We start from the raw sequence: 1,116,778 nt of genomic DNA, 5'->3' as shown, positions 1-1,116,778 counted from the left end.
ATGATTAATGGTATTGATCACCTTTTTGCGTATGTGTTGGTTATTTGGTTATCACTTTCTGTGAGGTGGCTAATCAGATCTTTCCTGATCTAAAATAATTAGGTTGTTTGTCATTTTCATACTGACTTGTAGGAGTTTGTAATCTATTCTGTATATGAGCTCTTTATCCAAGAGAGGTACCTCTGACCTATTTCTGGTTATAGGCACTTCTGCTTTTTTCTACCCAGCTCCTGCCTACCTCCCCGCAGTCATTCCTGATAGTGATTCTATTTGTAAACGTCTCTAGGCTTAAGTTTCCAAATCCTGCTGGAGTCACCAACCATTCTCCAGTACCTCCATCGGTGTCTCAGACTCACACCAACACACTGCCTGCCCCTGCCCAGGTTCTGGGCCAGCCATAGATACAAAATCACTGTCTCATTGGTCCCTTCACCTCTCACTTATTTCTCAGGAGCAGGAAGATTTCTTGTTCACCGAGGCAGGATGAAAAGGGGAAACGAATTTATTCAAGCAGATACATGATAATGTCACTCTGAATAAAAGATGTCAGACTATACTCTCGCCTTTGGTCACACACACACACAAGGCACCAACCTTAATCAACAGGTCTTCATATCAGCTGCCTCTTATGCATGCAGCTCAGTGCTGAGCACTGTGGAAAACCCACAAAGAAGGACTGGACATGGGTCCAGCTGTCAAGAGACTTTCAATCGAGTTGGAGAGAAAAGACGTAATACAGGTTATGTGATATAATAAAATAGTGCGTGTTAGATAGTACATAACTCTTCAGAATCAAAGAGTTTTAGAACTGGGCATGCAAGACTATAAGTGCTAATTCAGGCTGGCCCTGGACAGGAAGTTTTTAGAGCACTTCCTTGAGATACTCTCTCCTTCCCCTTTTCAGCATGGGTGTCCGGGGAGGGGGTTTCTTGGACAGCTTTTTTGCACATAGGAGACATTCAACACATGTTGGCGGGTTTGACTGAGGCTTGGGTTGAAGAAATAGATAGCTACATGGCTCCCATCAGCCGAACGCCTACCAAGTACCAGGCATGTAGTAAATAACATTTAATTCTTGCCATAGTTCTGAGAAGGCAGTATTATTGCTCCTATTTTACAGGTGGGGAAACCGAGGCTCAGGTATGTGGTAAAGAAAAAACATGGCATCTGGTGGAGCCATGATTCAAAGCAGGCCGGACATGCTGGGGTGCTTGTTGCTCGCTGTGAGACACTGCCATTGCTTGTTGCTTGGTTAAAGGGAAGGGAACAGTGGGCCTGGCCACTCATGATGTCAGAGATTAAAGCCCAGGCCCTGGAGTACCAGGTCTCTGAGGCAGGGCCCAGTAGAAGGGGCAGACCCTTCAAGGCAGGAGTAAGGCTGCCTGACTGGTGGCTTTGGATAGCAAGGCAGGAGCAAGAGGGAAGCAAATTAGATAAGAGAAGGTAACGTAGCCAGGCTGTCAGCCCCCCTCCCTGTAACTTCCCAAATTAATCCTCGATCCCTCACGTGCCCAGTTTGGCTGGAAGTCCATCTGTCTCGTGAAATCCCCCTCTCCTCACCTCCACCTTGCCCGTTCAGGAGTGCCCTAGCCATGCCATATACCATGGAGCCGTAGGGTGTGGAGCCATGGCTGCTGGGCTGCTGTGGACTGGCAGTGGCATGTGGCACTCGATCCTCCTTCCTTTCGTCTCATTGTTCCGAAACAGGAGTTCAGACGTCAGCCCTTTGAGCTGGAGACTGCCAACACCCGTCCCCCAGAGAGGGGGACAGCCTGGGAGGCCCTGCCTATCTGGACACTGCCCAGACCTAGGAGGAGTCTTCAGGGTCAGGGCCTGGAGGAAGCCGTTGCTACGGCCCAAGGCCTCATTCCGGAGGACCAGGTCATGGCCCTTCAAACCTGGAGCCATGGTTCTTTCTGCTCAGTGCATAGCTCTGGGAGGGGCAGGCCACTGACTGTCTCTTCCTCGTGGGGTAATTTGTTTAGTGGTCATACCCCAGTGGGGCCCTACTGCCAGACCACCCTCCTTGAGCTTGTGGAAGAAGGATCAGAGCTCTTTGTCCCTTTTTCCAGGAATCATCCCTCCCCAGCCCTCTGTTTAACTAAAGCCAGTGAAAACTGAAAGCCCAGGGTGAGGAGACTCAATTGACTTCAAGTTTACGCAACCCGTGGAGGCTCCGAAATGATCTTTGTAAAGACCTCTGTAGGGTCCCCTTTACAGCAACATCGTTGTGGAACAGGCATGACTGGAAGGCATCAGAAAGAGAAAAGGATGCTCAAAATGGGAATTAAAGTTGAAAAAGGAGCAGTATCTGCACAGCAGTGAAGCGGGAGGGAGGCACCGGAGGAGAGTGGGGGCACATGGCGCTGCAGGAGGAAAAGCTGGCAGTTAAGCACGCGACAGAGGCCAGGGGCCCCAGAAGATGCATCCCGTTGGGGATCCACCCCCTCCTTGTCTTCAGTGGCCTTGGGCAGGTCCGGTCTGCAAGGGGTAAAAGGATAGAAGATTATTGCATGAAAATTTGAACATCCCTTTCAGTGACAGGGAAACTGCCAGGAGGTGCCTGGCAGAGAGTAAACATCAAAAATGAAGGCCAATTTGCAGCAACATGGATGGACCTAGAGGTGATCATACTAAGTGAAGTAAGTCAGACACAGAAAGAGAAATATCATATGATATCACTTGTATGTGGAATCTAAAATATGATACAAATGAACTTACTTACAAAACAGAAACAGACTCGCAGACAAACAAAACAAACTTATGGTTACCAAAGAGGAAGCAGGGGGAGAAATTAGGAGTTTAGGATTAGCAGATGTACACTACTATATATAAAATAGATAAACAATAAAGTCGTACTGTATAGCACAGGGAGCTGTAGTCAATATGCTGTAATAAACTGTAATGGAAAGGAATATGAAAAAGAATGTGTGTGTGTGTGTGTGTGTGTGTGTGTGTGTATAAAACTGAGTCACTTTGCTCTACACCAGAAACTAATCTAACATTGTAAATCAACTGTGCTTCAATTTAAAAAAAAAAAAAAAAATGAAGGCCAGAAAACAGAAGAAAATACCGCCAACCCCACCTCACTCACCCCAAAAAACCCACAGAGGGAAAAGGAAGATAGTAACGAGACTAGGAAGTCCAGAAAAGGGGAAGTATGAACTGGGTACAAGATGCCTCACCCCTAGGCACAAACCCATGGTTTGAACTTCTGTTTGTGTGGCAAGAAGCAGAGCCCACCCAAGATGGCCGTGGGGCAAGACCCGCACATCCCTCCAGGGAGAGAACTGGTCTAGTGGAGGTCTCGTAAGCTGGTGCATCTCGAATGTAAGGAATTCCCCTGCAAATAGGGAATTGAGCCCCAGCTAGCTGTATGAAGGGCAGGCATTTAAGTAAAAACTAGTTTCTGCCCAAACCAAAATTTTGTGGACTCAGACACAAAACCTGTTATGTTATCAGATCGCTTTGCTCTTGCAGATTTAAGATTAAAGAGATGCAAACATCTGTCCTGTACATTCATGGCCTGTAGGTAGCAGTAATGTGCTGGTAAATGTTTAACAATCCACTAGGAAAAAAAAAACAAGTCATTGGCATGTCGTGTTTGCTGATTTCCAGTTTCCCTGGTGTAAAGACTGTCCCCGTGGCCGAGGCCGAGTTCAAGCTGCCGACCTAACGTCACTGAAGGTGGAGCTGGGTAGCCGGAGCCTACCACAGTGTTAAATAACCATAGTGTTGAGTTTACCTTTTGGGCTAAATGCTATATGTGCATCCTTGTATTAATGTTCATAGATGAGAAAAGTGAGGCTCAGAAAAATAGTTAATTTACCCTGGGTTATTAGCTACTAATTGGTGGAAACAGGAGTTTAAAATAAATTAGAATTGGGACTTCCCTGGTGGCACAGTGGTTAGGAATCCGCCTGCAAGTGCAGGGGACATAGGTTCAAGCCCTGGTTGGGGAACTAAGATCCCACATGCCGCAGAGCAACTGAGCCCGTGCACCACAGCTACTGAGCCTGCGCTCTAGAGCCTGTGAGCCACAACTACTGAGCCTGCACGCCTAGAGCCCGTGCACCGCGATGAAGAGTGGCCCCTGCTCGCCACAGCTAGAGAAGGCCTTCGTCCAGCAATGAAGACCCAGTGCAGCCAAGAATAAATAAATTAAAAATATTAATAATTAATTAATTAGAATTGGTCTGCCCTAGCTAGATCAGTAGTTCTCAAGATTTTCCTCAGGAACTTTTATCCTCTAAGGTATAATTGCAAACGTCAAAGAACTTTTTGTTTTTGTGGATGACTAATATTTACTGCAGTAGAAATTAAAACTGACAAATTTTTAAAATTCAGTAATTGACTTAAAATAACTGTAATAAAGATGATACATATTATCAAAAATAATGCTTTCATAAAACAATTATATTTTCCAAAACGAAAACATTCTAGGGAGAAAAGTGGCTGGATCCCCACAGCTGCTTCTGCATCGGGTCTGCTGTGATGTGTTGCTTTGGTTGAAATCTATGAAGAAAAACCAGCCTCACATAGATACATAGTTGGAAAAAGGAAAACACTTGGGACCCCTTGAATGGGTTTTGGAAATCCCCAGGAGTCCTTGGACCACATTTTGAGAACTGCTAGGCAGATAATAGTTGCACTTGATACAAAAACCAAATGATACAAAATAACATACAGTGAAAAATAAGACTGCCTCTTTCCCAGGCATCCAGTTCTCTCACCAGATACCACAAATATTAGCCTTTCATTGTACCGCCTTCCAGAGACACGGCACCTTCACAGCCAGCGCCTCCCCAGTTCCCCCGCCCGTGGCATCCTGCACGAGGCACACTGCCTTTGCCTGTTCACTCCAGCCTGGGGCTGCTTTGTACCAACACAGAAGGTTGCCCAGGATTCCCTGGGATCTTAATCAGTCCCCACAACACAGGGAACATTCTTGTAACCTGTATCTTCCACTACATGTGCAAATGTTTGAATGATAATTCCTCGAAGAGAATTGGAACCGAAGCTGCACACATTTGGAGTTCTGATAGGGCCAAACGGCCCTCTGTGGAGGGGGACCGATTCCACTCCCACCAGCATCGGGTAGGCATGACTTCCTCTGCAGCCTCACCAACTCAGCCTGGGAGCCGCATGTGAAGTCGGGGGTCTACCTCCAGGACCCAGGCATCCCCACTAAACTTCAGGGTGGGTCTCAGAGGCCACCGTCTATCTGGGCAGCCCAGTGAGTGAGCGCCCTCTGTCCAGTAACCGATCAACCAGTGTGTGCTGAATACCTACATTCCGATAGGTGCTGGGGTGTGCCAGGTTGTTTGTTCACCCATCTCCTACTGAAACAGTGTACAAGCCCCTGTGTCCTTGCCTTTTGAAGCAAAATGCTGATTCAAGAGCATTTGGCACCAGCAAAAAAAACAATGATCTTTTGTGATGTTTAAAGGTCGTGTTCTTATAAGGATTAGAATTGTTAGTCATCTTAGATGATTAATGAGTATGTTTTAATTTGAAAACCGTTATGTAATTCAGTTTGTTTCTTTTATTGGATACATTTAACGTATTTCAAAGGGATGGATTAATGCAGACTTTTTCAGGGATACTGGTTTTTTCTGTCAGCAGTAGGGTTAGGCTAATCTCTCCATACAGAACATATATACTAGAATAGATTGTCCCTAATATTAGTTCTACAAATTCTTAAATTAAGATCTCTTTCTACTGTAGTAGCACTGTGCCTGGGGTTTTTGAAAGTTGAGTTAGATTTATCCAAACTAATAATAGTAATATTGAATAGATGGCTACAGTGTAAAAGTACTATTGTAAGTGCTTTACAAATATTAATGCATTAATGCCAACCAGAGCCTGATGAGTTAGGTAAGTATTATTATCCCCATTTTACATTTGAGGAAAGCGAGCCACAGAGAGTTTAAGAAACTGTCCCAAGATCACAGAGCTGGTAGAGAATGGGAGCAAAACTGAGATGCAAAACTAGGCAGCCTGACTCAACAGCATGGAGTCCGGACCATGTCTCCATGCTGCCCCCAGAAGAACTCCATCACTACAGATCACTGTGGCAAGGACCTCATTTCTCTGAGATTTCCTGTCTTTTTTTGTAAAATGACAAGGTCTGCTTTCCAGATCAGTAGGGTTCCTGACAGATTTGAATTTATAGAATCTTTAAAATCCTGGGATTCTGCATAAAAATGACAGGTTGACCACACATATTCGGTTTATACTCTCCACTAGAATGACAGTAATATATTTTATATACACTATATATAACGTGACACATTGAACAGGAGATGAGATAATAGTGCCAGGGATAATGGACATAATGGCACAGGGTGAGTAGGACCCAAATCCCTGCAGGAATGACACGGAGAGCGAGTGAAGCAGGGTCTTGAGAGACTCAGGACTCCAGAGGTGTCAGTGCAGCAGACAGTGAGCTGATGTCTGTACAGACCATTTGGACTTCCTGGTTACCCTACACCACCTCCATAGTTTGAAGTCAGGTGACTACTCTCTTCCCCTTCCAACCCACCCTCATCTACCTCTTCTGATGTTGCAGAAAATTGAAGATTAAATTTTGAAAAAAAATGAACCAAAAGGTGTCAAAAGTGTGGACATCAAGTAAATCAGAGGCCTGGAGGAATTCAGTTAAAATTTCTGTATAAGATTTTGGGACCATCAACCCCTTCCTTGGCAGTCAGGCGTATTACCACTCCCACCCCCATCAATGAGACAGTGAGGTTTGAGAGTGAATGTTCTTTGGACAAACTGAATGGTTCTGAAGAAAAGACCTCTACCTATTGCATTTGGGAGTCCCCCCCCCGAAAAGGACAGAGAAACCCTCTAGTAAATATGTCATCACTCTCTGCCCCCAGTCGACACATAACTCTTTACAGTTGACTTTTTTTTTCCTGGCCTTCCTTGCACTAAGAAATGGGCATTTGGGGGTTTCCCTGGTGGTGCAGTGGCTAAGAATTCACCTGCCAATGCAGGGGACATGGGTTCGAGCCCTGGTCTGGGACTGTCCCACATGCTGCATAGCAATTAAGCCCGTGTGCCACAACTACTGAGCCTGCGCTCTAGAGCCTGCGCGCCACAACTAGTGAAGGCTGTGCGCCTAGAGCCCGTGCTCCTCAACAAGAGAAGTCACCGCAATGAGAAGCCTGCGCACCACAACGAAGAGTAGCCCCCGCTATCCGCAACTAGAGAAAGCCCACGTGTAGCAACAAAGACCCAACGCAGCCAAAAATAAATTAGTTAATTTAAGGTGTTAATTAGTTTAGGTGAAGGAGACAGCTTTGTCAGGAAGTAGGAGATGATGCTATTGGGGGTTCTCTGAGCACAAAATTGCCATAGGCTAGTCATTCAGCAAATCATTGTATTATGAGTCAAGCCCTGTTCTAGGTACTAGGGAGACAGGCATGAACAAAACAAATTCCTTGCCATTCTGCAGCTTATGTTCTAGGTAAAACAGGGACTTTAAAATAAAACAAAAACAAGAAAGTATGAAATGTATCGAATAGTGAGAAGTACCGTAGGGAAAAATAAAGCTGGGTCAGAGAGATAGGGTGAGTTGAAGAGGGTCAAGGGAGGAGTGGTCAGGGAAGATGGATTGTAAGTGGGGGTCATTTGAAGCAGAGACTGGAAGGAAACCAGAGGGCAAACCATATGGATAAGAGAAGTAAGCTCCAGGCAGAGGAACAGCAAGTGTAATAACTCTTCGGTGAGAATGTGCTTGGCACCTTTGAAGAAAAGCAAAGGAGGCCAGAGAAGAGTAAAAGAGGGGAGATTAAGTCAAAGAAGTAACAGAAGTAGAATCTGGCAGGCCATTGTGTGGACTTTGCCTTTTGCTTTGAACAAGCGAGAAGAGTTGTTGGGTTTTGAGCAGAGTGATACGACCTTATATTTTAAAAGATAAGTCTGTCTGTTATATTGAGAATAGAATGAATGGGGTAAAGGTTGAAGCAGGGAGACATTTGGAAGGCCATTGAGTTTTTTTTTTTTTAACATCTTTATTGGAGTATAATTGCTTTACAATGGTGTGTTAGTTTCTGCTTTACAACAAAATGAATCAGTTATATATATACATGTGTTCCCATATCTCTTCCCTCTTGCGTCTCCCTCCCTCCCACCCTCCCTATCCCACCCCTGCAGGCGGTCACAAAGCACCGAGCTGATCTCCCTGTGCTATGCGACTGCTTCCCACTAGCTATCTACCTTACATTTGGTATGTATATATGTCCATGCCTCTCTCTCGCTTTGTCACAGCTTACCCTTCCCCCTCCGCATATCCTCAAGTCCATTCTCTAGTAGGTCTGGGTCTTTATTCCTGTCTTACCCCTAGGCTCTTCATGACATTTTTTTTTCTTAAATTCCATATATATGTGTTAGCATACGGTATTTGTCTCTCTCTTTCTGAGTTACTTCACTCTGTATGACAGACTCTAGGTCTATCCACCTTATTACAAATAGTTCAATTTTGTTTCTTTTTATGGCTGAGTAATATTCCATTGTATATATGTGCCACATCTTCTTTATCCATTCATCCAATGATGGACACTTAGGTTGTTTCCATCTCCAGGCTACTGTAAATAGAGCTGCAATGAACATTTTGGTACATGACTCTTTTTGAATTATGGTTTTTCCAGGGTATATGCCCAGTAGTGGGATTGCTGGGTCATATCGTAGTTCTATTTGTAGTTTTTTAAGGAACCTCCATACTGTTCTCCACAGTGGCTGTATCAATTTACATTCCCACCAACAGTGCAAGAGGGTTCCCTTTTCTCCACACCCTCTCCAGCATTTATTGTTTCTAAATTTTTTGATGATGGCCATTCTGACTGGTGTGAGATGATACCTCATTGTAGTTTTGATTTGCATTTTTCTAATGATTAATGACGTTGAGCATTCTTTCATGTGTTTGTTGGCAATCTGTATATCTTCTTTGGAGAAATGTCTATTTAGGTCTTCTGCCCATTTTTGGATTGGGTTGTTTGTTTTTTTGTTATTGAGCTGCTTGTAAGTTTTGGAAATTAATCCTTTGTCAGTTGCTTCATTCACAAATATTTTCTCCCATTCTGAGGGTTGTCTTGGTCATCTTTGTGGTTTCCTTTGCTGTGCAAAAGCTTTGAGGTTGCATTAGGTCCCATTTGTTTATTTTTGTTTTTATTTCCATTTCTCTAGGAGGTGGGTCAAAAAGGATCTTGCTGTGATTTATGTCATAGAGTGTTCTGCCTATGTTTTCCTATAGGAGTTTTATAATGTCTGGCCTTACATTTAGGTCTTTAATCCATTTTGAGTTTATTTTTGTGTATGGTGTTAGGGAGTGTTCTAATTTCATTCTTTCACATGTAGCTGTCCAGTTTTCCCAGCACCATTTATTGAAGAGGCTGTCTTTTCTCCATTGTATATTCTTGCCTCCTTTATCAAAAATAAGGTGACCATATGTGCATGGGTTTATATCTGGGCTTTCTGTCCTGTTCCATTGATCTATACTTCTGTTTTTGTGCCAGCACCATACTGTCTTGATTACTGTAGCTTTGTAGTATAGTCAGAAGACCAGGAGCCTGATTCCTCCAGCTCTGCTTTTCTTTCTCAAGATTGCTTTGGCTATTTGGGGTCTTTTGTGTTTCCATATAAATTGTGAAATTTTTTGTTCTAGTTCTGTGAAAAATGCCATTGGTAGTTTGATAGGGATTGCACTGAATCTGTAGATTGCTTTGGGTAGGATAGTCATTTTCACAGTGTTGTTTCTTCCAATCCAAGAACATGGTATATCTCTCCATATGTTTTTATCATCTTTAATTTCTTTCATCAGTGTCTTATAGTTTTCTGCATACAGGTCTTTTGTCTCCCTAGGTAGGTTTATTCCTAGGTATTTTATTCTTTTTGTTGCAGTGGTAAATGGGAGTGTTTCCTTAATTTCTCTTTCATATTTTTCATCATTAGTGTATAGGAATGCAAGAGATTTCTGTGCATTAATTTTGTATCCTGCAACTTTACCAAATTCATTGATTAGCTCTAGTAGTTTTCTAGAGCTATTTCTGGTAGCATCTTTAGGAGTCTCTGTGTATAGTATCATGTCATCTGCAAACAGTGACAGCTTTACTTCATCTTTTCTGATTTGGATTCCTTTTATTTCTTTTTCTTCTCTGATTTCTGTGGCTAAAACTTCCAAAACCATGTTTAATAATAGTGGTGTGAATGGACAGCGTTGTCTTGTTCCTGATCTTAGGGGAAATAATTTCAGTTTTTCACCACTGTAAACAATGTTGGCTGTGGTTTTCTCATATATGGCCTTTATTATGTTGCGGTAAGCGCCCTCTGTGCCTACTTTCTGGAGGGTTTTTTAATCATAAATGGGTGTTGAATTTTGTCCAAAGCTTTCTCTGCATCTATTGAGATGATTATATGGTTTTTCTCCTTCAATTTGTTAATATGGTGTATCACATTGATAGATTTGTGTATATTGAAGATTCCTTGCATTCCTGGGATAAACCCCACTTGATCATGGTTTATGATCCTTTTAATGTGTTGTTGGATTCTGTTTGCTAGTATTTTGTTGAGGATTTTTGCATCTATATCCACCAGTGATATTGGTCTGTAACTTTCTTTTTTTGTAGTGTCTTGGTCTGGTTTTGGTGTCAGGGTGATGATGGCCTTATAGAATGAGTTTGGGAGTGTTCCTTCCTCTGCATTTTTTTGGAAGAGTTTGAGAAGGTTGGGTGTTAGCTCTTCTCTAAATGTTTGATAGAATTCACCTGTGAAGCCATCTGGTCCTGGACTTTTGTTTGTTGGAAGAGTTTTAATCACAGTTTCAGTTTTATTACTTGTGATTGGTCTGTTCATATTTTCTATTTCTTCCTGGTTCAGTCTTGGAAGGTTATACCTTTCTAAGAATTTGTCCATTTCTTCGAGGTTGTCCATTTTATTGGTGTAGCGTTGCTTGTAGTAGTCTCTTAGGATGCTTTGTATTTCTGCGATGTCTGTTGTAAGTTCTCCTTTTTCATTTCTAATTTTATTGATTTGAGTCCTCTCCCTCTTTTTCTTGATGAGTCTGGCTTATCAATTTTGTTTATCTTCTCAAAGAACCAGCTTTTACTTTTATTGATCTTTGCTATTGTTTTCTCCAGTTCTTTTTCATGTATTTCTGCTCTGATCTTTATGATTTCTTTCCTTCTTCTAACTTTGGGGTTTTTTTGTTCTTCTTTCTTTAATTGCTTTAGGTGTAAGTTTAGGTTGTTATTTGAGATGTTTCTTGTTTCTTGAGGTAGGATTGTATTGCTATTAACTTCCCTCTTAGAGCTGCTTTTGCTGCATCCCATAGGTTTTGGGTAGTCGTGTTTTCATTGTCATTTGTTTCTAGGTATTTTTTTATTTCCTCTTTGATTTCTTCAGTGTTGTCTCAGTTATTAAGTAGTGTATTGTTTAGCCTCCATGTGTTTGTTTTTTTTTACAGATTTTTTACTGTAATTGATATCTAGTCTCATAGCGTTGTGGTCGGAAAAGATAGTTGATATGATTTCAATTTTCTTAAATTTACCAAGGCTTGATTTGTAACCCAAGATATGATCTATCCTGGTGAATGTTCCATGAGCACTTGAGAAGAAAGTGTATTTGTAGTTTTTGGATGGAATGTCCTATAAATATCAATTAAGTCCATCTTGTTTAATTTAAAGCTTTTGTTATTTTTTATTATTATTTTTATGCTTTTTGTTATTTAAAGCTTTTGTTTCCTTATTTATTTTCATTTTGGATGATCTGTCCATTTGTGAAAGTGGTGTGTTAAAGTCCCCTACTATGAATGTGTTACTGTCGATTTCCCCTTTTATGGCTTTAGCTTTTGCCTTATGTATTGAGGTGCTCCTATGTTGGGTGCATAAATATTTACAATTGTTATATCTTCTTCTTGGATTGATCCCTTGATCATTATGTAGTGTCCTTCTTTGTCTCTTGTAATAGTCTTTATATTAAAGTCTATTTTTTCTGATATGAAACTTGCTACTCCAGCTTTCTTTTGATTTCCATTTGCATGGAATATCTTTTGACGTCCCCTCATTTTCAGTCTGTATGTGTCCCTAGGTCTAAAGTGGGTCTCTTGTAGGCAGCATATATGCGGGTCTTGTTTTTGTATCCATTCAGCCAGTCTGTGTCTTTTGGTTGGAGCATTTAATCCATTTAAATTTAAGGTAATTATCGATAGGTATATTCCTATTACCATTTTCTTAATTGTTTTGGGTTTGTTATTGTAGGTCTTTTCCTTCTCTTGTGTTTCCTGCCAAGAGAAGTTTTTTTAGCATTTGTTGTAAAGCTGGTTTGGTGGTGCTGAATTCTCTTAGCTTTTGCTTGTCTGTAAAGGTTTTAATTTCTCCATCGAATGTGAATATGATCTTTGCTGGATAGAGTAATCTTGGTTGTAGGTCTTTCCCTTTCATCACTTTAAATATGTCGTGCCACTCCCTTCTGGCTGGCAGAGTTTCTGCTGAAAGATCAGCTGTTAACCTTATGGGGATTCCCTTGTGTGTTGTTTTTCCCTTGCTGCTTTTAATACTTTTTCTTTGTATTTAAGTTTTGATAGTTTGATTAATATGTGTCTTGGAGTGTTTCTCCTTAGATTTATCCTGTATGGGACTCTCTGCACTTCCTGGACTTGATTAACTATTTCCTTTTCCATATTAGGGAAGTTTTCAGCTATAACCTCTTCAAATATTTTCTCAGTCCCTTTCTTTTTCTTTTTCTCTTGGACCCCTATAATTCGAATGTTGGTGCGTTCAGTGTTGTCCCAGAGGTCTCTGAGACTGTCCTCAATTCTTTTCATTCTTTTTTCTTTATTCTGGTCTGCAGTAGTTATTTCCACTGTTTTATCTTCCAGGTCACTTATCTGTTCTTCTGCCTCAGTTATTCTGCTATTGATTCCTTCTAGAGAATTTTTAATTTCATTTATTGTGTTGTTCATCAATGTTTGTTTGCTCTTTAGTTCTTCTAGGTCCTTGTTAAACGTTCTTGTAATTTCTCCATTCTATTTCCAAGATTTTGGATCATCTTTGCTATCATTACTCTGAATTCTTTTTCAGGTAGACTGCCTGTTTCCTCTTCATTTGTTTGGTGTGGTGGGATTTTACCTTGCTCCTTCATCTGCTGTACGTTTCTCTGTCTTCTCATTTTGCTTAACTTACTGTGTTTGGGGTCTCCTTTTCGTAGGCTCCAAGTTTGTAGTTCCCGTTGTTTTTGGTGTCTGTCCCCATTGGCTAAGGTTGTTTCAGTGGGTCGTGTAGGCTTCCTGGTGGAGGGGACTGGTGCTCTGTTCTGGAGGATGAGGCTGGATCTTGTCTTTCTGGTGGGCAGGGCCACGTCTGGTGGTGTGTTTTGGGGTGTCTGTGGACTTACTATGATTTTAGGCAGCCTCTCTGCTAATGGGTGGGGTTGTGTTCCTGTCTTGCTGGTTGTTTGGCATAGGGTGTCCAGCACTGTAGCTTGCTGGTCTTTGAGTGGAGCTGGGTATTAGCGTTGAGTTGGAGATCTCTGGGAGAGCTTTTGCAGCTTAATATTACATGGAGCTGGGAGGTCTCTGGTAGACCAATGTCCTGAACTTGGCTCTCGCACCTCAGAGGCACAGGCCTGACACCCAGCCGGAGCACCAAGACCCTGTCAGCCACACGGATCAGAAGAAAAGGGAGAAAAAAAGAAGGAAAGAAAGAAAAAAATAAAATAAAGTTATTAAAATAAAAAATACTTGGTAAAAGTTAAAAAAATTAAAAAATTTTAAAAAACAAATGAAAGAAAGAAGAGAGCAACAAAACCAAAAAACAAATCCACCAATGATAACAAGTGCTACAAACTGTACTTAAAAAACCAAAAAAAAAAACGGACAGACAGAACCCTAGGACAAATGGTAAAAGCAAAGCTATACAGACAAAGTCACACGAAGAAGCATACACATACACACTCACAAAAAGCGAAAAAGGAAAAAAAATATATATGTTTGCTCCCAAAGTCCACCGCCTCAATTTTGGGATGATTCGTTGTCTATTCAGGTATTCCACAGATGCAGGGTAATAAAGTTGATTGTGGAGATTTAATCCACTGCTCCGGAGGCTGCTGCGAGAGATTTCCCTTTCTCTTCTTTGTTCGCACAGCTCTTGGGGTTCAGCTTTGGATTTGGCCCCGCCTCTGCGTGTAGGTAGCCTGAGCGCATCTGTTCTTCGCTCAGACAGGACAGGGTTAAAGTAGCAGCTGATTAGGGGGCTGTGGCTCACTCAGGCCAGGAGGAGGGAGTATGGAATGCAGGGCGAGCCTGCGGTGGCAGAGGCTGATGTGACGTTGCGATAGCCTGAGGCACACAGTGTGTTCTCCTGGGGAAGTTGTCCCTGGATCACGGGACCCTGGCAGTGGCGGGCTGCACAGGCTCCCGGGAGGGGAGGTGTGGATAGTGACCTGTGCTTGCACACAGACTTCTTGGTGGCTGCAGCAGCAGACTTCGCGTTTCATGCCTGTCTCTGGTGTCCACGCTGATAGCCGCGGTTTGCGTCCGTCTCTGGAGCTCATTTAGGCGGTGCTCTGACTCCCCTCTCCTTGCGCACCCTGAAACAATAGTCTGTTGCCTCTTAGGCAGGACCAGACTTTTTCTCGGACTCCTTCCTGGCTAGCTGTGGCGCACTAGCCCCCTTCAGGTTTTGTGCACGCAGCCAACCCCATTCCTCTCCCTGGGATCTGACCTCCTAAGCCCGAGCCTCAGCTCCCAGCCCCCACCCACCCTGACGGGTGAGCAGACAAGTCTCTCAGGCTGGTGAGTGCTGGTTGGCACCGATCCTCTTTGTGGGAATCTGTCTGCTTTGCCCTCTGCACTCCTGTTGCTGCGCTGTCCTCTGTGGCTCCGAAGCTTCCCCCCTGCCATCTCCTGTCTCTGCCAGTGAAGGGGCTTCCTAGTATGTGGAAACTTTTCCTCCTTCACAGCTCCATCCCAGTGGTGCAGGTCCCATCCCTTCCTTTTGTCTCTGTTTTTTCTTTTGCCCTACCCAGGTACTTGGGGAGTTTCTTGCCTTCTGAGATGTCTGAGGTCTTCGGCCAGCGTTCAGTAGGTGTTCTGTAGGAGTTGTTCCGCATGTAGATGTATTTCTGATGTATTTGTGGAGAGGAAGGTGATCTCCACGTCTCACTCCTCTGCCATCTTGAAGGTCTCCCAGAACTGACTCTTAAATCCATATTTCTCATTTAAGAAGGCCCTCTTAATTGGACTGTCTATAGAAAAGACTGCTGACCACAAACAACACCCACACCAGAATGAGAAGACAACAGCAATGGAAGACAGCTGAAATAAAAATCTGGACCAGAAATTTAAGGAAATTGAAATTGTATCAAGTATCCTTTCTGACCAAAATCCTATGAGACTAGATATCAATTACAGGAAAATAACTGTAAAAAGTACAAACACATGGAGGCTAAACCGTGCACTGCTAAGTAACCATTGTCATTGACAATGAAAACACGACAGCCCAAAGCCTATGGGATGCAGCAAAAGCAGTTCTAAGAGGGAAGTTTATAGCAATACAGTCCTACCTCAAGAAACAAGAAACATCTCAAAGAAACAACCTAACCTTACACCTAAAGCAATTAGAGAAAGAAGAACACAAAAAACCCCAAAGTTAGCAGAAGGAAAGAAATCATAAAGATCATAAAATCATAAAGTCTTCTTGTAGCTATGAAACCTTTCTCCTACTTTAAAAATAGTAATAGCAAATGAGACAACTCAAGCTATAGCCTCCCAGCAAAAGTCTACTTGGTTACTAAATATATGTAAAAAGAAAACACTCCAAAACTTATTTTTCTGGTTGCCATCTAAAATAGGAGGACTTGGGCTTCCCTGGTGGTGCAGTGGTTGAGAGTCCGCCTGCCGATGCAGGGGACACAGGTTCATCCCCTGGTCCGGGAAGATCCCACATGCCGCGGAGTGGCTAGGCCTGTGAGCCATGGCTGCTGAGCCTGTGCATCTGGAGCCTGTGCTCCGCAACGGGAGAGGCCACAACAGTGAGAGGCCCGCGTACTGCAAAAATAAATAAATAAATAAATAAAAATAAATAAATAAATAAAAATAAAATAGGAGTACTCTTTTCAAAAATACTGCAAAGGTGTATTTTAACCATTATCTTCATTGTAATACATCTAATAATTTTCAAATGTTTGTCCAGATGCTATGACAAAGCAATCGAAGAGAGAGGTAATATTTTCTTAATACAAAATATCGATGCTAAGCTTGGAACTCGAGATTATTTCCAACTCTGTGTCCATTCCCCAAATTAGGCTTCTTCTGAAGTACGCCCACTTCAGCAGGAGGTAACCAGAGCACGGTCATCACCCCACTCCCTCAAAAAGTTGGGGAAAATTGAAACAAATGGAATTAAAACTGAGTTCCTCTTCCAAATTTATGATTAACCTCTCAATCTAAAACTTTATTCCCTTTCTTGTTCCACACCTATTTCTCCTCAAGATTGAGGAGTATCAAAGAAAAAGGGGGATTGAAACCATGTACAAGCCCCTGTGTCCTTGTCTTTTAAAGTAAAATGCTGACTCGAGTTAATGATTGGGAAATGTGAAGATGTAGAAATAAAGAATAGCTGTTGGACTGGGGAACTGGTAAAAATTTAGGCTATTATTCTGCCACATAGCAGAATCACCAAACTCACAGTTCCCTGGAAGATGCAGACAGAGGCTTGACACACGTTCCTAAGTTGTTTTTACAGGAAGCAGACCCCCCACCCCCAGTTGAAAACTGCTGACAGGAACAGACCCTAGACTCATTGAAACCAGAAGGTTGATGATGCTTGAAACTTCGCTTTGTTACCAACCAATCTGAGAATCGTCCACAAGCTGTTCATGCTCTGCTCCTTGAACACTATTAAAATCCTCAGTATCCCCTCCAGGGGGTTCATACAGTCTTGAGGGCATTAGCCAGCTGTAGCCCCCTTTGTCTGGTGAAGCAATAAAAAGCTACTCTTCTCTACTTCACACAAAACTCTGTCCCCAAGTTTCTATTCAGCACTGGTGAACAGAGGCTGAGTTTTGACAACACTACCCCTGGTCCTCTGCCTGGTCCTCTGATAGACTCCGACTCATTGTCTGTATTCTCACATTAACTGTTAGTGTGTCTGCAAAGCACTTGGGACCCCACCTACCTTCCTCTGTGCATCTCTTGAAGCCAAGCAGATTCCTATCCCACTAGACTGTAATCTTCTAGACCAGAGTGCCTCACGCTGTGATGGGCAAACAAATCCCAGGGTGGGGTGAGGGCTGATAAAAGTGCAGATCCTCCTTCAGTAGGCCTGTGCTGGGGCATGAGAGTCTGCATTTCTGACAAGCACTCAGGTCTTACCATTACATTTTATAGGGCAAAGGTCCAGCACCAATTCTCAAACTCCAGCACAAATACGAAGCACCTGGAGGGCTTGTTCATCTGGGTGCAACACCCCACCCCCACCCCCACCCCGACACTTCCATTCTGCAGGTCTGAGGGTGGCACCTGAGAATCTTTATTTCCACCAAGCTCCCAGGTGATGCTGCTGCTGCTGGCCCACAGACCTGACCTTGAGTTAACACTATTTCCAGTCCTTGCCTGACTCATCTTTGAGACCCCTTAACTGGAAGAGAAGGAGGGCATTTAATAGACATATGATAAATGAGATGGAAGGGAATGAATACCTGCATGCACCAAGCAGGTAACTAGAGCTTTTAGACAAGGTGGAGGAGGTAATGGGTACGTACATGTACATGTAACGGTCTGCAGGTTAGACTTGAGTACAAAGGGTCATTCCTCCCTGCCTTCCCACCAGGCTCAGCCCACAATGAGTCAGTACCCAGTGCTTTCGGGTACTTGGTTCACGGAACTGCCATGATCTAGTTAGCAGCCCTTGGCACCAGCTTTCGCAGGCTCAGTGGTCACACCCTGGGCTCTCTACCAGCAGGAACCACCCCAGAGACCCGTGTATTTGAGCAGGTTGTGGGGGAGAGGAGAGAGTCTGGGAGGAGATAACTCGTCCCCCTATGTTCTTTGCCTCTCAGATCCTGCCCCCCAGTGTCTTGCTTCCTGCTACGCAGTTCCCTGAGGCAGAAGAACTGCAGACAGGAGTTCTTCCCCGTGTCACCATTGCCCAGCCCTGCCCTGGGACGCCAGGTAGAGGGGCTGTCTCCTGGTTTCACTGCAGAGAATCCACCTCCCATGTGACTGTTTTCTCACAAAACCTCTCAGAGCTTCTTTGTTTCTAAAAACTGACAAAAGGAAGAGGCGACCCTTTTTTCTGTTAGGTGTCATCTTGCCTGGGTGAGCTCAGCCGTCTCGTGGCTGTGAGCACAGCTGGTCTTAATGTGTTAGAAAGATGGAAAGATCCCTGGGTCCTGGATAAGCTGTAGAATGGTTATTAAACAGCCCTGTAGCCATCCTGCCTCTGAACCTCTTGCGGTTTATCCATTCCAAAACGCTTATTCAGCACCTGCTGTGTGGGGATACAGCAGTGAACAAAAGAGGGAACATTCCAGCCCTCAGGAAGTTGGCATTACATTGGAGGAAAACAGTGGACAATACGTACATATTAAGTGTATATATTTGTTAAGTATATATAAATATTTATATATAGCTTAGATGGTACTAAGTAAATCTGGGAAGGGGGTCGTTGATTTCTGAGGTGGGGGAGGAGGAGATTCAATTTTAATTAAGATGGTTAGAGAATACCTCCTGCGAAAGTAATGCACATGTATAGAAATGAAGGAGGTGAGGGAGCAGGCTTTCCAGGCACCTGGGGGAAGGGCATCTTGGCAGAGGAAACAGCAAATGTAAAGACCCTAAGATGGAAAGGTACCTGGTGTGTTCAGGGACATCCTGGAAGCCAGTTTGGCTGGAGCAGAGTGAGCAAAGGGGAGAGTAATAGGAGTTGAAGTCAGAGAGGGAATGAGGGCAGGTGGTGAACCACCTTGCAGGCCAGTGTAGGGACTTGGAAGAGGAGTGCCTGACTTGAAATAACTTTTGAAGAATCACTCTGACTGCTATATTGGAAAGAGACTATGGCCTTGGGTGGTTTGGACCAAAGCGGTGCCAGTGGATTTAGCATGAAAGGACTGGAGTCTTTATATATTTGAAAATGGAGTCAACAGATTTTGCAAAAAGATCACATGTCAGCTTCAAAAGAGTAGAGTCAAGTGTTACTCCAAGGTTTTGGTAGGTTCAGTGGAAAGGATGGAGCTGCCATTTACCTCTGGATATGGATGACAGTGGCAACAGAGAATTTGGGGGAAAGATCATGAATTCAGTTTGAAATGCTTTTGAGAAACCCAAGTGGAGACATTGAGCAGAGTGTTGGGTATGAGTCTGGATTGGGGGTGGGGGCGGGGGGCGGGCTGGAGATGTACACTTGGGCGTCTTCAGCATGAATATGATGTTCAGAGCCATGAGAGAGATGGTGCCACCGAAGATGTGAGTGTAGGTTGGGAAGAGGGACTGTGCCCTGGGGCATGCCAAGGTTAAGAAGTTGGAACGTTGAGCAGAAACCAGCAGTGGGAACTGAGAAGGGGTTGCCTGTGAAACAAGAGAAAAACCAGGGGAGTGTGATGTCTTGCACACACGGAGGAAGAGTTTCAAGAAGAGGGAGCCATAATGGTGTCAAGTGTGCTGAGCACTCAAGTCCAATGAGGCTTGAGAATTGACCATTGGATTTAGCCACATGGAGGTCACTGGTGACCCTGACAAAAGTGGTGGGGGTGGGGCAGAAGAGCCTGAGAAGAGTGGGTTCCAGAAACTTGGGTGGAGTGGAACTGGATGCAAATAAAGACAACTCTTTTAAGTATGTAAAAAGCTGTGCAGAAAAGAATCAGTAATTAGAGATGAAAGTGCAATCAAGGGAGACTGTGCATGTTTACTTGTTTGTTTGTTTGCTTATTTATTTCAGATAGAAATAAGAGCATGTGTATACTGATGGCAGTAATCCGGCAGAGCAGGGAAAACTGGTGATACAGGAGAAAATGACTAGAGTGATGTCCTCGTGCTAATGAGAGAGGATGAGATCCTGGGCAAAGTGGAAGAGATGGACTTGGATGGGAGCCTGGAGAATCCATCCACACGGCCAGAGGGAAACAGGTAGAAGGGCCAGGAAGGGGTGGGTGGGAAGAGGGGAGGTGGGATGTGTAAAAAGTCTCTTCTGATGCCTTCTCTTTTCTCAGTGATGTAGGGAATAAGGTCATCAGTTAAGATTGAGGGTGATGGAGGTGGTGTTAGAGGTTCAAGGAAAAGGTAGAAGGTGTGAAATAATGTCTAAGAGAGGGAAACGCAGTTGATGGGCATGAAGGACCCTTTGAATATGGCCACCACTAATTCAGAGCGATCCCAGTCAGTACCGTTGTGTGGTTTCCTCCGGCTGCGTTCAACTTCACGGGTGCCAGTGGGGATTTGGATCTAACCAGGACTGGGATTTTGCATGGTGGACACAACAAGATCAGAAAAGAGTAAAGGCGTTGAGGATGTATGTAAAGGAGGGACTGTAATGATGGCTCCTGGACTTTAAGATGATGGAAAGTAAGTGCATGAGGAGGCTGAGGGTCAGGAGAAAATTAAAATGTCAGTGGTTGCACTGGGGTCAAAGAACCATTGGAGGTGAGGTGCTAGAGGGATTGAGCAGTAAAGGTGGATGTGGGATCAGGGGCTGGGATACTGGGAACTGAGATAAGAAAGGCTACAGATGTTGGTGATGGTAAGATCCAGGGATTAGGGAGGATCACAGGAGTGAATTGATAAGGCTGAGGGAAGACAAGACCATTAGAGGAGAGGAATTCAAGGAACCCCTTTGCGAGGGAGCTAAAGGAAGCCTGTGCTTTTTGTAGAAGGTAAATATGGCTTCAGAGTCCTCCTATCCTTGTACACACAGGCTTTTACAATGTGACTTTACTGCTCTTCCTAAAAGACAGATTCTGTTTCCTGATTCCCTTCTCTGTGGCTGGGCTCTGTGACTTGCTCTGACTGATAGACTGCAGCAGAAGTGATCCTATGTGACTTGTGAGGCTTTGCCTTAAGATGCTTTGCAGCTTCTGCTCATGCCTGAGACCATCATGCAGAAAGCCAGTCTGGCTGACTGGAAGATGAGAGCCACATGGAGAACTGAGGCACTCCAGTCAACAGCCAGCACCCACTGTCAGATGTGGGAGTGAGGCTTTGTGGGAACACCTGCCTAATCCACACAATCATAGAACAGTCTCGTTTTGACTTTAAGCCCCCAAGTTTTGAGATTATTTATTAGGCTGCAAAGACAGAGATGTATGTGGATAGTGAAATCAAGAATTATTACAAGAGAACGTTAGAGAGTAGTACGAAACCAGAGCTAACATCCAGGTTTTTTAGAAAATAATAGTTTCTATTCTTTTCATTTTTTGAGCCATTCTGAGTGATGCCTTGCTGTTTATTATTGAAATGTCCAACGTATACAACTAGGTGTGAATAAAGAAAACCCTACTGCCCACCCCCCAAAAACTTAAAATCCTCAGAGCTCTAGCACCTGCCTCTCATGGATGACTTCCTGCTGTGGAGGGTAGGAAGGCTCCAGGGAGGAGGTACCCTCTTGGGTGATCTGGGCGGGATGAGAGGGATCTGACGTGGATGTGCCCAACACCCTCTTTCACTTTGGGACCTAACCCAGCACAAGGGGGCAGCTGAGTAGAATAGAGGGACTATTAGACCTTCCCTTTGATTTGTCAGGTTGGGGGTTGTAGGATTCTGGGGGTGAGAGTGCAAGAGAGCCCGGGAGAAGCCAAGCCGGTGAGGAGAGGCAGAAACTAAGGAGATAGAAGAAATATGGAGTGAGGAAGGGTGGTGGGAAGAGAGGCTGGGGAAGGAAATTAGACAAGGAGGAATGGGGTAGGAGGGTAGGGTATGAAATGGGGTGGTGTGGAGGGGGCAGGGGTGAGCTATTGCCTAGGAGCCACTTGTGTCACCCAAAGGCCCTCTTTTCCATCTGTGGGACACTCACCAGTCAGGCTTCAGTGTCTGAATGTGGCCTAAGATCAGAAGCAACCTCCTTTGCTGTGTAGCCAGACAGTGCGTCCCAGGATTAGGCAACAGAGAGATCTCCAAGGTCATGACACTGCCACCCCTTCTCTTCGAGAGTAACCTACTGGTGTACCGTTTGAACCTGAAAGATGTGGCTCATTGACAGGCAGGCTCCCTGCAGCCAAGGAGCCTGGCCTGACCCTGTCTTGGTTACACAGAGCATAAGGTTTCTGGGATATTGCCATTGTGACAGGAAAGGAGAAGCAGAAACAGGGCTGGGTCAGGATCAGATGTCATGGATGAGACGCAAACAGGAAGTCTGTGAGATCAAAGAGGAGAGGCCAGTGAGCCAGGTCATGGGGTTGACACTGGAGGGGTTGTTGAATTAAGGAATCAGAGTCCTAAACAAAGTCAAGGTCAGAATCTTGTGGTGTGTGCCTGTGTGTGCCGTACTGATACTCTGTTCCCACCACATCAGGAGCCACAGGTCCTATGTGGTGGTGGGGAAGAATCTCCTGGGTATCATGTTCAGGGACAGGAGAAAGATGGAAAACAACGTGTATCATATGCTCCACCTGTATAAAAAAAAAAAGGCTATGTGTATGTGTGTGCACATGTGTGTGTATGGCTTTTTTTCCCACTATCAAATTTTTTTTTCTTATTAGTCATCCATTTTATACACACCAGTGTATACATGTCAATCCCAATCTCCCAATTCATCACACCACCACCACTACCCTCCGCTGCTTTCCCCCCTTGGTGTTTTTTCTCTACTTCTGTTTTTTCTCTACTTCTGTGTCTCAGTTTCTGCTCGGCAAACCGGTTCATCTCTACCATTCTCTAGGTTCCACATGTATGTGTTAATATACGATATTTGTTTTTCTCTTTTTGACTTACTTCACTCTGTATGACAGTCTCTAGATCCATCCACGTCTCTACAAATGACCCACTTTTGTTCCTTTTTATGGCTGAGTAATATTCCATTGTATATACGTGCCACAACTTCTTTATCCATTCATCTGTCGATGGGCATTCAGGTTGCTTCCATGACCTGGCTATTGTAAATAGTGCTGCAATGAACATTGGGGTGCATGTGTTTTGTTGAATTGTGGTTTTCTCTGGGTATATGCCCAGTAGTGGGATTGCTGGGTCATATGGTAATTCTATTTTTAGTGTTTTAAGGAACCGCCATACTGTTGTCCATAGTGGCTGTATCAGTTTACATTCCCACCAACAGTGCAAGGTTGTTCCCTTTTCTCCACACCCTCTCCAGCATTTATTGTTTGTAGATTTTCTGATGATGCCCATTCTAACTGGTGTGAGGTGATACCTCATTGTAGTTTTGATTTGCATTTCTCTAATAATTAGTGATGTTGAACAGCTTTTCATGTGCTTCTTGGCCATCTGTATGTCTTTTTTGGAGAAATGTCTACTTAGGTCTTCTGCCCATTTTTGGATTGGGTTGTTTGTTTTTTTAATATTGAGCTGTATGAGCTGTTTATATATTTTGGAGATTAATTCTTTGTCCGATGATTCATTTGCAAATATTTTCTCCCTTTCTTAGGGTTGTCTTTTCGTCTTGTTTATGGTTTCCTTTGCTGTGCAAAAGCTTTGAAGTTTCATTAGGTCCCATTTGTTTATTTTTGTTTTTATTTCCATTACTCTAGGAGGTGGATCAAAAAAGATCTTGCTGTAATTTATGTCATAGAGTGTTCTGCCTATGTTTTCCTCTAAGAGTTTTATAGTGTCTGGTCTTACATTTAGATCTCTAATCCATTTTGAGTTTATTTTTGTGTTTGGTGTTAGGGAGTGTTCTAATTTCATTCTTTTACATGTAGCTGTCCAGTTTTCCCAGCACCACTTATTGAAGAGACGGTCTTTTCTCCATTATATATCCTTGCCTCCTTTGTCATAGATTAGGTGACCATAGGTTCGTGGGTTTATCTCTGGGCTTTCTATCCTGTTCCATTGATCTGTACTTCTGTTTTTGTGCCAGTACCATATTGTCTTGATGACTGTAGCTTTGTAGTATAGTCTGAAGTCAGGGAGTCTCATTCCTCCCTCTCCGTTTTTTTCCCTCAAGACTGCTTTGGCTGTTTGGGATATCTTGTGTCTCCATACAAATTTTAAGACATTTTTTTCTAGTTCTGTTTAAAATGCCATTGGTAATTTGATAGGGATTGCATTGAATCAGTAGATTGCTTTGGGTAGTATAGTCATTTTCACAATATTCATTCTTCCAATCCAAGAACATGGTATATCTCTCTACCTGTTGGTTTCATCTTTAATTTCTTTTATCAGTGTCTTATAGTTTTCTGCATAAAGGTCTTTTGTCTCCCTAGGTACGTTTTCCTAGGTATTTTATTCTTTTTGTTGCAATGGTAAATGGGAGTGTTTCCTTAATTTCTCTTTCAGATTTTTCATCTTTAGTGTATAGGAATGCAAGAGATTTCTGTGCATTAATTTTGTATCCTGCAACTTTACCAAATTCATCGGTTAGCTCTAGTAGTTTTCTGGTGGCATCTTTACGATTCTCTGTGTATAGTATCATGTCATCTGCAAACAGTGACAGTTTTACTTCCTCATTTCCAATTTGGATTCCTTTTATTTCTTCTTCTTCTCTGACTGCTGTGGCTAGGGCTTCCAAAACTATGTTGAATAATAGTGGTCAGAGTGGACATTCTTGTCTTGTTCCTGATCTTAGAGGAAATGCTTTCAGTTTTTCACCATTGAGAATGATGTTTGCTGTGGGTTTGTCGTATATGGCCTTTATTATGTTGAAGTAGGTTCCCTCTCTGCCCAATTTCTGGAGAGTTTTTATCATAATGGGTGTTGAATTTTGTCAGAAGCTTTTTCTGCATCTATTGAGATGATCATACGGTTTTTATTCGATTTGTTAATATGGTGTATCACATTGTTTGATTTGTGTATATTGAAGAATCCTTGCATCTCTGGGATAAATCCCACTTGATCATGGTGTATGATCCTTTTAATATGTTGTTGGGTTCTGTTTGCTAGTATTTTGTTGAGGATTTTTGCATCTATATCCATCAGTGATATTGGTCTGTAATTTTCTTTTTTTGTAGTGTCTTTGTCTGGTTTATGTATCAGGGTAATGGTGGCCTCATAGAATGAGTTTGGGACTGTTCCTTCCTCTGCAATTTTTTGGAAGAGTTTGAGAAGGTTGGGTGTTAGCTCTTCTCTAAATGTTTGATAGAATTCACCTGTGAAGCCATCTGGTCCTGGACTTTTGTTTGTTGGAAGATTTTTAATCACATTTTCAATTTCATTACTTGTGATTGGTCTGTTCATATTTTCTATTTCTTCCTGGTTCAGTCTTGGAAGGTTATACCTTTCTAAGAATTTGTCCATTTCTTCGAGGTTGTCCATTTTATTGGTGTAGAGTTGCTTGTAGTAGTCTCTTAGGATGCTTTGTATTTCTGCGGTGTCTGTTGTAACTTTGTCCTTTTTCATTTCTAATTTTATTGTTTTGAGTCCTCTCCCTCTTTCTCTTGATGAGTCTGGCTAATGATTTATCAATTTTGTTTATCTTCTCAAAGAACCAGCTGTTAGTTTTATTGATCCTTGGTATCGTTTTCTTTGTTTCTATTTCATGTATTTCTGCTCTGATCTTTATGATTTCTTTCCTTATACTAACTTTGGGTTTTGTTTGTTCTTCTTTCTCTAGTTGCTTTAGGTGTAATGTTAGATTGTTTATTTGAGATTTTTCTTGTTTCTTGAGGTAGGCTTGTATAGCAATAAACTTCCCTCTTAGAACTGCTTTTGCTGCATTCCATAGGTTTTGGATCATCATGCTTTCATTGTCATTTTTCTCCAGATATTGATTTCCCTCTTTGATTTCTTCAGTGATCTCTTGGTTATTTAGTAACGTATTGTTTAGCCTCCATGTGTTTGTGTTTTTTCGTTTTTTTCCCCCTGTAATTGATTTCTAATCTCATAGCATTGTGGTCGGAAAGGATGCTTGATATGATATAAATTTTCTTAAATTTACTGAGGCTTGATTTATGACCCAAAATGTGATCTGTCCTGGAGAATGTTTCGTGTGCACTTGAGAAGAAAGTGTAATCTGCTGTTTTGGGATGGAATGTCCTATAAATATCAGTTAAATCTATCTGGTCTATTGTGTCATTTAAAGCTTGTGTTTCCTTATTAATTTTCTGTTTGGATGATCTGTCCATTGGTGTAAGTGAGGTGTTAAAGTCCCCCACTATTATTGTGTTACTGTCGATTTCCTCTATTAGAGCTGTTAGCAGTTGCCTTATGTATTGAAGTGCTCCTATGTTGGGTGCGTATATATTTATAATTGTTATATCTTTTTCTTGGATTGATCCCTTGATCATTACGTAGTGTCCTTCCTTGTCTCTTGTAGCATTCTTTATTTGAAAGTCTATTTTACCTGATATGAGTATAGCTACTCCAGCTTTCTTTTGATTTCCATTTGCATGGAATATCTTTTTCCATCCCCTCACTTTCAGTCTGTATGTGTCCCTAGGTCTGAAGTGGGTCTCTTGTAGACAGCATATATATGGGTCTTGTTTTTGTATCCATTCAGTGAGCCTGTGTCTTTTGGTTGGAGCATTTAATCCATTCACATTTAAGGTAATTATTGATATGTTTGTTCCTATTACCATTTTCTTAATTGTTTTGGGTTTGTTTTTGTAGGTCCTTTTCTTTTCTTGTGTTTCCCACTGAGAGAAGTTCCTTTAGCCTTTGTTGTAGAGCTGGTTTGGTGGTGCTGAATTCTCTTAGCTTTTGCTTGTCTGTAAAGCTTTTGATTTCTCCATCGAATCTGAATGAGATCCTTGCCGGATAAAGTAATCTTGGTTGTAGGTTCTTCCCTTTCATCACTTTAAATATATCATGCCATTCCTTTCTGGCTTGTAGCGTTTCTGCTGAGAAATCAGCTGCTTACCTTATGGGAGTTCCCGTGTATGTTATTTGTCATTTTTCCCTTGCTGCTTTCAGTAATTTTTCTTTGTCTTTAATTTTTTTTTTTTTTTTTTTTTTTTTTGCGATACGCGGGCCCCTCACTGCTGCGGCCTCTCCCGTTGCGGAGCACAGGCTCCGGACGCGCAGGCTCAGTGGCCATGGCTCACAGGCCCAGCCGCTCCGCGGCATGTGGGATCCTCCCAGACCGGGGCACGAACCCGTGTCCCCTGCATCGGCAGGCGGATTCTCAACCACTGCGCCACCAGGGAAGCCCTTTGTCTTTAATTTTTGCCAATTTGATTACTATGTGTCTCGGCGTGTTTCTCCTTGGGTTTATCCTGTATGGGACTCTCTGCGCTTCCTGGACTTGGGTGACTATTTCCTTTCCCATGTTAGGGAAGTTTTTGACTATAATCTTTTCAAATATTTTCTCGGGTCCTTTCTCTCTCTCTGCTCCTTCTGGGACGCCTGTAATGCGAATGTTGTTGCATTTAATGTTGTCCCAGAGGTCTCTTAGGCTGTCTTCATTTCTTTTCATTCTTTTTTCTTTATTCTGGTCTGCAGCAGTGAATTCCACCATTCTATCTTCCAGGTCACTTATCCGTCCTCTGCCTCAGTTATTCTGCTATTGATTCCTTCTAGTGTAGTTTTCATTTCAGTTATTGTATTGTCCATCTCTGTTTGTTTGTTCTTTAATTCTTCTAGGTCTTTGTAAAACATTTCTTGCATCTTCTCAATCTTTGCCTCCATTCTTTTTCCAAGGTCCTCTATCATGTTCACTGTCATTATTCTGAATTCTTTTTCTGGAAGGTTTCCTATCTCCACTTCATTAAGTTGTTTTTCTGGGGTTTTATCTTGTTCCTTCATCTGGTACATAGCCCTCTGCATTTTCATCTTGTCTGTTTTTCTGTGAATGTGGTTTTTGTTCCACAGGCTGCATGATTGTAGTTCTTCTTGCTTCTGCTGTCTGCCCTCTGGTGGATGAGGCTATCTAAGAGGCTTGTGGAAGTTTCCTGATGGGAGGGACTGGTGGTGGGTAGAGCTGGCTGTTGCTCTGGTGGGCAGAGCTCAGTAAAACTTGAATCCACTTGTCTGTTGTTGGATAGGGCTGGGTTCCTTCCTTGTTGGTTGTTTGGCCTGAGGTGATGCAACACTGGAGCCTACCTGGGCTCTTTGGTGGGGCTAATGGCGGACTCTGAGAGGGCTCACGCCAAGGAGTACTTCCCAGAACTTCTGCTGCCAGTGTCCTTGTCCCTTGTTGAGCCACAGCTGCCCCCCTCCTCTGCAAGAGACCCTCCAACACTAGCAGGTAGGTCTGGTTCAGTCTCCTATGGGGTCACTGCTCCTTCCCCTGGGTCCCGATGTGCACACTACTTTGTGTGTGCCCTCCAAGAGTGCAGTCTCTGTTTCCCGAAGTCCTGCTGAAGTCCTGCAGTCAAATCCCGTTAGCCCTCAATGTCTGATTCTCTAGGAATTCCTCCTCCCGTTGCCAGACCCCCAGGTTGGGAAGCCTGACGTGTGGCTCAGAACCTTCACTCCAGTGGGTGGACTTCTGTGGTATAAGTGTTCTCCAGTTTGTGAATCACCCACCAGCAGTTATGGGATTTGATTTTATTGTTATTGCGCCCCTCCTACCATCTCATTGTGGATTCTCCTTTGTCTTTCGATGTGGGGTGTCTATTTTGGTGAGTTCCAGTCTTTCCTGTCGATGATTGCTCAGCAGTTAGTTGTGATTCCGGTGTTCTTGAAAGAGGGAGTGAGAGCATGTCCTTCTAGTCCACCATCTTGAACCAGTCTCCGTGTGTGTGTATGTTTGCATTAAGAAGTTTGCCTGTCACCCTCAAAAGGCCATAGGTGCCCTGGGTGTGGGTGTCAGGAAGAGGAAACAGAATGGGCCACTGAGCAGCCTCTTGTTTTGGCCTCTAGCTGAAAGCAAAAGAAGTCTTCCCAGGTCACATCAGGTCCAGCCAAGCTCTCCTAGAGAGAGATCGTATAAAACTTTGAGCCTCAGGCCTGGCAGAAATCCAGATCCATGGTTCCCAAACATTTATGTGGAGGGTGTGTTAAAACACAGAATTTCTGATTCAGTGGGTCCAGGATGGGAGTGCAGAATTTGCATCACTAGCAGGTTCTCGGAGGTGCTGATGCTGTTGGTCCAGGGTCCTCACCTTGAGAACCTCTGCTCTGGAGGTCTCCCTCACCCCCTCCCACCACCCAGGTGCACCCTTCCTTGGCCCTGGGTACTTCCCGGGCCTTACTGTAGTGACTTGCTTAATTGTGTGTGATGTCTCGAAGAATGGCATGTGCCTCTCTTGGTCACCGCTATATCTGTAGCACCTAACACAGTGTCTGGCACATCATGGGTACTCAGTCAATATTTGTTAAATGAACAAGTACATTTGCCCGCATGTCCTCTCTGTGCCATGGGTCCTACAGAAGCCTAGCGCAGAGCTGAAAGGCCAGTCAAGGACTCACCATGTCTCTTTCCTTAGACTTGACCAAGGAAGAGGCGGGCCTCGCAAACCTGTGTTGTCTGGAAACTCATCTGGCAGCAAAGTACTACAACTAGGCAGATGCAGACCTCCCACTGACTACCACTGGGGGCAGGGCTGAGAGATGATCAGCAGAGTCCTGTAGTGGCGCAGGGGCTGGGTGTTTAGCTGTGCTGACACTAGCTGGCACGCATTGGAATTTCCTGGGTGCCATTCAGTGTCCCTGGCCACACATGTCAACATGCACCTCTACATATTGTAGGCTGTTTCCTGAAAATACGAGGCTCCCTGCTTGTGGAACAAGCTTGACCAACGTGCAGGCAGACTGGAAGTCAGAATACCCCAAGAAGCAGCCCTCGACCAGCAGTGAGTGGGTAGAGATTTGATGGACACATGCTCAGTTTCCTCACCCCTCCGGCCGCCCCAAAGTTGGGATGACTCTGAGGGGTGTCCTAAGTTCCCTAGTAGGACCAAGCTCCTGGCTCACAGCGGCACTGGCTCTCTAACACCCTCTTCATCGGCTCCTTCCCTTCCCCGTCCCACTTTCCCCTCCCCTGCAGTGTTACCTGGGATCCCCTGCAGACACATTACTGGAATCTGCATCAGGGTTGGAACCTGAGAGATTCTAAAGTAACACAGGCATTTTTAATGTCTTCAGCAGCACACCGAATCATGCGTTCAGATGTGTGTGTGTGTGTGTGTGTGTGTGTGTCTTCATTTAATCCTCTCTATGAAGTAAATATTATTAGCTTTGTTTTACAGAAGAGGAAAGAGACACTCAAGAGAATAAATAAATAACACGCCCAAAGTCAGTAAAAGGTGGACCTGGGATCTGAATGCAGGACTGTCTGATATGTGAGGCCCATCACTGTTGCTCCCCTCATACCAGGCCTGGTTTTTGCATCAGGCGGCAGGTTCCAGGCTCGCCCGTAGCTGTCTGTCAGTCTAGTTACTTTCTGCCTCCTGCTTCCTCCATCTCTCGAAGATGGGCTGCCGAAGAAGGAAGACCCAACCCCAGAAGACTCACGGAATATTGTACTGAAGGGCCCACTGTCACCTCGTCTGAAGTCTTCATTTTACAGATGAGGGAACTGAGCCTTGAGGGACAAGTGACATTTTCAAAACACATTCACATTTGTGATTTCTGAAATGGGCACTTTTGCAGCAATCCTGTGGGGAAGGTTCGAGCACCCCCATTTTACAGAGAAGGAAATGGAAACCCAGAGGGGCACAAGCGCAGTGGCAGCAGGAGCTGGTAACTGTGGGGAGAATCCTGACAGGCCTCGTGCGTCAGCCACTTTTCCGGGTGCCAGGCACTCTGTGACGCTTTTCATGTACAGGCTGACCTCACGCATCCTCCTCTGAGCGTTAAGCATTCAGTGTTCTTCTTTGACAGAGTGGTATCCAAGGCTTCAGAAGACACAGTGATCCATCCACATCTCAAGCAGAGAGCTTGGGCCACTGCGTAAACCAGGAACCCAGCATCAGAAAGCGACAGCCGAAACCCAGCCGGCAGACCTGTATTCACTCCAGGCTGGAGGCTCTTCGTGGTAAAACCGCTCTGTGGGGCTGTGGGGCAGAGACTGGGGAGCAGTCACTGGCACAGGCACGTAGGGGTGCCAAAGAGAAGCGGCCTCCTGCCCCTCTCAGGCTGAATGAGCCGGATCGTTCTGAGGAACAGGACCCAGGTTTCCTGTTTAAATCCTTCTTTTGCAACCTTAAAAAAAAAGACTGCTAAGTGAGGGCAGGAACTCTGTGCCCTGCCCCCGTACCATACACATTCCCACCCTTCTGTTTGCTTCACCAAGTTCTGGGAACACCTCATTGCCACCCACCTCACCGTGCTCAACTCCACCCATTCCCCTTAAGGCACAGAGCCCAAAGGAGAAGTGAAGCTGAGTGAGCAGAATACCTCAGAGTGCATTTGGCCTTCAGGAACTGGCCACCAGTCGGTGTTGTGGCCATTCATGGACACCCAATGGTACAAGAAAGAAGAACGTTGTCCCTTTCTTGTTGTTCTGAAAGACTGAGACCCCAAGTTCTATCTCCATCATCACACTGGAAGCTGGGGACTTCTGACTCAGTCAGGACCTTGACCTTGAATTCATAAAGATTCTAAAAGCTCCAGAGACAAACGCTTCGTGGACACAATCCCCTGAAACCAGTGTAAGTGGCACTTGTCTTTTCTGTTCATCAGTCACTGTTGAGGGCAGTGTTTTTTGCATGTGGCCAGGTTGGACTGTAGTCCTTCTCCCATTGCAGGAGAAGACTTTTTTACCTGGCTGTCTCCTCAAAGGTGGGGAATTCTTCGAAGGCCAGGCAAATGTGTAAGTAACCCACCCGTGCACCTGTAAGGCAATGAATTGTATAGCAATACTGAGGATGGAAGGATTTCTAAGACTGGGTGCTCAGATGTAAAATAGGTTGTTCTTTTTGTTTCTGGGGGTTTTTGTTTTTGCTAAAAACAGGATGCTTTCTTGTATGATTGGTTGTTGGTGAATTAAGAAAGTCAGCCCAGTATTAAGGGACAGGAGGCACTTTCTCTGGAAAGGTATTCAAGACACTGACAGTTGCCAAATTTCCCCAAGTAAACAAAACCCAAACGTGGGGTAAGAAGAAATTGTAGCAAAAGGGAAGTATTAATTAGAAAAACTTTACAGTTGCAAGGACGATTTCATACTGAGACAGTTTCTTAAGAAGACTAGACCCAAGGATCCTCAAAATCAGGACTGTGGGATGTCTTTGGAGGAGGTAGGATTTCACCTACGGGAAGGCAGGGAGCTGGCCAGGTAACCTCCTGGGAGGCATCCATTCTCTTCTAACAAAGAGGCAGGTCAGAATTTGGTTCTGAAAATACAGGGACATGGGGGCTACTTGGAGGTATTTACTTCAACCTTTCCTCCTTTAAATCTGGAGGGTCCCGGACTTTCAGAATTAGAAATTCCCAGAAGTTTGCATCGCCTGCCCCCAGGCTGTGTGCCGCTCACTGACCCTTTAGCTGGCTCACAGGACAACTCTAGGCTACTCAGACTGCAGGGAATTGATGTGCTGGTAAATGTTTAATAGCTGACTCTCCTGAAAAAGTGCCCTGATATCTAGTGTTTCCTGATTTCCATGTGTAAATATCCCTATTCTGGTTGACTCCAAGCTACCAACATGCTGAATACACACTGCTGGCTCTTATGGATTAGCGTAAGGCACCTCCTGCACGCCACGAGGCCAGGGTATCTTCTACCATCACAGACTGCCCTTTGTCTGTTCAGAGACTTCCCCAACTCCGAGGTTAAAGGATGCTGGCACTGGAAAGTTCCAGGCTCCAGGGCTGCCGCTGAGCACTAGTGCAGTGACCTGGGGCAGACTTTTGTAGCAGACTGCAGCAGGGCTGGCACATGGCATGGCAACATGCTCCTTTGGTCTCTCCTCCAAGGCCTCACCGCAGCCCATCTCCCTTTAGGAGCAACATACTCTGGAGCTGTTGCCTGCTGCCTGACAAGTTGGGGAAATAGTGAATGGAGTTGGAGGTGGGGAGTGGTATGAAGGTGACTCTCTGTTCAAATGGCACCTGACAATGCTGACTCAGTTTGCCTTCACCTTTGCCAAAATCCCCCAGAAACTGGGCTCACGGGCTCAGCCTTGCACCCCTTGCTCACCGTGCTGCCTGCTGCTAACATGGTAAACCTGGCCGCTCACCCACAAGTGCTGACTGCCAAGCGGAGCTGTCAGCACTGGCAGTGGCAGCAAAAATCAGAAATTGCCAATACAGCTTGTTTAGTGACTGGCAGCTTAGGCTTCTCCAGAAAGAGGCTTGACCGGGATATGCAAGTTCGGAGATGGTGGAGTGAGCCATAGGGATGGATTTGATGGGAAATGACAGTCCCCCAGCCAGGGTGGCCAGCAACCCACCCCCCACCCCCCAGCCCCATGTGCCTTAATCTCCGAATGCCACCGCAGAAATGTGAATTTTGTGAGCAGGAAACATTCATTAAGCACTGTAGAAGGAAGAGCACTGGAGACTCCAGCTTCAAGATGGGAATTATGATGTTGGTTCCACTCACTTTACTGATTGGTGTTTAGGTCAAATCAATTTAGATTGATGGCCACATTTTGGAAATTTCAAAGTGTAGCACAGATGGAAGGGACTGTCAGTGTTCATCACTGTCAAGCAGGATTCATCTTCCAGATTAACTAGAGAGACCTGGTAGGGAGTGGGGTACACTGGCCAGAATAGGATTGAAGCCTGGGACATTCCTGATGGTGCTGGGCCTCAGAACGGGACCCCTGCAGGGAAGGAGGTCCCCTAATATTTACTGAGGGCACGATAATTGCCAGGGGATGGCTCAGACTTTGCCTTAGAGTAGCCCTGCACGGTAAGGCTTACTTTCCCACGTTACAGATGAGGAACGGAGGCTCAGAGAGGTAGGTTAACTTATCCGAGGTCACAGAGCCTGTAGGTTACACCAAAGCCTGTGCTCCCTTTGTGGAGGCGTCTTCAATAAGTGATTGGAAAGGAGTGCTAAAAATAGGGTCTGGGGAAGTTCTACAAAGGCACGCTATCTAGTGGTTTTTTTGTTTGTTTGTTTTGAGGCAACCCTGGTTAAAAATATCCAAAAACTTATTTTAGGAGAATTCCAGCCTCTGTCTGGTCACTGTGTGACACTTCCTGGCTTGAGGCTGTTCTGAGCCTTTCTTCCCCCAAAGCCCCGTCTTCTCCATACCATGTGACCCCATTCTGCCTAGCTGTGCTTTCCTTGAATCCTCCTCACGGCTATCACAGGAGGTTACAGTGTTACCTGGGTAACCTCAGAAGACCGTGTGACGTGGGCCAGGCTGGGCCCACTCTGGTGTCCTCAGTGTCCTCATCTGCTGAGAGATGGGTTGACCTTCTAGGATTTCACTATGGCTGCACTATTGGTATTTGGTGTAGGGTAATTTTTACATTACAGGACCTGCCTTCCAAATGACAGTAGTGTCCGCCAGTCTTTGTGACGACCAAAAAAAAAAAAAACACATTTTCATGTGCCCCCAGGGCACTGTGTCACCCCTGACTGAGAATCTTTTTAGCCCCAAAAGCCATAAAGATCCGTTTGTAAGTTTTTGACTTTCAGTCTTGACTATTTTCCTTCCCAGCATCCCTCTGGGGACACCATGGTACAGAGTCAATGCTTGTGATTGGGGGCAGGAGAGCCAGGTGGTTTCAGGAATGGGCCTGAGAGGTACACACCTGTGTTTGAGCTCCAGCTCTTGTTCTCACTACCTTTGTGTCCTAACTACTCCCAGTTTGTGTGTCATCACCTCTAAAATGGGGAGTGATAATGGTACCCCTTCAAAGGTTGTTTAACACTAAGTCCAGGGCCCAGTTCATCGGAAGCACTGGGGAAGCACTGGTCATGAATACTGTGGTGAGGCCTCCCTTTGTCTGCGCTCTCCATCCACCGGACTTTTCCTTCACAACGCTCATTGCCAAAGCAATGAGTGATGTGTATACGCCTTGTTTATTAATGTGTTAGACGACCAGTTGCATGAGGGCAGAGAGGACCTGGGTCTCCCTTGCTCAGCAGGGCATGGTACACAGTAGGCACTCGGTAAACAGTTGTCAAGTGGTTAAAGACATATAATCACTGCCTTGTTCTTGTTACCCAGAACCCACTGCCTGTAATAGCAAAGTAAACACGGAAACCATTTCCCTTGACCTGTGGGAGAAGCCAGGATGGAAACTTCCACCACCCCAGAGAACTATGACATGACCACAGGAGCCGACTATGGAGCCGCAACCCCGTGCCAGAAGGTACAGGAGAGGGCCTTTGGGGCCCAGCTGCTGCCCCCCGTGTACTCGGTGGTATTTGTCTTTGGCCTGATAGGCAACGTCCTAGTGGTCCTGGTCCTCATACAATACAAGAGGCTCAAAAGCATGACGAGCATCTACCTCCTCAACCTGGCCATGTCTGACCTGATCTTCCTCTTCACGCTGCCCTTCTGGATTGACTACAAGCTGAAGGATGACTGGGTTTTTGGTAATCACATGTGTAAGTTGCTCTCTGGGCTTTATTTCATGGGCTTGTACAGCGAGATCTTCTTCATCATCCTGCTGACCATTGACAGGTACCTGGCCATTGTCCATGCTGTGTTTGCCCTGCGGGCTCGGACCGTCACCTTTGGTATCATCACCAGCATTGTCGTCTGGGTCCTGGCCGTCTTGGCTTCTGTCCCGGGCTTGTACTTTTCCAAGACCCAGGAGACGTCCACTCACTACACCTGCAGTCTTGATTTTCCTCTTGAAAGCCGAAGCACGTGGAAGCAGTTCCAGGCTCTGAAACTGAACATCGTGGGGCTGGTGTTGCCTCTGTTGGTCATGGTCGTCTGCTACACAGGGATTATAAAGATTCTGCTCAGACGACCAAATGAGAAGAAGTCCAAAGCTGTGTGTCTGATTTTTGTCATCATGATCATCTTCTTTCTCTTTTGGACCCCGTACAATCTGACTGTGTTTGTTTCTGCTTTCCAAGACTCCCTGTTCACCCATGAGTGTGAGCAGAGCAAACAGCTGGACCTGGCCATACAAGTGACGGAGGTGATCGCCTACACCCACTGTTGCATCAACCCCGTGATCTACGTCTTTGTCAGTGAAAGGTTCCGCAAGTATCTACGGCAGTTGTTCCATCAGCTGTTCGCCGTTTGCCTGGCTAAATGGCTCCCCTTCCTCTCCACGAAGAGGCTAGAGAGGGTCAGCTCCACGTCCCCCTCCACCGGGGAGCGTGAACTCTCTGCTGGGTTCTGACTCAGGCCCCTGGAGGCTGACCCAGGACCCAACAAGAGTGACCTGCCTGGCATGCCGGCTGGGGAGGAGGCAGCTTGGGTGTCCTGGCCAGATTATGATGCCTGACGCAGATGGAATGGTAGCCACGTGGGGTTGAGGGAGCTCCAGGTGCTCCAGACCAAATCACCTCTGGGGCTTGAGTTTTCTCTGTGAACTTCCCTTTGGTAGAAAGGAGATGAATAAATGAAACGGGACATTCCAGAAGACTGGGACAAAGGATGACCAAGAAGGGCTTGGTCCCAAACAGGAATTCAGATTTGTGAACATTAACATTTGTAAACCAAACCACTGAGCATCTGCCACCCTTGCCCCGTCACCAGTGAACTTGGAAATAGTGATTTCCACCACGGACTCCACTCTGAGCCGAGAGCCAGTCAGGAGCTGGCGGCTGCCTCCACCTACCCACCCCACTCCCACTGCAGGGTTTAGCCTCTTGGAAACCCTGAGGAACCTAGGACTCACGATGGAAGAACTTGACATCTGATGGGAAGTAGGATTGGGGAACTGCTTTTGGCAGTGGAACTAAGAAAGCCCTTGGATGGAATTTTTATATTCACTAAAATTGAACAATTCACACAGTGGGCTGGATACAGACGAAATGTATAAAATGCTGCGCTTCTTGAAATAGCCAGGGAGCGGAGGAAGTCATTACTTCCATTTAGCATCCCTTTCTTTCTGAATATTTTTCAGAATCTCCCTTCCCTGTAAGTTGAGGGATGCGGCAGTAAATTCTGACAGCTTTATTGCAGAAATTATTAACAGGCCAAAGGAGACCGGATTGCTTTTCTTCCTCTTGGTTCTCCATCCAGACCTTTTAGTTGTGTGGCTCAGAGTTTTGGCAGCCACCTTGCACACATCAGCAGAACAGGGACCTGGTGTGCAAGCTGATGGGGTTTGAGGCTGGGAGGGTAATGTCTACCAGGAAGGGTGGGGGCCCTGTCGATGTAGGAAGTTGAGGAGCCCTTAACTCAAAGAAACTTATTCACCCTAAAGGTCCTTAACGCTTCAGCTCTCACCTGAAGTGCGATAGGACTTCCTATCCATTATGTCTTCTTCCCTTTTCCCTCAGACATAGATTTTTTTGAAAATAATTTTCCCAGTAACAAAAATTGTTTTCTAGAAAAGCTTAAAAACACAAAGGGGAAAAAAACCATCAAAAGCATTCATAATCCCCCTACCCAAAGACAACCACTGTACATTCTTTGATGTATTTTCCTTTAGTTTTTTTTTTTCTCCTATGCATATCTGTGTTCGTGAGCAAGATGGATTTCAGCTGTATTTACTCTTCCACTGTTGTTGTTTTTAAGTAGCAGTATGTTGGGAACACTTTCCTAGGCAATAAATTATTTCAAAGCATTGGTTTTGGTGCCTGCACTGAATTCTACCACAGGAATTCACCCTAATTTACTCCGCCTACTTCCTAGTGATGGTTTGTGCAAATCAATTCAGTCCGGCAGCAGTGACTAAGGGACCTGCTTTGTTCAGAGCCAGCTCTTTGGGACCTGGGAGACATGGATGCAAGAGGGATGTCTGTTCTCACAGAGCTGTCAGTGCAGTGGACTGGTACAGGGATGCCATCTGAGCCCAGGCGGGACGGGTGGACCTGCCCCAGAGCCCATGGTGCCAAGGCAGCAAAGGGGAAGAAGGACTCCATCAGTCAGAAAGCACCCTAAGTGAATGGGTGTCCCACCTTACATCACAGTGACACCATTGAGCTGGCCTCTCATGGACACTAGAATTTTGTGCTCTTACCAAGTCACCCTCTCCTTCAGTCAGGGACCTACTGTGTTTTCCTGCTGTCCTTATGCATGCGAAGAAGCTGGTGTCATGAAAGAAGCTGGTGTCATGAAAGTTTAGCAAAGAAGCTCGTGGCAAAGAAGCTGGTGTCATGCAAAGAAGCTGGTGTCATGAAAGTTTAGGAACTTTTTGTCTGGGGAAGAAGCGATCACGCTGCACTGGGTTTATATACAGGCTTCAGGAGCAAGGTGGGTGTCAACTCTCCACTTGTCAACCTGCCAGGCCTCTCTGCGGTGTGAAGAGAAGAAGGCTTAATGGACTTAAGAAACATTTATTTGTCCACTCCTTTGGTAAAGTAGCACTGCCTCAGAAAGTACTATTGGATCCACAGCAATATGATAATGAAGACTATTTCACAACATCCTCCAGTTCAATTTTTGAAATAATACTTATTTTAAAACTTGTTACAAAGGCAGTCTGTATTCATTGTAGAAAACTGGAAACAGGCAAAAATCCCAAAGAAGAAAATGGAAGCACCTGTAATTCCACTACCCAAATGCAACCTCTCTTAGCGTATTAGTGATTTAGTGTGTTACCTTCCAGTGTTGTTTTCTAAATGCGCGTGCACGCACGCACACACACACACACACACACGTATCCAATCACACTTAACATTTTTTTGTGTATCCTCAGTAAAGTTTGACACATAGCAAGCACTCAGTAAATGCTGGTTGAATGGGTGACTCCCTGAACCTCCAGTTTCTTTATCTATAACATGAGGATAAGAGTAGTATATACTCCATGGGGCTGTTCTGAGGATTAAATGAAATAAAGGAAGAAAAGTGGGGCGATCTTTCTCCAGCTCCATCAGATAAGAGATCTGACTCCTCCTGCCAGGGCCCCTCCTTGGTCACTCTGGATGCCTCCAGCTCTTCCCAACTGCCTGCATCCCATCACCTCCTGTCCCTGCCCCTGTGTGAACGGGCTCACACCCCACGTCCTTGTTATTGTTCTAACTCTTTTCTCCTTTTCATCCTTTCCCTAAGATGGATGCATAGCACAAAGAACTTCCATCTCGCCCACTCCAAACTCCCCTACTGTCAGCTTTTTACCACATTTGCCTTAAATTCCTTATTATCTTTTTTCCTCCCTCTCTCAAAAGATGGACAATGCAGAGATACATTTTTTTTTTCCAGAACCATTTGAGAGCAAGTTGCAAATAGGATGCCTCATCACCCGTTAGTACTTCAGGATGGTTTTATTTAGACAAGGATGCACTCCCACACAATCAAAACAGGAAACTAACACAGACACAATATGACCATGTCATTCACAGCCCTCTTTCCAATTTTGCCCACTTTGCAAACAGTGTCCTTTATAGTGCCAGGGTCCAGAACCACTTGTTTTACTTAGTCACCGTGGCTTTCTAGTTTCCTTCATTCAGGAACAATTCTTCAGGCCTTTTGTGACTTCATTATTTTTTATTGTAACACTTCAGTAACCTGGCAGGTGGTTGCTTGTTTGGGGTTTACCGATGTTTTCCTGATGATTAGATTCAGGTTATTCAGCTAGGGCAGGAAAATCACAGAAGTGATGCTGTGTTCTTCTCAGTACCAGGAGGCACGTGGTGCCAACTTGCCTCATGACTAAAGACGTTAAACTTTATCACTTGTTTTAGAAGGTGTCTACCAAGTTTCCCCACCGCAAAGAATTTTGTAAGTGTTAATTAATAAGTGACTGTTATTAGTTGGCATTCTACTGTAAAGTAAATCTTTTCTCTTCCACCTACATATTATTCACTTGTTTGTTTATATCACCATGACCTCCTGGATTCCTTTTTTATCCAGTTGAATACAGTCTAATATTGTCTTTATTTTAATGCACAAATTGTCCCAGATTTATCTGTGGGAGTCCCTTCAAGTTGGATCCTATGTCCTTTTGCTATGCTTTCCTATCCTTTTTTGAGCACTTTCTTACTTTTTGGCACATAAGGTTCCAACTTCTGCACAGAAAAAAAAAAAAAAAACTATCAGTAAAATGAAAAGGCAGCCTATGGAATGGGAGAAAATATGTGCAAACCACGAATCCCATAATGGGTTTATATCCAGAATACACAAGAAACTCATTCAACTCAATAGCAAAAAACCCCACAAAAAACCCCAATTTAAAAATGGGTGGGGCTTCCCTGGTGGCGCAGTGGTTGAGAGTCCGCCTGCCGATGCAGGGGACGTGGGTTCGTGCCCCGGTCCGGGAGGATCCCACATGCCGCGGAGAGGCTGGGCCCGTGAGCCAGGGCCGCTGGGCCTGCACGTCCGGAGCCTGTGCTCCGCGACGGGGGAGGCCGCAGAGGTGAGAGGCCCGCGTATCACAAAAAAAAAAAAAAAAAAAAATGGGTGAAGGACCTAAATAGACATTTTCTTCAAAGAAGACATACAAATCTCCAACAACATGAAAAAGTGCTCAACATAACTAATCATCCAGGAAATGCAAGTCAGAACTACAGTGAGATATCACCTAGACAAGAGATTACAAGTGTTGGTGAGGATGTAGAGAAAAGGGGACCCTTGTGCACTGTTGGTGGGAATGTAAATTGGTGCAGCCACTGTGGAGAACAGTATGGAGGTTCCTCAAGAAATTGAAAATAGAGCTACCATATGACCCAGCAATCCCACTTCTGGGTATGCAGTATATCCAAATGAAACGAAGTCATTATCTCAAAGAGATAAATGTTCTTCCATGTTCATTGCAGCATTACTCACAATAACCAAGATACGGAAACAACCTAAGTGTCTGTTGACAGATGAATGGGAAAAATTGAATGACCAAAAGCAGAAATCCCATTCTAAGGTTTTTAAAAAAATTTTTTAAACATACATTTATTTATTCATTTATTTTTCAGGCTGAGTTGGGTCTTTGTTGCTCTGCACAGGCTTTCTCTAGTTGCAGCAAGCGGGGGTTACTCTTCATTGCAGTGCGCAGGCTTCTCATTGTGGTGGCTTCTCTTATTGCGGAGCACAGGCTCTAGGCGTGTGGGCTTCAGTAGTTGCTGCAGACGGGTTCAGTAGTTGTGGCACTCAGGCCCTAGAGCGTGCGGGCTTCAGTAGTTGTGGCACACGGGCTTAGTTGCTCCGTGGCATGTGGGATTTCCCCAGACCAGGGCTCGAACCTGTGTCCCCTGCATTGGCAGGCAGATTCTTAACCACTGTACCACTAGGGAAGTCCCCATTCTAAGGTTTTTAATGAATATCATTTTCTATTTTTGTTCCCCCATTTTTATTGTGGTAAAATACACACAGAATATACCATCTTAACCATAAAGTTACAGTTCAGTGGTATTAAGTACATTCATCATGTTGTGCAGCCGTCACCACCATCCATCTCCAGAACTCTTCTCATCTTGTAAAACTGAAATTGCTTACCCATTAAACAGTAACTTCCCATTCCTTCCTCCTCCCAGGTCCTCATTTTTGTGGAATCATACAATATATGTCTTTCTGTGACTGGCCCTTTCACTTATGTTCTCAAGGTTTATCCATGTTGTAGCATTTGTCAGATATTCCTTCTGTTTAAAGCTCCATAGTGTTCCATTGTGTGGATATACAGCATTTCGCTTATCCATTCATTCATTGGTGGACACTTGAGTTGCTTCCATGTTTTAGCTAATGTGAATAATGCTGCTGTGAACATCAATGTACAGATATTTCTTCAAGACCCTGCTTTCAGTTCTTTAGGGTATACACCCAGAAGTGAAAATGCTGGATCATACTGTAATTCTATTTCATTTTCTTTTTATGTGTTCAAAATATTTATTGTTTTGTGTAGTATTTTTAACTTGGGTAAATGGTATCTGTTCCTTATTTTTCAACATAGCACTTGGTTTGCATGCCCATCCATGTTGCTTCGTAGAACATCCAATCCATATCTTTTCCCTGCTGCACAGTACTGCACAGAGTATATCTTCCATATTTTACTTGTCTGCTCTCCCAAGGATGGACACCAAGATTTCTTCCAACTCTCTGCTCTTACAAATAAAGCTGCAATAGTCTCATACAGAGTTGGCCTGAAAAAGGGCATGTAAGTGAGTTCAGTCTATATCGCCACTAACTGCATGCAGGTTCCTTGTAACCACTTGGTGTTATACTGCTTTCTAATCTTTGCTAGTCTAACAAAGTGACAGAGTTGTTTCATTGTATATTTCTCTGAATACTGATGAGTTAGGACATCTGTTTACATACTTGGTAGGCTTTTGAGATTCTTCTTGAAATTACTTGTTCTTATCTTTGATCATTTTGTATTGGGTTTGCTGTCATTTCTTGTTGACTTGCAAAAGATCTTTGTATATTCTGGATTTTAAATTCTTTATGCTTTAGACATTGCAAATGGCTTCTATCATAGTTTCAGCTGTATATTATCAATACTTTATGTATAGTTTCCTTTGTTGAATAGAAATCCTTCACCTTGGTGTAATGAAACTCATCAAGTTTTGTCTTTTGGTATACGCTCTTTAAATTGTAGTTTAAAGGTTCCTTTCCAACCCAGAGGTACTGGTGTTTTCCCGGGTTGTCCTGTATTTTCTTCTCTTGGCAGAAGAGTACTCCATCTCTTATTGAGGCCTTTAATCATGTGTGTGACTGAGGCAAATCACTTCACATCTCAGAAAGAGAAGGTACCCAAAAGTTTAATGAGATTTTTTTATGTATCATTCAGGGTTTCATCAAAGAAATGACATATGAGATAAGGCCATGGCTCCCAAACTGTGGACTGAGACACCCCAGGGGCTTCAGTGAATTCACAAGAGTGCTATGGAATATTTCCAATTTTCAAGGGCTATAAATTGATACCTGACATTTGTTGGACACCACAGGAACTACTAGTTTGAGATAGTTTACAGTTTCAATATTAGATTGTAGTACATGCCTTTCAAAGTTGTCATATCTTTGCAGAGCTGGGTTTCCAGTGGTTTGAGATAAGCAGTGAAGAACAGGAAATGAGGGTGGCAGTGTCCAATGGGATTCCAAGGTTTGAGAAGTTGGGCCACACCTAACAGCTGTACATATCCCACTGGTGCTATTTAAAAATATAAAATCAGGGAATTCCCTGGCAGTCCAGTGGTCAGGACGCTGTTCTCTCACTGCCGAGGGCCCAGGTTCAATTCCTGGTCGAGGAACCGAGATCCCACAAGCCGTGCAGTGCAGCCAAAAAATATATATATATTTTTCAATTTATATGTATTTTCTTTTCAAACATAACTTCAGTTGTTTGGATCTAGCCACCTAATGAGTAGAATTGTTTGTTATTTCTTTTGGCCCAGGGCACTGAGAAAAAAAAAGTATGAAGGCAATAAAGGCACCAAGAACTGAGAAGCCTTGGGAACCTCTGGAATAAGGGATTTGTTTGGGAATTGGATTGTATGCCATTGTGGGAACTGGTAGGTGAGTCTGTGCAGGCTGTCGCCTCCGCATCCAATGCTGAGTCATCACTCTAGAGGAAGTCTCTATAGGCCAACCTAGAGATAACTGTAGGACTACTAGACCACATGAGGACAAACTATGCAGAGAATGACCTGCAGGGGAACCTGCACTTTTACTATATTGATGCACAGGTGGCCCGGGATGCAGGAACAGTGGGACTTGCACTGGCTGTGGGTCCAGGCGCTGCCCTACACCCACAAGAGTAGCCTGTGAGCCAGCACGCTGACCACTGTTTTCACCTTCGGAGCACAACATTAGCTTGCTTCACTCTTGCAGATCGCTCGCTAATGATTTCTTGCAGACGCTCACCTGGACCGCTACAGGCAGGGGATTCTGGGAAATGTCCTTTCAGCATAACTCCAAGGATGCTGAACAAGCACCCCACCGGTGGTTTATTTTCTTCTGTACACTCTTTCAGAGCTCTCCAATACTTTATTTTATTTATTTTTAAATTTTATTTTAGTTTGTTAAGTATTTATTTATTCGGTTGTACCGGGTCTTAGTTGTGGCAGGCGGGCTCCTTAGTGGTAGCTCGCTGGCTCCTTAGTTGTGACATGCGAACTCTTAGTTGCGGCATGCATGTGGGATCTAGTTCTCTGACCAGGGATTGAACCCAGGTGGAGCCTTATCCACTGCGCCACCAGGGAAGTCCCTCTCCAATATTTTAAATGAGCACATCATAAGAGAAACTGTTCTTTGTGAAAAGAAAGAAATGAAGAGGAAAAGAGAGAGAGAGAAGGGAAGAGAGAAGGAGAGTAGGGGAAAAGATTGAGAAAAGGATTCAATGCTTCTTCCAAGAACATCCAGGATCAGCATTCCTGGATGAAGGTATGGTGTGAATAAGGACCCAGAAGCATGACACCCTCTGGGAACTGTAAAACATTGGGTAAGACTTCCAGTGGGGAGTTGGGTGGGGAGTGCTGGGCTGGGGGCAGAGGGTGGAGTGGCTGGGAGATGGGCTGGAGCAGGAGCCATGAGAAAATACTGAGTTTGAGTTTTCTATTCAGGAGGGGACTCAGTGCATACATGAAGCACAGGTTTAAAACACAGGTATCTAATTGCCCGGAGACTCCGGAGAAGCACTTGAGCATCTCCCTGAGCCTCGCTTTTCATATTAATTGAAACGGGTAGCTTAAATAGTGGTAGTTTTAAAGACTTGGGGTAAAGCCTCGTGGGGTAGTGGCAATTGCTCAAAGCCCTCTTGTCCCCACTCTGCTTAGTGACCAGTGTCCCCTGACCCTCTCATTGCTCACCCTCCACTGCCTCCCAGGCCTCTGCCCCTTTCCTGCCTTGTAACAATGTGGGTAGAGCTGTGTGGATTGCACAGAACTCCAAACGGGGATTTAATAACTACTATCTATGAAAAACATCTACCCCAGAGTGCCCCCTCATTTTATTTTCACTTCTTAACAAGGTTTTCCTCAAAAGGAAGGTTGGGTACATTTTCTTTGGAACATGTCATACTCCATTAATTTCCTCACATTACTTTGAAGCCCCAGATGCCTTCAGGAAGCTGACACATTGTGGCCATTCTCACTTGATGTCACTCCAGTGTCTGTCAAGACAGTTGTTGCGCCCTGCAACATTTGCTTAATTCGATACTTGGTTCCTTCGAGGGAGTAAAGGAGAAGTCACCCCCTTAATTTAAATTTGAATATGTGTCTTTGCAAAATTGCAGAAGTTCAAGCAGCTTTGTACTTCTGTTTGGTCAAAACTCAGTTTTCTTTATCTTCCCCAGGAAGCAAGTGAGTTGTCCTGAAAGTAAATATGGTGGGCATTACTAAATCTGACCACAGGAAGGCTGCGAGAATGTTAACAATAGCTGTGCTCATTATGAGAGAACAAATTCCCTGGAGGGCCAGCATTCATTTATAGCAGGGAATAAAAATAGGCTGCTTCTTCCTGCTTGGAGGGGCACTTCTCTATATTGAGGGTAAAAGGTGGAAAAACAAGAAGCAAACAAAACCCCCTCAAATCGTGGGGTGTTGGTTAAATACATTCAGTAATGTGCTGCAACCAGCTTGTAGCAGTTTATAAGAACCAACTGTGAGATCTCTTCCCAACTCCATGATGTTATGTAACATTGGTACCTTGAAATTGGAAGTGGTTGGATTATTTACACCAGGGGAATTGGCAAATACTACATATTAGGACTGTTGGGTTTTTGTTTGTCTGTTCTTGTTTCTTTTGAGAGACACTTGTTAAACACTTATCAGAATCCTGCTATTTATAGTATGTTCATGAAATGGAATATTAAGTTGCTATCAACATTGACATTATAGAAAAATATTTCATAGTAAGTATGTGTATGCAGAAAGATGAATAAGACCCTCACCTCACACCATACACAAAGATTAACTCAAATGAATCATAGACTTAGTTGTAAGAGATAAAACAATTAAACTTTTAGAAGAAATCACAAAAGAAAATCTTGAGACTTTGAGCTAGGCAAAGATTTCCTAGATGCAGTACGAAAAGCATAGTTCGTAAATGGAAAAAAAATTGATAAAAGGGACCCCATCAAAATTCAAAACTTTTGCACTTCAAAAGACATTAAGAACATGTAAAGACAGGGACTTCCCCGGTGGTCCAGTGGTTGGGAGTCCGCGCTTCCACTGCAGGGGGCACGGGTTCTATCCCTGGTCGGGGAACTAGGATCCCACATGTCGTGTGGCACGTCCCCCCTCCCAAATAAAACATGTAAAAACAGGAAATAGACTGGGAGAAAATATTTTCAAAACACATATCTGATAAAAGACTTGTCTCCAGAATTTACAAAGAACTCATACAACTCAATAGTAAGAAAACAACGGACCCAAGCAAAAAATAGGCAAAAGATATGAACAGGTATTCCACCAAAGAATATTTACGAATGGCCGTTAAAGTATGAAAAGATGCTCAACATTTTTAGTCATTAAAGAAATGCAAATTGCAAATTAAAACCACAATGAGATACCATTTCACACCCACAGACACCAACCAAGGTCACAGCTTCCATCCTTCCTAGAGCTGGTCACAATCAGTTAGGAGTTGGCACATTACTCCTCCTTTCCCACCCAGATACTTGATCCCAAGATGTCCTCATGGCATCTATTATTTTTAATATTTGAAAATTTTTAAAATAATTTATTGACAACTATTGAGATAGATGTTTCAAGACTAGGGTGAAAACTCACTCATGATTTTCAGTTCCATATTTGACCCTTTTGGAGGTTGAAAGATTCCTTGGAAGGTCATATCCAATGTGGGAATACGCTCTGCAATAAGCCAACAGAAGGTCATCCACCCCTTTAGCGTTTTTCCACTAACTGAGAACTTGCTTTTTTCCATGCATTTATAAGGAGAGGGTGCCCTTGTTCAGGGTCAGCCATTATCTGACCAGCCTGAGACAAGAACTGAACAACAGATGTTGAGAACAGAAGAGCATCTGGAAAAAGACCAGGATCAAAACTGAGACCTTATTTCTAACCACCCACATCTAGAGGAGTTGACCAGCTACTGTGTGAAGGGGCTACTGGGTTGTACCTGTGATAGTCAGTGGGTATTTTCCCAAGCTGGTTCTTAATTTAATCCAGAGGTAATTTATACATCGTAGCCCTTTGATTTTTCCCAGGTGTTGGTGGGGGTGGGGAGGGGAGTAGAGTCCATTTGTTTTCTAAGCCCAGAGATAATCAGATTTTGCAATGAATTTTCTAGCAAATGTCACACAGTTCGTTCTTATTGACCTAGTTTTAAGGTAAGACCTTGTCACTTATGGCCTGATCACAAGATAACTTTTCCCTGGACTGCCATCCATCACAGATCTTACTATCTAGTTCTTGTGCATGACTAATGTTCTAAGTATAAGAACATGAATTTACTTTCTTTCTTCTTAAATCTCATCTTGTTGGTTTCAGTTCAGTGACCCAGTCTATCAAGATCCGTTTTAATCTTCATCTTTGCATTGAGTTCCTAACCTGTGTTCTTGTCCTCAAAATTGACAAACAGTAAATGCTATGTGGAACATACATCTGTAAACTGTTCTAAAATAATCACTGTAAGAGAACTACAAGGTTGACAGGCATTGTTGAGTTGTATTCACTTCCTCGCCCTTGAAGAAGCCAAAGATCAGTGCTGAAGAGACTGAAGTAGCACAAAGTTCACTGGGCACCGTGGCATAGGAGTGGTGGGTACAGAGCAGAGGGAGTTTTGGATCCTGGCATGTGCGCACACGTGTGTACATGGGTGTGCAAAGGGCAAAAGAAGGAGGCTTCTGTGGGGCTCACTGTGAAAGACTAAAAGGAATGAGACCCAGGGGGGCGGTGCTAGCACATTTGGATAAAGACCGGCAACAGTGGACCCCAAGACTTGTAAGCGTCTCATAACCATTTCCACATTGTTAATTTTGTTATCTGCTCTGTTTCTCTGTTTCGATATGTGATGTTCCTTTGAAAGACAGCTATGTGTTTTTTCGGTCCCTGTGCAGTGAAGGGGTGGGGGAGCCTCGGCAACTCTAATGCCCTTTGCAGAGAGATCAACTCAGGGAGAAGGGGAAGCAGAGGCACGCAAGGTGATGCGGGCCAAACCCAAAGCAGTTGAGGGAAGAAGGGGGCGCTTGTAATACCGAGCTCAGACCCTTTGGCAGAGCCGTCCCTGTCTCGCACAGGTGGGCTGTTTTTCTCCTTCAAAAGGGAGGCAGCGGGATAGAGTAGGAAGCAAAGGTCTCTACACTTTTTTTTTTTTTTACATCTTTATTGGAGTATAATTGCTTTACAATGGTATGTTAGTTTCTGCTTTATAACAAAGTGAATCAGTTATACATATACATATGTTGCCATATCTCTTCCCTCTTGCATCTCCCTCCCTGCCACCCTCCCTATCCCACCCCTCTAGGTGGTCACAAAGCACCGAGCTGATCTCCCTGTGCTATGCGGCTGCTTCCCACTAGCTATCTATTTTACGTTTGGTAGTGTATATATGTCCATGCCTCTCTCTCACTTTGTCACAGCTTACCCTTCCCTCTCCCCATATCCTCAAGTCCATTCTCTAGTAGGTCTGTGTCTTTATTCCCGTCTTACCCTTAGGTTCTTCATGACATTTTTTTTTTTCTTAGATTCCATATATATGTGTTAGCATATGGTATTTGTCTTTCTCTTTCTGACTTACTTCACTCTGTATGACAGACTCTAGGTCCATCCACCTCACTACAAATAACTCAATTTCGTTTCCTTTTATGGCTGAGTAATATTCCATTGTATATATGTGCCACATCTTCTTTATCCATTCATCCGATGATGGACACTTAGGATGCTTCCATGTCCTGGCTATTGTAAATAGAGCTGCAATGAACATTTTGGTACATGACTCTTTTTGAATTATGCTTTTCTCAGGGTATATGCCCAGTAGTGGGATTGCTGGGTCATATGGTAGTTCTATTTGTAGTTTTTTAAGGAACGTCCGTACTGTTCTTCATAGTGGCTGTACCAGTTCACATTCCCACCAGCAGTGCAAGGTTGTTCCCTTTTCTCCACACCCTCTCCAGCATTTATTGTTTCTAGATTTTTTGATGATGGCCATTCTGACCCGTGTGAGATGATATCTCAAAGAATAAGATATCTAGGAGTAAACCTACCTAAGGAGACAAAAGACCTGTATGCAGAACACTATAAGACACTGATGAAAGAAATTAAAGGTGATACAAATAGATGGAGAGATATACCATGTTCTTGGATTGGAAGAATCAACATTGTGAAAATGACTCTACTACCCAAAGCAGTCTACAGATTCAATGCAATCCCTATCAAACTACCACTGGCATTTTTCACAGAACTAGAACAAAAAAATTTCACAATTTGTATGGAAACACAAAAGGCCCCGAATAGCCAAAGCAATCTTGAGAACGAAAAACGGAGCTGGAGGAATCAGGCTCCCTGACTTCAGACTATACTACAAAGCTACAGTAATCAAGACAGTATGGTACTGGCACAAAAACAGAAATATAGATCAGTGGAACAGGATAGAAAGCCCAGAGATAAACCCACACACATATGGTCACCTTATCTTTGATAAAGGAGGCAGGAATGTACAGTGGAGAAAGGACAGCCTCTTCAATAAGTGGTGCTGGGAAAACTGGACAGGTACATGTAAAAGTATGAGATTAGAACACAAAAATAAGCTCAAAATGGATTAAAGACCTAAATGTAAGGCCAGAAACTATCAAACTCTTAGAGGAAAACATAAGCAGAACACTATGACATAAATCACAGCAAGATCCTTTTTGACCCACCTCCTAGAGAAATGGAAATAAAAACAAAAATAAACAAATGGGACCTAATGAAACTTCAAAGCTTTTGCACAGCAAAGGAAACCATAAACAAGACCAAAAGACAACCCTCAGAACGGGAGAAAATATTTGCAAATGAAGCAACTGACAAAGGATTAATCTCCAAAATTTACAAGCAGCTTATGCAGCTCAATAACAAAAAAACAAACAACCCAATCCAAAAATGGGCAGAAGACCTAAATAGACATTTCTCCAAAGAAGATATACAGATTGCCAACAAACACATGAAAGAATGCTCAACATCATTAATCATTAGAGAAATGCAAATCAAAAGTACAATGAGATATCATCTCTACACTTCTGATTGCAGGCTGCTGTCAGTTAACAGCGCTGCGCAGGTACCTCCAACATGTGAATATTTATTTATTCATTATCACGTGTGTTCTACTGTGCTGGTATCTTATGTATAGAGTAACACCAAATGAAGATAAAAGTATGAAATGTATAGAATAACACCAGAAGAAGATAAAAGTATAATATAAAAATAAATATAAAGAGCCGTTCTGGGGTTTCCCTGGTGGCGCAGTGGTTGGGAGTCCCCCTGCCAATGCAGGGGACGCGGGTTCGTGCCCCGGTCAGGGAGGATCCCGCATGCCGTGGAGCGGCTGGTCCCGTGAGCCATGGCCGCTGGGTCTGTGCGTCCGGAGCCTGTGCTCCGCAGCGGGAGAGGCCACAACAGTGAGAGGCCAGTGTACCGCAAAAAAAAAAAAAAAAACTGTTCTGTTTTCTTCCCACATCCTAGTGGAAGGTCTTGTACTCCCTTGCCCACATCTACCCCTCCAGGCATCTGCCTTTTTTATATGGGGGAATTATATGGCATGTGACTTATATATCAATAAAGTTGTTATGTGACAGAAAGAAAGAAAGGGCACCAGCTGGCAGGAGTTGGGGACATCTGGGAAGGCTTTATAACTCTTAGAATTAGGCACAAAAAAGAGTTTGTCAGTTTGTGGAGTGGAGTGAAGGATGTGAGACCTGGAAGTGAGAGGGGGCTTTCCTTGTTTTAGGAACTGAAGGTAGCCACAAAGACAGGCACAGAGTGAGGTGGGGTGAGCAAGGGGAGGAGAGCCTGAAGAGCCCAGGAGGAGCCAGACCCCCAGATGCCTTGAGAGCCAACTGAAGTTTAGGACCTCTTCCAATTAGCAAATGAGTCAAACTTGGGGAGTGACATGCCCAGATTTGCATCGTAGGAAGATCATTCTGGCTGCAGAACGGATTAAAAGAGGATAAGACGGGGACTCTTTATCAGGAGGAGGTTGTCCTCAAGGGATGAAGTAATGGGGACCCAACACAGGCAAGTGGCATTGAGGACAGAGCCAGGTGGACAGGGTGTGAGGGCAGGGACCCCCAGGTATCTGTTTCTGGCAGTTTAGTCAAGGGCATTGCCATTTGCTGAGATTGTGAACTCAACTTGGGCAGGGAGTCTGCTAATGCATTGGGTTCTGGGTGTACCACATGTGGCCACAAGATGCTCAGTGGGTACCTGGAGGCAGGTGCAGCCGGAGATCTTCTAAATGCAGGAGTTTAATAACTAAAAGATTTCAAACAAAATCCAGCTTTCCGGCTTCTCTAGGAAACCTGAAGATTTGGTCATTCTGCGTTTGTGTTCACTCTTGAGCAGGGATCGGTAAACTACAGTCTGAATGCCAGATCCAGCCCTTGGCTTGTGTTTATATGACCCTAGAAGTAAGCTTTTTTTTTTTTTTTTTTTTAACGTCTCTAGAGGGTTGTTAAAACAAAGAAGAATATATGACAGAGATTGTACGTGGCCCACAAAAGTCTACAATATTTGCTCTCTGGCCCTTTAAAGAAAACGTTTGCCGACCCTGCTCCTGGCAGCCATCCGCTAGTGCTGAGTTGCCGCTGCCACCTTTCCACCATACGTGCCCCCGGTTGCTTCAGTCCCCACGCTATGCTCCTGCCCAGCCCGACTCACTCACGTACAATTTCTCCTTGGCCCCTGGCTGGACCCCTGATCCTGAGAATGTGTGGCAAGAGAAAAGGGCCAGAAGCCCAGGCAAAGACAACATTTTAGAGACAAGCAAAGAAAGACTGAAAGGAACAGTCAGAGAGATAGGAGGGAAACTAAGAGAGGGGGTGTTTTCCAGGTCAGAAAATAGAACTTTTCAAGAAATAAGTGGTGGTCACACTCTCTGGTGCAGCTGAGCAGCCAGGCTGGGGGAAGCCTTTAGAACCCCCAGTGGGTTTAGCAAGTGACCGTAGGGTGATGAGTTTTAGTGGAGTGGAGAGCACAGATGCCAGATTTGAGTGGTTGAGGAGCAGATGGCTTTCTGTTTAACTGTGGAGGGAGGGAGAGATGGGGCAGCAGCTGGAGGGGTCAAGACTTTATCAGATGGGAAAGGCTTGAGCTACAGAGAGGAAGAGGTGGAAGATGGGGGCAAAGCTGATGGAGTAATGTCTGCAGAGGGGGTCGGGGATGGGCAGGATTTGCCTCGGCCAAGCGTCCCATGGGAACGAGGCCAGGAGGTGTGAAAGTGCAGGTGAAGAGGAACGTTTCCTAGCAAGAAGTTGTGAGTATTTTATCCTGTTGGCTTCTGTTTTCTTGGTGAAAAAGTAGTGGGTCACCTGCGGATAGTGGGGATGGGGTACAGCCACAGAATTCTAGAGTGAGAGGTTTTGAGCTACATGTGGCACAGAACAGGGAAACTCGGCAGTGTTGCTGTGTAGCTCTCTCAGGCCCACTGAGCCTGGAGGCTGTGGCTCTGTGGGGACCCCTACTCTTCTAGGCTGTCTGAGCAGCCCAGGGAGCGGCCTGAGGAAGGTGGACGGGAGCCTGTGAGTCACAAAGGCATGACCATCTTCCCCTCCCTCCTCTCAGGGACCCTGTAAGTGTCGACTTCTGGCCCGAAGTCAGAGGACTGGGCAGACACAGGGTGTGAATCCACACATTCCAGCCAGGACTTCCAGCAGCCCAGGAAAGACAAGTTCTCTCTTTGAAACGTGCTCTATTTACAATTTAAAAAGCAGAAGAAAAGGAAAGCAGAAAGAGCCCTTTTCTAAAACTTTGCTTTAAAACCAGCACAGTTCAACATGAATTATGATTTAGCATCTGCAGAATATCTCATCGTTTTACTGAGTGGTCACACTGACTGCCACTCACACGGATTACACAGCAGCCCCCTTTCTCACTTCATCTCATCACAGCAACAGGGTGCTGAGCAGGGAAAGCAGAGGGAGGCGTGTTTCATTTTCACAAGTGAAAGGAGCAAAGTTCACAAAATTTGTAAACACCGCAGGCGGGAATGTCAGGCTTTGGATAAACCTAACTTATCCAAAGGTACAACTACAATCAGAATTCTGAACTCATCCTGTGACGAAGGGAAAGACAGTCGGGGGGTGCAGTTGACACTGGGGCCCCTTTAGTTAACCTCGAGTTCAAATTCCAGCTCCACTTCGCTTAGCCGTGTGACCTTGGGCAATACTTCAGCTCCTCTCAGTCTCGTTTCCTCATGTGGGAGGTGGGTATTGACCACAGTCTTGACGACACAGGGTGCAGAGCCTCAGCGGGGGTTCACAGAGGTAGCCCCGTGCAGCAAGAGCAGGGTATGTGGAAAGCCGTTGATAAGGGCTCAGGTTTCTAACTGTGATGGTAACGTTTCTTCCTGTGCAGAAAGGAGAAGGTTTCGGAAGACCTGGCCCTCAGTCTTGCTTTAACCACCAGCTTTGTGACCTGCGCAGTTTCCCTCCCGGGTACTCAGTGTCTCCATTTACAACAGGAAGCCATAGATGGGAACAGTGATCAGGGGTCCTGACTCCTTGGGGGAGTATAAACCAACACAGGCTCAGTCAGCTGAGCCTTAAGCCGGATTACACGACCTCATCAATTGGGCTTCTATATATTTCCTGTCTGATTCACCTATCCAGCTTATAATATGTGTTGTCATTTGCTACATTAAAAAACAAGCAAAAAAACCCTAGAACTTCATGGCTTAAAACTAACAAAACTGTTTATTCCCTGTCATGATTCTGTGGGTGCCTGAGGGGTTCTTCTACTTCGTGTGGCATTGGCTGGGGTGCTGGGATGGCTGGAAAGTCCAAATTGGTCTCCATCACTGAGCGGGCAAGTTGGTGCTGGCCATCTACCAGAGTTCAGTCTTCCACGAAGCCTCTCTGTGTGGCTGCACTGCGCTTCTCACCTCAGGGCACTGGATTTCAAGAGGCAGCAACCAGCAACCAAGAGTGAAAGTTCCAAGAGGAAGAAAGCAGGAAGTGCCAGGCCTGAAGACCAGGGCAGGGGAGTGCCACCACGTTAGGTCAAAGCAGTCCCAGGCCAGCCTAAATGCAGGGGGCAGGAAATGCACCCCACCCCTCGGTGTGTACAGGGAAGGACGGGACTGATGGTGACCCCTTTGGAGATTACATACCACCCGGTAGAGACACGTATTTTTTTTATTTCACCAATTAATAGTTCACAAAGATTCATTGTTTGCTCTCTGAGGCCCCTCCCTCCTCAAATTGTGTAAGAACACTGGGGGGCTTAAAAAGTCCTAGTCCTTCCTCCAAACGCAGGCTGGGAGAGAACTTGAAGGGGCTGTGCTGGCCACTGCTACTGTGGTCTAGAAACAGCACACAGGTCACTGTTGAAGCCTGGAAGGGCTCAGCCCCAAGGACACTTGTCTGTTCAGGAGGTGATGTCCTAGCTGCTCTGGCTCCATCCAGGCCGCTGTAGGGGTGTCACACGCTGGCCTCCAACACTGTGGCCCCTTCAGCTCACACATGCTCAGCCATCGTTCCCAAGGTGTGGCACCATGCTGGACCAGAGGCTGCTGGTCTAAGCTGCAGGCTATTCCAGAATCACTGAGCCCTACACACACACACACACACACACACACACACACACACACACACACGCACGCACGCACGCGCGCGAGCACACAAACACACTAACTCCGCAGTCTTAGGCCCTTGAATTAAGCTCAGAGCCCCTTCCCCCAGTGAGTTTACCTTTGCCCTTAGAGCCCTTGTCCTTTCCTGTCACCCTGGGCCCCTCTGCCAGATTTTCTCAACTTTTAATGTATGCAGTCCCTCCCCTCCCAAGGCTTTTGACCCCTTATGTGAAATGGTTTTCCCCTCCCTAAAGCTCCAAGGAGACCCAGGAGGGGCAGCTTTCATCGGGCCACACAAAGCACGTGGCTGTTGCACCCTCTCCAAAAAGCAGTTTGGTTCTCCTTGCTGCCATTCAGTTTGCACAACTACAGTTTGCACAACTACACTCAGGAAAAGTTGCTCCCAGGTGACCTTCAATCCGGAAGCCTCTGGTCAAAAATTAATATATAGAGTTAAACTCTGTTAGAATCTTAGCAGAAGTCGATGGTCGCTAGAGGGGAGCGGGGGGGAGGGGTTGGGCAAGATAGGTGGAAGGGATTAAGAGGTACAAACTTCCAGTTATAAAATAAGTCATGTGAAGTAATATATAGCATCAGGAATAGAGTCAATGATACTGTAATAACTTAGGTGACACATGGTTACTAGACAGTGGTGATCATTTTGTAATGTATTTAAATGTCGAATCACTATGTTGTACACCTAAAACTAACATTATTATTGTATGTCAACTATACGTCAGTTTTTTAAAATAAATTTATTTATTTATTTTGGGCTACATTGAGTCTTCATTGCTGTGTGTGGGCTTTCTCTAGTTGTGGCGAGCGGGGGCTACTCTTTGTTGTGGTGCACGGGATTCTCATTGCGGTGGCTTCTCCTCGCGGAGCACAGGCTCAGTAGTTGTGGCGCACGGGCTTAGTTGCTCTGCAGCATGTGGGATCTTCCAGACCAGGGCTCGAACCTGTGTCCCCTGCATTGGCAGGCTGATTCTTAACCACCGTGCCACCAGGGAAGTCCATATGTCAATTTTTAAAGTGACAGCATAAACAAAACTGGTATCCCTAATTATTAATATTTGAAGAATACATTTAAGTCAGTCTTCCACAAAGGTTGATTCTAAAGATAGCAAAAAACCCAACTTCGGTTCACTTGCTCCCCTCACAAAGTTTAGTTTATTCTCACCCTGAGTTTAGATTTCAGCCCTAAGCAAAATCCAACCCTGACCCTTGCCTTTGCTTCTTTGTAAATTTTAAATTTGATATAATTTCAAATTTACACAAAAGTTTCAACAATGGATCAAATAACTCAAGGTCAGAGAACATTTTATCCAGATTCACCAGTTGTTAGTATTTTGCCCCCTTTTATGTTATCGTTCCCCTCCCCCTCCATATTTAACATGTATGTTGTTTTTCTGGGCTATTTGAGAGTAAGTTGCAGACATCGTGTTCCTGAAGACCTTCTAAGTACTTCAGTGTGTATTTTTTAAGAACAAGGACATTCTCTTATGTAGCCACAGATCACTGATCAAAGTCAGGAAATTTAACATTCATCCAATGCTGTTTTCCAATCCACGGTCCATATTCATATGTTGCCCACTGCCCTGAAATGGTCCTTTGTGAGCTATATCTCCCCATAATCCAGGTCCCATCTGGGTTCTTGCTTTGCATCAAGTTGCCAAGTCTCTCCAGCTGACTTTTCGTCTGGAAGAGCCCTCAGCCTTTCTTAGTCCACGTCTCCTCTTTAGGCAGGTGCATTTCTGTGCAAGGATATTGGAAGCTCAGAGCCCTTCACCTCTTTGCAGCCACACCTGCTGCTTTCCCTCTTTGCCCCCTAATCCTTCCTGGAATGTGCAGTTCTTCCGTAGAGAAGGAAGCCCCACTAAGCAGTCTTGCCTCAGGGCAGAGGGAAGAGACAGAGAATATGGGGTAAGCATCTGTATTGTTTCTTGTGACTTCTCTCCAGCCAGGAAAATGTGATTCTGGTAACTCCACGCTTGTTCCCTTTTTATTTTAACCACATTTTATGGTAAAAATAATGTGCTGATCATGACAAAGGAAACTTAGTGAAATGGAAAGAGAACATAATCCTCTTTATATTTACATGTGCCAGTCTAGTAATGCATTTTATATAGTTGAAGTCATTGGACTCTTTTTCTGTCATCTGCTTTTCCACTTTTTTTTAAATGTAAATTGTTTCTGACCACTCTCCTCCACATAGGACACTCAGGCAAAGGTGCAGACAGGACCTAGCATAGTTCGTGAGGCCCCTGCCTGCCCTCATGCCCTAGTATATGGCCCTATGCTCCTCAGGCCAGGCTGCCTGGAGGCCTCTGAACACACCAGGCTCTTTCTCTGCTGTGTCCGTTCTCTCCCACTGTCGATGCTGATCCGTAGTGCCCACCTGGTAAACGTCCCTGTGATCTTGGGTGCCCTCGGCCTGCAGTGGCTCGAAGCAGGATTTCGGTTCCCCGGCCAGAGATGGAAGTCAGGGCAAGGCAGTGAGAGTGCTGAATCCGAACCACTAGACCACCAGGCACAGTGGCCAGTGACAAGGCCCTGGCCCATCAGCTTTGTGGAAATGAATTCCCACAAAGAGATGGAAAGTAGTGAAACAAGTAAAGCGTTTATTAGGTGGATAAAGGGTACATGTGGATAGACACACGGGTGGGGTCTGAGAGGGAGTCACGCCCTCGTGGTAGTTTGAATCACTTATATGGGGCATTTCTTCCAGGTTTCCTGTGGCCAATCATCTTGCTTTGCCTGGTTCTGAGTCCGCATTTGGTTTATCTCAGTGTCCTCCCATGTGTGTGCGCGCATCTCTTAGCCAAGATGGATTCTAGTGAAGAGGCCTATGGGTAGGTTGACATCACCTGCGACGGGGTGGCACCCCCTCTCTTTTTGACCTTCAAGGAGCCTTTCTGCCCATGTGTATTCGGGGAGGTCTCCTTGACTTCGAGAATGAGGAATATGTGGTCTCTTTATCTCTCATCTGGGCAGGGCTCAGCTTCTCTCTCGTTCCTGCTATTTTGGAGTCTCTGTCTGCAGGGGATGAACTCCAGCTGCTCAGCCTGGGGCCCATCTGTCTCCTGCCTCACTTGGAGGCAGCCTAAGCATTACTTCCTTGTTGCAGCTGCTCCTGACCCTGATCTTACCACCCCAGCCCCTCCTACAACCCAGGACAGTCCCTCCCTGCTAATTCCAAACAGTGCTTATCGTTCTGTTTCGTAGATGTGCTCTGTGAGTTTCCTGTAGGCGGCACCTGCTCCTTCTATTTCAGTGTCCCCAATACCAGGCACAGCACATAGTCTGGGAGTGAGTAATGCATATGTGAGGTTCAGTATCCTTTTTTTTTGTCTGCATGGCATGTGGGATCCTAGCTCCTCAAGCGGGGATTGAACCTGCTCCCACTGCAGTGGAAACGCAGAGTCTTAACCACTGGACTGCCAGGGAAGCCCTCAGTATCAGTATCCTTCTTTCACCCCGATTTCACTTCAAGCCATGCTTGTGTCGATTGGGAAAAAAAATGCAAAATCCAACAGTTGAGAATTATGTTTTATTCGTTGGAATTTCTGAGGACTGAAGCCTGGAACGCAGCCTCTCAGGTAGCTCTGAGGGACTGCTCTGAAGAGGCAAGGGAGGAGCCAGGATATAGAGGAGTTTTTGCCACAAAAACCAGGTAGTGAGAACATCAGAAGATTACTGTCAGTTAAAGAAAAACCAGACGTCTCAAGTTAATGAATTTAGCACTTTTCTGTGTATAGGAATATGCAAGAGTCTGGGCTCATTGAAATCAGTCCTTTGATGTGCACCTTAGCTATCTAGGGCCGGTGTCTAGCTTCTCTCCATCCTGAATCCCCTCGGCGCGCACAGCTGCGGTGGCTGCAGTGGCTGCTGCCACAACATCCTTTGTTTACTGATACAGCAGGCAACATTGTTCACCCACACTTGTAAATGCTGCTCCCTGGATTCTGAGCCTTGTTTAAATCTGATGAAGATTCTTTGCTTGACCAAACCTTAATCAGCCTCCTGAACCTCCTCCTAGGCCCATCTGTGCACTTATTTGTAAAATCCAGTTTTAGCAAGAACCCTGCTGAGTCAGTTTAGTAAGAACCTCCCTCCTCAATACCTGATTGGATTCCTCATCCAACACCAGCCCCCAGGTGGGGTCTGATCACTCCAGCCTGCCTGCAAGAGTCCCCCTTACCTCCGATGTTTCCTGTTAGTAATTGTCCACCCACTGCCCCCTCACATCCTGTTTCTTGGCTATACATTCCCATTTACCCATGCTGTATTTGGAGTTGAGCCCAGTCTCTCTCCCCCACTGCAAAATTTCATTCCAGTGGTCCTTACACTGGTTTCTGCAGCCTCCCCTTAAATAAAGTCTGCTTACCATGCTTTAACAAGTATCCTTGAATTTTTCTTCCTTTTTTTTTTTTTTTTTAACAAATCCTATCTCTCCCAGTGACTCGCTGTGTAATCTTGGGCAGGTGTACCTCTCCACCCTTGAGTTTCTTGACTTCAAATCCTTTGCCTTCCCCACCCTTCAGCCACCCACACTCTAAACCTTGTCACCTCCAGAATCTGCCTTGCCAGGAAATCTTTAACTTAACATCTCCCTCAGTAACCGCAGTTTCCTTTAGTTCATACTCTTTCATGCCCTCATTACCATCACTCCCACCTACCTTCCACCCCATCAAGACCTCTGGCAGCTTGGATCTGCCATTTTTCCTGAATACTAGCAGTCCCTTACTGTCTTGACTTAATTCTTTATCCAGTCAGGACACATGGTCACTACTTCAGGCCATCTCTTGCCAATACAGTCTCTCTCCACACTGTTCTTCTGCCATCTCAGCCTGGAAGACCCCAGCCCTGCTCCTCTCTAGCAATTCCACCTCTGCTTTTATGCCCAGCTGCCTAGAGAAATTCACCCAGGTGTGAGGACATCACGAATTCATGGGTGCTAATTTCAGCTGGGCCTTCAGAGAGCCCAAGAGACCTGGATCAATAATTAGAACCATGTGGTCAAGTCCTGGCTCTGTGATTTCAGGCCCTAAAATGTTTGTCCCTTCATCTCTGTGGTGGTGGTGGTGGTGGTGGTGGTGAGGCTTGGTTTCCTCACCACTAAGTGGGAGTCCCAAAAGTGTGTGCCTCTCTGGAGGTTTTGAGAGGGTCAGAGCCTGGCACGTGGCACGCCCTCAGTAAACGTTAGTATTAGCGATTGCAATTGCCGTCGATGGCTGCCATTTACACACGAGCATAGGGAGGTTCCTCTGCAACTCCCCACGGTTGTTCCAAGCCTTCATTCTTCTCTGCCAGGCCCTCGCCCTGCACTTCCATAATCACTTACCACCCCACCCCGTCCTTAACGGAGGAGATGGAAACTACTGGAGCTGGCATTCTGTCTCATTCGCATTTACCTGCACCCTCGGTCCATTCTTACCTTCATTTTCAGGATTTACGCTTCCCCTGCCCAAGGCTAATCCCCCCAACCTCCAGATCCTAGCCTGAGCATTTCCTGACATCGGCTTCCCTCAGCAGCTGCCTCCCTCCCTCCTTCCTTCTAGCCCTTGGAACATGCTCAAGTCTCTCCTAATACAAGAGCAAACGCCTAAGAGACTTCCCCTCCTGAGAGGATGGAGTCAGTATACTTTTTCCTATTCCCTTCTTTCAGTACAATGGAAAACCCAGGACATAAATATAAAACAGCATAAGAAGACTGAAAGGTGGAGATGAAACTGCACCTCAGATGGGACTTGAACACACAATGTCCCAAATGAAACTGCACACCTGGTCTCAGGACTTAATGAGGTCGGGTTCTTTATATCTTGGCATAGAAGGAATTCAGCAAGAGGCAAAGTGATAGGTAAGAGGTAGATTTATTAAGAGAGATACACATTCCATAGGTAGAATGTGGTCGGTCTTAGAAGGCGAGAGTGGCCCCGAAATATGGGGTGGTTAGTTTTTATGGGCTGGGTAATTTCATAGGCTAATGAGTGGGAGGATTATTCCAACTATTTGGGAGAAGGGCAGGGATTTCCAGGAATTGGGCCACCACCCCCTTTTTGGCCTTTTATGGTCAGCTTCAGAACTGTCAAGGTGCTGGTGGGTGTGTCGTTTAGATGCTAATGTATTACAGTGAGTGTATAATGAGCTCAACGTCTACTGGAAGTCGAATCTTCTGCCATCTTGGGCCTAATCTGTTGGAACCAGTTTTTGTCTCCAGTTTTTCTCTCCAGCTGTGTCATTCTTTAAGGGTTGTGCCCTGCGCCCTTCCCTCCTGTTTCAGAGAGAAGGCAGACTGATCAGGGACCCTAGGACTTGACGAATGACATGGCGGTGAGTTCCCTGGGTTTGTTTTTTTGCCTCATATATCCCAAAATTGGAGCTGAAGAAGCCCAGAACCAGGAAGCACCAACAGGCAAGGAGGAAAAAAGCTCCCACCAAAGCCTGCTCTCCCCACCTCTCCTGCTGGGGTGGTGTCAGCAGATGCCCAGTAGGGAGAGGGGCTTTCATCTCCACTGGGCCGTAACAACACCCCCACCCTCACTCCCTTAGGTGTCAGAGGAGACCACGTGGGGAGCCCTTCCTTCCACCCCTCCTGACAGGAAGCAGGTGCCCCCACCTGGGGGAGTCAGGGCTTTCACCATTGTAAGGGGTAAGAAGGCCACCACCCCATCCGCCATGTTGTCAGTGGGAGCCACATGGGGACAATAATGAGGCACTCCTACCCCTCTTGGGGTGGGGGAGGTGTACCAGTGGAAGCCCCTGGTGACCGGGGGGAGTTGGGACTCCCACCTCTGCTGGCAGTAATGAGGAGTCCACCCCACCCTGGGTGTCAAGAGAGGCCTAGCAGGAGTCTGGGCTTCTGTACACACCTGATAGAGACCAGGTGGTCCCCTCCCTCCCCCTGCCAAAGCCAGTTCAAACAGAAAGTTTAAGTAAGTTCCAAAGTTTTGTAACATAATGCCCTAAACTTCCAGGTTTTAAAAATCGTGATAAAATGTACATAAAATTTACCATTTAACCATTCTTAAGTGTGCAGTTCAATGACATTAAGTACAATCACGTTTTTGTGCTACCATCATTAGCATTCATCTCTAGAACTTTTTCATCTCATTAGACATTAAACATTAAAAAGTCCCTGTTAGCCTCTGATAACCACTATTTTAACTTTCTGTCTTTGAATTTGCCTCTGTATTCTAAGTACCTTTTATAAGTGGAATCACACAATATTTGTCCTTTTGTGTCTGGCTTATTTCACTTAGCATGATGTCTTCAAGATTCATCCTTGTTGTACCATGTGTCAGAATTTCATTCCTTTTTAAGTCTGAATAATATTCCATTGTATGTATAGACCACATTTTCTTTATCCATTCGTCTGTTGATGGACATTTGAGTTGTTTCTACCGTTTGACTATTGTGAGTAGTGCTGCTATAAACATTGTTGTACAAAAATCTGTCTGAGTCCCTGCTTTCAATTCTTTTGGATATATACCCAGAAGTGGGATTGCTGTGTCATATGGAAATTCTATTTTTAATTTTTTTGAGGAACTGCCATACTGTTTTCCACAGCAGCTGCACCATATTACACTCCCACCAGCAGTGCACAAGGGTTCCGGTTTCTCCATATTCTCTAAAACACTTGTTATTTTCCGGTGTTTTGATAATAGCCATACTGATGGGTGTGAAGTGGCATCTCAGTGTGGGTTTGATTTGCATTTCCCTAATGATTAGTGACGTTGAGCATCTTTTCATGTGCTTATTGGCCATTTGTATATCTTCTTTGGAAAAATGTCTATTTAGATCCTTTGCCCATTTTTAGATCATGGTTAGGTTGTTGTCATTGTTAAATTTTAGGAATTCTCTATGTATTTTGGATATTAATCCCTTATCATATATGTGAGTTGCAAATATTTTCTCCCATTCTGTGGGTTGCCTTTTTACTCTGTTGATAATGTCCTTTGATGAACAAAATTTTAAATTTTGATGAAATGCTATTTGTCATATTTAGGAAGTCACTGCCAAATCCAGTGTCATGAAGATTTCCCCTATGTTTCCTCTAAGAGTTTTATAGTATTAGCTTTTATGTTTAGGTCTGCGATCCATTTTGAGTTAATTTTTTAATGTAGTGTAAAAAGTAAGGGTCCAGTTTCCTTCTTTTGCATGTGGATATCCAGTTTTCCAAACAGAATTTATTGAGAAGACTGTCCTTTCCTCCACTGAATGTTGTATTAGTTTTCTAGGACTGCCATAACAAAACACCACAGACTGGGTGGCTTAAGCAACAGAAATTTATTTCCTTACAATTCTGGAGGCTGGAAGTACAAGAACTTAGTTTCCTCTGAGGTCTCTCTTCTTGGCTTGCCGATGGCTGCCCTCTTACTATCTTTTAACAAGATCATTCCTCTGTGCACATATGCCCCTCCCCTTGCCCCCACCATGTATCTTCCTCCTTATAAAGACACCGATCATATTGGATTAAAGCCCCACCCTAAAGGCCTCATTGTAACTTAATCACCTCTTTAAAGACCTTCTCTCCAAATATGGTTACGTTCTGAGATACTGGGGTTGGGACTTCAACATATGCATTTGTCAATCCATAACAAAGGGTCTTGGCTCTCTTGTTGAAATCATTTGTGAGAGTTTAATTCTAGGTTCTCTGTTCTATTCAGTTGATATGTGTGTCTGTCTTTATGCCATTACCATACTGTTTTGATTATTGTAGCTTTGTCTGTAGTAAGCTATGAATTCAGGAAGTGAGATTTCCAATTTTGTTCTTCTTTTTCAAAATTGTTTTGGTTATTCAAGGTTTCTTGAGATTCTGTATACATTTTAGGGTGGATTTTTCTATTTCTGCGAAAAAACGTAATTTGGATTTTGAATCTGTAGGTCACTTTGGGTAGTATTGACATCTTAACAATTTTAACTCTTTCAAACCATGAACACAGGATATCCTTCCATTTATTGATATCTTCTTTAATTTCTTTTAGCAACATTTATAGTTTTCAGTATATAAGCCTTTCACCTCTGTGGTTAAGTTTGTTCCTAAGTATTTTACTCTTATTGATGCTGTTGTAAATGCAACTGTGTTCTTAGTTTCCTTTTCAGGTTGTTCATTGTTAATGTATAGAAATGCAACTAATTTTAGGTTGTTGATTTTATATCCTGCAACTTTGCTAAATTCATTTATTCTAACAGTTTTGTGTGTGTATCTGTGAGTTTTCTATATATAAGATCATGCCATCTGCGAACAGAGATAATTTTACTTCTTATTTTCAAATTTGGATGCCTTTTTTTTTTCTTACCTAATTGCTCTGTCTAGAACTTCCAGTACTAATGTTAAGTAGAAATGGCAAAAGTGGACATCTTTGTTTTGTTCCTAATCTTAGAGGAAAAGCTTTTTTTTTTTTTCCACCATTGAGTATGATGTTAACTGGGTTTTTCATATATGGCCTTTATTTTGTTGAGGTACTTTCCTTCTATTCCTAGTTTGTTGAGTGTTTTTATCATGAAAAAGTGATAGTGTTGAATTTTGTCAAAAGCTTTTTCTACACCAGTTGAGATGATCATGTGGGTTTTTCCTTCATTCTCTTAATGTGGTATATTATACTGATTGAGTTCCATATGTTGAACCATTGTTACATTCCAGGAATAAATCTCACTTGGTCATAGTATATAATCCTTTTAATATGCTGCTGAATTTGGTTTGCTAGTATTTTGTTGAGGATTTTTGGCATCAATATTCATAAGGGGTATTAGTCTATAGTTTTCTTGTCTCTTCATCTGGCTTTGTTATAATGGGATAATGCTGGCCTCATAGATACAAGAGTTTAAGTAGGATTGGTGTTAATTCACCTTTAAATGTTTGGTAGAACTCACTAGTTAAGTCGTCTGATCCAGGGCTTTTCTTTGTCAAAGAGTTTTTCGATTACTGATTAAATCTCCTTTTTAGTTATAGGTCTGTTCAGATTTTCTATTACTAGAAAGCCGTACACAGATCTGGGAGGAGAACATTCTGGGCAGATGGAAGAGTGGGTGCAAGGGTCAAGGTGGAAGCATGCTTGAGGAGAAGCAAAGAGATCCATGTGGTTGAAGCAGAGTGGTTGGGGTAGGGGAGGGATAGGAGATGGGGTCAGAAAGGTGGCGGGACCAGATGCGGTAAGGTCTTGTAAAGAATATAAACTCCATGGCAAGCCATGGGAAGCTTTCCATGACCCGGCCCCTTCCTCCTCCCCAGTCCCCTTCCTCCATGCTCCCCACCTTTGACCCTGCAGTCTGGCCGTCCTGTAATTACCTAGAACAGCTGCTCTGTCTGCCTGGCCAAGCCCTACTGTTCCTCACAGACAACCCTGGATGCCCATTCCTCTGAGAGGCTGTCCCTGACACCCCAGGCTACATGGGGTACTCCTCCTTGTGCTTTGATGGTGCCCTGCAGCTGGGTCCTGTAAGAGCTCTGATCTTCATGAATGGGAACTTTCTCTCTAGGCTGGTCATTTTTGTGTTCCCAGCCTCTGGCTAATAACAGACACTGATATGTTTGAATGAATGACCATCTGGAGCCACTGGCCTCTCCTGAGCAGAGAGGCTGATGCCCCAGCCTGTTCCTCTTTTGCTCTGAGCATCAGCTCAGTTGGAATCCTTTCTATGTCCCAAACATCTATGCCTGGCTCTTGGTTCATGCTGTGCGTAGCAGGGCAGGAATGGCCACAGTGAACTGGGCCAGTTTTTTTTTGTCAAATTTAAGAGGAGGAACTGAAGCTATACATCAACACAGACTTTTCCTTCTTGCTATGTACTTCTTCCAAGTTTTGTGTTCTCATCAGCATGTGATCTTGTTCTGACTAAATGAATCAGCTGAGATTAGATTATTCATTTATTTCAGCAAATGCATTAGGGTGGAGCATGTGGTTGTATGGACCTGCTCACTGACAGGTGGTAGAGGTGGGTAGAAACTGGCATAGCCTCTCTGGAGAGTATCTTTCTCTAACTGTATATTAGGTCTTAAAATGGTTCATACTGGGCTTCCCTGGTGGCACAGTGGTTGAGAATCCACCTACCAATGCAGGGGACACAGGTTCGATCCCTGGTCCAGGAACATCCCACATGCCACGGAGCAGCTAAGCCCGTGCGCCACAACTACTGAGCCTGCACTCTAGAGCCCACGAACCACAACTAATGAGCCCATGTGCCACAACTACTGAAGCCCGTGCACCCTAGAGCCCGTGCTCCACAACAAGAGAAGCCACCGCGATGAGAAGCCCGCGCACCGCAACAAAGAGTAGCCTGCACTCACCGCAACTAGAGAAAGCCTGCGTGCAGCAATGGAGACTCAATGCAGCCAAAAATAAATAAATAAATTTACTAAAAATAAATAAATAAAATAAAAACTGAAATCTTAAAAAAAAAAAAGTTCATACCTTTTGACCCAGGAACATCATTTCTAGATATGATCCTAAAGAACTAATCAGACATATTTGTACAAGAATATTCAGTGCTGTACTAACATTCATATTGAAAAGTGGGAGACAGCTTACGTGCCTAACAGTAAGTGCCTGGTTATTAAATTATGGTATACCCATGTGACAGACTGTATGTGATCATTAAAAATTATTTTGGAGAACTGAAATGATATAGGGAAGTGCGATGCAATGCTAAGTGAAGAGAATGGTAAACAATTTGATCTCAATTTCACCCACCCCTCCAAAAAAAGATCAGAAGGAAACACGTCACAGCATTATAAGTGGTTATTACTGAGCTGTGTTATTATTGGTGAAGTTTTGAGTTTATTTTTGTTGTATTTCTTTAAATTTTCAATAGTTACTATGTATTTCCTTTTTTAAATGACTTCAATATTTACTATGAATTATTTCAAACATTCAAAAATACAGGAACCAATGAGCAGATATACATTAGGTTTCTACCTTATACAAAAAAAAATTAATTCCAGATTGATTATGGTATATAAGTGTGAAAAGCAAAATGGAGAAACTTTAAGAAGAGAATATAGAAGTCCCTTTAGTTTTCCAATAGCAAGACATGTTTTATTTAAATATTTCTGTATTACCAACCAGCTCTAAACTTGATGGCTTGAAGCAACAACTGTTTTTCATTGTTGATGATTCTGCAGGTTGGCCATTAAGGCTGGGCTTAGCTGGACTATGGCCAACTGCCAGGTTAGCTGAGAACTGGCCATTGGCCGGGCCACAGGGTGTCTGGGCCACATGATCTCATCATCCAGTAAGTAGGCTAGCTGGAGTTCATTTCCATGGCAGCTGGCAGAATTCCAAGAGAGAGCAACCCCTAAGATCTCTGTACTCAGAACTGCCACAGCATTACTTCCACTGCTTTCCCTTGGCCAAAGCAAGTATTGAGATTCAAGAAGGGTAGAGGTAGAGTACATGTCCTAACAGGAGGGGCTGCAAAGACACATAGCACAGAGGCATGAATCATTGGAACAAAAACAGTGCAGCCATTTATGCAACCTACCACAAGAAATAAATTGCACAAATCATAAAGGAAAAGGCTGATATATTAGAATACATTAAAACAAAAAACTTCCGTATAAAAAATGATACCGGAGCTTCCCTGGTGGCGCAGTGGTTAAGAATCTGCCTGCCAATTCAGGGGACACGGGTTCGAGCCCTGGTCCGGGAAGATCCCACATGCTGTGGAGCAACTAAGCCTGTGTGCCACAACTACTGAAGCCCGCACACCTGGAGCCCATGCTCCGCAACAAGAGAAGCCACCACAATGAGAAGCCTGCGCACTGCAACTAAGAGTAGCCCCCGCTCACTGCAACTAGAGAAAGCTTACACGCAGCAACGAAGACCCAACGCAGCAATAAATAAATAATAAATAAATAATACCTTGGACATGTATTACTTTTGTAATCACAGAGTAGTAAAGGCAAAATCAATAGGTCGTGATGCTGCACCAGACCACATTATTTTTTTTAAAGCACTGAAGAAGAACATCTAGTATGTAAACATCTGAACTTTCAAATTGGGGAAAGTATTGGATCAATAATTTCATTATCCTTGGATGCTTTCTTCTCAAACAGACATATTACAAGATTAAGTTAAATCATAAAGCCCGCCTCCTGCATTTGAAAAGGAATTCCTCCCACAGCCACTGTTATTCCAGGACATACCTATTGTATATAATAAGGTGTGCCCAGTTGAAATTGTGTTTCTTCACCTTAATTCTCCTTCAGAAAGATCCTCAAACCAATCACCAGAATCTTGGGAGGAAGTCCTTTTTTTAGAGAAGCAAAAAAATTGAGGGAATTGATAATTTCTGGCTTCAGGAATGAGTGAGAAGGAGCTGAGACCAAGAACAGACTGAGGGGGGGTGACAATTTTTTTTTTTTTCCTGAATCTGTACTCAAGAGTGCTACCTCATCCTTGTGTATGACTCGGGATATGCCCAAAACACAGACCTCCTGCCATGGCCCCCTGCAAGGTCACGTATGAATAGTTTGGGGTCAGGCCATGTAATGAGTTATCCTAGAGGCTTGTGCCCTGAACAGTATGAACAGAGGGGGCTGAGGTTTCTTAAGGATATTAATACAAACACACCTCTGTGGGCAGCAAGAAGCTGTGTCAAAATGATTAGATGAAAAGCCAAGCAGCGCTGGGTCCTATCTGGCTTATACCCACAGAAGAAAAGAGAGAAAAGGAATAACAGAGAGAGAGTAGAGGAGAGCCACAGAATCTTCCAGTTGCCTCTGTTTCACCTGCCCTCCTTTATTTGCCCACCGCACCAGCCAACGTCCTGGAAAGAGCCAGGTTTAGGCTCAGAGATCTTTATGTAAAGAACACGTGGGATAGTGAGTCACCTCTGACTCTGAAGGGCCAACAAAGGTGACCGCTGAGCATTGATGTGGTTTCCTTACCCAGCCATGCACAGCATCTTCCTGCCAAGGTGGAGTGTAACACAAATCACACCTCCTTGCCACCTGCTGGTCCCGCTCTCCAGGGGGGTGGGCAGGATGGTGCCTCATTGGTATATGTCAGGGCCCTGTTTGCAGGGATGCCTCAGTGCTGCTTGGTGATAAATCTGGCAGCATCGTGGCCTTGGACAGCTGGTCCAGGGCAGAGAGGCCAGAAAGTGCTGTGTGGCAGGCCTGCAAAACAGGAGAGCCTGGTTACTAAACTAGAAACAGAGAGCTGCTGCCAGCCTTTGGGTGGGGGCAGGGGTAGGGGTGGGGACTGCCGGGGCACAGGCCACACGTCCTACTCCTATGGGGCCAGGAGGTTGGGACTCTGGGCTGCCCCGGGGAAGAGCCAACAGAGAAAGGAAACTGTGTTCATTCCTCAATGAACGTGTTCTGAAACATAAAGCATGGTGTGCTGGAGGACTGCCCACAAGTCGGTATTATTGGTACCGGGTTGTGGATAGTCTTTGTACCAAGCTACAAAGCTGATGCTCATGGATGTTGGGGAAATTAGAACTCCTGCCAATGCAGAGAATCCTCTCCACATAGGTAGAAAGGAAAGAAAACAGTTTTATTATTGAATAAGCATTAAACCAGATCACAATGTGTGTCACAGGCAACTCACTGATGAGATTACAAAGGCAGAAGAAAAGTTTCCCATTTTTGTACTGCCTAGCTGTTACAACCCATTATGAAAACGTGCCCAAGACTAATGGCAGTGTGTTTTCCAATAGGAGGACCTGGCAGCACCATTTGCTGTGCATTCTTTCATACTTTACCCAAGTTCACCTGCTAACTGGGGGAACTAGCTAATTGCCTTTATCTGAATTGCCTTTGTCTCTATGACAGGCAGACAAGCACAGCTTAGAACAGGTGCCAGGCTAAACTCCAAGGTGACAGGGAAGTAGGGACAATTTTTATATTTCAAAGAGATCTCAAAAACATTAAATACTTAAAAAACATTGCTGGGTTTAAAGCTGCAAGGGACTTTACTTAGCCCTTACAAATACTTAACTACATATCAAAGGGACAGAGTAAGGATCCACAAAGGCTAGGTTTCTCACGTACAAAAGGGAGGGGGAAAGTTTCTTTGCTCTTTGGCCACGAGGAAAGCTGAGTTTTAAAATTTGCCCTTATGTGGGTGATGGCAAGGCACTAAGACCTGGGGCAAGGCTTGGGTCTCCTTTCCTGAATTCTGTGGGAGATTCAACAGCCATTTTCCAAAAGGAAGCGATTAGGGAGTTGGTGGTGACCAATAGATGACACAAAGGGAATTTTTTCCAGGCCTGGGAGATGGGAATTGCTTTCCTGGTAGAGTGGTGGTTGCCTCTGGTTCAGTAAGAGGTGATGTTTTTTCAAGGAACCTGCCAGATACAGCTTGCTCTCATCTCTGTGAACAATGTCTGAAGTTCTCTATGGGGTCCAGAGCCGCTGAGATGCCCTGAGATGCGCAGTGGGACTCAGCACACAGGAAGTCCTGGCCTGGTGCGAAACCAACTCTTGTCACAGGTCCAGCCTTGAAAGGGCCATTCCTTGTGCCCTTGGGGTGGCGGTCTCTTTCTGTGGCCTCAGAGTACCCTCGGTTGGGCCCCCTTTTGACACCTAAGCCATCCCACCTCTGTGTGCAGTGCAGTCATTTCCAACAATAGAAGATTGCAGATGTTTCCAAAGTTGCTTCTGCAAACCACAGACGTTGCCCACAGCACCCCATTCCCCACCTCAAATCAAGAGTGTCACGGAGATGGTGTGGCCTGAGCAGCAGGACTCATTCTGTCTGGAAAGCCAGGGGAGCCCCCAGGGTGAATGTGGAAATCACTCTGTTGCATCTCAGAATCCCCCTCCCCAAGAGAAATGATGCAGACTTGGCAGCACAGGGACTCAAAGAAAGATTCCAAGAGGAGACGGTGACTGTGACTCTAGGAAAAAGAAGGTGTGCAGAGAGCAGCAGAAAACCATCATCACGGCCTCGGTGTTTTTCCTTGTGAATTTTGTACCATTCCAAGGCCCAGTTCAAATGCCCCCTCTTTTATGAAGCCTTCCTGCTCTCTCCCATCCCCAGCTGCCTGTGCTCTTGCCCGCCTCCCACCATTTCAACTGAGTAACTAAATGACTGTGATACTTCACATTTTTTTTTACTTCAAAAGCAAGAAATGGTCATTATAGAACATCTAGAAAAGCACAAAGAAGAAAATTAGAATAAAACACAATCCCCCCACCTTGATGGACCTTTTTCTATGCTTTCTTCTGTCCATTTTGTATATACTTTAAAAAAATAAGAACCAGACTGACTGTATTGCTTTGTAAGCCACTTTGTCCCTTTGACCTTATGTACATTTTCCTGTGTTCTTCTAGAACATCATTTTTAAAATTTATTTTATTGAAGTATAGTTGATTTATAATGTGTTCATTTCTACTGTACAGCAAAGTAATTCAGTTATACATATATATATACATTCTCTTTCATATTCTTTTCCATTATGGTTTATCACAGGATATTGAATATAGCTCCCTGTACTATACAATAGGAACTTGTTGTTTATCCCTCCTATATGTACTAGTTTGCATCTGCTAATCCCAAACTCCCAGTCCTTCCCTCCCCCTACTCCCCTCCCCCTTGGCAGCCACAAGTCTGTTCTCTATATCTGTGAGTCTATATTTGTTGCATAGATATGTTCATTTGTCCCATATTTTAGATTCCACACATAAGTGATATCATATAGTATTTGTCTTTCTCTTTCTCACTTACTTGACTTAGTATGATAATCTCTGGGTCCATCCATGTTGCTGCAAATGGCATTATTTCATTCTTTTTTATGGCTGAGTAATATTCCATTGTAGATATGTACCACATCTTCTTTATCCATTCATCTATTGATGGACATTTGGGTAGTTTCCAGGTCTTGGCTATTGTAAATAGTGCTGCAGTGAACATTGGGGTTCATGTGTCTTTTCGAGTTTCAGTTTTGTCCAGATATATGCCAAGAAGTGGGATTGCAGGATCATCCAGAAACACGACTTAGTTTTTTGAGGAACCTCCATACTGTTTTCAACAGTGGCTGCACCAATTTACATTCCCACCAACACTGTAGGAGGGTTCCCTTTCTCTACCCCCTCCCCAGCATTTGTTACTTGTAGACTTGTTAATGATGGCCATTCTGACTGGTGTGAGGTGGTACCGTATTGTAGTTTTGATTTGCATTTCTCTAATAATTAGCAATGTAGAGCATCTTTTCATGTGCTTGTTGGCCATCTATATGTATTCTTCGGAGAAATGTCTATTTAGGTCTTCTGCCCATTTTTCGATTGGGTTGTTTGTTTTTTTGTTATTGAGTTGTATGAGCTGTTTGTATCTTTTGGAAATTAAGACCTTGTTGGTCGCATCACTTGCAAATATTTTCTCCCATTCCATAGTTTGTCTTTTCATTTTATTTATGGTTTCCTTTGCTGTACAGAAGCTTGTAAGTTTGACTAGGTCCCATTTGTTTATTTTTGCTTTTATTTCTATTGCCTTTGGAGACTGACCTAGGAAAATATTGGTATGATTTATGTCAGAGAATGTTTTGCCTATGTTCTTTTCTAAGAGTTTTATGGTGTCACGTCTTATATTTAAGTCTTTAAGCCAGTTTGAGTTTATCTTTGTGTATGGTGTGAGGGTGTATAGAACATCACCTTGATGCCTATGGACCATGGTTTATTTGAGGCTGTAGAGAACAATGATTAAAACTGTGAGCTGTGGAGTTGGACCACCTGTGTTGAAATCCTGGTGTGGTGACCTGCAGCAAATCAACTTCTCTGAGCCTCAGCTTCCACATCTATATAATGGGGATATCCCTCAGTGGGTTCTGTGAATAGTAAAAATATGTAAAGCACTTAACACAGTGTCTGGCAAATATAAGCACTTTACAAACATGAACTACTGTTCTTGATTTCTTCATAATCCTGTAGAGCTGAGTGTTTAATAAGAGTCAGGGTTGCTCTTCTAAGCTTCACTGCAGTGACCATCTATGATTTTTCCTTAGGATAACTGGAATTTCTGGGTTATAGTATGTGCACACTTTAAGGTTTTTGTGTATGCCTAATGGCTTTCCATCGATATGGAACCAGTTTAAGAATCACCAGTGTAGGTATATGTGACAGTGCATGCTAACACAGGACAATGGATGGCAAAGATCAGAGAAAAATTAAAACTTGTATAACCATACCCCTCCACTTTCAGACAGTTTAACAAATCAGCTGCATGTTGTTCTTCCCTTGTTAAATCACAGGTCATGCATGTGACAGGCTTTCTGCATCTTCTCTACTAAAGAGGAAGCACTGAGAGGCTGAACTGTCTGCCATTTTTTCAACCTATTCTGCCCAGAGTAGATAGTCAATAAATGAGGGGGGAATTGAATTGACTAAATATTTTTAATGTTTTTAAAAGAAACAAACTTGAGCCCTTTAAAGTAAAAGCAAGTCTTTGTTGGAAGTCTAAATTTGAGGAGTTAGTTAAGAATTTCTCTTCTGTCCATTTTACATTGGCCTTTCTACCACTAGACCTTCAGCCCTGCATGGGCTGGTCCCCAGCACAAATCCAGTGGGTCCCAAAGCACTGTCCACTTCACCCTGAATCTAGCCTTATGCTGTCAGGTATAAGGGAGATCCTCCCTTTGAACTGGAAAAATGATCACGTAAAGATCACACCGAGGTGATTACAACCAGTCATATCTACCTTTGGTCAAGCTGTGTGGCAAGAAAGCCAAGTTCTCCATCCCACCAAGAAGAACCCAGTAAACAGATCTCAGTTGTTGATACGAGTAGAACTGGGCCTATCGAGAAGAAACAACAGTTCCAACATAAAACAGAAGATTCCCAGAGATCTAGACTTTGATGTGATTGGGGCTTCTCAAGGCCTTATGGCTTCACCAGTATTCACAAGAGCCAAGAAATAGGAGTGGGGAGTTTTTCTCTTGCTTTGTAGAACACTTTGCAGTTACAAAGCAAATTCTCATTAGAGTCTCACCACAACTCTTCAGCATAGGTAAGGCAGGGCCAGTGTCTCCATTATGCAGTGGAAACGAGGCCAGTAAGCTAAAGTGACATGTCCAGAGGCCACACGACTCAGCACGATAGAGCTGGAACCTGAACTCCAGTCTTCTGGCTCCCAATATAGATGTGGGGTCTCTGCTTAGGCCAGGGGACTCCAGTCTGGACACCTCTGGACACTTCGTGGGTTGGCAGTAAGTGACTGTCAGAGTTTAATTTCATTTTGTAAATACACAATATTGATGTTAATTCATCCTTGCATCTTGTGATGGTTTTGAAACATGCTTATGAATTCTTTGACACACCTCACATTAAGGTGTAGAGTCTGTGTCCTCTCTTGTTGAACTTGGACAGGCCCTATGGCTGCCTTAATGAATAGAATGTGGTAGGAGTGGCGGTGTGTGACTTCTAAAGTCAGATTAGAAAAAGTCATGCAGCTTCTGCCGGTGTCTCTTTAAGACACTTACTCCAGGGTTCCAGCTGTAAGAATTCTGGCTACTCTGAAGCCACTTTGCGGGGAGACCACGTAGAGACACTAGATGGATAGATCTATACATGGATACATGAACAGGTTGATCTCCATCTGTTCGAGTCTTCTCATCCCAGGCTGTAGTCATATGAGTGAAGAACCCTTCACGATAACTGTCACCCCAGCCACTGTCTTTCTGCAACTGCATGACAAAATGAAAACTGCCTTGCTGAGCCCCATCAACTACAGGCTGGCTTTGCCTTAAGCCACTGTTTGGGGTGGTTTGTTACACAGCTATAGCTAATCAGAACAAGTCCTATTATTTGTTTAATAATAGTTCATTTTACAGAAAAAATCCTATCGTATCCTGTAATCTGGGACTCCGTCTTCCATGCTTCTGATTTGAGCTCTCTGTCCATATTCTAGGCAAAATTATTCCCTTGGTGGCAGTGACCCCAAGATTAGAAATTATTTCTGGCCCAGAGACATAAATGGTTCACATGAATGATAGATGTTATTTCTATTATTAATGAAACCATAGTAAACAAATTAAGGCCTTCGAATTCTTCCTGTTTACATCCTCTCCTGCCCCAGATGAGGAAACTGAGGCTACAGGTTGCTCAGTTGTCAAAAAGGGAGATAGGACCAGAACCCAGGTCTCCAGGCAACCAGACTGATGTCCTCATTACTCCATTTCATCACTTCCTGCCCTGAACTGGAAATGGACTGTGCCATCTTTTGGACCCAAAGCAGGAACCAGCCTGAGGAAGAGGAAGACTCTAGACCAACTCAACAGGTCATATCAGAGTCAAGAGAAAACCAATTAATGTCCTGCTCATTCACCTACTAGTATTTCAAGTAGTATTTGACTCTAGGTCAAATCAGGACCCCATTCAAGCTACTACATTTGTGTAAACAGCTATTAAAAACAAACAGAACCAAACCAACATAAAGCTAAAACAAACAGGGATCTTTTTTCATTGAAAGTGTGAAATCAATGAGAGTTGTCTGTGCTTTGTCTGTATATTAATTACATGAGCAGGCCGGGAAAGATGTAGGAATTGAAACAGATCTGAATTTCTCCCTCCCCCACAAATCAAATAACCTCCAAAATTTTGTGTTTTTTTTTAAAAAACAAGCAGAAGTACTCCGGCAGTTCTCAAACCAATAAAGGAGCAAATGTCACAACACACAGTACTTTGCAAAGTTCTGTCAAAAGCAAAACTAGAAAAGCCTTAACATCATTGAGTCCCTTCCCCCAAAAACAGTGTTAATGGGAACCAGGTGGGGAGCAGGAGGACTGGGAAGCTGAGTGGACAGATTCCGGAAAGTATGTTACTTAGATCCCCAATTCTAAAGAAGTGGATGGGGAAGGACAGTTTGCAGAGTAGAAATTCTTTCTACCAGAATATCAAAGATCAAAAACAAACTCATGGGTGTAAAGAAGGAAACAGCATTGCTTACAATCTCTTCCCTCACTGATAACACTGATTAATATGAACAGATATGTTTTACATCCTCAGAATCATGTGATACATACAATTTTATGTCCTTCTCACTGAGTAGTCTACCATAAAAATTATCCACATCATTAAAAATGGCCCACATACCTCACTTTTGAGAACTGTATAGTATTTGTTGACCATAAAGAATAATCCGTAGAAATAATCTCATGGCATTTCAGAGTACTGATCATAAGAAAAGATGCTAAATGCACTTAGACAGAAGAAACACATAACCAACAAAAGAATAAGAAGATTAACATCATTCTTCTCATCTGCAACACCAATGCTTGAAGACAATGGAGCAATTACCTTCAAAGATTAAAGAAATAATTTTGTACCTAGAATTTGATATTTTACCAAATTATTGATCCAGTGTGGAGGAGAAATAAGGACTCATTCAGGCATGCAGGAACTCAGACTCCCATACATATTCTGGAAATAAAATTACTTGATGATATACTACCCAAGAAAGAGAAAGATATGAGAACTAAAAACCATTAAACCAGCCTAGAAATGCAATTAAAAGAAACTCCAGTACAGATGTGCACTTGGCCTAGCCAAAAGTCAGTACATTTTGGAGCACTTAATAAATGATTTAATTAAAAAGCTGGAAGGTATCTGTATTATAAAGAAGGCATATGTTTCTGTTGTCAATCAACTAAAAATTCCAGGAACAGTAAGTTGTGAAAATATATATATAAATATAGAGAGAGAGATAGAAAGATAAATAAATAGATAATCTCATGGCCCACATATAAAACCAACCGAAAAGTGTCATGATTTTGTGTAGTTGATGAGGTCCAAGAAAAGAAGACCCACTTGACCTTGGAACATTCCCCTCTGCAGATCTCAACATAATACCTGCTTCTGTTGGGAATAATATTTACATTATCTTCGTACTTTAAATACTGTTGGTTCATTGGCTTTCAGTTATCAAAATTAACTTACTGACAAAACATGGAGGACAAATTTGCCAAACAGAATTCTTGTGCTATAAACCTTGACAATGTTAAAGAGGTGATATATCTGAGAGAGGGTAGGGAGTAGAAGAGGGAGAAGAGGGAAGTAAAGGAGTGTTACTTTCCTGTCTTACACAGTGGAGAATCAAGAGTCACTAGCTACAGTTAATGGGTCAATAAATAGAGATTGAACGTGATGTAAAATCATAAGGTTGACCGTCAGAAGAAATAAAAATACACAACTGTAAATGATTTGGAGGTGGGAGAAGGGGGTCAATAAGTGAATAAGTTACTCACCAGTCAAAACAAAAAGTCTATAAATAGTGCTTCAAGCTGATAAATGAAGACATAGATGTGGTAGTTTATTTAGCAATGTCAATCAAGACAAATACCATAAGAAATAGAAAGAATCAAAAGAAGATACCTATTAGAAGAAAAACTAGGAAAGGAGTGAGGAAGGAGACTTACTTTTTGCCTTCATATTTTTAAAATTCTTTTCCATTATGTTTTACTACAGGATATCAAATATAGTTTCCTGTGCTATACAGTAGGACCTTGTTGTTTATCCATTCTGTATATAATAGTAGTTTGCATCTGCTAGTCCCAAACTGCCAAACCAACTCTTCCCCTCCCCTCTTGGCAACCACAGGTCTGTTTTCTATGTCTGAGTCTGTTTCTGTTTTGTAGGTAAGTTCATTTGTGTCATATTTGAGATTCCACGTATAAGTGATATATATCATATGGTATTTGTCTTTCTCATTCTGACTTCACTTAGTTTGATAATCTCTGGGTCCATCCATGTTGCTGCAAATGGTGTTATTTCATTCTTTTTTATGGCTGAGTAGTATTCCATTGTGTATATATACCACATCTTTATCCACTTACCTATCGATGGACATTTAGCTTGTTTCCATGTATTGACTATTGTAAATAGTGCTGCTGTGAACATTGGGGTGCATGTATCTTTTCAAGTTATAGTTTTGTCCGGATGTATGCCCAGAGGTGGGATTGCAGAATCATCCAGAAACTCTATTTTTAGTTTAGTTTGTTTGTTTGTTTGTTTTGCGATACACGGACCTCTCACTGCTGTGGCCTGTCCGGTCGTGGAGCACAGGCTCCGGATGCACAGGCCCAGCGGCCATGGCTCACGGGCCCAGCCGCTCCACAGCATGCGGGATCCTCCCGGACCCGGGGCACAAACCCGCGTCCCCCGCATCAGCAGGCGGGCTCTCAACCACTGTGCCACCAGGGAAGCCCCTATTTTTAGTTTTTTGAGGAACCTCCATACTGTTTTCCATAGTGGCTGCACCAATTTACATTCCCACCAACAGTGTAGGAGTGTTCCCTTTTTTCTACCCCCTCTCCAGCATTTGTTATTTGTAGACTTGTTAATGATGGCCATTCTGACTGGTGTGAGGTGGTACCTCATTGTAGTTTTGATTTGCATTTCTGTAATAATTAGGGATTTTGAGCATCTTTTTATGTGCCTGTTCATCATATGTACGAAGGAGACTTACTTTTTATGGCTTTCTATACTGTTTGAACTTTTATTTCCAGGTACCTATATTTTAATAATTAAAAAGCAAAATTTTAAAAATATTGAAAGATTTTATAGTAATAGATATCTCAGGTCAAAAAGATTGTGTGGGTGATTTTTCTTCCTCTATTTTCCAATTATACAGTTTTTGTTATTTCTGTAATGGAAAAATTCATAAAGAAAAGAGAAATGGTTAATACATTATTTTTATCACATGGTGGTTATAAGTTGTAGGAAATGGGGATGCCTAAGCAGAGCAATTTTTTTTGTTCGTTTGTTTTCCTCAAAATGTTTTCAGCTTTTGTTTTTTTTTTAATTTTTTAACACCGTTATTGGAGTATAATTGCTTTACAATGGTGTGTTAGTTTCTGCTTTATAACTAAGTGAACCCATTATACATATGTCCCCATATCTCTTCCCTCTTGCGTCTTTCTCCCTCCCACCCTCCCTATGCCACCCCTCTAGGTGGTCACAAAGCACCAAGCTGATCTCCCTGTGCTATGTGGCTGCTTCCCACTAGCTATCTATTTTACATTTGGTGGTATATATAAATCCATGCCACTCTCTCACTTTGTCCCAGCTTACCCTTCCCCCTCCCCGTATCCTCAAGTCCATTCTCCAATAGGTCTGCATCTTTATTCCCGTCTTGCCCCTAGGTCTTCATGACTATTTTTTTTTTTTTAGATTCCGTATATATGTGTTAGCATACGGTATTTGTTTTTCTCTCTCTGACTTACTTCACTCTGTATGACAGACTCTAGGTCCATCCACCTCACTACAAATAACTCAATTTCGTTTCTTTTTATGGCTGAGTAGTATTCCATTGTATATATATGCCACATCTTCTTTATCCATTCATCTGTCGATGGACACTTAGGTTGCTTCCATGTCCTGGCTATTGTAAATAGAGCTGCAATGAACATTTTGGTACATGACTCTTTTTGAATTATGGTTTTCTCAGGGTATATGCCCAGTAGTGGGATTGCTGGGTCATATGGTAGTTCTATTTTTAGGTTTTTAAGGAACCTCCATACTGTTCTCCATAGTGGCTGTATAAATTTATATTCCCACCAACAGGGCAAGAGGGTTCCCTTTTCTCCACACCCACTCTAGCATTTATTGTTTGTAGGTTTTTTGATGGTGGCCATTCTGACCAGTGTGAGATAATATCTCATTGTAGTTTTGATTTTAAGCAGAGCAATTTATCTGGACTATTTATGGGATGATCCTACAATAACCATGAAGGCCAGGCTAGCAGTATGACCTTGGGCAAGTCACTTAACCTCTCTGGACTTTGGTTTCCACCTCTGATTCATAGAGGAGTTAGCTTCAGAAGTTGTCAGGCTCTGTTCAACTCCCATAGCTTATGCGTCTCTGAGTTTCTAGCAACTGTGAGCATTGCCATTGAGATCATGTGACCCAGGCAGTCTTGACTACAAAAAATGGCTGGGTTCTATTTTCTGTGCTTGTTGAGGGCCTGAAGAAGTCTTCTACTTGAAATCTGAAGCAGTCAGGTGCTGCAAACCTCATGTTTCTCTAACAGATTTTCAGTTGTTCATTCCAACAGAAAGTAAAGTCCACGTAGATTAATCTCGGGGTTCACATAGAAAAACCAAAGCCAAAGGCCTCACACACTGAGGGCCAACAGTGTGCCTCATGCCCTGCCCAAGCCCTCAGAGAAACCTATAACCATTTGGGCTGTGGTCTGCAAGAGAGGAGTAAGTTATCTCTGTTTTGCAAGAAAAGCAGGAAGTGTGTTGAAAGACATGACCACAGCAAAAATTGTCACATCAAGCTGAGAGGTATCCTCTAAACATGGGGAAATATTGCACCACCAGGAACCCAGCTAGAACGACATCCTGTTGCCTGCTGGATTAAACATCATCTCTCCATGTCGTGGCCAGGATGATACGGACATTTTATCCAAAATGAAGTTCTACGGGTAGTACGTTATTAACAACAACAACAAAACAGAAACCTTGTGGTGAGATCATGTAACAAATGGCAAGTCATTTGCTTTTTGTGATGATAGTGTCTGAAATTGTGAAGTCAAGTTTAGAACAGTTGAGGGACAGTAACTAAGGAATATCCACAAGTCGTTAGTAGAGAGTCTACAATCTTTTTTTTTTTTTGAGGTAGAGTTGATTTACAATGCTGTGTCAATCTCTGCTGTACAGCACAGTGATTCAGATACAGACATTCTTTTTTATTAATCTTCTTTTCCACTATGGTTTATCACATGATATTGACTATAGTTCCCTGTACTATACAGTAGGACCTTGTTGTTTATCCATCTTATATATAATAGTTTGCATCTGCTAACCCCAAACTTCCAGTCCTTCCCTCCCCCCACTCCCCTCCCCCTTGGCAACCACAAGTCTGTTCTCTATGACTGTGAGTCTGTTTCTGTTTTGTAGATAGGTTCATTTGTGTCATATTTTAGAATCCACATATAAGTGATATCATATAGTACTTATCTTTCTCTTTCTGACTTACTTCACTTACTGTGATCATCTCTAGGTCCAACCATGTTGCTGCAAATGGCATTATTTCATTCTTTTTTACAGCTGAGTAGTATTCCGTGGTAGATATGTACCACATCTTCTTTATCCATTCATCTGTCAGTGGACATTTAGGTTGTTTCCATGTTTTGGCTGTTGTGAATAGTGCTGCTATGAACATAGGGGTGCATGTATCTTTTTTTAACATCTTTATTGGAGTATAATTGCTTTACAATGGTGTGTTAGTTTCTGCTTTATAACAAAGTAAGTCAGCTATACATTGTTGCTGTTATTATTTCTTCTGTGTACAGATAAGGAAATCCAGGTTAACTTTAGCAGAACTGAGATTTATTAAAAGGCTACCAGAAGTTTGGAGAGAAGGCTTAGAGAGGTTAGAAACTTGTCCTAGGTCAAAAGGGTAGTAAAGGGCAGAACTGGGCCTTGAAACAAGATCTCCTTGAACCCCCCTATAACTTTCAGTTGCCTCCCTAGGGTTGAATGTTTTCAGGTGATTCACTTGAACAGTTGCATCCAGTTGGTAGCATGTGGAGAACCATTTTCCAGAATGTCATCCTAAGGATGTCTCCTAAACATCCTTAGGAGCTTTTCCCAGCCTTCACCTGACCATCTGGGTGGATATAGATGGGCCGGGAGGGACACTTCCTGGAGTTTTGTGCCAGAGGGCGTGACCCTCCTAGGCAGTCAAGTCTGAGTCACCGTGGGGCTGAGTATGACAGTCAGCCCCAGAAGCAAAGCCTAGAAATGCCTGTGTTTAAAAACAGAAGGCCAAGGCTTCCAGGAAGGATGATCTATTTTATGATGCCTTAAGGTTTCAGAATGACTGTGGGCGCCCCTCACCTACCTCCTCTGAGCTAAAACACTATCATCTACCCTCTGCCACTCTTGGGTCTGGAGACATAGGGTGTCAGGGGTGGAGGCAGTTGCAGGTGACAGGAAGCTTGCTTTTCAAGAACCTGGGCTCCAGGACAACGTGGTCAAGGTTCCCCAAGCCCCTCATGGTATGGCTTGGGGAAATGAGGGTTTGCTGGAGAGCCCTGCATGCTTTTCCTGCATGCAGGGAAAGGAGAAGTGGGAGAGTCCAGTAGTGAGCTTCTCAGCAGCCCATTCTTAGCCCCACTTTCTAGAAGACCCCACATGGGAATCATCTTCTCTATGTGCAAGAATTAGATTCAGCTGCCAACAACAGAAAAGAGTAATAATAATAGTGGCTTAAATCAGTGCTTCTTAAACCATCATGTGCACATGAATCACCCATGGATCTTGTTAAAATGCAGATTCGAATTCAGAAGCTTCAGCATTTCTAACAAGCTCCTGGGGGGGCGGTCCATGTTTCTGGTCCACAACACACGCTGAGTCGTGAGGGCTTCAACACGATGGAAGTTTATTCCTGACTTAGTAAAGAAAACCTAGAGGCTGACCCTCCAGGCTACTTGGGATCCGTAGCGGATCCAACTCTGCTGCTCCATCTACAGCCTGTGGCTTCCACCCTTGAAATCACCTTACGATCTAAGATGGATCCTGGAGACCCAGCCCATCCGCGCTCTGAGCCAGCAGCAAGAGGAAGTGGGAGAGGGAAAAATAATGTTCCTCCCAGCCAAACCAGCACCTCTGAAACATTTTCTTCTGCTTCATCCCTTGACCACCCCCAAGCTAAAAGAGGCTAAAAATTGGATTTCTTTTCCTAAGAAAAGAGGGGAGAATGGGTGGCTGATGGGCAGTTAGATGTCTGCCCCATCTCTCCAGCATGCTTGTCATTTTGAAACCTTAAGGTGAAGGATCACAGCCTTAGCAGCCCCTCTTTTCCAGCAGTTTCCCTGAGGAGGAAAAAGCCAGAGTCTGCCTTGCATTGTCTGGGCAATCAGTGAGCCATGGTTAGAAGCCAGAGTAAGAACAAATGAAAAAATGCTGACCGCAGCGCAAGATGAAGGATGAATTGAGCAGCGTAGTCTGGAATCTTCTGCTAGAATTTGGCAGAAAAGTGGAAAGACCACGGACAGACCTTACGTCCTACTTTTGAAAACTGGCTTTGGTCTTGCTGCTGAGATTTAAGATCTATCTTGCACCCAAGGGGTGGGCCTCTTCCCCGGGGCCTGCCAGACTCTTTTAGTACCCCTGGAACAGAAGTCCTCTCTGCAGTGTTCTAGCTAGACTTTCCCTATCCTCCCTCCCTCCCTATTCAGAGATGGGGTGCTGCCTGTACCCGCCCCAGCTGAAGCCTGGGGCCTCACTTTTGTCTTATGCCATTGGCACCTGGCCTCACCCATTCCTGGGTCCCTTCTCTTGCTTTGAATAGAACTTCCCCTGTTCTGTAATCTGCCAGAATCACCAGAAGTGGTTGCTGCCAATTCCTTGAGGCTTTTGGTGTTTTTCTTCTATGACCACTGTCCCCTTGAGCTGAAACTGCCTGGCCTGCAGCACACACCCCCTACATACACACCTAGGGAAAGCAGTCCTGGGGTGACTTTGGGCAGGGGTGACCACCTAGGGACCCAGGAGTGGATACCCTACCATGCACTACTAGTGGCTTATGACATGGCCTGATACAAAGGGAACTGACAAACCAAGGTGATAGCATTAAGTAAGCCAATCAGAGTCCCTCACTACAGAAGTTGACATGAAGTTACAGCACAGAAGGAGGCAGACCTGTGGCTGCCACAGAATCAGACTAATGATCTTATTTCTGACATCTCCAGCTCCTGGTGCCATTGGGCCTGCATTTCTGGATATTCAACCTGATGGTTTTCCATCCTGCTTGCCATCTAGGAACCCCACATATTTATTTATAGACTAGCACAGTTGACATCCCCTTCTATTCATCTAGTGACATGTTGTGACATTTGACTAATGCTGTGCAAAGTTCTTGTTTTGATGCCTCCCCAGCCATACTGTTTATCCCTTCCTGGCAGAAACTACCCTTCCCAGAGCTCCGTCCCAGGGAAGCAGTGCTAAACTATTCTCTGTGCCAAGGTGGCCACTGATTGCATCAAGGGTGGGCATCGACCCAAGAGAGCCCAGCTGTACAAGCTTTCTGGTTGAGGTGGCTGGCTTGAAGGCAACAATGATTTCCTAAATGTAACAGTAGCTCAACTGCCATGAGAAAAACCCCAATAACGTGGCTAAAACAAATACATGTTTACTTTTTTTCTCATGTGGGAGTCTAAGCTAGTATGGAAGCTCTATTGTGCAAAGGTTTCAGGGGCCCAGGCTCTTTCTGTCTTGTTGCTCTGCCCGCTGCAGTGTTGTCCTCATAGGCACCGCCCGAGAGGGCTCACAGCATGTCCACTTTCCAAGAAGTGGGAAAGGAAAAGGAACCCCAGAGGACATGCCCCTTCCCTTTAAAACACAACCTGGAATCTGCACAGATAACTTTCACTCGCATCCCATTGGCCAAAGGAAGACTCAGGTGCAATGACAGCTGGGACATATTAGCCATATTCTAGGCAGTGATGCCTAGCTAAAAATCCAGGGCTATATTATTTTGAGAGAGAATGAATAGTAGGGGACATCTCCAGTCTCTACTGGTCAGACCAGCATCCTCTGGAATCCGGAGCTGGAGATACCAGAGATGATTGTCTTCTTGAGAGTAGGAGGAGATGAAAGGTGACACATAGAAGAATCACAGCCATGAAGCCCAGGAGAGAAGTCGAGGGCATGGGCAGACTCCCTGTGACACCCAAAAGCGCTCCCACCCCTGCCCTCACAGCTGGGTGTCCTCTCAGGAAATCCCCTTCTTTTAAGGGGCCTGAGGTACTCAGAAGTCTTTGCTGCAAGTCCGGGGTATTCAGTCCTATTGTAGGTGAGGTCTGAGCAATGTTTTAATTGTGGTTCCATTCTCTAGGTGAGAAAACTAAACCCTAAATGCTTCATCATCTGTCCTCAGGTCCCTTGGCCCTAATGAATCAAAGAAGAAAAGATACATCAGAAACTGTTGCTTTCAGCCTCTTGATTAGTGAGACAGAAACAAACCATCGATACACAGTGCTATCTGGCTTCCTCTGTGTGGAAAGTGCAGATGGAAATTTTGAGGGTCTCGTTTGCCAAGGCCACAAGCTCAGGGTGAGTCAGCCATATAATATAACAATAGAAAAGATATGAGGCTAGGATGTTTAATGGGCACAGAGCACCAGACACACAGGCCCTCGCTGAGGTTCCATGTGTATGAAGCCTCCCTTGGAGATCACAGTTCAGTCAGCCGGAGTGCACAGTGGTTCTGGGACATGTAGGAAAGGAGAATGGGGCCAGGACATAACTAGCATGGAGGGGATAGGATTAGCCTTAGGTCTTGGGGGAAGAAGTCCTTCCCAGAAGGCAGAAATGGTTCTTGAAGGGGATGGCCAGGGTGACAGCTGGCCTGGCATTGTAACTTTTGAAGATAAGAGTCCAAAATCACTTTACAGGCCTTAACTGATCTACAATATGCATGAGCCAGTTGTGGGGAAGCTCAGAGGTGCAGACATCCTACTAACCCCGAGAGTGGGCGTCTGCCAGACACACTGGCCATAAACCAACTGCTCAGCAATAGTGAGAGTCTCCATTCTTGCCTAGATGGTCATCAGGTTAGGACCAGGAAGCATCAGGAGGACAGAGTGGGTGATTGTGGTCCTTAGCACCAAGCACCAGAGGTTCCAGCAGCAGCACAGGGCTTCAGCAAGGAAGGTAAAGGTGGTCCTGTAAAGCAACTACTGACCATTGCTGATGGATAAGTTAATCAGAAACTTAAACCAGCTTGCACCAAAAAAGGTCACCGTGGGCTATATAACCAAACCACACAGAGTGCACATTTGGGTACAGCTGGACCCAGGGACAACTGGATTTAGAGATTCAACTGTTGTCAGGACTTCCTATCTCTCCACCTACATCTTAATCAGCTCAGGCTGCTGTAACAAAATACCATAGACTAGGTGGTTTAAATAGCAGGCATTTATTTTTCATAGCTCTGGAGGCTGGGAAGTCCAAGATCAAGGCACTGGCATGTTTAGTTTCCACTTCCTGATTTCAGACAGCCACCGTCTCTCTGTATCCTCACGTGGTCTCTTCCTTGTATGAGTACATGTTGGGGGAGAGAGTATGAACTCTGGTGCCTCTTCCTTTTCCGATAAGTGCACTAATCCCATCACTGGGGGCTCACCCTCATGACCTCATCCAAACCTAATTACCTCCCAATCCCCACCTCCTAATATCACCACCTTGGGAATTAGGACTTTAACATATGAATTTGATGGGAGGGACACAAACGTTCAGTCCATAACAACGTATGTCTCTGATTCTCTCTGCATATTGGATTTATCCTCACAATTCAGCTGTCTCCACAAGGCCAAAGACATGCCTGCAGGCAGCTTTAAGAGAGTATCTTTGCGGAACTTCCCTGGCAGTCCAGTGGTTAAGACTTCGCCTTCCAATGCAGGGGGTGCAGGTTCGATCCCTGGTCGGGGAGCTAAGATCCCACATGACTCACAGCCAAAAAACCAAAACATAAAACAGAAGCAATATTGTAACAAAATTCAATAAAGACTTAAAAAAAAATGGCCACATCAAAAAAAAAAATCTTAGGAAAAAAAACAAAAGAGAGTGTCTTCGCCAACTCTGTATTGAAAAAAATCTCTAGGAAGTGTCTTGATTGGCTTTGCAAGCCCCTTGTCCATTCCTAGCCAGTCACTTTGGCCAAAAGGATGAGGCTGTAGTGATTGGCCCAGGAAGGTCACATGCTCATTCCCACAGGCACACGATGGCTGGAGTGGGGAAGAAGCAACTTGCCCCCAACGTGCGGAGTGCTGTTGTAGGCATTCCAAACAACAAATGCCTGTTGCAGAGGAAGCTGGAAGTGAAAAGAGATGAAGTGGGGACTGTGTTGAGCTATAGCTAATGAACCCATTGGTGAGTCCACATGAGACTCCTGGCAGTACCTAGAAATAATTCAGGGGACTTACTTTGCAGGGGACTGAAAACCATGGAATAACATCTTGTGAGCCAAAGAAATGCTGATTATTACTATTATCATGGAGGCTGGGGTGCCCTAGTACTATGACGTCTGCAGTTTATACTTCAGCACTGACAGCGTGGTCTAAATGTGGTTCATTACTTTTTTTTTTTTTTGCGGTACGCGGGCCTCTCACTGCTGCGGCCCCTCCCGTTGCGGAGCACAGGCTCCGGATGCACAGGCTCAGCGGCCATGGCTCACGGGCCCAGCCGCTCCGCGGCATGTGGGATCTTCCCAGACCGGGGCACAAATCCGTGTCCCCTGCATCGGCAGGCGGACTCTCAACCACTGCGCCACCAGGGAAGCCCGGTTCATTCTTTTTTAATCTATACCCTAGAGGAGGCCAGTTGCGCTAATCTGGGCAACTCCAAGGGTGGTAACTAGGGCTTAATCAGAAGTCCACACTCAAGAGGAGCTCTCACAAGTGCTTCAGCTATCTTTATAGCTGATCAGTACTAGAGGTTTTGTTAATTAGCATAATGAATGGAGAGAAAGGTGTTCACTGGTGAAGCATGGAGGAACTCCACAAACATATATGAACAGGGTATTAGAATCTAGTGACTCTTTCCTCCTTCCCTGTTAGGAATGTTGCCCACAGTCCAGCTGCTGATTCCAGAGAAGGTGGGCCAACCTGAGTCTGACTAGATGGTTCTCCAATCCCACTACTAGAGTATTATCACATTTGCCCCAAGTGAAACTTCCTTTCACGTGTGATCTTGTTGGAGCACCCTAAAGGACAGAGAGTTTGGACTTTATCAAGCTCACAGGAGGTGGTGTGACTTGTGCGTATTTGCTAATCGTTGTCTCTTTGGGGGGAGAATTTAGTCTGAGACTTCCTTTAATGGTAACCTAGAGTGAGGCCATAAGAAGGAGCCAGCCCTTGAATCTTATAACTAATGGCGGCTGTTGATATTAACCAAACAGAACCTCATGGTTGTATGTGACCAAATTGGGAAGTGGGAGCTCCCCTTCCAAGTCTAGGGACTCATCAGTTTTCCTCAGAAAGACCTGTCATCCATCAGGTCTCAGGGTCCCAGCTGAGCTGGAGTCTGGGCAGGAATCCAACCCCCAAAGAGGTGGAGGAAGGGTGTTGGGTACAAGGCAGGGCTCATTCATAATGAGACTGGGGATTGAGCAGGCTTCCATGAGGGAGACAGGAGAAGACCCAAGAAATGAAGCAAAGATCTGGTACCCAGAACTGGAGTAGGCCTGGAGCCAGAGCGCACAAGGGGCCTCCATGGATGTGAGCCTCAGGATCTGGGCTGTAGCCTCCTTAGAGATCTGGCAGAAGTGAGCTGAAGGTAATGTTGGCTGTAGAAAGAACGAGGCTGCAGAGACTGGAAACCAGGCCAAGCCTGACAGCTGTCCATCCATCCCAGCAGCACCCTGGAATTACCACAAGGAAATGCAACAAGATTAGAACTCGTGATGCCTCACTCTGTGTCAGCAACTCTGACTCATCACCCCTACTTTTCGCTGATCAGCACTTTCAAGGTAATTGCAAAGACTATGGAGAAAACGTCTTTGTAGCTGCTGGCATGAACATTTCTTGGAGGAGAAACGGTCTTTGAAAGGTCCAATTTTCAAGGGTAGAAAGGGCCCTTCCAGCCTGGACTTGGAGCTTCTCCCCAGTTTTCTGTAGAAGGAAGGAGATTTTCTGGAACATGAAGGAGGAAGGAGAAGTGGGGCTGGGTGCTGTAGGCAGGAGGCCAGGGGAGAAGAGCGATGCCACCATAGCCCAGAGGAAGAGTTCAAGGGACTTGTTGGATACATGCATATGAGTTTAACTTTCCCTGGTCCACTGCCCCCAACTCAAATCTTTAGTCAATTCTCCACTGCCCACTAATGCACCTCCTACTCCCCAGTGTTAGAACTGACCTAAGCCACTTTAGTCCTGTATAACCGTTCAGGTCCTTTTGGTTAATAACAACAGCTGCCATGAGCTAAGGGAGTTGACAATCACCTACTCCCCTATAACCTCACTCAGTGTCACCAAAAGCATAAGTTTCAGAATGAATTTAGCCCTGAATACAGACATTTGTTAGCAAGAAGGCAGTACTTTGAAGTGCAATCGTTTGGGACCACAAAGAGATGGTGAGGATGAAAACAGAGAACTCAGGCAAAGAGGAACAGATCTTAGTGGGCACTATTATAAATGGATTTCCTGTGTATTTATTTATAAACACCTATTACTTCATTCAAAAACTCACTGGAGGCAGGGACTACTTGTTTTGCTTTTAAAATCCCTGTGTGACCTTACTCCCTAACCAGCAGGGGAGAAATATGACAAAACATGAACGACATAAAAATGTGCCTTGTGCACTGAGAAACATGAACAATTTTTGTTCTGCTATAAACACTGCAGCTGAAAATCTAGGCTGTTGTCCCTCTCAAACCAAGCATTGTCCCCCAAGGTGTCCACCAGGAAGATCTATAAGGAGATTCCCTTCTGAGGGCAGAAAGGGAAGTGTGGGAGGGGCCTGTCCAATGCAGGTGCAGGGAGAAAGTCCAGTCCAGCAGGCAGGACTGGGTGTCTGGAATCTGGTACAAAAACACGGTACGAAAACAGACCTAAACCTAAACAGACCTAAACCCCAGCACTGGGGTCCAGCCAGCCAGGCACCAAGATGGGTAGAACTCAGAACACAACAAAGAGGACCCCAAGAGCAGTGGTCCTCACAAATCCAGGAAGATGGGCAGCAGTTAGGACGGCACCCGGACAACAGTGGATTATAAGGCTCTAGCCACTGGAGTGAGATTTTGGAAGTGGAGGGAACTGCAGCCCTAAGCAGGAACTGAGAATGACAGGAGTAATAAGAGTGGGTTCCAGAGGGACTGAGCCACTGTCAGGTAGAGGCTGAGTGCAGAGAGTGAGAGAAAATCCCAGCGTAAATGAACAAGGACAGATTCAGAGGCAACTTTGAGAGGCTGTTTCTGATAGTTGCAAAACAGTGAACGTATCTCAGTTCCTCTTTTTGGCTAGTTAAGGAATCAGTGGAGAGATTCTTTGGAAGCGTGCTCTGTGGGCATCTTACCAGGAGGTGATAACGATGGACTTTCACGTTTATGCAGCTCTTTGGAGTTTGTGAAAAGTAAACTAACTAATTTAAATGTCAGAACTAAAGGGCTAGGGCACAATTCAACCTTCACCGTGGCCCAGCACCTCCTCCTGGAATTCCTAAGACTATGACCCACCTGCTTTCCTTAGAAAGAACACTTATGGCTGAGCGCCATATGTAATGGGCACATTGTCAGGCACTTTCCTAATTGTCTCCACATTGTACCTTCATATGGGGACAGCAAAGAGGACTGGAGGCCTCTGAGCTACCACGTTCCTATGTTGGTCCTCCTTTTACTTGTCCCAGAGCTTCCTGTGATGGTCTCAGAGTCCAGTCTCCAGCAACCCTTTTTACAGCTGTTTTTAGCAGCTGCTGTCTTGACTGTTATCAGGTGCATCCTCTGGTTAATGGTTTTTCTTGCAGTGGGTATGCAAACAAAACCTCCTGATGGCTCTGTGAGATGGGCAGAGCAGATATTAATAATGGTACTAATTACTTCTAAGGTGGTAGCCAGCCTTCATGATGGCCCCCAGTGGTTTGTACCTTCTGGTGTTCACATCCCTGATTAGGGTTGACTTGGATAACAAGTGAGATAGTGCAGAAATAACAGTGCTTGACTTCAGAGGTTAAGATATAAAGATCATAAAAGATACTGTGGCTTCTGTCTTGCTCTCCTCGATTGCTCATTCTAGGGGAAGCCAGCTACCACGTCAGGAGGATGCTCAAACAGCCCCATGGAGAGACTCATGTGGCAAGGAACCGAGGCCTCCTGCCAGCAGCCATGTGAACAAAGCTGTCTTGGATGTAGGTCCTCCAGCCCCAGTCAAGCCTTTGGATGACTGCAGCTCCAGTGGACATCTTGACCTCATCCCATGAAAGACCATGAGCCAAAACCACCCAGGTGAGTTGTTCTCAAATATCCGACCCACAGACACTGTGTGAGATAATAAATACTTACTGTTTAAGCCACTAGGTTTTGAAGGAATTTTTAAAAGAGTGATAGATAATTAATACACCCATTATACAAGTGAGAACTTGAACCTCAGACACATACAGTGCCTAGCCCAAAATTGCACAGCTAGAGTTGTAGCAGAACTGGGAAGAGAGCCCTCATCTTGTGACTGCTGATCCGCACCACACGGGTTCTCTTACAGTCCCATGATTCATCAGTTCTCTAATTTGGGTTCAGAAGAGGCAGAGATGAGGTTGCAGGCATGGTGCAGCAACTATCCAGGCACCCGTGGCCACACTCAGGGCCTAGACTCACAGGGGTCCTTGACCAGGAATCCAGGGTAGGGAGGGGGGCTGAGACCCTTTGCTCCCACTCGTGTGTGGCTCTCATGAGGAAGAGACACAAGCCAGAAACAGAGACTTCTTCCCACCTGGGCAGACCCACACCTGTGCAGGCTCACACACATGTTCGGGCCTCAACCCAAACTCAAAACAAACTACAGCTGACCCATAATGCTGTAGTTCTGCGGGGGTGTGGTGGGGAAGATTTGTGGTGTTAGGGCTTGCACTTAAGATCCCTGCCTGCGACGCAGGGTCTGGCCTTGCCTCCCAGCTTCCCCGCCTCTGATTCATGTGTCCACTTTAGAGAAGTCACCCCACTGAGGGGTGCTTTCAGTTTCCATGTGACTCACCAGCCATGTGATCACTGGTCCCCACTCTGCAAGGAGGGCCTGTGGGCAACGTGAGCTGTCTGTAGTGACAGAGGGTGATGGACACAGGGTCAGCAGGTGATCAGTCTAGCTGGCTCTATTTGCTCATCCTTCCAGCTGGGTTGGACTTATTCCAGCAAGAGCTACGATGGCCCCCTGGGTGGGACTGGAATTGGACAAGTCTAGAGGATAGTTGAAGACAAAAGGGTGAGAAGGGCTCTGTAGTCACTGCTTGTCTCCACGGTCTCTATCCAGGCTGTCAGCGCCAGGGAGGAAGCAGCCAGATAGAGCCCTAAAGCAGGGCTGGGCTTCCTAGCAGAGATCAGAAAAATGCTTACGGGGTTGGCAGAGGATGCAAGAGGGAGTGGCCCCTGGGCTGTGCAGGAGACCTGTGGAAGCAAACAGCGAGAGACCTGAGGTGGTGACATTTCTTGATAAAGGACCTTAAAGGCCCACAGGACATAGTCTTGTGCCTGTGTCCTCTTGTGGCATTCAAGGACCTCCATAATAGGAGAAATTTTTTAAAAAGGGTATAGGACACCTGCATTCTAATCTAAACTCAAGATGCCATCACTTGGATCACCTTGGAAAAGTTGTTGGCCCTTGTGGGCCTCAGTTTCTTCATGAGTGGTCAAGTGAATGGTTTTCTAACTGGGTTCCTTGCAGACCAAGGGTTCTGCAGACCACCCTTAGAGTTTGCCATTAGGAGGGAGCCTCTAAACTTATACTGTCCAATAGAAATATGAAGTAAGCCACATGTGCAATTTTAAATTGTTTAGTAAACATATTTTTAAAAATCTAAAAAGAAATAGGTAAAATTAATTTCAAGAGTGTCTTTAATCTATCCAGAATATCATTTCAACATGTAATCACTTTATTACATTTATTAATAAGATATTTTACATTCTCTCTTTTGTACTAAATCTTCAATATCTAGTGTGTAATTTGTACTTAAGCACATCTCAGTTGGGACCTGCCACATTTCCAGTGCTCAATAGCTGGAGTTGTGTACCTGACCTGTGAAGAGGGAGGAGGAATCAGGCCTTAAGAGAAGACTTCCCCCTGGTGGAGAAAATAGGAAAATACATGCAAGACCAAAAGATTGGAATGAGCAAAATGTCTTTGGATTGTGAACTATCACATCCATTTCCTTGATTCAGTAATCATGTATAATATCAGTATTATATGTATAGTGAGGGTGTTTGGAGGGAGCACATACAAATCAGAGAAGCAGGTCAAGGCCAGACTCCTGAGGAGTTTGGGAGTGAGAATTGATGGCAGAGTCTTTTGCTTCTGGGAAGAAAGTGAGTGTAGACTATACTTTCAAGGAATTTTACTGTGAAAGGGAGGGACCTATAAGGGATGGAGCATAGACTTGAAGGTGTTTTAGATGGGGAAAAAGTATTTGAACAAAATACAGGCTGCAGAACGATTGTCATGATCAGACCAAAGGAACCAGAGGCATTCAAGAGTCAGACCTGCAGAGCTGGTTAAGAATACAGACCTTGGAGCCAGCTTCTCTGCTTCCTGACTGTGTGACTTCGGGCAAATTACTTATCTCCTTGTGCCTCTGTTCTCGCATCAATACAATAGTACCTGCCTCTTGTGTATGCGCTGTGTTGAGTTGTGTTTGTTATGAGGATTGATTCTTTTTTTCAAAATAACATATTCAAATGCTAATAATAGACATAAGAAAGTAGCTACATTGTATTAGCTATGATGATTAGAGGGATTCCTTTAGTGGGGCAGCATTTTCTGTGAGTGCTGAAACAGCAGTCTGCCTTTTCCCCAGTGAGTCGAAGTTCACATGCTATTATTACATGGCAAGTCTGAGAATTCTCTCCTCGGAAGTGACAATATTGTTTCAACAGGGGGCAGTGGCCAACAACATATTTCTCTAGCATCTTCAAACTGAAACTGCCAAGGCCAGCTTCCTGACCTAGTGGGGACATTCTGGAACATGGAGGTCCAGCCCCTTGTTTTACCTCCTTCCCAGGGAAATATGGAACTTACCAGGATTCACAGTTCTATTTTTTTAACTTTGATGCTGATGAATTCAATGATCTCCTACTTTTTTTTTTTCAAAATAATGGCTACCATCTGTTGAGCCACTACTAAGTGGCAATCAGTGACCAACATCCCGTCTGATCCATTCAATTCTGCAAGGTGAGATTGGTTTACATAAATGACATTATGCCATAAATATCATTCAGAATACTTTTTTATTCAATATGATGTTTCTGTTTTTGTTAATTAATTTATTTTTGCTGTGTTGCGTCTTCGTTTCTGTGCGAGGGCTTTCTCCAGTTGTGGCAAGCGGGGGCCACTCTTCATCGCGGTACGCGGGCCTCTCACCGTCTCGGCCCCTCCCGTTGCGGAGCACAGGCTCCAGACACGCAGGCTCATTAGTTGTGGCTCACGGGCCCAGTCGCTCCGCGGCATGCAGGATCCTCCCAGACCAGGGCTTGAACCCGTGTCCCCTGCATTAGCAGGCAGACTCCCAACCACTGCGCCACCAGGGAAGCCCCAATATGATGTTTTTGAGCTACAACTGTGCAGCTGTAGTAAATGTATTTCTGATTACTGCTTTGTCTTACTGTGTGTGAATGTTCTGGCATTTATGTATCCATTTCCTAGTGACAGACACTTAGACTGTCCCCGATCTTTGCCGTCAAAAACAATGTTGGAGTGAGCATCTTTCCATCTGTCTCCTTATGGCCTTATGCAGAGCTTCTCTGGATGAGGAGCCCAAGAGTGGAACTGCTAGATCAGAGGTATTTTCAGCCTTACCTTCTTCCAGGTTGTCCCTCAAATGCTACGCCAGTCCATACTCCCACCAGCCTTGCCTCCAGGGTTCTCACTTTCCTCATTCTCATCAGCCCTTGGTATTATGACTTTCTAATTTTTACCAAATACATGGGCAAAAAATGATGTCTGGCAGCTTTAATTTGCATATGCTATTGAAATCTCCTCATATTCCTAGAACCATTCCAGACTTGAATTCAAAGGGCTGTGCAAAGGGCAGTTTCCATCCAAGAACAGGTAAACATTTCTGACAGATGTGTAGCTTTTCACCAGGTGACTTCGTGTATCTATTGCTCCCACCAGGCCTGGGAAGTACTCACAGCAGATGAGACTCAGAGGGCTTAATGACTGACCCATGGGTCGTCCAGCCAGTTATTACTAGAACTAGGATGAGAATCAAGGTGTCCTGACCCCTCACCACAGCTCTTCCTACTTGACTGTGTTGTACCCGGAGCCCATCAGTAAGAGATGGCCTTTCCACCAAAGCGCAGGGTTCAGATGTTTGTGAGAGAGCTGGGGATTTTGTTTGTTTTTGTTTTGTATATTTAATCAGCTTCATTGAAGTGTCATTCACATACAATAAAATGCACCCATGTTAAATGGGTGTTTCCACGAGTATACACCAGTGTAACCACAACCAATCAAGATATGAAACATTCCTGATACCCCCAAAAGTTCCCTTGTAACCCGCCTTTCCAGGTAATCACCCACCTTCCCAGATAATCACCCACCTTCCCAGATAATCACCCACCCTGGCAACTACTTATTTTCTTTCTGTTGGTGTAAATTAGATTTGTCTTCCGCAGATTTTCCAAAGTTTTGTTCAGAATATGTACTCTTTGGTGTTACTCAGCATAACATTTGTGAGGTTCATCTATTTTGTTGCATGAATTAGTAGTGTGTTCCTTTTTATTGCTGACTAGCATTTCATTGTATGACTATATCACAATTTACTGGTCCCTTCGCTAGTTGGTTGACAGTTGGTTGTTTCCAGTTTGGGGGTATAATGAATAAAGCTGCTAAGAACCTTTAAATCCAAGTCTTTATGTGGAGAACAGGGCCAGGAGCAGGTGGAGGCAATCTAAGATGCAAAATTTAAGGAGGACTCACTCTAAGGTTCAGGAAGTGCTAACTCTGCACTTCCATGGACCCGAGAGTGAGTGCCTCCTTAAATATCACACCCTTGGCTCCTTGCCTGCCTTACCCCGTCCTGGATCTGGTGAACATATATTTTTGTTGTAGAGGAGAGTGTTAACTGTAAACTAAGAGCTCAAGAAGAGAGCCAGAGTCTGAGTTTCTCAAAGTGTGACCTGAAGACCCCTCTTGGAGCCTAATCAACTGCTGAGCTCGTTAGATGTGCTGACCCCCGCCCCACCCCCTTACCTACTGTATCAGAATTTGCATGTTTAATACAACATTAGTGATACTTACCTACACTAAATTTGTAAAACCACTGCCATGGGCAGTGGGTAATTGGTGAAGCTTTTTGAGCTAAAAATAGCAAGATTATAGCTTTTTTGTTTAACTTTGAAATAATTATAGATTAGCAAGAAATTATAAAAATAGTATAGAGAAATCCCACCTGATTCACTCATTTTCCTCCAGTGGTTACATCTTCCATAACTATAGTACAGTATCAAAAACGGGAGTTAGACACTGGTACAATGTGTGTGTACAGTTCTGTTCCATTTTATCACATATGTAGATTCCTGTAACCACCACCCCAATCAAGATACAGAACGATTCTGTCATCACAAAGATGTCCCTCCTGCTACCCTTTTATAGTCACACCTGCCCCCACCATTCCTAACCCCTGGCAACCACTGATCTGCTTTCTATCTCTATGATTTTGTCATTTCAAGAATGTTATGTAAGTGGAATTGCTCAGCATGTGACCTTTTGAGATTGCATTTTTTAAACTAATCATGAAACCCCTGAGATCTCTGCAGATCATTGCATATACCAAAAGCTTGCTCCTTTTTATTACTAAGTAGTATCCCATGGTATGGAATTTAGCCATTCACCCATTATGGGACATTTTGGTTGTTTCCAGTTTGGGGCTATAAAGAATTAATCTTCTGTAAACGATCGTGTATTGGTTTTTGTGAGAACATAAGTTTTCATTTCCCCAGGGTAGATGCCCAAGAGTGTGACTGCTGGATCATATGGTGTGTGTTCAGTTTTTTAAGAGACTGTCCTACTCTTTTCCAGAGTGGCTGTGCCATTTCACGTTTCCTACAGCACTGTATGAGAGATCATTTCTCTACATCCTTGCCAGATTTTGGCATGGCCCCTGGTTTTTATTTTAGCTTTTCTAATAGGTATGTGGTAATATCTCATCATAGTCTTAATTTGTATTTCCCTCATGGCTAATGATGTTGAATATCTTTTCATGTGCCTATTTACAATCTGTATATTCTCTTCAGTGAAATGTCTCTCCAAGTTCTTTACCCATTTTTAACTGAATTGTTTGGCTTTTTTACTGCTGACTTTTGAGGATTCTGTATATATTCTAGACATGGGTACTTTGTCTGATATGCAGTTTGCAAATGCTATCTCTCAGTCTGTAGCTTATCTTAACAGGATCATTTGCAGAGCAAAGCTTTTTCCTTTTGATGAAGTCTAATATATCTCTCTTTTGTTTATGCCTTTGGTGTTATGTCTAAGAACTTGTCACTAAGCTTTAGGTCCCCAATATTTTCTCCTATGTTTTCTTCTAAAAGTTTTTATAATTTTATATGTACATTTATATCCGTGATGCATTTTGAGTTAATTTTTATATAAAATCCAAAATTTAAGTTGAGGTTCTTTTTATTTACTTATTTATTTTCTGGCCTATGAATATCCAATTGCTCCAGCACCATTTGTTGAAAAGTCAGCTATCCTTCCTCCAGTGAATTGCTTTTGCACCTTTGTCAAAAATCAGATGGCCTTACTGGTGTGGGGCTATTTCTGGGCTTTCCATTCCCTTCCATTAATCTTGGTGTCCACCCCTCTGCCCATACTACGGTCTTAATTACTATAGCTGCGTAATAAGTCCTGAAATAGAACAGAGGGATTACTCCCATTCCTTTCTTCTTTTTCAAAATGTTTTATTTATTCTAAATCCTTTGCTTTTTATATAAATTTTAGAATAAGTCTGTCTCTGCCTACAAAAAATCTTGGAGGATTTTGCTAAAAATTTCATTATAACCATATATCATTTGAGGGAGAATTGACATTTTTACTATGATGAATCTTCCAACCCATGAATATCTCTCCATTTATTTAGATCTTTTTTATTTCATCAGTATTTCATAATTTTCAGTGTACATGTTTTGTACATTTTGATGATTTATGCGCAGGTATTTCTCTTTGGAGAGAGAGATTGTAAATAATATTGTACTTTAAATTTTGCTTTCTGTGTGTTTATTGCTAATATATAGAAATACAATTGATTTTTATATGTTGATCGTATATCTTGCAACTTTGCTAAACTCACTTATTATCCTAGGAATTGTTTCAGTTTTGTTTTGTTTTTGGATATTTGGCATTTTCTGGGTAGACCATTATGCTATCTGCAAACAGGGACAGTTTTATTTGTCCCTTTCCAACCTGTACGCCTTTTATTTCCTTTTGCTTACTGTGCTGCCCGAGGCTTCCAGTACTGTATTGAACAAGAGTGGTTAATATAGACACCCTTGCCTTGCTCCCAATCTTATGCGAAAACATTGTCTTTCAACATTAGTATTTTGTCAGCTGGTGTGTTTTTTTGTTTTTTGCGGTACGCGGGCCTCTCACTGTTGTGGCCTCTCCCGTTGCAGAGCACAGGCTCCGGACGCGCAGGCTCAGCGGCCATGGCTCACGGGCCCAGCCGCTCCACGGCATGTGAGATCTTCCCGGACCGGGGCACAAACGCGTGTCCCCTGCATCGGCAGGCAGACTCTCAACCACTGCGCCACCAGGGAAGCCCAACTGGTGGTTTTTAATAAGTATTTTTTATCAAATTGAGAAAGTCCCCCCAATCCTTAGTTTTTTCTGAGAGTTTTATCATAAAGAGTTGCTGAATTTTTTTTTAATAAATTTATTTATTTATTTATTTTTGACCGCATGTGGGCTTTCTCTAGTTGCGGCGAGCGGGGGCTACTCTTCATTGCGGTGCGCGGGCTTCCCATTGCAGTGGCTTCTCTTGTTGCGGAGCACGGGCTCTAGGCACGTGGGCTTCGGTAGTTGTGGCACGTGGGCTTCGGTAGTTGTGGCACACGGGCTCGGTAGTTGTGGCACACGGGCTCAGTAGTTGTGGCTTATGGGCTCTAGAGTGCAGGCTCAGTAGTTGTGGCGCACGGACTTAGTTGCTCCACAGCACGTGGGATCTTCCCAGACCGGGGATTGAACCTGTGTCCCCTGCATTGGCAGGCAGCTTCTTAACCACTGCCCCACCAGCGAAGTCCCAATAGTTGTTGAATTTTGTCAAATGATTTTTCTGTATCAGTTGATATGATCATGTGGTTTTTCTTCTTTAGCCTTTTAATACAGTGGATTTCACTGATTAAGTATTGAACCAGCCTTGCATCTCTGGAATAAACCCCATATTCTATTTGCTAATATTTATTAAAGAGTTTTTTCATTTGTATTTGTGAAGGATATTCGTCTGGTTATTATATGTACTTTTTGGTACCATCTTTATCTGGTTTTGGTACCAGGGTAATACTGGTCTCACAAAGTGAGGTGTGAAGTATTCTCTCTTCTTCTATTTTCTGGAAAGGGTTATGTAGAATGGGTGTTAATTTTCCTTTAAACATTTAAAAGAATCATCCAGTCAAATTATCTGGGCCTGGAAATTTCTTTCTCAGGAGTTTTAAATTATGACTTCAGTTTCCTTGAAGGGCTTATTGGGTGAGCCCTTTCATATTGGGTGAGTTTATTTATTTAGTTATTTCATATTGGGTGAGTTTATTTATTTAGTTATTTCATATTGGGTGAGTTGTGGTAACCTGTGTTTTTTGAGGAATTAGTCTACTTCATCTAAGTTATATAGATGTTCATACTATTTGATTATTATCTTTTTAAAAAATATTTTTATTTATTTATTTGGCTGCGCCAGGTCTAGTTGTGGCATGCAGGATCTTTTAGTTGCAGCATGTGGGATCTTTTAGTTGCGACATGCGGGATCTAGTTCCCTGACCAGAGATTGAGCCTGGGCCCCCTGCATTGGGAGTGCGGGATCTTAACCACTGGACCGCCAGGGAAGTCCTTGGTTATTATCTTTGATGTCTGCAGAATCTGTAGCAATAACCACTGTTTCCTTCCTGATATTAGTAATTTGTGTCTTTCTCTTTTCTCGTTAGCCTTTCTAGAGGATATCACTTTTATTGATCTTTTCAAAGAACAAACTTTTTTTGTTTCATTTCTCTTGGGTTTATGTTTGCAATTTTATCAATTCTTCTCTTTATTTTTTCTTTCCTTCTACTTACTTTGAGTTTATTTTGCTTCTTTTTCTATGTTCTTAAGATAGGTGCTTAGATTATTTATGTGGGACATTTTCTCTTTTCTAATGTAAGCATTTAGTGCTAAAAATTTCCCTCTCAGTGCTGCTTTAACTGTGTCCCACAAAGTTTGATGTTGTATTTTCACTTTTATGCCATTCAATGTGTTTTTTTTAATTCCCCTTGAGTCTTGTTTGATCCTTGGATTATTGAAAACTGTGCTATTTATTTTCCAGTAACTCACTTGTTGAAGATTTTCGGGTACAGTAAGTTGGTTTACTATTTTTATTATATTCTTTTCAGCTGTTGATTTCATAGTGAGCGTGGGTTAGAAGGAGACCCATCTTTATCATTGAAGGAGTCCAGAATTTTGCCAGCCAACTTGTGTTGACATGGAAATCTATACATACACACACAGGAACACACAACCACACACACGCATGTACACACACACACCCATGGCATACTTATACCCACACCTAACCAGCAGAGCTCAAATTCTCATTTGCAAAAAACAAGGCTAATGGCAGAGACCATGGTAAGCAAAAAACAGGAAAAGGAAGCTGATTAGGAAGGGAAAAAAAAGTACCAAATCAGCATTGCATCTCTAAAAGAATTAGGCCAAACCAGAAACCTCCAGCAGAAATACCAGTGACATTTAAGGGTCTGAGTTGACTGTAGACAAGCTGAATTTCTTGTATGTTGGCAACCCCTGCCTTCTAAGTCAGCTTCTTCCCCACTTCCCACCATCACTGCCCCTATCACAACAAGGTCAGTCCAACTAATTCTGCTTCAGAAAACTGAAAGGAAAAAAGACACTACACTGACTACAATAGAATAGAAATTCCAGGAACTAAAGATGTATCAAGAAGAAAGCAAGCTATATCCTGCAAACCAATTCACTGTCTGACAGATGATAATACCCTCCTCAAATGACATGTGCTGAAAACCATAGACATATTGTATTTATGTTTATATGCAATATATGTAAATATATGTTTATGAAGTCGTTCCCCATCCATCTGATAACTATTTCTGTTTTCCCCCTTTTTTGGTTTCACTTCTTACATTTCAGTCTATCTAGAACTTCATATGGTTGTAACTTTATAATACATTGACATATCTGGCAGTGTCTAGTGTCCCTTAGCAGCTAAGCCATGAAACTGAATCTTTGGGCTCTTAGCTCCAAACGTGCAGTGACACAACTTCACCTCCGTGTATAAGCTAAGGGCACCCAATCCGTTTAGACCATCGTTTCTCAACCTCGGTATTATTGCCATTTTGGTAATTTTCTCTCATGGGAGTTTGTCCTGTTTGTCAGCATCCCTGGCCTCTACCTGCTAGATGTCAGTACCTCCTTCAAGCTGTGAGAACCAGAAATGCCCCCCAGACATCACAAAATTGCCCCCAATGAAAGCTGCTTGTTTAGACATATGCCTCCTTCCTTCCTGATTTGGATGCTTTACAAAGCCGTGATACTTGGTGCCATAGCAGCCATCTTGTAGTTGTGAGGAGTGATGCTACAGAGGCGCTGAGGCTAGTACAAGAGGTAGAAGGGGCCGTGGTTCTTGATGACATCGCCAAGTTGCTGCACCAACCCTAGCATTACCTTCCTGTGGAAAATTAACAGCTTCGACCACTTAAGCCTCTTCAGTCCTGTGCTTTGTCACTTACAGCCAAGAGCATCCTAGTGAATCCACGGATCACCTTATTCCTCTGCTTAAAACCCTTTACTAGTTCTCCATTCAGGATGAATTTCAGACTCCTGAACTTAGCACCCAAGGGCCTTTGCCTCCCTCTCCTGCTCATCTCCCAGCACCCCTCTCGGCACACATCTCGTCTCGAGCCTAAGTTGAGTCCTTTGACCCAGCCTCAAGACCTCCTATCTCCTGATGTTTACATTTGCTGATCCCCGAATGGCACATCCTTCCTCCTCTTCTCTCCCTGTTCAGTCCTACTCACCTTTCAAGACTTGGCCCATGTCCTCTCCTTCAGGAACTTTTCCCTGAATCTCCATGTGGTGATTTTGAAACATGGACTCCAAATTATTTGACACTCCTCCACTTGAGAGTGACTTGGGCAGGGATTTGGACCTCTGTGACTTTTCATACTCTGGACACTGAAGCAGGGTGCTAACTGACTAATCCAGGGGACCGTTATTCAGTGACACACGAGGCAGTCTTCGTGATAAGGACGTGCAGTGCGTGAGATGAGCTAGTCAGACCTGAAGGCACTGGGCAAACCAACTCAACCCAGCCAGCTGATGCTGCTCATCTTTCCAGCCTCAAACCCTAGCGGTCTGCTTCTTCCACCACACGTCTCTCTCACTTCGAGTCATTGGGAGGCTCAGAATGTGCCCTACTGCATAAATGTTCCCCCACACCTGGCATTCAGCCCCCTTTCCCTGCATAACTGCTACTCATCCTTCAGATCTCCCTTTGACATCACCTCCTCTAGGAAGCCTTCCTTGCCTCTCCAAGGCTGGTATGCCCAGAGCCTGTCCCTCACATCACACTTAACACACTGTATCCTAACCACCCATTTCCACATCTGTGAGCCTGTGAGCATCTTAAGGGCAGGGAATGATTTATTCCTTTTTGAACCACCAGCACCTAGAATAATGCCAGAGCTTGCTATAAAAATAAATGTTCATGGCATGGTTGTGCCAGTGGTATGGCTGAACGTGTTTTGCTCTTGTCCTCCATCCAACAAACATTTATTGAGATCTGACCCTGTACTGAAGGTACAGCTTCCTGCATTGCATCTACTGCCATCGTCCGGTTATTGAGCGCTCACTGGGCGTTGTCCTAAGTACCTAACTCATTCACTTTGTCTAATCCTCATAACAAGTCCGTGAGGTTGATGCTGTAATTATCTGCAATTCACGTGGGGAAACTGAGGTGCCAAAATTCCATGGGCACTGAATCCTGGAGTCCACGTTTGCACCCCTGCAGCCTAACTCTGGAGCCCGTGGTATTAATCTCTACACTGTCTGGCTTCCTTCGGAACCCCCCGGACACTTGTCACAAATGCAGAGGCCCAAGCCTCACCTGAAGAGCTTGTCTCTATAGGTCTGGGCAGGGCCTGGGAATCTGTATTTCCCACGAGCCCCACATAGTGCAGAAATGATGGCTGTGCCAAGGGCATCCAGGAGCGTCCGAGGCTCTGTGAGGTCTGGCCCTGATGCACCTGTCTCACTGCCTCACGAACACATCCTGTACTCGCTCTTCTCCAAACTCTTGCTGCCTCTGCCAGGAACGCTGTCATGACGCCCACCCACCCACCCAAGTGTGCTTGAGGAGCACCGGTGGGAGTGAGAAGAGGGAGACCTTGCTGCTCAGGATGGGCTGGCAAAGCCCCAGGGACATCCGCACGCGGCCCCTTCCGGAGGCCCTGGAGAAGGTCAAGAGGCCTCAAGCCTCTCAGGCGTCTCTTTAGCCTGCGGTGCTGCCAGAAACGTCCAAAAGGCTCCATTCAGAACCCTGCACACCTTCAGAGCACACCCCCAGGGATTAGTCCTCTAGCTGCAACCCGTGTGGCCCTCGGAAGCTCCTCACAGACAAGTCCTGGTGATGCCAGCAGTGTTTGCTCTGCCTGGGACGGGACCAGCGGGGAGCGGGGCAGCAGTGGAAGCCGGGGCAGCCCTGGCCAGCGCCTGATTTCCCCAACCAGGCCTGTGCGTGGTCGGGTGGGCAGAGCAGGTCTCCAAGGAAAGGGCCTCTCCCCGGGAGTCGGTGATTTCACCGTCACAAAAGGTTGAAGGGGGCCATGTGACGATTTGGCAGTTGACCCAGAACCACTCAGCTCCCTTTGCTGCCTACAGAGCAGCCAGGCCTGCCCTTGGGGGATTTCCCAGCCATGTTCACATGGAAGCTCCCTTGAGTGGGCACCTCTGTTAAAGCCACATCAAAGGTGACTTGCTGGAGAGTCAACAAGACTCTGGGTGATGACAGTCGTCAAGGGGCACGTAGAACGTGGGATGGGTAAAGGTGGGATAGAAAATCAGCATAGGGATTTCCCCCTAACCAATATTATAAGTTCTGACTATTGTTGTGTAATTAAGCACTCTCAAATATAGAGGTCTAAAATAAGAGCCATTTTATTATATCTCATAAACTGTGACTCAGAAGCCTGAGCAGCACTGAGCTGGGTAATCCTTTTTCGTGTGGCGTCAGTGACGGTCCCTCGATGCCACTGAGCTAGGAGATGGAGGGCTGCTCCAAGGCAGCTTCCCTCCCAGGTCTAGCCCCGACGGAGAAGGCTGGAGAGCTGGGCTCAGCCAGAACTGTCAGCCGCTCCACATGTGGCCTCACCAGCACGGTGGCCTCATGGAGTTGGACTTCATAAACGGTGGTTCAAGGCTATCAATGAGAATGTTAGGGACCCAGCTGAAGTCCCAGAATCTCACTTTCACCACGTTCTATCAGTCAAGTACGTTACCAAGAGCAGCAACATTCAAGGAGAATGGAGTTAGACTTTGCCTCTCAGTGGAAGGAGCAGTAAAACATTTGCAGCCATATGTAACCTCCCATACTACAGACGAGCTGGGAAACACTTGCTAGGGTCCTTGTGAGGAGTTTTACTCCACATGTTTGTCAAGCTCCTAGTGTGTTCCAGGCTCTGTCCCGGGCACTGGAGAGAGAGAGCAATGAACAAGACAGAGACATGGTGCCTGCCCTCTGGAATACAGCCTAACAGTTACACAGTGCCTGGCGTGTGGGAAGTGCCAGTAAATGTTGGCTGCTGGTATTTTAATTGTTAAATGAATCATTATTGGATAAAAATGATAAGCATAATAAGCATTAGCAGAGAATTGCTTTGCAGAATGACAAGGTGTAAAAGAACACAGGCAACAGGAGGGTGAAGTTTAAGCCAAGGAGGAGGGGTAATGAACTAGCGGGGGAGGGAGGAAGCAGCGTGTGTGGCCACCGAGTGCAGTGGGCAAGGGAAGCATGCATCAAATGAGCTGGATGGGGACGGACCGCTTAAGTCTCTGAACTGGATGCCTTACTTCCATCCCTCCAGGTCTGCCTTCCACTTTCCTCACCCGCCTCTGCTTCTGAGGCTCCCCTGTATGGGCTGCATCAACAGTCTCCCCTGCCTCCCTGCTGGTGCCAGTAGAAGGCACCAGCAGGAGTTTGGGTGGAGGGGGGTGGGAGGAGAAAGAGGTTGGCGTATTTATTCTTCTGGCTCTCTTTCTGTTGGGCAAGTGGTGGAAGTGAATACTTCCTCTGCCAAAATCCACATCCAGTGTCCAGCAACCTTCTTGTAGGGCCCGTCTCGCCAGGTCCTTCGGTGGCTCTTCCTCCTGTGCATTTAGCCCTGGGCTCAGTGGCAGCTGCCCACTCTTGCTGGCCCAGGGGTACTTCAGCATCGCTGCTCGCATTCCCTACACCCTGCCCACACCTTTGTAAAAGTCCTTTCCCTGCATTGTCCTCAGTCACCCTCTTGAGAGGGCCACCTGTCCCTTTCTGGAATCCTGAATGATACCACTACACCAGCAAGGATAGGAATTTGGGACTTTATCTTTGGAGCAATTCTGAGAAAATGCTAACCTTCTATCCAGTGGTGTGCTGGTAAATCTTAACAACCAGCTCTCCAGAGGGAAAAGCCCTGATTTGCAGTGATTGCCAGATTCCAAGGTGTCAATACTTCCACCATGGTTGATTTCATGCTACTAATGCAACAGCAACCAACTTGTAAAATTCCTAAAAATGAAACGCACACAAGCTGGTATGAGCCAGCTCCAGCATACCTCTGCCCAGATCAAACACTAGCTCTAGTCTCTCCCACTAGGGCCACTCCAGCCAGGGGCTAGATGTTCCCACAGAGAGGTGGATGGGCCTTCTGGATGCTGTCAGCCTCCTCCCTCCTGTGCCCTGTGAATGTACTTCCCAGTGAAGCCAGGATGCTGTCTCCAAGGGCTCCCAAAGCTGCAAGACCTTTCATTTGCCCATGCCTGTGCCTGTTCTCATGTGCATGGGGCTGAGGCTCAAACAGAACCATCCATCCTGCTGGACTTGGTCCAATTAGATCATGAGACCCTGGGGATCTCGAGTCAGTGGTTCCCCTATTAACAGCAATTAATTCCCGCCAAGAGCCCCACTCTGATGCTGATGCCAAAGACCTCTGATGCTGGTCTCTGCCCTGGATCCCACTTGCCCACAGATGGGCCCAGACCCTGAATGTGATAACCAGGCCCCATCCACATTGTGCTTTACCCAGAACTGAACTTCCCCTTCTGTATGTCGAGTCTGTATGAGGCTGGAACTCAATTCCGTCTTTGTCCAGCCTGACCAGTGTTTTAGAACTTTCTGTTTAAGGCGAGAGCATGAACTTTTTTCACAATGAAACCAAATGTGAGGAAATGTGAAAATGTTAGTTTCAAATTGTGTCTTCATATTTAGGGAACAAACATTTGTTAAACACTTGCTATATGAGTCCTTGCAATAATTATCTCCCTCAGCAAGGAACAATTACACACACACACAATTGGATAATAAATCTGTAGAGAAAATTCCTGACTCCAAATAACAATATTTTAATCAAAACAACATGATGCTACAAGTATCCTTTCAGAATGAACAAAATTTTTCAAGTTAGTAACACCTGATTTTTGACCAGGTATACACTATTTTGGAAATGTAAATAAATACAACCATTTTAGAGGTTCTAAATGGTAAGTATTTTGGCAGGACTTAGCAAACGTAAAATGCACATTCCCTATGACCCAGAAAGGCACCACTTCTAGAAATCCATCCACAGTCGTTCAACACCAGTACATTAAAGGTGTATGTATTAGATATACCTTTAATCCCTGCAGCATTGTGATAATTTTAAAAATTGAAAGCAAACTGGATGTCCATTGACAGGAAAATAGGTAAATCCTGATACCATAATGCAGTGGAACACTTTCCAGCTGTTATAAAGAAGAAGACTTGGGAAGGCTTTCATGCCATTTTGTTTAACGGAAAAAGGATAAATCAGTGTACATGAGACGATCCCATTTTTGCAGTGAAGATCAACAGAATTGGAGCCTTCATACATTACTGGTGGGAAAATAAAATGGCACAGCTCTGTGGAAAATGATTTGGAAGTTCCTCAGAAAGCTAAACATGGGGTTACCAAACAATCCAGCAATTCCACTCCTAGGTAAATACCCAAGAGCATGGAAAATATATATCCATACAGAAATTTACAAGTGAATGTTCAGAGCAGCATTATTCATCATAGCCAAAAAGTAGAAACAACCCAAACGTCATTCAATTGATGACTGGTTGAAATGTGGCTTATCCATGCAGTGGAATATTATTCAGCCATAAAAAGGAATGGAGTACTGATACATGCTACAACATGGGTGAACCCTCAAAATACTATGCTAAGTGAAAGTAGCCAGACACAAAAGGTCACATACGATTCCACTTACATGAAATGTCCAGAATAGGCAAAACCATAGAGACAGAAAGTAGATTAGTGGTTGCCAAGAGATGGAGCGAGGTAGGGAGTAGGATCTTCTGCTGACAAACAAGCATGAATTTCTTTTGGGGTGATGGAAATGTTCTGAACTGGATGGTAATGGTGGTGTACAACATTGTGAATATGCCCCAAACTACTGAATTATACAATTTAAAATGCTAAAATTTTTATTACATGAATTATTTCAATTTAAAATAATAATAAAGCATCACTGGTACATTAATCAAGTATAATTTTTGATAAGATTAAAATACCACTTTAAAAAAATACATTATCTTTTATGATCCCTTCCAACTCCAAAATTACCTGCATCTATCCTTGGTGGAACCCAGGGGCTTAGATGACCCCTAAGCTGTGGACCCCACCTTCCTGTGGAGACAGGCTGGGTGACCAGCTCTTTTCCAAGTGACGAGTGACGTAGCCAGGTTCTACATGAGGTCTTGGGTGGAGTGGGGGGTTGGGAGCAGATCAAGCCAGGACGCCTAGTGGTGGGAAGAGGGGGGTTAGGAAGACTCCCTGTCTCTCCCTCTGTCTCCCTCTGAGACTCTGCCCATTAGCCTTCCCCCACCTTCCTCTAGCCTACTGGGCAGGGTGGGTGTTTCGGTTTCTTTGCGCAAAATATGAAACAAAGAAGCACCATTTCTGCCTCAAGAAGCGTGTAAAGAGGTGCAGATATAGGTGAGTTCCTTTACAAACATTTCAAACATATGTTTTCCTCTACTTCTAATAGCCTACAGCAGGAGTTCTTAAACTCCCGGGTAGGTATCAGAACCACCTGGAGAGCAGGTAAATAATGCAGATTCCTGAGCCCTCCCTCCAGAGGCTCTGATTCCCTGGATCTGAGGATTCCCAAAAACCTGTATTGCTAAAAAGCAGGTCTGTGGACCGTGCTTTGAGTACAACTATCACATAATGCTTTGCTTTTCCTTGTGCTAAAGAAAGTGGAGGTGTTTGGTTATAAGTCTCTATGTAAGGCATTGTTATTATTAGTGTTTGGGTAATTGAGAGCTGTATTTCTCAATCCAAATTATAATGTGGACCAGAAAGCTAAAGTTACACTGCTAGAATTGAAGTGGGCTTCAGAGATGGGGTGGGAGAGCAATGACAGGCAAAGGGAACCAAACCCCTAGGATGTAACTCGGAGAGCTTTGGGGTTTGGCACCATTCTTCTTTCTGTGCCCAAGGCCTACCAGGCCCTGACTGGCAGCTCCTCTGAAATTTTGAGTGAATGAATCAATAACCAACAAAACACTGGAATGTTTTTTTGTAGGTACCTGATATCCCTTTTATTTCTAGTTTGCTGAGTGTTTATATCATGAATGAGTGTTGAGTTTTGTCAAATGCTCTTCTGCATTTATCAAAAAGGATCATATAGTTTTTGTCTTAATATGGTCACTTAAATTGATTGATTTTCAAATATTAAACCAACTTCATCTTTCTGAGATAAACACTTGGTCATGACGTATTAACCTTTTAAAATATATTGCTGGATTTGATTTGCTAATGTTTGGTTAAGGATTTTTATGTCTGTCTTCATGAGGGATATTGGTCTATAGTTTTCTGTTGTTGTAATATTTTTCTCTGCTTTGGTATCAGGGCTATGCTGGCCTCATAAAACAATTTGGGAATTATTCCATCCTGTATTTCAGATAGTTTGCCTAAGATCAGTGTTCTTTCTTTCTTAAATGTTTGACAGAAGGCACTAGAAAAATCATCTGGGACAGTTTTTTAGAGTTAACTAAATTACTATAATAAAGGTAGGACTATGTCATATCATTTCATGTCAGTTCTGGTAGGTTGAATTTTTAAGGAAATCTGTCCATTTCGTTTGTTGTTGAATTTGTTATAACTGATCATAATATTTCTCTGTTATTCTTTTAAAGTCTGTAAGATCTGTAGCAATAAGCACTCTTTCATACCTGGTATTGACAGTTCGTGTTCTCTCTCTTTTTGTTCTCAGTCTAGCTAGAGTTTTAGTACCTTTAAAAAAATTTTTTTTCAGACAACCAGCTTTGGCTTTGTACGATATGAAGGGTGCTTACAAACCCCCTGTTCCAAAATATCTCCAGGAAATCCCAGATATTTGTGTCATTTCTGATTTCATTCTAAACTGTAAGCTTCTTGTAGGTAGAATCTATTATGTTCATACTATATAATCCAGCATCTATCATAGCACCTGACATATGTCATTGGTCATTAAGGGCTGTTGTATTGAGTCAGATAAGCTCTTCTTTAAAATGTAAGTACCCAATTTCTAAATGTCAAAAAAGTAAGACCATAAGACATAGTCAGAAACAGAATGGGTTGACCAGACTAAGTAAAGTGCTCTTAAAAATCCATAAGAAAAACAGTGTTATCCTAAGTAGAAAAATGAATAAAATCCATAAACACTAAAAATAAGAAACAGAAGTGGACAGGAAACATGCAAAAGCATACGTATCCCTCTCTAGATATCAAAAGAATACAAAACAAAACAACCATATTAATATTTTCAACTATCTTCACTTTTGTGTTTAGAGACACAAGTTGATTTATCTACCTAAAATAGGATACATTTTGAGACTGCACCCTCACCGCTATTTTTCCTCCTGTCCCAAACCAGGAAGTGGGAAATTATTTCTCCAGTTCTCCTCCTCAGAATACAAGGTCATAAAGCCTGGGTTCCAGTCTTGGCCCTCCTTGCTGCTTCCTGGCTTTAGAACATTGAGAAGGTCATTTTACCAGTCTGAACCTGTCTCCTCTTCTATAAAATGGAAATGGTCACGTCTTAAGAGAGAGCGTTGCAGGATTAAGGGAGCAGTTGAGTATAATGTGTTAGCACAGTGCCTGACACATAGTGGATGATGAGAGTTCTCTTATCTGTTTCAGGCAGCTGCTTCATCCAAGTCTCCCATCCTTCTCTGAGGCCCTGCAGCTTCATTTGCCCCTCTCTCAGTGAAATTTCCAGCCTTCAATCACTTCTCTTTTGTCTCCTTGGCCTTCTAGTCTCACTATTTCTTTTTTTTTTAAATTTATTTATATTTTATTTTTGGCTGCATTGTGTCTTCGCTGCTGCATGCAGGCTTTCTCTAGTTGTGGCGTGCAGGGGCTACTCTTCGTTGCGGTGCGCGGGCTTCTCGTTGCGGTGGCTTCTCTTGTTGTGGAGCACAGACTCTAGGCATGTGGGCTTCAGTAGTTGCGGCACGTGGGCTCACTAGTTATGGCTCACAGGCTCTAGAGCACAGGCTCAGTAGTGTGGCGCGTGGGCTTAGTTGTTCTGCGGCCTGTGGGATCTTCCTGGGAAGGCGGATTCTTAACCCCTGCACCATCAGGGAAGTCCTAGTCTCACTATTTCTAAAATCTCACTAGCACAGAGGATTAAATCAATTTGACCATATGTTTTCTTAGCTACTCCCCTCCTATTGGACACTTAGGATTTCCACTTGCTTGTAAGATACTCTGTAGATCAAGCTCCCAGATGATGAAGCTTTCTGCTCTGAGAGTTAATCCTCTGTGTTAGTGGGGATTTGATCTCCCAGATTCTCAACATTCACTGAAGTCTTGAGATGATTTCATAATTGGATTTACGTGAGAGAGATGTTTGCTCCTTTTGTGTCCTCTCCTTTCGGACCAGTTCCTGGAGACAGCAAGTTTCCTGCAACAATCCTGCCATCAGGGTTTGTACACTTTACGGGAGGAAAAAGGAAGGAGCAGAGGAAGAAAGAAAGGAAGGGAGGGACAGAGGGAGAGGAGAAGGAAAGGCAGGTGGGCATAGTAAATTCTTAGTAGATATTTGTTGAATAAATGAAGGAATGACCCTGGGATCATTAGTGCTGTTTTGTAGATGAGGACCCGAGGTTCAGAAAGGTTAAAAAGCTTGCCCAGGAATGTGATATTGGGCCCCACCTTTGATCTCAGGTCTTTGAATCCAGTTCCACTGTCTTTCTCCTACACCTACTGGGACACTGGTCTAGCTTAGCGTTACTCAAATGACAGTCTTCAAGAAGGGAAGGGGCTTATGACATATTGTAAGTTAATGTGTCACTTCCTTCAAGAAAGTCTTGCTAAGAAAAAATGCTAACCAGACTAAACAGCATGCTCAGTGACTTCACATTTTGGCAAAAGTTCCTAATTTCCTTATAAATAGTTCGCCGCCCAGTAGCTGGAACATGGACTACGCTTTTTTGTATCATGGGTCCTATTGCTCTCTAGCCTAACCACATGGCTTTGAACTCCATGTCTGTATCACTTCAGATGCTCTCAGCGTCTGGATGGAGCCCTCAGACATCCCGGAGACCACCACCCCTTTTGAGTATGATCCTCAGAGCTTTCTGTGTGAGAAGAAGACCTTTGTCTTTGCCACCTTCAGCACCACCGTCCTGTACTGCCTGGTGTTCTTCCTCAGCATGGTGGGCAACAGCCTGGTGTTGTGGGTCCTGGTGAAGTATGAGAGCCTGGAGTCCCTCACCAACGTCTTCATCCTCAACTTGTGTCTCTCAGACCTGGCGTTCTCCTGCTTGTTGCCCGTGTGGATCTTGGGGTACCACTGGGGCTGGTTGTTGGGAGACTTCTTTTGCAAGCTCCTCAACATGATCTTCTCCATCAGCCTCTACAGCAGCATCTCCTTCCTGACCATCATGACCATCCATCGCTACCTGTCCGTGGTGAGTCCCATCTCATCCCTGCGTGTCCACACCCTCCAGCGCCGCGTGCTGGTGACCATAGCTGTGTGGGCAGCCAGCATCCTGTCCTCCATCCCCGATGCCATCTTCCACAAGGTGTTCCCTTCGGGCTGTGATTATTCAGAACTCGAGTGGTTCCTAGCCTCAGTCTACCAGCACAACATCATCTTCCTTCTCTCCTTGGGGATTATCCTGTTCTGCTACGTGGAGATTCTCAGGACCCTGTTCCGCTCGCGGTCCAAACGGCGCCACCGGACAGTTAGGCTCATCTTCACCATTGTGGCGGCATACTTCCTCAGCTGGGCTCCCTACAACCTGATCCTGTTTCTGCAGACACTGTTGAAACTTGGCGTCATTCGGAGCTGCGAGGTCAGCCAGCAGCTGGATTATGCCCTGCTCATCTGCCGCAACGTTGCCTTCTCCCACTGCTGCTTCAACCCGGTGCTCTACGTCTTTGTCGGGGTCAAGTTCCGCAGACACCTCAAAAGTCTGCTCCGGCACTTCTTGCTCTGCCGGCAACAGGCACCTGGCCTTCCCCTGTCACCTCACCCCCCAGGTGCCTTCACCTATGAGGGCATCTCCTTTTATTGAGAGGGAGTTTGGTGGAGCAGGTGGCGGTAGACAGAGGAGCCGGAGGAGGTGGAGCTGAAGGAGAAGCAGGGCAGGAAGGAGCATAGAAGGCACAGCTCTGGGACACGCTACCACTGCAGCGACGGGGGTGAAAGAAGTACATTACGTCAAGGGGTCCTATATGCCCCCTCTTCTGTGGAAAATTTCCCCATCTGGAAATTTTATATTGCCATCCAGAAAAACGTTTCTTAGATTTTGAGAAAATCTTTTAGCATTTATTCTTTCATTCAGACATGGATTTCTTATCCTTGCTTAGTTCAGAAGGCTCTAAAATAGGAAAGCATGCCCTGAAAGGAGCATCCCTCAAGACTTTATGAGGGTCTGAAATTCAACTGTGCAGATGTAGGCTGCTGGCAAGACGGTCTCTCCCCTCCCTGACGGTAGGGCTGTCCCAGCTGATTTTGGAGGGGGTTGGCTCCGGATGGGGCTCTCTGCAGAACAAAAGTAATCACATCCTCAAATAAGCACAGTCAGAAGGAAATCTGGACTCTAAAAGCCCGCAGCTGGACTCGAGACGTGTTCTGTATCATAGTTCCAGTTGCTAGCACGTGAACCGGCACTGGCATATTTAGTCTATAATCTTAAGAATGAGTGCGATAAGTGCCATCTTCTGCCGGCATTTATTTGGAGGATGTAAAAATGAATGAGATGCAGACGCTACCCTCCAGGTGCCAACAGTCCAGCTCTGAAGCCCAGATAACCAAACACCCACCTTGATGAAGGCATCCAGAGTTGAAGATTTCTCCAGCATCGCCTCCTTTCCAGCTGGGTATTGAGCTGACATTTCCGATTCATCATGTTCCACCTAAAATGTTCTCCCCCTCCTGGGTGATGGTCCCAGCTTCCCCCTAAAACCAAGTTATCTTTGAGCCCTGCATTTCCTTCCCCTCCACTCCTACTCCCACCACCAAGTCCTGTTGATGTTACCTTCCCAGTGTCTCTCACATGCCTGTGGCTTCGTCCCCAAACCGCCTCACTTCCTCTGCACCTTCCTGCTGCTCATCTCTTTCCCCACCAAGCGTCCTCTGCATTGACATCAGGGTGCTTCAAAACCCTCAGTGGCTCCACGTTACATGGCAAATAAAGCCCAAACACCGTAGGCTTTATTTGCATGTAAATAAAGGCCCCTACGATCTGGTGCCAACTAACATTTCCATTCTTTCTAATTTTATTCCAACGTAAGCCCCCACCCCCCAAGCAGCCTGGGATCCAGCCACAAAAGGCCACGGGTCCTCTCCCAGATACCCTTTTCCCAGTCTCCTCTGGGCCTTTGTCATGCTGGGCCTTCTACTCCCTAACCTACAAGCCCCAGCTGAAATGCCAGCTCCTTCAGGAAGGTGTCCACAACCTGTAAATCAGAAGAGCACTCTCTGGGTTGCCACAGCACTCCGCTTGTTCTCTCTAAAATAGTATTTGGCGCTCTCCAGCATGTCGTAGTTACACCCATGGGTGTCCTATCTCCCTGCCCCATCACACTGCAGGCTGCCGGAGGGCAGGAACCAGGTCTTGCACCCTGCCGAGCGGTGGACCCTGGTGTTCTATCACTGTGTACTGAGTGGGAGAAAAGAATGATAGCTGTGATTACTCTTACGATTTGCGCTCTTTGTGAGAGCCATGCTCATGTGACATGTTCTGCCTTGCCTGCCCAGGCTGCTGCTTTATAAATCTTAACCTTTCTTCGCTAGTCTCCACTCTCACAGCACGTTGCTTATCTCTCTCTGTGGCATTGGGTAAACTTGCCCGTGCTTTTTAGTTAGTGGTACACATGCCTGTCTCTTACACTGTCCCAGAGCTTCACATCCGAGGACATAGATAAAAACCACCCTCTGAGCTTCCCCATACCCCACAGACCTGGTCTCAATCTGTGAACCTGATTCAGCTCTGGAGAGGGGCCTTTGGAAAAGCTCCCCATGTGATCCTGACATGCACCCCAGTTAGGAACATTTGGCTGCAACTCCTTGAAAATGGGAATTCCAGAGTCTTCCACAGTCCCTTGAGCAGGACTTTGCACTCAGCCGGCACTCAATACATGCTTGTTGAATAAAGTAGCTACTAATAGAGCCCTCACCTGGAGCCTAGAGAGCTTGTAAAGCATTTTCCCCTTCCCTTCCTGCTGCAATTGATCAATGATCTATTTGCCCCTGGGCAGCCAGCCTTGAAGGAGTTTGAGCCGACTGGGGAAGAGTGAGGGTCTAGTTTTAAGAATTAGCCCTGTAGCACCTGTTGGAGAGGGCTGGGTAGTGCACCCTTGAAGGGATAAAACTCCCGTGGACTTATAGCCAGTTGGTGGGGCCATCACTCACCACAGAAGAAAGGAACAGCAAAAGGAAAGACAGTTATGGGGTCAGAGCTAAGCCTATGAGCTTCTGGTCAGGCTAATCATTCTGCACTCCTTCAAATTGATATTATTACAATTTTATTCAACTTTTGTTCAGAGGGCGGGCTGAGCCCAGGGATCAGGAGAGCTGAGGACTCCACTGACACACCCACTTCGCCAAACCAAAGCAGGTTTTGAGCCCACTCTTCTTAGAAGGCAGGTTTGGGGAGCTTGTATCCCTACAGAGCATGCATGCCCTCACTCCACCCTCTTCTCGCCCCATCCCATTCCTTTACATCCCAAGATACTTACCTAAGTATTCTTTTCAACACATATAGCTGTATCCCTGGGAGCACTTCATCAGTACAATCACATTTGTCTCTTTGCATTTCTAGTGATGTTTTGGCATCCCTAGTAGACTAGCTCCCGGGGTAATCTTTTTAATCCAGAGTCTTCTCCTAATCTAGCTCCTTGGGAATCCAAGGGAAGAGGCACAGAGAAGGAGAGGGATGAATGGGAAGATGGAGGGGCATCCGTCCTACCAGAAAGGGAACCTGGGCAGGACTGCTGAAGGAAGCAACCCACAAGCTGCACCCCAGTGACCACACCCCACATTTGTTGACCACACTCTTCATGGACCACAACCTCCTGCTTTCCCCTCCCCCTACCCACTGAAACCACTGCTCAACCTCAACTGGACCATTGTGGGCCTATGCCTCCTACTCCAGTCAAAAAATGGTGCCCTGGACCCGGTGCTGCAGACCTCCTACCACTCCTGGAGCATAAAAAAATCCACAGCAGCTCTGAGGGAAGATCCTCTTCACAGCATTTCCACCTCCACACTCTCGGACAAAATCAGCAAGAGAGAAACCTTGCTGATCTCTAAATAGGAACATGCCTGCAAGCCTGGGGCAGCCCCAGACCTCAGATGACCCAAGCCAGAGTGGAAGTTCCTTGAGGGCACAAACCCCATGTTGCATGTCTAGAACCTCCCTCAGTGCCCAGCAATGTTTGTGGTTGGTTGAGTAAGTGGATAGGAGACCATCTTTTTGACTCTTTTCTACTTCTGTTTCTTCTTCTCACACTTGCTTATGTCTTCCGGTCAACACCAGGCACCGCCCCAATGGGCTTCCCATGAGCTCTTCTCTTGGGCCCACCAGCCCGGACAGTGTCTGGTTTGTTGAACTCGCGGCTTTCATTTATGAAACCTGCCTGTGACGGGACAAATATGAATTATTCTTAAAATCATCTCATAAAAACAGAAAGCATCACTGTATCATATATGCAAATAAAAGATTAGCATGTACTGACTTACCTCAGACTGGTTATGTTCCCTTCATTTCTACCCAAGATCATTATTTAGGATTCTCAAAATTTCTCTGCTTATGAAGGATCTGGGTTAAGATCTTGGGTGAAAGGAGTGATACAGAAGGAGGACTGGAGATAAAGTGTCAAACAAGCCCTGTGTAGGTCAGGATGGTAGGAGATTGGCTCCATTCAGGCCTTAGGTGAAATTGTCCAGGAGGCCAAGTCTGTCTTGAGAGCTCCTAGCTTCAGCTTTCTGTCCCTATCTCTCCCGTGGTCTGGCACCTATGTTTTCTGCCTTCAAGTCCAAGGTTTTTTCTGTCTCGTGACCCATGGTGCCTGAACAAGTACCTTCCAAAGATCAACCCTCCAGCCAGAAGGAATGATACCACTTCCTGCTGGGAATTTCAGGCATCCTGAAAACTTGGTAGGATGTATTTGGCAGGTTTGCAGGGGATTTTGGTAAGGGAAAGAAAGTTATCCTAAATCCTCACCAAGTTATTCCGAGTACAGAGCTCCCCTCTCCACCTTGGGGTCAGCCCAGATTTTAGGTGTAGGGTTGTTGCAATCCCCCCACATCCCACACCCCTATCCCCTCCACAAAAGAGTGTGGCTAGAAGGACCAAAGGATGACAAAGGTGGCCTGCCTGGCTCCTTGACTTTATCATTTCAGAAAATCAGCCTTGGGAACTTCCCTGGTGGCACAGTGGTTAAGACTCCACGCTCCCAGAGCAGGGGGACCGGCTTCGATCCCTGGCCAGGGAAGTGGATCCCACATGCATGCCGCAACTAAGAGTTTGCATGCTGCAACTAAGGAGCCCTTGAGCCGCAACTAAGGAGCCCACCTGCCACAACTAGGATCTGGCACAACCAGATAAATAAATTAATTTAAAAAAAACCTACTAAAAGAAAAAAGAAAATCAGCTTTGAGCATCACCCACAGTTAGAGAGAAGACATGGGCAACAGATGGCACGTGGAATTGGATGGTTGCGGGGAGTAGAGACGAGGGTGGGGGTGAGGGAGGGATATGTAGACCTCCAGCAGGTCCCTGGCCACTTTTGTAGAGGGCCTGTTCCGGGCCCTGTGCAAAGGCTATGGGAGGGCCACGTTGAGGGGAGTGAGACCACAAAGCGCCACTCTCAAGTTGGCCAGCCTCTGGTCATTCCTGTGTGGGGAAAGATTTCCATAGGATTACTTTTGTCCCAGGGAATCTTGGCCCTTTTTCCAGGTGACCTGGATGAACCCTCTTGACTGAGAGAGAACGACCTGGCTTGATTGTCCACACAACTGGGAACGGACACCTTAAATGTGTCATTAAAATTATTCCAAGGCACTTTGCAGTGAACTGTGGGAGTCTGGGGAAGGAAGTACCCACCTGTGTCTGTTCCCTTGGCAGGGGGACTCAGTTTTAGGGGGACTGCATTTCAGGATGAATGATTTCCCTTTGCCATCTCCTTCCCCCTCTTCCCTTTTCCTTTCATTGTTTCCATCCCAACAGGAAGGATGGAAATCACTTCTCCCCAGCTCCCACAAATTGACTATTCCATTCATCTAACTCACTGCCTTCTCTACAACTAACTCAGAAAAGATGGCTAATGAGATGCCATAGCCTAAATCTATTTCCTTTCCTGAATTATTCTACCAGATAACTCCCCTCTTTGTGCATTTGTAATGTTTGGGCCATGGCTCCTGACTGGACACCCAACAGCTAAGTCCTGTGAGGTAGAAGGGTGTTTTGGAGTCCAGTCATAGGCTGAAGTACTCCAGGTACTGTTCCTCTCCTCTCTTGTGACCATTCATTACTAATGAGTGCATTTTGTTCTATTGAGTGCAGCCTCAGAGTGCTTCACAACGTATAAATAGAAAATGTAACTTATAAATAGAAATTGGGCAGAGAGTAGGGAGGTTAGGAGTGATAGTTCATTCATTAACACATAGTTTTTGAGCAGTGATTTTAAGCAGGTCCCTGTGTTAAGTAGCAAGGGGGATGAAAAGATAGACCATTAGGCCCAGCAATATATAATGCTTTTTATTTAGCCCGATATATTAAAACATTATTATTTCAACATGGAATCAATATAAAAATGTTAATGAGCTATTTTACATTCTTTTGGAACTCAGGTGTATTTTGCACTTACAGCACATGTACAATTCAACTCAAACTAGTCACATTTCAAATTCTCAAAAGCCACACGTGGACAGCACTGCTTTCAGGATCCCAGACATACGATTTGTGGACACACGTGCTCCCAGGGATTGCAAGGGTTAATTTAAAGCCGGCTGCCGCCATGGAACCAGTGGGCGTTGTGAGCATCAGCTCTGCGGAGCATGCCGGGAGTTGTAGTCCGCACTCTGTCCGTGGGGTCCGATGGGAGTTGTAGACAGAGGCCCTGTGGAGCATGCTGGAAGTTGTAGTCTGCGCCAGTCTGCGGAGGGGGTCTGCGTATCATGGCCGCCTACACCGCGCTCTCGTACTCTTCCGCTTGGCAGCAGAAAGTTTCGGTTCTGTCCCAGCGTGGACCCACGAGCGCGTAAGTGTTGCGGATGGCCGTCCGGACTCATGGGGCACCTCTAGTTGCTGTCGTCTCCGGAGCGGAGAACTTCCCTCCAGGCGCGGCTTGTCACCTGTTGCCCTTACCGCCTCCGCCCTTATGCCGGGTGTCCCACAGACTCTGCCGGAGCCCTTGCCCAATGCCCTTGCCCAGCGGGCCTAGGAAGCACCTAGGGCCGGTGAATCTGACCCTGGAACCCAGGCTGCCTCTGGTAATCAGTTAGAAAGACAGACAGCCCCCCTCCCCCCTCCGCCCAAACACCAGTTCCAAAACACCCGACGGCCAAGGATCCCACATGTGTGGTCTCAGAACAAGTCTTGGAGTCTTTAAGCACAGGAGGGACAGGTCCCCGAGTTTCTGCTTGCATTGTCCAAGAGGCCGATAACCTGAAGAGGCGTATTTCCTGGCTCAGCTGGGCCGGGACAGCCCAGACCTTAACTTTGCAAAACTCCAAGACTTAACTTTGCCCGGGTCTTTCCCCTCTCGTAAGGGGACGGTTTGTTCATCCTGGGCCATCCCCAGGCCATGGCGCATTCTCTTTACCCAGTGTCTCTTGTGCTTTGGTGTAGGGTTTCGAGATAGCCCCCAGGTGATTGTTCCTGAAACACCTGTGGATTTTTGGATTGTGGTGTGGCTGCACCGGACTTCGGCTAGGGTCCGTGATATGAAGAACCTAGGCCGGAGGGTGTAAGGGGAGGGCTGAATTTTACTTTTCCTCAGAAAAGCATGTGTGGTTGACACCTTAAGCACGTGGCTCCCAGATAGTGCACTTGTGTCATCTGATGCCCCTTGTCACTCTTCACAGTTCCATCCGCTGCCCCCCTCCAGAGCAAAATAGAGCACTCTTTGAAACTACCGGTGTTGGCCGCAGCCTCTCTGTCCCTCTGCCTGTCTTACCACAGCAGTTTCCTTTCCCAACAGAGAAATGGGTCAGGGGCTCTTTGAGGGCAGAGGATCAGGCGTTAATCTGCTCACTGCTCTCCTGCCACTTCCAGCCTTGTGCTCTGTAGCAAGCTTAACTCCCCTGCCATCTGCCTAATGCGGGCTGCTGGGTATTGTAGCTGGGGAAGAGCTGTCACGCTGAGGTTCTGCTTTCAGTGGCTCCCACCCCTCTGAAGTGGGCCCATGTTGAGTAGATTCCACTTGACCCTCCCTCCCTTGAGAGCTACTGTTCAGAAATTATTGAATGCCCTGTACCAGTTTTGAGCCGTTATTATTAATCACCCTGGAAATCAGAGTTAATTGTCTCAGTGATGGGACGGGGCCTTCTTTGATTAAAAGAACGTGAAAAGGCTGTAGGAAAAAGATTTTCTGTTTCTGTTAAAAGTGTTCTTTGCATAATGCTTCATTCAGTTTTTAATTTGGGAAAACAAACATACAGAATCATTGAAAGAATTGTATAGAGAACATATACCCACCTGTTAGACTCTACAGTTAATATTTTACTCCAGTTATTTTTGTGTTGCTTTAGAGTCGATCCTCTAGCTACTCTTTGGATGGTCTTTGCTCCTTGTGACTGGTTTTGGGACACCAGCATGGGTTCAGGAGCCATGCTTTTAACCTGGTCCTTCTGGGATGGAATGGCCCCCACAGATGTTTGTGACAAGAGGAACCACCCAAAACAGCACAAGATCAGAGCAGTTGGTAACTTTGTCCCATGTTGGTCACTGAGACTGTGGGCTGCTGCCTCTAGAACATACAACAGGCACTCAAGAATGGCAGTCCCCGTCTTCCCTTTAGGGGAGAGGCTTGGCTAATGGGTAACCTGCATTTTCTGGTGATTCCAAGGACAGCTTTGGTGACTCAAAACCAAAGTGTCTTTAAACCTGAGGCAGAGGAAGCGTATTGTCTAGCTGTGGTGTCATGGTGAAAATCACTGATAGGAACTCAGAGTCTGGAGCCACATTCACTAGCCAGCCCAGGCAGCAGAGCAGGTAAGATTCGTTAACCAGAGGCCGCCTGTGAGCAGAGATGATTCGAGTTTGGCCTTGTGAACATCTGTTCACCTAGTGGATGGATGTCATTGTGTTGCTCAAAAGATAAACAATATTTCCTGTTTGTGATCTCAATGCCAGATTTTTTTTTAAGCTTTTGGTTGGTTTAATAGCCTCTGTTTGAACACCTAAATCAATCAGTAGGGTGGGTTTGGAACTGTTTCCATGGGTCTCTGTTTATCATGCTGTTCTTAGATGTGTTACTGTACTGTCCTCATAAGAGCTTCGGCCTCAGAGTGCATGGGCTCCCTGGCTTTTACAGGATGAGGATGACAGAACTGTGCTGATTTGGGCAGGAGGTGTTTCTCCCTCTTCCTCACTTTGGAGCCAGTCAGCCTGGTGGTTTTAGTGGCCGCCGGTGGTCCTTGCTGTTCTCTGTGGCATTTGAAAGAAACCAGGTGCCTGTTTCTAGTTGGGTCAGATCCTCCTCACGGGGATGAGGATGTGCGTGCCGGTGTGTTTCGGAGGACAGACTTAAGGAGAGTCTGTGGTCTGGGTATAGTCCTGTGGCAGTGTGGCTGGTTTCAGAGCCCAAGGGCAGGTCCGGCTAACCATCTCAGGAGCCTGGGGTACTACACCCTTGGCCTGGGGCAGAAAACCGAGTTAGGGGAGCCCTTGGAATCCAGAAGAAAATCCTGAAGGGAAAAAGCATTCCAAGCAAGCCATCAGTCTGCAGAGGGCTAGGCCAAGAGGAGGATCCCTGTAAGAGGTCCAGGGTGGGCTGGCAACTGAACCAGAGGTGGCGGCTTAATGTGGAGCTGGAAGGAACTGTAGCCCCAGCTGCTTTTTCCAGGGCATCTACAGCCTGGGTCAGGAGCGGGGCCTAGAAGCCTCAGCCAAAGTTAACCACCGAGAATGTCTGTTCTTCTCCTTGCACACCTCCTCCGTGGAGGAAGGTAAAGGGTAACCTCTCTCCACTGTATCTGAAAACACACACACACACACACACACACACACACGCACACACAGTAGGAAGAGGTCAGTACTTTGAACTAAATGTACCATGGGGCTCACCCAATCATGGCATAATCTTTATCGCATTATTTGTTACATGATAGGGAATGGAAATTTCACAAGATGAATCTGATTCTGCATTCTGAATAGGGTCCAGCTTGGCAGGACTCAGCAGTGATTGAGAGAAGAGAAGACACTTTCCTTGCCCATTGCTTCCTGGATGTTTTCTCTGGGCTTTCCAGTGGCAAGACCTCCGCCCTGCACCCCCAAATGTGGATATGTGGCTCCTTCCTGAGCAACTGCCCACCTTCGTAAAAAAGATAGCTTTCTCCAAGCCCAGAAGCAACACCGCACAACCACAAGTCCCTCTTGACCCTGCTCTCCTGGGTCAGCAGACTGGAATCGGGGCTAGTTTTGTGTATGTTCCAGGGGGAGTGACCAAGAGACCTGGAATTGTTGGTGGGAGGGAGGGGGCCAAGAGAAGTTTCAAGAAGTGATGGCAAAGTCTCAAGTCTTCATTCCCTTTAAGAAAGAGAAGATTACAAGCAAGGAGTGGTTTGGGCGAGATGACCCAGGCCTGCAGTTGGTCAGCCCTTTAATTATAGGTCTTTAATTATAATTGTGTCGCCTAATGAGCCTTTGTTCACGTGTGCTGAAATCTTGGCCTCTGAGCTGGCCTCTGATAAACTCTTGAGCACTCTCCTGGGCACCATCTAGAAGCTCTGGTGAGGGCAGTCTGCCTGACCACTGACCGTTTCAGCACTGAGCCCCAGGACCTCCAGGCCTTCACAGCTGCAGGTACCAGCCAAGTGCCCCCTTTCCATAGGTGGCAACTAGATAGATGCTGTTGGGTGTGCTGAACCAGGCCGAGGCAATGGACTCTTCGGAAAGGCTTCCTGCTTTTGACTGGTCTGAACTGTCCTTGTTAACATTCTTTCCCAGTCAGGGTGGAGTTGACAACGTGTATGCCCCAGCTTGTTTGGGAGTCGGGGAGGAGCCGACTGTATGGTGCCCTCTCTGGGTCATGTCTTAGCTGTTGTGTTGGGAGCAAGTATGGCAAATTTGGCAGGCAGGGCAGGGTTGTCTTCTATGCCCCAGACCTCCTCCTCCCCTTCTGATCCTTCTTTCCTTATGTGGCTACTCAGATGCTGTTGTCAGCTGAAAAAAAAATACACAACATGAGAGCCGTGGGTTAAGTTTTGTTAAGGGGGGGAAGGTCAGTATATATGGTTTTAGTGAAGGGGGTGCGTGCAGTCAGTCACACATTGTGGCAAGGCTTGCTGCTAGTCACGAGGAGCAGATGTCACTGTTAATGATTTGAGTGCTTTTCTGTATATGAGAAGATGGAAGAATTTAGGCTCGTAAAATCTTCTCCTGAAAATGTCGAACTATCGGAAGGCTTGTTCTGCCAGTTTTTCCCAGAGCACAGAGTGCCTCATTCCTGATCTCCACCCTGAACTCCTTTCAGGATGTCTTGAAGGTCAATGGCTGCAGTGGCTTAATCCTTGTAGAGGCAGATGGCAAGTGGCAATTTCAGCTGGCACTGTGTTTCTCCTGCCAGAGCCAGTTTGGGGGCAACATCATGAGTATTAGTCATTTGTACCATAGTGTAAAGAAGTTTCCATGAGTCAGCGTCTTCGTATCTTAATTTGGGACTGAACTGCCGTCTCTGTTGTTTAAGGCACATCTAGGCAGGTATGGGAGGAATTTGGAGGTCAGGGAAGATCCTTTACCTCTAAAATAATACATGGGCTGTGACGAGGAACCCAGGTAACAGTACCAAGTAATAAATAAGAATTTTTAAAAACGCGTTTAGTCCCTTTTCCTCTTTACCAGAAGATTGGATGTTTTCAGACATTCTGGATAAGCTTAAACATAATTTTGAGTTGTTGGCAAGAGAATCCAGTGTTCCCCCAAATTTTATAAAATGAATTTCTCTGCTATTTGAAAGAGCTTGCTAGAGACAGTGATGGAGGTGTTCACAATGTCTGCAACAAGGACCCTGGGTTGATGGAGGTGATTTGCACTTTGGGGGCCTTGCAAGGCGCTGGAGTCCTGGAGCCCATGGCGGTGTGGAGTGTCTCCTGAGTTAGGAGAGCAGGTTGCCAATGGGTTGTAGAGGTCAGGATCGCACTGGTCCATGCCAGAAGTCTGTGATTCCCGTAATATAATAGGAAATATATATTTGATCTCTTACCCTGGTTCCTGGCACAGAGCTTCCAAAACTCTTGGAATTTCCTGAGTAATAGGAGTGTCTTTTGTTATTCATAGCAAAACCCTTTCAACCATAAGCATAACCATATGCTACTAAGATGACTCTTCATGGGCCCCTGGATAGATAGCTTCTGCCTGAGGGCTGGTTGCCAGAGGACTTTCAGCCCCACCCTTAGACCCCTCTGGGGAGTGGAGAGGGGCTGAAGGTGGCATAAATGGCCAGTGGCCAGTGATTTAATCAGTCATGCCTATGTAATGAAACCTCCGTAAAAACCTCAGATGACAGGATTCTGAGAAATACTGTGCTGATGACACATTGAAGTACTGGAGGGCGCAGAGCTCTGAGCGTATGGAAGCTCCCACCCCACCCCCCTTATCTTGCATCTCTTGCATTTCACTGTTGCTGAATTGTGTCCTTTAAAATAAACCAGTTATAGTAAAAATGTTTCCCCAAGTTTTGTGAGCCGTTCTAGCAAATTATAGAACCTGAGATGGGGATTTTGGGAACCCCAGTTTATAGCTGGTTGGTCAGAGGTACAGGTAGTGACAGGTACTGGGACCTGTGACTGGTGTCTGAAGCCGGGGCAGTCTTGTGGACTGAGCCTTTAACCTATGGGGTCTGCACTGGCTTCAGGTAGTTAGAGTTATAATTGAATTGAGAGACTTCCCTGGTGGTCCAATGGTTAGGGCTCCACGCTTTCACTGCCGAGGGCACGGGTTCAATCCCTGGTCGGGGAACTAAGATCCCGCAAGCCCTGCGGCATGGCCAAAAAGAAAAAGAATTGAATTGAATTGTAGGACACCCATTAGTGTCAACTGGATATCGGTGTGGGGGAAAAAGCCACACATTTGGTGTCAGAAGTGTTGTGAGTAAAAAATATCTCATCCCTAAACCAAAGGGCAGGCTTATCTAGAGACACAAGGAAGTTGACCAAGGAGTGGAGAGAGACTGTGCCCCATTCTGTGTCTTTTGAAGTTTAATAATAACCTCAGGCCCAGGAAAAGGGAGGCCAGAATGCGAAGAGTCATTCTTTCAAGTCCATGAAAATAGCATTCCTGTGGTGACCATTTGCTTCCTGAAAACCTGTGAGGTGGTGACCCACAGCTGTGGTGGGTCACTGTGTAGTCACTGTGCCCTTATAGGCCCAGCAGCGGTTTCTCAGGGCTCATCTTGGTGGTGAGGCAGAGGGTCTTTGGAAAATCAACTTGTGTAATCAGTGGTTGGGCACAGCTCACCCCGTGGCCTGGGAACTTGGCCTCAGCGGAGGGAGGCACTCCGAGGCTCAGGCGGAGAAGGCCTCCTGGGCTTGGGCTGACACTTGCGGCTTCACCAAAGTGCCAAGAAGTCTTGAAGGAGCATGTTTCTACCTGTTCAGGCTCGTCATTCCAAGATGCCAGTTTGGTTTACAGACACTATTGCCCTTGTGCCAGGCTCCAAAGAGGGCTGGTTTCTAGGAAATCCAGCTGGTCTTATAGTTCATGCGTTGTCCCAGCCAGAGCCTGGATGACTAAGAATCTGTTGTCGTTAGTGCTTCCTTTCCAGGCTCCGCCCTCTCTGTCATTTGCGAGTCTCAGCCTAGTTTTAAGTAAGTATACACAGAGACCCAGTGGACTCATGGGGTATAGGTTATCTTCTTACAAGATTATTTCTTCCCGAAGGTACAAAGCTCTCTGGTGACCATAGTCAAATAAGGGGAGTGCAGGTAGACAAACAGCCTCTACACCTGCTGTGCCCTCCACCCTGGCGCCCTTTCCTCCTCAGGTCTCTTCAATGACGTCCTGTTCATCACCCAACTAAGTTGCCATTACTGAGAGTGTCCACCATCCTCTCCCTTCCCCCAGCAGAAGGAAAGTTCCCTTCCTCAGGTCCCATTGCATCTTGCTAAATTCATACCAATGCTGCTCTTTTGTTTGCTGAGATAAGATGTACAGTATGTGAGTTTTGACAAATATATATTTGTCAAATATATACAGTCATGTAACCAACACCATAATCACGACACAGAGTAGAGTTGCCCAGCAAAATTTCTGCATACTCTCTTGTAGTCAAACCCTCCCTTCCCCCTCAGCTCCTGGCACCCATGGATCTGATTCCCCCCCAGTGTTTTGCCTTTGTAAGAACAGGATGCAGATGGAATCATAAAGTAGGTAGCTTTTCAGTCTGGCTTCTTTCACTCGGCAAACATCATTTGTTGTGTATATCCCTGGTTCATTCCCTCTCCTTGCTGAGTACCCATAACTTTTTATTCATGTCTCTGCATGGACCTCTTCTGCCATATCCGCATATCTGGATGCTTTTCTGTCTGTCTTCTTGGTGCACAGCCGAGCTCCTCCAGGGCTGGATGGTGCCTTGTTGCCCCAGTATCCCCAGGCTGCACTTGACCGTGTGGTGCCGGGACAGCTGTGCATTGACAGTGATGATCCTTGGTCCTCTCCTCCTCGCTGGGGGAGGAGCCAAGTGTCTGCCCAGGCAGCAGAGCCCCTGCAGAAGTCTGGCCCATCCTGGGCTCCTGCTCTCTAGGGCCCTGGCTGGTCCCTGCTCAGGCTCTGTGTTCAGCAGCTGACCTAGAGAGCCGCCCAGGGATGGGCAGGCTGGCTTCTGGTAAATCACACCCACCCTCGGTTTGGTGTCTGTGATGGCAGGTGCCAGCACTTGCTAGGGACTTGGGCGGAGTCTTTGTGGATGCCCTGGCTCTCTGGCGCTCCATGTCACGAATTACTGGGAGTGTGGTACAGGTATGTACCTGTCTAGTTCCTCCTAGGCTGGAGAAGCCCTATTTGGGCCTTGTTTTCACTGACTCACAGCTGCACTGGCTTGTGAGTTAAAAACAGGCCTTGGCATATCTGCGCCACGACAGGCCCTCCCCAGGCCTCAGGCTGACCTGGAATGCTTGTGTAAATATTTGGAGGAACTTGAGGTTGGTGACCATTTCTCCCCCTGGATCTTCTTGCCTTGTCTCCTAGAGCAGTAAGGCGAAGAGCGTGGTGGGAGAGTGAGGACCAGTTCATGTTTGAAACACTCAAGGTGGTGGCACATTTGAGAGGCGCTGGAGTTCCGGGCAGTTCCTAGAAGCCAGTGGAAGTGGTTGACATTTGCTGTAGTGACAGTGGCTCCGTTGTAGAGCCAAAGGGGTTGAATTCAGACTGACCAGAGTTCACATCACGATTCCCCTCCCTACTGGCCCGGGGCCTTAGACAAGTTACACAGCTTCTCTGTATGCCAGTTTCTCCCTTGTACGTTATCTATCTCCCAGGGTGCTGCTGAGAATTAAAATGAGTCAGTGTGTAAAGCACCTAACAGGCCCAGTGCGCAGCAGGCCCTCGTCTAGGGGTAGCTACTAAGGCCACCTCTAGTCTTGCCAACTGCTTTTGCCAGCAAATGTTACGCCTTTGCAGCGGACATCTAAGGAAAGGGTTAGAGGTTCTGAAAGGAGAATATGGTGGTGTCCAAGTGCGTGTCCAGACCTCCTTCCGATGCTGCTCATATCTCCTCCTCTTTGTTGGTCTCCAGCCACCTCTGTGTCCTTAAATCACTTCAGCAGCTGCCCAAGTAGCGATGGTAACTCGGGACTCACCAGCCGTGAGAGAACTGTAACCGAGCTTAAAATAGAGACTGCCCTTGACTGGTCCTGAGGGCTGCGCAGGCCCCTGACGGCCCCTGGTGTCTGCCCTCCCAAGCCGAGCGGGACTCTGGTGGCTGGAGGCTGCAGACCTCCCTGAGAGGCAAGCCAGGCTCTCCTTGGTCCGGAGGCCCTTAGGGTACGTGTCCTCAGCCTCAGGCCTCCACTGCTGCCTGGGGAGGGGGGAGGGCCCGGCCTGGAGGAGACAGCTGATTTGGTGTGGTGGCACCTTAGGCTTAGCAGGTCAGTGAGCGGGGTTGGACTAGTTCTGGCCTTGGTGTAGGGGGATGGGGGAGCCACTGGGAAGCGTTTTTAAAGGTGGAAAGTGCGGCAGGCCTGCCTAAGGGCAGACTAGGAGGGGAGCTCAGAAAGAACAGGTCATGCTCTTTAGTTGATCTTGTTTCTTTTGAAGCTCCCAACCAGGTCCCTGTGTCTGAACATAAGTGTATCAGAGAATGCCCACAGAGCAAGGCCCACACAGAAAGATCAAGCCCTTCCCATTGAGGGAAGATGCCCAGATGGGGCGACTTTGTGCCCAGAGCAGTGTGCCTCTACTACTGTCTTTAAATTGTGTCTGTGACCGCTCCTGTGCAGGTGCCACCTTGGAGTCTGACCACTGCTGAGCGGCCCCAGGCAGGAGGCCCACAGCCAGGAAAGGCGGCCCCTGACGGTCCCGGTTACCATGGCGTCCACCAGCGTGGAGAGCCAGCTGCAGAGAATCATCCGCGATTTGCAAGGTACGGCTTGGCTGCAGGGCACACCGAGCTTGGTGTTGAGAGAGCTGTGACTGCTTTTGCTGTTGCCAGCTGAAATTAGCCCTGTGATCTGTGTTTACACCGAGAGTAATCGGAGCCCTCGGGACACATCATATTGAAATATTTGGGGCTCAGATGTCCGCCCTGTTAAGGCTGGGAGACCTTGCCTGGCCCTCCTCTCAGGCACTGTAAAGGCACTTTGTAAACAAAATCAAATACCTCTTTCTGGGTCTGGGTCTGATTTCTGTGTGTGTGTGTTTGTGTTTTCAAACCACCCGTTAAGTCTTTGAATTGTGAGTCTCTGGGAGACGGCGGAATTGGCTCATTTGCAGAGATATTCTGCCTCCTTCTAAGCAGGAAGACGAGACACCCATCTTGCTTGTTTTGCTCTTCCACCTGGTTCCGGGTGGGACTCACTCCAGTTCTGGGCCTGCTGCCCCCCAGACTTCCCTGAGCTCAACGTTGCCCAATGAGAGAGACTTGTGGGCCTTGGCTCACTGGACAAAGGCAAGGCAGGCGGGGGTGCGTGTGCAGAGAGCAGGCTCGGGAGGAACCCGCTGTGTTCTGTACTGGCTGTGGAGTCCAGGGCCCAGGTTCACCCTTTCAGGTGACGTCCCAAGGGGAGAATTTTGGCAAGTTTTCCATCCCTCATGAATCACCAGGGCAGGTCTTGTAAGCCTCTCTGGAGCACCAGCACATTTGCTACAACACAGTCTGAAGCTGACTCCTTCCTCCGTGTCATGGGGACCCCAGTGACACTCTCCTGACAGACTCAAGGCGCAGGTTCCTAACTGCTCAGACACAGTGATAACCGACTGCAGTCTCTCATACCCAGGTTAGTGGAGGCCACAACAGTCTTCATTGTGAAGGCAAATATCGATGAGATAAAAATCACTTTCTCAGGCGTATCTCCTGTTTATGTAGTATTTTGGGCCTTCATGGCATTTCATGTGTGCCAGGCACGAGTCTCACAGATAATAATAGCTCATTGAGTCCTCACGTTTGGTCCTGTGAGGCAGGGACCATTATTATTCCCATTTTGCAGATGTGGAAACAGGCACAGAGAGGTTAAGTGACTTGCCTACGGTCACACATCCAGTCAGGCAGAGCCTGGGTTTGCACACACACCTGGTGCCAGGGTCTGTGCTCTTAACCACACCAGTCTACATCCAGCTAAAATGTGGGAGATGGCTTTTTTCTTTTTAAATCTGTATACACACACACACATGCACACACATACACACAGAAAGTAAAATGACAGTCCCTGCAAATCTGAGTTTGCCCCTGGTCTTCAGAGGTTTCTCCACAAAGTAAGCCATCTTCTCTCTGTTTTAGTCTCTGGTTCTCAAGGATGAGTCTGGGACCCAGAGGTCCTTATTGGAGGGAAGAGAGGAGCCCATGGCAGAGCTCCTGATCCAGGGAGGAGTCCAGGCATCAGAATTTGTTCAGTTGCCCTTTCCCACCCCATGTGCTATCCTCGTCTGTCATGCCCCACATCCCAAGGCCATCTCAACGTCCTATAACCAGCCCTCAGAGCACTTTGGTGGGAATTTTTAAAAGGCACCACACTTTCTCAAGACCCTTTCTTTTCATCTGTTGGTAATTATCAGAGATTAGAGCTGGAAATTTCATATTCCACGTCCAAGGCTCCTTCTTTCAAAATTTCAGGAGTTCCCAGGTCAGGTTATGAGCTTTACCCCAGCCTGAGGGTGGGGGAGGAAGGCTGTGTGTCTTTCCTGGTCCCTGGCTGCCGGCTGTCAGTGCCGCCACAGCAGACACTTCTAGTAGGACACACCAGACCACAGTCACTTGTTGTGAGACTCAGTCCCAAGAACATGTCTTCGCCATTTGCTGACCTTTGCTTGAGGAGTCAGTGTTGATTAACTTTTAGCAGCTCAGGCTCAGCTTCAGTCCTGGCAGGTCTGCTTTCTAACCATGGTGTTTGAGAGCAGTGGCTAGGGGTTCCTTTTCTTTCAAGAATTGTCAGAGGAGGTAGCTTTGTGCAGCATGTCCCAGCCATCTCGGCTGGGGACATCTTTCTCAGTGTCTAAACCAAACGCAACTTCTGACGGTCCCTCTGTCCCACGGCAGGGCTGTGAGTGAGAGTCAAAGGGGTTTTTCCTCTTTTTCTACACTGGGAGGTAAATCGTCTTAGAAGTTAAGAGGTGCGCTCTGGGGTCAGAGAGCCCCTGAGGAAACCAGGGTTCTCATTTCAGCCCCGCTGTTTGCCAGCCGTGATCTTTGGCTCTGACCTCTCCGTGAGTTCCTCGTCTGTAAAGTGGGGATGATGATGCCAGCTTTCATCAATTCTACCGTGCATTTACGTTTTTTTCACATTTCAACAGCTCTGGATTTGGGATCATCTTAAAATCAGCTGCATCTTAGATTTGTTGAAATAAAGCAATTCCTGCCTCACAGTGCTCTATTGAATGAGAAAAACACGCAGAGGCCTGGTGCCTAGCCAGTACTCAGTTAACAGAAGCAGGTGGTGGTGTCATTCTTGGCATTGTCGTCATGACCTCTGCATATTCTGGGTCCTCTGGAAACCTGGACTTAACTGTACCGAGCAGTGGGGTTACAGTGAAGAACAAGAAACATGGCTGGAGTAGAGGATAAAGCTCTCAGGAAGTCAGTATTAGGGGACTGCTGTATGATTTATCCACACAGCAGACATTTTTGACGAAATACTACTCGCAAATGATAAGGCCTACATGGTGGGCCTACAGGGATGACCAAGAAATGTGCCCAGTCGGTGAGCTGTTGTGAAGTACCTGTGGGCTCTCAGGACATCCTAGCGCCTTCTGACTTGGAGTTCCCGCCCATGGATGTTTATGTAGTGCTCCACGTGTGCACGGTGCTTTGCCATCATGGGCCACTCAGGCCTGCTGCTCCCCGGGGCCATCCCGCTGCTCTCTCGGAGGCCAGTCTCCATCTGGTGACATGCTCCTGTTTGTTGTCTTAAAGATGCTGTGACAGAGCTAAGCAGAGAATTTAAGGAAGCAGGGGAACCCGTCACAGATGACAGCACCAGCTTGCATAAGTTTTCATATAAACTTGAGTATCTCCTTCAAGTAAGTGACTCCTGTCATGTGTTGATTTCTGCTCTATTGTCTCTTGTCTCCCTCTTGGCTTCTTCATCAACATTCAGGACGCAGCTCTGAAAGCTCAGTGCAGCCGTTGAGCCCTCCTGGTTAGACTGAAGGTCAGAGCCATCCCCAGCCTCCAAGTGTGATCCTCTGAGGAATCAGAATGTTGCCCCTCAGGATGGTTTTGGGAATCGAGAACATTCTTCAGAGATTTAGGTCATCTTAATGCAGGTCACAAGGTCTCTCTGTATAGCAGGGATCTTAACTTTGGGGGAGTCACGTACCCCTTTGGCAGTCCGGTGAAAGCTATGGAATCTCTCCCCAAACACATGCATACACATGCAATCACACATTTCCTAGGAGTATGCGGACCCTCTGAAGATTATCCAGAGGCCCCTGTTTTAGAGCCTCGCTCCTCAAAGTGTGGTCCATAGACCAGCAGCATCGGCATCACCTGGGAACCGGTTAGAAGTGCACTCTTGGTCCCCACCTTGACGTGCTGAATCAGGATCTCTGAGGTCAGCTCAGGAAGTTTTCTTCTAACATGTTTACAGTGTAATGCTTATATCTGCTTGGTTCAAGAAGCACAGATCTAGAGAACTCTGCAGATGTGAAAAAATACAGGCAACTACAATAGGCAGGAAGGAAATGGACCAATATGATAACAGAAGTTATCTTAGGGTGATGGTGTAGGCATTATAATTTTTTCTTTTCTTTTCTGTTTTATCCAGTTGTCCTAACAATGTATGCAAATCTTTTATAATAAAAAAATGCTATAGAACATTACGTTATAGGAAGATATCCTCTATCATTTTGAACACCATAAGTTTGCAATGTCACCTCCCACCAACGTGTATAGGATGAGAGCCCACTGGAGGAGGTGTCTCAGTGTATTGAAGGCTCACCTTTCATGTGCCTTTTTTTTTTTTTTAATTTTTATTAGAGTATAGTTACTTTACAATGTTTTGTTAGTTTCTGCTGTACAGCAAAGTGAATCAGCTGTATGTATACATATATCCCCTCTTTTTTGGTCACATGCCTTTTCAACTGGTTCTGTTGTTTTACATTATGAAAGTATTAATAGGGCGCTTTTTTTTTCCAGCCCATTTTGGTTTTAGATTTGAAATGGCTCATGGCTGACATTTATTTGGATTTATTCTATGTATATTAAAACAGTAATGAAACTTGAGTTGAGTAACGGATAAAATGTCACTAACACATTTCCCTATGTCAAGACATCGTTAACACTCTTCATGTTACCCTTAAAACGTTTCATTTGAGTTTCTTTACCATGTCTTAATAGCACCTTTGGTGTCTTCCACCCAACTCTATACACAGAGGTCCCTTTGGGCGCCTGTTATTCCTGAACCTCACTAGTTGTATGACCTTGAGCTAGTTACTTAACCTCTCCTAGCCTCAGTTTCCTCACCTGTAAATTGAGGGCGAAAACCCCCTCATTCACCAGTAAATAAAAATAATGCCAATAAAGGGCCTTGCCCAGTGCCAGGCAACTAAGAAGCTGTCATTATTCATCGTTTAAATGGTGGGATAAATAGCAGTGGGTTTGGACGTCCTCACTCTCCTTTCCCTGCCCAGTTTGATCAGAAAGAGAAGGCCACCCTCCTGGGCAACAAGAAGGACTACTGGGATTACTTCTGTGCCTGCCTGGCCAAGGTGAAAGGAGCCAATGACGGGATCCGATTCGTCAAGTCTATTTCAGAGGTAAGCAGAGAAGCCAGGGACCTCACCTCTTTCCCTTGCCTGCCTTAAACCTCTCTCGCAGAGACCTTCGCTGCAAACAGCCAAGTGAGGAAGTGAGGGTTTACGTGTAGGAAGGAAGTAAAGAAATCCAGTCCAGGTATATGCAGTGCCCACTGAGAGCTCTGGGAAGCCACCTAGGTGAGTGTTTACCAAGCCGAGGAGTGGCTCAGTCCTGACTGTATTAGACCCCAACCCAAATGTAACCTAACAGGGTGGGCTGCTCACATTGTGGTCTGCTCATGGTGCCCCCGAGAGGTGTACAGCCTAGGACACCTTTACCTTTTTTAAAAGAATCGGTTTCTTAGATAAAATTCTTAGAGTTTGCTAGGCTACTTTCCCTATGATTTGCCCAGGAAACTTGGATTTAAAATGAAGAGTGATGTGGGATCTTGAGAGACAACTAAGCAGCTTCGCACATTAAGTTCTGAGCCCCTCAAGAGCAGAATGCCGTGGCTTTGCTGTTTTACAAAACTCCAGATCAGCAACAACGCGCATACTCTGTCTCTCTGTCTCTGTCTCTCTGTCTCTGTCTCTCTGTCTCTCTCTCTCTCTCTCTCTCACACACACACACACACACACACACACACACACACACACACACACACACACACACACACACACTAGCCTAGTCCATCTGGGAGTGAAGAACTTTGCGCATTAAGGAGCAAGTAATCCCCTAGATTTGAGGCAGGAGGCCTAAAGGGTTTGTATATTTCATCTTTCTTTCCAGTATCTCATGAGTAAGTCTAAGGTCCCTTTGAAGTTGGCAGACATGCTCCTTGGCCAGCCTTCCACAAAGGCCACAGGGTCAGGTGCTCTGGGAAGAACTCCCTGGCCGTGCCAGCTGGAGCCAGGTGGGTTTCTCCTTATAGCGAATGATGGTGTTAGACACGTGGACACTGAGGGCTGGGCATTTTCCACCAGCTGTACCTTCTGACAGCTGAGAAAATGAGGAAAGATCCTGGCTCATAGGAGTTGGTTTAATGTCCAGGTAGTACAGATACGTCCCGTGAGATCTTGCCTGGTGGGACATTCAGGTGCATGATTAAGTGTTGTATCGCTTCTCAGTATAGTGCAATGAGTTCTGATTAGATGCTAACAAAAATTAAGAAAGTGGATGATGAAAGTGGACCCATGATCTCAAAAAGTTCAAAAACAAAAAAACCCAACAAGGCTATGCAGTATATTCATTTGCAGTATAAGGGAACTATTACTGTTCCCTTCCCCAAAGGATGTTTAAAAAGACCTTTTTTTAAAAAAATAATAAATTTATTTATTTATTTATTTTATTTTTGGCTCTGTTGGGTGGTCTTTGCTGTGCGCGGGCTTTCTCTATTTGCGGCGAGCGGGGACTACTCTTCGTTGCAGTGCATGAGCTTCTCATTGTGTTGGCTTCTCTTGTTGCAGAGCATGGGCTCTAGGCGTGCGGGCTTCAGTAGTTGTGGCACGTGGGCTCAGTAGTTGTGGCTCGCAGGCTCTAGAGCACAGGCTCAGTAGTTGTGGTGCACGGGCTTACTTGCTCCATGGCATGTGGGGTCTTCCTGGACCAGGGCTCGAACCCGTCTCCCCTGCATTGACAGGCGGATTCTTAACCACTGCGCCACCAGGGAAGTCCCTAAAAAGACCTTTTAAAATAGCTCCTTTTACATATATAATCAGTTCAGTTAATAGGCCTGATTTAAAATGTAGCCTCAACTCTTTGCCTTCAAAAAATTAAATGTTCTAAATGCTGTTACAATGGCCATTTTATTACTAAGGAGAAGCCCCAGGACATCCCTGGTGGTGCAGTGGTTAAGGATTCGCCTGCCACTGAAGCAGACATGGGTTCGAGCCCTGGTCCGAGAAGATCCCGCATGCCGTGGAGCAGCTGAGCCTGTGCGCCACAACTACTGAAGCCCTCATGCCTAGAGCCCATGCTCCGCAACAAGAGAAGCCACCACAATGAGAAGCCCACGCACCACAAAGAAGAGTAGCCCCCGCTCTCCTCAACTAGAGAAAACCCGCGCACAGAAACGAAGACCCGTCACAGCCAAAAATAAATAAAAACAAAAAAACAAGCCCTTCCCTTGGGAGCTTACAGACATGGGCTGTTATGTGGGGTTCTTTTTAGATGCTGCAGGGCCTCTGTGTGGTGTGCATTTGTATGACCAGTACACTTCACTTCAGGATGCCTTGCTCAGCTGTTCTCGGCTGCCTGGGTCTCCTAGTTATCACCACTGAACACTTTGTTCTCACCTCACTTATCAGTGGAGAAGCATTTGGACATAGGGATGTCATCAAGATTCTCCCCTGGGCATCTGTCTTGATACACTCCCCACGGACATGCCATGGTGGTTTTTATAAAGCCACGTCAGGCTGCTGCCCACCTTCATTTCCAGACCTCCTGGCTATACCCCAAACCCACAAAACTCACATGGAAAAAATGTCTTACAGCCTCTTACATAAATGTCTTCTGAGGTTTCACACCTTCTTATTTTTTAAAACTACTTCATATTGTGGTATCATTTCCTCGAGTCAGCAATGAGAAGGCATATAGCTCTGAGCTAAAAGGTGCTGGGTACCGGGATGTTTATAGCATCATGAATGTGCCGGTGCTTGAGGTCATACCTCATGTTTCCTGTCTCATTCCAGCACCATGGCTGGCTTCTTAATAGGATGGAGGATTAGGACCATCTTTTGGTCAAACCACTACCGTCCCTTCCCCCAACCACCAAGTTAAACATTTCTGACCTTTGAAGAGGTGAGGAGGGAATGGGTCTTGGCTTACCCTGCTCAGAGCCAGCACCTGACAGAACAGGTGCATGTGGTAGGTTGAGAGGTTTTGAGTTCCTGCCTACTTATCTTGAGCTTCTGGGGCTGAAACATTGGGAGCATGAATCCTAATTTGATCAGATCTACATGGCCCATGGTCCATCCTGGCAACTAGGGCCAGAGTCTGTGACCAGCATACCCCACCACCGTCACAACAATCTTCCAGAAACCTCTTTAGAAGCCATGTTTTGGCACCGTGGGGAGAGTTTTTGAAGACAGGCCTGCACCTGGACCCTCCGTCCACCTCAGACTTCCTGAAACAGAACCACACCCATTTTTCATTACTTCAGTGTAACTGGGCCACCTAGAAACACCCCTGCCCTCACCCCCTGGGCACCTTCTGACTAAATGCAGTGAGTTGGTATAGCTGAAAATAAATCCAACTAGGAAAGCATTGACAGATATGTGGATTTTAGTGATGGTTCCACGAGGACACAGAGGAGGCAGTTATACATCCATCACAAGTCCCCCTAACACTCCTCTGCCTTTTGCCCTCCTCTCTCTTGCCCCTTCCACATGGGCTCCAGCCAAGCCCCTTAGGCCTCTTCCCCTGCATCTCTTCTCCCAAAACTTCAAAAATAAGCCCAGGCATTAGGTAAACTGAGACCGTCTCTTCCTCTTCAAGTGTACTTCTGGTATGAGAAGCCCTTCATTTACCTCCAACCTGTTTTGTAAATATTCCAAATTAAGTCAGACTGTTTCATCTCTGACTCTAAACCCAGGCATTCTGTTGGAGCAGAGGAGGAAGAATGACATTCTGGTAGAATCCACAGTAGATATTTGAGCCTTTCGTGACTGTATCTTCCTTGACACGTTTGCTGGAGTCTACAGATTATTCTCAGATGGAGGCCTGCAAGACGTCCACCCACTTTAGGCCTCCCTCTGTGGGGTGACATTCTCAAATGTTTTGTGTTCTTTGAGGGACGTAAGTGAAGGTTATGTGTAGGGTAGGATTGGGTGACATTTTCTGCCCTGTTTTGTTTCTGCTTTTGTCAGCCATCCATGAGGCCTGTATTTGGAGTTAGGCTAACAGCTCTTCATTTCTATTTTATCTACATTTTCCAGCTCCGAACATCTCTGGGAAAGGGAAGAGCATTTATTCGCTACTCCTTGGTGCACCAGAGGTTGGCCGACACCTTACAGCAGTGCTTCATGAACACCAAAGTGACCAGGTAAATACATGACAGTGCTGGGCTTTACCCCACACCATTCAGAAATGACCCAAAGTCCCCTCACTAATAATAACGATACAACTTAACGTCAGACGGAGAAAGACAAATATCATACGATGTCACTTATATGTGGAATCTAAAAAACAGTATGAATGAACGTATTTATGAAACAGAAACAGACTCACAGACATAGAAAACAAACTTATGGTTACCAAAGGGGGAAGCGGGGAGAGGAATAAATTGGGAGTATGGGATTAACAGATGCACACTACCATATGTAAAATAAACAGAGATTTACTGTATAGCACAGGGAACTATATTCAATATCTTATAATAAGCTATAATGGAAAAGAATAAAAAAAAGAATATAGATATGTACATGTATATGTGTAACCAAATCACTTTGCTGTACACCTGAAATTAACACAGTATTGTAAATCAACTAGACTTCAATTTAAAAAAAATGGTGATGCTACTTACAATACACAAGATGGAAGCCATCAATGTCCAATGATGGGAGGCTGTTAAATTACAGCAAATTAGGGCTTCCCTGGTGGCACAGTGATTAAGAATCTGTCTGCCAATTCAGGGGACACGGGTTTGAGCCCTTATCCTGGAAGATCCCACATGCCGCGGAGCAGCTAAGCCCGTGCGCCACAACTACTGAGCCTGCGCTCTAGAGCTCACGAGCCACAACTACTGAAGCCTGCATGCGTAGAGCCCATGCTCCACAACAAGAGAAGCCACTGCAATGAGAAGCCTGTGCACCGTAATGAAGAGTAGCCGCCACTTGCCGCAACTAGAGAAAGCTGCGTGCAGCAACAAAGACACAGTACAACCAAAAAGAAAAAATAATAAATAAATAAATGAATTTATTTTAAAAAATTACAGCAAATTATTTTAAATGACATAACAAGGCATCATTTAAAATTGCAATAAGGTATACCAAAACCTGAGATGAATTACCATATTTTAGTATATGTTACCACCCTTTTGCTAATATACGTATGATTTAAGTAGCGCCATGACTGTCCAGGTTAGACTGTATAGGGTTAAAGGAGGAACTAATTATGTAAGCCTTGATAGCTGCCCAAGAGTGAAGAAGAGGTGGTCTCCCCTCCCCACTTGTTCTTTGATTATAAAAATGTAGCCTACTCTGTTCTTGGGGCCGCTGCGCTGCCTTGCCTGCCCACTTGTATCTCTCACAAGTTTCCTATGCTAATAAACTCACTCTTTGCCTGCCCAATAAATAAATAAAATTGCAATAAGGAAGTCTATATAGCAACAAGGAAAATAACAATATAATAATCAATGAAAAAAAATGCAAATCTTATCTATCCTAATGGCAACAATGAAATTACAAAAATATATATAAAAGAATTAGAAAGTATATGAGAACATGAGGAGGCAGAGTCAAGAGGGCGGTGTGGGAAGATGCAGAATTAGTGTCTCCCCACAGCTAGGGTGCCTGCCAGCCGCTGGTGGGGGACTCTGATGCCCAAGGAGATGGGAGGAAACCCCAGAGTGAACCAGTAGGGGGACTGAGCAGGGAGGAGAAGTGGAGGCCAGACAGGATCAGTGCCCCTGAGGCCGGGGAGATCAGGAGAGGCAGGTGGGAGGGACCACCCAGGAGGAGCAGAGGGCATTTGCCCTGCCAACTTGAGTCCAGGAAGACTGCTGGGCGTCCAAGAAGCCCGCTGGGCTCCCAGGTGAGGTCCCCTGCCCTCTGAGACCAGGGGTGGGGAGCATGCCTGGGCCCCTTCTGTTCCTTGAGCCTAAGCTGCACCCCAACAGCCCCCAGGGTGTTTTCCAGCCCTGTGGGTCCTGAGCATTGGCCCCACCCACCCCCCAAACCTCACCCTTGCTTAGGCCCCACCCTCCACAGGCAAGGCCTTTTCCCCCCCTGTTTTAAATTTTTGTTTATTTTTTTTCTTTTCCCTCCTCTTTTTTACTATTGTGGTACTAATGTACCTTACGGTTGTTGATTCATCTATATTTTTATTTTTATATTTTTCCTAACATATCTGTTAGTTTCCTAGTCTAATTTTATTTTTTACTTCGCTATTGTTGTATGTTTCTTTCTTTTCCTGCTGCCCCAGGCAGCTTGCGGGATCTTGGTTCACGAGCCCAGGGTTGGGCCAAAGCTCCTGCAGTGGGAGCTCCAAGTCTGAACCACTGGACTAACAGGACCTCACACCCCAGGGAATATTCTTTGGAGTGAGGTCTCACGGAGCTCCTCATCTCAGCACCAAGACCCAGCTCTACCCAATAGCCTACAAACCCTAGTGTTAGAAGCCTCAGGCCAAACAACCAGTAAGACAGGAGCACAATCCCACTCATTAAAAAAAAAGTGAGATGGCAAAAAAATACGTCACAAATGAAGGAGCAAGGCAAAAACCTACAAGACCAAATAAGTGAAGAGGAAATAGGCAATCTACCTGAAAAAGAATTCAGAGTAACGAGAATAAAGATGATCCAGAATCTCGGAAATAGAATGGAGGCATGGATTGAGAAAATACAAGTGTTTAACAAAGATCTAGAAGAACTAAAGAACGAACAAACAGAGGTGAACAACACAATAACTGAATTACAGTAGAAGGAATCAATAACAGAATAACTGAGGCACAAGAACGAATAAGTGAGCTGAAAGACAAAAAGGTGGAAATAATTGCTGAGGAGCAGAATAAAGAAAAAAGAATGAAAAGAATTGAAGACAATCTCAGAGACCTCTGGGACAACACTAAACGCACCAACATTCAAATAATAGGGGTCCAAGAAGAAGAAGAGAAAAAGGGTCTGAGAAAATATTTGAAGAGATTATAGTTGAAAACTTCCCTAACATGGGAAAGGAAATAGTCACCCAAGTCCAGGAAGCACAGAGTCCCATACAGGATAAACCCTAGGAAAAACACACCAAGACACATATTAAACTAACAAAAATGAAATTCAAATAAAAAATATTAAAAGCAGCAAGGGAAAACCAAAAAATAACATACAAAGGAATCCCCATAAGGTTATCGGCTGATTTTTCAGCAGAACCTCTGCAAGCCAGAAGGGAGTGGCAGGATATACTTAAAGTGATGAAAGAGAAAAACCTACAACCAACAGTACTCTACCCAGCAAGGATCACATTCAGATTCAATGCCAAAGTCAAAAGCTTTTCAGACAAGCAAAAGCTAAGAGAATTCAGCACCACCAAACCAGTTTTACAACAAATGCTAAAGAAACTCCTCTAAGCGGGGAAACACAAGAGAAGAAAAAGGCCCACAAAAACAAACCCAAGGGCTTCCCTGGTGGCGCAGTGGTTGAGAGTCCGCCTGCTGATGCAGGGGACATGGGTTTGTGCCCCGGTCTGGGAAGATCCCACATGCTGTGGAGCAGCTAGGCCCGTGAGCCATGGCTGCTGAGCCTGCGCATCTGGAACCTGTACTCCGCAACGGGAGAGGCCACAACAGTGAGAGGGCCGCGTACGGCAAAAAAAAAAAAAAACAATTAAGAAAATGGTAATAGGCACATACATATCGATAATGACCTTGAATGTAGGTCATTCCAACCAAAAGACACAGACTGGCTGAATGGATTCAAAAACAAGACCCATATATATGCTGTTTACAAGAGACCCACTTCAGACCTAGGGAAACTTACAGACTGAAAGTGAAGGGATGGAAAAAGATATTCCATGTAGATGGAAATCAAAAGAAAGCTGGAGTAGCAATACTCATATCAGATAAAATAGACTTTAAAATAAAGAATGTTACAAGAGACAAGGAAGGACACAACATAATGATCAAGGGATCAATCCAAGAAGATATGACAATTATAAATGTTTATGCACCCAACATAGGAGCACCTCAATACATAAGGCAAATGCTAAAAACCATGAAAGGAGAAATCGACAGTAGCACAGTAATAGTAGGGGGCTTTAACACCCCACTTACACCAATGGACAGATCATCCAGACAGAAAATAAATAAGGAAACATAAGCTTTAAATGACATAATAGACCAGATAGATCTAATTGATATTTATAGAACATTCCACCCAAAAGTGGCAGAATACACTTTCTTCTCAAGTGCACATGGAACATTCTCCGGGATAGATCACATCTTGGGTCAGAATTGGAGCCTCAGAAAATTTAAGAAAATTGAAATCGTATCAAGCATCTTTTCTGACCACAATGCTATGAGATTGGAAGTGAATTACAGGGAAAAAAACTGTAAAAAACACAAATACATGGAGGCTGAACAGTGCGGTGCTAAATATCCAAGAGATCGCTGAAGAAGTCAAAGAAGAAATTAAAAAATACATAGAAACAAATGACAATGAAAACACAATGACCCAAAACCTATGGGATGCAGCAAAAGCCGTTCTAAGAGGGAAGTTTATAGCAATACAATGTCACCTCAAGAAACAAGGAAAATCTCAAATAAACAATCTAACCCTACACTTAAAACAGCCAGAGAAAGAAGAACAAAGAAAACCCAAAGTCAGTAGAAGGAAGGAAATCATAAAGATCAGAGCAGAAATAAGTGAAATAGAAACAAAGAAAACAATAGCAAAGATCACTAAAAGTAAAAGCTGGTTCTTTGAGAAGATAAACAAAATTGATAAACCCTTAGCCAGACTCATCAAGAAAAAAAGGGAGAGGACGCAAAGCAATAAAATTAAAAATGAAAAAGGAGAAATCACAACGGGCACTGCAGAAATACCAAAGATTATAAGAGACTACCAGAAACAACTATATGCCAATAAAATGGACAACCATGAAGAAATGGACAAATTCTTGGAAAGGTACAATTTTCCAAGACTGAACCAGGAAGAATTAGAAAATATAGACAGACCTATCACAAGTAATGAAATTGAAACCGTAATTAAAAATCTTCCAACAAACAAAGGTCCAGGACCAGATGGCTTCACAGGCAAATGCTATCAAACATTTAGAAAAGAGCTAACACTGATCCTTCTCAAACTCTTCCAAAAAATTGCAGAGGGAGAAACACTCCCAAATTCATTCTATGAAGCCACCATCACCCTGATACCAAAACCAGAAAAAGATATCACAAAAAAAGAAAATTATAGACCAATATCACTGATGAACATAGATGCAAAAATCTTGAACAAAATACTAGGAAACAGAATCCAACAGCACATTAAAAGGATCATACACCACAATCAAGTGGGATTTATCCCAGGGATGCAAGGATTCTTCAGTATACGCAAACCAGTCACTGTGATACAACACACTAACAAATCAAGGAATAAAAACCATATGATCATCTCAATAGATGCAGAAAAAGCTTTTGACAAAATTCAACACTCATTTACGATAAAAACCCTCCAGAAAATGGGCATAAAGGGAACCTACCTCAACATAATAAGGGCCATATATGACAAACCCACAGCAAGCATCATACTCAATGGTGAAAAACTGAAAGCATTTCCTCTAAGATCAGGAACAAGACAAGGATGTCCATTCTCACCACTGTTATTCAATTTAGTTTTGGAAGTCCTAGCCACAGCAATCAGAGAAGAAAAAGAAATAAAAGGAATCCAAATTGGAAAAGAAGTAGTAAAACTGTCACTGTTTGCCAATGACATGATACTAAACATAGAAAATCCTAAAGGTGCCACCAGAAAACTACTAGAACTAATCAATGAATTTCATAGGGTTGCAGGATACAAAATTAATGCACAGAAATCTCTGGCATTCCTATACACCAACAATAAAAAATCAGAAAGAGAAATTAAGGAAACACTCCCATTTTACCATTGCAACAAAAAGAATAAAATACCTAGGAAAAATCCTGCCTAAGGAGGCAAAAGACTTGTACTCAGAAAACTATAAAACAGTGGTGAAAGAAGTCAAAGATGACAAACAGATGGAATATACCATGTTCTTGGATTGGAAGAATCAATATTGTGAAAATGACTATACTACCCAAAGCAATCTACAGATTCAATGCCATCCCTATCAAACTACCAGTGGCATTCTTCACAGAATTAGAACAAAAACTTTTACAATTCGTATGGAAACACAAAAGACCCCGAATAGCCAAAGCAATCTTGAGAAAGAAAAATGGAACTGGAGGAATCAGGCTTCCTGACTTCAAACTATACCACAAAGCTACAGTAATCAAGACAGTATGGTACTGGCACAGAAACAGAAATATAGATCATTGGTACAGGATAGAAAGCCCAGAGATAAACCCACACACATACGGGCACCTAATTTATGACAAAGGAGGCAAGAACATACAATGGAGAAAAGACAGCCTATTCAATAAGTGGTGCTGAGAAAACTGGACAGCTACATGTAAAAGAATGAAATTAGAACACCATACACAAGAATAAACTCCAAATGGATTAAAGACTTAAATGTAAGACCAGACACTATAAAACTCTTAGAGGAAAACATAGGAAAAACACTTGTTGACATAAACCACAGCAAGATCTTTTTTGACCTACCTCCTAGAGTAATGGAAATAAAAACAAAAATAAACAAATGGGACCTAATGAAACTTCAAAGCTTTTGCACAGCAAAGGAAACCATAAACAAGACGAAAAGACAACCCTCAGAATGGGAGAAAATATTTGCAAATGAAACAATGGACAAAGGATTAATCTCCAAAATATACAAACAGCTCATGGAGCTCAGTATCAAAAAACAAACAACCCAATCCAAAAATGGGCAGAAGACCTAAATAGACATTTCACCAAGGAAGACATACAGATGGCCAACAGGCACATGAAAAGATGCTCATCATCACTAATTATTAGAGAAATGCAAATCAAAACTACAATGAGATATCCCCTCATGCCAGTTAGAATGGCCATTACCAAAAAATCTAGAAACAATAAATGCTGGAAAGGGTGTGGTGAAAAGGGAACCCTCCTGCACTGTTGGTGGGAATGTAAATTGATATAACCACTACGGAAAACAGTATGGAGGTTCCTTAAAAAACTGAAAATAGAACTACCATATGACCCAGCAATGCCACTACTGGGCATATAGCCTGAGAAAACCATAATTCCAGAAGAGACATGTACCACAGTGTTCATTGCAGCACTATTTACAATAGCCAGGACTTGGAACCAACCTAAATGTCCATCGACAGATGAATAGATAAAGAAGATGTGGCACATATATACAATAGATATTTCTCAGCCATAAAAAGAAACAAAATTGAGTTATTTGTAGTGAGGTGGATGGACCTAGAGTCTGTCATACAGAGTGAAGTAAGTCAGAAAGAGAAAACCAAATACCGTATGCTAATGCATATATATGGAATCTTAAAAAAAAAAAAAGTACTGATGAACCTAGTTGCAGGGCAGGAATAAAGAGGTAGACATAGAAAATGGACTTGAGGACATGGGGTAGGAGGTGAAGCTGGGGCAAAGTGAGAGTAGCATCGACATATATACACTATCGAATGTAAAATAGTTGTCTGGCGGGAAGCAGCAGCCTAGCACAGGGAGATCGGCTCCGTGCTTTGCAATGTCCCTAGAGGGGTGGGATAGGGAGGATGGGAGGGAGGCTCAAGAGAAAGGGGATATGAGGACATGTATATGCACGTGGAAGATTCGCTTTGTTGTGCAACAGAAACTAACAGTATTGTGAAGCAATTATACTCCAGTAAAGATCTATTTAAAAAAAAGTATATGAGAACATGATTTGATAAAGGATAGGATTATGTATATTTTTCTTTTTAAATTATTGTTTTTGCAGTGAACAATTCTTCAGCACTTTTCAGCATGTATTAAAGTGTATAACATCTCTGAAACAAGTTCAGAAGACCTCAAATAAATGTGATAAACTAAACAATAATAATGACAACCACAGCAGCAGTGCCTGTCTGTGTCACACCCTGGCACAAGCAGGGACCTCCCCCTATCATCCTCCTCTCCCCTTCCCTACCACAGTCCTTGGCGCACATTGGGCAGTTAGCACGGAGCTGTCACAGGTGAGGAAAGTGAGGCTCAGAGAGGCCAAATGCCTTTCTCTGGGCCCCACTGATGCTGAGGCAGAAAGCAGGAGCTTGGGTCTAGGTCTCTGAACTTCTAATGCCAGGTAGTTTCCTCTGGTGGATGGCAGGTCCTTGGTGCTGGCACTAATGGGCAGACCCCACTGGTCACCCTGGGCCAGTGGGTTGCAGCCTTGGCCTCTCATCAGAATCACCTGTGGGGTTTTTAACACCAACGAGCCTGGGGCCTCACCTGAGACAGAGTCAGCACCCGCCCCATGGGTCTGGGCTCCCTGGGGATTGTGATGAGTGACCAGATTGGGAGCCTTTGTGCCCCTAGTGCTGAAGCCTCAGCAGGAGGGGAAGGAGGAGGGAGAGGTGGGGTTGAGCGTGTAAGGCGGGGAGAGGGTGTCAGATTAGGAGCCGCAGATCAGCTGCCAGTCAGCTGAACCTCTTTGGCTTGCCCGGCATCCCTTTTCCAGCTCTGCCTCCCCTCTACCTCTGGAGTGTTCTTCCAGTTAATTAAAAGAAATACTTCTGAATTAAAGGAAGACCATTGGGGGGGAATATTTTGTTTCATTTTGTCCCCTTTAAGATTGATTTGCATAAATGTGTATTGCTCTTGCATGTGCCAGGCTTTGTGAATGCATGTGAGTTGAGAACCTTTGCACATTTGATTTGAAGGTTATTTTGTGATGTTTGGTGAAAACTGTCATAAACAGCTTGACTCCCAGTGTATCCCAGTTCAGCCGAGTAGCTCATTAAACTCATCAGTGTTGTCTTTTTAATTCTTATTGCTTCACGTGAAGTGAAACAACTACCACTTCCAAATGGAGATGTTTTGTTCCTTGGCTTTTATGTTGGTGTCTGGACAGAAATTAGCAGTGAGTTCATTGTCCTGTATTGAGTTCTCTGGAGGGGATAGAAGACAAGATTTTCTTTGAAAAAAGAAGTGTTCTGGGGCTTCCCTGGTGGCACAGTGGTTGAGAGTCCGCCTGCCAATGCAGGGGACACGGGTTCGTGCCCCGGTCCGGGAAGATCCCACATGCTGTGGAGCGGCTGGGCCCGTGAGCCATGGCCGCTGAGCCTGCGCGTCCGGAGCCTGTGCTCCGCAACGGGAGAGGCCACAGCAGTGAGAGGCCCGCGTACCGCAAAAAAAAAAAAAAGTGTTCTTTCCCCTACAACTGCCTTTTCTTGGACAGTAATTCAGATTTAAGGTTTCTCGCATTCATTTGGAAATAGGTATGATATAAATAATAAACAAATAAGCATATAATTCATTTCAGTAATTTCCCTGAAGAAGAGCAAACTTATTTGAGAGTTATGTGCTCCTGCAGTGAAAATCAAATTGGGGTGTATGTGTATGTGTCTGTCTTTAATTAATTTAGTTATCTGAGTTGGAATTTGATGAGGCAGAGCCTTACTGGGAGGACTGATTTCTTGCCTTTCTTAATGTACTCCTGCACTTGACCCCTTTTTGTGTTTCCCTGCAGTGACTGGTACTACGCAAGGAGCCCCTTTCTGAAGCCAAAGCTGAGCTCTGACATCGTGGGCCAACTCTACGAGCTGACCGACATCCAGTTTGACCTGGCATCGAGGGGCTATGACCTGGATGCTGCCTGGCCGACGTTTGCCAGGTACCTTGAAGAATTAATTGCTTGGTTGAAAAGAGCGGAAAGAGGTGTTTGAAGTTTTGAAGCTTGCCACCAGTCTACTCAAAGCAGTTTTGCTCATGCAGTAAATTACCTGTAGCTTTGCAACTCTTATCCTTGCTGATTTTACAGACTTGGTTGAATCGTGACTAGCGATAGCATCTGGAGGCTCCAACCTTAAACTAACCTAACTGGCCAGGTGGCATGAGTCAGTGGAGACGCATATGTGAAACCCAAGGTTTTCAGATGTGTTAAGGGGCTTGGTGTGGGAGCAAGCGGGGAGCAAGTGGGCTTTTCCCCAATATGTTCTCATAGATACAGTTATCGTGGAGGCCAGTAAGAGAGGGAGCGAAGGCTCGTCCATGTAAGGTTTGCTGGAAAGGTTGCTTTGCTGTGTTTTCTTTTCCTATACCAGTACGGCACTCACACACTGTCTAACTGCATCCTCACAACTGTTCCAGGAGCAAGGTGCTGAGGAAACAGGCTCAGAGAGTGGAGGGACTTGCCTAGATTCACATAGCTGGCAGGCAGCAGGGCCAGGGTACTAGACTTGAGTTAAACTCAAGTCCAGCATTCTTTGTTTTGTTTTGCTTTCTGTTAATAAGGTGGTGTTTTGTTTTGGTTTTTTTCCAATTTTTGTATTTCTTATTAGGGACTTCTTTCTATGGAGGAAAAAATACTGACTATAATGGAACCCATTTGCCAACCACCAGGATTTAAGAGCTAACCTTTTTGCCATATTTACTTCGTGTCATTTTTAGAACTGTTCAATTTTAAAATCATTTCAGACTTACAGAAAAGTTGTAAAAATAGTACACGGTACTCATTCACTTTGATTCCCCAGTTATCAGTATTTTACTACAAACGTTTTAATCATTCTTTCTCTCTCTCTCTCTTTGTTTTTTTTTTCCGGCCGTGCCACGTGGCATGTGGGATCTTAGTTCCCCCACCAGGGATTGAACCTGCGCCTCCTGCAGTGGAAGCGTGGAGTCTTAACCACTGGACCGCCAGGGAATTTCTTATCGTTCTTTATCTTTATGTAAACATGTTGGTTTATTTCCTGCATCATTTGAGTATAAGTTACAGACCTGATTCCCCTTTACTCCTAAGTACTTCATCGTGTATTTCCTAAAATCAGGGACATCCTTTCCTAAAGTCAGGGATATCTATATAACCTCAGTTCAATTGTTAAAATCACAGAACATTGATACAATACTGCTGTCTAATCTACAGACTGTGTTCAAATTTTAAGAATTACACCAGACATGTCTTTTATAATCCAGGATCACATGTCAGTGAATTGTTGGGTCTCCCTAGTCCTTGTTCATTTGGAACAGTTTCTCCTCTTTGCACAGACATTTTTGAAAAGTACAGGCCAGTTATTTTGTAAAATGTTCCTTAATTTGAGTTTGTCTAGTGTTTTCTCATTATTGGATTCAGATTAAGCATTTTTGGCAGAAATACCCGAGGTGTTGTGTCCTCAGCACATTGTACCCAGAGACACAGGATGTTGGTTTGTTTCATTACTTGCAAGGTTAACCATGATCATTTGGTTAAGGTGGTGTTAGCCAGGTTTCTCCTAAAGTTACTGTTTCTCTGTTTGTAATTAATATGTATCTTATGGGAAGACATTTTGAAACTAGGTTTTTTGTTGTTTTTTTTTTGCGGGTACGCGGGCCTCTCACTGTTGTGGCCTCTCCCGTTGCGGAGCACAGGCTCTGGACACGCAGGCTCAGCGGCCATGGCTCACGGGCCCAGCCGCTCCACGGCATGTGGGATGTTCCCGGACCGGGGCACGAACCCGTGTCCCCTGCATCGGCAGGCGGACTCTTAACCACTGCGCCACCAGGGAAGCCTGAGACTAGGTTTTTATCCTGTTTCTTTTAAATCTCCCTCCTGTTAGTTTTAGCCTCTGGTAAATCTTTCCTGAATCAGTTACTATCATGGTTACCAGAGTGATTTTCTGACTCCATCATTCCTTCTACACTAATAGTTGGCATTCTATTGTAAGGAAGATCTTTTCCTTCTTCCCCATCTATTTATTCATTTATAGCAGTATTGACTCGTGGATTCTTATTTTTTTCAATAGGTTATATTCTGTCACTGTAATTATTTTAAACCTTAAGGTGCCTTATATTTGGCCAGTCAAAGTCCCTTCAAGCTGGTTCTTGTGGGATTTTTTTGTTATGTCTGATACCTTTTTTTTTTAAAGAAATAAAATATTATAGATCCCAATAAAGCCCCACCCCACGGCCATCCTTTCTCCTTTTCTCCCTTTCTAGAAGTAATTACAACCCTGTAGTTAATGCATGTCATTCCCCAATATTTGTGTTTCACTACATGTGCCTGTAAATATTACGTATGTATAGTTGTATTTTATATATATATTTTTAATTTGCTACATTGATTGAATCATGAGATGGCTATACTTTTGCAGGTTGCTTTTTTCATTCCACATTGTTTTTGAGATTTTTATCTGTGTTTGTACAGGGAGTTCTATAGATGTGGAGTAGGGCTGGCAAACCACGGCCCACAGGGCCATGTGTAACACACCTTCATTTACCGATTGTCTATGGCTGCTTTCATGCTACAGTGGCAGAGTTGAATTGTGACAGAGCCCGTAAGGCTTGCCAACCGAAAATATTCACTATCTGGCCCTTTACAAAAAAAGATTGCCAACCTGTGGCATAGAGTATTCCATTGTGTGAGTAAACAGTTTATCTGTTTCTCTAGTGATGTGGAGTTAGAAAGGTTCTGCTTTTTCCACCATGACGGTGCTGCCAGGAGCATCCCCACACGTCACCTTATGCACATATGTGACTGTCTTTCAGGTAGATACTGAGAAGTGCAGTTGTTGGGTTGTGGAGACTAACAAGGTTTAAAATGCAATAATTGCGGATTAAGGAGAAGATTCTGGTCGTTAAGTAAAAGTGTGTTTCGTTTGCAATGACTAGCGCCATCAAATAGAACTTTCTGCAGTGAGGGAAATGTCGTGTGTGAACCAGAAGAGGTCTTCCAGCCACGTTACTCGTGTAACATAACGTAAAGCAGTGACCTCAAGGCCTGAAGCACAGCATGACCTTTATTTACCAGATTGACTGTTGTTGGTTCCTGCCTGGTAGACAAGTTATGGCTGGCATCGAAGGTTCTAGGAAAACTTAAACTAAAAACTGGGAAATACTATGTTCACTTCGTTCCTTTTTGGCAGTGAGAGCAAAGCCATCATGCTTAGACTTCAACAGCGGGGTCCAGCTGCTACGACCAACCTGAATGTGTGCTTTGGTGGAAATTGTTGGATTTTGCCTTCTTAGTGAACCTGGGAGGGCACTGCCGCTACCACCACCTGGTTGCCTAGTGACAACCAAGGCCTCCCCGAGTGTGTGTGTATGTGTGTGTGTTCCCTGCTCTGATGCAAGCATGTCTGTTTTGTGGCCCCGCAGGAGGACCCTGGGCACTGGCTCTTCTGCTTACCTATGGAGACCCCCCAGCCGAAGCTCCAGCATGAGCAGTTTGGTGAGCAGCTACCTGCAGGTAATGCCAAGAAGGCTGGGGACTCCCTCTCTGTCATGTCAACCAGGGCATGTTCTTGCCCCTCCCAGCTCAGGGGGATGTTCTCAGATGCCTGGTGTTCCAACTCGAGCGATATAACCCCTCAGTCCTACCCACTGTCTCCTCGAGTCCAGGTTTTTATAACCAAAAGGAATTTAGACCTTTTAAAAACTAAATTCTTTTAAAAGCTTTTTAAAGTGTTTCAGAAGAAGTGGTTTGGCACTGTGATTAAAAGTGGCAAGGTCAAATCCTGACTGTCACTCGCCCCCTGTGTGACCCTGGGAAGGTGACTTAGCCTGTCAAAACTTGAGCTCTCTCATCTGTACAATCTCATACCAGCCTGTAAGGTGGTTGTAGGGAGTAAATGAGGGCGCACACGCACAGTGCTTAAGGACTTGGCACAGGCTAGCGCTCAGTAAACGTTAGTGCATCAGGTCAGTTTCATTAATTTTGTTAGAAATGTGAATGTATCGTATAGTTTAATGGGAAAGAACACTGAAATTAATCAGCAAAGCAAAATAAGACTAATCAGTATAAGTAGCATTTTTACCCTATTTTGTGATTTAATTGCAACAGGAATTGTGGGTAGGGTGCAATGGGGAAGCAGTAGTTTACATATAACATCATTTCTCTAAGAACCAGCATCCATTATGTTACCAAAGCTACAGGAGGCTGAATGGGAAACGCAAGTTCTGGGTCTCAGTGGAGCTCACACATGTGGCGTTGCATCATATTTTAGGATGTGCTACTGACCTCCTCTGGCATATGCTTTGAGCAAAGGGGTCCCAGTCCTTTGAATAGCTCGATAGACTAAGCTTAGGTCATGTAATTGCTGTATTTTTACTTCTGTTCTCATTAACTTCTAAAGTTTTGCCAAGCAGCAATGTGGCTTCATACCCAAGCCACTTGTTTTTCGTGTTTCCTCCCCAGACTCAGGAGATGACCTCCCACCTTGACCTGAGCAACCCCTTAAACCATGAGGCACTGGAGGGCTTTGACGAGTTGCGGCTAGAGCTGGACCAGTTGGAGGTGCGGGAGAAGCAGCTGAAGGAGCAGATGCAGCAGCGGGAAAGAGAGAACCAGGAGCTGAGGGCGGCCGTCAGCCTGCATGGAGAGCAGCTGCAGGCAGAGAGAGAGAGGGGCCGCGCTGCCGCCGAGGACAACCTTCGCCTCGCCGGTGTGGTGGCCGCACTCCAGGAGCAGTGGGAAGTCACCCAGGCCACACAGAACACTGTGAAGGAGCTGCAGACGTGCCTGCAGGCCCTGGAGCTGGGGTCCTCGGAGAAGGAGGAGGATTACCTCTCAGCCCTGCGGCGGCTGGAGTCCCTACTGCAGCCCCTGGCTCGGGAGCTCGAGGCCACACGTGACTCCCTGGGCAGGAAGGACCAGTGCGCAGCTGATGTCCCAGACCAGCTGAGTGCAGCCGAGCAGAAGGCTGACATGGCACTGGACGCAAAGGGGCAACAAAAGCGCATCCCCAGTGACTCGCCCCTGGAGACTCAGGAGCTGGGGGAGAAGCTCCTGGAAAGGGAGAGCACCCAGCTGGAGCAGCTGGCCAAAGAGCTGCAGCTGAAGGAGGAGGCCCGGGCCAGCCTGGAGCGCCTGGTGGAGGAGATGGCCCCGCTCCGGGAAGAGCTGTCCAGGAAGGGGCAGGAGGCAGCCCAGCTCCAGCGTCAGCTGCACGAGTCGTTGGCCCACTTGAGCTCCCTGGAGGAAGAGCTCGCAGAGGGGAGGCGAGAGGAGCAGCGGCGGCAGGAGGAAAAGGGGCTGCTGGAGCAGGAGGCCAGGTCCCTGACGCGGCAGCTGCAGCTCCTGGAGACCCAACTGGCCCAGGTGAGCCAGCACGTGAGTGACCTGGAGGAGCAGAAGAAGCAGCTCATCCAGGACAAAGACCGCCTCAGCCAGAGGGTGGGGACGCTGGAGCGACTTGCTGCGCAGTCAGGCCCAGATCTGCCTGTGGCGGCTGCGGAGCACGAGGCTCTGAGCCCCACCCTGCAGCAGGCCTGTGAGAAGCTGGAGGAGGAACAGAGGGGCCTGTGGGAGGGACAGGTGGACGATCCCAGGATGCAAGGGGCCGGCCAGGAGAAGCTCCAGCAGGCCAACAGGGAGCTGGAGAAGGAGCTGCAGAATGTGGTGGAGCGCAACCAGCTGTTGGAGAATAAGCTTCAGGCCCTGCAGGCTGACTATCAAGCGCTGCAGCAGCGGGAGGCGGCCATCCAGGGCTCCCTGGCCTCCCTGCAGTCAGAGCAGGCCAGCATCCGGCACATGGGAGACCAGATGGAGGCAAGCCTCCTGGCTGTGAAGAAGGCCAAGGAGACCATGAGGGCCCATGTGGCTGAGAAGGAGGCTGCCCTGCAAAGCAAGGAGGCCGAATGCCAACAGCTGCGGGAGCAGGTGGAGCAGTGCCGGCAGCTAGCGGAGGCCCGGGCTGGGGAGGTCAGGGCGCTTGAGGACCGGTGCCGCCAGCAGACCCAGCTGATCGAGACCCTCACAGCAGACAAAAGCCAACAGGGGTTCAGCCCACCTCAAGACCACGCATCCCAGGAGCTAGCAGCCCAGCTGGCCCTGTCTCAGGCACAGCTGGAGAGCCATCAGGGGGAGGCCCAGAGACTGCAGGCTGGGGTGCTGGACCTCCAGGCCAAGCTGCAGGCAGCCCTGGGTGACCGGGAGAAGGTGCAGAGCCAGCTGAGCGTGGCCGAGGCCGCTCTGAGGGAGCACAAGGCCCTCGTGCAGCAACTGAAGGAGCAGAACAAAGCCCTCACCAGGGCCCACGTTCAGGAGCTGGTGCAGTGCTCGGAGCGTGAAGGGGCGCTGCAGGAGGAGAGGGCCGGAGAGGCCCAGCGGAGGGAGGAGCTCCAAGTAGTGTGGGAGGAGCTGTCCCAGGCAACAGGCAGCTCCGAGGAGGCGCAGCTAGAACCTGCTGAGCTGCAAGAGCAGCCGCACCGGGCCAACACGGATATGGCCGAGCTCGGCATCCAGGTCTGCGCGCTGACCGCGGAGAAAGAGCCGCTGGAGGGGGCGCTGGCCCGCGCCATGCAGGAGCTCCAGGATGCCAAAGAGGCAGCCTCCAAGGAGCGGGAGGGCCTGGAACACCAAGTGGCAGGGCTGCGGCGAGAGAAGGAGAGCTTGCAGGGGAAGCTGAAGGCAGCTGAGGAGGCAGCTGACTCACTGCCTGGCCTGCAGGCCCAGCTGGCCCAGGCCGAGCAGCAGGCCCAGAGCATCCGGGAGACTGCACGCCAGGAGCTCGACACCCTCAAGTTCCAGCTGAGCACCGAGATCATGGACTACCAGAGCAGACTTAAGGTAACCCTCACCTTGACCATCTGAGCTGCACTTGTCTCCTGCAGCAGGGCCTGGTGGGTCCATGGGTGGTTGGGATGCACCTTGGGCCAGGTGGCACATGAGGGCCCAAGAATGTCCTGGGGGCCCAGGCCAACGTGGCCTCATCCTGGTGTCATAGCTCACAGCATCCTTCTCCCTGCAGGAACATGTTAGGGATACAGCATTGGAGAGGGATGCCTTAACCCAGACGTCTAAATTTAAGGCCATTACAGACAAGTTTGGCCCACACAGAATTTTTTTTAACTTAGTAGCCAACATTTCAAGAGCAGGGTGTTTATAGATTCAGTTTTTGGACTTCTTTTGAAATCTTGGGAGTTCCTAAAGCCTGTGCTCTCATTCCTACGTGGCAGCAGTCAGCAGGAGCTGGGTGGGGACTGCCCACTTTAAGGAAGCGTGCATCCTCTGCTATTTTCCTTGTACTCGTTTATGTACTTGTTCAGCCCCTTTTGGCATGTGAGTTCCTGACTGCCTCGAGTCCTGTCCCTGGATTCTCTGTCCCTTCAGGTGCCTCCCGATAGCAGAGCAGTTGTAGGAAACCAACTCAATTCGTTTTCACAGAGCCCTTGGGATAGACAAGCTTATGAGAACAGCGTTTACCACGTGTCTTGAACTGCAGAGAAAGAGTTAAGAGTGAGGACACAGGCAGACATCTACGGGGCTTTGGCTTCTGATGTATCTGTTTGCTTCTGGGTCTGTGCACTCAGACCACTCCTGACCTCTCTCTTAGGCAACTATTGCGTTCCCACAGATGTGCCTCCCACCTTGTGTCACCCCACCCCTTACAGTTCCATGTGGCTCATACTCCACCTTTCCTTGGCAGAAATGAAACTCTAAGTTTGGGGGCCAAGCTTAAGTCTCTTGGCTTGACGAGATTGTGTTACCAGGGAAGCCCAAAGTTTATTGAGTTTGGGAGAAAAAGAGAGAGGTAGCTTGTTTTTACCCATTTTGGGGGAGTGGGGCCGAGGGAGTCTCAGAACAAGGACCCCACTTTTCTGATCCCTTTCTCATCCTCTCCAGACCTCCAGTGAAGAATGCAGGAGCCTCAGGGGCCAGTTGGAGGAGCAAGGTCGGCAGCTACAGGCTGCCGAGGAGGCTGTGGGGAAGCTGAAGGTAAGCCTGGCCGCTGAGGCCCAGGGGAGGTGCTCCTGTGAGCCCTGAGCAGCGGCCGGCCCATCGTTCACCTGGTCATTCCACTCCCAGGTTGTGGGCCTGTCGAGGAAGGGGATGTGGCTTGGCTTTCATTGGACCATCAGAGAGGCCTCCCTGCAGGAGTTCCAGTGCCCTGGCTAAAGCTGCCGTCAGCTCACCTTTGTAGACAACCTGAGTCTGTGTCATGACTCTTCCACTCCCTGAACACCTGGCTAGAGCTGTCAAGTGTGCTTTTCACCGCCCCTGTGTCTTATGGAAAGGAAATAAGTCATCCCCCTCTGCAGATGTTCTCCAAGTCAGTGTTTCTGACGTGAGCCAGAGCAGGGGTGGGACTGAAACCCGTTTTCATGGCAGTGACTTTTTTCAGTTACTCCTGTACCCTGCCACCCCACCTCTACCCCCACCCCGGAGATTCTGATACCTGCTGCCCCACCAGCCACCACAACAGGTTGCAGCTGATGCTTGAGGGACATAATTACAAATGGGAGTCTGTCATACTCCACACACATACTAGTTCATGGTTTCTTGAACTTAAAAACAGACAAAAGCCCCTCCTGTTAGAAGTGCGCCAGCCAGATGGGGTGGGGAACATGCCAGTCACTTGATGGCATCTTGCATGGGCTTCTGCAACCGAGCGTCTTCTCCCTGCTGTCCTGTGCCAGGCTTCCCAGGCCGATGCGGCGGAGAAGCTGAGCTGTACCGGCAAGCACCTTGCTGAGTGCCAGGCCGCCATGCTGAGAAAGGATGAGGAGGGGGCCGCCCTGCGCCAAGACTTGGACAGGTTAGTTACACGGTCCACCCACGCGGCCAGTGGGAGAGTCCTCAAGGGAGGGGGTGTTTGGTACAGTCATTTAGAAAGTCAACCACTCATATCAGGTTAAAGAAGCCCTTTTGCAAGAAAAGCCACAGACTCATAAAGTGCTTATGTCAGAAGCATGCCACGGAGAACCTTGGCAATCTGCCTGTCACAAGCCTATAGAAGGCTGCAGAGACCCTTTCTCTTAATTCCATTGTCTTATCTCTAGCAGGGCATATTTCAGTTCAGTAACTTCATGCTTTGGTAAAACTAAAATGAAGTGAAAGCTGGGAGATTATCATGGTACTACTAACAGCAAACATTTAAGTAATGCCTAAAATGTGGCAGGTACCGTTTTAAATACTTGGTATTTATTTGCCCATTTAATCCTCCCAGCGGTCCTGTGAGGATGGTATTATTATTTATCTCATTTCATAGATGAGGAAAACAAGGCTCAGAGGAGTGAAGTCACTTGCCCAGGGTCACACACTTGCCCAGTGTGTAAGTGGTGATGACAGGATTGGAACTCAGAACATTTGGCTCCAGAGTCTTTGTCTCAACAACTACCCTAAAAAATATATAGACAGATAGTTTAGTGTTTTGTTTTATTTTAGGGTACTGGTGTGAGAGTATTGTGTGTGCATGTTTTCCCTGCGTGTGTTTTGACTTGAGTTCTTCATTTCCTCTCTGAAATGAGAGGCTGCGGGGTTAGGTGTGAGGTTCTCGCAAGCTCATCTGAGAGTGAGTGAGCGAGCCAGGGAGCAGGATCGGCTTGTCTTCCTGGAGACTGTCTGGTGCTGTGTCTGTGGAGAGCACATCGTGCTGTCGCCCTTTCATCATAATGGGTTTTTTTTTTTGGTTGTTTGTTTTTGCGGTACGCGGGCCTCTCACCGTTGTGGCCTCTCCCGCCGCGGAGCACAGGCTCCGGACGCGCAGGCTCAGCGGCCATGGCTCACGGGCCCAGCCGCTCCGCGGCATGTGGTATCTTCCCGGACCGGGGCACGATCCTGCATCCCCTGCATCGGCAGGCGGACTCTCAACTACTGCGCCACCAGGGAAGCTCCATCATAATTTTTTTTTAACCTTAAAGTATGGCCCTACCTGTGTCCACCCCCGAGACCTCTTCATCTTCAGGCTTGGGGGCCACCCGGAGTTGTGAGCATCATCAGCCCACTGTCTGGTGATGGGGCCAAACTGGAGTATTACAGGAGTAATACAGGTAATACAGTAATACAGATCCAGGAGTATTACAACAGGGGATGCTGGGACCTGATCGCATGTGTGCTCCCAGCAAAAACAGACACACCAAATTCTCCCGAGGCTTTAACTTTTCCACCCATCTCCTACCATCTGCTTCTAGGCCTGGGCCCAGGCTCAATGGGAGATCCAGACCACGCCGGATGTTTAGTAACCTCAACGTACATTTCTTCTCATCTGACTCTTCTCAGCTGACTCCTTACAGAGTTTGAATCCTATAGGACTCTGGCTTCCCTTAGCCAGGTGGTGTTCATGTGACAATTTAAGTAGAACCTCCGAAGTTGGTGGCATTCTTTTTAATGCTATAACTCTGTGTGTGTGTGTGTGTGTACCCGAGATCATTTTGGAGGACAGTGTCTAGTAAACAACAACCTCCTGACAACTTTATACTGGACATGGAAAGGCTGGATTAGATACAGATTCATTGGTCTTGCACAGCCCTCTGTTTTAATGGAGCTGTTATGAATGCCTTGCTTTATAAGGCATCCTTGGAAAACCACTGCCTTAGGGGACAGGTGAGCTGAAAGAGAAGTAGGCAAGGGCGGGAAGACAGTGGTTCAGCCGGCCCCCCCGCTGCAGCTTGAGGCTCCGAAGCACCCAGAACAGGATTCCTTAGGCCTCAGCATTGTCAGGTTGAACGCCTCGCAGTGTAGATTGAGTGCCTGCCGTGTGCCCCATGCCAAGCCCCACGTGTAGAGTCCCAAAGACACATGGAAGATAGACGCTTCTCTGTGTGGTCATCTCCAGGAAGCTACGCCTCTGTTCTTTCTCTCCTGGCTCCTTTTTCCTCTTGTGTGTACTGCCATCACCAGCCCATGTACTTAACCCGTTGGGCTCCTCTCAAAACCTCAGTCTCTGCCCAAGAACCAAGTGGTACAGAGTTTGACGCACGTGGGGTGCTCCTAGTGACCTGAGCTCAGCCTCCTCTCCCAAATGTCCCTTGTATTTGTCGTGAGGGGTAGTGGTGGGTGAAGAGTTTGGGTGTGTGAGGGAAGTTTCGAAGGCTTAAGAGAGTGTACAGCCTGTGAGTGGGGCCGTGCCAAGGGGCTCCCCCCATGAAGGGGAAAGCCTGGTAGGGCAGCAGGACCCCCCATTAGAGGCCTGGATTAGCCCAGAGGCACGGGGGAAGCTGGAAGTGGTGGGTAATAAGGAAAACTTACTACTCCTCCACCAGGACCCAGAAGGAACTTGAAAAAGCCACGACAAAGATCCAGGAGTATTACAACAGACTCTGCCAGGAGGCGACAGACAGGGAAAAGAATGACCAGAAGATGCTTGCTGACCTGGATGACCTGAATAGAACCAAGAAATTCCTGGAGGAGCGGCTGATAGAGCTGCTCAGGTGAGTATCAAACAAGGGGCCAGGGGCTGCCCCCAAGCTTGGCTTTTCTTTAAAGAAATGCAACTGTTCTTGAAAGGACTCTTCGAGGGAAATGGGCCCCTGTCTGCTTGTGTTCTGTTGTAAGCGCCCGCACACGTGAACAGGGTCTGCTCAGGCCCTTGGCAGCCTTGCACCTGGTCCGTGTTTTCTTATTGCTATGCTGTTTTCAAAATCTCCGTGTGCTCAGCCACAAGAGTGACAATCAAAGATGTTTAATATCCTCAGGGACTTCTCTATTCCCTTGTCCCTCTCTCGTGAGCCCTTTTCTCCTTCTCTTCCATCCCACTCTCCCCAGCACCTGGGCCCCCAAACTCCAGTGCCTGCAGGTAGCAGACAGTGATGTAAATGTGTGAACCGGGCCAGGACGGGGCTCTGAGAAACAGGAGGACATGACCTGCTCTGCTCTTGCTGACTGTTGCCCCGCAGGCATCGAGTCCAGGGTTGCCAAGTCACCTTACTTCTTAAGAGAATGTGGAAATCTGCATTTTTATGTGAAATTGGCCTGGCTTTTAAATGTTGACAACTCATTCAAAAAGTTTTGAAAGGTTTTTGTATGGAATTATTATTATTATTATTTTTTTGGCTGCGCCTGGCTGCTTCTGGGATCTTAGTTCCCCAACCAGGGATCAAACCCATGCCCCCTGCAGTGGAAACGCGGAGTCTTAACTACTGGACCTCCAGGAAAGTCCCGGAAATTTTCAAAAATACAAAAATAGGATAGCAAAATGCACTGCTGTGTACCTGTCACCCAGCTTCAACATTATTCAGCTCATGACCAGTCTTGTATCATCCAAGAGTCCTACCCATTTCCCCCACCTCCTCAGATTATTTTGAAGCAAATCCCAGACATCCTGTCATTTCATCCACAAGTATTCTGATACGTACCTCTCCAACACAAGGATTCTATTTTAAACAACCACAGCATCATTACCGTGTTTGAAAATTAACTAATTCCCAATATCATCAACTGTCTAGTCTAGTTTGAAATTTTTCTAATTGCTTTATAGGTTTTTCTAATTAGGATCTATATTAGATCTATACATTGCATGGTGATATGTTTCTTAGATCTCTCTTACTTAGTCATGGTTCCCCCACCATCTCACTCTCTTTTTTTTTCCTTTGCAGTTTACTTTTAAAGAAAGCAGGCCATTCATCTGGTAGAGTTTCCCATAGCCTGGACTTTGCTGATTGCATGCCCATGGTGTCATTTAACATGTTCTTCCATCCTCTGTGTTTCCTATAGCCCCGAAAGTTAACAGCAGTTTTCAGGAAGGCTTTATACACATCTTCCCTGGTGCATCAGGCACATGCAGGTGCTGCCAGAGCCTCCTGAAAAGCCTGCCACTTTTTTCAGTGTGTTTGCTTCCTGTAGTGGCTGTGCTGTCTCTCTAAGGAGTGGAGGAGGTCAACATCCCATCGGATTTTCAGGCTGGAAAAGCTTGGCTCTCCTCCATTAATTGTTACTTAAACCATAAAAACATGAAGGATCTCGAGCACATTTAAGATTTGGGTTCTTGGGCTCACAGCACACAGACAGTCATGTAATCATGGCAGCACGTGACAGCTTAAACTCCCATTGGCCACGTGCACCGTCATTTAGACATCTGAGCAGCTGGTGGCCCTTGTCAGTGCCAGCAGGTCTTTGCAGTTGCCAGAGCCTTTTATGGACATCACAGACCCCCTGTACCTTCACACAGTGTGGTGTCAGATGAGGACTTAACACGTTGGGAGGCTCCTGCTGAGTCTGGGACTGGTGTGGGGTGACAGAGGAGACCTAGACTGGGGGTTTATTTCCAAGGTAAAAGTGAATTCTCCTTGTGTTTTGGGAAATTCGGAAGCAGTCTTTTGAAATGAACCAGAGATAATTCTATTGTTTTCATGGATTCTTTCTTCTATTTTTCTAATGCGGCTTTTTCCCAGGGACAAGGATGCTCTCTGGCAGAAGTCAGACGCCCTGGAATTCCAACAGAAGCTCAGTGCTGAGGAGAGGTGGCTGGGGGACACGGAGGCGAACTACTGCTTTGACTGCAAGCGGGAGTTCAGCTGGATGGTGCGGCGGCACCACTGCAGGTCAGCAGGCGGCCTGCGGGCAGGGCCCAGCACTAGGGCAGACGCCTCTGAACGAGGACTCCGTGGCAGGCATTGGCACCGCAGCCAACTGTCTAGGAAGAGCACGTTGCCTCTTAGTTTTGAGGGAACCAGTTGAGGAGGGTATGTTAGGCAGGGTCTCAGCAGGACACTCGGGGATCCCCGAAAGGGAAGAGAGTTTAATACAGGGGGTGTAGGCAGAGTTAAGGGGACCCACAGGGATGTAGAGCACCCGGAGACCCAACCTCTGGCCCTCTCTTGGCCTGCAGGGGTCAGAGGGGAAATGAAACCCAGAGAGAGCAGGGGCTGAGGCTTCACCAGAGGAACACAGAGCAGAGACCCCCCCCCACACCCCCCAGGGCCCAAAGAAGGGCAGGCAGGAATGAATCTTGAGTTGGGGTGCGGACAGATGGAGAACGGTCAGCACAGGGGGATGGGGTCTGTGGTCTCTTAGAGCCCAGCCCCCGAGGCCTAGAATGCACACCTGCATCGTTGCGTTAGGGAAGGGGCCTCGGCCTGCCTCCCAGGACCCTGGAAGTAAACATGTCTCCCATCAGGCTTACCAAGATGGCTTTTTTGGAATCTTATGAGATAGGCCTTCAGGCCCCACTCTAGAGTGGGGGCAGAGCCAGGTCTGACGAGCCATGTGGCGTCCAGAGCCCAGAACAGAGCCCGGTTCCGGTCCCAAGCAGGTCACTCGAGACCTCTAGTGCAGCGTCCTCAGGGCCCGTGCCTGTGTCGTCCCCAGGATATGCGGCCACATCTTCTGTTACTACTGCTGCAACAACTACGCTGTGAGCAAGCACAGCGGCAAGAAGGAGCGCTGCTGCCAGGCCTGCTTCCAGAAGCTGAGCGAGGGCCCCGAGTCCCCCGACAGCACCAGCTCGGGCACCAGCCAGGGAGAGCCCAGCCCCGCCCAGTCACCAGCCCAGGCCGCACCCCAGGCCACCGGAGGCCAAGGTCAGGCTCCGCCACTGCCCTCCGTGTTCTCCAGGTGCCACCCTCACCGCTACCCCACTGTGGCTGCTTAGCTGGAACATGTGTAGTTCAGTGTTTTCCAAACTTAGGCACTAAAAAGGTAGTACCACCAATCTGAGACTTTCTTTTTGATGTAATTAGGATTGAAGGAGAATTGAAAAGGGAATAACTTTCTCCTGATATGATTCAGTGTTATTTAACGTGGTGTCTGTTTACTTCTCAACTCACACCACCAGTGGACCCACAGCGTTGGAAAACGCTGTCTCCCAGGGCCCCAGCCCCATATCCAGCCCTCTCTTTCAGGGTAACCAAAGGCCAGGAGTTGAGTGTGGAAACGAGCACATCCTTCCCTGTCTCCCTGTAGCTCACATTCTCTCTCGGCGGCCAAGAAGGATATATTCTCCTTCATGTCCTCTCACTCAGCTCAGTAAAAGGAAGCGGGATTTGGTTCCTGCTCAGCACAGCCTCGCAGACCAGCCCAGGCTGCCCTCTCAGGGCTGGACTGTGGGTGTCTGTTCTAAAGCACGGCCTGTACCAGGAGCCATGCGGCAGGGCCTGCTGGGAACTTCCCATGAACTGTTCTTCTTGCTGAATCTTCCCCTCGCCTGGCTCACTAGTGGGTGTTCCAGTGACGACAGAGGGTGGCATGGTGCCAGCATGCTGAGGTTGCTTGTTTTGCTTTCTGACATTTCCTGTCTCCTCCTCTGTCTGTCTGTCTTACTTTCTGTCTTGTCTTCTTTCGTCTCAGGCCTGCCATCACATTTTCCATCACATGCAAGAGACTGCTTGTTGGCGGGGTGGGGGGTGACTAGCACAGCAGCATCGCACAGCATCCTTCCTACTGGGTAGCCTGCAAAGTTGGGCACAAGTACCCTGGTCAGAAGCACAATGGCTGCTGTGCAGAGGGAGGTTCTTTTCCACCCCTCAGTGGATTGAGGTGAAAATGCAGGTCAGACAGAATCCTCCTCTCAAAGAGGCATGAGTGAGGTCTGTGTCTGCTGGAGCAAGGATTCAGCAGCACAGAAGTATGATTACCTTTTTGTTAGGTTCTTTCCTGATAAGGTTTTGATAGGTTTTTTTCCTTCTAAATAAAGGGCCTCAGAGAACATGTAAGAGCTTAAAACCTCTCCACACCACTGCCTAAGGGACTTCAGAGAAATCTCTTACATGGTGCATTCAGTTTCATCTGTAGTCCCTTCATCTGCTTTTCTGGAACATCCCAAGAGCCATTTCTCTCCATCTGGACAGAGTAGCTGTCGGTTGAGTGAGCACTTAGAGTGTGTCCTGGTGGCTCGTCCCATGTAGCTACACTCCCTCCCCGTACTGTCCATGACTGCATTTCTCTTCTCTCCCGACCTTCCTCTGCACCCCAGGTGCTAACACAGACTGCCGGCCGCCAGACGATGCCGTGTTTGACATCATCACAGATGAGGAGTTGTGCCAGATACAGGAGTCCGGCTCCTCCTTGCCTGAAACACCCACCGAAACTGATTCTCTTGACCCAAACGTGGCTGAACAGTGAGTAGACATCACCTCCATTTCCTGAGTGCCCATTAAGTGCACTTATCAAAGGATTAGTTTCTTATCAAAGGATTAGGAAAGCTTGGAAGCAAGATTGGCTGTCTTTGCTTAAAGGAAGGTGCCTGCGAACAGTGCTCGGGGCAGGGTGCCCTTGAGGAGCACCAGGACTCGAGGAGTAGTCAGTGTTGAGCCTTGTCAGAGGGTTCCTGGGCGTGTCTGTCAGCGGTCCCCCGATTTCAGCATCTCCAGGAAGGCCTTTCTGGGCTTAGGCAACTGTATTAATCTGCTCAGGCCGCCATAACAAAATACCATAGACCAGGTGACTTAAACAACAGAAATCTATTTTCTCACAGTCCTGGGAGTGCAAGGCCAAGGCAGGTTTGGTTTCCTGAGGCCTCTCCTTGGCTTGCGGATAGCTGCTGTCTTCCTGTCTCTTCACATGGTCATGCCCGCTATGCATGTGCCACCCATGTCTCTCTGTGTTCTAATCTTTTCTTCTTATAAGGACACCAGTCAGGGTGGATTAGGGCTCGCCTTATTGGCCTCATTTTAACTAACTTACTTCTTTTAGGTCTTGTCTCCAAAAACAGTCACATTCTGAGATACTGGGCGTTAAGACATCCACGTATGAATTTAAGGGGGGGACACAATTCAGCCCATGAGAGCAGCGTTTGCTGGGCTGCTGTAGCCATGCTCAGAGTAACGTGCTGCTCTTTAAAAACCGTGTTCACCTTTTGGAACCACTCGTCAGGCTTGGTAATGGTGCCACAAGCTTAATTTCTGTTGTCTCAAGTAGACGTTTCTCTCAGAAGTCCTCTTTTTTTTTTTGGCTGCGCCATGCAGCATACAGGATCTTAGTTCCCTAAGCAGGGATCGAACCCGTGCCCCCTGCAGTGGAAGTGGGGAGTCGTAACCACTGGACTGCCAGGGATGTCCACCCCAAAGTTCTAAAAGCAATAAAAACATAACCAAGTTTGTTACCCGGTGCTTTCCCCTCCCCCATCCCGTGCCTGCCCCACCACCAGTATCTTGTGCTGCTCTTAATCAGTGACCCAGACCCACCAAATGTTCCTGATGCCGCAGATGGACAGCATCAGGCACAGGGGTGTCCTTTAGTACCGGCTCTCCATTGGCCCTCTCATTTTTCTGGGCCAGCTCTTTTCCAACAGGGCCTGTGAGGAGAGTTCTGCAATGGCTAGTTTCTAAATATATGAAGTAACTGCACAAAGTGCTATTGTATTAAGGTGTCAAGAGCTTAAGCCAGGGGACCCTTGGGAAAAGTCAAGTTCCCCTACATGGCAGCCTTGCTCGGTGTTTCTCAGCCCCTGGGGTCTGGCTTAACTGCAGTTCCTACAGCAAAGCACTGCCTGTTTAGAAGCTCAAGGGAGAATTGACTTGGCTCCTGTGTCCAGACGTTCGTTGACTCACTTTCCATCCAGTTAGGGAGTTTTGTGATGCTCTTGCCGACTTGTATTGAGACCTCTGTTCCTCTATTCCTGCCCAGAGTTCAGAGGACGGGCTGTCAGATTTATCATCCAGGATTTCTGCTGCATGGGAGGAGATGCACTTAATCTTCGGAAGGTTCTCAGCACAGGAGATTTTAGGCTCAATTGTATGTCTCCATACTCTTCTGTTCTCTTGCTTGAAGGTGACTGACCTTGCCTCATGGATAAAGCCAGCCCATCACCCAACCCAAGAAAGCCTCTGCTCACTGTGACCATGGGCCCTTTCTTTTCCTTCTGAAGCCTTTCCTGGCTGCGTGAGCCTGCAGCGTTCTCCCCAACCCCCATGGTTCAGTGGTCCCCAGGGCATGTTCTCTTGCATTTGCAGTAAGCCATACTCATGCCGTCGTCACCTGGCAACCCTTCACTGACTGTGCCTCAACTGCTGGCCAGGTGGGTAGGTGGGTTGGGGGTCCGGGGAGCAGGACCGGAAGCTCAGGGCCTGGGAGGATGACCTTGGGCTGTCACCTGCATGAGGAAGTGCCGCGCTGCAGCTCCCTCTTCCCTTCACCTTTCGCCTTCCCCTTTCTCAGTAGGAGCAAAAGCAGAAGGTCTTCTGACTGCTGACAAATAAGTGTGTTTTGGGTCATGGGGAATCAGGAAGCGGTCCAAGGAAAGGAAACTGCCAGCGTGCTGGCCTGTGGCCTGCGGAGGAGATCCAGGGCTAATGGATGGGCCTGCAGTCCCCATGCGTCCTCTGTTTGGGTGAAGGGCCAGCCCTCCAAGTCATTTCAGGGCCTGCCGTGTCTCACACCTTCCTTGTGAGTTAGCCAGAGATGGACCCCCGTGTCTCTGGTGGATTTTTCTTATGTTCCTTTTCTTCCTAAGCTTAGGACCAATCAAAACCACCAGGAGTCTGAGGAGCTCTGACGGGTTTGGTGGGGTGGGGGGTGTGAGAGGTTGGTATAGAGCCTGGGTTTGTGTGTGCATCCCTGCCAAGACACTGAGAGAAAGAAATCAGCAAGTCCAAAGGAAGAAGTGGTCCAGGAGGGGTCAAAGGCTGTGAAAGCCCTGATGTGGGGGGAAGGAGGCTGCCTGGAGGCAGTGTCTGTCGAGCACTTTCCCTGTGTAGCAGCTTTTGCACGTGACCTCACTTAGTCCCTGCCCAACCCTTCAAAGAGTAGGGATTATGGTCCCCATTTTACAGGTCAAGGTACTGAAGCTCAGGAGGCCAGGTAACTTGCTCAGCGTCAGGGGGCTGTAAGTGTCAGCATTAAGCTTTGTGCCCAGAACCCCTCCCTCCAGTCCACAGGCCCGAGATTCATTTTGAAGAGTACAGCCCTCTCCTCCTGGTCCCGTTTCCCTATCTTCACATCAAGCACCTGCCCACCTTCCCTGCCTCTTTGTCCACTCCTACCCCCCCACACACACACATTCTCAGGACAAACACAGTTGTCTGCCTTGGCCCTCCTGGCCGTGATGGGACAGGAACAGGTCCCAGAATCCAGCTCTCGGGGAGACCCGGCAGGATCCCGCAGATCCCTAGGCAGCCTCCCAGAGGCCCCTGCACGTGGCTCAGGAGCACAGCCCACCTCAGGTGGAGGGGAGATATTCTCCAGAACCCTGCAGCTGTGCACACCCCTCCCAACTGTGACCCAGGCCCACCCTCAGCCGTCTCCCTGACCAGGTGCCCAGCTCTTCTCAGGACCGAGGCAGGCAGAGGAGGAAAGAAACTCTGTCCTCCAGCAACAAGCCTGGCCTTGGGTCCCTTGGCCTCTGCTCTGCTTCCAGCAGCCATTCCCTCCACCAGGCCCGGCCTCCCTTCTCAAGCAGACTGTGCCCATGAAGAACTTGAGGTCCAGAGTCAGACACTCCTGGTCTGCTGCCTCCAGGTTCCCTGGCTTTGAGCACCACAGGCCCCAAACTCAGTTCCCTCCCTCGTACAGAAGAGACAGGGACGGCACCTCTAGGGTTGTTAGGAGGGTCAGATGGAAATGATGTGGAAAGCCTTCCATGGAATTGCGTGGTTTTGGTGATGTTTCCCCTGAGCTGTGAGGTCAAGGGCCACACTGTGATGTCTACTGCCACGGGCCCTGGTTCCTTACATCTTGTAGCTCAGTTGTGTTCGCCAGCGAAAATCCCACCAGATGCCCAGATGATACTGAGCTCAAACTCACGCACGGAGACTGTCCCTGACCCACAGAGCATCTTTGCCAGTACTTGCTTTAGAGCAAGTGCTCTGTGGTCAGAGTGCTTCGGGGATCTGTGGCAGGTTTATCACCAACCAGGAGATACGATACCTGGTATCTCAAACCGAGAACAGGATATGGTGATAACAGTTAAGGTTAGAAAGCCACCTTGTGCTTGGGTTAACCTAGCATCTCCGCCTTCAGACAAGTACAGAGTTGTCAGGTACCCCGGGCCATCTTAGCCAACGTTTGGGGGAAGAGAAAGAGGTTATTCACCGGGGTTCCAGCCCTAGCTCTGCTGTGTGAGCTTTGGCAGGTAGTAATGTCTCTGAACTAGTTTCCTCATCTGGAAAACAGGGATGATAGTACCAGGTGTCCTACCAAACGGCATTGGGAGTTACTGTGGACCACAAAGGACTGGGCCTGTGGAAGGGGTGCTGCGCTGAGAGAACGAGGCTAGAGCCAGCGCCCCGGCCACTCCTGGGCCCTGTGCTCTTTGCTCCGCCTCCACCCCTTCAGTACGGGCAGCTTCTGTTTTTTCTCTCCTGCAGCACCATTTCCTCAGTCCAGAATGCTCACTGAGAATCCCGGGCTTCTGGCTCCAGGTAGCCCCTGGAATCAGGTTCACCCTCTGTTCACCACATCTCAGACAGTGTGGCCGTCATGGTCTCTAACCGCCCCGCCCCCGGCCTGTAAGTGCAGGGAACCTGGTCGGGGAGGAGACCCTGAGGCCGCACGTGAGACCAACTGGACTCACCCAGGGTCCACACCCAGCCTGACCCCCTCCCGCCAGTTTCCCCCACACCCCAGGCTGCTTACGTCAAGCACTGGTGCGTGGGAGCAGAGGGGAGAGCAAGGGGAGAAGGGCGGGGCTGAGCTTGTGCTCCATGGGGCTGTCCCGTGGATGAGTGAAGTCGAGAGTGAAAGCCTTGTTTGGGCTGTGCCCGTGTCTGTTGCCCATAATGGTGTGTACCCAGGAGGGGGTTGGGAAAAAGATCTCTACTCCCAAGTGTGAGCAGGTGAGGGCCCAGAGAGTAGGGCCAATGAGTGACTGGGGAGGCAGAGAAGGTGAAAGAAGATTCAGCTGCTGTGCTTTTCCTCAGGACAGGCAGGCAGGTTCTCCTAAGCTGTGGAAGGGCCAGTGCAAAACCTTTTTGCAAGGAGGCTGGAGAGAGGGCATATAATAGGCCTGGGATGGGGCACGGCCTGATGGGTGCCTGGTCTCCTTTGACTCAGCCAGGCAGGCACCGTTCAACAACAGTGGTCCCAACAGCCGCCCCTCTGTTGCCGTGACCAGCAGCCCCCAGCGTGGCTTGGAGTGCACTGTCCGTGCCTCACAGCGCTCCTGGAAGGAGGGCCGTTGTCAGCTTGGGGTGTGGATGGTGAAATGGGCTTGAGGAGGCTGCGGCGTTTGTCCCAGGATGGACAGATGTGGAGCTCTCTCCGGGGCAGTGACTGAGTCACCCCAGAGCCCTGCTTTTCTCATCCCACCACACTGCTTTCCTCCGTGGGGACACATGGAGAGGCCGCAGGGCCCCTGGCTCCCCAACTCTTCACTCCCTCCTTCCCAGTTAGGGCCTCTGCCTCTTGTTTTGGGACATTGTTGGGGAGGCCAGGGGCTCGTGGTCCCTCTACCAGAAGTGCTTGACATTAAGGTGACAGCACAGAGGAGGGTGACCAAAACTCCCCCTCTGAAGCCAACGTAAACAAGTTGAAAGTCAGCCTTGTCACCACGAAAAGGGCAGGTTTTGGTGTTCGAGGAGCGCTGGGTAGTCCATGCGGCCTGAGCACAGTAAAGCCGCTCTCCCCGTGGGTGCATTTAGGCACGTGTATGAAACGGTCAGTGGCCCTGTGGGCCCTGCAAGGCCGGCCTGTGCGCAGCTGGACTGTGCTGTGCGCCTCTGGAAGGCACGAAGCCGACCCTGCCCCGCCCTGCCAGTGCACAGAGAAAGGCAGGCGGCTCACGTTTTGTGTGGCTGGTTCTTGAGAGAATAACAACTACCGCCATTTTGGGGGCCTTCCTCCCACAAATGCAAACCGTGCTAAGTGTTTGTGTGCACCCTCTCCAGTCCTCACACGCCTGCCCTGAGAGATGGTACTGTTATGGTCTACGTTTCACCAAAGCGGAAATGATTAAGAGATTACCAGCTGGTCTTACCCACTCGTGACTCGGGTCTGTCCAAGCTGCGAAACCTCACTGTTCGGCCCTTTCTGGCCCACCTCCCTGAGCGCTCTTAGCTGTTGTCAACAGGTTCTCCATATTTCAGTGAGTGATTTTGTGACATGTGAGCCAAAAAGGCCACTCTTAAGCCTGTTGAGCAGGTTGCTGGGATCTAATAAACATGCTAAAACTCTGCCTCATTCCGCGACCACATCTCAGAGGCAACAAACGCACCCCTCGTTCTGGGCAGGAGGTTGAAGCCACAGTTGTTATCATTGGTGTATTGATAGAGCAGTGCCCTGAAAGTTGACAGTTTTAACTTATTTCCTGTGCTCTGAGCCCACAAGTGATCACTTTTGGTATATTCAGGAATACCACAGTAAGGTGGAATGTGCCTAAGGATAAAAGTAGTTTGGAGACTTTCAAAAAGTTTTATTTCTCAGTCATGAAAATCATGCTGTTTGAGATGTGTGTGTGTGTATTACACGTACATTCCTATATGATGTGTGTGTGTGTGAGGCACGGGATAAATGCAGGTTTTAAATGAGCAGACCCACCGCAGATCCATTGCAGAGGCGCTGCTTAGACTCACGGTAGTCTTAGACTCAGCTTTGCACATTCTTCTGGCATTCTGTGGCCCGCTGGAATCCTCAGCCGACCCTCATTTGCTTTGGCCCATTCATATTCCCTGGTGCTAGCCCTTCCAGGATTAATCAAAGAGAACATAAAGCACCTATCTATATAAAACCAAACCCACAAGGCGTGGCAGAACCTGAGCTCATTTCTGTTGGGTGCCTGGTGATGGAGGTCTGAGTCACAGTGTCAGCACTGGTTTTCATGGCTGCTTTAATCTCCCCTGCTTCCCAATCGGCAGAAGAATCTTCTGAACTTGGGAGCCCGGAGTGTCACCTGCCATCAAGACCTTTGTTGGCCCGGTCCCCCTGTTCAACCCTTAGTCCCATTCCCATTCCCACTGAAGGAGAACCTGGGGTCTGGAGAATCACACGTCATTCCCTGGTGTCAGTATTCTCGGGGTAGAGGAAGGAAAGCTCTAGCAGCTTTCAGCCTCCCCTTTGAGCTTTAGGCCTGGGTGTAAAAGAAGAGGGCACAGTCTGCGCATGCCTGAGAAGAAACATCCCACCCCAGCTGCACTGTTTGATAACTTCTCCTTGAGAATGCCCATGCTATACACAAAGCCTTAGAGGACACAGCCATGGTCCTGTGACTTCTGAGCAGCCTCTCCAAGCCCAGCAAGGCCTACAGCTGGAACATGCTGGTCGCCTCCATGTTGCGAGAGGCTGAAGCAGTCCTGGAAGTGTCCTCTGAACACTTCCGTTGGCTTGAGACATCCAGGTAAGGGAGGCAGCCAGCGTCTTTCACAAGTTTCCAGAAGTTCTTCCGAAACTTCAGGCCAACAAAGGCATAGAGCACAGGATTAAGGCAGGCACGCAGGTAGGCGATGGCCTCTGTCACTGTGATGGCATAGTGAAAGCTAGTCATCGTGTGGTACTCCCAGCTCACGCTGCGGATGAGCTTCACGAGGTTGAAGGGCGTCTGGGTCAGCAGGAACACCGCCACCACCAGGAAGATGATCTTCAGAGACTTCTGCTTCTGGAAGCCTCGGGCCTGAAGCAGTGTCTTGATTATGACTGAGTAGCAGACAATCATGGCAAGCAATGGCAGGAAGAACCCCAGTGTCATCTGGGTGGCCAGAACCATGGTGGAAATCTCCTCGTTGTGATAGCCGCAGACAGGCTTGTCAAGGTAAAGGACGTTGCCATAGATGATCTGCGGCAAGGAAACCAGCAGGGAAACTACCCAGATGGACAAGCAGACGGCCTTACCCCAGGCCATCCGCTTGACCTGCTGGTTATAGGCCTTGGTGGCCTGAACCACTGCAATGAAGCGGTCCATGGTGATGCAGGTGAGGATGAGCATGGACGTGTAGAAGTTCAAAGTGTAGATGCCCAGCAGGGTTTTGCACATGACTTTGCCAAAGACCCACTCGTGGAAGCCTGCATAGGCCCAGAAGGGCAGAGTACAGACGAACACCAGGTCGGCCAAGGGCAGGTTCATTAGGAACACGTCCGTCAGGCTCTTCAGCTTCTGGTAGAAGATGTATATGACCAGCACCAGGGAGTTCCCCACCAGGCCACAGATGAACACCACCACATACACGCAGGGCAGGAACAACTTGCTGAACTGCAGGAAGTGTTCGTGCCCCTGGCTGCTGTCATTGGAAGCGTTGAAGAACCCGAGGTCTTCGTAGTCGTACTCGGCCATGGTGTCTGTTCTGATGGACCCCTGGGAGTCAAACCACAGGAATTATATATATTTGGGGCTGAGGGTGATCCCTCCTGTCTTCCCATTGCCCACAGTTAGGGGGCAGATAGTCACCTCCTAAACCCACCCACTGTTCTGCTCAGTAACAGCCCAGTATATTGGGGACAACCAGTTCTGAGGGGAAACTGCTCAGACAGGACGAGGAACCCTTCACTGGCCCTAAAGTTCTCAGGATCTCACCTGTCTGGGAGACAACACATAACTGACCCCACCCACATTCCATAAAATCCTGTGCTCGATGGCCTTGGAAGCAAAGGTCACCACGTGGTGAACTGGGGACTGTGTCCTTTTGGAAGAGCAGCGCTGCTCTTCAGTGGGGAGGGCTGTATTCATCTGCCTATGCCTCGCAGAAGGTGCCCACCTAGCCTGTGCCCCATCTTCTGTTAAGTTGACCCCTGGACTACGAATTGTGAAAGCTAAGGCAATATCCCCCTTCCTGGGGGTCCACCATCAAGGAGACTCCTGGAGACCAAGAGGTGTTTGGTCCTTTCTGCCTAGATGGGCCATCCATCCTGCCTCGTCTTACCGTGATGGGGAGCCAGGGCAGGGAAGAGCCCAGGCTGCCCAGTGCTTTGGCCGAGCGGCTTTCTGACCAGGGAACTGGGCAGTTTTCCTCACGCCCAACCCCAGCTTTCCCGTTCATCTGTCACAGTGTATGACATTCCACCCTCAGGGCCTCTTTGATCTTTAGGAATCTCTTACAAGGTAGATTCCCCCAGAAGGGAACATTGCTTTAGCTTTTATGACCAGCAGTGTAGGGCTGAGGGGTCTCCTTTAACACACGGAAGAGCTGATTGAAATGGGACGTCAGGAGGGTGGGCTACCACAGCAGGGCTCGTGGCCAGCCTTGCAGTGGGACTACTTATAGCAAAGACCAAATAGCTATCTTTCTTGCCTGGGGGTCCCAGCCCTTCAAGGTTATCGCTTCCCTCTGACCCTTCTCTGGGCCCTGTGACTCTGCTGGGGACCATGGACCAGACACGGGTGATATAATCTGTGGTGTGGGAGTAGGGGCAACTGCGGCAGCATCGGCCTTGGAGGGCCAGGTCAGTCCCTGCCACTGTCTTGGAGGTACTCAATACGCAGGGACTCTTCCAGTGAGCGGTGCCGTATCCCACTGGCACCTCAAGGAAATGTTTAAGAAGAGCAGGCATTTGGTTTAGCAAAGTCAGAATATCAACCGGCCAGACAAGGGGGTGTAAAAGGAGAGATGATCTTTCCTTTCTGGTCTCCTCGGAGACTTTTCTTTTCCTGATGCTGGGTCCTGACAGGAAGGGATTTTAGCCCTGCTGCCACCTTGGTATTTCATGGGCTCAAAGCACCCTTTCTCTCCAAGGAAGAACCTTGTCTTTGGGCTAAGACTACTCAGTGAAAAGTCCCTCCTCCTGGACCACAAAATGTTGGATCTCTAAGAGTGAAAGGCCAACCCATGGGCATTGTGCCCCACCAGCTCTGGGCTGCTAGGTTAAGTGGGTCAGACGATGCTCTGTGGGTGTTACTGCTTCACATGGGGACAAAAATATATTCTTCATCATTTAGAATGTGACATTAAAAGTAATGTCAGATCTCCATTATTGTTTGACTTACTCTTGGCCTTTAAAAAAAATTCTCCTGGGACTTCCCTGGTGGCGCAGTGGTTAAGAATCCTCCTGCCAATACAGGGGGCACGGGTTTGATCCCTGGTCTGGGAAGATCCCACATGCCACAGAGCGACTAAGCCTGTGTGCCACAACTACTGAGCCTGTGCTCTAAAGCCTGCGAGCCACAACTACTGAGCCCACATGCCACAACTTCTGAAGCCCGCGTGCCCTAGAGACCGTGCTCCGCAACAAGAGAAGCCACCGCAAGCAATGAGAAGCCCACACACCACAACAAAGAGTAGCACCCGCTCGCCACAACTACAGAAAGCCCACGCAGCGACGAAGAGAGCCAAAAATAAATAACTAAATGAATGAATGAATTAATTAATAATTCTCCTACTAAGGCTGTTGCTGCATCCTTAGGCTGGCATTGCAGTTTCTTCAGATGACCCATGCAAATTCATTTGTAATAATTGGTAAACTAAACAGTGTTTAACAGGTTGGGACTGCACAGTTCTGTGCAGATAGAGTGTTAAAAATTACTTTCCCTTCTAGAAATATTAAAACCATTTGTTTCTTTATTTTCTCTAACCAAAGTCCTATGTTGATTTGTGAAAATTAAAAAGAAAGTAATATATACAACTTTGGAAATAGTGTCTGATAATAAATAAGCAAAGTATAATTTAGGCATAAAACAATATGACTGAAATGTTTAGGAAGTGCCTTTAATGATTTTGGAAAATGCAATACATTTAAAAAATTTTTTATTGGAGTATGGTTGATTGACAACGTTGTGTTAGTTTCAGGTGTACAGCAAAGTGAATCAGTTATATATATATAACTGATATATATAAGTGACATATATATATATATATATATATATATATACTCTTTTTTTTTAGATTCTTTTCCCATACAGCTCATTGCAGTATCGAGTAGAGTTCCCTGTGCTATACAGCAGGTTTTTATTAGTTATCTATTTTACATATAGTAGTGTGTATATGCCAATCCCAATCTCCCAATTTATCCCTGCCCGCCCCCCCCAATATGCAATGTAATATTGGCTGTTACCATTACAACGAATAGATGACAAAGTGAATGTAAAATTGATCATGATTCTCGGCCTTCTTTGATCATAAACCCCTTTGAGAGTCTTATTACAGCTGTAGCTCTTCTCCCTCAGTAATAATGCACAAGCATGCCTGCAACTCTGGGCGTTCATGAACTCTTTAAATCCCTCTGCCCCATATTCTATAGACTTTGTTTACAAATCTGTGATAAGCTATATGATTTTTTTTTTTTTTTTTTTTGGTGGTACGCGGGCCTCTCACTGTTGTGGCCTCTCCCGTTGCGGAGCACAGGCTCCGGACGCGCAGTCTCAGCGGCTATGGCTCACGGGCCCAGCCGCTCTGCAGCATGTGGGATCTTCCCGGACCGAGGCACGAACCCGTGTCCCCTGCATCAGCAGGCGGACTCTCAACCACTGTGCCACCAGGGAATCCCAAGCTATATGATTTTGACTATATTTTTTAAAACATAGAAAAATGATCAGATTTTATCAGCAGTTCACCCCTGGCTGGTAGAATTAGGGGTGACTTATTTCCATTCCTCCTTTATATTTTTCTGTATTTTCTGAAGTTGCTACAGTTGTATATTGACATATATGGAGAAAAGAAAGTAAACCATAATCTAAGATAACAGCCTGTCTTATAAAATGGAAAAGAAAAACAGAAAAAGAGATTAGTCAATGAACACACACAGTGACTAGACTCTCCTTATCTCCTGGGGAGGGTCTAATTATGCCATTACTATCAGCATCATCTTACAAGCATCATCTTACAGAACGAGGTTGTCATAATCCTCTCCTCGGACCCTCATGGCAGCAAATAGCAGAGATGGAGTTTGAGCCAAGGACAGTTGAGCTTGAAAGCCTGGGCATTTGACACCATACCGTGCTGCAGGCAGGACTCTGAGAATCCCAACAACCTGGAGTTAGCTCCTCTTTTAACTATGAAGAAGACCAATGACTCACCAGTAGAGATGCTCTTTCAGTTTGTTCCTGAGATGAGGTTGCTCACAGCAGCAAGGTCGGCCTCTGCCTCTCTGATGTGGTCCGTTTCCGTTGAGTAATTTTTAAGAGCCCTCGGTTGGTGATTATAGGAGACCCAGCCCTTTCCAATCTTGCAGATCAGAATCCACATGACCAGCCTGCACCCACGTAATTTGGGAGTCAAAGAGACGAAGCAGTGGCTCTGATGCTGCACACCCCCTGCAACCTGGCTGGGGTCTTACTCTTTTGCCAGGATCCAAGAGGGTTTTAATTTGTAAACTGAAGGGGAGCGATATGCAGTGTCTGGTAGTCCACTGAAGATGGTGGCATTTGTACCCTAAAATTATTTCATTCACTAGTCGTATGTCTCTTTGGGGCAGTTTGGGTCTGGACCAATGCAAAGTCGATGCTATGGCCTGGGTTCCCTGTGTGCCTGCAGCTCCAGTATACGTGACAGCCCTGATTCTCATACCAGTCCTGCAAGTAGGTATTACACCATTTTATAGATGAGAATACAGAGGACTGTAGCCAAAGAACAGACCCACGGACTCACAGCTAATAACTGCCACTTCCAGGATACGAACCCGGGTCTCCATCATTGCCAGACCAGTGGACCAAATGGCTTCTAGATGATGGGTCTGCCAGAGGGCCAGACACAGCCCTTCCTCCTAAACCCACACCACTCAGACAGTGCTCACCGCTCTGCTTGTCCAGACTAGAATCAACAGTGAACAGGCTGAACCAAATAGTGCAGGTCAAAGCACCCATCTTTCTGAAAGAAATCTTCTGAGACAAGACATTCCTTCACAGTGAGCCAGCCTGACATCTTGGAATCTTTAAGCTTTGAGAGATGAGTTTTTCCCAGAGACAAACGAACCGTGTCACTTAGGACCAGTTCACAGGGTGATGTTAGAAGGGGCTGAACCTTATCAGACACACTGGCTCAGCCATGGTCGTCCCTCTCAGCAATCGCTTTCCCTCCATGGGGAAGAACAGGCCTCGGCCCGGTGCCCTCCGTGACCACATATATGCTTGGGAAGGAGGGGTGATGTGTACCTTAGAGAGAGCGTGACCATACTTGTCATAACCATTCTCCAGTGGAAAGTTCTCCGATGGAAAACTTGCAACTAAATTAGATGATAAGAGCCCCTCACAATTTGGGGGTCAGAATTTTATTTCAGCCACTTTGCAAAATGCCTTCTGTTGTCTTCCGATTTGTAGTGCTCATTGCTTTTCTTTGAAACAAAACTCTGAACTTCTTAAGGGCAAGTACCCAACCATATGTCTTGGGTTTTTCCCAGAATATGTAAACATTTCCGAAACAGAATCGGGGGAGAGTAAAAGTGCTGTTGCAGCCGTGCCCCCTGCAGCTTCTCAGAAGTCAGACTGTGTTGACCTGCTTCCTTTTTCTGAACACCTGACATTCTGGAGCCAGGGCCCTGCGTAGGACGGCAGTTCAGGACGCAGGGATGAGGCAGTTGCTGCTGGTAGAGGAGTAACTGCCAGGCGGTGGTGGGTGGCGGCGGCTGTGGAGGATGAGTTGGAAAAACCCTCAGAAAAGCAGCCTAACCGGAAGGCAGCAGGCGGCAGGCCAGTTGTCAGGACGGGCATGTGGGTCTGAGTGTTTTGGTCAGCCCATAGTTACCAAGTAATCAGAAATCAACACCAGAAGCGATCTTCTTCACTTGGTTTTTAGGCAAAAAGGAAAATGACTACAAGAAAAACTACTAGGAATTTAACAGTAAAATAGAAAGATGCACCCAAGCCCCGCAGTGAATGTGGCCCACGTATGGCTCAGCCTCTCCTTCCAAACCCAAGCTGTTCAGTAGAGCCTTCTGAGATGACAGGCGTGTCCTGTGTCTGTGCATCCAACACAGCGGGCACTAACTCCTGTGGCTGTTAGGCACTCGAAGTGTGGCTAGTGCAACAACAGAGCCAAGCTTTTAGTTTTGTTTTAATTCTGATGAATTTGAATTTAAGCAGCCACATGAGGCCAGTGGTTCTGTACTGAACAGGGCAGTTGTAAACCAAAGACTTCTCCAGTTCACAGGAGACCCCGTGTAACAGGCAGAGCAGCACTCCAACCGTGCTGGCTTAGCAAGGCGGAGGGGTGGATGGAGCCCTCTGGGGAAGGCTGTCAGCAGGACACTCAGGCCATGAGGCTCTCTGGGCTCCATTCCTTCCTCAACCAACCTGAACAGCCAGAGAGAATCTGCTCCTTGGGCAAATGGCAGAATTGAAGTTAAAGAAAAAAGAGGCTAAGGCGTTTTGATTTGTGACAGGAGAATACTGTATATTACAGCTGCAGAGAGCAAGCTGGAGGGACCTCACCTGTGACCCCCTAGTCCAGGCAGGCGTGGACCCCTGGACTGCGTTGTTGGGGACTTCCTCAGCATCCTTGCCTGTGGTCACCACTTTATTCTTACTTGGTTCCGAAGTGGAGCAAGCCTTGGTCATGTCCTTGGGGACATTTGGGGCAGAAGACCACCTTGGCTGTGTGCATGACGGGTGCCCAGGCCAAATGTGGCAGGTGTGGCCAAAGTGACTGCCCTGATAGGGTGGAGCAAGTTGACAGATGTACATGCCTTAGGACAGTTCAGCTCGACCAACCACAGGCTCAGGGACAGAAATTCAGATGGACAGGAAGGGATGACGTGCCATCAGCCATGAGAGGCCACCATAGCTAGCAGTAGGCTCCCATGGCCAGAGCAAGGGGCGGAGGAAGGTCACTTGTGGGCAGTGAGCTTGTCTTGCATCTTTTCTGAGGGAAACACCTCAATGGCAACAAAAGGAGATAGGGTGCCCCCTAGTGGCCTTATCTTTGTTCCCCGTCATTCTCAACTTAAAAATCCTTTGACATCTTCCAACACAGTTGCTTGAACATTTTCTACTGCATCCCACAGTCAGAAATTTACATGACTACCCAGGTGTGTATGTGTATAGACAGAGTCAAACAAGAGCCTCATAAAACAATGCTTATCCTTACCACATGCAGTATAATGCAAAAACGCGTTCATATTTTCTATTATATCCTATTTTTTTTTTAACCCTTTTATAGGAACATTTTTGCAAAAGCATCAGAGTACACCCAGAACTGTCTGTAAATGACAAAAGACTTAAAAATGACCACGGTTAAACATTTGATGAAAGTTCATAATAATGCAATTGACAAGGAAATTTAGTTATTTCTGAGATACACATTTTAAAATAATAACTAGAGTTATGACTTATAACATTATACCAGAACATATAAGATTTTTAGGAATTTCATGTAATGTCTGAAACATTTATATTAACATATTTCCATACAAATAAACAAAGAAAGTTTAGTATTAGTTTTTTTGTTTATTTTTTTAATTTTTGAATTTTATTTTATTTATTTTTTTTATACAGCAGGTTCTTATTAGTCATCAGTTTTATACACATCAGTGTTTACATGTCAATCCCCCAATCGCCCAATTCATCAAACCACCATCCCCACCCCCCCGCAGCTTTCCCCCCTTGGTGTCCATATGTTTGTTCTCTACATCTGTGTCTCAACTTCTGCCCTGCAAACCGGTTCATCAGTACCATTTTTCTAGGTTCCACATACATGCGTTAATATATGATATTTGTTTTTCTCTTTCTGACTTACTTCACTCTGTATGACAGTCTCTAGATCCATCCACATCTCAACAGATGACCCAATTTCGTTCCTTTTTATGGAACGAAATTCCATGAGTAATATGGCTGAGTAATATCCATTGTATATATGTACCACAACTTCTTTATCCATTCATCTGTCGATGGGCATTCAGGTTGCTTCCAAGACCTGGCTGTTGTAAATAGTGCTGCAATGAACATTGGGTGCATGTGTCTTTTTGAATTATGGTTTTCTCTGGGAATATGCCCAGTAGTGGGATTGCTGAGTCATATGGTGATTCTATTTTTAGTTTTTTAAGGAACCTCCATACTGTTCTCCATAGTGGCTTTATCAATTTACATTCCCACCAGCAGTGCAAGAGGGTTCCCTTTTCTCCACACCCTCTCCAGCATTTATTGTTTGTAGATTCTCTGATGATGCCCATTCTAACTGGTGTGAGGTGATGCCTCATTGTAGTTTTGATTTGCATTTCTCTAATAATTAGTGATGTTGAGCAGCTTTTCATGTGCTTCTTGGCCATCTGTATGTCTACTTTGGAGAAATGTCTATTTAGGTCTTCTGCCCATTTTTGGATTGGGTTGCTTGTTTCTTTAATATTGAGCTGCATGAGCTGTTTATATATTTTGGAGATTAATCCTTTGTCCGTTGATTCGTTTGAAAATATTTTCTCCCATTCTGAGAGTTGTCTTTTCGTCTTGTTTATGGTTTCCTTTGCTATGCAAAAGCTTTGAAGTTTCATTAGGTCCCATTTGTTTATTTTTGTTTTTATTTCCATTACTCTAGGAGATGGATCAAAAAAGATCTTGCTCTGATTTATGTCAAAGAGTGTTCTTCCTATGTTTTCCTCTAAAAGTTTTACAGTGTCCAGTCTTAAATTTAGGTCTCAAATCCATTTTGAGTTTATTTTTGTGTATGGTGGTCAGGAGTGTTCTAATTTCATTCTTTTACATGTAGCTGTCCAGTTTTCCCAGCACCACTTATTGAAGAGACTGTCTTTTCTCCATTGTATATCCTTGCCTCCTTTGTCATAGATTAGTTGACCATAGGTGCATGGGTTTATCTCTGGGCTTTCTATCTTATTCCATTGATCTATGTTTCTGTTTTTGTGCCAGTACCATATTGTCTTGATTACTATAGCTTTGTAGTATAGTCTGAAGTCAGGGAATCTCATTCCTCCCTCTCCATTTTTTTCTCTCAAGACTGCTTTGGCTATTCAGGGTCTTTTGTGTCTCCATACAAATTCAAAGATTTATTGTTCTAGTTCTGTAAAAAATGCCATTGGTGATTTGATAGGGATTGCATTGAATCTATAGATTGCTTTGGGTAGTGTAGTCATTTTCACAATATTGATTCTTCCAATCCAAGAACATGGTATATCTCTCCACCTGTTGGTATCATCTTTAATTTCTTTCATCAGTGTCTTACAGTTTTCTACATACAGGTCTTTTGTCTCCCCAGCTAGCTTTATTCCTAGGTATTTTATTCTTTTTGTTGCAATGTTAAATGGGAGTGTTTCCTTAATTTCTCTTTCAGATTTTTCATCATTAGTGTATAAGGATGCAAGAGATTTCTGTGCATTAATTTTGTATCCTGCAACTTTACCAAATTCATCGATTAGCTCTAGTAGTTTTCTGGTAGCATTTTTAGGATTCTCTATGTATAGTATCATGTCATCTGCAAACAGTGACAGTTTTACTTCTTCTTTTCCAATTTGTATTCCTTTTATTTCTTTTTCTTCTCTGATTGCCGTGGCTAGGACTTCCACAACTGTGTTGAGTAATAGTGGTGAGAGTGGACATCCTTGTCTTGTTCCTGATCTTAGAGGAAATGCTTTCAGTTTTTCACCATTGAGAATGATGTTTGCTGTGGGTTTGTCGTATATGGCCTTTATTATGTTGAGGTAGGTTCCCTCTGTGCCCACTTTCTGGAGAGTTTTTATCACAAATGGTTGTTGAATTTTGTCAAAAGCTTTTTCTGCATCTATTGAGATGATCATATGGTTTTTATTCTTCAGTTTGTTAAAATGGTGTATCACATTGATTGATTCACATATATTGAAGAATCCTTGCATCCCTGGGATAAATCCCACTTGATCATGGTGTATGATTCTTCTAATGTGTGGTTGGATTCTGTTTGCTAGTATTTGGTTGAGGATTTTTGCATCTATATTCATCAGTGATATTGGTCTGTAATTTTCTTTTTTTGTAGTATCTGTCTGGTTTTGGTATCAGGGTGATGGCAGCCTCATAGAATGAGTTTGAGAGTGTTCCTTCCTCTGCGATTTTTTGGAAGAGTTTGAGAAGGATGGGTGTTAGCTCTTCTCTAAATGTTTGATAGAATTCACCTGTGAAGCCATCTGGTCCTGGACTTTTGTTTGTTGGAAGACTTTTAATCACAGTTTCAATTTCATTACTTGTGATTGGTCTATTCATATTTTCTATTTCTTCCTGGTTCAGTCTTGGAAGGCTATACCTTTCTAAGAATTTGTCCATTTCTTCCAGGTTGTCCATTTTATTGGCATAGAGTTGCTTGTAGTAGTCTCTTAGGGTGCTTTGTATTTCTGCGGTGTCTGTTGTATCTTCTTCTTTTTCATTTCTAATTTTATTGATTTGAGTCCTCTCCCTCTTTTTCTTGATGAGTCTGACTAATGGTTTATCAATTTGGTTTATCTTCTCAAACAACCAGCTTTTACTTTTATTGATCTTTGCTATTGTTTTCTTTGTTTCTATTTCATTTATTTCTGCTCTGATCTTTATGATATCTTTCCTTCTGGTAACTTTGGGTTTTGTTTGTTCTTTCTCTAGTTCCTTTAGGTGTAAGGTTAGATTGTTTATTTGAGATTTTTCTTGTTTCTTGCGGTAGGCTTGTATAGCAATAAACTTCCCTCTTAGAACTGCTTTTGCTGCATTCCATAGGTTTTGGATCGTCATGTTTTCATTTTAATTTGTCTCTAGGTATTTTTTGATTTCCTCTTTGATTTCTTCAGTGATCTCTTGGTTATTTAGTAACGTATTGTTTAGTCTCCCTGTGTTTGTGCTTTTTACGTTTTCTTCCCTATAATTCATTTCTATTCTCATAGCGTTGTGGTCAGAAAAGATGCTTGATATGATTTCAATTTTCTTAAATTTACTGAGGCTTGATTTGTGACCCAAGATGTGATCTATCCTGGAGAATGTTCCATATGCACTTGAGAAGCAAGTGTAATCTGCTGTTTTTGGATGGAATGTCCTATAAATATCAATTAAATCTATCTAGTGTATTGTGTCATTTAAAGCTTGTGTTTCCTTATTTATTTTCATTTTGGATGATCTGTCCATTGGTGTAAGTGAGGTGTTAAAGTCCCCCACTATTACTGTGTTACTGTCGATTTCCTCTTTTATAGCTGTTAGCAATGCCTTATGTATTGAGGTGCTCCTGTGTTGCGTGCCTATATATTTATAATTGTTATATCTTCTTCTTGGATTGATCCCTTGATCATTATGTAGTGTTCTTCCTTGTCTCTTGTAACATTCTTTATTTGAAAGTCTATTTTATCTGATACAAGTATTGCTACTCCAGCTTTCTTGTGATTAACATTTGCATGGAATATCTTTTTCCATCCCCTCACTTTCAGTCTGTATGTGTCCCTAGGTCTGAAGTGGGTCTCTTGTAGACAGCATATATATGGGTCTTATTTTTGTATCCATTCAGCAAGCCTGTGTCTTTTTGGTTGGAGCATTTAATCCATTCATGTTTAAGGTAGTTATCGATATGTATGTTCCTATTACCATTTTCTTAATTGTTTTGGGTTTGTTTTTGTAGTTCCTTTTCTTCTCTTGTGTTTTCCACTTAGAGAAGTTCCTTTAGCATTTGCTGTAGAGCTGGTTTGGTGGTGCTGAATTCTCTTAGCTTTTGCTTGTCTGTAAAGCTTTTCTCCATCAATTTGAATGAGATTTCTCCATCGATTTCTCCATCGAATCTGAATGAGATCCTTGCCGGGTAGAGTAATCTTCATTGTAGGTTCTTCCCTTTCATCACTTTAAGTATATCATGCCACTCCCTTCTGGCTTGTAGAGTTTCTGCTGAGAAACAGCTGTTAACCTTATGGGAGTTCCCTTGTATGTTATTTGTCACATTTCCCTTGCTGCTTTCAATAATTTTTCTTTGTCTTTAATTTTTGCCAATTTGATTACTATGTGTCTCGGCTTGTTTCTCCTTGGGTTTATCCTGTATGGGACTCGCTGCATTTTCTGGACTTAGGTGGCTGTTTGCTTTCCCATGTTAGGGAAGTTTTCAACTATAATCTCTTCAAATATTTTCTTGCGTCCATTCTCTTCTCTCTTCTCCTTCTGGGACCCCTATAATGCGAATGTTGTTGCGTTTAATGTTGTCTCAGAGGTCTCTTTGGCTGTCTTCATTTCTTTTCATTCTCTTTTCGTGATTCTGTTCTGCAGCAGTGAATTCCACCATTTTGTCTTCCATGTCACTTATCCATTCTTCTGCCTCAGTTATTTTGGTTTTGATTCCTTCTAGTGTAGTCTTCATTTCAGTTATTGTATTGTTGGTCTCTGTTTGTTTGTTCTTTAATTCTTCTGGGTCTTTGTTAAACATTTTTTGCATCTTCTCGATCTTTGCCTCCATTGTTTTTCCGAGGTCTTGGAATATCTTCACTATCATTATTCTGAATTCTTTTTCTGGAAGGTTTCCTATCTCCACTTCACTTAGTTGTTTTTCTGGGGTTTTATCTTATTCTTCATCTGGTACATAGCCCTCTGCCTTTTCATCTTATCTGTCTTTCTGTGAATGTGGTTTTTGTTCCACAGGCTGCAGGATTGTCATTCTTCTTGCTTCTGCTGTCTGCCCTCTCTATCATATTTCTTTTAATATTCGTCATAACTTATTAATTGATTCACAACTGACTGAATGGGTCATGACCCACAGTTTGAAAAGCCATTGAAAGGAAACTCTGTGTCCCTAATCATTGCCTTTGAGACTGCATCACCCACCCATGCACACTCCCACCTCCATCTGTCTCCCCTTCCCACCTCACAAAGCTCCCCCATGTAGGTCCTCAGCCAGGACTAGCAAGGGTTGCAGGACCTACTCTGGTAAGAGGGTTGTCTGTGTTGTGTTGGTCAGAGAGGTGGGGAGATGGAGGAGGAGAGGGAACAAAAGATTAGGACATCTTGGGGGTTTTTTGGCTGCACCCCACGACTTGTGGGATCTTAGTTCCCCAACCAGGCATCGAACCCATGCCCCTTGCAGTGGGAATGCGGAGTCCCAACCACTGGACGACCAGGGAATTCCCAACATCTTTTATTCTTAATGAGGGAATATGAGAGAACCAACCACAGTTTTCAGAGTTTGTTTCATCATATGTTATTTATCTTTCTCATTTATGGTATTTGCACTTTGCACAAGGATGAGAGCAAATGAAACGAGGCAGGCCTGAGTGGCCTTGGGCCCGTCTCCTCTCCCCTGGCCCCTGCCTCCTTAGCCATCAAGTGGGGTTGGACTGGATGGTCCTTTGAGCTTCTTCTCACACTGACATTCTGTGATGGGGGTGGGGGAATCTGGAAGCCAGCGATTGGAAGATGAACAAGAAAGAGGTGTTGGACAGGAAGGCGGTCAGAGGTGGGCTGAGCTGGGGAGAAAAAGGAGTGACAAGGCTTGCCCTTGGTGGCAGCAGGCACTTGAGGACATGTCCTTGCTGTACCTTCCCTGGGAAGAGTGGGGAAGGCTGAGGGCACGAGCTGCCGACCAGAGCGAGCCCACCTCTTTCCCAGCCAGTAAAACGCCTTCTCCAAGTCCTTTGAAACTTACAGCCTTTTTAAGCCAGCAAAACTTGGAGTCCCTCCGGTTCCATCTCCTCCCATTTAGAAAGGAGAAGTCTGAGGTCTCAGAGGAGGAAAGGGCTCACCCAGAGTCACAGTCATAAAGCCAAGACTGGGACCACGTGGAGTGATACCCCTCTCCCCTGAGCCATACCACCTCCCCTACCCTCTGGAGCCACAGTGAGCTACAGCCAGAGGGAGCCCAGCGCTGAGGGCGAGGTGTTTGTGAGGACGCGCTCTCCCACCTGCCGTGGGCTGCTGTAGACTGTGCACAGACAGCCCGCCTGACACCTGAGTGCTAGTGGGCGTCTGATTATCTAGGCAGCCCTGGAGGCCCCCGTACCAGCCAGCGGCTTCAGCGCTCCAGCAGTAGACAGGAGTGAGGCCGGGAAGTGGGGCCATGTGGCGGAGCGAGCAGGCGTGATGTCCAGCTGTCTGAATGAAGCCAAGTCTCGAGCTCAGAGATTTCCAGAGAGGACGGAGGCCTCCCCCTGTGCAGTGCTGTCCTCCAGACAGAGAAGCTTTGTAAGTTGGCAGCGAACAGTCTGTTTTGTGTCTGAGAAAATCCTGTTCGAGGTGAAGGTGCTGCAGTTTGTCCCCAGGTGTGGCTCTGCTAACCCAGCGTTTGCCACTCCACGTGTGACTTGGGGTCTTCCTCCTTCAGGATCTGTTGCTGATTCTTTTCTTGATTTCATCAGCATTACCTCTGCCCTTTCATCCTGAATTTACACACTAACAATTTACACCCCCACGTATATTTCTTAGCAAGTAGCACAGACATTCTTTGGTTCCTGCACACGGCCGTGACCTGTCCTTTGGGACAGGGATAGCCCAGCCACGGCCCCTGCTTGCAAAGAGCATGTGGACCAGGGGGAGCTAAGACCCAAAAGCAGATAGGCAGAGCCCAGCGTGAGCAGGGCTGTGACACGTGGGTGGTGGGGGGGAGTATGGGGTGCAGGAGCGTGGGGGGTGGGAGCGAGCTGCAGGTGCCGCGTCTGTCGCAGCCCCTGGGGTGACACCACCAGTCGCTGACCCCAAACTCCTGGTGCATCATGGTTGCTGCAGGCGCACTGCATGTCGCACAGGTATTCCTGCCCCCAGGGTTGAGTGGCATCCGGGACAGGCTTAGGCGAGGCTCCCTGGATTTTGCCAGCTCTGAGCCACCCGTCTTCACATCTGCATGAAGAACACCTGGGTGCTCCCGGGACCTTCCCAGCGTCCTGCTGACTGAGTGAGGAGCCTCAGGCCTCAGGCACAGGGCGTAGACTTCGGGGGACGGTATCTGCGGCCCCTCCCCATGGGTGGGTTGTGCATCTCTGCCCATTGCTAGTGCCTCTCCCTGTGGAAGGATGAGCCTCATGCCCCTGCTGTGGCGTGTTTGGCCACGGGACCCACCCGGCAGTGAAATGTGAGGAGCAGTGTGGTGAGAACCGTTTCTGAGCAGAGGCGATGCCGCCACCTCCAGCCAGAAGCTCTGTGAGCGTTAGGGTCTGGCCACCCACTGTGCTCTCTTGTATTTCTCACGTTCCAGAGATGATGTGAGGTCCCAGGCTCACCTGAGCTCTGGGATTCAGGGTCTGTTAACTCCCTAGGAAAGCTGCAGAGCCCCTCCCCAGGCATCACACCTGGCCGCAGCCCAGATGGCGCTCTCAGAGAAGCACACCAGTTTCCCAGCGTGAGTTGTAGGTCCACTCTAGGGGCAGCCGTGAACTTGGTGCTCGAGTGGGTGTGAGGGTAGGTGAGGAGGGCCATCTGAGCGCGTGGTCTGGATGTTTGCTGTCAGCCGCTGACCTCGTGTGCGCTGTATGTGCCGAGGCCGCCTTCCAGTCAGGCCGCAGCTGTCTGTCCCTGCCTCAGAGGGAGCGCGTCTGTGGGGTAGGGCCCGTGCCCGCCTCACGTGTCCTGCGCAGTGCTGGGCCGCCGCCTCAGGACCCGCTCAGCAGCAGGCAGGGTGAGGGTAAGGCAGGTCTGAGTTCACACAAGTTCACACAGGGCCTCAGAGGTTGAGTGAATGTGCCCGGGGGCCAGGCTGGTGAGAGCCCAGGGGCATGTGCAGGGGGTGGGATGGGGGAGCAGAACTGGGTGAGGGCATTTTGGGGCCTATTGACCTCACCCCAGAAACATCTGGGGAGAGCCTACTAGGACAGTTGAGAAGGAATTATCACAGCATTTTGGGAAAAAGCATGCTGCTCAGGAGATCTTCCTCATTAACCCCTTCCCATGGGGCAAATCAGCAAATCATTTCCCTTTCCTGGACCTAGGTTCTTCTCAGGCAGCATTGGACACTGGAGCTGGTTGGGTTTGAGATCCCTGAACTCATATAAGCGATTGGCCACAGTGGGCGTGGGACCCAGCAAGATGAGCACTGAGCTGGAGTCAGGGTGTCTGGCTCTGGCCCTGCCTCTCAAGACCTGCCTGGGCCTCTGTGTCCCCATCAGTGAAGTGTGGGCACTGCTCCGAGGATCAGCAACTCAGCAGTGGTTAAAAATGTTCCATGGGAATGCTAGAGTTAAAATTTAATAGATGTCTTGGGACTTCCCTGGTGGTCCAGTGGTAAAGAATCCGCCTTCCAATGCAGGGGACTCGAGTGTGATCCCTGGTCAGGGAACTAAGATCCCACATGCCATGGGGCAACTAATCCCGCGTGCCGCAACTACTGAGCTCGCTTGCCTCAACTAGAGAGCCCGTGCGCCACAACTACAGAGCCCACGCGCCCTGGAGCCTGCGTGCCACAACTAGAGCGAGAAAACCCCCACGCCACAACTAGAGAGAAGCCCCGAACGCTGCAAATAGCGAAGAGCCGTGCACCGTAACGAAAGATCCCGCATGCCTCAACAAAGATCCCATGTGCCACAACTAAGACCTGGCGCAGCCAAAAAAATAAGGAAAATAAATATTAAAAGAAAATTAATAGATGTCTTTATTGCAGGACATCTCAGAGCCTTGAATTTACTGTTTAAGAATGCCATGAGTTTCTAAGAAAGAGCGCAAGATTCCCCTCCCCTGGCAGTGGTGTTCCACAGAGCACACTTTGGGAACCATGGCACCTCTGTACTGCCAGGCAGCTCCCACAGCTGGTTCTCCACACAGCAGGCAGTAGGTTGTAAGGGAAGAGGAGCTGTGGCGTGGATCTGCCCTCTTTGTATGAGTCTCTGTCCCACAACCTCCTTCTCAGGCCATGCCGCTTCCTGCCTCATCAGCTCTGGGTGCCTGTCCTTGTTCTCCAGAGATGGGCCAGAGCAGGCTCGTCTAGTCAGGGACTGGCGCTGAAAAGGCAGCATCAGTGGTGCTGGAAACTTACCCCATGGCTGTAGCTCTGCTGGCGTGGGACAGGAGGTGGTCCATTTGTGCTGTGGTCACCCATCCCACGCCCACCGAGAAGACATTGGGGAAGTCACTGCAGCCCTGTTGTCTTCCCTCCCCGTCCTGCCTGCCTGGGCCTGGCCCCTATGGCTCTCCACCCCCAGAGTCTGCGGGGCCTCTGTCCTGGCCTCTATGATTGAAGGGTTCCCCGTGCATTCTGAGGTTGGCTACCAGACTCCAAGACTACGGGCTTCAGGATGTGGGACGCTGTGTGCTGATAGCTAACTGGCTGTGTTCTCGTTTGTGACATTTCAGGGACACCACGTCAAACTCGCTAACCCCTGAAGACACTGAAGACATGCCCGTGGGGCAGGATGCTGAAATCTGCTTGCTGAAGTCGGGAGAACTGATGTAAGTGATGGGCTCCCAAGCTGGACTTCCCAGGGTGTCACTTTTGGGGAGGAGGAACACCAGAGGAGGCCTGGCCTTCCGGTGTCCCAGCTGGAAAGCACCCCAGAGGCTCAGACTTGGCACCCATAGTGGTTTTCAAGTTTGTGCTTCTTTGTGTGTGTGTGTGTGTGTGCGCGTGTGTGCTTCTTTTTCTTCCTTCCTCCCTTCCTTCCTTCCTTCCTCCCTCCCTTCCTTCCTTCCTTCCTTCCTTCCTTTCTTTTGTAAAATTTATATACAGTAAAGGTCCCCATTTGTAGTATACGGTGCTTGGATTTTGACAAGTAACAGTGTAATCACCAGGCATCTGCCAGCCCCCACATCGAGCTCTGCCAGTGGCTTTACAGTCTCAGGCCTCAGCACCCAACCAGCTCCACTCCCAAGTCTGCCAAAGAGGAAACCTAGGTCCAGAAAAGAAAATTGACAGGAGTGAAGATATAGAACAGTTCCATCACCCCAAAAAGCTCCCCCGTCCTTTGATACTCATCCTTCCCCCACCCCTATGTCCTGTGTTCTTCCTTTTTGAAAATAACTTTATTTTCTTATTGTAAGAAAATTTTCCTTGTAGAAAATCAGGAAACAGAGATAAGCAAACCACCTTGGATATAGCCTTCCAGTCTTGTTTATACTAATATACCTAATTTTTCAACATAAACAAATATCCTACGTCTTATTTCACAGTTTTTTTAAACTTAATATTGCATGAGTATTTCCCCATATCATTCTTTTTCTCCAGTGTTGTAACGAATGGCTGCATGATTGCATTATGGTCATCGAGTAGATTCAGTCACTCATTCACAGATATTTATCCAGCACCTACTATGAGCTAGATACTCTTCTAGGTCCTTAGAGCACATCAGTGAACAAAGCAGACAAAGATTCCTGCCCTCATGTTCACTTTACATTCCAGCAGGGGTGACAGACAATAAACATCAGTAAATAAGTAAATTATATAGTATGTTACAAGGTGGTGCTTGCTTTGGAAAAAAAACCAAGAGTAAGATTGGGGGGAGGGGTTGCAATTTTATTTTTTCTTAATTTTTTAATTAGTTATCTATTTTATACATACTAGTGTATATATGTCAATCCCAATCTCCCAGTTCATCCCACCACCACTACCATCACCACCACCCCATGCCTGCGTTTCCCCCTTGGTGTCCATACGTTTGTGGGGTTGCAATTTTAAATAGAAAACGCTAAGAAGGTAAGACTTGAAGGAGTTTTCATGCAGATATGTGAGGGACAGCATTCAGGCAGAAGGAACAGTCAGTGCAAAGGCCCTGGGGCAGGATGGTGTCTGGTGTGTTTAAGGAATAGGGATAGGGTCAGTGTGACTGAAGCAGAAATAGGGAAGGAGACTGAGTCAGAGAGGGAACAGGGCCCACGTCACATCAGGCCTTCTTGGCCATTGTAAGGACCTTGGCTTTTAATCTGAGGGGAATGGGAGCTTTAAAATTAGATTTGGAACAGAAGTGTGACTTAATATAATTTACATTATAAAAGGAGTCACTCTAGTTGCCATGTGGAGAATGACTATGAAGGGACAGAAGTAGGGAGACCAGTTGAATTTACATTTATGATGTGAGTCTTATGGACAACAGACTTATTTAAGATTATATTTGAGCAGAGATGGCAAACCGTTGATTTCTTTTTATTAGCATCTCCTTTGGTGAGACCGAGTATTGTCCTCTCACTGAACAGATGAGGTCTAGAAAGGTAAAAAAGATTAAAGGCACAATCCAAGTAACTCGGTGCAAGAGGAGAATTCTGGAATGTAAAATTATGAAATGACCCAGCATTAGTGGGGCACCCTGTCAGAGTAAGTAATGCAGCAAGATTGCCATGTTGTAAGAGACCTCTTTTCCAAAATGGACCCTTCTGCCTACTTGCAGATTCTTGAAAATTGTAAATATTGGACAAGACCTTTTTTTACTATAATTAGCAATAAAGCTTAAATTAACACATGGGAAAATGGTCCATGGAATTAAATTTTTACACAGGTGAATGACCTGTATCAGAGCTGTTCCTTAGAGCATTTTGGTTTTCTAATCATTGATTAGTCTTCTCATTTGCAAAGCTTGGGGAGTATTCCCATCCACCTCTACGACTTTGAGCCAACAGAATTCTTAGCACCACCACTTATTTGCTGTGCAGTCTTGGGCAAGTTACCTGCCCTCTCTGAGTTTTGGTTTCCACCCCTGTGTTAAAGGGGACAGTAATATTTTTGTCCATGAAAGGCAGTTTGGTGTAGTAGAAAGGCAGTGGCTTTGGATCAGACCTGTATGGACCTGGATAGAGTTGCTTAGTCTTTTTGAATCTTAGCTTCCTCGTGTGTAGACGGGAGCATCATGCTTCCTCACATAGCCCTTGTGACAACACCCGAAGCTGGCGAGCAGAGTTAGCCCTTGCACAGTTGCGGAGAGGAGATGGGAACGTCCAGGGCCACACACTCCTGAGCTGCAACCCCGCACTGGAGGCCCTGCCCTTGTGGCCCTCGCTCACCTGCTGCCTCCAGATTTGCTGGGCAGGAGGAGGCACCACTTAATCAGGGAGACTTTGCCCTTCAGCACAGGTTCATCTTCTAACGTAACTGTCACACCCGCCAGAGGCAGGCGTGGTTGTGTCTGTCTGCAGGTGACGAACATGAGGCTGACATGAGGGTGAGCTCTGTGGCAGATGAGAAGCGAGGCAGGTACCAGCACTGGGTTCTCTGGGTCCTGCAGAGAAACTCACTGTCCCTAAACCCTTTAAACTTTTGGAACTGGCTCTTAATCCAGCTAATGAGAGTTAGAATAGGGACACAGCCCCAAGAAGCCTGTCTCCCCAGGGCCCTCAGACTACCCTGCATTAAAGAGTCTGGGGTGTTTGCATTTATGAAAAGTCAGGGTGCCTGCTTGGAATTTTTTGGCAGGCCCCGGATTTCCGCTGAAAAGAGGGATGACTGACCGAAAGGGCAGGAGGTTTCAAACGATGCGTGTGCTTACTTCTGGTGCTAATTAGGTAAAAGCGGGAGGCGAGGAACTGGAAGGAGAAAGGGGAGAGAAAGAGTGGACAGCTGAGCCGCAGAGCAGCTGCAGGAGAGCTGCAGAAAGCTGAGGCCTCGGCACGCGCTTCCCGTCCTTGAGCGGCACAGAGCGGCCCAGCCTGTCCTCTCAGTCCCAGCTGGCTTGCAGGGACCACACCAGCTCCTCGCGGGCAAGGATTATCATCTGTATTTTTTACTTCTGTGTCCCCAGTGCCTAGAGCTATGCCAGGCACCTAGTAAGTGCTCAGGAAACATCTGATGGCATGAGCTGCACATCAAGAATTTTCCCATGTTTAAGCGTGTCAGTCATGGGGACCCAGGGCTTTTCCTCCCAAGAGCCTCCAGGGTTTCCAGTCATCTCGGAGTCACAGACAACCTGGCCAGTGGACTCAAACGCTTTCCCTGCTTTGATCAAGTCCCTCTCTGCATTTGTATTTTAGGATAAAATTACCCCTCACGGTGGAAGAGATCGCCAACTTCGGGGAGGGCAACAGGGAGCTGTTTGTGAGGTCCAGTACCTATAGCCTCATCCCCATCACTGTGGCCGAGGCAGGCCTCACCATCAGCTGGGTCTTCTCCTCCGACCCCAAGAGTATCTCCTTCAGTGTGGTGTACCGGGAGGCTGAGGACACGCCGCTGGATCAATGTAAGGTGAGGCCATCTCCCTGCCAGCAGGATTCCCCGGGCAGAGCTTATCTGGGATGTTCTGAGAGGGGCACAGAGAGACCAGAGTGGGAAACCCCCCTGGGTTGCATCATGCAGAGCAGGCAACACACCCGGGCTTGTCCAGCCTGGGGGAGGAGAGCTGCCTTCTAATGTCTGAAGTCCTGCTCCTGGGTCAGCTTCAGACTGACCTTAGAATAGGTCGGTAGGTGAAACTGAAAGGAATACAGATGTGTGACTCAGTTTAAGGATCATTTCTTTAACAGAGCCATGCGGAGCAAGAACGGGTCACCATGGGAGGTGGGGACCAAGATCTTTGCTTCTGGTTATGAGCTTAGGGTGTTCAGCATCTCACCTCAGAAAGGTCAGTAGAGGCTCATAGCCATTGTGTCACTTGGGTGGGCTGGAAATCTTCGTGGCAGATACCAGTTCTTAGAATACTAAGACATTCTAAACATGGGACATTGACAGTGGCCGGGACCATAGTTCTCAACCTTGGCCACACATTAGAAACACCTGGGAAGCTTTTTTTAAAATAAATTTATTTATTTTTTAATTTTATTTATTTTTGGCTGTATTGGGTCTTCATTGCTGTGTGCATGCTTCCTCTAGTTGCGGCGAGCAGGGTCTACTCTTCATTGTGGTGCACGGGCTTCTCATCGCAGTGGCTTCTCTTGTTGCGGAGCACGGGCTCTAGGCATGCGGGCTTCAGTAGTTGTGGCACACAGGCTCAGTAGTTGTGGCTCACAGGCTCAGTAGTTGTGGCTCACAGGCTCTAGAGTGCAGGCTCAGTAGTTGTGGCTCACAGGCTTAGTTGCTCCGCGGCATGTGGGATCTTCCCGGACCAGGGCTCGAACCCATGTCCCCTGCATTGGCAGGCGGATTCTTAACCACTGCACCACCAGGGAAGCCCTGGGAAGCTTTTTAAAACACACTTCTGAGTCCCCACCCCAGACCACTAAACCAGAATCTCTAAGGGGGATCCAGGCATCCTTAGATGGTCCCAGTGGGCAATCAAGGTTGAGAGCCACTGGTGTAGCTCAAGGGGAAGAAGAGTAGAAAGGATGGAGTAGGATGCAGAGCACAGGACAATGAACAGCCTCCGGGGGCGCTGATTCACTGTGGGCCGAGGAAGAGGGAGGGTCTGAATTCCACACCTGAATCTCTGCAGGGAGGGTGCCAGGGGATGATGGAGGGAGAGCTGGTTTGGGTGGAAACACGAGTTCCATTTGAATCACTGTGAGTGGAAGGAATAGTGAGGACAGTCACACAGGCTGGATTGGAGCTCCAGGTAGATCCTAGACTTTTAATACAAAATCTCCATTTTCTAAGAATGAAGCTAGAGAGGAGCAATTTGAAGTTGTGTGAAAGAAGCCTTCTGTGAAGTCTCTGCGATGACATCCACTAGTCCCTCACGCTTGTGGTCCTCTGGGTGTCCTAAGGGGCTCGCGGTGAGGGCTGGGGAAGGCCCAGAGCCCCAGGAGGGCCAGGCTCGGGCATGCTGGCACACAGGTCGCCGCTCCAGCTTCGGTATCCACATGGGCGGACGTGTGTCCGTCTGTGTTTGCTCTCCTGCCATCCCTGTCCTGGTGATATCTGCCTATTATAGAGATTGCTTTGTCATTTCCTTCCTCTTCAAATTCACTCCTTAAATTTAATTCTAGCCCCCCTGAGTTGGCCTTGATTATTGGAGTCTTGTGCTCACGCTTATTTAAAAACTGCTCTGCCCCTCTTTTCCTTTTGGAGGCTCACAGCCACACCACACATGTAGCCTTGGAGCCCTTCCTTCCCAAGCGGTTCTGAGCGTCCACCCGGGAGGTCCTGGGCTTGTGGTCAGGGAGTGGATTCAGGCTCACTGCTGCCACCTGGGCACATGTCTCGGTCCATGAGGCAGGTCTTAGTCCCACCTTGCTGATGAGGAAACTCGGGTGCAGAGCGGCCTGCCTGGGCAGTTGGTTGGGCAGCAGTTTAAGCAGCGTGCTGCTCAGCTCTGCACTAGCAACCAGCTGCACCACCTGGAACTCAGCACCAGCACCTTCGCTGTTCACCTCCTGTTCCCAGTGCCCGCCGAGCGCCTCGCACTGTGTCTGCCCACGTTAGATACTGGTGGATATTTGTGGGAGGGAGAGAGGGAGGTGACTAGATCCGGTCTTCACGCCTCTCTCCTTGCTCAGTCACTCACCAGCCTAATCCTCATGGCCCTGGGAGACCTGTGTGGTTCCTCCCAGGAATCAGGAGCTCAGGGACGCCCAGGAGCCATCCTCATCTCTGGCTCCCTTATTGCCTGAAGGATATGGTTACCATTGTCTTTCCCACAGTGGACGCCAGGGGGCAGAAGGAGCCCATCTGCAGGGTGGGTGAGAACGGTGCTCAGATGCTCCTCTGCCGTCACAGGCGCAACTGTCACCAGCCAGCTGTGGGGATGGCTGTGATGTCTGCCTGTGGTCCTGTACAGACATCAACCTGGAGAATCTACATCCAGGCTCACACCTTTAGCATCTATCCTGGGGACTCCCCGTATGATGCCCTGACCAGACTGGACCTTATTGGGAACAATGGGACATAGTGCAAATTGCAACACTCAGGTTTCGTGATTGTGGAGGTTCAGGCATGAGGAGCTATGCTGTGTACTTGCACTCTGTTCACAACCATTTAGTGTACGCTGTATACTGGGCTCTGTAGGGTGGGCCCACTGGGGATAAAGAGAGAAGGAACAGCATGAGATCTGCCCTTGAGGAGCTCATGGTGTGATCAGAGAGAGACCTTATTTAAAAAACAACTGTGGGGGAAAAAAGAAAGAAACAACTGTGATTCCAGGTGGTGACTGTCGTGGTGGAGTGGCACTTGGGGGTGGGGGGCAGACACGTAACCTGGGGAGCAGTGATCGGGGCAGGAGACTCTTGGGCCAAACCAAGAAAAGCTGTGGGGAGGGGATGGCAGGGGGACATGGGTTAGAGGAAAAGCGTACAGGTGGAGGGAACAGCATGGAAGGCCAGTCCCATCTCTAGGGGCATGTCAGACACTCCCACTCGGGACCACCCTCTCTCCAGAGGGACCTCCTCTATCAAGGCCATGCCTTGACACTGAGATTAGAGACTGTGACTTTGGGAAGCACTTGACGAAAGAAGCGGTAAATCAAGGACTTGAGGCTACCCATGTGCAGACTGCTGCCCTGAAGCCTGGGACAAATCAGGGAGGAAGACCGAGGCCCTGCCTCTCTCTTTGGCCAGAGAAGCTCAGAGGCCTGCCTTAGGCTACTGGGAGCAAGGACCCTTGATTTTTTAAACAGCTTTATTGAGGTATAATTTACACACCATATAATTCACCCATTTAAAATGTGCAATTCACTGTTATTTCAGTATTATTCACAGAGTTGTGTAACCATCACCACTGTCTGATTTTAGATCATTTTCATCATCCCCCAAAACAAAAAGAAACCCTGTGCCCATTAGCAGTCACTCCCCAACCTCCACCCAGCAACCACCAACCTACCTTCTGTCCTTACAGATTCCCGGTTCTGGACATTTCATGTGAATGGAATCATGCAATATGTGGCCTTTTGAGACTGACTTTTTCCATTTAACATAGAACCCTGGCTCTGCACCAGGCCGCCAGGTCACTAGAGTCCCTCGAGAAAGCAGTAAAACCAACTTGGACTGTTTTGCAGATATATCACTTACATCAGGTCATGGGCGCCCAAGCACTGGAGGCTGATGCGAGACGCCCCCAGAGCTCACACAGCAGAGACCTGTCTCACTCAGGGTTACATGAGACCCCAGTCATCTCCCGTCACCTCTGCTGTATGGGCTTTGACACCAGAGCCTTCGTTAATCTCCCCTAGACGTTTTGATTGATTGATTTTAAAATCAGTCTTACAGATTTTGACCGTGGTAGAAAAAACAGCAGCTGGAATGAACCAAAAGTCCATAGAGTAGACTGTTTAAAGAAACGAAGAGTATTATCTTACACGTGTCCTCTTCAGAGGACCTGCCTTAACAAGCTCTTGGGTTTTGCTTTGTAATCAAAGTAGTGTGTGGGAAGGTTGAGGTGCGGGGCACACAGGCGTCCCTGTGTAAACAGCAAGCCTTTCTCCCCAGCACTTCCTCCTACATGTGGTTGCTGAAGTATCTTAGGCCAGGCTCAGAATTTTTAGGTTATGCATCACGGGAACAGACCCAACCACCCAGCCTCCCAGGATTCTCAGTCCCCAGTGGAATTAAAATATTGTAGAACATTAATGGAACTTGATGAGATAAGAAGCAGCTGCCACAGAGCCCACGCATAGTAGGTCCTCATGCATCTTTGTCCCTTCCAGGCTTGTCTTGGGCCCGTCCTACTCCCTCACCACCACCAGCTTCCTGCCAGAGCACATGTACTGTGGTGTCAGGAACATACTGTGTGCTGTCTCTCTCGCCCATGCCTTTGGGATCTCCCTCTTGACTTCTCTTTGACCCATATGTTATTTAGCTTCCAAATATTTTGGGATTTTCCAGGCAACTGCTTTTTTTTCTTTCTTACTTAATTCCATTGTCAGAAAATGCACTTTGTATAGTTTGAATCCTTTTAAATGTAAGTTTTGGGGTTTTTTTTTTTTTTAATGGCCTAGAATATGGCCTACCTGGTGAATGTTTCGAGTACACTTGAAAAGCATGTGTGTTCTGCTATTGTTGGGTGGAGTGTTCTATACATATCAGTTAGATCAAGTCAGTTGATAGTGTTCTTCTATTTCCTTACTGAGTTCCTGCCTACTTATTTCATCAATTGTTGAGGGACATTAAAATATCCAACTATAATTATGAATTTATTCTATTTCTCCTTGTAACTCTACCACTTTTTGCTTCATATGTGTTGAAGCTCTGTCATTAGGGGCATAAATGTTTAGGATTGTTTTGTCCCCTTGATGAAATTGACATCTTTATCATTATGAAACTGTCCCTGGCCACATTCTTTGATGTAAAAATCGACTTTGATATTAATATAGTCAATCCCTCTTTCTTTTGACTAGTGTTAACATGGTATATCTTCTTACATCCTTTTAACTTCTTTGTGTCTTTACATTTAAATTGTATTTCTTGTAGGCATGTTGGGGTTGGGGCTTGCTTTTATCCAACCTGATAATACATGCCTTTCAATTGGGATGTTTAGCCTACTTACATTTAATGTGATTGTCAATAAGGTTAGGTTTGAGTCTCTCATCTTACTGTTTTTTATTTGTTCCATCTGCTTGTTGTTCTCTTTTCCTCTCAAAGCAGTAAACTAGGGCAGTTGCAGGGCTCACCTTGTTCTCTCACAGATCACTGTCCATCATTGCCTGATGTACAGTGTCTTAAAAACTGTTTTGTATATTTTGTTGGTTTTGGTTGTTACTTGAGAGGGTAAATCTTAGCCATTCTCCCATGCTTTTGAATATGTTGTCCCTGCTGCCTGGAGCTGCCAGAGCTCCCTATAACTAGCTAAGTTGTCCAAGCTCAGTGTTGCCTCTTCCAGGAAGTCTTCCCTGATTCTGCCTCTCCTCCCTCCCACCCAGAGGCTGGGATAGGCACCCCTCCCTGGTAGACCCCTCGTGACAGTCTCACCCAACATAATTGAATGTTTTTTTTATCTGTTGTCACCATTAAACCACAAGATCCTTAAGGGCAGCAGAGCCTTTTGTGGGAACTTACTTCACTTTGGGAACTTTGTGGCCACCATGTAGTGTTTCAGGAAACAGGTAGCTGTATTCAAGTTTGAGTTGAAAAAGTAACCACATCTTTATAACTATTTTGGAGTCAGTCATTTTGCACAGGTTGAAAAATGTTTAATAGGAAAAAATTAAAACTAAATTTAACAAAAATTGAATTTCCAAAAAAGGAGCAACATTTAATTTTGTAGAGAATGAAGATTTTTACATTGTGGGGCAGCTCACCACCTTAGGAACCCGTCGCTGAGATGTTACATGGTCTGCGTGACCATTTATATGTAGTCCCAAATGGGAGGCTTATGGATGCTTAATGAGACAAGACCCTCTAAGACCCCTTAGAGGGTCTTGTCTCTAAGTGTCTCTAAGTGCTTGTCCCTTCAAAAAAATGTTTTTAATTTTGGTTGGCTCTTGTGTTCATTCCTGTCATATCTTCAATTTTAAAGTATCTTAGCTGGCTAACAGGTTGAAGACTCTGCCCATGGGAAAGAGGTTGGCCATCGAAAGACCCCAGCCCTGGCCCTGTCCAGCTCACAGCATTTGCTCAGATTTGGCCTCTGACAGTGAGGCCCTTAGAAAATAAATGTCTCCTGGGATTAATTTCTCATTCTCAGAGGAGATAGAGAGGAAGCAGGAGACTTGGAAAGATGAAAGGGCTCTGAGGCATATGGACCGACTGGGGCCAAGTGAGAAGCCACGGGTGGAGCCAGGGGTGGTCAGCCTGGGGCCCAGCAGCTTCACAAAGTGTGGAAAGAGGGCTCGGCCTGTCCTGTGAGACCCCCAAGGGTAGCAGCACCTGCGCAAAGGAAAGAGCCAGGCAGGATTTCACCTAGAATAAGCCTCACCTTCCTGAAGCCAGAAGGGGGCTGTTCCTCTGGATGGTGGAGCGTTCTGTCACTGGCCATGGTCAGAGGAGGCTGGAGGACCATTCTTTTGGGATGCTGACCAATTCATGATTCTGGATGAAACTCGTGTCTACAGCCTCGCCACTATCTCAAGTTATCGACCCCCCCAGGGCATGTGGAAGGTACCCCACCGATCCTGGGGGCTGATCTCAGCCCCAACCCTGCTCAGCTGTGACCTTAGACGAGGCAGGCACTCAGCTTCCCTGGGCCTCAGTTTCCTTCTCCAAGATACAGAGTCTGCCCAGAGGATCCATGGTGCCCTCTCAGCTTCTGTTTCACTTTTCCTATCTGCTTTGTCTCCCAGGTGCTCATTCCCACAACCCGATGCAATTCCCACAAGGAGAACATCCAGGGCCAGCTCAAGGTCCGCACACCAGGCATCTACATGCTCATCTTCGACAACACCTTTTCCAGGTAGGGGCCACCTCATTCATCAGCATCCAGAGGAATCCACCTGGCACCTGGTCCCAAGAACAGAGGTGGATGTTTAAAAGAAGTTATTTAATTATCAGTAGCTTATCATCAGTAGTTCTTTGATTTTAGACCTATGCCTTGGTGTTCCAGTGTCTGTTATAGACTGTGTAACACACAGGCTAATACTTACAGACTCTCGCCACACGGCAGGTGTGTTCTCCGCCCTCCGCTCTTACTTACTCACTTCAGCCCCACATCAGCCTCATGCAATAGGGACTGTCTTTCTCCTTGTGTTACTACTAAGGGACTGAGGACCAGAAGGATAGAAGAGTGACAATCCCAAGTCACACAGCTGGTGGTGGAGCTGGATTTGAACCCAGGTGGCCAGGCTGCAGACTCTAGGCTCTTACCCGGGACGCTCTTCTGCCTCTCTGCTGTCCAGATTCCCACTGCCCAGACCAGAGAAGAGCCCAGTAAATATAGTGGAAGGATTAGGTGGATGGATGGATGGATGGATGAGAGAGAAGCGAAGGAATGAAGGCTAAAGTTTGAGACCAGAGCTGTGAGGACCAGAGCTCTGAGGTGAGGCCCCTGGGCCCTCCTGTCATGGGAGTGGAGCAGCAGGTACCATCTTTGGGAAGCACTGTTTCAAAGCACCAGATGCAGATCCAGGAGTGTAGGGCTTGCGGGGCAGGAGGATGGGGATGTAGGGAGATAAGGCTGGAGGGGCGGCCAAGAAAGGAAGTAGGATAGAGGACCACCATTGGTTGAGCATCTGCTGTGAGCCAGGGGCCTACGTCATGGAGACGTGAGACAGGTTGCTGGGCACCTGTCCCTTTTATGTCTTCTGCTTCAGCATAAGCCCTTAATTGGGGCTTGCCTCTTTTATAAGACCTGTCTTGTCAGCACCCAGCCACATCCTCTCTGAGCAGGACCTTGAGCTAGCGGCCACATCCCTCCACATGGGCGCCCTTCCAAGCCCACTTAATAGGCTGGGAATAACTTAATAGGACACTCTAAGGGAAAGCTAGAGTGCCACCCCCTCACCGCCTCCAGGCCTTGAACTCTCAGGGCTTGTGGCCGTGGGCATCTACCAAGGGAGAGGTTAGAAGAATGGGCTTCCCACCTTGCCCCACTCCTTCCCCTCCCCCCACCCCCACCCCCCATGAACATGAACACACCTTGAGTTAGCAGGACTCTCGGGCACAGGCCCAGCGTGTCCAGAGAGCTGCTTTCGGACTGGACGTGGGCCTCAGCCCCTCTGGGGCAGCAGTTAGGAAACTGGGTGGAGGCCAGCCAGGCACAGGCTCTGCTCTTCCCTCTGTGGGTTTTAGTTGAACCCCAGTTTCCTCTGATGTGGCAGCCAGCATTTTTACTACCTCACAGAGCCCCACTGTGTGTTGACGGAGAGGCCGGTAGAGGCATGTTGAGGGCAGAGTGCAGCCCCAGGCTGGCCCGCAGTTATCATTAGAAGCGGCTGTGGTGCAGTGACACACTCTGGCCTTAATCCACTGAGGTCATCTCAGGGGCCAACTCGAGACTTCCAAAGCATGGACAGCAAAATGGATTTCGATGCCCAGGCAGAAAGAAATCCAGGCTCACTTCCACCGTATATGTCCTCTCCATGCCTGCTCCATTCACTCCCCCAGTGCAGTCCAGACCACCTAGACCCCGGAGGCCCCCGGGACTGCTTCAGAGCAGCAAGGCAAGCGGGGGCGGGGCTTCACAGTGTGAGACCAAATGGGCCTTTCTGCGCCCAAGCCCCAGGAAAGTCTGTGGCGGTGTCCCAAGACCCCTGATACTTTGCAGGGAGATGTCTCTCCTAGACAGACAGGAAGTGGGGGTGAGGGGGCCTGGAAGAGTCCGCATATTCTGCAAGACGCCCCAGCCTCCGAGCAGAGGTCTCTGCACAAAGACTCGCCGTGCCAAGTCACTGCAGCTGCTGCCCCTCGGGCTTTTAGCCCTCAAGGTAACACCTCCTTTTCCATTTCTGTTTCCTCAGATTTGTCTCCAAGAAAGTATTTTATCACTTAACGGTTGACCGGCCTGTGATCTACGATGGAAGTGATTTCCCGTAGCCTCAAGCACGTGGATGTTAATAGTTTCCCATTACCCACAGGAAACACTACTCTTCCTCTCCTGTCACATAAAGCATTTACAAAACCCAAAAAACAGCAACCAGCTGCTCTGAAGCCATCAAGATCCACTGTGCAGCGGGCCCTTGGCTGCCCTTGGAGCTGGGTTCCTCGCACTCAGCACCACGCACGTCACTCTTAGCCCTGTGGCTTCTAAGGGCTCAAGCAACGTTTCCATTGTCCTCACACCCAGAGGGACACTATGCCAAAGTTTCAAAGACTCAGGAGACCACTGGCCTCTCCTGGGGGCACACTTGGTTCCAGGCCTCCTGTGGAGAATTTCCCAGGCGAGAGAGGATCCCAACTTCTGCTCAGGGAGAGACATGGCCCCCCTGTGCCCAGCCTGGGGCCACGCATCATGGGTGACCATGAGCTGGGATGCCCTGGCCAGACCCTGTGAGGCCCTCGAGTCCTCCCAGGAAAAGGAGGTCGGGGCACCCAGGGGCCCACCGAAGATCCCAACCAGCCTCCTCCATCATGCTCCTGTCCCTTCCTGCCCCGTGAGTCCAGGGCTGCTCCAGAACTCAGCCATTTCAGAGGGTCCTCCAGCTGCACTTGCCTCCTGGCCCTTCTGTCTGGGCAATTCTGTCCGCAAGCAAAGCCCTTCACTCAGCCAGACCTCTCAATGGCTCAAAACATCACCCTAAGAATCAGAATTGAAGCTAATCCAGGGAACAGAACCCACCTACTGAGGGCCTGCAGTGCTGTCTGTCTACGGACGGCCAGAGCCCAGATGCTGGGTAATGTCAACGCCATGACCAGAACGCAGGGTTGTGCATCAGCCTATAGGGCTCACTCCTTAGCCGACAGCCTGTCTTTGTTTATATCAATAAGAGCTTCTGCCTCACCTGCAGATATGTTTACTGAAGATCATAAATCAGGGTAGGAACCACTTTTAAAAATTGGGGCTTCTTAACAAAAGTCTTTGGTAACTCAAGTGTCAACAGGCATAATTCATGAATCTGCTCTTTGCACACCTCTTGGTCCCCCCTCCCCACCTACCAGATTCCCCACACCCCATTTGCCCACTTCCTGCTGCTCAGCCTGCACCTGACACCTGTGAGCTGCCTCCCTCTGGGGCAAATGAATCCTCTGTCCTTTTCCAGGACGAGAGAAGGAGACAGTCTTCCTGTTCTCTGTGGCCCTCTTCCCACCACAGAGGGCTCACCTTTGACGGCCTTTTTGTGCCCTGTTCACAGGGCAGTCAGGTCCCAGGTACTTTTCACAGTGAGTAGAACATCTGACAAAGCAGCCCACCTTGGCTGGGGACAGGGAGAGGGCGCCGGGCAGGGTGACTGTGGGTCTGAGTGTTGGGCCCAGCCAGCCCTCCAGCTAGTCTGGTGACTAGGCCAAGCCACACCACCTCTAAGCTTTATCTCGTGGTTCACAAGCCTGGTCTGACCAGTTCTGAGAGCTGGAGAATGGGTCAGGAACCCCAGGCCAAGTTCAGCTCAGACCCCACACCCACCATGCACCAGCAGAGAGGACTTGTGGGGCAGGGGCAGGAGGAAATGACTTTGCCGATCGATTCAGAACTTTGATTTAAACAGGAGACTTAGGCACTCCCAGTCACTTTAAGTGGGGTTTGGGACATGGTGAACAGAACCTTCAGAGAGATTAGCACAGAGAACAGCTGGACCTCTTGTGCTGTCTTTCCTGGGAGCAGCCGCCTGTGGCAGAAAGCCACGTCTCTAGCATCTCCTTGAGCAAGGTCCTGACAGCGCTCAGCACCAAAACGGAAATAGCCAGGCCCCCAGAGACCTCCTAGCCTCGTGCTTGTCCTCACAGGGGGCCACACAGCCTATAGGTTGTTCCAGGGCGAATTATCCTGCCTTTAAAGCCACCCACCCTCTTGGATAGTCAGGTGTAGCTAGTCTACCACATGAGAGAAACTAACAAAACCCAGAGCAGTCTGGGATCTTGGTTTGAGTGCTTAGCTTTCCCAGGATACCGTGGAGACTGGCCAAGCTGATGGCCTTCTGCTGGTATCACCACCGTCACCTGCAGCTAGAACCAGCGTTTCGAGAGTAGCTGATGTGTTTCCTGCGAAAGGCCTGGAACATTCCATCTGAGGCCGATTCTGAACCTCTGTCACTCAGCCCAACTGTAGCTTAAAAAATCACTTGGCTCTTGTGAAGGCAACCCAGAGCCACTGCTGCAGGAGCGCGTGGGCCCCTAGTGGCCCCACAACAAAAGGTGACTGCAGTTGTGCAAAAAGGCCTTTGCTGTGTTCAGAGACCTGCCCCCCGACCCCCGGTCACACCCCGCTTCTGCAGCATATTTATTTTTTGTGTTGAATGGACTCTTGTCCTTTGTTCCTTTGCTGTGCGCGCTCAGGTTTGCTGTGCGCTATGCGGCTAGAGAATATGTATGGCTGCAGATATGCTTGCAGCCATATTTAGGTATGGCTTCTATAAATAGCTTTCTTATTTTAAACAGGTTCCCAATTTTACTGAGGCTTTGGGTTGCAGTATTTTTTTTGTAATGCAAACGACAATGAAGGACAGCTATTGAAAGTGGTGGCTCCACCCAGTAGACTGAATTACACTAGAAGTCAAGAAGGAGGAAACATCCTTGGGGTCTCAGATCACTATTTAAAAGCAAAAACAAAACCCCAGCAGCCCCTTGATGGCCCAGCTTTCTGAATAACCGTCACTCTTTAGTATTGATACCAGCCACCTTGCTCACCACTGTCTCAGAAGCCACTGATCACCCTCGCCCATGAACACAGCCTCTGTCAGGCACACTCATGAACCTCAAGGAAGGGCGTTGGGGAGGAAGCGTGGCCTCTGCAGAGCGCTTCTGGCTGGAGCCCACCTACTCCAGGTCTACAGGACCAAGAGCAGGCAAGGAAATTCTCAAGCAGGAATCTGGAACTGAAACACCACATAGGGTTTAGAAAGTAGACATGAAAAGCTACACTATGTAGTTCAGAAATAGAGGGGATGGTTTTTCTGGCAGTTTTCAGTTGTCACTCACCTTCGGTGGTGAAGTCATTCCAGACTCACATGAAAAGAAATCCCCATTTGGGGATGAAATCTCAATCTGTTTTATGATACTGGTGAGATGTCCACTGCCATGGTTTTATAGGAGTTTCAATTTCAGAAGCCCACCTTGGTGACTCTACATGGGAGAATCCCATCCTTGACTCAGAGGTTTTGAGAATCAGCAGAGCCACCATCTGTGATGCTCAGAACCAAGGGTTGCCCAGAGACTGGAGTCAGCCATCCACATTTACAAAATGCTTACCTGAAATGTACTTTTCAGTGGAACCTTGGGTAAGTTTCTCTCTTTTCATTGTGCTTCTTCCAAGGAAACAGGAAAGACTGAGTTAATGCCTTTTCTCTCTTAAGCACTTTTTCAAAATAATAAAGTACATCTTTAAATTTGGGGAGGCATTTCTGATAAAAAGGCTTCCTTAGAACCTTAGGACGAGTGTTATCCAGAGATGATCCTGCCCCTGGTGGCTGCAGAGCAACAGTGAAGCCTCAGTTGGATGGCTTCCAAATCGGAATTGCACTTTAATTGACTAATCCTCAGTTCTTGCAGCCTTATGGGATAGCGGGTCTGGAAACCCATCGCATTCTTATCTGCCAAAGAATTACCCAGAAGCACATCAAATGTCAACACGCTACCTGCACAGCAGGGGTGATGAACTTTTGTATCCCAAAACATATTCCTTATAGCATCTGCTGCACCATTTGGGAATGTCTTTATTTTTAACCTCAGGATTTAAATAAACACTATGTCATTGACAGTAGTGTCATCTTTCATTCTGTTGAGACATAAGGCAAGCGATGAAGTTGCCCACAGCAGAGTCGGGGTCGAGCTGCCCTTCTGGGACACGTCTTGTACCATGACTTTTCAAAAGGGCCTGAGCCAGCAGCTGCCCTGAACGGTTGCCACATGGCCTGATATCTGGACCCACAGTCTGCTCTGAGGCCTGTGTTCAGACCTGCCTGAGCCATCGCAATGCACCAACCCACTGCCCTCTGCCAGATGAGCTTTTGCGTTCAGCAAAATTCCCCAGCCCTCCCCTGGTCCTCAAAGAGCGCACAGAGCAAAGAGTGACCTGATTTACCAGAATAATGGGGTGGGGGAGGAGGTCACGGTGACCGAAAACCACAGTTAGTGAATCTGGATATAAATCTGGGCAAGACTGCCAGCACGAGGCAGTACAGAGGATCAGCAAAGAGCCTGGACACAGGCCCCGAGGTGCATGTCCCAGTCACTCCACCGGGCAGATTGAGCTCAGGCTGGGCAGTCCATCTGCACTCACCTCTCCTGAGTGCCTTGTGCCCCACAGAGCCCCTCCCAGTCCCCCTTCCCTCCACCTCCCTCCAACCCTCCCCCTGCCCCCCGGATTCTCCTGTGGCCTCATCTTTCATCAGTTACTCAGGAATAAGTTACTTTCCATAATCGGATTGTTCCCACTAGGGCCAGGACCTGTGTTTCTTGCATCTTCATCTCCCTCTGCCTCACCTCACAGCATCCAGCACTGTGCCAGGCACGAGAGCGCTCGCCAGCCTCTGAATCGGCGAGGACACTCGGTGCCTTGGTCAGCTCTAAGCCATCAACAATCCCACCGGCCAACTTGGCCAGAGACAAACTCCCCAAACCCCCATGTCAGAGAAGGACAAAGGGCAAGCCTGCAGGGGAGGTTTGGGGAGAATGGAGGTGAGCTGGTCACTAGATCCGACCCCTCACAACCCCCTATACCCTCAAGTCAAGCCTCTTACTGTCCAGTAACAAAAGAGTGGTTTATCCAAGTGCCCAAAACAGCACAGCAGAAGGATTTCTTTATTAATAGGACAGTCCCTCCCGAGACTCAGGTGGCCACGTGGACTGGGCCTAGAAGGAGAACCGACGGGGACACATGGATGTGCAGGCTGCTCTATCTGGGCTGGGATCCTTCGTGGCAGAATCCCTGTGCACCTCACCCCACCTGCTGAACCGCTGAGTAGTCCAAGGTGACCAAACCAATCCTCCGCTCCAGGGTTTCCCAGCCCCCACTCGATTCCAGGCATTCTGGCCCATCTCGGCGTCCGTACGCGCCGTGGCACTCGTCCGTACGCGGCGTGGCACTCGGTTCCACGCCTCTTCCGCTCGGTCGCCGAGTGGTGCTGGAGAACGTAGAGATTCCCCAGGTGACTCAGAAGGACACTGTCTGCAGGGTCAGCCCTTTCGGTTTGAAGATGCGTGGGAAAAATCTGGCGAGTGGGGCCCGCCACCCGCGCACATCTGAAAAGCAAATAGATGGTGAAACCTGTCGCCCGAGATGAGAAAACGGACTTTTTCGGGGGGAGAGATTGAAGCCGAAGCCATCAAAACCCAGGGGAGAGCCGAGCTATTATGAAAGCCGCTCAAAGTGGGTTAGGGTTGAAAGAAAGGTCAGCCTTTTACTTTTTCCACACCTGCTGGTTTCTAAAGAAAGATGGTAAAGCCGAGCAGAAGTGTGATTGCCGACCTCTGGTCTTTGATGTGTGTCTCCTGGTCCCTCCCCCATCCCCCGAGCTCTGGGGGAGGATGGAGGCTGGTGTAGTTTCCTCACACCTCCTGGCACGTTCGTGCTGAGGTTATCGCAGACTTGGCAGCCCCATCTGCAGCCTGGAATGCGTTGTCTTCTTAGCTCAAAAATGAACAAAGGGAGCCAGGCCTCGCCAACGCTGAGAAGCGTGAGTGCCCTTCCCCAAGGAAGGCCTCATTTCCAGAGCAGGTTTGGCTTTGGGCCTGTGGCTCCACAGAATCCTCAAAGGGAAGGTGATTTCAGGGAGGCCTCCCAGCTTTCCACTCCCAAGGTGGCCTCTGACTGAGCCCCAAGGAGAGAAGGACACCATTCCTGGGAGGTCACACATCCGTCTGCCAGGTCAGTGGGTCAGGCGTTGTCTTCTCCCTGGCGTGAGAAAGGAAAGCGGGTGGGGGGTGGGGGAGGGTGAAAGGATAGGAGAGTGAAGAAGGGGTCCGAAAAGAGGACCAGCAGCAGGGAGGGCCTTTCCGGAGGAGGCCTCGAGGGGTGCCACACCGCAGGCCAGCTTAGCAGAAGCCGCCTTTCTCGTGGGAGGAAAGGAGCAGTGGGGAAATGGCAGGTTTACGGAACAGACACCAAAGGCAGTGACTGCAGACACGGAGAAGGTAATCCAATTTGTCCCTCTGTCTCGGAGGCTGACTTCAAGCCCCCACGTGCTTTCACAAAACAGCCCTTGCGTGTGGCAGCAGGTCAGCCCTCCAAGTGGCCTTTGCACAATACACAGGGTCCACATGTAGAACCAAAGGTCTTTGTAAAGACAGCCCTTCTCCACCAGCAAGGACCCCACAGGACTGTTGGGTGTTCTCAGCAAGAGGATCACACGTTCACACCCCCAAGATGACCCTGTGGAAGAGGGATAGGGACCCGTGAGGCACAGATCAGGCACACAGGCTCCTTAGGATCAAGGGTTCAGGTGTTAAGCTATCAGGAAAAGCCCAAGACTCACCCAGGGCTCAATTTTGCTCCAGAGTCAAACTGTTCATTTATTAAGTGTCAGTAAATACAAAGCAAGTAGCATAGAGTTGCTTAGAAGAAAGTCCTCTTATTTGGGTTACCTGGTGGCATATTAAAATGCAGAGTCATGGGCACTCCCCGCATCAACTCTGGTTCATCAGGTCTGGTTCATTCACAAGTCGGCCAGGTGATTCTGGTGGAGGTGATCCATGGACCACACCAGAAAGTCATTGATGATCACTACTGGGTCACCATTTTGGTTAGAACTTGAGGAAAGGGACAAAATCAGCTAATGGATATGTCTTCTAATTTAACTCTACCAGTGACCCTCAAATCTTGGAACCAGGACCTATCCCTCAATCTACCGATCCAAGCACTAGGATGCAGTGATGGAAATTTCATTCTTGGAGAGGAAGATATTTCTAAATGAATCACCTGATATGAAACTATTCTACAGGTAAAATCTTTTTACAACCATAATTTTCTTCTTTATGGCTTGTATTTGTATTCAAGGGACATGTTGTTAACTGGCGTCATTTGTAAATGGAAAGACATTCCCTTCCCCAAATCCAAAGCAGTCCCATATGTGTCCACAATTTAAGAATTAGAGGAAGAAATATGAGTTTGGTACCAAAGGGTTTGGGTTCTTAAGCTGGTCCATACACAGAATTCAGAAGGTCTATGAACTTGGAAAATGACGTCTTTACCCTATTATCTAATTAAAATGTAGGTCTTCCTTCAATTATGAATATAGACTACATGCCACACAAGTATGTATTAGCAAGACCTGTGACTCGGTCACTGGTGGAAATGACAGATATTTTCAAGTTACACGAAAGTTGTTGCAGACGCTCAAAATATCATTTATGCTGATTTCCACTGTGAAATGAAGGTTGTCATTAGGCCCGCTGGTAGATTTTATTTAACGTGTTCATAAAGAGGCATGTGTGTTACTAGTTCACAAATCTGTTTTAATAGTTAGAGAATTATACGTCAGTGTAATTGGTTTCCTTTATAATCCTATTTATTGTATTTTATTCATTTTAAAACATTCTGAAAAGGAGGCTATAGGCTTTGTCAGATTGTCAGAGGGGTGCGTGAGGGGAAAAAAAAGGTTAAGGACCTTTGGGTTCTGGCAGGTCTTCATGGAAAAGAATACAAAGATCATCTCATTGCAGCACTGATTTATTAATAATAACATATAATTAATAGCAGCATATCTAATTTAATAGGCTCTTGCCGTAAGTCAGCCACGTTTTCCAGATGAGGAAACCAAAGACCCAGGGAACTTGATAAGTGAGAACCATTTGGAGAAGAGGTTACTACTAGGCTGAGACGGCTGTGGGAGTAGTTTTCTCCAAACCGTTACCATTTCACTGGAACATAGATTCTCCAGTGATTAAAAAACAACCTTCCGTATACCAGGCTATGCTATGGCAGCTCTTAACCTTCAGACCCTTACTGTGTATCGTCTTCCATACATGAGGCTTTATCAGTTGTGTATTGTCACAGTAACACTGCATAATGAACAGTCTCAAAACCGGTGGCTTAAACCACTAAGCATTTATTTCGCTCACACATCTGTAGGTTGACTAGAAGGTCTTCTGGACTCACTCTTGCTGGGCTCACTGATGTGTCTGCCCTCCGTCAGCTGTGTGTCATCTAGGCAGTTCCGCTCATCTCAGCTGTGCTCTCTCACATCTGAGGGCTGGCTGGCTGCTCACTGGCTTTGGCTGGGCTCACTCCCATGTCTGTGGTCAGTTGGTTGGTCCCCTGGGGCTGGCTGGGCTAGCATGGCCTTGGCCAGACGACTGTGCTCTGCCCCTCACAGTCTCCCATTCCCCCAGCAGGATGGCCCAGGCTTGCTCAGATGCCTGCTGGGCAGGTTTCCAAGCGAGCAAGGAGTACACAAGCCTTGGGAGACCTAGTCTCAGAAGTGCACAGCCTCACTTCAACCACATTCTGTTGACCAAAGCAAGTCACAGGCCAGCCCAGATTCAAGGTATAGGGAAAGCGACTCCTTGATGGGAGGAACTGCAGGGTCACATTGTAAAGGCTTTGGGGACAAGGGGTGGAGAATTCGGACTATTTTTGCTATCATTCTACCGCAGAGTCAGTCGATCTTCCCTTCTTGCACTTCCCCCTCCACCCCGATTCTCACTCTCCTTCAGGAAAATACAGGCCTTCTCCAGATCCACTCATCCCTGTGCACAAAGATACACACAAGACTCTTCATGGACACATTGTCTGTGACAGCAAAACACAGGAAAGAGCATGTTCAAGGTGGGTGGGTTGAAGAATGACTGCCTGTGGAAATTGGGCTTTGGACATGGTGGCTTTTACTTTTCTCTTATAACTTTTTGTACCATACAATTGTTTTTACCGCATGCCAGTTTAACTTTTAAAATTTGAAACCTAATTTATCCAAAGAACAAATTCACCTCAGTTTATGGTTATCTCAGTTTCCCAGTAAACAACCAAATGCCCAATTCCTCCAAGCTCAAGTCATAACAGAGTTGTTCATCTCTTCCTACATTCACCAGAGGGCCACTGCTCCTGTAAGCATGACCACATGAAGCCAGAAAGGGAGGGCCTGGGAGCAAGCCACAATCTGATCAGGCCTCTTGCTCCCCCGAGCTCAGGGCTGGCCCATCTGGGGCCACCGTACCATCCTGACTCGACCCACATGAGAAGAGAGCTATTCCTAGGCTCCATGGTGGGAGTTTGACCACTGGAACAAAAGTACTTGAACTCCTGTTGGGGAAAAAGTATAGCAGTATCTAGGAGGTCGGATTCTAGTATCAAGAAGGCATGAATAGATTCCTGGTACCACTACCTGCTAGCTATGGCTTGTGGTGATGGGGGTACTCTGTGCCCCACTTTCTCCATCTGTTAAATGGGAGACATAACAGTAGGTACTTCATAAGGATGCTGTGGAAACCACATAAGGACAAAAAGGGCCTTATGGAGTGTTTCCCGTAAAGAGCCACTCAGAAATGTGATAGCTGTTGTTACCAAGAAAGCTCTCTGCATACACCTTGTCCAGCCCCTTTTCCTCTCCTCTCTGGGTATCAGTCAGCTAGGTAGTTGAGGGATTGAGCGGTTGGGATCATTGAAGACAAGGTAATTTACAGAATAGCAGCTTCTGGTGGTTGTGAAACACAACCCAAAGTTATTAGACATTCCTCCCATAAGAGGTGGGTCTGGGGCCACTCCGCCCTTGAACCTGGGCTGGCCTGGCACTGCTCTGACTGGGGAGAACAGCCAAAGTAATGCTATGTGACTGACTTTTGGTGCCAGGTCAGAAGAAGACATACAACTTGCCCCTGGTCCTCTTGGACCCTTGCTCAGGAGAAGCCAGCTGCTATGTGAGACCCCTGTGCTGAGGGACCATGGCTTGGCACCCTACTTGGCAGGCAGCGCAGCTTCTGGCCCAGTGGCCTGACCCTCCCAGTGCAGCTTTCAGGTGACCACACCCCCAGCCAGCATCTGACAGCAGCCAGAGGCCTCAAGCTAGACACGCCCAGCCAATCCCCTTCCAAATTCCTGACCCTCACAATGGGGAGCACAGTAAACGGTTACTGTTTTATACTGCAGAGCTTTGTGGCAGCAGTAACGGGGACATAGCTGAACAGAGTACAAGCGCGTTCTAAAAGCACTCCTTTCACTTAATTGTGAGTGAGACAAAAAGAGAACACCGTGTCAAAAAAATTGTTTGATTGGATGACCCCTTATACTTCATCACAGCAGATCTGACATGAATGTTGTCTATACATCCCCTTTCCACATCCTCACTTCCCATTTGCTTCTCACGCAGCCCTAATCTGCCCTGATCAGGCCTCAGAAGGCACTCACATCGAGGCCACAGGCAGCCGCTGCGGAGGCAAGTCCAGAAACGCTCCCGGCCCTCATCCTCCAACTTTTAAGCATCTCAACACAGTTGACCCCTCCTTGATCCCCCTTGCTTGCCTCCCACAGTGACACTTCTCTCCCATTTCTCTTACCTGAGTGGTCGCTGCTTGGTCCCCCACGCAGGCTCCTCCTCTATCCAGCCTCTAATAGTGGGTTCCTAGAGCCGCATCCTGCCCTACCCTCAGCCCTCGTCCTCTCCAGTCTGTCTTGATCTTAGCAGTTCCCATGGGCATGACTGTCATCTTCATGTGAGTGACCTCCAGATTTGCATCTTTTCTCTAACTCCAATCTTGCGTGGAGAGCTAGGCTGGCCCTAGATGGAACTCGATCCACCCCCAGTCTTCTTCTCCACTAATCCTCCCCTCCCCAGTGGTGGCACCACCGACCACCCAGAAGTTCAAGCTCAAAACCTCATCCTTGATTCCTTCCTTTCTCTCAGCCTCACCCACGCCTGTTGCTTCTACTCCAGAATGAGTCTCAAAGTCATCCACCTCCTCCGCCACCTCTGCCACCATCACCCTGAGCCCAGCCACCGTCGTCTCTTTCCTGAACAACTGCAGCAGCCTTCTGATCGGTCTCTCTGCTTCTACCCTTTCCTTCCCACTCCCAGAACCCCTGCCAACCTTCCTTCACCCAGGGGCTTTAGAGATCTTTAAAACATGAGTTAGATCAAGTCACACTCCCACTTAAATATCTTATCCCTGGCAGCGGAATAGAATCTAAATTCATCATCTGGGTCTGAGGAAACCCCTACCTTTCTCTCCAGTCTGACCTCCCTCACGCTCATAACCTCCAATCAACAGTGAAAGAAGCCAAAGTCTTCTTTCAGCTCCTGAGCTGTGATAATCACTTCCCTGCCTCAGTGACACCAATGAGGATTAGAGCTGATGGTCCCACACTGTCTCAGTGAGTCAGATCTCTTCTGGCCCTTAGAGGCTTTCTGGTTCAAAAGTTGAACGAGAGAAAGTACTGGGGCTCACTCCGCCTTTGGTAGTCTCCCAGGGTATTCTGAGTTCCCTAGATTGTTAGTCCCACTGAGAAGGTGTCGCCCACAGTGTGAGACCTTTTAGAGTCTGCTCATTCATTCCCAGCTGTCTCTGTACCTCCCTTGGTCCCTTTGGTAAGGAGTGGCTCAGCCACATAGGAAGTTTCCATCCAGTATTCATTCATTCATTTGTTTATATCTGGAGCTTTGAAAGGATAAGAGCATGATTTTTGAGGGAACTTATGTGATGTCTTGGATTTGCTTTAAAATACTCTAGCAAAGATAAAGGAAGGAGCTAAGGGAGAAAGGTAGGAGTGGAGGAAGAAAGAGGGGAAGGGAGGAGCAAAGGAAGGAAGGGGGGGCAAATGAAACGAAGAGTGAAGAGAAAAGGAAAGAAAGAAGAAAAGAGAGTGGGTGGTATAGGCGGGGTAAGAATGGAGAGAATGTTGATCACTGTTGAAGCTGGGTGATGGGTATGTGGGGGTTCATTATGCTATTCTCTCTACATTTATGTAAGTTTTTAAATTTCCATAATTAAAGAGTTTAAAAAGAAAAGAACATGAGTGGAGATAACCTGAACCAACTCAATGGCAGGGACACTTTCCTAAGTACTTAGCCTGGCATAGGCATGGGTGCCACAGGGCCTTTGCACGTGCCACTCCCTCCTCCCAGTACACCCTCCCTCCCCTTCTTCCTGTAGGTGATTCCTGCTCATCCTTCAGCTCTCAGCTCAATGTCACTTTCTCATGGAAACCTTCCCTGTCTCCCATCCCCAGAGTAGGTCAGAGCCTCCTGTAACGCACTTTCTAGCGTCTTAAAACCATCTCTTTGTGACCATCTGATTAGGGTCTGTCACCTGTGGACTGTGAGCCTCATGAGCGCTGGGCCTGTGTCTGCTTTTGCTCAGCATCACCTAAGCCCAGTGCCTGACACGTAGAAAATGTTCCGTAAGTTTTTGTTGAATGAGGTTGTTAAAGTATTGTTGTCAATTGCTGTATTTTCCCAAGATACAGGGTTTCACAAGGATGGGTGCTTCATGAAACCAAATATTTGAAATTGGAGGGGCCACTGATTGATTTGACACACGTTTATTGTCTGTCATGTGTGAAGCCTCTTGTAGGTGCTAGGGAAATAGCAATGAACAGAACAGAAAAACAATCCCTACCCTGTGGAGTTTACAGTTGTTGTGTATCAGGTGGTGCTAAGAGCTGTGGAGAACAACAAAAGCAGGGGTGGGGGGCGGTGGGGGAGGACTGAGGCGGGGCAGGGAAGGCCTGGAGGAGAAGGTGGTGCTTGACCACAGACCTAAGGAGGCGGGGTAGGAAACTTGACTGGTGGGGATCCAGCCACAGTCACCTAGAGAACTGCAGGGTGAACTGCCTGATACCTCGTCCAGCCTCTTCTTTAATGCTGGGTCTTTGCCGTATGCTCCGGGGCGTTCACCCGGGACGGTCACATTATTGTGTTGACTCTGAAAGACTAACACCAGAAATTGTTGGCTTCTCAGCATTCTGTTCATCAACTGCTACATAACGAATTACCTCAAACTCAGTGGCTTAAAACAATAATAACCATTTTATTATATCTCATGATGTTATGAGTCAGGAGTTTGAGTAGGGCTTGGCAGGGTGATTCTTCTGTTCCATGTGGTATTGACACACTTGGTGGCATTCAGCTGGCGGATGGGCTAGTCTGTTTGTGAGAAAGGAGCTAGGAAAGACAGGTGGGGACAGAGGGGGGTGAGGAGGACAGGTGGGTGTCCGGAAGTCTGGCCAGGTTTGGGTGCAGTCTCCTTGGACCTGCACGTCTGCAGACCTGCAGCGGAATCTGTGGCTCCTTCACACAGAATTTGAGGCTCCACAACTGCATGTGTTTGGGGAGGAGCCCGGGAGAGGGAGCAGGGAGGAACCTTCTTGAGTCTGTGAGGATGATGACATTGTCCTGTGCTGGTCCTCCTGCATGGCCCACTTTTGGAGGAGGGCTCAGCACAGCCTCGGCTGTCACATGTCATCATTTAGAGTTTGTGTGCAGTGGTATATGAAGCAGTGCTGGCCAAGGCTGTGCGATCCATCTTTGCATCCCCTGGTACTCAACCTGGTACTGGGAAAATTGTTGGTCGACCCTCCAAAGCAATGGCTGATATGTCTGACCATGTCAGGCAAGGCGGGACAGCATCATGGGCAAAAGCCAAGGCTTGAGTGCCAGACATGCCCAGGGTCGTGTCCTAGCCTTGCCGATTACTAATGGCGTGATGCTTAGCAAGTTCCTGATCTCTGAAGCTCAGCCCCTTCATCTGTAAAATGGGGTGAGTTACCATGTCTACCTGGTACAGAGCAAGCAAGCAGGAGATGACGGCTGAAAGGTCATGAGGGGAGACTGTCTGTCCTGTACCCGCGGGGCCTGGCAGGCCGCTTGTGTGCACAAAGGTCTGCTGAGGGTTGAATTAAGATCAGGCAGGCTCGTGCTCCCAGCCTCCTGAGATGAGTTCTGTGACGGATGCTCACAGAATTCTCTGTAGCTCTGGACACCCCGTGTTCTTTACCCGGAGGGTCTCAAATGCGCTCTTGTAATTGGCAACCCCTGAAAAGACTGTTGCAGGCTGCCTTCTCTAGAAGCAGATGCTGAGCTGGAATTTGGGGGGCAAGATGTCTATTAGGGATCAACAACTAAGAAGGGAAGTTGGGGGAAACAGGACTGGGCAGAGGGAGGAGTCAAACTGAGAAGCAAACCCAACAGGTGTTGCCAGCCTGGCAGGAAGCTCTGGAGCAGATGCTGCCCATCAGAGCACCCCCGACAGGCTGACACCCTCCACACCCCCCTTCCAGGCGTTGGACGCAGGGGAATGGACCTTGGGTCACGTGGCTCTGGCCAGGGCTGCGCTGTGCAGCGGAGGCAGACCTGAAGGAACTGGCAGCTGGACATTATGTGCTGACCAGGTTCCCTACAAGTTATTTCACGAAAGGACATCCGGTTGGTGCCTCTCCATTAACCACAGAGATTTTTTACTTATCTTGTGTACAAGAGCAGAGAGGAATTCATAAAGGGTCTTGTTTTGGAGAAACACATTTGCATGTCTTTCATAGGATTTTATAAAACAAACATTGAAAGGGACATCAGCTATTTGGATTGTCTGTAGTAATAATACAGAATTGACTAGAGAAACAGTCCATGTCCCAAGAGGATGCTGGGCTTAGACTGCAGTTGTAACAGGAGGGCCATATGGAATGGGGCAGAAGGAACTGTGTTGCAGACGCACCATGTCTTGGTTGTGATGATAATTCTAAAGCCACAATATTTGTTAATCACACATAGTAAACAATCAGTAAACATTTGTCAAATGAAGAGAGGTTTGTTTGGAGCATCTAAAATGTGTGAGGTGTGGGTGCTGGAGGCCCTGATTATATCCCTTTTCTCAAAGTCACTTAGAGCCCCGTGACCAGACCTCACTTTGAGACAAGCTGACCAGAGTGGAGGAGGAGCAGCTCCAGTGTAGAGAGGTCAAATGCACTGATGGACAGAGATCCAGGGGTGGGATGGGGTGATGCTCCTGCCCATGCTTGACCTGGAGCCCACGGGAAGCTCCAGCCAATGAGGCCAACTCAGAATTGGAAAACCAAGCACACCTGCTGAAAGATTACAACCACAAAACACAGATGCCAGCTTTTCATTTATTAAAGCAGAAAGACAGTTGGAGGTGTCTGAAGGTTTCAGGCTTCATGGCAGCTTTGCTGTGTGTTTAAGCCCATAACACGAACACTCCGCATAACCGCCACACTACGATGGTGACGGCCTTCTGTGAGGCTGACAGGTCAAAGTGGAAGGAGCTCGCTGGGGCTGGTTGCTTCCTTGCACAGGACTATTTGTAGCAGCCGCTATGGACGGACGGAGGAAACCATAACCCCACGCCTCTCCCAGGGGTTGGCGGCGGTGGTCTGAGCCTCTCAGCAGACCGTGGGAAGGCAGTGGTGTCCAGTACCACTCGAGCCAGCCCTCCTTGACCACCAACTCCTCTCAAGCTGCTGTAGCTAACAGGACAGCACTACTGCCCAATATGCACACAGCATATTTTATGGAAATGTTGAGTGGATCACAACTTCCTTGTGGGTTTCCCCTTGTTGATTCTTCCAACGTTTTTATCTTAGGATAAATCTGCTACTAAAACCTAGTTTAATTTGAATATAAAATGGTCCTATTTATGCAGTCATTTAAAAACGAAGACAATTCGCCAACAAAGGATACTTAAAATCTTTAAAATATAATATAGCTGCAGCATGTCTTTAATCCTGCATTGAAGCTGCGTTAGGACTGGGACAGTCTAATAGTGACAGTCGGGTCCTAAAAGAAGTCTTTGGAACTAGGCGTGGTCATTGTGCGTTAGGGTGCAATGCAGCATTCGTAGTTCTTGTGGTGTTCCCACATCTCCTTGCTTAAAAATCAGGGGGGAAAGGGCTTCCCTGGTGGCGCAGTGGTTGAGAGTCTGCCTGCCTATGCAGGGGACATGGGTTCGTGCCTCGGCCCGGGAAGATCCCACATGCCATGGAGCGGCACTGCTGAGCCCGCGCGTCCAGAGCCTGTGCTCCGCAACAGGAGAGGCCACAGCAGTGAGAGGCCCGCGTACCGCAAAAAAAAAAAAAAAATGGGCAGAAGACCTAAATAGACATTTCTCCAAAGACATACAGATGGCCAAGAAGCCCATGAAAAGCTGCTCAACATCACTAATTATTAGAGAAATGCAAATCAAAGCTACAATGAGGCATCACCTCACGCCGGTTAGAAGGGGCGTCATCAGAAAATCTACAAACAATAAGTGCTGGAGAGGGTGTGGAGAAAAGGGAACCCTCTTGCACTGTTGGTGGGAATGTAAATTGGTACAGCCACTATGGAGAACAGTATGGAGGTTCCTTAAAAAACTAAAAATAGAATTACCATATGACTCAGCAATCCCACTACTGGGCATATACCCAGAGAGAACCGTAATTCAAAAAGACACATGCACCCCAATGTTCATTGCGGCACTATTTATAATAGCCAGGTCATGGAAGCAACCTAAATGCCCATTGACAGACAAATGGATAAAGAAGGTGTGGTACGTATATACAATGGAATATTACTCAGCCGTAAAAGGAACAAAATTGGGTCATTTGTAGAGACAGGGATGGACCTAGAGACTGTCATACAGAGTGAAGTAAGTCAGAAAGAGAAAAACAAATATCGTATATTAACGCATATATGTGGAATCTAGAAAAATGGTACAGATGAACCGGTTTGCAAGGCAGAAATAGAGACACAGGTGTAGAGAACAAATGTATGGACACCAAGGGGGGAAAGCACGGGGGAGGTGGTGGGATGAATTGGGAGATTAGGATTGACATGCACACACTAATATGTATAAAATAGATAACAAATAAGAACCTGCTGTATAAAACAAAACAAAAACCAACAAACAAAAAACGGCATGGGATGGAAGAGCCAAACTCAGTTGAGTTCTTCCACTTAACTGCACAGTGTTATTTAGGTTTGGCCCATGCCTATTGCTTATTCTTCTAGGTTCCTCAAAGGTTATCTGGGTCTCCTCCTGGAAAAGGTGACCATATAGACCGCTCCGTCCATAGACTGCCTTGGGGAAGCCATCCTTCCCTTTGACTGTAGGCAGTTCTTGTTGTGCCGGGACCCATGTTGATGTGCTGGTCCCAGGCCAATGCTTATTTGCCACCAACTGCCCACACTCGGGGTGGGTTGGCGCAGCCTTTGTATTACCCTTTGCTCCCCCTGGTTGCTGCCCACTTTCTGCTCACTTTATTTCTCACTAACATGTAGTTTAGAAGTGGGTGGGGAGAAAATGGACACCATGGCAGAGTCTAGAGCTTTTGTGTCCCCTTTGGAAGGGATGGCCTTGGAACTGAAACCACAGCAATTCACAGCCTGCTGGGAAAATGAGATGCTTCCTCGGGAGCAAGTGGCAAAGCTGGTATGGTTTATGGTGCTGCTGTAATTGTCCTTCTTGGAAACTCCACTGGACTAACCTGGAAAAACTTGGAAGATAAGTTTGAACAGAGGAGAGATTAAAAATTGGTCAGCGAAGATGATTTTATGGTATTTTGGAAATGTTATTTCCCTATCCTAGTCTCTTATTCTTCACACTCTAATACGGCTATTTGATCTCTAATTGTACACATTTAAAATATAGAGACAGGGTGAAGAAAGTGAAAAGTAACAGATGTATTTAAACAGTCATTTAAAAAGCACTTTTCTAATAAATGAAAGTTTTAAATGTGATAAATTTGCCAAATAGTTAAAAGAAAGACACAGAGCAAAGGTGAATTGTGTTAACTTTTTTTTCAGCCTAATCTCTAAGTTGAAAGCTTTTTTTTTTAACATGTTAGCATTATACAGTATGAAGAAGAGAAGCATGGAAGCAGATATCCTTGTAGTGGCCTCAGAAACAAAAGGGCAAATGGGACCAACCCATTTTATAGGGAGCAGATAGAGTGGACCATCACACAAGCCACTCAACACAGTGAGCCCATAATGGAGCCGGTTCCCACCAAATGAGGTTCTTAGTCTCCGTGCACGGGCTGAGAGGACCACTTCCATGACCCCACTGGACAAGCTGAATCCTTGCTCGGATCAGTGTGGCAGCCAGGTGTGAAATCACAGAACCTCTGGCAGAAATGGGTTGGAAACCAACAGAATCCGGATGACGTGCTGGTATGGTCAGTTACCCAGGGTCAGTTACCCAGGGCCTCACTGACCAGTGCTGCAGATAGCTTCGGAACAGGAACAAGCACGCTCACTGGCCCAAAACAGATCAAGGAGACCAGAAGGGCATTAGATCTGAGGGTGTTTGGAAAGATTCTAGAGCAGGAATCTCTAAGACCTGGCATGGGTATCAGCCCCCCAAACCAGGGTAGAAATTCTCCAACGATGGGAGTTTTCATGAAGCCTTGTGCATTCGTGGACTGTGGCAGTGGCCAGTGCTTCTCTGTCTCCTTTTGGAAGGGGTGGCGTCAGAACTGAAGGCACAGCAATTCACCGCGCACTGAGAAATCCAAGCCTCCTCCAGAGGTCAGCTGCATTAACGCTCGGGCAAGTGGCAAAGCCAGGGAGGCTTGCAATGCTGCTCCGTAGTCCTCCTTTGAAAACTGCAGGTGTGGCAGCCAGGAGCCAATCAGCAGCCCCCTGGGATGGCCAGTCAATTTTGAAGACTCTGGCTTGGCAAATCCTGACGAAAAGTATAATGGTATTCAAATTCATCCCTTTCTGAGTTTTTTATTTCCTTTTTTCACTTCCTTTTCCTTCTCTGCTTTCCCTTTGGCCCTACCAGTAAGGGAAGTCGTAGCTGTATTTCTTGTTACTTCCAAAAGGACCATCCACCTCGGGGAGAAGATCCCTCAGAGGGAGAGAGCTCCCGAGGTTGTCTCCAGCAACATAGATGACAGCTTCAGGCTTCCTTCTCTCCTTGTAAATGAAACCCACTGAGCCTGGCTGATGCAACCCAAGTTCTTTAGGGTCTTCACAAGATCCCGGCGGAACCTCTCACCCACAAAAACATAGAGAACAGGGTTGAGGCAACTGTGGAGAAAGGCGATGGTTTGAGTGACCTGGAAGCTGATGTCAATGTTGGTGGAGACAGCACAGCTGGAGATGAACGTGCTGTAGGCATCGATGGTCTGCACCAGCAGAACGCAGTTATGGGGGAACTGAGATAGGATGAAGACAGTGAGCACAGTGACGGTCACCTTCAGGGCCTTGTGCTTGGATGACTTCTTGGCTTGTATCAGGGTGTGAATGATGATGGTATAGCAGCAAGCCATGACCACAAAAGGGAGGAAGAATCCCAGGATGACTTTCAGAGTCAAGACAGCTGACTTCAGTTTGGTACTCTCGTCACTGGGGTAAACCATGGTGCAGATAGCGATCCCATACTCCTTCTTGACTTGGCTGTACAGGAGTTCTGGGATGCAGAGCGCGGCCGCCATCACCCAGACAGTAAAACAGACCATTTTGCTGTACAGAAGCCTTTTCTGCCTCCACATCTGCGCTCTCATGGCCTGAGCAATGGCGATGTACCTGTCAACGCTGATGCACGTGATCAGAAGCACACAACTGTAGAAGTTCATCTTGTACATGCTGTTGACCACCTTGCACATGAAGGTCTGGAATTTCCACTGGTCAGCGGCAGCAATGGCCCAGAAGGGAAGGGTGACGAGAAAGAGAAGGTCAGCGATTGCCAAATTCAAAAGGAACATGTCGGTCATGGTCTTCACCCTCGTGCAGTACCAGTAGACAAGGATGACCAGACTGTTGCCCAAGGCCCCCACGATGAACACGAGCCAGTAAAAGGGTGGAAGGAAGTAGCTTGCGAACTGCCTGACGTGGTTTTTCTTACAGAATAAGTCAGTGATGTTGAAGTTCCCGTAATCTTCCATGGAAGACGTGGTGTCATAGCTATAGTCATCTGGCATGTTAGGGATCAGGCTCTGCAAGAAGACACAGGACGGCACCGGGTCAAGGGCATGCTTTTGGAGGTTCTATCTCATGATGGCAGAGGCATGGAGCCCTTGAACCTTCCATTCCCAAAGTCTGTGATAAGACAAAAGAAATGTATGTGTAGGAAGTAGGAATTCTGAGAGCATCTGCTTGGATTGTAAATGATTGATTTATTCAACAAATGTTTATTGAGCACCTACGACATGGTAGGTACTGGGTACATGCTGGAGAGTCAGACATGGTTCCTGCTCTCATGGAACTTACCTACTCTGGGAGGAGACACTCAAGCAAAGGAACAGTCACAGGCTGCATGACAGATGCTCTGACGGCGTGGGAAAGAGGGTCTGGGACCACTGGTGGGCAGACTTTTATCAAACTAAGTGAATGGTTCTGATTGTCCCTTCTCTCTACCCTCCCAAAAAGGTCCTCAGAGGCTTTTAAACTTTTCTGGGTCCAGGTTCCCCTGAGTCTTCTGAAAGCTGTGGATCCTCTGTTGGAGAAGCACCAAAGAGTCACACATGCACCCACTTACACATGTGCACACACATGAACACACACACATATTCATACACTCTCACATACATGCACATACACAAGAACCAGGACAGACTACGTGATTTCAGGGTCCCTTGTTCAAAATTTGTTAAGAATTTCAAGATAGCAGAGCATTAAATCAAGCAAGTGACACTTCTAAGCATGAAGCGTGCGGCATGGGTGTGTGTAACACACCCATGAAACCAGCCCTCACAAGCACACACACACACATTTACAAACATACATGCACACAAACATGCCTACACTAATACACATGCATACTCACATGTACATATATGCACACATTCAGACACGTGTGCACACACCCTCATGATGTGTACACACGTGTGCTCACACACACACACACACCCCTCATTACAGCTTCAATGGGTTCCTGGCTCAGAAGCCTTCCTAGAACCCCTGCTGGGGGAAGAGGAAATAAAGGCGGAGATGGAGCCCTTGAGTCAAGCCTGGGATGGAGGGAATGGAGGAGAGGTTTGCCTGGTGGAGGGGAAACTCGGTCCCGCATCTGACATGTTCCAAGGCCTCCACTTACAAATTCTCACATGCTCTCACTTCCCACCAGCACCCCCCTCCTAGGGCCCCCATTAGGGCCCCCAATCCTGCCAGGGACCACTAGCTCTCGTTCCCTTGCCTCAAGGCACGTGCCTTGGCAAATCTCATCTCTCCCTTCACTTCTGCTCCGGAAATGCAGCAGTTGTTCAGTTCATCTAGAAGCATTTGGACTAGAAGTAACCTCAGATCCCCACTAGGTTTTCATTTTGTTTTAAATATTTAATGCCAATAAATATTTAAGTAAAAATATTTAGTTTATATATTAAACTATTCATGTTGAAATAATAAAACATCTTCTACCAGTCGTCTTTCAGCTGGGAGTTCCCCTTCTACACACATTATCATCTCCATCTATTTCTAATAGTTTCAACCAGCATTTCCCAAACCATGTTTTGGGTGGAATACTAGTAGTTCAATAGTTGAGAATCTCTGCTTACTATATCACCTTCTTTGAAATTCACAGTAATCATGAGCATATTAAAGGCTCTGAGAAGTCCTGCAGAGCTTCTTTTATTTTAACTGCATGATAGCATAGTAAAGGCTCTGAGAAGTCCTTCAGAATCTGTTGAATTTTGTTTAATAATGTTTCCTAATCTTACATGAGCATGGAACCTGTCGTGTGTGTGTGTGTGTGTGTGTGTGTGTGTGTGTGTTTACTGAGTGCTTATTAAGATATCAGGACACACTGAGTGGACTGATAAGGTGCAGTAGACGCCGGGAGGCTGTGGTCTTCTGAATTCTGAAGCTCGTGCCGAGAGCTGAGGTGATGGGTCCATTCCGTTTGGGCCCCGACTGGCAGGAAGTGCCAGGAGGACGCCCAAGGTAACCTGGACTGCAATTAGGAAAACCTGAATCTGGTCCTGATCCGCCTCTAGTGTGCGACCAAGAGAAAGTCCTATTGCAGAGAGACCCCTGGGGGCCAGATCCAGGAGCTGGGTCTTCAGGAGCCAGCAGCTGGGAACGGCCTGCTTCTGGGAAGAGCTGAGGAAAACTCTCCATTTTGAATGTGCTTCGTCCCCAGGCCTGGTTCACCCATCCTCAACGTACATTTAAAGATTCCCCTCCCAGCTTTGGCTGTTGTCTGCGAGCCCAGATCGTTGGGAGGACAGATCTTACGGATGACTCATATTTCAGTGAAGATGCTAGGACACTTCTGCCAAAGCAGGACATGGGAGCCAGGCACCGTCAGTGGCCCCACTGGGAAGGGCATCCCCTAAGAGGTGGAGTTTGAGTAGACTTTGAGAGGAAACAAAGAACTTTCAGGTGGAAGGAAGAACACGAAGAGCACAGAGACCCACAAAAGTATCACTGGAGATTTAAGAAGTTAGGAGGGTGACATTTTGGAGGAAAGTCAGTAAAACCATGCAGATGAGCAGGTGTCAACTGTGAATCCACACAGTGAGTAAGTGTCAAACTGCTTTGTAGAGGGTGTTTTTTTTTACATTTTTGGGGGGTTAAATAGATTTAATAGACTCTCACATGAGCCTGCACCCAAGGCTGTGAGTTACGGAGGCAAACAGCATCCCCATTCACAGATGTGGCACAGAGGGGACCCCTAGCAGTCCCAGTGTCCCAGGAGACCCAGCCTTCTCCATGGCCTGGTAAATGAGCCCGTGACCACCGCTCCCCAAGACTGTGTCCCAGAGTGGGGACACTGTGTCCTGCTTGAAGCACACGGAGCACGTTTTCTTGTTGGGTGAGGGTTGGAGGACCCAGTGCTTCAGCATAGAATTGTATTTCGTTAGGGACTCCCCAGACATATTTTAAGAGTGACTGAATTCACACACAGAAAACCTGGGTTTGTGTGAATTTTATCAAGACTACAAGGTAAGCCTATATCATCCTTACAAGTTCAAAGCATTGGCCATCTTTTTGAGGATGACAAAGGAAGAATTCACGTCCCAGGCTAGGGGGAGCCTGGACAAACTGTCCACCTGCATCGAGACTTGTACTCATAGCTTTGTCCATGCCTGATAGGTAAATACCCAAGGATCCTTTGAAAATCTCCCAGCAAGTGTAAACGTCGATTATTTACCAATTTATTTGATTCCTTACTGTCAGAGCACCCAGTGCACATCAGACCTAGTGCGGAGTACAGGACATGCATGCATTTAATCCTTGACCTTCCAGGTAGGGGCGGGCCCCTCTTCCAGATGAGGGGCACCTGGCTTCTGGGAGGAATTCTGAGGTTGCCAAGCCATTCCTCCCTCCCTCCCTCCCTGCTCTCTGAGTCCTAGAGACACTGCTCTTGCTGGAGAAGCTACCCACAAAGGCTGTTTTCAAAGTCTGGGTCGGAACATCTTGAGAGAAGATCAGTGTAAGGATCTGAAATCCGCACGGTCTTGCGTGCATCCAGGAGCACCTGCTGGAGCTCCTGGCCTGAGCACTGTGTGGAATGACTTCCCACAAGCTGCTGTGAGTTTACCCCGGGGTCTGCATCGAGGTGGCATCTAGGGAGCTCCCCGTGGAGCCCACCCTCTCCACCGAGAGGGGACCTCCAAGGGCCTGTCCGTATAGCTCTGTGTCCTACTCACCAAGACCTAGCCTAGATATTTATCTGGCATTTAAATATAAAAGAGAAGTGAAGAAAGGCTTTCGAATCTCCTGAAGAACAGGTGAGGGTTTTTTTTTCTTTTCGCTCACGCACCATATAAGTTTTGTGACTTAATCAGGATTCCCTTTTTAATTGGGAAACTCAGTCAAACTGGTAGCCCAGTTATAGTAACCAAATAAGACCCTTCAACCATTGCTGTCCAATAGGAGTATAAGGCAACTCTGGGTTACTTTTGCATTTTCTAGTAGCCAAGTGAAAGAAGTAAAGAAGAGACAGGTGGAATTCACCTTAATAATGTATTTTATTGGAACCTAGTATGTCTAAAGTATTTTTTCGTTACATAAGCAATGTAAAAGTTACCAAAATATTTTACAGCCTTTTGTTGCGGAGATTATATTTGCATGGAGTGCACTTTACACGCACGGGGCATCGTAGTTGGAGTGGCCCCATTTCCTGTGCTCACGGGCCCCATGTGGCTCGTGGCTACCTCACCAGACAGCACAGCTTTAGGCTGAAAACCCAAGTTCTAACTCCTTCCCTTGGTCTTTTCTCCCTATTCTGTCAGTTTCCTCTGACCCTGTTGTAATATATGTCCTTTCTTTTCTGTTCTGTTGTACACACCCAGTAAGGTGCCTCAAGCCTGTTATGGAACACGAGGCAGGCAGTGGAGACGGAGTGAGACAGGGTGTCGTTATTGCTGGGAAGTGTCCAGGGCCTGCTCTCTGAAGGGGCTGACCATTCTTTTCCACATCAAATTAGAATGTCTAGACATCTTACCTAAGGTTTCTCTTGCATTTCTTAGCAAACTGTGTTGTTCTCAGACACTCTTAAAAACATGACGTCTTTACCAACTAGACCACTATTCGGAGCCTGTGGGCCCCCATGAGCAGAGGTCTGAGCCAGATCTAGAATATTCTTCCAGTGTGAGGAGTGGTGATTTGCTGGGGTGGACAGGGCCCAGACCTGGCCAGGATGGTGTTTGTGTGAAAATGCCACCATCTCATTCCCTGCCTGCCTAAGAAAACGGCATGCTCATCCTAGGCTTGAGAAACAGGTCTCTATTTCTCGTTCCTTGCCGATAAATAGGGTGATTTGTTCACTCATTCGACAGATATTTACTGAGCACAGAGTACGCGCCAGGCAAAGAAGCCACTTCCAAAGGACACCATTCGCCTCGGTGATGGAAATAGAATTGGAGTAAAACGTTAGAAAGGTCAATGGCTCCTGCATCAGGCCTCGCCTGTCAAGCCCGAGGCTGGGATGGGGGTGGGGGCAGGAGGGGAGGTCCATCTGCGTGCAGAGCCCTGACGGCAGCTCCACAGCTCAGAGGTGCCCTAGACAGGGCGGCCTCGTGGGATGGCTCTGTTACTCCCAGGGGGCTACTTAATTGGGGGATTTATATCATTTATTTTGGATGATTTTTAGCATTTTGATCAAGAAAAGAAGCGCATCGTAGTCATAGGTCTAAGTAGACGAGACAATGTGTCACAGCGTGCCCAGTGGCCGGCCCGGAACTCAGCAATGGGCTGCCTTCTCCTCACGTAGGCTTTTGTTTCTGCTCTGGAAAATGTTTCTGGAAGCTCAACAGGTTTTAGAATGATGTTCAGATGTTAGAGACCATCTTAAGAGAGGAGGAGACAGACCCAAGGAATGGAAGGTTCTGCCCCAAACCCTCAGCCACTGGGGGAAGGTCAAGGCCAGAGCCATCCCCCAGCCCCTCAGTCCCAAGCTGGGGCACTTTTAATCCCTGCTGACCCAAAGCCCAGCTCTCCACGTGCTGATGTTGTCAAAGTGGCCACACCAAACGTGAGCCACGGCATCTGGGTCCCAGCACCTGAGCTGGGCCTCACGGAGCCCAAGCAGAGTGGCCGTCAGGTGCCCTACCTCCCCACTCCCCAGCCCAGAAAGATTCTGGGCACCAGAGGATGCCCGGGAGCTGCCTGATGCTAGGGGCAAACCTCAGTGCACGGCCGGGCAAGGGGCCTGCGCTGCCCGCTGGTGCCCCCAGCGAGGCTCTGCCCCACAGGCCCTGGCCCCCGAGCCCGGGCAGGTGTGTCCTCCTCCCCTCACGAGAACCTTGGCCCAGAAGCAGCAGCCCAGGCAGTGAACGTCGTGCTGCTCCTGGAGCAGGAGGAAGGTCTCCAGAGCTTTCCGAGGCCTCCCTCGCCGACTCACGTTGTCTCTGGAAACCTTCCCCCAGCCCCAGGCCCCTCATTCCCACCTCTGGGGAGAGACCAGGGTAGAGGGCAAAAGCTGTGCCCCTCATTGCTCCTTAGTGCCAGGAGGCAGCAAATGGGAGGGGCGGGACACAGGCAGGGAGGGATGCGTTGGGAGCAGTGGGAGTTGGCAGGCACTGCCCCAAGGTGCTCTGTCCCCGCCTTCGAGGAAGTGAGACTTCCACACAGTGAGGCTTGGACCTCGGCGTGTTGACATTTGCCCACAGGGGGGGACCCAGGGAAGCCGTGACTCTGAGAGCACCCTCCAGGGCTCCTCCTCCTTTTAGCCACGAGACCTGGAACCTTCCGTTCCTTCTCCCAGCTCGTTTCCTCATCTGTAAGCGTGGCTCTGCCTTTACCGTGAGGCTGCAGGAAAGTGGCACCCTGGCTGGTTACTGGCACATGGCCAGTGCTCAGAAAGGTAGCCACGGGGACGTCATGGCTATTTCCCAGGGTCGTAGCTACAGAGGTCCCATCTTGTCCCCATGTAGGTTGTGCTGGACACCTCTTGACCACAAAAGGTCATTACTGGGGTGCATTTTTCTTCCTCTCTGGAGCTGCCTTGCAGTCTGGATATCTTCCAAGATTCCAGAGGATAAAACCGAATGACTGACAGCGTCAGCCCCGTTTCTAGCATCAGGGATGAAGAGCAAATTCTAACTCAGGAGAGAAACTAAGGGTCTAATTCTGGTTAGAAAAATAGAGACTGACCTCGTTACTTCACCAGGTCCAAAATAATTGTCTTGTTGTTGTTACGGGATATGCAATGACGTATGCAATACTAAGTATCATTAGCATATGATAAATAACTTTTTGGACATCAGGGGTGGCAACCACCAATCTCCACAGATGGTGGGAACCTACAGTGTCCTGTGAGGGATGGTTTGTCAGCTCCACTAAGAAGGTTTGATTTCAATACCTACATGTAAAACCCAGATTCTTACTTTGAGAAAAGCAAAATTAAAACCTTTAGGTATTTTTGTGAGCATTTATGAATATAGCAAAAGCATAGGAATTTGATTTGATTCTATAATTAATTACATTTGACTATAAAATCACAAACAATTCTCTGATGACTTTACTCACTCATTTTTGTTGGCCTCTTTTCCTCTTTCAGAGAAATATATATCATTATGTGTTTTTTGTAAAGGCTACATAATGTTATGTAAGAAACAAAGCTAACATGCCCACCGTGGGTCTTTTAAAAACAAACTAAATGGATTCTCTCTTGTCCTCTTTTGTCTGAGTTTCAGAACAGACACATGGGACAAAGACATCCTAAAGATCATATAATCCTCACCTATTAGTAAAATCTAAAATAGCATTTTCCTCTGTCCTCCCACATACCCCAAAGCTCTTCTAGCGCTTTTCCTCTGTCCTCCCACATACCCCAAAGCTCTTCTAGCGCTTCGCGTTTGCAGAGCCCCCTGTGCTGGGCATCGACCACCTGTCCACAGAGAAATCCTTCCGCCACAATAGATTCCTTCCCACTCCCTGAAAAGGGGCCCCCAAATAGAGTGCATTTTGAGGAACCCAAGGGGCGTAGCTGTACTCACTGTGACTTCTGTGGGGACCATGGTGGGTCAGATGCAAGCTTGCTTCTAGAAAGAGAGGGCAAAAATCAAAAAGAGGACTGGCTCTTAACTCAACAGTAACAAGTACCTAAAGATGGAGATTAAGCATTAAATCTGTTTGTTCTCATGGAGAAAAAAAAAATCCCAAGCAAGAGTTAGAGTCCATGTTATACTGATGTCAAGTCAAATAGATTTCAAGTCAAGTCTAGATTTCAGTATCATCTTGGTTGTTAACCTAGAAATGAAAGAAACCTCTCCTTTGAGAGCCCTGTGTGGCTTTGACATCTTCCCAGCACGTCCTTTTACTCTTAGCCCTTTTTCTCTTGACTCAACTTCTCTATCAGGTGCCACCTACCCCCATTATTTCCACCAAGGGACTCCAGAAGATGGCAGGACAGCAGTGACTTAAGAATGTGCTGGGCTGACTGCAGGGGAGGGGCCTCTGGGTAACCGGGTGGCAAGGACACAGGAGTGAGGTGGCATCTGTCAGTATCAGTCCCTCTCCAGGAGAGGCCCCGTGCCCCAGCACCTACCTGTGTGCTCTGTTTACAAATTCAGGGCCGATTTACTCTGTACCCCAACTCCAGCAGGAAAAGGAAGTCCTTTTCTTTGATTTGTTTACCAAAGAAAAGGTATTTGTCTAATGCAAAGGGCCTCCGAGCTGAGAGAAATCTCAGCTGTTGTTTTCCTGTGTTTTGAATCTCTGCAAAACCCACCCCTCTGTGACCAAGGGAGCAACCGCTTGGCTCCCTTCAAGGAAGGGGTCTGTGCCCATATTTCCAAGAAACATGTTCAGCCCACCCCAAGCTTCTGGAAGGAAACATTCTCCTTCATAAATCCAACCCTAACCTGTTGGCCTTTTTTTTCATAACACGTTGTAACTGTCCCTGCTTTTCTAAAAGTGCAGTCGTTTTAAAAACATAACATGAGGGACAACCACTCTGGAAACCCGTTAAACATACACCCTGTGATGTAACCATCCCACTCCTAAGCATTTACCTAAGAAAAATGCAAGCTTATAGCCACACAAAGACTGATATATGAATGTTCATGGCAGCTTCATTCGTAATAGCCAACTACTGGAAATAGCTCAAGTGTCCTTCAAGCATAGCTAATGGCTAAGTCACTGTGGAATAGCCATACAATGGAATTGGAACAGCTGCTGATACACACAGCAACGTGGGTAAATAATTGTGCTAAGTAAAGAAGCCAGACCCCAAAAAAGTACATACTGTGTGATTCTACTTACAAAAAATTCTAGAAAATGTGAACTAATCAGTAATGACAGAAAGTAGCTCAGTAATTTCATGGTGAGAGAGGGAAGGGGAGGACGGGGCAAGGCAGGAGGGGGATAAGAGCACGCCAGGAAGCCTTTGGGGTGATAAGTATGTTCACTATATTGATTGTGTGGTGGTTTCACTGTTATATACATATGTCATAACTTAGGTTCTGCACTTTATATATTTGCAGTGTTTGTAGCTGGACCTCAATAAAGTGGTTAAAGTAGAGAAAGGAAGAACAGCAAGATCTGATGAAAACTCTGTTTTCGTCCCTCCTCAGAGTCATATCTGGCCATTAGCAGGCCAGGAGAAAGGCGGCCAGAACTTCCTCCCTGCAACCTTCCTGCCAGTGGCTTCTCCACAGTGCCTTGGAGTGCCTTGTGCTGTTGTGTGGGAATTGAGGGCTCAGTGTGAACTCATGTATTTTAGGGTTAGATGAGATTAGACAGATGGTGATGATGATAGAGAGATAGATGAGAGACAGATAGATTGGTAGATAGGTAGATAGATAGATAAATTTGTGTGGACACTGCTATGTATTTGAGCGTATTTGCTGGCTCTGTCTGCTGAGAGGAACTAAAAGCCATGACACACAGTAGAATGACCTTCTAGTGCCCAGATCTGGGTTTCTAAATACCTTTCTCCCTGCCAAGAAACCAGGATTCCTTGGAGAAATGTCTGATTCCAGAGTTAGGGCAGGGAAACTATAAGATGAACCTGGGACTGATTTTTGCCACAGAAGGCAAGTGTTCAGAGACCGTGAGGACTTGTCAAAGGACATAGGCGCCAACTTGATGGAGTTCCACTAGCCAAATCTGAGGCAATTTAAGCATCAAATTAAATAATGATAGCAGTCTTTATAGCACATTCAATTAAATGAAGATCCGTGAATCCATACTGATGAAAATAAATGAGTAAATACATGAGAAAAGTAATATCCTCTTATGGTGCCAACTAATAAGTACAGAATGAATAACGTTATTGGAAAATCACCAATGGATGATGAAATTAGTGGCTGAATGTTTGATGAGGAATTTACTTCATCTCAAAGCATCTCCCCCCAAATTACATATTGCCCCATTGACTTTATTCTCTGTTTTTTTTTTTTCTGAATCATGCTCTAAAACAATAAAATCTTTGTAAAAAATTGCCCAGTTAAGTTTGAAAGATCTCAACTCAGCTAATTTAATTTTAATGCAGCTTGGGTAATAGGGAGATGGTTTTTGAGACATTTGTTAGAAAACACTTCCTATATTTCTAGTACCTGTGGCTTATGTCATTTCCTTTTAACTTGCGTGAAGAGACTGAATATTAACTAGATAATATCTGAGAAAACAAATGCCCAAAGGAGGAAGCCACATGAAAGAATGGCTTTGGTTATAGTTATAGGTTGAAAACAAGGATTGATGGTAATGATGTTGGTAAGAGTTTGGGGGAAAAGCCTCTACTCGGCAGTGGGGAGTGTAAATCGTTGTGACCTTTTTGGAGGGTTAAGCCATATCTTTCAAAACATACAAAGCACAACAGCTCTGACTCAGCAGTTTATCTGCTGAAAACACGTCCTCCTAGTAGTCGCACAAAGAACATAAAGATGCATATACAGGCATATATGTTGCAGCATTTTTTTTTTTTTTGTAGAACCAAAAAACTAGAAACAACCTATGTATCTAGCAATAGTTAATATTCTGATACATCCATTCAGTAAACCACATGTAGTCAAGACATAGAATAAAATAGACCCCACACTGATACAAAGAGGTCAGCAAGATTATTATAGTGTAGAAGCTTACGATGCATGATCTTTTTAGAAGTATATAAAAGGTTATACACTTCACAGCTGATCAGTACTGAAACGTTCTCTGGAAGGAGCTTGAACAAGGATGACCAGTGGAAAGTGAGACTTTCATTTTTTCCTTTAGGTTTTGTAAACTATTTAAATATTTTACTTTGTGCACGACATTCTAATTTAAGGGCTATCATAAAAATAACTTGTCAGCTTTAAAAAAACAAAAAAAGAAGCCCTAGTGCTATTCCATTCTGTACACCTGTTTGCAAAACTTGTCCAAAGGAGGAACTCGTAGCCTCCTCCAGCTGCCTGCAAAGCAGCTCTGGAAGAGCAAATCTAGCAAGTAACTTGCTCAGGCTACTTTTTGCAGCTTTGGAATCCTACACTAGCTTTTTATAAAGGTTTTTCTTCCTTCCATTATAAAAGTGTTTCTGGCTCATAGAAGATTTGGAGAGAGCCCAAGAGTAAAACTAAAAACGAAATATATTCCTCCGTGGACCCACCACCTAAAGACACCGCTGAGAGCCTTTTCATCTATTCCTCTCTTCTCTTTGTCAGAATACTTTTTGTCTATTTTATTCCACAAACTGCAAAGTCTCAGAGCTTGATTTCATTTTCTTCTCGCCCCTGAGAAGGAGAGAAAAACGGGGAAAACCCCACATGTGACAAAACACACTGAAAGCAAGGTGGGAGAACACGAGCGTTGGACTCAGGGCCGCCCCAAATCTCTCCCCTTGCCGCTCGGTGTGGCCTCATCCAGGGCAGTGCAGCTGCCTAATCTGAAAAGCCTGCTTGTGTTTCGAAGCCCAGTGGAGTGAGGTGGGGGTAGCACACTGGCCGCCATCTGCTTCTTGGTCCATCCTTTGCTGCCTGTGGGACCTCAGCAAGGAGCGACCTCCCCTCCCCCAGCCTTGGTTTCCTCCTCTGTAAAATGCACGTGATAGCCCAGCCTACTCCAAGGGCTTGTTTCAAGGGTCAAGTGCAATGCTGTGCATTAAGGCTCTTAGCGGAATGCAGAGAACTCTGCAACAGTGAGGGAGCAGTCTTCATCCCGCAGCTTACTTGACACCAGATACACTTGCTTGGCTTAAACACTGTACAAGACATAATCCATGTCCTCAAGAAGCTCACATTCAAGTACAATGAATACATCATGGCTGCAAATACCAACAATGGGAAATGCTATGAGACGATTTGGGAATTGGGAGAAGGAAGCTGGGTCTCTGGCGCTGGGGAAAATCCAGGAGGGCTTCATTGAGGAGGCAACATTTTTGTTGGCCCTGCAGGCTGGAGAGTGTGGGGACATGCAGTGAGGGGACAGAACATGACTCCAGGGCAGGGAAACACAAAACATATCCACAAAGGCATGAACGCCAGAAAGCAGAAGGTATGTGCAGGGTCCTTAGAGGTAGGGAGTTGTTAAGTCTCCAAGAGTGGAAAGTGCCTATTAAAAAGTTAGCCTGGAGTCCATTAATATCTAACCATTATTTTTCTATTCTCTGCTGTCCTTAAAAGTAACCAACATGAAAATCAGCATGGAGTTGCTCGTAGTAGCCCCAGTGAATTGGATACTGATACTAAAGTGAGTCAGGAAGTCAGGTCCTGACTTTGATCTTTGTCCGACTTTGTGCAGGGAGGTTGGATCACCTCTCGCTTTTTTGTTTTTGTTTGGAAGCTCTGCCTTTTTCACCCTGCGCAAAAGCAGGGACTCTGAGCTGGCTATCTGCTGCCCCAGCCTGGGTCAGGTGCCCACCCCTCAGGCACTGTGCTGGGCTCGGGGCTGTGAGTGGGTTGCATGTGAGGGGGCTTCCGAACAGACGGACAGATATTGGAAAAAAAGAGGCTGTCAAACTCCAGGTGCTGAAATGGCAGGTGAACTTTGGTTGGTTGGGCGAGGGGAGGGAGAAGCAGGCCTCACCCACTGGTGGCTGCCCCACATCCCAGCCCCGCACTCAGCAGCTGCTCCCCCGCAGTGCATCCAAGTAGTAAGAGCCAACTAAGAACTAAAGAGGGTGAGTGTGTTGACAGGACAAAACAGTAGTCACTGATGAGTCATTTAAAATAGGGTGGCTTTGCTTTTTTCTGATCATAAAGGAGTATATTCACAATGAACAGCAACCAAAAAAAAAAAAAAAATCCCCCAAAGCAAACATATATAATGAAGAAAATAAAAAACCCCCAAACACCTCTCTCCTAGGATAGCCACTGTTCATTTTCTGAGATGCAGCCTTTCAGACATTTTCTCTGTAACACAATCTCACACACACGCACCCACACACACACACTCTGAAAGGAAATCAGACTGCACAAACCGTTTTCTGTCTTGCTCTCTAGGGAACAGTCTTTCATGGACCACTTTATGTGCCAGTTCAGTGTGAGGCCGTATCACCAGATTGGGTGGCTGCCAAGTGTTCCACTCTCCGGATTCTCTACGGTTCATTTAGCCAGTCACCTCTCGGTGCAAAGTTCGCTTGTTTCCAGTTTTTCACTGCTACAGGGAATGCAGTGAAATGCATGCTCTCCCTGGGACAGTCTCTCAGACCCAGGGACCTCATCGGGACTTCCCTTTCCCAGCCCCTGGCCACCTTCTTGCCATCTGTGCCCCCCTCCTGCTTCTCCCTCCAAATCACAGAACAGACTGCCTTGAACCCAAGCTTCACACATGTGGGTGGGAGGCTGTCCTGGAAGCCTGGCCAGGGCGCCACTGGATTCACCTCTGCCTCCCTGGCAGCTTCTAGCCAAGTACCTGGTTCTCAAGGCCACTGAGCAAACGAGTGGGTTTTAGAAGCCATCGTGGCAGCACACAACGGAGGACACGGGTGACACTGGGACGGGGAAGAGGAGGAAGGGCGATACTCACGGTGGAGGGCAGCGTGTGAGGCTCCTGGAGGAGGCCACCCCGCCAGCTCTGGGTCTGGGGAGGGGGCTGGCCTGCCGTCTGCCTGGGATGAGGGGCAAGCCTTCTGTGAGCTCTGAGCAGGCAGCTACCCGACGAAAACACCAGAAAGGAAGCCAGGCCACCCCTGCCTGTGCTGTCACTGGTGGGGTGGCCAGGAGGGTGGGGAGAGGGGAGTCACCAGCTGCAGCTTCCAGCGCTCAGCTGAGTCGGTGATCTGCAACCAGAAATGAAAAGCAGAGAAATGCTGGGTTAAGGAAAACCGTCTTCTCTGAAGACGCACATACAGATTGATCATCTGAGAACAGTTTCTTTTCCTAGACAGCATGGCTACTTTCAGGAGATGGGGAAATGGAGAGTCATCCAGAGAGGTCAGCCTTTTCTGGCAGGCTGAAGTGTGTACCTTTATAAGATCTCTTTGGGTGGCGTTGTCTGAACAGGCCCGTATGGGGTTATCACCAGCACTGTGCATCCCAATGTAACCCTTTTGGCCTTAGATATACCTAAACCCCGACAGCTGTGCTGTCTAATGCCGTAGCTGTTGGTCACGTGTGCCGATTTAATTTAAATTGTTTAAAATGTGACTGGTTCCTTAGTCACACTAGCCACATTTCAAGTGCTCGACAGCCATGTGTAGCCGTGGCTACTGTAGTGGACAGCACAGAGGCAGAGCAGGCCCATCCCCTCTGAGAGTTCATCGAGTGGCGCCCCTTTATTAGAAGGTCATGTATGTGACACATATGTGGGAATACAGGGAGTGTTGGAGAACCAGAAACACCTTAAAACTGGGGTCAGATACAGTCAGATTTTATTTTGATGTGACACTATCCATCAGATGGATTAACATCAAGGATGCATTTCATCTTATTAATCATGGGTGTTTAGGTGAAATTTTGAAAACGCCTAAACAAATGCATGTTATATTTTTAACAGAGTCACAGAGGAAGTCTTCACCAGCCATGGCTATGGTGGGGCCTTCGATCATGACACAGTTGCACCCCCTCTGGGTCCCAGGGCCAGGTACTGTGCCTGGCATTTGAGGGGCGTTTAGGGAATAATTGTGGAAGCGAAGCTGCAGTCCACAACCTCTGACGTCCATAACAGAAAAAAGACCCAAGTTGATTCCTTGTTGTCATTGTGGCAAAGACCTCTTTTTTAGATTTGTTCTGGGGAAAAATCACAACTACACTGCAGTGGAGACTCATTTCATCTTTTCAGTACCCTTACCATCCTGTGGCCTTGGTGGTGCTCTCCTAGGCACATGGCCCGTCAATCACTGTTAATTCCTACAGAACAAAGCAATGCACAAGATGCAGCTCGATTTATTATCTTATTATCTAAATGGAAAGGCCAACGAATAGCCCATATGAAAGGTACAGAGCAGTGAGCAGTAAGAATGAAAGCAGTGGTTGATTCAGCAGCCTTGAGGGAGCTGTGAATTCCCTTACTTCGTCCACATTCATTGAACATCGTGTCTAAAACGGCACATGACTGAGAATCAGCCAGATGCTCTCGCCTCTCACTTCTCCCTGTGAATTGGCAAATAATGACAGAGAAGGAAGGGGCAGTAGACGGATGAAAATGCTCCCTTAACTGATTTCTGGGTGTCTTGGCAGAGAGAGTAGTGAAGCTGCTTCTCCCTTATGTTTGATTGGAACCTGGGAAAGCTTCCAGTAGGCTGACACACACACTACAGGTGCAAGAGCCCTGGGTGAGGAAGATGCTGTACTTTCTACCTCCTCTTGACTCAAGCTGCTTCTTCACCAGGTACGGGCATCCCAAGTAGACACTGCTTGCCCACCAGATGGCTGGTGAGTCTGGTGGGAAGAAGGGAATTGGGGGAGGTGGCCAGGGAAGAAGAGAAGGGGTAAATATGCTATTGTGGGAAGATGCCCTCTTCTGTGTGGCCCCTCCCCTGCCCCCATGGTCCAGGTGTTCTGGAACTTGGTCCAGAAGTTCTGGATGAGCTGCTTTAGAACTCCCAGGTCCCCTCCCCTGGGCTGCAAAGGAGGCATGAGGCTGGAAGATGCAAGGAGGTAGTAGAGAGAATTTCTGATTTCTCTAAGGAGCCTAGGACAAATGGGATTCTTTTTGCTGTCATTCAGTTTGGGTTCATTCCTTGGAGGGAATGCCCCATTCTTTTGTTTTGTTTCTTTTTGTTTGTTTGCTTTTCTGTGTTTCTCTCTCTGCAAGTAGAATTCAGAGCTGGGTGATTATGGGAGGTTGCCAGTTCCCTTTTGCAGCGGGGCTTTCTCCTTTTGCATTCTCACCTAGATGAGTTCTAGAGGGCAGGGTGGTGGGTGCAGGCCCTCTGGGTCCCAGGGCCCAGGACTGAGCCTGGAGTTCAGGGTCATTGAGGGACTAATTGTGGAATGGTAGCTGTAGCCCTGAGGTAGTCTGATGTCTACCTCAGAGGAAAGGCCCAAGTTGACTTTGTCGCAGGGGCCAGTGGGAGAGCCATGTCTGGGTTCTCCCGTGTTCTCACATTCCAAGTGTCTGACATGATCTCTGGCAGAGGATAAATGAGTTTTGCTTCAGTCCTCTACTTTCCAGGTTCTCTGTATCTAAGTCTCCATTTGTAACCTTGTTCTTCCTGAACCTTCGGTACATATTAAGAAAGTCAGATCCAAAACCACGGTGGGGTCTTTGGAAACAGACAATGCTAGATTTCCACTCTTCATTGATTAAGGCCTTATCTTACCTTGGGAAATCCAGAGCGTCTTGAAGGGGTTAACAGTCGTTTGGCAGTGAGGGTGTGACCAGTGCAGGTACAAGGAGTTCCAGGGACAAACTTCCGAGGAGTTAAATTCATAAGGACTTTCCCCACTAACTCCGTGAGGACAGGGACCTTGAGGTCTTGGCGTAGTTGCAGCTCAGCAGCACGTTCCAGGAGCTTATTAATCATCTTTTGACTACATTAATGAAAAAAACAAACCTCATCTAAGTCCTGGGGATCTAGGGCAATGCCATCCTTTAGAGCTTTCTACAAGGTGGTGGAAATGTCCTGCATCTGCACTGTTCATTGCCCAGCTGCCAGCCACGTGTAGCTAATGAGCACTTAAGCTGTGGTTGGTGTGACTGAGAAGCTGATTTTTCTAAATTTTATTTCATTGCAATTGGTTTGAATTTAGATGTAAATAGTACATACAGCGCGATAGTGCACAGTATAGGTCTAGACTGACCCACATTTCAGCAGCTAATAATCTCCGCCTTAGCAAGAGATTTAGGATGGCTGACTCTACAATACAGTGCGGGACCACTCTCCTCTCCCCGAGGGCAGAGGGGCTCGAAGGGGAGCTTGTCCCTCCCGAGGAGGCTTAAAGTCAGTTCAGACTTTTCCAGGACACCTGTAGGTTCTTTAAATTCGTCATGTGTTGTGGTTAGCAATTAAAACCATTAAAGGACAAGAAGGAGGAAAAAGTAGTCGTTTTGGCTAATATCAGGTCCCATGAATAGCCACTGAAAGTTGGGAAGCAACTCAGGAGACAGTTGTCAGAGGCAGAGAGCTGGGGGAAAGAGTGGTCCACAGCGTGCACAGCAGTAGGAATGAAAGGAATGGGAGAGACATGGCCATGTGACCCCCAGGGGCTGGCAAATGATGGGATGTTGCAGGAGGGGGAAGCAAGATCGTTCAGAGGCTCTGGAAAGACTTGGGTGCCTTTAATAGAGAGGGCAGGCGAGGGGAGGTGTTGGTTTTATAAGATAGTGGTACATTTAGCATTGGATGTGCTACAGTTAATGTACTGAAGTGAAGGTATCTGGAGGCCAGAGAGGAGGTCAGGAGTTCACTGTGTGGCTGCCAAGTTCTTGTAGAACATGCGCTATTTATAAAGGCCATAAATGTCATCCACACCTCCTGAGGTTTTGTGCTCACAGCATGTGAATCATGAGACCAGTTGCAGGATTTCTGATTTTATTTGCACCATGTATTTACGATAAAAACTAGCCCTTCTGACCTGGCATGCTTTATCTGACTGGAAGATCTCATGTGAGTCCTTCATTCAACATCTGTTTGCCAAGTTCCTGCTCTGTGCCAGCACTGAGCTAAAAGCTAGGGATGGAGCAGTAAACAAGCCAAAAAATATCAAGTTAAATGACAGAATTAAAGCAGAGAGTTGGCAGAGTGACTGGGGCCTGCTCACACCGGGTGGTTAGGAAGGACTCGCTGAAGAGGTGACACCTAGGACCGGATTATAAGTTCCCCTAAGGTGAAGATTGGGGTAACCATTCCCAGCAGAGGGAACAGGTGGCAGGAGGAGCTTGGTGTGTCCAAGGATGAGAAGACCAATATGCTGGGGGACAGAGAGATGGGAGGCGGCCGGAGAAATAGGAGGGGTCCAGTGGCATGGGGACTTGAGGCCCGGGTCCGTAGTGTCGATCTGATGCCAGGTGTGATGGAAGCCACCGAAAGGATCTATGTAGGCAATGACACAATCCGATTTCCATTCCTAAGAGATCACTGGCTGCTGTGTGGGAAACTTCAGGGAAAAACAGCAAAACCTCATGGTTTCTCTGCAGGCTGTCTCTGCGTGAACTCCCGCCGGCCAGAATCAGCTCACTGGATTCTAGCTTCCCCTTAGCTGGGCCACTGTCCATCCTCCCACTTCCGCCTCTAGGGAGGCATCAGGGCAAATTCAGGCCACTTATGTCCCTCCCTCCCTCCTGACAGCCCAGATGGAGGAACCGTCAGGGAACTTACGCAGTGATGATGACAGTTATGCAGGAAGATTCCCGACGGCCTTTTTAAAAAACAAATAGACATTCTTTTTTAGAGCAGTTTTAGGTTCACGGCAAAATTGAGTGGAAGGTACAGAGAATTCCCACATATCCCCCTGTTGCTTCACCTGTACATGCTGCACCAGAATGGTATATTTATAACTGATGAACCTATGTCAACGTATCATTATCACCCAAAGTCTGTAGTTTACATGAGGGTTCACTCTTGGTGTTGTACATTCTCTGGGTTTTGGCAAATGTGTAATGGCATGTATCCACCATTATAGTATCATACAGAATAGTTCTGCTGCCCTAAAAATCCTCTGTGTTCCACCTATTCATCCCTCCCTCCCCCTAACCTCTGGCAACCAGTGATCTTTTTACTGTCTCCATAATTTTGCCTTGCCAGAATGTCATATAGTTGGACTCATACAATGTGTACCCTTTACAGATTGGCTTCTTTCACTTTGTGATATTCATTTAAGTTTCCTTCACGTCTTTTCATGGCTTGATAACTTCTTTTTTTAGCACTGAGTAATATTCCTTGTCATTCACCTACTGAAGGCCATCTTGGCTGCTTTCAAGTTTCGGCAATTATAAACATCCATGTGTAGGTTTTTGTGTGGACATAAGTTTTGAACTCCTTTGGGTAAATACCAAGGAGCTGGATTGCTGGTTTGTATGGGAAAAAGAGCATGTGTGGTTTTGTGAGAAGCTTCCAAACTGTCTTCCAAAGTGGCTGTATCATTTTTTTTTTTTTTTTTTTTTGCGGTACGCGGGCCTCTCACTGTTGTGGCCTCTCCCGTTGCGGAGCACAGGCTCTGGACGCGCAGGCTCAGCGGTCATGGCTCACGGGCCCCAGCCGCTCCGCGGCATGTGGGATCTTCCCGGACCGGGGCACGAACCCGTGTCCCCTGCATCGGCAGGCGGACTCTCAACCACTGCGCCACCAGAGAAGCCCCTGGCTGTACCACTTTGCATTCCCACCAGCGATGCGTGAGAGCTTCTCCCGCTCCACGTCCTTGCCAGCCTTTGTTGTTTTGTCAGTGTTCCAGATTTTGGCCATTCTCATAGGTATGTGGTGGTATCTTATGGTTTTTTTAATTTGCATTTCCCTGATGACATATGATAAAGCATCTGTTCATATGATTATTTGCCATATCTGTATCTTTTGGGTGAGGTGTCTGATAAGGCCCTTGGCCCATTTTTTAATCAGGTTTTTTGTTTGTTTGTTTTTAAACTGGTGAGTTTTAGAGGTTCTTTGTATATTTTGGATAACAGTCCATTACCAGGTGTGTCTTCTGCAAATATGTTCTCCCAGTCTGTGTCTTGTCTTCTCATTCTCTTGACATTGTCTTTTGCAGAGCAGTTTTTTTTTTGTTTTAGATGTTGGGGGTAGGAGTTTATTAATTAACTTATTTATTTTTGCTGTGTTGAGTCTTCGTTTCTGTGCGAGGGCTTTCTCTAGTTGTGGCAAGCGGGGGCCACTCTTCATCGCAGTGCGTGGGCCTCTCACTATCGCGGGCTCTCTTGTTGCGGAGCACAGGCTCCAGACGCGCAGGCTCAGTAGTTGTGACTCACGCGCCTAGTTGCTCTGCGGCATGTGGGATCCTCCCAGACCAGGGCTTGAACCTGTGTCCCCTGCATCAGCAGGCAGATTCTCAACCACTGCGCCACCAGGGAAGCCCGTGCAGAGCAGTTTTTAATTTTAATGAAGTCTAGCCTTTCAGTTCTTTCTTTCATGGATTGTGCCTTTGGTGTTGTATCTAAAAAGTCATCACCTACGGGGCTTCCCTGGTGGCGCGGTGGTTGAGAGTCCGCCTGCCGATGCAGGGGACGCAGGTTCGTTCCCCAGTCTGGGAAGATCCCACATGCCGCGAAGCGGCTGGGTCCGTGAGCCATGGCCGCTGAGCCTGCGCGTCCGGAGCCTGTGCTCTGCAACGGGAGAGGCCACAACAGTGAGAGGCCCGCTTACCGCAAAAAAAAAAAAAAAAAAAGTCATCACCTACCCAAGGTCATCTAGATTTTCTAGTGTTGTCTTCCGGGAGCTTTGCATTTTACATTTAGATCTAAGATCCATTTTGAGTGAATTTTTGTGAAGGGTGTAAGGTCTATGTCTAGATTCATTTTTTTGCACGTGGATGTCTTATTGTTCTGGCACCATTTGTTAAAAAGACTATCTTTGCTCCATTGTATTTCCTTTGTTCCTTTGTCAAAGATCAGTAGACTATTCATGGGGGTCTATTTCTGAGCTCTCTATTCTGTTCCATTGATCTATTTGTCTCTTTTTTCACCAATACCACACTATCTTGATTACTAAAAGCCTTTTTAAATTTGGAGGCTTTTTGTGACCCTAAAAATCAGTCCATTAAACTTTTAATTCTTCTTTTCCTATAAGAAATGTAAAAAAAAAAAAAAAAAAAGAAATGTAAATAAAAAATAGAACCCTATTCCCCAGCCTCATCCTGCCCCCAGTTTTCTTTATGATGTTGACTCTCACCCTGTCCCTGACCCCGCACTGCATTGAGACTTGGTCAGTTTTTCAAAAGCTTGAAGCTGGTGTTTTTAAAAAGTCAGAAAATTTCCATAGCATTAAACTAGCTGTGTCAAAGTTTCAAAATGGCCACATCAAAACAACCTCATCAAAGGTCAGGTCTCTCTCATGGAGGCCCAGGGAAGAGCTTCTTCATGGGGGGCAGTTAACCTGAGGCCTCCAGTCTGATGCTTCCTCTGTAAAGTCACACACACACTGAACACACAGGTGCTGACAGAATTCCTACCTGCTGGACGTGGAGAAACATGAATTAAGACCCCATCACAGGCTTCAGGTTGCTCACAGGTTTCCGTCTGAGAAATAACAGCCCGCTTTTCAATATAAGCCACATTTGGGGAAAAAAAAAAAAAAGCCCCCAAAACAATGTAGAGCAGCTTTCCCAGACTTGAGTCTCGTGGCCCAGAGATGTGGGTAAGTATTCAGCAAAAGGTAAAATTCTTTGCAAGACAGGCAAAGCAGCACATCTAAGGTTCTGAGACATTCCGCAGGAAAGACATCTGCTTGCTATCTTTTAAACTTGGAATTTGTTTTTTAGTAGTGTCAAATATTTTATTCGACACATCTCAGGCTATAGGAGCTGGGACCCCCGTTCTTCTCCCTCCGTCTTGTGTTGATGAGACCTTTCCCGCTATGTTTGAGATTACACAAGAAGGAGAGAGCTGCTGTCTTGGCTTCTACCTCCACCGTCTTGCATGCAGGGGACTCTGCCGAGAGGCTGGGGGATAATTCCACTTCCACTCGATGACCCGCCCTTCCTTTCTGTTGTTGCTAAATCTCAAAGATTTAGCTCATTTCTCTTTCTGGTTGTTTTATTTTTTTAAAAATTTTTTAAAAGAATTATTTATTTATTTTTGGCTGCGTTGTGTCTTCATTGCTGCGCACGGGCTTTCTCTAGTTGCGGCAAGAGGGGGCTACTCTTCATTGCGGTGCACAGGCTTCTCATTGCAGTGGCTTCTTTTGTTGCGGAGCACAGGCTCTAGACGTGCAGGCTTCAGTGTCGCGGCTCGTGGGCTCTAGAGCTCAGGCTCAGTAGTTGTGGTGCACGCGCTTAGTTGCTCCGCGGCATGTGGGATCTTCCCAGACCAGAGCTCGAACCCATGTCCCCTGCATTGGCAGGCAGATTCTTAATCACTGCGCCACCAGGGAAGTCCCTCTCTTTCTGTTTTAAGGCAACTATCAACTAATTTATTGAATTTTCCTCCATCCCTGGGAATGGTCAAGGAAGAGAGTGAAAGTTCTCTCAGCAGAACAGGGTTGGGATGACCGGCCATGACTCTGTGACCCGGGGCAAGAGACTTCCCTTATCTTTAAAACATGGTGACAGTTCCCCCCAACCCCGCCCTGACTGCTATGAGGGTTAAAAAGCTACTATAAGAAAGGAGCCAAGAAGGGCCTGGCACTTGGCACATGCTCAGTGAGCAGTACTTTCCATTGAAGGGGGTCATCCTGATGTTATGGCCATGTCTGAGGTCTGTCCAATTCTACACTTACTTACAGGGTGGCCTTTGTCTCAAAGCCTCAGTTTCCTCTTTTGTAGAACAGGACATTAATACCTATTCCTTACGGTTGCTATCAGTGTTGCTATCTGAGAGATTGGCATTCGGGAGGTGCCAAAGCAAAAATACTGGTCCTTTTTTTGATAAAAAGACTTCATTTCTAAACACTACAGAGAAATCTAGTAAATAACAATGCAGGAACATCATTCAAATTCAACTGAATTAACAGGTTTGCTTTGCTGTCTCACCCTGGGTCCCCTTCCTAATGACTTCTCTTCTTAATGGTTCCGAAGCCTCTGAGGGCTTTCTTGGGGTTTTCTCTCCTATTACTGGGGTAGAGTGGCTCAGGCATCCTCTTGACTGAGATCCCCACTCTTCTCCAGAGAAAGAGGAAATAAATAAATGTCCTGAGCCTCCAGTTTGTGCCAAGAGCTTTACAAACATCACCTTATGTAATCCCTTAATAAGTATATAAGATAGAATGTATCCTTTTTAAATATAAGGAAGGAGAGTCTTTGAGCAGCTAAATGAATTTCCCAAGAAGGGCTCTAAAGGAAATAAGCAAGGTGTATCAGTTAGCTATTGCTGCATAAGGAGCCACTGCGTAATTTAGTGGCTTAAAACAATGATTGTTACTTAATTCATGATTCTATAAGTTGCAATTTAAGCTGGGCTCAGCTGGCCAGTTCTTATCTCGGGCAACATCAGCTAACTTTAGCTGGACCTGCTCATGCAACTGTGGTCAGCTAACAAGTTGATGAGGGCTGGCTGTCTAGGATGGCCATAGCTCTCATCTGTGCGGTCTCCCATCCTCCACCTGGGTCACCTGGGTTTGTGTATGTGCTGATTATAAGGTTCCGAGGGGTGGCGGGAGACAGAGAATGCACGTGAGCGGAAGTACCCAAGGCCTCTCAAGGTCTGGGCTCAGAGCTGGCATACCATCACTTCTGTCACATCTGTTGGTTAAAGCAAGGCACAAGGTCAGCCTAGATTCAGGGGGTGGGGAGATATCCGCCTCTTGATGGGAAGAACCGCCAACTCCATCTCAAAGGATACGGAAGGAGGGAGACCATTAATTAGGAACTTCAGTGAAATTAATCTCCCACACAAGGTGATGTGATAAAGGGTGGCTGGGTCATGGGAAAGGGAGAGGATAGGGCTACTTCCAATGGGCAAACAGGGAAGGCTTCTCTGAGGAGGTGACATTTATACTGAAGTATGAAAAGGAAGAGCCATTCCAAGACACGGGAAGGAGCTTCCCCTAAGATGGAGTTATAAAATGTACAATCCCCAAGGCAAAACATCCATATCCTACAGACAGACCTATTGGATAAACATACATTAAATAAAGAACCTAACAGCAGGCACACAGGAGAGCAACGTAGCATAAACATAGCATCAAAATGCTCATCCCTTCACCTCCCTCCACCCCCAAATGGCTACTGAAAGCCTGAGGGTTTCTTCAGTGGCCCTTATTTTCACGAAGTAGTTTTGGTTCCTTAGAGAAAATTGCCTCCTAAAATAGGGATGTGGGAGAGAGGAGGAAGCAGAAAGGAGTATGCATGTGGAATGAAGACAGGAGAGAACAACAAGAAAGAGGGAGCTGGAAAGACAAGGGCAGAAAAATCTCTGGCACGTGGGAAGCCCTTACAAGCACTTGTAGAATCCGTGAACGGATGACGTCACTGTCTGCGGCATAAGATAAAGCAAATTCCAAGTAATTAATATAAGACAGAATAGGAAAATGTCATGAGGTAAGTATATGTGTTTGTGGGCGGGTGGGTGCACACATGCGTAATGGAGGAATAAGGGAGATGAAGGGAAGCAGAGGAAGACATCTCTGCTGATGCGGGCAGAGAAGCTAAATGTCTTCAGAAGGTTGTGTTACAATTTGAGCTTCAAGCGATGGGCAGTATTTCAGTAGGTTACATGGAAGCCTGTGGGGAGGAGATTGTAGGAGAGAAGACATGGTATTTAGGAGGCATGAATGGCTTGAGGAATGCTCAGAGGCTGGAAGGTTTGTTTTTCTTTGAATCTGGGGAAGGAGTAAAGTAAGTGGGTGTAGGGAGGTCTTCCAGAGAAAAGGGGACTTGGTAAAACATCAGTTACAGGGAGCTTTGGGAGGAGACACAGAGGATTATTATGAGCAAGGTGCTATAAGAAGAAAAGAAAGGCAATTCAGAACTCCTCAGTGATAGCCTTGAGTTATCAGCCACTTTCACAAAGGACGGAAACACCGCTTACTCCAAGCCTGTTTTCTAAAAATGGCTGGAGACTTTCCTATCGAATCTTTTTAAACAATATTTAAAAACAGAGGGTTCAAGGGATTACGTCACACAGATCCAGCTCTTTGCCCCACACCACACCCCATCTTTGGAGTTTATCCTTGTTTGTTCCATGACCTCCTCCACAGACACATCAGAACCAACCACAGAGAGGCTGGATCCCCTGCCGCCTTCCTCCTTGGCCCCTCTGTGCCCCGTAAGTGCCCTGTTCTCTCAAGCCCACAGGTTTCAGCTTTCACCCAGGAAGATGCCTTGTGGAGATAAGTTCCCCTGCGGTTGAGAGTGACGTGAGCCCAGGTCTGCCAACTCCTTGCTACCACCTTGTTGTTCCTCTGTCTCTGTCACTACCACCGTCGATGAGCCCCTCAGATAACCCCAGACGAGGGCCGCAGACTGACATCACTTCCTTAGGTGGGCAACAGATGAGCAGGAGCCCGGATCCCAAGCTCCCACCATAGGAAAGATTTCTATGGGAAAGAGTTGGTCCTGGGGTTGCAAACGAAGCTCCTGCAGACTGTGAAAGCCAGACTGCAGCTGTTGGCTGGAAATTGCCCTTCTTGTTAGTAAGCATCTGGCAGAGCTACCCCACTTTTCTGTCTTTCATCTTTGCCGTTGCACTCTTTGGGGGCTTCACTCCGTTTACTAGATGTGTGTGGGTGTTAAAGTCACACTGTGGAAAACAACATGCACATACACGGCAGGCTTTTTTTCCTCCATTTCTACATGAACAGGTGCTTTTATAGCTTTTTGCAATCAAGAAAACTGTCTTTTACTACTTGCTGTTGCAGTTTCTCTTGGAAAAGCAGTTCTGCTCCTACAAACTCAAAAGAAGACAACCCGAACTTTAAAATGTACGAAAGTATGAAGAGGCAGCTCCCAGATGAGGGAAGGAAAACACCTGAAAAGATGCTCTCTAAGTGGTCATCAGGGAGATGCACGTTAAACACCAACAATATTTTCATCCTTCACGTGGGCAAATCTTTATGAGTTTAATAGTGAGCATTAGGGTGGGGAACTAGATACACACTCCTGAGAGTGTGTGAATTGGTTCAGCCATACCGGGAGGGGATAGTGGCAGGATCTGTTCATGTATAAAAGTCGCAACAATTCGTCTACAGAATATTCATGCATGCCCTGAAGGAGGTATTATAGCAAAGGTACTTGTGTTGGTGAAAATGGAAAACCACCTATGTGCCCATCAATAAGACAAGGATTTCCTAAAGGATGGCATATCCATTCTATTGAATACTATGCAGAGGTTAAAAAGGAGATGGATCAGGCTTCCCTGGTGGCGCAGTAGTTGAGAGTCCACCTGCCGATGCAGGGGACACGGGTTCGTGCCCCGGTCCGGGAAGATCCCACATGCCGCGGAGCGGCTGGGCCCGTGAGCCATGGCCGCTGAGCCTGCGTGTCCAGAGCCTGTGCTCCGCAACGGGAGAGGCCACAACAGTGAGAGCCCCGCGTACCGCAAAAAAAAAAAAAAAAAAAAAAAAAAAGGAGATGGATCTATAAGTACTAACATGGAAAAATCTCCAGAATATGTTTCTGAATGAACAAAACAAATTGTAGATTTATACTGGTTTTTCTGATAGAAACAAAACAAACATCACAATGACATTAGCTGTTTGTCTGGGAACATATACATGCTTATAACTGCAAAGAAAAGACTTTGGAAAGATTCATACCCAAATGGCCACACTGCTTACCTCCGGGAACAAGTCGGGGTTGGTAGGAAGTGGTTAAGGAGGAATTTAGCTTTGTTTGCAGTCATCGACTGTTTTACTATGAGAGTGTATTCAGGAATAAATTGCATAATTAACATTAAACATTTTAGGATTCTAACAAGTTTTTCTATCGAGTAGCATTAAAAAAAATCTGTAATTCATCTTAAATGTTAAGTAGACTTTGTATTTGTGCACATACATGATTATTTCTCTTTAGAAAGTTATTCTAAAATCATCCCATTTGTCAAAATCTCTCATTGTTCATCTGATAGTTAAAAACAAAGATAGGTTCTCTGTATTCAACCACACACACACACACACACACACACACACACCATCGCTCATCCTGGGCATAGCAATTTCCACCCTATGCCACACCGTGCTAACTTTCAGGATATCTAAACCACATCCAAGCAGGCCTTTCTGATTAGCTGATAACTTTGTTTCCAGGCTTCCGTGCCATCTGATTGTCAACTCATAATTTCAGAGCTGCCAAAACCAAGAGACACCTGACTTGGTGGTGATGCCTGGGCCTGTGGGTGTAGCCTGACAGCCAGGCACCTGGTTTCCTGGCCCCAAACCACACGGCTCCCCATGTGGCCTCATGAGCATCCTTGTAACATGCTGCCCTGTCCCTCCCACCAGCCTGATCTTGAGAGCACGCCCTGGGGAGATGGCAAGAGGCCTAGAAGGCTGCTGGTCTGGCAAAAGCCATCTCAGGAATATCTTCATTACAACCTTCTAATCTATACCCCATTGAACGAGGAAGTGTTGCATAATGGAAAGACACAGAGATTTGGAGGAAAATATAAACCCAAACGTCCAGGGGACTCATCTTTCTTTGTTGGCATAACCACTCTGTCTCTGTCCATGGGCAAACCCAAAGGAGAAGCCAAATTATAAACCTGGAGGAAATGGTTTTAGAGAAGAGGTTATAAAATGATGTAAATGTTATCTTGGATTCTTCCAGACTTTGGGGGTGACCTCACCTTTCTGAATCAAACTTACCTGAATTCCTCTTTATTTCAATGAGATGGACATTGTAGGGCACCAAAATCAAGGCTTACTTGGGATCTTCATTCCCTACCAATGCAGTGCCATGCCACAGCACAGTTTACAAGGTCCTTTAGGTACATTGGCTCTTTGGCCCTGACAACCCTTCTCTGTTCAGGTGGCTATTAGGAAACAGGGCTTCTCCCCACATCTCCCAAACCTGGAAATAAGACTATCCTCTGCTCTCGTTCTACTCAAAGTGTAAAGTGTGGTGTGAGGGGAAAATTTCGACTGTTACTATAACTTTATATTATACAAATTATTTACTTATTTTGGATTTAAAGAGAGCTGGATTTATCACTCTCACAACTAAGTAGGGGTTTGAGCAAGTCAGTCAATCTCAGTTTCCTTAGCTATAAAGAGGTTATCCTTTAAAGAAAGATGTATTTGCAGATATTCTTAAGTGAATATATATTTACATATTCATCTTCTCTTTGTAATCTAAATGAACAAAACCTGTGTGTGTGTGTGTGTGTGTGTATTTATCTCACTAAACATTTCTGCTAAATGCTGAGAATCTGGAACCAGAACGTGGCTAAAAATCCACTCCAAAACTCTTAAACAGCTCTGTTAAGAGACATCTGGTCTTCTAAGGTTTGCAGAGCTTCTTAAGGAACCCAGAATGATTTATGGTTTGTTACCACAACTCTAAGAAGCTAGTGTTTTTAACCAAATTTCACTTACTCAATCCTGAAATTCAATGGAAAGCTAGGGAAAATCCACTCAAAAAGAAAAGTACTCCCCTGAATCCTTCTGATGACCAGAGCTATCAGGGCCAGAACATGGAATCCATTCCATTGGGACCAGCGTTTATCTTTGGCTGACATGAGTATTCTAAAGAAGTACTAGTGCTTTTTTTTTTTTTTTAACAAATTTATTTATTTATTTTTTGGCTGCGTTGAGTCTTCGTTGCTGCGCACGGGCTTTTCTCTAGTTGTGGTGAGCAGGGGCTACTCTTCGTTGCAGTGTGCAGGCTTCTCATTGCAGTGGCTTCTCTTTGTTGCAGAGCACAGGCTCTATGCGCACGGGCTTCAGTAGTTGTGGCACGCAGGCTCAGTAGTTGTGGTGAACGGGCTTAGTTGCTCTGCGGCATGTGGGATCTTTCGGGACCAGAGATCGAACCCGTGTCCCCTGCATTGGCAGGTGGCTTCTTAACCACTGCCCCACCAGGGAAGTCCCAGTAGTAGTGCTTTTATTTCTCTCTTTCATTCTTACGTAATTTCCAAATTTTCTATACTAAACATGCATTACCTTTTTTTTACAGATTCATCGAGATATGTAATTGGCACACAATAAATTGCACCTATTTAAGGCATAAACTGGATAAACCTTGATATAGTGTACACCAGCAAGCCTGCCACCATGTGAAGCTGGTGAACATATCCATCACCCCCAAAAGTTTCCTTGTGCCCTTTGTGAACCGTCCCTCTCACCCCTCCCCATTCAGCCACCAATCTGCTGTCACTCACTGTTGTTTGGTTTGCATTTCTAGAATTTTCTATAAATTGAAATATATAGTGTGTACTCTTTTTGTCTGGCTGCTTTCACTCACCATCGTTATTTTGAGATTTATCCAAGCTGTTTTGTGTATCAATAGTTGTTTATTACTGTTGAATAGTATTCTGTTATATGGCCATAGCACAGTCTGTTATCCAGTCACCGGTTAGCGGGCATTTTGGTTGCTTCCACTGTTTGGCTTTTACAAATAATGCATCCGTAAACATTCATGTCTTTATGCCTGCAGTTATTTCTTTTTCTCTTGTGTAAACAGCTCGAAGTGGAATGGCTGGGTCATATGGTAACTCTGTGTTTAACTTTTTGAGGAGTTGCCAAATTGTTTTCAAGTGAACTGTACGATTTTTACATTTCTACCAGGAGCGTATGAATTCATCTTTCTTTCTTTTTAAAAACTGCTTGAGAAGTAAATGAATATCTGTTGCTGTAAAGAGAAAATTCAGAAATATCTAGAGTAAGAAAAGTTAAATTTCCTTTTCATTCCATTCCTTTCCTAGCTCCTCATACATATTTGTCATTAAAAGCTTGGTGTGTGTTCATCCAGAGCGTTTTCTTTGCATGGGCAGGCATGTGTGTGTACACATGTGTTTGCGTGTGAATGTGTATGCATGTGTGTAAGTGGGATTCTGCGGTCCTGTTGCTCTGGCTTCCTTCCTGCACAGTGAAGCCCGGAGACCTTCCTTTTCAGTGCCTGTAGCTCTACTTCAGTCTTTTGAATCACCGCTGAGCATCATACTTCAATCATCGGGGGAGGATGATTTTAACTCAGCGAGAATTTATTTACCTGTCTAGTGAAAGAGGCAAGCCTCTTGGAAATTTTAAATGAATGTGATGCTTGGTGAAGTTTCTTTTTCTTCTCACAACTGAGAAAGGGCTGCCCCTGAGGAAGGATTGCATTTCTTTCAGTCAATCCTGGTCTCCTGGTAGCACCGCAGGCCTGATGGCCCTTCTGGAGAGTGAGGGAATGTTCAGTGAACATTTAATGGATAACCATAGATTTTAACCATAGATTTAAACAGCTCTGCCATCATGTTATGTGTATGCGTATCTCGTGTCTGTCAGAGCAGCACTGCTTTTTCTGGTCCCCAGTGGGGGAGGATTTCGCGGTGAGGAGGTACACATACATTTAGTTATTCTGAGAAGGGCAAAAGGGCTTCAGCTCTTCAACTTTCAGCTTTGGAGATGAGTAAAATTAGATTCTTTTCTAATCATGTCGGAACATTTACCACATCTGCCCAATGTGGTGAGAGAACTTACTCTCTGTTTTAAAACAGAAAATAATGTAATCCATGCCTGGTGAACTCGACAATTTTTTGCTGCCTCCTCTAAATGTATTTTTTTCTATTATTTTAACAATCCAGTGTTGCTAGAAATACATTAAATGGTTCCTCTTTATCCCTCTCTCAGCAGTTATCTGGAGGCTCAGTCACTTACACATACATAAAATTGGGACTGTCATATAATATATATCATCAATATGTTTTCATGTTATTAAATATCAATTCAAAAGTTAAATTAAATCTTAATTGTCAGTCACTTCACAATATTTCAGATATGGATATGCCATAATTTATCTAACTATTCCCTTGTGGTTGATCGATTTTTGCTGATAGATGAAGATTTTGAGTAGCACTAAGTGAACAAAAGTTATAAAAATCATTCATTGTAATCAATGGAAATTAGGTTCTGGTGGCAATACTAAAATTATGTGAGGTATCACGTCTTGAATTTGTTTTTGCTCATCTAATGATAATGCTTTCCTCCCTATGTTAGACTAAATATTTTATGCTACTCTTTTTGACTTTTACTCTTTTTGACTTTACTCAGTTTAAAGACTTCAGTCTTTAGAAAATGCTATACAAAATGTTTTACTCATTATTTGATAGCAACTTATAATTACTTATTACTTCCTAGTCTCTGACGAGCGTGGTTGGTTCAAGGTCTGTGTGTGTGTGTTCAGCCCTTTCATAGGGGACCTGAATGTCACAGTCTGTTTCACACGTGGTGTCCCACTGTACGTCATCTGCAAAGAATAAATTAGAGACATCATGACATTACCCCCTAAGTACCTCAAAATGCATCTCTAAAAAAATAAGAACACTTTCCTATGTAGCAAAAAAATAACATTATCACCCTAAAATTAATAATCATTCTTTAACATTATCTAATAGCCTGTATATATTCAAATTCCCCAAATGTTCCCCCAAATGTCCTTTATAGCTTATTTGTCCAAGCCAGAAACCAATCCCAGACCATGCATTGCACCAGACCAGTGAGGGTTTATTATGTCCCCTCACTGTCTTTTAATCCAGCCTCTAGTTTCTTTTGTCTCTTTCTTCATGGAACCTTCTTGCTGCAGCCACTGGGCCTAAAGAGGTTCCCTGCACCGCCACTAGCCTGTGGTGTCATTTAGCTTGTTCCTCTTTTCCCCTACGTTTCCTGGAAGTTACATCTACAGGCTGATTAGACCCCAGGTAAATATCTTTGGCTAGACTGCATCCCAGGTGATGCTGTGATTTAGAATGTGTGACACCAGGAGACATGTAATACTTGGTTGTCCCGCCATTTCTAATGTTATGATCAACCATCAGGTTAGGGTGATGGCAGTCTGATCCATCCATTGTACAACTGTGTTTTTCTCCTGATGACCAGAACTGTATTGTTGTGATATTACTTTGGTTCCACGTGGCTTTCCCAGGTCCCATCGACTCTTCACCTGATATTTTCTACACGAGTTGATAGTCCTTGCTTGGATCTACATTCTCATTAAGTGTTGCCAGATTATGATTTCCTAAGTTTCTCATCCTTCTGCACCTCTCTGGCATTCTTCTGTAAAATAGAGCTTTATCTCATCAACTGGAGCTATTTGTTTACCCTGCAATATAGTTCCTACTGGAAAGACATTAAATGTATTTTCCCCTTAATTACATAGTTTCCAAATAAGGGGCTGGTGACTAACTGCCTCACATGAGTTCCTTTTGGCTTTCTCTTTTTAAAGTATCATTATGGACTCATGAATTTTCATATATTCAATGGGTATGTTTTTATTGAATTATTCTTGGCTTCCATGATAATACTATTCTCATCAGAAACCAACTCAGCCAAAACTGAGTTTAATTTAAAACAAAGTTTCAAAACAAGAGTGGTTCCAAATATAACCTTCACGTGTTCTGGAAAGAGGAAGTGCTACTCTCTAAGAGAACCATGGAAGACAATCGAATAAATTACTGTTATCATTATTATTCACATTTGTGTTCTCTCCTCATCTTCAAGATGTGGGAGAATTCCAGATGTGCACCTGAAGGATGGTCATGTTCACCAGTTGTCAGCGAGTTAGGTGTGTATTATTACGAATGCAGCACAGATAAACTCATATTCAAGGTCAAGATCTAGTTGACTGACCGCCACTTTAAGAGGCTTCCAAAGCCACAGAATTTTAAAAAAAAATTTGTCTTACCTGCAGCAAAAGCCTGATTGAGGCTCTCTTTCTTCCTCACATAACAGCTTGTAGAAACAAGAGGATCAGAATCCATCCCTCAGTAGGTCATGGTTTCCCCACCATAGTTTGCGGAAGAAACAAGGAGGAGACTAAGGTGGTTGTTGTTGTTGTTAAGATAACTGTTGAGGAGGGCGTATGTGCAGCGTCCCCTCCCCTCCTCCTCCTCCATGGCTCTGCAGGTGTGCGCTTTGGTTGACTTTGCCCTGTCTTACTCCTGGTCTTTTCCCTGGGGAGCAGATGCATCTGGGGAGAAGCCAGGGCATCCCAGCTCCTTGCCTGGTACATGACCCCATTTTGCCCGCCCTCAGCAGAGGCTGAGGCACGCTTCCAGGCTATTCCACGTGTCTATAATGTGTCAAATGGGGGCTGCAGATGCTCCCATTAATCTGCAACTTTCTCCAAAGGAAGAGCAAAATTTTATTTTTTTTTAAATCAATTTTTAAATTGAAGTATAGTTGATTTACAGTGTTGTGTTAATTTCTGATGTATAGCAAAGTGGTTCAGTTACACACACACATATATATATATATATATATATATATACATCCTTTTAAATATTCTTTTTCATTATGGTTTATCATAGGACATTGACTATAGTGCTCTGTGCTATACAGTAGGCCCTTGTTGTTTATCTATTCCATATATAAAAGCTTCCATCTACTAGCGCCAACCTCCCACTCCAGCCCTCCCCAGCCCCCACCCACTTGGCAACCACCAGTCTGTTCTCTATGTCCATGATTCTGTTTCTGTTTTACAGATAGGTTTATTTGTGTCATATTTTAGATTCCATGTATAAGTGATATCATATGGTGTTTGTCTTTCTGACTTACTTCACTTAGTATGATAATCTCTAGTTGCATTCATGTTGCTGCAAATGGCATTATTTCATTCTTTTTTGTGGCTGAGTAATATTCCATTGTATATATGTACCAAATCTTCTTTATCCATTCATTTGTCATTGGACATTTAGGTTGTTTCCATGTCTTGGCTATTGTAAATAGTGCTCCTATGAACATAGGGGTGCATATATCTTTTTTTAATTAATTAATTTATTTGTTTGTTTTTATTTTTTGGCTGTGTTGGGTCTTCGTTTCTGCATGTGGGCTTTCTCTAGTTGTGGTGAGTGGGGGCTACTCTTCATTGCGGTGCGCGGGCTTTTCATTGTCATGGCTTCTCTTGTTGTGGAACATGGGCTCTAGGCACGTGGGCTTCAGTTGTTGTGGCACGTGGCTTAGTAGTTGTGGCTTTTGGCTCTAGAGCACAGGCTCAGTAGTTGTGGTGCACGGGCTTAGTTGCTCCGCTGCATGTGGGATCTTCCCGGGCCAGGGCTCTAACCCATGTCCCCTGCATTGGCAGGAGAATTCTTAACCACTGCGCCACCAGGGAAGCCCTCATATATCTTTTTGAATTATAGTTTTGTCTGGATATATGCCCAGGAGTGAGATTGCTGGATCATATGGTAATTCTATTTTTAGTTTTCTGAGGAACCTCCATACTGTTTTTGACAGTGGCTGCACCAACTTACATTCCCACCAACAGTGTAGGAAGGTTCCCTTTTCTCCAAACCCTCTCAAGCATTTGTTATTTGTAGACTTTTTAATGATGGCCATTCTGACTCGTGTGAGGTGGTACCTCATTGTAGGCATTTAGTTTTGACTTGCATTTCTCTAATGATTAGCGATTCTGAGCATCTTTTCATGTGCCTATGGGCCATCTGTTCTTGGAAGAGCAAAATTTTAGAACCAATTTGCACAGCTTTAAGACTCACTTTCCCTCACGAGAGGAGAGACCATATCTGTTTTCCTCATCAATGTGACCCCAGAGCCTAAGATCGTGCCTGACATATATACCAGGTCTCACTATCCATTTGAGGAACAAATAAATAAACTTGATTACCAGGAGTCCGTAGCTGGCCGTATATAATTTTTATTTTCTCAGGAAAAAGAACTCCATGACAATGATAGTGGTACTAAGCACCAGGGAGGGAATCAAACGCTCTGACAGTGCCTTGGTGCCTTAGGGAGGCCCCGTGGCTGTTTTAGATCTCAGTTGTCCCCAAGACAGGTTGTGATGAACGGTATGCATGTCCCTCACAGCTTTCAGTTTCTAAAAATAAATTGCTTTTATAGGTAAAGGGTGAATAGATTCTTCCAGTTAGTTACACTGAGAGATGTAATTAGTGAAGCCTGAGAAAGTGATGGACCTCAAATCAGTTGTATGCTTTAGCTTGTAATGAAACACCAGTAGGTATTTCTCACGAGGTCTTCTTCATCTGTGATTTTGCTTCTTATATCTGCAAATAATCAGGCATTGGAAAACACACACACACACACACACCCCTCTGCAAATACAGTTCACTCATAGGCAGGGTCAACTTACAAATAGGACTTTTTTTGGTTAAAGATCGCACCACACCCACCCCGCACAAACGTTGAAGCTGAGGTAAATGGTTTTATGTGAGACTAGCAGCCAGTTAGACAGACCTTTTAGGAATAAGGTAGATGTGTTGGATAGGCTTGTGGCTCAGAATAAAACAAACACTCAGCAAACCAAACAGCACTCTGGGCTTTCCGAGCTATTGCATTTTCATCAATGTTCTCGAGTTTACTCACAATCCATCTTCCCTTTTAACATTAAAAATAAATCCTCCCTTGAACTTTTGCCCTCTGAAGTTTTGATCTCTGAAGGGTGTTTTTTTTTTTTCCTCTTCTTCTTTGCATTCTCTCAGAATAACTCTACTACCCACAAAGTGTATCTATACTGAGATTAAGCAGGTTTGGAATAAATGCTATTGCCAGGCCCGCTCTAGTTTCCCGGAAACGATGCCTATGTCTCTGGCCTAAACTCCTTCCTACAAGGCCAGTGTACTTGGACCCTGTGCTAAATAGAGTTACATTTTTTTTTTCTTCTCTCTAAAAATAACCCCAAATAAAAGACCCAGAAGAAATATGCCCAAACGAGAGTTAAGTATGGATATGTTGACAGTGGACCAGACCAGGTGTCAGTTCAGAGACTTAAGCTGAAAATCCCTCCTAGAAGCAGAAAAATAGTGATTTTTAAAATTAAGGTGGGAAAGATGTCACTTAAGTATTCCATGTTTATTATAAACAGCTTTAGCTGAGTTTCCTCATTGTGCCAGTGTTAATGAGACCAGATGAGAACCAACCTTTTCTACACTGTAAAGCTCCCCTAGAGCCCTGTCAGGCCTTTATGATCCATTTTCAAGATGATTCTTGTGTTCCACGTGCTCTGAAAGTCACATAGTGGCCTTAACTGAAAACATAGGTGCCTGGCCTAAGTATTTTGAGAAAATCTAAAATAATAAAAGATTGACTTCAGGCAAAGATAATCTTTACCTGCCAAAGAGAACTCCAGAACTCTGTTATGAGAAAATAGATGGCTTTTGTTTGCTGATGCTATTATTTTTATCACCTACAAAAAGCATTAAGATAGGCTCGTGATAAATGCCCCATCCACCATCGGAATTATCTTAGGGCTCCAAAGTCCTTTCCTATTCATTTCTGTTCCTCCGCACTAACACACACACACACACACACACACACACGCACGCACACACCAATACATTCATGCACATGCATATACACCCATACACATATATACACACACATCCATATACCACACAGATATATGCACACACATACACACATACCACACACATACATACACTCATGGACATACTCTTCTTTCATTCTCTTGGCATCATTTCTTGAATAAATTATTACTTACAGCTGCAAATTTTAAAATCTACATTAAATCTTCATTTTCTCCCTCTAAAATAACAGTGGCTGTTCATCATGCTGTGATCCTTAGAGACTAGCAGAGCCATATTCTATGATTAATATATAATTAATATGCCATTCCATTTCAGGTTTCCCAAACCCTTATTTTTCAAAAAGGAAGTGAATTTTATTTCAATTCTTTATGCTATTTAATAAGTATTCCATGTGATGTTCTCTCTGAAAGATCCATGTTCGTTCACCTATTACTTTTCGCCATTTGAAAATGAGAACTAGTGCACTGATGTTTCTTGTTGGTTAAAGATGAAAGTACCAGCGTAAATTAGAGGCCTGGAGAGGGTCAGACATTCTTCTGATAGGTGTGAATGGATTAGAAAATTTAGACCAGACTTTTAGGTTAATTGTAAGATGAAAAGTTATCTCTGCAAAGCAATTTTTTTACATACAGGAAGAGATTAGTTCTCATTTCTGCCCCACATATTGTATTATAAATTTGCGCTTTCCCGAGAAGCGAGATCCTGCATTTTGTTTTAAGTCCAACTGTTAGAGCTGTATTTTTTTTTTACCTGTAAAATAATTTTTACAAGGAGCAACACCTCCAACTGTGTTATTTCTTGGAGAGCTTCCTGGAAGCCTGTGAGTTCCCAGTCAGTGAGAATAAGGTTGGTAAACTAAATCAGCTCTTCTCTGAAACCCACGTTTTGTAACTGTGAATGAACAAATACTGATTTCTACTGTAAACATCCCATAACAAATATTGCAAACATTTGAAGCTTGTCGAGCTTCAAATCAACAATTCTTAGAATTACTTTTTTTTAATGATGACATTACAGGAAAACTCTTTTGCTCTTTTAGTAAACACAGACTCAGCTTTTTGGTGAGATAAAATATGAGTCCAGATTTAACAAAGTTGACTGTCCTTTTCCTTTAGATCTAATAAACAAGGCACTTTCAAAGCAGTCATGTCTACAGCTTCTCATTCTCTCAAGATTTCTATTCTTTTAAATTGAGGTTGCTTTTTTTAGTTTTTGTTTTTATAGTATTTATATCATATAAATACAGGTTGTAAAATATGGCATCTGATTTTAACTTTAACAAAGGATAACAAAAGTTATTAGGGATAATAATAAATTATCTCAATAACACTAAGTAAAAATGTAAGCAAGTATATTATTTAGTTTACCTGTCACTTTGAATGCTTCTCTGTCACCATGTTTATACCCCAGCAGTCCTATACCCTAGAGTCTCCCAATCTTCCCTTGACCTTGGAGGTAATGTTGAAGGGCTAATTCCTATTTTGGCTAAAGTACTTAAAAATACAAGCCTCTCAAGAATCTTTCAGAGTAAAGAAGAGAAACATAAAATAATTCTTTTGTGAAGCATTGGTGTTCTCTTCTTGACAACACACCCTGATAGTTGTTAAAAGAGCCAAAGATGGTAGCATTTATTTTTAATCTACTATTTATGTACTTATTCACTGTTCTTGGAAAGGGATATAAATTAGCCAGTATTTTTTCTTCCTGAAAATTGAGTGTGTAAAAGTGTGAAATCCCTGGAAAAGCTTTAAAAAAAAATGATGGCCCGTTCATTTAATGCATTTCACAAGAAAAATGCAAAATTAGGAGGCATGCAAACTGGCGCATCTTTGATAAAATTATCATTATGATTAACTGATTTGAAAAATCACAAAACTATTTTTTACACATCAGAACTAAAAACTAAAACCAAATGGTCTTTCAGCCTATTTGCCAATAAAATCTCTAGCAGGTTTTTAAATTTTTTACTTTAAATATTTAAATACGAGCAATTGGGCAATTTTAAATATTTTAAATATTTAAATATGAGCAACTGGGCAATTTTGTCAATATGATTAACTTCTAGGTTGGTGTAATTGGTATACTTCTCAGTCCACAGAGTCAGATGTGCAAGAATCATCACTTTGATTTTCCAAGTCGCAGTTAAATTTTTATTTTGAGCTCTCCTTTCATGCGGAAGGAAGACAATATCCATCACTTTGTACCCCACTCACCCAACCTTCCACAGCTTTTCCCTGAAGCTGGTCTAAATTCAAGTAGGAGAAAGCTCTGTAAATTAGTAAGTGCTTTAGACAAATGAGAATTTTGTTTTGGTTTTGTTGACATTTTTTTGTGTGTGTTTTTATTGCAGTTAAGAGGAATGGGACTAGGGGAGTAGCTGTGAGAATGAAGGGGAGGGTGGTAATTTTACAAGTTAATTCAGGAGATGTAATCCCAGGATATGCAGCAGAAGAGAAAGGAGAACTCATGGAGGACTCTGAATCATCTCACTGGTGGATGGTGGTAAACTGATTGGTGATGGAACAGGACCAAGACAGACCGGTGGGTTATGAGTTCTCTTTAGATGTGTTGATTTTACATAGCTTTTGGGACACTCAGTTGGAGAAAACCTAGAAATATAAGTTGTAAGCTTCTAGAAATATAAATTGGGTATGCAGGTGAGAAACATGGCTTGAAGGTGCAGCTTAGATTGTCATCCTCATACGTGAGAGATGAAACCCTAAGAATGAATGCAATTACACAGATGAGGAGGGTGCAGTGTTAAGACAAAGCAGTTGAGGAGAGACCCCAAGGGACACCACTTTTCAGAGGGGAACAGAAGAAGAGCCAATGGTGGAGAGCAAGAAGAAACAGAGAGGAGAGACTAGAGCAGAAAAAGCCAAGGGAGTGTAAAGAAGGAAGCGGTCCACACTGTGAAATGCTGCCAGGCTGACTCAGACGACGTATTAGATTTGGCAACTAGGAGATCATTCGATGGCTTTTGAGAAATCTGTTTCAGTAGGGAAGAGGAAAAAAAGCCAGACTGTGGGGTGACTGAGCTGTGAAGTGTGAACAGTCATCAGGAAGTAATCTCCTCAAAGATTTTAGCAATAAAGAGAAGGCACAAGTTAGGGGAGCCGATTATAGGAAAAGTTTGGACAAAGGACGCATTGGTTTGGGGTTAACGTTTGTTATTGTTTCGTTTCATTTTTAATCTGGAGGAGACGAGCATAATTTTAAACTGAGGACGGATCAAAGAGAGAGAAAGAGAATGCAGAATAGGAGCTAAATATATGTATATATTTATACATATATACATATGTGTGATGGAGTTGAGTCCCAGCAGAGGTAGAAGGAGGTGGTGGGACCATGAGAACTGGATCATACTTAGCCTTAGACAAGAGTTTCTCCTGAGAATCAGTAGGGAAAGGAGAAGTTATGTGGGTGCTGTATAAGATAAGGTGAGAACTTAGATTATCGGTGTAGCCCCTGAGATACACAGCATGCATTTAATAATCTTGCCCTCTATTTCCAGAAAGAAGGGTGGCAATAATAAACCATGATGGATAATCATTGATAATTTTGGTGTAAGTCACACCAAAATTGATATGCACCTTTCCCATAAAAGATATTCCATGTAATGCAGTAAAGCAAATGAGCCTAATGGTTTTAATGTTCCTGTACAGTGCACCTTTGTGTCCAAAGACACATGCCAGCTTCTTGTTTAATTCTGCTATAAAATATCTGCTCAGTCCTCTGGAGGAAAAAAAAAAAGAGGAAGAAAGTTAACAGCAGAGGGCTGTGACCAAAGTGAAAATATCTAAATGTCGGCAGTAGCGTTTGGAGTGACCACCTTTGGGTGGTCTCCTTCCAGGTCTCTTGGTGACCCGAAATTTCTGCCTCATGTCTTGAGAAAAGAAGTGAGGCTTGACCCTCAGAAGGAAGGCGCCTTGATTGTGGTGAGCACATAAAACAATGACAAATGTAACAAAAGGGTGTTTTAGTGTCGGATTTTTTTTTCTCTTTATGTCACTAAATTATAAAAGTAATGACTGCTTAATAACGAAATTAAAATTACAGGCATGTATAACATAGGGATCAACCACCTCCCACACCTGTCACCATTCTATTACCCCTGCCTGGATTTGGGTATAAGGAGTTTAGTGCTTCACCTTTCTGAATTTGTCTGTATGTGCATTTACAACTAAGTAAGTGGGATCTTACTATGACTGTTCTCCAACTTGATTTTGTCATTTTATTATATGTTATAGAGATCTTCCCGTGTCGGTGCACATTGGATGCTTCCTGGGCTTTTTGACAGCTGCAGAAAATTCCACTTTATTGCAGCACAATTTATTTAGTCATTCCCCCAAAAGAGGAACGTTTAAACGGTCTCAGGAGTTTTACCACATCAAAACCACAGTAAATATCTCTGTACATACATCTTTGCACTCTTGTTTTTTCTTGAATCAATTCTTAGAAGTGAAGACAAATCACTGGGTCAGAGGGCATGTGCATTTTCAGTTTTGATACTAATTTCCAGTTTGTCCTCCTAAAAAAGACCCACTATGCCCTTTATCCTCCTACCAAAGTTTTAAAGAATGTGTTTTCCTTATGCTCTAGGCAATGCCAAGTGTTAATAATCTTTAATATTTCCTCACTTACTGATGAAGAAAATGTGAGCGTAAATGCAGGGACATCAGGGGAGCTTACCCTTCTGGAAAAGCAGAAGGGGATCATCTGTGGGGATTGAAGAGAAGGGAGAGGGATGATGCTGAAGGACTAGGAAACTTTAGGGGACGGCCACTTGGGTGACGTGGGACAGGAGCTGAGCCAGAATATGTCTAAGCAGCTGTAAAGGCCAGAGGAAATGGAAAAAAAAAAAAAAGCTCAAAAGATTTTATGAAGTAAATACAGTTATTTATGTGAATTCTCTGGTTTTGGAGCAAGAACAATAACAAGAAAATGGATGGCTGGGAGGATTGAAGGTTGGTCAAGTTGGTGTTGTAACAGAGTTAACCGGTGAGAAATAGAAACTTCTCCTGGTGGAGTGATGACCTGGAGGTCTAGAAGTGGGACCAGGAGAAGTGAGTCAAGGAGAAGGGATGCTAGAGCAGAAGAAAATAGAAGGTTCACAAGATCACAGTTAGCTCACAGTCAGGTGAGAGGCAAGGTTGAAGGAAAGTGCAGGAGTTGGAGCAACTCAGATAGCTGGTGATGACAAGAGAGTCACTTCTGAGTTGTCAGCACGGCAATGGAGCAGCTTCGGGCTACGATGGCATGTGGGGAACAGAGTAGGTGCTACAGTGGAATAGAGCTCAAGGTTGCCAGAGAGCATCAGGCAGAGCCAGGACAAAGGGGTGCTAGCCGGGTCATCCTCTGGGATGGCAGGATAGGCTGGAACCAGATGTGATAGGCCTCGAGGGTGCTTGAAGGCATGAATGATCTGGAGGTTGGTGGAAGATGGTTGATGATGGAAGACAGGTGGCAGTGGGTAGCTAGAGACAAGAACTGGTCAGTAGGTGACTGTGAAGGAGGCACAGCCTACCAGTCCTTACAAGGGTTTGTGTGTTGAGGGTCGCAGTAGTGGGAAGAAGGAAGTATTTATCTTCTGGGGTTGCTTTGAGGATTAAACTAAATATCACATTTTAAACATGAAGCATTTGTTACTGAAACACAGTTCAGTGTGCAAAAAATGACAGCTATAATGACTCACATCATAGAGAATTTAAAAATACATATCCATTTTGGGCTTCCCTGGTGGCGCAGTGGTTGAGAGTCCACCTGCCGATGCAGGGGACACGGGTTCGTGCCCCGGTCCGGGAAGATCCCACATGCCGCGGAGCGGCTGGGCCCGTGAGCCATGGCCGCTGAGCCTGCGCGTCCGGAGCCTGTGCTCCACAACGGGAGAGGCCACAACAGTGAGAGGCCCGCATACCGCAAAAAAAAATATCCATTTTAAAGATACAAATCTTCACAATATTGTAAATTCTAACTGAAAAATACATTGGGCATACGGACAATCTCTCAACACACAGAAAGAACCTTCTTATGTGGATACAAACAGAGATCCTAGGAAAAAAGCCAACTCCGTGGTTTTAATGGTTTCTCACACACAAAATCAAATATAGAAATTCACATTTTAAATCTCTTAAAATGAGAAACTGTTTCTGTCCTTAAAGTTTGCGTTGTCTTCTGACTTATGCTCAGGTCTTCCTATTTTAAAATAAGACCAAATTATATCAGATAAGAACAATTAGGGACCATTGAAGTCCGATTCTGTTCAGTGAAGCTATTGATTCTGTGAGTGTTAGATGTTCAGAGTCAGTCTCCACCGGTTTGTTCATGGATGATTTAATAAAACTGCCCCTACCACACTTCTCTTCCACTGTACCTGATGGTGCTGGGGAGTCTTTGCAGGCTGACCGAGTGCAAGTCAGATAAATACACTCCAGTTCTGGAAAGACATCCTCCCCTTAGGTTATCACCAGTGCCTTTGATAGGTGTCTTAGCCTCAATCATAGCAGTTAACCACATATATAACCTACCTTTTTTTTTTTTTAAGCATTTTAAAAACCCTTTAATTGAAGTATCTGTACACAAATACATACATACATGTATAGGCATTTAAATTTTCAAACTCTTTATTGAAGTTATATATGTAAGGGTATAGCTCATTAATTTTCACAAACTAAAAACACATAACTTGCACCCAGATCATGAAACAGAATATTACCATAGCACTAGTACCCCAGACTTCCCGCTCTGCTCCCTTTTAGACAATAACAGTTGTAGAGATATAACTTATCTTTATATCCCTTTGGTTTTTAGTGTGTTGGGTTATTTTTTTTCCCTGTGAAGGTAATTTGTTGTTCTACTCATGACTTATTCACCAATATTTTTAGCAAAGCAATGAGATTTTTGGCAGCATTAATTCCTAAAAGTAGAGGCTAACCTATTATTTAAGCTTTGTTAGGAATTCACACGCTGGACTGTTTCAGGTTTTGTTGTGTTCCCTCTACCCTTTCTGCCTTGCTTTCCCAGGCTAACTCTTGCCAATCCCTCAAGATTCAATTCAGGGATCTTCCTCAGTGGTTTCCTTGAAGTCCTAGATTGAACTAAGTGCCCCTTACCTCGTTTCCCAAAAGGTGACCACATTATATGAACGTGACCTTCTAATGGGTCTATCTCTCCTGCTACACAGGAGCCTGGAGAGCAGGGACTTGTTTCAATCCTCTTTGCTCTCCCAACATCCGATAGGCATTTAAGACACAGAGCCTAAGGCCTGTAAAATATGTGAGATCTGAAATAAAATACTGCAGATATTATATAATATGTATAATATATGATATTATATAATATGATATATAATAAAATATAATATATAATAAAATGGTGTGAGCCCATGATATGAAAAGAAAAGCACAAAATCTAAATTAGTACTAGTTTTATGGGATATCTTCAAAATGTAACATTAAGTCAACTGATCAACTAGAATTCAATTTGTAGTTTATATAAAAATTTAAGTGTTAAATCACAAGAACTAAATAATTCATTCTCAAAGACTCATGATTATAAAAGTTATATAAACCAAACTCACCATTACATTTAATATAGGAAATAGGGATAGCTGGATGTTTGATAATACACGATACGTTTTCTAAGAGGCAGCGTGCCCAGGGCCAACCACGTCCCCCGCCAAACATACAGTGCCTGGAACCCAGCAGGAACTCACGAATGTTTGTTGAGATGTTCCTGCTAAATTTCATTTCAATTCTGCAAGCACTGCTCAGAGATATTATAGCCGAGCCCTTGCTGGGGGGCTCAGGTTGATCATGTAATAAAGATTCCATCCTGCAAGGAGCTTGAAATGTAGTAGTGGGAAAGACAAACAAGTATAGACCAACCAAGAATGACATTTCCTTTTGCCTTCTATTTACCTATCCCGTTGAGAAAACTTCCATCCATGAACACAGTTTGCACTAGGACATTCAGACTTTATAAAAGGACTGCGCAGCCCCATCTCTGTAGGCAAAACTTCCTGAGCAAATTTGAGTCTGTTTTCCATTTTCTAAGATGGGATGCAATTGGTGAACATCTTTCCATTGACAGTAGTCCAGGTAAACATTTAGCAAAGATCACAGATCTAGGAAGGCCCACATTCCTGAATAAGATACTGGAATAGATACTCCATCGTTGTGTATCTCTTTTTGTAGTTTGACCCTTGAAATAATAACAAATTTAAAAGTACGTCTCTGGACAGCTCTTCTGCCTCACCTGATGAAAATTCTGGTTCTTTGTGCAGGACAGTCTTCTTTCCCGCAATCATCATGCCGACCCACAACTCTTCCACACACCTTTTAAAGCCTAGCCCAAATTCCACTGCCTTCTGAAAGACTCTCCTGAACTTCTCCTTTCTCCTTGCAAGAGAGGTAACCTTTCTCTTCTCTGAACTCCCATTCCACTTACTGTCTGCTCTGAGATCGTTTTGCAAGCTTGCATTTTCCCTTGACTTGATTATAAGGCCATGTTTGAAAGGGACAGATCCCATCTTGCTCATTGTTCCCTTCCCCACAATGTCTGTTGTGTATGGGGTTTTCCATGAACAGTCGCTGAACACAAAGGTTGAGCTTGGGGGTCTAACTCAAATGTATACGTGCACAGGAGGGTGTGGAATAAGGATTTGGTGCATATCACCATAGTTACAATAAATTTTTCTTGTACCTCACAAGGAGGTATTCCTCACAACCAATTTCTAACTTTTTTTTTTAGGTGGTCTTCAGTTTTTGATGTTTTTGGTGTTTGTTTCCTGTGGGGTGTTTCAATTTTGGAGATTTATCAGTGAAACTAATCTATCATTTGGGCTAAGAAATTATCGTCATCCACACAGTCTTAAAGGGAGTTGTAGTACTCTATGGTGAACCACTTCCTTGCCTGACCTCCTTTAAAGCATGTGATACTGATTTCACTAATTTGTTAGCACCCTCTAATACTCTGCGGGTCACTCTGCATCTTGAAACCAACTGACTGAAGGAGCAAATAGAATAACTGAAAATAGCCTCTTGCCCACTAGAGACCCAATCAAATGCCATAGCTCCTGTAAAGACTCTTTGAATCCTGTGTTCTTCCCTTCTCTAACATGTTGGCTACTTTCTCAGTTGTAACGGGGCAGGGTGCGGGGAGTTGCAGAGGACCCTGGTAGTATTACATGTACAAAGCCATACGCTGAAGGCTCTGCTCCTTCTTCAAGATAATCCACTCCCCCGAAATGATTTTCCCCTAACCATTTCCTGCCTGCTCTCAGTTCAGTGTTTCTCAAACGTCAAACATTCCTTTCCCATATAATCTTCAAGACTTTTTTGGGGAACTACCTGTATTAGTTTTTACTTAATCATTTTCTTTATTATTTCCTCTTTTTTACTTAAGTAAAGCCTCACCTTAGTCCCCCAACCTTACCCAAGATTTATAGAGTAGGGGAATCTGGGGCTTCCTAAATCCCTCCACTTCGTCCCTCAGATTCTATCTTGGCCAGAGAACCTTGCACACAAAGGGACTCTGTAAATAGTGGCGAAAGGAGCAATGTGTCAATGCTGCTAAGAAGACCACGATCAACTTCCCGTTCCTCCTTTTGCCTAGTCTAGGTTTTAAACACCCTGAAATTGGTGGCCGCGGTGTTAAGACTAGTAATTTATAAACTCATAAAAGTCTCATTTTGTAGTAATCTAAAAAGACAGAGTTGATCTTCATTTTATTGGTATTGAACTATGCTAAAAGGTATATAATGGCCTTGTTTGTACGCCTCCCATAATGCAGTCCTTCCAAATGGACATACACATGGATGCACACACACAAACACATTTTTTAAATTGTCACAGTGATTAAAAAAAAATAGAATGAGGCTGAGAAGCTCACTGCTAAAGTAGGGTGGAGATGTTCTTCCTCACAGCTTGAACTGTTTGCTTTGGTAATCAACTCAAGCTAGTAAACATCCCAAAGCATGGGCTCAGTCTTTTCCCGAGCCAAATTCATCACTTTAAGACCAAAATACATGTTCATATTTGTTGACACTATTTAGACAGCTTATGTACCAACATTCAACTCAGCTGGGTAGATGGGCTAACAGTGATATTATAACATCCTTGGTACAGAAGATTTTAGATTAAAATAGAATTTTAAGTTAAAATAACCGGCTGATGTAGCTTTGCATAACAAAGAATCACCAAGCCCCAAACATATTCGCCAATGAAATACTTGCATCATCCACCCACTGCTTTGGTTCCCCTGCATTAATAACACTTAGTAATAAGCACAGGAGTTTGCCAGCAGGAAAATGCACTTAAGTTTCCTTAGAAATGCAGACTGGTGAACAACTTTGTTCATTTAAATGTCATAAAAGTGTTTATGAAATTCCTTCTTTACTTTGCGTCCACAGCACCTAGTAAAGTGACCTTTCTCTATGTGAATTCAATGAATACCTACTGCAGTAAGAAAAGAACCAAAGATTTTGAGGATTAACTATTGAAATGGAATATGTCTAGCCTATTGTAGGCACTAAGTAATGGCAACTATTATTATCAAATTAGACCAGCACTCATTGAACAGAAATGTAAGGGATGGCATGGTAAAGCAGAAATGTAACTGAGCTTGGAGGGAGTCATAATGGGAGGCTGAGAACCTGCCCTTTAGACCCTGCAGGGAGACAGAGATTCTGCCCAGATACTACTGGGAGGCCAGTGAAGTGGGGCATACCCAAGCCACTGCCACCAGGCCATCCTTCCATGCCTGGGAGTGCTCCGTTACACACAGGAGAGCCTTGTCAGCTGTTCATGTCCCTGAGGATTGAGGTCCTTCCACGGGCAACTGCCTGCATATCGTTCCTGGGTCATCCAAGCAAAGGACTCTTGACTGTGCCCCAAGATTTTGCGAAGCCCCATCCAAATTGGAAAACTGCTCTTTCAACCCCTGCTTTTCAAGTAATGGGACACTCATAAGCTCCCCTAAACAGAGGGTGAGAGGCCTTACTTACAGAGGGGAAGAGAAAGACCTGTCACCTGTATTTGGTTGGAACGAAATGGTCAAGAAACTCTTGCCAGTAAGTCATGAGATTTGGATTCCAGACCTGGTTCTGCTGCTTCTCTGGCCAAGACAGTTTACTTTTCTGAGCTGCCTTTCCTCATCTGAAAGTATTATTTCCTTCTAGCTCTTACTTTGTCTGAATTGAAAATTATCCATTTAAATTAATTCCATTTTACCGTATTGACCGTTTAACTAGTAAATGTTTTCATTGCCACACCTCTTTTTCTAAAGACATCATCCATTCATAAGTTAGCTTTATTCTACAGAATTTATCTGCTGCCACTTTATTCTAGCAGTTAAAGTGTCCAGTTAAAAAAGTATTGAGCTCAGTTCTTGGGACAATTACTAAGCTTTGTACATAATTTAGTATATAATTTATATTAAATAAAATGAATGTGGTGATAAATGAAAAGAAAAATGAAATTCTTGAAACCAGAATATGATTTAACATGCACTGTACCAGAATAGTTCACACCTGCTTTCTGGTTTTGCTCTTAAAAACATATTTGTATTAGTTTCATCACTGACTCAAGCTTCAGATGCCCCCACCTAGCCCTCTGAAGTCTTGGACATGTGACCTTGGCTCTCAGTCTCTTCATCCATAAATTAACCAAGTGGAACCAGGTCTCTAAAATCTTGTCTAGGTGTTTAGGTTCCAATTGCGATATTTTTTTTTTCAATTGTGATCCGTTTTAAATTGCATTGTGTAGTAGCCAAAATCAACATAAGCCCCATAAGCATTATCTAAATTAGCTTATCGTCTCCTGAGCAGGGATAATGCCAAATATCCTCTCCTCAGTTTTGAGCCTCCCAGATTCTCAGAAAGCTCCCGGCTCTGTGCTCCTTCTCATTTCAATGTCTATCATGAGAGGCTCACTTTTTAGCCTCCCCAGTGATTGTATCTGCTCGTGTTTCTGTCTTCTGAGCCTCTGAAATGCCCACTGAATGGCCTAGGCCCATATTCATTGCCTTTGACCCACCCAGCCCAACACCTCCATCCCCCTCCTCCACCCCCTCCCCCTCCTCCACCCCCTCCCCCTCCTCCACCCCCTCCCCCCTCCACTCCCCCTCCCCCCCACCCCCCCACCCCGCCAGTATTTGCAATAATGCATCTCTTCCTACACCTCTGCTTCTTCTAGGGCAGTGTTTCTTTTTTATATAAATTTATTTGGGGCTGCATTGGGTCTTTGTTGCTGTGCGCAGGCTTTCTCTAGTTGTGGCGAGCGCGGGGGGCTACTCTTCGTTGCGGTGTGTGGGCTTCTCATTGCGGTGGCTTCTCTTGTGGAGCACGGGCTCCAGGTGCACAGGCTTCAGTAGTTGTGGCCTATGGGCTCAGTAGTTGTGGCTTGCGGGCTCTAGAGCACAGGCTCGGTAGTTGTGGCGCACGGGCTTAGTTGCTCCGTGGCACGTGGGACCTTCCAGGACCACAGATTGAACCCATGTCCCCTGCATTGGCAGGCGGATTCTTAACCACTGAGCCACCAGGGAAGTCCCAAGGACAGTGTTTCTTAAAGAGTGATCCGTGATCAATCCTGGAGGGTCGGTAAAAGATGCAGATTCCAAACCCAGAGTGATTCAGGATTTCTGGGGGTTAGGCCAGGGAAGCATTTGTACAACACGCTCCCCTGATGATCTAGGCATAATAGTTTGAAATTCACTGCTCTTTCACTAATTCCGTTTGCAATTTTTTTTTTTTAAGGAAAAAGGTGCTATATTAGACATTTTTACCAAGAATGTAAGAGGGGAAAAAATGGGAGCGGTGGGGAGTGAGTCGTTCAAAGCTCTATCCAGGAACCTGGCAGCACTGGTGCTGTTGGCCTATCTTGGCCAAGTAGGAACAGTTGGGAGAGAAGAGAAATAAGTCTGGGACGCCCCACGAGACCGTTAAAAGGTCGGGTGTCAACGGTCGAGGCCACGGCCCTCGGGGCCGCCAGGTCACAGGAAGTGCAGGACAAGCCCTGAGCAGCAAAGCAGACCCAGATGCCCCGCGAATCCCGGGAGCGGTGGGGAGTCAGGCGGCCGCTCCACTTCCGTTACCATTGGCAACGGCGGCCTCCCCAAAGTCGGCGTGGCACGAAAAGGAGGGACTTCCCGGCTGTGGGAGCAAATGCGCATGCGGCTGTCGGCCGGTCACAAGGCACTTCCTGTCGCGTCATCTTGAGGACCAATAAAAGTGCATAATTGCAGGGTCACGTGCATGGGTTGCCATTAGCAACCGGAGGCTTCTAAACAACCCGCCCTCCCTCCGCGTCCTCTGCGGTCCAACTTACCTTGGAGACGGTGGGCCTGACGAAGCCGCGCCTGGCCTCTCCCGCTTTTCCAGACCGCTGACTCCTGTCCGCCGGCATGGTGAGTAGCCGGCCGGGTAACGCCGGCCCGCGCCGAGGAGAGATGCAGAGCCGGGGCCCCGGGGTGATACCCTGGCCTGCAGCGGGTCTGAGTCCGGCCCTGAGCCTCCCTGAGGAGGGGAGGCTGCACCGGGTGCGAGAGGCTGTGTTAGCCTCGGCCGAAGCCCTTCCGGGATAATCCTAGGTGGAGCCCTCTCCTAGCAGCCGCGCTCCGCCGCGTCGCTTCATTCCTCGCCCCTGCCTGAGGTGCCCGGGGCAAGTCACTCTTCACAGGTGGCTGACGAAGAGAGCTGGAGGGAACCGGCTGCCAGCAGAAGGCTCAAAGCGGGATTCTCATTCGATTCCAAAAACTCCAAGTTTACGCGCTCGCAGACACAGATACACACACACGCGCGCGCGCGCGCTCACACACACACACACACACACACACTTTGGCAGCATTAATTATGTTAACGAACCGAGGAGGAAGACTGTGATTGAATACAACTTCCTGATGTGAGAGTAACTGTAAGAGTTCCAGCCCCTATTTTATAGCTGTGAAAACTTGAGTGACATTTCTTGTGTTTTGACCTGTTCAAAAGAAGGCACGTTTTCCTGTATGCTAGAACATATCTCATTAATCCCTCCAGCGTATATAGAATGCCAACTTAAATAGCAACCGTTTTTAGAAGAAGGCACAGTACTGAAGTGTTGAGAAAAAAAGATGACTCCAGGGTTGGGGGCACCACTGAAATGGGCTAGTAAAATACCTCAGCAACCAGAATTCCTATTTAGCCCACGCTATGTCCCAAGCACTCTCTTGCAGCTGAGGGTACAGCTGTGAACAAAACAGACCGTTCCCTACCCTGCTTGAGCTTGTCCCTCTCATTCTCTTGATTTCCCTAAAATATCAGGAACAAGTTGAAAAAATGGTGGTGATGTCACAAGAAGGCTGACATTTGCTCCCATTCTATCTTCTGTAATTCCTTCCTATCAATTTGCTTAACGACTGAGGTTTTGGAGTCAGGCTCAGTTTCTTCATTAGTAAATTGCAGATAATAAGTATACTTCGGTTGTTAAAATGATAAATAAGATAATGCATATAGAACAAATAGCCCAGTACCTGTTAAAATATTAAGCATTCAGTATATAATAGGTTTTATTAGGTTGTGTTCATTTTTATCATTACATTTTCATCCTTATACTTCTCATGGTAAAGCTGTATATGGACTTTGGAGTATGGTCAGGAATAGGGAACCATTTCTGGCGCCTTCACCACTCTCCCCTCACTTTATGGCACAATTTCAGGACACTCGCTTGGCAGTGCTCTGGTAGGATTCTTGCTCTGTGTTTTAGCTATTTTTTTTTTAATAGAATCGTTTTGCAACAAAATTCAAACAAATTCTGATTCCCCTATTTGGATACCTCCCACTATTTCTACATATTTTACAGCTGATCATCATATCTTCTCTGATTTAACAGCTGACAACTGGTGTCAATGAGGTTAAGTGATTTGCTAACAGAAAGTTTCATAGCTAGGCTTAAATTTGGTTTTTAATCCAGTGCTTTCTCTACTTACACCACACATCAACCCATTCTGTTTTCTCTCTAATGATGTGATTCGTGTACGTATAGTGTACATATGTGCATATGGGGAAGCAAACGTTTATGAGTGCTGTTTCCTGGGCTAATGCTATTTCTCCTACTGAACTCAGCTGCTTCTTTTTTTCTTTACATCTTTATTGGAGTATAATTGATTTACAATGGTTTCTGCTTTATAACAAAGTGGATCAGTTATACATATACATTTGTTCCCATGTCTCTTCCCGCTTGCGTCTCCCTCCCTCCCACCCTCCCTATCCCACCCCTCTAGGTGGTCACAAAGCACCGAGCTGATCTCCCTGTGCTATGCAGCTGCTTCCCACTAGCTATCTATTTTACGTTTGGTAGTGTATATATGTCCATGCCACTCTCTCGCTTTGTCACAGCTTACCCTTCCCCCTCCCCATATCCTCAAGTCCATTCTCTAGTAGATCTGGGTCTTTATTCCCATCTTACCCCTAGGTTCTTCATGACATTATTTTTTCTTAAATTCCATATATACGTGTTAGCATACGGTATTTGTCTTTCTCTTTTGGACTTACTTCACTCTGTATGACAGACTCTAGGTCCATCCACTTCATTACAAATAGCTCAATTTTGTTTCTTTTTATGGTAGAGTAATATTCCATTGTATATATGTGCCACATCTTCTTTATCCATTCATCCGATGATGGGCACTTAGGTTGTTTCCATCTCCTGGCTGTTGTAAATAGAGCTGCAATGAACATTTTGGTACATGACTCTTTTTGAATTATAGTTTTCTCAGGGTATATACCCAGTAGTGGGATTGCTGGGTCATATGGTAGTTCTATTTGTAGTTTTTTAAGGAACCCCCATACTGTTCTCCATAGTGGCTGTACCAATTCACATTCCTACCAGCAGTGCAAGAGTGTTTCCTTTTCTCCACACCCTCTCCAGCATTTATTGTTTCTAGATTTTTTTTTGCGGTATGCGGGCCTATCCGCTCCACGGCATGTGGTATCTTCCCGGACCAGGGCACGAACCCGTGTCCCCTGCGTCGGAAGGCGGACTCTCAACCACTGTGCCACCAGGGAGGCCCTGTTTCTAGATTTTTTGATGATGGCCATTCTGACTGGTGTGAGATGATATCTCATTGTAGTATTTTTTTTTTAATCTTAATTGGTAATATATTCCCTTTTTGTTTGGCTTTGTTCTTAAAGTTTCTTTTTTTTAAAACATCTTTATTGGGGTATAATTGCTTTACAATGGTGTGTTAGTTTCTGCTTTATAACAAAGTGAATCAGTTATACATATACATATGTTCCCATATCTCTTCCCTCTTGCGTCTCCCTCCCTCCCACCCTCCCTATCCCACCCCTCCAGGCGGTCACAAAGCACCGAGCCGATATCCCTGTGCCATATGGCTGCTTCCCACTAGCTATCTACCTTACGTTTGTTAGTGTATATATGTCCATGACTCTCTCTCGCCCTGTCACAGCTCACCCTTCCCCCTCCCCATATCCTCAAGTCCATTCTCCAGTAGGTCTGTGTCTTTACTCCTGTCTTACCCCTAGGTTCTTCATGACATTTTTTTTTCTTAAATCCCATATATATGTGTTAGCATACGGTATTTGTCTTTTTCTTTCTGACTTACTTCACTCTGTATGACAGACTCTGGGTCTATCCACCTCATTACAAATAGCTCAATTTCGTTTCTTTTTATGGCTGAGTAATATTCCATTGTATATATGTGCCACATCTTCTTTAACCATTCATCCGATGATGGGCACTTAGGTTGTTTCCATCTCTGGGCTATTGTAAATAGAGCTGCAATGAACATTTTGGTACATGACTCTTTTTGAATTTTGGTTTTCTCAGGGTATATGCCCAGTAGTGGGATTGCTGGGTCATATGGTAGTTCTATTTGTAGTTTTATAAGGAACCTCCATACTGTTCTCCATAGTGGCTGAACCAATTCACATTCCCACCAGCAGTGCAAGAGTGTTTCCTTTTCTCCACACCCTCTCCAGCATTTATTGTTTCTAGATTTTTTGATGATGGCCATTCTGACTGGTGTGAGATGATATCTCTTTGTAGTTTTGATTTGCATTTTTCTAATGACTAATGATGTTGAGCATTCTTTCATGTGTTTGTTGGCAGTCTGTATATCTTCTTTGGAGAAATGTCTATTTAGGTCTTCTGCCCATTTTTGGATTGGGTTGTTTGTTTTTTTGTTATTGAGCTGCATGAGCTGCTTGTAAATTTTGGAGATTAATCCTTTGTCAGTTGCTTCATTTGCAAATATTTTCTCCCATTCTGAGGGTTGTCTTTTGGTCTTGTTTATGGTTTCCTTTGCTGTGCAAAAGCTTTGAAGTTTCATTAGGTCCCATTTGTTTATTTTTGTTTTTATTTCCATTTCTCTGGGAGGTGGATCAAAAAGGATCTTGCTGTGATTTATGTCATAGAGTGTTCTGCCTATGTTTTCCTCTAAGAGTTTGATAGTTTCTGGCCTTACATTTAGGTCTTTAGTCCATTTTGAGCTTATTTTTGTGTATGGTGTTAGGGAGCGATTTAATCTCATACTTTTACATGTACCTGTCCAATTTTCCCAGCACCACTTATTGGAGAGGCTGTCCTTTCTCCACTGTACATTCCTGCCTCCTTTATCAAAGATAAGGTGACCATATGTGCGTGGGTTTATCTTTGGGCTTTCTATCCTGTTCCATTGATCTATATTTCTGTTTATGTGCCAGTACCATACTGTCTTGATTACTGTAGCTTTGTAGTATAGTCTGAAGTCAGGGGACCTGATTCCTCCAGCTCTCTTTTTCGATCTCAAGATTGCTTTTGCTATTCGGGGTCTTTTGTGTTTCCATACAGGTTGTGAAATTTTTTGTCCTAGTTCTGTGAAAAATGCCAGTGGTAGTTTGATAGGGATTGCATTGAATCTGTAGATTGCTTTGGGTAGTAGAGTCATTTTCACAATGTTGGTTCTTCCAATCCAAGAACATGGTATATCTCTCCATATATTTGTATCATCTTTAATTTCTTTCATCAGTGTCTTATAATTTTCTGCATACAGGTCTTTAATCTCCTTAGGTAGGTTTATTCCTAGATATTTTATTCTTTTTGTTGCAGTGGTAAATGGGATTGTTTTCTTGATTTCACGTTCAGATTTTTCATCATTAGTGTATAGGAGTGCCAGAGATTTCTGTATATTAATTTTGTATCCTGCTACTTTACCAAATTCATTGATTAGCTCTAGTAGTTTTCTGGTAGCATCTTTAGGATTCTCTATGTATAGGATCATGTCATCTGCAAACAGGGACAGCTTTACTTCTTCTTTTCCGATTTGGATTCCTTTTATTTCCTTTTCTTCTCTGATTGCTGTGGCTGAAACTTCCAAAACTATGTTGAATAAGAGTGGTGAGAGTAGGCAACCTTGTCTTGTTCCTGATCTTAGTGGAAATGCTTTCAGTTTTTCACCATTGAGGACAATGTTGGCTGTGGGTTTGTCATATATGGCCTTTATTATGTTGAGGAAAGTTCCCACTATGCCTACTTTCTGCAGGGTTTTTGTCATAAATGGGTGTTGAATTTTGTCCAAAGCTTTCTTTGCATCTATTGAGATGATCATATGGTTTTTCTCCTTCAGTTTGTTAATATGGCATATCACGTTGATTGATTTGCGTATATTGAAGAATCCTTGCATTCCTGGAATAAACCCCACTTGATCATGGTGTATGATCCTTTTAATGTGCTGTTGGATTCTGTTTGCTAGTATTTTGTTGAGGATTTTTGCATCTATGTTCATCAGTGATATTGGCCTGTAGTTTTCTTTCTTTGTGACATCCTTGTCTGGTTTTGGTATCAGGGTGATGGTGGCCTCGTAGAATGAGTTTGGGAGTGTTCCTCCCTGTGCTATATTTTGGAAGTGTTTGAGAAGGATAGGTGTTAGCTCTTCTCTAAATGTTTGACAGAATTCGCCTGTGAAGCCATCTGGTCCTGGGCTTTTGTTTGTTGGAAGATTTTTAATCACAGTTTCAATTTCAGTGCTTGTGATTGGTCTGTTCGTATTTTCTATTTCTTCCTGATTCAGTCTTGGCAGGTTGTGCATTTCTAAGAATTTGTCCATTTCTTCCAGGTTGTCCATTTTATTGGCATAGAGTTGCTTGTAGTAATCTCTTATGATCTTTTGTATTTCTCCAGTGTCAGTTGTTACTTCTCCTTTTTCATTTCTAATTTTATTGATTTGAGTCTTCTCCCTTTTTTCTTGATGAGTCTGGCTAATGGTTTATCAATTTTTTTTATCTTCTCAAAGAACCAGCTTTTAGCTCTATTGATCTTTGCTATCGTTTCCTTCATTTCTTTTTCATTTATTTCTGATCTGATCTTTATGATTTCTTTCCTTCTGCTAACGTTGGAGTTTTTTTGTTCTTCTTTCTCTAGTTGCTTTAGGTGCAAGGTTAGGTTGTTTATTCGAGATGTTTCCTGTTTCTTAAGGTAGGATTGTATTGCTATAAACTTCCCTCTTAGAACTGTTTTGCTGCATCCCATAGGTTTTGGGTCGTCGTGTCTCCATTGTCATTTGTTTCTAGGTATTTTTTGATTTCCTCTTTGATTTCTTCAGTGATCACTTCGTTATTAAGTAGTGTATTGTTTAGCTTCCATGTGTTTGTATTTTTTACAGATCTTTTCCTGTAATTGATATCTAGTCTCATAGCGTTGTGGTCGGAAAAGATACTTGATACAATTTCAGTCTTCTTAAATTTACCAAGGCTTGATTTGTGACCCAAGATCTGATCTATCCTGGAGAATGTTCCATGAGCACTTGAGAAAAATGTGTATTCTGTTGTTTTTGGATGGAATGTCCTATAAATATCAATTAAGTCCATCTTGTTTAATGTATCATTTAAAGCTTGTGTTTCCTTATTTATTTTCATTTTGGATGATCTGTCCATTGGTGAAAGTGGGGTGTTAAAAAGTCCCCTACTATGAATGTGTTACTGTTGATTTCCCCTTTTATGGCTGTTAGTATTTTCCTTATGTACTGAGGTGCTCCTATGTTGGGTGCATAAATATTTACAATTGTTATATCTTTTTCTTGATCGATCCCTTGATCATTATGTAGTTTCCTTCTTTGTCTCTTCTAATAGTCTTTATTTTAAAGTCTATTTTGTCTGATACGAGAATTACTACTCCAGCTTTCTTTTGGTTTCCATTTGCATGGAATATCTTTTTCCATCCCCTTACTGTCAGTCTGTATGTGTCTTAGGTTTGAAGTGGTTCTCTCGTAGACAGCATATATATGGGTCTTGTTTTTGTATCCATCCAGCCAGTCTGTGTCTTTTGGTGGGAGCATTTAGTCCATTTACATTTAAGGTAATTATCGATATGTATGTTCCTGTGGCCATTTTCTTAATTGTTTTGGGTTTGTTATTGTAGGTCTTTTCCTTCTCTTGTGTTTCTTGCCTAGAGAAGTTCCTTTAACATTTGTTGTAAAGCTGGTTTGGTGGTGCTGAACTCTCTCAGCTTTTGCTTGTCTGTAGAGGTTTTAATTTCTCCATCAAATCTGAATGAGATCCTTCCTGGGTAGAGTAATCTTGGTTGTAGGTTTTTCTCCTTCATCACTTTAAATATGTCCTGCCAGTCCCTTCTGGCTTGCAGAGTTTCTGTTGAAAGATCAGCTGTTAACCTTATGGGGATTCCCTTGTGTGTTATTTATTGTTTTTCCCTTGCTGCTTTTAATATGTTTTCTTTGTATTTAATTTTTGACAGTTAGATTAATATGTGTCTTGGCGTGTTTCTCCTTGGATTTATCCTGTATGGGACTCTCTGTGTCTCCTGGACTTGATTAACTATTTCCTTTCCCATATTAGGGAAGTTTCAACTATAATCTCTTCAAATATTTTCTCAGTCCCTTTTTTTTTTTGTCTTCTTCTTCTGGAACCCCTATAATTCGAATGTTGGTGCATTTAATGTTGTCCCAGAGGTCTCTGAGACCTTTTCATTCTTTTTTCTTTATTCTGCTCTGCATTAGTTATTTCCACTATTTTATCTTCCAGGTCACTTATCCGTTCTTCTGCCTCAGTTATTCTGCTATTGATCCCATCTAGAGTATTTTTAATTGCATTTATTATGTTTTTCATCGTTGCTTGTTTCATCTTTAGTTCTTCTAGGTCCTTGTTAAATGTTTCTTGCATTTTGTCCATTCTATTTCCAAGATTTTGGATCATCTTTACTATCATTATTCTGAATTCTTTTTCAGGTAGACTGCCTATATCCTGTTCATTTGTTAGGTCTGGTGGGTTTTTATCTTGCTCCTTCATGTGCTGTGTGTTTTTCTGTCTTCTCATTTTGCTTATCTTACTGTGTTTGGGGTCTCCTTTTTGCAGGCTGCAGGTTCGTAGTTCCCGTTGTTTTTGGTGTCTGTCCCCAGTGGCTAAGGTTGGTTCAGTGGGTTGTGTAGGCTTCCTGGTGGAGGGGACTAGAGCCTGTGTTTTGGTGGATGAGGCTGGATCTTGTCTTTCTTGTGGGCAGGTCCACGTCTGGTGGTGTGTTTTGGGGTGTCTGTGGACTTATTATGATTTTAGGCAGCCTCTCTGCTAATGGGTGGGGTTGTGTTCCTGTCTTGCTAGTCGTTTGGCATAGGGTGTCCAGTACTGTAGCTTGCTGGTTGTTGAGTGAAGCTGGGTGCCGGTGTTGAGATGGAGATCTCTGGGAGATTTTCGCCTTCTGATATTATGTGGAGCTGGGAGGTCTCTTGTGGACCAGTGTCCTGAAGTTGGCTCTCCCACCTCAGAGGCACAGCACTGACTCCTGGCTGCAGCACCAAGAGCCTTTCATCTACACGGCTCAGAATAAAAGGGAGAAAAAGTAGAAAGAAGGAAAGAACGAATGAAAGGAAGGAAGGAAGAAATGAAAGAAAGAAAAAGGAAAGAGGATAAAATAAAATAAAGTAAGATAAAATAAAGTTATTAAAAAATAATTATTAAGAAAAAAAATTTTTTTAAGAAAAGAAATGGATGGATAGAACCCTGGGACAAATGGTGAAAGCAAAGCTATGCAGACAAAATCTCACAGAGAAGCATACACATACACACAAAAAGAGGAAAAGGAAAAAATAATAAATCTCGCTCTCAAAGTCCACCTCCTCAATTTGGTATGATTCGTTGTCTATTCAGGTATTCCACAGATGCAGGGTACATCAAGTTGATTGTGGAGATTTAATCCTCTGCTCCTGAGGCTGCTGGGAGAGATTTCCCTTTCTCTTCTTTGTTCGCACAGCTCCCAGGGCTCAGTTTTGGATTTGGCCCCGCTTCTGCGTGTAGGTAGCCCAGAGGGCGGTCTGTTCTTTGCTCAGACAGGAGGGGGTTAAAGGAGCAGCTGCTTTGGGGGCTTTGGCTCACTCAGGCCGGGGCGAGGGAGGGGTGCGGATGTGGGGCGAGCTTGCGGCGGCAGAGGCTGGCGTGACGTTGCACCAGCCTGAGGGGCGCCGTGCGTTCTCCCGGGGAAGTTGTCCCTGGATCCCGGGACCCTGGCAGTGGTGGGCTGCACAGACTCCCCGGAATGGAGGTGTGGAGAGTGACCTGTGCTCGCACACAGGCTTCTTGGTGGCGGCAGCAGCAGCCTTAGCGTCTCATGCCCGTCTCTGGGGGGATGCGCTGTTAGACGCGGCTCGCGCCCGTCTCTGGAGCTCCTTTAAGCAGTGCTCTTAATCCCCTCTCCTCGCGCACCAGGAAACAAAGAGGGAAGAAAAAGTCTCTTGCCTCTTCGGCAGGTCCAGACTTTTCCCCGGACTCCCTCCCGGCTAGCCGTGGCGCACTAAACCCCTGCAGGCTGTGTTCACGCTGCCAACCCCAGTCCTCTCCCTGGGATCCTACCGAAGCCCGAGCCTCAGCTCCCAGCCCCGCCCACCCCAGCGGGGGAGCAGACAAGCCTCTCGGGCTGGTGAGTGCCAGTCGGCACCTGTGCGGGAATCTCTCCGCTTTGCCCTCCGCCTGCCTGTTGCTGTGCTCTCCTTCGCAGCTCCGAAGCTTTCCCCCTCCACCACCCGCAGTCTCCGCCCGCGAAGGGGCTTCCTAGTGTGTGGAAACCTTTCCTCCTTCACAGTTCCCTCCCACTGGTGCAGGTCCTGTACCTATTCTTTTGTCTCTGTTTATTCTTTTTTCTTTTGCCCTACCCAGGTACCTGGGGAGTTTCTTGCCTTTTGGGAGGTCTGAGATCTAATGCCAGCGTTCAGTAGGTGTTCTGTAGGAGTTGTTCCACGTGTGATGTATTTCTGGTGTATCTGTGGGGAGGAAGGTGATCTCCGCGTCTTACTCTTCCGCCATCTTCCCGATTCCCCCTCAGCTGCTTATTTCTGCTCCGTTTCTTCACTCCATCCATTTTAGAGGAACTTTTCTGTCTTTTGTCCTAAAGTTCATCCTCAGTTTTTGTAATTTTTTCTTCTTGGTCTTGGGACAGTCAAGACTTTTCTTGACTGAAGAGAAAATAACAGATTTGAATTGGCCACTTACTCTGCACAAGGCACTGTACGAGGAGCTGTGTGGTATAAGAAATGATTGAGGCCCTCAGGAGCTTACAGTCTACTTGAAGGAGCAACATCTGGAAAAAAAGACTACTAATAGTACAAGGTAGTCATTAGTCTGTGGTGTTGCCAAATGAGTAGCAGAGGTGATGTGTGCTAATTTTTGGAGGAAGGCATAACTAGAGTTACTGAGGGCATATTGGGAGGCTTCACAGAGTAGGTAAAACAGGTTTGGTCTTGAAGGATGGGTAGGAATTTGGTGATTTCCTGTAGCATGCTTGTACTGGCTGGTGAGAGCCAATCGTGTGCATTTCTTCTCATCTCTGCATTCAGTGACATTACCTTGGTAGCTTGAAATCAGCCTTGCTGGGAGTTTTTATACCACAGAAATCAGCAAGGGCCGCAAATCAGTTTCATACCCCCCCACCCAAAAGCCTGTTGTTAAGCATTTACCAGCACACCGCTGGGTTGGGTTCAGATTCTTGAATAAGAATGGGGAGGTACTTTTAGTCAAGGATTGGGGTAATGAGAGTGAAAGTATAAGCAGGAAATGTTAAATCATGCTTCTGATGAGCAGACTAGTCTGACTGAAGTAGAGTGTCCTTATGGTAGAATCCTGGGAAACGGGGTTAGAGAAAGAGTTTGGGGTGTATGGAGGCCTTATGAATTTAATACTATAAACAAGGAAGAATAATTGAAAATTTGTTTATGGGATTTTTTTTAGCAAGATGTGACATTGTTTTGAGTTATTTCCAATTGTAGGATATTCTTGCCCATACTTATGTGACTATAAGAAATAACATCTTTTCTAATGTAAGTATTCAGTTCTTTTTTCAAATGCCTGGTGGAGATCTGTCTTGTTGTGAGTCACAACTCAGGTGCATATGCAACTATAACATGTTTGTGTTCTTTTATTTTTAAACTCTGACATTTTCCAAAAAGGATTTGAAACAGCCAAGTTGAGTGGGGGCTGTGGAGTTAGACTGCCTGGTTCAGATCCCTGCTCTCCCACTTACCTATTTCAGTAGCATAGAAAATTTTTCTTCTCTGTATCTCAGTTTTCTATCTGTAAAGTAGGGTTTTTAAAAAATAATTAATTAATTTATTATTTATTTATTTTGGCTGCTCTGGGTCTTAGCTGTGGTGTGCAGGATCTAGTTCCCCGACTATGGATCGAACCCAGGCCCCCTGCATTGGGAGCACGGGGTCCTACCCACTGGACCACCAGGGAAGTCCCTGTAAAGCAGGTTTATACTACCTTTATCATAGGGTTGTATTGAGGATTAAATGAGGTCATGCCTGGCACATTGTAACCTCTGAATGACTTTTAGCTGTTATCATCATTACTATTATTATTTCTAACGTTTGACATTAGTTCAGGGAGTTGGCTAATAATCAGTATAAACCAAAACGTAAGAAACATCTTTCCATTCACTTTGTCTAGCTCTAAGGCAAGATCTTAGTTACCATTTTAATAAATAAGGTAAAGTCATGAAATTTAAGGTAAGTACATATCTCAAATGTGTTGGTTTACATTGGTCAAAATACCTCAACTGGTTGTTCTGAAACATTAGTCTACTGGATAAATGACCATTAGAGAACATTGTAATATCTTGGGTAATTCTTAAATTATTGAACTTTAACATGTTGAATTGTAGAAATATTAAAAACAATGTGGGGGAGAAAAAGACTTGTTAGAGCCATTCATCATGCGGTTGGGGGTACATGTCTGTAGGCCAGCCTGTTATATTTGAGAGTCAGATGCATATAGATAACAGTTGACACCTTGAGATAGATCATGTCATCAAGGAGAGGATATAGAATGAATGACAAGAGTAAGGGTCGCCAGGCAGGGCCCTGGGAAGTACAGCTACTTAAGAGGCAAGCCCAAGAGGAGCCTACAGGTGAGATCAAGAAGGGAGGTGGGGTTAGCAGCCAAAGAATGGAGCAGGTCAGTGGACAGAAAAGCATCGGCCACGGTAGTTGGATTTGTTATTAAGAAGTTGCTGGTGAGCTTCGCAAAGGCAGTTTGAACAGCATATAGAATGGAGACAGCAAGGGTAGAAGGGAAGTAGAGAAATGCAGCAGTAGCTGGAGGTTTCTGGTTTTGTTTTTTTTTTAGCATGAGTGAGATTTATGTACACAGTCTTCTCTATGGTCCGAGGGGAAGAAGAAACCTATAGAGAGTTGAGACAGGGAGTAATTGGTTAAATAAAGTACCCCAGGAGCTTGAAAGAGAACACATTAAGGCCATGATGCCCTTCAGAAGGAGAAACTCTTTCAGTTCACTTGTCAGGCACACGTCTGTTGTGTGCCAGGCACTATGAGTCGTCCCGGGGATACTCAGGGAACCAGAGGGGCAAGGTCATGGCCCTTGTAGACTTCTGTTCTCAGGGAATGGAAACTGCTGAGAGAAGGTAAGGATGTATGTAGATGCAGCAAAGCCATGGTGCAGGGCTTGGGGGGTGAAGGAGGTCATGCCCAGTGACCTTGGTGCTGGCCTCCACAATGCAGCCCAACACTGCTGAGAATGAGAGTTAGAACTTTGTCTCCCATAGACAGGTTATTCTTAAAATAAAGATAATCCTGACTTATTCAGTCCCCTGCATTAGATGTTCACTTTTATAATTTCCTTCTTTAATTTTCAGTATAGCTATAAAATGAAAAAGCTTCATTAATTTCTAGCTTATAGTTGTCAAGCTCTCATCCGGTTTAAAATCAAGACCAATTAGTGGCTATTTCAAAACCAAATATATTTTTTAAAGCTGTGTGAGATGGGATAAGGTTAAGTTTCTGTAATAGAGATTAAAAAAAGAAAGAAAGAAAAAAACCCAGTACCTTAAAGAATACAGAAGTTTGGGCTTCCCTGGTGGCGCAGTGGTTAAGAATCTGCCTGCCAGTGCAAGGGACACGGGTTCGAGCCCTGGTCTGGGAAGATCCCACATGCCGTGGAGCAACTAAGCCCATGAGCCGCAACTACTGAGCCCGCATGCCTAGAGCCCGCGCTCCGCAACAAGAGAAGCCACCGCAATGAGAAGCCTGCGCACCGCAACAAAGAGTAGCCCCCGCTCACCGCAGCTAGAGAAAGCCTGAGCGCAGCAACAAAGACCCAACGCAGCCAAAAATAAATAAATTTATATAAAAAAAAGAACTAATATTGTAACAAATTCAATAAAGATTAAAAAAAAAAGAATACAGAAGTTTATTTATCTCCTGCTTAACAGCCCTCTCACTGCTCATCACAGTTAGGTACGAGGTCAGTGCTGCTCCACAAAGTCGTTCCAGGGATACCAGTCCCTTTCAGCTTGCTGCTCCCCCAGCCCCCAGGGCATTGTGCTGTCCGCATAGTTCAGGGAGTCACCACCCCCAGGTTTCAGAGAAATAGGGTGTGGCAAAGGTGTGCCCCATGTCTTAAGCCCCAGGCTTTAGAAATAGCTCTTATTCTTCTGCTCACATCCATTGCTGAGAAGTAGTCATGTGGCTACACCTGACTTCACAGAGGGCTGGGGAGTGTTTTCTAGTTGGGCAGCCATGTGTCTGGGAAGATGGGAAGAACAGAATTTAGTCTCCACTAAATTCTGCCAGTCTCCACCACAGGATAACCAGTCTCCACCACAGGATAACCTGTATGTTTTCATTGTTGGTTCCTTTATTATATCTTCAAGACTAACAATTAAATTCTTTTTTTCAGGCAGAGTTGGGTCTAAATGAGCACCATCAAAATGAAGTTATTAATTACATGCGTTTTGCTCGTTCAAAAAGAGGCTTGAGACTCAAAACTGTAGATTCCTGCTTCCAAGACCTCAAGGAGAGCAGGTATCAGAGAATTCTAAGGAAACCCAGTGGGAAGGAACATGGATCCCTTCTGGTGGCCAGTATGGGGGTGCTGTAGCAGAGAGGCCTTACAAACCATTGCCAGGATATCATGATCAATTAATTATTCATTGAGAGCAGCTACACTAAGCCTTATGGATATGTGATACTCAAGAAATCAGATTGTGGTGGGAGCAATCTGTTACTAAACATGCATATAATGATAATTGAGGGATTGCAAAGTTTCAGAAGGGCAGTCAGGAAATTGTGAAGTGCTTGTGGGTTAATGATTGGCTTGCTGTATTAAAGATTCCAGAACCTTAATTACTTGAGTTATTAATTAAAAGATTAGAGCCATAAGACATGGCAGTTAGCAAGAAAACACCTATGCAGTTTATATTGAAGAATTAGAAGAAGAGAAAACAGCAGGAAACCATGAAAAGCTTGCTGACTAGTACCAAAATTATTAGTTGATTTGTAGCAAGAGATGATAATTAGTTTAGTTGGACCAATAGTGGAAGATAATAAAAGTCCATAGAAAATTTAGTAATAGAGGATAATAGGGAAGCCAACCAAAAGGACTGAATAATAAAGAGACATCAGATTACTTGGGGATCAGATTTTGGCACACTTAAACGTCAAGACATAAATGAAAAAGGTCTGCAAGTAATCTGTAACTGTGATAAAGTCATTAACTTCACTCAATAGCAGAGACCCTCAGCTGTAGACTGTTACCTGTTCGATCCATTATTCTAATCTGATAATCTGGCTTCCTAACCCACAGCAGAGGTAAGCAGCAATCTGATTGGTGAGTCTATGAGACAGCCAGAGAAGGTACCCATTATTTACTTTATGCATTGGAGTACCTTAACTGCTGTTCATAATAATGAACTTGGGTTGCTCAAAAAAAAAAAAACAAACATTTTTAAGCAGATTTGCTTTGCTCTATTAAAGAATATAGAAAGATTGTTAATATATTTAATAAGGACTTGCATCAAAAATAAAGTTTTGGTTTTTTTAGAGTGGTTAAATTCTGCTGGGTAAATGAAACGTTAAAGAATGGTAAATCAAATAAAGTTAGGTGTAACTCCCTTCGTTATGTCCTTTTGGAATGATGGAGAAGATAACCTGAGGTCGGGGCTGTAGCTCTTCATCTGCTGAGCATCTGAGGGATAAAACACTTCGAGGCTGGAGGCAGGGAGTGGAGGAGACTGTGTTACTATAAAACTGTCATTGATCGTAGGAGGCATGCGTGGAAGCTTTCTCAAGGATTCTGCTGTTGGGCATGTTCCTGAGATTGTTGGAAATGATTGTGGAGTTGGGACCATGGGCAAGTCACCGCCACCTTCTGAGCCTGTGTTCCATCTGTGAAGTGAGGGAATTGAAGAACATGGCTCAAGAGTTCCCTTCCAACACAAACGTCCTCTGTGGAAGAGTCGATCTTTAATCCTTTTGATGATGATGTTTGTTTTAATGGAGCTTTAATTAAATTAGGATTTTTTTCTTTCGGGTCTCAAGAATGCTAAGAGAAGCAATATATAATTACCATTGATTTTCTTATAGGCATTTACTAACGTGAATGGTCATTCAGTCATCGAAATGCTAGACAAATGATATAAAGAAAGGAGAAATTACACCTCTCAGGTGACTTATGAAATAAATGTGATAAAACTAATTTTAGGGGAGATTAAAGTTTTTCACTGAAAAGCTAAAGAAAAAAGTAGATAGTTTGGAGAATGTTTCTGAGCACATACTTGTATTAAAGGATGTGCACATTTGAAGAGCGAACCAGTTTAATCATTTAAATAGACATCAAAAATTAATTGAGCTTAAATTATTTTCAAACTGTTTTATTAATAAAGAAGATAATTTCCAGAGGGACTTTCACTAAACCCTTTAAACCCTTAGATCAGGGGTCCCCAACCCCTGGGCCATGGACTGGTACCAGTCCATGTCCTGTTAGGAACCGGGCCGGACAGCAGGAGGTGAGCGGCGGGCAAGCAGGCGAGCAAGTGAAGCTTCATCTGTATTTACAGCCGCTCCCCTTCGCTCGCATTACTGCCTGAGCTACGCCTCCTGTCAGATCGGCAGCGGCATTAGATTCTCATAGGAGCGCAAACCCTACTGTGAACTGTGCACGTGAGGGATCTAGGTTGTGCTTATGAGAATTTAATGCCTGATGATCTGAGGTGGAGCTGAGGCAGTGATGCTAGCGCTGGGGAGCAGCTGCAAATACAGATTATCATTAGCAGAGAGATTTGACTGCACAGGGACCATAATAAATCAATTGCTTGCAGACTCATATCAAAACCCTATCAGTGGGTGGCAAGTGAAAACAAGCTCAGGGCTCCCACTGATTCCACATTATGGTGAGTTGTATAATTATTTCATTATACATTGCAATGTAATAATAATAGAAATAAAGTGCACAATAAGTGTAATGAGCTTGAATCATCCTGAAACCATCCCCCCACCCCCACCCCCAGTTCCATGGAACAGTTGTCTTCCACAAAAGGTTGAGGGCCGCTGCCTCAGATGACATGATGTGGGTTTCTTAGTTTTGTTTTACTTTGTAAATAGTTGTTGTTTATTCAGAGATTTTGGATTGTGGTTGTTTTTCAGGCTGGTGGAGGAGACCTTCACCATAGATGAAGTCTCTGAAGTCCTGAATGGGTTACAGGCCGTGGTCCACAGCGAGGTGGAGTCTGAGCTCATCAACACGGCCTACACCAATGTGCTACTTCTGCGGCAGCTTTTCTCACAAGCTGAGAAGTGGTACCTCAAGCTACAGACAGACATCTCTGAACTTGAAAACAGGTACTAAAATTTGTATCCACAGTTATGACAATAGAGGCCCAAGCATGAACTTAAAAGTTAGTGAGGGCTTCCCTGGTGGCGCAGTGGTTGAGAGTCTGCCTGCCGACGCAGGGTACATGGGTTCATGTCCTAGTCTGGGAAGATCCCACATGCCACGGAGCGGCTGGGCCTGTGAGCCATGGCTGCTGAGCCTGCGCGTCCAGAGCCTGTGCTCCGCAACGGGAGAGGCCACAACGGTGAGAGGCCCGCGTACTGCAAAAAAAAAAAAAAAAAAAAAAAGTTAGTGAATATCTTTGCTGCTTTGCTTGGGCCTGGTGTGTGAGAAAATTTGGGTAAGGTAACAGCAGAGCATCCAGTTACTAAGTGATCTCTTAGGTGCCGCTCAGCATCCTCTTCAAAATGCCCTGTTTCTACTATTCCTAGGTGTTATAAAGCCCTCTGAGATTTATGAGATTGCTCTTAAGGCTATAAGTGATTATTCCATATGGTATCTCTGGTTAGCCTGATCAGTATTATAACAAGTCTTCAGAGATAGGTCAACTAAGAAAAAAAGATTATGAAACAGTTGAAAAGTTAATTCAAATACCATCAAATCACACTTAGTAGTATTGGAAGTTTATTTCTAAATAATTGCATTAAAATTATATACTGATCTTTAAAATAGGGAAAGTAAAAAAAAGTTTCATTATCTGAACTATATCAAAAAGCTCATTAATTTTTTAAAAATATGGTAAAATCAATGAAATTGAAACTCACTCTAAGAAAAGTCATGCCAGAGATCTGGAAAGACTGATACCGAGCCCAGGGGCCGTTTGCTAAGCACAGGTGCAGCGCGGCTTGCGGACAGTGCTTAACAACACTGGCTGTGGCCTCGGGTAGGGAAGGAAACCATTTAGCTTCACCAACTGTCAGTAGATAACTGGTGAGAAAACTTTGAGAAACTGACCTATTAAGAAGCTTAGGAGAGTAGTTACTGCCATTCACTCTGTAAGCTTTTGTATAGTCAGCCCCCAGGTACCTTTGCAAATAAAAGGAAATGTTCAGGTGGATCCCCCAAACCATCTGTCTTCCTTGAGAATTTACCATACTCTTTTCCAGTAGATGTGAACTAATTTTATTTTTCTGAGGCTACTCTATTAAAACTCAGTTTTCCTTGAACCTCTACTAGCTAACAATGTACATTATAGAGCAATTTCCCTTTAGCACCTCAAAAATACAGCGTTGACTACAAATTTCAGACATAGTTGTATTAACATTGTAATTTAGTTCTAGCGATTATGTTGTACACTCAGTAGGTACAAAATAGTAGGTGCTATGGAGATTCAAATTTGAGTGCATGGAACTTAGGTTCTCGACCATTAGTAACTAAATATTTTTGATGTGGTGAAGTTTTGTTCATCTTGCTCTGTTGTTTCTGGCGTGTAATAGATTGGTACCAGTGCTTTTCTTCTTCTTCTTTTTTTTCTTTCTAAATTTTATTTATTTAGTTATTTGGCTGTGCCAGGACTTAGTTGTGGCACGCGGGATCTTTGCTGTGGCGTGCGGGATCTTTTTTTAGTTGCAGCGCGCAGGCTCTAGTTCCCTGACCAGGGATCGAACCTGGGCCCCCCGCATTGGGAACACAGAGTCTTAACCGCTGGACCACCTGGGAAGTCCTGCTTTTATTCTTCTTGTGTGTATGATACAAATCTATTCTAAACAAATACTTTTTCCTATTTGTTTTTGTCTTCAAGAGAATTATTGGAACAAGTTGCAGAATTTGAAAAAGCAGAATTTACATCTTCAAATAAAAAGGTAATTTTTGGTCCTTATAAGTCCATACCTTAATAGCCAGTGTTTAAAATCCTCAAGTTGCTCAGAGCATTCAGAGATTAAAGTGAGAACTCTCAAGGAAAAGCATTCAACTCAAGAGCAGAATTCCAAGCTTGCCTCTCAGATTTTTAGGAGAAAAAAGATAAGTTTTGGAAGTAACTATGAAAAACTTGTTTTTGTCTACTACCTCACACACGCATGCGCATGCACACAACATCCCCGCAGTCCACCCGCCTCCCAGCCATGCAAGCTCTTCACTCAGATGATGCGGAGCACAGGCGTTGGGGGCATGCATCCTGGCACTGTCACTCCTCAGCTGTGCGACATTGAGCAGGTTACCTGAGATGGCTGAGCCTCGTTCCCCTCATCTGTCAAGTGGAGACAGTACTGGTAGTTACCTGCTTGTCTCTCTCTTTTTTTTTTTTTTTTTTTTTTTTTTTTTTGCAGTACGCGGGCCTCTCACCGCTGTGGCCTCTCCCGTTGCGGAGCACAGGCTCCGGATGCGCAGGCCCAGCGGCCATGGCTCACGGGCCCAGCCGCTCCGCCGCATGTGGGATCTTCCCAGACCGGGGCACGAACCCGTGTCCCCTGCATCGGCAGGCGGACTCTCAACCACTGCGCCACCAGGGAAGCCCCCTGCTTGTCTCTTTAATCATTCTCATTACCTGTAGTGACCACTTAGCATTCCATTGTGTAGATGCACCAGAAATCCTCTGTGGTGTTACATGGTAAAACACTGCCAAGATCAATCCATGAACATACACGTACAAAACAATTTTCTAATTATTCCTTTGGAACATATTTCTAGCTAAGAAATTTCTAGGTCAGAGGGCATGAATTGTTTTGTTTTAATACATATTGCTAAACTGCCAGAATGTTTGTGTCAAGTTATTCATCCGTAGTGTAGTTTACCTAAATCCTCATCATCATTACAATTTTTCTGGGGTTCATGCAGAAATCTGTTTTAGCTCCCACAGTTTAAAATCCCAGTCTCTAGATACTAGGATCTTTATCAGCTTTGGCTTTGAGTACCTTCCCTCCCTCCTTTCTCTTCCACCTGTTTTTTGTTTTTAAAGATACAAGGAGGATGGGTTTTGTTTTTATCTCTAATTTGCATTGGGCACTGTGGGCCAGGCACTGTCCTAAGCACTAGGACGTAGCAGAGATCCAAACCCATGAAAATCTAGCTGATATCTCAGTGAATATGTTTACACAGTGTCTTCCACTTAGAAAGTACAAGGGTTCAGTGATTACACGTGTTTTATTCAGTGGTGATTTCAGTTTGGTTTCTTTGTTTTGTTTCAGCCCATCATAGATAACATAAAGCCAAAACTTGCTCCACTTAACGATGGTGGAACAGCAGAACTCCTAAACAAGGTAATGTTGCCATCATTTTGAAAAATGGCAAACTCTCTAAGGATATATGCTCACTGCCTGCCCAGCTCTAGGGTAGAGAGACTGGGTGGAAGGTGTTGATTCAGGCTTTGGTCCACTGAGGGTAATTAGCCCATTGCAGTAGTTGTACTGAATGGTACCTGGTGGGCCAGAAGAGGCCACACTTAACTCCCAGAGAGTCTGAAGCAGCTCTTGATTGCATCTTTTCATAATGAAGTGAAGAGCATAGAATTTTGGAAAGTGTTTATTGATGGACATTTGAAGTTTATGAGCTGTGATAACAGTGAAGAGATTTTTTAATTAAGAGGTTTATAAAGATTAATTACTGATATACAACTATTTTTCATGACTCTTGTGTTCTTAACTTTATGCTAGATATTGTTACATAAAAAGAAAAGTAATACCTGGCCTTTTGCCCTCAAAAACCTTGTAGTCTCATTGGGAAGGGATAACTAATATTCTAGGAACAGAGACAGCAGAATGCTAACCTGTGTGCCACAGTTGCCACTAACCTGGTGCCAAAGGTGCCACAGGGTGGCAGAGAAGACACATTTCCATGTGGATAAGAGTGGTTGAGGACAGGCTCTTGGGTAAGGTGGTGCCTGAGCTGGGCTGAAAGGCGTAGCAGATTGAATTGTCAGAGGGAAGAGAAATGGTATGGCCAGCAGAGGGACAGAGTGGGCAGCAGTCAGAGCAGAGAGGAGGCTGGCATGCCTTGGAGCAGAGTGCAGGCTCTCCAGCTGGGTGAAGCTGCATGTGCTGGGGTATAGTAAGAAGCGAGACTGCACTGACAGGTGATGCTTGTGACAGAGCTGCTGATGAGCAAGGCCCTTGGACCTCAGCTCAGTTGGAACCACTTAGGGGCTGGGCACAGGGTATGGAATGATGAAGATTGTGTCTTGAGGATAAGCGGCAAGTGGTGTACAGTGTAGGCTGAGAACAAACCCAAGAGTTGCAGGATCAGCTAGGTGAGAGATGGCAGGGGAGAGGGACTTGGCAAAAAGGCTGAGAGTAGAGGGCTGCAAAAAGCCTGAGAGACTGTGAAAGAAGAAACTAGAAGTCTTAGAGCCAGAGATGACTCATACGTGTTGAGGCTGGTGGGCTGGGTAAAACTGGAATATTACCAGTAACCAGGGCATGCAGACTTTTGAGCTTTTATGTAATTTAAATTTAATATAAAAATTAAATTTTTAAGTGAAACAAAGGATTAAAAATATTTTGGCTAACATAATAAAACTTGAATTTACTCACAAAGGAAATTTTAAGACTTCAAGAAGAGAATGAGAAATTAAAGTCAAGGCTGAAGACCCTTGAAACACAGGTAACTGAGAAATACTTTAACAAAATTATTGAAAGAGTTACTTACAGACTAAGTACTGAATGTATTTTGTTTAATCTTGATTATAGGCAACAAATGCATTGGATGAGAAGTCAAAACTAGAAAGAGCACTGCAAGATTTACAGCTTGATCAAGGAACTCAGAAGGTGAAATCAGTTTTAGCATTTTCACATTTTCTAGATGATCGAGTTATAAACTTATATTAAGTCTTAGCTACTATCAGTATTATGCCCCACAGCCAGCCACTCCCTGAGAGGGAGGCCACCACTGTAGTTCTGCATTGAGACAAACTTGTCCAGGAAAGGCCAGGTGAGCGCCTATTGAGGGCAGTGGGGGCAGATACACAGCTCATGTACTTCACATATCCCAGAGCCCATTGGCATATGAGATATGCTTAAATTTATTTTTTAAAAGTTCTTCTCCCTTTCACTTTGCCCTTCCAATTACAACGGGAAGAAAGGAAGAGTTTTTAGTTATTATTATACAGAACTTATTATTACTTAAGTTTCCCTTCGGTGAGTGTGACAAAACAGAATGAATTTACTCGTCATGCATCTTCTAATCCGCGTATATCTAGCTGTGCTTCTGTAATACAGTGAAATCCAGTGAAGTTCTTCAAGCTTGTCTGAATGGAATGACTGAGTATCACTCTGCCCTGGAAGTCATCGTGTGCTCAGTTCTGCCTCCTTTGGCCTTTCCATTGAGATTAGATGCTGTAATAGGATCCTGTCAGCAGGACCATTGGAGTGAATTTTCATTGCAGCACTGGCTTTTCTAGTGGTTGTAGTGCCATTGTAAATGTCTACTAAACAATCCCCAAACTTACTTCATTAGACTTTGGTTATACTTTTTCTATGGAAAATTTCAAACATATACAAGAGTAGAGAGAATAGTGTAATGCGCCCCAGGTACTCATCACTCTGCTTTACCAGTCAGTCATCAAGACATGGCCAGTCTGGTTTCATGTTTACCTCTACTTTCTTCTCCCTCTCCCCATGTTTTTTGGGTTTTTTTAATTAATTAATTTTTTGGCTGCATTGGGTCTTCATTGCTGTGCACAGGCTTTCTCTAGTTGCAGCAAGCGTGGGCTTCTCATTGTGGTGGCTTCTCGTTGCGGAGCATGGGCTCTAGGCGCGCAGGCTTCAGTAGCTGTGGCACGCAGGCTCAGTAGTTGTGGCTCACGGGCTCAGTAGTCATGGCTCATGGGCTCAGTAGTTGTGGCTTGAGGGCTCCAGAGCGCAGGCTCAGTAGTTGTGGTGCATGAGCTTAGTTGTTCCGCAGCATGTGGGATCTTCCCAGACCAGGGCTCGAACCTGTGTCCCCTGCATTGGCAGGCAGATTCTTAACCACTGCGCCCCTGGGGAAGTTCCCCTCCATGTTTTTTTGAAGCCAGTCTCAGACATTACATTATTTTATCTGTAGGTTTTTTGTTTTGTTTTGTTTTGTTTTTTGCGGTATGTGGGCCTCTCACTGTTGTGGCCCCTCCTGTTGCGGAGCACAGGCTCCAGATGTGCAGGCTCAGCAGCCATGGCTCACGGGCCTAGCCGCTCCGCGGCGTGTGGGATCTTCCCGGACCGGGGCACGAACCCGTGTCCCCTGCATTGGCAGGCAGACTCTCAACCACTGCGCCACCAGGGAAGCCCAGTCTGTAGGTATTTTTCAAATAAAAGGATGCGTCTTATATGGCTAAAACAAAAGGAAATATGTATGATTTTCAATCATTATATACCAAGGACCATAAATTTCAATCATTATATACCAAGGACCATAAAACAGCTGAATACTCCAGAACAGCTTTAGTTTCTCAAAAGTGAACCAGTTACCAACATTTTCGGATGATGAATTTGTTTTAAAAGCCATTGAAGGTTTTGCTCCAATTTTGCTTTTAAGATTTGGCAAAAGCAAAATGCGTACAGGCCTTCACTAGATGCAGTGAAATAAAATCTTTTTAAAAACCAGATTTCAAAAATAAGTAAGGAATTCTTCTTTTGTTGATAGTAGTGCTTCGTTTTCATAGTTAGCAATTATAGACCATTTTCCTGTCATTAATATAACTTTTGTCTTTTATAAATTTTGTCTAGTTAAAAACATGATCCAGGTAGAGAGAAGATCCAGCTGCTTCTATTACACTGACGAAGTGTACAAATATCTGCATATTGAATTAATGTAAAAAACTTAAAATCTTGTAAATTTAGCAAGCCATATAATCAGTAAACATTAATTAGGCTCTCATAATATTGTAAAACATGTCTGTTACATTTTTTGTATAAATTGTATTAATTTTATTATTTTTCCATCTGTATCATTAAAAATTCTTCACCAGGATTTTTTTACCTTGACTTTTCAGAAATGAAGCTTATTTGCCACCCCAACTCGGGGAAACACAATCTTGTCAAATTTAGGATCCCACCTCTCTTGTTCCTCTTTTGGAATTCCAGCAGTTCATAAATCATATTTTACATACTTGGAAATCAGTAACCACTGAGTGTGGTCTGCTGTGCTCAGGACACAGTGCACTGGGTGCCGAGGGTGAACTGGGTGTGCTGGTGACCCTGACTGGGCTGCAGTGGCAGAGAAGGCTGGCGGGGGATGCTGACATGCACACGCAACACACATCATCATCTGTTTCCATCACCTGTGATGCTCAATCTAAAGCAGTTACTGTTTAGGATGTCAGCATGAAATAATGTGAGTGTATGTATTTTTCATAGGATTTTATAAAGACCCAAGACTTGAGTGACTTGGAAAACACAGTTGCTGCTTTAAAGAGTGAGTTTCAGAAGACACTTAATGACCAGACAGAAAACCAGAAGTCCCTGGAGGAGAATCTAGCGACAGCCAAGCATGACCTACTCAGGGTGCAGGAGCAGCTGAGCATGGCTGAAAAGGTCAGAGTTGTCTGTTTATATCCGATTAAGTGATGAATGCAGTGTAACTAAGGGAAACGTTGGACAACTACAGATTCACTTCATTTTTTGTCAAGGTATTAGGCAATTTGTGTTCTAAAGATTTATCATTTGGGGACACTGAAATTCTTCCATCTTTGGCACTAAAATATCTATGATAATAAAAACCTACACTCCTTCTGTTCTATGGTAAATACTCCACTGAGGGTGGTGTACAGCCGGCACCCTGAGCACCCATTTTGCTCTTCCTGATCAGCCCTCTTACAGTCTGGCAGAGGGATGAGTGGCTTTTTTCTCAAGGGTTCTATACTTTTTTCTTAATTTATATGAGATATGTGGAGAACTGGTTTTTTCGCTTTAGGGCTTAGACTCTTAAGAATATGGGAGCTAAAATGTAATTAAATTTAAAATCCTCCTCTTCAAATACTGGCAATATTTTGGGATTTGGAGAAAAGAGCATGCTTATTTTACCTGAAAATACATTTACTTTTTCAAATAGATTTCCCATGTCTATGGCATAGTATGTTTGAGTTATTTGCTAATATTGTACTTGGGAAATGTTACTATTTTATTAGCTTCCCATTTGAAAGAATGTATTTTTAAAGTTTGAATAGTCTTAATTTTATATAAGTATATATTTTTTAAAATTAGAAAATAGGGCTTCCCTGGTGGTGCAGTGGTTGACAGTCCGCCTGCCGATGCAGGGGACGTGGGTTCGTGCCCCGGTCCAGGAAGATCCCACATGCCGCAGAGTGGCTGGGCCTGTGAGCCATGGCCGCTGAGCCTGTGCATCCGGAACCTGTGCTCCGCAACGGGAGAGGCCACAACAGTGAGAGGCCCGCGTACCGCAAAAATAAATAAATAAATAATAAAAATTAGAAAATAAAATAAGCACAATATTAGTAAAATTAGGGCAAAATATATATTTTCATCAGATATGTTATTTCTTTCCTTAACTATTTCTTATTAATGGGCTGACATTTTTCACTATGCAGGAATTAGAGAAAAAATTCCAACAAACAGCAGCTTATCGAAACATGAAAGAGATTCTCACCAAGAAGAATGACCAAATCAAAGACCTGAGGAAAAGACTGGCGAAGTAAGACATACTGATCCTGTCTCTCAGATTGTCTCCCTGCTGGGTTGATGTCTGTCCTTCATTAAGTCTAACCTTGTGTCTGGAGAGGTCAGGCCGGTGGGGAGTTGCTCTGTCATTCAGTCCAGAAGGCTGTGTCTGGGGAAGGCATAGGGGTTTTGGCCAGGCCTCATCTGTAACACCCACCAGGGTTTCTTTTCAGGTTCAGCCGAACCTTTAGCCTCACACAGGGCTACACTAGGCTACTCTGGCCATGGATTCTCTTAGCAGGATATTGGACAGAAACCACAGCAAGCACATAGGGCAGCATTGGGCATTTCTCCTCAGTGGTGTCCTTGCTGCAGCCCACAACCTGATCATACTGTGCTCTCACATGACAATTTAGGTGCTAGAAAATGAGTCCATGCATGGGTGCTAGAGCCAGCGTGGCTGAGAAGTTCCATGCCCTATATAGGACCAGTGTCTTTGGTCCAGCCACGTGGTGCCCAGGTAGGGACATGTCCGGGAGGGAGGGACTCAACTGTAGGGAAGCTGAAGCCGTGGTTTCCGCCATGGATGTATAGTTGTTCACAGTTCTCCTGGTCCAGATGGAGTCTTCTAATTGGGGTTATTTCTGTCATCAGTGGCTCTGCCTGGAAACTCAGCTGACATTTTACCTTTAGCAGGGTTCCAGGGTACCAGAGCTAGAAAGTGAATCCCAGATCGTATTTTTCCTTAGAGAAGAGGGTCTGTTAACCCTGTACTCACAAAGCCATATCAGCTGTTTGTGTCCATCAGGCCATCGATTAGATAATTACCGCCAAATCCCTAATCTACTAAGCTATCATGGATCTAGATGCCACATGTAGAAACTTGGAACCTGAAGGTATCTCAGCAGTTATCTGGTCCATTCTCCACCTGTGGCAGGAATCCCGAGTCACCCTCGTCATGCCTTGAATGTATCTGACTTCTACCGTAGCAGTGATTTTAAGTGAAAAATGCAACATTACTGGTTTAGTCACTGGAGGTGTTTCAAGTAAACTTATTTGGTAACAACAACAACAGCAAAAAGTATCATGACATTATGCTGTTAATTGAATATATCTCTCTTTCCAGATATGAACCTGAAGATTAAAAACTGAAGAAGATTTCATCTGGAAGCTGCCATTACATGAAAGTACAAGCTGTTTCTCACCTCAGGCATGTATTTGAAGCAGTTTGTTGTATTCCCTCTCTTTATTTTTCTAATATTTAGACTTTGCTTCTGATATTTAGAACTAGAGTTCCTATTTCAGTTACCTAATTGAGGAGAAAACCTACTGACTGATTCTGGCCTGTCATCCCAAACTCTTCTCTGCTGAGTGCTCCAGAATCTTAGTTCAAATGCAGTGAGAATTCTTTATAGTAAAGAAGAGGCTTATCCTTTTGCATTAGTGTAAAGAGCATGCCTTTTCAATAAATGTTAAAGCTAGCATTGTCTGTACTTGTGCATTCCCCAGAGGAAAAATATAGAATCATTAAAGATAGTTATTACAAATAAACGTTATTTTTTAACATGAAATCTAATTTGTTTTCTATATGTGATCATCAAAAAACTATGAATTTATTGAAAATGTGAATACCATCTATTATAGGCATCATTTTTACCAATTATAATGAAAATTAACAGTGAACATGAGGTTTCGGTTAACTCCTTTGGTCTCTCTAGCTAAATGCTGAGGAGGGTCAGACATTTTTTGCAGCATAACTTATGAGTCCGTATTACTAATGGAGAAGGCAGAGCCATCCTGTACTTATACAGTTGAGAAAGTATCTGGATTCAGAATAAATGTAATCTTTATACTTCAGTTTCCAGAATATTCTTTTAAGTTATATTAAATGAGAACACTTTTTTTTTTATATATAAATTTATTTATGGCTGCATTGGGTTTTTGTTGCGGTGAGTGGGCTTCTCATTGTGGTGGCTTCTCTTGTTGTGGAGCACGGGCTCTAGGCACGCGGGCTTCAGTAGTTGTGGCTCACGGGCTCTAGAGCACAGGCTCAGTAGTTGTGGAGCACGGGCTTAGTTGCTCCATGGCATGTGGGATCTTCCCGGACCAGGGATCGAACCCGTGTTCAATCCTGCAGTGATTAAGAATCCTCCTGCATTGGCAGGAGGATTCTTAACCACTGCGCCACCAGGGAAGACCCAAGAACAATTTTTAAAAGACCTCTATTTAACATAAAATCAGTTACCAGACCTCAGATTCAACTTTTGATTATAGTTTATTTATTTATGTGCATCTACAGTAACTGCATTTTCAAGAGGTTTTGATTACATTTCCATTAGTCCTGCTTTTTCTTGTATGATTTTGGATAAATCATTAGAAGTTAGGTATCATATCTGCACTTGTGTAATGCAACAATATACTCTAAGGATAAACAAAATAAAGTCCATAAAGCAATAATGCCTCAGAAGGAAAGTACTTACTTTTATTACATTATTTAGAAAGTAATTATTCCCACTTCCAAAAGCAGAGTGTCACACCCTAAATGAATGCCGTCTGCTAAGAAATGTCATCCCACTTCCACAAATGAAGGTTTTATTTACCAAGAAGAGTTTACTGATCCAAGGATAAGGCTTCTTGATATCTTTGTTCAAGCTCTTAATACTAGCCTTGAATTTGTTGTTTTTCTTGTAGGTTTTATATTAAAGTACTGAAGGAACAAATGATGAAGGGTAAGATAATTTCCCCCCAAAAGGACACAGAAGGCAGTCTTAAAAAGGTGAATGAATGAGAGAAGGGAGGGGAAAAGATCCACTAACAAGCCAGCCCTTACTGCATAGTTGTTTCTCACCCATCCTTCACTATTCAGGTCACTCATTGGGTTCTGTGTCCTTTTAGAGCTTTCACTGAGGGTTCCAGTCTTACCCCATATTTCTTTAGGCAAAAATTTATTCTGTCTCTGAAAACTATTCCATTTTTTATAGACCAGAATATTCTGTGTAATTCAGAAATCAGACCTCTTTAAATGGCTTGTGTATCTTTCAAAAACCATTTGTTTTCTCTCTACATGTTTCTTAGTTTGATGTCCATAGGGAAGGAAGTTACGTTGAGAAACCTATGTTGCTAGGTAGAATTTCAACTTGGTTTTCTTTTTTTTTCGGTAGCAACTTTTAAATATTCTATATATGCAGTTCAGTAATTCAAAAGTATTTATGAAACCTTAAAACCTAACTAGGCCCTGCATTAAGATAAACAAACATGATATTCTTTGACATAAATTAACGTGATGATTCTTCCACATATAAATACTTTCTGTGCCTGTTTTTGTCACTCTGTGTGTGTGTGTGTGTGTGTGTGTGTGTGTGTGTGAACTCATGTGCCTAGCAAAATGCAATATTAAATTTTTATTTATTGAATGTTTCCTAGTCTTAAGATTTATCTCATTTAACCAAGAAAGAAAGCCTTTTTAGTTGCTGTATTTTGGGTGTGTAAGAAAGTTGCCTCAAGCCCTGATTGAACTTTCAGTGTGCTAAGCTGTATAGACTGTGCACTGTGGCTGTTATAATGCAGCTTTAGTTTAGCTTAAATATTCAAGGCTCCTGCTAAATTATGACTCAGACCCTTTATTGACAAAAGTAAACTGTAAAGGGTTTTTGTTATTAATTTCTTCTGTTCAATATTTAAGTGTTCATTTTTTCTCATTATGTATTACATTTGAGTCATATTAGTGTTTAATGATCATTTGTTTATATTTTATATAACTCATACGGAAAATATTGCTCTACATTGAATTTGTTATCCTATTTTATAAAACCTTTGCTATTTGTTTCCATTCTGATGAGTTGAAAAGGGTTAATAGAGATGTTTACATCTTTATTTTTTTATTGAAGTATAGTTGATTTACAGTGTTATGCTAATTTCTGCTATAGAGCAAAGTGGCTCAACCACACACATACACACATTCTTTTTTATATTCTTTTCCATTATGGTTTATCTCAGGAGACTGGGTGTAGTTCCCTGTGCTATACAGTAGGACCTTGTCGTTTATCCATTCTAAATGTAATAGTTTCCATCTACTCACCCCAAACTTTAGTCCATCCCTTTCCCTCCCCCACTCCCCCTTGGCAATCACAAGTCTGCTCTCTATGTCTGCAAGTCTGTTCCTGTTTTATAGGTAGGTTCATTTGTGCCATACTTTAGATTCCACATATAAGTGATATCATATGGTGTTTGTCTTTCTCTGTTTGACTTACTTCACTTAGTATGATAATCTCTATTTGCATCCATGTTACTGCAAATGGCATTATTTCATTCTTTTCTATGGCTGAGTAGTATTCCATTGTATATATGTACCACATATTCTTTATCTATTCCTCTGTCGATGGACATTTAGGTTGTTTCCATGTCTTGGCTATTGTGAATAGTGCTGCTATGAGCATAGGAATGCATGTATCTTTTTGAATTATAGTTTTGTCTGGGTATATACCCAGGAGTGGGATTGCTGGATCATACGGTAATTCTATTTTTAGTTTTCTGAGGAACCTCCACACCATTTTCCGTAGTGGCTGCACCAACTTACATTCCCACCAACAGTGTAGGAGGATTCCCTTTTCCCCACACCCTCTCCAGCATTTGTTATTTTTAGACTTTTTAATGATGGCCATTCTGACCAGTGTGACGTGGTACCTCATTGTAGTTTTGATTTGCATTTCTCTAAGAAATAGTGATGTTGAGCATCTTTACATGTGCCTACTGGCCATCTGTATGTCTTCTTTAGAGAAATGTCTATTTAGGTCTTCTGCCCGTTTTTGGATTGGGATTTTTTTTGTTGTTGTTTTGTTGAGTTGTATAAATGGTTTATATATTTTGGAGATTAAACCCTTGTCGGTTGCATCATTTGCAAATATTTTCTCCCATTCTGTAGGTTGTCTTTTCGTTTGTTTTTATGGTTTCCTTTGCTATGCAAAAGCTTGTAAGTTTGATTAGGTCCCATTTGCTTATTTTTGTGTTTATTTCTATTGCCTTGGGAGACTGACCTAAGAAAACATACAGTTTATGTCGGAGAATGTTTTGCCGATGCTCTCTTCTAGGAGTTTTATGGTGTCATGTCTTTTGTTTAAGTCATTAAGCCATTTTGAATTTATTTTTGTGCGTGGTGTGAGGGTATGTTCTAAGTACATTGATTTACATGCAGCTGTCCAACTTTCCCAGCACCACTTGCTGAAGGGATTTTTCCCATTTTATATTCTTGCCTCCTTTGTCAAAGACTAATTGACCATAGGTGTGTGGGTTTATTTCTGTGCTCTCTTTTCTGTTCCATTGATCTATATGTGTTTTTGTACCAGTACCACACTGCTTTGATTACTGTAGCTTTGTAGTATTGTCTGAAGTCCAGGAGAGTTATGTCCCCTGCTTTTGTTTTTTCTTCCTCAGGATTGCTTTGGCAGTTCTGGGTCTTTTATGGTTCCACATAAATTTTTGGATTATTTGTTCTAGTTCTGTGAAAAATGTCATGGATAATTTGTTAGGGATCACATTAAATCTGTAGATTGCTTTGGGTAGTATTGCCATTTTAACAGTATTCTTCCAGTCCAAGAGCATGGGATATCTTTCCATTTCTTTGAATCCTCTTTAATTTCCTTTATTAATGTTTTATAATGTTATAATGTTTTCATAAATCTTTCACCTCCTTGGTCAGGTTTATTCCTAGGTATTCCTTTCTGATGCAATTTTAAAAGGTACTGTTTTCTAACATTTCCTTTCTGATATTTCATTGTTAGTGTAAAGAAATGCAACTGATTTCTGAAGAGATGTTTACACCTTTAAATGCTTGGTGCTTTTAGATATATTGGATTGCCAAAAAAATTGGCTTTAATGATTTCCCTTTGCTTACATGTAAATACTTAACACATAAAGCTTTGGCGTTATAAATTCAACACATGATTTCTCTCATGTAAGCAAGTCTTTCAGAATAAAAACCATCTCAGCAAAATATTTAGTATCTAGATGAAATAATAGTATTTAGGCAATATTTAAAGAAAATGATTTTCAACACCCCATGGAAAAAAAGTTTCAGTATTTTACAGATAAAAATCCACCAATGTTAAACAAAGCCAAATTAGACTTTGAAAATTATAATTTTTAAAAAGTAGCAATATGCCTACTATCAAATTATAACTTATTAAATGGATTTTCATGAGTACTTAGAAAAGAAACTTATAATCACCAGGAGCCAGCATGGGTTTCCCTAGCAAGAAATCATAGCAGACTAAACTCATTTGTCTTTTAGGAGAGAGAGATGTGGTATATGAGGATTTCAGCAAGGTGTTTGTCAAAGACCTCATGATAATACTGTTGAAAAGGGTCTTACTGGGGTTCTCCCAAATGCAGACTTTGGGATAAGGATTTGGGTGTAGGTAGTTTATTTGGGAAGTGATTCCAGGAAGTCCTGTGGGAGACTGAAGACTTGAGACAAATTGAGAGTCACCACTAATACAGCTGGGGCTCAGTCCTGCTGGGGACCCCCTGAGACACAGGCAAACATCTCCACATTCTTCCACTACCTGTGCTAGATTCCCCCTCGCCCTCAGCCAACATTTCTTGTCAGAATTGCTTGCTTAGTGAGCCAGACCTTCCTCTTTTAGGGGTCTGAGCCCATGATTATTTTGCTCTTGTCGTGCTGTTATTTGTGAAATTTCCCATTTATTATTATCCCCAAGTATCACCAAGAAGCACACCTATGAATCCTGAGTCCAGAAAAACTTCCTCCTGCCTCATTGTGTAGCAACAACCCAAGCTCCTCATGATAATTAGGGTCAGTTATCCTTTGCCAGTATGGTAACTCCTTTCTTTGCCTTCTAGTCCATGGACTTGAAGAGCCCCCAAATGAGCAGGCAGCAGTCATAACTTTGGGTCAAATAGAACCCTTACTGAATCTAGAAACATTAATCCCCAGTGTCTAAAGCTGTGGAATCATGAAGCACAAAATCCCCAAGTGAGTAACAAAATGATGGTGAGAGGACCCACAGTGTTTGCACCTCTTGGTTCCCAGAATTATGTGATCTGGTTGTTGGTTCAATATATATACCATATCATGAAGGACTACACCTGAGCCCCATGGGGCATCATCTGCTATCAAGTAATTCCAACATTTAATAATCTGGCAATTTCCAAGTAATGTAGTATATGATAGGACCAATAGACCTTGTGTCCCTTTGCCCATTGTCATACTTCTTTGACTTTAGTCCCTTTCTGTGGGTCCTTGGTTTGAGACAACATTATGCAGGATCCCCTGTGAGCCCTCAGTAGTGGTATTGGCAGAGGCATGGTTGACAGGTAAGGCAAACCCATGTTTGAAATACATGTAAGTTCCAATAAAGATGAATCACTGCCCGTCCCAGAGTGGAAGAGGTCCAACATAATCAACTTGTATCAAATTGGCTGATTGTTCTCTTAGAGTGATAACACTATATAAAGGATTCAGCACAAATTTCTACTGCTAATAGTTTGGACATTCAGCAGTAGCAGTAACTAAATGAGCATTTTAGAGAGGGGACCCATACAGAGCCTCCAACCCTATCAATATGACTACTTCATTTATGAGTTCATTATCCAGACACTGAAGCAGCTGAGGACAGAGGCTGGCTGACATCTGTGGACAAGTCATTCTGTTCACATAGTAGTTCAGCATCTTCTACAATGGATGTTCTCTGATGGGTATTGACAAGAGATAAAAAGATCCATCCCTCATACTTAATAGTGAGAAACTTGAAGCTTTCCTACTAAGATCAGATACAAGGAAAGGGTGTCTCCTCTCACTGTTCCTTTTCAATATTGTATTGGAAGTTCTAGCTAATGCAGTAAGACAAGAAAAGGAAATAAAAGGTATTCAGATTGGGAAGGAAGAAATAAAACTGTATTTGTACACAGATGATATGACTATCTAGAAAATATGGAAAGAATCATCAATAACAACAACAAAAACCTCCTGGAACTAGTAAATGATTATAACAGGGTTGCAAAATACACAGTTAATATACAAAAATCAATCTTATTCTTTGTATACCAATAATGAACAAGTAGAATTTGAAATTCAAAACACAATACCATATACTTTACCCCAAAATGAAATACTTAGGTATAAATCTAACAAAAGATGTGAAAGATCTATATGAGGAAAACTGCAAAACTCTGATGAAAGAAATCGATGAAGAACTAAATTAAATGGAGTGATATTTCATAGTCATGGGTAGGAAGACTCAGTATTGTCAAGATGCCATTTACTCCCAACTTGATCTATAGATTTAATGCAATCCCAGTCAAAATCCTAGCAAGTTATTTTGTAGATATGATTTAGTAGATCATTTTGTCTACAAAAATGATTCTAAAGTTTATATGGAGAGGCAAAAGACTCAGAATAGCCAACACAATATTGAAGAACAAAAAAGTTGGAGGACTGACATTAAAACTTACTATAAAGCTATAGTAATCAAGATGGTGTGGTATCGGTGAAAGAAGCAGACAGATAGATCAATGGAACAGAATAGAGAGTCCAGAAATAGACCCACATGAATATCGTTAACTGGTCTTTGACAGAGGAGCAAAGATCGTAAAATGGAGTGAAGATAGTTTTTTCAACAAGGGATGCTAGAACAACTGGTCATCCACATGCAACAAAATGAATCTTGACACAGACCTAACCCCTTTTACAGAAATTAATTCAAAATGGATCACAGGGCTTCCCTGGTGGTGCAGTGGCTGGGAGTCCGCCTGCCGATGCAGGGGACATGGGTTCGTGCCCCGGTCCGGGAAGATCCCACATGCTGTGGAGCGGCTGGGCCCGTGAGCCATGGCCGCTGAGCCTGAGCGTCTGGAGCCTGTGCTCCGCAATAGGAGAGACCACAACAGTGAGAGGCCCGTGTACTGCAAAAAAAAAAACCAACAAAAAAAAAACAAAATGGATCACAGACCTAATATAAAATGCAAAACTGTAAAACTCCTAGAAGATAACATAGGAGGAAACCTAGATGGCCTTGGGTATGGCGATGACTTTTTAGATGCAACACCAATCCATGAAAGAAAGAATTGAGAATCTGGACTTCATTAAAATTAAAAACCTCTGCTCTACAAAAGACAATGTCAAAAGAATGAGATGATAAGTCACAAACTGGAGAAAATATTTTTAGAAGACACATCTAATAAAGGACTGTTATCCAAAATGTACAAAGAAGACTTAAAACTCACCAATAAGAAAACAACGTGATTTAAAAATGGGCCAAAGATCTTAAACACCTCACCAAAAAGATATACAGCTGACAAGCAGATGAAAAGATGCTCTACATCATATGTCATCGGGGAAATGAAAAGTAAAACAATAGTGAGAAACCACTACACATCTATTAGAATGGCCAAAATTCAGAACACTGGAAACACCAAATGCTGGCAAAAATGTGGAGCAACAGGAACTCTCATCCACTGCTGGTAGGAATGCAAAATGGTACAGCCACTTTGGAAGACAGTGCGGCAGTTCCTTATAAAACTAAACAAACTTGCCATATGATCCAATAATTGTGCTCCTTGATATTTACCCAAAGGAGTTGAAAACGTATGTCTACACAAAAGCCTACACGTGGATATTTATAGCAGCTTTGTTCACATTTGCCAAAATTTGGAAACAACCAACATGTCCTTCAATAGGTGAATGCATAAACCATGGTACATCCAGACAATGTTAAAAAATGAGCTATTAAGCCATGAAATGCATTCTAAGTGAAAGAAACCAATCTGAAAAGATACTATATGATTCCACCTAAATGACATTTTGGAAAAGACAAAACTATAGAGACAGTAAAAATATCAGTGGTTTCCAGGGGTTGGGGGTATAGGGAGGGATGAATAGGTGGAACACAAAGGATGGGGGGTGGTGGGGAAAGTACTCTGCATGATACTATAATGATGGGTACATGTCATTATACATTGGTTCAAACCCATAGAATGTACAACACCAAGAGTGAGCCCTAAGATAAGCTGTGGACTTTGGGTGATGATGTGTCAATGTAGGTTCATCAGTTGTAACAAATGTTCAACTCTGGTAGGGGATGTTATTATCTGGTGAAGGAGGCTATTAATGTGTGGGGACAGGGAGTATATGGGTACCTGTACCTTCCACTCAATTTTGCTATGAACGTAAAACTGTTCTAAAAAATTAAATCTTAAAAAAAAAAAATCCATCCCCACACTCTCTGTGCTCTTTACCGTGAATCTATCCATATGCCTCTTTCCCAGACCTCCTCATTTTCAGTCTTCCAGATTTGATCCTTCTGGGTTCCTGGCCTCCAGTCAAACCATTCACCACTTTCAAAAGTCCATATATAGGGGCTTCCCTGGTGGCACAGTGGTTAGGAATCCATCTGCTAATGCAGGGCACACGGATTCGAGTCCTGGTCCGGGAAGATTCCACATGCTGTGGAGCAACTAAGCCCATGCACCACAACTACTGAGCCCGCATGCCACAACTTCTGAAGCCCATGCGCCTAGAGCCCGTGCTCCGCAACAAGAGAAGCCACCACAATGAGAAGCCTGCACACCGCAACGAAGAGTAACCCCACTCGCTGCAACTAGAGAAAGACCGTGTGCGGCAACAAAGACCCAATGCAGCCAAAAATAAATAAATAAATTTATTTTAAAAAAAAAGTCCATATATATTCTTATATCTGACCTCTTCTCCCTCCATACCAGGTTGATTAAGTGTACAGCTTGAAGTTCTGCCCACTGGGGGAATTTCCACCCAAACTGTCTTTCAGTCACTGAGTGGAATTATACATCAGTAGCAAGCCATTTGGGGCTTATCCCCAGCCATTGAGCTGACCCATTCATTTACCAAACCTGGGCTTTTTTTTTTTTCTTCTCTCGCCATATGTGTGAGCTAAAGGAGAGGTATTAGTGTAATGACATGGGAGTCTAGACCATCTGTGCAGTTTGAGTATGCCCTCTGGACCTTCTTGGCCCAATCCTGAGCATAGCATTTTTATTATATTATGGATTGATGATGTACCTGCTTGACCATATGATTTAGTGGTTCTGACAAGATTTAGCTCATGATGGATGACTCAGTCTCTACAAAGGCCTAGTAGCATGCCAGGACCTGCTTTTCAAAGTGAATAGTTCTTTGCTGCCTTGCTCCAGAAACCTAGAAGTTTCTGCACCACAACTGTCATATTGGGGGCTTGCCAGTCCCTTCACCTCAGCTGCCTCTTGCACTGTGGAACTTTTAGGACATGTAGCCCAAAGGGAAGGGCACATTCTGTGCTATAGTCTGAAGCACAGAGGGCTACAGAGCCGTCTCTGACTCTGTGTACTCAAAACCGGAAGCCTTCTGAATGACCCAATAAATGGTCAGAGCTATATTCCCATGTGCTGATTTGTTCTAGTAGAGATACCACTTCCAGCACAGCAGCTGCTCTTTGAAGCTACTTTTTGCTTTGCATTAGTCCTCTGTCATCTTCCATTATCCATTTGTGTTTCATTTTATCTTGGTGGGTTTTGTTTGGGGGTTTGTTGTTGTTTGCAAGAACTATTCAGCGGGATATCATGGGGATCACTGTCGTTACACCTGGGACATTGTGTTGCCTCTCATTTTGGCCAGGAGGGTTGATAGGGTAGGAGGGGCATTTTGAGCATAAAATAAGCCTTTTCTACTATTATGGTTCTACTCCTCAGGTCAGGAAACAAATGTGAGGGTCTATCAGTTAAGTACGCTCAACCCAGTTACCTACTCAGGAACCAGGGAAGTAACCACAGGATGGATCCACAGACTCATTGGATCCACTTTGAAATGGACTTGAGCTAGAATTTTGTTTTTGTCTGGCTCCTGTATAGCCCCATTCTAACAGGGGCTGTCATGGTGTTTTGGATCCCCTAAGTATGTCAGCTCAGGCCCTATGTTCAGCTGCGCTCGAAAGATATGTATATTCCACTTTCCCGGTGGTTAGTTACTCTGATAAATAGCCACAGGGCTCTTTGGGAAAGATTGGAGGGCATATTTCTTATATATATATGATCCTCCTCAGAGGACCCATCTCACCTCCAATTGATGAGCTCTGGAACTGAGAACTGACTCAGGTATGGGAACTGTAGGAGAGATCATGATTTTTCCATTATGGTGACTGACATCAATTTTTTACTCATCAGCTGTTTGTTTGGCTTTATAATGCAAAAAATAACTTCATTGACTGCCCATTCATCTCATCTCTAGGAACATCATAATCTATTAGCTACTGATCCTCAGCCCCCTGGTTGCTATTCTGGCCTTGCGGCCCATTAGGCTACTGCATTCATTTTTCTCTCAAATGGTTAAGTGCTGCCATTAGACTCTTATTGTGGAATCCTATCCATTGACCCTAGGGAGCCCAGTTATGTACCAGCATCTCCTACTCTCAACTTCGGCCAATAGGACAGCAGCCACTAAATTCTCAACAGTGCTAATGTTGCATTCTTTATTGTTTCGGTGAAGGGAATTATCCTCTGCCTGTGGGTGGGCTTTCGTGTCCTATATCCATTCTAGCATGCTGTCCCTCTGAGCCTTCTGATCCCTCCTCAGTACTCTGCCAATGAAGTTATGGAATCTCCAACTCATTTTTGGTACGCCATCATCTTTGAGCTCCAAGGAGCCGTTGCAGCAATGTATTAGGAGTGGCTTCAAGTGTCCTTGCCAAGGTGCCAAATCCTAAGTCACAGGAATGGGCCCCCTTATCAATAAACTCTTCCTTATCCAGCTTCTGTTCTACCTCCCACTCCATCATCCTCAAGATCCATGCCCATACATGCTCTTCCAGTTCCTGCCGGTCCATATTAGCCAGGTTCTTCAGCTCTTTCGGGGAATAATTTGTTCCCTCTCCAAGCAGGACAATATTTCTGTACACAGGCCATACTGATTCTCACCCCTATTTATTGGTTTAGGAGTAAGTGGGGGCAGATCTTGGGGAGGACAAAGGTTATCTTGCCAGTCTTCTTTCTGAAGAGAGGCCTTTGAATGATTTCCAGATAAGGAGAGAATGTTCTCCTCTAGCAAGGAGGAGTGAGCCACTTGCTAGACCCACCCAAGTGTTCAGGGGGGTCTGGAGTGTCCAGGTTCTTGAGGGCATCTACCCAAATGGGCCCAACTCATGTCTCAGAGACCCATGCCTTCCCAGTCAGAGCTCTGACCTGAGCAAGAGTCTTTCCAAGCATGAGAATTTGGTTCCCTTTGTAACTGCACCACTTTTTTTTTTAATTCATATTTTTAAAAAAATTTTATTGGATTATAGTTGATTTACAATGTTGTGTTAGTTTTAGGTGTACAGCAAAGTGGTTCAGTTATACATATATTCATTCTTTTTCAGATTCTTTTCTCATATAGGTTATCACAGAATATTGAGTAGAGTTCCCTGTGCTATACAGTAGGTCCTTTCTTATATATAGTAGTGTGTGTATTTTAATCCCAAGGTCCTGATTTATCCCTCCCCCCAACGTTTCCCATTTGCTAACCATAAGCTTGTTTTCGATATCTGTGTAAGGCTGTTTCTGTTTTGTAAATAAGTTTAATTTGTATTTTTTTTTTTTTTTTTTTTTTTTTTGCGGTACGCGGACCTCTCACTGTTGTGGCCTCTCCCGTTGCGGAGCACAGGCTCCGGACACGCAGGCTCAGCGCTCATGGCTCACAGGCTCAGCCGCTCCGTGGCATCTGGGATCCTCCTGGACCGGGGCACGAACCCATGTCCCCTGCATTGGCAGGCGGACTCTCAACCACTGTGCCACCAGGGAAGCCCCATTTGTATCATTTTTTAAAATTAGAATCCACATATGAATGATATCATATGATATTTGTCTTTCTCTGTCTGACTTACATCATATGCTTATCTCTAGGTCCCTCCATGTTGTTGCAAATAGCATTATTTTGTTCTTTTTTATGGCTGAATAATATTCCATTGTATATATGTACCACATCTTTATCCATTCCTCTCTTGATGGACATTTAGGCTTCTTGCATGTCTTGGTTATTGTAAATAGTGCTGCAATGAACATTGGGGATGCACCACTCTTATAATGCAATCTTCGGCCTGATTCTCAGCACCTTCTCTCTGCTGCATGTAGGAGACATGGATGGGTCTCCTTAAATGCTGCCATGGGGCATTCTAGTTGTCACTGCATTTCCTGAGGTGACACTTGGCTAATCATGGCCTATCATCCTCTTCCTTTATCCCAGTCCATCCCAGGTGGGAGTTTTGGTAACTGTGACCCAGCAGAGCACCAGAGATTATCACCACCACACTTACCATCAGCAGTGGGATCCTTTTGTCAAATGGCTGGCATCCAAGTCCACTATCTCAACCAGGGACTGTTTTCTAGGGCCACTTCTGTTTTATCTGGGCTCCCCTAAGATCAGACCTTGAGACAAGGATTTTGTTTTAAGGAGCTTACTTGGGAGGTGATCCCAGGAAGCATGGTGAGGGCTTGGGGGCATGACACAGAAAAGGGAAGAAAGCCAATAGAGGATATATGTTGATGAGCAGGTAGCTAGTGTGGACCACCACGCTCAGTCCTACCTTGGAGTGAGGAGGCTAGGGCATGACCCACCAGCTCCTTATTTATCAGGTCAGGGGTAGCTCCTGGGATGATAAACCTCAGCACTTCTTGTGCCTGGGTTCTGCATGTGCCAGTAGCCAAGAAAGGCCCCCAGATGAAGAGACACAGTCTTCTGCAGGCCACCTCCAGGTTAGGATAAGTGGATATTTGTGGGGCATCAGTAGCATGTGGACATGTGGACGCACAATGACCAGAAGAGAAAATGCAATGGACATTCCATACATGCTGTCAGTACTCACTCATCAAATGGTAAACTCAAGGGACTTCCCTGGTGGTACAGTGGTTAAGAATCCACCTGCCAATGCAGGGGACATGAATTCGATCCCTGGTCCAGGAAGATCCCACATGCCACGGAGCACCTAAGCCTCTGCACCACAACTACAGAGCCTGTGCTCTAGAGCCCACAAGCCACAGCCACTGAGCCTGTGTGTCACAACTACTGAAGCCCGTGCACCTAGAGCCATGCTCCACAACCAGAGAAGCCACTGCAATGAGAAGCCTGTGCACTGCAACAAAGAGTAGCCCCCGCTTGCCACAACTAGAGAAAAGCCCACATGCAGCAACGAAGACCCACTGCAGCCAAAAATAAATTAAATGAAATAAATAAGTTTTAAAAAAATGGTAAATGCAAATTAGCGGAAATGACAAACGTGCTTGGCCTTTTTAGCTCAGTGTGCTCACATGGCCTGGCCATTGCTGCCTTAAAGTAGTAACAGATCTGAAAAAACGTACCTGGACTGAGTACCCAAACCAGACCCCATCTTTGTGACTCAAGAATCGGGCCCATTATAGGAGCTCAATCCAAATGTTTGTGAAACTGAACTTCTGATTCCTGCACAGGCACTGCTTAAGTCATGGAAAACTTCGGGTTGGTTGTCAAAAAGTGTGCTGTCTTGGGCTTCCCTGGTGGCGCAGTGGTTGAGAGTCTGCCTGCCGATGCAGGGGACACGGGTACGTGCCCCGGTCCGGGAGGATCCCACGTGCTGCGGAGCGGCTGGGCCTGTCAGCCATGGCCACTGGGCCTGCGCGTCCAGGGCCTGTGCTCTGCAGCGGGAGAGGCCACAGCAGTGAGAGGCCCGCGTACCAAAAAAAACCAAAAACCAACAACAACAAAAAAAGTATGCTGTGTTGTCTGTAATTTTCTGATAACTAAAATTTCTCCATATAAATGAACAAAGCTTCTTTAAAATCAGCCATTTGAAACATCTTTAATGCAGAATACAATTTTATGCCCTCTTAAGCAGTGAGTCATAAGCATAATCTTATCTTTTCCTGATGATTCAAAGTCACTATTGCAAGTATCAATGATTGTCCTTTTTTCTGAATTTTAGTGTTTTTTTTACACAGCAGTTTCTTATTAGTTATCTTTTTTTTTTTTTTTTTTTTGCGGCTCACCGGCCATGGTTCACGGGCCCAGCCGCTCCGTGGCATGTGGGATCTTCCCAGACCGGGGCACGAACCCGTGTCCCCTGCATCGGCAGGCAGACTCTCAACCACTGTGCCACCAGGGAAGCCCTAGTTATCTATTTTATATACATTAGTGTATATATGTCAATGCCAATCTCCCAATTCATCCCAACACCCCCCACTCCCCCTCCCCCACCACTTTCCCCCCTTGGTGTCCATACATTTGTTCTCTACATCTGTGTCTCTATTTCTGCCTTGCAAACCGGTTCATCTGTACCGTTTTTCTAGATTCCACATATATGCGTTATTATACGATATTTGCTTTCCTCTTTCTGACTTACTCTGTATGACAGTCTCTAGGTCCATCCACGTCTCTACAAATGACCCAATTTCGTTCCTTTTTATGGCTGAGTAATATCCCATTGTATATATGTACCACATCTTCATTATCCATTTGTCTGTCGATGGACAATTAGGTTGCTTCCATGACCTGGCTATTGTAAATAGTGCTGCAGTGAACATTGGGGTGCATGTGTCTTCTTGAATTATGGTTTTCTCAGGGTATATGCCCAGCAGTGGGATTGCTAGGGCATATGGTAGTTCTATTTTTAATTTTTTAAGGAACCTCCATACTGTTCTCCATAGTGGTTGTATCAATTTACATTCCCACCAACAGTGCAAGAGGGTTCCCTTTTCTCCACACCCTCTACAGAATTTATCGTTTGTAGATTTTTTGATGATGGCCACTCTGACCAGTGTGAGGTGATACCTCATTGTTGTTTTGATTTGCATTTCTCTAATGATTAGTGATGTTGAGCATCTTTTCATGTGTTTGTTGGCAATCTGTATATATTCTCTGGAGAAATGTCTATTTAGGTCTTCTGCCCATTTTTGGACTGGGTTGTTTGTTTTTTTGATATTGAGCTGCATGAGCTGCTTGTATATTTTGGAGATTAATCCTTTGTCACTTACTTCATTTGCAAATATTTACTCCCATTCTGAGGGTTGTCTTTTTGTCTTTTTTATCGTTTCCTTTGCTGTGCAAAAGATTTTAAGTTTCATTAGGTCCCATTTGTTTATTTTTGTTTTTATTTCCATTTCTCTAGGTGGTGGGTCAAAAAGGACCTTGCTGTGATTTATGTCATAGAGTGTTCTGCCTGTGTTTTCCTCTAAGGGTTTTATAGTGTCTGGCCGTATATTTAGGTCTTTAATCCATTTTGAGTTTATTTTTGTGTATGGTGTTAGGGAGTGTTCTAATTTCGTTCTTTTACATGTAGCTGTCCAGTTTTCCCAGCACCAGTTATTGAAGAGGCTGTCTTTTCTTCATTGTATACTCTTGCCTCCTTTATCGAAGATAAGGTGACCGTATGTGTGTGGGTTTATCTCTGGGCTTTCTATACTGTTCCATTGATCTATATTTCTGGTTTTTTTTTTTTTTTTTTTTTTTTTTTTTTTGTGGTACACGGGCCTCTCACTGCTGTGGCCCCTCCCGTTGCGGAGCACAGGCTCCGGACGCGCAGGCTCAGCGGCCATGGCTCACGGGCCCGGCCGCTCCGCGGCATGTGGGATCCTCCCAGACCCGGGCATGATCCCGTGTCCCCTGCATCGGCAGGCAGACGCTCAACCACTGCGCCACCAGGGAAGCCCTATATTTCTGTTTTTGTGCCAGTACCATACTGTCTTGATTACTGTAGCTTTGTAGTATAGTCTGAAGTCTGGAAGCCTGATTCCTCCAGTTCCATTTTTCTTTCTCAAGATTGCTTTGGCTATTCAGGATCTTTTGTGTTTCCATACAAATTGTGCAATTTTTTATTCTAGTTCTGTAAAAAATGCCATTGGAAGTTTGATAGGGATGGCATTGAATCTGTAGATTGCTTTGGGTAGAATAGTCATTTTCACAATGTTGATTCTTCCAATCCAAGAACATAGTATTTCTCTCCGTTTGTATCATCTTTAATTTCTTTCATCAGTGTCTTATAGTTTTCTGCGTACAGGTCTTTTGTTTCCTTAGGTAAGTTTATTCCTAGGTATTTTATTCTTTTTGTTGCAGTGGTAAATGGGAGTGTTTCCTTAATTTCTCTTTCAGATTTTTCATCATTAGTGTATAGGAATGCAAGGGATTTCTGTGCATTAATTTGGTATCCTGCTACTCTACCAGATTTACTGATAAGCTCTAGTAGTTTTCTGGTGGCTACTCTTAGGATTCTCTTATATATAGTATCATGTCATCTGCAAGTAGGGACAGTTTTACTTCTTCTTTTCCAATTTGGATTCTTTTTATTTCTTTTTCTTCTCTGATTGCTGTGGCTAAAACTTCCAAAACTATGTTAAATAATAGTGGTGAGAGTGGGCAGCCTTGTCTTGTTCCTGATCTTAGAGGAAATGGTTTCAGTTTTTCACCATTGAGAATGATGTTGGCTGTGGGTTTGTCATATATGGCCTTTATTATGTTGAGGTAGGTTCCCTCTATGCCTACTTTCTGGAGAGTTTTTATCATATATGGGTGTTGAATTTTGTCAAAAGCTTTTTCTGCATCTATTGGGATTATCATATGGATTTGGTTTTGTTTTTGTTTTTGTGATACACGGGCCTCCCACCACTGCGGCCTCCCCTGCCAGCGGAGCACAGGCTCCGCAAACGCAGGCTCAGCGGCCATGGCTCACGGGCCCAGCCGCTCCACAGCATGTGGGATTCTCCTGGACCGGGGCACGAACCTGCGCCTCCCACACCAGCAGGCGGACTCCCAACCACTGTGCCACCATGGAAGCCCTATCATATGGTTTTTATCCTTCAATTTGTTAATATGGTGTAACACATTGATTGATTTGCGTATGTTGAAGAATCCTTGCATTCCTGGGATAAACCCAACTTGATCATGGTATATGATCCTTTTAATGTGCTGTTGGATTCTGTTTGCTGGTATTTTGTTCAGGATTTTTGCATCTGTGTTCATCAGAGATATTGGCCTGTAGTTTTTTTTTTGACATCTTTGGTTTTGGTATCAGGGTGATGGTGTCCTCATAGAATGAGTTTGGAAGTGTTCTTCCCTCTGCTATATTTTGGAAGAGTGTGAGAAGGATAGATGTTAGCTCTTCTCTAAATGTTTGATAGAATTCATGTGTGAAGCCACTGGTCCTGGGCTTTTGTTTGTTAGAAAAATTTTAATCACAGTTTCAATTTCAGTTCTTGTGATTGGTCTGTTTATATTTTCTATTTCTTCCTGGTTCTGTCTCGGAAGGTTCTGCCCCTCTAAGAATTTGTTCATTTCTTCCAATTTGTCCATTTTATTGGCATATAGTTGCTTGTAGTAATCTCTCATGATCCTTTGTATTTCTGCAGTGTCAGTTGTTACTTCTCCTTTTTCATTTTTAATTCTGTTGATTTGAGTCTTCTGCCTGTTTTTCTTGGTGAGTCTGACTAATGGTTTATCAATTTTGTTTATCTTCTCGAAGAACCAGCTTTTAGTTTTATTGATCTTCGCTATTTTCTTTGTTTCTATTTCATTTATTTCTGCTCTGACCTTTATGATTTCTTTCCTTCTACTGACTTTGGGTTTTGTTTGCTCTTCTTTCTCTAGTTCCTTGAGGTGTAAGGTTAGATTGTTTATTTGAGATTTTTCTTGTTTCTTGAGGTAGGCTTGTATTGCTAAAAACTTCCCTCTTAGAACTGCTTTTGCTGCATCCCACAGGTTTTGGATCATTTTGTTTTCATTGTAATTTGCCCTAGGTATTTTTTGATTTCCTCTTTGATTTCTTCAGTGATCTCTTGTTTATTCAGTAACGTATTGTTTAGCCTCCATGTGGTTGTGATTTTTACATTTTTTTCCTTGTAATTTATTTCTCATCTCATAGCATTGTGGTATGGAAAGATGCTTGATACAATTTCAATTTTCTTAAATTTACCGAGGCTTGATTTGTTACCCAAGATGTGATCTATCCTGGAAAATGTTCCAAGTGCACTTGAGAAGAAAGTGTAATCTGCTGTTTTCGGGTGGAATGTCCTATAAATATCAATTAAATCCATATGGTCTATTATGTCATTTAAAGCATGTGTTTCCTTATTAATTTTCTGTCTGGATGATCTGTCCATTGGTGTACGTGAGGTGTTAAAGTCCCCCATTATTTTTGTGTTACTGTCGATTTCCTCTTTTATAGCTGCTAGCATTTGCCTATGTATTGAGGTGCTCCTATGTTGGGTGCATATATATGTATAATTGTTATATCTTCTTTTTGGATTGATCCCTTGATCATTATGTAGTGTCCTTCCTTGTCTCTTGTAACATTCTTTATTTGAAAGTCTGTTTTATCTGATCTGAGTATAGAGCTATTCCAGCTTCCTTTTGATTTCCATTTGCATGGAATATCTTTTTCCAACCCCTCACTTTCCGTCTGTATGTGTCCCTAGGTCTGAAGTGGATCTCTTGTAGACAGCATATATATGGGTCTTGTTTTTGTATCCATTCAGCGAGCCTGTTTCTCTTGGTTGGAGCATTTAATCCATTCACATTTAAGGTAATTATCAGTATGTAATTTCCTATTACCATTTTCATCATTGTTATGGGTTTGTTTTCGTAGGTCCTTTTCTTCTCTTGTGTTTCCCACTTAGAAGAAGTTCCTTTAGCATTTGTTGTAGAGCTGGTTTGATGGTGCTGAATTGTCTTACCTTTTGCTTGTCTGTAAAGCTTTTGATTTCTCTGTCGAATCTGAATGAGATTCTTGCCGCATAGAGTAATCTTCATTGTAGGTGCTTCTCTTTCATCACTTTAAATATATCATGCCACTCCCTTCTGGCTTGTAGAGTTTCTGCTGAGAAATCAGCTGTTAACCTTATGGGAGTTCCCTTGTATGTTATTTGTCGTTTTTCCCTTGCTACTTTTAATAATTTTTCCTTTTCTTTAATTTTTGTCAGTTAGATTACTATGTGTCTTGTCACGTTTCTCCTTGTGTTTTCTGTGCTTCCTGGACTTGGGTGGCTATTTCCTTTCCCATGTTAGGGAAGTTTTCAACTATAATCTCTTCAAATATTTTCTCAGGTCCTTTCTCTCTTCTCCTTCTGGGACCCCTATAATGCGAGTGTTATTGCATTTAATGTTGTCCCAGAGGTCTCTTAGGCTGTCTTCATTTCTTTTCATTCTTTTTTCTTTATTCTGTTCCATGGCAGTGGATTCTAGCATTCTGTCTTCCAGGTCACTTATCCGTTCTTCTGCCTCAATTATTCTGCTATCGATTCCTTCTGGCGTATTTTTCATTTCAGTTGTGTTGTTCATCTCTGTTTGTTTGTTCTTTAATTCTTCTAGGTGTTTGTTCTTTAATTCTTCCAGGTCTTTGTTAAACATTTCTTGCACCTTCTCGATCTTTGTCTCCATTCTTTTTCTGAGGTCCTGCATCATCTTCCCTATCATTATTCTGAATTCTTTTTCTGGAAGGTTTCCTATCTCCACTTCATTTATTTGTTTTTCTGGGGTTTTATCTTGTCCCTTCATCTGGTAAATAGTCTTCTGCCTTTTCATTTTGTCTATCTTTCTGTGAATGTGGTTTTCGTTGCACAGGCTGCAAGATTATAGTTCTTCTTGCTTCTCTGTTGCCATTTCTAATGTGGTATGGGTTTGGAAAATAAATAGAGAAGCTAATTAGAGTTACATATCCTCAGAGTGAGGGCTTAAGGGACTCCTCTGTGAGTGAAGTGCATAGACTTTGTGACATCTTGGCTGCTCCAAGACCTTTTTAGGTTGCTTTATAGGGGAAAGTTAACCTTCCAGGTCATCAGCTTTGTTTCAAATAGATGTTTCCATGTAATGAATTCTGGATAAGTGAGATAGTGTGCCTTTTATTTATTTCTCTTACTTTATTGCACTGGCTAGGACCTCTAGTATGATGTTGAATAGAAGTGGTAATAGGGAGTATCCTTGCCTTGTTGGCAATTTCTGGGGGAAACTTAAAGTATTTTACCAATAAGGATAATATTCACAATATTCTGTAGTAGAATAAGGATGCTCTTTTCTATTCCTAGTTTGATAAGAGCTTTCATAAGAATTATAAATGGGTGTTGAATTTTGCCAAGTGCCTTTACTGCTTTTGTTGGGATGATTTAATTCTTCTCTTTTTTTTCCTGTTAATGTCATGAATTACAACACTTAATTTTCTAATGTTAACTAATCTTAGATTCCTGAAGCATACTCCACTTGGTCATCATGGTGGGTGCTGTGGGCATGTAGACCATGCGGGCAAGGGTTGAACTGCAGCTAATTTGAGTCTTGGCAGAACACCTTGTGATTTTCCCAGTAGCACAAGGGTGGGAGGCTGGTGAGGAGCTGCTCCAAGGCCATCTCCCCTTCCCCCACCTAAATACCCTGGGAGGAGGACTCTGATGAAGCTCTCATAAACTCGGGGGTAGACCTGCTTAGCTGCAGTCTACACTTGGCTCCTCAGCAACGTGGCATCCCACAGCTTCTGTTGTAGCTACCCTGCTGTTTTTGTTTTGGTGCTATCCTTTCTGGTATGTGCATGAAGGGCCCCGGAGAGCTTGCCCATTCTGCCTTCCTCTCTTCCATTGTCTAAGTAAGTAATAAACCGCCTGAATGTAAAAGTGGCTTATTGTATCTCTACCATGTGACTCAGTCCAGCCACCGCCTCACCTTGGCTGCTGCTGTGTGTTTGGAACAAAGGACTATGGCCCCAGCTACTGGAAACGTCCAAGGCAGTCAGCCCTTTGTGGATTGCCCAGCTAAAGAGAACTACTTCGCCCAGGTTTACACTCCCCTTCAGGGTGACTGCATCCAACTGTTTATGGAGAAGTATAAATCCCCAGCATGGGACTGTGCTGAAGTGTGCCTCATCCTCAGAACGCCCCTCAGGATCGAGCGCCTTTCCACTGGGCCTGCCAGTCCTGCTTCCTTCCCTTCCCAAGGGCACTCCCTAATAGATGTCCAACTCACCAGCACACCTCAGAGTCTGCTTCCCAAGGGACCTGACCTGCAGTGGTCATGTTGTACTGTCCTTTTACACCTTGCTGATTCCTATTAGTTGATATATTATTTAGGGTTTTTGCGTCAATATTTATTTTAGAGATTGGTCTGGAATTTTCCTTCCTTGTAAAGCAGCTGTTAATTGAAAGCCACCAGTAGTCTTTCTGAATCAATAGCTGATTAACATTCAACTAAACCTTTGAATACTTTAACCAGTGTTTACTCCACTTTGTATGTAGAGTCAATTATCTATCATCAGAAACAAGCCCATCTTAAAACAAAGAGCAGGCATTTAGTGAGGAACATGAGTGAGTTAGATGGCAGGGGATGGGTAATGAACAACGACCACTACCCCCAGGACAGCTGCCCTGTTAACCGTGAAAGGTCTTCTTAAATTACTAAGGCCACCGATCTGTGTCCCAGGGCTTCACACAGAAGGTGAGGAACTTGCTGTGTGGCCCAAATGTGGATTCTGTTAACAGTGCCATTCTGCAAGTGCCTCCTTGGTCAGGCTCCCAGTAGTCGGAACCACCTGCCTTCTGTCACTTTAATTTTATATTTTCTGCTTCCTTCTACTCTGCATTCTTTTTTATTAATCGAAGTATAGTCGATTTACAATATTATGTTGGTTTCAGGTATACAGCATAGTGATTCAGTATTTTTGCAGATTATACTCAGTTATAAGTTATTACAAGATAATGGCTATAATTCCCTGTGCTATACCGTATATCCTTGTTGCTTATCTATTTTATACATAGTAGTTTGTTAATCCCATACCCCTAATTTGTTCCTCCCCCTTTCCTCTTCCCTTTGGTAACCACAAGTTTGTTTTCTTTATCTGTGAGTCTGTTACTGTTTTGAGTACACATTCATTTGTATTATTTTTTAGATTCCACATATAAGTGATATCGTACAGTATTTGTCTTTCTCTGTCTTATTTTAGTAAACGTAATATTCTCTAGGTCCATCCATGTTGCTGCAAATGGCAGGATTTCATTCTTTTTTATGGCTAATATTTCATTGTGTGTGTGTGTATATATATATACACACACACATATACACACTGCATCTTCTTTATCCATTTGTCTGGTTTTCTTTAATTTTTATTAAATACTGGAGTATAGTTGATTAACAATGTTGTGTTAGTTTCAGGTGTACAGCAAAGTGATTCAGTTATATATATACATGTATCTCTTCTTTTTCAAATCCTTTTCCCATTTAGGTTATTACAGAATATTGAGCAGAGTTCCCTGTGCTATACAGTAGGTCCTTGTTGGTTATCTATTTTATTTTTTTTTAATATTTATTTATTTTGGCTGTGCCGGGTCTTCGTTGCAGCACACAGGAGCTTTAGTTGCAGCATGCAGACTTCTTAGTTGTGGCATGCGGACTTAGTTGCAGCATGTGGACTCTTAGTTGCGGCATGTGAACTCTTAGTTGTGGCATGCATGGGGGATCTAGTTCCATGACCACGAATCAAACCCAGGCCCTGCATTGGGAGCGTGGAGTCTTACCCACTGGACCACCAGGGAAGTCCCTGGTTATCTATTTGAAATATAGCAGTGTGTATACGTCAATCCCAACCTCCCAATCTACCCACCCCCCCCATCCTTCCCCCACCTTGGTAACCATAAGTTCGTTCTTTAAGTCTGTGAGTCTGTTTCTGTATTATAAATAAGTCATTTGTATCATTTATTTTAGATTCTGCATATAAGTGGTATCATATGATACTTGTCTTTCTCTATCTGACTTACTTCACTTAGTATGATAATCTCCACGTCCATCCATGTTGCTGCAAATGGCATTATTTCATTCTTTTTTATGCCTGAGTAGTATTCCATTGTATATATGTACGACATCTTCTTTATCCATTCATCTGTCGATGTACATTTAGGTTGCTTCCATGTCTTGGCTATTGTAAACAGTGCTGCAATGAACATTGGGGTGCATGTATCCTTTCGAACCATGGTTTTCTCTGGATATATCCCCAGGAGTGGGATTGCCAGATCATATGGTAGCTTTTTGGTTTTTTTTAGTTTTTTTAAGGAACCTCCATACTGTTCTCCATAGTGGCTGTACCAGTTTACATTCCCATCAACAGTGTAGGAGGGTTCCCTTTTCTCCATGCCCTCTCCAGCATTTATTGTTTGTATACTTTTTGTTGATGGCCATTCTGACTGGTATGAGGTAATATCTCATTGCAGTTTTGATTTGCATTTCTCTCATAATTAGTGATGTCGAGCATCTTTTCCTGTGCCTCTTGGCCATCTGTATGTCTTCTTTGGAGAAATGTCTATTTAGGTCTTCTGCCCATTTTTTGATTGGGTTGTTTGTTTTTTTAATATTGAGCCACATGAGCTGTTTGTAAATTTTGGAGATTAATTCCTTTTCAGTCACATCGTTAGCAGATATTTTCTCCCATTCTGTGGGTTGTCTTTTCTTTTTGTTTATGGTTTCCTCCATTCATCTGTGATGGGAACTTGGGTTGCTTCCATGTCTTAGCTATTGTAAATAGTGCTGCTGTGAACATTGGGCTGCACGTATCTTTTTGAATTAGTGTTTCGTTTTTTCCAGATATATACCCAGGAGTGGAATTACTGGACCATATGGTAGTTCTATTTTTAGCTTTTGTGGGTTTTTTTTAAGATTTTTATTTATTTTTTATTTATTTATTTTATTTTATTTATTTTTTGGCTGCTTTGGGTCTTCATTGCTGCACGCAGGCTTTCTCTAGTTGCAGCAAGCAGGGGCTACTCTTTGTTGCAGTGCGCAGGCTTCTCATTGCAATGGCTTCCCTTGTTGCAGAGCACAGGCTCTAGGCATGCGGGCTTCAGTAGTTGTGGCTCGCAAGCTCTAGAGCACAGGCTCAGTAGTTCTGGCACACGGGCTTAGTTGCTCCGTGGCATGTGGGCTCTCCCCGGACCAGGGATCAAACCCATGTCACCTACATGTGGATTCTCAACCACTGCGCCAGCAGGGAAGTCCCTATTTGTAGCTTTTTGAGGAACCTCTATACTGTTTTCCACAGTGGCTGTGCCAATTTACATTCCTACCACTATGCATTCTTGCCAAATGTTTTTGGACTCTAATGTAACATCTTTAGACCTGCTCCTGGGTCCACGGTGGGTATTGCCCTTAGATAATTATTACATTATTCTAAACAAATAAACCACCTTATTTTTAACCACCTTTTTGAGATAAAGTTTACAATAACATACACCTATTTTAAGGTACAGTTTGATGAGTTTTGGCAGTATGTTAGAAGAAGAATGCGCTGTGGTAACATAATAATAATGGAGTAGAATTAGGAGGATTAAGAGTGTCGGAGGGGGACTTCCCAGGTGGTCCAGTGGTTAAGAATCTGTGCTTCCACTGCAGGGGGCATGGGTTCGAACCCTGGTTGGGAAGCTAAGATCCTGCATGCCACGTGGTGCAGCCAAAAAAAACAAAGAGTGCCAGAGGGATGCTGGATGCAAGATCAGTGGGCGGGTCAGAGTAGGCCTCACTGAGGAGACACTGAGCCAAGGCTGTGAGGGGTCAGCCCTGGGGGATGAGCACCCCAAACCGAGGGAACACCAGGGGAAAGGCCTTGGGTGGGAGCGGCCCTGGCGTGTTGAAAGGCAGCGAGGAGCTACATGCCTGAATCATGTCAGCAAGAGCAGCAGGGCAGGATCATGCTGGCCTGGGGGACTGCTGGAGAGATTCAAGGTTTTACTCTGAAAGAAACATTGTGGTTGTGAGCCTTGGAATGATAAAATCTGATGACATTTAAAAGGACCAGTCTGGGTATATTAAGAATAGACTGGGCTTCCCTGGTGGCGCAGTGGTTGAGAGTCCGCCTGCCGATGCAGGGGACATGGGTTCGTGCCCTGGTCCAGGAAGATCCCACATTCCACAGAGTGGCTGGGCCCGTGAGCCATGGCCGCTGAGCCTGCGCGTCCAGAGCCTGTGCTCCGCAACAGGGGAGGCCACAACAGTGAGAGGCCCGCGTACCGCAAAAAAAAAAAAAAAAATGATTAGACTGTCCTTGGGCAAGATTGGGAGCAGGAGCAGGAGCACTTTAGGATTCATCCGGGTGAGAACCAATGACTTAGACCAAGGTAGGAGCAGCAGAGGTGGTAAGGGTGTGATTGAGTCTGGACTTTCTTTTAAATTGAACTAAAACTTACATAAAAGTGCACAGTGCAAAGAATTTTCACAAAGTAAACACTTCATGTAGGACCAGGATGAAGAATCGCTTATTATCTGCCCCCTGGGACTTCCCTGGTGGCGCAGTGGTTAAGAATCCGCCTGCACCACCTGCCAGTGCAGGGGTACAGGTTTCAGCCCTGGTCCAGGAAGATCGCACATGCCGCTTAGCAACTAAGCCCGTGCACCACAACTACTGAGCCCACGTGCCACAAGTACTGAAGCCTGCGTGCCTAGAGCCTGTGCTCCAGAACAGGAGAAGCCACCGAAATAAGAAGCTCATGCACTGCAACGAAGAGTAGCCCCTGCTTGCTGCAACTAGAGAAAAGCCTACGTGCAGCAACAAAGACCCAACAGAGCCAAAAATAAAATAAATAAAATATTTTTTTTAATTAAAAAAAAAAAAAAGAATCCACCTGCCAATGCAGGGGACATGGGTTTGATCCCTGGTCTGGGAAGATCCCACATGCAGCGGAGCAGCTAAGCCCATGCACCACAAATACTGAGCCCACACACCACAACTACTGAAACCCATGCGCCCTAGAGCCTGCACATCGCAATTATTGAGCCCATGCACCGCAACTCCTAAAGCCCGTGCACCTAGAGCCCGTGCTCTGCAACAAGAGAAGCCACTGCAGTGAGAAGCCTGCACACCACAATGAAGCGTAGCCCCCGCTCGCTGCAACCAGAGAAATACCACTCGTAACAACGAAGTCACAATGCAGCCAAAAATAAATAAACAAGTTAACTAATTAAATTAAAATTTTTTTAAAATAAATTGAAGTAAAACTTACATAAAAGTGCATAGACTCCTTCTTGCGAGAGCACCAGAATCACAACTAACTGCTTAACAGTCATCGACAGAAAGACACTGGAACTTACCAAAATAGACACCCCACATCGAAAGACAAAGGAGAATCCACAATGAGATGGTAGGAGGGGCGCAATAACAATAAAATCAAATCCCATAACTGCTGGTGGGTGACTCACAAACTGGAGAACACTTATACCACAGAAGTCCACCCACTGGAGTGAAGGTTCTGAGCCCCCAATCAGGCTTCCCATCCTGGGGGTCCGACAACAGGAGGAGGAATTCCTAGAGAATCAGACTTTGAAGGTTAGCGGGATTTGATTGCAGCACTTCGACAGGACTGGGGGAAACAGAGACTCCACTCTTAGAAGGCACACACAAAGTAGTGTGCACATCGGGGCCCAAGGGAAGGAGCAGTTCCCATAGGAGACCGAACCAGACCTACCTGCTAGTGTTGGAGGGTCTCCTGCAGAGGAGGGGGGTGGCTGTGGCTCACTGTGAGGACAAGGACACTGGCAGCAGAAGTTCTGGGAAATACTCCTTGGTGTGAGCCCTCCCAGAGTCTTCCATTAGCCCCACCAAAGAGCTGGGTAGGCTCCATTGTTGGTTCAGCTCAGGCCAAACAACCAACAAGGAGGGAACCCATCTCCACACATCAGCAGACAAGTGGATTAAAATTTTACTGAGCTCTACCCACCAGAGCAACAGCCAGCTCTACCCACCAACAGTCCCTCCCATCAGAAACTTGCACAAGCCTCCAGCCACCAGAGGGCAGACAGCAGAAGCAAGAATAACTATAATCCTGCAGCAGGTGGAACAAAAACCATGTTCGTAAAAAGATAGACAAGATGAAAAGGCAGAGGGCTATGTACCAGATGAAGGAACAAGATAAAACCCCAGAAAAACAACTAAATGAAGTAGAGATAGGAAACCGTCCAGAAAAAGAATGCAGAATAATGATAGTGAAGATGATCCAGGACTTAGGAAAAGAATGGATGCAAAGATCGAAAAGATACAAGAAATGTTTAACAAACACATAAAATAATTAAAGAACAAACACCTAGAAGAATTAAAGAACAAACAAACAGAGATGAACAACACAATAACTGTAATGAAAAATATGCCAGAAGGAATCGATAGCAGAATAATTGAAGCAGAAGAACGGATAAGTGACCTGGGAGACAGAATGGTGGAATTCACTGCTGCGGAACAGAATAAATAAAAAAGAATGAGAAGAAATGAAGACAGCCTAAGAGACCTCTGGGACAACATTAACTGCAACAACATTTGCTTTATAGGTGTCCCAGAAGGAGAAGAGAGAGAGAAAGGACCCGAGAAAATATTTGAAGAGATTATAGTCGAGCACTTCCCTAACATGGGAAAGGAAATAGCCACCCAAGTCCAGGAAGTGCAGAGTCCCATACAGGAGAAACCCAAGGAGAAACACATTGAGACACATAGTAATCAAATTGACAAAAACTAAAGACAAAGAAAAATTATTGAAAGCAGCAAGGGAAAAATGACAAATAACATACAAGGGAACTCCTATAAGGTTAACAGCTGATTTCTCAGCAGAAACTCTACAAGCCAGAAGGGAGTGGCACGATATATTTAAAGTGATGAATGAGAAGCACCTGCAACGAAGATTACTCTATGTGGCAAGAATCTCATTCAGATTCAACGGAGAAATCAAAAGCTTTACAGACAAGCAAAAGGTAAGACAATTCAGCACAACAAAACCAGCTCTACAACAAATGCTAAAGGAACTTCTAAGTGGGAAACACAAGAGAAGAAAAGGACCTACAAAAACAAACCCATAACAATGAAGAAAATGGTAAGAGGAACATACATATCGATATTTACCTTAAACGTGAATGGATTAAATGCTCCAACCAAAAGACACAGGCTTGCTGAATGGATACAAAAACAAGACCCATATATATGCTGTCTACAAGAGACCCACTTCAGACCTAGGGACACATACAGACGGAAAGTGAGGGGTTGGAAAAAGATATTCCATGCAAATGGAAATCAAAAGAAAGCTGGAATAGCTATACTCCGATCAGATAAAATAGACTTTCAAATAAAGAATGTTACAGGAGACAAGGAAGGACACTACATAATGATCAAGGGATCAATCCAAGAAGAAGATATAACAATTATAAATATACATGCACCCAACATAGGAGCACCTCAGTACATAAGGCAAATGCTAAGAGCTATAAAAGAGGAAATCGACAGTAACACAAAAATAATGGGGGACTTTAACACCTCACTTACACCAATGGACAGATCATCCAAACAGAAAATTAATAAGGAAACACAAGCTTTAAATGACACAATAGACCAGATAGATTTAATTGATATTTACAGGACATTCCATCCGAAAACAGCAGATTACACTTTCTTCTCAAGTGCACACGGAACGTTCTCCAGGATAGATCACATCTTGGGTCACAAATAAAGCCTCAGTAAATTTAAGGAAATTGAAATCATATCAAGCATCTTTTCTGACCACAACGCCATGAGATTAGAAATCAATTGCAGGAAAAAAAACAAAAAACAGAAACACATGGAGGCTAAATAATACATTACTAAATAACCAAGAGATCACTGAAGAAATCAAAGAGGAAATCAAAAAATACCTAGAGACAAATTACAACAAAAACACAATGACCCAAAACCTGTGGGATGCAGCAAAAGCAGTCCTAAGAGGGAAGTTTATAGCTATACAAGCCTACCTCAAGAAACAAGAAAAATCTCAAATACACAATTTAACTTTACACCTAAAGGAACTAGAGAAAGAAGAACAAACAAAACCCAAAGTTAGTAGAAGGAAAGAAATCATAAAGATCAGAGCAGAAATAAATGAAATAGAAACAAAGAAAACAATAGCGAAGATCAATAAAACTAAAAGCTGGTTCTTTGCGAAGATAAACAAAATTGATAAACTATTAGCCAGACTCATCAAGAAGAAGAGGGACAGGACTCAAATCAATAAAATTAGAAATGAAAAAGGAGAAGTTACAACAGACGTTGCAGAAGTACAAAGCATCCTAAGAGACTACTACAAGCAACTCTATGCCAAAAAATGGACAACCTGGAAGAAATGGACAAATTCTTAGAAAGAATTTGTCCCTCCAGGTCTGAACCAGGAAGAGATAGAAAATATGAACACACCAATCACAAGTAATGAAATTGAAACTGTGATTAAAAGTCTTCCAACAAACAAAAGTCCAGGACCAGATGGCTTCACAGGTGAATTCTATCAAACATTTAGAGAAGAGCTAACACCCGTCCTTATCAAACTCTTAGCAAAAATTGCCAAAGAAGGAACACTCCCAAACTCATTTTATGAGGCCACCATCACCCTGATACCAGAACCAGACAAAGGTACTACAAAAAAGAAAATTACAGACCAAAATCACTGATGAATATAGATGCAAAAACTCCTCAACAAAATACTAGCAAGCAGAATCCAACGACACGTTAAAAGGATCATGCACCATGATCAAGTGGGATTTATCCCAGGGATGCAAGGATTGTTCAGTATATGCAAATCAATCAATGTGATACACCATATTAACAAACTGAAGAAGAAAAACCATATGATCATCTCAATAGATGCAGAAAAAGCTTTTGAAAAATTCAACACCCATTTAGGATAAAAACTCTCCAGAAAATGGGCACAGAGGGAACCTATCTCAACATAATAAGGGCCATATATGACACACCCACAGCAAACATTCTTAGTGGTGAAAAACTGAAAGCATTTCCTCTAAGATCAGGAAAAAGACAAGGATGTCCACTCTCACCACTGTTATTCAACATAGTTTTGGAAGTCCTGGTCATGGCAATCAGAGAAGAAAAAGAAATAAAAGGAATCTGAATAGAAAAAGAAGAAGTAAAACTGTCACTGTTTGCAGATGACATGATGCTATACGTAGCGAATCCTAAAGTTGCCACCAGAAAACTACTGGAGCAAATCAATGAATTTGGTAAAGTTGCAGGATACACAATTAATGCACAGAAATCTCTTGCATTCCTATACACTAATGATGAGAAATGTGAAAGAGAAATTAAGGAAACACTCCATTTACCATTGCAACAAAAAGAATAATATACCTAGGAATAAACCTACCAAGGGAGACAAAAGACCGGTATGCAGAAAACGATAAGACACTGATGAAAGAAATTAAAGATGATATAAACAGATGGAGAGATATACCATGTTCTTGGAGTGGAAGAATCAACATTGTGAAAATGACTGTACTACCCAAAGCAATCTACAGATTCAATGCAATCCCTATCAAATTACCAATGGCATTTTTTACAGAAGTAGAACAAAAAATCTTAAAATTTGTGTGGAGACACAAAAGACCCTAAATAGCCAAAGCAGTCTTGAGGGAAAACAACAGAGCTGGAGGAATCAGACTCCCTGACTTCAGACTATACTACAAAGCTACAGTAATCAAGACAATATGGTACTGTCACAAAAACAGAAATATAGATCAATGGAACAGGATAGAAAGCCCAGAGATAAACCCACGCACATATGGTCAACTAACCTATAACAAAGGAGGCAAGGATATACAATGGAGGAAAGACAGTCTCTTCAATAAGTGGTGCTGGGAAAACTGGACAGCTACAGGTAAAAGAATGAAACTAGAACATTCCCTAATACCATACACCAAAATAAACTCAAAATGGATTAGAAACCTAAATGTAAGACTGGACACTATAAAACTCTTAGAGGAAAACATAGGAAGAACACTCTTTGCCATAAATTACAGCAAGATCTTTTTTGATCCACCTCCTAGAGTAATGGAAATAAAAACAAAAATAAAGAAATGGGACCTAATGAAACTTAAAACCTTTTGCAAAGAAAAGGAAACTACAAACAAGACAAAAAAACAACCCTCAAAATGGGAGAAAATATTGGCAAATGAATCAACGGCCAAAATATTAATCTCCAAAATATATAAACAGCTCATGCAGCTCAATATTGAAAAAACAAAGAACCCAATCAAAAAATGGGCAGAAGACCTAAATAGACATTTCTCCAAAGAAGACAGATGGCCGAGAAGCCCATGAAAAACTGCTCAACATCACTAATTATTAGAGAAATGCAAATCAAAACTACAATGAGGCATCACCTCACACCAGTTAGAATGGGCATCATTAGAAAATCTCCAAACAGCAGATGCTGGAGAGGGTGTGGAGAAATGGGAACCCTCTTGCACTGTTGGTGGGAATGTAAATTGATACAGCCACTATGGAGAACAGTATGGAGATTCCTTAAAAAACTAAAAATAGAATTACCATATGACTCAGCAATCCCACTACTGGGCATATACCCAGAGAAAACCATAATTCAGAAAGTCACATGCACGCCAATGTTCATTGTAGTACTGTTTACAATAGACAGGTCATGGAAGCAACCTAAATGCCCATCAAGAGACAAATGGATAAAGAAGATGTGGTACATATATACAATGGAATATTACTCAGCCATGAAAAGGAACGAAATTGGGTCATTTGTAGAGACGTGGATGGACCTAGAGACTGTCATACAGAGTGAAATAAGTCAAAAAGAGCAAAACAAATACCGTATATTAACACATCTATGTGGAAAAAATGGTACAGATGAACCAGTTTGCAGGGCAGAAATAGAGACACAGATGTAGAGAACACACGTATGGACACCAAGATGGGAAAGCAGGGGCGAGGCGAGTGGGGTGTGTTGAGATGAATTGGGAGATTGGGATTGACATGTATACAGTAATATGTATAAAATGGATAACTAAAAAGAACCTGCTGTATTAAAAAATAAATTCAAAAAGCACAAATCATAAGTGCATAGTGCATAGAATTTTTACAATGTAAACACTTCGTTTAGGAGCAGGGTGAAGAATCGCTTATTATCTGCCCCCCAGGACTTCCCTGGTGGCACAGTGGTTAAGAATCTGCCTGTCAATGCAGGGGACATGGGTTTGATTCCTGGTCTGGGAAGATCCCACATGCCGCGGAGCAACTCAGCCCATGCGCCACAACTACTGAGCCTGTGCTCTAGAGCCCACGCACCACAACTACTGAGCCCCCATGCCGCAACTACTGAAGCCCGCATGCCTAGAGCCCCTGCTCCGCAACAAGAGAAGCCACTGCAATTAGAAGCCCGCACACCGCAACAGAGTAGCCCCCACTCGCCACAACTAGAGAAAGCCTGCACGTAGCAGTGAAGACCCAACACAGCCAGAAGTTTAAAAAAAAAATAGTACTTCTGTCTGCCCCCCCCAGAGGTTTCCTGTGCTCCCCCTTCTGGTACCATCTCCCTGCAGAGGTAACCATCTTCCTGAGTTCTAGCACTTGAGACTCATCTTGGCTGGTTTCCAACTTTATATACGTGGAATCATACAGTATATATTGTGTCCAACTTCTTTCAATTCTGTTTGTGAGATTCATCTATGTTATTGTATGTTGCAATTGTTTGTTCATCCTCATTGCTGTATAGTGTTCCCTCAGTGAATAGTCCATAATTTACATATCCATTCTACTGTTGCTGGACACTGGGGGTTGTTCCACTTCTGGGCTAGTACAGAGAATACAGAGAATGCTGCCATAACATCTGGGGTGGATCTTCTCGTGGAGATACATACATCTAGGAGTGCCGTTGCCCGATAGCAGCATGTACAAATATTCAGGTACTGCCCCAGAGTTTTCCAGTTTGACAGCTTATACTCCTACTAGCAGTGTAGGAGAGTTTGATTCCAGATGTATAGTTTGAAGGTAAACGAAAAGGACAGCAGCTCAGATTGGAAGTGAGGATTAGAGAGGAATCAAGAATGACTCCAAAGGTCTCGGTCTGAGCAACTGAAAGGTTAGACTTGGTATCAGGGATGAGGAGCAGGTCTTGGGAATCGAAGATTGGAAATTCACTTTTAGACAAGTTTGAGATGCCTCCCTCCCCAGACCTCCAAATGGGGATTTGGGGAGGTGGTAGACATACAAGTCTAAACATCTGAGGTGTGGTCTGGGCTGAAGATACAACGTTGGGAGTTATAAATGAATAAGTGGCTTTTAAACCACAATAAAGAAAGATACAGGGCTTCCCTGGTGGCGCAGTGGTTGAGAGTCCACCTGCCGATGCAGGGGACACGGGTTCGTGCCCCAGTCCGGGAAGATCCCACATGCCGCGGAGCGGCTGGGCCCGTGAGCCATGGCCGCTGAGCCTGTGCGTCCGGAGCCTGTGCTCCGCAACGGGAGAGGCCACAGCAGTGAGAGGCCCACGTACCGAAAAAAAAAAAAAAAAAAAAAACAGAGGTGAGTGTAGGTGAGAAGCCCAATATCACAGATCATGGAGAGAGGAAGAATCAGCAGAGGAGACTGAGCAGTGAATCCAGGAGACAGTGCTGTCCTGGAAGCAAGCTAGGAAAGGTGCCCCAGGAGAAAGGAGTGAGCACCTGGGTCAGAAACAGCTGAGCGGGCAAGGGAAGGAGTCCTGAGAATGGACCGCTCGATTTAGCCACGTCTGGGATCGTTGGTGACCTTGACAAGACAGTTAACTGTAAGAAGCAATGGGAGGAGAGAGACTGAGACAAAGTAGGTATAGACATCTCTTGACGAGTTTTGCTATAAGATAGAGTAGAAAGAAACAGGACAGAAGCCAGAAGGGAAAGTGGGGTCAAGCAAAGGGATTTTTTTCTTGAGATGGAGAAGCAGCAGTGTGTTTTCTTGTATTCCTTCCTACTAGAATGTATGCCTGGGGTCTGGGTTGTCTTGTTTACTGCTGCATCCCCAGTACCTAGAACAGGGCCCTGCACGTAGGGACAATCAATAATTACCTCTAAATAAACTAATGAATCAGACCTGATAAATGAGAAACTCACATTATATGCTAAATAGTGATAAGGGCCAAGGAGATAGAATGAAGCAGGAAAGAGGGTATAACAGCCTGGGGGTGGCAGTTGCTATTTTAGCTGAGCTTATCACTAAGGCCTCATGAGAAGGAGACTTCTGAGCAAAAATATGAGGAAGTAAGGAAATTGGTCATGTCGTATCTGGGAGAATAACATTCAGGCAGAGAAAAGAGCCAGTGCAAAGGCCCCAAGGCAGGACCAATCTGGTACTGTGCCTGGGGTAGTTTGAACAAGGCAAAGTGGTAGGAGAGGAGGGCATAGAAACAGTGAGGGGGTCAGGCCATACAGAGCTTTGTAGGTTACTGCAGGGACTTTGTCTTTCGTGATGAGTGAGATGGGGAGGCCACCTGTGGGTTTGAGCGGAGGAGTGACCTGATTTGATTTATATTTGATAAAACTCAACATCCATACTGAGTAGTGATGTGTGGAATGCTTACCCTTTGATCTTAGAAACACAGTAAAGTCCCCTGCTCTTCCCACTTGTATTCAACGTTGTGCTGGAGCTTCAAACCAAAGCATGAGTCCAGGGAAAAAAAAGTCATTATCTATAGATGGCAGGATTGTGAACATAAAAAATATACAACAATCTGCAGGTAAATTATTCAAATAAAAAGAGAATCTAACACTGCTAGAGATAAAAAGAGTCACTCTATAAAAGTTTTATTTCTCCAGGAAGATGTAACAATTTAAAGTTTGATTGCCTAACAGCTTCAAAATCTATAAAGTAAAAATGGATGCAATTAAAAGGAGAACTAGACAAATCCACAATCATAGTGGAAGATACTAACACCCTTCTCTCAGTGATTGACAGAGCAAGCAGAGAAAAAAAAAATCAGAATATGAAGATAGGAACCATACCAAAGCAAATTTGGCCTAACAGACAAATAAAGCACTGCCCTCAAACTGCTGCATCCACTCTCTCTTTAACCACATAGAGAATATTTGTAAAGATTGGCCACACTATACCTTGTGAGGCAAGTCTGAACAAAGTTCAGTAGACTGAATCGGGACTTTCCTGGTGGCACAGTGATTAAGAATCCACCTGCAAATGCAGGGGACACGGGTTTGATCCCTGGTCCGGGAAGATCCCCCATGCCGCGGAGCAGCTAAGCCCGTGAGTCACAACTACTGAAGCCGGCGCACCTAGAGCCCGTGCTCCGCAACAAGAGAAGCCACTGCAATGAGAAGCCCATGCACCGCAATGAGGAGTAGCCCCCACTCGCCGCAACTAGAGAAAGCCTGTGCGCAGCAATGAAGAGCCAACACAGCCAAAAAAAAAAAAAAATAGACTGAATTACACAGTGTTCTACTGAAAATTCCCATGTGCTATAATCATAAAATTGACTGTCTACAGCAATGAAAATACACAAGTGACAGCTACATACAACATGGATGTGTCCCACAGACAGGATGTTAAACAATAGAAGTAAAACAGAAAAATACATTAGGATTCCATTTCCATAAAGTTCAAAACCAGGCAAAACCAAGCTACATTTTGTAGGGTATGTGGATAAATAGTAAAATCTTAAAGAAAAGCTAAGAAACAGAATAGTGGTGACCTCTGGGCAGGTGGGGCGTTGGAGAACTGCAGAGAGGAGGGGTGGAAAGTGCTCTTGAGCAGTAGACATTATTTCTTCATTTATGCGGTGGCTACATGGGCACTAACAATTATTTGCTACGTTACACACATGTGAATGTACTTTCCTATAGGTATCCTATATAGTCGGAATTTTAAAGTACTGAATAAATGAAAACAAAACATGACAGACCGTGATAAAATGTAATTCTGGGTAGGTTGTATGTTGGGAAATGGAAAACAGAAAGTCAGAAATTTGGGAAGTGTGCCACTCCCTGTGATACAGCAGGGAGTCCATGTAGCAAAATCCCTCCCCAAGGGCCGTGAACTATACCCAGGCAATGTGGCACCTTGGTAAGCAGGGGAAAGATTTCAAGCTCCTCAAGTTCAGGGGGAGAAATTTTTGTTTGCATATACAACAAAATTATCTTTAAGATCTTTTTTCTGTTGGCTCAGTGTATTTTAGAGAAGAAATTTGAAAGGTGGAAAATGCCACGCGACTTCTAAACGAACACTCACTTGGCATCCTGCGTCTGTGCTTTAAATCTACATAGAGCATCCTGCCGTGAAACCAGGTTGAAGAACCAGCATGCTCCTGAAACGCTAACCTTCCTACAGATCCTCTGGGGGTCTTGCTAAAACGTAGGTTCTGACTTAGGAGGCCTGGAGAGGGGCCCAAGAGTCTGCATTTCTCACAGGCTCCCCAGTGGTGCCCATTCTGGGCCAGAGACCACATTTTGCATATCGACAGGTGAAAGAAATCCAGTGTAATTTGAGCTATTGAGCTTGTGAAACGAAGCATGTGCGCTTTCTGGCAGAGTGAGATTCATAGGGCTTCTCCTGTTATGAAATGAGAGAACAGGCACAAAACAGCACAGCAGGACACAGTGAAACTCCTTTGGGGGTCACTAATTGAGACAGCGTGGCCCCAGGCGTACTCTGACCCTTGAAAATATTTTCACAGGGCTCTGTTTTTCTCCACCAGATTATGCCTTCTAGTTGGTCTTGATTGCTTGTTCCCAGCAAAAATATTTGAGGTGAAGAAATAAATTTAGCCAACACCAACACAAAGTACGGAATGGTTCATCGCTGCTCTCAGGCCGGTGTTTTCATAGTATGTGGCTGGATCTTACTAACGCAGGTGATCAGCTGAGTGGTCGTGGTGAGAAGCCACAATGTTTTCCAAATAAGCTTGTTTCTGCATCTGTTCCCTCTGACCTGAAAAATGCCTGTTTGTTCCATTTGGGCCTTTCTAAACAATGCCTACTTGGTGCTCTTTACCCGAATGAGTTCCTTCAGACAACAGAAGGATCCGTTTACAGAAAAGCCTTTCAGGTTGCTTTCTTGAAACAGCTGTCCTTTGGAAGTGGGCGTGTGGACAAAAGGACACAGCATATTAAATTTATTATTTTCTTTAACCTTACTCTGAGTCTCACAAAGCCCTGAGTTTTTACCAGTAAGTAATAGTAAAGTATACAAATTCAAACAGTTATGCTATCGCTTCCCTGGTGGCGCAGTGGTTGAGAGTCCGCCTGTCGATGCAGGGGACACGGGTTCGTGTCCCGGTCCGGGAGGATCCCACATGCCACGGAGCGGCTGGGCCCGTGAGCCATGGCTACTGAGCCTGCGCGTCCGGAACCTGTGCTCCGCAACGGGAGAGGCCACAACAGTGAGAGGCCCGCGTACCGCAAAAAAAAAAAAAAACCATTTATGCTATGATTTCCCTATCATTTTAGGTTAAGTCTTCTTTGCTTTCAAGCCTTAGACTTCTCATTTTCTTTTCTCTCATTTTTAAATCTGCCATCAAAGTAATCTGTGTCCCATTAGTTTTTTCATATCTCACAGCAGAAGCAGCCCTAGAAACAGAGCCACAGCCTGGAGCTGCCACTCCAGTCCCAGCTCTGTGCGGTCACCGGACTTCAGTCCTAGCCAGTGATTCTTCGCCATCCTAGGGGCATTCTGCCTCACTTAGATGTGCCAGATAGTCTAAATTTAGTGGAGAAGGTCAGTATTGTCTCTCATTTTGTGAACGTAAATCGCAAGCTCAGGTTACATACTCATTTTTTTCCCAAAGTCTGTCAGTAACAAATACAATTAATTGCCTAAGTGCATTTACAGTGCTATAGTATGTATCACACATGCCATATAAAGACTAAATTGAACATGTTCTCTGCAAGTTATAAGGAGGAAAAAACGGTGTTAAATGGCCCCCAATGAAACAATCAGGCAAATCCTGAATGTAGGACATTCTGCAATTTAAACAATTAGCCTGGTCTCTTCAGAAAGTCAATTATCATGAAATTTAAAAGGTAGGAAAACTGTCCTAAAAGCAACTCTATTCATAACAACCAAATGCAATATATGAACACTGATTAGATCCTGGAGAGCTATAAAAAGCATTTGGCATCAGCTCCCTGAAATGTTCACTTTGCATACCATCACAGAGTCTAAAGTTATTCACCTCTGTAGAACATTTGAATTCTTATCACTCTTCTAAATTATATGCTATTCTACTTGTCCAGGACCTAAGTTCTACCTTTCTATTTTTTTCAAAATCCCCAAAATGAAACAGTCCTCTGCAGTGAGACCTGTGTCATGGATTAAGCGCTCACCGTGATGTTCTGGAGCCTCATCCTGATGCATCTTGAGATTGATAGAGAGATTTTTTTTTTTTAAATCCTGCATAAGATTGACTGGACTGCATGAATCCATAGTGGAAAATGCTCAGCTCCTAGTACTTTAAGTATGGCTCTGTCTCAGTTTCTTTCTCTTTTCATTCTAGAATTCTAGGTAAGCGTTTATTGCCCTGCATAGCTTGTCTATATATCTTAACTTCTTTTCATATTTTTTACCTATTTATCTCTCTGTGCAGTATTCCAGAAAATTTCTTATGTCTATCTTTGAGTTCATCAAATCTCTCCTCAACTGTGTCTAATCCACTTTTAAACCCATTCATTGGGGTTCTAATTTCAGTTATTTTTCATTTCTAAAAGTTCCATTTGGCTCTTATTCTAATAATCTATCATTTTCCATTCCTTGTTCTCTACTTTTTATTTTCTGCTTTACCGACAATGGAGAGAGGAGTGCAGAAATCTCCATCATGAGAGCAGATACGTCAGTTTCTCCTTGTAGTCTATCACTCTTTGCTTCCTGGTTTTTGAAGCGATTTTACTAATTGTATTAAACTTTCAGAATGTTACATCTTTCTAGTGATAGATGTTCTTTCTATCACTAATAACACTCTTTGGTTTAAAGTCTATTTTGTCTGATGTAATACAGCTCCTCTTAGCTTTCTTTTGGATAACGTTATCCTGCTATATCCTTTTCATCATTTTACTGTAAATATTTCTGTGATCTTGTTTGATTTTTCTCTTGTAAATGGCATGTAAGTGTATGTGTGAATTTTTTTATTCTGGTCTTATAGTCTCTTTCACCTGGTCCATTTAATCCATTTATATTTATTGTAATTAATGATACATTTAGACTAGGTACAATAAAACTACCATACTCAATATTGATGATGTTAAAGACATCCTCACCAATTAAACCAACAAGCCTACACTAACTTTAATACCAGATATTAATTCAATATTGAATATTTCCCAGATCATGTGAACCTGAAATTCATTCTGATCAGTTTCCTTTATATTTTCAAGAGTTTATATAAGCACTTAAATTTCCTTTAAACCAGTTAAATAGAGCTAATTTACAAATTAATTTTGATAATACCACCTGGAGGTAAAGACATCATATCTATAATATACACAGACATACATACATCCACGTGGACACAGATATCTCATAGTTTTCCTGCTTGAATTAAAAGACCTCTTCCCTCACCCCCCTTTTTTTTTTTCAGTCTTAGGAATAAGAGAGGGTCAGATAAGATGAGTTCCTGAGAGCCCTGGTAGAACATTTACATCTCAAAGGCACCCGGAGAAAAAAATAAGTTCCTCGTAGAAAACCAGCATCTTCTAACTGCATATGCAAAAACCAGTTTTGGAATGTCAAAAGAGCCCATTTTGGCCATTTTCATGGTGATTTCCTTCAGTTCTCAAATAGCCAGTTCAGTCTAAACAAACCACAGTAATAGACAATAATACATATCGTTCACTCACCTTCACACTTCCAGATGAACTTACCTGCTCTGAATCAGACTCAAGACCAAATTTAAACTATCAGTTTCTAGGACTGTCTAGATCACATTCAAGTTACCAGGACCCTCTAAATGGTCAAAACCAGGGCCCTCTAACAAGGGTCAATACCAGGAATGTCTCTGAGGATGATTAATCCTTTCACTTTCTTCCTCTCCTACAGGTAGAGTTTCCCCCAAAACCAGGACCCCTTAATGAGGGTCAAAACCAGGGAGAGAAAACAGGATTTGGACATAATGTACCAAGACACTCATGCACACACCCAAGATAAAAGCCAAACCAATTCCAAAAGGCTTACATTGATAGAATATCATAAAAGCCTATACATAAGCAATTTCATCCCATTTTCCTTCCCTTTTACAAAACAGTTCTAATTGAAAGATGGTGTTATAATCTAAAGCACCATTGAGGGGCCATTGTTCTCCAGATCCCAGGGAGTACTGGGGCCAAGCAGTATTACAATAAAATATCATTTTTTCCTTCATGGGAGCATAGCTGAAGATCTCCCAGTTTTGCAAAATACACCCTAGGGTGTTGTGGTCTGAATGCAGGTTGGAAAAGAATTTCCAGACATAAGGCAGAATGTAAAGAAGATAGAATTTATTAGAGGGAAGGGTTGCTGCCAGAACAGCGGGCAGACTTCCTAGTAGTCTGGGAGAGTCAAGACTGAACATGTGCTATTGATCAGTTTTTATAGCCAGAAAACAAAGGAATGGTCCAAGTGAAAATTTCGTTTGCTGATTGGTCGAGGCACATATACCTTCCTTCTATAGGGTGGGAGTAGGACAGGGCAGATGCCTTTCCTTATTTGGGTCAGGTCCCGTTACCCAGGTGGGTGTCACCCAGGTGGGCTCAGGAATTTCATAACCATCACAACATGGTGGGGAGGGCGATTAAGAGTCTGGTAGGGGGTGTGATGCTGACACTTTTTCAGGCAGGGTTGTCCTTTGTCCTTGAAGCACCATTGTCCTTGGAGCACCACATATGGGACTACAAGGTGGAATAGAGTTATGGTTTCCCATTATTCTTTCACACGGCTGGTATTACTAGAAACAGGCAGATCAGTATCTGATGGCCTCTCAGGGTTGCAGTTCCCTAGCACAAGAATGGAAGGTTTCCTACTTGCCATTCCAGATGAGGGCGCAGGCAAGCCTTGGTCTAACAGGGAGTTTCCCAATTACCACTCAGGTGGTACCTGATGGCCTAGGAACTCCTCAACCCAGAATGGAAAATCCAATTAAAGCAGTACTCCACCCAAAACCAGATGATCAAGTCCTATGCCTTTCCCTCCCAAAAAAGGGAAATTCCAATCAAGGCAACCCAGTAGGGAAGAATATCCTGATGTCCCACACAAGGTTCTGGCACTTGCCAGAGGTGTCTAAGAGACCAGGACCAGAGCCTTGTTTCCTTCACCGTAGAACCAAAAGCACCATGGGTCAGCAATGCCTGGTCAGCAGCAAGTTCTAGGGTTTGCCCCTGAGACGAAGGTGCTCAGGCAGCTGCTGGACAGAATCTGAGTGTCACCACCAGCCAGGGGACAATGTGCCATGGGCAAGATACCCACTTGGGACAGCTGTCATTTCATGGTTGCCAAAACTTTAACTGAACTGAACTTGGGTCTGCTCACCTGCTGCACAACAAACCCAATCTACTGACACCAGGTTGTGGTGAAGGAAAGTACAGCATTTATTTGCAGAGCACCAAGCAAGGAGAACAGGCAGCTCATGCTCAAAAGACCCTAACTTTCCGATGGCTTTCAGGGAAGGGTTTCTAAAGGCAGTGTTTGGGGTGAGGGCTGCAGGGTGCAAGACTTTCTTCTGATTGGTTGGTGTTGAGGTAACAGGTTGGTGTTTCAGGAATCTTAATTATCAACCCTCCCTCTGGTCCCAGTCTGGGGTCTTGGAGTCAGCATGTAGTCCTCCACCTGGGCGGGTGTCTTAGTTTCTGCATAAAAACTCAAAGATATGCGTCAGACTGTTATGTGTGTCTCTTGAGGGGAAACTAAGACTGTTTTATCACTGAACTAATTGGTTTTCCTACGGAACCATTTGTTTTCTCTTTGTTTCTGCATGCCCTCACTTCCCTAATTAGTAACTGCTTAAGTCTGCTCTTTGGAACTCAGGGAAGGCCTAGGAGACTAAAGCCTTTTTCTACAAACAAGAAACGGGGACACAGAGGAACTTCTGTACCCAGGAAGGCTTCAGAGGGTCCTGCTCAGTTTCACTGTCTCCTCAGCACCACACACACACACACACACACACACACACACAGGCATGTATGCACCCACATATGTACACATGCAGGCACACACAAATACATGCACATACATATGTGCACACACTCAGCCCCGGAGCAGGGGCTCCCCCAGGCTCTTGGGAGGGCCCTCATCTTCACCACCTGAGCTAGACCAGTCCCCACAGCAGCTTCAGTGTTCTTCTGCAGAACCTCCTCCTGGCGGCTTCCACACGCCTATTTGCACTGTGTGTGTCTCTGTGCTCCCCATGGGAGAGTGAGCAGGTGCCTTGGAGAGCAGGGAAGGGAGGGCCATGTTCAGAGGTTTTACCTCAAGTCCCCAAGCTGGCTCCTGGCACACAGTAGTAGGTGGGCAATAAAGACTTGAAATGTCTGAAGAAACCTTCTGCAACATGGACGTCTCGGGGTCTTGGATGCTATGGAATTTATACTGAAGTGCTCAGATTCTGCAGCAGGCTTCTCCTCTATCAGCTAACTTCAGTGAGACTCAACCGTGCTCCTGGCGCTAGGGAAAAAAGGATGACTTAGACGTGATACCAGCCACAGCCCAGAGGGGACATGTATCTTACACTTTTCCTGACAAGGCAGCACTGAAAGTGTTAGAAGCCAGATGTACACCCAGGCTTGAGGGCAGGGGAGAGGGAGTGATATATTCTGGCTGGGGATAGAGGTGCTGGGGCTTCTTAAATAGGGTAATGTTCCATCTGGGTCGAGAAGAATGGACAGGCTTTTCCTGGGTGAAGAAGGGAGAAGGTGTTCCTGGCTGAGGGAACTGCCCAGAAGTATAAAAATGCACAGCGTTTTCCGGGAGGTGAAAAGTCTAGCTTCTCCTGGAACCTAGGCAAGCAAGGGGCAAATTCCTCAGGGCCCAACTTTTTAAAATTCCTAGAGCCTTCCAGACCAGGCTGAGGAGTTTGGACTTTATCTTGTGGGGAACTGGGAGCCACTGAAAGGGGATTAAGTAACAGCAGGATCACTAGGGTGAGCACGTACTGAAAGCTGTGTGGCGATAGCTGGTGGGTGAGAAACTGGAACGCTGGCGCGGGGCCATGACCCACACCCACACAGCTGAGTCGGGGCCATCCCCACTTTCTCCACCCTCTTCCCTAAATTAGATGACTCGGGCAGGCTGGCCTATCCTTCGGGGAGTGTGTCCTGCGTGACGTGGCACAGTGAGACTAGACAGGCCAGTCCACGGGAAGATTTCTTCCTCACTGCTAGTGGAGGCCCCCGGGGAGCACTTGGGGTGGGGCTTAGCTAAGCCGAAAACCCTGCTGCCCTTGGGCCCCTGACCACTGAGAGCTGAACTCGCTCCCCTCGCCCCTGACACACAGAAGTTGCTTCCCCAGCCCTGGGTCCCTGTAGAGTGCTGGGCCAGCACCTACAGGCTGGTGAGTGCCACCTGGTACATTTTCAGGAATTTTGTGACTTGATTGCTAAACACAGCCTTTTTTTTTTTTTTTTTTAAGAATTCTTTTCTTTTTCGTGTTTTTTTTTTAAATTTATTTTATTTTTGGCTGCATTGTGTTTTCGTTGCTGTGCACAGGCTTTCTCTAGTTGTGGCAAGCGGGGGCCTACTCTTCGTTGGGGTGTGCGGGCATCTCACTGCAGTGGCTTCTCGTTGCGGAGCGTGAGCTCCAGGCGCATGGGCTTCAGTAGTTGCAGCACGAGAGCTCAGTAGTTGTGGCTCGTGGGCTTTAGAGCACAGGCTCAGTAGTTATGGCGCACGGTCTTAGTTGCTCCGCGGCATGTGGGATCTTCCCAGACCAGGGCCCGAACCCGCATCCCCTGCATTGGCAGGCAGATTCTTAACCACTGTGCCACCAGGGAAGTCCCGTAAACACAGCCATTATTAAAAATTAAGTTATATGAACTAACAAATTATTTAAAACAAAGGTAGTCAATACTCAAAGCCCACCACTTCCTAATTATTTTCTACACTATTAGCTCTGTTCTTGAGGTTATCTGTATCATTGCATATGTGTGGTGGAGGTTCTGTTTAACGGTGAGCTACTGCAGTTCTCTCCCAACTCCATGTTCAGTGACACCATGTTGGTAGCTTGGAATCGGCTGTGGTGGGAATATTTACACCATAGAAATTGGTAAACCTACATATCAGAGCTCTTGCCGCAGAGAGCCAGTTGTTAGCCATCTGCCAGCCCACCACCACTAACGTCCACCCCCCTGCTTTGCTGGCTCCCTGGGCAAGCACACCCACCCAGGCCTGTTCTGTCCTCTGCTAGCAGCCACAGCAGCACAATGGGTCTTGTCAGGTTAGAGTCTTGTCAGATGGGGTTCAGGAAAGTGTGGGGATGTTATCAGGAGGCCTGAGGTGTTACTTAGTCCTGTTACAGGGATGCCTCCTTGTGCTACCCACAGCCCTACCCAGGGCCTCACAGCATGAACAGGCTCCCAGGGAGTCTGCCAGTGTGACTGGACAGAGGTGCTGGCCTGATCCCTGGGGGAGGGAATCGAAGAGGGGCCTTGCTAATGTCAAACCAACAAACACCAAGCCACCTCCTCTTCCAGGTAACAGGCTGGGCATCTCTCCAAGGTGCCCAGTGTCTGAAATGCGGCCACATAGCCAGGTACTGTCTAGGGAAAAGTCATTTATGAGAACAAGAACATGCCAGGCGGATGGCTAGAGGCAGCAACATGCCTTCTTTACTATTTGACAGCATTAAAAGGCAGCCCTCTCTGTGGGTCTCTGAGACTTATTTTGCCACAAATTTTAATTATCAGGAATATCATCATGACCTTGGAGTTGGTAAGGGAGGGATCTCGTAAAATGACATTAAAAAAAAAAACTAAAGGAGAAGACTAAGGTGAAAGATTGGTAAATTGGGACTTTATTAAAATTAAGAACGTCTGTTCATCAAAAGACACCACTGATAAAATAAAAAGGCAACTCACAGACTGAGAGAAGAAATCTGTAATACATAAAACTGACAAAGGACCCACATTCAGAATATATAAAGAACTATACAGACAAGCCATTTAAAAGCTGGCAAAAGACTTGAACAGGCACTCCATGAAAGAGGATATGCAAATGACCCAATCCGCCTATGGAAAGGTCTGCAGCCTTATTAGCATTAGGGAAATTAAGATTAATAGCCACAGCGAACTATCACTACACACCCACAAGACCGGGTGGAACTTTGAAAACAATGACAAGCGTTGGTGAGGACGCACAGCGACTGAAACCCTCGGGAGCGTAACCTGGTACTACCTCTCTGGAAACAGTTTGGCAATGGCTACTAAAGGTGCACACATACCTACCTGATGGCCCGGAGTTCCCAGCAATGAGTGGATTCATGCACCTAAGGACACGTACTAGGATGTTCAGTAACGCTTTATTCATCACAGTCCCAAACTGGAGGCAACACAAACGTCCCTCAGCCATGAACTCGAGTATGTTCACACCTCAGAACCCTAGGGGGCAGGGATAAAGGACATCATACACTGCACACCAGAATGTGAGTAAATCCCACCGAGGAAGCCAGGCAGCAAAGAGCACATACTGCATGAGTTCAGTTTTGTAGAGGTCAGAGCAGCTGAAACTGACCTCTGGGATAGAAACCAGGATAGTGGGTTCCTCTGGGGAGGAGGTGAGGGGTAAACAAAAACACTGCCTAGAATTCGAAGTCTCAAAATCAAAATCGTCTCCCCTGCTGCATTGAGAACTTTTTCTCCTGTGCTTGTTGGAGGTAGGAAGGTCGAGGACAGGTGGTATGTCTGAGGAGCCCCTATCTTCCTCAGCACAGCCCGCTTTCTCCTGTGCCGCTAGCCAGGCAGGAACTCCTGGGACAGTCCAACCAGGGGTTGAGCCACAGTGGTGATTTCATTTTGGCATCAACTAAGATTCCCGCTGGCACCTCTGCTTTTCATCTCCTTTTAATTTTACTTATTTATCAAGTATTTTCTTAGCTCTTACTCTGTACCAGGTGCACTGTTCAAAGTATGTCATTAGTGTGTTATTCATTCAGCCTGTAGTAATGACTTCTTTGTTGAGCACTTAGTATGTGCCCGATAGTAAGCTAAATTCTCAATTAATTCTCACATGAACTCATGGAAGGGGAAAATATTTGTTCCCATTATAGATAAGGAAACAGAGGCTCAGAGAGGTTAAATGACTTGTACAAGGTCACACAGCCAAGTTGGTGGCAGAACTGAGATTCAAAGCCAGATCCTGCTTCACTCCCAAATCACCTGACTTAGTCGTTTCTAGCGACCTCCTTAAACCAAATCACCTGAGAGGCTGGTAGAACTATGAGGTTCCTTAGCCCCCACCTGCTCGAGCCTAGTGAACCAGAATCTCTGGCCCCAAGAGTAGAATCTCCCACAGTGGTTGTTCGAAACCTGATTCCTGGCCCCATCCTGCACTACAGAGCCAGACTCCCGGCCCTGCACACAGTAGGCACACACAACCTGTCTGTGAATGGAAGGAGATGGCTGCCTGGATCACTTCTCTTCCGCTGGAGAGGTGGGGGGAGTCCCTTGCTTCCTTCTGGTCTCTGGGTAAGTGTAAGTCCCCTCCTCTGGGAAGCCCTCCTTGACCACCCCAGCCTACCCCCCCGCCCCCAGAACTGCTAACCCCTTTGCCTTAGTTGCCTTCCTTGCCTCTCTCTGTCTTAAATATGGACTAGGGTAAACCATATGGAATTATCCTTTCTGTAGGTCAAAACTAGTTGAAAATGGGCTATTTCATCCAGTTCATTTAAGCAGTTCCCTTTACCAGAATGTTAGCTCCGGGAGGGCTGGGGATGTTTGTGGTGTTCACAGCCCTGTCTCAGACAAAGCCTGGCACACAGTAGGCACTCTGTAAATGCTGGGTAGGTGCTCGAGGGAACCTGACCACTCCCAGGAGCTCCACAGCCGACGCACCAGACCCCACGTCGAGCTGGAGGGGCCCGGGCGCCATCCTGTACGGCGCAATCTCGGGTGCCTTCCCGGCCGCGGCGGCCCGGCGGCGGGGTGGGGCTCGCCGTCATCCATTTACCAGCCTCGCCCCTCCGACGCGAGCGCCGTTAATGAGATTAGCAATTAAAAAGCGGGCGAGCCGCCGCTGTAGAGGCGCGGGGCCATCCCCAGGCCGAGCCGGGCGGGACGGCGCTCCTGGCGGCCGCGCACCGAGCGCACCGCGCGCCGAGCTCCGGGGCCATGGACGAAGCGCGGCCGCTGTGGGCCACCCCGCTGCAGTTCGTGTTCGCCTGCATCTCGTACGCCGTGGGCCTGGGCAACGTGTGGCGCTTCCCCTACCTGTGCCAGATGTACGGCGGAGGTGAGTGCCGGCGCCCGGGCTGCGCAGTCCCCTCAAGACCCCGCGGTGTCGCCTTCTGTGCCTAGTGGCCTGGGGGTGCACGCTGGGGTTAGCCCCATATTGCGTGCCAGTAAACTGAGGCTCAGAGAACGAAGTGATTTGCCCAGAGTCACAGAGGCGGGAATCGGACCTAGGACATCTCAGTCCACAGCTGAAGCTCTTATCCAGAGCGCCTTCTCGAGCCCTCTGCAGCCCCGACCCCATCCCCGGGGCGGCCAAGCCCCCCAGCACGCCCTTGTCACCCTTGTTGGAGGCTGCGGCTCTGTGAGCAGTAGGAGGCACGGGGTGGGGGGTACACTATTTTCCTCCCTCGGGAGAAGAGATGGCAGGGGTCTGACAGCAGGAAATTGTCTTGTTCAACAGAAACTCATTATACAACTTTCAGATCAGAAACATTCCTGGCAGCATGATTTGAAACTCAGGATAAAAGGATTTTGAGCTATTTCTTTAAATTTTTTATCACAAGATTGATTTGGTTTTGGGACCACAGTAGGCAGGAAGGCTAATCACTCTATTGCAGTGTTGTTCGTTTGTTTTTTTACAAATTTTTCCTCTGAAGCGTCACAGTGCGCTCACTAGACAGCAACGCACCCACACAGCATTCGCATACCTTCCAGGGAGCTGGAGACGCCTTCTGTGACATGCCAGAGAACCTCAGTGAGGGTCAAGTGCCTTTTTGGAAGGCAAGGTGGCAATAGAGATTGAAGTCTCAGCATTAAAAAAATTTTTTTCTGAGTTATTCTATTTCTAGCACTCTACATAAAGAAAATAGTTCTGACAGAAGGTAGACAGTAGAAGGATAGCCTCCATCTTTTAATAAGAGCCAGGCGTGGGAAACCTCCTAAGCCCTCACCTAAAGGGGATTGGTTCCATCAATTATGGAACATGCACGCGGTGGTGCTCTTGGAAGCCATTAAGAAGGTTTTTCAAAAAATGTATTTGAGCATTTTTTCATGTTATACATTAAATGGAGGGAGGGAAGTCAGATTCAAAGCTGTATAAAATGGATGATCTCAATTATGTTTTAAAGTATGCAGAGAAAAGAGAATGAACAAAAACATACCAAAGAGAATAAAACAATAGTTATCTTTGGCTGTGTGTGTGTGTGTGTGTGTGTGTGTGTGTGTGTGTGTGTGTGTTGTGGTGTCTTCTGTACTCAGCGTGAGTGGTTTTTTTCACCATAGAGGACAATGAAAGATGTTAGACCAAAGTATTTACTAGGTTTAACCTGTTCAAGAAGACCAACATAAAACACTACTCCCTCACTCTCACCCACCCCTCCCAGCTCAAAAAAAAAACTTGACAGAAGATTAATGTACAGTTTTTTAAAAAAATAGTGCATTCTTAATCCTCTAACTCCTTTTTTTAATTTGAAAGGCATATATATATATCATAAGTATGTGAAGTACGTGTATTCCCATATGCTCCAACAGCTTCATAACTGACTTTTGTAAGAATTATCTGTCAGGATGAGATTTCCACATCATTCGGCATTCAGCACACCTACCCACGATACCGTTATCCTGCTACACGTTTCCCAAACACGAGGCCAGGTGAGCCTTGCTGTCACGTGACTGTTTAATTCCTTATTTCTAACAACAGCATTACCTGAGTAGTCTGCAGGTGGACACTGTTAAGGTGGGGTAGTTCTGAGGTGGAATATAATTGACGCTCGAACAACATGGAGGTGAAGGGCGTCCATCCTGCACGCTGTTGAAAATCCCTGAAAATCCGCAAATGACTAACAGTTGGCGCTCCGTATCCACAGTTCCTCCATATCTGCGGTTCAGCCCACTGGGGATTATATAGTATTGTAGTACTTACTACTGAAAAAAGTCTGCGTATAAGTGGACCCATGCAGTTCAAACCCAGTGTTGTTCAAGGGTCAACTGTACATATAAATTGCTAGGGAAACGGCAAGACCTTCAAGACCCAGGAAAAGAAAGAAGAAATCTTGTGCCTGGTACAGAGTATACTTAAGCTGATAGGTGGAAAGGTAGATGGATGGATGATGGTTGACCAGCAAATGGACACTGGGGAGAGGATGGATTGGTGGGTGGGTGGAGGGACGGACTCCATGGGTCCATGGATGGGATGGGTGGGTGCAGGATGGACAGATGTAGGTTAGGTGGGTGGCGTCCTCTCGGTCATAAGTGTCTACAGAACAAAGACCAAACGGCTTATCCTGGCTTGGTAAGGACTTGACCACCTAACACCTGCCCCTGTTTCCACCTCATTTCCTGTCACTGATCTTCCCGCAGCCCCCCTCCCTGCCAGCTGTTCTGAACAATTGTCCATTAGTGAATGACCACCCTCTACCTCCACACTTTGCCCAAGCTATTCCTCCACCTGGGATGCCACTGTTAGCCTGGGGCACCTCCAGCACCTGGGCAGAAGGCCTGCACTTTGTTCTAGAGTTTCTGTCGCCCACTAGCCCCGTCTCTGTGAAGTGGTGCGGTCAGAGGAGGCACCCAATGAATATTTGTTGCATGAAGAAGCCATGTCTGTTATGAAAAGCCGCAGAGTTCGTGAGGCAGGGGTGCTGGTGGTTTTCCCAAGCCTTTCACTGCCCAACAGTGTCACCTACATTAAGTGATTTCTGTTTACACTCCCGTTCTGTACCTGACAGGTAACCAACCGCATCATGAAAGGCCCCAGAGGGGCGTCTAACTTCCCTCTACACAGAGCCCTGGCTTCCACCACCCAGCCCCCCGCCAGCCAGCAAAGAGCTTGTTTATAAACCGCAGAGCCAGGCTGCGCCAAAATACTTCCCAGAATAAAAAGGATTAGGGGTCCGTGCTCCTTCCCATGAGGCTTCCTTCCTGCTCTGTGGGCCAGGCGGCACCAGGAATGTTAATTCTGAAGATTACATTCCAGGTGCCAGCACCCGACGCTAGAACAAAGGAAAGGCAGCTGAAGGAACTGCACAAAATCTGTGCTTGATAGTCAGCAGGCCTTGGAGACCAAGTCAAAGTCTAAGGCCGTGGTCGTTCAGGAAGAAACTGGGATGCAAATGTGTTGTATACCAACATGTGGAGAATGAGTGCACCTGCTGTTGACTTTTACATAAATGTGCTCAAATCATGGGAGAAACATGGAAGAATGAGAACACTGATGTGGCTCATGGAAATGTGGATTTTTTTTCCCCTAAATTTTCTCTGTATGATATTTAACCCATAAAGAGGGGCAGTCAGAAGACACCTGACTAGGCAGTGGGACAATGACACTTTTCCTCAAAGCCCCTTCTGCTCCTCTCTGGTGCTTAGGTCATTGCATCTCAGACTTTGCCCACCGAAGCTTCTTGATAAACTACAGACTGCTGGCCCCGCCCCTAGAGATTCTGATTTGGAGAACTGTGGGGGAGGGCAGGATTCTGCATTTCTGACAAGCTCCTAAGTGATGCCAATGGATGCTGCTGGTCCATGGACCACACTTTAGAGGAATCCCCCACCCCAGACCACCAGCTGCTGGGAGGCAGGCGGTGGGGTGCCAATAATGTAGAACAACTGGCTTTTGGAGGGAGGAGCAGGACCTAATTTATAGCATTTGCTGATGACCATGGTGTAAATACTCCCACTGTGGCCAAGTTCAGACTAACCAGTGGAATGTCTGGGAATGTGGGGTTGGGAGGAGATGTGCAGCTCCTGAGAGCTGGTGTGAGCCAGCCCCGGCATGCCTGGAGCCACAGCCCTTCGGGGCAGCACCCAGCCTGGGACTGAGCCACACCAGGCCAGTCCGCAGGTGGACGGGTGGGCAGCACGATGGCTGCTCCCTCGTGTAGTGTGTGCATGTGTGTGTTGTGCTCAGTCTCTGGCCCTTGGTGTTTCTACAGTGCTCCTGGATGGAACAGAAACCTGAGTTTCAGAGGTTGTAAAGTATCAAACACAATTTGTAAAGTAAGCTCAAGAGGCTGGGTCCCAGCCGTCAGAAAATGTCCCCGGGAGTGCCATATCTGCTGCTCATCCTGGGATTTCCAAATTCATTCCTGGTGACAGCCACACTCCTGGGCTCCTGACATGTGCCAGGCGCATGTAGGGTGGACACGGGACTGAGGCAGAGATGTGATGAGGGTTAGGTTGGGGTTAGGCTGGGCCTGTAATAAGGAAGAACCTTTATATTCTATCACAAGTTAATCAGTAAAGGGATGTTGCCTATAAGCTTAAATTATACATAATGGCCCATCTCTGGGAACCCTGGCTCCCAGGTAAGGAGCATTAAGCTAAAATACCTTTGTTTAGCTCACAGCAAACATCCTGACGAGGCTCACCTGTGAATGGCTGCATCCCCGCACCCCCCCACCCCAGGCTGACCGGAACCAGGAAATGCTTGGCTTTACTCCCTCCCCTTTAGTATAAAAGACCCTGAATGCTAAGGCATTCATTGGGCAAGATGGTTCTCTGGGAGACGAATCCACCATCTTCTCAGTTTTCTGGCTTTCTGAGTAAAGTCACTATTCCTTCCCCCAGCAGCTCATCTCTAGATTTATTGGCCTGTCGTGCAGTACAAGCTTGGACTCGGTAACAAATTTGGGGTTGGGGAATTTTCCGGTAAGGCCCTAGCAGCTGCTGGGGACCACTTGTCCAGAGAATCTGCCCTTCAAAATTCCCCAAAGTGGCACTGGCTGCCCCAGTGCTAGGCAATTGGAACAAGGAATTGATATTTGGGAGCCGACGGGTTCCATACGGTAGGGTAAGTCACTCCGGTGCGTACAGCCGGAAACTTTATTTCCTCTCCATTTGGGGCTTTTTCTCCAAAATAAGCCAGTTTGTTTTGTATTTGAGTGGGGTACCCTGTTGGAGAGAGGAAAGAGTTGTTGGGCTTTTACCCGGTTCGTTTGCTTCTTTGGATGCTAGCGTTGGTATGTGCCATTTGTGTTTTGTTTGTTTTGAATTTCTGTCTTTAAAAATGGAGAATGTTTCAACTATCCCTAAAGAAAGTCCTCTGGGGCTTCCCTGGTGGTGCAGTGGTTGAGAGTCCGCCTGCTGATGCAGGGGATGCGGGTTTGTGCCCCGGTCCGGGAAGATCCCACATGCCGCGGAGCGGCTGGGCCCGTGAGCCATGGCCGCTGAGCCTGCGCGTCCGGAGCCTGTGCTCCGCAACGGGATAGGCCGCAGCAGTGAGAGGCCCGCGTACCGCAAAAAAAAAAAAAAAAAAAAAAAAAAAGTCCTCTGAGGTGTGTTTTGGATAAGTGATCTGATTACAGCCATGACCCGTGAGTAGAAGATGATGATATTTTATTGTAACATTGTGTGGCCACAGTACTTGTTAGAAACTCCACAAGGGGTTTAGGCAGAGTTATCTTGGGACCCCGTGCACCGTATACTGCTACCCTTGCTGTGTTAATTACGTCGTTTGTGGTCTCCTGTGTCGCTGGTATATGTAAAACCCCAAGACCAAACTTGAGGGTTTATTTAGATTTTCTGTTTGTTCTTTGGGTTTTTTGTTTCATTTTGTTTGGTACTCTTTCTCTATTTACAGCCAAATCAATTTTGTGATATTTAAAACTCTTAGTGCTGTCAGATGGAGGAAAGGAATAGAAAAGCGGGGGGGGAAGACCTGTCTGTAGGACATTCCCAGGGAGAAGAGAAAGGTTTCACTTGGTTCCTAAAATCACCAAAAACCCCAGCCCAGAATTCCTCCCGGTTGGCTGATGCCAAGGCAAAAAGGCATCCTTTTAATTGTTAGAGATGATTAATTGCTATTTATGGTTTTATGGTGGCTTTTCTGTGAAGAAGTGGGGAAGAATGATGACATTCTTTACGTGCAAGTATTTGTGCTGTTACATCAGGGAAAATAAGAGAAAGAAAGGAATGAGAGTGAGGATAGGTTGCTTCAGACCTTAACTCCTCCAGCTGAGCTCGGGACTGCCCCTCCTTCTAGGGATCAACTAGAAAATCCTGTGTTAGTTCCTGGGGCACAGGGGCCTGGTATGGTATTGCCATCTAAGACCCGACAGGGCACCCAGTTGGGGTGAGGAGCTGCTTCCGGGGCAGGAGTTTCCCTTACCCCATTATCTCATAGGGGGCCTAAATGCCAACAGCCAGCCAGCTGGGTTTCTCAGCCTTGTTTATTTGAAAAAATTGCAACCCTCCTTTATAGGGAGCCCTCCTACACCTGAACCCACTTGGCAGTACCAACAGCTGAACCAAATTGGAACCCAATGAGGGAGGACTGCACTTATTAGAGCATTACTTATCAGTGCATCTTGGCAGGGCTTTGAAAAGGGGAGCCAAAGCAAAAAGAGGTTGAACAAAATTCAGCAAAAAAACAAATGAAGACCCCTCTGAATTCTTGGAGAAGATTTATCAGGCCTACAGACGTTATACTAATGCAGATCGTGTGGCCCCTGAAAATATTAGAATTGTAAATTTGACCTTTTTTCCGGAGGGCAAAGTGCCTTATATCAGGAGAAAGTTGAAAAAATCAGAGGATTCATTTGAAATGAACCCTTCTCAATTGGTAGATGTTGCTTTTTAAAGTGTTCAACAGGGCTTCCCTGGTGGCGCAGTGGTTAAGACTCCACCTGCCAACGCAGGGGACATGGTTCGAGCCCTGGTCCGGGAAGATCCCACGTGCCGCAGAGCACCTAAGCCCATGCGCCACAACTACTGAGCCTGCGCTCTGCAGCCCGCTAGCCACAACTACTGAGCTTGGGAGCCACGACTACTGAAGCCTGCATGCCTAGAGCCCGTGCTTCGCAACAAGAGAAGCCACCGCAATGAGAAGCCCGTGCACTGCAATGAAGAGTAGCCCCTGCTTGCTGCAACTAGAGAAAGCCTGCATACAGCAACAAAGACCCAACTCAGCCAAAAATAAATAAAATAAAATAAAATTAAGAAAAAAATAAAAGTGTTCAACAGGGAACAACAACAGAAGAAAGAAGATGCAAAATGAAACGCCACTTTTGTGGCAGTGGCATTGAATTCCCTGAAGGTGAGTAGTTGGGAGAGAGGTAAGTCACCGTTGGGGTGGGAACAGTGCACCTGCTGTGAGGAGGAGGAACATTGGAAAACAGGTTGCCCTAGGCTAAAACATAAGAAGAAAAACAGAGATGAGAGCCTCTCATACTATAGAAAGGAACACTGGTGAATGAAGAGGCCAGGGTCTCCCTTGGACTTGAGGTGCCTAATTCCCTACAGGAACCCCGGGTGAAATTGACAGTGGGGAATGAGCTGATTAACTTTCTGATCGACCTCACCCTGAAGTTTTTCACCAGAACAGCTTGACATCAGAGTCCCACCAGAGCAGGCTTTAAGCCTACAGATGGTGCTCATGAAAACCCTAGGAAGGGAGCAGCTCTTCCCCCATGCTCCCCACCCTCCCCAGGTCAATGAAAAGGTAAGACCAGAAGTGTGTGCTAACGGCACCCCAGGGAGGGCCAGAAACACATGACCAACACGAATCCCATTAAAAAGGGATGCTGGGAGGTGAGCACCCTTGCCCGAGTGGTTAAAGGCACGGCCGGTCGTGGGCACCGCTGGAGGGGCGCAGGCTCCGAGGGCACCATGAGACCCGAGGCAGCGGCCGGAGCCCGGGAGGCACAGGGGCGCATCTGTCACTGCCCTGGGGACGGTCCCCCAGGACCACCACTGCCACGACCGAGAGCCAAACACCATGGAGGCCTTGGATCCTGACCCCCCAGGTTGCTGACCCCACCAGAACTGGAAGCCAGCTTGAGGCTGGGTATGACCAACAAACCTTTGGATCCCCATTTACCCATTTCTAAGCATCAAGAGTATCTGCAGAGTTCCGGGGAGAAGGTGCTGGCCAGTTTCCCCGTGCAAGCCACCATTCACTTCTATCACAATGAGTCCAATTCAGATGAGAAGGAGGAAGGAGCCCAGCCCTTCCGCCTTCAGTGTCAGGAGGCGCACGATGGCCCAGGAGGAAAGGGCAGAGACCGGCTGACAAACCCAGGATGGCAACCTGGAGGCTGCAGTGGCCTCAGTGGTAAGGGTTTGCTCTACCCCCCTGACTCTCCGGAGGATGCTGGGTACCCCTCATCCAAATAAGTCTGTCTCTCCTGCACCAGACCAACTCACATGTGCCCTATGGGACAACCCTTGGGGACAGACGTGCCAGGACACTTTGCATTTCAACTGGGTGTACAAGGACTTGACTTTCTCTGGCCAGCGCCCCACTCGTGGCAAGGACTCAGCTTTTACTAATCCTTCTCCTAGTGATTCTTTGTGCCTCATTTATACCTTTGAGAAAGGATTCTAGGACCAAGAGATTTGCATCCACATGGATTGCTATCAGGCGGGGCCAACTTTCAAAGTACGTTCAGCAATGTCACTGTGCTGATCAAACAACAAATTATTCCATATCGATTAATAACCCACCCTCGCCTCTCACTTAACCGGAGACCCTTTATTTGGCTTTTTCCACTTTTGTAAAAATGATTCAGATATTGTCCAAGGCTGATGTGGTTGCTTAGTGACATTCAGAAAAATAAAAACTTATTTATAAAAAGCGCACAAACACACTGAATAATTTCCGTATAAGTAACACAAATAAAAAGATAAGGATCTGGGGGGGGACCATTCTGGATAAAAACACATATGACGCTTGTCTAAGGGCTGTGTGTACGAATAGGGAGACGAGCTTTAACTCTTAGTCGGGGACCACTTGGGGCTTCCTACTTGACTAGAGTAACTGTTTTCAATCAAAGTACCTAATGTAATATTATTTTCAGCTTTTTATACTTTGATGACCAAATGAGTGTATTTGTCAAGGCTTTTTACTTAACTATTTTACATGTTGTTGTCTTCCCCGTTTCTACTTGAAATAAATACTTTGAGAGATTAAAAAAAAAAAGGGACGCTGGGACAATCTCCTCTGAGGCAAGAGAATCACTTCTTCCATTGATAGACTTGTCAAAATACCAGCCAGTGTATTCAGAAAAGGGCAAGGTGAGGGCTGAAGAGTGGGGTTTCACTTGGACCACACCTCGGCTGGCTGGGAATGTAGTGCACAAGGAATTGTTTTGATCCCTGAGGCATCTTGGACACCGTGCTGCGGCACATTCATAATAGCGTCAGTTAGGGAGAGATGCCACCTTACAATGGATTCAAAAGTCAGGGGAGTTCCCAGGCGGTCCAGTGGTTAGGACTTGGTGCTTTCACTGCCAAGGGCACTAGTTCAGTCCCTGGTCGAGGAACTAAGATCCTGCAAGCCACTCAGCACAGCCATAAAAAAAAAAGCATATAATGGTGCCTAACCTACAAAAGACAATCCAGCAAGTCACTCAGAATTGCATGATTTGTGCTAAAAATAACCCAAAGGTGGCTATTGGACCTCCCCAGATGGGGACCCAACACAGGAACCTGCGCCACTGAGGACTGGACTCAAATGCCTTGAGCTGCAGGAAGTCAAGTCAGCTGAAATGCACAAAGGAAGCTTTGAGTAAAGCCCTTCCTGGGGACAGTGTGGGCCTCAGTGTGTCAAGAACGTGTCTGTCAAAGGTGTTTGTTGTGGCAATGTGGCTGATGACAGCAAGAATGACCCACCGATGAAAGCAGCTGGCTTCATAGCTCAAGGGGATTATCTTGAACCATCAAGACCAAATCAGTGCTGCATGTGCACCTGTACCGAATTGTCACAGAGCTCACATTGCTTGCAAGTTTGCTGGGCTGAAGAAGATTGATCGTTTGGGGGACAAGCTGGAAGATGGCCCCCTTCTTAATCTGGGGATGCTGCCATCATTGATATGGTTCCTGGAAAGCCCATGTGTGTTGAGAGCTTCTCTGACTCTCCTCCTCTGGGCCATTTTGCTGTTTGTGACATGAGAGACAGTTACTTTGGGTGTCATCAAAGCAGTGGGCAGAAAGTCAGCTGGAGCTGGCGGGGTCACCAAGTCTGCCCAGAAAGCTCAGAAGGCTAAGTGAATATTATTCCCCGATACCTGCCACCCGAGTCTTGATCAGTGGTGGAAGGATGGTCTCAGAACCGCTTGTCCTAATTGACCATTTAAGTTTAATAGTAAAAGACTGGTTAATGATAACAGTGCATCATAAAACCTTCAGAAGGAAAGGAGAATGTTTTGTGGACCATTTGTTTTTGTGTGTGGCAGTGTAAGGTTCTTAGTTTTTAAACTCAGTTCTCTTTAATTGGTTAAAGCCCTCCTTGAGGAAATTATCCCCTGATTTGGATTAAGGCATTGGAACTACATTCATTCTGGAGACCACAATCAACAGGGAAAACTGAGAAAGTGAATACTAATTTGACTTGGGATAAGGCCTTACCAGTTACCCTGCTGTGAATCAGTGGCTCCCAGAAGCAGGCTTAAATAAGTCCCTTTGAAATGTTGTGTGGTAGGGCTTTTTTGAGGTATAAATTTTGAGGGCTTTTGAGGGCTTTTTTTTGGTATAAAATGTGATGGGTTGGGGTTCATTGTTTCTGCATATGGATGTTCAGTGTTCCAGCATAATTTGTTGAGAAAGTGATCACAGAGCAGATCCATTGGGATTGTGTGTGTGTTTGGATGGTTGGGCAGTGGGAGGGGTGATAGAAGTTACTGAAGGGCAGCGCTAAGGAACCCATCTGGGCACCAGGCCTTGAATGTCCAACCTTCCCACAGGCAGTGGACCATCGAGCAGGCTCTGTGAAAGAGAAAACCCTTCCGTGGACCTTGCCAGGCCTGCTGTGGCTACTGTTTAACATCTTGGGTGAAAATAATCTTTTCTTATAACCACTGAGGGTTCGAATGCTGCTCCAGGCAGGTTGTGCCAACGCAACCTATATTGATGGGTATATGGTGGGTGGGAGCCCCTGACAGCCTCGTGGACCCCTTGCTGTTGAGAGGAGCCGGGTAAGATGCTGCAACACCTCCCTGCTGGGCAGGAAGGGAGCAGGGTCTGGCAGAGTCTTCAAAGCAGGGTCCAGAAATGAGGGGGCAGGATTCGTTGTAGTCCTTGATGTAAGCAGGGAGGACGAAGCTGGGAGCGCGGAGGTCTGGTGATGTGGGGCCCGCTCTCCCGAGCACACGCTGGCACCTTTCTCTCCGTCGTGAGAGGGCCTTGCGGGGGCTCTGCTTGGCCTTGGTGCCAGCCATTCTCCTTCTGGGATTTCTGTCCCGAGGAAATAATCAAACACGTGGACCAGGCTTTGTTTAGGACGGCAGAAAACTGGCAACAGCCTAAGTGCCTGAGGACTGATGTGATGAAAGACGTTCTAGGCTCATTCTCCCAGTGGAATGTTGTGCAGCTTCTTAAGGGGTGGTGGGAAGGTATACGGTGTGGTCGAGAGAACGACGGTGAGATCCTGTTGGGAGAGAAAAGTGGGTTATAGGACAGTACATATGTACAATGGAGGCATTTTTGTAAATATTAGATGTTCCTGTGAACATACGTATCGTGTTGTTTACCTTAATACTTCCAGAGGCAGTTCCTTCTGTAACCAGCCTTTAATCCCTGCAGCTGTAGAGTCAGGGTTTTCTTTTAATCAGAAGTCCTGCCCTCCTCTCCCAGTGAACCGTTTTTCAGGTCCACTGCCAAGGAGCTAGGAGCTGGGGGAGGGATGTCCGAGGGGCTGCAGAGGAGGGGGCGGGACCAGCAGGAGAAGCAGTGGGGCAGCCGGGGTGGGGGACGCCCCCGCAGGCTGCCGTCTCTGTCCATGTGTCTGGCAGTGGGGGGCCTTTTGTAGCTCCGTTCACACGTCCTGGCTCCCCACTCTCACCGAGGGCCATTGTCTGCAGGTGGTTCCTTGGGAACCAGTGGGTTTAAAATTTGAACTAGTCATAATACCCTTTATTAAAATGAAAACTTAGGCTGAAGGCCACCGTATAAAACGGATATACATCCAACAGAGGTGCTCTGTAAAGGGAGCTGGTGGCCTGGGCTCGGTCTATCGGGGACCTCCTTGTCTCCACACATACATAGGCATCCCTTGCCTCATCTCTGAAGACAAAGGCCCAGAGGAGTATTCTGTGGCTCCAATCATGAAGCAGCTGAAATTCCTCTGCCCAGGTGATCCCTCGTGGGCAGGGAGCAGGGCTGCTCCTCTCGCGTCCATCCTACACTCAGCTCAGGGCCCGGCCCAGAGGAAGCGTTTAGTAAAACAGCTGTTTGGTGTAATACCTCCACCCAGGTGGTGGGGCACCATCTGGGCCATGTCAGAAGCCCAAAGGAAGTGTGTGGAGGTGGGTGGCTGGCTGACTGGATTCAGAGGTGATGTTCAAAACGTTTAACCACTCAGTGGTCCAGACTCTGATCAGCTATTAGTTGCTACGATAGAAGTGGAATGGGGGTTTCTGGCAGAGGGGCTGGGGCAGCTGAGGCCTTGAGGAAGGCACTCAAGGCTCTTGGCATTGGTGGCAATTTACCACCCAGGCTGGGCGTATTTAACGATCTTAACAACTGATGTGGCTGCATGTCATCCATGGATGGAATGATGAATAGAAAGACAAAAGGATAGAGGGACAGCTGGATGGATGGAAAGACAGAAGAGTGGATGGGTGGATGGATGGAGGATGAGTAGAAAGAGGAAGATGGATTCCGAGGGAAAGATAAAATACAGGAAGGAATGGAGGATGGATGGAAAGGTAGAAGGATGAATAGACTAGTGGAAAGACGGGAGGGTGGATGGAAGGCCTTTTGCACAGAGGTTAGGTGGGTTCCAGAGTAAAGCCCTGGGTGATGGCCTGGTTTCGGCTCTGGACACCCACAGGTAGTTTCCTGGTGCCCTACATCATCATGCTCACCGTGGAGGGCATGCCGCTCCTGTACCTGGAACTGGCAGTGGGGCAGCGCATGCGCCAGGGCAGCATCGGCGCCTGGAGGACCATCAACCCCTACCTCAGTGGCGTTGGTAAGTGGGTGCTTTCCAGTCCTCTCCCACCTGTGGACCCCCAGACTGTGTTTTGGGCAGGAGAAGGTGACGGTGGGGGGAGTCCCTTGGCAAAGCTGCTGGAGCAAGGGGCAAGCATGAGGCCCCAGAGAGAGCCCTTGAGTGGGGCGGGCAGAAGGCCCAGGAGGGGTGCCATAGAGTGTGCGCTGAGAGGGGCCGGATTTCTTACCCATGGGACGGTGACAGAGGGAGGACGCACACCCCCTGGGGAACTGATGCCACATTGCTTCTCTGGGGCTCAGTGTGCTCATTTGTAACAGGGAAACAGCTGCCCAAGAAAGGAGCTGTGGCTCAGTGTCCTGGCCAGCAGCCATTCTGGGAACCCATATAACAGCTCCCTCTGTCACTGAGCACCTGCTCTGTGCAAGGTGCTGGCCTGTCTGTGTATGTGTGTGAGCTCATTTAATCTTCATCACACCAGAGCGGCTGTGGGTGCCGTTAACATCTCCAGTGCGTGGAGGCCGAGGCACAGTGGATGGCAAGAGGGGCACTGCTTTCCATCCTGCCTCCCCTGAGTTACTCTGAGCCAGTGTCCGGGGTGCCCGCGGGAGATCTTTGCCCGACCTGTGCGGCCCTCTTGGGCCGGGGCTCCTCTGCTGAACTTTGACCAGCAGTGGCCACGGTCTGTTCTGCTCACCTCTCCCACCCCCCAGGCAGAAAGGGGGACAGGAAAGTTTCGGGAGCAAGGAGGATGTGAACTTGGATGTGACTTAGTCTCAGATGCAGAAGAAATGTGTCCGGGGCCTCACGAATCACCTCCAGATCGAACTGCCGCCTCATCTTGAACGGCTGTTAATATTTAACACAGAGGTGTGTGGTTTTACAACTGGCCCGAGTTATCAATCACAGAGGCCTTCTCTGAGGCAGCATTTGCTGAATAGGAAAAATACCAGATGTTGGTGCCAATCGGGGATGCTCGTGAATGTTTAACAACCAGCTCGGTGGGGTGGGGTGGGGGAGGGGAAGGCCTGGTTGTAGCATTTACTGATACTGGTGGTGTAACTACTGCCACCACGGCCACCGTCAACTTCTAAGGAGATGTCCCGGAGCCTGGGGTTGGGCAGAGCTGTGCACAGAGGCTCTCGGGGCTGGTGAGGGCCAGCTCCAGGACACTACTGGTTCCCCGCAGGGCTGACCAGGTCAGGGGTAGCCCCCATCCCCCCCACTCCTGACACACCTCCTCACGCCATGTTCCCCACCACTGCTGGGCAGGGTTTGGCACCAAGTGACCCAGCTTCAGGTGAGCCAGGGAGAGAGCAACTGTTATGTCTGGCATCAGTGACAAAGTGCTTCTCACACTAGGTGCGAATCCTAGTCGTGCCACTTAATAGCTGTGTGGTCTTGGGCGAGCGCTGTGTCTCAGTTTCCCTCTCTGCGAAGTAGGCATAACATGGCATTTCACAACATAGTTGTGAGGACCTAAGCACATCAAAAGAACATCACAGGCCTCATGCCCCAGAAGATGGGGAGAGAGGTTGTGGAAGAGACTAACCCTTAGGAAGTGCTCGCAGGTGCCAGGTCACAAACCTGGTTTTGCCGTCCCAGGGCGGGCCCTGCAGGCATGTCCTGGGGGCTCTGGGCGGGACCCCTGCTGCCCCGTCCAGGCAGGCGGGGTAGGGGCCGTGCTCAGCACCCTCTGCGTCCTGTCTCTGCAGGCGTGGCCAGTGTGGTGGTGTCCTTCTTCCTCTCCATGTACTACAATGTCATCAACGCCTGGGCCTTCTGGTACCTCTTCCACTCCTTCCAGGTGAGCGCACCCGAGCAGGGGTCAGAGAGGGAAAGGGGGAGGGCAACAGAGTGCACACTGCCGGCACATGGGTGGAGCGTGGGGGCAGCAGCCTCGAGGGAGTCAGGAGCTGTCAGGAAGTGGTGCGAAGGGCTGGGGCTGGCTGGGCGCCCCCAACCAAGCGGAGGACTTCTGAGCCAGGGATCCATGGACCCCTGCTGTTGTGTGTGATGTATGTGCACATTTTGGGGGAACAGGCCCATGGCTTTCATCGGGTTCTCTCTGAAGGATGTGACCCCCCAAAAAATATTAAGAACCACTGCAGAGGGGGCCCAGGGGGTAACATGTGGAGAGAACTGATGGGGAAGGGCTCCACCCACTGAGCATAACAGTACCGGCCTCCCTCCTCTTCCCCCTTCCTGCCTCTCATCACTTGTCCTTCTAGGTTTCTGACTCCAGGCTGGGCCCCTCCTTTTCTCTACAAAAGTTCTCCTAGAAGGACCATTGTCACCCCTGTAACACAATAGTAGCTATTCCCAAGATTAGACATTTAAAAAATGCATGTCTGATTATAACCATAGCTGATGCTCATTGTAGAAAATGTGGAAGGAAATGGAACATGTAGAGAAGAGAGGACCCTAATTCCACACCGAGAGGTGATCTTCATATCCAAAATGGCAACTGCCCATGTTCACGTCTTTTCCTCAGAGTCTGCCTTTCACTATCAGGGACCCCACTCCTGCGGCCTCCTCCCAGATAGGAAAAGAGAGGGAGGAGACAGGAGCTCACGGGCTGGATGCCTTACCCTTTGCCACTGAGCCAAGCCTTCATGGGACAGACCCTACCTCCAAGGCCCAAAAGCTAGATGGGGCCGGTCATGGACTGTGAACTGACCCCAATTTGTGAGGCCAGTATCTGGAGCACTTGGGCACAGCCTTGAATCGTTGGGGCCCCAAGGAATGCTTGGGTTAATGACCTCAATAATCAGGAGTCAGCATCTACGCTCAGAAGGTGCCACATCCACACCCAACTCTGGCTTCCCAGTCCACCCCACCCAGGTCATCTCACTGGAAAATGCCCTGTGCATGTCCCTGACAGGAAGGACTCTGCCCTGAGCATAGCTGTAGCCCCTCATCCTTTCCCTGGCTCAACCTAGAGTTCCATGAAGACTAGCCACAACCTTGCCTGTCCTCGGCCTTCTGGGTGGAGGGCAGCTCCTCTACTCTCCAGCCTGGTAACCATTTCCCTCCTCTGTGCTGGGCTGTCATGTATGGTTGGGCAGGTTGTGCACTGCACAATGCCATTCCAATTAAGGGGTTGCCATACATGTCTCAGGCACTATATGTCTGCATACTTAAGACAGTTTTCCAAAGGTGGAAGCAGTGTGTCTTGTAACAAATCAGGATAATCTGACCATTTTCTAAAGGCAAAAATAAAGTGTCTCAAGTAAGGGAGTACTTTTTCCTAACCCTCAGAAGTGTGAAAATCAGTGATTCCTGAAAATCACTTGATTATTCATTCCAGCCTTCAGAGATCCATGGGCCTCTCCCTTATCCCCTCTGCCCTGGAGCCTCCTTCATGGTCACATCATAATGATAGTACCTGCAGCAACAGACACTCACTTGCTGTGGACCAGGTGGAGTCACAAGCACTTCAGAACTATTCGCTTGTGTGATCATCACCGCACTCTATGGTGCTGACACAGCGCGTACCAGAGGCAGAGGGGAGTTGAGTAGCTGGGAGGCTGAATGCGGCAGCCTAGCCACAGGGTCTGTGCTCTTGTCCACCTCCCACCAGGCTGGGCTTTCCAGCTTTTCCCTGCGGGAGCACCGGGCTAACACAGATGCAGGGATCCCTGCCTGACCCACTGATTCAGAGGGGGAGAGTCTGGGTGCTGAGAATTGGTCAGTTTAAGTCCTTCTGTACTTTAAAGCTTCTCCATGTTGGCTGCTTGCTGGAATCACCTGGGGGAGCTTTTAAAATTCTGAGGCCCGGGCCCTACCCCAGACCAGTGAAATCCGAGTCACTGGCGTTGCACCCAGGCATCCGAGTTTTTAAAGCCCCCCCTCCCCGCGAGTGATTAAGTCATGTACGTGTAGCCAAGGTTGGCAGTCAGGCTGGGGTGGCAACAGCAGTGGTCCAGTGAATGGACCCAGTCAGTCCCATACGGGCCAGGCAAACCCAAGGGACTGTGGTCTGGGCTTCAGGTCCACAGGGACCCTCCCACCTGACAGGGGCTCGGTGCTGGCTGTCGCCAGACACCTCAGTTCACTCCACATGGCCATTCCTTCCATGAGTCCTCCTCGCTCAGCTGTCAAGCCTGAGTGTCTGTACAGGGCAGCTGGTTTCCAAAAGGGTGAAAGTAACAGTTGCAAGGCCTTGGGATGCCAAGGCCAGGAAGTCACACAGCTTCACTCCACTGCTTTCTGTTGATCAAAGCAAGACACAGGTCAACCCAGGTTCACAGGGAGGGGTAGTGGATGCCACCTTTCAAGAGGAGGAATTGCTGGTGGTCGCCTTTGGAAATATTTTAGGTGGCAGCTAGAAACCAGCTCTTATATTCTAGCAGGTGAGGGGCCCCCTGTTGCTGCCAGGGGTCCTACCAGCATGGGCCCCAAGCACTTTCCAGATGACAGACCTGGGCTCCAGCCACTCATGGGCAGAGTGGCCCTGGCCCATCAGGGAGTGATGCCGTTGGAGCTCATTTCTGTTTCCTGTGAAATACAGGGATTATACCCAATGGGGTTAGACTTGCTTCTGGCCGTGGAGAGTTTTTGTCTAATGAAATCTGATCAGCGAGGGGCTGGTCTTGGCAGAGCAGAGGTGGGACCCCCTAACCCCCTTCCCGCTCCAAGCCAGAATCTACCACCCGCCCCCACTCAGCTCAGAGCTTTTCTTTAGCTCTTGGCCTTGGGTCGTGTTCATTGTACATGCACCATTTAGGCTCTTTTGTTTCTAAGTGACAGAGAGCCCTGTTCAAACTACTGGAAGCAGAAGAGGCTCTTACCGGCTCTATCTACGAAGTCCAGGAGTGGAACTGCTACAGGCGTAGCTTGACTCAGGCTCAAAGGAAGTCATCAGTGCTGGGTTGTCTCTGTCTTAGATGCAGAAGACGGCTGTGGTGGGGCTGAACTGCGTCCCCCTCTAACTTCCAAACCCAGTGCCCGTTGTAGGAAACGCCTGTCTCCATCACCATTTAGTGAGGGCAGGACCCAAGTCTTATTCATGCTAGGACTCGCTAGGGTCTTGTGGAAATAAACAGACCACCCAAATGAGAGCAAGCAGAGGCTGTCTATCCGGAGCTCGTTAGCAGGAGGTCAGCACCTTCACTTGTATTTGGCAGAAACTCCAGGCAGGACAGGCAGAGGAGCGGGAAATCGTGCTAGTGGGAAACGGAGGGCTGCAGGTGTGCCCTGATTGGAGCGTGCTGGCGTGGAAACTGTAGCTGTGTGATTGGTGAGGGGAGCGTATTTGGCTTTTTCCACTTGGTCCTGAGTTGGAGGGAACACAGGTTTGGAAAGCTGCAGCCGGTGACCGAGTCATGTCCACTCTGGGCTGATTACTGCCGGAATTGTGGTTTGGGTTCCTGGGCTGGTGGCTGCAGGGTTCGTTTGTCAAAGATGGTCTGGCCATCGTCCCTTTGATTTGGTCTCTCAGACCCACCGTAGAGTTCGGCAGATTGGGAGTGTGGAGCCCCTCCCTGCCTGACCCCTCTGCCCAAGCCCCATCCGTGCCCGTGACAAACCCCTCGATTCCCTGTCTGCCTTCAGGGGCTTCAGCTGCCTGCCCTTTGGGGACCAGCGTCCTCTTCCAACAGCCTCCTCTCAGGGCCACCTCCCGTCCTCCCCACCCCGACCTTTGGCCTCAGCCCTCACCTCTGTGTGTAACGTTTGTCTTGATCCCAAAGGATCCCCTGCCGTGGTCCGTGTGCCCACTGAATGGCAACCGTACGGGCTATGATGAGGAGTGTGAGAAGGCTTCCTCAACGCAGTACTTCTGGTACCGGAAAACCCTCAACATCTCGCCGTCCATCCAGGAGAGCGGGGCGGTGCAGTGGGAGCCGGCGCTGTGCCTCATCCTGGCCTGGCTCCTGGTGTACTTGTGTATCCTGCGGGGCACGGAGTCCACCGGCAAGGTGGGACGGCGGCACTGTGTGTGTGTGTGTGTGTGTGTGTGTGTGTGTGTAAGGCTGCCTCTGCAGTCGAAGGGCAGAAGCTGCGCTGGGCAGGGGGGGTGGGGGGCAAGGACAGGGATGCTGGCACGAGTCACCTGCTAGTGACTCTAGAGATGGCCAGCGGTGCTCGAAGTCACAACCCTAAATTTCGAAATGAGGACCTTCCCATTTCCTAAAACGATGAGCATTTCTGTCCCAGCCCCAAACCCGCACCACCCAAGGGGTGCCAAGCAACTAAACAGAGTTTTCCTTGCTTTGAAAACTTTTCACGTTGGCAGATGTCCCCAAGACACCCTCGGCTCTCAACCCTAGCTGCATAGTGGTACCACCTGGAGAGCTTTTAAAACTCTGCTGTCTCAGGCCTACTGTCAGAGGTTCCAGAATGATCATTGTGAGGTCCCCCCTGAGCACTGGGATTTTAAAAGCTCTCCAGGTGATTCTGGGGTGCAGCCGAGTTTCAGAACTCAGCTTTGGTCTAAGCTGCTTTCAGTGACCCTCCAGAGCTGTCGGGCCTGATATAGAAACCTTTTCTCTTTGGTGTGTCCCCAGGTTTATACTCCTGCTGGGGCTGAGACACTTCTTTAATCTGCTCCACGTAGAAAGTTTTCCTGGAGAGTTTCCCTCATCTTCCGTCTCTCTCAAGCTGCAGCAGGCGCTATTAACCCCCCAGTGTGCCCTGCTCATACTCAGTCCCTCCTCTCACCCTGGGTTAGACATGCACATTGTATCAGTCTTCAGTCCTTCATGGTAGATTTCACTATCCCACTCCCCTGAGGCTTAGAGAGGTAAAGTCCTGCCCAAGGGCACCAAGTAGTGAGGATGGAGCCAGGCAGACCCAGCTTTGCCCCAGAAACTCCCCATCATCTCAGTTTGGTGAGCCAGCTCCTGTTTGCTGACACTTTTCATGACTTAATCCCCCAGCTTTTCCCTTCTGAAGGTCCTAAGAGTCCACCTGTCCTCATCCTCTTGGCCATCTGAGTTGCCTTCTCCAGCCTCACCATGTGTTTCTTGAGGCATCAAGACCAGAACTACCCACGGTATTTTAGGTGTCCTGTGATGCCCCAGTACCATGCCTAGTAGGACATCTTCTTTTGGTTTCCGAGACCTCGTGGTGGCCAGCATCTTAGCTCTAACAACACCCCATCTCACCACCGAACTGAGGGACTAGTGAATCTTCCTGGGGAAAGCTTAGAGTCTGAGGCAACTCACTCTGTCCCGTCTTGAAGCTTGCCCGATAGTTTATGCTCATAAAATTTCTTCAGTTGGTCTATGCCAGATTATCATGACCATGATCCAAAAGATCCGAGGGCAGTGTCTGCAAACTCGGAGATTTAATGAGGCTATCCCTTTACCAGATCATTTAGAAACTTGTTAGATGAGGACATGTCGTGCCATGAAAACTTACTCATTCTTAGTGTCTGTTTCCTCTGCTTAAGCCACACCTCTCTCCATGACAGAAGTGTCCCAACAGCTCTCTTTAGTTATTTTTGTAAATTGAAGTATATCTGATTTACAGTGTTGTTAGTTTCTGGGGTATAGCAAAGTGATTCATTTATATACATTCTTTTTCATATTCTCTTCCATTATGGTTTATTACAGGATATTTAATATAGTTCCCTGTACTATCCAATAGGACCTTGTTGTTTATTGATCCTATATATAATAGTTTGCAACTGCTAATCCCAAACCCCCAATCCAACCCTCCCCTGTTCTCTATGTCCGTGAGTCTCTTTCTGTTTTGTAGATAAGTTCATTTGTGTCATATTTTGGATTCCACATGTAAATGAGATCATATGGTATTTGTCCTTCTCTTTCTGACGTACTTAGTATGATCATCTCTAGGTCCATCCATGTTGCTGCAGATGGCATTATTTCATTCTTTTTATGGCTGAGTAATAGTCCATTGTTTACATATACCACATCTTCTTTGCCCATTCATCTGTCGATGGACATTTAGGTTGTTTCCATGTCTTGGGTATTGCAAACAGTGCTGCTGTGAACATAGGGGTGCATGTAGCTTTTTGAATTATAATTTTGTCTGGATATATGCCCAGGAGTGGGATTGCTGGATCACATGGCAACTCTATTTTTAGTTTTCTGAGGAACTTCCACACTAGTTTTCCATAGTGGCTGCACCAACTTACATTCCCACCAACAGTGTAGGAGGGTTCCCTTTTCTCCACACCCTCTCTAGCATTTGTTATTTGTAGACTTTTTAATGACGGCCATTCTGACCAGTGTGAGGTGGTACCTTATTGTAGTTTTGATTTGCATTTCTCTAATGATTAGCAATGTTGAGCATCTTTTCATGTGCCTATTGGCCATCTGTATGTCTTCTTTGGAGAAATGTCTATTTAGGTCTTCTGCCCATTTTTGGATTGGGTTGTGTTTTGTTGTTGTCGTTGAGTTGTATGAGCTCCAACAGCTCTATTTATGGGAATTAATTTTGTTAAAGACTGTGTGCCATATCCTGGCCTTCTCTGTTGGAATCTGCTTTTTACCCCTCCAGATTATTTAGAAATGGTTTTTTTTTTTTCAGATTATTTAGAAATGGTTTTTCCCAATAGTTCAGGCTGGATCATGTGTCCAGCAAACCTGCCAGCTTCCCTGATGGGGGAGAAGTGAGCCAGCCTGGTCTCGACTCCAGAGAGCCTTCCGGGAAACTTGTTCACCTGAGGGGAAGGGGGGAGATTCCACGGGCTTGCTCTGAGTGTCCTCTAAGTGTCCAGTGGTTACCGACATTGGTCACCCCTCCCCTGTCGTCTCTTGCTTTCCTTCAGCTCACTGGCCGGATGCCTTCTCTTCCCACCGATCCATTTCCACCTCAGACCTGGTTTTCCTTGTAATCTCAGGTGGATTTATTACTCATCTCAAGTTCAGTGTTTTCAGTTAAGAAGCAGTCATAAAATACACCCCACTTCTGCCTGCCATCCCAGGGTGAGAGGGGACAGAGCACCACTCTGGTGACCTTGGAAATTCATGGGAAGATGGGTGCCACACGTCAGTGGGAATGTCGGGCCAGGTGCAACTCAGGCTCATCTGGACTTGGGTCACCAGCTATATTTCTCATGGGAGGATGTAAACATTAAGGGAACTGCTCTCACCAAAAACAAACAAACTTGCAAAGTATTTCACTGCTTTATATATGGGGCTCTTGTGCACATACAAGTTGATATAGAGAAAAAAAATTCCAGTCCTGGATGGGCATCCATGCACTTGAAGGTCCCTATTGTAAGGCTTTGTAAAAGTTAAAATTACCCAGAATACGAGAGGCTACTTCTAAATCCACCATGGAAAGCAAAGATAAAACATCACTGAACCCATGACGTATGTCAGCGGGGAAAGGTTTTGGTTCACAGAACATTCCATCAATTTCAAAGCCTCTGGAAGTGAGGCCTTTCGTAAAACAGCACTGCCTTTCTATTGTCTTTATTACAGGAACACCAGTGGCCAAGGCTTTGCCTTTATGGCACCCATGGCTAAGCTTCGCTCAGGCTCCAGTCCTGGGGATACCTGACCTTCCTCCAAGCTCTTGGACTTTTTTTTTTTCCTTGCAGAGACAATATAAATCTTGTGATTGTGCTTCCTGCTTTGCTTGGGCCACGAGGAAGCTCAGAGATCGATCTGGCTCAGAAACTGGGTAGCACCTCACACACCTCTTCTGTGGGCTGCCTTTTTCTTTGGGCTTAGCTTACTGGATTGCCCACATTTTCTTTTTACACAGATATCTTTATCTAGCAGTTTTAACATGTTAATGTGATGATGTATTTTTGTGGGCTGCCTCAAATCCTTTCTGGAAGAAGTTCGGGTTGAAGGGAGGGTGGAGGACAGAGGTCTCTAGGACCTGTTCCCTCTTCTCCACTAAATAAGAGATTTCCTGGTGGTCACACACGTGGGCATCCACATCCCACAACCCAGTTTCCCAAACTCGGAACCTGTGCCTGACCAAGACTCTCGATACCTTTCCAGCTATCAGTAGCCCGAACAGGCAAGACAGTGCCATGGTGTTCTGTGGGGATGGCGGGTCTGCCCTGGGCAAAAGGGCCCTGTAGTCACTGCATCTCCAGGAGGCTGACCCTGCCCTCTGCTGCCCACAGGTGGTGTACTTCACTGCGTTGCTGCCCTACTGCGTGCTCATCGTCTACCTGGTCAGGGGCCTCACGCTCCACGGAGCCACCAACGGCCTGGCATACATGTTCACTCCCAAGGTATGGGCTGGAGGGGAGGGGTCCCGAGGGCACCCCCATTCATCCTGCCACCTTCCAGGATGGGTGGAAGGGGGAAGACCAAGGGTTGGGGGAACAGTAGTGGACCCGGGGAAGGTGGGTGTGAGCCCGCCAGGCAGTGGAGGGGCGTGGATTCCGTCCTCAGACAGGCAGTCCCTATGCCCTGCTAATTCTGGGGCATTACATCTTCCGTCCACTCTCCTCTTGCTACCCCAGTCTCACCCCAAACCCTCCCTCCAGCCTGTGGACCAAGCTGTTTACCAGGAGCGTCACGCCAGTCAGCTCCCCCTCCTGCTCGCACCTCTATGCACCCCGCTCCCGACGGGTGCATCCATACTCCGCAGGGCTCTCCGTGATCCAGTCCCAGGCACCCCGCTCCCCAGTCACCCCATAGCTGATGCTAATCAAGGGAGGCCACCATTGCCTTTGGGGCAGGACAAGTTATTCATTTAGCAAATCTGGTCCCTGGAAACAAAATGACTTTGGCAGCACCCCGCCATTAGTGCCCCCATCACATTCCAAATGCCGCCTAACATTAGTGCTGCGGTACAACCCAGACCTAGACACCAGCACCGCCATTTCTGGAGGCCCAGACCCGTGCAGTGCCTGGGTCATGGATCAGGGGCTCAATACCTTTACAACTTATTTTATCCTACACTTTTCAATTGCACACCTCCTGCGGGTGAGAGGCAGTGGAGGGTAGGACAAGAGGATGCGTTTTATCTGCTGAGGACCGGGCTGGGCACGCATGGGGCCAGGAGAGCTGGGTTCGGGCCCCAGGCCTGCATCTGGCTGGCTGTGTGCCGTGGGCAATTTCCTTCCCCTCTCTGGGCCTCCTGCCCCCTGCTGATCTGGGAGTCTGGGATTCCCACCCGGGGTTCTCCAGCCTTGTCCCTGCTGGCTTTCCAGATGGAGCAGCTGGCCAACCCGAAGGCCTGGATCAACGCAGCCACCCAGATCTTCTTCTCGCTTGGCTTGGGGTTCGGCAGCCTCATCGCCTTCGCCAGCTACAACGAGCCCTCCAACAACTGCCAGAAGCACGCCGTCATCGTGTCCATCATCAACAGTTCCACCTCCATCTTTGCCAGCGTCGTCACCTTCTCCATCTATGGCTTCAAGGCCACCTTCAACTACGAAAGCTGCTTGAACAAGTAAGCCTGGGTCATCCGGTGGGCCCCAGGCCTCAAGGGGGGGGCAGTGAGCCTCTGAAGGCCCGAGCTGAAAGGGTCTCTGGGAGGAGGCAGACACCAGAAGTCAAGGGGTGTGGGGCAAAGGGCACAGGCTTTGCTGTCCTCAGTCCAGGGTTCAAATCAGAACCACCAGCAGCTGATGAGCATAAGGCAAGCCGGCGTCTGCCTGAAGGAATGAGGGCAGTTTTGTGTATTCAAAGCACTTAGCGCCAATAGGGCATTCAACAGATAAACCTTAGCTTCTCCTACCCCATCTCCCCCCGTCAGAAGTAACCAAGAGCTCTCCAGCTTTGCCATGGAGATTGCAGGATCTACTTTCTGCTGCCCCTTACCCAAAATACAAGACACATCATCCAGAAGGTATGCTGTCCAATACAGTGGTCACTAGCCACAAGGGGCTAGTGTAAACATTTAAATGTAAATTGATTTAAAATTAACTAAAATTTGGGGGACTTCCCTGGTGGTGCAGTGGTTGAGAATCCGCCTGCCAATGCAGGGGACACGGGTCCGAGCCCTGGTCCGGGAAGATCCCAAATGCCACGGAGCAGCTAAGCCCATGCGCCACAACTACTGAGCCTGCAATCTAGAGCCCGCGAGCCACAACTACTGAGCCCGCACGCCTAGAGCCCATGCACTGCAACAAGAGAAGCCACTGCAATGAGAAGCCCGTGCACTGCAACGAAGAGTAGCCCCCGCTCACCGCAACTAGAAAAAGCCCGCGTGGAGCAGTGAAGACCCAGTGCAGCCAAAAATAAAATAAATAAGTTTAAAAAAATTAACTAAAATTTTAAATTGATTTAAATTTTGATTTAAATTGGTTTCTATTTCAATGTAAATTCTTTTAAATCAGTTCCTCAGTTGCACTAGCCTCATTAGAGTACTCAGTTGCCACATGTGGCTAGTGGGTACCATATGGGACAGCACTGATGGAGAACGTTCCAATCATCACAGGAAGTTCTGTCAGACAATGTTGGTCCAGAGGTTAAAATAGCCCAGCTGCGGGGGTTTGGTTCCTTTGATCATCACTGTTCCTATCTGAGGCTTCTTTAAAGCCGTTCACAATCACTCTGCCCTTTAAAAGCTCACCAGTCAACAGATTCCCTTTGTTGGAGCGACCTCACCTAATCAGAAGAGGCAGAGGGTTTTGTAATCAGTGAAGGTTAATCAGCTGCTCTGCTCTGCAGGGTGATTCTGCTGCTGACCAATTCTTTCGACCTTGAAGATGGCTTTTTGACAGTCAGCAACCTGGAGGAGGTGAAAAGTTACCTGGCGTCTGCCTACCCCAGCAAGTACAGCGAGGTGTTCCCACAGATTAAAAACTGCAGCTTGGAATCGGAGCTGGAAACGGTAAGGTGCTGGCAAGGTCTCGGGCCCTTTGGGAGCTGTTCTAGAGAAAGTGCAACTTGAGGGGTATGCACACCCTGTGAAAATCAGGGAAAACTCGGGACTTCCCTGGCAGTCCAGTGGTTAAGACTCCACGCTTTCACTGCAGGGGGCACGGGTTTGATCCCTGGTTGGGGAACTAAGATCCCACATGCAGTGCGTGGTGTGAAAACAAACAAAAAAACCAAAACAACAACAACAATATATATATATATATGTATCTCCTTCCTTGTGCCTCTTAGAGGACGAGAACTCTGCCCACTAGTCTCCCCGAGTGCTGCACGGGAATCCCAGTCTCTACACAGTTCCTTTGGGTTCCCTGTGTCCTTTCTTCCTTTAAATTTTCTCTTCTTAAAATTGAAAAATAGAGGAAAGTATAAAGAATAATACAACAAACACACATCTATCCACCTCTCAGAATGAAAAATTGTAAATATTTTGTCATTTTGGGCTCAGATTTTTTTTATGTAAAAGAGAACATTTCAAGGATAAAGGTAAAATCCCTTTTGTTACTGTCCCCAAAGCTTTCACTACTCCCCAGAGGCCAGAACCTTCTTTTTTTTTTTTTTTTTTTTTTTTTTTTTTGCGGTACACGGGCCTCTCACTGCTGTGGCCTCTCCCGCCGCGGAGCACAGGCTCCGGACGCGCAGGCCCAGCGGCCACGGCTCACAGGCCCAGCCGCTCCGCGGCAGGTGGGATCCTCCCGGACCGGGGCACGAACCCGTGTCCCCTGCATCTGCAGGCGGACTCTCAGCCACTGCGCCACCAGGGAAGCCCTGTAAGAGCTACATTTTATTCCATCATTCAAATATCCTACAATTTACTGGACCCAGGCCAGCGGCAGTAGAAGCCCAAAGTCCTAACCACTGGACAACCAGGGAGTTCCCTATGGATTCCCTTACTGATAGACATTTGGGTTTTTCCAAAAAACTTCTGCTACTGAAATCACCTTTATTTATATTTTACAGAATTATATTTGCTATGCTGGCAACTTTTTTTTTTTTTTAATAATTGAAGTATTGTGTTACTTTCTTACATACATCAAAGTGAGTCAGTTACACATATATATTCTTTTTCATATTCTTTTCCGTTATGGGATATTACAGGATATTGAATATAGTTCCCTGTGCTGTAGAATACTACCTTCTGGTTTATCCATTCTATATGTATAGTTTCCATCTGCAGGTCCGAAACCCCCAATCAAACCCTCCCCCAACCCCGCTAGGCAACCGCAAGTCTATTCTCTATGTATGTGAGTCTTTTGTTCTTTCATAGATAAGTTCATTTGTCATATTTAGTTTTTCAAACTTTGTTGAATTTAATTTTATTTTATATTGGGGTATAGTTGATTTACACTCTTGTGTTTGTTTTAGACATCCAGCAACCTGATTCAGTTATACGTAGACACAGATCTATTCTTTTTCAGATTCTTTTCCCCTATAGGTTATTAAAGGGTGTTGAGTAGACTTCCCTGTGCTACAGAGTAGGTCTTTGTTGGTATCTCTTTTATATATATTAGTGCATATATGTTAATCACAACCTCCCAAGTTATACCTCCTCCACCCCACTTTTCCCATTCGGTAACTGTTAAGTTTCTTTTCTAAATCTGAGAGTCTGTTTCTGTTTTGTAAATTGGTACATTTGTATCAGTTTTCAGATTCCACCTGTAAATGATGTCATACGATATTTGTCGTTATCTGTCGTCTGACTTACTTCATTTAGTATGATCATCTCTAGGTCCATCCTTGTTGCTGCAAATGGCATTATTTCAATTTTCATGGCTGAGTAATATTCCATCATATAGATTCACATCTTTTCTATCCATTCCTCTGTCAATGGACATTTTGGTTGCTTCCATGTCTTGGCTATTGTAAACAGTGTGGCAATAAAGGTTGGGGTGCATGTGTCTTTCCGAATGATGGTGTTCTCTGGGATTACGCCCATGACTGGGATTGCAGGATCGTATGGTAGCTCTATTTTTAGTTTTTTAAAGAAGCTGCAGATTGTTCGCCATAGTGGCTGTCACAAATTTCCATTCCCACCAGCAGCGTGTAGGCAGCTTCCGTTTTCTCTACACCCTATTCTGCATTTATGCTTTGTGGACGTTTGTTGATGGCCGTTCTGACTGGTGCGAGATAATACCTTGTCCAAGTTTTGATTTGCATTTCTCTAATAATTAGCGATGTTGAATATCTATCCCTGTGCTTTTTTTTTTTTTTTTAACAGTGTGAGTAAAGCTAAACTCTTGAAACTGGCTTCTTGAAAGTCGGCCCTGTTTTGAATTCTTTTTCCGTTACCTACAACAGGACATTTCTTTAGACCAGGGGTCATTTACTGCCCCGCAGGCTTTGGGAATATTAAGTGCCCATAAGCCCCCTTTTAAAGATGTTGTTATGAGAAACGGCCACAAGGCGGCAGCATTTCTTCATGCCCCACTCTGGTAACTCCAGCAACCAGAGGCTTAGAGAAAGTCGTATTCCTGGGTTGTAAATTACAGGGAAAATGCCCGAAGAAAACCCCGAGGGTTTACATCTCGTCTCGTTACTTCATCCCCTCACTGCACAGACTGATCCCCAACCCCTGCGAAAGTGCTATGCAGATGGTGCTGTGGTACATACAGGGGGCGCCTCTAAGGAACGAGGCTAGAGGTGGGAACCCCACCACCAAACCCATGAAGACCAGGTGACTTTTCAAAGCTCTTCCTACCCAGAGGGTCCACCGTCCTTTGGGTGCACTAGGCTTGCTTCAGCTGTAGGAGGACCTGCCTGGATCTGGAGATTGTAGTCCCATGCAGAGGGGACCAGGCACTACAGGTCCAAGGGGTGGGGCTCGTTTGCCGGCACATCCTCCCCAGCTCCCTCAGCCCCAGCACACTCCAGCCTTGGAACCCAATCCTGCTCAGGCTCCAGGGATGTGACACCAGCCCAGGTCACCGAGGCCTCAGGGCAATATAGTAGGCGTTTTTTCCCTCTTTTTTCTTTAAATTTAATCTTTACTTTCTTTCTGTTGGAGTATGGTTGATTTACAGTGCTGTGTTTGAGTTTTACAGCACCTTGATTTAGTTATACATGTACCTGTTCTCTTTCAGATTCTATTCCCACATAGGTTATTACTGAGTGTTGAGTAGAGGTCCCTGTGCTCTCTAGTAGGTCCTCACTGGTTATCTATTTTTATACATATATATGTGTGTGTATGTGTGTGTGTATATATATATACATATATATACATATGTACATATATTAGTGTGTATGTGTTAATCCCAACCTTCTAATTTCTCTCTCCCACCTCTGCAACTTCCCCCTTTGGCAACTCTGAATTTCTTTTCTAAGGCTGTGAGTCTGTTTTTGTTTTGTCAGTTATTTCATTTGTATCTGTTTTTAGATTCCACGTGTAAGTGATATCATATTTGTCTTACTGTGTCTGAGTTACTGGACCTAGTGAGATCATCTCCTGATCCATCCATGTTGGTGCACATGGCATGATTTCATTGTGTTTTCTGGCTGGGAAATAGTCCACTGTGTATATGTAGTGCATCTTGTTTATCCATTCATTAACCTCGGTGGATTTTCGGTAGTTTTGATGCCTCGGCTATCGTAAATCTTACTGCAATGACCATTGGGGTGCATGTGTGTATTTGAAAGATGGTTTTCTCCGGATATTTGCCCAGGAGTGGGATTGCTGGAGATTATGGGAGCTCTATTTTTCAGTTTTTAAGGACCTTCCCTACTGCTCTTCATTGTGGCTATTACCAATTTACCTTCCTCCCAACAGCATTGTTGGGTTCCCCTTTCTTCACGTCCTCTGCTGCATTTATTCTTTGGAGAATTTTTGATGATTGGTGCCAGGGGATAACTCGTTGTCATTTTGATTTCCATTTTTCTACTCGTTGGCGACGCTGAACATCTTTTCACGTGCTTTAAAACAAACAAAAAAACACAACAGGGTGAGTAAAGTTAATCTCTTGAAATTGTTTTGAAAGTCGGCCCTGTTGTGAGTTCTTTTTCCGTTACCTACAACAGGACATTTCTTGAGAGCAGGGATCATTTAGTGCCCCGCAGGCCTTGTGAATATTAAGTGACCATGAGCAGTGTTTTAAGGATGTTGTTATGAGAAGCGGCCACAAGGCGGCAGCACTTCTTCATGCCCCACTCTGGTAACTCGGGCAACCACAGGCTTAGAGAAAGCTGTGTTCCTGGGTTCTAAATTACATGGAAAATGCCGGAAGAAAACCCCAAGGGCCTGTGGCTGGATACTTCCCACCCCCCTCACCGTGCAGACTGATTCCCAACCCCTACAGTAGTGCTATGCTGATGGTGCCATGGTTCGTAGGTGGGGCGTCTCTAAGGAAGGAGGCTGGAGGTGGGAACCCCACCAGCAGGAGCCATGGAGATCCGGTGTCTTTTCACAGCTCTTTCCTCCCAGCAGGTCCACCATCCTTTGGGTGCACTAGGCTTGCTTCAGCAGTAGGAGGACCCGTGTGGATCCGGAGACTGTGGTCCCACGCAGAGGGGACTAGGCACCACAGATACAAGGGTGGGGCTCGTTTGCCGGCACATCCTCCCCAGCTCCCTCAGCCCCGTGACAGCCCAGCCGTGGATCCCAAGCCTGCTCAGGCTCCAAGAATGTGACACCAGTCCTGGCCACTGAGGCCTCAGGGCAATATAGTCTGCATTTGTTCCCTCTTTTATAATTTATCTTTTATTTTCTATTAGAGTATGGTTGATTTACAATGCTGTGTTTGAGTTTTACAGCAGCTCGATTCAGTTATACATATACAAGAACCTATTCTCTTTCGGATTCTTTTCCCACATAGGTAATTACTGAGTGTTGAGTAGAAGTCCCTGTGCTCTCCAGTAGATGCTCATTGATTATCTATTTTATAATTATATATATACATATATATTAGTGTGTATGTATTAATCCCAACCTCCTAATTTCTGTCGCCCCCCTCTGCAACTTCCCCCTTTGGTAACTCTAAATTACTTATCTAAGGCTGTGAGTCTGTTTTTGTTTTGTCAGTTAGTTCATCTGTATCCTTTTTTAGATTCCACCTGTAAGTGATATCATATATTTGTCTTACTCTGACTTACTGGACTTAGTTAGATCATCTCCTGATCCATCCATGTTGCTGCAAATGGCATGATTTCTGTTTTCTGGCTAATAGTCCACTGTGCACACGTATGGCGTTTTCTTTATCCGTTCATTCAACTCGATGGACATTTCAGTAGTTTCGATGCCTCGGCTATTGTAAATCTTACCTCAACGACTGTTGGGGTCCATGTGTGTATTTGAAGGATGGTTTTCTACAGATATTTGCCCAGGAGTGTTATTGCTGGACCTTATGGGAGCTCTATTTTTCATTATTTAAGGACTTTCCCTACTGCTGTCCATTGTGCTGTTACCAATTTACCTTCCCACTAACCAGGGGTTCCTTGTTCTCCAGACACTGTCCCTTATTTATTGTATGTAGACTTTTTGGGGTTTTTTGACCAGGCTGATTGTCCTTCGTACTGCTGAGGTGATAACTTGTAGTTTTGATTTGTATTTGTGTCATAATTATATATGTTGAACTCTTTCCTTGTGCCTTTTGGCCATATATATATATATATATATATTTTTTTTTTTTTCTGGAGAAATGTTGTTTTAGGTCTTTTTCCTTTTTTTTTTGATTGGGTTGTCTTGTTGTTGAGTCGTACATGCTGTTTGTATATCTTTGAAATTTAGCCCTTGTAGGTTGCATCATTTTGAAATATTTTCTCCTAGTCTGTAGTTGTCTTTTTGTTCATGGTTTCCTTCGATGTGCAAAAGCTTTATGTTTGATTGGGTCCATTGGTAGGTGTGCTTTTATTTCTGTTGCCTTGAGTCTGACCTAAGAAAATGGTATGATTTATGTCACAGAATGTTTTGCCTATGTTCTCTTCTGGGGTTTTATCGTGTCATATCTTGTATTTAAGACTTTAATCCCTTTTGAGCTTATTTTTGTGTATGGTGTGAGGGTGTGTTCTAACTTTATTTGCGGCTGTTCAGCTTCCAACACTACTTGCTGAAAAGACTGTCTTTTCTCCATTGTATATTCTTGCTTTCTTTGTTGAAGATTAATTGACTGTAGGTGTGTAGGTTTATTTCGGGCCTCTGTATTCTGTTCCATTGATCCATATGTCTGTTTTTGTGACCAGACCATGACACTGTTTTCTTTACTGTAGCTTAGTAGTATTTTCTGAAGTCTGGGAGGGTTGTGTCTCCTGCTTTGTTCTTTTTCCTCAGGATTGCTTTGGCAATTCTGGGTCTTTTTTTGGTTCCATATAAAGGATTATTCTGGTCTGTGAAAAATGCCATGTATAATTTGATAAGGATCTCATTAAATCTGTAGATTGCTTTGAGTAGTGTGGCCATTTTAGCAACATTATTCTAGGACTTTTTTTTTTTTTTAATATTGGTTGCGCCAGCTCTTAGTTGAGGCAGGCAGGCTCCTTAGTTGCGGCACGTGGGCTCCTTAGTTAAGGCTCACGTACTCCTTGGTTGCGGCATGCATGTGGGATCTAGTTCCCTGACCAGGGATAGAACCCAGGCCCCGTGCGTTGGGAGTGTGGAGTCTTATCCACTATGCCACCAGGGAAGTCCCTGGGACCTTTTTTTTCACATTAATTTTCAGGTCAATTTGACAAGTTCCACTGGGGGGTGGGAAATCCCTTTAACTTTTATTAGAATTGCACTGACTCTGTAATATAATTTGGGAACAATCAATATTTTTTTCAACTGTGACTTCTGATTTAGGAGCAGGCTTTTTCTCATCATTCACTGAAGTCTTCTTTTATATTCTGCAACTAATTTTTCTCCACAAAATCCTGGCAGATCTTTGATTTACCTTTATGTCTATGAACCTTATTGTTTTGTTCCTATTGTAAATAGTGTTCATTTCCCAATTTCTACCATTGCTGGTTTTCGTTGCAAAAAAAAGCTAACAGTTTTTGTGTTGGTCCTTTATCTAGCAACCTTGATGAATTCTCTTATTCTCATATTTGTCTATATATTTGCTTTACTTTTCTATGTAATTCTTATGGCACCTGCGGATCCTAGGAATTTTTTTCTAGCACAGTGGAAGTGCAAATGAGAGTGGGCATGTTTGTCTAATTCTTATATTTAATGTAAATACTTCTAGAGACTGCTTCTAGAAAGTGTCTCTAGAGAATGCCTTTCAAGAAGAGGGAACAGTAAAGGTCCATAGCTCTGCTTGCCAATAAGGTACTTTGGAGTTTTTTTGGCCCTTTGATTTCATAGGTGGAGCCATTCCAGGTCATTTCGTGGATGAGGCAACACTTTGTTATTCCTTCCTCCCTGCTTACACTGACCTGTGGCACGACCCTCCCTACCAGGGTGTCAGCAGATCCCCAGACCTCAGCCCCTGCCTTTAAGGCCTGGATCCTGTTCAGATGACTTCTGAGGCCTACTTGTGTTCCTGCTCAGTTCAAATTTCCTTTTTGTTTCTGGCACCTGGGAATTTTCCTCACTTACTTTTTGAGTTTGGCTCAGTGCCCAAGAATTGTGTGGTTATTGATTTATTTAGACTTTTTTCCACTTGAATTTTTCCATGAATCTTTAACAAAGTTTAAAGTTAAACTATACCTTGAGTTCCTTCCCAAACAGTACAAGGACTTTCAGACACTTTCACTCACCCCTCTTGTTTTAAATACCTTTTATGTCCAATTCTTATTTATTTTTTAAAGGTTAACAGATTTTTTTTTTTTTTTTTGGCTGCATTGGGTCTTTGATGCTGTACGTGGGGTTGTGGTGAGTGGGGGGCTACTCTTCTCTGCGGTATGAGGGCCGGGCTTTTCATTGTGGTGGCTTTTATTGTTGCAGAGCACAGGCTCTAGGCGCGTGGGCTCAATAGTTGTGGCGCACAGGCATAGTTGCTCTGTGGCTTGTGGAATCTTCCCGGACCAGGGTTCGAACCCGTGTCCCCTGAATTGGCGGGTGGATTCTTAACCACTGAGCCACCAGGGAAGTTCCCAATTCTTTTTAAACTGATAAATTGGATGCTATTGTTATTTTATACAACAGTGTCTGTATTGACCGGCATGCTTGCTAGTTTATTTGTTCACCTTTATTGCATCCCAGCTGTCTTCTGGGGGCATGTATTATCAGTGACACTGCTTAGCACTGTCGGCTCATGGTAATAAAAAGCAGGCCACCTTTAGTAGGTTCTGTTGTTTTTAAATTCTCTGCAAGTGATCACTCCCTTATGGTCTGCACCCAGGGCGGATGAATACCATTGTCCCCATTGGTATGCTGTTGAGCTGCCCTGTATTTTGAATCTGACAATCCAACATCTGCCATTCCAGGGGAAGGGTGCTGAAATCTTAGTTCTTATTCCTGCTGACTCTTCACTCACAGTGGCATGTTTTCTGGTCAGTTTATAAATCTCGGGTTGCAAGCTCACCTCTTGATCATCTCTGGTGGTCTTACAGGTAACCCAATTCAGACCTGCAATGGAAGCCTTCCCCAGTGTTTGCTTCTGCTGCTTCTGCTGCTGGCAGCCAGGGGGTGCTTCCCCACCCCCACCCATAAGCCCTTTCAACCAGGAGCTGAGGCTCTATTTCCACAGTTCAGTATCCCTACAGCAGCGTTACCGCCGCAGGCATCTGGCCTCTGAGCAGCCTGCCCACTTGGTTGCCTGCCGGCCAGGCCAGCTCCCCACCATTCTGGCCCCTGTAGCTGTGGCTCCACCATCTCAGCTCCCGGAACACCCAGTCAGTCATGATACAGGAAGCAGAAATTATGCAACCATTATTTTACTATATTTTATCCATAATGATGTGAGTTGGGGCAGGAGAGAGGAACTCAGTGTTCCAAGTTGACTGAGGTGTCTCCTCACACTTTGCAAATAAGGGCTCCTGACAGCTCGCATTTCTATCCAGCCCAGCTTACCCTCAGTGGGCTGGTGTGCAGGTGGAAGATCCAACCTCAGAATGTGGCTTCTCGTGGCTGATTCTCAGGTTCCCCAAGTAGCTTAGCACCTGGGGAAGAAGTCCTAAGTCGCCCGGGTGTGTAACTGGTGTCTTCATCCTGTGGGCAGGCCGTCCAGGGCACCGGCCTGGCCTTCATCGTCTACACAGAGGCCATTAAAAACATGGAGGTGTCCCAGCTGTGGTCGGTGCTCTACTTCTTCATGCTGCTGATGCTGGGCATTGGAAGCATGCTGGGGAACACGGCCGCCATCCTCACCCCTCTGACCGACAGCAAGGTCATCTCCAGCTACCTGCCCAAGGAGGCAATCTCAGGTGAGTGGGCCAGCGAAGGCGGCGGGGCTCGGGGAGGTGAGCAGAGGGAGGAGTCTCCTCAGGGGCCGCGGGCTCAGCGAGAGGCCGCAGCAGCCTCACTGGGGTCCTGCCATGGCTCTCTCCTCTCGGGCAATCTGAGACCTGGTACACATGATTCACCCCATGCATCTGGTTCTCCACATCACAGGGGAGTGAAGTGGTCACCCCAACCTTCGCAAAGGCCAAAACCCCCCAGCACGGCCCTCAAAGCTCTCCAGGCCAGCAGAGAACCTGCTTCTGTCTTTGTGTTGACTGAAGCATAACAACACGTACATTTCTCACACCGGAGAGCCCCTCCCTGCTCCTGCCCCATCAGTACGCCCCCATCCCCGTCCTCTTTCCTGTCCGTGTAATAATCCAGCCTAAGACCATACACCACAATTCATCTACCCATTCTGCAGCTGGCAGACCTTTGCCTTGTGAGGGCAAGAGCCTGTTTATCCAGGCCTGCCTCTCCACTTCACTCCACCACCCATCTGCTCCAGTGCAAGCTGGCAGTGTCCAGAGAACCGTGACTCCTCACCCCCACATCCAGAACCCCTCGTCCCAGCCCACATCAAACCCAGCTCCCACCAGAGCCCTCTAGCGCTTAGCCTCCCTGCCCTCAGGAGCCAGCATTATGTGAGCCTCCCCTCCCGCACAGAGCCTGTTCTTGTGTCCGCCTCAGGACAGCAGTGGGGCTCACTGGCTGGTGGTGTAGGCTGTGGCCATGGAAAGGGCAGGTGGGAGCTTTAGAGTCTAATACTTTGTGGGGTGCCCAAGGGAGGCAGCAGAGACTGGAGCCAGAGCTTCGGTTCTGGAGACAGAAGGGCCTGTGTCTGAATTCCAACTTTCTTTCTGTGCTGTGGAATGTTGGGAAAGTTACCCGACATCTCTGAGCCTTGGCTTCCCCCTCTGTAGAAGGGGGCTCCTGATAACCTGCCCCAGAAGCTAAAGCCTCCACTGCATGGCAAGTGCCTGGGGCGCAGTAGCAGCTGGGTAAGCATTTGTTTCTTCTCCTCCCCTCCCTACTCCTCTCTTCTGGTGCCCTGCAGCTCAAATCTCCTCCCCTGATTCACTTCCCATGAGCTTAGTGGCTGAGTTGCTGGGATAAACAGAGTCACCAGACCCATAGATTGGGTGAGATTCCCCTAGACAGCAACGCCTACAAGTTTCTCTTTTCCACCAAGTTTGATTCCCCACTACTGGACGGCCCCATGAATTAACAGCAGGAAGTCCTGCTGACACTCCTTGCAACACCTTTGCCCCACGCTGCCCAACACACACACGTGGCACACACGTGGCACACACGTGCAGAGAGGCCAGTCCACGACAGCTCCCCCAGCCCATGAGGATGAACTGAACGGCCAGCGCCTCCTCAGGGTCCATGGCTCTTGGGCCCCATAGAAAGCTGGGTGCGCAGGCCGGGGTCTCAGGCGGGTGAGCAGGCGGTCTTGTGCTCCTAGGTCTGGTGTGCCTCGTCAGCTGTGCCATCGGCTTGGTGTTCACCATGGAGGCCGGCAACTACTGGTTCGACATCTTCAATGACTACGCCGCCACGCTGCCCCTGCTGCTCATTGTCCTGGTGGAGGCGGCTGCCGTGTGCTACCTGTACGGACTGAGGAGGTAGGAGGCCTGCCCCGCCAGCCGCCCAGGAAACCCACCCGTGAAGGCCATGCCTCACAACACTTTCTGCCACATGTAGTTTCGAGAGTCCCAAGTGTTCACATTATGCACGTGGGTCTTTGTGGTCTGCAGCGGGGGGGGGCAGGTGGTGATGGACACGCTGCAGGGTCCAGGAGAGGCAGGGGCTGTGGTTCCCCCTGTGACAGTCTCACCCGGCCCCCTCCCCTCCCCCACGGCTGCCTTTTCTGCCGTGGGGAGCAGTTTCAAAGGCCCTGGACTGGAGGTAAGACACCAATCCGGATGCTGGGCCTGGGTCGGCCACTACCCGGGTGCCCTCAGGCAAGTCACGTCACAGCCCTGGACCTCGGTCCCCTCCCCTGGGAAACGGGGAGGTGGCTGGGTCAGCATTTCTCAAAGTGCTGAGATACTTTCCATCCTCATTTGTGTGGGGGGGGGCAGAAAAATATGATTAGCCTATCCAATCCATGGTAAAACGGATATATTGTCATGCTATTGCTAAATTCAGGTAAATGAGTCAATTATAAAAAGCCCACAGACGATGGGAATCACAATGGTGGGCTGCAGGCAGCTACACTTGGGAAGCACCACTCCATGCCAGCTCCAACGGGTCAGGGCCAAGGTGCTCCTGCTTCGTTCGGGTTTTCCCTCTGCCCCAGAAAACCTGCTCTGGTTTCAGGGGACAAAAGCGATTCCCCTGTGGGGGCGTTTCTAGGGGGGAAGGAGAGTTGCTGACAGACAGCAGGGTGGGAGGGGTGGAGCAGGGCTGCCCTCGCGGTCCCCTGGTGTTGAGGACTGGCTTCACAGGCATCCCGCCAGGCCCTCTGGTGTACAGCAGCAGCCTCCAGCTGAAGGCCGGCACCAGGAGCATGGCCTCTGATGTCCACTCGCCTATGGGTGGTTGCTTTGCCCCCTCTGTGGCGGCCTCAGCCCTTCTTCCCTCTCTGCCCCCAAGACCCCCACAAGGAATCAGAGACTGCCCAGTGGTCGTGTTCAGACATCAGTGGTGCCCAGCACAGAATCTTCCTGAGCAGACGAGGAGGTGTGGCCTGGACTGCCTGGCGCCAACAGCATGGATAATCCAAGCTTTCTCTCCCCACCTCCAAACAGATTCGAAAGCGACCTTAAGGCTATGACTGGACACGCTCTGAACTGGTACTGGAAGGCCATGTGGGGCGGTGTGAGCCCGCTGCTCATCATCAGCCTCTTTGTCTTCTACCTGAGTGACTACATCATCACAGGGACGCTGCAGTACCAAGCCTGGGACGCCTCCCAGGTATGTAAAAACATCACCCAGGTATGTAAAAATACTCAGCCCAGCAGCTGGGCTGAGTTTTTCAACATGGGCTGCAGTGAAGAGAGTGAGAGTCCGTCCAGAACTTCCTGGTGGCCTCTGTCCACTGAGGCCACTCAGGCAAGGCCAAGCAAGGCTGGAGGGCATGGCCCCTGAGGAGCTGGGTGGGGCAGGGACTGGCATTTACACTGGAGTTGCTAGGACAGAACCGGGGCCTGAGAGGGGCACTCAGGAGGCTGGGCTGCATCTGCTCACCCAGCAGAGGGCAGCACATCAGTGTTTTAACAACCTGGACAGCCGTATCACGGCACTGGGCCTGAGGGTCAGCCTTGGCTGTCCTTGCACAGACACACTCTCATAAAAAAGATTTTTAAGGAAAGCAATACAACTGACCAATTTGGATTTCTTTCCCTGTGGGTAGAAGATGTTGCCCCTTAGCATATGGTGTGTGTGCAGTGTGCACCCCGTGCTCCAGTCCACACACTCCACGCTGCACCATGGCTGGGAAGGCGCCACCGCGTCTGGTTCTGGCAGTGGTGCCGAGCAGGGCTTCCCACCCCGCAGTGGAGGAGCAGGGTGTTTCCTCCAGTCCCTGCAGCCTGATACTTTTGGAAAATGCAATTAACAGTGAATTCCTTAAAAAAAAAAAAGGTAGAGCAAATACAAGCACCAAATATGTATCAGATTCAGCAGACACAGGATTATAGGCTGTCAAACTGCTAAAATCATTTATGTTTCCTCCCAATTCCTGTACTCGTCACACAGAACACAATGAGTAACAGACGAGCAACAGAAGTCTGTGGGCTGGTTCCCGCGGCCACACTCCGGCTGGCATTTTGGTTTACAAACCATACGTGCTTTGGTTGACAGCAAGTACCTGCTCCCTGGATTTAGCCGTCCTCTGGTTCCTTTGTGGAAAGGTAGTGTAGCATTTAGTGGCTTTTGGGCCTCAACTGGTTTCTCATCAGTTTTGCATTTACGGAACCATCCATCATTCTTCCAAGTAAGTCCTGAGGTCCATCAACACTTCTCCTGAGATGAGAGCTGTGCTGCTGGACATAGAAGCTAATAACCACATGTGGCTACTGAAATTTAAACAATATTTAAAATTCACTTCTTGCGCATCCCCGGCCACATTCCCAGTGCTCAATGGCCACCTATGCCTGGTGGCTGCTGTACTGGACAGGTAGCCCCTACATTTAGGTGCCCTGCTGCTGCCTTGAACGTAAGCCTTGGATTATTCTCATGGTTGCTCTTTCCAGATAGCTCCAAACAGTATGCACAGGGGGAGTTAGTCTGCCCAGCAGAGCCACTAGTGACCTGCACGGAGAGCTGGGGCGGCCCCGGGTGTAAGGATGCCCGGCCGCAGATGCTCTCTTCCTCCCGCTGGAGGGCCTGAGGCCCGGAGGGGTGGTGCCCTCGGAAGGCTCCGCATGGGAGGTTCTTTCTTCTGACACTCAGGTTCCTTCTTCAGGGCCAGCTTGTGACGAAGGACTACCCCTCGTATGCACTGGCCATAATTGGGCTGCTCGTGGCCTCCTCTACCGTGTGCATCCCCCTGGGGGCCCTGGGGACTTTCATCGTGCGCCACCTCAACCGGAGAGACACAGCCTCCGTGGCCTGAGAGCTGGGCTTCCCCGAGACTGCCGTCAGCCGCTATCTTACAGCCACTTACGTACAGATGGAGCCGCCTCGGCTGCTTTTGGAAATATTGACTCCGGAAGCACTCAGCCCATCGTCTTCTCGAGTCTAGAAAGGATTAGGAAGGTGAAAAGAAAGACTACTCCCTCAGCAGGACACACACCCCACCCGCCATCCCCAGAGTCACACACGGTGCTTCCTCCCTGTCACCACGGAGGCAGAATTCTCACAGCCAACTGCTCGACTCTAGCAAAGTCCTAGAAGTAGGGCACACCGGGAGCTGAAATTTGACTACTGTTTTTATGGGATAAAATTTAAGGAATGTTTTCTGGTGAGATCCCAACATACTAGCGGGCATTCATTTTTAGAGAATTTTGAAAAGGAGTTTTTTAACTAAGATGACTAATCTGAATGTCATCAATGCAAAATTAATTAGTTCTTTTTTTAGTCACGGTGAACCTGCAATCACTGTGTTCTCCTTCGCTAATAGGATTGACTGGCCATAAAGAAAGAAGGCCTTTGTTTGGAGCTCACAAAAGGAGTCACTTTTCCCTAATCTGAGGCCTCTCAGTGGGTCCAAGACCAGTCCTCTCTACGAACAACCCCAAACCACCTTCGGCCCTGGTGTCTCACGACACTGAAAAGCTGCCAGAGCCTCTATGAGGATGAAAGTGAAGCTAACTTTCCCATAGACCTAAGGTTATATTTGGACATGATGACCAACTCTTTATAGGAAAGACCATAACCTAGTTTTAAATTATCTGTACATAAGTTTTCTAAAATGTATAGAAAGACGGCTCTCAAACAGAACACCCAGTAAGTGAAGACACCATATTTATGATACAGCATTAGTCCACCTTGTGAACGTCTCCTGTCGTTTAACTGCAATAAGTAGGTCAGGGTTATCCCGGAAGTGAGGAGGTCCCTTACTGCTCTAACACTCCTCAATTCCATGCTCTCAGTGAAGCACACAGTTTCTTTGAGTAGATTTGTACAGACATCTTTAAAGACACTTACACATTCACCTGGAACATCAGATGTTCTAGAGATGGCTTTTCTTTTTCATGCCATAAACTTCCCTATAACAAGAAATAGGCATTAGAAAGGTCTTAGGCAGTCTTGAACTTCCAGCTTCACCTGATGCCCATAAAAAGACCACTTGGTGGTGTTAGGCAAGCTGGAGAGCCGCATGTAAGTCAATGAAGTTAGAACACACCCCCACCCCATATACAAAAATAAACTCAAAATGGCTTAAAGACTTAAATATAAGACACGACACCGTAAGACTCCTAGAAGAGAACATAGGTAAAGCATTCTCTGACATACATAAATCGTGCCAATGTTTTCTTAGCTCACTCTCCCGAGAGAACAGAGATAAAAACAAACAAATGGGACCTAAACAAACTTAAGCTGTTACACAGCAAAAAAAACCCATAAACACAACAAAAAGACAACCTATGGACTGGAAGAAAATACTTGCAAATGATGTTACCAACAAGGGCTTAATTTCCAAAATATACAAACAGGTCAACAACAAAAAATAACCCAATCCAAAAATGGGCAGAAGGCCTAAATAGACATTTCTGCAAAGACAACATACAGATGGCCAACATGCACATGAAAAGATGCTCAACATCACTAATAGAGAAATGCAAATCAAAACTACAAATCAAAATGTCACACACCAGTCAGAATGACCATCATTAAAAAGTCTACAAATAGGGCTTCCCCAGTGGCGCAGTGGTTAAGAATCCACCTGCCAATGCAGGGGACATGGGTTCGAGCCCTGGTCCGGGAAGATCCCACATGCTGCGGAGCAACTAAGCCTGTGTGTCACAACTACTGAGCCTGCGCTCTAGAGCCCGTGAGCCACAACTACTGAAGCCCGCGTGCCTAGAGCCTGTGCTCCGCAACGAGAGAAGCCACTGCAATGAGAAGTCCGCACACCGCAACAAAGAGTAGCCCCTGCCAAATAAACAAATAAAAATTAAAAAAAATAAGTCTACAAATAAATGCTGGAGAAGGTGTGGAGAAAGCAGAACCATCCTACACTGTTGGTGGGAATGTAAACTGGTGCAGCTACTATGGAAAACAGTATGGAGGTTCCTCAAAAAACTAAAAATAGAGTTGCCATATGATCCAGCAATCCCAATCCTTGGCATATATCCAGACAAAACTATAATTCAGAAAGATACAGGCACCCCTGTGTTTACAGCAGCACTATTTACAACAGCCAAGACATGGAAACAACCTAAATGTCCATCAACAGATGAATGGATAAAGATGTGGTACATATATACAATGGAATATTACTGAGCCATAAAAAAGAACGAAATCATGCCATTTGCGGCAACATGGATGGACCTAGAGATGATCATACTAAGTACGTCAGAAAGAGAAAGACAAATACCATATGATATCACTTATATGTGGAATCTAAAATATGATACAAATGAACTTATCTATGAAACAGACTCACACAGAACAGACGTGTGGTTTGCCAAGGAGGAGGGGGCGTGGGGGAAGGATGGATTGGGAGGCTGGGATCGGCAGATGCCAACTATTATATATAGAATGGGTAAACAACAAGGTCCTACTCTAGCACGGGGAACTATATCCAGTATTCTGTGATAAACCATAATGGAAAAGAAAAAAAAATCACTTGGCTTTAAAATGCATGAACCAGCATTTACTTACCACAACTAGTCAGTCCTCTGATTTCTCATCAGAGGGTTCTTCGGTGTCACAAAACCTCGGCTATCAAGGCTTGGAGAGTGAGCACACTCAACAACAAATACACAGCACAGAGTCTGTTCCTGAATCCTTACGGGTCACAGTCTCCGAGCCCCCAGCCCAGGTCACTGTCTTACAACAGGGGCCGCCCCTCGGGGGTTGGTTATCACTTGGGTATTTCAGCCCTGAATGCTAGGTATCCTCAGGAGTGTAGACACAAATGTTGTTCTAGAGCAGCTCTTCATTCACAGTTGCTGTACTTCAGTGGTCCTCCACCTCAGTGTCCATTCAAACCACCCGGGAGCATTTAAAACTCCTGGTGTCCAGGCCACGCCCTGGAACCTGCCAAATCTGAGAACCAGGGCCCTGTTTAAGAGAGAAGGAAAATGTGTCATACATTTAGGCACTTACATCGAAAGTGACCTTTAAAAGTTTGAAAGCACTTTTGAGCATTTCTAATTGTATGGAAAAGTTACTTCTCCAGAATAATATTTGCTCACAGAAGTCAAACAGATGAAGTCCCATTATTATAGACTAATGTGCTCCAGATGAAAATGTCTCCAGCTTGGGTTCAGTTTTATTCTGCTTTCTGAGAACTGCACGAAGAGCAGAACATTTCATAGTAATCCTCAGTTCTGTTTCAAAAAATTCTTTGAATTCTTTGACTATTTTCTAGGGACTGCACAAAAGCAGTCATCTTAACATTTGTCCACCCTCTTCCAATAAGCTGGAGAGAAAAAGGCACGTTTCATCCCTGTGCCCTTAGCAGTACAATGACATTAGAGCCAGACACGGACTCCAGAAAGCTTTCTGATTATACTAAAAACACACCTACTCTTAGTTCTAAAGAATCAGGTAGGGAAATATTGGGGGGTTTTTTAGCAATTGTCATAAATAAAACCCTAAACAAATATATCTCTAGGTCTTTTTGGTCACTTATGAGATGTAGTTTTGTTTTGAGACCTCTCAACACAAGATTTTCCCTCCTTATGTAAACATACTAGCTAATTTTGAAAAAAAAAAAAAAAGGAAAATAAAGGAGAATCCATCTGGTCTCTTTTCTACTGCCTTCTCTGTTTGCTTCCTCACATGCAGTGAAACCGCACCAATGCAGTGCATGAAGGCCATCACGTGAGAAGAGGATCACATGATAACAGGAAGGGTAGCATCCAAAAGAGAAATTAGGAGAAAAAATTCTAATTTGGTGGATTTAAACAGAATGTGAGCTCTTCCGAATTGCTGCAGAATCTTTCCAACCCTTTTGAGAGGTGCCCTGGGCAGTCTGCCCACCTCAGAATCCCTTGTTGGCTGAGGCCATGAGAAGCCACACAATAGGTTTGGGTGTGACCTCAGAACTGTCCTGGGGCGGAAAGAGCGTGTAAACTATTGTGTTAGATTTCTGTAAAAGTTATTTTACATAGAAAAATTAATTTATGGCTGTTCCACTTTATAGATAGAAAAGCTGGGGAAGAGAATTAATTCACCCAACCATTTTCTACTCAGCATCCAGTCAGGAAGAAAAAAAACGAGCGATTTAAACAATCCTTTGCAAGGCAAAAAGTACGTCTACAAATATGAAATTCTCAACCAGAATTTTCTGACCAGTCTCTTACATGTGAATCATGTGTCCTTTCGTATTGCCCACCTGCATAGGATCAGCCTTTATGGAGTATATTACAATCCAGTGTCTGTGTAGGCTCTGGGGAAAGTTCTGGTCCCTGGACTTCATGGCTTTTAGATTCTGGAAGGGAAAAAGACAATGATAGATAACAAATGATACTAATTACAGACTGTGATCTTTTCTAAGAAGGAAATAAATGGGCCAAGTGATGGTGTGAGAGGGACAGTGCTTCAATCAGGTGGTCGAGGAGGAGATACGTGGACTGAATTTTGAAGAAGAATGAACTAGTTATTGGAATTGCTGGAAGGTCTGTCCAGGCAGAGGCAATGACAGTGCAAAGGCCCTCAGGAGAGAAAGAGCAGAAAGGAGGCCTGTGGTTGGACTGGGGACGGGAGCGATGGGAGATGAGCTTGGAGAAGTGGGCAGAAACCAGGTCATATAAGGCCTTATAGGCCACAACAGAGCTCCGGTTTCCTTCAAAGAGCAAGAATCTCACCTGAGGGTTTAACGTGGGGCCCTGCGTCATCTAGTTTACACTTGAAAGATCACTTGTAGCTGTGGAGAACAGACTGGAGAGGGTTGTAGATGGGGACCTTGGAAAATTATTCCAGGAGCTACTTTAGGAAGTCCATGGGAAAGATGATGGTGGCAGAGACTTGGAAATGAATATGGAGAGGAATAGGTGGGTCTGAGTTATATTTTGGCAGGGGAGAGTTGCCAAGACTTGCTTATGGACTGGATGCATAGTTGAGAGGAGAGGGATGAAATGTTTGACTTACTGGGTGGATGCTGGTGGCATTTCCTGAGATGGAGAAAACTCGGCATGGAACCAGTCTGCAGAGTATAAATCAAGAGCTCTGGGGGGAAAAAAAAAGAGCTCTGCTTGACCATACTGAGTTTGAGATGCCTGTGAATCAGGTGGGAATATCAGGTAGGCAGCAGAACATTAGAATCTGAACCTTTTGGAAAGGTCCGATCTAGATGTATATATATTTGGGAGTCACAGCATCAAGATGCTATTTTAAAACCATGGGTCTAAATGACATCACCTGGGGTAAGTGGGTACATGGAGAGGAGGGCTTAGGACCAAAGCCTACAAAAAAATCCAACATGTGTCCAGACAGGGCCACAGGTTCTTTTCCATCTTTCTCATTGAGAGAGGGGGTCTGTGTCCCTCCCCCTGAATCTGAGTGGGTTTGTGAGTGCTCCAACCAATAGACTATGGCAGAAGGGACACCACTGGACATTAGAGGCTAGATCATACCATGCAAGCTTCCACCTGGTTTTCACTCCGGCCGCCGTGAACCAACCAGGTATGAAGTCCTACGACCTTGAGGCTGCCATGCTGCAAAGCCACATGGAGGTGCTCCAGCTCACAGGACCAGCTGGTCCACCTTCCACCCACCCTTGTGCAGCACCAAACCAGCACAGACCAGAGACCAGCCCCTCTGTCAGCTGAGTATCACTGAGTGACCTCTGTCAGTGCCATCTGGAACAGAAGAGATCACCCAGCTGTGCCAGGCTCCATTCCTAACTCGCAACACTGTGAGATTACTTTCCAGAAATAGATAACTAGAACAGGGATAAAGCAGAGAGGAGACATCAGTAGGCAATGGAGTTGTGAGTAAAGCTGGACAGAACCCAGGAGAATGTGTGCTCCCAAAAGGTCAGGAGAAGGACATCTTAAATTCTCCAAACATGACTTACAACCTGTACTTTCTACTTCTCCTAACCTCAGAGTCTATGTTTAAACCGAAATCTAATAGGAGCTCAATTTAGGACATAAAATGTAACATGATATTTTAATAGATGAAACTTTAGCTTCCTACAGCTAGAAAAATAAACAGGCAACAGGCACGCATCACTGAAAATGGTGAAGAAAGACGAATATCTGGGCCTTTGGCTAAAACAAACAAAAAGCAAAGACAAAGTTACGCTCAGAATAATCTGTAAAGGGAAGTGCTAAGAACAAACAGGCCATCTGACCAGTTCACGCAGGACCAGGGCATTCGTGGTAATAATTAAACATGTCACAACTCCTTTTAATTGTCTCTCCCCCTCCACCCCCACAGTGAAATCCCATTTATGGAGCCTCTGCGTGATGTCCAACCCAGAGGATGAGAGCTGGACATCAAGGAAGAGCTCCCGCCTGTAGATTTACCTGGGTTTCTCAGCAGGGGTGTGTCCGTGTGCATGTGTTATCCTAGGGAACTGCCATATGGATGAGAATCCAAGAATTTATAGTTAAGAGACCAAGTTCAACACACAAGTGAGGCCCAAATATAAATTAGAGCCCATGTTTTCTTTAACTCCACGGCCAGAGTGCTCGCCCTCATGCGAGCCTTATTCAAAATCAGTTTCACAGAATCGTCCTATTGAGATGCTCTGTAAATAAAAAATTCCACAGACCAAAAAGTCTGGGTGCTGCTGCGTTGCACACACCCTCTAGGGGAGTCAAACCTCTGACAAGTCTGAGAATTGAGACAAGTCTTTGACTATGTTTAACCCAATGTTTCCAAATGGTTCTCACCACAGATCCCTACTGTCAAAAAACAGCTCTGAGCACACAGGACTCGTGTTATTCCAAACACTCAAGACAATGCTTTGCCGAACAGACTGAGAAGCTGGGGGCCCAGAGCTCAGGGAAGAGCCAGGCCATCCTGCAAGACACGGCTGCGTGAGGAAGAGTTCTCAGCAGTGAAAACACCCAGGCCAACGGGACAGAACAGAAAGCCGAAACCCCGCAAGTGGAGGGGAGCCTGATGTGTGACGGTGGCAGCACCGCACAGCAGGACGGAGGGAGTCGGGAAGGCTCTCTGCTGACTCTTCCCGTTAACCCAGTGGGAAAAGAAAACTGGAGCCTGTGTCGGATGCCAGCACACAGTCCCTCCCCAGGGGCTACACTCTCCTCCCTCCATCACTTCAAGTATGGCCATGCGACTTGCTTTGACCAATGAAATGTGAACAGAAGAGATTGTCACCTTGACCTTCAAGCAGAAACTTCTCCCTTTTCTTTCTGCCAGGATAACTGGTAATGTTCCTGTGTGAAGCTGTTCCATCACTCTGGGTCCCAGGATGCAGATGTCATGTGGCAGAGCTGCAGCAGACCCTTCAAGGATACACAGAATGAGTGAGAAATAAGTCTTCATTTTTTTAAAGCCACTGAGATTTGGGGATCATTTGTTACCGCAGCATAATCTGATCTACCTGGATTGACACAGACCATTTCCTTACTTTATAGAATGGAGAAAAGACCTGACGTGAAAAAGCAAAATTATGTGAAAAGAAGTCCCTTGGGGTTGAGCAATGTTGTCTTACCCAAGCACAAGGGATGGTAGGAAATTTCTGGTAAATTCAACACCATTGAAATTATACACTTCTTTCACCAAAAGTAACCACAAGAAAATGAAAAGACAAGCCACAAACTAGAAGAAGATATATGTAGTACATATAAGCAACAAAGAATTACTCTCCAGAATATATAAAGAATTTCAGAAATCTTTAAGGACAAGCAATCTAACAGAAACAGGCAAAAGACCTCAAAGGCACAGCACAGGAAACACCCGATTCCCTCCAGCACCAGCTCTGAATCATAACTTTGGATTTTTCTCTCCTTACAGGCTATGGGAACAGACTTCCAGAGAGCCCCACCTCCCGGTATTCATGCCCTGTGTAATCCCCTCCCCGAGTGAGCTGATCTAGTGGCTTGTTTCTAATGCATAGAATATGGCACAAGTGATGGGATGACACTTCTGAGATTAGGTTAAAAAAGACTGTGACTTCCATCTTGCTGGCTTTGGTGAACCAAGCTGCCAAGGTGGAGAGGTCCACGTGCCAAAGAACATAATATTTTGAAGACTTAACTGTAATTTATCTGTAGTAGGAAAACTTCTAACATCAGGACTCATAGGCAAGCAGGAGGAAAAACCCCCAAATGCTTGTTTAAGCCACTTCCCCCCAAAACACCCTTCACACACCACACACACACGTGCAAGGGTCTCCTAGGCACCGAGGTGTCTACATCAGCATTTCCCTCGGGCTCCCTGACATCTTCCTGTGGCCTGAGAGGACGTTTTCTAATAAGCATATTGTCCCACTTCTTGGTTGAGAGCCTCTATCATTTTGAAAAAGAAATTACAATTTGGAGGTGGGAATACAGGGGACATCTTTTAATGAACAATATACTAAATATTCCCCTGGAATACCTGTAACTGAAAAATAATTATAAGGATAAACACAATTTTTGAAGTGGCCATAATTGGAAAGTAGAATTTCAGAAGCTACTCATTTTCTTGCTTACTTACATTGTCTAATTCTTCTATAATGACCACACATTGCTTTGCATGTTTTTTATAAAAAAGAACATCCCTTTGTAAAACAAGGTATAGGAATGACACCAACATTAGTTAGAAAAGAGTATGACATTTTATTTTCACTTACGGATGGACAGTACATGAATTTAGAAATATAATCATTGCAAGGTTCTGAAATATTGATACCTTAAGATCTAACACACCAACATTAGCCCATTCACTGCAAAACAGCCACATCAGCAGTTCAGATTTGGTCTTTGTTGTGGTCGCTGAAATAAGTTCTTAATGTGAAATGCCCAGTAGCATCTGAGTAATACATTACAGTAGACATGAACTAAGTTTCGATATTTCCTCTTTGGAACGAATTATGCTTATTTACAAGTTAAGAGTAGGTAGTTCTAATTACTTACCCTATTGTGAGTTTTAATGACTGACTTTAAGCTACAGAGGGTTTTCCAGCTATTATTTCCTTTAAAGTTTCTAAAAGCAACAACTCTTATTAATGTTTATAAAAGATAATGTTGGAAAAAAGGTAATGTTAAAATCAAGGCGCTCTTTAGAGATATTTAAGGACAGGAAAAGGTATTACCATTGAAAAAACTGTACATATTTTCAAGCACAACACAAATATTGTAGCAGTATTTAATTGAACTATTTTAAAATAGTGGCAATTATACTTCCTTACATACTTTTCTAATTTTTAAACCTCATAATTACAATTTGAATATACAGTCTGACTTATAATTAGAACTATGCACAGCTTCTAGAGTGTATTTTTTCAGATTTATTTCTTCACATAAATTAAAGTTTAAGTTGGTCCTTGATTTGGAGAGCTGTAACTACCTGGAAGCACTAAATTTTAGGCTTACTGACAGCTAACAAAAACCCTTAAATAGGGAAAAGCATCGACACTACCGTGCGTGGAAAAGCAGTTGCTGCCTCCAAGTGCAACATTGGATTCAGCACAAGACCTGCTCAGAGGCCTGCATGTCTCCATGAAAGACCCCCAAGAAACCAAAAGGTCCAGAATGAAGGAGCTGACCAACCAAGGGCATTTTCCACACTGGGGCAATCCTGAAAACAGAGGAGGCTTTGGACCTCTAGCATAAGAGAGAGACTTCACATTCTTTGATTTCATTTACACCTTTTAAAAAAGATAAAATACACCTGAACCTTTTTCATCACACTTAAACTGCACAGCTCAAGCTGACTGAACTCATAAGGCAGCCCAACTGAAGCTCCAAAGGAACACCAGACCCTGGTCTCCTCTTTCCTACCATGTAGTCACAGACTATTTCGTCCAACTACTTGATGTATGTAAAAGACATTTTATAAACAGAGTAGACTTAGCTTATTATTAAACTAAAGAAAAGTCCAAAGATTTATGGAAAAGTATGCTTGCTAACAGAAACTGCTTCTACAGTGACAATAAACTGAGCTAGAAAAATAATTTCACTGTTTTAAATAAGGAAAGAAGCTAGATTTTTTTAAAATATATTACTTATTCTGCAACAGCTGATTAAACTGACAATGAATAGATTCCTTCCATTCCGTGAGCTGAATTGAGGTTACATTTTAATTATAGAATAGCTTCAAATGATAACCATCCCAATAGTAAAGAGATCATCAAGGCAGTAACATCAGATCAATTCTAAGTCATCACCCCCACACAAAGCGCAAGATGTGCTTTTGGATAAAGGATTTAAAAAGACCTTGGGCTGACGTGGAAAGCGGGTCAGTAAAGACTCCAGTTCTGCAAAATGGAATCTTCCAAGCCAAGCCGCTTTCCACAGACACAAATTCAGTCTATCTTTTCTTTCTGGACCAATCTGGGAGCATCAACAAAATCTTTGCCATTGTAAAGAATAATAAAAAATGTTCCAATGCTTGCAACTCCCCAGAAGAGCACATATGCCAGTGTTTCTGTCCAGGTGTCACCTGTTGATTTTAAAAACAAAGAGCTGATAAATAACAAGTCATTTTATTGATACTAGATCCAGCTTTCAGCCGTTTAGCACATCTTGACAACATTAAAGTTTACAAACACATCCAAAGGAAAAATATAAGAACCTCTCAATTAAGGTTTAAAACAGTGGTTCTCAAACTCTGGCTGGCAACAGAATCCGCTTCAGGGCTTGATAAAGAATCAGCTGCTGGGCTGAACCCCAGTGTCTGTCTCATTTAGCAGGCCTAGGGTGGCGTCCAAGAATCTGCATTTCTAACCAGTTTCCAGATTATGCTGATGCTATGGGTCGAGAGACCACATTTTGAGAACCGCTTGACTAAACTAATTTCAGGTTATATCAAGCAAATAGTAATTATTAGTTTTAGATTATATACTTTAATATTATAAGAAATTATTACTAATAGTTTAGTTCATAGTCCTATCTATGACAGGTATCAGCTACTACCAAAATGCTAACACAAAAAATACTGGGTTGGCCAAAAAGTTCATTCGGGTTTTTCTGTTATGGAAAATAACTTTACAAATATACATGCTTCAGAAAAGTTATGTATTAAAGTGTATAGGGGCTTCCCTCGTGGTGCAGTGGTTCAGAGTCCGCCTGCCGATGCAGGGGACACAGGTTCGTGCCCCAGTCCGGGAAGATCCCACATGCCGCGGAGCGGCTGAGCCCGTGAGCCATGGCCGCTGAGCCTGCGCGTCCGGAGCCTGTGCTCCGCAACGGGAGAGGCCACAACAGTGAGAGGCCAGCGTACCGCACAAAAAAACAAAAAAAAAATAAAGTGTATAAAACAAAACTCAATAAATACAACATATTTAACACAACTCTCCTGAGATGCACTTTTTTTTCAAAGTCTAGAGTACATGAAGGAAGCAGCAGGCCAATGGGAAAAGGTCTATTTTGTTCAACTCCTTGAACAGGTGAACCCAGTGTTGCTTCTCTCCTGCAATAGTACTGGCCTCACCTGCTGACAGGGAAACATGCAGAGGTCAACAGCCAGTTAAGAGGGCACGCCAGAAAGGAAATCAGGGTGTAGACACTTTCCTAATAAGCTGTCAGAGAACATGCTTGCATTTATTTGCTATTCTCTTAAATACCAAAGTAGGGGCTAGAAATCAGACACTGTCATATCTAAACACCACAAAGATCATTACTTTACAACAATTAACTGACATGAGATGTTACTAACCACAGCATCCAGTATCTTTTCACTTGAAAACATTCAAACTTCCACAATTGCTAATTTTGACAGCTCTGGGTTTTAAAACTCTTTTTGGATAAAGAAAAAAGCAGTTCCTCACAAGCCCACTCTGGGACACTCCCCAAAGGAATGGTCCATTTGTTCAGGCTGAGTCTTGGTCTTGATCTCCCTGCCTTTCCAGAGGTTCCACAGGGAAATGTAAGTATATAAAAAGACCAAAATAACAAAACTAATTCAGCAGTGGAGTGGGTCCCAGAAAATGGCATCCAATGGGCAATGTTTTAAAGAGAGAAGTCAAAGGATCTAGGGTGTGAACTGAACCGTGAGCAGCACATGCCAGCTGGTCCTGTCCTCTTCCTTCCTGCCCCAAATGTGACACAGACCCCCTAGTCATGCCGCACAGTGATGCTGTACTCGAGAGTCCTCGGCTTGTTTTTGCACTGTGATGGTTTTTACATTTTTAAAGAACTGTAAAAACAAACTGTGCAAACAGAGACCGTATATAGTTTACAAAATCTAAAATATTATCTGACTCTTCAGAAAACGTCTGCTAACCCCTGCCCTAGAGTAACAAGAAGACAGCTCCTCCCTGTGTCATGACTACCTACACTGCTGAACACTGAGGGGATTACAGAGATGAACAGGTTCTGAGCCTCCCCCAAGAAGCTGGCAGAATTAGTGTGGGGTGTGGGGGGCGAGGAGTCCTTAATTCAGCAAAGTTTTACGGAGGGCAAAACTGTATCCCAGACACAGGAGGTAAAACAATGAGTAAGACACCATCTCTGCCTTCAAAAAGTTGCTGATTCAGTGAGAAAGACGAATGAGTATGCAAATCACTACCACACAAACAGAAATACACCTTGGGTGCATTCAGGACCCCAAAGAGTACAGCGCCTCTGAAGAAGAAATCCCTAGGTGCTTACAAGGTTAAAAGAAGAAAGTGCTATAAGAGAGGTACACAAAATGCTGTGGAAATCAGAAAGGGGGAGATGAGGTCTGTGTGGGAGAACAGAGAGACACTTCATGAGAGGAGAGCCTGAGGATGGCAGAAGTCAGCCAGGCAGAGAAATTCAGGATTCAGCCCAGAATTCAGCCCAGCGAATTCAGGATAGAGGATGTGACTGGAGGTGCCTAAGGCTGCACCTCGAGGCACAATGCAACGTGTTACAGACTCAAACTCCCAGAGCACTGAACACTGCTTAACATGCATTTAAGATGAAAATGTCTCCATTAACTTAGTAACACAGAAAAACATTGAGAGAGAAAAGAAAACCAATAAAGACTTTGTTAGCTCAGGTTCTTAGGCAATTTCGCTATTAAAATTTAAGAAGTAATGTATTTATCTATAATAACATTTATTCGTCCAACATAGGTGGTTGGTTAAATAAATTATACATCCATTAATGGAATACTGTGCAGCCATTAAAAATAAAGAACGCGGGGAAATATTTATATTGCTCAGTGAAAAAACAGCTTACAAAAAAATTTGTATCTCACTTTTGAAAAAAAGAATACACACTTATAGAGATTAAAACATCAAAATGTTAAGAGTAATTAGCTTATCTCTGAAAGGCAAGAGGATAAATAACATTATCTTCTTTTTTGCCCAACTGTATTTTCTGTAATTACTATGTATTACTTTGATAGCAAGAAAAAAATATTTTAAAAAGCTTAAGTGGGAAAAAAAAAAAAAGCTTAAGTGGAAAAAAAAAGTATCAAGCTACTGAGTATACATTTTTCCTTCTGTCACATCTAAGGACTAATCCTCCCACCTGCCCACTTAACTCATTCAATTCAATAGGGAAACATCAAGTACTGAATAGGCGCAAACTTAAGACGCTGTACAGGAAAGTTCAACATTCTAAGAAATGACTGTAAGAATGTGAAACAAGGGCAGACTTACCAGCCATAAGCAAACAGATAATGCACATGGAAAAGGCGACAACCATGATAATAGGCAACTGGAAAAGAAAACGGAAAGAGAAACCATCACATAAGATGCTAATCAATGGTTGTACAATCAGTTATGCATGCTTTGCTTTAAAGAGAATAAAACCCTTCTGCAATCTAATATACAAAGTATCTTTCTTTCAGCAAAACACCATTATTTAGAGTTTCGATCATAACTGCCCAAATCTTCGAACAGGTTAAAAGATCTGAAAAAACATGGCTTTGCTCCAAACCAGGGAGTGCTAAGCAGAGGGAGGTCGCCCAGATGAGAACCCAGACACCAGGCCCCTCCACTCCAGGACACCCTGCCCACTGGAATGAGACCCCAGAGAGGCTCTTGAAAAGTCTTGTGAACAGAGGAGTCAACTTCAAGGTCACAAGTTTGCCTCTGGCAATCCCTGAACCTCAGGGGAGTAGTCTCCAGAAATGAGAAGCCCTCACACTCCCCATGCGTCTGTGTTCTCACTTAAAAAGGATCTGCCAAAGACAGTCAAGTTTGAAAGAAGACAAACATTCCAAAGTTATTTTACTCCTCTCCCTGATCTGCTCCTTGGGGACACTTAAATATTTATGTTCCATTTAGAACAACATACAATGTTTTATATCAAGGGGAGTTGGCACCATCTCTAACTTCAGACACAATGCTTTTAACAACTTGAAAAACATAAACGTTTCTTACAGCCAGGAATTTCAAATCCCTTGGCACACTTAAAGGACTATGAGATTCTAATTCATCCACTGAATAGTTCCCAAGAAATAAGTCTATGGAATCCTAGAAGAGAAAAAAAGGAAATTAGTAACTCCCAAATTAGATATGATTATATTACAGAAGAACAGTACAAAGATACAGCCACCTAATGACCAAAAATTAGCATCAAATAACAAACTTACTTGTCTAAATCCATCAGAAAAGTTGTTCTTGTAATACCGTATCAGTGAGTTCCAGCCATCCATTATAAGTCCCAACTGAGTTCTCTTCCCAGTTCTGGTTAAATATGAGGTTAAGTTTTGAGTTACAGATTTGCATTAATATGCAATTATGCATTAATGCAATTATGCATTAGTATGCAAAAATATAAAATTCTCACACTGTTTTACAGCCAATAAGTATGTGGTATGGAGATAGGTGAATTATAAAGATTTTTTTTAAAAACATCCCTGAATATATGAAGGAGACACCTCACAAAAGAAACCAATATCGGGTCCAAGAAATGTGTATCCTATTTGTAAAATATTACCGAAGTAGGCACACAGAGGAAAAATGCTCAGTTCCACTTGCAAAGACAAGAAGTAAGAAGAGAAACACACAGCCCAGGTTAAGTGGCATGAAACAGCAAAGAGACTGGAAAGCTTATCTTGCTCCCAGGGAATCCATATAGCAGAAAAAGACCCAACCACATGTGTAACAAATTCAAAACATTCTAACCTCTCACTACCCAGTGTGGTCCTTGAAAACAGCACCAGCACCACCTGGGTACAGAATCTCAGGCCCTGCCCCAGACCTGCTGAGTGGGACTGGGGTGAGTCAGGTGCACAGTAAGCTTTGAGAAAAGCTAAGGAGCCATGGTTCTCAACCCCCACTGTGCATCAGAATCACCCAGAGATGCTAAGAAGACACCAGTGCCTGGGCCCCATCTCCCTGCAGTCCTGACTTGACCGGTCTGAAATGAGGCCCAGGCACTGGTGGTTTGCTGTTGCTATTGTCTAAAAGTTGCCCGAGTGATCTACTATGCACCAGAACTGTGAACCACTGGTCTGGAATGGGATTTTAAAGCATGGCTTGCCTGGTAAAGTCAGTCTTCAAGGCACCAGTTCCCGCATACTGTTTGGCACAAGCATTTGCATTGTCAGCCCAGGCTGCGAGAAAAAGTAAAAATCAGCTGATAATGATTAAAATAACAACCAATGCTCTAAATCCAAATTATTTATTTCAAACTTTGAGTAACCTTGCCTCTGTTAAAGAAATTACCTACCGTTTTTGTAAATCTTCTCAAATTCATCTTGTTCTTCAAGCTTTTGTCCCACATGCAAAACTCCTAGTCTCTGGAATAAGAATCATACCTATGTTTATGTATAACAGATTTCAGCACATATGACTTAGGAAGAAAAAGCAGAGTCCCCAGATCATCTGTCACCTGGCTGTAGGTGGGAGATGCTTTCCCTGTACATGGGGACCACAGCACTCTCCCGCTCAGGCCAGGCTGCAAAAGCCTCTCTTTGGGCTTCCTTCTGCCCATAGCCCCCACTCTCCCTTGAGCCCCAGCATCGCAGGAACAGTGGCAAGACTGTAAACTCAGAGACAGGGGCAGAAGGGAAAGGACGGGGGAGAGGGAAGGCTGCTGCAGGATTCCAGCCATTACTGCCTCCTTTCCTGCCACCCCCAACCTTCCACTGACTTTACCCCTGAGAGTACCTCCTCACAATTCACCATCTCCAGACTTCTGACCTCCAAACTTATCCCCTAACCCTGGGACCCTTTGAGAACTGGGATGAATACTACCTACCTACCTCCCCATAAACAGCCCTTTGCATATCATCTCAGAGGACTCCTGGGCATCCTGAAGCTCTCTATGGACTCCCCACTGGAGTTCACTGACCACAGATTAGGAACTCCTGCCTTGGTCTTTGTCTCAGACCCGCTACCCTCTTAGAACCACCATCTTCACTGCTCAGCTCAAATGACATCTCGCTCTCTCTCCCTCAGAATGGGGCCTACCCATGCTCAATGACCTGCCCTCACTGGAAGGGGAAAGGCACAACTGGAGTCCCCACATTAGCTGGCATTGAGGCTAGAGAGGTTCCTGCCCAAAGACTCTCTGAAGGTTGGTTAGGTTTTATAATACTATTTTCAGCATGTAAATTAGTTAAATACAGATTACAAAACCTAGTTAAATAGAGTTCTGTTAATCAGCCTTGGAAACAACCATTCCTAATATTGTTTCTATTGAAAAATATATTCTGAAGTACAATAAATCCAACAGACTGACAAGGACACAGTACCATACAAGCTAGAGAATGCTCAAAGAGGGCAACCACTCCTTTGGTGTGTCCTACTTGAGGATTTGGGGAGGTATTTTCCCTCCATAATTCTGCCCTGAGTCCCATAAAATTGTCATAAACAAAGTTGAATGTTTACGAATTATTTAGGCAGGAAACCACTTGGGATGCATTTTGTTTGCTCCCTACATCAAATGCCAATGTGATCTGGAAATCTGGGATATACATATTTTTAATTCCAAATATAAAGAGAAGAAAATATTTATACCTATTCTTTCTCAACAACACAGTCTTACTGGTAAAGCAAAGCTGTGTCAGAAACTTTATACCTGGGAGTTAATATCCCTTGCCAAACAATAAAAGAGGTGCAAACGAAAACAACTTTTGAGGTACTATTCTGTACTACTAAAGAAGAAATAAAACCTTTCTAAATAAAAATATTTAATGCTGGCAAGATTCACTTTTCACTGCTGGCTAGTCTTAGGGGTAACTGGTATAACCCTCTTGGAAAGTATATATTCTCTTTAACCCAGGAGTTAACCCAAAGGAAATAATTCAAGCTAATAATAATATACATAGGTATATTCTCTATAGCCTTATTTATAAGCCAAAAATATAGAAACCTAAATGGCTTAGTAAATTATAGCACAACAATGCACCTCTTAAAAACTATGATCATGGGCTTCCCTGGTGGCGCAGTGGTTGAGGGTCCGCCTGCCGATGCAGGGGACACGGGTTCGTGGCCCGGTCCGGGAGGAACCCACGTGCCGCGGAGCAGCTGGGCCCGTGAGCCGTGGCCGCTGGGCCTGCGCGTCCAGAGCCTGTGCTCCGCGGCGGGAGAGGCCACAGCAGTGAGAGGCCCGCGTACCGCAAAAAAAAAAAAAAAACTATGATCACATATAATGCTAGAGCAAAAAGGCAAAATTTAAAACTGTACACACACTGACCATGGTTATGGACAAAGTGTACATCCATGGATGGCAAGACACAAAACCAAAAAGAATTGGGTTAGGATGGGGGCATGTGAATGTTTCTTGTTATTGGTTTTTAGAGATGAAGTTTCTTTTTGCTATATTGTTTATCTGATAAAAGAAAAAAAGCATTTGTACCTGAAGCTGGGCCTGAAGCGAACGACGAGCTAACAGACTCTGGATCACATTAGTTCTGTCCAGACAATCCATGCAATTGCTGCGGAACACGCCTTCCTGGTTAGTCACCACCTTGCCGTCAGAGTCCACTAGAAAATAACTAAAACATATTTATATAAACACTCTCATACCAAAGTCAGCCAAGCCTACTAAGGACAGACCTCTTATAACACAGGTCCATGTCAGAGACGTTATTAAAACTGAATTAAACCTAAATTAAAAGGTCACATGGGAAATGTACAGCTCAGGTATATTTGATTACCAAAGACCAAAAGGAAGTTTGAACAGAAGAGGCAAGACAGCCCCTATCTCAAAACAACTGTAGCATCAAGGTCACTTCACCCAAGAGATGTGAAAAGGGACAGTTGGGAGTACTGTAAAGACGGCTATGGTCATCACCATGTTTCCCTAAGGCCAGAAGAGGTCTTCCTTTGACATAATTATTGCACCTATGCCCCCTACATCGGGATTTCTTGAAGCACAGTCCCCTGTGCTATCTGTATCAGAATTCCCTGATGTGTTTGTTAAAAATGAGGATGCTTGGCCTTGAAATAAACTGAGTAAGACTCTCTGAAGCAAGGGCTGGATATTGTGCATTAAAAATATTTAAAAATCCCTTCTTAAAATGGGTAATAGGGCTTCCCTGGTGGTGCAGTGGTTAAGAATGCCAATGTAGGGGACACAGGTTCGTGCCTTGGTCCGGGAAGATCCCACATGCCGCGGAGCAACTAAGCCCGGGAGCCACAACTACTGAGCCTGCGCTCTAGAGCCCACGAGCCACAACTACTGAAGCCCGCGTGCCTACAGCTCGCGCTCCACAAGAGAAGCCACCGTGATGAGACCATGCACTGCAATGAAGAGTAGCCCCCGCTTGCTGCAACTGGAAAAGCCCATGTACAGCAATGAAGACTCAACGCAGTCAAAAATAAAATAAATAGATAAATGAATTAATTTAAAAAAGAAGGGTAATATATGCAAATAGTACTAAATTTATAAGGTATAATAGGGTATTATTTGAAAAATCCATTTTCCTTTCTCCCCTGAACCACCCAGATATCTGCACTGGAGCCAACCATGGTTACCAGTTCCTGTGTTTCTGTCATTTTTAACAATCTGTTCAGATTATTCTATGAACTCAAAAATTTGACAATGTTGACACAGTGTGGCAGTAAAGAGCATGGACTTTGGCAGCAAACAACTGGTTTGCTACCCTTAGCTCCTCAGGCAAGTTACTAGCTGTGTAACTTTAAGTAATTAACCTCATCTCTCAGAGCCTAAATTTTTTTCACCCACGAAATGGAGATGACAGCATCACCATTAGGCCGCTCTTAGGTTTAAATGAGATAATGTAAAATGCATATAAAGTGCTTAGCCAGAGTGTATGGGACAGAGAATACAATGAATACTAGATAATATTAATTTTATTGCAATTACTCCCCAAAATCAAAAAGTGAGGGAGAAACACAATAGATTCACCAAGGGCTAAAAATCATGACCTTAAAATTAAGGGCTTAAGGGACTTCCCTGGCAGTCCAGTGGTTAAGACTCCATGCTTCTAATACAGGGGGCATGGGTTCGATCCCTGGTCAGGGAACTAAGTTCCCACATGCTGTGAGGTGTGGCAGAGAAAAAAAAAGAAGGCTTATAAGAATGTGTTTAGACTAAAACTCTACATGAGGTTCATGCCAAACTGGTGAAGTTCGATTAGAGTATGTATATATAGAATGCATGTGAGTGTTGGCACCCCATTAGTACTTATAAACTAAATACTACATGTTTTATAAATATTATTTCTTAAACTATACAAGTCTAAGAGATAAGTATTATTATCTCCACTTTACAGATGGAGAAATCAAGATTTGAAGATAACTAACTTGCTCCTTGGTCACATGGCTAATACGAGGCAAACTGAGATTTCAAACTTATTGTGTAGGACCCCAAAGCCCAGATTCTTTCCACTTCCCCCCAAATCCCTGGAAACAAATGTGCAGAGAGGTCATCTGAAAGTCACAGGTGAAACGTCTACTGTCCCGGTGGAACATAGTGAGAGCAAGGGACAAAGATTCTGGTGTCAATGCTCCCTTCTTTCTTACACTCTGTGGGGCAATAATTAACAGATAAACCCAAGGAAGTAACCCCTCTGACAAGGTTTCTCTACCCCAATAATCATATAGGTCAACCCCCCTTCACTAGCTATGCTCAAAACAAAACCTCATAGAAGAGAAAAAAAAAAAAGCAGATTTAATTAACTATAGCTGATGACAATATGTATAAAAATATTTTTTTAAAAGCTGAAGGGCTTCCCTGGTGGCGCAGTGGTTGACAGTCCGCCTGCTGATGCAGGGGACACGGGTTCGTGCCCCGATCCAGGAAGATCCCACATGCCACGGAGTGGCTGGGCCCGTGAGCCATGGCCGCTGAGCCTGCGCGTCCGCAGCCTGTGCTCCGCAACGGGAGAGGCCACAACAGTGAGAGGCCCGCATACCGCAAAAAAAAAAAAAAAAAAAAAAAAGCTGAGCAAATGTCTACAGAAGTTTTACTATGTTACTGTGTAACTGAAATTACACAGTGCATTAGAACTACACAGGCAGAACAAAATGAGACTGGTTTCCAGATTCCTACTTCTGGCTTTAAAAATAGGTAAAGACTGACATGTGCATAGAGTACAGCGAATATATGAACCCACACAGTAAGTAACACTGTAAACACATATGAGAAGTACCATGAAGATATTCAGACCCTTTGATCCATTATCCTACCCTCAAGAATTTATTTCAGGAAACAGTTTAACAGAAGTAAAAATATATTTATACCCAGAGTGATTCACTGCAGCACAATCTTTCATGGTAGAGAAAAGGAAACAAACCAGATGCCCAATGCAAAGAAAAGCATTTAACTGAAACTGTACTATGACAAAATGGAACACAGAAAAGCCATTAAATGCTATCATTACAAAGACCTGGTAGGCTAATGACAAAATGTGATAAAATGTTTAGTGAAAATAACTGAACATAAAACAGTAGCAATCTAACTTCAATTATATAAAAATTTGTAAATGCGTAGAAGATAATACATAAAAATATGAAAATACCTGGACTTGGGTCATTTTTAAGAATTTTTAAATATTTAAAAATTACCAAGTCTCATCTTTCAGGGGAAAAAAAAAAACTACAAATGAGGGTATAGACAAGTGCTATCAACCTAGTGAACTATATCTGTAAGTCTGTTAGATAATGCATAATATACATGATTAACATATGCACCTACCTCATCCCTCAACCTCTGTAGGGAAATAACATAGCTTACCTTAATTCATCTTGCATTTCTGCTACTTGATCCAATAAAATACTTAGTCGATCCCATCTCATATTTTTACATTCCTTATGGAAGTCAAAGGCAATATATCTACCAAAAGAAAAGATATTCAGAAAGTGACTAAAGATTATTCATTTTCTTTCTGTTAATAATACCTTCATAAGCTGATCCTCCTCTCTACATACACATCGCCTGGGAACAGTAGAGCCTCCTTCACTCTGGGTTTACCACTATACATATACACATGCATGCAGGCATGCACAGACACACCCACCTTCTCATGCTCATATCTACTGAAGGAAAAAAATACACATACACTCTCTTCTATCTTCACATGTTTTTCTAGAGGCCCTGAGATAGGAGTAAAGAAGCCCAGCGAAATGCTACAGAAGCGAGCTCAGGAACAGCAATCAGGCATGTTAATATAAAGTAGCCTTGTCCAACTGAATATCTACTATATATTTATTCTCTACCCCCATGTGCAAAGAATAGGGTCTTTTTTTGATTTTCAAATCAATTAAGATGTTCAAAATGGTCAAATGCGATTCAGTCCAAGGAGGACTGGACTGCCTGTTGTGTATTAGGGGCTGTGAGAAGAACAGAAGCAGGATGGTCCCCATTCTGGTTAGTTACTGTTCATCCTACCAAAATATTCATTATCACTATCCATACATCACACATACATGTGGTAGAGAGAATTTTCTTGTCCATCAATCTGTAATGGGCTGTTTTCAGTTATCTAATATTTAAGAGGTATAAATCTCAAAGTTAGAACATATCTAACAGTGAAGGTGCCCTACTATGAGCTGGAAAATGTTGCCCCTGCCCCTTGAGAGGGGGCAACATCATTAACCAACTCCCGAAAGTCAAGAGAGGAAGAAAGAATGAAGAGAACCTGGGCACCAGGGTACATGAAGATTCTCACACATTCCACTTCTACCCAACTTCCTATTCAGGGATCAAGTCAAGTCATAAAGGAGGAGGACTAGAAGAACATTACACTCTCATCTACAGAGTTAAATTCAGATTAGGTGTCTGCCCTCATGGAGCCTTGGCTCCAATGGCCGAAGGGACATCAATGTAGGGAGGACTTCCAGCAGGTCAAGAGAGGGGCTTCTATCACCTCAATGGTTATCTCAGGGGAGAATGGGGTACTTAGAAATTAGTATAAAAACAGAAGTTAGCCAACTGTGACGCCAGACTTTGGGAAGACTGGGAGTGGGGGGAAGCATTTTCAAAGGCAGCTCCATTAGAAGTGGTGGTGTGATAGTTATTTTTGGAGTGCTCTGACCATAGCTCTAGACTTGCCTGAAAAATTTAAGTGGCTCACTAGCACATAAATGCACTTGGATTCTTAAGCTTGTATCCTTCTAAAATTACATTTGTATCTTCTAAGAATGTCTTACATCACTATATTTTGGTAACAATAGCTTTAGGGTGTTTATTCCTTAGCAGTATGTAACCTCCAAGTGCCCTGGAACACCAAGGGCATAACTTTAGACTCTTGACTTATGCCTCAAGTTCTCAAAGTTAGCTGCTGCTACAAGCACTAGAGGCAACTCTGGAGATGAGTATACCTACAGAAACCCTCTGAAGCACAGACAGGGGCTTAACCAGGGGTGTACAAAGGAGGCAGCAGATAGACTTTTTCCAGAATAGACATGTTGGGCTCTAAACCCAGTGATGCTGATTTTTCAGGTCTTAGGTATATTCTGAGTAATTCCTCTGAGGATTTTGAGGCACATCCTGGATAGGAATCACTTCTCTGACTCATCCAAGTGTGTTTGGGCAGGTTCCACTATGAGAAGGCAGAAATGGGCATGGAGTAAGGGTCTGATAAATTTGCTAGAGTTTTTGAGTTGGACAATAGGCTTAAATTCTTCCTCAAAGGTTCATTATATCATTCTATTTTTGTGTATGTCTAAAAATTTCCAGAGGTTAAAAAAATTCTCCCCAAATAACCGAGTACCATTTCTTTTAAAGTCTTCCCCCAATGCCTGTGACCACTTCCTACCACAGTATACCCCCACCTCCTACCCCGGTTTCCTAATGCAGAAGCTCCAAATGGGCTGACTCATTACCCTGCACATTTCCACAGGGCAACTGTTTATGTTTTAGGATCCCCCCTCTTTTGACAAGGGCACACAGAATTTGTAACTATTGCCTGCTGCCTTACAGGAGGGCAAGCTGCTGCTCCAGACAAGGCCGCCATGCAACAGTAAATTGCTCCAGCTCGTGTGGAGGTCAGGACCAGGCAGACCACACCAAACAAGCATGAGTAACTGAAATTCAAGACCCAATGGGCAGAGCGACACAAAGCCTCAAGGAGAGGATTTTAATCAAGGGCTAAACTTTTACAAAATTCAAATTAAAATTCAACTGTTAAGAAGTTATTCTGCAACATGAATTATGCCAGAGAAAATTTCAAGCTAACAAAATCATGCTTTGAAAACAACAAACTGAAATACATCTAGAGAGATCTATGTACTTACGTATATATGCACGGCACATCTACTGTGAAAATACCTACAACAGATTTCTAGTGAGGTACCTGATCATTCCATTTGCCAAGGAAGACACCATTGTTGCAAACGCCTGTTCAAGTGGCTTCTCTGAGCCCTTCTGATTAACCTGTAAAAAATTAAAAACACCACAGCCTGCTTTTTAAAAAAACATTTGTTTGTTTATTTATTTATTTATTTATGGCTGTGTTGGGTCTTCATTGCTGCACGCGGGCTTTCTCTAGCTGCAGCGAGCAGGGGCTAGTCTTCATTACAATGCGCGGGCTTCTCGTTGAGGTGGCTTCTCTTGTTGTGGAGCACGGGCTCTAGGCACCTGGGCTTCAGTAGCTGTGGCACGTGGGCTCAGTAGTTGTGGCTCGCGGGCTCTAGAGCACAGGCTCAGTAGTTGTGGCACACGGGCTTAGTTGCTCCACGGCATATGGGATCTTCCCGGACCAGGGCTCAAACCCATGTCCCCTGCATTGGCAGGCAGATTCTTAACCACTGTGCCACCAGGGAAGTCCCACCATAGCTTTCTTTTAAGTTTAATTAGAAGGACAGAGTGACATCAGCAAAATGGCAGACTAGGAAGCTTTAAGCTCTTATACCCTCACAAAAACATCAGAAAAAAGAGAAGCTGTCTAAGCCAACTTCGTAGGAGCTCTAGAAAAGTCAAAGGTTTATAGCAACCAGACAAATGTCCAATCAAGATAAAGCCATCCTCAAAATAGTAGGACAATTCTGTAGCACTTTTCTTGCCCTTATCTCATCCTTTCCCCAGTGCAATGACGATCTTAGCTTAAGCAGCAGCAACACAGTTCTCAGCCCCCCTCCACAAATCGGAGCAGACCAGACCTTATTTGCACACTGCTCATATAAGCTACAAGAGGACTATAAACCAAGACGCCTAGGGCAAGATATTTCAGGTGGAGACATAAAATAGACCATCTAAAGCCTGCAGAAGCAGCTGGGGTGACACTCTTTGAGAAATTAGGATACTCAAAAGCAGCCATGTATACGGAGAGTTTTAGACAGCCGTATGCATACCCAAGCAAGATGCATGCTCAGAAAAGTCCTGAAAAGACCTTAAGCCTTCACCTCAGGCTAATCCCTACGTTCAGAGCAAGCCTAACTAAATAAGCAAAGGACTGCTCCAACACAGAAGCAGTCTGCAGAGATTAGGAGAATGGGGTTGTTCTCTCTTTTTTGTTTTTTCCTTTGTCTATTTCAGTTCCTTGTATTCAAGGAAATTTCTGTCAAAACATTAGCTGAAAACAAGCTAAAAGAACGGAGACTTCAGTGAGCATACATAACAAGGAACAGTCTTTGCAAAAATAGTTTGGAAAAGTCTCAAAACAAATAGATTACTACAGCATTCAATAATCAAAACAAAAACAAAATAAAACAATAGCAAACCCCTGAGAAAGAAGAATCTAACTTCCAGAGTTACTACATTATAAACATCCAATACCCAGTTTTCAAGAACAACAACAAAATCATAAGGCATACAAAAAAACACAGGAAAACAAGGCTTAGCTTATTCAATGGAAAAGGATAAATTGATAGAAACCATCCCTGCAGAAGCCTTATTTATAAAAAGCTTTCAGGGAATTCCCTGGTGGTCCAGTGGTTAGGACTTGGCGCAGCCTGGGTTCCATCCCTCGTTGGGGAACTAAGATCCTGAAGGCCGTATGGCGTGGCTAAATTAAAAAAAAATAATAAATAGGACTTCCCTGGTGACGCAGTGGTTAAGAATCCGCCTGCCAATGCAGGGGACACGGGTTCGAGCCCTGGTCCAGGAAGATCCCACATGCCTTGGAGCAACTAAGCCCATGCGCCACAACTACTGAGCCTGTGCTCTAGAGCCCTCGAGTCACAACTACTGAGCCTGCGTGCCTAGAGCCCACGCTCTACAACAAGAAAAGCCACTACAGTGAGAAGCCCATGCACCACAATGAAGAGCAGCTCCCGCTCGCTGCAACTAAAGAAAGCCGGCACCCAGCAACAAAGTCCCAATGCAGCCAAAAATAGATAAATAAATAAATGTTTTAAAATTTTTAAATAAATAAATAAATAACAAAAAGCTTTCACAGTAACTGTCTTAAATACGCTCAGAGCTAAAAGAAAGCATGGACGAAGAACTAAAGGAAATCAGGAAAACCATATATGAAAAAAATAAGAATATCAACAAAGAAACAAAGTATTCAAAGGAACCACACAGTAAGTCTGGAGCTGAGAAGTACAAAATGGAAATTAAAAATTCACTAGAGGAGTTCAACAGCACATTTGAGCAGGAAGAAAGAAGAATCAGCAAACTTGTATAGGACAAAAGAAATAATCAAGTTGAAGCAGCAGAAAGAAAAAAGAATCGGAAAACTGAATGGAGCCTGGGGAACTTCTGGGATACCATCTAACAGACAACATATTCATTATGGGAGTCCCAGAAAGACAAGAGAGAGAAAGGGGCAGAGAGATTATTTAAAGAGAAAATGTCAAAAAACCTTCCCAAATTTGATGAACGATATAGATCTTCAAATCCAAGAAGTGCCCAATCCCCAGATATGACGAACCCAAGGAAACACACCAAACACATTATAATCAAACTACTTAATGACAAAGAGAGGATCTTGAAAGCAGCAAGAGAGAAAGGACTCATCACATACAAGGGATTCTGAATAGAATTATATGCCAATTTCTCTTCAGAAACCTTGGAGGCTAGAAGGCAATGGGATGATATATTTAAAGTACTGAAAGAAAAGAACTGTCAACCAGTAATTCTATATCTGGCAAAACTGTCCTTCAAAAATGAGACAGAAATTAAGACATTCTTGGATAAACAAAAGTTAAGGGAGTTCATTATCCCTAGACCTGCCCTACCAGAAATGCTACAGAGAGTTCTTCAAGTTAAAATGAAAGGACACTACAAAGTAACTTGGAGCCACATAAACAAAAACATTCTGCTAAGGGAAATAAGATGCAAAGGAACAAATATTACACAATACAATTTATATGGGATACCCAGAATAGACAAATTTATAGAGACAGAAAGTAGAATGGAGTTACCAGGGGCTGAGGTAAGAGGGATAATAGGAAGTTACTGTTTAATGGATACTGAGTTTCTGTCTGGTATGACGAAAAGTTCTGGAAATGGTCAGTGGTGACGGTTGCACAACACTGTAAAATATTTAATGCCACTGAGTTGCACACTTAAAAATGTTAAAATGATAAATTTTGTTAAAAAAAAAGGATGCTAAGGTTTTATTCCCCCCAAAATGTAAGAAACATACCAGATTGATTATGACTTGTTTTCCATAAATAATTATTTGTGAATCAAAATGCCTTTGGAAACCATCCATCTAGAGAGGGGGAAAAAAAGAGTTATATACTTTACCAGATTACATTATAAGAATACTTATAAGATGTTAAAAAGTGTCTCCTTAAATGTCCTATCTCTATATTCAAAAGAATGACATTAAGATGGACTATGTCTTCTAGATATTCTAAATACCATGTAGTGAGTAGTAACTATAAGCCATTCTACTCTGAGCTACAATATTACTATTTTATTTCTGAGCATGTCAAACAGAATACACTAAATATTCTAAACAGTGTAAGACTGAAAATCTTACTGAGATCTCTAAAATCTAAATTTACCGTGTCAGTTTGTTTTTCCACATTTCTAACATGCCACATACACAGCCCTTTGGTTTATAAGCTCGCTAAGTGCCAGAACCAAGGAGAAAGGCCTCAAAGATGTTGAAGTCTGACTTATAAGAAATAAATACATGCTCTATACGCAAACTATAATGCCACTAAGCTTCTATTTATAGCCAATGAAAAAAGCATGGAAGATACACACATGATTTGCTACTTTGTTGATCAGTGGCAGTGGTTTGTACTTGAGATTTGGTCTTTGAGACCAGTAAAGTGGTATTGATCCTCGAGTCTAAAAGAAAAGAAAAGATATGTAAAAAGAAACATACGCACAAACTTGTTTTTCTCACCTTATTGTCAGCGGTATATACAATATCAATGACCGCAAAAGAAAAAATAAAAATGCAATCTACTAACTATGAAAGAAATCCATGCATACTGGCTCCTAAAATTCGTATTTTGGGGCATGCATTTGGAAAGGACTTTTTCTGATTTTATATACATGCACTTGTGTAGCAGACAGTTGTGTTTCTCCTAAATTCTAAAATAAATCAATTTTTATCTACAAGTAAAAATTACCAAGTTACATCTGGTATATAATTTGGCATTATAATAAAACTAGAAATTGCTTTATTCATTCTCAAAAGAATATGTTTATGAACTTAAAAATATTTTTAGCCATTAATACTCCGGAGCAGTAAGTGATCCACAACCCAGATATTATGTCACAATGAATGCAAGGCAGGTAAAGTCAGTCATAAGCCAGCTGCTTGTCCTGTCATCACTGCCCTGAAGAAGTCTAAGGGGTTAAGCAGACCAGTGGCTCCATTTCCATAACCCTTGCACCTCCTACCCTACCCTCTCCTTTAGGGATTTAATTCAAGGGCAGAAAACGTCGGCAACTGAGTGCCAGGTATTAATGGAATATCCTTGTTTGGGGTGAACTCTTCCCATATTGTAGACAATGATATTACTTTAAAAAGGAGAGAAATTTCAACAATATGTCAGGAAATTACAATCCAAGTAGAAGAGACCAACTGGCTGGCTGCCTAACAGACACGTTAACTTGCCTGTACAAATGAAGCTCTGCTCCCATTGTAGTGCACAATTTGTTCTGTTTCTACAAAGTTAGCTGCATGGCCTTCAGAATCAATTCCTGAATTGGAAAAAAATTAACTATATTTATTACATAAGAAAAACATCAGAAACTCACTAATTCACTCTAACTTGAAGAGAATTAAGTCAGTTCAAATTAGTGGAAAAGTACTTATAAAACTAAATTTCAAACAAATGCATAGTCCACCATCAGAAAGCTCACAAAGCTCACTCACTTAAACAGGCTTAAAGGTAGTATTAACGACCTAGTAACAAACAAGTAATGTTGGCTGCTGTTTAATATATCAATTGTTTATATACACAATCCCTCTAAAACAGTGTTTCTCAAAAGAAGTTCTCAAAAACCTCTGACAGTATACTCATAGGTCCCAATTTTGGAAGTTAAAACCATTAAACACAATATTAAATGCAAATGTGGGCCATTACGTTAACAGTATTTTGTTATAACGATGCAAATGGTCCAGCAGATGCGTATAATTTTAATTACCAAAATGAAAGCACAAAAACTCTATATGATCCTACAATTTCTACAACTCCATGAATATACCCAAAAGAACTAATTTGAAAAGCACTGCTCTTAAATATTTAGCCTTGATTTGGTTAGTTCTTTCAAATGTTTGAAGCATTACCTTACTATCTTGTTTACATAAGAAAAGCTTGCTAAGCAAAGGCAACTTTCAAGCGAGTCCCTGACTCAATTAGGACAAAAAAAAAAACCCCAACAGATTTTTAATGATCTCAAATATTTCTTAACATTCTTTCTATCTGACGTACTTCTAAAACATATAACATTTTGAGGTGTAACATATAACATCAGTGTTTCTGTTAACATATTAACAGAAGGGAAAAAAATTATAGTCAAATCAGCAATAAAATGCCTTCTCAGTACGTTCTAAAATTACTTGTCAGAAGCATGGGCTATACTTGGTTCTCTCCAGAATTCCCATTAAGGAATAATATTTTATTATTTTAAATAAATAAAATATTTTAGTTATTTTAAAGTAGTTATTTTAAAAAGTGAGATTGAGAATAAGAGTGAGATTGTGTGTGTGTGAGAGCGAGTGAGTGTACGAGACATCTTTATGAAGCGATTTCCAATATATATTAAGTTAAAAAAAACCCAAGGTGCAAGAAAATGTACACAGTATACAACCACTGTCTGCAAAAGAAGGAGAACATACTTGGAATAGCATAAAAATTATCTGAAGGATAAGTAAACTAACAACAGATCAGCTGGTCGGGAGGTTAAGATGCAGCAGATGAAGTCAGAAATGAGAAATATTTTTTAACTGCATATCTTTTTATACCTTTGATGCCTGATCTATGTGACTGCATTACCAATTCAAAACTTTTAATTAAAAAATATGACTCCATCCAAGAAAATCCAGATACAAGGGCATTGCTAACTCTAATCCTGGTTGTGTGATCTTGGCCAGGTCACTAACTAAATGTCTTTCTTCCTCTGCTATATCACCTATACTAAAGGAGATTAACCAAATGACTTTTACAACTTCCTGGCCCAAAACTTCTATGATTTACCTAAGGGTCCATAGGATTCTATTCTGATATACTCTGGCTTAAAAAAAAAAAAAAGAGTTCGGGAAACTCATTTTCATAATGACAGTAACCTCTAATACAGATTTTAAAAGCTTCGTTTAAGCAAATTAGCGTGTTGCTAGCACAAAGCCTAAAGAATAAATGCTCAAATGTAAATCTTCAAAGTTGAAGGCATAAGGTCAAATGTCTAGCTTTATACATGCAAAGAAACCAACAGCAATATAAGAAAGTACTTTCTCATATGAGTTTAGGTTATTGAAAACTATAGTGAGTTCAGCTATGCTCTCAGACATCCAGCAAATAACATGATCAATTCCTTATAAAGCAGTAAGAAGCAGCCTACAGTGTCTCATTAACATCTGCAATGTAACTACAGTAGCTGGAGTAAAGTACAGAAGACCTACCTAATTATCATAATGAAGCAGGAGATAAATATTTAGCAAGGCTATCAAATGATAATGAAACAAATAAAATACAAAAGGTTACATTCATGTTACCATGAGCCAAACATTAATTAGAGATAGATATAACCCAGTACCAAATCGTGCTGACAAAATTAATCTCACCTCTTACATAATAGCGGACACCAGCTCTGAAACAACTCCTCCTCGAGATGAGAATCCAATCAAAGTATTTTCCATTAATAGAACATGAGTGCATAGTAATAACTTAACTACATTAAGAAAAATATAACATATTGCAAAATCATATGTATTATTTTCAAATGAAATTTGAATCTATCTACCCTAGTAAGAATGTCTCTGCCTTTAGAAAATAAAAAGGAGAATATGCAAATTTTTGGTTCCTCATGAATATTCACAACCCTTTAGTACTGATTGTGAAGTTTTGTCAAGTCAGTAACCCTATAATGACATACAGTCAGTGTGTTTAAGTGGCTCATTACAGTGTTTCTATTTAAATAATATGATTTCCTTTCCCAGATAGTCTCAACCACTTTCTGAAAGTAAAGAATATTAACCACATCACAAAAAAATCTTTGAATGAAAGACTTATACATTTAAAATAGATTAACCTTCCAATAAGAAATGGAAAAAAAGGGGGAAAAAGACTAAGCTACTGAAGTTTATATTATATGCATAATTGTAATTACCAATAACAGTTGCTAAGTATATAAAGATTTACAGATCAAACTGTAAATTAAAGATTATTCAGAAACAGAATGTATCTCTCTCTTCCTCATAGGTTTGGGTTTGCCCTATGGTTATTTCCTATACATAACATTTTGCTTAATGTAATTTGATTCATCCATTATAAAGCATTAAGAGCATAAAATAAATATCTATAAACCTACCTCCGACTTGCGAAAAGTATCAAAGCCCTGAATCTAGTATCTGTTCCTTCTTCATCCCATCCAACTGCCTTCTTCCCCAGAAGCCCTGTGGAGACGATCCCCCTGCCTTCTTAGTTTCATTATATGCAACCATGACGTGAAAACACACAGCTTGCTTTTGAGTTTTATAAAAATGGCACAACACTCTTAAAAAACTTCAAGTCCTTGTTTATGCCCCCAGTAAGTACCTAAGAGTCATCCTTGCACTGCATGAAGCAGTAGTTTGGTCCTCTTCATTGTTGTGTGCAATCTATAAGAACCATGTCACAACAGCCCTAATTCTTCTGCTGATGGAACTCGTGGTGCTCAGAGTTTGCTCTAACAGTGGTGCCGTAAACATTTTTGAAAAACCTCCTGTATAAATGTATTGTGTATGTAGAGGGGAAGGCCTGGTAAATCCATAAGGAAATGCCAAATAATTTTCAAAATAGTGGTACCAAATGATACTAGCAATATGAATTTCTTGTGATTCATCCCTCTCTATCACCTGGTATCATCAGACTTAATAATGAGTCATCTTGAGCTCCCAATTCACAAACCTTTAAAACCACAGTACTAGAGAAGACTCCAAAGCCGTATTTACTCATTCATTCATTTGGAGCAGGGCACAAAGATGAATCAGACATGGATCTGCCTCTAAGAGAACTGAGTATAGCATGGAATATGTCTGTTTTATGAATCATTTTCTTCTGATTACAAGATGAATATCCATCCAAAAGCATGTAAGGAACGAAAGAAAAAGAAAAATCATGCAGAATCCCACCACCATGACACAACTTTTAAAATGTCGATGTATTTACTTCTAATCTTTTATCAATTAGTGACTCTCAGGGCCATGCACTCCCACTTGGGGATGCCCATTTCACACTTTCTCTTCAACCTCCAGCTACTACTCACAGCTAATGGCACTGCTTCCAATTTCACTGTGAAAATAAAAGCCATCCACATGCTCCCACCACATCTATCTACCTACTAGCCTCCATGTCCACCATAGCTGCTTCCTTTCTACTAGGGCGGATGAGCTGGATGGTGGATAAGCTGTCTATGTCAGGCCTTCGACCTGTGTACTAGACCCCACCCCCTCACACACTCAAGGACATTGCTCCAGCATGTGGCTGTGCTCCCACCTTCTCCAAAATCTTTCTTCCCAGCATCTGGTAACAGCCCCCATTTGGGGAGAAGTGGGGGAAACAGGAACATAACCTCCCTAATGGTCTTTTTTTTTTTTTTTTGCAGTATGCGGGCCTCTCACTGTTGCGGCCCCTCCCGTTGCAGAGCACAGGCTCCGGACGCGCAGGCCCAGCGGCCATGGCTCACGGGCCCAGCCGCTCCACGGCATGTGGGATCTTCCCAGACCGGGGCACGAACCCGTGTCCCCTGCATCGGTAGGCGGACTCTCAATCTAATGGTCATTTTTAAACAACCAGCAGCATATCAGCTGATGAGACTCTCTGCTTGGAAACCTTATTTTCATTTGCTTCTGGGACACTACTCTCAATTGGTTGGTTCTTCTCTTCCTCACTTGCCTTTGCTGGTTCATTTTTCCAACTTCAAATCTTAGAGTAACTCTATATGACTCGTCCTTTCAGTTCACTTACTTTGGTTCCCCCACTTCAGAAGTCCTTTGTCCTGAGGCCTGTAGTCCGTGGCTCTAGCATTTATTCACTATCTAGAACCCCCTTCAGGCTGTCTTCTTTCTCTACACCTTTTTCTTCTCCATATACATTTCTTCCTTTGATGATCTCATCCCACTTCATGGCTTTAAATGCCATCTATACCCTGAGGACTTTCAAATTTATGTCTCCAAAAAAAAAAAAAAAAATTTACGTCTCCAACATGGACTTCTCTCCTAAACTCCAGTTCCATTAATCTATGTCTTCTTGACAATCTCTACTTGGATATTTACAGAAATCTCAAGCTCAACATGTCCAAATAGAAGTCCAGATACTCTGGCCTGCCTTCCACCTCGGCTCTTCCCCACCACAATGCATGGCTTCCTTCCACTTACTCTGGCCAAAAATCTTAAGACTCATACTCAACCCTCCTTCATTCCCCATGTATAATTTGTCAGAAAATCCTTTTAGCTGCACTTTCAAAACATATCTAGAACCTGACCATTTTTCATCACCATCAGCTACCGCCCTGGTCCCAGGCAACATCACCTCCATCCTGATTACTACAACTGCTCCTAGCTATTCCTTGCATCCTCCCCTGCTCACCTTTGGCATATTCTCTACATCACTGTCCGAGTGATCCTGTCTTACCATGACAATCCTCTACTCAAATCCCAATAGTTTCCCTTAACAGTTAAAGTAAAAGACAAAGCCTCTAAGGCCCTGCATAATGTGGGTCCAGCAGCCTCTCTGAACACAGCTCCTACTCCCTGTCCATTCTCTGCTCCAGTCACACTCCCGCCTTGGGCCCTTTTTTCTTGCCGATCTCTAAGTACAGGAAACATCTGAGGACAGGTCTAGTCAAAAAGCTACACTAAACAAAAGCCAATGTAAAACTTCAGATTTAAAGCTAAATAGATAAACTTTCTAAAATCACCTAGAAAAAGTGTTCTATAATCTCATTTGTTATTATTTGCCCATTCACAATCTCATTTTGGAATTAAAAAAACACATACACACAATTGGCCCAAACCCTTAAAGCACTACCTAAATAGTACACTTGTTATTATTTTATCCTTAGGAGAACTTAGAGAGCTCCAGGGAAAAACAAAAACAAAAACCAGAATAAACAGGAGCTTTTATCCTGACATTTTCTGCTTTTTATTCCCCCGCAACTGTGGAAAATGTTTCCTGCATTACTTTTCTGTTTTTAAGTATAACAAGCATAATAATTTAAGGAAATCATACTAATGAACAAATAAATACATACATAATGAACAAATACATACATAATGAACAAATAAATCACAGACTGTGTGTTAGTTAATAAGCTTCTTTGTGGGTATGTGATAGAAAGATCCCCTCAGTTTCTGCAGGGCAGAGTCCTGACTATAGGCACTCATCAGCACATTGTGCTTACCCTTTAACAGCCAGCTCACTTTGCTTCCCTATTTTTATTATGATGTCTATGATAAAGATTAGTTTTAAAAATGAACTTACAATTAGATAACCATTACTCATTTTGTATTTGTACTACACCTCACCCCAAGCATCATTCTTTGTACACCATGTATTTTCATTTTTCTGTGGCTATTTCAAATGAAAAATATAATTTTTAATTGTAATTCTCCTCTCCAACTTGCTGGTTACCCTAGTTCCTAAGTCTAACTTTTTTAATTGCTAAGGAAAATTTTCAATAGGCTAAAACTATTCTTGTTTATTGATACAAAGTCTAATAAAGCCAAAACACAGTGGACATATTTCTTCTTTTAAAACACCAGCCCCAGAGAGCATTAGTCAGTCTAAAGAGTTTATTCTATTAAAAAAAAAGGTCATTTACAACCAGTATTCTAAGATTTTATGTTAATGGTTTGATATTATTATCAAAGGAGATTTCTACTAATTCTAAAATACTCTCCTCATGTAATATTTGAGACTGTCTTTAAATCTAAATTCTAATAATATTTAAATAAAGGCTGCTAGAAAACTAAAGAGTAATATGTAAGGATACAGCCATATAATACCGGAAGAGCAAACCGATGGACCTGAAATGAAGATGTATGTTATGTTTAGGAATAAATATACTTCAAAAATAATAAACAAAAAGAAGCACTATATAAAATATATTTACAGATGGGGAGGTAATATACAAATAAAACAAAGTAGTAAGCTTATGGGTAACTTTTAATTTTAAAGACATTTCTCTAGTGTAACATTGTCTTTTTAATTAAAAAAAATTAAGTATGTGCTACAATCATTTGGGCTTGAACATTTCCAGATTTTGGAACACTAATAAAACTACATGAAGTTGCAGAATGTTTATCTCCCTCCTTTTCAGTCTTTGCCCGCAACAAGTTCACTGCTCCAGGGAAAAGATATCTCCACATTAATGGTTTGCAGTTTAAACTACTTTTCCCAAAAAAGCAAAGCAAATGCCAAGGGATAATGCCATTAGGCAAATCTGTTTACCTAGATTCAATACATTATGCTTCCTAGGTGGCCTCCTTGTTTACATCTCATTTGTATAAACCAAGAACAGAGGAAGGTGACACCTATGCATGTCTATCCCGGGTGACTGAAGAGAGTCAGGTTCCCATAGGAAGACAAATGCAAAGCTCTCCACTGCCTGGGGAATTAGCTCTGGCCCGATTTCTAACATTATTCATCTACCAAGACCCATTCTCTCTCTCTCACTTATAGAAAGCAATGTATTTATACTGAGGTATTTTTTTCTTTATTTAAGGCTTCTATAGAAGATCTGAGTAAAATAATTAGGCTTCTTCAACCTACAATGATGTGGGAGGGTATATCGGATCAAAGTCCATAAGTTATAAACAGAGTTAAATTAGAATTCTTTACCAAAATCCTTGGCGATTAGGTAGCCATTTTATAACATGTATTCAATTAAAACTTGAACTGTAACAAATAAGCTGGTTTTATTTAGTGTACATTACCTCTGGCTGAGCAGAAAGTTCTCTTAGAAGATGACCATTCCATACAAACCGCTGGTCTGCCTAAGAGAGAAGTTTTAAAATTAGTATTCAGTATCTCCTGCCAATTTGAGTTTCTACAGAAAGAAAAGTATAACAATCAATGTCTCCACCTGGTGGCTAGGAGCAGGTCTCTTTGACATGCTGCAAAAAGAACACTTCGGGTATCCCTGTCTCGTTGCCTCAAGCCAGTGCTGCTGGCCCATACAGAAACCTGACAGTCCCCACAGGCTCTTTCTCTTATATTTAATCAACCACCGAGTCCTAAATCCCCTTCCAGATCCATTTCCTCTTCTACATATCTATTCTCACCACCCCTGGCTAACACCTGATTGCATCCCAACTACTAAAACAGCCTCCCTAGCCTCAAGCCTTAGCCTGGCCCTTCACACCCTTCCTCCACATGCTGCCAACAGTTGTCTAACATGACACGTCTCCTGTCTGCTGGAAATTCTTCACTGGTTCACAGTCATCTAAAGAACCAAATCTTCACATGGCCTAACCAGTCCTGGAATCTGGCAACCCCTACTTAACTCTCTGCTCTCATCTTTGGCCACTCTGACTTTCAAACTATACAGAAGAAACTCCCTCAACAACTCAGTAGACTAACCAATTCTCTTCATTCTCTTTATAAAACACAGCAACGGACACTCCCCTGTCCCCCGTCCCCAGCAGAAAGTCACGAGGAGTGGCTCTTGCACTCAGGCATAACCAGTTGAACGGTACACTTCCTGAGATTCAGACTGTGTGTTCCCAATCAGTTTGTGCCAGTTTTTCTTATTATTCATAACATAATTTAACTATTTTATAAATCAATGAAATATGACTTAAAAATAAACTGATCTTTCTATAAAGTTGAATGATTTACAACAGAACTTGATAAAAGGCAAGTTGCTAAAAACAAAACTTCTGTTGAATTAGGAGTAAAAATGGCAACTATAAAAGACTGGAGAAACATAGTAAAAATATATGGTATTCTGCAAACAGACTGCTCTGTAAGTGTCAAAATCTTTAAAGAGACTCAAACTGGAAAGCATTATGGATATAATTTATACAGGAAAGACAATTAGGAATCAAGGAACCAAAAACAAAGAAAAGCTTATGATCCTACATCAAAAAATTGACCAATGTAAAATTTTATGTTTTAAGTTGAGATAAAATGTTTATAGTATATATGATTCACTTATCACTTTTGTGATTCCCCAAGTTATGGTAACTTTGACTCTTCTGATTAGCTGACAAAAAATTCCCTCCCATCCCAACAGATGAGATGGCTTCTTCTTCAGTTTAGCCTAATATTGCCACTGCCTCTGACTGGAACCCTCCTTCTCCCACTGCCGCCTCATCAATAAGGCCTATTCATCATTAAGTCTCGGCTCAAAAATCACCTTCCTCTGTACAGTCGTCCCTGACTCCCCCAGACAGAGTGAGTCCCGCCTTCCTTCAGGATCCTACCACACTTGGGTACCTATCTCTGTGACAGCAATTGTCCCTTGTTCTGTGATTGCCTGGACTTCCACTTCCCTAGTAGACTGCAGGCTCCCGAGAGGCAGGGGCATGTCTTTTCATCCTGTGTGGCCGGTGGCTAGTATAGTGCCTGGTACATGGCAGGCATCTGAGAGACATTTCATACCGAATGGAGACTGTAGCAAAAAAGCAAGAGTCTCTTTGCAGTTAAAAGCCAAATTTCTTCATTGCTTAGCTTACATCTAAACTTACATTGAAGCCTACATATAATCTTACAAAATTATAGACTATAAAGTCTTTAAAAAGCCAGTCAACTAAAATATCGATTTAGGACTTCCCTGGTGGCACAGTGGTTAAGAATCCACCTGCCAATGCAGGGGACACGGGTTTGATCCCTGGTCCGGGAAGATGCCACATGTCGTGGAGCAACTAAGCCCGTGCGCTGCGATTACTGAGCCTGTGCTCTAGACCCCACGAACCACAACTACTGAAGCCCGCGCGCCTAGAGCCCGTGCTCCGCAACAAGAGAAGCCACCGCAATAAGAAGCCTGTGCACTGCAACGAAGAGTAGCCCCTGCTCGCCGCAACTAGAGAAAGCCCACACGCAGCAACAAAGACCCAATGCAGCCAAAAAAAAAAAAAAAAAAGATATAGGTTGAGCTATATAAAATGATCATTTTTATTGGTCAAATATGGTCAATTAGTCGCAATTTCGTATGGTCCAAACTAACAGATAACTGACTTTTTCTTTTTGACAGCAGCCTTTTAAATGCTGTCTGTCCCCTAAACGTATCTACTTTTGCTAACAAAAAATCAAGGCAGCAAATTATCTAGGTTCCTGAACAGCAGAAATTTTATGTTGAAATCACCTGAGGTCCAGTTTTAAAGAAACACTTAAGTCAATAAAATAACCAAAAACCCCACCCTAAACAAAAGCATATTTTTCAAGTTCTTAAGTTTTTACTTTTCTACTTGTAAAAACCATAAAAAGCACCACTGCAGAAAGAACATCATCCATTAGAACATTAATTTTACAAGTACAATTATGTTGCTAATGCTAATAACCGTTACAACACAGAACACAGAGAGCTAGGAAATTACCAACATTCATGTTTAAGCTAGATTTCTAAAAATGGACCCCTGTGGTTCTCAATCCTGTCTGTGTAACATACACAGATTCTGGGGTCCTGAATTTGGAAATGAGATGTCTATTTGAAACATGGTATACTTTCAAAGCCCCATACATGATCCTGATAGAGCCAGGACTGAGAAAAATCAATATGTATTTTATGGATGAAATAGAGAAAAGCTCCTTAAAATTAAAAAAAAGTAATAATAACTGAAGATTAAGCTTACCCTTTCCAAGAGACTCATTTCCTGGAATTCTGGACTAGTGTTAGACAGCCGCTGCAAAGTATGGGTCAAATCATATGTCGTTGAAAAATAAAATCCATCCACACTCAAGACATGGTTTATCATTGCTAGGAAAGTTTTGTTATCTTGTAACTGTAAACAAAGGAGAGCGAATAATCAGTCTATCTTGTACTTGAAAAGGAATCTATCAACATGACAAAAGAGTGAAAATAAAAACCTGAAAGTTCAGCCCTGTTAAATGCCACTGGCTCAAAGACTGGGCAGGATGCTCACCATTTCCCCAGGACCTGGGACAGTTCCTGATATATGGACAATGCTCCACACCATAGGGTATTATATTAACTGATTAGGGAGACCTCCTTTCCCATTGGTATCCTTCACAATTTTTACTTTAAAGGGCAGAAGAGTTACTTTAACACAACATCACCACCTTAGGTTATGACCTACTGCGTCCCAGACACTTTACAGAGATTCTCCTTTATCTTCACAGCAACCCCTTGCTAGTTTAGCATTAATTATCCTCATTTGACAGAAGAAAAACATAAATTCATGAGGGGCCCAGTAACAGAGAGTCAATAATGAGAGAACAATACCATCCTCATTCCTAAGAAACTTTACTGGTTTGGGCTAGTTGGGAAGTAAAATGGAATTCTTTACCAAAAAAAAAAAAAGCAAAGACTGAAAAGAAAAGTCCAGGAGAGAGAGAAGTGGCCAAGATGGTAGCGTAGGAAGACCCTGAGCTCACCTCCTCCCACAGGTGCACCAAAACTACAACTATTCACAGAACAACTATCTATGAGAGAAACCTGAAGACTAGTGGAACAGATTTTTCACAGCTAAAGATATAAAGAAGAAACCACGATATGGGTAGGAGGGGTGGAGACCTGGTATAGTCAAGACCCACACTCTCAGGTAGGTGACCCACAAATGGGGAGAATAATCACAATTGCTGAGGTTCTCCCCAGTGAGCAAGGGGTCTGAGCTCCACATCAGCTACTGAGGCCAACGATCTTGCACCAAGAAGACAAGCCCCCAGAATGTCTGGCTTTGAAGGCCAGAAGGGTTTGTGTGCAGGAGAGCAGAACAACTGTAGGAAACAGAGACTCCACTCTTAAAGGGCCCATACAAAATCTCACATGCTCCAAGTCCTATAGCATGGAGGCATTTAAAAGGAGTCTAAGTCAGACCCACTTAGTGATCTTTGCGAGCCTCCTGGAGAGGCAGGAGGCAACTGGGACTGCTACTGGGGATGCAGATGTTGGCAGCAGCTGTCTCAGGGAGTTTGTTCTACCACGAGGACACTGGTGCTAGCAAGTGCCCTTTTGGAGTCCTCCTTCTGGCCTACTAGTGCAGGGGCTTACCTGCCCACCGGCAGGCCGGCACCAGTGCCGGGACACCCCAGGGCAAACAACAGAAAAGAACAATGAAACTAAGACCTGTTTTTCTGAAAAGATAAATAGAAATTGATAAACCTTTAGCCAGACTCATTAAGAAAAAAGGACGTAGGGCCTAACTAAAATCAGAAATGAAAGAGGACAAATTACAACCAACACCACAGAAATACAAAGGATCATAAGAGATTATTACAAATAATTGTACACCAATAAAATGGACAACCGAAAAGAAATGGATAAATGTCTAGAAACGTACAATCTCCCAAGACTGAATCGGGGAGAAACAGAAAATATGAACAGATTTATTACCAGTAACGAAATTGAATCAGTAATCAAAAAACTACCAACGAAGTCCAGGATCAGATGGCTTCTCAGGTGAATCTACCAAACGTTGACAGAAGAGTTAACGCCTATCCTTCTCAAACTATTCCAAATAATTGAGGAGGAAGGAATGCTTCCAAACTCATTCCATGAGGCTAGCATTACCCTGATACCAAAAGCAGATAAAGACAATTATAGGTCAACATTACTGATGAACACAAATGCAAAAATCCTCAGCAAAACATTAGCAAACCAAATTCAACAGTACATTTAAAAGATCACACACCATGATCAAGTGGTACTGATCCCAAGAACGGAAGGACAGTTTAATATCCACCAATCAATCAATATGATACACCACACTAACAAACTGAAGAATAAAAATCATATGATCATCTCAATAGATGCAGAAAAAGCTTTTTACAAAATCCAATATCCATTTATGATAAAACCTCTCAACAAAGTGGGTATACAAGGAACATACCTTAACATTATTAATAAAGACCAGGGAATTCCCTGGCGGTCAAGTGGTTAGGACTCCGTGCTCTCCCTGCTGAGGGCCCAGGTTCAATCCCTGGTCGGAGAACTAAAGTCCCACAAACCACGTGACGGGGCCAAAAAAAAAAAGACCATATATGACAAACCTACAGCCAACATCAAGCTCAACAGTGAAAAGCTGAAAGCATTTCCTCTAAGATCAGGAATAAAACAAGGATGCCCATTCTCACTACTTTTACTCAACATATTATTAGATGTCCTAGCTACAGCAATTAGACAAGAAAAAGAAATCAAAGGAACCCAAATTGAAAAGAAGTAAAATTGTCACTGTTTGCAGATGACATGATACTATAGAAAACCCCAAAGTAAAGATGCCACCAAAAAACTAGTAGAATAGGACTTCCCTGCTGGAGCAGTGGTTAGGAATCTGCCTGCCAATGCTGGGGACACAGGTTCAAGCCCTGGTCCGGGAAGATCCCACGTGCTGTGGAGCAACTAAGCCCACACGCCACAACTACTGAGCCTGCGCTCTAGAGCCTGCAAGCCACAACTACTGAGCCCACGTGCCACAACTACTAAAGCTCGCATGTCTAAAGCCCACGTTCCGCACAAGAGAAGCCACTCCAATGAGAAGCCTGCGCACCACAACAGAGAGTAGCCCACACTTGCCGCAACTAGAGAAAGCCCACATGCAGCAACGAAGACCCAATGCAGCCAAAAATAAAATAAATAAATTTTAAAAATACAGAAGTCTGTTGCATTTCTATGCAGTAACAATGAACTAACAGGAAGAGAAATTGAGAAGACAATCCCATTTACAACTGCATGAAAAAGAATAAAATACCTAGGAATAAATCTAACCAAGGCGGTAAAAGACCTCTCATTAGAAAACTGTAAGACACTGACAAGAAAACCATAATTCAAAAGGATACACGCACCCCAATGTTCATTGCAGCACTATTTACAATAGCCAGGACATGGAAACAACCTAAACGTCCAACGGTAGACGAATGGATAAAGAAGATGTGGTACATATATACAATGGAATATTAGTCAGCCATAAAAAGGAATGAAATTGGGTCATTTGTAGAGATGTGGATGGACCTAGAGTCTGTCATAGAGAGTGAAGTAAGCCACAAAGAGAAAAACAAGTACCGTATATTAACGCATGTATGTGGAATCCAGAAAAATGGTACAGATAAACCTATTTGTAGGGCAGGATTAGAGATGTAAACATAGAGAACAGACATGTGGACACGGGCAGCAGGGGGGAGAGGAGGGTGGGACGAACTGGGAGATTAGGTATGACATAAATACACTACCATGTGTAAAATAGCTAGCTAGTGGGAACCTGCTGTATAGCACAGGGAGCTCAGCTGAGTGCTCTGTGATGACCTAGATGGGTGGGATAGGGGCGGGTGGTGGGAGTGAGGTCCAAGAGGGAGGGGATATAGGTATAGCTGACTCACTTCATTGTACAGCAGAAACTAATACAACATTGTAAAGCAATTTTACTCCAATAAAAAAAATTTAAAAAGAGGAAAAAAATGATACAAACAGACCCATAGACAGAGAACAAACTGGTGGTTGCCAGTGGGGAGGGAGGGGTAGGAAGGATGAATGAAATAGGTAAGGGAGATTAAGAGATACTAACTTCCATTTATAAAATAAGTAAGTCATGGGGATATAATATGCAACATACAGAATACAGTCAATAATATTTTAGTAACTTTGTATGGTGACAGATGGTAACTTGACTTCTCATGGTGATCATTTTAAAATGCATAAAAATACTGAATTACCATGTTGTACACCTGAAACTAATATAATATTGTAAGTCAATTATACTTCAATAAGCAATAAAGGAAGATCCAGTAAAAGCAGTATATCTATTTATTTTCTGATAATCATTTTAGCTGGCTTTCCCAATGAATACCAAGATTGACATTTGTTTTTATCCTTGTTTCAAAAAATAATTTTTAATGTTTGTTACTGTTTAATGTTTAGCAGATGATTAACATGTTAATTCATGTTACGAATCTACATACAAAATTTTTAATTTGGCCTCACCATTTTTGTAAAAAAACAAAAGGTATAAGTAAGCAAAGCATATACAGCAAGGAATGCTAAAATTAGTTACATAGCCTGAAAACAAACTATAGCAATAAAGAAGAAACTGTTCAAGTAAATATTACTAGGCTATTAAATGAAAACAACCATTTTTATTGCCTTAAATTATCATGTCTCATAGAGAATTAATTTATTAATATATTGATAGATATATATACAGTAAGAAAGAAATTTTAAGTTTAAAGTATAAAAACCATACTCTACAGCTTTACTTAGTCAATAAGACAATAGTGCTAGGACTGATTTTTTTTTTAATGTTTATCATAGGTAAGATACATATTTTAGAATAATTAGCTTTCTTTTAAAAACAAACTTTCTGTAATCCTGGGAATAAAAATACAGCTTAAAATTTTTAAAAAGCAAATACTATAAATAAAGTACATTTAGAAAACAAGTACTCAACAGATGTAAATCTCTAAACATAATGTTGACTTAAAAAAAGTAATTTTCAAAAACTAGAACAGGGTTAATGCCATTCATGTAAGTTTTAAAATATACTGCAAGCAAAAACAGATATTGTTTGAATATGAATACAGGCAATCTTCACTTTGCATGATAGGGTGGGACTATAAAAATGATGATGTTATCTTAATCTTAATAATCTTAAACTATCTTAATAATCAATAGGAAAGTTAGGATCATTTCGTGACTTAAAATTTTTTTAATCAACACATTAAAAACTCTCCTACTGTAAGTTATAAATGTATAGGGAAATGAAAAAATAGTAAAACGTTGTTTAGTATACTGTCATTTGAAACACTGATAATTAAAAATATGTTACTTCTGGTCAAAATTTATCAAGAGTAGCCTGAACAGTGCTTGCATTCTTCTCATCATGTAACTTATGATACCATCTTTTCTACACCCTGATGAACTGTCGTACATCTAAGCCTGAACTAGCTTCTAACACTTAATCCTTCGTACTATTAACATCATGAAACACTTCTGTGAGTTCCTTTAACGTGAAGTTTGTTACCGGCATCACTTGCTCTGGGACATGTTCAACCTTTTCATCACAACCACTTGACCATTCATGTCGATAACATCACCTTCACTGAGACCTCTGGCTGCGTATCCAGAGTCTCTGATTCCCACCATCAGCTATTTCTTCTATACTCTATTCATGTTCAGTTTGAATTTCACTTCTAGAGTCGTCATTTTTTGTTTCATTGCACTTTCATCTTTGGTGAGCTAATTCTTTAGTCAATATATCATGGTAACTGAAATTTAAACTGTGTTGTCGGGAACTGGTGTTAACTAAACTGTGGTAACTGAAATCCATGCATATAGGAACTGTGCAAAAAGAGGACTGTTTGAACGTGTACACATGCACACACACTTATATTCCCATGTGGCAAAACTGAAGAAAGCTTTCTCCCTAGGGAAAGAGGGAATGAAACGGGATGAGTGGAACTTCAAAGATAATTTTTTTTTTTAGTAATATATAGGAGCATCCCTTTTATTTTTATCTCTTTTAACATCTTTATTGGAGTATAACTGCTTTCAATGGTGGAAAGATATTTAATATTTTATTTCTTCACAAAAATGATATGAAGTTAAATCTACGTGTTGACTACATGTGCATTTTCAGTCCGTCCTTTTCTCTCGTATGAAATTTCATATCTAAGAATTGAGTCAGTTAAAAAAAACCCAAGTGCAATAAAATATATGAACAGTTTTTAAAAAAAATACACTTTAGGGCTAGGTATGTAGAGTGACCATGCTCTATGCATTGTTTAAATAATTAGGTTTAAAAGAAATCCATCAAACATTCTTTGTGTTCCACCTCCCTTCCCCATCCACCCCACGGGACTTCTTTGGATTTTGCAATTAGTAAGTGCTTCCAGTTCTTACCTGAATATCAGTTAAGTGCAACATTGTCTTCTTATAAGAAAGGACATCAAAATCTATTGCTTTCCAGATTACATGATTGAAAAATTCACCTATTTTTTTCTTTTTGGTAATGACAATTAGATAATTACCTGCAAAAAAGCAGAGCCAAGTACACATAAATAGAAATAAGGCAACTGTAAAGCCAGAAATAGCAGTCCTTATTCTTTAAAGGCAAGAGTTACGGGAATTCCCTGGCAATCCAGTGGTTAGGACTCCGCGCTTTCACTGCCGAGGGTGCAAGTTTGATCTCGGGTCAGGGAACTAAGGTCCTGCAAGCCTTGAGGCGCAGCCAAAATAAATAAAGGCGAGAGCTGTGCTAAATAGATAAAGGACCCATACTTTTTGAAAAGCAATCTTATAATTTATGAATAGAAAGACCAGCATATTATTTAGACAAATTTTTACTGAAAGATCAAATTTTTTCTCAGAAAGATAAAAGTAAAAGCTTTTGGTAACCAGAGCAGTGATCCTAGCAGATGGAAAGTACAGACAGAAAACGCTTCTCTCTCACTCTCCTGTCATCCCCAAAGCATACGGGCCTCTGCTAATGCATTTCCCGATGTGTAGCTTAAAGCATCATAGGTCATAATATCTGGCCACTGCAGATATCTACACCTCCCATGTCCTTCATGTCATTCTAAATGGTAGAGAAATGTGCTGGGGCAGCATAACTAACTGGCTACTGCAACATTCCGAAGATGAGTGGTCAGGAATCAAGAAGCGATCCCAGCACCATGCATTAATACACCAACCCTGATCCTGGCCACCTCCTCCTCGCACAAATAAACCAGGGTAAGCCTTTACCACTAGATTAATTATTCACATCTGTTCAAGGCTCTAACCACAAGTGCCCTCCCTGAAAGTTTTCCTATGTACATCTCTCTCCTAGAACTTGTTACATTGTTCTGCAGTAATTTACTATTTAAATGCCTCTCTCACTCAACTGTAAGCTACAGGACAAAAGGGACTTGCATCTTTTATAAATAACATCCAGCACTGTGCCTGATACGATAGGAACTTTTCAAAAGTTCAATGAAATAAAATTTAGATTAAAAACCATCACTTTCCTAATAACACAGAGCCACGGAGTTGAAGGTTTAGAATACTCTGGTCCAGGACTTCCCTGGTGGCACAGTGGTGAAGAATCCGCCTGCCAATGCAGAGGATATGGGTTCGAGCCCTGATCCGGGAAGATCCCACATGCCGTGGAGCAACTAAGCCCGTGTGCCACATCTACTGAATCTGTGCTCTGGAGCCCACAAGCCCCAACTACTGAAGCCCGTGTGCCTAGAGCCCGTGCTCTGCAACAAGAGAAGCCACCGCAATGAGAAGCCTGTGCACCACAATGAAGAGTAGCCCCCGCTCGTCGCCAACTAGAGAAAGCACGCGCATAGCAACCAAGACCCAACACAGCCAAAAATAAATAAATTAATTAATTAATTAAAAAAAATAGAACCTCAGGCTTACAAATTTAACCACTTGCTATTTGGGGTATAAATTAATGACAAACACCTACAGATTTATTGCCTAAAGCAAGATATAAAGTGTGCCTTCATCTTATACTCTAATAGCATCGATTTAATTACCTTCTTGTCCATCTTAGCTCATTTTTCTTACCTGCCACCAGATGAATTGTGCCCAGTATACCAAATATTGGTCTTGTGACAGCTGAAGGAGGAATATCTTTCTTGACTTTAAAGAAGAAAGTAAAGAAAAATCACTTAGAAAAAGCTCACCAACTGAAAGAGAAATGTAGTTTCATTTCAATGGTTACTTCAATATGCACGCTTTGTTCTAAGAAAACAATATTCCTTCATTAGTGTTAGACCTCCACTTTGGCAGAATATAAAACAAAGATGTCCATGTTACATATAAAGGTGTCTGCCTGTCTAGAATATGGTGCCAAAAGTAACATGCTTCAGCAACCTCACTACGTAAATTAAGGGTTGTTTCCAATGCCAATTTTCAACCAAATTTATTCAATCTCTTGTCAGAAACCAAATCTTTACCCCTTTAAGAGAATTAGAAAGTAAATGGAAGTTGAAACAAGATTTTAATCTCAACATGCAACAAATGGAATGCAAAAAAAAGACTCGCCTAATTCCCTAATAAGAATGTGAGACATGGAGGCCAAGATTCAAGAGGGGAGGAGGAAGGAAAAGCCTCCTGTTCACGTCTAAAAGAAACTGATACAGGTATCCAGGGAGGTAATATCATTAGCTGCGATTTTATCAATAATGCCGTTATTAATAAAGACTACCTTACATTACAAGGTTCATTTCACAGTTGTTAAACTTTAAGCCAATGTGTTTCACAAAACATATTTTGTACAACTCTAGTTTAGGGAATAATGCCCAAAAAGGGGGGAGGTAGGGTCTCCCAGTCAAAGAAACTTATTTTGCTATATCCATACTAACTCTACTCCTTCTCCCAGAGTCACAATGCACAGTAGGAAATTAAAGGCTCTGAGAAGGCCTACAGTAAACGAAAGCTGTTCCACTGTTTAATTCAAAGTTTTCCAAACCTATGTGGCTATAAAATTTTTCTTTCAGTCACAGTTTAATTATCAGCCTGGGACCCATTTTGAAACACTGCTGTAAACTCCAGTCCTGTTTCTTAAAGGCAGCCCTGTTTTTCTAAATAAACTAATTCTGAATAAGGTCTAAAATTCACTTGTTTCTCTCAATAATTCAATTTACTTAGCAATACTATGCCATAATTAATTACCATGAAAAATGGAGATACCAGTGCAGTTTAAAGCTCAGAGAAGATTCTGAATATACTGAGATCATTGATAAACATAAATGTACTACTGATACAGCTGTAAGTTACATTAACTGGAGCGTAACAGCAATAACACTATGATAATTCCTAAGACTATGTTGGTTTTTCAGGGAAGAAAAAAAATTCCTCTTTCGGTGGCAATGGTTTGTATTCCCAATGGTAAAAGGAAACTACCAGAGAAACTGTGATCGACAGCCCCTCATCATCACTAGCTTCAGGTCAAAGTATCTCTTCATGTGTCTACCAATGACTGTTCGGTTATCATTTTTACATCCAAACTATTCAAAAACTTTAGCTTTGTCCACTCAAATGGGTCTGCATTCTCTACTTACAAATAAAATGTCACTGAAAAGACAAAAAATAATTGAAAATACATCCATACTAAAGCTTTTATGAGACACTAGGTGGTAGGGAATTCTCTGGTGGTCCAGTGGTTAGGACTCCGAGCTTCCACTGCCGGAGGCACGGGATGGATCCCTGGTCGGGGAACTAAGATCCTCGTGGCAAGGCCCACCACCCCCAGCCCGCCTCCCCTCCAAAAAAATAAAAAAGACACTGGGTTGAATCAATATGTTATAAAGAAGTAGTGGGACTAAACTTCAGAAGTACACTAAGGGTGGTTAACATCAGTCAGCTATTCTGAGAGCGCAGTCACCAAGCAACAGTCACAGGAAATGCCAAATTATCAAGCTAAAACAGCTCTTACTTTATTTGGTCAAAGGAAAAGCTTACCAGAAAAAGCAGACAACCAAGGAAATGGAGATTTATAGTCCTACCTTTCTTACACTTTAGTATCCTATGCAAAATATTTTCATGTTTCACTTAATCCGTTCAAAGGATATTTACCATTTACCGAATGCCTACTCTATGGTTACTCAAATACTGCCCTTCAGAAAAAAATTAATACAGAACACTATCTAGAGGTAAATTTTTAAACATGAAATTCTAAATGTGGTATCACATGATACATTAATTCGTTACCAAAATTACTTCACATTAATCTAGTCAGAAATCAGTGTTCCACACAATTGAAAAACAAGTTGCTTTTCACACCCCAGAGAAGCAAAGCTAAATTATAACTGGATTGATAGATAAGACAGATAGATAAAGCTCAGGAAAATCATTCTGCCTAAAACACAAGTTTTACCCAGTGATGTATATATTATTTTTCATTTATTAAATTATCCTCATAGTCATGAATATTTTCGAAACCAAATCAGCTGTTAACATTCCACACACTTAATGCTAAAACAACTTTCTCACACTCAAATAATTCAAATCTTACAGCTAGAAAGGAACCTAACATACCAACAAAACCAATCCTGTTACGGTACTGATAAGGGAACAAATAAAGAAAGTTTTTAAATCCTTATGAATAGTAAAATGCTACCTAAAATTTTCAAGATCATTTCTCCTTTTCATGAAAAGGAAAAAGTATAAAATTAATGCATAAAAATCAAATGAGGTAGCAAGAATTAAAATTTTCTAAGAAGACACTCAGATATCCACACACTCACATGGATCTCATTAATTTAACTATTGCAACTTAAGTGTAAAATCTTTCTAGACACTTCTAAATCTGGCCATGAAATACCTGAGAGTGTAACTTCTGTGGACACACGGTCGATGATAAGTACATCATCTGTTCCATCATCACAAGCTTCCACATAAAATTTTTCAGGTGTGATATGCCTAAGAAGAAATTTAAAACCATAAATAACGAAGTGAAATGAAGACTTCCAAAAAAACCTGTTATAACAATTGAACAGTGTTTAAATTTGACATCATTGGGCTTCCCTGGTGGCGCACTGGTTGAGAGTCCGCCTGACGATGCAGGGGACACGAATTCGTGCCCCGGTCCAGGAGAACCCTACATGCCGCGGAGCGCCTGGGCCCGTGAGCCATGGCCGCTGAGCCTGCGCGTCCGGAGCCTGTGCTCCGCAACGGGAGAGGTCACAACAGTGAATAGATAAAGCTATTATGCTGTCCTTATGTGTTCACTGCAACTCTTTTCACCTAATTTAATGCTGATAAGGTTTTAATTCGCTGTAAAACTACCACTCTGACTTACGTAAGAAAATCATACTAAAATCTAATTTATACTCAACATGGTGCAGAAGGCAATGTAGCTCAGTAGTCAGGAGCACATTCTATGTAACCAGACTGTGCTGTGTGAACTTGGGCACGTTACTCCTCCCCTGTGTTCCTCAGTTCCCTTATCCATAAAATAAGGATAATACCAGACTCATTAAATTGCATTGTTGTGAGGATAAAATGAGATACTCTTTGATAAGCACTTAGAACACTTGACACATAGTAACCAAGATTTAAGTATTAGCTAAAAACACTAAGAAACACATTTCCAGGAAATTGTTTAAAATAAACTACTTTAACATTTTTGTATTTTGTTTGAATGCCACTGATGTGTTCTTGAAAAAAAAACCTCATCCTGCAAAGTAAAAAATAAAGGGGGTACAATTAGCAGAGTACTCAGAATTTATGCAACTTTGTAACCTGAGTCCAACAAAAATTAACAGTTGGCTCCTCAGGAGGTACAACGGATAACTCCAGGCAAGCAATTCAGCATGGCTGGGGACTGCCTCAGGAAATGACAATCAACAAAAACTAAATAAAGTTAAAATAAAGATTTGCAGGCACTAAAAAAATGGAGACTGAGGCTGTTGTTAAGGTGGGCACAGGAGTAAGTACAGGTATCTGCCGGGGATTGGTTCCAGATACCAAAATCTGTGGATGCTCAAGTCCCTCATATTAAATGGTGCAGTACAGTCAGCCCTCTGCAACCGTGGATTCAACCAAGTTGGAACCTGCAGGTACGGAACCGGCAGGTATGGAGGGCCTCCAGGAGCTGACCAGAGTTGGGGCGAGAACTAGCTTGTTCGTTTTTCCAGGGACTAATCTCTGCTGTTCTTAAACCACACTTGAAAGAACATCTGTCTGCGCAGCAGCCAATCTGAGGGCTTTTTCCTTTCCTTTTAAATTCTACTCCCTCTATTCTACTCTTCTTGCCAATGAAAAATCTTACATAATAAACCCACACACCATCACTGACATCACTTCTTTTTTTTTTTTTCCCCCGATATGTGGGCCTCTCACTGTTGTGGCCTCTCCCGTTGCGGAGCACATGCTCCGGATGCGCAGGCTCAGCGGCCAAGGCTCACGGGCCCAGCCGCTCCGCGGCATGTGGGATCTTCCCGGACCGGGGCACGAACCCGTATCCCCTGCATCGGCAGGCGGACTCTCAACCACTGCGCCACCAGGGAAGCCCCATCATTTCTTACTTACTGACCATGTATAAGCTATTTGGTGTTACAGAAACAAGTCCTGTAGCAGAACAAACTATACTGACCATTTTTGACTTGTAAGTTTTTGAGGAATAATCAACCCTTAATTATCCAAATATAACTTACATCCTTTTATGGTTCATCTATAACTAACTTCTTAATATTTCCTCCATGGGGTGGGAATGGGGTATGCCAAGGAAATGAAAGTCAATTTTAATACAAAATAAGAAATGCAACAAAGGAAACAAATCTGCTTCAAATATGGCAGTCTTCAATTCAAACTAAATATATGTTCCTTTTTATTCCTGAATAGTAGTCCACTGTATGGATATATCACAATTTGTTTATTCATTCACTTGCTGATGGACATTTGTGCCATTTCCAGTTTAGGATATTATGAATAAAGCTTCTATGAACATTCTAGTACAAGTCTTAAGGCAGACATATGCATCATTTCTCTTGGATGACTACTTAGAAGTGGAATGGCTGGGTCATATTGTAGTTGTATGTATAACTTGCACAAAGAAGGGAAAACGGGAGTGATTACAGACAAGGAAACTTTTAAGGGTAATGACTGTATTCATTTGATACTGGTGATGGTTTCACAGGTGTAAAATATATCAAAATGTATCAAAGCGCATGCTTTAAATATGTGCAGTTTATTATATGTCAACTATGCTTCAATAAACCTATAAAAAGAAAGCAAAGTGAGAGGTCCTGAAACAAACTAAAGGAAGTATAAAAAAACTTCCAGACAATCTAGTCATAGGATAGTTACCTCCAGTCTCGAATCATTAAAAAAAAAAAAAATCCAACACATCAGTCCATACCTGCAGAAGATGTTTTGTGCAAGGGTAAGTTGCACTCCAGGAGTAAGTCAATAAATTTATTGAAAAGCTACCATGTGCTAAGCATTACACAAGTACTAGGGACAAGGAGGTAGGTGATAAATAAAAAAACAAGTACCAAATAGAAACAAAAATTTTAAACAAAAAGTAGACCTGAAAAACAAGACTTCTTTATAAAAGCCTTTGGAAAAAATTCTGTCTCTAAATCAGAGGGCATTTTATAAGCCTCACTCTTTAGAATCCCTCCACACCCTAACAACCCCCAATCTTTTAAATGCTGTTTAAATGCCTGTGCATCAGATGTCCCACTGCATTTCCAGGTCTTAAAAAGGCTCAGGATCTGAAAGAGTCATGTGAAATACTTTCCTACAATGGGAAATGCTTTCCTACAATGAAGATTTCAATCATGAGAAGGATGTGACAAGTTGTTGGTAGTTCCTGAGATGTTGAGGTCACGTGCAGGGACAGGAGAGTGGCCTCAGGCTAACAGCCAGCAAGAAAACAGGGACCTTAGTCCAACAACCACAAGAAAATGGATTTGGTCAACACCCTGAATGAGCTGCATTCTTCCTCAGAGCCTCCACTATGAAACGTGATTTTAGCCCAGTGAGATTCATATTGGACTTCTGAACGACAGTAACTAAGAGATAATACATTTGTATTGTTTAAAGTTTCTAAGCTTATGGTAATTTGGTACAGCAGCAATAGAAAACTACTATAGTGATCAAATCCCTCCTGGAATGAAATAATCTCCACATTAACCCCTGGCCAAAACACAAAAACACTTTATCTTCCTGGAACAAAACAAAGAGATGTTTCCTTCAATTGAGTTTGATACCTGGTGTGTGAGTTTCTAAGTGATAAAACATTTTAAAAACCATTTTTAATGGAGTGTCTTTAATTTATATTTTATTAAACCAAGGTTTTTTCCTTATGTCTTAACCTAAGTATAAGTCAATGTTTTCCTGACTGACTAGGATCATGAACACATCAATTTCTGCGCCATCCTACCAAAAGATGATGCCTTCAAATTCTAGTAACACAGTATGGCGAAAAAGTTACAGGTTTTAAGCTCTTATAAACCTGGTTTGAATTCCAACTCCATGCTTACTTGTCATGAGTCCCTGAACAAATCACTGAACTTCCCAGCTCAGCTTTCTCTCTATTAAAAAGTGGTAAGTGATCGGTGAGGGTAAATGAGAGAATATGTGTGACACGCCTGGCACTAAGAAGAGACTCCACGAAATGGTGGCATCATTTTTTTTTTTTTTTTTTACTAAATGACCTCAGACCACTGAGCTTTAGTTTTCTCTTCTGCTGTCTCAGTCTCTTGACAAAGCCATCACCACTGCTCCTACTCAGCCGCTTTAGTTTTACATTTGAGACAAAGGCTGATGAATGCTACACAGTTCTGACCACGAGTGAAGTCCCTGGGTTTTATTATATCCATCTTCTTCATATTGCTCAGGGCCCTAAGCTCTTCTAAATTCACAGCTGTATTTGGGGCGGGGGGGAAGCTACCACAGTTTACTTCACACAAATGGTGTTACTTCTTTAATAACTAACGTTATTCTTAATATAAGAGATGATTATCAACATACAATCTCAGAAATCAAATTCTTCCACTTTTTCAATACAGTGGACAAAAACACAAAGCTTGCATCTAAATGAACAGCCAGTAGAGAAATGCATACTGTGTTCCCTCAATAGCTCCACCCTCTTATACTTTGACTTCTTTTATCTATATACAGTAGGCCCTCCTTATCCATGGGTTCCACAAGGGTGGATTCAACCAACAGTGGATTGAAAATACTCAAGAAAAAAAAATTCCAGAAAGTTCCAAAACTAGAATTTGCTGAACACCAGCAACTATTTGCATAACATTTACATTGTATTTACATTGTATTTGCAACTATTTACATAACATTTACATTGTATTAGGTATTATAATATAGAGATGATTTCAAATATACAGGAGGATGTACATAGGTTATATGTAAACACTACGCCACTTATATACGGAACTTGAGCATCCTTGAATTTTGGTAACTGACAGGGCCCTAAAACCAATGTATGTAAGCTTCTCACCTGCAAAACTTCTACCATAAAAATAAATTATTTGAATGAAGTCAATGAATTAAAAAAAAATCATACTTGTTTCCATATACAAGTTTTGGTGTGTTACCTAACAGATACCTTTTAGTCAGTGAAATTTATTATAAAATCAAATATTTATAGGAGCAGAAAAATCTCCTATTAAAATTTTAATATGTATAATTATGTAAAATATATATATAAATACACAAATAAATATATTTCAAAATATACATGGAACAAAAAGTATCCCTAATATAAGCAATTAAAAAATTTTTCCCAACTTGACATTTAAACTTAAAACTGATCTGGAAGGGTGTGGAACACTGAAAAAATACATACATCTTGGGGACTTCCCTGGCTGCGCAGTGGTTAAGCATACACCTGCCAATGCAGGGGACACAGGTTCGAGCCCTGGTCTGGGAAGATCCCACATGCCGCGGAGCAACTAAGCCCATGAACCATAATGACTGAGCCCGCACACCTAGAGCTCGTGCTCCACGACAAGAAGCCACCGCAATGAGAAGCCAATGCACCACAACGAAGAGTAGCCCCTGCCCGCCACAACTAGAGAAAGCCCACACACTGCAATGAAGACCCAATGCAGCTGCAAATCAACTTATTTTTTTTAATATATATATACATCTTGAATTAAGACTTTAAATCATATACAAAAAATATACAGCCACAGAAATAGGCCTTTACTAATTGTTACATTCCTAATAATCGCAGTCAAAGTTAATAACCTCACTATGTGTTCAAAATCCTTAAAATTACAAAGTCAGAAATGAAAATTTCTTTTATATGAAGGTGAAATATACTATATATAACACTTCCAGTCTGGCTAGGTACATGTGAAATGAGAAGATCAACAAATTAGCTTCTCAATCGAAGTAGAATGAAATGAATTTCCAAGAGTGAAAACCCTCCAGAGAAAAAGCCTTGATATTCTTTCAGAAGATGGAATCTGGGTAGTACGAAGAGGTGGGTGCAGGCTGTAGGGCAGATACTAGTCATTCAAATGCAGGTCTGGAAGAAGAAAAGTGCTTGGAAATGGGCTAATTAAGTTACTACAGAATCTAACTGCCTATGGGGTGAGAGCCAACAAAGTAAGCAGACTCCAGCTGTAGAGTGCTGAAAAGCCTCAAGAACTAAGAACTTGGGTAGGGGATGAGGTGGGGCAGTGAGATTAACTGCAGGGTTGGGGGTAAGAGTAAGGTGGTTCAAAGTCTGTGTAAGGAACAATCAGATCCCTACCCAAACCTAGAGTCCAGGTACCTCCCTAACCATATGATTTAATGCTTAGAGCAGTTCAACAAGAGAAGACCTGAACTCCAGAAACCAGGCACAGCTGAGGACCACAGTGAGTCAAGTAAAGTCTGGAGACACAGAGAAGGTCTGCTTACAGATTGGGAAAATCATCCACCCTCTTCCTCTGGCAGGTTCCCAGAAGGCTAAAAGCCAAGCATCCCACTCCCCCAACTCCCGAAAGAGCTATGAATACTGTCTCTGAAGAAACTTACTGGCCCAAAAGAAAAGACCTGCAAATGCTGATATTTAGGGCACCTCCCCCAAAGAAACAGTTGAGTTCCTGCACAATCACTCTAGTGAAGGCCACCAATTGACAAATCCTGACACACAAACAGACCCTTCCAATCCATTTTTTAGTGCCTCATTCTTAAACATGAAATGACAACCAAGGATCACCAGATATTTGAGCTAAGCTTCCATCACAGAAGACACAGAACAAAACAAAGAGAAAAATAACTTTGGGTAAACAAACTATGCTGAGAACAGAATAAAACTTCAAAACACATTTATAACTGGTAGCCTGAGAGAGAAAACATTGCATTCATGAAACAAAAATACCAAAAAGAAGGGGTGGGGGGGGGGGAGAAGGAGATTCAGCAAGCAAGAATATGTTTTTGGACTGACGGCAGAAATAATAATTTGAATATTCAGTAGAAGGACTGGAAAATAAAACTGAAGAACTCTCCTTGAGAACAGAATAAAAAGATAAGAGCTGTAAAACAGAAAAGCATAGGAAGGAAGAAAGGGGAGATGGAAAGAGACAGGAGGGGGAGAGAAGACAGGAAGAAAGAGAGGGGCACAATCCAGGATGTTCAACATCCACTTAGCAGGAATTCCAGGAGAGTACACAAGAAAACAATTTATCAAATAGTGCAAAAACAAAGAAGAAACCTCAAGCCAAAGGACAAATTTCCAGATGTAAAAGGCCCACCAAATATATGAAACACACACACACACACACAGAGGCACATTAAGTATAAAACTCAAAATACCATAGAGATACAATCCTAAAGTTTCCAGAAAAAAAAAAAACTAAGAGAAAGAAGTGCTGAAATATTCAACAGCCACACTATTGGATTATTCAACAGCAACACATTGGACTATTCAACAGCAAGGTCTTTAAAATTCTGAAGGATAATAATTTCTGAGAATTCTCTACTTAGTCACACTAACAAATAAACGTGAGGACAGAATGAAAGCATTTTCAGATGTGCAATATCTCAAAAGATACTTCTCTTTCACTCTTTCTTGGAAAGAAGGAAAAGCTGTTTCATCGACATGGAGTAAATCAAGAGTTAGACTTGGAATCCAAAACAGGAGAGAGGTAAAAGAAATTCTCATGATGATGGTAAAGGGAAGTTCCAGGACAATGCAACAGGCCTAAAGAACAGCCAGTCCAGATTAAAGCAGAGGGGATAGGGCTCCTGGAGGTAAGCCTCACAGAAGAAGATGAATTGACAGTTACCATCAGCAGAGGAGTTTTACTGCTGTCCCAGAGACTGAAGATTAATTAGCAACAGGTACATTAAAGAAAAGTCAAGCAAACTTTTTAATTCAAGGAAAAACAAAGCATTTTTATAAGGAAATGTAACTATAATACATTACTGACTTCCTTTGAGTCATACCTACACAACCATAATAATGTGAATACTGAATATCTTAATATAACCACACTGAGAGGAGAGGAAAGGAAGAGAGGTATAAAAGCTAAATTCTCATCTTCTGAAGTAAAAAGTCATCATATGACTGAAACTGAAAAACAAATCAGGAAATAGCAGTATAAGCATGTTGTTTAGAAGTGTAAAGCAAAATACCAGAAGAAACTGCTTAAAAACATGAAAATACTGGGACTTCCCTGATGATCCAGTGGGTAAGACTCCACGCTCCCAATGCAGGGGGCCCAGGTTCAATCACTTGTCAGGGAACTATATCCCGCATGCTGCAACGAAGAGTTCACATGCCACAACTACGAGTTTGCATGCCGCAACTAAGACCCAGCACAACCTAAATAAATAAACATTGTAAAAAAATGAAAGTATTGATAGATGCCTCTGGAACAGTGGGAGTTGGGAGTGCTGAAAAGTGCTCTTTTAATATATAAGCTTTGTGTTACTTAGCTTTAAACCATATACTCGTATTAGATAATAAAAATTAAGCTTAAAAAGGTGTTAAAAGAACAAAAATAAGAGTAATTGTGGATCAAGGTAAAGAGTTCTATCTAGCCTAAGGGCTCTGGGACCTTTGCTGGATCTTACCTCTCAGAGAGATGTTGCTAGAATCTAAGTTGCTGGTGCTGCCACCAGGCTGCTCTGATAAATGTTATTGAAAATGGCTTAAGAATTGGAGCAAGAATTGGAGATATGAACAGTGACTGCCAGCTAATCAACATTTCTAAGAAGACTAATTACAAGTAATCGCTCTAATTCATCCAACTAATAACAGCAAGTGTCATCCCAACTCAGCTATCTACATATGCCTTTGCTGCCTTCCTCTTCTCCTTTCCCTCCTTCCATTTCCCACCACTGTTTAATTGGCCTTAATACTGATCTGAAGTGTGTTTTATGTAATAAATTTTATTCTGTAAGCTTTATGCTCCCAGGTTTCATTTCAAAAGCTCATGAAATTAACTTTAACTCTCTAGCACTTACAGTCAGAAACACCTGAGTAAACATTCAGGGTATAATTTTTGCTGGGGTTATGGTTTTATTGTTATTTTTGTTTTTAAATCTTCACCAGGGACTTCCCTGGTGGCGCAGTGGTTAAGAATCCGCCTGCCAATGCAGGGGACATGGGTTCGAACCCTGGTCTGGGAAGATCCCACATGCCGCAGAGCAACTAAGCCCATGCACCACAACTACTGACCCTGCGCGACACAACTACTGAAGCCTGTGCACCTACAGCCCGAGCTCTGCAACAAGCCACCACAATGAGAAGCCCGCGCACCACAACAAAGAGTAGACCCCACTCGCCTTAACTAGAGAAAGCCTGCACACAGCAATGAAGACCCAACAACAAAGACCCAATGCAGCCATAAATAAATAAATAAATTTATTTATTTATTTATTTATTAAAAAAAAAATCTTCACCAAACAGGCTACCAAGCCTCTGCAGACAAGGACTCTAAGCTTATCCATTCCCATTGGTATTCTCACACAAGATAGTAAAAGCTCAATTTTCTTAGAGAATAGAACATAATTAGTCAGAAAACACATACATTAAGTTGTTATTTCTATATGGCCCTTAACTAATGTTTTCTTTGGCTCAGTGACAGAATAAACGGAATTTTAAAAATTGTTTCTTTTCTCTTAGCTAAGGAAAGATCATGAGAGGTCAAATTTTAACTGGATTTGAAGTTATACTGTAACTTATAAGAAGAGAAAGAGGAAGCAGGGTGTTCTCTAAATAGAAAGTCTATAAAGTATCACTAACACCAAGTTCTGCCTGGAGTTTTTCCAAAATTAACCAGTCAACAGGCTCTGCTAAGTTCTCAATGTAATAAGTACATGGAAACCAAGACAGAAGACTCAGTGATGAACAAATATCTAGGCAAAATCTTCTCCCTGTTGCAAAAAGAATGGCCCTCAACTGGTGTGATGTTTCTCATTTCAGTAAAACTCTCTCACATTACTTATTTATGAAATAGATCTTAGAAGTTAAAGAAATTCCCTCTAAGAAGATTATCTGGTCATTAACTATGCTGTTGATATCAAACCTCTAAAGTTCAAAGTAATACTGTATACTAAAATAAACTGGTGAGGTTATCAGAATCCAATAGGTATCAACTATTAACTAACAGAAGAGGAATACTACCTAGTTTCTTTCAAGACAGGGGATTTGATATCAACCCAGAGTCCTAGTTTCTGTTAAGATGACACATATTTTGGAAGATATATCAAAATAGGCATGAGCTTGCACTCTCTCTTCTTGATCCCAGAGACCATGGACTTCAAAGCCTATTAAGCTTTGAAAATAAAGGCCCATGGAGATGTGTGGCCAAGATGGCAGAGCAGGAAGACCTTGACCTCACCTCTTCCCACAGGCACACCAAATTACAGCTCTTTACAGAGCAACTACTGATGAGAAAAACTGGAAGACTAGCAGAAGAGATCTTCTACAACTAAAGATATAAGAAAGGAACAACAAAACGGGTAGGAGGGGAGGAGAGCCAGTGTAACCAAGACCTATACCACAGTGGGGGCGACCCACAAATGGGAGGATAATTACAACTGCAGAGGCTCTCCTCAAGGGGCGAGGGGTCCAGCCTCACATCGGGCTCTCCAGCTCGGGGTTCCTACATCAGAAAGATGAGCCCCTAGAACGTTTGGCTTTGAAGGCCAGTGGAACTTACTTTCAGAAGAGCCAAAGGGCTGTGGGAAATAAGAGACTCCACTCTTAAAGGACACACACAAAATCTCACATGCTCCAGGACCCAGGACAGAAGCAAAAATATGAAAGGAGCCTGGGTCAGATTCACCTGCTGATCCTGGAGAGGCAGGAGGCAACCGGCTCACCCCTGGGGACAAAGATGGTGGCAGCCATCTTTAGAAGCTCACTCTACCACAAGGACACTGGGGGTGGCACGTGCCATTTTGGAGTCCTCCTTCTAGCTTACTAGCACAAGGACCTGGCCCCACCCACTGCCTACACTGGCTCCATCAGCATCAGTACCAGGGACACCTCAGGCCAATCAACTAGCCAGGCAGAGACACAGCCCTACCTACCCACCAGCAGACATGCTCTCTTATGCCCCAAGACCCAGCCCTGTCCACCAAAGGGCACAGGACCACCCCTAGACACCAGGGTCCCAGTACTAGCCCCAGGATCCCCAGGACCCTGCCACCAGAGACCCTGGGACCCAGCTCAGCCCACCAGTGGTCTGGCACTAGCCCTAGGACCAGCCTCACCCACTAATGTGTAGGCACCACCCCTGGGATGCCCAAGGTCCCCGCCCCACACACCAGTGGACAGACAACAGCCCCAGGACCACCGCAGCCCCACAGCCTGCCATATCAGGACCGAGCCCAGCCCCCTGGGCCCGGGCTCTGCCCACCAGCAGGCCAACACGAGCTCTGGGACACCATGAGCTCTGCAGCCAGTGGATATAGCCAGTAAAATCACCTACATCCACAATAAGTAGTTAAGGGATACACGAAACAAAAAGATATAAAAGATGATATCAAAAGAGTAAACATGCGGGGCAAGGAGGAGGAGAGGAGCAAAAATGCAGGGTTGTTAAAATGTGTCTGACGTAAGAGATCAGCAGCTTAAAATAATCACAGACAGACAGACTGCTATATATAAACCTCACTGTAACCACAAACCAAAAATCTATAACAGATATACACATAAACAAAAAGAAAGAACTTCTTTCAAGTGCACATGGAACATTCTCCAGGACAGCGTGCTTGGAAAACGAGATTGCTACACGCAAAATAATCAAAATGGACTACTCTCTCACACTATGCACAAAAGTAAATTCAAAATGGATTAAAGACTTAAACATAAGACCTGAAACCATAAAACCTCTAGAAGAAAACAGAGGCAGGATGCTTTCTGACATCAGTCTTAGTAATATTTTTTTTGGATATGTCTCCTCAGGCAAGGGAAACAAAAGCAAAAATAAACAAAAGTAACTACATCAAACTAAAAAGCTTTTGCACAGTGAAGGAAACTATCAATAAAACAAAAAGGCAGCCTACTGACTGGGAGAAGATATTTTCAAATGATACATCTGATAAGGGGTTAATATCCAAAATATTGAAAGAACTCAAACAACTCAAGATCCAAAAAAAAATGAACAGGGACTTCCCTGGTGGTGCAGTGGTTAAGAATCCGCCTGCCAATTCAGGGGACATGGGTTCGAGCCCTGGTCCCACATGCTGCAGAGCAACTAAGCCCGTGCACCACAACTATTGAGCCTGAGCTCTAGAGCCTGCGAGCCACAACTACTGAGCTCTCGTGCCACAACCACTGAAGCCCGCGTGCCTAGAGCCTGTGCTCCGCAACAAAAAGAAGCCACTGCAATGAGAAGTACACGTGCAGCAACTAGAGAAAGCCCGTGCGCAGCAGTGAAGACCCAAAGCAGCCAAAAATAAATTAAAAAATAAATAAATAAAGTTTAAAAAAAAATGAACAATCTGGGTAAAACATGGGCAGAGGATCTGAACAGACATTTTTCCAAAGAAGATATTCAGATGGCCAATAGGCACATGAAAAGATGCTCAACACCACTAATCATGAAGGAAATGCAAATCAAAACCACCTCTCACCTGTCAGAATGGCTATTATCAAAAAGACAACAAATACAATAAGTGTTGGCGACAATGTCAAGAAAAGGGAACACTGCACTGTTGGTAAATTAGGGCAGCCACTATGGAAAAGAGTATGGCACTTCCTCAAAAAATTAAAAATGGAACTACCATATGATCCAGCAGTTCCATTCCTGAGTAATTATCTATAGAAAACAAAACACTAATTAGAAAAGATATACGTACCCTTATGTTCAATGCAACACTGTTTACAAAAGCCAAGATATGGAAGCAACCCAAGTGCCCATCAATAGATGAATGGATAAAAAACATGTATGAAATATATATATATATACACACACACACACAACAGAATATTACTCAGCCATAACAAAACAATGAAATCCTGCCATTTGCAACAACCAATGGACCGACAGGGTATTATGCTAAGTAAAATAAGTCAGAAAGAGAAAGACAAACACTGTATGATTTTACCTATACATGGAATCTAAAAAACAAGCGAACAAACAAAACAGAAGCAGAGTTAGAGTTACAGAGAACAGAGGGTCGCCGGAGTGGAGGTAGGTAGGGAAAGGAAAGGAACAGGTGAGGGAGATTAAAAGGTACAAACTTCCAGTTATAAAACATAGTAAATGAGTCAAGGGTATGAAATGTACACTGTGGAGATACAGTCAATAACTATGTAATATCTTCGTATGATGACATATCATAACAAGACTTATCATGGTGACCATTTTTAAATGTACAAAAATACCAAATCACTATCTTGTGTACCAAGAATTAACATAGCATTGTAGGTCAATTACACTTCAAAAACAAACTCAAAGAAAAGAGATAAGATTTGTGGTTATCAGAGATGGGCGGGAGGGGGGGTGGATGGGAGAGGTGGAATTGGATGAAGGCAGTCAAGAAGAGAGATGTGTGAGTAATCTGAATGTTCACTGGACTGTATAAACTACATATATCTTCATCACAGAATTGCTTAGTTTACATCTGTCCTCAGGATTCTATCACCTCTCCCTTGGCTGACCTCACAGCTATGACAATGTTTTAAAAAGAAAGTCCACTTCTTAACTGAGGAAACAATGTTTCTTCAGATAGAAGCTGCAACCTGATTCACTTTCTGCCTTACACTTTTTTCACCTGACCTTTAAAAGGAAAAAAAATGCTTTAAAGGTTTCCAATCATGGATTTCTGTTAATTGTCTTGCAATTTCAAACTTATCACTGTTTGACATTACAAAGGCTTACACAAATGATTTTAAATAAAAAAAGGAGTTGCAAAATAGGAATATTAAGAACTGCCTGGATGTTTAAATAGTATAAATTTTAAATTCTGAACAAATCAATATTGTTTTCTACATCAAAAATCCATAATGAACATGTCAATTATTTTCAGTTGTTAAGTAACTCATTTCTATACCATGTCCGAGGAAAGTTCTTTTCATTTACTTAGGTGATCCACTGAGGACCTGCAATGCACCAGGCTTTACATTAGGAACTGAGGACTAGAGAAGAAATCAATGTTAAGGTGTTTCTAATATGTTCTACATACTTGTAACCTAGTTGGAGAAACAAAGTATTTATTAATGACTTCATCATTTCTAGGCAGCAAAGTGAGTGGTTCAAACAGTGCTATGGCTCGATCATTCTTTCAGTCCTCGTGTCCATCAGACAGTAAGTACACTGCTAATGAATCGTAAGAGACAATGTGAAAACTCATATAGACGTTTGGTGTCTAGTTCCTGTGACAGTAGACTGTTATGGGAGCTCAGTGAAGGAAAAGACATTGGAAAAAAGGCTTCGCAGAGACGAGGAGTATCTGTTAAGTATGCTGGTTTCATCTACGCTCTTTCAGTCCTTATAATACTGTGAAGTAGAAACGTTCCCATTTTACAGATGAAAACCCCATTCAGAGAGATTAAGTAACATGGTCAGGACACAAAGCAAACAGCAGGTGAATCTAAGTCTAAATAAATCTAAGTCTGTTCTGACTTATAAAACCAGAGTTGTCTCGGCTCTACCATAGATGTGATCAGCATGTAAAGAGGGGAAGAGAGGAAGAAAACATTCTGGATAGAAAGATCAAAATAAGCCCAAGCTTGAAGCAAAAAGAGGGTGTCCAAGTCTGGTGAAAGGGAAAAAAAGGAAGAAAAAAAAGCACTGGGCAGTTATGGGAAATAAGGTTAGGGGATAGACTGTGAAGAGGCTAGAATACAGGTGGCTAAGAAATGTGGGCTTATTCCTGTAAGTCAATAAAATGGAACTGGAGATTGTAAGCAGGTGAGTAGAGGATGAAACTTAGGGCATTAGGAAGGTGAACACCACAGGACAGAGATGGACGGGAAAAAATGTATGGCATAACACAGAACAAATTTTTAAAATCCCAAGCACTTCGATATTTAAATGAACCCAATAACAATACTTTCATAATACAATAATCAAACTATCTCTTGTACGGATCTTCCTTAAAACATATCTCTAGGCACTTTTAAAAATGGCCATTATGTCCTATAATTCTTATATGGATCAGAAACCACTTCCACCTCCAATGCATCTAAAAAAGAATACACCTTAGGTCGGAGGCCACATTTTAAAACCATGCCTCAGAGCAGCAAGGGCCAAACAAAAGAAATGAGCAGAGACTCCAACTCACAAACTCCTTGGCAAAGAAAAACAAAGTTGTAAAAAAGTTGTATCTTCATTTACAGAAGCATTTAGAACTATTTTTTTTCAGGGAAAAAAGTTAAGCACTGAAAAATTAGAGAATGACTTTCATATAACCCCAGATTTACTTTTTCCCCCAAACAAATTTATAGTTTCCACTTCTCACAAAAATCAATACAAAAGCATCAGCGTCACCACTTCAGTGCCAAATTTCCTTTCTCTTTTATGGATACAGAGCTTTTTTTTTTTTAAGGTCTGGACTGGTGCATTTATTGCCTCCTTGGCAGTTATCATCATAACCCTCAAGTTCTCCATCCCATTCAATCTTTACCACAGGAAAATTCGATTGCATTTCGTAACCTAACGCTGAGCGGCAATCAAGCCAAGGCTCCATATTTCTTAAACACAACTGAGACCTGGTGTAGGATCACATTAAAACCCTTTAGTGACTATCAGGTAGACAACAATAACCTAATTAGCCAACACAGCACACGTGACACTGGCCCCGCCAGTACCTCAGTCAAAGACACTTTCCTAGACTCATTCACCAACAAGGTGATCACCTTGTGATGGGGAACCGGGAGAGAATAAGGAAACCTAACAAGGAAAATGTGGAGGGAAGGGTGCAGCTGGGGGTTTTCAAGGGAATTACAGTGAAGATAAGTGGTAAGGGGGGGGTGGACTGAGGAAAAAGTAATCTTCTTTTATGCAAAACATCTGATGTCGAGATGGCCTCACTTCCAATTCTGCAGCCCTAACTTTTAACTGAACCTTCCAGAAAGTTAAGTGAGCTTGAGGTTCTGGGGAGCATAGGAAGTGCCCAAACCACATCTTGATGTCCTCATATCCTTGTATAGGAAATGCGATACCTGTGCCTAAGTCCCAAGATGTTTTAACTTATTTAGGGATAGATAAGCTTCTCAATAATCACATCTGCTTCTGTTGCCAAAGACTTTCTGAGATGTGGTCACTGGATTTTCAGTCTAGAGGTAAAGCATTAAACACAAAGTGAGTAGAACAAAGTTATTCACAGACAAGAAAAGCATAGGGGCTGATAGTAATGCTAAGGGAAATCATGTTTTTGCTTTTGTTTTAAACCCAGGACGAACCCCAAACCCTACAAATACCTAATTTACAACTCTAACAACCAGAGCCTATTTCTCAGAGCCTCAAGAGCTTGGCTTTACCGAAAAGTCAATTTACAGGGCCAAAATTCTCTACAGTAGCCCCTGGCTGTCCACGTGGACCTAACAATCTGCTTTATGCTTGGGCGGTACAATATTTAAAGCCAAGTACACCTTTTAGGACCTTAAGAGTATTGACTGTACTTTAAATTTTTCATGCATCCTCAAGACCGGTCACGAAGGCTTCAATGCCCAGATAAAGGTTTATCCATTTGTGTGTGGCCTCTAACATGCTGCTATCCGTGCTGCTATGGGTCCATGAAATAAGAAAAAAACTTCTCGTTTTCTCTCCTAAGCGATAAGGATAAATTTAGCCGCTACCTCTCCAAACAATAAAAAATAAAATAAAGTGGGGAGGAGCGTGCCCCGAAGGGCTGCATCCAAACGGCGAGCCGGGCTCGCCGGAAGACGGTGCGCAGCTTCGGTCCCCCGCCGTGGCCTCTGAGGCCGAGTTGAGTGGAGAAAAGCTGGCGGGACAGCCGCTCCCGGGCCTGTGGCGACTCGGGCGCGGCGCCGCGAGCGGCCGCGCCCGGCGAGTAAGGCGGGGAGCGCGCGGGGTTCCCACACCCGGCCCGCCGCCCCGGAACTCAGGAAGCCTCCCCGCTGCCGGCGGCCCACACCTGCCGCCCCACCCGCCGCCCCGCAGACCCTTTCGGGCAACGGCTTCCGGCCCGCGGAACTCACAGCTTCAGCCGCTCGTAGGTTGTTGCCGCCATCCTGCACCACGGCCTCCTCCCTGCTCTTTCCGCCCGCCCCGCCACCTCGAATACAGCGAAACCGGTCACCCTGGCACGGCGGCCGCAACGCCCCGCCTCGTCCTACCTCCTCTCCCTGCCCGGCCGGGCTGCTCCCGAACGGGAGGCGGCCGTGGACAAACTTAGGGCGCGCGCTATAGAACGCTAAAGGCGCAGTCCGATGCGGTGGATGGGAGTGCGCCGAAGAGCGCCGTGACGTCACCGCTGCGGATTGGCGGAGCGCATGGTGGGGGAAAGGCGGAGCCTTGGGAGCTGTGGACTAGCGCCGTGACGCCCGGCGCAGGGGCGAAGCGCAGCGCTAGTGTCGGGGAGCCTGTCGTAGATGCGTAAGGCGTGATCTATGCTACAGTGGTGTTTTTGTTAGTGCGGGGCCAGTGGCGCAATGGATAACGCGTCTGACTACGGATCAGAAGATTCTAGGTTCGACTCCTGGCTGGCTCGAGGCGTACTTTTTAGCCACAACTGGGTTTGATGTTACAGGACGTCCTTAGGACTCTGGTGTGAAGGTTAAATATCTTGAATTTTAACGCTACTGTGCCCGAAATGTCATCTTTTAAGCTGTGTTTGGAAGCCGGAGTTGTGTGAGGTGGTTTGTAAACTGCAAAGCGTCCTAGTTAATGATGCACACGAGGAGACTCTGTAAATGGGTTACATGTGGGAAAACACACCTAGAATGGTGGTAGTTTGCAGTAGGGGGGCGTGCTGTGGCCCGAGGTTAGCTAGCGGATGACACAAAAGCGCATTTAAGGCAGCAGTTCTGGCCCTTTTTCCCGTGGAGCAGAACCCCTACGGTGACGTAAAAAGCGGCACAGTCCCAGTTTACCAGGATCTGGTGAGCTCTGGCTGTAACCTGTCCCGGAGACGCGAACGCTGCAGTGCGGCTGCGCGCGTTAGAGGGGGTCCGCAAAGTGATCGGAGTCTGCAGCCCTGTCCCTTGAGAGCTCCTGGTCCCCAGTGAATCGGGAAACCTTAGCACATGGGTGTTTTTGCAGTACGAAGACCCCAGGTAATCTAGTATTATATATTACCCCTCATTCTATTGGCGCCTGGGTGGAAGACCTGAGAAGGACCGAAAGGTCTGTGGCGGAAAGGAGAGTCAAACCTGAAGAGTGGCGGGAACATCCGACACTGCCCATAACTAATCATTCAATCGATCAATTAATCTCTCCAATATAACGTTTTTTCCTCCTGAACAAATTACAGGAAACTTGTAAAATACAGAAAAGTACTGGGAATCAAAAAAACGCAAATTCCCATCCCGAGATAATTATTATTAACGTCATAATCCCCGCCCCCGCCGTCATTACTATTAACGTCATAATTTTTTTTCCTTATGGACTTTACTTTTCTTCCACACTTTTTAATATAAACCTACACACGTATTTTTTCCAAATTTGGGGTTTTGTCACAAATGTCTTTGTGTTCTCATTTTGTCCCCTTAGCTTTGGGTCTGAGATTTATGGTCATTAAACATTCTTTGAAGATAACCCATAAAAAAACTAGATATTTTAAACATTACCCTCTTTGTTGGGAATCTGGGTTGTTGTCAGTTTAACACTTTTTTAAAAATAATGCTATGTTGAATTATTTCTGATATCTTATAAATTTTTAGATGTTGAATGATCAGAGAGACATTTTTAAAGTCCATTTCATGGACTTTTTAAGACTTTGGTATATATTTTCAAGTTGCCTGCCAAAAAATTTAAACAAATACACATTTCCATCAATAGCATCAGTTTCCTTGCATGCTAACACTGAGTATTATAAATTTCATTATGATTTTTTTGCACTTTTCTTAACTGAAAAACGGAACTTCCTTTTACTTATATTACTTGATGTATATATTTTCTCTTGATATATGTACTCATTTTCTTCTTATAGATTTGTTAAACTTTTAAGTATATTAAGGATATTAATTCTTCAGCTATTGAATGCATTGCAATTTTTAGCTTATCTTTTATATTTTCCTTTTCCTTATAATATTTTTGAACCTCAAGTAATTTTCACTTTTATATATTCCAGTTTACCAATATTTACCCTATGGTTTCTTCTGTTGCTCTTTTCAAATTGTGTTTGTATCGTTTTGTCCATGTACTTTAACCCATTTGTAATTTATTTTGTTAGTTGTCCCAATGGAAAGATCAAGTAAGTCTTAAAACCTGTGACTATTATTGAAAAATTAAGAGCTCTAAGCTTGTTACTTGGACTAATTCAGTCAATTCCACAATAGTCCTGTAAGGTAAGTTCAGTTGTTATCCCCATTTTTACAGATGAGGGAACTAAATTTGCTTACGTTCATTGAGCAGTTTGGTGGTGGAGCCTGAGTTACAACTTGAATCCAGGCTTTTGACCCCAAAGCCACCCCGCCCGAGGGCTTATTGTGCACCAGAGGGTTGACCACATGAGTCGACTCAGGGCTATTCCCTGTCTGGGTATAGATGGCAATCACATACCTTGGCTCCTCACCCCTTCTCCCATGCTAGTTAGCAATCGGGAGACCTCGTCTCTAGTCCTGGGCACACCCTGGCCCAGACGACATTTCCCCTGACTACATCTTCATCCCTTGTAGCATCAGGGTCATAGAAAAGCAGCAGCCTGCATTTGTAAGATCGGAATAGCCACTCTCTCATTGCTTGCCCCTTCCGTCTGCAAGTCCTGCCTTCCTGTATGTGGTTGCCTTAAATCTAGAGGGTCACTCACCTCTGGAATTCTTTGGTCATAACCTCATTAGAAAAAACAGTAACATACACAAAAGGGAAGGAGACAAAATGACCACCGTTTTGAGCATGACCTGAAAAGTCTCAATAATAAGGTCCCAGGTGAAGAAACTGGATGCTTGAAAGACTGAAAGACGATTCTCTAAGCGTCTCTCACATTCCTACACACCTTGTGAGGGAGGCACTGCCTTACTTCCAGACTACCTTTTTAAGGATGTTTGAGTAATAAACAGACTTGGATGCAAGAGATAGCGTCTCTCTCTGGAGCAAAAGTCAGGCAGGTTTACTGCCCATTTATAAAAGATTGTGGTTCTCTAAGCTTGGGTTTCCTCTTGTAACACAGCCCACCGCATATGCAGGTATCACCTGGCCCTCTTCACGGGGCCCTGTAGGAACTGGAGCTCAGGCAACTAGTGCAAAGGCTTACAGTGTGAAACGCTACTGCTGCTACTGTGAGTAATAAAGTGTCCTTTGTCTCTGACCCAGGAGTCTTGTAACTTCTGCCAGGATCCACAAAACCATGGCATGCTAGCTTATTAGCTTGCCAGTAGGATAAAATCTGAGACCCTACACAGTTTCAACGCCCGAATATTTCTTTAAGAATCCAGAGCTCTCAGACATAAAAAAGAATGAAATAACGCCATTTGCAGCTACATGGATGGACCTAGAGATTATCATACTAAGTGAAGTAAGGCAGAAATGACAAATATCATATGATATCACTTTTAAGTGGAATCTAAAATATGACACAGAAACAGAAGCAGACTCACAGACATAGTGAACAGACTTGTGGTTGCCAAGGGGCAAAGGGGCGGGGGAGAGTTGTGCTGGGAGTTTGGGATTAGCAGATGCAAACTATTACATACAGAATGGATAAACAACAAGGTCCTACTGTATAGCACAGGGAACTATATTCAATGTCCTGTGATCAACCATAATGGAAAAGAAAGAAAGAAAAAAAAAGAATCGAGAGCTCTAAAAGACCAAATCCCGTTAGCAAAAAGCCCCATCTGCTTACTCCATACACACAAAAGCAGACCCAGTAAACATGATTATGTTGGAGATCACTTTAATAGTCTACAAATTAAGGCAGTTTTATTGTCATGATATTATATTTTTGAATAATTTTATAGTTAACAATATTTTGAATAATTTTATGGTAACAATATTCTGAGTAATTTTATAGTAACAGTAAAATTTTGAATAATTTTACAGGAACAATATTTTGAATCAATTAAAGTAAAAGAAGAGACACAGGGGAAAATAATTTCCCTGCAGAGTGAAATTTTCATACACTATATAGAAATTTCCCATATCTGTCCAGTTCTGGCTCAGAACAATTGATAGCTAACACATCTTCCTCATCTTTTTCCTACTGCTTTTAAAAGTTACTTCCAATAGTAACTGGGAAATTAGGACTCATTCCTGGCACAAAGGAGAATACAAAGCACTTGGTTTCCTGGTCGACAGTTTTAACAAGTGCATCAAGCAACAATGGTTTGGGGTCAAGTCTTGCACACATTCTTTGCAAGGGCACTAGCAGCCATCATAGCTCTCATACTTTCACACACGTGGGAAACGGCACACAAAAACAGCCTGCAAAGGAGTATGAATTCCAGATCATTCTCTCAAATTCTAACATTTCTGTTTTTCATCTTGGGTAACTCAAGTCCACGGAAACAAGGTGATGGCAGCACTTGAAAGCAATCAGAACTCCTTGGTAATCCCACCGGCCACCCAGGACTCAGTGGCACAACCTCAGTGGACTCAGCTGAAAGAGGCTTTCGCTCAAGCACTAACCACGGAGAAATGGAAAGTCCTGCCGCCACGTGCAGGCAATGACCCAACAGGACTCAATGCCCTTCTGTGTGAAAAATGAACGAATCACTCTCTACTCAACCACAGAGGGGAGGATAATGTCAGAGAGAGAGGATCCTGCTATGACAGGCCAAACTGCATTCCTGGCTTTTCTCAGATCACTCAGGCCGTTTTTGAATGACCCTAGCTGGGGGGGAAAAATGACAAGAAAAAACTAGAGGGCAAAGTGAGGCAAGGGAGAAGGCTGGAGGCTGGCTTTGGCATCTGGAATCAGGCCATAATTCTTGTTTATCTAAAGTCCACGAGTCATCTAGGGAACTCAAGGCTATCTGCTCTACCTTTTAAAACAAACTTATTCATCCTGGTCTACGAAGTGCTTGTGTGTTCTTTCTACATGCCTATAAATACAACCCCATTATAGCTCTATTTGGCTAATAATTTATAGAAAGTTTAAAATACCAGGTAAGTGGGCATCTATTCATGGCTTTTTTGCAAGGGCCTGAGGAGGAGACAAAACTGGTAGGAGATTCCTACCCATTACCCTCTCCAGGGACACTGACAGTAAGAGAAGTTGCCTCTCAGATTTCTAGGGTGTCTAGAAATTCTCTTATTGTTCATTACCCTCTCCATTACCCTCTCCAGGGACACTGACAGTAAGAGAAGTTGCCTCTCAGATTACCCTCTCCAGGGACACTGACAGTAAGAGAAGTTGCCTCTCAGATTTCTAGGGTGTCTAGAAATTCTCTTATTGTTCTTCTTCAGCAGTATAAAATATTTGCTGAGATATCAAAATTGCCTCAATCAAGGACACTTTAAAAATTTCATTTAGGGGCTTCCCTGGTGGCGCAGTGGTTGGGAGTCCGCCTGCCGATGCAGGGGACGCGGGTTCGTGCCCCGGTCCGGGAGGATCCCGCGTGCCGCGGAGCAGCTGGGCCCGTGAGCCATGGCCACTGAGCCTGCGCGTCCGGAGCCTGTGCTCCGCAACGGGAGAGGCCACAGCGGTGAGAGGCCCGCGTACCGCAAAAAAAAAAAAAAAAAAAAAAAATTTCATTTAAAAAGTGAATCAGATTTTTAAACTACAGTTATGCCTTGAACAACTTAAGGGTTAATCCTCATATAACTTACAGTCGGCCGTCCGTAACCGTGGTCCCTCTGCAGCGTGGATTCAACCAACCACAGATCTCGTGTAGTACTGACTGCAGTATTTACTACTGAAAATTATCCACATACAAATGGACCCATGCAGTTCAAACCCATGCTGTTCAAGGGTCAACTGTTACCAAGTTGCAAACAAATCCCTGCTACTTCTGATGTGGCTCCAAGGCAATTTTCTTTCCTCTGCTTGACTTGATAGTGGAGCAAAGGTGTGTCATCAAGGCCAGAAATAATCCTAGCTTGGCAGAGACAGGTTGAGACATACTGGCTGGCTCCATCTGCCCACCAGCCTTGCCAAGGCTGAGCTGGATGGTATGCTGGGAAGGGAGGGGGGACCCCAGGGTTCACCTCCCCACCCCCTGGATTTTTAGCCCTCATATAAACACTCATGGGTTTTTAGGAGGCTCAGCCTGTGAAAAGGAACCAGTAGAATCACACCGCTTGGGCTGAAGTGACATCTGGCCAAAGGATTCCAGCAGAACGAATTTAACAAAAACGGAAAAGACAATCCATGGTGCCATTTCTGTGCTTCTTACAGGCAACTGCTACCAAAGGAGTCAAAGCATGGTTTAGAGGCTTAGAACTGGGCCCAGTGAATAGTCTGTGAGTCCCTGTGCCTTTGGGTTCCACTGACGCCCTCCGAGGCCCCAGCCACCCAATCCCCTCCCTCTGGATGTGAGGTGAGGCGGCAGAGAGCAGATGCTCCCAGCCTGGCTGGCAGTGGTGAGATGGCCCCTGCCCTCCTGCGAAAAGGCCCAGGGTCCCTCCCCGTGGGCTGAGAAGCCAAATGCCAGCCAACCTTTTTCTCACACTTTCTTCTCATTGAAATACCCAGGGGTACTGACCTCTGGCCTCAGGAGTGTGACACACAGGGCACATTTTGCCTCTTCAGTGCAGAGGTGGCCTTGAAATCCTGCCAGTAGGTGGCCCCCCCTTAGCCCTTGCCATCCCGGGGAGCCAGCATGATGAAATGCATAAGGCAGGAGCACCCAGTATCAATCAGATCTATTCCCAGCTGAACTTTAGTTAAGATTACAGTGCCCTGACCCACTGGTCTGACCTGGGTGAAGCCAGAGGTTCCTAACACACACTGGCTGAGTCCAGTGTGATGGCCAAATTCCTCCTTAATCTGAAGCTCTTATCTGTGAGGTATTTTTTGTGTGTGGGAGACTGAAAGTAGAGGGAAACAATTTTTACAGAAAGAAAAAAAAAAAAAAACAGACAAAAGCAGTGTACCTTATACTGGTTTCTTCAAGCATAATACCTGAATTGGCAAGAGAGGGACCTGTGAAATGAATATCATAACTTATGCTCAGGCACTCTCTCCCAGGCTGGCTTTGAGATCTTACACACAAAAACTCTCCTCATTAATAAGGGGTCAGGTCTCAGTATGTGGGCACACTTCCCCAAAGTCCATTGTTAAAGAAGCGAAAATAGGCATAAGAGGATCCCCACGAAAGATCCCGAGACCAGCCTTTGCAGGGGGAACTCTGAAGTCCCAGATTCTTGAGAGCTCCGGAGGAAAAAAAGCACAACAGGCGGGCAAAAGAGGCCTGGCGCCTGCACCAAGTTCTCATCCCAAAGCACACTTTCCTAGAACAGGATCAATCCTCCATCAGGCCGCCAGCTGCCTTTAAAGGAGTGAAGATTTCCAGGGGCACACAGAATGATATTAGGCTACAAGGAGAACACCCCATCTCACTTATTTCAAACCTTGGCTCTGCTTTACCAAGTGAATTCTTCCTAAGATACAAAGCACACGTCAGAGCATCCCTCTTGCGATGATGCAATTAAAATTTGCAGCCATTCTACAGAAGAACTGAAGCTCTGGAGTGGAAGGAAATCTTAAATTATGGTGTGTGTGGGGCGGGGGAGGGGTTGGGAGGGGGTGTTTGGGTGCAGGTATTTTCCAAAGGGGAGGGAAAGGATTGAACATATCGGCAGCTGAAATCTCTCTTCAGTGCAAACCTTTCCCACTGAAGTGTGAACTCTTCCCAGAGGGGACAGGAAGGTTCATTCAGTCACACTAATGAGATCTCCTGTCACATGCCACGGGCTTGCTGGGGTTTCTTCCTGAGTAATCTGATGAGGGTGTGGCAGCAGTGAAAAAAATACATAATCCCAGACCAGCAGGGATCCCCTCCTTGTTTAAAGGAAAGGCACCTGCCTCCCCTCCACTCCCCCAATCCCAATCCGTCCCCAGGGGTGACAGGAATTAACCCGCGGACTCCTCATGGTGCAACCCTGGCTCCTCCCCACCATGAGATCTGCAGGAGGCTCTGGCTAGAAGTGGTGCTGGTGAAGGGCTGTGGATGAGTGACCCTTCTCCAGCCTCTTGATGTGGCAGGAGTGACAGAACAGGTGGTCCTCCAGGGGGTAGCAGCGGTGACCATCTTCATCATTGAGCTCCAGACCGCAGTCCTGGGGTGAGGCAAAAATATCCAGTGGTGACGAAACAAAACAAAACAGACTGCAAGAGCGACACAAAGGCCACACACAGTCCCGTAGAACCAGCAGAGGGCGCTGTGTGATTCTTTCCGGGCAAAAAAAAATGCCGGTGCGGAGACACGCAGCTCCAGCCCAGTGAGGGTCTGGACTGTACTGTCCAACACTGGCCACATGAAGCTCTCCGGCACTTGGAATGGGGCTGGTCAGAAATGAGATGTCATGTCAGTGCAAACACACACACCAGATTTCCAAAACTTAGGACAGAAAAAGGATATAAAATATCTCAGGAAAATTTTTTTCTCTCAACTGCATGTTGAAGCGATAACGTTTTGTATATATTGGGTTGAATAAAAGCACAGTTGAGCAAGTGTCTTTACCTTTTTTTCCAGCACCTGGGGTACCAACCAACAGTGATTCCCACCTATTTCTTCCATGCTGGCAGTGGGATCAAGCTATATGTCACCCACACTCATTGTTCTCCCTACCCACAGCATCACAAAATAAATCTCCTTCCTTGGGTGAATCCACTTAATTCTGGTTGAAATTTCACAAGCACTTAACGCGTTTGCACCCTTCACAACCTCTGGCTCTCCTGACAGTCATGGGGCACCACTGACTCCTTCAGCCTGGGGTGTGACACAACAGAGAAGGGACAGATGGGCTCCACCTGCCTTTACACCAACCAGCGACATGCCTGTTTCCAAGGGGGGTTTCTTCATGATTTTCAGGGCTCGGTTGAGAAAGGGGTTCCCAGCAGATAGAACAGACTACAAGCTGGAGGGGAGGGAGTCTATTCCTCAAATCACACACCTGCCTGACAATCTGGCCCCCCAAAAGGACCTGAAACCCACACTCCCCGTGACCCTCCCACTCTGTGGCTTCAGGGAGAGCAGCTGTGACCGGCTCAGGACTTGGTGGTTACAAACATGGAGAAAACAGTAAAGACTTTTATGCATCTTCTCCAACCTCCCTCCCCCCACCACCAAATCAGGCTTCACCCCACTTCTTCTGTCAGCTCTGGAGGGCAGCCCCTTGCCCACATCCTACCTCCATCAACCCAAGATGCTTTCCTCTTGGACTTCTAGGATGGGTTTTGGGGGCCTTCTAGGGCAGGGAGGGGCCTACCTCGCAGTGGTAACACTCCACGTGGTAGTCTCTGTCCATGGACACGACTCGGATGGTCTCATCTGAGCCCTGGACCAAAGGAAAGCAAGAACCAGAGGCTATATGGGGGGGCCATTGGGCTCCGCTGCCAGGAGGGTGGGGGAGGGTTCTGGGGCAGCAAGTAGGTGGCCTTAGGAGAAGTGCAGGAATCAGTAGTGGATACTAACACCAGCAGAAAAAAGGACACATAGAGTAGATGAGAGAACTGAGAGGGATGCAGTTCTACCATCTGGAATGTCAGAGTCAACAGTGAAAAAACCACCTACTTGGTCTTGTTCATCTGCTCATCATCTAATCTGGGAGTTAGTATCAAGTCAGAGAATGTGACCCAATTACAGGGACAAACAGGGCATAAGAAGGACACTGGGCTAGGGAAGGCAGCTAATGAGAAATGGGCTTCTTGGTGAAGACACCATTTATCTCAGAGCTGAGATTTTAGAAGTATTTTTACAAAGGTATAAGGACAGGACACAGATCTTGTAAATGACCCAGGGAAATATTCATCTCTTGGAAGACCCCAGGAGCAGAACTGAAAAAGCATCTTACCTCAGGTGGAAGGATGGGAAGGCCACAGGCTGCACACTTGGGGGCCAACACCCTGGCGGGAGAAGCAAAGAAGCAGTGAAGGGCATATTGAGGTGTTTCGGGGAGACTTGTGCCTGGAGCCTTCCTCGCTGGCCCGGCCCTGCCTCCCACCCATCACTCTTCACATGAATCCCTCTAGTTCGTCTATAAAGACAGACCTGGCACGCTCCTGGGACTATTGCTTTGGGATTGTTCCTCAGAGGTAAAAAGTGCATTTGCCCCCTCTCACTCTGCTAGGGCTGGAGGCTGACCTGTTTACCCCCCTCATGGTGCCTCATACAGGCCCAGGCAAACCGAGGGTGGTGGAGACCAGCCCTGAATCAGGGCCTTTTGAAGTTTGGTAAGGCTGGAGCCACAGGGCTTGGCACATTCCTCCAGAGGCCTCGTCAGGAATCTGATTATAGGTTTTTTGGTCCTGTTTTTCCAGTAAACGTAATTCTTTAACCAGTTCCTGTCTGCACGGGCATCCACTGACCCCCGAGGCCCGTGCTACACCCCTCAAAACCATTGCACGTTCGCTGCACTGTCGACAACAGTGCAAGCAGCCTGCAGACATGCCTCAGCAGGTCCCCACCCTCCACCCTGCTGAGTTTCAGCCAGTGTGGCTTACACGAGTGGCTCTCCTTACTTGTGGTAATCCCGGACACAGTAGATCTTGTTCTCTGAGTCCACAGTGAAGGGTACCCCGTCCAAACACTCATTACAGATGACACAGCGGAAGCAGCCGGGGTGGTAGGACTTCCCCAGGGCCTGAAGGATCTGGGGGTGCACAGGAAGAGGTTAGGACTCAGCTGGGATTATAGGGAAGGCAGTGCCAGTGGAAGGGAGAGACACACCAGGCTGAGGGTCCATATGAGCAACTGCCACCCTCATCCCAGTTTCACTTGGACCAAGTCAAGCAATGATGGGGGCAGGAAAGGCTAACCTAGTTACAGGTATAAAGAGGAGGAAACCAAATGGTATCATTCTCCTGCACTTCACAAACCTCCAGAAGGGAGGGTTCTCAATCAGAAAACATGATTCTCTGCAGGAAATAATGCAAAGCAGGGCCATGAAAGTCTCCACCTCAGATTTGGGAAGCAGCAAATACATGGAAAGATTAAAGGAAACTCCACAAGGAAATGGAAGAGCTTGGGAAAAACCTCTTAATTTCTCTCTCCTGGGTGCCCCTACTAAGCAGCTTTGACTCTGCAGCGCGATAATCCGGAAGCCCGTGACTCGGCCCCGGATTATCTCAAATCCAATTGCAAGTAAAGCCTCTTTGCTGCTGCTGCTTTTAAACACAGTGAGAAGAAAGCCCCATGCACCTTCTTCCTCTCGGCATCATTTGATCTGGATGTGACTGATACCTGGAACTGTACGAGGCCATCCTGAAACCAGAACAGAGCCTAGATGCGGAGGGTGGGAGAGAGAAGAGAGGGAAAGAACGTCCTGTCTACAGTGGTGTCAGTGAGTCACCAAATTAACTCACCATGGAACTGCCTCCCTCCAAACCTCTTAGGTGAGATAAAACACTTTTTCCTATTAAGTCAGTGGTTCTCAAAGTATGGTCCCTGCACCTGCAGCATCAGCAACCCTTGGGAACTTGTTTACAATGCACATTCTTGGGCCCTGTTCCAGCAATGGGTGTTTTAATAGAGTGATTCTGATGCATGCTAAAGTTTGAGAACCATTGGTTTGAGTTGAGTCTGGGCTTTCTGTAACCTGCAGTTGAAAGCATCTCTGATGACTCAGTAGCAGATTCATTTCTGTGATTACCTGCACCATGAAACTTAGCACAAACAACAGAACTATGGAATCAACACCAGCAAGCCTGCACCGAAACACCGTAGGCAAGAAGTGTACGGAATGGTCATGAGCATCCCTGAGTGGGGCCACACAGAAAACCTCCCGACAGGCAGAAGGAGGGGACTTGGGACCAACGAGAACCTTGGCGGAGCATCCTAAGTCCTGTGGGAAAGCCATGCTGTGCTCTGGCCATGCCGCACCTCACACACTGCAGCTGGGGGGCACCGGGCGGACGTCATGCCAGCCCAGCTCGCCTCTGAAAGCTCAGCTTTCAAGCTTCCTCATCCCCTCTAGGATTTCACTAATGTTCCAGGCCCCTCAAGCTGCCAAAGTAGGAAGAACAACTGGCTGGGCTTCAGAGTCCCCTCGGCAATCTGGACCTTGGAATGCATTTGGCCCCCAGACTAATGCTGTCTTGGCAGAAATAGACCCTTAAATTAATTTAACCCACACTGCGCCAGAAGTATGGTAGGATAAAGATACCATTTTGCTGCATTCTGACTAGGTGTAATAAATTTTTTCATGTGGGAAAATGCCCAACCTCCAAGCCCAGAGTATTCCCCTCTACTAACAAAGATGGAGCAGAGACGGACAATTTACACCAAGAGTTGCACAACTGAATTCTGCTGGAGAACCAAGAATGGTAACTGAAGGAAACTTTCTCTGTATTATTATAATTCTTGGTGGCAATTAAGGGTTCTATTTTTAAAAATAAGTGTCACTACCAGTCATTCGCTGAAAGTTTTCAAGTCTGAGAGGAGTGTGACTTCATGTTATCCCATGAGGTAGAGATGGTCTCCAAGATTCAGTTCCCCGCTTCCCTTGAATTGGGATTGGCCTTGTGACTTTCTTTGATCAATAGAATGAGGAAGAAATGATGTTCTGAGATTTTAAAGTCAAGGATGTAAGAAAATTGGCAGCTGCTACTTCCTCTCTCTTGCTGAAAGGAAGTCCAGGCTAGACTACTGAGTAAGATTAGTAGCCGTGGGAGAGAGGCCTGGAGGGTGAGAGATCATCTTGTGCCATCAGCTGAACACAGCTGAGTAAGTGACCCTAGCTAATGCCACATGGAGCAGAAGAATCGCCCTGCAGCGCCTTGACCTAATTCCTGACCCATGGAATCATGATAAATAATAAATCACTGTTGTTTTAAACCACTAAGTTCTGGGGTGGCTTGTCATGTAGTAATAGATAAATGAAATACCTTGAGGCCCAAAGAAGGCTTAGGATACCCACAGATAAGAGCAGTGTATAGTCATGTTCATAAATTTGGACACTGTTGGCCTCATATGTGGTGGGTTTGTCAGAAGGGCTCTAAAATCAAGGACAAAATCTGCTAAAGAAATGGAGCCCTGTGGAGTTGGGCAGGCACTTGGGGAAGGTAGGGGTGAGGGCGTGTGGCTTGGGCCTGCCTCCCCTGGCGGAATGGCTGGAGGGCCGCATTCCTAGCAAGGCCTTAGCCGCTTCTCAGGACACCGCTCACAGGGCCAGGCTGTGCTGTGCGGTGTCAGAGCCTGGACGGCAACAGCGTCTGTTCACAAACAGGGACAGCTTTGGTTCACTGTTTTATACCTATCAGCATAAAACCGGAAGAAATGAGTGTTTATGTCCGCCAAAGACATGCATAAGAGCAACTTATTCATAAATTGCCAAAAACTGGATAACACCCAAGTCCCCCTCTTCAGGAGGATGGATAAATAAAGGGTGCTATATCCATACAATGGAATTCTACTTAGCAATGAGAATAAATGAACTACCAACCCAGACAACAACATGGATGAATCTCAAAAACACTTTTCTAAGTGAGAAAAGACTGACCCAAAGGAATCTATACTATATGAATCCACCTGTTTGAAGTTCCAGCACCAGCCTGGGGCAATAGAGGTCAGAACAGTGGGTATCTTTGTGGGAGAGGGTCTTTCTGGATGTTGGAAACGTTCTATACCTTGATCTGTGTGGTGTTTACACATAGGTATATACATATATAAAAATTCATTCAGCTGTACACTTAAGATGCGCACCCTCTGAGTTGTTTCTCAATTAAAAAGGTAAACAAACAAACAAACAAACAAAAACAATGACTAGCAATTCCCTTCTCTATGATGGAATTAATGGCTCAGCTTAGAGAGGAATTTAACTCTTTCAACTAGTAGAATGTTATATAACGATTTTCTCTGACCAATATATTAAAGAAATTCGATAGGGCTGTTCTCCAATGGTGAGCAATTTGATCCCTGAGAAAATAAGAACTCTGTATTCATTAACCTCACAACCTTACCCTAAAAGGAGGCCAGGAAGGAAGAACTGTCTCCCCACTCAAAAGATAAAGGCACTGAGGCCCAGGACAAGCTCAGAGAACCATGGCTGAGCGAGGAACGGAAGGGATAAAACCTGCTTCCTGTTTTGCTATCTCAGAACTAACAACGGGCCCCCAGACCTCATCTTAGGAAATGATCAAGCCGGGAAGAACATGGGGGAAAAACAACTGTGTTATCTGACGTTCTACACCCAATTCCAAAGTAGCTGAGATTTCTGCAGCTCCGTTTGGTATCTCACCTGGGACGCCACAAGGACCACAGAAAATCAGAGGGAGGCCAATGTGACATGAACAGCCCGAAGGAGACAGTGCCAGGAGAAATGACATCATGTGGACTGGATGGCGAAGGACGCTAATTCCAGTAAAAGCCAAATGCGGGTGCTACTACAGCAAGCAAGCAAGCATGGGGTCTTCTTTTATAAAACCAGATGTAGCCACAAAGCAAGGTAGGAAACACTGTCCTCAATTATTAATTTCTTTTTTCTCTGAATGCCTCCCCCTCCCACCATGCTATTATCTTGTTCGGCTGACCCTACTCACCATGTCCATGATCAGATGTCCACAAAGAAAACACCTGTCAGCAGACTGCTGGAAACCAGAGTACTGCAGTGGAAAGAGAAAAGAAAGTTAAACCCAGGCGGGGCAGAGGAATCTTGCTACTTCCCCGCCAGTCATGAGGAACACAAGGAATTTCTCAGAAAGATGTGTCACTCTACACAGGATCTGTCGTGACCCCGTGGACAACAGTGTGATGAATCATGGAATATCCTCTGCCACAAAAGCCATTACAAATGTTAATACCACTCGCCTTCAACAGCTGCACCCAGGCACCCATGACACGCCAGGCTCTGCATAAGAGGCTGCGCAGAGAGAGGCGTCAGTCTCTCACCCAGTGGTTCTCAAAACGGAGTTCCCTGGCATCACCTGGAAACTTGTCAGATGCGCAAATTCTTCAGCTCCACCCCAGACCTACTAAACTGGAAACTCAGTGGGTGGGGCCTAGCCATCCTGAGTTTTCACAAGCCCTTCAGGGGATTCTGATGCACACTCAAGTTTGAGACCATCACTCTAATTTTCAAAACAATTCTTAAAAACAAAAACAAAAACAACAACAAAAAAACCCCACAATTCTTCAAGGTATATATTACATCGTTTCTCAAATGGAAGCAAAGGGAAGCTCCGAAAGGTTAACTGACCTTCTCATGGTCACACAGCCTGTAAGGGGTAAGGACGGGATTCAAATTCAAGTCTGGGTCTGGTTTAAAAGCCAATGACTTTTACAATTAGCTTCAAAGAAACTGGATAAATATTATTTACCTTACCTTACCACACACACACACACACACACACACACACACACACACAGCTCTAGTCTTGAAAGAAACGAGGAACTCACCTCAGAAAACAGACTAGATACTACACACTGGAAGATACTAGAAGCTTAAATATTGCAAACACAACTTCATAAGGGAAATGTAATGGAAAGGAAGGTGGAAAAGAAAAGGGAAATTTTCTACAACACTACACCACATAGTGTGGGGTTTTGCTGCCCAGCACTTCCTCCTGATTCTAGGGGTAACAGTTCTTTATTTTCTTTTGGGATCCAGCCCCATTCCCCATCCTCTGGTCCTGTGATTCCCGTGGGGCTGACCCCATCATGGGTTCCAAGGCAAGGCACTGGCTCAGACCTGGCCAATCAGAGCCTCGCAGTCGTCCAGCACCCAAGACTTTGCCCAGGGGTGGGCACCTGGCCCACCAAGAGCCCATGAGACTCCAGGAGCAGGACAGGCACTTGGCCCATCAGATGTGAAACGGGGAGACAGTCAACTCTGGTGTGCCACCGTCTGACTATCAAACACATAGCGCCGGAGACTGAAGTGAACGTGTGGAGGAAGTGATTCCTGAGGGCACGCAGGAAGCAATTTCCTTGGGTTTGCTTGGCGGTTGCCAGCAAACACGAGTCATAATGAGTCAACCCACACATCCACAGAGAAGCTGGCCCCGAGCCAGCTCTGGGTCTCACGTTGGTGGTCCCACTGACCAGTCAGCGCTCCATGCCTGGCACTGTGTTAGGGTCTGAAGGTGTAAAGGTGAAGCAGCACGTTCCTCCCTCCCTAGGAAGTTACGGTCAAGTCAGGGAAAGACTTGTAAACAGACACACGGTGCTCTGACCACTGGCAAGCCCGGGGCAGCAGCACACAGGAGGGGAGAGCCACTGCGAGGCAGGGGAACGTGAAGCCCGTCGGGTGATCTGGGCAAACGAAGGGTGAAGACATTCCAAGCAGGGGACCCAGTGCAAGCCAAGGCACACAGGATGGGGCCATGGCGTGCAGAGAACCGCAAGCCTCAGAGCGAGTGAGATGGGAGGCTGCCCAGACCACAGAGAGCTCCTGCGCATGCTCTGAACCCTGGATCCCGGGCCTGGGCAGTGACACAGCACAGCAGTGAGGGGCCGGCGGGGCCATGCTGACGTCACGAGCCACACAGGCCTGGGGAGGACGCGGTGGTACCAGGCCCAATGCTTGGCCACACTCTAGGAGAGATAGGAAAGCAGAGGGGTAGAGGAGGAACCTAGGACACGGTTCTCAGAGATAAGTTCCCAGGCAAGGGGACTTTTCTGCTTCAGGTGACTCTCAAGTACAGTGGGAGGGGCTGGCGGATGGGCTGGGGACAACCCTGGGGACTGTCTGATGGGCAGGGAGATTGTGAACAGCTGGCCTCAGAGGCGCCTACGTGGCCGGAGTTCAGACGTGGGAGTCACTGGCACATGGACAGACTTTCAGTGCGTGGGAGAGGCAGGCAGGATGAGAAGTAAGGGGGCCCAGGTCCCAGAGTGAGAGTTAAGAGCTGGGTGGAGAAGGCAGAAATAGGCAAAGCACAAGAGGACACGCTGCGCAACCCCCAAGTCCCCGAAAAGCACAAAGCTCTGCAGTTTGTCATTTTCCTGGGAACGTGGGCCACCCCATGCTTCTGCAGAAGGAAAGTCAGGACACCTTTCTCCAGCAGTGCAGCTTCCAGACAGCACTAGGGACCACAGAGAGAAACCACCTTCTTCTGCTTAGCCCAGCTTCTCTGCACGCTCCCTGCCTGACTCAGGGCAGGACTGAAAGGAGGGGAAGCTTGGGTGACAAACTCACCAGGAAGTCTTCCTCACAAAACACTTTGCCATTGACAAAATAAAAGGCTTTTCCTCTCAGCTTCCGGCCTAAGGAAAAAACACAAAGGCAGGGTAAACAGAAAATGTTAATATGCAGTGAAAAAAGAGAAAAGAAAGGCAAAATCTTTTAAAGCAGAAATAATAATAATAATACAAAATAATAATGCAAAAAATGCCAATTATCGATAAAAGTTTCTGGTTCCTGAAAGCTGCCGTGGTCCTTGGTAACAGGTAGACTCAGGCCAGAAGACAGGGTCCCCTGGTGATTGCTGCCTGGCAGACTGACTTGGGAATCATCCCACACCCACTTCTCGCACCCCCTCTCTGCTGAGAAAGAAGCCAGCAAGACACTGGGTGACAAGATGGCAGAGGCATCCACATGTGGGGATACCAGGCTACAGTCTCCTGTGACGCTGCCGTTTCCCACAGACATTGGTCATCATCACCTTTGACATATTCTCCAGGGGATGCTGGTGACAACCTATCGGGAAATTCCTATAAATCGGTCAGCTCTTATCTTCCTTACTTTCACATCTTTTTTCATCTGAACGACAGAAAACACACACTGTTGAAAAGATGATGATTTTTCCTATTTTCTCTTGATCTCAATGGGGTGGGTGGGACTGGGAAAAATTCAAAGCACCTTGACTCCTTAGATGTACCTTTAGTTTCCATAGAGCCAGGACACTGACAAGAATAGCACACTGTACCAATTCCTTGGATCCCTTATGGAAAAACACAATGGGCCACCTGTTCGAGGTAAGCGGAAGCATCTTTTTGGGAGACCCTGGATCCGTATTCAGCAGCAACCCAAGATCTGAGAATACCTGCAGGGCCACGCACAGATCACACCCAACAGACTCCGTGGAAGTTTCAAAACCTGAATGAATTCTAAACACTAGTGGAATCAAGCTCCTTAGGCCTAAAGTCACCTGAAACCAAAATCACCGATGTCGAAAATATTGATGGTGCTTGAGACACAGAGAAGTCCCCTCCCTACACAATGGGTGTCCTTGCCTGTGACGCCCCAGAGCAGGCAAAGAGCACAAGGTAACGAGGGAGAGGTTGCTGATGAAGACTCATCGGAGCTCAGAGAGGACTCTGAAAGCATCAATGTAGGGGAAAAGCCACAAAAAGAAATAAATGAAACTACAAAAGCAAAAAACTCCAGATGGACTAAAGACCTCAGTGCGAAAAACAAAAGCTGTTACAAGAAAATACAGGCAACTGTCTTTGACTTTAGCACGGTAAGGATTTCCATGCACTGACCATCCACTTGCCTGCCTCTATACTAAGCTTAACAGGAAGGCCCTGACCTTCTCCTGACCTCGTCAGACCCTTTGCGGGGTGTTAGTTGCTGCCAGATTTACTGTTATCTCAATGTCTCCCCAACCCTCTGATGGGTTCCTCTAGAACGTTTTAATGCTCTGAGCATGTGCTACATCCCCTGAGGACGTAACTGTAATTTCAACTCAGCCTCAGACCAAGAGGTCTTGGTAGCAGTCTAACCAAGGGAAGGGCAATAAATGGAATAAAAGGAAAGGCAAGTCAGGGATAAGAAGATGGCTACAACATACAACATGGCATTAGTATCTAAAACATACAAAGAATATTAATAATCCTAAGAAAAAGACAAGCAACCCAATGGGGAAAAAGATCAAAGGAAGGTGTAGAGAAGAGAAAACTGTTATCGAATCCAAGCTAGTACTGCTTGCCCCACGACAGGCCAATAAATGGAGAGACGAGCCGTTGGGGCAAGGAATAGCGACTTTATTCGGGAAGCCAGTAGACCAAGAAGATGGTAAACTTCTATTTCAAAGAACCACCGTGCCTGAGTTAGAATTCAGGCTCTTTTATACTAAAGGGGAGGGAGTAAAGCCGAACATTTCCTGGTTCCAGTCAGCCTCCAGAGGGGGATGCAGCCATTCACGGGTGGGCCTGTGAGCTAAACAAAGGATGCTTCCTGTGAGCTAAACAAAGGTATTTCAGCTTAATGCGCATTACCTGGGAGCCAGGGTTCCCAGAGATGGGCCATTATGTATACTTTAAGCTTAAAGGCAACATGCCTTTAAGGATTAACTTGTAATAGAATACAAAGGTTCTTCCCTATTACAAAACCTGTTAAACTCTAGGCAACAACCATTGAAAAAGATGTTCAATTCCACCACCAATCAGTGCATGCAAATTAAAACCACAATGAGAAGATAACTCATCCCTAGATGGGCAGAACTCACCAAGTCTGATAACTCCCTGTCTTGGCGAAGTTGTGAGACAAGAGAGGGACCCTTTCACACTGCTGGTGGGAATGTCGATTGGCTTGACCACTTTGGGAAGAATTGGCAAGAGCCAGTTGACCTGAAAATTGACATTACCCACAACACACTGCTAGGGACACTCCTTGAGAAGCTCCCCCAGTGTGCAGAAGGAGGTGCATGTATGGATGTTCACTGCAGGGCTGAAATGAAAACTGAGAAACCCAGAGTATCTTCAGTGTTCACCAATATGGAAAAATTGATAAATACGTTGAGGAAGAATTTAGAGTTATATTCAATGGATGCGATACTAAACAGCATTCAAAATGAATGAACTAGGTCTGTATGTATCATTATGAATTGAACTGAAAATCCTCATATGCAAATGAGGAAAACTGTTCAACGATGCATTATTATGAGAGACAGTGTGTATGTCAGTTACATACACACAAAAACTAGTCCTATATATTGCCTATTGATACTTGTATATGAGGTAATAGTATAAAGGCTGGGATTGGAAGGATCCATACACTCAATTCATAATAGTACCTGCCCTGGGGAAGGGGGAAATGGGACGGGAGGGGGAACCAACATGATTCCAATTTATCTGTAATATTCTTCTTCCTTTATTAAAAATAAGCCAAAATGACAACAGATAAATGTTTGTGCATTCTGGGTGGTACGTAAATAAGGGTTATTTCCTATGGTACTTTCTTGTAGCTTTTTTTTTTCTTGTCGTTTTTAAACTGCGCACACACAGCTTCTTTAGGTGAAACACTATAAACCAAAAGGCAAACGACACGCTAGAAAAAGCACCTGTACTATATGACAAACAGAACTTAACCCCAATATGCAAATTACTCAATTAACAGTCCAATATTTTAAGACTGGGCAAAGAATGGGGGGAAATGACAAAAGTAGTATGAATGACCAATGAATATAAAAGAATCCTTAACTTTTCTCATATTTTTTTATAACTGCAAACTAAAATGGTATACCAAGCTTTGTTTATCCAATTAGCAAAGGCTAAAAAGAATGACAGTGTTAGTAATGACATTGACAGACTGACAGTCTCCACTCTGCAAGGAAAAGCAGAAACTGAAACAAGCTTTTTAAGACAAATTTAATATCAAATTTCAACAGAATTTAGAAAGTTTGGATTATTGTGACCCAAAAATTCTACTGCAGGAATTTATCCCAAGGAAATAATCAAATTGTTTAAAGGATCTTCATCACAGCATCATTTATAACAGCTTACAAAAAAATGAGTGTCGGGCTTCCCTGGTGGTGCAGTGGTTAAGAATCTGCCTGCCAGTGCAGGGGACACAGGTTCGAGGAAGATGGGTCCAGGAAGATTCCCACATGCCATGGAGCAACTAAGCCCGTGCAGCACAGCTACTGAGCCTGCACTCTAGAGCCCACAAGCTACAACTACTGACCCCATGTGCCACAACTACTGAAGCCCGCGTGCCTAGAGCCCATGCTCCAGAACAAGAGAAGCCACCGCAATGAGAAGCCCGCACACTGCAAGGAAGAGTAGCCCCCGCTTGCAGCAACTAGAGGAAGCTCGTGTGCAGCAACAAAGACCCAACGCAGCCAAAAATAAAATAAATTAAATAAGTAAATTTTTTTAGAAATGAGTGTCAACCAAATATCTAATTCTTATCAGATAAATTATGTACTATTACGAAGCCATATTAAAGAATGTGTTTCTGACAGGAAGAGGAGAGTGAAGAGGAAAAAAAAAAAAAGATTGTTTTCCAAAAATATTTAGTGGAGAAATATTTAAAATACTGCAAAATGGGGTTAAAAACATCTGTGTGTCTGTGTGTGTGTGTGTGTGTGTGTGTGTGTGTACACAGACATGGATATACATACACACTTATATGCTCATACACAGTCATTATCTCTGAGTAAAGGAAATGGTGATGTTATTATTTTTTTTCTGCAATGATTATGTATATTATTTTTATTGCCTGAAACAAACTTGAATGGAGTGAGAGAGTGTGAATGGCAATGAGGCATACGTTAAAAGTCTTTAGTTCTCCAAAGTTTCCCTCCTGTCCTTACCTCAAAGTTGTTCTAGGAAGTTCTCATTCTAGAACCTTCACAAGCATTTCCCAACTAAACTAGGATAACAAGAATGAGTACCTACAGCTCAGTGATTTCAGGGTTCACTAACAGAACCCTGTGACAGCCATGGAAGTTAAACTTAATTACTTTACTGACTTACAAATTTCCCCTCTATAAAAAGATTCCACAGGGCTCAGTTTTAGAAAGGAAAATGAAAACTAACTAGAGTATCCTTTCTACCTTGTGTCCCTGCCAGGCTCGCGGTGAGAGCTTATGTCCTGCTTCCAGTCCCTCCCTGGCAGCCAAGGCGACAAGGACACAAACAGCCCACCCTAAGAGGAAAACAATCCCCACACCGTCTGGCTGCAAGTCCGTGCAGCGCCGTTGCTCTGCTGCTCCCTTCTGGGACGTCCCACTGGGATGACCTGGTTCTGATGAGAGGAAGGGAAGCGAGGTTGCAGCTACTGAGGAGGCCACTAGAGGGAGCAAGGAGGCCGTCTGGAAACGCACAGGACTTCCTAGAGAGAGGTGAGGCTTCTGAGGCAAGGCGTGGAGAACGCCCCGCTCTGGTTCCCGGAACAGGGTCAGGGAAGTTCTAAAGAATCGAAGCAGGAATTAGCTTTTTGATTTAACAGAGGGTAGATCACCTCTGTTCCAAAAATCATAGAGGAAAATCATCACACGTGCAACAAAAGTGTCGAACCCTCCAGCACTGTAAGAAACACAAAGTAAACGAGCTTTTCCCACTTATGATAACAAAGATTTTTTTAAACAGTCATATTCATTTGTGATGGCTGTCAGTGCATATTTCTGTAAGCTATAGAGGATAGTGTAAAACGATTAACTCACCCTGGAGAGGAAACTTTAAAATGTTTATCTCTGACTCAATTGGGCTGTCTGGGACTTAGCTTAGGGAAAGAATCAGAAATGTGAATAAACGTTTACTTAGATCCAAATTGGCAGCCTTAGAGAAATGACCACATAAAACAAAACACATTTAAATGTAATATGTAGTCATTTAAAATACCAGTCAAATAAGTGTTTCATTGGTATTCGAAAATGCTTATACTATAGAAGGATACTCAAATTACATTAGTAAGTGAAAAAAGCAAGCTAGATAACTATATTTATAGTATAATTCCATTTCAGTAACCTATACCCATACACACACACCACTGATATGAAAAAAAAACTGGAAGACTGCATATTAAAACTAATAGTGGTGAGCACTGGCTGATGGTGTTACAGGGAAATTTCACTTCCTATTTTATAATTTTCTTTTTAAAACTTATCTTATATAGCACTGTCAGGTTGTATTAAAGGGAAATTTCACTTACCACTTTATACTTTTCAATATTTAAAATTTTTTTCTAGTATTTAGTACACTGGAAGATGGTATGAGAGAAATTTCTGCTTCATACATTTCTAGATTAAATTTCTCTGGAATTATGTATCTAATCTGAGAAACAATACTTTCTTCTTAATTTTTAAAAGAAAACTCTTACGTAATAATGTGAAAAGTTAAAAAAAAAAAAAAGTAAGATTCAACTATGTAAAGAAGAAATTCAAAGAAAAAAAGACTGGAAAGGAAATCTGTCCAAGAATGACAGTGCCTCTGAGGAGACATACATGGTAGGTATCTGTAGGATGTGGGGTGGTGTGGGGGGAATGTTCGCTAGTTGTTTGCTTCTTTATACTCTCCTACACATCCCCAAACTTTTGATAATGAACAGGTATCACTTTGATCATCATTTTAAAAAGTGCCCACTGGCTAGGCAAATCCTCTTTTTTCTTTTTGGCCACGCGGCTTGTGGGATCTTAGTTCCCCGACTAGGCATCGAACCCAGGCCCTCGGCAGCGAAAGCGCCAAGACCTAACCACTGGACCTCCAGGGAACTTCCTAGACAAATCCTTTTGCTGCCAGGCCCCAGAGCTGAGGAGTCCCATGTCCAGACCCCAGAGGCCAGGGGAGGGCTCAGAGGTTGCATCTGCATTTCCTTTATTACCAAAAAAAGAAAAAATATTTAAGACACCGCCACAGTCCTGAGAAGGTGGGACCTTCCTCTGCTCCGAAGGACTCAAACTCCAGTTTTCACTAAAGTTTTAAAAGACACCCTGCATTTAGAAACTGGCTCCAACACCCATATTTAGTTTGCATTTTGTCAGAGTGAGAGAAAAAACGAACATCTGTTGATTGCCTTCTGTGTTTCAAGTACTATATTTAGAACTTTCATATACTAAAAGAAGTTTTAAAGGTGTCTGAAAACACTGCCACACATATCACTGCATCATTAACCCTCTTTCTGTCCACACCTGCCACATGCCTTTCACAGAGATGTTTCACAAACCACTCCGTGTCACCTACTCTAGGATTCAGCCAGCACGGAAAGGGTTCACCCAAGAATTAGGCAGAAATACAACCTGTCACGTGTCAACATCACGGAGCACTGCAAAGATGCAGGAATTGCTTACTCTTGGGAATCACTGGAAATGACACCCAGGGTTGCTCCCAGCTCTCTGGGTTTCCTCTTCTCTTCATAAAAACACCATACTTACAGGTTAAAAGTTATCATCTCCATTTCATAAATTCCAAGGCTCAGAGAGGCTAGCCCAGGCAGTAAGTGGGCAGGTTGGAAGCCAGGCTGTCTGACGCTGACGTGCGTGCTTGTTCCATTGTGCCATGAGCCCGCCCGCACTATTTAATGCTTGCTGAGTGCACACCCCCACGTGGATTCCAGTTTCTCTCTTCCTACCAGGGAACGGAGAAGGGCATTTTCATTTCTTAAAGCACTTTCTATGTACTGGGCACTTTACCTACGTTGTATCTCTTTGTCTTGACAATTCTGTAAAATTCCCCTGCGATGGCACCCAAGCGGCTATAACGTGACTGGTGACTGACCCCCATCTTCTACCGCAGACACATGGAGTGACAGTGAGGCCAGGCAGAAAACAGCAAGAAAACTCATCTTGAGAAGCAGGGAGGCAGAGAGAAGGTATCCTCCCATCTGAATCACTCCAGATCTAGCCAATGAAACAGAAACCAATGAACCTGGAAATTCCTGGAATCACGGCCTATGTCCTGAAAGTTTCAATCAAGTGCAGGACCCAGAATCACCCTCATTGACAAATAAGCTAGAGCAGCCAACCACCACTAGGTGGCGCCAGACCACAGCCACGACAGGGACAGGCGGGAGCAGCACTACCAGCTGAGAATTCCAGGCTGGCGGGTGTTGGAGGTTGGCGGGGGTCATTTCCTTAATCCTGCAATAACGTGACCCCACGCTTTAAGCAGGTTAACTCCACTTATCGCATTATATGCAGTTTTACTGAGTCTTCGTTTTGAAGATGGGGAAACAGAAGCTAAAGTGGTCAGGCAAACTTGGCTGTGTGTCTGAAGCTAAGCAGAAGAGCTGGGATTTGCACCCAGGTCTCACTAGTGTTAAGTCAACACCTTTCCCATCACAATATACTATCCCTTTGTCCCGGAACAAGTATTTCTCAGACTGTGGGAGGGGAAGAAGGTGGATTCTTGACCTTCCTAATCACACCTCTTCCCCACGCGACTCCCTTGAGTTGGTGACAAATCACTGTCCTTACACTTCCTATGGTGGCACATACTTGGAGCCAGCTGTGCCATGCCAGAGCTCATACACACCAGAAGATAAAACAATGGTCGAGGCGTGAACACCAGAAAATTAAGCCAGCGGTTCTCAAGCTTTAGCATGCTTCAGAACCATCTGGTGAGTTTGCTAAAACACAGATTTCTGGGCCCCTCCCCAGAGATTCTGATTTAGTAGGTCTGGGAAGGGCCTGAGGATTCGCCTTTCTAATGAGTTCCCAGGTGATGCTGACTGTGCTGGTCCAAGGACCACACTTGGAGAACCACAGAGTTAGGCTATGCCTCAGGACTGTCTCTGAAGCAGCATCTCCACTTGAAGAGATTCATCTTGTTCAAACAAAGTGCTAAGACCTAGACCATCCCTATAACAATTGGCATCAAACATAAAGCTGTTGAGAGGGAGGGTGTGCCCGGGTTACATCTTTATAACTCTAGTTTCAGGATCATCCTGCTTCTAGTCCCTGAAACAGGAAGTGGATAGCGATATGCACAAGAAAAATATACCAAATAAAGAGCTTTTCCACAGCTTTAGAATACAGTACTCAAAGTTGCTCTTTATTTTCCGATCACAACAATAGTTTATAAAATATTCACTAATAAATGTAAAGATTCATCGAGAATCCGTTCCAAAAAGTCACTTCCCATAGATGCAGTGAATGAATATTTTATATATGCCTTCAGGGGCACCTTCAGATGAAAACAGAAAAATGTGGATAAAGTCAGTGTAGCTTGGTGAAGGAAACAGCGGTTGAGGATGACACAAAGAGAGGTTGGCCATTTAATGTGACAAATAAAACTAAACTTGCAATACTCACCATTCTCCCTTGTTTCTAGAAATAGAAACAACTCATCTATTCTGGAAAAGTAATTGGCCCTTGGCTGTAAGACTTAACCGCAAATTTCAGTTTCTAAAATATCTCCCTGAAAAGTAAAAATGCAAGGTTTTCCCAACAAGGAAGATACTTCCTGAGAAAAGTAAAAGCTAGCAATTGTTTAGATCATGTTTTTATTGCACCGTTCCAACTGGTAACTTCTACCTGTGCCGTCCACAGTGGCTACCGGCCCATATGTGGCTACTGATATGTAACTGAATTAATTAAATAAAATAACATTAAAAATTCAGTTCAGGGACTTCCCTGGTGGTCCAGTGATAAAGAATCCGTCTTCCAATGCAGGGGACACGGGTTGGATCCCTGGTCAGGGAACTAAGATCTCACAGGCCGCGCGGCAACTAAGCCCGTGCGCCACAACTACAGAGCCCACGCGCCCTGGAGCCTGCGCGCCACAACTAGAGAAGAGATTCCGTGCGCCACAACAAAGAGCCCGCGTGCTCCAACTAAGACCCGAGGCAGCTAATAAATAAATAAATAATAAATAAATCTTAAAAAGAAAAAAGTCAGTTCAACTTGAACAAGCACATTCCAAGTCCCTGAAAGCCACTTGTGACCAGGGCAGCTACAGAACACTTGCATCAGCCACAAAGGTCTACCGGATCTACTGCTTCAAACAGCTTTTTCCAGAATAGGATAACTGTTAGAAGGTATTGCTAACAACAAAGCAACAGAAAGAAACCAACCAAATTGGTTCGGCTCCAGTGAACAGATCAACCTGGATTCCACAGGCTCATCTTGCCCCAGGGGGATGAGGAACAGGAAGAAAGAGGAAAGTGGAAAAGCTCAGGCTGGGGTCCTTGGCTTTGCTACTTCCCAAGTGAGAGGCTGGCTGGGCACCTAAACCCCTGGGTTCCTCCAAAGAGGGTGCTGAGGAGAGGACAAAATCAGGGATCACAGCGGGGCCCAGCACAGCACTGGCTCATGCTAAGCATGTGACATAAGGCACCGTTGCCAGGATCCCTTCAAAAACCGTCAAGTTTTTTTTTTTTTTTTTTTTGGCGGTACGCGGGCCTCCCACTGCTGTGGCCTCTCCCGTTGCGGAGCACAGGCTCCGGACACGCAGGCTCAGCGGCCATGGCTCACGGGCCCAGCCGCTCCCCGGCATGTGGGATCCTCCCGGACTGGGACACTAACCCGTGCCCCCTGCATCAGCAGGCGGACTCTCAACCACTGCGCCACCAGGGAAGCCCAAAAACCCTCAATTATTGAAGCTAAAAGTCACATCCACTTCCATCTCCCTCTTTATCCAAATCCTCCAGGTCACTGTTCCCTTCTCAGTTTTTCTGTGGTAAAGGGCCAGGTCTTGGGGGTTTTGTTTTTAATTGCCACCTGTCAGACTTATTTTCTCGTAAAATACAATAATGTGGGAAAATGAAACATGAAATCCAAGCCTCAATATGCTCTGTCAAATTGTTATGAAAGTTTCCAGTTTCTGTTGAGAGTGTTATGAAAAGGCTCAATTTCTGTGCTTCTGTCCTTACTGGCCAGCACTGGTTGAGGACCACACTCTGAGTAGCCCACTCCTCACTGCAATCCTCTTCTCACTAGCCACTCCCCAGTCTTTTTTTTTCCTTACAGTTTTCCATGCCCACTATTCCAGACCATCATCATCTGAGTCAGAGGAAAGAACGCTGCACAGAGAAAAAATCCTGGAGATTCGCAGAGGGTCTCCTCTGAGGATTTAGCAGAGCACGGATCAGCACATGCATGTGAAGAAAATAACCACCGCTGGGGGTAAAAGACATCCGAAAGGATGAAAGAGAACAGTGCCTGGTGTGCACAAGGGCCGGAAACGGTCTATTCCCACCAGACAGACTGGGAAAACACATAGTAATCCACGCAACACTGAGTAAAGTACTCAGAAAGGTTTTGCCCTGGGAGTGGGGCATCATTACCCCTAGACTGAGCTCTGCTCTAAACTCACTTAGCAAATCATAAAAACCACACTGGAAAGGATTACTGTTTCTAAATAAGTTATCTGCACCCCAGAAGATTTAATGCTCAAGAAGATTTAATGGAATGTAAAAATATCTACGACTCAACAAGGTATGATTCACAACATGTGGCATCCAATCAAAGATGATCAGGCATGTAAAGAGGCAAGAAAACACAACCCATAATGGAGAAAATAATCAATCTATGGAAATCAACCCAGATCTGACACAGACATTAGCATTAGTAAAGGAGGACGAGTTATTGTTATTCTAGTCCATATGTCCCAAAAGTTAAACAGTGACACAGAAGATATTTTTAAGAGGCCCAAATTGAACTGCTAGAGATGACAACTAAAATGTCAGATGAAAGATACACTGAATGGGATTAAAAGCAGATTACACATTGCAGGAGAAAATATCTATGACGTTAAAAGCATAGCAATAGAAACTGTCCAAAATGCAACAGAGAGGAAAAGAATCTAAAAACAAAAAGACCATTGATGGGGGGGGGGGGGGAGAGATAAATTAGGAGGTTGGAATTAACATACACACACTACTATATATAAGATAGATGATCAACAAGAAAGCACCATATAGCACAGGGAACTCTACTTAACACTCTGTAACAACCTATATGGGAAAAGAATCTGAAAAAGAATGAATATGTGTATATGTATAACTGAATCACTATGCTGTACACCTGAAACTAACACAACATTGTAAATCAACTATACTCCAATTAAATTTTTTAAAAAAGAAAGAAAGAAAAGACCATTAAAGTGAGCCGTGGGACAACTTCAAGATGCCGAACCAAGGGGCCACTGGAGTCCCTGAAGGGGAAAGGAGGGTGTGGCAGGAAATCTGAAGAAATAATGGCCAAAAATATTCCAGATTTGATGAAGACCATACACTAACAGATCCAAAAAGCTCAACAAACCCCAAGCACAAGAAACATGAAAAGTGCACCAAGGGACATCATGATCAAACTTCTCAAAATCAACGATAAAGGGAAAATCTTAGAGGAAAAAGACATGTTACATACAAAGAGACAAAGATAAAGATGGCACTGGATTTCTGACTGAAAACAAAGCAAGTAAGAAAACAGTGAAACAACATTTTTTAAAAATGAAAGAACTATCGACCTAGAATTCCACACACAGCAAAAAATATCTTTTAAAACCAAAGTGAAGTACGGCTGAATTCAGACATTCAAAAGTTGAAACAATTCTGCACGGGCAGATCTGCATTACCAAAGGAAAAAAAATAAAAGTTAAAGGAAGTCTTTTTTTTTTTTTTTTTTTTGCGATACGCGGGCCTCTCACTGTTGTGGCCTCTCCCGTTGCGGAGCACAGGCTCCAGACGCGCAGGCTCAGCGGCCATGGCTCACGGGCCCAGCCGCTCCGCGGCATGTGGGATCTTCCTGGACCGGGGCACGAACCCATGTCCCCTGCATCAGCAGGCGGACTCTCAACCACTGCGCCACCAGGGAAGCCCTAAAGGAAGTCTTTTAAGGAGAAAGAAAATGGTACCAGATGAAAATCTGGATTTAAACAAAGGAATGAAGAAGACTAGAAACAGTAACTGCATGGAAAAATAAGATTTTGTTCTCATTAGTTAAATCTCTTTAAAAGATAATTGACTACAGCAATGGAAGAAAACTGAGAGACCGGAAGTAAACCCTTACATTTTAGGGTCAATGAATTTTTGACGAATTTGCCACAACAATCCAATTGAGAAAGAACGGCCTTTTCAACAGACGGGGCTGGGAAAACTGGCTATCCACACGCCAGAGAATGAACCTGAACTTCTACCCCAAACCACATACAAGAATTAACTCAAAATAGATCCAAGAGCTCAACCTAAGAGCTAAAAACTATAGCTCTCAGGGCATGAATCTTTGTGACATTTGGTAGGTCTATGTTTTATGAGATAAAGCACCAAAACCACAAGAAACAAAAGAAAAAATAGATAGATTAGACTATATCAAAATTTAAAACTTCTGTGCTGCAAATAATAACATCAGGAAAGTGAAACAACAGTGCACAGAATAACAGAAAACATTGGTAAATTATATATCTAACAGGATATCTACATGTAGAACATATAAAGAACCATTAGATCTCAATAATAAAAAGACAAATAACCCAATTAAAAATGGCTAAGGGGGGACCTTCCCTGAGAGTCCAGTGGTTAAGACTCCGAGCTTCCAATGCAGAGGGCGCAGGTTCAATCCCTGATCGGGGAACTGAGTTCCCACATGCCATTTGGTGCAGCCAAAAAAAAAAGGGTAAGGGATCTGGATAGACATTTATCCAAATAAGACATACAAATAGGCCATGAAAAGATGCTCCATGTCAGTCATCAGGGAAATGCAAATCAAAACCACACTGAGATTCAACTTCATGCTCACTAGGATGGTTAGAATCAAAGTCACACAATCACAAGTACTGGCAAGAATGTGGAGATACTGGAACCCTCATACACTGCTGGTGGGAGTGTAAAATGGTTCAGCCGTTTTGCAAAACAGTGCCTCAGAAAAGTTAAACATAGAGTTACCATATGACACAGCGATTCCACTCCTAGATATCTATCCTAAAGAACTGAAAAAATATGTCCACACAGAAACATGCACAGGAATCTTCATAGCAGCCTTATTTATAATGGCCAAAAAGTGGAAACGAGTGTCCACTGACTGATGAATGGATAAATAAAATGTGGTCTATCCATACGATGGATTATTATTCAGCCATAAAAAGGGACGGAGGGACTTCCCTGGTGGCGCACTGGTTAAGAATCCACCTGCCAATGTAGGGGACACGGGTTTATCCCTGGTCCAGGAAGATCCCACATGCCGCGGAGCAACTAAGCTTGTGCGCCACAGCTACTGAGCCTGCACTCTAGAGCCCATGAGCCACAACTACTGAGCACGCGGGCTGCAACTACTGAAGCCCGCGTGCCTAGAGCCCGTGCTCTGCAACAAAACAAAACAAAAAGAAGCCACCGCAATGAGAAGCCCGCGCACCTCAACGAAGAGCAGCCCCCGCTCACCGCAACTAGGGGAAGCCCACGCACAGCAATGAAGACCCAACGCAGACAAAAATAAATAAATACGTGAATAAATATTTTAATAAATAAATATAAAAGGAATGAAGTTCTGATACATGCTACAACATGGATGACTCTGGATCACATTATGCTAAGTAAAAGAAGCTAGTTACAAAAGACCACATACATATGACTCTATTTACATGAAACATCCAGAGTAGGCAAATCTATACAGGAGTGCTTGCTTAGGGCTAGAAAAAGAGGGATGGGGAATGGGGAGTGAAAGCTTATGGGTACAGGGTAATGGATAATGCCACCTTTATGCCCTCCAACATTTCTTCAGTGCTAACTGTGTGCCCTGCATTATACTAAAGGTGGCAGATCAAGGGTAAATCAAGGTCAGTTAAACACTGTCCCCGTTCTCACAAAACTGACCACAGAGGGGGAGGCATAGACCCCTGCCAACAGTTTCAATCTAATCATAATTCAAAACACCACAAGACAGGTAAATGAACAAGGTGTGTATGAAACCTGCATCAGAGGAGCCACAGCAGAGATCACAATGGAGGACATCGCTTGCAGAGTGATGCGTACCTGGTGGGATGAAGTGTGAGGGCGACAAGACAGGGGTAGGAAAGGGTGGGTGATGTTTAGTGTGGCCGGAGGTTCCGACGGACACAGGGTGGAGGAGACAGTGGCAAGAGAGCACACAAGAAAGGGTTGGAACTACTTGAAGGAATGTGTTCAATGTCAAGTAAAGGAATCAGACTATGATGTCATGAGAAGAAGTGGCTGAGGTCTCAGAGCAGGGGAGTGGTCCCCTCACAGCTGTGCTCAAAGGCCAGCTGTGTGGATGGAGGTGGGCAGGGCAGCAAAGAGGACCTGAGGCAGTCAGGAGGGACAGCAGTGATCCACAGGAGGAACAGAGAGGGTCTTCCCCCAGTGGGGCCCCCGGGCCCCCGCCGGCTTGCAAACCCACCAACAGTGGACCCTGCAGGGGCTGCTGCTTGCACGGTCTGTCCTGGCAATGGATCTGCCAGACTCCCAGGCTGCTCAGTGCCCCGGAGGTGCATCTGGTGCTTGAAAACCTGATCACAGGATCCACGCCTGGCTCATGTGGTAATAAGGATTCTCTTCCCCTTCAAACTTTAACTGGCAGGAAGATTGCATTGGCTTTGAGTCATCAAGTCAACAGAAAGCCACAGAGCAATGAGGAAGAAGCATATGACGTACTTCTAAATGGAACAAACAGAACATAAAAGCAAGTACTGTGATGACAACCTGGCAAAAATGATGTCCATGTGGGTATAGCCAACATTATTTTGTTTTGTTTTGTTTTGGTTTGGGGTTATGGGTGATTTTCTTCTTCCACATATATTTTTTTTACAATGTGACTATATTGCCTTTGTGACGCATAAAGTAAAAACAATAAACTTACTGATTGTTTCTTATTAATAAGTGAACCATGGCTTAGGAGTAGAGACTTTACCTACAATGTCCAATATGGTAGCCACTAGCCACGTGTGGCTATTTCAATTTAAACTGAATTAATTAAAATGCAATAAAAATGTCAACTCCACAGTCACACTAGCCACGTTTTAAGCACTCAAAAGTCACATGCGGCCGTGGCTACCCTACTGGACGGTGCACGTCTAGAGCTCAGAAAAGCAGCCAGGGAGCTGGGGACAAATGAAGGTAAGTGGGTGGGGGTGAGGCCAGTCACACGGCCACAGACAAGATCCCAGCTGACTGCATCGGACCCCCTGGGATGCTCGTCACGCAGGCGCGGGCCTCTGCTCTGTAGACTTCAGGAATCAGGATGTCTGCAGGTGGAACAAGCTTCTCGGGACTGGGGCTTGTGTTCGGTAAAGGTGAGGACCAGAGAGGTGGCAAAAACATAGACTGTGGAGCCACCTGGACCTGACCCGGGACCCCAGTCCCCCACAGACCAGCTATGCAACCGCTCTGGGGCTCCACTTCCTCTTGTGCAAATGAGTGTGGCTGGGAAGCAAATGAGGGGCGTGAGATGACCAAGCAAATATTCTGCAAACAGTGGCTCATAGTACAACCCGTGTCAGAGGCATCAGAGCACTGACAGAAAGCCTGGGTGCAGACGAAATTGCCAGTATATATACGGGGAAGGCAGAGGAGGAAGACAGAGAGAGGGAGGGAGGTTGATTGGCTATACGGAATTGGCTCCCATGATTATGGGGATCGACAAGTCCCAAGATCTGCAGTCAGCAGGCTGGAGGCCCAGGACAGTGATGGTGTAGCTCCAGCCCAAAGGCAGGAAACAACTGCCCTGTTCAAGGCAGTCAGGCAGGAGGAAGTCCCCTCACTCCAGAAGTGTCTACCTTTTTGTTCTATTGAACAAAACTGATTGGGTGAGGACCACCCGCATAAGGGAGAGCTTTACTCAGTCTACCAATTGTTACTCCATCAAGAAACCTTCACAGACACCCAGAATGATGTTAGACCAAACTCTGGGCACCCCATGGCCCAGTCAAGTTGACACATAAAATTAACCATCGCAGGGCCAGAGGTGGGGACAGAAGTTTAAGAGAACGTTTGAGAGACAGAACATTTAAGAGAGAAGAGATGCCCTTAGCAAGATGAGGGCACAAAGGAGGCCCAAGCAGTAACTGTGGTGCCAGAACAAAGCTCAGTTTTCCGTAAAAGACCTCACTCCCTAAATCCAGGGTTCTGGGTCCGAGATGAGGCACCCAGTGTAACGTCATGTGCTTATCAGGGTGTGATGAGCCCCGGCGTGTCAGAGCACCCTCCATTCTGCTCTTAGAGTTGAGGACACACTGGGTACCACCAAGTCTCACCGTTGGTCTGGGATTACTGAAGGAAAGGGTGCAGATTTCCACCCAAACTATGCGTGTGCAAATATAAGAAAAGTGTTTGGAATGCAGGTGTGGCAATTAATGATACAGGTCGCACTGGAGTCACCCTCACAACATAGCTTAAAAATTCCAGACTCCTTTAATGTCACAGGCACGAAGAAGCTGATGTTCTCTCACTGTCGGGGACATCATGGCTTCTCACTGCATCAACAAAGTCTGACCTGGGAAACCAAGTCTGGTCCCAATTCTGGTGCACGCAGCAGAACTGGGTTTGCTGGAAAGGGACAAGTGACCGTCTGATGACACGTCAAGTAAAAGCCACCCCTCTGCTCTCCTGCAACCCGCACAGCCCTTTGCCCAGCTCCATCTATTTTGGTCGTTTCCTGATTTCACCCTCACCCGCTGATTTCCTTTGTATCTGCCCACCGTCCCTTCCTCACTTTCTTGATCTTCAGCTTTTTCCCTAGATCCAGCTGACTCATTCAGCTCGCACACAAATGCTGAATCTGATGAGGAATACTGGGATGACTCAACAGCTCAGAAATTCAGGGATCAAAGCCCTTAAAAAGGAACAGACCTCTAATCAAAGCCCTTAATCCACTTCTCTCCTACGGGTACATCCCACCCACTACTGAATTCTAGCTCCCCTATTCCAAGTACAAGGCCACTCTTCTGCATTCACAAGTCAAAAGTATCCCTAAACCCAACCTTTGCTGTCACATAGCCCCCAGGCAGAGATGAACCTGAGATGTCATGGCAAGATCCAGTGTCTCTCTAAGCAAAGCTAATTTGATACGGTGGCTGCAAGCAAGGGCTGTGGGTCCACACGGTCCTGGGTTCAAGTGCCAACCAGGCTATTTAACATCGATATAACCAACCACAAGCAAACTAAACTCTCCAAGCCTCTGCTCGTCTGTGAAATGAGAGTAATAACAGTGCTGAACTCACTGGGCTGTTAATAAGGATTTAGTGAGCTACTGCGAGTGAGAGGATCGGGCAGGGTCAGGCCGAAAGTAAGCTAGAAAGCTCACCTGCGAATTACTTACAAATATTGAGAAGACTCTTAAGAAAGCGTGCCTGCCATGAATTAAAGGGAGACCTCCCTAACTCAGGCTCAACTATTTCAGAATCTGGGCATCTCCAAAGGCTGGGCTGGTGAGGAGGCATATACAGAGTCCATGAAAAAGGTTAACATGATTTCAGAGGCAGTGCTTAGACTTGGTAAGAGAAACAAAACCACCACCAAGAACCCTGCCGCACTTCAGATGTGAACTCACTGATGGATGAATCACCAGTCACTGATTTACTCACTAAGAACCTCCGTCCCACAGCTCTGGGCTCATTTCTAGTTGCTTCATTTACCTGAAGGAATGGAATGGCACTTTCTGGTGTTCTGGACGCAGGATCTCACTAACTCTGTTAGACAGACTTTCCCTGATGGGGTCTAAATAAATGTGTGAGATTTCACTATAAAATCCCTTCACAACCTTTAACAGGCATGGATGTTGGGTTTTGGGAAGGTGGGATGGGCAGTGGCATATATTCTTATTTTTGTTGTGTTTTTTCCCTAAGTGCACCGCCAACTCAGGTACATAAACACTAGGTCACAACACTCAAGCGTCACCTGTTCTGGCCATGACCTGCACATCCCAGCCCTGTTCTGTCAGTGGACCCCATCCGGCCCCCAGCTGCCTTCCTCTGAGCTCAGGCCTGTGCTGGGCATAATCCCCATCAGCCTCAGGACTGCCTGCCCCCCAAGCCCTACCCCAAAGACCAGGGCACCCTTGTGGTCTACTGGCTTCTGGGGAGGAGCATGTCGTATCTCGTCTATCGTTTTCCAACTCACACAGCTAAAAAGCAGTAGGGGCCGTGAACATGGCAAACTGGTTTCCCCATGACTCCAGGATGGAATTTATTTAGTCTTTACAAAATGAACAAAATCTTACTTTCTGGGCCTAAAACGGCCTGGGGTGAGGACACAGAGCCTGGCCTCCCTCTGCCTCATAGTCTATCCTGGAAGGTGCCGAGGAGACGTCACTTGACCCCCCAAGTCCAGCACCCTTTTTCTTCATTCTTGTTCCGCCTCTCTCGAGCCACAGACAGGCGCCAACTTCTCCTCATTCAGGCCACTTGACACATGGTGTCCAGACACATGGCACATGGCTGCTGGCCAAGGCCATGCCTACCCTCCCCCCACCCATGCTGTGCCAACGGCTCCTGAGAGCATCCAGTCGGGGGGCCTGGCCACCTTGGGTGGGCAGAGCCGAGGTGGGAGAAGGAGACCCACAGCACACATCTCCATGGCAACCAAACACACCCGCTGCCGAGGGAGGAGCATGTCAAAAAAGAACTTTAACAAACCACATAAACGCCCACGCATCGTGCCCTGAATGCTTGCTTCTGGGAACGAACACCAAGGAAACAACTCAGCAGAGGGAGAAAAGCACACAGGCACAAAGACATTCACTGGGGCCACGTGTAATAACCAACAAACCCGAGACATGGAGACACTCGCTCCCTGCCATCAAACCGAGGAACGGCTCAGGTGACAGCTATGTAACTGTGAAAATGATTATTATGAAGAAGACTACAAACTAGGGTGAATTTATGACACAATATTAAATCAAAAAGGATACAATACTGGTTTACACTCTATGATCACAACTCTAAAAATGTGTATAAATCTGGACAAAATCTCGAAGGGAAAATATTAGTGAAAATACCTGTTCTAGAATGATAACAAACCAGGTTACCGTCTTTAAAATTTTTTGTGGCTGTCATGTTGTTCCCACAACTAAAAATGAACTAAACATTGTTGCTTGTTGGCAGATGGGGAATTGGCCGAGGTGCCCGGGAGAACTTGCACCATCCGGAGGCGGAGGTCTGTCTGGGCGTGTGAAACACCTTGGGATCCTCCTGGGACAAAGGATGAACGGCGTGCAAGGAACTGCTCTAGGGCTGTCTCCGGGACACGAGACAGTCTCTCATCTGTGATGAGGTGAGGACTCTCTGCCCCACCCCTCTGAAGGGAGCTGCTGACTCATGACCACTTAGCCACGTCCAGGATTGACTACTTAGCATCCCATAACTTACACTGCAGTCATCAGCCCTTTTGTTTCAGTGTTGTCCCTTTTGGGGTGTGGGACGGGGACAAAGGCACCTTCATGTCCTTTTTGTTGCTCACGAAGGGAATAAATTGTCTGAACCTAGAAGTAGCTTGTTTTATCTTTACTGATCAAATCAGTCGGGCCTTGGCCTGGCCTTGTAAGTGCATGTGAGCTCTCAATAAGATCCCGATATTATGTTTTAATAAAGTATCAATAAGACCCAAGAAGTGAGTGTGTGCACGTGCCGGTGTGTGTGCATGTGTGTGTACCTACAGAAATACATCTTCACGGTGTTTCAGGCTAGATTATTCTCATAAATGAAATGGGAAAACACACTCACACACATATATACAGTACGCTCTCACACACACTGTAACCAACCAGACAAACAGATGTGCAAGGCTAACCTAATGTGCAAGGCTAATCTGGATTCAGGAGCCATGGATTCAGCTCAACTGCTAGGTTTTCAACCTCGAGAAGTCTCTTTCCCTCTCTGACCCCAATTTTCTCTTCCCCAACAAAGGAGGGGACGGACTGGATAAGAACCCGGCCCCCACTGTGCTGTGTCCACGTGCCGAGGCTCATGCAGACATCCTTGAGGACTCGCAGGGGCAGGACGTGGGCCACCCTGGCACCTCCTTCTGCTGAAAGCAGTTACTGGCAGCAGTAAGTTAACTGAACAAAGGCAAGTCACTTCTGGCGTCCACGAGAAGCTGCTCAGGCACGTGCCTGGGTCTCCAACTGCTCCCTGTGAGTGGGGAGGAAGCTGTATGTTTACCCACAACAGGAATGCCACCACACTCACTTTCTGATGGAACTCAGAGCTTCCTTCAGCAACTCTGCTCTAGGGCCTGGTTTGCTGGCAGCACCAGAATCGCAGACAGTGGTTCATTGTTTATGTGAGAAGGTAGGGCATGCCTAGTTCAGGAGAAACGGTTCTTTCCTGCTTGGGGAACAAGGAAGGCTTCCTGGAAGAGGAGGCATTGGAGCTGGGTCCTAAAAGCTGGACAGAATTTAAATGCACGAAGTGAGTGGGGAAAGGAGGTTCCAGGGAGTGAATGGGGAAGAGACAAATTGTCTCACTGTGATAAGGAAGTAGGAAGCAATAAAACACAGACCAGACCACAAGGGCCTTAAATGCTAGAACAAGCAAAATCCCAAAGCAGCTGTCTTCCTGAGTGTTTGTGTTTGTCATAATTTGACAATAAACTCAGCCCATTAAGGAACTGCCAGCTAGTTAAGCAGCCACTGGTAGAGCAAATATTAAGAAACAGTTACAGGAGCCAAAAGTCAAAGATAATTTTTAAAAGAAGGTGTGATCACAACTCTTGACAGATAAAACGCAAACACGGGTCAAAGATTTTATTTAATTCATCATTGAATAAGAGACCAATAAGATGTTACAACTGGGAGACAGCAAAGAACCATCCACATGCAGGCCATCAGAAATGCTGAAGTAAATTTGCTTAATGGGTGCAAAACTGGTCAATCTCTGCCAGACACAGTTTGTGTTGCTGTGGACAAGAATCACGGGCCTTGCCGTCAAGATTCTGCAACTTACAGAGTGTAACACAGCTCAAAGGCAAGGAAAGGCCCAGAGACCCTGGGAATCCAATAACCAGAAAACTCCTACATTTCCACTGCGGACGCTCGGGAGACTCTGTGATCCATCTCAAAGTCTTTCACAATTTTCCCTACAAAGGTGAGTAACGATCAAGGCGGAAATTCTTAGGCATGTGTTTTATGGGAAATCACAGTGAGGATGAAGCCTAAGGTTTGGAACCGGGCATATGCCTGTGCCACCAAGGCATGGCAGGCCCATGCCCACCTGGTGAACTTCAGACTGGGAACCAGAGGGCTCTTGTGCCACAAACCAGCCGAGAAAGTCCCTCCTCTTTCCGTCTCCGGAGGCTTCTAAAATGAGAAGCTTGGCACTAATCCCAGGTACTTGGTTCTGGCCACACCTGGGAGTCACCGGAGGAGCTTAGAAACAATACATGTGCTCCACTCTAGAAACCTCACCCCTAGGGCTTCTGATTCTGCTGGTCAGGGTGGGGCTGGGGCATCACTGGCTTTATTTATTTATTTTTTTTGGCTGCATTGGATCTTCATTGCTGTGCGTGGGCTTTTCTCTAGTTACGGCGAGCGGGGGCTACTCTTCCTTGCGGTGCGTGGGCTTCTCATTGCGGTGGCTTCTCTGTGAAGCACGGACTCTAAGCACGCAGTCTTCAGTAGTTGTGGCACACGGACTCAGTAGTTGTGGCTCGCAAGCTCTAGAGCACAGGCTCAGTAGTTGTGGCACACGGGCTCAGTAGTTGTGGCTCGCGAGCTCTAGAGCACAAGCTCAATAGTTGTGGCGCACGGGCTTAGATGTTCTGCGGCATGTGGGATCTTCCCAGACCAGGGCTCAAACCCGCGTCCACTGCACTGGCAGGCGGATTCTTAACCACTGTGCCACCAGGGAAGTCCATCACTGGCCTTTAAAATCTCTCCCCCCAACCCTCCCATGATTCTAATGAACTGCCAGGACTGAGGACCTCTGGGCCAGATGATAAGACCCCCTGGTCCCGGACTCTCTTTGGCTTTGTTGTAATGTTTCCTTTTAATAGACAGCTGCTAGCCTTGGTGTAGAAGTGGAGATGTCAGTGGGACATTTTTCAAAAATGCTCCTCAAAATTAATCTTTGGTAGAGACGGTGAAAAAAGCACAATTCATGGCTCCGTCAGACTTGGCAAACAGCCTGCAATGTGTTAGAATCTTCCACTGTGGATGCCATCAGTTCAATGAGCAGTTTGCTGAGCTGAGCGCGGGCCTAGTTTCCTGGTTTGCTGCTTTAGGCATAATGCCCATAATGCAGTACAAAGATGCCCAGAGGTGTTTGCTAAGAGGCATCGATACGTGTGTGGCATGCATACACACAGGCATTCACGCACACGCTCACACTTCACAATGAACAGCAGCCTCCAAATGAAAGATCGGGGCCAAAGAGTTGTGAAAGGACCCTGCTTCACACAGGGGTAACTGACTGACTGGTCCCCGCAGTGGCGGAGAAAACTGACAACAGGGCAGACAATGGTGAATCCCAGCGCTTTCCTCCCGACTCTTCTGAGACCTCTGATATGCATTACAAACCTGATGTTATCAGGGATTGCTCCACTACCACCAGAGTGGGCCCCAGGCAAACCCTGGTACTCTGTGATAAGTCAGCTTACCCTGATGGGCCTTGTGTTGGTGGTACAAAACCCTGTTCTAGAGGACACTGTCCTGCCTTCCCATAGGACCATGGAGGGACATGGGCCAAGTGTCTCCAGGAAGGATGCTCTTCCGTCTCCTCCCTTCCTGGTTCCCTGTGTTCCTTACCCTGTCCCTCAACACACACACACACACACACACACACACACACACACACACACACACACTTACTGCAGGCCGCACAGGTGAAGCACGCGTCGTGGTAGAGGTTCCCCATGGCCTGGCAGGCCTGGCCGGCTCCAAACACCCCCTTGCTGCATTTCACACAGGCTCCTGCAAGGGAAAGAACACAGCAGTGAGTCAGGAGGGAAACAGTGTAAAGTGAGTGATAAAAAGCCAATGGACAGGGCTTCCCTGGTGGCGCAGTGGTTGAGAGTCCGCCTGCCGATGCAGGGGACATGGGTTCGTGCCCCGGTCTGGGAAGATCCCACGTGCCGCGGAGCAGCTGGGCCTGTGAGCCATGGCCGCTGAGCCTGTGCATCCGGAGCCTGTGCTCCGCAACGGGAGAGGCCACAACAGTGAGAGGTCCGTGTACCGCAAAAAAAAAAAAAGCCAACGGACAAAGCAAGATACCCACCCCTTCCCCTAACCAGCCCATCACCAAATCCGGAGGATTACTCCTTTGCAATGTCTTTCTCTCATGCTCTCTCCCTCCGTCAGCCTTTCAACTATCAGTTCTTTCCACTGCAGGAATCAGGCCCCAGGCTCGTGTTCAGGCCCCCTCCACACCAGTGTGCTAATGTTCAGAACACCTCCACTTCTTCCATCTCCTCCGTTGCCCAAAGCTTTCAAAGCCTCCCACCGTTATAAGACAATGTCCAAATGCTGCACCAGGATTACAATATGCCAAATACACAGGTTGGGCAACTTCCAACAAATTATTTCCTTTAATTTACAATGGGAACCATCAACGGGGATTTACTAACCTCACTTTTTACAACGAGTGATCAGGCCCCCAAGCCCCAGGTCTCTCAGACTGCAAGCCCAGTGCTCTGCCCTGCGCCTGCCCCTGGCCACTGGGTCTCAGCTCCTCGCCTTTGCTCGGGGCTCCCCTGTCTGTGCCCTATGCCCACTCTTCGGTTCCTTTATATGGTCCCTTATGTGGGCCAGTCCACATAAAAGGAGGTGTTGGAATCTCCCTTCCAAAGAACTCCCCCGTTATAGTCAAATGAAAAAGATCACAATTACGTAAATAATGCATGAAATTTTTTTTAAAAGATTCAAGAAGGAAATATAGCAAAACTGTAAAATTATGGCTGGTTTTACTTCTTTCCATCTTCTGTATTAAAAAAAAACTTACAAGGGCAGGCATTATTATAGCTGAAAAAAGTCTAGTCTCAAAAATTGTTTGGATCTGTTTTTTTTAATTTTAAAAAATTTTTAATTTTTTGGCCGTGCCGAGTGGCTTGTGGGATCTTAGTTCCCTAACCAGGGATTGAACCCGGGCCCATGGCACTGAAAGCATCGAGTCCTAACCACTGGACTGCCAGGGAATTCCCCTGGATCTGTTTAAATACACTGTATAATGTTAAAATTTTTGAAAAATCAATTATACATCTCTATACACTTTATATATAAAATATATATAACTAATTTTTCAAAAATTTAAATATATATAAAAAGGTCCCCCGGCATCCATCAGGGCAGCCAGCTCATATCCTTGGTCAGGGGCTCAGCAGCCTTTTCTAGCTCTGCTTCCCATCTGTCAGGCTGCAAATCCCCAGCCACATTCTGCCTACGGGGCAGAAAGCCCTGTGTTTCAGAGTTCTTATCATTTCAAGTCGATAAACTGCATCACCTTCAAAGGAAGTCCAAGCTAACACATCCTTCACGAAACACGCCCACACCAACCACACCAGGTGCACAGAGAACACACTCAGCCCAGGGCCCTCACGTCGCTTCACCAACACTCCCTTAGGAAGCAGGTGATGCCGTCTGTAGGAACAGTACTGGGTCAGCCGAGAAAACTGGCTCTTGGGGGAATTCGCTTATGGAAAGTTCTAGGGATCACAAGTGGTGGTTATTTGTAGTTCTTCCGCTTTAACATTTTATTATGAAAACTTTCAAGCATGCAGAAAAATGGGAAGAATCATACAGGGAACACTCATATGCCCACCACCTCAATTCTACAATTGTTAGCATTTTGCTGCCCATCCCTTAATCAGTCCAACCATCCATCTTATTTGTGATACATCTCACAGTAAGATGCAGACAGCAGTCCACTTCACCCTGAACACTTCAGCCTGCATATCATTAATGAGTCCATTATTTGCTTACAGTTATTTTTTCAACATAAAATTCAAACAGTGAAATGCACAAATTATAAGTCTATCATCCAATGAGTTTTGACAAGTAACCTATGTAATGTAAACCTAGATCAAGATATAGAATGTTTCCAACACCCCAGCAAGTTCCCCAAGGCCCTTCTCTTCCGCCTTTTCTTACTGGCTATGAAATTACCTTTGTGTGTGGGTACGCATGCACGCACACGCACACGCACACACATATGCAGGATGAAACTACTGGACGGCTGGTATTTCTGTACCTAGCAAACAGCATGATGAAATTGAAAACATCGAGGAACTCAGAGGCATCAGCATTTCTTTTTGTCTGGTTATTTCACATACAACTTAGGCTGCTCTCAAGTCAAGAAATACATCCGTTCTGGGCAAACTGCATTCCTTTGCTGGCACAATCAGAGCTGTGTCCAGCTAGCAGGGAAGAGTGAAGACGGCAGGGTTCTGCCAGTACCACTCCTCTCTAAACCTGTTGCAGCAGGCTTATCACTCTAGAAACCAATGGTGCTGGCGGCCGGCCAATGAAGCAGGTGGCCCAGGTGGGCCAGGCGGGGTCTCTGGCATTTAGGCGTGTGTGTGGACATGGAAGCAATGGGGTTGGTGTGCCCAGCACTGGACACGGCACCTACTGTGCTGTGGCAGGTTACTGGTTACCTGGGCACTGCCTGCCTCTCCTAGTGAATTGGGAGCACCTTCAAGATACGGGCCACATCGATGTAAACTGGTGCAGCCATTATGGAAAACAGTCTGGTGGTTCCTTAAGAAACTAAAACTAGAATTACCATATGATCCAATAATCCCACTCCTGGGCATGTATCCAGAAAAGACAAAAACTCTTATTTGAAAAGATACATGCACCCCGATGTTCACAGCGGTAATATTTACAATAGCCAAGATATGGAAGCAACCCAAGTGCTTCAACAGATGAATGGATAAAGAAGATGTGGTGTATATATACACACAATGGAATATTACTCAGCCATAAAAGGAATGAACTAATGCCATTTGCAGCAACGTGGATGGACCTAGAGATTATCATATTATGTGAAGTAAGTCAGACAGAGAAAGACATTATTATATGTGAAATCTAAAAAGTAACACAAATGAACTTATTTACAAAAAAGAAATAGACTCACAGACATAGAAAACAACCTTATGGTTACCAAAGGGAAAAGAGGGAGAGGGATAAATTAGGAGTATGGGATTAACAGATACAAACTACTGTATATAAAATAGATAACAAGGATTTACTGTACAGCACAGGGAACACATATTCAATATCTTGTAATAACATTATGGAAAAGAATCTGAAAAAGAATATATATATTCTTTTCACTTCGCTGTACACCTGAAACTAATACAATATTGTAAATGAACTATACTTCAGTAAAATAAATAAATAAAAATGTTTGAAACATAAAATAAAATAAAATCCAAAAAAAGAGACAGGGCCACGTCTTAGCTGTGGCCTCCGCAAGGGTTCCGTGAAGAACTGTTGAGCTGAATCACTTTCTGTGCAGCTCCACGTATAGCATGTGTCGCCTCCCCTCTACCCCGGCCCTCACCTCCTTGTACCTGGGGTACACACACCCCTGTAAATGCCTTTTACAGAGTCTTATGCATCTCTGAACACCTGCAGCCCCTGACAAAGTGCACTCCTATGCCCTCAACAAACATACATAAAAATAGAGAAACAGACAACGTGGGCCTCTACTGAGCCCTGGTTGACGGTATAATTCAAACATGGTGACGGGGGAAGAACTTTATCTTGAAAAACGGCAACTATCGGACAAAGAGAAGGTATTAATTATACTATTTGGTGATCCTGGGGTTGATTTCCAGACCACCCGTCCCAAGTGCCCTGGGACTGGACTCTAAACCTTTACAAAGAGCAACACCAGCTGGTTTGTCCGGCAGCAACCAAAGCACGCTCAAAGCAGCCTGGATGGAACCTCAAAGCAACGTGAATGTAATTCTGCTCACGAACATGGAACAAAACCACCCCAAGCGCAACCTCACTTCTTCCCTCTCCATCACTGTGGTCTCTGCGCTTAAGCCCCGTAGAAATGTTAGCTGCAAAGCACAGAGAAGCAGTGAGACTCAACTGAAGCAGTGATCAGCCCTTCCACCTGTCTGCATGGGGAGTGCGGGAAGAGGACCCCCTTGGAGACAGCTTGCCAGTGAGGAGAGGTGGAATACATCTCCTGAGTCAGAGGGATGCTCCTGGGTCACAAGGACATGAACTCATCTTGCCTGGGCTTGGGGAATAAAATCAGACCACCTCTCACTCAAGCTCGTAAAGTGAGAAGCAGGGTGGGCAGCATCTTCCAGTGGACACTGACAACTGCCCAGGCCTCCCTGGGCTTCCTGCTGCGTTATCTCTCCACATCAGGCCTTCCTCCGCTCCTGCAGCCAGCAGAGTGACACTCTCTCTGGCTTCCTCTTAACCCAAGGGCTGGGACCTACTGACTTCAGCATCCCCCTCGCTCTCTCTCATTCCTTGGGGATGCTGACATCCTTTCTCACCACTCTGAGCATCGAGCGCAGATACAAAACAAGGAAGGAAGCCGCTTGTGCTCTAAACCATCAGTCACGGACGGAGGAGGTCCCACAAGAAGCCAAGTAGGTAAGAAAATATTTCATCCCTGTGGCTTGTGGTAAATGGATAGAAAAGTACTTCATGGGCAAGAAATAGATCTAGTCTTCCTTTGGCAGGAAAAAAAAAAAAAAGACAAAGTAAATTTCATATTCTAGGAAATAACGTACCTCCCAGAGCCTGAGCTAGGAGCGTTCATCCAGCGCACGCTGAATGTGCATCCCCTTTCTCACACCCACGTTCTAGAAATCCTAGAAAGGTGCTGTAACTTGCTGAAGGTCACACCGCTGGGACGTTTGAAAGATGGAATCTGAGCCCAAGTTCTAACTCAAAGGTCCCATTATTCCCATCTGGTTGGCAGCGGTGTGGCTATTCCTGCAACACACATGCCCCCCCCCCCAAAAAAAAGAAGGAGCTCCTTACTCACCACCCGCCCCCCCACCCCCCAACATACAACCTGTTCAGGGATTCAGACCCAAGACCAGCCCTGTCCCAGATCTCCTGGTGGCCACCCGGCCCACCTCCCATGCTGGCCTATCCCACACACACAAGGCCATCTTTCTGCCAGGGACCTCCATCACAAGGCCGCCCCCACACAGACCCTCTGTTCCTCCTACCCTTCTGCCAGGGACACTGCAGCTGAAGGATTCACCCCACGAGTGCTTCCCCACCATTCACTCGGAGCCAGGCTCTCTGCAGACGCTGGCAGTAGGATGGTGAGCAGCGCGACTGCACTCTGACCCCTGCCCTCATGGAAGGGTCATCCAAGGAGCCAGGAAACCAGACTATGCCACTACTGATAGGTGAGCTGACCAATCTCACCCAAAGTCCTGTGCTGTAAGTTTGCTTAAGTGGCCAGGGCCGAGCAGAGGCTCGGGCTTGTGAAATAATAAGAAATACATATATTGGTCTCTGCCCCAAGTTTCTGCTAATATTTGGTTTTCGACCCCAGTTCCTGACACAGAGTTCCTAAATCCCTTGGAATTTCCTGGGCAAAATGAGCATCTTTTGTTCTAATGAGGAAACACTGCGTGGGCTCCTGGTTGGGGGCTGGTCACCAGAAAGACCAAGTCAGGCTTATAAGTTTGGAACTTTCAGCCCTACCCCTCCGTCCTCCAGGGAGGGGAGAGGGGCTGGAAAATGAGTTAATAATCAATCGTGCCTACATGATGAAGCCTCCTCAATGTACAGGATTCAGAGAGCTTCGAGGTTGGTGAACACAACCACATGCCAGGAGGGTAACACACCCCAACTACACCAGGCAGAAGTTTCTGTACTCAGGACCCTTCCAGACCTTTTCCTATGTATCTCTTCATCCAACTGTTAAACTGTATCCTTCATCATATTCTTTACAATAAACTGGTAAATGTGTTTCCCTAAGTTCTGTGAGTCATTAAGGCAAATAATCAAACCCAAGGAGGGGGTGGGGGGAACTCTGATTTATAGCCAGTCAGAGGCATAGTTGGCAAAGTGGGAGGGGGACTTGTAGGACTGAGTCCTTCCTTAACCTGTGGGGTCTGTGCTAACTCCAGTTAGCATCAGATTGAATTGAACTGTAGGACACCTGGCTGGTGTCGGAGAATTGGTTGGTGTGGGAAAAACCACACATCTGGTGTCAGAAGTGTGAGCACTAGTAGCACAAAGAAACAGAAGTGAGTTTTTTCCGAGACAGGACTCAACAAGAAGAAAAGACTCCTAGACTCCCTTTGCTTTCCACATGGTCCCTTAGTTAGAAGATTTTAAAGGAAATCCTTACTTTTCCTCAACAGAGGAAAGTAATAAAATGTCAATCACATATTACTATAGTAATCCAAGCTCCAAAACCAGGAGGAAAGCGAGGGAAAGAAGGAATTAAACTTTAAGAGAAGGGAGGAAAGGATATGCAACTATTGCCCTGTAGTTAGACTCACTGCCCTTTAATCCATTCTCCAAACTCTAGCCAGAGGGATCTTCTTTTAAACAGCTTTAATGAGGTATAAGTGACACCTAATAAACTGCACATATTTAAAGTGTACAATTTGATAACTTTTGACATTTGAATACACCTGTGAAATCATCACCACAATTAGGACAGTGAACACACCCACCATCCCCAAAGATTCCACATGTCCTCACGCCTTTTCTAATGGCCCCTCCCTGGGCAACCACTGCCCTGCTTTCTGTCAGCAGAGATCAGTTTGGAAGGCTATGCTCACCACTATACCACCAATGTGAGCTCAGTTTGTATTTTCTAGAGGTTACATAAATGGAGCCTAGAGCATGTACTCGTTTTTTGTCTGGTTTCTTTCACTCAGCATAATGATTCTGAGATTCACCCAGCTTCTGTATACACCGAGAGTTCATTCCTTTTCATTGCTGAGTTGTTGTCCATTGTGTGATGGGACCACCATTTTTTTATCCACTCAGCTGGTGATGAACGTGAGTGGTTTCCACTTTGGGGCTGTTACAAATAAAGCTGCTTGTGTACAAGTGTTTATGTATAGACATATTTCTCCTTTTCTCTTGGGTAACTTAGGAGTGGATTGGCTCAGGCTTATGGTAAGTGTATATTTAACTTTTTAAAAAGCTGCCCAGACTACCCTGGTGGTCTAGTGGGTAAGACTCCGAGCTCCCAATGCAGGCAGCCAGGGTTCGATCCTTGGTCGGGGAACTAGATCCCGAAGGCTGCAACTAAGAGTTTGCATGCCACAACTAAGAAGCCTGTATGCCGCAACTAAGAGTCCAAGTGCCGCAACTAAAAGATCCTGCATGCTGCAACTAAGACCTGGTGCAGCCAAAATAAATAAATAAATGTTTTTTTTTTTAAAAAGAAGAAGCTGCCAAACTGTTTCCCAAAGAAGATCTATCATCTCACATTCCCACCAGCAGTTTATGAGAGTTCCAGTTTCTCCACATCTTTGCCAGTACTTGGAATGGCAGTCATCCTGATTTTGTCCATTCCAATAGGTGGGTAGTAGTACCTCACTGTGTTTTTGGTTCTGTTTTTTTTTTTGCTGCTCCGCATGGCACGCAGGATCTTAGTTCCCCGACCAGGGGTTGAACTCATGCCCTCTACAGTGGAAGCGCGGAGTCCTACCCAGTTGACCGCCAGGGAATTCCCCCTCGTTGTGGTTTAATTTGCATTTCTCCAGTGACTAATGATGTTGCACCAGAGCATTTTTGCTGTGTTTATTTACCATCCTGTATCTTCTTTGGTGAGATGTCTGTTCAAATCTTTTGCTCATTTTTTTTTCCTTTTCTTGAGTTATGAGAATTTCCTACATATTCAAGAGACAAGTCCTTTATCAGATATATGCTTTGGAAAGATTTTGCTAGAGTCCTATGAAATCCAGCTGCCTTAGTCTCCCCCAGGATCTCAGCAGCACTTTTTTTTTTTAATTAATTAATTTACTTGTATATTTATTTATTTTTGGCTACGTTGGTCTTCATTGCTGCACACAGGCTTTCTCTAGTTGCAGCGAGCAGGGGCTACTCTTTGGTGTGGTGCGCAGGCTTCTCGTTGCGGTGGCTTCTCTCGTTGTGGAGCACGGGCTCTAGGCACACGGGCTTCAGTAGTTGTGGCTCATGGGCTCAGTAGTTGGGGCTCGTGGGCTCTAGAGCGCAGGCTCAGTAGTTGTGGTGCACGGGCTTAGCTGCTCCGCAGCATGTGGGATCTTCCCGGGCCAGGGCTCGAACCCGTGTCCCCTTGGCAGGTGGATTCTTAACCACTGCGCCACCAGGGAAGTCCCCTCAGCAGCCTTTTAACTCAAGGAGTCTCCCAGGCTCTCTCTCCCTTCTCCCTCCTTGTGTCAATGTCTGGAAACTCTCTCAAGGCAGTAAGCTGGGACAATCATAGGGCCGACCCATTTGCTTCCCATCTCTCAAGGATCATTGTCTATCCTTGCCTGAATCCAGTATCTTGAAAACCTTTTGTTTATATACTAATTCAAGCCGGCCTAACTCTCTTGGTGCACAACAGTGGTTCCCAAACGGCTTAGCGGGGAGAAATTTTTCTCAAAAAAAGTATCAGTGGAACCTCAAGAGTATATAACAGACAAAAGGGAAACCACGACACTTGAGATGGGACAGAGCCCACTCTGCCTCCTGGAATGTCCCGGCCCACTGCAACAGTTCCAGGAAGATTATTTGAGAACGAATAACACAGCCTAACTGATCGAATGCAGACACCACCCAGCCTAGCCTGGGCAGCGTTCCATGTGAAGGACGTGATCCCAAATTGGCATTCAATGATCTCCTGTACACCCAAAGCCAAAAAACAAATTGGGTTTAGGGCCATGGCATCTTCCCTACTGGCTTGCAAAGGCAGGATTTATAAACAAGGAGGCCCGCAAAGCAGCCTCAGCGTGAGGTTTTGGCTACAGCAGAATCCCTGCCTCCTTACTACAGACAGCCTGAGGACCGTGCAGCACTCCTTCAACTGAACACACAGCCAAGTCGCCACCTTTTATTGTCAGGGTAAGGTTTGAAATAAAAAGATTCCATCAGGCCGGCCAATGGGAGTGGCCCTGCACCTCCAGCTCACACCTGGGCCTTGTCCGGGTGACCACTCCTCTCCCAGTGAGGAAGGGAGGCCTCTGAGAGGTGCGGGCATCCTTTTTAGCTCTGAACGGATGCTGCACATCACATGGCATCACACAGCCGTGGACCACATACTACGCTGAAAGGCGGCTGAAGCCAGGGGCAGGGCACGCAGTCAGGTTGGGGGTGGCTGAGAGGACAGAGTTGGATGAATTAGTCTGCACACAAGTTGAGCAAGGCTTTTTCTCAGCAGAAGGTTGCAGCCTATGGACCTGGGCGGCTCTGGGCAGCTCTGGGAGTCAACAGGTTCTAGAAGAGGGGCCAAGCGTTTGGCAGAGCTGGACCAATGGCCTCAGCAGCAGACTTCCTCCTAGCCACAATAGAAGCTCATGGAAAGAGCCCTGAAGGCGGTGGGTGCCGGGCTCCTGCCTCCCAGGCAGAGGGCTGCCTCTCAAGGAAGGAATCAAAGTAGATGCCCACCATCACCTCCAGAGACTCTGGTTCCAATTTGGGGGTGGGACCACAGCGCCTCAGTTGACTCTAAGGCTCGGCCAAGGCTGAGAACCATGGATGCAGATAACACAACAAAACACATCCTCCCCGGCACCCGGGCCTCCCCTGCCTGCCCTCTCTCCCGCGCACCCTGTAGTTCCCCGGTCAAGGGGTGATACTCTCACCAAGCTACAAAGGACGTACTCAAGGCCATTCTGGGCTATGGGGTCATTGCAGCAGGCTACTTTCTTCAATCTCAAAGCTATTCAAAACCAACGACGGCTTCACTTCATTGCAGTGGGAAAGGAAGTTTCTCTCGCAGTTTCCCAATCACCACCATAAGCTCTAGCTAGCCTTGCCAGACAACCTGCAGGGGCACTTCTGCCCCAGCGCACTCCCATTCTCTGGCCCGAATCATTCCCTGCCCTCCGCTCTCCGAAGGAAAGAGTTCAACAGCCTCCAGGGCACCCTGTGCTGTGGCTTCTGGGCTCGCCCACCTGCGTACTCCCCCTCCTCCAGCCTCTCTGCACAGAGCCCAGTTATCTTTCTCAACTCTTATCCAAAATAGAAATATGCCAATCAGCACAGGAAAAGGTGTTCCACCCAGGAGCCAAATGCAAAGGTGGGTGCCACTCGTCACTGTCTCAGCGGCAAAGACGAAAACAATGATAATAACAATAGTAAGAGTGTCACGGGGGTGCAGAGAAAAGGGCATTCTCGTACACTGTTAGTGGAAGCATAAATGTGGACGACCTTTCTGGAGGGCAGTGTGGCACCACCTATTGAAAGCCTTAAAAATGGGACTTCCCTGGCGGACCAGTGGTTAAGACTCCAAGTTTCCACTGCAGGAGGTGTGGGTTTGATCCCTGGTCGGGGAATTAAGATCCCGCACGTGGCATGGCGCGGTAAGTAAATAAATAACTAGAAGGAAGCCTTAAAAAGTCTTCACGCCATTTGATTCAAGAATTTATTAGAATTTTTCCCAAAGAAAAAAATCAAAGATGCTGCCCAAAATGGATATGCAGAGACAGTAAGCAGATGAGTGGCTGCCTCGGACTGGGGGAGAGGGGGCAAGGGGGCATCTGCTAATGGGGGTGGGCTTTCTTTTTGGGGTGATGAAGATGTTCTAAATTAGACAGTGGTGATGGTTGTACAACTCAGTGAATATACTAAAAGCTGTTGAATTGTACACTATCAAGGGGTGGATTTATGGCATGTGAATTATATCTCAGTAAAGCAGTTATAAAAAAACAAAAAGTCGGGCTTCCCTGGTGGCGCAGTGGTTGGGAGTCCGCCTGCCGATGCAGGGGACGTGGGTTTGTGCCCCGGTCTGGGAAGATCCCATATGCCGCGGAGCGGCTGGGCCCGTGAGCCATAGCCGCTGAGCCTGCGCGTCCGGAGCCTGTGCTCCGCAACGGGAGAGGCCACAACAGTGAGAGGCCCGCGTACCGCAAAAAAAAAAAAAAAAAAAAAAAGTCATCAAACTATTATTAAAATACTTAAGCATGGATAATTGAAAACAATATAAATACCCGAATGAAGACGTAAAGTTAAATAAATACTACACAGGGGCTTCCCTGGTGACGCAGTGGTTGAGAGTCCGCCTGCCGATGCAGGGGACACGGATTCGTGTCCCGGTCCGGGAAGATCCCACATGCCACAGAGCGGCTGGGCCCGTGAGCCATAGCTGCTGAGCCTGCGCGTCCGGAGCCTGTGCTCCGCAACGGGAGAGGCTACAACAGTGAGAGGCCCGTGTAATGCAAAATAAATAAATAAATACTACACAACTTAAAAAAATCATACTCTACAGCGGTGCCACCCGATAGAACTTTTTCTGTGATAATGAAAATGTTCTATTCTGGATTGTCCAATATGACAGCTCAAGTGGCTGCCGAGCCCTTGAAATGTGGCTAGTACACCTAAGTAATTGGATTTTTTAAGTTTAAATAATCCCATGTATTGAGCAACACAGTTCTAGAGTACTCTTTTATGATACCAACTGTTCACAATACAATGTTAAATGAAGAAAGGGGAGGGGACCACGATGCATATGGACACATTGTTCTCTATTCTGTTTTTTTAAAGAGTATATTTACAGATAAAGTCATGACCACGAGGATGAACACTAATTATCGTCCATGTTCACTGCTGAGAAGTAGGGGTTAGGGAGGATTTTTATGGTATTCTTTAACCTCCTCATATATTCGAAAATGAAGATACATTACCATCATAATCAAAAACAAGGTTTTTTTTTAAGATTTAAACAATGTTTTCAATATAATGCAAATCCGCCACCTCACACTCTGATACCTACGGGAAGAGTGCTCCTCAGAGCATCCTGCAGCCCTTCAACCAGCCCCTCCCCACACACAAAGTTGCTGCTCCCCCCACCCCACCCCCAAGTTCATTCACTTTCAGGGGCTTCTCACGTGATTTTGGACTCACAAATAAGTTGTAAAAGTAATACAAAGACTTTCTATATACCCTTCATCCAGATTTCCCAAATGTTAACTCTTGTACGACCACAGTACAATTACCAAAGATCAGGAAATTAACACTGATATAATACATATTATATATATTATACACACACACACACACACACACACACACACATACACACACATACACTAATCTATAGACCTCATTCAAATTTCAACAACTGTCCCACTAACGTCATTTTCTTGGACCAGGAGCCAATGCCAGAACTAAATCCACTGCATTTAGTAAGTGTCTCCTTTTATGAGAGACAGATCCTTAATCTGTTTTTGTCTTACGTGACCTTGACACTTTTGAAGAGTAGTGGTCAATTATTTTGCACACTGTCTCTCATTTTGGTCGTGTCTAATGTTTTCTCATGATCAGATTGAGGTTATGTGTATCTGGCAGGAACACCCCAGAAGTAATGATGTGCCCTTTACAGCGCATCATATCAGGATATACATGCTCTTGATACGTCTTAACTACTGGTGAGATCAACTTTGCTCTCTTCTTAAGGTAGAGTTTGCCAGGTTTCTCCACTGTGAAGTTTTACTTTCTCTTTGTAATTATTAAGACATTTATGGGAAAACACTTTGACATTAAGCAAATACCCATTTCTTCATCATATATTTTTGCCCACTATTCAGCCTCCACTGATTCTTGCCTGAAACAATTATTACAATGGTCTTTTCAAATGGTGACCTTTCTATCTTCATCTTTCTTTCTACATTTCACTAATAGGATCTTCTGTACAAGAGTTTTCCCCCCAATTCTCCCCATTTATTTATTTCAGTAAGGACTTATGGATATTTATTTTATTCTCTGGGTTATAATCCATTTCTATCATTATTTGTTTTGTTGCTCAAATTGTCACAGATTTTGAAGCCAGTTTCTCAAGGTAGCTCACTTCTAACATCACTCTTTCTTGTGAGAAGGCTCAAAATTGTGCATTTTCCCCAGGATCTTTGCACAAACATAAACTGCTAGAACAAACGTCAACCTCCAGCAGAACCCATTTTGAAGGCTGAGTGGTACAGCATTTATATCACTACTCCCTTACCTGTCAGATTATTCTGCGTAACCCTCTCTTGACATTGGTTCAATTTCCCTCCAGCATCTCAGAATCCCCCAGCCAACTTCCCCCACCACCTGCTTTTCTCCTAGATTATTTTCTTGCCTTTGGCCTCAGAATCCTCTGATTTCTCAAAGGAGGCTCAGTTGCGTTTCTCACCCCCTTCAGCTCTCAGCTCAAACAAGGGTTGTCAGATAAAATACTAGTCGCCCAGTCAACTGTGAATTTTAGATAAACAGTGAGCAATTCTTTAGTGTAAGTATACCGCGTGCAAATTTGAATCTCAGGTAAATGAATAATTGTGTAGTATAAGTATGTCCCAAACATTGCATGGTACATACTTACACACTAAAAAAATATTCATTGTTTCTCTGAAATTCAAATTCAACTGGGTGTCCTATATTTTCATTTGTTAAATCTGGCAACCCAAGTTCAAGCATAAAGAAGAGGCGGCATTTATTGTCCACACAATTGGTGACCAATTTAGGCAAGAAGATAAGCAGCTAAAACACTTTAGAGTTCATTATCCTTTTCTAGGGAGCGTTTTGTTTTTGTTTTTGTTTTCTAAACACTTTTACTGCAGTATAACATGCATAAAGAAAACCCCATGGTTTACGACTCAATGATTTTTCCCAAAGTAAGCACTCCTGTGTAAACACCAAGCACATCAGGACATGGAGCATCGCCAGCCCCAGGATCAGGGTCCACTCCTGCTGAGCCTGAGGATGGCCCAGCCCCCTCCTGTGGTGGATCTGGAAAGAGTGGCTTTGGGCATAAACACTGGGTTCAGATCCCACCTTGGGCACAAGTCCAGTTTCCTCACCTGCCAGATGAGTTTTAATAACATATACATTCCATGGGGTAACTTTGAGGATTAACTGAGATCATGTAAGTGCCTGCAACTGCTCCCAGCACATGGGAGGTACCCCAAAAAAGTTCATTTCCTTCCCTCCCTTTCCAGGAAAGGGGTTTTCCTCCCTAGTTACCTACCAGGCCTGAGACTGAGAATGAAAACATATCAGCCACTCTCCTGACAGGCACCCACACTCCAAATACCTCACAAAACTCCTGAGTCCTTCTGTGGGGGACCCCCAGGCACTCAGATCTGAGCTCCCCTCCGCTCCCCCAGGGCATCTAACTGCACAGAGGGGTAACTGCTCCTGCCCAGCACACGTGGGCGCTCGATGGACGTTTGCTCATTGAATGAATGAATGAGTGGATCAACCCACACAGCCCGCCCCGGCTCCTCTGCTGCCCATACGGCTCCGTGCATTTCCCTACTCGGCACTTTCCCAGCCTCCCGATGCTCTGCATCCACCCCACAAGGGAAAACGCAGCAGGCGGGGTGCCCAGTCCCCATCTGGGTCACAGAGGACTGCTGTGGTGCAGAGAAGCTCTGAGATTAGTGACCCCAGATCAGTGAAGCCTCAGACGATGGTCCAATGCCACAGCCACAGTTAACCATGTGGAACCAGAAAGGAACAGGAATGAAAATCGTTTCTCTTTTTTTTTTTTTTTTTTTTGCGGTACGCGGGCCTCTCACTGTTGTGGCCTCTTCTATTGCGGAGCACAGGCTCCGGATGCGCAGGCTCAGCGGCCATAGCCGCTCCGCGGCATGAGGGATCTTCCCGGACCGGGGCACGAACCCGTGTTCCCTGCATCGGCAGGTGGACTCTCAACCACTGCGCCACCAGGGAAGCCCTCGTTTCTCTTTTGTTTGTTTGTTTTTTGTGGGGGTTTTTTTGCGGTACGCGGGCCTCTTACAGCTGTGGCCTCTCCCGTTGCGGAGCACAGGCTCCGGACGCGCAGGCTCAGCGGCCATGGCTCACGGGCCCAGCCGCTCCGCGGCATGTGGGATCTTCCCAGACCGGGGCACGAAACCGTGTCCCCTGCATCGGCAGGCGGACTCTCAACCACTGCGCCACCAGGGAAGCCCCAAAACATTGCTTTTTAAGACTATCCATTTAGAATCTGCAGGATAGGTGAGCTACCTGCAAGGCACACACAGACATGAGTTTCCTGGGGGACCAAGAACAAGATATCTTTCAGGAAAGGGCCTTAACAACTAACCCACCCAGAGGAAGGAGCTTGGAACAGTGATGTCCACCATGCATGGACCAGGAGAGGGGAGGATGTGGACGGAGAAGGCTAGTTGGACGATGGCTCTAATTCTGGGAGTGAGGAATGGGGAAGAGGGGAATGAAAGGTTTTTTCTGAGCCCAGGAGTGACAGGACCTGGCCATTTTAACAGGCTCAACCTGGCTGCCAATTGGGTCAGATCTTCAGGAAGACGGTTGGCCAGACAGAAGAAAGACTTTCTGATGATCAGAACTGGCCGACCCTTCTCCGGCTGCCTTGAGACTGAGCCCCATGAGCTGCTGGTGATCACAGGAGGGAAGAAGGGTTTCCTGCTGCATGGAGGGGGGAGAGGCCCCCAGCTCTCGGTTAGGACTCCATAATTACTGGCCGCTGGCCCTGCAAAAAAAGTCAAGACAGTAGCTGGGGTGACACAAAGTTCCCTGGGCAGTTCCAGAAACTAAACGGAAGTACGACTTCCAACAAGCAACAGAAATGGAAAGTGCCTCATTCACTGGCTTCTGATCTCTAGTTTTGTGACATACCGAGAGGCCTTCTACCAGCACAGTTCTCACCAAAGTCTCAATTCACTCAGACGCTTAAAAAATTAAATATCTATGTGTTTAAAAGAGTGTGTCTTAACAGTGATTATCCCTAGGTAGAACCATGGGTGCCTTTTACTATTATCTTTGTCTATATGTTCTGACTTTTCTACAGTTAGTTCTGTTTGTTTAAATGTTTTAAAAATGACAAAAAACACAGAAGAAAGCTGGTGAAAAAAATCAAACCCTTCACAGAACACAGTTCCTTTAGCGTGTATGTATAACTGAGTCACTCTGCTGTACAGAAGAAATTAACACGACATTGTAAATCAACTACACTTCAATAAAATTTTTAAAAAAACAAGAGCATAGGGCTTCCCTGGTGGTACAGTGGTTGGGAGTCCGCCTGCCGATGCAGGGGACGCGGGTTTGTGCCCCGGTCCGGGAGGATCCCACATGCCGCAGAGCGGCTGGGCCAGTAAGCCATGGCCACTGGGCCTGCGCGTCCGGAGCCTGTGCTCCGCAACGGGAGAGGCCACAGCAGTGAGAGGCCCGCGTACCACAAAAAACAAACAAACAAAAAACAAACAAGAGCATGGTAACTACCAGAAAAGGGATGAAAATGTCTTGTGAAGATATTTCAACAGAAGAAGTTGGAAGGTTATCAGTCAAGCAACACCAGCTTGGAGAGCAGGTGGTTGAGAAAGTGACAAGCGGAGAGAGCCCAAAGAAACTCCTGAGCCAGCTCGAGTCAAGGACCACAGAACTGGTGCAGCCACTAAGGAAAACAGTATGGAGGTTCCGAAAAAATATAAAAACAGAACTACCGTATGATCCAGCAATCCCACTTCTGGGTATATATCTGAAGAAAATGAAAACACTGATTCAAAAAGGTACATGCAGGGATTTCCCTGGCGGTCCAGTGGTTAAGACTCTGTGCTTCCCCTGCAGGGGGCACCGGTTCGATCCCTGGCCGGGGAACTGAGATCCCGCTTGCCATGTGGTGTGACCAAAAAAAAAAACAACCCCCAAAAGGTACATGTACCCCAATGTTCATAGCAGCACATTTACAAGAGCCAAGATATGGAAGCAATGTGATCACCTATCAACAGATGAGTGGATACAGAAGATGTGCCCCACACACACACACACACAATGGAATACTACTCAGCCATAAAAAAGAATGAAATTCTGCCATTTGCAGCAACATGGATGGACCTAGAGAATATTATGCTTAGCTAAATAACTCAGATAGAGAAAGACAAATACTGTATGATATCACTTATATAATACAACACAAATAAATGATATGCAAAACAGAGACTCATGATCTAGAAACATAATACAAAATAGTACAAATGAGTGTATATGCCAAACAGAAACAGACTCACAAATACAGAAAACAAACTTGTGGTTTAGACTCAACCGAGACCAGAGTCTCTGCTCTGTGGTTTTCCCTCTCCCAAACGGGAGAGGGAAGGGAGGAGGGACAAATTAGGGGTATGGGATTAACAGATACAAACTACTATGTATAAAAGAGATCAGCAACAAGGATATACTGTAGAGCACAGGGAATTATAGCCATTATCTTGTAATAACTTATAATGGAGTATAATCTGCAAAAATACTGATCACTAAGCTGTACACCTGAAACCAATATAATATTGTAAATCAACCATACTTCAATTAAGTATATATAAAAGAACCACGGGAGGGCTTTCACACTGCTGGTAGGAATGCTACGTGGCACAGTCATGCTGGGAAACTTTCTGGCAGTTGCTGTAAAAGTTAAACATACTCCTACCATATGATCTAGAAATTCTACTCCTAGATACGTACTCCAGAGAAATGAGTGCATATGTCCACACAAATGATCAAAGCAGACTTATTCATAATGGCTCTACACTGAAAGAACCCAAGGTTCCTCCACAGGGAAATAGAAAAACTGTGGAGTATTCATACCATGGGCTGCTACTCGGCAGTACAAGAGGACCAACTGCTGATACAGGCGGCAACAGAGATGAATTTCAGACATTGTCTGAGTGAAGTAAGCCAGACAAAAGAGTACAACAGTAGATTCTTGCTATTTGAGTCAGTTATGTTCCACAAAGTCACCGCAAATACCAAATTAGTGAATAGTGAATCACTGCTCCCAGAGGAAACACAAGGTTAGGTTCCTGTGAGCCTCTGGTCACAACGTTTTCATCCATCAAAAAATACACAACTTGGGCTTCCCTGGTGGTGCAGCGGTCGAGAGTCCACCTGTCAATGCAGGGGACACGGGTTCATGCCCTGGTCTGGGAAGATTCCACACGCCTCAGAGCGGCTGGGCCCGTGAGCCATGGCCGCTGAGCCTGCGCGTCCAGAGCCTGTGCTTCGCAACGGGAGAGGCCACACAGTGAGAGGCCCGTGTACCGCAAAAAAAAAAAAAAAAAAAAACACAACTTGTTTTATCCATTTCTGTTTAAAGACACCTTATTTATTATATACTGTTCTTCATTAACATTGAACTCACGGCCAACAGCCCTGTAAGTCATGCCTGAAGGAAGCTTATCTAACACATGTATTTTCTCCGTAAGGCACATCACAGCCTTCTCAAGTTTAGGACCACTAGATGTCACTTCAGCCATTTTTTTTACACGTGGGCCATTTTAAACTGAGAAATCATCAACAAAGAGCACAAAAATGCAAAAAACACATTGCACTAAATAGACCATGAAAAGGACACTTGTTTACAATATGAGAGCAGAAACAAGCAGGCAGAAACTCTCCCAGATCAACCTCAGCCGGGCACATGTGTGGGGTGACTCAAATTTTTCGCCGCTCTACACATGTTCCCAAATGATCACCAAAGTGCTGTGAGTATTTGTTTTTTTTGTTTTTTGGCTGCGTTGGGTCTTCATTGCTGTGCGTGGGCTCTCTCTAGTTGCGGTGAGCGGGGGCTACTCCTCGTTGCGGTGCGCGGGCTTCTCATTGCAGTGGTTTCTCTTGTTGCGGAGCATGGGCTCTAGGTGTGCGGGCTTCCATAGTTGCAGCATGTGGGCTCAGTAGCTGTGCCTCGCAGGCTCTAGAGCGCAGGCTCAGTAGTCGTGGCTCGCGGGCTCTAGAGCACAGGCTCAGTAGTTGTGGCGCACGGGCTTAGTTGCTCCACGGCACGTGGGATCTTCCCGGACCAGGGCTCGAACCCGTGTCCCCTGCACTGGCAGGCGGATTCTTCACCACTGTGCCACCAGGGAAGCCCGTGCTGTGAGTATTGATCTGGGGTTACAAATAAATTTTAGCAAGTAGGCAAATTCACAGATACAGAATCTATGAATAATGGGGATCAACTGTGTATGAATACCACATGGATCTATTTACATTATGTTTTGGGACAGGCAAAACTAATAAATGATTTAAAAAAAAAATCAGAACGGGGTTGCCTGGGGATGGACACTGCCTGGAAGAGGCAGGAGGGAACTTTCTGGGGGTGGAACTGCTCTGTCTTGATAGGAGTGTGGGTTACACGGGTGCATGTGTTTGTCAAAACCCATCGAACTACACGTTATTTCACTGTATGTTATTTCCTTCCCTTGACTTCCTCTGCTCTCTGGCTGTAAAGCTGGGCAGAGTTGCCCTCCCCACACCCACACGCCCACTGTCAGGCATGGGTAATGAGGGTGGCAGCCACAGGTGGACCACGGGCAGACGAGGGGCTGCCGTCTCCTGTCCGCTGGGCTTCTAAAACTGACCCGTAAGGCTGGCCAACAAAGGGACTCCATCTGAGCCCCCCCACCTGAGAGGGAAGCCTCAGCTACTTCACAACAAGCCCCAGATAAATGGGTCTCTGGAAGCTGCCTGGAAAGCCACCCTGATCTGGCCACTCTCTTGCACGCCCAGGTGAGGCCCCCAGAGCCTGGCTGGAGGCTCACGGGGTGGGCAGCCTGTCAGCGGGGCCCCCAGAGGGGCCAAATCCCAAAGGGCCCACTTCCCACCTCTTGACAGGAAACACTTCTCTAACTACAGAGATGGGATGGGTGATCTCTTTGGATGCTCTGCCTGTACTTGCTAAACTGAGGGGGCCTTTTAAGGTCCCGGAAAACTGGCTCAGCTGCAGATACCGCCTGCTTCATCACGCCCCGTGCAGACACCAGCTTCAGACCCCAGAGTATCTGCTTCCTCCATCAGAATACACATGAGCCTCAGTGGGCCTGTTCAGGGGGTGCAGGTGGCAATCATGACATCAGTCTCCTTTGGACAAACTACAGTCCTTTTGTTTAAGCATTTTTGGGTATGAATGAATCAATTGAGCTTAGCTTTCAGATGGAAAAAGGTAAAGGTGCTTTGATACTTCTGAGAAAATACTAACTGTAAGTGCTTGTCCAGCAAATGATCACCACATGCCAGAGCCTGTTCTAAGGGTTTCATATAGCGAAGCCCCGTCCAACAGAAAAATAATGCAAGCCACGTGTCAGTTTACACTTTCAAGTAGCCACGCTTAAAAAGTAAAAACAGATGAAACTAATTTTAATGATGTATTTTACTCAGCCCAACATATCCAAAGTATTCTCACGTCAACATACGATCAGTATAAGAATATTCAGGAGGTATTTTACTTTTTCTCCCTATACCAAGCCTTCAAACTCCAGAGTATATTTCATATGTATAGCACGTCTCAACTCAAACCAGCCACCTCTTGAAGTACTTAGTAGCCTCCTGTGCTGTGGCTCCCGCACTGGTCGGTACAGACTGTACTAATTAATTTAGTCCTCACAACAACTATATCCACGTTTTCCTAACGGGGAAACTGAGGCATGAGGATGCTGAGCAGTCTGCCCAGGGCAGTTCCAGAGCCCACAGTCTTATATGGCTTTTCATTCCCACAAAGAGCTCCTCAAACTCTGATTTTTAGTGTAACAGGAATGTCTGCTCAGCTAAGAACACATCTGCCAGCACACCTCCCTGCTCCCATCCAAACTTCCCCAGGACTCTGCTCAGCTGGTCCCTGGAGCTCGGTGAAGTTTCCACCCAGACAAACCTGGCATCCCAACCTCTTCCGGGCCCCCACTCCTCAGCTACCCGAGACACCTTCTACACACATAGGAAAGCTCTTCCGAGTAACTACCAGTCAGGGTGAGGGACGTGGACAGCCAGCCCGGCGCTGTGTGCCCGCCACAGGGGTAACACCCCACTCAAAGCACTGCCACTGAGGAGGGCGTCAGGGAACATGCCTTCCCTCCACTGGCCGGGGCGTTCACCATTTGTTCAAGTACATACTGAGCATCTACTGTATGCCAGGCACTGCTCTAGGCCCTGGGGGTACAACAGTGACCAGCACAGACACCCCACACCCAGCAGAGGGCCAGGCAATAAGTCTGGCACAAAAGAAGCCCCACAAATTCTAATCCAGTCTCTTGTATACAGTAGGCGATCCATAATGGCTCTTGAGGGAATATGCTATTTGGGCTTGGAACTGGAAGTGGTGATGGACAGAGGTGGGGGAAGGGTCTGGGTAGGACTGGGGTTGGGGTCGGTGAGAGCCTTGGGAACCTGGCCGGGAAGTCAGTGCCCCACTCAAGGTTCACGCCCACAACCCCTGCTTCAGGACTACCTCCAAAGCTCTACCAGCCAGGCAAGACAGGAAACCGTCCAGAGATGCACCCAGGTTCCACGCTGTCCTACCGAAATCCCCTCCTCCTCACATGCACCCAGGTTCCACGCTGTCCTACCGAAATCCCCTCCTCCTCACAACGTGGTCATGTCTCAATTTGCCCTGGGGAACAGGACTTCTCCAGGCTTACAGACTAGCCCACCTGCCACAGGCCATGTCACCCAGGTCCTTGCCCAATAAGTTCATCCTTCTACTCAGACGGGGTAGCACAGATATCAGCACAGCGCGTCACAGCTACCACCGGGAACAAGTGACAGAGAAACTGTGTCTGTAGCATCCGCCGCGTCTCAGCCCACAGGCATGGTAACTAAAACATTCTGATTTTTTACTCTGATTGCATAACATTAGAAGTACACGCCATGATTCATTCATTCAACAAACAGTTCACGAGTAACTTCTATAGACCAGGCCCCGTGTTTTGTGTATTGGATCTCATCACTAAATCAGTGTTTGGTTTTATTTCCTCACTTCCCTTATTTCTTAAGGGCTGCTTTATCATAGAGTATCCATTTTCCCCAAAAGAATGGAGTCCTGAGTTCATGAGCAAGGCCGATGATGACCAAGCATTATTAGTGGGAGAAGGGCATTCTGGAGTCACCTCTGCTGGGACATGATCTCACGGAGGGACCTGGTGGGCCAACCAGAAGCGCCTGCCATCACCACCCACTGGCCTGCTGCCTGGGGCGTGTCTGTTGTTTTCCATGTCCTTCCCTCCCTGGGCTTCTGCGCTCTGTTGCTGGTTTCTCTGCAAGCCAATGAGGCACCAGCTTCCATTCAACTGATGCCCGCATGCCTCCCATACAGTGTCTGAAGCAGGTCCTGCCTCCAAACACTGTCACCCTCACAGCCAGGAGTCTCCTCCCAGGCAACAGCCCTGAATCCAAAAGTGGCTGTGGAGGCTCGGAGCACAGGAAAGGAAACAGAAGTAGAAGGAGCACAGGACCTCCAGTCCGTGTCAGGTGAGGAAACCAAGGGCAGCAAAGCGAAGCAGGGTGTCCGAGCCGGCACAGCCCTCAAGCATCGCCAGGCAGGCCTGCATCTTGCCGAGCCTGCTGCCAGCATGTTCCATCTGACAATAACTCTGTCAGCAAACGCCCTGGGGCCCAGCCCTGAAATCCGTCTCTCTCTAAATTCACTATCTTACTGCACCAGCAGGAAGCAACGTAAAGTAAGGAGCCGGAGAGGGGAACAGGACAGGCGATGTTTCAGCAGATGGGAAACCTCTACCCGGCTCCTTGGGGCCAGCCCTGATCGTCATGTGAGCAAACATGGCCACGACTCGGCTCCACTCCGCTGAAAGCAAACCATGAATTCAGCTCATGGGGAGGTTTGGGAGAACAGGGAAGCCACCGTCAGGCTCTAGGCAGCAAAAGGCCAATCTGCTACTGTCTTATCATGCTGAGGTGACCGTCACATGCAGTTGGGCCCAGAGCCTGCTGTGATGGGTTCACCCCGACTCAGGGCCTGCATTATAAGACGGGGGCCTTGTCCACGACGTCCTGAATGACCTGGGTCACCACACCTCCCAGGATCAGCGGCAGGACAGACCCACGCTGAACTGAAGTCCCCTCCTCTTGAATGACAGACAGCATCATGGCAGGCTTCCAGAACTTTCAATATGTTACAAAGACATGTGTGGGGGAAGGAAGGTAGAGGCCCTGATACGCTCCTGACCAACTTCCAGTGTCCGGGAGTAACCGGACCACGCTCCCCTGGGACACACAGAGACGAACTACAGAACAAAACAGATGAGGGAAGAACTTGGCCAAGTCTAAACACCGTGGCTCTCAAAATTTAAAAATAACCTGGATCTAAAATACTCCCTCGGAAACACTCAGGCAGAGAGCCTCCAGCCTTCCAGCGTGACCCCGAGATTCTGTGTCCAGCTGGCTTCCCTGGGAGGGGACAGATGAAAAACAAAACCCGAAATGGATATAAATATTTGGTGACAAGTACTACCCTGCAGTTAACACGCCTGGGAACTTTTGGAGGCCTGATTTGTTTTAGGGTAAGGTTTCTGTTCGGTTTGCCAGATGGACTCTGAGCGTAGTTTCATCCAACGCTGGGTTTTGAGCATCTCTGCACACGGCCTGGGGTTGATACTGACCCTTAGACCAAGGCATCCTAGCTGCCCCCAAGGAAAGTGTGGGCTGGCACACCCCTGCCCTTGCCCACAACCCTTGGGGGTGTCACACAGGCACCCCTGAGGGCATGGCCCGCTCGCCCTGACCAACACCCTTCAGGGGAACAGGAAAAGTCAAGGGTCAAGGGGCTGTGGGCAGTCAAAGCCCCTACGCAGCCCATGTATGTGCCTCTGAGCCTCCACGATTCTGTCACTGCCTGGCAGGGAGGGGCCAGTACAAGCTCAGGCTCCTGACCTGAAGATGAACCTGGGTGCACCCCTAGCCGCAAGAGTGGGATCCGCCCCTCTAACCAGCTTGGGCAGCCATCCACGGCCTGTCTCCTCATTGCTCCACGAGAGAAGCGGGAGACCTCAGGCCTGATTTACTCATAGCCACAATGCCCTTTAGGGTCCCTTTGTCAGAAAGCCACTGTGCTCCCAGGAGCTCCGAGCCAGTGCAGCACGCCGGTCAGTATCCTGGACTCAGCAAAGCTCCTTCATAAATGCATTAGGCAGGTTACTTAGGTTCTGTTCTGTGTACCTCAGCTTCCCCGTCTATAAAATGGGGATCATAAAATAGAGTTGTTGGGAGGATTAAACAAGTTAATGCGTGTGAGATGATTAGCAAAGTGCCTGACACGGAGCAACCTGCTCAATAAATTTTAGCAAAACTATCTCAGAGCTGTAACCCCGGCTAAACATCCCTTCCTCTTCCCCCTCCACGCCCTAACTGAGGCCCCTCCATTCCTTCAACAGACAACCACCCAGCCCCACGATCTGGGGCCCTGACAGTGCCAGGCCCCAAGGCCACCGTCCCATTTCAAGCCTGAGACCCAGAAACGCTGAGGGTACTGCAAAAGCCCTCAGAGATGTCCTGGGATATGCAACAAAAACAAACTCAGTGAGCCCCATGGCCAGTGCTCCCAGCTGTCCCCCACACTAGGGACCCCAAGTTTAATTAGAATGAGAGTCTCAAGAGGCCTCTAGAGGGACTTCCCTGGTGCTGCAGTGGTTAAGAATCCACCTGCCAATGCAGGGGACACGGGTTCGATCCCTGATCCGGGAAGATCCCACATGCCGCAGAGCAACTAAGCCTGTGAGAGCCACAACTACTGAGCCCTCGTGCCACAACTACTGAAGCCCGTGTGCCTAGAGCCCGTGCTCCACAACAAAAGAAGCCACCGCAATGAGAAGCCTGTGCGCCGCAACGAAGAGTAGCCCCTGCTCGCTGCAACTAGAGAAAGCCCGCGCACAGCTACGAAGACGCAATGCAGCCAAAAATAAATAAATAAGTAAATAAAATAAATTTATTTTTTAAGAAAAGGGCTCTAGGGTGGGTGACCCCCGTAATATCAGTGGCTCCCCATGTGTGGTTGTTTCCTACAGGAAATCTTCAGTCCTTCCTAATCTCACTTTCATCAGACACACCGCAGAGCAAACTGGCTTCTAGCTCAGTAAACGCTTCTACATCTGGCCAAAGAGCCATGAACCACAGCACACCATGCAGCCTGCATCACCGCGGGCTCCGGCCACTACTTGGGACTGGAAACTTTCTGCAGAAAATCTTAACACTGATTATTCTAAGGGTGGCAGGCATGTCAGTGATTCATGGTTCTTGTTTTAACTGTATGTATTTTCCAGAATACCTACAGTAAAAATGACTACCGCTTACAACTGAAAATGTAACTGTAACTAAACAAACAAAAAAGTTGTTTTTTAATTCTGTAGAGGCCTGGAAGGGAGATGAGATGCTAGGCCATTCGGCCCTCTACCTTTCCGGGCTCTCGCCACTGTGGACAATACTGCTGCCCAGTCCCTTGTTACTCGATCAGCTAAAATCAGGCATCCGATTGTACCCACAGCCAGAGCACTTTGGGTTAGGAAGAGCCCTCAGAGGTGGCCCTGGCTCAGCACAGAGGAAGAGCAAGCAGCCCCACATCACACCTGGGGCTGTTGGTAGGCTCGGGCCCAGAACACCTGGTTGCTTCACCCCCAAACACCTGCTGCATTTCTTCCACAGTTCCTTCTCCTGAGCGGGAGATCCAGAGATGTAAAGAAACATAACTTTTAAAAAAAAACCTCTGGCAAGAATAGTCATGTCTAAAGGTCAATTCGATGTTCTGCATTATGAATGGAAAGAGCAGGAAAATTAGATGGAAAAAACAAGACATTTTTTCCTGGTCACAGAGGAACAGAGCAGAAACATTCCGAGGAGGGAGAACCTCAGAAAGACAGCCTGATGGGATGAGGCAGCTGCCGTGGGAAACAGCTGTCAGGACTGGCCAGGGCTACAGCTGGAGACCCGCCGCCCTGCGGGGGATGGCAGAGGGGCAGCAGCATGCTGGTCAGAGGACGTGGGCTGGGGAACAGCAAGGGCAAGGGCCCTGTGGTGGGGAAGAACTCCATTAGCTCAGGGACCGGCAACAAGGCCAGTGCGACAGAAGCCGGTGATCACGGCGGGGTTGGGGGGACACCCCGAGTGCAGGCCTGAGGCCGGGGTGACAGAAGAGTGGCTGTCACTCCAAGTGCAAGGGCTGAGTCTGACCCTCCAGTGTCCTCCCAAGCCCAGTGCTAAGAGCACAGCGGGGAGTGGAGAAGCGTGCCTTGCCGACATGTGGACCCAGTGAACAGATGAATCACTCTGAATGAACTGTAGGGGTTGCTGATCGTCCCCCTACCCCGAAATCTCAGAAGAGGAATCCTGTGGGGAGAGCGGGCAGTAGGGACAGGGCTAAAGCGTATGATGAAAAGTCCATCCCTCCAGAGAACACAGAGGACCAAAACAGTGTTGGAGCCCTGACCACTGACCACACGGGAGCAGCCACCGGTACAGAGTGAGCTGGACGGCCCTGCTGACAGCACCCATTCCTTGCTGCCCCAGCCTCAGCTCGGATCAGCCACGCGCTCTCCATCCACCCAAAAACCTGCCATGAAAGGTTTTTTAATTATCTCAAGGTTTCAGAAGTTACTTCAAACCACACAATTGCTCAGAAACTCATGTTTGGGGACTTCCCTGGTGGTCCAGTGGTTAAGACTCCGTGCTCCCAATGCAGGGGCCCAGGGTTCGATCCCTGGTCAGGAAACTAGATCCCACATGCATGCCACAACTGAAGATCCAGCGTGCACAACTGAAAAAGAGAAAGATCCCGTGTGCCACAACTAAGACCCAACCCAGCCAAATAAATAAATAAATATTTTTTTAAAAAACCTCATGTCTGCAGTCAGAAGTCACAACTCTCCCTGGCGGGTAGTGGTGACTGTAAGAGGGCACACGCAGGGGGCTTCTTGGGTGCTAGTCGTGCTCTGTGCTTTGATCTGTGTGCTGCGTGTCTTCACTTTGTGAGCATCTACAATATATGTATACTATACATCAATAAAAATTTTAAATATAGGGCTTCCCTGGTGGCGCAGTGGTTGAGAGTCCGCCTGCCGATGCAGGGGACACGGGTTCGTGCCCCGGTCTGGGAAGATCCCATATGCCGCGGAGCGGCTGGGCCCACAAGCCATGGCCGCTGAGCCTGCGCGTCCGGAGCCTGTGCTCCGCAATGGGAGAGGCCACAACAGTGAAAGGTCCGCGTACAGAAAAAAAAAATTTTTAAATATATACCTTCCTGGTTTTGAGGGGAAGATTACCTGGCCTACAAAAAAACATGCACATATGCTACTCAATTTCTAAACAGCTGGGAATCCCCATGTCTCAGGGTGCACACTGGCTAGGCTAGACAGGCAGAATTGTATTTTTTTTAAAAAATAAATTTATTTTATTTATTTATTTTTGGCTGCATTGGGTCTTCGTTGCTGCACTCAGGCTTTCTCTAGTTGTGGTGAGCGGGGGCTAATCTTCGTTGTGGTGCGTGGGTTTCTCATTGCGGCAGGTTCTCTTGTTGTGGAGCACGGGCTCTAGGCGCGTGGGCTTCAGTAGTTGTGGCTTGTGGGCTCTAGAGCACAGGCTCAGTAGTTGTGGCGCACGGGCTTAGTTGCTCCGCGGCATGTGGGATCTTCCCGGACCAGGGCTCAAACCCGTGTCCCCTGCATTGGCAGGCGGATTCTTAACCACTGCGCCACCAGGGAAGCCCAGAATTGGATTCTTGAGTGTCATTTACAAAAGTTACCAAAGGATCAGAAATTTACTTCCATGGCTATAGGAGCCTGGATTCAGCAGGTCCAAATTATGGCACCATGTCTCCAAAAGGAATGTGCAAAAGTTCCCACACTTGGTCATGCCAGCTACTCAGACAGGGCCAGGTGGTTAATGATCTTCTGCCCACTTCTGCTACTTCAGCACTTGGTTTGGGTTTACTGCAATGCCTGATATCTGGGGGGTAAGCAGGGCCTCTGGGGTGCACACAGGCCCCTGTCCTGAATTCTGGAGGGGCCCCTCTTCTACAGGATTGGCCCATGTTGTTTCCTTTTACATGACAAATGCTCTGAAAATCACCCTCAATTTTGCATTCAAGGCTGGACTTAAGCCCCATATTTCAAGCATCTGTTGCTGATCAAGTCAGATAAGACGTGCTTGAAAGGTCATTAAGACAACACGCAGCTCGATGCTGAAGAGACTGTCCGATGGGAGGGAGCAGATAGGACATTCACGGGTTCCTTGTCTGGACTGCTTATTTCACCTCCTGCGTTGCTAGTAAAATGAAATCAAGTGTGACAGGCTCCCTGGTCCCTGGCAGGGCAGGACCATCCCCAGAAGGAGTCACACTTGTTCTCAGGCTCTCAGGCTAAGGCAGGTCTGCCGTTGCAGTTTTCTGAGTTCAAATACTGCAGCAGGAATGTCCACCCGAGACAGGAAAACTAAAGACAGAGCCAGGTGCTTCTCTCTCCATGTAGGTGGAGAAGGGCCCGTCTGTCCACTTGCTGGGTAACAGAGACCCTGAAACCAGCTTCCTCTTGCCTCACCACCCCGCTGGTGCCTCAGTGTGGCTCTCGTGGGCGGCACTAGCAGTGCCTGGTCCCCCAGACCCACACACAGCAGGGAGGGAAGGAGCCGGGGGCTGCAGGTCCAGAGTCCTGACCATGGGGAAGAAGGCCTGGAAAGGGCAGGGAGGCCACTGATGCCCCCACAGCAGCTGGGCGGAGAGTGAATCTGGAGGGGCAAACGGAGAACATCCAATTCAGCCCCAAAAGACCACCTAGTTCTCCCGTGTGAGCGGTCAGAGCCCCACCTGGCGTGGCAGCACCACTGCGGACACCTGTGTGGCCCTGAGCATGTCACGGGCTTGGCTTCTCAACTGTAAACAGAGAATAACAGAGTCTGCCTGTGAGGGTTACATACAGGCGCTCAACAGATGTCACTATGGTTAAAATCATGGCCAAGGTCACCAGGAATGGGGTCTTCTCTGCCCGGGACCGGGGATGTGGTGGACACCCAGATCCCTTCGCTGAAGGAGTCTTGGCCCAGCCGCTGGGGGGGCAGGAGGGAGCCTCACCTGCCAGCGACTCAGAGCCGCCTTGCCCGGTCACCTCCACGCCGGGGTGGAACGCGGGGCGGCCCTGAGGGCTTTTCCAGCTCCCGAGCCCCGCTGGGGTCGGCCCAGGCTTCTCAGGCCCGCACGGCAGCTGGGGTCCTCCCTGCCCACTCCTGCTTCCTCCTCCTCACTCCACAGTTAGGGTCCCAAGAGCACCCTTAGTCAGCCCCCTGCACGCTAGACTCTGTCTCAGAGTCAGCTTCCCGGGAAACCCAGCCTGTGGCAGGTGGTTTATTTGTGTCCTTTTTCCTTAGAAAGGGGGGAGATGACCAGCATGAGGAGGACAGATGGCTACCGTGGAAGAAAAGACGGGTGAGAGTAAACTAACGGCACGAGGGCCTCTTCACTTCCTCTGCAGGGAACACAGTGGTGTGAAAACAACCATACGGTGGGGTGGGGGGCATCTTCTGAGCGCAAGGCCCAGGGAGCTGGAGACCCAACAGTGTTCTCTAAGGAGCAACAAGAGTTTGTTCTTAACTCTTTCCTCAAGGACTGGAAGACACAAAGAGGCCACAGAGGAACATGTGAGAGAAAGAGGGGGAAGAAATGCCTCCCTGGGGCCAAACTGTCCCGAAGCCACAGAGACCTGGCCTTGGAAAGTGCCAGAAGAGTCCTCGGTGATAAGCTAATCAATAACTGGACACTGAGGTGTCTTCAAAGCCAAGTGTCCTCCAGGGTGGTAGCAGGGATTCACAAGCTCTTCCCACAGGTCGAATGCCCAGGAAGGGGTCCAGGTAACAACCCAAAGAGCAACTTTGCTTTGCTTCTGGCTAGGATTACATCGACTCCGATGATGACTGTTAGCATTATCCTGATTCTCTCTGCCAAGAGCCCTGTATCAATAGATATTCTTCTATTTAGAAGTAAAATTTCATCCTTATGTAATAAATGTAGCGTGTTGGACAGACTAAATCTTTCAAATAACACCAGATCTAGCGAAGGGAAAGACATCTGCCGACGTGAGCCCCTCAACCAGCCAAGAGCCTCGTACTGTGGATGAGTGGGGAGGCCTCAAAAGGACAGTTTGTCCAAGGTCCCACAGCAGGGCTGGGCCACATACTGACGGCCAGGTGCTCAGAGGAGAGATGTCCTCCTTGGCCACGTGGCCAGTCCCGTTAGAGCAGCTGGAAGCCCAGCTGCCAAAGCAGGTGGGGGCAGGCCCTCTCCTATACGATGGGCAGCGGGGTCCCTGGCATGACCTCTGCGGAGGGCAACTAGGCAACATTTAAAGGCCACAAAGCCCCCAGCCCTGCACCCTACCCCCCGCCCCGCCCCCGGGAATCTGTCACAAAGCTAGGCTTTCACCTTGCAGTTGGCCCTTCTGAGGTCCACCGCGAGGCTGCTTACGTGACCCGGGGCACAGCCACAGAAGGTGACACTGAGCCAACTCAACGCGTGCTGATGCAGAACAACTGCCAAGACGCACTGTTCAGAGGGAAAGAGCAGGTGGGCAGCGGGCCACAGGGAGATGAAGATACACACACTCATCACACGCAGGTGGCCAGCAGGCCACAGGGAGACACACACACACAGACACTCATCACACGCAGGCGGCCAGCAGGCCACAGGGAGATGGAGATACACACACACACTCATCACACGCAGGCGGCCAGCAGGCCACAGGGAGACACACACACACATACGCTCATCACACGCAGGTGGGCAGCAGGCCACAGGGAGATACACACACACACGCTCATCACACGCAGGTGGCCAGCAGGCCCACAGGGAGATACACACACACACATACGCTCATCACACGCAGGTGGACAGCAGGCCCACAGGGAGATACACACACACACACTCATCACACGCAGGTGGGCAGCAGGCCACAGGGAGACACATATACACTCATCACACGCAGGCGGCCAGCAGGCCCACAGGGAGATACACACACACACACGCTCATCACACGCAGGTGGCCAGCAGGCCCACAGGGAGATACACACACATATACACTCATCACACCAGGATGCTCGGCTAGAAACCGGGGTGAGAAAGAGACTCATTTTTCACGCTATGTGTTTTTGCATCTTTTGAATTTTCTACACGTGAATGTAATGCTTAGTCAAAAAATAACTTCAATATGATTCCCTCTATATCAAATATCCAGAATAAGTAAAGCCAGAGAGAGAGAATGTACACTGGTGGCTGCCAGGGGCTGGGAGAGCTGGGGGATTAGGGAGCAGCTGATTTATGGGGGTGGGTTTCCTCTGGGGGTGATAAAAATGTTTTGCAACTAGATAGGGGTGGTGTTTGCACAACACGGCGAACGCGCTAAATGCCACTCATTACTTTTTAAATTAATTCCAAATTAATTAAAATGATTAATTTTATGTTATAGGAAGTTTACCTCAATTAAGGAAAAAACAACCATAAAAATAAATAGATAAATAAAGCAGACATTCACATCTGTGCTTGGGAGGCAGCTGGGCAATGCTGGTTAGAAAAATGGGCAGGGAGCCCCAACTGTGGGGCTCAGACCCCAGCTACACCCAGTCCCCCCTGTGAGACCTGGGATCAATAATCTAACCTCTCTGAGCTTCAGTTTCCAGGTCGGTGAAATGGGCTTCCTAAGATTACATGAGTAAATTAAACAGTGTCTAGCACATTGCCTGGCACAGCCCAGGTCCCGGGGCCTCTGCTCCTGCTGTCTGCCCTGCTGGGAAAGCCCTTTCCCTGGGCAGACTCAGACTCAGGGTTCACCCCCTTGCCTCCTTCAAGCCTAGCTCCAATGCCACCTTCTCGATGGGATCTTCCCTGATCACCTGAGTTAAAACCAGAAACCTCCCTGCCACTCCCTGCCCGGAGGCTCCATCCTCTCCTCTTCCTATTTCTCTCCCTCATACTTGCTTATTTATTTGGTTCATCTCCTGTCTCCCTCTACTGCACTGTCTGGTCTGGGGAAGCAGGGGTTTCTGTCCGTCCCATTCATTATGTACCCCATGGCCCAAAGTAGGCACTCAATAAACATGGGCTGAATGAATGGCTAGTGTTAGCCAGTATCTCTGCTCTGAGGCAGTGTATAAACTTGCCTCCCTGAAAAAATAAAACTGCTGTTTTGTTGTTTAATGAGCTTGAATTCAAAATTCAAGATAAATACTGTATTTCATGTGTATGTGGAATCAAAACAACAACACAAGTGAACAAACACAACAAAACATAAACAGAGTTATAGATCCAAACAGGTGGTTGCCTGAGGGGACAGGGGTAGGGAAGGAAAGAAATAGGTGAGGGAAAGAGGTACACACTTCCAGTTGCAAAACAAATGAGTCATGGGTATGAAATGTACAGTGTGGGGAATATAGTCACTAACTACATAGTATCTTTGTAAGGTGACATATCGTAACTAGGCTTATCGCAGCGATCAGTTCGAAATGTATAGAAATACCGAATCACTGTGTTGTGTAATAGGAACTAACAGAGCGTTGGAGGTCAATTATACTTCAAAAACAAACTCATAGAAAAAGAGATAAGATTTGTGGCTCCCAGAGGTGGGAGGGGGGTGGAGCGGGAGAGGGGGAATTGAACAAAGGCAGTCAAAGGTATAAACTTCCAGTTATAAGGTATATAAGTACTAGGGGTGTAATGTATAACATGATAAATATAATTAACTCTGCTGTGTGTTCTATATGAAAGTTAAGAGAGTAACTCCTGAGTTCTCATCACAAGGAAAAAGTATTTTTTCCTATTTCTTTAATTTGTACCTACATGAGATGATGGATGTCCACTAACCTTACTGTGGTGATCACTTCCTGATGCATGTAAATCAAATCATTATGCTGTACACCTTAAACTAACACAATGCTGTGTCAATTACATCTCAATAAAACGGGAAGAAACAATTCAACAACAGTTTGAACTAAAAAACCCACAGTTTTTCCAGCCAAGTATTATTCCCAAAGTGGGGGATTTGCAAAGGAGAAGAGATGGTTCACAGTAAGAGGGTGCTACGTGCTCTAAAACATAAACCAGTAAACAGTTCACAGTAAGAGGGTACCCTAAAACATAAGCCAGTAAACAGTCCCCCCAACCTCTGACTGCCCAGGGTGGTGTGAGAGCTGTTCCCGCGCGGCTCTCAGGAGAAGCAAGAACACAGTGCTAGCTTGAGTGCCTCGGACCCCACCCCTCCAAGCACCTTGGGACAGAATCACTCACTGACGCAGAATGAGGTAGACGGAAAGGAGCAAGCCGGTCACCCTCCCCGTCCAGGGCCTTCCCGGACCCTGCCTGACAGAGCTGCCACCCCAGCGGCACTCAGCTTCCCACGGTTCACAGGCCTCATGGGGGGAAATCGTGACCTCAGTTGTGCAGAGTTCAAAAATGAAAAAATAAAATAAAAGCAACCCTCAGACTCTTCTAAAAGTAGGCTGTCTTTCTAGTTAGCTCTCCTATGAGACGGCTACATCATTACTCAACAGAAGCAGATCACTGCTTTTCTGCTGCCTCCAAGCCCTGTGAGGAGAAAAAAGCTGAAGCTAGCAGTCTCCAAGAGTTTGTGGCTTTAAAAGAGAAGAAAACAAAACTTGAAAGTTGGAGTGAAACCAGCAAGAAGCATCTTCTATCCTCTTGGGAGCCACGACTGTGGGTGTAACCTGGCTGCCAGCTGGAAGCGGGGGCGGGGCGGGGCGGGGAGGGGTGCTGTTCCTGAGTTAGAAGTTGCCTAATGCACAGGTCCCAAATTTCCCAGAACGTCAGGATCCTGGGCTGGCTTGTGAAAATGCTGATTGCTGGGTCCCACCCCACAGTTTCTGATGCCGTAGGCCTGGGGTGCAGCCTAAGAATCTGCATTTCTAACTAGTTCCCAGGCTAAGGGTCCAAACTACACTTTGTGAACTACTGCTCTAGAACAAAGCCTTCCACGTCAGTGTTTCACCTCCCTCAATGGAACACAGAACCTGAAGGCAGACACGCGCACACACAGGGAGCCACCGAGAGCCCCTGCCCGACCACTGGTCCTCAAACAGTCAGAGCCACCTGGCCCAGCCAGCTACGGATGGAACACTCACGGGGTACCTGGACCTGAGAAGCCCGTTCAAGTCCTGCCTGAGCCGGTCACTGAGAGAGGCTCTAAGTCACCCCCAAAACCTTTGAAATCCAAAATCACAGCATTTCCCTTTTTGGGGAGCAGTCATGAGTAATCCTGCCCTTCGCACATGGGTAACACCCAGCTGCAAGATCCGCTTTCTGCCTAGGGATACTTTCAAGTTTCTTTTCAAGTTTCAGAAGAAGCAGCTGAAAGAGGAACACACACACACACACACAAAGGCAGGCCACTCAAGGAGAGCTACAGCATCCCTGGTGGGGGCACTTCCCCCAAATGCCCCAATGCAGGGGCCCCATCACCCACTATGGGCAATCACACCAGTCTCTCACTCACCAAAGTAATCGGCCTTCGGGTGAGCATCCATCTCACGCTCCAGACGTTGGGTGAGGGCTTCTAACTTCAATTCGGCAGCCGTGGGTCCAAGCTCAGGGCCCGGGAGGAGGGTCTGGCAAGGCAGCCTCACCCTGGGGGAACCGGGGCTCTCTGGGAGCACAGGCCCCAGGCTGCCATCAGAGGACCAGCCAGAGGGACTTTCTTTACAAGATAACTCAGGCAAGGTAGACATCACTGGATGGACAAGGCTGAGCTTGGGACCAACGCCAGGGTCTGTACAGCCAGGCTTGGGACCCGGCCCAGGGACTGCACCCAGCTGCATATTGTCCATGCTGGCTGGCGAGGATGAAGGGGCAGAGCTAGAAAGGTAAGATTTGGGGCCATCCTGGAACCAGGGTTGAGGGTCCACAGTGGGTTTGGGCATCATGCCTGAAACCTCACTCCCTACCCCCGAGTTTGTTCTTGGAAGAGGTCCCTGACTGGAGCGGTTCAGGGCCAGGGGCGCTGAGAAAGAAGGGGTCCTGGGCTGAGCAGGTCTCGGTAGGGTCCCGTTCTCTGGGCCTGGGGAAGGGAGGCCAGGGCTCACTCGCTGGGAGGAGGCGGTGGTCCAAAGAGCAGCTGGCTTCTCACTGCTGTGGCCACCAACACCACCATCCTGGCTGCTCTGCAATGACCTGCTGGAGCTCGGGGAAAGCTGCTGCTGGTATAGGTGATGGACCCTGGAGGGTGTGGACAGTGGCGGGCCACTCCCTGGCGTGCCAGACCACCCACTTCCTACACCCAGCCTGATGCTGGGGGACACTGCTGGTTCATCGCCCCAGTTGGGGCTTGCCAAAAAGAGGTTGTCATAATAGTCTCCGTGGGTGAGGCAGGAAGGATCCTCACAGGGGCCCAGCCGATGGAAAGCAGACATCTCAGAACTCGCCACGCTCTCCTTGGATCCACAGTCCTGGCTGCCTTGCCTTGCGCCACGGACACACAGCTTGGCCCTCTGTTCCTGGGGTGGGGACAAGGGCTGCCCAGCTGCAATGGTTGTGGCTGTCCCAGGGGCCACTGTCGAGGCAGCGAGAGGAGGCTTCGCAGCGCCATCCCCCGTCACCTTGCTGCCCCCATCAGCTTCCCGGTGGGCCTGTGGGCCCAGGCGGCCCCCACCGTTCACGGGACCTCGGCTACCCCTGGGCAAGGTCTCCTCCTGCAGGAGCTGGTGCGGCTGGTGCAGGTGGATTTTGGCCATCTTGGTGGCAAACACCCTGCGTGTTTCCTCAAACTCCGGGTTGTTGCTTGCACCCTTGTCCACTCGGAAGAGTCCATCCTTGGAGGCCTCATACATGTTCAGGTCCTCAATGAATTTACTGGCCTCCAGGCCCAGGTCGTCATACTTATCCATGTTGCTGACAAGTGTCCGGGCCTAACCTAGATGCTGGGTATTGAGTGTGTGGAGGTGGGCCGGTGGAGGTGCTGGCGAAGGGCAGAGACTCACGTCCAGCCCAGGACAGGTAAAGCCTTCCACCTGCCCAGCATGAGAGTCATGACCCCAGGCCTTAGAGTCCAGCCGAGGGTAAGGCCTCAAAGTCACTTGGACCAAGTTTGCTTCCAATTCCCTTTCCTCTCGGAGGTGTCCACGTGGGGGTAGCTGGTGGCACTTCGCTGTACGAGCTGGCTGTGAGTTCTTTTCTCTGTTTCAAATCATAAAAGGAAAAAGAAATAAGGGGGGGAGGGGAAAATCACATCCTCCTTAAGCAGCCAAACTCGGAAACCCACAACAAGGCAGCAGCCGCTGGACGGGATTAAGTCGCCCAGAGCGAAGAGCGCAGAGGCCTCCTACCCGCCGGGTCGGAGCAAAGGCGCGGCGGCGGGAGGCGCTGGAACGTCCCGGGCGCTCGGTCCTCCGCTGCTTCCCCTGGTGGCGCGGAGCTGCGATCCTGGCCGGCGCGGAGAGGGATCAGGGGCCGGGGCACAGGGGCCGGCCGGGCCCCGGCAGGAAGTTCACGGCAGCCGGGCGGGCGGCCTATTGTCCGATGGCGGCGGTGGCTGGGCGCGCGCGGACCGGAGGGCGGCGGGACGCGGAAGTGAGCGCGCCGGACGCCGTCCCTGCAGCTCGGTCGCCGGCCGGGCACGTCGCGGGCCTGCGAAGAGGCGGAGGCGGAGGAGGAGGCCGAGGGGCGGGGGCGCCGGCGAGGGGCGGGGTCGGCGCGCGCAGAGGCTGGCGCCCCTGGGCAGGCCCGCGCCCGACCGGTCTGGGGAAGCTGGAGGTGTGTCCCGCGCGTCTCTTCTAGCGCTCAAGCCCGGTGATGGCGCCGAGTCCCCCGCCGCCACTGCCGCCCCCTGAGAAGCCTGGCCCAGCTCCGGTCTTCGGGCAGGGCTGGGCGGGGGCCACTCCGTGGAGACGGCTGGCAGGCGGCCTGGACAGCTTGCGTGGAGACGAGACGGGCCGCTTGGAGTTTGCGGGAGTCTGGAGGGCGCGCGCTCCTCTCCCCACCGTGCCTCAGTTTCCCGGGTGGGAAGCCAGCCCCTTGTGCCGCCTCTGCCCCAGCCGTACCCTCCCCCCTACACGGGGATGCAGGATTGGCGACCCAGGGTGTCACCCGTGGGCTGGCCCAAGTCCTCCTAGACAGGTAGAGAGACTGAGGCACCGAGGGGGAAGTGTCCAAGATGCCATCGTGACCAGCAAAGCGCGGATGCGAGTCCAAGTCCTCTGAAAGGGTTAAAAGTCATGTTGTTGCCCGGAGCGCGCTTATTTGAAGTCCTCTGTGCGGCAATAAAAACACGTGCCCTGGTGGCTCGTTATTCACGAGGGGACTCCTGACCCCCCCGAATAGATCCACGCGACTCTGAGGGCGCCGGGCCTGACTCCTGGGCGCCCTCGCATGGCCCAGCACTCCCTGCACCACCTCCGAGGAGACCCTGGAGAGGTTTCATTTCCTGAACAGCAGCCAGCGTGATCCCAAGGCAAATACCAGACCAGTCACTTCCCTGCTTAAACCCTCAATGCTTACCCCGCATTTGGATTGAAATCGGCCCAATACCACGGCCTTCCTGTCCTGGCGGGCCCTGCTTCCACCCCCTCCCCCGTCCGGATTTGGGGGTCTTCCTTCCCTGCCTGCTAGCTGCAGGAGCTTCCTGGTGTCTACCGAGAGCTGGCCCTGGAACTTCTCCGTGGCTCATCCTTACTGCCACTGCCAAAATCACCTCCTCCTAGAGCCCTTCTTTTTCGGCACCCTCTTTATTTCCTGATCAGTTCTGATCACTATTTATATTTGTTTACCTGTTTACATGTGGGTTTTTTGGTGGTTGGTTGGTTTTCCACCCCATTAGACCATATCTGTATGTCCAGTATATGTATGTTGTAGAACCTAATGGTTGAATAAGTGAATTAGTGAATCTGTTTGCCAGGGTTGTAACAAGGAACAAAAAATGTAATACACATGACAGCGCTTTGTACTCTGTAAATCCAAAGTGTGGTTCGTGGGCCAGTAGACTGGAATCACCAGGGAGCTTGCTGAAAACGCAAAATCTCACAGCCCTGCCTTCCCCGCCCCCATCCTATGGAACCAGATTCCTAAATGGTTTGCACAGTAAAGTTTGAGAAGCACTACTCTAAAGAACTATACTAGAATGAGGTATTTATATTTTTAAAATATCTTTTTTTATCTGCAAAAGTAATACATGTTTATAATAACAACTTTGAACAATACAGAGATACATCAACTTTTAAGAGTTGCCCACAATCCCCTTGTACAGAGGCAATCACTGTTAAACAGCCCTTAGGTATTCAGTAATACTTGTTATTTAATAACTGGATTTACTCATAACCTACCTGAGTGATTTGCTTGTGAAATTTCTAGAACACTGGTTTTCAAAGTATGGTCCCAGAACCAGCAGCAGCAGCATCGCCTGGAACTGGTCTATATCAGTGGTTCCCAAACTGCAACGCGCATCAGAATTCCTTAAGGAGCTTATTCAACGCGGGTTGCTGGGACCTACCCCCAGAGTTTCTGATTCAGCAGCTCTGGGGTGGAGCCTAAGAATCTGCATCTCTAACAAGTTCCCAGGTGATGCTGTTGCTGCTGGGACCACACTTGAGAACCACTGGTCTAGAGTCCCAAGTCCTGAGCTTCCTAGAAGCACTGTGGCAATGACCCTTGATGCCCAGAGGGGTGAGGACATCTATCAAAGTGGAAGGCTGTGGCCCGCTTTGCCTGACCCTCAGTATTGGGGAAGGAGCTAACGAAGCACTGGGAACATGCAGCCACCCCCCTGCAAAGTCTAGCAAGCCCAGAGCCAGCTTCCTGTGTGCTCAGTTATAATAACTGGGACCCTGGTACAAGAGCCATAAACACCAGCCAGCACCTCTTTAGAATCAGTCTTCTCTTTTCATCCTAGCTTGGCAGCTGCCAGGGCCCACCATCCTCGGTCCCCTTCTAAGCCCCCATACCCCCATTTTGGCTTGCCTGGAACGCTCAGAGTTGTGGACTTTACTCCCCACTCCCACTGCAATTCTAGAAGCAGCTGCACCAACTCCACCAACTAAACACACAGACCTAAACCCACAATCCACATATTTCCTGGCCAGACTATCTTGTCCCCTCTTAGCAAATACCTTATACCTTTACTAAACAGCTCATAAAGATGGCATCTCATGAGCATTGGACCACATAGTATACCGCCTGAAAGGGTACTTAGAAATGCTGGACGTCGCCAGGAGACCGCTGGGTGTTTCACTGCTGTTGTTTAATGCTTAAGGGGCAGAGACATTTTCAAATTCTGGGCCCAGCATTTAGAATCCCAGCTGTGGTTATTTAATACAGGCCTGTTTTGCCTGTACCATATGCTCAGAAATGTCTGTTGGTTAACATCTCAAAAAATGTGTTAATACTTGCACACCAGCTGTTTACACAGCAACATACTGAAGAGCTAAATATTTTTATCAGTAAGTAGGTGAGCATGGATGGTTCTGTGTAAGTGCTTACCAGTAATGTTTTGTTTTGTTGTGTTGCATTTTGCTGAGTGAGAAATGTCCTACATTCTATTTTACCTGTAAAGCCGTTTCTATATAACAAAAGCCATCAGCAACACAGAACTTTCCTTTAAGTCTGTTTTCCTTGAAGTCTATTTTCATGAGCACGAGGATGTAAAAATTGCCTGCCCACGAGCATATTGTGGAAATGTGGAACTTTCACCTTGACCGGCCCAGAGTCTCAGTGACATCAATCAGATCATGTCCCTTCGCAGCTCCAAACCCTCCAGCAGCGTCCCAAACCACACTTAGAGTAAGACCCTCCCCTTGGACCCTATGTGATCGGGTCTCTTGCCACCCCTCCCGCCTAATTTCCCCTATTCCCCCTGCTTAGTCTGCTCCAGCTGCAGTGATTTCCCTGCCGCTCCTCGCCCCACCCTTACCATGCATTCATTCATTCACCAAACAAACATTGCTGGGCACCTCTGATGCCCTGGGCCCTTTTCCAGGTGCTGGGGATGTGGCAGACAGCTGAACAAATTAGCAGACATCACTGTCCTATTTGGACATACATCCCAGTAGGGGGGTGAAGTAGATAATCAACAAAATGGATACATCCCTTATAGAGGGTATTAGCAAGTGATGAGAGCTAGGGAGAAAAATGAAGCTGGGAAGAGGACATATGGAGGGGGTGCCATTTTCAATACAATGGTCAGGGAAGGTCTCCCTGAGAAAGTGACCCCTGAGCAAAGACTTGGAGAACAGTACAAGGAAGGAGAGAGGTTAGAGACAGGCAGCCATCTGAACAACTCTTCCCAAGAGTTTTGTTGGGTAAAGTGGAATGGAGGGAAAAGTGCCACTAAGAGAGAGTTTAAAAAAAAAAATTTTTTTTTTAATACGGGAAATGGTACTGCCTGTTTCTATGCAGATGTGAATGAGGTAGTGGCCAGGGAAAGGAGAATTGCTAATATAGGAGAGAGAGAGGAGGATTTGGGGAGTGGCATGCCTGAGAAGCAAAGGGGGGCTGGGCTCCCCTGCACATTCTTCCATGGTAATAAAGAGCAAGGATTTGGGCAATAATCTGATGGGTAAGTATGTAAGGTGTTCGCATCTTGGAGTGGTAGGTAGCTCTTCTGATTAATTTCCTCAGCGGGATAGGAGGTAAAGAGAGTTAGCTGAGAGTGAGGCCAGGGAGTTGTTGCTGGGAACTGGCCGTCTAGGGGAATGAGACAGTGAATGGGCTGGAGAAGCATTTGTAATGGAAGCATGAAGCTTCCTCTGTGCTCCCCACCCCAGATCCTGGGCCTGAATTGCTACGAGGCCAGCCAGCATGGGGCATGTGTCTCTCCAGAGGAGGTTCAGCTGCACGGATGTGGGTGTGGAGTAGGTGGAGAGTTGGGTCTAACCAGGGCTGGCTTTTGCCAAGTGAGTGCAACGTATCTAGAGTGGGAAAGAGAGTTGCGGTCTGTCTGCCTAGAACCTGCTCCCCAGATGTCCCCGTGACTCCTTCACTTACAGTCCTCAGGTCTCCACTCAACACTTACTCCCCTGGGAGTCTGGATGCCCCCCTATCCATCTCCATCCCTACCTGCCACCGCAGTGAACGGCTATCTCCTCATCAGGATGCCAACTTCACAAGGCCACAGGTCTTTGCATATTATGTTCATCGCTATATCCCAGGAACCTAGAACAGTGCCTGGCACTGTTCCCCAAATGCTTGGTAAGTGAATGCATGAGACACATCAAAAAAGGGAGTACAAATATTACCATCTATAGGTGGAAAGACTTAATTGGACTTAATGGTGACCCACATTCAGAGAAGCAAAAAAAGGAGGCTGTATTATTACTCTTGTAACTGTATGTCACTGCAAACCTTCTGCAGATCTTGTTTGATTACCTTGTACCAAATATTTGATCTGCATCGCATATCATATATCTTGCTAGTCAAGGGTATGACTACATAGAATTGTAGGTGTGTTTGAAAGTATAAAGGATATTGGACTTAAGAATATCTGTTTGCATGCATACATATGTTTTTTATATAAGTGTGTATAAAGAATTATTGACTAAACGGCATTTGAAAAACACTCATCCAATAGGCTGTAGGCAGTAAACGGTGCTTAGACAGCCTATGAATTACCACGGGGCCCAGGAGGCAAAGGGCTCCTGTCTTTGGACAGAGCCCTGCTTATTTTGCAGTTAACTGAATGGGCCTCTCTGTCACTTTTGCTTGGCTACAGGGAATGTCCCTGCACACAATGCTGTGTGTGTCCTAAAGCTGGAGGGCTACTTCAGGGAGAGCTCTGAAAAGAATCTTTGTATTTCAGCCAGGCAAATGGATGAAGAAATAAGAACCCAGGTTCCTTTGGGCTCTTTCCATCCCACCAATGTCTCAAGCAGGCCAGGAAGCCCTGGTCCTTCCAAATCTGTTTCCTGAGCCTTAGGCTTTTCCCAAGTTTCACTGTGGAATTGTCCCATGAATGGAGAGAAGCAGCTGCGATGAAGGCCCTTTCCTGGTGCTTCTAACGAGGCTTTGTCTCATGATTGTCTCCCCTGGAAAGCTGCCCAGGCCAGACCCAGATTTAGGACCATGACCTTGCTCTGTGTGTGCAGCCCCTGCCAGGCTACTGAAGCCCACCCTTCCCCAGTCTCAGTCCCACACCCTGGGCCTCCCGCCACACGGGAAGACCAGCTGCAGGCATGTGCCAGCCACAGGGCCCCACGTGGCTCCCCACACACCCACGGGGAGGGAGGCTGCCCCCTGGCCCTGGCCCAACCCCTCCCGGGCCATCTGCTCGGAGATCAGCGGAATATGTTTAACAGAACAATGAACTGGAATGAGTTTTGAATCAGCACCAATTTTCTGCTTACTTTTTTTTTTTTTAAAGTAATACATGTATATGGCTTAAAATTCAAAAGGTGCAAATGAGCACCCAGTGGAAAAAGGAGTCCCTCCTGCCCCTGAGCCCCAGTGCCCCTCCAGAGACAACCAGCGGCATATTACCAAAGTACACAGGCACGCGCATTTCTTTTTCTTAACACAGAAAGTAAAAGTGCACTGCCCCTTGCTTTTTGCATTTAACAATACTCTTGGAAATCTTTTCATATCATTTCACATGCAGCTGCCTCATTCTTTCAGAGGGCTAATATTTCTGTCTTTGGGTGAGTCATAGATTTCTTAACCAGTCTCCTATTCACAGAAATCTAGGCTGCTTCCAGGCTTTTGCTATTACGTATTCTGTGGCCATGACTGACTTATAAACCATACCACACCTGTTCAAGCCTAGCCGTGGGATAAACACCCACGAGGCAGGTATATTCTTGAGAACTCCACCATGCTGCCTGGATTTCTTCATCGACAGCAAGGAGCTCTGCCTTGTTTTCTGCTGGTTACCATCTCACTGGGGTCAGGGTTAGAACCGTTGATGAGTCATAACAAGAACAACGATTATGAAAAGCGTCATAGCACCTACGCTTTGCCCAGCACCATTCTCTGTATTCTACATATGTTACAGGGTTGAATCCTCCCAACAGCTCATGAGATAGGTTCCATTATCCCCTCCTTTATACAGGTGAGGAAACTGAGGCACAGAGGAGGTAAGGAACTTGCCTGAAATTCCACAGCTAGGAGGCATCTGGGATCGGAACCCAGGCAGCCCGGCTCTGTGCCACATCACCTCTCATAACAAAATCACCTAAGAAATCACTTGGCTACTGAAGCTGCTTCCAGGGTGTGTATATCAGTGGGTGCTTGCCTGCAAAGCCTGAATGGGAACTGTGTCTTCTGTTCCCAACACCCTGTGTGTCTAGAGTGAGGACTGGATTAGCCTGTAAGCTCTGTGACAGTAGGAACCAGCTCTGCCTTGTTCACCTTGGTACCTTGCATACTGCTCATTAGTTACTGTTGAATGAATATTATCTTGAATAATAACAATGCTAGTAATAGCTGCTATTTATGGAGCACGAGCTAGGAGTCTGCCATAAATTATCTCATTTAATCCTCACAACAGCTGTCTGAAATAAATTCCATTATACTTCCATTTTACAGATGGAGAAACAGAGGCTCACAGAGGTTAAGTCAATTGCCCAAGGACGCACAGCTGGTAAGTAGATGAGTTGGGATTTGATCCCTGGATGTCTGCTCTCTACCTCGAGTGATTTCTGAATGATGTCAGTCTGCACCTAAGTCTGTGAATCCACGAGTTTCCCACCTAGGAATTGACCTCCACTGGGTCAATAACCACACGTCCTTTTTAAAATATTAAATAAACTTAATTTTTAGAGCAGTTTTAAGTTGAGTGGAAAGTACACTTCTGTGTACTCAGAAGTACAATTTTTAATTTCATAGAAATATTGAGTGGAAAATACAGAGATTTCCTATATGCCTCCTGACCCTACACACACAGCCTCCTCCACCATCAACATCCTGCACCAGAGTGGTGTATGTGTTACAGTCAATGAACTTATGTTAACACATCATTATCATCCAAAGTCCACAGTTTACACGAAGGCTCAGTCTTGGTGTTGTACATTCTATGGGCTTGGACAAATGCAAAATGATGCGCGTCCACCATTATAGTATCATACAGAGTAGTTTCACTGCTCTAAAACTCCTCTGCCAACGCATCTCTCCCTCTTCCCTAACCCCTGAAAACCACTGATCTTTTTCTGCCTCCATAGTTTTGCATTTTCCAGAATGTCATATAGCTGGAATCACATAGTATGTAGCCTTTCCAGATTGGCTCCTTCATTTAGTAAAGCCTCCATGTCTTTTCACGTTTTAGGGTAAATAGGTTACAGTTTGTATTTGTGGGGAGGAAAGGCCAATAAAGTTTAAAGATAGAAAAAAGGATAGCTAAAAATTAAACCATTGAGTCTCTGGTCCACCTGAAAAAAATCAGGCAGAACAGAAGCAGAAGGTGGTCTGTCTACCAAAGGGCCGCCAAAGGGGGCTGTCAGCCCTTCACACAGCGCCCCAGGCTCACACTTTCATCTCTGTCTTGAAGTGAAGGCAAACAGAGAAGCACCAAGATTGAACCAAGAAGACATTTATCACACATCTTCATGCCTCTATCCCTTTACCAGCCACATTGCCCATATTGGGTACAAGGAACTCATTAAAACAAACAAAAAAAATCCTGGGGGGGGAAGGATAAATTAGGAGACAAGGACCTACTGTATAGCACAGGGAACTCTACTCAACACTCTGTAATAACCTATATGGGAAAAGAATCTGAAAAAGAACAGATGCATGTATAATGTCTGAGTCAGGCTGCTGTACACCTAAAACAAATACAACATTGTAACTCAACTATACTCCAGTTAAAAAAAAAATCATGTAATCATGCTGAGTGTGGAAGTTCTGTGTGAGTTTGAGCATGCTAAACATACTATTTAGTTAAATGTAAATATTTAAAATATGCCACAAACTTTGAACTCTATTTTGATGCTATTTGTTTTCAAATATACTGGGAGTCTCAACGAATCAAAGCAGCCAGGACCTTTCTTGACCCTTAAGAGGCCCCATCTGCTCGGGATCTGGGAAAAAAGGAGCTAAAAAAGAGTGTGTGTCTCTGTTATCCAGCCCTGTTCCCGCAGAGAGGATCCAGAATGCTGGAACAGAATGACGAAGGATTTGGGGCATAGCACGGGGCTCCAGTGGGGACAGAGAGTGTACACCCAGCCCACCCAGGGCTGGCCCTCTGCTCTGAACGCTCCAAAAGTTCTGTTGCTGCTGCTAAGCATCCTGTCTTCTTTGTGAGACAGGAGATCAACTGATGTAGGTTAATGAAATGCAATTTTTTAAAAAATTTATTTATTTTATTTATGGCTGCGTTCAGTCTTCGTTGCCGTGTGCAGGCTTTCTCTAGTTGTGGTGAGCAGGGGTTACTCGTCATTGCGGTGCGTGGGCTTCTCATTGCGGTGGCTTCTCTTGTCGCGGAACACGGGCTCTAGGCGCGCGGGCTTCAGTAGTTGTGGCTCATGGACCCTAGAGCGCAGGCTCAGTAGTAGTGGTGCACGGGCTTAGTTGCTCCGTGGCATGTGGGATCTTCCCGGACCAGGGCTTGAACCCGTGTCCCCTGCATTGGCAGGTGGACTCTTAACCACTGTGCCATCAGGGAGGCCCCGAAACGCAAGTTTTGTTAAGCAAATGAATTTCGTGATCAGGGGCTTCAAATCTGCAGAGAGTATGTGAATATAAAGATATCATCTTTATATGTATTTGTGTTTCATGTAAAAGAAAACATGTTTTCTGATGCCAAAAATAATTTAATTGACAAAATTTGGGAAAGCATGGCAAGTACATAGAAGAATATAAAAGCCAGCCCCCTGGGCAGCAAAAGCCAAGACAGTGTTAAAGTGCAAATGATTAATTCAAATATCACCTGTGAAATTAAAAGGGGTGAGGGACCAGGAGTGGGTGGGAGAGCACACAGACTGTGATGCAGGTCTAACACCTGTGAGGGCAAAGGGAGAAGGAAGGAGGATTGGGCAGGAAGAGCCTCAGACTGCAGTGAGCTCTGGGAGAGTTTTGGCCAACGCAATGTAAAGCTCCAGCACAAAGACTGCCTAGAAGAGTCTCGTGCTAGGCAGGAATGACCAAGCCGGAGTACTCCACACTTAGTCATTGGTTGTGGCTGCCAGGAGACAGCGTAGCCTTGGCTCCAATGTTGCAGCTGGAGGCTCTCAGCTAACTACCTCCTCTTGGCAGGTTCTCTCTTAAAGGGAGAGCTGACCATATGTATGTGTATGAATGTGAATATGTGTGTGTACGTAAATTATTTTTGTTTTACAAAATTGTGATCATTTTGTACAGACTGCTTGGTAGTCTGAATTTTTTCTACTCAGTTTATGCCACTGAGTACACTAACACATATCATTAAATGATTCTTTCAAATCATAATTCATTAAATGGAGCTTCTGTGAATCCACCAGTTTTCTGAAATGATGTGCTAAATTTCGTGACAGTGTATTTATGAGCATTTTCCCAAGGACAGAGCTGGTAGTTTTCCTCACATCCTCTAAGGGGTCCAAAAAGGTTAAGACCCACAATCTAAAACATTATTTATGGCAGTGATATACCATGACTTGTGAAACCGGTTCCCTACCATTGAGTGGTTTCCAATTCTCGGCTATGGTAAACATTGATGTTCATAAATCTTAGCATAATATGACTATTCCCTTGGGATAAGTTCCTATACAAGCAATGCTGAGTCAGAAGGTACGTGCCTCATCTTTAAGGCTTTTGATACTATTGCCAAATACACCAATGCCTGGGAATAGAGAGCCTTGGACAGATGATAAGAAAATCCTGGTTGCCATAAATTTTTTTATCCCTTTTATCTTCTCCACTGGTGCACATTATTATCCTCATTTTACTGATGAGCTCACTGAGTCTCAGAGAGGTTAAGTAATAAGTCCAGGGTCACACTGGGATCTGTCTGGTTCTAGAGAAGCCAGTCTACAGGGGACTTTTTCATAAAGAGCCCCATCATTTAACCATCCATAGGCTGAATCTTCAAATACTTCCCCACTGAATTATTTATGATTCTTTTGCTTGCAAGTGACAAGGGCGCATCTCAACCTACCTTAAGAATAAAGGAAGCTGACAGCAGGATATGTCATGGTGCATAAGGCCCGGAATGTGGGTGATGCTGGGTGTGTGAAAGATGGTGCTCAGTCAGGGTGCTGCCTCAGCCCTCTCCTCTCTGCTCACCACGGCCACGCCATTGGCTTCTCTGGCTGCATAGTGACCACCCTCAACGCTCAGGTCCTGCCTGTTGGAGTCCAGGCAATCACTGGGAGATTGACTCTGCTTTTTCTGTCTCAAACCCAAATTCCTGGGAAGGAACTCTGACTGGCCGGGTTAAGTCAGGTGATTCCCCCTCTCAGTCATTGCTGCCAAGGGAGGAGCTGGGGCAGGGGGTGGAGTTGCCCCGTATTAACAAGAGCTCTGTACACTAAGTAGTCACCACAAGCAAGGAGGGGAAATGCCATGACCCCTACAGTTTGCCCTAGAAGAAGGAGAATAGGATTTTTCATGGTCCCTCTTCAGCTCATGGAGATAGTCTTTGGGGAGAAAAGCACATGCCCTTGACCCTGGGCTCCACCTACAAGTGTGGTAGGAGATCTGTGGCGCTGCAAGAGAACAGGTGTCATTTATTTGTTCAGCCAATTCTTTGTGGTACTAACAGTGAGGCCCTGGAGCAGATGAAAATCATCAGTTAGCCTTTTGGTTATTAGCCTGCCACCCGCCTACCCCCAAAACACACATGCGGCTCAGAGTCCAAAAGGAAGAGCTTAAGTAAAGGGAGAGATGAAAGTTCTCTGTACAATAAAGGCACAGGCATTTTCAGGGAGGCTGTTAGGGAGAATATTTAAGGGGAGATCTGGAAAAGCCAGATACTTGGGGAGCATTCTCGCAGAGGAAAAGCAACTCCCAGTTCTGGGGCAGCAAGGCCAGTGTGGCTGGAACGAAGGGAGCACTGCGGGAGAGGGGGCATTGAGGCCAGCAGGGCTGGGACAGGGAGGGGGCTCTCAATGGCCCACCGCTGGGTTTGGCCCTGGGGATTGTTAAGGCAAGTATGTGATCTGAGCTAAGCTCTGAAAAGATCAGCACAGCTGCCATGTTAAGAATAGACTTGGGGGCTTCCCTGGTGGCACAGAGGTTGAGAGTCCACCTGCCGATGCAGGGGACGTGGGTTCGTGCCCCGGTCCGGGAGGATCCCACGTGCCGCGGAGCGGCTGGGCCCGTGAGCCATGGCCGCTGAACCTGCGCGTCCAGAGCCTGTGCTCCGCAATGGGAGAGGCCACAACAGTGAGAGGCCCGCGTACCGCAAAAAAAAAAAAAAAAAAAAAAAAAGAATAGACTTGGGAGTGGGGTTGGTGCCAAGGGTAGGCGCCGGGAGACGGGTGAGAAGGCGAGGCTGTTGTAGGGCTGTTGAGGGGATGGCACTGAGATCAGGGAGATTGCCCTGGAGCCAGAAAACAGTGGACGGACTCGAGATACCTGGAGATTGTGGATGGATATGTGGGAGGCAAGAAAATGGGGAGAATCAAGGATAATTCCTAAGTTTCCCATTTGCGTAACTGGATGGTTGGGCGACGGGTGACGGGTCATTTACTGAAAGGGAGCAGACTTGGAGGGAAACAGGGTTGGAGGGAGAAATCAAGAGGAGAAGCAAAGAAGACAGCTGAGCGGCCAGAAAAGAGGTCTGGCTGGACATTAGATTTGGAGTCATTGGTGTTCGAAGCCGTGAGGCTGAGTGAGTTCACCTGGGCAGGGGGTGTAGCTAGAGAAGAACAGAGGGCCCAGGACCAAGTCCTGAAGAGCTCAAAGAGAGGGAAGAGCCAGAAAATGAGCCTGAGGCAGAGCAGCCAGGGAGGTACCAGGAGAAGAAAGAGTGTGTGACATTAAGAGGAGGGTCAATCCCTGTTGTGGGTTTGCACCATGGAGGTCACTGTGGGGGGCAGTTTCCGTGGGGAGGGCCATGGCTTCCCTGGTGTCATGGGAGCAGGGGCTGGATCTACTTCACTTGGGTGATATGGAAGTGGGTGACTCCACGCCAGAGGACTTGGGGACCTTTGTGCTATGTCTGTAGAGCAACATGAAACAGAGAAAAGTGCCTGTGACATTTTCATCAACCAACATGGTTGGGGTGTGAGCTGTGAGGGCAGCCTGCGGGCAGCCTGAGGAACGCCCTCGGAGCTGCTAGAGGAACTGTGAACTGAGGACCTGGGTGTGAAGCCACTCCCCATCTGCTACATGGGAGAAGTGCCCTGCCACATGGGGAACGTGAGCCCTACAGACAGGAAGGAGGATCGCCCTGTTTATTTCTGTCTGCCTGATTTCACATCTGCTGACGTCTTCACACCCACCCTCATCCTCTTCTTTGAGCCTCAACGGTTGAGGAGCTAAAAATGTACCCCTAAGGCCAAAGCTATGCCTTACGCTTGGTCAATTTAGCACAACCAGTCTACTGGGGAACTCAAAATGCAAAATACTGAGAAGTAAAAATGCTCACAATCCTCTAAACCTGTAAAAAAACAACCCCAAAAGATGGAAGAGATGTGCTCCATGCCCTCCGAGCACTGTGACCATAAGACTAAGACGCAGCGGGTGTCCACAGGGCACCCACCACATCTGAGGGCTGCTTGGAGTGACTATTTTTTTTTCTTGTCAAAATAAATGGGCCTTCTGTGTTGAAAATGATTTCACGGTTTCATTTCCTTCGAAGGCATCCTGCCCTCATTGACGTGAAAATGCCTCATGGAAATTCCTGCTGTGGGCTGGCTGTCATGGGTGACCTTCAGGGCACCTGGGGCCCCCTCCTGCAGCCCCCACCCACTTGAGAGCTGACCTACCTGGGATCCCCCAGACCCCAGGCTTCTTCCCCTGGTAGGGCCTGAGTTTATGGCAGGGCTGGGAGAGAACTGCTGGCCCTTGGGACCCCCTGGTAGGCCCTCCAATCTCCAGCTGTGGGGAGCACGATTGCCTGATGCCAGGCTCTGAACCCAGGTGTGCTGAGGCTACATGTCCCATAGGCTGCTCCCAGCCCCTGGCTGAGCTTGGCGGGGACAGATGCTAAGACAGGCCTGTGCCTGGGAGATGCAGGGCTCCTCCAACAGGCAACTTTGGCCTGGGGAAGACCTTTCTTCTCCCTTCCTTCTCTCCTTCCCAGGGGTCAACCAGCATCTCCTTCTCCAGCCTCCCGCATCTCCCTCCCCATCCCCTACACAGGCTTGGAATCTCATCTTGGTATTTGCATCTCAGAGGATCCAAGTTAGCACACCTGGAGCTTCCAGAAATTGATGGGAGTGTAGCAAACAGCCCCAGTGTTCATTGCCTGGAGGGCAAGGTCAGTCTTATGCCATAGTCTGTCTCTAATTGGGGTCATTCCTCTGTCCCCTTCTCCTTTTTTTTTTTTTTATTTGAGTTCCTTATATATTTTATTTTATTTTTTAAAATTTTACTTATTTTATTTATTTATTTTTGGCTGCGGTGGGTCTTCGTTGCTACGTGACAGCTTTCTCTAGTTCTAGCGAGCGGGGCCTCCTCTTCATCACAGCGCGCAGGCTTCTCATTGCGGTCGGTGGCTTCTCTTGTTGCGGAGCATGGGCTTTAGATGTGTGGGCTTCAGTAGCTGTGGCACGCAGGCTCTGTAGTTGTGGCACATGGACTTAGTTGCTCTGCGGCGTGTGGGATCTTCCCAGGCCAGGGCTCGAACCCATGTCCCCTGCATTGGCAGGCGGACTCTTGACCACTGCGCCACCAGGGAAGTCCCCTCTGTCCCCTTCTGAAGAGACAGATTCCCTCATGAGAGGTGCAGGTGGCATCCCCATGCCTTTGTGGTGCCTGCTGCAGAGCGCTGACACTGAGCTCCAGCCTGTCTTAATTCACATCCGCCCAAGTCACTGAGTGTCCCCATGATGGGCACCTCAGTGAGCTGGTGATTCCCATGTTCAAGTATGAGGGGACATGTGACTTCACACTGAGAAACATAAAGCGCAATGGGACGCAGTCAGCAGTCCATCCTCTTGTTTGTCAGGGAATGTGACTTTAACCAGGGATTCTGGGTGCTGGGAGATTAGAGAAGAGGGATGGGAGAGGAGGAGGGAGCAGGGAGGGATGGTGAAGTAACAGGGTCATTTTTTCATTTACCAAGGGGAGGTGTGGGGCTGGCAGTGAGTGGAACATAGGCAGGAGGTAGAGAAATCAGATGGAAAAGAGCAGCTGAAGACCTGTACTGGGTTGAACAGTGTCCACCCCATCCCCAAGAATTCATGTCCTTCCTGGAACCTCAGAATGTGACATTATTTGGAAATAGGGGAGTTGCAGATGTCATTAGTCAAGATGATGTCAAACTGGAGTAGGGTGGGCTCTAAATCCAACATGACTGGTATCGCTATAAGAAGAGGAGAGACACAGAGAGCCAGGAGGAGATGCCATGTGGAGACAGAGGCAGAGGTTGGGACAACACAGGGGCAAGCGAGGAATGTCAAGATTGCTGGCAGGCCTTTCTCGCCTTCTGAGATGGCCCACACTCTGTCTGTGGAGTGTTTCTCTCTAAATAAATCCACTTCTTACCTATCACTTTGTCTCTCACTGGATTCTTTCTGCGATGAGACATCAAGAACCTGAGCTTCATTAAGTCCTGAAACCACGGAACAGAAGGTCGAGCCCTGGTCCGGGAAGATCCCATATGCCGTGGAGCAACTAAGCCCGTGTGCCACAACTACTGAGCCTACACCCATTCAACTTGTCAGTTTCAAGTCTGACACCCATTCAAGACTTGAAACTAAGTGACTGAAACTACCAAAGCTATTAGCCCCCGGAGAGTTCAACTCCTGAGCACATGAGGAGATCAGCCCCTCTCTCTAGCTTCTTGACAGAAGACAGGGCAAGTTCTTTCTGGGGAGAATATTATCCACCTCATTCTCTAGTGTGCCTTTTTTTTTTTTTTTTTTTTTTTTTGCGGTACGCGGGCCTCTCACTGTTGCAGCCTCTCCTGTTGAGGAGCACAGGCTCCGGATGCGCAGGCTCAGCGGCCATGGCTCATGGGCCCAGCCGCTCCGCAGCATGTGGGATCTTCCCGGACCGGGGCACGAACCCGCGTCCCCTGCATCAGCAGGCGGACTCTCAACCACTGTGCCACCAGGGAAGCCCTCTAGTGTGCTTTTATACCTATGTCTGGCATATACTAAAAAAAAAATTATGACACATGAAGAAGCAGGAAAACGTGATCTTTCATGGGGAAAAAAGAAACAAATAATAGAAACAGACCCACAGATAACCCAGCTGTTGGAATCAGCAGACTAAGTATTTAAAATAACTTTAAATACATTAAAGAATTTATGTAAAGAGATAGACAAATATAGGGAAAAAATGGACTAATTCAACAGAAAAATGAAAACTTATTTTAAAAAAGCCAAATGGAAAAATTTGAATTAAAATATGTAGTATCTGAAATGAAGAATTCCTTATATATATAAGTTTAACAGTAGACTAGACACAGGATAAGAAAGAATCAGTGAACTCAAAAACATGCCAGTAAATAAACAATTACCACATAACCCAGGAATTGCATTCTTCGGCATTTATCCCAGAGAAATAAAACCTCATGTTCACACAAAAGCCTATACATGAATGTTCATAGCTGCTTTACTGGTAACAGCCAAAAACTGGAAAAAACTCAGACGTCCTTCAGATAGTATGTGCATACCATGGAATGCATCTCAGTAATAAAAAGGAACGAACTACTGATAAATGCAAAAACTTAAGATGAATTTCAAGGGAATTGTGCTCAGTAAAAAAAAGCCAATCCCAGAGGTTACATAGCATATGATTCCATTTATGTAACATTCTTGAAATGACAAAATTATAGAGATGGACAACAGATTAGCTATTGTCAGGGGTTAAGGAAGGAGTGGGGATGTGGTAGGGAGGTGGGGTGGTTATAAAAGGGCAACATGAGGAATCCTTATACTGATGGAACTGTTCTGTATCTTGACTATGGTGGGGGACACATGGACCTACTGTTGTGATCAAATTGCACTGGACTAAACGCATGCACACACATACATCAGATCAGTACAAGAAAGACTGAGGAAATCTGAATAAGATCGGTAGATTCTATTAATTTCATTATCATGGTTGTGATATTGTACTACAGTTCTGCAAGATGTTATCATTGGGGGAAACGGTACAGGATCTGTTTGTATTACTTTTTTTTTCCCTTTTTAATTTTTATTGGAGTATAGTTCATTTACAATGTTATGTTAGTTTCTGCTGTATAGCAAAGTGAATCAGTTATACAGATACATATATCCACTCTTTTAGATTCTTTTCCCATATAGGTCATTACAGAGCATTGAGTAGAGTTCCCTGTGCTATACAGTAGGTGCTTATTAGTTATCTGTTTTTTTAAAAAATAGTTCTTTATTGGAGTATAATTGCTTCACAGTACTGTGGTAGTTTCTGTTGCACAACACAGGGACTCAGCCATATGCATACACATGTCCCATATCCCCTTCCTCTTGAGCCTCCCTCCCATTCTCCCTATCCCACTCCTCTCAATCATTGCAAAGCACCGAGCCGATCACCCTGTGCTATGCTTCTGCTTCCCACCAGCCAACTATTTTACATTCGGTAGTGTGTATGTCGATGCTACTCTCACTTCGCCCCAGCTTTGCCCTCCCACCCCATGTCATCAAGTCCATTCTCTATGTCTACCTCTTTATTCCTGCCCTGCAACTAGGTTCATCAGTACCTTTTTTTTTTTTTAGATTCCATATATATGTGTTAGCATACAGTATTTGTTTTTCTCTTTCTGACTTACTTCACTCTGTATGACAGACTCTAGGTCCATCCACCTCACTACAAATAACTCAATTTTGTTTCTTTTTATGGCTGAGTAATATTCCATTGTATATATGTGCCACATCTTCTTTATCCATTCATCTGTTGATGGACATTTAGGTTGGTTCCATGTTCTGGCTATTGTAAATAACGCTGCAGTGAACATTGTAGTGCATGTCTCTTTTTGAATTATGGTTTTCTCAGGGTATGCATTACTTCTTACAACCGCATGTGAATCTATTTTTTAAAAAAGAAAGGAAGGACTTCCCTGGTGGCGCAATGGTTAACAATCCGCCTGCCAATGCAGGGGACACGGGTTCCCCTGGAAGATCCCACATGCTGTGGAGCAACTAAGCCTGTGCGCCACAACTACTGAGCCTGCGCTCTAGAGCCTGCGAGCCACAACTACTGAGCCCACGTGCCACAACTACTGAAGCCTGCATGCCTACAGCCCGTGCTCCACAACAAGAGAAGCCACCGCAACGAGAAGCCCGTGCACCGCAATGAAGAGTAGCCCCAGCTTGCCACAACTAGAGAAAGCCTGCACACAGCAATGAAGACCCAATGAAGCCAAAAATAAATAAATAAATAAATAAATAAATAAATAAATAAATAAATAAATTTAAAAAAGAAAAATAAATACCAAAGAAAATTCTTTAAGCCAACAGGAAATTATCTCAGACTGAAGGCCAGATCTGCAGGAAGAATCAATAATATAAGAAATGGTAAGTATTTGGGTAAATATAAAAGACTATTTTTTTTTGTTTTTAAAGCAAAAATAATAAGCAATTTGTGTGGGATTTATAACATATGTATAAATAATTTTGACAATAGCTAATAATTTGACAATAATTTGACAAAAGGACAGGAGGGGATAGTTGTGTCAGAACAGTTCGATTTGTCCATTGTGAAGTGATTACAACACTAACTCAAGGAAGACTATTATTGGTTAAGGTTGCACATTGTAATGTCTCAAATATCCATGAAAAATAATACAAGGAGATATAATAAATATATGATCTATTCAACACTCATGACAAGTAGGTAGAATGAGCATTAACACCCAATTTCACAGGTATAAAAACTGAGGCTTGGAGAGTCTAAAGCTTTGCCTGAGGGCACCAGATGGGAAACAGGTGCACCAGAACTTAAGACAGGTTTTCAGACTCCCCAAGCCCAGTGTCCCTCCCATCATTCTGAGGTTCAACAAACTTTTTCTGTGCAGGACCAGATAATAAATATTTTAGGCTTTGTGGGCCATAGAGTCTCTGTTGCAACTACTGAACTCTGCAAAAACAGCCACAGAGGGCTTCCCTGGTGGCGCAGTGGTTGAGAGTCTGCCTGCCAGTGCAGGGGACATGGGTTTGAGCCCTGGTCTGGGAAGATCCCACATGCCACGGAGCAACTAGGCCCGTGAGCCACAACTACTGAGCCTGCGCATCTGGAGCCTGTGCCCCGCAACGAGAGAGGCCGCGACAGTGAGAGGCCCGTGCACTGCGATGAAGAGTGGCCCCCGCTCACCACAACTAGAGAAAGCCCTCACACAGAAACGAAGACCCAACACAGCCAAATAAATAAATAAATAAAATTTAAAAAAAAAAAAACAGCCACAGAAAATTCATAAATAATCGAGCATGGCAGTGTTCCGATAAAACTCTTTATTTATAAAAACAGGTGGTGGGCCAGATTTGGCCCATGGGTCACTGTTTTCCAGTCTTGCATTATGCTACTGTCCAGTGGTTTTGTGGCTCTGGCCCAGAGAGGGTCATTGTGATCCACAGCCAGTGTCCACAACCACCAACATAGCAACAGGCTCTTTTTGGTCTATGGCTGTCCCCCGCCCATCTACCCTGCCTGGCTCCCGTGGGCTCTGGCCCCAGCCTTATGATAAATAGAAACCTTAGTTCCTTTTCATTCCTTCCTCAGGGGAAATATCCAGCAACAGGCCAGGGACTGCTGGGCCCCGATTACTGAATCACATTTTGCTCTCTCACCTCTCCTTTCCAGACTTAAAAATAAACCCACAGCGCTTCCGCCAGCAGCAACTCACTGCCTTCTCACTGTCTCCCTGTGGCCTTTACTTGAAGCTCTCTCCCCTGAGGGCTTCCAGTCCTTAGGGTCAGCCCAACTCTTGACAACCAAGACTTTAAAACACACACAAACAATATTTGCAAGAGGCTGATGTGCTCCAATAATGCCCCATGACTGATGTTTAACAATGACTCTGTGGCAGCCCAGGCAAGAGAGGCCAGAACTGAAGGCTTAACTGAAAGAGCAGGAAACCATCCTGTTGCTGTCCTTTTGTTCCCCGGCAGAGAAACCCCCAGACTGTTACTTAGGCCTGCTCAACAGTTTCTAGTTTACAAAATATCCCCAGACTATTTTCAGCAGATTTCCCTTCCAGGACGCCCATCTCACCCAGCAGCTGGCATCACTGTGTCAATTTTGTTATACTTTTTTTTTTTTGGCCTCGCCGTATGGCATGTGGGATCTTAGTTCCCTGATCAGGGATCGAATCCGTGCCTCCTGCAGTGGAAGCGCAGAGCCCTAACCACTGGATAGCCAGGGAATTCCCTCAATTTGTAATTAAGGAAATAAAAACCTCTGCTGGGTTTAACAACTTAACTTGCTCAAGGTCACTGAGCCCACTTAGGACTAGAATCATTCATGCAAATATTTACTGAGCACCTACTGTGTGCCTGATGGTGTTCTGGGTCTGAGACACAACAGAGACTAAAATTGCTGTAAATAAATAAAATAAGGCTGCATGAGTCCCTGCCCTCACGATGCTGACCTTCTGGAAGGAGAGACAAATGATAAGATAAATATGCAAACTGTGTCATTATTTGCTAGGGGGTAGGGGATGCTGGGGATGGGGTGGTATTTGGTATAGGATGGTCAGGGAGACCTTACGAGCACAGGGACCAGCAGGGGGTGAGAGAAGGAGTGACCTGGTGAGGGGCTTTCTTGGTAGAGGGACTCTAAGTCTGATATGTTGAGGCAGGAGTGTGCCTGGTGTGCCCGGGGAACAGCAAAGAAGCCAGTGTTTCTGGAGCAGAGTGACCTCGGAGGAGTGTGGAGAGGCAGCGGTGGGAGGGAGTGGACGCATCATGTGGAGACGGGTGTCTTATTCATTTCCAGGTACACTTCGCTTAGCACAGCACAGAGCAAAGCACGGCTGATCAGAGGTTTATGGCAGCTTGTGGGGCTGCAGTAACAGATGCGGGGGAGCTCAGCCCTGCGGGTGACCCGGTGTTCAGTCCTCACCCAGAATCTGTCCCGGACCTCCTGCGGGGAGGAGGGGCACAGGTAGAGTGAGTGGGGAGAGGCCTCCAACTCACATTCCTAGCTCTTGCACTGAAAGATCAGCACCTGGATAAAAGCGAGATGGGATCTGGGAAGCGAAGACCCCTCCGCCCCCTGCCCCCACCTCTCCCTGACCTCCAAGTCCACCCTCTGGGAGGCTCCTGTTTGTCGTTACCCTAGGCAGGCCCCCGCCCAGACCTCTGACCCCTGCCCTGGCCCTGGGGCTGTGCCTCAGCTCACCTGCCCCACCTGTGACCACCAGGCAGTCATTTGTGGCCGCAGGGAAAGAGAGGGCTCTGGGAGGGGAAATGGGGAAACCAAGGTCAGGTCTCTGAACCCTCCTCTCCTTCTCTGCTCCCTTCCGCAGGGCCCTGTCTCAGGCCACGAAAGCGCGGAAAAGGGGAAGAGAAAGGAACTATCCTGTGCTAAGCACTCACTGTGTACCAGAGCTGATGACCTCGCGCATCCTGGTGGGCACCGTCCCTGTGGGGCGGTGGAGCCTCTGAGCTGTGGGAGGCTGGCCCAGGGTCCTGCTGGGTAGGTCATGACTGGCTTTTTTTGCTTTTAGCACTTGGTGTTATAGATTTTTTTTTCTTAAAGCATAATTGATGTACAATATTCTATAAGTTATAGGTGTACAATACAGTGATTCACAATTTTTAAAGGTCATATTCCATGTATAGTTATTATAAAACATTGGCTGTATTCCCTGTGTTGTACAATATATATCCTTGTAGCTTATATAGACTTCTTAAAAAAAGTGAACATTTGAGGAAATAGAGATTCTGAAAACTCATACACATTAAGCGTACAGGTCAACAAATCCTCATAAACTCTGCCATCAGCACCCAGATCATGAAACGGAAACCAACAGCACCCACCTCCAGACACTCACCAGCTGGCGACCTCAGGCAGGTTCCCCGACAGCTCCAAGCCTCAGTCTGCCCATCCGTAAAGTGGGGCCCTGCTTGTTAACCTCCTCACAGCACATCTGGTGAGGATTAAATGGGATAAAGCATTTAATCATAAGAACACTGGCCGAGTCATCAGCCTTTCTACATACATGAACTCATCGAACCTCGCAACAACGCCAAGGTTAAAACTGTCATCCCCACTTCCCCAGGTGAGGAGACAGAGGCTCGGGGGGTTAAGCGGCCCGCTGAGCTCTCAGGACCAGTACCTGGGAGAGCGGGGACTCCAGCCAAGCCGAGTTCCAGGGTCCCCCATCTCACCTGCCATTTGCCGAGCTCAATCTCTGCACAAAGTTAAGCTTAATACACAGTAGAGTCCCGACTTATTACTGTGCTTCCATCAACAATACGGACGACTCCCACCATAGGTGGGTGCTGTCACAAGAGGGCTCCCTGCAGTTTGATGCCTCCGGTGATGGTGTCACCTGAGCCCAGGTGAGGATGGGGGCCTCCCTGTGTAACTGTCTGTCTTGGCCCCAGCCTCAGGCCCTTCCCTGACTGGCAGCTGTGGCTTGGATTAATCCTCAAGACTAAACTGCCCTCCCCACGACACTCCTAGTCACTTGGTGTGAAGCTCATCCTCTGTCAGGCAAAACTGAATTACCAGTTCCCTCCCCCAAAGCAGGTTTCTGGCTGTGGGCTTGTGCATGTGTTGTATGCTGGCATGTATGGCGCGGGGTGTGTGTGCAGTATGTGTGGTATTGTGTTATGTGTGTGTGGTATCTCTGTGTGTGTGTGTGGGTGTGTGTGTGCGTGTTGAGGTGTGGGTGTGTATATGTGGGGTGTGTGTGTATGAGGTATGTGTGTGTTGTGTATGGGCTGTGTGTATGACGTGTGTGTATGTGGTCTGAGGAGTGTGTGGTGTGTGTGTGTGTGGCATGTGGTCTGTGTGGTGTGTGTGTGTCCCACATGTTTGTGTGTGTGGCGTGTGTGTGTGGCATGTGTGTGTGGCGTGTGTGGCGTGTGCGTGTGGTGTGTGTGGCGTGTGTGTGTGTGGTGTGTGTGTGTGTGGTGTGTCGTGTGGTGTGTGTGTGTGTGGCATGTGTGTGGCGTGTGTGTCATGTGTGGTGTGTGTGTGTGTGTGTGTGTGTGTGTGTGTGTGTGTGTGAGGTGGGATGGGGTGGGGTGGGGGTGTTAAGCCTCCAGGACCAAAACAAGGTGAAGCATTTAGGGCTGTGTCACATTTCTACCGTTAATGAACAGCTCTGACCCTTCAGAAACAGGAATCTGAAGAATTTCCCAGGTTTCCAGCAGGGCATGTGGGAAACCTGCCTTTCCTACCTTTTAAATTGCCCCACATCTTCCAAACCAGCAAAACACTCCAAACTGTCTGCATTAATCAATGTGTGAATCTCACGGAGGAAGAAAGTGGGGAGAACTAGAGACCAATAAACGGACCTTTGGAGTAAAAATCAGTCATTTATAAAGTGGCACAAAGCAGATCTGTGATTTCATACATTTCTGGAGTGAGGCCTGGAGCCCAGGACAGAGCGCAGGGCCGGCATCAGCCGGCAGGCGATGAATGAGTTATTTCAGAGCCACTGTTGGCAGCATTCACACACTTAGAAGGTAAACAGTCGTCACTCAGGAGATGCCTATATATCCAGGTGTCAGCAGACAACTGAGATATTTAGAAGATAACAGATTTACACAGACAGCCAAGAATTTAAAAGCAAAGATTGTTCAGGTGGTGGAGGCAGGTGGCTGCCCACCGAAGATTTGGGTCCCCCTTCCCTTAGGCAGAGTTGTTCTTGGGAAGGGGCTGCCCAGCCGGGACCACATTTCCCAGCTCCCTGAGGCCAAGAGAAAGTGGGCAGAAGCGATGTATGGCCATTTCCAGACCCGGCCCATGAAAACCACCTTATGAAATTCCACCTCTCTCTGCCCATATCTGAGGGCTGGATATCAACGTCCAGGGTAACTTGAGAGCCAAGAGGTGAAGGTGGTGGAGGTTCCTTCAGCCTGGGTCCCTCCATCAAGCTGGAATGGGATGGAACAGGATCCCTCCCTGCTCCCTTCTCCAGAGGATTAGACTTAGGGAATGAGAAATAGTTTGCTGAGTGAGTGAGCCCACTGTGGCTTAGGGGTTTATCTGTTATAGTTACATTAACAGCTGATAATTTTTGAAAAATTATTGCTCAAGATGATTGGTAGACAATCAAGATACTGGCAGACCACTAAGGTGTTAGTGCACAATTAAGGGGTTGCAGGTAATCATGAGGTAACTTGTAACTGAGGTCTACTGCACTCACTAAGAGGGGAACTGACTCCTAAGATGTTAGTAGTTGTCTTAGTTCTGGCTGCTCTAACAAAGTACCATAGACTGCATGGCTGATGAACAACAGAAATTTATTTCTCACAGCTCTGGAGGCTAAGTCTGAGATCAGGGTGCCAGTTTGGTCGAGTTCTGGTGAGAACCCTCTTCCGGGTTGCGGACTGCTGACTTCTTCTGTCCTCACGTGGCAGAACGCAGAGGGGAAGCAAGCTCTGTTGTGACTCTCATGAGGCCACTAATCCCACCCACAAGGGCTGCACCCTCATGACCTCACCTAGTTACACCTCCAAAGCCCCACCTGCTAGTATCATTTGGAAGTACGATTTCAACATATGAATTTTAGGGGGCTACAAACATTCAGGCCATAATAAAAATCAATTAAGATATTACTAGAAAGCTAACATGTTATCTGATAACTAACAGGTTAACAGACAACTAATCATGGAGATACTTGGTGACATCCGGCTTTTCAGCCTATTTCCACGTGGTGGCTACCTTGTGTCCTGCCCACTGACAGCGAGCCCCCTGGGGAACCCACCTCGCAAAGCCCCACTGGCCCACCCTGTCCCTGTTTCTATTGGAAGGGAGCTGCCTTTTCCCTGATGAATGACATTCCAGGTTCAGTGAATAATAGCACCTTTTGGGTGGCCCCGCCTCCCTAGTTGACCCCACAGTGTCCACTATACCCTCTGGACACTCGGCCCTCACCTCACAGTGTCTGAGGAAGGGGATCCCTGCCCAGGCCCGGTTCTTCTCCTGGTCCTGAGGCAGCCCATGAGGGTGCAGCTGCAGCAGGTGTGGCAGGTGAGTCCAACTTTAGAGGGGGCTGGGGCGAACCACCCCTAAGTAATCACAGATGAGGTTCTTCTGTGGGCAGAGGAAAGGATGTTCTGGGGAAGACACTGGCCCAGCCGCTGTGAGGCCAGGCAGCTCTCACTGTGCCCACAGGCCCAGGCCAGGTCTCCCCTTCCATGGAATTTTCCTCGCAGTATGTGGAGTAGAGCAAAGTTGACCCCCTGACTTCTAGGTCTCACTGATGGGCCTCAAAGGTGAGGGCTCCCTGGGAGTGGTCAGTCCCAGGCTCAGAGAGAAAGCCCAGACCTCTCCCTGGGCACCAGGGAGGTGCTCACCCAGGTGTCCTCAGATCAGGAAGTGTGGGCTTGGCAGGTTCTAGGGTACTCTGAGAGCCAGAAATCAGGGCTGTCTTGGAAAACCCAGGAGGTTCAGGGCTGGTTTGCATCAAGGCCTTTGGGAAGCAATGTGGTGGAGTAGGGTCGGAATCACGGCTCTGCCAGCCTCTCATGTGGTCTTGAGCTGGGCCCCTTCTGTGGTAAGGCTCTTACAACAGGGCCTGGCACATAACTAGTCCTCGGTAAGTGGTAAATGTTATTATTGCTGCTGATATCGGGGCATCTCAGGCATCACTGGGTGTCTGGCACGGGCCTGCTCTTCCAGAAGCCAGACAAGAACTGGAATTCAAGTTCAGGGCTTGAGGCGCATGGAGGTGAGTCATGACTGTTGGGTTCCAGGCGCGTGATTCCAGCAGGCTTGGCTCCCCACCCCCGCAGGGCCTTGTTACCCCTGCATCCGCTCCCTCACGTGGGCAGACGCAATGAAGATCTGGAGTGAGGTCAACCGTTCTGGATGGCTGTTGGCCCCACCCTGGGATCCGAGGCTGCTCCCCACAGGACTGGCCCTTCCTCAGCCGTTCCAGGCTGCCCCCTCCCTGCCAGCACTGCCTGCCCACCCATCCTTGGGGGGGGGGTTCCTCCTTGCTCATTGTTGGGTCACCCCAGATTCCGATCTCCAGACTCATCAGCTTGGATGAGAGCCTTTGGCCGCCCACCCTCTGAGCTTCAGACAGGGACTCAGCCCATGAAACAGATGTTTTCTGCTTGCTCTTCTCACAGGAAGAAACGGAGTACAGACTCTACTCATTTTGTCTACCCTGATGGTTTCCACAATTAAGAATATTTACCTCCTGAGCTAAGTTTTGCCTGGCGGTACCACCAGGCTTTTCCTGCAGGGTAGGGGCAGGGGCCCCTGAGTGGAATGAGCACAGAATGGGGGTCAAGATAGTCCATCACTTACTGTAGGACCTTAAGCAAGTCACAGCCTGTGTGAGCCACGGTTTTGTCATCTGCAAAAGGGGGAATGATGCCTTCCAGTTTGGTCTCACCCACTGCCTTGAATGCAGCAGCACTGCCCGGAGCCACCCAGCCCAGGGCATCAAGGCAGGCCCAAGGCAGCTCAGCTTGTCCTCACTCCATCCTATGTTCACCCGCGTCTCTTGTGACTCTGTGTCTGTCTAGAGCGTTTCCTCACCCACAGACTCGCTGCTTCTCAGGACTCTCACCTTCTCTCCTTGTGGGGGTCGCCTTGGGTGCTCCACCGGGTCCTCCTCACAAGCAGGGGTGCCTGTCCCCAGCTTCCGTGCATGCTGGCTGCCGACGGCTCAGCTGTGCTCCTCTGTGGAAACCTTCCCTGAGCCAGTGGGAGTCCCTTCATCCCAAGACGCCCAGGAAATTACTAACTATCCCCCTCCACCTGGTGTTGGCCCACAGCCAGTGATGGACAGATTCAGGGTACAAAAGCCCAGCCCCCTTCTTTAAGGAGTGTCTGCGGGGAGGTGAATCATGAGTGTGGGGCTCCAGTCTGCAGGGCCACATACATGCCAGAGCTCCAGTTCAGAATTCCCAGGAAAGAAAGAACAAGAGCTGTATTTCCTCCCAAGACACCCCACTTCTTCCCTCCCGGAAGGCAGGTTGGGGCTGAAGAGAAAGCATGAGCTGTGAACAGGAAGGCAGAACTGGGGCTGAATCCTGGCTTGAGCAGCTACCAGTGGCATGATGTAGGTAATCTGCTATACTTTTCTAGGCTTCAGTTTCCTTCTTTATAGGATGTGGGTCATAATTCCCACTTTGTAGCACTGATGTGAGGATTTAAGAGCACCAGCAAAACCCCTTGCACGGTTCCTGGTGCACAGAATGACCTTGTAGACTTGTCTGCCTCCTTCCCTTTCCTCCTAGGCTGAGAAACACCAAGAAGGCAGCTGGTGGTGGAGGCCAGGGCAGCTGGTGCAGGAACCATGCCCTCTTTGGCCCGAGTAATGGCCAACTGTGGCCCAGCAGAAATGTCATCAGCCCAGTTGCATGTTGCTGCATGTCCGTGTGCACTAGTGGCCTCATAACCCTGACTTGGGCTCAGTTCAGGAATCAAACCACCTGGAAATGAAAACCAAAGCCAACTTCGGATCCTCAGCTTTTGGTTTGGAGGCCATCTTGTCTGAGCATCGGCCTGCCAAGAAGCCTGTGGGCCATGAGTGGCTTGCAAGGATTTCTGGTGGACTTCTTTATGTGGCCACAAACCTCTAGCTCACACCCCTGGGCCATCTGCCCCCAGCAGCCTCAGGCCATCAATCAGTAAACCCCAAGCCAAGGCAGCAAAGGCAACAGGAATAATGGCCACTCCATTCAGTCGCGAGGCTTCCCTAGTAAGCCCCAAGCTTCCAGCCAACATCTCAATTTTCCTGACTTCAAGCAAGATGGGCAATTAGGTGAGGGGACTGGTAGGTACAGTGGATGGCATAAGGGGATTTGGAGGCCAGAGGACCTGGGTTTGGATTCGGTTCTTCTACTTAGCTGTGGAAACTGAGCAAATTACTGAACCTCAGAACCTGGGTATCTTCATATTTATGAGAGAATTATTCCTTCCCTCTAGGGTTTTAGTGGAAATTAAATGACATAATGCAAGTGAACTTGTTGAGTCCAGTTTTTGACCTAATCAAGGCAGTTAATAAAGGACTGAGATCATTTCCCACCCCAGGGATCAGATTTTTCTGTTCAATTTTTCCATTACACCAACCATCTCAGTAGTACCAATGAGCTCTTGTTTTTAAAAGTTTTATCCTCTTGGAGAAAAAGGTCTCCAAAGACGTGCTGGTTAGTCCAGTGGCCTTGAGGCTGGACTCGCCCATTGCTCTGGCCAGATTATGTGCAAAGGGCTCCCTACACTCATCTTGTTGACAGACTCAAGACCACTTACGTTACTTCTGGAATAAACAAGACAATCAAGCAAAAACACTCACTCGCCTCCTTGTACCAAATATCCTCATCCATTCACTTATATTTAATCCACATTTGCTGGTACATGGAATTGGATTGTGTGCACTCAAGTCAGCTCTAGGAACGTCTTAAACATTTGCTCCAGAGTTCCGGCCCCTGCCTTCCCTTCTGGTCCTAGTCTTTCCCAGCTCTACTTCATTGTGTTTTGGTCGTTACCAAATTCATCCCAGTTAAGCTGAAGGTTAGGGAGAGAAAGGACTAGTTAGACATATGGTTCAAATGCATCAATTAATCCGGTGGTTTTCAAACTTAGCTGTCCATTAGAATCACCTGTGGAGCTTTTAAGATTTCCCAGATGCCCAAGTGCACTTCAGATCAATTAAACCAGGATTTCTGGGCATGGGGATCAGGCAGAATATTAAGTTTGAGCCAAGTGACTTAGTTGCTGTTACTAACGTTCCTGAGTCAGTATGGTCTACCATGTTCTGTAAGTCCCCCATGCATCCCACTTTATAACAGTCCACGTGGAGTCAGGCACATAGCCAGTGCTTCAGATGACGATGGAATACCTCAATCTGTTCCTGATTAACTCCCAGAATTGGAATATGGTGGCTATTCCAGGATCACACATATGTCCCAAAGTCATACATGACAAACATTTTATTCCATTAAAAAAAGTCATCTGTTAACTGCTGAAGTGCAGGGGACCACATCTGAGGCTACTTCAGAAAAAGGCATCAGAGAATGAATACAGATTTTCAGTGTCACAGAATGGCTAGATTCTCCTCCTCCCTAGATTCTCCTCCTCCTCCCCCTATTAAATAGTAATCAGTGGCTTAGGCCAGTTCTGGTAAGAGCACCTGATAGCTGACTTCACAGAAACCCAGGATCACCCTAATATACAATGACACAGGGTCTCCCTGGCAGCCAACTGCAGTGGCTCAAGCACAGGAGGAGATGCCTGGGTGGCATCAGTCCCACCCCCTGCGGTGGACTTGCTCTTCCTAATGACTGGCTCTGCGGGCCACATCCATGGCAGCATCACCATCTGCGGCGCACATGAGCAGACTCCCTGTTGAGCTGCAGCGGGCTCCGAGATTGGTTCCATCCGAGGCTGGAACCAGCTCCGTTCCGCTTCACTTCACAGCAAATTTTACACCCTGAGGGAGTGGTTAGGAAGCGCTGCTCACCATTCACAGTGGGAAGTGGTACTTCGTCCAAGAGCCTGAGTACCAGGATCAGAGAAGGCCTGGCAGGCAAGTCCAGCTGGGCTGGGGTGGAAACAGCCTGCACGGCAGGGCTGAGAAGTGGTGGGAGTGCTGGCAGCCAGACTAGCCCTGCTTGCCTTTTGATTCCGAGCAACTTCTTCTTCTTTTTTTTTTGGCTGCGCCAGCCCACAAGATCTTAGTTCTCTGACCAGGGATCGAACCCGGGCCCACGGCAGTGAAAGCGCCGAGTCCTAACCGCTGGGCCGCCAGGGAATTCCCCCGAGCAACTTCTGAAGACCCCAGTGTCCACTCTGCATATGGATATTTGGACACGACCCAAATGGCTTCTCCATCTAGGCTGAAGGCGGGAGACAATCCACCACGATGCTGAGGCTCTGTCACCTGTTCAACAGTGACTGCCCACGCTGCTCCTCAGCCCCTGTGCCTCCTCAGTTTAGCCTTATGTTCCTAACACCTGCCTAAGGCAGTGCAATTTCTGGGGTCCAGAAGCTCCCAGGCTGCTCGAGAGGCTTCGTGCTCATCCTCACTTGCTTTTCAATTCACCTTCTCGCTCCCACCCAGCTGAATCTCTGGTGGCTTCCTATGGGGCTAGATGCTTCCTCCACCCTGCAATGGTGGAGGAAGGTACTGGGTCCCCACCCCACTTCACTCATATTTCTCCTCTGCCTCCACCCACCTTCACCCCTGCACCAGGCCACACCTCAGGGGCACCCTGTTGATGCCAGCCCGTCAGAGTGCAAAGGCAGACATTCAAGACATTGGGCTTGGGGCTTGGTGGCGCAGTGGTTAAGAATCCGCCTGCCAATGCAGGGGACACGGGTTTGAGTCCTGGTCCAGGAAGATTCCCACATACCGCGGAGCAACTAAGCCCGTGTGCCACAACTACTGAGCCTGCGCTCTAGAGCCTGTGAGCCACAACTACTGAGCCCGCATGCCACAACTACTGAAGCCTGCACGCCTAGAGCCCGTGCTCCACAACAAGAGAAGCCACGACAAAGAGAAGCCCGCATACTGCAATGAAGGCCCAACACAGCCATAAATAAATAAATAAATAAATAAATAAATAAATAAATAAATAAAATTTATGTATATATATAAAAAAGACATTTGGCTTTTTCCTGCCCCTGGGCCCCAGACTCCTTCCTTCATCCCAGACCTGGAGGAGGTGCCTCAAGCCCTCGTGGTAGCCGCAGCATCCCTGCAGTCACTCCTGTATCAGGAAGTTGATGAGGGCGGTTCGGGGGGAGAGGAAGGCCTTCTTGATGCTTCGCCCCTGTAAGAGCCTGACACCCAGTTCACTTTGGAGAACCAGTTCGTGGACTTTGTCCTGGTCCTGGGCAACTTGTTGGGGCACAGGGATTTTGCCGCAGGCTTTGTTGTTGATCTGAGAAGGTGAAAAGCCGAGACAAACAATGAGGAAAGTCCTGAGAGTGGCAGGCAGCCAGACATCAATACCCACTGCCCCTCAAGGGTACTGCTGCCTCTGTGTGGGGAAGGAGTACGGGAAAAGAGAAAGAAGAGGCAGCACCTAGCTTCCCGGAAGAACAAAGCGCACTTAGATGGGTAGGATTAACGCCTGAACGCTTTGGATAAGGAGAGGGAGAGGGCGCCACCCTGTACTTCCTGAGTGCTGCCCCGTCACAGCTGTGGTGGAAACTATGTCAAAAATCCTCAGCACGAGATGGCTTAGGCTGTATCCGGGGGTAGAGGGATTATTGTGTTACTGAAGCTCAAATCAAGTTTAGATCTGGCTACAGGGGGTGTCACCGAGGATTTACCTAGATCTCACGTGGACTAATTTCTGGGGTGTGTAGGCAACCTCCCTCCCTGATGACTGGCTCCAGAAGGGGGCGCTCAAGTTTGACCACCTGGAAGCTGGACCCACATCACACACAACTCTTGCCTAAAATGGGCCAGTATAGTTCTAGCCGTAGTGGTATTCACTGAATATTAGTTTCATAAGGATAAACTTCACATCAAATATGAACTGATACTGCCACCGAGGAAAGCGACACATGACCCAAATAGCTTCTGAACAGCCGTGCTTCAATTCCTCCATCCCATGGCTCCTGTAAGAACGTTTACGTTTTTTTCACGAATGCTCCTGTTTTTAACTTGGAAAATAAAGTCACTGTGTTATGAAAAATTACCAGGAATAACTTCTGAAGTTTCAACCCAAGCACATTATCCAGGATCCCTTAATCACCCACCTCATCTTTTCAGATTTCTGTAGAATTTAGTGGCATTCTTATGGGCTGCGTTAGCCTAGATCACTGGGTGGGAGACAAGTAAGACATCACCTCAAACAGCGGCTGCTTGACTTTAGAAAGGTCTCCCAGTCCCCATTTGGGGGCCTTGCAAGCTTCCGCCCCTCCAGCTTTGCCACCTCCACTTCATCGCTCAGCCTTGGTCCAGGCCTCTGCATTGTTCTCTTGGACTTTTCCAACAGCTGCCTGGAGGGCCCCTGGCCATGAGCACTATCCACCCGCCCCATCCACCACTACTCACTGACAGGAGCCCTGCAATGGCTAATGACAATAAAAGCTCACATTGTCTGAGTTCTCACTCTGTGCCAGGCACTGTGCTCCACAATCCACCTGAGTGAACCTGTTTATCCCCACCACAAGCCTGTGAGGTAGGTCACAGCCGTTCCATCCCCAATTCACAGAGGGCAAAGCTAAGGGATAGGAGGTGAAGCCACTTACCCAAGGCCCCTTTCCAGCAAGTGGTGGAGATGGGATGACCCCATGGACCCTCTCTCTTCCCTGTCAGCCCCCAACCTCTCGGGATGGAGTCTGGCCTTCTCTCCAGTGCTGCCCTGCCTCTGCCTCTGTTCCACCCCCTCCATGGCTCACGGTCCAGTGAGGACTTCCCCCGCCTTTGCTCCTTTCTCCACTAGGGAAATGCTGCTCCTCTTTCAAAGCCAAGGTCCACATCCCCTTCCTCGGATGCCTCCTCCAATCCCCCAACTGCCAGAGGCAGCGATGCTGATGCTAGCAGCATTTAATATTTACTGAGTGAGTTATTAAGCCCTGTTCTGCCACTGTTTCCTCACTTGTAAGATGGGGTTAGGCACGTATCTGCCTCGTCTGTGAAATGGGGAAAACAGCGGGGCCTGCTTCACAGGGCTGTTGTGTAGGGTTAATGAGTTAGTATCTGGAAAGTCCTAAGGGCAGTCCCTGCCTCTTAGTCGGTACTCACTGCGTGTTAGTGGCTTTTGTCATTAGTGTGTCCAGAAGCAGGCTAAGTACCTCCTGGCATTATCCCATCTAATTCTTTCAACAACCAGGTAAGGCAGGCCCTGTGTTTTCTAACTGAGGAAACTGAGGCTTAGAGAAATTAAGTATTTTGCAAAACTGAGATGGTCCAACTCCCAAGCTCTTACATCTTAACCTGGAGGCTACACAAACTCTCGGTGTGCATGACAATGCGTGTACCTCCCCAGACTGTCCCTCCTGGGTGCTGGGCTCCGTGAAGACGATGTAGTGCCTCTGGGCTCAGAGCACACGGGCACGGCTGAACTGAATTACACCGAGTTATACTGTTCTGTGTTGCAACTTCTATTTCTGGCCATGGCACCAAGTGAGATCACGTGGAGACAGAACACAGACCTTGACAGAAGTCCTGCCACATGGCACAGTGCCCCAACCCAGAGGTTCTTGAGTTGGGTGTACTTGCAGGGAGTCCTCCACACATTTTAAATCTTGGATTTTTATTTCAATGATAATCTGAAATTATTTTACCAATTATCAAACCTAAATTTCTTTTCTTCAGTGGTAATTTAAAATGGAAAGACATTTTCACAGATTAAAACTTCAGTGTCTCAGGTTGGTATTTCTCAGTTGCGCTGAGGATGAGTTCTTAGGGGTACACAGATAGTTATTTCTTAGAAACATTATTCAAGTTAAAGAAATCGCCTCTCTGTGCCACAGGCTGGTTTCGGTTTTGAGGATTTGGGGAAGAAGCCTAGCAGGGCAGCCTCCCTCCTCCCCTCCATGGAGGGGGGAGCAAATCGGAGGCAGCGAGGAACTAAGTGTCGGGGAGGTGGTATGGAGACAGAGCATCTGTGAAGGAGCCAGTCTCCTGGGGGCAACTGGCTTTCCCAACATGGATCTGCCCGCAGGGCCCAGGGTTTGCAGACGAAGCAGGTGGGGCCTGGCAGGCCCGGCTCCTGTTCAGCCCCTGGGTGATTACTTTGTGGTACTTTCCACAGTTTGCAATTATTTTGTTTATTTTTCTCTTTCCTTCTTCTTTTCCCCTATCTTTCCCACCAGGCTTTAAGCTCCGTGAGGGCAGGGACCCTGTTTTTTGCATTTCAGTTTGTGTCCCCAGAGCCTAGCACTGTGCCTGATGTATTGATAGCATAGGTAACTTGATAATGACTGAGGAATAAACAAATAAACGTGGGCAAGGTGACGAGCTTCTCTGAGCCTGTGTCCTCAGCCGAAAAAAATGGGAACAGCTATGCCTATCTTTTACGGTGGTGAGAGTTAAATTAAACCTGGGATGTAAGTTAGCTGGCCCACGTGTGGTTCAGACTAAAAGGTTCGCCCCTTGTTTTCTTTCCCTCTTCAGCCACATCAGCATATTTAGGAGATATTCCTCACAATGGGTCTCAGATTAAACAAATTAAATACATAAAAATTACATAAGGATAAACTATAGGAGAGTTATTTGCTCTATAATCAACTACTTTTATGTATTTAAAATGATGCAATTTACCAAAAAATAAATTTCATGTAGCCTTTCTGAAATATATTTTGCAGCGCGAGGTGTTCCTTGCCCACCTCCTCACCATCACCCTACCCCCTCCAAGAGCCCAGAGCAGCTGAATGAAACTTAGAGAGATTGAAACACAGTTGGAAAGGAAGACGATTAGAACCTATAATGTAGGACAGGTTGATACTTTCCACTTTCTGGCCACAAGTTTTATGCTCACAAGCTTTTGGCATGCGGTAACTTCAAAACTGAAGGTGCTGGCAAAGGAAGACAGGCTGGAGGGTTGGGCGGAGAGCTGAGTGGGCTAGAAAGGCCTGGCGAGAAACTTCCAAACCCATCCGTGTGTGTGTGGCCGGTTCGCCTTGGCCCTAGGGGCTGCAGGAGACACTCACCAGAACCGCCATCTGTACGACATCGGGCTGCTGGAGGAACTGCGGGTCCACAGCTGGCCAGGCTTGAAGCAGCACACTGGTGTCCCAGGCGTAGTGAGTACACAGCTTCCTTGGCACCAGCGCCAGGCCTGCAACGCCAAGGCACAGAGAGTCACTGAGCACGTACGAGGCCCTTGGGAGCACTAATAAAGCGTTTGCCCTGACACAGCCTGGCTTGGAGCCGTCTGAGGCCCCAGGAGGCCACACCATGGCTTTCCACAGCCTACCAGGTGCCCCCTACTTCCTTCAGCCTGGCTCATCATCCCAGTTTATAGGTAGCTTTCTTTTTCTTTTTTTTCAAACAACATCCAGAGCCATAACGATGGATGGACACACTGTTCTCAAGTGCATTTGCAAAAGCAAGGCTGCTGCTTTTACTCGGTCTCTCTGCAGTCCTGCTGGTGAAGGAATCCTTTGTGCTCCTGAGAGTGGATCCCAAAGTAATGAGCTGCATTTGCTTCCTTTCTGGCCCATGAATACTTGTGGCCTCAGAGTACTTTTACTCATAATCACCAGAGCCAACATGCTGAGAACAGAGGGCGCTCCTCCTGGACCTACTCTGAGGGCGCTCAACCTTTCCGCTAAACTTCTTCTCGGGAGGGGCTCCCGCCATTACCAAATTGGAAAGAGCTGTCCTTGGCTCAGGGTGGGTCAAACCCGAGGAAGCAGGGAGGAAGGAAACCCTCTCCAGTCTCTCTTCCCAGAGTGCTTCACGCTGCAGCTCCCAAAGCAGAGGAGGCTCACCATCCAGAGCTGCTCAGGGCCAACTGTCAGTGCTTTGCGACTTCAACCAGGGGCTTCCTAGCAGGGAAAGTTGGATTTCCAAGCCTCTGTTGATCTCATGAGTACAAAAGATGCCCCCAAATGGGCAGGAAATACACAGAGCAGAAAACAGATCCCTGGGAAATTGTTGTGTGGTATCCCCGCTGCCTCCTGGCCCTCCCAGAGGCAAGCCCTGGGCAAGCGGGCAAGTGCATGTGGCCCGTGTGCCCACGCTGGGGGCGGTGTTATGGTAGATGCACAGCCCTTACGCTGTGAATGGCTTTTCCAGGGCTGGTGGAGGTGGGGTGGCCCTTACATACTTCCCCCTTATTACTAGCCTTGAGACCAGCAGATGCATTTGAGGGACGGGCCCATAGCTCAGGGGATGGTCTGAGGCCAAGTCTGGGACAGAGGGAATGAAGCCCACCAATGCCAGTCCCGAACACTGGGCTGTGAATGACAATGTTTTATTTTATGTTCTTTGATGACAAAAGTAATGCACGCTCCTTGCAGAAAATTTGTAAAAAGTCTAAAAACAAAGAAGAAAATCATGTTTACATGGATAGCATCTTTTTAACTTTTTATTTTGAAAGATACTAATGTATTTAATGAATACTTGTATGTACAAACCAACTCCACAAAATGAAACCAAACTACCACCAGGATCCTGCTGTAGATATAGTTTTGGATTCTCTTTTTTCCTACATTTTAAACTAATAATCAATTTCATGGAAAAGGATGACACACAATAGTATATACAGTATGGCCACAGTTTTAGTAAATATTTAAATAAACAGATAAAAATTTAGAAGGAAATACATCAGAAAAGCATCAAGCATTAACCCCGGGAGGCAGAAGTATAGATGATCTTTCTATTAAAAACAAATTTATTGATGATGATGAAAAACCACCACTGAAACAATATCAATGCTGGTGAGGAAGCGAAACAATGGAATTCTCATGTACTGCCTCTCTCTAGGCCTTTAGTAGTATTAGGAAGAAGACAGCTACCAGAACATTCACTGAAGCATTGTTGACGTTTTTTTAATAGTAAAAATAATTAAAACTTCAAACAGCCCATATGTCCATTAGTAGGGGACTAGATAAATAGTGAGCTATTTATTCAACAGAATATTATACAGAGTGAAATGGAATAACTAGAACTATAAGAATAAACATAAATTTCAAAAAAAATGATAGATTTTCTACAAGGAATACTTATTACTTTTGTAATTAGAAAAGATATTTAAAAACAGTTTTCCATGCTATAACATCAGTTTGAGATTTTTCTTCAGTTTTTTTTTTTTAGGTTTCATTTTCTTGCCCATTTATCCATAATTTATTTTGCATATAATGTGAAAAAACATTCTTAAAAAGAACTTGGTCAGGGCTTCCCTAGTGGCGCAGTGGTTGAGAGTCCGCCTGCCGATGCAGGGGACACGGGTTCGTGCCCTGGTCCGGGAAGATTCCACATGCCACGGAGCGGCTGGGCCTGTGAGCCATGGGCCCATGAGCCTGCACGTCCGGAGCCTGTGCTCCGCAATGGGGGAGGCCACAACAGTGAGAGGCCCGCGTACCGCAAAAAAAACAAACAAACAAACAAAAAAAACTTGGTCAATTCTCCAAATCCAATCTGTTGAATAAACCTTCTCTTCCCTATTGGTTTGTGATTTTTCTTTTACAATATATTATATTAGGGATGGTTTCAGAACTATTCACTACAAAGATACTCAAAATGCCTGTCTGTGATGAGCTGAAGAACGGGCCAGAATATGAATTAACACACTGCTTCCTTCATTGAGAAATTCTTGCTACCAAAAAAATGGTCAGTCTTACACGAATATGTGCTTAGTGACACAGGTGATGTACCTACTAAGCTCCTTATCTTGGCCTAGAGACAGTTCCTAGACCAGCCTCAGGTCTACGGACCACTCTGAATAGCACTGGTCCATTTTGTTCTGTTGACCTCTGTCTTGGTTCTTGTGCAGGCATCACAGATTTGTTGTAGCTTCACATGTTTTACTATTTGTCACTCCTATTGTAACCCTGTGCTGCCAGTCAACCTGAGGGAAGGAAAGGCCCATCGGGGTCTGAGAATCAAGTAGCATAAAAGATGTATTCCTGGGGCCCATCTGGCCCCTGTGTCCTGGGATTCCCATGCTTCTAATGAACTTACTCCATTTCTAACAGATGTGCCTTTTGGCAGAAGCAGAAAGGAGCTTCCTGCTTGTTCCTCAGAAGGGATCCTATTAAGACTCATATCGCAAGACAGAGGTCACAGAAGGAAGATAATTACTTCTTTATTTTAGCTGGCTGGGCCAGCACGCCTTGTCCTGTGACCCAGCTGCAGTGGGAAGCATTCCAAAATCTCCGCATGGCAGTTGTACAGGATGCCTGGGAGATGAAAGGACATTGGACACAAATGTTCTGGGCAGAAGCTGTTACAAATTCCACTTTAAAAAAAATGAGGAAGTCCAGCCTTCCTGGAGCAATTTGGATGCTTATTTATAGCGGCCTGGGCCCCTGCCAGCAATTCCATATAGATGGGAGTGGGGCCATCCTGCTCAGCAGGGAGGAAAAGAAACTTACCACCCCCAGTTCTACGTAGTGTTTTTGCCTTCCTGCTCTTTTTAGGGTAGTAAAAATACCTAATATTTGCATGGCAAATACAATGGTTTCTTTACGTGACACAGGTCAGGTCAAGAGCTGGCCTTTGGGAAGCATGTGGAGAAAGTCTGAACACAGGCTGGGAAGTGGCAAGGCCCTGGCACACAAGGCCACCACGCAGGGCCAGCTGTCGCTCTCAGCCCACCCCCTTCCTGCCCCTCCTCTGGAGAGCTGTTGTTGCTGACCTTCCCGTGAAATAACTGAAACAAGCCTCCTCTCCAGCTCTGAGAGCTGGTGAGGTTGCCATGCCACCATGGCACCCGGAGTGAGTGCTGGGTGGTCATGGTGCCCGTGGATGGCAGGCCTGTCTCCAGCCCACCCCCATCCTCATATACACACAGAGGAGGACCTGGGGACTCTGTGGTGTCTCATCCCCATCATGCCTCGTCCAGCCCTGGCACTTCCAAGGAAGTGGACCGGAAGTGATGCTACTTCACATTAGCCTTTACCCACAGAAAGGGTTCTGTTGACATTATTTTGAAATAACAACACTGACACAGCATACACATTCATGTATAAAACCATCCGAACATCAGCAGATGTCTTACTGTCCCTTACAAGTATCTTAGTGTCCCTTACAAGAAGTGTTCCCACACTTCCAGATTATTTGTAGATTTGCAGTTGTTGTTACTGTTGTTGTTGTTCCTTGGCTGCACTGCGTGGCTTGTGTGATCTTAGTTCCTCAGCCAGGGATTGAACCTGCACCCTTGGCAGGGAAAGCGTGGAATCCTAACCGCTGGTCCGCCAGGGAATTCCCAAGATTTACAGTTTTGTTGAAATTAATGAATACAGCATATATGTACAGCAAAACAATATAGCTACAATATTTTACCACCATTTTTACTAAGAAAAATGGGTTTATGGTGGTAGACTATACTTCAAGATTAGAGTTACTTCAGAAACTTAAGAGAGGCAAAGGGTCACCTTGTTGTGACCCTCACAATTAAAGTACTGATGGAAGACTTGGAGATGACAAGAGGTAAAAGCCGGAGGCAAAAACCAAGATAGATAAATCACTGTTGAAACTGTAAAAATGGCCAGAGAAATAGAAATGGAGATCTTATCACCACATTTTAAATAACTTGTATTTTGGACAAGAGGCTCATCTCAAAGCAGCACAAAAAAAACAGAAAAAGAGGAGAAATCACTCAAATGCCCATCAGTGGATGACTGTTTAATAACCTATGGAATATTCACTGGGTAGGACATCATATAGCTGTTAAAAAAGAACAGGGTCAGGGCTTCCCTGGTGGCGCAGTGGTTGAGAGTCTGCCTGTCGATGCAGGGGACACAGGTTCGTGTCCCGGTCCGGGAAGATCCCACATGCTGCGGAGCAGCTGGGCCCGTGCGTGAGCCATGGCCGCTGAGCCTGTGCGTCCGGAGCCTGTGCTCCGCAATGGGAGAGGCCACAACAGTGAAAGGCCCGCGTACCGCAAAAAAAAAAAAAAGAACAGGGTCAGCCTGTAAGTTTTGATATAGAACGACTCTATACACTCCATATGGTAAGAGAGAAACATTTCACATACGTGCATGGATTTCTGTCAAATCAACTATCCAACTGGCAGTGGAGGTGCCTGGGGAGAGCAACTGAACGTAGGGGTGAGGATGGGAGGGAACTTAGGACACACCCTTTGTAAGAACTGAAGGTTTTACAATATGCATATAGATGTACTTTTCAATGAAAAATCTAGGTTCTGCTTTTGCTTTAAGAAGCCCAGAGAGGTACACTGGAGGGTGAAGCTATTTTCTGCAGCTGGCTCTATGCACTTTTCTTCGGAAGCGGGGCTTGTATAGCTGTGAGATCACCCTTGAGGAGCAGCGCTCCTTGGGCACTTAGGGCAGACCCATCCCATCACCACGAGCTCCTTCACACTGCTCTGCAGAGCGATGCAGGAGACACGGGAGCCTCACACACTAGTGGGATGAATGGCTGCATCTGGTCAGTTGTGTGTGTGTGTGTCTGTTAAAACCTTCCACAACAAGAAATAAATTGCTTCTTCCCTTCCTTCCTCTCTCATCATCTATGACATTCCAGAACCAGAATCTCAACACTCAGGACTTGTGGGTTTAGAAAGGTAATTTAAAACAAACAAATAAAAAGAAATTGAAATGATTATAGATTCATAGGAGGTTGCAAAGAAATGTACAGGAGGTCCTGTGACCCCTCCCCCAGCCTCCCCCAGTGGTAACATCTGGCATAACTACAGCACAATATCAAAACCAGGAAATGGACATTGGTACAATCCACAGAGCTCATTCAGATTTCACCAGTTTTTGTTTGTTTGTTTGTTTGTTTTTTGTGGTACACGGGCTTCTCACTCTTGTGGCCTCTCCCGTTGCGGAGCACAGGCTCCGGACGCACAGGCTCAGCAGCCATGGCTCATGGGCCCAGCCGCTCCGCGGCATGTGGGATTTTCCCAGACCGGAGCATGAACCCGTGTCCCCTGCATCGGCAGGCGTACTCTCAGCGACTGCGCCACCAGGGAAGCCCAAGATTTCACCAGTTTTATAAGCACTAACGTGTGTGCGTGTGGCTTCATATAACCACCACTGCACTCAAGAGACAGAACTGTTCCATCACCACAAGGCTCCCTTTCCCCTTTTATGGCCACCATCCCTTCTGCCCAGTCCCCAACCCTACCCTGGGCAACCACTAATGTGTTCTTCATCTCTGTAATTTTGTTTTTTTCAAGAATGTTATAAATGGGATCATAGAATATACAGCCTTTTGAGATTGGCTTTTTTTTTTTTTTTTTTTTTGCGGTACGCGGGCCTCTCACTGTTGTGGCCTCTCCCATTGCAGAACACAGGCTCCGGACGTGCAGGCCCAGCGACCACAGCTCATGGGCCCAGCCGCTCTGCGGCACGTGGGATCCTCCCGGACAGGGGCACGAATCCGTGTCCCCTGCATCGGCAGGTGGACTCTCAACCACTGCGCCACCAGGGAAGCCCGAGATTGGCTTCTTTTTCACTCACCATAATCCCCTTGAGATCCATCCAAGCTGCTGCCTGTTAGAAAGGTCTTTTTTTTTTTTTATAGTCAGGCTATAGTTTATTACAGCAAAGGGATAAAAAGCAGGATCAATAAAGGAAAAAGGTACATCAGGCAGAAGCTGGAGGATACCAGGTATAAGCTTCCAAGAGTCCTCTCCCAGTGGAGTCACACAGGACATACTAAATCCCCCAGCAATGAACTGCAGAAACACATGCAAAATGTTTTCTTCCAGGGAAGTCTGCTTGAGCCTAAGAGTCCAGGGTTTTTATTGGGGTAACTGCAGTGGTAACTGCAGTTACTGAAACTTCAGACCTTCCAGAAGGAAAGCAGGTGTTCACCATAAATCACATTTTTTACACAAACTATCCACACAAGCTGGTATAATGTGGTTCAAGACGTCAAACATGCACAGTGCCCTAATCAGTTAGTAGCATAGGGAACATTCTAAGACCTCAGTTCCTAGGAGCCAGCCAAAGGCTAGTCATACAAGTAGGCCCTTCTGAGAATGTACAAGATTTGAGTAACTCAAGGCTGCTGGGTTAATTATTTACTTCACAGATAGGAATCAAATTATCGTGAATTTAATGTACTCTATATATATATATGATAAAGCAGTACCTTATAAAATACATACATTAAATTATAATTAAATGTAAATAAATATATCATAAATGCTATAAGACATATCATACATATGATAAGCAGTACATTAAATGCAAGGTATTATTATTATTACAAATGAGTAATGAGGGCTAGAGCTGTCCTAGGGTGTGACTGAGCAGAGTAATAATGGACATTTGCGAGGCAACTCCTCAGAGCACTGAATGGGAGGCTGTGAAAAAAATCCCACTGAAGAGTTTTTCTCTCTGATAGAGATAATTTTGTCACTAGAACCATTTTGTCCCTCTCCAGTTTGACACCATACATTCTTATCATTAGCTATGTATTTCTTGGGGGGGCATGCACAAGCTAAATTGTTCCACCACCCACGATGGAGTTTTGGCAAGGATGTGACCCTTCCAAGGAAGGTGCAGAATTGAGCCTCTGGAAAAAGGCGTAGACAGGTGCTTCCTAACAAACCCTGAGCAAGGCTCAGTAAAAGACTGTGATTAGTAATATGATGACTAATACCAACAGTGAATTTGAGTCTGAACTGAATTGAGATGAATTTATGTGAACCTGAATACTGTGGGAATATCATTTTGAGCTAAATACTGGACTAGATGCCCAGCCAAACCCTGATCTTTTTTTTTCCAAAAAAAATGTGCCCTCTAAGGATGAAGAAAAAGACTATGGAGATGAAACTTGGGCACTGTGCATTAGAATGATTTCCTTGTGGAGAGGGGAGGAGGAGGGTCATCCTGAGGAGGCACACTTACCCATGCCTAAAAGCATTTACCAAGGGATAGTCTGTATTATCTGAACCCAGTTGGTGGTGGCAGCCAGTAGACTGGAGAGCAACTTGGGGGAGGGTGGATCTTACAGATGGACAACAAGCCTCCTGATGGAGCTTTGGTGAGAGAGTGCATGTTAGAGTATTTTAGCTGCTGTCGGCCTCCTCCCCTGCTTTATACCTGCGTAGCTGTTGTAGTTCCCCCCACCAACTGCCCAAGAGGGGGACCTGAGGCAGTTGCCCTTATTCTGCATATAAGATAAAACCAGCTCATTTGTATTGCTGGTATATTCTTAGAAAGGTCATTTTTGATGATGATAAAATGATACCTTTAACCAGAGTACCACCAAGGAGCTCCCTGTTTGGTGATTTTCCGTTTTTTTTACTATCCACCAACAAAGGAAACCTTGTGTCCTTTGTGTGGAAACAGTATCAGTAACTCCAAATATGCAAAATTTCCCTAACACCCTCATAGATAGGACAGTATTCTATGGTGGTAAACAAAAGATAAATTTGTAAATTCAGATGTGGTCTATTGACCTTCTCAGATCCAAAGTTTCAGGAAGGAAAAAAAGATTTCCTCATCCTGTTGAAGTGTGCACACTGCCAAGACACTGGTTCTGTTTCTTGGGTCTCCACTGATTCTTAAAGTGATCGGTAGAGAAGCGCTCTGGGCTTCTCTAAAGGTTTCCTTTTATCCAGAGCCATGATGGCCATTTTGCCCATGGACCCCAAATTGCCCCCCAGAAGACAGATCTCAATTCTGCTGCCCTTGAGGGAGGATCTCTTTTATGAAAACCTGCTTCTCTGGAGAATTCTGAGAAATGGTAATTTCTGAACATCCCACCCTCACTGACCACATTTCCATTATAATCATTGTGAGGTTATCTTTCGAAGATGCAGGAATGAAACCAGAAGTTATATGAAAGCTATGTCTTTTAGAATAAACCAAATGTGTGTAAAAACTGTCCCAAAGGCTTGAGACAAGAGTGACTGACAGTGTGGGATGACAATAATGACCCTCACAACATAGCACTTCTGTTTGCAAAGGACTTTCAACACCTTGTGACACTGGCCCTTATCCGCTGCTGGGAGAGGCAGGAAGGGGTCGTGGCCCCATTCTCTCCAGAAGGCACCTGACAAAGACCTGTCTGTGAGTTAATGACCAAGGTGATATGCCTGGTGTGCAGGACTCCTCACTTGACTGTGCTATAGCCCCCGATGCTCATTCAGAGGAGCCACACACATACACATGTGCAGAGCCAGGAGACAAAGGCTTCCCATTGTTTCTTCGAATTAAAAAAAAAAAATTAGTTGCCATGAATTTGTAAAGCTTGAGGGAAGATCTTCTCAAGTGAATGAACACAGACTGCAATGCCCGCTGCTCAGAATGCCCTCCCCAGCTTTCCCACCAATGCCTAAAACAGAGCCAGGCACAAAATACATTCTCAATGAATGTTTACTGAATGGCTGAATGAGACATGCTAGCAAAACTAAGACTCAGTCTAGACCCACTCCTTATTATAACACAGCTCACAAAAGCCCACTGGTATTGTGTGTGGAAAAAAACATGGAGCAAAGTTTGAAATGGGCCAGTTGCTACCGTACTGCTTTAGTGTATATCCTACTGGAGATCTTGTCACACAATTGAAGGACAGACTAACAGGGTAACACCACAGTGTACACCTGTCTGGTAAGACCTGCTGGGCAGGGACAGGACCCTGGAGACAGCAGACCCTCTCTGCCACCCTCCCAAATCCTGGCCCTAAAACACAGAGACTGGAGGGGCAATGCAAGGAGGGAGTTTCTGAAAACCCCATTTACATCAGTCCCTCCTGGGAGAAATGAAATGAAGGAGGCAGACAGATAATGTGGGACAAAAAAGGATGATAAAAGGGAGAGATCTGTATATTCTAGGGTCAGAGTAAACACTTTTATTATAAATTAGATAAGTTTTGCTTTAAAAGAAGGGAAGACTAGGAAAGAATTAACAGCGTGCCATTTAAAAGACTTAATGATCACAATGATCACCAATGCTAAATGAAAGAGGCATGTTTCCTGCCTAAGGAGATAATGAAAGGCTACATAATCTAATATGATATGGCAGTAGCCTGGCAGGACCTAATACCACCCACCCTTTAGTGCATTCTAGCTATTCAGCAAAGAATGGGTGAACGTCTTGTCCTGTATAGTCTGTTCTAAAGCACAGAAGCAACTCAATTCACTTGGTGAAGTCAGCAAAACCCTTACTCCCAAACCTGACAATGCCTACTAAGATAAAACTGGTGTCTCTTAGGCGTATAATTGCAAAATTCTAAATAAAACACTAGCATATAGAATTTAACAGTATGTTAAAGGTTTACTACCCCATGGTTAAGGTAAATTTATCCCACAATAGGCTATTAGGCAATCAATTAATTGGATGTAGGTCATGACAACAGGGCAAAGGGGAAAATTAAAAGCAAAGGATACAACACCATAACAATTGAAGAATGGATGTTAAGTAAAATCTACCTCCCAATTCCTAAGACGAGTTCTGGTAAACAAGGTTAGAAGGCCACTTCCTTGACATGACAGGGAATATCTACTGTAAACCAAAAGCCAACACCATACCTAACAGGGAAGTGTTTCATTTAAATCTGGAAATGAAACAAGATTGGCTGTTGCCAGTATTCTTTAACATTACATACGGTTTTCTAAGCAGTATATTAAAGAAAGTAAACAGACACAAGGGCATTACTATCAGAAAGGAGAAAATTTAACCTTATTTGCTGATCATAGACTCCTGGAAAATCCAAGAGGATTCTACCCCTTAAATGAAGGAGGAGAGATTGGTAGGGAATCTGGTTAGAAAATAAGGAAGTAAATTAATATTAAAAATTATATGCCAGATATTACCAGTCAAAAATTATTAAAGAAAAAAGATTCCAGTCACAATAACAAAAATAAAATGAAATGTGGCAAGATTACTTGAGAATAATCTTAAGAAATGTGTGGGACCTACATGAAGAAAATTACAAAACTTGCCCAGGCACGAGGGAAGTCTTGAATGAATGGAGAGACAGATCATGTTTTGGAATGGAAGCCTAGATGCAGTAAAAATGTGAAACTTTCCCAAGTTAATTCTAGGTTTAACCAAATCTCAATCAAAATCTCAAGGACATTTTGGGAGAACTTAACAGAACTATGCCAGAGTTCTACTGAGAAGAATAAACAGGTGAGAAGAGCTAAAATAATTATGAAAAAGAAATGAATGCCACTTCTCAGAGGCCCCCAGATAAAAGCATGATGTAAACACAGCATCCCTAGGCTGCCTGGCTTCTGCAAGCTCCTTTGAAACATCCACAGAAGTCACAGGAGACCTCTGAACACAAGGTCTGGAGAACGGGCCCAGAATAACCATCAAGTCCTCCTGCACAGCACCTTCTCACTTCATTCCCGTTTCCACAGAGAGGTCCCAAGTGCAGATGCCAAACGCTGGACCCCACGGCTGAATAATGCTCAACAAGAGGCTGGAGCACATGCTGCTCAGTAGTAACTGGTCAAGCAAGGCCTCCCCACCTACCTGCCCAGAGCTCCGAGGTTATGTGAGGGGCCATGGGAGCAGCCATCACCATCAGGGCGCAGAGAGCATCCTCAAACTCAGGGCTGTGGAGAACAACTCTCTGAGAAGCTTGCTGAGGAACAGAAAAGAACAGCAATGTAAGAACACTGAGGTGTACAAGATAAGCCTGGGTAAGAAAGGCCATGAATGTATGTGAAATCCAGAGACACAAACAGGCAGGAAGAAACCCTCCTCAACATCATTTTTGCTCTGGGCAAAGAACTTTCCCTATTTAATCATAGTATTAAAAATAGCTGGAGCAGCAACAGCAGATATATTACTATTTGTCTTTTTGGCCGTGCTGCGCGGCTTGCAGGATTTTAGTTTCCTGGACCAGGGATCGAACCCGTGCCCCCTGCAATGGAAGTGCAGAGCCCTAACCACTGGACCGCCACGGAATTCCTGAGCAGATATACTGTTGACTGAGCATTTAACCACGCCCACGGTCTGATGCTAACGCATTTGGTTTTTACTACCCTTTGAGGGCAGTATTGTTACCCCATTTGACAGATTAAGCAGCTAAGGGTTAGAGTGGGAGAGTCATCTGTCCTGCGTACACGGTTAACCAAGAGATGGAGACCAGATTAGAATCCAGGTCGGTCCTAATTCTTAACCACTCAGCTATGTTTCCTATGTGCACAGAACCAGTGGGAAATACAGAGACTAGCTCAAAGGTTCTGCAATGTGGAACCTCCAGGACAGGGGTCCTCTTGCGCCCCTCAGGGAGCTCAGGGCTCCCCATTCTTCGACAGTTCCTGCAAACACTCAGTGTCTTCCTGAGGTGTGGCTAATCAGTTAACTCAGTCACACCCATTCACTTTATGGGGCACCTACTATACACCAGACTTCAGAGATAAAACGTCCAGAAAGGCATAGTCTCTGCCCTCAAGGAGCTGCAGGCCACCTCACCACGTGACTGGAGGCCACGCTCCCTCCTCGGTTACCAGCAAATGAGCACAGACGGGCCACCTACCGAGAGGGCACTGCTGAGTCCCATCAGTTGAGAAATCGCAGAATTCAGTGAGAAGTCCTCTGTGAAATGGGCAGTCACCTATTCGTAAAAAGTTGAATTATTCACTTTATTCAAATTTCCTTTAAGCTTTCCATAAAAAAACTAAATTATCCAAAAAATGTGAAACTAAATGCATGTAATAAAAGATATTTATAAATGTATTCACTATCTTAAATAGTCCCTTCATGTTTCGTCAGCACAAAGATTTTTTTTTTTTTTGCTGTACGCGGGCCTCTCACTGTTGTGGCCTCTCCCGCTGCGGAGCAACAGGCTCCGGACGCGCAGGCTCAGCGGCCATGGCTCACGGGCCCAGCCGCTCCGTGGCATGTGGGATCTTCCCGGACCGGGGCACGAACCCGTGTCCCCTGCATCAGCAGGCGGACTCTCAACCGCTGCACCACCAGGGAACCCCAGCACAAAGATTTTTAAAATCAAAGTCAATGTTGTTTCCACCACTCAAGACTGTTACTCTTCCCCCATATTTGGGACAGTGTTGGTTCCCATAGTAGGTGCCTAAGAAAACACTGATCATTACCTGAAAAGGAGGCAGGACCCATTTGATGAGCAAACATCAAAACGATAGTAAACAGGAGATGGGGTAAAGGATGTCACCTCTCTGTGGTTACATGACTTCAATTCACAGTGAAGATTATTGGTATACGGGATAAGGTTAGTTTTACATTTTCAAACACGGAGTCAACACAAGAACACAAATACGATTTGTCAGCTTTTTCCTGTTGGTGCTTTTCAATTTTGACCATGGGCAAAGATATAGAAAAATAACACATCCTTAAGATGTCCAGAGTTTCCAACTTGTTGAAATAACCCAATTCCATTATCTGACAGAAGAGAAGAATTTGCCAAATCCAAAGAGAAAAATATGGGGTATGAAAACGATCATTCAGGCATCACTCAGATCACTAAATTCAATTCCGTGAGCTCTGTTTCTCTGCACTATAGTGGAGAGGATGAAAATAAAGCTGAAGAAGTGTCAATAAATGAGACCATGCTGGACCCAGGGCCACTGCAGGTTATACAAACCAGAGGAAAAGCCCTGCTCCTTCAATGTAATCAGTTGCCAGAGTCCAGCGAAGTGACCTTGGCTAACTTTCTAAGCTTGAATCAGCACAACTTAAAAAAAAAAATTCAGCCTAAGGAGAATTTGGGGTATCTGGTACCCATTAAAAAATAGCTTCAGATTTCCTAAGGGCCTTCTTTCAAAGATATATGACATTTTTTCACAAAGTTCTCAAAAAAGGTGAATGTCATGGTATTACAGCAGACCTCTAGATGAACAATTTAAAGGGATGCTATCAATGAAGAATCTTTTAAAATGATTTAGACAATAATATACTCTTCTCTAAGAAGATAAAGTGAACAATTATTTTACCTGTAAAATTTAACCCACAATAACTCACGTGAACATTGTGTAACAAAGTACCTGAGTGGGAAAGTACTCGCTATTCTGAGTATCAGGGAACTCTGCTCTGTTCCTCACTGGTTGTGTGACTTTCATAAGACATTTAACCTCTCTGTGTCTCAGCTCTGCCCACAGATGGGATGATGAGGAGGCTAAAGAAGAGAGTATTTTCCAGCCCCTTTCAACTCTAAAATTCTGTTTCTGTTTTTATAACATATACAGTGTGTCATCAGTATGATATTAAATTTGGTTCTCTACCTGGATGTGTTAAATATGGAAACATGGAAAGTGGGCAGCTTCTTGAGATCCGGGATGGATAAATGGGAGGCACCATTAGTGGGAGCCATTTCCTGAGAGCATCGCTGTTCATGACAACGTTTGCACTGTTGCTCCACCTTGGTGAAATACCCAAAGCAGTAAGATCAATTAATCAAGGCAAGTGGGCCACCATAATAAGAAAGGAGGAAGACCCAGAGTGCCCACCCCAAGGCAGGGTGAGCCACACAGATCACGAGGGCTCAGTTACAGAATCAACCAGTGTCCCCTGGAAGGTTTCTGACCTGAGAGATGATGGAGTTCTTGTACTCCCACAGCTTCCTGCCCTCGGCTTTCTCCTCGTTACTCAACAGCTGAGGCCTGGGAACCTTCCCAGAAACCCTGGCCTCGATAAATCGAGTTGCCAAGGACCAGAGACGCTGCTGCCATCTCAGCACCCCAGGGAGAGCGTCGGCTGAGTGTAATGTCAGTGAATGAGAGAGAGAAAGAGAGACATGTGAGAATGATTGGTTTGGTTATACCTAAGTGACAAAGCACCTGTGAATGAAGAGACACTTCATTGTGCCCGGTGGATCTCTCCAAGGGCACGGAGAAGGGTCCTTCCTGGCTTCCAGTGTCTGGGAACTCAGACCAGGACTGACTCTATCATTTCTTAGAGCTCCAAATATTCAGAGTACAGGATGGCAGGGCTACACAAAGGGTTTCCACCAACTGTCACTGGCCCACAACGAGCTTAGAAGCTTGGGCCAGGATGTGCATCAGGGCACTGCCTCCTTGGTTAAGAAATCTTGCTGTGACAAAAGTGTCCTCGGAACTAACAGTGTGCTTGGAGACAGGGTTGACTTACACTGGTGCAGGTGCCCCATCTCACGTGGACAGGTAACATGCAGAGGTGGCAGTGGTCCACAGACCGCACTCTGAGCTGCAGTGCTGCACAGTCTGAGGTGTTTTAACACAACCCCTGTCCTCGCCAGATCCGTGTGTATCACATATTTCAGATGTGTTCATCAAATCAGCTGTTCATCTGATCTGGAGAAGTTGAACAGCTTCACCTGGTGGCCCTGGTCACACGGCTAACCAAATTAGGGCCAGTTCAGGCCTTTTACACTTTAGCCACTGGACTAGACGTTCTCAAGCCTGGATGCACAGCAGGATCTTCTGGAAGGCTTGTTAGAGACAGATTCCTGGAGCTGGTCCCACAGGGAGGGCTGGGGAGCCAGAACCTGGGCCTGAGTGTCCCCAGGGATTCTAGTTCCAGGACTGGCATCTGTGACCACTGCTCCAGACCACACTTCTCACTAGAAATGGTGTGTTGAACTGAACGGTGATTCCAGGCATCTGATTTCTTTTTCCCGTAACACTTGGATAAGACCACATGAAGGAAAACTGAATTACTGATTACTGTTGGCCAGCTTATTCTAGGATATCCAGATACCTGAGATTATTCTACCTCACACCATTTTAGGTCTAAACAACTTTGAAGGGACGAATCTCCCCTGCGGGGGCCTCTGAAGGCTACTGTGGGTGACTGAAGAGGTCACAGGTAACATCAGGACCAGGCCCCATGCGGGGTTTTCTGGACTGGTGACAGGCAATGACACCATTCTAGAAAAAACCTTTCAGGTTAGACCAAAAGGGGACTGGCCTCTGTGGACCACAGTGGGCCCAGGAGTACCACAAATGCCAGTCTGGCTCAAGGAAACGTTTTCAAAGTGGGATCCTCGAAGAACCTGCATGAGAACGCCACAGACTCACTGAAGGCAGGCTCCGGGGCCCTGGCCTGGGGGCTGGGTCAGCAGGGCTGTGGTGAGGACTGGGAGTCTGCAGTCACAGCAAGCGCCCCCAAAGGTTGGACGCTCATTACATCTGAGAAAACTGGCCTAGGAATGGCACAGGATGTTGGGCAAACTGCTACTTGCCTCACAGAGCTGATTCCTAGAACCCTACTATTGACTCAGCAAAGACATTTCCTTCCTTGAATTCCTTTGGCACCGAGGCGGTTCACAGAGGAGGCAGGCTGGGAAGAGGAAGGTGACTTACTTTTTACATCCCACAAGATATCCTTCTCAGGAGGGGCGGCGAAAAGGATGTAGAGCCGGATGGTGTCAATGCCGTACTGCTCCACAACGGCCTCGGGGTCCACGCCATTGTGCTTGGATTTGCTCATTTTCTCCCAAGTCACCTCTAACTTCTCCCTCGTGTTTGCATGAACAGGAACAGAACCTAGACACCAGAAAATTGCAACAGTAGGGGATGTGTGATGCCGAATTGGTTCTGTGACAGTATATTCAATAAGAAAATACTGGGTGAGCAATTATAAGTGTCAATTTAAAGAATTCCACTAATTCATTTAACATGACTCGTTCTCTCCCTCTAGACATCATAAAAATGTTTTTGTTTTCAAATGAGTGAGGCCCACCTCCCATAACAAACCTTCCTTTTTCTCAATCACAAAACAACACAAAGTAATTTCCCTTTTTTTTTTTTTGCGGTACGCGGGCCTCTCACTGCTGTGGCCTCTCCCGCTGCGGAGCACAGGCTCCGGACGCACAGGCTCAGCGGCCACAGCTCACGGGCCCAGCCGCTCCACGGCATGTGGGATCCTCCCGGACCGGGGCATGAACCCGCGTCCCCCGCATCGGCAGGCAGACCCTCAACCACTGCGTCACCAGGGAAGCCCAATTTCCCTTTTTTAAAAAAAGTAAATTACTTATATGCAAAAAGGAAAGTGAAAAAGGATAAGGAAGACTCGCATATTGCTCTTCCCTTTATGGATTCAGGGTCTCCTTTGGAAACTGGCAGATGACCAGTCAGGGTCTCCAAGCAGCAAAGCACCTGAGAGGTCACTTCACCTGGGGGCTAGTTCCCCCGTCCGTGTTGAAGTCACCAGAACATGATCTCGCAGCATCGAAGCCCATGCGTGGAGTTAGCTTGCTGGGCTCACAGTAAACGCGGTGTCCCGTTTTGCAGCCCTGTTCTCTGTCTCCTTTCCACCCACACACCATCGGTCCACACGGTGCTGATGGAGGAGGCCTTCCATGGCCATGTTTGGAGGAGGTGACCTTGCTGCCAAGCTCCAGTGGCTGGGACCAGGAAGGACATCTGAGAAGGCTAAGCTTCCTTCTCAGGAATTGGAACTAAGAGACAGAAACTCTGTCTCAATGGTGTTGGGCACTGGAACCAGAAGGTCCTAAGGAGCTGGGCCAAGACGTAGCTCTGCGGCTGCCAAAGGTCACTCTGTAAACTGAAATTAGGGAGAGCAGAATCCAAACCTGGCGGAGGAAGGAAAACATGGCAGAAGAACAGAGAGGGGCAGGGAGAGGAACTGGAGGCTCAAGAAAGAGGAGAGAGGAGTGGTCTGGCGGCTTCCTACATGTTGTACTTCCTGCGGCTGGGTTTGGGCGATGTCCCTACATCCCTGTGCGAAACCTGCCTTTGCGTGGATTTCTGTTCCTTCCAGCTAAATACTCCCTCTAACAGCAACCAAACTCACTCCCCAAGGGACCAGCGTATATACCTACAAGCCAACTCCATATTTCATGAGAGGCACACCCACTAAGTAGACAGATGCCTGCCCTTGCTGATCCACGTCCATATTCTCCCCCTGGGGGCAAGTCTGCGTGGGAAGGGAAAAGATGTTCACAACAATGCTTGACCCCGTGACATCAGAGCAAAGGGAGACTGAAGTCCTGGAAGATGTTTTATCCAAGCTGTGGTGAGGATCAGGGAACCACTGCCCCCTCTACCCCACACCCCAGTCCAGGCTGCAGCAAGCCTTTATAACACTGTTGTGAAAATTAGGAAAAAGGCATCTTTCTGGGCAGAGAAGTTGAGAAGTTAGAAAAAGGTGCCCTCTCTTGGCAGATGTGGCCCTGAGGTGTATAGTTGGGTGAGTAGCTGGATCTCGGGCCCTGCTCACCCCCTCAGCCGGTTGCCTTTGTACATTGCACAGACTGCACAGTCATACGTAGCAGCCCTGCCCATGACACAGACAGCCCTTCACCAACAGCTAAAACTTATGTGTCCCCTGGACTTAGCTCCTTTCCCTCTGGCAAGTGTTGGAGAAACACTGCCAATTTCTGCTTCTCCAGCTTCCTTTTCTCCCAAGGACCATGGTGACCCTTCCAAACCCTGAGGAATTACTGCTTTAACTAGGTAATCCCATTGCCTGCTTGCACCTAAACCTTCTCTCTAGTGTTCGGCTTGGGAGCCTGCCTACCGTTTAAGGGGTTGTGGGGTTTACCTAATTTCATCCATTAGGCATGAGTTATTCTAATTTTAACTGCCAGAGTTTCTCACAGCCACCTCCCAATTTTCTGACACGTCATTTATTTGTATGCTGGGTGCACGTGATACACCCTCATCATGCCACCTAGAGATCTTTGAGGATGAGTGAAAACACAGGGTGGTAGGAAAAGGCTCGGGAAAGCTGGGAGAAGGGGAAGTCCAGGGGGTCAGGGGGAGGAATTCCACCAGGGGGCCCAAGTAGACTGGTGGCCCCTGACGTTCTGAAATGCCCCTCTAGACCACGTGGGGAGATGTGCCGAGAATGCCCCAGTCTTACAAGAATGTCTCTTGGGTCTGGGGGCTCTGTTCCTGAGATGGGCTGTCGAACACAGGCTAGGACAGGAGGTGATGCCAGAGTTGACTCCATGTTATATACAAAAGAAAACACTTCCAGAAACTGAACTGACACTTGAGCTGGATGGGATGGGGCTGAGGGCAGCCAGCCTCAGCCTCAGAGGGCACCAGCCCAGAGCCAGCTGAGGCTTTGAGACCATGAGGCTAAAGGGTCACTCGCCTAGATTCCTGCCCAGCCAGGGCCTGGCAGCGTTCGCCTGCTTGGTTTTCTGTGAGCACCTGGATGGGACTAGATGGGCCATTCTTACCTGTGAGATCTACTTCCTCTCGCTGTAGATACTGTCCAGATGGTAGGCGGAACGTCTGCCCCTTGACAAGGCCTTGGGCCAGCAGTTTATGAAAAGGCTCTCTGAGGAAAGATAACAAAAAAAGAAAACTGGTGGGGCAGGGATTCAAAGCATCCAGAAAACAGCAGTACAAACCTTACCAGCTGATGAGCAGAGATAACTGCCCTGCATGAAAACTGGCTGACCAATGCCACTTGTAAATCCAACTTGAACAAATGGCTCCTTACAAATAAGTGATAAGGAAATTAAGTCAAATCAGAAGAAGTTAACTACTTTCCAATGTGGCAAAGTGGAAAGAACATCAGGCCTCACGTCTGGAAGGCCTGGATCTGAATCTCTGTTCTGCTTCTCAAAGACTTTTATGAGCCCAGACAAGTCACTTACTCTGAGCATCAGTCTGCTCCTCTGTAAAATGGGGATTTAAAAAACCTGCCTCAAAGGGTTGTTGGGAGAATTAAATGAAATGACTGCATGAAGATACTTGTAAATTTTAAAGGTCTATACAAATGTCAGTTATGCTGAGCCCGGAGTAATGAAGGGCTCAGGAGGATGTAGACAGGTTTACGTTGGGGTTTTGCTCGTTAAGATTACTCTTTCCTTAACTTTTATACAGTGCCTGCTTACATTCTTTTTAAAATTTTAAAATCGTACAAATTATATATGAATATGCCCTTTCTCTTCAAATTCAAACACCCCTGCCCCCGCCTTCCCAGGCCTATTCCCCTCTGATGAGGCAGTTACTATCAGTCCATACAGATCTATTTCCTTTTTTTTTTTGGCTGCTCCAAGAGGCTTTCAGGATCTTATTTCCACAACCAGGAATTGAACTCGGGGCCCCAGCACTGAAAGCACAGAGACCTAACCAGTGGACAGCCACGGAATTCCCCAGATATATTTCATTTTTAAACATCTATCGAGCATTTTCCATATGGGTGGCTTACAATTTATTTATAGTGCCTATTTTTTTTTTTAATAGTGCCTATTTTTTTAAAAATCTGTTTTAGGGCTTCCCTGGTGGCGCAGTGGTTGAGAGTCTGCCTGCCGATGCAGGGGACACGGGGTCGTGCCCCGGTCCGGGAAGATCCCACATGCCATGGAGCAGCTGGGCCTGTGAGCCATGGCTGCTGAGCCTGTGCTCCGCAATGGGAGGGGCCGCAGCAGTGAGAGGCCCGCGTACCGCAAAAAAAAAAAAAAAAAAAAAGCTGTTTTAGTCACACCCTTACTGGCTGAATAATGAACTATAGATGTTTTCTCTTAAGAGGACAAGAAGGGGTTGACCCTCCTACTGAAATTACTTTGTCTCAGATTTGAAATTGTTACTCAGTTTTGAAGCATGTGAGCAAGAGCTATTCCAAACTCCAAGTATTTGTGGAAACCTCTGCTGAGAGCATGTGCCGTATTTCACTCTTACAAAGCAGAAGGTAGAAACGTCTGAATGAGGGGACAGATTGATGTTTTCCACCAATATCACCCCCAGCATGACGAGCCTATCGATGTACAAACCCTCGGGTGCTTCAAGCTCACTTACATGGAATGGCTTTTATTTAGAGGCTCAAAAACCCAATAACCTCAAAGAGGCCAAGCCGACCACAAACCCAGCTCTAGTGATGGAGGTAGAGGGCGCTGTCTTTGTTAATTTAACAGGATCTCATTTCACACTCGAGGCTCATGTAGATGAACCCTGATACAAGGTAAGGCCTCTGGACAGGCCTCTGATTTGTACACTGTGCAGCCCCTGTCACAGCAGCTGTGTGGACAGAGGCAGTTTAAAGGAAACTTTCTAGTGGATTCAGAGGGACAAAGTGGAACAAAGAGGCTTACTGGGAAAAAGATGAAGGTCAGCTAGAAAAAAAGGACTCCTGCCCTTCGTATTTTAAAATCTTGTTATGAGCGTATGTATGTATGCATGTGTGCATGTGTGAGTTTGGTGGTATGTGTGTGTGGGGGGGGTATTTTCCAACGTGGAAAAGACCCATATATTTGACATCAAATGGAAATGTAACACGTATTTTTGAAGCCTCAAATTATTCAGTGTCACAGGGCCCATCCAGCATGGTACTGTGTTAATTTGGAAGAAATTTCACATGTGCATACGCATAAAAATAGTCACCCCATTGTTCCGGCTCTAAGATCTATCTTAATAATAACCTCTTTTGAGTCATAAAACTGCCTTCCTTCCACCTCCAAGAAATTCCACCAGCAATGTCACCATTGGCAGAATGACATCCTTTTGTGCCACATCCCAGCAAGATTCCCAGAAAATGTGACTGATGGAAAGATATGAAAAATGATTTAAAAATACAATGCACTTGGATCTCATGATGCATTTTAATACAGAAGCACCTTGAAGGGGGAGCAATGGTGTCTGGGGTCCCTGTTTCTCAGGAACACTGGCACAGACTCCGCGGGAACCTTGTGTCCTCGGGCCACATGAGCCGTATCCAGGGTAGGTTGGGGTTTTGATGCCCGAGGACCCAGATCGGCATTTTCCTCAGGAAGCTCAGGGAATTGTACCCACAGACCAAGCATGCAGTTCTCTACCATCAGTCCCATCTACCTTCCTGGCCTCTCCTCTCACATCTAAATGCCCCTGCTCCTCACAGAGGTCACAAGGACACTTGACCATTCCCAGAATGTGCTGTGCTTCCTAGGATTCAGCAGGAATGCCCACCTCAGCCTGGGTTCCTGGGGAAACCTGGACCCAACCTTTACCACTGAGCTCAGGCATCCCCTTCTCCGGTGGCTGTCCCTGTACCCTGCACACAGTCCCCTTCACGCAGCTCCGAACCCTCCTTTGTGCCCTGCCACGTCCAGCACACCCTGCCGTGAAGAGCATGACCAGGTTGCCCTGTGATTACAACATAAATACCCGTCCGCCCCCCGCCCTACCCCCACCGTGGCAAGGAGCATTCTCTTGTCCTTCCCTCTATCCCCAGCGCTTAGCACTGTACTCAACAGACAACATGCTCTTTAAACATGTTCAAAACATGGATGGATGGATGAACAAATGCGAATGAACAGACAGATGGCGGGATGGAAGGAGGAAGACACGGGATGTTTGGGGCTGCCAGCTCCTGAAGCCATCTTTGCCTTCTATCCAATCTGAGGTGGCACCTGGATTTTAACCTCATTACAGAAACAATACAACACAGTTTTAAAACAGAAGGAGAAAATTGTATGGTTACGTTTCACTGGGCAGATGAAGAGACTGATTACAAAGCAAACTGCACAAGTGTTCTACACAGAAGGGATGCCTCCCCAACCCGCAGTGGCCATCAGTGGCTCGACGGGACTGATTTCTCACACGCCCAGGATGCACGTTTTTGAGCACTAGCTTATCTTTCAAGAATCTTCCTCAAATAATTTTACATGCTGCTGCCTAACACAAAAGAGACAGACTGCAACCTTGTCCCTGCTGTGCTCAGTGGCAGGAGGATGAATTTGCTGTTACCGTCTTAGGCTCTAGTGTCCCTGTACCAGTTTTTGAGGTTTTTCCTCTCTTTTCTCACTTTGAGTACATGGCTTTGGTCACTCTCAAGAGAAAGAAAAAAGATGTCTTTGGGATGGAAGGAGGGAGGGAATAATCTGGATCCCAAAGATAAAAGACCAGTAGGATGATCAAAATCAGTAGCGTTAAGCCTCCAGAAGGGGCGGGGTCAGAAACAAGGAGCTTGTTCTCCAGTCTTGCAGGTTATCAAGTGGCGCAATGCTTCCCCCTTCTGGGAATGGACAGAATTGCAACCTGCTGGAATCTTGACCCTAACTCTAGCCTTTCCGCCTAAGGCTGCACTTCTCAGACCTCATCTTTTACAACTCTCTCTTCTTTTGTTTTTTGTTTTTTCGTTTTTGTTTTTGTTTTTGTTTGCGGTATGTGGGCCTCTCACTGTTGTGACCTTTCCCGTTGCGGAGCACAGGCTCCGGATGCACAGGCTCAACGGCCATGGCTCACGGGCCCAGCTGCTCTGCAGCATGTGGGATCTTCCCAGACCGGGGCACGAACCCGTGTCCCCTGCATCGGCAGGCGGACTCTCAACCACTGCGCCACCAGGGAAGCCCACAACTCTCTCTTTTTTAAAAGTAAACTTTTAAATGAGGTAAAGCACACATACTGAAAAGCATATAATTCCTACGGGTAAAACTTGAGGAATTTTCACAACATAAACACACCTGTGTAACCAGTACCCAGGTCAAAGATCAGAATGTGACCTACTTTCTGAAGGCCCCCTCCTCCCACTTCTAGGCAACACCTCCCCACCATGGGCACCACCAGCCTGGCTGCTAACACCATAGATCAGTTCTGCCTGTTTCAAAACCACTTCTAAGCCTTTCAGAATGAGGGATCTCAGGGGAGCGTCCACACTGGAGGCCTTCTCCAGAATGGCAGGCGTACCCTTCTCACACAGCAGCACACCCAAAACAAGGCCTGCCAGTTAAACGAATAAATCTTAATTTCCAAAAGTTAGCAACAACACAACTTGATAGCTGAGGCTCATCTGGGCTACCTTCTTCTTCCAAGGCTGAAGCACTACAGGGCTGGCTGGAAGTGTCATCTAGTGTAGGGATGGCAAGACTGCCCCAGTGCCCCTCCCGCCCCATCACTGATCCATGGCAGCACTTCCTGGTGGACTCAGGCCGAGGCTCAGAATTCTTGGTATCACGTCCTCAGAAAGCAGAGTTACGCCGTGAAATCTATCATTTATTTATTCGGCAGGTATTTATTGAGTGCTGACTATGATTCCGTCACTGAGCCAGGCATTAGGGATGTCATGGTGGGCAAATCAATTACTGCCCTCAGGGAGCCAGCCTGTCTGCTATCACTGAACCAAACCAATGCCTGACCACCTCAGAGCTGGGAAGGAGGAACAGAGAGTCCAGTCAGATCTGAAGATCAACTCCCGCCACATCAAGTCCAAACTGCCGGCTTGGCCATCGGACTTCTATCCCTCCCTTTTCGCTTCCTTTGCTCTTTCTACATGTTGCCCATATGCGTTTCCATGTCCTCACTCACACACTGTTCCCTGAAGTGCTATCAAAACTGCCCATTTGTCAAAACTCTACTCCCCCTTCCAGGCTTGACTCAAATGCCACCTCCACTGTGAAGGCATCTCAGGCCCTCCCGGTCAGAATTAGTTGCTCTTTCCTAGGTGTGCCCAGTGTTGTGCCTGTGACGGCATTGGGCAGATACTACATGTTACTGTGTATTCAGGTGAGTTGCATTGCTGCCTGTCTTCCTCCTGAGAGGGAGGAGGAGGAAGAGGAGGAGCCGTGAAGACCCCTCCCAGCACCAGTTCATAGTAGATGCTCAATTAATGAAACTGGTTTGAAATGAATGAATAAATAAATCTGCCAGCAGCAGAGGGGGGGACAATGTGGAGGGGACAAGAGATGAAGGAAGAAAGGGGATGAAGAGTGAGCACTCGACGCTATGGCTTCCAGGTGGGGCCAGAAACTTTTTGCAGACAGAGGCACACTCAAAGATTTCAAACTCTTTCTATTTCAAGCCCTTGGGAAGATCAGCAGGGAATGAGAGTGAGAGAGAGAGAGAGAAATTCTACAGTGGGGAGGGGCGCTTCCCAGGTCCTGGAATCCTGCTCACCCCCCAGTGATTCTCCCTCCACTCTTCCAGGGCCAAAGGGCTCTGGGAAGCTGGTTCTTATTCTATCCATCCTCAGGTGTAGTTTAGCCCAGAAAGAGGAGTCACATTTGTATTTGAGCGGCAACTGGGTACAGAGCCCTCTGAAATTAATCAAAGAGCTTACAGTAAAATGGGCGGCCCAAGACATGGTCATAAATCGCCACCACCACAAGGAGGAGGCATGAAGTGTGATATAGAGAAGCACGGTACATGGGAATGGGGGACAAGGGGACATCAAGGGCCCTGCTAGACTTCGAGTCTAGTCCTTCTGGAGCAGAGATGACACCACATTGCCAGGTTCATTACTCAGATTCATAACAATGTAACTAATGTATTTTCCATTTGTTCATTCATTCATTCATTCAACAAATGGTACCTGGGAACAAACCTGTATAAGCAAACAAGTTATTCACGCATCACAATGACTGTGTATAGCAGGGAGCTTTAGAAGAAAATGAAGAGTGAATGTTTTTAAAGTCTGGGAACAACTTCTCCACTGGGTTAAGATGATGGCCACGCCTGGGCACCCAAGCTTCTACTTTCCTCCATTTGAAGGTAAAAGGAGGCACTTCCAGCAAGGTCAGGAGTGCAAACGGCACTTTCTCTTGTAGGTGGCACCCTCCTCCACTTTGGGTGGGTCATGCTGCTGGTGCCCGCAAGGGACCAACATGACCAGGCCATGTACCTGGGTCCCAGACCCCTCCGAAGGAGCCTGGGGACACCTGTCCAGCCAAGCTATGTCCCAGGGACCCACCCGCCCACCATCTCCCTGGTCACTGCTCCCACCCACTCTAGCTCCTGGGCCTTTCTCAACAGCCCTCCTCCAAGCTTCCCTCTGAAGGGAAAACTGGACAACAAATACACAAACCGGGGAACAGGGGGGTGGACAGTATTAATGCACTTTCGTCTTGTTTGAATTTTTTTAAACATGCATTTGTCCTTCTACGATATTTATTTACTTATTTATTTAGCTAGTTAGCTAGTTATTTTTCAAGAGAAGGAAGGATTTATCATTACTGGCAGCAAGTAAGGAGAACACCGGGGATCTTTCCCAAAGCAGCGTCTCCCTGAACAGCAAAATTGGGAAGTTTTTTTTTTTTCGGACGCACAGGCTCAACAGCCATGGCTCACGGGCCCAGCCGCTCCGCGCGGCATGTGGGATCTTCCCGGACCGGGGCACAAACCCGTGTCCCCTGCATCGGCAGGCGGACTCTCAACCACTGCGCCACCAGGGAAGCCCGGGAAGTTTTAAGCTAAGGGTACATGCATATTCATGACTTCTGTGATTTTTAAAATAAATTAAATTAAAAACAAGAAGAAGAAAGTGAAAAGTCTGTAACTGTAAACCACCAACAAACCCCTTCTGACTCTGAAGCCATTAAAGGTAGAGGCGTTCTGCAGGGCATCTGCCTTGAGGAAGGCCTAGATGGTTTCACTTTCATGAATACAAATTTGTGCTCTTTGCTGAGCCAGCTTTCTTCTCACTCCTTCAATACCACCCCTAGAGATGGATTACCTTTTTTTGTACCACAGCACAGCTATATGCAATCAGAATGATGAAAAGGGACGGAATCTTCAGTTTCCTTGATAGTTTGGACTGCACTAATTCAGAAATTACAATGAATACCTGCTGGTCATTGAAAGGCACCTTTGTTCAAGGAAGGAAAGAAGGAAGCAAGGGAGGGTGGGTGTGAGGAAGGGAGGGAGGGAGGAAGGTCACTAATTCTTAGGATTAACAAGGAATTTCAGAACATAGATAGGCTATTTTAAGCACCCTTGTAAAACTCACTGCATAAAGGAATGCATTAACGAAGATGGGCTAAAAGAATCTCAGGATCCATCAGAGCCCTAACTAGTCACTGCAGACGACATTTCCCTACTTAAGAAGACCTGGAGAGCCTGCTACCCACTCTCCTGCCTGGTCAGGAGGCTACTATAGATCTGAAAAGAAGAAAACAGAAAGCCATGGATCTCTGAAAATAGTTTCTAACTGGGATTTTTCAGACTAAGTTCACCTTGCTCTTCATCCCTGCCCTGAGTCTAGGACCATCATGTTCACATAATTAGCCCGTTTCTAAGTATCAAGACATGGCTCATCTTAAAATATCACGGTTTCCATTTCCTAGCAGCCAGCCAGGGGCATGGAAGGAAGCCTTAGCATTACAGCGAGACTCAAGTAAGGCTTTTCTTCTCTTCCTTTGCCTTTTCCCAATAGCTCCATTTCTGGTGTGATCAGAAAAAGTTCCCCGGACCACGGATGGGGGCCTGCTGAGCTCTCAATGGTCAGCAGGTGGCTGTTAGCACGGGAGCAGCAGCTTCCGACACCCCCCGCTCTTCATTGTTTGCGAACTGCAGGGAGAAAGTCGATTCAGGGAATTTAGTGTCTGAGTTGTATGAAAGAGCAAGAACAAAAACTGACAAGATTCCGTGTTACAGCTGTCTCTCACAAAGGGGGAGAAAAGGCTTCCTGATCCCAGTTCAGTGGAGATGAACAGAGACACGTACCCCCACCGAGCGTGCCCCTCTGTGCCTTCCAGCATCCTGGTGACGAGCAGCCAAGACTGGTGCCAACCTCATACTCACACTGGCAGGCCCAGTGCACTTCCCTGCTTCAGAATATAAACTGTAAACGACTTTGCTTTATTTTCTGTTATAAAGTTACATAATCATTGGATAACATCTGGAAAAAAATCCATTAAAAAATAATAAAATCATCAATAAGCTCATCATCCAGAGAAAAATAGTGTTAGCACGCTGACATAATTTTTTCTAGTCTTTTCTCTTGCTTTGGGTATGTGTATTGGTATGTGTGTACATATAAAGACAGAGATAATCAAACTATCTACAATTTTCTATCTTGCTTTTTTCACTTCTCATTACTAAGATGTATTTCTCCATGTTATTCAACATTCTTTGTACAAGAATCCTCCCTAAGATGGGGTATACGTTGCCCTTTCTCAGCATTTTGGAGCAGTTAGGTTCAGGGTATTTAGCTACTTGAAGTAATACAGGAACGCTTTGCTGTATAAGTTTGCATTTCTGATTATTTCTTTAGGATAGATTTCTAGAAGTGCAAATAGTGTCCAAAAGTGTGACTATTTTTAAAGCTCTCACTATATACTGCCAAAATGCTTTTCATGAAGCCTGTTCGCAATTGCCTTGTAGCATATGAGAGAGCTGTTCTCATTGGGATGCTATACGGAAAACAGTACCTCACTGCTGTTTATTTTGTATTCCTTTTGCTGCTAGAGAGATAAACATTTTATAGTATGTTTATTGGTCACTTGTATTTCTCCTTTTGCAAATTTCCTGTTGACATCAATTCCAGCTTAATCATTAACCTGGTGTTTCAGACACAAAATAAAGGCACTCGCTGTCCCATGTGATGGCATACCCAACCCAGAGGCCAGTTTCTTATAAAGGGTAAAGAGACCTTCTGAAAGTTCAAACTGCAGACCTAAATGTACCAGTGATGAAAGAAAGGGCCAGGGTTCTTTTAGGAACTAGGAAGATTATTAAATCTACATAAACCTTTACTTTTATATTGATATTTGAAGACATTTAACCAGAATCATAGAGTGAAAAGAGGGCTCAGAGGTGACTGAATCCCTAACCTATGAGGCCACTGAGAACCAAAGGGGTTAGGTCTCTTGTCCACACCGCTAATTACAGGCCCATGTGATCTCGGGACAGAGGTTTTTTTGGACTCCCAGTCCAGAGCTACTACTTGAGACAGTGGCCACGTGGCTGAGAAATGAAAACAAAAGTGAACAGTTGTAGTCTCAAATCCCTTCTGAAATGACAACGCTAATCAAAAAGAATACAGAAATGGACATGAAATTCCAATTTATACACATTTCAGGAAAAATAGCTAATAAACAGAGAGAAATACACACATAAGGTTGACAGGTTTCAAAATTTCCTCTTAGGCCAGCTTGATAAAATTGTTTGGAGGCTTTAAAAAATGTTTAATCAGAGAGTTCTGAATTACTCATCACAGAAAGTAGATGATTTTCATTTCATCTGAGGCCAAGTGGTTTACCAAAACACCTCTGATAAACAGGTAACACTCAGAAACAGTTTTCAGAGGCTATTGTTGCCCTGATGTAACGTAACAGGAGTAATTCTGACAACTGTGCTGAGAAACAGAAATAAGATGACTTTCTGCACCTTCCTCAAAAAAGTCAGCCTTCTAAATACTTAAAATAAATCTCCCTCTTTTTGGGGGGTGGGAGGGCATGGAATAGAACATACCATCTTGTGAAGAATTAAAAAAATATATTGCCTAGGTCTATTTCCATTTATACCATACAGCTGTTCCTTAAAGTTGATGGTAAGGCACATACCAGGTGGCCCTTGAGGATTTGCAAATTAGAAATTTATCTGAACAGAAACAAGTCACATCCAAAACTGTATTTTAAATTATGTCGGAATGCTACAAACATTTTTCCTCCTTGACTATAGTTTTAAAACACTGTAAAGGAATCAGAAAAGTAGCCAGGGCCTGTCCTACACCTTAAATTAGTGAGCCGTTGAATAATTTATTTACTCATTCATTACTTCTACAAATAATTGTTCCAAAGCTGAGAAATGTGCCCTACTGTTAAGGAGCCAGAAGCCATTTATGGTCTTTGTTTCTAGACCTACATGAGAAGGAAATATTTCTCATGTTGTATTTGGCCTTTGAACTAAACCTCTCTCTATCCAACTCTCCTTATCCCAAGAAGAACATTTCCTTTGAACAACATAAACTTTTATCTGTTTATATCAAGGGGTTAACCTCAACTTATTTAAACAAATATTCACTGAGAATATATAATGTCCATGAGACTGTGATAGTAACAGAACACAGTTTCCATCCTCCAGGGTAATCTTTATCTAGTGAGGTAATGAAGTTTCCGTAGAGAAAATGCAAGGCAGAATGGTAAATTCTATAATCCAAGTTACAAACATTTTAACGACAGTCAGCCCTCTTTATCTGTGGGTTCCACACTCGTGGATTCAACAAACCGTAGATCAAAAATATTCAAAGAAAAGAAAAATTCCAGAAAGTTCCCAAAAGCAAACTTGAATTTGGTACACCCAGGCAACTATTTACATAGCATTTACACCGTATTAGGTATTATAAGTTATCTAGAAATGACTTAAAACATTCAGGAGAATGAGTGTAAGTTATATGCAAATACTACACCGTTTGGTATGAAGGATTTGAGCATCCTCAGATTTTGGTATCTTCGGGGGTCCTGGGATTAATCCCCTATGGATACCAAGGGATGACTGTAATTTATTTCTCTGAAGATTAACACTGTTAATGTGTTTAGTCCTTCTGATGCAGATGGGTTAATTTTTACACATGAAGGTCTCTGGGACTAATGAGAAGAAATTATTTTAAGCATTTAATTTATATCCTAAATTAGCTTTCTGTAGACTTTTAATCCATGTATGCATGCACAGAATGAGGGAGCAGGTCTGAGCATGGGGTGAAAAGGGACGGAGCTTTCAAGGTACTTCATTTTAATGAAACTGGATTTTAGTCTGCACTACAGAGGTTCCAGAAGTAATATATTTTTTAAGGATCAAAAATTTAAAAATACATATTCTTTGACCCAGCATTCTCCAGTGTCAGGACTTGAACCTACAGATATGATCCCAAATGACTGCTAAGCATATCGATAAAGAGCATCATTGGACTTTTTTTTTTTTTAATAGCAATTAGAAAATTAGGTGACTGCTTAAATAAATTATGGTATATCCACATGACAGAATACTATGCATAAATTGTAAATGCTGATGCAGAACGACCACTGAGATATATTATATCAAAAATGTAAAAGGCATATATATATATATATATATGTAACATTTAAAAATGAATATATCAATAGAAATATGGAGATATGCAAAATATTTTTCTGGAAGAAATCAAAAGAAATTTAACAGGTTGAGGAGGTGGGTAGAGGGTGGGATGCAGAGAGGGAGATTTCAATGTTCACTTTCTGTGCTGTTAAATTTTTAAATTTTAACCTTAGATGTATTACTTTTTCATTACTTAATTTTTAAATTGTTAACATGAAGTTATCTGGACAAGGAGATAACCAGATTTTCCCCCCCTTTTCTTCTCTGCAACTAAAAAATATTCTAAAGGTTGTTGTACTAAAAAAACAAAACACAGCAAAAACTGAAAAAAAATCCCAGGAACTATGCTCCAGGCAGTATGGAAGACAAGAGAGTCTTGTCTTGTCTGAATCATTGTCCTGATGAAAAACAAGTAAAAAAGTCAGATAAGATATAAAACATGTATAAAATGTTTTAACTGTGTTATTGAGCTGGCAAACTCTAAGAAATGAGGTTGAAATAAATGTATTTTTAGATAAATAATAATAGATGGACCTTCACTAAAAAACATGAGATATATTTCAGTATAAGGGAGAGTATGTATTTCAGATAAAAGGGAAATGATTTCAGATGTTAAAGTCAGAGATGCAAGTAGGAAGAGAAAAAAGATATTAGTAAGTATGTTGATCCAATGCAATTACAGTTGAACTCCCAGTAGATAATCTCTGTGGAATTTGACAAGCTAAATCTGAAATTATATGGAAGAACAAAGGTCCAATTATAGTCAAAAAACAAATAGACTAATGGACAAAATAAAGACCCTATAAATAGGCCCTTGCATATATATGAAAACTGGATTTATAATGGAGAGGGCACTGCAGATCAGTGGGGAAATGGATGGACTGTTCCATTAAAGGTACTGAGACACTAAAAGCAATAGCCATAAAGGAAAAGATTATTAAAATGTACTACATTAAATTAAGAGTTTCTATTCATCATTAGTGGCAGGGCACGAATAAAGACACAGATGTAGAGAACGGACTTGAGGACCACGGGGTGGGGGGCGGGGGAGAGCTGGGATGAAGTGAGAGAATAGCACTGTCATATATACACTACCAAATGTAAAACGCATGGCTAGTGGGAAACTGCTGCATAGCACAGGGAAATCAGCTCGATGCTCTGTGACGACCTAGAGGGGTGGGATAGGGAGGGTGGGAGGGAGGCTCAAGAGGGAGGGCATACGGGGATATATGTATACATATAGCTGATTCACTTTGTTGTACAGAAGAAACTAACAACATTGTAAAGCAGTTATACTCCAATAAAGATATAAAAAGATACATGAAATCCATGTGTGACATGAAAAAAAAAAATAAAGAGCACAATAATCATTAAAGAAAAAAAAAGTTTCTGTTCATCAAAAGACACCATAAAAATAAGACAAGCCAAAAACCGGGAAAAAATATTGCAATACATATAGCTGATAAAGGATTAGCATCCAGAATATTTATAGAACTCCTACAATTGATAAAAAACAACCCAGAAGAAATAAGGGCAAAGGACACAAATAGGGATTTAACAGAAGAGGAAACACAGAAGTCCATAAACATAATAAAAATATGCTAAACTTCATTAAGTAAGCAGTGTCTTTAAATTCAAATTTAACTCACAAAGTGATCCATTATATAACCACAAGTTTGACAAAATTTTAAAAGTTAGATAATACAGTCAGCCCTCTGTGATTATGATCCAAGGTTGGTCGAATCCAAGGATGTGGAACCCATGGATAAGGAGGGCAGACTATGAGAATTGTGCATCTACAGATTCTGGTATCTGTGGTGGGTCCTGGAACCCATCCCCCGCAGATACACAGGGATGGCTGTACTATACGTTGTAATGATGAAGATCTTGAGTGATAGGACCCTCACCTCTGTTGGTGTCAGTGTAGGTTTATATAACCAACTTGGAAAACGGTCTGGCATTTCTTAGTGAAGCTGAACATGTGGTTACCCTAATCCTACTCCAGGTACACATCCTAGAGAACTGTTAACACGCGTATGTCAGGAAACGTACCGGGATGCTTACGGCAGTTTTGTTCTTAATTGCACAAAACAGCCCAAGGACCATTAATGGTGATATAGACATAAACTGAGCTCTGTATTAGAAATTCCATTCCATGTAATGGAATACCAGATAGCAGTGAATCACGAATGAAACAGAACTCCATGCAGGAACATGGATGAATCCCCAAAAATGCTGAGCAAGAGAAGCAAGAGAGAATACATGAAATATGATTCTACTTATACAAAGTTCAAACACAGAAAACTAAACAACACATACTGTTTAAAAATATATAAAGAAGTATGGGCTTCCCTGGTGGCGCAGTGGTTGAGAATCTGCCTGCTAATGCAGGGGACACGGGTTTGAGCCCTGGTCTGGGAAGATCCCACATGCCACGGAGCAACTAGGCCCGTGAGCCACAACTACTGAGCCTGCGCGTCTGGAGCCTGTGCTCCGCAACAAGAGAGGCCACGATAGTGAGAGGCCCGCGCACCGCGATGAAGAGTGGCCCCCGCTCGCCGCAACTAGAGAAAGCCCTCGCACAGAAACGAAGACCCAACACAGCCAAAAATAAATAAATAAATATATATATATATATATATATAAAGAAGTAATACATTTAAGAAAAGCAAGAAAATGATAATTCAAGATTCAGGATAGGGATTGTATGGGGGAGGGGTGGGTGGTGTAGGAAGGGGGATGATCTGATTAGTGAGGGCTCCCTGGGTAATCTAAGGACCTGTAATACTCTATATCCTAATCTGAGGAGGGGGTGCATGGATGTTCATTTTATTTTTTAAATTGTATAATACATTAAATACATATTATATAATATATATATTATATATACATATATATGATACATTTCACGGGAAAAAAGCACACACACACATCTTTCTGAACATGATGGGGAATATATTATAGTCCAACAAGAAAAGAATTTATCAATGGATTTACAATGTGATCCCTAGTTTTTAATCCATTTTATCAGAATGACATATTGAGACAGGATTCAGTCAAGCTTGGAAACATAGCTTACACCAAGGGACCATATGATAAACACTACCTCACATGAGAAGCTATAAAAAGCTGTGTGACATTATGAACCGCTCTTCTCTGCCTCACAAGCGAAAATCTCAACTACTTAACTCAGTTCAACAGAGAAAAGCTGAAGGGAAGATCCTATGCAAGCAGGCAAACACCACGGGCTAGAACTGACTAAGCAACAGAAATGGACTTCCAGTGGTTAAGGCTGACAATGACCTCTAAAGTATGCTTGAAAAACAGAGTTCTTCTGCCACATATATTTACCTTGCTTCAGAAGAACCAACACCTGCCTTCAGTTGCTGTTCAAGGAACTGAATTCTTTTGCAAAGCAGTATAAATGCTCACCTGTGCTTGACCATTTTTTGATCATGGCAAAAATGACTAAAGAATCTTGCATAGAACAAGTGCATGACAGCATGTTCTTTCCCTCCAATGTACAAATCCACAGGCATCCAGTAATCTGCCAACGCTGTGCTGAAAGGGCTGGGAGGAAGAGAGATGGTCATTTATAAAAAAACCCTGCTTTGTCACAATTGCATAAATTAGACCAATCATAATTTGCATATTCCCTGAAATAAATTATGTCAGAGAAAAACAGTGATTTTCTTATTAAAATATAATGAGAGAAGCTTATATAACAAAGGAGAAAAATGTCAGAGCAGTGTTAATTTATGAAATTTATAAAAACTGTTTCAGAAGCCATATTGACATATTTTAACAAATGTGATTTTCATATATAATGAGGACAAAAGGAAAACATACCAGCAAAAAGTGTATTTCTGAACAATGCATATTTGACTATCTGGATTTATTTTAATTTTTATTACCATAGACAATCAAGATTTTTGAGTTCTTACCAATAGAGGGCAATATGGCACGTACAATGGAGACTCTCATGCAGACACTAAAAGTTCATTTTAAGACAGAAATTCATTTGCCTTCCTAGTGCATTAAGAAATGACATGCATGTCATTTCTTCATACACTAGAAAGGGGAAATAAAGTACACAAGTCCAAGTCTAGAATTAGTACTTTTCCATGCAGATTTGTGCACATGTGAGAGGGTGTCCAGTTTGTCTGGTGATTGTTAGAGAGTTGGACCACTATTGTATGTTGCTAATAATCATCGACTGTAGTCCCAAAAATGCCTTGTGAAAATGTTATGCCCTATGTAACAGCAGAGTAACATAAAATTACATTTTATAAACCAAAAAATAAATAAATAAATAAAACAGAAATTCAATCTTATTTTTAGAGCAGCCTCAAAATGCAGATAGTCAGCAAGAGCCTGCATATGCTTCCTGAATGCACTGAGCATACTTGGAGTAATTAACATGAAACAGCCTAGTTCTGTCACCTAATAGATACTTTTTAGTCAAGAGAGGTCCTAAAAGAAAGGCTTCCTCACTGGAGGCATCGTTCCCTAGTCCTAATGGATGCTAGGGAGGAAAAGAAATGCCACTCACTTTATTTTCTCTCTCTGTGTGTGTGTGTGTGTGTGTGTGTGTGTGTATATGTGTACACTGTGTGTGTATACACTCCGTGTGTGTGCACACTCCGTGTGTGTGTACACTCTGTGTGTGTGTGTGTACACTCTGTGTGTGTGTGTGTACACTGTGTGTATGTGTGTGTGTATACACTCCATGGTTTCACATATATGTGAATTCTCTTCCCCACACCTCAAGGTACTTTTTTCCCTGGCGCTCAGCAGGTGGGCCTGGCCAAACACCATGTGTTTGCCTTAAGGCAGCTTGTTTTTCTCTCCTCCAGTTACTATGCCAGAATTCTGATAAAATTTTAAATAATGTTTCTTTGTGAAAAATGCTTCCCCAGAGAAATCTAACTGTTCATGCAGGTGACAGAAAAGCAAGGGAAGTCAAGAATGGTACTCGGCCTGAAAGTAAGTTTGAAATAAATTGAGCAGTGAGATGGGATCTATGATCTTTCCTGGAAACCACCTAGTGAGAATGCAAGCCAGCATGGAAATAAACAGCAGCATTTTACAAAGGAAATGATGTGATACGTGGTATTCCCAAACTGGGGGCTGTGAAGGTCTCGGGACATACCTCTCACCAGCTAAGGGTCCCATCATTAAATTGGAGTCTCATCTGTAAGAAGGTTTTCCCTTGAAGCATTCTGAGAGGTGGAGAGCCTGATTTCCCTTGCATTCTAAGGCAGCTCTTCCTAACTGGAAGTCACCAAAAGCCCCTTCTAGAAGGAAGACCCAGAAGAGGGGCCCCTCTGTGGGTTAGCCGGGGCTGCCCTGGTGGTTCCCAGCCACAGCAGTCGCCCTGTATCCTTTCTTGCCTCTGCCAGCTACTATTTACTCCGGATCCTGCTCATTCTGCACAGCCTCGACTCAAATCACAGATCCGCAGGACTGCAGGGCAGGCAGGAGCGCCTGTCTCCCTGGAAATATATTATCTTACAACCAACGAAGGAAATGGGGGCATTTTCATACGTGGACTATGGGGTTTCAGTATAATTGTTCTCCCATGGACAAGAGCAAGCTGGCAAGGTCTTTGAAGCACAGTGTCTGTGGTTTTCCTGTGCTCTGTACCAGTTTTCTTTTGTTCTCATTTCCTTCTTTACCTATCTACCTACTGCTCTCTTTCCCTTATTTATTTATTTTTGTCAAAGAAGCACATGCACATAGCTGAAAAAAATCAAATAGTACCAAAAGCTTTATAATTAAAACAGTGGTCTCCAGCCCCATTCCTTCACTAACCTCCCTCCCACCCCTCACCTGTCACTTAGCCACTTCTAATTCTTTCAGCTGTGTTTTCTGGCAATTATTAAAAAATGTTTATGCTCTTTGTTCGTTTGTCAATTTTGGAGATTATCTAGCACTGTATGTGCTAAGAAGTCATGCTTCTCAGCTCTCTCACACTCCCTACCCTCCTATCCTCCCTGAATAGTTACATCATTATTTTCAGTTAAGTAAGTAACATTACACCTTTACAACTGCATAAATGCAGTTCACCACAGGGCCAACGAGGGTATTAGCACTTCCTTCCTTTTTCTGCTTTTCATTTTTCTTGTACCTGGGACTTACTTGGCTGTGAAGAATCTAATTTAATAATCGAACACACTCCCTACAAGAGCCTGTTTCAAAGAGCACAATTGATCAACAGCTTCTAGCTCTTCTGTCTTTGGAGCCACTGAGTGTTCACACAATCCATGCCCTCCTATAGGGAGCGGACCACAGCAGGCGTTTCCTCCTGACTTGAGACTCTCTAATGGACAAGCTTTGCTTGAGGCTTCCCGTCAGCCTGCTCGAGACTTTCTCAAGCTGCACTGCGGTCTGAGGCTCTTCCTACGCCATCCTCCTACCTCCGCCCTCTCCTTTCACAGGTGTCAGACCAGCATCACAGTCAAGGGCTCGCCCTGCCAACTCCTGCTCCCTCACCTCCTTATTCCCTAGAGGCACTTGCCCCCATAAATCTCTTGCCCATCGAATTCCATCTTGGTGTTTGCTTCTTGGAAGACCCAGACTGACACATGCTCAAGAATTCAGCAGGGCTTTCTTTACCTCTGAGTATTCTGAGGGTCGGTATATCTGAAGTAGTACCAAGCAGAATCAACAAAGGTATCCATCGTATCTGTCTCTCTCGTGGCTGCTCCCTTGCACCTAAGAAATAAATGAAGTTCATCGATTGGTTTCTTTTTAAATATTAATGCATTTTCCACCAGCTTTTGAGAAAGCTATGACAAGCATTATGAATTTAAAATGTCATAAGAACAATGCTCCATCATGAAAAGATAATTCACAGTGTGGACTCTCTTTGTACTGCAGAGTACATGATGTTTTAAAGAAACTTACAAAATAAACATTTAAATCTTCAACAACTAAAAGCCCTATTCTGTACTTCTCTGAATTTAACATGGTAGAATGTCGAACAGGAATCTTGTCTCTTTGCTGCATTCACTTCTCTTTTAGGCATATCAAGATTGCCTTCAGCCTTATGAGGCAAATCAGTTTATGAAGAAAAGCTGAAAACCAAATGTAGTGAGATACTGTGCTGAAAAATGAAGTTGGGGTTTTTTTCTATCTCTGTCTCTTGGGTAAGGGGAGCAGAAACCCACAAGAGGTGACCTTAGGAAGATAAATCACCTTGGGAGCCCAAAGGCAGAGGCGTGCTGGAGCCACCTCATACCAGCTTGTGAGGACTAACTGTTGGGATCGCTCCCCAACTCTGGGACAAATGATGCCAAGTTGGTGGTCTGAAATTAGCCCTTGGTGGAAGTACCTATACCACAGAAATGGGCTAACACTACAAATCAGAAGCTCCCCTCCAGAGAGCTATTTAGTACACACTTACCAACACACCACTGCCTAAAGGAAGCTTCCTTATAGAAGGGTGAAGATAGCCCCACTGTTCAAGAAAGTGAATGAAGTGAGATGCCTGGTGTGTAAAGGGTTGAAAAGAAAAAGCAATCCTCATCCTAGGCATGCAGATGCCTGGGGAGGACTAAGGTTCCACAAACACCTAACTGGTGAACCAATTTTGAAACATGTTGGTAGGGTGATGGCCCTGTGGGACTGAAGCCAAAAGCCACAACTTCTGGGAAGCCAAGAGAGAGTACCCTGAGCCAAGCCTGGCCAAGGAGGGTGCTTGGCTTCCTTGAAGACCCCCCAGAGGCATGGAACAGCAGGGGATGGGGTGAGCCAGCTACCGACAGCTATTAGCAGGGACCCTTTGTGGCCGTGAGAAGCCACAGCAGGAGAACATGGCTCAGACTCCAGGCTCTCCCTTCTGAGGCATGAAGTGGGACCAACCACCTCTCCAAATGCTGCCCTTTTGGCAGTATGGGTCCTCGGGGGCTCTTGGAGAATTTGAGGAGGGGGATGAGGAACCCCAAGAGGAACTGATGAATCCTCTGCTAAGTTAGCATGCAAGGGCTTCAGTCTGTTTTTAATTTAAAAATAAAAGAAGGGGTGCCTTTATATGTTGCATCTGTGATATAGCTCATACTGGCTTTCCGAATATTATTGGAGGAAACAGCCACTCCCCATCTTCTGCTTATTAAATGGAAGTGGCTCAGCAGAGAGCACAGGAGCCCAGATCTGGCAGGGCTCTGGGCTCCCAGGGGCCTCCTCATTTCAGTCAGGGGGCCTCCCACTGGGAAGAGTGGTGGTCCCTGGGGTAGGAGCTTATCGGAGAGAGCCCCAAGGGAACCCTAGTCCTGTTTCCTACAGTGCATCTCTAAATGAAAGCCAGGGGACTTCCCTGGTGGTGCAGTGCTTAAGAAACCGCCCGCCAAAGCAGGGAACATGGGTTTGAGCCCTGGTTCGGGAGTATCCCACATGCCGCGGAGGAACTAAGCCCATGCGCCGCAACTACTGAGCCTGAGCTCTAGAGCCTGTGAGCCACAACTACTGAAGTCCACACGCCTAGAGCCCATACTCCGCAATAGGAGAAGCCACCGCAATGACAAGCCTGTGCACCACAACGAAGAGTAGCCTCCACGCACTGCAACTAGAGAAAGCCCGCATGCAACAACAAAGACCCAACGTGCCGCCCGCAAAAAATAATAAAATAATTTAAAAATTAAATAAATAAAATCCAGGTCTTTTTATTTGGAAGGCAATCAACCAGAACACATACTATTTTGGGAAATAATTAGAAGGTAACTGTTACTTCTTCTTCCTCACCATTAGGGCACCCACACAAGTTAGGAAGAAAATGTAGGATTCAACTGATAATAGGACTAATATCTGACTAAAACTTGCCATGCTGATTTTCTTTTTAAAGGTCATGTTGGACTTGAAGACAACCAACATGTTTTCTTGCTGACACTAAAAGCTGGATTACATGGAAGAAGCTACTTGGTAAGTGGGATGGACAGATGATGGTAATGGTGACAACGTTATTACCATTATTAGCTCCAAGAGTAATAATACTAACACTGGGTGGCAGACACTAAGCCAAATGCTTCATGGGCATTATCTCATTTAGTCCCTAGTAACCCTGGGGATTATGAGGTAGACACTACTCACGTCCCCATTTTGCAGTTGAGTAACTAGAGTTCCACGAGGTTAAGAAATCTGCTCAAGGTCTTAGAGCTCAAGGGGAAGGAATCCACCTTTGCTGGACTCATGCCTGTGGTCCTTACCACCATGCTGTCCCGCTTGGCCACACGGGCTCAGTGGCTCTCAGCCCTGCGTGCTCATTAGAATCATCAGGGAGACTTGACCAAGACCAAGCCCTGGGCTCTGCCCTCCAGGAATCTGCAGCCAAGGTAGGAAAACTTATCCCCACCACCAAGGCCCTGGGCTGCCACAACTGGCGGGCTGAAGGCTGCTGATGTCTCCGGCAGGGAAACCCTTTGTCACTGCTTATCAACAAAGAGGGTGATACCCTAAAATGGCCCAGAGCTTCCTATGTTCCTGACTGCAAACCCCATCTCAAACCTCAGAACCGCCTGGGTGAGGACCTGGGCGGACTGTTGGCAGGCCCGGGCAGGATGGCACTAATATTTCCAGTTACAGAGTGTCTGCTAGGTGTCACTCTGCAGTGTTACATGCATTAATTCTCGTCTTCTGAAATCCCTTCGAGGGGGTTATTTTAGCTCCCGATAAGGGAATCACAGCTCAGAGAGGTTAAGTGACTTTCCCAAGACCACACAGCTAGGGAAGAGGCAGGGCCAGGACTTGAAGCCATTACTGTCCGACTCCCCATTCTGAGCCATGCACTTGCACTACATGGTTACCTAATTACTGACCTAGAGATGCTAAGAAGAGGACTAAGTTATTTTAAAACAACCCCATCATGATCTATAAAGCAGAGAAAAATGGCTTTTCCATAGAAGGAAGAAGGGAAATATTACAGCTTGGTATCTGTTATTTGTTTAATCAGCTGGAATGCTATCATAAAAATCACATGTGAGACATGCCAGTGAATTAACAGGAAAACATAATCCTACTGTCAAAATGAGAAGAAATGAGATATGGTATGTTTCAGTATATTAAAGAATGAGACCCCCTGAGCATACTTGTCCTCGTAGCTACTACTACTCTGCTACTTGCGATAAAATCCCCACTGTTATCACAGTCACTATGTGGGAAAACGGTAAGGCATTTTCTCTCATCTCTGAGAAGCTCTTTGGAATATAAAATGGAGGAAAGTGGTCTCTTCCAAAGCTATCATGAAAATGTGTAGCTTTTCCATCAGTTGGATCAGCTGTTTCTGGGAAAGATATGAATTGACATTGCTGCTTCTACCGGCTCAGAAGAGAGGACGGGGCGCTCATCACAGGGGCTGGGCCCCAGATTCCAGCCCCTTCTCTCAAAGATAGCAAAAGACCTAAGACCTATGTTATTCTTTCCAGCCAAGTGGAAGTCTGGGACCAGACATGGTCACAGCTGGGGAACGTGGTTTCTTACCTAGGGCAGGAGCAATTCACCCACTCCGAAGCTGAGGCCAGTGGGGAGCCTCCCTTGCCAGTGAAAGAGGTGATGCTGGGCAAGGTCACAGGCAAGTCCTCCAGAGGCACGGGCACAGGACCGCAGGCCGGGCAGTGGACCATGGGGATGGGCGTGCCCCAGTACCGCTGCCGAGAGATCAGCCAGTCCTTCAATTTATCACTTGTCACCTCTCCGCCCACTCTCTTCCTCCGGGCTTTCTGAGTCAGGGCTAGAAATGCATCCGGCCGGTTCATACCTGTGAACTGAGAGGGGAAGGAGAGAGATCACGTTCCTCCCTTGGTAAGAATGAGCTGCCACCCTGATGCCACCACCCTGGATTGCCATTTTTTGTGTGGTCTGTGCAGGGCCACATTGTGACTCTCTGTTGCCTTTGTGGGCACCTTCCTCCTTACAGTATTAAAACTTATATTTTATGACAGTGGTGAATAAAGATGAATATAATTTTTGACCTTAAGAGTTCACTTTTTTCTTCTGATGTTAAAGAAATTAACACTTTTTGGGGGGCCCCTGAGAGTACTGTGGGCTCTGGCTTGGGGCTCTCCTTATCACCAGAGCCCTGTGGCACCTACAGAGAGAGGCAAATATCAGCATTCAGCTGCCAGTAAAAAACTGCACATTTATTTTAATGACTGCTCCCCTCTTGAGACAGGGGTGGCCAGAAAAGAAAAGTTCCATATTGTCCTAGAGTCGAAGGAATTCGGGCAAGCAGGGGAACAAACTGAGGCCTCAGCTTGAAGGACCACCCCTTTTGTATTTAAATGCTCCCATGTGAGAGACAGCAGGGCAGGACACTCATAGCAGAAAAGAGGAATTCTCTGTTCACCGGACACTTTTTTTTTTGCGGTACGCGGGCCTCTTATTGCTGTGGCCTCTCCCGTTGTGGAGCACAGGCTCCGGACGCGCAGGCTCAGCAGCCATGGCTCACGGGCCCAGTCGCTCCACAGCATGTGGGATCTTCCCGGACCGGGGCACGAACCCATGTCCCCTGCATCGGCAGGCGGACTCTCAACCACTGCGCTACCAGGGAAGCCCCACCGGACACTTTTGAGAGAACCAAACTAATGATAAGAATCGGGCTAGCATGGCTTGCCAACGAGGGGATCGTGGGAACCTTGGAATTGGTTCAGTGCAGGTGTACCGCAAACCTACTAGGTGCCAGGCTTGTGCTAGGCGTTGGGAGCACAAAGATAAATCTGATCTGCCCCTAATCTCAATGAGCTTACAGCCACGGGGCATAAAGAATAGGAAAGTACAGCTATGTTTATCAAAAGCAGCCTTCTCCATTAAGCGTCTGAAATGTCCTGAAGACCGAGCTCTCTACCAAGGAACCACTTACACTCTGGGAGAGCACTTTCTTTGTCCTACACTCCCACTATCATGTAATTATGGTGCAGGTGATCACAAGCTCTCTTGAAAGTCTATCTTCTCAATGCATTACTGTTTTCACATCCCAGAAGCTCATGGAGGCTTTCACCATCCATTCTCCTTCCATCCATTGAAAGAATTCCTCCAGTCTAGATATTCAGTCTAGGGCCACCAGAAGATTCAACAGACCACCTGAAGCTATTTGAAAGAAGCCAGGGAGCGTAATTAATGCTCAGTCCTATACTAAGGAGGGGGCATTTTTCTGGCTAATTCATAAGACTAATTTTGGCCATGACTGTCCTCTTTCTCACCCTGCAGAGGGTTATCCGGGTCTCCTTTCTGGCACCTTGGCTTGGCTCTGCTCTACATCTAAGAAACCTGCTCACACACAGTCTTAAGAAGGGTTTAAGGTTCAGTATCTTAAAACATAACTCATGTCTGGGGATATAATTTATGAAGTGAAGGCACAAACATGAGGTCAGAAAACATTGCCACTCCTTACACAGGAAAAAAAACCTGGCTATTCCCTTATTTTTTATATACATGATATCCTATAGCCAGGTAGTCCCAAACCTGAAAAACCTGAATCTTCAGGTCTAATGGAATCAGGATCACCCAGGTGGGGCCAGTAAGCATCTCCCAGGTGATTCTGAGACATGGCCGGGTTGCAATCACTGTGTTAAGCCAGGAGTTCCCAGGCCCTACTGCACATTAGAATCACCCGGGGAGCACTGAATTCTGCTGATGTCCGATCCATGTCCTCTCCACTCCCTCAACCATTAAATCAGAATATCTGGGGTGGGACTCAAGCATCAGTATTTTTCAAAACGTTCCAGGTGTTCTCAAAGGGCAGCCAAGTTTATGAAAGAGTGCTCTAAACCAGAACTCTCAAACTTTAATGTGCACACAAATCACATGGGGTTCTCACTAGACCAGGTGGGGTCTGAGAGTCTACACTTCTAACAAGTGATGCCAACGCTGCTGGTCCAGGGACCAGACTTTGGGTGGCAAAGTTCTAACCCAGGGATTCTCAAAATGTGGTCCCTGGATCAGCAGCAGTAGTGGCATCACCTGGAAACTTGTTAGAAATGCAAATTCTTCAGTTGCATCAGGGACTATGAAGCAGAATCTCCAGATGGGGGCCAGGGAATCTGTGTTCTAACAAGGCCACCAGGTGATACTGGTGTGTGCTCAAGTTTGAGAATCACTGTCTGAGCCATTTCCCACTTCCCCCTTCCCCACCTCACCCTACCTCTCCCATCATAATTTCTGGCCTAGTTCGGTATCAAGGCTGAGCTCAAATCCTGCCAGACTTACCACCTAGCAAGAGACAACCTTGACCAAATAAACATGACTCAAAACTTCTCTGCTGATTTCTAAAAATGAGTCAAACTTTAGGTGGGAATAAGTCAGTAATCTGGGGAGAACAGAGATCTCTAAAAGGAACAGCCAATTTTGGTCACCTGTCCCAAGGAATCAGTTTCCCTGGAAGAGGTCATTTTTCTTAAGCAGAAGATTCACAAAATAAAGTTTAGTTCCTTCGATAACCACACTATCCTAGGATCAGGTTCAACTTGGAGCTGATAAGCTTTTAGATCTTGAAAAAGAATATTATTTTGTTTTCATAGATTAAGAAACGAGGCTGCAAGACTGTTAGTGTGGGTATGAATGAAATGATAGGTTGTAACTTGCACCCAAAGGAAAATGTGTCATCAAGCTCATGTCAAGGCCCTGAGTTTATAAGTAAGTTCTTCGGCCACCTCCACGGGCACCGACCTCCGCAGAGCTGCTCAGTCTCTCCGTGCCATCTGGCATGGTTTCAATGACTTCAGAGTACGACAGGCCCAGGGTTTGGGCTAAGACAGTGTCCTCTAAGCTGGTGCTGGGAATTCCTGTTTAGGGGAAGAAACACAAAACGTCTCCTTTGCAAATGGCCAAATCACAAAATAATTGACAGCACTGACACTCAGCGTTAGCTTCTCAAGGGAGACTCTAAAAGATTTTAGTCACAGAAATTATAAAACCACATCATATTCATTGGGAAAATGGAGAACAGTCTTGGAGAAACTCACTACTCTAACACAATAGTTTACCATATTGGCACTACTTCCCGTAAGTCTTTTTCCATTGCTTAGTTTCTTTTAAAAAATAGTTGTAATTCTAAAATATACAATTTTGGGTGCTTCTGTCACTTAAATAGTAAATCACAAGCATCTGGGGAAGTGTCTCTTTTGAGTGACACAGGGCAGTGGAGTTCTCTTGAGAAGCAGGGCTGACTCCTCCAGCAGCTCCTAGTGCCCCAGAAAAATCTGCTTGGTCAGTAAGTGGAAAGCTGGCCAATGTGTTTCTTCAAACTATGCTTTGTTCCCAGAGGCAACAGTACATTCTGAACAGACATTTCTTCTTCAACCCACATATGCCCTTGAGGAGATGGAGTTGAATGTAAGTAAATCACTCATCCAGAGGGCCAAGGCATGCTGTTTCATCTTCAGCTAATTAATACAAACAGGCTTTTTAGTTGTTGGTTCTGTAGGCCAGGGTTTCTCAACCTGGGTCCTACTGACATTCTGAACTTTGCTGGGGGGCCTGTTCTGTGTGCTGTAGGATGTTGAAGAGCATCCCTGGTCTCTACCAGTAGAAATGTTTCTAAAATTGCCACATGTTGCCTGCTGCAAATCACCCCTGGTTGAGAACTGCTGTAGGGTCAACTGTCAAGACTGCTGACATCCTTGTGGACACTACACATCACGCAGCAACTGAGAGAGATAAAACTAAGGGTAATACACAAAATGCTTACGTCAGATGTCCATGAACAACCTCTCTGGAATGCTGCCCTAAAAGGGTGATTTAATGTTTGGGACACACATTCTAAAGTTCCTTGGTAAGATGGAAAACTCCATGGTATGATGGAAAGTTCTGCAGTGTTCCAGCTGAGATTATGGATGAAAAGCATCTAATGAAGCAAATAAACTCTCAGAGTGGACTTGAAGGATACTGAAGGGTGAGGACAAATGGCAAGCAATAAAGGTTGCTGAAAAGTGTTCATGGTCAAGAAGGGAAAAAAGTCATTTACTGCATTCCAAAAGTTTGTGGTCTGTAGTAACTAGGAGCAATCTTCGAATGGAGACATTGTAACCACAGAATTTATTTGATCACATAAAGACCACTCTGGACCACTGTGTTGGTCATGTGGGCCTCAGTAGAATGTGAACTATTTGTAACATGCAGGTGAGATGGTGAAAACACCACTTTAACTCTTGTTTACTTTTGTTTCTGTTCTTCTTGGAAGGCCAAGAGCCAATAATTCACAAAACATTAATTAATAAGTGTGGGAAATCAAGACAACAGGAAAAATGATTTTCCATGCATACCCAAGAAAATCAGATTTTCCTTTTTCTTTTTCCCTTATCCTTCAGAACTCTCAATATTCTGTTAGTACTTTGACTCAAAATACCAAAAGGGGAGACTTCCCTGGTGGTCCAGTGGGTAGGACTCCGCGATCCCACTGCAGGGGGCCCAGGTTCGATCCCTGGTGGGGAACTAGGTCCTGCATGCATGCTGAAACTAAGAGTTTGCAGGCCACAACTAAGAGTCTGCATGCGGCAACTAAGAAGTCTGCATGACGCAATTAAAAGATCCCTCATGATGCAACTAAGACCCAGCACAGCCAAAATAAATAAATTAATATTTTAAAACAACAACAACAACAAAAAAAGGGAAAAAAGCCACATCAACAAGAGCTTCCTTTATTGTTTATCTTGGCTGGTTGTATTAATGAATTTTACTAATTATAAAATGCATTAAAGTAATAGAAGGAATTATTTCCTTTAAGGAACATACTTTCTAGGTTTAAATTGTCAGAGGAGAATGACTTGGGTGGCTTAATATCTGTTTTCTGTGTTGATGTTTCTTCAAATCAGTTTGCCAAAGAAGGATCTGAGAATTGTGAGCAAAACCATGATTTCAATAAGCAATGCTATTTCTTCTGTGTGCTAGGAGATACAGAGTGTGGAAATAACTTCCACCGCAGGTTCTGGCACATTGGAGACTGCCTGGAATCTACAGCAGGAAAGCTGTAGAGATTGCTCGGGTCTACCCTGAGGGCAGGTCTTGGATGGGGTATGATTAGGTCTCACACCTTGGTTCAATCCCAGACTTCCTGTTCAGTGATGATAGGTTAGAACTCTTAGGAATGAGTAAGGCCGCCAAGGAAATCCAATTTACAGCTCTAAATATGACTTCGATTTTACTGCTATTTCACGATCCCTTTCTTGCATAGCTGAAGTTCACCTCCTCCACAAAGCCTTCACCAAAAACCCAGCCCACATCGATCATGTGTGCTTTGAACGCCCATCTCAGCAGTTGCTGTTGGTTCTATGAATTCTGAAATTGGATTTTCATCTGAGTTGTATGGTTCCCCACATTGTATAGGCAAGTCTCACCAACTAGCTCTACTGGCAAAATCCATGGGCCAGACATTTTTCATTATTCTCAGTAGCAACTAGCAAGATGCAATATACTTGATATGTTTTCAAAATATGATGCTTAACTAAGAGATGATGAAATGAAGGGACATTCATTTTTACAAAGAGGCAAAACAGATCATGGAATATATAGTCAGCTCTTCCAGGCTAGGATTTTGATCTTAAACCTGCTAAGTACACTATCCTGATTACATTTTAATGGCTACTTACCTATTTTTGCATCCAGAGAGCCCTCAAAGTCAGCTTTGGCCAAGATGACAACAGGGACTTCCTGCTGGGTGAGCATGTTCACAGCTGTCACGGGCGTGAGGCAATCTGAAAATGAGAGCAAACAACTGTGGACACCAATCTGCTGGGACTCTAACACCATCTGAATCTCAGAGGAGACAAGTGAGAAAAATAAGCTTTAGAATTTCTGTGTTTTTGTGCTAATTATTATAGAATTTGTTCTTTGAAGGTATTAACAGATAATTCACACTAGTGGAGAATCAAAAGATTAAACAAAAAAATGAAAATATTCATTCGCACTCCTAACCAAAGACATGAAAATGGCATTTTTACTTTCCAGATGGTGGAGTAAAGATGATCCCACCACCCACTTTTCCTTTTGAAAAGTACCTCAAGTATACAGAAGAATGAGAAGCACAACAATCTATCTATGGTGAAACTAAAAGATATCTGAAATTTTAAACTATAACACAGATGGAAGTGGATAGGAAAGGAGAAAATGACTGAACAGAGAAGAGATTTCCACACATTCAAGGACAAAACAGTTCCTTCCCATGTACCATTTCTAAGGAGATACCAGAGGTTGTGATCCAGCAAAAGGAAGGGGTAAATCAAGAAAGGGACAGACATGGGATCTAGGAAACAGAGGATCCAACAAAGAAAAGAGGGTAGGGACATTTGCAGAGCAGAGACAGAGAGAAGTCCCAGGATGACAGATATGCAGAAGCCTGGAGGATGACCAGGTCAGATTTAAGCAGGACAGAGAGCCCCAGGAAGCATCTTCAGGAAAAAAAGGGGATGGATAGATTATCTGACAGGGTGGAATATGTAGAAAACTTGAGAGGAGTTTTAAAGAGCTTCTGGGAGGATGTGGGAAGACAGTCAGAAATTCAAAGAACACAAAGCAAATTAAAAAAATGAGGACACCATGAACTTCAGGAAAAACAGAAAGTTATATAAAAAGGAAAATGTAATCATAGTATATTTGGCTCAGGTGACCAATATTTATGTGGTCATAATAAAACACTTAATTTGGAATTATCCAAACAGTGTGTCATCTTAAATGAAGCTTATTACAACTACTGCAGCAGTGAGATAAATCATACATACATGAATCTTCACTGAATATATGTAGGACTGGAAGCATGAAGACCCCAATAAAGTCCCAAAGGAAGAAGGGATGAGAGGTGGTAAACAATTAGTGAGTTCATTTGTACTTCTGCAACATAAGCAATTAACTACAGTTATAATTTATGAACTATTACTATTTACACCCGCTATGTTTTAAGACTTTATATAGATTTATCTAAAATATGTTCTACAAACCCCAAAGTTAAAATAAGCCTAGGGGACTTCTCTGGTGGTTCAGTGGTTAAGACTTCGCCTTCCAACACAGGGGGTGTGGGTTCAATCCCTGGATGGGGAGCTAAGATCCCACATGCCTCACAGCCAAAAAACCAAAACATAAAACAGAAGCAATATTGTAACAAATTCAATAAAGACTTTAAAAATGGTCCACATCAGAAAAACCTTAAAAAAAAAAAAAGCCTAGGAATTAGGATTTATTTTTCAGAGAGGTAAAGATAGGCTCTGTAAACATCTAAGCCAGCTCCGATCTTCCTTCACCTTGGGTGTCAGGAAGCACAGGACAGGGTTACGGTGGGGACAGAGTGAAAATGCAATGCAAATGGGTCTCTAGGGATGACGTTCAACCAGCACCCTGGTACCATGACTGGAAGGCACCTGCTGCTGAAGCTGCTGAAGTGCTGACACCCTCAAAGTGGACAGCCAGATTTCTGATTCCATATGGTCCCTTCTCAAAGAATAGGTATACATTTGCAAATTCTGCAATTATGGTATGTTATTAGGAGGATGGACAGTGAGGCGTGGTGGAGTGAGAATAAAAGTCACTAGGTAATGTCTAGAACTGGTGAATGGAGAGACAGCAGTGTAGGCATATTATACAGACATGTGGCGGTCTATACCAGAGAAACGGCGGTGGAACAGACTGCCAGTTGACACCATATCTGTCTCTCCTTCTGATTCAGCAATAGAATGTTTAGTTGGACACATGACTGCGTAGCTAATGGCAGCACTGCTCAGCTTCACTTGCACTGGGTATGGACATGGGGTTAAGTGTAGAAGCAACTTGCAGGTCAAGCTCTCAAAGGGAAGGAGCTGCCCTTCTTCCCCCACCACCTTCTTACTGCGACACAGATGAAGTGTAGAACAATCTGGAACACACAGATAAGGGCAACATCCTAGAGGGGCAGAGCAGGAAGACAGAAAGAGCCTCGGCCCCAACCACCCCACAAAGCAGACTTGTTATACCCACTCTACATGTCACGTGGGCAAGAAATAAACTTCTGTCCTTTTAGTCACTGTTTTTCTAGGACTCTGTCACAGCCATCGAACTTATATCCTAAGTAACAAATTCCCCCCAAAATTAAAAGTGGTTGGGTAAGGAGGCTACTGTCATTGCTGTTGTTAGTACCCTCTGAAATTTCACATAATATACATATATCACCTAGATTTTTAAAAACACAAATTAATTTTTATAAAGAGAGATGGAAATTAAAGTAATTTTGAAGTATTATTATTTTTCACCTGGTAAGTTAAGAAAAACTTTTAGAAGGGTACCATCACTGTTTGTGAAGTTGCACTGAAAGCCATATATCATTGAATACAGCACTCTAAACTGATATAGCCCTTTCAGAAACCAATTAAAGCAACTTGCAAACAGAACTAGAAAAGGGTTCATAAACTTTGACCAAAAAAAATCACACTCTTGGGGATGTTTCCTCAGGAAGTAATTCTATAGAGGCAAAGAGCTGTCTCCATAATAGCCCAAACATGAAAAAGGCCAAATGTTCAACATGATAGGGAAGATTTAGGATATTATGATACACTTGAGTTGACAGAATATTATGTATGGATTAAAAAAACAATTGGGAAGCCTGCCTAAAAACAAAGAAATATTTTCTGATATCACATTAAGTAAAAACCAAAAAATAAAGATAGAATCAGTCTGATTTTTAAGATAAGTGTGTGCGGGAACACGAATTTAAAAGATTTATGACACATACAAAAGAACAAAGTTGAACTCCTATCTTTGCTATATATAAAAATTATACTTAATTTAAAAATGGATTAAAGACCTAAAGATAGGATCTAAAACCATAAAACTCTTAGAAGAAACATAGGTATAAATCTTTGTGATCTTTGATTAGGCAGTGGTTTCTTAGATATGACACCAAAATCAAAAACAAAAGAAAAAGTAGATAAATTGGACTTTAACAAAATTTAAAACTTCTGTGTTTCAAAGGACACCATCAAGGAAGTGAAAAGAAAACCCACAGAACTGGAGAACATTTTTGTAAATCATATATCTGATAAGAAACTTGTATCTAGCATAAAAAAATTATTACAATAATAAAGACAACTAAATAAAAAATGGGCAGATGATCTGAACAGATGTTTCTCTAAAGAAGATATATAAATGGCCAATAAGCATGTGAAAAGATGCTCAATACCATTAGCCATCAGGTAAATGCAAATCAAAACCACAATGAGATAATGCTTCACACTCACCAGCATGACCATAAAAAAAAGACAGACAATAACAAGTATAGGCAAAGATGTGGAGAAACTGGAACCCCCATGTACTGCTGCTGGGAATGTAAAATAGAGCAGCTGTTTTAAAAAAGTCTCATTGTTCCTCAACCAGTTAAAAATAGAATTACCATAAGACCCAACAACTCTACTCCTAGATATTGGGTTGGCCCAAATCTGAACGAATGTTCATAGCAGCTAGCTGGAAAGTGGAAAGAAACAAAATGTCCATCAACTGATGAATGGATAAATAAAATCTGGTATATACAATGGAATATTCTGAAATAAAAAGGAATGAAGTACTGACTACAACATGGATGAACCTTGAAAACATTATACTATATGAAAGAAGCCAGTGACAAAAGAACAAATATCATATGAGTCCATTTATATGAAATGTCCAGAACAGGAAAGTTTATGTAGAAAGAAAGTAGATTAGTGGCTGCCTGGGGCTGGGGGAAATAGGAGGAATGGGGGTGACTGCTAGAGGGTATGGGATTTCTTTGGGGGATGATAAAAATGTCCTAAAATTGACAGTGGTGATGGTTGTAAAACTCTGTAGATATACTAAAAACCATTGAATTGCACATTTTAAATGGGTGAATTTTATGATATGTGAATTATATCTCAATAAAGTCATTACAAGAAAAATATGAAAAAAAAGTAGAGTACTTGCATTAAAGGGTTGAATTTTTCTCCATTTTCCCACATAAAAGGTCTATTATGACAGTTTTTCAATTAGAAAAAAGTTCTTGGCCAGGCCTAGCATTCTCCACATTTCTCATTAGTCATGTGCTGGTGACATGAAGCAGGAAGCCAAGGAGAAATCCCAAGTAACTGAAGCAGTTCATACAGGGGTTAAGTCATAGCTAAATGCTTTAGAAGATACAAAGGATTACTAACTTAATAGTTAGTAATTACAAAGGAAACATTCCAGTCAAGAAGCTGCCCTCTGCTCTCAGGGCCCCCACTGCAAAAAAGGCAGGTCTTTCACGCCCCATGGAAAAACAGACCAAAGTCTCTGTTCATAACTCAGCAAAGCAGTGCTGCTTGCAACTAGGTCCCAGGGATGCTCTGTGGAAACAGGGTCCTCTGGTCAAGTAAGCGTGAGGAGAGCTGCATGACGTCCCCTCGTAGACAGTCACAGTGCACGTTAGCACAGCGAAGGCACTAAAAAGTCCAGAAGCAAAGAAACCTATTTATTTTTGCTTTATTCCAGGTTACCTGAGCACGGAAGCTTTCCTCCACACAGTTATCTATTAACATGTGCTGAAAGGATGCTAGTAGGAGCAGTTTGATTGAGAATAAACTATTATCCACAGGATTCTGTTCCTTACCCTTTGTCCCACCCCCATGCTGAATCAATGGAGATGGTGCAAGACAATAGGGAGCAATAAATTATTCAGTGCTCTGGGGCTTCTCTCTAATGTGTCAATAAAAATAGGGTTTCTAAATCACCCATTAGGGAGACCTCATTTACCCTTTTGGCAAAAAATACATTGTGTAGACCACTGGTGACTCAGAGCTGAAATGTGTGGTTCCAAAGCCCCAGGGTTTGCATATTTTAATATTAGGAATGTAAGAAAAGGCTCCAGGAAATGTCAGAACCGCTTCTAGAACTCTGATGATATTTCCCTATTGATGCTTTTTATGGTTTCTAGTTCCTATCAAGTCACAGCTTACATAACATGACTTAGATCAGAGGCGGTCAGCTGAGAAAAGGAGGCAATGCCAATGATTATGGAAATACACTCAATTTCAAGAACTGTATAGAGAAGGACCTTAATTTTTGCTCTCTTAAAGGAATCTGTGCCAATTATAGTATGCTGAGCAAAAACCGTACACTTAGTCAGTAACATCAGCAACCCAGTTGGCCAGGCCAGAAATCAGGGAGTTGTCCCAGGAGCCTTCCAAATACTTCTCAGAGCTGTTCTCGCCCCTCCATTCTGATGGCCACTGTTCTAGGGTCTTCACCATCTCTCACCCTAACTAATGGGGTAAGCCAGCTCTCCTGCCTCTACTCTGCGACTCAAGCATCACCCTGTCCACATGTGTCACCCTCCTCCTCAGACCCCTCAGGCCTCCTTCTGTTCCCACCAAGCGCTCCACCCCACCTTGCCCGATAGCCTCATCACCTGCGCTGCAGAGAAAACTCAACTTACAAAGGTGAAATGACCATCCTTAAGTCATAGGATGGATCTGGGATCAGAACCTTGATCATCTTGTGCCAACTCAGGAGACAATATGCAGAAATCAACTTAGCAACTGCAGGAACTCATGTTTGAGAATTTAAACTTGTGCAAGTGATATATTCAGTCACAACTGTGTGCTGCCATGACTTGCAGCAGTTACTGCTCTAACATTAGTTATCCTCAAAACTGGACATTTGAGGGAAAACCAAGCTGCTTGCCTGATTTGAGCCACATGGCAATGGTAAATGACACTAGTGATAAGATGTTCAGGTTTAAAATGTGACCTCAAAGGCCAAAGGAGGCATAAATCCATATTCATATGGTAATTTTAATTCATTGGGAAAACTGCATTACACTCTAGCACTGTACTGGCTATAAATGACTGATTCTACATGTCAACATCCAGAGACTTGACATGCAAATTAATCTAGAGACTTTGAATAAATTGACATCTGCAAAAAGAATATTTCCATTCTGAAAATTAGAATCAGAAAATTTAGAGCCAAGTGTAGTGTTCCATTTGTAATTGTTTCAGAGATTACTAAAAAGAGGGGAGAACAAAGGAAATAACCAGGCCAAGTCAGATCTGCTGATATCCAAATGATCATGAAAACATTGCTCTCTGCATATGCTAAAATCATTTCTTAATTTCTTACATATGAAAATGTTTTGGATTTATATAGTGTCTTTCATGTCAGGAACTCCATCTCTTGTAACTTATTGGCTAGTTAATCCTCTATTGCTATTACTTCATTTTAATTTGTGTCCCCAAATTAACCATGGGAAAAAAATCTAAGGCCAGATGTTTATATTTTTCAGTTTTTCAATTTTAGATATTATTCAACCAACATAGCCCTCAAGGAATCTCAAAATGCTCATGAAAGTAAAAACAACAAGTTTTCCCTTTAAACTAAATAGTTGAAAACAATCCAATCTTTCTTTTGAATACGTGGAAAATAAAACTGAGAGAGATAGCTACTGGACTTTATAAGCACACACTGAAATCTTAAGAGTCTTTTCTCCATTTCAATATACAACAACAAAAGAGATGAAACCAAGTGATATCTGTCCTGTGCCAGTGAATTACATATGCATCTGGGTCTCCTCTGCTATGACCCTGCCTCCGCCCCCCGAAGACAGGACTGTGAACGGCCATCTATGCATCCCCAAGTGCTCAGTATGTAGCAGGCTCTCAGTAAGTATTAACTGATCTGAATATGGATGTTGTTAAGTAAACAATTAGAAGTCCTAAGCAGAGATAAGCTGGGATGACATTGTTTATCTTTCCAATGTGATCAGGAAATCTTTCATTCTGACTATTTTAAGAATAGCAATTAAAAAAAAAAACTTTATGCCACCATTCAAAAAATTTTATTAATCAAATAATTCAAATAGACCTCCAATAATTCAGATGGTGTGCTTTTGGGTTGAAGTTTATAGTCTATGAAAAGTGAAGGAGGCTGAGATTTTTACAGAAATTTTACATTTCTCTGGAGATCTACTTCTAAATGACAGGTGAGTTCTTTTCGCCTGCCCAGGATCATATCCCCTTCCTCTGGGAAGAGCCTCTGAGTTTCAGAAAGCTACCCCTTCCTCACTGATGACAGTCTTGTTGGTCTATCAAGGAAGGTGCCTGGCCTTCCCTTGGCCAACAAAAAGGCCAGGGTCCCCAGTTATACCAAGTGAACACCCTTCTCTGCAACAGGAATCTCAAACCAAGTGTCCCAAGCACTGAGGGCGAGGTGAGAGCAGATTCACTCAGTCAGTGGTACGCAAGACACTATTAGTTCCTACTGCCCAACCCCCCATGGCTGTCTGGTCCAAGTCCTCTTCCAGACTGGTTCTTCCCCACGGCTTTCCAGTATGTTCCCCTCCTCCCCTGGGTTAGCCAGAGATGGATTCTGTTGCTTGCAACCCTGGAATACTGTCTAATGCATAGGCACTTCCCAATCCTCACTGACCAACACCTGCTATGCCAATTCTAGGTCAGCTTGATCCACTCATTTAAGACCTGTATTGAGCAGGACTCGCTTGTCTGCTCAGATCACTGTGTGAATTCTTAAAGATACTAAAATTAAGTTATTGAAATGTTTCCTTTAATTGTCATTGGCTTCCTTCCTGTCCCTGCCAGTATAGTTTTGTTTGATGATAAAATTATAAGTTAAGTACCAGATTCTATTCCTATCAGAAAAGAGCTTTAAATCTAGATTATATTTAAAGGGAAAGAGTTGAGCTTTCAAACAAAAACTTAAGAAGCGGACAAACTAGTAACTCAAAGTAACTTAACATTTTCAAAGTTCTTTTTGATCCTCATGTTTTAAAATCAAAACATGAAAAGTTAGGCCAAGGAGAATAACAGATCACACAAGATGACAAATGTGAAAGAACCATGAACTCTGTGAAACATAAGGCATAATGCCCGTCTTAACCTTAACTTGCCAACTCACCTTTGCCAGGGATGAGAGCCTTCCGAAAGGCTTCCTTCAGAGAGCTGTGCCCATGTAAGAGTCTGTGGCTGGGAGAGATGGCCACGTGGGCGGTGCCGTAAATGGCCTCGGGGGTGGCCGTGTAGGCGCTCAGCTTTTCTCCTGTGACTTGCCCATCAACCTGGCAGGGGGGAAGCAGACTCATTTCCTCAATCCTCCCTCTGGGCTGCTGTGCTCCCCAGCCATATCCCTTCCTCCCACCCCTCCCCAATCCCAGATAGTGGTGACAGCTTCTGACCATAGCCACAGGGATGTGGGGACCTGAGGTGGTCCCTGGCAGGGGCAGAAAGGGCAAGAGAGAAGAGGGTCACAGCTCCTCTTTCAGGAGGCCTCCGCAGTGCCAATAACCAGGCGTACTTGGGGGCCCCAAATCAAAGGGGGTCAAAGCATGCTCAGAAGGATGCCTTCCCCGGTTCTTGGCTCCTTTGTTCACAAATCAATAATAACTGTCAATGTTATTCGTCCTGAGAAAGGAGCTATATACTTTCCTCCAGGATTTAAGTTACAAATAAAGGCATCAAAATTTCTAACCAGAAAAAGACACTGAGGCTAATTCCATTTTGAATAGGAAAGAAAGGACAGCCTGAGCTGAGCTCAAGAATGAGTGCTCCTAGGGCTGGTTAAATGCCTTTCAAGGAAGAGTCAAACATTAGGCACCAACTGAATGCCAACTATGTGACAGACACAGAGCACACAGAGAGGCCAGATCCTCCTTTGTTCACACATTCCAATGTGCTCACAAAGTGCCAATGATGTGCGAAGCGCTTGGGGCCCAGAACTAAAAGTCCACACTATGGGCTGAGTGCCAATTAGGTGTCACCTATGGAGCCAGGCCTGGGGCCTCAGAGGCACAGCCACATGGCCCTGTACCTGCAGGACTGAGAGTGTTCCCCCCGGAGATGTCTCATTTTCAGGTGGGTCCAGGAATGGAGGTGGAGACACTTTCATGATAAAATATTGGGCAAGGGAGAGAATACAGAAGACATTCCACATACAGTAGCCAGGTGGCTCAGAGACCCGCATCCCTCACCCTGGTGAAGAAGCAAAGGCCTACAATGTGATCACATCTTGAAATGAAAATTTTGGATGTAATGAGTTAAATAAAATGTTATTAAAATTAATTTCACCTGTTTCTTTGCACTTTAAAAAATGTGGCTACTAGAAAATTTGAAATTACATATGTGACTCTCAGTATCTTTCTACTGGATAGCACTGTTGCAGAGTCTCAAGTTGCTGGTTTCTTCAAAGAGTTCTAAAAATGCAGAAGGGGGTTTCTGAGCATTAATTGCTGGAGATGCTCTTGCTCGATCACCTTTAATGTGAAGTCCAAATGGCAGCCCACACAGTCCCCGATCCAGTGGGCCTGCATGCCTTTTATTCCATACCATTCCGGAAGGTCTGCCAGCGCGTCCTGCATGGGCTGTAGGAATGAAAGGAGAACGGAGAGGTAGAAGCACACAGCTTACTTAAGACAAAGCAAGTGATCTGGGGCTCACTAAGGTGGGAGAACTGGGGACACTGAAGGAGGTTCAGGATTTAGCCCTTTTCTTCTTCACTTGTCAATCAGAGAGGCCCAGCAAAGGTCACACAGATGCACTCATCATGACTCAATTTAGTGAGATGGGTTTCACTCACTTCTCTATTTTGAGTGGGCCAAGGTTTCAGAGAGAGAAGAAAATTAACAAGGAGAGACCATGATTAACATCTTTGATGGATGTGGTTAGTGCATTCTCCTCCACAGTCTGGGACCTAAACAAAAGAAGTTCAAGTTTATGAATTTTTAAACCCTAAGATAAGTCATTCACAGGTATGGCTATTCTACAACTCAACTGTATCATATATAGAACATTATAAGTTTATTTAAAAAATAAAAATTAGCATAAGGGAAACCATCACATTGATTTGTGTAACATTTACTATTAAAAGCATACATTTATTTTCATCGCCTAATTTTAATCCTAAAATCCTACAAAAGGGAGGCTTTTCAATAAACTATTCTCTATGGTCTCAAGCTCATGCCATCCCTTTATTTGAAGATGAGATACATTCTTTCAACAAATAAGTTTAAAAGTAAATCATATGTTTATAATAAGAGTCCAATTTTAAATTCCTAATTGTATTATGACTAATACAGGCAACATAACGATGCTTTATTCGTGTAGTGTTTTGTAATTCATAAAGTGCTTTTACACACATCTCTTCTCACACACTCTGGGTAAGGTAGCTCACTTTCAGATTAATGAACCCACACTGAGAAAGCGTATAGCTTTCTCATGCAAGCCTGCAGGAAAGGACAAGCCAGGACTAAAACCCAGACCTTACTAACTGCATTCTTTTGCCTACAGGGCAGAGACTTACTCTATCATGTGATAAACAACACAGAGCATTTTTCACACTTGTCATCTATCTATCCAGCCATTCTCATTTATTCGGGAGAGGCTGCAAGTTTCAAGATCCAGAAATTTCTTCTGAGGCAGAAATTGTGGATTATGGACACCATCAAGTTGACCAGCAATGTGTTCATTCATTTGTTTATTCCCAGGAATGTATTAATTCCCCAACCCTAAACACAAGGACCTCATCTAGGCATTGGAGACTGGGGCATACACAAAGCAGGATGTGCCAGAGTCCCTAAAATGAAGTTTAAATAATGCACACATGGAGCCTGCTGCTATTCGTTGGGTAACTGATCAAACTGCAATGCCAAATGCTATTAGCATCAAAGAAGATGGGACACGGGTCATGGAAATGAATCAAGGGAAAAGAAAAATAGTGGGAGGGTAGGGAAGAAAAGTAACAGAGTGAAAAGTAGGGAGAGGTATAAAAGATTTGGGGGGTGGACCACAGAGGAGAAGGAAAGTCATAGGAAGTGGGTGGGTGAGGAAAGAAAAGCTCCAAAAAGAAAAGAAAGGAAGGGAAAAGAAGCAACTAAAGAGTGCCTGCCCAGCCCACAGTAGGGTGCAATGACCAGTCAGTAACAGGGTGAGCCTTCCTGCCATGGGGCTGTCAATTTTGAGAGAAAAGCAAAGCAAAGAGGGAACGGAGTTACACTAATATTAAAATAGAAACCAGACGTGTGTGCAAAATTGGAAAAGGAGAGCACTGGAAAGCCTCAGTGAAGAGCTCAAGCTGTCCTTTTAACGCAACGTCACACTAAGGCTCAGTAAAGGCAGGTCCCCTTCCTTTTTGCTACCAATAGGAACCTAGCAGTGTAACACTTGGCATAATCCTCATGCAGAGACCCAACTACCCAGCTCATGTTTATAGGTCATCTTCAACAAAATGATTCTAGGGTTCTCCCATTTCCGGACCATTAATCACGAAAGATAAAAACGTTTTTTATGAGGAAATGTCATTAATTAGAAACCATGGGTATTTTATAGTCTACCTGGTCATTTGGAAAGGAGATCCACAAGAACCAAATAGCTGATGACAAAGATTCAGAAATATTTTAGGTAAGTTTTGAAACTTCATAATTCAGCATGACCTATGCTTAAGCCAATTCATGATGTTGATGAAACCGTACTGCCCAATCTCCCAGGGCAGGATCAAGGAAAACCAGAGTTGCTAGTTTTAAGTAAAATAAGCAGATCAACATGTGTCAATGCCATAGATATATTCCAACATCTGTGCTTGTGAGATGGCTCTCCATAGGATATACAAAATGCTTTATGGGTCAACTAAGTTGCCCAAAAGGACCATTATGTTTCAGTATTTGCCTGAGTGAAAACTGACTTTTGAGAATGTGGTAAAAGTCCTGCTTCAGGTTCCTGACTGTTCATTACTTGAATTAAAGTGGCTTTCTTTTGGTACAAACTATTATGTATAAAATAAATAAGCTACAAGGATATATTGTACTGCCCAAGGAATATAGCCAGTATCTTATAATAACTATGAATGGAGTATAATCTATAAAAATTTTCAATCACTACATTATATACCTGGAACTAACATAATATTGTAAATCAACTATACCTCAAAAAAAAAAAAGTCAGAGCAACAAGATTGGTTTAAGATGGTGGAGTAGAAGGACGTGCTCTCATTCCCTCTTGCAAGAACACCAGAATTACAACAAACTGCTAAACAATCATCGATGGGAAGACACTGGAACTCACCAAAAATGATACCCCACATCCAAACACAAAGGAGAAGCCACAGTGAGATGGTAGAAGGGGCACAATCACAATAAAATCAAATTTCATAACTGCTGGGTGGGTGACTCACAAACAGAGAACATTTATACCACAGAAGTCCACCCACTGGAGTGAAGGTTCTGAGCCCCACGTCAGGCTTCCCAATCTGTGGGTCTGGCAACGGAAGGAGAATTCCTAGAGAATCAGACTTTGAAGGCTAGTGGGATTCGATTGCAGGACTTTGACAGGACTGGGGGAAAAAGAGACTCCACTCTTGGAGGGCACACACAAAGTAGTGTGCTCACTGGGACCAAGTGGAAGGAGCAGTGACCCCATAAGAGACTGAACCAGACCTACCTGCTAGTGTTGGAGGGTCTCACAGGCAGGGGATGACTGTGGCTCACCGTGGAGACACTGGCAGCAGAAGTTCTGGGAAGTACTCGTTGGCATGAGCCTTCCCAGAGTCTGCCATTAGCCCCACCAAAGAGACCGGGTAGGCTTCAGTGTTGGGTCACCTCAGGCTAAACAACCAACAGGGAGGGAACCCAGCCCCATCCATCAGCAGACAAGTGAATTTATGTTTTACTGAGCTCAGCCCACCAAAGCAACAGCTAGCTCTACCCACCACCAGTCCCTCCCATCAGGAAACTTGCACAAGCCTCTTAGATAGCCTCATCCACCAGAGGGTAGACAGCAGGAGCAAGAAGAACTACAGTCCTGCAGCCTGTGGAACAAAAACCACATTCACAGAAAGATAGACAAGATGAAAAGGCAGAGGGCTATGTACCAGATGAAGGAACAAGATAAAACCCCAGAAAAACAACTAAATGAAGTGGAGATAGGAAACCTTCCAGAAAAAGAATTCACAATAATGATAGTGAACATGATCCAGGACCTGGCAAAAAAAATGGAGGCAAAGATTGAGAAGATGAAAGAAAAGTTTAACAAAGATCTGGAAGAATTAAAGAACAAACAAATAGAGATGAACAACACAATAACTGAAATGAAAAATACACTAGAAGGAATTGACAGCAGAATAACTGAGGCAGAAGAACGGATAAGGGACATGGAACACAGAATGGTGGAATTCACTGCTGTGGAACAGAATAAAGAAAAAAGGATGAAAAGAAATGAAGACAGCCTAAGAGACCTCTGGGACAACATTTAACATAACAACATTCGCATTATGGAGGTCCCAAAAGGAGAATAGAGAGAGAAAGGACCAGAGGAAATATTTGAAGAGATTATAGTTGAAACCTTCCCTAACATGGGAAAGGAAATAGCCATCTAAGTCCAGGAAGTGCAGAGAGTCCCATACAGGATAAACCCAAGGAGAAACACGCCGAGACACATAGTAATCAAACTGGCAAAAATTAAAGACAAATAAAAATTATTGAAAGCAGCAAGGGAAAAACAAAACATAACATACAAAGGAATCCCCATAAGGTTATCAGCTGATTTTTCAGTGGAAACTCTGCAGCCCAGAAAGGAGTGGCAGGATATACTTAAAGTGATGAAAGGGAAGAAACTATAACCAAGATTACTCTACCCGGCAGGAGTCTCATTCAGATTAGACAGAGAAATCAAAAGCTTTACAGACAAGCAAAAGCTAAGAGAATTCCACACCACCAAACCAGCTCTACAACAAATGCTAAAGGAACTTCTTTAAGTGGGAAACACAAGAGAAGAAAAGAACCTATAAAAACAAACCCAAAACAATTAAGAAAATGGAAATATGAAAACACATATCGATAATTACCTTAAACGTGAATGGATTAAATGCTCCAACCAAAAGACACAGGCTTGCTGAATGGATACAAAAACAAGACCCGTATATATGCTGTCTACAAGAGACCCACTTCAGACCAAGGGAAACATTCAGACTGAAAGTGAGGGGATGGAAATAGATACTCCATGCAAATGGAAATCAAAAGAAAGCTGGAGTAGCAATACTCATATCAGATAAAATAAAGAATGCTACAAGAGACAAGGAAGGACATTACGTAATGATCAAGGGATCAATCCAAGAAGAAGACATAACAATTATAAGTACATATGCACCCAACACAGGAGCACCTAATACATAAGCCAACTGCTAACAGCTATAAAAGAGGAAATTGACAGTAACACAATAATAGTGGGGGACTTTAACACCTCACTTACACCAATGGACAGATCATCCAAACAGAAAATTAATAAGGAAACACAAGCTTTAATGACACAATAGACCAGATAGATTTAATTGATATTTATAGGACATTCCATCCCAAAACAGCAGTTTACACTTTCTTCTCAAGTGCGCACGGAACATTCTCCAGGATAGATCACATTTTGGGTCACAAATCAAGCCTCAGTAAATTTAAGAAAATTGAAATCATATCAAGCATCTTTTGCGAACACAATGCTGAGATCAGAAATCAATTACAGGGAAAAAAATGTAAAAACATAAACACATAAATACATAAAAAATGTAAAAACAAAAACATAAACAGTACGTTACTAAATAACCAAGAGATCACTGAACAAATCAAAGAGGAAATCAAAAAACACCTAGAGACAAATGACAATGAAAACACAACAATCCAAAACCTACGGGATGCAGCAAAAGCAATTCTAAGAGGAAAGTTTATAGCTATATACAAGCCTACCTCAAGAAACAAGAAAAATCTCAAATAAACAATCTAACCTTACACCTAAAGGAACTAGAGAAAGAAGAACAAACAAAACCCAAAGTTGGCAGAAGGAAAGAAATCATAAAGATCAGAGCAGAAATAAATGAAATAGAAACAAAGAACACAATAGCAAAGATCAATAAAACTAAAAGCTGGTTCTTTGAGAAGATAATCAAAATTGATAAACCATTAGCCAGACTCATCAAGAAAAAGAGGGAGAGGACTCAAATCAATAAAATTAGAAATGAAAAAGGAGAAGTTACAACAGACACTGCAGAAATACAAAACATCTGAAGAGACTACTACAAGCAACTCTATGCCAATAAAATGGACAACCTGGAAGAAATGGACAAATTCTTAGAAAGGTATAACCTTCTAAGACTGAACCAGGAAGAAACAGAAAATACGAACAGACCAATCACAAGTCACGAAATTGAAACTGTGATTAAAAATCTTCCAACAAACAAAAGTCCAGGACCAGATGGCTTCACAGGTGAATTCTATCAAACATTTAGAGAAGAGCTAACACCCATCCTCTCAAACTCTTCCAAAAAATTGCAGAGGAAGGACCACTCCCAAACTGATTCTATGAGGCCACCATCACCCTGATACCAAAACCAGACAAAGATACTACAAAGAAAGAAAATTACAGACCAATGTCACTGATGAATATAGATGCAAAAATCCTCAACAAAATACTAGCAAACAGAATCCAACAACACATTAAAAGGATCATACACCATGATCAAGTGGGATTTATCCCAGGGATGCAAGGATTCTTCAATATACGCAAATCAATCAATGTGATACACCATATTAAGAAATTGAAGAATATAAACCATACGATTGGGCTTCCCTGGTGGCGCAGTGGTTGAGAGTCTGCCTGCTGATGCAGGGGACACGGGTTCATGCCCCGGTCCGGTAAGATCACACATGTCGCGGAGCGGCTGGGCCCAGTGAGCCATGGCCACTGAGCCTGCACGTCCGGAGCCTGTGCTCCGCAACGGGAGAGGCCACAGCAGTGAGAAGCCCATGTACCGCAAAAAAAAAAAAAAAGAAAAAAAACCAAAACCATACGATCATCTCAATAGATGCAGAAAAAGCTTTTGACAAAATTCAACACCCATTTAGGATAAAACCTCTCCAGAAAGTAGGCATAGACGGAACCTACCTCAACATAACAAAGGCCATATACGACAAGACCACAATAAACATCATTCTCAATGGTGAAAAACTGAAAGCATTTCCTCTAAGATCAGGAACAAGACAAGGACGTCCACTCTTGCCACTATTATTGAGCATAGTTTTGGAAGTCCTAGCCATGGCAATCAGAGAAGAAAGGGAATACAAATTGGAAAAGAAGAAGTAAAACTGTCACTGTTTGCAGATGACATGATACTATACATAGAGAATCCTAAAGATGCCACCAGAAAACTACTAGAGCTAATCAATGAATTTGGTAAAGTTGCAGGATACAAAATTAATGCACAGAAATCTCTTGCATTCCTATATACTAAAGATGAAAAATCTGAAAGAGAAATTAAGGAAACACTCCCATTTACCACTGCAACAAAAAGAATAAAATACCTAGGAAAAAAACCTACCTAGGGAGACAAAAGACCTGTATACAGAAAACTATAAGACCCTGTTGAAAAAAATTAAAGATGATACCAACAGATGGAGAGATATACCATGTCCTTGGATTGGAAGAATCAATATTGTGAAAATGACTATACTACCCAAAGCAATCTACAGATTCAATGCAATCCCTATCAAATTACCAATGGCATTTTTTACAGAACTAGAACAAAAAATCTTAAAATTTGTATGGAGACACAAAAGACCCCGAATAGCCAAAGCAGTCTAAAGGGAAAAAAATGGAGCTGGAGGAATCAGACTCCCTGACTTCAGGCTATACTACAAAGCTGCAGTAATCAAGACAATATGGTACTGGCACAAAAACAGAAATATAGATCAATGGAACAGGATAGAAAGCCCAGAGATAAACCCACGCACCTATGGTCAACTAATCTATGACAAAGGAGGCAAGGATATACAATGGAGAAAAGACAGTCTCTTCAATAAGTGGTGTGGGAAAACTGGACAGCTAGATGTAAAAGAATGCAATTAGAATACTCCCTAACACCACACACAAAAATAAACTCAAAATGGATTAGAGACCTAAATGTAAGACCAGGCACTATACAACTCTTAGAGGAAAACATAGGAAGAACAGTGTTTGACATAAATCACAGCAAGGTCTTTTTTGATCCACCTCCTACAGTAATGGAAATAAAAACAAAATTAAACAAATGGGACCTAATGAAACTTAGAAGCTTTTGCACAGCAAAGCAAACCATAAACAAGACGAAAAGACAACCCTCAAAATGGGAGAAAATATTTGCAAACAGATTAACGGACGAAGGATTAATCTCCAAAATATATAAACAGCTCATGCAGCTCAATATTAAAAAATCAAACAACCCAATCCAAAAATGGGCAGAAGACCTAAATAGACATTTCTGCAAAGAGGACATACAGATGGCCAGGAAGCGCATGAAAAGCTGCTCAACATCACTAATTATTAGAGAAATGCAAATCAAAACTACAATGAGGTATCACCTCACACCAGTTAGAATGGGCATCATCAGAAAATCTACAAAGAACAAATGCTGGAGAGGGTGTGGAGAAAAGGGAACCCTCTTGCACTGTTGGTGGGAATGTAAATTGGTACAGCCACTATGGAGAACACTATGGAGGTTCCTTAAAAAACTAAAAATAGAATTGCCTTATGACCCAGTAATCCCACTACTGGGCATATACCCAGAGAAAAACCATAATTCAAATTTGAAGACACATGCACCCCAATGTTCATTGCAGCACTATTTACAGATGAATCAGTTTGCAGGGCAGAAACTGAGACACAGATGTAGAGAACAAACGTATGGACACCAAGGGGGGAAAGCAGCGGTGGGTGGTGGTGTTGGTGTGATGAATTGAGAGATTGGGATTGACATGTATACACTAATATGTATAAAATGGATAACTAATAGGAACCTGCTGTATAAGAAAATAAATAAAATAAAATTCAAAAAAAAATTAAAGCAACAATCACACAGTGTATAAGTAGTTCCTTTTGTATAAAGAATAAAAAAGTCAATAAAATTTATTGTAAACTTAAAAAAAAAAAGTGGCCTTCTTTCAGTTTCTCAAAAATACCAAGCCTGCCTCATGGCCTTGGCACATGCTATGTTCTTGCCTTGAAACACCGTTTCCTCACCCTCTATACAGTGGCTGCTGAGTCTCCCCATCTAAAGAGGTGCCCCTATCATTCTCCTTGCTCTTCCCACATCCCTAATGGTCCATCTCTTCGCTAGTCTGTTTGACTGCTTGTTGATGGTCTGGCTCCTCCTCTGCATTATAAGCTCCCTGAGAGTTCTGTTCACCAGTGTAAACTCAGCACCTATAGTTTCTGATATATAATAGGTATTTTGAATAAGTGAAAAAAAAATGAGAAATGGGCCTCCTGCCAAGGTAATGCAGAAACCAAAACCTTTCCCCTTCTCTTTTCCCGGATAATGACGAGGAAGCCTACCTCTAATAACCTGGGTCAGCCAAGGCTCTGGTTTCAATAGACCTGTCCCAGGGGACACACTGCTGACCATGGACAGGTGGCCTTGTCCTCCTGCGGCACAGCCAACAGGAACCTGGCTCTTCAGTGGGCCCCTTGGTGGCCTTTCAGTTTCATTGGTGTCCCTCTCTTTCCCTCCCTCATGGATCTCAAGAGGACTCAATTCCATGATTTTAAGTCTGCAAACTTTGTGCTTTAAGAGAAAGTTACAAAAGTCCAAAAAAAAAAAAACATTGATACAGATTTATTTATTTATTTGATACAGGTTTATTTTTAAATGTGACTTTTGGGGTGTTTAAAAATCACTCATAAGGACTTCCTTGGTGCTTCAGCAGTTAAGACTCTGTGCCCCCAATGCAGGGGGCCTGGGTTCGATTCCTGGTCAGGGAACTAGATCCAGCATGCTGCAACTAAAAGATCCCACACGCTGCAATGAAGATCCCAGGTGCTGCAACCAAGACCCGGTGCAGCCAAATAAATATTTTTAAAAATATCACTCATAGGGGTGGCCATAAGGCAGCATAAGATCATGATTCACTGAAGAAAAGTTGAATTATATTCCATATGTAGTTTATATGTATTTAGTTGGATATGAATTCCTCGGAAACTAACCATATACGTAAAGGTACCTATAAACACACTCAGCTAAGGAGAATATTTACTTGATTGAAAGAGCTTATTCCCAAAATCTTTCAGATAAACCATAGTTTCTCCATATTTTCCCTTCCTGGCCGACATAAACGGAACATGAAATTGCAGAGCTACACATACATGTAACATTTTAAGAATGTTACAAAACAAATATTAGAAACATAGAGTTTCTGTTACTGACAGCACAGACTTGAAAAGTCAAACAACTAATTTTAGCATAACCCAGAGGTTAATGGGATTTCTGGGATTTGATCTTTGATATACTAACCTAAAGATGCATGAGAGATAAAAATGAGTCAGTTGGTAAGAACTGCAATGTAAACTTCATCTAAAATAAGGCTTTCCTAGAAATTCTTTCAAAAGAAACCAGCTGCTATGGACACTAGAAGATGGCATGTGGTATCTCAATTATGAATGAATCATGTACCAAAGTTTCCATGCTCCCATCCACTTCAATTATAATATGGCCACTGAGCTCCCTTGTAGAAGACATTGTGTTTCGTGTAATAAAAGGTACCAGGAAATCCAGAGAACACAGGGACATGTTGAACTGCCCCATGAGTGTTCAATCAGCAAAACCCAGGAAACTATGGGCCAAACAGCCCAGGTCCTTCAACTGATAAATTGTAAGAAAAAGAAAGGGATAAAGATGGAAACCTGTAGATTAAAGTACTTGAAAGACGTCAAATTTAAAAAGTGAAGGTAGGAATAAACTATACTCTCTAGGGAGGCACATTTAGGTGCTAAAACTATAGAGAAATGTGAGGACGTGACTATCTAAAAGTTAGGATAGTAGCTACTTTGGGGCCAGGGAGGCACTTATGTTGAGATGAGGCATGTAGAGGGCTTCTGGAGCGCTCTGGCAAGATCCACTATCTTGACCTACAAGGGCGGCTGCTTTAAAATAATTCAGAAGCTATATATTTGTTATATGGTTATCTGCATTTCATTTTATAATAAAAATGTAAAAACAAAACAAAAACTTACTACTAAGTTTGGTATTACATAGGTCACAACTCTTATCCCACACTGTTCCCAGAGTATGGCATAGAGAAATGTTGGCCTGTGATCTCTATGATTCAAGTGTAAACTCTCTTGTTTTTCTTTAAACCCCACAAGGGGCCTGACCTAGAGCCTAGGACTGTGTCTTGAACTGGGCAAATGCTCATCAAATTCCCATTTAATTCCCTCCACTCAAGGGAGAGTCTCAGAGAGCAAGCAGTACTACAAAACCAGATCCCCAGGCATCTAGGGAGGGGAGAAGTAACCTTTGTAGAACACTTCCTATGTAGCAGGCACTTTTATGTATGTTGCCTCATTTAATCTTCACAACAGGACAAGTCAAGAAGTATTGTCTCCACCTCACAGATGAGAAAACAAGTCTCAGAAATTTCCTCTAAGTCACTCCAAAAGTATGGGGTGGAACAGGGAAAAAGCACTGGCAGCAAGGTGTAGCTGACTCCTAAGTTCATACGCATTCCTATACTCTACTATGCAATGACTACTCTCCAGCAGAGGTCCTTAAATCCAGCTTTCCCACAACCATATTTCAGATAGTTTTGGCTTATCATTCTCTAAGTTAAAAGAGACACTTATTAGAGATCTGCCTGCTTCTATTATCCTATTTATATTTTTATTTTTTTCCTGGAAAGAAGACTCTGGTTATAGTCATAGGGCTTGGGTTGTGATCAAAATTCCCTTTCTTCAGATAAGGACACAAAGGCTCCCAGAGGTTTAGCAAGCTGCCCAACATCACTTAGCTAATTGGAGTGAAGCTAAAAACTCATTCCTCAGGCCTCATTTAACTACAATGCATCTTCCTCAGAACCTTTCTCCCCAGTTGCACAGTGAACTTCTATTGTTTAAGCTGCCCAGCACCTGAAGTCTCTTCTTTCTTGGGGGCAGGGGTAGGGAGGTGAATTGCAAGATGGAGTGGCAGGGCCCCACCACCAACTATGGAAGCTAGAAAGAGGGTGCTTTTCCCATCCCAATCTCCTCCTCTGTGGAAGCTAAACAAATAGTGTAACCAATCATAGGCTCAGTACAATTGGAACACTGAGGGGGGACCTAGAGGCAGAGGGTCAACTGGTTTAAATAACACACCAGAACTGAGAGGCTGGAGATGCTGGTACTAATGGCAGCAATGACTTAACCAGACCATTCCTAGGACAAGATTTCAGCTGTGCCCTTGTTCTCCCTGATTCCTGCCTAGGCCTGGGTCTCCTGCCTTCCCATCCAACTGTGAGGAACCTGATCCTCTCCTGACCAATGCCTTTTTGGCTTAAGTTAACCAGAGTAACTTTAGGTTGTTTCAACAAAGCTTCCTAACTAATAATGGATTTTAAAAGTTTCAACATCCTGGGCTTCCCTGGTGGCGCAGTGGTTGGGAGTCTGCCTGCCGATGCAGGGGACGCGGGTTCGTGCCCCGGTCTGGGAGGATCCCACGTGCCGCGGAGCGGCTGGGCCCCTGAGCCATGGCCGCTGAGCCTGCGCGTCTGGAGCCTGTGCTCTGCAACGGGAGAGGCCACAACAGTGAGAGGCCCGCGTACCGCAAAAAAAAAAAAAAAAAAGTTCAACATCCTGATGTGTATCTATATTAGCTGAAACTATACTGTCTGATATCATTGTAGCAAAAGTGTAAAATCTTGAATATATTAATTAATATTAGAAAAATAAAACATAATGCTAATAAACTATTACTCAATCTTCTGACACAATTACATATTTTAGAAAGCTTTTCAATTTATGCAGCGATTTAAGGGGTCTTAAATGCCAACAAGCATGTAACTAGGGCATTATGAACTCAGAATGACCCTCGGCTTTTCCTCTCCAAGGATTAGTGAGATTCCATTTAACTTCCAAGCAAACCTATGTGTGGTATCACGGGAGCTGATGTCTTTCCATCAGATAAAACCCACGTTATATGATCTGAAGGTTAGCCCCAACTCCCACTCCATCCTTTCCTGCCACAGAAAATTCGGAGCTGATGGGGTCCATTTCTGACACACTTTACGCCCCTCTCCTTCCCCTGCATTACTGAGCCACAGTTTACAAACCCTCTCATTGTGTTTTTCTTCTAGATTGAACTGTCAAAGCTGGAATACTTCCTATGGAGGTGCTTTGCTTAAAATATTCAGATCTCGATGAGGACAGAAGATTCAAATAGAATGAAATGTGAATGTTTTGATATGCTAATTGCGGCAGGGAAAAAAGTCCACCTGCTTAAAACCTTACCAAATCTATGAATATTTTTTAAAAATCAAAAGAAATGAAAAAGAAAAAACGAAACCAAACTCTTGAGAATAACCCAGCAAGCCCTTTTTAGTCCCCACTATAAAATAAACTCATTATTCACGACTGAATTTTGAAGAACAGGGCTCCAGAAAGCACCTGCCCAACAGCTTCCAACAAGCCCCCCTCAGCCCAGGGCCAGCCCCACCAAGTCTCCACCAGAACAAGAAGAGCCTGGTGAGCATTTACAGTGCTACAGTTGTTCAATGCAAAGAACTGTTTTCATTTGTTTGTTTGTTTGTTTGGGGTTTTTGTTGAGATTATATCCTTTTTGTGGTGTTTTGCAATTACAGTGACAGTAGATGGTATTCATCTCAAGTCCTTACGTTTGCCAGTTGGCAGTGCCTCCCTTACCCACTCTGGCCAACCTCAATTTATAGAAATCTTACTGGCTCATAGAATCCAAAAACTTGGGGAAGTACCAGGTTTTGAGACTCTTTATTAAAGTGCTATGAAATCCCTTTTCAAATAAAATCTGAGGGAACCCAATATCTAGGAGTTGAAAGCTGAACTATTCTAGGAGATGCCCTGCTCTCTCCTCTAACCCCTCTACATCAACTCCCAAGGCTTGGGCACAACTTGGAAACCATTAATTATTCAACTCCCTTCACTTAATTAATGAAAAAATGGCTCACTCGACCAAGTCAACAGCAGACCCCAAATAATGAATTCACCAGATCTGATTTTTCTGGGGCCATCATGCTCAGTTTTCAGGCATCTTTCTGTAAACTAAAAAAAGAGACAACTTCTTCCATATGCAAAACCTAGAAATGAACAACGTGAATGGGCTCCTCATTCAATTTTTACAAATAATTATTGTATTTAATACTCAGCTGAAGTCAAATTGTAAAGTTTCCCTGTGGTTATTATTTAGCATATATAGAAGTACTATGGTTAGGATTGGGGGGACCTATTATAATCATTTCACTAGGATAAGTCTGAAAAGATGGCCACTGTTGCTCCATAGGTACAGTGCGTGAATGAAGATGCCTTCAGAAGTTGAAACAACACTGTACAGGAATGAGTCTCAGTGTGAGCCTGTGTTTAAGAGCATGTACCACCAGGAGATGGGCTGAAGCAAACATCCAACTGAAAAGGCTTTAGTAATACAAAATAGAATCAGGAATAAGAAAGAGGAAGATGAAAACTACAAAGCTGGGGATAAAAAGAGGATTAGATATAACATGGCTAATCTGACTGTTTCTTCAAAGAAGCAGAAATAATGCCAGGAATAAATCCATACTTCCCAAGAGAAGACAGGATGTGAGCTAAAGCAGGAAGAACAAGGTGCAACAGGACTGTAAATAAGAATTCTAGAAGACGTGGTTTTAAAAACATGACACATTTTAAAGACCTTGGTAAAAAAAAAAAAAAAAGTTTAGGCAAACTGAGAAATATAGACCTTTTAAAACAAGTGGATTTATTAGCTACTAAGGGGCAAGTCGAGAAACTGGAACCTTGAGAGCTGGTTACAGATTTGAGACAGGATTTAATGAGATTTAATTAAAATGGACAATTTTTAAAAAGCTTAACACTTAGCCTTCTTCTGAATCAGTATGATTTGATTAGCAATTTTTTTTTTTTTTTTTTTTTTTGCGGTACGCGGTCCTCTCACAGTTGTGGCCTCTCCTGTTGTGGAGCACAGGCTCCGGACGTGCAGGCTCAGTGGCCATGGCTCACGGGCGCAGCCGCTCCACGGCACGTGGGATCTTCCTGGACCGGGGCACGAACCCGTGTCCCCTGCATCGGCAGGTGGACTCTCAACCACTGCGCCACCAGGGAAGCCCAGCAATTATTTTTGAACGATAATTTGTCTGTATTTTTTCTAAAACTTATTATTGTTGCCAAGATTTCTTTATTCTTTTTGTTTCTGGAATCATTTCAGTGCAATTACTCCAAAGACACAGTATATATTTGAGTTGTAATAAAGGAAAGTCAATTCTGGAGGCAGTAAGATGTTTAAAAAATCTAGATGTCCCCTCTGGAATATTCTAGAGGAATAAACTCTCTCACGTCCTAGTCTCCCTCTTCTGCTTTGGCTCTGGCATGAAGTTGTGCATGAAGATTATAAACACATTAAAAAGCTCTGGCATGATGTTTACCTTGTTTACCTCTCTCTCTCTGATGGTTCTACTTTAATCTCTCTTCTGCAAAATAATATGCATTTCTAGCAAAATCCATTTGTTGTGGCATCTCAATGTAAAACATTTATTTACAAATTCAGTTGTGCTATCCAAGGGTCTCAATTCCAGTGAAGGTGCTATTAACCCAGAAGGGAAATAATCAGTTCTAAGCAAGGCACTCTGCAAATGATGTATGACTTGCCAACAATGTACGGGTCATGGGACTGCAGAGGCAAAAGGAAAAGAGGCACCAAGCAGCCCATGCTTACATCAAGGGTGTATCTCAGAGCCATGTGAAAAGGAGGAACAAACCAAGTGCTATTAAATAGCTTCCGAATAGCTGGAAAGAAGGAAGTGCTTTCTGGGTATGACCAGCATGGATGTCCCGGTGTGCATGCTCTGTGGGAAAGGATGTGGTGAAGGAAACCAGGAAGCTACAGTGGCAGCCATGTATCAACTCATATATCAACTTACTCATGTATCAACTCAGGCCACACACCAGCCTTTTTGTTTTTTCCCTCTGTCTCAGGTAACCCACTTTTTCAGCAGCAAAATGATTTAAATTCCACTAACTTCTAAGAGATGGTGACTATAGGTTCTGAAATGTCACCACCAAAACCTAAGAGTGCAGATGACAGAGGACAAACTCTCTCAGTGACAGAGCCACCTGTCTGATGAGACAGCTTCTGGTTCCCAGAGGCCACCCACATCACCTCACTGCCCCTGTCTCCACAGTACAAGAGAGAGGCTGTAACTGTACCTCTTAGGGGGAGGGAGAAATTAAATCACTATCCTGCAAACAGAACATGGTACTCAGCCCAATCTGTGGCACTAGGCTACCCATGCCTGAAAAGGTGCTTTTGTTCCGAGAAAGGGGAGTTTTGGGAGCAATAATAAGAGCTTTTATTGGTCTAATTAAGAAAAACAAAATGGGGACAGCAGTCCCAGGGGACATTCTGCTCAAATGCCTTCGATTTGGAAGCTTGCTTATAAACTTAAAACTTGCAAGAACATAAGACCATCCCTTTCCAAGACACTCAGGTCTAAAGAAGATGTGTAAATAAATGCTGATATAACCCTGCTATCAGGCTGTTTTGTTTTATGATTATCAAAATAACAATAACCATTATGGAAAATTTGGAAAAGACAGAAAAGGATGGGGAAAAAAATTACAGTTACCCAAAATCAACTTAAGCATCCAGGGAGATCACTATTAATATTTGTTCTATATCCTTCCATCCTATTTATATCCCATCTTCCAGTGATACTGAGATGCATATTTTCCCCACAAATTCTGAAATTGAGACATGTCTTACAATCAATGGTGCCTTTGATTGAGCATTTTTCATTCTCAGTGGAGCATAAAATTTAAAACCAATCGTGTGTTAGAACTGATAAAACATAGTATGAGTGTGTGTACTTGTGCATATGCTTTTACACAGTTAAAATTATGCTGCTAATATACTGTTTTTAAATGACTAGAGTTTGCATTTTACCAGAGTTCACAACTTACTACAGCTCTAGAAAGGATTAAATCTCTTTTTTAAGCAATTCTGACACTCAGAATCAGCCACCCTGGAATAGTAAGCAAAATAAATAGAGAAATGGAAAGATACTGTGGAAAATGGTCACTTTCTATAAGAAAACACATTTTGAAAAACAAAACGGAACAATATAATATGGATATGTATGTATCTGCTAATGTCTGTTCGCTTCCTTAATAGCAGTGGAAGCCACTGGATCAGTCTCACTGTTCTCCAGGCAGCTGGGTTTAGAATGCCCTGGGGTAAGGAAAGGGCCCTGGATTAGAGAATAATGACATAAAACATGACACTGCTCCAGCTCTGAGGTCAACAAGCCAACTCCATCAAGAACAAACTAGAAAACCTCTAATCACTGTACTTTCCGTTATCTGGCCATTTGTGCCCTCTCCCTGTACCTATAACATTTCCTAACTTGCATTAGTTGGCTTCCTGCAACACTCACCCTCCGACTGTCTGCCCTCTGCATGTGGTTGTCGGAAATACTTGGTTGCTTGGGAACTAGTGCTCAAGAGCAGGCGGACGAAACACAGGCCTAGGGCTTGGGAGACTCAGGTTGGGTCCTGGCTTTCCTAGCCTTGGGGGCCTGAGTTATAAAATGAGGAATGGGATCAGGCGGTAATTTTCAGGGACATCTCAAGCTGGCCATCAGCCCCCCTGCGGAGCAGGAGGAGGGCAGGATGTGGCCTACTTAAAATAAAGCAACACCTTATCCCTTCGTTTTTAGACACCATATTGACTTCGTAATTTCCGACAGCAGTAAAGGCAGGCACGAGGGTTGTTTTTTTTTTTTTTTGCAGTACGTGGGCCTCTCTCTGTTGTGGCCTCTCCCGTTGCGGAGCACAGGCTCCGGACGCACAGGCTCAGCGGCCATGGCTCACGGGCTCAGCCGCTCCGTGGCATGTGGGATCTTCCCGGACCAGGCCACGAACCCGTGTCCCCTGCATCGGCAGGCGGCCTCTCAACCACTGCGCCACCAGGGAAGCCCCATGAGGGGTTTTTTTTTTTGTCGGCTTTTATGTTTTTCAGATCAGGACAGTGATTAGAAAACACAGGAGACTGAGCCTAATGTCGGGGAGCCTGCACAATGTTCTCTCGGGTTTCTTCTAGTGTTAAAATTCAGATGACTCCCTAAGTTAAAGGAGTTCGTTGGTGACACTCACTAGCGCTCCTGAGCACAACCAGGGACTGCCCCCAACAAGGTGCTAATCAATCTTTTTCCTCCCACGGAGTCCAGGCTAACACCTTGAGAAAGAAGGTGGCCTTTACGCTCCTAAAGGACCTGGCTGGGAGCTCAGAAATGCTACTGAGGGTTTAAGAGCAAGACATAATGTTTACTTTGTTCATTTTTTTTCCTAATCAAATTTATAATTTATTTCATTGTCAATACACAATAAGAAATATATTATTAATGTATTTCTCCCATTTTCCCCTTGCAATCATTCCATCTTGAAACAAACAAAAAAAAAGGAAACCTTCCGGCTTGCAGAGTATGTGTGCCAAGCTGGAGACTGTGTGTCTCCTTCCTTCAGAAGTTCTCGTTCATTCTCACACACTCTGGAGTGGGTGTGCAGGCAGGGCTGTCTTCAGTTCCCTGATGGGAGGGACAGGGTGTGGGCAAGAACTCTGGGGTGAGGAAATAAGGCGGCCCTAGAGACCTGACCTAATAGAGGCCACATACAGATGTGATTAGGCATTGATGGGGGACATTCCCAAGACAGGCAGGAAGGCACTGCATTTAGGGGACAGGAAATCTCATTGCCTGTTCTGTCATGAAATACCATGGTTTCCAAATCCAGAGCTGGAACGCAGCCCTGCACCAACTCTGGTGAGCTCTTCCAGGCAGAAGTTATCCCTAAGGCCTGCTCAGAGCCAGCCGGCGGCCTTCTCCCAGCAGGCTCACCTTCAGCCCCAGCTGACAGTAAAGAGCCTGTCCCCTTGGCTGGGGCTGCGGGCCGGAAGGGAGGCTGGCGTACAAGTCTCCTGATACACCCCAGGCAGCCTCTCGCTCACCTGCAAAGTGCTGGGGATTGTCAGCCTCAAATCACCTACTTTCCTTTCACCTCTGTCCCCCTCCCGCCCGCGCCCCCAGAAGGACTTCACTGCGCCCCTTGGCACCAGACAACGATCACCCTGAGGAGGACTGAGAGGACAGGACGGAAGGTGAAGAGTAGAGTTCGGCTCACGGTTTAGGAGAGAAAAGATCCTGGAGAGGCAGGTTACACAGAGAACAGAAGGAAGTATTATGTAAGAAGGAACAGAATTTAACAATTAATTAGCTCTGTGAGACAGGGAGTCAAAAGCAGATCCTGGGGATGGGAGCAGAGTCTGCTGCTTCCAAAAGAAGAGACAGCCAGGGCCTGGGGGAGAACTCGGGCAGGAAGCTGGTTCCGAGAATGCGTCTGAGCACTGGTCTGAGTCCCGGGGTCCAGTGCTGTATGGGCTCTGCCCCCGCTACCACGCAGGAGCTGATAAACTGCTTTTTATAAGGAGGGAGGAATAAGGCCACGCTCAGCCCTGACTGGCCACAGAGGGGCACGGTGGGGGTGAACGCAGTAACAGCGTTAAAGCCACTGGTCTTAACCCTAACCCTCACAGTAGATACACCTCAGCATTAGCGCTGTTAAATCTGGCCCTGGTCTGGATCCTCACGGCTTTTTATCCCAACCGCCCTGCAGAGAAGCTGACAGTTCATTAAATGTTTCTCACTTGCTCCTCTTGGTTCTCAGAAACTTTGCTTCCTCGGCCAACATCTAATCTGTGCACACGCCCACCGTGCGAAGGGCCAGGCTGAACACACAGCAGGCGACACTGGGGCCAAGGGTCTTTTTAGGGGGACAAGGTGGGGTCAAGTCGCCAAACCTCACTGATCAATCCCTTTGCAAAGTTTTCTGAGAGCACAGGAGGACTTGCATGCTGTTACGAGGAGGTGCTTCCTGGCACTCTCTCTGTTCTGGGGCTGGGAGAGGACCTGAGGGTAGAAGCAGAAAGCCAGGCGACAGCCCACTTTCCAGCAGACAGCCAAATGCTTTCAAAGGGAACACAAGGCCTTGGGATTAGAACAAGGGTGCCCAAGGGTCCCCATTTCAGAGTGCAGGGGACTCTTAAGCAGCCAGGGGCACCCAGGGGACTAGACCCTTGTACCGCTGCTCCTCCAGGGCTGTCCTTCTGCTCCAGCCTCCTCCTCCACCTCCCCAAGGAGCTCCTGTCATAAGCCTCATTCCCTTCCCTCACCTCCTTGGCTCTCCAACTCCAGAGTTTCACTCTTTGCATTGTCCAACAAGACCAGTGCGTTCTGGTAAAGGCGTCTCTACTTTACCCACAAGTGCAACATGAAACCAAGATGAGAGGCGCAGAGGGGGCAGGGAAATGGGCGGCTTATTACCTCCCATCCTCCCTGATTTCATAAGGGCTCACTGTTGCCCATCTGCTTCTTGCCAGCAGAAATTCTACTTGGAAATACTTGTGAAGCGTGAAGTTTCCTGCATGTCTGGGAGGCAACAAAACACTCCCTTACAGATATTCTGCACTTCCCATCTTTCATCACCATCTTGTGATACCTACTCAGACCACTGGGTAGAGCTGGGGCTTTTCCTCGCCTCCCCTGCACTCTCCTGCAATGTGATGTTGATCCCAACGGCTGTGACCTCTCATGTCTGCGAATGTCTCCTGCACTAGCCTCCAAGCTCCCGAAGAGCAGGGACCTCAGCTTTTCTCACCTGTATTCTTAGCACCTAGTCAAGAATACAGCTGGGGAGAGAAAGAATGAATGCAGGCTACCTGAGGAGTGGCACATACTGCCAGTGAAGAGCTCAAGCACCTGGATTTGAATCCCAGTGCTGTTACTTATGACCAGTGTGAGCCTTAGTTTCCTCATCAGTAAAACAGGGATAACAGGTGTATCTACCCTCCAAAGAATAATGTGAAGGTTCAATAAGATGGTGTAAGTGAAAGCCTGAGAACTGATCAGATCGGGGCAAGCAGATAGGAAGTGCGAGGTGATCACTGACTTGGTTCACATTCTAGCAGTTGCCGGGTAACTCCTGGAAACTTAGAAAACATAAGCACCAATTTGGTGTGGGCATTGACTAAGCACCATCAGGGCATGATTATGTCCATCTTAACGCCAAAGAGGAGTCCATGTATAGTGTCCCAGCAGCTGAGGGCCTGCGAGAAGTCAGCCTCTGGGGGCTAAAGGAAGCCGCACAGAAACCAAAACCACAAATCTATCAGAAAAGTTCAAACGGGAAGCTGTCTATTTGTCTCGCTTTCCAATTGTCACCCTGTTGTCAGGAACTGAAGTGTTCGTTCCATCCTGCTTTGAATCCCTCTTGCTTTCTGTATGTAAGTCTCCAATCCGCCCTCCTCCCCTTCCTCTCACCTCGTGGTGCTGCCCACAAGCATCCTCCCACACATCTCTGCCAAGACTAATTCATTTTCTTCAGATACTCCTACTGCCAGTTTTCTTTTTCACAGAACGAGTGGCTGAAATCACTTTTAACGTTTCATAAAGCAAACAATCCTAGGAAGACTTGGTGGGGGGGGGGTAAAGGGAGGAAAATCAAATACGTCACAGAACAGCCTTAATAAAGGATTTTTATATTTCTGGGTTCCCTGTAATTTTTACATCAGGCATCGTCTTTATAATTTGGAAGTTAAGTGAATGAAAGGAGGGCTCCTTCACAGCCATGCTTCCAAGCAGACCACCAGCTGTACATCACAGAGGCAGCCCTCAGAGCTGCAAAACTAGATGTAAATACAGAGCTCTAAAGATAACTGTGGCAGGCACAGCTCACCGGCCATCCCAGCACCCATTCCCCATCCCCTTCCCCCAACCATCTTGACTATAGAAGCTAAAAAGCCTGAGCCTGCTTTCCTAGTTTTCCTTGAAGCTGGGTGTAGTCACATGACACAACCGGGGCTAACAGAACATCAGTGGAAATTGGCTTTGGGTTTGTGGGAAAGTTCTTGCATTCTAGTCACTCACACTGCCTCTTTTGCTTCTTTCTGTCTTGAATGGAAGCGTGATGTCTGATCTGCAGCAGCCATCTTGCAACCATGAGTAATAGGTAGGAAGGAAAGGTCATGAGAATCACAGAAATGCCAACTCAGAGTCCTCTCCCAATTTGGTCCCAGCAACTGGGACTTCTTGTGTGGGAAGTAACCTCCCATCTGTTAAGCTACTGCTTGAGTTTTTATTTACTTGCAGCTAAAAGCATTGTTGACTCAATATCTCATCCTTATCTAAATAGGACCTCATCACTAACTCAACACTATTACTGTTATACCAGGTTTTAAAGTAGATGTCCTATCTCATTTGATCTTCTTTGAAGTTTTGGACCCATTTATCCAAGCACCATTTATTTCTACATCTCTACTCAAATGACTCATGGCCACTGCAAACTCAAAAGGGTCAGGACTATGTCTCTTCCAGGACTCCGTATCCCAGTGAGTAGCTTAATCGTTCACTTTGTGTCTAAGTCAGGGTCTTTCTTGATGACATCATCTCCTACACACTCTCATTCATTATCACCAAGTTCTACAGATTTCACCATCTGAATATTTTTCTAACCTACCCATCTCTTTCCACTACCATCTAAGTCTAAGTTATGCATGCCTGGACCATTGCAATAACCTCCTAACTAGTCTCTCTGCACCCACACTTGCCCTTTCCACAGTGAATTTATAAAAGCACAAATCTGACCATGTCATTCCCTTCTTTAGAATCCTTTAATGGCTTCTCAGGGACCCCATGATAAAGTACATATTTCTTAAGACCTAAAAGGTGTTGCCTGATCTGGCCCCTAACCACCTATTCAGGTTCTCCAGCCCTATCTTGAGTTTCTCCTCTTGGCTCTCTTAGTTTCAGGTATACTGTCATTATTTCAGCTTCTCAAACTTGTCATATCCGTTTCTGTTTTAGGGCTACCACTTGTTATGTTCTCTATGTGGGGGGATGGGGGTTCCCCTATAGCTTTATGGCCTACTTAACCCGTACTCATCCCTCTGCAGCTCAAACAATAAATTTTCCATTTTAGAAGTTGCACTTTTCTGTTCTAGATTTCCAGTTTTTTTTAAAAAAAATAGTTTCCATTTCTCTTCAGAGATTCCCCTGTCCACTCATCTTTTCCTTTAAGTTCCATTATCTCAGGATCTATTTCTATTGGGCTGACTCCATTTTCCTCCCCTTTATTATGAGTCACAGTTTCCTGATTCTTTGCAAGTCTAGTAATTTTTTTTTATTATATGTTAGACATTGCAGATGAAACCAACCTTGCAGAAAGTCTGGATTATGTTGTTTCCTTTTAAAGGTGTTGAGTTTTGTTCTGAAAGTTCCTTTTGAAACTGTCAGGCTTACTTTTTTTTTTAATTAAGGTGAGTCTATTTTAATTTTGTCCTTGGTCCTAGGGTGTCATCCACACTTGTAATATATAGCCTTTCTGAGGTCTCAACTGCGTACTTTTGGCTGGGCCATAACTCCAAGGTTTCAGAGCACTGTGCAGCCCCCTGGTATCTCTGTTCTCCTCTCAATCGCATAGTAATCATTTTCTATTAGGCCTTATGAAGTCTTGCTTTGTGCATGTGCAGCCCTCAGCCAAGGACCTGCAGTGAACATGGATTGCTGCCCACCCCTACCTCCCATGCCACCCCCTCTTCTCCTGATTTTCAGAGCAAACCAAGTGTTGACCTCCAAACTCAGCTTTTTCAATAATTCTTCACTGGAGTTCAGCAAGAACCATGCAAGTCACCATGGTAACTAACCATTTCTGCTGAAGAGCTGAAAATTCACAGCTGACAGTTTAAAGAATAATGCCACTCAGTTAGATTATTACATTTCCAATTAGAGGCAGAGGACAATTAGGTGGCCTTTCCACCAGTGCCTATTACAGAGTCATCTGACAGGTCCGCGAGGTGACCTGCCATGCCTCCCAGTAATGCAGTCGACCCCAACTGTCAGCAAGTAGGGGCTCTCACTGCCTGGGACGTTATAGAAAGCAACGTCCTCAGCTTCCTTATTATTATTCAGCCTCTCAATACTACTAGTGTGCTTAAAAGGAGTAAGGCATTATGTTAACAAGTTCTAATTAGTAGTTTTCCAAATCCATATGCTACATTCTGAATAAATTAAAAAGGGAAAACAGTCTCATTTTTAAGACATGTCTTTTGAATGAGAGAACTAGAGGTCATATAACCATATGGCATTGGTATGGTGAGCTGGTGTACTACAGTTCTAATTCAGCAAAGTTTTGTAGTGATCAGAGGTTATTTATAACTTGTGCTTTCTTTGCATATAAGAAGTGCAGTATTGGATCTGACCCAAAGTCCATTTCAGTCCAGTACCCTCTCTGTGATGGAGCAACCCATGGGCTACTATGGAAAGGTACAACTATCCTTTGTATGGTGACTACCCCAGGGTAAGAACTACCATGACATACCATCAGTAGCCCTTCATGATGCCTTTACCTTTTCAGATCCTGCTTACTTCCTGTCTTATGCTAATACAGAGATTATCAAATCGCCATGGGAAATGCCCCTGATTTGCTCTAACCACTTTTCTCTGGAGTTTCAGGGAGTGATCACTCAATTCCATATCCTGAAACATGGTAGGCTCAAAGAATACCTTGCACAGAATGGTTCTGGCATACCCAGAACAAGTTATTTTGCCAAGGCTATTGGTGATTTAGTAAGCAATCTCCCCCTTTCAATGGTTGGGTTTGCCTTGAATTCCTGAAAACATAAAAAGCCAGAGGCACCTTAAAGACCACTTGGTCGCACCCTCTCCTTTTATTGATGAGGAAATTGAGGTGCAGGGACTTGCATCAGTTTACACTATTAATCAGAGACACAACAAGAGTTAAAGTCCAAAGTTTGGTTCCTGGCTTAGTTCACTTTCACCCTGGCCTTCCCTCATGGAGACTGGTCATCTCTTCACTCCTTTTAGATGGTCTTCTCTGGACCCTCTGAAATGTCATTCTGTCTTTCCGGAGGTCTTACTAGAACTGCACAGGTGAAGATACTTTCTTCCTTTCTAGCTTTATTGTTGATATAATTGCAGATGAAGATGAACGTTTTTTGGCCTCTATGGCAGTACAATGATATGTTGAAAGGTCAGCAAACAATGGCCTACAATGACCCCCGGGTGCTATTCTTGATTTCCAACTGAAAGACCCAAATCCATCAACCTCTACGTGAGTGACCCTGAGGTTCATGTGCTTCCTGTCTGCACACCCATGGCTCTAACAGCTCTAACTAGAGTTCACCCCCAACAGTGAGGCTCTCCAATACCGAGAAGACCTTGGTGTTGCCTACCAACATGTACGCATTACTGGGGAGCCTCCAGGCTGACACTCACCTTTGCATAAGCAGTTGTCTTAATAAACCACTGTCTGAGGTACTTCTGTTCCACCTTCGCTCCAGAACGCCACGAACAGCCATGTTCATCCACCTGCTCATTGGCAAGCACTGTTTGATCCACTGGGTCCCAGTTAACCAAGGCCTGTTATAATTCATGAAACAAAATGATGCAATCTGGTAAGTATACTGAATAGGATCATATTGAGGTTCCTTACATGTTAGAGGGTCCGCAAAGGCAGTATCTCTGCTCTGAGACTTGAGGGCACCTCCTTGGAGCATCATGTGGCAAGGAAGCCACTAGCAAGCTGTAAAAAAAAGAATGTGAACTGCCTCTGTGCTTTCATTTTATTAGAATAGGTTTGGGAAGGGAGGCTCTAAGCATGTGTCTAACTCAAGTTTGGAATCTGCTTGTATGAAAGGATGGACTTGCAGATTGGAAATTTTAGTAAACAGAGGAAAAGAAGAAAAACTGGTACCTAGAACTTAGCAAAATTGGGTTATTTTAGGGGAAAAAATGTATTTATTTTAATGTAAATAGCTAACACTTACCGAGAGATTACCATGTGCCAGATGCTGTGCTAAGTGCTTTCCTAAGGTTGGCTCTTCTAATCCTCAGGACAACATTTTGAGGTAAGAATATTATTATCCCCATATTGCAGAGGAGGAACTTAAGGAACAGAGAGATTAAATAACTTGCCTAAGGTCACACAGTCAGTAAGTGGCAGAGATAGCAAGGTAGGAACTCAGGTCTCTAGGAACTGTAAACATTTTTGCAATTTTTTAAAACTTCTGTTTAAATTAAGGTATAACATACATAGAGTAATGTGGATAAATCTTAAGTGTACAGCTCAATCAGTTTCTACCATCACTCATACCAAGACATAGAACATTCCCAGCAACCCAAAAAATTCTGTCGTGCCTCCTCCCAATCAACATCTGCCGCCCCGCAAAAGGTAACAATATTCTGAGCTCTCTCTCTATAGATTTCTTTGGCTGATAGAACCTGTAGTCTTAACCATGATGAAGTTTCTCTCCATAGAGTTCTAATTCGTTTCTATTTTCATTTAAAGTACCTCTGCCATCTACATTCACTCCTTTATGACATTTAGGTACAACTGAGTACAAAGAAGGCAATGAGTACAGAGACATGTTTAGGCAGTAAAATACACATTGTTTTTTAAAATTTTAATAAGCAATTTTAATAAGAGATTGTGCTGAATGTTGTCAATTTGCCCATCCAAATCCTCTTTCTACCCTGTTCTGTACACCAGGAAGCTGTCCCCTGTGCCTACATTAACCAGGACCCTTGCCCTCTGGCTGGGTTCAACCAATGAGAGGCACCCTGGCTTCTTCCCAGTTGGGCCACGGCCCCCGTTGGGCAGGCCTCTCCTACTGCTCCAGCTACTGCTCTCCCAGTTCCAGTAATGGCTCCCGATGCCGCCACTGCTGCCTGGGGTGGGCAAAAGCTTCCTTCTGTTCCCAGTGCCAGGTGCTTGACCATCCCTTGTGGGTTTCCCTGAACTCTGCACAGAAACAGTCTTTTTGTTTGTTTGTTTTTGATGTGGACCATTTTATTTTAAAGTCTTTATTGAATTTGTTACAATATTGCTTCTGTTTTATGTTCTGGTTTTTTGGCCGCGAGCCATGTGGGATCTTAGCTCCCCGACCAGGGATCGAACCTGCACCCCCTGCTTTGGAAGGCGAAGTCTTAACCACTGGACCTCCAGGAAAGTCCCAGAGACAGTATTTTCATTACATTTTCTTCAGTGACTGCTTTCGGGTAGGCCCTCTTTTTCCTGCTGGGACCCTGACTGATTCAGAGACATATCTAAAAATTACATAAAAAGTAGGAGTGGAGGAGGGGCTAACCCGTCTATGGGTTGTGATTTTACAACTAAAAAGTAGTACATCCACTGAAAAACTTAAGCCTGTGAAGCCTAGAGTCGGAGTGGGAAAGACATGCATTGAATGATTTTCTCCCCTGATTCTAGGGCCCCCCAAATCCTTGAATCCATAAATATAGACAAAATATAGGACAAATTACCTTAGACCTAAAAACTTGAGGTGGATAAACCAAGGGTGACTTACTTATCTATTATCATTGCCCATATTAGGGGTTGGGGGAAGGACACCACTTAAAATAAAAGATAAAAAGAAAGAGCCAAGTATTGTTTGGTAACAAGGACAGCTCCTTCAAAGCCCGCCCCCGCCAAAAAAACCCCATGTACAACTAAAACGGTATAAAGTACGAAAGGGAGGGAAAAAAGCCCTATATGCCTTCACCTCTGTCTCCTGCCCCCTGCAGGTGACATGGAGAAGCAAACACTCAGCACTGCAGATTGCAAAAACAAATAGGACTTTATTTTCCTATCAACATTCCCACATGGCCTGGCATCTCTCAGACTCCAGGTCACAAAATGCAATAAAACCCTGGTAATGAACGAAAGACAAATAAAAGCAAAACACAGAAGCAATTTTTCCCGCAATGAAAGTCTTGGGGGTGGAGAAGAGGAAAAACACAAAAGGAAATAAAGTCTTGAATCAAAGATGCATCCTTGTGAGAACCCACTCTCTCTTTTCTTCCCAGGACTGTGATCCACCTCAAGCACAGAGTTTCAGGGTTCAGACTCAGCCTTTCTGCTGGCGGTAAAACCATGGGTGGTCAAAATGTAGGGCCTGTGGGGTCCAGGGTGCACAGCACCTGTGGCCTCTTGAAGCCCTGGAGTTGCTTCCCAAATACCTTTCTCCGGGTCTCCTCTTATGTAATGGTCTCTATCCTTGAGCTTCCCCTCAAGCCACAGTCTGTCTTCTCTCATCTGGCATTCTTGGGTTTTCACATTTTGAACACTTACTTTGATAGATGCCCTGATTTTTAAGCAAGCACAGTCTTGCTACATAGAATATAGTTTCTGGACAACTTCACTGACTGTAGTCACTGCACTGGTTGATGCTGGTCTCTATCACCTCCTGAAGCCAACTCCATGCTCCTTAGAGTGAACTAGTCGTCTTAGTAAAATACAGCCTATCTCTGTACTTTGAAATCAACTTTAAATCAATACTGAAATCATTAAAACACTTGCAAAAACACTGGACTCTAGTCGATTTTGCCCACCGCTTCCCTCACACAAGTTATCTGGCAACATCACAGAATGAGCCATCCCAAATAAGAGAACTTCCCCGGTTGATCAAGGGTTAAACACTAAGATTAACATTTTTTGTCTGTTTGAGTGATTTGTGGGAAGCTTTCAGAAAGCATTTAATAAATGCACATCACAATTCTAAACAACACGATTCTAAACAAGAATCAGCCATGTTCACAGGGTCAGTTTTGTACAGTGACTGTGGGTGCTGCATCATTTTTGCCTCCTCCCCCTCCCCTTCTTGGCTGTTAGGCTCCTGGAGGTGTGGGTGACTACGGGGTCCATCGGGGATTCTCAAGGCAATTTCATCCTGATTTTGAGTTTATCAGCTCTCCTCTCCGCAACACAGCAGCTGTGGTGCCTGTTGCCCAGCAGGCTTCCTATTCCAAATCTCATCCTTTCTCATCTCATCCTCCTCTTCCCCTGGATTCTCCTTCCCCTTGCGTCCCTGGCCCTCACCCATTTCACAGGGTGCCAGTCCCAACTAGAGCACATCCTCCATTAGTATGTTTTTGTCTCCTGGCCAAGGCATCACTCTTCAGGCCTTTGGCTGCTCTCCATCATTTCCCTTGCTTCTTTCTCCTCAAGCTCTTCTTTTATATGACTGAAGATGTTTTTTGAGTATCCTGTCATGTAGCTTCACGTTCCAGAAGGCTGGTAAAATATATGTTTTAGGGTATTGATTTCCTCAGGGTCTATTAGCTTTTTTCTCGACAAAAGCTTATTTAATCAAGAAACACCATATAGATCTTATTAAAGGATCTAATTCTCAAAATTGATTTTGCTCCATTCCATCTAGAATGGGCCTGAATTTGGACTCAGTCCAGAATGGGGGGTGGAAGGTTCCCAAGGCCAGTTTATTTGTTACCTGCCACCACCTTCCAAAGCCACCAGAGGGCAGAATGAGAAAGGCTGCCTGTCTGTCCACCATGTTTCTTTAAGTAGCTTAGGTAGGTGAAATAGCACTATAAGCAGCTGCCGCTGAAATCATAAAGACAACCAAACACAAACTCATAAATTAGGTGGCACTCCACAGGTCTCTAGGATGTCCAGGTAGAACACAGCATCATTTTCTCTACTAGCTACATCCACAGAATAATTTATTTTTAAACCAAAGAGGTGAAATTAATGTTCTCCCAAGAAGAGGTCTCTATATTCATATTTTTGGCTGAAAATATTTTGTTCTGTGAGAGCAAGAAGAGATTCCCTTTTGCACGGAAAATAAACATTCTGATGGACAGTGCTTGTTAAGAACAAGATTTAAAGACTCTGGTTCTGTTTTGTAATGCTCTGCTAAAATACTTTCCCTAAATGTCCATTTATACAGCTTGTAGCAGAACTAAATTTAAGAATTAAGGCTATCTTCTTTTAAAAAAGTAAGTTATGACAATGCCATTAGAGGAAAAGTATTAATATGTGAGTTATTTTTTGCCAAATATGCTTTACAAAGTATGCTATATGCAGTCTTTCTAAAGTAAATTAACTTTCTAATGTTAATTTCAAGTTTATATTTTGAAATAAACCCCAGGAATAGAATGTTAACTGACATCGATATGTTTTTATTTATTAATTAAAAAAATTGTTAATTAATTAATTAATTAATTTTTGGCTGTGTTGGGTCTTAGTTGCCGCACGCGGGATCTTTCGTTGGAGCGCGCAGGCTCTTCGTTGTGGTGCACAAGCTCTCTAGTTGTGCAACGCAGGGCTTAACTGCCCCATGGCGTGTGGGATCTTAGTTCCCAGACCAGGGCTCAAACCTGCGTCCCCTGCATTGGAAGGTGGATTCTTAACCACTGGGCCACCAGGGAAGTCCCAATATGTTTTACGTTCTAAAGCCAATTTGAAAATGGCTATCCAATAAAAGGAGATCTACCTGGAAAAAATACTTTGGATTAGAGCTAACTCTGATCTTCAAACAATGTACCAATTGTGCACGTTTGCATTCTATTTATGATTTTTTTCTTAAGATCATGTCATTTAATAGTGACTTTTAAACATTAATACACCAAAAACACTTAAGTCAATGTTAGCAAGTTTTAGTTAGCAATAAGTACATTATCTTTCTAAATGAAAATCCGTGAAACAATCTACATTGTTTTTCTGTGATACCTTCCCATGGACAGCCTGCCTTAGAATTAGCCAGGAAGCTTCAGGATTTTTTTTTTTTTTTTGGCTGCATTGGGTCTTCGTTGCTGCATGTGGGCTTTCTCTAGTTGTGGTGAGCGGGGGCTACTCTTCATTGCAGTGCACGGGCTTCTCACTGTGGTGGCTTCTCTTGTTGTGGAGCGTGGGCTCTAGGCATGCAGGCTTCAGTAGTTGTGGCACACGGGCTCAGCAGTTGTGGCTCACGGGTGGATTCTTAACCACTGCACCACCAGGGAAGTCCCTTCAGGATTTTTTTTAACTTTCTGAAGGGGTCTCTTCAGATCCCTTCAGGATTTTTTTTAACTTTCTATTTTTCCAATTTAAATATCATAATGAGGCTTCCCTGGTGGCGCAGTGGTTGAGAATCTGCCTGCTAATGCAGAGGACATGGGTTCGAGCCCTGGTCTGGGAAGATCCCACATGCTGCGGAGCAACTAGGCCCGTGAGCCACAACTGCTGAGCCTGCACGTCTGGAGCCTGTGCTCCGCAACAAGAGAGGCCGTGATAGCGAGAGGCCCGCGCATCACGATGAAGAGTGGCCCCCGCCTGCCATAACTAGAGAAAGCCCTCGCACAGAAACGAAGACCCCACACAGCAAAGATAAATAAATTAATTAATAAACTCCTACCCCCAACACCTTCTTTAATAAATAAGTAAATAAATAAATATCATAATGACTCCAGGTACCTGCAGGCATGCACAGACAGGCACTTATTAAGCACATACTCTGTGCCAGGCACCATCCCAGGCTCTCCACAAGCATTCATCTGTTTTACCCTTGTAACACCCTATAAAGTGGGGAGAAGAGGGTGGTAGGCAGAACAATTGCACCCCAAAGATGTCCACACCCTATGTCATCCAGAATCCAGATGCCCATGTCACTTGCAACCAGTGAATATGTTACCTACATGGCAAAAGGGTCTTTGAAGATATGATTAATGAAGGATTTTGAGATGGGGAGATTAACCTGGATTAACCAGATGGGCCCAAAGTAATGACAAAAGCTCTTATAAGAGAAAGAGGAAGGCAGAAGATTCAGAGTCTGAGAAGGAGAGGTGATGATGGAAGCACAGGTCAGAGAGATTTCAAGTTGCTACGCTCTGGCTTTAAAGTTGGAGAGCAGTTCAAAGTCAATGACAGAAGCAGCCTCCAGAAGCTGGACAAGGCAGGGAAAGAGATTCTCCTCTAGCGCCTTCAGAGTGAAGGCAGCTCTGCCAGCATCTTGATTTTTATCCCAGTGAGACCTATTTCATGGACATGTAAGACAATGAATCTGTGCTGTTTTAAGCGACCCAGTTGGTGGTAATTTGTTACAGCAGCAGCAACAGGAAAGGAATACAGTCTGTTCCCATGAGAGAAGTAGTCAGAGGGGAAAACTGGACCAAATTCCCCAGGGGTATGCAGATTGTGAGGCTGGGGGGCGGAGTGTCACACTGACTTGGAAACAACTGGGGAGAAGAGAGACATCTGGAGCCAGTAGCATGGTCATCCTTGTGCAATGGGGGGCCCCAGAAACCCCTTCCATCATCAGAAAAGTTACTCAGCTCCGAAGATGCTGTCTGTGATTGGCTTTGGATCCAACCCAATAGTGATGAGATTAAGCTTCCTACTTGGGTTTGATGTGCTTAGAACTGAAGCAGCATGAACAAACCCGGGGTGTGGAGACAGAGAAGCAAGTGTCCTATGAAGAAATGTTATAATAAACATTCAATATATTCAAAAAGTCAGCTTAACTATACAATAAATAGATACAAAAAAATCAAGTGTCTTGTAAAGGGATATTACACAACCAAGGGCTCCATGGAAGAAATGTTTACACTATTACATTAACATGTCACATCATTTCATACCCCATGCATATAAATAGTAACTATGCAACTGAGGATAGGTAACCCTGGCTAATCTAATTGATGCTGTGTACGACTGCTTACACTCTTTAAAGAACTGTTCACTCTTTCCTGTGTTTTACCTGCAGGACGCCCTTTGCTTTGCTGTGGCTTTTTCATGTCTTATAACTTCAATTTTTGTTTGTCCTTCCTGCTATCACTTGGAATACACAATGTAGCTCATGATCTCTTACTCCCTCTGCCTGGACCCATGGGTGATTCCAGTGTAGAAACCCCCTTTGGGTATAATTATAATCCACCTGAGCAAGGGAGGCTCTTCTGGGAAGGTGTCTGCCAGGCTGCTAGATCAGCACCGAACCTGTTGATCATAGTGGAAATCTGATGATTTTCCCACCAATTCTCTTCCTACCCTTTTGCTTTTGGATATTGAATAATGCTGCTAAGAAAAATTATCCAAAACTTAGAAACAGGCAAAAGGGATTGCTCCTTCAGTGTAGGCTGGGATTGGCTAGCAGACCCACATCCCCCAGGGATTATCTGATTTTCTAGGGATGTGTACCTTTGTTTGACTCCCTATTCACTATTGTTTAAGTTATTTTACAGCCCTGCTAGGTGAAAAGGAGAGGTTAACTTGCAGAAAACTCAGAGCTACGAAAACGCTTTATGTCTGAGAGCGATGCAAATGGCTCCCATGCAAAGACAATGCCAATGATTTCTGTCTCACAGAAAAGATTGTCCCCGGAATTAGGTTTATGCCTTGTAGGACGGACATTAAGCAGTTTTGATTCTATTAGTAAATTCATTTCAGCACGCCTGTGACCCTATAAACCACCCTTCCTTGAAATCTCATTTGAACCAGTCTTAACATACAAATGGTTCTCTCACTAATTAATGAGTTGAATAAAATCCTTGACACATGTTCATTTTATATTTGTATGGGAGTCATATTTTTAACTTCTGAAAATAAAGCTTTAACAACACAAAAGGTCTGTTGCAGTCAGCACTTTGAACAGGTACTCGTCTCTCACCACTCCTCACCTAACGGGGCTCTGAGCATAGGAACAGCTATGGTGTGTTAAGAAATTAAATTGACCCAGGAGGCTCTACAGTGGTTAAACATCAGTATGACTCAGTTCCACAAAGTTCTCACTCTCAATTTATCCCAGATGTTAATGGGGACGGAATAGTCTCTTTAAAAAAACAAATATAACAACATAATATTTTGAACAACCAATATTTTAATACCCTTAATTTAAAGATGAGAGTGGGTTAGGGATTGTATATGCTGTACAGTGGTTCTCACAGTGTGGTCCATAAACCTCTGGGGTCCCTGAGACCCCTGCAAGGGGTCTGCAGGTCAAAACTATTTTCATCATAATAATAATGCATGGGTACAACGTTCATTCAAAGTGTAAAATAGGCCAACACATTTTAATATAACAGAGTACAAAAAGTTCATTGATATTTAGATTCAACACTGCAACTGACCTTTAAGAACCCACCACTTGTTGAGTTTTGGTGTAGTATCAAAGGAGAATACTCATAATTATCTGCAATGGTTATTAAAATACTTCTCCACTTTTAGCAGGTTCTGTTATTTAGTTCTTCTGGTATTTACTATTATAACTTTAAGTAATAAAATTGTACTACCTCAAGTATGATATACTATCTTTATTTTTATTTTTTTATTATAATTATTATTTTTGGCTGCATTGGGTCTTCATTGTTGAGTGCGGGCTTTTTCTACCTGTGGCGGCTTCTCTCGTTACAGAGCATGGGCTCTAGGCGCATGGGCTTCAGTAGTTGTGGCACATAGGCTCAGTAGTTGTGGCTCATGGGCTCTAGAGCACAGGCTCAGTAATTGTGGCACACAGGCTTAGTTGCTCCACTGCATGTGGGATCTTCCCGGACCAGGGATCGAACCCATGTCCCCTGCATTGGCAGGCATATTCTTTTTTTTTTTTTTTTTTTTAAATAAGATTTAATTTTGTTTATTTTTTTGGCTGCATTAGGTCTTCGTTGCGCATGCAGGCTTTCTCTAGTTGTGGTGAGCGGGGGCTACTCTCTGTTGCGGTGTGCGGGCTTCTCCTTGTGGTGGCTTCTCTTGTTGCGGAGCACAGGCTCTAGGCACATGGGCTTTAGTAGTTGCGGCACACAGGCTCAACAGTTGTGGCACGCGGGCTATAGAGTGCAGGCTCAGTAGTTGTGGCACATGGGTTTAGTTGCTCCACGGCATGTGGGATCTTCCCGGACCAGGGATCAAACCCATGTCCCCTGCATTGGCAGGCAGATTCTTAACCACTGCACTACCAGGGAAGTCCCTGATATACTATCTTTAGACAGTTCTGCTGACCCTCTACCATATAATATGAGATATTCAGCACAGTCATACAGCCTTCCTCCCACCTGACCCCTATTCTAGTTTTTGCTACCTTTGTTAGTTTTAGCTTTAATAGCTACCTTTCAACTTAAAAAAAAAAATAGACATAAATCTCTAATTCTCCATCTATGACTCCTTGTTATGAAAGATGTAGGGATCATCTCACGCTTGCTTCTACTTCTCTTTCCCAATTTCACCTCCTGAATTTTTTTTTTTTTTTAGATGTTGGGGGTAGGAGTTTATTAATTTATTTTATTTATTTTTGCTGTGTTGGGTCTTCGTTTCTGTGCGAGGGCTTTCTCTAGTTGTGGCAAGTGAGGGCCACTCTTCATTGCAGTGCGCGGCCCTCTCACTGTCGCGGCCTCTCTTGTTGCGGAGCACAGGCTCCAGACGCGCAGGCTCAATAGTTGTGGCTCACGGGCCCAGTTGCTCCGCGGCATGTGGGATCCTCCCAGACCAGGGCTCGAACCCGTGTCCCCTGCATTAGCAGGCAGATTCTCAACCACTGCGCCACCAGGGAAGCCCTCACCTCCTGATTTTTGTTAGCTATGTTATTTTTTATGTTGTCAAGGTTTAAGACATTTTGTGTTATTCTCATATTCTAAACTGAGCCTTCTATATGAGTCTCTATACTGATTGTAAAATGTTTTATATTTAAAAAATAATGATATTATAAGTACTATTCTTTGCAAGATGAAGCAATGTGATGTGACCCACAGAAAAGTAAATATAATTCTATGTCATTAAATCCCTCTGGTCAAAGGAGAACATCTAAAGTATAACGGTACAATGAGTTTTCTACTTGGTACTTCTGAATTTTCTAGACCAGTGCTATCTGGTACTTTTCTTATGTGGAAGCATATTCTGTTATGATGGGAATGTTTTATATCTTTGCTGTCCAACACTAGCTACCAGCACGTGAATGTGGCTAGTATGACTGAGGACCTGAATTTTTAATATTATTTAATCTTAGTTACTTTAAATTTAAATTTCAACAACCACATGCAGCTAATGGCTATCATCATACTGGACGGTGCAGTTCTAGGCCATGTGATGATACTCTTTCTCTCAACTCCTGCCATCTAAGGCTTATCTACTATTACTGACCTCCTGCTTTAAGAAGCATTCCATTTCTTGGGAGGCCACTAGGTGTGGGCACTGTGCTTGTTGTTCTTTAAATATTACCTTTCTCTTCCCAAGACCCGACAAGGAAGATATTATCACCCATCAGCAGATGAGAAACCATGATTCCTAAAGGTTGTCACCAGCCGGCACACATCTATGAGAGGTAGCTAGGATTTGAGAAACGTGTTCCTCCTAAGCCTCCTTCTTGACTGCATTACAGACATTGTTATGTGCTGGGAATTCAAGGGTGAAAGAAGCTCAAGCCCTGTCCTGGAGGCACCAAACTAAGCCAGACAGTAGTTACTCTCTGGGCCCGCTGTGATTGATTTCATGAATGTGAGGTTGTGTACATTTTCACTGCTACTGTGCAAACAGAGTTTATTTTATTCCTTATTTAACAATGATGTCTTCTAAGAAGATACAGAAGGTTTACAGAATCTTAAAAGCAGAGCTAACTTTAACGTACCTCTTTTTGATAGGCCAGTCCAGCTTCATAGAGTTTAATAAAGAGATACTGAGTCCATTTGTAGTAATCTGGTAAACACGTGGTTATTTCCTGCCAAAGAGGGGGAAAATCAGGTATAGGCCATTGTAAATATCCCCTCTCCCAACATATGCATCAGCTTTGCAATTCAATTTTGAAAAGCAATCACACTGCAAAAATATTTATCAACCTATAATATTTTTACCAATTTGCAAAGTAAGGGAAGAAGCAATTTATTCTGGGAAGAGAGATGTTATCGAAACCCACCCTCACCTTTCCCAGGGCATGTTTAATGATGCGAAACTCGACATGTCTTTTGCACAGCACCACCCACCATGTATGCAAGTAATAGCTGAATTACATTGTACAAAATTGGGTACTCCCATTCTTGTCAGCATAAACATATTTGGGGGGCCAAGAAGCTAATTCATAAACGTTGTTCATTTTAGAAGCAATCACAAAATTCAGGAAGAATATTTGCCTGCTTTGGTATGATCCTCACTGGAAAACAAACCTGTGCTTCTATATATAACTGGGGACTGGTAGCTCTTTTAGACTCATTATATTCCATTTATCCCATTATGTGAATCATGCTGTAGTCTACTTAGGAAGGCCCATTAAAAAGCATTATCAGGGCTTCCCTGGTGGCGCAGTCGTTGGGAGTCCACCTGCTGATGCAGGGGACACGGGTTCGTGCCCCGGTCCGGGAAAATCCCACATGCCGTGGAGCGGCTGGGCCTGTGAGCCATGGCTGCTGAGCCTGCGCGTCCTGAGCCTGTGCTCCGCAATGGGAGAGGCCACAACAGTGAGAGGCCCGTGTACCGTAAAAAAAAAAAAAAAGAAAAATTACACAGGTCTGCAAGATGAACTGGAATAGGGAATGGGGTGGGGGTAAGGGGAATGTGGTGGAAATATTCCCAGACCTTGTTAAGGTAGGTATGTTCTTTAAAATTCTTATCCAGTAGAGGTTTAAAGAAATAGGTAAAGCAAATATGACAAAATAATGACAACTGTTAAATCTAGGGGTTGGGCTCTTTTCTCTATTTTTCTATATATTTAAGTTTTTCAAAACAAAATATCAAAATACTCCTAATGAATATGTATATGTATGTATGTACATACATATGCATTTTCTCAGCCCCTGAATCTGCTTCCATAGATTGAGAGTAAAAATTACACAGCAATGGAACAGCATGATATTCTTCACTTAGGTTTGTAGTTTTGAAAACTACTTTTATCTAAAATAGAAAAAAGATGATAGATCCAGTCAGGGGGAGGAAAAAAACAAGATTATCCAACCACGCATTAGCCCACTTTCAGTCAGACGGGTGATGCAAAGTGCATTGTCTTTGGAAGTGTCAGCTCCAAGGTGAGATGAGGTGTGTGGGGTACAGGTCCCCTCTTTCACTCTGCCTTCAAACTTGGGTCTGACATTTTTTATTTATATTGTGTTTTTGCACATGTCATTTGAAGAAAAAGTAACATCAGCTGCTAAAAGAGTACACCTCGAAAACCACGGCTCCGGCACCGTCATTCCAAACCCAACAGAACTGTTTCAACTCATGTTTACCTCACTTGCACCGCCCCTCCTGCTGAAGTGTTGGAGGCTCCTGCCTAGAGGAGGCTGGGGACATCCTGGGGACAGGAACCTCGCTCCTGCCCATTTATTCCCATCTGCTGCACACAGGGCCCAGCCACGACCCTCAGTACTGCCCACTCCATGAAGAAATGCCAGAGCAGGAGTCCAGTCTCACAAGAACCATAAGCATGGTAGGTCAGAGACCCTGCTCGGAAAAGTATTTCTTGAAAAAGTCAAAGAGCCTTTCTGGAACCTCCCTTGATTTGTTGATTAAAAACAACAACAACAACAACAAAAAAAACCTGAACAGCTATTTCTAGTCTTCTAATGCCTCATCTTAGTAAAAAGCATCAAACATATCTTTCTGAAATTAAACTGCTTAAAAGCTTCACTGTAGTCAACTGGCTAGAAATTGAGACTCCCTTTTCACGCTTTGGGAACTAATTTAAAACCCAGCCCTGTAGACAAAGGTCTTCTGGGGTTTCAGCACCCACAAAGATGTTAAGACCCCTTCCTTCCTTTTCCTAAAGCAGGGATTCTCAATGGGGAAACTTTTGCTCCCCAGGTATGACTGGAAACATTGCTGTCTGTGACAACTGTGATGGGGGCGAGGGTGGGGGCAGCTGTCAATTGCACCTAGTGGGTAGAAGTCAGGGATGCTGCTAAAACCCAACATACAATACACAAGACAGCCCCTAGAACAAAAAATTTTCCAGCCCCAAATGCCAATAATGCCAAAGGGAGAAACCCTACTCGAAGGATTTCAATCTTTTTTAGTCTGAATCTGTAACCATAGATTAAGGGGAATGAGCCAAGCAACTCTGGAGGGCAGTCCGTAAAAACGATAAAACGTCCTTGGGAAGAGTGGAAACGGGAGTAAATTAACTTAGGTTTCCCTCTCTAGCTGGTGTGACCCCATCTCCGTTGAGCACATCATGCAACGCAGGTGGGAATGCTGCACGATGCAGCCACCGGCCCTTCCACCAACGCTGAGACCAACCAGAGGGGAGATCTGGCAAGTTGGGTGCCAGGAGACACAGGTCTGAAACTGTTAGGCACACATAATGCTACTCACTGAGAAGGAGTGACTGACTTTATGAACTAAATTTTAAATCATTCAATATACCTCCGAGTAGCTGTCTGACCTGGAAAATCTGCTGTAATAAATTCATGTAATAAATTTCCTATTTTGAAGTTAGAGAGGTTTTTCTTGACACAACATCAGTTTATCCCCGCCCATGAAAGAGTTGTTGAACAAAATGTTTAAAGATCATCCTTTGGAATGCAGCCCACAGTACCCAAATGTCTAGGCCCAGCCCTGCCTGTCCTCCAAAGGGGAGCCCTACTTCTGCAGGCTGGGGATTCTTGTCCTCAAGCTGTGGGACGGCACCATCTTGGTAAGACTTCTCAGTGAGACCACCAGAGGAGTCAAACGAGGGCTGTTCTCTGTTTTCCAAAATCCCTTTTCATTCCTGTGCCTTCCTTGCCCTGCTTTCCAAATAAGCCAACACCTACGTGAATGCATCCTTCTTTTTAAAACAAAAAGTCAGGTAATTCAAAGTTATAGCTCCAAAAGCAACTGCAATTCGGCCACGCTGCACATAGATCTATATAAAGATGTCGACTTTTATAACCCCCTGAGCTCTAGAAAGTGCAATCTAGCTGCCAAGAGACCAAATTTATGCATCTGGAATCTCAACTAGACTCATTCCTCCACACTTTTAGCATTAGAAATGTTTTAGCATTAGAAATATTTTGCACATTCACAGCCAAACCCAGGGCCCAACAGAGAAGGTGACACATCCCAGAACACAAGTAAGGATCAAAACGTGAACCTTTGAGGCCTGCTACCCACACCTCAGTGACTGTACAGATTAATAACCAAGCCAGCCTTGCCAGGACTGCCTGCACACAGTGCTCGGCAATGGCCACAAGAAGGCCGAGGTGCAGACGTCCACCAGATTGTCCCTGAGAGAAAACAGCATTTGATCTGTGAAGGTGACTGACTGCAGTGTACCTCACTGAGGTCTCTTCAGGCTGACACTCCTTGCTCCAGGAAAAGAGAAAGAGAGAGATCCAAGGGAAGGAAAACCCACTTTGCAGCCATTTGACTGGGTTCAAGTCCTTGCATCATCATTAGCCTTGTAGCCACAGCTGAGTTTCCCTGTCTAGAGGAGAGGGGTGATGAGGTCTGTCAGAGGGGCTGTAAGGACAAATTTGATGATGTGTGTAAAGCACACGCTGGGCACATATGACGGATCGATGGTGCCACTTCCCTTGCTTGACTCAGAGTGTGTGACGAGAGGAGGGAGGCTGGCTCCACCACCACACCCCTCTCAGAGGCGGCTGATGTCCTCATTGGGCTACTGGGACAGGGCAAAAGGCAGAGGAATGGACTGGGGTCAGAAGAGCTTGCCATCACAATCCCTTACCAAATGTTGGCTTTCTGACTAAAAAGAGATAGTGCTTATGAGGGGAAGACCAAAACACATGACCCAGACCGAGAAATCCACACCAGGTTGCTCCCAGTCACCTCTGGTGGCAATGCCCACCGCAGGGAGAGCCAGCAAGGTCGCTTCCTAACCCCACCTTTCTGCTCTGGCAGGATTTAGTTGGGTCTTTGTTTCTTGGTCCCACTGCACTTTTGACAGTGATTGGTCCCAGATCACAGAACCACTCAAAGCCATCAAGCATGTAATTTGCATTGCAACCTCACAATGTTTAGGTCAGCTATCAGGATTGAAGAAAATGAAACAAACCAAAACCTGAGGCAACATTTTATCAAGTCAGTCATTCGGTGGCCATGTACACGGGGAAAATAAACACAGTAAGAAAGGTGAGCCACCACCATGCATCACAGTTTCCAGCATCGTCTCCCCTCTCCTCAGTCTCAACAGAGCCTTCTGCCTCCAAAACAACCAATCTTGTAAACAGAGGAGAGGGGGGGGTACTCACATACCTTTTCTGTGCATTTCTATCATTTGCTCTTTACTGCAATGGATCAAAAGGAAAGGTATGGTAATAGCCTTGCCTTTTATTCCTTCCTAGGTTCTCTAATTCTGAAGGGGAGGGGTTCTGAAAGCATAGCACAGCTTAAAGGCTGGAGAAACCTGCCTCAGGATTCATACTGCAGAGCTTAGGAGTAAATATATATACTGCATCAGATGTTCCTCACTGGTGATGGTTCAAGGTTCCAGTCCACAGCTCTGTGCACCTGCTGTGTTGGAAGAAGGGAGAGGGAGGCTCACCAGAAACATCTGTCGGAATAGGACATGTATGGCCACCCCCGCACGAAGTCCTCTAAACTTAGCACTGGCTCTCAAACTTGGTTGCACCTTGAAATGGAGCTTTAAAGGTTACTGGCGCCTGGTTCTCACCTCACCCCCAGAAATTTCATGTGCTGCCAGGGTTGAGAACCATTGCAGAGAGGTTCTTCCCAAATACATCTCCCTCCCAAATACTGCATTAAGTGACAGGGTCCTCTGTCCTGCCCTTGTGTCTTCATGGAACTTAATGAACTGGGCTTCGACAGGAGCTAAGGGCACAATTTAGGCCATATGAGATTTCTAACAAGGGCCCCCAGTGCACTGTGCTAAGAAGGGTCTCTCCAGGAGCCTGTCCTGGATTCAAATCCTTCCTGTACGCCTCAGGCCTGCCCCAACACAGATTCTCTTTGCCCTTACAGTCAATCGTCACTGTCTGTGTTCACAAAATAAACATAAGAAAACAATAAGAAATAACCACCTCCATCCAACAGACACAGAAACTTGATTAGGTAACTACTGTGCTCAATGATCAGCTGTTTAAAAATACAAGACTGTCTGACAGCTCATCCCTCTTCCCAGAGGAGACTTGGTTCTAGAAGAGAAGCTGCAGAAAACCAACAAGAGTGGCCTGGCCTTCCCCTGGGGCTTCACAGGAAGAGGTAGGGGGGAAGATGACTAATTCCTCACTTAGAGGCTCCTACAGGATCCTCAGGCAGGAGGGGGCATAGAGAGTGGAGGCAGACCGCTCAGCACAGCCCTGGCTTGGAGTCTTGATTAGCAAATAACAGGACACATCTGTACACGGCTCTGCGCTCCCAAACTTCTCCAGCTCTCCCCTCCTCTCCTCTCCCGTCCCGCGTCCCACGGTGGCGCTGCAAAGCGGTGCCATGGACGCTGCTTTACACACGAGGAAACGGCACCTCGGTGAGGAGGGGGTGGCCTGCCTAACACTGCCCAGCTTTTGGGTGACGGAATCAAGAGAGGAACCCAGGTCTCTGGGCTCAGAGAGGCACCAGGCAGTGAAACAGCACCTTGGAAAGTACAGCCAGGCTGTGCCCAGACTGACTCAAATGCGTGCTCCAAGGAGGTCTGGGTAAATCAAGCAGGAGGAACAGGTTGGAGCACTCTTAGATAAAGGAATACTGCAGTGAATCTTCTTTTAGGAATAACAACAGCAGTAATAATAGCAAACATTTACCAGGCGCTGCCTAGTACTGGGTCCCATTTTGGCAGTTTAGAAACATCTCACTTAGTTCTTATTATGATGCAAGCAGTCAGTTATTACAGTTATCAAGTGTGGACTTGACATCCCTGCTTAAAATTGCAATTAACCCCTGGCCATCCTGTCCCCCACCCCTTACCTTGTTCCACTTTTTTATTTCTGTAGCGTTTATGACCTCCTAACATACTATATTATTTACTTATTTATTATGTTTATTGCCTATCTTTGTCTCCCCTCCTCCCACCCCCAGTCAATTGTAAGGTTCCTTCATTAAAGAAAGAATTTTTGTTGGGGAGTTTTCTGGCAGTCCAGTGGTTAGGACTTGGCGCTTTCACTGCCATGGCCCAGGTTCAATCCCTGGCCTGGGAACTAAGATCCCAGAAGCTGCGCGGTGAGGGAAAAAAAAAAAAAAGTTTTTGTCTTTTTTCCTCCCACTGATATATTCCAAGAGCTTAGAACAGTACCTGGTACAATGGATGTTTAATAAAACGGCTGCTGAATGAATAAATCATTTTACGTTTCAGAAAACTGAGTCTCTAAGTAACTTGTTTAAGATCACATAGCCAGTAGGAGGCAAAATTAGGATCCAAACATGTGTCTGAGTGACTTGATGACGTATGACCCCAAATGATTTCTTCCCCTCAATGTCAGCCCAACTTTTGTAAGACTTTCACGTTAGATCTTTTCAAACACGGAAAGCCACATGAACCAAACACATACTACATGTAGTTAAACTTGTGTTATAAATGTTCACATAGCTGTCTTTCTATTGAATATTTGTACAACTTGCACTAAAGCTAGAATAAATATTTTAAATGTTATATCCTTGATTTACATAAAAACTATATATAATTTTTAATGACATGGGAACATGAAAGTTGATACAAAATGGAGTATGTTTTATGGTTTCAATTATATAAGGGAAAAATGATAAGAATACTAGAAAAAATGCTGACATATAAACAAACATTGGGTTGCCTCAGGATGACATTGATGATTGTGGGTGATTTTCTTAAAATTATAAAGTTTTCTGAACTTCACTGATGCTGTAGAGTGATTGTGTATTACTCTGGGAATTCACCGATGGCTTTACAGTCCTAGAAAACCTTTAGATTCAAAGGAAGAAGAAAACCAAAGAGCTAGGTCTACAGCAATGCGACCCTTGCCCTGGTGAGGCGCTTTCCAACATACTTGGAATACACACCCCGAGACTCACACAGAAGAGATTAAAGGAACTAGAGATGGCCCATCTACAGACAAATGTCCTGGGGTCATAAAGGGGCAACCACATGGCCACCTCTAAGGCCCCCAGACAACCTTAGTATGTATCCATATAACCAATTCCAACAACCCAGGCTCCAAAGGGAAGGATCTGGCCTAAATGCAGAACCACGGGGGAAATATAACGGGGGAGGAGGGCTCACTGTCCACAATCTCTGGGTAAGAGGCCTAGGATGGCCTACCCACCTTCTAAGTTGCTATTATAAGGGTGTAAAGGGCCAGGTAGACACCTTTGCCTGCGAGTAATGAGCAAGAGTGGGGTGGGGGCAGGGCATGCAGTGTCCTGGAATCAGGAGGTTAGGGCTCAGATCCCACCTAGGGGCCATGTGATACAAAGCAAGTGACTTATCCATATCTGTACCTCGTTTTCCCCATAAGTTGTGGCAAGTGGCCTCTAAGAGGGACCTCAATGATCCCTGCCTCCTGGTATTCTCACCCTTATGTTATCCCCTTCCTTTGAGTGTGGGCTGAGCCCTAGACACTTGCTTCTAACAAATAGAATACAGCAAGTAATGGGATGTCACTTCCAAGATTAGGTTACAAAGGGACTGTGGATCTGTCTTGGCCGTTGTTCTCTTTGTCTCTTTCTCACTCTCTCTTGCTCTGAAAAAAGCCAACTGCCATGCTGTGAGCTGCCCTATGGAGGCTCATGTGGCAAGGAACTAAGGTAGGCTTCTGCCAGCAAATGCAAGGAACCAGCCCTCAGTCCAGCAGCTAAAAACCACATGAATGAGCTTGGAAGCAGATCCCACCAAAGGCGAGCCTTCAAATGAGACCTCAGCCTTGGCCTTGATGGCAGCCTTATGAGGGACCCCATGCCAGAGGACACAACTAAGCCATGCCTGGATTCCTATCCCACAGAAATGATGAAATAATAAATACTTACTGTTTTAGGCTACTAAGTTCTGGGGCAATTTGTTATGCAGCAAATAAATAACTAATACATTTGTAAAAGGAGCCAGTAATTGGACCAAATCCTGGGATAGACACGAAGATTAAATGAGAAAATGTCGGCAATGTATTTGGCAAATGCTTAGCACATAGATGAGAGGAGAATGGTGATGTCAGGGGCCCCAGGGGTATCTAAGGATCACCCGCTCCCTTCCCCACCGTGGTGGGGCGGAATCAGTCTGCTGTCCAGGCCACCACGGAATGAAAGGGAGGCCTAGTGCTCCATGCTCTTGCCTGGCTGAGTCTTCCTTTTTTTTTTTTTTAATTTTTAAATTTAATTTTACTTTTTCTTATACAGCAGGTTCTTATTGGTCATCAATTTTATACACATCAGTGTATACATGTCAATCCCAATCTCCCAATTCATCCCACTAAACCCCCCCCACCGCCATTTTCCCGCCTTGGTGTCCATACGTTTGTCCTCTACATCTGTGCCTCAATCCCTGTCCTGCAAACTGGTCCATCTGCACCATATTTCTACGTTCCATATATATGCATTAATATAGGATATTTGTTTTTCTCTTTCTGATTTACTTCACTCTGTATGACAGTCTTTAGATCTATCCACGTCTCAACAAATGACCCAATTTTGTCCCTTTTTATGGCTGAGTAATATTCCATTGTATATACGTACCACATCTTCTTTATCCATTAGTCTGTTGATGGGCATTTAGGTTGCTTCCATGACCTGGCTATTGTAAACAGTGCTGCAGTGAACACTGGGGTGCATGTGCCTTTTTTTTTTTTTTTTTTTTTGCGGTAAGTGGGCCTCTCACTGTTGTGGCCTCTCCCGTTGCAGAGCACAGGCTCCGGACATGCAGGCTCAGCGGCCATGGCTCACGGGCCCAGCTGCTCTGTGGCATGTGGGATCTTCCCGGACCGGGGCATGAACCCGTGTCCCCTGCATCGGCAGGCGGACTCTCAACCACTGCACCACCAGGGAAGCCCCTCATGTGTCTTTTTGAATTATGGTTTTCTCTGGGTATATGCCCAGTAGTGGGATTCCTGGATCATATGGTAATTATATTTTTAGTTTTTTAAACAACTTCCATACTGTTCTCCATAGTGGCTGTACCAATGTACATTCCCACCAACAGTGCAAGAGGGTTCCCTTTTCTCCACACCCTCTCCAGCATTTCTTGTTTGTAGATTTTCTGATGATGCCCATTCTAACTGGTGTCAGGTGATACCTCATTGTAGTTTTGATTTGCATTTCTCTAATAATTAGTGATGTTGAGCAGCTTTTCATGTACTTCTTGGCCACCTGTATGTCTTCTTTGGAGAAACGGCTATTTAGGTCTTCTGCCGATTTTTGGATTCAGCTGTTTGTTTTTTTAATATTGAGCTGAATGAGCTGTTTCTATATTTTGGAGATTAATCGTTTGTCCGTTGATTCGTTTGCAAATATTTTCTCCCATTCTGAGGGTTGTCTTTTTGTCTTCTTTATGGTTTCCTTTGCTGTGCAAAAGCTTTGAAGTTTCATTACGTCACATTTGTTTATTTTTGTTTTCATTTCCATTACTCTAGGAGGTGGATCAAAAAAGATCTTGCTGTGATTTATGTCAAAGAGTGTTCTTCCTATGTTTCTAAGAGTTTTATAGTGTCCAGTCCTACATTTAGGTCTCTAATCCATTTTGAGTTTATTTTGGTGTATGGCGATCGGGAGTGTTCTAATTTCATTCTTCTACGTGTAGCTGTCCAGTTTTCCCAGCACCACTTATTGAAGAGACTGTCTTTTCTCCATTGTATATCCTTGCCTCCTTTGTCATAGATTAGTTGACCATAGGTGCGTGGGTTTATCTCTGCGCTTTCTATCTTGTCCCATTGATCAACATTTCTGTTTTTGTGCCAGTACCATATTGTCTTGATTACTGTAGCTTTGTAGTATAGTCTGAAGTCAGAGAGTCTGGTTCCTCCAGCTCCGTTTTTTTCCCTCAAGACTGCTTTGGCCATTCAGGGTCTTTTGTGTCTCCAGAGAAATTTTAAGAGTTTTTGTTCTAGTTCCGTAAAAAATGCCATTGGTAATTTGATAGGGATTGCATTGAATCTGTACATTGCTTTGGGTAGTACAGTCATTTTCACAATATTGATTCCTCCAATCTAAGAACATGGTATATCTCTCCATCTGCTGGTATCATCTTTAATTTCTTTCATTAGTGTCTTATAGTTTTCTGCATACAGGTCTTTTGTCTCCCTAGGTAGGTTTATTCCTAGGTATTTTATTCTTTTTGTTGCAATGGTAAATAGGAGTATTTCCTTAATTTCTCTTTCAGATTTTTCATCATTAGTGTATAGGAATGCAAGAGATTTCTGTGCATTAATTTTGTATACTGCAACTTTACCAAATTCATTGATTAGCTGTAGCAGTTTTCTGGTGGCATCTTTACTATTCTCTATGTATAGTATCATGTCATCTGCAAACAGTGACAGTTTTACTTCTTTTCCAATTTGTACTCCTTTTATTTCTTTTTCTTCTCTGATTGCTATGGCTAGGACTTCCAAAACTATGTTGAGTAACAGTGGTGAGAGTGGATATCCTTGTCTTGTTCCTGAATTTAGAGGAAATGCTTTCAGTTTTTCACCACTGAGAATGATGTGTGCTGTGGGTTTGTCGTATATGGCCTTTATTATGTTGTCCATGCCCACTTTCTGGAGAGTTTTTATCATAAATCGGTGTTGAATTTTGTCAAAAGCTTTTTCTGCATCCATTGAAATCATCATATGGTTTTTATTCTTCAGTTTGCTAATATGGTGTATCACATTGATTGATTTGCGTATATTGAAGAATCCTTGCATCCCTGGGATAAATCCCACTTGATCATGGTGTATGATCCTTTTAATGTGTTGTTGGATTCTGTTTGCTAGTGTTTTGTTGAGGATTTTTGCATCTATATTCATCAGTGATATTGGTCTGTAATTTTCTTTCTTTGTAGTATCTTTGCCTGGTTTTGGTATCAGGGTGATGGTGGCCTCATAGAATGAGTGTGGGAGTGTTCCTTCCTCTGCAGTTTTTTGGAAGAGTTTGAGAAGGATGGGCGTTAGCTCTTCTCTAAATGTTTGATAGCATTCACCTGTGAAGCCATCTGGTCCTGGACTTTTGTTTGTTGGAAGATTTTTAATCATAGTTTCAATTTCATTACTTGTGATTGGTCTTTTCATATTTTCTGTTTCTTCCTGGTTCAGTCTTGGGAGGTTATACCTTTCTAAGAATTTGTCCATTTCTTCCAGGTTGTCCATTTTATTGGCATAGAGTTGCTTGTAGTAGTCTCTTAGGATGCTTTGTATTTTCGTGGTGTCTGTTGTAACTTCTCCTTTTCCATTTCTAATTTTATTGATTTGAGTCCTCTCCCTCTTTTTCTTGATGAGTCTGGCTAATGGTTTATCAATTTTGTTTATCTTCTCAAAGAACCAGCTTTTAGTTTCATTGATCTTTGCTATTGTGTTCTTTGTTTCATTTATTTCTGCTCTGATATTTATGATTTCTTTCCTTCTGCTACCTTTGGGTTTTGTTTGTTCTTCTTTCTCTAGTTCCTTTACGTGTAAGGTTAGATTGTTTATTTGAGATTTTTCTTGTTTCTTGAGGTAGGCTTGTATAGCTATAAACTTCCCTCTTAGAACTGCTTTTGCTGCATCCCGTAGGTTTTGGATTGTTGTGTTTTCATTGTCATTTGTCTCTAGGTGTTTTTTGATTTCCTCTTTGATTTGTTCAGTGATCTCTTGGTTATTTAGTAACATATTGTTTAGCCTCCATGTGTTTGTGTTATTTACATTTTTTTCCCTGTAATTCATTTCTAATCTCATAGCGTTGTGGTCAGAAAAGATGCTTGATATGATTTCAATTTTCTTAAATTTACTGAGGCTTGATTTGTGACCCAAGATGTGATGTATGTTCCGTGTGCACTTGAGGTCTTGGATCATGTTCACTATCATTATTCTGAATCCTTTTTCTGGAAGGTTTCCTATCTCCACTTCATTTAGTTGTTTACCTGGGGTTTGATCTTGTTCCTTCATCTGGTACATAGCCCTCTGCCTTTTCATCTTGTCTATCTTTCTGTGAATGTGGATTTTGTTCCACAGGCTGCAGGACTGTAGTTCTTCTTGCTTCTGCTGTCCACCCTCTGGTGGATGAGGCTATCTAAGAGGCTTGTGCAAGTTTCCTGATGGGAGGGACTGGTGGTGGGTAGAGCTGGCTGTTGCTTTGGTGGGCTGAGCTCAGTAAAACTTTAATCCACTTGTCTGCTGATGGGTGGGACTGGGTTCCCTCCCTGTTGCTTGTTTGGCCTGAGGTGACCCAACACTGGAGCTTACCTGGTCTCTTTGGTGGGGCTAATGGCGGACTCTGGGAGGGCTCACACCAAGGAGTACTTCCCAGAACTTCTGCTGCTTGTGTCCTTGTCTCCATGGTGAGCCACAGCCACCCCCGCCTCTTCAGGAGACTCTCCAACCCTAGCAGGTAGGTCTGGTTCTCCCCTGGGTCACTGCTCCTTCCCCTGAGTCCCGATGCGCACACTACTTTATGTGTGCCCTTCAAGAGTTGAGTCTCTTTCCCCTAGTCCTGTCGAAGTCTTGCAATCAAATCCCACTAGCCTTCAAAGTCTGATTCTCTAGGAATTCCTCCTCCCGTTACCAGACCCCCAGGTTGGGAAGCCTGACGTGGGGCTCAGGATCTTCACTCCAGTGGGTGGACTTCTGTGGTATAAGTGTTCTCCAGTCTGAGTCACCCACCCAGCAGTTATGGGATTTGATTTTACTGTGATTGCGCCCCTCCCACTGATTCATTGTGGCTTCTCCTTTGTCTTTGGATGTGGGATATCTTTTTGGTGAGTTACAGTGTCTTCCTGTCGATGATTGTCCAGCAGCTAGTTGTGATTCTGGTGTTCTCACAAGAGGGAGTGAGAGCACGTCCTTCTACTCTGCCACCTTGGTCACAATCTCCTGCCTGGCTGAGTCTTAAATGCCAAGTACATCTCCATCTTTTAGGACCCAAACTTTTTGACCCTTTTATTTAAGTCCCCAAATTTTGTTCACCTTTCTAAACAGGCTGTCAGCTCCTGGAGGCAGGTGAAGGTCAGTGGATGGAAGGAGTGAAGGGCAGGCAGGCTGAAGACCAGGGTCTCAGCACTGGACTCAGTCTGTGGGTCTGCTGTGGACTCACTGGTAACCCTGGACAAATGACTCATCTCTCTGGGCCTCACTTTCCTCATCTGGAAACTGCGACACTGTTGTGAGGATCAAGGAATCTGGAGAGGGTCAGCCTGCCTTTCCAACACTGTCTGGCCCAGTATTTATGCATAGCAGCTGCTCAATAAATCTTCATTAAAGCAACAAATACAACAAAATTCAGGATGTCAAGTGTCACTATATTTAAAAAACAAATTAAAGCTTTGAGACAGAGCCCTTGCAAGTTTTCTTAAATATAACAGGTTTTCTAAAAAAGTATCAATAGAATGCCTTTGTTCTTGGAACTAGTCTGGCTTATTCACATTAAATGTTGTCAAGTAGGGGTTCACATGAGAAATGTCACTCCAATTCACAGTGAACCCAGTGTTCTAAGAAACCTGTCTGCAAAACCTTTGAACCTCTAAAGGCAAACGAAGAACCACGTTTACCTCCATTAGCAACTTCTACAATATCAAAAACAAATGGCTTTTCAAAAGGAGACATACTTGAGATCAGTTTCTCAGCTCCCTGGTATAACACTCGTTCAGAATTCTGTGTTTCTCCCCATTTAATCCACCAATGAGAAAACACTCACCAAGAGTCTACCTTACCGAGTCCTTATCCTGAGAGACTCAATAACTGGCTATCATGATAGAAAATGGAGGTACAGAGAATAAAAAGAAGGGAATTTCCATCCAACTCAGGGCTCTGTTTCCTCATTTACTCACTGAATTATTCCACAGAGATTTATTGAGTACCAACAACATATGGGCATTAGGTCAGGGGGCATGAAGATTCAGGCCACCTACCTATACATTAAGCCTTTTCACAGTCTCTCCTCCCTTAAGCAGTTTCTCTGAACTGTCAGCCCCATTCCTATCCCATTCACACCCATTTGTGTCGGACAGAAAAGAAAGGCAATCCATCACCCACCTTACCTCCCATAGGCATTCCAGGCCCTAGACCCATCCCTCCCACCTCTCCAGTTCTGCTTTATTCCATTGCATTTGCAGCTTTCCCAACAACTCTTTGTCATCTACAGTCCTAGCCAGGGGTCCCTGTTCTAGACCACACGGCCACTGCTTCCTCCCTCCTAAACTATTTGTTACCCCCCATGACTGCCACTGCCCAGGCTTCTTCAGCCTCACTGTCCGCTTCATCTTGGCTTTATCTTCTCATCCCTCTTCCTTCAACCATCTGTTTAATTCCATCTTGGTTGAGTTTCTCCCTCTGGCCTCCTTTACCTTCCCTGTTCTCCTCCTTTCTGCAGAACTGAGGGAACAGGTGTTAATATCAGGGTAATTAATAAATCATGAACCTAAGCATTTGTTTAAGAACTCATTTTTACATAATTATGTTTCTTCATCTCAGGACTAACTTTAGACTGAAAATGAGCATTTAATGAAAATTGAAAATGACAAATGCTAGACACTCTGCTTTTATAGAGCATGTATTTTATTCTTAAAGGTCTTGTTTTTCAAATCTAGGGCTACAGCTAAATTTTCAAGTAATTTGAAAGATTCATGTTCTACATGTTCTTGAAGCCAATTTAGAGAATGAATATTAAGTGAAGGGAAATCATGGTCTTCGCAGTTCTGAAGACAACTCACACTTTCTGAACTGAAATCAGACTCATCAGTAAGCTCCTCTTTTGCTATTTTCTTGACCACTATTTTTTTTTAATTTAATTTAATTTATTTATTTATTATTTTTGGCGTCATTGGGTCTCAGTTGCAGCAGGCAGGATCTTTGTTGAGGCATGAGGGATCTTTCGTTTGCAGCACATGGGCTTCTCTCTAGTTGTGGCGTGCCAGCTCCAGAGCGTGTGGGCTCTACAGTTGCAGCACGTGGGCTCTCTAGTTGAAGCACGCAAGCTCAGTAGTTGTGGCATGCGGGCTTAGTTGCCCCGAGGCATGTGGGATCTTAGTTCCCCAACCAGGGATTGAACCCGCGTCCCTGCATTGGAAGGCAGATTCTTTACCACGGTACCACCAGGGAAGTCCCTTGACCATTATTTTTTGAGCATTGTCATTTTTATGGTAACCTGAAAGCTGCCTCCTGCTACAAACTGCAGAAGATTCTGTAAACTATCCATAATCAGACAAGAAGCAACAATTTGCCTAATTTCCTGGTAACTGTTCTTTGCCAGCTGACAAGAATTTCATCAAGGCAGTCAAACAATACAGACAGCTTTTCTAACCAGACAGTTGGGAACTGTCCATTAAACTGTCCAGAAAACCCTTCATTAAACTACAGATGAGAGGAATGGGTTTGAGTTGCAGTTTGTTATCGGTCTATTTGGGGAGATGCCAGTATTTCAACTATCCGTGCCAAACCAGCTCTCTACAACTGTTCCATTTTTCTGGAAGGAAAAGAACATTAATTTTATCTGCAACATACTTGAAAGTTTCAGGATCAACAGGGCAGAGTCATCTGAAAGATATTTTTGAGATGTGAGTTCTCTAGGCTTCCTGAATAATGTGAAGGCTATTTGTTAGATACGGACATGGATCCAGAGGAAGAGGAAATATCAATTCATCAATTCCTAGGATGCAAAAATGACAGCAGTGCCCAAAATGAGCTGTTCTGCTGCCTGCGAGCACCATAAGCATCGAGTAGTAGAAACCCATCACAGCTTAAAAGATTTCCTATGTGACACAGACTAAGAAATAAAACTATAAACTTAGAAAATAGTATAGAAAATTATTTTGAAGATATTTTAGTCCAATGATGTTTAAGGGAAAGATTACGGGCAGGGAAGTGCAGATCAGAATCTCACAAGAAGAAGGAGGGATTTGAAACTATATACGCTGTCTTCTTCTGGGAAGATGGAATAGATGTACTTTTCCTTGTTCTTTCCACTAAGTACAACAAAAAACCTCGAATATTATATATATGTATAAAACAAACATAGACTCCAATAAATTGAAAAGAGAAGGTAGACTAATTAGAGACCTCAGCACCTGAGGAGTGACACAGTGGTGAGTTCCACGGATTTTCTCATAAGTCCCAAAATTGGAGCTAATGAAGCCAGTAATCCAGAAACGCCAAGGAGTACAGACAAAAAATTAAAAAGAAGAAGAAGAAAAAAAGAACAGCCTGCTCTCTTTAGCCAGAGTACCAGGAAAGGGACAGCCTAGCAAGAGAGAAAATTTAGACAATAATTGCTCTACCTTAGTCAACACCACAGAAAAAAAATGACAGTCCTACCCTCGCCAGCAAGGGCTCAGTGGAGAGTCTAGACTTACAACCTTGGGAGGCAATAACAAGGCAGCCCAATCTCTCTCTGTGTCAGTGTGGCATCACAGGAGGTTGAGTGGAAAGCCGGGACTCTCCTACCCGTACTGGCCGCTAAGCTTTTATATACAGAATGGATAAACAACAAGGTCCTACTGTAGAGCACAAAGAACTATATTGAATACCCTATGATAAACTGTAATGGAAAAGAATATATATAAAAAATAATGTAAATATGTATAATTGAGTCACTTTGCTGTACAGCAGAAACTAACACAACATTATAAATCCACTATACTTCAATAAAAATAAAATAAAATGCAAGTTAACTTAGAAAAAAAAACCCTTGGTGGTGTCAGTGGAGACCACAGGGGTGGGGTCTTGACTTCTACCCCAACCAGCAGTAATGAGGTGCCCCTCCCTATCCCTAATGGGACAGTGTCAGAGGAGTTCAAACGGAGAGTCAGGGAGACCATCCCTGCTCTATGAAAACTCCTGAACAGTAAGATTTGATGGGCCTCTGGATGATAACATGCAGGAAGGGTGGCCCATCCCAGTTCCAATGGGACAGAAGATTCTGTGCTTGAGACCCTCCTGGACCTCATCCTATATACTTCTTCATCTGGCTGTTCATCTGTATCCTTTGATGTCCTTTGTAATAAATCACTAATCTAGTAAGTAGACTGCTTTCCTGAATTCTGTGAAGTTCATGAATTCTTGCTAGCAAATTAATCAAGGAAGGGTTGTGGAAACCTCTGACTTATAGCCAGTTGGTCAGAAGCATAGGTAACAACCTGGACTTGTAATTGTCATAAGAAGCGGGGGACGGGGAAAGTCCTGTAGGGCTAAGCCTTTAACTTGTGGGATCTGACACCATCTCCATGTAGATAGTATCAGAATTGAGTTAAGTTGTAGAACACACATCTGGTGTCAGAAGTGAAGGTGCGGTAGTAGAGTACTGAGAGTACAGGAGACACACAGGAATGTTTTTCCTCCAGAAAATCATACAGAGAATATTCTCTGATCGTAACGTTGAGTTAAAGAAGCTAGACGCAAAAGAACACATACTATCTGAGTTCATTTATGTAACTATGAAAACCATATGCAGGTGGTAAAACTGAAAACAAGGCAGTGATTATCATAAATGCCAGAACAGAGGTTCCCTATGATAGTGGTAGTGGGGAGAGATGGAGTTGTGATTGGAAAAGGGCACACAGAGAACTGCTGGGTGCTGCAAAGTTCTATTTCTTAACCTAGGTGGTAGCTGTACATTCCAATAATGCATTAAGCTTTACATACATGCTTTTGCTCTACTCTATCCACGTTTAATATTTCACAGTGAAAGAAGTTATAAAAATAATCTTGTATTTGCAAAAACATTGACTATTTCTTAAAATTTTGTTTTTATTATTCATTTATGTGCTACCACACGTCAGAAAAAAATTGATGGTAGGTCTTCTTATGATTCCTACCTAATAAGGTTTGGGAGCACGATCATTCCTAAGATCCTTTTTTTCTGAATAGAAAAACAAAACCACAGACCTACTGCATCAGAAACTCTGGGGGTGGGGCCCAGAAATCTGTGGTTTAATAGGCCCTCTTGGTGATTCTGATGCTCGCCAATGTTTGAGAACCACTGGTATAAGCACACACATAAATTATCCTTGTGGGCTTCCCTGGTGGCGCAGTGGTTGAGAGTCCGCCTGCCGATGCATGGGACATGGGTTCGTACCCTGGTCTGGGAAGATCCCACATGCCGCGGAGCGGCTGGGCCCATGAGCCATGGTCGCTAAGCCTGCGCGTCCGAGGCCTGTGCTCCGCAACGGGAGAGGCCACAACACTGAGAGGGCCACGTACCACAAAAAAAATAAATAAATAAAATAAATAAATAAATGATCCTTGTTATTTTCACGGAGTAACAACTTCATCTTCAAGACCTTCTGAACTTGAACCACATGCTTAGAGCACCTGGCATCGTACACCTACAAGCACCTGTTCTGTCAAAGATTGTACTGGCTATTGTGCAAAACTGACCTGGAGACCTGATTCAGCCATGGGGAAAGAGGGAGCAATAGATCATGCCCACCATGTGTGAATGGCAAAGTCCATCACCAAAACTCAAGCCTCTGGAATGAGCATCCAAGATCCAATCTCCTAGAAGCATTTAACAAGTATTAAATTGGTAAATTCTATTCCCATTAGCCAGAGTGTACATCCTTGATAGGACTCATGACCACCACTGGGGATGAGGATAAAACAAACTACTTCCTTGCATAGCCACATTTGCTGAGTGGCCCCAGGAGACCTCCTTCTTTAGTTAGGGCTGAAGAGTCCAAGAACACTATCCTGTCTGAGGCAATGAAAAACTTCCCTCCATGTTTTAGGCTGGTAAGGACTGAGCTGTCACAGCTGTGCATGAGGTCAGCTGCATGTGTGCTAGGTATTCATGATGAGACACGGTTCTCAGCCTCGAGATGATGATAATTCTGAACACTAACCCTTATGCACCAGCATCAACCTTCCCTGAAATGAAAGCACTAGAGATATGCTGCCAATTCATTTCAGTTAAAACAAAGGTATTGCCTCTTCCCTCTCAACCAGAAGAAAAACCTCTGGAAAAAGGTTAATTTTCTGATTCTGAGAGACAGAAAGTAATCTAGAGTCAGAGATCTACCAGACCAACTGCTTCACCTCTGTAAGGACTTGAAAGAGGACTCAGAGAGTCAAACACTTCGAGGGCCTGTTACACGTTGTCAAGGCAACCACAACCCCGAGCTCTCACAATGGGAATCTTCCCAACCAGGTTTTCAGGCAATCACTTGCCCTAAATTCTTTTTGTTTTAGGCTATTCTTTAAATTCTTTTAAAATAAAAACCATTAAAAATATATCTTTCTATTATCCTGGAACCCTCATTATTTCTTGGAGTTTAATCTTTCCTTTCGAATGTCTAGTCTTCTATGTAAATAAAACTCCGAGGTAGTAAGGGTCTTGAAGCAATAATAATTTTCATTTTGTAATCATACAAATCATGCTGTCTTTGAAAATAAACTCATGCAGGTATGGTCCAAAGGGCGTGTGTTTTGGATGAAAAGAGAGTACTGGTTCCAAACCATGATTATGACATGAGGGTGGGGAAGAAAAGGCTACACAAAGACCAGCAGAAGTGCAGGCAAACAAACCCACGGAATAAGAAATACTGATAAGACAACCAGTGAAATCTGCAAAATGACTGGTATTCCAGGATTTTATGGTATTATCATTAATTGTTTTAGGTGTGATAATGGAATTGTGAAGAGGGAAGGAAGGAGGGAAGGAAGGAGGGAAGGAAGGAAGGTGAGTCAAAGAGAATGGATGAGAATAAGGGAATGGAAAGAGGACAGTGAAAGGGAAGAAAGACGGGGAGAGAGAGAAATAGAAGCAAAGAGATGCAAATAGAAGCAAAGCACCATCTGCACATGGTGGAGATGCCACAAATGCCTCAGCAACCCCCTTAATTTATGTAGGCTGTGCAGCATTGATGGATAAAACTTGGAAAAGCTCGACATCATAAAAGCCTGTCCCAGTAAAAATTCTGATGGAGCCCAGTTCCGATGTGCCTCTTCCACTGCTCCAGGATAACCACACTACACATCCACATTAGCCCGCTCAGCCTTTGGGGAACATGGTGGGGGGCACACTGAGTTCGTTTCAATGGATGACTGTCTTGGGGGCAGTAATTCCTATGTTTGCCTGGCCCCAACGGGACTGATGGGCAAAGCCATCAGTCTTATTACTGGGCACCAACATGCAGAGAAGGCAGAATGGAGAAACACGAGAAGGAAATCAAACACAGGAATTTAAAATCCAGTGAAAATGAGTGCAAATAAAATTTCATAAGATCTCCATAGTAAAGAAACTCAGCAGAGTCAGCTCTTGATTACTCTAGTAAAGGAGACAAGAAAAGTTAATCCAAACATCATTTATGCCCAGTCCTATGTTCCTGTTTTGTTTTGATTTTACATTGGAGTATGAGTGTTTGGGGATTGCTCAGCAAGCACCATAAACAGCTAATAAAGCCCTGCTCTCGCAGATTCCACAGGCATTACTTTGAATCCTATCTGGTTTGGATGTTTTTTTCCTTTCGTATACTTGTCTGGTTTTGAAGGGAACTCCTAGGGCACTGCTCCCCACATAATTATCCAGATGACTCCTGATAAAAATCAAGCCCCAGAGTCTATGCCAATCAAAACACAGCCAAGGCCTGGTCCAGAACCAGCTCAGGCACCAGAGCACTGGTGAGATGGTAGAGATCAAAGTCAGAGACACACTTGCCTCAGTGGGCCATACCACACAACTTAGAAGCTAACTATGTCACTGTCACAAGGAACTCACGGGGGCATCTCCTAGGACCAGTGCATGATCACCAAGGCCATAATCTGAACCCATGAGAGCAGAATGCAGGGTCACACCCTCTCCAGAAAGGCTGCCAGTTATTCCACAAAGTAAGTGCTCCACAAAAAAACATGTCTGATCTCTCTCACTGCACAGTTTGGAATTTTATCTCCTCTTCACTCTTCCCTTAGTAGATGTTCAACTATTCAAATTCAGCTTTCAGTTTCTTACTTTCCAAATCGAGATGATACAAGCTACTTGCAGAATAATATCTGAAAAAGTGAAACACAGTGCTGAGCTAAAAGACATCATTTGATTATCATTCTGGCTCACTATTAATTCAAGAAATGTATACTTTTTTCCTTTTAATTCAGAGAATTAAGCATTTTCTGTAAGAAAGATGAGAATGCAGCTCCCGAGCTGGACCATTCCTACAGGGATTCCCATCCAGGCAAAGACAGGAAGAATGAGTCCATGACCCACGTTTTCAAGTTAGCTTTCTCCACCTGGGGGAGGAAGATAACATTTCTGAGCCATCGTATTTTTTAAATATTCTGTTAACTGTCAGATACCCATCTGCTTAATTATCCAGTTTTTATGGGACTTTAGGATTGTTATTTGCAAAGGGTACAGATCTGCCTTGTCAATTAAATAAACTATTCCTGTACCTCCTCACTCTGCTGCTCTATATGACCAATCAGATTGTAAAGGTTTCATTAAAAAGCAATGGTGGATTTCTGCGAAAAATGGCGTCAAGAACACATGTATCTAAACTTGTTTCCATTACTCCCATTAAAATGACCAAGAGAGGGCTTCCCTGGTGGCGCAGTGGTTGAGAGTCCGCCTGCCGATGCAGGGTTGTGGGTTCGTGCCCGAGTCCGGGAAGATCCCACATGCCGCAGAGCGGCTGCGCCCGTGAGCCATGGCCGCTGAGCCTGCGCGTCCGGAGCCTGTTGCTCCGCGGCGGGAGAGGCCACAACAGTGAGAGGCCCGCGTACCGCAAAAAAAAAAAAAAAAATGACCAAGAGAATATAAAGATGGGGGCCGAGGTGACTGCACGAATACAGGAAATAACACAGGTGCCACTGACACGCCAGAAATGACAAGGAATTTTGGCAGATGGGACTAGGTTGAAGAAAAATACCGTAAGCCAAATAGCATCTCCCCCTCTTAAGGACAGACTGGGTTCTTGAGAAGCAGGGCTCTGGCACCCCTTACTTGAAACGGCAAATCCAGAGGGGAGAGTGGGCTACAGAGCAGGTAAAAAGCCCACCAACTGGACACGCCTGTCTGTGGTGCCTCAGAAGCATTTGAAGCAGTCAGGGTGTCATAGGGGCATCTGTGATACCACAACTCACACCCGGGTAAAGATCAGAGCAAAGAGAAAGATGCCCCAGGAGCTATGGGTTCCCCAAACCCGGACAGAAATGAATGAGGCAGAGAGTATGACAGAGCTTCCACTCTGCTCCCCTCATGCTGATGGATCCCTAAAGTGATACACTAGTCCACTTCACTCAGGAAATGGGGGAAAAATCCACAAGGTGTCTATGAAAAGCTTCTGAAACAAACAAGGAGAGCACAGCATTTCAAACTTGTAAAAAGATTTATTACAAGAAGCAAAAATAATTTTTCAAGAGCATCACCTTGTACTCTCAAGAAAATTTTTGAACATACACAGTCTATGAAATGAGATAAGATAGCAAAATAAGAAGAAAAAAAAAGCAGTTGGCCAAGAGGCTTGAGAAAGAAAATGGGAACTGAATGAGATGAGGAACACTAAGAATCAATCTAAAAATACAACAGCATCACTGTCTGCATTAGAAACCATATGAAGCAGCCCTGGTTCAATAGAAACTGAATCAGTGATGTGGAAAGCAAACATGAGTTCTCCCAAAAGGTAGAGAAGAACAAAGGGACCAAAATCATGAGAAAGATGGTGAAAACAATGGAGGACAGTGAACAGAGCAAACACTCAAAGTCAGTGTTCTTGAGAAAGAGAGTCTAGAAAACCAACAGGAGGAAATATCTACACTGCAGATCAAAAGTGGTCACCAAGCACCAGGCAAAATTAAAATGAAAGGATGGACACTGAGCTACACTTTGATGAAAATTTTAAATGGAAAAGGCAGAGACAGGAGTCCGACAAGCATCAAAACGAGGGTAGAAAGATCACTGTATTACAAAGAGATGATCTGGGCTGGCCTCAGACTTCTCCATCAGAGGCCAATGGGCCAGATGGTGGTCATTCCATAATTCTACACATGTGATTAAACTGTACAGAACTACTACTACTACTCCTACACACACACACACACACACACACACACACACACACACTGTGTGTACATATAAAAACTGGTGAAATCTGAATAAAATTTGTACTCTAGTTAATAGTAGTGTGCCAATGTTAATTTCCTGGTTTTGATATTATATTATAGTTGTATAAAATGTTATCATTGGCAGAAGCTGGGTGAAGGGTCCATAGGATCTGTCTATACTATCTTGGCAACTTCCTGTAAGTCTATAATTTGTATTTTTTTAAGACAGTAAATCAAGGATCAAGGTCTACTAAAGAGATTTGAAAGAAAAAAGAATTCCATACCCCAGGAAGTTGCTGGTCATAGGTGAAAGCAATGAAAAGTCATTCCCCATTATGAAAATAACATGCAATATCGGAAGATTCAAAGCAAGAGCTAAAATATCTGAACATTTTCTTTCATGAATCTAAGTTGTGAAAATGGGCAATCATGCTCTATAAGGTCATGCTCTATAAGGTCTATGATGAGCACTGAAACTAGTTAAGAAGAATTCAGTTTAAGTAATTTGCTATGAAAATGATTCTAAAACCAAAAGCAAAGATCTATGTTTAAGGAATGATACATGATAAGAAAATTTTCAATAAGAAGAAATTAGGGGGCTTCCCTGGGGGCACAGTAGTTGAGAATCTGCCTGCCAATGCAGGGGACACGGGTTCGTGCCCCGGTCTGGGAAGATCCCACATGCTGCGGAGCAACTAGGCCCGTGCACCACAACTACTGAGCCTGCGCGTTTGGAGCCTGTGCTCCGCAACAAGAGAGGCTGCGATAGTGAGAGGCCCGCGCACCGCGATGAAGAGTGGCCCCTGCTTGCCGCAACTAGAGAAAGCACTCACACAGAAATGAAGACCCAACACAGCCAGAAATAAATTAATTAATTAATTAATTTAAAAAAAAAGAAGAAGAAGAAATTAGGCCTAAAATCTCAGAACATACCCAAAAAACCCTCTGGAAAATAGATTTAGAAAGTGGAAAGTGTGGGACTTCCCTGGTAGCACAGTGGTTAAGAATCCACCTGCCAATGCAAGGGACACGGGTTCGGTCCCTGGTCCAGGAAGATCCCACATGCCGCAGAGCAACTAAGTCCACGTGCCACAACTACCGAGCCTGCGCTCTAGAGCCCACGAGCCACAACTACTGAGCCCACGTGCTGCAACTACTGAAGCCCATGCACCTAGAGCCCATTCTCCGCAACAAGAGAAACCACCACAATGAGAAGCCCAGTCACCGCAGCAAAGAGTAACCCCTGCTCGCTGCAACTAGAGAAAGCCTGCGTGCAGCAATGAAGACCCAACGCTGCCAGCTAATCTCCTTATCTTATTGACACATGGGAGGCAAAAACATATGTTCTGTTTTATTTTTTATGTTGATACTAAACACGTGGTTTAAGACCCTTACAGCTATCTTTTAGCACAATAAAGAATTGCTATACTAGTTATAAAAATAAATACAAATAGCTTACACTTCCCTGTTACAGACAAAAACTTTAGATTAGCTAAAAGGTTTCCCCCATATGCTTTGTCCATCTTCCAATTTTTTTTAATTAATTGTATCCACAAGTGATGCACCAAAAGAATTCAACAAATAAAAGATAAAATTTTTTTCAAATGGGCAAAATATATCAAGGAAACAGAAACACAAGATAGTAGGGATGGCAGTGTCAGTATCAGACAATAAGAAGAAACTTCTGTTACCTGGTATTAGAGCCAATTATAAAGCAACTGTAACTAAAAATAGCTTAGCAATGACATAGTAATAAATGGATCAAATGAACAGAAACAGAACTTAGTGTATAATAACAGTGTAAAAGAAGATGGTTATAATAAAGTTAGCCTTTTAAATCAATGAGGAAAAGAATGTTTGAAAATCAAAGACAGAAACAATTGGTTATTCAGAAAAAGGAGGAATTCCTTATCTTATATCATATACTAAAATAATTCCAGTTGAGTTAAATGCAAAAATTAAACAAAAGATTGAGAATAAAAATGTATTTATCTGAAAGGCCTTTCCAAGTACATATTTGTGTGCTAACAATAATCCCACTACAAACAAAATGCAAGGCAAATGATAAATTGAGGGAAAATATTTGTAACAAAATGAAAATCATTAAGAAAAGGACAAACACCCTCTAACTATATAGGCAAAAGACATGATTAGATTATTCACACACACACTCCCTCCCCAAATTCAAACATTCATTAAAAGCACGGGAAAAACTCATCACTAATAACAAAAGAAGTACAGGTGAAAACAACTATATAATAACTTGGGAGTGTAAATATGTATAACCTTTATGGAGGATAATTTGGCAATAGCAAAGTAACATAAGCAAATTATACCTTTAAGTATCTTTAAATTCAAGTACTGTAAGCTTTAAACTTGCTCATGGTTTTTTGAGAAGTCATATTAAGGAAATAAAATATGTGTACTAAAGTATCTGCTCCAAGTGCGGGGGGTGAGCACAGCAGTCATAAAGTGGCCAGTGGATTAGCCCAGCCCTGCCACTTGGGTGACCAGCAATAAAACGATGTCAATAAAATCACCCACATTTTAGAGCTTTCTAGAGATCTGAAGAGAGAATTATGGGTGCCTGGCCCATGGGAATTGTTCAGTAACTATTAGACACTGATAGAAGGGGTGGCGATATTTATCTACAATCCTGCACTAACAGGTTCAAAATCCCTTATCTGAAATGCTTGTGGTCCAACTGTGGTGCTTCAGAACTAAGACCTTTTTGGATATGAAAAGGTAACAGTATATTTACCTAACTAGGTCTGGGAGAGCACCTAGTAATCAATTACATCACTATTCCTAGAGTAAAATATATGAATATTCATTCTAAGTGAGATAAACATCAGTTCAGGTCAGGTTTTGCAGTCAAATGAGTTATAGAAAAACTTTTCGTTTTTACAGCTTTCTGGACTTCAGATTTTTACAAGAGTGATTAAGAACCTATATTTATAACAGAGGAACATTAGAATCTATCTAAATATATGATAATAAGGGGAAGGTTACATAAATTATGATACATTCATAAGATGGAAAACTACACAGCTATAAAAAGTCACTTTTTCCAAAGAATATTTAATAAACTGGGAAAATGTTCATGAATAGCAGGTAAAAAAAAGCAAAATAAAAAACACGAATTATGAATTCTATTTTGCAAAAGTAAATTATATAATATTCCAGAATAAAAGACTACAAGGAACCATACAAGGACGTTAAATTAACCACATTGTGGTTAACCACATTAACCACATTATGTTCTTCCTTATACTTGTCTGCATTTTCTAATCTTCTATGATAATCAGGAAAACAATCCATTAATTTTTGAACTATTTATGGTTGCTGTTCCTGCGTAGGACTAGGCTAGTTCTCATCCTAGAGGGTTAACAAGCCCATCTCTACTCTCAAGGATTTTACCAACGCATCTCTGGAGAGCTGAGGGCATTACTCAGTTCTCTCCACATGAGAATGCAGTTCATTCTTCATCAGCACTTCCCCACTGGCTCCTCAGGACAACTTGACTCAGGCACCAGGACTTTTTCACACCTCTACCAAATGAAACCCTGGTGACCTTGCAAGTTAGTGATAAAAATGGCATCAGTGCTACAATAAGAACTTGGTTCAACCCATGACCTTATCTAAAGAAGCTAAAAAAGAAAAAAAGAAAAAAGCAGGGACTGTTTAAACGTATTTGATTTTCACTTTTTTACTGTACTCATCAAATCGGAATCATTTAAGAAATTATGGGGGAGGAGGAGAAGGTGATTGCATTTGGGTTTGTTCCAGGTGCTTCGCATGAGTAAAAGGATATGAACTTGAACTTGACAGACCCAGCAATGAAAAGCATTTTGTGGAGTTAGTGGGATGCTAAGAGAGATCACGACATTGGTTCGTGGAGAGGACAAGCAAGAGTTCATCTTACCTAACAGACCACTCATCAATGTCTAAGGGGTGGTCTTTGGCCAAAGCTTTAAAGGGCTCAGCCGTATTTAGTGTGGGTGTTCCTAACACCCAGGTGGTCTTCACTGAACTCCACCCAGGTCTGGAATTCTCCAGTGGTTTAATACACAGTTTGAAAACATTTTATACCAAAAGGCTTTTTGTTATAAGCCTCAATTCCAAACATGGAACAAAAGAGATAAATGATCCATCAGCCTACACCTAATCACCTAAAGGGACCACATGGGTTGACATTTCATCACTTTTACATAGATTCCAATAGTCTTTTTAAACTATTGCTGAGAACACGAGAAATCCTTGTGCAAAGCTTTTGCCACACATAAATAATAGCCAACTGTGAAGTTAAATAAGAAGTTAACTCTCTTAGCTTAATCCCACAGAAAATTACTTGTTTGCAGGCAAATTATCCACTGGGGATACTTTTTTATTTGTGGAGTGCTAATCCTTCCCTCCTGCTTTCTGCCACCCTTCTTTTCCTCCTTCCTCCCAACCTGAAGAGAAGGAAGATAAAGTAAATGTGCACAATCCCCCATTCAATCAGGACCTTGGTTAAAATAAAGACCTTCCAGGAAAAAGGTGACTTACTCTATCCCAGCTGAAACACAGGCCCAGTCGATCAAGTTGTTTCCTCATGTGTCTAATATTACTGCGAAACAAAGGGAAAAGAGTTTGGATTTTAGAAACAGGAAAAGCCATAAACAAACTACACTTTGAGAATGTGAAAAGGAAACTGGAAAAGTCTAGATTATTTCAAAGGGCTTTAAGTGTTGTTTCGCCCTGGCGAAGAAATTAATTACTAAGAATCCGTGAAAATATCTGCCTAGTAGAAGACATCTATTCTTTGGACCCTTGCAAAATCCACTAAAAACCATGATAGTCTTTGGTCCTAGGGACTAACCCTTTCCCAGGCCATTCAGGAAGGCAACCCTTCTGATCTGTGCACTCCTGGCCCATCCATATGCCTGTATTCTGCACAAATTTAAGCCAAGCATTTACAAATTTAAAAGTGACTGAAAAGAAAAATCTTAACATACAAATTGCGGGAATCCAGGAGGAGCCATACAGTGCTTTGTCAATCAAAACCTAAAACCGAAAACTCTCCAACAATTGGAAAAGAGGAGAGAAGTAAATTAATCAACTTTAATATAATATGAAATATTATTTACTTTTTTCTATTTAAATTTTTTAAATTAAAAAAATTTTTAACTTTTTATTGAAATATAGTTAATTTACAGTGCTGTGTTAGTTTCAGATATATAGTAAAGTGATTCAGTTATACATATAAGTATATTTTTCAGATTATTTTCCATTATAGGTTATTACAAGACAGAGTATAGTTCCCTGTGCTATACAATAGGTCTTTGTTGTTTGTCTATTTTATATACAGTAATATGTATATGTTAATCCCAAACTCCTAATTTATTCCCCCCTGCCCCTCCCCACTATCCCCTTTGGTAACCATAAATTTGTTTTCTATGTCTGTGAGTCTATTTCTGTTTTGTAAGTAAGTTCATTTGTATCATTTTTTTAGATTCTACATGTAAGTGATATCATACGATATTTGTCTTCCTCTGTCTGACTTCAGTTAATATGATGATCTCTAGGTCCTCTTTTTTCTTTTTAAAGAAAAAGGACTAATTAATTTCTACTGTGTCCCCTTTCAGTACAAGCAGACTGAAAATATGGAAAACCATGAAGAAGTTCTCTAGGTGATCTCTGATTAGCTAACAATAGCTTATTTTAATTCCAAGCCTCATGTTAAGCATTTTACAGAAAAGTGCTTGCAACAGACTGAATGTTTGTGTCTCCCTCAAATTGTTATGTTAAAACCTAATCTCCAACGTAATGGTATTTAGAGGTAACCAAAGGTACTATGAGAGGTAACCGGATTAGTGCCTTTATAAAAGAGACTCCAGAGAGCAACCTTGCCCCTTCTACCATGTCAAGACACAGAGAGAGGACAGCTGTCTATGAACCAAGAAGCAGGTCCTCACCAGACACCAAATCTGCAAGTGCCTTGATCTCGGACTTCCCAGCCTATAGAACTGAGAGAAATACATTTCTGTTGTTTATAAGCCACCCAGACTATGGTATTTTTGTTATAGCAGCTGACTAAGACAGTGCTTAATCTTTATCCATTCATAAGAGGTAGGAACTATGACTATCCCTCCTTTACAGATAAATAAACTGAGGCGGAGAGAGGTTAAGTAATTTGCTCAAGGTGAATGGCTAGGAAGAAGGAAAGGCAGGATTTGTACCTATGTGGCCTGATTCAGGGGCCATCTTCTTTACTGCTATGCTCTAGTTGGAGGAGCATACTACTCCTCCTTGGAGGAGTTGGCAAACTTTCTGTAAAGGACCAGATGGTAAATGTTTTCAGCTCTGTGAGCCATATGGTCTCTGTCACAACTACTCAGTTCTGCCATTGTATCATGAAAGCAGCCATGACCAATATATAAACAAATGGGTGTGGCTTGTGTTCCAATAAAACTTTATTTACAAAATCAGGCAGGGCCAAATTTGGCCCATGGAATTTGCCAGTCCCTAGCCTAGCTTACATCAAACTTATACCATATTTGACCCATTTTATTTAAATCATTATTTCCTCCTTTTTTCATCACTCCCATTACTCTAGAATTAACCATAATTGGAAAAGTGGAAACTAGGGATTAGGAAGAAAAAAGACAAATAGATGGTGCAGAAGATATTTCTTTTTACAATGTAGCCTTGGGCAAGATAAAGCAAAGGGAGGTGAAAGACAATGGGGATAGACTTTGAACCGGGTAGGGTGAGGAAAGGCTTTGTGAAAGGGGCTGGAGTGAGCCCAGAACATTCTGCTGGGTTCTGGTATAAGGCCCTCAAGGCTTTATCAGGAGGGAGAGGGATGGGCACTGCTGGCCCACAAGTACATGGAAGCCTGAGGCACAGTGGGTACTGTCCTCCTTGAAGAAAGCCACACCCAGAATAAATTGGCCATATATTTCCTCGCTGAATATCTAAGTTCCTCTTCCTTCAGAATGGTGAAGGCAAAAAATTAACAGAATTTGCAGAGAAAATTATAATGTGGAATTTGTATATGGCTCAAACTACAGTCACGAAGATGAAGAGCACTGTAGAAATTTAACAAATGTCACCCTTTCCTTCTCCTTTTTCCTTCCAAACGCAAATACTCAAAGGAAGAATAACTAAATAACAAAGCATCCAAATGAACACATGAATGATATCCAAACCCTCTTTGTTATTTCTTAGATAAGAATACAGTGTGCAAAAAGGCAAACACCAAATACAGACAATCCTGTTTATCGCTCGGCAGACTGCAATGTTTTGTTTGCTTTACTTTCTATTTCTTGTGCACAGGTTAAAAAAATTGTTTAAGGGTTCTGTATACAAGTGCTTGAATATGCCTGTAAACACATACCTCTGTGTCCAACTTTCTGGATGTAGATTCCTCTCGATCGCAGCATTTTCGGCAGGCAATCCAAATGCATCCCATCCCATGGGATTGATAACCTAGCACCCAGAAAGGAAACATCAGCCGTGGCAGATTGCTAAAATCTTTATCAGTATTCTCTTCTGGGCAATGAGCAGGCATTCTCTCTTTCTAACACATCTTATCCCTTTCCTGGATGATTTCAAACTATGCTTTTGAAAGCCAGCTGGCTATCTAAGACGTAAGCACAGAAGAGAATTTAGAAGGTTATACACCAAGGTGCCAATAGCAGTTATCTCTGAGTAGGTATTTTCGTGACTATTTTTTACTTTCTTCTTCTTCTTGTCTGTATTGTGTGTAATGAACCCAAAGCGTTTTTCTGACATTATAAAAAGTTTCTTTTAATTTCAAAAATAGGTATATATAAAAATATATATAGGCATTCAAAATGCTCACCTCGTGCTAGATTTTCCAGTTAAGGAGTTGTGCTGTCCAATAGGGTAGCCCCTAGCCACATGTGGTTATATAAATTTAAACTTAAATTAGTTAAAATTAATTAAAATTTAAAATTCAGTTCCTCAGTCACACTAGCCACTTTTGAAGTGTACAATAAGCCACTCTGAATCACCTCCTATAAGATATTTCCATTTTCCAAAGAACAGGGGATCCTAAGATCTCAGAGCTCGAAGAAGCTTTTGAAACATATCCTCCATCCCCACTCCTTTATTTGACAGTCCAAGCAACGATGGACCAACAAGAGTAAGCAGCCCAGCTAGGTCACACCAGAAGCAATTACTTCAGACCAGGATAGGCACTCATTTCTGCAAATGGATGACCAGTCACAGCTCAGCTGGCAGCTTCAATAGGAAGTTCTCTCAACCTAACTTACATGCCATGAATGGGAACAATGGCTTGAAACACAAGCTGTGGCATCAAGGGACAGACTCAGAAGGCTGGGCTCTCTACCCACTGCCAGGCAGGACACCTGCTTTGAAAACTCAGACTCCTACCCTTCTCTAATGCTGATTTTCAGCCACAAAGCCATAACCACAGCTTCTCCCAGAGCCATATTTCTGAAGCTTGCCTGTGGGTGAGGATGGCCTGAGAAGGCTCCAGTATTTCTAGAAAACAGCCCTTTACAGCTGGCCTTCTTACTTCCTATCAAGCTCCTGATCTGTCAACTGCCACAAGCTGAGTTTGTTTGTTTGTTTGTGTTTGTTTGTAATCATGCACAGAACCTGAGCTTCTGTTCACATACATCTTGGATAGTGATGGACACTCAGACACACTTACTGGCACTACCTTATCACCCGCCCATATCATGATGGGACATTTTCCACTAAAGAAACAGGTCTCATTTTCTTTTATAAATAACTTTTTCCCCTGATTATTGAAATAATGCATGTTCACTACAAATAGTCTTGATACACAGAGAAAAATATTCAGAAGAAAATAAAATACCCTTAATTCTACCATATAGCCATACATAACTGTTATTTGGTAAATTTATATCCAATTTTTAACAATTGGGATCATATTATTTCTGTGTGTTGTTTTTTTTTCATTGTGCACCTAGAGTTTTCTTCCATCTTTCTGTCTTGTTCAAAGACTCTCTGAGATGCAAATGAGTATCACCCATGGCCACCTCTGCCTCAGGTCCATAAGCACCTACAATTTAGTGTCCCGAACTGGGTTCACACTTGAATCCCAGTGCCCAGATCCGTTCTCTCCCTAGTCCCTCTTAGCAGGTGGCAGTAAGAGAACAGGCATGGCCCTCCCAGTGGCAGAAGCCACTTGCCTTACATCGTCCTTCCATTCTGCACATTATTATTTTTTAATTAGGTTTTAGTTCTGATGGAACAATTCCATCTCAAGAATGAAGACCATGCATCTAAAATCAGAGCTGCTCTAACTCCTTTGGCTAGTGAGTGGGAAATGCAATAAAGGCTCGCTCCTCAGGAGGCTGTGTGGTTTGGGGGAAAATGTCCTAACCCAAACCTGCCATTTACTGGCAGTGGGACCTGAGGCACATCACTTACCCTGAGTCCCAACTATCAACTGTGACTGAAAGCAGCCACCCAAATCGTTGAGAATTACACACTAAGATGTATGTGGTACACCCAGCACAGTCCAGGCACCCAGTAAATGGCAGGGCTGGCTGCAGTGGCAGCTGCTGTTGTCTGTTTGATCTTCAGCACCTCAGAACATCGCACATCACCGATTCCCTCGTCAGGACCTCAGCCCATGTCTCTTTAGCCACATTCATTATGGTGGTTCTGTGACAACAGACAGGGAGACCCCTCGACCTCACACACATCCTCATCCATGTACAATCCTAAGGGTGTGTTACTTATGATAAGAGCCTCTGTAGCAAGTTAGTGCCAGGTATTGGAAGTTCTTAACCAAACCGAACAGACCATGAGGCTCAAAGGGCCAGCCGTTTGGCCTTCTTTTCCATGAAAGGGGCGCATCAGTTCTGCTTTCGCGCATAATTAGTGGCTCAGATCAGGTGCTTCATTTGAAAGTAGCCCAGCTGTTCTTGCCATGGCTGACTGGAGCAGGGGTAGTCCATGAGCAGAAGCAGCCATCTGTGTGCTGGGTAGGAAGGGTCCTGCCCAGGAGATTTTGCTATATCAGGGGTGGTGGTAGGTCTGATCCACTTAGGTCTGCTTTCTGTACGGGATACAGACTTGGTGAACAACAGTGCTGTGGATCTCTCCAGTTTGCTGCTGCTCCAGTCTGGTTTGCAACATCCTCTGCCGTGCTTCCCAGTCCTGGAAATCTGGGAAGAGTGGAATGCCCTGGCCTGCCAGCCTAAGATAACATGACTCCCGGGGAATTTCCTCACAGTCCAGTGGTTAGGACTCCGCGCTCTCACTGCCAAGAGCCCGGATTCAATCCATGGTCAGGGAACTAAGATCCTGCAAGCCATGCGGCACAGCCAAAAAAAAAAAATGACATGACTCCCAAGCTATCACATTCAATCCCTGCATCCACGCTCCTGAGGTCAGTCGGAATAGGCTCCTCTTCTTTTTCCTTAATTGGATGTTTCTCAAATTACGAGCATAACACAAGCTTATTTTAACAAGTGAAATGACACAATACATGATATATAAAGGCAAAGCTGATCATCTCCCCCAGCCCCAACTCCTATTCTCAACTCCTTGATGTAACCAACAATATCAGCCTTTGTATCCTTCCACACCTTTCTCTTCACTCAAACAAAGATACACATACATATATATATATATATATATATATATATATATATATATATAGGAGCTGGATGGTTTGTTTTTATGGAAATAGAACCTGTCATACACTATTTTATGACCTTTTTTTCATTTAACGTATCATGGACATCTGTACAAAATATGTAAGTACGTGTGTGTGTGTATACATGTCTTTTAAAAAGATTCTACCATTCCCTAGGAATATCTAGTCTATGTAGTTTTAGGAAGTTGTCAAAACATAACCCAATCCAGTTGATCTTTCAGACCTGAGGTCTCTTTTCCTCTTGCTAAATGTGTCCTACCCAAAGTGTTTCATCTTTCCAAACAGCACCCTCCCCTTCTGGCAAAATGCTCCTCCTCCTACTTCATATGGTCCTGCTGCAGGCGGCGAATCACAAAACCCACCCCTCTGGCCACAGAGGGAGCACCTGGTGGAGATGTCTAAGAAAATACTGCTGGCATGTGGACAGATGCAGAAATGGGAAGCAGAGACTAGGGATACTGATGTGCTCCCAGGACGCGGGCCTAATTCCTAGTGGGCCCCATTCCTACAACATTTCCTTTGGTTCTGTGAGTTACACTAGGATTTGTAAAAACACACAAAACCTCCTTTTCTGCTTAAACTGGTCTGAGTTGGGTTTCAGTCCCTGGTAGCCAAGAATCCTGACTAAAACACTCAACCTTTAGAATACAGCTTTCTCTTGAGTACTGCTTAATCCATAGATGAAAAACATTTCCTGCACATATTTTTCTTTTTCTTTTTAATTTTCAACAGCTAAAAATAATAATAATCCCATGTTGGGGATTTGTGCTTGATTAGTAGAAAGTTCTGAAATACTTCCATGGATAACACTAGAGTACAGCTTCCAGCGATGCTTTAATTCTCCTAGGGCTACTTCGCTGGCAGAATAATGTAACTGTTGTATAACCATGTTCCACAAGAAAGGGGAAAACTTAATTACCACTTGGTTTCTTCATTGGAACTGCCAAAATGGCACCAGTTCAATGTTTCTGCCTATTAACATTGTTAGGTTACCATCCATGTTTTTAAATAAAGTCAATACAGAGACAGTCAAAAAATCAGTCTGGATTTATGTAATATACTTATTCACTTCTATTTTTGTTTTCAGATGAAATTAACATGAAAATATATTCTTAGTTCACATGTTACCCCAAGCTGTCTATGAAAATATAGTTAGGGAAGGAAGAGTCAAGAGGGTGGTGTGGGAAGACGCAGAGTTAGCGCCTCCCCATAACTAGGGCACCTGCCTGCTGCTGGTGGGGGACTCTGATGCCCAAGGAGACAGGAGGAACCCCAAAGTGAACCGGTAGGACGTAGCGGGGCTGAGGGCAGAGAAGAAGTGGAGGTCAGACAGGATTGACGCCCCTGAGGCTGGTGAGATCAGGAGAGGCAGGCAGGAGGGACTCTCTGGGAAGCGTGGGAGAGGAGCAGAGCGGGATCGCCTGGCCCACTTGGGCAGGGGAGCCTGCTGAGCTTCCAAGCCGGTACCTGCCCTCCAAACCCCCCTCCAGGCTGCGTCGGTCCTTGGGGGCATAGGACGGAGGCTAGGGAGATCAGTAGAGGCACGCAGGAGGGGCCCTCCCAGACCAGAGGAGAGGAGAAGAGGGCGTTTGCCCCACCCACTCAGTCCAGGAAGCCTGTTGGGCTCCCAGGTGAGGTCCCCTACCATCTGAGACCAGAGGTGGGGGGCACACCTGGGTCCCTTCTGTTCCTTGAGCCTAAGCTCCACCCCCCCACAGCCCCCAGGGCCTTTCCCAGCCCCACGGGTCCTGAGCATTGGCCCCACCCACTACCCAAACCTTGCCTTTGCTTAGGCCCTGCCCTCCACAGCAAAGGCCTTCCCCGTCCCCACTTTTTTTTTCTTTTCCCTCCTCCACTTTTTTTACTGTTGTGGTACTGATGTACCTTCAAGTTGTTGATGCATCTATAACTTTATTTTTATATTCTTCCTAACATATCTGTTAGTTTCCTAGGCTAATTTTATTTTTTACTTTGTTATTGTTCTTTTTCTTCATTTTATTTATTTGTTTTTGCCACCCCAGGCGGCTTGTGGGAACTTAGTTCACGAGCCTGGGGTCGGGTTGAAGATCCTGTGGTGGGAGGTCCGAGTCTGAACCACTGGACTAACAGAGAACCTCAGACACCACGGAATATTCATCCAAGTGAGGTCTCACGGAGTTCCTCATCTCAGCACCAAGACCCAGCTCTACCCAATAGCCTACAAACTCCAGGGCTGGAAGCCCAGGCCAAACAACCAGTAAGATAGGAACACAATCCCACTCATAAAAAAAAAAAAAAAAAAAAATTAGATGGCAAAAAAATATGTCACAGATGAAGGAGCAAGGTAAAAACCTACAAGACCAAATAAATGAAGAGGAAATAGGCAATCTACCTGAAAAAGAATTCAGAGTAATGATAGTAAAGATGATCCAGAATCTCGGAAATAGAATGGAGGCAAGGACTGAGAAAATACAAGAAATGTTTAACAAAGATCTAGAAGAACTAAGGAATAAACAAACAAAGATGAACAACACAATAACAGAAATGGAAAATACACTAGAAGGAATCAAAAACAGAATAACTGAAACAGAACAAATAAGTGAGCTGGAGAACAAAATGGTGAAAATAAGATCAGAATAAAGAAAAAAGAATGAAAAGAATTGAAGACAATCTCAGAGACCTCTGGGACAACACTAAAAACACCAACATTCGAATTATAGGGTTCCCAGAAGAAGAAGAGAAAAAGAAAGGGTCTGAGAAAATATTTGAAGAGATTATAGTTGAAAACTTCCCTAACATGGGAAAGGAAATAGTCACCCAAGTCCAGAAAGCAGAGAGTCCCATACAGGATAAACCCTAGGAAAAACACACCAAGACACATATTAATCAAACTAACAAAAATTAAATTCAAAGATAAAATATTAAAAGCAGCAAGGGAGGGCTTCCCTGGTGGCACAGTGGTTGGGAGTCCGCCTGCCAATGCAGGGGACACGGGTTCGTGCCCCGGTCCGGGAAGATCCCACAGGCCACGGAGCGGCTGGGCCCGTGAGCCATGGCTGCTGAGCCTGTGCGTCTGGAGCCTGTGCTTCGCAATGGGAGAGGCCACAACAGTGAGTAGGCCCGCGTACCGCCAAAAAAAAAAAAAAAAAAGCAGCAAGGGAAAAACAAAAAACAACATTACAAAGTAATCCCCATAAGGTTATCAGCTGATTTTCAGCGGAAGCTCTGCTGGCCATAAAGGAGTGGCAGGATATACTTAAAGTGATGAAAGAGAAAAACCTACAACCAAGATTACTCTACCCAGCAAGGCTCTCATTCAGATTCGATGGAGAAATAAAAAGCTTTTCAGACAAGCAAAAGCTAAGAGAATTCAGCACCACCAAACCAGCTCTACAACAAATGCTAAAGAAACTACTCTAAGCGGGAAACACAAGAGAAGAAAAAGACCTATAAAAACAAACCCAGAACAATTAAGAAAATGGTCATAGGGACATACACATCAATAATTACCTTAAACGTGAATGGATTAAATGCTCCAACCAAAAGACATAGACTGGCTGAATGGATACAAAAACAAGACCCGTATATATGCTGTCTACAAGAGACCCACTTCAGACCTAGGGACACATACAGACTGAAAGTGAGGGGATGGAAAAAGATATTCCATGCAAATGGAAATCAAAAGAAAGCTGAAGTAGCAATACTCATATCAGATAAAATAGGCTTTAAAATAAAGAATGTTACAAGAGACAAGGAAGGACACTACATAATGATCAAGGGATCAATCTAAGGAGAACATATAACAATTATAAATATATATGCACCCACATAAGGGTACCACAATACATAAGGCAACTGCTAACAGCTATAAAAGAGGAAATCGACAGTAACACAATAATAGTGGAGGACTTTAACACCTCACTTACACCAATGGACAGATCATCCAAACAGAAAATTAATAAGGAAACAGAAGCTTTAAATGACACAATAGACCAGATAGATTTAATTGATATTTATAGGACATTCCATCCAAAAACAGCAGTTTACACATTCTTCTCAAGTGCACATGGAACATTCTACAGGATAGATCACATCTTGGGTCACAAATCAAGCCTCAGTAAATTTTTAAGAAAATTGAAATCATATCAAGCATCTTTACTGACCACAAGGCTCTGAGATTAGAAATGAATTACAGGGAAAAAAAGGTAAAAAACACAAACACATGGAGGCTAAACAATACGTTACTAAATAACCAAGAGATCACTGAACAAATCAAAGAGGAAATCAAAAAATACCTAGAGACAAATGACAATGAAAACACGATGATCCAAAACCTGTGGGATGCAGCAAAAGCAGTTCTAAGAGGGAAGTTTATAGCTATACAAGCCTACCTCAAGAAACAAGAAGAATCTCAAATAAACAATCTAACCTTACACCTAAAGGAACTAGAGAAAGAAGAACAAACAAAACCCAAAGATAGCAGAAGGAAAGAAATCATAAAGATCAGAGCAGAAATAAATGAAAAAGAAACAAAGAACACAATAGCAAAGATCAATAAAACTAAAAGCTGGTTCTTTGAGAAGATAATCAAAATTGATAAACCATTAGCCAGACTCATCAAGAAAAAGAGGGAGAGGACTCAAATCAATAAAATTAGAAATGGAAAAGGAGACGTTACAACAGACACCACAGAAATATAAAGCATCCTAAGAGACTACTACAAGCAACTCTATGCCAATAAAATGGACAACCTGGAAGAAATGGACAAATTCTTAGAAAGGTATAACCTCCCAGGACTGAACCAGGAAGAAATAGAAAATATGAACAGACCAATCACAAGTAATGAAACTGAAACTGTGATTAACAGTCTTCTAGCAAACAAAAGTCCAGGACCAGATGGCTTCACAGGTGAATGCTATCAAACATTTAGAGAAGGACTAACAACCACCCTTCTCAAACTCTTCCAAAAAACTGCAGAGGAAGGAATACTCCCACATTCATTCTATGAGGCCACCATTACCCTGATACCAAAACCAGACAAAGATACTACAAAAAATGAAAATTACAGACCAATATCACTGATGAATATAGATGCAAAAATCCTCAACAAAATACTAGCAAACAGAATCCAACAACACATTATAAGGAGCATACACCATGATCAAGTGGGATTTATCCCAGGGATGCAAGGATTCTTCAATATACACAAATCAATCAATGTGATACACCATATTAAGAAATTGAAGAATAAAAACCATATGATCACCTCAATAGATGCAGAAAAAGCTTTTGACAAAATTCAACACCCATTTATGATAAAAACTCTCCAGAAAGTAGGCATGGAGGGAACCTACCTCAACATAATAAAGGCCATATACGACAAACCCACAGCACACATCATTCTCAATGGTGAAAAACGGAAAGCATTTCCTCTAAGATCAGGAACAAGACAAGGATATCCACTCTCACCACTGTTATTCAACATAGTTTTAGAAGTCCTAGCCACAGAAATCAGAGAAGAAAAAGAAATAAAAGGAATACAAATTGGAAAAGAAGTAAAACTGTCATTGTTTGCAGATGACATGGTACTATACATAAAGAATCCTAAAGATGCCACCAGAGAACTACTAGAGCTACTCAATAGCTCTGGTAAAGAGCTATTTGGTAAAGTTGCAGGATACAAAATTAATGCACAGAAATCTCTTGCATTCCTATACACTAATGATGAAAAATCTGAAAGAGAAATTAAGGAAACACTCCCATTTACCACTGCAACAAAAAGAACAAAATAACTAGGAATAAACCTACCTAGGGAGACAAAAGACCTGTATGCAGAAAACTATAAGACACTGATGAAAGAAATTAAAGATGATACCAACAAATGGAGAGATATACCATGTTCTTGGATTGGAAGAATCAACATTGTGAAAATGACTATACTACCCAAAGCAATCTACAGATTCAATCTATCAAATTACCAATGGCATTTTTTACAGAACTAGAACAAAATATCTTAAAATTTGTATGGAGACACAAAAGACCCTGAATGGCCAAAGCAGTCTTGAGGAAAAAAACAGAGCTGGAGGAATCAGACTCCCTGACTTCAGAATATACTACAAAGCTACAGTAATCAAGACAATATGGTACTGGCACAAAAACAGAAATGTTGATCAATGGAACAAGATAGAAAGCACAGAGATAAACCCACACACCTATGGTCAACTAATCTATGACATAGGAGGCAAGGATATACAATGGAGAAAAGACAGTCTCTTCAATAAGTGGTGCTGGGAAAACTGGACAGCTACATGTAAAAGAATGAAATTAGAACACTCCTGACCACCATGCACCAAAATAAACTCAAAATGGATTAGATACCTAAATGTAAGACCAGACACTGTAAAACTTTTAGAGGAAAACATAGGAAGAACACTCTTTGACATAAATCATAGCAAGATCTTTTCTGATCCACCTCCTAGAGTAGTGGAAATAAAAACAAAAATAAACAAATGTGACCTAATGAAACTTCAAAGCTTTTGCACAGCAAAGGAAACCATAAAGAAGACAAAAAGACAACCCTCAGAATGGGAGAAAATATTTGCAAACGAATCAACGGACAAACGATTAATCTCCAAAATTTACAAGCAGTTCATGCAGCTCAATGTTAAAAAAACAAACAACCGAATCCAAAAATGGGCAGAAGACCTAAATAGACATTTCTTCAAAGAAGACATACAGATGGCAGAGAAGCACATGAAAAGCTGCTCAACATCACTAATTATTAGAGAAATGCAAATCAAAACTACAGTGAGGTATCACCTGACACCAGTTAGAATGGGCATCATCAGAAAATCTACAAACAGCAAATGCTGGAGAGGGTGTGGAGGAAAGGGAACCCTCTTGCACTGTTGGTGGGAATGTAAATTGATACAGCCACTATGGAGAACAGTATGGAAGTTGTTTAAAAAAACTAAAAATTGAATTACCATATGATCCAGCAATCCCACTACTGGGCATATACCCAGAGAAAACCATAACTGAAAAAGACACATGCACCCCAATGTTCATTGCAGCACTATTTACAATAGCCAGGTCATGGAAGCAACCTAAACGCCCATCGACAGACTAATGGATAAAGAAGATGTGGTAAATATGTACAATGGAATGTTACTCAGCCATAAAAAGGAACGAAATTCGGTCCTTAGTAGAGACGTGGATGGATCTAGAGACTGTCATACAGAGTGAAGTAAGTCAGAAAGAGGAAAACAAATATCGTATATTAACACATATATGTGGAACCTAGAGAAATGGTACAGATGAACTGGTTTGCAGGGCAGAAATTGAGATACAGATGTAGAGAACAAACATATGGACACCATGGGGGGTAAGTGGCGGGGTGGTGGTGGTGCTGGTGTCATGAATTGAGCTGTTGGGATTGACATGTATACACTTATGTGTATAAAACTGATGACTAGGGCTTCCCTGGTGGCGCAGTGGTTGAGAGTCCGTCTGCCGATGCAGGGGACGCGGGTTCGTGCCCCGGTCCGGGAGGATCCCACATGCCGTGGAGCGGCTGGGCCCATGAGCCATGGCAGCTCGGCCTGTGCATCCGGAGCCTGTGCTCCGCAACGGGAGAGGCCACAACAGCGAGAGGCCCGCGTACCGCAAAAAAAAAAAAAAAAAAAAAAAAAAAAACAAAAAACACCTGATGTCTAATAAGAAAAAATAATGCAAACCATATATAGTTTTTATACAATTTAAATAAAAACTCTGATTTGTAAAGGAAGATTATACAGCTTTTGAGGACATGGGTTGGAATGCTTTTTAAATGTAATTAACCTAAAATAAGCCAGGCAGAGGAAGACTAATACTGCATAGAATCACTTATATGTGAAATCTTAAAAAAAAAAAAAAAAAGTCAAAGGCTAGAAACAGAGCAGAAAAGTGGTTGCCCGGTTCAGGGGTGGGGGAAATAAGGAGAGGTTGGTAATAGGGTACAAAGTTTCAGTTATAAGATGAATAAGGTCTGAGGATGTAATGAAAAACATGGCAACTGTAGTGATAACACTGTATTGTATAATTGAAATTTACTGAAAGAGTAGAACTTAAATGTTCCTTCCTCCCCCCCAAAAAGGATAAATACGTGATGTGATGGATGTGTTGATTAACGAGATGGGTGGAATCCTTTCACAATGTACACATACATCATATCACCAAGATGTACATTTTAAACGTCTTGTAATTTTATGTCAAATATACCTCAATAAAGCTGAAAAAAAAAAAATCTTCCAACAAACAAAAGTCCAGGGCCAGATGGCTTCTCAGGCAAATTCTATCAAACAGTTAGAGAAGAGCTAACACCAATCCTTCTCAAACTCTTCCAAAATATTGCAGAGGAAGAAACACTCCCAAATTCATTCTACAAAGCCACCATCAACCTTATACCAAAACCAGAAAAAGATATCACAAAAAAAGACAATTATAGACCAATACCACTGATGAACATAGATGCAAAAATCCTGAACAAAATACTAGCAAACAGAATCCAACACCACGTTAAAAGGATCATACACCATGATCAAGTGGGATTTATACCAGGGATGCAAGGATTCTTCAATATATGCAAATCAATCAGTGATACACCACATTAACAAATTAAGGAATAAGAATCATATGATCATCTCAATAGATACAGAAAAAGCTTTTGACAAAATTCAACACCCACTTATGATAAAAACTCTCCAGAAAATGAGCATAGAGGGAACCTACCTCAACATAATAAAGGCCATATATGACAAACCCACAGCAAGCATCATACTCAATGGTGAAAACTGAAAGCATTTCCACTAAGATGAGGAAAAAGACAAGGATGTCCACTCTCGCCACTCTTATTCAACATAGTTTTGGAAGTCCTAGCCACAGCAATCAGAGAATAAAAAGAAATAAAAGGAATACAAATTGGAAAAGAAGTAAAACTGTCACTGTTTGTTGATGACATGATACTATACATAGAAAATCCTAAAGATGTCACCAGAAAACTACTAGAACTAATCAGTGAATTTTGTAAGGTTGCAGGATACAAAATTAATGCACAGAAATCTCTGGCATTCCTATAAACCAACAACGAAAAATCAGAAAGAGAAATTAAGGAAACACTCCCATTTACCACTGCAACGAAAAGAATAAAATACCCAGGAATAAACCTGCCTAAGGAGACAAAAGACTTGTACTCAGAAAACTATAAAACACTGATGAAAGAAATCAAAGATGACATACAGCTGGAGAAATATACCATGTTCTTGGATTGGAAGAATCAATATTGTGAAAATGACTATACTACCCAGAGCAATCTACAGAGTGAATGCAATCCCTATCAAACTAGCAATGGCATTCATTTTTCACAGAATTAGAACAAGATATCTTACAATTCGTATGGAAACACAAAAGACCCTGAATAGCCAAAGCAATCTTCAGAACAGAAAACGGAGTTGGAGGAATCAGGCTCCCCAACTTCAAACTATACTACAGAGCTACAGTAATCAAGACAGTACGGAACTGGCACAAAAACAGAAATATAGATCAATGGTACAGGATAGAATGCCCAAAGATAAACCCACGCACATATGGGCATCTAATTTATGACAAAGGAGGCAAGAACATACAATGGAGAAAATACAGCCTCTTCAATAAGTAGTGCTGGGAAAACTGGACAGCTACATGTAAAAGAATGAAATTAGAACACTACCTAACACCATACACAAAAATAAACTCCAAATAGATTAAAGACTTAAATGTAAGGCCAGACACTATAAAACTCTTAGAGGAAAACAGAGGAAAAACACTTTTTGACATAAGCCACACCAAGATCTTCTTTGACCCACCCCCTAGAGTAATGGAAATAAAAACAAAAATAAACAAATCAGACTTAATTAAACTTAAAAGCTTTTGCACAGCAAAGGAAACCATAAACAAGACAAAAAGACAACCCTCAAAATGGGAGAAAATATTTGCAAATGAAACAACAGATAAAGGATTAATCTCCAAAATATACCAACAGATCATGGAGCTCAATATCAAAAAAAACAAACAATCCAGTTAAAAAATGGGCGGAAGACCTAAGTAGACATCACCAAGGAAGATAAACAGATGGCCAAGAGGCACATGAAAAGCTGCTCAATATCACTAATTATTAGAGAAATGCAAATCAAAACTACAATGAGGTATCACCTCACGGTGGTCAGAATGACCATTATCAAAAAAGTTAGAAACAATAAATGCTGAAAAAGGTGTGGTGAAAAGGGAACCCTCCTGCACTGTTGGTGAGAATGTAAATTGATATAACCACTATGGAAAACAGTATGAAGGTTCCTTAAAAAACTAAAAATAGCACTACCATATGACTCACAATCCCACTACTGGGCATATACCCTGAGAAAACCATAATTCAAAAAGAGAGATGTACCACAATGTTCACTGCAGCACTATTTACAATAGCCAGGACATGGAAGCAACCTAAATGTCCATCGACAGATGAATGGATAAAGAAGATGTGGCACATATATACAATGGCATATTACTCAGCCATAAAAAGAAATTAAATTGAATTATTTGTAGTGAGGTGGATGGACCTAGAGACTGTCATACAGAGTGAAATAAGTCAGAAAGAGAAAAACAAATACCATATGCTAACACATATATATGGAATCTTAAAAAAAAAATAGTACTGATGAACCTAGCTGCAGGGCAGGAATAAAGAAACAGACATAGAAAATGGACTTGAGGACATGGGGTGGGAGGGCAAAGCTGGGGCAAAGTGAGAGTAGCAGTGCCTGGACATATACACTACCGAATGTAAAACAGTTGGCTGGTGGGAAACAGCAGCGTAGCACAGGGAGACTGGCTCGGTGCTTTGCGATGACCTAGAGGGGTAGGATAGGGAGGATGGGAGGGAGGCTCAAGAGGGAGGGGATACAGGGACACGTGTATGCATATGGCTGAGTCCCTCTGTTGTGCAACAGAAACTAACACAGTATTGTGAAGCAATTATACTCCAATAAAGACCTATTAAGAAAAGAAAGTTAGAAAAATCTTAGAGCTTCTTAATATTTCACAGTCTTACCAAAAATTAACAAAAAACAAATGTCTGCCCTGGAATACAGACTGTGGGGAGTCAGGACAGTTCTTTCCATCATGGGCTGGACCACTGGATTCAATGTCCCTGTGAACCAAGTTTCTACGAAACAGGAAAGGGTCTAATCAATTCTACACCTTGGGTTTCCCAGACATCCAGTGACCAAAGGCAGAACTCACTCTTGTGCCATAAGATGACTCACTACTGTCCAGGAGGAACAAAATAAAGACCTATAACAAGATTACAAAATACCAAAGCCTGTCCCTTTCCCCTGGGCAGCAGATTCTAGTTGCTGGTCAAATTGTTATAGCCTATTTATTTAAAAGACACCGTGTCAGTGCTGTCTTTGCCCACCTCGTTCACCTCTTGGTCTCTTCTACATCAGGGGTCCCCAACCCCTGGGCCATGGACTGGTACAGGTCCATGGCCTGTTAGGAACCGGGCCGGACAACAGGAGGTGAGCAGCGGGCAGGCGGGCGAGCGAGCGAAGCTTCATCTGTATGTACAGCAGCTCCCTTCACTCGCATTACTGCCTGAGCTCTGCCTCTGTCAGATCAGTGGCAGCATTAGATTCTCATAGGAGTGCGAACCCTACTGTGAACTGTGCACGTGAGGGATCTAGGTTGCACTCTCCTTATGAGAATTTAATGCCTGATGATCTGAGGTGGAGATGAGGCAGTGATGCTAGCACTGGGGAGTGGGTGCAAATACAGATTATTAGCAGAGAGGTTTGACTGCACAGGGACCATAATAAATCAATTACTTGCAGACTCATATCAAAACCCTATCAGTGAGTGGCAAGTGAAAACAAGCTCAGGGCTCCCACTGATTCTGCATTATGGTGAGTTGTATAATTATTTCATTATATATTACAATGTAATAATAATTGAAATAAAGTGCACAATAAAGTAATGTGCTTGAATCATCCCGAAACTATCCCCCCCAACCCGTGGTCCGTGGAGAAACTGTCTTCCACAAAACCGGTCCCTGGTGCCAAAAAGGTTGGGGACCGCTGCTCTACATCATCCAGATCAAATACCCCCATTCTGCATATATAATGCCCACTTTCTTGTCTGTGATTTCTCTATGGGCAAGAGTATCAAAAACATTCACTGGAGGAACTCTAAACTCTCCTTTTGGCTTCTAAAATTTCTATTCTTTTCTATCACCATAACTTGGTTTAATCCTTCCATAGTTCCACAAGTAACTAAACCTACAGTTCACATATGCCAACTAGACAATTTATCCTAAAAACAACAACAACAACAACAACCCGCCCACCAACATCTGGATTTATATTTTAGGGCCACCTGAGCCCTCCCAATCCCCTAGGTGTTAACCTCTTCTTGGATGAGTGCTTTCAGCAGAAAGGGAATCAAGAAGTCCTGGCAGCTATAACTTGGAAATCATAAAATAAACTTCCAGGGTGTAAAAAACCATCATTTCCAGCTGTTCTTCTAACAAATGCTCTAAGTATTTTAAATTGAGTGAGAAGCCAAGAGGACAGGGAAACAACCCAGAAATTAGGACGAGTGGGACACTGCCCCCACTTCTAGACTGAAGGAACAAAGGGAGGAAGCAGGGATAACTGAACCCAAAGGCTGAGATCAGTTGCAGAAGCTGAAAGAGGCAGGTCTGGCCAAATGGAACTGGAATAATGAAGGAGATACTAACCAGGTCAGAGAGAGAGAGAAATTCCTTGGCTTCTTCCTTCCTCCTCCCCTACAATCTTGCCAGAATTCTTCCTGTCCAAAACCAGCCAGAGGCCAGCTGACACCAGAGCTTGGGAAATGTGGCCTGCAGAGTTCTGCCCTTCCACCATACAAAGCAAAGCAGGAGATCCATCTGACAGCAAACTAGTCAAAGACCAGCACAGGAACACTACAGGACTGCAAAATTTACCATGACTCGAGATATCAAAGGGGAGTGAGGGCCAGCTACTGATGAGGGGCAAACACAGGGATCAGAGCCCTGTCAAGTTAGACAGAGCTGGCCAGGAAGCGAGACCTAGAAGCTCAAGCTAAAACAGCCTCCGGTCACATGACCATGGCTTACCCAACAGGACCTCTTGCCTCCATTTGGGCAGAGCTATGGGCATCTCAGGGATGGCAGGCAGGATGGATGGCAAGCAGACTAGAAGGGATACAGGAGAACACAGTTACAGGTGACAATGTACAGATGAGGCTCTGGAGGGGTATACCCTGGAAAATGATAGGGATCACTGTCTAGAAGGGCCTGGGGGGAGTGGGTAGTCAAAGGGGACTGTAGCCTTATCTATGTTGTATCTCTCCTTTTTAAAGGGGAGAATATGGAATTTTATGTACAATTTAAAAATACTTTTTTTAAGAAGGAAGAAACAAACAGGCAAAAGTACAGTTCTTCCTCCAGCACGGGAAGGAAGATGAAGGAGAGTTAAGAAGACTTTGGAGGTTAAGAAGGGAAGGAAGCTGGGGCAGCTGATTGTCTGCCCTCCCAATGAGAGAGAAGTACCAATTCCCCAGGAATGTCCAGCTTTCTCTCCCTTTCATCATAAAACAAAACTTTATATTTGAAACCAATTCAGCTTCTAATTAAGAGCAACCATGGTTACTGCTTCTGAAAAAATTGCTATTTTCAGAGAGTGCCGTGGTTTCTGTGGAGTAGATTCAACACTTTATTTCCAAGAAATGAGAAACACAACATTTAATTTTGTTTAGCAAGTTTAATAACTCACTATTATTACAGGTTGGGGATCAAAATGAAGCGAATACTTCAGGGTAAAGAATCTAAATGACAGTAACTAGACCCAAAACAGAAGACCTCTGGGAATGTGAGGCAGATAAATCAGGCAGTTTCCAATCAAAATACTGGACTAGCAACTCAATGTCCCTTTCAAATTACATCTGAGAGGATAAGCCCTGGAAATCTACTCTCTACTTTCAGATGCTCCAGAGATTAGAAAATCTGAAAACTAAATGGCATGCGATGCATTCTCTGGGCACTTCATAAACATTTGTTGACTGACTGGCCAACTGAAAGCTGATGAAACGTATATTATGGTTCACTTGCTAAGAACTCCCCTCACTTCCTGATATTTGTGGGTAATTGCATTATGATCATGCAGCTGCCAGACACATAGCCTCAATTTCCTTCCTCCTCCACAGGAGATAGCAAAAAGGCCCAAGCGGAAAACACTACTTGGGCAGTGCCCTGCGGTGTTTTGCCTGAGACAAATTATTCAAGGTCCAACTCTGTGAGGGGGACTTGGCAGCTTGATGCTTTAATTGCCCCGCTTCTGGCCCAGAAGGTGCTGAGGAGACCAGCTGAGGTGGGAGGTGGGTAATTTTATTTTCTAACCATCTGTGCACACAACATATGAAAACACAACAAAATCACCATATGGTGCTAAACTTTAAATATGTCATCAGACATTGTATGAGTTTAAGAAGAAACCGAATGGCACTGTGGTCTTTTCTGACTCCTGAAAGAGAATGATTTATCTCTGGCTTCAAGTGGTCCCCGCTTAAACATCCAAACCTCAGAACTACCGTATTACTGCTATTATTAATTGGGTTACACTGGAAAATTGCATTATGGTTTTTAGAGTTTTCTCATTGATCATTGCACATGAACCCTGCAACAAATCTGTGAGGTAGGAGGCAGGTGGGAGGCCAGTGACACTGACTAAAGTCACAGATTCCTGATCAACTCATCACCCCCAAACCACCTCCCTCTCCACTTGCCAAGTCCACATGTAATTTACTTGTATGCCCAAGGCCTGGCCAACTTTGTGACTTTAGGTTTCCCCAAGAGAACTGTGATGATCATGGCCTCAGGCACATCTCCATTGACTACAACAAGAACGTGGGGGACCCCAATGATCTGCTTACACTCTTGTCTCATTTCTCTCCTTTGCACAACTTATTTGCTGCTATAGGAGGAAACCAAAGTAAAAGCAACCTTGAACTTTCCAAATCATCATTCTTGTCCATTCTCAAACCCAAATTACAATCTGTGGTCTGGCGGGCTCACAAAATACAAGGACAAACCACAGACTGGGAGAAGACATTTGCACTGTATTTAACTAACAAAGAATCAATAATCCAGACCATATAAAGAACTATATGAGGGACTTCCCTGGTGGCGCAGTGGTTAAGAATCCACCTGCCAATGCAGGGGACACGGGATCAATCCCTGGTCCGGGAAGATCCCACACGCCGCAGAGCAACTAAGCCCACGAGCCACAACTACTGAAGCCCACGTGCCCTAGAGCCTGCACACCCTACAGCCCGTGCGCCACAACTACTGAGCCCATGTGCCACAACTACTGAAGCCCACGTGCTGCAACCACTGAAGCCTGTGAGCCTAGAGCCCGAGCTCTGCAGCAAGAGAAGCCACAACAATGAGAAGCCCGCACACAGCAATGAAGAGTAGCCCCTGCTCACCTCAACTAGAGAAAGCCCGTGAACAGCAACTGAGACCCCCCCCCCGCAAAAAAAAAAAGAACTATATGAACAGTAAGAACAATATGAAAAAGACAAACAACCCATGAGGAACTTGGCAAATAATGTGAGCAAGCCAATCAGAGAAGAGGAAACTTAAATAGATAAAAAATAGCTTCACTAGGACAGAACTCAGGAAAATGTAAATTGAAAACACAATTAGATGCCATTTCCCATATATCAAATTAGCAAAGATTTAAAAGCCTAACATTAGCAAGTATTGTCAGGGATGTAGGGCTATATGAAATGCCATTTATTTCTGGTAGGAATATAAATTGGCACCAACATTTTGGAAAGCAATTTGGCAAGACATATTTATGCTGAGGAGCGTACACTCTATGACCCAGCAATGCCACTTCTCCCACAGGCTAACAGTTAGGTGCAAGGATGTTCATTGGAACAAAAATCTAAAACAACCTAAAACTCTATCAATGTGAAAATAGATAATTAAATATTGTCATAATTATACAGCACTTAATGGATGAACTATAAGCACTTATAATGGATGAACTATAAACTATTGTGTATTTTGAACTGACTCAAAATACACAATATTACACACAAGTGTGTATGTATCCATAAACAATACATAGAATAAAAGCATGAAAACAAGAAGGCAAAGGATAGACACTAGCTTTTTTTTTAACTGAAGGACTGGAATCTGATTGTGGAGAGGCACAACTGTATCTGCAACATAGAAGAAAAAAAGCTGAGATTAACAAGATTAAATGGTAATATCTATTATATCAGGATGGCGGGTCTGAGTATTTAGAATAATGTTCTCTGTATTCCTGTGTTGGAAATGTTTATAATTTTTTAAAGTATCATATTTAAACTAAAGAGGATAGAGCCTACCTAGGGAAAGTGGATAGAGAAAAAAAAGAGAAGGCAGTCTAGAACAGAATCTGAGGTAGGGTAGACAAATCCCTCGAAAAACACAAATTAAAACTGACACAGAAAAAAAAAAATCAGAAGATCTGAATAGCCTTATATCCATTAAAGAAATAGAACTGTAATTTAAAAACTTCCCACAAAGAAAGCTCTAGGTCAAGATACCATCACTGGTGAATGCTATTGAACAATAAAGAAAGAAATAACACTAATAATACACAACACTTTCAGAAAGTGGGAAGAAGGGAACACTTCCTAGCTTGTTTTATGAGGCTAGCATAAACCTGATATTAAATACAAAGATATTACAAGAAAAGTAAATTACAGGTCAGTGTCTTTCAGGCACATAGGGATACTGACAAATGAATACAGCAATATATACATTCAAAAAAGTACATCACGACCAAATGAAATTTGTCCTAGGAACACAACGTTGGTTTAGCATTTTTAAAAAATCAATCAACATAATACATCACATTAACAGATTAAAGGAGAAAAACCATGTATTGTCTCAATAGATGCAGAAAAGGCATATGACAAAACTCAATACCCATTCATGATAAAAATTCTGAGCAAACTAGGAATACAGGAGTAACCTCATTGTACTGCACTCTGCTTTACTGTACTTCACAGATACTGTGCTTTTTACAAATTGATGGTTTGTGGCAACCCTTCGTTGAGCAAGTCTATTGGCACCAGTTTTCCAACAGCATTATTTTTTAATAAGGTATGTACATTTTTTTAAAGACATAATGCTATCGCACACAACAAACCACAATATAATGTAAACATTACTTTTATATGCACTGGGACCAAAAAATTCCTGTGACTCACTTTATTGCGATATCCACTTTATTGTAGTGGTCTGGAACAAAACCCACACAATCTCTGAGGTCTGCCTTTAAAGCAGAACTTTCCAACCTGATAAGAGTATGCAAAGATGGAGTGGAGCAGGAAAACCTTGTGGAGTAAACTGGGAGGAAGAAACCAAGTTGCAGCAAAAAAAACCTGGAGAGTGGGTCTCATGCCAAGAGCACAGTCTTTCACAGACGGGGAAATGGTCTACTGTATTACATGCCACTGAGATGAGACAGGATGACAGAGACACATCCAGGGAGGTCACTGGTGGCCTTGAAGAGAGCAGACTTGGTGCAAATGTCACTCCACTTTTTACTTCTCATCTACTGTTCTTATGTGCCTTAGAATGACTTCCATATCTCCATTCAAGAATTAAGCAAATCAGGGGGCTTCCCTGGTGGCGCAGTGGTTAAGAATCCTCCTGCCGATGCACGGGACACGGGTTCGATCCCCGGTCTGGGAAGATTCCACATGCCATGGAACAACTAAGCCCATGCACCACAACTACTGAGTCTGTGCTCTAGAGCCCGCGAACCACAACTACTGAAGCCCGCATGCCTGGAGCCTGTGCTCTGCAACAAGAGAAACCACCGCAATGAGAAGCCCGCGCACCACAACAAAGAGCAGCCCCCACTCTCCGCAACTAGAGAAAGCCCGCGTGCAACAACAAAGTCCCAGTGCAGCCAAAAATAAATAAATTAATTTTTTAAAATAATAATAAAAAAAGAATTAAGCAAATCAGGGACTTCCCAGGTGGTGCAGTGGATAAGACTCCGTGCTCCCAATACAGGGGGCCTGGGTTCAATCCCTGGTCAGGGAACTAGATCCCACATGCATGCCGCAACTAAGAGTTCACATGCCACAACTAAGGAGCCCACGTGCTGCAACTAAGGAGCTGGCGAGCCGCAACTAAGAAGCCCACCTGCCACAACTAAGGAGACCACGTGCTACAACTAAAAAGCCGGCGAGCCACAACTAAGGAGACTAGCTGCCGCAACTAAGGAGCTCACCTGCCGCAACTAAGACCCAGCACAACCAAATAAATAAATAAATCTTAAAAAAGAAAATAATTAAGCAAATCTACCAACAAATTAACAAATTATAGAAAAAGGCAAGCTTACTGAATTTTTCCTAGGCCTACTGACTGATTTTGAACCTAAGACTCCAATACTACTATATAATACAGTAGAAAGGCCGGTGTTTGGAAAAGCTGGTGCCCAAGGACTATGTACCGAATGAATTAATCAATACACATGTCAGACGTTGCTATTGCAGAGCAGATATTCCTTCCCTCCTTAGAGTAAGAATCACTGAACCTGACCTGAATCCCAATCCCTGGGACTAGTCCTGACATTGGGAGAGAAGGATTTTAAAACAACAGGAAGCTCAACAGGCTTTCACACTGTTGACCATTACAGAGATTTGCTTCTTTGTTGCCATTACCACTTAGAAATGGCTGGACAAGTTTTCACCATATTTGGCAGTTATTTTGGGGATGATCTGACTTAAATATGGGCTATGAAAATTAACAAGAAATTAAGTTCAAGAGAGCCTGGAGGATACCCGCCCCCCTCCAAGATAGCTTATCATCTTAAAGAGAGCAACTGAAACTGAGGAACAGAGGGAACCCTAGGTGCCTGCTGGTCACAATGACTAAGATACCATAAACCAAAAAACAAAGAGTGGTTTCAGGAACCAACCGAGTCACAGGATAGATAATACAAATAGCAGGTGATGATTTGCAGTCTAGTTACTTCTCAGAAGGCAACTCCATGCAGCAGGCCCCAAGCAGAAGAGAGCAGATTCATTTATTAAATGAATTAGATTTCATTTCATTTATTAAATGACTTCCCAGAGTAAGTCAGATCAGTATAAATAATAATCAGGGCTACCACTTATTAAGGGACTATTATGTGCCAGACACATGTACTATCTCATTTAACCCACACAATGACCCAGGAGGGAAAAATAATTATTATTATATTATTATCCCTATTTTAAAGACAAGGAGAGTGGGATTCACAGACATTAAATGACTTGTGCAGGGTCACTCAGTGAGAAAGTGGTACAATGGGGTTCAAACCTGGGTTGCCCAGTCCCTGGGTCCAGCCTGACCTTGGGCTTCAGTTACTGTAAGGGACTCCATTTTGTCTTTTGGGCCTAAGCTGCCTACAAGGGTCCCAGTATCTCTGGGCCTGGGGTTCTGCCTTGAGCCTTCTCTGTAACGTCTCACCCACCCAAGGGAATTAGCGTCCCACTTACATCCCCTCAACCACTTATCCGCTAATGTACCATAAATGTACAGTTTTGCTGTAAAAGTTTAATCTTCAGCAACTGGCCTGTACTCACTAATTTTCCAAAATAAGTTGGCCTAAGTAAAAAAAAAAAAAAAAAAAAAAGATAAATCTAGTTGAAGAAACACAGATATTATACTTCATGACAAGAGTCAATTTATTCTGCACCACCTCTTTCTAATAAACATTGCAGAAGTGATGGAAAGCAGTATCTGGGAAAAATAATACCTCGCATAGCCCAGGGAGACATCCCTTGTAGAAGGCAAATCTCTGAATCTGACAGTAAAAGTCATTAACTCTTCAAGTGACAAAGAGACATTATACCCTGACTTCCTTTTTAGGAATACTTCTTGCTGCCAATGTCAGTTCAGCACAAATTTTCAAACCAATTGTGACAATGGATTCACGTACCTTTCTAAAAGAAAAGCTTGATAAAGGACTGGGAGGGGGCAGATACCCTTTATATAGACCCTGAGAGGTTAATAATAGCAACAGCCAGTGGCAGTGCCAGTAAATGTTTAACAATCAACTCTCTGGCAGAAAAAGCCCTGATTTGTAGGCTTTGCTGATTTCCATGATGTAAATACTCCCACCATGGTGGATTTCAAGCTACTAAGGTGACAAATAATTAACATGAAGTTGGGCAGACATGCCCACAGCTCTCAGCAGCTGGTACAAGCAGGCTCCAGCCCTCCACTGGCAATGCTAATATTTACTAGTTACGTACTTATGTGCCAGCTATGTGCTAAGTGCTTCACAGTCATCCTCTTTCAATCCCTGTAACAGTTCAATGGGCAGGTACTATTTTATCCCCATTTTACAGATGAGAGAAAACTAGGTATTAGAGACGTTAATTTAGTAATTAGTCAAAAGTCGAATAGCTACTAAGTGTTAAGGGCTAGCATTCAAATGCTGGCCATCTGGTTCAATGGTCCATGCTCTCAGCCCCTCTTTAATCCTGCCTCTCTCTGTAAGGTATTAAAGAAGCTGCTATGATCATTGCCACCTCATCTTACAGATGACGTGTTGGTAAAGAGTACAGCGCAGGCTCTGGGGTAATTGGCAGTGGGGTGAAGGCGTCTACCAACATCAGACATGCAAGGTTTCTTCTCCTCCTCTCCCAGGAAATTTCACCTTGTCCTTCAAGGACAGATGCTCCCTCTTTAGCGGAGCCTTCCCAAACTCCCGCAGAGCTGTTACTCCCCACATATTTTTTTGTTAGGAAAATTTTACTTTTTCCATTATAAAATAAATACATGCTCATTAGAGAATACAGAAAATATCAAATACAAGGAGAAAAATCTCTTGTGGTCCCACTTCCTACTCACAGCATTTGTTCCTCATTTCTACTATTGGATTCATTCCCCTGTTCAATGTTTGTCTATTTATGGGTGTCAGCCCCACTGGACTGTGAACTCCTCCTGAGGAGATATCATGTGGTACCCACATTTGTATCCTCCTTCCACTGCATCCACACCCCACCTCCCTCCCTAGCACAACATCCAACACACGGCTGCCCCCCAATTAACCTGGATGCTTTATTATGTCCTCCAATTCATGAGAGGAAACCCTGAGCTTTTCACGTTTATCTTCAAAGCTGTCCTAATCTTAACTAAGATTGGTTTTCTTCCTTTGTCCTACATTCTTATTGTCCTGAGTCAGGCAGGAAAGTGCTATTCCAGCAGGCATCTTGCCTTACCTGCATCCCTCTCATCTTCTGGAAGCGTGCAATGGTGTCGCTGATGGTGTACACACGCACGTGGCCCATGTGCAGCTTGCCGGAAGGATAAGGGAACATGGAAAGCACGTAAAACTTGGGCTTTGATTTCTAGGAGAGAATGACAAAAAAATGACAATGAGTATTTATTAAGCATTCACGGGGAAACCCGCATGCACATAATATTTTGGCATTTTACTCAAGGTAATAATTTAACATTTTTAAAAGTTTTCTTTTAAAAAAACCGTTCCCATAAGGTAAACTGACAAAAATGCCTAATACCAAACTTCAAAGCCCTGGCTTAACCTAAAGAATGTCCAAAATAATGCCAAACAACCTCAAAGTCCTATTACCCATATGTATTTTTAAATCTGTCTTTTTCTCTTTTAAAAGCTTCTCTTTTAGGACAGCTATCTAGGTCTTAAAGAACTATATGTTTTTCCAAATGAAGCTCTGACACATATGTCCATATAATTCAAGGAAACAATAGTGAATCACAGAGATGTGACATGTCTAAAAATGGAGCCCCTCCCTAAATTCCCTGTAGCTGCATGCAGACTTGGATTGAACAGTACGAGCAGGGTCCTCAGGCACCGGTTCAGGTCCCGGGTTTTCTGCTGTATTGTGAGCTTATCTTTCAACAGAAAAAGTTGAAATGGTAAGGTAATGAGAAAATTTTAGCTATTTCCCAGGGGGTGATCTACAGGCAGCCTCAGGCCAGGGTTACATAACTCTCCAACTTCCAAAGACGCGGCTTCATCATGAGAAACACAGAAAAAAGGTAAATGCATTGGAACAGAATGAACACAGGGCAGGAGGTCCTCACTGGAACACTGACTTTTGGCACCTTAGTTCTTCCACAGTAAAATGGTGAATGCTATCACGAGTTTGTGCACATGAGGGGAAAAGGCTCCACAGGAAAGGTGGTATCATTTAATTGATTCCTTACTGGGGACGTATTGTTCAAGGGCAAGGACCATGTTTTAATCATCCCTCCCCCCAACCCCCCCTTCCCGGCTGCCCACCTCCCAGTTTAATAAATGTTGGATAAATGTTTGTCGGCCTTTGTGCTCTGAAGCCTGATAACAGGCCTCTGCAGAGCACTTATTACTGAAGGGCACTTTTCCCAGCACACTTCACCAATCCTATCCAGGTGACAGGAATGTTCCCCCTCTCCAACCTGAAATCCTCCCATGGGGGAGAAGGGGTGCCTCTGAAGAAAGGAAGAGAACAGGTAACTGCTTCTGTTTAGTCACTAAGGGTCTGGACTGTCTGATGTTATCATTACTTTTTTGCCACCTTCTATTTTTCTCTTTCTGTCCTTACTCCCTTCCGTGAGCGCTACTAGAGTTCTTTAAGCCTTTGCTTCTTCAAAATGAATGAAAACAAATGCAAGACAGAATATTCATAACCACTCTTTTGGGTATGTGTGTGGACTGGGGAGGTATTTTTTGGTAAGTATTTGCATGACTGATAATTGACAGCCAACTGTAATCAGGAGAACAGAAGAAACCAGAAATCAGATTCTTTCCAAATCTCATTCGACCCCTTGCTTTACACTTCCTTCAGCAAAGAAGTTAAACAAATCTTTAGCAGGGCCCCTAAAGGGTGGCAAAACAGACCAGAGTGGCACTTTTCTCTGTACTGCCCATCTTCTGGAAATCACCCACTGAGTGGTAAGTAAAGGTGCCTGAAGGAAGAGAAGGGAAAAGTGAATAAATAAGAAGTTTGGATAATACATAAACTTGGAAATCTGGAATACTGAAGTGACAGCTGCTGTTGATTTCTAGAAACGGATGGAAAGCCCACGTTGATCATGCACTTTAATGTGGATCCATAACTCTTAGGAAAACCTCAGGAGCATGAGAGAGGACTTGAGATTCAGGAGTTAGTGAGGACTTAGGACTTTCCTTCTTTAAGAAGGCAAGTGACAGACAATCCTCTCAGCTTGTAAACAAATCCCTCAAAGGAAGTACAAGACCTCGTTCTGATACATGGTGCAGAATCGGAAATAAGCAGACTACCCACTCGATTCAAACATTACTCATTGCAATGGATTTGGCCTACTGCCTTTCCTTTGGGAATTTTTAGGGACATGGGAAAACAGCTGTTACAGAGTTCTTTGGGACCTGAAAAAAACAATAAAATCCTTGATATAAACTACTTCTAGTTTTTCATTTTAAAGTTTTTACATTAAACCTATTTTTTATTATAATCACTTTGTTTTCATTATAGTGACATATATTTTAAAATGATGTTTATTTAACAATGTTGCCCAAAACATTTTCCACATATAGCTTCTTCATTAACATATCCATTTTGTATGTCTATCCAACAAAGATTAAATTTATAGCAAAATCAAGGGATTCATTACATACTAGCTAAGCGGAACTACAAAACTGAGTTTACAGAATATATATAGAAAAGTATTTATTGCGCTTCCCTGGTAGCACAGTGGTTAAGAATCCACCTGCCAATGCAGGGGACACAGGTTAGAGCCCTGGTCCGGGAAGATCCCACATGCCACAGAACAACTAAGCCCACGCGCCACAACTACTAAGCTTGCGCTCTAGAGCCCGTGAGCCACAACTACTGAGCCCGTGCGCCACAACTACTGAAGCCCACGCGCCTAAAGCCCACGCTCTGCAACAAGAGAAGCCACCTCGATAAGAGGCCCGCGCACCCCAACGAAGAGTAGCCCCTGCCCGAAGCAACTAGAGAAAGTCCGCACGCAGCAATGAAGACCCAACACAGCCAAAAATAAATAAATAAATAAATAAATTTTTTTAAAAAAGAAAAGCATTGCTAGCAAAACTCTTTACTATTCATGAATATTTTTATTTATTGCAGAAAAGGTATTCAGCTTATTGCCTGCCCCTGCCTTTTGCTTTTCTGTGTGAATTAAGTCATTTTCCTCTGTGACAATGAAATGAGTTCTATCTCTGGGAGTGGAAAGAAGGAATTATGGGAGTTTATACTATAATTGAGTAGGAATCTGATTGAAAGGGAAATTTTCATAATTATATAAAAGTGTAAGAATTTCAGCCTTTAAAAGAAATTAAGATTGGAAGCGATAGAAAAAGGATGGTTTTTATAAGTGGGTCCTATTATTTTTGTCAGCTTCTAACATCAGGAGAAAGATAACTTCTGCCTCTTTATAGATCATGCTCTGAAGCTGTCGCTGAGTCTAGAGGATGGAGGAGGAAGGACCACTCAATAAGAGCCTGCAGCCTGGGATCTGGTCGAGCTTTGACACTAGCTGTGAGACCTTAGGCAAATTCCTTTGTCTTTCTGGCCTCGGTTTACAATCTGTAAATCAAAGGCAAGGCAAAAGAAGGTTCCTGGTGAAAGCATGAGTTTAGAAATCAAACGTGTCTGGGTTTGAGTCCTGGGCTCTGCCACAAGTGAGTTGTGCATCTCAACAAGTTACCAAACCTCCCTCTGAGCCTGTTTTCTTACCCCCAAAATGAGGATAATATTACTCACCCCCAGGGTTGATTCAGGATTTAAATGAGATAATCAATGGAAAGATGGTGGCTGACATAGTAAAATGCTCATTAAATGGAAGTTCTTTTTATAATGATGATTATGATGATGATGGCAAAATATTCAGCATCTAGAAGCTCATTCAGGTGGATTTCAAATGTAGCTCTAATACCAGAGGGAGGTTGATTATAGATTCTTCAAAATCCACCAGCATCTAGTCATATTCTCATTCCTGACAAAGACACACCACACATTTTTATCCTCTTTCAGTTTATAAAATGGGTTCAGTCATATTTTCTCATTTGATTTTCAAAGCAATCCTGTGAGATAAACAATGCAAAGAATCTGAGGATCAAAGAGGTTAAACGATGCTGATGAGATCACACCGATTTGGGGGCAGAGCCAGTATTACTGCTCAGGCTCCCGATCCAGTGCTCTCTCCACTTTGCCGTTCCCTGATTCAAACCCTCATAGAATGCCACCAGGGGATGACCCAAAATGTCCCTCAAGCTATTTACCCAACTAGTGAAACACAGTTTATTTTGATCCATTTAAGTTTTTACACAACCATACGCTTAAGAATGCAATGTCACAAGAAGAAAAAGCTACAACTTCAAAATGTTTGGAAGTGACTAAATTTAAACCAAAAGAAAAAAAGCTAATTTTATGCTCCTCATTGAGAATTAAACTGCTCCCTAAGGTCTGCTTCCAAAATACATTTAGTTACATTAGTCTGGTCATGTTGCCACAAAGAATTTTCACTTCCTAATGAGGTAAAAGTCAAGCTTTTATTGTATAATTATGCAATATATTTAAACCTTGCTTTTTATCATTTCACGTGTTACACATTACATCTCTTTAAAGACCAGATTTTCTTTGTAACCAATGCCGAAAACCATCCTTCAGTTTAATACAAATAGCTACCCACCCACATTGTTCATAATGATCAATCTCATAGAAAGAATGAGTCTGATAAGAGTGGAGAATCAGGAAAGGCGATTCAAGCAGTGTCATCTTGTGCAGATATATATTTACTCAACTGCTTGCCTTTGGCCTAATCTCTTTAATTAAACATAAAGGGTCAGCATTATTTTACTGGTAACTATTATGAAAGGATGGTCAGAACTTAAGAGTAAAACTCTATTTTATAGTGCTGTGCTCTGATCAGATTCAATATTTCATTCAACAAATCATATCTTCCATTTGTCATTTTGACCAATATCGAGAGGTAAGGGTTAATGCATCCAAGACTGATCCCCAGCAGGTTGGTCTCCCAGAGAAGGAGCTGGCCTCCAGCAGAGAACTCCATGGAAAGTGGCTACAGCCAAGTGCTTAAGACAATTCAGGTAGAGCGCTGAGCTGGTGCAGACAGACCAAAAGCCAAGGGTCCCCTAACTTATATAGCTGCAACCATGAGGTTGGACCCCAGTCCCAGATCACATCTGGGAAGGGCTGGTACCTCCCAAGCCATGATGGCAGAAAAGGGCTGGAGGCCAGCGTCATGGGAGGAGAGAGGGAGGTACTTCTCAGAATATGCAGGAGCTTAAAAGTTCCACAGCTGAGGGGCCCAGGTGCCTCTCCTAGCGTCTCCTATCTGACGCTGCTGGATCCCTGTGTGCTGCCCCACCATGCAGTGGACCACAGAGGACCTGACATCTGCTGTGGCTCCTGTCTTGATGAGCTTCCCCAGTAAATGCTGCTCCAGAATGCCCAGTGTGGCACCATTTGCATGCACCTTGTTTGTATGTGCACCACACTGAAACTCCTCCAAGCACCAGGTTGGTCTCATCCCAGTTACCCCTCACAAGCATCCTGGGAAGCAGGTGAGCACTACTATTAACAATGCCCGTTTTAGATAAAAAAAAGTTGAAGCCCAGAGAGATTCAGAAATTTGGCTCAATGTCACATACTCAATAACTTATTTGAATTCAGGCAGTCTCACCCCAGTCCAAGCTCTTAGTCCCTCTTCTCTAACCTTTCAGCGTCTCTTAGAATACTCATGGGACTTCCTTGGTGGCGCAGTGGATAAGACTTCAAGTTCCCAGTGCAGGGGGCCCGGGTTCGATCCCTGTTCAGGGAACTAGATCCCACATACATGCAGCAACTAAGAGCTCGCATGCCACAACTAAGGAGCCTACCTGCTGCAACTAAGACCTGGTGCAACCAAAAAAATATATATATATATATATATAAAAGAATACTCACATCAGCTTCTGAAATTTTGGAGGCCTGTTCTTTTATTCGTTGATGCCACCATTTCTCCACATCCTTTCTTGTCTGCAGTGTATACTCTTTGGTCCACTTTCCCGTGGCACTGTAAATACCTCTGGAACATCCTGGAATCACTCTCCTTCCCCATTTGATGACATCTGGACCATCACGTAGCTGCCTTTTCAGAAGAGAGGCATATAAACCCAGCCTCTGCCAAGAAGGAGCCATTCTTCAAAAGGAGGGAAGGCCCTGAAAGAGAGGGCAGAAAGCACACCGTGTGAGCCGCCCGGAACCTCCCCGAGCTCATCCTTCCATTCAGCACAGCCAGCGCTCCCCGCCCGTCCACATGCTTTCCTCTTATTCTGATGACTTCTTCCCCTGAAAAGAATATTTCAGAGATGCAATTGAGCTAAACACAAACTTCTTAATTGGAAAATATTAAACGTGTTCGATGCTCCTAAACAGCAAGATACAAAAGCCCCATAGGAACAAAAGGAGACCACCACCTGGGCCAGCTCCTGCTGCAACCTCACAGCTTGCTTGCGTGGGAAGCAGCAGAGCCACCTCCGGCCCTCGCCTTTAGGCCAGCCTAGGGTCTGTACAGGAGGCTTTAATTCCCATTGTCCAGGCTTCAGAAGAGCTCTAAGCACATCTGGGCTTGGCCTTAGGCTCAAGTATCAGAAGAGATCTGAACACAGGTCTCCCAGGAAGATCGGAGACTCTGAGCTAAGATTAGCGTTCTTCATACATACTACAAGCTAAGTATACTCAGTAGGCTGAGCCAGGAAATAACCATTATTTAGAAGACTGCTTATCCATTTAGTTCTTCATTCACCTACTAAATATTTATTGAGTGTCACTAGGTCCACACACTATTCTAGGCACTGGGGATAGAGCAGTGAACAAAAACAAAGTCCCTTCTTTCATGGCACTTATATACTAGTAGAGAAAAGCAGATAAGAAACAAACAAATAAATATATAACATGTGGAACAGTGATGAGTGTTATGATTTTCTGGAATACAACCCACAGGTTGGGGCCCACTAAGACATCTAGCTGCGAATCAAAATTCAACTTTAATGTTTCATTGGTTTCCTCCAAAGGTGAATTCCAAAAATGACCTCATAGAAGTTTCATGTTTTATCACTGTGTTAAAGCCTAAGGTGACAGTTCATCAAATATTTAAGATTTATGACTAAATAGCCTAAACTTTCTGCCTTCCTGCATAACAGCATTAGCTATAGTGCAGAAACAGACAAAAACAGACCTTTCAAAACCAGAGAGAAATTAAGGAAGAAACTGGCACTCTGAGCTGGCATTAATTCTTTTTTGTTTTGTTTTGATTTGATTTGAATTTTATTTTATTTATTATTATTTTTTATACCGCAGGTTCTTATTAGTTATCTATTTTATACATATTAGTGTATATATGTCAATCCCAATCTCCCAGTTCATCACCTCCCCCCACCCCCCGCTTTCCCCCCTTGGTGTCCATACATTTGTTCTCTACATCTGTGTCTCTATTTCTAAGCTGGCATTAATTCTTGATCCTCTCAAAATTTTTGTTTCGATGCTGGTTAGCCATTGTGAAAAAAGAAATACCAAAGAGTGCAGACAGATCACCAATATGAGCAATATGAAGGAAGGAATCTTAATTTCACTTAAAATTCTAATCCTGTCTCTATAACTTTCTTATACTATGCACCAAATTATAAAAAACGTATAACAACATTCCCTGTCTACATAACAATAAGCTTTCTAAAAATGTTTACATAATACCTGGCTCACTAATAACCTTTCCTGTACATAAACCAATGGTATAGACTAGAGAATTCTGAAATGGATCTGGGTATTTTAAAGAACTTAAAGTTCATAAAGCAAAAAGCACAAATAGATTAGAAAGTGATAGACTATTCAATGAATGGGGGACCGATTCAAATTAGAGCCCCACCTCAAACCAAAAAGCAGAGTAAATCCCACATAGATTAAAGAATTTTTAAAAATACCATAAAACAAGAAAAAATATAGATGAGTATGTACTAATTTTGTAAAAGGTGCAGGATGTTCTGTCCTAAGCATAAAAGCAATGGAAGATTTCATAAAGGAAAATATTAATAAAACTCTCTAAAAAATGTAAAATACCTGCATATCAAAACCACCACGAACAAAATTAGAAAGCAAACAACAAGCTGAGAGAAAACTGCCAAAACTACAACAAAAGATTACCCTTCTCTATAAAGCGTTCACATATGAGAAGAGAAAGAGTAACAACCTAATTTTAAAAATTGGAGACGGAGAAAAGAGGAAATACAAATTGGCTAACAAATACCTGAAAAAGAATGACTTTACAACTAATCAAAGAAATGCAAATTAAAACAACAAGGAAATATTTTGCTAATCAGATTCGTAAAAACCTGTTATAAAAAGAAATGTGCACTTTTATACACTCCTGGTGAAATGCAAACTGATTCCAACTCCCTGGGGAGCAATCTGGTAATATATGTGTCAAGACCCTTTAAGAAAAGTCCACACCCTTTATGTTAGGGGAACTCAGCCATAAGTGCACTCAGGGCTATGATTTACTGCAGCCCTGGAGCTCAGTCCAGTTCCCTTTCTTTACATCCCAGGCCCTGCTCTGGGACACTCCACCACCAAAGCCCTGATGGACATTGCCTCTTCCTGATAAGGAGCAGCCATTTTATTAGAGGACCATGCCCCTACCATGAATGTGAAAGGTGTGATTCATATCTCGTGCTATGATCAACTTGGCCCTTTTCTTCCTTAGCTCTGTCACATCCAGTTCCTTGCCTAGATGTTTGGAATCTTGTCTCATCTTCCACATCCTTCCAAAGTATCAATCCCCATTACTCCACTCCTCTTTAAGAGTCAGCCCTGATCTCAACCTCACTTAGGGCTTAAGGTTAAGTTTTTTGAGAATGGTGGGGGTAGCGGCCTGTGACCATAGAGGGAGGGGCCTGAGAACTGGACCCAAAATGACAATCATATACGGACAGAGAAACCTAGCAGAGTAGGAAAAAACGGGCAAAGAAACAGAACACAGAGAAGCACACGAGGGCATTAGTGTGCGCCCAAAAGAAAGTGTCCGAGAACGTACCTGGGAAATTAATCTTAAAGGAGCTATGTGCAAAAACAACAACAAAAAACCCCAACTAATTCTCTGTGACCTTAGGAAAATTACTTCCTGCCTAGAAAATCAGCTTCTCCTTAAGATAAAGGGGTAAATCCAGATGCTCTCTGATGACCTTAGAGCCCTAACATGCTGTGACAATGATCTGTGGGTCACAGAGAGGATGTGGGCCAATGGATGTCCTTCGAGTCTAAAGCCTCAGCCCCGGGAGCAAAGATCCAGGGACCAGCCGGGGTAGTGGAGCGGTGGAGAGAGGGAATTGAGTACAAAACTATACGTACATATGCGTTTTTCTGGGAAAGGGTCCAGAGCTGTCAACAGAGTCAGTGGCTCAAAGAATCTGAAGATCTGAATCTCAGAAACTTTTCCAGCTGGGAAACTGCACAGCTCCGAGACCACCAAACCCAGCCCGCACTTTCCCTTCGGCTCCCGGCAAGTCGAAATCTACCAATCCGGGTAAAGGGGAGATCAGGCCTCGTATCTTGCCCCTATGAGCCCGGGTCAGGGGTTTACCTGCTCACAGGCTCTGGCCTGCGGCTCCTTACGCCTCGGTTCCCACCTTAGGCGAACACGGCCCGGCCAGTCACCACGGGCGCCGCCATGTTGGCAGAACAACAACTTTATCGATGGCGGCCACTGCAGACACAGACAGGCGGGGGCGGAGCCGAAAGAGTAAGAGCGCGGCCTGGTCCTGACTCCCGGCATTCCTTGAGGCCGGGGCCGCTGGGCGGCTGTCGCGGGTTCCGCTCTTCGGTCACTGGCACCGCCCCCTGGCCCCAAGCCCCGCCCTTGGGCCCAGACCTCCACCCTGCGTCTAGCGGCTGCAAAACTCTGGATATCCAAGGATAAAATTCTTCACAATTGTAGCAGGCGTGTGAAATTCATCAGTTTAGTGTCCCTAGGCGGCACGTGGTGTAAAGACCACTGGAGGAATCCCGAGGCCACGGTTCGAAGTACATCGTAGTTACAGCCTCCTCCTCCTCTCTCAACCTCTTGATCCTTAATGGACCACATGATGGTTAAGCCATCTTCCACCATATCCGTGGTCTAGCTGTGGGAGGGGAATTACCTGGCCAAAGTTGGAGGTAAAGTGTGCTTTCCTCACCTGATACTTGGGCTGGGAGTCAGGAAAACATGATGCCTGACCACCCACTTTCCTATTAGAGTTTATGTATTCCACCCTGTAACCTCCCCATCCCTGGCAAGTCTTTCTTGCTATAAATAAATAAATGAATGAATCAATGAATGAATTGCAAAGGAACAGTGGTGTTAAAGTATAATTTTCAAAAACGTAAAACCTGTTTAAAGGAGATTTAGAAGAACACATATGTATGGGCAATCAGGAATACTGAAAGAAATTTGCTACTTGTGCAAAACTGGTTGATATCATGTAGGACTAGAAAAAGTAATGTTTGAGCGCTATCTTTTTCTACAGGGCTGAAATCACTTGTGCCTCTATCAAAGTTCATCCCATTATTCTGTATTCTACATCTATAGTCTATATCTTAGCTTTTGCAGAGCTGGACAATAGAAGACAAGCAAATGTGCATACCCCACAGCACCAGATAACCCCCAGACCAGTACTCCACCCACACACTAATCTCTCACCAATTTCCAAGTCTTTAACAAAGTTTCCTGACAGTTCGAAATCCAAATACTTTGTTATTCAGTGTACACTTCAGACCAGCATCAGCCTCACTTGGCAATTTGCTAGAAATATAGAATCTCAGGCCCCACCCCAGTCCTGCTGAATTGGACTCTGCATTTTAAGAAACCTCTAGGGAATTCTTAGGCACACTGAAGTTTGAGACTCACTGTCTTAGAATGTGAGAGTTAGAAAGGATCTTGAGAATAGTCCAGCCGGCTCATTTTACAGATGAATAAACTGAGGCCCAATAGAGCTGTCTAGCTCAAGATCACAGCAAATTAGTACAGTCATCCCAAGGTATCCCAGGGGGATACCAGGATCCCAGATCCTGTCCTGGGTCCAGGACCCCTCGAGGATATCAAAATCCAAGGATGTTCAAGTCCCTTCTTAAAATGGTGTAATATTTGCATATAACCTATGCATATCCTCTTGTACACTTTAAACCATCTCTAGGTTATAATACCTATTACAATGTAAATGCTATGTAAATAGTTGCCAGTGTACAGGAAATTCAAGTTTTGCTTTTTGGAACTTTCTAGAATTTGGGGGGGAAATATTTCCCATCTGTGGTTGATTGAATCCACTGATGTAGAACCCGCGGATACAGAGGGCTGACTGTAAAAGATTTGGTATTCAAAACTGGGTCTCTAACCTGCTAAAATAGTGCCCTTCCCAAAGTGCAGAATGAAAGATCATTAGTTGAGACAACTTCCAGGCCAATTCTCTCATTTCGAAGATGAGGACACTGAGGCCCAGAGATTGGCTACAGCTTGCCTGAGGTCACACAGCTAGTTGATGGCAGAGTCAGGATTCCCATCCAGGTCTCCTGATCTCTCCACCCCTGAAACCAGATGCTTAATTTAAATTGACACCATGGAAGCACTGACTCTCATACCAACATACCACACAAGGTAATTCAATCTTCAAGGACTTCATGCTGTATGCACATATAACTAGGGTGCCCTTTCTCTAATTTACCCAAAACACTAAATTCTAAGTAGCCTCTACCCTTATTTTGATTCAAAATACCTCTTTCCTCTTATGAATTAAAGTTAACATTGACATTTCTAGGAGATTATTTCAAATAGAATTTTTCTAAAAGTTCACTTGCTTTACTGGAAAGTTGCTATTTTTACATCAAAGAAGACATAACATGAAAGTAAATTTCTTTCACTCTTAAAGAGCTTGCTACAGAGATACATTATTAAATGAAAGAGACAAGTTGCTGGGCTGTGTAAAATGTTACCCATTTTTGATTTTTTAAAAAGGAAAGGAAATAAATGAAATACATGTGTTAGTATATGCATGAAAAGAAATCTAGAAAAATATGTCTCATACTATTTATTTCCTGTGATGATCTCTAGGGACAGTGGGGTTCTATGGGGCTTTCTTTCTCTTCATGATAGTTTTCTATGTTACTTTTGCTTTTTCTATTAGCTTGTGTGGTAGGCTGAATAATGGTCCCCAAAGATACCTAGGTCCTAATCCCTGGAACCTGTGAATATTATTTTATATGGCAAAAGATACTTTGCAACATGATTAAATTAAAAATCTTGAGATGAGATTATCCTGGGTTATCCTGGTAGGTCCTAAATGCAATGACAGAGAGAGGCAGAGGGAAATTTGAGACAGAAGAAGAGGCAATGTGACCACTGGACAAGATGCTGTGCTGATGGTTTAGAAGATGAAGGAAGGACAATGTGCAAAGGAAAGCAAGGAATGCAGCTCTAGAAGATGAAAAAGACAAGAATATAGATTTCCCCATATGATCCAGCAATTCCATTTCTGGGTAGATACCCAAAAAAACTGAAAACAGGATCTTAAAGAGATACTTGCACGCCCATGTCATAGAGGCATTGTTCACAATAATCAAAAGGTGGAAACAACCCAAGTGTCCATCAAGGGATGACTGGATAAACAAAACATGGTACATAAATACAGTGGAATATTATTCAGCCTTAAAAGGAGAGAAATTCTGACACATGCTACAACATGGACAAACCTTGAAGACATGCTAAGTGAAACAGTCACAAAAGGACAAGTATTACATGATTCCTCTTGTATGAGGTACCTAGAGTAGCCAAAGTCATAGAGACAGAAAGTAGAATTGTGGTTGCTCAGGGGCTAGGAGGAGGGGGGATGGGGAGTCATTGTTTAACATGTACAAAGTTTCAGTCTGGGAAGATGAAAAGGTCCAGAGATGAATGATGGTGAATGCACAGCCATGTGGATGTATGTAATGCCACTGAACTGTACATTTAAAAATGGTTGAGATGGTAATTTTAAAATTTATTTATTTATTTATTTTTGGCTGTGTTGGGTTTTCGTTGCTGTGCACAGGCTTTCTCTAGTTGTGGCGAGTGGGGGCTACTCTTGGTTGCGGTGCATGGGCTTCTCCTTGTGCTGGCTTCTCTTGTTGTGGAGCGCGGGCTCTAAGCATGCGGGCTTCAGTAGTTGTGGCACATGGGCTCAGTAGTTGTGGCTCGCAGGCTCTAGAGCACAGGCTCAGTTGTTGTGGTGCACGGGATTAGCTGCTCCGCGGCATGTGGGATCTTCCCGGACCAGGGATCGAACCCGTGTCCCCTGCATTGGCAGGCAGATTCTTATCCATTGCGCCACCAGGGAAGTCCCAAGATGGTAAATTTTATGATTATTTTACCACAATTTAAAAAAAGGAAAGAAAACAGATCCTTTCCTAGAACCTCCCAGAAGGGAGTGGACTTCTATTGACACCTTGATTTTGGCCCAGTAAAACTGATTTTGGATTTCTGACATCCAGAACTATAAGGAAATAAGTGTGTATTGTTTTAAGCCACCGAGTGTGTGGTAATTTGTATACTATTCAGCTTCTATGACTTTGTATACAGAAAAGATTAAGAAGACTTTTTATTAAATAGAGTGATGCCCATCACCATTTGTTTGATTTCATCTTTACAGGGCATTGTATGTTATTAACATTCTAATTCTTCAGAAAGGTTCTTTACATGGCACCGTCTCGTCAAAGGAGCCTAGCTCTCCAGAGTCTCACCCAAACATTATTTGTCTCCTTTGGCCAGGACTCAACTTGAAGAACAGGTCAGGGTCAAACATGCCAGATACCACAGATAATCCTTAAAGAGAAGGAGAGCCTTCTTTCACACTTGAGTAAGCACTGCGAATAGCCGTGATAGTGGACATCCTTGTCTTACTCCCTCGGTCCCTCACTTGGATTGGGGTTGCTTCTAATGCTCTACCTTAACGTATGATGCTTGCTTTAAGTTTTTGGTAAATACTCTTTGTGGTATCCCACCTCCAAGATACCACCAGTACCACTGATAACCCCACCTCCTGGTCTTCACACCCATGTGTATCCCCTCCCATGTTACACTGGGTTGGGTTAGTGTGACCAATAGAATACAGCAGAAATAACTCTATGTACCTAAACTTTCCACATTAGGTTGTAAAAGGCACTGCAGTTCCCATCTTGGTGTGTGTGTTTGTTGCATCACTCACTCAGGTGATGGGGTGTGAGGGAGTATGTCATGAGCAAGGCTATAAAGAGAGCTAGGGACTTACGTGGTGGTCCAGTGGTTAAGACTCCATGCTTCCACTGTAGGGGGCATGGGTTCGATCCCTGGTCGGGGAACTAAGATCCAGCATGCTGTGTGGAGTGGCACGGCCAAAATAAAAACAGAGAGCTACATGGTGAGGAACTACATGGTGAGGAACTGAGGTCATCTGCCAGCAGCCAGGTCAGTGGGCTTGGAAACAGTTCCTCCAGTCCGGTCAGCTCTTCTAAGACTGCAGCCCCAGGCAACAACTTCACTGAAACAGCACAAGAGACCCTGAGGAGGAACCCCAGCTAAGTCATTCTCAGAAGCTGCATGAGATAGAACATGTTTGTGGTTTTAAGCTGCTACGCTTTGGGATAATTTTTCTCAGCAACAGATAACTAATGCACTCTTTATCACCTCAGGAGAGTTTCCTTTAATACCCGGTCTAGGATCCAGTCCAGGGTATACCCTGCATTGAGGTACAATTCTTCTTTGTCTCCTCCAATCTGGGACAGCTCCTCCATCTTTATTTGCATGACCTTGACACTTCTGAAGAGTTCCAGTCAGGTATTTTGTAGAATGTCCCTCCTGATTTAATTCACGATTTGTATATGGGGCAGACATGCCACAGAAGTGAAGGCTGAGCCCTTCTTGGTGCATTTTTTAAAAGGAATAGGAAATGCATGAACATGTTTGTAAGGCGGTGGAGATGGTAAAGTCAAAGGAGGAATCAGTGTCGGACATGGAAGGAATGACTGAAAGAGGGAAGCCTGAAAAAGTGAGAGGGGGCAGGATGCCCAGCTCCCAGAGGTGGACTTTCACATTTTACTCTCTGTATTAAAACACTGAAGTTTTTAACAACAGACATGTATTACTTTTGTGATTAAAAAATGAAAAAGACTTGTTTTTTTAAACTCTAGGCTCAATCTTGTTTCAGAAATTATACTACCTTTTCCCCCCACATTGTAAGAGGCTTCTATAGCGTGGAGACTTGAAAATTTTACTTGCCTTCCAACGTATTTACTCATGTTTACTCCTTTAAGAGCCGGCATTCGATCTTTAGCCTGAACTACTGCATACCTCCCATCCCTGTGTCTCCCCCTCCAGCTTCCCGGCATCCTTCTCTGCGTGCTTCTTCTGCCTTGGTTTTCACTATAAGAGCATAAGAGCCAGGCCCTGCATCAGGAAATGGGTGGACAAGGATGAAGAAAACACGCTTCTCTGACCTCAGGGAGACTCTCATCTTCAAATTGCTTCTCTAGTTCTCTCTGCCTGGGTGCCCCTGCCTTTCCTCCCACCTGTGTGCCTTTCATATTATGGTGTCTGATCCTCCAAGTTTCTCTTCTTCTTCTTCTTCTCCTTATCCTTCTTCATCCTCCTCCTCCTCTCCCTGCTGCTTCCTCTTCTCCCCCCCCCAACCCTTCCCTCTCTCACTGTTTTTTCTCTTCCCAACCACCTTATCAGTTGGTCTCTTTCTGGTCCCTCCCACGCCACCTCCTCACCCCCTTCCCACCTCGTCTTGCCCCACCTACTCTGTTGGACCCTACCAAGGTTTAGGCATTCCGGATTCATTCAAGTACTATTTTAAAAATTGTAATGACCAATTTCCTGAGTTCTTTGCAGACTCCCTTAACAGCTTTGAGTTTTATTTGAATCACTGAAACTTTACTTCTCTACCCTTTGTTCATTTTCCTTACCTCTTGCACCTTGCTCTGCACTCTCTTTGATTAATACAAAAGCCTGCGTGTCAGGAATTTCCAGGAATAGGAGTCTCCATTTCTTCATTCATTTCTTCCCTTAGTGTAAAAACAAGCTTTTCCCCTGCTTACCTCACTAGGTAAAGCAAACTCACTAGAAATGACCTCGAGGTACAAGAGTAATAAATAATTCCAACTTGACATTTATTTCCATGCTTTTGCGACCTTTCAAAAAAATAAGTCCTGAGGCAGCCATGTAAATTCTTATCTGAGCTGTCACATTTCAGACATTGATTCAGATCTTCTGGGAACAACTTGAAGTCTTCCATTATGAAGGCCAACCCCAAGATTCTTGCTACTGTATACAGGGCTGTTTTTCAATAAAAATGCCCCAGCTGTGATAATCAAGCCACTGAAGGTGTAGATAGGCTTATCATCTATGATTTTTCCCCTTACCTACTCCTTCCCCTTTTCCGATCAATGCTTCTGGACTTCCCTTTAAAAAGCCACCCCTCACCCCAACTCTGAGCCATTTAGTCTTGTGAACTTGACTCCACCCCTCATACCCCAGGTCTGAGGTCTGGCTTAATCCAGTCCAGTTATTCCATCCCCTGACCACAAAGACGGTTGAGGCAGGCACATTATCTAAGCTGGACTAACCAGACGAAAGCATAGGACTTCTGCTGGGAACACTAGAACCCAGATTCTTTTTGCTGCTGTGTGGAAAGAAAAATCTCAGTAATTGCAGCAGCCATCCCAGAACGAGATGGATGAGTCTGCTAAGAATGAAGGCAGGACGCTAAGAGAGGAATTGGGTCCTGGTGCTACAGAAGGATCTGCCAGATCAAGCCCTACCTGAAGCCAGCTGTCTCAGAATCTTCTTCCCAACTAGGCCTCAACTTTGGCACTTCTGTGTCTATCTTTGCATGGCCCAATCATAGCAAGAATCCTGCTAAGTCAGTTTAGCCAGACTCCCCCTGCCCGGGGTTCCTCTTCCTCCACCAACCCCCAAGTGATCCCTGATCACCCTGGCCTGCCTTCAGCAAGCATCCTGTTAGGTTGGCTTAGCCAGACTCTCCCCTTACCCTTGATGTTTCCCATTGGTAATTTTCTATCCACTGACCCGCACTCTGCTCCTTGGCTATAAATTCCCAATTTTCTTTGTTATATTCAGAGCTAAGCCTAATCTTTCTCCCCTACTGCAAAACCCCATTGCAGTAGTCCCTACACCTATAGTAAAAGTCTCCCTGAATAAAGTCTGCCTCACTATTTTAACTAGTGTCATGGATAATTTTTTCTTTAATAGTTCTTGCTGACCTGAAAGTTAAACCTAGCACTGGTGGGTCAAAAGACTCATAATGATCTTTGCAAAGCCAGTGTCCAAGAGATCAGGAACCAAGAAAATGGGAGTAGATGCCTTTCTGAAGAGCAGTCTTGGCCTTGAGTGGCCTGGAGCAAAATCAGTACATATTTTCCTAGGTGCCTGATATAAAAAAGTACCCGTTTTTGGCATCCCTTCCAGGATACAAAGTTTGCTGAAAGTGACCTCTTTTGTTGACTTTTAAAATTTTATGTCTCCCCCACCCTGCTGCCATGCCTTGCGGTTCTTGAGTGTGTAGGAAAAAACCCACTTGGAGTGACTCACACCACAATTATCCTTGGACACAGAGACAGACCTTGGGATTAAGCTTTTGATCTGTTCATTACAGGGGAGAAAAAAATCCTTTCCACTGCTGCAAATCTCCTTAGGCTTTGTGATTACTTCTAGAAAAAGATAATCTTATTTGAAGAAATACTGAATGTATAAAACAGTACTGAGTTACATTTGACCTGAAGATATTCAGAATTTGTTATTTTTAGTCTAAGAGTGGGTTATGGGTTACTTATATTTATTTGCAGATGTATAAAATGTATCTTGTCCATCTTTTGGTGATATTTGCAATTTTAATAAATAAATGTTAGTAAGATCTTATAGGTCCTATATCCCTGCCATTAATTTGGTGTTTAGTCAGACCATCTCTGGCATCTCTTGTATTCTTGTAGAGGTAATTAGCCCTTGAATTTATGTGTATCTGTCTTCTCTTCCCAAGTAGACAATAAATTAATTAAGCCAAGGATCACACTCCTCTGATCCTTGATCAGCAGCATAGTCTTGTACACAGAGGACAGCAAGTTGTGTGTCAGTCCCAACGATCTAGTTTACTGTGTTACAGTCCAAACTGTACAGCAGATAAATAGAGAAAGCACAGGCCTCAGTTTCCTACCCTGCCCAATCTGTGACATGTAGGAGTCGTGTATGGAAAGAATTTAAAAAGTGCCAGGCATGCAGAGGGAGTGTAGGAAGTGGTGGGCTGGTACTAGCAGTAACAATGATGTAACTGCCCTGTAATTACATCATTATGTGGCTGGAAGGACTTGCCGGCATACCCTTAACCTGACAGTGGCTTCCCAGTGGCTGGTGATGAACACACTCCAAGTAGAGAGGATGGCGCCAAATAGTCTGCTTTTCCTACTCATCCCCTTGCAGAACAACCAGACTGTGTCTGAGGAGCACCCTGGAGTTCCTTCTTTCTAGTGTCTTCTCTTTTCTCTCCCTCCTCACTCCCTGCGGTCCTTATTACCCATCATGACCCTCCTCCCCACCCACAGAGTTTCCAGATCTTTAAGACAAACCAGGCTTTCTCTTCCTAATGTTGGTTGCTTTTCATAGCAGTTCATGTTCTTATGCTGAATGACCTCCTTCCCACCAGGGTAGAAGATGAAAAGAATAAAGGGGGAAAAGGGACCGAAAATCCTGCATGGCCAAACAATAACAACGATAAAATCATCATTGTCATCATTGTCACCATCATCATCATCATCTGAATTCTCTACCTGGAGCCCAGAGCGAAAGGAGGGAAGGAGGGGGATGGAAGAAAGAGGAGCTGCACTGAGTTCAAGTGCTTGACCACGGGAGGAAAAAGAAGAGAAAAAAGGGAAACATCTATCTATGAAACAGAAACAGACTCACAGACATAGAGAACAGACTTGTGGTTGCCAAGGGGGAGAGGGGTGGGGGAGGGATGGAGTGGGAGTTTGGGGTTAGCAAATGCAAACTATTACATATAAAATGGATAAACAACAAGGTCCTACTGTATAGCACAGGGAACTATATTCAATATCCTGAGATAAACCATAATGAAAAAGAATACAAAAAATAATGTATATATATGTATAACTGAATCACTTTGCTGTACAGCAGAAATTAATACATTGTAAATCAACTATACTTCAATTTAAAAAAATCTAAAAAAAAAAGGAAAGGAAGAGGAGAGGGAACAGGAAGAAGAAGAGGAAGACAAGAAAGAGAAAGAGGAGAAGTTGGAGGAAGGAGAGAAGGAGGAGGAGATTGAGGAGAAGTACATGGAAGAAGAAGTGGGAGCCTTGGGATGGGGCAGGCAATAAGATACTATCCCTGGCTCTTGGCCCAGGGTAGCAAATACCATTCTAGAGTCTGCAAAGGGTTGAAAACAGAAGATGACACCTCAGTGCAGTTTATGAGTCAACTGAACTATTCTGCAGCCATTTAAATCTGGACACCCTGTCCCCAAGAAGAGAAGGAGGATGCTGAAAGCCTTCAATTACAGAACCCTTGTTACAGGCCAGGTACTGTGCCAAGCTGGGTGGCGGCAAGCAAGCTGTTTCTCCTCTCTAGTCTTTAGGCTCTTCATCTGTAAAGAGACAGAGGTGGTGCCTACCTCATAGATTTGTTGTAAGGACTGAGAGAGAGAACGCATATAAAGTGGTTAATGGCAGCCCCTTAGGGGCGGCGGTGCTGCTTCTTACAGGAGGTGTGCGTGGGACAGGTAGGGAAACCTTTCCAGTGTGTAGATCCCATAAAGGTGTAGGCCACTTAGTGCTGATAAATTGCAAAGAGGTATATATTCAATCCTCTTCTTTTGGTTCAGTCCCCACATCATCTCCAAGGTATGAAACAGGGACATTGTCCAGGTTAGTTAAACCTCTGTTCTCAAACATGTACATGCATATGAATCACCCAACGATCAGAAAGTCTGGGGTGTGCCTGAGGTTCTGCATTTCTAGCAGGCTCCCAGGAGATGCTGATACTGCCAGCCCATGCACTGCACTGTAAGCGGTAAAGAGTTAACCAATCGCTTTGGTGTGACAGTGTCAATTGAAACATGAAAGCAATGCAGAAACCAGACAAGATACATGACCACAGATTTACTTCCTAATACTTATTCTCTTAATTTGGGGAGCAAACTCTCATCTGAATGAGTGGGAAGGAAGGAAGGAAAGAAGGAAGGAAGGAAGGAAGGAAGGAAGGAAGGAAGGAAGGAAGGGAGATGAAATGAAAATGAATTACTGCTAAGGCCATACAGTAAAAGACAGTAAGAGTTAACAGAATTTTGCCAAATAGAGATTGGTCCTATTGAACTTACTTGAATAAATACAACTAAATCATTTGAAATCAACCAACTGTTCATCAAATGGAAGCTGCCAAAGTACTTGGAAAAGATTTTTTTTTGAGTGTTTAACATCTCTCCACCTGAGTCTTGTTTACACATTAAATTTGCTCAGCAGCTCCAAAGGCAAAGACCAATCCCTATCAAAATAACCATATTTCCTTCTGAATTGAACTAATCACGTATGAACAATTCAATTCAACTCATCAAACAACATCTGAACATCCTGTATGTACTGAGCGCCACCTTCGGTCCTGGAGAGGAAGAGAAGAAAGGCACTGAACACACGCTCTCAGGAGCTCAGGGTGTAATGGTGGACACAGACAATGGAGCCCTGCCATCATCTATGATGCTGGTCAGCACAGGGACTGCAGCACACAGAGGAGGGACACATCTCTCAGCCTGGAGAGGAAGGAGAGGGCACAGTGGGTAGGGATAAGTCAGGAAAGGCATCCTGGAGGAGGTGATTTGAGCTCTGTCCTGCTTGTGTGAGTGGAAAACAGCTTCGGGATGTTCATTCTTCAAGTCCCCAACACGGGACCTAGGAAGATGGATAGGCCTCTGTCCTCCCTAGTCATGAATTGCTGGCTGGCAAGTCTTCAGTTCCTTGGCTTCTTTGCCACCCCATACCCTACCCACCACCACAGCCAATAGGTGGCAGAGACAGTGGTCCTGAGCAAAAAGAATCTCCAGGTATTACACTAATGTATGCTGTAGCATCTCATTAGCATCTTTGCCAGCAGAAAGCACATAAATAATTCATTGGTTCTGCTCTAGAATATCTGATAGACTGGTCCAAACTCCCTCGCAGAAAGGGGAAGCCTCAGGAGCTGGGGGAGGGCTCTGATGGAGCAGCAGCTCTCAGGCTGGAAAGTCTTCACACATGGACCCACAGTGCTGCTCTGATGGAAGAGAACAAAGCGATGCATCGCTTTCCTTTTACCCAAGAAGGAGACTCCTTTTCTCCTATAAATGAGACCCTCTAAAAGAGTGGAAGCCGACCAGGGTGACCCACTTACAAAACAGAATAAAGATTCACTGTCAGGAAGCTCGCAATAACCCCAGATCAGCCCTTTCCAAGGCTCCAGACCCATGGCCAAATTAGAAGTTCTGCAACACAGAGACCTTTTAAGCATTGTTTGATAAATAGTTTTCCCAAACATAGTTGACCATGGAAACATTTTTTTTAATAGCTGAGGACTTATTAACATTCATCAAAAACTAGTATTCCATAGATGGCAGAGTTGCAGTTAGAGTCAAAGACCTCAAGATCTGCTGCAGAATTCCTTCTCGTGGATTTCCCTGGTGGTCCAGTGGTAAAGAATCCACCTTACAAGGCAGGGGATGCGGGTTCAATCTCTGGTCAGGGAACTAAGATCCCACATGCCGTGGGGCAACTAAGCCTACGTGCCACAACTACTGAGCTCGCACGCCTCAACTAGAGCCCGCGTGCCGCAAATTACAGAGCCCACGCGCCCTGGAGCCTGTGCGCCACAACTAGAGAAGAGAAAAAACCCTCACGCCACAACTAGAGAGAAGCCCTCACACCACAGTGAAGAGCCCACGTGCTGCAACAAAAGATCCTGCATGCCTCAGCGAAGATCCTGCGTGCTGCAACTAAGACCCGACACAGCCAAAAATTAAATAAATAAATAATAAATCTTAAAAAGAATTCCTTCTTGCTCAGGGGAGGTCAGTCTTTGTTCTATTCAGACCTTCTACTGATTGGATGAGGCCCACCCCATTATGGAGGGCAATCTAATGTATTCAAAGTCCACTGATTTAAACGTTACTCTCATCTGAAAAACACCTTCAGAGAAACATCCAGAATAATGTTTGACCAAACATCCGGGCATCCGGGCACTGACACACAACATGAACCATCACACAGCCCTATTTTGTGTCATGTCACTCTATGCGCCATCAGCTAAGCTTGACTGGAGCTGGAGGACCAAACCTTCCCAGCTGGCTCACTCCCATGGCTGGCAAGTTAGCGCTGCCTATGGGCTGGGAGCTCAGCTGGGCTGTTGGGAGAAAGGTGCAGGGCCAGGTTTCTCTCTACATGGGCTTCTCCATGGGGCCGACTGGGCTTCCTCCAGCAGGATAGAGGTGTTCTAGAACTTATTACAACCCACTCTCTGCTCAAGTTATTTACATTTAGCCCACATGCAAAATATACTAATCCCCCCCACCCCCAAGTCTCATCCCTTTACCACATCTGGCTTGAGGATCAGAAGCTTATCATCGACATAAGGTTCAGGTGTGGATGAAGCTTGAGTTCAAAGAGACAGCCACAAAACATTCCGCCCACTGAGAAGGCAGTGTATGTGCCCTCCCCTGAATCTGGGGACAGGGACCTCTGGTGATTATGCTGACAGATGGCAGATGGCAAAGTGACGCTGTGCTGGTTTCCAGGCCTGGGCCTTAAAAGACTGGTGCTTTCTGCTTTCTGTCTCTTGGAACACTTGCTCTGGACCCTGAGCTGTCATGAAATCCAATTACCCTGAGACCATCCTGCTGGAGAGGCCATGGTAGATGTTCCAGTCAACAGCCTTCCAACCACCCTGACAAGGCTCCAGCCATGTGAGTGAAGCCATCTTGGACCCTCCAGACCAGCCCGGACACCAGCTGAGTGGCCCTGAGTAACTCTGGTGGGCACCATAGGGGTAGATCTGCCCAGATTCCTGACCCACAAAATCATGTATTAAAATTGTTGTTGTTTTAAGCCATACCAAGAGATAACAGGAACAAACAGTATTTGACATCTTTTAGGTCACTAGTTTATAACTCTTGGTTTTATGTTTAATAGCAGAAACATCCTTTCCAATAACCTCTCACATGGGACCTATTATGTAAAGAGATCCAAGGAGCTACTTTGCTAAAAGTAAAACTCCCTCAACCTTCGTATCCCCATGGCTAAAGCACCTCTGAAAAAGGTACTCCTTGTTTTACAAAGACTATACTCAAGGTCCAAGGCTTAAATGGCTTGCTTTATGTCAGTAGTTCTCAAAGTGTGGTTCCTGGACCAGCAGCATCAATATCTTCTGGAAACTTGTCAGAAATACAAATTCCCAAGCCACGTCCCACATCTACCAAATCAGAAACTCTGGGGTGGGGTTCAGCCTTCTGTGTTTTAACAAGCCCTCCAGGAGATTCTGACACACGATAGAGTTTGGGAATCACTGCTCTGTATCACAGAGTGAGGTAATTACCCAGCAAAACCTTGACTTGATCTGACCTAGGTTTGAATCCTGGACATTTCTCAGTTTTGTGACCGTAGGCGAGTTACTGTCTCAGCCTCAGTTTCCCTACCTGAAAAGAGAAGAGAGTAATAACTACTGTTGATACCCTCTTCCATTCTTTCTCTCTCCTCTGATGGTCCCAACCCTTCTGGGTGATGGAAAAGGAGAAAGGGCTCTAAGCCCCAGGTTAATGTGGTGACTCTGAGCCCTGCTGGTAGAGTGGGTGGCTGCCATTCCCTGAACCTGGGTTCTGGAGTTTCCTTCTAAGCAACCTTGACTAATCTGAAGAGCCAGGGAAGCAAGGAGGATATGCAACCAGTGAGATTTAATTTAAATTGAATGGCTTCACTAAAATTTCTGAGAGGAGCTTCAGGTGTCTCTAGCACATGAGTTCAAGTCCATCCCTGTACAGGAAACCCCATCTCTCCCTCTAGTCCTCACGCCTCTGTCTGAAACACCAGCCCAAGAGCCCTCTGCCCCTCCTGGACTCCTCCCCAGACCTCCCTGCAAGATGAAGCAAGCCAGACCACAGCTGGTTCTGCCTCTAATGACTATTTTCTTCATTTGCCTGTTTTCCCTTCTGTCTCATCATTATGTCAATACCAGAAGGAGAAGGTTGTCAGGGCAACCTAGAGAGGAGGCGAGAAGTTCATCCTTGATCAAGACCTTAAGTCTGCTTGGTTAAACACCCACTGAGTTCTTGGCTGCCCTCTGTTTTCTGGAAGCAAGAATGTAAAAATTCAACATTTTCTGCTTTTCTCCCCTTTTCTCTCCCTCTAATCATCTTAATCTCTCTCTTCTTCTCTCAAGTCAGCCTGACCTGTGTACATTCTCCGGAATTTACTAGCTTTAACTCCTTCTGTTTCTACTAACTAACCTTGATACTCTTTTCTACCTGAATCAATACATTGAGACCCTCCAGTACCCTGTCTGATGGGTACTGCACACAGCACCCCACCTCATATGCTGGCGGGGGAGGGATTAGATGTGGTCCAGCACCAGGAGGGCTGGGGGCATGTGGCAGACACATGGATGTTGGGCTGGTGGTATTACTGTTTTAGTAATCCCTGTCTCCCTGGCTGGCATTCTCTCCATTATAAAACTAGAATGTCAGTGCTCAGAGCTGCCACAATTGTGTTATGATAGCATTTAAAATGAAAGAATGGAGAGAAACATACCAGAATACAGACAGTGATTAAGTCTAAGAGATGAGATAATTTTTACACTTTTCTGTATTTCCTGATTTTTTTTTTTTTTTTTTTTTTTTTTGCGGTACGCGGGCCTCGCACTATTGTGGCCTCTCCCGTTGCGGAGCACAGGCTCCGGACGCGCAGGCTCAGCGGCCATGGCTCACGGGCCCAGCCGCTCCGCGGCATGTGGGATCTTCCCGGACCGGGGCACGAACCCGCGTCCCCTGCATCGGCAGGCGGACTTTCAACCACTGCGCCACCAGGGAAGCCCTTTCCTGATTTTTTATAATGAGCATACATTACTTTTTTACCTTTCTTTTTGAAATAATTATATATTTACAAGAAACTGCAAAAATAGTACAGAGAGGTCTCATGTACCCTCCACCCAGGCATATATAACTTTTATAATAAAAAATTAAAACTAAAAATAATTTCTCCTATACACACAGGAGCCAGCTTGAGGGTTCCCAATGGCCAAATCTGAGATAATTTGAGCGATAAATAACCATAGTAATGGATTATAAACCATAGGGAAAAAAATCCATGAGTCCATACTGTTATAAATAAATACCTGAATAAGTAAATAAGAAGGAGAAGGGATAATTCTTCTTTAAAGTAAAATTCCGATTAATAAATGTAGAATGAATGATAGAGATAGGAAATCAGGAACAGGCAAACAACATGGAATAATTGTTGTCCAAAGGCATTATCAATGGATGCCAAATCAATGGGTAAAAGAACGAAAAAAGAAGACATTTGCACAGTTTCAAAGTAGCTCAAGATAATTATTAATTACAAAGGAAAAAATAGAAACTGTGCAGATACCTACCACCTTAACCAAGTGATGAAAGTCAACAGCACCAGTAATAAGACATGTTGATATCACGTATCCCTTATATGATTCATAATATCACTTCTGGTGCTTTTGTCCAAAATGCATTACCTCAATCTAATCACGAGAAAATCTCAGACAAACCCAAATTGAGGGACATTCTACAAAATGCATACTCAGTACTCTTCAGAAGTGGCAAGGTCATAAAAGACAAGGCAAGACTGAGAAACTGTCCCAGATTAAAGGAGACATGACAATTAAATGTAATGTGGGATCCTGTGTGGAGTCTGAACAATAAAAGGAGATTGGTGGGAAAACTAATGAGCATATCATTAGCATTCTTGGTTGTAAGCAACATAAACCAACATGATTTGTTGGAAAACCATCAGTGTGGGGAGGAGGAGGCCAGATTTGAACCTAGGCATACTGGCTCCATAAGTCCAGCTCCTAACCACTTCATTTTGCTTCCTTTTGACAAATAAGCCTTTACCGAGACTTTGTGTTCCAGGCACTGGAGATATAAAATTAAACAAAGAATTGGTCCCTGAACTCAATTATTGCCAGCCATGTTGGTATCCCCAGTCCTGAGCATAGTGCCAGACTCCTGGCAGGTGCTTAATAACTGGCAATCGAATGAATCAATGAACCAACGTGGTAGTGGCCCCCAAGGTGGCCCCCAATGATCCTCACTTCCTAATGTTGACTCTTCAGGTAGTCCCCTCCTGTACTGAATAGCGTTGTCCTGTGGGACCAATATAATATAGTGGAAGTGATGGTGTGCGATTTCTGAGGCTGGCTCATGAAAGACACTGTGGCTTCAACTTCCTTTTGTAGGATCACTTGCTCTGGGGCAGCCACATCACAGACACTCAAGCAGTCCAGGTTTACATGGCAAGAAACTAAAACCTCTTGCTAAGAGCCATGTGAGGGAACCATATTGGATGCAGATCCCTGAGTCCTGGTCAAGCCTTCAGATGACTGCAGCCCTGGCTGGCATCCTGACTTCAACATCATGAGAGACCTTGAGCCTAAACCACTCAGCTAAACTGTACCTAAATTCCTGATCCACCAAAACTGTGTGATAGTAGTTATTACTGTTTTAGGTAGCTAAGTATTGGGGCAGTTTATTGCCCAGCAATAAATAACAAATACAGTCAATGAATGAATGAAATGTCAGACCTATTCTTTCCCTGCTGTGTCTTGCCCTTATTATCATAGCATTGTCATAACATTTGATTGTTTACAAGCCTGTATCACCTGATGCCCTGAGGACAGAGATGGTCCGTGGTCTCTGGGTCCCCAGTGCCTGGTGCCATACCTGACATATGGCAAGTGCTCAATAAGTATTTGCGGAATGGATGAGTGCCAAGAGACAAATGGAGTCCTAAACCCATCTTTATCCAGAGTTCTCTAGCAGTCCTAAAAGTATTACTGCTGGGAAGGAAGAAAAGGGATAGAGTTTTATTGAGAACACTGAAGTCAGTAGGGTTCTTTTCTCCTGACTTCCAATCATCAATGTATTCCAAAAGTTTTGAATTTGAAACAGAAACAGAAGTATTTAGTAAGGAGATCAATGCCTTCCCTCCACTCACTTGGGTTGAGGAATGACACCTCCCTCTATGCCACAAAGGTATAAAATGACCCTTCTTAGGTCACCTCAGTGGGCCAACTTGTCACTGTTTTGCAAATAATACAATATACAGAAATCGATTATATATAAAATTTAAACTTTTCCCTCTACTTGGAAAGCAGCCATTAAAAATTATGAGAACGAAGATAACCTATGGAATGGGAGAAAATATTTGCAAATGATGTGACCAACAGGGATTGATTTCCAAAATATACAAACAGCTCATATAGTTCAATGTCAAAAAAACCAAACAGCCCAATCGAAAAATGGGCAGAAGACCTAAACAGATATTTCTCCATAGAAGACATACAGAAGGCCAAAAGGCACATGAAAAGATGCTCAACATCACTAATCATTAGAGAAATGCAAATCAAAACTACAGTGAAGTATCACCTCACACCAGTCAGAATGGCCATCATCAAAAAGTCTACAAATAATAAATGCTGGAGAGGATGTGGGAAAAAAGGAATCCTCCTACCCTGTTGGTGGGAATGTAAATTGGTGCAGCCACTATGGAGAACAGTATGGAGGTTCCTTAAAAAATAAAGTTACCATATGATCCAACAATCCTATTCCTGAACATATATCCAGAAAAGATGAAAACTCTAATTCCAAAAGATAATGCACCCCAATGTTCAGAGCAGCACTATTTATAATAGCTAAGACATGGAAGCAACCAAAATGTCCATTAACAGTTGAATGGTTAAAGAGGATGTGGTACATGTATACAATGGACTCTTGCTCAACTATAAAAAAGAATGAAATAATGCCATTTGCAGCAACATGGATGGACCTAGAAATTATCATACTAAGTGAAGTAAGTCAGACAGAGAAAGACAAATACTATATGACACCACTTACATAGAGAATCTAAAATGTAATATAAATGAACTTACTTACAAAACAAACAGACTCACAGACATAGAAAACAAACTTACGGGTGCCAAAGGGGAAGTGGGGGAGGGATAAATTAGGAATTTGTGATTAAAAGATACACACTACAATATATAAAATAGATGAACAACAAGGACCTACTGTATAGCATAGGGAACTACATTCAATATCTTGTAACAACCTGTAATGGAAAATAACCTGAAAAAGAATATATATATGTATGTATAATTGAATTGCTTTGTTGTACACCTGAAACATTGTAAATCAACTACATTTCAATTAAAAATTTTTGAGAACTATTGATCGATATGGAAAATATATAAAGTTCAGTGGGGAAAGCAAGGATAAAATTAGGTGGGCATCACCAAGACTGTATTGGGCACCTCTTCAGATCTGCTTGGCCCTGCCTGTCTCTTAGTCCTGCCCACGCTGGGGTGACCAGTTCTGGGTCAACTCCGGCCAGCTTCTCACAGCTGCAACCTGACATTATGTGTCCCCTGCTTATGCCGCTCACCCTGGGGCTTCTCTGTCAATGCCATCGCCTGGGACTTAGGGGAAACCCACTCAGCACCCATGCAAGGGCACCTCAGAAATGTGGGTGAGTTACCCCACGGGGAAAGCCTTTGACCGACCGACAGGGGTTGGGAGCCAATGGAAAATGCTTCTCTCTTTCTCCCCCCACCCACGCAAGGTCTTCCTATGACTCCTCAGATGATCTTGGATACAGCACCCAGGTGCACTCAGCTGTGGCCAGTTCCATAACACATTCTTGCCAGCTTCGCTCCCCATTTCTCATTCCTCCTCCCTGAAATCATGTTCCTCAGTGAAATATTTGCACAGAAACCTTTGTCTCAGACTCTGCTTTCTGGGGAACCAAGCCAAGACAAGCATCACAACGTTCAAATAAAATGTATTTATAGGGACAGAGACTGCAAGGAAAAAGCACCAATATGATGGTATTGCTGTGTTAGAGTTGGGGGGAAGGGATTATGAGTGGTTTTTTTATTTTCCCTATTTTAAACTTTTTCTTTTTTCTTTTTTTTGGCCACGTGGCACGGCTTGCCAGATCTTAATTCCCCAACCAGGGACTGAACCTGGACCACAGCAGCGAAAGCGCTGAGTCCTAACCACTGGACAGCCAGGGAATTCCCCTAAACTTTTTCTTAAACGATGCATTACTTTTGTACACTTAAAAAACCATTTCCATTTTGGAAAAGAAAAAAAACAAAAAGAAGAAGAAGTGCTTAATAAAACCAAAAAAAATGTGTTTATTATATTAAAATGTTAAACAGCCTATTAAATTGTTTTTAGAATATAATCACACAACTATGTAAAACAGATTTAAAATATTAAAAATTGTAGGGCTTCCCTGGTGGCGCAGTGGTTGAGAGTCTGCCTGCCGATGCAGGGGACACGGGTTCGTGCCCCGGTCCGGGAGGGTCCCACGTGCCGCGGAGCGGCTGGGCCCGTGAGCCATGGCCGCTGGGCCTGCGCGTCTGGAGCCCGTGCTCCGCAATGGGAGAGGCCACAACAGTGAGAGGCCCGCATACCGCAAAAAAAAAAAAAAAAAAAAAAAAAATTAAAAATTGTAAGTAAATGACAAAAAAATCATTTCTGTTTTGAAAGTCACTGTTGGAAATGGTATTGAACTAGACAGAAAACTGACAGGATGTCATTTGGAGACCTCTGCTCAGATGCTAATTGTCTTCCTTAACAAGCAGGGGCAAGGGAGAGGTGCTGGGAAGGCTTCCTCCTCAGTGAGGGGAATAGAGGGACTGGAGTTAATTGGCCGGAGTGATGCTAAGGAGAACCTGTCCTCTCTACCCTGCTGGTTGCTGAGTTTGCCATGGAGTGTTTTTTAACATTTTGACCAGCTGCAATTTTGGCATTTTCTTCTACTTAAAACATCTCTATTAATATTGGCATATTTAAACATCCCAGGAACCTTTGAAGCTCTTCTTTGGGAAAAGCTCTTCAGCTCTTATGGAGTCTCCTCATTCCACCTAGTCATTGGCCAAGGTTAGGGCTGGGGTCTCTGGGGGAATGAGGTAGGAGATAGGGGTTCTGGTGGGAGACAACCTAGGGGTTCTTATGGGTAGGAACAATCATGACAGCATCTTTTGGGGAGGAAAAAAGCACTGGATCCTGGAGGAAGCCAGGGTTGATGCAAGAAGGTCAGGAGCAGGGTAGGGTGGGGCAATGTCCCCTTTGGGCTATTCTGGAGTCTTAACAGCCCTCCATTTGAGACTGGTCCTGGTAGGTGACACACTTGAGGCTGTCAATTCCAGTCAAAGAAGGGTGGTAGAAATCTGGAAATTTCAAGCTCCAAATCCCTTCCCTGCCTCTTTTTTTTTTTTGCCATGCCACTTGGCTCGCTGGATCTCAGATCCCCAACAGGGATTAAACCTGGGCCAAGGCAGTGAAAGCCCAGAATCCTAACCACTAGGCCACCAGGGAACTCGCCGCCTGCATTTTCCAGCAATGTTTCCAAAGTCACCTAAATGTGTCGGTTTTGCTTTTCATGTATTGATGTGGGAATTACCCCAGAGAATCCCTGGTATTCCAGAAAGCCAGATGACAGGGCTTGGGATAGCCTGTTGGGTACTCTCTGGGCTTCTCTTCACTTCAGGGGGGTCAGCCAGATCCCCCAGATAGTAAAATGTCAGCTTTAGAACATAGTCCCCAAGGGCCCAGCTTGTGCCTACAGCAACCCCTCCCCACCCCCAGGCCTTCAGAGTCTTTAAATGTACTTTCACAGCACCCTGGAGGTGGCTGGGGTATCCATCCACATTACCACTCCCATTTTACAGAGGAAGAAACTGAGGCCAGAAGAAGTCAAGGGATTAGAAACACAGTAATATGTGCTAGAGCTCAAACCTGCCAACCCCTCTGGCCCCCACATTTAGTAGTCTTTTTGTTATACCCGCAGTCCAGCAGTTCTCAAACTTTTCCATCTCAGAACCCCTTTATACTCTTAAAAATTAGTGAAGACCCCAAAGAGCTTTTGTAAGCTCCTTGAGGGCAGGGATCAGCTTTCTCAGTTTTGTGTGCCCATCCCCTCCCCACAGAATTCACACACAGTAGGCGGTCAATTCTCATGACAGGATGAGAAAGAGAAGATGAAAGGAAAATGGAAGGAAAGACAACCCCAGGTCCAACCTGACTGTGGTGTTACCTACCCCACCATCACACCAGCTCGTCCTCTGGATGCCCCTGCCATAAACACTGCCCCTTCACGACTGTTCCACAGTGACCGACAGTTAGAGCCTGCAGGCCAGGAGGAGCTGCAGACATCAGCTGCGAATCATCAACACAGAACAGGCAACATTCATGAGCACATACTGTATGCCAGGCACTGTTCTATCACTTTACGGGGATGGTTTTTTTTTTTCTTTTTTTTTTGTAGTACGCGGGCCTCTCACTGCCGCGGCAGTCTCTCCCGTTGCGGAGCACAGGCTCCTGGCACGCAGGCTCAGCGGCCACGGCTCACGGGCCGAGCCGCTCCACGGCACGTGGGATCCTCCCGGACCGGGGCACGAACCCGTGTCCCCTGCATCGGCAGGCCGACTCTCAACCACTGCGCCACCAGGGAAGCCCTACGGGGATGGTATTTAACCCTATTTCTCAGCTGCTATTATTTTTACGGATGAGGAAAACTAAGGCACAGAGAAGTTAACCTGTCCACAGTTACAAAATGAGTAAATGGAGGATCCAGGGTCTGCTCCAGATTCTGCTGGCTTAACCACTCCTCAATGCTGCCTCTCATAGTGGGAAAGAGTAATCTGGAAGGGGCTGCCACAAGACAGGAGCACCTAAAGGGAGATGATGAGGCCTCAGCGAGAAAAAACAGCCAAGGAAGCAGCCCCCAGACCACACTCACCCCTGCAATCACATATAAATATACCCAAGTCCATGGCGTGCAAGTCAATGTTTAACAACCAGCTCTCTGGAGTGGCAGGGACCGATTTGTAAGCATTTGCTCATTTCCATGGTGTAAACATTCTCCCACCATGGCTGATTTCAAGAGACCAATAGTTTACCATCAGTTTACAAAATTCCTGAATATTTAACCATCGGCTCTTGTGAGCATGTATGGTCCAGCTCTGGCACACCACTGTACAAGCCAGCCCCGCAGCACTGATTTGGACCCTAGATACCCAGCAACACATAGGACGCTACGTGAATGACTGCCATGAGATGGACTATCAATGGCATTACACAGATGGCTACACAGCGGCTCAGAACACATAAATAATTTTCTCAGGGCCACAGAGCTAGAAAGAAACCGAGCAGGGACTCAGATTCAAGTCTCCAGACCCACACTGTCCAGGGCAGCAGCCATGAGCCACACGTGACTATTGAACACTTGACGTGGGGCTGGTCCAAACTGAGATATTGCTGTAAGTGTAAAATACACACCAGATTTTGAAGACTTCACAAGAGAAAAAAGACCGTAAGATATCCCATTTACATATTTTTATATTGAATGTATGTTGAAATGATAATTTTGGATATGCTGGGTTAAATAAAATATATTTTGGAAATAGATTTTCTTTTCTTTTTTTCTAATGTAGCTACTAGAAAATTGAAAGTTAATATCTAACTCACGTTCTAGTTTTATTAACATGACTACATTCCTGGTCTAGAGCTCTGCCTGCAAAGCACCAGGCATTTCCCATATCTGGGGATACCCAAATCCCTATAGGTCCCTGTGTAAGCGAGCGAACGCGCGCACACACACACACACACACACAACCCGCTTGCGCAGGACAACTTACACTCTGCCTCCCCCACCCCCAACACTCACCACTCGTCCCACAGAGCCACTCAGGGTAACAGGACCCGGGGCCACAAAGACACACAACCCCCAAGACCAGCCACAGAGCACCTGCCTGAGGACATCATCCGCCCCCGCCCCGCCCCACACTGAACTTGAGGGAAAATGCTGTTCTAGAACATCGGCTGGGGGTGCCTCCCACCCACTTATCAGCAGCTCTCTGTCTGGCTGAGTGGCAGACGTGTGGCAGACGGCACCTCTACCTGTAGCATCAGTCTCTTTGAGGGAGTTCTTCTGAGAGAAGGATGTTTGCCTTGGTGCTGAAACATTACTGCCTGTGAATCTGAGCTGCAGGGCGGCCCCTTGAGTAATGAGAGCAATGGCTGAGGTGTCCAACATGAGGGTGGCTTCTATTTGGACCCGGCTTTTCCCAAGCTATCTTCTTCCTGAACCTTCTGGCTTGAATTTTTCCTGATAGCGGGCGCCCAGGACAGAGGGTGTCATATCAGAAGCCCACCGCTGCCTGCTTCTCAGTGAATTTGCACACCCTTGTGCCTGTGTGTGAGGAAAGCAGGAAGATCAACACATTTTCTATGAGGCTCCTCTCTACCTCACCCACGAGCACACTTGTTCAGCACGCTGCTGGCTGTGCTCTGGCCTCACCACACTGGCTCACTAATTCTTAGGGCGATTTCCAAGTTCGCAGTCATTGAGCCTCTCCAAAGGGTTTTGTTTTTCCTCCCTTAAGCAGAAAACAGCAGACCTCTGGCCCAGGTGACATTAATCCCACAATCACATGGAGGTAATTATTCCAAAGGCAGACTTCAGATTCCATAAAAAGTCAGGGCCACAGCCCCCAGGCCAGCCCAGCAAGACTCAGCTTCCAGAGGTCTCCACGGCCCCTGGCATCCATCACAACAACCAGTCAGGGCTTATAAAGGCTCATCATGAAAAGCAGGTAGGCTCTGGAGATGTAGCCTTCCTGCTCTTAATTGCTTAATTAGGTGGAATATAGCCTGCTGGATTCAAATCAGATGAGCTTCTGCATACACAGCTGACTACAGAAGGCTCAGGGCTGGGGGGGGGGGGCAAGGCAACATGGAAGATTCTAGAACCTGTCTTACCATGGGATGAGGCCTAGGTTAGAAGGGAGGTGAGGCTCTTGTCTCTCACTGCCATCAGTTAGTTTTGACACCTGGACACACAGATGTCCCTCTAGGCCTTGGTTCCTTCCTCAGTAAAATAACATGGTGGTGAGTCGGCCTTCCTCAGGCTCTGCAATATCAGGGCTGCAAGTAGCAGAAAACCGCAGTTCAAACCGGATTGTCATTTGTTATTTCACACAAAAGGCAGAAGAGAGTGCGCCTGAGGCAAGGTACAATCAGCAGCTCAATGTCATCTAAGACCCAGGTTCCTTCTCTGCAAGGTAGCTGTGGCCCCTCCAGGTGTACTTCCCAACTCCTGCGGTGAGAAGGCAAGAGGGCCTGTCTTGCCTCCTGGAGAGAAGGAAGCCTTTCCCAAAGGCTCCTCCCAGAGACCTCCCCTCACATCTCATTGGAGGAACTTCATCACATGCCCACTCCTGAGCCAATCAGTGGTAAGGAACATTGGACAACCTGGATTGGTTCTGTTAATAAGGTGGAAGGTGGGGAATGGATGGTAAATGGGCAACCTACAGTGTCTGCTACAGATACCACTTACATTTAAATGGAAAACAGAACAGGTCTGGTCTTGTCCCCCTTCCCACCTAACCCCCTCCTGCCTTCCTCCATTTCTCTTGTCTTCCTTTTCATTCCTTTTTTTTTGGCTGCCCCACATGCAAGTTGCAGAATCTTAGTTCCCTGACAATGAACTGAACCCAGGCCATGGCAGTGAAACTGTGAATTCCTAACCACTGGACTGCCTGGGAATTCCCTTTTTTATCCTCTTAATCTCTATTCCAGTTATAACTGGAGGGAATATAAACCAAATCAAACTGGCTTAAGACTTAAAAAAATATATATTGGCTCATATAACTGAAAAGTTCAAGAGGAGATTGACACAGCTTGATCCAGGGGTTTCAGTGGTATCATCAAGGAGGGCTGGACCTTTCCTCCTCTTCATTGCCAGCTCTGTGCCAGCTTATTTCTCAGGCCAGCTCCTTCTCTCTGTCCCTTTGTTAGCTGATATGGCCTTTGGCAACTCAAAGCTTCCACAGTCCCCAGCTTAAGGGTCTGGAAGGACAATGTTCCAGTTAATAGGAACCATCATCCAGTTAATAGATATTGCTATATTAAAAAGTCACTCCAAAGCTTAGTGGTATAAAACAACTGTTTCTTATGCTTATGGAGTCTATGCACCAAGGATTCAGACAGGGCATGGCAGGGTTGGCTGTTCTCTGCTCCACTACGTCTGGGGTCTCAGCTGGTATCTTAGTGTGCTTGGATTACCATAACAAAATACCATAGATTGGGTAACTTAAACAACAGAAATTTATTTTCCTGCAGTCTGGAGGCTGCAAGTCCAAAATCAGGGTACCGGCACAGTCAGGTTCTGGTGCAGGTTTCTTCCTGGCTTGCAGACAGCTGCCTTCTATGTGATCAGAAGGTCTTTTCTTAGCACGTGCTTGCAACAGCTCTCTGGTGTCTCTTCTTGTGAGGGCACTAGTCCCATCATGAGGCCACCACCTTCATGACCTCATCTGACACTAATGACCTCCCAAAGGCCCCATCTCCAAATACCATCACATTAGGGATTAGGGCTTCAACATATGAATTTGGGGGTATAACATTCAATCCATAACAGCTGGTGAGACTCAAATGGCTGGGAGCTGGTATCATCTAAGTGCTTTTTCACTCCATGTCTAGCACAAGGGGTGGGATGACTCAAATGACTAAGGGCTCATATTCCCTCCCCTCTCCTCCCCTCCCCTCCCCTTCCCTCCTTCCTCTCCTCTCCTCTATTCTACTGTCTGGTGGTTCAAGGCTGTAAAAGCAAGTGTTTCAACAAACAAGACAGAAGCCACATGTCAACTGGTGTTACTTACATCATATTCTGTGCTCAAAGCAGTTATGATCCTGCCCAAATTCAAGGGGAAAGTCATGGGCTACAATTCTAAGGCAGGAGTATCACAGAATTTGTGGCCATGACTTAAAACCACCACAAGGGTTCCCTGTCTCTCCCAGAGAGCTTATGATCCCAGGAGAGGTGACTGATTGGTCCTGCTGGTGTCCCAGGGCCACCTCTGGACCAATCACCATCAGCACATGGATGTGTCTGTCCTAAGTGACCAGTCTTGGGTATAAGCTCCAATTTGTGCCATTTGATGGACATGTGACCTTGGAGGGAGAGGGCTTAGCTGACGAGTACTTGTAGGCCAGCAGGAACCTTTGAGTTCATGGCTAGAGTCTACTATCATTAAAATGATGAAATGTACAGATTCTTTTCCACCATTTCACATTGGTAAAAATCGAAAAAGAAGGATAGCTAAAGGCAAATAACAAATAACATTAAAAGTGTGCCCAGGCAGGCCCCTGGTGAGGCCCTGGTTCCACCTCTGCTACCCTTCCCTGCCTTTCTGCTCGTTTGCACCTGAGCCAGCCTTCAAGGTACAGCTACAGCTAACCCCCTCCTGACACCACCCCTGATCGACACAGACTATGGAAGTTTCCTCCTTCCCCGAGCGAATGCACTACACATCATCGTCCATCCCTGGTCTCTGCATTTATCTTCTCCATCCCGTCTCTCCCAGAGCCCACCTGCAAACTTGGCATCTCCACCCTCGGCAAGGATTCTCCCCTGAAACAGGAGGACTTTAAGGAATTCCCAGGATTCTGTATTAAGTTACTTTGGTTGCCAGTCCAGCTCTGATAACGGGGTTCCTAACTTGTGCCCCACAATAATGACATCCAACATTTCCAAGCTCTGTCTACATGCTTTACATGTGTATTCCCATTTCATAGTAAAAACAATTCTAGCACTGTTTTCCCGTTTTACAGAGGCAGCAGAAGCACAGAGAAGGTAAGTAACCTGCGCCCCCTCAAAGGAGAGAACATAGATTCTACCTCTTGACGTGGAGGTGGCAAACTTTGGAAGACCGTGTGGCATCCACTTTTAGAAAATACAATCTACCACACCATGCTCCCCTTCTTAAAAATTGCTTTTTATTTTCAAATAATTGTGAAGATTTGCAAAGATGGTACAGAAAATTCTGTGTGCTCTTCCCCTAGGTCCCTCTGTTGTTAACATCTTACATAACCATGAGTCATTTATCATGGCACATACAGTCACTAGGTCTCCATGGCTTCCTCTGATCTGGGCAGTTTCTCTCTCTTTCATTATCTTTCACAACAGTGTTACTTTGGCAGAGGACTGGGTCAGGCATACACTCTCATTTTGATAAACACACAAATCTCACATCCTGCTTTAATGATGTATAAAATTTAAAAAGTAAAATTCCATGACCACAAAGTCGCTATCATATTGTATGCTTTCTCCACTATATATGACCATATAGAGATTGTGATTTTGTCATCCTAGGGATGTGGGTCCTCTTTCTTATATGGAAAACTATTCATTGGCTGATCTGAGCCTCGCTTTCCACATTTGATAATAAATGAGGGGGTGGGGTGGGCTAGAGGATCTCCAAGCTCTGCCCAGCTCTAAAAGTTGATCCCACAAAATCAATTACGTGAACTTAAAATAGATTTTTCAATCCTCAATTCTTAGTCAAATTTCTACATTGATTTTAAGGTAATTAAAGAATATTAAATAAGTTTCTTATAAAGCCTGAGACCTAAATTTTCCCTATCTCTGGGGGTTCTTCTCACTCTCCCTTCACCCCACCAGACTCAAGGCTCGGGGAGGGCAGGGTGGACCTCAGGATTCATCATGCCCCAGCACTCAGCTGAGCAGCCAGCCTCAGTCAGCACTCAGGACATTTGATGGATGAATGAAATCACTTGCAGATGGACGGCCATTTGCCTCCTTGTTGCTCTGTTTCTGTTACGAGTTAACTAACTTCTATAACACGTACATTTTTTTTTTCCTCCCAAATTACACATTCAAGTCCTCCAGGGCGGCAGCCTGGGGTACTATTCCCTTTATCCCTCCCATACAGTGCCCACTGTATCTACCTCGGAGGGTAGTCGATGAATATCGTGGGCATCAGCACAACTGGGTCTGGGCGCATCTGAGTGAAAGAATTTGTCATTCATTCATTCAACAAATATTTACTGGACACCTAATATATGCCAGGGCTTTTCTAGGTACTAAGGCATATTCTCTTGGGGATAGGATGGCCAATCTCTTGGACAAGATGACATTTGAGCAGGGCTCTGAAAACTTCCCACCCACTGATGGCTAAATGTATCGGAAAGATAAAATGAGGTATAAATCATACTAAGGCAAAGTGTCTGCATTTAAAAATCAACAACAGAATACTTTATTCCTGGTGAAATACAGGATAGGTTTTGCTTCATTTTGCTGCAAGGTCTGGGGTTATTTTGTTTTGTTTTTCACTCAAGTGGCCCATCAGGAAGAAAAGTCTGGGGGCAATGACAGCCTAGAAATGCAATAAAGGTAGAATGGGGTGTTTGGGTTTAGATTCCATCTACTTTAGAGCAAGACAATTAGGCCCAGCATTTGGAGGTGGGGCTTGGGGGCTCACTGTAGTGCCAACTTTGATTTGAGTAGCTCACCCTGCCCTGCCCACCTTGAAACTGAAGGATGCCATTTGGAAGTCACTGGACGGTAAGAGACGCCCCAGTTCTTCTAGAACTTACCCTCTTCCAGTTCTACACCCCCTGGTCAAATCACCTGTCAACCACACCCTGAAACTGCTGACCCTCCCTTGGTTTCCGGGCACGTAGGGACACCATACTTCTGAATTCTCCATCCTGGAGAGACTCTCATTTCTCTTGTCTCTCTCTTTTAAAGAAAGAAACCCATTTCCTTTCAAATGGGATCCAACAGTTTAAGAAAAAAAAATCTATTGAACTTTGTTTTTTCCTCTGGTCTCTTGGTAAGGCGGATTTGGGTTTTGATTCTGTCAAAATGAGAAATTTGCCTTGTTCTGTAAAATCAGAGATTGGAAGCATTTCTCTTTTCTTTTTCTTTCTTTCCTTTTTTAAGCCCTCAGGGGCACGGACTGACAAGGGAGCTGCACCTGACCCTGGACACCTCAAACACAGCCAGCGGTGCTCCATCGCCCAGGAGCCCATCCCTGGGTGCTGGGTTTCAGCGTCATATCGTACCGCAAATGCCAGGAGGCGCCACTCACATCCTCATCCATGATGGGGCAACGTTGTGCCTGACAGATAAGAGGAAGCTCCCTCTTGATGAGGCACTGCCACTCCAAAGGCCTAGGGTGTTTAATGGAAGGAACCAGCAGAGATCCTGCCTCTAAACTGCCTTGTGACCTTGAGCAGGTCACTGAGCATCTCCGACCTGTGTCTCAAATGTAAAATATGAGGTTTTAACAGGTGAGTCTTTTGTGACATAGTGGTCCTTTTTCGACTGATGCTGACACAGCCACTATGCTCAGGGTCCCGTATTAACCAAACTCAGTTGACCCTGAGTCAACTGAGGGTAAAACATAAAGTATTTCTCCCCAACTCCAAGAAGTACAAAGCTTTTCTTTTTCCTGTTTTTCTTTTTTTTTGGGGGGGGGGGAGGGTGGCAGTAGCTACAAAAATGACATTTTGCAGTTTAAATAGAAAGAATGAGGAAATGAAAGAGAGTCCTGGAGGCAGGTCAGGGGTGAAAGATACATTTTCAAACATAGCAAAGGTGACCGATGGTTGCTTTGCAAAGGTGACCTTTGTCAAAGGTGACAGTTGTTTGCTTGCTGGTATCTTCTTGGGGAACCCCATCTTGCCCTCTGGAGATGCTCTGGTGGGACAGTCAGTCAAGGTTCCCTGCCTACTGAGACATGGGGCCAGCAAGCGTCCCAGGCTAGTCCAGTAACTCTGCTTCCCAGGAAGATGGATAGTGGACCCAGTGCCAAGCCCAGGGGGCCAGCGGGAAGGGCTCCACTCAGGGCATTGCTGCCCTGAAGAGGCTATCTATTCCTTCCTGCTGTCTACATGCTCCTGTCTTCCCGAGCCCCAGATGTTCAACTTTGTCTTCAATTTGGTGTCACCCCATGCCCTTCCACTAAATTCCAACTTTCATCTAAGTTAGTCAGAGTCAGATTCTGTTGCTTGCAACCAAGAACTCTAGATCTAATGGACATTTTATTTCTCCTCTCCTTCTTCCAAACTTTTCTGAAAACACAAAGAAGGAAGGAAGGGAGGGAGGGAGACATCAGTGTTTTTAAAATGTGTTTTAGCCACAGAGCCCTTTTTCTCTAATTAGATCTAATGTGGACTCTACCTAAGACAGATAAAAGCAGAGCTCCTTGTCCTCCTCCTACCTGTTCTGATTCAGCTTCCCCAGATCTGCTTCCTCAGAATCCAGAAATCTCAGCCACCATTTCCTCTGTTAATACCTACCTGCGAGAAGTTAAGGTTCCTTGGGGAGAGGGGCCAAGGAGAGAGAGGTAGTAACAGCAGCATTCATGGAACACCACCTGTGCTCTAGGCACAGCTGGGAGCTTCATACATGCTGTTCTGGTTACTATAACAAGCCTGTAAGGTGGGTTCTGTTCTGTTATTATCATTTGCAGAGGAAACTCAGGAGATCCAGCAATTGGCTGGAAGGCACATAGTTACAAGTGACAGAGCTGAGATGTGAACCCCGGTCTCTTGTGACCTAACACAGGCAGATGGTCCCCCACTGTTATGGGGTATACAGTATGCCTCTCCCACACCTGCATGTCCATACCACCAACAGTTCCTGCCCCCAGAGCCTTTGCCTTACTCAAATGCTTCTATCAATGGAAGTGTCAAATAAAATTCAATAAAGTATTGAACAAAAGAACAATGATTATATGAAAGGAGTACAGTTTAAAGGTTAAGAATACAGGGTCTGACATCAGATGGGCCTGGGTGAATCCCAACTTTACTGCTCACCGGCTCTGTGATGTTGAGCAAGCCACAGGACCTCTCTGTGCCTCATTTTCCTCACCTGGAAAATAGGAGATAATAATATTTCCTATTGTGATAAGCAGAATAATGGCCCCAAAGATGTCCACATACTAATTCCCTAATCCCTGGAACCTGTGAATATGTTACATTATTTGGGAAAAGAGAAGTAAGGTTGCTAATCACCTGGACTTTAAAATAAAGAGATTATTTTGGATTATCTGGGTGAGGCCAATGTAATCACAAGGATTCTTACATGTGAAAGAGGGAGGCAGGAGAGTCAATGTCACAGTAATGAGATGTCAGAAAGACTTGCTGGCTTTGAAGATGGAAGGGGACCATGACCAAGGAGTGTAGACAGCTTCTAGAAGCTGGAAAAGAGAATGATTTCTCCCCAGAGCCTCCAGCAAGGAATGCAGCTCTGCTGACATCAATCCTTGATTTAAGCCCAGTGAGACTCATCTCAGGCTTCTGACCTATGGAACTATAAGAAAATAAATGTATTATTTTAAGACATTAAATTTATGGTAATTTGTTACAGCAGCAAGAGAAAACTAATACACGCCACTGAGAGGGTTGTGGGGATTATTAGTGATGCTACTGGATATGCAGGAACACAGGGAAGCTGTGTTTCCTCATTGGTTGGTGTGCAGAGCTGGGAACTATCGAGAGTGGTGGTAAGCTGTGCCCTGTTTCTTCTGACCATCCCTGTCCACCCTCCCACTCCTGCACCTTCATGCCTTAATTATGTTGGAATGTTTCTTTATAATCACACACCCGATGACTCCCTTCGTCACGCTGAATTCTAAATTGCACTTGAAGTAGCTTGTACAATGTACGTCTTCTGATTAGCTTCTTTCTGAGCTCCAAAATGAGGGTAATCAGAGTGGAGGACAGACCTTACTGTGTACCCTGGGATGGAGGAGAGGGCAGGGGATCTCTCCATTGCAATTTTCTAATAAGACTTGAAGAGCTTTTTAAGAGCCGGCTCACCTCACTCTGCAGGCCTGTGGTCATCCTGCCTCCCATCCCCTCCAGAAACGCAAGCTCTCAGACTTACCCTTCCAGGTTCCGATGCAGCTGCCTTTAGTCCCTCCTTCACTGTGGTCTCTCCTCCTCTGAGATTGTAGTTTGTTCTGGAGACTAGGAAAGTGATTATAACCCAACTGTCAGTCATACCCAGCCAACCCCTGAGATCTAGATCAGCTTGACTCAAACTCCCCCACTGTGTGGACTATGGAGCCCGAAGCCCCCTCAAAAATTTCTGAGGATTTTCAAATGGGGTCTGGCTCTCCTGTGGTCACGTCTTCCCAGTGAAAGATTTATAAGAAAGCTAATGAAGCTTAAATTCCAGGGCCGTTCCCTTGTGGGAGGCCCTAGCAAAGTGTTCACGTGGTCATATGTTTTGGTAAAATTTGCAAAAGGTTGATATTTTTATATTATTTTTCTTTAAGGGCATCTCACCAAACTGTATGAGCTTCAGATTCCATGAACTTTGGATCTGCCCCTGCATTTAGCTCCCTGTCTGTATGCCACAGTGCATTCACCCTCACACAAGATTCAGCCCTTTGTTTTCCTCCAAAAGGTGTCAAGGTATTCCTGAATGTGGTAGACCTCTCTACTGTGTGTGTGTGTGTGTGTGTGTGTGTGTGTGTGTGTGTGTGTGTGTGTCTTTTGCAGTGTTCCTGAATGTGGTAGACCTCTCTACTGTGTGTGTGTGTGTGTGTGTGTGTGTGTGTGTGTGTGTGTGTGTGTGTCTTTTGCGGTGGGGATGGGAAGAAAGGGATTACAACTACAACTGGCCACTAGGCGTCCTCATTCTTAGAAGTTTCCTTGGGCCACCAGCATGGACCACCTGTTTCTGCTACTTTTACCCCTAGGGACCCACCCTCTGGGTAGCTCTGGCTTCTCTCTGCCTCATTTCTTTTTCCTTCTTCCTCTCAGGAGCACAGAAAATTCCTCTTACTCTCTCGGCTTTAAGCATTACTTTTGACTTTTCATCTTGTAACCTCCCTGCGCTGCCCTCAAAAGTTGATCATGGTATCTTCCCAGGCTGGCTTTCCTAAGAGGGCTTAGGGTACCTACAGTTAACAGAGTATACTTTTTACATCACAACATGGTTATCACAGAAAGTATTGGACTTTTCTTTTCTAGGGCTGGGGGTGAGCATACCCAAGGGTCTGGGGGATAACACAGTCAATAGGGTGGAGTAGAACCTGCAAGCAGAGGTGATTGGGAAAAGGGGGAGTGGCCAAGAGCTTTGGCTGAAAAACAAGTGTGCTGAGATGCTGGTGCTAGGCCCATTTTTTCCCAACCCATTGGAAAGCCTCAGGACTTACAGCCAGCTGAATAACACTAAGGAGAAGGGACCATTCCCTCCTTTGTGCCCAGCTGGACCCTAACAGCTGGTCATGGTGGCTCCTATAATGTTTTATTTTATGTTTTTGTTTATGCATTTGTCTCTGCCTCCATGGTCCTAAATCCTTGATGCCAAGAAAATATGTTAGTTTTTCTGCTCCTCCCCATTTAGCATAGGACCTGGCATACTTCTTGAAAATTTCTTACTTATGAAATAGTGATAATATTAGCAGTTATCCCATAGAGTAATTATATAGATTGAATGAGGTAATCATCTAAAGTTCTTAGCGTAAAGTCTGCCACAGAGTAAATACTCAAAAAGTATTCCTTGTTAATATCATTGAATGAATGATTGGATGAACGAATGAATGAGGTGCTTTGGTTTAATTCATCAGCACAAGCTTTTACATAGGCTTTGAGTTCCTTTTTCATCTTTCTTCTTGCTATATTGAACTAAAAGAAATGGCATGATAAAAGAAAAGAAAGATAATAAAGTGGAAATCACAACTGTTTAATTGTATCTAGAAATACAAATTTTTCCTTTTAAATTTCTAGGGTACTGACAGTAATCGAATGCAGTGCCCCTATCAGCTGGAGGAATGTATGCACTGTCAGTGAAGGTTGCCTTCTTTCTTTCAGAAGAATTACAGTCCACCTTCCACATCTGCAGGGGTAGCAGATTTTTTTTATTTTATTTTATCTAAAAATTTTTGGCCACACTGCACAGCATGCAGGATCCTAATTCCCTAACCGGGGATTGAACCCTTGCCCCCTGCAGCGGAAGAGGGGAGTCCCAACCACTGGGGGAAGTCCCGTAGAAAATATATTTTTTAAAAGATTCCAGAAAGTTCCAAAAAGCATAACTTGCATTTGATGTGCACTGGCAACTATTTACATAGCATTTACATTGTATTTATAACTGTTTACATAGCATTTACATTGTATTAGGTATTATAAGTGATGTAGAGATGATTTAAAGGAGTGGGAGTGCAAACCCTTACAATTTAAGATCCTTTCCCAAAAATCCCTACCAGAGGAGAAAGGGGAAAAAAAGGGCAAAAAAGGACAGAAACACCATGAAGCAGCCACAGAGAGAAGGCGAAGGAGACAGGGACCTAAAGAGGGTGCATCTCAGTGAAGTGTGGAGGCCCTCCTGCAGGTCTGCGCTCCCATCTCCCTCTCTCTGGATAGATGGAGTGAATTCAGAGCTTCGTGACCCAGCCTTGGCCCCATGGAGCAGCTAGAAAGGACTGATGGGAATTGCCGACCAATGTGCCTGGGTGTTGGGAGGGAAAGCAGATTGTAGGGTGTTTTTCAGATGCAGACCGCCTCCAAAATGTAGCATCAGAATGAGTGCATTTTATCAGAAAAGCCGCCTACACAGCTCAGGAAATTAAAGAGATTTCCAGGCTGACGATTTTTGATAAGCATTGATCTTTGACTTTATAAGCAGTAGCAAATTCTGCTCAAATCAAAAGGCCAGCTGGTCGCCTGTGGAAACCTAGATTTTAGTTGAGGAAAAAGAGGAATAAAAGTCTTAATTAAAAAAAATTTTCACACTAAGAAGGCAACATATTTAGTCCCAGTTTACAACAAATTCCTTTTGGTTCCAAAGCATCCTAATTATCTAGAATTTATGAGGACTTTAAGACCCATCTACACCATCCCAATTATCCAGATGTGTCTGCCCTGAAAAGGGTTACATAGTAGTAGCTTATCTGCTAGTATAGACTCTGCCTGGAAAATGACTTATGTTTCCATTATATCAAAATTATATAGGTCACTTTGGAAAATACTGGATCACATACGTTAACACTAGAGCTAGAAATGACTTCCTGGGGCTTAGGTCTATTCCTCTGCCTTCTGAAAGCTCTCTGACATCTGAAGCCAGTGATTTTTTAAGTCTGTTTTGGAAAGTCCCCAGGAGTCAAGATTTCAGTCTCTGGATTTTAGTACCTAATCACTATTCCTACCAGAATATTCTTTCCCGAGAACTTGATTTTCTCCAGTGGTAACTTAAGCACAGGTTCAGGGAAAGCAGTAATGAACGATCAACGCAGTGTTTAAGCACACATTTCCCCCAGGTTTGAGGCATCTCTGGTGTGTTTGTTATTCTCCCTCTGCCTCTCCCTTCTTCTGTTCTTGGCCCTGCCCTGTGTACCCCAAGGCTCATCCTGAGGACGGCAGCACCAGGGGTTCCCTCGCCTTCTGGATTCTGGCGGGGTTGGCCAATGCGAGACCTTCCTCGGGGAGGAGAGCCGGGGAAGTTCTGCCCTGTTGGCCCTGCTCTGGCCCTGGCCGTGGCCCCATGACTGCTGCTCTCTCGGGGCAGTCCTTCCTTCATGCTCCAGCCCTCGGGCCTCCAGGAATACCTTTCCTCCTCCTTTTTAGGTCCGGTGGTAACAACAGCCCCCATTGCGGCTGGTCTCTGGGTTTCCTTAACCTGCCCAAACTCTGTAATAACAGTCCCAGCATTGAAGTCTCTTGAACCGCAAGGGCTAGATTCTGTTCCAGCTGGGACCCCACTGAGGAACCGGGTGACAAGATGTCTTGAGCCTTTTGGCAGCACAGGGTCACCCTCCCATTTATCCCATTTCCTCCCTGAATTACTGCAAAGGGTCTGGGTTTCCCCAACTGTTCTGAGGCCAGTGGGACCTCTGTGTCACCAACAAATCATGCTGTGACCACCATGGAAGGTGCTGGAGTGGAAGCTCGGGGTGGTAATAAGTAGAATCGACTCTGCAGTCTAGTGCCAGAGGGGAGCCAGCAGAGCCAAGGGTGCCACCTTCCCAGTCTTTCTACTGAGGGTGAAGGACGTTTTCTCTGCAGGGTGGAGGGTGCAGAGACAGCCTCCGACCATAACCCCAGGCCCCGCCTGTGGTGCCCCAACTCCTTTCACACTGGCCTCTGTGCAGACCCCCTCTTGGAGCCCAGCTCACCCTCTCCCGGCCTGCACAGCCCTCCTGCTCAGGCTCTCTCAGAACATAAAGCACGAAACGAGATTAAATGCCTCAGGAGCAGCCAATGGCCTGGGTCTAAGAAACAACACCTGTGACATGGGACAAGCCCCTTCTCTCTCTGGCCCTCAGACTCTCCATCTGTAAAGAGAAGTCCCACCCACCTCCCAGGGGTCATCAAAGACCCTAATAATATGCACACGAGCACTTTGAAAATGGTTTCCATATAAAGTCAACTTCATCAAACTTCTTTTTCCTCTAACACTCACATCCAAGACATCAGGAAATCCCATCAGCTTGTCTTTGAAAGTGTACCTAGAATCCAGCCCCTAGACCACCATCAGCCTCCAAACTGGTTTTCCTGCATCCACGTTTGGCCCAGCCCCCAAGTCTGTTCACCACTCAGCAGCCAGAGGGATTCTTTAACACAGAAGTAAAAAAACAAGTCAAGATCCTCCAAAGGTTCTCCAGCTGACCTGGGCACAGCACAAAGCCATGTGAAGTCATCTGCAAGGTCCTACGATCTACCCCCTGCCCCGACCTCGGCACCTGACTCCCTGGTCCACTGCCATGGTCCACTCCTCTGCCTTCCTGCGGGCCTGGCTTGCCATGCACGCTCCCACCCCAGGGCCTTTGCTCTTGCTTGCTGATCCCTCTGCCTGGAGCCCACGCTGGGCTCCCACCACTCGTTCAGTCTTCTGCTTTACTTTCTCCATAGCACCTCCTTCCCTCCCTAGAAAGTGCTATCTGCCTACTCCTGGTTCCCTGCACTGGAATGTTAGTCACTATTGTGTCCTCAAGGCAGTGCCTGGAACATAGGGGATACTCAGCAAACATGAAAGTATGAATGAATGGGATTCGATTTTCTTCCCCCAGCCTTGGCAGAGGTCTCTTTGTCCAGAATCAGGGCCTGCTGTGTGTTTGGACTGCTACCTGTGTGGTGGGAGTGTGAGTACATGGCTCATGTGAGCTCCTGATGAAAGTGGGGGATGGTGGTGGTAAAAGCCCACAGGAAGGTTCAATTTTTTAACGGGCACGGAAAAATTAGACTTGGAATTTCAGCGTCTTAAAAACAAAAGAAGAAGCTGGGACTGAAATATGCTTAGTGCTAATATTATTCTACAAACATTATTCTGCAAGCATCATTCTAGAAACGTAATGTCTTTATAATTTCCTACCTCCTGTAACAATACAACAGCTGTGATGCAACAGTTCCTTACTGCATCCCCCCACTCCAGCACACACACAAATGGTGAGGATGAAATGGCAAGTGGGAGACAGAGGGGAAGGAGAGCAGGATGGGGGACCTTCTGGAGGGGCCCCCAGGCTTTCATAGCTCAGACAGATGTGCCAGGAGTTGAGACGGGGAGGAAGCCACTGGCCAGTGGGGAGTTCTGTGCAGGAGGGAGGAATGTGGATCTGGGCCTTGGAGACGGGAGTGGTGTACGCCTGGTAGGAGGGCATACTTTTGTCATAAGCAAAAGTGAGAGGTGGGACGGGGTGGGGTGCAGATGACCTCCGCCAGAACAGGGGGTGTGTGGGGAGGTAAGGAGGCTGGTTGAGACAGGTGAGAAAGAGCTTCCCTGATGGATAGGAGTCTGCCTTCAGCCTCGGTGTCCTGAGCCTCACCCCCTCTTCATCCAGCGTGTGGATGGAGCCCTGGGTGTGGGGCAGATGCTGGTCTAGTTGCTGTGGATACAGGAGTGAGCAGGCAACCGTGCCGCCCCTCCCAGCTCTCCTTGGAGTCCTCGGTGGGGTTGGAGTGTGGACTGGAACCTGGACACCTGGGCTCTGAGACGGATAAAGACAGAACCTACCCGCCACTTCTCTGGTTCCCTGACCCAGTAACACTTTGCCTAAATAAACTAACACCAAATGAGCCCAAAGGATTTAAATTGTTAGTTTATTTCCAGGCCAAAGTGAGCTTCAAGTGTCACACAAATGGATGCAGTCACACAAGACCAAGCGAGCAGTTTGTGATTAGATGCCTCTGGGTTTGAATCCAAACTCTGTCACTCAGTAGCAGCATCGCCCCAATGTGGCCCCGGTGTGGCACTGGCTTCCCCAAGGCTCATTTCCTTGTCCACACAAGAGAAATCCTAGAACCTGCCTCATGCTGTGTGGTTTCTGTGCGATAGTGCACAGAAAAGTCTCGACTCAGTGCCTGCCCGGAGGACATGCCTGGGGGCTGCAGTCAGGACTCTCTAGCAGGAAAATACGGCCTGTCCATGCTTCCCAGACACCGACACTTCTTTGACAAGAGGGGCACAGCCCAGTCACCAACCTGGAGGGGGACGGGTTCAATTTTCATGAGACATGGGTTAATGACAAGGACCTAGTTTTCTGCAGGCATAAGCACACCTATAGACGCCTTACCCTGGCCTGCTGCTTTCACTATTCAAAGCATCTCCCTTTCCTCTCATCCACACAGTAGGACAGATGAAAGAGGGAGAACACAGGAGTGGCAGCCCAGCTTGTCACTTGGTTGCAAGCTCTGAGGACGAGTGGTCCTGGCCAAGGCTGGCAGTGTGGCGTCGGCTGCCCTGAGCATCCTTGTCACTCAAAGCTCAGGCTTCCAAGAGTCTAGCCTGTAGGAGACCAGGCCGTGGCCAGGAACGTCATCCTCCTCTTGTCCTCCTGGGGCTGGAATTGGTCCCTAATTCTTTCCTGGGCTCATCCTCCCCCCATAAATACCTTCCTGGGGACAGGGCAGACGGCACAGAGGCTCCTCTCTCTCTGGTCCCTCCTGCTATCTGGGCACCATGGCAACAAATGCACTTCCTGGACACACGGCTCTTTCACCACCTGATTCCAAGCAGCATTACTGCCCCGGTCCTGGCCAGGTCAACCCTACGAGGATCCACAACTGTTTAGAGCAATCCCCCTCTTTCAGGTGCTGAAAGCTGGGCTGCTGGCCACTTTCAGGGTCACCGCAAACTGCAGGTCCTGCTCTCGCTGTTGCCTGAAGGACACCCCCTGGAGGTCTTTCCATGAATTCCCTGGCTGTGCCAGGCTTTAAGGAAACGGTGTTTGTCTCCTTATGACCTTTCGACACTCTTGAGAACAGGACCCTGTGCTTGTTAAATTTGTTTGCTTGTTAAATCCACAGCACCTTACACACAGTAGGTGCTCAGAAAACGTTTGCACAGCATGCCTTGGTGCCAGGCCTACACAAGCTGTGACAAGAAGGACCAGAGACCTACCAAGGTCAACAGCTCATTTGTTGGGGAGCCAGCACTGGAAACCAGAGCACGGCACAGTGGCAGCTAAGAGCACAGGTTTGTGGCCAGGCTGCCAGGGTTTGAATCCTAACTCTACTGTGTATTAACTAATGACCTTGGGCAAGTTGTTTTAACACCTCCTCACCTCAATTTCCTCATCTGTAAAGTGGTGGGGATAAAAGTAGCTTTCATAAAAGTAGCTTTCTTTCTAGTAGCTGAGAGGATTAAATGAGGTATTATCAGTAGAGTACGGAGTGTGGAAAACTGGTCCCAGTGCACAGCTAATGCTCTATATGTGTTGACTGGCAGTATTTAATAATTTGGATAGTATGCTAAAGTAAAAGAAAAAATATTAAAAAACAGAGTATTTTGTGTGAGCTATTACTCTATGTATGCATCAAAACAGATGGGAATAGATACCCAAAAATGCCAACCAGAGTTATCTGTGGCTGGTGGGATTCTGCGTGACTTTTGGTTTCTTTTACATATTTTTCTATAATTTCCAACTTTTCTATAGTGAACTTATATAAAGTGACTTTTGTTAAAAAACCACCTGGGACCTCTAATGACTACCTCCCCCACCCCTTCCTGAATATGATTTTGGATGCTAAGGAGACACTCCTGCTGTTTCCAATTGCTTGGGAATAGAAGGAAACCTGCCGAGACATTTCAGCTGGAGTAGTGGAGGCTACATTTCCGCAGTACTTTGCTTGTACACCCACTAGGAAATGAGATATCTTGTGTTTTGAGTGAATCTCTCCCATTAATCACGGGGATACTCCAGGTCTATCAGGCAGAGTGACTGGTATAATTAGGGCCTCTGCCTGCAAGGTTAATGCCAGCAGTCAAGAGCAGTGTGCATGAAGCAAGCCTGAGTCTTCCCGGAGCTTGTGGCAATATGATTGCTTCCCTGAGCCATGGAAGCCAAAGGTGAGAAGGTCTGGGTGGTCCCGAGATTTCAGGTGGAGACAGAAGTGTTATGATAGCTATTGAGAGGATCTCCCCAGGCTCTCCCATATGTGAGTAAATGTGGGGTCGGCCAGAATATCAGAAAAGGATTTCCACAGTCCAAGAATTTCCTTAAGGACAGATGACTCGAGTCTGACGCGTGATTTTTTCCAGCCAGGCTCTGTGTCTTTTTTGCAAGTGAAAGCAGTCTGTACCCATCAGAACGTTATGACGAGTTCAGAACTGCATCCACACACTTCACTCCAACATGTGCAAATTCTAGAGCCCAAAGAAATGGATGGAAAGATGACCAATAAAATACGTCCATTCCCAGCCACTGGGTCACCTTCCCCGGCTGTTCCCTGCCCTCTTTAGTAGCTGTGGGTTCCTTGTTGGTCTTTGGGCAATGCCAAGAAGGTAGGAACCGATCTGGTCTGGGAATCATAGAAAAGGGCATTCTCCTCCCTTATGGTGTCCACAGTGTTAGTAGGACATGACTTCAGTACAGCTCAGAGAAGAAAACTTTTACAGTGGTTCATACCAGTTATGCCCCTGCCTATAAATAATCACATAAAACCAAAACACCGAACCCTTCCCCATTCAGCCCTATCCCACCACCATAACACCCTCATCCCCTAATAAAAAGGGCATTTATCAAGACACACAGAATGAGCAGCTTGATGATTCTCACTGAGAGTTTTCTCAACCCTCCAATCTGCCTGTGGTTTCTGACATTTTGAGATGTACACGCATCGGTTAGGCCCATAACAGTCCCCACTGGATCCTGCTACAAGAAATGACCCTTAAATCCTTCCTTGTCCTTCCCTCCCCCATCACCCAACCTCAAAATAGGACAAGCATCAAAGAAAACTACCTGAATCATGTGAATCAAACAGGAGAGAGATGGAGGCTTGGAAGGAAATCTACCCTATTGCATCCTGATTCCAAAAAAGAAAAGAAAAAGCCTGAAAAAAGGAGAAAATGCAGGAACTCTGAGCAGACGGTGCCCCTAGCTCTGGGACAAGGAGAAACAGGATATTCAAAGAAGGGATTAGCCATCCTAAGTGCTAACCAAAGAGCAGTGGCTACTGTCTCTGGGAGGTGACAGTGCAGCATCCAACAGTGACCCTGGGCCATTACTGGTCAGGCACCTGGCAGTCAGGCGGGGAAACAGAGCAAGGAGGGTGTGACAAACTCTCTTTCAGTGCCTCCCACCAATAACAACCTTCAGGGTTGCTGCAGCAATTCTGCTTCTTGGGTCTTGCAGAACTTCAGCTGTGGCCAAATCAAACTCAGAACCACACCAGGAAGGCAATCTTGGAAAACAGAGTTCCCAGTGTAAACAAGTTGACAATAGAACAATCCAGCAAAGGTTGCCAACCCAAGGGAGGTGAAACCCACTGAGGATGTCAGCTCTGCGAAAGGAATTCAGGCTGTTGGAAAACGGAAAGGTGCGTCACCTGGAGATTAGAGAGAGACCTGCGGACCAAGGCAGGCTTGAAGCCCACCCCCTCTGCAGCTGCGTTTCTAGTATAGCTTGCCCTGATTTCCACACGGGAATCTTCTCCACTTTTAAGTCTATCCAATATTTAGCAGCATTAGGAATGTGTGTCAATCAGAGTTCAGTACAGGAAATAGAGCAGAAAAGGATTTAATCCAGGGAATTGAGCACTTACAAAAGCTGTTGGAAGGGCTGGAGAAGTGGAGCCAGGGACCACCACTGCAGCACAGCCTTCAAGGTCCAGCCTCAACGCCAAGATCCAGAGCCAGGATCTGCTGTGACTGTCTCTGGCCACAAGCTGTGATGGCAGTGGGCGGAGAGTTGGCCCCTGAAACTGCTCATGCCCCCGGCCTCCAGCTTGCCTGCCAGCAGCCTCTACCTTGCTCTACCTTCCGGTGTTAGTCAGCTCGGGCTGGTAACAGAGTCTCACGAACTGGGTGGCCTAAAACCAGAAATTTATTCTCTCATAGCTCTGGAGGCTAGACATCTGAGATCAAGGTGTGGGCGGGGCCATGCTCCCTCTAAAGCTCTAGGTAGAATCCTTCCTTGCCTCTTCCTAGCCCCTGGTGGTGGCCGTGTTCCTCGGCTTAAAGCTGCATCACTCCCATCTCCGCCTCTGTCGTCGCATGGAGTTCTCCGTGTGTCTCTGTCTTCACATGGCATTTTCCTCTTCTTACAAGGACACCAGTCATATTGGACAGTGACACACCCTCATGACCTCATCTTAACTTTATTATGTCTGCAAAGACTCCATTTCCAAATAAGGTCATATTCACAGGCACCGGAGGTTAGGACTTTAACATATCTTTTCGGGGGAACACAATTTAACCTATAACATTTCCTAACCTTGCATCTCATTGGCACAAACTCATTCACATCCAGAAGTCTAGGAAATGCAGTGTTAGCCTTCCAACCGGTCAAATAGAGTGAGGGCGAATAAAGGGAGAAAGCCCACCCATGTGGTTAGCACAGGGGCTACCGTGCAAGCACCGCTGTATTCTGGATGAACAGATGAGGTAATCCTGATACACAGAATGAGAGGCAGTGCAGTAGGGTGGTTAGTAGCACTGGATCCAATGTTTGAACCTGGCCCAGCTTCTGCTGGCTATGAGATCTCGGGCAGGTTAGTTACTTCTCTGTAACCTTTAGCTTCCACACCTATAAGTGGGGATAATAACAGCCACCATTTCTCAGGGTTTATCTGAGTATTAGATGAGATTATGGACTCCAAGTTCCAAGGACCAGGCACACAGTAAGCCATCTACAATGGTAACCATTATTAAATTATCAAACTTACTAGGTTTATTCTGTGTCCCACCATGGGAGAGAATTGAATGAAGCACAGACACATGGACGAACTGTATGTAAGGGTTCCCCCTGGCATGCTTAGGACTTTATGTAAAAATCAGAAACTCCAAGAATTTGAGCCAAGGCATAAATTTCCTGATGTAAGGATTTTCTTACTCAGCGCAATGACCCATCAGAGTATCAAGAAGCTAAGGGATTTATCTCTGGAATAGATTTCTCCAAGTTCTGTTGGTGATTATTTTAGTTGACATAAGAAGAGAAAAAGCAGGTGTCAGCTAAAGTGTGGGTGTTTTCTTACACAAGCATTGTTACATGTTTATGTTCCTGAAAAAAGGAAGTAAAAGTCATATTAACCATGTTTAGGGTTCAGAGGACAAATGCTTTTTCAGTTTTAAAAGGTGCAGTGGATTAAAATAACTTTGCGGTGGTCAACATGACTTGGATGGAGGTACATTCCGTATTTTACTATTATTAAATCTGTCTCTCTAAGTGAGATAAAGCAGTTGAGACAGAAATCAGACTTCCGTGCCTCAGACTGGGTCATAGGGAACATTTAGCTATTAAAAATTTGGCATTTTACATAAAAAAATGAAATAATGCCATTTGCAGCAACATGGATGGACCTAGAGATTATCATACTAAGTGAAGTCAGAAAGAGAAGGACAAATACCATATGATATCACTTATATGTGGAATCTAAAATATGACACAGATGAACTTACCTACAAAACAGACTCACAGACATAGAGAACAGACTTGTGGTTGCCAAGGAAGGGGGAGTGGGGGAGGGATGGATTGGGAGTTTGGGGTTAGCAGATGCAAACTATTATGTATAGAATGGATAAACAACAGGGTCCTACTGTACAGCACAGGGAACTATATTCAATATCCTGTGATAAACCATAATGGAAAAGAATATGAAAAAGATGTATGTATACGTATAGTTGAATCACTTTGCTGTGCAGCAGAAATTAACACATTGTAAATCAACTATACTAGAATAAAATAAATTTTTAAAAAATTAGGCATTGTACAATTCAATAATAAAAGGACAAACAACACAATACAAATATAGGAAAAAGATGTGAACAGACATTTCACCAATGAAGATACACAAATGGCCAATAAACACATGAAAAGATACTCAGCATCATTAGTCATCAGGGAAATGCAAAGTAAAACCACAATAATACACCACAATGCAACTACTAGAATGGCTAAAACACACAAAATAACAACAAAAACTGACAATACCAAGTTCTGACAAGGATGTGGAACGATTGGAACTCTTGCACGTTACTGATAGGAATGCAACGTGGTGCAGTCACTCTGGAAAACAGTATGGCAGTATCTTTTAAAGTTAAACATAAACTTACTATATGATTCTGCCATTCCACTCCAGATATTTACCTATGACAAATGAAAACATACGTCCACACAAAGATGTGTGTGTGAATGTTCATAGTAGCTTTAGTCATAATCACTCAAAACTGGAAGCAACAAATGATGGACGGATAAACAAATTGTAGAATATGCATACAGTGGCATACTACTCAGCAATAAAAAGGAACAAAATATGGGCTTCCCTGGTGGTGCAGTGGTTAAGAATCCGCCTGCCAATGCAGGGGACATGGGTTCCAGCCCTGGTCGGGGAATATCCCACATGCCACAGAACAACTAAGACCGAACACCACAACTACTGAGCCTGCACTCTACAGCCCGTGAGCCACAACTACTGAGCCCACGTGCCACAACTACTGAAGCTTGTGCGCCTAGAGCCCGTGCTCTGCAACAAGAGGAGCCACCGCAATGAGAAGCCCGTGCACCACAACAAACAGTAGCCCCACTCGTCACAACTAGAGAAAGCCTGTGCGCAGCAACGAAAGACCCAATGCAGGCAAAAATAAATAAATAAAATAAATAAATTTATATTAAAAAAAGGAACAAAATAGCAATACATGGAACAACACAGATCAATCTCAAAAACTTTATGCTAAAGTGAAAGAAGTCAAACACAAAAGGCAATATATTACATGAGAGCATTTATGTGTAATGCTAGAGAAGGCTAAACTATAATGACAGAGAGCAGACCAGTGGTTGCATGAGGCTGGTGGGGGGCGGGGAGCAACTGCACAGGGGCAGGAGGGATTTCTTAGGGTTAGGGGATGGTTCTGGTCTGTGTTGCGATGGTAGTTACGTGACTGTATACAGTTACTCAAACTCTTCAAAGTGTACACTTCAAATGGGTGAACTTTATGTAAATGATATATTAATGTAAACATAAGCTTTGAGTTCTGATGTGACAGGCTTGGGGAGAGGGAGCAGTTGGAGGATAGGAGTGGGGTGGTGGTGCAGGGCATGGCTTATCTATGCGATGCCTGAACCCAGTGATTTATCCTCTAAGGTCAAGCCTATCAGTTATAACTGGGAACCTAGTGCAGCCAAGCTCTGTTCCAAGAGGGGGTGTTAGCATCATATCTATAGGGTTTTTTTTTTCGTTATAAAAATTTAGTGCTGGGGCTTCCCTGGTGGCGCAGTGGTTGAGAGTCCGCCTGCTGATGCAGGGGACACGGGTTCGTGCCCCGGTCTGGGAAGATCCCACATGCCGCGGAGCGGCTGGGCCCGTGAGCCATGGCCGTTGAGCCTGCGCGTCCGGAGCCTGTGCTCCGCAACGGGAGAGGCCACACAGTGAGAGGCCCGCGCGCCGCAAAAAAAAAAAAAAAAAAAAATTTAGTGCTTATTTTATTTTTTATATATATATATTTACTTATTTATTTTTGGCTGCATTGGGTCTTTGTTGCTGAGCACGGGCTTTCTCTAGCTGTGTCAAGCAGGGGCTACTTTTTGTTGTGGTGTGCGGGCTTCTCATTGAGGTGGCTTCTCTTGTTGTGGAGCACGGACTCTAGGCGCGTGGGCTTCAGCAGTTGTAGCACACGGGCTCAGTAGTTGTGGCTCGCGGGCCCTAGAGCACAGGCTTAGTAGCTGTGGCACACGGGCTTAGATGCTCTGCGGCATGTGGGATCTTCCCCGACCAGGGCTCGAATCCGTGTCCCCTGAACTGGCAGGCAGATTATGAACCACTGCACCACCAGGGAAGTCCCTAGTGCTTTTTAATGTTATACTGATTTTTATTATAGCTACAAAAGGAAGTGAGGATAGGTATCATCATACATCAAAGAGCAGATGAGAAGTGGTGAGGTCTACATTAAAGGAGAAAGCATATGTGAAGCAGAGTTCACAGAGGACATTCACAAATGGCAACTATTATTATTTGCCTAGGTTGATGTGGTCAGCATAGAAGTGTGAGGCCAGGCTTCTCGCAGGGGAGAAGCAGCAGAGACCTGGGAACAGGATTAGAGTGGCGAGGTCATAGCCTTTCAGCCCCAGTGACTTCTCTTTAGAACAGGTATTTTATGACACCCTTTTTGCTACCCCCAACCCTTTTGCCAACAGCTTCTTGGCTTCTGATCTGATTTCCTACCCTTGCTGTCCAGGGCAGCATCGTGGTCCACTTAGCCCCCACCCTCATTCAGATCACTTCCAGCTTGCTCTCCCTCTCGGTCTCCATCTCTTCCTCCAAGAGGGATTGCTGCATTTTAAAGTTAATCCAGGACAAGAAGAGCCAAATGTGTTTCAGGATGCAGTTCCCAGAAGAACTGAGGGGAGGAGAGGGAGTCCTGGGCTTCCCTCCAGGGCCCAGGCATAGGGGCTCCAAGTCATAAGGGCTGAGCCCCAGTGTCCAAAGGGGCCTGAGATCAGCAATGTGTGGGTTTCTTGCTCTTCCCTTTGAGCCCACGTGTCTACTGCAGCCTTTTACAGAAGGAGAGTCAGCAATTCATTCCAGGACCTTCTATGTGCCAGACACTGCCCCAGGTGCTGGGGACTCTGAGACAAAGAGGGAAAGTCCCCACCTTCCAGGCACTCACAGTCTGGTTGGAAGAGATAAACAGTTGCTGGTGATCACAATGGAAACCAGAGCAAAGGTTTAGAGAAGCCGTGCTGGGAACATAGAGGGAGAGAGCTGTCTCTGCACGCTATTTTTTAAAACAGAAAATTACTTTCTATTTACTTCCCATTGAAGAATTTAAAAAGTATTATCAGCGTGATGGGGCACCAAATTATTAGGCTGCCCAGGATGTCCTCATGCCTTAGGCCAGCCTGGACTAGGTTTGTCCAGTCTCCCTCTGCACCCACCCCGGCCCTCACCTTCTGCAGCTTTCAGAGGTTCAGTCCTCTGAACCAGGTATTCTGAACCTGATTCTGGGGGTGGGGCTTCTGCAAATCAGGCCCTTGTCAACTGGGGATGATGGTTTGTAGTTCAACAAAGGGAAAATCAAGAGGCAAATCCAAGCAGGTCTGGACTCACGAGGAGCAGATGGAGAGAAGGGAATGAAGTGGGAATGGGGAGGCAAGGTTGGGAGGAGTTCTGAGCTTCATCCTGGTGGTTTATGACAGGGTCACAGGAGGGGACGTGTCCCGGGGGCTTACTGGGATCACCAGTATGCTCCCAACCTTTGCTGAGTGCCTACTGTGTGCCAGGCCCTGTGCCAAGGGCTTTCTCTATACCAAGCTCCTACCCTCTCAACAGGCCCTAGACTCCAGCGTGATCCCAAGGAGAGAGTGGCTATGAGTGAAATCTGAGGCTATGAGCGGCCTTTCATTTTCCAACTTGATAAGAGCAACATATATGACAAACGATTATTCTTAATATAAAGGACTGTGCAATCAAGAAATTATGGATAAAATTATACTAAAAAAACCCCATGATGGGCTAATGAGCATATGGAAATATGCTCAGCTTCCTTAAACAATCTGGTATGAAAACTAAAATTAGATACCATTATGTCTTCATCTATCAAAATATTTTTAAAGAAAATTCTGGTTTGGTGAAGTTGTAATAAAATGGGCAGGCGAGTAATGGCTGGCAGATGTATAAATTAATCAACTATGGCACCTTGTTAATGTGTACCAAGGTGTACATAGTACTAGCCTAGTAGTTCCATTTTAGAAGAAGATAGATAAGGATGTGAATGCAAGGATGTTTGTCATACATGTAAAAGACAAAAACTGGAAATGACCTCAAGGCCCAACAATAGGACAACTGATCAAATGATGGGTTGATCACACACATACACACACACTTCCCCACACAGAGAATCTGAGCTTAATTTTGTTAAAAAGGATATTTATATATTTTCTCTCATTGTTTCTCTTTATATACATGCAGAGAAAAAAAGACTGGCAAGAAATGCACCAAAACATATTTATTTTGGAAAGGCAGGACTATGGGCTGCCTTTATTTATTTTTTCTTTAAATTTTTCCATAATAACTTTGAATTGCTTTCATTATCTGAAAAAATATTTTTAAAAATCTGTGACATATTCTTGCTAAAAATTAATCAAATGAGCCTTAACTCCCACTTTGCATGAAAGAGAGAGATAAGTGAAATGACACCACGAAGAAACAAGTTGACAACATCTAGAAGATGGAACCTTTTATAAAGAAACCGATTATCTTCTCCAAAAGTTGATATGATAAGGGACAAACAATTGGGGGAACCATTCTAGATGAACGAAAACTAAACAGGCATAGCAACCAAATGCCACGTTCAAATCTTGATTGGGTCCTGACTCAGAGTCAGGTCCAAATGACATCGTAGGGACAATTGGGGAAAGTGAAATATGGATCTTCATTTTGATCTTCACTTGGCCAAACTACAGACGTGCTACCCAGCTGGCAAATACCTGATCTGCAAAAGCCCCACCCCTTGAATCACAGTCCATAATAGACACACTCAGAGAGGCCATTATGGTATGTTCCTAAACCAAGGGGAATTCTGCACAACCTCAAAATAGCACATTTTTCTTCATTTTACATAAAATGCCTATTAGAAAACTATTTAAATTCAGTTTTGGTAACTAAACTTTCAGTAACTACCACTTATTAAGTATCAACATCTTGGCTTACTGCACAGTAATACCCCGTGACTCCCAACCAGCGGGGACATGTAAGATGCTGTGGGTGGGCTGGTGGACGGAGACCACCCAGCACTGTCCCTCATTCCACATGGGTGCCTGACATCCCCCAGGCTAATCCTGAGCCCAGTGGGGTGTGCGTGTGTGTGTGTGTGTGTGCGCACGCGTGTCTACTTCTAATTAACAGAAGCTAGGAAACTCTTGATTCAGGGACCAATTTTACAACAAGTCACCAACTTTACCTCACTAGATTCTGTTATTTGGTTCAAAAGCTTCCGTTTGTGGGTAGAGGGACAAAAGTATCTAACAGCAGCCTATGACTGACAGAATTCTTTTACTGACACATCACATTTAAAAGACTCCAAAGCTCCCAAGGGGGCAACTGTTCCTTTCAGTCTTGGAGTACGTCCTTGCTGACGAGAATTTTTGCCAGTCTCCATTTTCTTCTTTGGTGCAGGGGTAGGGGTGAGCAGGGAACCCACAAGTCTATGTGGTGGGTAAAGTAGGGAACTGTTATCCCCATTTTATAGACTTTTTATAATATAAATATAAAAATATATAATGTAAAAATATATTTCTATATAAGAATATGCATTTGCTATATACAATATAAATATAAAATATAGGAGATTGACACTCAGAGATATGCCAGCTGCCAACTCCAGGCAAAATACCACCTGGATAGCCTGTGGGGCCCGCAAAGCTCAGTTTATTGCTCTGCAGCAAGTGGGGAGGTCAAGGGTACCATATTTATAGGTTTTGAGGGTCTAGTTTAAGGTGGATCTTCAACTGCGGGGAGCTGATCGGAATTGGACTAACTTCCTGATACAATAGTTGAAGGTTGGAAAAAACAAAGAAAGGAAGGTTTTGAATGAACCTTAAGAGTAAACAGTCATTTGCAAAAACCAGCTGAGCGATCCACTGTTCTGAGAAAGGGGCTATTTACCCTGACGAAGGCTAGTTGAGTGATAAATAAAAATTCAGATAAATGGATTTTCAGTAAGTTCATAAGACAAATAAAACAATTATTTATAACTTCATCTTCCTGGGCAGGAATATTCTGCAGAGAGCGGAGGGCTAATTTTATTTTATTTTTTTGAATTTTATTTTAGTTATTTTTTTATACAGCAGGTTCTTACTAGTAACCCATTTTATACACATCAGTGTATACATGTCAATCCCAATCGCCCAATTCATCCCACCCCACCCGCCCAACGCTTTCCCCCTTGGTGTCCATACGTTTGTTCTCTACATCTCTGTCTCAATTTCTGCCCTGCAAACCAGAAATTTGGATCATCTGTACCATTTTTCTAGATTCCACATATATGCGTTAATATACGATATTTGTTTTTCTCTTTCTGACTTACTTCACTCTGTACGACAGTCTCTAGATCCATCCACGTCTCTACAAAGGACCCAATTTCGTTCCTTTTTATGGCTGAGTAATATTCCATTGTATATATGTACAACATCTTCTTTATCTGTTCGTCTGTCGATGGGCATTTAGGTTGCTTCCAGAACTGGCTATTGTAAATAGTGCTGCAATGAATATTGGGGTGCATGTGTCTTTTTCAATTATGGTTTTCTCTGGGTATATGCCCAGTAGTGGGATTACTGGGTCATATGGTAATTCTATTTTTAGTTTTTTAGGGAACCTCCATACTGTTCTCCATAGTGGCTGTATCAATTTACATTCCCACCAACAGTGCAAGAAGGTTCCCTTTTCTCCACACCCTCTCCAGCATTTCTTGTTTGTAGATTTTCTGATGATGCCCATTCTAACTGGTGGGAGGTGATACCTCATTGTAGTTTTCATTTGCATTTCTCTAATAATTAGTGACGTTGAGCAGCTTTTCATGTGCTTCTTGGCCATCTGTATGTCTTCTTTGGAGAAATGTCTACTTAGGTCTTCTGCCCATTTTTGGATTGGGTTGATTGTTTTTTTAATATTGAGCTGCATGAGCTGTTTATACATTTTGGAGATTAATCCTTTGTCCGTTGATTCGTTTGCAAATTTTTTCTCCCATTCCGAGGGTTGTCTTTTCATCTTATTTATGGTTTCCTTTGATGTGCAAAACCTTTTATGTTTCACTAGGTCCCATTTGTTTATTTTTGTTTTTATTTCCACTACTCTAGGAGGTGGATCAAAAAAGATCTTGCTGTGACTTACGTCAAAGAGTGTTCTTCCTATGTTTTCCTCTAAGAGTTTTATAGTGTCCGGTCTTACATTTAGGTCTCTAATGCATTTTGAGTTTATTTTGGTGTATGGTGTGCGGGAGTGTTCTAATTTCATTCTTTTACATGTAGCTGTCCAGTTATCCAAGCACCACTTATTGAAGAGACTGTCTTTTCTCCATTGTATATCCTCGCCTTCTTAGTCATAGATTAGTTAACCATAGGTGCATGGGTTTATCTCTGGGTCTTCTATACTGTTCCATTGATTAAATTTCTGTTTTTGTGCCAGTACCATATTGTCTTGATTACTGTAGCTTTGTAGTATAGTCTGAAGTCTGGGAGCCTGATTCCTCCACCTCCATTTTTTTCCCTCAAGATCGCTTTGGCTATTCGGGGTCTTTTGTGTCTCCATACAAATTTTAAGATTTTTTGTTCTAGTTCTGTAAAAAATGCCATTGTTAATTTGATAGGGATTGCATTGAATCTGTACATTGCTTTGGGTGGTACAGTCATTTTCACAATGTTGATTCTTCCAATCCAAGAACATGATATATCTCTCCATCTGTTGGTATCATCTTTAATTTCTTTCATCAGTGTCTTATAGTTTTCTGCACGCAGGTCTTTTGTCTCCCCAGCTAGGTTTATTCCTAGGTATTTTATTCTTTTTCTTGCAATGGTAAATGGGACAGTTTCCTTAATTTCTCTTTCAGAGTTTTCATCATTAGTGTATAGGAATGCAAGAGATTTCTGTGCATTAATATTGTATCCTGCAACTTTACCAAATTCATAGATTAGCTCCAGGAGTTTTCTGGTGGCATCTTTAGGATTCTCTATGTATAGTATCATGTGATCTGCAAACAGTGACAGTTTTACTTCTTCTTTTCCAATTTGTATTCCTTTTATTTCTTTTTCTTCTCTGATTGCCGTGGCTAGGCCTTCCAAAACTATGTTGAAAAATAGTGGTGAGAGTGGACATTCTTGTCTTGTTCCTGATCTTAGAGGAAAGGCTTTCAGTTTTTCACTAGTGAGAATAATGTTTGCCGTGGGTTTATCGTATATGGCCTTTATTATGTTGAGGTAGGTTCCCTCCATGCCCACTTTCTGGAGAGTTTTTATCATGAGTGGGTGTTGAATTTTGTCAAAAGCTTTTTCTGCATCCATTGAGATCATCATATGGTTTTTATTCTTCAGTTTGTTAATATGGTGTATCACATTGACTGATTTGCGTATATTGAAGAATCCTTGCATCCCTGGGATAAATCCCACTTGATCATGGTGTATGATCCTTTTAATGTGTTGTTGGATTCTGTTTGCTAGTATTTCATTGAGGATTTTTGCATCTATATTCATCAGTGATATTGGTCTGTTATTTTCTTTTTTTGTAGTACCTTTGTCTGGTTTTGGTAGCAGGGTGATGGTGGCCTCATAGAATGAGTTTGAAAGTGGTCCTTCCTCTGTAATTTTTGGAAGAGTTTGAGAGGAAGGGTGTTAGCTCTTCTCTAAATATTTGATAGAATTCACCTGTGAAGCCATCTGGTCCTGGACTTTTGTTTGTTGGAAGCTTTTTAATCATAGTTTCAATTTCATTACTTGTGATTGGTCTGTTCATATTTTCTATTTCTTCCTGGTTCAGTCTTGGGAGGTTATACCTTTCTAAGAATTTGTCCATTTCTTCCAGGTTGTCCATTTTATTGGCATAGAGTTGCTTGTAGTAGTCTCTTAGGATGCTTTGTATTTCTGTGGTGTCTGTTGTAACTTCTCCTTTTCCATTTCTAATTTTATTGATTTGAGTCCTCTCCCTCTTTTTCTTGATGAGTCTGGCTAATGGTTTATCAATTTTGTTCATCTTCTCAAAGAACCAGCTTTTAGTTTCATTGATCTTTGCTATTGTTTTCTTTGTTTCTTTTTCATTTATTTCTGCTCTGGTCTTTATGATTTCTTTCCTTCTGCTAACTTTGGGTTTTGTTTGTTCTTCTTTCTCTAGTTCCTTTAGGTGTAAGGTTAAATAGTTTATTTCAGATTTTTCTTGTTTCTTGAGGTAGGCTTGTATAGCTATAAACTTCCCTCTTAGAATGGCTTTTGCTGCATCCCATAGGTTTTTGATCATCGTGTTTTCATTATTATTTGTCTCTAGATGTTTTTTGATTTCCTCTTTGATTTCTTCAGTGATCTCTTGGTTATTTAGTAACGTACTGTTTAGCCTCCATGTGTTTGCGTTTTTTACATTTTTTCCCCTGTAGTTGATTTCTAATCTCAGAGCCTTGTGGTCAGAAAAGATGCTTGATATGATTTCAATTTTCTTAAATTTGGTGAGGCTTGATTTGTGACCCAAGATGTGATCTATCCTGTAGAATGTTCCATGTGCACTTGAGAAGAAAGTGTAATCTGCTTTTTTTTGATGGAATGCCTTATAAACATCAATTAAATCTATCTGGTCTATTGTGCCATGTAAAGCTTGTGTTTCCTTATTATTTTTCTCTTTGGATGATCTGTCCATTGGTGTAAGTGAGGTGTTAAAGTCCCTCACTATTATTGCGTTACTGTCGATTTCCTCTTTTAGAGCTGCTAGCAGCTGCCTTATGTACTGAGGTGCTCCTATGTTGGGTGCATATATATTTATAATTGTTGTATCTTCTTCTTAGATTGATCCCTCGATCATTATGTAGTGTCCTTCCTTGTCTCTTGCAACATTCTTTATTTTAAAGTCTATTTTATCTGATATGAGTATTGCTACTCCAGTTTTCTTTTGATTTCCATTTGCATGGAATATCTTTTTCCATCCTCTCACTTTCAGTCTGTATGTGTCCCTAGGTCTGAAGTGGGTCTCTTGTAGACAGCATATGTACAGGTCTTGTTTTTGTATCCATTCAGCAAGGCTGTGTCTTTTGGTTGGAGCATTTAATCCATTGATGTTTAAGGTAATTATCGATATGTACGTTCCTATTTCCATTTTCTTAATTGTTTTGGGTTTGTTTTTGTAGGTCCTTTTCTTCTCTTGTGTTTCCCACTTAGAGAAGTTCCTTTAGCATTTGTTGTAGAGCTGGTTTGGTGGTGCGGAATTCTCTTAGCTTTTGCTTGTCTGTAAAGCTTTTGATTTCTCTGTCGAATCTGAATGAGATCCTTGCCGGGTAGAGTAATCTTGTTTGTAGGTTCTTCCCTTTCATCACTTTAAGTATATCCTGCCACTCCTTTCTGGGCTGCAGAGTTTCCACTGAAAAATCAGCTGATTCCTTTGTATGTTATGTTTTGTTTTTCCCTTGCTGCTTTCAATAATTTTTCTTTGTCTTTAATTTTTGCCAATTTGATTACTATGTGTCTTGGTGTGTTTCTCCTAGGTTTATCCTGTATGGGACTCTCTGCACTTCCTGGACTTGGGTGGCTATTTCCTTTCCCATGTTAGGGAAGTTTTTGACTATAATCTCTTCAAATATTTTCTCAGGTCCTTTCTCTCTCTCTTCTCCTTCTGGGACACCTATAATGTGAATGTTGTTGCGTTTAATGTTGTCCCAGAGGTCTCTTAGGCTGTCTTCATTTCTTTTCATTCTTTTTTCTTTACTCTGTTCTGCAGCCGTGAATTCCACTATTCTGTGTTCCATGTCCCTTATCGGTTCTTCAGTTATTCTGCTATTGATTCCTTCTAGTGTAGGTTTCATTTCAGTTATTGTATTGTTCTTCTCTGTTTGTTCTTTAATTCTTCTAGATCTTTGTTAAACATTTTGTGCATCTTCTTGATCTTTGACTCCATTCTTTTTCCAAGGTTCTGGATCATCTTCACTATCATTATTCTGAATTCTTTTTCTGGAAGGTTGCCACATCTAGAAAAAGTCTCCACTTCATTTAGGTTTTTTTCTGGGGTTTTATCCTGTTCCTTCATCTGGTACATAGCCCTCTGCCTTCTCATCTTGTCTATCTTTCTGTGAATGTCGGAGGGTTAATTTTAATGCACACAGTCTTAGAACTTAATCCTATTAAGCTGTGGGTCTGCAGGTAGCTTCATGCTCTGAGGGTAGTGACTTGCTCAGGTCCACAGGAAGTTGACCCAAGTCTTCAGATCCAAGCCCTGGCCCTTCTTTCACACCACAGTGCCTGTCTTCACTACTGTGGTGCTGAGCTCACCCTGCTCAGATTTGCCAAAACAAAACCCCTCACACAGAGGATATATAAGTTTATGTAGGCCCCAGGGATACTGTACTGGGTTAAACAGTGTCCGCCTAAAATTCAGCTCTACTCAAACCTTCCTTGGAAATAGGGTCTAGGTTATAATTGGTTAAGATGAAGTCATACTGGATTAGAGAGGGCCCTAAATCCAATGACTAACTAAATCCAATGACCCTTCTAAGAGGGTCATTTGAAGACACACCAGGAAGAAGGCCATGTGGCGATGGGGCAGAGATTGCAGTGATGCAGCTACAAACCAAAGAGCATCAAGGATTGTCAGTAGCCACCAGAAGCTAGGAAGAATCAAGGAAGTATTTTTCCCTGGAGCTGTCAGAGGGAGGATGGGTCACCTTGATTTTGGACTTTCAGCCTCCAGAACTGAGAGAGAATCAATTTCTGTTGTTTCAAGCGCCCCCCCCCCCCACCCCTACCACCCTGCTCTGCCAAGCGTAGAACACAGTCCAGACTTGACACCCTGAGTGGGAACCCTGGACCCTGGGGTGGGATGTGCAGCCTCCCTGGGCTCTGAAGTGGGTGGGGAAATCTAATGAGGGCAGAGGGACACTGTCCATGCCATATCTTTTTCTGGCAGTCTGGCCACTTTGCCAACATTCAAGAAGGGACCCTTTAAAAAAGTGTCCTCGAAACAATCAATTCTGGAAAAGCTTCAAAATACAACACCACTTCCCACTGTGTCCCTCAACTTTCCCCTCCAGAGGGGAGAGCCTCATTCCCTGTCCATGCCGTACAGGAAAGAACAGAACGCATAGGAGGGCAGTGCTCATCCTCTTCCCTTACAGTGGGCGGGCAGGCATGGTGACAGCCTTTCCCTCAGGACAGGGGCACTTAGAAATCTGGGCCACTTCAGAAACCTCCCAGCAGGAACCAGCAGCTGTTTTGGAAGGCTGCACGGAGTTCTGACTTAACCCACCAGCCTGAAAATAGCTTGGTCCTTTTCCCCATGAAAAACAAGGTTTAACAGTAATTAATTTGGCAAACGATGATCGGGCATCCCTGGGAGAACACTGCAGAGACTCCTGTTGGAAACCAAGAAATGTAGGATATAAAGTCCTGTCCTCCAGGGAACCATTGGTGAGAATGTTAACTAGGGCTTGAATGCTTGGGTTTCCAAAGTGAGTGCTCATATCATCTCAGCCATCTTCCCCATCTTACTGGTGAGAAACCTGAGGCTCAAAGAGGATGAGTGATTTGCCCTATCCTGGGACCCTCCAGGAATCTCATCCAAGATGGGGAGCTGGAACCAGAGTTCAGTTCTAAGTTCTTCCTCTGGGGACACGATATGTATGTACATTCCCAGGGAGAGAGGGAGGAGGGCAGGGGCCGGAGGCAGTGGGAACCCAGGGCCAAAGTTCCAAATTCATCCTTGAGTGGGAGAGGAAGGAGTCTACTGACGTCCCATCATAGCAGCAAGATGGAAATCCAAGGGCATCCAGCAACCTGTAGGGCGGGCGGGGGGCGGGCGGGGCAGGAGAGCACAGAGCCTCAGATGTAGGCCTCGGACACTGACTCCAAAGATGTAAGTGAAGGATGGAATATACGAGCCACTCCTCATGATTTTAGAGCCATTAGTGTCCCAAACCGTTCACACAAAACTATCATGGGGTGGGGGTTGGGGTGGGGGGACTTTTAAATCCTGAGGATGGGTCCCATTTCCAGAGATTCTGACTTCATTTGTCAGGTGTGGCCTGGAGCTGTCAGAGCTCCCAGGGGGTGCTGGGGACAGCCAAGGTGGCAAGCCCCTGCTTCAGAGACCTCCCAGTTTTTATAATCCTGCATTGGCGTTTCTCCTCCTTCTCCCCTCCTTTAAAAAATTATACAAGGATCCCAGGAGTTGTAGGCAGGACTTGGAGTTAATATCTGACCAACAGAGGCCTACCTGGGTCTGGGTGAGGAGAGCCAGCCTAAGTGACCCTGTGTATGTGTGTACTGTGTATGTTTAAATTTAGGGAAAATCTACATAGAGTAGAATTGACTCTTTGAACTTTACAGTTTTATGGCAGGTTTCACAGAGGCATATGATCCTGTAACCATCAACCACAATCAAGATACAGAAGAGTTCTATCACCACAAAATAGTCTCGAGGGACACTTTTGAATGTAGTTCCAGTGGCCTGATTGGGGGTAGAGGTTCAAAACCTAATCCCCCCAACTCTCTGCCCCTCTCAAAGTAGCATGTCTCTGGTACCTTCTCCTATTTCTGGTCCAGGCAACTTTCCTGATAATTGGAAGCAATTATTCCCCCAAAACCAGCTCTGCCTCATTAGAGCCTCTGTTGAAAAAGGCAGGTTGCTAATGTCACTTTTCTTGCTTCTCCTGAGACCAATTTTCCTGAACTACACAACACCCACAGTCAATACCTCGCTCAAACGACTTCTGGTGGGAGAAAAAAATTCACCTGTTACCCAAAGCCATCACAAGCACTTTCCTCACACAGCTGTTCCCAGCTCCTGAGACATGATTTAATTGGTCCAGAGGTCACAGGATCTTCTTCAAATTAGGGTCCCACACCAGAAGCTGCCATCTGCATCTGGGACAATCCAGACAAGGCTTTGGAGGACAAACAGTCGTCCACTCTTTGAAGCAGCATCAGCTCCTTAGCAGCTACCTGGTTCCTTTCCAAAGGCAGATGCCCTGGAGGCCGGAGCTCATCTGTATCTCCAAGCCAATTATTTGGGAATCAGGATGGAATGAACAGAACGAAAAATTCCCACTCTGTCCCTTTCCCTTTTCCAGAGCAGCTGTCATAAGGGTAGAACAGGGTTTCCAAGGCAGGGAGGGGCCTTCGAGATCTTATCTTTCTGATTTTGTGGAAGGAGAACTGCCCACCTAGGGGCCCGGTAGTATGTCAACTCCACCACGCCCTCCCCTGTGATGCTCACATCACATGAACTCTGACCTCAGTGTCCAGGGCAGGAGGGGGCCCAGGGACAAGCTGAGTGGCAGAAACACTATGAACAAGGAGCGGTGCCTGTGTGGAAGTGTCTTTAACAAAATGTTCCCATGTAGGGAGGACTTGGGAAAAAATGGAGAGGCCAGGGTGGGACTTAGGCTACCTGGTGAAGTCAATGAAACTCCAGCTCAAATGATTCCTCCCCCACAAACTGCTCCTCTAAAAGTCTAAAGTAATGTGTGCTCTGCTCCCGGGACCTGATGATCCGCACTCCCCTGGGCCTTGGAATGACTTCAGTTCAGGCAAAGCCTCCCAGGCAGACCAGGGCTGGGGGCCTTCAAAGGGAGCTGGGTGGCTCCTCTGGACCCCTATTCCACTCCCAACAGACTTGTTTCATTGTGTTTTGTTTTGTGGCTCTGTTTCCTTTTCTTAAGCCTATTTTTTTTTAGAGGAGTTTTAGGTTCACAGCAAAATTAAGGGAGAAGGTACAGAGATTTCCCATAAGCTCTCTGCCCGCACTTATACGTAGCCTCCCCCATTATCAACATCCTCCACCAGAGTGGTACATTTGTTACAACTGATGACCTATCATAGTCACCCAAAGTCCACAGTTTACCTTAGGGCTTGCTCTTGGTGTTGTGCCTTCTGTGGGTTTGGACAAAAGTATAATGACATATATCCACCATTATAGTATCACACAGAGTAGTTTCACTGTTCTAAAAATTTTCTGTGCTCCACCTATTCATCCCAGTAGCCTCTGCCCTCCTTCCAACTCCTGGGAACCATTGAGCTTTTTATTGTCGCCTTAATTTTGCCTTTTCCAAAATGTGATATAGTTGGAACCCTACAGCATGTGGCCTTTTCATATTGGCTTCTCTCACTTAGTAACATGCACTTAAGGTTTCTCCGTGTCTTTTCATAGCTTGATAGCTCATTTGTTTTTAGCGCTGAATAATACAATACATCCATTGTCTGGATGTACCAAAGTTTATTTATCCATGCACCTACTGAAGGACATCTTGGTTGCTTCTAAGTTTTAGCAATTATGATTAAAACTGCTATAAACATCCATATGCAGGTTTTGGTATACACTCAACATACTAGTCTTTCGTCGGAGTGGGAAGAGGGAGCCACTGCAACGCCCCTCTCCGACCCTGCCCCGGGCCCATCTGAGACTGTAGCAGAGCTCCTGGTCACTAGAGTCCCCCATGGGCCACACTCCTCGCCGACGAAAATACACGTGCCCTCGTTCAGCCTGGGGTGGTCTAATTACCTCCTGATTTAGAGAATCCTTAAGTCAAAAGCAAATAATACTAGCTGACATCATTGTGCTGTTTGTCCACCTCTGCTTGGAGGACAGGCAGTGCCCGTTGACCACCGAGCCCCCTTGGTTTCCTGGGTCTGTGCTCAGGCTGCTCCACCCCTGTAAACCCTGTCCCACCCAATCCCTGCATGCTCTTCAACAGCTCAGACGACACCTTGTCCACAATGCTGTCCCCAAGTGCCCCACTAGGAAGCCATGCCTCCTCTCCTCACCCCCTTTTAAATAATCTAATTAAAGAACAGTTTTAGATTTATGAAGAAGTTCCAAGATAGCATCAAGAGTTCCTAAATACTCCTCACCCAGTGTCCCCGATGTTAATATCTTAGGTTACCATGGTACATTTGCTAAACGAAAAAACCAACATTTGTACACTACCGTGAACTAAACTTCACACTTTGTCCAGATTTCATTCGTTTTTCCTTAAAGTCCTTTTTCTGTCCCAGGATCCCCTCCAGGATGCACATTACATGTAGCTGTCATTTCTCCTTAGGTTCCCCTGATGTGTGATAGTTCTTCAATCACAGTTTGGGCTTGTCTGATGTTTTTTCTCGTGCTTGGATGGGGTTATGGGTTTCTGGGAGGAAGCGTGCAGAGGTGGAGTGCCCCCATCCTCATCATTCCACCCTGCTCTTTATTACTTATTGCCACATTCTCCTAGCCTCTTTTCATGCCTCTTTTGTCCAATCTGTCCTCCACAGAGTGGGTTACAAGACCTACCCACAATCTTAGTAGATGCCTGAGTGGATGCCACATAGCAGGCATTGTTCCAGCCCTGAGGTTCCTAAGATACCACCAGAGAATAATAATTACAATACCAAATGCCTTCTCCTGGGTCCTTAGGTCTTGGGGACCTAAGAGAATCAAGGATCAAGGATGGTCTCCCATCATTGGGTGAGGTCTCAGGCCTCTCTCTGGCTCCCTCTGGTTTTGCTGGTGGGGTGCTCTCTGCGTAGATGGTGGGTATGGCCCTCGTCAGGTGTGTTCCGCCTCAGCTTGGCCCCCTTTGTCACTGAGGATGCCCTCAGAGAGGGACAGCTTGGCTTCCTCTCCAAGGGGGAGAAATGGCACCCCTTCCCTCTCCCACTACCAACATGGGCTATGTTTGAGTGGGGTGAGGGGCTGGAGGAGGCAGATATGGGTCAGGAGGCAGTGGGGTGGGGTTGGATGAATCCATTTAGTGCCCTGGGCAAGAAAAGACATCTATTATCTGTCATGCCTCCTCCGTATACCTAACTCCAAATAAAATCATAAAGCACAATATTTATATGTATGCTGAAATTATAATAACTTCTTAATTATCTGGTTGCCATGTTTCTGCATAGGTCTGTTGAAAGTAAATTTCCCTCCTTCCCTCCACTTTGTCTCTGCCCCACGAAGCCCAGCTCGGTTGGGAGGTCCCCTTCATTTCTCACTGTCTTCCTAGGACCTCTCCTCCCAGTGTCCCAAAGGCCAGGACACCCTCATTCTTTCTCCTCTGGCTCTTCCATGCGCCCACAGAGCCCCTTCGACCATGTTAAGACAGGTTGTTTTTCAAAGGCAACATTGTAAAGATCTTGGATGCACTCCCTTCTGAGAGAGAAGAGCAGCGTTCAGCTCCCCGCCTCCCTCACAGCCAGGGTTCCTCAACTGCAAATGTTTCAGCAAAGGCATGCCCAAGAAGCAATAAAGATGGCACAGCCCACCAAACAGACTAAGGGGCATTCTAAACCAGCCGAAGGCCACAGTCAGTCCACAAACCAGCCCACGGCATTACTTCATTCTCGATGGGTGAGTCTGGCTCACATTTCCCCTTCATTCATGCCCTAGACACAGGGTGCTGGAGCCACTCTTCTGGCTCGAGAGCCCATTGGGTGCATCTCTTCCCGACTTTATTCAGTGGCACCATGTCAACAGCTTGAAATGGGCCACGGTGGGAGTGATTACACCACAGCAACCAGCAAACGCTACAACTCAGGGCCCCTGCTCTCCCCAGAGCTGGTGACCAGTTAAACATACACCAGCCTACCCCTGCCTTGAGGCCAGGTTTCCCATAGTGACAAATCAGCACCACAACCTTTTTCCAAAAAAAACGATCAGCGGGGGCTCCCTGCTCCTCAAATGCTCCACAGAAACCCCCTCCTTCCTGCAGATTCTCTAACTCCATAGGCAAAGCTCTGGCGTCCTCCTTCCTAGCTGCACATCCTTGGGTAAGTCCCAGGTCTTCGCTGGCCCTCTGGTCCCCCATGCATAAAACAGGGACAGTACTATCTAGCCCATAGGCAGGTGGCATCTAACGGGGCTTTAGAATGGGCCTGTGCCACTGTAATAAGTGACCTCCAGGCAGCGTTGAGTCTATGCCTCTCTCCTCTGGAGGGAGAAGGTTTTCCTCTTCCCTACCACCAGCACCTCAGATGGGGCTCCATGTCCGCAGGATGAAATTCTACTTCTCCCTCAAGGCTTAGACTGGAAACCACTTCCTTCATGCAGCCTTCTCAAATTTCCCAGATTGGAATCCATCCCTTTTCCCACAGCTGTTGGTTCCTCCATTTCTGGGTTTATTGCAATGTGCTTTGCCTTGGAGGAGCATCAGCTCTTGATCATTATTGTAACCTCGCAAGTACCTAAGATGCAGTAACCCTGAGGTTTCTACACTTTAATGAGTAGAAAAATCACTTGGAGAGTTGGCTAGTCTGATAGATATCCAGACCACTGCCAGAGATTCTGATTCATTAGGTCTGCGGTGGGCCCAGAAACCTGTATGCTTAACAAATACCCCAGGGGATTCAAATGCAGGTGGTATGTAGACCACACTTAAACCAGCATGGCAGCACGGAAATGCCCATGAAATAAACACAGGAGGACTTTGAGACCCTGGGGAGGGGGAGGGGGGAAGTAACTTGTCCAAGATCACACAGCTGGAGAGTGATAAAGCCAGGATTCAGACTCAGTTGCAGTCAGAGGTGCACATACTCTGTACATATTCTTTGGGAAGGAGAACACATCATGTGGGCCACTTGTACAGCTCTAAACTCTAATGCTATGCTGGTGGCCATTGTGGGCTTTCTTCCTGTAAAGGAGCTAAACGATTTCAGAAAAACATGTGCACACGCACACACACACCCCTTTAAACTGCTGTTTCTCAGAGGGTCTGCCCCAGCAGACGGCCCTCCTCCTACTCAGTCATACTCCCCAGCTACATTGGTAAGGTGTCAGATTAATTGCCAGATGTTGCCGGCATCACCTCTGATGAAGAATCAGCCTTCTGCCCCAACACTGAGAAATACAGAGATCTCAAGGTCCGTGTCTGCTTTCCCCCTCCCCAAGTCCCCAGCAAGGTAGCTTCGATGAAGTCCTGGAAGGTGCCAGGTGCGGAAATAAGTGAAGACTACCCAAATGAGAACAAACAAAGGTTACTTATTCAGAGCTTGCTATATAGCAAGGGAGTCAGCACTTGCCTTTGGCAGAGACTCAAAGGCAGGCGGGGGAGTGGGAAAGCTGTGTAGTGGAGAAAGGGAAGGTTTCAGGTGTGTCCTGATTGGAGGCTGTGGGCAGAGGGAGCTGGAGGTGGGCTAACTAGAAGCCGGGCATCCTATGTGATTGGTTAGGGGAGCATATTTGGCCTTCTGTGATTGGTCCTAAGTTGGAAGGAAGACACACATTAGGGAAGCTGGCAGTTATTGATTGTAATGTCCCAGTCATTTTGGGCAGAATGTTACGAGCCTTGTGGGTTGGCTTCCTGAGCTGGTGGCAGCAGATTGTGGGTCAGAGTTCTATTTTTACATGTGGTCCAGCTGCCTGCATTTGTACATTTAATCACTCACAGGGAATTCAATTCCCAGCACATCTCCTCAGCCATTCAGCCCTGTCCTTACGTCCCACAGAACAATCCAGGGTCATCTCCCCGACTCGTGAGATGTCTTCCCCCAACCCCCTAAGCTCTCAGTGCCCAGAGGGCAGAGCTGAGAGGAGTTCAAGCAGAAATGCCACCTCTTTGGGGGCTCAGGGTGGAGCTCTGCTCCCATTCACGTCCCAGTACATCATCAGAGATGTCTATGGAGGAAAATCCACCTGCTGAGTCACCAAGAACCCCCGTGACCCACCCCACCCCCATTTCCTCTAATACTGTTCAGACACAGTCAATGACCTTTAAGTTTTCACTCTGGGTCCTCTGAGGAGGGAAATTTTGCACAAAGGACCTCCTGACATCATTAATTGTGGAGTAAACGGAGTTCCGAGGGACATTCTACCCTCTCATTTCTTTTCATGGACAATCCTCCTGGTGGTTCATGCAAGGAACCTGGGAGTCATCTGTCAAAGTTCCTCCCACACTCAGTTCAGTCTTTTCCCAAGTCCTGTCAATTCTCCCTCCAGAATCTTTCTCAATTCTGTCCAATTCCCAGCTCTCTCATCCCCACCGCCCTCCCCCCCAATCCAAACCTGCAGCATCTGTCACCTGACTTTGCAAAAGCTCCCTACGAGTCTCCAGGGTTAATTTCAGTAAGCCAAAGCTAGCAAACTCTGTTTAAAAAAGAAATACAAAATGGTATTTTTTTTATAAAGAGAGAAGAAGGGAGGGTTCATGTTCTCCTCCAGGCTCGAGAAAGAAACCTCGCAAGTACTTATCACTTTTAGAGAATAAAGATGCCATTTTAAATATTATTACCAGGGTTCTCAATTAAGACAAGAGACATCTTAGAGGTTAAAAGGCATGGACATATATACACTACCAAACGTAAAATAGATAGCTAGTGGGAAGCAGCTGCATGGCACAGGGAGATCAGCTCGGTGCTTTGTGGCCACCTAGAGGGGTGGGATAGGGAGGGTGAGAGGGAGGGAGACACAAGAGGGAAGAGATATGGGAACATATGTATATGTATAACTGATTCACTTTGTTATAAAGCAGAAACTAATACAGCATTCTAAAGCAATTATACTCCAATAAAGATGTTAAAAAAAAAAAAAGGTAGTTATAGGGCAGAGCAACCATCTCCAAAATCCAGGCATCTTGGAGAAGACCTTGTCAGAAACAGCATATGCAAAGACAGTTTTAAGATGTAGAATAGTATCTGCTTTGCTAAGGCAAAGGAGGTTTGCCTAAGCTGCAGGAAAGGAGGCAATATCTTTCTTTCTTAGTGCCATGAGAATTCTTTCCCCAGCAGTTAGAAGGACCTGCAGTTTCAAGATCAAGCACTAGAACTTGATCAGTAAACAGAGGAAAGAGTTTGCCTAAGTAATTCAAAACTTGTGGGAAAACAAATGGCAGAAAAAGAACGCTGACCTGTGGAATGTGGTGCAGGGGTGAAGTGTAGCCTCTGTGTCCCGCTTCCCTCCTCCCCCTGCAGCTCCCTCCCCACTCAGCAACCAGAGGGATCTTGTGAACGTGACCATGTCCCTCCTCTGTTCTTTAAATACATCACTTGCCTGTGGGACCCATTGCTTGTCAAGCCAAGACTCCACCCTGCTGGGGATGCTGAGGTTCTGTATATCCTGTCCCCTCCAATCCCTGCCTCTCCAGCGGACTTTCCTATTCCTGTTCCCCTCACTAACTGGGCACCAGCCCCACTGGTCTTCCTTCAGATCCCAGAAATTCCAAGTTCCATCCTGCCTTGAGGCCTCACATACCTGTCCCCGTGCCTGGAACACTGTCCCTGTGCCTGGCCCACTCATGTTCACCTGTCAGGTCTCAGCTTAAATGGTTTATCACAAAGAAGCCAGCTTGGACCCCTGTCCACCTCCAAAAAACCAAAACCAAATGATATTTTTCTGTTACATCCTTTCATGGCTCCCTAAACTTTCCTAACAATTGTCAAAATTTAAATATGTGTAACATATAATAGATATTTATTTTTGCTTCTTTATTTATATGTCTCCCCTCTGAACTGTAAAGTTCATGAAGGCTGGAGCGCTATCTGATTCTTTTCAACACTGTATCCTCATCAATAGTACTCAATAAAAATACTAACAGTCAACATTTACTAAATGCTTATAATGTACCTGTCCCCATTCTGAGTGCTTTAAGGAAATTAACAACATTTAACAATATTTATTGAGCAATGGTTATTGAGCTAGGCTTGGTCATAGGTGCTGGGGATACATCCGAGAACAAAATAGACAAAAGTCACCACCTCAAGGAGTGGATATACTAGTGGAGAAGACAGACAAGAAACAAGATAAATAAGTAAATTACTTGACATAGTACAAGGTGATAAGTGCTAAGGAGAAAGACAGTACAAGGAAGAGGGTTGAGCAAGCATATGAGATGCATATTTTCCATGTCTCGTAGCTGAGGAAACTGAGGTGGAGAGAAGTTAAGGAACTTGTTCAAAATCTAATCCTTTGGCTATTAAGTGGCAGATTCAAAATTGAAACCCAGGTTCGGATACCACATGACTAACCACTGTACTCTCCTGCCTCTCAAAATAGGAACTCAGTAAGATTGGATGGAGCAGTGAAAGAATGAATCTAGGGGTTACCTGTGCTATTCAGAGACCTAGCATGCACATGTGGAGCGACCACTATGGTTTCAACAACTGGTTTCCAGACTATGCTTCTTGGAGACTTAAGGTCCACAGAGACCCTCCAGGGGCCACTGCAGGAAAGAGGGAGCAGGCAGCCAAGGACACATGGCTCCCAGCCCCTCTCCTGCCTCCAGCCGGAGCAGCTCTCCTTTTATCTGTCCTATATTGGGCTTCCAGGTGATCTGCCTTTTGAAGAAAGAATAAATGTTTTAAAAAGATGGTTTAAGAACATCTTTTCTAGACAAAAGCATAATTAAAGCAATTAGCATAGTCAAAGTCAATGTTAGCGCTGGCTAGGGCGGTAGACATAGCTAGCCCAACCCCTTCATTTTACTGAGTTGGACAGTGAGGTCGAGAACAGTAACATGACTTACCCAGAGTCATGTAGCCAGCGACAGAGTGAGCACTAGGACTCCTGTCTCCAGTCCAATCTCCTTCCCTCTGCACCACCACTGCTGACAAAGACGATTGGGCAGCAGGGAGGAGAGTAGGGCTGGCACTGGCCCCGCTGAGGCTGCTGTGTGGCACTGGTTAACGATCACCAGTCCCATTTCCTCTTCTCCCTGGGCATGTGGCCAGGCTACATTTCCAAGTGTTCCTTACATAGACTTTTCCCAGCCTCCCCTGAGATCATGTGGCCTTTTGGTTGAGTCTTTGCTAATAGAAAGTGAGCAGAAGTGACAAGCATCACTTTCAGGCCTGGTCCATAAAACCCTCCCACATGGGGTCACCCATGCCCTTTCTCCATCTACTGCCTTGACTTAGAGGAAGCCACCTGTCGAAAGTGACAAAACCATAGGACAGAGATGGCCTGGGTCCCTAAATCACCACTTGGAGGGGAGCCACTGCCAATCAGGAACACTAGTTTTAGGCTTTGGGTGAATGAAAAATAAATTCCTATCATGTTTGAGCCGCTGTATATTGTTAGGTTTGTTCCAACAGCTAGCATGACCTTAATTAACCAGCTATGATCTTCAATCAACAGCCCTCAGGATCTCTTCTCTGCTTTTTAAGATGAGGATTATGTTATCCATCTCTGGGATTGTTGCAGGATGATGTGGAATGCCCAGCATGAGGCCCAGCTCAACACATGACAATGGGGATAAGTCATTAAAAGGTAATGCTGCTGGAACTGCCAGATATTCAGAACCACATTCCAAGAAGACTGAGAGAGGAAGAAAGGAACATAGCTGCCTCTGATAATAAGGATATCTCAAAAATGACGGGTTGTGATTATATTCGAGCCTAGCAGAAAAATGGAAAAAACAAACAAACAAGAAAACCAAAACAGTGAAATACAGTGGTTGAATCCCAGGCTTTGGAGTCTGACAGAACTAAATCTTAGTTCCTGGCTTACTGTATGACTTTGACAAATCTTTTAACTTCCTGGAGTTTCAATTTGCTCTTGAAGAAATCGACTAACCCCAGGGTGAGGGAATTCAAGGGTGTTAATGAGGACCCTTGGTTGCAGGCAACAGTATCTGTTCTAGCTAAGAAATTTATAAGGGAGAATAGAAAACTTACAGAATCATTATAGGGGCTGAGGAAATTGGCTCTGGACTGAGCTTCCAGGAACAACTGCCAAAACCACAGTGCCAAACTGGGCCACCAGAAGAACTGTTCCTGGGTTTCTCTGGTGGCGCAGTGGTTGAGAGTCCGCCTGCCGATGCAGGGGACACGGGTTCGTGCCCCGGTCCGGGAAGATCCCACATGCTGCGGAGCAGCTGGTCCCGTGAGCCATGGCTGCTGAGCCTGCACGTCCGGAGCCTGTGCTCCGCAACGGGAGAGGCCACAACAGTGAGAGGCCCGCGTACCGCAAAAAAAAAAAAAAAAAAAAAAAAAAAAGAACTGTTCCTCTGCTTAATTAGGAAACTGCAGGATCAGGAAGCGAACTCTACAGTTGCTGACTTAAGAACCATGCCACCTCTAGACCAACCTGTGCCAGGAAAATTGAGCCTTGGACCCTGCTTCTCTGCTCAGGTAACTCAGTTGTAAATCAAAGTCTCATAGGAGAACAACTGGAGGCAAGCTTTTAGGAGGTCTGGAAAATGCCTAGCTTTCCAGTCTTTGAAGTGTAGGAAGATATTTTAGAAAGAGGTAGGGAAGGGTGTTGAGTAAGCCAATAATTCTATGGAAAACAGAACAGTGTCTGGCACATAGAAGGTGCTCAATACGTTTTAACTAGAGTTAGCAGAGCTTAGTTGTTAAGGGCCTAACCTCTGCAGCCATTCTGCCTGGGTTCAAATCCTGGCTCCACCACTATTAGTGTGTCACATTAGTAGCCTTCTTCCCATCACTATATTTCAGCTTACACATCACACAGTTAGGCTTGTTTCAGTTTACTCATCATAAAATAGGCATATTATAATAGGTCATATACCTTACAGAAGCACTTAGAGAACTGCCTGGTCATTGATCGTCAATTAACACTGGCTGCTACCAGCACTGTCCTGGTCTTCATGGCTCCAAAGGGTAATTGCATTTACTAGAGGCCTCTGTGACACCACATGGGCATCCAAACTCTGCTGACTCTGCAGGTCAGCTTTGCCTCTCATTTGAACATCTCATTCTTTTCCTCTATTGACTCAAAGAGCCTGATGATAACAAACAGTAACAGCTAGGCCCTCCGTTAATTGCATTATTCATGGTATTGCACTGGTTCTCACAATATCCCTTTGGAGATTGGTATTGTCATCCCCAGTTTACAGGTTAGGAAACTGAGGATCTGTGGTGTTAAGGCCCTTAACATCTAAGCTCTGCTAACTCTAGTTAAAACGTATTGACCACCTTCTATGTGCCAGACACTGTTCTGTTTTCCACAGAAGTATTGGCTTACTCAACACCCTTTATTATCTCTTAAATCCATAATTTCAGAACAGGAAAAGAAAAGTGGAAGTGCTCCCTTTTTCCCAATAATCTTAGGAAGAAAACCTAGTAGTACTAGTTCACCTAAGGCCTTAACACCTCCTCCTTCTGTGGATCCAAACTACCCAATGAGAGAGACACCATCCCTGAATAGAATGATCATAAATAGTGCTGCTTCTCCAAAACAGGCACCAATACTTAATCCTTCTAAGGTTACAAATGAAGGACTTGGCCTTGCAGGTGCAGCTTCTGGAACTAACAGCTCTCCTAGTAGTCTAAAAGATTGTCTCCCTAAATCAGCACAACTTTTCAAGTCTGTTTTTGTGAAAAATGTTGGTTGGGCTACACAGTTAACTAGTGGAGCTGTGTGGGTTCAGTTTAATGATGGGTCCCAGTTGGTCGTGCAAGTAGGAGTGTCTTCTATTAGTTATACATCTCCAGATGGTCAAACAACTAGGTATGGAGAAAAGGAAAAATTACCAGAGTACATCAGACAGAAATTACAGTGTCTTTCTTCCATCCTTTTGATGTTTTCTAATCCAACTCCTAGTTTTCATGGATTAAAGCTCCTTTTAGATATATAACTTTAATAAATAACGTTTTTGTTGGCTTTCAAGTGACTTTTTTTATTTTAAAAAACTTCTTCAGAAAGCCTTTCTATAAAAGAGAATTTTAATCTATACCATAATGGATGTATTCTAATGAGAGAACAAAGCAGAATGAAACTTGAGTCACTTACAAAATGTAGTGGTAGTAGACTAAAATAGGACTACTTTGAATCTGAAGTGTCTCCTCAGAGAGTAGAGAGCAATAAGCTTTGGAGTTAGTACTCAATGAGCTTTGAGTTATGTACTCAAAGATATAAGTAAATTGAAAGTAAAAGAATGGAAAGAGATATACCATGCAAACAGCAACCATAAGAGAGCTGGAGTGGCTATGCAAATGTCAGACAAAATAGACTTTAAAACAGAAATGTTACTAGAGTTAAATATGAACTTTTTATAATGATAAAAGGGTCATTCCATCAGGAAGATATAACAATTATAGTTATATATGCACCTAACAAGAGAACCCTAAAATAATTGAAGCAAAAACTAACTGAATTGAAGGGAGAAATAGACCATTCAACAATCATACTTGGAAATTTCATTACCCCACTTTCAATAGTGAATAGAACAACTATTCACTATTGGAAACTGGGTAACTTTTGCTCTGCTTCTTAACTTGTGTGAGACCCAGTCTTGTCATCTGCAAAATGGAGATTTTAATGCCTATTATTGTGAAGAGCGAGATGGTATACATGAAGCTCATGGCAACATTTCTGTTACACTAAAGAGAATGAACAAAAACTTAAGGGCAATGACAATGAGCCATTCCAAGCTGCAAACCCAGCGTGTGCTGAAGGGCCCTTCAAACTTTTTGAAAGCGACCTTTAGAGACATCCTAAAGCAACTCATCTCTTTTTTCATCTAGAACTTTAGAGATTGGTGTTTTAAAGTTCTGTAGCATAATCCCGATTTTAATGGGTGTCTCCTTGGCTGTCCTTTAAACACAAAGCCACCTGCTGTCTCTGCTCCATCCCCATTCCCTCACCCCCACCCCCCAGCTCCCATTAATACTCCTCTCCAGTTTGACACTGAACTTGAAGAAAAGATGAGAGTTTCCTTTGTGGACACGAGAATTGTGTTGTTCCCACAAAAGCTGGCAGACTCCTCTTTGGATGTGTTGACAGCATTTTGATCACCTAGACATCCACTAAAAACTTGAACATGTCTAGTTTTTAATTGCCTTGCCCACCCACACAGAAGCTGTTTGGAGCATTAATCTGGGCTGTTTAGTACTTCTGAATTGCACCTCTACTGACATAAACGGAACTACAGCTCTTTGTTGAGATGAGAGAAGACTTTAAATTTCTTGTTCTTCTCTGGTACGAATTTCTCAAGAAATTATCACCAAAGAGCCCTTCCACTTCATAATTACAAAGGATATACAAAACCACAAAGAAGAGATTAAACTACAAAGATGAGGCCAGAAATAAAAGAAGAGGGAAGGGAGAAAATGTAAAAGAAAGAGGTGATGGGGGAAAATAGCTATTTAATAGGATCAATGCCAACATAATCATAAATAAGAGGAGTGTTGAAGGGGGCAGATGTGCACATTGTGCATCTCCTATGCATCAGCCACTGTGTCAGAGTGAACTGGAATCAAGAAGACTTTTAATCTGAGCTGGTACCACCCCTGCAGGTGGCTGAGAGGGAGGCCATTTATAGCCACTTTGGCAACACTTGCAGGGACAGAAAAAGTCAAATTCATCTTGCCACAATTATACCAGGGGTATGATAGTCATGCTCAAGGCAGGCAGACATTTTCCTCATATTGAGGCTGGACTTACCTCTGAGGGGAACAAGGACAATGCCTGCCTTGGTGAAGTTGCTTGCTTCTTGGATAACTTAGTGGGGAAATTGGCTACAGATATCATGGGTGGGGAGATTGGAATGGAATCAGAGAATCTACCATCATCCCTAGGAAAGGGGCCAGAGAACATCAATTAGTTTCCAGCTAAAGCTCAAGGTGCCCATATTTGCAAGACACAACAAGAGATGGAGGGAGGCAAAGGCTTTCCCCCTTTGGCATTCATCAATGGCAGCACCAAGTGTGCCCTCCTTTCTCTCTTCCATGGACTACCATAAAAGACTAGCTCTCCCTTGCAATTATTGTGGAGGAGTCCCATGTGCTGAATAAACATACCTGCTAAGTTACCTGCTTCTTCCTTCTCAGCTTGTCGTGAAGTGGTACCCAGGGTGGTAGCACGTTGCACCATGTTGTTTTGCATCTTTCCTTATCCCTGCCCCCCTTCTCTTTTTCCCCACTCTCACCACCCTGGGCTAGACACTTCTCAAACAATTAATGTCCATTTTTTGATTGGGTTGTTTTTTTGTTGTTGAGTTGTATGAGCTGTTTGTATATTTTGGAAATTAAGCCCTTGTCAGTCGCATCATTTGTAAATAGTTTTTCCCATTCTGTAGGTTGTCCTTTTGTTTTGTTTATGGTTTCCTTTGCTGTGCAAAAGCTTGTAAGTTTGATTAGGTCCCATTTGTTTATTTTTGGTTTTATTTCTATTGCCTTGGGAGACTGACCTAAGAAAACATTGGTACGATTTATGTCAGAAAATGTTTTGCCTATGCTCTCTTCTAGGAGTTTTATGGTGTCATGTCTTATGTTTAAGTCTTTAAGCCATTTTGAGCTTATTTTTGTGTATGGTGAGAGGGTGTGTTCTAGCTTCATTGATTTACATGAGACCTAAATAGACATCTCTCCAAAGAAGAAATACAGATGGCCAATAGGCACATGAAAAGATGCTCAACATCGCTAATTATTAGAAAAATGAAAACCAAAACTACAATGAGGTACCATCTCACACCATTCAAAATGGCCATCATTAAAAATCTACAAATAACAAATGCTGGAGAGGGTGTGGAGAAAAGGGAACCCTCCTACTCTGTTGGTGGAAATCTAAGTTGGTGCAGCCACTGTGGAAAACAGTATGGCGGTTCCTCAGAAAACTAAAAATAGCATTACCATAGATCCAGCAATCTCACTCCCGGGCATATATCCAGACAAAACTATAATTCAAAAAGATACATGCACCCCTATGTTCACAGCAGCACTATTCACAATAGCCAAGACATGGAAACAACCTAAATGTCCATCGACAGATGAATGGATAAAGAAGATACAATGGAATACTGCTCAGCCATAAAAAACCCAACAAAATAATGCCATTTGCAGCAAAATGGATGCAACTAGAGATTATCATACTAAATGAAGTCAGTCAAACAGAGAAAGACAAATACCATATGACATCACTTATATGTGGAATCTGAAATATGACACAGATGAACCTATCTATGAAACAGAATCACAGACATAGAGAACAGACTGGTGGCTGCCAACGGGGAGGGGATTGGGGGAGGGATGGAGTGGGAGGTTGGGGTTAGCAGATGTAACCTTTTATATATGGGATGGATAAACAAGGTCCTACTGTATGGCACAGAGAACTATATTCAATATCCTATGATAAACCATAATGGAAAATAATATAAAAAATGTATATATATGTATAACTGAATCACTTTGCTGTGCAGCAGAAATTAACACAACAATGTAAATCAACTATACTTCAATTTAAAAATATTGATTAAAAGAGAAAAAAACAAAACAAACAATTAATGTCAATGTTTTAGTCTTTGCTTCTGGCTCTGCTTTCCAGAGGCCTAAGCTAAGAAACCCTTCTCATTATCTTGTCTCATGTTCCCCCAGGTATTTGATCAAGTCCAGATTATCCAAATCCTTAAAGAATCTGGAAGTGACTGTTCTTCCTTCTAAATTGAGAACAGTTTGTGCTCAGTTGTAGTATCAGTCACATAAAATAAAAAAGGATATAAAATAAAAAAGGAAATGAGGCAGGGAAAGAGTCAAAGCAATATAAAATTTTACAACCATGCACTGAAACCTTTCTCTGTAAGGTAGATCCCATTTTGCAAGTGAAAAACTGAGACTCATGTTTTATAGCTTAAATGATTGAACTGGAACTCTTCTCCCATTTTCTGAATGCTCATTCCTCTCCTGGTACCGCTCAGGACCGTGTCTTAAATCCCCACTCCAGTAAGCTGCCAGGAGAGAGCAGTGGGGTCTCCTCACACGTAGTTAAGCATGGGCCTGGGTAGAACTTCAATGGCTGGATACCCGGTACGAGTGAGTTGGCCATGGCCCCCACCCATGCCAAGCCCATCCTCTCTTCTCTTCCAAGAGCTGAACTTCTGCCTAGAGTTTCCTCAGTGGGGAAAATGATGCTGTGTCAAATCCTCCTACCAGGGCTCCCTCAGAGCTCGGGGCCGGGGTGTTTGCAGGCTTGCAGAAGAGCTCACAAAACTGAAACCCAGTTCTCTGACAGTGGCTCCTCTTTGACAAAGAGATTAGCAAGCTGCCCCTTGCTGCTTCTTCTCCTGCAGGATCACCTCGTTGACTTCTGATCATTGCACTGTCAGCCCCAGGCTAGAGAAAACAGCGCCCACTCTAGTCAGCTGTCTACTATTTACAGATGTCGCTCTTAAAGGTTTCACTGGGGAGAGATGCTCGTAATACGTGTGGATTTCTTTACCCCTGCTACCTAAAGTCTGGTCCCACACCAGCACCATCAGCATCATCTGGGAATTTGTTAAAAAATGCCGACTCTCAGCCTCCACCTCTGACCCACGAGATCAGAATCACAGCTGATAGGGCCAAAATATCTGTGCTTTAGGGCTTCCCTGGTGGCGCAGTGGTTGAGAGTCTGCCTGCCGATGCAGGGGACACGGGTTCGTGCCCCGGTCCTGGAGGATCCCACATGCCGCAGAGCGGCTGGGCCGGTGAGCCATGGACGCTGAGCCTGCGCATCCGGAGCCTGTGCTCCACAACGGGAGAGGCCACAACAGTGAGAGGCCGGCGTGCAAAAAAAAAAAAAAACCTGTGCTTTAACAACCTCTCCAGGTGATCCTTATGTGCCTTAAAGTTGGAGAATCACTGCTTTTACTGACTTCCTTCGTCCCCTCCTTAGCACGAATGTTGAGAATTAGTTAAATTACCAAAGTGCCTTCTTAGGACCATTGGAGAGGCAGTGTGTGGAGTGGGCGGAGATTTGGAATCCAGCAGAGCATCTCTTGCTCCTCTCTCCTCCACGTGCACTGTGCCCATGAACTAACCTTTCTGAGCCTCAGATTCTTTATTGATAACATGGAGATAATTACAACCACTTTATGGAATTATTGTGAGGATTAAATGAGATAGTAATAGACTAGGCATTTGCTGCATGGTAGGAGCTCAACAAATTGTTGTAGGCGTCGTCATCACCACCATCATCCTCATCATCTCCTCTTTAGTGGTGAGTTTGGGGTGCACCGTAAACATCTGCCATGTCTTCTGGGTTCCCAGGACCTTCTGAACACCACTGCTAACTCTGAGAAATAACCATCTGTGATGGGTATTTTTATGTGTTAACTTTTTATGGGTACTAGGCTATAGAGCCCAGTGATTCAATCCAACACTCCATCTAGGTGTTGCTCAGTTGACATTAAGTAAAGGAGATTATCGTAGATAATGTTGGAGAGCCTCATCTAATCAGTTGAAAGTGTTAAGAGGAAAACTGAAGTTTCCCTGAGGAACAAAAACTCCTGCGTCAAGATGGTTGCATCAACTCCTGCCTGGAAGCTTCCAGCCTTCCGGGCTGCCCTGAGGGTTTCAGGCCCACCCCCACAATCACATAAGCCAATTCCTTAGGCTAAATCGCGTATACCAGCCTTACAAATTCTGCTTATGGAGAGCAGAACCCAGAAAAATCAGTTCCCCAACCTCCATTGCTGCTGGGACACAGGCACACGACCTATATGTCAACTCTCACCTGTGTGAGATACAATTTCAGAAATGAGCAACTCAACAAAGGCAGCTCTATTCAGAACCTGCTGCAGGGTGGTGGCAGAGGTATCTAGCTTTCAGGGTCAGCAGTGGGTACAAAGTCACTTCCTGGGGAAAAATCAGCCTCAGAGGGGTGGGCTGGAGGTAGGGGGAGTGTTCCTCTAGTGCCAGAGGCAGCAGTGTCTTCATCAAGTCAGGTCTGCAGTGTGATTCTGGGAGCTCAGCTGTGAGCATGATTCTCCACCCTCCCAACACTTCTACGAGCTATGGCAATGTGTTTTTAATAAATGCCTTTCCTACTTAGAGTCAGTCTTGCCATCAGACACCTGACTTATCCAGAAATTGGGACTAGAAGTAGGTCCCAGCTACAAAACCCTGTTATCTGACTTAGTTGGAAGGGATGGCGCTGAAGGGCCAGCTGGCAATAAGGAAGGGGACCAGGCAGTCCAAGGCATGACTCCTGAAAACAGTGTTTTCCTGTGGCTGCCTTGGAAAGCACATTGAAGGCAAAGCTCAGGGTGATCTAATGGTGCTGCCATCAAATGGTATGAAAAGTATGAGGAATTCAGGGCCAGACGGGTGGTAAACTGGCTGCCCCCAGTACACTGGACAGCTCACCAAGAGGAGCACTAAGCCCCTCCATCCTGCTTTTGTTAGAACAGTATCCCCTGACTTCCCTGCCTGCTTGAGGGCCTGGAATGCCTCACCCACAGGAGTTACTTGGCCCGGTAACTCTAAATCCCTCCAAGTTCCCCTCACCCCCGGCCATCACCACTCATTGCCCTGAGACCTACCAGGAGATCAGAACCCAGCAGTCATAGGAGGCCAAATATAAAGTCAAACTTGGGAAGAAAAGGCATCTGTATCTAAAGATGTGCAAGAACCTGCTAATTTGTGCCAGAAAGAAGCATGGAGGCGTGTGTAGGGATTGATTCTGAAGATGCTGGGCCAGGGAGGCAAGAACATAACATGGATAGACCTGCATTTGTCAACTGGAGTGCTCTGACCAGAGTCCATGTTTAATGGACTGTCTTGAGCAGGTGATTACTATTCTAATTACTCTCTCTAATTGATTGGTGGACTTAATCCTGAATTCAATGACAGCCAACATAAAACAGAGTTCCAGAAATTTCACGGTCTAATGTAGAATGGCAGCTCTCAAGCATGGCTGCAACATTAGAATCATCTGAGGGGCTTTTCAAACTACTGATGCTAGGGTTGCACTGAAGACCAATTAAATCAGAATATCTGTGGATGGGGATTTCCCTGGTAGTGCAGTGGTTAAGAATCTGCCTGACAATGCAGGGGACATGGGTTCGAGCCCTGGTCCTGGAAGATTCCCACATGCCACGGAACAACTAAGCCCATGTGCCACAACTACTGAGCCTGCACTCTACAGCCCGCAAGCCACAACTACTGAGCCCACGTGCCACAACTAATGAGCTCGCATGCTGCAACTACTGAAGCCCGTGCGCCTAGAGCCTGTGCTCCACAATGAGAAGCCACCGCAATGAGAAGCCTGCGCACCGCAACCAAGAATAGCCCCCGCTCACCGCAACTAGAGAAAACCTGCCCCCAGCAATGAAGACCCAAAGCAGCCAAAATATATATATATATATATATATATATATATATATCTGTGGATGGGGCCTGGGCACCAGTATTTTGTCAAAGCTCCTCAGATGATTAAAATGTAGACCCAAGGTTATGAAGCCCTGATGCAGAGGAGGGAGCCATAAATGTTGGACTAAGTATATGAGATCTATTCATATAATATGTCAGGGGACATGTCATTCCCTAGACATGTCCCCTGAAAGGGCCCTGAAGACACTCTCTTTGCCAAAGTATTGAGAATTACATTAATAAGGAACGAATGGGAATGTTTGAAAGGCACTATTGTAGCTCTTATCTGTAGTTTGGATGTGCTAGTGGGAGAGACTGCATTAAAATGGGTTCCCTGATATCAGCAGGGGGTGAAGGGATACAGAGGTGGCTGAGGCCAAGAGGTGGCCTAGCTTCCAGAAGGTGCTTTGGGATCACGGCAATCAGCAGAGAGGCTGGGGTAGCACTCGCATAGTCTGACCACAGAGCTTTTTGGAGTAGCCAAATGATCATGGGGTCCTTAGGACTAAAATAGGATGGCAGCTAACTGTGGTGCCACTTGACCTTATAACCCCAAACCTCTAGTTTGGCCAACTGGAGCTTAACTCGAGCCACCAGAGCAGTTCCCAGATCTGAGTTATTTAGAAGACCCAGAATTTCTGGATAATGTGATAATATCACAAGTATGTACATAACTTCTTATTCCTAACTGGGATAAACTGGCTTCTTCCAGTGGCACTGAATGGCTTAGTAAGAGAGGTACGAAGTCCCACTAATCCACTTGCCAGAAAATGTCCCTTCCTCTCCAGTTTGAAAAGGCTCTCCCCACCTTGCTTGAGCCCTGTAATGGTATCACCTAAAGAAGTTACTTTCATGGGGAAATCAAAGTTTCTCCAGGCTGCCCTTACTCCATGACATCACCACTCTCCCAAATGGACCTGTGGCCATTTCCCAGGGTAACTATGTTCTGGGGACAGGGAAATCATCAGACCATTTGAGGAGCATTGGACATCTGCTCTGAGGGACCCAGGACTACACTCTGGTACTAGTCCACCTCAGTCAGCCTCCTGATATCTTACACACTTATATCCTAGCACATAATGGCTCATTTCCCAGTTCAGCAAGAGGAAGAATCCCCACACTGACTCTTTGACCTTGGACTAAAGACAATTATAGCAAGAAGGAGGGAGTCCCTAGAGCTTCTCTTGCATTCCAAAATTAAAAACAATAGGGACTCCCCCTCACCAAGATGATCTGGTACTGCCACTCCTGTTTCCCCAGTTTGCCAGCAGCAAAGACCATTGCTGGGCATCTGATATGGTACCTACCTCAGGTACCCAGTGGCAGGTTGTTTATAATCCCTTCCATCTTGAACCGGGCAATGGGTTGTCCTCAGGTAGTAAGGGCCCACTCTGGATTTGAATTTGCCTTCCATTGTCACCATGTTTCTTCCAGCAACATCATCAGTAGACTTACTGAATGCTTTACTCCATCATTGCTGTATCCCACACCACGTGCATCTCAGCAGGGAATTTATTTCAGAGTGAAAGAACTGAGGAAGTGAGATGAAAACTATGGCATTCCCTGGTCGTATAGGAGGTTAGAATGTTTAAGAAAGACTCAGTAGTGTTTATACTTTTACTTCTTCCTCAGCCACAGGGATTGCCCTGCGTGTGGAAAATCAGACGTAATGCAAGATGAAAGATAAATGAATTGATGCTGTATTTGGCTTCCTCCCACCCTTGGGACAAATAGAAAATAATGTTTTGCTATAAGCAAGTGACTTACCTTCCGATGCTTGATCATTTTGGTTTTCCCAACAGGTGAGAAATGGTGCCTGGAGTAGGTACAGTTGGCGTCCCACTGAGCTCCTCTTTTCCTGGCCAGCGCACCCAGCCCCCAGCTGCTGCGGGTGTCAGTGACTAATGGATTCCCTTCTCCAGGGAATCATCCTCACCCGAAAAAGCCTGGGAGGTTCTGCCCTCCCGCAGAAGCAGCTGCCAGCTGGCAGTGACTGGTCTGCGTGTCCAAGGGCCAAAGGCCTTACCTCCAGGTGGAAAAACTCATGCCTTCGAGCTCCCCGTGGGATTAGGCTGAGACTAGACTTCAGTTTGACCTACACGTTTGCCCAGCCTCCTCTCTGCCCTATCCTGATTCCCTCACTCCCTTACAGGTTTTACCTGGGAGTAGTCCCCCAGTAAACCCCTGTCTCAGGCTCTGTTTCTGGGGAACCCAACCAAAGACAGTGCCTCAGGGGTGGTCAAAGGAGGCAGACTCTGTGTGGAACGGGGCCAGCTCTGCCTGGCCAGCACTGTGGGCTTGTGGGAAGACTCTGGGAACTCCACTGGGCTGATAAGCCGACTGGAGGCCCAGAGGAAGCCCAGCGTAACCATGTCCCCTGCCAGGCTCACTTGTGCACACCACTGCACGGCTCCGGAGGAGCAGGGTGAGCTCATTAAGAACCATCTGTGCCACCTTCCAGCACAGCAGCTATTTTTACTATATGGCAGCTACTGTGACCCTGGGCATCTTCAGTGAGCTCTATGATTCATTCATAAGATTGGCAAGATGTGCCAAAGGGCATCCTTATTATATTTAGCTGGGACTGTTTTTGAAAGACTTAAGGTTGGGAAGAAAAAAATAAGTCTCACGGTTGGAACTTGTGCTGTGTAACATACTGAACTGAAAACCAGGAGCTGCAGTGACCTGGCTGGGGTAGTCCTGTTCTCAAAGTGGCTCCACTGAGGAGACCAGCAGACACCAAGGGCGGGTGGGAGGGGAAGGCTGAGTAGCTCACTGTGGTCCCCAAGAGGCGTGGGGGGCAGGTAATGCTCCCACTGTAATTGTGGGACAGTGGGGGCCGCAGGGGAGCAGAAGGGGCTGGCATTTGGTGTCCAAAGACAATCATTCAGGTTCTGACTATGATCTTCACTAACTACAGGCAGACCCTGGAGATATTGTGGGTTGGATTCCAGACCACAGCAATAAAACGAATATCACAATAAGGCAGTCACAAGAATTGTTTGGTTTCCCAGTGCACAGGAAAGTTATGCTTACACTATACTGTAGTCTGTTAAGTGTCCAATAGCATTGTCTAAAAGAACAATGTACATACCTTAATTAAAGAATACTTTATTGCTAAAAATCCTTAACCAGCATCTGAGCCTTCAGCAAGCCATAGTAGTAACATAAAGACTACTGATCACAGATCACTATAACAAATATAATAACAGTGAAAAAGTTTGAAATGTTGTGACAATTACCAAAATGAGACAAAGAAGCATGAAGTTAGCAAATGCCGTTGGGAAAATGACGCTGACAGGCTTGCTTGATGCACAGTTGCCACGTATCTTCAATTTGTGAAAAAACACAATATCTGCGAAACGCAATAAAGCAAATTACAATAAAAGGAGGTCTGCCTGTACATTTCCTTGAGCCAGTTCCCTTCCTTCTTTCCACCTGCTTTTCCTTTCCTGTAAAACCCAGCTCACAAGATCTCTGCGAAGAGGCATGTGAGAGAATTTATAAACTGTGAGGTGCTGGGCAGAACAGCAGTTGTTAGGGAGGGACTAAGAGGGGACCCTCAGAGCCTCTGGTATTTCCTCTCCCTCCTGGGCAGGTAGGCTGGGCAAACTCCCGCGATGCCCTGGGGGAGGAAGTATGTCAGAGGAAAACACTTTTCAGCCATAACTTCAACCACCATGTCACTTTGTTCTCACTAGTTCCTCTGGGGAAGGGTATTTTAAGGGTGTTTAATTGACGCTGCCTGTTTCAGTGTGGGCAGCTACATGCCCAGACAGGATGGGTTGGAGCTGATCTATATTTTGGTGGTGGAAAAGATTAATTCTGGGCCTGCTCAGCTGTCAAGATCCTCCTCTGTGACCACACAGTCATAGATACACAACATCCCAGCACAGCATGGATGCCCATCCAGGTCTGCGGCAAAGGACAGAGGCTGGGCAGTGGCTGCAGCGTGCTTTGGTTTACATTTCTCTTCCCGAAGACGGCTGTTCAAGGAGAGATTTTTGCCTGTCTTACATATAGTCAGTAAAGGAAAATGTGTTTGCAGTTCTCAAGTCCTGTGAACCACCCCAGGGAAACAGACTTGAGCAACCCCTTCTTTCGGTGAGTTCTCAAAGAAAAGACCTTTGCTTCATTAGCAAGCACAAGTTCAGCCTCTTCTGGGTACCCAGCCTCATGCTAGGAATGTGGGCAGGGTTTCAATAGATGGCAGCACTCCAGTTCGTGTTTACAAGCCACTAGGGCAAACAGTACTGAACTTGGAGTTAAGGGACCCTGGCCAAGTTACTTACCCTGTCTGTGTCTCCTCATCTTTAAAATGGGAGTTCAAAAGGTTGCTTATAAGCATGAAATGAGAAAAGAGAACAGTTTATGACAATGTAACTGTGGAATATTAGAGCTAGAAGAGATCTTTAACTGTGGTAGCTAGTTTCCCCAAAATGTCCCCCCCCCTCCACCAGTGAACCAAGCCTCTCAGGACTCACATCTCCCAGTATTCACTCCCTTAGGTCATAAGGAGCCTTGAGGTTTCCATGACTGGGTCTCTCGGGTAGTTTACTTTTGGGATTCTTGCCCTTAGGACCCAGCTCCCATGCTGTGTGAAGCCCCCAAGTCACAAGGAGAAGCCATGTGTAGGCGCTCTGCATGCCACAGCTGAGCTCTCAGCCAGCCTCCAGAATCAACTACCAGCCATGAGGGTGAGCCATCTTGATGGCCAACCCAGTCAAGCCTGTTGATGACTCCAGCCAACGTCTGATGGCAATTGTTTGAGAGACCCCAAGTGGGAACTGCTCAGCTGAGTCCAAGTCAACCCACAAAATAGCAAGTGATAAGAAATTGTTGTTTAATCCACCAGATGTTACAGCATTTTGTTATATAGCAGTGGAAAACTAGAAGGAAAATCTTCTATTTCAGTGGTTATTAAAATCTGGGGGACATGGGCTCCTTTGAGAATAATAATAGTACTCACTACATTCTAGGCCTTATGCCGAATGCTTTACTTAAATAAATAAGATTAAATAAGAATTCCATTGTTTAATCCTCATAATGAGCCTCTGCAGTGGGTACCTTTATTATAATCCCCATTTTACAGATGAGGAATCAGAGGCTTAGAGAGGTTGTCTGATGAAAGCTGAGGCCTCTTTCCTCAGAAAAATGTCCTCATGCACCAACACCGATAACTGACATTTCTCTGTTTGAGAAGCCCTGATGAATCTAACTCGTGTACTTGACATTAGCCAATTGTGGGGTACAGAAGTGCAGTAATTGCTTAAGAGTACTGCCTTAGTTCACAGGAAGCCTTTCTCAAGTTGGCACAGAAAAGTCCATATGAGCCAAAAGCTGGTGAGCTGCCCTAAGTAAACAGGCACCTCAGTCAAAACACATCCTTTATACATGGCTGCTCCCCAAGCAGAGTGTGTGTGGCTGTGTGTGTGTTTAAGGAATGAAACTATAAAAGTGCTGGAAGACAATAATGTCTGTTACAGCTAACAGGAAGTTTGAGAGAATTATGGAAGATAGAAAACAGATGAGTCTGAGCTGATTTGGCAAAGTGAAATAGGATCAGAGAGGCTTTTTTCTCTAACTCCTAAGGAAATGACAAAAACACTAAGAAAAACTAAACAAACCAGAAAATTTTACTAGTAGGAGCCAGACAAAGGCATAACCTAATGACATAAGAATTCAAGAAGTGGTGACAAAGGGGAAAAAAATAACTCAGAATACGGTGGAGTGCAGCCTACCTCCTACATGTAACTCTGGTGAGTCAACAGGATCCTGAGAATTCTACTTATAGACCTATTCTGGAGAGAATGTGACATTTACTTTTCCTCTTCTATTTGGGTGGGGGGCTGGGTGGGAGAGTAAGAGTAGTGGAAACAGCCACTGAGAGGAGAAGGGAGGTACTTTTTCAGATGAAAGCAAGGGCTTTAGGACTCCGTAGTGAATTAGGAGAATATTCACCCCTACCCCACGCTCTCATGTTACAGAAAAGTAGACAGAACAAGAAATACTTGTAGCGAAATTTCTCACAGAATATACTCTGTGTGGATATAGCAGTCCACATTCAAACTAGGAAAAAATACCCCAATAAACAAAAGGAAAGAAAAGGACAAAGCATGCCAAAGATAAGTGAAGAACATATTCTAAAAGAAAACAACTCAAAAAACAGAACATGAGTGCTTCTTCTCACGAATTCAACAGAACAAGAACTGAGAGGTGAGTTCATAAAATCAATAGACCACAGTTAAACCAGATCTTTCAGAATTAAGAAAACAAATCGAGGACAAACACAATAGCATAAAAGAATTAATAAAAATATCACAGGGACATCCCTAGTGGTGCAGTGGTTAAGAATCCGCCTGCCAATGCAGGGAACACGGGTTTAAGCCCTAGTCCGGGAAGATACCACATGCTGCGGAGCAACTATACCCGTGTGCCACGACTACTGAGGCTGTGCTCTAGAGTTCAGGAGCAAAAACTACTGAGCCCACGTGCCACAACTACTGACTCCTGCTCACCTAGAGCCCGTGCTCCGCAACAAGAGAGGCCACTGCAATGAGAAACCCGCACACCGCAACTAGAGAAAGCCTGTGCATAGCAATGAAGACCCAACGCAATCAAAAATAAAATAATAATTTTTTTAAAAATTCACAAACAGTAAGAAATAAAAGGCTCAAAATCAAATTGCTATCATAAAAGAACTTATAATCATGACAATGCAAAGGAAAAATACAAAGATATTAATGCAATTAGAAAGAAGAGAATAGGTATTATGAACAATGATAAGTCAATGTAAGGAGAACAGAATGATTGAAGAAGAGTAGCAAATAATTTGAGCATCCTGAGATCTTCTAGCAACAAAATATCTTAACATGATACACACACACACAATCTCCTTTATAGCAATGAAATAGTCTGCAAGAAAGTAAAGTAAGGGAATCATCTGTGATTTAGAAAATCGGCAGGAATACCAGCCCTTGAAGGTAAATAAAAATCAAAAAGCACTTCCCAGCCTGAGGTCATCTTTAGAGAAAAGAGACCGAGAATTTCCTCACATAGAAGCTAACTGGGGTGAGGGGTGGATGAGAAAGGAGAACAAGCCTTAGATGTGAGTAGTGATACAGACACAGAGCAGCAAAACCTGGCATCAATCCAGGACTCAGAGGGGGTTACACCCTGAGAAAAGGGGTGAAGTAGAAGAAATACTGCCTATCAGAGGCTGATTACAAGAAACAGTGACTTAGGACCAATTCTGTTGGAGGAGAAAAAAAGCTTCCCCTGAGATTTCAAGGCCACTGGCCAACACTCATATAGATTCATACACTGAAATATACCAAAAAATCCCAAGGCAAGAATTTAATTTAGAGGGACCCAGGTCTTTAGTGCCTAAAACTCCTGACAGAGGCAAGCATGTACCTTCAACCCAGGCCTCATAAAACTCCTGCAGGCAAAGTTCCATCATATATGAGCTCACAATATAAAACCAGAAAATGCCGCAATAAACAAGCCACTGTGATGAGTAAGAGACAGCAAGGAAAAAAGGTTACTCACAAAGATTAGAATTATCAAATTGAAAATATTATTTTAATATGATTATGTAAATAACAGAGAATTTAAAAGAAAAAACTATACAAATGAGCAGCAAATGTACTACAAAAGAACCAAAAAGACTTCTTCTAGAAATGAAGGCTATAATAAAAATTAAAATATCTATGAGTTGAAAAGCAAAAAAGAGCTGAAAAAAGAAACAGTGAACTCAAATATAAATCTGAAGAAATTACACAGAATGCAGCTCAGAGAGGCAGAAATATGGAAAACTTTGGTTTAGAAAATGACAAGATGGAGTGAGAAATTTCAACATACATTCAATCAGGGTTAGAAAAGCAGATAACGGAGAGAATGGGGGAAGAGGCAATAGTCAAAGAAATAGTAGCTGAGAATTTTTGCAGAATTTGGTGAAGCTGTGAATTCTCATATTTAGAAAGTTCCCCAAAAATCCTAAACGGGATAAACAATTAAAAAGGCCATATCCAGACATCATAGTGAAAAGACAGAATGCCAAAGACAAAGACAAGATCTTAAAAGAAGCCTGAAAGAAAAGATAGATTATCTATAAAAATATAAAAATCAATATCTGACTTCTCAAATATAGAAGCCAGAAGATAGTGGAATCAAGCCTTCAAAGTGCTGATAGAAATAACTGTCAACTAGATTTATAAACCCAACAAAACTATATTTCTGGAATGAGTGAAAACAGAGCACCATAGGGGCAGGGTCAGTAAATGATAGTGCAGCTGCTCAGAGAATTATGCCACCATTTAAAAAATAAAAAGAAGTTATGACAACTATTAGTATCCTAGAAAAATTCTTAGAATAGTGAGAAACAGGACCTGCATTTGTATGTTAAATAAGCCTACCTAGGACAACATAATACAAGGAAATAACTTCAATGGTATTAGTGATGGTAATAGGAGAGTGGGATTTTGAGTTACTTTAAAACTTTTCTGAAATGGATCATTTTCATAGAAAACTTGAATTTCCCCAGGCCTCACCAATCTAGAGAAACAAGTTGAGATCACAGTAGCAAGAATGAGTTGCACTGGCTTTGACCTCTAACAGATTGGTGGACTAATACTGGCTGCTTGAAGAGCTACACTGTGATGTATTCTGAAGCCCCACTGAAGTTCAAGGGCACAGAATGCTGAAATCAATTAATCATGTCTGCCATGGGAGAAGAATCAGAAGCAACAGCATATGAGCTTTGTGTTTGTCATTCTAGACCTAAAGATTTCAATTTGCCTATGGCTTTTCTTTTAAAAACTGAGATATAATTAGCACACAGCAAGGTGCAATGATCTTAGGTGTTCAGCTTGATAGGTTTTGACAACTGCCTACATCCTTGGAACCACCACCACAAGCAAGATATGGAACATTTTCATCATCCTGGAATGATCATTTTCATCATTCTCAATCTGATGGGCATTTGGGTTGTTTTCAGTTTGAGGCTATTTATAAATAAAGTTGCTTACGAACGTTCATATACAAATCGTTTTGAGGACATGTGTTTTCATTTTCTTGGGTAAGAATAGTAAGAATGAAACTACGGAGTCAAAGGGTAGATGTATATTTGTTTAACTTTACAAGAACTTGTCAAACAAGTTTCCGAAGTGGTTATACTATTTTGCATTCCTACAGGCAGTTGTTCCACATCCTCACCAAGAGGTGGTGTCATTCTGAGGTTGGCCATCCTAGTGGCGTGAAATGGTTTTTCACCGTGGTTTCAGTTGTTATTTCCCTGATGACTAAAACATTGGAGACCTTTTACATATGCTTAGCGGACACTTGTATAGCTCTTTTTTAAAGTGTTCCTGTGTGTTATTTATTGAGTATTAAAATGGTTTCATCCTTAAAAGGAAGTGTATGGGAAGCTCCTCTGTGGGCTGGGGTCTGGCTTCTGTATCAAGGTTATTTCGTTGTTGTCATTGCCACAGAATGCAGAAATTCCCATGACTGTCTGGCTTTCTTACCTCTGGTAACCAGGTGCTCTTTCCTCCTGTTTATCTAGCTCCTGAGCTCTCTGCCTTGGGACCTCTCTCACCCTGCCTTGAGATGCCGCAGTCCTGAATTCTGCTTGCCATCCAGCCACATGCCCTTGGTTGCCCTGGTTCAGAGTGTGGGCCTGTTGTTTGGTTACCATCTCATGGGCCCAGCTCTGGCTGGTCCAGCCCTGCCTCACCTCTTAGTTCCTCCTGCTCCGAGCTGGGCATTTGGAAGTGTCTGCTCTGGGAAGTCTGGGGGTTCGATGGTATTGATTCTACACCCATTAGTAGCAGCTGTTAAGAGACAGGGTGATCCAGTTGTCTGGCTTTGGGGCTTGTTTTTCCCTGAGTTAAGTACTTTCCGGGTACTTTTCTCCCAAATGGAAAAAAGAAAACTATTTGTCACTATTCTAAGTGGGAAAGAAAAACGCTGGCAATGAGAGCGGATGGAACTTCCATCTTCTCCTCTTCTCACAAAAGCCTCTTGTCTCCATAGCCTATGGCCACTGTTCCCAGCATCCTCCTTATGCACTATTTCTCTTTTTTAAAAATTAATTTATTTGTTTGTTTTTATTTTTTTTGGCTGTGTTGGGTCTTCATTGCTGCACGCGGGCTTTCTCTAGTTGCGATGAGTGGGGGCTACTCTTCATTGTGGTGCATGGGCTTCTCATTGTCGTGGCTTCTCTTGTTGCGGAGCACAGGCTCTAGGCATGCGGGCTTCACTAGTTGTGGCTCACGGGCTCTAGAGCGCAGGCTCAGTAGTTGTGGCACACAGGCTTAGTTGCTCTGCAGCATGTGGGATCTTCCCGGGCAGGGCTCGAACCCGTGTCCCCTGCACTAGCAGGTGGATTCTTAACCACTGGGCCACCAGGGAAGCCCTGCATTATTTCTTAATTAAGATCAATATTTTAGTTGTGGAGAAGTCTTAATCATGGGAATAGAACGTGCATCTCTCTGGCTGTGTCTTACCAAGACAAGTCAAAAGCACCATCTCTCACTGGGTGGTTCACAAGCAAATGAATAAAAATAAGTTAATAACCAGGACTTTTCCCTCCATGGACCCAGCTGCCTGGCATGTCCAGGCTGGAAAGACAGTGGACACAGCTGGTAGAGTATCAAGGACCACCGCTGCGGGGGCTTGTTGCAAATTTTCTGTTTCCAGGCTGCACGAGAGTGTTGGATGGTGGTGTGACCTGCACTTAGACTCAGCTATGTCATGAACTGACCATGACTGGGCCTGGTTCTTACTCTCCCCCACCATGTTTTCACTTCTGTGAATGGGAACAACAATGCCTGCCTTGCCCATTAATGCAGTCAACAAGTAAATATCCAGCCTTGTGCCACATGCTAGGGAAAGCACTTGAACAGCATAGAGGCTGTCTCTGGCTTCATGGAGCTAGCATCCTGGTTGAGGAGTTGGACATTAGAATCAGGAAATAAATAATGTGTGATGAGCTTTACAATGGGGAAGTACAGAGGATTATGGGAGCCTGGAGGAAGGGCACTTGAAGCAGGTGCAGAGGGTCACAGGAGGTAGCATCTAAGTGGTCCCCAAAGGAGACTGGGAATTAATTGGACAAGGAGATATGAGAAGAGCATTCTGTACTGGGAAGAGCATGTATGGAGAAAGGACCTCAGTAAGAGAAAATGCAGAGTGTGTTAAGGAAAGTAAAAGACTTTCAGATGACTGGGCCTGGAAGGCATAGTGGGTAGAGAAAAAAAGAGAGCTGGAGAGAGCTGGGACTTTAAGACAGCACGGAGCAGAGACAACTCCTGTTCCTACTATGTCTTGTTCAAATTCCTGACCCAAAGAATCCACGAGCATAATAATAAATGGTTGTTGTATGCCACAGAGTTTTGGCATAATTTGTTATGAAGCAATGGTAACAAAGTACACATTATTTTAATGAAGTTCAGTGACATCAGAGCAATGGAAAAGTGATGCTTACAAAGGTTTGAATATCCCTCCTCTTGTGTGTTCCAAGCATCCATATTGTTGTCCCAAACGGGTGTTACTCTTAAGCTTGGTGCAGACAAGAATTTTAATCTTAAGGCATGTTTCTTTCAGAGATATCAGGGAATCTGATTTAGGCCATAGCAACTTATTAAAGTCTCCTGCTCTCTACTCGCTAACACCTAAAACTCCTAATACTTTTTCACTCTTCTGCTCCAACATAACTCTCATCCATGCTGTCTTTTCCCATCATCAATACATTTCCAGGCAACATGTTCCTTTTATGTTGTACAATCCTGCTACGCAAAGCAGCCTTAGGAGTTCTTGTTACAACATAATTGCCTTTCTTTTGATAATCAACCCGTATATTTTTTCTTTTAATATTTAAAGCTGGAGAAGGGGAAAAAGTGACCTAAGAAGAAACAAAATCTGAATAGTCCTATATCTGTAAGACAACTGAATTTATAATTAAGAAAAAAAAAGTTCATTACAAGAACACTCCAGGCTCACTGGTGAATTCTATCAAAAATTTAAGTAAGAAACAATATGAACATCATATAACCTCTTTCAAAAAATAGAGGAGGAGGGATTTCATTTTATGAGGCTAGCTTATCTCTAATATCAAAACCTGACAAACACATTACAAAAGAAATACAGACCAATATCCCTTATGAACCTAGACACAAAAATCCTTAACCTAGACACAAAAATATTAGTAAATCGGGCTTCCCTGGTGGCGCAGTGGTTGAGAGTCTGCCTGCCAATGCAGGGGATACGGGTTCGTGCCCCGGTCTGGGAGGATTCCACATGCCACGGAGCAGCTGGGCCCGTGAGCCATGGCCACTGAGCCTGCGCATCCGGAGCCTGTGCTCTGCAACGGGAGAGGCCACAACAGTGAGAGGCTCACGTACAGCAAAAAAATAAATAAATAAAATAAAATTAGTAAATCAAATTTAACAGTGTTTAAGAGGATAACGTTTCATGACGAAGTGAGGTTTATTCCAAGAATGCAAGACTTATTTTACCTTCAAAAAGTAATCAATGTATATATTAGCTATCTATTGCTGCATAAAGAAATCACTCCCAAAATGCAGCATCCTAAAGCAATGAACATTTATTATCTCACTGTTTCTGTGGGTGAGGAATCCTGGTGCTATTTAACTGGGTTTTCAGGTACAGGGTCTCTCATGAGGCTGTAGTCAAGGGGTCAGCCTGGATAGTCATCTCATCTGAAGACCTGACTGAGGGCGGATCTGCTTCATGATGACTCATGTGGTTCTTGGCAAGATTCAGTTCCTTATGGGCTGTTGGGACTGAAGCCCTCAGTTCTTCTCTGGCTAATGGCCAGAGGCTTCCCTCTGTTCCATGCCATGTGGACCTCTCTCTCCAGAGGGTGGCTCACAACATGGCAGCTGGCTTTCCTCGGAGCAAGTGAGTGAGGGAAGTCACCCATGATGGAAGCCACAGTCTTTTTATAACCTAATTTCAAGAGTGACAAGCCACTACTTCTGCTGTATTACATTCATTGTAAGTGAGTCACTAAGTCCAGGTCATTCTCAAGTAGAGGAAATTACACAAAAGCATGAATACCAGGAGAAGGGGATTACTGGGGACCATGTGAGGGGCTGCAAACCACACTGTAGTTCAATCCATTAAAAAATCAGAATAAAGGACAGTAAATGTGATCATTTAATTTACGAAGAAAAAGTGTTTAACAAAATTCAACATCCATTCATAATAAAAATTTTCAGCAAATTATTAACAGAAGACAACTTTCTCAACCTGATAAAAAACATCTATATAAAACCTAAAGATAACATCATACTTAGATATGAAAGAGTGAGTGCTTTCCCCCTAAGAATAGGAATAAGGCAAGGATGTTCACTCTTAACACTTCTATTCACCATAGTCCTAGAGGTCATAGCAAGTTCAATAAAGCAAGAAAAATAAATAAGAAGTAGAAATATGGGACAGGAAGAAGTGAAACCATCTCTATTTGTAGACAATATGATTGTGTATATAGAAAATCCTAAGGAATCTTTTTAAAAATTACTAAAACTAATAGATGAGTTTAGCAAAGTCACAGAATACAATGTTAATATATAGAAAAATCAGTGTTATTTTTATACTGTCACAAACACTTAGAATATAAAATTTTTTAAGGTACCACTTACAATAGCATCAAAAAACATACAATATTTAGGATAAATTTAATGAAAGATGATGTGCAATACCTCTGCTAAAAAACAACCAAAAATGCAGAGCAGATTAAAGATTAATGGACTAAAGGAGAAAAGTAACCACATGACCATTTTAACAGAGGCAGAAAAAGTCATTTAACAAATTTCAACTCATATTTATGATCAAAAATCTCTTTTGGAAAACTAAAAAAAAGGAACCCCTTAAATACAGCTGCCAAAAACATATATATTCAGTTATCTATGGCTGGATGACAAACTATCCCAAAACATAGTGGCTTAAAACCACAACAATTTCATGACTCTGTTGGTGCTGAATTTGGGCAGTGTTCAAAGCTGGGCCGTTTTTCCGGTCCATCTGGCATTGACTGAGGTCACTTACCTGCATTCCAACAGTAGGTGGGCTGGGTGGGAAGGCTTCCTTCACCTCTGGCACCTCAGGTTCCTCCTCCTGGCCTCTCCCTCTCTGCGTGGCCTCTCATCAGCCAGTAATCTAGCCTGAGCTCCTTTACGGCACAGCGCAGCCTCCCAAGGGCATAGCATCACTTCCAGCACATTCCACTGGTCAGAGCAAGTCACAGGCCAGCCCAGAATCACCTGGAGGGGAAAACAAACTCAGCTCTTAATGGAAGGACATGATGAACGGAGTGGCAAGAATTGATGGTGACCATCTTTCAAAGTTACCTACCACAATGAATGGATGAAAAGATGAACAAATAAGTGAGTTATAAACTTCCTTCTGATTCTCACGCTGGTTAAAGAAATGAAGAAACTAAACCCCACACTCCTGATTCTTTTTAGCCTGTCTTTCTTTAAGCAGAGAATAAACTGGTGACAGATTTTTTATGTCTTTGCTGGTCTGTATAAATTCCAGTATGGCATTAGCGTCACATAAAATGGCTGACAACTTTTAGCATCTTCCTTTAGTGTCGTTTTAGTTCCTCCTGCCCCCTCCTGCCCTCTTCTCTCATTCAGTTTCTTATTATTCTCTTCTCCCAAATTCAAACCCAGACTACAATCTCTCATTTTGGGGTGAGGAGGCTAGTTCCACTTTGCCCACCTTACAAGACCCAAAGAAATGAGACTCTAAGTAGTAAAATGTCACCAGTCTGGGGCAATTATTTTTCAGAACTGAGACCTTCCTACACGGCCGTTAAGTTTTTATGCCCCTGGCACATCCATGTCCTCCATTTGGAAGGCAAGTTCTGGTCAAATCCAATTATTATGTGGATTGCTGGGCCTTCAGACTCAGTAGTTACTCTCTGGTTTGACTCGAATCCCCTGACCATCCTTTCATGGCTCTGTACCTAAAATATAGTTGATCTTTTATAAAAAACTTTTATAAAAGCTTTTATAAAAACCAATAAACCCAAAGGCCCATTCTGACTAACAAGTCAGGTGCACACAATACAAACTGTAACAAAGGGGAGTATGGGAGAGCCAAGGCCCTTTCTTTTAGATATATTAAAAGAACACAGCTGGGCTTCCCTGGTGGCACAGTGGTTGAGAGTCCGCCTGCCAGTGCAGGGGACGCAGGTTCGTGCCCCAGTCCAGGAAGATCCCACATGCCACGGAGTGGCTAGGCCCGTGAGCCATGGCCGCTGAGCCTCCGTGTCTGGAGCCTGTGCTCCGCAACGGGAGAGGCCACAACAGTGAGAGGAGGCCCGCGTACTGCAAAAAAAAAAAAAAAAAAAAAAAAAAGAACACAGCCTGTTCCAGGAAGCCAGTGACTCAAAATCATTGTAGAAACCAACGCAGAATTCCTTCCATGTATAGGATTTTTCTTCCTTAAAAGGCAGTGTATAAAAGGGAACAAACTAGCAATATTTCCTGGAATTTGGAGGCCAGACAATGCCTCAATGTTTCTTTATCATGGGCATTCTGGAGAAAGTCCCTCAGTGCTGGAGGGGAGGAAGAGAACACCCTGGGAGCCATGCTTGCCCACAGCATTTCAGCAGATACTGGAGACTGCCAACACGGATTGTATATATTACTTTGAGGAGAACGTGTGTGTGTGTGTGTGTGTGTGTGTGTGTGTGTGTGTGTGTGTGTGTGTGTGTGTGTGTGTGTGTGTGTGTGTGTGTGTGTGTGTGTGTGTGTGTGTACGTGCGTACCCTGGTGCCCATGGCTTTAATAATGACCTCATTCCTTTCTCTTTTAGAAAAGAGAAAAAATAGGTAATTTGAGAGCTCGAAGAGACATTTGAGACATACCACCTCATTAACAAATGAGTAAACAAAGGCCAGAGAAATAGAGTAACTCACCTGAGGTCACACAGCTGATTGGAACCAGGGCAAGAACACAAGGCAGGTCTCCAGTCTTCTAGCTGGAGAGTTTGTGCATCACTTAAATATAGGTGGACACTTACTAACACATCACTATGTACCTGGGTACAGGGAATTTGATCAAAATGAGCTTAAGTGTGCTGACTCTAGACGATGCTATTCGATACAGTAGCCACCGCACATGTGGCTTCTGAGCACTTGAACTGTGGCTAGAAACACTGAGCAACCAAATTTTAAATTTTATTTAACTTTAATTAATTTAAATGTGAATGCAAAAACCACTACTTGATTCAATAACTGGGAAACTTTAAGTCTATCTGGAACAACTTGAGTATGTGTATCTATATATAAATTTTATAAAATATAAAATACAGATCAAGTATTTCCAGTGAAAATATGATGACTGAATTGAGATGTACTCTAAGTATAAAAGATATATTAGATTTCAAAGACTTAGTATAAAAAATGTAAAATATATCTAGTAATTTTTCTGTTGACATGTTGAAATAATCTTCCGGATACATTGGGTTAAATAAAATATATTAATTTCACCTACTTTTTACTTTTTAAATGTAGCTACTAAAAGATTAAAATTGCATATGTGGCTTGCATTATGTTTCTGTTGGACCATCTAGAGTCAGACTGTCCACACTGAAATCACTGCTCCACTATATTCCCAGCTCTGTGGCCTTGGGAAGATTATTGGGTAGCTTTGAGAAGCAATTGTCTTCTCTGAAAAATGAAAGAGAGAAAGGCGTGAGGATATCTTTCCCCTTTCTTTTTCTGTTTCTGGCCCTCACTGTGTGATGACATGGTGTTTGGGGCAATGGCAGCCACTTTTAAATGATAGGGAGAAACGTGGCCAATATACAAAGCGCACAACAGCCACTTAAGAAGGGCTAGCTGAGCAAATGACATAAGTAAAATTTCCTGGCATGTGGTTGGCTTTAAGAATCCATCATTCCCTCTCTTGCTTCTTTGCCCCCACATCCCGAACACTCTTTCCCCGTGATCTCTCCTTGTCTGCTCCTGAAAAACACATCTAAGCAGATGTAATCCAGGGTAGACACATGTGTTATTTGCATATGATTTGCCAAAATTTGTGTGTAACTGGCTTCTGTCTACAGAATCGGATCTCTGGCTATTCGATTTTAATGCTGAAATTAAGATATACAGGAGGGTCATTCCCTCTGCCTCCCTCAATCTATCTTTCTACTCTTCCTTCCCAGCTGGCAGCGTTGGCCTGGTAAGTGGGGTGTCAGAGGTCTCTAAGGGGTGAGGAGATGCTAGATGAGAGGGGCAATGGGCCAGGAATGGGATGCTTTGCTTTTATAACACGAGGAGCAGCATGAGTGTAAAGGGTCCCGACCAGGCTAAGGGCAAGGGTATCCTTGTGATGTGGCTGGACTCTGCTGATCTGGGCCTGGAAGTCGGTCCTCCCAAAGCTTTGAGCTGGTGGGACTTTGAGGGTAAGAAGAGATCAGGGCTGAGGGAGGTGGGGTGATATCCTACGGGGAAAACAAGAGCACATAATAGAGACTGGGAATCCAACAGGAATCGGGGCCAGAGGTGAGCAGGAGAAATGTGAATACCCCAATGCCCAGAGATGTTTCAGAGACATCAGGGTGTCTATGATAAATAGGGCAGATTTCCAAGGTGATTTTAATAAAACTTAATAAAATCCAAAATGACAAGTTGATGCCTGCACATTTAAGGATTTGGGGAGGGGCAGACTGATCTGTTAGTTACAGCGGGTCTCCCAAACCGTGGATTCCGATCTAGCTGGTGACACCTTCCTCCTAAGCACGGCACCCCACCCATCACTCTCATCCATCCCTTCTGGAGACAGCCAGCCCCTCCCATCTACTTGTCCCCCCAGGTCTACCCAGCATCTTCCATCACCCTCATTCCCTCTGGGACCACCCAGGACCTCCCTTTCCTACCACGGTTGTCTCAGGCTTCATGATCACTGTCCAAGAGTCAGGCAGAGAATCTGGGACAGGGCATGGAGTTTGGACCTGCACATTTAGGCCCACACAGCACGCATGATCTCATGCACAGACGGACACAGTTGCATTTTAGCAAGTCATACCCAGATAGCATGATGTCCTAGGTAGAGTTTGCTATTCTCCGAATAAGAAATACCATGAACTTCACACTTTGCCTCGCCAGCCTGCAAGGTGCCAGACAGATGCTTCCCTGATGCTAAAGATGGTCACCACGAGCCCAAACACTCCTATGCTTAGCTTACATTTTCTGCCTGGCATCTAGAAAATACTTCATGCAAATCAGCCCTCTCAAGGAGGCTGAAGACCCTCAGGTGACATTTTAAAGCAGCTGTGCTCTAAAGTAGCTTTGAATATGAAAAGGAGAAAAAAAAACCTCACAAAAAGTATTTTCAGTTCCTGTGGTTAGTTCCCAAATACCAGTACTCTAAAAATTACAAAACAATCACCTTGAGAGGTGTTTAAAAATATGGATGCCAGGTTTTCAGCCCCAGGGATTTTGATTCCACATGTCTTGTGTGAGTCCCAACACCTGTGTTACTAGGATTTTGATATGCAGCCAGGGCTGAAACCCACTGACTTGGACCATCAAAGAAAGGTGATGATCTGTACTTGAGTCTGTTGCCACCCGGGTATCACTTGCAATTGGGCAAGGATCTCTGGAAACAAGGTTCCCAGGTAGGGAAGGGTTGTATCTCCATCCAAACAGTATGCAGATTTGTCAGGAGGCAACAACTTGATCTAAAGTTTCAGTAAAGGGGGTAGCTTAAGCAGGCATACCTAATCGTCCACCTATTTGAGACATAACCATTTATCTTCCTTCCTGTGGGACTTTTGATATAAGGAGAGCTTATCTGCCCACCTCGTCCCCAGCCATTTGGACATTTGATTTTTCATTAACTGTAATGAATAAAATTAATAATGAAGCCCGTGGTGCAGGATAGGTTATGTTTCTTGTACACGAACCTTGTCGAAACAGGTACCAGGCGTTCTAAGGAAGACCTAGGATTTATGTCAAATTCCTTATTAAAGTGTAAGAGGAGAAACAAAGTCTGTACGTTTTGTGTTTTGTCTAAAACTGTGAGGCCTCCTCACTGCTGCCTGGGTTGTTACCATGCTCAGATAAGAAGGTTACCCACTCCTGCCGCTGCTCAGCCCACTTTAATTATTTTTACACTCAGTCCCCAACATCCCTTTAAACCATTCTTCTCTGCCCAGATAGACTGTTACACCTGTCTTTGCAATTATGGGAGAGATGCTTAAGTGCCTTTTCAAAATCCCTTGTTAATGATCTGGTAATTATTGTGGTGACTTTTCAATGAAGTGTGAAGTGCTCAGCTGGCTGTCGGCTAAGAGAATCCCCAGGCACCTGGAAAGAGGGACACGGGAAGGGAGAAAGCAGGGGAAACACCCAGAGCCTAGGTCTGTCCCAAAGTTACAGGGGAAGCCCCATCGGGCCAGAGAAGGGCCCTGCCTGAGGCTGGCAAGGCCACCAGGAGCTCCTGCTGGCAGATGAGAGCTCTCCGAGTCCTGGGAACAGTCTGACTATAGAACCTGGGGAAACTATATAAATGCCCGGCAAATCCCCAGCAGTACCCTAGTGGGCAATGCCACATCCCACGGCTGGCTGCAGGGAGGAGCCACACTCCTGCACTCAGACGACAATACTGTCCTCGGTGCCCCTGCCCCAGTGGAGTGCCTCCCTTCCCTTCACAATCCACATCCATTTTAAGCCATCAGGGCTGCTGTCCAGAGAGGCCCTGCAAGAGCTATCGATGCTTTTCCTCCTGTCCTTCAGATCCCAGCAGCCAGTGGGGACCAAATGTGGTCCAGCTGTGCTGGGCACTCCCCACATCTGGAAGCCCAGTATGCGACCCATCTCCACACCTGTGCTCCCCAACATCCTGCTTCCACTTGTCAGAGTAAAAGGAGCACCCCAGGGACTGAGACAGCGTGTTGGATCTCTCACCGCCTGACGACCCCTCATAACCAAAGAGGCTGTCACACGCATCAAGGCGTGCTAACCGGCCCAAGTTCTCGCAACACCCGAGCTGGCCCTTTATCCCCCTTACCCCACAAAAGGAAGACAGTCCCAATGAAGAGGAGAAGTGCCAGCCCTGAGGACACATTTGACCGTGGAATCTAAAGGAGCCAAGGACATCATCTGGTGCAGGCCCCTCGTTTTACCAATGAGACACTGGAACTGAAAAAGGTGACGCGATGTGCTCAAGATGGAAGGCTCACCAGCCAACACCAGGGCAGGACTAGAACCAGGTGCCCTGGGGCTTCCCCACCTCCCGTGGCTTTTCCGTCAGTGCCCACCATGAGTCTGGGGTGACTTCATATTTTCACGTGCTGACTTGGCCTGGCTCCCCTTCCTCCACCAGCAGAGAGCTGTGTCCCTGGTCATCTCTGACATGCGCTTGGTACAGTGATGATTGAGTAGAGCTGCCAGTGAGTTGACTGGTCCCTGACCTGGCTTCTGGGGCCGGACTCCAACCTCTGCTGGCCCAGCCCTGCTCCCAAAACTGTTCCCCATCCTGGCACCTTCTCTGGCCTGGATACCATGGAAGCTGCCCTGGTTAGTTGCTGGAAATCATCTTTCCAAACCATGGAAAGATCTGGATCTCTTTAGTTAAGCAAATCCAGATGATGGGCAGTCTGGGATCCCCTTCTCTGGAGAAACTGGGAAGCAGATGCCCCTGGCATAAACATTTTTATGTAACGTTTTCTATCTCCAGGAATAGTACTATAATAATATGTGACAAGATGGAGCAAACACTGTTCACAAAATTCCTCTTAGGGAGAGTATTCTATGTGTTCAAGAGAAATGCTCCAAGTCAGTGGTTCTCAAAGTGTGTCCCCAGACCAGCAGCCTCAGCATCACCTGGAAACCATCAGGGGTCTTGTTAGAGATGCAGATTCTCAGGCCCCACCCTGCATTGCTGCATCAGAACCACTAGGGTGGGCCCTCCAGGGGATTCAGGAGCAGTTAAGGTCTGGAAAGCCAATTTTGGTGGAGATCGGGAAGCTCCAGAACATGCTCCAGTGGCAAAATCCAGGGCTCCATGGTCTTGTAAGAAGGAAGGGTCTGGTTCCCTGCATGGCTCAGGTCAGGGGAGTCCCAGGATAGATTGGGAGGTAGGATCCAGGGAAGAACTGGATTGCTCTTTACAATAGAAGGGAAGGACTTCTGAGGTCCCCTGAGGAAATCTAGGGGAGAGGAGAGTGAAGACAGTGAGGCTGGGTGCTATGTGGGAAAAAGGAAGAGAGAGTGAGACCCCCATAACAGGGAGTATCTCAAGATATTGTCGGTGGAATCACAAGCCTTATGCAATGTGCCCTCTCCCTAAACTGCACAAAGCATCGGTGAAGGTTATGCAAATAACCAAAGTTCTGGGGGTTCTACACTCTGGACACCATGAGAGGAGCTAAAGTCTGCATGATGGTCTCAATGCCACACTCAGCAGAAAACTCTCTGTAAAGAGAATTGTCATGGCTGCGTACTCTTTCATAAGGAGAACATTTCTCTATTTCCTAGTCATCCCCTTACTGGGGGGCATTTTGTTGGTTTCCAATTTTTCACCATCATAAACAACATGATAAATGTCTTGGAGCTACAAACTTTCTCTTTATTCACGATTATGACCTTGGAACACAGATTCACAAATGTTGAGTGATTCGGTTCAAATGCTAATTATATAGAGAACAGAAATTTCCCCTGAGATTGAGCAGGGGAGGGAGTGGTGCTCATTTATGAATATGATCAAGGAGAGAAAAAAGTGTCTTCTTTCTTTGAGAGAATTAGAGGGGTTCAAAGAGTACAGCTGGCATTCTGGGGGCTGTGAGAAAAGGGAGTAGAGGGGCTTCCCAGTAAGATTAAAGCAGTGCTAAAGCTGAGGGTGTTTTGAGTGATAACAAGAGGGCTGACAGATAGCTGCTGCATGTATTTGGTTGCATGTGTCAGACACGCAACTCTAGCCTGCTTCCATTTTCACAACTGTGCTTTTAAGCTCACAATCTGGTCAGAACAGGGGCAGTGCAGGCTTCAAGTCCTGCTAGATCAAGGGTCACAAATGATAACAACAAGCCTTCCGGCATCTCTCAGAAACTGCTATTGGTTATTCCTTCCTACCGTAAACAGGCTTTCTGTGTGCAGGGAGAGGAGAAATGGGCAGGGGGTGGAGGAAGGAGTGGGCAGAGCTGCAGACAACTCCAGTATTCCTTCATTCCAGCCAGACATGCCAGAGGAAAGAGATGCCTTCTCTCCTCCAGCTTCATGTATCAAATCCCAAGGACGGTCTCTGATTGGCTGGCTTGGGTCACATGCTCCCTGGGCAAATCATTAGGGTTAGGTGGCTGGGGCACTATGATTGGCTAGGCCTGGGTCACATGTTCATCACTGAAACCAGGGTCCAGGTACTCTAACTGGTAGCACCACCAAAACCATACGGATTTAGGGAGCAGCAGATACCCCAGAGAAAGGGAGGTCCTTTCCTGAAGAAACAGGCAGACAAAACCAGATATTCACTATCTGTATTCCTTCATACCCTGGCAGCTACTGTTAGTCCATCACAATATTTCCCCCTTGAGCCAAGATTCAGCCTCAGAATCCTTCTGAACACAGCACTCAGGTAATGACTTCCAGCCAATCCAAGCTAGCCTACAAGATAAAAGTGATCTGCCATTTTGAGGCTTAAAACAAGATGCCAGATCACTGATGAACAAGAGACTAAAGTGAACTGGATTTAAGAAAGGTGTAAGCCACAGGGGTCAGTTCAGAACCCTAATGGGTCCCCTCTGGGAGATGCCTGCTCAGGGGACTGTAGGGGACTGCAGGTATCAGTCTCTGTGACAGTGAGATGGTTGGGCCCTGGTGGAGCATGGGACATTGTGAGACTGTCTGCCTATGGGAAGCCAAATGTGTTTCCTTTCCATTACTGTCACTGAAAAGCGAGTCGCAATTGGGCAGTGTGGGAAATCTCTGAGCTTCACTCATTAGATTTCCACAGGAGTTTGGCTTTAAGAGAAATCTGATCCCTCCCACCTGTGTGCTCCATTGCTTAGTCAGCAGCCAGCCAGAGAGGGCGATACATGCTGGGCTAGGGTGGACAGGGCTGGAACCACAGGCCCAGTTCCAGGGTGGCACTGGGTTCTTCCATGGAGGGGCTCACAGCTCACATCTCCAAAGTGCACAGGGCAAAGCAAACTGAGGTACCAACAAAATGAAGACTGCCATTGACGGGGACAGCCTGGATGGTGAGGACAGGGCACAGCCAGCTCTGGGTGACCCTGGTACATAGCTTCAAGCAGGCAGTCACCTGGGGATTCTCATACCATGCAAAGGACTGCAGGAGTTTGGCCAACAGGCCGGGTACCAGGAAGAAGCATGACCTGATGGCCCCAGTGGCCTCACTTGGACAGTGGGCTCCAAGTTCCTGCCTATTCCCATGGACTCCTTCAGGACTTAAGGGTGGGGTTGGTTCAGCCTGGGCTTCCACTCACATCGGGGTCTCCTGGGGCCTGACCCAGGTTCTTAGCAGAGCTGGAAGGAGAAAGGCTTCAATGCATCAGAATGGAAGCTTGCCAAGTGTGCTGACACTTTCAGCCCACGCAGTCAATCCTCCATCGTGTAAATAGAGTTAGGAGTGTGATTCTGGCAATTATAAAGCCCATTATTTTCCTCTTCTTCTCTAAGTAAATTAGAAAGGCTCTTTGCTCTCCCTTTGCAACTGGACCTCATTTTTAAAGTGCAGCTGTAAAAGCACTGCAACAGACTGTACTTACAGAGGTGCCATGTTTGATGGCCAGTTGGCCATGGGTTTTGGCTTCCAGCCCTGGTTTTGCTGCCAACCAGACTGTGATCTTTGGTGAGGCCAGCAGCCATCTTTGGGCCTTGGTTTCCCCATTTATAAAACGAGGAGCTTGGACTAGGTGGCCTCTGCGATCCCTTCCAACTCTCATGGCCACAGGAATCCAAGTGTGCTTGATTACTAGGGATGGCTCCAGGTAGACAGGAATGTACGCTAGCTTCTTTTAAGCCAGGAGCCATCCCTCTTTCTTTATTTTCCACATACAATGATGAACCCCTGCAGATGCAAATACATCCATTTCCACAGCAGTGTAAGGAGAGAGGAAGAGCTGCGTGCCCATGTTTCTGGAACCCAAAGTGCTAGCCACTCTCACTGAATGCTGTTTTGCAATAAGAATCCCATTTAACCCTTAGAAGAGAGCAGCTCTTAGGCCCATTTCACAGACAAGAAAACCGAGACACAGTAAAGTACTGCATCCAGTCTAGGTCTGCCCAGCTCCAAAGGCCATGTTCATAGTCACAACTCTCTCAAATCTCCAAATCTGGGGACTTTAGTAGAGAAAGAATGGGTAGACCAAGAGGCCAACTCAACACGAAGGCAATGCCAGGCAGGACCCCTGAGTGACAGGACATGCCCAGGCAAGTGGCAGATGTCCCCTTGAATGTGGGGCCAGTAGATCCAGCAGGAAGGGGGCGCAGTGAGAAGGCATGAAAGACTTTGACAAATGTGTTCCAATGTTCCTGGCCCTCTCCAAATGGGCTCTTGCTTCCTCGGTCTCCTCCCTACCTCTGGAAACGGAACACCAACGATTTCACTTGAAGGGAGTGTTTGGTGCTGTTTTGAAGCAGCATGAAGTAAATTTTTATGACGCTGGTTACTGCTTGATGGGGAACATTTCAGCTGCCTTGGCTCTGATGACCCAGCTCTGTCTCCCATATTTGCCATACTGAAACTCTCAGAATTTACATTTATAAATGACATTTTAATTTTTTATAAGGTGGATACAAGAACAACAAAATAGGGCTTCCCTGGTGGCGCAGTGGTTGAGAGTCTGCCTGCTGATGCAGGGGACACGGGTTCGTGCCCCGGTTCGGGAAGATCCCACATGCTGCGGAGCGGCTGGGCCCATGAGCCATGGCCGCTGAGCCTGCGCGTCCGGAGCCTGTGCTCCGCAACGGGAGAGGCCACAACAGTGAGAGGGCCGCATACCGCAAAAAAAAAAAAGAACAACAAAATATCATTTGCTTTAAGGGTTGTCTTTCCAAAAGAAATTACTTTAAGCAACACCAAAGTTTTAGAAATGCACATCACCATATTACCAAAAAAAAAAAAAGTTTTTAAAAGATAGTTTCAGTTAGTTTGCCTGACAGATGCTCACCCTGGAAATAAGTGTTTAATGGCGGTTTTTTCACAGAAACTATTCTGCTATCCCCATCAATGGGGTTTAGTCAATACCTCTTGAATATTTCGCCAAGTAACTTGTGAATACATTATCTTAGAATCCATCAACGTCATACCTGAAAGCTCTCAGGTATCTCAGGAGCTCCAGGCTGGATGTCTGCGCAGCTGAGCAGTCCCTGCTGAATCCCAGGTTCCTGACCAGCACTTACTGAGTACCAGGAGCCCTGATGGCCCTGGAGGCAGAGCAACAGGCATGGGGAATCCAGGGCTCCATCCATAAGGATGCACCAGATTGGGAAAACATCCTCCAGAATTTCAGTATTGATGGAATTTATGAACTGGGACTGAGTATAGGCTAGATATAATTGGAATGCTGAAGAGATGCAGATGACCCATCCTTTGCCAACTGCCCAGACATCCTGCTCCTGCTTCCTCATCATTAAAACAGGACAATAACCTCCAACTCACAAGGCTGTCGGTGATGGCAGAGACCATTTAGCAGGGCTGTGATTAAGAACACTGTTGTCAGATGAGGTTTGGATTTTGGTTCCACCACTGTGATTCTGCATAAGTGACTTAATCCCTCGAGGCTCCGTTTACCTCATCTGTAAAATGGTCACAGTAATCTCTTTCTCAGGAGACTACGGTGGGGATGCATTTCAAGTGGTTGACACAGTGCCTGGAGCACAGTAAGTGTCTGTCAAGGGACAGTTATCATCTGGTGAAGGTACCAATGCTAGGCCAAACCCAAAAGAGGGTCTCACTTGGCAGGATTTCTCTCCCCTTCAAATTATTTCACATATGTTATCACCTGGGCACCATTTTCTTCCTCACAGTTCTCTCTTAGATACTCTCCATCTTCCTATAACAGCACAAGCTTCTTATTGCCTCAAAAAGTCTTTGCTGAAATCTTACCAGAAGCCCAGCATGATGTCTGGGTCTCTGGATAGAAAAGAAATACCAGCAGTGGCCCTGCCCACCATGCACAGAGGATATCCACAAGCAAACAATGAACGCACCAGACTGAATTGTCTTAGTAACAGCTTGAGCTGGCCACAGCAGCCTTGTCCCAAGGCAGCCCACGATTAATTGCCAAATGAATTGTGTGGGCTATAATTGCTGCCAGAAGTACGCGGAGGGAAATCTCCCTTCTGACCACAGTGATCAGGAAGAATAAACATCCACACCCTGGAGATCTGGCTGAGCCACCCGGTGAGGTCACGAAGCAGCCTGGAAGCAGAGGGCACAGGACTGGTCAGGCTCTAATCACCTGAACACTGGGGGCCCCCAGCCCTCCCCCAGTGCCTGGTACAAAGGCCCAGCTCTTCAGCTGCTCCTGCAGTCAAGTTTCCCATCTGAGGAATGGGATTTCACAGGGAGACTGGAATGAAAAGAATTCTTCCCCTATTTCCTAGTGCCCGCCCCCCCCACCTCCCCGCCCCGTCAAAACACATGCCAACCCAACTACCACAGCCTTCACCAGTGACTCTGGTATAGCTGAACCACTGGTTTCTAAGCCCCTCTTTCCTCTGTCCTATTTTTACGATTCTTTTGTGGTTCTTGCTTACTTCTCAGTCTACAGCGTGTGGTAATCATATCTAACAAATTACTGTACCTGTGGCACTCTGAGGTCGTTAGATGAAAGGAATTCAAATAACCCAGGGAGATCTTTTTGTTAATTATAACTTCAGTAGGCAGCATAAGGAAAAATTAGCTAACACCGGGGGAAGGACACAGGAAATGAAAAGAATGAAACAACTGGGCATCATTAGTAATTATTTTCTTTGAAGTCCTCATGATTGTTTTCTAACAATACGGTCCATGTAGAAGAACTTGCTATTTGTATTTTATAGACAAAACAGAGATTTATCAAAGTCTTCCATTCGTTTGATAAAAGTGATAGGACTTGAGGAGATGGAAGGAGTCTCGTTTGCCTTTCTTCCTTAGATAGAAGGGAAGTCTGGGCTCATCTGGGATGTTCTTCCTAGTCATTCAGCTTGCCCTGACTCATGTCCCTCAGTGCTGCTGGGTGTCAGGGTTTGCGAGATCAATTCAGTCTTCCAGGCCAAACTCTGCCCCGCAGGTGGTTCCCCATGGGACCTGGCTCCTCCACCAGTCCCGGGCAGGGCAGGGCCAGGTGGGCGGCTCCAGGCCTGCAGGCTGGTAGGGGCTACGTGAGTCTTGTTGCTGTGGAACTGGCGTGGCTCTGTCCATCTCAATTCCCTGACCGCTCCTCGACATCCTGCCTGCTGGGTTGGCCCAGTCTATTAAATTCACTCACTCATTCATCAGCTAGTCATTGAACCCCTACTATATGCCACGCACTGTTCCACTGAACAAAACAGATAAAGCCCTGCTTTGAGGCAGCAAGCATTCCAAAGAAGGGATAGACATTAAACAAAGAAGAAAAACCTACGGTGTGACGGCTGAAGATAAGTACCAGGAAGACACGGAACCATGCACAAGAGGATGGAGAGGGATGGGGATGCTGGGAATGGGTGCTGTTTTACAGGACTGGTCCGGAAAGGCCTCTCTGGGGAAGCTGACATCTTAACGGAGATCTGTGGGAAGGGAGGGAGCAAGCAAGATAGCTATCAGAAAGAATGGCATCCTAGGCAGAGGAAACAGCATGGGCAAAGGCTCTGCGTCTGCATTTGCTTGCTGTGTTCCAGGAATAGCAAGGAAGGCAGTATGCCTGGAACAGAGCCGGTGAGGGAAAGGGAAAGTGGTAGGAGATGGATCAGAGAAGGGACCAGGAGCCAGACAACTTAACCAGGTCTCCGCCTGTAGCTTGGGCAGAATTCTTAACCAGCAGGCCAACTCACTCAGTCAGCAACTGCATGTTGAGTGCCCTATGCTCCTGGCTGGACCCCAGATCCCCTCTGGGCTGAAGGGAAGAACACAAAGTGATAATGGCTGTAAAAGGTAGTGGGACTTCAATTTCCTTTTTTTTTTTTTTTTTTAAGTATTAGTTGCACATTTAGAGAATACGAAGATTGCAGAAAAGAGCAGAGAAGTAAAGAATCAGGTAGCCGGGATTCTAATGGTTTCCTCCACTGTTTTCCAATCTTTGTCTAATGCTGTTATAATATGTTGGTTATATATATATCTTTAAAAAGAAACTCGACCAAAAGTTTTTATCAAAATGAAATTAGAATTACACCATATATTCTTTTAACTTATGCACAGACTTTGGTACCCAACCTCAATAAGACAAGACACAACTAGTTCTTTGAAAAGCACAAACTTTCGAGTCAGTGGAGACTGGACTGATATTCCGGTTTTGCCACCAGTTGCTGTGGGGCCTCAGGTGGGTTACTCACGGTCTTTGAGCCTCAGTCTTTTCACTGTAAAATAGGTATCACATCCATAGGATTGTTGAAAAGAGTAGAGATGATGTGTGTAAAACACCTGGCATGTGGAAAGTACTAAATAAATGGTGGCTGGTCAGAGCTATTAGCAAACAGGCAAATTTGTCCAGTCAACAAACACAGCCTCTCCCCTGTGCTCAAGTGCTTCTGCCATTGCTGGTAACACAGAAGTAAACAAGACCGAAAACAACGTAATTTTATCTTATCTTCCCAAATTCCAATTGCCCCTAAAGACAGCAAATCAATCTAGAACTGTGTGGTTGTCCCTCTGAACGAGGGTAAGGTTTTGGAGTCCTACACGTGCTGGAAAAGTGGGCAGAATTCAGGTTCCTAGGACGCAGGGCAATGGTGGCACAGCCTTGCAGCTAACTATTTGGCTCCCCAAGTGGCTCTGTGTCTTCTTCCTTTGCTGCTGCCTCCCTGCTGCTCAGACAAAGCCAGCAAGCTCCCACCTCTGGCTGAAACCCTGGAGAGCATCACCTACTGTCAAAGACAGTGGACTCAAAACCCACCCCTTGAAGACTGGGCCTCTCTCAGCCCTGAAGATTACCTGAGGCCCCTGTTCTTGGGCTGTTCACCAGCCACATGGCTCAGACTAAAACCGCTCTGCCGTATCAGACAATAAATTCTGTTCCCGGCATGCAAGTCTAAAAGGAAAACTAACTTTTAATAAAAGCACGAAAATTCACATTGTTCTCTCTGGTAGCTTGCTTCCCAGCAGAAAAGTGACGAAGGCTTAAACAAAAGGGAGTCCCATCCCCTCAAGGAAATTCATCATTTCTGTAGAAACCAAGGGTCATTCCAGACAGCCAGCTCGGGCTAGACTGATAGGAACTACATCTCATCAGCCAACGCATGAGCACCTCTGTGAACAGATGGACAGACACTGGGTTGAGTGCACTGATCACAGCAACCCTGCAAGGCAGGTACCACTGACCCCACTGTTCAGATTGGGAAGCCAAGGCCAAGTCAGAATAATAACTTGCCCAAGTGGAAAGAAGGCAGGTAGGTTTGCGACCTATATTTTGGAGCTGTTTTTACATCTTCCTCAACCTGGTTTGACTTATTGTTAGAAACAATGGATAACTCTGCCAGAAATGTAATCAGCCACCAAGCCTAGCGATGTAGTTCTGTTCAGGAAATGGAGCTGGTTTAGACGGAGTGCCATTTCGGTGATGGCCTGTTTCTGCTCTCTCCACCCCTTCCCTCTCAGACTCAGGAATAGCTGGTGCTCACGCAGCACACTGGCTTCAAACCACAGGGGTATTCTCTTGGAGCAGCATCAGTGAATTTTTCTTACCAAGTGTAAAAGGCCAAACTGCTAGGAAAGTGTTTTTTAAAATATAAATCTGATCTTGGCACGTTATTCTTGACAGGCCTTCCTCCACTTAATATCCTAACGGAGATGAATCCTCCCTTGAACAGACTCTACATACAAATCTTTCATAAATACGTGCTCATTGGACTTGCCAGACAGGGCCTTGCACATGAGGAGCTGTTCCCTGGGAATGAAAGTCCCTATCAGGAAACCCCAGAGCTGCAAGGTTATGGGGCTCACATTCCCACCCGACCCTCTCCACCCCAACTCCATAGAGTTCTTGGAATTTTGGGGTTTGCTTGCTGTGAGAATACCAAGTGGATCTATTGTGTTGGAGGTACATTAAAAACCCGCCAAACTCTCCGGACCTAAGAGTCACTCGTGGCCAGGAGTTCTGGTTCTGGCTCTTGGGTTGGCCTGGGGAAGTCTTTCCCCCTCTCTCCGCCTCAGTTTTACCTTCTGTAAAAGGAGCGAGGTCCAGGTGAGCACTAAGGTGAGACATCTCAGGCCCGCCTCAGGCGTGACAAAAGTCTCCCTCCGAGGACGCCATTCCCTCAAAGTGCCTTCGCCGCTTGGAGTTGGACTCCGGCGGTGTGGCGGGGCCGCCAGGGCGCGTCCGCAAGCTTCGCGAACCGGGCCGAGCCACCCCACCCCAAACTATCGGAAAACAGCCACAGAAACGACCGTCCGGGCCCACGCGCAGGCCTCGGAATCCCACCCCCGCAAGCTGCCTACACCCCTCCCGGCCCGCCCGACCACGCCCCCGCTCCCGCCGCGGCGCGTGCAACCCCGCCCTCCCCGGAGTCTCCGAGCCTAGCGGGCGGAGGGCGGGGCGGGATGGGGCGAGGCGCGCGGGAGGCGGAGCCGAGTCGGGGAATCCTGCTCCCGGCGAGCGTAGGGCCCAGCAGAGCCGCCTGGCCGTCCGAGGGCTCCCGCGTCGGAGGCGGCGGGGAACCCCAGACACCGCCGGGCCGGGAGGGAGCCACGCGCCAAGCGAGCCGCCGCCACCGCCTCCGCGCCGCCCCCGTGGGCTGAGGGGGGCCCGACGCGTCTTCACTCCGCCCGCCGCCAGTCCCCGCGGTCCCGCCGTCCGCTCGCCGGCTCGTCTCCCGCGCGCCATGCAGCCACCGCCTGCCCTGCGCGCGTAGGCGCCCGCCACAGGCCATGCTGCCCCTGCTCGCCGCGCTGCTGGCCGCCGCCTGCCCGCTGCCGCCCGCCCGCGGCGGGGCCGCGGACGCGCCGGGCCTCCTTGGGGCGCCCCTCAACGCCTCGGTCAACGCGTCGTCTGCGGACGAGCCTGCCGCCCCGCGGCTGCTGGCCTCGGCTGCGCCCGGGGCCCCCGAGCGCCCCGGCCCGGAGGAGGAGGCGGCGGCGCCGTGCAACATCAGCGTGCAGCGACAGATGCTGAGCTCGCTGCTCGTGCGTTGGGGCCGCCCGCGGGGCTTCCAGTGCGACCTGCTCCTCTTCTCCACCAACGCGCATGGCCGCGCCTTCTTCGCCGCCGCCTTCCACCGAGTCGGGCCGCCGCTACTTATCGAGCACCTAGGGCTGGCGGCGGGCGGCGCGCAGCAGGACCTGCGCCTCTGCGTGGGCTGCGGCTGGGTGCGCGGCCGCCGCCCCGGCCGCCTCCGGCCCGCCGGCGCCACCGCCGGGACGCCCACCGCGCTGCCCGCCTACCCCGCGGCCGAGCCCCCCGGGCCGCTGTGGCTGCAGGGAGAGCCGCTGCATTTCTGCTGCCTGGACTTCAGCCTGGAGGAGCTGCAGGGCGAGCCGGGCTGGCGGCTGAACCGCAAGCCCATCGAGTCCACGCTGGTGGCCTGCTTCATGACCCTGGTCATCGTCGTGTGGAGCGTGGCCGCCCTCATCTGGCCGGTGCCCATCATCGCCGGCTTCCTGCCCAACGGCATGGAGCAGCGCCGGACCACCGCCAGCGCCGCCGCCGCCGCCCCCGCCGCCGTACCCGCTGGGACCACCGCCGCCGCTGCCGCAGCCGCCGCCGCCGCAGCCGCAGCCGCGGCCGTCACCTCGGGGGCGGCGACCAAGTGACCCGCCCCACTCCTCCCCTTGTCCTCCCTATGTCCGCGCTCTCGGTGCCTTTCCCGCCGGGAGACTCGGCCGGTGTGCTTCGTGCAGTAGTGACCGTTAGTTCTTCCGGGGAGGGGTCCGCGGAAGAGGCCCCAGCGTGTGGGAAAAGCCAGGTTTGTGCCGCGCTTCTGGCTCCGAAAAGCAGATGCAAGCCCTTGCCCTGCAGGGTGAGATCCGCAGCTTGGAAGACGGAGAGGAGGGAAATGGGGCCCTTTCCCCTCTTTGCGTCCCCCTGCCCTCCTTCCTCCCCGCACCCACGTGCCCTATATCCATGGCAGAAAATGACCAAATCCTGTGTATTTGTTTTATATATTTAATAACTGTTTTAAATGAAAGTTTTAGTAAAAAAAATCAAATTGCTATTGCTGTAGTAAGGGAAGCTCTTTGTATCTGAACATAGTAATTGAAGTTTGTTGTTTTTTAATTTATTTAAAAGGGGGAGGAGGCATGGGAATGATTTAACACTGATATATTGTTACCGCTGAAAATGAACTTTATTAACCTTTTTCCAAGTCGATCTATCCAGTGACGTGGCCAGATGGGCATTTCTTCTTGTACTTCTGTGTTTTTTTGGCTTTTAATACAGACATTTTCCTCCAGAGATGCGTATGTGTCTTTATTTGATTCGGAAAAGGAATCCAAGAATTACAAGATAATCCCCTGAAACGTGAGTAAGGGAATCTTCAGAAAGTGAGAGAAGGGCTAACTCTGTCTCCCTTACCTGTCTGGGAGAGGCGGGAGATGGAAACCATACTACTGACCCTAATGGCAGTGTTTTTGCCTCTCACCACGCGGCCACCCCCACCCCTCAGCCTCACTGACACCCGTCACGGCGGCATACAGGGTTTTATGTGATTTATCTTTTTACGCATTTCCCTCAGGCCCTGCAAAACACCAAGTTAAGTGCCAAAACGGTGAAATCGGTAGTTCCTCTGAGCCAGGTGTCTTTCATGAAAATGACTCATTTTAAAAGGCATGTAGACTTCCTTTTCATATGTGTAACCTTTAGTATACGAACACATTTCAAAAGCTGGTTTTAAAGCCTGAGCTATTTTGGCATTAAGATTTTTTCATGGTAAACTCTTACAGACTAATTAACACCTTAAAAAAAATTTAAGCTACTTTCTCTTGTTCCATCTCCTCCCCATCCCCACTTTTGAGTGAATACTTGATAACTGTTCTAGAGCATACTGTTCTAGTGAATACTAGGTATCGTTCTTGATAGTTCTCAAAGTGGTGTCCCTGGAACAGCAACATCAGTAACACCCGGGAACTTGTTAGAGATGCAGAACTGGGGCCCTGCCCAGGACCTACAGATGCAGAAACTCTGGGGTGGGGCCCAGCAATCTGCTTTAACAAGCCCTGTGACAAATTCTGATGGGATTCAAATTTGAGAACCACTGTGTACTAGTGAAAGAGAACCTTCAAAGTATGTAGCCTCCTTTTATCTCAAGATGTCTCTATTATATCAAAGAAATGGGACCCTTTTTTCACAGGAATCTGTCTGGAGGAGAGTCTGGGTCATTGCACTGTAGCTTCAGTTGTTCCTGTCTCTTAGGGGTCCAGGATATCTCTAGCAGAAGCCAGCCTCTTAAGAGAGGAAAGCATGAGGGTGGCAGTCTTCCTCTATCTCCTGATCCAGGCATTGGAGAAGTTCAGTATAATGCAAATCCGCTAGCCTCATGCGTCACTGTAAACCTTCTTATACCCCAAAGCAAGGTAGGTTGTGAACTGCTCTTTTCTCTAACCCTGTGGTAACTAGCAGGGGAAAATCAATAACTTTCCTAACCTTGGTCAATTTTAATATAGTCATAGCATTTGTAATTCTGGAAGGCATATTAAGAATTCCTAGGACAACACACACACACACACACACACACACACACAGTCGCCCTGATTTTTCCAAGATGAAAATTGAGGCTCAGGTTCAGCATTTTGCCTACAATCACACAGCTACACAAAAAAGCAGAGCTGAAACCAAACCTGGGTCTTCTGCCTCCCTGACTCTTATTTTTTCATCACCAGAAACTGCCCTTTCTAGGTGAATTAGGAGCTAGCCACTCAGAGTCTGATCCTCTGTTGACCCACCCCTGTCACTGTCAGATTCTGTGTAGTCACAAATGCAAAGGAGCCGGAGAGCATCAATTTTTTAAATGAGACACTCAGGCACTTGATAAAACTTTCTATCTATGTATTTTTACACACACACACACCTAAAACGTATTTAGATCTATCGATCAATCGTGCTACACACACACACACACACACACACACACACACGTTGGATGATCGGTTAGTTCACTATGCTGACTTTGGCTGCTTTCTAAGAGCCAGAGCTCTAAGCAGGAGACTGCAAAGTGAGGATGGAGCCTGTGTCCTGTTGGTCTCTCTAAGTTGGAACCATCCACTGGGTAAAGGAAGTAAGATGCTGGCAGGCTCAGCTTCAGGGTCTGTGCTCCTAGTCAGTTTGATTTGCATCATCTCAGTAGTGAAACACTTCCAAAAATGCAGTTTACTAAAGTACTAAATCAGTACTTCTTTGACGGGACAGGAAGTGTGCCACTGTAGCCTGTGTGCACCTACGTGTGCAATTCCCAGATTACAGTTCATTCTTTAAGTCTCCTGAGTGATGGAGGTCATCAGCCTGGTGGCCATTCCAATGTTTGGGTAGAGTGGGTCCCAAAAGAACTCAACTGGGGAGATTTAGACAAAAATACACTCTGGATCTCCATGACCTAGGAGTCATCAAGGCAGAAGGATGGAAGGAGTTAAAATGAAAGAAAGGGGGCTTCCCTGGTGGCACAGTGATTGAGAGTCCACCTGCTGATGCAGGGGACACGGGTTCGTGCACCGGTCTGGGAAGATCCCACATGCCACAGAGCAGCTGGGCCTGTGAGCCACGGCCGCTTAGCCTGCGTGTCCGGAGCCTGTGCTCCGCAACGGGGGAGGCCACAACAGTGAGAGGCCCGCATACCAAAAAAAAAAAAAAAAGGAAAGAAAGGAATGGAGAGAAGGTCAGAGCAGGCATCCCCTCACCTGGCCTAGCCCCTCCCCCACCGCACAGAAATGACTCGTTCATTGACAACAGGGGCAAGAAGAGGGCTGGTCTTCACTGTTCCAATTCTCTCCTTTCACTGGGGAAGAATCATCCATTTCTCAGCTAGGTTAAAAGGTTTAAAGCTACAAGGATTGGGAGAGTTAAGAGCAATATAAAGACACTGAGTGCATGGCTGAGCCTTTCCCTGGGAACACTGGGAGAAAAAGTCACTAAGAGAGGATGAGGATGACAGAGGGCAATGGCCCAGACCCACCCAGGTCACTGTGGTCTGGCTGCTATGCTGTACACCTCTCACCTCATTCTGGGTGCTCCACAGCGCCTGTTCGGGTCATCAGCGTCCCGTCTCCTGTCTGGTCTCCTGCTGTAGACCTTCTGTTGTCCCCAGCCCCCAAACCAGGGCAGTCTCTCCTTCAGACAATGCCTTTGCTTTGCATCTCCTGGGACATCTCTCCCAGTGCAACACTTGGCTCCTTCTGGGCTGGGAGTGCCAAACCACTTAAGCACGTGGGGACCGCCTGGGAACAAACCGGAAACCGGAACTCAGGTATTTACCAGATACCACCTACCACTCTCTCTGGCTCTTCCCTTCTGGGTCTTTGGTTTTAGTGCAAAACTGTGCTGTGCAGTGTGCTCACACTAGGCATCAGCAGACCCCGAGGTCCCCCAGCTCCTCCTTGCCAACTCTTGGTTCTCTGGGGTTCTTGTTCTCTAGATCTTCACCTTCCCTGGGAATACCCTAAGGACAAGCATTCCTAGCAGTCTCCAGCTCTCAGAAATCTTCAAGAACCTCCCTCTTCTCTGGGCCTGCAACCTCCCATCAGCTCTGAGTAATTTCTTAAATTTACGCGATTTTTCCTAATGCCCCACCTGGCAGCTCCATCACTGGTCAGCTCCTGCTGTTCTCTCCAAAGCCAGGGTCTCTGCTACCAGCAGGCCCCTTACCATTCACAGCCCTCTGCTTTTCCTCTACCTTCTTCCTGAGAAGCTGCCATCTCTCCCTCCTCACCTCCAGCTACCAGGATCGCACAGTCTGCAGCCCAGCCTTGGCATCCCCCACACAGGTGCTGAGGCGTGGTAATTTCTGCCATGCCCTGGGAAAGGCCAGGGTCCAAGCATATTTTGAGGATGATGGGGATTTACTGTGGTTCTCTGAGGGCTGGTAGCATGGCTGCTGCTCACCCAGGACAATTAAAGGCCTCTCTCCTCCCTCACCCTGAGCATTTTCCTGGTGTTCTTACTGCCTGAGTATTCCCAGAACTGTCTCATTAAAGTACCGGGGTGAGTTAGTGTGCCTCTGAGGACCCATTATTTTCTGTGCTTTCACAGGGGCAGTGATGAAAGTCAAAATAATTGGCATCTTGATAACATCCTAAGGCCTCATTTTGACTCTTCATACAAATTGTCTCCTAGAAAGCTTTTTTGGCACTTGAGAAAATAACTTACCTTGGGGGTACCCAGCAGGCCCCACTTTACTCTGTGACCAGAATCCTTCCTGGGCTCCTGGGAAGTTTTATCAGACTTTCTGAGGGTCAGCAGGCAGGGAGGGGGTGGGGAAAAATTGCTGACCGCATAGCTCTCTACCCCACCCCGGTCTGACCCTGGACTGCAGGTGTGAACCTTGTTCGGAACCTAGAAGAGCTCCCCAACCCCTCCCAGTGGCTGTGCTACAGTGTCTCTGAGTCCCTGCTGTTTTCCCGGCAGTCCAAGGCTCCGTGTTGTTCTATCCCAGAGGATATACTTGTGAATTGCAGCCTAGCTCTTGGCCTTGTACACTTAGCCACTCTGGACTTAAATCATGATTCACACTGTGTAACGATCTAGAATTGTGATTTTTATCATTGTAATAATTTGGAATCTTATTTCAGAATATTTTATGATCATAGGAGTACCCTGTCTTGAGTTAAATGCCATATTCTTTGGTTCTCCTAGTACGAAAGATGCTGAGTTTCTTAACATTATACCCTAAATCACCTCCTGTGTTCCTAGATAATTCTGCAACCTCTAGAGGAGGACTACACTGGAAATAATAATAATCATCATCAAAAATACTATTGTTATTAATTGTTCTTTTGAATTAGAGAGGGAGAAGTAGAAGGGAAAACAATAACTAACAGGAGAGGAGACGTGAATTTAAAACACCAGCTTTAATTTTGCACAGCAAACAAAACCATAAAGAAAATGAAAAGACAACCTACAGAATGGGAGAAAATATTTGCAAACGATGTGACCGACAGGACTTAATTTCCAAAATATGCAAAAACTCACACAACTCAACAAAAAAAACCCCACAAATAACCCAATTGAAAAATGGGCAGAATATCTAAATAGAAATTTCTCCAAAGAAGACATACAGATGGCCAACAGGCACATGAAAAGATGCTCAACATGGCTAATTATTAGAGAAGTGCAAATCAAAACCACAGTGAGGTACCACCTCACACTGGCCAGAATGGCCATCATTAAAAAGTCTACAAATAACAAATGCTGGAGAGGGGATGGAGAAGAGGGAGCACTCTTAACACTGTTGGTGGGAATGTAAGTTGGTACAGCCACTAGGGAAAATGGTATGGAGGTGCCTCAAAAAACTAAAAATAGAGTTGCCATATAATCCAGCAATCCCATTCCTGGGTGTATATCCAGAGAAAATTCTAATTCGAAAAGATACATGCCTCCCAATGTTCATAGGAGCACTATTCACACTAGCCAAGACATGGAAACAACCTAAATGTCCATCAACAGAGGAATGGATAAAGAAGATGTGGTACATTTATACAATGGAATACTACTCAGTCATAAAAAAGAATGAAATAATGCCATCTATATGGACCTAGAGATTATCATACTAAGTGCAATAAGTCAGGAGATAGCCTAATCCACCAGAGGGCAGAGAGCAGAAGCAAGAAGAACTACAATCCTGCAGCCTGTGGAATAAAAACCACATTCACAGAAAGATAGACAAGATGAAAAGGCAGAGGGCTATGTACCAGATAAAGGAACAAGATAAAACGCCAGAAAAACAACTAAATGAAGTGGAGATAGGCAACCTTCCAGAAAAAGAATTCAGAATAATGATAGTGAAGATGATCCAGGACCTCAGAAAAAGAATGGAGGCAAAGATCGAGAAGATTCAAGAAATGTTTAACAAAGATCTAGAAGAATTAAAGAACAAACAAACAGAGATGAACAATACAATAACTGAAATGAAAACTACACTAGAGGGAATCCATAGCAGAATAACTGAGGCAGAAAAAAGGATAAGTGACCTGGAAGACAGGATGGTAGAATTCGCTGCTGTGGAACAGAGTAAAGAACAAAGAATGAAAAGAAATGAAGACAGCCTAAGAGACCTCTGGGACAACATTAAATGCAACAACATTCACATTATAGGGGTCCCAGAAGGAGAATAGGGAGAGAAAGGATCCGAGAAAATATTGAAGAGATTATAGTCGAAAACTTCCCTAACATGGGAAAGGAAATAGCCACCCAAGTCCAGGAAGTGTAGAGAGTCCCATACAGGATAAACCCAAGGAGAAACATGCCAAGACACACAGTAATCAAATTGGCAATAATCAAAGACAAAGAAAAATTATTTATAGCAGCAAGGTAAAACTGACAAATAACATACAAGGGAACTCCCATAAGGTTAACAGCTGATTTCTCAGCAGAAACTCTACAAGCCAGAAGGGAGTGGCATGACATATTTAAAGTCATGAAAGGGAAGAACCTACAACCAAGATTACTCTACCTGGCAAGGATCTCATTCAGATTCAATGGAGAAATCAAAAGCTTTACAGACAAGTAAAACCTGAGAGAATTCAGCCCCACCAAACCAGCTCTACAACAAATGCTAAAGGAACTTCTCTAAGTGGGAAACACAAGAGAAGAAAAGGACCTATAAAAACAAACCCAAAACAATTAAGAAAACATACATATCGATAATTACCTTAAACGTGAATGGATTAAACGCTCCAACCGAAAGACACAGGCTCGCTGAATGGATACAAAAACAAGACCCATATATATGCTGTCTACAAGAGACCCACTTCAAACCTAGGGACACATACAGACTGAAAGTGAGGGGATGGAAAAAGATATTCCATGCAAATGGAAATCAAAAGAAAGCTGGAGTAGCAATACTCATATCAGATAAAATAGACTTTCAAATAAAGAATGTTACAAGAGACAAGCAAGGACACTACATAATGATCGAGGGATCAATCTAAGAAGAAGATATAAGAATTATAAATATATATGCACCCAACATAGGAGCACCTCAGTACATAAGGCAACTGCTAACAGCTCTAAAAGAGGAAATCGACAGTAACACAATAATAGTGGGGGACTTTAACACCTCACTTAAACCAATGGACAGATCATCCAAACAGAAAATTAATAAGGAAACACAAGCTTTAAATGACACAATAGACCAGATAGATTTAATTGATATTTATAGGACATTCCATCCAAAAACAGCAGATTACACTTTCTTCTCAAGTGCACATGGAACATTCTCCAGGATTGATCACATCTTGGGTCACAAATCAAGCCTCAGTAAGTTTAAGAAAATTGAAATCATATCAGGCATCTTTTCTGACCACAAGGCTCTGAGATTAGAAATGAATTACAGGGAAAAAAACGTAAAAAACACAAACACATGGAGGCTAAACAATACGTTACTAAATAACCGAGAGATCACTGAAGAAATCAAAAAATACCTAGAAACAAATGACAATGAAAACACGTCAACCCAAAACCTATGGGATGCAGCAAAAGCAGTTCTAAGAGGGAAGTTTATAGCAATAAAATCCTGCCTCAAGAAACAACAAACATCTCAAATAAACAATCTAACCTTACACCTAAAGGAACTAGAGAAAGAACAAACAAAACCCAAAATTAGTAGAAGGAAAGAAAACATACAGATCAGAGCAGAAATAAATGAAATAGAAACAAAGAAAACAATAGCAAGGATCAATAAAACTAAAAGCTGGTTCTTTGAGAAGATAAACAAAATTGATAAACCATTAGCCGACTCATCAAGAAAAAGAGGGAGAGGACTCAAATCATTAACATTAGAAATGGAAAAGGAGAAGTTACAACAGACACCACAGAAATACAAAGCATCCTAAGAGATTACTACAAGCAACTCTATGCCAATAAAATGGACAACCTGGAAGAAATGGACAAATTCTTAGAAAGGTATAACCTCCCAAGACTGAACCAGGAAGAAACAGAATATGTGAACAGACCAATCACAAGTAACGAAATTGAAACTGTGATTAAAAATCTTCCAACAAACGAAAGTCCAGGACCAGATGGCTTCACAGGTGAATTCTATCAAACATTTGGAGAAGAGCTAACACCCATCCTCTCAAACTCTTCCAAAAAATTGTAGAGGAAGGACCACTCCCAAACTGATTCTATGAGGCCACCATCACCCTGATACCAAAACCAGACAAAGATACTACAAAAAAAGAAAATTACAGACCAATATCACTGATGAATATAGATGCAAAAATTCTCAACAAAATGCTAGCAAACAGAATCCAACAACACATTAAAAGGATCATACACCATGATCAAGTGGGATTTATCCCAGGGATGCAAGGATTCTTCAATATACGCAAATCAATCAATGTGATACACCATATTAACAAACTGAAGAAGAAAAACCATATGATCATCTCAATAGATGCAGAAAAAGCTTTTGACAAAATTCAACACCCATTTATGATAAAAACTCTCCATAAGGTCGGCATAGCAGGAACCTACCTCAACATAATAAAGGCCATATACGACAAACCCACAGCAAACATTATTCTCAATGGTGAAAAACTGAAAACATTTCCTCTAAGATCGGGAACAAGACAAGGATTGTCCACTCTCACCACTATTATTCAACATAGTTTTGGAAGTCCTAGCCACGGCAATCAGAGAAGAAAAAGAAATAAAAGGAATACAAATTGGAAAAGAAGAAGTAAAACTGTCACTGTTTGCAGATGACATGATACTATACATAGAGAATCCTAAAGATGCCACCAGAGAACTACTAGAGCTAATCAATGAATTTGGTAAAGTTGCAGGATACAATACTAATGCACAGAAATCTCTTGCATTCCTATACACTAATGATGAAAACTCTGAAAGAGAAATTATGGAAACACTCCCATTTACCATTGCAACAAAAAGAATAAAATACCTAGGAATAAACCTACCTAAGGAGACAAAAGACCTGTATGCAGAAGACTATAAGACACTGATGAAAGAAATTAAAGATAATACCAACAGATGGAGAGATATACCATGTTCTTGGATTGGAAGAATCAATATTGTGAAAATGACTATACCACCCAAAGCAATGTACAGATTCAATGCAATCCCTATCAAATTACCAATGGCATTTTTTATAGAACTAGAACAAAAAATCTTAAAATTTATATGGAGACACAAAAGACCCCGAATAGCAAAGTGGTCTTGAGGGAAAAAAACGGAGCTGGAGGAATCAGGCTCCCAGACTTCGGACTATACTACAAAGCTACAGTAATCAAGACAATATGGTACTGACACAAAAACAGAAATATACATCAATGGAACAGGATAGAAAGCCCAGAGATAAACCCACGCACCTATGATCAACTAATCTATGACAAAGAAGGCAAGGATATACAATGGAGAAAAGACAGTCTCTTCAATAAGTGGTGCTTGGAAAACTGGACAGCTACATGTAAAAGAATGAAATTAGAACACTCCCGAACACCATACACAAAAATAAACTCAAAATGCATTAGAGACCTAAATGTAAGACCGGACACTATAAAACTCTTAGAGGAAAACATAGGAAGAACACTCTTTGACATAAATCACAGCAAGATCTTTTTTGATCAACCGCCTAGAGTAATGGAAATAAAAACAAAAATAAACAAATGAGATCTATTGAAACTTAAAAGTTTTTGCACAGCAAAGAAAACTACAAACAAGACGAAAAGACAACCCTCAGAATGGGAGAAAATATTTGAAAATGAATCAACGGACAAAGGATTAACCTCAAAAATATATAAACAGCTCAATATTAAAAAAACAAACAACCGAATCCAAAAATGGGTAGAAGACCTAAATAGACATTTCTCCAAAGAGACATACAGATGGCCAGGAAGCACATGAAAGGCTGCTCAACATCACTAATTATTAGGGAAATGCAAATCAAAACTATAATGAGGTATCACCTCACACCAGTTAGAATGGGCATCATCAGAAAACCTACAAACAAAAAATGCAGGAAAGGGTGTGGAGAAAAGGGAACCCTTTTGCACTGCTGGTGGGAATGTAAATTGATACAGCCACTATGGAGAACAGTATGGAGGTTCCTTAAAAAACTAAAAATAGAATTACCGTATGACCCAGCAATCCCAGAGAAAACCGTAATTCAAAAAGACACATGCACCCCAACATTCATTGCGGCAATATTTACAATAGCCAGGTTATGGAAGCAACCTAAATGCCCATCTACAGATGAATGGATAAAGAAGATGTGGTACATATACACAATGGAATATCACTCAGCCGTAAAAAGGAACGAAATTGGGTCATTTGTAGAGATGTGGATGAATCTAGAGACTGTTATACAGAGTGAAGTAAGTCAGAAAGAGAAAAACAAATATCATATATTAGCGCATATACGTGGAACCTAGAAAAATGGTACAGTTGAACCGGTTTGCAGGGCAGAAATTGAGACACAGGTGCAGAGAACAATCGTATGGACACCGAGGGGGAAAGCGTTGTGGGGTGGTGGTGGTGGTGTGATGAATTGGGAGACTGGGTTTGACATATATACTCTAATATGTATTAAATGGATAACTAATAAGAACCTGCTGTATAAAAAAATAAATAAAATTAAATTTTAAAAAAATCATCAAAAATAAATGTCAGAAAGAGAAAGACAAATACCATATGATATCACTTATATGTAGAATCTAAAATATGACACAAGTAAACTTATCTATGAAATGGAAACAGACTCACAGACGTAGAGAACAGACTTGTGGTTGCCAAGGGGGAAAAGGGGTGGGGGAGGGATGGAGTGGGAGTTTGGAGTTAGCAGATGCAAATTAGTATATATAGAATGGATAAACAACAAGGTCCTACTGTATAGCACAGGAAACTATATTCAGTATCCTGTGACAAACCATAATGGAAACGAATATAAAAAAGAATGTAGATATATGTATAACTGAATCACTTTGCTGTACAGCAGAAATTAACACAACATTGTAAATCAACTATACTTTAATAAAAGATTAAAAAAATAAAACAGCTTTAAGAACATAAAGATTATCTCCCACCTCATCCTGCCCTCACACACAATAAAAGACCCCACATAAAGGCACAAAGGACATTAAAATGGAGTGGTTGACCTGGAGCCATAGCCTGAAGCAGGTGAAGAATGGGCCACAGGAAGGCCATCTGGGGGACCTACAACGGGATGGGCACTGGCGGGAGCACATGGGGACAACAGTTGGGAACAGATTCTGCTGGTCTCCCTCTTATAAGAGCTAACCCCTGGGGGACTTCACTGGCGAATCAGTGGTTAGGACTCTGCACTTTCACTGCCAAGGATGCAGGTTCAATCCCTGGTCAGGGAAATAAGATCCCACAAGCTGTGCAGCGCAGCCAAAAAATAAAATAAAGAGCTACCCCTGAGTGGACAGCCCAACCAACTCTCTCCTCTGCCCTGAAACACTCTTCTCTTTTGGCCCTGGAAGGGGCTTGAATCACTGAGTTCCAAATTGTGTCTCACCCAGCCTGAGAGGCACATCCCACAGTGCCAGCTCCAGGTTGTCACCATGACCCCGTGGGGGTTAACACTGCTCAGAAAGGACAATTTGCTGTAGAGCATCATCCTTATATTCTTGCTTGAACACGGATACTATCTATCCATTGTAGAAGTATTAGAAATGAGGACACACAAAAAAGAAGGAAAAGAGAACTCATCTTCCTACTACCCAAAAATAAGCCCTGCCAGCATTTTGGTGAATATACTTCCAGTCTATTTTTACACATGTATATGTGTCTGTGAGTAGTTATTTATATTAAAAATGGAATTGTTCTGTACCTGTTTTGAAAACTTTTCTTTATTATACAAGTGCTACATCATAGAAAACTGAGAAAACACCCTCCATAAGATAAAGAAATCAATGGCAGCAACAACCCCAGCATCCCCAGTGACTGTGACTAATATTTATCGACAAATGTTCATGCATATATTCTACATATTTTAACCACAGCAGGCACCTGCTTCTCAGAGGCCACTCTGCTTTCTCTACTCAGGGGCTCTTTGGGGGTCCCTCCCTCTGCAGAAGGTGATAGAGGGCTTCTCTGGGCAGTGGGTATATAAAGGCTGTATTCCTGATGTGGGTCAGAAGTCAGCTGCACAGGATATTGAAACCTATCTGAGGGCCAAAGGCTTGATGGAGATTGTTGGCAGGGAGCGGGCTGGGGAGGTCTTCTATCTTTCCCATCCCAAATCTATCATCTCCGACACATAACAAAGCAGACCAAACTTTCCACTCCGGCCGGAGAAACATCTCTACTCTGAGCCTGAGGTTTCAGATGAGGCTGATAAGGAACAGAACACAACTTTAGAGGATGAACAATGCAATTCATCTCCTCCAATCATAACCATGGAGCTGCCTTGTATTGTCTGGGTTTGTTTGATGCCTTTGGTGTGAAATGAATTCTGAGATTCAATAAGCAAGAAGGATATTGCTCCTGTATAATGCTGCCCCCAAAGCTGTCACAACTCCACATGGCCAAGTAACAGCTGCATTCAGATGCCTCTGCTGTCGGGGTCAGGGACTGAAGACAGAACCTACCCAGAGAAAGGACAGAGCTGGGGCCAGAGGTGGGGGAATCGGCCAAGGACAAAAACCATTACTGGGTCAAAATGTATTCAGCACCACTCACAATAAATGGACCGTATTAAGGCCTTCCAGGAGGGATCTTGTCTAGGACTGGGGTCCCTGGAAGCGGAGCTTGAGATGTAAAGATTCACACAAGGGATTGATTGAAGGGTGCACTCGGGAGGAAGGGAGTGGAGGAATCAGGATGGGGCAGGGAAGGAGCAAAGCAAGGATGTGGTCTCAGCTGGAGTCAGCTTCAGCCTGATCCCATGGGGGCTCTCGTGCAGGAATTGCACCACAGAGTTGTACCCTCTCTTCACTTGATGCAAAGGGCTGGTCTTTTGTCCTCCCATTTCAGTCGTTGGCCAAAGTCTGGGGGTACGGGCTGCAACACCTCCCTGGCAGCTCCCATTTAGCTTGGCCCAGTTCTCCATAGAAAGAGGCAACTGGGAGATATTAGCAACCACACCCTCAGCAGCCGGAGGATAGGTGCGCAGGCCTGTAAAGGGGGTCTGGGGTGGGACACCCACAGGATTCACTGCAGACCTCACCTTGCTCTTGAGTCCTGTACCCAGTAGTGGCAGGTGGGGAGTGAAGCTGAAAGGCACCAAGTGAACTTTAAACTCCCCGTCCCACTCGCCAGCTGACCTCCAGGACTCTGGCCTGTCTCAGATGATGTCTGGCTAGCTGGCCTTGCCTCCGGGTGTCCTGCACTTGTGCCAACTGAGGTGCAGCCAGCTCTAGCGTGCTGGCCCTTCCTGATGAAGTCTGAAGTCCCTGCCATTTGCCTCTGTGTTCAAAGCCCTGGATCCCAGGTACTTGCATTATAAGGGAGGTCCCACAGTATTAGTATCAGCATTAGATACAGTATTAGCATCCCCAAGACTGCCAGGAAACTGGTAGTAACATGAGACAGGGCACTGGGCCACCTGCTTAGGGTTCTGGCCTTGCCATTAATAAGCTGTTTGGTCTCCGTTTCCTCACCTACAGAACAAGGTTGTTGGACAAGACAAGGCCTTGGTCCTTCCAGGCCTGCAGTTTCGTGTTCTGGCTTCCCCTCCCCATCTTCCAGGCTAGTCAGACCATACCAGCTACAAAGACACACCCCTCAAGCATTTCTTCATTGTACCATTGTGCCCACTCATTTTTCTGGGTGACTTGCAGGGGAAAAGTATAGTACAAATTAGAGAAGAGGGGTTTTAAGATATGAGTGGTTTTTACCACCAGACTGTCTATACTGGCTTCTTGTGTGGGTCTAATAATCTATAAAATTATGATTTTTATTTTCCTGTATTCAAATGGCCACAGCCATGGAATAAAGGTTTTTCAAGACAATGAAGCAAACAAAAAATGAGAAATTTTTCACATTAAAAAAAATGACTTCTTTGACTTTGTGAGTTAACACTTGGTATCATACTCTAAGGTGGTCTGCACAAGGCAAGGAACAGGAGAAATTAACATGGGTTGTGCACCTACTACATGCCAGGAACTTGACCTTCCAAATCCTCACCGCAATCTTACAAGGGAGGCTATGTTTTCACTATTTTAAATATTTATGGACAGACTCAGGCTCTGGGAGGCTGAATAACTTTCACGGCTCAGACACAGGAGAATGTCACAAAGCCCACACCCCTCCTTCGAATCCACACCCCCTTTGCTAAGGTTTACTCGGTTCAGTAACTCTCTGCTGGAAGTTATTTTAAAACAAACAAACAAACAATTGTGAATTCATTCAACACTTGCATCCTTTTTTTCTTTCTTTTCTTTTTTTTCCCCATGTAAACCATATTTAGAAGATTTACATCTAACCAGGCATATTTTCACTTAGGATAACCAGAAGTATATTTTTAGCATGTCTTTCCAAATTAAAAATTAAGTGGTCAGTTAGGGAAATTGTCTTATTTTTTAAAATCAGAATCTTTGGTGCCAGACTAAAAAATATGTGTCGCATGGGGAACAAGACCATTCTTCCATGCACCAGATAAGACTCTGAGTTTGGGTGCAAGATATCCAGGAGAGTCCCGGGAGAGCTGGCTACCTAGAACCTGTAGACTTGGGAATGGTGAGGTCATGTCCGGCCTTCCCCACTGGGGGAGAAACCACCAATGTCGTGGGAAGCTGAATTTGGGAGCAGCACGCACACTCTACTGAGGGAGGAGAGACAGCTTGCCCTAGACATTGCTCCTGGGTCATTGTGACTATCCCCCCTACAGGATCCCTGTGGGCTCTGAGCAAAACACCCAGAAGGGGACTTCCCTGGTGGCGCAGTGGTTAAGAATCTGCCTGCCAATGCAGGGGAGGGTTCGATCCCTGGTCCGAAAAGATCCCAGATGCTGCGGAGCAACTAAGCCCATAAGCCACAACTACTGAAGCCCGTGCTCCACAACAAGAGAAGCCACTGCAATGAGAAGCCCGTGCACCGCAATGAAGAGCAGCCCTCCCACTCCCCATGTGCAGCAGCGAAGACTCAATGCAGCCAAAAAAAAAAAAAAAAAGACACCCGGAAGTTGGCAAAGTTTTCCTGTAAAGGGCCAAGTAGTAACTATTTTCAGCTTTGTGGGCCATGCGGCTCTGCTGGTGTAGCTCAAAGACCGCCATAAGGAATATGTAAATGAATAGGTGTGGCTATTTATTTATTTATTTATTTTACAGTTATATATGTTATATAAAGTTATGTATTTATAAGTTTATATATGGACACAGAAATTTGAATTTTGTATACATTTATACAAAATTTGAATTTTGCTTAAATTCCATACAAAATGAATTATGCTTTTGATTTTTTTCAACCACTAAAAATGTAAAAATTATTCTTAGCTCACAGGTCATACAAAAACAGGCCCACGGTCCTTTGCCATAGTTTGCAGATGCCTGCTCTACACCATTCATCTCCCAGGTTCAGATGACTGAGGAGTCCCATCATCAGGCAGGCAGAGAGATGGAAGCAGTGTGGAAAGGAGTGTTTGCACACAGCATTTGATGAGCAATAAAGGCCATGGGGAAACTCTTTCTGATCTTCCCTGAAATGTTCATCTCATGGACATGGAAAGAATCAGAGTTCTGATTCTCTGAGTTGATAGACCCTACAACATAAAGTGTGATGGTGCCTTATGCACCACGTTTAGAAGTTCCATGTCCTTTTCTGTCTACCTGGTAGATTACAACAGGGAACACAGCAGACAACCACACACACCACCTCTACCCCAAGGGCAGGTACCAGGTGTGCCTGACCCTGAGCATCAGACTAGAGCCTGCTTGCTCAGTGAGCAGAGCAGGCCAACAGAGGAGAGGCAGGAGCTGGCGGCCAGACGCACTGGCATGGTGGTATAATGATGCAGCGAATTAATTCTCAAACCCTTCTGCAAAAGTCTCCTGGCCACAGAATGCCCCTCCACCTTGGGCATGCTGAGGTTGTTACCTAATGCTGCCTCTTGCAAGGGGCAATTTTAAAAAATATTATGTTTTCTTTTTAAAATTCATGCAAAATTTATCTCGTACACAATGGTTTGTTTGTTATTATAAAATTTATTTATTTAAACTTATCTGCAAATTGTTCTCTTCTGGTTGATAAGTGCTTGTCCTACGAGGAAGGCAGCAAAAAACAGACACGGGGTCCTCCAGGAATGCCCCAGCCCCAACTCATGCAGCTCCCAAATCCCTTCTAAACATAGATGCATGACTAGTGGGGTTACTAAGTTTGAATGAGCCCGCGTTTATTATGATTCACATCCACATCATTCAGGAGCCCACAAATCACACTTAATTAGCCAGATGAGATGGCAAAATTCCCACAGACTCACTTCAGTCTTCCAGTTACATTCGGAGGGAAGCCGAAGCCCCAGCAATGCTCGTTGAGTGACTCCAGCAGAACGAAGTGAGAAACAGGGCCAGTCCAGTGGGGCAGAGGCAGTGGGCAGTAAGGCCAGACTGGTCAGGTTCTAATATTGGCCCTGGCACTTGCTAGCTGCTTTTCAGGCCTCAGTTTTCTTGTCTGTAAAATGGCAATAGTATCAGTACCTCTCTCCATAGGTACTGCTGTAAAGATTTTAAAAGATGACCTAGCGAAGTGTTTACTTCCTCTTCACACCCTTCCAGGAACACAGATTCCAACTGGGACCTGGCTCTGCCCTCTACTCCCTTGGGTTAAATACTTAACCTCAACTTCCTTGTCTGTAAAATGGGCATGATGATGCTTACCTTTGCAGGGCTGTTGGGAGGAAGAGTGAGCGTTAAGCACCAGGTACATGTCGGTGCTCAACAAACAGTACTAGCAGTATTATTACTCCAGGGTAGCAATCCACTCCAGCCCTGTGGACCAGCTGTCTCATTCCATATTCAGAAAATACTCATTTAGTATTACTGTACTACATGCTAGGCAGGTCAGAGTGAGCCCTGGGTACAGAATGGAGATCAAACGATCGTGGACCTTGCCCTCATGGAACACACAGCCCAGTCTGATCACTTCCAAGGACCAAAATATTAAATCCATGCTTATGTGTAATTGACTGAAACGTGTATGTTATTCTTACTGTTAGCTGCTGTTCTCAGAAGCGTTACCGAAGAGTGTCGGTGACCAGTGGTATCTTTGGTGGCCGGGCAAGCCAGGCCAGTGCTGTGAGAGGGTCATATGGGCTGGGTGCCCTCTTTGTTTCTTTCAAAAGTGTTCTTTTTTTTTTTTTTTTTTTTTAAAGGGCACAGTGGATAGAAATGTAAGGGAAAGACTTGCCTCCATCAACAGGTGATGGGATAATCTCACTTAAAAAGGAGGGAGATTCTGGCACATGCCACAATATGAATGAAACTTGAAAACATCATGCCGAGTAAAATAAGCTAGTCAAGAAAGAACAAATACCGGGACTACCCTGGTGGCACAGTGGTTAAGAATCCGCCGGCCAACGCAGGGGACACGGGTTCGATCCCTGGTCCAGGAGGAGGATCCCACATGCCACGGAGCAACTAAGCCACAACTGTGCCACAACTACTGAGCCTGCGTACCTAGAGCCTGTGCTCTGCAACAAGAGAAGCCTGCGCACCACAACAAAGAGCAGCCCCCACTTGCCGCAACTAGAGAAAGCCTGCGTGCAGCAATGAAGACCCAATGCAGCCAAAAATAAATAAATTTAAAAAAACAGGACACATACCCACTAGTATTATGAGGTACTTACAGTAGTCAAAATCATAGAGACAGAAAGTAGAATTGTGGTTGTGGGACTGGGAGTAGGAGAGAATGGTGAGTTGTTGCTTAACGGGGACAGGGCTTCTGTTTGGGGTGATAAAAAAGTTTTGGAAACAGCATGAGGATAGTTGCAAAACATTGTGAATGTAATTAATGTCACTGAATTATACATTTCAAAATAGTTAAAATGGAAAGTTTTATGTTACATATTTTACCACAATAAAAAAAAAATTTAAATAATCATAATAAGAAAAAGGCTTACCTGACTCCATCCAAGAACTGACCATTAAAGATGGGTTTTGTCCTCTGCCCAGTGGAGTCACCTGGAAACAGTTCCTTGCCCCCAAACCATGATGCTCTTCATGGCAGCCCTGCCCAGCCCACTCCCAGGCTGCTCTCCTGCTAGTACCACATGAACCTCGTCACCAGCACTGACAGATGTGGCCACAGCACTTAGGAAGGAGAGCTGAGCAGACCCTCTATTCCAAGCTATGATGCTGGCAATGAGACCCTGGGTCTCTGGCTCCTGGTGGACAGGAAGCAGGCCCCATGGGCAGGCAAGCTCCAATATTCCATGTGGTCACAACTGGAAATGAGAGAGAGAGCAGGCCCCCAACCTTTTCCTGTTTCCACCAATTCCCTCTTCTTCTCTCTCAGGTCTAAGTGGTGCAGGAAAAGAATGATAAGGCCATTCCCTCACTCTCTCCAACCATTGAGAATTAGTCCTTTTGTTATTATTCCAAGGCTCCCAATGAGTCTCAGGGGCTGGAGGCAGCCGTGGGGCTTGGGTGGAGTTCATTATTGGGCGCAGATCGAGGGCAGAACATAAAAGATTCAGCCTTGATATTTTACAGAAGGAAACACATTTCTGCACAGTCATGGCTGGGCTCAGAGAGAGAGAGCATTTTTATTCAGGCACAGAATGAATTCTTTACAATCCTGGCACTGGTGGGAGCAGCGGTACCTGCCCACGGGAGACCAACACTGATGTCATCTGACCCAGGACCAGGGCGAGGCTCTCATACTCTGTGAGCCCCAGCTTCCTTATCTACAAAATGGGGAACATCAAACCCCTGCTGGTAGGGCTGTTGGCACCTGTGCTCCCCATGGCACAGTCTATCTGTCCCCCTTCTAGTTTGTCAGCCACATCCCACTTTGGTGGAGAAGAGGTGGGCTACATTGGGTCACTGATGTGTACTATTATTGAGAACTATTGTTTATTGAGATGTTACTAGTGTCCCAGTCTGTTCTGAGAACTTTTAAATATGCATATAGAAGATTTTGCGATTCACCCCTCCCACACACACTGAACATTTCCATACATATTGGCCGAACTTCCAAATATCATCATTTCTGACTCTTAGGACACTGGCTGCTGGAGCCTGCTATGTGCATGCACTGAATAGGCCAGAAGTGCTAGGGAATTAAAGCACCCCAGCAGGACCTCCCCCGTAGTCAGAGACGGATGGGAATCAGTGGAGATACCCCAGCTCTATGCCCCTCAGGCCAGGTAATGCTGAGAGGGACTAAGCACCACCCGGTGCCCCAGTGGCAGAACGCCTGCTGGATAAATCACTCTTGCTGTTTTCTTCCCCTCACCTGTCTCATATCCTCCCCAAGTGGTATTTCCTGAGATCACCTCCAAAATAAAGTACTTACATCTGAATCTCAGGATCTGCTTTTAGGGAACTCAGACTCAGATAACGCCTAATCTCATTCATTCTTTACAAAGAATCAAGGGAGGTAAGTCCCTTGATCTCCCTTTTATGGATAAGAAACTGAGGCTTGGAGAGTTCTAGTAGCTTGTCTAAGTTCCCACAGTGGTGAAAATGGGGCTTGAATTGCAGCATCTGGCTCCACTGCCCCAGGAAGCCCTCAATCACAGCTAGTCAGCAAATGTGCCCCAGGCAGTGACTTGCCAGGGAAGTCTGAGGCTGCAGGAGGCAAATCTCCACCCCTTCACCTCTGTTTAGTCTCCATCTCCAAGTGCCCCAGATGAGCAAGAGAGAGAATGCGCTCCCATCCCTAGAGTGCCCACCACGAGGTGGCGCCCTTCCCAGGAAGCCGAGGCTGGCTCTGCAGACTCTAGACGCTATGAGCAAGTGGTCATTAGTTGTGACCCAGCTAGTTCGAAGAACCAAGGTGTCCACCTTCTGCCTTCCCACAAAAGGCAGAACCTGAATTAGGAGGCTTCTCAGAACTCCCAGGACCTTTGAGCTGTGTAGAATAACCCACAGTCATACTTCCCCAGCTGTTAGCAGTGGGAGGACAGAATGCTCCTCTCTCCAAAGCTGCCAGGAGGGTGGAGAGTTCTAGAAACCCTCTCTGTGGTCACTCAGGGTGGCAAATCAAACTCCATCTCCACTCAGCCCTCTGTACTCTGCCTCTTCCTTCCCTGTGGCCTGTGGGTGGCCCTGGGGTGTGGGGCCCACGAGTCAGGTGCAGCAGGACAGTTATTTTGGTTGAACTGCCCCTGTTCTGGCCTCTGGCTTCACCCATGCACTTGGGAGGGCAGCAGGGAGGGAAGCCTGCTCCACATTCTCTGAGATGATCCCAACCCCCATAGAAGTTCTTTAGGATCTGGCATCAGTGTCCAGAGGACACAGTATGAGCACCCATAATGCACAGGGATCCCCCTCCTATTTCCCTGCTGCTACAGTTGTGACTCCAGACTGATATGTCAAGGGAAGTAAGTCTGGCTTCATTTTTTACTTAATAAGCTGTACAGCAGACTAACTCAAATTTCTGAGTATACCTACAGAAACTGCTCTTTTCTTTCAAATTTATTTTACTTTAAAAATGTATCACTGCACAAACAGATGGAGAGATATACCATGTTCTTGGATTGGAAGAATCAATATTGTGAAAATGACTATACTACCCAAAGTAATCTACAGATTCAATGCAATCCCTATCAAATTACCAGTGGCATTTCTTACAGAACTAGAACAAAAAGTCTTAAAATTTGTACGGAGACACAAAAGACCCCAAATAGCCAAAGCAGTCTTGAGGAAAAAAACGGAGCTGGAGGAATCAGACTCCCTGACTTCAGACTATACTACAAAGCTACAGTAATCAAGACAATATGGTACTAGCACAAAAACAGAAATATACGTCAATGGAACAGGATAGAAAGCCCAGAGATAAACCCACGCACCTATGGTCAACTAATTTATGACAAAGGAGGCAAGGATATACAATGGAGAAAAGACAGTCTCTTCAATAAGTGGTGCTGGGAAAACTGGACAGCTACATGTAAAAGAATGAAATTAGAACACTCCCGAACACCATACACAAAAATAAACTCAAAATGGATTCGAGACCTAAATGTAAGATCGGACACTATAAAACTCTTAGAGGAAAACATAGGAAGAACACTCTTTGACATAAGTCACAGCAAGATCTTTTTTGATCCACCTCCCAGAGTAATGGAAATAAAAATAAACAAATGGAACCTAATGAAACTTAAAAGATTTTGCAAAGCAAAGGAAACTACAAACAAGATGAAAAGACAACCTTCAGAATGGGAGAAAATATTTGCAAACGAATCAACAGACAGAGGATTAATCTCCAAAATATTCAACAACTCATGCAGCTCAATATTAAAAAAAACAAACAACCCAATCCAAAAATGGGCAGAAGCCCTAAATAGACATTTCTCCAAGTAAGACATACACATGGCCGAGAAGCACATGAAAAGCTGCTCAACATCACTAATTATTAGAGAAATGCAAATCAAAACTATAATGAGGTATCACCTCACACTGGTTAGAATGGGCATCATCAGAAAAATCTACAAACAACAAATGCTGGAGAGGGTGTGGAGAAAAGGGAACCCTCTTGCACTGTTGGTGGGAATGTAAATTGATACAGCCACTATGGAGAACAGTATGGAGGTTCCTTAAAAAACTAAAAATATAATTACCATACGACCCAGCAATCCCACTACTGGGCATATACCCGGAGAAAACCATAAATCAAAAAGACACATGCACCCCAATGTTCATTGCGGCACTATTTACAATAGCCAGGTCATGGAAGCGACCTAAATGCCCCTCGACAGACAAATGGATAAAGAAGATGTGGTACATATATACAATGGAATATTACTCAGCCATAAAAAGGAACAAAATTGGGTCATTTGTAGAGATGTGGATCGATCTAGAGACTGTTATACAGAGTGAAGTAAGTCAGAAAGAGAAAAACAAATATATATTAATGCATATATGTGGAACCTAGAAAAATGGTACAGATGAACTGGTTTGCAGGGCAGAAATAGAAACATAGATGTAGAGAACAAAAGAATGGACACCAAGTGGGGAAAGTGGTGGGAGTGGTGGTGGTGGTGGGATGAATTGGGAGATTGGGATTGACATATATACACTAATATGTGTAAAACAGATAACTAATAAGAACTTGCTGTATAAAAAAATAAATTAAATAAAATTCAAAAAAAAAAAGTATCACTGGCTGTCTTAAGTCATGTTCCCCAAGCAGACATTGAGATGAGCTTCGTATGCAAGTGACTTATGAAGGATGCCATCTCAGGGAAGCCACGATAAGGTGCCATCTCAGGCAAAGTCCCATGGAGGGCGGCTGTAGCCTGAATCCATAGAGGGTTCTGCAGTGTAAGCAGCACCTCAGAATCCCCCCGGTTCCTGCCCTCAGGGCACCTGAACAAAGCTTCCACTTCTTACACCCCACCAGTCAATGGTTAAGGGCTGCCCCAGAGGGATGTTAATTCTCAGGCAATGCCTCCCCCAATAGCCTAAGACTAGATCTCCAGAGACTAGACAGGGGCCAGCTATTGGAAGTGTGGCAGCAGGGAAACACACACACACACACACACACACACACACACACACACACACACACACAAAACAGTAAAAGGGATCTGAGAGATCTGAGCAGAGCATTAACACTGTCCTATAAACATGCCTTGTTCCATAGAGGGTTCAGGATGGCTTAACAAAATTAGGTACAATACAAAAAAAATTAAATGATTAATTGTTGGAGTTGAGGCCATGGGGAAACAGAGATAAAAAGGAAATATATCCAGAAGGAAACTTAGTATGGTAGGATATTTCTAGACAAGGATCACAATAACAGCACTGAGTTTCCCAGGAGCCAAAGCAAAGAGGAGAAATTAACTGAATGCAAGATTTAGGATGCCCACACAGTTTAGACACTCTTGCTGGTCCCAAGGTTAAGAATTTTCTAAGTACATAGTGCCTGCATACAAGACAGTCTAGATCAGAGCTGTCCAATAGAAATACAATGCATGCACAAATGTGATTTTTAAATGTTCTAGTAGCTACATTAAAAAAAAGAAGCCCACTCAAAAAACCTCACAACAATGGGGTATGTCAAAGGGACATAGGACAAACTGAGAGAGCTCCCAATCAATGGCCAAAGCTATAGAACAATTAGACTAAGAACGTAAATTTAAAGTTGTATTGGATAATAACCCAAAGAATAAAAATAAATATCCATGAGTCCATACTGACATAAATAAATGATTGAATAAGTAAATATATAAGAAGAGACAACTCTTCCTTCCAGAAGCATTCCAAATGATCTATGCAGATCTCCACTCCCAAGGGGGTGAAGCACAGCTCCTCATTTGTAAGTGTGGGCAGAGAAAGAGTCACTTTACAGTGGAGAACCTGACAGAGGCCACCTTGGCCAGGTGACCAAGGTTTGCATTGACAATGATGGCTATGTTGACAGTATATACTCCTGATATGATATGATGAGATGGACATCTTACCTTTATGGTCCTTCTCCCCAAAACCCATAACCCCAGTCTAACCATGAGAAAATATCAGACAAATTCCAACTGAGCCTCATTCTACAAAACACCTGGCCAGTACGCCTCAAAAAACTGTCAAGATCATCACAGCCAAGGAAACTGTGAGAAATGGTCACAGCCAAGAGGAGCCTAAGGAGATGTGATGTAATGTGGTATCTGGGTTGGGATCCTGGAACAGAAAAAAGGCATTAGGTAAAAACTAAGGAAATTTGAATAAAGTTCAGTCAATAATAATGTATCAATACTGGCTCGTTAACTGTGACAAATATATCCTATTAATATATATACTTAATTTTGAAAAACTTTTTTAAATTGAAGTATAGTTGATTTACAGTATCATGTTAGTTTCAAGTGTACAGCACAGCAAGTCAGTTATATATATATATATATATATATATATATATATTCTTTTTTAGATTCTTTTTCCTTATAGGTTATCACAAAATATTGAGTATAGTTCCCTGTGCTATACAGTAGGTCCTTGTTGGTTATTATATCCTACTAATATTAAGATGTTGATAATTGGGAAATTGGGTGTGGGGCATATGAGACTTCTCCATTTTATCTTTGCAATTTTTCTGTAAATCTGAAAGTATTCTAAAATTAAAAGTTTATTTTAAAAAAGGAGAACAAGGTGAAATTAATTTTAATGACATTTTATTTAACCTTACATATCCAAAATATTATCATTACAACCTGTGATCAATATAAAACATTTACTAATGGGACAGCTTACGTTCTTTTTTCATACTAAGTCTTTGAAATCCACTGTGCATTTTACATTTATAGCACATCTTAACTTGGATGCTAAATTTTCTCTGGAAATATTGACCATATTTAGTTAGGTTTCATAAAATTTAGAGTCAAAAAATAAATTCACATGTTCAAGTTGTTCCAAACACCATTAAAAGTTTTCCAATAACTGCATCAAATATCAGCTTTTAAATTTAAATTAATTAAATTAAATTTAAAAATTCCATTCCTTAGTCACATTAGCTCAATATCTGCATGTGGCTGATGTCTGCCATATTGGACAATGCAGGGATGAATAGCTAATTATAATACATTCCAGCTTTTCTGGAACAGTCCTAATTCCAAAGATTCTTTTCCATTGTCCATTAAGTATGCCTGGACTTGTCAGGCTGAGTCTGAATTGTTAGTTTGAAAAGCACAGTTACCATATGTGAGTAACCGGGCAGTGTTTGGAAATCTGGCATGGATCTTCCTTCACCAGAACCTCCAGTAGTGACCCTCTCCTCTGACAATTTGCTCTCCCATGTCTTCTCTCTTTTTTTTTTTTTGGCTGCATCGGGTCTTAGTTGCAGCGTGCGGGCTCTTCATTGCGGCGCACGGGCTTCTCTCTAGTTGTGGTGTGTGGGGGGTTTCTCTCTCTAGTTGTGGCCCGCAGCCTCCAGAGTGCGTGGGCTCTGTCGTTGTGGTGTGCGGGCTTAGCTGCCCCGTGGCATGTGAGATCTTAGTTCCCTAACCAGGGATTGAACCTGCGCCCCCTGCATTGGAAGGCTGATTCTTTACCACTGGACCACCAGGGAAGTCCCACTCTGCCATGTCTTGATTTCTCCTCCTTTAAAGAGAGACAGCAGTGCCTTCTCCTATCCTATGTGGGACCACACCAGAACAATGAGGCCTACAGAGCCATTCTGGAAGGCAATTTGGCATTATGTATCAAAAGTCTTAAATATCTTCATAACCATTGACCCAGGAGGTTCCCTTCTATGAGTTTAACCCAAGAAACTAGAAAGGCACACTGAGATTCATAAGCGTACATTGTTCAAATGGAGATGAGTTTAACTGAAAACAAACTGAACATCATCTAAATGCCCAACAATTAAGTAACCAGGTTAAATAAATGGTGGCGCATCCATTCCAGTAAATGTCAGGCAGCCATTAAAAATTTTTTTTTGAAGAAAACTTAATCACCCATGAAATGCACATGAAATGAAGAGGAAGAATAGTGTCAACATTAGAGGTCAAAATAATCAATGAGAAAGAGAAGCTGTACTTTCAGTGTGACAAGTTTTTATCTAAATCAGGTCAGTCTCCCCATCTGACAGGACTACAAAAAAATCATATCATATCTAAGAAGTCAGAGCTGATAATCTGAGCAGTCCCTGACCCATAACACTTTCTCCCATTTCAGCCAGCGAAGAGGCAGCCAGATCTCTGGGCTAAGGAAAGGAAGCCAAGCCTCTGGCAAGAAATAAACACAGGAGTAAGAATGAGATGATGAGATAAAATGAGCACTTTTGTAACTGCTGCTCAGTGTAGAAATCATTGTCATTGTGGGTCTGTTCTGTCTGCATTTTAAGGCATTTACAGCACATGAGAGAATCTGATAATATTGGAGATTTGTAATCAAATGTTTACAGAAGTTTAATTGATCACACTTCTATCAATGTTTAAGCATCTGGGGAAATTGGATTTGATGACTTCTTACATTTTCAGTTTGGTGGTCATGAGTGCTGTGAACATTAAGAATTGTTAATTATTTACAGATAATAAACAAAGTACACAAAGTGGTGGGTATTCTTTTCCACAAACAAAAGTGCCTCAGACATTAAAGACTGTTGTCAACAAACAAGAAGCACCAGCATACAATCACAGTAACACACACACACACACACACACACACACACGTATACGTAGAAAAAAGACTGGAAGGAAATACACCAAGATAGCACAGTGGTTATCTGTGGTTGGTGAGATCATAGGATGATTTTTATTTTCTTCTTTATACTATTGTTCTCCAAGTAAAAATAAAGTATGTTATTATAGAAGTCATGAAGGTGGAGTGTGCTGAGATGTGCAAAACACGACTGTCAATAAGATCCCCAGCAGCTCACAAGCCCCCTTTTTCCACTGGAGGCAAAAACCTCTTGTTTGTGCCATCATGGTATCTCATACTTTTCTGGTTTAAAATCATCTCCTTTTGGGTAATTACTTCATCTTTAGTCTCTCGATCACTACAAGGTTCTCCTTCCTCCTCTTCATTCCAAGATAACAGCTCGTTGCAGAGGAAGCTTACAAGTCTTCATGTCTTGTGGCACAACTGTATGCTGCCTTCGAGGTTGGAGGTGCTGCCTTGCCACCTAGGTCTCACCTGGCTCTCACTGAGGCTACTGATGCCCTGAGGCCTGCATGGGAAAGCCACTTGATCCCTGGTATGAGAAGTCCATCCTGTAGCTCTCTGTGTTTTTTGTTTTTCTGTGGGGGTTTTTTTGGCCGCACCAGACAGCTTGCCAGATCTTAGTTCCTAGACCAGGGATCGAACCCGTGTCCCCTGCAGTGGAAGCGTGCAGTCCTTACCACTAGATGGCCAGGGAATTCCCTGCAACTCTCTGTTAAAAGGTCACTTTGCTTTTGCCATGGGTGACACCCTAGAGAACTCACCAGCCAGTACCTCAGCTACTATTTGGGTCCCCCTGTGGCACAAGGCAACTTCTAGACCTCCTCCACATCTCATGCTGGACCAGACGTTTCGAACCAGGGCTGCCGTCTCAGGTCCAACCCACCGAAGCACCCCCTTCAGTCATTTCTATTCCATGGCTTGGGTGCCATGTTGGAAGCAGCGTCAGGCTGACCCAAGGGTCCAGTGAAATGTGTGAAGCCTTCTCAGGGGACACCCAGGGAAGTGCGGACACCAGCCTGGTGTTCTTGGAGCCCTTAAAACTACCGGGTGTTTCTATCTTCCCTTACCCCTGGGGTTTGATTCTGATGGGTGGGTTGGAAAGCATCAGCACACTCACAGCCTGACCCTGCCTGCCTTTTCTTGCCCTATTTCTCGATTCTTTCCCCAAGTCCCAAAATAGCTGTACTTCCTGTGGAATAGAAACTTCTCTTTTGTCATATCTGTATTCTGCCATCCTCTATGATTCACTGAATGATCACTCAGCTTCTCTCAGCTTCGGTTTCTTGATGTGTGAAAACTCCAGCCTTGGGAGGTTTTTTTTAATATTAATATGTAATGCTGGCAAGGATGTCTTCATGAAGGCACTGATGAGAGTATAAATTTGTGAAAGCAATTTGGAATGTAATTTGGCAATATGCATCACAATAGGGGTGATACATATCTCCAGTAGGGGTTGGCAACTGCCCTTTGCAGGAATGGATCCTCCTGAGAAATAGGCTTTTACTTCATCTATTACTTTCAGGGTGAACACTCAGGAAGGTGCTAGAGTTATTCTGTCCCATCCCTCGTACCTGGTGAGTAGGCAGGTAAGTGGCCAGAGTCTCCAAAACATCTGGGGTTGCAGAGGAAGTAACAGGAGAAAAACCCACTCACTCCTCCCATGAGGATGGCAGAGGGCACCTCGTGGTGCCCTGGCAGAGCCTCACTCTGAAGCTCGCATCACTTGTGGGGGGCTGTCCTCGTGGGGACTTTGGGGACATGGGAAGCTTCACCTCTCCCTTGAAGCAGGCTGGCTTGCCTCCTACTTTCTGTAACCATTTCCACGTACTTCTATAACCTTCATCATTAAAGAGACTTCACTTCCTTCACCCAGGTCTGCTGCATCTTTCCATCAGACACATCACAGCCTGTGGTGACATCCATGTCACAGTGGGTTCTTCACATAGGCTTCCCCAAAAGACCCTTTCGGCTGCTGCTGGAAAGGCTGTGCTTCTATAAACACTCAGACAGGTCATCAAAATCCAGAGCTGTAACCACAGGGAAATGCTGAAGACTAGGTCTGCCCAGCAATCAAAACACCTTAATCCGCTTTCCTGACAATGCCTGCATTTCTGTCGCCCTGTGAGTTTCCCAGAAATGCTTCATCAACCCCCTAAGATAAATCAGCACCTCAGATGATACATCCTGGGTCAGTGAGTATACTTCCTGGTGTTACCATGGCACATTCATTTGATCTGTTTATTGAGCAATAAATAATTCGTTGAGCACCAGCTGAGTTTTGGGCCCTAACCTTTGTGGAGGATGGTGCTCACGCTAAGTCTCGAGCCCAGCTTTTTGACCACCTTGATGATCAGAGGGGAAGTGGGTGAAAAGGTGGGCAAATTTGATTTAGTCTTTTTTTTTTCCATTTCTGAAGTGATTCTTTTCTATAAATTTATTTATTTATTTTTGGCCACATTGGGTCTTTGTTGCTGTGTGCAGGCTTTCTCTAGATGCAGCGAGCAGGGGCTACTCTTCGTTGCAGTGCGCAGGCTTCTCATTGCTGTGGCTTCTCTTGTTGCAGAGCATGGGCTATAGGCGCATGGGCTCAGTAGTTGTGGCTCGCGGGCTCTAGAGCGCAGGCTCAGTAGTTGTGGTGCACCGGCTTAGTTTCTCCGCGGCATGTGGGATCTTCCCGGACCAGGGCTCAAACCCCTGTCCCCTCCATTGGCAGGCGGATTCTTAACCACTGTGCCACCAGGGAAGCCTGGAGGTACTTTTTAAAATCATGGAATATTAGGGTTGGGAAAGTCTTGTAAGTCTTGCCTTTCATCAGTTTGATTCAGGTCAACAAATACCTACTGAGCACCTCTCTGTGCCAAGCTCTCTGCTGGGAATCAGTAGTGTGAGAGGAGCCTGGCAGGGAGGGCAGTGTGCACCCAAATCATCAGGATGTGGATGCCGAGGGAGAGCTGCTGTGATGGAGGCGAGTCACAGGCATTAGGAGGCCCCAAAGGAGAAAGTCACTGCTTGAGAGGGGAGTCCTCAGGGGAAATGGAGGATGTTTTACCCCAGGGAGAGGGAATAGATGATCTGTGGCGTGTGTTCATAAGGGGCTGGACTTGAATAGGGCATGTGCATCTGCCTTTACAACGCCTCTGTGTGCCTCACAGACCCAGACTCATAGCAAAACCCCCAGACAGCCCTTCCTAAACCTGTGATGGCAGCAGGTGAAGGGCTGGGAAATCTGGAATCCTAGATCCAAGGACAAAGGCCAGGATGCTGGGCGGGCTGCATTCCCAACTCGGTAGCATCTCGGAAGGCCCACACATGAAAAGGAAACCAGGAGAAAGGACTCTTCATTTGCTGAATCCCCCAAAATGATTATGGCCTGCCATTTAGTATAACCATGTTTTGATTTTTAATGTCTTGCTTTCTTGCAATAATGCACGCCTATCAAAAGAAACAAGTTTGAGACTGGTTACAAAATGAAAAAAGATGCTATTTGGATAATTAAGAGGGAACAGAAGAGAACAGACTTGATTAAGCACTAATTGGGTCCAAGGCTATTCTAAACACTTGATTCATATGATCTCATTTTATCACAACACAAAGGTAAGGTATAATATTCCCCATTTTACAGTTTCCGTGAGCAAACAGAGATTCAGAGAGGTTAAGTGCCTTGCCTAAAGTTGCACAGATTAATAGTGACAGAGCCAGAATTCACACTTGGGTTTGAGTGCCACCTTCTCTGGCTAGAATTACTGCAAAGAAACGGAAACGCATGATGCGTGTGAGGCCTGGTTATTTCACGGCCACATAAAAAAGGACAAACACCCCAGGGAGGAGAGGGTGGCAGCTTAGTGTGACTTCAGGGGACCTAGCTGATTCTATGAACAGGTCTCTTCTGGCCAGAAGCTCCATGCTTCTCCATGAGCCTGCCCTTCCTCACAGTCACATAGGAATACCCCTGTCTTTCTGCTGTCCTGCCTCCAAGTGTTCCCATCTTGACCTCTCCTTTTAGATCATCCTCCAGGCTTCTAAACAGATTCTCTTTTCTGTTGATTTAAAAATAATATTATTAATAATAATGATATTATTAATAATATCATTTTTAAGGCTTTGATTCTAGGCCTATAGCATACAATTATCCTTAACTGGGCTGCATGATAATTGGTGATGATTCACTTATTGGCAATTAGGGAGTGTCCTTACATGCCTGCAAGCTTGGAAAATATTCCCTGAGAGCCTTTCCTGGTTTCCAAGTCCATTTATTATCCTGGCGTTCTCCCCCAGCCCTTTACTCCCTCTGTCCTCCCTGGTGTGTGCCTTGCTCAGATCAAAGAACTCAGGGATGTTTCAATCAGCCAGCGTCCCACAGCTGCCCTGCATCTTAGTCAGTGCTCTGATGGATTTCTGCACTCTCTTTGCTCACGAGAACTGCCAGTTCAGTGCCTTTTTAGGAAAAGATCCCTCAGCAGGAAAGCAGGAGACCTGGAGAGGTTTCCATCCGAGGCCCTGCATATTAAATAGGGCTTGGGAGGAGATGAGCCAACATGATTGAGGAGCTGGGAGAAGAGGGGAAGGGGCAGAGATTCAAGCACGTAGAAAAGGTGGCAGAAAGCTGATAAGGGAGGAAGATCCAGATCAAGGCTGTCTTAAAGGAAGCCAGCCTTGGAGGGAGACAGACTCGGAAGAATGATTTCACCCTGCGTGGAGAAGGTGGTTGTGGGTGTATTTTCCAAAGATTGGGTGCAGCAAAGTCTTCCACCTCTCCTCAACCCCCACACTCTTCTAGAACCTTGCCACTCCCTCATCAAGAAGTGGGGCCTAATTCCCTTGCCCTTGACATTAAGTGACCTTTTGTGACTTTGAATTAGCAGCTCACCCTTGAAGAGATGCTACGCGAGACTTCAGAGGCTCGGCCATAAAAGACATCCATATTCCACCCGTGATCCTCACTCGTGAAGCCTTCAGCCCTCTGGAATATTTTGACTGCCCTGAGGCCTCCATGCTGTGAGAAAGCCTAAACTAGGCCACATGGAGAGGCCACACAGAGGCCCTGACAGCACATGAAGAGACAGAGGTGCCTGGCCAGCTGCCTGCTGCTTCAGCCCAGGCTTTCTGAGCTCCGGCCACTGTCTGACCGTAACCACATAAGAGACTCAAGCCAGAAACGCCCAGATGAACTTTTCCCAAGCTCCTCACCTACAGAGATCACGGCAGGTTACAAAATGATTATTGTCTTAAGGCGCTAAATAGTGGGGTGATTTGTTACAAAGCATTCGATAGCTGGAACAGTGGTTCGGGCCAAGTTTGGATTAGACAGGAAATGAAGTGGGGAGGTGAAGTCATTGCAAATCATTTCAGGAAAGAAACGTTTGCCTGCCTTTCCTGGACCTTTCCTTAAAATAAATTGATAGAATCCTCAGCAGCCTATGACTTCAAAATGATGCTAACCTTCCTTATCGCAGCCAGATGGTGACGGACCAAGCTCCAGCAGCTTGATCACTGTGGTTCAAACTGCTACTTCTAGGCGTCCCAGAGGGGTGTCCTCTTGGTCTTGCTAAAAATGCTGCAGTTCCTACCCTCCACTGCCCCACTTCCTGCCCCAGCCCCCACTCTTCCTGGTCAGGAATCACTGCCCACAAGGCCATCTGATAACCATCAATATCAAACACCAAGGTGCAGGCCAAGGGCATACCCTCAGTGGTTCTGGGGCAGAGGCAAGGTGACAGGTCCGCCCCACAGCCAGCTCCCTGCTGTACTCCCTGGACCCTAAGGCAGTTGTGCTTGGATCCAGGGTCTTAAAAGCTCTCACTTCAGCAGCTACAGTCTTGAATCCCTTTCTCTATCATGGGTCAAAGAACAGGTGCCATAACATTCCTCCTGTAGTCCTTCTGTTTCCTTCAGCCCATCCCCCAAATAAAACTCATCCCTCCTCCCCTCATTACAGATCAAAAGCTCTTATGTACCCAAAGAGATGCTGGGTGGGAGCAGAGTGTTTTTTTAGACATTGAAGCCCTGTGTAGCCCACCAAAACTGCTTTCTTAACTGGAATCATCTCAACCAATGCCCTCATCTCCACAGTGTACATCAGACCTTTGATGAGACAGAAATTAAGAAAAGGACTATTTAAATTGCATTTCAGTGAAACAAGGGTGAAGGAATGGAGACACAAAAGCTGCTAGCAATAAAACTCTTTCAGTTACAGGAATCTTTCCTAGCAGATGTTGTGGCAGCATTATTGCAAGTTTCATTCTGGACTTGAGCAGACACTAGTGCCATTATGGGAACATATAACAGCAGAGTTATTTGCAAAACACTTTGACTTAAAAATGCACTTAGGGGGCTTCCCTGGTGGCACAGTGGTTAAGAATCTGCCTGCTAATGGAGGGGACAAGGGTTTCAGCCCTGGTCCGGGAAGATCCCACAGGCCACGGAGCAACTAAGCCCGTGTGCCACAACTACTGAGCCTCTGCTCTAGAGACCGCGAGCCACAACTACTGAGCCCGTGTGCCACAACTACTGAAGCCCACGCGCCTAGAGCCCGTGCTCCGCAACAAGAGAAGCCACTGCAATGAGAAGCCCGTGCGCCTCAACAAAGAGTAGCCCCCGCTCGCCGCAACTAGAGAAAGCCCGCACACAGCAACGAAGACCCAACGCAGCCAAAAATAAAAATAAATAAATAAATAAATGAAATTAAAAAAACAAATGCACTTAGGACTTCCCTGGTGGCGCAGTGGTTAAGAATCCGTCTGCCAATGCAGGGGAAACGGATTGGAGCCCTGGCCTGGGAGGATCCCACATGCTGTGGAGCAACTAAGCCCGTGCACCACAACTACTAAGCCTGTGCTCTAGAGCCGGCGAGCCACAACTACTGAGCCCGTGCACCCAGAGCCCGTGCTCAGAAACAAGAGAAGCCACCACAATGAGAAGCCCACGCACCACAACGAAGAGTAGCCCCTGCTTGCCGCAACTAGAGAAAGCCTGCACACAGCAACAAAGACCCAATGCAGCCAAAAATTAATTAATTAATTAATTTAAAAAATTTTAAAAATAAATAAAAATGCACTTAAATTATGCCATGCAGACAGAGATGACTTTATACCATAGACTGGAAATCGGCTAAGAGCTGGTTATCTGAGGCAAGGTCTACATGATTAGTTGAAACCATTAGTAGAAAGGTATTTCCACCTGGGCACTGGGGGCAGTCTGAAAGGACTGAACATTTTTATAACCATGCAGAACAGAATCTGAGCTGAAATCTGCAGCTGCTTCCCTACTTAGAGTGTCCAGAGAAAACATTAATGATGAGGAAACTACTTCTTGAGAACTTTGGAAAATTAAAGACTTGGTAAAAAAAGAAAAAGAAAAAGAACAGAAAAGATATAGCTTTAAAGATTCTGAGACAAGGAAAGACATGCTCCGTATTAGAGCAAGTCAATGGAAAAGGAATTGAAACGGAAACGTTGAAGCAGAAACAACTGCCAACACAGCATGCAAATGAGATCTTATCAGAGACTCTCCCAAGAAGCAGAGTATTCAACAGAGCCTATACTCATGGCCACTCAGATAATACTTTCCCCAGCCCCTATTTGCCTTGAGGTTTTTTTAGGGAATCACCAAAATGTCCCAACTGACAGCAGTACATCACCCCAGAAGAGAGATCTGTCTGCCCCACCATCTCGTGCCTCCCCCGCCAGGGAAATGACACCCTTCTTTGGCTGTGCCCTCCTTTCCCTCTGTCTTCCACGACTCAAAGCTCAATTAATCTCAATTGTCTCACAGTGGCAGACACATGGCTGCAAGCCCAGTCACTTGTCCAACAAACTCAGTTTTACTCTGGTATCCACCCTCCACTGTGGTAGTTAGAAGATTTGTGGGGTTTGAGTCCAGCCTTACCCCCAGGAGTGAGTCCTAATTAGTCTAAGCCCAAGTTGGTTGTACCATTACCTTGCCTGTGCTTAGTTTAGACAGGAACATATGATAAAACAATTCTAATGAGATATTAGTGAGAGTTTATGGGGGTGGCTTTTGGGAACTATTTCTTTGAGGAAAAGAGACACACAGGAGGAGATGCTGCTCCCTTTTGAACAACAACCAAGTGGAAAAGGGAAGAAGGTCTGGAGCCACCCAGACGGCAGATGGTTGTGGTGTGTGATGAACTCCTCCATATAACCCCTCAAGTCCATGAAGTTTCCAAACTCAGATGTTGAGAAAGATTGGGTTTCCTGTGGAAAAAGAGCGATGGGGCTAAAGTTCACATCAGGGTTTGATGTGAGGCAACACACAGACATGGAATGTGGGGGAAGAGAGCAGCATCAAGGAAAATGTTTTTTTAAAAAAAACATTAGGGATCAGAATTTGCAGAAACGATGAGGAAAACTCTGGATTACCTAATCCACTACACAGGATGTTTAAGTCAAATGTGCCAAATCTCCAAGGGGCAGGAAGGCCCCATGGGACATTCAGATCATGCACAGTCTTGAGTTAAGCATCATGCCCAGAATGACACAGTTAGTAAGAGATGAGCTAGGATCCCAAGCCCATTCTAACTCAGATCCATCAAAGTAAAGAAACATGTCTTCCATGTTATTTTTTAAACTACTAGTATTGCCACAATATCGTCTGCTACTTTTATTATCACCGGCAATAATTCAGCTACATTCATTATACTTTCACCCATATTAATCAAGAGTCTAGGGAATTCCCTGGCGGTCCACAGGATTCTGTGGTCTCACTGCCAAGGGCCTAGGTTTGATCCCCGTTTGGGGAACTAAGATCTCGCATGCCGCGAGGCACGGCCAAAAAAAAAAGACAGTCTATTACATATGTAAGGTATTCAAAGTTGGGTTTTGGTTTTCAGATCCTGACTTTCCTCTCCTCTCCCTCTGTGATTTCTCGCCAAAGGAGCTGTACTCCCCAGGAATGAGAACCGAATGGGAAATAAAGTACTACTGCATGAATACAGAGCAAGAGCCTGACAACGAGGGGGCCCAGGGGCCCTGGTTGGCCTGGAACGTGCCCTGTTTGTGACTCTTTTCCCAAGGTCAATATTAATAACCTCCCCTTTCATTCTCAAAATGCCTGACTTGGATGATGGATTATATGGTGTCCCAAACGACAGCCTCAGGGACAAGCTGGTTTGGAGAAGGCAGTTCAGGTTAGTGGTCACTAAGTGGTCCCTTGATTCTCACTCACCTCCCAACCCCTGAATCTCAGATACCTGCATCTGCAGCTTCCAGCCTCAAGTGGAGAAAGTGGACCAGAAAGGGAGGCAGACCTTGCCAGGTGTGAGGTCTGCGTGGAACAGAAAGTGAAAGAGGACAGCTGGGCCTGCCCTGAGAAAACAGGTTTTTCTTTGTCATACTCACCACCCGGAGACAGAAAGGGCAAGAGGAAGTTCACTAATGTGCCCACACTTCCAACACCCAGTGAGCCTGCCCACCAGTAAAACTTGGCCCAATGGATGTCTCAGGCTCTGACCAACCATTCTGCCAATACTTCCTCACTTGGGAGGAGCTAGATGGGGAGACAGCCTAGGAAGACCCCTCTCTCCCTGTGACAGTCATAGAGTCCTAAGAGGGTGCATTCAAGATAGAATAAGGCAGGTTCCTGTACCCTAGAAGCATCTATGGTGCAGCCAGGAAGTCGGAGGTGTAGATCATATCTCATTATTTTACACATTGAAGAGCTCTTGGCGCTGTATCTCTTCGCTGGGCTTCCTGACTCTATGGACATCATGCCGTTTATCTGGGGAGGGGAGGCTTGTGCACAAGCACCCAAAGTGTGAGGTGGACAGTGGGAAGAGGCCTAAGGGAGATTCAGACCCTGCTCTGGGTGCTTAGAGGTAGAGATGTCTGACGAGAAACCCTGGCAGACTTCACAGAAAGAAAGGCTCATGTAGACTTGAAAGAGAGGGCAGGGCTTCAATGCATGGAAGTGGGAAAAGGGGGTTGTTCTAGACCGACTTTTTTGGTAGCAAGGGAAAAACCCAACTCAGACTACTTCATGAAAAGAGTTCTCCTACAGGAAGTACATGGACTAAACTGAAAATGGGAGACTTGGTAACTGAAACAATTCTAGGGACCTGTCCTTTCCTCAACAAATTTCTTCCTTTGCAGATTTTCTGTTTTCCCCTCTAAGTCTTCCGACTCCACTCTGTCACATTTTTTTCTTCAACAGACACAGAGCATGGACTGTGTGCCAGGCACTGTTCTAAGGGCTTTAAACAATATTAACTCATGGAACCCTCCTAGCAACCCTCAGAGGCAGGCTCTATTTTCATCTCTGTTGTATAAATGAGAAATGGGGCACAGAAAGGTTCAATGACTTGGCCAAGGACACACAGCCCATGGGTGGTGGAGCCAGGACTGGAAACCAGGCCAGCCCCAGATTCTGCTCACACCTGCTGTACTCTGCTGCCACCTGGTTGGCCCAATGGCAGCTGATACCCAGTCTGGTCAATAGCCCAGGATGTGGTCTGATAGCAAATGGCTTCCCAGCAGTGTAACAGTTATTAGTTGTGCCGGTCAGATTTCCCTAGCTGCCAAGTATGAACAGAAAAGGCCAGTGAATGGAGAGGAGAGAGGAGGGCAGGCCCCATGCAAGTACCCAGATCCCAGGTGGAGATTCACAGCTCCTCCTGCTGTGGTCCCAGAGGTACTTATAAGGATTCTGGCCTCAGTAGACCCAGTTCCATGGTTTTCCCAGGACTGGATCTTGGGCTTCCCTGGCTTTCTGAGCTCGTGAATCCTTGCAGTAACTATACTTTCCCTTAGTTGATGTCATTGGAGGGAGTTCGCTTTTCTTAGAATCCGGAAAGCCCCACCTCTCCCCCTACCCTGTGAGGCAGTCGAGCCAGAAGGAGGACACTGGTCCTGGCTTGGTTATCCACTCGCTGGCTGAACCGGGCAAGTCACTTCCTCCTTCTCTCTGCCTGGTGTGCTATAACTGCACAAATGCTAAGATTTTCATGTGTTGTTCATTGGGATGGGATACGGGTGGAAGGGGTGCACTGGCTCATATTATGTCTCAGGCATGTGAAAAATATGGAGAGAGAGAGGATAACTGTAAGACTATTGCTGAACACCATTCATGCTTTAGAGAGAAAAAATAATAGACTGAGGGCAAGTATTAAGTTCAAAATGTGAAAGCCAGAGGGCCTCGTTGGCAGTGGTTAAGGCAATCCTCATCTCCTGTAACCAAAGGGCAGACCAAGCTGAGGAGCAGCCTTAGGCTCTAACTATAAGCATAGCAGAACTTCAGAGAAGTTGATTTCTCCACCTAGTCAAAGCTCTGGTAGGGAAGGAGTGGGACTCTGAGACCCGGGATGGGAATATCTAGGTAGATGTACTTGGAAAACTTGACCTCTGATTCTCCTGAAGCCTCTGTGCCTGCAGGGGTGGCTCACTGCCCCTTGATAGAAGTACCTCCCCTTGCTCGGTGACTGTGCAGAAGCTTCAGATGAGACAGAGGCCACACAAGACAACGTCTGCCCTCCTCAGAATCTGCCCCACCTCCCCTCCTGGCCACCAGACGTACAACTAGGGTTAACTTTTAGCCTTGCTTGAATCTTAGCATAGCTAGTTTGCTCGGATGGGGAAGTTCTGGCCACGCTAAGGAAGGAGACAGATTGTGTTGAAGGAGCCGAAGTTCTCGCCTAATATGTACGAGCAGGATCTGGGAGAATATGCCTGGAAGGAGATCCTCTTGGTGCTGGATCAAGGGGGCCAGAATCTAAACTAAATAAGGAAGAGTTTGTTGATATGAGCACACTCTCCCATGACACAGGATTTAACACCCAGCGAAGGTCCTAGGAGCTTGACCTGATACTCTGCTGAGATTAAGACAGGCTGGGACCTGGGACCTGGGATCTGGGACCCTTCGCTGCAGTGCTTGCACCTGGACAAATGTCTCCTCAAGCAACAGAATATAAAGAAACTAAGAGGGACTAAAAATAACTGTGTGCATGCCCAGTTGGGGCAAATTATGAAAAACAAGATACAAAAAGACCAAAATCCCAACTGCTGCTTCTGAAGAGCCGGGAGCAAAAACAGGGTATAGGGAGCAAAAGCAGGGTATTATCCTGCACTCACCACCACCAAAAGGGTGAGCAAACCACTTAAGTCACCCCTCCTGCCTGATCCCTGGACATACCACATATAAGGAACCAGCTCGCTCCCCCCTTGGGGAGCAAGCAAGGGAAACTGTTACCTGTTTTCACTCCCCCCTGCTGCAGCAGGGGCCCCAATAAAGTCTTGCCTGAATTTTTTGTCTGGCCTCTTATCAACTTCTATTTATTAAGGAGGCCAAGAACCCTGGTTGGTAACAAGATGACCCTTGGAAGCTTGGAAAAAGCAATACCTAATACATTAAATTAGGTTGGAATGCCAAAACTACCAGGGAAGACTCTAGGGAAATGGATCAAAAGATTCAAAAAGTGGGCAGCTAGAATGGGACTAATGTATAAGACTGAAAGACCCCCTAGCTAATTGTGTTCCTTGGGAGGGCCTGGAGGTCACTCCATTTACCAAAGCAGTGCTCCGGTAAGGGGGCACCAGAATTGTTGAAAATCTCAGAGCTGGCTGTCTGTCATAGGCAGGGGATAAATGTAAGAGGAACTATTACAGAACTGGGCTCCTATTAGTAACTATGAGGATGCGGGGATCTAGGGATAGCTGAGGTCAGTGACAACACATAACCATCAGAGTCAAGGTGGGAGTAATTACCATTATGGATGACAATTTTGGAATAGCAGCCAGGGGTGCCCAACCTGCACAGATCTATGGATATGGATAATATGAGATGATGCTCCTAGTGGCAAAATAGACGGGCATCTAACAAGGGTATTGATTCATACACAAAATCAAGAGTGATCAGGATGAACAGAAGGCCAAGTTTAGCTACGTCAATATACAGTCACAATCCTTTGCTCAATTTCCAGACTTGAGCCAGCTCTTAGACTCAGAACCCATCATTTGAAGGAGATGCCAGGTCTCTATGAGGGAGAACCCTGCAAAATCATGCCAACTGAATACAGGAGTGAACCCCCGAGTCCTTCCCCAAAGGGACCCATGGATATTTACTCAGGTAATACACAATGGGAAAAGGGAAATGCCCAGATCTTTTGGCACCAAAGAGCCATCATGCTCCCCCTATGAGACTGAGGCTTGTAGGGGTCAGTTAATAAATGGAGCTCCAGCCCAGGTTCATCTCACAGTGGGTCCAGTGGGTCCTTGGACTTATCCAGTGGTCATTTCTCCAGCTCCCAATTGTTTAATTGCAATGGATTTACTTCAAAATAAATCCTCTCACTGATTCCTTGATCAGTAGAATAAGAGCAATAAGAGCAAAGACTAAGTGAAAGCTCCTAAAACCATATCCTCTCCTGACAAGGCAGAAAGTCACAAACGATATCATACTTCAGGGGGATGACAGAGATCAGGCCACCCACAAAGACGAAGGTCATCCCCAATCTATCCCCATTTAATTCGACAGCCTGGCCTCTGCAAAAGCCAGCCTGGCCTCTGACCATAGTCTGATGACAGTAGTCTACCACAAAATTAGTAAACAATAGTCATATTGCTGCTGCTAAACCTGATATGGTACCTTTATTTGAGCAGATTAACATAGCCTCTGGTAAGGGGTGTGACAAATGCATTGTGTTCCATACAGATCAGTTTACAGTCACTTGGGACAGACAACAGTGTAGACTCAAGGTTTTGCCCTAGGGCTATGTTAATTCACCTCTGCCACAATAGAGTCTAAAGCTAGCTAGATATTCCTGAGAACATCATATTGATCTACTCTATAGATGACATTATATAAATTGGACGAGATGTGCAAGATTAATGGCAAGTACCTTGGATGCACAGTCACTACAAAGAATGGGTCATACAAAGACTCGAGGGTGCAATGGTTCTGGGACACAGGGAGACATTCTGTTCAAAGTAAAAGATAAAATTTTGTCCTTTGATCTTCTACCTGTGTGAAAGTAGCACAATACTGCATACGCCTCTGGGTTTTGGAGGTAGCATTTTGAGAAAAATGCTATGATCCATCTTTGGGGTGAAAGATGAAAACTGACGGTTATGAGTGGGGCACAGAGCAAGAAAGGGCCCTGCAGTAGGTCCTGGCTATAATATATACTTGCAGCCCTGCTTCATGGGCCATGTGACCCATAAAATCCCATGCTGCTAGAGGTATCTGAGGTAGAAAAAGATGTTATGCAGAGCCTCTGTGTGCCTCAACAAGACATGCACAGCACAGACCCATGGGGTTCTGGATCAAGGTCATACAATTGCAGGAAAGAACTACATGCCACTCAAAAAGAAGCACCAATCATATTACTGCACCCAGGTAGGGACTGACCAAATGGCCATGTGGCAGGACTGGCCATCATGAGCTGGGTAGTGTCAGATCCACCAATTCATTAAGTGGGCAGGCCTAGGAACAATCCTTCATACAATGGAAGGATTGACATCCAGGATCAGGCATAAACTGGGTTGGAGGGGAAAATTAAGCTGCGTGACCAGGTGGCATGGACTTTCAGGCCACCCATCACTGTTGCACAGACGTCTCTCCCTCAGCTCACCCCTTTGGCCCCATGAGGGGTCGCTATGGCCAGCTGAGAGAGAGGAAAAGGCCTGACCTTGGCTGCTGGGTGATGAACTCAGTGCGTGGGTACCATACGGAAGGTACTGCTGTCATGCTAACACAAACAGGAAAGAAAAGACAGGAGAGAAAGGGAGTGTCCCTGATGGGCAGGGCTTTGGGCAAAGAGCACCTGGTCATCCATCCACCTTGCTTGAGGTACGAATGTACACAGATGCATGAGAGGTGAAGAAAGACTTGGCCAGTTGATCAGAGGCCTGGGAGGAGCAAGACTGGAAGATCAGGAACAAAGAAGTCCCAGGAAAGGCATATGGTGGAGACAATTTGTGAAGGCACAAATTGTGAGGATTTCTGTGCCACCTGTTAGTGCCCATCATCAAGATCTGCTCCAGAAGAGGCACTAAATTATTAAGTGAACAGGATGACTTGGCCAGTAGATGAGTCAGTCTCTGTCCCTGACCATCCAGTGTTTGCACCCTGAGCTCATGAACGGAGTAGCCATGTGGTGGAGGTGGAGTCTGCAGGTGGGCCACTAGCATGGGCGTCCACTTAACAGGGTCACCTAGCTCTTATCACCGCTACTGTTCCTACCTGCCAGCAACAGACACCACTGAGACCCCACCATGACAAGCCCCATCACACTTCCATCTATTCCCTCCCTTGTACAATGAGGGCTACACTTAGCAGTTCCCATGGCCTCGGGCATTATTAGCTAATGATTGTCTTCACCAGCCAGAGATTCTACACTCAGTGGTAATTACAAACTGCAAGTTATTTCTCCAGAGGCCTGCTCAGTGCAGCTCACTTTGTTTTTAAATAAATAAATTTATTTATTTATTTATTCGTTTTTGGCTGTGTTGGGTCTTCGTTGCTGCGCATGGGCTTTCTCTAGTTGCAGTGAGTGGGGGCTACTCTTTGTTGCGGTGCGTGGGCTTCTCATTGCGGTGGCTTCTCTTGCTGCAGAGCACCAGCTCTAGATGAGCAGGTTTCAGTAATTGTGGCACGTGGGCTCTAGAGCACAGGCTCAGTAGTTTTGGCGCATGGGCTTAGTTCCTCCACGGCATGTGGAATTTTCCTGGACCAGGGCTCGAACCTGTCTGTGTCCCCTGCATTGGCAGGCGGATTCTTTTTTTTTTTTTTTTTTGGCTGCATTGGGTCTTCTATACTGCACGCGGGGCTTTCTTTAGCTGCATCGAGCGGGGGCTACCCCTCGTTGCAGTGTGCAGGCTTCTCATTGCTGTGGCTTCTCGTTGAGGAGCATGGGCTCTAGGCGTGTGGGCTTCAGTAGTTGTGGCACGCAGGCTCAGTCGTTGTGGCTTGCGGGCTCTAGAGCACAGGCTCAGTAGTTGTGATGCACGGGCTTAGTTGCTCCGCAGCATGTGGAATCTTCCTGGACCAGGGCTCGAACCTGTGTCCCCTACATTTGGCAGGTGGATTCTTAAGCAGTGTGCCACCAGGGAAGTCCCCCAGCTCACTTTTTAAAAGGACAGAAAATTGTCTGCTCTCCAGGGGTGGAGCAGTGTCTGGGAAAATACCAACATGGTGGAATTAGGGGTCATTTTACCATATTCTGAAATGGTACCTTTTGAGGAGTGTTTGTGTGACTGTGACTTAATTTCCTGAAATGCATCTAGCAGAGCCTCAAATCGCTCTGTATTCCCCCTGCAGATTGGAGTCCCAAGATCCTGATCTTCATTTTCCTGGAAGGCAGAGGGGAGCTAATTGTAGTGAGAGCCCCAGTACCTGGTACCTGGTATACTCACACACGCATCACCCCGGCCTTGGGACAACTCCACAGAAGACAGATTTCCCCTGTGTTACTGGGAGGACTTGAAGTTCCAAGATGGGTAGCGACTCGCCCAGGGTCATCGGCTCCTGTGGGCCACATTTTGCCAAATCCCCCACCTGCAGAGTCACTGGCCATGGCCTGGTTCTGCTAGCAGTGTCCTCCGGCCACCTTTGGTTTGGGTGTAGAAACCCATTTGTAGTGTCATCACTCCTGTGTCTCGTATTTAGAAGCCTAGGGTTTAGGGGTTGCTTCTTTTTCTTTCAGTAGGTGAATCCCCATTTGAAGCCCCTCTCGAAAATGGACCAAATGAACCTGCTCAGAATTGAACCTCTACTTCCCCAGCCCCACACCCTTAGATTTGGAGTTCTGTTTAAAAGAAGTGCATGTCCCTAGGGCTGATGAGAACACTGGCCTTGGGACTTCCACAGTGAAAGGCAGGAGATCGGATGCAACACAGATGCTCCTGGCTCCTAAGCAGGTGGGGTCACTCTGGCCAGTTAACCCCTTCTGGGGGTGGCTCTGAGCCAGCAGCCCAGGGCTGGGCACATGGAGAGATGCCTGGACAGGGTCTATTCCCACCAGGCTTCTATCAGCATGTCCAGCCATCACACTGCCAGGGGAGGAGGAAGTGATGCCAGCACACGAGAAGGAAGACACTGGGACTCAGAGCCCCCTGTCTTCCCCGCCAACCCCATGCACCCATTCAACAGATGGAGCTCAAGTAACCTACCCCATGTCACCCAGCTGAGGCTAACGAGCAGGGAAATGGGAGGAAGGATGCCTCAATCCTAAACAAGATCCTAAAACAAGCACTTGGTGGCCTGGGTCTCTGGGGTGGGAGATATCCTGGGGCCCTAAATCCAGCTCCTAGTACAGAGCTACTCTTTGTAGGTCTTCAATAAGTGGTTAGCGGAATGAAAGAGGCCTTGAACCCTTGTGGCCAGGGCTCCTGTTCCCACAGGCTTCATATTAAGCCCCCTTGTCCCTCTTTTCCTTTCCAGATTCCTCAGCCCCTGGGGGCAGCCCTCCACCCTAAGAGAAATCAAGAGAGGGATGAGTCAGGACATTCCTTCCCTGCCAACTCACCCTGCTGCATGGGATCCGAATCAACCAACACCCATTCCAAACACACTGGTTACACCGGCCAGCCACCACCCTCATGTTGATACACACCCAGCTCTGCCTTTAAGGGTGGCACCCGGCTTGCTGTTCCTTGGAGGCCCACACCCTCTCTGCAGCTTTACCCTCTACTTTAAAACTCCCACAGAAACAGATGATCCTGGCCCCTGGGAAGCACCTCCAGTTCTCAGGAGTCAGGTAAGTGAGGACTGGTTTGTACTTTGCATAATTCTGAAAGGACTGGGGGCCGCTGTTTAAAATGAGAAACACAAGTCTACTATTACTGCCAGGATTGAAACCACAGTAACAGTGTAATGAAGTCCCTGTGTGTTTACTTGGCAGGGGGCAGGAATTTCTTGTATCAGAAATCCTGATTTAGGAGGAGTACTGCCACTTACACAGAAATCTTGCTCAGAGCCTCCTAGCAGGCAAGGGGAAAAGTGATTTATTATCACTTTTACTATCACTCTCATTATCAAACAAAAGAAAGTCTACCATATCTTCTCAGAGACCCAGACCCTTGGCAAATTTTTCTAACCCAGAGAGAGCCTTCAGAAAAGTAAGCATGAAGGGAAAGAAAGGAAAGCAAACTTACTCCCAGCTTTAACAACTTGACTACTAAATGCTAACCAATTATCACCTGGAGAGAGCATTGAATAAGCATGGGCAGTAGCATTCATGGAAAGTTTTACAAAATATGCCAAGTTACCTTCCCTGTGCAGTTTTAAAATCAGTTATGAAGCCTGCAAAAAATGCAAGTTTCTGACCCCAACTGTAGACCTATAGAACTGGAATTTCTGAAGGGAGGGACCCAAGAATCTGCACTTCCCTTGTATTCCCCATGCAGTTCTTGAGCACCCTGAAATTGGATAAATGATTTAGAGCTTCCTTACACTTGGAAAGTGCATTCCAATTTGGACCAAAGAGTAGTTCCTCTTCCCCGACTACTACAGCTTTGAGCAGCAAAACATGGCCCCATTGCCAGGACCATGCCAGCTATAGTGAAACGAGACGTCTGTAAGCCAAGGCTGCCTACTTGAGCTCCCCACTCCCAGCCCTGCCCTGCTGTATTAGTCCAGATCCTCTGAGATATAGATGCCAAGAGGGATTAAACATGCAAGGATTTTATCAGAGGAAATGCATGTGTGACAAGAAATAGAGAGGGAACAGAGGAGGCTACAAGGTGAGCCTGACCCCAAGTAGGGTTACCAGATTTAGCAAATAAATAGCCAGTATGCCCAGGTAAATATGAATTTCAGATAAACAACAAAAATTTTTTAGTATCAGCATATCTCATGCAGTACTGGGGACATACTTATACAAGAATTGTTTGTTGTTTGTCTGAAATTCACATTCACCTGGGTGTCCTGTATTTTATCTGGCAGTCCTAACTCTGAGCAAAGGAGAAAGGTAGGTTGAGTGGGAACGTCCTAGATTGCTGTGCTGTCTAAGGAGGTTCAGCAAAGCTACTGGGGAGTCCTTGAGCTAAAGTTAGGGGACATCCGAAGAGTCTCCCCAAAACGGGCTGGCCTTAGTATCTCTTTTGCACTCAGTATTGATGGGTCATGGGAAGTGCCATGGCCTCAGCACAAATGAGGGGGCGGAGTCAGGATCCAGGATCTGTGGCCCTGGGTTGGTTAAGCTCCCCTTTGTTGGAGGTCTTCAAGGCACATGCTCACAGCTGCCATACCCCAATACAAAGCCCAGAGTGGCAGACGGGTCAGCAGCAGCTGCCACTGGACACCTGTCTTCCAGCCCCAGCTCAACTTCTTTGAAATGAGGTCACGAAAAAACATCTCTGCCCCAGTTCCCTCCCCCTCCCTCCCCACCCCACCTCGCAGGTGCACTGGAAAGAGAAATGGATGATGTGGTCAAGTACTTCTTCATCCTCAGATCAAAGGGTGGGTGTGTGCTGAGTGGATCAGGCTTCATACAGGCTCAGATCGCTCATGGGGACTGGGACACTCTGCCTCAGCCCCACAGAGACTCCTCCCCAGCATCCTTGGCAGATGTGACCACACTGAACACCCCTTTCCCACAAAGGTCAAATCACAGGTCTTAGAGCAACTCACATCCGTCTCTGGGAAAGCAGAACGGAGATGCCTAGAGAAGAAGAGAAGAGATTTGGAGGGAAGAACCGTGAGTATTACAGGTCTGGGGAAGGGTGCGTGCAGCAACAGGTGGGAGAGAGCCCCCCCAACCCCAGGGGCAGAATGACACAGGGGCCTTCACCACCCAGGGATTGAGGACAGCAGTCTCCAAGCACACCTGCAAGGTGGGGAGCAGCTGTATAACAATGCAGTGGTTGTAAAACATGTCCCTAAATTCTTTGATATTTCTCCCTCTAAAAGGCACTTCCCCTTCCATTGAGCATGGCTATACTTAGTGATTTGCTCCTAACAAATAAGATGTGGCAGAAGTGACGGTGCGTGATGGTGTGTAAGACGGGGAAATAAAAGACATCGTGGCTTCCTCCTTGCTCTCTCTTGGACTGCCTGCTCTGGGGGAAGCCAGCTGCCATTTCGGGGTATACTCTAACAGCCCTATGAAAAGCCTAGTGGTAAGGAACTGAGGCCTCCAGTCATTAGCAGTGTGAGTGAGTCTGCTTGGTATTGGATCCTCCAGCCCCAGTTGAGCCTTCAGATGACTGCAGCCCCAGCCAACAGATTGAGTACAACCCCACGACAGACCCTGAGTCAGAACCACCCAGCTAAGCTGCTGGCAGATTCCAGGCACACAGAAATGGTGAGATAATAAATGTTTGTTGTTCTAAGCCACTAAGTTTTGGAGTGATTTGTTATGCAGCATTAGGTAGTAAATATAAGCACTGCAGTTGCAAGTTCAAATCCCAGCTCCACTTAACAGTTCTGTGTCCTTGGACAAGGTATCTAAGCCCTCAGTTCCCTCTGGCTGCCCCAAACAGCAGAGGAAAGCCTCTGCCTGATCCCCACATCCCAGAGAGAGTGCCAACCTGGAGTCAGATCTGGCCAGGTGCCTAAGGGCAGGCAGGCGGCCTTCCCAGAGGCTGGCCAGTTCTCTTGGGGAAAGGAACTCAATCACATTTCCTTCCAAACATCTTCTGTCTTACACCTGACAAAGGCTTCCAGACTTAAAAGTCAAGATTTTGTTAACTTTGTTCTTTGGCAAGGGAATGGGTCCCGGTCCCAGCAGCCTGGGCTTCAGAAAGCACTTAGAGCACAAGCGAGGAAATTCAAGATTGCACAAATCTCCTCCAATCCTTCCCCCAGCTTCTGCATGCTCTGCTCCTTGGGGCCGGTCCCTGAGACTCTCAGGAGATTGCACTGGAGCTGCCTCACCCTTACAGAGAGCTGGAAGGGCCTGGGAGCTCTGCATCCCCCCACTCCCCAGCAGCCTGTGACCAAGAACTCTCTACATGAGAGGACAAATACCAGCTCCTTTGCCTCCAGCTCCCAGGGCTCCCTGATGCCCAGGATCAGGCTGAGGCTGTGCTTCACCTCAACTCTCCCCCTTGGGCAGAGGGAGGGTGGGGTTGGGGGAGTGTCTCTTTCACCTCCCTCTCCTGCTTTCCCCACTGCCTGACCTGGTTCTCCTGAGAACACTGCCTTCAGAAACAGCTGGCATCAAGTCCTTGGCCAGGTTCTAGAAGAATCTGACCTGAGACTGTGAAAACACAGGACCTTCCAAGAGTCATGCAAGAGTTACCATCACTGGACACACACTTATGAGTTGGGCTGTGCCCTCCATCTTCAGAGCCAGATGTCAACAGGAGTATTTTGGGTGCCAAGTCACATCTGGAGAAATTGGGAATTCAGGAGATTAAGTGACTGGCCCAAGCCTCATGGCAAAGAAAAGTGCTGGGACTCAGTCTCAGATCTGTTCCTCCAAGGCCACACTCCTGGCTGTACCTCTCTGCCACCCTGATCTAGGCTGGTTAGGAGGTGTTTCTACTTGTTTTTTTTTGTTGTTGTTTGTTTTTTTGCGGTACGCAGGCCTCTCACTGTTGTGGCCTCTCCCATTGCGGAGCACAGGCTCCAGACGCGCAGGCTCAGTGGCCATGGCTCACGGGCCCAGCTGCTCCGTGGCACATGGGATCTTCCCGGACCGGGGCACGAACCCGCATCCCCTGCATCGGCAGGCGGACTCTCAACCACTGCGCCACCAGGGAAGCCCTACTTGTTTGTCTTTTTAACCCAGAAACACAGACCCACTTACCCAATTACCACTAAGACCACACATGTTCCAAAGAAGAGGCAGCCCTCAAAGCTCACCCATCAATGGCAGTGCCAGGATTCCAACCCAGAGTGGTTGGTTCCATCCCAGGCAGAGTTCTGGAGGCAACGCTGCAATGGAGCCTGGTGTAAAAATGTGGCTGGTGGTGACGGTGGATGGTTGAACACTGCCCCACAGGTCACCTTCCTGGCATGGGTAATGGACCCTGGTCGTCAGGAGACAGTCAAGTCGCTGATACACAAGGGGGGCAGGAAAGAATATGTTTGGCACCCAAGCGGTTCACTGGGATGGCTCTTGGTTCTCCTGTACCCAATTTCAACAGGAAATAAACAAATGCATAGACCAAGAAGGACCTGGTGATGAGGGGAGCAGACCTCTCAAGGATGAGGGTCTCAGTTACCCCATCCAAGCCACCTAACCAGTGGAGGTGCTAGCTCAGGGTATGGGGATACGAGGATGGTGGTAGAGGAGAGGATGATGGGTATCAGTTACACCCTCAAGACCAGCTGCAGGGAGGAAGGAGCTGAATTCCATCCCTCTAAGCTTCCCCCTGTAAGCGTCCCCTGGAAAAGAGGTCCAGTGGAATCTGGAGGAGCTGCTTCTCAAAACTTATCATATGAAACTAGTGAATCTGAGTAGTGCGAGGGGCAGTGGACACTGTGTGAACCACCCAGATACCTCCTCCCTCAAGAACTGGAATCTCACTCCTCTGCCTGCTGATGGCTCCCGCTGAGTCTCTCTGGGACTTGCCTTCTGCTGCAGAGAACCCCCTTGCCCAAGGCCGAGCTCTGTTCACAAGGGCAGCCTGCATTCAGTACCTGGTCACTGTGGCCCAGCAACCTCTTCCCCATCCAGGTCAACTTGGAAGACCTCGGAGGAACCCAGAGCTCTCCATAGGCTGGACTGAGGTCTTTGTCAAGACTGAATCATTTTCAACCTTGCCCTCTGGCCAGGTCTGCTCTCTTTATCTCCTAGAGGTCTCAAGAGCTCTCTCCCACAAGCCTGGATTTTGCAGATGAAACTATGCCAAATCTGTTTCCCTGGGGAGCTGACTTGAGACAGGGACCCTCGTTCAGTGAGCCTCCGCTGAAGGCTCTGGAGTATGAATCTCACCCCAAACTCAGGGGAGCAAGAAGTAGGATTTTATTTTTCTGTAACTGAACCCAACTTCCACAAAAGCCCCATTCTGCTGAGGTTCTGTATGCTTCCCCTGGTGTAAAGTCCAAGTTCGGAAGCTTACATTGGACTGAGGCCCCTTGAGAACCCTCCAGAAGTTCCATCCTCAACAGCCCCCTCAACTCTGCCCCCGCCTGGGGAGTTCTGTCCAGCCTCCTCCCTCCCTCCCTCCCAAACCCTTCTCTCTGCCCCAGATCTTTTCAGCCAAAAGTTGTGAACTGAGGGGGGGCAAATGTGGCCCATGGAATTAGCTTGAATTCTAAAATTTTAAATTAATCATCAATAATTACAAATTAAGAAATCCCACATAAAAATCCATATTTTTCTGCTTCTCGGGAAAGATTAGATGATCTGTCCTTCAGTTCCCCTGGTAACAACTTGCTGAAGCAAGAAGGAGCTGCCCCCTTTGGTAGACCAGTTGGCTGTGGTCCTTCCTGTGGTCTAGCTGGCCTCCAGCCTGTTTCTCTCAGCCTCCTCACCTGCCTGGTGCCAGGGCTTTTGTCTTTGCTGCCCCTGGGCTTCCTTAAGGACTCAGGACTGCAGCTTTGGGAATTAAGCCTGCTTTTCACTTCTCTTGCCGAGGAAATGGTGGGGAAGAGGTTGGTGGTGGTAAGAGGGAAATGCCAAGAGAGAAAGTTCCTTGAGCTGGGTCATGAAGGCTGGGTAGCAGGTGGAAAGTATTGATAGAAAGGAGAGAGGGCATCCCAGAAGATGAACCCACCTGGGTAAAGGCTGTCCCCACTCGGACAGAGTGAGGGGACCTGTCTGATTAAAGCATGGGATTGAGTTTATGGAGCAGTGGGGGAAAGGCTGGATGGGAAAATAGGGGCAGATGACAGACAACAACCTTGACCCACCCAGATCCCAAGCCTGTGGGCAGCCAGAGGCAAAAAATTCATGGCTTCTCCAAGTGTTTTGTGTTTCTGAACAACATAAACAGGAAGCAAGTGGGTTCACACCAAACTATCCTCTGCACCCAGGTCTGCACCAACCCGAAAGGCAATTCAGCTCTACCAACAATTCTGGCTAATGTTTAGTTCAAGGCTCTGTGTCAGGCGCAAGGAAGAGTGGGGTACAAGGAAGGCCAACAGTGGTGGTTAGAAAACATATGTGCAAGCTCTTGAACATTCCTCACATCAAACGGCGAATTCCAACTCCCCTTCCCTTGTATTTGGGTCACCTTTAGTTATGCGATTCTATTCAGTAAAATACAGTGGGGATGACACTGTGTGACTTCTGAGGCCAGGTCATAAAAGGAATACAACTTCCTCCTGTCTGGCTCTCTCTCTCTATCTATCTCTCTACCACCCTGCTGTGAGGAGGCCCAGGCCATACAGAAGGAGGCCAATGGTGGGTCAACAGCCCCAGCCGTGGTCCCACCCAAAGCCAGTATCAACCACCAGAGTGTGACTGAGAGTCCTTCAGACAATTCTTGCCCTGCCCCAGCTATCACCATAAAGGTGAACAAAACATAAGTTTCGGGATGGTTTGCCGTGCAGTAACAGGTAAGTGGGCACAAATACGCCAACCCAGTCCTCGGGGGACAGACAAGCCCATCTCAGGACAACACGCAGCCAAGTACAATATCTGGCACATCCTAAATGCTCCCTTAGCTGCCAGATGTTTATTCTGTTTGTTTTCAGATGGAACAAGTCAGTTCTGAACTGGGTTTCAAACACTGTGGACACACAGACTGAGGGATGTGCAGTCCAGGCAGGGGCAGGGAAGGAAGGTCCTGCAGGGGTGAAGGCATTAGTGCCACACCTTGGAGTATGAGGAAGAGAATTTCAGGAGCAAACGGCAGTACAGATCGCAGACACTGGGAGCTGGAAGGGGCCTTGGAGCCCCCAGTCAATCCCGGGATCCTTGGTTCAGGACTGGTGGTGAGGACCCCAGAACCCATGTCTCCAGGGCCCTATTCTGGGTGCCTCCCGTCTGCAGGCTGCCTGCACACTGTTTCAGCCTGGGCATCCATGACCACAGTTCTCTCCCTGACAGGTGTGAGGGCTTTGTCAGCTGGACCTGGTCAGTGAACTGATTGTTTTAACTGTGTGCTCTGCACTCCTTATCTCTTTTTTTTTTTTTTTTTTTTTGCGGTACGCGGGCCTCTCACTGCTGTGACCTCTCCCGTTGCGGAGCACAGGCTCCAGACGTGCAGGCTCATGGGCCCAGCCGCTCCGCGGCATGTGGGATCTTCCCGGACCAGAGCACAAGAACCCGTGTCCCCTGCGTCGGCAGGCAGACTCCCAACCACTGCGCCACAGGGGAAGCCCCCTTATCTCTTCTACTTATCTCATTCCCCACCTTGACCCCTGCAGGGCCCAGCAATTTCTATTACCTACTCAGTGCTTCATCACCCCTGGAGTAAATAACTCAGACTTCATCAGGCCCTCATTGATGAACACTTTCCTCTTGTCATCCTGCCAACATCGGGGCTGGGTCTCCACCCGCCTTCCCTGTGAGATTGTGGCTTAGCAGGTACAACTTGAGAACCAACTTCCCAGATGAACAGCTATTTATCGTGTTTTTTAAGTTACAAAGGCAAGGTAACTACATTACAGAAAATGTTAGAAAATCAAGAAGAAAAATTATTGACGATTCCACCACCCCGCCCTGCCGGCTCATCAAGCTCATCTTTGTGTATTTTCCCCCCAAACCTACACCTTTTTTTAAAAAAACCTGTTAGAGTCATATTTTACATTTAATTATGAATCCTGAGTTTTCCGTTAAATGTTGTAGCACATACTTTTGTCATAAGTTTCTTTCCTAATGAACACGTAGCAGCATTGAGCAGCTGAACCACATTACTCCACTGTTTGGCATTTAGGTGGTTTCCAGCTTTTCCCTGCAGTAAACTTCTTCCTGCCTAGAGATTTGCCCCAAAGCAGAATTCGTTTCTCAGGACAGATTCCTGGAAGAGAAATGACTGGGTCAGAGGTGTGGAATTGTATGGTTTTGGATATGCATCCCTCGTCAAATTATCACAGTGACTTTTAAAAATCTTGAATTGTGATTATTATAGTTGTTGCTGTTGTTATTATGAACGTATTAGTAGATCAATGTAGAAAATCTGGAAATGTTGAAAGAAGCAAATCAAAATCACCCATATTTCACCCAGCTAAAGATAATCATTATCAGTAACATATTGGTATATTCCTTTACCATATTTGTTTTTCTTTACGTAACTTTAGGGTTTTTTTGGTTTGTTTCAGTGCATGTATGAATTAACATAATTCTGATGATACTCGAAATAAACTGGAGATTACAATTTTACTTGAGCATTACAGCTAAGCATTTTCCAGTTTATTGCACACTCTTCATAAATATCAAGTTTAAGAAATACATAATTTTCCACTGGATAGATGTATCCTCATTTACTTGCCCATTATCCTATTTGGGGACACTTAAGCTGATACCAAATTTTGGCTTTTAAAAACATTTGTCATGAATAAATTTGCAAATTATGATTTAAAAAGCAATTTGTAAGTGAGGGAAATCGAAAAATTATGGAAACTCATGACAGAAGAGCTGACTAATTGGTCTTGATTGTGGAAAAGATTAATTTAAAAACTTTCCTATCTAAAAAAAAAAATGGTTCTGAAGAACCTAGGGGCAGGACAGGAATAAAGACACAGACGTAGAAAATGGACTTGAGGACACAGGGAGAGGGAAGGGTAAGCTGGGATGAACTGAAAGAGTGGCATGGACTTATATATACTACCAAATGTAAAATAGATAGCTAGTGGGAAGCAACTGCATAGCACAGGGAGATCAGCTTGGTGATCTGTCACCACCTAGAGGGGTGGGATAGGGAGGGTGGGAGGGAGACACAAGAGGGAGGACATATGGGGATATATGTATATGTGTAACTGATTTACTTTGTTATAAAGCAGAAACTAACACACCATTGTAAAGCAATTATACTCCAATAAAGATGTTAAAAAAAAAAAAAACTTTCCTAGACTCATGATTGGAATTTAAATAACCAGGGGTGTTTTTGTTTTGTTTCATTTTTGACAATCAAAGCAAACCCAGAGGAAAGAACAGTGATTGGGAGTCGGGACACCTGGTTTTCTGATGGCTTTGCCTCTTGCTGTGTGACCTTGGGCAAGTCACACAGCCCCTCAGGACTGGATAAAATGAGCAAACTAGATGGTGCTGGCCCTGGTGCCCGCAACCCGGGCTGGTTCTCCGTCCTGCACCCACACCTTTGTAAACAGCGCCTTCCTTGGTCACCAGGTTTGAGTTGCCACTTGTTTCCTGCCCCCTGAGTAACAGAGCAGCCTGGGGACATGCATTGTATAGTCTGCAGGCCTCAGGGTGGGCTGGCAGCAGTGCCCTAGAGCAGAAGTGTTTGATTAACCATTGAAAACGACTGAGGACTTCCCCGGTGGTCCAGTGGTTAAGACTCTGCGCTCCGGATGCTCCCGGGTTCAATCCCTGGTCAGGGAACTAGATCCCGCATGATGCGACTAAAGATCCCGCGTGCCGCAACTAAAAGATCATGCGTGCTGCAACTAAGACCCGGCACAGCCAAATACATAAATAAATGTTTTTTAAAAAGAATAATCTAGTGAAGTGGTTTAAAACAAAACGAAACGATTGATGTTGCTTCCTATGTACAGACACACTAAGATAATCAAGACTCTTGTTAGGATGAAAGAAAAAAAATCCCGAGGGCTAGAACAAGGTGATAATATGCTACTATTTGTATAAAAATACAATATAGAGCCAGATACACATATGAAAAATACATATGGAGCTCGGGACCCAGAGAGCAGCAAACGGCTACACAATGATCCGTGGCAATCACGAAAAGTGTGGATGCTTGTTCCCCAGATAATCACTTTATTTTACACATGGGTAAGAGTTTGCTCACTGAAGAGGCCACCTGGTGAATGACACAGACATGGTTGGATGAAGTGAAGCCAGTTTCCCCAAACACTTCCTGGGCCCCCAGGCTGACCTGTGGCTGAGACCTCACCCGCCACCCCATCATCCCTGACCCCTGCTCAGCCCCATCAACAGACCAGCAAGGACTGAGCCCTCAGAAGCTAAAAAGAGAGATGGAAGGAGAGCGAAGGGACAGGGATACAGAGGGAAGGGAGTGAGAAAAAGAAAGAGTGGCCATCTTCTGAACAACCAGGAAGATCTTGGCAAAGTTCTGATGATGTTCCATTTAGAATGAGCCTTTAAAAAATGATATTCTTTAAAGCAGCCTGCCTCTTGGATGTCTTTCTGTCTCTTAGCAACTCAGAAAGGCAAAGGACTGTCCTGCCTGGGATGGGACCTGAGGCCCAGATGGCCCTGCCTCCAGTCCCAGCTCTGTCCTTCCAGCACAGCAACAGGTGGCCAGACCCTGACAGCCACCAGCCTCCGGGAGCACTGGGCACCAGAACCCCCGAGAGCTCACCCCCTGAAATGAGCCACTCCAACAACCTGACAAGGCATTGAAGCGAAGCCGCTGAAAGTGTGAAGGCCCTGGGAGGGACAATAAGAAGGAGCAGAGTCAATGTTTCCAGATGTCTTTTTTCTTATCTGTCGGGATTAATCTTTGGTGACAGAGCAATTAAATTGGATGGAGCCCGTGGGGGAATGAATATGAAGCAAGATGTCCTGAATAATAAGGGGAGGAGGAGGAAACTGCGGAGATTGCATAGAGTGGACAGAGTCCTGCCCAAGGCGGCACACATGGCAGCAGGCAGCGGGGACCCTGGAAGACAACCAGTCGCCTGGGGCCTGAATGCCACTCACTGCTTTTGAATCTTCAGGCTGTTATTTTGCCAGGTTCCTCTGTTCTAGGGGCTGGGCTGGTTGGAAGAGAATCACTTTCTTGCTCTCTCCTCTCCACCTTCTGGCTGGGGTCAGTAACTCCGAGCAGCAGGCCAAGGCCAGCTTGACCACAGGCCGTGATTTATTACAGAAAATTTCTCTTCTGCCCTCCTACCAACTGCCTCCTGCCACCATTAGTACCCAAGCTAGTCAGTGTCTCCAAGCCTTTTTTATTCCTGAAAAATGACCCAGGAACCAAAGATAAAAATGTTGTCTTTCTAGTAACAGCCGATGTTTTACAGTAGCTTGCCAGGTGCCAGGCCCTGGGTTCAGTGCTTTACGTGTAATATCCCATCTGATCCTCACAACAACCCTATCAAGTAGATGCAATTATTTATCCCCAGTTTACTGGTGAGGAAATGGACACAGAGAGGTTAACTGACTTGCCCAAGATCACACTGCAGGCTAGATTTCAAGCCAGGCAGTCTAGGAATGTGTTTCCTTAAGGACAATAGTGCACCTCATTAATGATAAAGCTGCTCAGAGTACAAAGCTTAGATCTGTGGCCAAGGGACTCCTTAATACCTCACTCTTAAGTTAAACTGGCCTAGCCAATCAGTCATGGCTGGCTGTGCCAGAAGGGGGTGGGGAGTGGGCCCTGGGGCACATCTCACAGAGGAAGCAAAGGACATCTGTACCCCAAACTGAAGAATACCTAAAATCAAGGAGGTAGGTCATCCAAGTAGGAAGAGGTGGGGTTTGAGGACCTGGCAGGCTGAGTTTCTTAATTCAGTTTCCACTTTTCACTGGTTCTGAAGAATATCTATAGATGTGCCGTGAATACTGTATGTCCTCAAATCTCAAATACCATCAGTGTATCTGACACCATTATTGCAGGTACCTCTAAGAAGAAACATACTATTTTCTTATCTAATGATCTGTAAGATGCAACCCAACTTCAAAAATGTTAATATGTGAGAAAAAAAAAATGAGTGTCTCTGAGTCAATGAAATATGGTAAAAGGTTTCAAGGTGAAATAGGCTTGAGAAACCTTTGAGTTAATCAGGCCTCTTTATTGCCAGACTTGTCAGACCTTTTATTATGCTCATGTGTGCTCTGAGTCTCTAAGAAGGGGTAAGGAATGAGCGTTTTCCGCATGCATTGGTCCAAAGAACCTTTTCTACCAGAGTGTCCCAGAGAAAGGGCGATCTGTAGCACCAACTCAGAAAAACCTACTTTAAGGAAGAGAGGAGCATGTGGGAACTGAGCCCCAAATCCAGGAGTATTTAAATCTGAAGAGAAAAACATCAAACAGACATTGGAAGAAAAACCTCGGAAGAAGACTTTGGGAGGGAACTGAGGTGAGGGCAAGGGAAGAAGAGATGAGAGAAACATAGGAGGTTGACTCTTAAAAAGAAATCCAAGCTCCACCCTAAATGAGAGGAATTGTAACTTTCCATCACCTAATGTGGGACTGAGCCTAGTGACCCCCTTCCAGAGAGTCCTGTATGGAAAAGTGGGGGCAGGGAGAGAAACCTGATGAGCACCACCCCAGCTCAAGATTAATATCAACAGTGATAAGTTGATCAAGATTAATATCAACAGTGATAAGTCATGTTGATAGTTTGCACTCTTGATGAGATGTGATGAAAATGTCATTACCTTGAGGTCTTCCTCCCCCAAACTCATAATCCCAGTCTAATCATGAGAAAAACATCAGACAAATCCCAACAGAGGGGCATCTTACTATATACCTGACTAGACTCCTCAACACTGTCAAGATCATCAAAAACAAGGAAAGGGAGAGAGACTGTATCAGCCAAGAGGAGCCTAAGAGACATGATAACTAATTGTAATGTGGGATCCTGGATCCTTAGTAAAAACTAGGGATGTCTGAATATGGACTTTAGTTAATAATAATGTGTTGGTATTGCTTCATTAATTGTAACACACGTACCACACTAATATAAGATATTAATAGGGGAAACTGTCGTGGGGGGGTACATGGGAATTCGCCGTACTATCTGCTCAATTTTTCTGTGAATCTAAAACTGTTCTAAAAAATAAAGCCTATTAATAAAAGAAAAGAAAGAAGGAAAGAATCCAAAGAGACAATTATCTGTCCTGTGGGGAAAAAAAGAAAGGTAATGTTGCTTGAATTTAACTGGAAATCACCCATCCTGACATGGACATTTTGTGGTTCAGGCAAATCTTCCAGCTGATTTGTCAGGAGTCCATGGAGGAAAATGAAATAGAGGGTGGTCATGAACATGACCATGTTTTCTGATCCCCAAATCCATTCAGGTGACCTGAAGATGGGAATCAGGACTCTTGTAGAAAATCTAAGATAGACAGTTGGGTATATTTATTACTCAAGTGGAAAAGAAACAGAAAGGCTACCAATATAGTAGTGGAAGACTTCAACCTGGCCGAGAACAGCTACAGAAATGTGATGAGAATGGGGAAAAGCAAATTAACTTTAAGAAAGGGAATTGGTTTGGGTTCTCAAGTATTTATCCCAACTAGACCTTGTTCCTGGTAAATGCTCAATAAATACATATTGCTTACTGTTGGTTTCATTCCTCCACAAATATTTTTGAAATAGTTGTAAACACTGAGCTAAGGTCTGGGGAGATCACCCAGATAAATAAAATGGGATTCTTGCCAGCCACTTAACCAGAAACTCTGTGTTTCATCAACTGCAAGGCACATGTCTTAAAAACTTTTAACATCTCTGTAACTGGGGCACTTCTCACAGTCGTTGCCCACCAGTGGCAGCGCGGTCATCATGACTGGACACACTCACACTTGACCATCACTGTTCATAATGCATCACCTTCCATTGCATTATATGCATGGTTGGTTCTACGCATACAGGGTCTAACTATCATTTAAAATATCGTCAAAAAGATGACAATATAATTCACCGTGGAAACAAACAGTTGGCATGGGCACAGGAAGGCATGGAAACAGGGCAGTGGGACACAAATGTAACAGCCCAGTAGCAATTATCTGCCTTTAGAGGAATGACTACAATTTTGTATTTTCTTGCAAAGCTATAACCAAGTGCTTACAGGACTTAAGAAAGGACGTAGAAGAAATAGAATTCCATTAAGCTGTTTTGTCACTGAGAAGTGTGCAAAAGGATGGCAGACCACACAGCAAGCGACAATGCAAGGGAGTGTAGAGGAAACTGAGTCCCAGGGATTGATGAAGGCAATGTGACACCTGAACCACAAAAGCCGGTGTGAGCGATGCCCCTGCAACAAGGGCTGCCCAAACATCCATCCGCCAGCAACCGCTGATTTTGACTGAACTTCTACAATTCAGCCGAGGAAAGAATAAAACTATGAGGTTAGTGGAAAAGGAAAACACTACCTTGGTATTCTATGGCTGGCGATGTGCCATAGGTGAATTCACAGCATTTTTTCTTTCTTGGTTGTACAGAAACAATAATGTTTCTTACCATGGGTGCTATCTTTGATTTGCTGAAATCTATTATGCGTATTGAAGGAAGAAAAGGAACTGTCTTCATGTAGGAAAGGTTACCTGCATGATAAGGTTAGTTCTGAGGAATCTAAAGGTATCAGAACTGGGTAACACAGTGGGCATCAGTAGTTGCTAATGTTACAAAAAGGAGACAATTGGTGCCTCCTGACAGAAGCCCACAGCCCCACCCGTGCAGTGGCCCTGCTGAAAAAATCAAGCATGAGGCAGATCAGGCTTTGAGATCCAGTTTAAAGGAACTTCAGAGGGCAAAGGAATAGGATAAACGGCCCAGTTTCTTCAACAAATAAATTTTGAGAAAAAATTAAGAGATGGGGGAATCTACTGATTAAAATGAATTTGAAAGACATACCATGAACTTAATGGTTCACTTCCAAGGAACAGAGCAGGGAAAGGGGGAGATAGTAACTTTAGGACGGAGAAGCCAAGAGACACCACTTATACCAGAAATGAAGGTGAGCATCACCAGTGATGTCCTGTGGATGTCACCCACCCCTGATGGGATGTGATGAAGTGCTCTGCCTCTGTGCTGTCCTTACCAAAATCCATATCCCCAGTCTGATCATGAGACAAACATTAGACAAACCCAGACTGGGGAACCCTCTAGAGGATACCCGGCCAGCACTCCTCAAGACTGTCAAGGTCATGAAAAATGAAAAACTGAGAAAATGTCACAGAGCAGAGGAGTCTAAGAAGACATGATGACTAAATGCAATGTGGTATCCAAGATGGAATCTTGTAACAGAAAAAGGATATTAGTGGGGAAACTGGTGAAATCCAAGTAAAGTCTAGAGTTTAGTTAATAGTAAAGTACCAGTGTCAATTTCTTAGTTTTGACCAATCTCTCATGTTATGGAAGATATTAACATTAGAGGTACCTGGGTGAAGAGTACATGGGATGTCTCTGTACTGACTTTGCCACTTTTCTGTAAATATAAAATTATTCCAAACTAAACAGGTTATTTTATTTAAAAAAAAGGCATACCAGGGCTTCCTTGGTGGTGCAGTGGTTGAGAGTCTGCCTGCCGATGCAGGGGACACGGGTTCGTGCCCCAGTCCGGGAGGATCCACATGTCGCAGAGCGGCTGGCCCGTGAGCCATAGCCACTGAGCCTGCGCTTCCAGAGCCTGTGCTCTGCAACGGGAGAGGCCACAACAGTGAGAGGCCCGCGTACTGCAAAAAAAAGAAAAAAGAAAAAAAAAGGCATACCAATCAATTGCAATACAGGAAAGATGTTTTGATTTTGATTCAAACAACTAAACTATTAAAAATGATTTTAATGAGACAACTGTAAATTTGAACACTGACTAGATATTTGATGCTATTAAGGCATCATCATCCATTTAGTTGCAGGTGTGGTGATGGCTTTGTTGTTACCATATGATCAAGCAATTTTGCTCTGGGTACATAAATAAAAGGACTGAAAGGAGGGATTCAGATAGATACTTGTACACCCATGTTCCTAGCAGCATTATTCACTATAACTAAAAGGTGAAAACAATCCAAATGTCCATTGATGGATGAACGGATAAACAAAATGTGGTATATCCATACAATGGAATATTATTCAGTCTTAAAAAGGAAGGAAATGCTGACACATGCTACAAAATGGATAAACCTTGGAGACATTATGCTAAGTGAAATAAGCCAGACACAAAAAGACAAATATTGTATGATTTCATTTATATGAGATACCTAAAATAATAAAGTCAGAGAGACAGAAAGTAGAATAATGGTTGCTCAGGGGACGGGGGGTGGTGGTGGTGGAGGGAGAATGGAGAGAGGTTGTTTAATGAATACAGAGTTTCAATTTGGGAAGATCAGGAAGTTCCGGAGGTGGATGGTGATGGTTACACAACAAGTGCAACCTGAGCCACTTGAGGATATGGATTGGATTCTCAGCCCATTAAGTGGGGTGGGAGGGCACTGCAGGCAAAGGTAGTGACCAATGGCTTTGGTGTTGTTGGGTTAGCCCAGTCTTTGCCCGTCCAGCTCTCAAGCCAGTTCTGGACTAGGGAAGTCTCAGAACCTCGGCCCACACCCCTTCCCCATCCTCTCCTCCTTCTGAAACCATCTTCCTGTCACCAGGCCTGGTGTGACCATGGGGAGGGGCATTGGCCATTCTGGGGAGAAACATTTCAGCAGAGCAGTGGGGGTGGAAGCCAGGCTGCCAAGGTCAGAGGCAGGTGGTAGTGTGCTGAGTGGGTGGTGGGCATGAGGATGCCGGCAGAGTTGGACCAGGTTTTTTTTTTTTTTTTTTTTTTGTGGTACGCGGGCCTCTCACTGTTGTGGCCTCTCCCATTGTGGAGCACAGGCCCCAGGTGTGCAGGCTCAGCGGCCATGGCTCACGGGCCCAGCCGCTCCGCGGCATGCAGGCATGCGGGATCTTCCCGGACCGGGGCATGAACCCGTGTCCCCTGCATTGGCAGGCAGGCTCTCAACCACTGCGCCATCAGGGAAGCCCTGGACCAAGTTTTTTTTAGGAAGGAGAGCTCACAGACTCCTGGCTGGACACCTGGCTTCCGCTCTGAAGGTGACTTGCTGTGTGACTTGACGGTGTCACATCCCGTCTCTGTGACTCCATTCAACAGGAGGTGACAACCAGATGAGCTCCAAGGCTCCAGCTCAGTGGTTATGACTCAGTTCCCTCTCCCGGGGGAAGAACATCTCTGAAGGCATTCTAAAGGCCGTTTTCCTCCCACACTCCAAGTGAAAATATAGGAAAGAAAGAAACAAGGCTGGCAAGCACAGGCCTGACGTGGGTATGGGTCATATCCGAGGGCGGTGCTCTCCAGGGAGGGCAGGGTCTGGCTTTCCTCACCCTGCGGGCAAGAGACTTACAGGGAGCTGGCTGCACAGGCTTAAAAAGGGAGGAGAGGAGAGCTCTGTCTCCTGCTTCACGTTTCCTCTTTCCTCCCCTGTCATTTTACCGTGACCTCCTAGGTGCCATGATTTGGGGAGGTGATGAAGTGCAGATTCCTGGGCTTCAGGTAACTTTGGGGTGAGCACAGAAGGTGCTTGGCGGCCTGCTGGCGAGTTCCTGAGTCACGCAGATGCACGTTCACGCAGCCCTGGTCCGCAGCATGACTAGTTGCTCCTTGAGGATTTTCCTTGTCTTACTCATCCCAGGACTGAAATTGTACCACATGGTTCCCCCTTGGGCAAATTACTTGTCAAACTGGGCTTCCCTGGTGCTGCAGTGGATAAGAATCTGCCTGCCAATGCAGGGGACACGGGTTCGAGCCCTGGTCTGGGAAGATCCCACATGCCATGGAGCAATGAAGCCCATGTGCCACAACTACTGAGCCTGCACTCTAGAGCCCGCGAGCCACAACTACTGAAGCCCGCGTGCCTGGAGCCCATGCTCTGCAATGAGAAGCCACCGCAATGAGAAGCGTGCGCACCACAACGAAGAGTAGCCCCCACTCGCCGCAACTAGAGAAAGCCTGAGCACAGCAACGAAGATCCACCACAGCCAAAAATAAATAAATTAATTAAAAAAAATTACTTGGCAAACTAGGAACACCTATCTCATCCCCAGACCACAGCGAACTCCTCTGTTTCAAGGCTCACAAAGGAGCCTCTGCCCAAACTGTGACTGGGAGGTTTTCTCCTTGAAACAGTGGTTGGCATTACAGTGACAGTAAGGGCTGTTTGTGCACCGAAAGAATCTCCCCGTTGTTAACTTGCTTAATCCCCTGGAAAGCAAAGTCTCAGAGAAGCTGCCTCATGCAGACAGATGTTCTTTCCACCCCTCTGTTCAAACCAGATGAAGTCCTGGCCCACCAGACACTGGCCAGTCCCACAAGGCCAGGGTCTCTGCCAGACACCTGGCATGGGCCACAATGGCCTCTTTCTGGAAGCCAGGGGCCCACCCCTTTTTAAAATGAACACTTGCCATTCATCTTTTCAGGGTCCCAAGTTACAAGGAGCTCCCCAGGCTCAGCTGGCCGGGTTAGCAGGGCCATCCACGCATTCATCAGCTTGATGAATCCATTCATTCCCCAACTATCTGCTGAGCAGTGACTACGTACCAAGCACTGTTTTCAGCACTGGGAACATCCAGATGAGTAAAGACGAGACAACTTCCTGTCCTGGGGAACTGACGCTTTCGTGCTTGAATGAGATCATGAAGAAGTTGGTCTCCAGACCTCTCTTTCCAGAGTCCTCCCCTCCACCCCCACCAAGCTGATACCCTCTCCTTTCATACCAACCCCCATAGCAAAGGCAATCACAGCCACCTTTATTATGCATTTACTATGTCCCAAGCACTGTGCTAAACCTGTTACATATATTATCTCATTAATCTCTACAGCACTTTCTGAAGGACGTCCTCTCATAGCCCCAATTTGCAGGTGAGGAAACTGAGGCATATATAGAGTTGCACAAGCTGGTAGGTTGCAGAGCCTGTATTTGAATCCAGGACATCTGACTGCAGAATCGCATTGTTAGTCATTGAGCCATTCCACCTCTCTCATTTAAGTCAAATTCCTTTTTGCAGTGAATCACTTGAGTCTGCTTTCCCTTAACATTCCACGGCACCGGAAAAATATCCCGTGCTTGCCTAAGGATGAGGTTCCATTACAAGGGACTGGAAGCCCCAAATCACAGAAGCTTCAAAAAAAGTTTATTCCTCAGGGCTGCTGTGTCACTCCACGGTGCCAGCTCCTTGTCTCTGGTTGCTCAGCCGCGTGTGGCTCGAGTGCATCTGAAGAGCATGGGTATGCTGAGGTGTGGAGTAGGCACATCTTGGCCAAACACTTATTATTTGAGGATCTCATCAACAAATGTAATGACTGCATTTGATTTTATTCTGTGCAATGGTTCGCTCAGGAGGGACTTCCACAATCCTTGGCCATACATTTTACAACTTGACTCAATCTGGTCTCCAGTTTCTCTAAGCCTAGTGCACATCAACCTGGAAATTCCTTACCTCTCCCTTGAGCTGGATCTTGTGCTTCTTGTGTCCAGAGGCAAATACATCATAAAGATAAGAAAGCTCAAATATCACTGTGCAGCCCTTCCAAAGGCATGTACTCATCTGGTCATGTTTCTTGTAAAATTTGCAAAGGCATGTATTTCAAATGCAAAAAGAGTTTTCCCCCACCTCCCCTCTATCCCACCTCCCCTGATGCAATGCAGGATTGAGTGGCTATGGGCATTTTGGGATCTGGCTAAGGAGAAGTTGAATTGGAGATACATTTAATTGGGGGTTGCTAGGATATCTTTACATAATGTACGGTCACTTTCGTGTCGCTGCTTGCCCTCATGCTGTAGTAGCGGCTTCCAGGAATACTCCTCCCATCCACTGGGCTGACTCATCAGGTGAGGTGACCAAAAGGAGCAAGGTCAGAGATGGTATTATATTATGAATGTGTCCTACCGTGCCCAACCAGAAGTATGTGGATAGTGGAGGAGGAGGAATCAAAGAAGCTAGTCTGGAAAATTCTTCCAATTATCAAAACTAAAATTTGAAGCAGAACATGCAGTTCTCATCATGTCTTATCAAAAATGAAGGTTTCTATTTTCTGTCAGAAATAAATGGATAATGCAGCATATAAAATTATAAATGTCCCACACTATTTTGGTCTTTAATAAGAATCACACATATAGAATTTGTAAGAATTCCTGTATTTGTAGGGCACAACACTGTAATGTTTCTATAAACACTGAGTATTTCTATGTATGAATTCACATGTCTAAGGTGTGCCAACAAATAAAGATTGCATCTTACCTTATCTGATGCATCTTGATGAAATCTGGAAGTTCCAGAACAGATAGTACACACATCAGTGAAGCAAAATGAACTGAAGAAATGAATGAATGAATGATACAGAGCTGTACCAGTGAGTTAATTGTGAAGACATCACATTTTTTTTTGATTTTGTGACATTTGGGGTATTTTTCAATTTTTTCAAGTTTGTGATTTGTTGTCATTTCTTTACTTATTCTAAATAAATAATTATTTTCCCCACTTGATTTTCTATTTGTAATTCTGTATTCTTTTTCTTAAGTTCAGCCCCACACACCTGCATTCACCCCTCTCTGTGTATCGTGCATTTCTTGTTTTAATAGAACACATCCTCCAGTATTTTCCTGAGAAATGTGTGTGGGAGTTTGTTGTTTGGAGGTTTTGTTGGTTTTGTTTTTGTTTTAGATTTTGAATGTCTAAATCAGAACCTTACCACTTAACTGGTAATTTGGCTGGGTATAGAATTCTTAGTTGGAAGTTATTATACCTTCAGAATTTTGAAGGTATTGCTTCATTGTCTTCCAGCTTCTAGAGTTACTGTTGGGAAATGCAAAGCCATTTTGATTTTCATTTCTTCTCATGAGACCCTGGAAATTATCTGGAAATCACAAAATGTTCTCTTTGTTCACAGGTTCCTGAAATTTCACTGTGATGTACCTTGATGTGAGCCTATTTTATCCATTGTGCTGGATGCTCCATGAGTCTTTAAATCTGAAAACTCATGTCATTCGGGCCTGGGAAATTTCTTGAATTATATTACTGATGATGTCGTCTCTATTTCATCTGCTCTCTCTTTCTAGGAAACCCATTATTCAGATGTTGGATCTCCTGAACTGGACCTCTAATTACCTTAATTTTTCTCTCCTATTTTTTACCTTTATCTTTTTGCTTTACTTTCTGGGAAATCTTCCAACTTTTCTATTTATTTTTTAATGTCTACTATAGTTTTAAAATTTTTCTAAGAACTCTTCTGTGGGTCCCTGAATATTCATTTTTTATAAAATCCTGTTCCTACTGTATAGATACAATATTATCTGCTACCTTTCTAAAGAAGTTAGTAATTGTTTTGCTTTGATTTGTTTTGTTTTATTCTCCTTATATAGTCTCTCTTCTCCAAGTTGCTTTTTTCTGTTTAGTTAGTTGGTTGATTTTGACTCTATCATGTTAGATGCTTTCCTCAGATGTCTTGAAATCCTACCGCCTGGTCATATTTAAATGTGAGAGATCAAAAAGCTGAATTGGTGTGGCTTACCAACTGGAAACATCATTGTAGCAATATGGTCAGCCTATTGATGGGGATAAACATCTGTATCTTTAGGTCTTTCCCCTTGAGCTGGTCAGATTCTCCAGAAGAAGACTCTTTCTATCTCCAGAATGGACTGAGACTATTGCAATCTGGGAGGCAAGTTGGGGCCTGGCGGCTAGGGAGCTCAGCATAGAGAATGCATATGTTCCTTTTATCTACCTATTTTTCAGAATGTTTCCTAGGCCTTCAGCTATGCCTGGCACTCCTCAGCCCAGTTCCCTCAGTTTTAATCTCTTCAGAAAACAATGCTTCAGACTTCTGCTGAGGGACAGTTGCCCAGCCAGAAGGAATGGAGTACAGTTTCCAGAGATCTAACTACAGTGTTTTTCAAACAGCTTTCTCCCGGGCTTCATTGTTTTAGCCTCTCCTTCACCCTCCCATTCCAGAATACCTTGTGCTGCCAGTTCCTTAGGGTTGGTTTATTGTTTTGTTTTTGTTTCTTTTTGAGAATTCTATCATATAAATCATGCTACTTCTCAATTTTCCCCATTACTGGCTTACAGTTACCACTTGTCCATCTGCTTTCCAGCTTCCAAGAGGATCCTGCTGTTGTCTTCTGTCTGTTCTCCCTGTCTTTGTAGGCTTATGTCTTTTCTTTTTAATTCCTGTTTTGTAGTTTTTGTAGGGTTTCCAGAGGGGTCAAAATTAGATAGAATAGTCTGTTTTAAAACTCATCTTTCAATGTCATTTTTCTCTGGCAACAGACTGAAGCTGCCTGGATTTCTTCCAGTTCAGAAATAACCTTTTAAAATGGACTCCTTCCATTCAGCCAAGTTTGTAAAGACAAGACATTTCCAAAATTTGGCAATGCTTCGATTACACTCTACTCCAAGAACCAAGCTATTACCTCAAGACATCTTGAATTCAACTATGTAGCTGGGTTGTCATGCAAAGGATGCTGAAGTGCCTCCCCACTTTCCTCATCTCTTTCTCTTTGCTGCCATTATCTGGAAGCATCACTAATCCTTCACATCTGAGAATTATTGACTCATGTCATTTACAGAAAGTTAGTTTCACCCTCCCAGTGAGATAAGTTAAGCAAACTTCAGAAAATTATACAGTAAAGAAATGACTTGTTCCTTAGGCTTAAAGCTGTCACAAAGTATTTCCAGTATTTTCAATTCAACACGTTGCCATTATCATCATCATCATCATATGTGGAAAACAATGGTGTTATGCATGCTAGGAAAAGATGCTGGGGTATATATGCCTGCTTAGAATTAGGAAAACAGACACAATCTGCTTTACTCTCCTGTTACCATAAACATATTTGAAAGATGTTTAGATTTTCTGAAAATTTCTTTCTCTTGATGAAGCTGCCCTCAATTCCTTGGGGAGCACCAAAAGCTTTCCTACTTTTCTCATCCTCTTCCTTCCCTCTAGGCCTCAGTTTCCCCATCTGTCTGCCTGAGGCAGAAAGTGAACTGGAAGGTAAACTCTGATGTTCCCCCCAGCTCACAGTCCAGGCCCTGCCATAGATGGAAGGGTGAGGGGGGCAGTCATGTCCGCAGCCTGGACATCCCTGCCTCCCTCGTGGACTGTGGGCAGAGTTTGCTTTATTCTCATCATTGAAGATACACAGAAGGAGGGGATGAAGCTCCTAAGAGATGGTTTCTCAGCCCTGCTCCCAATGAGTGTAGGGACAGCCTGGAGAAGCTCAGTTCCCCCAAGAATCAAACAAAAGTGGGAGCTGAACGTAGACCAATGCTCTTTCATGTGTTCTTCTTCCAGGTTGTTCTGGGTGACCCTGGCCCAGCCTCTGGCTGCCCACTGGCACAGACAGACCCAGGGGGGCCCTTGGAGTCATTTTGGCAGAACCTTGGTCTGCTAGCTGAGAGTCCCTGAACCATCCACTGCCTCTCCTTGTGGCCCTGTGACCCTGGACATGGTGTGTGGTCTGCAGGGGGTAAGAAGAATCTATAGGACCTCGGAAACCAGAGAAAGATGGCACACCAGCAGCTGGGAGGAGGAAAAGATACCCAGCGCCATTGATTTACAGCCCAACGACTGGAGTAAATGCCTCACGCTAGTACCATACATACTATTCACAACTCAAGGAAGGGGCCTCTGTGGACCTGTTGAGGTTTCTTCTCTTGGCCCTCTGCAGCCTCATGCATTTATTCACTCATTCATTCACTCTTCAAAAATGTAACAAAGCAACCCCGTTTGTGGAAACCCCTTCAGGGGCTATCAAATCCTGCCTCCATAAATTACTAACTGGCCTGGTGACCTTGGGCAGGTTGAGTGACTCAGTAAATGTTTCAATTGTTATATGGAAGGGTTGCTGTGAGCACTAGAAATACTGTCTGTGAAGTGCCTGGAGTTGGCTTCAGGCTCACAGTTTGGCAAAGAATAGCTGTAGCACCGGCATTAAAGTCCAGCAAGCCTCCAGCCCAAATGAGGAAGCAGAGGCAGAAGCCAGGACTTGATGATCCACAGACATGATCCCCCGGAAAAATGCGCGGCACAGTGGCCTCCTTTGTCGCCCGGAAAGTAAAAGGAGGCCTGACTGGGTTCCCCAAGGGCGACCTTCGCGCCCGTAGACAAAGTCTTGAGAGGAGCGCCAGCTAGCCCTCGGAAGGTGGCTACAGGTCCCACTGCTCTGGACGAGAGAGGCGGGTGTAGAGGCAGGAAGGGGAGGAGGAAAGGGAGGAGGGGACTGACCCACCCAGCTAGGGCTCCGGCGGCGCTAGGCGGAGCCAGGGCCAGTCCGGCCCGCGCTCAGGTGAGCGAGACGGGACGGAACTAACAGAAGCCCGTGCCAGGGTCGGGCCCGCGCCCGCCGCTCCGAATCACGGGCTACATTCGCTTTCCCCGCCGAGACCGAGGCGCCACGGAGCCATGGCCGGCCTGAACTGCAGGGTCGCGGTCGGACTGCTGGGGGTCCTGCTGCTGGGCGCTGCGCGCCTGGCCCGCGGATGGGGTGAGTGCGGCGCTGCCAGTGCGCGGAGCGCTGAGGGGGCACTGGGCTTTGAGGGTCTACACCGCCCGCCACGGTGGGGCGGGGCGGCGCGGGCGGGGGACACAGACGGCTCGGGCCCCCCGGAAGCCCGGCTCCGGGGCGTGCCGCGACGGGAGTGGTGGCCGTACCCTCCCGCATTCCGCGCGACCTCGCCCAGGGCTCAGACCACGGCAAGTGGAGGTGTCCCCGAGCGGGAAGCACCGCGGTGGTCGGGGCCACGAGCCGGGCGCCGTCAGAGAAGGAGAGAAGGGCGCGCGGACGCCGGGCCCGGGGAACCTCGCTGAGGTGGCGCGCCGCGCGCTCGGGGGCTCTACCTGGATTATCGATGGCGCCGGGCTGGGCGTGAGGAGGGAACTTCACTCTCTGGCGCACCCTCTACCTCAGCGCCTGGGTCAGAGAGACGGGGCGAGAAAACGGTGGTTTGGCGCCACAACATCCCACCTTTTTTCTCACCTTTTCCCCTGTCCGTCCGCTCCTTTCTCGCTCTCCCGAAGTTTAGGAACATTAATCCAAAAATGAAAGCACTTCTGTGCCGCGGAGGCTCTGCACGACCCCGCCCCTCGCACCCGTGGGTAGTGGACTTGGACAGCGGAAGGGGGTCGGCAGAGGGGGCAGTCCACAGTTGTGTGGGAATTCCGAGTTCCGGTGGGGGGCAGGGACCGCCACATCCCAGCTACCTGGGCCTACGAGGAGCCCTGTGGGCCCTGGAAGCATTAAAACCGTACTGGTCTCTTCATGTAAGAACTTGATTTGAGGCCTTTCCTGAGACTAGTACAACTTTTGTGTTTTTAAAAGAGCTATCCAGGAAGCGATTTGGGTTTTTGATTACCCTTTGCTGCATCTAAGGGGACGTTTGTGTTTGGCAGGCAGGTATATTAGAGGAAATTAAGTTAAAAGAATCGATCTAAGCAGATGAGTTGAACTTGGGCGTTCCGGCAATTGCCATCATGACAAATCCGAGACTGGAAAGCTTCCTGGTTCTTTTCTCCAACAGCAGTGAGGTGACATATTGCTGCACAGAAGATGGGACGTTGAAAATATTTACTGTGTTTATTGTAATTTGGACTGAGTTTTCAAGATTCCCTTGAAGAAAAAGTCAGTTTAATAATAAAGAGTAGAGGCTTCCCTGGTGGCGCAGTGGTTGAGAGTCCGCCTGCCGATGCAGGGGACATGGGTTCGTGCCCCGGTCCGGGAAGATCCCACATGCCGCGAAGCGGCTGGGCCCGTGAGCCATGGCCGCTGAGCCTGCGCTCTGCAACGGGAGAGGCCTCAACAGTGAGAGGCCCGCGTACCGCAAAAAAAAAAAAAAAAAAAAAAAAAGAATAAAGAGTAATTTAGCTAATGAAAGTAGGTGTAAATGTATGTGTGAGGAAAAATAGTGTGCCCATCACACTTGAGCGCTGTCTTGAAACTCTGGGAATTGTCTGAGATGTTTCCGGTTGTCTGTGATAACAGTTGAGAACTCCTCCAGTAAGAGTATGGTGTAAATCAAGGCATCAGTGCATTACTGACAACCATGACAGCTTATCCTGAACTGGCTTGTGTTACATGTCTGATTCCTCCCTGTGGCCTGGAGAGGCTGCCATTTTGGTCTCCAGTGAGTCCAGTGGAGTCTGTTCTTTCCAGGAAGTTCTTGACTGTTGGAGCCGTGTCTCTTGGTTCATTGTATAGATACAGGGAAGCCCAGGAACTTTCCCATTTTACCTTCTTAAATCTTTCCTGTGGTCTTAAGAAGTGGAACTGTGAGACCACATCTCTGGGCTGAACTAAAGGTTATCCCTTTGTGGTTGGAGCAGTCACAGAGTACATTTGCTTTGCCCAGAGTCTTGGGGTTGATCTAACTGGTGGAGACCTTCGAGAAGTTAGTAGAGTCTGTCCTGAAAAGATGGAGAGAACCAGAGAGCCTAGCACAGTGGATTTATTTTATAAATCCCTGAACTCTCTTAAGACTCTGCAGAGTGAAAATGATGTTGGTGTCACTGCAGAGATGAAGAGTAAAGGAAAGTTTGCATCTTGGTGGGGTGTGTTTGTTTGAGTTTGGTATTCCCACCAGCTCTCCCACTTCTAAGAATGAAAGATTGGTTAAGTTAAAATGGCCTTGTTAAAACCTCAACTTAGGGACTTCCCTGGTGGTGCAGTGGTTAAGAATCTGCCTGCCAATGCAGGCGACACAGATTTGAGCCCTGGTTCTGGAAGATCCCACATGCCACGGAGCAACTAAGCCCGTGCTCCACAACTACTGAGCCCACGTGCCACAACTACTGAAGCCCACGAGCCTAGGGCCCATGCTCTGCAACAAGAGAAGCCACTGCAATGAGAAGCCCACCCACTGCAACGAAGAGCAGCTGCCGCTCACCACAACTAGAGAAAGCCTGTGCGCAGCAACGAAGACCCAACACAGTCAAAAATAAATAAATTTATTTATTTTTAAAAAAAGTTTAGTCTAAGAGTTTCAAGTAGGATAGCATTTAAAAAAAAAAGAAAACGAAAGAAAAAAAAAAACCTCAACTTAGTGGCTTTCCAAGAACCACTCAGGTACCAGAGTCTGGGTCAGTGACCCCATTCTTGCCGCCATTGTTTCTTGCCAAAAATATGAGTAGGCATCAAATGACGTGTTCACTCACCCTGGTGAGTGTGTGTGTTCATCATTCTTCAGATTCAAATGTGTAACTGGCAGAACTGATGAGTCCTCCCCCCACTCTAACCCCCACACCCACACAGACTGTTTCTCTGCTGGCTGTAGACATGTGCCCGAGTGCTGACCCATCAGCCTCAGGGGTCACTTCATATGTTACCGTTTTGTCTGTAATGACTGTACCCTGCCCCCCCACATTCTTCTAGGGGTTCTCCCATGCTATCAATGTGGCAAAAGGAAGTTGAAATTACTTAAATGTTTTAAGTAATATATATATAATTATTGTAGAAAAATTGGCAACAAATATAACAAAATATCTGTGAGCAAACCACCTTGGTCATTTTGGTGCACAATTTGAGTGTGTGTGTGTGTGTGTGTGTGTGTGTAAAACCAAAAATGGGACCATCCCTTTGTATAGCTTTAACTAGTCCCCTATTGGTGGACATTTAGATTGCTTTCAATTTTTCCTACTAAAAATAGAACATGTCCAGAGTTTCCCTTGTGGCGCAGTGGTTGAGAATCCGCCTGCCAATGCAGGGGACACGGGTTCGATCCCTGGTCCGGGAAAATCCCACATTGCTGTGGAGCAACTAAGCCCGTGTGCCACAACTACCGAGCTTGTGCTCTAGAGCCCGTGAGCCACAACTACTGAGCCTGCGTGCTGCAACTACTGAAGCCCGTGCGCCTAGAGCCCCTGCTCCACAACAAGAGAAACCACTGCAATGAGAAGTCCACGCACCGCAATGAAGAGTAGTCCCCACTCACTGCAACTAGAGGAACAACGAAGACCCAAAGCAGCCAAAAATAAAATAAATATATATATTTTTAAAAAGCTTTAAAAAAATAGAACATGTCCAACAATAGGGGTCTGTTCAGTGAAAAGACGTTAAAAATTATATAGCACAGATTCTATAATGACATGAAGTGATATTATCTTTGCATTGCTAAGGTTATAAAATAGTGTCAACTGGATTATCCCATTTTGATATATCTGAGAATGTGTTCCTGTGGCTCTATTCTGCACATTCTTGACTATTTGCTCCAACTAAAATTCTGGAAATAGAATTGCTGGGATGAAGAGTGGAGAAGAGGTTAAGGTTTTGGATACACATGTCCATGTTGCCCTGTGGGTAGCTTGTCCTGTTGTTCTGGTGTACCTTCCTGCCAACAGAGTATGAATGCCCTTTTCCCACGCTCCCTGGGCTGTCATCATTGTTGTTTCACTAGCAACTATGGGAGAAGCATTCCTCCCTCTAGCTCAGCAAGCAGGGTCTGAACGGTGTTGGTGGGTATTCAAGAATCTTAGGAGTGCCCCAGCTAGGTGGTACTAATAGTCCAGCAGCACTTTTTTTTTTGCTAAAAACAAAAACCCAGAACTGAGTCCCTTGGCTTATAACACAAGCCTCACCTTCGATTTTGCTCAGTGGTGCTGACTTTGGTTTGGATGGAGGAGAAGGGGAGTTTGCTGGTAAGAAGGATCCATGATTGAGGTCAAGATGGGTGGGACAATGGGGGCGCGATATGGGGGAGCCATAGCTAAGGCTCTCCACCTGGGTGATTAAGAAAAGTTCACACCCCTTAATTATCATTCTAAATTATAAAAATTATTCCACAATCAAATTATTTCAAACCACTTCCTACAACCTTGTAATTAGCCCATCACCTTCTCCTGGGCAGCTGGCAACATTTTAGAGAAACCAGCAAGGAGAGCCAAGTCCCCTCCCTCACCTCTTTGTACCCTTGGGTTTGTATTCAGTACACAAGATTTTTGTTTCTTTGTTTTTGTTTTTTTATTAATTACTAACTACTACTTGTAATACCTAACACATATTGAGCTTCTGCTCTGTGCCAGCCACTCTTCTGAGTATTTTACGTGTAAGCATCTCCCACTTAACATCAGTAATTCATCCCTAAAAACCAGACATACTGCATGAAAACACTAACTGATGACCTACATCTCATTATTTCATGTGGGACAAACTATAAAAACCTACTGCACAAAACCCAAACCCCCAACAGTTTCCAAAAGCATAATGAAACACCAGAAGATACCCATATATAATTAACAACCAATTCTATTAAACGTAAAATTCATGACATCCCTTCTGGATTGCCAGACCATTTACTGTATGTGGCTCTTCACAGACAGTTGCTTTGTGTGTAATAACTTCCTGCACCCCTTTTGTTGGCAGTCGTGGCGTCTCCACCAGATCCTCGTATTCTGCCTATTTTGTTTGCAACATACATTTTTTTTCAAATGTTGTATTGTGTTTGGAGATGTAAATATACATATTTCCTAAATAGACATTGGCCAAAAATAACTGTGATAGATGACACAATGTTTGAGTAATAAAAACTCAGCTGTTTCCTCTTGTGAAAATGTAAATCCAGGAGGCGTTCTTGAGTAGACCTGCTAGTCATTTAGCTCTCCAGCCTCAAGCAAGTACTCCTATAAGCCCTTAATAGAGGGGCACAGAAAGGTAAAGTAACTTGCCCAGGGCTACCCAGCAAGTATGTAGTGATGCTGAGATGGTAGCCCAGGTAGCCTGACTTCGGAACTCAGCTTCTGTCACCAGTGTGCCATGCCCCCTGTGCACAGTGGGACTCCTAAAGACAGCATTTGCTGGTCATCTTAGAGACAGTGTCTGCACTCCAGACATTTTCTTTCATTTTTTGAAAAATCAGCCAACACTTACTGAGGGCTGTGTTCATATTTGTTCTAGGAATGTGTGTTTTTTGTTTTTAAAATGTTTTTTTTTGAGGTCACATTGGTGTATAACATTGTATAAGTTTCATGTGTACAGCATTGTATTTCAGCTTATGTATACCCTACGGCGTGCTCATCACCAAAAATTTATTTTCCGTCTGTCACCGTGCAGTTGATCCCATTTTCCACATTTGCGCCCCCCAACCCCCGACCCCGTCCCTTCCCCTCTGGTAACCACTACTCTGTTCTTTGAATCTACATGTTTTTTTTTGTTTGGTTTGTTCATTTATTTTGTTTTTTGTTTGTTTGTTTCTTATGTTCCACATATATGTGAAATCATACAGTATTTGACTTTCTCCATCTGATAGCATAATACCCTCAAGGTTCATCCATGTTATCGCAAGTGGCAAGATTTCATCTTTTTTTGGCTGAGTAATATTTCATTGTTTGTGTCTGTGTGTGTGTATCTATCTATCTATCTATACATATATATCACATCGTCTTTATCCATTCTTCCATCAGTGGGCATTTAGGTTGTTTCCATATGTTAACTATTATAAATAATGCTGCTATGAATATCTGGGTACATGTATCTTTTAGAATTAGTGTGTTTGTATCTTTGGGTAAATACCCAGAAGTGGGATAGCTGGATCATATGGTAATGTGTATATGTTTTTAATATGTAAACAATATAAAAACTGTACTTAGAAAAAGAATTACCTGTACGTGGTAACAAAATTTCAAATAGTACAAAATGATCTGTGGCGGGGAGAGGGGAGTATATCCCCTTCTACCTCTGACCCCAGGCCTCCTCCCAGAGGCAGCTGTGGTTTCTTGTGCATTGTTCCTGAGCATGTACAAGTTTACAAATATACATACCTCCCTTCTTTACACAAAAAGGAGCACAAATATAGTATATAGTATAGGATGTGTCCCATATGCGTCTTGATTTTTTTCATGTAGCAATCCATCTTGGTTCTAACTCCATACCAGAACATACGGAGCTGCCATGCTTTTTGACAGCTGCATAATATTTCTTGTCGTGGGAGCATCATGTTATATTTAACCAGCCACTTGTTAGTGGATTGTTTCCAATCGTCTGTTGCTATGAACAGAACCTCACTGACCATCTTTACAGCTGACTTTTTTGGGTATATGGACAGGTTTATCTGTAAGTGAAATTCCTGGATGAGGAGTTACTGGGTCAAAGCGTTTGTACAGAAAATGTCAAATAGAAGAAAGTGAGTAATAGGGGAAGCAGCTTGCCCAAGAGCCCAGCTAATAGGTGGTAGTGCCCTCTGTAAATCTGGGCAGTCTCGTTTCAGAGTACAGGTTCTTAACCACCCCAGGCTGCAATTTACTCCTTTCTTTATTCTTTCCAGTTGAAACTAATCATGAACTTTAGGCAAGGGAAATATTTTGAATTTCCTTTCAAATATTTACTTTCAGTTCCGTGATCAGAATGCCGTGAGCACTGTGTATTGAGAAGGCTGAAGACGGGCTTGCACTCTGATAGCTCCTCATGTTTGCATTGAGGACTGATTAATTCTTTATGACTTTTTACCTTGATAAGTCTAATAGTTAAGGTGTAACACCCTTTGAGCTGCTGTAACACAGACCCAGATGTGTCTAATGGCTCAAATGCAATAGATGTTTATTTCTTACTCACAGAAGGTCCTAAACAGGGGATCTCCTCCAAGTAGCGATATGGGGACCCAGGCTCCTTCCACTTTCTGACTCCACCATCTTCAAGAAGTGTGGCTTCTGTGTTCATCCATATCAAACTGATAGAAGATCAAAGAGCAGGAGGGGTCTTACATGGAGGGTTTTATGGTCCAGGAATGGAATTTGTTTCGTATCAATTCTGCTGCCACTCTGTTGACTAAAACTCAGTGGCATGGCTCTATCCACCTGAAAGGGAGACTGAAATGTAGTATAGATGGGAACCCAGGAAGAAGTCATCGTCGCGGGCAGAGTGGTATGAGTGCCAGACTTAAGGGTCAGGACACCTGGTTCTAACTTCAAGTCTTGTCAACAGTTAGCCTTATGACTTGGGAAAAGTTGCCCTGTCTCCTTAGGCCTCAGTTTCCCAGACTTTCATGTAGGGGCTTGGACCGTGCAGAGGAACCACCAGCCCTAATGTCTTATGAGCTGATTTACATGAGCTGATTTGTGGATCTTCTGGAGACCCCCGAGCTATTGGAAGAGCTCAGGCAGGGTCATATCCAATCCCAATTAGGAAAGTGGCTGGAATGGTGCTTGGCACATAGCAGGCACTTAATAAATATCTGTGGAATAAACAAACGGATAATCCAGGTCAAGGCCAGTTCCTTCTAGGAGAGGGTATGAGCTTGTAGACATTAGATGACTTCTTCAGGTCACTGTGAGAAGGTGGCAAGGGCAAGAAGGTCTAAAGCCCAGGTCTTCTGGCTCCAAATCTGATGCAAATCAGACAGAAGAGGAGGAGGAGGGAAGCACAGTCCCAGTGACTGCGTGTGTGGACTGGGAAAACTAGAAAGTAGAAAAAAGAAAATGTGGATTGATAGACGGAGCCACAGCTTTCTGTGTCCCTTCAGGGTGTGGAAGACACCTCCTTGGTGGTCTGGGTTCTCTTCCTCACCTCAGGACCCAGGATCTTCATTCTGTAGAACGTGCTCATAAGTCTCTGCTGGTCCACTTCCAGGAGGAAGTGGATGGGGGTGTGGGTGGGTTTTCGGGAATGCAACCCCACTCCTGGATACTTGCAAGGGAAAAACTAGAAAATGATGGCGATACAGTGAAAGAAGCAAGGTGTAAAGTAGTGTGTGTATGTACAGTGTGACTCTAGTCATAGGAAAAAAGACTGGAAGGAAGAAGTTACACCAGAAGTATCTGGCCTACAGTGTAGCCAGCAGAGCCCTCCTGCGTGAAGGATGGTTTGCTGGTAGCCGTGATGATCATGACAAGGACTTTGTATTGTCCTGCACATTCTCCCATGTGAACCACATTGCTTCACAAGATCCCAGCTTGGTTCGTGTGGTTTGGATTTCTCTAAACAGTAATACTGATTTGTGATAGAATACAGTAGAAAATCAGAATTTGTTTTACAGACATATACTTCACAAACTTTTATAAAATGTAAAGTTCTTTCTTCAGTTACTGTACTTAAAAAATAATCTGCACTTTTCAGTTCTCTCCTGAGTACAGCCCAAGCCAAGGGCACCCCTGAGAGCCTTGTTAGTCTGACTTTGCCAGGGAGAGGCTGTACTCTTGGACGGGCCGTCCATTCTGCCAGATGGAAATGCAGCTCAACAATATACTATGAGGCCATTAACCACCTCACCCTAGACTGTGAACATCTTTAAATAATAAATTCGGAAATATTTTGAAAAAACAAATTATAACTGTTCCATGAGCACCAATGGTATAACTTTCTTTGTTTTAAGTGAAGTGCAAATATTCCCTACCCTCAATGGCAGACAACCAAAGCATTCTGGGGGAAATGTGCCACTTCTGTAAAAACTTATGGGTGCCTACGTGCTGTCTTTGGCTGGGACAATAAAAGACAGTCTCCAGAATTGAGTTCATCAACTTTCTGCATCCAAAAATTACACAGAGTTCAAGTCAGGCTGTTGTTTTTGTTTTGGGGTCTGCCCACTTGGCCATCTCCAAGTAATGTCACACAATGCTTGGAGCCATGAGGAGACTTCTCAACACTTGGCAATTTGTGGTCCAGCTGAGAGCTGGGCTAGGATGGTGTATGTCCAGGCACGTGCCAGATTCCTTCAAGCAGATGCTTTATCTTCCATCATTGGGCTGGTGGTGGGGACATCAAGCTATTTCAAACAAGGATGTTTGGCTGAAACATTTTTTAACCTGAGAACAACTCACGAACATTTGGTGAGAGGTCCCAGGACATCATGGAGGATGCAGAGATGGTGAGATGAAGCCCCCGAGTGTGAAGGGCAGACAGACGCCTAACTCTGGTGCACAGTGGCACACCGGCCACGGAGGAGAGTCCAAGAGCCAGCAGCACAGAGGGTGAAGTTATCAAATGCTGCTCCTCCTGCTAGAAGTCTACGCTATGCTGGAGGCCCCAGGCAGCCGGGGACACTGTCTCGGGAGGACTTAGCCTGTGGTGATGGGCTGTCTTTACCACCAACCGCCCTGCTGACAAGTCTCACTGGAGTGGGGCCCTGGAGTATCTTCGAGGCATAGACCCAATGAAAATAACGTCTGTAAATCACTCAGCACAGTGTCCAGCCTCGAACAGATTCCTCACTTAATAATTGTTATTACTTTGATCATTTGAGTTGAGCCCAAGAAGAACATTGAAATTTTCAGCAGCAGACAACATGGACCAAACTGCCCAGGCCGTTGTCTGTGTAACCAGGTTGCTTTTGGGAGACATTTTGGTTGTTTCAGCCTCTGCTACTACATACTATGCTTCAGCCCCTATCCCAGTGCGGTCAGCTTTGGGCCCTTATGAGGAAAGGGAAGCTCCTAGAATAGAAGCTGCTGGATTAAAAACTGCAAGAAATTGTTCTCAATGACACTAGAACATGTTTTTAAAAATTGTTTGCAGGTAAGCACCAGCGCACGCCAGTGCGTGCGTGCATGCATGCACGCACACGCACAAACACACACATTTCCTTTTAGCCAAGGAACTGACCAGACCGGTTTTATGTAACTTAAACATCAGGCCCAATTACACATGAGAAGTGAAAAGAACTTCCTAGTGGGCTTCCAAAGATTACAGCTGTCCTTGTGAGCAAGTGTCATAAACCGACACTGGGCTGGAGTGTGCCAGGCCATGAAACCAGAGCTGGATATTCTGTGGAGTCTGGCAGGGCCCCTGCTTTCATCCCTGCTGAGAGGTGGAGGATTGCCCAACTGCCCTGAAGTTGCTGACAGCCTTATCAGGCACTTCAGCCCTGGGCTGTCAGGAGCAAGTTCTCAACTTATCACAACAAAGAAGACGTTTTTTTCAAATTGTAGACAGTGCTTGGGTCATTTTGCAGAAGCCCATCCCAACACAATGCAGCCAAACCCTTGAAATAACATCTTCCAGCCTCCCTGGTCTCTGCTTCTGTGGGAATACAATTCCAGTTCCAGCCAGGAACCGTGGGACACCAAGGAAGGTATGTCCCACTGGCACCTTGAAACTCCAGATAAGCATCTTCTTCTCCTTCCCCTGGTAACTGGAGACTGGAAACAAGCCAAATGTCCATGATTAGAAGACTGGTTAAATTAATGATGGTACATCCAAACAGTGGAATGCTACACAGCCATTTAAAAGAATGGGGTGGCTCTCGGTGTACAGACATGGCATAACCCCCCCAGATATATTCTTGAGGGGAAAACACAAGATTCAGAACAGTGAGGATGGTATGCCACCCTTTGGCAAAGTGAAATGAAATAACATAGGGGTGCCTTATAGAGATATGCTTGCATATTTTACTTTGTGCTTCATGTATTTTTTATCTAAAAGTAAAATATATTTTTCAACTTTATTGAAATATAATGTACATACCATAAAATTCACCACTCAACTGTACTGTTTGATGAGTGCTGTCAGGTGGTACAACGTTTCAATCACCCTGCAAAGTTCCTCTAGACCCCTTTGCAGGCAGAGGCCCTGCCCTTTGGCCCCTGGAAACCATTGAATTGCCTTCTATCACCACAGTTTTGTCTTAAAAATAGTTTTAAATTAAAAAACAAAATTTAAAGCCAGCTATGGGTATAGCAATGATTCTGTCTTCAAAAAAGTCTACAGATGCTTCCTGCAAGAATTTGGTGTATAGAAGGGATGGAGTAGAAGTATTAAGTCACTGGGAATCAAGGAACTAATGACCAAAACTGCCTTCTCCACCTGGAGCAGCTTTTCTTGAAAAACAATTTGCTGCATTTCCCACCCCCCTATCCACTGTTAGGGCCTAGCACTGAGCAGGCCTAGAGAATCTGATTTTTGCCTAGACTATCTTGAAAAGATCTAGCCTAGTCTTGGGTTATTTGGTAACAGATTCCATTCATTCCCCAGATGTTGGAGGCCCCTTGTGCTGGATGCTGGACATTGAGAGGTAGAAAACCCTAGTCCCTTGCTCTCTGGGGGCTCACCACCCAGAAGGGATTCAAACATGTAAACCAGGAGCTACAAATGGGTGGCCTGAGGACCTTGGCCCAGTTCTGTTTGATGTGTTTTGAAAAAAGCTGAATTACAATATATTTAGTAGAGCATGTATCCTCTGATTCAATAAAGACCCTCCTCACTATGTTGGCTTTTCTCATTTATATTACCTGCCTAGGCCCTGAAAGCATTTGAGTTTGAGACAATATGCAGTGTGGTAAGTACAGCAAAAGATGTATGTATGAGAACTGCAATAAAGGTTGAGGATGGAGAATACCTTCCACAGGCAGGAAAAGAGAAGGAGGAGGACAGGTGTTCTGGTGTCTGAGGTCTGTGGAACATCATAGCAAAACCCTAAAATAGGCCCTGGAACAGAAGTACGGCTCTGTCATTTATCACCAGTAATCCCATGGTGTTGTTTTGATATTTTAAAAGTGTTGGGTCATTTGTAGAGATGTGGATGGACCTAGAGACTGTCATACAGAGTGAAGTAATCCAGAAAGAGAAAAGCAAATATTGTATATTAACGCATGTATGTAGAATCTAGAAAAATGATAGAAATGAACTGGTTTGCAATGCAGAAATAGAGACACAGATGTAGAGAACAAATGTACGGACACCAAGGGCTGGGATGAATTGGGGGATTGGGATTGACATATATACACTAATATGTATAAAATAGATAACTAATAATAACCTGCTGTATAGCACGGGGAACTCCACTTTGCTGTACAGTAGAATCTAACACAACACTGTGAAACAACTATACCCCAGTAAAAAAAACAAATAAATAAAATAAAAGTGTTCTCCCACCATCTCTGAAAAGACAGCTTGCAAAGTGATCCTCTATCTGGAAAAATGTAATGAAGAGTAATCCTTCAATTTATGATTCATGACTGGAGACCAGCTATAGGCGCGAAGCAGAATGTAGTTTGAATGATGATTAAATGCCTCATTACTCTGGGATTTTCTAACTGAGTTTTGTTCCCATCCTCCTCTTCCTTCCTTGGCAATAGCACTTAGCAGCAGGACCAACTCCTGCTGTGAGGAAGGAATACGGGTCATGAAAGGGAAATTGCTCTGAACCACAGCCTCTCTCCCTTTCAGGAATAACCATCTACTTTTTCTTCCACCTACAGACACAATGTGCCTCCTCAAAACCCCTAGCTCAGCATTCTTGGTCCCTCAACTCAGTTTTTCACCTCCCTGAATTTATGGCATAATTATCTTAAGATCATTAGCTAGTGCCACCACTGGAACTGTCCAGGTGCCAATAGCGGCCATCTTAGTTGATGTAACACCCTCCATAATGATCATCCTTGTTGATATAATTTCGTCCGTGATGGCTGAACACCTATAATGTCCATTCTTACTGATTTAACGCCTCCCATGTTAATACCTTCTGTAACAGCAATCCTCGTGGACATACACCTTCCATAACGACTGTCCTTGTTGACATAGTACCTTCCATAATGGCCCTCCTCATTGACATGACACCTCCTGGGGGCTGTCCTGACCCCTCTGGATGCAGAAAGCATGTGTCTTTCTGGCCCCAAATATCTCCTAGAGTGTGCAGGCTTCCTTTGCTGACCTGTTTTACCATGGGGTTACGTGGTTTGCTGGAGGAATCACTGTACTGACTGGCCCATGGTCGTTTGAGAGAGCTTCATTCAAAGACTTACTCTCCAAGTCAGGCTATGAGGATGGATCACCCCCACCCCCACCCCTGTCTTTAAGGTTGCTGGAAACAATGGTAACTAGACTTATCATGGTGATCATTTCATGACGCATGTAAGTCAAATCATTACATTGTACACCTTAAACTTACAATGCTGTATGTCAATTATATCTCAATAAAACTGGAAGAAAAAAATTTAAATAAAAATATTAAAAGATTGCTGGAGATAACAACAACAAAAGGTACTAACCCCTACTCCCTAAAACAAGAGGTTTAAACAGAAGGATGTATTCCCAGTTGGCTGCAGCCCTGGCCCCTGGGGTAGGGCTGGCCCACACTCCCCAGTCCTGTCCCCCTAAGTGATCAGGAGATTGGGTCTCTGCAGTTAAGAAGCAGTTAGACCTAGGGCTTCCCTGGTGGCGCAGTGGTTAAGAATCCGCCTGCCAATGCAGGGGACATGGGTTCGAGCCCTGGTCCGGGAGGATCCCACATGCTGCGGAGCAACTAAGCCTGTGTGCCACAACTACTGAAGCCCATGTGCCACAACTACTGAAGCCTGTGCGCCTAGAGCTTGTGCTCCGCAACAAAAGAAGCCACCGCAATGAGAAGCCCTCCGCACCACAACAAAGAGCAGCCCCTGCTCGTGTAACTAGAGAAAGTCCACGCACAGCAACGGAAGACCCAACGCAGCCAAAAATAAATAAATAAATTAAATAAATCTATTTAAAAAAAAAAGAAGCAGCAGCAGTTAGGCCTGATGAGTGTAGATTCTTATTTAACCATCTCCCTGCTAGCTTTTTATCAGAGGAACTTGAACAGCTAATCTCTGATGGCAAGGTGAGACCATTGGCAAAGGACTCAGGGAACACTAAAAAAATGGGAATTTCAGTAACTTCTGAACTTCTGGCAGACGGAGAAGGGAAAGGGCCCTCATTCTGTTCGTGTCCCTGAGCACACATACAGATGGGTTTTTTAACTCTGCTCCTTTGGTTCTTCCCCATCTGTCCTTGTGATCCTCAGTGACTTTCAAGTTCGTCATGACTCACACTTCAAGGTCTGGCAAAATGAATCTTTTTAACATTTCATAAAATGTTAATGTGATTTACACTGGCCCTGTGGCAATTTAGCATATCATCCTGACTTATTTGCAGTGGTCATAAACTCAGTTATATTTGTTGTTTAATTCTGCAATTCCCACGTGCAAAGTCTCTTATTATGCAGATTTGTCTACTTCTGTGAGCCTCTTTGAAATCATCCCTCCACCCAGTACAATTCCATTCCACGTGGAGTGAAATGTTAAAGTCCGGGTCTTATCGCGGCAAGAAGCCTTAAAATGGCCACAGTCCCAGAGGGGTTTATACATAGATGTGTTCATTTGCTCCAGATTGTGGCCCAGACAGGGCTCATGACCTCGTAATGCATCTCTAACATACGTCTCCAATATGGCATGTGTCTTTGATCATAAAAGGGAAAGATACAACAGAAGGTTTGGATGGCTCCCTGCAAACCCATCACCACTTTAAAAAGTAATTCAAAGCACAAGCCCTGCAGACAGTTGATCGCTAGTGTCCACTTTGGAGAATCATTCAGTTACTTTAGAAAATTAACTTGCATCATTGCATATAAATTTCTTTCCTAGGGAGTTTGGGAATTAAGAGTAGGGAGTGAATGGATGGACACAACGGTCCCTGTTTTGATAAACTATTCCAACAAGTCAGATTGACTAAGAATGCCCATGGTTCCTTTTATTTAAAATTGCTCTTTGAACTTTATTGTCCTCTATGATTGTTCTCAGAGCTATAGAAATAGTAAACTATTTTAAAGGGAACCATGCGTCTCTCACTGAGGGGGTGAGAACATGATGTCCTTTGAGTTCTGAAGTCCGTGGATGTGACTCCCCGAAGCTGGGCCCAGCCTGGTGCATCTCTGTATGCTGGCACCCGGCCTGGAGAGCAGCTCACCGTTACCTTGAGTCACGTGGCCCAAGTCAGCCTTCATTGCAATCGCAGCACCAAGTTGTCTTCGGGCCTTCCGCTTCCGTTGTGCGTGCCCTGGTCCTCCTCCTGCGCCTTCTTCCCTGCCCTGACCCCTGCCCCGCCAGTGCAGGCCTGGGTCCCAGTTCACCCTGATGCAATGTTGCACTTGGTCACCCCCAGGCACTTTATTTATAACTGTAGTCGATGTTCAATCCTTTCTGGTGTGTTAACTGACTGTTGCAGTGTTTTTAGTGTATGGGCTTAAAACGTGGCCCTGTCCTTTAAAGAGCCTATGAAGCTCTCGTGTTGGAATGGCAGGCTAGTTCTTCACTTGGGAGGTGCACATGCTATTTGGGGCCGGGGCATGGGATGATCCCCCGTCCTGTCACCTCCTGTTCCTCCATACTTCCAGCAATAGCCTGAAGAATTCCCCCAGCTTGGCCTAGCCCCCACACTCAGCTTCTCTGTGGGGATGCTGTGTGGGTAGCCATCAGCCCACTTCCCTTTACTTCCGAGAAAGAGAATGAAAAAAGATTTGCCCTGCTACCGCAAGAGGCTGCTTTTCCCAAGCCAGCCAGGGGAGTAAGGTGGGTGGAGTGGGGAGGGGGACAGGGTTATGGGGGAGCATTGGTGTGCCTTCTCAATCAGGTCCTGCCTGATCTCCAAACCAATGAACGAGCAGCTTTACAGCTCAGATACCTGGAAGGACAGGTGGGAGTCTCTTTCCAGGAGGAGGTATTTCCTGCCAAGCCAACCAGAGGTCTGGGTTGGGAGTCTTGCAGCCCAAGTAAAGGGGAAGAAAATTCAGGAGATGGGGATTTGGGGAACTCTCCTAAACATAGGTGTGATTTCGCCCATGAATCTCACTGACAGTGGCCTTGAGAAGTGAGCCCCTCGGGCAGGGGCTTCTGGGGGATGCTTTCCTTCCAAGACCTGGCACTAGCCCTTTATACCCAGTGCTTTGTTCCAGAATTATGGCTGCTTTCCTTCTGCCACCAACTTGGCTACTTGCCTCCCATGCCCACAGTCCCCAGGCAAGGCTCACAAAGCTACAAAGCCATCGACGGCCAGACACGCCAGGTTCCCTTTCTCAGGTCCTTGCCTAGAGATGCTGCCAAAAAAATCACACAAAAGAAGAACCAGGCCCCAAACATTTTGAATTCCGGGGAACTTTAAATCTTCAGTTTAAATTCAAACCACATTTTCAAATTATTTTTAAACGAAGCACCTATTTAAACAAAGTGCATTTTAAACAAATACCTTTCCCTTTTGATATCCTGGAGATTCCCTAGAGAGCCAGCAGCTGGGAAATGTTTTATTCCTTTTCGAGTGACTGTTGATTATAATAGGCCAGTCTCATCACAAGGCTCCTGGCCATGTGTGGACTTCCCTGGGCAGGGCTGGCTCTGCTGACGAGCCATTTTTCATGTGCTGGTCTCCAGTGTCAGACTGCTCGGGCATAAATCTGGCCCTGCCTCTTACTAATCATACATGCCTGGGCAAGTTACTTGACCTCTCTGAGCCTCGGTTTCGTCATCTTTAAAATGTGGATTAACATTAGAACCTGCTCTGTGGGGTGGCTGTGGGCATTTATAAATTCTTATCAAGTGCAAGCACGGACCCTGCACATACTAAGTACTCAGTGTTATTATTAAGACTGGCCTGGTATCTAGACTCCAAAGGCTTCTCATCCAAGAAAGGCAGATTGGTTTCTGAAACAGCAACTTACCTTGTGGTTCTTTTTGATGTGAATGTGGGAAATTAACTATTTCCAGGCAGGCAGAAGGCTGGTCTTCCTGCCATTGGTGAGACTTCCCCTCGGTTTACCGGTCTGTAAACAGACCTGATCAAAGAGATTTAGCGTGTCTACACCATTTATTCCTCCACAGCCTGCCAGCCTTGCTGCCCCAGGTCCACTGGATTAATAACACTATGACTTTGGTAGTGTGAGAGTCCGGCACCCCCTCATCACAGCAGGCCCCATTCAGATGGGTTATGTTGGTGCTGATGCTCAGGCCCTCCGTGTCAGCCAACAACTCCAAGTACTTCATAACAATGGCAGCACTTCCTCCCCTTCTGCTGGTTGATTCCACCAGCTTTGGCAACTTACGGGAGGGCAGCTCAGTGTGGTACCCTGGGGAGTGGGGAGGGCAAGTGTGCTGAGGTCAAACCAGAATCTCCCAGCTGCCTCCTGAGCTCAGCAAAACAGGGACTTGAGGTCACTTCTCTGAGCCTCAAAGGCATGCTGGAGTCACATGAGTAAGCACATGTAGAAGGACCTTAATAGTCGGTGGGCAGGGCCAGGCCAGGGCAGGGGAGGTGTGGAAAATTTAAGGAAGCACTCACACTTGCATAATCCTGAGTGTGATGAAGTTTGCCCCTAGGCACCTTACCTGCCTCGCCCTGAGTCCAGCCCAGCCAGCCAGGACTCTGGGCTTTAGATTGAGAGCCTAGTTGCTGCTACAGTTGTTTCCCTACTTAACACCCTTCAACAGCGCCCCAGCAGTACTGCCCCAGTAGCAGTAGTTGTAATGTGCTCTCTATCATTACTAATATCAACAATAACAGCTAACATCGATTGACTACCTGGCAGCGTTCTAAGCACTTCATAGGTACTAACTCACTTAGTCCTTACGAGAATTCCATTATTACCCCCGTTTGCAGGTAAGGAAAGTAAGGCACAGAGAAGCTAAGGAATATGCCCAACAGGACACAGCTGATAAGTGGTACCAAGCCGGGAATTGATCCCAGGCAGTCAGATTCTAGACTATAAGCTCTTCACCACTACACAAAGCTGCTAAGATATGCTGGTCCCACTGGGTGAAGCCCAAACTCCATGGCAGCAACAAAGCCTCTTCCTGGCCTGGCCCCTTCCCCTGTCTCCAGCCTCCTCTACCCACATTTCCTTGCCCTCTGGCCAAACCAAACTCCCTGGAGTGGCTATAAGGAAGCTGTCGTCTTCACACCTGTGACTTTGCCGCTGCCGTTCTCTCTACCTATCCTTCCGACACCTGTTTCTCTATAGGCAAACTCCTTATTCATTCTTCTAGACCCATCTTAAGTTTCCTCCGTGAAATCTTCCTTGACCACCCCCAGACAGTTAATGGCTAACTTCAGCATCTTCAGAGTACCTTGACCTTTCTTGGTGCCCTCAAATTGCTGACTAACTGATGGGGTCTGATGGGGTCTGATGGAGTAGACAGACAGGCAAACGTACATTCAACTTCTGTGAATTCAGCAATTGCCTCCTGCAGGGAGTAGGCGGGAGAAATCATGCAAATGGTGTGAGCGTCCCCACGGGGTGGATGCAGGGTGGAAGGGTGAATCGCCGGCCCTTCTGCTGGTGTCCCTTCCTCCAGCTCTCATGATATGCGCATCCACAATTTAACAAATTGGATTTTGCAAACCTGGTCCCTAAAATCAAATCAGTGCTTTATCTGGTGCTCAGTCTGAGAAGCAGGGATCTGCTCCGTGGGGGAGCAGACACCAGCCACAGCCCCATGGACTCCTTGAGAGAGCGATGTGGGTCTGCAGTGTGACGTCTTCCTGAGAGAGGACAGGGCTATTTCCCTGAAAGTGATTATCTCCTTATGGGCTTGCTTTGGAATCTGATTCCCGCGCAGACTGTGACTGATCGGCCATGCTGATTCACAATCGTACTGCTTTGTTCCTGAGTCTGAGTCCTCGACATCCTGGGAGTTCGTCCCATGGGTCTTCATATGTATTTCCTGGTGCCCAGGCTGTGTCCAGTCCCTGGCTGGGAGCTATTCTGCTCATCTTCGTTGGGCAGAGAGAGTGGATGAGGGCAGAGTGTCCCAGGAAACCACACCCAGCTTTGAGGCAGCAGGTTCTGACCCGTCTAAGAAACTGTAAATTACATTTGTCAGTCTTTTAACCTGTATTGGACACATCTGGGAACAGATAACTTCCTGGTGAATCCCCTTCCTTGCATTTACTTCCCTTACAAAGACATAGGAGGGCGGGGAAAAGGAATAACAGGGCATTTGTACAATATCCTGTGATATGCGAATAATGAATGGTGATTAAAACAATTGGAAATTCCCGCCCGAGAAGCCGCTGGTGAGGCAGAAACACCAGCAGAAACTAACCGAGGCATCCTAATAAAGAGAGGTCGGAAGGCAGGAGAGCTGAAGATGAGAGCTGTGACTCATGTGCCCACGTGTGGTGCCTGCAAGCTCTCCAGCCCGACAGCCCATGCGCTGCTAATGTGAGGGTCACCTTGGATTTCTTTCAGCCTGTGAGATCTCAAAATCACGCCAGAATCTGGAGCTTTGGGTTTCTGGGAACTTGGGTAATAGGTCTTCCAAAACACCGGACCAATGAAATACCAAGCTCCTAGGGAAGCAAAAGAAAGAGATACTGAAGAAGAAAACGCCCATCCATTTTCTTTAAATTACAGTACATTTATCAAGCACTCAGATGTGCCAGCCCGACTGGGAGATAGGGGTGGGGTGGCAGGAGGCTGAGATTTATTCTACGGGTTTGGAATTTTCAGTTTCAAGGGATGATTAATGGTGGTGAGTGGGGAAGAGGGGAAAAATGTGCAACCAAGATGTCGTTCTCAAACTCTAAGCATTTGTGATAAATAAGTTATAAGTGATTTTACTCAAGCAGTGGGGGGTTTCTCTGCTACTTTTATTACAGTAGAATAAGTGCCTCTAGTGGGGGCTCGGTAAGGAGGGTCCAGATTTCAAGTGTATACGTGGTTGAATCATTATCTTCTCATTCTGGCTCTCCCCCTCCAGCTGGTATATTTATCATTGAGGATGAGGAGGGATAGTTGAAAATGAAAGTCCAATGTGTGATGTAGCCTTGGCTGTGACCCTAGGAAACAGCATGTAATATAAATGGTCTCCTGCTGCAAAGATGGATAAGCCCTTTAGTGTTCCCTGGGCTCTGAGCCAGGTGGGCATTCTCTGGTATGAGGCACCGAAGGAGAGATATGAACTGTGGCCTGATCGTAGAACATACTGGGTTGGTCATCTCAAAGTCAGAGCAAAGAAACATAGTAAAATGTTAAAAGTCCACCCCCACGTGAGTCATTTAACCCTTACAAGGCTTCATCTGCTTTGTTTCTAAAAGGAGTTTGGATGAAAATCTGGGTTATTTAGACCCCAAATAAAAAATATAAACAACAGAAGTAGCATTAACAATTCATGAAGGAAGAATTGGCATATTCAATCATTACAGTTGGGACGATTGGTTTGGTTTTCCATCTGGAAAAAAATAAACAAAAGAAATCCCTACCTACCACCATAAAGGGGAAAAAAAAAGTGGTTCCGATACAGATTCCCAGGTCCCATGTTGGGCCTACTGTAACTTAGAACTTCATCATTTTTAAAGCCCTCCACAGACCACTTAGAAACCCCTAGTCTGGACTACTAACTCCCAGGGGGCAGGAACTCCAGGGCTTTTTTTGACATTAAATCTTTTGCACCCTGGATGATGCCTGGAACATAATATGAACCCGGAAAATGTTTGAATGAATAGAAGATTTCAGATTCTAAAAGAAAAAAAATGAATTTCTAAAAAAGATTGTACATTTTTCTTTGGCTGTCATTGATAATGGAATAGATTGTCATATATGCAGAATTATTTGGGATACTGACCTGGCTGAAAACAGGAGAGAAGAACTGAACGGAGAAATTTTAGTAAGATCAACTTTTTCTTCTCAAAATCTAATTTACAGCTATTTGAAATTATTACACATACCTTGGGAGAAACTAGGCCCACCTCAAAATATTATTAAACCATATTTTAACTGTGGTCATGATTATTCCTTTTTCATTTATTAAGTGCCACGTTGTGTAGAAATACAATCTTTCCAGCACAAGTTTTTTTCCCTTCTTTTTTATTTATTAAGGTGTAACTTAAACATAATAAACTTCACCAATTTTAAGTGCACAGTTTTGCTGAATTGTGGCATTTGTGTACAACCTATAATCACCACCATGGTCAAGATACAGAATGGTTTTCTCATCCTACAAAGTCTCCTCTGCCCCTTTGTATTCCATCCCCTCCTCCCACCTCCATCCTTAGGGAACCGCTGATCTGTTTAGGGTCTAACGCTCAATTAAAATAACAGTAATATATACACTACCAAACGTAAAATAGATAGCTAGTGGGAAGCAGCCGCATAGCACAGGGAGATCAGCTCGTTGGTTTGTGACCACCTAGAGGGGTAGGATAAGGAGGGTGGGAGGGAGGGAGACGCAAGAGGGAAGAGATATGGGAACATATGTATATGTATAACTGATTCATTTTGTTATAAAGCAGAAACTAACATACCATTGTAAAGCAATTATACTCCAAAAAAGATGTTAAAAGAAAAATAACAGTAATCCGGACTTCCCTGGTGGTCCAGTGGTTAGGACCCTGCGCTTCCACTGCAGGGGGCCCGGGTTCAATCCCTGGTCAGGGAACGAAGATCCTGCAAGCCATGAGGTGCAGCCAAAAATAAAGTAACAGTAATCATAATTGTAGAATCAGGAACTTTAAAATATTTTTGCCAAAGAGGAGAAATGACAAAGAAATTGGTAACCTAGCCAGCCAGGCTGCAACCCCGAGATGGATTACAGCTTCACTTGACAGTGAATTAGCCCCCCTGGAGACCCAGGGTTGGAGGCCACGGGAGAGCGTGCCGAGGCTTCAGAGACCCAGTACCCCAATAATTTTTTACAGATAACATGGTAAGACCTTTTTTATGATTACAGAAAGAGAACGCAAGGGTTGACATACTCAGCTCAGATATACATCTGACAACTGGGTTTCTGAACATGCATCTGGACTCATTTTTAATCTGGTATCTTAAAAGAACCCCTGGGCCTTCCGATCTTTCTCAGAAGATTCTTAGTGACCATGCTGCTTGAAGATGAAGCATTCAAGTAAAGAAACTTCTGCCTCAGAGGATGTTTTCTTTCTCTGAGGCTATTAATTAAAAAGTTCAGAGTCCCTGGTTCCCACCAAGGTTTATAGCCCAAACTGAAACACAGGAATGGTAGTAAGTCTATGAGAAACTAAATGCGGCAAAGACAAGAATGTGGAGATTTTGTATGGTGCTGTTGGGAGGGTCATCAGTTCTGCTTCCATGTGGGCACCAGGCACTGTTGGGGTCCTGAGACTACCACTGAAAAAGACAGGCAAATTCCTGCTGCCTTCCTGTAGGCAGCAACTCGCATTCTGATACTGGGAGGTGGGAACAAATAACACGGGTCCTCTCAGAGAAGAGAGCAGGGATGAAGGGAAAGCAGGTACAGGATGGCTGGGGTAGGGGTGGGGTGAGCATTTTGGGTAGCTGGTCGGGGAAGACTGCTCTGAGGAGGTGATCTTTGAGCTGAGACCCAAATAACAAAAAGGAGCCAGCTATTGCTAGAGAAAGAGCATTTTAGAAATCAGGACCAGTACATGCAAAGGCCCTGAGGTTGGTATGTTCAAGAAAGAAGGCAAAGATGGCCCGAGCACAGTGACCAAGGTGGAGAGGGGTACAAGCTGAGGTTAGAGAGATAAGAAGTCTTGCTCCAAAAATGCAAACCTGAGCCCTCTTGAAAACAAAGTCACGAAGCCAGCTGTGCTGGTGCCCCTGTGCTCTGAGAGATGTGTCACTGCTGGGCCGTAGTTGAGAATGCTTACATTTGCAAAATCGCTTCTTATTTCCTCGGATACTGATGATAGATGAGCTGGCAGGGAAGGTAGAGCTTTTCTAGCCCAATCCCCTCATTTTACAAATGAGGGAACAGAGGCCCAAAGAGGGTAAAGTTCTTCCCTCATGACCCGGAGGAAATTTTTGCATTTCATTATCACAGGTTGAGAGATAAATTTCCACCCTATATAAAGAGCTGCTGGCTGGCCGCTCTGGTGCAGAGTGAATGGTGGGGGAGAGGGGTACAAGAGGAGGTTGACAAAAATCCAAACATTTGATCGCACACAGCAGCTAGGCTGTGGGAACACAGGCACGCCCATGCACTAAGTGGGAGGAGAAGTGAGTACAGCTCTCGAGCAGGCTAGTAGTTCTGGTAAAATGAAAGCACGAGGTTGGGCAAAAACTGGAAAGAACTCAAATGTCACTGAACAGGTGCCTGGATAAATAAATTGCAGTCTTTCCAGACAATGGAATACTACTCAGCAATAAAAGGGAGCAAACTGCTGATCCATGCAGTTGACTCTCAAACACGCTGAGCAGAAGCAGCCAGGTACGAGAGGGCGTAAGTAAGCACACCATTTTGCAGGAAGGTCTAAGTCAGACAAAGCTAATTTATAGTTTTCTGGGGCCAGGAGTGGAGCTCGACTGCAAAGGGCGCTGAGGGAACTTTTGGAGGTAATGGATATCTTTATATCTTGATTGTGGTGGTGTACATGTGCACACACATTTGTCAAAACTCTTAAGTAGGACCTTTTATAATGTGTGTAAATTATATCAAACTTAATTCTAAAAAATTTTTAAAGGAAGGGAAAAAGTAAAGCTTTTGGTTAAATTGCTATTTACGGGCTAAACAATTACCAAGCACCTCCCTGTACAAGGCGCCATAACAGGTGCTGACCAGCTGTTGGTGCAGAACACGGTGGAACAGAGGCACCGACGCCAGCCCCTCTCTGTGAGCCCCATGATTCCCTCCGCCAGACAACTGGCCTCCCATCCTCTGCTCCCAGCCCATCAGCCACCCAGAGACCACAATCAGAACCCAAGTCAGGGAAGGGACAGTGGCTACTTAGAGGAAAAGTAGCTCTTCCTTTTGGTCTGAGAGGACCTAAAAATCCATAAAGCAAAAGGGATGGGAAGGAGATTGGGCTTGTTTGTGAATCAGGGCCCCATCCCGACTGGTGTGCACCCACCCCTCTGTTTAGTAACCAACCTCCATCTCTCTTGCTTGATAATGTTTGTTCAAATAATTTTGCTGAGCCCCAGTCTGAGGTATTAGCATTGTTTGGCTTTAACTTTCCACGTTCATTGACACAATATGTTTGTATCTAATTTCTGCAAGTTTTCCCGGCCTCCACTACTGCATGTATGTGTGAACAGGGCATATGAAGTGGCCTGGGCAGGGGACAGCAGCTCTTTACAGATAAGCATGTCTCTCTACAGAAAGATGGTTTCTGTGTGTGGACTTTCACCTACAGTCATATTGTGAAGAGATGTGGCAGTTTCTCTCTATTTAATATTGCACAGATGGGTATCTGAAAACATACTGCTCCAGACACCTAGGATGTGGTGTAGTGTTTTTAATTTTTAGAAAAAGTAATCAGCCAAATAAGAGATGCGTGTCAATGCCCAGCCCTCAGTGGCTGGGTTCTTGCCCACAGGTGAGGATAATACTTTCATTTTGCATCATCCCACTTCTCAGACCTGGGGGAAGGAACAAAGGGGTCAAGGAGGTCATCCTCCTGGACCAACTGAGGGGACGGCAGCAGGTTGGCAACCCTAAATCATCCTGTTCACTCCATTTTTCTTCCTTCCTTCAGAAACTTATGAGATTGCTCTGCCACATGGAAGCAACATTACAGTCCTCATAAAGCCTGGGGCCCCAACTCTGCCAGCGAACCTATGTCAGATCATTTCTAAAAGACAGGTAACCCCATTGTCCATCAAAGCCGGAGAGACAGCAGTCTTTTCCTTTAGCTGCCGGGATCCAGAGAATCACTTTGTTGTCGAGATCCAGAAGAATATTGGTAAGTATGCACTCATGGACTGTTTGGCCTCCCTGCCTCTCTTTTACACGCTAAGCCAGCCTCTACTGCTAGGGAGGTGAGATCTGTTCTGAAACTCTGCACTCTCTTTAGCTTTTATGTGGCCATTCACAGTTCTAAGTGCTTTACATGGTTTCAGTTTTTTAATCCTCAGAGCAGCCCTAGGAGAAGTTCTCAAAGAAAGTAACTTGCCTAAGATGGCACAGCTGGTGTGTAGCAGCAAGATGGGAGCCCAAGTATTCTGGATCCAGAGTCTTTGCCTGTAACCACTATGCCACACTGTTTTGTAACAGAGCTACGGATTCTCAGGTGATGCTCTGTCTGATGTGCTAAAAACATCTGGCTGAGCAGGAGCAAAAGTCAAGGGAGTTGGAGGACAGAAGAATTGGAAGGTTGAGAAGATAAGAGTGGGGAAATGGGTCCACAAGGCACAATGGGAAAAAACAGCAGCTTTGCAGGCTGAGGGAGCTGGGTTTGACTTCAAGTGCCAGGGCTACTGATCATGTGGCCTGATTGCATGGCTTCATATGAGTTACTTCACTGCTCTGTGATTTACTTTTCTGGTCTGTAACATAAGAATCATTGTACCAACCGATAGGGGTGTTTTGAGGAAGAAATAAAATTATGGATTGAGAGTGCATGACACACCAGAATTCAACAAACTACAGATATCTGGTATTATTAATCATAATTTGAGATAGAAGATTGACATAAGACACAATAATCAGGCAGAAAGAATTAAAGGTATACTTTCCCAATCATTTTAAGGTGGCATGCCAACTAGGAACTAATAGATATATCAATAACAGTGAGAACACTATTTTGATCTAATCAAAGCCATGCTCAGAAAACTTCTTCACCTTTAACTGAAAATAAATGAATTGGCAATAGATCATGGGAGAAGAAAAAGGATAAAATAAACCTTAAGAAGAAGGAATTCATAAAAATAAAAGGAGAAATTAAAGTACTTAAAACCAGTTTTAGGGCTTCCCTGGTGGCGCAGTGGTTGAGAGTCCACCTGCCGATGCAGGGGACACAGGTTCGTGCCCTGGTCTGGGAAGATCCACATGCCGCGGAGCGGCTGGGCCCGTGAGCCATGGCCGCTAGTTAGAGTTTTATAGAGTCCTATAAAACTCCAAGTAGCAGATAATTTCTATGATATTTAAACCATTCTAGAGGTAGGTTGACAAACCTTTTCTGTAAAAGACCAGAGAGTAAATATCTTAGGCATTATGTGCCAGATGGTCTCTGTCACAACTCCTCAGCTCTGCCATTACAGCACAAAATCAACCATAGACAATAGGTTAACAAATGGGCAATAAATATCCCACATTTATTTACAAGAACAGGTGTTTGGCTTGATTTGGCCATTTGCCAAACCCTAGTCTAGAGCACTGAAAGGGGTAAAGGTTCACAGTTCATTTTATAAGGCTCTTACCACCCTGATGTCAAAATCTTCCACCACATAAAAAAGAAAACCATAGACCAATCTCTTATGAATATACATACATGCCAAAAAAATCCTAAGTAAAATATAAATACATGAAACCCAAAAAATTGCATTAAAAGACTAACACAACAAGAGCAGGAGAGCTTATTGGAAGATGGAAGTTTAACGTACTGCTTTGTGTGATTAGGTGAAAGGGAAGAAACTGCATTTGATCATCTTAATAGATGGTCTTAAATGTTTTTAATAAAACGCTCTTAGTAAACCAGAAATAGAGGGATGTTTTCTTAATCCAATAAATTGTATCTATCAAAAACTGATAACAGGGACTTCCCTGGTGGCACAGTGGTTAAGAATCCGCCTGCCAATGCAGGGACACGGGATCGAGCCCTGGTCTGGGAAGATCCCATATGCCACAGAGCAACTAAGCCCGTGTGCCACAACTACTGAGCCTGCGCTCTAGAGCCCGTGAGCCACAACTACTGAGCCCACGTGCCACAACTACTGAAGCCCGTGCACCTAGAGCCCATGCTCCGCAACAAGAGAAGCCACTGCAATGAGAAGCCTGCATACCGTGACGAAGAGTAGCCTCTGCTTGCCACAACCAGAGAAAGCCCGCACACAACGAAGACCCAGTGCAGCCAAAAATAAATAAATAAAATAAAATTAAAAAAAAGACTTTATGCTTCCACTGCAGGGGGCATGGGTTCGATCCGTGGTGGGGAAAGTTCTGCATGCCTTGCGGTGCGGCCAGGAAAAAAAAAACTGATAGCAAATATATTTAACAGCCAGACATAGAAGCGTTACCAATAAATCAAGGAACAACATAAGGATTCTCACCATGCATGCTTTTGGTCACCATTATTCAAAAGTTCTAGTTAAGTATTTAATCTTAATAAATACATAGAATATATATGAAGCAAAATGTACAATCTTACTGAAAGACCAAAGAGAAGATGTAAATAAATGGAGAGATAGACCATGTTACTTGATGAAAATCTCAGTATTTTTTAAGTGTCATTTCTCCCCCAAATCAATTTATGAGTTTAAGTCAATTACAATTAAAATCTCAATGAAGCTTTTACAGAGTTGAGAAGACTATTGATATACTTAAGAATTCAAAGGAATACTGTGTTGCTATTAAAAGAATGAAGTAAATCTATGTATTTGACATGGAAAGATGCCCCAGGTCATTTTGTTCCATTGAAAACAATGCAGCTTTTAGTAGAATAGTTTGTATAGTTTAATCCCACTTAATTGAATACACATAATCATATGGAGCCCAAAGTCTGGGGGGTTAAACACCAAAATGCTAGCCTTATATTATTTCTATAGTGAGTAGGGGAGGGGGACAGGTGACATTCATTGTCTTTTTTCTGTCCTTCTGTAGTGTCATTTTTTTACAAGCATGCATTACTTTTACAACCAATTAAGCCAAGAAAGTGACTGCCCTCTTGAAAAAGGAGAAGGGTAATGGGACTTCCCTGGTGGTCCAGTGGTTAAGACTCAACCCTCCCAATGCAGGGTGCCCGGATTTGATCCCTGGTCAGGGAACTAGATCCCACATGCCACAACTAAGAGTTTGCATGCCGCAACTAAAAGATCCCGCATGCCGCAACAAAGATCCCACGTGCCGCAACTAAGACCCGGCGCAGCCAAATAAATAAATAAACATTATTTTTTAAAAAAAGGAAAAGGGTACCACAATCTTATCTCACAAGACACATCTCACAAGACCAGTCTCACACACAGACCACACACAGTTTACCATATAATAAAAACCCATGCTCACAATTTTTGAAAATGTTTTGAAAATAAAAATTTTAGATTATAAATCTAGACACTGGAATCAAGTTCAGTGTTCTGCTTGCCTCTTGTTTTTAAAAACCTTTCCTGAATAAACATTCTGAAAGTTTCAAAGTTTAGCTCCTCTGCAGTCATCCCTTCTTTTTTTTAATTATTATTTTTTAAAATTTTATTTTATATTAGAGTATAACTGATTTACAATGTCATCCCTTCTTGAATGGCCTCGTTAAAGCTAATGAAAGTAGAAGTCTGTGCTGGGGAAAATGAGGTGTGAATCGCTTCAGAAATTACACTTCTCCGTCCTCTGGGTAGGAATCATTTTAGTTATTTAACATTTTTGCACCGGACGGGGAGCAGAAAACTTGGAGGCATGCCCATCATTTTGACTACTCTTACTTGTGTATCCATTCTGAAAACAAAGCTCTTAGCAACAAATTAAAAAGTGCTTGCACAACCTGACACCGCCAGGGTCTCATGGCTGGTGGCAGAGCCATGGCTGAGAGACGGGCCTTTTTGACTCCCGGTACTTGGTACGGAATTAAATCAGAGTCGCTTGGGTGGCCCAGGCATGTGTATTTTTTAAACGTCCTCCAAGTGAGTCTAGTGTGGAACCAGAGCTGTGAACCACTGCCTTAGTAGGGGTAAGTGATCCCACAAGAACACAGAACCCAGTAGGGCACATGGGAAGTGTAGTTGAAAACTTATGAAAGAGATGGCTTGATAGAAACAATGAAGTTTCCACGAGCTCCAAAAAATAGGTACTATCCTTACCTACACACAAAATATAATTTTAGCTGCATTTGTCACCTTGTTATCTAACCTTGTTTTATTGGTTAAGCAACGCAGTGCATTGGCAAGAACGGAAGTCGACCAAACACAGCCTGGGCTTTTGTCCTAGGAGTGTGTGCACTGCGAGCGCCACACGACTCACCCAGACTCCAGGGCTGCTTTGCAAAAATTAGGGTTTTGACGTGATGACCTCAGAGGTCCTAGACAGCTCTGAAATTCTCCCATAATTCTATTTCGAGTTGGCAGTAGTTTCAAATACTCCACTGGAGCAGCAATAAAGCCTTGCAGATTATTATTACAGTGGCCAAAGTCCATTGCACCTTTCAGATTCCCTGCTGGAGACAACAAAAGCCTCACTATTAGGCTGCCTGCTTTCTCTTAGTGCCTCCCTGATAGCAATGTTTCTCCCTTTGTTTTTTTTTTTGTTTTTGTTTTTGTTTTTTTTGCCGGTACGCGGGCCTCTTGCTGTTGCGGCCTCTCCCGTCGCGGAGCACAGGCTCCAGAGCGCAGGCTCAGCGGCCATGGCTCACGGGCCCAGCCGCTCCGCGGCATGTGGGATCTTCCCGGACCGGGGCACGAACCTGTGTCCCCTGCATCAGCAGGCGGACTCTCAACCACTGCGCCACCAGGGAAGCCCTCTCCCTTTGTTTTAAAAAGGCTTAGGAAACAAAGTACGTCAAAGGATGTCATTAAGTGTTAGCCTTTGGGAAAAAAAAAATTCAACTGCAGTGGTAATGAAACACCAGCATTAAAGCCAGGAGGCAAGAAGATGACCTTGCCTCCAGGTTCCAGCCATTAAGGGGCTGTACATTCAGAGCGTACTCAGTCTGTTGATGAGTGTGTTGATGGAAAAACCAGTTTTAAAAGGTAGAGCTTGGCGCAGCACCCTAAAAATTGAGAAATCATGACTCTTTTGGTATAGAGGAAGTAGGATATGTATGCCAAAGCACAGGCTCCACTGCAAAGGGCCTCCCTCTGGCTTTCAGTAGGGCCTGGGCAGAGATCCACCAACTGGACTAGCTTAATCTGGAAAACAGTGCGGGTCCCCCCTCCCCGACCCGCGCTATCCCAAAAGCAGAGTGTTCCTATGACATTTTTCACAAGCCAAAATGGCGTTAAGTCAAAGAAGCAATTACTTGTAGGACACATCTTGCTAACGGATGTGTAAAGTAATTTGAAATAAAGCACAAATGCTCACGGACAGAGTTCAGAGCTGTAGCAGCGTGATGCTGAGATGCTGTGTCATTCCCGGGGAAGGAGCTTGGCGGTGCCACTCTAGGGGTACCCACTGCCTCTGTAATGGCTCCCTCCAAAACAAACACTGAATGCTCTTTGCGCTTTCCTTTTTCATAAATGCAAAAATTCTCTTTGGATTTATTTTGGTTAGCGGAAACAAGTACCAATGCAAGTCTTTCGTAAAAGCAAAGTGGAATAAAGCGAACGTTCAAAAAGCAGGGGAGGGCTTCCCTGGTGGCGCAGTGGTTGAGAGTCCGCCGGCTGATGCAGGGGACGCGGGTTCGTGCCCCGGTCCGGGAGGATCCCACATGACGCGGAGCTGCTGGGCCGCTGAGCCTGCGCGTCCGGAGCCTGTGCTCCGTAACGGGAGACGCCACAACAGTGAGAGGCCCGCGCACCGCAAAAAAAAAAAAGCAGGGGAAACTTGTAGTTAGGAGGTGACTTGGGTCTGGTTCCCTAGAAGCAGAGCTTGACATGGGAATTCTTGTCTTTAAGTCATGAATCAAGAGAGTGCCCTGAGAAACCTGTGAAGAAGTGAGGAAAGCAGGGTGGAATGAGGACAGCAAGCAAAGATGTGGTTTTAGCTGCAGGCTGATCTGGAGCTTGAGTGACAATTGCCAGGCTGTGTCATGTGAATCAGGGATGTCAGGCTTTTCACTCCTGGGTTGGCAGTGATTGGCTGTGGGTTGACACCCCCTGCTGGGATGGGAATCAGGGGCAGGGAAACCTCTCAGGCTTTTCTGCCCCAAGGCAGCTCCCTCCAGCCAAGGCACTTCCCCAGAGAGGGATGCATCCGTGAGCCGTTGGCAGCCAACTTTCATGTAGCCCGGAGATGGGTGGGCGCCCCAGAAAACCCCCCCTCCAAAGAGTTCACTATAGGGGCTGAGGAGGGGCAGTGAGTGGCCCAGTAGCGTTTGTGACCAGATTGTTTTGTGACTGTGTTTCAGACTGCATGTCAGGTCCATGTCCTTTTGGAGAGGTTCATCTTCAGCCCTCAATGTCAGTGTTGCCCACCCTCAACAGAACCTTCATCTGGGATGTCAAAGCTAACAAGAACATCGGTCTAGAACTGCAGTTCTCCCTCCCTCGCCTGAGGCAGATCGGGCGGGGGGAGAGCTGCCCGGACGGAGTCACTCACAGCATCAGCAGCCGCATTGACACCAAGATGGTCAGGATCGGAACCTTCTGCAGCAACGGCACTGTGTCCCGGATCAAAATGCAAGAGGGAGTGAAAATGGCCTTGGCCCTCCCGTGGTTCCACAAGAGAAAAGTCTCCGGCTTCAGCATCACAAACCGGTCGTCTATAAAACGTGAGCTCGCCATGCCCTCCCCTCTGTTTGCTGAGGTTGAAACCTACAAAATGACGCTTGCTCTCCATCAGAAATGGTCAGATGTTGGCAATTGTGATTCCATCTGAATACCTTAAAGGAAGTCCCACTCTTCTGTAAGCATGTGGGCCAGTCCTGGTGTGAACCCACCCTCCTCTGTTAAACAAACCAGGTGGTGACTCTTTTGTCCTTTGTATGTGAGGCTTGTTTTCAAGAAATGAAATGGGACTGGCTCTACAGACCTTAATGACTCTGTTTCTCATGTCTTTTTCCCATCTTCTGTCTCTTTCACAGTTTCTAGCATTGTATCGGTATGCCAGATACAATTGTATCTGTATGCCAGAGCTGGCCCACAGCAGCTCATGAGTGCCAATTGTTGAGTGTACTGGAATTTTGTGAGCTGGTATTAAACAGAGCCGTTACTAAAAATAAAATTATATAAACTTACAATTAAATAAATTAGTTTAGGAACAAAGGTAATAAGTACTCAAAACTCATTACTTCCTAGTTAATACACTGCATTTTACTATTTATGCTTTGAAGTTAGGTATGCCCATTGGATCTGTATGGTGAAAATCCTATGTGATGGTGAGAGGGCTGTCCATCTCCTTCCAACTCCACGTTCATCCATCTCCTGTTGGTAGCCTGAAATCAGCTATAGTGGGAGTCTTTACACCAAGGAAGTGGGCAGACACTACAAATTAAGGCTTTATTTTTTTTCCCCTGCTGGGTTGATTATTAAACATATACTCACACACCACTGATGTATCCTCATTCTCACTGTCTACCTTGAATTGAGTATAAACATGCCATATCAAGACCCAGTGCTCAGGACCTAAGACCCACTTTCACCTCTTCTCTAACCCCTGTCCCCACACCCATGGATGACCAGGGCAGGGTCTAATCACCTCCTATTCTCTCGTTTGGGTTCCACCCCCAACAGGCCTGTGCATCATCGAATCTGTGTTTGAAGGTGAAGGCTCCGCCACCCTGATGTCTGCCAACTACCCGGACGGCTTCCCCGAGGACGAGCTCATGACATGGCAGTTCATCATCCCCGCGCACCTGCGGGCGAGCGTCTCCTTCCTCCACTTCAATGTCTCCAACTGCGTGAAGAAGGAGGAGCGGGTTGAGTACTGCATCCCAGGCTCCACCACCAACCCCGAGGTGTTCAAGCTGAAGGACAAGCAGCCTGGGAACATAGCCGGGAACTTCAACCTCTCTCTGCAGGGCTGTGACCAAGATGCCCAAAATCCAGGCATTCTCCGGCTGCAGTTTCAAGTATTGGTCCAACATCCACAAAATGAAAGCAGTAAGTAAGCCCCACTTTCCTTCCCCTCCCCCTCCTCCAGTGCCTTCTTTCCTTCCTGGGTAGTCTGCTTGGGCTGAGGTTCCCTTCCTACTTCTTGTCTGTGGCTCTGGCACACTTGGACTCTGGACCCTGTAAGACTTTCAGGAAGTGCGTTGCTAGGCAGTGAGACCAGGTCACTGGTGAATGCCGGGCATACTGTTCCACTTCAGCACAGTAAGAAGCTAAGATGATCTTGCATTCGGGGTGATACGTTGTTTTTAATGAAGACATTGGAAGGTTACCTTCTAGAGCTCATGTCTTGACTGACCCTACAGTGTGGATCAGGATGTCACCAGCACCGTGAGCAGTGATGATAACACTTTTATTGTCTGAGTGCCAAGCCCTGCCCTAAGCACACCACTCACATGGTCTCAGCTAATCCTTATTACAGCCTTGCAGGGGAGACAGGAATTACCTTCATTTATTGATGAGAAACCAGAAGTTTCAGAAAGGTTATGGAACTAGCCCAGTATCACACAGCTTGCCAGGAGCAGAGCAATCTCAGAACCCAGAGCCCGTGCTTCTGGACCATGCAGAACCCCAGGTTCTGTGAGAATGAGGTTGTGTATCATTCCACACACATTTACTGAGATGCCGTGACTACAGCGAGGCTGTATGCGCAGGGCACCACACTGAAGGAGGCACCCGCTCTGAGGAGCTCCCTCTCACAGAGGCTCTCACCCTCAGGGTTGTGTCAGTTCAAGGTCAGTCCCCGAGAGTAAGCACCTCCTTAAAACTTACTCTCTGGGATTGCCCTTGCTTCACGGAGAGGAGTGGCAGGGATCCTGAGAAAAAGGTACAGGATGAGTTCGGAGTGGCTATTCCTGGGGCTCATCTATGAGCTGGAGTCTGTGAGTTGTGACAGGTGGTCTTGAACCAGGACATCTGTGATGTGTGCTGACGATGGGGTCTGCCCACAGAGTCGATTCTCATCCTTGTTTTTGATATTATTTACTTCCGGGAAGTAGACAGAACCAGGCAGAGAAATTGAGAATGTGAAATGGCATGGCTGATAAACACCTGAAAAGTGACCACGTGGGATCCACTCCCAGCGTTGCCCATCTGACACTGTCTTGGGAGTGCCCGCTCGGCACCCACCTGGAGCCCGGCTCCTCAGGAAGCCTCAGTTCCTTCATATCTTGACCCAAGATTCCTTCTAATTCACAATAACCGTATACAAGGCATAACTTTATATATACATGTGTGTATGTGCATGTGTGTCCACTGACACATTTTGATGACTCTATGTCACAATTTTATCAGAATGTTGAAAACAGCCATGAAGGGATTCAGAAATGGAGTGGCTTTGAGTTTTAGAAGACGCAGGGATTTGTTTATCATCTCAGTCACGGTGAAGTGCTACTGATTAATTCTGTTTCCTGTAACATCAGCTGGGTTGATTTCTAAATATAATCAAATTGTTAAGCATGCTATTACCAGCATCAAGAAGGATATGGCTTCAGTTTTGAGGTAAATAGTGGTTAGCTGCACTTTAGATGTGTTTAGCACGGTCAAGGCTTTACATCAAGCATGGTTTGCATTTTTCTAGGCAAGTGAGTGAACTTGGCCAGCAGAAGTATCTTTACTTAGGCGATGCTGGAGTCCCTGAGAGCTCTGATTTCTGGACATCTCCATCTTGATCCTCTGAATCCCAACGTGGACCCTAAGTTTCAAGAGATTGCCCAAGGCTGCCAGCCCTGTGCACTCACACGTTTGTCTGGTTCTGTAAATATGTGTGGACAGCTTGTTTTGCAGGCAGCATGGCCCAGTGGTTAAAGGCACTTACTCTGGAATTGGCCTGCGTGGATTCGAAATCCTGATTCCCCTACTTACTGTGTGAGCCTGGGCAAGTCACTTAACTCCTGTGTGACTCAGTTTATCTTCAAGTAGAGATAATAGGACTGTCCTCGTAGGGGTGTTGTGAGGAGCAATGAGGTGGCAGTGCCTGGCAGATAGTAAGCACTCTTTAAATGTTATCCTGCAAGGCTCTAGGTCAAGGAAGGGATACAAAGTTGAAAAAGACACAGCACTGGTCTTTAGACATTAGCCTGTAATCCAGAAGACAGATGAGACTTATAGGATGCAGGAGGTCACTTCCCAGAAGGAGTTTCTTCTTTTTATTTTCTTTTCATATCTTGTTGATTTTATTTTAATAGTTGCAATCTGGGTACCCTATTGGTGTAACATTTGGTCTCTACGTGGGTGGCCATTTCTCCACGGGCTCCTCTGGGGATGCAGCGGATAGTTGTAGGTGCCCAGGACTCTATACACTCTGCATCACTGGGATGGACGGAGTTCTCCAGGGTGGGGTCTCGGTTCTGCGTCAGCCGATTCTGTCTGTTATTTTCATTCACTCTCTTCATCAGCTGGTGGTAACAAATGCTGTTGGTCTGGTTTCTCTCTTGTACTTTCTTGCACAGATGATGGATGTTTCAGAGGAAATTTTGGTGGGCATCTCTACCCACTTGGCTCTCTTCCATACCTTGGCACTGTCTCTGCACTTGTATTGGCAGGGGTCGTCCCCTGCGTCCTTTCCTGAGTGCTTGTGGTCGGCTGTTCCCTGCTTGTGGTTGGTTGTTCTGTGCTTGTAATTGGTTGTTCCCCAACTGTGGTTGGTTGTTCTGTGCTAGGGGTGGTTGTTCCATGCTTGTGTTTGTTTTGTACTTATGGTTGGTTGGTCCATATCTGTGTTAAACTCCTATGGTTTGCCAGCAACTTCAGCCATGCCGAAGCCTCCCAGTGGTCTGCGCCAGGGTTCCTGATCTCCCTACATACACCTTCTCCTAGGCAGTGAGGAGCCACACTCTTCAGCTTTGCTTGGTCCTCAGGTCACTGCTCCAGCCAATGGTAGTCCTGGGATGGCTTAGTCATCACAAAACACCCCTCCTAACACCCTGAGGGGTGGTGAGAGGAGGGAGGGGGATGCACAAGGAAATTTCTGTGGGTGATGAATATATTCACTATCTTGATTATGTTGATGTATATACAGGTGTGTATATAGGTTCAAAACTAGGCAAATATACACCTTAGATATGTACAGATTATTGTAATTCAATTATTGCTCAGTAGAGCTGCTTAAAAATTATGTTCTCTGTAAGAAAACAAACAATTTCGGAAAGAAAAGAACAATTTTTGGTGAGGGAGAGTAGTTTATTACTGACATTGTTTAGAAATCCTAGAGCATAGTGACAATAAAAACAAGCCTGGATTTACTCAGATTTATTATTGTTTTAAAATTCTCTGTTCCCCTTTATTCCCTCACAGGGAATGAAATATCCCCACTGCCCTGACCTGGATAGGCCACTGCATGACTCCAAGTCACTTAGCAAGAAGGTGTCCTAATCTATGTGGGATTTGTGGCCTCCAGACACTGTTATGGAGGCTGGGGTTGGTGATTTTTCTGTACGGCGAGTTTTTGTCCCTTCTGAGGGTCTTTAGTTGTTTACAGCATAAGGTAGGTTACAACACACACCACTAAGAGGTAGATGGCTGGAAGCAAATCATCTGTGTGCCTTTTTGGTGGGTGCCCTGCCACCCCAAACACATCATGCCTCTCCTCTGGGCCCCCTCTCCCCAGCCCCAGCAGTAGTGCTGAGCCCTTTTTCCTCCTTGCACAGGAGATAAAGTGTTAAGGGGGAATTTGTCTCAGGTGCTCACTGCTCACCCAGTCCTTATTCCCAATGTCTGGCTGACTTTGGACATTGAAGGACCCAGTCTGGTCCTCCACCTCGAAGGACCCCACCTCCATTCCTTGTCACACACCTGCCTCTTCCTTTCTTTCCTCCCCATCAGCAGAGAACTTGTGACACACACTCATCCCCTGGATGAAGGAGCCTTTCACAAACTGTCAACTTTGTTTTAACCCTCCCTGTTAAAGATTCAGTCTCTGTGGTTGGCTAGCTGGGCCATTGGAGACCAGCAGATAGCTCTGGAGTCCCTGGCTTTGCTCTGCACTTACTGTCTGTACCAGTCGTTACTTGGAGTGGTGGATTTTTCTTGGGTCTCTTGGTCCTGCTCTGGCTGATTTTGACTCATTTTCTTATTCAGACTGTGGCAAGAGACTAATATTGTTGGAGTCTTACTCTCGGGTTTTCTCAAACCCCCTTGAAAGGGTCTTTTTACCTTCATGGCTTTCTTTTGCACCTGGAAAGGCAACAGGGTGAGCCCAGAGTGGCTTTGGTTTGGGGGAGGAGGATGGTGACTGAGTGGGAACGGAGGCTTCATGAGAAGGGGTGTGCATTGAGAAGGGGATTTGTACCCAGCAAGGACAAGTTCAGAGGCTTAGCGGGGGAGTCTTTAGGAAAAAGTGGAGCATGAAGAAGGCATTCTGACATTGCCACTGTCTCTGAACTTGGGTTGACAGGGGCTCTTCTTTCATTCCTTTCTTTGGTGCTGGGAGTGAGTCGTTGTACATGTGTGTGCAGGTCCCCTTGGTCATAGCAGAGCCTCCCATTGCCTACCCAGGGAGACTGCCCTTCTCCTATGTCAATGACCCCTGGACAGTGAGGCTCCACACCCTTCAGTTTTGCTAGGTCAGCAAGCACTATCCCCAGCCAGTGGTGTCTAAGGGGTAGGCTTAGACTAAAGAAGGTGCCACTCTTGACACTTCCAGGGTGGGGCATGCTGGGAGGCCTCGAGATTGTGGCTGGAGAAAGGGAGTGTTTCCTCAACACCCTCTAAAGACATGTCCCAAACCGACCTGCCACCCCTCCTCGTCTCCCCACGTTCAGTCCCTGTGGTGCACGTGGCAGGGAAAAGGGGATTCCTCCAAACAATTTCCCACGGCCACCCCCATTCAGTGGTTCATTCTGTTGTCTCCCTCCCCATCACTACCATGTCTCGTTTATCCATCTGAATGTCTGTGTCCCACTAAACTCCCAATCAGGCATCTTGTCTTATTCCTCTCTTTTCCTACACTCAGCACAGTTTCCAGCGCATTCCAGGCCCTCCATAAACACTGTCGCACTAATCTCAGGAGGCAGCCTCTTGTCCAAAGTGGCTTGAGAGCCAGATGCACTGCCCAAAGGCACAACCCCTCAGAAGGGGCAAGGTAGATGGGACACAGTGGGAGCACCAGGAGCCTGGCTGCTGGGGGAAGCAGACAAGGACAAGAGCATCAAAAACAGAGTGGAGGCAGAGCTGGGAGGGTTTCTCAAGCCAAAGAGGATGGCTGTCACAGCAACCATGCAAAGTCAGAGCCTCACCAAGGGTGGAAGCAGCTGTCAGAGGCACCCTGACCCCTCAGCATGCACAGTGGGCCCAGACTGAAAAAAAACAAATTCTGAATGTGGGCAGCAGGCAGATGTTACCTTGTACCTGATTGTCTCTCCCCACACCCTACTCTCTACTCTCTCTCTCTACTTTGCTGACAATATCAATTTAGCTAAAACTAGACCCAGGGGACTCCTGCAGAGAATATCTTTCCATGGCTTGAGCACAAGTGTCCTGTGTCTTAAGATGAGTAATGTACAAGCTGCTCTGGCTGATCTGGCCAGCTGTGACCAGATGTGTGAGCATGGATGGCTTACGTTGCCCAAAACGTGCAGTTCTGCAATGTCAGAGAACTTGATTTACATTTGTCTCCACCCAACACATCTTGTTTTTCAGTGCTCCGTAACGCACTCTCATCTTTTCTTTTTTTTTTTTTTTTTTTTTGCGGTACACAGGGCTCTCGCTGTTGTGGCCTCTCCCGTTGCGGAGCACAGGCTCCGGGCGCGCAGGCTCAGCGGCCATGGCTCACGGGCCCAGCCACTCCGCGGCATGTGGGATCCTCCCAGACCGGGGCACGAACCCGTGTCCCCTGCATCGGCAGGCAGACTCTCAACCACTGCGCCACCAGGGAAGCCCCTCTCATCTTTTTTGATGGTACAATACTACCATGCCATACCTGGCATTATTACCACTCCATTACCTGGAGATATAAAAAATGATTTTGGTCCTCTTGGAGTTTCATCTAATAGTCACCGTAGAGAGAGAACTTCTCTGTTGTCCCACACAGCCTGTCTCTCATTTTCTGATATTATTTCTAAAAGGTTCAAATGGCCCTGCTGATAACAATCATATGAGTTAATAGTAGTCTACCTGTCTATGTTACTCCCTGTAGTGGGAGCAGACTGCTAGCCTACTACCTTTTGCATCCTCTTCTAGCTTCTGGAAGATACGTTTACTTGCTCTGAAAATACCAGCAGAGTGAGTGTATCTTCAAGCCCTGTAGGTTTCTGGGTTAACATGATTCAAATAAGGTAGATGGATGTGTTTCCAGAATGTTATAGCAGATACTTCCAGTAACTGATCTGGGTAAATGCTGGTTGTGGAAGTAGTTGCATTGCTTCTTTTTCAGCTTTTATAACCCCCCAGAAGCAACCTGAAGCCCTTAACTAAATGTTGGCGTTGTTTTTGTTTTTTCTTGGGTAACTCCTGCTCTGTGAGTCTTTATTTACTTATTTTTGGCTGTGTTGGGTCTTCATTGCTGCATGCAGGCTTTCTCTAGTTGCGGCAAGGGGGGCTACTCTTCATTGCAGTGCACGGGCTTCTCACTGCAGTGGCTTTTCTTGTTGCGGAGCATGGGCCCTAGGGCGCGCGGGCTTCAGTAGTTGTGGTGCGTGAGCTCAGTAGTTGTGGCTCGTGGGCGTAGTTGCTCCGCGGCATGTGGGATCTTCCCGGACCAGGGATCAAACCCATGTCCCCTGCATTGGCAGGAGGATTCTTAACCACTGCGCCACCAGGGAAGCCCCTCTGTGAGTCTTTAATTTGTCCTGGAAGAGTTGACACATTGTGGCCTCTGACTTATCCCCATGGATAAGTAAGAAATCTCAGGAGTTCCTTGGTGGTCTAGTGGTTAGGATTTGGCGTTCACTCCCTTGGCCTGGGTTCAGTCCCTGGTCGGGGAAGTAAGATCCTGCAAGACTCGAGGTGCGGCCAAAAATTCTTTTCTTTCAAGAGAGAGGCAAAGGGAATCTTAGGATGATGGTACAAGGGGACCCAAGACCATACCTGGGCCCCTTTAGATGAGAGCAGTTGAGAAGGCTCTGGAGAGACTTTTCAGAAAGATAACTTGATGATATACCTAATGTTCTCATAGGTATTGAAAGGAGATTTATACAAGTGGGGGAGAGTTTGGGTGTCAAATTACTGATAAGTACATAGAAACTAAGGAAATGATTTAAACGGCAATAACTAATTCTAGGGAAATAAAATCTTGTGCAAGAAAGAGAATCAATAGCATGGAAATAACGTAACTGTGTAAACACTGTGTTACTATTGTTTACATAGGCATGATAATGTCAACACAGAATAATGATCTAACATTAAAAATATGATGGTAAAGATTGGGAAGATGGGTGGATAGCAAGTGTATGGTTTGGATGTTTGCTGGGCATGTGTACTGTGGGTGTGTGTATGTTGTATACGAGGTGTGGGGTGTGGGCAGGGGGACATGAGTGTGGGTGAAGGAGAGGAAATCCTCATCTTCTTTTGTGGGAAACCAACAAATAATACCTGAAACAGGCTCCCCTGGTGGCGCAGTGGTTAAGAAATCAAGCCAATGCAGGGGACACAGGTTCGAGCCCTGGTGCGGGAAGATCCCACATGCTGTGGAGCAACTGAGTCCGTGCGCCACAACCACTGAGCCTGCACTCTAGAGCCCACGAGCCACAACTGCTGAGCCCACGTGCCTAGAGCCCGAGCTCCACAACAAGAGAAGCCACTGCGGTGGGAAGCCTGCGCACCGCAACAAAGAGTAGCCCCCGCTCACCACAACTAGAGAAAGCCCATGCGCAGCAATGATGACACAACGCAGCCAAAAATAAATTAATTAATTAATTAATTTTTTAAAAAACCCTGAAACAGAAATATCTAGAAGCAGCAATAGAAGCATGTTGTTGGGTGCTGTGGATGTAATTGTAAAGAGAACCTGCTAAAAGAGTTGAAAGTTGTTATTCTGGGGAGTGGTCACAGTGGGGAGGGAGTTTTGTTTTCATAACAAACCTTAGAAAACTATTTGATTCGTTAAACCAGTGGTTCTCAGCCAGGAGCAATTTGCCCCCCAAGGGACATGTGACAATGTCTGAAGACATTTCTGGTTGTTATAATGGAGGGCCATAGGGGTGCTACTGGCATCTAGTGGGTGGAGGCCAGGGATGCTGCTAAACATCTTACAGTGCACAGGACAGCCCCACAACGAAGAATTACCCTGCCCCAAATGTCAATAGTGCCAAGCCAGAGAAACCCTGCTTTAAATTCTGTGCGTGCACTACTTTGATACCGTACAAATTAGGAAAGAGGGAGCGGGTAGGGAGCCTCCTGCAACCTGTGATTGGACCTCGATAAGGGTGAGTGGGGTTTCAGAAGCAAAAGGGCTCCTAACACAGCCAGGGTAGGGGTAGGGAGGGTTTCCCAGAGGTAACAACAAAGATTTTTTTTTTTTTTTTTTTTTTTTTTTGCGGTATGTGGTCCTCTCACCTGTTGTGGCCTCTCCCGTTGCGGAACACAGGCTCCGGACGCTAAGGCTCAACGGCCACAGCTCATGGGCCCAGCCGCTCCGCGGCATGTGGGATCTCCCCGGACCAGGGCACGAACCCGTGTCCCCTGCATCGGCAGGCGGACTCTCAACCACTGCGCCACCAGGGAAGCCCAACGAAGATAAATTTTAAAGGACAGTAAGATATGAGCTGAATGTGGGGCTAGGAGATTGAAAAGCTAACCATTTTCTAAATCAAATCATATTTAAGTTAACAACATTAGCATATATACTCCAGCTCTGGGTATGTCATCTCTCTGATTAAAGCACTATTAGAACTTACAGTAAAATTTACCTAGACATAAGCAATAAGAACTAAAGAAAGGAGTCAGCAGATGTGACAACCATAAGACATTTCCCTAATTTTGCTCCTAATTTGACACTGAGATCCCTGGCAGCCAGTTCAAAAGGAACAATTCTATTAAGTATATGGTTTCTGTTACCAGGAAGGAGGAAGCCTAGCAGACTCTCTTGGGAAACAGAGCTTTCCCAACTGGCACGGGACTTATTTATTCACTGGAGCTGCAGGCAGAGAGGCTAAGATACCTGATAGGCACATCAGCAAAACCCATGACTTGCAAAGGCAGCACCACCTTGCATAGGCATCTTCCTAACTTGATGGCTTCTGTAAAAGCAGAACGAATGAAATTAAAAAGCAACTCAGTAAAAAGTGATTTGCAGGGGTTCATAGTGTAGAACCTTCTAGGGATGACATTATAAAGTGAAATGACTCTTTTATAAAGTAGTCTGGTAATCCATTCTAAATAGTTGAAAAAATATTCCTATTCTCTCACCTAACAATCAGTTCTGGGATTTTATCCTGAGGAAACAGATAAAAACTAAACATGCACATGTGCTTATTAGAATCTTTTACTTCTAGTGGCACAATCATAGAAGTGACCTAAAAAAACAATAATTGGGCAGTTTTTCCAAATTATATAAGAAATACGTACATATTTTCTAACTCAAAATTCAAACATCACAGGCAAAGCTAAAATCCCCCCTGACCATCTGTATTGTCCCTACTTCCAGACCCCCCTCCTAGGGTAACCACAATTATGGGTTTGTTATATTTCTCTCCAAATCTTTTTTCTCTTCATTTAAATATTAAGTACATACATACATAAGTATGTACATGTAGAAATCACTATTTCATTTTACATAGAGACTTTATCATCAAATGGTGTCATAGTCTAAATATGGTTCTACAACTTGCTGTTTTACCTAATACTATATCTTGGAGGTTCTTATATCAGTATATTTAGATCTCCCTCATTCTTTTTAACTGCTGCGTAATATTCCATTGGTGAAAGTTTCATGGTCTGTTTAACTATTCCAGTATTACTCCAGTCACTGTCACGGCACTGACATACACATGAGGGCATATATACGCATGTCACACTGCTGGGTTATAGGGGTGTAGGGTTTTTATTTTTATACTATACACTTTCTTTTAATTTGCTTTTCTCTGGTTATAAGTAGTATTACAAGTGATATTAACAACACTTCATATTTTGGCTACTTGGACATTTATATTTCCTTTACTGTGAACTTCTCCATCATTCTCTGTAGAAAATATTTTCTCCCAGTGTGTCCCTTGTCCTTTAAACATTATTTATGGTACCTAAGTCAGAAAGATATTTTAATCTTTATTTATTTTTTTGCTTTTATAATTTTATAAAATTTATAATTTTATAAATTTTATAATTATTTAAAATTTATAATTTTTATAATTATTCCACATTTATAATTTTTTAATTATTATTATAATTATTATATTTTATTATAATTATATATTATATATTAATTAATTATATATTATAATTAATTATATAATTATATATATATAATTATATAATATATATATTATATATATTATATAATTATATAATTATATAATATATAATTAATTATAAATTATAATTATATAATTATAATTATTATAATTTTTATAATTATTCCACATTTATAAAGATATTCTCTTTGTTTTTATTTTGGTGACTGCTTTGAAGTACTAGTGTAATTTTATTCTTTTACTAATGGGAGAGACCATTCTCCTGGCCCAACCTATGGAATACTTCTTTTTGTCATTTATTTGAAATGTAGCATTTATTAGAGATTAAATTATACTATCTATGGTTCCATCCTGTCTGTGAATCTTGTATCCCTGCACTAATACCAGCTGTTGTTAATTACTCTTCATAGAGGGAGAATATTTAAATAGGTGATGCTAAATCTCCCTTAGATGACTAAGCTTAATGAATATTTTAAAAGCTTAGTGCATATGAAAACTATATGGTAAAATAAGTGTATCTGCATAAAATAATGAAGTAAAATCTGAGTATAAAATTTTATATACACCATACTGTTAAATAGGCGAAAATATGCATGCATACGCACAAGGACTAAAATGAGTTTGAAGAAATGAAAGCAGTTACATAAGGATGGACAAAATGCAGTCCACTGACTTTCTTTTTAAATTTTGTTTCAAGCTATCGTAATGTTTTCTTAATAATAAAAAAATTTCCCAGTGTCCCCCAGCCATGAGAGATTTTGTGCTCATTTTTGCCATCTCACGGGGCTCATCCTGATCCATTCTTCATGCCTGTTTTCTGTTTGTGGTTCCAGATAAAACCTACGTGGTTGACTTGAGTAACGAGCAAGCCATGTCACTGACCATCGAGCAACGGCCCGGCAAACTGAGCCGCAAATTTGTCCCCGGCTGCTTTGTGTGTCTGGACTCTCGGACCTGCAGCACCAACCTCACCCTGACAGCTGGCTCCAAACACAAGATCTCCTTCCTTTGTGATGATCTGACACGCCTGTGGATCAACGCCGAGAAAACCATAAGTACGCCCCTGCCCCTTCAGTGTGCTCCTCCCAGGCTGTGGGAGTTCTCCCCTCCCTGCCCTGTCTTAGTGGGGTCCACTGGGTGGTTTGTGAATAGTATGATCAGAAATGCCCCCGGCAGTGAGGGTGAGCAAGGGCAACCAAGAAGCACAGAGCAAGGTGGAAACACACCCACTTTGAGACCAGCAGCCTCCGTGGGAACATGCATCTTTCAGAAGCAAGTGGCATCCGCCGTGTCCATGCTCACGTCTCCTCTGTCCAGCCTCCAGTCTCCCTCCTGTGAAACCTCGTAGCCTTCCCCAACCTCCCCCATGCGCATGCCCCCTGCTTCCACGCTCACTGCTCACTTGTCTTCTGTTGCATGAGACCAAGTCTTGAGCTCAAAAACTTTGGCTTCTTCCATTTTTTATCCCTTTAGCTACTAGCCATGCCCGACATGTGCTAGTCACATAGAAATGTTTAATCAGTGGAGGGCAGCAAAACCAATAGTCACCTCCTTGCTGGGCCACCATCATCTCTGATGTGGATGCTCTTAGGGTCTCCACTGAGGCAGTAGCTAAAGCCGCGAGAGGCAAAGCAGCCAGCCCGAGGCCACCCCATTAGGAAGCGGCAGAGCTGAAACGCCAGCTGAGATCTCCCCAACTCTGCTCCCAGCTCTAACCACTACGCGAACTGCCTCCCCACAGGCAGGGACACTGGGCAGCAGGGCTGGGTGAAGGGAAAAACCTGTACCCTGCCCACGTGGCACTTAGCATCTAAGACACAGGTTGTCTTAGTTGAGAACTTGAGCAAACAAGAAGAGAAAATTTCAACCCTGAATACTCCCCAGAAGTTGTTCTGCCAGTTTAGTGGAGAGTAAGAATGCAAGAGCAGGAGGGAAGCTAGGAAAGGGGCGTCAAGGAGGCAGGAGCGCAGGACAGAGCAGGAGAGGAGAGACCAAAGGGAAAAGCGAGAAAGCCTCGGGCTGACTTGAGAGCTGGAGAGGATGCACTTCCGGTTTCCTCCCAGCCTGGGTACCACGAACCCCTCTTTCGTAGGCTGCCTGGACCACCGGTACTGCCACAGGAAGGCCTACTCGCTCCAGGTGCCGTGGTACATCCTCCAACTGCCTGTGCAGCTGCACGACTTCTCCTGGAAGCTGCTGGTGCCCAAAGACAGCATCAGCCTGGCACTGGTGCCTGCCCAGAAGCTGCAGCAGCACACTCACGAGAGGGTTTGCAACACCAGCTTCAGCTACCTCGTGGCCAGTGCCGTTCCCGGCCAGGACCTTTACTTCGGCTCCTTCTGCTCTGGAGGCTCCATCGAGCAGATTCAGGTGAAGCAGAACGTCTCGGTGACCCTCCGTGCCTTTGCCCCCAGCTTCCAGCAAGAGGCCTCCAGGCAGAGCCTGACCGTGTCCTTTGTCCCCCACTTCAAAGGTAAGGTGGTCTTTCACTCTCTCCCCATCTCGATGCCCTCTTAGCCTTTCTTATGGGGACACTTATCTTATTTTGGTTTTCTGATCGTCTCAATTGTCAATTTGAAGAGAAGGGATAGCTGAGTGGGCTGTTCCTTATACAAGATGATGAGTCCTAATCCTGACTTTACCATTAACCTAGTGTGGAAAATTCCAGGAGTTAGAAATAAGACTATCTGACAGTGGGAGGTGATGGTTGGTAGGCAGCAGAACAAATAATCAGGTTCAAGGCTTTTTTGGAAGCAGGCAGGGCATAAATGAGAACTAACCAAATATTCCCAAGTCCTGGATTCTTGAAGTGGTAACATACAAATCCTTATGCAGATATTTTTATGATTCTGCTTTGACAATTCAGAACGCAGTTTGGAGGGCACAGAGGAAGGAATACTGGGAGAGAGATGAATCTCTAGAGCGTTCTCCTGCATGAGGGAGCAGACCCCTCCTGGGAGGCTAGTATATGATCTTCTCAGGCAGCAAGTGAGGTTTAAATTGGTCACAACGGTGAACTCTACATTGTTGATTTTAAAATTCACAGTCACCACTACAAGTTGCTAAGTTCATTTTTAAAATTGACCAAGACCTTAATTCAAGGTTTACCCTGTAATTTTGTTCTCAGAGGCATGAGTGGGAGGGAAATGAATCTGGCCGTAAGATTAAGGTCATTCCACGTTGCCTGGTATCTCCAAGGTTACCAGAGAAACTCCTTCTGGGGAATCTTTGAAAATAAGACACACCATCCTCAATGTGGAGTGTTGGGGTTTTATCTCACCTGAAGATAAGGAGTGGATTAGTTGACATGTCAGAGACCCTTTCAACTTTGCAACCAGAAAGAATTCTTCCCAGAACCTGAAGTTTTCTAAATCTGCAAAATAGAAATCAGTATACACCAGTCCCACCATGGAGCAGGGTGTTGGATAGACATTAGCTCCATTGAGGGCATTTCTGAAAGGAAGCTGAGACAACCACCAGTTTGGCAAACTGGCCTGTTTTGTGTTTGTTTGTTTGGTTGGTTGTTTGGTTGGTTTTTTCAAAAGGCCCGAGAACCTAATCTGAGACTATATTCCTTTGCTGACCAATATGGTAGCCACTGGCCACACGTGGCAATTTAAATTTAAATTAATAGTAAACAAAATTAAAAATTCAGGTCTTCAGTCACACCAAGCACGTTTCAAGTCTTCAACAGACACATGCGGCTGTGGCTACTCTCTTAGCCAGTGCAGATCCAGAGCCTCTCCATCATGGCAGGAAGCTCTGTAGTCTGGACAGTATAGCATCATCTCCTCCACCCTCCTATTCTCTCCATCCTGATTGAGTGAAACAACATCTGAGTGGATTCTCTTCCTTTTCCTGCAGAGGAAGGTGTTTTCACAGTGACCCTGGACACGAAAAGCAAGGTCTACCTGAGGACCCCTAACTGGGACAAGGGCCTACCATCCCTCACCTCCGTGTCCTGGAACATCAGCGTGCCCCAAGACCAGGTGGCCTGCCTGACCTTCCTCAAAGAGCGGACGGGCGTGGTCTGCCAGACAGGGCGTGCGTTCATGATCATCCAGGAGCAGCGGGCCCACACCGAGGAGATCTTCAGCCTGGAGGAGGAGGTGCTGCCCAAGCCAAGCTTCCGCTATCACAGCTTCTGGGTCAACATCTCCAACTGCAGCCCCATGAGCAAGAAGCAGCTGGACCTGCTTTTCTGGGTCTCGCTTACCCCAAGGACCATGGGTAAGGTCTTTCGGGGGTGGTGGTGGATAGCAGTTGGTAGCTGAGGGATCAGGAGCAAGACTGGAAGGCAAGTCAGAAAGCATGGATTTGAGTCCTGGCTGTCCATGTATCAGTCAGCTGTTGTGTCAATAATACTGTATAACAAACCACCCCAGAACTCAGTGGCTTAAAAACAGCCATTTGTTATTGCTCACATGTTGGCTGGGCAGTTCTGAGCTGGGCTTGTCAGGGTTCATTCACTCAAGCACCTGTGGGCAGCTGCAGGTTGGTTAGAGGACTTTGTCAGTCTTGGCCGGGCACTCTCACATGTCTGGAGCCCAGCCAAGATCAGCCGTGATAACTGAGATTCCTTGGCTCTCCTCAGCATGGTCTCTTATCCTCCAAACTGGGGCCTGTTCTCATGGCAGAGGCAGAGAGATCCAAGAGAGGCTGGGGGAAGCATGCAAGGTGTCCTGACGCTTAGGTTAGGAACTCATACCCTGTCCCTTTGACAGCATTGGTTTGGTCAGCCCAGATTCAAGGGGTGGACAAGTAGACTCCATTTCTTGATGGGAGGAGCTGCAGGATCACACAGTAAATAAAGGACATGGGTCAGGGCAGGGGAAGAATTAGGGCATTTTGGTAGTCAATCTACTATTAACCTCTTTCTGACATAGGGGAAGTCTCTTTACTCCTCTGATCTTCCTCTGCAGAGAATAGATGATTGTAACTACCCCATAAAATTATCACTGGGGATTCAATGTTGGTGATTAAACTGTGAGGACCTGGAAAGTGTGACACAGATACATGATGCTGGCTTTTTTTATTTAGTCCAGTGAAACATTAGAATCCTTGAATGCCCTCAGTCGTGGGCCTCAGAGCCATGATGAGGATTTTGCCTTTATGCCCAAAGTGGTAGTATCCACTGAAGAGTTTCAGGCAATCTGTGGTGGGGCCATGTTAGCCCTTGATTCCAAGACAGTCACAGAGCACCACAGAGTGTTGGAACCACGGAGTTTTTTTCCCCAGCCCCTTCCCTTCTGGGTGGTCAGATAGACTATGTGTCCACCCAAGGCCACACAGGTGATTAGCAGCAAGAGAACCGACGGGGACCAGAAGCCACAAGTGAAAAGCTCGCCCACACTCTCAGATTAGCTCCTGAGTTTTCTTCCTCTCTTACATTCATTTTCTGTCATTTATTTCTAGTCCTATTTTCTCACAGTCTCACCTTTTGTTTTCTTATTGAACAAGCCAGAAATTCTAAATCCTGGTTTGGTGCAGGGCTCTCTCTCTGATATATTTTCTTTTTCCTTTGTACAACTGTAGGAGAAGGACAGCACGCATGAAACAACCCTCTCCTTAACTCCTTCACCTCTGACTTTTGACTCCTTGCTTTCTTCTACACCCCCTGCTCTTCTCTCCTCCAACATGGGCTGTGGCGATCAGGGGAGCACAGCTGGGATAGGCCAGGAGTAGCCTCTGGAATAGATCTGGTAGGTCCCCTAGTTTGTTTTAGTTATCTTTCACTGCATAACAAACTATTCCAAGATTTAGTGGCTTAGACAATAACCTTTTTTTTTTTGCTCACAATTCCATGGGTCAGGAATTTGGATGGAGCACAGCAGGTGGCTCATCTCTGCTCTAAGATATGAGGGGCCTCAGCCAGATGCCTTGAATAGCTAGAGGGGGGCTGGGATGGTTCACCTTTGCTCACTTTCAAGGCTGGGAGCCTTGGTTTGTCTTCCTCATGGAGTCTCCACATGGCTACTTGGGCTTCCTCACAGCATGGTCTCAGCATAGTCAGACTTCTTACATGGTGGCTGGCTTTTCCTCAGGAAGCGCAGGAAGCTGCCAGGTTTCTAAAAGGTTAGGTCCACACCAGCACAGCCCATATTCAGGAGGAAAGGAAACAGATTCCCCTTAAAGGGAGGAGCAGCATGTGCGTACGAGGAGGGAAGGAATGGATGGTAGCCATCTTTGAAGACTGTCTACTGGAGTTCATCACCAGCCTGACACCAAGTGTCTCCCCATTCTCCTCCCTTGTGTCTCTGTTCACAGACCTGACTGTCATCATCCTCGCAGTGGTGGGAGGTGGCGCCTTACTGCTGTTTGCCCTCGGACTCATCATTTGCTTTGTGAAAAAGAAGTAGGTGGAATTTCTCGAACTGTCTTCACCTGAGCTGACACCTCCTTACATCACACAGACCAGAGCTGTCATTAATTATTGACTTTTTCCCTTGCTTTCCATTTTCCCCCGCAAAGATCAATGTTAAATAATATTGCCAGGGCGGGTACTTCCCTAGCGGTCCAGTGGTTAAGACTCCGTGCTTCCAGTGCAGGGGGCGCCGGTTCAATCCTTGGTCGGGGAACTAAGGTCCCACGTGCTACGCAGTGCGGCCAAAAAAATAAATATTGCAGGGGGTGAATTCCCTGGCAGTCCAGCAATTAGGACTCCAACCTTTCACTGCCGAGGGTGCGGGTTGGATCCCTGTTTGGGGAACTAAGATCCTGCAAGCCACCTGGCGTGGCCAAAAAAAAGAGAAGTGGAAAATAAATAATATTGCTGGATGTGAATTATGCTTGGAGGGGCAAAAAATCCCCTACCTAGTAGGAAAAAAAGTACACATGCGGTGACATTTTAGCCTGCAGTTTTACGCAGCTGCCTCAGCATAAGTCCCCTGTGAATCATTTACTGTCTGCTCATTAGACTGTGGTCCTCACAGGGGTGATCTTGGCAGGAAAACGCTCCCGTAGACCCTGCCAGACCAGGCCTGTGAACCCGCTCCCCCCGTCACCTTGAGGAAAACACACTCACGCTGCCCAGCTTGTTCTCCTCCAGTTTCTTAAACAAACTGTCTGTTTTATGCTTGTTTATTGGCCTCCAGACAAGCATCAAAAAGCCAGCCCTGTGGGCAAGAGGAAGGAAGACCCAGTTAACTGACTCAGTCTCACCTTCCACCCCCTCAGGATAACAGCTTCTGTTTTATGAGAGGAAAGTGTTGACCTTTTTAGACAGAGTACATGCTGCTGCCAGATTTCATCAGTTCTGCTCCTATTTCTAATTAAAGCCATGGGGGCGGGGGGAATCTATTTCCCTTAGCAAAAAACTAAAAAAAAATTTTTTTTATTAACTGGGGCCATGAGCAAACAATTGAAATTGCTGATCAGAAATGTCTCTACTGATGAGGGTGGGTTGGCAGGTTCGGGGGAGGCGTCTTCTCTGTGAAATGTGATTGCACACATCTGGCATGAGGGAAAAGGACTTCTTTTAAAGAAACATCATTGTATCACTCCTCTCAGGAAACTTTCCTGTCTGGGGTGCACAGTATGTTCCACCCAGATGGGAAAGCATGGCATTAACACTGGGCCCCAGGTTCCTCATCAGGAGGGAATTGGACGAGGGGAGGGGCCAGCACTTGCCTCCATCCCTAAAGTGCCCCAGTCCCGGCCTGGGAATTACCAGCCCCTGCCTTGCTGTGGGGGAGGCCACTGGCTGGCAGGTTTGCATAAGGCTTGTCTGTCCCCAAGTTGGGTTGGGAGGGAGGACGGGTTCCTGCCATGAGAAGGAGGGCAGACAGTGCCGTTGAACTTGGTCGTGAAGCATGTATTTCCTGAGGGTCTCCTGGGCCCTAGGAACCAGGAGAGGTGCTGGGGATACACAAGACACAGTCTTTTCTCCTGCCGTCTATGGGGGCAGAGGGACTAAAGAAGCAGGCAAATAAGGAGGCGGTGTCAGGACAGTGTGAGAAGAGCTTGGTGGGGACAAGCAAGGTGCTGTAGGAGCACATGGGCGGAGCATTGCTACAAGGCTTCAGGCTGGAGGCCTTGCAGCCTGTCATCCTGGCCAGGGAACCCAGTGTTACAAGCTACATGTACTAGATTTATTTTTATCTGAGAAAAGTACAGGTTCACAATGAGTGAACCGCCAGCCATGCATTATGTGGTCCATTATGCTAATTGAGCTACTGTCCTCCATTTGAATCTCTGGTCAGCTAAAAAGTCAGCATCCCCTGCTTTTCACTGGTGGAGATGGAGGGCGAGGCTTTGTTTTCCGAGGCAGGGAGTGCAAATGCCCATCCATGTCCAATACCAAAGAACATTACAAACCAAGCATTAATGGTGTTAGGGAGGAACCTGGGCACCCCAGCCTGACTTTTGTCTTCTTTGTAGCTCTTTCCTCTTTTGGAGGTTACTGCTGAAGGGACTGGATCCCTCTGCTGATGCTGAGTCCTACTGTCCCCAACTCCAGCTAAAAACTAAGATACAACCTTCCTGAGGTTGTATCTGAGTGTCATATGCTATCATTTAGAAACTAGATGGTCGTAGTTTGTGCCCATGCAAAACTGAGATGAAGCATTAGCTACAGGAAAGAACTCAGAGAGTTATAGAAGGTTGGCCTAGGTACACCCGTGCTTGATGTGGTTGGTTTGGGACACCACCTGTCTCTGCTAGGAAAGAGAGGTTGTCAGATGTCTCTACCTTTGGATACCACGCAGGTATCAAAGCAAACTCAGGCACAGAGGGTGTTAACAGTGCCCTCTCTAAACCACTCTCTGCTCCTGTTTCCACCTTAAAAACTGGAGACAGAAGCTGGTCCCTTTCTAACTGTTCGCTGAGGACAGCAGTTTCAGTTTCAAACGCTAAGCTATTTGAGGGACTTGGGGGAGACCCAGTCAGAACCCTGAATGATCTTCATTCCAGTAGGGATGTACAGTTGGTGAGCCTCTAAGATCGTTTTCTTCCTGACTTCTGTCTTGTTCCCTTCCTCAGTAGGAAAAAGAAGATCAACAAGGGCCCAGCTGTAGGTATCTACAATGGTAACGTCAATACCCAGATGCCGATGCAGCCAAAAACGTTTCAGAAAAGACGGAAGGACAACGAATCCCACGTGTATGCCGAAATCGATGACACCATGGTGTATGGGCATCTGCTGCAGGATTCCAAAGGGTCCTTCCTCCAGCCAAAGGTGGACACCTACCGGCCCTTCCAGGGCCCCACAGGGGACTGCCCTCCCTCCCCACCCCACATATGCTCCAGGGCTCCAACTGCAAAGTTGACCGAAGATGAGCCATCCTCTGGCTTCCTTTCTGAGTCTGAGAGCGAAACGTACACCTTCTCCTACCCCAGCAGCAGGAATATAAGCAATGGGAACACAGACCCTCCCTTGCTAGAAACCTACGAGACCATGGAGCCTGGGGAATAATTTGGACCCACCCCTAAGACTTGACATAAAGCAGGGCACTGAGATGCCCTTTAGGGTTCCCACCCAGAAATCCTGAAGAAGAGGAATTCTGTGGAAGGATAGCAGGAGGTTTTTCTGGATGCCACCAACTTCTGATTTCCAAGTGGACTCATTCCAGTGCTGAGACATTGAAAAGATGAATTGTGATCTGGATACAATCATCACAGTGAAAGTCCTTCTAAACTCAGGTTGGGTTGTAACCAGTCCATAATGAGAGGGGAGAGGCTGAATCACGCAGGACAGGGATGCAGTGAGCCCTGGATTTGGATTTGGATTTGGATTTGGACTTCTTCAGGTTGACAGTGCCAACCCCTAGGAGCCCACGGAGACCCGTGCTCTCACTGGGGTCCCCTGGGTGGAAATGTCAGTATGCTTTATTATATTTATTTGGTGGTCCTGTGTATTTAAGAAGTCAATTGTATAGCCATGCAGCTCTTTTCACCTGACGTAGTGACAGCTCACGCTAACTGGTTAGTTGGCTGGGTTTTGACTTCTGCTCACCACTAGATGTGCTTGTCCCCTGGGAGGTGGGAATAATTTGCAGTCTGTCCAGCCAGAAAAGGGTGTACGTGTTTGAGGGTACTGACGCACATCTGCTTTGATAAGAGACTTGCTGGTTCTCTTGCTCTGTGTGTGGTTATCCTACCATAGAAATCCATCTTGAGTCTCACTGTCCTTTGACCTAGAAGTAAGAGAAATTTCATGGAATTGCCATGTGTGGCTCTCCCAGCTGCAGCAATACTTTAGCATCTAAATAGAAATTTAGAGAGTATTTTCATCCTCTAAAAACATTGAAGGATACACCAAAGGGTGGCCGCCTGTATTAGTTTCCTAATGCTACTGCAACAAATTACCACAAGCATCGTGGCTTAAAAGAACGCAAATTTCCTATCTTAGGGCTCTGGAGATCAGAAGCACAAAATGGGTTTCACTGAGCCAAAATCCATGTGTCAGCAGAGCTGTGCTCCTTCTGGAGTCTCTAGGGGAGAATCCATCTCCTTGCCTTTCCCAGTTTGTAGAGACTGCTCACTTTCCTTGCCTCAGATGGTGGCAATGTGACATTCTTGCTTCCCTCTTTTACTGACAAGGACCTTTCACTTATAAAGCCCGGCCGGATAATCCAGAATTATCTCCCCATCTCAAGATCTTTAATTACACTGAAAAGTCCCTTCTGCCCTGTAAGGTAACATATCCACAGGTGCTGGGGATTAGGACATGGACCATTATTCTGCCTACCACACCTTTCCTGCCCCTGCAGGAGAGACTGGAGAATGATCCAGCCTACAGGTGTGTTTTGTTTAGCCTGTGCATCTTTTTAAAGAGTTAGTCACCAACATTTAAAATTATAAAATGTTTACATAAAATTCTGGATCAGAAGGTCTGGCCATGCTGCGGCTCACATTCTCACCGAGCAACAACCAGCTGGAGTTGAAACACAGCTCATCTTTAGATGCGGCATCTGGTTCACCAGTTCACCACAGGGCCCACCAACCCTGTCACCTCACACACTGAGGCTGAGGGTCTGCTGCTATTGGTCAACACCCTGCAGAGTTGCTTCTCATAATGAAATGGAAAGTTCAAGACTCATATCTCATATGAAATAAGAAGACAATTCTTAAGGCTGATGGGTGCTTCAGGAAAGTTTCTTTTACACACAGCCCACATCCTTCATTTATACTAATTACCAGCCCAGCTCCTGTGGGCATTTGCCTTTGTGGCCCCTGTTCTCATCCGGGAGGAGAAGAATTGTGTTATGGCTTGTCAGTACAGTCCCAGGTCGATACTTCTGTGGCAAAACCTCCTTTAAAAAGTAGATGTAGGGCTTCCCTGGTGGCGCAGTGGTTAAAGAATCCTCCTGCCAATGCAGGGTACGTGAGTTCAAACCCTGGTCCAGGAGGATCCCACATGCCACAGAGCAACTAAGCCTGAGCGCCACAACTACTGAGCCTGTACTCTAGAGCCCACGAGCCACAACTACTGAACCCGCATGCCACAACTACTGAAGCCTACGCGCCCTAGAGCCCGTGCTCCGCAACAAGAGAAGCCACTGCAATGAGACGCCCGCTCACCATAACAAAGAGTAGCCCCCGCTCGCCGTAACTAGAGAAAGCCCGCGCGCAGCAACAAAGACCCAATGCAGCCAAAAATAAATAAATTTTTAAAAAATAAAATGAATTAACTTTAAAAAAAAAAAAAGAAAAGTAGATGCAGGTCGTCGTGTTCAGTGACTTCACCTTGGAAATACACTGCCCAGACTTGTCCACCTGCTACTTTGCCTCCATGAAAAGGAGTTTTGCAATCTCCTAAATGGTGTGTTCCAGGGTTTTTTTTAACTCTTTCCAGGAGGAAGAGTATGTTGGGGTTTTTTAAATTATGCCTTCGGTGCTGACAGTGACACCTTTACTTCTGAAAGGCTGGCTCTGCTCAGGGACCCTCAGCGTCGACATGAGATGCTGGCAAACACCCTCCAGGAAGGGCCAGAGGAGGGCTGTGCCTTCCTTCCCTCTGCTGAAATTGTATCAATATTTAAAATCATCGTTGGGGCCCTGACCCTCCATTCTCTGCCTTCTCTGACCTCCTGGCTGCTTCTGACAGTCACTCAGTCAGTGCTCTGAATCCCACCCTTAAAGCATGGCTGTCATCACACGCCACCTTTACTCACAAGGGCACCACGTGGCCATTTTCTTTTAACCGAGAGCTCAAAACTCCAGGCCAAGTTGCTGTCTTCCTGAGACCTCAGGTAGATTTAATGTTTTCCAAAGACATGCCTCCTTGAAGGGGCCAGCCCGACATACCCCTGGCTCTTTTCTTTAAAGCCCAGGCCCCACTTCTGTAAAATATTTCAGGGTCACTGAAAACCAAACACATTTGTTGAAGCCTAGCTTGTGCCAGCACAGTATCCTCCACGCTGGGTCTGCTGATGCCGGGCTGCCCTCACGCCCATCCTCTGTACCTGTGACAAAGCCCGACTCAGACAGGACTGGTTAATGCTGCAGTCATTTTGCATGGGAGGGCGATGTCTCAAGGAAGAGTCATGGGGGAAAAGCATAAGTCCATGGAACATAACCTGGGTCAAGGTTGGGACTGATCTGTGTGGATCTGCAATGCTTAACTCAAAATAATTTATTTGTTGTATATACTTTTGAGGCAGCATTTTATTCATTTCCTATACTTTTTTAAATAAACAAATATACAGAAAAAAAGGCATCAGGTTGTTTAAATGCTTTGGCGACCTGTCCCCTGGTTCAGCTGAGGCCCTCATTTCCCAGGTTCAACATGGGCTCAGCAGATTCCATCTTCTCTATGTGTTTATGGTCCAGCAAGCTGGACTCCGGGTTGCCAATGAGTGACTGAGAGGCCAGAGTTTGTTCTGTTCTTGTTGAGGCAACCTGAGCCCCCTCTCTGTGACCCTCCCAATACCTGACCCCCACAGAGGCCACCCTTGCCACTGACTGCTCTACACCCAGTGCAGGTCACCAGCCACCAGAAAGGCAGTGGGAGAGGGAAGCTCCAAGCGGGTCCCCACCACCTGCCATGCACTTGGAGGGGAGACCCAAGTACACGGAGGAGACCGGGCACGGCTGTGTAACAAACCACAGCAGACCTTAGTGACTTAAGAACAATCACATATTTTGCCACAAACCCACGTTGAGCAGGGATCAGCAGGGATGGCTTATCTCTGCTCCGTGTGGCCTTTCTGGAGCAGCTCAACTAGAATCCACTTTCAAAATGGTACATCACACAGCCGGCAAGTTATTGCTGGCTGCCAGCCGGGAGCATTGATTCCTCATCATGTGGACCACTCACTCCACAGGGCTTTCTGGGCTTCTTCACAACACAGAGGCTTGCTTCCCAGGGCGAGTGTTCCCAGCATCAGGATGTCAGAGCTGCTAGTCCCTCAAGGCCTGGGCCTGGAAGCTGGCACAGTGTCACATCCATTCTAGCCTATGGGTGCGTCAGTCTCAGAGCCTCAGGTTTAAGGGGATGCATATATTGCATCGTAAGAGCATTAAATTTGTAGAGAAGTGACAAGACAAAGGAAAAGTACTTTGAGCTTCTAGGAGTGAGTGGCAAATTGTGAAAAGGTAAATAAACGGGGGGAGTTAATGGAAAATACGGGTTTTCGCAAGGTGTGTTGTATAGATTTCTCTGCTGTCATCTCTGGGCTAAGAGTCTAGAGTTGTCTCTGTTGATTAAAGAATCAAACTGTCCTTCCCGGTAGAGAGGGAGAGGACAGAGAATTTTTCTTGTGTCTGTTTCTTCTTAATTGCCTTCAGCTCAAAATGATCCTTACACCAGGCTTGCATGTTTTGGGGTGGGATACTCTGAATCCCTCATTCTCCCATTTGAAACATCAATAAGTTTCATATATTAAAAGTTGAATTGGCAGCTGTGCAGAGAGATTTGGGTTCGAAGTATTGAAATAAGAGATCTACAAAGGTGGAAGCACCATAGATGGAACAAGGGGAAAAGAGCAAATCTAAGTATATTGCCCCATATCTTACTGAATCAGTCTCTTTAGACGTGGGAGTAAGTCACCCTGGTGAAACAGTTGTGTTTCATTTCAGGAAATGGTACTGCAGGTGGGAGCAGGGTGCCCACTTAAGTTAAGCCTCTATATAGTGTGAGCAATCAGGCACTTAATGAGGGACACTTCTATAGAAAATGAAGGGGGGAAAGGGCTAATGGTTAGAACAAACTGTAACCTCAGTTTTTGAGTCCAGAAGGTAGTTAGAAGATTTCTAGATGTTGGGCTCAAAGCATTTATTTATTTATTTATTTATTTATTTATTTATTTATTTATTTATCTATCTTCCAGTTTTATTGAGATAATAATTAACATACAACACTGTATTAGTTTAAGGTATACAGCATAATGATTTGACTGACGTACATCATGAAATGGTTACCACAATAAGTTTAGTGAACATCCATCATTTCATATATATACAAAATTTTAAAAAAATTTTTTCTTGTGATGAGAACTCAGGATTTACTCTCTTAACTTTTGTATATAACATACAGCAGTGTTAAGTATATTAGTCATGCTGTACATTACATCCCTAGTACTTATTTATCTTATAACTGGAGTTTGCACCTTTTGATCACCTTCATCCAACTCCCCCCTCCCCCACTCTCCTGCCTCGTTCCATAACTTTTTTTCTTTTCTTTAACATCTTTTTTGGAGTATAATTGCTTTACAGTGTTGTGTTAGTTTCTGCTGTGTAACAAAGTGAATCAGCTATACGTATACATATATCTCCATATCCCCTCTCTCTTGTGTCTCCCTCCCACCCTCCCTATCCCACCCCTCTAGGTGGTCACAAAGCACCGAGCTGATTTCCCTGTGCTATGTGGCTGCTTCCCACTAGCTATCTATTTTACATTTGGTAGTGTATATATGTCCATGCCACTCTCTCACTTCATCCCAGCTTACCCTTCCCCCTCCCCGTGTCCTCAAGTCCATTCTCTATGTCTGTGTCTTTATTCCTGTCCTGCCCCTAGGTTCTTCAGAACCATTCTTTTTTTTTTAGATTCCATATATATGTGTTAGCATACGGTATTTGTTTTTCTGACTTACTTCACTCTGTATTACAGACTCTAGGTCCATCTATCTCACTACAAATAACTCAATTTTGTTTCTTTTTATGGCTGAGTAATATTCCATTGTATATATATGCCACATCTCAAAACATTTTTAGATGGTGGAGTGAGAATAGCAGTGCCAAGCCAACGAATTTCCTAGTTTGCAATTTGAATGTCTGGTGCTAGCATCTACATCAGCGTCACAGTCACAGATATTCCTCAGTGCAGAGCATGGAGGTGTCCAGCTGCACTTTGCAAGGTTTCTCCTCCTTCTGCTGCTCCTTCTCCTTTTTTTTAGACAGTCCTAATAAGGATCTGGACAGCCAGGTTTTAGTTCTCAGTGACACCAAGTTGGGAGGGGGAAAGGAAAAATGGAAATGTTAATTACTAAAATGCACAAATGTTAGGAGCCAGTTTAGCAAGAGGTCAAAAAGCTCAGAGACAGTGAGCATGGCTAGAATTTGACAACCCACAAGAATACACTATATTTTTTCTATTGACACATAGAATTTCTCTCTATAATTATCCCCATTTCTATCAAAGATAATCAAAGAATATTTTGTTTGAAATATATAGTCTCATTAAATTGGGCCTAATCATTTACATAAGTGCAGCATGAGTAGTAACATTTATCCCCAGACTGAAGAGACCTCAGAATTACTAAGAGGCAGCTGTGAAGCACCACCTGTGTACCCTAACAGGCAACCTAACTTCTCTGAACCAAAATTTCCTCAACTGTAAAGTGTGAATCCTAATACCTATTTAACAAAGGTGATGGCCAGGGTGGGGAGAGATGATGTATATGACAATGTCTGGATTTAGTAGCCACTCTTCATTACATCTGCATTGAAGAGAAAAGAATATCGCCCATAGTCTGCTCATCTGGCTTGGTCTCATCTCCAGCAAGCTGGTTGTCTTTTCCTGTGAGCTGACAGTTCTCTAGCTAATTGTGTCAAATTCAAAGATGCTGTACACCTCGTTCTCTCCAAATTCATTTAGCTGTCAGCTCCAGCAAGCTGGCATATGATCCTACAGCATTTGTGCAGCCCTGGAAAGAGATGTTCCTGGGAGAAGCATTACAGCATGAGCCGTGTGGGCTCCACAGCCAAGGAACTGGGAACTGCGGGGTTTCATTTTCTAACATTATTGCAGTATGTTAAGATATTTGGCTGCCTGTGTCTGAGGCAGCCCTGGGTCTTTGGGCCTGCCTGACCAGGCACCCAGATCAGAGACGGACCCCAACAAACACATGTGAGGGGTGCGGCATTCCCTATCGCCTGAAGTAACCATAGCAACGGTTCAGTCTTTTCTCCCTGCTCCACCCTGACCCGCAAAGGACACCTTTCCTCACTGACAAGAGGCTGGGCAAACAGTACCACTCCTTTAAAGATGGTCAGAAACTCATCACTTCTTCTCCAATGTAGAGCTAAGTCAGTGCCACTAAATAGCCTCTAAGCATTTGAAAAGTTTCAAACAGAAGTTTGAAAAAAAGCTTGTTAAACAGAAACTGTGGACAGTGTTTGCCTTCATGGAAGGAAACTGTGACTGGGAAACTTTTCCTCCCCATATACCCTTTTGTAGCTTTTGAATTTGAACCATGCAAATGTACCTTATTTTAAAATAAAAGAAAATGAAAACAAAAACTTTAAAAAAAACTTGTCAAAACTCAAGATTCTTTGGTGGTTTTACTCTTCTCAGCCTCCTGTGTGTGCAGTTTTTCAGAGATTTTAAGCCTCCCTTCTCCCCTCCCCACCCCCCGGTGGTGAGACCAGTTTGGCCATATTTCATGCCCCTCTGGTCAGAGATACCAGGTTACTCCCAGAGAGGCTAAAGGCTGGAAAAGACTGGAAGGTGTGGTAGCTGCTCAAACACCCTAGAAGGCTCTTCCACAGCACCTCGGGGACTCCATTCCTCAATGCTGATACTCCCAGGCCAAGAAGTCCTCCGGGGGTTGACAACCAGTCCTGGGAGAGGAGGTGTGGAACTCTCCCCTCGCCCATCTGGAAAGAGGAGTCCCGGCATCAGCTGGTGAAGTGACTTCAGCCCCTTCATTGCCCAGGATGTTCAGATCTGCCCTCTCCAGGATCCAGGCCGGAGGGACTAGAATCCACTCAGATCTTAAGCCCAGGAACTAGGGTTGGGAGGGGGTTGGGTGGCTCCTTGGAGTTCAGGGAGAGAAAATCATTTTGTGATACTTAGTCTTTCGAAAGGAAAAAAATATTTTTAGCCAAAATCCAAGTCCATAGCCCTGTGGGAGTGAAAGAGCCATTATGCCTCAGACTTGGATTCAGTGTGTACTTTGGACCCTGGGCTGGCTCACTGGGTCTCAGGATACCAGCAGGGGCCAAGTCCGTTGTCGGTCCCTTTCTTTTCAAGAGACACTAATTGCTTAGCAGCCTGCCAACTGCAGTGTCACCAGAGCTATCTGCAGGCTAAGCACTTTCCCCACCCTCCACCTGGGGGGCTGGGGGTGAACCTGCCCTCCAACCTCCTCCCAAGGCCACCCCCATCCAACCCCATCACTGGTTGCAGGCACCACCCAGGAGGCCCCTGCTGGTATCCTGAGGCCCAGTGAGCCAGCTGATGGAAGGATAATTGGGAAATGTGTTCTTCAGAGGTGATCCTTTCCAATCAGGATTTAAATCTTCCTCACTTCCTCTTGAAAAGCAACCCGGTGATATTTCTGCAAATAACAGTCTCTTTGAGAAATAGTGGTAACATAGGTACTTCCAATAATGAAGATAAAAACCCCTTATACCTTTTAAAAAAGGTCTAGTGTCAAATCAGTCCACTATATCCAGGATGAAGTATTTTCAATTATGTTTTCCTTAAATAACATGGGTAACAAGCTCCTTTTGAGATAATAAAGACTTTGTCTTTGGTGTTAAAAAAAATTAATCTATTTTCTCCAGGCCAGGGACATCAGTTTTTCAGATGAGAATTTACACTTGCTACAGATGCTGCAAGCAGACTTCTTGCACAAATAGATCAAGATGTTTCTATTTGTCTTCAGATCCTTGCCAAGAGTTGAGCAATAATTGAACATAGCATCAACTCTGCTTTGATCTTCATGAAGAATTTCAGTGTGGGTAGCACTCAACTGTGTGGTATTCATTCTGCTGTGTATCCAGTTATTTCAATGTACTCATTAAATACCTACTATGCGCAAGACAGTGTGCTAAGGCTGAGTGCTGGTGGAGAAGCTGCCAGGTAAAGTGCTATGAGGGAGGGTTGGGACGTGGGGTGGGGGAAGGGAGGAGATTACAAAACTTCCATGGCAACGTTTGCTCATTCATTCAAAAAGCATGGCACCAAACGAGGTGCTGGTTACCTCGATTCCATTAGATCCTTTCTTGAGTTGTTAAGACACTTCTAAACTGAAAGAGGAATGAATGTGGGGCTTGGCTGGAGAGGCAGTCATAAAATGTGATGAGTTCTTTGCCAATTTTTATTCAATTTTCCCAATTCTGACCTTTTGTTTCTAGCCCTGCTCCCAAGGCAACAGACCAGGTTGCAAGTATTTAGCAAACAAGCTACATTAATCTGTAAACTAATTAAAACATATTGTGATGATTTCTCAGCAATATTCTTTAACCCATAACCTTCATTTTGGATACTGGAAAAGAAAACCGTGCACTCTATTGTGGCCCTCAGGAACACTTAGGGCTGGAGCAGCTAGAAGGTAATAGACTCTGCACCTGTAAGACATAGGTCATCTCAAGATTTACCCTTGATTCCAAACCTCTGCACAGAGGACTATTGTTTCTTTAGGAACAGCAACCTAATATTTTCTTGCCTGAAGGAGAGATGAAAACCATATTCAGGCTACTGAGGAATAAAAGGAACCAAACAGGCTCAGTTGGGGAGGGTGGCACCTTGGGGCTTCCTGGATCCAACTCACCATACCCAGAGTTTGGGATAGAGAAGGGTGGGCCCTTCTATGATGCTTTGGTCTCATCTCAAGTTTCTGAATTGCCATTTTCCAGGTCCCCTTTCCCAAGTTCTTTGAGGACCCAGAAAATTAGAGAGAGGGTTTTGAAGATCATGGCTGTGCTAGGGATGAGGTTCTGCCAAACAAACACTGTCCTCCTCTCTGAACAGCCGCCCTAAGATGCTAGATAACGGATGACATGAGAACATAGGAAGGAAATCAATGAGCTTTGTCTCCTCAGTTGGTCAAATTCTTCCAGCAAATTCCTGTGAAAGGGCTCTTGTCACAGGGGACCATTAAATAAAGGACTGTTTATGCTCAGGGGGCCCCTTCCTCCCTAAGGTGTTCAAGGCCTGCCCCCAAAATGACAGCAACAACAAAAATCCCCACCCAAGGATCCTGGGTTACCTCAGCTCCTAATCCTTCCAGATCTTTCTAGTTTAAGAGCAAGCGCTCATCCTGGAGCTGTGAGGCAAGGGCCTGAGGCCAGACTCATCCCCCACCTTCCTTCCAACCCATCTCCCAGGAAAGGATGAGGCCCATCTTGAGGCACACTTGTAAACCAACTGCCCTGGCCTCCCGTCCTCCCTTCCCGCTTCTAAGACATGATTTTAAACTATGTTTAAAGCGGACCAGGTGAGGACAATTAGGGCAAAAAATACCTAGGCCTGAGGAGCCCAGAGGGTGAAAAAGACCCTTGAGGCCCAGAGGAGAGTTGAGGGAGCCCGAGGTCCAGAGAAGGAGGAGGCCCTGAGCGAGGTAGGGGGAGGGGAGGGCGAGGACCAGGTGAGGTGTTGCGAGGGGTGGGGAGTGGGATCAGGAGGGCGGTTGGCCCAGTTAGCGTCCTGGTGGCGAGTCTGGACTGCCTCCGTCCAGGCTGCCTGCTGGTATCCTGAGGCCCAGTGAGCCAGCTGAGAACCAGGAACCGCACTCTGTTCAGGGTGGAACAGCACGGAGGAGGCCAAGAGCTCTGCCTCACCAGCCTGCAAGGAACCTTCCCCATAGCTTCTGGGTACGGGTGACGAACCTTGGACCCTCATCAGAGCACAGAAGGCCGTGAAAGCCAGGTTTAGGGCCACCAGCGTGTGAGTAAGGAAACTGCAGGACCCCCAGTCGAGGGCATAGGCAGGTCATCCGTGAGACTGTGCCAAGGGCGTTTCTGGTTAACATTTTCACCACTGAGGGCAAGAAAGGTTGCTCCATCTCGCTTAAGGCCCCCCTTTGCCTTTGGAGCTTGCATTTCCCCACCTGGGGCCTAGATCCTCCCCCAGGTAAAGCACACAGCTAAAAGTGGCAGCCGTGTGGTAGAACAGGTGGCTTAAAGGCCGTCTGGCTGGCGGCACCATTCCACACAGGCAGCCTCCCCGCAGCTCAAGCTGACTTGGCTCAGGTAGGATGCATAGAAAACCTTCTGCCCACCTTTCGATTTCTTCTCTTTGCGATCACAGTTCCTTTAGTCTGGTCCCTCCTAGAAGCATGAATTTTCCTAACTGGTACCCTCTACTTCGGCCCACAAGTTAAAAGTTGAGCCGTTAACTTTGGCCTTTTAAGTCTCTGGAAGGCGACGATCATTACTGGTCTGTTTTTGCTCCTGAAAGACATGTGCGTTTCTTTCTTTCTTTTTTTTAATTTATTTTTTATTGAAGTATAGTTGATATACAAAATTATATGTTATAGGCATACAATATAGTGATTCACAATATTTTAAGGTTATACTCCATTTATAATTATCATAAAATATTGGCTATATTCCCCGTGTTGTACAATATATCCTTGTAGCTTATTTTACACCTAATAGTTGGTACCTCTTTCTCTCCTACCCCTTTATTTCCCCTCCCCGCTTCCCTCTCCCCACTGGTAACCACTGGTTTGTACTCTATATCTGTGAGTCTGCTTGCTCTTTTTTTTTTTTTTTTTTTCTGTCTGCACCATGTGGCTTGTGGGATTTTAGTGCCCCGACCAGAGATTGAATCTGGGCCCTCAGCAGTAAGAGCACAGAGTCCTAACGATGGGACCACAAGGGAATTCCCTGCTTCTTTTTTGTTATATTCGTTTGTTGTATTTTTTTAGATTTCACATATAAGTGATATCATTTGTCTTTGTATTTGTATTTGTCTAGTATTTGTCTTTCTCTGACTTATTTCATTTAGCATAATACCTTCTAGGTCCATTCATCTTGCTGTAAATGGCAAAATTTCTTTTTTGATAGCTGAGTAGTATTCCATTGTATTTATATACCACATCTTCTTTATCCATTCATCTGTTGATGGACACTTAGGTTGCTTCCATATCTTGGCAATTGTAAATAATACTGCTGTGAACATTGGGGTGCATGTATCTTTTCAAATTAGTGTTTTCATTTTTCCTTAATATATACCCAGGAGTGGAATTGCAGGGTCATAAAATAGTTCTATTTTTCGTTTTTTGCGAAACCTCCATACTGCTTTCCACAGTGGCTACACCAATTTGCCAGCAGTGCACGAGTGTTCCCTTTTCTCCACATCCTCGCTGACATTTGTTATTTGTATTCTTTTTGATGATAGCCATTCTCACAGGTGTCCTGTGTGTTTCTAAACTGATGACTGCTCAGACATCAGACTTAACTTTGCAGCCCTGTGAAGGTTCAATGTATTTCCACTTGTGTATGACTTGTTCAAGGGCACAGAGCAAGTTAGAACTGGAACCCTAGTCAGGAGATTCATCTACACCTCGACTCTTTGTACTGAGACCTTTTTTCTCATCATTGTCTTGCCTTTCATTTCTTCTCTTTTTCTTTCATTGGCTGGATCCAGCACCTGTGCCCTGTAGCCGAAGACCACTAGGAACAAAGTTGGATTTACTGATTTGTTGCAGTGAAGGAGGCTGTGTACATGCATAGATGAGGAGTCACGGGGCCTCTTAGCACAAGGGACTTGTAATAGAACTTGCGCTTGTGTTGTGATGTGGGGGAAGTTTTAAGGAAGCAGGGGTTTGCTCTGGATTGGATGTTATCAGGAAGCAGGATCGATTCTACGCTCAGGAATTTCAGTTTTTATAGAGAAGGTGAGACAAAGGCAGCAGAGCTAAAGCCGTGGTTGGTGAAGGGACAGCTGTCATTTGTGTCAGCTGGGGCTGGGTGATTTCTGTGGTTTGCACAGTGGCTTCATATTTGTCTGTGCTCAGACATGACTACAGAATGGTGTTTGTCAGCCTTGTCTGAGGTTGGTGATCTGTGAGACTGGCTCTGTTCGACAGCAGAATGTTGCAGCCTAGCTGAGTGCCTGATGGTAGGGACTGTTTTTCTCTTTGTCATTACAAAGGCCAAGCCTTGATCCTCAAGTTCCAACTTTCTTTATATCCTAGTCTCATATCTTCATGGTGGGATAGAGGTCCTCACATTTGAAGAGGAAGAGGAGGAGGGATGGACGAGAAGGAGGAGAGGGATTTCCTCGGGGGTGGGGGGTGAAATAGTATCTTAGCTTAGAGGATTCATATCTTTGTCACCTGAATGAATCCAGGGTTCTATTCCTCTACCTGGATAGAATGATATTCCAAAGCCATGTTGAGGGGGCAGGGGAAGGAATTAGGGTAACATTGGTGTGCAGGTGTCCCATGAATTATTGGAGGAAGTTCCAGGTAGAGGGGCAAGGAAGGCAATAAGAAGTGGCCGTTCTTAGTACAGAAATCCTCACTTAGAAAGAGTGGATACATGTGTAGGTATAACTGACTCACTTTGCTGTACAGCAGAAACTAACACAACATTGTAAATCAACTATATTCCAATTAAAAAATTAATTAAAAAAAGAAATATAATCCACTTTTCTAGGAAGCATAGACAGGATGATTGTACATCCCAATTTTCTGGTACATCCCTGATTTTAAGTAATATAACTGTTCGATTACCTCGGATACAGTTTGGCTACATACTACATTGCTCTATATAATTTTTTTTTTTTTTAGTGGAATTTAGGGGAATCCATTACATGTCAGATCCTCTGAGAAGCAGACAGGAAAATGGGATTTGAAGTGCAGGAGATCGATTGGGGGAAACACCTGTGAGGGCTCAAGAGCCGCAGTCTGAAGAGAGCCCTCTGCAGTACAGGGCTGACCCTGTGTAAAGAGACGGGGGAAGAAGGACTGGGTAGGAAGAACCTCAGACCACAGCACAGTTCTGAGAAAATCGTGGCCAGGCCTCTGGGGAATCCCCAGGCTAAACTTTCCCCCTAGAGGGGTCACCTCTCTGGCGGGAATAGTTCCGTGCTGGTGCCCCTGCCGAGCTCAGTCACTGCCCAGAGGCAGCCAGCGAAAGACTGGCCCCTGTAACTCCGGGTGGCAGCCAAGGTTGTCAGTCAGCTCCTGCTCTTGGCGGCAGGTTCTGTTAGAGCCATCTGAGCAGCACCCTCGATGGCCATATGTTTCTTCCTTCACCAATACCTTTTTTTTTTTTTTTTTTTTGAGTCATTGAAACAGGTCAACTCCTCCTAGAAGCAGGAGCCGAGACAGGATTAGACATGCAAGAGATTTGTTAAGGGAAATGCCTGTAAAGGATAAAAGGGGTAAGAGAGGAGGAGAAAAAAACCTATACGAGGGGCTTCCCTGGTGGTGCAGTGGTTGCGAGTCCGCCTGCCGATTTAGGGGACAAGGGTTCGTGCCCTGGTCCGGGAAGATCCCACATGCCGCAGAGCGGCTTGGCCCGTGCGCCATGGCCGCTGAGCCTGAGCGTCCGGAGCCTGTGCTCCGCAACGGGAGAGGCCACAACAGTGAGAGGCCCGCACACCGTACAAAAAAAAAAAACAAAACAAACCTATACGAGTGTGACTTAAACTGTAGAGTGCTGGCGAATAAATACTTTCATAGACGTGTTTTGTTTTGTTTTAAGCCTCTGTTAAGTCATATGTCCTGAATTTTGGCTTGGGAAATACGGTTTTCTTATACGTCGTGTAAAGTAAGTGATGATACTGGAATTTAGGAAGTGCCAACAAGGTGACGGAGGTAGAGCAGAAGAAGTGTGCCTTCCGCAAGTTCACCTGCGGCCGCGTGGACCTCGACCAGCTACCTTACACGGCCTGCGCGCAGCTGACGCAGCCGTACAGCCCGGGTCAGCGGCGGCAGCCGCACTACGTCCTGCGGAGGAAGCAGCCCTCGAGTGGCTGCTGAAGCGCCTGCGCGAGGCCAAGAAGGCGGTGCCTCCCACGGAGGAGCCTGAGGTGGTGGAGACGTGCAGCGCGGCGTGATCATCCTGCCCAAAATGGTGGGCAGCCTGGAGGGTGTCTACAACGGCAAGACCTTCAGCCAGGTGAAAACCAACCCTGAGATGACTGGCCACTACCTAGGCAAGTTCTCATCACCTACAAGCCTGTAGCACGCCCTGCCGGGCACGGTGGCCACGCACTCCTCCCGCTTCGTTCCCCTCAAGTAGCGGGCTGGCCAATAAAGGCACAGACTTCTCTCTACAGAAGAGAAAGAAAGAAATTGGAATTTAAAGCACCAAACAAACAAGGTCTGGCTCAACTGTTATTTTATTTTCACGGCTTCTTTCTGTGAGGGCTTTCCAGGTACCCTCTCCCTTACTGCTTCTCAGCTTCTCAACAGGGGGTGGTTTTGCCCCGCAGGGGACATTTGGCGATGTCTGCAGGTATTTTGGGCTGTTACAGCTGGAGCCCGTGTTGCGGGAGAGTAGGCTCTCCTCTCATTGCAGAAAGAATTCAGAGAGGAGACAGGTCAAGAAAGCAAAACGAGGATTTATTTAAGGGATGGTAGGCTCTCAGAGCTGAGTAGCTGCGCTGGTTTCTTGGCAAGCCCGTTATGTGGGGTGTAGGAATGAAGGGGTGGGATATTCATTGGCGAGGGGGTAAGGGAGGGAGGGGGAGGGGGGAGGGGGAAGGGAGGGAGGGGTTTGGGGTCATATTCCCTGATTTTCATGCTAGCTCCACCTTGCTGAGGGGAGGAGGAATTTTTGTCCTTATTTAGTCTTTTTTTTTTTTAATTTTAGTTTATTTTTTTATACAGCAGGTTCTTATTAGTTATCTATTTTATACGTATTAGTGTATATATGTCAATCCCAATCTCCCACCACAACCACCACCACCACCCCTTGTCCTTATTTAGTCTTGATCGGAAGTGTCATGGCCTCGGTGCTTGATGGGAACTTCTTATCTGTAAAGTTTTCTTGTAATGAGAGCATAATGAGCAAAAGGTTACGTTCGGACGCCAGAGATTCCCGCCTTTCCACACCTTTCTTTGCCTCCAGGACACTTATCACACCAAAATGTGTGGTTTCCTGTCAGTCCAGAGGTTCCTGCTTTTCTTTGTCTGCCGGAGGAGCCCCCCTGCCCCCCACCGTTGTTTACACGATGTATGGTTTCCTGCCATTTGGCCCATGTCCCCGTTTCTCTGTTCCCATCTAGCTATCTGCCTGCTCTAACATTCCCACTTCAAGGAGTCTGAACCCTTAAAATCTTTTAAGGGGCAAAGGGTTGATGGTCCATCTTCTGTAACTGCTTCGAGTGAGCACGGGCATTGTCCCTACCTGTGGGTCCAGAGCTCCTTGCTGTCTGTCAGAGATAGGGATCTCGGGGTTGTTTACAGTGGTGGAGATGGAGAGTGGGGAGTAGATCCAGTGGCTGGTGGCAGTCCTCATCTTCAGGTGAGATGGGTTGAAATCCCTGGGAGTTTTCTGAAGCCATGAGTTTTTTTCCCTCGACACCTCAGGTTTCGATACAGCAGCTGTAACAGGGAGAAGTTGGAGTATATCTGAATACAGTTATTACTTATATTAAACATTAGTCTGGAATATTGTCCAGTCCCTGTGCTGGCCTTCTCTTGTGTATTGTTAACTATTATTGAATATTATGCTTTTATTGTGAGTTTTAGTTTTATTTATTCCAGTCACTAGGTTCTTCCACCAGGTAGTGATGTTCCCCACATGTTGGATATTGGCAGTCTGGTTGGTGACTGTCACCCAACTGTGATTACTAAAAGGTAGAGTGTGATTGTACTGTGTTTCATTAAGCCATCCTAATTCTTGTCCCTGAATGCTAACAGCAGTAAATAACAGAGGCTAGCTTTACCTAAAAGATGAAATACCCTTCCCTCTGATTTGGAGGAGGGTGTCTGTTCCAGAGAGTTTGGCCTCCAGTTGGTTCCTGCCCCAGTCCTTCCTTACCGCACTGGGTGGTAAATGAGAACCCAGAATATTTTGCTGTTAGCGCCACCATGTCCTTCAAGGAGGCAGGGAGTCCCAAAAGACGTAGGTCCTTTGGGGAGGTACAGCTGCGGGGGCAGATCCGACAGTCAGATGAGTTATTAACTTTAGCAATGGCATTTATGGTGTCTGAGAGTGGATGTTTGTAAGCTGGAGCTGTGCCAATGTGAATAACAAGGAAAACCACTAGGATGGGTGTGGTTAAAGGGGACATGATTTCATGAGAAGCAAAAGAGCAGAGAAACTTGGAGAGTTTACTGGAAAGGGAGGGTATTGATGCCTGCAAGGGAAGTTATTAGCCTCCTTTAAGGTGATTTTTACAGGAGTGACAAACTTTGTTTTCCCTGGGATTCCCTGATCCCAGACCTGTGGATCTGTAAGGTTTTTTTGTTTTTTGTTTCTTTAATTTGCGGGGAATATTTTATGCTGTCCATAATGCATAACCCAGCCAAAAATAGGCCTTGGTTTTGGTTTTCAGGGAGAGTAAGAGTTGCCCCCAAGGCTGAGAGAAAATCCCTTCCCAATAAATGGGCTGGGGCATTTAGGCATGACAAGAAACTTGTGTGACAAGGGTCTTTCCCCAGGTGCGAGTTAGAGGGGTGGTGAAATGTTCTAGATTTGGTCTTCCTTCTACCCCAACAATAGAGCAGGTTTCAGGGGCAAGGGGCCCAGCATGAGAAGTCAGGACAGAGTAAGTAGCCCTGTGTTCACTAGAAACTGGACAAGCTTACATGCCACGTTAGTGGTCACCCACTGATGACTGTGTTCCTCCCGTGCGATGATGACTGTCTTCTTGGGAGCCTTGGGAGGTCCCAGGTCCCGTCAATCAACCACTGCCACGACTGGCATGGGGGAATTTCCTCACTCCCTTCAGAGCTGGGGGCAGTTCCCTCCTCCACTGGCACATCTTCTTACAGAGTGGGCATGGTGTCTTGGGTGAAGGCTGGGACGTGTTTCTGGGGCATTCCTTGCTCTAGTGTTTGGGGCTCCCACAGCTAAAACAGGCTCCCTTTCCTGGCTGGGGGGGTCTTCTGGGAGTACTTTTGGGGTGACCAGGAGGTCTTGTCATGACAGCTGCCAAAAGCCTGGCTTGCCGTCGTTCCTTTCTTAAGTCACGCTGTTCCTTCCTTTCTTGCTCAGCTTGGTCTCTATTGTTAAAGACACTAAAGGCTGTGTCAGTTAGAATGTTGAGAGGGGTTTGGGGCCCCATGGCAAGCTTTTGAAGCTTCCAATGGATTTCAGGGGCTGATTGGCTAATGAAGTGGGTTGCAAATACAATGTGTTCCTCAAACGTGTGTGGGTCCACATTCGTATACTTTCTAGGGGCGTCTACCAGTCGGGCCTGAAATAAGGCTGGATTTTCATCTTGGCCTTGGGTGATCTCTTTAACCTTATCATAGTTAACAGGTTTAATTATGCATCGCTTCCTCCCTTCAATGAGGCAAAGGGTCATGTGGTCCCTTCTAGTGATACCAGCCTGGCCTGGTTTATAGTCCCAATTGGGATCCATTAGAGGCACTGCCATCATGCCCACAGGGTATTGTTGTGGTTGGACAACGTGTAATCCACCAACACATGTTTCAGCCTGTGCCCAAATACGGGTCTTTTCCTCAGTGGTGCAGCAGTGGGAAAGGACAATATTTAGGTCCTTCCACGTAAAGTCAAAGGAGAGAGTCAGTCCCTGGAATTCTTTGGTGAACTGGCTAGGGTCCTCCCAGAATCTGCCCGAACGAGTACAGCACTGGTTGAGGTCAGACAAAGAAAAAGGGGTGTACTACTTCTTGAAGGGGGCAAAGAAGCTCCAGCTGCACTTCTGGTACAGAAGGGTAAAGAGACTTATAGGGCAGGAGAGGGGCTGAAGGTGGTTAAAGAGCATTGGGGCTTGGGTTTTCTATCTGGGGCACCTGTTCCTCCAGAGATGCCACTAGAGAGGGCTTTCATAGCCTGAATGGGTCCCAGCTGGCAAGGGTCCCTAACGTAGGACTTGCATAGCTCCGGGTTCTCTCTTAGGGCCATAAAAGCCTGAACGTAAGGAACTTCTGTCCATTTTCCCTGCCTTTTGCAAAAATGTCAAACTGTAGGATGGTATTACAGTTGAGGCTTCTATTCTCGGACCAGGCCTCATCGTCCTCAAGTCTATATTGGGGCCAGGCTGTTTCATAAAAGAAAACAAGCTTTTTGCATCTTAAAGAATCTAGAGAAAACTTATTCCAGTGACTCAGAATGCACTGGAGGGGTGAGTCCTTGGAGATGGAGGAGGTGTTTCCCATCGTTCCTTCAGGTAGAGGCTGCTCCTATAACAGAGAGGAGCACTAGGGTTAGGAGGACCTGTAGGGACCCCCTCAGGCAGGAGTGGTTCCAGGTGTCCCCTTCCACTTAGTCCTGTCAACTCTAGCCAAAATGGGGGTTAGCTACTCCCCCATATGGCAGTCCTGCTGGCCCCAGCGTCCTGGGGCCTGTGTCCTAGCCTGGCGTCCATGGAACCCAGGAGGAGCGACCTTCCTGAAGGCTTCTCTATAGACTCTATGGCAGTATTAATCCCTGTGTTCCAGGGTATGTCCCCCTGGAATGGACATCCTCGTGGTTCTAGGACCTATTTAGTCAGGGAAGCATCTTTTCTCTAAAAGGGTGGTAAGTTTCCAAAAACAGGCACTGGCCATTAAGGATCCCTCAAGCCTGGGGAGGCAAGCACAGCAGACCCGCCCCTACAGGCCAAGGCAGGAGTGGGGACGGGAGGGACCATGGAGGGGGCCTGCGGAATGCTGGGTGGAGAAGAATGGCGGCCTGAGGCGTCCTTCTACCACCATGGGTCCCCCTTCCCAACACCCCTGGGTACACCCACAGACCACCCACAGAGTGAGGGAACTCCTGAAGGAGCTCAGCTGCCATGGCCAGGGCGCAAACTCTAAGTAAGGCTGTATTTTATATTTCCACACGATTGAACCTGATGATGGTTAATTAAGTGGTGGATAAGGCAAACCCAAAGGACGTAAAGGTCCTATGGTTGGGGTCCCTAGCTGCTTGTGAGAAGGGCCAGAAAGTTTTCCTGACATGCCTTGCACAATGAGAAGTGCAGGACCTAGCGACAAGGTTGGAAAATGCCTGACAGATTTCTTTACCCCCATTTCCAGCAGAGTAAGGTGCAAAAGTAAGAGTGAGATAGGGACACAGAGACGAGACAAGGATAGTGAGGTATAGGTGGACCAGTAATAAGCCTATAAGGGTAACTGCGAGGAGGGGGCAGGGTTATGCTTTTATTTTTATTCTTATTCTTTTAAAATATTTGTTTATTTAGGCTGCGCCAGGTCTTAGTTGTGGCATGCAGGCTCTTTAGTTGTGGCATGCGGACTTCTTAGTTGCAGCATGCATGCAGGATCTAGTTCCCTGACCAGGGATCAAACCCGAGCCCTCTGCCCTGGGAGCTCGGAGTCTTACCCACTGGACCACCAGGAAAGTCCCAGGGTTATGCTTTTAACTGTGTGCCTAAAACATTGCGTGGAAATTGTCTTGAGGTGGGCAGACAGACCCACCGTCTCTGTAGTCCATTGCACGACCCACTCATCCTGTGAAGGGAGATTTCTTGTGGTGAGCATCTTAGTGGCTTTTACGGCTTGACCCCATCACTGGGGCAGTAGGTCTGAAAATGCGACACACAATAAGAAAGCAAAAGAGAGAGAGAGTGAGGGAGAGAGAGTTGAGAGAGAGTAATGGCAGGAAGTAAGGCAGCGCCTCTCAAGCTCAAGGGGGGGGAGAGGCTGAGGCAGGTCTCCTGGCTGTTGCTCGCCAAAGGTCGGGGAGTAGGTTCTTGTCTTATGGCAGAAAGAATTCAGAGACAGACAGGGAGGTCAAGAAAGCAAAGTGAGGATTTATTTAACTGATAGCACATTCTCAAAAGGAGAGTGGTCAGTCTCAGGCGAGTAGCTGTGCAGAGTTTCTTTGGCAAGCAGGTTATATGGGGGTGTAGAAATGAAGGGGCAGAATATACACTGGGGAGGGAGGGGTCTGGGGTTGTAGCCCCTGATATTCATCCCAGCTCCACCTTGCGGAGAGGAGGGAATTTTGTCCTTATTTAGTCTTGATCGGAAGTGTCATGGCCTCGGTGCATTATGGAATCTTCTTATCTGCAAGGCTAATTTTATTGTAATGAGAGCATAATGAGCAAAAGGTTACCTTCAGACAGCAGAGATTCCCACCTTTCTTTGCCTGCCTCCAGGACACTTATCACCCCAAAATGTATGGTTCCCCGTCAGTCCGGAGGTTCCTGCTTTTCTTTGCACAAGGACCCGTGTTGACTACAAGATGTTTGGTTTCCTGCCATTTGGCCCGTGTCCCCCTTTCTCTGTTCCTATCTAGCTATCTGCCTGCTCCAACACTGGTACTGCTGGCACCTAGTGGGTAGAGGTCAGGTATATTGCTAAATATTTACAATGCACTGGACAGCCCCCCTGACAATGAATTATAGGGCCCAAAATGTCAGTAGTGCCAAGGGTGAGAAACTCTGCCCTGTTGATCCTCTCCATCCTTTTGCAAGGAAGCTGGCAGCATGGGTAACTTAAATGGGCTTAGTGGGTAGACCCCAGGGACTGGAACCTCCTGGATGGACTAGCCCCAGAGCAATAGCAATATGTACAGTCATCTCCTAACAGTAGACCATTCGTAGCAATCAAGCATTCTGAAGAAGAGCAACCAGAGCGTCTTTCCTATTTAAATAGCAAGTTTTTGATTAATGAACACCCCAGACTTCCAGTAGCTTTCCAAAGACATAACTAAAACACACAAAATCTCTTATATAAGTTGTAGAAACTCTCATGTTAGAAAGTAAGATGCTTTAAAACTTGATCCTAAGCAACATGCTTTATATTCAGTCACATCTGAGAGACAGATGTACCCACGCCTGCCCTGACATTCTGTCAGTGGTATTTAGAATGTAACTTGACACTTTCCTAGCCCATCTTGCTTAAAATCTACTGAGTTTGGGGGGCTGTCAATAGAAATTTTTCTTTTAAACATTGAGTTTGCTTTTTCTCCTCCCAATCGTCCTCTAACTCTCTGTGTTTTGTGTCCCAGCCAATATGACAAGCAGCACTAAGGGAATTCTGGAGCACAGTGGACATGAGAAGGGGCTTTACATTGAGAGAATGAAAACCTAGATTCCCATCTGTGTTCACTTAGTTTTTACTGAGCGTCAGAGAGGCAGGTAACTCTGTCCCCAACTGTAGGGCATGGACATAAAAATGACAGCACAGTGTTAGGTGTACTTATGCCCCCCTTCCAAGCTCCACCCACCTCCACCCTCTTGTATGCCCTAGTCTGACTTGACTGCATTGCCTGGTCCTACTGCAAGCTGCCTTTCAGCTGGATTCACCCAGTGAAAAGCACCTGCAAAGTCAGGAGGGTGGGATGTTTCTCCCAGTCCCCTCTGTGCTTGCATTTTCTGTCTGTGGCTGTGTCCCTCCACACAGAGATCTCTTCCCATGTGTACCTGCTTCATGGCTCCAGATGCACTATTTGCTCCCCTGGCCCTTCTGCCGTGTGCCTTCTGTCATGGCTAGCCTTAAAATGCCCTGCCATCCCTTGCTCGTTTGCTGATAGCGCCCCATCTCTGTAACTACAGGAGTCCTCACTTTGCACAGTAGTTTTGGGACTGTAAAAATGACCGTGCAAAACAACCTTAATAATCAGTGGGAAAAAAATATGATTATTCTGTGACATTTCAAAACGTTTGTCAAAACACTAAAGCCCTCTTACTATTGGTAAGAGAAAAAGTAGTAAAAATTAATATTAAATAAACTAATTTGAAGCATTAGAAACATTGAGGATAAAAAGTATTTCTTCGTAAAAATCTTACCAAGAATGCTTTGAACAGTGCTTGCCTGCTCCTCCTTGTTGTATATCTTGATAGAGAGTGAACATCTTTCCTCTGCCTTGGCAAATTGACATACTCTAAGTCTGGATCAGCTGCCACTATTTTATCCTTTTTACTTTCAGTGTCACAGAATACCTTTGAGAGTTCCTTTAAAACCAGCAGGTTTTTGCTGGCATCACTTCCTCTGGGACATCTTCATCACTTCCATCATTTTCTTCACTTATTCATTTATGTTTTAAGTTCACCTTCCCTAAGTTCCTCCAGCTGCATATCGAGTCTCCAATGGCAGCAGTGTCAACACTCCCATAGTCAGCTCTTTCTTCTGTAACTCCGTCAATATGCTCTTCAAATTTTACTTCCAGTATTATCACTTTGCATTTCCTTGCTGCATTTTCATCTTTATTAGCCAGTTCCCTTTTTCAGTTAACCATTTTGTAAAAAGTCACATGGATTTATCACTGGGAAACAAGGAAGCAACACAACCACACACTTTTCTGTCTGTGCATGAATTGAGTAACAGATGTCCAGTGACCAGTCACCAACAGGCTTTGAAAGAGGTGACATGATTGGTCATGATCATGCTGTGCATTTGTTATGTACATAGTGATTTGTGGACTGATGAGCTAGCCGTCCAATTATACTTTAGCAACTGCAGCTTTATACAATTGCTCATAGTTCATATACAAATGTAACTGAAATTTTAACCATCTTGTTGGGGGACTGGTGTTACTTAACTAAAATAATTGAAATTTATTGATCGTTGAAATTCATGCATATGAGCTGTGCAAAACAACGACTGCCTGTACCCCTTTCGTTATAGTCCTTTGAATTACCTGAGTTGGATTCTGCTTCCTACTGGTACTGTAACTGACATAGGGTGCATCTAACTCCTCAGAGGAGCGGAAAAGAAAAAGCTTCACAGAATTCAGCCAAGGTCTGTCAAGATATGCCCTGTGGCTTTTGCCTCAGGACCAGCAATAATGATTCTACCATCCAGGTGTAGGCAGGCAGGAAGGCACCTGAGGTGTAATAGCCTTCTAGGTCCAGGCTCCTCAAGAAAAGGGCTGGCCTATGAGACGACTGATCTAAAACTAAGGCTGAGATGGCCATGCCTAGAAACTAGGAACTTGTTGAAAGGAATGAAGGCTTGACCCAGCTACACAATTGAAAGTAAGCTTCCCTTACTGAAAGACCCATGGCAGCAAGTTTTTGGGAACCACATGAATGAATCACCATTCCTCCTTCAAGATCTCTTAATTCTCCTGCCTCCTAGCCTCTAGTTCCCTCCCACGTTCAGGCTTTGGATCTGCAATGGCTCTATGGCACAAACTGCTGGTCACCTACCACTTGCCCCTTCTTCCTTAATAAAGTTTAATTTTATTTGGGGTATAGAGGAAGCTACCTAAAGGGTTTTACTTCTCAGCCTTCCTTGCCGATAGACATTTGACAAAGTTCTGGCCTATGAGATAAAAGAAAAAGAAAAGGCTCTTTAAAGAAGCTGACTGGACCTTTTTTGTCCATTCTACTTTTGCTTTTACTTGATGTGGATATAATGTGGATAATAATGGTTGGAGCACCAGCAGCCATCATGGACCATGAAGTGACCTCAAAGATGAAAAGCCCCCACTAGAACAGTAGGGTGGGAAAATAAAAGGAACGTTGTGTCCCCTGTGACCATAGAGAAGCCATACCAGTGTTAGACTACCTGCCTCTAGACTTCTGTCTTGTTTAAGGCTCTTTTATTTTGGATTTTCATTATATGCAACAAAATCTAATCCTAACTGATAAACATTCGTACTGAAATTAACTTACTATACCAAGTCCTTCAAGATGAACCTCTACTTCCTGTCAAAATCAATATAGAACAGTAACCAAACTGATTGTAGCCAATCCTGGTTACTGTGCAGGCTACCACTGTCCAATGCTTAGAATGGTAGGAAATTCAGACTGAGGCAGACCATGGGGGGAGATAGTCTGGAACTGATGGATTTCTTTCAAAATCTTAACCTAAGATTAGGTAGCTTCACCTAAGTTAGTAGTTCTCAATCACTATAGCTTGGAATCACCTGGAAATCTTTAACTACTCCCAGTGCCTGGTCCCACTCCCCACAGATTCTGATTGATTTAATCAGTCTACAGTGAAGCCTGGCTATTGGGTTTGGTTTTTTCTTTAAGTACCTCAGGTGATTCTAATGTCTGGCTGGGGTTGAGAACCACTGACCTAACCTTCAATTTGACCTGGTCCGTATTAGTTCAGCTCCAACTACATTGCCAGACTATCTTTCTAAGAGAATCGTCTTTTCAGTATGATATTAGGTCACAGTTGAGCTCATTGTGGCTTTTCCTACCCAGGTAAAAGTCATGGCTTTTTATCATCTTTTATATACGGCAGTCTTATTTCCAAAGCTCTTTTTAATACAGTACCGCTTTCTCATGGTCTTCAAAATTGTGGGCCAAGCAGTGGGCAAGAGGCTTTACGTATATTTAGTCTTCACAACAGTGGTGTGAGAGGGGCATTATGCCCTCTCTACAGATGGGGAAACAGCCCCAGAGATTCATCCTAAGCTGGGTCACCACCGTCCCCAAGGGATGGTTTTCTGCTCTCACCTCCGAGGGCACATCCTCTCATCACCCCAGAAAGTTGAATTGGTTTCTGGAAGCAGAGTGGGTGACAGCTTAACAGATACGGATTCCAGGCCCTTCTCTGATGCCTTCTCCCATGGCCTTGGAGAGAATAATTCAGAGGGGATTGGAAGAGACTGCAGTAACCACAGTTAAGGCAGCCATGGTTGGTGAACATGAGAGGCTAAGAAGTTTGTCTCCATCCATGTCTATGAGCTTGGCTCTGATGCTCTGTTCTCCCATTTCAAGCCATGCAATCAAAGAAACCATAGCTCAGAGACTGTGACTCTCCCACAGTCCCAGAACTAGAAAGTGGCAGAGCTGGAATCCAAATCCAGGGTTTCTTCCTGACCCTATTTCACTACCAATGAGTAACTTCAACCTGGTGTAAGGTTTTCCTGATGAAACTTGGTGATGAACTGGAGGAAACACTAGTTTTCCAGTTTGTCTCTGACCTAGCTATTTGGCTTGTCTGTCCTATTCTGAAAGACATTTTCCTACGACTACTGCACAGTTGTTTTCCCAACAACGCGAAACAGGAGAGCTACTCTTCGGGGCAAAAACCAGCCCCATCCCTCTGTTTCTGAGCTCCTTAAAATGCCAGGTCCCTCAGCAAGCAGGTGAACACCTCAAGAACAGGACCCAGGTCTCATGGCCCAGCTCCTGGCAGAGTGCTTGGCACATGGAAGGCACTCAGTACTTACTAGGTGGCTGTTTGGAGAAATGGTTTGCACAAAGCTGTTTCTACTAACAAAGTGAGACTCTTGGGCTCGTTGTCTTGCAAGCTGCTTGACCTTGGCTGGTCACTTAACCTCCCTGGGCCTCAGTCTTTTCATCTGGAGATTGCATTGATCTCTGAGATGTTTCTCCCCTGGCTGTGTTCTCACACTGTATGAAATAGCAGTACATTCTAGTGGAGAAGATGGTTAGTTTCTTCGTAGATTGTGTCATGATTTTTAGCCTGAAAGAGACACTCTTAAACCATGCTTTTCATGAGTCACCCATGAAAGCAGGTAAAGTAGAATCTAACGTTAAGCTTCAGAAATAGCCCTGCAAAATCTGGGTGGAAAATGTGTTTTTACAGGATTCGCTAGCAGCAGTCTCAAATACACACCAGTGCACATCACCATCAACTCCTTTTCACAAAACTTTCACAATCACATCATGAATTATCTGAAAACTGTCTTCAAGATTCAGGAAGAACTGAATGCATATAGTAGATGGCACATGGGCCTTGGAACTCAACAGACCTGTGCTGGAAGTCCAGCCCCATCCATGGATGTTCTTAGAAAAAGTATCCTCTCTGTACTCCATTTTCCTCAACTGTAAGATAGGCTTAATAATACCTCTCTCCTAGGTTATTATGAATATGAAATGAGGTAATTCCTGGGTTGTTGTCAGGACATAGTAAGGGGCTCGTGGGTCAGTGCCCAGCACACATCAGGAATGCACACATTGCTCATCTTCTTTGTTTTTATTAATATCTCCACTGTCTCTCAGCAAAGCCAAAATCAAAAGAAGAATGTGCCTAGAGGTTTAAGGCATCCAGGACACATTAATGCTTACAGTTGAAGCAAATATGTGTACGTGTGTGGGAGGGAAGTTTGCATTCCAGGGACCGACTCTGACCAAAGTTTGAACCAGCCTTCTCTGCTGTATAGCTAGCTAGTGGTTATGCAGGAAAGGCTATGGTTTAGGGAGGCTGGGAGAGATGTGGCGGGAAATGGGAACCAAGAAGGATATTATTTTTAAGGGTCAAGCAGGAGCCTTGGGCCTAGTAGCAGCAGAACAGGAGAGGTGATCTGAGACTTCCTCAGCAAGTAAAATCACCAGAAGTCCTGATGACTTGGATCTCAAGCGTGACAGACACTGAGGCACCTGTGATGCCTCACAGGTCTGGGGCTTGAGTGACTGGTAAGGTGGGGACCGACCATGGAGATGGTGATCTCAGGAAGAGAAGCAGACTTGAGTGGGAGATGCCAAGTTCTCTTTTGAAACATGTTAACTTAGGTGCCTAAGGACTCCTAGGTGGCGGTGTCCACCAGGCATCAGAATTTGTACCTGTTTGGGATTTAAGAGAGAGAGAGCAGGGCCCACGATCGCTGCAGAAAGTAAAGCGTCAGGGGACGGGGGCTTGTTTGGGCAAGGAAACAACCACCAAACAGCTTTCTTTTCTGGAGAGAATTCTACAAAAGACATTCCCGAGGATAGTTGGGCAGTATCCTGGACTCAAGAGGCTTAAGAGGTCATCTAAGCTAAACCTCATTTTGCAGGTGACGAAATTGGGGGCCAACATGCCCCACAGGCCTTCTCCAGGATCCCATAGCAAGGGCCACCATTACCAGCCCCAGGTCTCTCAGGGCACCCCCTTCTCCACACTGGGGGTCTCCATCTGTACTTCCTCCCCTTGACTCTCCCTTCCCTTGGCTGGGATGAGCTAGGCTTTGAAAGGTGGTAGGAACAGCCAAATGCAAAAGGACTAGGAATAGGAACGGCAGTGGTGATGGGACAGGGCGGAGAGAGCAAGGCTCAGTTGGAGCCTGAGCACATGGCTCCAGCACACTGGTTAAGGGCCAAAAAGCAGACAGAGAAAGACCCGTCCAGAAACCGCCCTCTCACATGATTAAGTAGGAATCTCTTAATCAGATGGATGGATTTTTCTTTCATTGGTTCATGTATCCTAGAGTGAAGCAGGGCTCAGCATCAATATTACTCCAGTCTTGTTCAGATAAGTAGGCTGGTGTCACTGAAAAGAGTGATGTCACTTAATACTTGAACTTCTCCTAAGGTACAGGTTAAAAGCACTCTGTCATCAGAATGTATTTTTCATGGTCTGTGAGCATTAGGCTCTTCTCCAAGGCTGTTGAAGGCAAAGAACTGGAGACAACTGAACTTGCAAAAGGAGTTTTTACCCAGTCTTTTGCCTCCTTACAGCAGTATTTCAAATTATCCCTTTGTTGTGCATCCTCAGAGTTTTTTACACACCAGGGCAACGCACAGTAGAGAGGGAAATGGATGGCTGTGAAAGATGGCTCTACCATCTGCTCTAATAAAGAGTAATGGAGAAGCTGAAGATGTAGAAACCAGTTCCCTTGAAGATCTAGAAACCAATACCTTATCATTGTTTATATACGCCTTGGAAAATTCAAATTTTGTAGCCAGGGCCAGGAATGGTGAGGTGAGTGAGACACTCCCTGGGGTACAAAATTTAAGGAAGTACCTAAAAGCTCAGTAATTATGATAAAAAATATTTGAACACGATGTTTTAAAAAATAAAAATTAATGCAGGGCTTCCCTGGTGGTGCAGTGGTTCAGAGTCTGCCTGCTGATTAAGGGGACACGGGTTCGTGCCCAAGTCCGGGAGGATCCCACATGCCGTGCAGCCGCTGGACCCGTGAGCCATGGCCACTGAGCCTGCGCGTCCGGCTGGAGCCTGCGCTTCGCAACGGGAGAGGCCACAACAGTGAGAGGCCCGCGTACCGCAAAAAAAAAAAAAAGAAAAAATTAATGCAAAAATCTGTGATAAAAAAACACATCAAAGCTTAAAGACAGGATCCCAGGACAGGTGTACCCCAGCTGGAAGTCCACAAGTCTCAGTGTCTCAAGTGTAAGAGCATTCCCGGCTGATTAAAGATGGGTAACGATTCTCTTGCTCATACTTCCACCTGCTGCTGGAAGCAGGCAATGCCACGGTGGCACCTCTCCACCAGGACCCATGCTCACATGCCGAGGCCTGGTGCCCTCTTGCGGGCATCCACCCGATGCAGGGAACTTCACAAAATCCGTGGCCACCTACATCCTGCTAGATAGCTGAGTGGGGTAAAAAGAGCCCAGGATTCAGAGCTGCCAGACCGAGATTTGCATCGCATTTTCCTTCTCACTTACTAGGCCGTCTTGAAAAAAATCACGTTACTGTTCTGAGCCTCAGTTTCTGCACCTATAATGGATCTCATCCATCATTACCTCTTCCTATAACTGTGGAATTACACGAGATGCTTTCTGTGACAATGCCAAGCAGGCTGTCTGGCACAAAGTACGCACACAGTTCATTGTAAGCTACCTACTCCAGCCCAGCCCACTCCCCTTGATCAAATCAAACTATCATCAATTTATTACTGAAGGCAAGACACACTAGAAGACAACCAGGGAGAAAAGATGTGGCAAAGTCCACACAGTGGATGATGCCATGGCTGATGTGGTAGGGAAGACCTCCCCTAAGGGTGTCACTAGAGCTGGGCCTACATGGTTGGATGGGCCAGGTCACACCAGGAGCTGGCCAATAGCCTCTGGGGGTCACTAGGGCACTTCTCTGATGTTTTATCTCAGGGAAGGTCCAGTAACGTGAGACAAGTATCACGGTGGTGGATGGTGGAAAGGCCAAGGCCCTTGTAATCCTGGCTCTGCTGCTTACTAGCTGTGTGACCAATGGAAGTCACTTAACTTCCCTTAGCCTCAACTTCCTTCTCTACAAAACTGGGATAATAACACGCCTGTCCTGGGTGGAGTGCCTGCGAGTCTGTGGGCTCAATAAGTAGTAGCTGGTATTGCTAGGGTGGAACTTTCTGTGAGGAGCGGGAAGGAGGGGGACACACCAGTCAGGCAATGTTGGCCACTGTCATATTTGGCTCCTGAACCAGCCCCCTTGTTGGGCAAGAAGGCGGATGCAAATATCCCCCGCGGGCAGCCTGTGCTCTCACCCCGACAGAACTCAGCATGTCAGTGCACCGCAGAAATGAATCCCTAACAGGAGGGTGTCAGGTGGGAGTGTCCCTCCTCCTCTGGAGTTGTGGAGGGGATGCTGGATTCCAACACGAGGAAGTGGAGTCTGCAGTAAGAAGACTGGAAATCTGAATAAGGCCTGTAACTTAGATAACAACATAGTAACAGTGTTTATTTCCCGACCTTGATAACAGTGCTCTGCTTCCGTGAGAAAATGTCCTTGCTTTCAGGAAACACACTGAAATATTTAGGGGTAAAGGGGCATCACGTCTGCATTTCACTGTCAAACGGTTCAGGAAAAAATAGAAGGATAAGCAAATATGGGAAAACATTAATATTTGTGGAATCTGGATGAAGGGTATACGGGAATTCTTGCAACTTTTCTGTAAGTGGGAAATCCAATGAAATATAAAGTTATTTAATTTAAAAAAGGCAGCAGCAATCAGGGGTTCCCTCGTTCACCCCCCCCTTCTTTTCCTCCTCCCCCTCCTCTGCACCCAGCTCGCCATCCTTCACCACCTCCCTACTCGCCTCCTTCTAAGCGACCTCTCCCTGGGCTCCCGGCCAGGCTCCTGGACTCCCCACCCCTCGGACCCGGCACAGACCGCAGCCACTCTCTGCCAAGCTGCACCCAATTTATTTGCAAGAGGAGGCCCCCAGCGCGCGGGGGCAGGGATGCGGGGCGGGAAGGTCCCACGGCCCCTCTTCCGGGGCTCACGATCCCACCCTGCCCTGGCCCCACCCCCGAACTCTGCCCCCGACCCCGCCCCTCTCGGCCCGCTAGACGATGGCGAACTGGCAGACGTAGGGCAAGTTGTCCCGGCAGCGCTTGTCGAACCACTTGCCGTTGGCCGCACCGGCCAGGGCAGCGCAGTTCTCGACCTTGCCGCCGTCGGGCTGTGCGGTGATCTCTGTCTCCCAGTTCTTGTAGGTGATATGGCCGCCAGTCATGTCCACCCAGGTGCCTTCGGCCGCCATGTCGTTGAAGCCCAGCCAGACCTCGGCCTCGCTGCCCACACTCTGGCTCAGGTACTCGTACAGGGCGTCATTCTCGGAGCCCGTATGCGGGGTGCCCAGGGTGCCCCCTCGCGAGATGCAGTCCTCGCTCGCCTCGTGGAAGGTCTTCGCCTGGACGAAGGCCAGAAAGCACTTCATGTGCACCTTGATACCCTTCAGGCAGACTAGGGGGGAGGGGAGGAAATGGACGTCACCCAAGGCCTCCGGTTCCGGAGCCAAGAGCCAACCGCCAGGGGTAGTCACACCATCCTCCATCCCATCCCTGTACATCCTGTCCTCCCTGGACAGGCTCCAGACCCAGGCCAGAGGGCCGTGCTGTGGTGGGCACTGATGCACATCTCAGATCCCCATTTAAGAGGTGGTGGAGCCCCTGCTGCTGGGAGTGAGGTCAGCCCCCTCAGCTGCACACGGCCCCTCCCTCAAGGTCACACCCCTCTCCTGGGTGCCCCATCCAGTGCCCAGGGGAATAGGTAGGGTCATCTCTACCCCAAGCAGGATAATTGTGAAGGGGCCTTTTAGCTTGGAGGCTCCACAGCGTGGCAGAGGCTGGCCTTGGGCCTGTGCTGCTACTCAGCTCCCCCTCTGCCCAATCTACTTCCAACACCTCCCTCCCTTCACAGTTGGGACCCTGGGCTCTCCCTAATAAATGAGCTCCATCTCAGAGTGGGCTTCCTGGAGAGCCCAGGCGGAGCCACCTGCTCTGATCTTCCTCCAGCCCCACCCTCCCTAAGATCAAGAAACTGCAGGGCCAGGGGACATCCCTACCCAGAACCTAGACCACACTCCAGGTACCCAGGACCCCAAAGCCCTGACCCAGGGGCCCAAGCAAGCTCCCAGAGTCTGCCAGGGGCCTCTTCTGGGGCGGCGACTGGGAGGACGGAGCTGAGACGGGCAAGCCCCTGGGACAGAAGAGATGGCCCAGGTGGTGGGCCAGGGGCTAGCTCTCTCAGGCATGGAACTCGAGTCCAAGATTCTAAATTTGAATCTGGTCTCAAAGGTTGTGATGAAGGTATATATTTGGTCAGCTTAGGAGCATAGAATGTTTTTACTTAGCAGTTTGGTTTTTTTTTTTTTTTAATATTTATTTATTTATTTGGCTGCACCGGGTCTTAGTTGTGGCACACGGGATCTTCGTGCGGCATGCGGGATCTAGTTCCCTGACCAGGGATCGAACCCAGGCCCCCTGCATTGGAAGCGTGGAGTCTTAACCACTGGACCACCAGGGAAGTCCCAGCAGTTTGTTCTTCAGCTGGGTTTGTAACTTAAATGTTTAGGCAGTTGGGGTACATGCCTCCATTTGTCCTCTTGCTGCTGACCCCAATAGTGTTAGGGGCAGGTCTGCACTCCACCTCACCCCCATCCCCTCACTCACTCACCCTCTCACTCAGTTGCTTTCACTTAACACACATCTCCATGTCCCCGTGAGCACCTGACACTCCTGGAGCTCTGAACTCCGGGCCTGCAGCATCACAGAGGTGTCTTTACTCACAGATGCCATCCCAAGGCAGCCAGCCCTACCGCGTGCTATCCTGCAGCTCATCCTAGGCAGGTTTCATTGCCCTTCCCAGCCTGGCGCCACACTGCCTTTCCTTCCTGCTGGGGACTCTGACACGCCACCAAGACCCCCTTGGGGTGAAGGATTGACTACCCCAGCTGCTGGGAGCGCTGCTGGGAGACAACTCTTAACTCTCAGCCCCTTTGGGGATTGCATCAGCGGAAGACAGCCCCCTCCCCCATGGTGTGCCCCCTTCCCAGAGCAGCCTGTACCCAGTGACTGGCCCATGAGCCCTCTTGCCCCAACTCAGGACAGCTCTGAAGGGCCCTCCGGTCGTCAGGGCTCCCTCTGCAGTTGGCTGAGGCTTTCGTTGAGACGCGCAGGGCACTCTTCCCACTCCTGCGTCCTTCTGTCTCTTCCCTTCCCCAGGTGCTCATCCTGGGTGTGCTCCCTAATAAACCTCCTGCAGGCTAAACTCCACCTCGGGGCCGCTTCTTGGGAACCCTACCTGCAACACTCCCTCCAACATAGTTAGTCCTCAATAAGTATCAGTTCTCAGTGCCTTACCATCGTTACTGACATTTTGTCACTCTGGCCTATTCATGATCCCGTTGATTCTTTTTTTTTTTTTACGGTACGCGTGCCTCTCAGTGTTGTGGCCTCTCTCGTTGCAGAGCACAGGCTCAGCGGCCATGGCTCACGGGCCCAGCCGCTCCGCGGCATGTGGGATCTTCCCGGACCGGGGCACGAACCCGTGTCCCCTGCATCGGCAGGCGGACTCCCAACCACTGCGCCACGAGGGAAGCCCGATCCCGTTGATTCTTGCTGGCCTTCCATAGCTTTGCTCCTACCGTGCCCTCTGCTTGGAATCCTTCTTTATCTTCCCACACGTGCGGGTTCCAGTGAATACATTGATTTCATGAATATATTGAGGCTCCCAGAGCGGGACCCTGGCTGGGTCACCTCTGCCTCCTTGTGCCTGGCAGAGGCTCGCTGGGGGGAGGACCTCATGTGTGTTTGCTGATTGGGGGAGGGAAGGGGCAGATGGCGGGACGGGAGGGTTGCTCCCCTAACCCTTGATTCTCTCAACTCTTCAGTTAGGTCAGGAGTGCTTTGTGTGGGGTTATTGACAAGGTGATTTGCAGGTAGTGGTAGTAAAGGAGCGGGTGATGAGAGGGAGAAGGTCCCCAAGGAGGCCAGGAGCCCATGAACCTCCTGGGAATCAGCAGACATGGAGGGGGTGTTTAGTTCTCCATATGCCATGGACTTTGCACGGGGAGGTCCCCACCACATCACCCACCTCAGGAGGCAAGTGGCATCTGGGTTGCATGGTCTTGGCACAAGCACAAAGCTTAGACATGAGACCTTAGAGCTTGCCCTGCAAGTCCACCCCCCGCCCTTCGACTTTACAGATGAGGAAACTGAGGCCCTGAACAACACTGTGCTCATTTTAAACATTCCCCCATGTGTTAAGTATTATCGTTAGTCTGTATTCTGTGTTCTCCAGGGCAAGGTCACGAAGAAGTAGGTGAGTTTGAGATGTGTGGAAAATAGAGACAATGTGAAAGGAACTTGGTGGAGAGAAAGAGAACAGGTTGCCCAGGCAGGCTGGCCAGGCAGTGCTAGGGCAGGTGGCTATGAGCTGTGTCCCCGGGCTCCACAGCCGTGTATTTTGTCCATCCTGGTTTAGCTGGTTCGTGCAGGGCCAGGAAGACCAAAGCCCGCCTTTCCTCACACCCAGCATGCACCAGGCAGGCTGCTTCCATTCCCATCCTGAACTGCAGTAACTAGCCAGGTGGGCGTGGCAAAACCAGAACCTCTCTATGCCTCAGTTCCCCTCTTTAAAATAGGGGTGATAAATCCTGCCTCAGCATAATGATGATGATTAAGAGTGGCAGCCTCAGCAAAGCAGCTGACACAGGGAATGAAGCTCACGCCCTGTAGGGCTGTGGGGGCTGGCTGAGCGGAGGGTCTCCTGGGGTTCATTAGGGTTGCCTCTGCTCCACGAGCGCTGCAGGGCTCGCACTTCCAGTGGGCGGTAATGGATTCTTGTGGGAGAGCTTGTTGTCCTTTCGGTACATTGCTGCTTCCACATGTCAGGGGATCTTCCTGAGAGAAGCAGGCTGAGGAGGGGGCTCTGTGAATCCAGTGCCCTGGACTACAGGGGCCAGCCAGGGCCCTGGTACTGGCTCGAGGCTACAGGTGGGTTGCTGGCTGCTGGCCTGAGGCCCTCTGTCTGATGTACCCCTGCCCAGAGAGGCCGCCACGTGCTCTCACCCGTCTGCAGGGCCTGCTGCTCTTTCAACAGGGCCACCTCCTGGGCCAGGCTGTCCAGCTGGGTCTTGAGCTCCTCAAGCATCTTCGGGCTCACGGCATCTAGGATGAAGTCAGAAGGAAGTGGGGACAATCACGAACACGTGAGAAAGGCAGTAGGGAGTGGGGCAGGGCAGGGACTGGGAGGGGTGGACCACTGTCAGCCACAAGGGGACGAGGGAAACGACTCCCCTCGACCTTGATGTCTTGGCATACTCTCTCTCTCCCTGTCCCTGCCGGTGGTAGTCTAAGTGATCGCTCATGATTTTCCTTCTACCGGGGGACCATCGTTCTCTTGCTCTTGCTAAAGTGAGACGTGTACTGCATTGTTCAGGAGAGTTGCTGGGATCAGATGGGGTTGGGATTTGCAGGAGCGGAGTGGAGGGTGCAGACAGCTCCTTCGGTGACACCCAACCACCCTCCCAGCTCTAGAGGAGAACAGAGCACAGGAAGGAGGGCCAGGGGCCCTTGAGACCTCCCAGATTCACTTCCCCAGGCTGGACGAACAAGGCACGGACCAAGCAGGGCAGGCACTCGGCCTGGGGCTGTGTGGAGCAGCACAGGTGAACGTGTGTACAGGCTCTGAGGTTGCATGCATGCGGGTGACCTGGGCAAGTTCCACAGCCTCCCTGAATCCACTGTCCTCATCTGTAAAACGGGATGATAATAGCCCCACCTCCAAGGACTCTGAAGAAGAATAAAGACTAAGAGAAATGAAGCATGTGACCAGCGCTGGGCTCATTGTCAGCCCTGTGACGTGGGTAATGTGTCTCTTCTATACCACCACCAATTCACAGACGGGAAACTGAGGCCAGACTGAAGCAACTCGCCTGAACTGGCAGAGCCAGCAGCCCGAACCCAAGTCCGCACGGCTGCAAGCTTGTTCTCCCCACGTCCGTGATGGCAGCACGTTTCCTAATGTGAGCCTTCCTGAGCAAAAGGCCCGTTCGGAGCCAGTTATTCATGAGAGGCAGATGTGAAATGTCTTCCTCTGCATGTGTAAGTTGAGAGCTAAGTGGGTGGACCCCAGTCTTTCTGAAATCCCAGGAGCTTCAGGAAAGGCTGAGCTCAGCTTGGGTAGAGGGTGGGGAAGCGCTTCCATGGTCCATTTGGCTTTGCTTGCATAAAGTCCACGGTATGAGGGGTGAAGTCAGACCTTTGTCCACCCCAGATTCCTTTGCAGGGGAATCACAGGAAACGTGAGCAAGAAACATACTGGCATATATAGAAATTCATGATGTGACTTACCAAGTATGAGGAAATTAACACCCAGATGAGCAAGGCAAAACAGGGAGTGTTTGGGGCTGGCAAACTAGCCTGACTGGGTTATGTGTGCCTCACAGTGGGCCTCTGCCTCAGTGGTTCACAGCAGCTCTGTACTCAGTCCCATGATGTACCAGCACAGGGCACCGCATAAAGTTGTGAAAGTTGGGTACTACACAAGGGCACTCAGCTGAGGGGACAGGTGGGGGCCCATGTCCAGCCTCTAAGCCTTGCCCTGGCTGTGCTGCTTGACCACACCAGAGAAAGGGATGCTCTTCTATAATTTGTCAGCTCAGAGCGGAGAGCCTTTTGTGATTTGCACCAAGGTGCCCGAGTGTACGAGGGGCCCTCCAGGGACTGGCCAAGGACCAAGGTGCTAACAGAACTCCACTGAGGAAGGCGTAGGAGTTGGGTGTTTCTACAGCTCTGGGCTAGGAGTCGGAGCCCTTGTGCTGCCCCTCACTACCTCTGAGCCTCAGATTCCTAATGCATGTTATTGAAATGGATGCCCTCAGGTCCCTGTTCTAAGAGTCTGTGACCCCCTGTGAGGCCATCGTCCCCACCTGAGCTCCTCTGCCAGGTGTGGCCACATGGCCTCTGGAGCTCCAGCCGCCTAAGCCCTCCCTGCCTCACATCTGGCTGACCCCCATACAGCTGGCTCAGGCCACACCCCACACCAGGGGCAGATGAGCTCCCAGAAGCAGCCTGGGCTCTCCCCTTTCTCATCCCACCCTGGGGGCCAGCATGGGGGCATAGCACATTCTGTCCTCTCCTCCCCTCGTCCATCCTGCCAGCTTGTTCTCCACCACTCAGCGGGCACTGAGGGGTCTCCTTGGGCACGACTGTCCCTCCTCCGGACACCCTCCCCCACTTTTGTGCACTGGCCCCTGACTAGGTTGTTCCTTTGATTCCCAGTCCTGGCTGCTCCCAGGAATCACTGGAGACTGGTGGGAAAGGCAGATGCTGGGGAGCATTCCAGGCCCATGATCCAGCATTTCTGGGGGTGGGTCCCAGGTGCCTGGATTTTAATGTATTTCCCAGGTGATGCTGATGATGCCTGAGGGAGAACCACCGTGGTTCGCAAATTGATTCACATCTTAAGAGCAGGGATGCTAATTGTCTGCTAGAGTGTTCAGCATGTATACTGGCCCCTACCTGGAGAAAGAGCTGTGTAAGCATGTGTGGTGTAGGTTGGCAGCAGGTCGAAGGAAAGAAAACCAAGCTGCAGTGGGTTTCAGCAAGAGGCAGGGCTGGACAGGACACTCCACTCTTGCTCTGTCAGCTGTTATGCGGGCCTCCTCCTGGACCTCCATGGGCCACCTCCGTGGGGACCACATGGAGCTAGGGTTCAAGTGTGACAGCTGAAGAGGACCAGGGCATTGTCTGGTTTGACCTTCTTGTCCATATGATCAAATACATGATTTACATGATTAAATAAATACATACTAAATCTTTGGTAAACTTGAGAAATTAACAACTATTTTCCACATTCAAAAATTCTGTTATTTGCCTTTGGAACTGTGTATCCTTTACAAAGAACATCCTTGGTGGCAATTTCAGCTAACGTTCGTGGACACACCATGCATGCTGTGAGTCTTCTTTTTTTTTAATGAACGTTTTGTAAAAGGTAATATAGCCATATAACTTTAAAAAACCCAAACAGTTCAGAACGTCAAAGTCTCCTTCCCAATCAAGTCTGCCCTTAGCTCCCTAGTTTTTCTTCCCAGAGGTAATCACTGTTACTAACTCTTGTGGATCCTTCCAGAAAATTCTATGCATATACAAGTAAATATATTTTTTTATATAAGTCCCTTTTTCAAAACCAATGTCAGCATAGTACCCATTCAAAGTATTGAATTTTTTGTTTACTTTATGAACTGAACCTTGGGGATTATTTCCTATCAGCACCCAGATCCGCCCATTCTGTGTTGCAGGCCTGTGGGTCTCCATTGTCCTAATGTGCCCTTATGTACATTGTCCGTGACCAGTGGGCAGCTGTCCATTTACGGAAGAGGCTCAGAGAGGGGCCTGAGGGCGGCCCATGCCCCTCTGCCTCACCTTTTCTGTGCTCTTGGCCCCAGCCACCTGTTTCTCTGCTTAATAAGCACTCTCATCCCCTGGAACTCTCTCTCCTCCCCTTGGAGCCCTGTGGGGGGTGACAGCCCCGATCATTGCCATGGCATTTCACTAATGTTGTCTCAAAACAGCCCGCGGTGACCTCACTGCAGGCAGGGCTCCAAGGGCAGGCCTTGCTGAGGCCAAGGCGACCCAAGGACACCCCAAACCCAGAGGCAACAGAGGGAGAGCAAAGCTGCCTCCACTATCCGAGTTTGGGTTTGAACATTTTTATTTCCTCGAGGCTGTGATACACTATAGAACTAAGAATTAACTTGTTCTTTCCCCGCCCCCGCCGTGCATCAAGTATATCCTACGTTCCAGACACTTCACATGTTTTCTATCATTAAATCCTCACAACCAGCGTTGTGAGCAAATGCCACAATCCCTATTTTACAGTTGAGAAACCCGAGGTTTGGAGATGCCAAGGCAAAGCCTGCCAACACTCCTGATGAGAGTCGGACCTCTCCAGACTTCTGAGCCAAAGGTTTGATTTCTGTAAAATATTGGGGTGGTGGGGGAGTGGGTGTCAGTTTAGGTGATCTGGAAGCTTCTTTCTGATTTTAAGAGCCAGTGACTCTTACAGTTTTGACAATTGCCCCTGCTGCTGGAGGACTCTCCCAGGTCCCAAGGGGTACTTCATTGAAGTTCCCTGGACTCATGGAGAAGGAAAGTGAAGGAGGGGAAGGAGAGTGAGGACCAGCAAAGGAGAGGGCGACCAGCTCCCTGGAGGATGGGGAGGGGCTCCACCCCCCTCCTTACCTTTCTTAACATTTGCAGCCTTCTTGACCTTGGAGGTAGGTGTCTCGGCAGTGACCTGGGTCAGGAGGGAGAAGAGGCAGAGGAGCAAGTAGGGCCCCCAAAGCTCCATGCTGCTGCACCCACCGGCTGGGGCTGCTGCTGCCGCCTGCAGTGGACCTGGGTCAGAGAGCACTAGTGGCTGTGGCCTGGGCTGCACGTCTTAAGGCAACTGCCACGACGACCTCTGTCCAGGAAACCCTCCCAGAGTTGGCTGAGAGAGTGCCAAAAAAAAGCTTGCAAAAGGAGGAAGCCCTTGGGGCCACGGAGCCTCGCTGCCCAGGGAACACCCACCCAGCATCCGGGCCCCGCCTTCTAAAACAGAGTCATTATTTTCTAGGATTCTGAGAAATACACGCTAGTTGTCATAGCTCACATCTGCTGAGCAGTTACCTTGGGCAGGCGCTGGGTCATACTTTTCCCTGGCCTCGTTGAGGCCTCACACCAGCAATATGAGGGAAGTGCTGTCATTTCCCCATTTTACAGTTGAGGAAACTGAGGCTCAGTGAGTTTAAGGGAACCCAAGCTACCCAGCTGTAAGGGGCAGCACCAGTATTTGACCTCAAGTGGGGTGACTCCAGAATGGTCCCACAATGATGTCTCCTTACAGAGTGCACTGGGGCTGACTGCTGGATTGTCTAGAATGTTTGCTGTGATTCTTTTGTGGTCTGTCTCTATGCACTTGATGTATCTTTGGTTAAAAATACAAGGGAGTCCTCTCCTTTTTTCACTTTCTGTTTCTCAACTATCCTGTCTGAAGCAGAGGTGGCCACGGTGGGAGAAGGGCAGCTGTGGTGCCCCAGAGTGGTGTCAGAGATGGAGCAGGGAGAAAAGAATGTCCCCATGAGGAGCAGTGTGGTGTGGGGTGTCAGGGTGCTGCAGCAGGGTGGAGGGGGGCACCCCCAGGGGAACAGAGACCCTACATGGAGTGTTGGAGTCCAGGTGAGGAGAAGAGGTGGTCCGCATGGGAGAGCGGGTGGTGGCAGAGGTGAGAGAGTGGTTACATACAGGGGCACCCATCGAATAAGTACATTTATTAAAGACCATGGGAGCCAGGTTTCTCATTGTCAGAAAAGGGAGGTACAAATACAGAGAGAAAACTAGAATGAATCCTGTGGTGTAGGATTAAAATTGGAGCTATCGGTGTGCAGTTGTGGACTTTGACACCTAAAGAGGAATCTATAAATGTCAGTGCAAATGTGCACATCAGTCTGCCAGCTGTCTGGGTGGAGCAGAATTGCCTCCAAAGCCTCGAGCACTCCTGGCATCCAAGTGCCACCTTCTATAATAAATACAGCTTTCCACTAAAAGGAACCAGAGCACCTTGGAGAAATGGCTGATTTCAGGGCTGGGGCAGGAAAAGTAGAAAATGAGCCCAGAACAAGTTGTTTTGCCAGAAAGCAAGGAATTGTTTAAAGAAGGATGGGAACGTGCCAGGACACAGAGCCAGCTTGAAGGAGCTTCTTGGGGCCAAAATCAGGGACAGTTTGAACATCAAAATAGTGACAGTAACAGCAAAACAGGAAATCATGAGCATACACAGATATAAATAAATAAGCGAATACACGGGAAGTCTGATGAGCAACGGGGTATTTTCATCATCTCAGATTACTTGCCCACAAAATACTTATTAATTACAAAGAGGAAAGAGTCACCTCGCAGTGGAGAAGCCTGGAAGATGTCACTTGAATGAAGTGAGCAAAGTAAGCATCGTCAGTAATGGGCCAAATGGAGAGCCTGCAGCACCTGAGCGCCTGATGGGCTGCGGTGAGGAGAATGCGGCATCACCTCCGTGAGACTCCTGCCGAGGAAACGCCACACTAGCCCAACTGAGGGGCTTTCTACAAAACAACTGCCCAGCAACTTTCAGAACCGTCCAGGACGTGTCTGAGGAACTGTTTCAGACTGAAGGAGATTGCAGGCACAGAGCAACGCGTTTGGACCAAACCCTTCCGCTCTCATGGACGCCCTTGGGACAACTGGAGAAACTTGATGGGTCTGAGGAGCACGTGGCAGGGATGTACCCCTTGGATGTTACTGTCCAGTTTGGATAGTGTGTTGTGACTATGGAGGAGAGTGGCCTTGTCAATAGGAAACATGCACTAAAGCACAACCTTCGGGCATCAGGTCGACAACTCACTTGAAAATGGCTCAGGGGAAAAATATTCTTTGTACTGTAGTTGCAGATTTTCTGTGAGCTTTAGATTGTTCCAAAAGAAAATGCAGTGCTATGTAATTCAGGCTTTTCTTCCAGGGACCCCGCCTTGCCCCATCTGATTTGGGGAGGGATGTGCCTGCAGCCCAGCCTGGCTGACCTCCCTGCTGTGGTCCCCAAGGGCAGGAGCCTGGGGCAGGCAGCAGGCACTCTGTTGGCCCTTTCTGTCAGGGGCCATCCCTCACATTCTCAAGAGTGGGAGAGGGTTTTATATTCACAGCTGGCCCCTCAGTGGGATGGTTTAGGGCTGAGGATTATGCAACCTAACAGGCAGGGAGCCTTGCTTCCTGGAACTTTGGGTGGGTAGCACATAGCAAGAGAAAATTAAAATTCTTTTTTTCTTTTTGAAACTCCATTGCTTTCTTTTTTTTTTTTTTTTGTGGTACGCGGGCCTCTCACTGTTGTGGCCTCTCCCATTGTGAAGCACAGGCTCCGGATGTGCTGCCCCAGCAGCCATGGCTCACGGGCCCAGCTGCTCCGCGGCATGTGGGATCCTCCCAGACCGGGGCATGAACCCGCGTCCCCTTGCATCGGCAGGCGGACTCCCAACCACTGCGCCACCAGGGAAGCCCTCCATTGCTTTCTTGATTTTCTCACCTCAGCTTTTTGGCAGCAGGGAAATGGGAGGAGTTTGTTTCCAAGTGTGAGGCCAGGACAGGCCTGATTGTTGAGGCCGTGCCCTGGCTATGCTGGAGAGGAGGTCCCAGAGAAGCTCTGCTGTGGCCGTTCAGAAACCCGGAACCCCCTGCTCTAGGTGTCATCCCACAGGAGCCACACAGAGCCAGGCTATGTCAGGACCCGCCTGGAACTGTTCTTGCCCCATCGGTCCCTCATTCACTTCACAATGTGCCCAGGCCTGTGTGAGGCCCTGGGAGTGCAATGTGAGGGGCCCCCTGTGCCAGTGGGACTGAAGTGGGCCTCAACAAAGGCAAGTGGCCCACCGTCCCTCAACCTTTGAGATAAAAAGCAGATGGGAAGAGGCCACCTGGTTTAACCACCACTCGATATGGGCTGTCCTTTTCCATTGAGCCTGTCCGATGTCTCCATGTGCTTGCTTAAATCCTTCCTGGGACGAGCAGCTCATTACTCTGCAAAGTAGCTGGTTCCATCATTAGACACTCAGCTTGTTATAAAGTCCCCCTGTGGTGAGGCAGGCAGGCCTCCGAAACATCACCCTGTGGTCCCTGGCGCCGGCCTCTGGAGCAGTCATTTAAGAGGCCAGCAAATGTTTGCAACTGGCCTTCCTGTCCCTCTTTGACTGCCTCCTCTCCGTGTTCCTTCCCCGCTTCCTCCCAACTTTTCCTCTGAGATATGGTTCCTGGACTTATCTTCCCCAAATCACCTTTGGATAGAATTCTGCTTGTCACTGTCCTCGCTGTGGTGTGTTTTCTCAAGCAGTCTGCCATGGGCAGGGGGCTGTGCCTCCCGTGGTCCAAATGGACACGCTGTTCAGAACCCACCTCTTTGTAGCCACCATGCCTCACTTGCTGCCAGTGTTAATAAGCTTATGGCCATTGAACCCCCGGGTCCTCTTGTCCACCCCCAGCTCTCCCTGGCTAGGTGAGAACGAGCACTGCAGCCACCTCCAGTGGACTCACCAGCAGCCCCGGTGAGGTCTATGGATTTCATCGTCCCAGCGTAAAAGATCTTCTGGTGGCACCGTCCCAGAGGCCTCTACCAGCCGGTAGGGCAGCAGCAAGTGGGGGTGGTTTCAGCCAGGAGAACGATGCTAATGTTCTCGTGAACATGTTAATGTTCACGAATGACCCACCCTCAAGGAAAAGTCTATGAGCTAACACACCACCCTCAGGGCCCAGTCTTTTCACATCAGTTTCCCTGCACAAAGAATCATCTTGACAATAAAGCCAGAGGCAGAAAAATCTGAAGAGAGCTCTAAAAGGCACATTTCAGGTTTTAAGCGTTGTTTTGTTTTGTTTTTTTTTTCCCTCCAAAGCTGTTGGAAGTCTGAGTATATAAAACAAGCTCTGGCCACCCCACCCATGTCAGCCCAAACAACATGAAAACTTCTGGCCCAACGTGGAACCATCCCCCACCCCTACCCTCTCCCTGCACAGATGTTTCCTTTTAGCTCCACTGGCCCTATATCAACAGAAATGAGGCCCCGCCTATGGAGCAGAGAATTTCCACACTCTCTTCAAAGGTAAGAACATCCAGGGTGCACATCTCCAAGAATATATTGCAAGGGCAGTCTTGGCCCTTAGTCAGAACCAAAGACAAATGGCCTATTACCATGGTCTCAATGACCGTCATTAGGAAAGTCATTTGCTCCTTTCTGAACCCTTTTTAACACCTTGTTGTCATTCATTCAACAAGTATTGCCTCTGTCCTTGTGTGCCAGGCCCTGGGGCACACAGTACTGGGGGAGGCAATACCCCACCTAGCCAAGTTCTTGGCACCATGGGGCCACATTCCTTGTTGTTTTGTCCCTAAAGGTCAGCAGTAGCCTAGTGGAAAGAGAACTGGGAGTCTTGGATTCTAAGTGGAGCTCAGACACCTGGCACCTGTGTTTTCTGGGGCAAGTTATTCAAGACCCAGATCCCTCTTTCATAAAATAGGGCAATAATCTCTGCCTACACAATGGGATTCTTGTAAGGAGCATGTGGAGACCCTGTATGTGAGGCAGCTGGGCCACCTGCAGAGGTGTGGGAAAGGAGGACTGGTGAGAGAAGGTGCACCGCCCTCAGAGATGCATGGCCTCTGTCCACCACTTTACTCCTTCCACTCCAGGGCTGAGACAGTAAATGACCTGACTTGTAAGTTTGGGAAGAGTAAACTGGGCGTGTGGCCGTTTTGCACTTACCTGATGTCTTCAGCTATAATAGCTCACACAGGAAGAAATAGAAAATCTGATTAGTTTTGTAGGATACTATAGATTTCCATCTGCCATTTTGACACCTGTCCCTCGACCCCTCCACAAATGGCCTTAAAATTCGACAAATATAAACCCAGTTGTGCATTTAGGGATCCTGAAGTTTCCAAATAATCACACTAGCCCTGCACAACCTCACTAGTTAAGTTTTGCCGGTTTCTCTTTTTCCCCCCATGGAACTCCTCATAGAGCCCATGTCCAGAATCTGCAGATGCCCCCAGGGAATGAAATGACTGGTGACAGACTGCTCCCTTCTAAAGCTCTCTCCCTTCTCTGGAATTTTTCAGAGAACAAGCTTTTGGTTTCATTGATTTTCTCTATTGATTTTCAGATTTCAATTTCACTGATACCTATATTGCTCTAATTTTTATTATTTCTTTTCCTCTGCTTACTTTGGATTTAATTTGCTCTTCTAGTTTCCTAAGGTGGAAGCTTAGATGATTGGTTTTAGATCTTTCTTCTTTTCTAATATATGTATTCAAGGCTATAAATTTCCTTCTAAGCACTGCTTTTGCTACAACCCACAAATTTTGATAAGTTGTGTTTTCGTTTTCATTTAGTTCAAAATTCGTAATTTCACTTGAGATTTCTACTTTGACCCAGGCGTTATTTAGAAGTTTCTTGTTTAATCTCCAAGTGTTTTGGGATTTTCTGGCTGTGTTTCTGTAATTGATTTCTAGTTTAATTCTATTGTGTTCTGAGATCAGATCATTGTGATTTGTTTTATGAAATTTGTTAAGGTGCATTTTATGGTTCAGAATGTGGTCTATCTTGGTGAATGTTCCATGTGTGTATCCAGCTGTTGATGGACGCAGCAGTCTATAGATGTCCATTATGTCCAGTTGATTGATGGTGTTGCTGAGTCCAAATATGTCCTTACCAATTTCCTGCCTGCTCCATCTGTCCATTTCTGATAGAGGGGTGTTGACGTCTCCAGTTATGATAGTGGATTCATGTATTTCTTCTTGCTGTTCTATCAGTTTTTACCTCATGTATTTTTATTTTTTAAACATCTTTTTTTCTTGTCTGTGTTGGGTCTGTTGCTCTGCGTGGGCTTTCCTAGTTGTGGCGAGCGGGGGCTACTCTTCATTATGGTGTGAGGGCTTCTGATTGCAGTGGCTTCTTGTTGCAGAGCACGAGCTCTAGGTGCACCTGTGCCTAGTAGTTGCAGCACGCAGGCTCAGTACTTGTGGCTCCACAGGCTCAACAGTTGTGGCTCGCAAGGTCTAGAGTGCAGGCTCAGTAGTTGTGGTGCGTGGGCTTAGCTGCTCTGCAGCATGTGGGAGCTTCCCGGACCAGGGATAGAACCTGTGTCCCCTGCATTGGCAGGCGGATTCTTAACCACTGCGCCAGTAGGGAAGTCCTACCTCATGTATTTTAATGCTCTGGTGTTAGGCACATACACATTACAGATTTTTATGTCCTCCTGGATAACTGACCCCTTTATCATTATGTAATGTTCCTCTTTATTCCGGATAACTCTCCTTGCTCTGAAGTCTCCTCTGTCTGAAATTAATATAGCTGCTCTAGCTTTCTTTTGATTGTTACCATGGTTTATCTTTCTTCCTCCATTTATTGATACTTTTAATCTATATGTCTCATGTTTAAAGTAAGCTTCATAATAGCTATATTAATTTCGCTGGATTTGCCTGTTGGTCTCTCTGATTTGGGGAGCAGTGGTTGCCCTGTGACCTCACTTCTCTTACAGATCTAAGAAGCATTGTTGCTTTTTCAGTTTATTCAGTTCTGGTGTCTCCTCCTCATTTATTTCAGGTGCTGGCCAGGTCCAACTTCAGGGGCTATCCCAGCAGTGAATTAGGACAGCTTCAGACCTCCTTGCTAGGATATTAAACCCCCTTTTCAGCCCTGGCCCTGGTCCAACACCCTCAGATCCACTCCCACTTCTATTTCCTTGGTACCTGCCAAGCCAGGTCTTGCAATTATTTTGATGAGTAATATCTTTCTTCCCATGGCAGGGACTGCATTTTCCTGCTCAGGATGGGCTGTAATCAGACCCTAGTTATGGGTCTGGAGCCAATGAGGGAAGGTGGGGCAGAGGTTGACAAGTATCACCTTGTGAGACATCTGCCTCAGTATGGTCCTTGCATGGGAACTGGTACAGTGTTTCTTTTGGGAAACAGCTGCTCTCCTTTAGCTAGGGGTAGGGGCTTCTTCTGCCTGCCTAAAGTGTTCCGGGGAGAATGAGGGACCAAGATCCTGTCTTTATCCCAAGTCAGAGTCCCTTTCTTCCTGAAGAAAGCCCTGTCTCTGGCAAAGGAACCTGCCAAGGATGCACCTTCAGGCTGCTTTGCAGCTCTGCCATTCTTGCACAAGCAGTGATACTGGCATGAACTTCTTTATACTTCATGTTTTTACTCTCCTTTGGTTACATTTCCAGAAGTGGAGTTTTAGGTCAGCGGGCATGAAATTTTTAAGACTTTTAATACCCACTGCCAGATTATTTCCAAAAAGTTTTGAATAACACAGGTTTACGCTTGACTGGCAGTTATATGAGACCACAGCCTTTATTGAGCAAAATGCAAACTGCTGTCAGTATTCTAAATTCATGTGTTTTGCAGGCTTGAATTTACACAATTTGAGAGACCAAGGAATCACAGAAACAATAAAACCAATTTGAATATTCTATAACATTTCATTCCTTCTATGCCCACCCTTACCCTCCCCACCCACAAGCTGTTGATTGCCTTTTGGCTGACTTTAGTTTTTCTCCCTGACATTTATTTAATGGCCACTAAAGACAGCTCTGGTTCTGCTGGATGAAGCAGTGGATTTCCCCAGGACAATATTTTTCCAAGTCTTTGCCAGTCTCTGCCTTCAGTTTTCACTTATTCTGAGAGCTGCAACCATCAGACAATTCTAATACAGCCTCTCCTGTAGAGACCTTGCTCATTTGGTATTTTGTTTCATTTGTGATGTACCCTTCTTCCAGGTGGGGTGGCCTTCAAGGGAAGGTATGGATGGGGTGGTAGACAGAGACGCTAACATCTACTTCTTCCCTTCATTTGCACCATAACTGCTTAGCCAGCAGGCCCAGCTGGGTAGCTGTTGTACAACTGGCCTGGGAAGGCCTCACCTGCCTGTCTCAACTATCTGATGTCTTTAATCATCAAAACTGAAGGTTTCTAAACTTTATTCACATTCTGGTTGCATCTGTGCAGTCCCACTGTTAATGTTCCAGCACGGTCAGTCAACCAGGGGCAGGGGAAGAGAAACAGGCTGACTGCTGCCTCCCTGGGAGCACTGTCATGGCACCTATAAGGACAATCACTGGGAAAAAAATAAAGAAAAAAGAGAACCCAGGCTATTTTCTCAACAGGGCATCAACTCCAGGTCCAAGTCCAGGCAGCTGCTTCTCTCCACAGGACATACCTGGCCATGCCGGGAGGAGGTGCCCACGCCAGGACCTCTGGAGTCAGTCCTTAAGGGCTTCAGCTCGCATTATGTTCTTTCCATTAGGCAATAACTTCCTAACTCCTTACCCTATTTGTCTAACTGAAATGCAGAGAGTAAATGCCACGGCTGAAATGCGCTCTTTCATGAATCAGCTCCTTCCCCAGGGCTCTCTTTAAGGATTGATTGGGGAGTTTCAGTTCCCCTGGAGAAAAAATAGAGACTGCTCAACCCATGAATAGACTTAATTCCAACACACTGCACTGTGAGTAGAACACAGGCTTATAGAAAGAGCCTCCTGGCGCCATTGAGAATGGCCTCTCCTTCTGTCCCCAGAGTAGGAAGCTGAGCTGAGTAATCAAATGACAACATCTCTGAAGCAGCCCTCTTAATGCTGATAAAACATGGAAATCTTACAAAACACCAGCGAGTGGCTATAAAACACAAAGTAAGTTCTAAACAAGAGTGATAAGAAAGGTTGGCTAAGGACCAAAGTACATGTTAAGCCCCAGACTCTAGGGGAGCTAGGTTGGGAATCTCTTGGAGGGCAAGAAGCAAGAACTGGGCTTCCCCCAAAACTCGGGAAGGCTCACCAGCCAGGCAGAAGCCCTGGGTCTGTACCTGGAGCAGAGTGCCTCCTCCATCTCCCCCACCAAGAAGCCCCCAAATACACGAGGCAAATTTACATTTTTCTTTTTTTTTGCAGTACGTGGGCCTCTCATTGTTGTGGCCTCTCCCGCTGCGGAGCACAGGCTCCAGACACGCAGGCTCAGCGGCCACGGCTCACGGGCCCAGCCGCTCCGCGGCATGTGGGATCTTTCCGGACTGGGGCACGAACCTGTGTCCCCTGCATCGGCAGGCAGACTCTCAACCACTGAGCCACGAGGGAAGCCCGAATTTACATTTTTTGTGTGTGATTCTTATTTTGTAGGCTCTACAGGGGAGAAAGACTGACAATATACATATCATAAACATTTCCTTTGAACCATTTTTCTGCTAGGTCTTGATGTTGTTATTCTGATCTCCTGTGGCAGGTGGTAGGTCTCCCTGGGGAGGCCTGTGACCAGAGCCCTTGCATTGGAGCAGACCTCTGCACTTAGCTGTCATTCACTAGACAAGGGTCAGACTCCCTGAGGGGTCACCGAATGGCATCTTGGCTTACAGCTGAGGAACTCTAGCCATATCAAGCCAGATCATAAATCAGACTTTAATTTTACATGTACAAATGTTGCCTTAAATTCATAATAGTTAAGAAAAATGTACACAGAATTCAGCTTAAAAGGAAAAGTAGAAAACAAACACGTGGCAGTTGGGGGTTGATGTGCAAATCATCCCAGGAATCCAACTTTCTGTCTCTTGGGCCCCAGGCTTTCCTCCTTGTGTAGAACGCTCTGCAGGGAGGTGTGCAGCACCTTGCCCACGCGCTTGCTGGTCTGCAGGACACAGAAGGGATGGAAGAGGGCACAGGCCCGCTTGTGAGGCACACACACTCTGACCAAGAGAAGCTCCCCGCCAGCTAGCCATTGTAAAGCTGCACGCGTTCCATCTGCCTTACAGGACTTTTATTTAATTAACAAGTCAATATAAAAACAAACCCCAAACCCCGACTACATAGTAGTTGCATTCTGGAAAAACCTCCATTTTGAAAAAGGAAAAAAAAAAAAAAGGAAGAAGAAGAAGAAGGCAAACCCCAAAGCAGCAAGCAACAAAGGCTGCCTCAGTCCTTAGCTGCTGCCACTAGAAGCAGCAAAACTGTCAACCCAGTCAGGTCTTGGTTACAGCCACTGTGCTGCAGTGAGAAGGCATGGGGAAGCCAAGTGAATCCAAAAATCTGTCTGATGAAGGAACAGATGGTGCTGAGGACCCATGTTAACAAGCAGTTTCTAATTCACCTGCCACCAAAGGAGACCTGCTCAGATAGGACCAAAGTCAATACCCGGATAGAGTCTTTGATGTTACTGACATGCAGAGATGCTAAAGGCGTGAAATGTTGGAATCAAGACAGGTCAGGAGGTCAGACAACCCACAGATTTCCTACACAGCAGAAAGAAGGGGGCCCCGGCCAAAAAACCCAACTATACAACAAAAATCTTTCTTTAGGCAACTGTTTTTCCATCCCATGAATCAGGTTAAGAATACAGTGAACCAATTGCAAGTCTCTTCATCAAGCCTTCCACGTTCCCATAGCAGTTTTAGTTTCACCTGTGCCACCGGTTCCATGCCCAACAATGTCAGGGAGAAAGGCACCCAGGCCTTGACCCCCACCCCAATCCTCCTAGTCATAGGTGGATTCTCCCTAGGGCTGTGTGCCTTCTCCCCTGACCCCTGACTATAACAAGGGATGAGACTCTTAAGAATTACGGAAAACTCATATGAAGAGAAGATCTCAGTCTACAGGCTGGGGAGTGATCAGTTCTGTGAAATGCAAAGTCAGGGTTAAGGTCCAAAGTGACTTTGGGAAGATTTTTATCATGACGTTAGAAAAAAGAAAAAATGTCCAAGTTGATTTAGTAGAGGAACTGATTATTCACGTGAATGAAGGCAGGGAGAGGAGAAGAGGAGATGAGACAGACAGGACACCAGGACTTGAGAAGTCTGAACCTGGACTTGCAGGAAAGAGACTGCAGGGGTTGGGGGTGGCAGCCGCACAACAACCTGGGTTTCTAAGCTTTACCACGAGCGGCATCTCCAGAATGCTGCCTCCCCATGTGAGGCAAATGGTGAGACAGGGCCTCAGGGCCATGGTCCCTCTGAGCAGGGTCTGCAGACCTCATTCCCGAGCCCCAGGGGAAGATGAAGCCCAGCTCACTGGACAGCACTCTGGTTCTCCCACCCATCCATGGCTGACCTGGTTTATGAGGTTAAAATAGCTCTTGGCTGGAGGCACACAGTCCAGGTTTGAATCCTAGCTCCCGCATTTACAAGCTGTGAAGCCTGTAGGCAAGTTCCTTATTCTCTACGTGCCTTAATTCCTCGTCTATAAAAATAAGGGTAACAACAGTTTCCTCACGGGGTTGTTGAGGAGTAAATGACACGATATTATTTAAAGCACTAAAAACAGAGTCTGACATGTAGTAAGCACACAATAAACGTTAACTATTATTTATTGTTTCTGTTATTTAGATAACTGCAATTCTCATCAAACTCTCCTGGTGGGGGGATGAGGGGGGAATTCCTTCGAAAACAATATTTGAGAGCCACTCATCTAGAGGCCTCTGGTAGAACTTATTATAAAGCTTTTTAAGAGCTTTTGTTTAAGAAGAACCCTTGTTGCCATGCACAGTTGGAGACACCTGAACTCAGGGTGCTTAATGGGGCACAGAGTAGGAGCTGACACTTACTGCAAACTGACGACACGTCAGACGCTCTGACACGTGCTTCCCCTCCACTCAGCCTGCCCACCCCTCACAACACCTGCAGCAGCAGGCACTACTACTGTTGTTATCCCCATTTGCAGATGAGGGAACTGTGGCCCAGAACCCACATTTGCAACCCGGGCAGTCTGTCTTCAGAGCTTATGCTTGGGCCCTCAACACTATACACAAGGCCAATTTTATGCTTTCAAGTAAGATGACAAAAATAACAACAGACATTAAGTGCACAATAGTGAGAAGTCACTATTTCTAGAAATGAAAGAAGAGTATAGATGACCTCTGGGCATGTGTTGTGAGGCAGTGGTTAACTAAAGCAAAAAACTGGGGCTGGCTAACTCTGTTCCTGGCAATTCAGTCAGTCAGTCAGTCTGTCAGTCTCAAAGTCCTCAAAGACTTCTGGAAAGTCAAGGTGGACACGAGGGAAGGAAGGTCTGGAAAGACACAGGTCAGCATGACCTGGTCCCTGCCGCAGAGGGGCTTCCAGGCCAATGTGGGGGACAGACCTGTCGACCAATCAGTACAGAGCAGCTGGAAAGCACCCTAGTGGTGCTGCCAGGCCTGAGGAGACCTGAGGGGAGCAATCCGCCAGTCAAGAAGTTTTCCCACCTTTCCTATTCATCTCCACTTAAACACTTCCAGACCCACGAAGAATGGGGAGATGGCCATCCTTCAGCCCCCTGGCTCCACCTCCGCTCACTCCCTTCAAGGGATGGGAAGCAGTCAGCCAGGATTTCAATTCCCTTATCAAATCACAGAAACTTGGAATTTTGGAGTTACAAGTGACTCTTCACATTATCAGTCCAATATTCTCATTCAGAAATATGGAACTGAGGATGAGAGAGGGAAAGGATAAGAGACTCTTATGAGCAGGTCGCCATTTCCTGGTCCAGAGCCCTCACCACCACCACCCTCAGCTAGCTCAGCGACATCTGGCTCATACCAGCTGCTCTCCAAGCCCCAAGCCTGGGGTGAAGGGGGTCAATGGGGAGAATTCCCACAGCGTGACCAAGGGGGCAGGAGGCAGCCAATACTCCCAGCCAGGTCCAAGCACCTGCTTCAGAACCAGTCTCACCTCCATCATCTCGAAGATGCTCTCTGGGTCCAGGCTGCCCTTTCCCACTTTCCTCATGCATGTCACAACTCCCTTGCTGGTCACGGACACCAGCAAGCTGGCCAAGGAGCAGGCCTCCTCCTGAAGAGTAGCATCCACCACGTGCCGATAACCAATCTGCAAAGTCAGGCAGCAGTACACGTGCGTGGGCAACGCACATCCCAGATCCCCACTTTTGAGAGCCTCGTGGAGGGAATATCTATACCAGCAAAGAACCTGTATCTCCCATTTGGGTCTTATTTTAGTTCCTGCTCATATGGGAAATATTTGAAGTACCGTTCGATCACTCTATCACAGGCTACTGTGTAACCAGTGTAACAGAAGCATGAAATGGAAATATGGGGTAGGGGGAAGGGTGGTGGCATTATAATTCAGAGACCTTCCAAGTCAGAGGCCAACCAGGGGGTTTCTAACAGGCCCCTGGAAGTTTCACTGATGACAAAGATGAATCAAGAGAGCCCATGCTAAGGGACAAGCTCAAGAATGAGTCAAGGGCAGGTGGCTCCAGTCGTCCCAATGCTTCACCAGAGCCTGGGTGAAGCGATTCTGGTGGAAGTAAACCTGACCAGTTCAGTCTGATTTTTATATAACGAATCCTGCGTGGAGTCAGCGACAATCTCAGCCAAAACAGGCCTCTTTGCACAGCCTTGGGAGGTGCAAGTTACACATCAGCATCAGCCAGGTGTTATGCTCCACAGGCCTCAGTGCTAATGGAAAAACCACACTTGATGTATTAGACACCCAGGCCCTGCTCCAACCCCCTTATTTCATAGATGTGGACATTAGGGCCACAGAGGGGACAGTGTCCACCTTTCAACCACCCTTTTACTACTCAAGCAGCGTAGACACCATAGAGTTGAGAGAATTAAAGGAAATATGCATTCAGGGTGTTTTGGTGAAATGCCTGGTAGGTAGAAGGGGCTTAGCAAACTCTGGCTACTGTTACTATGAACCCACTCGTGTGCTCCTGGGACCAGAGCCATTATCTTCCAGTTAAAAAGAAAAGAAAGAGCTGCTCATGGTAGTGGTCTCTAATATAACAAAATTATTCGAGGGTTAAGACTACTATATGGGTTGTGAAACTATAACTTCTCAATCTACTAGGTAACCTTAACGCGTTGAAGGAGATCCACAGGGAAGACAAAAACCATGAGATATAAGCTCATACTTTGCACAGGGTGACGATACAGGGGACATTCTCCACACTTAGCTGGATGCAGTCATAGGGGTCGTCAGACAGTTCAATGTCCTTCAAGCCCTCTTCATCTTCCAGAACACGAACTCTTGGTATCCTAGAAGCAGAAGCACAATTAAAATTCCCACTAACTGAAAGGAAGGATGATAACTTCTTTTTCTTGAGTTGGAATCCCTGTGCCTCACAAGATGAAGTCATGCTATGCCTGAGCTCCGTGTCAGCCCTGCCAAAAGTGTACAGGTGACACTGAGTGCAGTGAGGAAAGGAGGTCTTTTAAAAAAGGATGCTAGGGGGGGACTTCCCTGGCGGTCCAGGGGTTAAGACTCCACGCTTCCACTGCAGGGGACCCAGATTCGATCCCTGGTCAGGGAACTAAGATCCCGCATGCCACATGGCTGGAAAAAAAAAAATGATGCTGAGGAGAGGGAAAGGGAGAGGGGCTAGAAAGAGGTAGGGGATTAAGAGGCATGAAGTACTATGAATGAAATAAATAAGGTACAAGGATATATTATACCACACAGGGAATATAGCCAATATTTTATAATAACTTTAAATGGAGTATAACATATAAAAATACTGAATCACTATGTTGTACACCTGAAACTACTATAATACTGTAAATGAATGATACCTCAATAAAAAAATAAACTTAAAAAATAAAATGTAAAATGATGCTTAGTCAACCAGATATCCAAAAATGAATCCCGATCCCTACCTCTCACCATACACATACCAAATGGACTGCAGATGTAAAGGTGAAAGATAAAACAATAAAGCTTTCATAAGAAAAACTAAGAACATTTTCAAGACCTTAGAGTAGACAAAGATTTATTGAATAGGACAGAAAGTACTCACTGTAAAGGGGAGAAAAAAATAACAGATTCAATTATATTATAATTGAATACACACACACACACACACACACAGAGGCACATCTTGGAGATACTGCAGGTTTGGTTCCAGACTACGGCAATAAAGTGAGTCACACGAATTTTTTGCATATAAAGTTATGTTCACGCTATAGTGCAGTCTACTAAGTATTCAATAGTATTTTATCTAACAAAAAAACAAAAAAAGACAATGCACATACCTTAATATAAAAAGATTCTATTACTAAAAAATGATAACCATCATCTGAGCCTTCTGCAAGTCGTAGTCATCTTGCAATGGTAACATCAAAGATTACTGATCACAGGTCACCATAACAAATATATGAATAATGAAAAAGTCCAAAATATTGCAAGAATTATCAAAATATGACACAGAGACATGAAGTGAGAAAAGACTGCTGGGAAAATGGCACTGATAGACTTGCTCAACGCAGCGTTGTCACAAACCTTCAATTTGTAAAAAACGCAGTATCTGCTAAGCACAATGAAGTGAAGTGCAGTAAAACAAGATATGCCGGGTTTCCCTGGTGGCGCAGTGGTTGAGAGTCCGCCTGCCGATGCAGGGGTTGTGGGTTCGTGCCCTGGTCCGGGAAGATCCCACATGCCACGGAGCAGCTGGGCCCATGAGCCATGGCCGCTGAGCCTGCGTGTCCGGAGCCTGTGCTCCACAACGGGAGAGGCCACAACAGTGAGAGGCCTGCGTACCGCAAAAAAAAAAAAAATCAAGATATGCCTCTCTGTGTGTGTATAATATATATTAAGATTATGAACTTCTGTTTGTCAAAAGGCATTATTTGGGGAATTCCCTGGTGCTCTAATGGCTAAGACTTCATGCTCCCAGTGCAGGGGGCCGGGATCAAGTCCTGGTCAGGGAACTAGATCCCACATGCCACAACTAAGAGTTCACATGCTGCAACTAAAAATCCCGCATGCCGCAATGAAGATCCCACGTGCTGCAACTAAGACCCGACACAGCCTAAATAAATAAATAATTAAAAGGCATTATTTGGAAACTAAAAGATAATCCAGAGTGGAGAAAATATTTCTCTGTGTGTGTGTATGTGTATATAAACTCACATATTACATAAAGAATTCCTACCAAACATAAGAGAAAGTCACACGACCCAACAGAAAAATGGGCAAAAGACTTCAACAGGAACTTCATGAAAGAGGCTATTCACATAGCCAATAAACATACTGGCTATGTTTATTGCCAGAAAGGTGCTCAACTTAAATATTCATCAGGGAAGTGCAAAGTAAAACTAAAATGTGATACCAAGATATACCCACCAGGACGGCTAATACTAAAAACACAAAAAGAAATCCAAGGGCTGGCAAAGATGCAGGGCAACTCAGACTCTATACACTGCTAATGGGAGTATCATTTGGTAAAAGCACTTTGGAAAGCTGTTTTGCATTACCTACTAACATTATTTGCAATAGCTCAAAACTGGAAACTACTCAGATCCATCAACAGAAGAATGGATAAATAAACTGTGGCATATTCACACAGTGGAACACCCTACAGCAAAAAGCAAAGTATGACTACAGGCCACAATACAGATGTCTCAAAACATAATGCTCAGTGAACGAGGCAGACATAAAAGAGAAAAACACTGCATGATTCCATTTATATCAAGCACCAACCAATCTATTGTTTTAGGACTGTGGTTATCCTCCGTGGGTATAGCGACTTGCATGGGGGTACAGGGTGGGAGGGCTTCTGGGGGGCTGGCAGTGTTCTGTTTCTTGAGCTGGGTGCTGAAAATATATTTGAGCCATAAAGTCAGTTCATTCCAGTGTGGGGTGGAGCCAGGAAGGAAGAGGTGGTCCAGCCAGCTACTGTTATAGAAACAGTGTTGGTGCTTTTCCCTGTGCCTCTAACAAAAGACCCTTATGATTCAGCCTGCTGGCCATCCCTACACAAGCCAATGTCCAGAGCAAAGGAGTTTCAGCCAGAGAATGTCCACAAGGACTAAGGAGTCCTGCCAGGGTCTGCCCTGGATGAAGTCTCCATGTCAGGGGCCCCCAGGGTGTAAGTACTAAGTAATATCCTATTTGAACAAATCAGGTAACCAGTTTGAATTTTGGCATGGTATAAAATAAGCGTACACACACACACCCACACCCCTTCCCAACCCTCTGGCCACAATATGGTTCAGCAGAAGGGCTAGAGGATACTGTCAAGAGAATGGTCTCTACCCTTCTAAAAGGCCCTGGCTGTACCAAAGGTCTCTCCATACACTAGAGGGACCCAGTGCCTTGCCGAGTCCGTATCCCTTGCTGCCCGCAGGGCTGTTCTTGCTCTGGGAATGAGACTTGCAGCTATGGCCATGACAGGTGTCCTCCCCATCCTGAGCAGCTGGGTTTATCATCCTGATGTACAGTTTGCCCAACACCTCCCCCACAGCCAAACCGCCTCATCTGGTTCTACTCTCCCTTTTTGCCCTGGTGCCCATGGAAACCAGCTGGCAGACAGGAAGTAATTTCTGACGCTTGAGGTACAACAGATGGCGACTTCCTTTCTTCTCCAACGGAGCCCAAGCCCAGGCTGCTGCTGATGGCATCTGGTACTCGAGCCCTCACAGTGGCCACAAGTGCCAGGCCCACCCTTGACTAGTGTCAGCCAGGAGTCTAGTGGCACAGCTAGGGTTAAGGGACTCTATAGCTTTCATTCTCAGCAAATATTCCATCCTGCAATTTCTGACCTACATTTATTTATCTTTGTTTTTGTTTGTTTTGTTTTAAATTGTGCAAGTAGTGTAAATTCACCACAGAAAAACTCTAAAATACAGATAAATTTTAAATCACCCATGATATGAGCACTGGAAAATAACCACAATGACCATCTGGGGATATATATATTTACAGACATACTAAATATGCTGCTGTGTAGACTTCAATCCCCTATGTTGGGACATTCAGGTTGTTTCCAACTTCTCATCACTACAAAGAAGCTGTGATAAACATCTTCGAATAATATCTTTGCTCACTTATCCAATTAATTCCTTAGGCTATATCCCTAGAAGTTTTAATCCTCATTTTCAAGTACCCCAGGACCCCCCATTACCATAATGTAAGCTCTCTCATGGAATGAACACCCTCCTCCACATATTTATTTTCAAATGCTGCAAACTTTCCTCAAAGAACCTTGTGCATAGAGAAGGAAAAGGCCGTATCATCAAACAGTCAGAGGGAATGTCAACTCCAAGAAAGCTTAGTGCCATGTCCTCTGCTACACAGCCTGTCTGGGAAGCTGAACCACAGTGGCATCATCATTTCCCGCTCTTAACTTAAACCAAACATCAGGCTGCTACCCTGCTTTGAGAACATTCACGTGTCCAATCAAGGAGTATGTGTCAGGCACTGTTGATGGCGCTGGGGAGACAGCAGAGTACAAAACAGGCAAAACCCCTGTCTCCATGGAGCTTTATCTAGTGACAGTATTTGGAAAACTGACTGTGTCTCTGGTTTCTACTCTTTTTGCTGCTCTGTAGTTTTCTAATATTTTTCTATATGGTACATGTTTACTTATGAAAATAATAATCCAAAAAAATAAATACAGAAATATATTTAGTTATAACTTATAAAATCTGTTTTCTGAAGCTTAAAATTAAATACCAGCATTGTCAATGCTGAAACCCCTTGTTATCTTCTCCTACGAGCTCCAGTAGCAGTGCCCTCAGTGGTTCATCACAGGTGGCTGCTCAGGTTCTCCACGGGCCCAGGGGGCTGTTTCCAGGAAGACATACCTTGTATTGAAGAGCGCAGCCTTTACAGCAATGGAGATGGCATCAAACAAATTTCCACCACATTCCAGGAGCTAACGGAGACGGGGAGTGAGGGGGAGAAGAAGAAGGTAGCATCATTTGTTACTTTAAGTATTATCCCCAGTAAAGGACACTGGTTCCTGAGAAGTGCCAACCAAGTGTTTACAAAGACAAGAACGCGTGGCTGCTCTCCTGGCTCACTGACACACACTGGCTCTTCACCCTAACCGCACGCGCTGCCTTGTTGCCCTGGCTGTGGTACCACCACTCAGAGGCCTCAGCCTGTGGTGCAGCTCCTCAGCCAGTCAGGCCTGCACTGAAGGAGGAAATCATCACCTGCGTTTTGCCCCAGGTAACTCTCAGTTGCACTTGGCAAGTGTTACTCTCATCTTTGCTAACATATGCCTGGCCTCCAAACAAGTAAAAAATGGTGGCCACTGATGCTGCAGCTGCCACCAGGGCCATGTTGATTAGTGCAGTTACTACTGCACGTAATTACCTATGTACATCTGATGCTCAAACACCTAACACTCCCTGTTCTACATTAAGCGTAGTAACAACTAAGGTCTTTCACACGTTTTCGCCCATGAGCAAAAGTGTAGACTGTACTCGTGCGCTCATTGAACAGGGAGGGTTACAGCGCATTATTAAGAGGAAGGCAACACATCCTTCTTCCTTATTTTAAAGAAGCCTTGGCCTGAGTTATGGAATAAAGCCAACAGGAAGAGAGGAGAGGAAGTCACGTGTAGAAAGAAAAGTTGTGTACGTCCGTGTGTGTTTGTTTATAGAGTCTATCTCCTCTTCATCTGAACTGTCAACTCGTGAGGCTGGACCCTGTTGGTTTTGTTCATTCCTTTATCTTCAGAGCCCAGGAGGAAGGGCTGCTGGGAAGGAGGAGCCTGGTGATTATGGAAGACAGGCAGGCCCTAAACCCAGGCCTTCCAAACTCTACTAAGAATCAACAACCACACCTGGTATGTCTCATGCACTTCATTCATACCCAGTGCAAACTCTAATTCCCGTCTTTAAGCTTTCTGGGCAAACCTCCAGTGCAGACACCATCTTTCCTACAGCCTGGTATAATTACTGCTTATTAGAATATGATCCCCCAGCCTGTATTACCAACTGGCTTTGTAACTGCAGCTTGTTTGTCTAGCAACTGGACTAGCTCTCCTGTACCCTGGTTCAAGTACAGACTACAGCACGGCCCCCACCTCTGGCTAGACTCTTGCGCCAGACAGTCTGGTTTGATTCCTATCTTTGCTGGGTAACTGAATAACCCGGGGTGGGACCTCACATCTCTGGGCCTCATGGAGGGTGAAAGTCACACGATCTCCCAGAAGTGTTGAACAACTTAGTATCTGTAAAGCCCTTAGAAGTGTGTCTGGCACATAGTAGGCGTCAGCTAAGTGTTTTAAGATAAATACTAATTTGCTCTTTCATCTTCCCATTGTTGTCCTCACAGACTGTCTGAGTGCATCTGCATGTTCTCCATCTTCCCTGTTGACAGCCCAGGTTCCTAACCCTGGCTGTGCAGGGTCAGGGAGCTTATTAACAATGCAGGGTGAGGGCCTGGAAACTGCTTTTTACTCCAGGTCCTAGGTGGTCCTGATGACTGGCCAGGGGTGAAGACCACCGTTTTACACTCTGCTGCCCACAGTATCTGCTTTATGCAAGGGAAGTGCTAGATAAATGCTGACGTCTGCTCTAGCAGCTGTGAGGCCTCCAAGCTGGAGAGGACTTGGAGAGCACCTCGGCCAACCCTTCCCTGACAGGTGGGCTCAGGGGCCTGCCGGCCAGTCAGAGCTCTTTCTACTGTCCTGCACCACGTCCCGTTAAGGCCGGACACAAACACTGGTTTTCAACATTCTGGCTTATCACCAAAAGATGAAATCGAGAGGGCAGAATGCTGAACCCTAAGTATCTGCTGAGGGGCCCCCGAAGGGCAGGCACCCAACTCCAGGCCTCAGCTTGCCTGCCTGGCTCCTCACAGGGTACCGCACGACAAGGAACCCAGGCCGGGCAGCGTGCGTCTGACACTCTTCTCGGCCGCTTGCTGGCCAGGCGTCCTCCGAACTTCGGTTTCCCCCTCAGTGAAGCAAAGCCATGCTTCTCTATAGGGTGGCCATGAGGACTAAATGAGATCACATCCCTACATCCCTGGCACATAAGAGGTGCTCAGAGACCCTACCTTCCTCTCTTCCTGCCAAGCAGGCCCAGCCTAGCTAGAATCTTTCTGCTAAACACAGCGGCACAGCCAAGAAGCAGGGGGAGACTGGGGGGGGGATGTGGAGACCCAAAGCAGCCTGACTGGGCTGTCTGAACAGGCCTACGCGAGCTGGGAGGAAACGGGGAGGTGCCGGACAACTAGCGTTACAGAGAGACTGGACTGTGGTCCCAGAGAGGTCATAGGTGTCCACCTTCGCTGAGGAGAAAACCCCTCCTGTAACAGAGGTGGGGCAGGAGCAGAGCTGAGGAAGGGGAAGGAAGACACACTTGGTCACAGATGCACCTCCCGTCAGATGCACAAATACAACAATGGCTCTTTTAGGGGAACAAGACAACTTATTCTGTTAGCCTCTGAGGATGACGGCCTTCTTTTCATAAGGTACACCTCCAAACCATACTGCTAGGAAGTACAGCGTACCAAGTAGAAAACCTGCCTCCCCACAAAAATCCTGCTCCTCCTGGGTTTCCCCGCACTGTCCTCTCAGACACCCGTGTTGAGCACCTCCTGGCACCACACACAGCCACTGCCGGGTGCTGCAGTGGCTCCTCCACTCCACCTTCCCTCCCATGCCCAGTGCCACAGACCACATGCGGGTCTCATCACCACTCCTGGGGCCCCTCGCAAGACAAGCCTTGTGACCCACCTCCCCACCAAATGTCGCCTGTACACCGTCAGTGCCATGAAGTCCAAAGCTATCCCACTTGGGGTAAAAAGTATGCCATTAAAGAACTGTGAAGAGCAAAGATGAATGAAGTTTCCATGATGGTAAATTTCTACTCTCATAAAATAATGCAACTGGGGAAAAAACCAATACTGGAAACAGGTGGATCATCTGGCTAAAATAGGTTTCAAGTAATTGTGCCTGCAATAAAAGTATGAAAGCATGGAAGGCTGCCCAGTGAATATTTGTTTGAAAGATGGGCTCTGCCTGAGGACTACCCAGACCAGTTGGTAAAAATAAATCACAGGAGATTCATCTTTTGCAATCCCAGTGATAGGACTGGATTTCCACCATTTTGCTTCAACATGGACTCAATGTATTCAATGTATTTTTAGATGTAGGACAAAAACTTACTCCCCAAACAAAAGCCTATCTCCTACCTCACATGCATGAAGTACGTTCCCACCAAGGCAGAAAGCAATTATGTGAATGACAAAAAGTAATCTACCTCATTAATAATATAATTTTTAAAATGCTTTTCTAATTCATTAAAAACTTTTCTGAAGATGACAACATTTCAAAAGCTCACATCTTCTTCCAAAATAAGTAAAACCTTTAAAAAAATATTAGAGAAGAAATCCAAATGCAAAAAGTCTTAAAAAGAAAGGCCTGGGACTTCCCTGGCAGTCCAGTGGTTAAGACTCTGCCTTCCACTGCAGGGGGCGTGGGTTCAATCCCTGGCCAGGGAACTAAGGTCCCACCTGCTGCAGGGTGTGGCCAAAAATTAAAAAAAAAAAAGAAAGAAAGAAAGGCCTGCAGGTGACCAAGACACAATGCACCCGAGACACTCCTGCTCACCATATATCCCTGCTCATGGAAGAAGCATGCTGGTTCTAAGCTGAGATAACGTCCCTATGATGTTCACCAGTTTTTCAAGAGCCTGCGCTGAGAGAACAGGCTTCTTGCCTGAATCAAAAGAGCATCAGGCCCCCTCACCAGGCCAGCCTCCTACCAAACCACAAGTGTGCAGGGCTGCACCTCCCTGGGCAGCTATGAAGCCTGACTCTTATCGGTAATGACTGTAGGCTGCCAGTTCCCGCCTCCTCAAAACCAGGACGTGTAAAACTACCTGCTTGGTAGGAATCAAACTACAAATACATCCCGCTTACCAGAGGTGAGAAGAAGCAAATGGACTTGTAATTTCACTATTTTTATCCATTAGCATCAGCATTCAGAACAGCCCTAACCTGCTAGACCATAGTAAGCACTGCTCTCTTTGGGTTAGCTGTGCCCATCTATTATCAAATTAATTTAAAAGTATCCAGAAAGCCCTGCCCTGTTTCATGCAGGGCCGACAATTATAGACAGCTGGGCTGTTCCTTGCATGAAGTTCACTATCAGTCCACAAGATAGGCTTTATCTTCAGATTCATTAAAGAACCTGTTTGGTCACTGGCTTAGCCCTGTGCCCTCAATATGAAGTGGAAGATGTAGCCACTAATCTCAAGGTTCATAAAATTAAATGAAAAGGAATAAAATAGACCCAACAAAAGCCTGTACATGAACAAGAGAATGGCAAAAGTAATCACAGCTGTAAGAAAAGTTACTGCCAATCGCCAAAAACTGGGCAGACGAGTATTTGAGAGGGAAGCACCAGGAAGGAAATGGAGGGCTAGACTAGAAAGACTCCTGCAGGCGCAGACTCTGGAGGAGGGAGGAGGCAGGGCCTCAGGGGCCTCACTCGGGAAACGAGGGACTCAGAGTAGCTGGGCTACAGGGTGTTTTCGAGGGAGGATGGCTTGGTGAGGTCACAAGCCAGCTCTGGCACTAATCAGACCTGGCTTTGAGGCCCAGTACCACTACTCACAAGCTGAGACCTCCTGGGCTAGTTACCTGACCTCTCTGTGTCTTAGTTCCCTCACTTATAAATGGGGAAAACAAGTGCCCACTCACAAAACATTTGTAAAGGTTACATGAAAATGCATGTAAAGAGCTCATCATCTTTCCATTATCCTTCTTGTCTAAACTCTGCCCATCAACTCTGTTTGGCACCATCTGGAGAGCATCTCTTGTTTTCTTCTCCCCTGACAGCCTCTGTGGATAATTTTAGGTGTTACCATGACATGACTGTAACTTTACTGTAAGATGGCATTATACCTGCACTACTATGTTGTATTTAATTTAAAAATTATTACAGGAGACCAATCTTTTCCCAACTAACCTCACCCTGGAAATTGAAAGCATTCAACTGAAGACGGAAAAAGCAGTGGGAGGAAAGTAGGCCAACTGGCTTCCAACAAAGGTAGAGTATGGCCAGTACAGCAATGTGATACTTACTAGCACATCCACGTAGAGAATCCAGCAATGCTCCCGAGGACTAATGCACAGGGACTTCAGGTCGACGCTGCTCTTGTTGTTAAATATCCGGTAGAGGGTGTTAGCAATCTCTGTGCCAAGGTCATCACCTCCCCGACCTTCAAATTCAGGGGTAGCATTGGCTGAACTATATAGAAGGGCAACAGAAAAGGGGTGAGTCTTGTCGAATGCAAAGAGCAAAAGGGCAGGCTTTGTTCCAGTTTCCCTGGGGGATGCTGGAAGAACCAGGACTATGAGGAAAGTCACTGAAATGAGGAAAGGATACATCTGACACTTTTCCAGCCTCTAGACACACACAATGAGCCAGGCCAGGACCATATTCTGGATGTGTCAGTGTGTGTGGTGGGAGTTCCCACTGACTTCTACAGAAGCCATATTTATCCAAAGAGAAACAGGAACGCTGGTAAGATGAACCTCAGCCAGTAATAACGAACACTCATATCTTGAGGGTATAATAAAGACTTCTCTGGCAGGCCCAGAGAGGCCTAGAGAATCAGTCTGGCCTACAGAGGGGTTACATTATATATACCATCCCTAGATGATGATATGATACTCTCAAAACAAAAACCACAATGTAGGTACAATAACTTTCCTGGAATGATTTAGAAGATATATATATATAACAGTATGTCAGAGTTATGTTATTAACTTTAGATTATCATGGTACTGAAAAGCAGGAAAATAAGACTGTTGGCTGATTTAAATATTAGGTTCTCTCTTTTACTTCATTTTTCTAGAGAAAACTTTTTCCTTTTTAGCCTCTTTAATTTTATGCCAAATCACCTCAACAAAGAATGAACAAGCATTGACATTTGCCACCCTAAGCACTACTTAAAGTGTTTAACAGGAAATTTTTGAGGGTTCTGGCTTAATGAAAACAAATCCTTAATACACTTGTGACATATACAAACATTCCAGTAATCATTTTATTGTAATAAATAAGGCCTAGAAAGATAAGAAATCAGTTGTTTTAGTATGGTCTCTACAAAATCACATATTGAAGCTTTCTGGTCCTCATCCACCTGGAAGGTCCCAGGCCCCTGTGCCAGGCACTGGAGACCTAGAGACTGAGCAAGGCAAATGCAGACCCTAAGTCAGCAATTCCGATTGCTGGGGGGAGTCACACGATAGTGGGCAAACAGGAGTAGGGGGTCAAGAGGGATGTCAACCAGTGTTGAGGGTTATAGGAGTCCTTGAACCTGAAGATGAGTAGAAGCTGGTCAGACCACAGAAACGCCAAGGGGATTCCAGGCAAAGCAAAACCTATGTGAAGGCTCAAGGCTGTACCCACCCCGTCTGTGTAATGCTGAAAGAAACCTCACCTAATATATTTAAGTGTCCCTTTTGTCTGGTCCATTCTAATATAGATGTAAGATGAATCCTAAAACAATAAGAGTGTATCGTTGTATAATAACTTTGCTACTCTCATAGTGTTCCCTTACTACTATGAGCCAGCAGAACCCCAATTTAAAACCCCTATGAGAAACTTCATTACTGTCATAGCAACCTCACTGTTCCCTCACTGCCTCTGCCAGACTCGGGCACTAAGCCATGAAAAAAAGCTCATTTATGGTAAAATAATCAAGTCACTAGAGACCAAGTTCATTATTTTGCACAGCTAGCAAAAGACAACCTGTTTCTAATTTAAATGCTAAGCCATTAAGTCCCATCTTTTACGTGTTTAAAAACTGCATCTAAATAGACCATTGTGTAAACAAATCCAGGCAGAGATGCTTATGCTTAAAATGTTGACCTTTCCCTGATTACAGTGGGCCACATCCTCCTGGGAGGGGCTAATTACTGGGGATTGCCGCACTAACAGCCCAAAGGGATGGTTTAAGAACGTCCCAGGCCAATCGGCTAAATAATCTACCTACCAAACCACCCCCCATTGGTTTTTTTTGGACACTGGGCTGGTTTAAAGTGGAAAATTTTCCCATTTTAAAAGGTTTTTCTTTTTTTTCCTTTGCAAAATACAGGTTAACTCTTTCAGCATAGCTGGTGGCCAGAGAAAGGAAGGTTTAGATGCTCAGGAGACTACGGAAAGCTCCTGCTCTGGACTCTCCCTGAATGTGTAATTCAGCATGCTTGGCTTGAAGCCTAACATTAGTCAGGTTAGCGCTCCTTGGGTCTGTCTTATGCCTCAAGGTAATGAATGGGTGCTCTGGTCTTGGGACTTATTACTAGACCACAAATGTTGGAGTCAACGAATGCAGACCAAGGGAGTCCTAAATAAAAAGCTTCTCTATTAAGTGCCAAGTAAAAAAAGAGAGCGAGAGAATGCAGGCTGGTAATCCTAGACTCCTGTTCGCAGGCATCACAATATATTCTTTCAGTAGAGGAATATATACTTGGGTTTGGTTTGTTTGTTCGTTTTTGGCACAAAACAAGTGGTTTCTATAATTACAATTACCAAAACCAATTCAGATCCTTCATAAAGTATGACCCAGCCCCTCTTCCAGGGCTGTTGGGAAATCGCTTATTGAGCTGGATAAACATAAAAATCCTGGAAACGCTGCCCCTCCCAGTTCTCCAACCTCCTGACTGTGCTCCTCCTGCTTGGCACATCTCTGGTTTAACTGGATTAGGCTGAGATCAAGGCCATGTCTACCTGGAACAGGACTTCAGACACTAGGCCCATTGTTGTTTCCCTTGCTGTCAATCTAGCCTGCAAATCTGTGAAGGCTTACAGCCAGGCCAGGCCAGGCCCACGGCAGAAAAAGTGATTTAGTAGGTACCTGGGCCAGGGATGACTCCGGGCCTTACCCCTCTAGTCATCTAGCCCCCAGGTAGGTCCCAATTCCTCAGGGAGCACATGTGCTCACTTTTGAGCCTGCAAAAGCTTCCCTATAAATGGGTATGGGAACAGTGGCACATTCTGAGTGTTGCATCGTAAGCCCTTGTTTGCAGTTCCTGGGAGAATTATATCGTTAGCTCTGGAGACATTCAAAGCACAGCGAGCCTCAAATGACTTCTGCAGGTTGCCTCTCTGCTTTGCCCCCACCCCCAGCCCTTCAGCCGAGAATGGTGCCCCCTTCAAGCAGCACGAAGTAGGTAAGGAACAGAGATCAAGTGGCTCCACCCACCAATTCAGGGCTTGAAGCTTCCAGTTCAATATTAGTGAAAAAAAACAAGTGGTCACATTTAAAAGTAGTTGAGATCCCAGAGAAGTGACAAGTGCCGGGCACGCTGAAATGTCTATGAACGAAACGTGTTCTCCTCACCTCCTCCAGTTACAACCCGCAGCCTCTCTGAGAGACCAAACACAGCTCCTAAACCCATGAACATGGTGGCCAGAGAGCCAAGAAGTGACCTGATGGTCTGCCACATGGTGGTAACCAGAGTGAAACACCAGCTCACTAAATTCTTACCTTCTGGGCTTTAGATGGAAACCATCTTTTCCCAAAGTTTCAAGCTTCTTATTTAAAATGGCCTATTCTCAGGCTACAACTAACAAAACAAAGACATAGAGACAGGAGTTAGAAGGTCCGAGTATGCTCCCAGTTTAGTCAAAGTGCTGCCAGGCATCTCTGGAGCAGATCTCAGGAACCCCAAGGTTTTCCTCCTCCACTGGTATGGGGATCAGGGTCTGTGTCATGGGTACCCTTTCCTAAGGGCATCATTTCTAAGACCCGGGGAAAATCATTGGGGTGGGCGAAGGTGTCTACACCAGGCTCCATATATTATTCCAAGTAGACAAACAGAAGTAGAAGGAATTAGCAGAAAAGCAATTCGTTTTCTGTGACCTCTCTGGTAATTACCACTGGTAATTTAAATAATTAAAACATGAAAGTTGCTAGTAAGTAGTTAAGTCAAGCTGGGCTCAGTCAGGCAGGAGGCCCCCCCCTCCCCACCAATTAACTTTCCTCCCACTGGGTAACAACTCTGTTTCAGCCTGTGGATGGGTGCATGCCTTGAGCTCTCCAGCAGAGGCCCCACGCCTGGGGCCCGGATGGGGTTGGGGGCAGCACCCTTACGGCTGGGCATAGCCACAGGTACCCAGAAGCCATTCCTATTCATTGGATTGAAATAAAGGGGTTTATTTGTTTACACAATTATGAGTTGCTCCTTGAATATGCAAATGAGGTTCTGATAAAGGTGGCAGCCAGTGGTGCTTGGTAACCTGCTCTTCTTTGCAGGAAAATGGGGCTTTATGAATCTCTCATGGTGATTCTACCCGCTGGGCTGATCACACTGAGCCACTTAAAGACGCCGAAGGGTGCCACCTTGAGAAACAGACTCAGGAGAACTCCCTGGGAAATGGAGTTTCTGGGCCTGGTGAGGTTCTCTTGAGACTTACAAAGGGGGAAAAGAGACCAGCAGGCAGCCACTCTCAGCCAGGAGAAAGAGGTTTGCTTCTAGAAGCCAGATCTTGGGAAGAGGCAGCTCAAAGGCTCCTCTCACCCTGGAGCCACCCTCTTACAGCTGGGACAAGAAAGGGTCAACAGCATCAGGCTAACTGGAGTCATGTTCAGACACAGAGCCACAATGAAACGTGTCTCCTATACCAAGCATCTGAGTGCAACACCCTCTCTTTGGTGTGGCTGGGCTGACTGCCTTTGGTCTGCCTAAGATGAATGAGGCGGAAGGATAATGAAGAGGAAGAAAAGGAAAGCAAATTACAGCCCCTAACACATGGCGTCTGCTCCTCAGTGACTGTTTACTGCACCGGATCAGGCAGATCAAGGCAGGAGAGGCATTTTTTTCTTCCTCCACGAGCAAAGGAAGGATAAGTTGGAGGCCTTAACAAGTTCACCATCATGCACAGCAACTTAAAGGATGGGCCGATTCCACTGGACAACTCAGACTGCTGAGAGCAGCTGGGCAGAAACAGAGGAAACTGCTCTGGAGGGGCCAGGGCCGGGGCAGGGATGGGCTGGAAGGAAAACTGGCCAGAAAGATGAACGCAGACACATTCTGAAAACTCTAAGCAGGATATCCCTCTAAAGCTGGCTCCTGCAGGCTACATGAAGCAGAAAGAGCAAAGACTCAGCACCGAATAGACCTGAGCTGGCATTACTAGCTGTGTGATCCCAGGAAAGTCACTTACTCTCTCTGAACCCCTTTTGTCATCTCTCTCTCAGGAGTGTTGTGAGGATCAATTTCTGTGTTTGGAAGTGAAGACTGGAAGACTGTAACTCACTGTGCAAATGTGGGTTACCATCTTTGCAGAAAAGGGCTGACATTGCAGGTGCAAGGCTGCTACCTTTAGAAGGGTCTGCTTGCAAGGTTGGTCCTCAGCTGGCATCTGGGCACTTGGCTCTCAGACTGGACTCAGTCAACAGTAAACTGGGTCTCCTGTGCCTAGACTGTGCAAATAACGTGGTTTATGCTAAACACCTGCTTTCCTTCTGGGAGTCTGGAACTTTGGTATGTGTAAAGCAGAGGGTGCCTATGTGACCAGCCCCAATCAAAATCTTGGTGCTGAGTCTCTAATGCGTTTTCTTAGGCAGAATCATCACACACGTGTTGCTGCATTTCTGTGATAATCAAAGCTCTGAATACAACTCCATGCTCTATGCTAAGTCCTGTGAGTCCTTTCAGGAAATGTTTGAATGTGGGGGGTGGTCTTGCCACCCCTCCCAGTAAAGTACCAATATTATATACCTGCACCTAGCATGAGCCGATAGAGCCTTACCCACCTCAAGAAGGTCTGCTGTCACCACCCAGCTAGAAGAGGAGTTACAGATAGAAGATGAGACTGGGCTGGCAACCCGATAAAAAGCCCCAACCCCTAGAAGGGGAGGTAACACGAGGGAGAGAAAGAACACTTTTGAAAGTCCACTGAACCAGTCGTTGTGCTGGATGCTCACTCTATTTTCATTACTTCGCTTCCTCATCATCACAACAGTATTATTATCTCAATATTTTAGATAAAGAAATTTAGGCGCAGAGGGACTGAGTAACTAGCCTGAGGTCACACAGCTAGCCAGAGAAGGAAGCCAGCAACAAGGCTGGCTGCCTGGCTGCAGAGACTGCAGAGTCTCTGCTTTTCCCAGTACCCACACTGCCTGCCCAGCTGCCACCCCGTCGGCCTGTCAGGCTGCTTGGCTTGCCCTACTCCCTGCTCTGCCAAGCAAGTCATGAGAAGTTTTCTGCAAAACTAGAGCAGGAAGGGAAACAGGACATCATTTAATTTGACTCTCATAACTACCATGTGCCGGGCTGCCTGGCAGACACCCTCCTTTTTCAGACAGGGAAAATGAAGCCCAGTGAGGGCCAGCTGATTAGGACAAGGGCAGGACCTGAGCCAAGGCCTCCTTTCACATTTCCCAGTGCCTGGTACACAGGAGAACTCAGTAAATACCTGCCGGCTGGTGAAAGATGATTAAATACAAAATAAAAGTGGGCTCAACAAGAAACCAGAGGTTAATTCTCTGAATCTTCTATCTTTTAAAGCATTTTTCTTTAAAAACATCTGCAGAGTACTGACCAGTCAACAAAGAACTCCAGGTAACCTTCATTTGGTTTCTCCAGCTTCGGCGTCCCCATTTCTGCTTTCACTCCCACCAAGATGTCTGTGTGACCCTGCAGACACATGCAAGAAGGGTCCTCACTCAGGGCAGGCAGCCAGGCACCCAACCACCCCCTCCTCTCCCAGATGTACGCCTCGAGGGGACTCGCTTAGCATCAGTGCCGGGACTTGGAAAGTGGCCCTTTGAGAAGGTGAGGGGTCCTTCAGATGTATACAGACCCCCTCCCAGAGTTTGGCTTGGGTCTTAGATTTCCCTTGGAACAATATGCACTCCAAAAGCCCAGAGGGGCCTGCAACTGGTTCCCTAGAGCCTACCCATTCCTCCACCTGGGTACAGACTGTGGCCACAGTACTCACCAGCTTGACTCTGGCAGACCCACTGGTGTTGGACACCACATCAGTTTCCACTTCAACACATCGGTAGTCTTCACAGCCACGGCCATCCATGCGGAGGTCTTCCTGAGTGCAACAATCAAAATCCTAAGGTTATAATACTAAACCTCTAACAGACTGTTCAACTGACTCACTCCTTTCCCCCCAGAGAGAAATATGTGGTACAACAACTCCTTTTCTCTTAGTGATTCATCCAAATATTCTGTCCTCATAGGTAGTAACATTACTATTTTACAAATGAGGAAATGGAGACTCAGAGAAGTTAAGTGACTCACGTCCAAGGTCCCACAGCTAGGGACAGCAAAGCTCAGCTTCCAACCCAGGTCTGTCGGAGCACGAAGTCCAAACTACGTACCACTATACAGAACAGGCACACACAAACAAAATCTGAACAGACAAAATAAAAGAGGTCTCTTTCCGAATCTGCAATTCTGAAGTCACAAGAAGTATGGATTGTCAGAGATACAGGTACAACTGTCTTGGCTGTAGCCCTCCAACCCCCCAAACCCAATCAGATCTAGTCTGTAAATAGCTAAAAACAACTAACTGGTATCTTCTAAAAGATCTTCTAAAACAGGCATGCTCTAGAACAGGGTCAACAAAGTTAGGCCTGCAGGCCGCCTGTTTTCATAAGCCGTTCTACTGGAACACAGCCGTGCCCACTCGCTCAGGTATTCTGTGGCTGCTGTCATACCACAGCAGCAGAGCTGAGGGGTTGAGATAGAGACCACATGACCTGCAGCCCCCAGATCATTACTATTTAGTCCTTCACAGGAAAAGTTTGCCAACCCCTGCTACAGAGGATGGGTTTCAGGGTGGTGTACGTACTGCCTGGCCTTATCCCCAGTTATTTACTTAACTCAATTATTTACTTCTATTGGTATAACTCATAGATAACTATTTTATGCTGTGGTTGTAATCCAGTACTTCCATTATTTATCTTGTTGCTCCAAGTGTCCCAGATTTGGCCACTGGGAGCTCCTTTGGGTTGGTTCTTGCATTCTCTCAATATGTCTCCAATCTCTTCGGAGCACTTCTTTACTTCTGACAACAAAAGGTGTTCCAGCCACTTGTATTTTACCTGCCCCAGCCCTGGGATCAGCCCTTTTTCCAAGGAGCCCTGGTTCCCTTCATTGCAGAATAGTACTTAAAAACCAGGATCTGGGTGCTAAGTAGGTTCATTGTTACAGGGGTATCATTGCTTCTAGATCGTCTCAGTAGAACAGTGCTAGAAAATATACGTATGTGTACTAACCCACACACATACACACACCTATATTTATTTCTGTATCTATCCACATATCTGTTAAAAAGTCATGTGTTCATACTGAGAGTTGGTTCTAACCTACCTCCTTGTCTTATTTGTAACTTCTTTCTCAGACAGGGAGGAACCTGGCTCTCATTATCTACAATGTATTTATGTATTTGTTAAATCTCTGTATATACATAAAGTAGTTTCAGAATTACTGCGCCATACCCCTGTGAAAAACAAATTTACTAATACAGTATTTGTGTAGAGTTCTTTTTGTCTTTAGCCTTACAGCACCCACTCAAAATATTGTTTCCAGTTGTCTTTCCCCATCCTTCCTGTGCCTCTGTTACTCATCTGTACCCCTGTCAGTTCATTAGTAACTGCTGGGGTTCCATTTTGGGTCCCCCACATCCTGGCTACTTTTAATTACTATCACCAGGGCTCTAAGAGTCAAAGCTATCAGAGAAGGTGTGCTCAGAGAAATGTCACTCACCCCTCATCCCTATTTTCATCCCCCCCCCACCTTCCTACCCCCTCCCACCAGCGCCAGGCAGGTAACCAATCTCTTTAGTTCCCAGTCCATCTTTCATGTACTTCCTTTCCACAAAAGAACAGATAAGAGTATTTTTAATATCCCTTATTTTCTTTTATAAAATATGGCATACTACAGATACTCTTTTACACGTAGCTTCTTTTTCTAAACAATTAACAATACATATGCAGGAAATCACTCCACATCAGGTCATAGAGATTGTCCTCATTCTCTGTAAACATTTTTTGAAAGCTCTTTCTTTCAGCAAAAAAATCATTAGCCTCATCAGATTCTCAAAGGGATTAATGCTTCTCAAAATACTGAAAACAAAAACCAAACAAACAAACCAAACAAACAAGCCACCACTGTTCTGAAGTATGTATCTGTCAGAGATTTATCTTTAAACTGCTTGGCTCACTGCATATCTGATTGACTTTTTTATTTTGAGGAATGAAAATACAGAAAAGGAAAACACTGAATACTCCCGCCACACAGTACCAACTACTACCATCTGTCGTGTTTGTTTCAACTCTTTAAACTCCTGTTAAAGGAGAGAAAATAAACATCCTAAATCAGGTTGAAGTCCTTTTGCAGCCAGTCGACTCCAAGACATCCCCTCCCAGCCATCCCCTCCCTGGAGGCAATCCCTATCTGAAGCCTGGGGAGACATGTTCTCGAAAAGCAACAGAATTTCAAGTCTAGAAGAATGAGTCTCCTGAACTCTACAGAGTGAGTTCTCTTCCCTGGAGGATCCCAAAACTATATAACCGTGTCTCGTCACAACCCCACCTACCCCCACCCACATGAAAGCATCCTAGGTCAATCTCGGCTTGCCCCATCCCCCAGGTGTGCCTTGCTAGGAAGTGAACACCTGGCCCAGAAACAGCATTTACAATGAGTCCTTGGTGGATTGTAGGTATGGCACAAGTGTGAGCAGTCACTAGGAGCATCAGTCATGGCCTCCAGGCCTGGTCCTGCAATTAACTAGCTGCTTGACCTAGGACTAACCCTAACCCTAACCCTAACCCTAACCCTAACCCTTCCCCTCTAGACTAATTTCCTCATTTGTAGATGTAGAGATTGAATTCGACGGCCTCAAAGGTGCGTCTCTAATTCTGTGGATCTATAAATTAAAAGAGCCACAATTATTTGCAAGAACTAATAGTAGCTACTATTTAATGTGCATTTACTATCGACCAGATAACGTGCTAGGAACACTATACAGTTAACATGTTAAATCCTCACAATAACCCTATAATGTAAGAGAGCAAATTTTCATTCCATTTTACAAATGGGGATCAGGTTGAAAGATGCTAAATGCCTGGCCCAACGTCATAGCCAGTAAATAGCACTTGAATTCCAAGCCAGAGCTCTTAACCCCAATTCCACAGTCTCCTGCATTCTAAAGAGTCTCTTCACTGTGCAAAGGAGGCAGCACAGGCCTCTCGCAAAGGACGAACTGGCTGGCTATACCAGTTCGTCCTAATGATGGTGATGACGACTCTGAAAGCAAGAAGGCCGCAAGGCTACAGGGCTTCCCACTATTGCTTTAAATTACCACTCACTCTAGTCACAACCCTTTGTAGTGACAACCCACTGTTCCAAAATGTGGCTGGAGGGGTGTCAGAAAACTGGGCCTCACCAGAGCTTGCCTTTCCAGCCTTTAAATCAGTCTCTGCCCCCTGGGGAAGGCTCAGTCAGGAAGGCTCGGGTGACAAGTAAGAGATAAACAAAAAAGCTACAAATTTCCGATAAACAAAAAAGCTACAAATTTCCCTTTCCAGGGACGCGTAAAGTATAATTTTTTTCGTAGAAAAAAGCACACAACAGGAGAAAACAAAGTCCATGAATCACTGCACACAGGACTTTTTAAAAATCCACTTTTCCTCATAAAAGGCTTAGGAAGGGGCTTCCCTGGTGGTGCAGTGGTTGAGAGTCCACCTGCCGATGCAGGGGACACGGGTTCGTGCCCCGGTCCGGGAAGATCCCACATGCTGCGGAGCGGCTGGGCCCGTGAGCCATGGCCGGTGAGCCTACGCGTCCGGAGCCTGTGCTCCGCAACGAGAGAGGCCACAACAGTGAGAGGCCCGCGTACCGCAAAAAAAAAAAAGGCTTAGGAAATAGCTAAACCTGCTTGGCCTGGCTCAGAGCCTGACGCCCTACCATAATTTTTATTCATCTGTAGTACTCAGGAGCTAAGGAATCAATCCATGTGTGAACATTTAAACATGGGCTGCCCTGAAGTGAACGCTCCATTTAAAAAATCAATAGAGATGTCCACAGGTGACAGACCACACCAGGGAGTGGAACCCTGTTCTCAGCAGAGGGGACGAGCACCTTTCTAGGTAAAGGCCTTCTGGATGCTAGGATGGCTCCTCGTGACTTTCAAGTTGTTACCTGTGTGATCACTACAACCCTGCTGGTTGGGTGTGGCACAGAGTCACCGCCAACCTATATTTAAAACTCTGCTGTTCCACGCCAGCTTTTTGACCTTGAGCAAGTTAGTTCCTCAACAGCTCTGAGTCTGTCTCTTTGTCTATAAAGCGGGAATAACCCCGACCCTACAGAGTTATAGGAGAATCCTCAGCACAGTGCAGCACACAGGAGTCCCTGCTCAGCAGCTCCTTCTGCTTCTGGCAGCACATATTAACTCACTGAATCCTCAAAAACAACCCGGAGAGAGGTTACAAATGAGGACATTGAGGCGCCAAGTTTAACCTCCTGTTTGTGACAGAGTGGCAGGACAGATGACCCAACCCAGAGTTGCTGTTCCTCACACCCGGGTAACACAGTCCTACTTCCTAATGGGAGTTGTCAGTTGGCTCTCCTAATCCAACACACTTGGGAGGAGTTAGACTTAAAGTAGTCCTCTGAGGCGATGCTAACCACCTCCCACCTCCACTACCTTGCTTTGACTTGTCCAAGAGTGCAGAGCTTGCTGGAGGAGAACTGAGACCATACGGCCTCCCCTACTAGAAAGCCACCCTACTTTGGAAAGGGCCAGCTTTGCAGGCCCAGGCCCCAGACACAGCAGGCAAAACGAGATGTTGTCCTCGTTCCACTTTCCAAGCCTGTTGGGTGGGCCTGCATTCCTTTAGGATGGGATCCCACTCACCTTGCAAAGGGCCTGACCCAAAGGCATACAATCCAGAGAGTGGCCAGCTCTTTGGGGCGTGAAACTGATTCACTCCTTGGAATCTGATCTCTGATCTGGGAAATACTTGGGAGCGAAAGGGAGTTAAAGAGGAGCTGACAGGTCATGGTGTGGAGGGAGGCTGGAGAGGCCTCACAGAAGTAAAGGTGGGGGGATGGCATGTACCAAGGTGGAGGGCAGCTGGACAGCAAGCGGCTGCGGAGAAGTGAGACACTTCAGCAGAGAGAAGTAGGGCTGTCACCAGAGACGTAAAGACAGGCAGAGTCACACAGTCTATGTGATCCATGCTGGAGCCCTGAAAAGGCAGTGCCCCAGAGCTGCCTAGGGACTTTCCAGGCCTGGCCACAAATCCCCCTTGTCTTGAGACAATTTAACAATCTCTAGCCCTCCAAATCAAAAGAGCTTAAATCTCAACAGCCAGAGGCGGAACCCCACATGGGGTCACTAGGAAGGTTGCGGATATAGTATGGATGGTTCCGGACAAAGCCACACTTCCGATGGAAAAATCTTGACAGGGAGCCAACTTCTCTTCAGGGTTGACCACATGCCAGGTGGTCCATATTCTCTTTTCTCATCATTCCTCACAATCCCTTTCTGCTCCCAGATGGATATGTTCTCATTTTATACAGGGGGAGCTAGCTCAGCTACTCAGGTAAGAATCACTCTTACTGTGAATGGTGGAGCCGGGAAAGGATCCCTGCTCAGTCTGACTCCAAGTCCTCACTCAAACAGACGCAGGAGGTCATGTGACCTTGTTAGGGGAACCACTGACGGAAACCGCCCAGACTGGCCAGACCTTATAGTAACCATTTGCACGAGTTATCTTACAACACGAGGTCCTGGTAAGGAACACGGAACTAACAAGCTATCACCAACCGGAAGAATTCGGGAAGGGTCAAAAGGAGAGGGGACACCAGTCAATATGTCCTACCAACCTCCCAGAATCCTTCTCGCTGGAATCCATCTTGGCTGAGTGATGTACACGCCACCATGAAGGACCCTGAGTCAGAATGATTGGCCAGAGACAACCCAGAAACTAACTCCATCACCATAAAACCTGAGAATGCGAGCCACGTGGCAGAGCAGTTCTCCTGGGTTCCCTTACCCTACTGCTCTCTGCCCGGGTGCCCCTTCCCAATAAAGTCTCTTGCTTTGTCAGCACATGTGTCCCCTCAGACAATTCATTTCCGAGTGTTAGACAAGAGCCCACTCTCGGGCCCTGGAAGGGGTCCCCCTTCCTGCAACAACCTCAGGCAGGGGGGCAAAGATTTCTGCAGCAGACTCCAGGCTGGACCAGGCCAGAGGCTTGCCCATAGCCCAACGTCTGGTGACTGCATCAAAATCTCCCAACATTTATGAAAATACCCATTCCCAGGCCCCAGCCCCAGAGATTCTGATTCAGAAGGTCCAGGTAAAGCCCGCGAAGCTGTATTTTGTGAGTAAAAGGCGCTTCAAGGTTTCAGAATCACTGGGCTAAGACGGAGGTTAGCAATGTCTTTTCATGGAGGAAGCAGCACATATTTAGCTAGTTAAGCAAACTCCAAAAGAGGATTAAATGCTAATTCTGGATATTCTGACATCTGCCCCAAATTCCTGAATATAAAAACCAGTTTGATACAAGTTAGTAAAACAAAAGTTGTACAAAGAAATGCAAAATAGGGTTCTAAAGAAACTGAGAACCAACGTGGGAAAAAGTACTACCTAAAAAGATAACAGTACAGCAATATATGTCAATATACTATTTAAGGTCTAGGAAAATGGCGGGGTTCAGAACTTGCCCTCCCCCTTATTTCCCCAACATGCTTTCAGAAGACAGAAGAAAGAGAAGTAGAAGTGGGGAGTCTCTCTGGCCTTTGCCTTTGAATCCCTATTTTAAAAAAGGGAAAGTGGCATGCAAGTCAAGGTGGGCTTTGCAATCAGAAAGATCTGGATTTATATCCCAGGTCCACTGTAATCAGAGAGGGTACGGGGCCCCGGAAAAAGAGAACCAGGCATGGCTTTCTGGACATAAGAGAAGCCATTTTAGGCCTAAGCATTGTTGTGATCTAAGCCTGACCATAATGCTTGCCCTTGAACAGGTGTCTGTAATCAATGATCTTGAAGGAAGTAAAGAATGCAGGAAAAAAGGAAAAGCAGTGAAGAAATAACAGTTGAGATAAAACAGAGCCCTAGTTTTTCCTCAAGGGATATACTTAACAATCTGATACAGATCTTTGACTTGTTATACAAGAACTAAGGCCCCCACCCAGCTAGAGGATGGTAACTACAGGATAAGACCCCAAGCTGGTCTCAACACGAGGAAGGATGATGTTGACCTTTATGACCTTCGGAGACTCCAATCAACTAAAGCTTGGAGTCTGTTAACCTTTGCCCCAATTCTATGCTAAATTCCCCTCTGCTCAAGCCTCCACATGAATATGCATGTGCCCTTAGCTTATTCTCCAATTTTGCTAATTGGATAGACACTGCTTTGGAAAAGATCCTCAGCGTCCCCTCACTTGCTGCAATTAACAAATCCTTCCTTCTCCCAATCTTTGGCTTGGTTGTGTCTTTTGGCTCGACACCCACCAAGCGGCAAACCCTGTTTTCGGGTAACACCACCACACACTTACTTTGTGACCTCAGACAACTGATTTAACCTCTCTGAGCATAGTTCCTTATATGTAAAGTAGAGATAATACTTACCTTCAGGACTGTTACAAAGATTCAATGGGATAAAAATTATGATAGAATATGTACCTAACAAAAATGGGACAGCTCAGCCTTCAAAGGCTGAGAGGGTCTTTAACAGAATCAGGGACTGCCCACCGCTTCCTACCCGGGTGTGGAACCTTGTAGACCCAGAAAGAAGCAAGTACAAATACAATCCTAAATGGATTCTCGCCGCCCGGTCCCAAATACACCCTCATTGCCGGCTTCGATCTGCACACGCCGGCCGCCGAGCGGTTTAATCACAAGGTAAACCCAGTCAGCCGCAGTCCTAGGGGAACCCGACGGCCGGCGCCGGTACCGCTGCTGCCGCTACCTGAACGCCATGCACAATGTACACCTTCTCCGCCTCACTCAGCGCCACAAACGCCATGCTGCCGAGCCTCCCCGCCGCCAGATGTCATCTGCCAGCGTCTCCCCCGCGGACCACGCCCCCTCCGCGCCCATGCGTCATCAGCCTGCGCGGCGGCCGCTCCAGCAGCTGCCGCCGCCACCACCGCCACCACCGCCGGGAGCTCGATGGGCTTCTCTTGCGCGCCGCCCTGTGTCTGGCCGAGTCCAGGGAGCCGCGGCGCCTCGTGCCGGGGAGCCATCGCTGCAGCCCGAGGCCGGATCGCGGGTCGGGGGCTGCAGGGGGAGCGACGGCGGCGGCGACAGCCGAGCCCCACCGGGGGCCTGGGACTGGGGAACTGCCTCCAGCTTCACGGTCAGTTGGGTGAGGAAACTGGGATTGGGTGAAAAAGCTGGGGTGAGACGAGAGGCACGGGCCGGGGCCGGAGCTGGAGGACTCGTAGTAGGAGAGACGTGCGGCGCAGTTTGCTCAGAGCTGAAGTTGAAGTAGCAGGTCGTGTGTGTTGAGAGAGACAGACAGACAGGCAGACACAGACAGACTCACTCCGAGTGAGGGGAGGCGGACGTCGTGATTGGCCTGAGAGGCTGTCTCCTTGCTCTCCTTCCTACCCCCTGTCTTGCATTTCTCTGGTCCCTAGAATGGTGGTAAAGAAAGAGGCGATAAAGACCTCTTTAGGTCGTTCCCGGTGGGAAGGGTCTGGGCCAGAAGTGAATGCCCACTAGTCCCGAGGCGTCTTCACCCCAGGGATTCCCCCACCCCCACCCCCGCTCTCTCTCTGGGGCTGGTTGACCGAACGCTGACCCGGAACCTTTGCAGGATCCCCTTGCCCTGGGTGGCTGCCGGAGCATTGTCCCAAAGAGAGTAGGGGGGGAGAGTCTTGGTCGGCGCTGGCTGGGGGGCGCAGTGCCCAGGCGTCCCCAGCACTTCCTAGCAGTGACTAGTGATCGCTGGGAGCCGTGGACGAAAAAAATGCCAGCCCCGCTCGTGGCCACGTAAGAATGGGCCTCGAATATTCAGAAAGGATACCTGCAAGGTGAATGTGGGGTCACTGAAGGAGCCCATTAAGGCGGGGCTGACAGGGCACGAAAAAATTTTAAAGGGGCCACGTGGATAAATGGGGGAAAGTTAACCCCAAACGACAGAAACAAAGAGGGGGTCTGATGACTTTTCCAAATGCTCCATTTTTGAGGAACCTCCCTGTACTCAAAAGTGAAAGTAACCCTTGACAGCTTGATCATCCAAAGAACATTTGGGTTTTCTCAGATAGTAGCTCAAATACAGTTTCACACATAACTTGGGAGCTTAGCATAGATGGGCTTTGTGCTGGCTTTGGAACACTAAGACAAGTGGAGCACAACTTCTGCCCAGAGAAGCTCCCCAGGCAGAGGGGAAGGACCCAGGGCCAGCATAACCACAGAACATGGTGGTTAAGAGCTATGACAGTGGCACTAGTGAACACAGTGGGATAGGGAGGTCAGTCCGAGGAGGGTATGGAGAGGAAGTACCTGCCCACATTCTTAAGCACTAAACTGCTGAGCCCCAAAATAGATGATCACTTCTTAGTAGACTGGACATTAGTTGTTTCTGATGTCTCTACATAATTCTCTGCAGGTGCACCTACAGGGAAGACATCCTGCATTGTTGAACTTTGCCCTCCAGGGAATCTAGGAGAGGTGAAACTGGAAGTGTTTCCTCCCTAATGAAAGTACAGGTGCCCCCACCTGTTGTGGCACATAGATGCCTTTGTGTGTGGTTGGACGCCTGGATTCTAGAGAGGACCTCCGTGGTGAGATAACAAGGGACTGCTGTTGTTAGAAATGGTATTTGCGCTAGAGATTGCTCCGAAAGGAGAGACCCTGGATGTGGAATTTTAGTAGCTAGGATATCTAAGAAGATTGAGGGTTTAAAAAGTGGCAGTGAATAGATCAGAAAAGACACTGAAAGAAAATTCTGAGTTTGGATACCATGGAATCATCTTTATATAAAGATTCATCTTTCAATGAATCTTTTAAAATATAAAACATACATTTGAAGTGTTCCCCTGATAATTGACTAAGTTTCTTTGCTGGAGAAGGGTTGGCAGTATTTGCTAAATAACATTATGAACAATGTCTGACATGTTAGACAAAGTAGATATAAGAGGTGTAAACAGTAGAATGTTCATTTAAAATTCTCTACTAAAACAATGACACCTTCACTGATTGTTTTGCTTGAATGCAGCCAGAACATTTTTATCACATATGTTGTGATAATGTGTTAGACATTTCAAAAGCCTATAAATCCAGAGTTCTTTTTGGTTTACTGAAGCAATTCAAAGATTATATGTTTGCCAGAAAATCAAAACACTAAGGATGGCATATTATTCTGTTAACCTGCTTGTTTTCCCATCACTGTCAGATTCTTTTGGAGGCATACTGATTTATAGGTCTGTCTGTTCTAAATCTCTGTACGCTTATTAATTTTATCTAACAGTAACTTAAGTATAATAGTGCTTATTATGTGCCAAGCACTGCTCTAAAGCACTTTACAAAGACTAACTGATTCAGTCCTATTAACAATAGCCCTGTGAGGCAGGTACTATTATCCTGTTTTACAGATTGGGAAACTGAGGTGCAGAGAGGCTGTCTTGACCAAGGTCTCAGGTCACACAGCTAGTAAACGGTAGAGCCAGGATTTGAGACCAGAAAACCTAGCTCCCATACCTGCCTTCCTAACCATCCCCTTATGTAGCTGTCCCCTTTCATTTCATTCACCAGAGTATTTGAAGGAGGCCTGTGTTTGTTGTGGAACTGGTAAAGCCCTATAAGTTATAGTTAGTTTTAATTCCAAAAGCAAGGAATCTGTTCCTTTTTCTAGAGGAACATTGAACGTGGTGCTGATGGGAAGCTCATGTGTCTGTTTCAGCCAACTCTTTTAGGTAAGGGAAAAGGTTACATATAGACCAAGTGGAGCTTAACTCAAAGTACCTGAGATCCCTCAACGGCAGAGAAGCCCAATGGATCAGGTACAGAGGGTTGAGATAGGCATGGAGACCCAGATTCCAACCACGTGCTTATTCCCAGAATAGACCTCTAGAAGCTCTTCAAACAATCAGGAAGTATTTGTTTGCATGCCTTTGTGTCCCTAGTGTTCTCGTGGGCCTGAAGAGATAAGAAACTGAAAACACACACCTGCCTAAAAGGAGTTTAAGATTTCTTATAACTGCGGAGCCCAGGTTCTTGAACTAGTACGTGAACAAGACAAAATAAAGTGCTCAATTGAGACACGTGGTACTTAGATGAGAGGCCGGCCTATAATAAGGTGCTAATTGTGCAGGCCAGGCATCAAGAGCAACAGGTAAAGAGCTGCTGCTAGCCACTGGCAGATAACAGTAACATTACACAGAGTAAATCTGTCCCACCTAGCCTTGGTTAATTAAAGCAAAAACAGTCAGTTACAGGAGAGCTTGGGGCAGTGCTGAGTCCGTGGTGCTGAAGTTGCAGAGAGCTCTCGAAGGAGACCTCTTAAAAGCCCAGCAAGGGAACATTTTATTCCCAGTCTTAAACACGGGTAGCCAAGTTTTAGGCCTTTTCCTTTGCGTTCTCACAATTAGCCCAGCACCCCAGAAAAGCAAAAGTGAGCTGTTGTTTTCCCTATAGATCCGTTTCCTTTAAACACTTTGCATTTGTCCTGCCTGTGCCTTGTCTTAAAGAATACTCGGTATAAATAACCTGTCATAGTCAGGCCAGCACGTCTGTCTGTCTTGTCATTCTAGAAATCATAACTTCTGGTTCCAGTGATAGAAAAATTGATGGGAATACATAGGTAAAGCTTATTCTCATTTAGAGGAAGGGTCTTCACGTGTGTTTCATTCTGAGCGAATGGCAGGGTGCTTCCTATGTCTTTCATTAGGGCATGTGTGAGAAAAGGGCATCACATGTCCTGATTAGCAAATCTGGAAGTATTTAAACACATACACACCCCGATAGCCATAGAAAGTAGCAGAAGCTGAAGCAGCAGTGAAGGTGTGATGTCTGGCTATTGACCTTTTGGGGGAAATAAGAAGGCTAATGCCATGCTGCCTCGAATTTCTTCCTGTTTTCTGCATTTTAAAATCATTTGCCTTCCTCCTCAAAAGCAGATTTCCAGAGACAAATGGCCAGGTTATTGCTGACTTTTGACTGTGTAGGTAAGAAGACTACCTTGCATGTCCCACCTAATTCAGCCATTCATCCAGGCAATGTGAGGAAACACCAGGAAAACTCCCTCTTTTCATAGTTTCTTCCAAATTGTAACATTCCTGGTAACATTCCATTGATTGAACTCTTTGGATTTTCTGGTCTACCTGAGACATGAATATCTCCTGTTCAGGGTCAGTGGGGATGGAATGCCTTGGGGTACGATTGATTTTTCACCTTAGGACAATGGCCCTAGTGGGACAAGTACAGTTCTGGCCGCAGTTCTGTTGCAATAAGTTTTGACTTTGTACAAAGTGTGCGTTTCTAACCCAAGAAAGAGTAGCAGAGAATCTAGAAAGGCAGGTTGGCTAGGAAGATAATGATCTATGGTGGAAAGACTATTGGGCATCTATTCCAGTGATCTAGACTTTGCCACTAACTTGCTTTGTGACTTTGAGTAAGTCAACCTCTCTAAACCTCATTTTACACGAAAATGCCTATCTTACCAGGTTATAGAAGGCACAGTAGATCTTGGATATAGAGACATTTAAACACTGAAAAATGGTCATGTTTAACTTTGGACTTTAAGACTTCTCTCTTTTACCATTTTGTAATATTTGATGTATTTTGATAGTGCTTTTCCCTCTCTGCAAAACATTAAATGAAAGAACAAAGGAAGTGGTAATTACATGCCATACTTCATTGAAAAAATTGAACATGCTCAGGAAAATTGCTAACAGACAACTGTTTCTTTTTGAATATTAACAAAAAAATGGGGAAAGGAAGTTAAAGGATACTTTTGATAATAAAAAAATCCAAGAAATTAACAAAGATGTTGAATTTGTTTCTGAGAACAGAGGAATCAGAATCTCAGCCCTGCAGAGGACTTTAGCAATCAGCTCAATGTTCCCTCTTGTTTTATGGGTGAGGAAACTGAGGCCCATGGAGGGTAACTGTCTTGCCCCAAATCATGAGGTTAGTGAGCAGCAGGGTGGGGAGTAGAATTCTGGCCTCTTGACTCCAAGCCCAGTCTTCATTCTGCTTAGCACTAGTCTCCCATCTATCTCCAAAGGCCTCTAACAGATGCCTCGCCTGGCAGGCGGGGGCTGTGGACTTGTAGAGTCTCGTTTCCTTGGGCCCAGGTTCCTTTCAAGGCTCTGCTCTTGCATTGCCACTTACAGGGCCTGCCTGAGGTGAGTGGGATCAGCAGGGACCTGAAAGCAAAATGGGTCCCCTCCTTGAAGCCTGGTACAGTTGTAGTAACTGGTTCTCTCTTCTCCTTCCCTAACTCCTCTTTCAGATCCCTCTAAGCCCTTTTGCTTTTAGTCCCTAAGAAAGCCACGCTCTTGCCTGGGTGATGGCATAGTGGCTGCATATCTGCACATAGCACAGTGTGGGGCCAGGTGCCATTTTCAGCCTTTGCTGGTTGGTCTCTGCCTAGCATGGGTGGGCTTTCCCTCAGAAAAAGCAGCGTGCTGGAACTTGGCCCTACAGGAAATGTTCCCCAGCAGAAGCAGATTTTAGGGATTCAATCTTAGGGTGACCCTCATGGCTGAAGCTTCACAGCCCTCCTGCTTCCTAAGTTAAGGCAGGATCAGTCTTCTGAATGGTGGCTGGTGTTCAGCCAGGGCCCCAGCTTAGAGCACAAAATGCTTAAGTTCAGGTCTGTGATCTATGAACAGCACTGCATGTGGCCCACCCGAGAGTGCCATCTCTGGGTGACCATGTGTGGGCAAGAGATTCAAACAGTAAGTAAGCCAAGGTCACTGGTAGAAACATCAGCACCCTTCCCCCTTTTGTTTCTAGTTAATGGGCAAAGTTAATGATTGTAGTGAGTAGTTAAAGCTAGGCTCTGGAATGAGAGCAGGCTTGGGAGTGTATCCTGTCTCCACTGCTTCCTAGCAGTATGAACATAGGGTAACCTTTCCATGCCTCAGTTTCCTCACCTCTAAAAGGGGGTGGGAAAGTGAGGACTTATCCTACAAGGTCGAGTAACTATGAGGATAGAGCAGGATGAGGTGCGTCTAGCATACAGCCCAGTATAGTAGACCTTCAGTAAGAGTCAGGGCCCCGCTCCACGTTGGGTGTGCCCTGCGCTGTGGCAGCTGCCAAGCAGAAGGCATCTTGGAACCTACTCCTGACAGAGGCCAGGGGCAGTTCAGTGTCAGGTGAGATCATGCACCTGATTATAAAGGGTTCCATGTACTATAACACTTGTTGACAAACATTAATTGAGTAGCTAAATCAGTGACATATTGTTGCCTTTTTAAAGAGTTTCCTGCTGGGTTGCAGACTTCCTGGAAGGAGGAGTTAATGTAGGGAGATGGCCGCATAAGCAACAAGAGGATACCATCCTTTAGACCTAGATAGGAAGTTAGCCAGCTCGCTAACCATTTTATGGAAATCAGCTGACTCCTTGAGTTTCATTTCTTTACCCATCTGTAGAAGAGGCTGGACCAGAGTTTGGAAGAGGTCAGCTAGTCCCTATGGTCTCTTCCCAAAAGGCCGTGTTTTTTGAGGGCCCTAGTGTGTGAGGTGGCCTGGTGGGTGCTGTGCTCCATTAAAGAGGAAGCCACCAGCAGCAAAATGGCTCATAGAAGAAAGAATGCTCCTTCTTTTTTTTTTTCCCCCAAAGAATGAGTATTATAGGCTCCCAGGAGTGGAAGCAAAGTCTGCTTAGAGTCCTTTTCTAAGGTTTTTAAAAAAGAGTCACAAAGTTTAGAGAACTAGGCCTCCCCACTTGAGAGATGAAGACATTGAAGCTAAGTTGAAGTGACCTCTCCTTAGGTCCATGAATTGTGTGTGAGGGAGCAGGAAGCAGAGCTCGTGTTTCCTGCTTGGTCATTCCTCCTGTCCCCCTCTTGCAAAACAAAAAAAGAAAGAAAGAAAGAAAAAGCAGCCATGTGCGGTGCTCAGAATGTGGTCTGTGGCGGCAAACAGAGCTGGTTTTGGATCCTGGCTTTATCTGATCTAGGGAATATTATTAAGACCCTCTATACCTCACCTTTTCCGTCTTTACAATGAATAATAAAAGCTACTGTGCTAAGTTGTTGTGAGAATTTAGAGGGGCTGCTTTGTGTACATCCTCAGTCTTAATGGGCATTCAGTTAATGATAGTGCCCATCTCCATTCCTATAGCAGCACTGCATGTTCTAGGTAAAATCTCAGATGCCCTTGGATTTCCTCATCTGTAAAGCAGAAGAGTTTGACTAAAACCTATTAGATGGTCTTTAAGGTTCCTTCCCACTCTAAAATTCTGACTCAGATAGTGATTGTTTTTTACCAGTTAATCTTATGCGTGGTCTTGTTTTAATTTTTTTCTCATTGTTGCAACATATGATAAAGCACGCTCATAAAAAAGGATGAATGTGTTACCCAAACGAGTGGTAGTTTCTACTGATCCCCAGTGTTTGTGACATCTGTCATCCTATATGTGGGTGTGTATTTTTTTTAATAGATCTAGAAAGCTAGGAGGTGGTAAACTGCCAGTTGTAGTACTGTAATAGTCAGTTGTAGTAAATGGAGGAACCGTTAGCCTACATGAGCTTCCAAATCCCCAAACTTTTTTCTGAAATGGAGACTCATTGTTAGGAATCTGAGTTTGCACATGAGTGGGTTTTATAGGAAGGTGGCTTTTATAGGAAGAAGGCAAATTTCGCTTACTGACCACTTGCAGGTTCCCTCAGTGAATTTTAATATATATAGGATTTGGTTTGGGCATGTGATATCTTCCTTCCTTCCTCCCTTCTTCCCTCCCTCCCTTCCTTCCTTTCTGTCTCTCTCTCTTTCCCTCCCTCCCTCCCTTCCTTTCTTTTTTCCTGTTTTTTGTTAAAGGTTAAGTATGACAGAGACAGCAAGCAGGCAGAGGGAGACAGACCCTGTTGTAGAGAGAGACACAATGTAGACTCCTTGGTAAAGATCTTCTAGCACAGGCCAGCAGCTCTACCTGTCTGGACACCTTCCTTGCCTGGCAAGGTGTGGTGCAGAGGGTAAGATAAGGCACCTTTCCTTTGGACCACACCCTTACCTTTTGGAAAGAGTTGAGTGACTCATTCTGGTTTTTTATGAAACATTTCAAACATAGTGATTCATGGTTCATTCTCTCTTTCTGAGAATCATCTAAAAATAGGTATGAAATGTACAATCCTTTTGGATCCTTACACAAATTAAGAGAATTGTAACTCAGATAAATTCATTTTTTGCTAGATCCGATTTATTTCCAGAGCTTCCAGGGAATGGGCCATTTATTCATCTGTAAAGCTGTAGGGCTGGTTTGTGAATACTTGAAGTCCATCACCCTAAAACTTGAGAAGTTCTGAATCTATACAGTGCCAAGATCTGCTTGTATGTTGTGCATGAATGCATGTGTGGATGTGAGAATGTGAGTGGGTGTGCTGTTTTAGGAAAGTAATCTTCACAAAGTCCTTTGAGATGCCTTTAAGGACTTGGTTTTAGATCTAGCTGAGCCACCCATGACTTTAGTGTAGTATCTTGTCTCAGGAAAGCAGCTGGCAATCTGAGAAGATCTGGGATTCTTGGGACATTCGCTGGATTGAGAACAGTGGGTTTTGGGGGTTCTAATACATCCAGTACTGAACTTTTATGTGGTCGTGCCTTTGAACCTTGTTCATGAAGCACGGACTTTTGGTCAACTTTCTTAGGCCAGGTGATGGATTTATAAGGGTTTGCCCCTCACTCAACAAGTAATGATTAACTACAGTCACTGTAGCTGGATTCTGCCCATCACTAATTGTCAACACTAGGCTAGGAGGCTAGGCTGGCCAACAACCACCTATGGGCCATAGTGGAATGGGGCCTCTGAGCTTCGCCTTAGAATCACCACTTTCAAACCCTTTCAGTTGCCCAGCCATGGATAGGCAGCATGGGAATTGAGTCATAAGTGATGTATTGCAAGGCCAATCCAGAACCCTAATCCCTGGGGCTCACAGGACTCTAGATGGAACTTCACTAAATACATTTTTGTCTGCTTATCTGGATTAGTGGAAGGGCCTGACTGTGGTCAGGCATAATGAAGCACGTGTGTTATAGGTGAATCTGGAGGCAATTCTCTGGACCAGAAGCAGTGGCGTTTTTTGGAAGTTAGCACTAATTTCAGTCATTTCTTGGTTTTTGCTTCTGAAACTCTAAGAAGGAAGACTAGATGGTTTTCTTAGACTTCCAACACCCTACTCCCCACAGAGCTCAGGTTGTCATTCTGGACACCATCTCTGCCTTATCATCAGGATCACCTTCTCTAGGGAGCTCCAGAACACCTCTGATCCTGTGCATCTCTTTCTCCTATAGTTTTACCAGATTGGGAGCTGGGAGAGGGAAGGGCAGGGCCTGACCAGGGCAGCACACACACATTATTGTCATCCCTGGGTGTGAGTGCCCTGCACAGTTCCTTGTGTTTAGCGGCTGTTTCATGCATGTCTTTTTGAGTTGAATTGAAGAGAGGGGGCTTGAGAAAGCAAACAGGTCAAGGGCATGGGATGAAGAAGGTAGGGAGGGAAACTGGAGGAGGCTGCCCCACTGTGGTATGAGCGGGCTGGCAAGAGTGGTATTGAGGCTTCTGGGACCGACCAACCTCCCTGTGGACCTGCCCCAGAGGCTGAGCAGCTAGTTCTGCGCACCTCCTCTCACGCAAGGACTCATGTCAGGAGTAGGTCCTTGGCAAAGAGCCTCAACCCCAAGGATTGGAATTTCCCTAATTCGAAAAGGAAAAGTGGTCAATATTTGCCTTTTCTGTTTTTGTTACTAGGGACAGAGTGAAGGGAATTTGTACAGTTTGTTTCAAGGTGGGTTTTCCCCCATATTCCTCAGATTTTCAGTTGGCTAATGTAAGGAAAGCTACTTCCATTGCTTTTGGGGGAGCTGGGTTAGTTAAGTACATTTTTAAGAGCAGCGTGCCTTCCTTGGTTTTGATTGGACTCTTTGAAACTCTGAAGCGTGGATTGGAACATGCTCTTCAGTTCAGCCCTTAGTGTCTGGCTCTGCCAGACACCCTTGGCTGGGTTCTTTCCCAGATCACAGGCTCTCACTCACCAGTGAGGGGCAGTGGGAAAACACAGCTCCTCTGTCCACCCTTTGGTCTCACGTGGTCTGAGTGTGGAACATCTGGAAACTTGAGTAAGAGTCACAGTCCACCTATTTCACAATCCTATTGGGGGCACCCTTCGCCGTCTAAAGTATGACCACAGCCCTGAAAGTAATCAAACAAGGGCTCCAAGAGGTGGGCCGGGGAACACAAAGCTCATGGCATTTTACTCCTGTATTCATGTAATGAACACAGATAGTACGTGGCTACTACGTGCCAGGCACTGGCTAATGAAAAGACAGGGCTCCCAGCCCTCAAGGACTGTGTGGTAGGAGAACATAGCTGGTGTTCCCTAAAGGTCAGTTACCTAAAATGAATACCTTTCTTTTACAAACAAATCTAACAAGATTTAGTTTTATTTGCTTTTCCAGTCCACAGCCAATTAGCAGTAGTAAATAGAGGGTATGTTGGGAAGATTGGTAGCTGTAGACACAGAAATGACAGCCAGGAATGGAGGAGGAAGACAAAGAACCACACAAAGGAGATGCCAGAATTAACAATTATAATAGTCTGCACAGGCCAGTTGGTGTGAGGCCGAGAGCCCAGTGATTCTCTGTACCCCCTGAGGACATTACCTAACACACTCCATTAATTGATGTTCCTGGTAATGACTCTAAATCATTCCGAAGAAATGAATGGTTATTGTACTTAAGACAGGAAGAGCTATAATATCCCTTTTTTGTTGTTTTTTGTTTTACTTTTTAATATTTCCAATTTAACCATCCAAATTGTTAAAATGTGTTTCTGCTTAGGAATAAGCCACAGTTACCGGGGAAATTTGCTTGTGTGGAAGGGCCTATTCCTCAGGAAAACCACACATATGAAACACAACTCAAGTTTAGTCAACTCATTGCCGTATGTACAATCAAGAATGAGCAATTGTCAGAGGACAGATAGAATACAGTCAGCTACTGTGAAGATACACCATGAGAATAATGTGATCACTGGAAGTATATAAACAAGAGCATTGCTCTAAAATTTATTTTCAGTGATTATCCATTTCTGAAAACCACACAGTTTATGATAATTGAAGAACAATGGAGTACACAGGTTGTGGTGAGATGACCCTCAGGCAGCAGATGACAGGAGGATACACTGCCACAGACGTGGGTTGGGGTGGGGTGAGTCGTCACTGACCATCTAGGTCACACTGAGCTGTTCTGCAGGGGAAGCAGGCAGACCTCGGAGATGTTGCAGGTTCAGTTCCAGACCACCGCAATAAAGTGAAAATTGCAATAAAGCAAGTCACATGAATTTTTTTTTTTACAATAAAGCAAATCACATGCATATAAAAGTTATGTTTCTACTGTAGTCTACTGGGTGTGCAATAGCATTATGTCTAAAAAACAACATACCTTATTTGTTTGTTTGCTTTTGTTTTTTTGTCTGTGCCACATGGTTTTCGGGATCTTACTTCCCTGACCAGGGATCGAACCCGAGCCCATGGCAGTGAAAGCGCCAAGTCCTAACACCAGACTGCCAGGGAATTCCCATATACCTTATTTTAAAAATACTTTAATGCTCAAAAATGCTAACCATCATCTGAGCCTTCAGCAAAAGCTGTTGGAGAGTCTTGCCTTGATGGCTGCAGACTAGTCAGGGTGGTGCTGAAGGCTGAGGTGGCAAAATAAGACAGCAGTGAAATTTGTGGCATTGATTGACTCTTCCTTTCAAGAACAGTTTCTCCATAGCGTGCAATGCCGTTTGATAGTATTTTACATGTAGTAGACCGTCTTTCAGAATTGGACTCAATCTTCTCAAACCCTGCTGCTGCTTTATCAACTAAGTTTATGTACTATTCTAAGTCCTTTGTTGTCATTTCAACAATCTGCACAGCCTCTTCACCAGGAGTAGATTTTATCTCAAGAAACTACTTTCTTTGTTCATTCATAATAAGCAGCTCCTTATCCATTCAAGTTTTATCAGGAGGTTGCAGCAGGTCAGTCACATTTTCAGGCTCTACTTCTAATTCTACTTCTCTTGCTGTTTCCACCACATCTGCAGTGACTTCCTCGAGGCACTGAAGTCTTGAACCCCTCAAAGTCATACATGAGGGTTAGAATCACCTTCTTCCAAACTCCTGTTAATGTTGATATTTTGACCTCTTCCCACCAGTCACAAATGTTTTTTTTTTTTACATCTTTATTGGAGTATAATTGCTTTACAATGGTGTGTTAGTTTCTGCTTTATAACAAAGTGAATCAGAGAGTGGCATGGACAAATGTTCTTAATGGCATCTAGAATGGTGCATCCTTTGCAGAAGGTTTTCAATTGACTTTGCCCAGATCCATCAGAGAAATCACTGCTTATGGCAGCTGTAGTCTTATGAAATGTATTTCTTAAATAAGACTTGACAGTCAGAATGCCTTTTTGATCTGTGGGCTGTAGAATGAATGTTAGGTTGGCAGACATGAAAAAAACATTAATCTAGTTGTACATCTCCATCAGAGCTCTTGGGTGACCAGGTGCATTGTCAATGAGCAGTACTATTTTGAAAGGAATATTTTTTTTCTGAGCAGTAGGTCTCAACAATGGGCTTAAAATAGTAAACCATGTTATAAACAGATGTGCTGTCATCTAGACTTCGTTTCCATTTATAGAGCACAGGCAAGAGTAGATTGCGCATGATTCTTAAGGGCCTTAGGATTTTCAGAATGGTAAATGAGCATTGGCTTCAACTTCGAGTCACCAGCTGCATTAGAGAGTCCGCCTGTCCTTTGAAGTTTTGAAGCCAGGTAGTGACTTCTCTCAAGCTATGGAAGTCCTAGATGGCATCTTCTTCCAATAGAAGGCTGTTTTGTCTACATTGGAAATTTGTTCTTTAGTGTAGCCACCTTTCATGAATTATCTTAGCTAGATCTTCTGGATAACTTGCTGGTGTAGCTTCCGTGTCAGCACTTGCTGCTTCACCTTGCACTTTCATGTTATGGAGATCGCTGCTCTCCTTAAACTTCATGAACCAAACTCTGCTAATAAGCTCAGACTTTTCTTCTGCAATTTCCTCACTTCTCAAAGCCTTCACAGAACTGAAGAGAGTTAGGGCCATGCTCTGAGTTAGGCTTTGGCTTAAGGGAATATTATGGCTGGTTTGATCTTCTGTCCAGACCGCGAAAACTTTCTCCACATCAGCAATAAAGCTGTTTCGCTTCCTTATCATTCGTGTGTTCACTGGAGTAGCACTTTTAATTTCCTTCAAGAACTTTTCCTTTGCATTCACAACTTGGCTAACTATTTGGTGCAAGAAGCATAGCTTTTTGGACTGTCTCAGCTTTTGAAATGCCTTCCTCACTAAGCTTAATCAAATAGTAACGTCAAAGATGGCTGATTGCAGATCACATAACAGTATAATAACAATGAAAACGTTTGAAATATTGCGAGGATTACCAAAATGTGACAGAGACAAATGCTGTTGGAAAAATGGCACCAATAGACTTGCTCAGCACAGGGCTGCTGCAGACCTTCAATTTGTAAAAAAGTAGTATCTGCGAAGCGTAATAAAGTGAAGAGAAATAAAACGAGGTGTGCCTGTATTTATTTGGTGGGTGACAACTACCTAGAACCAGCAAACTTCTGTAAAGAGCCAGAGGAAATACTTTAGGCTAATGGGTCTTTCCATCACAACTATTCAACCCTGCAAAAAAGATATAGAGAATATAATATGTGTAATCGAATAGTATGGCTGTGGTCCAATAAAACTATTGGTTTAGAACTTAAATAGCAATCGTGGGGACATAGATGATATGCATACAAATCAGTATGGCAGCAGGAAAAAGAATGCTTGCATTTGGAGGTTGTCAAAATGTTGAGCTTCCATCAGCTTTTGAATCATAATGGGATTTCAGCTTTTCGTTCGTTTGGTTTTGTTTGTACAGAGTTTAGAATTTTAGAATTTGCTTGCCATAGGTCAGGTCCCAGATGTCCCCAGTTTTCAGTCTCCTGCTGTCCTTCTCTTTGGTGCTTCAGAAGGTATCCCTGCATCTTTTAATGCCTCTAGGTTGTCCCTGGCAACACTAATTGCCACTATCTTGTGAAGAGCACAAGGTTGCTCTATTGGAAAATTCTGGTTGAATGTGATAGTCACTCTGAGTATTTTTTGAGTCAGTGTTCCTTTGGACAAGCACACAGTACACATTTAACTGCCTTTCAGCCATTAATTCTCTGCCACCATGGGAGGGGAGGCCTTGGCCTTATTCTTTCATTATTAGTCAGTGCAAGTTTTGATTCCAGAATGTCTATCATTTGAGTAGTAGTTACTGATCTGCCCTCTCAGCTTTCTGGACACATCCTTACTTTTCATGACGCTACTGTAGTCACTTCAGATCCTCTTTCTTCGTTGGGGGTGAGGGCAGTGGAGGAAGGAGGAAAATTGGGCAAAGGGTAAGGATAACCCAGTACAACCATTGAAAGCTTGCCCTTCCCCTTCAGAGCTGCAGTCTTCAGAAAAGCACACAGCCAGTGCTGCTTTTGAGTGATTTCCTGTGCTGTGAAGTGATTTGAGTTCTCAAAAGACTGAGATGTTGCTTGCCTGCATCATAGACTGTGCTCCGGGTGGTTTTCCCATGGCCCCTACATCTGAGAGAGAACTGGAGCCATCGCGGTTTCTGAGAAACCTGGTTGGTGAAACGACAGGCCCCAGAGTTTAAGATAAAGAACTGGAGCAGGGGAATCTAGACTGACATGTCTTGCAGCATGTGCCGTGGACAGAGAGACTTCAGTTATCGCGTCTTAGTGATTTCATTGCTCTCTCCAGAGACTCAGCTGCAGCTGTGAGGAAGAAAGGCCGCGTTGCTCAGCACTTGCTTCTGAAGTAACTGACGTCTTTCCTAGAGAGAAGACGTGCACACCGCCTGTGATGTGTGCAGGGTCTTGCGGTCGACAGCACGAGTAACAGGCACCTCCAACTCCCTCGACCCTCACACCAACTGTGAGGAGGGGGCTGGGGCTGGAATGTGGGTGTTTTCCTAGGTCAGGAGACCAGAACTCACGAAGCCCCACAAGCAGGTGGTGCGGAAACATCTCTGGACTCATTGTCCAACATTCCTACGCTTTGCCCTATCACCATGAGTAGAGCAGAACTCATTCCTGGAAAATAAACCATTTTGGCCATAGGGCTAAAAACCCTAGCTTGTTTCAAGAACATTCCCCATCCTAGTGAGTGTTTTGCCTTTATTATTGGCTAATGCAGTGCACTAAGTTAGAAGGTCTCCATGGTTGCAGCTTAACCCTAGTCCTAGGTTACCACTACTTTCCTCCTACTCAATCCAGCCTCAACACGAGTCTCTGAGTTTGTCCACAGTGTAGAGGCAGCAGTGTTACTGATGAAGAGAGTTTTCCCAGAGGGCCTGGTGCTCCCCCTCCCACCCCTTTGTCTTTTAGGTCAAAATTTGAACATATCTGTTAGTCCGCCTCCCAGCTGGTGTGCTGTGTGTGCTGCTGCTGCTCCGGCTGACCTGAGGCGAGGCATTTGCCCTTTGAAGGCTCCCCTTTCTTTATCTGTCACGTGAAGGCTTTGGGCAAGGTGGCCCTGTTTTAGCTTTCAGAAGTAGGGACAAGAACTCACATTGGAAATGAACAGAAGGTTTAGGCAGCTTTTCTGCAAGAAGTTTGCACATAGATACTCATGGCTCGCTTTGGAAAGGTAATTTTGTCAAGTCTCCTTGATGACAAGACCACACCAAATTTCTGGGTTCTTTCTTCTCTCTTCCAGATGCCAGTATGGACAGAATAGCTTATGATGCTTATCCCCGCCCACCACTTCCGAGACATTGAGCGGAAGCCAGAATACCTCCAGCCAGAGAAGTGCGTCCCACCTCCCCACCCCAGTCCTGTGGGAACCATGTGGTTTATCCGTGATGGCTGTGGCATCGCCTGTGCCGTTGTCACCTGGTTTCTGGTCCTCTATGCGGAGTTTGTGGTCCTCTTTGTCATGCTGATTCCATCCCGAGACTACGTATACAGCATCATCAATGGAATTATGTTCAACCTGCTGGCCTTCTTGGCCCTGGCTTCCCACTGCCGGGCCATGTTGACGGACCCCGTGAGTATGTCTGGGCTTGTTTTGACCAGCCCACACTCTCCTCCTCTGGCCCTGGCATGGCCGCCGCCTGCATGTGCCCCCTGACCTTGGGAATGTGGAGAATAGGAGGGCCAGGGCTGGGGTGGGAAAGTGGACTCAGGCCCCACCGAGGGGACCCCATCTGTACCACAGCCTGTCTTGGTTGAATGATGCTTTCTGTATGTAGGTGTCTGCATTAATTGAGCCTACCATGGGAGGAGTTTGATCTCGAGGAGGCTTAGCCTCTAGTTAGAAAGGCACAGTGAGAAAACCACGAGGCTGGGGCCAGATGATCCGAGTGGAAGGCATGCTGGGGGTTGGATCAGGATGGGGCCTCCCAGTGAAGATAGGACTGGAGCCAGGTGAAGCTGAAATTAAAGCCCTATCCAGTTCCAGGAACCTGCACAACAGTGGCCTTTACCTTGTTTGGGCGAGGCTCATCTTTCCCTGAAAAGCTGGATAAGCCTGTTTCGGGCCCTAGCAAGTGCCTCTTGGTTGAGTATCTGTGGGTAAAGCTGTGGTTTTCTGCCCAGTGACTTAGCTAAATATACCAAGCTGTGCAAGTGGCTGTTGAGTATTAAAGTCTCCGTTCCTGCTCATTATCTTGTATGGGAAAAGTGAGAGAGAACGTTATTTGATAAAGACTTCCTATGGCTTAATTGTTTCAGTACGTGGGACAAGTGTGTTTAAATTAAGAAAGGGAAAGCACTGCAAGTGGCAGTGCACTGGCCACACAGATTTCGTTTCTGTGAGTCCTGGGGAAAGCACAGTAAAAATGCTGGGTCCTGAGCTAGTTCCCTTCTCAGAGGGCTCCATTTCCTGCTGGTTCAGGTGGTGGATTGTTAATCCATCCCTAGGGAAAGCCACTTTCCCGGCTCAATCACAAGCCAGTGACCGGCCCATATGGCGCCTCTTCTCATGCACGTGCCTGGAGAGATCGCACACACTGGCAGGCAGGGGCCTGCTGGCCCAGTGTTAGAGCTGCTCGTAGGATTGTTGAACAGCTGTCACCTGAAGGAAACGAAGTACATGTTTATAAGTGCCCTGAAACACAGGGCATAAACAGTTTTCCTCAGCAGCATCAATTTGATCATAATGGAAACAAATTAAGGGTTCATTCAGAAATTTTTATGGTGCCCTTGCTATTGGGGATACAAGAGTAAAAGACATTATTTGTCTCAGCTTATAATTTAGTGTCTGCTGAGCCCCAGGCACTCTTCCTTCTCTCAAGGTGCCCTCTGTCTAGAGGAGACAACAGGTGAGGTTAACCCTGTGTGATGAAGGCTGTGGCAGAAGGAAGCACAAGTTGCTGTGGAAGAACAAAAATTAACCAGTCTAGGCAGGGGTGGCTGCCTGGAGGAGGTGATGCCCAGGCCAGTTCTTGTCAGAACAATGTACATGGGAAGGTGGAGGGTGATAGGGCAGGAAGACACTGACAGCATTCCAGGCAGAGGGAGCAGCATACACAGAGACACAGGAATGCAGGAGTGTGGTTGTTTGGAGTGGTAGGAACTTAGGAGAATGGGTTTGGTTTGGTGATGTGACCAGAGTGCCAAAGAAGTGGGGTAGGAGTTGGAAAATGGGGCCAGCGAGAGCCCCTGAGGATTTTAAAAGAGTGATGAGATCAGATTGTCATTTTACAAGGATCACCGTGGCAGCAGTGAGGAGGAGCCCCGGGGGCACTGAGGAGTGGGACAAAATGGATGCCATGTTTATTGAGTACCTACTATGTGAGAGGGTCCTTCTGAGCAATGGATACAGCTGTGAGCAAGACAGACCACAATCCCTGCCCTACTGCTGCCCACATCCTAGCGTAGGGCGTCAGGCAGTAAAGACGTGATGGAACAAGGTAATTTCAGAAGTCGAAAAGGGCTTTAAAGACAGCAAAACCGTGTGATCCAGGGGGCTGTGGTAGTGACTTTTCTGGGGCGAAGGAGGACTATTTATTTATTTACTTACTTACTTATTTTTTATTTTATTTTATTTTATTTTATTTTTCCAGAATCCTAATCACTAGGCCACCAGGGAACTCCTGAAAGCTCATAGTGGTTTGGTTTGGTTTTAATTAATTAATTAATTTATTTTTGGCTGCGTTGGGTCTTCGTTGCTGCGTGCAGGCTTTCTCTAGTTGCGGCGAGCGGGGGCTACTCTTTGTTGCGGTGCGCCAGCTTCTCATTGCGGTGGCTTCTCTTGTTGCGGAGCATGGGCTCTAGGTGAGCAGGCGTCAGTAGTTGTGGCACATGGGCTTCAGCAGTTGTGGCTCGCGGGCTCTAGGTGCGTGGGCTTCAGTAGTCGTGGCGCACGGGCTTAGTTGCTCTGTGGCATGTGGAGTCTTCCCGAGCCAGGGCTCGAACCTGTGTCCCCTGCATTGGCAGGCGGATTCTTAACCACTGCACCACCAGGGAAGTCCCAGGAGGACTATTTAAATGAAGGTGATCTGAGAAGGACCCCTGAGGCGATGCCACTTGAGCTGAGGCCTAAATAACATGAAGGGGTAGGTCAGGCAGGTGAAGGTCAGAGGGCAGTGCCTTGCAGGCAGAGGAGAGGTACAAAGGCCCAGAGATAGGAGTGTGCTTGGCGTGTTTGAGAAACAGGACTCAGACCAGGGTGACCGGAGCATGGTGAGCGGAGGCGAGAGGGGCTGGAAGCGGTGGGGAGGGCTGCAGAAGCCAGGCCGGGCAGGACCTGTGGGCCTCGTGAGAACCTTGGTCTCTATTGTACAGTGAGAAGCCATCAGAGAGGCACGATGTGACCTGATATTTTGAGAAGACACTGCCTTGTGCTTGCGATAGGGTTCTGAGGTGGGGCAAGTAGAAGCAGGAAGATGAGAGTTATCGCAGTGGGCCACGCAAGACGTGGTGGCAGCTCAGACCAAGGTGGGAGCGGTGAGGCTGGGGGAGAGAAACTTTTGGATTTGGAATGTATTTTAAGCCCCTAATGCTCAGGCCTGGCTGCATATTAGAATCCCTTGAGGAGCTTTCGAAAAGTACTGATGCCTTGGGCCCCATCCCCAGAGATTCTACTCTAATTGATCTGGGATGGGGCCCTGGGATTGGGGTGCTTTAAAGCTCCCAGGTATCCCTCATATTCATCCAGGTCTGAGAACCGCCATTCAGAAGAGTGACAAAAGGGGAGAGGGATCAGAGAGTGTGCCTTCCAGAGTCTTGGCTGGAGTAGCTGGGAGATTTGCTGGTCCCCTTTATTGAATGGGAGAGTCTGGGGAGAACAGATTTTGGAGGAGAAATCAAGACTTCTATTCTGGCCAAACTGTGTCTCTGTTACATGTAAGCAGGAGTGCTAGCTGGGCAGTGGACAGCCAGGTCTGGGGCTGGTGGGGAGTTGGGATCAGAGAGTAGAGTGTGGAGTTTACTGGTTTCTAGAAGGCATGTGAATCAGGGAACTGGATGTCGGGTGGGAGGGAGAAGAGGCTTCTGCCCTGGCCTTCCTGCTACCCTCACACACATGTGTTCTTTGACCTCCACGTTGTGCCCTCTCCAGGGTCTTCCTCAGTCTGGCCCCTTGCAGTCGGATGCAGGAGAGAGTGATTCTCACTGGGTGTTGCTCGGCTTCCAATCCCAAATGAGAGCCACAGACTATATCCCAAACACCATTCAGCTTCTCATAGGTGTGTTTTGCTGTTGGCCTGAAAGAAAATGGGGCAAAAAAATAAAGCGTCTGTCAAATATCTACCATTAGTAAGGGGAGCAACTCAAAGCATGCCCTGCAGACCTGCCCCATCTCCGGCTCTTCATGCTGCCACCTGCCTCTCCCCACTCCCAACATGTGACATCTTATGCAAAACCCAGTACACAAAACAGAGAGAGGTGGGGCTGCAGAGGAAGGAACCCCTGGGACACCCCGGGCTTCCAAGGGACGGAATTGGGGAGCCCAGGTCTCACACTGAAAGCAAGTCAATTAGGGGTTCCTTATTAACACTGCAGGCAGAGTCTGTTTTTAAAAAGGCACCACTGCAGGATTCTAAGGAGTTCCCTAATAGGATTGTAATGTTTTGTATCTCAAGAATTCATGTTGTGTATAATTTTTCAGAAAAGTTTATATCCAGAGGTTATAAGCAATGTATAACAATGTATGCATTGTATATCATTTTAGTTTGTTAATATTACTAGTAAAACAAAAACAAAAAACAAACAAAAAACTCCTGCAGTCTCCCCCAGACAGTTACTGGTAGCCCTTTCAGCTTTGAAATTCTTATTCCAAATGTAACATCAGAAGAGTTGCAACCACTACAGCTTTCTGGACCATTTAGCAGTCATTTACTCCAACATAGTAGTAAGTGGGTCCACGAAGAGCTTGAGCAGAAAAGGGGAGAAAGAAATGACTTGGAGGTGGAACTCCCATTTGAGAAATGGGGTGAAAGGGATAGACAGGCCTGTAAGAAGAGGGAAGGGGGCAGGTGGACAGAGGGGCCGTACCTCACTTGGCAGGTGTGCTGGCCTGGAGGTGGCATGGTGTGGGCGGGCGCGTGAGTCAGACCGGTGTTTGATTTCAGGCTGCCCTCTCCTTGCCTGCTCTGAGGTTGTGTAATGTCTTCAAAGGAGCTTTGTGTGTTCCTGAAACACTTGAGACGGTGCGAGGTCGAGAGTGGCTCCGCTTGCCTGGAGGAGGCAGCCTCTTGAAGGCAACCTGGGCTCAGGGACCCTTTCTGACCTTGGTACCTGCTCTGTCTCCCCGCCCCATCCCAATTCACCACCTGACCTTTTCCAGTTATAAATACATTTTAACTCCTCATCCTAGGAACCCCCTCAGGAATCCTGAAGGATTCCATTTAAAATTTAGATCTGGGACAACACCTGTCTCCCAGAAGGTGCTTAAAGCTGAGAGCGTGTTTCTTTTTGTCCTGGCTGCTGAAAGCCCAAAGCCAAGCACTACACAATCACAGCAGTTGTGTCAACCCTATGATCAGCTTTTTTTTTTTTTTTTTTGCCCCTGCTTTCTTTGGACCTAATCGTTTATTAACCTCATTGTAAATTATCTCAAATCTGAGATTTGAGAACAAGAGGAATGTAAATGAATTCAATTTAACCACGTTGTTAAGGGAAGGAAAATTCATCTGTATGCCTGCCAGTGTCCCTCCCTGCCTTTGAATCCCACCCTGTGAACACCTTGCTATAAACAGACCTCACATGACTATCTGAGACCACTGCAGGCCAGTGATTGGAGTTTCAGCTGCCCAAACCGGAATAACAGGACTCACTTCAACATGCAGTTGGTAATCCCTTCTGGAGTCTCTCTCTCGGTGACCTTATTGAGCACAACTGTGTACAGAATCAGTGAGTATTTACTCGGGCAAGTACGGTGGCAGAATGATGTCAGGTCCGTGGGAGCATAGGACGAATAGCACCGGGTCGTCCTGCAGTGTGCCGTGTAATGTACGTGGGTGCTGCGTGCAGCCAGAGAAGGGCCTCGCACACTTTGCCCAAAGGTGTTGACACATTCCCTGGATCAGGTCAGGGACTTGCCTCAGGGTTCATTTGAGGAGGGTGCTGCACTCTGCCTAGTGCCAGGCAGTTTCTCATACCTGCCACTGAGTAATCCATAAACACTGACCGGAAAATCTTTCTAGCTCCAGAGAGAAGAAGGTGACCAATTTGGGGGTTACCTACCTCCTACCTTTCTGTGGAGGAGACAGGTGGCCTTTTGACACAGGCCTGGGGCTGGTCACCTGTTCCTGGCAGAGCTATTAGAGGGAGAGTTTCTGACTAGACCAGCAGGTGTGCTCATGCCATGATCCCATGGCCCCTGAAACAGTTTTAGCAAGTTTTCATACTTGTTGCTTGAAATAAATGGCATCATTGGTGCTTCTTTGGAACCTGTCTCCACCCCTTTCCAAGTGTGTCCTTTTTACATCATCATATTATCCTGGATACTAATTGAAACAGGCCTTGTTATCTTGGGCCTATTTCAGTCTTAATGTTTGTGTAGTTATACAGTACTTCACAGGAGAATGATATTATGGCATGAAGGCAATTAAAAAGAAAACCCTTTTCAATCACTTAATAGAATAGAAACATAAGTTGGGGGCTTCCCTCGTGGCGCAGTGGTTAAGAATCCGTCAATGCAGGGGACATGGGATTGATCCCTGGTTGGGGAAGATCCCACATGCCGTGGAGCAACTAAGCCTGTGTGCCACAACTATTGAGCCTGTGCTCTAGAGCCCGCAAGCCACAACTACTGAGCCCACCTGCCACAACTACTGAAGCCTGCGCACCTACTACTGAAGCCTGCTTCAGTAGGGCTCTAGAGTGCACCTAGAGCCCATGCTCCACAAGAGAAGCCACTGCAATGAGAAACCAGCGTACTGCAATGAAGAGTAGTCCCTGCTCGCGACAACTAGAGAAAGCCCGCATGCAGCAACAAAGACCCAACGCACCCAAAAAGATAAAAAAATTAAAAAATAATAAAATATGTAAGTTGTCTTCTGATAGAGGCATAGATTCTAGACTTGGGTCTGAATCCTGCCACCGCCACCTGTTAGTCATGTGATCTTGGGAAGTTGCTTAACTTCTCTGCTTTAGTTGCCTCATCTATAATATGAGGAATATCATAGTCTCTGCCTCATAGGTTTATTGTCAGAATTAATTGACAAAGTACAGTAAAGCCCTTGGAACTGTGCCTGGCATATAAGCAATCAATAAATGTCTGTTGTATCATCACTGTTACTCAGCTTGGATTTATTGAAGACTTGTTCCGTGCCGGGCCCTGGGCAATTCATTGGGCTACAAATTAAAGACATTGTCTCTGTCCACCAGGAATTTACAGTCATGTAGGAGAGATCAGCGTATACTTAAATGATAGGTGTTATAAGACAAATACAAGCTATGGTAGCACAAAGGCCAAGTGATGGGTTCTGTCTTGGGTGTAGCCTGGGGCCATTAGAAAGAAGGCAGAGGATGTGGTCCCTGAGTGGGTTTGTTGTAGGTGCAGGAGGCAAGGATGTGCATGACAGGCTAGAGGGGAGGTGCTAATATGGGTCCCTAAGGGCACAAGAGGAAGACTTGGAGAGCACAGAGCCTCTGGGAAACTCCAGGTAGTCCACAGGGTGGGACTGTCAGGGGAGGGAGGTGACACTGGAAGGGTGGTTCAGGGCTGGATCTTGGTGGCCTTGCCTGAGCCCTGCCCAGGAGCTTGGACTCTGTACCATGTGAAGGCTCTAGGGAGCCAGGGAAGGCTTTTAGGCAAGGGGAATAACACGATCAGATGCACATTTTAGAAAGTTTACTCTGGAAAATAGTGGGGAGAAAGGATAGAGGTGAGGCTGCAGGATACAGGGAGAGACTGGAGGCAGGAAGACCTGGGGGACTCTAGTGTCTGGGGCACACGATGATGGGGTTCAACTAAGGCTGTGAGAGTGGCACGGAGGGGAGAACATTGGATTCAAGGCATCATTTGGGGCCATATTAAGTTGGTGGAGTGGGTGGGAGTGTGAGGCAGAGGGTTAGAAGAGCTGGAGATGACTACTGGGTTTCTACCCCAGGTGACCGGGTAAATGATGTCTCATGGGCCAGGAAGGGGAGAATAGGAAGTACAGTTTGTGGAGAAAGTAATGGGTTCAGTTCTGTGAAGTTGAATTTTGGGGGTTTGTTTTATTTTGTTTTAATGTCTTTTGAACAACCAGGTAGAAACATCTTCGTCCCCAAAAGAGGTCTGAGCTGGAGCTGGTGATAGAGGAAGATTGTCTGGGGAATGCAGGATGAACAAGGAAGAGGGCTAGTGGTGCAGCCCCAAGGATCACCCATGTCCAGGATGGGCAGGAGAGTGAGAAAGGCATAGCCCTAGAGGCAGGTGGAGACCAAGAGGGCATGGAGCCGTCACAAGAGAGTGACAGGAGGAGGGACTGGTGGGCGTGAGGAGACCCAAGAAAGATGAGGGCTGGGAACTGACCTTTGGATTTGGCCACAGGGAGTTGCTTGTTGACCTAGTGGGAGCAGTTCTGTGGTATGGAGGCAACAGGTGCCAGAGAATTGGAACTAAAGAGTCAGTGAGGGCTTCCCTGGTGGCGCAGTGGTTGGGAGTCCGCCTGCTGATGCAGGGGACACGGGTTCGTGCCCCGGTCCGGGAGGATCCCACATGCCGCGGAGCGGCTGGGCCCGTGAGCCATGGCCGCTGAGCCTGCGCGTCTGGAGCCTGTGCTCCACAACGGGAGAGGCCACAACAGTGAGAGGCCCGTGTACCGCAAAAAAAAAAAAAAAAAGAGTCAGTGAGAGGTGAGCAGAGACAGCAAATGTACACAACTTGGAGAAACTTAGCTGTGAAGGAAGGAGAGCATGGAGTCTGCTAAGAGCCTGAAGGGAAAGCTCTGAGGTAGAAGTATGAGCCCCTGAGGGCCCCTCGTCCTCCACACAGTGGGTCCCCGTGAGTCCAGGGATCGGAGGAGCGAGAGGAGGAGTAAGGAGGGGGTTACCCTGGCAGCCTCCGTTTCCTCTGACATAGAAAAGGTGCTGGGCAGAGGTCGAGGAAGGTACTGGAAGTTTGGGCTAGCCACTGAGGGGAATGGTTGATGGAGCTATGTCACGCCTCCTGCCCCCAGATTCAAATGGATTCCACTGCGGGACCAAATATATGTTTTAGAAGCATATGAGCATTTTTATGGATGTATAGATTGTTTTAAGTGTTTTTAGCCTACAAGGAGAAAAGACTGGAAAACTATACTCCAGAATGTTAATAGTACTAATCTTTGGATGATCGAATCAGAGGGTGCATTCTTCCCTTTTAATTTTCTCTTCTCTATACATTTTTAAAAATCATGAACAAATATTACTTTGGAAATGAGGAAGAAATCAGTATGTTTTGTTCTCCCGGGGTGCAGTAATGTGGAAGCTTCAAGCCATCCCTGTGAGATATAGGAACAGGGGTAGGGGTGGAGGTAGTGGGTGTTTCTTAGTGCACACGTGACAGCAGTGGCAAAAATGTCTCAGCAGGCCTTCCAACTCCCAGCCGTCTATCAAGAGTTATACAGAACAAAATCCCTTACCATGAACTAGTAAGTTCTGAAATCTGTGGAGATGAGCCCAGAAGAGCCTATTCTTTTAAAGAAAGAAAGAAAGAGAGAGAAAGGGAGGGAGGAAGTGAGGGAGGGAGGAGGACTCAGTCTCAGGGGCTGGCCCAGTGGGTCTCTAGCTCTGCGAGATGGGCTCACTGGGCAGGTGGGGTCTTGCCTGGATGGGAATGAGCCTTCCAGGAGATTTGTGCAAATGGAGTCACATGGAGGAGGGACTTTTAGAAAGGTTGCGCTGTTGAATGTCTCTGACTGTGGTCTGGAATAACAGGCAGTAATGAGGAGACCAAATGAGAGCTCTGATTGCCGTTGGTTCTGTAAAGCTCTTGTAGCCCTTTATGGGGAGGGTCTCCTGAGATTTACAGCAAATTGTGGTGGTGGTGACCTTAAAAACTGGACCTGAAAAAAACCAAAAACGACCTTCATTTAGGAAAACAGCCCTATTGCTTCATCACCTTGGGGAAACGCTGTTCCTTAGTGCATTTCTCTTGTACACATGACAATAGTGACTTCCAGATGCGGTCTGTTGGCTTCAGGATCCACAAAAGGTCACACAGTTACCCAAACTCAATTACTTTTTTACATTAAAGAGAATTTAAAGTATGACCCTCTGGGCTTTTCTGCAACCTCCCCCTCTGCCTGGGCCAGCGCCCTTCCCAAGCCCCTTTTAAAAATCCACTCATCTAGGCGATCTGGGCCCTCTCTTACCTTTGTGAAGACTTCCAGACCCTGACCCTTCACTGGCCTTAAGGGGGGACCCTCAGATGTCTCAAGGTGAGATAAGTCACAGCACTTCGGTTACAAAATTCAGGAAAGTTGGTCATACTCCTACTTTGCATAGCTCCTTCCTGAGTATATTTTTTTGCTTGTTTTTTTAAATGCGTTTTTTCCTTTTTGCAAAAGTCACATGTTCATATTAGAACATTTAAGAAATATAGTTAATAAATTAAAAATTACCTGTGATTTTACTACATGAGATAACCGTTAATACTTTGGCATGTACGTGTGTGTGTGTGTGTGTGTGTGTGTGTGTGTGTGTGTGTGTGTGTAATCTTTATCAAAATGGGTTTGTAGTCTACATACTGTTTGGGAATCTACTTTTCCCTTTAACAGTCTATCATAGACGTTTCCCATGTCAATAGCTGTGTACTTTTATGGCTGTTTGATGTCAAGAACTATAGCATAAATGGCATTGTATGTACCAGGTAGTCCTTGCCTACCAAAGTTTGTTTGCTTTTAAAAGGTCTTTGATAGGTTCTTCTGGCATCTGACTGTATTTTGCAGGTTGTATTTTTTTTCCACTTCTCTTTTGAACTTTCAGGAAAAATTTTAATGAAATACATAAGACAGTTGAAAGGGTGTAAAGGATAATATGACGACCACTCACGTGTTCGCCTCCCAGCTTTGTAAATTAAAAAAAAAAGTTACAAAGACAGGTTAGCCTCTTTATATGCCCCACCCCCACTTCATTCCACTCCCAGCCTCCTCACCACCACAGAGGTGATCATTATCCTGTGTCACATCTGGTTTTCAGCATCTTGGTGTGGAGAGCACTTGAATATCTTAGGGCAGTGGCTTACAGTTGCTTGTGGATTCATAAGAACTAAGCACAGATTACCAATCCATAACAATAGTACTGATAAAAAATAAAATAAAATAAAACTTGATTCCAGTTTAAACAGAACCCAATAACATTCAGAGCTGTGAATTATGACCTGGGAAAACTGGACTATTAGATGTGCTGCTCACCAATGAAAATTCACAAAGACCGAAACTGTCCCTGGGAAATCTAATGTAAATCAAAATTGTAGTTGATGAGTCAAATCCTCCCTGTAATATTTACATAGGAAAGGATGCATTCAATGAAAACCGTGTTAGTAAAATGAAAATAGAAGATCATCGGGAACAACGTAACTGTCCAGTGTAGAAAATCATTCACTGTTCCTTGGGGAAATTCTTTGTCAATAACTTATTATTGGTATTGGCGTAACTCTGAACAGAACCCACATGTCGTTGGGATGAAAATATCCTGTCCCCGTATGTGGAATTGCTGCTTTCAAATGACCATCGCCTCTGTGGAATGTCAGAACTGAGGGAACCCCTAGCCTGACCCTGACACCTCTCTTTCTTACAGGGGGCGGTGCCCAAAGGAAATGCTACTAAAGAATTCATCGAGAGTTTACAGCTGAAGCCTGGGCAGGTGGTGTACAAGTGTCCCAAATGCTGCAGCATCAAGCCTGACCGAGCCCACCACTGCAGGTACACTGCCCCCGCCTGGGCTCCCCTCCTCACCCCCTGCGCCCCCGCCCTCGCCCTCCCTCCATGGGTGCCATCAGCAACAGGACTTCTGAACGTGCCCTGCTCTGGGCACGGAGTGACCACATTGACTCTCCATCCCCACCTGCACAGGAGGGCAAGGGTGGGAAAGGGTGTTTGGTTCGGACTCAGGACACTAGGCTTCGCCACACTTGCCAGGGGGCCCTGCCCAGGCCCTTGCTTGTCTCCACCCTTGTCTCCAAATCTGTGAAATGGAGGGGAGTCCTGCTCTTCCTGCCGCACAGCTTTATTACTTTATTAAGGGCACGTGAGACAAAGCTTTAGGAAATCATTCTGTGAATGTCTAGCCCCTGACACATTTAAAGGGCAGGTGCAATTTCACTTAAATTTTATAGGGAAATGAGGGGGTTGTCCTTGAAAGAAAAGAAAGACTTTTCTTTAAAACAAAACTTCTAGAGGTCTGACAGTTGTAGAGTTCAGCCAAAAAAGCCATTTCCCTGTTTTATCTGTGGTGGTTTTTCCCTTTTGGTTTTCAGATTTCTTTGTTGTTTTGAGTCTTCTTGACAAAAGAAAACCTCCAGCTAAATATTGCATTTTATCATGACGAGAACTTTAAATGCTAAATTACAGAAATCACGAACCTGTCACTTAGTCCCTTTTTCACACTAGCGTGTGTTCGGGGTGGAGAGGGGCTGTGGAGGAATGAACTGGCTCCTGATGTCAGGAGGTATCGTCGTCCTGAGGCTGTGGAAGCATCTGGGTTTTGTGCGAGGTCCGAGCGGCTGAAAGGTGGCTTTTCTGTGCGGGCCGCACTGCCCACCTTTTGGAGGAGGGCAGTCGGTCTGAACATCCAGATGCCATGGTCAGCTCCCAATACCTGCTGTGTCTCAGGCACCTCAGCCCACCCCGTCTCATCGTCATCCCCATGCTCACCCCCAGAGATAGCTCTGCCATAGGCATGACCCTCCCTAGATGAGGAATTAAGGCTCAAGGCGGTTAAGTGGCTGCTCCAGGGTCACACAGCCGGTGACTACGAGAGACAGGATTGGTTCCTGGTGTGTCTGGCTCCGAGTCTGGGGCTCTTTCCACTAGAACTCTAGTTTGGCATGACTTGTGTAACTTGCTATAACCATATGCATATTTTTCTGTATCTTTTTCTGTCTGTCTGAGAGAGCGATCTGGAGACCTCCCCAGCTAGTTGCCACTTCTCAAGGGTGAGGGCCAAGGAGCTTGGGCAGGGACCATGGGAACTGCCATCTCCTGTGGGGTTTTCTGTGTCTGGGTCATCTTGTTTCTGAAATCTGTATTAGAAACTAATTCAATGCTTTCTTGTGCCTGAGATGGAGGCATCAGTCTAGCCTTTTCCTACCACCCCGAGGCTCGGGAACCCAGCTCTTCTCATCCCCTGGGTGATGTGATTCCTCCGGGCACATTCCTCCAGTGTGGTGGAGCGGGCTCCTGCCTTGAAGTTGGAGAGGTCAGCATTGGAAAGGCAGCGCTGTCCCTGCCACACTGGGGACTGTGGGCCAGGCACCACATCTCTCAGAGCCTCAGCTTTCTCCTTTGTAAAATGAGTTGTTCCTCCTTAGCTTGTGAGGATTAAGTATGAATATCTATCTGTTAATGGAGGAATGTGTGAGCGTTGGGGATGTGCTGGGTTTACATAGGCTGGACCAGAAACAGGGAAGTGTGAACTTTATAGAAAGAACTTGGGTGACCACAGTGGTTCTTTTCTCTTTCGTCCCTGAGCCCTTGGCAGCCTCCACCGCCTGGCATTTTCCTCACCGCCTCCTCCTCACCTCTCTCCCCAGGATGATCCAAGGGAGGTATTCTTGAGTGCTAATAAACAAATCAGCTTGAGCAAAACAAGAGCTGCTGATTCAGATGAACCTGAGTGAGGATGCCTGTGCATCGCCTGTTCCTGTGTCAGGAAATATATGCTGACACCTGCTCCTTTGTGGTGGCCCAGGCCACCTGGGGACCCATGGTTTTGGATAAGCAGAATCCCCAGCACACCAAACAGAGCTGGGTTTGTGACTGGGTGAGCCAAGGGGCCTGCTGCCCTGCTCGAGAGAGTTGGTGTCAGTCTTCCTGCTCAGGTGAAGGGGCATGTGTCTGTGCCCAGCTCTTTGCTTCCTCTCCTCCCAGTAGTGTCATGGAATTTAAAACTCTTTTCCCTGAGCTCTGATGGGTACCACAAATATTCCCTGATCTTGCACCTGTAGGTGTTCCTTCCAGCCTGGTGATACGTGGCTGGGTCTTCCTTCCAAGCAGGCTCCTTTCATCCTGGCGTTGAGGATCATGGAAGCCTGTGGAAATCCTTGGGGTGGGTGGGTCATGCTAACGGGGACAGCCAAGGTGTTAGGCTTATGTGTTAGGTTCTTCTTGCACAGGCGGTGGAGACCTCTGACCTTGGCAAAGCCTCACACCCCTCCCCCCCCCCAACAAACACACACACACTGAGATGAGACAGTTGGGGACTGCTTAGGGCCCCTGCCAGCTTGTTTATCAGTTACTGATAAATTTATATTGCACTAGCATTGGTTTTAAAGCATTTTACACACATCATCTCTAACCCTGAGAGAGCAGGGCTAGTTCTACAGAGGGTGGTTTGGAGAAGCTAAGTTTCTTTGCCCAGAGCCCAAAGTGGTGATCTGAGAGATGTGTTCTTTCCACTGGCCTTACCCTGTTTGGGTACTGCCTTACCCCACATTGTCTGAGCTGGGGTCAGGATGTTATAGATGCCTTTTTTGCTTATAATTTTAATCATAGTGAATGAGGTGTGAGATGAAAACCTATATGGGGAGCATGGTCCCCTTGGTACCTCCTTGCTATGATTTTTTCTCTTCATCTATTGTGGCATCCCAGCCTGAGGTGGTGGAGCCCAGTTCCCCATCTATAGTGTCAGAGCCTTCACTCCTCCAACCCTTGCTAAGCGGGGCCCCAGGCTTGGCTGTGGACTGTAGTGGTGGATGGGACATGGCCCTGACCCAGGGGCCTCCTGCCCAGGTAGGGCAGATGCACTTGTCTGCCGTGATACAGTTTGGTGGGTGCCGCTGTAGGGAGAGTCACAGGGCCATCACTTAGGGTGGGCAAGAGGACCTCAGCCTGCTCCTTGGGGGCTGAGTGCCAAGGAAGGGCTCTTCCTTGTACCTCCCTGGAGAGGGAGCATGAGCCCCAGGGAACCTGAATACACACGATCCGGTGAGCTTGTTGGGCTCTTCCAAGCTTGTGAAGGAAGTGCTCTGGGGACTGAAAATGGTAGGGAACCTGGAGGAAAAGGAGAGAAGCATCCTCCCTCTTGTAAAACCAGGATTTAAAAAGGCGGGGGCCGGGGGGGAGACTTCCTTGGTGGTGCAGTGTTTAAGAATCCTCCTGCCAATGCAGGGGACATGGGTTCAAGCCCTGGTCCGGGAAGATTCCACATGCTGCGGAGCAGCTAAGCCCATGCGCCACAACTGCTGACCCTGTGCTCTAGAGCCCGCGAGCCACAACTACTGAGCCTGTGTGCCACAACTACTGAAGCCTGCATGCTCTAGGGCTCACGTGCCGCAACTACTGAAGCCCACGCACCTAGAGTCTGTGATCCGCAACAAGAGAAGCCACCGCAATGAGAAGCCCGCACGCCGCAGCAAAGAATAGCCCCTACTTGCCGCAACTAGAGAAAGCCCGCGCACAGCCAAAAATAAATTAAAAAAACAAACCAACAAAAAAAAACGGGAGGGGCCTGGGAAACCCTGAAGGTAGGAACACCCCAAATACCTCCATTGAGGACATTTGGTCTTTTTAGCAGCTGCCATTGAATGCTTAGGACATGTCTGTGTCCACAGCGTCTCGCACAGGAGACACTGGAGTTGGTACAAGAGAGGAGTGCAGGCAGGAGCCCCAGGGAAGGTGGATTTCGCCAGGAGGCAAGAGTGGAGAAAGGGCCCTCTGGGAGCCTTCCCTGGTTGCTGTGCTTGAGCTGCCCTGCTGTGTCTGGAGAGGGGACACCAGTGAGCCCACTGTGCTGTGGGGACTGGGAAGAAGACTGACTCTGAGGTGCTTGATTCCCAGTGGGGTGTCAGGGGTTGTGGAAGGCTCACATTTTTTCGTCCTCCCCCTGAGGGCTGGTGCCTGAGATGAAATAGCCAGGCAGGTGTGGGCAGTCACCCCCTGGGCCTGGAGCACCCTTCACTTGGCCCACTGAGGGACCAGGCCTTGCCCTTGGTGCTCTCCAGGCCCCAGCCCCAGAGCCATTCAGGCTGGGTGTTTTGTGAGCCGTGGGTCAGTTAGCCTCTAAACAGCGCCTCCAGCCACATACATGGATGGACCTCCACCACCCACGTGCACTACCACCTGCCCCAGGAGCCCGCTTCTGAACAACTCTGTAAGCCGGAGGGAGAGGCGCCATCTTGGCATTTCCTGTCTTTGCAAATAGGAAACTCAGAGACCAACACTCTGGACAACTTTTGCAGCTCTCAGTGGGCTGTACTCCTGCCTACTTCTAGAAGGATGAGTAGTGTTCTAATTTGGCTGCCCAGTGAAACTTAGCCCATTGTGAAACCCAGCTTCCCAGGGTTCACACCCGGCCTCTTCAGAGAGGCTGGGAGGGGAGAGCAAAGGACAGATTTGCTTAATCTCTTAGACAGCTTTCAGAGGACGTCAGGCCATTTGGCACCTCTCTGCTGCTGAGCAAACACTGCCTCAGAGCACCCACCTGAAACCCCTTTTACAAAGAAGTACAAGTGGAAGAAAAACTGCTCAAGAGTCCAGAGCAGGGAGGTGGTTACCCTCAGGAGCTCCCCAGATAGGGAGGGGATTAAGAAACCCCAGAGCTGAGGAAGGACATACAAGACATGGGCTACGGGGGTGGTTCCATGGTGGGAATGTGTTGGCTGAGGCCCAGAATGCAGGGAGCTTTACTGCCTACTTGTCTGTACTTTCAAGATTGTACACTGGGAACAAGTGTTACCTGTTCTTTCATTCATTCATTCAAATCGGTAACATACAGAGAGAGAGAGAGAGAGAGAGAGAGAGAGAGAGATTGATTGATCAAGTAATGGAGTTGCTGGTACCTGGCTTTCTCTTTATTGACCTCCATGCCCCTTTCATGCGTCCTTTTCTTACCCCGCCTTTCTGGCTCCCAAGGAGATTTCTGGAGCTGGTTCAGCATCTCTGAAATGTGCCCATTCCCCATATGCCTGTGTTATCATGACCCCTTGAAGCTGTGGGATGAACAAGGGTGGAGACCAGAATGACCCCACCACTCGTCTGAGCCAGCATCTGTTCTCACTTTCTCTTATAATGGTACTCACGTCCTGTGGGGGGCAGGGGGGGACCCAGGTCTGCCTTGCCACCAGAGCTCATGCCATGCTTAGAAAAGCCCACGCCTCCCCCTTGGGGTGCAGGTGAGCCCTCCTTCAGAGTGGTCTGTGCTTCCCGGTCTGCGGTCTGGGAACAGCTCGCCTCCATGCCCAGAACAGCTCCTTCTGCGCCATCCCTGCCCTCTCTGTGGGTCAGCCAGAGCTCAGCGAGCACTGTGTGTGAGCACGAGGCAGCCTTCTCTTCAGCAGGCCCCTGAGCCAACCCTTCCCCCAGGGTCCACCCACCATAGTCCACCTTAGTAAGAACCTGAGATAAAGTTGGTTATGGAAACTACTAGAAAGAAAAGCTGGTGTAAACTAAGGGACTGTCAAAAATATATATAGTTCTATTATTTCCAAGCTTGTATTTATAGTATTTCAAACTGTTTTGAACAAATACTGCCCCCAAGATAAATGTTAGGGAGCCTATTTTAATGAATTGAGAATGAAACAATTTTTTTTTTTTTTTTTTTTTTGCGGTACGCGGGCCTCTCACTGTTGTGGCCTCTCCCGTTGCGGAGCACAGGCTCAGCGGCCATGGCTCACGGGCCCAGCCGCTCCGCGGCATGTGGGATCTTCCCGGACCGGGGCACAAACCCGTGTCCCCTGCATCGGCAGGTGGACTCTCAACCACTGCACCACCAGGGAAGCCCCAAGAAACAATTTTTAATGAGCCCATCTATTGGCAAATTGGTCTTCCTGAACTTGAGCTTTGGGAGTAGTTGCTTTTGAGGTCCCATTAGCCTTATGCTCTTGTTTCAGATTCTTACTTGTATGGTCCAAAAAGGGGTGGGGAAGGTATTTGCTATCAAATAACAAAGCTTCAAACAGTCTCAGTCCAAAAATTATCCCAGTAACAAGTTAGTAACTTGCAAATTAGTGGGATTTCTGATCAACACTTAAGCTCAAATGACTTTTCTGCTGTTTTGGGCTAAGTGGATATTATCTTAGAGCTGCAAGGTCCTTAGAGGGGGACTTCCTGCCGCCATGTGACGCACTGCTCGTGACCCCACTCTGAACTCTTCTAGCGCTCTCTCTCATCAGCCGCACCCTGGGAGGTTCCCTGGTCAGGTTTTTGGTCTTTGGGGGGAAATTAGGAGCAGCTGTATCCCATCTCGTCCTGTCAAGTTTTTGAAAGTGCTGCTTCTTTCTGTCCTCTCAGTAAACCACATTTTCAGCCCACTGTTACCTCAGAAGAGCAGTCTCTTTCTCAGCCATGTCGTTCCAACCTGTTTTTATGTGAAACAAGATAAGGGGCCTTGGAGGTGGATAACTGTCCCCTTGTTTGGAATGATTGTGACCCTGGAGGTCCTGGCCCTGCCTTCCAAGCCCCTTGCAACACACATGCAGCAAAACATTGGGTGGCGCCCTAGAGGCCACTTGCCAGGAGTGGTGCAGGAGCATGGGTTTTGAGTCCCCTCGACCCTCCCGCCTCCGTGAGGACCCTCCTAAAGATCTGCCTTGCGGCTCTTTCAGTGTTTGTAAGCGGTGCATTCGGAAGATGGACCACCACTGTCCCTGGGTCAATAACTGTGTTGGCGAGAACAACCAGAAGTACTTCGTCCTGTTTACAGTAAGTCAGCTTCCGAATTCTGCCCCACCCTCTGTGAAGCAATGGAGAGCTCTGTTCCTTCGAATTGTCAGCACTCACAGTGTTCTTTGCTGCTGTTCAGAATAGTGCCTGGCCACGCAGACCTCCGCCTTTCTGCCAGAGCTCTCCTTGGTTCAACAAGTGCCCGTTCCTGTGCCCTTCACTTGAGCATCTAGAAAATTGACTCAAGTTGATTAGCTATAAGCAAGGGCCGTGTTCTGGGCCTCTATGCCTGGTGTCCGACCTAAGTAGCTAAAGAAGGCGGCAACCCTCCCTCAGCTGCAGGTAGGCGGAATGTGAGGGCTGGAGGGGCCAATGGCAGTCAGCGCCCTGACCTTTCAAGTGAGGAGCAGCAGCCGGCCTGGAGCCCCCAGGGCAGCCCAGGTCACACCTGGTGACACGTGCTTGTTTCTGTTCTTGTCCCACACGCTACCAGTGAATGGCCGCTCACCTCAGACCCAGGGCTGGGGGCGGGGGACCAGTGGAGAAATCACCAGGTGCCTCTCTGGCCCCCCTCCTGCTCAGCCCTCAGCCTAAGTGTTCCTGAATGGGAGGTTCCGAGCACCCCGTCCCGGGAGCCTTCACGGCCAGAAGGTTCTCACAACAATGGCGTCTGCACTGCTTTCCTGTTTCAGATGTACATAGCTCTCATTTCCTTGCACGCCCTCATCATGGTGGGATTCCACTTCCTGCATTGCTTTGAAGAAGACTGGACAAGTGAGTATGTGCCAGGGCTTCCCTCCTTGCTGCAGGGGGGCGCATGACCCAAGCAGGGTGGGCTCTTTGTTTCCGTCTTGGTGCCAGGGGCCAACCTCATTTTATTAGATCTCCTGCAAGCCCATGGACCTATCAGGGAAGAAACAGCAGAGGCCCAAATATCTCTTCATGAAAAAAAGCAGCCCCTTAAAGTCAGTTCTACAGGTAATGTAGTGAGTTGGACAGACCCTCTAGCCTGAGTGAGCCCAGGGAAAATGCAGGCCCCCAGCAGGGTGGTGCATTCCCTGGAGTGGAGCTGTGCCTGCAGAGAGAGCTTTTGCTTCCATGTCTTTAAGTGAGGAGCTTTAATTGAAGGTCATTTTATTCCAACCTTGCAGAAATCCATTTTTAACTTTCTGGCTAGGACATGGACGGTTTTCGTTAATCTTGTGTGTGTGTGTGTGTGTGTGTGTGTGTGTGTGTGTGATGGTTGTTTTTTTTAACTGCTTAATCACCAATTTACGTTAAGATTGTAGACAAATTCTTCCTGCTTTTGAAGTATCTCATTTAAATGTGCAAATGCGGGCTTCCCTGGTGGCGCAGTGGTTGAGAGTCCGCCTGCTGATGCAGGGGACGCGGGTTCGTGCCCCGGTCTGGGCCCGTGAGCCATGGCTGCTGAGCCTGCGCATCTGGAGCCTGTGCTCCGCAACGGGAGAGGCCACAACAGTGAGAGGCCCGCGTACCGCAAAAAAAAAAAAAAAAAAAATGCAAATGCTGAGGAAGGAACTCCAACCACAAGATTGCATAAATCCTGAGGGAAAAATATAGATGCTGAAAAAATAAATAAAATTTAAACTTTTTTAAAGAAGAATAAAAATAAGTTATAAGAAAACAATTTTTAGTACAGTAGTCCCACCTTATCTGTAGGGGATATGTTCCAAGACCCCCAGTGGAATGCCTGAAACCTCAGATAGTACAGAATCCTATATATACCATGTTTTTTCCTATACATACATACCTATGATGAAGTTTAATTTATAAATTAGGCACAGTAAGAAAGTATCTGAATTGCCAGCATCACTGCTCTTGCATTTTGGGGCCATTATTAAGTAGAATAAGGGTTACTTGAACACAAGCACTGTGATACCACAGTAGTTGATTTGGTAACCGAGGTAGTAGGTAGCATATGCAGCATGGATATGCTGGACAAAGCGATGGTTCACGTCCCGGGTGAACAGAGCAAGATGGCGTGAGATTTCATCGCGCTACTCAGAACAGTTTGTACTTTAAAACCTATGGATTGTTTATTTCTGGAATTTTCCGTTTAATATTTTTGCACTGAGGTTGACTACAGGTAAATGAAACTGCAGAAAGCAAAACCAAGGATAAGGGGAAGACTACTACAGATACTGGAGGAATTAAGAGAGGCCACCTGCTGGGCTCCATCTTTCACACATACATCTGTGAGACACATCTTGAGCAGAAACATCATATTTTCATTCTTTTTCCATTGATTGGTTCCCCCCTTCATTTCATCATTTTTTAGGAGTTTTGCTCTTCCTGCACATACTGACTTCTTAGGCTTTTTCTTGCTATTATTTCCCCCAGAACTTGTGAGGCTGTGAAAAGGACAGTATCTTTAGCTCCCAACCAGATATTGAGGCTTTCCCTGCCTCTGTAGTTTGCATCTGCCCCCCTTCTACAGTAAGTCCGCTATATACGAACAAGTTCCATTCTGAGAGTGCGTTCGTAAGTCCAATTTGTTCGTAAAGTCCAACAACGTTAGCCTAGGTACCCAACTAACATAATCCAACTAACGTAATTGGACATGCAAACACACGTTCACATCTTTGAAAGTTCGCAACTTGAAGGTTTGTATGTAGGGGACTTAGTGTATCTCCCCGGTCCTGCCCCCATCTCTGCCTGGCTTGACCTCATCTAGGGGAAGAGAAATCCCGTGGGTATTAGTCACCTCAGGCTGCCATAACAAGATACCATAGACTGGGAGGCTAAAACATTTATTCCTCACAGTCTGGGAGGCTGGAAAGTCCAAGATCACGGTACCAACCAGTTCCATTCCTGGTGAGGACCCTTTTCCTGGCTTGCAGACGGCCCTCTCCTCTTGTGTCCTCACATGGCAGAGAGAGAAAAGCAAGCTCTCTGGTGTCTCTTTTCATAAGAGAACTAATCCTATCACGAGGGCCCTACCCTCATGACCTCTTCCAACCCTCATTACCTCCCAAGGGCCCTGGCTCCAAATAATATCACTTTGGGGGTTAGGGCTTTGGCATGTGAATTTCAGGGGGTGGTTTACAATTTAGTCCATAACACCATGTCTCCCCATTTTCGTGACTGCCACAGTTCCAGCCCAAGCTAGAGAGGGGAAGGTCGGGATGTTAGTGAGAGTTCATAGTCAGGAGTTGGTACAGGATCCATGCCCACCCTGTCTGCCTTGTCCTGCCCACCACCTTGACCAGCCCAGAAACCAGGCAGGTACCTGCCCCAGCTGTGGCCACCCAGGGCCAGCCCGTCAGGCTGCTGGGCCATCCTAACCATACCCTGCCCAGCAAGGAACCAAGAAGGGAAGTCATGTGGAGGTGTTAAGTTCTGAGGAAGATGTGGGGAGATACGGCATTTAGACAAGATGCTCTTACCCTGCCACCCATTCAGTGCTGGTGTGTCTCTAAGCTCATTCCAGATTTATGTCCTTTTCCTCTCCTGACATTCCTGTGAGGGAGCTAGCAGGGCAGCTTGGAGGGGGCACTTACTCCCTGAATTCCCAAAGCCCAGTGAAGCCCAGCTCTGCCCTGCAGGACCAGACCCCTTCTGTCAGGAAAACAGGCCAGAGCACTGCAAGAGCCAGAAACATGGGCCATGGCCCGGGTGTCACAGGCCTGGCAGCTGTTGGCAAGGGCAGGAGTCCTTGGGTAGTGAGTGCCAACCAAGGGGCCTGGACCAGTGCCACAAGTGGGGCCCCTGTCTCCCAAGGTGGTCCAGGGCTCTCCTGAGAAGCTGCCTTGATGGTGAAGAGCCAGAGAAGGGGTCCTCTGCCTGCTCACCCCACACCAGCTCCCTCAGCACCTCTGCTTTTCAGTGGGCTGGGTTTCTGACTTAGACACTACTCAGACAAAGGATTCTGCTGCCTAAAACAAAACCACACATCTGGTCAAATCTCACTGCTCTACAGTGGAGGGAGTAGAGGCCTGGAGAGGGACAAGGACTTGCCTCGGGTCACACCCAGGTCAGGATGAGGTCGTAGTAGGGGCCAGGGGAGTGAAAGTGTCTGCTCTGGGCCAGGTGGCTCTTCTGTCAGCTCCCCAGCTTCAGGACTGACTGTCTCAGGGACGCAGACGCTCCCGAGAGCGGGCCTTCCCCATGGGGCTTACTGGGTCAGGCCAAGCCCCAGCACTTAGACTGCCCCCTGCCGAGCTGTAGATCCCACAGCCACTGAGTGAGCCTCCAGACCTGGCTTTTCCTCTCACCCGTGAGCAGATAGAGGCACAGGAATGCCCAGAAAACCCACGGCCAAACCAGGCCTGGACTGAGGCCCCTCCACCTGTGCAACCTGCATTTTGCTCTCTGAGGAGAGGAGGGTCTCCCTGTGGTGTCATCAGGCCTTCGTGCCTCAACTCTGAGTCCTTCTGGTCCTTCCAGACTGTGCTGGGTACTGTGCTTGGCACCAGGATGCAGACACCCGTGCTGTCCGGGAAGAGGGACGGAGAGCAGGGAGTGGTGTGTGTGAGGGAGGGGAAGCCGGCAAGGTCCAGCCTGCTGAGGAGGGCTTTCCTGAGGGAGAGCTGGTGCAGCCAGGTGTGGGAGAGGACGGCCCCTGCCATGGCCTCGAAGCCAGAGAGGAGCCCTGGGGGTGGCGAGGGGCAGCCCTGAGCCCCACGTGTCCCTTCTCTTTCAGAGTGCAGCTCCTTCTCGCCACCCACCACAGTGATCCTCCTCATCCTCCTGTGCTTCGAGGGGCTGCTCTTCCTCATTTTCACATCAGTCATGTTTGGGACCCAGGTACACTCCATCTGCACGGATGAGACGGTAAGCAAGTGGGCAGCCTGCTCACCATCTACCTCCACAGCTGGGGTGGGGGGAGGGCTGCTTGCAGGCCAGACCTGGGAGCCCAGCGGCCAGGCCCTGGGTGTGCAGGGCACATTCCTCCATTTGCAGTGACTCGGGATCTTCTTCCTCCCCACTTGGGACTGGCACTCACATCACACCAGGAATGGGGCCCCGCAGCCTCGGCAAAGGGTTCCCTTTTGTTACGAGCCCTTCCACCTTCCCGTGATGGTTCTGTCTTATACACGGCTCTGGGTCGGGCATTCTGCTAGGCACTGGGATGCCCTTCCCATCCAGTGGCCACAGGCTTGGAGACAGGTGGTGGACAAAGGCCACCCTGACCCAGGTGGCACAGACAGGGTCGGCTTCCCAGAGAAGGTGCCTTCACGAACAGGTCCTGAGGATGGAGTCAGGAGACAGCTCAGCTTGAGCCCCCAGAGCAGTGGGCAGCAAGACCCGGCTCTGGTCCTCATCTGCTGCCTTCTACCTGCCCCCACCTTCCGCCCTGCTCACAGCTCCTTCTCTGGGAGCTTTGAAGCTGCTGGCCCAGCCAAGCTGGAGCCCATACCCCTGGTGCCACTGCCACTACCTCTCAACCTTCCTAAGGTGTCCAGAAGCCTCCAGGTGGTCAGTCCGTGGCTGTGATGTGGGCATTTCTTCCCTGTTTGGGTTTGGGGTCTGGGTAAGGGGCCCCAGGAGGAAGGGCAGCCCTTAGCTCTGGGGTGAGGTCATGAGTTCCTCCTGGCTTCCCAAAGTCCCCTTCAGGTAGCAGCTCTCAACAATCGTCTAGGGTTCTCTGGGGGAACTTCGGCCGATTGGGTAGTCAGCCTTAGATGGAGGCTCGTAGGAAGACTCAGTTGTTGCTGCTGCTGCTGAGGCCCCATTCCTGTGGGTGTGGAAATTCAGCATGTGGAGAAAGACGATGCTGCCGGCTGCCAAGGCACCACCATTTGGATCTGCGGCAATTCCCCATGGTTTAGAAGGTTGGGTGCCTCTCAGCACCTTTTTTCTTTTATAAGCATTCATATCATTATAAAAGAGTGTCTGTAAAAATAGTAGCCAGTGGTGTAGGTCCAGCTGTGTATCCATGCAGTAAATGTGACAAACTTCTCTGCGTAAGACCTGCAGGGAACCCAGAGGTGACTATCTGGCCCTACCCGCTGTTGGGACACCCCCCCAGGCCACACAAGCCATGGTCTGGGGGAGCTAGAAGGAAAACTCTCATGGCCCTGGTCCTAGTTGTTCTTCCCCCTCAAGGGTACTCCTAAAGGGAGTCACATTGAAAGGAAAGGAGAAAGAAGCCAAGGGCCTGCAGCTCATGGGAAAGGGCATCTTGCCCTTGGCCTTTATTGTCCCAGGGCCCTAGGCTGTGAACCTAGGTGTCTGACCGGGACACCTGTTTGGGATGCATAGGAGAGCCAGGAGGGCCCATGACCTCCCACTGCCCAGACTCAGACTGGGCTGTCCCCTCAGGCTCCACCCCTGCGCCTCTACCTCACAGAGACCACAGCAGACAGGACCCTGGCCAGGCTCCTGCCAGGCTGCTTCCCCCCTGTCCTCCGGCCCCACCCGCCGACCAGCTCCTTCAGGAGAAGGGAAAAGGGAGGGATCAGCCTGCTCCCCCAGGCCACATTTTTCTTGCGAGACTTGGCCAGGGGGTCGTGCGGGCTCTGTGACAACTGCTGAGGTGGCCTTGGGTCACACTTCTCCCCAAAGGAGCACAGGAAGGCCTTTGCCGGGGCTGAGGCTGAGGCTGAGCGGTCTGTCCGTGCGGCCCTTCTAACCTATACTAATCCCTCTCCTTCCTCCTCTGTGGTGACCTCTCCCTCCTGTTCCACCTCCTCCACTGTGCCTCGCCAGTCCTGCTAAGCAGGGCGCTCCTTGGCCTCCCAGGCTGGGGGGCCTAACAGCACCAGAGCTGGTCCTTTGACTTGGTTCTTTTTTTTGTCTGCAAAGTGGTCATAGTAGCTTCAGACTTACCATGAACCGTTCCCAAATTAATGGCCGTCCTTGGCTATCATGATCTCAAGCTCCCCACCAGCTGAGGCTTCCTGCGCCCCAGCCTTCACAGTGCTCCCGCACACACAGCTCAGAACCAGGCCTGAAGCGCCTCTGCAGACCCAGCAAGGACTCACTTAACAAAACACTGGATTGCACAACTAGGAACAGTGGCTTAGGGGCCTGCTGACTTTGCTCATTTGTCCCTTCCTTCCTGGAGGGACTTATACATGTGTGCCTATATGCCCACCCCCAAAAAAAAAAATTATGATTTTTTTCTTTAGCACTTTTTATGAGAGAAAGAGAAGAAAAATGTACTATGTAGATGAGCTTCGTGGCTTTAAAATAAGGAAGCATTTACTCGATTCACCTCAAGCTAATGGATATCTCTCCCCCAAAACCACAGCAGTAAAGTGCTTGACTGAAAGTATGATTGTTCTTGTTTTCAGGGAATAGAACAATTGAAAAAGGAAGAGAGAAGATGGGCTAAAAAAACAAAATGGATGAACATGAAAGCCGTTTTTGGCCACCCCTTTTCTCTAGGCTGGGCCAGCCCCTTTGCCACGCCAGACCAAGGGAAGGCAGACCCGTACCAGTATGTGGTCTGAAGGACCCCTGACCAGCATTGCCACTCAGACACAAACCACATCCCAGCACTACCATCCAATCCGTTCTCATGAACGTTTAAACCGAAAAAGCAAAACAACTACTCTAAAACATTTTTTTTAATGTCTCAAGTAAAATGGCTGAACATTGCAGAGAAAAAAAAATGTCCCCATGTTTTATTTTTAAAAGATCATCCTTTCTATTTTTTTGGTGACCGAAGCTGCTTTTCTTTTTTCCTTTTTAAAATCACTTCTCTGATCTCTGGTTTCCTCTCTGCTGTCTGTCTGGCATGACTAATGTGGAGGGCGCTGTCTCCAGGCCATGCCCCCTTGTACTAACTGAGTCGTGACACTTGTGCGTGGATGGACCGGCCCGGACACCTGTTTGGGACGCATAGGAGAGCCAGGAGGGCCCATGACCTCCCACTGCCCAGGAGGCAGTGGCGAGCGCCCAAATGGGAGTTAAAACCTCACCGAAGATGGATGCTTACTCCTTGTGACCTGAGAGGGCCAGGATCAGGGATGGAGCCCTTAAAAGGGTCCTTGACACAGTGGCCTCATCCCCCATGTGAACACGATTCGCCTCCTAACTCACAAAATCAATTTCCTGCCTTGTACGTTATGGGCTCTGGGTGTGTAGAATGACTTGTGGGGTGGGGGATGGAGATGAAAGGGGTCTTATTTGTATTCTGAATCACCAGTTATATTCCAACTCTGATTATTTGGAAGAATGTGAAGAAGTTTTTCCAGTTCAAAATGCCTTATACAATCAAAGGAAGAAGAAAATGACCCAGCTTCAGGCGAACTACATTTCCCTCATTAACGTTTGCTTCTTCTCTGACCTCCCCACCTCCCTCCCTCTCCTAGCGAGGTGTCGGTTAAGCAGTGTTACTGCCAAGTGAAACAGCCTCAGCTCCACCGTCAACCCCTTCTTCCTCATTTTGTAAATCCCTGCAGTGGGTTTACTTTCTGACATTTTAGACCCATAAATGTGCACATACCCATGTCTTGTCTGTATTTTAACCTGGGAGACCATTATCCTGCGTGGGCTGACCGTGATGCAAGGGCAACATTACAGCCAAACATTTTAAAGTTGAGAGATGGCCATCCATCCACTGGAATCGGCAGACACACCTAAGCCTGTGGCGCTGAAACTGACTAGCTTTTCTTTCCATTTGCATACTTGTGTGTTGAGTCTTATTTGAAGGAGGAAGGGCCTGAAGACAGTGGCGGGAGGTGAAGGGACAGGGAGTACGCATCAAATGCAGAGGTCGCAAATCCGAATACCATCTCAACATGGATTTGTTTTTTTAAGCGATCACCACAAACCTTTTTTTATCTTTTGCTTGGGGTGGGTTTGGGGTGAGGTTTATTAAATCAGCCCTGGGTGAGGAGAGACTTCATCTAGCTATGTGATCTTTCAGAAAAGTAAGTGGAACATGCTGCCTCTTTTCAATTCTGTCAGTGCTTCCACATGGAAACAAAACGCAATAAAATTTTTCCAAAACCTGTTCTGGCTGAGCTCCCATCTCTCACAGTGTTACCCCTCAGGGAGAGCCGATTATCCAGTCAACGTGAGTGTGCTGTGTTTGGGCATTTCTTTCATTGCTTTTAAAGGACATGTATGCATGCTTCCTCTCTTGAATGAGGTTTCTATTGTGTTGCCGCTAAAGGACGTTTACAGCCCCGTCTTGGACAAGGTGCCCCCACCGGGCCTCTCTCCTCTGGCTCTTTCTGCTGCCTGCGTCCCTTCTCTTATGGTTGTGGGCTCCCAGTTGCTACAGAAAAACTCATCAGGTCTGTGGAGTTTGCTTCTAGGGTTGGGCCTGGGAGAGAGACCCATTTTCTTCTGCCCACCCAGCAGAAGGCAAAGTCAAGCCAGAGGAAATCACTGGAAGCTTCCACACACGCCCTGGGACATCGCTTTGAGGAGCTCTTCACCATGCCTCGGATGTTTAGCCAAGGAACCCTGTGACCTTTCCTAAGTCAATTAACTTCGACCTGCCTCTGCTGTGCTATTTACGCCATGGTCAAGGCTGTGATCTGGGCTTTTTTTTTTAATGCTGCTTTTAAATCTCCTTTATAGCATTTGTTTCCCATGTGCTTTCAGAAGAGAGAGTAGGACTCAGGGAATATTTTTAAGTATTTGGATGCCTCAAAGTACCCCATCTTCAAGGGCATTTTTTTAAGTGACCCAAGTTGGTTCTTCCTCCCATGGAATTTCTAAGGAATACAGTAGATAGTGCTGAAGATGTATTGAATTTTTTTCAAATCCTAAAAATAGAAACTCATCATTTATACCTAAGCATACCACGTATATCTTTCCCAGAGGGAGAGTCTCCTTCCGACATCCTGTATGATTTTGTCTGGGTTTTTATGAGCCCTTTGGCTGAAAGAACGAATTTTCCCCAGTTCTCAAGCCAGAGTGAAATGCTATACTCAGAACATAGGAATAGCTCAAAATCCTCTGTGTTCTTCCTATTTCATCTTGTTGAGATGGAGAACGTTTTGCCAGGAGCACAATGACTAAGGAATGTGGCTGTCTTCTGCAGCATAGTGACAGGAAGAAACAGGCATCCCTGAGCCCTCCTCAGTATTCCCAGACGTCTGATGAAGGAGGACACCTCTACACAAAGGCAGCCCTAGCCTTTTGCTTTGGCACAGGAATCCTGACAGCACTGAATGGTGTGTGCATGGGAAAATGAGACAGTAGTAGCCACAGTCTTTCAGAATGTGGGCTCTGAGGAGTGGAAAGGAAAAATAAAGAAGAAGGTGACTTGGCCAGTTGGATTAGGTGACTCCTTCCTGCCTGTCAACTTCCTGTTTGTGTTCTGTGTTCGTAGCAACCAGACTGACCATGCAAAAGGCTTAGGAGCAAACAAATCTATGCATATTTGCATGGGCTTGGTGACGTCATGCACAAAGTGGATTCGGGTAGAAATGTATGTGCTACGTCTCCTTTTAATCATACCATTTCATCTTTGTAATACTTTTTCCTTGGAAGAACCCAAAGTGAGACATGTTGAGTTACCAGCTTTTAAAATCCAACTTCCTGGGGGCTTCCCTGGCGCAGTGGTTGAGAATCTGCCTGCCAATGCAGGGGACACGGGTTCGAGCCCTGGTCTGGGAAGATCCCACATGCCGCAGAGCAACTAGGCCCATGAGCCACAACTACTGAGCCTGCGCGTCTGGAGCCTGTGCTCCACAAGAGAGGCCGCGACAGTGAGAGGCCCACACACCGCGATGAAGAGTGGCCCCCGCTCGCCCCAACTAGAGAAAGCCCTCACACAGAAATGAAGACCCAACACAGCCATAAATAAATAAATAGATAGATAAATAAATAATCCACCTTCCTGATGAGGTAGGTTAAACAATGTTTATTAAACACTTAATGTGAGGTTGGCATCACACAGAAACCCCAGACTTTGAGAGGCTGGGCTGGGCTCTCCCAACTAGGCCAATGGGTTTTACGGTTTTCTCACTTGAAAACTTGTAGTGCATATGCCTCCAGGGTGAGCCAGCCAGTAGAAGTGAGGGGTTCCAACCTTAAAGGGGACCTTAGTTGTCAAAGATACGTGAAGAGAAGAAGATTTTACTGGATTCCCTCTTGCGAATCTTCTTGCTGAGGATGTACTGAGGCAGTGCACCTCAAAGTGTGGTCCACAGACCAGCAACATCCTCATCACCTGGGGACTTATTAGAGATGCAGATTCTCAGGCTCCATTCCAGACCTGCTGAATCAGAAACTCTGAGGGGGTGGGGCAGCAGCGATCTGGATTTTCACAGCCCTCCCGTTGATGGTGACGCATGTTCAAGTCTGAGGATCCACTTGGGGCTTGCAGGGGTTGCCCAAAGGCCTGCTGATTAAGCGATCCTGTGTGCTGCGGGGCTCAGTGTGGTGCTGGATGGGCTGTGCCCACTGTGAGCCCCTCTTCCCTCATAACCAGCGGCCTCCCCAGCCAATGAATGCTGAGAAAACAAGGAAAGTATTTGTTAGAAGGAGAGCCAAACTGTTAGTCTGTCCAGCAATCTTTCTCCACATCTTATCTGGCCAGCTGGTTTCTGGAAGAACCATCCCAAAAGGAGACAGAGTGAAGCCAGGGTCCTCCCAGTGGGAGCAGTGGCCAGTGAGTGATTAGAGCCTGGCGCGGCCACGCACATGAACGTCCTGGCCTTTGGTTTCCATCTGTGGACCTCAACACCCATGTGGCTTTTTCTTGTATCTTTTAAATACATATTTGCCTGAGAATCACCTAACAAAGGATAAAGGATTCACAGTGAAACAGAAACAAGCCACTGACGAGTCTACTCTCCCAAACCAAAGACTTCATTCCCCCACCCCGCTTTCTCAAGAAAAAATCGTTAATGACTTGAGCCTCGTGATTACCCTAGCAAAACTGAGTGAGTCCCAGGGATCCCTCATCTGCGCACACGGGAGCTGATGACGCCGATCCAAGGAATTATGAAAAGTGTTGCAGAATAGGGTTTGCAAAAACCTTCGGGGGGAAGACAACGTGCTCTGACATGGACATAAAGGATGCCCTGAATTTCTGCAGCTGAGGTCATGGGGTGATGGGGCCTTGGGCCCTGGCCTTGGTCTTTGGTTCAAATCCCTGCTCAGCTACTTCCTTCCTGTGTGACCTTAGGCAGTAATTTACTTAAGCCTCAATTTTCTCGTCTGTAAAATCAGGGAGATAATCTAAATCACAAAATTGCTGTGAGGATTCAAAGAGAGAAATGAATGTAAATGTTAGGATGGTGTCTGGCACATTGTATGGCTTTAGGGAATGTTAGCTCTGTTGAAGCTGTACTTTCAGACCATGTACACAACTGTTCATGATGTTTGAGATCAGTGTATTGGTTTGCAACAGAATTTTTTTAAAGAAATAAAAAATAATGCATTACACCTTGTAAAATACATATTGTTTCATGAAACTTCAGGGGGGAGTGGGGCGGGTGTGCACGCGTGCGCTCATATGCAACAGAAGCGTATTTCCTATTGTGGGCTGCACTAAAAAGATGTGAAACCACTGATGAGAGAGTTGTCTGGCCATCTCTGAGGAGGACACATTTGCATAAGCTGCAGCACCTCCAACTTTCTATGTCTGAGATGCAGGGAGCAGGGGGACCTCCTGCTCTTGCTCCGTGGGCCTTAGCTGAGTCCTTACAGAGCATGTGCCTGGGTCTCTACCTGCTGGGGAGCCGTAGTCCTGGTACATTCATTTTGGGGCATTCGTGAGTTTGTTTATAGATCACAGCTCATGTGTCACCCAGGGAGACCAGGCCCAAAAGGCCCAAGTCACACACTCCCTGCAAGAGGTGCTGGTTTAGGCTGTTGCCCCCTTACCAGGGATCAACCATTCTTGTCTGCATGAGCCTAAAGTGGGTATCACTGCTGCCTCCGCAAACCTCCAGCTTAAGAACTCTGCCTTCAGGACGCCTTTATATCCACACAGAACTCAAAATTGCGTCCTACCAGGAAAAAGAAACCCCACTGGCTCCTCCTGAACCTGAGGGTCCAGACCCTCAGCCTTTCTTATGCATCAGATTCGTTTGGAATATTTTCTCCTCTTCAGACCCAGAGCTGACACTCCTGGATGTTTACTTAACTGCTGAGGAGGTTCATCTGGCCAGGCTCCATCTGGAACATTTTTACGAGCTTGCTGAGGAGGTTGAGTAGAGACCAAGAGTGCTCTTCTGGGAACACGCCACCACAGGGGAAAATCATCATCCTGTGGGCTCTCTTTTTTTTTTTTAATTAAAAAAATTTTTTTTTAAATTTTTTTGATTGAAGTATGGTTGATGTACAATATTATATGTTACAATATATGATTGAAAATTTTTAAAGGTTATACTCCATTTATAATTATTATAAAATATTGGCTATATTCCCAGTGTTGTACAATATATCCTTGTAGCTTATTTTATACAGAACAGTTTGTACCTTTAATAACTTACTCCTATATCACCCCTCATCTTTTCCCTCTCCCCACTGGTAACCACTAATTTGTTCTCTATATCTGTGAGTCTGCTTCTTTTTTGTTATATTTACTGGTTTTTTGTATTTTTTAGATTCCACATAGAGGTGATATCATACAGTATTTGTCTTTCTCTGTCTGACTTATTTCACTTAGCATAATACCCATCCATGTTGTTGCAAATGGCAAAAGTTCTTTTTTTATGGCTGAGTAATATTCCATTGTGTATATATACCACATCTTCTTTATCCATTCACCTGTTGACGTACATTTAGGTTGCTTCTATGTCTTGGCTATTGTAAATAGCGCTGCTTTGAACCTTGCGGTAACTTTTTTTTTTTTTTTTTTTTTTTTGCGGTACGCGGGCCTCTCACTGTTATGGCCTCTCCCGTTGCGGAGCACAGGCTCCGGACGCGCAGGCTCAGCGGCCATGGCGCGCAGGCTCAGCGGCCATGGCTCACAGGCCCAGCCGCTCCGCGGCATGTGGGATCTTCCCAGACCGGGGCACGAACCCGTGTCCCCTGCATCAGCAGGCAGACTCTCAACCACTGCGCCACCAGGGAAGCCCTGCGGTAACTTTTTGAATCAATGTTTTTGTTTCTTTCAGATATATATCCAGGAGTGGAATTGGTGGGTCATATGGTAGTTATATTTTTAGTTTTTTGAGAAACCTCCATACTGTTTTCCACAGTGGTTTCACCAATTTACATTCCCACCAACAGTGCACAAGTGTTCCCTTTTCTCCACATCCTTGTTAACATTTGTTATTTGTATTGTTTTCGATGATAGCCAGTCTTACAGGTGATATTGTAGTTTTGATTTGCATTTCTCTGATGATTAGTGATGTTGAGCATATTTTCACGTGCCTGTTGGTCATCTGCCTGTCCTCTTTGGAGATCTGTTTATTCAGGTCTTCTGCCCATTTTTTAAGCAGCTTGTTTGTTTGTTTGTTGCTATTGAGTTGTATGAGCTGTTTATATATTTTGAATATTAACCCTTCATTGGTCATATAATTTGCAAATATTTTCTCCCATTCTGTAGATCGTCTTTGTTTTGTCGATGGTTTCCTTTGGTATGCAAAAGCGTTTAAGGTTAATTAGGTCTCACTTGTTTATTTTTGCTTTTATTTCCTTTGCTCTAGGAGACAGATAGTGATTTGATAGGGATTCCGTTGAATCTGTAGATTGTCTGGGGTAGTGTGGTCATTTTAACAATATTAATTCTTCCAGTATAAGAACATGATACATCTTTCCATCTGTGTTGTCCTGTGGGCTCTTTTGCTTCATTTCCCTCTGCAGCTTTTCTCTGCCTTTGAGTGAGGATTTGCAGTAGAGTTGAAAATGCATTGAGCAGAGAGAACACACCAGTTCTCATCCTGGTTCTGAGGCACAACCAGCAGGATGAGCTTCGGCCGCTGTCACAGCCTCTCAGAACCCCTGTCTTCCCCTATAACGAGCGTTAGTACTAACACCCGCCTTCTCTCGGGGTGGTTGTAAGGACCCACAGTCACGGCTTTGAGTGAGCTCAGTCAGTGCAGACCCAGCCAGTCTGTCATTTCTGGGTGTCCCCTCTGCAGCCTGGTCTGCCAAGTGGCCACATCCCAGCACCCCTGCAGTCATGGTTAGAACGCCTCTCTCAACAGGCTGCAAATGATCACCCAGGAAGGGAACCCAGAATCCCCAAAGCAAGTCACTCAGCTGGCCATTGCCGCTCCCGCTAAGGAGGGAGGCCTGGTGAGGGGCCGGACCGTGAATAGCACAGCATCCTGTGCCCCAGACCCACGTGAGGTTCCCTCAAGAGTTGTGTCAATAAGGTCCATTTTCTGAAACAGCTTTTTTGTTCTGATTATAAAAGTCACATCTGCTTCTTGGTGAAAATTTGGAACATGTGGGAAGTCTACAGAAATAAATCAAATCTAAAATCCCATCCCCAGGACTTCCCTGGTGGTGCAATGGTTAAGAACCTGCCTGCCAATGCAAGGAACACAGGTTCAAGCCCTGGTCCGGGAAGATCCCTCATGCCGTGGAGCAACTAAGCCCCTGCACCATAACTACTGAGCCTGCGCTCTAGAGCCTATGTGCCGCAACTGCTGAGCCCACATGCTGCAACTACTGAAGCCCGGGCGCCTAGAGCCCATGCTTCGCAACAAGAGAAGCCACTGCAATGAGAAGCCCGCACGCTGCAATGAAGAGTAGCCCCCACTTGCTGCAACTAGAGAAAGCCCGCGCGCAGCAACAAAGACCCAACTCAGCTGATTAATTAATTAATTTTAAAAAAATAAAATAAAATCCCATCCCCAAACCCCAGGTTCCACAATGATGTCAGATGCAACTTTGCTTTCTTCCCTTGTCACCATGTGGACAGGACTTTCCAGTGTATGTAAAACTGTATTGATGCCACTTTTTTTTTAAATTTTATTGAAGTATAGTTGACTTACAATGATGTGTTAATTTATGCTGTTCAGCAAAGTGATTCAGTTATACATGTATATATATATATTCTTTTTCACATTCTTTTCCATTGTGGTTTATCACAGGATATTGAATATAGTTCCCTGTGCTATACAATAGGACTTTGTTGTTTATCCATTCTGTGTATAATAGTTTGCATCTACTAATCCCAAACTCCCAATCCTTCCCTCTCCCACCTCCCCTCCCGCTTGTCAACCACAAGTCTGTTCTCTGTGTCTGTGAGTCTGTTTCTGTTTCTTAGATATGTTCATGTGTGTTATAGTTTAGTCTCCACATTTAGTGATACTATATGGTATTTGTCTAGGTCCATCCATGTAGCTGCAAATGGCATTATTTGATTCTTTTATATGGCTGAGTAGTATTCCATTGTGTGTTTGTGTGTGTGTGTATATCTCCCCACCACATCTTCTTTATCCATTCATCTGTCGATGGACATTTAGGTTGTTTCCATGTCTTGGCTATTGTAAATAGTGCTTCTTTGAATATAGGGGTGCCTGTATCTTTTCAAATTATAATTTTGTCTGGGTATATGCCCAGGAGTGGGATTGCTGGATCATATGGCAACTCCATTTTTAGTTCTTTGAGGAACCTGCATACTGTTTTCCATAGCAGCCATTGGTATGTTTTCCATACCAATTTACATTCCCACCAGCAGTGTTAAGAGGATTCCCTTTTCTCCACACTCTCTCCAGCATTTATTATTTGTAGACTTTTTGATGATGGCCATTCTGACCAGTGTGAAGTGGTACCTCACTGCAGTTTTTATTTTCATTTTTCTAATAATTAGCGATGATGAGCATCTTTTCATGTGCCTACTGGCCATCTATATGTCTTCTTTGGAGGAATGTCTGTTTAGGCCTTCTGCCAATTTTTGGATTGGGTTATTTGTTTTTTGTTGTTGAGTTGTATGAGCTGTTTGTATATTTTGAAAATTAGGCCCTTGTTGTTGATGCCACTTTCAATAACTGCATAGTGTTGTGCTTTATAGAATAATTTACTTAGCCATCATTATTGGACATTTTGATTGTTTCCAACTTCTCATTATTAATCCGTGTTCAAGACTGTATTGCATAAATCGTGTCTCAGATTTTTCTTAGCTTTTTATTGAGAAATAATTTCAGACTTAACCAAAAAAAAAAAATTAGTAAAAATAGTACAAAGAGCTCCCATATGCCTTTCAATCAGTCTTTCCAAATGTAAACATTTTATAAAACCATAACACAAATATAAAAACCTGGAAATTTACTGATACAATACCATTAACCAATCTATATACTTTATTCAGAGTTCTCCAGTTGTCCCACTAGTATCGTTCTCTGTTCCAGGATGCCACATTGCATCCTTTGTCCTGTGTCTTTAGTTCCTCCTCAGTCTTTCTCTGTCTTTCATGAACCTGATCCTCTTTCTAGTTGAGGTTAAATTCACATCACATAAAAGCAACCATTTTAAAGTGTGTGGTTCAGTGGCATTTAGTACGTTCATAATATTGTACAACCACCACTTCTGTCTGGTTCCAAAACAATTTCATCAGACTTTGATCCTGTTGAAGATTATTATCCTGTTGAAGATATTCTGTGGAATATCCTGACATCTGCATTTGTCTGATGTTTTCACATAATTAGATTGAGATTATGCCTTTTGGGCAGGAAAACCAGTGAAGTGATGTTCTGTCCTTCTTGGGGCACCGTATCGGAGGGCACGTGATGTTGATACATTTCATTATTGGTGATGTTAACTTCAATTGGTTAAAGTTATATCTGCGAAGTTTCCTTACTGTAAAGGTACTGTTTTACCCTCGGTAATTAGGAAGTATCTTATGAGGAGATACTTTGAGATCAGGTTCTTTAACCTACCATTTTTCCAAAAGCCAAGAAACTTAAACCTCTGAGATGGTGTGGGAAGAAAGAGTGGTGGAGAGGAACTGGCCCAGGTGTGGCCAGATCTCAGTCTGTACGTGTATCTCAGTTTCTCCTGCACAATAGAAAGAATTATGCTGGTTATGTAAGGATCTTGTGTGGAAAAGAAGAGAAAACCTAGAACTAGGTACTCAGAGGTCATTCCGAGGTGGAAAGTGCTGTCAGTGAGCAGTACCTGTGCCTGGGAAGCCCACGACAAATCTCCTTGGCTTCCAGAAGAGATGGAGGAGGCAGAGCCCCAGTGGGGGTAAAGCCTCTGCAGAGGGTGTGGTGGGCCTGGAGAGCTGGCCTGGCTGTGCCTTTAACTCCTTTGGCTTCTCCCCCTTCCCAACACCCTCTTCTGTGGCCTGGCGCAGCCGACACCCAGAGGCAGGTGAGTGGGCAGCTCGGGAGAGGCCACAGGGCATGTCTACTGCATGTGCAGTTTCGACGCCAGCCTTTGCCCCCTCGCAGCGGCCCCGTGCACCCTCCAGCTGCCCGCTGCATGTTGGCACTCGCTGTGCACACCTCTGCTTCCTCACCTCACGCTTCGTGTGTCTCCTGCTGTCCCCCTTAACCGCATCATCCTCCTTCGTGCTGGGTTTGCTGCGCCTGCTGTAGGGGGAGTGGCCCAGGATACTTGGGGAGGGGTTGTCTTTCTGGGTGGTCTCCGGACAGATGGCCCAGCTCATGCCTGCAGAGGCCTGAGATGTTACTCCTTGGCCCTTAGCCACTGGGCAGCCTGGTCACTGCGCAGCAGCTGGCCGGGCACCCTTGCTCCTATGGAAGGAAAGGAGGGCAGTTGGTGGGAAACACAGGCCCTGCTTGCTATGCTGCTCTGAGCCCCTCCCCACCCTCTGGGAACCCCTGGCTCTGGGCCTTGGTGCTCTGCTGTGCCGGGACCTGGGGTGTGTAAGATGGCGCACGGCTGTCCCACGCTGACCCTCTTTATCCCATTGTCCCTCCAGGGCATTGAGCGCCTCAAACGAAAGCACCAGCCCAGGGAACGCACAAGCAGCTGGAAGTCAGTCAAAGAGACCTTTGGTGGGGACTTTTCCCTGAACTGGTTCAACCCCTTCTCCGGACTGCGTCATCCAAAGCCTCTCAGTGACAGTGGCTGGGTGCGACAGGTGGCATCGCTGTCAGACACTGAGAACACAGAAACAACAGAGGAGCACTCAGAGCAGAGGAAGGACGAGGACTCTGTGGAGGTGATAGATGAATGATACTGTGGGGAGAGGGCCAGGCACCAGGCAGCCGCATCATCCTACGTGCCGGCATCATCGCCACAGGGCTCCTGCGCACCACTCGCTCCCCTGCACCCACTGCTCCCTTCACACCACCCCCTTGGCTTTGCCGTCCTCTGACCCCTCCTCCCTCTCCCCACGTTGGACCAGTTCGGGGATGGGGGTGGACTAGGGGTGACAGAGGAAGATGAGAAACTTGCTCTGAGCTCATCTGCCCATGAGGGATTGTCAGGAACCATTCTCCGAGGCTGGGCGCCCTTCACAGCCTGTGCACCCTCACCCAGCAAAGGAGGCTCTGAATAGGGCAGCCTGGGGGCAGAAAAGAACTGGCCTGTGTCCTTTCTTGGGATGTCTGTCTTCTCTTGAGAAGGTTGGGGCCCAGGCTCCTGGCTTTTGAAAACTAAGGCTGTGTGGTTGTGATGGAAGAACAGAGCAGGGCTGGCCTTGGGAACCTGGGGTGGGACACTGGCATCAGGAGAGATGGACCTGGAAAGGCTGAAGGGATTCTGGTCACTCCCCCGAAAGGGCTTCCCCCTGGTGCCTGCCTAAACTAGAAGAAAGGCATGGCGGCCTCAGCTACCTTCAGGGCTCAGGCTTGGTTTGGGAGAAGACTCCAACAGCAGGCTATACACACACACACGGGACATGCCGAGGTTGGAAGCAAGCCTGAGTTATGACAGTAACACCCAAACTTAGCTCCCGTTCTATAGATACTAGAATCCCTGAGTCAGCTCGGAGGTGTCCTGCCTTGTGGCTAAAAATCGGTCCGTTCCCACTGAAGGGTCGGGAGGAAGAACCTGTTTAGAGCTACCGGAACTCTGACCTCCCCTATGAGAACTGCATTTAACTGTCCGTCCTGGAGAGAGTCTAACCACCCACATGGGCAGAACTGACCAGAAATCTGGCCTGAATGTTTTAGGCCAGTTCTCCCAAGACAGTGCCCATCGTGTCTCTCTGAAAGGATGAGTGGTGGCCAGAGCCCCCCGCCACACACACACACACACACACACACACACACACACACACACACTCTCTCTCGCTCGCGCTCTCTCTCTCTCTCTCTCTCTCTCTCTCTCTCTCTCTCTCTCTACCAGAGAGGGCATCTCTGGTGGGTCCCTGTGCTGCTGCCCACAGCTCTGCTTCCAGGCCAGCCCTATGGGCAGACGTGGGGCACCCCTTGGGATGTCTTCTTTACCCCAAAGGTCAGGAAGGGGCACCCTTGTTTAACACCCTTCTTTTCCTGGGTCTGGTCCAAGTCAGGACCCCTCTGGCTGGCCTGCCCCCTCTGCACCCCGAGGTGGAGGCCCACAGGGTCACAAAGGCAGCTTTATTCCTGGGGATCAGGGAGTGAATGGGAGGTACAGAGGGATGGATCTTACCTCCTTGGCCATGAGAGAGGAACTGAAGCAACAGGATCAGCAAATTCACAGACCACATCTAGGGCCACATCCAAGATGGTTCCCAAGGAGAGGCATTCCTGAAAAGGGGACCTGGGGTCCAGCAGCATGTCCGGGGAGCACAGGGCTGGCTGTCCTCACCGCGTGTGAGCTGGGAGTGCTCAGCAGGGTAAGGGCCTGGGATGGGCCTGCCTGGTATGAGGGGTAGGGGTGCTCTCCGATCACTCCCAATGCTGCCTGGAGGAGGGGGATGTTTCAGGTGTTAGAGTGAGAGTGAAATGTCTGGATGGGACCAGGTGAGGAGGCTGTGGCTTCCTTGGAGAAGGTTCAGGGGCTGTATGGAGGGAGCAGGTATGCAGGCTCCCTCACCAGGAGAGGTGGGGCTGTTCACCATCTTCCTCCCTCCCTCCCTCATCCCCCCACCCCCGCATTGGCCCCCTTGAAGGTTCCTGATTTTAACTTACCAACACCATCAGTCATCAAGTAGGAGGGACCACTGGGTCATCCGCCACCACCAAGGGGCTGGGGCTCCTTCCACGTGGAAGACTGGACATGCCTACTACACTACAGGTGCCTCGAAGGCTCACCAACCATGGGGAAGCGTAGGGGCTGTGAAGTTGGGTTTCACGTGCCATAGTTTCAAGTTGCCTGAAGTTGTCGAAAGTCAAAGGTGAACAGACAGCACTTGGCCCTCAGTCCTGCTTCTGGTTTGGCAGGCAGGCCCAGGCCCAGGCCCGGTGTGTGCAGAGATCCGAGGGAAAGGCCCCGTCTACCTGCTCTTCCTCAGGTAGGCCCCCCTCAGGGAAGCAAGAGGGGTGGGATTTCAGGCAGGAGGAGGAGCGAGGAGAGAATATATTTCCAGCAGGCCCAGACCAGTTCTGGCAGAAGACTCTACTTGGCTAGTGCTTCCAGGGCTGATGCACTCTGGGGCTGAAGAGGTGGTCCCTCCTCACGGGGCAAGTGGGCAGCTTCTGATAGCCTGTGTCTCCAGGGAGGGACTCTGTGGCTGTGGACGCCTTTGGTTCTGACTGCAGATAGTGGTGGCCCTGCTCTTCGAGGCCATGACTCAAGGCAGGGAGGTGAGGTTCTGTGGCCCAGGCTGGGGGTTTCTAGCTGTCAACAGGCTACCCTGTGATTCCACACGACCTGGCCTAGTGGGTCCTGCTGCCTGTGATTTGTGTTGGCCTTTGAACGCTTTCACCCAGCTGGCTCTTGAATCTGCCCTCCTATGAGTAATCAAATCTAATCATCTGAAATCTAATGAGTAATAAAATCTAATTATCTGAAAGCTAATCCCAAAGCAGGAAATGCTGAAACGCTCAACCAAGGCTTAGAGCCAGTCAGAGCTGCTGCCTCTTTCCAAGGCATCAGGCAAAGGCTAGTTGTGATGAGAACAGTCTTCTCAGCATGAACCTCTTTCACCTGATTGGAACTAAACTTGATAAATTTCTCAAGTCCAGCTATTGTTGAGATGCCTTTTATTTGGAATCTAATGGTCTCACCTGGCTTCACCGTCGTGGAAGATTCAGACACACAGACATGCATTCAGCTGAGGATGTTGCAGGAGAGGGGAAGTAAGTTGTGTGAGAAACCAAGAGTCCCAACCTCAGCTCAGCCTCTTTGAAGGGTCCTGGCCATTGCTGGACACAGCACGTAGGCATCCATGCTGGGTGCTGTGAGAAGCACCTAGGGAGCTTTTGATGAATACTGATGATTAAACCCATGCTGGAGAGTCAGATGCAGCCTGTCAGGGTTGGAACAGGGCACCAGGGCGGGGCAGGGGTGCCAGTAGCATCTCAGCTGTTGGCAGCACTGTTTATAAACTGACAAGCTAAGGACAAGTTTAACCTCTGACTTGCTGTGTCTGATCCACAGAGTGATTTTTACAACTTGAATTAATTGCCGCATTTTAAGACCCAGGAGCTTTACATTGTAGAAGAACACACACACTCCTCTAGCTTATTCTGAAAGGTCAGAAGATCTGGAAGTGCAGGGCCCACGTTCCTACACAGTCTCAGTTAGATGAGCTGAGTGGCAGCACCCACTCCTGTTTACCACGGTCCTTCCTGTTCCTGTTTGTCCACAACACCCCACTGTCCCCATTGTTACCGCCAACTGGTCTAGCCAGTTTGAGTCTGTGCCCCCTGGGTCTATAGGCTTCCTCTTCACTCACCATCACCCTGGGGGAAGACAAAGGGCCAGAAACAAGCATGACCTCTGGAGCCAGACAGACCTGGGTCCTCTTAGGCACTCAGGCCATTCTCTGTCCATTTTCCTCTTGCTGTTTGGCCCATTTGACTTTCACGGATGTGCCATGCGGTGAACAGGTGTTATTATCCCCATTTTATAGATGAGGAAACTGAGGTTCAGTTTCTGAGGCTAGCTAAAGGCCAGTCCCCTGGCTAGTTAGAATAAACTGGCCCCAGTATGGCACTTACCTGATCTGGGACACAGCTCTGATGCTTTAGATGACTCCACCGCCCCTTTGGGCCTCAGTATTCTCCGATGTAAAGCAAGGTGGTTAAACCAGCTTCCAGGGGCTCTTCCAGCTCTGACATTTCACAAACCCTCCTAGGAATCCTGCCCGCGTTTACAGATGTTCTTGCTCCATGCGTATTAGCAACAGTTGTTTCATATGAAATCCAAGAGGAACATCTGTTTTATGATGGATCACAGAAAACGTATCATCTAGCCTCTCACTACTAAAATGTGCTCTGGGGGCCACACTACTGGCAACACTGGCATCACCTGGGAGCCCTGTTAGAGACACAGATTCTGAGCCTCCAACCCCACCTGCTGAATCAGAATACACATTTTAACAATATTCCCCCAGTTAATTTGTCTGTATCTTAAGGTCTAAGGAAAACAGTAGTTTACTGGTTTTTCCTTGGAATATTCAGACACCCTATAAGAAACAGACCGTCAGAAACCTTCGTTCAGGAACAAAGCATTAGAGTTTGGTCAAGTCCTTTGCTAGATCTATCAGCGTATCAAAATCAATAGTTTCCATATAGTCCAGCAAGCAAGTACAAAATATAATGAAAAATATTTCATTCACAAAAGCTATAAATACATCTTGCAAGTAATCCAACTAGGAATGTGCAAATTGTGTATGAACAATAAAACTTTTCTAAATGTAACAAAGAAGACCTGAATAAATGGAACAGTATCCCACATGCCTAGATGGGAAGACTCAGTGTAGTCACTTGGCATGATTCTCCCCCCAATAACTTGGTAAATTCAATGCAGTGCCAATCTCAATCCCAACAGCTTTTAAAAGTTCTATGGACAAGAAAAACAGTGGTGAGGAGCATTTGCCTACTACGTATCAATATGTACTATAGAACTACAATACTTTAGATGGTATGACATTGCAGTAGGAGAAGATAAATAAGCAAATTAAAGAGTCCAGAGACCCAGATGTATGAAAGCAGCATTTCAAAACACTAGGAAATGATAGATTATTTGAGAAAGTTGGAGCTCTATCTACATCACTCCACACGCTAAAAAATTAAATTCCAGGTGCCTAATAGTATAAAGCCAAAAGTTTTAGAAAAAGCATAGAAAACATATTCTTGGGGTGACATGAAACCCAGTATCCCTAAAGGAAGGAATTAACAAATTTGGCTACATTTAAATGGCAAAGTTCTAGTGGTGAAAGGCATTTAGAGGTTAAAAAAAGACTGAAATGATTTGCAGCAATAACACTTTTCTGTATAAAGACTACACACAATACGAACAAATTAATGACTCAAAATAGGTAAAGGATATGAACAAGCAATTCACAGGAGATAGTTAATTAACATAAAAATATTCAGCCTCACAAATAGAAATGCAAATTAAAACAACAGTGAAATTATTCAACCATTTATATCGGCAAAAATCAAAAAGATCTGTCGGTGGAGAATAAATCAATGCAATCTCTTCCCAAAGCAATTTGGCATTAGCAAAATGTATCTATATTTTGACCCTATAACCCCCTACTGTGAATTCACATCTCAGAAATACCTGCACACATGAGCAAAGATCTATGTCCTGGAGAGATTTTCTGCACTGTTTGTAAGAACAGCTTAAGTGGACTCACCCTTGGTCAATGGTCTACAGCAGGGAGACGCCCAGGCTTTCCACAGAGGACTTGGTGTCTGTCAAAGGGATGTGCGGGGCATTTTAGAAGATGTAAGTGCCGATAAGTGGCTGGCCAATTCTGCCTGTGTCAGGCAGCTGTGGTGGGGTGGGGATGAGAAGAGGGGGAGAAGGTGTGTGAGTCAGGTACATGTTTTCATGGTAAGTTAAAGCAGAGAAATAGAACCAAAATGATGCGTTATATCAAGCCAGGAAAATGTGTGTGTGTGTGTGTGTGTCTGTCTGAAGGCTTTAGGGGAGAATCTGTTCCATGCCTTTCTTTAGCTTCTGGTGTTGCCAGCAATCATGTATATGTATAAATAACCTGACATCCTGAGCTTTGTCAGACTCTCTTTTAAGGAACTCAAGACATGTTATCCCATGCCAACCAGAGTTCAAGCCTGACCTGTATGTTGGCCTCTTTTCAGCCCTAAGCGGGATCCCTCTTCACCAAACTAAGGACCGTCCTGCACCACCCAGCCCCATCTGCAGCCTGTGGTTCTCAGATGCCCCATCTAGCAAGACAGACAGTTGCAAGGGCTTCCCCAGAAAGGCCCTTTAAACAAGGGACATTTGTGAGGGAGGATTCCCATAGATGCCCTTCCAGAGCTCCAGGGTTAATACACAGGCTCCCGCCCACCACACCAGGGCTCCCTTCCATACCCTTGGATATCATACCTCCTCACAGACAAGACCCCAAATCCCAAAAGGGGCCTGTCAGTCAAGTTGCCTCACAGAGCAGCCCAGAGAAAGAAGCAGAACTGAAGCTAAGCTCTGTTCTTCCCTCAGAGTGCCCCTACCTCTAATCTGGCCAGAGCACCTGACACTGGTGTAACCACTTCCCCCACCTGGCCCTCTTCCTCGGACCCACACCTCAGGCCTGGTGCCCCTCCTCCACCCAGGGATCCCCTGGGCTTACATCATGTTTTGCATTTTTCAGGCTTCACCTCACTTGTAACATTCATCCAAATATCTAGCTCTTCCGAAACAGTTCCCACTCCCCACCAACACCCTGTGCTTTCTCCATGCCTTTGGCAACGCAGATATATTAGCTAAAACCTCTTAATTCCTGAAATACCGTCAGAGCCAATTAAAAGGCAGGCCAGCCAAGCAAAGCTAGAGCGCCTGTTAAAAAGCACCTCAGGGCTTCCCCGGTGGCGCAGTGGTTGAGACTTTGCCTGCTAATGCAGGGGACACGGGTTCGAGCCCTGGTCTGGGAAGATCCCACATGCCGCAGAGCAACTAGGCCCGTGAGCCACAACTACTGAGCCTGTGCGTCTGGAGCCTGTGCTCCACAACAAGAGAGGCTGCCGTAGTGAAGAGGCCCGCGCGCTGCGATGAAGAGTGGCCCCCGCTTGCCGCAACTAGAGAAAGCCCTCGTACAGAAACAAAGACCCAACACAGCCAAAAATAAATATAAAAATAAATGAATAAAAATAAAAGATTACCAAAAAAAAAAGGCACCTCAAACATCCCTGGAACCATGACTGCCTGGAGAGAGGTGCGTTTTCCCAGACTTCTCTCAGGAGGTGGAAGAAATACTCTGCTAAGCCACTTGGGTGAGGGTGGCAAGTGGGATGTGCAGGGCATTTTAGAAGATATAAGTGCCGATGAGTGGCTGGCCAATTCTGCCAGCGGTAATGAAAGCGGTAATGAAATTAGCGGTAATGAAAGACCGCTAACTGCCTTCCAGGAGGGTGGGCCCCTGTAACTTTTGCATGTTTAGAATTTTGTACAATGTGCAAGTAATTACTTATTCCAAAAATTAAAATGTTAAGAATTTAGTTGACCAAAAATGTAAAAAAAAAACTGTTTGATCCATCACTTCTCCAGAAATAATTATTTGGAAAAGCAAGGTGTCATTTTTCTTAGGAATACAATTGACCTAAAGAATAAGCCAACCAGGGGCCCCTCCAGGATTCTTAGGGCCCCACCCGCAAGCCAAGGCCGAACTCCAGCCAGGAGACCCTTCTGCCTGCAGGTGGCTAACCTCTACAGGGAGCTCAGGGTACTGGAAAGATGCAAACTCCTGAGAGGCGGTCGTTTCCTTGGACTCTAGAATTCCTGCAATTATGAAACTTTTGATGATTGGTTCATCATCAAACATAGGCTGCCCATGTAGGTATTGGAGTCCAAGGGCAGAGTCTCTTCAGGTGCTGCCAAAAAGCTAGAGAGGAGGAGTGTGGTCATTTATTATAGTCCCCCCGAATGAGTGATCATCAAGCACAGAATTAGATGAAATCTAGACGGATGGAACTGGGTTATTTTGGGTAAGTCTCTTCCTGTCTTTGGAAAACAAGAAGTTGGGCTCAAGGTGGAATAATAATTGGCTGCGTTCTCCAGGCTCCCATCCTGAGTCCATGGAGACATCACAGTTGTTTTGGGGGCTTTCCGCCCATTCTCAACTGCCCTGGGTACCCACAACCCATTGATTAGATTAGGCATTTGAGATAAAATCTTTGCCATCATAAAAGAAGACTTCTAATGACACTTCCAGCACCCCTAATTTCTGAGTCTGATAGACCCCAGGCTCCTGGACTAGTAGTCTATTTGGCCCCCGTTTTCTCTGTGCCTAGATTCCGTGTAACTACCAGGTGGTAGGTACTTAATAAACGTTTGTGTTTACTCATATGCACAAGTTTATTAGTGTATGGACATAGTCCACAGAGAAGAGGGGCATCTCAGATAGTGGGGACTCTGATCCCTCTTCTTGCCCATGGTTCCAGTACCTTGACCTTGCCTCTGCGTTCCAGTGAGGCTGGGAGGCTTCAATGTGTCAAAGTGGGGCTAGTCAATTACCATTCTGTGAATCACCGCTTGGCCTTGGCCCCTGTGGCAGCTCAGAAAGAGCAGCAAATTGTGCCCTGTTGGATATGAAGGAGGAGTTTTCCAGGGACAGGGGAAGGAGGAGGGAATCCAAGGCAAAGGGAAAAGCAGGCACAAAAGCATGGAGGCATGACTGGCTGTGGCGGCCTTAAGAACTGCTGAGATGCAGACATGTGGGTGACTCAGGCACGGTGAGTGGGGGAGGGAAGGAGGCAGCAAGGGAGCAGCTGGAGAGGGGGCTGGGCCACAGCGAAGTCACTGGGAGTCACAGAACAGCTCTGGAGAGCATCCGGCCACTGCCACGAGTAATGGAGGACAGCAATGAAGGTGCTATGTGCGTGGGGAGGAGGGGCCAGCTGGACACGACCCTTCTCTCCCCCAGCCTCGTGGCTAAGAAGGCCCTCTCTCCTGCAGGGGATGTGAAAGGAGACCTCCTGGGGCCGGCAGTCAGGCTCAGGAGAGCTGAGAGGGCTCTCAGACAGCCAGGGGAGCCCCGGGGAACTGGGGCAGGTGAGCATCGCACTTGAAGCTATGCACGGGGAGAGGGTGCAGGCAGCAAACAGACTGTTTTGAACTAGGAATTAGATTCACGTGGTGTAAGATACAAAAAAGCCACGGGACCAAAAGGCAGAAGAGGTAACATGAGGGGGTGGGAGCAACCTCTGGGCCAGTTTCCTTTCCTAATAAGTAAAATAAAACTAGGCCCCCAAATTGAGGTCAAGCCTTTCTCCTTGGGACCAAGAGAATGGACAGATGCTCCTGAATTTGAAGAGCACCAGCCTGCGTGAAGTCAGGAAGGAACCACGCAGGCAGAGAGCATTCAAGCCCCAGGTCTGGAAGCAGCGGGAGGAGTTTCAACTCCCCCTCCAGGAATTGCAGCTCACCCTGGTTGCTCTTACTCCAAAAACTTAGGAAAGGAAAAAAAGTAGGAAAGAATTAAGATTCCACACCTGGCAGTTTTAACTTACAAAAAAAGTATTTATTAATCTAATTTTCCTTCTCTTGCCATAATCCAGAAGCATGATGCTGACGGCCTGACATATCAGTGTGAAGTTGTCGAAAGCCCCACCAGTCACTGATTCCAAAATCCCATGACTGGCCTTTGTTAGGCAACAGGACTGCAGTTACAGCATGGTTTCAAGTCCACACAGGAAGCCCACCAACCCCAGGGTCTCCCACACCTGCCATGGCTCACTGGGTGGGTTGTCGAGCGTGAGAATCAACAGCACCGAGCAGACGGACCGAGAAGGCTTCGGGCAGAACACTGCTGCAAAGCCGGAGCTGTCCACCCGCAAGGCTGCTCGGTCACAGGCCTGGTTCCCTGGGAAGCATCTCTCTTTGGCCGAGGGTCAGAAGGCTGCACACCCAGATCGCCCTGAGAAGCAGTCCCCACACACCAACCCGAGCCTGAGCCGCCATCACTGTCTTTCCAGCGGGTCCGCCCAGCCCGCTGGTGCTACTGCTGCTTGTGTGGAAGAGCCTTCCTGGGTGGTGGGAGCTCCCTGTGGATCAGGGTGAGTCCGCAGAGGATGAGGAAGACTCCTCCCCACCACAAGACCTCCTGGCACTCTCCATACAACACAAAACCCAGGAAGGCCTGCAGGACAGAGACAGCTGTGAGGCTGGGCAGGCACATGCCCACAGGATGCGACCACAGTGGGTGGGCACCACATGACTCCCCTGTGGCTGAGTGCCCTCCTAGGGTGGGAGGAAAGGTCTGGCGCTGGAAGTCTTGGGCCTGAAACCCATCTGTTACCTTCAGCGTATCTCACCTGGAGAAGTGGGGAGGGTACCTCCTCACAGCATCGGACCGAGCAAAGTGCACAAGAAAGCCCAGCAGAGGCCGGCAGCCAGGCCCAGCACACAACTGGTCCACCAAGTCCTCCCTGCCTGGACTGCAGGGCTGAGTGGCTCAGCCCCACCTGGGAGAGAAGAACCTCGACCCTCCACAGCTCCTGCCTGAGTTCACAGACCCCTGAGGAGCAGCAAGCAAGTAGGCTTTTGACAGTTGGACTTCATCCCCATCTAACTTGAGAATTCCTCCAAGTTAGAGATTAGAGGGGCAGCCACCAGGAGTCAAGACACAGCCCAACCTCTGCTTCAGTTCCTGGCCCTTCTCCTATGTAGAAGCAGGGGTTGCCCAAGGACAACCCACCCAGAACCCTCCCAGAGCCCAGGTTTGGGACAGAGAAACTGTACGCTCAGGCTACTCACCGAGCTGAGGATATTTGAAAAAGTCACTGTGACAGATGCAATGGCTGAAGACATGGAGAAACTGAGGCCCCGGCTAAAGAACGTCCACATCAGAGAATTGGTGGTAGCCATCACAATAATGCCTAAGACGCAGAAGCCCACGTTCACCTGCAGGAGAAAGTGTCACTGCAGCCACGACCAGCCCTGGGCAGCATGACCGGCAGACCCCTCACAGCAGCCAGGGTCATGGTTACTGCTGGCAGCCGGGCCACCACAGCCTGGGGGTCCTCAGAGCTTTCCTGCACAGGGCTTCACTTAACCCTCAGCAGGGCGCACACCCATTTAACAGCTGAAACAACCTCTATTTGGCCATCTTGCCAGCCATGTGACCTTGGGCAGAAGTAAAATGCGAATCCATACCAGTTATCTTCTATTGAACACCAGTCCCTTATTGGCCTCACAGTGACGAGTGCATGAAGTTCAGTCTCAGCAGGCCAAGTGGTTATTGCTCAGTCTGAGGGATGAGTAAATCAGGGGCGGAGTCGTCACTTCCCGGGATCAGGTAAAGCATGAAATAGTCGTCTCCCCACCCCCACCCCCATTCTGTGAAGGCTAAAACCCACTCAGGCCGGTCCCACTGGGCATTCTTGAGCTTTTACTCTGTACCAGGCCCTGTGCTAAGTGTTTTAAGTACATTTTCATTTATTCCTTAACTTCATTTTACAGATAAAGAACCTGAGGCATTAAGTAACCTGCCTAAAACGCCACAGCTGTGGGGAGCCGCCAGGATTCAGGCCCAGGAAGTGTGGCTCCATGATCTAAACTAGGACACAGCAATGCCTAGGGAGACCACACGGGGGACTATTTGACTGGTGACCCCAGGCATCACTTGGAGAACTTGCAGATATTTTTCTTTTTTTTTTAAGCAGAGCACTGAAAGAAGAGAGGATCTTTAGAAGCCTCCTACACAAAGGATATGCAGACCCCTTGTTTGGTTTTGAGTTATAAACCTGCCTGCAGACAGAGCTGCTTCTCCTGGGGATGGTGCCCATCTACACCTCATCCTCTTACTTCTCATCAGCAGGTGAATATACAGAGTCTTAAGGATGGAGTGTCTCTGTATAATTTACACAGAAGCATTTTATGTGCCAGTGCCAGCCTGCTTATGTAAAGGCTTATGACGGTCTGATGCACAACTGAGAAGACTAGAAAAACCTCATGGCTCATAGTCACTCATCTTACTTTGGACCACTTACTCCAAGAATTACACCCAACAGGATACCAACCTCGAGCATGGCAGCTCCCACTGGATTAGCTTAAACCTAAAGAATCAACCTGTCTACTGTCCAGGTCAGGGCCTAACCCTGGGTTGCAGATGCAATGAAATCTCTTTAACAAGCAGAAGGTGGCCTATGACTCGCGATGGGAGAGGCAAAGGTACGCCTTTAGCAGACATGGGGAGGCAGTTAAGGAGTTCTCAACATCGGGGTTATGTCCAGAATGTTTCTCTCAGTCTCTCTTATACCTAGGATATCCCAAATTCCCAAGTTTCCGCCAGCAGGGGAGACCAGTCAAAACAGCCATTAACTACGGAGTTAAAGAGATGGGCAACAGGTGTCTCACCTTTACAGTCACGTGGAGAGAAATGTTCGGGCACAAAGGGCTTAAAATGAGAGGTAGAGAGTGGATGTGGAAGGTGTGCGTCTTCCCCGAGAGTGAACTAGCCCAATTGGAGGACAGACTTTAGGTCCCAGATAAGGGTACAAGCCTCAGTCCCCGAAGTCTCTTACCACCTACAATGGACGTGGGTTGGGCGTGATATGGAGTCGAGGGATGCCTTCCTGCCCACGCTGTCAGTAGTGCCCGGCTGCGGAGTGGGCCAAACAGGCCAGCGCTGGTGAGGCGGCCCCCCTGTGCTCCCAGCCCCGCTCCATCCCGAAGCCCCGCTGCCCCGCAGCGCCCCTCCTGCCCCGGCCCCACCCGCCGGCCCGCCGCAGCGGCGCCCCCGGCTCGACCTCGCTGCCGAAGGCCAGCTTGGCGGAGGCGGCAGCCAAGGCCCCGAACGCGCCGGCGCACAGGCAGTTGAACACGCCCCAGAAGCGGCGCCGCATCGCTCCCGCCTGGAGGTGCGGGGGGAATCCGGCGGAGGCGTCGGGGTAGGCAGCCGCGCACACCCCTCCGCCGGCGACCTGAGGCCTTCCCTCCATGGTGCCCGCCACCACCTCTCCGTGCGCCAGCCACCGGCTGGGCCGAGATCACTCCGCGATTGGACGGCGGCCTCACGTGACGAGACGCTCACGCGAGAGGGGTGACCAATTGAGGCTCCGCGAGGGCCTCGAGGGGCGGGGCCGCTGGCCGAGCCAAGGACAGCCTTCTCCCGAGGGTGGCCGGCTCTCCGTGTTACGTTTAGGCTTTCCGAGGAGCACTGCTGGACTGGTGTCCAAGGCTGACTGGTACTGTGGTTGCTGTTGTAGAATAACTCTTCGCTGCCTAGCAGTTTCAATCCTTGTCACTCGGTGTGGTCCAGCATCAGCTTCCCGTGGGAATATGAGTAAAACGCCCAATCCCAGGCTCCGCCCCACATCCATTGAATTAGCATATGCATTTTAGCAAGACCCCCAGGAGTCTGGCCTGCACCTTCTAGTTCGAGAAGCGCAAAACGTAGAGATACTTTGGCAGAGGGCGCTAGAGACCGGCAGATTCAGCGAGAAAGCGGGGGGTGGGGGGCTGGGGGGTAGGGATGGTTAGGGCTTTTTTTTTTTTACATCTTCATTGGAGTATAATTGCTTTACAATGTTGTGTTAGTTTCTGCTGTCTAACAAAGTGAATCAGCTATATGTATACATATATCCCCGTGTCCTCGCCCTCTTGCCTCTCCCTTCCACCGTCCCTATCCCACCACTCTAGGTGGTCACAAAGTACTGAGCTGATCTCCCTGTGCGATGCAGCTGCTTCCCACTAGCTATCTATTTTACATTTGGTAGTGTATATATGTCAATGCCACTTTCTCACTTTGTCCCAGCTTACTCTTCGCCCTCCCCGTGTCCACAAGTCCATTCTCTACCTCTAAGTCTTTATTCCGGTCCTGCCCCAGATCTATCAGAACCTTTTTTTATTTTTTAGATTCTGTATATATATATATGTGTGTTAGCATACTGTATTTGTTTTTCTCTTTCTAACTTACTTCACTCTGTATGACAGACTCTAGGTCCATCCACCTCACTACAGATAACTCAATTTCGTTTCTTTCTATGGCTGAGTAATATTCAATTGTATATGTGCCACATCTTCTTTAACCATTCACCTGTCGATGGACAGTCAGGTTGCTTCCATGTCCTGGCTATTGTAAATAGTGCTGCAATGAACATTATGGTACATGACTCTTTTTGAATTATGGTTTTCTCAGGGTATATGCCCAGTAGTGGGATTGCTGGGTCATTCGGTAGTTTTATTTTTAGTTTTTTAAAGAACCTCCATAGTGTTCTCCATAGTGGCTGTATCAATTTACACTCCCACCAACAGTGCAAGAGGAATCCCCTTTCTCCACACCCTCTCCAGCATTTATTGTTTGTAGATTTTTTGATGATGGCCATTCTGACCGGTGTGAGGTGATACCTCATTGTAGTTTTGATTTGCATTTCTCTAATGATTAGTGATGTTGAGCATCCTTTCATGTGTTTGTTGGCAATCTGTATATATTCTTTGGAGAAATGTCTATTTAGGTCTTCTGCCCATTTTTGGATTGGGTTGTTTGTTTTTTTAATATTGAGCTGCATGAGCTGTTTATATATTTTGGAGATTAATCCTTTGTCCGTTGATTCGCTTGCAAATATTTTCCCCCATTCTGAGGGTTGTCTTTTTGTCTTGTTTGTGGTTTCCTGTAGCCTCTCTGCTATGGTTGGGGTTGAGTTCCTGTCTTGATAGTTGTTTGGCATGGGGCGTCCAGCACTGGAGTTTGCTGGCCGTTGGGTGGAGCTGGGTCTTAGCATTGAGATGGAGATCTCTGGGAGAGCTCTCACCGATTGATATTACATGGGGCCAGAAGGTCTCTGGTGGTCCAATGTCCTGAACTCGGCTCTCCCACCTGAGGCTCAGGCCTGACACCAGGCCAGAGCACCAAGACCCTGTCAGACACATGGCTCAGAAGTAGAAAAGGGAGGAAAAAAGAAAGAAAAAAAATAAAAGAAAATTATTAAAATATAAAATAATAATAAGAAAAGAAGAGAGCAACCAAACCACTAAACAAATCCACCAATTATAACAAGTGCTAAAAACTGTACTAAGGTAAACATAAAAATCAGAAACAAATCATTTGCAGACAGCAAACCCCAAGTCCACAGTTGCTCCCAAAGTCCACTGCCTCGATTTTGGGATGATTCGTTGTCTATTCAGGTATTCTACAGATGCAGGATACATCAAGTTGATTGTGGGGATTTAATCTGGTGCTCCTGAGGCTGCTGGGAGAGATTTCCCTTTCTCTTTTTTGTTCGCACAGCTCCTGGGGTTCAGCTTTGGATTTGGCCCCGCCTCTGTGTGCAGGTCGCCCTCAGGCAACTGTTCCTGCCCAGACAGGATGGGGTTAAAGCTGCGGCTGATTAGGGGGCTCTTGCTCATTCAGGCTGTGGGGAGGGAGGGGTATGAAAGTTATAATTGGAATGTGGGGCGAGCCTGCAGCAGCGGCCAGTGTGACGTTGCAGCAGCCTGAGGCTCACTGTGTGTTCCCTCTGGGGAACTTGTCCCTGGATCACAGGACCCTGGCAGTGGCGGGCTGCACAGGCTCCCAGGGGTGTGTGGATAGTGACCTGTGATTGCACACAGGATTCTTGGTGGCTGCAGCAGCAGAGTTAGCGTTTCACGCCCATCTCTGGGGTCCAAGCTGATAGCCGCGGCTCGTACCTGTCTCTGGAGCTCTTTTAGGCAATGCTCTGCCTTCTGTGGGCAGACAGGGAAGGAATCCCCTCTCCTAGTGCACCCTGAAACAATGGTCTCTTGCCTCTTAGGCAAGTACAGACTTTTTCCCAGACTCACTCCCGGCTAGCTGTGGCACACTAGCCCTCTTCAGGCTGTGTTCACGCAGCCAACCCCAGTCCTCTCCCTGGGATCTGACCTCTGAAGCCCGAGTCTCAGCTCCCAGCCCCCACCCGCCCTGGTGGGTGAGCAGGCAAGCATCTCAGGCTGGTGAGGGCCGGTCGGCACCTGTGCGGAAATCTCTCTGCTTTGCCCTCTGCACCCCTGTTGCTGCGCTCTCCTCCATGGCTCCGAAGCTTCCCCACGGCCACCCACCGTCTCCCCCAGTGAAGGGGCTTCCTAGTATGTGGAAACTTTTCCTCTTTCACAGCTCCCTCCGGGTGGTGCAGGTCCTGTCCCTAATCTTTTGTCTCTGTTTTTTCTTTTTTCTTTTGCCTACCCAGGTATTTGGGGAGTTTCTTGCCTTTTGGGAAGACTGAGGTCTTCTGCCAGCGTTCAGTAGGTGTTCTGTAGGAGTTGTTCCACATGTAGATGTATTTTTGATGTATTTGTGGGGAGAAAGGTGATCTCCATGTCTTACTCCTCAGCCATCTTGAAGGTCCCCTAATTAGGGCTTCTGACAAATCAAATGGCGCAGATGGATACAGGCTCATTGTAGGAAATTTAGAAAGTATAATTAGAAGAACATGTCATCCATAATCACCCTGCTCAGATAATCAGGATTAACATTACTTCCAATTCCCAATGCACTTAAATACTTGTAAAATGTTTTCGTTTAAGAAGTATACATTTGTTTGAAAATAAACTACTGTTTAAGTATATAAAGGCCTACTTCTGCCCTCCAGGAAAGTCATTGTTCTTACAGGTCTTCTTCTCTATGTATAATTTCATATATAGTACACGTTAAAAAATAGTTCATATAGGGCTTTTCTGGTGGCGCAGTGGTTGAGAGTCAGCCTGCCGATGCAGGGGACATGGGTTCGTGTCCCAGTCTGGGAAGATCCCGCATGCCGCGGAGCGGCTGGGCCCGTGAGCCATGGCCGCTGAGTCTGCGTGTCTGGAGCCTGTGCTCCGCAACAGGAGAGGCCACAACAGTGAGAGGCCCGCGTACTGCAAAAAAAAAAAAAAAAAAGTTCATATAATATGTATGGGGCTTTTTTTTCTAAACCTGATTTCACAGTGCACGTACTGTCCAGCAGCATTCTTTTTTTCCATTCAGTAAGTTTTCGTGTTAGTCCTTATTTGCCATCCTCTCTCACAAGGTGGCTTTGTGGCTCCAATAAAAGCATGGATAACCCTGATAACTCCTATGTGGTACAAGTTGTCCTATTTTGCAGTTGAGAAAATTGAGGCTCAGAGAGGCACTGTGCCACTGAACAAAGAGCTGTGTGAACCCCAGCTCAAAAGTGATCCCAGCTCTTATGTTACTTGGAACCTACAGGAAATCGAATTGTGTTGCACTGGATCAACTCTGCATGCACTATAAAGAGTTTTCTTAGAAGAAATGATGCCTCTACTAGCATTAGCAGTTGAGCATCTCAGAGCCACCACCTATGTAAAGCAGACTCTGCTACTCCCCTACCTTTGCACCACTTAGCCTCCTAGAGGGCAAGGACACATTTATTTCTTCTCTAGGTCCCCAGCACAGGGCCCTGTTCTGGTGATGATGGTTGAATTGATGCCATCTTTGGACACTCTGCTGGGAAGTGATTTCTGTCTCCTGGACAAATCTACTGCGTGCATAAGTATCACCTGCTAGCAGTCTTGTTAAAATGAAGATTCTGATTCAGGTCTGGAGCTGGATTGAGGTTCTGCATTTCTAACAGACTCCCAGATGATGTTAATGCTGTGGGGCAGTGGGGACCACACTGAGTAGCAAGGCTGTAATTGATCGTTGCCCTCAGCACACTCACAGGCCTTGCAACATACTTGCCTCCTTCACTGGGCTCCATCAAGCAGATGCTATGCACGTTTTCTCTTTGTTCCTGCCACAGTGCCCAATATTGTGACCAGCTCATGTTCTTGCTACAGATGTCTGACTGAACAGACTATGATTTGATTATAAAGGATAAATAAAATTTTAAAACTTGCTGACAGCCTCATGGTGCAAACTAGAGCACCCTGAACTGGGAGTGTGGTGGGGGAGGAATACCTTATCCCACATTTATTTAAAGAGCAATGAAGGGCTTCCCTGGTGGCACAGTGGTTGAGAATCTGCCTGCCAATGCAGGGGACACGGGTTCGAGCCCTGGTCTGGGAAGATCCCACATGCTGCGGAGCAACTAGGCCCGTGAGCCACAACTACTGAGCCTGCGCTCTGGAGCCTGTGCTCCACAACAAGAGAGCCCGCGACGGTGAGAGGCCCGCGCACCGCGTTGAAGAGTGGCCCCCGCTTGCCGCAACTGGAGAAAGCCCTCGCACAGAAACGAAGACCCAACACAGCCAAAAATAAATAAATAATAATTAAAAATGAATATCTGATTTAAAAAAAGCAATGAAAACAAACATCAAAGATGGCTTATGGACAAAAGATGACCTATTGAGTTCTGGGAGACCCATTCAGACTCTCCCTCACCTTTAGGAGCTAAAGTTACAAATTTAAGAGGGCTTAGGGGCCAAGCAGGGAATTTAAATATGAGAACCACCCCACCCCCAACCCCATGTGCGACAAGAAGGATGGGTGTGGCCTGTGACAACCTAGGGAGTGCATGTCTTGTCTCTCTTAAGCCTTCACTCCAACCTTACCTCAGTGTCTTCCTCTCTCTCGTCTCTTTTCCCTCTGTGTCCATTTATTTCTCTGCCCAGTTAAACAAATGAGTACATACATCCTCTGGACCAGGCCTGTTCCAGGCAGCAGAGTTGCCAGGATGACTAAGATCCCTGGACTCCTTGGGTTCTGGGTTTTTGCAAAACATTCAGTTCTAACTCCCTGTCCTGTACTGGCTGAAGGCTGTAATCTCCTTTTTCTTGCTGTGACTGATGTTATGGGCTGAACTGTGATATATTGGGAATTCCCTGGCAGTCCAGTTGTTAGGACTCTGAGCTTTCACTGCCAAGGGTGCGGGTTCAATCCCTGGTCTGGGAACTAAGATCATGCAAGCCGTGCAGCAAGGCAAATACATACATACCTACGTACATGATATATTGAAGTCCTAATCCCTGGCACCTGTGAATGTGAACTTATTTGGAAGTGGGGTCAATTGCAGATGTAATCAAATTAAGATGAGGTCATTGGGGTGGGCCCTAATCTGACTAGTGTCCTTAGAAGAAGAGACAGAGACACGGGGAGAATGCCATGTGACCACAGAGGCAAAGATTGGAGCAATGCATCTACATGCCAAGGAATGCCAAGCGTTCCCAGGAACACCACAAGATAAGAGAGGGGTGGAACAGATTGTCCTCTAGAGGCCGGAGCCTTGCCAACACCTTGATTTTGGACTTGTAGTCTCCGCAACTGTGAGAGAATATTGTTCTGTTGTGTTAAGCCACCAGGTTTGTGCCAATTTGTTGTGGCAGACCTAAAGAACTTAAACAGGTGATAAGACACAAGCCTCTTTATTACCAGCTTCGCTACTCCACCTTCTCCCACCTCCAGAGCAGTCACAGGCAGGGAGGAGCTGTCCCCCGTGGGGCATGCTCGGGCACGGCAGTCAGCCCCGTGGATCATGTGACTTCTGTTGTTAAATCGGTCACCAGTAATTAGTGACTCCCATTGATTCAATCAGCACCCTTGTATCATGTGTCTCCTGTATATTAAACCAGCCCCCTAAATTGATCACTCTGCCTTTCATGGAAGCATAATAAAGGAAAGAAGAAAATAGTGTCCAAAACCGGTCAGTGTGTTAAGGCTTCCTTTTTCAGTATTCCTATATCATGTTGTTTTATTTATTTAATTTTTTAAAAGATGTTTTATTTTTTGATGTGGACCATTTTTTAAAAAGTCTTTATTGAATTTGTTACAATATTGCTTCTGTCTTACGTTTTGGTCTTTTGGGCTCAAGACATGTGGGATCTTAGCTCCCTGACCAGGGATCAAACCAACACCGCCGGCACTGGAAGGCAAAGTCTTAACCACTGGACCACCAGGGAAGTCCCTCATGGTGTTTTAATAGACTGCAAATCTATGGAAGTTGTTCCTACATGATAGTAATCTTGTTTTAAAGGGGGTATTAATTTTTGGTGTCTTAGTGGGAAAATATTTAGTGTAAAATTGTTCCTAAATTATAAAAATCATAGAAATTTTATAAGCCTGCAAATCTCAACTTTCCTTTAACAAAATCACAAAGACAAATTATTTCTTTATATCATAAAACTAAAGTATTGTTTCCAACACAAATGTAACTTTGTAATCTTGGAAAACACTAATCTTGTTACCTTTAACTTAAATGCAACTCTATTTTCTTAGTTTCTTGCTGAAGTTATTTATACATATTAATATTTTTAGTAAATATGCAGAAAAAGTCAATTCTGAAATATTCTTACAAATCAGTCTCTTTTAACATAATCTTTAAGTCCATAATCTTGGACTTCTCAGTTACTTTAGTACTTAGTCGATCCTTAACTGACATGGTTCCAAATCTCTTTACAGTTCTTTTTTTTTTTTTTGGCCACGCCATGCAACATGCAGGATCTTAGTTCCCTGACCAGGGATCGAACCCGTGCCCCACGCAGTGAAAGTGTGGAGTCCTAACCACTGAACCACCAGGGAATTCCCTTGTATTATTTTTTAGATTCTACATATAAGTAATATCATCTCTAGGTCCATCCGTGTTGCTGCAAATGGCATTATTTCATTCTTTTTTATGGCTGAGTAATATTCCATTGTATATATGTACCACATCTTCTTTATCCATTCATCTGATTATTATTTTTTTTAGCTGCAGCGTGTGGTTTGCGGGATCTTAGTTCTCCAACCAGAGATTGAACCCAGGCCCTCGGCAGTAAAAGCTCAGAGTCTTAACCAACGGAATTCCCTGTTCATCTGCTGATGGGCATTTAGGTTGCTTCCATATCTTGGTTATTGTAAATAGTGCTTCTATGGACATTGGAGTGTATGTATCTTTTTGAATTAGAGTTTTCATCTTTTCTGGATATATGTCCAGGATTGGGATTGTAGAATCATGTGGTAACTCCATTACACTTGGTTTCTTAATCTCTGATACAAAAGAGTCAAAATGGATGCTCTCTCACATGACATTATATTGATATTTCTTGGTACTCAAAAATTTTTCACATGAGAACATGGTTTCCTTTGAATGGTAGACTTCTTCCCTTGGCTATGATCTCCTATAAGGCTGCAAATGTTTAAGCAATTCTTATTAATTTCATTGGCGATCCTTGCTCATATCTTCCTCATAGTTGAGGTTCAATTGTTGATTTATTGAATCAGGATAACACCCAGTAAGATTTCCATGCTCAAAGAAAGCCACAGACTAAGTTATCAGAATGCAGTTTATGAGAGAGAGGAGAAATTTAAGGATATACAAAATTGGATTCACTAGTTTTATGCAGCAGGCCAAGGTTGACATGCAGTATGGAAAATCTTAGGTGAAGCATGTGTTATAGTTCAGTTCCAGTTGTGTCGCTCTAAGAGTGAGAGACCCAAAGTTATTCCTGTAGAGTAACTATAGTAGATAATAAGGCTGCTAAGGGCTTTGGACTACACGTAGATGTTGGTTATGCCTACCTAACAGGTTTTATACATTTTCAATTTAGATAATTTATAATATACTATTCCCTTCTTTTTAAAGATCATTTCAGAGTTAGTATGAAGAAAGATGAAAAAAGCTCTCAGATTAACAAATTGGGCATTAACCAGCACCATGATATTTTCTGAAAATCAGAAACACTTACATGCATATGCATATGTATAGGATACAAAAAATTTTTCTACTGGACTCAGCTCAGATTGGGCTTTTATTAAAATGTACTGTAGATAGACCTGCTCTATAATGTGAACTTCAGATTGTAAATGGATAACATAGAAAAGAGTCAAAGAATAGCCATATTCATGATGAAGAAACTGGTGGTGTTCTAGGAGGAGTTATTCCTTACTTTTTTCACTGGTCATTTCCTGACTTTATCAGAGCCTGATCAGAACTCCAGCCACACAAGGAATTGGGTTCTCATGAAGTTAATTACTTGAGAATTACAGATAGGATAAGGATATGGGGGTCACTAATATAGGTAGCAAAGGACCTTTCTAATGTACATATTCAAGATAACTAAGCTGGGTAATCTCAAAGACCCTTTAATTGCCAAGGGGAGAGATGTACTTCCACAGTATGTTACGTATGTGCCCTAGTATTTGAAACCTATCATTAAATCAGCTATATTTAAAACAATGTACAATGTGATAATTTTAAAATATGTAATTGCATGATGAAACAGATCCTAAGCTATCAGTAATCACAAAGGGTGTTATCCTAACACACTAATCCAAAAAGAGTATTTTAAATATACTAGTTTATCAATTGCTTCTTCATGAAAATGGAACAGTGAAAGAAATTTCGAAGTTTCCATACACAGTAGCTTCTATTTGCATTACACACATATCTGATAATACATATTATATAAACACACTTTGAATATGGGAATAAGATTCTTGATTTTTCAACTTATGATACTAGCAAAGAAAAATCTATACAGCAGAACTTTCTTCTAGATTCTGGATACCTGCAAAATCTTTAATATCCATTTGTCATTTAAGAGTTAATAGCTCCAAAGGAGCCATTGTAATGTGTAATATGCAAGCATTAAAAAATAATTTGTAAGATGCATCAATAGTAATTGTTTTATGTTATCAGCATAGAGCTTATATACAGTAAGTCCCCTACATATGATGAGTTCCATTCCAAGAGTGCGTTCGTAAGTCCAAGAAAGTTAGCCTAGCCAACACAGTCGGCAATATAATACTGTACTGTAATAGGTTTATAATACTTTTCACACAAATAATACATAAAAACAAACACAAAAAATAAACATTTTAAATCTTACAGTACAATACCTTGACAGTAGTACAGTACAACAGCTGGCATACAGCAGCTGCTATCGTGTGAACAGGGAAGGAGAGTTGCTGACTGGAGGAGGGAGAGGAGGTGGGAGATGGTAGAGCTGAAGGATCGTCAGCAATAGGAGATGGAGGGCAAGCTCTAATTTCACTCACACCCGACTTTGATGGCACAGGTTCTGGTTGCTTGTTGGATTCAATTCTATCTACCCTCTTGAAAAAATGTTCCAATGACATTTGGATAGTAGCTCTTTTTTTCTCGTAATAAATGACACGGTACCACTGGATTGTGTTCTGAATGGCTACTGCAACCTTCGTGTACCATTCTACGTTCAGGTCCTGTGCCTCAAAAACTAACAGTGCCTCCTCAAATAAAGAAAATCCCTTTGTCATTTCCTGCATCATGAATCTCTTCGGTTCTTCAGTTACTTCTTCTTCCTCTTGTCTCTCTTCATCCTTTCTCTGGGCCTCCAATTCTATCTTTTTGCCTCGCTTCACTCTCTCAATTATTTTCACTTTTGTTTCCATCATTATCGCTTGGCACTTCTTAGAAGTACCAGCTACATCACTGCTGCTTTTACACTTGCTTCTGGACATCCTGGGCTTGAAATAAAAATACTGTACTACTGTACTCTATACAGTACTTACAGTAAAGTATACAAAAGCACAACCACTTGTAAAGGATTCACACATGTGACAATGTATACCAGACACATGAACTAACTTACGTGATTGGACATGCAAATGCACTTTGAAAGTTCACAACTTGAAGGTTCTTACATAGGGGACTTACTGTATTACCTTTTAGAATGCCATGACATTTTAAAAAGTCTTAAATCTTTATAAAGATATATAGATATAAACATATATACATATATGATTTTTCAAACCCTTCTGAAGTATAATTTTATTGAAGCTAAGAATAGTATGTCAAAGAATAAGTTAAAGCAAACTACTTTAACTTGCTCCAAACCTTCCACTGCCAATGTCTTTCCATCTCACTGTGAGGTCCCACTCATCGCCATCACATTTCTGCCTTCGACTTCTGCTACTCTCCCCTTCCTCACTCACTGGCCTCCTTGTCTACCTGAGTGGTCTCTGGAATATTCCAGAATTAGAACACATGCATGTGCGTTCCCTCTGTCTGGAATACTTTCCCCAGGCATCTACATGGCTTGCTGGATAACTATCTTATTTATTCAAATGTCACTTTCTCAGGGCTTTTATGGTTTCCTCTGGGATTAAAAATATGGGGAATTCCCCGGCAGTCCAGTGGTTAGGACTTGGCGCTTTCATGGCTGGGACCTGGGTTTGATCCCTGGCTGGGGAACTAGGATCCCACAAGCCATGAGGCACGGCCAAAAAAAAAAAAAAAAAAATGCAATGCCCATACACACAGCCTATTTTTCCCTTCTCTGATTTAGTTTTTCTCCTCGTCATTATCACTTGCAAAATACATGTATTATTTTAATTTTGCTTGTTATCTTTTTTCTTTTCCCCACAAGAATGTAAGCCGCAAAAATTTATGAATGCTTTTTTTTTTTTTTTTTTGGCTGTGGTTTCCCTGGCGCCTAGATCTGTATCGGTCATACGTTAGGTACATGATAATATTTGTTGAATGAATGAATGGCTATAAAACAAATATAAAGAGGTAATGCACAGGGTTTTGATGCTGAAATATGTGTGGTGAGATTGTTGGAACTAGAGTTTAGGGCCATGAAGAAACCAGGACCAAAATATTCATCAATATTAACAATTTGGTTAGCATTTTAAAAGTTATTGACAGAGACTATAATGGTGATCATTTTGTTTTACTGGCTTAATGTTTGACTTTATGAACATTATGTATATTAAAAAGGGGTTTATGGTACTTTAAAGGAGGGTCAGATTAGAATGCTATTCCATCATGAGTTAAAGAAAGAAAGGTCTGGAACACTGCTATAGGACAAGGCTCAAGGATTTTTTTTTAGAAAACGAGAAAGAAAGAGAGAGAGAGAAAGAAGGGAAAGAAGGAAGGAAGGAAGGAAGGGAGGGAGAGATTGGGACCGAGTAAAGGGGCAAAGTAGGTAATTAAATAGTTAATCCCACTAGGGGGATTGTAAGTAAAGAAAAAAGTATGGGAGACCCCTGTAAGTTAATGATCACTCAAGAAAGCAGGTTAGACAATATGGTACTGGCACAAAAACAGAAACATAGATCAATGGAACAAGATAGAAAGCCCAGAGATAAACCCACGCACCTGTGGTCAACTAATCTATGACAAAGGAGGCAAGGATATACAATGGAAAAAAGACAGTCTCTTCAGTAAGTGGTGCTGGGAAAACTGGACAGCTACATGTAAAAGAATGAAATTAGAACACTCCCTAACACCATACACAAAAATAAATTCAAAATGGATTAGAAACCTAAATGTAAGACCAGACACTCTAAAACTCTTAAAGGAAAACATAGGAAGGACACTCTTTGACATAAATCACAGCAAGATCTTTTTTGACCCACCTCCTAGAGTAATGGAAATAAAACCAAAAATAAACAAATGGGACCTAATGAAACTTCAAAGCTTTTGCACAGCAACGCAAACCATAATCAAGATGAAAAGACAACACTCACAATGGGAGAAAATATTTGCAAATGAATCAACAGACAAAGGATTAATCTCCAAAATATATAAACAGCTCATGCAGCTTAATATTAAAAAAAACAAACAACCCAATCCAAAAATGGGCAGAAAAAAAAATGGGCAGAAGACCTAAGTAGACATTTCTCCAAAGAAGACATACAGATGGCCAAGAAGCACATGAAAAGCTGCTCAACATCACTAATTATTAGGGAAATGCAAATCAAAACTACAGTGAGGTATCACCTCACACCAGTTAGAATGGGCATCATCAGAAAATCTACAAACAACAAATGCTGGAGAGGGTGTGGAGAAAAGGGAACCCTCTTGCACTGTTGGTGGGAATGTAAATTGGTACAGCCACTATGGAGAACAGTATGGAGGTTCCTTAAAAAACTAAAAATAAAATTACCATATGATCCAGTAATCCCACTACTGAGCATATACCCAGAGAAAACCATAATTCAAAAAGACACATGCACCCCAATGTTCATTGCAGCTCTATTTACAATAGACAGGTCATGGAAGTAACCTAAATGCCCATCAGCAGATGAATGGATAAAGAAGATGTTGTACATGTATACAATGGAATATTACTCAGCCATAAAAAGGAGCAAAATTGGGTCATTTGTTGAGACGTGGATGGATCTAGAGACTGTCATACAGAGTGAAGTAAGTCAGAAAGAGAAAAACAAATATCGTATATTAACACATATATGTGGAACCTAGAAAAATGGTACAGATGAATCGGTTTGCAGGGCAGAAATTGAGACACAGATGTAGAGAACAAACGTATGGACACCAAGGGGGGAAAGCGGCAAGGGGGTGGTGGTGGTGGTGTGATGAATTGGGCGATTGGGATTGACACGTATACACTGATGTGTATTAAATGATGACTAATAAGAACCTACTGTATAAAAAATACATAAAAAAGAAGAGAAAAAAAAAGCAGGTTTGCTTAACCACAAAGCCAAGCCGGCTTGCTTAGCAACAAAACCATGCAGGAGAAGCATGAGACATGCTCCCAAACAGTAATACAACTGTGGCATGAGACCCACATCCTGCCCAGTGAGCTCAGTAGGTTAATGATTCCTAGGACACGCTTCTCTGTGTGCACTAAAAACAGAAATATAAGGAAAAGGTGACATTATACTAAAACCTGAGGTTTTACCATTTTAAGCGTATGTTACCAGCCCTTTGCTCATTTCCATTGTGCCATGACAGTCCCAGCTTTACCATGTAGGGACAAGAACACTCCCCTGCCCGACATGGAGGAGGAGCTAATGACGGATGCGTGATGACTACTCAAGAATGAGGAGGAAGGTAGTCTTTCCCCCCTCCCCACTTTTCCTTTGATTATAAAGCTGTAGCCCACTAAGTTTTGGGGGTGCGGCACCCTCTTGCCCACCTGCTTGTAAGCCTCACAAGCGTCCTTTTCTAATAAATCACCTCTTATCTATCACTGTGCCTCCTGCTGAATTCTTTCTGAGCTGAGACATAAAGAACCAGAGCTCCTTGGTGTCCCTGAAATGCCACCTAGTGGTTTCAGAAAGAAGGAAGGGAGGGAGGAGGGAGGGAGGGAGGAAGGAAGGAAGGGAAAGAGGGAGGAAGAAAGAAAGAGAGGAAGGAGGGAAGGAGGGAGGGAGGAAAAAATAAGTTAGTGTCAAACATTTGAGAATTCTATGCCATGGGCTGAATGTAACAGAGAAGAGATAAAAGTAACCTTGTGACCAAGTCCAAGCTCATTCTGCTCACTGCAGGACAGGCCAATAAATCAGGGGAAGAGGTGTTGGGGCAGGAAAAACAACTTTATTTGGAAAGCCAGGATTCCGAGCAGATGGTGGACAAGGGTCCTAGAGAACCATCTTGCTGGGGTCTGGATGCTAGTTTCTTTTATTGAACAAAGAAAAAGGGAGGTGAGGAGGTAAAGTGAGATGACCAGTAAAAGTTATTGCAAAGAGGTCCTGGTTTCCGCCTAACTCTGGGAGGGAGTGTGTAAATTTCTTCTTTCCTGCAGCCATTCACAGGTGGGCTGGGTCAGGATGTTTCCTGTGAGCTGAACAAAGTATGTTAGTTTAATCTTCGGGCATGGGGGGCAGGGTTCCCAGAGACGAGCCATTATGTGTATTTTCAGCTATAGGCAACATACCTTTAGTGAATAACTTGTAGCAAAAGCAACAGAAAACAAAGGTTAAGGTAAAAGAAACAGATCTAACGTGGAGTCATATTTGTTATTTCAACCTAATTCAATTAATGATTTTTTAATTAGGCGAAGGTAAATCTGCAGGTCTGGATATAAATGACAATCAGTTTGTTTTCAGAATCATGTCAGAAAGTGAGGGAATTACCAAAATATATTGTAGCTTTTCTTGCTGTATCAGAGGAGCTAAAGGAAGGCAGTTTTGATCAGGCCAAAGATAGAACTGGAAAAGTCGTTACCCTATAGAAAATGACTACAGGGGCACCATAACTGAACTTGTTTTCATCGATTTAAGAACAGGAAGCTGGAAAGTATTCTGATAAGAGAGGTGTGTTGTAATAGATGAAGGGCAGTTCTGGCTCAGAGGAAGGAAGGGGCCAGTCCAGAGTCTCTCAGGATAGTCTCAGCAGAACTTGAACAAAAGTGACTTTAAGAAGTATTTGTATTCTATTTATTCTTGTTAATTCATGCTTCTATTCAACTAACATTTTTGAAGCCCTACTATGTGCCAATTACCATTCTAAGCACTGTGCGTATAGCATTGAAAACAATCCCTGCTTTCTTTCCTTCTAATGGAGGAAGACAGACATTAAAATATAAATTACACGTGCAAAGCTGGGCAGGTAGATTGAGAGCAGCTGTGGTAGGGGTGGGACTCAGCGAAGGGAAGTTTGGCTCTGGGGCTCAGATCTGCAGGGGAGGGAGGGGCAAGGAGATCTGAGGAAAGATGGCTCTAGACGCAGGAAAGAGCAAGTGCAAGTCTCCGAGAAGGGGCTGCCTGATCTGTTGGAGGAATGCAAGGAGGTTAGTGTAGCCCGAGTAGCAAGGTGGAGATTAGCAGGGCGGCAGGAAGGAGCCAGATGGCTGAGAGCCTTGGGCTATTTTAAGAACTAGACTTTGACTGTGGACAAGACTGGGTGCTACATGAAGACTTTGAGGTGTGTCAGAATCTGACTTGTATTTGAAAAGGCTCAGCCTGGCTGCTGTGTTGACCGTAGGCATCAGGGTGATCTTGGATGGCCTAGGCCTGCAGTGGCTTGAAGCAGGGTTTCAGTTCCCCGGGCAGAGATTGAAGTCTGGTCAAGGCAGTGAGAACACTGAATCCGAACCACTAGACCACCAGGCACAGTGGCCCGTGACAAGGCCCTGGCCTGTCAGCTGTGTAGAAATGAATTTCCACATAGAGATGGAAATTAATGAAGAAAGTAAAGTGTTTATTAGGAGGAAAAAGAGTACAGTACGTGTGGATAGACACATGGGTGGGCTCAGAGAGAGAGTCACACCCTCGTGGTAGTTTGAATCACTCTTGTGGGGAGTTTCTTCCAGGTTTCCTTTGACCAATCATCTTGCTTTGCCTGGTTTTGAGTCCATATTTCGTTTATCTCAGGGTCCTCCCTGTGTAAGTGTGTATCTCTTAGCCAAGATGGATTCTAGCGAAGAGGTCTGTGGGTAGTTGATATCACTTACTGAGGGGTAGCGCCCCCTCCCTTTTTGACCTCCAGGGAGCCTTTTTGCACATGTGTATTGGGGAGGTTTCCTTGATTTCGAGAATGAGGGATATGTGGTCTTTTATCTCTTATCTGGGCAGGGCCCAGCCTCCTCTCTCGATTGTCCTGCTATTGATATTTTGGAGTCTCTGTCCACAGGGAACAACTCCAGATGCTCAGCCTGGGGCCCATCTATCTCCTGCCTCAAGGGTACAAGGGTGGAAAGAGGGGGCTGGTTAGAGGTTCCTGTGGGATGCAGGCGAGGGGCCCCAGGGACTTCGACCAGAGCAGTGGTGGGGGATGGGATGAGGGGTACCCAGATTCTGAATACATGGAGCAGACTGGAGTCACTGACAGGCTGCATGCAGAGGTAGAAGAAAGGGGAAAGTTAAGGGCAATTCCAAGGCTTTTGAGAACTGGAGGAATGAAGTTGCCATTTCCTGAAATAGGAAGACCTCACTCCTGTTGCCCTTGCCTAAGGGCAAGTTGAGGTCATCTCTTTAAATCTATAGCTCTGTGTGTGTGTGTGTGTGTGTGTGTCTGTCTCTTCCCTTGTAATTTATTGCTTACCTGTTGAAAAACTAGATTGTACGATCTCTATGGTTTTCCACAGCATGGATTTTGCTGATTATTTCCCTTTGGTGCCATTTAACATGTTCCCCTTTCCTCTATATTTTCTAGAAGTTGGCAGCTAGGGCTATAAGCTTGGTGAAATTCCAGTCTGATTTGTGTCTGCCTTGCTTCACTGTAGTGCTGCGTAAGTGCCCTCCCCTCCCAACCCCATGAGGCACACCTCCTCTCCTTTCACTTGTGGATATGTTAGCAGCCATGAATTAGCCTCCTTAGATCCTACTAACTTGTTACAAGTTACAAAATGGTGACACACAGTCCAGTGGTTAAGACTCCACACTTCCAATGCAGGGAGTGCGGGTTTGATCCCTGGTTGGGGAACTAAGATTCCACATGTCATGGGGCCAGGACCCCCCAAAAATGGTGACACTCTAATTTATCACTTAGCCTTCATTTATGAGCTGAAGTATTTCCATAAAGGGAGTATTTAGTTATATTACAGTTCATATAGGTAACATGGACTAAATGCTGGATTTTTTGCCTTCTTTTACTGATATTCAAAATAATGTGTTAGCTAATCTTCCAAAATTAAACATCTCTTTTTTTTCAGGGAACTCATAGAATTAAATATCCTTGATGTATTTTAATTAATTGCAGGAAATTCTGATTGATGTCTTTGGCCCTGGGGGTTTTTGAACAGCCCTCTGTCTCCAGTAGTTTATTTGTTTCTGATGTGACAATATGTTCCAGGCTCCTCTTATCCAGTTCCAGCCCTGGAATCAGCCATTTCTCCAGGAGCCTAGTTTTCTCTTAATGGAAAATGGTATTCAGTGATGACAGTCTGGTGCCAGAGGTTTGTCCTTGTTTGGGGACTTTTTCAGTGGACGGAGCTAGGACATATATCTGCATTTTTAAAAAGATAACATCATCAAGGGTTTATAGTGATACTTCTAATTCAAATACAGAACTATATAGGATTTTTTTTTTGGCCATATTGAGGCATGCAGGATCCTAGTTCCCCTACCAGGGATCAAACCCGTGACCCCTGCAGTGGAAGTGGGGAGTCTTAACCACTGGACTGCCAGGGAGGTGCCTATAGGATTTTTTAAAAATTTATTTATTATTTTTGACTGTGTTGGGTCTTTGTTGCTGCGCGTGGGCTTTCTCTAGTTGCAGCAAGGGGGCGCTCCTCGTCATTGTGGTGCGCAGGCTTCTCATTGCCGTGGCTTCTCTTGTTGCGGAGCACAGGCTCTAGAGCATGCAGGCTTCAGTACATGCAGCACGTGGGCTCAGTAGTTGTGGCTTGCAGGCTCTAGAGCGCAGGCTCAGTAGGTGTGGCACAGGGGCTTAGTTGCTCTGCAGCACGTGGGATCCTCCCGGACCAGGGCTCGAACCTGTGTCCCCTGCATTGGCAGGCAGACTCTTAACCCCTGCACCACCAGGGAAGTCCTCCTTTTCTTTCTTTAAATATATTTATATTTACTTTCTATTGCAGTATAGTTAATATTCAGTGTTTTGTTTATTTGGGTTCTACAGCAACTTGATTCAGTTATACATCTAGTTGCACTTGTTCTTTTTCCAATTCTTTTCCCAGGTAGGTTATTACAGAGTGTTGAGTAGAGTTCCCTGTGCTCACAGGTAGGTCCTCACTGATTAACTCTTTTAGATATATTAGTGTGTTTGTGTTAATCCCAACCTCCTAATTTTGCTTGCCCCCTCCTTACTTCCCCCTAGGGTAAACCTACGTTTCTTTTGTACATTTGTGAGTCTGTTTTGCTTCGTACATTACTTCATTTCTATCAGTTTTTAGATTCCACATGTAAGTGATATCCTGGAATATTTGTCTTTCTGTGTCTGATTTGCTGGAATTAGTGTGATCATTTCCCGGTCCATCCATGTTGCTGCAAATGGCATGATTTCTTTCTCTTTTCTGGCTGAGTAATAGTCCATGGAGTATAGGTAGCACATCTTCTTTATCCATTCATCTGTCGATGGGCATTTCGGTCGTTTCCATGCCTTGACTATGGTAAAGAGTGCCGCAATGACAATTGGGGTGCATTGACTTTTCTAAGGATGGTTTCCTCTGGATGTACAAACAGGAGTGGGATCGCCAGTTTTCCATGTAGGTCTGTTTTTATTTTTTAAGGAACTTGCATACTGTTCTCCATACTGGCCGTTACCAATGTACATTCCCACCAACAACATATTAGGGTTCCCTCTTCTGCCTGCCCTCTTGAGCACTTACTGTTTTTAGACTTTTGAGGGATGGAGCCAGGGAACACCTCGTCTATGTTTATTTGCATTCTCTAATCATGACATATCCTGAGCACCTTTTCACTTTTTTTTTTAAAGAGTGTGAGTATGGGCTTCCCTGGTGGCGCAGTGGTTGAGAGTCCGCCTGCCGAGGCAGGGGACGCGGGTTCGTGCCCCGGTCTGGGAAGATCCCACATGCTGCGGAGCTGCTGGGCCCATAAGCCATGGCCGCTGAGCCTGTGCGTCCGGAGCCTGTGCGCCACAATGGGAGAGGCCACAGCAGTGAGAGGCCCGCGTACCGAAAAATAAATAAATAAATAAAGAGTGTGAGTACAGTTGAGCTCTTGAAACTGGCTTCTTGAGAGTCGGGCCTGATTTGAATCCATTTTCAATTACCTAGCCCAGGACATTTCTTGAGGGCAGGGGTCACTTCCAGCCCTGCAGGCCTTGTGAATATTAAGTGCCCTTGAGCACCGGTTTTAGAGTTGTTGTTAAGAGAAACGGCCACCAGGCGGCATCACTTCTTCATGCCCACTCTGGGAACTTGGGCAAACAGAGCCTTAGTGAGCATCCAGTTCCTGGGTTGGAAATTAGAGTGGAAGTTGCCCCAACACACACACCAAAGGGTTTGTGTCTTAATTGCCTCTTCCCCCTTACCCTTCACCCCCTCCCCCAGTCAAATCCCAAGCCCTGCAAATGTGCTATGGTGAGGATGCGTGGTTCGTAGGTGGGAGGGGGTGAGTCTAAGGAAGGAGGATGGAAGTGGGAACCCCACCAGCAGGAGCCATGGAGATCCGGTACCTTTTCACAGCTCTTCCCTCCAAGCGGGTCCATCATCCTTTGGGTGCACTAGGCTTCGTTTGGCTGTAAGAGGACCAGCATGGATCTGGAGATTGTGGTCCCATGCAGAGGTGAATGGGCACTACAGGTCCATGGGGGGGCTCAACTGCTGGCACATCCTCCCCCTAGCTCCATCAGCCCCAGCCCTGTCCAGCCTTGAAACCCAAACCTGCTCAGGCTCCAGGGATGTAAGTCCCGCCTAGGTGGCCAAGTCCTGAGGGTAATAGAGTAGGCATTACTTTCCTTTTCTTTCTTTCTGGCTGCGTTGTGTCTTTGTTGCTGCGCCTGGGCTTCAGTAGTTGTGGCTTGTGGGCCGCAGAGCACAGGCTCAGCAGCTGTGGCGCACGGGCTTAGTTGCTCTGTGACATGAGGGATCCTCCCGGACCAGGGCTCGAACCCGTGTCCCCTGCATTGGCAGGTGGGCTCCCAACCATTGAGCCACCAGGGAAGCCCAATGCCTATAGGATTTTAATTTAACCTCATCAATCTTATATCTGCTTCTCCTTTTCACATAGTGAAATTTTCAGGGTAGAAAACACCAAGATAATTACTTATTTGCATCTTCCCACATGTGTAGAACATTTCAGTAACAGAGCATACAGTGTATCCTTTTACCTGAAAGGTCAGAGTGAAAAGAACCGTTGTTGACAAGGTGAGGATGCATATTCTGATTAGAGCAAACAGCATGTACAAAGATCCAGAGGCTTGAGAGCACATAGTTCATTTAGGGAGGAGCTGATCCTGTTCTACGTGAGGAGTGAGGGGCTCCAGAGAGGGGAAGGCATTGGAACAAAATGGGCTTCATATTCAATGCTGTGGACATTAGAGCATCAACCAGATCTTGCGTTTGTTTCTAATAAGAAACATGAATTTTCTACTTTGTCTATAGAAGCAGAATGTAGGTGTCAGAAAAGGGTAGGGGTTACTTTAAGGATTACTGTCCTTAACTGTTCTACAGCAGTTTGGGGAAAACACCAGTGAAAGCATAGCTCACTTATTTTCTGACATTTGAAGATATATTTGCATATTAATGACCCATCGTCGTGGCATTTTTCTCCTCACAGAGGACAAAGTATGGACCATAGTGTCTCACGACTTGCAGATGCAGATGAGGTTGGTGGGCTACAACCCAGAAGAATACTCAGCTCATTTATAGCGCCTCCATGTGAACAATATGTCACCTATTTCTGCAAGATGTTGAGTGAATTGACCACCCCAGGTAGGCTGTGAATGGAGTGTTACTTTTCATTACTATCTCAGCTGATGGTTGGTATGACTGAAACGATATAATAGGTGTGGCTTTATTATCTTAACAGTCCAGTCTAAAGTGCAGGCAGCTGTGAAAGTAAAATATAACCACTTCGGCTGTTTTCTGGGAAAGGAAGCTAAGAACGTACGAATTTTTTTTAATTCCGTTGTTTTTATAGATTTTTTTCAATTTTCTATGCATATATATGTGTGTATGAGTGTTTCTAGTGTTCAGTTATCAGTAATTGCTTTGGGCAAAAGTTTGTCAGAGTTCCTTGTGAGCTTTCAAGTAATTTCAAGTAATTCCCTTTCAAGTAACTCCCAACTGAGTAATTCCCTTTCAAGTAACTCCCAACTGAGTTCTTCAGTTGTCTTTAATGTAAAGATGAAAGAATACCAAAGGCTGTCTGCAGGTAAATAGCATATAGAACAGAGCTCTTTGTTGTCTGTAGTCATTTAATAGTATCTGCTGGTCTCAACAAGTTCTCCCTAAATTTTTTTTTCATGATGGTTTACTTTTAGCAGTGCTTCTGTATGTGTGTATGTGTACGTTAGGGGTGGAGAAAATAGAGAGTTTACAAGGCTACCCTGGAAATATCTTTACTGCAAGACACACACACTCTGGGGTTCTTGGCAGTAAATTCAACACGTTGACAGATAACTAAATCTCTGTCTCTAGTATAACATAGTAAAAATAACGCATATGCTTTGAGTTAGAGAAACATAGATTCATAATTTTCGGCCTTGCTGCTCCTCGGGTATGTGACTTTGGGGGAATTCCTTGAACTCCTCTGCCTCAGTTTCCAGTGTCTTTTTCAGTCAAATAAAGATCATAATGCCTATATCAGGGTGATTGTGAGAATTTAATGAGGTAATGTACTAAGTGCTTATTATAGGACTTGATGCACTTAAAGATTTAATAAATAGCAAATACTATATAATTTTTTCTATTAAGCAACTTTGGAAGTAGCGTTATGTCAGAGATCAACGGGCTGTTTGATGCCCCAAATCAGTGTTGTATTGGAGCCGATGTTGTAGGGAGTCACTTACAGAGAAGAGTTATAAGCAGGAAAGTCTATAATATTTTGAAGATTTAAGTACTTTTTATATGGAAAGGCTTGTGCTAAAATTACAGACAAGTATAACCTATGAACTCTAAGAAAGTAAAATCTGTAAAAATATGAAAATGATTTGTTCAGACAATTAGTGCTTCTGCTGTCTGGAGAAAGAAGACATGACCCTGGCTGGGATGTTAAAGTGATGCTTCATTAAAGAGGTCGAAAGACAATGCGAAGTTGTGGAAGGACAGTAAACAAGAGTCTGAAAGAATACGAATGATCCTTCAGGCCACGGTGAGAAGGAGTTTAGCAGAAGCAGAGGTCATGTCAAAGAGCAGTAAGAAATTAGGTCGGAAAGTAAAAATGGGAAAAGTTGTGGAGGAAAAGAAATGGGATGTTGGGAATTTTCCCTGCAGGTCTGTGCTTCTTGGACTTCAGCGTGCATGTGAATAACCTGGAGAGATTAATAAGACACAAATTGCAGGGCTCCATTTCCTGAATTTCTGATTCAGTAGGTCTGAGGCAGGGCTCCAGAATTTTCATTTGTAACGAGTCCTATGGACTGAATTCTGTCCCCTAAAATTCACATGTTGATGTCCTCATGCCCAATGTGACAGTATTTGAGATAGGGCTTTTAGGAGATAATTAAGGTTAAATGAGGTTGTAAATCTGGGTTCCTAATCTGATTGGATTGGTGGCTTATAAAAAGAGGAAGAGCCAGGAAGAGCGATCTCACCAGAAACCAAACTGGCCAGCACCTTGATCTTGGACTTCCAGCCTCCAGCACTGTAAGGAAACAAATGTCTGTTGTTTAATCCACCCAACTGGTGGTATTTTGTTATAGCAGCCTCAGCAGACTAGTACAATGAGTTCCCAGGTGATGAAGAAATTGCTGATTTCAAGACCACTGTGAGAACCATGGCTGTGGGCAATAGAAATCCATTAAGGTCCCTATAACAGTTTTTCTGTCCACCTTCGCTTATCACAGCCATTCTTTTTTCTTTTTCTTTTTCTAAACTGGATCCTGTTTTCAGTTCCAGAAAAGTCAACCAAGGATTATAGAAAATCCGGCACACTAAGCACAATTAATGAATCCCATCAGCTTGTCTGCACTGTTTCATGAGTGAGTGCTCCTTGGCAAAGTTCATT

The 1,116,778-nt window shown here is 45.3% G+C and overlaps 16 protein-coding genes, 3 long non-coding RNA genes, 1 other non-coding gene and 2 pseudogenes across 72 annotated transcripts; 12 read left to right on the top strand and 10 right to left on the bottom strand.

The window, feature by feature from the left end:
* The first annotated feature begins 35,176 nt into the window (after nucleotides 1-35,176).
* Nucleotides 35,177-37,593, top strand: CCR1 (C-C motif chemokine receptor 1). Its single transcript, XM_067755864.1, has one exon. It carries the CDS (start codon nucleotides 35,177-35,179, stop codon nucleotides 36,242-36,244), a length of 1,068 nt encoding a protein of 355 aa, XP_067611965.1. The 3' UTR covers nucleotides 36,245-37,593.
* A 73,701-nt stretch (nucleotides 37,594-111,294) lies between these two features.
* XCR1 (X-C motif chemokine receptor 1) lies at nucleotides 111,295-112,305 on the top strand. Its single transcript, XM_067755863.1, has one exon. It carries the CDS (start codon nucleotides 111,304-111,306, stop codon nucleotides 112,303-112,305), a length of 1,002 nt encoding a protein of 333 aa, XP_067611964.1. The 5' UTR covers nucleotides 111,295-111,303.
* Nucleotides 112,306-118,344: 6,039 nt separating this feature from the next.
* Nucleotides 118,345-204,105, top strand: FYCO1 (FYVE and coiled-coil domain autophagy adaptor 1). 5 transcript variants are annotated; one of them, XM_067754108.1, is made up of 19 exons: nucleotides 118,347-118,498; nucleotides 127,896-128,038; nucleotides 131,021-131,127; nucleotides 132,739-132,864; nucleotides 136,780-136,886; nucleotides 146,341-146,484; nucleotides 149,940-150,030; nucleotides 150,979-153,351; nucleotides 154,408-154,500; nucleotides 155,202-155,320; nucleotides 157,767-157,934; nucleotides 159,894-160,043; nucleotides 160,810-161,021; nucleotides 162,413-162,557; nucleotides 187,400-187,495; nucleotides 190,997-191,207; nucleotides 198,106-198,215; nucleotides 198,658-198,797; nucleotides 200,218-204,105. In XM_067754108.1, exons 2-18 carry the CDS (start codon nucleotides 127,984-127,986, stop codon nucleotides 198,758-198,760), a joined length of 4,410 nt encoding a protein of 1,469 aa, XP_067610209.1. In that variant the 5' UTR covers nucleotides 118,347-118,498; nucleotides 127,896-127,983; the 3' UTR covers nucleotides 198,761-198,797; nucleotides 200,218-204,105. The 5 variants fall into 5 exon arrangements, with proteins under 5 accessions (XP_067610214.1, XP_067610209.1, XP_067610211.1 ...); XM_067754109.1 differs by lacking the exon at nucleotides 118,347-118,498 and adding an exon at nucleotides 127,280-127,440; XM_067754110.1 differs by lacking the exon at nucleotides 198,658-198,797.
* On the bottom strand, nucleotides 169,610-174,394 carry CXCR6 (C-X-C motif chemokine receptor 6). The gene is made up of 2 exons (XM_067754114.1): nucleotides 174,308-174,394; nucleotides 169,610-170,656 (listed from the first exon to the last, which is right to left on the bottom strand). The coding sequence occupies exon 2, from the start codon at nucleotides 170,633-170,635 to the stop codon at nucleotides 169,610-169,612; it is 1,026 nt and encodes a 341-aa protein (XP_067610215.1). The 5' UTR covers nucleotides 170,636-170,656; nucleotides 174,308-174,394.
* Nucleotides 204,106-218,128: 14,023 nt separating the features above from the next.
* CCR9 (C-C motif chemokine receptor 9) lies at nucleotides 218,129-233,690 on the bottom strand. Its single transcript, XM_067755862.1, has 3 exons — nucleotides 233,599-233,690; nucleotides 227,655-227,699; nucleotides 218,129-220,208 (listed from the first exon to the last, which is right to left on the bottom strand). The coding sequence occupies exons 2-3, from the start codon at nucleotides 227,673-227,675 to the stop codon at nucleotides 219,120-219,122; spliced, it is 1,110 nt and encodes a 369-aa protein (XP_067611963.1). The 5' UTR covers nucleotides 227,676-227,699; nucleotides 233,599-233,690; the 3' UTR covers nucleotides 218,129-219,119.
* Nucleotides 233,691-269,301: 35,611 nt separating this feature from the next.
* LZTFL1 (leucine zipper transcription factor like 1) lies at nucleotides 269,302-296,243 on the top strand. Its single transcript, XM_067754107.1, has 10 exons — nucleotides 269,302-269,454; nucleotides 283,217-283,341; nucleotides 285,961-286,155; nucleotides 287,889-287,949; nucleotides 289,273-289,344; nucleotides 290,618-290,683; nucleotides 290,770-290,847; nucleotides 293,413-293,589; nucleotides 294,603-294,706; nucleotides 295,799-296,243. Exons 1-10 carry the CDS (start codon nucleotides 269,452-269,454, stop codon nucleotides 295,815-295,817), a joined length of 900 nt encoding a protein of 299 aa, XP_067610208.1. The 5' UTR covers nucleotides 269,302-269,451; the 3' UTR covers nucleotides 295,818-296,243.
* On the top strand, nucleotides 294,654-387,089 carry SLC6A20 (solute carrier family 6 member 20). 4 transcript variants are annotated; one of them, XM_067754105.1, is made up of 12 exons: nucleotides 294,654-294,706; nucleotides 295,799-295,882; nucleotides 297,364-297,401; nucleotides 356,547-356,687; nucleotides 358,382-358,473; nucleotides 362,360-362,587; nucleotides 366,724-366,834; nucleotides 367,762-368,003; nucleotides 369,227-369,389; nucleotides 378,502-378,706; nucleotides 380,191-380,350; nucleotides 381,479-381,818. In XM_067754105.1, the coding sequence occupies exons 2-12, from the start codon at nucleotides 295,854-295,856 to the stop codon at nucleotides 381,816-381,818; spliced, it is 1,749 nt and encodes a 582-aa protein (XP_067610206.1). In that variant the 5' UTR covers nucleotides 294,654-294,706; nucleotides 295,799-295,853. The 4 variants fall into 4 exon arrangements, with proteins under 4 accessions (XP_067610206.1, XP_067610205.1, XP_067610207.1 ...); XM_067754104.1 differs by lacking the exons at nucleotides 294,654-294,706; nucleotides 295,799-295,882; nucleotides 297,364-297,401 and adding exons at nucleotides 343,561-343,841; nucleotides 383,137-387,089 and having other exon boundaries at nucleotides 381,479-381,644; XM_067754106.1 differs by lacking the exons at nucleotides 294,654-294,706; nucleotides 295,799-295,882; nucleotides 297,364-297,401 and adding exons at nucleotides 343,561-343,841; nucleotides 383,137-387,089 and having other exon boundaries at nucleotides 367,711-368,003; nucleotides 381,479-381,644.
* LOC137232346 (protein ripply3 pseudogene) lies at nucleotides 348,840-353,698 on the top strand (annotated as a pseudogene).
* Nucleotides 378,202-449,719, bottom strand: SACM1L (SAC1 like phosphatidylinositide phosphatase). 18 transcript variants are annotated; one of them, XR_010946982.1, is made up of 25 exons: nucleotides 449,547-449,718; nucleotides 432,783-432,880; nucleotides 430,022-430,096; nucleotides 428,366-428,493; nucleotides 422,151-422,300; nucleotides 419,292-419,351; nucleotides 418,349-418,382; nucleotides 413,940-414,041; nucleotides 411,771-411,856; nucleotides 410,906-410,992; nucleotides 410,334-410,402; nucleotides 407,097-407,176; nucleotides 404,537-404,635; nucleotides 401,192-401,330; nucleotides 399,059-399,128; nucleotides 398,870-398,942; nucleotides 397,977-398,070; nucleotides 397,765-397,857; nucleotides 397,039-397,096; nucleotides 390,645-390,766; nucleotides 388,922-389,002; nucleotides 387,650-387,777; nucleotides 384,321-386,402; nucleotides 382,540-383,411; nucleotides 378,202-378,684 (listed from the first exon to the last, which is right to left on the bottom strand). XR_010946982.1 is itself a non-coding variant. In XM_067754099.1 (22 exons), the coding sequence occupies exons 1-22, from the start codon at nucleotides 449,576-449,578 to the stop codon at nucleotides 388,506-388,508; spliced, it is 1,839 nt and encodes a 612-aa protein (XP_067610200.1). In that variant the 5' UTR covers nucleotides 449,579-449,715; the 3' UTR covers nucleotides 388,373-388,505. The 18 variants fall into 18 exon arrangements, 3 of the variants coding, with proteins under 3 accessions (XP_067610200.1, XP_067610203.1, XP_067610202.1); XR_010946984.1 differs by having other exon boundaries at nucleotides 378,202-382,711; nucleotides 383,338-383,411; XR_010946981.1 differs by having other exon boundaries at nucleotides 378,202-383,411; nucleotides 384,321-384,382; nucleotides 386,001-386,402.
* A 266-nt stretch (nucleotides 449,720-449,985) lies between these two features.
* TRNAR-ACG (transfer RNA arginine (anticodon ACG)) lies at nucleotides 449,986-450,058 on the top strand. Its single transcript has one exon. It is a non-coding gene; the product is annotated as a tRNA-Arg (tRNA).
* Nucleotides 450,059-453,386: 3,328 nt separating this feature from the next.
* LIMD1 (LIM domain containing 1) lies at nucleotides 453,387-526,619 on the bottom strand. Of its 3 annotated transcripts, none has more exons than XR_010946975.1 (9): nucleotides 524,491-526,619; nucleotides 489,962-490,063; nucleotides 466,747-466,814; nucleotides 464,150-464,212; nucleotides 460,133-460,263; nucleotides 459,466-459,517; nucleotides 458,881-458,949; nucleotides 454,866-457,728; nucleotides 453,387-454,727 (listed from the first exon to the last, which is right to left on the bottom strand). XR_010946975.1 is itself a non-coding variant. In XM_067754096.1 (9 exons), the coding sequence occupies exons 2-9, from the start codon at nucleotides 525,875-525,877 to the stop codon at nucleotides 457,591-457,593; spliced, it is 2,010 nt and encodes a 669-aa protein (XP_067610197.1). In that variant the 5' UTR covers nucleotides 525,878-526,166; nucleotides 526,316-526,619; the 3' UTR covers nucleotides 453,387-457,590. The 3 variants fall into 3 exon arrangements, 2 of the variants coding, with proteins under 2 accessions (XP_067610197.1, XP_067610196.1); XM_067754096.1 differs by having other exon boundaries at nucleotides 453,387-457,728; nucleotides 524,491-526,166; nucleotides 526,316-526,619; XM_067754095.1 differs by having other exon boundaries at nucleotides 453,387-457,728.
* On the top strand, nucleotides 524,738-547,617 carry LOC137232342 (uncharacterized). Its single transcript, XR_010946978.1, has 5 exons — nucleotides 524,738-524,857; nucleotides 530,966-531,167; nucleotides 533,496-533,550; nucleotides 544,060-544,531; nucleotides 547,480-547,617. It is a non-coding gene; the product is annotated as an uncharacterized lncRNA (long non-coding RNA).
* Nucleotides 544,420-826,789, bottom strand: LARS2 (leucyl-tRNA synthetase 2, mitochondrial). 13 transcript variants are annotated; one of them, XR_010946973.1, is made up of 24 exons: nucleotides 826,525-826,788; nucleotides 810,257-810,471; nucleotides 714,847-715,101; nucleotides 709,138-709,266; nucleotides 684,517-684,608; nucleotides 681,684-681,744; nucleotides 653,732-653,821; nucleotides 642,627-642,770; nucleotides 617,544-617,651; nucleotides 616,193-616,352; nucleotides 607,924-608,028; nucleotides 605,006-605,121; nucleotides 601,823-602,106; nucleotides 597,968-598,066; nucleotides 594,782-594,919; nucleotides 579,820-579,920; nucleotides 576,971-577,153; nucleotides 575,215-575,384; nucleotides 573,196-573,273; nucleotides 572,184-572,295; nucleotides 560,763-560,890; nucleotides 556,808-557,035; nucleotides 548,008-548,103; nucleotides 546,649-547,178 (listed from the first exon to the last, which is right to left on the bottom strand). XR_010946973.1 is itself a non-coding variant. In XM_067754091.1 (23 exons), the coding sequence occupies exons 3-22, from the start codon at nucleotides 715,078-715,080 to the stop codon at nucleotides 548,020-548,022; spliced, it is 2,616 nt and encodes an 871-aa protein (XP_067610192.1). In that variant the 5' UTR covers nucleotides 715,081-715,101; nucleotides 810,257-810,471; nucleotides 826,525-826,789; the 3' UTR covers nucleotides 544,420-544,501; nucleotides 548,008-548,019. The 13 variants fall into 13 exon arrangements, 11 of the variants coding, with proteins under 11 accessions (XP_067610192.1, XP_067610193.1, XP_067610184.1 ...); XR_010946974.1 differs by having other exon boundaries at nucleotides 546,649-547,094; XM_067754091.1 differs by lacking the exons at nucleotides 546,649-547,178; nucleotides 556,808-557,035 and adding an exon at nucleotides 544,420-544,501 and having other exon boundaries at nucleotides 826,525-826,789.
* A 119-nt stretch (nucleotides 826,790-826,908) lies between these two features.
* Nucleotides 826,909-828,752, top strand: TMEM158 (transmembrane protein 158). Its single transcript, XM_067754097.1, has one exon. The coding sequence runs from the start codon at nucleotides 827,233-827,235 to the stop codon at nucleotides 828,112-828,114; it is 882 nt and encodes a 293-aa protein (XP_067610198.1). The 5' UTR covers nucleotides 826,909-827,232; the 3' UTR covers nucleotides 828,115-828,752.
* Nucleotides 828,753-861,756: 33,004 nt separating this feature from the next.
* LOC137232341 (uncharacterized) lies at nucleotides 861,757-897,518 on the bottom strand. Of its 2 annotated transcripts, none has more exons than XR_010946976.1 (4): nucleotides 897,386-897,518; nucleotides 887,898-888,085; nucleotides 872,213-874,348; nucleotides 861,757-871,037 (listed from the first exon to the last, which is right to left on the bottom strand). It is a non-coding gene; the product is annotated as an uncharacterized lncRNA (long non-coding RNA). The 2 variants fall into 2 exon arrangements; XR_010946977.1 differs by having other exon boundaries at nucleotides 874,318-874,348.
* CDCP1 (CUB domain containing protein 1) lies at nucleotides 896,659-953,702 on the top strand. Its single transcript, XM_067754094.1, has 9 exons — nucleotides 896,659-896,893; nucleotides 921,512-921,718; nucleotides 927,962-928,324; nucleotides 929,286-929,654; nucleotides 940,840-941,061; nucleotides 942,099-942,479; nucleotides 943,871-944,236; nucleotides 946,274-946,361; nucleotides 948,986-953,702. Exons 1-9 carry the CDS (start codon nucleotides 896,812-896,814, stop codon nucleotides 949,416-949,418), a joined length of 2,511 nt encoding a protein of 836 aa, XP_067610195.1. The 5' UTR covers nucleotides 896,659-896,811; the 3' UTR covers nucleotides 949,419-953,702.
* Nucleotides 953,703-962,374: 8,672 nt separating this feature from the next.
* LOC137232918 (small ribosomal subunit protein uS19 pseudogene) lies at nucleotides 962,375-964,372 on the top strand (annotated as a pseudogene).
* Nucleotides 964,373-965,052: 680 nt separating this feature from the next.
* Nucleotides 965,053-966,251, bottom strand: LOC137233097 (uncharacterized). Its single transcript, XR_010947296.1, has 3 exons — nucleotides 966,119-966,251; nucleotides 965,483-965,679; nucleotides 965,053-965,109 (listed from the first exon to the last, which is right to left on the bottom strand). It is a non-coding gene; the product is annotated as an uncharacterized lncRNA (long non-coding RNA).
* Nucleotides 966,252-979,510: 13,259 nt separating this feature from the next.
* CLEC3B (C-type lectin domain family 3 member B) lies at nucleotides 979,511-988,624 on the bottom strand. Its single transcript, XM_067754081.1, has 3 exons — nucleotides 988,330-988,624; nucleotides 984,154-984,252; nucleotides 979,511-980,545 (listed from the first exon to the last, which is right to left on the bottom strand). The coding sequence occupies exons 1-3, from the start codon at nucleotides 988,436-988,438 to the stop codon at nucleotides 980,145-980,147; spliced, it is 609 nt and encodes a 202-aa protein (XP_067610182.1). The 5' UTR covers nucleotides 988,439-988,624; the 3' UTR covers nucleotides 979,511-980,144.
* Nucleotides 988,625-998,072: 9,448 nt separating this feature from the next.
* Nucleotides 998,073-1,027,445, bottom strand: EXOSC7 (exosome component 7). Its single transcript, XM_067754068.1, has 8 exons — nucleotides 1,027,319-1,027,445; nucleotides 1,019,320-1,019,421; nucleotides 1,018,921-1,019,015; nucleotides 1,012,449-1,012,614; nucleotides 1,007,204-1,007,274; nucleotides 1,002,535-1,002,658; nucleotides 1,001,328-1,001,483; nucleotides 998,073-998,314 (listed from the first exon to the last, which is right to left on the bottom strand). The coding sequence occupies exons 1-8, from the start codon at nucleotides 1,027,373-1,027,375 to the stop codon at nucleotides 998,210-998,212; spliced, it is 876 nt and encodes a 291-aa protein (XP_067610169.1). The 5' UTR covers nucleotides 1,027,376-1,027,445; the 3' UTR covers nucleotides 998,073-998,209.
* Nucleotides 1,027,446-1,027,470: 25 nt separating this feature from the next.
* Nucleotides 1,027,471-1,086,697, top strand: ZDHHC3 (zinc finger DHHC-type palmitoyltransferase 3). 4 transcript variants are annotated; one of them, XM_067754064.1, is made up of 7 exons: nucleotides 1,027,471-1,027,708; nucleotides 1,043,316-1,043,645; nucleotides 1,054,814-1,054,938; nucleotides 1,061,778-1,061,874; nucleotides 1,062,528-1,062,609; nucleotides 1,066,499-1,066,629; nucleotides 1,080,563-1,086,697. In XM_067754064.1, the coding sequence occupies exons 2-7, from the start codon at nucleotides 1,043,340-1,043,342 to the stop codon at nucleotides 1,080,818-1,080,820; spliced, it is 999 nt and encodes a 332-aa protein (XP_067610165.1). In that variant the 5' UTR covers nucleotides 1,027,471-1,027,708; nucleotides 1,043,316-1,043,339; the 3' UTR covers nucleotides 1,080,821-1,086,697. The 4 variants fall into 4 exon arrangements, with proteins under 4 accessions (XP_067610165.1, XP_067610167.1, XP_067610168.1 ...); XM_067754066.1 differs by having other exon boundaries at nucleotides 1,027,471-1,027,717; XM_067754067.1 differs by lacking the exon at nucleotides 1,080,563-1,086,697 and adding an exon at nucleotides 1,069,095-1,070,761 and having other exon boundaries at nucleotides 1,027,474-1,027,708.
* Nucleotides 1,078,782-1,093,612, bottom strand: TMEM42 (transmembrane protein 42). Of its 11 annotated transcripts, none has more exons than XM_067754080.1 (7): nucleotides 1,093,395-1,093,612; nucleotides 1,091,401-1,091,547; nucleotides 1,082,703-1,090,783; nucleotides 1,082,221-1,082,318; nucleotides 1,080,634-1,081,293; nucleotides 1,080,137-1,080,374; nucleotides 1,078,782-1,079,670 (listed from the first exon to the last, which is right to left on the bottom strand). In XM_067754080.1, the coding sequence occupies exons 1-3, from the start codon at nucleotides 1,093,584-1,093,586 to the stop codon at nucleotides 1,090,643-1,090,645; spliced, it is 480 nt and encodes a 159-aa protein (XP_067610181.1). In that variant the 5' UTR covers nucleotides 1,093,587-1,093,612; the 3' UTR covers nucleotides 1,078,782-1,079,670; nucleotides 1,080,137-1,080,374; nucleotides 1,080,634-1,081,293; nucleotides 1,082,221-1,082,318; nucleotides 1,082,703-1,090,642. The 11 variants fall into 11 exon arrangements, with proteins under 11 accessions (XP_067610181.1, XP_067610180.1, XP_067610172.1 ...); XM_067754079.1 differs by having other exon boundaries at nucleotides 1,080,634-1,080,743; XM_067754071.1 differs by having other exon boundaries at nucleotides 1,082,221-1,090,783.
* Nucleotides 1,093,613-1,116,778: the final 23,166 nt, after the last annotated feature.

This window comes from Pseudorca crassidens, chromosome 10 (assembly GCF_039906515.1).
Source record: "Pseudorca crassidens isolate mPseCra1 chromosome 10, mPseCra1.hap1, whole genome shotgun sequence".
Lineage (NCBI taxonomy): Eukaryota > Metazoa > Chordata > Mammalia > Artiodactyla > Delphinidae > Pseudorca > Pseudorca crassidens.
This window is presented reverse-complemented; position numbering and strand designations above follow the sequence as displayed.

What these genes read in the sequence shown, in the direction of transcription:
- SACM1L (XM_067754099.1), bottom strand. Translation starts at nt 449,578, where the DNA reads ATGGCGGCAACAACCTACGAGCGGCTGAAGCT. An exon ending in CACAATTCATCTGGTGGCAG is followed by an intron (nt 428,494 to 430,021) that starts GTAAGAAAAATG and finishes GCTTTTTTGCAG; the next exon opens with GTAATTATCTAATTGTCATT. An exon ending in GGGATTTGAAATTCCTGGCT is followed by an intron (nt 397,097 to 397,764) that starts GTAAGAAACGTT and finishes TTTCTTTTCCAG; the next exon opens with TTGCCTATTATCATGGTTGT.
- LIMD1 (XM_067754095.1), bottom strand. Translation starts at nt 525,877, where the DNA reads ATGGATAAGTATGACGACCTGGGCCTGGAGGCCAGTAAATTCATTGAG. An exon ending in TTTGTGAGGAAGACTTCCTG is followed by an intron (nt 464,213 to 466,746) that starts GTGAGTTTGTCA and finishes TTTCCACTGCAG; the next exon opens with TACTCTGGTTTCCAGCAGTC. An exon ending in GACATCTGATCATGGACATG is followed by an intron (nt 460,264 to 464,149) that starts GTGAGTAGGGTC and finishes GTGCACCCCCAG; the next exon opens with ATCCTTCAGGCCCTGGGGAA.
- CLEC3B (XM_067754081.1), bottom strand. Translation starts at nt 988,438, where the DNA reads ATGGAGCTTTGGGGGCCCTACTTGCTCCTCTGCCTCTTCTCCCTCCTG. An exon ending in GGCTGCAAATGTTAAGAAAG is followed by an intron (nt 984,253 to 988,329) that starts GTAAGGAGGGGG and finishes ACTTCATCCTAG; the next exon opens with ATGCCGTGAGCCCGAAGATG. An exon ending in GCAGCAGGCCCTGCAGACGG is followed by an intron (nt 980,546 to 984,153) that starts GTGAGAGCACGT and finishes CCTCCCCCCTAG; the next exon opens with TCTGCCTGAAGGGTATCAAG.
- CCR1 (XM_067755864.1), top strand. Translation starts at nt 35,177, where the DNA reads ATGGAAACTTCCACCACCCCAGAGAACTATGACATGACCACAGGAGCC.
- ZDHHC3 (XM_067754064.1), top strand. Translation starts at nt 1,043,340, where the DNA reads ATGATGCTTATCCCCGCCCACCACTTCCGAGACATTGAGCGGAAGCCA. An exon ending in AGTACTTCGTCCTGTTTACA is followed by an intron (nt 1,061,875 to 1,062,527) that starts GTAAGTCAGCTT and finishes TTCCTGTTTCAG; the next exon opens with ATGTACATAGCTCTCATTTC. An exon ending in CTTTGAAGAAGACTGGACAA is followed by an intron (nt 1,062,610 to 1,066,498) that starts GTGAGTATGTGC and finishes CTTCTCTTTCAG; the next exon opens with AGTGCAGCTCCTTCTCGCCA.
- TMEM158 (XM_067754097.1), top strand. Translation starts at nt 827,233, where the DNA reads ATGCTGCCCCTGCTCGCCGCGCTGCTGGCCGCCGCCTGCCCGCTGCCG.
- EXOSC7 (XM_067754068.1), bottom strand. Translation starts at nt 1,027,375, where the DNA reads ATGGCGTTTGTGGCGCTGAGTGAGGCGGAGAAGGTGTACATTGTGCAT. An exon ending in GGTCTGCCAGAGTCAAGCTG is followed by an intron (nt 1,019,016 to 1,019,319) that starts GTGAGTACTGTG and finishes ATGTGTCTGCAG; the next exon opens with GGTCACACAGACATCTTGGT. An exon ending in GCTGCGCTCTTCAATACAAG is followed by an intron (nt 1,002,659 to 1,007,203) that starts GTATGTCTTCCT and finishes TTCTGCTTCTAG; the next exon opens with GATACCAAGAGTTCGTGTTC.
- LZTFL1 (XM_067754107.1), top strand. An exon ending in TTACATCTTCAAATAAAAAG is followed by an intron (nt 287,950 to 289,272) that starts GTAATTTTTGGT and finishes GTTTTGTTTCAG; the next exon opens with CCCATCATAGATAACATAAA. An exon ending in CAGCAGAACTCCTAAACAAG is followed by an intron (nt 289,345 to 290,617) that starts GTAATGTTGCCA and finishes TTACTCACAAAG; the next exon opens with GAAATTTTAAGACTTCAAGA.
- CXCR6 (XM_067754114.1), bottom strand. Translation starts at nt 170,635, where the DNA reads ATGGCCGAGTACGACTACGAAGACCTCGGGTTCTTCAACGCTTCCAAT.
- CCR9 (XM_067755862.1), bottom strand. Translation starts at nt 227,675, where the DNA reads ATGGTCCCCACAGAAGTCACA. An exon ending in TGGTCCCCACAGAAGTCACA is followed by an intron (nt 220,209 to 227,654) that starts GTGAGTACAGCT and finishes GTCTTCTTGCAG; the next exon opens with AGCCTGATCCCTAACATGCC.
- XCR1 (XM_067755863.1), top strand. Translation starts at nt 111,304, where the DNA reads ATGGAGCCCTCAGACATCCCGGAGACCACCACCCCTTTTGAGTATGAT.
- SLC6A20 (XM_067754106.1), top strand. Translation starts at nt 343,721, where the DNA reads ATGGACGAAGCGCGGCCGCTGTGGGCCACCCCGCTGCAGTTCGTGTTC. An exon ending in GCACGGAGTCCACCGGCAAG is followed by an intron (nt 362,588 to 366,723) that starts GTGGGACGGCGG and finishes TGCTGCCCACAG; the next exon opens with GTGGTGTACTTCACTGCGTT. An exon ending in TGGAATCGGAGCTGGAAACG is followed by an intron (nt 369,390 to 378,501) that starts GTAAGGTGCTGG and finishes TCCTGTGGGCAG; the next exon opens with GCCGTCCAGGGCACCGGCCT.
- LARS2 (XM_067754083.1), bottom strand. Translation starts at nt 715,080, where the DNA reads ATGGCTCCTTCTTGGCAGAGGCTGGGTTTATATGCCTCTCTTCTGAAA. An exon ending in GGCTCTCATCCCTGGCAAAG is followed by an intron (nt 608,029 to 616,192) that starts GTGAGTTGGCAA and finishes TCTCATTTTCAG; the next exon opens with ATTGCCTCACGCCCGTGACA. An exon ending in AGAACTCCATCATCTCTCAG is followed by an intron (nt 573,274 to 575,214) that starts GTCAGAAACCTT and finishes TTTTACGAATAG; the next exon opens with GTGACTGCCCATTTCACAGA.
- FYCO1 (XM_067754108.1), top strand. Translation starts at nt 127,984, where the DNA reads ATGGCGTCCACCAGCGTGGAGAGCCAGCTGCAGAGAATCATCCGCGAT. An exon ending in CTGCGCCAAGACTTGGACAG is followed by an intron (nt 155,321 to 157,766) that starts GTTAGTTACACG and finishes CTCCTCCACCAG; the next exon opens with GACCCAGAAGGAACTTGAAA. An exon ending in CTGAAGTCGGGAGAACTGAT is followed by an intron (nt 187,496 to 190,996) that starts GTAAGTGATGGG and finishes TTTGTATTTTAG; the next exon opens with GATAAAATTACCCCTCACGG.
- TMEM42 (XM_067754073.1), bottom strand. Translation starts at nt 1,093,586, where the DNA reads ATGGAGGGAAGGCCTCAGGTCGCCGGCGGAGGGGTGTGCGCGGCTGCC. An exon ending in AGCTGGCCTTCGGCAGCGAG is followed by an intron (nt 1,091,548 to 1,093,394) that starts GTCGAGCCGGGG and finishes TTTCTCCTGCAG; the next exon opens with GTGAACGTGGGCTTCTGCGT. An exon ending in TTTCAAATATCCTCAGCTCG is followed by an intron (nt 1,090,784 to 1,091,400) that starts GTGAGTAGCCTG and finishes TCTGTCCTGCAG; the next exon opens with GCCTTCCTGGGTTTTGTGTT.
- CDCP1 (XM_067754094.1), top strand. Translation starts at nt 896,812, where the DNA reads ATGGCCGGCCTGAACTGCAGGGTCGCGGTCGGACTGCTGGGGGTCCTG. An exon ending in AAACCGGTCGTCTATAAAAC is followed by an intron (nt 928,325 to 929,285) that starts GTGAGCTCGCCA and finishes CACCCCCAACAG; the next exon opens with GCCTGTGCATCATCGAATCT. An exon ending in GCTTACCCCAAGGACCATGG is followed by an intron (nt 944,237 to 946,273) that starts GTAAGGTCTTTC and finishes CTCTGTTCACAG; the next exon opens with ACCTGACTGTCATCATCCTC.